The 1,092,148-nt window shown below is 43.1% G+C and overlaps 10 protein-coding genes and 1 pseudogene across 18 annotated transcripts; 4 read left to right on the top strand and 7 right to left on the bottom strand.

Moving 5' to 3' along the window:
- The first annotated feature begins 184,881 nt into the window (after positions 1–184,881).
- On the top strand, positions 184,882–297,646 carry LOC144607370 (WD repeat-containing protein 48). 5 transcript variants are annotated; one of them, XR_013549096.1, is made up of 20 exons: positions 184,882–184,955; positions 194,199–194,339; positions 200,611–200,689; positions 202,372–202,454; positions 204,676–204,805; positions 206,385–206,473; positions 207,511–207,612; positions 210,034–210,258; positions 211,156–211,230; positions 215,053–215,155; positions 218,655–218,752; positions 221,006–221,113; positions 227,358–227,454; positions 239,661–239,756; positions 243,003–243,108; positions 244,532–244,619; positions 247,466–247,542; positions 250,958–251,150; positions 253,539–254,284; positions 297,498–297,646. XR_013549096.1 is itself a non-coding variant. In XM_078424163.1 (19 exons), the coding sequence occupies exons 1-19, from the start codon at positions 184,908–184,910 to the stop codon at positions 253,632–253,634; spliced, it is 2,034 nt and encodes a 677-aa protein (XP_078280289.1). In that variant the 5' UTR covers positions 184,882–184,907; the 3' UTR covers positions 253,635–255,373. The 5 variants fall into 5 exon arrangements, 2 of the variants coding, with proteins under 2 accessions (XP_078280289.1, XP_078280312.1); XR_013549095.1 differs by lacking the exon at positions 297,498–297,646 and adding an exon at positions 256,068–257,043; XR_013549094.1 differs by lacking the exon at positions 297,498–297,646 and adding an exon at positions 255,381–255,656.
- On the bottom strand, positions 262,866–325,675 carry LOC144607385 (uncharacterized). The gene is made up of 11 exons (XM_078424198.1): positions 325,480–325,675; positions 302,050–302,188; positions 288,343–288,496; positions 283,278–283,509; positions 282,784–282,875; positions 280,547–280,839; positions 276,013–276,174; positions 272,039–272,175; positions 268,647–268,753; positions 263,895–264,280; positions 262,866–263,180 (listed from the first exon to the last, which is right to left on the bottom strand). Exons 1-11 carry the CDS (start codon positions 325,586–325,588, stop codon positions 263,174–263,176), a joined length of 1,818 nt encoding a protein of 605 aa, XP_078280324.1. The 5' UTR covers positions 325,589–325,675; the 3' UTR covers positions 262,866–263,173.
- Positions 325,676–331,557: 5,882 nt separating this feature from the next.
- LOC144607362 (Golgi reassembly-stacking protein 1-like) lies at positions 331,558–364,035 on the bottom strand. The gene is made up of 9 exons (XM_078424152.1): positions 363,872–364,035; positions 358,213–358,293; positions 352,901–353,104; positions 351,315–351,401; positions 349,160–349,290; positions 347,456–347,591; positions 339,302–339,431; positions 336,369–336,527; positions 331,558–335,659 (listed from the first exon to the last, which is right to left on the bottom strand). The coding sequence occupies exons 1-9, from the start codon at positions 363,932–363,934 to the stop codon at positions 335,385–335,387; spliced, it is 1,266 nt and encodes a 421-aa protein (XP_078280278.1). The 5' UTR covers positions 363,935–364,035; the 3' UTR covers positions 331,558–335,384.
- Position 364,036: 1 nt separating this feature from the next.
- LOC144607006 (tetratricopeptide repeat protein 21B-like) lies at positions 364,037–446,296 on the top strand. Its single transcript, XM_078423539.1, has 30 exons — positions 364,037–364,427; positions 366,280–366,350; positions 367,504–367,633; positions 370,796–370,906; positions 373,484–373,650; positions 378,256–378,384; positions 379,426–379,583; positions 380,884–380,968; positions 384,647–384,745; positions 385,915–386,107; positions 387,455–387,552; positions 388,505–388,705; positions 391,021–391,150; positions 404,913–405,070; positions 406,362–406,583; positions 409,631–409,869; positions 411,486–411,558; positions 414,337–414,447; positions 415,524–415,662; positions 417,486–417,592; positions 428,504–428,692; positions 429,652–429,762; positions 430,912–430,993; positions 433,011–433,161; positions 435,092–435,253; positions 436,051–436,246; positions 438,133–438,357; positions 442,920–443,040; positions 444,098–444,165; positions 446,219–446,296. The coding sequence occupies exons 1-30, from the start codon at positions 364,037–364,039 to the stop codon at positions 446,294–446,296; spliced, it is 4,395 nt and encodes a 1,464-aa protein (XP_078279665.1).
- Positions 446,297–458,315: 12,019 nt separating this feature from the next.
- guk1a (guanylate kinase 1a) lies at positions 458,316–514,259 on the top strand. The gene is made up of 8 exons (XM_078424140.1): positions 458,316–458,444; positions 488,843–488,956; positions 490,782–490,823; positions 491,591–491,687; positions 500,091–500,229; positions 505,009–505,093; positions 507,920–508,005; positions 509,034–514,259. Exons 1-8 carry the CDS (start codon positions 458,405–458,407, stop codon positions 509,064–509,066), a joined length of 636 nt encoding a protein of 211 aa, XP_078280266.1. The 5' UTR covers positions 458,316–458,404; the 3' UTR covers positions 509,067–514,259.
- obscnb (obscurin, cytoskeletal calmodulin and titin-interacting RhoGEF b) lies at positions 511,644–879,850 on the bottom strand. Its single transcript, XM_078423526.1, has 121 exons — positions 878,782–879,850; positions 868,113–868,382; positions 865,731–865,991; positions 850,746–851,051; positions 846,207–846,473; positions 844,762–845,037; positions 834,305–834,580; positions 829,868–830,143; positions 827,941–828,216; positions 825,929–826,204; positions 824,665–824,940; positions 823,837–824,112; positions 823,014–823,289; positions 822,168–822,443; positions 820,220–820,495; positions 818,371–818,646; positions 812,054–812,320; positions 811,382–811,651; positions 808,560–808,826; positions 806,155–806,421; positions 803,681–803,793; positions 801,218–801,371; positions 799,070–799,231; positions 798,782–798,886; positions 796,983–797,249; positions 790,108–790,377; positions 788,273–788,539; positions 784,809–785,075; positions 780,822–781,088; positions 779,471–779,740; positions 777,880–778,146; positions 776,855–777,121; positions 771,992–772,264; positions 765,074–765,343; positions 756,174–756,440; positions 754,847–755,113; positions 753,635–753,901; positions 752,321–752,586; positions 751,013–751,280; positions 744,742–745,008; positions 742,377–742,643; positions 739,607–739,873; positions 738,077–738,343; positions 734,818–735,084; positions 732,911–733,177; positions 730,308–730,574; positions 729,627–729,893; positions 727,700–727,966; positions 722,199–722,465; positions 718,738–719,004; positions 714,968–715,234; positions 714,093–714,359; positions 712,454–712,720; positions 708,240–708,506; positions 705,480–705,743; positions 704,814–705,080; positions 702,304–702,570; positions 698,835–699,101; positions 695,925–696,191; positions 694,005–694,277; positions 690,554–690,820; positions 689,566–689,838; positions 684,210–684,485; positions 680,934–681,191; positions 679,013–679,279; positions 678,503–678,775; positions 672,714–672,980; positions 662,865–663,140; positions 662,315–662,587; positions 660,880–661,170; positions 653,027–653,296; positions 650,083–651,405; positions 643,636–643,914; positions 642,520–642,595; positions 641,854–641,981; positions 637,426–637,623; positions 635,678–635,725; positions 631,523–631,621; positions 630,234–630,452; positions 627,462–627,519; positions 625,174–625,205; positions 623,915–624,067; positions 622,703–622,842; positions 621,824–622,024; positions 619,539–619,618; positions 617,184–617,357; positions 614,887–615,046; positions 614,109–614,225; positions 613,187–613,351; positions 611,894–612,052; positions 609,618–609,795; positions 608,256–608,369; positions 603,099–603,266; positions 600,677–600,779; positions 599,354–599,483; positions 597,674–597,776; positions 567,076–567,187; positions 564,929–565,398; positions 564,127–564,253; positions 562,562–562,689; positions 558,507–558,597; positions 555,207–555,401; positions 552,491–552,551; positions 550,991–551,068; positions 550,033–550,205; positions 548,209–548,235; positions 546,752–546,904; positions 545,184–545,229; positions 544,739–544,816; positions 539,724–542,079; positions 536,496–536,618; positions 532,518–532,628; positions 531,507–531,674; positions 530,733–530,855; positions 529,612–529,773; positions 527,400–527,478; positions 525,486–525,725; positions 522,736–522,959; positions 516,123–516,198; positions 514,679–514,828; positions 511,644–512,094 (listed from the first exon to the last, which is right to left on the bottom strand). Exons 1-121 carry the CDS (start codon positions 879,848–879,850, stop codon positions 511,917–511,919), a joined length of 29,769 nt encoding a protein of 9,922 aa, XP_078279652.1. The 3' UTR covers positions 511,644–511,916.
- An 8,725-nt stretch (positions 879,851–888,575) lies between these two features.
- On the bottom strand, positions 888,576–930,517 carry LOC144607352 (meiosis-specific coiled-coil domain-containing protein MEIOC-like). The gene is made up of 8 exons (XM_078424128.1): positions 930,384–930,517; positions 922,026–922,109; positions 919,662–919,828; positions 914,025–914,126; positions 910,302–912,126; positions 907,212–907,346; positions 898,554–898,734; positions 888,576–896,562 (listed from the first exon to the last, which is right to left on the bottom strand). The coding sequence occupies exons 3-8, from the start codon at positions 919,805–919,807 to the stop codon at positions 896,297–896,299; spliced, it is 2,655 nt and encodes an 884-aa protein (XP_078280254.1). The 5' UTR covers positions 919,808–919,828; positions 922,026–922,109; positions 930,384–930,517; the 3' UTR covers positions 888,576–896,296.
- Positions 930,518–938,565: 8,048 nt separating this feature from the next.
- On the bottom strand, positions 938,566–944,701 carry iba57 (iron-sulfur cluster assembly factor IBA57). Its single transcript, XM_078424113.1, has 3 exons — positions 944,318–944,701; positions 942,868–943,211; positions 938,566–940,881 (listed from the first exon to the last, which is right to left on the bottom strand). Exons 1-3 carry the CDS (start codon positions 944,617–944,619, stop codon positions 940,484–940,486), a joined length of 1,044 nt encoding a protein of 347 aa, XP_078280239.1. The 5' UTR covers positions 944,620–944,701; the 3' UTR covers positions 938,566–940,483.
- Positions 944,702–963,185: 18,484 nt separating this feature from the next.
- On the bottom strand, positions 963,186–1,049,262 carry gjc2 (gap junction protein gamma 2). 4 transcript variants are annotated; one of them, XM_078424085.1, is made up of 4 exons: positions 1,049,218–1,049,262; positions 1,029,617–1,029,711; positions 1,009,774–1,009,861; positions 963,186–968,712 (listed from the first exon to the last, which is right to left on the bottom strand). In XM_078424085.1, the coding sequence occupies exon 4, from the start codon at positions 968,690–968,692 to the stop codon at positions 967,457–967,459; it is 1,236 nt and encodes a 411-aa protein (XP_078280211.1). In that variant the 5' UTR covers positions 968,693–968,712; positions 1,009,774–1,009,861; positions 1,029,617–1,029,711; positions 1,049,218–1,049,262; the 3' UTR covers positions 963,186–967,456. The 4 variants fall into 4 exon arrangements, with proteins under 4 accessions (XP_078280211.1, XP_078280216.1, XP_078280205.1 ...); XM_078424090.1 differs by lacking the exon at positions 1,049,218–1,049,262 and having other exon boundaries at positions 1,029,625–1,029,644; XM_078424079.1 differs by lacking the exons at positions 1,009,774–1,009,861; positions 1,049,218–1,049,262 and having other exon boundaries at positions 1,029,617–1,029,744.
- A 393-nt stretch (positions 1,049,263–1,049,655) lies between these two features.
- LOC144607298 (5-beta-cholestane-3-alpha,7-alpha-diol 12-alpha-hydroxylase-like) lies at positions 1,049,656–1,084,298 on the top strand. 2 transcript variants are annotated; one of them, XR_013549092.1, is made up of 3 exons: positions 1,049,656–1,049,807; positions 1,052,529–1,052,622; positions 1,080,274–1,080,982. XR_013549092.1 is itself a non-coding variant. In XM_078424039.1 (3 exons), the coding sequence occupies exon 3, from the start codon at positions 1,082,293–1,082,295 to the stop codon at positions 1,083,814–1,083,816; it is 1,524 nt and encodes a 507-aa protein (XP_078280165.1). In that variant the 5' UTR covers positions 1,049,677–1,049,807; positions 1,052,529–1,052,622; positions 1,082,135–1,082,292; the 3' UTR covers positions 1,083,817–1,084,298. The 2 variants fall into 2 exon arrangements, 1 of the variants encoding a protein (XP_078280165.1); XM_078424039.1 differs by lacking the exon at positions 1,080,274–1,080,982 and adding an exon at positions 1,082,135–1,084,298 and having other exon boundaries at positions 1,049,677–1,049,807.
- A 6,186-nt stretch (positions 1,084,299–1,090,484) lies between these two features.
- LOC144606994 (5-beta-cholestane-3-alpha,7-alpha-diol 12-alpha-hydroxylase-like) lies at positions 1,090,485–1,091,784 on the bottom strand (annotated as a pseudogene).
- Between the last annotated feature and the right edge of the window lie 364 nt (positions 1,091,785–1,092,148).

The raw sequence follows: 1,092,148 nt of genomic DNA, 5'->3' as shown, positions 1-1,092,148 counted from the left end.
CTCCCCACAACCCCTGACACCTGTACTAATCAAGAATCTGTCAATCTCCGTCTGGCAATCTGGCAATGAATTCCACAGATTCACCACCCTCTGGCTGAAGAAATTCCTTCCCATCCCCTTTCTAAAGGTGCGCCCTTTTATTCTGAGGCTGTGCCCTCTGGTCGTAGACTCCCCCACTGGTGGAAACATCCTCTCTACATCCACTCTATCCAAGCCTTTCACTACTTGGTAAGTTTCAATGAGGTCCCCAGTCATCCTTCTAAACTCCAGTGAGTACAGGCCCAGTGCCATCCAATGCTCGTCATCTGTTAACCCAATCATTCCTGGGGTTCATTCTCATAAACTGCCTAAATAGCTCGTTCCATATACCCACCACCCTGCTGGGTGCAAAAACTGCCCCTCAAGTTCCTGTTAAACATGCCCCATCTAAGAGAGTCCCATCTCCCTGCGTTTTATCCATATCTCTCTAAACCCTTCCTATCCACATAGCTGTCCAAATGAAGGAACTGTAAATGCTGGTTTACACAAAAGAACACAAAGTGTGCCTGTGTCCACCTATTATATGCAACGTCTTGTCCTGCCTCTCCTCTCCCCTAGCACCCCCCCCCCCCCCCACCCCTCCAGTCAGCCAGAAGAGTCCCAACACGAAACATCATTTGTTTTCCAGAGATGCTGCCTGACCCACTGACTTACCTGTCCAAACATCTTTTAAATATTGTAAATGTATCCCCCTTTACAGCTTCCTCTGGCAGCTCATTCCGTGTACCCACCACCCTCTGTGCGGAAAAAGTTGCCCCTCAGATTTCCTTTGGAACTTTTCCCTTTGAGTCTCACCCAAGTCACTCCCTCTTTTCCCCTCTCCCATCAGGCAAGAGGTGCAAAAGTGTGAAAACACACACCTCCAGATTCAGGGACAATTTCTTCTCAGCTGTTATCAGGCTAACCATGTAACCATCCTACCAAACACTAGACAGCAGTCCCGAGATACCTTATTGGAGACCCTCATACTATCTTCAATCGGACTTTATCTTGAACTAAACGTTCTACCCTTTGTCATCTATGTATACACCGTGTACATTGATTGTAATCATACATAGTCTTTTCGCTGACAGGATAGCACGCAACAAAAACCTTTTCACTGTACCTCGATACACGTGACAATAATAAACTAAACTAATCTAAAACTAAACTAAAACAAAACTAAATCAAAACTAAACTAAAATTAAACTTAGGGCGGCACAGTGGTAAAGTTGCTGCCTTGCAGCGCCAGAGACCGGCTTTGATCCTGACCATGGATGTTGTCTCTACAGAGTTTGTACATTTCCCCGTGACCTTTCTCCGGTGCCCCTGTTTCCTCCCCAATCCAAAGACGTAGAGATTTGTCGGTTAATTGGCTCCAGTAACATTTTTAATTGTCCTTCGTGTGTAGGATAGTGCTCGTGTTGTATGGGGTGATCGCTGGTCGGCACGGACTCAGTTGGCCCTTTATCCCATATCTGTAAACTGTGAACGGCTTGATTACAATAGACAATAGGTGCAGGAGTAGACCATTCGGCCCTTCGAGCCAGCAATGTGATCATCGCTGAACAATCTCAATCAGTACCCCATTCCTGCCTTCTCCCCATACCCCCTGACTCCACTATCCTTAAGAGCTCTATCTAGCTCGATGTATGGTATGATAGCACACAACAAAAACACTCTTCACTGTACCTGCGTAGACATGACAATAAACTAACAAAACTAAACTATTCTGCTGAATTTCTAACAATATCTCCTCACTCTGTGGACTTTGTTTGCAGTGTGTTCCTTCCACAGAAATACAGCAAGGCTACTTCACGAGGGAGACTCTAGTGGGAGATTCTAGGACTAGAGGTCATAGCCTCAGAATAAAAGGATGTTCTTTTAGGAAGGAGATGAGGAGAAATCTATTTAGTCAGAGGGTGGTGAATTCTTTGCCACAGAAGGCTGTGGAGGCCAAGTCAGTGGATATTTTTAAGGCAGAGATAGATAGATTTTTGATTAGTCAGAGGTTAAAGGGAGAAGGTAGGAGAATGGGGTTAGGAGGGAGAGATAGATCAGCCATGATTGAATGGCGTAGTAAACTTGATCAGCCAAATGGCTTAATTCTACTATCACTTATTTTCTTATGATCAAGAGCAACTTCTAACAACACCCCAGTGGACAAGGCAGATGGGCACACCACCACTTACACGGTCCCCATCAAGACACGTGTTCAGACCTGGAGATATATCTCCACTGTGGCTCAGTTGAAGCATCAGCGCTCTTTACCACACAGTGCCTTAGCCATCTAGAGCGCGACTGGTTCGAGAAAACAGCTCAGCACCGCCATATGGGGAGAAGGCACCAACGGGGTACTGATTGAGAATGATCAGCCATGATCACATTGAATGGCGGTGCTGGCTCGAAGGGCCGAATGGCCTCCTCCTGCACCTATTGTCTATTGTCTATATTCTCCAAGCTAACTAGGAGCTATTTAATTACACAGCACAGAAACAGGCCCTTTCAGGCCGACCAAAGTGCACTAAATGGTGTACCCTTTACCCTTTATCAGTGCACTGTGGACTGCTTGATTGTATTCATGTACAGTCATTTCTTTGACTGGATAGCATGCAAACAAAAGCTCTTCACTGTACCTCAGTACACATGACAATAATAATTAAACTATCCATTTGCCTGCATCTGGCCCATATCCCTCTAAACCTTTACTATCCATGTTCCGGGCCCGAACATCTTTTAATGGGAGAAGGTAGGAGAATGCCTACTGCCCACAATACCAATAACTTGTTCAGTTACAACATGGTAGAGACATAGAGTCATACAGCACAGAAACAGGCCCCTCAGCCAACCAAGTATCTACTGCATTGGAGACCCTCCGACTATCCTTAATTGGACTTTACTGAACTTTATCTTGCACTTATACCATAACTTTATCTTTATCATACCAGCGGTATGAACATTGACGTATCCAACTTTAGATAGTTCCTCTGTCTCTCTCTTTCCCCACCCCCTTCCCAGTTCTCCCTCTAACTTCCTGTCTCCACCTATATCCTTCCTTTGTCCCGCCCCCCTGACATCAGTCTGAAGAAGGGTCTCGACCCGAAACGTCACCCATTCCTTCTCTCCTGAGATGCTGCCTGACCTGCTGAGTTACTCCAGCATTTTGTGAATAATTATTCCCTTTATCATGTATCTGTACATTGCACATGGCTCAATTGTAATCATGTACAGTCTTTTTGCTGACTGGTTAGAACATGACAAAAGCTATTCACTGTACCTCGGTACACGTGACAGTAAACTAAACTAAGGCAGAACTTCCTTTTAACTGTTTATCCAATAGGTTTACACCTCTGGTGATGCAGATAGACAGGGTGGTGAAGAAGGTAGCATTTGGCATACATGCCTTCATCGGTCAAGGCATCGAGTACAGGATTATACTACAATTGTTGAAGATGTTGGTGAGACCATATCTGGAATACTGTGTAAAGTTCTGATCACCCAGTGGTGGAAGGATGCCATTAAGCTGTAAAGCCTGCAGAAACGTTTGACAAGGACTGGAAGGCTGAGTTTTAAGGAAAACCTACATTGTCTGGGAGTACTTTCTCTGGAGTTTAGCAAGCTGAAGGGTGAGCTTATAGAGGTACATATAAATGTGATCCAAGATGGTGCCCAAGCCAGATGACCTTTTGCGTGCTGGTCACAGAAGTGGATTTGCAATCATGCATTTCAATCGCTCCACTCTTTTAAATCCCTACTCCAACAGCAGCATGTATCTGTACCATGTGGATGGCTCGATAGTAATCATGTATTGTCTTTCCGCTGACTGGTTAGCACGCAACAAAAGCTTTTCACTGTACCTCCGCACATGTGACAATAATCTAAACTAAACTCAACTCAACTTTAATCAGGAGGGGTGCAAATGTGGTTAATAGGTACAGTCTTTTTACCAGGGTAGGGGAGTCTAAAACTAAAGGGTACGTATTATTTTCAGTTTTGGTCACCCTGCTGGAGGAAAGACGCCATTAAGCTGGCAAGTGTGCAGAGAAGATTTACAAGGATGTTGCCCAGGATTCAAGGGCCTGAGCTGTAGGGTTGGGCTGGCTAGGACTTCATTTCTTGGAGTGCAGGAGATCTTCTGGGGATGTATAAAATCATGAAGATGAATTGACAAGATGAATTCACAGAGTCTTTTTCCCCAGCGTAGGGGAAGTCAAGAACCAATTGGTATAGGTTTAAAGTGGGAAGAGAAAGATTTAAGGGGCAACATTTTCACACAATGTCATGAGTGTACGGAAGGAGCTGCCAGAGGAATCTGTAGAGGATGGTACAGTTACAATGATAAAACGACATTACGACCAGTACATGGATAGTAAATGTTCAGAGTCTTGTGGGCAAAAATGGGACAAGGTCATCTTGGCCGGCATGAACAAATTGGCTGAAGAGCCTTTTTCCATGCTGGGTAATGCTGTTACTCTATAAAGTACAAACCACTGCAGATAGACACAAAGTGCTGGGGTAACTCAGCAGATCAGGCAGCATCTCTGGAGAAAAAGGATGGGTGATGCTTTGGTTTGGGACCCGTCTTCAGAACAGAACTGCAGATGCTGATTTACAAAGAAAGACAATGAGTGCTGGAATAACTCAGCATGTCTGAAGAACATGAATGTGATGTTTTGGGTGGGTACCCTTCTTCAGACTGATTGTGGTGGGGTGGGGGGGGGGGGTGAAGCTGGAATAGAGGAGGGGCAGGACACAGTCTGGCAAGTGATAGGTTGATACAGATGAGGTGGGATTTCGAAAGGCAGCAAGTTTTTTACAGAGATGAAAAGAGAAAGGTTTTGAGATAAGGATGGAAGAAGCACAAATTGTGATGCCTGAGGAAGGAATATCGGCAGAAGGGAGAAATGGATTAGGAAGGGCGTCAAAGGTTATGGAGAGAAGGCAGGAGAATGAGGTTGAGAGGGAAAAATAGATCAACCACAACTAATTATAGCTTAGAGATACAGCGAGGAAACAGGCCACTCGTCCCACTGAGTCCGTTCCGATCAGTGATCCCTGTACTCTGGCGCTAATAAATGGCCTACTCCTGCACCTATTTTCTATGTTTCTATGAGGTGCTGTTCCTCCATTTTGCTTCACTCTGGCAATGGACAAGCCCAAGGCCCAGGACAGAAATGTCACTGTGGGAATGGGGAACTGAGTTAAGGTGGGTTAAAATGACACGGTACAACTCTGTCTGAAGAAGGCTAGCTGCTGTCAGAGCCAAACTAAGCATTGCAGCTCACCCCTTCAGCATAATGTTGCCACTGAACCTTGGCACAGAATCCTTAAACAAGGATCGATTTGTGTTTCAAGAATTCCAGGCAGTGTCAGATAAGATACTGAATGTGTCACACTCTTTGCCCTGCTGGAAGCTGACTTCTTTCTTGAGAACTTCTAAATGGATGTAATTTCTGGCAGCCCTTTGATTATCTGTTTCATGTTGTGGCTATTAATAATGCATCATAATAGATTGTTGCTCACACTTTTAATGATATTGATTAACGCTGAGAACCATAAACATTAGGACAAGCTGGATCATCAATGCACACAAGCAGCAGCTTTAGTAGGGCACGCGAGGTCATTATACAAGTCCACCACCACCCATTTCCCGGCACTCTTGGCTCCAGAGCTTTGCCGGATTATCCATTTTGCTGGACCGACAGAGGTCAGGGCCCCCGAGAGGAGTCCAACAGCACGGGATCGGTCCGCCTAGGCCGCCAGGGGGCAAAGCCAGCCTCAGGAGCCCCGGCAGTAGGGGGCCAATTCGACCCGCCGATCGGTAGTCCGGCCCCAGATGTCCAAATGAGGTCCAGATTGGCCGCCTCGCCCGGCTTGGGCGCCACATTTTCGAGGGAACCTCCGGGGGGGGGGGGGGGGGGGGGGGGGGGATTTCAAGAGCGCTCTCATTATTTCGTCTGAATTGACGGGAGTGCTGGACCACCAGTTGCCAGAAAATCAGTGGTGGAGCTATGTTTAGGAAGTAGTGACATCTGTGGCAGCATGGTGCGAGTTGGAATTAAGAGGGAAATGTTCTTCTTTCTACAGAACGGCAACCATTTGCAACTTGGTTCATGGCACAGATCGGGCACATTCATCGAATCTATGAATTGCCCTTGTGTTTCTGGCATGATGTGGACATTGTTACCCATCACTCTGTGCAAGGGCAATGCCCGGTAACATTGTCCCAAGGTCATGGAGCCATAGCATTAGATAGCGCTGGGAAAAGCCATCCACAAGCTCACCAAGTCCCTGGTCACCATCAACAACTTACTCAAATCCCATTTTAATATAGTCATAGAGTCATGTAGTCATACAGCACGGAAACAGGTCCTTTAGCGCAACTTGTCCATGCTCAATCTAAGCTCGTCCAATTTGCCTGCTTTTGGCCCATATCCCTCTAAACGTTCCCTGTCCATAACCCTATTCAAATATCTTAAATACTCCTATAGTGTCCACCTCCACTATCTCCTGTGGCAGCTCGTTCCACACACCCACCACCCTCTGTGTGAAAAGGTTGCCCCTCAGATTCCTGTTAAATCTTTCCCCTCTCACCTCAAACCTATGTCCTCTGGTTCTTGATTCCCCTGCAATGGATGCATTTGTGACTCTGTGCATTTACTCTATCCATTCCCCTCATGATTTTGGAAGACCATCCCTCATCCTCCAGTGCTCCAAGGAATAAAGTCCTAGCTATTGAGGGCATGCAGCGTAGGTTTACTAGGTTAATTCCCGGAATGGCGGGACTGTCATAAGTTGAAAGACTGGAGCGACTAGGCTTGTATACACTGGAATTTAGAAGGATGAGAGGAGATCTTATCGAAACGTATAAGATTATTAAGGGGTTGGACACGTTAGAGGCAGGAAACATGCTCCCAATGTTGGGGGAGTCCAGAACAAGGGGCCACAGTTGAAGAATAAGGGGTAGGCCATTTAGAACTGAGATGAGGAAAAACGTTTTCAGTCAGAGAGTTGTGAATCTGCGGAATTCCCTGCCTCAGAAGGCAGTGGAGGCCAAGTCTCTGAATGCATTCAAGAGAGAGCTAGATAGAGCTCTTAAGGATAGCAGAGTCAGGGGGTATGGGGAGATGGCAGGAACGGGGTATTGATTGAGAATGATCAGCCATGATCACATTGAATGGCGGTGCTGGCTCGATGGGCCGAATGGCCTCCTCCTGCACCTATTGTCTATTGTCTATTGTCTATAGCTTGCCCAACCCATCCCAGTAGCTCAGGCCCTCGAGTCCTGTCAACATTCCCGTAAATCTTCCCTGCACTATTTCCAGGTTCCAGCTTAAATATTTCCTATGGCATGGTGACCAAAACCTTAAATTCTGGCATCTTGGTCAGCCTGGGCAAGTTGGGCTGAAGGGCCTGTTTCTGTGCTCTATGATTCCATGGCACAGAGGCCCAGCAGTTAGCAGCCCAGCCTCCCAACTCCAGCGGTCCTGGTTCAATCCCAACCTCGGGTGCTGTCTGTGCGGAGATTGCATGCTCTCTCTCTCTCTCTGGCTGCATAGTTTCTTCTGGGGACTCTGGTTTCCTCCGCATGTCAAAGACATGGCTGTTTCAAATTATTAAAGTGGTCAAGTGGTAAAAGAATCAAAGGGCCGGTCCGAAGGTGTGGAGGGCCACAACCTGTAGAGGGAGCCGCCGAGCTCGTCCCCTGAGGATCGGAGAACTGGAGAGGAGCATGGAGGAGCCGGTGCAGAGGTGGTGAGAGCAAGGGCACGTCAGAGAGTGAACCACTGTCTTACCTTCCACGCCCACAAGGTCGGCTGAGGGAGGCACCCCTGGGGCACAAAGCCTGAAGGTGGAGTCCGAATGCGCGGACCGGACTGGACTTTGAAAACGGCGCCAAAACCTGTGACTCTTCTTATGTGGTCTCAGTGGACTATTTCTATGCACTTTGTACTAATCGGGGATTGTGCTTAGGTCTGGCCAGAATGGTACGTATGTCAGGTGAGAATGTCATTGTTCTATCTGGGACACATGACAACAAAACACTCTTGACTCTTGATAGAGTCCGTGTACTAACAGAGCCAACCTGATGTTGCTGTTATGGGCAAAGTACATGGGACGAAGAGACAGCTCTTAATAATTATAAGTTGACAAGTAAATCACTTAATTCGTGAAGGCGTGCAAGAGAATATTGAAGATTTGTGTTTAGGCACATCTCACCCTTGTTGGTCCAATAAAGACTAGGGATGAGATGACAAAGAGATTTTATTGAATTGAAGATAGACACAAAATGCTGGAGTAACTCAGCGGGTCAGGCAGTATCTCTGGAGAGAAGGAATGGGCGACGTTTCGGGTCAAGACCCTTCTTCAGACTGAGAATCAGGGGAGAGGGAGACATAGAGAGTAACTCCAGCATTGTGTGTCTGGCTTGGGTGCAAACCAGCATCGGCAGCTCCTTCCTACACATTTTATTGAATTGTGTCAGGAAGTGACACCTTCATGTTCAGATGTGAATACAATGGTAATGACACATTCCATTGAGAAGATCAAAGAAGAAAGTCACAGATGGACAAAATCAGTGAAGAATGTGAAAATGTGAATCACTCTTAAAAGAGGCAGTGTAGTCTATGTAAATGGATGACATATAGGATGATGAGCTCATGCACATACCGTGGACAGAGGGAGTTGCAGTGCATAGACTAGTTGCATTTGTCTTCTGAGTTCTCCATGTTCCTTCATGCTTCTGAACAATTCTGAACAATTCTTACATGTCTTGCAGTCAGTGTAGCTAGACACAAGGGCTTAATAGCCGAAATGTCACCTATTCATGTTGTTCAAAGATATTGCCTGAGCCGCTGAGTTTATCCAGCACTTTATGTCTATTTTTATAAACACTGATAGGAGACATTTCAGGTAAAGACCCTGAGAGTGATAGTCATACAGCATGGAAACAGGCCCCTTGGCCCAACTTATCAACGCCGACCAACATGCCCCATCCATACTAGTTCCACCTGCCTGCATTTGGCCCATACCCCTCTAAAGCTGTCGTATAAGATTATTAAGGGGTTGGACACGTTAGAGGCAGGAAACATGTTCCCAATGTTGGGGGAGTCCAGAACAAGGGGCCACAGTTTAAGAATAAGGGGTAGGCCATTTAGAACTGAGATGAGGAAAAACGTTTACAGTCAGAGAGTTGTGAATCTGTGGAATTCTCTGCTCAGAAGGCAGTGGAGGCCAATTCTCTGAATGCATTCAAGAAAGAGCTAGATAGAGATCTTAAGGATAGCGGAGTCAGGAGGTATGGGGAGAAGGCAGGAACGGGGTACTGATTGAGAATGATCAGCCATGATCACATTGAATGGCGGTGCTGGCTCGAAGGGCCTCCTCCTGCACCTATTGCCTATTGTCTATTGTATCCATGTAAAACTAGCATCTACAGTTCCTTATTTCTATACCATCTGTATCTTCAGTTTATCCCCTTCATTTCCTTTTATATACTAATGAGCACTGCTTATTTTGACAGGGAGTACCGGCACCTCTAAAAAGTTAAAATCTAGACTTCCAAAGTTTCAAGAACTAGAATTTTTGATTTTTAAGCAGGTTGATTTTATTCTTTTTAGTTATGTTTATTAAATTAGAAGATGATTGGTCACAAATTGAAAACATGATATAGGGGTATATTGGTGGAAGAAAAACTGTTGAAGGACGGAGCCTGATTTGAATTGATTGGCTTACCAGAACCGATTAGTCTCCCACAAACAGCGCTGCAAGCAAGCAAGCAGTTCCAAACACTTTCTGGCTCCAATCTTTAAGTTGTCAAGCTTTAGTTTAGTTTATTGTCACGTGTACCGAGGTACAGTGAAAAGCTTTTTGTTGCGTGACTACGCATGGTTACAATCATGCCGTCCGATCGAGGTTCCAAGCATACTGAGAGTGGCTTAAGGTGTGAGTGGAACGAATCTTTCTGTTCCGTTCCTGGTACATACTACAGTTAAACACTCTGACCTCTTGTTACTCGAGAATATCTTGGGGTCACGAGTGTGGAAGAAATTCAGCTGTGAAAGGGTTAATCCTGGTGGGTGTCTTGTTTAGGAGACTGTCTTGCTTAATAGACAATAGACAATAGGTGCAGGAGGAGGCCATTCGGCCGTTCGAGCCAGCACCACCATTCAATGTGATCATGGCTGATCATTCTCAATCAGTACCCCGTTCCTGCCTTCTCCCCATACACCCTGACTCCGCTATCCTTAAGAGCTCTATCTCGCTCTCTCTCTCGGGAATGACAGTCCCACCATTCTGGGAATTAATCTAGTAAACCTACGCTGCACGCCCTCTATAGCAAGAATATCCTTCCTCAAATTTGGAGACCAAAACTGCACACAGTACTCCAGGTGCAGTCTCACTAGGGCCCTATACAACTGCAGAAGGACCTCTTTGCTCCTATACTCAACTCCTCTTGTTATGAAGGCCAACATTCCATTGGCTTTCTTCACTGCCTGCTGTACCTGCATGCTTTCTTTCAGTGACTGATGCACTAGAACACCCAGATTTCATTGTACGTCCCCCTTTCCTAACTTGACACCATTCAGATAATAATCTGCCTTCTTATTCTTACCACCAAAGTGGATAACCCCACACTTATCCACATTAAACTGCATCTGCCATGCATCCGCCCACTCACACAACCTGTCCAAGTCAACCTGCACCCCCTTTCTCCTGCCTTCTCCCCGTAACCTTTGATGCCCTTACTAATCAAAAACCTGTCAGCCTCCGCTTTAAAAATACCCAATGACCTGGCCTCCACAGACGTCTATGGCAATGAATTCCACAGATTCACCACCCTCTGACTAAAATAAATCCTCATCTCCTTTCTAAAGGTACGTCCTTTTATTCCGAGGCTGTGCCCTCTGTTCCTCGACCCACTATGGGAAACATCTTCTCCACATCTGTTCCATCCAGGCCTTTCGCTATTTGGTAAGTTTCAATGAGGTCCCTCCTCATCCTTTTAAACTCCAGCAAGTACAGACCAGTGCTGTCAAATGCTCAACGGCAAACTTTGCCTCTTATTTCCATTCTGGCTAATAAGCCTGCATTCAGTCTATCCCTCATTCAACCCATTGAATCTATGCCAACTCACAGGACAATCACATTAATTCCACTCCACTTTATTTGTTGGTAAGATTTGATGTCTTGCATGCCATTAACTCTCCCCCTAATTCCCTGAACACACCGACCCATGCTGAGGGCAATTTACAAATCACTAATTAACTCTCCAATCCACACATGTCTGGGACGAAACCGGAGCACCCGGACGAAATCTACAGGGTTGCAGGGAGAATGTGCAGGCTCCACACGGACAAATCCAGAGGTCAGGCTTCAACCTGGGTCTCTGTAGTTAAATTAATGTTCCTCTGTTACCGGGAGGGGCTCCTGTACATCTCCATGAAGAGATATATCTCTATGAGCAGATACATCTCCATGAAGAGATACATCTCCACGAGCAGATACATCTCCATGAGAGGATACATCTCCATGAGAGGATACATCTCCACGAGCAGATACATCTCCATGAAGAGATACATGTCCATGAAGAGATACATCTCCATGAGAGGATACATCTCCAGGAGAGGATACATCTCCACGAGCAGATACATCTCCACGAGCAGATACAACTCCATGAAGAGATACAACTCCATGAAGAGGTACAACTCCATGAAGAGATACAACTCCATGAAGAGATACAACTCCATGAAGAGATACAACTCCATGAAGAGATAAAACTCCATGAAGAGATACAACTCCATGAAGAGATACATGTCCATGAGAGGATACATCTCCATGAAGAGATACATCTCCATGGAGAGATTCATCTCCATAAGAGGATGCATCTTCAATAGAGGTTGCATCTCCATGAGAGGATACATCTCCATGAAGAGATACATCTCCATGAAGAGATACATCTCCAAGAAGGGATACATCACCATGAGGAGATCCATCTCCTCAAGCATCTGCAGTTCCTTGTTTCTCCATGATGAGTGGCCGTGTGGATTATACCATTTCAACTCCTCGCTTGTGTCTCCACCAATGACCCCAGGACCCCCATCCGAGGGTGGAAAATATTTTTTCAATCTCCCTCTCATCTTTCAATCAATTACTTACCTTACATTATGCCAGTCATTTATTGAATTTTACTTCTATTATGTGGTTCATTTCCCTGAATTCACAGATGAAGCTGATGTTGCACTTTCAGAGGTCGAGTGCAAGGGCAAAGTATACAGAGAATGGCAAGACCCTAAACAGCATTGGTGTGCAGAGGGATCTTGGGTTCCAAGTCCATAACTCCTTGAAAGTAGCAACACAAGTAGATAGATTGGTAAAGAAGACTTACGATATGTTTGCCTTCATCGGTTGGGGCATTGAGTATTGCAGTCAGGAAGTCATGTTACAGCTCCATAGGACTTTGGTTAGGCCGCATTTGGAGTATTGTATGCAGTTCTGATTGCCCCAATCCAGGAAGGATGTGGAGGTTTTGCAGAGGGTGCAGAAGAGGTTTACAAGAACGTTGCTTAGATTATAGGGTATATTTCAATAAGGTCCCCCATCATCCTTCTAAACTCCACTGAGTGCAGGCCCAGTGCCGTCAAACGCTCATCATATGTTAACCCCATCATTCCTGATAATATATCCTTCCTCAGATATGGGGCCCAAATTGGGACTACAGGGCATAGCTTTAAAGTGAGAGGGACAAAGTTTTAAAGCGATGAGCGTGGCAAGTTTTTGCTTTACACTGAGAATGGCGAGTGTCTGGAATGCATTGCTGGGGTGGAGGCAGAGGCAGATACAATAATGGGGTTTAAGAGGCTTTTAGATAGGCGCAGGGAATGGAAGGATATGGAAGAGAGAGAGAGAGAGAGGGAGAAAGAGAAAGAGAAAGAGAGAGCGAGATCGAGAGAGAGAGAGCGAGAGAGAGAGAGAGAGAGAGAGAGAATTATCACATTAGTCAGTGAGCTTTCACCTTCATTCATGAAGCATTAACTCTGTTACTCCCCCCACAGGCGCTGCCAGATCAGCTGAGTGCAGTTAATCCTGGTTACCAGCTGATTTGCCCTCAGTGAAACCAGGTACTCACGAGGTTGGCACGAGGCCCTATCTTGAACTTTTTCCTCACAAACCAATCTATATACATGTATATATCGAAGGGCTAATCATGATCTATGTATAGATGGCGATCAGCTTGCAGGCCACTTGTGTCAAGTGGGTCCCAACTCTGAGTTGTACTGATAGAGCCAGGCCTTTGTTTCCACAGTGTGCCTCGTGACTGATCACTGCTCCAAGTTTCAGCGGAAGGGGCTTGTCAGCTGATATTGATTCTTTTTAGGGATTAAAATGTTTTAAAGTGTGCTGCGTTAATGCTTTTAGAAAATTATCATGCAACTGAATATTATAGGGCAACTGAACCATCCTACCACTACTAGAGAGCAGGTCTGAGCTACTTCACTGGAAAAGCTGGGACTATCTTTGATCGGACTTCACTGGCTTTATCTTCCATTAAACATTATTCACATTATTCCCTTTATCCTGTATCCTGTACACGGTGGATAGCTCAATTGTAATCAATATATAGTATTTCCGCTGACTAATTAGCATGCAACAAAAGCTTTTCACCGTTCCTCGGGTACATGTGACAATAAACTAAACTAAACCTAAATATTATAAGGCAAATTTATGTATATCTGTTCGATGTATTAAGTGCAAAGGAGAGGGCCTGGATTGTACCTGAATTTTAGTTATATCTGGAAGTGTGAACCCCATTCCTTGCAAAAAATGAGCATCAGTGTATTTGCAGCTGTGTCTGTATTTATTCCAGGTCTCTGCACCCCATGGCTTGTTATCTTATTATTTACCAATTCTACTTGAGTGTGTTGGCATTTGTCCTGCACAAGGACGGCACTGTGGCACAGCGGTAGAGTTGCTGCCTTACAGCGCCAGGGACCCGGGTTCGATCCTGGCTGTGGGTGCTCTCTGTACGGAGTTCGTACGTTCCCCCGTGACCCGGTGGGTTTTCTCCGGGTGCTCTCCCACAGTTTACTCCCACACTCCAAAGACGCGCAAGCTTGTAGGTTCATTGGCTTCGGTTAAGTTGAGGGGTGACCCCATTGAAACTTATCGAATAGTGAAAGGCCTGGGTAGAGTGAATGTGGGCAACATGTTTCCACTAGTGGGAGAGTCTCGGACCAGAGACCACAGCCTCAGAAGAAGGACATAACTTTACAAAGGAGATGAGAAGGAATTTCTTTCGTCAGAAGGTGGTGAATCTGTGGAATTCATTACCGCAGACGGCTATGGAGGCCAAATCAATGATCATTTTTAAGGTGAAGATTGACAGATTCTTGATTAGTAACGGTGTCAGGCCTTATGGGGCGAAGGCAGGAGAATGGGATTGAGAGAGAACGATAGATCAGCCATGATTGAATGGTGGAGTTGACTTGATGGGCCAAATGGCCTAATTCTGCTCCTAGAACTTATAAGTTGTGAATGTCCCTAGTGTGTGGGATAGTACTAGTGTACGGGATGATTGTTTGTCGGCGTGGACTCGGTGGGCCGAAGGGCCTGTTACCTTCTGCATCTCTAAAGTCAAAAGTCTAAAGTTATGCGTTTTAGAGACATACGCTGCTTTTCTAGAATATAACCCCCATGTATAATGAGAGGTGGCAGTAGAATGAAACAATATCACCTCTCCCTGCAATATCACCCCCTGCAATAGACAATAGACAATAGACAATAGACAATAGCCAATAGCCAATAGACAATAGACAATAGACAATAGACAATAGCCAATAGACAATAGACAATAGCCAATAGACAATAGACAATAGACAATAGACAATAGACAATAGCCAATATAGAAGACGCAGTGATATAACCTGCACTGAAATATAAAGCATGCTGTAATGCAAATGACACAACATTATGAATCATACTGTAATATGATGCATATTGTAATATAATCCTCACCGCAGCTGATCTGCCCAAGACCGCACGATATTGTAGAGAATTGTGGACACAGCAGCGTTCATAACACACGCCAGCCTTTCCCCCAAAGCAACCAGCCCCCCCCCCCCATCCACTGTACAACTCACACTGTATTATAACTCACACTGCAATGCAACCCACTCAGTAGACTTTAGAGATACAGTGCAGAAACAGGCCCTTTAACCCACCAAGTCCGCGCCAACCAATAGACAATAGACAATAGGTGCAGGTGGAGGCCATTCGGCTCTTCGAGCCAGCACCGCCATTCAATGAGATCTTGGCTGATCATTCTCAATCGGTACCCCGTTCCTGCCTTCTCCCCATACCCCCTGACTCCGCTATCCTTAAGAGCTCTATCTAGCTCTCTCTTGAATGCATTCAGAGAATTGGCCTCCACTGCCTTCTGAGGCAGAGAATTCCACAGATTCACAACTCTCTGACTGAAAAAGATTTTCCTCATCTCTGTTCTAAATGGCCTACCCCTTATTCTTAAACTGTGGCCCCTTGTTCTGGACTCCCCCAACATTGGGAACATGTTTCCTGCCTCTAACGTGTCCAACCCCTTAATAATCTTATACGTTTCGATAAGATCCCCTCTCATCCTTCTAAATTCCAGTGTATACAAGCCTAGTCGCTCCAGTCTTTCAACATATGACAGTCCCGCCATTCCGGGAATTAACCTAGTAAACCAGCGATCACTCTGTACACGAGCACTATCCTATGCCCAAGGGATAATTTACACTTTACTGAAGCCAAATGGCCTACAAACCTGCACGTCATTGGAAAGTGGGAGGAAACCATAGTACCCGGAGAAAACCCACGCGGTCATGGGGAGTACGTGCAAACTCTGTACAGACAGCACCCGTAGTCAGGATCTAGCACTGGAAGGCAGCAACTCTACCGCTACTCCACTGTGCCACCCCTAAATATAATATAACTCACTCTGTAATATAATCTACACGCCAAAGTAACGCACTCAGTAATATAACACATTGTAATATAGCCTACACTGCAATGTAACCCACTCATTAATATAACTCACACTGTAATATAATCTACACTCCAAAGTAACGCACTCAGTAATATAACACACTGTAATATAGACTACACTGCAATATAAACCACTCATTAATATAACTCACACTGTAATATAGCCTACACCCCAATGTAACGCACTCAGTAATATAACACACACTGTAATACAACCTACACTGCAATGTAACCCACATTAAATAAGAATGACTGTAATATAATGCATATTGAAATACAACCTACTGAAATATGATACAGGGTGAAATTTAACCCACGTCCAAAATGTAACGTATACGGAAATATAAACCACATTAAAATAAAATCTGCACTAAAATCTGAGCCATGCTAAAACCTAAACCTCACTGAAAACATGGCATACTGAAATATAAGTTTAATTTAGTTTAGGGAAAGAGGCCCTTCGGCCCACCGAGTCCACGCCGACCAGCGATTATCTCATACACTAGCAATATCCTATACACTAGGCACAATTTACAATTTTCACCAAAGCCAATTAACCTACAAACCTGTACATCATTGGAGTGTGGGAAGAACACCCAGGGAAATCCCATATATATATATACCATATATATATATTTGAGGTGATACTTTGTCAACGCTTTATTAACAAGACATAAACAACATCCACCTTCTTTATTCACCTTCCTTTACCAACAAAATTAGTCAAACATAATCTGCTTTTAATAAAACCACGTTGGCTCTCGTTAATTAATTCAAACTACTCCAAGTGGCTGTTAACCTTTTTCTCTGATCATTGTTCCTAAAACATTACCTGCAACCAATTTTAAACCGACGAACCTGTAGCCTGTAATTACTAAGAATGTCCTTTTGCTCTCTCCTGGGCAGCGATGTCAGGTTTGTCACTTTCCCACCATCTGCATCTCCATTGCTTGTGGGGAATATTTGTAGATTGTTTCAAGAACGTCTGTCATCTCCCCCCAAACATCATTAAAAATACCTGGAATACAGGTCTCCCAGACCTGATGGCATCCAGTCTATTGCCAGTCTCATCAGCACATCCCACCTGCCAATGTTCCTTCTGCCCGTCTGTCCATCCATTCATCTGCCCATCCATTTGTCCATCTGCCATTCTATCAGTCCATCCATCTGTCCATTACCTGCAACCGTACATCCATCACCTCTGTTCATCCATCCATTTGTCCATCCGCCAACCCATCTGTCCATCTGTCCACCATCCATCCTTCCTTCCATCCATCCATCCATCCATCCATCCATCCATCCATCCATCCATCCATCCATCCATCCATCCATCCATCCATCCATCCATCCATCCATCCATCCATCCATCCATCCATCCCCGTCCTCATCTCCCCTTTCACAGATATATTTTGCACATCTTCTTCCTCTGTTAACACAGCCACAGGGCCCTCGTTAAACATTCAAGCCTTGCACCTATCATCTGCTTTGTCTTCCTTTAATGGGTCCCATGGCCTCGGATTACCTCTGTACTATTTACTAAAAGACTTTGGGGTTTCCTCAAAGCAAACCTTTTCTTGAAACTTGCGCTGTTGTATCTGACAGTATCAGAGGCACGAGACTGCGCCCCCTTCCGCCTCCTCAACGATTTTCCCACTCGGACCAAACTTTCCACTTTGGCACTTCTGCTTTTGTGCTCAGCTGATGGACGTGCGATAATTCATGCTGGAAAAACAATAAAAGAAAATTTAATTCATAATGAAATATCACCCACATTCACGAGCATAGAACATAGAACAATACAGCGCAAGAACAGGCCCTTCGGCCCACAATGTCTATGCTGAACATGATGCCAACCCTTATCTACCTGCACATAATCCATATCACTCCATTCTCTGCATATCCTTGTGGCTATGCAAAAGTCTTTAAAATGCTTTCTCCCCATATCAAGGGATATGGGGAGAAAGCAGGGTACTGATTCTGGATGATCAGCCATGATCACATTGAATGGCGGTGCTGGCTCAAAGGGCTGATTGGCCTACTACTGCACCTATTATCTACGTTTCTATGTTCCAGGTACCCACCACCCCCTGTGTAAAATAATTGCTCCACGCATCCCATTTAAACCTTTATCCTCTCACTTTAGAGCAATGCCCTCTAGTATTTGGTTTATCCATCTTGCGAAAAAAGGTTTTGGCTGTCTACCCTATCTACAGCTCTCATCATTTTATATACTCTCTCCACAGTCTCAGAGTACTAATATCATACACTAAAATATAATTCTCACAGCAATGTAATCCATACTTAAATAAAACGCATACTGATGTGTAACATACCAGAAAGAATGCAGAGAAGATTTACAATGATGTTGCCAGCAACTGAGGCCTGAGCTTTTGGGAGAGGTTGGGTAGGCTCAGACTATTCCTCGGAATGCAGGAGGGTGAGGGGTGAGTTTATAGAGGTGCATAAAGTCATGAGTTGAATAGATAAGGTTTTTACCCAGGGAAGGAGAAAAAGAACCAGAGGACATAGTTTTAAGGTGTGAGGGGGAAGATTTAATAGGAACCTGAGGGGCAACCTTTTTGAAACAGAAGGTGACGGGTGTATGGAACGTGCTGCCAGAGGAGGTAGCTGAGGCAGGTACCATAACAACATTTAAGAGACATATGGACAGGTACATGGATAGGAGTGATTTAGGGGTTCAGGGGCCAGATGCAGGCAAATGGGCCTGGCTTAGATGGGGCATCTGGGCCAGCATGGGCAGGTTGGGCTGAAGGGCCTGTTTCTGTGCTGTATGACTAACACACACTGCACTGCACTGCAATATAGCACACACTTAAATACAACCTACAATGCAGTTTGTAGAAAGGAACTGCAGATGCTGGTATATGCCAAAGATAGACAAAAAGTGCTGGAGTAACTCAGCGGGCCAAGCAGCATCTCATTAAAGGAGATGTGTGGGGCAAGTAGTTTTTGCAGAGATGATGCCAGGGATAGTGGTGAAGGCAATTCTTATCCAATAATGTCAAGGAACACTCCCAAAGACTGTCACAAAAACTTGATTTCTTTCCACCATTATAGCTCTGTGTTAGAATTGTATCTTTGAATGTCATCAATATATTTTACTTTTGAGGATGCAAATTTTATAATGAAGATTGCTGACCCTCTAATCATTGGCGACCAGACAGAGTAACGTAGGGTACAAAAATGGGCTGCAGTGGACGACTTTCAACATGCAACTTTATTACCCCATTGCAATTAGTTGCAACTCATAATGGAAATGGAAAGTTTGCCTGAAGACATTTTGTTAAAATACCATGAACTACAAGGAACTACAGATCCTGGAATTTTAATTTAATTTAGAGATACAGCGTGGAAACAGGCCCTTTGGCCCACCGAGTCCATGCCGACCAGCGATCACCACGTAGAGAGACCACCAGATGGAGGAGACGGTTGCAATGTGCCTTTTGTGGCCAGCTGCAGCTGGGACTGTAAAATGGCGCCTCTTGCATGTGGACTCAGTGGGCTGTTCTGTACTAACCGGAGGATTTGGCTCATGTACAGGGATAGTCTTGCTGAGCTGTATGCAAAAAAAAAGTTTTTCACTATACGTGATTGTTTTGTTGGTGTGTTTCCTTTCTGTAACCTGCTCCATTACAGCTACACAACTAATTAACAGAGGCTTTACACTCGAGTCTTGGGTTCAGCCATTTTAATTCAGGATCTCCTTGGCTACTGCCTCATGGGTAATATATCCCAGGTACTGCACCACAGGGTGCGCTATTCCCATAACATCCCCCTTTATTTACAAAACAGATATGTATAGGAACTTTACATGTATAGCCATAAATTAATTTCTTCCATGGCATCTTATTTCACTGAGTTCAACATGTCTCCAACAGTCAATTTTCCAACATGCCTTTGACAATCCATTTCCGTGGTAGCTTCCAAATTTTCCTCCCTTGGATCTGCGACAGTTCAGTGCTCGGTCCTTGGCTACTGCCTCATGGGTAATATATCCCCGGTACTGCATCACAGGGTGCGCTATTCCCATAACAGTGATAATATAGAAACCATTGGACCATTGGACCATTGAACCATTGACCATTGAACTATTGACCATTGAATCATTGACTATTGAACCATTGACCATTGAATCATTGACCATTGCTAGGGAAGTGGCATGGAAGAGCAGATGAGGCCAGCTTAGATCAGCCATGACCATATTGAATGGTGGCGCAAGCGCAAACCAAAAATATAACAATTCAAGCCCTGAACTGAACCAATGCAGGTTAAAAAGTCTTAAAAGAATTTCCTTTAACTTTTCGGACCGATTCGATGAATCAGTTGAACTGGAGGAACTGCTGATATTAACAAAATGATTGCCAGCAATGAAAACAATGTTGAGGTTTGAAATCAGAAAGTAGCGGAACTCTAACAGTCAGGATTGCAATATATCCGTTTTACAGCTGAGTGCTTCAAATAAGTCCAACAATCCTTTCCACAGTCATGGCAACCAAAATGCATCTATACATATAAATGCCATCTCATGCCTGAAGATTATTATTACATACCCTGCAGCGTTCCTTCATCACTGCACGCACTCCAATTTTAGTTTTGTTTATTTTGACAATTAACCTACAAACAAGGAAGGACACAAAGTGCTGGAGTAACTGAGCGGGTCAGGCAGCATCTCTGAAGAGCATGGACAGGTGATGTTTTGGGTCAGGGCACTTCTTAAGACTCAAAATGTGTCAAATGTAGAAATAAAGAACAGACCCGAAACTCAACCTGAAAAGTCATCTCTCCATATTCTCCAGAGATGCTGCCTGACCAGCTGAGTTACCTCAACACTGTGTGTCCTTTAGTGTATTAACCAGCATCTGCAGTCGTTTTGTTTCTAATCTATAAACTCACACTTTGTTTAGACCTGGTAGGAAACCAGAGCACCCGGAGGAAACCCACGCGGTCACAGGAAGAATGTCCAAACTCCATACAGACAGCGCCCGAGGTCAGGATCGAACCTGGTTCTCCAGCGCTGTGAGGCAGCGGCTCTACCAGTTGCACCACTGTGCCATCATATTATACAAAAGTCTCAGAGATGCGTAAAGAACTTCATTCAATGTTTTTGACACTTATCTAAGCACTTCCACAGACTGACTTCTGAAACAAAATTACTGTGTACAGACGGATCCTGATTAGGTTCGAGGGGAAAGTAGGTAACAGCTTTCGTGCGTGTTATCGCCGAAGTTAATGGAACTATGGCTGACAAATGGATATATATATAACCGTGTTTCATAATTAAATTGAATTATATCACCCATTTGCCCATCCATGTAGAGACTTGTTCCCATGCAAATACTTATTCGTTACCAATATCCCTAAAAACAGAGAAGTTAGCTGGTTGTTGTTGGTTGAGTGAACTTTAGTTTTTTAGTTTAGAGATAAAGCGTGGAAACAGGCCCTTCGGCCCAACTAGTTCGCGCTGACCAGTGATCCCCGCACACCAACACTATCCTACACACTTGCAACAAGTTACAATTTATCCAAACCAATTAACCTACAAACCTGCACGTATTTGGAGTGTGGGAGGAAACTGGAGCTTCCGGAGAGAACCCACACAGGTGACGGGGAGAACGTACAAACTACGTGCAGACAGCACCCGTAGTCAGGATCAAACCCGGGTCTCTGGCACTGTAAGGCAGCAACTCTACCGCTGCACCACCGTACTGCCCTACTTATTTGCCAGTCTCAAACTACTGGCATATACACAGGTCCACCACCAAGTTTCCAGAAACTGGTGGACCAGCACCTTCTTTAATCTGGACAAAATTACAATAGCACACTTGAAATTAACCTACAAATCCACAGGTCTTTGTGATGTGGGAGGAAACGGGAGTTCCCGGAGGAAACAGAGGACAGGATCGAACCCGGATCTCTGGCGCTGTGAGGCAACAAATCTACCAGCTGCGTCACAGTACTTAAAATCTGGAGAGGGTGATGGGCCAGTTATACATTGTAAATCAAAGCTCATGTATCACTTCAGCTGAAAGACGGACACAAATAATCACAGGTGGCACTTAACGAGCAGACATTTTAGTTGGTGGATAGTCTGACAATCCACATTCTCTACACTCCCCTTGATTTTTTCACAGGGTGCAGTAGAAGGGAACATGAAAGTAAGCTTGCAGGTACAGCAGGCAGTGAAGAAAGCGAATGGCATGTTGGCCTTCATAACAAGGGGAATTTAGTATCAGAGTAAAGAGGTCCTTCTGCAGTTGTACGGGGCCAGGTGAGACCACACCTGGAGTATTGTATGCAGTTTTAGTCTCCAAATTTGAGGAAGGACATTCTTGCTTTTGAGGGAATGCAGCATAGGTTCACATGGTCAATTCCCGGGATGGCGGGACTGTCCTATGTTGAAAGACTGGAGCGACTGCGCTTGTAATCTCTGGAATTTAGAAGGATGAGAGAGGATCTTATTGAAACATATAAGATCATTAAGGACACGTTAGAAGCAGGTTCCCGATGTTGGGGAGTTGTGAATCTGTGGAATTCTCTGCCTCAGAAGGCAGTGGAGGCCGATTCTCTGGATGTTTTCAAGAGAGAGTTAGATACTCTTAAAGATAGCGGAGTCAAGGGATATAGGGAAAAGGCAGGAACGGGGTACTGATTGTGGATGATTAGCCATGATCACAGTGAATGGCGGCGCTGGCTCGAAGGGCCGAATGGCCTACCCCTGCACCTATTGTCCATTGAGACACAATATCTGCTTAAACAGTTATACCTGATCCCTCTACTTTCAAGCAACTGAACCATCCTACCAACAACTAGAGAGTATTTATTCACAAAATGCTGGAGTAACTCAGCAGGTCAGGCAGCATCTCGGGAGAGAAGGAATGGGTGACGTTTCGGGTCTCAATGTCACCCATTCCTTCTCTCCCGAGATGCTGCCTGACCTGCTGAGTTACTCCACCATTTTGTGACTAAATACCTTCGATTTGTACCAGCATCTGCAGTTATTATCTTATATTATTTAACAACTAGAGAGTAGTCCTCAACTACTATCTACCCCATTGGAGACCCTCGGACTATCTTTATCCGGACTTTATATTGCACTAAATGTTATTCTCTTTATCATGTGTCTGTACACTGTGGACAGATCAATTGTAATCATGTATTGTCTTTCCGCTGACTGGTTAGCATGCATCAAAAGCTTTTCATTGTACCTCGGTACACGTGACAATAAACTAAACTAAACTAACAAACAGTTTCATCCTAAGCACAAACTTTGTCAAATGCAAGTCCAGTTGTTGGATTTTATTCTTTGGTGTGTAGGACGCTCAGGGAAGGATTCTAAAACCCTAAAGTGATGTTGTTAGGCTGGAAAAGGTGCAGGAAGAGATTTACAAGGATGTTGTGAGTCAGAGAGTTGTGAATCTGTGGAATTCTCTGCCTCAGAAGGCAGTGGAGGCCAATTCTCTGAATGCATTCCAAGAGAGAGCTAGATAGAGCTCTTAAGGATAGCGGAGTCAGGGGGTATGGGGAGAAGGCGGGAACGGGGTACTGACTGAGAATGATCAGCCATGATCACATTTAATGGCAGTGCTGGCTCAAAGGGCCGAATGGCCTCCTCCTGCACCTATTGTCTATTGTCTATCGCCATGTCTTTATTCCTTGGTGAAAAGGAAGATGAGGGGCAACCTCATAGAAGTGTATAAGATCATGAGGGCAATAGATAGGGTGAACACACAGTATTTTACCCAGAGTAGGGAAATCAAGAACCAGAGAACAGGTTTAAGGTGATAGGGGAAACATTTAATAGGAACATTGGGCACAACTTTTTTTACACAAAGGTGGTGTGTATATGGAACGAGCTGCCAGAGGAGGTAGTTGAGGCAGGTACTATAACAACATTTAAAAGACATTTACACAGGTGCATTGTGAGGAAACGTTTAGAGGAATTTGGGTCAAACGCAGGCAGGTGCGGCTAGTGTACATGGGGCACCTTGGTCGGCGTGGGCAAGTTGGGCCGAGGGGGCCAGTCTCCATGCTGTATGACTGTGACTCGATGGGAGTGAGACCAACACAATATCTTCTGACTCATGTGTAAGTGCTGGTCCTTGACTGACACAAAATGGGACTAGCTTACATGGGGCATCTTGGTCAGTACGGGCAAGTTGGACCGAAGGGCCAGTTTCTGCGCTGGATGACCATGACCAGTGTGCAATGTATGGATCAAAGTACAGCTTCCAAACCTCCATCCCCTACTTCAGCGAGTGGTTTAATTCATTTACATGAAAGAGGTTTGAATCTTTGTTGAAACTGCAGAGACAGGAAGTGCGCGTTGAGCATTCATTTTTAATACCTCAGAGGTCTGAGTGTGTTTTAACAACCCATTACAATCAAAAACATGCTGCAGTAAAATTGTCTATCACATATTTTACTCAGTTCACAGGCTGTTCTTGCTTTGCAGACATGACTGCTATTGCAAAAAAAAAGACACAAAGTGCTGGGGTAACTCAAGGGGTCAGGCGGCCACTCTGGAGAACATTGATAGGTGACATGTCAGGTCATCGTCAGACTTTGAAGAAGGGTCCCGACCTGAAATGAGAGTCTGAAGAAGGGTCCCAAGCAGAAACATCACCTATCCATATTCTTCAGCGATGCTGACTGACCCGCTGGGTTACTCCAGCACTTTGTGTCTTTGTTTGTAATAGCCAGCATCTGCAGTTCTTTGTATCTCCTTTTTTTACTGTTTTTGCACGTTTAGTGTATGCTGTGATCAAAAGCCTTAGATGTGTCCATCAGTTGGGTGGCACAGCGCAGTGGTAGAGTTGCTGCCTGAGACCCGGGTTCGATCCTGACTATGGGTGTTGCTGTATGTATGGAATTTGTACGTTGTCCCCGTGACTTTTCTCCGGGTGCTCCGGTTTCCTCCCACATTCCAAAGACGTGCAGGTTTGTAGGTTACCTGGCTTCAGTAGGTTGTGGAATGGTGTTCTTAGTGTGTGTAGGTCAGTATATGGGGTGAACACTGGTCAGCAGACTTGGTGGGCCAAAGGGCCTTTTTCTGCGCTGTATTTGTAAAGTCTAAATAATTTATTAGGATACAACCTGCTGGGAGTAGAGTTTCATATTTGCAGTACTCTCCCATTGAATAGTGCCTCCTGAGTTTGCTCCCATGTGGTCCAGTTTTAATGCAAGACCACATTCCCCACCGGATGCAAAGACCTCCATTTCCACTCGGCCCATGATTAGTTTAACTTGGCATCAAGATTGGCACAGACACCGTAGACTGAAGGACCTGCTCCTGTACTCTACTGTTCCATAGACACAAGAAACTGCAGATGCAGCTTTACACGTCAAGTCTACTCCGCCATTCGATCATGGCTGATCTATTTTCCCTCTCAACCCTATTCTCCTGTCTTCTCCCCGTATCCTTTGACATCAAGAATCTGCTTTGAAAATATCCAAAGACTTGGTCTCCACCACCGTCTGTGGCAATGAATTCCACAGATTCACCACCCTCTGCCTAAAGAAATTCATCCTCATCTCCTTTCTCAGGGCACGTCCCTTTATTCTGAGGCTGTGCCCTCTGTTCCTAGACTCTCCCATTACAGGAAGCATCCTCTCCACATCCACTCTATCCATGGCCTTTCACTATTCGGTAAGTTTCAATGAGGTCTTCCCTCATCCTTCTGAGCTTCTATGTTCTGCATAAGTTTTAAGGTCACTTAACATGGGGAAGGAGCATTGTACAAGAAGACACAGATATAAATCTAGATGCCATTCCCCTGGCTTTGCTATATTATTGTCATGTGTACCGAGATACTGTGCAAAACGTTGCTTTGTGTGCAATCCAGACAAAGGAGGCCTTACCTGAATACAAACAAGCTACACACAACAAGTATTGCAAAGGGAAAAGAGTGCAGAATACTGTGTATAGTTAGAGCTAGAGAAAATGCAGATAAAAAATAGAAAAAGTGCAGGGGTTGCGACGAGGTTGGTTGGAAGATCAGTGCCACACTCTTAGCTTATGAGAGGTCTGTTCAGTAGGTAAATAGACCCCCCCCCCTCCCCCCCACAGAAATATGAGTCATCAAGTCAAGAATGTTGCCAGGACTCGAGGGCCTGAGCTGTAGAGAGAGGTTGGGCAGGCTAGGACTTTATTCCTCAGAGTGCAGGAGGATAAGGGGTGATCTTATGGCATATAAAATCATGATAGGAATAGATAGGGTAGGCACACACAGAGTCGCTTGCCCAGAGGACATAGGTTTAAGGTGAGGGGGGAAAGATTTAATAGGAACCTGAGGGGTAACTTTTTTTTATACAGAGGGTGGTGGGTGTATGGAACAAGCTGCCAGAGGAGGTAGTTGAGGCAGGTACAAACAGTCGCAACATTTAAAATCCATTTTGACAGGTACACAGATAGGACAGGTTGAGAGAGATATGGGCCAAACGCAAGCAGGTGGGACTAGTGTAGATGTGACATGTTGGTCGGTGTGGACAAGAAGTGCCAGCGTGTATCCACACTGTATGACTCAATGACTCGGTCAGGGCCAATTGGCATCTTTAAAAGAAGGTGAATTGATTATCTGTAAGGAGAGCTTTTAACGGCACTTCATTTCATTTTCTGGGAGTTACTGGAAGAAGCAGGTGAAAGAGCGGATCGATGGGTAGCGTGAGAGGGAAGTCAAGGTGTAGGGTCGTGTTTGATGGGCTGAGTGGCCTCTTTATAGGGGATTTTACATGGGAGCGCGCTAAAGTATTTAATGCATTCCACCTAGATACCCATCAGTCAAAAGCTTTCTGCAGCGAGGTTTGTTTATTCCAGTAATAGCACTCCGCAAGAGGCAACAAAGGTGCCCATTGACAAGTCATGGATCGAATCCAGCATTATCTGTTAGCACAATGTCCTATTTCCAGGAATAGATGCCCATCAGCTCCACATACAGATCGTGCTTTGGATGATTTTAATAGCAGGACCTTTGAGCAAAATTGATTTATTTCCTCTTAAGGAGCTGCCGTCCGCCGGCTCTCGCTCCCCGGTCGTCCCCCAGGTATCTGCTGCCGATCACCTGTTCCTGGTGCTTAACTACAACCGGCCGGATGAATTCCAACCTAGGGCCTCGCGAGTGCTCACATTGAGGGAGTCAACAGTGCTTAATTGTCGTGTGTACCGACTACTGAAATTCTTGCTTGGAGCAGCTTCAAGGTAAATCTGTGGAATTCATTGCCACAGACGGCTGTGGAGGCCGTCAATGGATATTTTTACGGCGGAGGTTTTTGGAAGCTTGATTAGTAAGGGTGCACGGGGAGAAGGCAGGAGAATGGTGTTGAGAGGGAAAGATAGAGCAGCCATGATAGAATGGCGGAGTAGACTTGATGGGCCAAATGGTCTATTTCTGCTCCTGCAACTTGTGAACATGAATATGCACACATAATAGTTTGTACGTTCATAAGTCATTGGAGCAAAGTAGGCCATTTGGCTCATCGATTCTACTCCGCCATTCAATCATGCCTGATCTATCTTTCCCTTACTATCCCATTCTGCTGATGTTTCTCCATAACCCTTGACACCCTTATTAATCAAGTATCTGTCGATCTCTGCCTTAAAAATACCCAATGATTTAGCATAATAGTTTAGTTTAGTTTAGAGATGCAGTGTGGAAACAGGCCTTCTGCCCACTGATTCCGCGCCGCCAAGCGATCGCCCTGTACCCACTAGTTCGGTGTTCTCCCACTTTCTCATCCACTCCCTACGTACTAATGACAATTTTACAGAAGCCAATTAACCTACAAACCTGCACGTCTTTGGAATGTTTGGCAGTAACCGGAGCACCTGGAGAAAACCCAACGTGATGACAGGGAGGATGTGCAAACTCCACAAAGACAGCATCTGAGGCCGGGATCGAACCCGCACCGCTGGTGGTTATGGTTTTCAGGTCGTAAGAATGAAAGTGTTTATCGTTCCTCATGTTGCCCCCTTGCTTTTGCAGTGTTTGTAGTCAGCGTGACACTCACTAACAATCTGCCAACATTCCACCAGCCTTCTGGATGTCAAACCAATAGGCTCCTAGTCTTCTAATCCACCTTTGACATACTCAAAATTCCTTAACTGGAATAACGGATGTGTTCTTTCAACTGGTCACGGCCAACAAAATAATTATTTACTCAGATCCTTATGGAACAGGATGAAGTCATTCAGCTAACCTGCCTGTGCCAACTCACCGAAACCAATTTGCATTGAGATTTGTGCATTTGTGGTCCTAAACCATCGTGACGTACTGTGTAGTCAAGAAAACATGGGTTAAATTAGTCCAATGCTCTCGTCTGGAGCGAGTATTTACCTTTACAAGTAATGTCCAATTTCCTCTTCTGAAATACACCTTTTCAGGCAATCATTGTAGAAGCCGGGCATCTGAAACTCACAGGCAAAGCTGCCTGGATTAGAGCTCAATGCAGCAAAAATATTCCACACTCGTGACAATCACCCCACCCATTTTTTTAATTGGGTGTGCTCTCGGCGGATATGGAACTTGTCGCAGGCTACCTTAAGACCTGGAGACTAAAACTGAGTATGGCAAAAACCACCACAACAGCCTTTCACCTGAACAACAAGGAAGCTCAACGCCAGCTAACCATCACCCTCAATGGGCCACCCCTACCCTACAACCCATTTCCTACATACCTCGGTGTGAAACTAGATCGGCAGCTGACCTACAAGCAACACCTTGAAGCTCTCTGTGCTAAAGTCTCGGCACGGAACAACCTCCTGCATTGCTGGGCCGGATCGTCATGGGGCGCCAGAACATCTACTCTTCGAACCAGTGCTCTTGCACTCGTGTACAGCGCCGCTGAGTACGCCACCCCAGCATGGTGCCGCAGCGCTCATACCAGCAAGCAAGACGCCACTCTCAACGACACCATGCGTATCATCACTGGCTGCCTACGCCCTAGTCCGACGGATCTCCTGCCGGTGCTCGCAGGTATCGCACCCGCCAAGCTTCACAGAGAGTTCTTCACTCATAGGCTGGTGTGCAAGGCCCCATCGGACGCCAAACATCCTTTGCACCACCTCGCCCAGGATTCACAGCAACTGGGACCTCAACGCCTGTTGTCTCCTCGCCCTTTCTCCCATCATGCAGCGACCCTCTGTGGCTCCGCTTTCAACATACTAGGAGCATGGAGAACCAGCTGGGAACAGACATCGCGACCTCCTCAATTCACTGTCGCACCGAACACCACAGCCCCACCCGGCTCAGACATGCCCCACAAAGAGTGGGTCGCCCTGGACCGGCTCCGCACAGGGGTCGGCCGGTTCAACGCCAACATGCATCGTTGGGGATTGCGTTCATCAGCAGCCTGCGTGTGCGGAGCAGACCAGCAAACAGCGCAGCACGTCATTTTTGACTGCACTGTCCTCCGTCCCCCTGGTGGAGGGGTAGACCTCATGGCCCTCGACAACAGCACATTGCACTGGCTACAGCACCTGGAGGGCGTTACATAACTTCTGCTGCCTCAAACGCAAGAAGAACCCCACCCATAAACATGAAGGCACAAACTCAAACACACACGCACACAAACAAATGCACACACACACACAGAAGCAAATTCACACAATCACACACACACACAGAAACAAATGCACACACACAGACAAACAAATGAATGCACGCACACACACAGAAACAAATGCACACACACACAGAAACAAATGCACACAGAAACAAATGGACATACAGAATCAAATGCGCACACACACACACACACACACACAAATGCACATCCAAACAAATGCACACACACACAAACATACACACATAAATACACACACAAAGATGAGAAACACCACCGTATGTGCTTCTCTTGCCATTTATCTTAAACACATATCTTCTGATTTTTTTACTCCTATCCTCCTATCCTCTATTTTATTGCGTCAAAAGTTCAAAACATTTCTATTTCTATTTCTAAATTATTACAGATGAATAATTAAAAATCATATTCACTTAATAGATCAAATAATTAACCAGTTGTGAACCGACGGTGAGATGCATCCAGCCCACAAAATAACAATATGGTTTATCATTTCCACCAAATTAGCAATCAGTTGATTAAACTTCTCCCTGATTAAAACCATTTGCTACATGATTGAAGCACCTCTCGAGTGTTCGCCCATTAACGCTGCCCCTTCAGGTGGAAGGAAACAATGGTAGAAATGTTGGGGGAGGAGGAGGGGGAGGAAGGGAACTGGCTTCTTTCACTGGCCTAAATGTTAAAGCCCCTGTCCCACTTAGGCGATTTGTTTTAGGCGACTACAGGCGGGGTGTCGCCTGTAGGGTCGTGAGTAGTGTCCAAAGAGTCGTAGCGTTTTTCTGTTGGTTTGACGCCAATGAGCGTAGCTTGACGTCTCCTGACGTACGCGCTTTCGTAGGTTGTCGCCAGGTGACGTAGGATGTCGCCAGTGCAGACCGGTGAATTCCATTGGCGACCACCTACGTCAACCTACATCAACAGGCGACAGGTACCGGCGTCAAAACCGGAGGCCAGAATGGCGTGAATTGTCTTCAGTTGTCGCCGACAGGGTCGTAGCTTGTCGCGGGTAGATGTAGGTTGACTTCAGTTGTCGTAGGTTGTCTTAGGCGCGGTCGAAGCTGAACGTCCTAAGTCATGACGATTGGGTCGCCGGTTGTCAGTAGCTTCCCGTAGCTTGACGTGGACTAGGTGGAAGGTTGTTGTAGCTTGTCGTAGACATTGTCGTAGGGGGGGTCCACCCGCTGTTTTTTCGGTGACCTGCTACGACTATTGCAGTCGCCTACAGTTGCCTAAAAAATCGCCTTGGTGGGACAGGCCCTTAACTCAACCTTCCCAGTGAAAAGCTCATATTAACTCTGCTTTCCTACTTCCTTGTGTAGGAAGGTACTGGAGATGCTGGTTTGCACTGAAGACAGACACAAAATGCTGGAGTAACTCAGCGGGTCAGGCAGCATCTCTGGAGAAAGGAATCGGGTCGGGACCCTTCGTCAGTCTGAAGGAGGGTCTCGACCCGAAACGTGAAATCTATTGTTTTTCTCCAGAGAAGCAGCCATACCCGCTGAGTTACTCCAGCAATTTGTTTCTATCTAAAGGAGCCTGCATTGAATAATCCCTTTCAAGGTCCTCTTGACTTAAACTTGAGCTGCGTGTGTTTGGGGAAAGTGCAGGGAGGGACTGACTGGGTCGATCTTTCAAAGAGTTGGCCACGTATCATGGGACAAATATTCAACTCCTTTCCTGCACAACTGGAAGCTCAATTGTACAGTACATCATTTAAAATTTAAATTGAAATCATTGCAGTTTTGGAAAATAAGTTATTCAGGTTTGGGGTGAAGGATGACTTGAGATGTTGGAAATACCACGTCAGGCACAGCAGAGCTTGGAACTGTGCCCTTATGGAAAGACTGCTCCAAACATCAACACCAAGACTTGATGAGTCTTAACTGAAGTTATACAGCATGAAAACAGGCCTAATTTACCCACGCCAACTAACATGCCCCAACTACACTGCTCCCACCTGCCCACATTTGGCTCATATTCCTCCAGGCAGGAATTCCTATTCCTAATCTATCATATTCATATTCTATCATATCCATATTCCTATCCATATTCCTATCCATATAATTCATATTCCTATCCATGCAGCTGTCTAAATGTTTTTAAAACTTTGTGATAGTACCTGCCTCAACTACCCCCTCTGGCAGCTTGTTCCCTACACCTACCACCCTTCTTTCCCCCCCCCCCCCCCCCCTCACCTTACACCTCTGTCCTCTCGTTCTTGATTTCCCTATTCTAGGTAAAAGACACATTGTGGCGAGTCTGGTAGCGGATGGGTGTTGCAGACGAAGTTTATTGCATGGTCCAAAAACTCCGTGACAATCGCAACACTCAAAACTGTAGACAACCAACAAAACGTCTTACCTAAACGGAGTTCAACGCTAGACTGACTATCTCTCCCGCACTGGCACACCTGGTGACATCACTAGCCAATCCGAGGGTTCAAACTCTCCCAGCCAATCCCTATGTCCCTACAACATTGCATTTACCCGATCTATTCCTCTCAAGATCTTGTACACTTCTGTAAGATCATCCCTCCTCCTCCTACGCCCCAAAGAAATAGAGTCCTAGCCTGCTCAACCTCTCCCAATAGCTCAGGCCCTCAAGACCTGGCAACGTCCTTGTAAAAGCTACAGAGAAATGCAGATAAAAAAGAAAAACCGCAAGGGTCACAATGAGATAAAATGGGTAAAAGACTCACCTGATCTATTCCTCGCATCATCTGAACTGAGTTATAATGTCACACCAGGAGGCCATTTGGCCCACCAGGTCTTTGCTGATGGTCCAACTAGCCAAATGCCCAGTAGAACAATGTCATTCCTTTTGGGCAGCACAGTGGCACAGCAGAATTGGTGCCTTACAGCGTCAGAGACCCGGGTTTGATCCTGCTCACAGCTCCAGTAACCAGGGTTCAATAGCGACCTCCAATGCTGTCTGTGTGGAGTTTGCATGTTCTCCCCGTGACCTGCGTTTTTTCTCTCGGGGTGCTCCAGATTCCTCCCACACTCCAAAGACGTACAGGCTTGTAGGTTAATTGGCTTCTGTAAACTGTCCCTGGTGTGTTAGTGTGCAGGGTGATCAATGGTCGGTGTGGACTCAGTGGGCCGAAAGGCCTGTTTCCATGGTGTATCTCTAAACTAAAAAACTAAAAACATTCCTCCCCCATCATCTTTCCCCTGTGCTCTGGCTTTACTCTCCCACAGATTAATCGACTCGGCTTTCATTCTTTCCTTTTAGCCACTTACCTGCACACTTTCCAGTAGCCAATTACCGTGTTTGTGCATCACCTCAGATCTCCCCACTCACCAACAAACTAGGAACAATTTACAGAGGTCAATTAACCTGCCAACCCGCTTGTGTTTGGGCTGTGGGAGGAAACTGCAGCACCTGGAGGAAACCCTTGCAGTCACAGAGAGAACGTACAAATGCCACACGGGCCGCATTGGAGGTCGCTATTGAACCCTGGTCACTGCAGCTCTTCTAGCGGCAACACGGTGCCCACTTCAAATGAGCCGACAAATTTGTTGCTCTACCTCCCTCTGAATACAATCTCCACAAGAGCAAGTCCCGAGGTCAGGATTGAACCTGGAGCACTGACTGCTACACCGCCATGCTGCCGTGTTACAATGCTCCAAGTCAGGAGACTGGAACCTTTTTCTTTTGGTGAAGCAATTAGTTCCAAAACCCTCCAAGGATCATTTCCCTTTGCTTTTCCCTTTGAATTTCCAAAGCAATCTAAAAGTATGGAGCACAAACTCCATTATCAGTCAACCTGACATAATGTCTGTTTCACACTCAGCCAATTGCTGGGCTGAAGAAGGGTCCCGACCCGAAACGTCGCCCATCCTTTTTCTCCTGAGATGCTGCCTGACCCACTGAGTTACTCCAGCACTTTGCGTTTATTGCAAGGAAATAACTGCAGATGCTGGTACAAATCGAAGGTATTTATTCACAAAATGCTGGAGTAACTCAGCAGGTCAGGCAGCATCTCAGGAGAGAAGGAATGGGTGACGTTTCAGGTCGAGACCCTTCTTTAGACTGCGTTATTGCAGGTTCTTCAAAGCCTTACTTCAAAACATTTACAGGTATCTCCTCTTGCACTTTATGATGGTGATTCTTTGTCATTTGTACCCAGCTGGGTTGCAGTGAAATACTTCGTTTGTACATACAAAGTACACGAAAGTGTCGCCACAAAGGCGCCAACAAGGTTACAAAGAGTTCTCATCCCTTCTTCGTTCCTCTAGTTCTCAGCGCCACTCCCCACCTCCAAGTCCTCTAGTTCAAAATGGCAGGTTAAAATTAAAACTCCAGTTTCTTTTCTTATTCGATTTCCTGTTTTGACAATTATAGTTTTTATTTTATAAATGAGGTGTTTGAGGCAAATGCCCTTCAATCTTGGCTCTCATAGGAGTGCCCTTCTCAATTTCAAGGCTCCATCTTAATGGACAACTAACTACCTGTCAGTCACAGGGAGAACGTGTGAACTCCACACAGCTCAGGATTGAGCCTGGGTGGCTGGAGCTGTGAGATGGTAGGCGGCACGGTAGCGCAGCGGTAGAGTTGCTGCTTTACAGCGAATGCAGCGCCGGAGACTCAGGTTCGATCCTGACTACGGGTGCTGCACTGTAAGGAGTTTGTACGTTCTCCCCGTGACCTGCGTGGGTTTTCTCCGAGATCTTCGGTTTCCTCCCACACTCCAAAGACGTACAGGTATGTAGGTTAATTGGCTGGGTAAACGTAAAAATTGTCCCTAGTGGGTGTAGGATAGTGTTAATGTACGGGGATCGCTGGGCGGCACGGACTTGGTGGGCCGAAAAGGCCTGTTTCCGGCTGTATATATATGATATGATATGATATGATATGATATGATATGATATGATATGGCAGCTCTACAAGCTGCCCCACTGTGTCACCCCTGGTGCTGCCAGTGTGGAGTCTGCCTGTTCTCCCTCTGTCCATGTGGATCTCTCCTAGGTGCTCCAGTTTCCTCACACATCCCAAAGTTGCGCCAGTAGGTATCGTTTGGAAACAGTCCCTTCAGCCTGCCGAGTCCACGCCGACCATCAATCACCCATTCACACTAGTTTTGAAGAAGGGTCCCGACCCGAAACGTCATCTATCCATGTTCTCTAAGAGATAATGCCTGACCCGCTGAGTCACTCCAGCACTTGGTGTCTTTTTTTGTAAGCCAGCATCTGCAGTTCCTGATTTCCACACAAATTCTGTTATCCCACTTTCTCGTCCACTCCATACACACTAAGGGAACTTTTAGAGACATACGAACCCGCATGTCTTTGGGATAAGGGGGGAAACCCACACAGTCACAGGGAGAACATGCAAACTCCATGCACAGACAACAACCGAGGTCAGGATCAATCCCGGGCCTCGGGCACTGTGAGGCAGCAGTTCTCCCAGCTGCACCACCCTTTGGTTAATTGACCGCTGCATGTTGCCCCTCCGACCGTGCAGGGCTGATGCCATAGAATTAAAGAGTGGATTGGTGAGCATGGGAGAGAGAGTAAGTTCAGGAATTCGATGGGCTGAATGGCCTGTGCTTGTAGCGCAGTGAGTAAACGGTGAGTGTTTTTCATTTGGGGGTAAAATTAAATGCATCATAAACGTAAGAAAAGTGTTTCTTCAAAAAGGAGATCCCCAAGGAAGGCATTTGGCGCAGCGGTAGAGTTAGATAAGAAAATAACTGCAGATGCTGGTACAAATCGAAGGTATTTATTCACAAAGTGCTGGAGTAACTCAGCAGGTCGAGCAGCATCTCGGGAGAGAAGGAACGGATGACGTTTCGGGTCGAGACCCTTCTTCAGCGGTAGAGTTGCTGTCTTACAGCACCAGGGACCCAGGTTCAATCCTGACTACGAGTGCTGTCTGTACAGAGTTTGTACGTTCTCCCCAAGACCGCGTGGGTTTTCTCTGGGTGCCCTAGTTTCCTCCCACACTCCAAAGATATGCAGGTTTGTAAGTTAATTGGATTCGGTAGAATTGTAAATTGTCCCTAGTGTGTAAGATAGTGCTAGTGTACGAGGTGATCGCTGGTCGGCGCGAACTCGGTGGGCTGAAGGGCCTGTTTCTGTGCTGTATCTTTAAACTAAACTGAAAGGAGCCACCTAAATAACAGTGTGATTGTTACACAAGACTGTTACTGTCAACACTTTGTCACCCAGAATAAAGCCACATCAGGGCCCAGCTAACACTGTCAGCGACAAGGTGTTTGGTGACTTCACTCTCGTCATGCTGTGATACACGACTGTGGCATTTTCCCACTTGCAGATAGGCTCTGGTCATTTGGGTGAAGACCGTTGCCTAGAAATTAATCCCCCCTCAGTGTGCTAACTGCACGATATAATAAATAGCGGCATCGTGCTATTTCACTGGCTTCAAAGGAATCGAATTTCAGAACCAGGAGCACAGCTGGAGACGCAAGGAACTGCAGATGCAGGAATCTTCTGCAACAGACTAAGTGCTGAAGGCACTCACCGGTTCAAGCAGCATCTCTCGAGGTTTGTGCCAAACATGATGCCAAGTTATAGGGCATTGCGGTAGAGTTGCTGCCTCACAGCGCCAGAGACCTGGGTTCCATCATGACCACGGGTGCTGTGTGTACGGAGTTTGTACATTCTCCACGTGACCATGTGGGTTTTCTCCAGGAGCTCCAGTTTCCTCCTACACCCCAAAGACGTACAGGCTTGTAGGTTAATTGGTTTTGGTTTTTTTAAATTGTAAATTGTCCCTAATGTGCAGTGTAGTGCTGGTGTACAGGGTTCACTGGTCGGCACGGACTTGATGGGCCAAAGGGCCTGATTCCTCACTCTATCTTTAAACTAAACTAAACTTAAACTAAAGGTAGACACAAAATGCTGGAGTAACTCAGCGGGTCAGGCAGCATCTCTGGAGAGAAGGAGTGGGCGACCTTTTCGGATTGAGACCCTTCTTCGACCCGAAATGTCACCCACTCCTTCTCTCCAGAGATGCTGACCGACCCGCTGAGATACTCCAGCATTTTGTGTCTACCTTCGATTTAAACCAGCATCTGTAGTTTTCTTTCCTATAAACTTATACTAATCTCCTCTGCATAGATATGATCCATATTGCTCCATTTCCTGCATGTCAATGTGCCTATCTAAAAGCTTCTTAAATGTCACTATCGCATCTGCCTCCATCATCACCTCTGGCAGCGCATCCTCTGCGATTTTTAAAATTTTCTATATTAAACTAATTGATGGATTTTAAATTAATGGTTCGGTGAGGTTTCGGGTGGGGATCTGTTTTCAGACTAGTTGTGCAGTTGGGGGGAGAAAGCTGGGAAAGAGAGCCGAGTGGGTGGACATAGCCTGGCAAATGTTAGGTGGATACAGGTGAGGGGGGGGAGGGGTAGAGTGGCAGATGGGTGGACAAAGGCTAGAGATGAAAAGGATGCCCTAACCTCATTTTCAACCATAGTGAAAGCTAAGGGCGGCTCAGTGGTGCAGCTGGTAGAGCTGCTGCCTCATGCTGCCGGAGACCTGGCTTCAGTCCTGACCTTGGGAGCTGATTTGTGCACATTTTCTCTGTGACTGCGTGGGTGGGTTTCCTCCTACATCTCAAAGATGTGTGGGATTGTAAGTTAATTGGCCTCTGCAAATTGCCCCCGGTGTTGAGGATGGATGAAAAAGCATAGAACTAGCACGAATGGATGATCGATGGGCTGAATGGCCTTTTCCCCTGCAGCATCATTCAATTCAATGTAATTCAATCCAAGGAAGCTTTAATTTTACCAAAGAAAGACCCAGGCAGAATTGTATGCAGTTCTAGTCACCACGCCACTGGAGAGATATGGTGGCAATGGAGAGAGTGCAGAAGAGATTTGCCAAGATGTTGCCTGGAATAGGAGAGTTTACATAAGGAGAGATTGGATATACTTGGTTATTTCTCACAGGATTATAGGAGGCTGAGAAGTAACTTTATCAAGGTTTATAAAATTATGAAGTGCATAGATAGGGGAGATAATGTCTTTTATACAGTGAAAAGTCTAGAACGAGGCACAGGTTTAAGGTGATAGAGGAGAAGTTAAAACAGATTTGAAGGCACATTCTTTCAGACAGATGGTGACGAATATATGGAATGAGCTGCCAGAGGTGGTGGGGCAAACACAACCACAAAAGTATTTAGTCAGGTACTTGGACAGGAAAGGTGTGAAGGGGAACAGGACTATTTCGGGCAATTGGGATTAATGTAGATAGTCACCATGGTCGACATGGATGAGATGGGCCAAAGGCACTGATTACCGAGAGGCCTATCGTTTCTTTCGCCCTGTGTAAAGCAATATCCTTGTACAGCTCCATCAAGTCTCATCATGAGATATAATATCAATAGTAGCACTGACACCTCAGGTCATGGCCACCTGAACCTGCCGCCGATTAAATGGAAACTTTCACAGGAACATTCAATAAATGTTTGAAAGGGAAAAAGTTACAAGGCCACAGCGAGAGCATTTGCGAGGAGGTCTAATTAATAACTAGAGGGAGCGGTCCTGAGCTAACGTCTACCTCATTGGAGGCCCTCGGGCTATCTTTAATCGGGCTTTACTGAACTTTGTATTGCACTAAACTTTATTCTCTTTATCCTGTATCTGTACACAGTGGATGCTGGATTGTAATCATGCACAGTCTTTCCACTGACTGGTTAGCACGCAACAAAAAGCTGTACATGTAACAATAAACGCACACCTCTAAATTCAGCGACAGTTTCTTCTAAGCTGTTATCAGGCAACTGAACCATCCTACCAACAACTAGAGAGCAGTCCTGACCTACTATCTACCTCAATGGAGACCCTTGGACAATCTTTGATCGGACTTTATCTTGCACGAAACATTATTCCATTCATCGTGTATCTGTACACTAAGGATGGCTTGATTGTAATCACGTATGGTCTTTTCGCCGACTGGATAGCACGCTACAAAAGCTTTTCACTGTGCCTCGCTCGGTACATGTGACAATAAACTAAATTAAACTAATTTGTGAGCTCTGTCACATAGTCGGCCACTGCCACAATGGCATCCTTCAATGCTGAGTATGTGACCAAGCCAGGTGCAGACTAGTGCAAGTTGAGGTCATGTTGGGGACCCAAGGGTACATTTGTACAATGTTGGATTAATGTAAGGTTGCTAGATGGTAGGTAAGGACTCAGCGGTGACATGATCCATAGAGAGATAGGTGCTTAATGGTGAGCAAGGACAGTGTGCCTGTTTCAATGTAGTCTGACTCTTGCAATCCATCTCATATTTTGCTTGGGCAGTTTACACCCCAGCGGTATGAACATTGATTTCTCTAACTTCAGATAGTTCCTCTGTCCCTCTCTTTCCCTCCCCCTTCCCAGTTCTCCCACTAGTCTTCCTGTCTCCAACTACCGCTGCTCCACTGTGCCCCCCCCCCCCCCCCCCCCCCCACCTCCCCGTGTGGTTTCAATAAATTGATTTTTGGCCATGGAACATCACGTTATACAACACATGCCTTCATAAACTTATTACCAAGCTTACTTGTCTTAACTCTTGAAGGTGCTACCACATGTCAGTAAGCTTCTGTTGTTTCTGATGCTAGCTTTGCCCTTTAGTGACAATTCACTGGATATTCAACAGAGTTGGATATAGCTCTTAGGGCTAACGGAACCAAGGGAGAAAGCAGAAACAGGGTACTGATTCTGAATGATCAGCCATGATCAATATGAATGGCGGTGCTGGCTCAAAGGGCCAAATGGCCTACTCCTGCACCTATTTACTATGTTTCTATCCACTCTATCCAGGCCTTTCATTATTCAGTAAGTTTTCATTAGATCCCCGCCCCCCCCCCGCATCCTTCTAAACGCCAGCGAGTACAGGCCCAGTGCCATCAAATGCTCCTCACACATTAACCCAATCATCCCTGGGATCATTCTCATAAACTTCCTCTGGACTCTCTTCAACGCCAGCAAATCCTTCCTCAGATAAGGGGCCCAAAGCTGCTCACAATATTCCTGCCCCCTTCACTGCCATCAATCTGAGACTAAAGATTTCTCCTCCAAAACATTAATACCAGAACACAAAATATATATCGAGGATATGATTAAGGAATAGCCATTCTGTCCCCAAACCTGTTCCACAGGAGAGTCACCCAGAGATACAATCCTAGCCCAGTTTAACTTCTCAAAATATATCTCTTTACACTTGTCAGAGTTAAGTTCCATCTGCCGTTCCTCTGCCCACATTCACAGTTGATCTAGATCCTGTTGTAACCTGAGACAACTTCCTTCACTGTCCCCCATACACCACCAATTTTGGTGCCACCTGCCAACTTACTAATCCTAGTGTAGAAACAAGGATCTGCAGATGCTGGTTAACACAAAAAGATACACGGTGCTGGAGTAACTCAGCGGGTCAGGCAGCATCTCTGCAGAAAATGTCTGGTGAGGTGACGTTTCAGGTCGGGACCCTTCTAATGGGTCAAAACCCTTCTTCATACCCTTCCGTAGATTAAGCCAGTCACTTACATTCACAAATAAGTCATTACTATACATAAGAATTAACAGAGTTAATACAGGCCCACCGAGTCCGTGCTGACCATCAAACTCCCATTCACATTAATCCCACTCTAACCTATTTATTCGCCCTGCATTCCCCCCAATGCACTGCTGATTCTACCCATCACCTGCACACTGGAACAATGGGTAAACACCACACGGACAACACCAGAGTTCAGGATTCAGCCCGGTGCTAGCTGTGCCTCCTTGCTGCCATTTAATAAGATCGCAGCTGATCTGACTGTAAACTTAATTCCACATCCCAGCCAATCCAACCAATACAGAATACAGAGCTTTATTTGTCATTCGGTACCGAGGTACCGAACGAAATTACATTGCAGTCACACACACAAAAAAAAAAAGAACATAAGACACGTGACCCCAACACAAACATCCATCACAGTTTACCACGAGCCTTTTACCACTCGGCTTCCAAGGCCGTTTGAGGAAGTATGTTCTCATAAAAGGGTGCTTGCAGTGGCAGCACAGTGGTGCAGCGATAGAGCTGCTGCCTCACGGTGCCAGACACCCGGGTTCAATTCTGACTTTGGGTACTGTCTGTGTGGAGTTTGCACATACTCCCCGTGAACTTCCTCCTGGTGCTCCGGTTTCCTCCCACAACCCACAAAGACTTGTAGGTTAATTAGCAACTGTAAAATTGTCCCTTAGTGTGCAGGGTGTGGATGAGAAAGTGGGACAACATAGAGCTGGTGTGAATGGGTGAGCGAAGATTGGCGTGGACTCAATGGGTTGAAGGGCCAGTTTCCATGCTGAATCATTAAAACTAAAATAAACAACCGATATACGCCTATCCACTGACCAAAAAAACATTCTTTAAAACAAAACATTTGCATATATTTGACTGAGATATCACCCTATTTATTTGCATGTCTCCTTCTGCCAGTTATTCCACAAGCAAAATTTAGATTCCGTGTTTCTGAAAATAAATCGATTTGCAGCTAACTTTGTCTGAATTAAACAGCATTCACTGTGTATGTTCTGCAGTGGTTTAACTTCTTAAAATGCATCATCACTTTGCACTTGTAACAGTTAAATTCCATCTGCCATTCCTCTGCCCACTTTTTCATCTGAGCTAGATTAGCAGCGATCTAGAACAACGGCGACCTTTAGGGCAGCGCAGCGGGTGGAGCCACCGCCTCACAACACCAGAGACCCAGGTTCAATCCTGACCTTGGGTGCTGTCGGTGTGGAGTTGGCACATCCTCCCTGTGACCACGTGGGTTTTCTCCAAGTGTTCCAGTTTCCTCCCACATCCCACCAAAACACCGTACACCTCTGTAAGCCAATGGTTGGCATAGACTTGGCCTGTTTCCATGCTGTATTTTTCAATCAATCCCAAACTCCCCATGAAGGGAAACCTCTCCTCGGCTTACACGAATGACCATTATTTTCGATTAACTTACGAGGTGAAATATCTTTTCTGGTTTAGTTTAGTTTAGTCTAGTGATACAGCATGGAAACAGGCCCTTCGGCTCACCGAGTAGAAAACCGACCATGCATTACCAGCTCATATTAGTCCAATGCATTCCACTTTCGCATCCACTCCCTGTACATTGGGGGGAATTTTACCTGCGAACCCATACGTCTTTGGCATGTTGGAGAAAACCAGAGCTCCCGGGGGAAACCCATGCAGTCACAGGGAGAGTGTGCAAACTCTACACAGACAGTACCTGAGCTCCGGATGGAACCCGGGTCTTACACGCTGTGAGGCAGCGGCCCGGCCCTACCAGCTGCATCAGTGTGCCGTTCGGCAACCTAGTAAACGCTTTCACGATATGAACAATTCTGAGTTGATTAATCTTCTCATCCAGAGGAAGGAGACATGGCCTGTTTAATTTTTCTCCTCTTTCCTCCTCTCCCTGATAGGTCAGTTAATCCACGGGAGTGCAAGTCTGAGGAAGGGTCCTGGCCCGAAGCATATCCATGTGCTCCAGAGATGCTGCCTGACCCGCTGAGTTACTCCAGTACATTGTGTCTTTCTTTGTAAACCAGCATCTGCCGTTCTTTGTTTCTACTCAGACTGAGGGAGTTGGTGGATTACATCTACCCCAATAACAATCCAGAGGCAGGACTGAGACCCAAGTAACATTTTGAGCAATTTCCCAAAAACTTTCAAAAGACATTTGGATATATATATACAGATAGGAAGGGCTTTAAAAGGACATAGACCAAATTCAAACAAATGGAACTTTTGGATATTTTTAAGGTGATTGACAGATTCTTGATTAGTAAAGGTGTCTAAGGTTACGCGGAGAAGGCAGGAGAGGGGACGATAGATCAGCCACGCTTGAATGGCGGAGTAGACTTAATGGGCCAAATGGCCTAATTCCGCTCCGAAAACTTATGAACTAGCCCTGTATGCCAACGTGGTTGGCATGAGCAATGTGGGCCGAAGTGCCTGTTTACATGCTGTATAGCCCTGACTCTTAAAACTGGTATTATTCTGAATGCTGTAGGATGTGCTCATTGCTGGCAAAATCACATCTAATTGCTAATTGTTCTGTACTGGCCCATTGCAAAAGGCAGCTGAAAGTCAATCGTGGATCTGTAGGTCTGAAGTTCATACAGAAGCTTGACAAAGCAGACATGCCATTTTAATGGTCATGTTTCACAGAGAGATTATCTTCTTTGATTCCAAATTCATTTAATTGAATGAAATTTATATTAGCCGGTGATTAAAGTAGAATTTGCAGATCAACAGTCCATCTAAAAGACTATCTAAAATAGACTATCTAAAAGCTTTTCTAAAGACGCACATATTCTTACATTAGAAAGAGTGGATAGTGCAGGTAATGACACGTAGTGCCCTCATGCTTTGGCTCTCCTGATACTGCCAACCAGGCACCCACTGCTCTCTGTGTGTGAAACACATACCACACACCTTTCCTTTCAACTTTCCATCTCTCACCTTAAACCTGTGACTACCTTCACTAACATGCAAATTCCATGTAAGTAACACTGGACGTCAGCACTGAACCCAGGTCGCTAGAGTTTTTTAGATCTTAGATTTAGATTTAGATTTACAGATACACGCGGAAACAGGCCCTTCGGCCCACCGGGTTCGCGCCGCCCAGCGATCCCCGCACACTAACACTATCCTACACACACTAGGGACAATTTTTACATTTGCCCAGTCAATTAACCTACATACCTGTACGTCTTTGGAGTGTGGGAGGAAACCGAAAATCTCGGAGAAAACCCACGCAGGTCACGGGGAGAACGTACAAACTCCGTACAGACGGCGCCCGTAGTCAGGATCGAACCTGAGTCTCCGGCGCTGCATTTGCTGTAAGGTAGCAACTCTACCGCTGCGCCACCGTGCCGCCCGTAAGGCACAACATTTCTGCTTGCCTAACACATCTCTTATCGAAACGTATAAGATTATTAAGGGGTTGGACACGTTAGAGGCAGGAAACATGTTCCCAATGCTGGGGGAGTCCAGAACAAGGGGCCAAGGTTTAAGAATAAGGGGTAGGCCATTTAGAACTGAGATGAGGAAAAACTTTTTCAGTCAGAGAGTTGTGAATCTGTGGAATTCTCTGCCTCAGAAGGCAGTGGGGGCCAATTCTCTGAATGCATTCAAGAGAGAGCTGGATAGAGCTCTTAAGGATAGCGGAGTCAGGGGGTATGGGGAGAAGGCAGGAACGGGGTACTGATTGAGAATGATCAGCCATGATCACATTGAATGGTGGTGCTGGCTCGAAGGGCCGAATGGCCTCCTCCTGCACCCATTGTCTATTATCTCCAACTGCTCCGGTTTCCTCCCACATCTCAAAAACGTGTGGGTTTGTAGGTTAATTGGCCTTAGCAAATTGCCCCCAGTGTGTAGGGAGTAGTACAGAAGGTGGAATAACATAGAACTAATGATCGATGGTCGGCGTAGACTCCGTGTGCTGAAAGGCCTGTTTCCACACCTATCTCTAAGATCCTTTGTAACCTTGGACAATCTTCTTCAGTGTCCACCATACCACCAATTTTGGTGTCATCTGCAAAAACATCCACTTACATTCACTGACACGTTATTAATATAGATAACAAGGGACAGTAGACCCAGCACTGATCCACGTGGTATATCACTCACCCCAGGCCCCCAACGTGAAAAGCAACGCTCCACTACCACCCTCTGACTCCCACCACAATTTGGTATCCGAATAGCGAGGTCACCATAAACTTCTACCTTCTAGGACAACAAAGACCAGGATTCCTAATCTACATGACTCAGTGTTACATCAGCGATCTAACCTATCATTACCAGAACTATTCTTAAAAAGAATATGTGCATTTCAAAATCCCAAATCATTCTCTGGCAGAGCTGAAAGAAATGATTCAATCTTAGAGCCTGCTTGACATTCATAAATCACTTAGACCCTTGACGTCACCAGACGCACTGAATTGAATTACTGAGCAGTAATTCACTGCTGGACATCCATTATTCCTCGAGTAATCCAGAAGCAGACACAGCAAACGTGTCATTCAAATCATAGCAACCTTTAACAATTACGGTTATGCCCTCTTCTGAAAAAAAGCATCAATGGATGTTCCACTCTGGCTTTTGATATAAGCAAGGCATGATAGACGTGTAGTCATAGAATGTAGGCTGCAAAAAAATAGAAAGCAGCAGAAGATGGAGAACATAGAACAAAGAGCAGTGCAGCGCAGGAACAGTGTGAAGAAGAGTCCCGACCCAAATTGTCAACCATCTCTACTCTCCAGGGAGTGTCTTAAGGGTCCCACCCTGAAACTTCACCTCTCTAGGGAGTGTGTAAGAAAGAACTGCAGATAGACATAAAATGCTGGAGTAACTCAGCGGGACGGGCAGCAAATCTCTGAAGGAATGGGTGACATTTTGAGTCGAGACCCTTCTTCAGACCTTTCTCGACCCGAAACATCACATATCCATGGTCTCCAGGAATGTTTTCACTAATGGGAGATTCTAGGACCAGAGAGCACAGCCTCAGAATAAAAGGATGTGCCTTTAGAAAGGAGATGAGGAGGAATTTCTTTAGCCAGAGGGTGGTGAGTTTGTGGAATTCATTGCCACAGAAGGCTGTGGAGGCTGTCAATGGATTTTTTTTAAGGGGGAGATCAATAGATTCTTGATTAGTATGGATGTCAGGGGTTATGGGAGAAGGCAGGAGAATGGGGTTACTAGATCAGCCATGATTGAATGGCGGAATACACTTGATCGGCAAAATGGCTTAATTCTGCTCCTATAACATATGAATTTATACTGCCTGGCATAAATTCATTGAGTTACTCCAACATTTTCTGTCCTTAGTAAACTAGCATCTGTGACCCCTGGTTCTGGACTCCCCCAACTTCGGGAACATTTTTCCTGCATCTAGCATGTCCAATCCCTTGAGAATTTTATATGTCTCTATAAGATCCCCTCTCATCCTTCTAAATTCCAATGAATATAAGCCCAGTCGATCCATTATTTCATCATATGTCAGTCCTGCCATCCCGGGAATTAACCTGGTGAACCTACGTTGCACTCCCTCAATAGCAAGAATGTCCTTTCTCACATTAGACCAAAATTGTACACAAAACTCCAGGTTGAAGAAGGGTCTCGATCCGAAACGTCACCCAAACCTTCTCTTCAGAGATGCTGCCTGTCCCGTTGAGTTACTCCAGCATTTTGTTTCTATCTTTAATTTAGATCAGTGTTTGCAGTTCCTTCTGACACAATACTCCACATGTAGTCTCACCAGGGCCCTGTACAACTGCAGTAGGGCCTCTTTGCTATACTCAAATCCTCTCTATGAAGGCCAAAATGCCATTGTACAAGGACTCATTGTACCTCCCCTTATCCTAATCTGACACCATCCAGATAATAATCTAAAACTAAAAGAGAAGGCATATAACATTGCAAAGATTAGTGGGAAGCCAGAGAATTGGGAAGCTTTTAAAGAACCACAGAAGGTAACTAAAAATGCAATACGGGAAGAAAAGATGAAATACAAAGGTAAGCTAGCTAATAATATAAAAGAGGACAGCAAGAGTGGACATTGGACCGCTGGAAAATAATGCAGGTGAAGGAGAACATGGGGAATAAAGAAATGGCAGAGGAGTTGAATAACTTTTTTGCATTGCACTTCACAGTGGAGGACACCAGCAATGTGCCTGAAATTCAAGTGAGTCAGGAGGTGGAATTTAATGGAGTGGCTATCACTAGCGAGAAGGTGCTTGGGAAGCTGAAAGGACAGAAGGTGGATGGGTCACCTGAACCAGATGAACTGCACCATAGGGTTCTGACAGAGGTGGCTTTAGAGATTGTGGGGCATTGATAGCGATATTTCAAGAATCACTAAAGTCAGAAGTGGTTCCAGATGATTGGGAAATTGCCAGGGCCCTTCGAAGGATCTTGACCTGAAACATCGCCCATTCCATGTTCTCCAGAGATGCTGCCTGACCCGCTGAGTTACTCCAACACTTTGTGATCTAGAGGAAATGGCTGGATTATATAAATTGGAAATGCTAGAAAGATTCGGGCAGAGCTGCTGCCTCACAGTGCCAGAGATCCAGGTACGATCCTGACCTCGGGTGCTCTCTGTGTTCCAGATGATTGGGAAATTGCCAATATTACCCCACTGCACAAGAAGGGAGCAAAGCAGAATGATGGGAACTATAGGCCGGTTAGTCTGACTTTGGTGGTTGGTAAGATTTACGAGTCCATTATAAAGGATGAGGTTACAGAGCACTTAGAAGTTCACGATAAAATAGACCGAAGTCAGCATGGCTTTGTGAAGGGGAGGTCTTGCCTGACAAATTTGCTGGAATTCTTTGAAGAAGTAAATAGCAGGACAGAATGGTTTCATTCTGCTCCTATCAGCTATGATCTCACATGATCTTATGCCATCTGTGTGGAGTATGCACATTCTCCCTCTGACTGCATGGGTTCTTTCTATGCTATCCCCACTTTCTCTCCCACTCCCTACACACTTGGAGCACACTTGGAGCTATGCTATGCTATCCCCACTTTCTCTCTAAATGCATTCAAGAGAGAGCTAGATAGAGCTCTTAAGGATAGCGGAGTCAGGGGGTATGGGGAGAAGGCAGGAACTGATTGAGAATGATCAGCCATGATCACATTGAATGGCGGTGCTGGCTCGGAGGGCCGAATGGCCTACTCCTGCACCTATTGTCTATTGTCTATTGAGCAACTTTACAGAGGCTAAATAACTTACAAACCTGCACGTCCTTGAGATGTGGGAGGAAACCGGAGCACCCGGAGGGATCCCACGTGAACAGGGAAAACGCCACACAGAGAACACCCGAGGTCAGGATCGAACCTGGATCTCTGGCACTGTGAGGCAGCAGCTCTACCCGCTGCACCATTGTGCCGCCCGAATCTTTCTAGCATTTCCAATTTATATAATGCAGCCATTTCCTCGATCACAAAGTGTTGGAGTAACTCAGCGGGTCAGGCATCATCTCTGGAGAACATGGAATGGGTGATGTTTCAGGTCAAGATCCTTCGAAGGGTCCTGACCCCGAAACATCGCCTATTCCTGTCCTCCACATTTGCTGCCTGACCCGCTGAGTTAGTCTAGCATTTTGTGTTCTGTGCAAAATTCCAGCATCTGCAGTTCCCAATTCTCTGGATGCTTTCAAGAGAGAGTTAGATAGAGCTCTGAATGATAGCGAAGTCAGGGGGTATGGGGAGAAGGCAGGAACGGGGTACTGATTGTGAATGATCAGCCATGATCACATTGAATGGCGATGCTGGCTCGAAGGGCCGAATGGCCTACTCCTGCACCTATTGTTTATTGTCCCCTCTCTCATGGGGCAGAAGACACAAAGGTTTGAAAGCACGTACCACCAGATTCAGGAACAGCTTCTTCCCTGTTGTAATCAGACTATTGAACGGTCCTCCCAAAAGCTAAGGTGTAGTCCCAATCTTCCAACCGACCTCAGTGCAGACTTTGCACTTTTTTAATCTGTATTTTCTCTGTGGTTTCAACTCTACAATGCTGTAACACTATATTCTGCACTCTGGTATTTTTCTCTTAACCCTACCTTTTGTACTTATTTGTACTCATGAATAGAATGATTGGATTGAATAGCACACAAACAAAGCATTTCACTGTATCTCAGTACACGTGACAATAATAAACCAATACTTATATCAATGCCATTTTGAGTTCAAGAATGAGAAGTAACGTGGATAAGTCCCTAGGACCTGCTGGGATCTATGACAGGTTACTGGGAGGTCAGTTTAGTTTATTGTCAAATGTACCGAGGTACAGTGAAAAGCTTTTGTTGCGTGCTAACCAGTCAGCGGAAAGACAATATATGATTACAATTGAGCCATCCACAGTGTACAAATACATGATAAAGGGAATAATGTCTATTGTTGAAAGACTGGAGTGGCTAGGCTTGTATACACTGGAATTTAGAAGGATGAGAGGGGATCTTATCGAAACATATAAGATTATTAAGGGGTTGGACACGTTAGAGGCAGGAAACATGTTCCCAATGTTGGGGGAGTCCAGAACCAGGGGCCACAGTTTAAGAATAAGGGGTAGGCCATTTAGAACGGAGATGAGGAAAATCTTTTTCAGTCTGAGAGTTGTAAATCTGTGGAATTCACTGCCTCAGAAGGCAGTGGAGGCCAAGTCTCTGAATGCATTCAAGAAAGAGCTAGATAGAACTATTAAGGATAGCAGAGTCAGGGGGTATGGGGAGAAGGCAGGAACGGGGAACTGATTGAGAATGATCAGCCATGATCACATTGAATGGTGGTGCTGGCTCGAAGGGTCGAATGGCCTACTCCTGCCATTGTACGTCTATTGTCTATTGTCTATTGTCTAATGCAAGATAAAGTCCAGTAAAGTCCAATTAAAGATTGTTCTTGGATCTCCAAAGAGGTAGATGGTAGCTCAGGACCACTCTCAAGTTGTTGAAAGGGTGGTTCAGTTGCCTGATAACAGCTGGGAAGTTCCTGAATCTGGTAGCATGCGTTTTCACATTTCTAAATACTTGCCTGATGGGAGAGAGGAGAAGAGGGAGTGTCCGGGGTGAGACCAGTCCTTGAATATGCTGGTGGCCTTGCCGAGGCAACGTGAAGTGTAAATGGAGTCGAAGAAAGTGAGGTTGGTTTGTGTGATGTTCTGGGCTGTGTCAGACAAGCATAATCATGTGGCATTCACTGTATCTTGGTATTAAATCAATACTAATAACTGTTAATGGTATTGTTTTTTCTTTTGCACAAAAATATAAGGCATTAGATCTTGTTCGTCCCACACACTGCCCATAGATGAAGCGATTTTTCGGTCTCTGTGCCGTGTTTCTTTGATGATTCCAAAACAACAAACACTCAGCATAAACAAAATCCTCAAGGGCACGTTCCCTGCTTACTGTGAGCCTCTCTTGGCTCCCTCCCTCGACACCCATTTCCAACAAGTATCGTCTGTTTACCTGCCAAAGGCTTTGATGAGCAATGGTTCATGGCTGATGGCACACAGCTTGGTATTCCCAGATCACCCAAACTGCAACAGCTTTTGGTTAACCTTGGATTCTCCATGGCGAGGCTTTGAGATGTGGAAGGGTCTATGTGACAGAGAGGGAGGACAGTGGAGCCTTCAAGTGACAGGTAGAGACAGAGTGATAGGGAGGGGAGGGGTGAAGGGTAAAGAGAGGCTTGTGAGAGATGGATGGGGTGGTAAGGGATGGTCAGGATAAGGGTGATAATTGGGAATACGCTTACTAAAGGGGTGCACGGGTGACTGGGGAAGAATAGAGATAAAGGAATTGGGTGGTTGGATGCAGGTGACACTGGAGGATTGGAGAACATTTAGGAAGGGGGAGAGATGGGTGGAAGGGGTAGGGATGAGAGTAAAGAACAGGGGTGAGAAGTATGGAAAGGGAGAGGGAGGATTGAGGTAAGAGGGAGGGGTGAGGCGAGATGGAATGAAAGAGATGGATGGAGTGAGAGAGAATGGAGTGAGAGAGATGGATGAAGGATGGGGTAAGGAACAGGGGTTGACAGGGAGAGATGGGGATAGAGAGGAAGGGGAGTGTGAGAGAGGGATGGTGAGCAGGGAAAGGATGGTATGTGAGCGACGGAGGGATAGAGAGTGGGAGAGGGATGGAAAGTGGGAGAGGGATGGAGAGTGGGAGAGGGATGGAGGGAGGGATGGAGAGAGGGAGGGATGGAGAGAGGGAGGGATGGAGAGAGGGAGGGATGGAGAGAGGGAGGGATGGAGAGAGGGAGGATGGAGGCAGTGGAACAGGGATAGGGGAAAGAGTGGCTGCAGATATGGAATGAAAGAGTTACAGGAATATTACTGCAAAAATGGGAGGTTTCAAGAGCTGTGTGCATGGATACAGATGCTGGGATATGGACGCAGGGAGACAGAGACACAGGGAGACAGGCGCAGGGAGACAGAGACACAGGGAGACAGAGACACAGGGAGACAGAGACACAGGGAGACAGGCGCAGGGAGACAGGCGCAGAGAAACAGGTGCAGGGAGACAGAGACACAGGGAGACAGAGACACAGGGAGACAGGCGCAGGGAGACAGAGACACAGGGAGACAGAGACACAGGGAGACAGAGACACAGGGAGACAGGGATACAGCTGCAGGGAGACAGATGCAGGGGTACAGATGCAGGGAGACAGATGCAGGGAGACAGATGCTGTTTACACCCCTTGCTTTCAGCTTCACTCCAGGTGGTACAACAGCAGGATGGAGCCGTGGGCAACTGCAGGCAGGGGGGGGGGGGGGTTCAGATGCCAAGCCCTTGCCAGGTGTTGGCCGGAGCGGGCAAGGGGGAGACAGGGCAGGCTTGGACAGGGTGGTGCCAGCATCTGTAGTTCCTTGTGTCAATGTGAGGTGTCCACAAGACCCTGTACAAATGCAGCGAGACATGACCTGCTTCCATCCTGTAAAACACCAAACATACATCGGGATCTCCTGCAGGATCATAGTTATAGACATTTAAGCCAGATCTTTGTCAATTGTTTAAGTATCTAAATATCTAATGCACATTTTTTTTTAAAGAAATTTGCCTGGCAGTTTCACATGCTGCCAGGGGTGGTGGAAGAGGCAGGTACGACAGTGGTGTTGAAGGGGCCTTTAGATAGGCATATGAATATGGAAAACATTGCAGAGAATTGTGGATGCATCACACAAACCAACCTCCCTTCCTTTGACTCAATTTACACCTCTCACTGCCTCAGCAAGGCCACCAGCATAATCAAGGACCAGTGTCACCCCGGTCACTCCCTCTTCTTCCCACCCCCAGCAGGCAAGTGTAAAAACACATTCCTCGAGATTCAGGGACAGTTTCTTTACAGGTGTTATCAGCAACTGAACCATCCTGTCACCAATGAGAGAGCAGTCCTGACCTTCCATCTACCTCATTGGAAACCTTCGGACTATCTTTAATTGGACGTCACCGGACTTTATCTTGCACTAAACGTTATACTCTTTATCCTGTATCTGCACACTGTGGATTGCTCGATTATAATCACACATAGCCTTTCCACTGACTGGTTAGCACGCAACAAAAGCTTTTTACTGTTCATGTGACAATAAACTAAACAAAATAACTGCGATGGAGGGATATGAATCACGTCAGGCAGAGGAGTTTAGTTTATCTTGGCATCATTTTCGGCACAGACATTGGGAGTTGAAGGGTCTGTTCCTGCGCTGTACTGCTCTATGCTTTAATACAGTGCTTCTTAAACTGGTGAATGGTTCACCCAAGGGTGAATGAAATTATTTTTGGGGTGAATGAAACTAGAGGGGTAGTTCATTTCTAAAAGAAAGGGAAACGAACAGGACTCAAGAGGAGGTATGTTCAGGAGGCAAGTCACTTGTGAAAGGTGACAAGGAAACTGAGGATAACAAACTTAAAAATGCACTTACGTATGTTACAGGTGATGATTCCGTTAATGATACGGGCAAGGAAAAAATTAATCTCAAGAGAAAATACTGGGACCAAAGTATCCTCAAAACTCAAGAAAAGAAAGTGGAACAAAGAATATATCAAGTATGGCTTTTTCCTTCCCGAAGGAGAACTAACAAGCCCTACTCCCTCAACTCAGTGCATGTTTTGCAGTAAAATATTGCAACCAGTGCCTGGCTCCTTCAAATTTACAGGCTAATTTAAGAACAAAGCATAGCAATCATCAAAACAAGTCCATACGGCTTTCAAAAACACTCGTGAGTATTTGTGGCAGCAGAATTTCTTCCAGTCGATGGTAAGGAATGACACTGTGACTAAAAAAACTCTTTTTCTTGCCTCTCTTCAAATAGCACGTGCTCATGAAAGAAAAAAAGCCATACACAGAGGCTGAGAAAGTTGTCAAACCATGTTTGAAAATCGTTGCAATCTACTACATGGTGGAAAGCAAGCAGTGGATAAAATAGTGCAAATTCCTTTGTCCAATGACACAATGAAACGATCTACTATGGTTGCTGAAGATCTGAAGCATCAGCTGATGGCAAAACTGTTGGAAGCACCATTTTTCACTGCAGTTTGATGAAACTACGGACATTAAAAACGATGCACAACTCATTGTGTATTGTCGTTTCCCGGATCAAAGCTTGAGAAAAATTGTCCAGCATTATCTCTTTTGCTTGCCAGTCAGAGGGCAAACTACAGGTGAATTTATTTTCTCCAAGCTTGACCAATTCATGGAAAATGAACATTTATCTTGAGCAAATGTGTTGCTGTGACTACAGATGGTGCTGCAGCCATGATGGGGAAACATAAAGGAGCCACCACTCGCCTCAAAGAAAAATCCCATAATTGCATCTTTTTACATTGTTGTTTACATCGGGAAGCACTGGCTGCCAAGAAACTGAACACTTGTTGCAACGACCAGAAAAATGAGCTGGAAGAAATGTTGCAAGATGTGGTGAAAATTGTCAATGCTATTTGGCCCCAAGCAAAAAAATGTCGGCTGTTTTCAGAGCTATGCAAGGATATGCCTGCAGATCACATGATTCTCCTCCTGCATTCTGAGGTTCGATGGTTGTCACGTGGAAGAGTCCTTGAAAGAATACTGTCCCTGAAGAATGAACTGTCTGTATTTTTCACTGAGCAGGGTGATGTGAAAGCAATGCATTTCAAACAATGATTTTTGGTGGCCAAATTGTGTTACATGACTTCTATTTTTGAACATTGAGCTTCGATGTCCTTGGGAAAATGGAAGCCATGAAAATGAAGATCACCATGTGGCATATTAACATTTGTAAAGGCAATTCCTCCAATTTCCCACATTTGGAAAGCTTCCTCAAATAGTGTGAGTGGGAAGAAAAGCAACCTGATCTGGAGAAAACACTGAAGGACATCATTTCCGACCATCTGCAGTTGCTGTCTAAAAATTTTGAAACATATTTTCCTCAGTAGCATCTGCAGGACTTAGAAAATCAGATGTGGATAGTTAATCCTTTTATCACCAGCCACATCAAGCAAGCAGATTTTGGGGAAATGTCAGAAGTGTTGATGGAACTTCATTATGACTTCACTCAAAAATTATCTTTTTAGATGTACTCCTACTATGGAGACTATTGGATTGGATTACTTGCTTTCCCTGAATACAAATCAATTGCATTGAAGGCCCTTCAACCACTAGTAATGATGACAACAACTTTCCTGTCTGAACAAGGATTTTCGACCTTGGTAGAATTGAAACCCAAAAAACGCGATTCACTTCAGTATGTTGATTCGGTAATGTGGGTTGCTTTGGAGAAGAAAATTGAACCTCGGTTTGAGAAGCTTGTCACAGGAGTACAGCAACATCCTAGTCATTGATGATAAGCGTAGAAGCATACTGCTTGTCATTTATTTGTGGTAAACTTACACAATAAGAAAACTTTGTTTCTAAGAATCTAATTCTAAGTTCTAAGACAGTTATTTACTAACTTTACTTTATGTAAACTAGAAAAATTCTAATAATTTTTCTGTTCTTCATTTTTTTGTCACTCGTAGTTGGGAGGATGGGAGGGCACCCCCAGATATTCCGAACTGAGCAACAGACAATGTGGTGGTGATGTGTTGAGCATGCCTGTGACATATACATGTCAGTACACGTAGGAGCAAAGAGGTCCTTCTGCAGTTATACAGGGCCCTAGTGAGACCGCACCTGGAATACTGTGTGCAGTTTTGGTCTCCAAATTTGAGGAAGGTTATTCTTGCTATTGAGGGCGTGCAGCATAGGTTTACTAGGTTAATTCCCAGAATGGCGGGACTGTCATATGTTGAAAGACTGGAGCGACTAGGCTTGTATACACTGAAATTTAGAAGGAAGAGAGGGGATCTTATCGAAACGTATACGATTATTAAGGGGTTGGACACGTTAGAGGCAGGAAACATGTTCCCAATGTTGGGGGAGTCCAGAACAAGGGGCCACAGTTTAAGAATAAGGGGTAGGCCATTTAGAACAGAGATGAGGAAAAACGTTTTCAGTCAGAGAGTTGTGAATCTGTGGAATTCTCTGCCTCAGAAGGCAGTGGAGGCCAATTCTCTGAATGCATTCAAGAGAGAGCTAGATAGAGCTCTTAAGGATAGCAGAGTCAGGGGGTATGGGGAGAAGGCAGGAACGGGGTACTGATTGAGAATGATCAGCCATGATCACATTGAATGGCGGTGCTGGCTCGAAGGGCCAAATGGCCTCTTCCTGCAGCTATTGTCTATTGTCTATTCACGTTGTATCTCTAAAGTCTAAAGAAGTCTAAGAGTCTGACAAAGGGGCCCTGACCCAAAACGTCACCTATCCACATTCCCCATAGATCCTGCCTGACCTGCTGAGTTACTCCAGTTCTTTGGCAGATGGGCAAAACCTATTGTCTCCTTTCCATCTCTAGCCTTTGTCACTAACTCTACCCATCCACCAATAAACCCCCACACCTGTATCCATCTATCATTGACCGGGCTTTGTTCCCCACTCCCCCTACCTACTAGAATCAGTCTGAACAAGGGTCCCAACTAAACACATCACTGTCCATTCCCTCCACAGATGCCGCCCGACCCACTGAGTTACTCCAGCACTGTGGTTTGCTCGAGTTATCTTTGGTTACTGGTTTTGTATTTATTTCTCAACCAAGCAACACCAGAAGAAATAGAGACAATATAGAAACTAAAACATTCAGATGCTGGATAAAAGGGCTCAAAAAGACACAAGCTGGACACAGTGGGTCAGGCAGAATCTCTGGAGAACAGGGATAGGTGATGTTTCGGGTCATAATCATAGAGTCATACAGCTTGGAAACAGACCGGACGGCCCAAGTTGTCCACACCAACCAATATATTCCATCTACACTTGTCCCACCTGCCTGCTTTTGGCCCATATCCCTCTAAACCCGTCCTATGTATGTAGCAGTCTAAAGTTTCTTAAACGTTGCGATAGTCCCTGCCTCAACTACCTCCTCCAGCAGCTCAACACCCACCACCCTTTGTGTAAAAAGTTACCCCTCAGGTTCCTATTAAATCTTTCCCCACTCACCTATAACTTATGTCCTCTGGTTCTTGATTCCCCTACTCTGGGCAAGAGACTTGGTGCATTTACCTGATCTATTCCTCTCATGATTTTGTACACGTCGATAAAATTATCCCTCATCGTCCTACGCTCCACAGAATAAACTCCTAGCCTGCTCAACTTCTCCCTATAGGAGAAGTCCTGGCAACATCCTCGTAAATCTTCTCTGCACCTTTTCCAGCTTGACAACATCTTTCCGATAACATGATGACCAAAACCGAGCACAATAGTTTAAAGGCAGCCTCATCGACGTCTTCTACAACTGCAACATGACCTCCCAATTTCTATACTCAATACTCTGATTGATGCAGTCCAATGTGCCAAAAACCTTTTTGACCACCTGTGGCGGCACTTTCAAGGAACCATGTACCTGTGCTCCTAGATCCCTCTGCTCTACAACACTCCCTAGAGGCCTGCCATTCACTGTGTAGGTCGTGCCTACGTTAGACTTCCCAAAATGCAACACCTCACATTTCTCTGTATTAAATTCCATCAACCATTCCTCAGCCCACCTGACCAGTCGATCAAGATCCTACTGCAATTTTTGACAACCATCCTCACTCTCTACCATACCACCCACTTTAATGTCATCTGCAAACTTGCTAATCATGCCTTGTACGTTCTCATCCAAATCATTGATATATCATTGTTGGGTCGAGACGTCACCTGTCTGTGTTCTCCAGAGATGCTGCCTGATCTGCCGAGTTAGTCCAGCGCTTTGCAACCAGAAGAAATAGATTCTCCGGTCATTATCAAAATGGAGTTTTTGTGGGATCTTGTAAGATGTAAATTGGTTGCCTGGCTTTCTACAGTACCACAGTGAATGTGCCTCTGAAGTACTTAATTGGCCTTGAAGTGCTTTGGGACTTGCAGAGGTCATGATAAGTGCAGGTTCCTTCTTTCCCTGTGCCCCCACACATTGGCTATTTGAAGAACTATGCCTCCCTCACTCATTAAACCGTGGTGTTCATCTGAGAAAATATTGGCATTAATGCTCACGAAGCAACAGAATCCATCCCAGGAGAAGGGCCACTGGGAACTACTCATTTAATTCTTCCTTGGAAACCTAAGCTGCCCCTTGGCAACTTCTAACAACCTGTTTCTTGCTCACCACAGTGAATCCGATTTATAGAGTCATAGAGTCATACAGCGTGGAAACAGGCCCCTTGGCCCAACTTGCCCATACCGGCCAACATCCCATCTCCACTAGATCCCCCTGCCTGTGTGTGGCCCAAATCTCACTAAACCTATCCTATCCATGTACCTGTCTAAATGTCTCTTAAACGTTGCGATAGTACCTGCCTCAACTGCATCCTCTAGCAACTCGTTCCATACACCCACAACCCTTTATGTAAAAAAGTTGCCCTTCAGATTCCTATTAAATCTCTCCTCCCTCACCTTAAACCTATTGTTGTGCAACTGTAACATAACATCTCAACATCAATACTCAAGGCTGACCTGCGAGGAAATCAGAGCAGATGTAGGAAAGGCAGCACTGACACGAACTCTAAACCTCAGTTTAAATGGCAACAGTCATATTAATAAATCATATTAAATGCAATATGATTTCCCATTCGATCTCCAAAATTACTAAATGCTTTGCATTGAAGGCAGACACAACATGGTCTTTGCATTGCATTGCTTTACAAATGCTTTGCCTTGTTCAACCACAAAACCTTACAGAGCAGTTACTCCAGCGGTTTGTGGTCAGTTTTTGCGGAAAATAAAAGATTTGGATTTCTGCAGGATTGGTACAATCATTGCCCAGCACACACTCGTGTGGATGTTGGTTGATGTGTGCAAGTTGGGCTGAAGGGCATGTTTCCACACTGTATGACTCTGCGATTCTATAATACGTTGAAAAGGCTGCATTTGGAATATTGTGTTCAGTTTTGGTCACCCTTGTTTAGGAAGGATGTTAAGCTTGAAAGAGCTCAGAAAATATTTGAGAGGATGTTGCCAGGACACGAGGGCCTGAGCTGAAGGGGAGAGGTTGAGCAGGCTAGGACTGTATTCCTTGGAGTGCAGGAGGATAAGGGGTGATCCTGTAGAGGTGTATAAAATCATAAAGAGAATTGATAGGGTGAATTCACAGTCTTTTACCCAAAGTAGGGGAATAAAGAACCAGAGGACATTAGTTTAAGGAGATAGGAGAAAAGATTTAATAGGAACCTCAGGAGCAACTTTTTCATTTGGAGGGTGCTGGGTATATGGAACAAGCTGCCAGATGAGGTAGATGAGCAGGTACAATAGTATTAAAAATACATTAAAACAGGTACATGGATAGGAAAGGTTTAAGGATATAACCAAATGCAGGTAAATGAGACTTGCTTAGAAGGGCATCCTGTTCGGTATGGACCAGTTGGGCTGAAGGGCCAGTTTCCATGCTGTATGACTCTATAAGCTATCTTTCACTGTCACTGCTCTGCCTTCGTCCACGAGCACCAGTTCCTCTGGCCCATTTCTTCTACCAACGTGCCAGGGAGACTAACACTAAATAAAATGAGTTTGGAACAGTGAACATAAAAGCTTTAAGCATGGGGAATTTGATATCCTATAGATTCCAGTTTCAGAGCTGAGCAAGAAAGCATGTCAGCATTGGACTGGGGATGTGTGAGGGAAAGGGGAGCGGTGGGGGGGGATGGTGAAGGAGTATATGGAACAAATTGCCACGTGAAGGAGGTGCCAGATGTGTAGATACAATAACAACATTTAAAAGACACGGACAGGTGCATGGATAGGAAAGGTTTAGGGGGATGTTTAGTTTAGTCTATTGTCGCGTGTACCAAGGTGCAGTGAAAAGTTTTTGTTGCACGCTAACCAGTCAGCGGAAAGACTTTACATGATTACAGACAAGCCGCCCAAAGTGTACAGATACAATGTGTTGGGAATAACATTTAGTGCAAGATAATGTCCAGTAAAGTCCAATTAAAGATAGTCCAAGGGTCTCCAATGAGGTAGATTGGAGCTCTCTAGTGTTGGTAGGGTGGTTCAGTTGCCTGATAACAGCAGTGATATTTAGCCAGGTGCAGGCAAATAGGATTAGCTTAGAAGGGGTATCTTGTCAGCATGGACGTGTTGGGCTGAAGGGCCTGTCTCCACGCTGTATGAGGTTGAATCAGCACAGTGGGTCACTTGTTTGACATTGCATTTGCTGAGCAATCAACATCCTCGTAAATCTTCTCCGCACCTTTTCCAGCTCAAGAACAGGTGTAGGCAGAACTCAGCCAGGAGTCCACCTCCTCATTTTTCTCTGCTAACTGTGCTAACTGTATCTAGAACCAGGGGACATTCTCAAAACATGGGATTAACCATTCAGGACACATGGGAAGAAAGTTCTCCATAGTAACTCTTTAGAATTCTATATGCAAAAAGTCTGAGGAGGCTCAGGTACTAAACACCGATTGATCTTTAGATATTAAGGGAATTAGTAAAGTTAGTGCTAGGACATAGCACTGAGGTAAAAGATCAGCCTTGATCTTATTATGGAGTTTATACATTCTCCCCGTGACCGCGTGGGTTTTCTCCGGTTTCCTCCCGCACTCCAAATGCGTATAGGTTTTTAGGTTAATTTGGCTTCTGTACATTGTACATTGTTTATGTTTAGAGATACAGCGCGGAAACAGGCCCTTTGGCCCACCGAGTCCACGCACACCAGCGACCCCCGCATATTAACACTATCCTACACACACCAGGGACAATTTACACTTGCACCTACAAACCTATATGTCTTTGGAGTGTGGGAGGAAATCGAAGATCACAGAGAAAACCAAAGCAGTCACGGGGAGAACGTACAAACTCCGTGCAGACAGCACCTATAGTCAGGATCGAACCCGGGTCTCCACCGCTGCAAGTGCTGTAAAGCAGCAACTACCGTTGCGCCATCATGCCGCCCAGGCGTGTAGGATCGTGTTCGTACGGGTGACCGGCGGCCAGCGTGACCTCGATGGGCTGAAAGACCTGTTTTCATGCTGTGTCTTTAAACTAATGGTCCAGCAGATGTGACGGGCAAACTGGATGACCCTTTTCAGTTTAGTTTAGTTTAGATATACAGATGGAAACAGGCCCCTCGGCCCACTGAGTCCATTCTGACCGTCGATCGCCTGCTCATACTAGTTCTATATTATCCCACTTTTGCATCCACTCCCTACACATTCGGGGCAATTTTACAGAGGCCAATTAACCTACAAACCCGTACGTCTTCGGGATGTGGGAGGAAACTGGAACACTCACGCGATCACAGGGAGAATGTGCAAACGCCACACACACAGCACCCGAAGTCAGGATTGAACTCGGATCCTGGGCTCTATGAGGCAGCAGTGCTACCAGCTGTGCCACTGTACCGCCCAAATCATGCAGCTTCTCATTCATACATGCTTATGTTTTCCCTTCCAGAATACTCACTGCGTTGAAATCAACTGGTGCCTGGAATGTATGGGGAAAGTATACAGTTAATGGCAAGGCACTTAACAGCATTATTGTACAGAGGGATCTTGGGGTCCAAGTCTATAGCTCCCTGAAAGTGCTTTCATCAGTTGGGGCATTGAGTACAAGAGTCAGGAAGTCATGCTGCTGCTTTAACTGGTTAGGCTACATTTGCAATATTGTGTCCAATTCTGCCCAACACCTCTCTTCCTCACCACCCATTACATGAAGGTTGTGGAGGCCTTAGAGAGGGTGCAGAAGATAGTTACCAAATGTTACTTGGATTAGAGGTGTATGAAAAAAAAAACTGCAGATGCTGGTTTAAATCGAAGGTAGACACAAAATGCTGGCGTGACTCAGCGGGATCGGCAGCATCTCGGGAGAGAAGGAATGGCTGACGTTTCTGGTCGAGACCCTACTTAAGACTTATGGATTAGAGGGTATTGGCTATAAGGAGAGGGTGGACAAACTTGGTATTGTTTTCCCTGCAAGGCCAGAGATTGATGGGAGACCTGATAGGAAAGGTCACACCCCTCCCCCCGCCAAATGTGGCGCCTAGACCGGGTAAGGTAGCCGATCTCAACCTCTGGGACTTTCCCATCGGTCAGGGGATGGAATTTGACCCCTGCGGCCGGGGCACTCGAGCAGGCAGATCCGTTCCCATAGCCGACTTCCGCGGCCGACTTTGCGGGCCGGTATCTTGGCCCCTGGGCTGCCAAAGTGGACCTTTCCGGTACCGTTGGACTCCTCTCAGAGGCCATGACCCGTGTTTGTCCATCAAAATGTATAACCAAGGGTGCCAGAAAATTTAGGGTGAACCTCTATGCAGAATTCAATAGGGTAGACAATCAGAACCTTTTTCCGAGGGTGGAATAGTCGCAGACTAGAGGACATAACTTTAAGTTGAAAGAGGTAAAGTTGAAACGAGATGTGTGAGGCAAACTTTTTTTTTTTTACACAGAGGGTGATGGGTGCCTGGAACGTGCTGCCAGGGGTGGTGGTGGGGACAGATACAATAGTGGCCTTGAAGAGACTTTTAGATCGACGTATGCAAATGCAGGGAATGGAGAGGGATTTGGCTCAAGTGCAGGCAGAGGAGATTAGTTTATGTTGGCATCATGTTCAGCACTGACATGGTGGGCTGAAGGGCCTGTTCCTGTGCTGTCATTTTATCTACGTTCTTTGTTCCAATTCACATCCGACCTGTTCATCAAGGAAAAATGGACACCGACACATATCCAGCATTCAATCAACTACTGGCCCAGGATGAAATCCTCTCTCCTACAAACTGGTCTGGGATTCAGCGGAACTGCTAAAATTGGCTGCAATTCCCCAATGAAAGAAAGGCTTGCGTTTGTGCACACTGCCATTCATTACCTCAGCATGTCGCATGCTGTATTGCAGACATGAAGCTTTGTGATTGCTGCAATCACAATGCAAACTCATGCAAAGCACAGCATGATGATATAACCTGTAGTTTGTGATAGTAAGTGAAGGATATTCACATGCAAGGTAACCCCCCCACCCCACCCCACTCAAAATCGAGCTCACACACACACCCGTGGGATTAGAGAGGGCCTCAGCTTATCCACAAGACATATGCTACAGAAGGCTTCGGAGGGCAAGTCAATGGATATTTTTAAGGTGGGGAGTGACAGATTCTTGATTAGTACGGGTGTTTGGGGATATGGGGAGAATGGGGTTGAGGGAAAGATAGATCAACCATGGTTGAATTGCAGAGTAGACTTGATGGGCCGAATGGCCTAATTCTGGTCCTATAACTTATGAATTTATAAGACAGCACCTTCAACAGTACATCTCTCAATGAGGGGCGGCACGGTGGCGCAGCGGTAGAGTTGCTGCCTTACAGCGAATGCAGCGCCGGAGACTCAGGTTCGATCCCGACTACGGGCGCTGTCTGTACGGAGTTTGTACGTTCTCCCTGTGACTTGCGTGGGTTTTCTCCGAGATCTTCCGTTTCCTCCCACACTCCAAAGACGTGCAAGTGTGTAGGTTAATTGACTTGGTAAATGTAAAAATTGTCCCTAGTGTGTGTAGGATAGTGTTAGTGTGCGGGGATCGCTGGGCGGCACGGACTCGGTGGGCCGAAGGGCCTGTTTCCGCGCTGTATCTCAAAATCTAAAAAAATCAAAAATCTAAAAAAAAATCTGAATGCAGTGCAATGCAGAGGCAGGCAAGATTTTCTTGTTGTGATAACCGTAACATAAGATTATAAAACATGGGATCGGCACAGTGACACAGTGGTAGAGTTGGAGCCTTACAGCACCAGAGACCTGGGTTCGATCCTGACTACGGGTGCTGTCTGTACGAAGTTTGCTGTTATCAGGCAACAGAACCATCCTACCAACAACTAGAGCAGTCCTGCGCTTCTATCTACCTCGTTGGCAATCCTCGAATTACCTTTGATCAGACCTTACTGGACTTTATCTTGCACTAGGCGTTATTCACGTTATCCTGCGTCTATATATATTGTGGACAACTCGATTGACATCATGTATTGTCTTTCCGCTGACCGGTGAGCACGCAACAAAGGGAACTTCGGGACAATAAACGAAACTAAATAAACTAAACTAATCATCGGGACTGTCAATTCTTCCTCAGCTGTGTGGTGGGAGAATCCCAGCAAGCCGTGGCCAGACCCACTAGCAGGCCCTGCCTGCCCGTCACAGACCAGGGGACCCGCCCTGCAGCTGTGGAGGAACCACGGCTACGCTTGACCAGGCCGGCCCTGCAACACCACCAGGTCAACGGTCTTCCTGGTCAGCTCAAGAACCCTGCACTTACAACAAACCGGGACTTGAGAATGGTGCCAATACCTGGCGACTCTGTACACTGTCTCAGTGTACTACTGCTATATGCTTGTACTGTATCTGAGATCCTTATCTGAGATGTATCTAAGTGCTTATGTGTAGCGTAGGAAGAAACTGCAGATGATGTTTAAACTGAAGATAGACACAAAAAGCTGGAGTAACTCAGCGGGGCAAGCAGCATCTCTGGAGAGAAGGAATGGGTGACGTTTCGAAGCCGAAGAGACCCCGAAGGGTCACGACACGAAACGTCACCCATTCTTTCTCTCCAGAGATGCTGCTTGTCCCGTTGAGTTACTCCAGCTTTTTGTGTCTGCTTATGTGCAGTGATACCTGGACTGAACTGTATACAAAAATGAATTTCACTGTATCTCCAGTACATGCCACAATAAAGTACCATTGAAAAATCAGTACACAGAATCTCTCAATGGAATGTTGGCCTTCATAACAAGAGGAGTTGAGTATAGGAGCAAAGAGGTCCTTCTGCAGTTGTACAGGGCCCTAGTGAGATCGCACCTGGAGTACTGCGTGCAGTTTTGGTCTCCAAATTTGAGGAAGGATATTCTTGCTATTGAGGGCGTGTAGCGTAGGTTTACTAGGTTAATTCCCGGAATGGCGGAACTATCATATGTTGAAAGACTGGAGCGACTAGGCTTGTATACACTGGAATTTAGAAGGATGAGAGGAGATCTTATCGAAACGTGTAAGATTATTAAGGGGTTGGACACGTTAGAGGCAGGAAACATGTTCCCAATGTTGGGGGAGTCCAGAACAAGGGGCCACAGTTTAAGAATAAGGGGTAGGCCATTTAGAACTGAGATGAGGAAAAACTTTTTCAGTCAGAGAGTTGTGAATCTGTGGAATTCTCTGCCTCAGAAGGCAGTGGAGGCCAATTCTGTGAATGCATTCAAGAGAGAGCTAGATAGAGCTCTTAAGGATAGCGGAGTCAGGGGGTATGGGGAGAAGGCAGGAACGGGGTACTGATTGAGAATGATCAGCCATGATCACATTGAATGGCGGTGCTGGCTCGAAGGGCCGAATGGCCTCCTCCTGCACCTATTGTCTATTGTCTATTAACAGTCATTGCTATCAATGATTCCATCTTCTCTTAGACCACAAAAATCAACAAGACACAGGAGCAGAATCAGGCTATTTGGCCCATCAAGTCTGCTCCAGCATTTAATCATGACTGATTTATTTGTCCCTCTCATCCCCATTCGGCTGCCATCTCCCTGTAACCTTTGATTACATTACTAATCAAGAACCTGTCAATCTCCCAGTGACATGGCCTCCACTGCCATCTGTGGCAATGAATTTCACAGATTCAAACCCTCTGGCTAAAGAAATTCCTCCTCATCTCCATTCTAAAGGTACGTCCTTTTATTCTGAGGCTGTGCCCTCTGGTCCTAGACTCTCCCACTAGGCGAAACATCCACTCTATTCAGGCCTTCCATTATTCGGTAAGTTTCGAAGAGATCCCCCCCCCCCCCCCTCTCATCCTTCTAAACTCCTGTGAGTGCAGGACCAGTGCCATCAAATGCTCAAGAAAGTGTATCAGCGTATTTACTTTCTTAGGCTTAATCTGAGAAGGTTCGGCAAGTCCATCAAGGATTCTTTCGAACTTTTACAGATGCGCAAAATAAAGTGTTTTGATGAGATGCATCTCAGCCTGGTGTGGCAACTGTTCTGCTCGAGACCGCCTGCACCTACAGAGAGTGGTGAAGCCAGCCCGGTCTATCACAGGCTCGTCACTTCCTTCCTTGGATCAGGAAGGCTGGAAATATCGTCAAGGATGCCTGTCACCTTAGCCTCTCCCTTTGCTCTCTTCTACCTTCTTGGAGCACACAGGAGCTTAAAATCTTAGACTTAAGAACAGCATCAGCCTGAAGGGTCCGAACCTGAAACATCCCCTCTCCACGTCCTCCAGAGATGCTTCCTGACCCACTGAGTTACTCCAGCACTTTGTGTTCTACACAAGGTTCCAGCATCTGTACTTCCTTGTGTCTCTCTCTTAAGAATAGCTTTTCCCCCCCTAAACCAATCACCTAATTCACATCAATAGTAAAGCTGAGTCTGAAAAAGGATCTCCTATCCATGTTGTCCAGCAATGCTCCCTGGCCCGCTGAGATCCTTTGTGTCCAATAGTGTGTAAAATCCTGAGGGGAATTGATACAGTGAATGCACAGAGTCCTTTACCCAGGTTAAGGGAATCAAAAACAAGAGGACATGTGTTTAAGGTGAAAGGGACAAGATTTAATAAGAACTCAAGGGTAATCTTTTTCTCTCAGGGGTGATGGGGATATGGAACAAGCTGCCAGCAGAGGTAGTTGAGGCAGATACTAAACCAGCATTGAAAAGACACTTGGACAGCTACACCGATGAGCCAAACCATTATGACCACTGACAGGCAAAGTGAATAACATTGATTATCTTGTTACAATGGCACCCGTCAAGAGGTGGGATGTATTAGGCAGCATAAACAGTCAGTTCTTGAAGTTGATATGTTGGATGTAGGAGAAATGGGCAGGAGTAAAGACCTGAGTGACTTTGACAAGGGCCAAATTGTTATGGCCAGACGACTGGGTCAGAGCATCTCTGAAACAGCAAGGCTTGTGGGGTGCTCCCGGTCAGCAGTGGTGAGTACCTACTGACAGTGTTCCGAGGAAGAACAAACTACAAACAGGCGACAGGGTGTTGGGCTCCCAAGGCTAATCGATGCGCGAGGGCAACAAAGGTTATCCCATCTGGTCCGAACCAACAGGAGGTCTACTGTGGCACAAGTCACAGAAAATTTTAATGGTGGTCATGGGAGGAATGTGTCACAATACACAGTACATTGCACCCTGCTGTGTATGGGGCTGCACACGGAGGACCAACAGCATATTAGATAGGTGGTCATAATGTTTTGGCTCATCAGTGTATACGAATAGGAAGGTTTAGAGGGGTATTGACCAAATGCTGGCAAATGGGACTAGCTTAGATGGGGCACCTTGGTTGGCATAGACGAGTTGGGCCAAAGGGCTTGTTTTTTCCATGCTGTACGACTCCATTGCCTTCCAGGTGGTGCTGCCACATGCTCTGACTCTTAACCCGACATCATCCAGTTATTCCACTATCAGACTTTAGTTTTGTTTGCACTGCTTCAGGCAGCACTACGATATTTGCATCACTCTGCTGTTTTGCACTCGGCATTGTATTTATGGTTGCATCTAACATTCCAATGTGCACTATTTAGGAGCTTCACGTGTTCCTAATAGGAATTTCATTTCACCCCTGCTGTACATCACAACAGACTAATCTGAATTCTGTGCCGGAGTCTGTGGAAGGGAATTGAGTTCAGACTCGGGTTTGGAACGTGAAAGCAGAACTCTAGCCAGGTTCCTTCTCCTTCAATGGAATAATAGGAGAAAAGGCCATTTGGCCCACCGGGTCCACGCCGACCATCGATCACACTAGTTCTATGTTATCCCACTTTCCCGTCCAGTCCCCACACACCAGGGGCAATTTACAGAGATCAATTAACCTACAAATCTGCACATCATCGAGATGTGGGAGGAAACCGGAGAAAAAACCCATGTGGTCACAGGAAGCACGTGCAAACGCGACACAGACAGTATCCGGGGTCAGGATCGAACCTGGGTCTCTGGTGTGGCAAGCAGCAGCTCGACCAGCTGCGCTACTGTGCCTCCCTTACTTTCACTATTATTGGAAATAGGGCACCCTTTTGGCCCCCTTTCATCTCTAATATTTTTTCATCTATCTCCCAATCCCAACCTCCCCTCCCCCATCACCTGCATCCACCTTTCACTTGCCAAGCTTTTTGCTGCCGCCCATCGCTCTTTTCCAGTTTTCTCCCCCACCCCCCCTACTACAATCAATCTGAAGAAAGGTCACGACCCGAAACATCACCCATCCTTTTTCTCCATAGGTGCTGCCTGACCTCCTGAGTTACGCCAGCGCTTTGTGTCTATCATTCTCCTCATCATTCTGTGGTATAATGCCCCCATATAGCTGCAGCAAATAAGAAAGAATTTCATTGTTCACGTAAGACAAGCAAACCTTCTGGTCTCTTGACCTAATTGCACACAATGCAACTACATAAAGTAAACCCGAAGCAGCTATTTTTCTTCTCAGAGGGGTCAAAAACTAATGGGAAAAGCATTAGAAGGGAGATGAGGAAGGGAAAAAAAGTGGTGGTGGGTTTCTGGAGCTCAGCGCCTGAGAGAAAGGTGGCATCAGAAACCCTTGTGATAGTCTTGCTTGGATCTGCACCTGATCTGTATGTTACTCACAGGACAATGGACCCAATCTAAAGTGAACTTTTAGACTTGAGATACAACACGGCCTTCGGCCCATCGAGTCCACGCCGACCTGCAATCACCCCGTACACTAATACTACCCTACACACACTAGGGACAATTTTACGAAAGGCACTTAACCTGCAAACCTGTACATCTTTGGAGCACCCGGAGAAAACACACACGGTCACAGGGAGAACGTACAAACTCCATACAGTCAGCAGCCATAGTCAGCATCAAACCTGGGTCTCATTACTTGTCTGACAATAGACAATAGTCCATTATTGTCATTCGGAGGAGGAGGCCATTCGGCCCTTCGAGCCAGCACCGCCATTCAATGTGATCATGGCTGATCATTCTCAATCAGTACCCCGTTCCTGCCTTCTCCCCATACCCCCTGACTCCGCTATCCTTAAGAGCTCTATCTAGCTCTCTCTTGAATGCATTCACAGAATTGGCCTCCACTGCCTTCTGAGGCAGAGAATTCCACAGATTCACAACTCTGACTGAAAAGGTTTTTCCTCATCTCAGTTCTAAATGGCCTACCCCTTATTCTTAAACTGTGGCCCCTTGTTCTGGACTCCCCCAACATTGGGAACATGTTTCCTGCCTCTAACGTGTCCAACCCCTTAATAATCTTATACGTTTCGATAAGATCTCCTCTCACCCTTCTAAATTCCAGTGTATACAGGCCTAGTCGCTCCAGTCTTTCAACATATGACAGTCTGATGCTGTAAGGCAGCAACTCGACCACTGAGCCATTGTGTCACTCCAATTACGCTGTGCAGCTTTCTTAATCAGCACAGAACCGATGAGCTGAATAACATTCTTTGGTGTTGAGTGTGTGCAAATGAGCCTGCAGTGAGAGGATTGTGTAGGAAGAAAGTGCAGATGCTTCAGACTGAAGAAGAGTCCCGATACGAAACATCACCTATCCTTTTTCTCCAGAGATGCTGCCTGACCCACCGAGGTAATGCAACACTTTGTGTCTATCTTATATTTTATTGTCAAAAGTCCCAAAAGTGAACAATGAAATTCCTACTTGCTGCAGTACAACAGGTATGCAATTGTTTGTCAGATGCGCTGGGACGGGAATAATGAATTTTTTACTTGTTGCAGCTAGGCACTCTTTTGCTTGTTGCTCATCTCTGGAGTATACTCAGATTACCAGGGTTACTCAAACAATTATGGTTTAGTGAGGAAGTGACTTGCTGATGTCTGCATACTCACAAGATGGAGCTCTTACTGGGAGGGTTTGCTCCATGAGATGGCCAAGCCTCAGGGGCACACGGTGACATCATCACCTTTTAAACATCACATGACCCGGCGAGAGCCAAGCAGTGCACCAGATACCTCACCCAATGGCAGAGCTGCACAAACACAGTGCACGGTAAATACACCACAACTACTGGGCCCCTTGGGCTTGTTCACGTAGACAAGCACTGTGGAGCGACTGGAGCAAGACTCACGGTGCATGGGCAAGAACCATGGTGCAAGGGCAAGAGCAAGGGCAAGATGGGGCAAGGCCAAGACTCGTGGTGCAAGGGCAAGACTCGTGGTGCAGGGGCAAGACTCGTGGTGCAAGGGCAAGACTCGTGGTGCAAGGGTAAGAGCAAGGGCAAGATGGGGCAAGGCCAAGACTTGTGGTGCAAAGGCAAGGGCAAGTCTCTTGGGCCAAAAGCGAGGGCAAGGGCAAGACTCATGGGGCAAAAGGACAAGGGCAAGTCTCATGGGGCAAGGGCAAAACCTTTTGTGTGGCCTCACTCTGGCAATGGAGGAGGCCCAGGACAGAAAGGTCAATGTGGGAATGGGAAGCGGAGTTAAAATGGTTTACAACTGGGTGGCCTTGCTGGACCAAACGCAGTTCCGGCAAAATGGTCGCTGAGTCGACACTTGTTGTCACCGATGAACAGGAGACCACGCAGGGAACATCGGATGAAGTAGATGACGTTAGAGGAGATCTATACTGACTCCCATACTGACCATTCTGTCCTGGGCCACCTCCATTGCCAGAGTGATTTGCAACTCTTAAATCCTTTTGATTCACACCTTTTGCCCTTTCATTTCTGGCCTTTGTCCAACCATCAGCCCTATCAAATTTCCCCCTCACCTGTATCCACCCATCACTTTGCAGGCATTGTCCCATGCATTTTGCTTGGATAGCTTACAACCCAATGGTATGAACATTGGCTTCTCCAATTCTAGGTAATGCACCCTCTACCCCTCCCCCTTTCCTGAGTCCCGTAGTGCCCCTTGTGTGCACCTATTTCTTTGACTATTCCGCCCGTTCCCCACTTCCCTCCCATCCCCTTTCATCGATATCCCTCCCTTCGGCTTTATATTTCACTCCTCTTCTCTTCTCCTCAGACACCCTTTTGTCTCCTTCTCATTTTTAGCCTTTGTCACTCACTCCCGCCATCTGCAAATCAAAACCCCTCACCTATCACTTGCCAGGATTTGTCCCACCTCCACCTCTTTTTCCAGCTTTCTCCCCCCTACAAAGGGCCCCAACCCAAAACGTTGCCTGTCCATTCCCTACACAGACGCTGCCTGACCCGCTGAGTTACTCCAGCACTTTGTGTTTTGCCCATATTGCATTGCCTAGGCAATGGAATCACAAAACAATTGATCATCATATAATCCCTGGTTGCCAATTGTTTCACAGTCAGTTTGTCAATATATAGTGACGTAATTGGGAAAATGATTCATGTAAGGTTTTACCTGCTGGTGAACAAGAATCTTTAACAAGAGCCCAAACGTAATGATTGGGCAAAGCTGTATGGATCACAAATGGGCCACATCGCAGTTGACACAAGTATCTGTTTTTATGAATCGTTCACAAGAGCAACAACTTCCATTTATATCAGGCATTAGCATGGCAAAATATTTCACAGGAAATGTAGAGTCAAGCAACATAGAAACTGGCAATTGCAGTGGGAGCTTCACAATCTTCCGATCTACCTCATTCCAACCCTTGCACTTTTTTTTTAACTTTCTGTTTCTCTGCAGCTGCAATACTATAGAGGACCTCAACTTTTTTCCCGCCAAATTCACAAAATGACCACAACTTTATTTTATTCTTTGATGAATCTATAAAAGGGACCTCAAATTTAGCCTGAAGAAGGGTCTCGACCCAAAATGTCACCCAATCCTTCTCTCCTGAGATGCTGCCTGACCTGCTGAGTTACTCCAGCATTTTGTGAATAAATACCTTCGAGGAACTGTAGATGTTGGTTTACCATGGATAGACACAAAATGCTGGAGTAACTCAGCAGCTCAGGCAGCATCCCAGGAGGACATGGACAGGTGACACTCCAGAAGAAGGGTCCCAACATAAAACGTTATCTATCCATGTTCTCCAGAGAACCTGCCTGACCCGCTGAGTTACTCCAGCATTTTGTGTCTTTTTTGTAAGCCAGCACCTGCAGTTCCTTGTCCCTACTACGTTCTCTACTCACCTGTTTCCTTTCTCTGTTTGTACTACCTGTTGCACTCATGTGAGGTAAGATCTGCCTGGGCAACATGCAAAACATGAGTTTTTCATTGTATTTCAGTACACGTGACAATAATAAACCAATACCAATATCATGTCCTCTGGTTAACAAACCCTTATCTCTCAATCATCTTCCAGGCCGCAGTGCCAGAGTTGCTGCCTTACAGTGCCAGAGACCCGTGTTCCATCCTGACCACGGATGTTGTCTGTACGTGAGTTTGAACATTGTATGTTTGTATGTTCTCCATGTGCCCACATGGGCTTTTTCCAAGTGCTCCGGTTTCCTCCCACATTCTAAAGACATGCAAGTTTGTAGGTTAATTGGCTTTGGTAAAATTGTAAATTGTCCCGAGTGTGTAGGATAGAACTAGTGTACGGGGTGATCGCTGGTCAGCGTAGACCGTGTGGGCTGAAAATCCTGTTTCCACGCTTTATCCCTAAACTTTAAAACTCTGAAAGAATAACACAGCAGGTAGTGCTGCGGCTTCTCAGCTCCGGCAGCTTGAGCTTGACACTGACCATCGGTGCGGTCTGTGTGGAGTTTGCATGTTGTCCGTGTGGGTTTCCCCCAAGCATTTCAGTTTCCTCCCACATCCCAAATTCCTGCAGCTTGCTGATTGGTGACTCTAATGAAAACCCTTGGAGTAGATAAGAGGTAGGACAAGCAAGAGGTGTTTAAGAAAAGGTTGCAGGGAAATAATAGAACCATAGAAAAATAGGTGCAGGAGTAGGCCATTCGGCCCTTTGAGCCAGCACCGCCATTCAATATGATCATGGCTGATCATCCACAATCAGTACCCCGTTCCTGCTTTTTCCCCATATCCCTTGATTCCTTTCGCCCAAAGAGCTAAATCTAACTCTCTCTTGAAAACATCCAGTGAATTGGCCTCCACTGCCTTCTGTGGCAGAGAATTCCACAATTTATGATTTTATAATTTATAAATTTATGATTATAAATTTAAAATTATAATTATAATTTATGAAGTGAGAAAGCATTGAGAGCCAGCAGACGCAATGGGCTGAATGGCCTCCTATGACATGATAAGAGTATATAAAATTATGAGAGGCATAGATAGGCAGCCAAAACCTTGTTCCCAGAATGGAAAAATCAAATACTAAAGGGCATAGCTTTAAGGTGAGAGGGGCAAAGTTCAAAGGCAACGTATGTAGAAACTTTTTTTCTTTACGCAGAGGACGAGGCGGTGCCAGGAACGTGCTGCCAGGGTTTTGGATGGGCATATAGATATGCAGAGAATGGAGGGATATGGATTGTGCAGATAGATAAGAGATGGACTTAGCATCATGTCCAGCAAGACATGGTGGGCCGAAGGGCCTGCTTGTGCTGTGCTGCTTTATGCTCTATGTCAAAAGAAAATACGAAAATATAATTTTAAAATGCTTGAACCCTACACAAATAAAAAGTTATAGATTCATGGAACTCTATCGAACGGAAACAGACCTTTTGGCTCACCTTGTCCATGCCCAGCAAGTTGGCATTCTGGGCGAGTCCCATTTGGACAATACCCCTCTAAACCTCACCTATACATACATCTGTCCAACTGTCCATTGACAGTCGTAAGAATTAAATGAATGAAGATGAGTGAGAGAGGCAGATGATCGCACAGATCAGACACCATCTACACTTCCCGCTGCTTCAGGGAAGCAGCCAACCCAGTCATTCCTTCTTCTCCCACCCCCGGTCATTCCTTCTCCCTGCTCATGTCCAGCAGCAGATACAGAAACTGGGAAGTGTCCATCACCAGAGTCAGGAGCAGCAGCTTCCTCTCTGTTATTATCAGGCTTCTGACTGGTCCCAAATACTGTCCGATTCACCTCTACCCCATTGCAGACATTGGACTTTGTCTCTGGAACTGATGCGCTACAATGCTGACAACTATATCCTGCACTCTGTATTTTCCCCTTTTCTCCAGCTATCATACTTGATTTTTACTGGATTGTACTGGATGTATTATCTGAGCTGTTTGCATTGCATGCAAAACAAAGCTTTTCACTGTACCTCGGCACATGTGACAATAATAAACCAAAACCTAAACCAAAATTTGAAGGGTGCTTTCAAAAATCAGGGTTACTGAGGGTTAAAGCCATCTTTCCATACGGAGGCCAGGTAGAAACAGTTTTGTTTGCTTTCTGCCTGAGCTGTGATTAATTGAAATGCTACGAGCCAGCTGCCATATGTGTGATTCGAGGCAGCCTCGATTATATCACAAGGGCAATGGTTGGGAGTTATGAAATTTTAGAATCATAAGCAGATTTTGCAGTGAACGCGGCGTGTAAAAGGCAGGATGCCTTCAATTCAATTAGCAACGCGACATTAATCAAAATATCGTGTCAGAATTGGCAATGGTGCAGTCTCAGCACATGAAGATCTGATTTGTTGCTCATTAGTAACCTCACTCAGAGGAACACGAGGTACAGCCTCATCAACACTGCCAATTTCCAAAGGGACTCCCCGACAAAATATCCAAAGACGTACAGGTTTATAGGTTAAATGGGCTTCTGTTAATTGACAGGTGCCAAACTGGGCTACAGGTGGAGCAGGAAAATTAAAGGACATCCGGTTGAAGATAATTACATTAAAGTCACTCACTCTCTCATCACTGCACTGAACTGCATCTAATCTTGTGGTACAGAATGAGACCATTCAGCCCAAATAGCATAGGCTAGAACACTCCATTTGAGCCTTTTTTTTCAAACATTTTTTTTAGAGATACATTATGAAAACAGGCCCTCCAATCCATGCTATCCAGGCCATGAGGTACAGCTAAAACTTCTCCCAGGGAGCTACAACTGACAAAAGGATCGGAGGTGATTCAAGCAGGATTTCTTTTTACCTTTAGCTCAGTGATTTGCTGGGATATGGAATACACTGTGTGGAAGGGCAACGGAAGCAGGTTTGCTGTTATTTAGCAAGGCTCGTACCTCTGCCATCACAGTGTCATACAGCACGGAAACAGGGCCTGCAGCCCAACCTGCCTAATTCCAACCCTTTGTGTGAAAAGGTTGCTCCTCAGGTTCCCAACTAACATCAGAATCTTCCCAATTTCTTCTCCAAGTCACATATTATTCCAACATGCCCTCATCTACACGAGTCCCACCTGTCTACATTTGGCCCATACCCCTTCAGTCTTGGTTTAGAGATATAGTATGGAGGCAGGTCCTTCGGCCCACCGAGTCCGTGCAGACCAGCAATCCCCATTTATTAGTCCTATTCTACATACCCAAGACAATTTGCAGAAGCCAATTAACCTAAAACAACCCGCACGTCTTTGGAATGTGGGAGGAAACTGGAATACCTGGAGAAAACCCCCGCAGTCACAGAGAGAACGCACAAACTCTGTACAGAAAGCACCCATGGTCAGGATCGAACCCGGGTCTCTGGCATTGCAAGGCAGCAACTCTATCGCTGTGCCACTGTGCTGCCCCTCGAAACCTTTCCTATCCATATGTCTTTTAAATGTAGTTGAGGAACCTGCCTCAACTACCTCCTCTTCCAGCTCGTTCCATATACCCACCACCATTTGTGTGAAAAGGTTGCCCCTCAGGTTCCTATCTAACAGCAGAATCTTCACAATTTCTCCTACAAGTCACATACTACCCCAACTCAGTGTCGGTGGGCCATAACTTTAAGCCCACTTGACCACAACTCATCCACTCGCCTCAAAAGCTGCTTGGTCTTAGCTTCTCCATAACCATTGGTTGGGGGGGGGGGTAGGAATGTCCCAGGGAAAAGTTGGCAAGTTTTGGGAAGGTGAAATACAAAGGAGCATGGCTGTGGAACAAGAGTAGGGACGACAGCTCCAGGTGGAGCAGGAAAATTAAAGGACATCGGGTTGAAGATAATTACATTAAAGTCAATCACTCTCTCGTCACTGCACTGAACTGCATCTAATCTTGGGGCACAGAAAGAGACCATTCAGCCCAAATAGCCCAGGCTAGAACACTCCATTATGATCGTGTGGGTTTTCTCCGGGTGCTCCGGTTCCCACATTCCAAATACGTACCTAGTAAATGGGCTAATCGCTAGTCAGTGGGCTGAAGGGCCTGTTTCTGTGCATTGTGTCAAAGATTCTGCTCGTGTTCACTTATCACCCAAGGATGCTACTTAGCTCTAGAGCTATAATGAGCACAGCAAATAATTTATTCTTAAAAAAAATAATTTAGTTCATCCCTTAAATGAATTAAACACGTTCATTTAATAAGTGTTCCGCAGATTCATTTGTATGAAATTCACAGTGCAATATTAATGCCGTTCCTACAATCGTTGTTGTCTATCCCTAATTGGATGTGAATTGAGTGGTTTCTAAGCCATTTAAAAGTCAACCACATTGGGTGTTGAGTTGGGGGGAGGGGGTTAAAGGTCAGGAAGCATTTGTTAGGATAGAAAATGATACAAAGTGGTGGAGTAACTCAACGGGGCAGACAGCATTTCTGGAGAACATGGAGAGATGATGTTTTGATTTGGGACCCTTTGTCAGATCCGAAACGGCACCACGTTCTCCAGATATGCTGCCTCGCCTGCTGTGATACACCAGCAGTAACTAACTCAGTACACATGATAATAAATGGTGGCGCAGGTTGCTGCCTTTTGGCACCAGAGACCCGAGTTCGAACCTGACTACGGATGCTTGTCTGTAGGGAGTTTGCACGTTCTCCCTGTGACCTGCGTGGGTTTTCTCCGGGAGCTCTGGTTTTCTCTCACACTCCAAAGACAATCAGGTTTGTAGGCTAATTGGCTTGGTGAAATTGTAAATTGTCCCTAGTGGAGGATAATGTTAATACACGGAGGTCGTTGGTCAGCGCTGACACGGTGCGCCAGAGGGCCTATTTCCATGCCTTATCTCTAAACTATTAGAGTTCGAACTAATAAACTAAACTAAAGCCTGTGGGAAACTTGGCCAGCATGCCACCAGCACCACAGCTGGTATGTTGACTGGTGATGTTGGTGCCCTGGCCATTTTGGTCAGTGAACAGTTAAACGAGGCATTGGTTCAGCAGTAACCTCCATTAAGGAACCTCAATCACACACACAGCTGCAGCCGTGAGACGGACAGTAGAGAGTGGATGTTCAGAACTCCTGCAAAAGAAACCTGGCCAACATTAGCTCGTGGCATGAGACAGATTGCCCGCTCATCGACGTTGCTTTACTGATCTCTTGCTGGGTCCACCTCATGCTGAGCGATGCCTCCAGTGACTTCAAAAGCATTTCACCGGTTGACAAACATCCAGAAGTCACAAAAAATGCGATATAAATGGACCCCACCCAAATCATCGTCCAGCCATTCCCTCCACAGGTGCCACCTGACCCGCTGAGTTCCTCCAGTACTTAGTGTTTTGCTCAAGATTCCAGCATCCGCAGTTCCTAAACTAAAGCTGGAAATGGCTAATGCTCGCCAGATCACTTGATCAGTCGTTGAGGAGATAAATACATCTGCACTCTCTCCCTCATGAAGAGAATTGCACCTCCCCTGTCCAGCTGACGTCTAGTCAAGTACTTTTCCAAAGTACAGCCACGGTTGTAGCGTGGAGTCGCAGCAGTCGATCTGCACCCACTGGTGTATCCTAATGGGATAAGACCAGAAGATCTCTTTTGATTGAAGGATAAATACCAGGCAGGGCTCTGCAGAGAACTCCCCTGCTTTCCTTTGACAGAGTGCCGTGGGCTTTCTTACCTCCAACTGGGAAGACAGACAGAGCCTTGATCTAACGTCTCGATCAAAGCAACCCCCACAGTGCGGCCTTCCACGGGTACCTTGCAGGTAATGGCAGCCCTCAGTAAATAGAAGGGGCCAAAAACATTGCCTATCAATGTTCTCCAAGGATGCTGCCTCTACCGCTGAGTTACACCAGCACTTTGTGTGTATCTTTGGTATAAACCAGCATCTGCAGTTCTTTATTTCTACATTTTGACAAAAAAAAACATTCTTGACTCTTGAAATACACTCCAGTGTTTTATTGTAAATCAACGTCTACAGTTCCTTGTTTCTCCACCTATGACTGTGGGAGGCGCCGTGAGGCAGCGGTAGAGTTGCTGTCTTACAGCGCCAGAGACCTGGGCTTGATCCTGACCACGGGTGCTGTCCGTATGGAGTTTGCACACATTATCCCTGAGGTGACTCTGGGTGCTCCAATTTCCTCCCACATTCCAAAGACATGCGAGTTTGTAGGTTAATTGGCTTCTGTAAATTGTCCCCAGAGTGCAGGATAGAATTAGTGTATATGGTGATTGTTGGTCAGCGTGGAATTGGTGGGCCGGAGGGCCTGTTTCCATGCTGTATCTCTAAACTAAACTAGACTAGCCAGGATTTGTCCCCCCCCCCCCCCCCCCCCCAGCTCTCTTCCAGCTTCCTGCCGCCTTCTGAAGTAGGGTCTTGACCAGAAGCATCACCTGTCCTTGATCTCAAAAGATGGTCTCCAGAGATGCCGGATTTGCTGAGTTACTCCAGCAACTAATACACTGCCACGTGTTTTTCACCACCTTGCATTTAGATAGCAACTTTTTAATATAACGAGTAGACAGAAGGAACTTCATAAACTGGTTTACAAAAAAAAAGGAAACAAAGACTTAGCCAGACATTGTTTGGCAGACACCTCTCTTCCAGTCTTCTCCTCCCCAGACCTCTCCTCAATCGGGCAGCACAGTGGCACAGTCTCTGCCTTACAGTACCAGAGATCTGGGTTCGATTCTGACTAAGGCTGCCGTCTGTACGGAGTTTGTACGTTCACTCTGTGACCATGTGGGTTTTCTCTGGGTGCTCCGGTTTCCTCCCACACTCCAAAGATGTGCAGGTTTGTAGGTTAATTGGTTACAGTAAAGTAGTAAATTGTTCCTGGTGTGGGGATAGTGTTAATGGACGGGAGTGATCGCTGGTTGGCATGGCCTTGGTGGGCCGAAGGGCCTGTTTCTGCGCTGTATCTCTTAACTCTAAAATCTACAATCAGTCTGAAGAAGGGCCCCGACCCGAAACACCACCTATCCATATTCCCCAGAGGTGCTGCCTGGCCCGCTGAGTTACTCCAGCACTCTGTACCTTTTTAAAAAATGTAACTAAACAGTTTCAAAGAGCCTCGTTGATCCGACATCAGACAGGACTTTATGGTGGTCCTCAAGTACGGGGATATCATGATGGGTAACCAAAAACACGGTTGTAGAGGTAATGTCTGAGGGTTTTATAGGGGAGGGAGGCAGAGAGGCTTAGGGAGGAACCTGCAGAGCTTGAAACAGTACAAGCTAAAAGCACAGTTGCCATTGGAATACTGAACAAAACTGGCGGGACCCAAAAAGATAGATCAGCACAGCTCAGGAACAGGCCCTTTGGCCCACAATATCCATGCCGAACACGATGCCGTTCAACTAATCTCCTCTGTCGGCATGTGATCCATATCCCTCCATATCCATGTGCCTTTCCTAAAGCCTCTTAAATGCCACTATCCTGTCTGTCTCCTCCACCACCCCAGGCAATGCGTTTCAGGCATCCACCACCCTCTACATTAGAAAATAAACTTGCAGCATACATCTCTATTAAACTTTGCCCCCATTACCGTAAAGCTATGCCCCCTAGTTTTTGATATTCCCACCCTGGGACGAAGCTTCTGGCCGTCTACTCAATCTAATGCCTCTTATTATTTTACATCCATCGGGTCTCTGCTCAGCTTCCAACGCTCTGGGTCAAACAATCATTGTTTGACCAACCACTTGTCCATGACCTAGAGAGTTATGAGCATTAGACTGGGAACTATACATGCTTTTAGAGTTAGGGTCTGAAGAAAGGTCTTGACCTGAAATGTTGACGACCCGAAACGTGGTCCGAAGGGTACCGACCCGAAACGTCCCCAATCCTTTTCTCCAGCGATGCTGCCTGATCCACTGAGTTACTCCAGCTTTTTGTGTTTATCTTCGGAGTAAACCAGCATCTGCAGTTCCTTCCTGCACATTTGGTCTGCTCCACTGCAAAATCTCCTCATGGTCTGCCCGCTTTAAAGAAGTTCTCTTCCTCTCCCTGGTGGGAGTTCTGCCACACCCTCCCTCTCTGCTCCCCTGTATGATTCCTCCTCCTCTCGTTTTTAAAACATGTTTTAACCCAGACTCGCTGCGCCAGCCAAGTGTGCTTTCTCGGTTCTTGCCTGCGCCTCCGTCTTCGACCTCGGGGATTCCAGCTCCGGTTCCAAACCTCCCAGTTCAGACCCACCCCGGACTACAGGTTCTGACAGTCGATCTGCCGCTTTCTACACTGGCCGCCATGCGCCGGCACCAGCAGGCCTTCACTCTGACTCTCCCACATCTCTGGGCTTCACTCAACCACACCTGCAATGGACCCCAACTGCACTTCATTCTACCCCAGATCCATGCATTCAACAAATGGTTCCTCGCATACCTGGACTCTACCAATGTCTGAAGAAGGGTCTCGACCCAAAACATCACCTATTCCCTTTCTCCAGAGATGCTGCCTGACCCGCTGAGTTACTCCAGCTTTTTGTGTCTATCTTTGGTTTTAGCATATTGTTGGAAAGGGAACGAGGGTGATTCATATATAAAGGGCAACCTTGTCAAAACAGTGACTGTCTGGCTTGGCTCAAAATTCGAAGGTAGGGCAGATTGTTAATTGTGTTTGATTTACTGTACATAAGAGAATAATTTTCTTATCATTGTAGCATCAGTACTTTGACAACTATTTATATTTCATTTTCATTACATAATGGGACACTCTTAATACTGTTCCCTATATAGACTAGAATTTAGCATGTCAGTAGCCCAGAGTTCTGCACAATCTAACTCTCTCCAACAACTTTCCTCTTGCGTAGAAACAAGAACCTGCAGATGTTGATTTACAAAAATGGACACAAAGTGCTGGATTAACTCAGTGGGTCAGGCAGCTTCTCAGGAGAAAGAGAATGGGTGACGTTTCGGGACGGGACCCTTCTTCCCTTTTTTATTAACAAGCATCAGGGCAGCAGAGTGACGCAGCGGTAGAGTTGCCAGAGACCCGGGTTTGATCCTGACTACGGGTGCTGTCTGTACGGAGTTTGTGCAGTCTCCCGGTAACCTCGTGGGTTTTCTCCGAGCTCTCCGGTTTCCTCCCACATCCCAAAGACGTGCAGGCGAGTAGGTTAATTGGTTTCTTTAAATTGCCCGTAGTGTGTAGGATGCCAAAGTGACCATAACACAGACGTAGTGTGAAAGGGAAATCGCTGGTCGGCACGGACTCGATGGGCTGGTTTCCGTGTTGTATCTCTGAACTTAAAAACTAAAGCAAACCTTTCTTCAGGCTAATCGAGTAAGGGAAAGTAAGCTGGAAAAGAGAGGCGAGCATGGGGCAAATCCAGACAAGTGATAGGTGGAAACGGGGGGCAGATGGGGTGCAGTAAGCGACAAAGGCAAGAGGAAAAAGAAGACAAAAGGGCGTCAGATAAGGAGAGAAGGGAGGAAGTGTGCAAGGCAGGTATTTTTTTACACAGAGGTTTGCGGGTGCCTGGAATGCACTGTCAGGGGTGATAGTGGAGGCAGTCGTGATAATGGCATTAAAGAGGCTTTTAGATAGGCACACAGATATGCAGGGGTATGGATCACGTGCAGGCAGAAGAGATTACTTCAACTTGGCATCATGTTCGCCATGGATACTGTGGGCTGACCAGCCTGTTCCTGTACTGTGTGTACTGTTCTATGTTCTGTGGGTGAAATGCAAAGCCAGAGGGAGGGATATGGGTGGAAGGAAATGGCGGGGAAATGGAGGACTCAGGGTGGAAAATTAGCATACTGGAGATGAGGAAAGGCGCGGAGTGATCAGGGGAGAGGGAGATGCGAGAGCAATGTGTGTACACCAGAATGGGGCATAGGGGTAGAGATTTGGATTCAGACGAGAAGGTCTGATTTATTTTTTTAGTTTGTGTTTCTCGGACAAGAAGTGTCTGATAGAGTACAGGACATGATAATTGTCAAAATGTGCCATTGAGCCAAAATCCAAGCAAAGGGCCCAAAAAGCCTCTGATCCACTGGAACATCAGAACAGCTGTGGCCGTTCGGCCCATCCAGCCTGTTCCACCTTTCTATTGTGGCTGATCTCTTCTCTGTGAAAATAAGAATCAATTCTTTCGAGTATTGTTTTTGTCACCATGTCATAGGAAAGATGCTGTCAAGCTGGAAAGGGTGTAGTGAATATTTAAGAGTATGTTGCCAGGATTTGAGGGCCTGAGCTATGAGAAGAGGGTGAGCAGGCTACATCTTTATTCCTTGGAGCGCAGGAGGATGAGGGGTAATCTTATAGAGTTGTACAAAATCATGAGAGGAATAGATAGCATAAATGCACTCTTGCAAAAAACAGCAAATACTCTTGCCCTGAGAAGAGGAATCGAGAACCAGAGGATATAGGTTTAATGGGAGGGGGGAAAGATTTAATAGGAACCTGAGAAGTAACTTTTTTTATACAAAGGTTGGTGGGTATAGGGAACGAGCTGCTAGAGGAGGTAGTTGTGCCAGGTATTATCGAAACATTTGGACAGGTACATGGATAGGAAAGGTTTAGAGGGATGTGGGCCAAACACAAACAGGTGGGACTAGTATAGATGGGACACGTTGGTCGGTGTGGGCAATTGGGCCGAAGGGCCTGTTTCCATGCAGTAAACAACAGTTCTAACAGGCTTTCCAAACTAAAATATGAATGCTATTTTTCTCTCCACAGTTGCTGAGAATATCCTGCTTTATTCCATTATGTCACTGCTAACTATCCACTCTTGACATAATGTCCTTGCTTAACGAGTCTTGATTTGGAAGTATCAATTGACCTTCATCGACAAGAGATTCGTAATTCGTAATTTGTCTGATGACATACTTCAGAACATCCCCCTAAAAGCACCCAACTCACTGCTGGAGGAACTCAATGGGTGCGGCAGCATCTCTACTCAAGTAGTCAGAAGGAGAGCATGCAAAATCCATGCAGTCAGCAGCCGAGGTCAGGATCAAACCCAGGTCTCTGGCGCTGTAAGGCAGCAACTCTTCCAGCTTCACCACTGTGCCACCCAACGATTACTTCAATTCTTATTCATGGCATCATACGATACAATAGAACTTTTTTTTTTCCCCAAGAGGGAAATTGATCTGCCAACAGTCATAAAACAGACCATAACCGGAGGATTTTGCCCAGTTCTCAATACTTGTAAACAAATAACCTCGTTTCGAAAAAAGGTACTAAAAGCAGAAACCACTGGGGTGACAAGGGTGAGGGAACACAGAGTTGTTATGAAGGGTCCCATACCTGAAACTTGGGTAGCTTACGTCCCTACAGTATGAACAAACATTTCTCAAATTTTAAGTAACTAACCTACTTAAAATCCTTTTTTCCATTCCCCCACATCTCCACCTGGGCTCGCACCCATTCCTCCCCCTGCCCTCCCCTTCCGCCTACATTCCTTCTCGTGGCATCACAACTCTCACCTCTTCTATCCTTACCTCACACCTTTTTGTCTTTCCAGCTCAGGCCTTTGTCCAACCATCAACACTCCTTCCCTTTTTAACCAGTTTCACCTATCATTCACCAACACCACAGTCAGTTTGAAGAAGGATTACTCCAGCACTTTAAAGTGAGGGGGGGAACATTTAATAGGAACCTGAGGGGCAATTTTCTTTGCACAAAGGGTGGTGGAACAAGCTGTTGGAGGAGGTAGTTCAGACAGGTACTATCACAATATTTAAGAAGCATTTATTTAGGTACATGGACAGGAGAGACACAAAATGCTGGAGTAACTCAGCGGGTCAGGCAGCATCTCTGGAGAAAAGGAATAGGTGACATTTCGGGTCGGAACCCTTCTTCAAACCTGTTTATTCACAAAATCCTGGAGTAACTCAGCAGGTCAGGCAGCATCTCGGGAGAGAAGGAATGGGTGACGTTTCAGGTCGAGACCCTTCTTCAGACCTGACCTGAAACGTTACCTATTCCTTTTCTCCAGAGATGCTGCCTTACCTGCTGGGATATTCCAGCATTTTGTGTCTATCTTTAGTATAAACTAGCAGCTGCAGTTCCTTCTTACACATGGATAGGATAAGAGGGATATGGGCCAATCGCAAGCCGGTGGGACGAGTTGTAGATGGGGCATGTTGGTCAGAGTGAGGAGGTTTGGTCGAAGGGCCTGTTTCCACACCGTATGGCTATGACTGGTGACTTTTTGTAAACTAGCATCTACTGTTCCTTGTATCTCCTGAAACATTAACGGTTCCTCTCTTCACAGTTGCTGCCTGAGCTAGTGTGTGTGGGACTGTGTGGGCAGCATCTCTGGAAGGAATGGACAGGCAATTTTTCGGTTCAGGACTGTCAGGCTGCTGTTCTGCGAAGAGCAATAAAGGTTGGACGGAGGTTTTGCAGGGTGTAGACGATCATGATCAGTTTAAATAGGGAGAAAAGGGGAAGCTCTCCATTTCAGAAGGTGTGTCAAGGATGCAACAGCAATCCAGGGGCCTTGAGAGATAAAGCATTTCCACTTGGACAACTGTTTGTGATCTGCAATTCAGTCCCTGTAGGGGTTCTAGAAAGAGGATGAAGCAGGGCCTTCATTGTCATTTTCCCTCTGAGGGTGGCACAGCTGGTAAAGCCGCTGCCTGATGACGCCAGAGTCCCGGGTTCGATCCCGACCTCGAGTGCAGTCTGTGTGGAGTTTGCAAACTCTCTCCGTGACCGAGTGGGTTTCATCCGGGTGCTCCAGCTTCCTCCCACGTCCCAAAGACGTGCGGGTTTGCAGGTTAATTGGTTCTCTGTAAATTCCCTTGAGTGGGTAGGGAGTGGATGAGAAGGTGGGATAACATGGAACTCGTGTGAACGGGCAATCGGAGGTCGGTGTGGACTCGGTGGGCCGAAGTGTCTGTTTCCATGCTGTTTCTTTCAATCTATCTTTCAATTTTCAAGGCCATTTCTATAATTGCTTTTGTTACCTCTTCGAATTCCTGACTTTCTTCAGCTGCCTTGATTCTACGCTCTGTCCCCTAATTCTGTCCCTTAATTTTTCTGCCTCTCTCCTTCATTAAAATGCATCAAACATTTGCAATCCTGTCCTATGTCCTGTGGCTTGGTTTGGGGTTTTGCCTTGTAAGCTCTCCAGTAAAGCATCTTGGAATGCTTTGAGAAACAAGGAATTGCAGGTGCTGGTTTACAAAAAAATACACAAAGTGCTGGAGTAACTCATTGGATCAGGGAGCATCTCTGGAGAACATTATGAGCAATTTTGGGCACCATATCTGAGGAAGGATGTGCTGGCTCTGGAGAGGGTCCAGAGGAGGTTTACAAGAATGATCCCAGGAATGAATAGGTTAACTTATGATGAGCGTTTATTGATATTGGGCCTGTACTCACTGGAGTTTAGAAGAATGAGGGAGGACCACATCGAAACATCCAGAATAGTGAAAGGCTTGGATAGAGTGGATGTGGAGAGGATGTTTCCACTAGTGGGAGAGTCTCGGACAAGAAGTCATAGCCTCAAAATTAAAGGACGTTCTTTTAGGAAGGAGATGAGGAGAAATTTATTTAGTCAGAGGGTGGTGAATCTGTGGAACTCTTTGCCACTGAAGGCTGTGAGGCCAAGTCAGTGGATATTTTTAAGGCAGAGATAGACAGATTCTTGATTAGTACAGGTGTCAGGGGTTATGGGGAGAAGGCAGGAGAATGGAGTTAGGAGCGAGAGATCAGCCATGATTGAATGGTGGAGTAGACTTGATGGGCTGAATGGCCCATTCCTATTCCTTATGACCTTATAACCGTATGAACATGGATAGGTGGCGCTTCCAGTCTGAAGAAGGGTCCCAACCCAAAATGTCACCTATCCATGTTCTCCAGAGATGCTGCCTGACCTGCTGAGTTACCCAGCACCTTGTGTCTTGTTTTAGGAATGCATTGACCTCCGTAAAGGCACTACGTAAATGCAAGTTAACATTTTGGTGCCATCATGCATTGAGTTGTACTTTTTAAAAGAAGAACTTTAAGAACTAGTCGGTAGATATGCGTCAAGCTGACATGTAGGTGATAAACAGTCTCTGATGCAGGCCCAGCCAACAGTCAAGGCTAATTGCAAAGGTTACTCAGGGATTGTGGCTATAACGTGGTAACAACTGCATGTACATGCACAATGCCTTTATCTTATAAAAACACCTCAAGACATACACCATCATTTAATTCTCCCAAACGTTGCAGTTAATTTCACATTTAGTGGAGCAAAACAATGGTTTGCCAGTAACACAGGGCCCAGTACACTCTAGTCCGTCTGTATCTGCTCACACTGCAAGTGACTACAAATCTTCACTAGCAGAACGGAAGAAGACACACAAGGAACTGCAGGTGCTGGAATCTTGAAGAAAACACAAAGTGCTGGAAGAATTCAACAGGTCAAGCAGCATCTTTCAGTTTAGAGGTACAGCGTAGAAACAGGCCCTTCAGCCCACTAATTCCAGACTGACCATCGATCACTAGTTCTATCTTATCCAGCTTTCGCATCCACTCCCTACACACTAGGGGCAATTTACATGAGTCAATTAACCGACAAACCCACGTGTCTTTGGGATGTGGGAGGAAACTGGAGCACCCGAAGGAAACCCACGCCGTCACAGAGAGAACGTGTGAACTCCACACACAGCCAGCGCCCGAGGACAGAGGACAGCATTAAACCTGGGTCTCCGGCGCTGTGAGGCAGTGGCTCTACCAGCTGCTCCAATGTGCCGACCACACTGTGGAGGGAATGGACAGGCAGTTTCATGTTGGGACTGTTCTTCAAACTGATTGCAGTCAAGGGAAAGAAAGCTGGAGAAGAGGTGAGGCAGGGCAAAACCTGGCAGGTGATACGTGGATACAGGTGATGTGGGGGTGGGTTTGATTGGCAAATGGGTGGACAAAGTCTAAAGATGAAGAGGAGACAAAAGGGTGTGAGATAAGGAGAGATGAGTGAAAGGTAATGCTGGAGGAATATATAGGTGGAAAGGGATGGGGAGGGGAGAAAGGGGAGTGGGATAGTGGGAGAAATGGGTGTGCACTGGGGTGGGGGCACAGGAGAGAGAAGAGGAAAAAGGGGGTAGGGGGTATAAAGTCATACAGCGTGGAAACAGGCCCTTCGGCCCAATTTGCCCACACCAGCGTACATGCCCATCTACACTAGTCCAACCTGCACGCGCTTGGCCCATAACCCCCTAAACCTATCCATCCATGTACCTGTCAAAATGCCTCTTAATATATAGTATCTATCAACTACCTCCTCTGGCAGCTTGTTCCATATATCCTCCGCTCTATGTGTAAAAAAAAGTTACCCCTCGGGTTCCTATTAAATCTTTCCCCCCTTCACCTTAAATCTGTCCTCTGGTTCTCGACTCCCCTACTCTGGGCAGGCGTTACGTTAAGTTGGAAAGCTCACATAAGGAGACATTAGGACAGGGCAGCAAATGTTTAATGTGTTGTATAGGAGGGGAGGGAGTTAAAGAAATCAAGGGATGAGGAAAACCTTTTTCAGTCAGAGAGTTGTGAATCTGTGGAATTCTCTGCCTCAGAAGGCAGTGGAGGCCAATTCTCTGAATGCATTCAAGAGAGAGCTAGATAGAGCTCTTAAGGATAGCGGAGTCAGGGGGTATGGGGAGAAGGCAGGAACGGGGTACTGATTGAGAATGATCAGCCATGATCACATTGAATGGCGGTGCTGGCTCGAATGGCCGAATGGCCTACTCCTGCACCTATTGTCTATTGTCTAAGGGACAGAATTCCAGAGATTGAATCAAGACAGCTAAAGACATGGGCAGCAGCAGAAGAACTCAGGCACCGGAACAGGTCATTTGAAGAGCTGTTACACAGATGTCTCATTTATGCTATGCACTGTATGTATCTCCCTCGTTCACTCCAATTTCTTCAGTAGAAGCCTTCAGGGCACCATGGTGGCGCGGCGGTAGAGTTGCCGCCTTGTAATGCCAGAGACCCAGGTTCAATCCTGACTATGGGTGCTGTCTGTATGTAGTTTGTGCATCCTTCCTGTGACTGCGTGGGTTTTCTCCGAGTGCTCTGGCTTCCTCCCACACTCCAAAGACAGGTTTGTCAGTTAACTGGCTTCGGTAAAATTGTAATTGGCCCCAGTGTGTAGGATAGTGTTGGTGTACGGGGTCGGCTCGGACTCGGACTCGGCAGGCCAGAGGGTCTGTTTTCGCATTGTACCTCTAAAGTCTAAAGCCAATTTTCTTGAAAGTGATATATAGATGTGAAAAGACAACTCTGCTTTCAAAACATTTTGATCAGGCAGACAAGATCAGTTCAACTAGACATCATGTTCAGCACAAATATTGTGGGCCAAAGAGCCTGTTCCTGTGCTACACTGTTCTATGTTCTATTTGCAAAAGGTCAATTTTGTGAAGGTAATGAATAAAAGACAGATCTTTCTTCTGATACCTACTGAGTGTTGTGTTTACAAACCTGTTGTACCGCTGCAAGTAAGAATTTCATTGTTCCGTTTCAGTACACATGACAATTAAACATCTTGACACTCATGACACTCAACACATTCCCAATCTGACCTTTCTGTCCTGGGCCTCCTCCATTGCCAGAGTGAGGCCCAGCGCAAATTGGAGGAACAGCATCTCATATTTCGCTTGGGCAGTTTACACCCCAGGGGTATGAACATTGACTACTCTAACTTCAGATAGTTCCTCTGTCCCTCTCTTTCCCCTCCCCCTTCCCAGTTCTCCCACTAGTCTTCCTCTATCCTACTACATCCTATCTTTGTCCCGCCCCCTCCTCTGACATCAGTCTGAAGAGGAGTCTCAACCCAAAACATCACCCATTCCTTCCTTCCAGAGATGCTGCCTGACCCGTTGAGTTATTCCAGCATTTTGTGTCTACCTTCGATTTATACCAGCATCTGCAGTTATTTTCCTACACAACTATTGGCAGCCATGTCTTCAATCGCCTGGATGAGCTCCGGTCTTTCCCTCCTCCCTCCATTCCTTTAAGACACTTCGTAAACCTTACTTAGAACACAAAAGAGTAACTCAGCGGGTCAGGCAGCATGATTGGCGGGCATGGATAGGTGATATTTAAGGTCGGGACCTTTCAATAATCTTGAGGCCCTCTTTTGGAACTTACATAAGGAGACATTAAGACAGAGTCCCAACCCAAATCGTCACCTATCCATGTCCTCCACAGATGCTGCCTGACCCACTGAGATACTCCAGCACTTTGTGTTCTACACAAGTTTCCAGCATCTGCAGTTTCTTGCGGCTCCTTAAACCTTACTTCTTGGACCAAGCTACAAGTCATAGAGACATACATAGATACACACAGCGTGGAAACAAGCCATTTGCCCAACTTGCCCACTCCAATCTGCCCCAATATCTCTTAGTTAGTTCAGCCTGACTTCAATATTTCTTTTTGATGATATTCATGAAGACCCTTGGAACATTTTGCTGCTTTAAAATATACAAAATATATATTAATGGTACTACGTAAACAGAGGTTGTTGTTGTTGCATCAACTACTGATGATGTGTCAAGTTGGAAAGAGTGCCAAGAGGATTTATGAGGATGTTGCCAGGACTCCAGGGTCTGAGCTATCGGGAGAGGTTTAGGCTAGGATTCTTTTCTCTGGAGCGCAGGAGGATGAGTGGTGATTTTATAGTGGTGTAAAAAATCATGAGAGAAATAGAGTGGGTGGATACGTTGTGTCTCTTGCCCAGAGTAGGGGAATAGAGAATCAGGGGGCACAGGTTTAAGGTAAAGGGGGAAAGATCTTGTAGGAATCTGAGGGGTAACATTTTCACACAAAAGGTGGTAGATGTGTGGAATGAACAGCCAGAAGAGGTAGTTGAGGCAGGCACCTATCACAATGTTTAAGAAGCAATTAGACAGGTATGTAGATAGGACAGGTTTAGAGAGATATGGGCCAAACGTAGGCAGGTGAGACTAGTTGGGACCTGTTGGTCGGTGTGGGCAAGTTGGGCTGAAGCGCCTGTTTCAATGCTGTATCTCTAAACTAAACTAAAACTAAACAAAATCTTGCAACAAGTAGCTGCTGAACCATTTTTGTGCAGACAGACAGAGCATTTCCATTTCATGGCCTTGGGACATCTCAGTAAGCAAATGAAGGAGAACGAGCTTGAATGTAGCCAAACCTGGACAGACAGCGCCAGGCTTGAGCAGATAAATGGTGAGTAACCTTCACCCCACAAACCACCAGGCAATGACTCTTTACAAAGAGCCCACCTATGCTTCACCTTCAATTGCATTATCACTCCACGAAGGTTTCCCAACTTCAATATCCTGGGAGTCCCATTGCGAAGAATGCCAAAAATTAACTCAACAATTTAGAGGCGTTATTAAAATGTAGGCAAAGCAGCTTAATCTCGCTTAGGACCAGATCCAGCAGGTTTGACAATATAGACCAGACAGTCTGTTTTAATGTCTGAATGGGTTCCAACCTGAAACATCACCTACAGTATACCTTTTCTCAAATGGTGCTGCCTGACCCACTGAGTTACTCCAGCATTTAATGTCCATGTTCGGTATAAAATGCTTTACCTTTTACCGTTTACATGCTTTAATCCCCTGTCTATATGTATTGTATTGTATTGCACTGTCTAATTGTATTGTACTGTATCGTATTGCACTGCACTGTCATCCCCTGTCTATATGTTTTGCATTTGTATTGCACTATGGCCCCCGGAGGCACTCAGTTTCGTCCCATCCGTTGCATGATCTGTAAGGAGTATAATGACAAATAAACTAAATAAATAAATAAATAAAATGAAATAAAAACCTAGCATCTGCAATTCTTTGTTTCTATAGACTTGCCCTGGTACCATGGCACGCCTCCCTACATAGTCTGTTTTAGGGATTGTGGTCAAAGAATCGTTTCTGGATGAGAAGTGTGCCACTGGTCTTCAAGGTTTAGTTCATGTTTAGGTTAGAGATACACCATAGAAACAGGCCTTTTGGCCCATCCAGTCCACGCCAACCATCAATCACCCATACACACCAGTTCTATGCGTTATACCACTTTCTCATCCACTCCCAACACACCAAGGGTAATTTTACAGAGGCCAATTTCTCCGAAATCTTCGGTTTCTTCCCACACTCCAAAGACGTACAGGTATGTAGGTGTATGTAGGTTAATTGGCTGGGCAAATGTAAAAATTGTCCCTAGTGGGGTGTAGGATAGTGTTAGTGTGCGGGGATCGCTGGGCGGCGTGGACCCGGTGGGCCGAAGGGCCTGTTTCTGCGCTGTATCTCTAAAAATAAAAATTTTTTAATTAAATAATAAAGTGCTGGAGGAACTCAGTCAGACAGATGCTGCCTGACCCACTGACTTCCTCCAACACTTTATGCTTTTCTCAAGATTCTAGCATCTGCAGTTTATTGTGTCTCCATGCAAGGATATCTCAACCAAAACCAATGTCAGACCACAATGAACCAGTAGGCAGCAACTTTAAGCAGGATGTAATCGAACGGGAAATAGGTTTTCCACTTGAAACCATCAACAGGTTCTGAAGACCTGAAATGTCTCCTATTATGTTTCTCCAGAGATGCTGCCTTGACCTGCTGAGTTACTCCAGCACTTTGAGTCTATATTCGGTATATACTAGAATCTTCAGTTCTTTTCTACACGTACTCAACTAGGAATATGTTGGGCTTGGGTACAAATCTCTGCTTCAGGTGTAGGAAGGAACTGCAGATGCTGGTTTAAACCGAAGATAATCTGAAGAAGGATTCCGACCCAAAACATCACCTATTCCTTCTCTCCAGAGATGCTGCCTGACCCGCTGAGTTACTCCAGAATTTTGTGTCTCTCTCTATTTTACGTGCCCAGCACTTCCCCATCTATTTTACACTCCTGGAGCCATGCAGCATGGAAACAGGTCATTCAGCCCATTTACACATACTGTTTCCTTCTGCCCACATTCCTATCAAATCTCCAGCAATGCGACCTCGTACCTACACACTGAGGGTATCCACAGCAGCCAATTGACCAACCGACCCGCATGTCTTTGGGATGTGGGAGGGAACTGGAGCAAACCAAAAGTAAATCATGCAAACTCCACACAGACACACAGCACCGGGAGTCAGGATCGAACTTGGGTCTCTTGAGCTGGGAGGCAGCGGCTCCACCAGTTAAGCCCAAGGGTAAACATGCAAACTCCACACAGACAGTCAGCACCAGGATCGATCCCTGGAGTGTGAGAGGCAGCGGCACCACCAGTTGAGCCAATGTGTGCCGCCCCTTTCCCTCTTGGCTTTTTAGTTTGCCTATTTCAGTACCTTGGACAGATAAATGTTTGTTTATCCAAGTGTCTCCCCCACTCCCACTTTCAACTCCCCCTCCTCCATCCCTCTCCCCCACCCCCAGCACCCCCACTCTACCTCTTGATTAAAAAAGAAATCACGAGTGGTTTCAGGGATAAAGCGATTTATCCCACACACATTTACAATCCTCAAGATAAACTGGCTTCGGCTGAAGGTCCCTTTAAATCAGCATCAGCTTTGTCTGCCTTCCGAAAACACAGAGACTGCAAGGCAGCAGGGCCCCCCCCACTCTTACGCCAGGACCATTTCAGCAGCCACTTTCCAAGCAACGCAACAGGTTGACAACAAGCTACTAATCCTGTGGAGAGTTTCCGCCTTCGTTTTCATGCAGACCTTCGTCGTTCATTGTGCCGGCAGCATGCACATGATCTCAAACCCTGTGTCAGAGGTTGCAACAAGTAACCGGGGAACCCACTGAGCTATTCACGGAGTCCCCAGTGTAGGGGAAGACTTGCGAGCGGCAGGGATAATGCATGGAGGCGAGCGGGGAGGGGGAAGGGGACTTGTATCTCCAGCTACGCAGTGAATGCTCTGAACTCTGCATCTCCCACCGACCCGTTCAGACTCCCAGAGACCTTGACAGAGGTACATCACTCATCTGCAGTGCTCCTCTTGCAGCTACATCATTTGTTCCCTCTTAATCTCTCTGTGCTAATTGCTTAACAATTTGTCATCACCACATCTGATCCAAAATTAAACAGATTATGTCCAATTAAAATGGCAAATATACAGTAAATCACTTTTTATTCACAATTGTCCACTGGACAATCATTGCTTTGATCTAAAAGGCAATTAATCGGTTTTGGGTTTTTTGTTTAGCACAAATACAACATCAGTAGATTCAACTGGACATTGAGCACATAAATTACCATCCACCCGATACCAAGCGCTTAAATATCCTTTCACATGCCAGGCCCTGGCTTCCATTGCACCCCAGTGCTTTCATTGATCTAAAGATACAGCATGGAAATGGGCCTTTCGCCCCACCGAGTCCATGCCGACCATTATTCTCCTGTTCACGCTAGTTCTATGTTATCCCACTTTCGCATCCACCCTACACATTAGGGGCAATCTACAGAGATACGATTAATCTACAAACTCGCACGTCTTTAGGATGTAGAGGAAAACAGAGCACCCGGAGGAAACCCACACAGTCTCAGGGACAACGTTCAGGATCGAACCCTCCCTGGTTTCTGTGAGGCAGCAGCTCTACCAGCTGCACCACTGTGCAGTCCTGGTATTTACACATAAACTTTATTTTAATCCCCTCCTCTCTTGGTGTCACAGAGAGATTAAGCACAGAAAGAGGCCCTTCGATCCACCGAGTTCATGCTGACCATCAACCGCCAATTTCACACCAAGCCTACATTGACCCTCCATTGTCATCAATACCTCCCACTCCCCCTAGATTCTCACCTGCCCACGCGGGGCAATTTACAGTGCTAACCCAAACGTCTTCGGGATGTAGGAGGAAACCGGAGCACATGTAGGAAACGCCCATGGGAGAACGTGCAAACTCCACACAGACAGCACCCGAAGAGAGAATTGAACCTAGGTCTCTCTCTTACTGCGCTACTATGCCACCCCTTTCAGCAGAACAGCACATTTTCATTTTTTTTAAAGTGCTGGAGAGATTCGAGCAACATCTGAGGAGGGAAAGGAATTGTCAACGTTTCAGGCCAAGACCCTGCCTCAGGGACTGAGAGTTACACAGCTGCATTCACACTCACATTGGGTGCTTAGTTTATCAGGATGTCTATCCTGACCAGATTCCTGCTTCCTCTAAAGCAACACATCACTTGAGGCCCTTCGTCAAATCGCACCCAGAAATAATCGCCCACTGGAGTATAACTCCATACAAGGCAACATTTTAAGAGTGGCCAGAGAGGCCGCAGTTGAATTTCCCTGAAATTCAACAAACCTAATGTTAAGGTAAAACACGTGCTAAAGATGCGAGATGGGATTCTGGAACTGGACTGCGTTTAGAACCAAGCTATAAATTGTACATTGATACAATCTGCCATTTTACACTACCCTGAACTAATGTTGCCAGGAATATAACACGTGTGAAGACTTCTTAATTTCATAAGTCTCTTCAATCTTAGATCTATGCAATAATTTGAACATTGTATCGATATTTGAGCCTGTTCACTCATTTAGAAACAAGCTATAAATTGCACATTGATACATTCTGCCATTTTACACAACCTCGAACTAATGTTACCAGGATTATAACACGAGTGAAGACTTCTTAATTTCTCAAGTCTCTTCAATCTTAGATCTATGCAGTAATTTGAATGTTGCACGGGCATTTGAGAAGGTTAAGTTATTGCCTTAAATCTACGTTGCAAAGTCCCTCAATCTCTGCTATTTCTCTAGTAGCAGATTTCTACTGATTTATTAAAATCTTGCTGCCCTGGGATTATTGTGTATTTTCTTTTAAATGCTGACACCAGCAATGATTCAATAGTTTAAATAAGGAGATATAGCTTCTGCTGGCTGGAGTCTTGGTAATCAGAAGGTACATATTCAACATACTTTGCAAATGAAGCAAAGGGGTTGCGTTTTGAAACAAATTGAGTTCTTGCAACCTGGAATCCCAGAGAGGAGGAAGCAAACGGAACAGCAACTTTCAAAGGGATTCATATTTGGAAAGAAAATATGTGAGGGACTCTGGGGACACGAGACTAATTGGATTGTAATCCCAACAGACCCACGATCAGCAGAATGGTCAACTCCTGTCCTGCACCATCTAATGGACTCAAGAACTAGAGGGCACAGGTTTAAAGTGAGAGGGGGAAATATTTAACCCGACGGGCAGCTTTTTTCACTCAGAGGGAGGTGGGTATATGGAACGAGCTGCCACAGGAAGTAGTTGAGGGGGGGGGGAAACAATAACAACATTTAAAAGATATTTGGACGGGTACGGATAGGAATGGTTTAGGGGATATGGATTAACGTGGGCAAGTGGGACTACTTCAGGAATCTGAGGGGCAACTTTTTCCACCCAGAGGGTGGTGGGTATACGGAACGAGCTGCCAGAGGAAGTAGTTACAATAACAACATTTAAAAGATGCTTGGACAGATAGGCGGATGGGAAAGGTCTAGATAGGAAAAAGCCAAACATGGGCGTGGGACTGGTGTAGATGGGGCATGTTGGTCGGCGTGGGTGAGTTAGGCCAAGGGTGTATAGGGCTCTATCTAGGACTGACCAGGATGGTCTAAAGTAGAACCTACAAAAGTGCTACCACAGGCAGTACCGGCCACAGCAAACACCATAATGGACCCCACCACCATTCTTGCCCCAATAGCCAGCCAAAACACAGCCCTGGATGATTTTTTTTAAAGAAACAGTCCCAAACATACAACACCAGCGACTGTTTCCACAGCTGCTGGGTCAGATCAAAGACTTTCTCCCCCCACCCCTATACATCACTGTGTGTTGCATTTCTGTGTCACTAAACACTTTTTTTTGTTCTTTAATAACAGCCTCTTTTTTTTCGTGCCCTTTACAAAGGAGATTCCGGCGTTTGTTCGAATCCAAAAGCCTTTTGGATTTTGGGACTGAGATTGGGAGAGGGAGGGCGGCGGTGGGGATTGACAACATTGCAAACAGAGCACCCAAAGGACTAGAAAAAGGACACTTACACATCAAGCTCCCCTGATTCAGTGCACTGGTTGCGAGCAGTCAGTAAGTGTGCAGCAGTTAAACTCCTAACATATGTCAGTAAATCCAGTCTTGTCACCATGTCTGCCGCTCAACAACTTAACTTCTTCCATCTTCGACAGTTTTCCTCTTTATAATGTTACCTCTCCACGGTGTGCTTTCAGCGACAGCTCACCCGCTCCCGTGTCAAGGTGTTACAATTGTTCGGCTGCTGTTAATCTCCTGCCGCTGCTGTCTGCCGGGGATAGAAAAGTTGAGTGTGGGAGCAGCGGGCTGCTGTGGGGAGGAAGATGCTGCGAGGATGTGTGTGTCGGTCGGCGCGTTTGATGGACTGTGACACATGCAGCCGCGGGCTCAGAGGCGTCGCCTTTGGATGGCCCTCCCTCCCTCCCTAGTCTCCAGCCCTCGCCTTCCTCTGCCCTCCCTCCCCACACATCAAGAGGGGCACCTACTGTGGCCGGGCGGGGAGGTTGGTTGGTGACCGACTGTCCTGTCCCGTCCCGTCCCGTCCCGTCCCACCTCCCCAATCACCAGAGTACAGTGACTCCGAGGGGCTTTGGTGTCCATGCAGTGGCGTGTCAGGGGGGTGGGGGCAAAATAAGTAGACAGACAGATCAGAAACGTACGGGTAGATAGATATATATAGAGAGGGAGGCAAACACGGACAGATAGAGAGAAAGATGGACAGAGAAGAACATTCACAAGCGGGTGTGTATAGAGATAGATATAAAAATATAGATATATAGATATGTATGTATGTGTATGTATACACACACACATATATATATATATATATATAAAGAGAGAGAAGGAGACAAAAAGAGGGAGTGGGGAGGGTGGGGTGGAGAGAGGGGTGGGGGGAGAGAGGGGTGGGGGGGAGAGAGGGGTGGGGGGGAGAGAGGGGTGGGGGGAGGGTGGAGAGAGGGGTGGGGGGAGGGTGGAGAGAGGGGTGGGGGGAGGGTGGGTGAGAGTGGGGTGGGGGGGAGAGTGGGGTGGGGTGGGGGGAGAGTGGGGTGGGGTGGGGGGAGAGTGGGGTGGGGGGGAGAGTGGGGTGGGGTGGGGGGAGAGAGAGAAAGGGGGAGAGAGCGAAGGGGAGAGAGGGAGAAGGGGGGGAGAGAAAGAGAAAGGGGGAGAGAGAGCGAAGGGGGAGGAAGAGAGAGAGAGAGAGAGAGAGAGAAGGGGAGAGATAGAGGAGGGGAGAGGGGAGAGGGGGGGAAGAGAAGGGGGAAGAGAAATACACAGATACAGAGGGAGAAGAGATAGAAGGAAAGAGATGGAGAGGTTATTAGACACACATATATATAGACAGACAGACAGCTAGATAGTTAAGAGAGGGATAGATCGATGATAAATCGGCTGATAAAGAGATAAGGGACCGGAGATGGAGTAGTAGACAGGGAGGTGGATAAATAATAGAGACAGATGTGGACACTAGGATTTAGATGAATCGATAAAGATAAAAACATTGATAAATAAATATGTGTTAATTATTAACCAATATAGACAAAGTATTACTTAGTGTGTGTTCCCATTTAGTTCATTACTATTGTCTTCAAAGCAATTCACTCTGGTAAAAGGGGGGTGTCAAAGTTAGGCTGGGTGCTGTGGGTTGGACGGTGCTGGGTGCTATGGGTTGGACAGCGCTGGGTGCTGGGTGCTATGGGTTGGCCAGCGCTGGGTGCTATGGGTTGGACGGTGCTGGGTGCTGTGGGTTGGACAGCGCTGGGTGCTGGGTGCTATGGGTTGGACAGTGCTGGGTGCTATGGGTTGGCCTTCCGTTGCGAAGAGGTTCTCCGTGTGTCTTTCGCGGGCCACCTGCTCCCTTGTTGTGGCAACATCCAGAAGAAGCAGATGCTACAATTTGTTATTTTTAAGGGTGAGGCTAGACCAAGCCCTGACCTGGTTAAACCATGCCAGGTGGCACCAGGGGCTGAAATGGCCAAGTTGATACTGATGTTCAAAGCCTTGTTGAAAACTATCTCCCGCGATACCCAACCCTTTCTGAAGGGTCTCGACCCGAAACGTCACCCATTCCTTCTCTCCCGAGATGCTGCCCGACCTGCTGAGTTACTCCAGCACTTCGTGAATAAATACCTTCGATTTGTATCAGCATCTGCAATTATTTTCTTATACCCCAGTTGACCAGCTTTCCTTGCAATAATTCACTTCCTTTAGTTAAAAACAAATCGTCCAGTAAACGGCAACCCTCCCCTCGACTTTGTCCACTGTCCAATCTAATGGAAAACGGCAACACGGTGGCAGTAACTTGACATAAAGAGTTTTATAATAAATCTGCGTCTGTGTATCAACACGCAGAGAGCTTCAGCGTGGAGGAGAGAAAGCCCGAGGAGAGAGAGAGAGAGAGAGAGAGAGAGAGAGAGAGAGAGAGAGAGAGAGAGAAGGGGGCAGGATTTGAAAAGTAAATGAAACTGAATTTGCTGAAAATCAGGAAATGCTGGAATTGGAAACAAGGAACTGCAGATGCTGGTTTACAACAAAAAAAGAAGATGTGCTGGAGGAATTGAGCGGGTCAAGAAGCATCTCTGGAAGACATGGATAGGTGACGTTTCGGGTCGGGACCCTTCTTCAGACTACTCTCGATTACTCTGTGATTTGTCCATAAACAAGACCCATATCCTATATATTTATTTTTTTTACTTTTTTTTTCCAAAACTGTTTTTTTGTTGCTCTCAGTGTCACCAACTCGGCTTCCAGTTTGCTGGGTTTTGCAAGTTGTCGTTTACATATGGTTTTTAAAATAATAACCCCCCCCCCCCGCCTTCTTTAGAAACATGAACTCTGATATCAGTATTCGGCCGGTTTCACTTAATAAGGAGGAGACGCGAGCAACTGCAGGGACCCTGAGCAAAACACAAAGTGCTGGAGGAACTCAGCGGGCCAGGCTAGAAGGGTCTCAACCCGCAACGTCACCCATTCCTTCTCTCCAGAGATGCTGCCTGTCCCACTGAGTTACTCCAGCATCTTGTGTCTGTCATCAGCACTTAACAAGGTGCCGCTGGCAGTAACATTATTTCGTTCTCAATCCAAACTGAACTAAATATGGAGAATGTAAACTTTATAGGGATGCCATTGAATGCCAGCTGAATATTTCCAGCCTGGTGTGCAACTGTATATTTTGTTTTTAAATCCCTCTCTTGCTGATCCACAACGACCGACACACGTTCAGATGTGCCCATCTCCCCAGATCCACACTCACCTTGTGCTTGGCTGCACTCACGCCAACATATCAGCCAAGTGCTCCCTCTATCTGTCACCAGGGATGTTTCCCCTGGTTGGCCGACAACCCAGCGGTATGACTATTGATTTCGCTGACTTCTGCAAGTAACCACTGCATCCCCTCTCTCTCCTTCCCTCCCCCCACCCGAGTCGTCATATTAGTTTAAGAAAATAACTGCAGATGCTAGTACAAATCGATTTATTCACTAAATGCTGGAGTAACTCAGCAGGTCAGGCAGCATCTCAGGAGAGAAGGAATGGGTGACGTTTCGGGTCGAGACCCTTCTTCAGTCTGAATGCATTCAAGAGAGAGCTAGATAGAGCCCTTTAGGATAGCGGGGTATGGGGAGAAGGCAGAAACTGGGTACTGATTGTGAATGATCAGCCATGATCACATTGAATGGCGGTGCTGGCTCAAAGGGCTGAATGGCCTACTCCTGCACCTATTGTCTATAGACACAAAAAGCTGCAGTAACTCAGCGGGTCAGGCGGCATCTCAGGAGAGAAGGAATGGGTGACCTTTGCCTTGATCATCATTGCTTTTTGCACGTCTTTCATTCATTTGTTCTATTTACCCTCTATAATCTCTCGTTTCCCTTATCCCTGACTCTCAGCCTGAAGAAGGGTCTCGACCCCAAACGTCATATTTTCCTTCTCTGATTGATGAAGTGCCGAAAGCCTTCCTAACCATCCTATCTATCTTTGATGCCATTTTCAGGGAACTATACAATTATACTCCCAGATGCCTCTTTTCTACAGTACTCTCCAGGGCCCTACTGTTCACTGTGAAGATCCTGCCCTGGTGCAAATAGGCGGCATGTCACACTTATCTGAATTAATCTCCATTCGCCTTTCCTTGGCCCACTTGCCCAGATGATCAAGTTCCCATTGTAATTCTTGATAACCATCCGCAACATCTACAAAAGAAAGACCCCAAGTGCTAGAGCAACTCAGCGGGTCAGGCAGCGTCTCAGGAGAAAGGAGCCAGATGGGTCTCGACCCGAAACGTCACCCATCCTTTATCTCCAGAGATACTGCCTGACCTGCTGAGGTACTCCATCACTTTGTGTCTATCTTTAGTATAAACCAACATCTGGAGTTCTTCGTTTCTGTACTCTCTACAGTACCACCTGTTTTAATATCATCTGCAAACCTACCAATCATGTCTTGTACATTCTCATCTAAAGCAGTGATGCAGATGACAAACAGCAATGCGCCCAGCATTGATCCCCGAGGCACTCCAATAATCACAGGCCTTCAGTCAAATCAACAACCTTTCAGCATCACCCTCTGCTTCCTCCATCAAGTCAATGTTTCTATCCAGTTGACTAGCTCTCGCTGCATCCCATGCGACCTAACCTTCCAGAGCAGCCTACCATGCACAACCTTATCAAAGGCCTTACTGAAGTCCATATAGACTACATCTACAGCCCTGCCCCCATCAACCTTTATGTATTTAAGACAGATACAGAAATGTATTAGTCCTTTTCCCTGCAAAAACCGCAGAAGAAAATACAAGAATTAACATGTTTTATACTTCCAGTTTTCCACTTAGTCAGACACAAAGTGCCGGAGTAACTCGGCGGGTCAGGCAGCATCTCTGGAGAAAAGGAATAGGTGACATTTTGGGTCGAGACCCTTCTTCTGACCCTTCCTGACCCGAAACATCACATATTCCCTTTCTCCAGAGATGATGCCTGACCCGCTGAGTTACTCCAGCATTTTGTGTCTATCTTTGGTGTAAACCAGCGTCTGCAGTTCCTTCCTACACATTCCTCTTGGTTAGCATGGACAAGCTGGGCCGAAGGTCCTAGTTCTGTGCTCTGTGACTCTTTGCAATAACAATTGGAGGATATATATCAGGATAAAAGCTATTGATATAACAAAAGGGCTGTGAAGATCTTGACTCATGTATGCACAGCAAGTGAAAGTACATCTATTATTCAGTCTTGTAGCTGTCTAATGGCAGCTTACTGCTCTCTGAAGCATTCCCATATAAATTAGTCGGCAGACAAAATAAATGATCCAACAGACAAAGAAATATCGACAACCTGCATGTAAAATGACTATTAGGTGAGCACAGCAAGACTACATGGGCTACACTAATATAGAGAAATTCCACATCAGCTTATGAGCGCAACTAGCGCTGGGTTCTTATTTAGTTTAATTTAGTTTAGTTTAGTTTAGTGATACAGCATGGAAACAGGTGCTTTGGCCCACCGAGTCCATCACCTGTCCACACTAGTTTTATGTTATCCCACTTTCTCATTTAATCCCTACACACTAGAGATAACTTACAGAACTTACAAACCCGCACTTGTTCGGGATGTGGGAGGAAACCGAAGCATCCAGAGGAAACCCTTGCGGTCAGAAGGAGAGCGTGCAAACACCACACAGACAGCAACCGAGGTCAAGATCGAACCCGGGTCTCTGTTGCTGTGAGGCAGCGGCTCTACCAGCTGCGCCACTTCTACAAACCTGTAGAAACGTCTTTGGAGTGTGGGAGGAAGCCGGAGCACCCGGGGAAAACCCATGCGGTCACAGAGAGAACGTACAAACTCCATACGGACAGTACCCGTGGTCAGGCAAATATCTGTATTTCAATACATGTGACAATAATAAATCAATACCAATATCAAAAGAGAAATGGTTAACATTTCAGATCAAAGTCAGCATTTCCAATGCCTTCAGTGTATAAATTTTCATGCAGCAGATGATTAACCTACTGTTCAGTTTTGTCGAGCATGGACAGGATGGGATGAATGGCCTCCCCTAAGTCAGAGATTTCTATGATCCTCTGTTCCCACAGCACCATAAATATCTCATCGGCATCTGAGAAACTTTAAACTGACTATTGCATTCCTGGTAATTACACCTCAAAGGTATCTTTTTGGCTCCCAAGCATTTTGACATGTAATTCAAATATAACACAAAGTGCTGGAGTAACTCAGCGGGTCAAGCAGCATTTGTGGAGGACATGGATAGGCGATGTTTCATGTCGGCACCCACCTTCAGATTTCAGTCTGAAGAAGGGTCCTGACCCCAAACGTCACCTGTCCATGTCCTCCACAGATGCTGCTTGACCTGCTGAGTTACTCCAGCACTTTGTGTTTTGCTCAAGGTTCCAGCATCTGCAGTTCCTTGTTTCTCCATTCAAATGTAAAAGCCTCTGTATTGATGTATGTCCTGCACTTCTTTAACAAGTATAAAAAAAATGCAAACTGCTAAAAGAAAAAAAAACTGTAAAGACTGTAAACCAGTTGGTATATATTGATTTGATGAAATTGAATTGTAGTTCTTAACACTGGGCTTTAAATCAGAGTGAAAGGATTTGTATAGTAGAACATAACAGAATTACCTCGTTAGCTAAAAGCATGTCAAGGTTCACAAAACATTATCTTTCGTTTAACTCATACTCAGGATGTGGGATTCCTGGGATTCCTGAGGCATTTTTATTGTAGAAACATGGAACTGCAGATGCCGGTTTATCAAGGAAAGGCACAAGTTGCTGAAGTAACTCAGCGGGTCAGACAGCAAGCATGGATCTCTCAAGCTTCCTGCATCTGCAGTTCCTTGTTCCTCCATTCAAAGATAGAAGCTTCTGTATTGATGTAGGCCCTGTATTGGGTTGGGACCCTTGTTTACACTCAGGATGGTGCCAACTCGGCTTGTACTCGCTGGAATTTAGAAGATTGAGGGGGGATCTTATAGAAACTTACAAAATTCTTAAGGGGTTGGACAGGCTAGATGCAGGAAGATTGTTCCCGATGTTGGGGAAGTCCAGAACAAGGGGTCACAGTTTAAGGATAAGGGGGAAGTCTTTTAGGACCGAGATGAGAACGTTTTTTTTCACACAGAGAGTGGTGAATCTGTGGAATTCTCTGCCACAGAAGGTAGTTGAGGCCAGTTCATTGGCTATATTTAAGAGGGAGTTAGATGTGGCCCTTGTGGCTAAAGGGATCAGGGGGTATGGAGAGAAGGCAGGTACGGGATACTGAGTTGGATGATCAGCCATGATCATATTGAATGGTGGTGCAGGCTCGAAGGGCCGAAAGGCCTACTCCTGCACCTATTTTCTATGTTTCTATGTTTCTAACCCATTGGGCACAGTCTAAGAATAAAGGGGAGGCCATTTAAAACTGAGGTGAGAAGAAACCTTTTCACCCAGAGAGTTGTGAATTTGTGGAACTCTCTGCCACAGAAGGCAGTGGAGGCCAATTCACTGGCTGAATTTAAAAGAGAGTTAGATAGAGCTCTCGGGGCTAGTGGAATCAAGGGATATGGGGAGAAGGCAGGCACAGGTTACTGATTGTGGATGATCAGCCATGATCACAATGAATGGCGGTGCTGGCTTGAAGGGCCAAATGGCCTCCTCTTGCATCTATTTTCTCTGTTTCTATATTTCTATGACCTGAAATGTCACCAATCCATGTCCCCCGGAAATGCAGCCTGACCCGATGAGTTACTCCAGCACTTTGTATCTGAGCCATTTTTATTGTTCACCCCTGTTTGCCCAGAAAAGCAATTTTTTTGTTATGTATTCAATTTTTGGAGTGGTGCTGTTTAAACCAGTATTTATTACCCTTCCCTAACTGCCCCTTGGGAGGGTCAAGAGTGTTTAATTGTCACATGTACCAAAATGGAACAATGAACGATGGTGATGAACCAATTTCTTGATTTGTTGCAGTGTTTCTGAAGGAACTTTTCTTGCAACATTCTTGAGGGGACTGCTCCAGAGTTTGAAGCCAGCAGCAAGAAAGGACCAGAAATATATTTCCAAGTCTGGGTGTGTGTGTGAGAATGGTGAACACTAAATAGAGTGTGTGTGGAGAGGATACCTGCACTTACACAAATTCACACTACTGAATATTTTCCTAGATTTGTTCATTTCACAGCATCTGGACAGCACTGACAAGGCCAGGATTCCTTGCTTCCCCCCTTGAGAGGGCAAACGTGACAGACATTTTTGAGAGACTTTTGCTTGTAAAAAATGTCACTCCAGAGGTTTACATCCAGCGAACTGTAGGGAGAGGTTGAGCAGGCTAGGACTCTATTCCTTGGAGTGCAGGAGGATGAGAGGTGTCCTTATAGAGGCATACATAGAGTAGATCAGATAAACGCACAGTCTCTTGTCCAGAGTACGGGATTCGAGAACTCGAAGACATAGGTTTAAAGTGAAGGGGTAAAGATTTAATAGAAACCTGAGAGGTAACATTTTTACACAAAGGGTGGTGGGTGTATGGAACAAGCTGCCAGATGAGGTAGCTGAGGCAAGTTTAAGAAACATTTGGACAGGTACATGGATAGGATAGGTTTAGAGGGATATGGACCAAACGCCGGCAGGTGGGACTGGTGTAGATGGGACATGTTGGTCGCTGCGGGCAGGTTGGGATGATGGGCCTGTTTCCACGCTGTATGATTCTCTGACTATTTGACTCTATGTGAAGTCACATGTTGGCAAGACCAAGTAACCACAGTAGATGTCACCCCTAAAGGATATTGGCAAACTGGAAAGATATTTAAAACAATCTAGTAGCAGAGCAAAAAGGCCTAGATAAAGTGGATGTGGAGAGGATGTTTCCACAAGAGGGAGAGTCTAGGACCAGAGGGCACAGCCTCTGAATAAAAGAACATATTTTTAGAATGAGATGAGGAGGAATTTCTTTAGCCAGGGGTTGGTGAATCTGGGGAATTTGTTGACACAGACAGTGGTGGAGGTCATCACGGAGTATTTTTAAAGTGGGGTTAATAGTTTCTTGATTAGTAAGGGTGTTAAAGGTTATGGGGAGAAGGCAGAGGAACAGGGTTGAGAGAGAAAGATACAGTAGATCAACCATGATTGAATGGTGGAGCAGACTCGATAGCCCAAATGGCCTAATTCTGCTCCTATGTCTTATGAACTTGCAGGTGGTGGTGGGTGGGAAGCACCTTGGCCTTCGTGGTTGTAGAGGTTATGGGTTTGAGAGTGGAGTGTGTGAGTAACACTTTATAGAAGGTACACACTGCAGCCCTGGGTACTGGAGGTGAAGGGAATGAATATTTCAAGTAGTGGATGGGATACCAACCAAGCTAGTGACCTTGGGCTGGGTGGATGTTTAGCTTCTTGAGAGTCATTGGAGCTGCACTGATCCAGCACCTGGTATGTCCCTTCATTGGGGAGTTGAGTGTTGTGGGGCTGAAGGTGTGTTTAAACAAGATTAGGTATTACATTACCTTTGTACACAAAATGCTGGAGTAATAAAGCGGGTCAGGCAGTATCTCTGTAGAACGTGGATAGGTGACATTTCGGTTCGAGACCCTTCCTCAGACTGCATTACTGTTCCTTATTTTCTTCCTGAAGGACTGTATAATGCAGGAGTCAAAGATTAGGGGGAGAATGCAGGAGAATGGGGTTGAGAGGGAAAAATAGATCAGGCATGATTGAAGGGCAGAGCAGATGCGATAGGCCCGATTAGCCTAATTCTGCTCTTCTGCCTTATGGCCTTTTGGTAAAACAGATATCTTAAATGGTCACCCTTACTATCATATGAACTTTTTAATCTAAATTTGATAGTTAGGAGGATTATGACAAGATTTCTTATGCGGTGGGTAGTAGTAAGGATTGGGCTTTTAGGGGATGGTGTTGGTCTAGCTTAGGCATGTCCCTGCAGTGATTCAATATGCAGTGCTTTGCCATAGAAGGGCTGCATGTGAAAGACGGCATGTTCAGGATCAAGTGAATTTGATGAGTACATGAAGCAGAAAATAAAGATAGAGGTGGAATTGGAAGAACAACTACAAATAATCGACCGAATGGCAAATTTCTACATTGTTTGATTCTGAACACAAATTTTTAAACCAAGATGGCAGCACAGTGTAGAGCCACTGCCTTACAGTACCAGAGACCCAGCATCAATCCTAACCTCGGGTGCTGTCTGTGTGGAGTTTGTACGTTCTCCCTGTGGGTTTTTTCCGGGTGCTACATCCCAAAGATGTGTGGGGTTATAGATTAATTGGCTTCTGTACAATTACCCTTAGTGTGTAGGAAGTGGATCGGAAGGTGGGATAGCATGGAACTAGTGTGAATGGATCATTGATGCTTGGCGTGGATCTAGTGGGCAGAAGGACCTGTTTCCACATAGTTCCTTTCAATCAGTCAGTCAATCAGTCGGTCAGTCAATCAAATCAAAAATGGGATGAATTCTCTAATTTCGAAGATTATTGTTGCAGACTTCTGGAATACCACTCAACACAGCACTGCAGAACTATCGGTTTGCCCAGGAAAGACCAATATTTTAGAATACTTTGTTATTGCAGGAACATGTGGGAACTAGGCTCGTTTCCAACAACTCTCAGCGATTTCTGCAGATGCATTATTGAAAGCATCACAACTTGGTTTGGCAACTGCTCTGACCTAGATCACAAGAAACTGTGGATAGGTGTAGACGTGGCCCAGTCCAACCTCTCCCCATTCGACTCCAGCAACAATTCATACTGCCGCAGGAAAGCTGCCAACAGGATTAAGGACCATTCACACCCCTAGTCATTCTCTCGTCTCCTTTCTCCTGTCGGGCAGAAGTTACAAAAGTTTGAAAGCACATACACACCAGATTCAAGCATAGCTGCTTCCCATTGTTATCAGTCTACTGAACGGTCCTCTCATAAGCTAAGGGTTTAGTTCCAATCTTCCAACCTACCTCAATGCGGCTCTTGCAATTTTTTTTCTCTGCACTTGGGCGGTATGGTGGCGTAGCGGTAGAGTTGCTGCCCTCCAGCACCAGAGACCCGGGTTCGATCCTGGCTGTACAGAGTTTGTACGTTCTGCACGGGTTTCCTCCGGGTGCTCCGGTTTCCCCCCACATTCCAAAGACATATAGGTTTCTAGGCTATTTGGCTTGGTATAAATGTAAATTGTCTCTAGTGTGTGTAGGATAGTGCTCGTGTGCGGGGATCGCTGGTTGGCGCGGCTCGGTCGGCTGAAGGGCCTGTTTCCACGCTGTATCTCTAAACTAAACTAATCATATTCTGCACTCAGGTTAGTTTTCACTTTGTACTACCTGCTGTACTTGTGGTTGGCTTGACAATACTCATGCTGGGTATGGCTGGGCTGGATAGCAGGCAAAACAAAGGTTTTCACTGTATACTGAACAATAGTAAACCACTACCAAGAGTTACTTTTGCGACATTTACATTTTGCCTGCATTTCAATGGGGTGTGTAATCAATAGTGGCCTCACACATCCAAAAAACAAATTGAAGCCTTTCAGTCCGTCCTTCTTTAACCTTAAATTGTTTGAATCATGTTTTGTGAATTTGTTCATACAAAGGTGAGCAAACAAAAATATTTCAGAATTGTTCCCCCACTGCTTCAACATATTGCCTTTCCTAACATATTTTAATTTATTTTGGAATAAAGTGTCTGTAAAAAAAGTATTTCAGAGAACAAGATAGATCCCCAAGATTGTCCCATTGGCAAGATGGACCCATCGCTGGAGAACATGGATTCATGACATTTCAGTTTGTGACCCGTGCAATCAGTCTGAAGAAGGGTCCCGACTCGAAACGTCACCTGTCCATGTTCTCTAGGGAAGCTGCCTGACCTATTCCAGCATTTTATGCCTTTCCTTGATAAACCAGCATCTGCAGTTCCTCATTTCTACAACAAGATTAATCCCTCCTGCCCTTGGTACACTCCCTTTATTTTCATGCAAACCTACAGCTAACTAATTAATTTTGATTAGGAATTGAATAAATTGTGGTGAGAACTTGGTTCCTTCATTGTTTTTGTTGCTGAGCACCATGCACCTACCTTGATGCACCCATTACATCTCAGTGGGGCATTGATATTGGTGTTGGCATTGGCTTATTATTGATCATTCATTATCTTTTATTGCTGTCCCTTAATTAACAGCTCAAACAGCATCCTAAAGTTTGCTGACGGCACGACCATCTTGGGCCTCATCACAGACAACAATGAGACGGCCTACAGAGAGGAGGTAAAGGCACTAAACAGCTGGTGCCAGGAAAGTAACCTCTCTCTCAATATCAGCAAAACTAAAGAGATGATTGTGGACTACAGGAGACAGCGGGGGAGTGGACACCTCCCCATCCACATTGGTGATGCTGAGGTTGAAAGGGTCAGCAGCTTTAAGGTCCTCGGTGTGCACATCACTGAGGACCTTTCCTGGACCCTGCACACGGACACAATAACAAAGAAGGCCCACCAGCGGCTCTTTTTCCTGAGAAGACTGAGGAAGTTTGGCATGATGGCCAGCATCCACACAAACGTCTACAGAAGCACCATCGAGAGCCTGCTGACGGGCTGCATTACAGTCTGGTACGGGAACTGTTCTGCCCACAGCCACAAATCACTACAGAGAGTGGTGAAGACGGCACAGCACATCACTGGCAACTGTCTCCCGGCCATTCAGGACATTTTCTACCGGCGGTGCCTGCGGAAGGCACGCAGCATCATCAAGGACCACAGCCACCCAGCACGCAGGCTGATCTCCTTGTTACCGTCAGGCAGACGATACAGGATTATGGCTGCGCGTACCACCAGACTTAAGAACAGTTTCTACCATCAGGCCATCAGGCTTCTGAACTCGTAAACACATTTCAAATCATATATGTTGATTATTTTTTAATATTGTCTTTTAAACTATTTTTAATATTGTCTTTTTACCTTACTAATGTCATTTTTTCATCTTATTTACCCTTGGAATCTTACTGCTGAGGTGACCCGTTGTCTTGTAAAATACATTTCATTGTACTGTTGATCCTGTGCCAACCTACATATGACAAATAAAATGTATTATTATATTATTATATATTTCCATCTTCTGTGTAGCTGCATCCCTTTTAGTGTTGGTTTAGTTTAGAGATACAGCAGGCCCTTCAGCCCATGCCAACTATAGACCACCAGTTCACACTAGTTCTATGTTTTCCCACTTTCGCATCCACTCCCTACATACTAGGGGCAATTTACAGAGGCCAATTCATCTACAAACCCGCACATCTTTGGGATGTGGGGGGAAGCCGGAACCGGAGCACCTGGGGGAAACCCATGTGGTCATGGGGAGAACATGCAAACTCCACACTGACATCACCCAAGGTCAGGATCAAACACGGGCCTCTGGCGCTGTAAGGCAGTGGCTCTACCAGCTGCGCCACTGTGCTGCCCATTTTTCTCCACTGCCATTTATGTTATCCTGAATATGCATCTTTATCCCCCTCCCTTTTATCATGATATCTTATTCCAAGCTGATTTTACACCCTGCAATATATTAATTCCCAGACGCACATTTTTTTTTCAACCATCTCTCAATAATTCCAAAGATAGATACGAAGTGCTGGAGTAACTCTGCGGGTCAGGCAGCAGCTCTGGTGAAAAAAGGACCCTTCTTCAGACTGGAAGAACTCCAGAGATGCCGCCTGTCCCACTGAGTTACTCCAGCACCTTGTGTCTATCCTTGGTATGAACCAGCATCTGCAGTTCCTTGATTCTCAATAATTCCAACCATGTTCCAATTGATCCCATTATGGCGAGTCCGAAACTTGTTGGTTGTAGAAGAAGTTTATTGCAGCCGCAATATTCGAATACAGAGTTAAACAACAAGGTAAGGGACAACCATTACAAACTTACTGTCTTCCTTGAAGACTTCGCCGAACTAACTAAATCGGGCGCCAAACGCGCACATGACATCGCTGGCCAATCAGCGATGTCGCTCCCTGGACCAATCCCCATGGTCGCGTTCCCACGTGACCTCGCTGGCCAATCCGAGGGTTCGACGACCTGGACCATTCTCTATGGTCGCTACATGACCCCCCCCAGAACCCGAGGTGCGGAACCTAGCAGGGAGCCGGATTTCGCGACCATAACGAGTACGGAGAGGGACAGCCTGAACCACAGGAGCCGGGGGTTCCGGACTTGGCGGAACAGCCGGAACGGGAGGTCCTGGAGGAACTACCGGAACGGGGGGTCCTGGAGGAGCTGCCGGAACGGGGGGTCCTGGAGGAGCTGCCGGAACGGGGGGTCCTGGAGGAACTGTCAGAACGGGGGGTCCTGGACTGAGCGGAACTAACGGAGGTCGGCCTCTCCTAGGGGTTTGACCGACCAGGACTGGTTGATCCGGATCCAAATGGGCAGGTTTTAGCCGGGACACCGAGACGAGCTCACTCTTGCCGCCCATGTCTAAGGTGAAGGTAGCCGTTCCCTTACGCAAAACCCGGAACGGCCCTTGATAGACCCTCTGCAACGGGGCGCGATGGGAATCTTTTCGCAGAAAAACGAACTCACAGTCCTTCAGGGAAGGCGGTTCATGTACCATGGGACACCCATGACGTGAAGTCGGAACTGGAGCCAGGGAGCCCACCCGTTCCCGGAGAGACGCTAACACTGATGGGACTGTAGGCAGCTGGTCTGAAGGGTCCGGAAACAGATCTCCGGGTACTCGAAGTGTCGAGCCATATACTAGCTCTGCGGACGACGCACCGAGATCTAGCTTGGGAGCAGTCCTGATGCCCAACAGAACCCAAGGGAGCTGGTCTACCCAGTCCGGGCCTTCAAGCCTTGCACTGAGGGATGCCTTAAGTTGGCGGTGGAACCTTTCTACGAGTCCATTTGATGGGGGTGATATGCAGTCGTGGGTTGTAACTTGGACCCGTACAGTTCTGCAAGCGCGGCCCAGAGGGACGAAGTGAACTGTGGCCCTCTGTCAGTGGTAATAACTGCCGGGACCCCGAAACGAGCTACCCAATGAAGGGCCAAAGTCCTAGCACAAGACGCTGACGAAATATCAAACAATGGGAAAGCCTCTGGCCACCGGGTGAACCGATCCACCACCGTGAGGAGGTGGGTGTAGCCCCGGGAGGAAGGCAAGGGCCCGACCAAATCCACGTGGATGTGGAAAAAACGAACAGCCGGGACCTCGAAATCCTGTACGGGGGGCTGGACGTGGCGCTGGACTTTAGCGGTCTGACAGGGCACGCAGGAACGTGCCCACCCCGCCACCTGTTTCCGTAGGCCATGCCAGACAAACCTCGCTGCTACCAAGGCAGAGGTGGAGCGGATGGACGGGTGCGCCAGCCCATGAATGGCATCGAAAACCCGGCGCTGAAGGGAGGGCGGTACTACCGGCCTGGGACGGGGAAGAGAAACATCGCACCAGACTTTTGTGCCCGCCGACCCACAAGCTACCTGGGCCAACTTCAATCCCGAAGTGGTGGACCGGTAAGCCGAAACGGTATCCGCCAGAAGCTGTGCCTCCGCAAGCTCCTGGGGATCCACTTCGCAGTCCACCGCCGAAATAGGGGAACAAGCAGGTCTAGACAGGGCGTCAGCAACGGCATTAAGCTTACCCGCGACATGACGGACATCGGTGGTAAATTCGGAGATAGCAGTCAGGTGCCGCTGCTGGCGGGCCGACCTTGGGTCAGACAATTTCAAAAAAGCAAATGTTAATGGTTTGTGGTCCGTAAAGGCCACAAATGGGCGGCCCTCGAGGAAGTACCTGAAATGACGAACAGCTAAATAGAGAGCCAGAAGCTCTCGGTCAAATGCGCTATACTTCAGCTCGGCCGAATTTAGTTGCCGGCTGAAAAACGCTAAAGGCTGCCAACGGCCACCGACCTGCTGCTCCAGAACCCCGCCCACCGCCACTTCAGAGGCGTCAACCGTCAGGGCCGTGGGGGCGGAGGGGCTCGGATGGACCAACATGGTGGCGTCTGCCAAGGCTGCCTTAGCTGCTGTAAAAGCCGACTCAGCGGTTGGGGACCACAACAACTCTACCGGATTCCCTGCAAGGCATTGGAAGAGTGGGCGCATGACTCGCGCAGCTGCCGGAACGAACCTATGGTAGAAATTAACCATGCCTACGAACTCCTGTAGCCCTTTTACTGTGGTGGGCCTAGGAAATGCCCGGATAGCCTCCACCTTTTCGGGCAAAGGGGAAGGTGGCAGGTGTAATTCTGTGCCTTAGAAAATCAAGAGCAGGAAGGCCGAATTGACATTTGGAGGGTTGGATTATGAGCCCGTGGTCTTGGAGCCGCTGGAACACGGTCCGCAAATGGGCCTGGTGTTCCTGCACGGAGGGGCTGGCTACCAGGATGTCGTCTAAATAAATAAACAAAAACGGTAAACCCCGTCCCACGCGGTCCATCAGTCGCTGGAAAGCCTGTGCCGCGTTCTTTAAACCGAAAGGCATACGCAACCATTCAAACAACCCGAACGGAGTAATTGTTGCAGTTTTCTGTATGTCCTCCGGTCGCACCGGAATCTGATGGTATCCTCGCACCAAATCGATTTTGGAAAACACCACCGCTCCTTCCAGCCCAGATGAAAAATCCTGTAGGTGCGGTATGGGGTAGCGATCAGCCGTGGTGACAGCATTGAGACGCCGTTAATCGCCACATGGTCTCCACCCCCCAGATGCTTTGGAGACCATGTGTAACGGCGAGGCCCACGGGCTGTCCGACTGACGGACAATTCCCATTTCCTCCATTTTCCTGAACTCCGCCCTTGCCACCACCAGTTTGTCTGGCGGTAGTCTCCTGGCCCGAGCGAAAACGGGAGGGCCTTCGGTGCGGATGTGATGGACCACACCGTGCTTAGCCAAAGGCGTGTCAAAACGTTGGACGAGCAGCTCCGGAAACTCTGCCAGAATCGCAGCATACGAGTCGGGGGCCGCGACGACGGCCTGGACAGTAGGGCTGGGCGAGGAGGCGATTGTCGGAGCGACGTGCTCATCTTCGGCGGAGGGTCGGAGGTCGTTACCGCGGACATCAGGAACCAGTGAAAAAGCCCAGAGAAAATCTGCGCCCAGGATCGCTTGTTTGACGTCGGCTATGATGAATGGCCATTCGTACGTGCGGAGGCCTAACACAAGGGACATCTTCCGTGTACCGAAAGTGCGAATTGGGCTACCATTAACCGCGATGAGGGTGGGACCTGTCTTACCCGATCTGGTTTCGAGGTCGGTCGGCGGCACTATGCTGACGATGGCTCCCGTGTCTACCAAAAATTCTGTGTCCGTGAATCGATCATGGACATAGAGGCGCCGGTTCTGGCCAATCGTAACTGCCCCTATGTACGATCGGCCGAGGCATTTCCCGCGAAGGTACAAGGCAAACGGCAGTTGCGGGATTCGTTACCCCATCGTAGGTGATAATAGCACCAGCCGCGCTTGTGCGGATCTTTTTGGCGGGCTTTCGGAGAATTGGCGGGAGACGTGGCGCCATCTTGCCGTCGCTGTGGCGTGGTCACTGATGTCGAGACTTTGTTGATCGAACCACTCGCCTTGTTTTTTGCCGCTATGAGCGCGTCCGCTTTCGCTGCATATGCTTCGGGGTCCTTAAAAGAACAATCCGTGAGCAGCAGTCGGACATCCTCGGGGAGTTTCTCGCGGAATGCCTGTTCGAACATAGGGCAATCCGTATGCTCACCGGCTAGCATCATCATTTCGGCCATGAGGACGGAAGGCAGTTGGTCTCCAAGATCTGGTAGGTGCAGAAGTTTTGCCGCACCACCATGCTTATTAAACCCGAAGGTTCGCAGTAATACTTTCTTCATGGCCTCGTACTTGTTTTCCGCAGGTGGATCCACGATGAACCGCATCACGCGCTTGGTTGTGTCCGGCGATAGAGCGCTGACGAGGTAGTAGTACTTCGTGGATTCGTCCGACACCTTCTTTATATGAAATTGAGCCTCGGTGTGGATAAACCAAGCTTGCGGAGCGTGCGTCCAAAACAACGGAAGATGAACGCTTCCGGCGCTTGACTCCGGTGTGCCCGGCTCGGTCATCGTCAACGAGGCGTCGGGTTCCTGCTCAGTCGGTGATCGTCCAGATCACGTCGGGGTCACCAATATGGCGAGTCCGAAACTTGTTGGTTGTAGAAGAAGTTTATTGCAGCCGCAATATTCGAATACAGAGTTAAACAACAAGGTAAGGGACAACCATTACAAACTTACTGTCTTCCTTGAAGACTTCGCCGAACTAACTAAATCGGGCGCCAAACGCGCACATGACATCGCTGGCCAATCAGCGATGTCGCTCCCTGGACCAATCCCCATGGTCGCGTTCCCACGTGACCTCGCTGGCCAATCCGAGGGTTCGACGACCTGGACCATTCTCTATGGTTGCTACACCATCACGTTGTTTGGTTCAGTTCCCTGATTAATTGTGGACACCGCATTCATTATTCACGTCTGTTCATTGCTGTACAGATAGTTTAGTTCATTTTTTAAAAAGATTTCCTTTCACTTTCTGCTTAATTATTACTTTGGAGCCCTGTCTGCGACCTAGCCTATCTAGAGCACTTGAAAAATATCACCAACACTGTTGTTGCAAAACTCACAGAAATGTTGCCTGGACTGGAGGGTTTTAGTTACTGTTTTAAGAAAGACCAGCTAAGCTGGGAATGTTGTCCCTGGATCAAAGGAGGCTGAGGAGTGACTTTTCTGTCCTGGGCCTCCTCCATTGTCAGAGTGAGGCCACACAAAATTTGGAGGAACACCACCTCATATTTCGATTGGGCAGCTTACAACCCAGTGGTATGAGATATTAATTTCTCTAACTTCAAGTATCCCTCGCATCCCCTCTCTCTCCGTCCCTCCCCCACCCTACTCTTCAATAGACAATAGACAATAGACAATAGGTGCAGGAGGAGGCCATTCAGCCCTTCGAGCCAGCACCGCCATTCAATGTGATCATGGCTGATCATTCGTACTAGTTTCACTGTTGCCCTGCTGCGTTTCACCGTCTATATCACTCGTTATCACCTTCCCCATAGCCTACAATGGACTATTGTGGGCTCCACCTTTCCATGATCATCATTGCTTTTTGCATATCTTTCATTCATTTGTTCTCTGTACCTTCTACACCTCTTGTTTCCCTCTCTCCTGTCTCTCAGTCTGAAGAAGGGTTTTGACCTGAAACATCACCTATTCTTTTTCTCCAGAGATGCTGCCTGACCCGTTGAGTTATTCCAGCATTTTGTGTCTATCCTCCGTGACCTGAGAGAGTTCTATAATATTACTAGACCAAGTGGACCCGTTGGGCCCAAACCTCTCCTGCATTGGTGCTGCACCCACTCCCCTTCCCCCTCCCCCTCTCCCCCTTCCCCTCCTCCATCCCCCTCAATCCCCCTTATCCTCCCCCCTCCCTCCCTCCCCTGCTCCCTCCACCCCCTCCCTCCCCCCCCCCCCTCCCTCCCTAGGAGATAGATTTAAACTTTAAAATGTGAATAACTTTACAAATATAACACCGATTTCAATGAAACTTCGTCCATTAGCACCAAAGGGATGACGATGAGTAAGGTGGGCCTAAAATTGTCATGTCATCACGCATCGTTTTGGCTGTAGTTCAGAAACAAACAAACAAACGAGAGTTTTTGTATTTAGAAGATGATATGCATACTTGACCACAGAGAGATAATCACAGGTTTTACCCAGTCTAAAATTAGAGGGCCTAGATTTAAGGTGAGAGGGGAAAGATTTAAAGGAGATCCGAAGAGGAAATGTTCCCCCAAGTGCGGGGTAGGTATAGGAATGAGCTGCCAGACGAAGTGGTAGAGGCAGATATAATTATAATGTTTAAAAGACATTTGGACAGGTACACGGGTAGAAAAGGTTTAGAGGGACATGGGCCAGATGCAGGCATGTGGGCAAGTTGAGCCTCAGGGCCTGTTTCCATGTGTCGGAAGGAACTGCAGATGCCGGTTTAAACCAAAGATAGACACAAAATGCTGGAGTAACTCAGACAGGCAGCATCTCTGGAGAGAAGGAATAGGTGACGTTTTGTGTCGAGACCCTTGTTCAGTCTCCTGTTTCCATGCTGTATGTCTTTATGAATCTAAGAATCTAAATCTTCTAAATTCGCCAGAAGAAGGGTGGTGGGTGTATGGAACGAGCTGCCAGAGGAGGTAGTTGAGGCAGGGACTATTCCAACATTTAAGAAACAGTTTAGACAGGTACATGGATAGGACAGGAGGGATATAGACCAATGTTCCTCCAGGTGGGACTAGTATAACTGGGACATGTTGGCCAGTGTGGGCAAATTGGGCCGAAGGGCCTGTTTCCACATTGTATCACTCTAAGTATAAGTGAACCAACCTGCCCAGTACTGAGGCACTAGATACCCTGTTAGCTCTGATGGGAAGACTGAATTGTTCATATTCCTGACACCAGACTCTCAAAAATGACACACTACTTTAAACACTTACGAGAGGCTAGAGAAAAAAATTACAGGAACTCTAACTGGGATATATGATCCATCATTAGACACACGTGCAGTGCTGGAAGACTGGCGGGTGGTTAATGCCTCTATTTAAGAAGGGTTGCCTAGGAACTATAGACTAGTGAGCCTAACATCTGTGAGAATCTGGTGAGGATTCTGGTGAGGGCAAGATATACATACAGTTAGGGATAGATAGCATGGTTTTGTTTGTGGGAGATTGTGTCTTACGAATCTAAATTTTTTGAAGAAGAAACCAAAAGGTTGATGAGGCCAAAGTCAAAGACCTCTGCTCTGGAAGGTTAGATCACATGGGCTCCAGGGAGAGCTAGCCTACTGGACAGAGAATTGGCTTCATTGAAGGAAGCAGAGGGCGATGGTGGAAGGTTGCTTTTTGGACTGGAGGCCTGTGACTAGTGGGGTTTGTACAGATACATGGATAGGAAATGTTTAGAGGGATATCGGCCAAACACAGGAAGGTGGGAATAGCGTAAATGGAGCACCTTGGTCAGCATGGGAATGTTGGGCCGAACGGCCTGTTTCCGAGCTGTATGACTCAATGAGAAGAGATTACTTCAGGTAGACACGAAGAAAGATTCAAGAACATCCTAAAGGACTTCTTGATAAGCGGCGGCCTTCATTGGGACGGAATGGTGGCGCTGCAGTAGACTTGCTTCCTCAAAGCACCAGAGACCCGGGTTTGATCATGATCATTGGTGCTGGCTGTGCGGAGTTTGTACGTTTTCCCTGTGACCAAGTGGCTTTTCTCCGCATACTCCGGTTTCCTCACATATTCCAAAGACATGCAGGTTTGCAGATTAATTGGTTTCTGTAAATTGTTGCTCGTGTGTAGGATAGAACCAGTGCGTGGGTAATCGTTGGTCGGCACAGAAGGGCCTGTTCCCACGCTGTATCTCTAAACGAAACTAAAGTGCATTCACTAGAAGTTTGCCTGGCATGTAGCATTTCAGTTACAAACTGAGGCCATCATTAAACAATAATATTTTACGATAGCTTGGCAAGGGGAAAATAATTGATTAGTGTTTTAGATCATAGCCTGAGATTAAGCGCCGTTTACAAAATGCACTGCAGTTATCAGCCCAGCTACACCGATTCAACCTCGAGCAAACAGTAAGAAGTGTTGGGCCCCACGTCTGAGGAAAGATGTGCTGCCATTGGAGAGGATCCTGAGACGGTTTACAAGAATGGTCCCAGGACTTATTGGGTTAACGTATGATGAGCATTTGACGGCACTGGGCCTGTAGAGTCCATGGCCTCAGAATAAAAGGATTTCCATTTAGAACAGAGATGAGAAGAAATTTCTACAGTCAAAGGGTGGTGAATCTGTGGAATTCATTGCCATAGACGGCTGTGGCCTAGCCATTGGGTATTTTTATTTTTCCACCTTCTCCATCAGATCGTCACAGAGACACCACGACACGGCGCCCCTTTGCCATGCAAGCCCACGAGCTGCTCTGTACAACACCGGTTGACACTCACTTCCAAGGCCACCTGGGTCAAGATGAGATGGAGAGACCAGTGGAAGTCAGCGGAACCATCTAGGCTACACCGCTACACCGGTGAACCCATGGACGTCCCTGGCCAGGACCTGCCCTGAAAGCAGTGGATAACCCTCAACCGCTTGAGGACAGGCATCGGACGCTATGGAGTAGCGATGAAGAGGTGGGGTGTCGTGGACAGTGCCTTCTGCGAGTGTGGGGACCCAACACAGACAGTGGAGCACATCGTCACCAGTTGCCCCAAATACCGGCCACCGAATGGTGAACGAGGTCTGATTGACCTGGACGATGTCACGTTGGCCTGGCTCGCCTCAACGGAGCTGCAGGTCTAAAAGGCATACAACAGAAGAAGAAGAATTGGGTATTTTTATGGCAGAGATTGACAGATTCTTGATTTGTTGCGGGTGTCAAGGGTTATGGGAAGAAGGCAGGAGAATGTGGTTGAGAGAGAAAGTTAGATCAGCCATGATTGAATGCCAGAGTAGACTTGATGGGCCGAATGGCTTAATACTTCTCCTGGTTCATAGGAATACCACTGCCTGCAGGATTCCCTCCACATTACACGCAAAGATGAGATGGAAATATATCACCGTTCCTTCATCATCGCTAAGTTTCAAAATTCCCCCAACAATTAGAGATGAACAATAAACGCTGTCCTTCTAGCTCAAGGTCAAGTTCAAGTTCAAGTTTATCATCATATGCACAAAGGGGAGTGAGCTCCAGGTAAATTAAAAACCTTACCAGCAAGGTTCAGATCTCAAAACATGAATTTTAAAATAATTCTTCTTTCTGCTGAACACTTTTGACTTTTAGAGATACAGCGCAGAAGCGGGCCCTTCGGCCGACTGAGTCCGCGACGACCTACAATCCCCATACACTAGCACTATCCTACACACTAGGGACAATTTACAATTTTACTGGAGTCACCCTGTGTGTGAAAAAGTTGCCCCACAGGTTCCAATTAAATCTTTCCCCTCTCACCTTAATCCTATGTCCTCTGGTTCTTGATTCCCCAAATGTTGGTGAAAGACTCTATGCATTTACCCTATCCATTCCCCTCATGATCTTATTATACACCTCTCTATTATACACCTCAAAGCCTGTATGCCTTTGGAGTGTGGGAGGAAACTGGAGTACCCAGAACAAAACCCACGCATTTACAAGGAGAACATATAAACGCCGTACAGACAGCATCCGTAGGCACGATTGAATCCGGTTCTCAGGGCGCTGTAAGTGAATAACTCTGCAGCTGCAATTTTACTTTTGAACCATTTCTACCAGCACCATCACAGCGGCATAGGGGAGCAGTTGGTGGAACGACTGTATTGCTATGCCAGGAACCCGGGTTCCATCCTGACCTCGTGTGCTGTCTGCACGGAGTTTGCATGTTCTCTCTGTGACCGCGTGGGTTTCCTCAGGGTGCTCCGGTTTCCTCCAACATCCCAAAGGCTTCCGGATTTGTAGGTTAATTGGCTTCAGTAAAATTGCCCACAGTGTGCAAGGAGTGGATGGGAAAGTGGGATAACATAGAACTAGTGTGAACGGGTGATCAATGGTCAGTGTGGGCTCAATGGGTAGAGGGCCTGTTTCCATGCTGCATCTCTAAACTAACATTGAAATATTCACGCTTACCATCTGCTAAGTTTCAGACATATTTTTTGTCCTCATCACGTTTGCAAGATGGTAAACAGAGCAAAATTGTTGATAGAATCATGGAGTTATAGAGTCATACAGCCTCACAACAGGGCCTTCGGCCCAACTTTCCCATGCCAACCACGATGCCCCATCTACACTAGTTCCACCTGCCTGCATTTGGCCCATAACCCTCTAACCATTTCCTATTGATGCACCTGTTCAAATATCTTTTCAATGCAGTCATAGTAACTGCCTCAACTATCTCCTCTGGCAACTCATTCCATACACTCACCCTGTGTGTGAAAAAGTTGCCCCACAGGTTCCAATTAAATCTTTCCCCTCTCACCTTAATCCTATGTCCTCTGGAGCTTGATTCCCTAAATGTTGGTGAAAGACTATGCATTTACCCTATCCATTCCCCTCATGATCTTATTATACACCTCTCTATTAAACACCTCTATACACCTCTATATGATCACCCCTCGTCCTCCTGTGCTCCAAGCAATAAAGTCCTAGCCTGGCCAATCTCTCCCATAGTTCAGACCCTCAAGTACTGGCAACATCCTCGTAAATCTTCTCTGCACCCTTTCCAGGTTAATTTAAGGGCATTGCCACCACTGACCTTACAAACACTCTCAATCTCCTTCATTCCTCTCTTCTGATCTGTATCAGTGCGCTTCTTCACAAACATGACTATTTCATTTGGGCTTTAACTTTAGTAAGTGCTGAACAACAAGTCCAGAAGCAGTAAAACAATGTTATACTATGACGCCTGTAATGTACACAGTATTCATGATGGTAAGTGCTATCAATCAACGATAAATTAAATATAGAATAATGGATACTTGGGAGCAATTGCAAGACTATAATCGAATCAAAGTATTAAGGTAATCTCATAAACCAATAAAGCAACAATCAAGTGATTAATAATGGCGCAAATGTACAGGTAATTTTGTGGCTTTCTCTGGTATTTCCTGGTGTACGGCAAACATGAAGTCAAGATTTTACGGAAAGTGGGGTATGGTGGAAGGTGATCATTGAAACCAGGCCCTAGGGCAGATAGATGCAGAAGTTCAAAAGTTCGTAAGTTGTAGGAGCAGAGTTAGGCCATTCAGCCCATCAAGTCTACTCCGGCATTCAATCATGGCTGATCTATCTCTCCCTCTCCACCCCATTGTCCTGCCTTCTCCCCATAACCTCTGATACAACACCTCCCAGATCCCTGCCATCAGGAATCTATCAATCTCCACCTTAAAAATATCCGTTGACTTGGTCTCCACAGCCCCCTGTGGCAATGAATTCCACAGACTCACCACTCTCTGACTAAAGAAATTCCTCCTCATCTCCTTTCAAAAGTCTTGTCCTCTTATTCTGAGGCTATGGCCTCTGGTCCTAGACCCTCCCACTAGTGGGAACCATTGCCAAGTGCCAGCAAACCATTCTTCTTCTCTCCTACGTGCTTTGAATGAGTGAAAATATATAGGGCCTTGGTGAGCAAATGCTGCAGTACAGCGTCTAGTGTTGGAGACACACGAGATGGATTCTGGAAACAAGTAAAAGACTGGGTCAACGCAGCAGTCCAGGGAGTCTCTGTGAGGGAAATGGACATACAACGTTTCACAAGGAACCCTTCTGCACAATGGTGAAGAATATCAATTCTCAATTCATTCAGTCCAAAGAAGGGTCCTGACCTGAAAATGGTCTGTCCATTTCCCTCTGTCAACCTGAGATGATAGAGTCATACAGCGTGGAAACACCCCCTTCAGCCCAACATGTCCACGCTGACCAACATGTCCCATCTACACTAGTCCCACCTGCCAGCCATTGGCCCATATCTCCATAAGATCACCCATCATATTCCTGCGCTCTGAGGAATAGAGTCCCAGCCTGCTCAACCTCTCCCTATAGCTCAGATCCACGAGTCCCGGCAACATCCTCGTAAATCTTCTCTGTACCCTTTCCAACTTGACAACATCTTTCCTGTAATATGGTGCCCAGAAATGAACACAATACTCTAAATGCGGCCTCACTAACGTCTTATGTAACTGCAACATGACCTCCCAACTTCTATACTCAATATGTAGGAAGGAAGTGCAGATGCTGGTTACTCTGACTGATGAAGACCAATGTGCCAAAAGCCTTTTTGAATACCCCTTCTACCTGTGTACCTGCACCCCTAGATTCCTCTGCTCTACAACACTTCCCAAATCCATACCATTCACTGTGTAGGTCCTGCCCATATGAGCTATATATCAGATGTGAAAGAAATCAGATCTGATACAGTTGGGTGCAGATTAGAGCACAGAATTATTTGCCTCTTGTGCACCCATCCAACACAAACCTTCCTCCCTTCCATTGACTCCATCTACACTTCACTCTGCCTCGGCAAGGACACCAGCATAATCAAGGACGAGTTTCATCATGGTTGCTCTCTCTTCTCCCCTCTCCCATCGGACAAGAAGTACAGAAGTGTGAAAACACACACCTCGAGATTCTTCCCAGCTGTTATCAGGCAACTAAACCATCCTATCAACAACCAGAGAGTGGTCCTTAGCTACCTCATTGGAAACCCTCTAACTATCTTTAATCAAACTTTACTGGACTAAAAGTTATTTTCTTTATCCTGTAACTGTACACTGCGGATAGCTCGAATGAAATCATGTATTGTCTTTCCATTGACTGGTTCGCACACAACGAAAGCTTTTTCCTGTACCTTGGTTCACGTAACAACAAACTAGACTAAACTAAACACCTTGTGTTCTGTTTTAAAGCCCATGTCACAGCCCAGTGATTAAGAAGGGTTTTGACACGAAACGTCACCTACCCGTGTTCTCTAGAGATCCGATGAGTTACTCCACACCTTGCGTGTTCTTGTGATCCAGCAGTTTATTACTGGTTTCCCCTTCTATTGTGAGTGGCATAAGCATAGTGAAGCAGCCTCGTGATTGTTTCTACAGATGCCAGTTTGGTATTTGCACAGTCTGAGGCATTGTATTAAAATTCAAAATTTAAATTCCTATTCTCTGGGTACTGTCGACCTGTGAATTACTACTATCCAGAGATATATCAATGTGACCATCGCTGTTTGTAACCCATAAGATTGCAATCAAGTGCAGCTCTGGAGTGAACTGGAAGAGACAGATTGCCACTGAAACCCAAAACATAATTAATCCCAAAAGAACTTGTGTGGTTTCACAAACACGTGGCTGCTGTAATGCAACTGCCAGCAAAGCCTGCACATGATCATTTCCCCACAAACCTCCCTCTTACAATGAAACTTCCTGTAAATCAGACCAGTATTAAATATTCTATCCTTTTAAATGTTCTCATCTTCTCTTTTTTTCAGCACACATTTCGTGCTGGAACACTCTTCAGCTCATTGCCTCTCATCATTTGTGAATGTTGCTAAGCTGTTTAGCTGCAGGTAGCCCCAAAGGCAAGCGGGAGTCTGTTCTCACACAGCAAGCGCACGCACATGCATACAATTGTACACCACATGCACGCACGCATACATCTACATACACATATGAACATACATGCATATACATACACGCACATTACAAAAAAACATACCCACATGCACATACTCATGTGCAAATACATACATACTCACAGACATGCACATGCATACATGCACATGCACATATATACATACACATATACATATACGCACATACATACACACACACACATAAATACATAGAAAATAGATCGATACGGCACAGGAATGAGCCCTTCAACCTACAATATCCATGCCGAATATGATGCCAAGTTAAATTAATCTCATCTGCCTGTACATGATCCATATCCATCCATTCACTGCATATCCACGTGTCTATCTAAAAGCCTCTTAAATGCCACTATCGTATCTGCCTCCACCACCACCCCTGGCAGCACGTTTCTGGCACTCACAATCCTTGTGTAAAAAACTTGCCCCACACATCTCCATTAAATTTTCCCCTTCTCACCTTATTGCTATGCCCTCTAGTGTTGGACATTTCCACCCTGGGAAAACTGTCTACCCTATCTATGCCTCTCATAATTTAACACCCATACACACACACATCGAAAACTAGCACCCACTGTTAGAAGCCAATGGATTGGAACCCCGGGTGTAGAGGCCAACACTGATTCGCTAATGGACAGGCGACATTTCGGATCAACTTGAAACATCACTTGCCCATTGCCTCCACAGTTACTGCCTGACCCGCTGAGTTCTTCCAGGGCTTTGTGTTTTGTTTAAGATTCCAGCATCTGCAGTTCCTTGTGTCTCTAGTTCACTAACCCCTGCTGTGAATGACTCTTACCAATTTCATTTCCTCGGAAGATTAAGGAGTAGGGATATTTTGCATGTCTCTAACGACTCTTACCGGATTCCTAACGGCAGCGGCAGTCTGTCCGTCTTTTTTTTCCCTTTTTTTGTTGTGTGTCGGTGTTGGGATGGTTTTTATATATTTTTTTTTGGTTGTGTATGTGTGGGAGGGGGTGGTGGTGTGGGTGGGTGGGGGGGGGGAACTTTTCTCTTGCTCACGGCGCGGGGTGCGGCTCGGCTGCGGGGCCTAACATCACCCGGTGCAGCTCGGCTGCGGGGCTTAACATCGCCCGGTGCAGCTCGGCTGCGGGACCTAACATCGCCCGCTGCGGCTCGGCCGCTGGACTTTACATCACCCGGTGCGGCTTGGCCGTTGGACTCTACATCCCGGTGCGGCTTGGCCGCTGGACTTTACATCCCGGTGCGGCTTGGCCGCTGGACTTAACAGTGCCCGGTGCGGCTCGGCTGCGGGGCTTAACATCGCCCAGTGCAGCTCGGCTGCGGGGCTTAACATCGCCCGGTGCAGCTCGGCTGCGGGACTTTTCACCGCTGGTGCGGCTCGGCTGCGGGACTTAACATCGCCCGGTGCGGCTCGGCTGCGGGGCTTTTCATCGCTGGTGCGGCTCGACCACGGGACTTAGCTGCGCAAGGCTTGGTCGCGGGCCTTTCATCGCCCGGTTCGGCCGCGGGACGTTTCAGCGCCCGGTGCGGGGACTGTGCGGGTCGGTCGGGGACGAGCTGTCTGTCCGTGGGCGTGGGGAAGAGAGTGGAAGTTTTGTTGCCTCCATCACAGTGAGGGGGTGTTTGGAGTCACTGTGATGGACGTTTGTGTTGGGGTTATGTGTCTTGTGTTCTTTTTTTTCTTTCTATGACTGCTATGTAGTTTCGTTCGGTACTTCGGTACCGAACGACAAATAAAGCTCTGTTATAACACAAGCGCCATAGAAAGCATCCTATCAGCTTGGTTTGGCAACTGGTTTGGCAACTTGGTTTGGCAACTGCTCTGCAAGAAGATTGCAAGAATTCGTAGAAAATTAGGGACTCAACCCAGTCCATCAGGCAAACCAGCCTCCCTCCCATCAACTCCATCTGCACGCCATGCTGCGTCAGGAAGGCAGCCAACATAATCAAGGACCACTTCCATCCTCTCCCCTCCCTCATTACGCAGAAGATACACAAGCTTGAAAGCACGTACCACCAGATTATAGACAATAAACAATAGACAATAGGTGCAGGAGGAGGCCATTCGGCCCTTCGAGCCAGCACCGCCATTCAATGTGATCATGGCTGATCATTCTCAATCAGTACCCCGTTCCTGCCTTCTCCCCATACCCCCTGACTCCGCTATCCTTAAGTACCTGAAGATTCAAGAACAGCTTCTTCCCTACTGTTATCAGTCTACTCAACGGTCCTCTCACAAGTTACGAATGTAGTCCTGATCCACCTTGTTGCGGCCCTGCAATTTAATCTGTAGTTGCAACACAGTATTCTACACTGTTTATTTTCTCATTGCCCTACCTGGTGTACTTGTGTACGGTTTAATTGTACTTATGTATGGTTTGATTTGCCTGGAAGGCAGGCAAAATCGTTTTTTCACTGCATGTGACAATATTCCCTGATAAAATGAGGTTATGGCAAGTCTGGAGGCTCGTTCTTTGTTGAAGAGGTTTATTGCGACAGCAATATTCGATCACAAAGTTTACATAACGAAATGACAGACAACCATTAAAACTAACTGTTCTCTTCGAAGGAGTCTCTCAACTAACTCCTTTGGGCGCCAAAACCACACGTGACGACGCTGTCCAATCAGCGGTCTCACTCCCTGGACCAATCCTTACGGTCGCACCCACACGTGACCTTGCTGGCCAATCTGAGGGTTCGACATCTAGGACCACTCTCTATGGTCGCTACATGACCCCCCCCAGAACCCGAGGTACGGAACCTAGCAGGGAGCCGGATTTCGCGACTAGAACGAGTAAGGAGAGGGGCAGCCGGAACCACAGGAGCGGGGGGTCCTGGACCGGGTGGAACTGCAGGAGCGGGGGGTCCTGGACCGGGTGGAACTGCAGGAGGACGGCCTCGCCAAGGCGGTTGACCGACCAGGACAGGGCGGTCTGGATCCAAGTGCGCAGGTTTAAGCCTGGACACCGAGACGAGCTCACTCCTGCCGCCCACGTCTAAGGTGAAGGTGACCGTCCCTTTACGCAAAACCAGGAACGGCCCTTCATAGACCCTCTGCAACGGGGAACGATGGACATCTCTACGCAGAAATACAAACTCACAGTCCTTCAAGGCAGGTGGTTCGTGCACCATGAGACACCCATGACGCGAAGTCGGAACCGGAGCCAGGGAACCCACGCGTGGCCGGAGTGATGCTAACACCGACGGAACTGACGGCAGCTGACCAGAGGACTCCGGCAGCAAATCTCCGGCTACTCGAAGTGGCGAGCCATATACTAGTTCCGCGGACGACGCACCGAGATCCTGCTTAGGAGCGGTCCGGATGCCCAGAAGGACCCAGGGAAGTTGGTCTACCCAGTCTGGGCCCTCCAGCCTCGCACTGAGGGACGCCTTGAGTTGTCGGTGGAACCTCTCCACGAGCCCATTAGCCTGAGGGTGGTACGCCGTGGTGTGTTGTAACCGGGAGCCGTACAGCTCTGCTAGCGTGGCCCAGAGGGTAGAGGTGAACTGTGGCCCTCTGTCGGTGGTGATAACAGACGGGACCCCAAAACGTGCCACCCAATGGAGGGCCAAGGCCCTGGCACAAGAGGCAGCGGAGGTATCTGACAATGGGAAAGCCTCCGGCCACCGGGTGAACCGATCCACCACCGTGAGTAGATGGGTGTATCCCCGGGAGGAAGGCAAAGGTCTGACTAAATCCACGTGAATATGGAAAAAGCGGACCGCTGGGACCGCAAACTCTTGTACTGGGGGCTGGACATGGCGTTGGACTTTAGCGGTCTGGCAGGGAACGCAGGAACGGGCACAAGCAGCTACCTGCTTTCGCAGGCCATGCCACACAAACCGAGCGGCCACTAAGGCAGAGGTGGAGCGGATGGACGGGTGCGCCAGCCCGTGAATGGCATCAAATACTCGTCGCTGAAGGGAGGGTGGCACCACCGGCCTAGGACGGGGAAGGGAAACATCACACCAGACTTTTGTGCCCGCCGGCCCGCAGGCCACCTGAGCCAACTTCAACCCTGAATTGGCGGACTGGTATGCCGAGGCGGTGCCCGCCAGGAGCTGTGCCTCCGCGAGCTCCTGGGGATCCACCTCGCAGTCTACCGCTGAAATGGGGGAAACAGCAGGCCGAGACAGGGCGTCAGCAACGGCATTAAGCTTACCCGCGACATGACGGACATCGGTGGTAAACTCAGAGATGGCATTCAGGTGCCGCTGCTGGCGGGCCGACCATGGGTCGGACAATTTGGAAAAAGCAAAAGTTAATGGTTTATGGTCCGTAAAGGCCACAAATGGGCGGCCCGGAAATACCTAAAGTGACGGACAGCTAAGTAGAGAGCCAGAAGCTCTCGGTCAAAGGCGCTATATTTCAGCTCAGCCGAACTCAGTTGCCAGCTGAAAAACGCCAAGGGCTGCCAAAGGTCACCGACCTGCTGTTCCAAAACCCCTCCCACCGCCACGTCAGATGCATCAACCGTCAGGGCCGTGGGGGCGGAGGCGCTTGGGTGGACCAACATGGTGGCATCTGCCAAAGCCGCCTTAGCTGCTGCAAAGGCCGACTCCGCGGCCGAGGACCATACCAACTCTACAGGTTTACCCGCGAGGCACTGGAAGAGCGGGCGCATGACCCGTGCTGCTGCCGGGACGAACCTATGGTAGAAATTCACCATGCCCACGAACTCTTGTAGACCCTTCACTGTGGTGGGCCGCGGGAATGCACGGATAGCCTCCACCTTCTCGGGCAAAGGGGTGGCGCCGGCAGGGGTGATTCTGTGCCCTGAAATCGAGAGAAGGGAGGCCAAATTGACACTTGGAGGGTTGGATGATGAGCCCGTGGTCTTGGAGCCGTTGGAATACAGTCCGCAAGTGGGCCAGGTGTTCCAGCTCCGAGGGGCTGGCGACCAGGATATCATCCAAATAAATGAAAACAAAAGGCAAATCTCGACCAACACGGTCCATGAGTCGCTGGAAGGCCTGTGCCGCGTTCTTTAAACCGAAAGGCATCCGCAACCATTCGAAAAACCCGAACGGAGTGATCGTTGCAGTTTTTGGTATGTCCTCCGGACGCACCGGGATCTGGTGGTAGCCCCGCACCAAATCGATCTTGGAGAACACCACGGCACCTTCCAGCCCAGACGAGAAGTCCTGGAGGTGTGGTATGGGGTAGCGGTCAGCCGTGGTGACAGCATTGAGGCACCGGTAATCGCCGCATGGTCTCCACACCCCAGATGCTTTGGAGACCATATGCAACGGCGAGGCCCACGGGCTGTCTGACTGACGGACAATGCCCATTTCTTCCATCTTCCTGAATTCTGCCCGCGCCACCACCAGCTTGTCGGGCGGTAACCTCCGGGCCCGAGCGAAAACGGGGGGGCCCTCGGTGCGGATGTGGTGGACCACGCCGTGCCTGGCCGAAGGGGCGTCGAAGCGTTGGATGAGCAGCTCTGGAAACTCCGCCAGGACCTCAGCATACGGGTCGGGGGCCGCGACGACGGCCTGGACAGTCGGGCTGGGCGGGGTGGCGGCTGGCGGTGCGGCGGGCTCATCGCTGCTGGCGGAGGGTCGAAGGTCGTTACCGCGGACATCGGGGACTAGTGAAAAGGCCCAGAGGAAATCTGCGCCTAGGATCACCTGGCTGACGTCCGCGATAATGAATGGCCATTCGTACGTGCGGATGCCTAAAGCCAGGGACATTGTCCGCGTACCATACGTGCGGATGGGGCTGCCGTTAACCGCAATGAGGGTAGGACCTGTCTTACCCGATCTGGTCTCGAGGCCAGTCGGCGGTACGATACTGACTATGGCCCCCGTGTCAACCAAAAATTCTGTGTCCGTGAATCGATCTCGGACGTAGAGGCGTCAGTTCTGGCCAATCGCAACCGCCTCTATGTACGATCGGCCGAGGCATTTCCCGAGATGGTACAAGGTGAGCGGCAGTTGCGGGATTCTCCACCCCATCGTAGATGGTAATAGCACCAGCCGCGCTTGTGCGGCTCCTTTTAGCGGGATTTGGAGAATTGGCGGGAGACGCGGCGCCATCTTGCTGCCGCCGTGGCGCAGCCGCTGATGTCGAGATCTTGTTGATCGAACTGCTTCTTTTTCATTTGGACGCCATGAGCGCATCGGCTTTTTCCGCATATGCCACGGGGTCCTTAAGAGAACAATCCGTGAGCATGAGTTTGACATCTTCGGGAAGCTTCTCTCGGAATGCCTGCTCGAACATGAGGCAATCCGTATGTTCACCTGCTAGCGCTAACATTTCAGCCATGAGAACGGACGGTAGGTGCATAAGCCTCTTAGCTCGGTCATGCTTACTGAATCCGAAGGTTCGTAATAACAGTGCCTTCATGGCCTCGTACTTGTCTTCTGCAGGAGGGTTGACGATGAACCGCATCACCTGTGCGGTCGTCTCCGGCGGTAGAGCGCTGACGAGGTAGTAGTATTTTGTCGCGTCTGCCGAGATGTTTCTTAAGTGAAACTGGGCTTCGGTATGGACAAACCAAGATTGTGGTTGATGTGCCGAAAACGACGGAAGGTGAACGCTGACCGCGCTTAGCTCCGGTGCGCCGGGCATAGAAACCAAAAACGAGGCGTCTTGTTCACTCATGGTAGGTGATCGGCTGGATCACGTCGGGGTCACCATGATGGCGAGTCTGGAGGCTCGTTCTTTGTTGAAGAAGTTTATTGCGACAACAATATTCGATCACAAAGTTTACATAACGAGAGGACAGACAACCATTAAAACTAACTGTTCTCTTCGAAGGAGTCTCTCAACTGACTCCTTTGGGCGCCAAAACCACACGTGACGACGCTGTCCAATCAGCGGTCTCACTCCCTGGACCAATCCTTACGGTCGCACCCACACGTGACCTTGCTGGCCAATCTGAGGGTTCGACATCTAGGACCACTCTCTATGGTCGCTACAACATTATGGGTTTTTTTGACGGCTTAAAATTGAAAACTCCTATTAAAATACAAGCTGCCAAGAGGAAGTGACCCAAATACACAGACTGACAATAAATGTGCTTTTACTTTGCAGTGATCTTCAGGATTTTGATGTTAAGTGTATGAGGTAAATGGATAGTGCTGGAAAATTAAATTAAATGTGTGTGCTGCTGAGTAAAATCTAATCCCTGGAGCTCCAGCACAGGTGGTGAGCACAGCAGCAATCAGGAGTGCTGAGGGCACAGTGAGTGTTTATTTAACACAGAATGCCATGCACTGGACACAATTAGATATATTTTATTTTAAAATCTGGATGGAGGGTCCCTGAAGAAGGATTCCAACCCGAAACGACGCTTCTCCATGTCTTCCACAGATACTGCCTAACCCGCTGAGTTACTCCAGCACTTTATGTCTTTTTTGTGTGTAAACCAGCATCTGCTGTTCCTTGTGTCATTGTTCTTTGTTTTTTTGATGGCTTAAAATTGAAAACTCCTATTAAAATACAAGTCACTGAGAGGAAGTGACCCAGTGACACAGGCTGATAATAAATGTGCTTTTACTTTGCAGTGATCTTCAGGATTTTGATGTTAAGTGTACAAAATCATGAGGCGAGTAGATCAGGTAAACGCACAGAGTCTCTTGCCCAGAGTAGGGGTTTAAGATGAGGGGGGGGGAAAGATTTAATAGGAACCTGAGGGGTAACTTTTTCACACAAAGGGTGATGGGTATATGGAACGAGCTGCCGGTGGAGGTAGTTGAGGCAGGTACTATCGCAACGTTTAAGAAACATTTGGAAAGGTACAGGGATAGGACAAATTTGGAGAGATACGGGCTGAACGCAGGCAGGTGGGGCTAGCGAAGGTGGGGCATGTTGGTCATCGTGGGCAAGTTGGATCGAAGGGCCTGTTTCCACACTGTGTCCACTATGTTGGTTTGCACAAAAAAGACACAAAGTGCCAGAGTAACGCAGCGGCTCAGGCAGTAAGACTATGATTTTCTATGACTCTATAACTGCTGCCTCCAGTGACGTTGGTTCAATCCTAACCTGTTTGTGTGGAGGTTGCATGCCCTCTCTGTGACTGTGTGGGCTTCTACTCAGCTGCTCCACTTTCCTCAAACATCCTAAAGGCATGTAGGCCAATCCATTCATACCATGCTGCTTGAAGAAAGCAGCCAGCATAATCAGGGACCACTCGCACCTCGGACATTTCCTCCTCTCGCCTTTCAAATCGGGCAGAAGACACAAAAGCTATAAAGCACGTACCACCAGATTTAAGGACACTTCTACCGTACTGTTATCAGTGCCTCCCTCCCGCCTCACACATTATTTAAATCCCCCCTCTCTCTTTGGATCACTATTATATGATCAAGGGCGGCAACTGATGGAGCTGCTGCCTAACGTGCTGAACATTTCTACCCTGGGAAAAAAAGTTTGTCTGCCCTATCGATGCCACTTTATAAACCTCCATCAAGTCTCCCATATGCTGAGGTGCTGCCTGACCCACTGAGCATTTTGTGATACCTACAAGTGATCAATGCTCAGCATGGACTCAGTGGACCAAAGTGGACCGAGTCCACACAGACCAACATTAGTTCTATCCTACATACTAGGGACAATTTACCGAAGCCAATTAACCTACAAACCTGCACATCTTTGGAATATGGGAGGAAATCGGAGCACTTTGGGAAAACCCATGCAGTCGCAGGGAGAACATGCAAACTCTGTACAGACAGCACCCGTAGTCAGGATCGAACCTGGGTCTCTGGCACTGTAAGGCAGCAGCTCTACCACTGAGCCACTGTGCCGCCCACTGTTCTCCAGTTGCAGATCAAGAGATTTAGAACTGAGATAAACAGGTTCTTCAGTTTCTTCAGTCAGAGGTGGAATTCATTGCCATAGGGGTCTGCAGAAACTAAGTCATTGAACATTTTGAAGATCTGATTGAATCCTGATGTGCGAGGTGATGCATTTCATAAAGTCAAATAAGGTGAGACATATACAGTAAATGGAAGAGCGTTAGGTAATGTTGATGAACAGACACTTTGTCATTCTAGTCCACATTTCCCTGAAAGTGGCAACACAGATCAATAGGGTGGTTTGGTTTAGTTTAGAGAAACAGCATAGAAACACTCTTTGGCACACGTAGCGACCATTGATCACCCGTTTCTGTGTGAAAGATCATCAGCTATCAGTCTGAAGAAGGGTCTCGACCCGAAACGTCACCCATTCCTTCTCTCCCAAGATGCTGCCTGATCTGCTGAGTTACTCCAGCATTTTGTGAATAAATATCTTCGATTTGTACCAGCATCTGCAGTTATTTTCTTACATCAGCTATCCATGATCTCTAGAGATGCTACCTGGCCCGCTGAGTTACTCCAGCACTTTGTGTCTTATTTTGCAAACCTGCATCTGTGGTTCCTTGTTTCTATACGTTAACTGCTGTTTGCTACGTCAGTCACTGCCATTAATGACGGAATGTGAAATGTGTCTTGCATCAGTCGCAACAACAGCCTACATTGAAACAGTGAAACAGAGGGCCGCGGCCTGCAGGGGGAAGCCGCATAGCCGGTCCCCCGTGGCCGAACACAAGACCCGGCAGACCGCTGCCTGCAGGGAGTAGCTGCCGTCTGCCTTGCTCGTGGGACCCAGCGGGCCGCGGCTTGGAAGGGAGAGCCCACCAATCCGGCCCCTGCTCATCCCCTCATGACCAGAGACAAGAAGTTCATGAGTTCATAAGTGATAGGAGCAGACTCAGGCCATTCTGCTCATCAAGTTTACTTGGCCATTCAATCATGGCTAATCTAACTCTCCCCATCAACCCCATTCTCTTGCCTTATCCACATAACCCTTGACAGCCATATTAATCAAGAATCTATCAATCTCTGCGTCAAAAATATCAAATGACGGACTCGACAGTCTTCTGTGGCAATGATTTCCACAGATTCACCACCCTCTGATTAAAGAAATTCCTCCTCATCCCCTTCCCAAAGGTGCATCCTTTTATTCCGAGGCTGTGCCCTCTGGTCCTCCACTCTCCCACAAGTGGAAACATCCTCTCCACACCCACTCTATCCAGGCCTTTGACTATTCGTGTGATGACGATGGGTGAGGAGGGGAGGCCGGTGGTAGAGGAGAGGGAACCGTGGTCCAGGTGAGACAGAGGTTCACCTGCACCTCCTCCAACCTCATCTATTGCATCCGCTGCTCTAGATGTCAACTTATTTATATCGGCGAAACCAAGCGCAGGCTCGGCGATCGCTTCGCTGAACACCTGCGCTCGGTCCGCATTAACGCAACTGATCTCCCGGTGGCCCAGCACTTTAACTCCCCCTCCCATTCCCAGTCTGACCTCTCTGTCATGGGCCTCCTCCAGTGCCATAGTGAGGCCCGCCGGAAATTGGAGGAGCAGCACCTCATATTTCGCCTGGGCAGTTTGCAGCCCGGTGGTATGAACGTCGACTTCTCCAACTTCAGATAGCTCCTCTGTCCCTCCCTTCCCCTCCTCCTTCCCAGATCTCCCTCTATCTTCCTGTCTCCACCTATATCCTTCCTTTGTCCCACCCCCGACATCAGTCTGAAGAAGGGTCTCGACCCGAAACGTCACCCATTCCTTCTCTCCCGAGATGCTGCCTGACCTGCTGAGTTACTCCAGCATTTTGTGAATAATATAATAATCCTATGTACTTGATCCATAGCTTCGAGATGGCGGTGATGGCAGACGGAGGAGAGGATCGGTGCCGGTGAGTGGGCTGTGGGCTCACCTCCCGTGATTCAGAAACGCTCTGGGGGGGTTCTGAAGGAAAATAACTGCAGATGCTGGTACAAATCGAAGGTATCACAAAATGCTGGAATAACTCAGCGGGTCAGGCAGCATCTCCAGAAACAGTAGGGAGATGTCGGAGATAGTCCAGGTATATTTAAGGGCAGGATGGAAATTGGAGGTGAAGTGTATGAAGTTAGTTATTTCTGCATGGGTACAAGAGGTAGCACCAATGCAGTCGTCGATGTAGCGGAGGTAGAGTTCGGGGATGGGGCCAGTGTACGTCTGGAACAGGGATTGTTCGACGTACCCGACAAAGAAGCAGGCATAGCTAGGGCCCATGCAAGTGCCCATAGCTACGCCTCTGGTTTGGAGGAGGTGGGAGGAGTCAAAGGAGAAGTTGTTAAGGGTAAGAACCAGCCCTGCTTGGCGGAGGAGAGTGTTAGTAGATGGGGATTGGCTAGTTCTATGGTTGAGGAAGAAACGGAGGGGTTCAAGACCGTCCTTGTGGGGGATGGAAGTGTAGAGTGACTGGACATCCATGGTAAAGATGAGGGAGTGGGGGCATGGAAACCAGAAGTTATCGAGGAGACGGAGAGCATGTGAGGTGTCATGGACGTAGGTGGGGAGGGATTTGACCGGGGGGGATAGAATGGAATCGAGGTAGGTGGAAATAAGTTAGGTGGGACATGAACAGGCAGAAACAATGGGTCTGCCAGGACAGTTATGTTTATGGATTTTAGGTAGAAGGTAAAATTGGGCCGTGCGGGGCTGGGGAACGATAAGGTTGGAGGCATTAGAGGGTAGAGTGCTGGGAATGGTGAGGTCCATGATGGTGTTGATGATTAAGGTCGGTGGGGTCATGGTCCAAGGATAAGTAGGAGGAGGTGTCTGAGAGTTGTTTAAGAAAATAACTGCAGATGCTGGTACAAATCGAAGGTATTTATTCACAAAATGCTGGAGTAACTCAGCAGGTCAGGCAGCATCTCGTAGATGTTGTAGATCTCTGAGAGTTGTTGTCTGGCCTCGGTCCGGTAGAGGTCAGCACGCCAGACTACCACAGCACCTGAGGGGTTTCTGAGGTCGGCTGCGGGTGGTGCTCCGGGTCACGGAGGTCGTGCGGTGGCAGCGAGAGGTGAAGGGACAGAGTGTTCATGGGTGGAGGCGCCGGTGGAGTGGGCCGCTGGAGGCCCTGCAGCAGCCGGGGGAATCGCATAGTTCGGGCGCCTGTGGAGGCCCCACAGAGGTCGGATGAGCGCGTGGATCAGACGCGGCCACCAGTGGCATGGAGTGGTGGTGGAGGACACCGACAGCATCGCCAGGCCAGGCCGACCCTTGCAACTCCAACCCAGTGCCACCGCCGAGACAATGGCCCTTCAAAGCCAAGATAAGACTCAACATTTGTAAGAACTTTAAATTAAAGAGGTACAAGATGGCGCTGGAAACGGGGCGACTCTTTGTGCACTGCTGCACAGAATCTACTATTCTTAAAATCCAATCATTACACTGTTGTACCTATGTGGGATTGTGCTTATGTATCGTTAGAATTTTGCTGGTGTACACCAAAAATAAATTTCACCGTACCTAAGATCCTGGAACAGTAAAGTACAATTGATCCATTGAACCATGCCTAGGGTATTCAGGACATTTTGTAAATGCTATGGGAGTAAAACCTTCCCATTTCTGGTATCATCCTTGTAAACCTTCTCCACACCCTACATACCCTTCCAAATGTATACCAATGGGAATTCTATGCAGTCTAACAAAGGTTTAAAACAGTTTGAGCATAACTCCCTCATTTAATTTCTATACTTCAAGAGTTAAAGGTGATCATTAAATTTGTTGCACTTTGATGGTCTTGCTAACCTGGAGGTAACAATTACGATAGAGCTATAGTCATACAGCATGGAAACAGGCCCTTTGGCCCAACTTGCTCTTGCTGACGAAGATGCCCCAATTACGCTAGTCCCATCTGGCCTGATCTGACACATATCCCTCTAAACCTTTCCTATCCATGTATCTGTCCAAATGTCTCTTAAATTTTGTTATAGTCCCTTCCTCCACTAGCAGGTATATCCATATATCCACCACCCTCTGTGTGAAAAGGTTGTACCTCAGGTTCCTATTAAATCTTCCCCATTTCACCTTAAACCTATGTCCTCTGATTCTTGATTTCTCCTACTCAGGGTAAATGCATTCACCCTCTCTATTCTCCTTACGACTCTATAGAATTACCACTCATGCTCCTGCGCTCCCAGGAATAAAGTCATATCCTGCTCAAACTCTCCCTATAGCTCAGGTCCTCAAGTCCTGGAAACAACCTCCAAAAACCTTCTCCGCACTATTTCCAGCATAACATATTTTCCATAACAAGGTAACTAGAACTGAACACAATACTCCAAATGTGGCCTCACCAATATATTGTATAACTGCGACATAACATCCCAAAATATGCAAGAAGGAATTGCGGATGTTAGTTTGTAACGAAGGTAGACACAAAAGGCTGGTGTAACACAGCAGGTCAGGCAGCATCTTCGGAATGGGACCCGAAACATCACCTATTCCTTTTCTCCAGAGATGCTGCATGACCAGCCACATAACATCCCAACTTCAATACTCAATATCCTCATAAAGTCATACAACATGGAAACAGACCATAGATGATAAATATATTAGTACCCCAAGATTTGTCCAACAATAATCACAGTAGTCAGAATACTGTTTGCAGAATGACAGATTCCAAACAAGTTGATTCGATTGCAAATTTACGAGATTTACTCCTCAAATATTCAGTGTTTCAGATTCACCTCATCCTCATATTATCCAGGGGACGCAAAACCTACATGTTCAAACATTCAGGAAAGACGTCATTAAAAGCAGAGCCGATCTTGTCTTCCTGAATCCCCAGCCAAGTGACTGGGAGACAAAAAGCACAAGACAACATTACCAAGCAAAATGTATCCCTCACAACTCTGAGGAAGCACTTTGAGATACAGCATGGAAACAGGTCCTTCGGCCACTAAGTCCACTAAGTCCATCGATCGCTCATTCACATTAGTTCTATGGTATCCCACTTTCGCATCCACTCCCCACACACTAGGGGCAATTTTCAGAGGCCAATTAACCTTAAAAACCCACACGTCTTTAGGATGTGGGAGGAAACCGGAGCACCCGGAGGAAACCCATGTGGTCACTGAGAGAACGTGCAAACTCCACACACAGACAGCACCCGAGGTCAGGATTGAACCTGGGTCTCAGGTGCTGTGAGGCAGCAGCTCTACCCGCTGTGCCACCGTGATGCCCTGAGAGAGACATAAACTAACAGGTAGATGAGCAACGCCACAACAAAGTTATTTAATTCGGCTCACACTATGTATGACCCATAGAACCAGTCAATATTCAACTCCAACCATGCCTGGTCATGCCTCTGCACTAATTAAGGAGTTTGTACCTACAAGGGTACTAAATAGGCAACATTGTGAAAGCAAATTCTACTTTAAAACAAAGCGTGTCAGCACAGAAACTGTTGCACATTAAATATTCCAGAACTGATGTTAAACCAAGTCTAACATCCAAGTCCAAGTATACTATCATGTTTAAGAAACATTTAGACAGGTACGTGGATAGGACAGGTTTAGAGCGATATGGGCCAACTGCAGAAAGGTGGGAGTAGTGTAGATGGGACATGTAGGACAGTGTGGGCAAGTTGAGCCATTCCATGCTGTAAGACTCTATGAGTCTAAGTCCTTGTTTGCCTTCTGAAGGGTACATAAATCTCAGTGCTGCAGGAAAGAGCAGAGAAGTGGGACTGACTAATTTGTTCTCCGAGGAGTGTGGACTTGACGGCTGGAATTCTGATGATTCTGTTCTTTCATCTTATGAAATAAATGTGAAAGATTTCACAGCACGGACTTTATCCTAGTTCTGTTACTAATATTAAACCTTCTGCCACCAACCTGCAACTGCCTATCGAAGCATGTTTAGTTTAGTTTAGAGATACAGCATGGAAACAGGCCCTTCGGCCCACCGAGTATACGCTGACCATCGATCACTCGTTCACACTAGTTCTATGGCATCCTACTTTTCCATCCACTCCCTTCACACTAGGAGTAATTTACAGAGGCCAATTAACATACAAACCCGCACGTCTTTAGGATAACATGGAGGAAACCAACGTGGTCACAGGGAGAATGTGCAAACTCCACACATACAGCACCTGATATCAGGATCAAGCCTGGGTCTCTGGCGCTGTGAGGCATCAGCTCTACCAGCAGCGCCACCATGCCACCCTTAAGCTTTGAGCTTTGCACACGAATCTTCCTTGTGTCCTCTTGTAGGGACACAGGGATTGGTCCAGACCATCGAACCCTCTGATTGGTAGAAGGGGTGAGGTGGTGCGCAGGTAGAGGGACTAGGCAGTCTCGTTTAGTCCTCCGAAGGAGACAGTAAGATTTATGGTTGTCTGTCGTTTGGTGCGTTGATTGTCACGGTTGTTAATGTTATAATAAACGTCTACCTCAACGTACCTCGCCTACGACCCGCCATAGTGGTGACCCCGACGTGATCACAGATCACCAAGATGTCCCATCGGGAGGCATCGACGCCAAACGCAGTCGGCGTTCATCTGCCCCCGTTCTGGGCCCACCAACCACGCCTGTGGTTCGCCCAAGCGGAGGCACAGTTCCACCTCCGTGGAATACAGTGGGTACACGACAAGAGGTCGTCTCGGTGTCCCGCCTCAAGCCCGCCTATTTGGACCCAGACCAGCCCGTCACAGCGGCTCAACCTCCTCGCCGGGGCCGCCCTCCGGCCGCGGCCCCCGTACAGCAGTTTTCCCCCTCGCTGCCCCCGTTCGGGACCCCGCTTCCCCCGGTCTCCTTGCCACTGCCGCCTCCGGCTCCGGCAATTTCCCCTCCTCCCGCGGTGCCGGTTTCCCCGCCCCCACCCCCGGCAGGGCCCCCCTCTCCTCTCCGCACCCGCTCCGGTCGGGTGGTCCGGGCACCTGCCCGGTACCGCACCGAGGGTTCTGGGGGGGGTCATGTAGGGACACAGGGATTGGTCCAGACCATCGAACCCTCTGATTGGTAGAAGGGGTGAGGTGGTGCGCAGGTAGAGGGACTAGGCAGTCTCGTTTAGTCCTCCGAAGGAGACAGTAAGATTTATGGTTGTCTGTCGTTTGGTGCGTTGATTGTCACGGTTGTTAATGTTATAATAAACGTCTACCTCAACGTACTTCGCCTACGACCCGCCATACTCTATTACAAAGCACAAATGCATTGCAGGCTGCATAGTGTACCTAAAGGGTACCTTCTTCCTTATTCCTTCTTCCTTCTTCCGAAAGGGAAAGCTTCCTGAGGAAGAGGGGTTCTCACCAAAATGTCAACTGCAGCTGTATACCTTTTCCCCAGAGATGTTGCCTGACCCGTTGTGTTACTCCAGCATTTTGCGTCTACGGTATAAACCAGCATCTACAGTTCCTTCCTACGCAAGAACTTGGGCATGACCTGTCAGCACGAACATCGTCGAACAAATGCAAGACTTCATTCAATTCCCTAATAAACTGTGACACAGCGGTACAGCGGTAGAGTTGCTGTCTTACAGCGCCAGAGACCCAGATCCTGACTACATGTGCTCTCTGTACGGGTGCTCCAGTTTCCTCCCACACTCCAAAGATGTACAGATTTGGAGGTTATTTGGCTTCAGTAAAAATTGTAAATTGTCCCTTGTGTGTAGGATAGTGTTAGTGTGCGGTGATTGCTGGTCAATGTGGATTCGGTGGGCCGAAGGGCCTGTTTCCACGCTGTATCTCTATGCTAAACTAAAGTAAACTGATGGCTTTTCCAAGCTCTTCAATTCACAAACTGTGACAGGAACTTTTAAGCTTGATGAGTAAAGAGATAAGGGGGCCTTTTGCCAACTCCTCTGCTTTGTGGTAGCAAGGTGGAAACTGCCCTCACCAGCCCCGAGACAGTGCAGCTTCATTTAGTAACGCAGCATTCAGGGAAAGCACATCTCGGCTATTGGTTCTTCAGTTTAATTGATTCTTTCAAATGCTTTCAAGGGGTTGACCTTCATCTGCCCCACTTAACACAATTAATTTCCAATTAAAAGTATAGTTGTCAGTTCAAGTGACATCTTCAGACAACTTAACCAAATTGGTTTTCACTTGAGTGACCATGCAAAGTTGCATACGGATCAGTCCCCTGGGTAGTTGAACGGTCTTGTCTTATTAACCCTACTTTCCTCAGGCTAGATAAGGCTGGCATTACATTAAGTACTGCCACGACTTGTTGCTGACATTGGGGAGGTTATGCACTGGTGAGATTCCATGTCCCAGGCCTAATACCTCTGCTCCACTGAGGATTATTCCAGTCGAGATACATTTGGTGAGGGATATGGTGGAGAATGTTGCCTGGATTACAGGAAGCATTAGCAACAGGGAAAGGTTTGACAGACTTGACATGTTTTCTCTGGAATGCCGGAGGTTGCCGGGAGACCTGTAAGAAGTATGTAAAATTATGAGAGGCATAGATAGGGTAGACAGTCAGAACTTTGTTCCCCAGGATGGAAAAATCAACTGCTAGAGGGCATAGCTTTAAGGTGAGTGGGGCAAAGTTTAAAGAAAATGCACGGGACAAGTTTTTTTAAATCCAGAGGGTGGTGGGTGCTGAGAACATGCTGCCATGGTTGGTGGTTGAGGCAGATATGATAGCGTTTGGATAGGCACAGGGGTATGCAGGGAATGGAGGGATATGGATTATGTGCAGGCAGATAAGAGTCGGTCTTGGCATTTTGGGGTAGGCCATTTAGAACGAAGATGAGGAAAAAAAAATTCAGTCAGAGAGTTGAAAATCTGTGGAATTCTCTGCCTCAGAAGGCAGTGGAGGCCAATTCTCTGGATGCTTTCAAGAGAGAGTTAGATAGAGCTCTTAATGACAGGAGAGTCAGGGGGTATGGGGAGAAGGCAGGAACGGGGTACTGATTGTGGATGATCAGTCATGATCATATTGAATGGCTGTGATGGCTCGAAGGGCCGAATGACCTACTCCTGCACCTCACGGCGCGGGGTGCGGCTCGGCTGCGGGGCCTAACATCGCCCGCTGCGGCTCGGCCGCTGGACTTTACATCCCGGTGCGGCTTGGCCACTGGACTTTACATCCCGGTGCGGCTTGGCCGCTGGACTTTACATCCCGGTGCGGCTTGGCCGCTGGACTTTACATCCCGGTGCGGCTTGGCTGCTGGACTTTACATCACCCGGTGCGGCTTGGCCCCTGGACTTTACATCCCGGTGCGGCTTGGCCGCTGGACTTAACAGTGCCCGGTGCAGCTCGGCTGCGGGGCTTAACATCGCCCGGTGCAGCTCGGCTGCGGGGCTTATCATCGCCCGGTGCAGCTCGACTGCGGGGCTTTTCATCGCTGGTGTGGCTCGACTGCGGACTTGACATCGCCCGGTGCGGCTCGACCACGGGACTTAGCTGCGCAAGGCTTGGTCGCGGGCCTTTCATCGCCCGGTTCGGCCGCGGGACGTTTCAGCGCCCGGTGCGGGGACTGTGCGGTCGGTCGGGGACGAGCTGTCTGTCCGTGGGCGTGGGGAAGAGAATGGAAGTTTTGTTGCCTCCATCACATTGAGGGGGTGTTTGGAGTCACTGTGATGGACGTTTGTGTTGGGGTTATGTGTCTTGTGTTCTTTTTTTTTCTATGACTGCTATGTAGTTTCGTTCGGTACTTCGGTACCGAACGACAAATAAAGCTCTGTTATACCTGTTATACCTGTTATTGTCTATTGTCTATAATGTGACAATAACAAACTCAACTAAACTTGTACAAAACATTGGGGAGGCCGCATTTGGAGTACTGCGTTCAGTTTTGGTCACCCTGCTATAGGCTGCAGGGTGACCAAAGAATGCAGAGAAGATTTACAAAGAAGTTGCCAGAACTTGAAGGCCTGAGCTACAGGGAGATGCTGGGCAGGCTAGGACTTTATTCCTTGGAGCGCAGGAGAATGAGGGGTGATCAAGATCATGAGGTGTATAAGATCATCTTTTACCCAGAGTAGAGGAATCAAGAGCCAAAGATCATAGGTTTAAGGTGAGAGTGAAATTATTTAACAGGAACCTGAGGGACAACTTTTTCACACAGAGGGTTGGGGATTTATGGAACTAGCTGCCAGAGAAGGTACAGTAGTTGGGTGAGTACTATAACAACATTTAAAAGCCATTCGGACAGGTTCATGGGTAGGAAAGGTTTCGAGGGATATGGGTTAAACGCGAGTAGGTGGGTCTAGAGTAGATGTTTGCAGGTTAATTGGCTTCTGTAAATTGCACCTAGTGTGTCGGGAGTGAATGCAAAACTGGGATAACATAGAACTAGTGCGAACGGGTGATTGTTGGTCAACAGGAACTCAGTGGGCCGAAGGGCCTGTTTCCACGCCGTATCTCTTAACAAAACTGAAAGTAAGCGATGCCAATAGTTTGAGCAAGGAAGTAAAGAAAGGCAAGTAAATTGGGAAGTAATGGAATAAGAGAGGTTGGAAGAATGCAAAGATACAGAACCTTTCATGTTCAGAAGCCCCAGGGGCTGAATTAGGCCATTCAGCTCACCGAGTCTAATCCTCTATTCAATCATGGTCGATCTATCTTTCCCTTTCAACCATACTCTCCTGCCTTCTCCCTGTCACCCTTGACACCCTTACCAATCAAGAATTTGTTCATCTCTGCTTTAAATGTACACAATGACTTGGCCTCCACAGCCGTCTGTGGCAATGAATTCCCCGCATGATATTCAAGCTCACTCTCCCGAAACAATAAACGACCAGAACCCTTACCTTTTAACAGAGATCACTGAAAAAAGAAGAACTCCTACTGTGGACCAAAATGCAAAGCCAAGAAATTCTGAAAAGTTGCAAACGAGAGCAATTCCATCTCTATGGTCCTGTCAGGTACTTGCCACTGTGAGGTAGTAGGACCCCAAGCCTCCAACAGCGGTTGTCTTCAGGTCTCTGTGACCCTAATCCAAGAAGTCTTTGTTGTGTGAGTTGGGGCCCGACTTCTTTCCCCAGTCAGCACATCTTAGCACTGAAGTGACAATGCGGATGACCTTCGACCCCACGCCACGGTGGTCAGTTAGAGTTCTTCACCGTAAGCACCTCACCAGGTGAACCTAACGTAGACAACACAACATATGTAACATTTGTTCCATTTGAAGCATCGAATACACCATTTTTTTTTTAAGACAGCATTCAGATTATACCTCCTCCCTCGACTCCTCCAGGGAAAACAGGCCCAGCCTATCCAATCTCTCCCGATAGCTCAAGCACTCCAATCTAGGGGACAACCTTGTGAATCTTTTCTGCGTCCTCTCTATCTTAAAACATGTCTTTCTAATTCCTGGGCGACCAAAAGTACAGTTAGGGTTGGGCAACAATTATTGCCTTGCTAGCAATGGCCAGATCCTGAAATTTGTTTAAAAAAAGACTGTTTATACTGGATTTGTAATTTAAACTTAGATTTGTAACATATAATCAATAGGAAGAGGCAATAACAACATAGAATTTCTGTCATATCGAGAGAGAGAGAGAGAGAGAGAGAGAGAGAGAGAGAGAGGGGGAAAGAGAGGAAGAGAGTGAGAGAAAAAGAGAGAAAGAGAGAGAGAGAGAGAGAGAGAGAGAGAGCAAAAGACAGAGAGAGAGAGAGAGAGAGAGAGAGAGAGAGAGAGAGAGAGAGAGAGAGAGACAGACAGACAGACAGACAGACAGACAGAGAGACAGAGAGAGAGAAAGAGAAAGAGAAAGAGAAAGAGAAAGACAGAGAGAATCTGAGCCTAACACTGTTTAATGTGTATATAAACGATTTGGCAGTAAAGTTGGACCAGAGCACAGCGCCGGGCCTCTGTATTCTGGACGGAGAGGTAAAATCCTTGTTTTATGTGGATGACTTGGTTTTGTTGTCTCCCACAGAACAGGGACTGCAGCAACAGTTAGACCTACTCGATGAGTACTGCCAAAATTGGGCTCTGGCAGTAAATCTAAAGAATACCAACATCATGATTTTTCAAAAAAGACCCAGATGTCAGGAAGACAAATACCAATTCACTGGTATCATTATCGAACACACTATGAGCTACACTTACCTTGGTCTAACTATTGCAGCATCAGGGAGCTTTTAGCATGACAGTGAATGCACTAAAAGAGAAAGCTCAAAGAGCTCTGTACGCAATAAAAAGAAGATTCTACAACATCCAAATTCCAATTAAAATGTGGCTTAAAATATTTGACAGTGTAATTCAGCCCCTTGCGCTTTATGGTAGTGAAGTATGGGGTCCGCTCAGTCACCATAGTTATACTAAATGGGAAAAACACACAACAGAGGCCCTACATGCGGAATTTTGTCGGAACATCCTCCGCATCCAAAGGAAAACACCAACAGACGCATGTAGGGCGGAATTAGGTAGATACCCACTGATAATAAATATCCAGAAACGAACACTAAATTTTTGGAATCACCTTAAATCTAGTCCCCCAGACACCCTCCAGTTCAAAGCCCTCCAAACCCAAGAGCGGAACTCAGAAAAGAGCTCCCTGTGTCAGTTGGTACTGAGACTAACTACCCCTATTCAGCTAAACCTTGACCAGTCTCAGATCAACACTGCTTTCCAATCACCAGTTAGAGTGAACCAAATTATTAAACAATGCAAAGAAACCTATTTGGAACATTGGAATAAAGTAACCAAAAGCCAAAGCAGATTAGAATGCTACCGTGCCCTAAAGAGAGAGTATAAATTGGCAGACTATCTCTCAACTGTTAGAGATATAAAGCAGAGACAGACCCTTACCAAGTACAGGTTAAGTGACCACCATTTGGCAGTAGAAAAAGGAAGACAGAAGAGATCTTGGCAACCAAGAGAAAATAGAATATGCAGTCACTGTTTGACAGATGAGGTTGAAACAGAGGTGCACTTCTTCTTAAAATGTTAAAAAATCGACAAAAAAAGGAAAATATACTTTGAAAAACTCAGTCTGGCAACCCCAGATTTTAAAGAACTAGATAATATATCAAAACTAAGAATAATCCTTGGCGAAGGAAATAAGGCACATCTTGGCGCACAACACGTAACAGCATGCCACAACCTGAGAGACAGTGAATGACCAACATGTACACATACACGTATACATAAATTGACACTAATTGACACTAAGAAAATTCATATTGGCCTGCTAAACTTGCTACCTTGCTGTACTGCTTACAACTGCAAGAACGAGTAGCAATCGATAAAAGGCTAAAAAATGTATTGCATGTGTATTTTTGTACAGGGGCATATCTACCCATGCATTGTATACTTGTATTTATATTCATGCATTTTTAATATGTATGTTATGTTCTATACTTTGGCAATATAACGATGTATCTTATCATGCCAATAACGTTTTTTTTATTGAATTGAATTGAGAGAGAGAGAGAGAGAGAGAAAGACAGAGAGAGCGAGAAAGACAGAGAGAGAGAAAGACAGAGAGAGCGAGAGAGAAATACAGAGAGAGAGAGAGAGAGAGAGAGAGAGAGAGAGAGAGAGAGAGAGAGAGAGAGAGAGAGAGAGAGAGAGAGAGAGAGAGAGAGAGAAAGACAGAGACAGAGACAGAGAGAGAGAGACAGAGAGAGAGAGACAGAGAGGGAGAGAGACAGAGAGAGAGAGAGAGAGAGGAGAGAGAGAGAGAGAGAGAGGAGAGAGAGAGAGAGAGAGAGAGAGAGAGAGAGAGAAGAGAGAGGAGAGAGAGAGAGAGAGAGAGAGAGAGAGAGAGAGAGAGAGAGAGAGAGAGAGAGAGAGAGAGAGGAGAGAGGAGAGAGAGAGAGGGGGGGAGAGGAGGAGAGAGAGAGGAGATGAGAGAGAGAGAGAGAGAGAGAGAGAGAGAGAGAGCGCTTATTCTCAAGGCAACTGAAGCCTAAAGGAAAGGGAAGCACAAGAATCAATTGAAATACGACTCAGATGATAAGGTTGCAAGAAACGAAGTATAGCAAAATGTTGCAAGCTAATTTGCCATGCAGAATTTGGACAGCACAAATCAAAACATTTATTTCCTGATCCTGATAGTCACTGATATAAAGGTTTGATGGATTTGAACTTGAAAGACAAACGTAATCCATGGGGATTAAAGTTTAGATTCTCAGTGCAATGCACTTAGAACTAACTCTGTAAATGAGGTTACTATCTTCCCTTTGTGCCAGTGGGAATACACACCACAGCTCTTGCCTCATTTTATTTTCAATCCTTCCACAAAGAGCTGAAACAACGAGACACGGGCAGGAGGTCCAGGTTGAAAAGATATTGAAACGTAGTTCATTTTAGGCTGCAGAGTAATTGTGTGGAGGTTCAATCGACTGCAGATGCCGAAGAAGAACATTGAGCACAGAACATAGAATGGTACAGCACAGGAAGTAGGCTGCACTTGCTGACTCACAGCGCCAGAGACCCGGGTTCAATTCTGGCTACGGGTGCTGTCTTTACAGGGTTTGTACGTTCTCCCTCTGACTGCGTGGGTTTCCTCCAGGTGCTCCAGGTTCCTATCACTCCAAAAACATACGGATCTGTAGGTTAATTAGTTTCAGTAAAATTGTAAATCGTCCTCGGTGTGTAGGATAGTACGTACTGATCACTGGTTGGTGTGGACCCGGTGGGCCGAATGGCCCGTTTCCACGCTGTATCTCTAAAGTCTAAACTCTAAAGAACAGGCCCTTTGGCCCACAATGTCTATGCCAAACAAGATGCCAAGACCATCTCTTATCTGCTAATACAGTCACACAGAGCACGGCTGGCATTTCAAACCACTGGAGTACTCAGCAGGTCAGGCAGCTCGAGAGGGTATGGATAAGCAACATTTTGGTTAAGGCTGAAGAAAGGTACTGACTCAAAACATCGCATATTCATGTACCAGAGATGTGGCCTGATCTGCTGAGTTACTCCAGAACCTTGTGTCTGCAGGGATTGACCAAAGCAGAACCCAAATTAAGTATGTTCTGCACATAATCCACATCCCTCCATTCCCTGCATATCCACTGCCCATCCAAAAGCCTCAGGTGCTGCTATCGTATCTGCCTCCACCACCATCCCCCGCAGCGCGTTCCAGGCACCCACCACCCTTTGTATGTAAAAAAAATGGTCCCACACATCTCCTTTAAACTTTGCCTCGTTCGCCTTAATCTTCTGTAAAATACAAAGTGCTGGAATAATCCAGCAGATCAGGCAATGTACAAGGAATGGACATGACATTTCCGGTCAGGACCCTTCTTCAGAGGGGATTGGTGGTCTTTAGATTTGTCGATGCATTGAGAATTTAATCGTCAGGCATTGGGGATGGATAATATGATTCTCCTGGGCTGTGCTTCGAGGGTTCAGTGTCCCATTCTCAAGCCAGATCTGACCAAAGAGGGTACAGTCTCTCCGTGGCATTTCCAAATTAACACCTGCCTTTAGTTCCTGGGGTGATATGGATGAGAGTGATTGGCCAGCCTGGTTCAATGGTACAATGGTTTTTTAATGTCACGTGTTCCCAAGTACAGTGAAAAACTTTTCTTGCCTATAGATCAGTGAGATTATTTCCATTAATATTTAAAGAAATGCAGAGAAGACTTACAATGATGGTGCCAGGACTTGAGGGTCTGGGGTATGGGGAAAGATTAGGCATGCTAGAATTTTATTCCATGGAGCACAGGAGGTTAAGGGTGATCTGACAGAGGTGTATAAAATGACATGAGAAGGTAGTCAACTTGAAGCACCAGGCGATCCTCTCACCACAGATGCTGATTAACCTTGTGAAAACTTCCAATGCCACTCATCATCTCTATCTCCAATTACACAGGTCCGGTTATGCAGATTGAGTTATTATACACAGATCCTGGTGTTGAGTGGAGAATAGAGAAGGGACAATAGCGAGGAGTCCAGGGTTAAATTTGGAGGCCCTGCGATGGGCTGAAGTAGGTGTAGATGAGATATTACCACGTGCATGGAGCATGAAGTAGGTGTAGATGAGATATTACCACGTGCATGGAGCATCAAGTAGGTGTAGATGAGATATTACCACGTGCATGGAGCATCAAGTAGGTGTAGATGAGATATTACTAACTGCATGGAGCATGAAGTAGGTGTAGATGAGATATTACCACGTGCATGGAGCATAAAGTAGGTGTAGATGAGATATTACCACGTGCATGGAGCATGAAGTAGGTGTAGAGGAGATATTACTAACTGCATGAAGTCTGCTGTCCAGGTTTGGAAACAGGGAGTGAAGTTCAGAAACCAGTGAGGAAGGCAAAGTAGCAGAGTAAACAATGATAGAGTTACACTTATTCCTATTTTATTAAAACAGGTTATCCAGGTTTTATTAACTTGTGGGAACTGCAGTGTGCAGGTTGGTTGCTATGATTCCCAAATCACAACAGTGACGGCTGTTCAAGAAAATAGACTTGATTGACTGCAAAGTGCATTGGGATGTTGTGAAACAATGCTTTGTTCACGAGCGGTAGTGCTGCCGCCTCACAGTGCACGGGACCCAGGTTCAATCCTGACTGTGGAGTTTGTACATTCTCCCTGTGACCACATGGGTTTTCTCTTGGAATGTCCCCACATTCCAAAGATCATAATCATAATCATCATAACCATACTTTATTAGCCGAGTATGTTTTGCAACATACAAGGAATTTGATTTGCCATACAGTCATACCAATAAAAAGCAAGAAGACACACAAAATACATTTTAACATAAACATCCACCACATTAAACTTCTCCACATTCCTCACTGTGTTGGAAGGCAAAAGAAAAGTTCAATCTCTTCCCTGTGCAGGTTTGTAGGTTAATTGGCTTCTGTAAATTGCCCCTAGCCTATAGGATGCAAAGGTGGGATAACATAGAACTAGTGTACGGGTCTGCATGGATTCAGTGGGCCAAAGGGCCTATTTCCATGCTGTATCTGTAAACTGAACTGTATTTCTAAACAATACAATCAATTTCTTTCTCATTCCATTTTGGATTACCGTTCATAAATGTATGGATGGCTAAGTAATAAAAATAAGAAATATGATGAGGAAAAATATTTCATAATCTTGACTGGGCGAAAAAGTGGCAACATTGAAAAAAGGAAACACCTATTTAGCTTGGGAACTTTCGGAAAAAAAGGCTTCCTACTTGTTCAACATGGCAATTTGTGAGAACATTCTGACTTAAAGCCATTCGTAAGCCAATCATTATAATAGACTCTTGCAACTGACTGTAAGCATCAGTTCACAAGTAGTACTGAAAGTTTCTTTGATTATTTTAATGGAAAAACCTCAGTTTTGAAGTGGTTTTAAAGTCATTGGTGACTATGGAGTTACCGGAATTCCAATAAATGTAAGTACCATGAAATTACAAACCAATTTACACAGTGGCGCAGTTGGTAGTAAATTACACCAGAGACTCGGATTCGAACCTGACCTCGGGTGCTGTTTGTACGTTCTCCCTGTGACCGAGCGTGTTTCCTCCGGGTGCTCTGGTTTCCTCCAACACCCGGTTAATTGTCCCTTTGTAAAATTCCCCTTAGTGTGCAGGGAATGGATGAGAAAAAGTGGGATAACATAGAACAAGTGTGAATGGGTGATCAATGGTCAGTGTGGACTCGGTGGGCTGAAGGGCCTGCTTCCAAAGCTGTATCTCTAAACTAAACTAAACCAACCTGGGTTACCAAATGCAGACCACAACAGCATAAACATCAAGATAAGTTCATTTAAGTAATTACATTGCAAATTTGACTCAAATCCCATTAGTTCTCTTTCCCACTGTTGTTTTTGTGACTAATGGTATACGAACAAATGGATGCTATTATAATTATATTTATGTGGCGAATAAATACCTGCCCCTCCAATCATTTTCTTGATGGCTCCGTGTGATAATATATCAACATTTCTACGACAAGACCGTGGGAGAGCAGAAGAAGAATTCAAAGGAAATGAGATATGAAAGTATAGAAAGAATTGCTATTGATTCCCATTATTTGGGAAGTGGGGGCATTATGTTAGTAATAATCTATCCAGTGAAAAATCTGTGGCCATAATGTTCCTCAAGTGTATCCAATTTGCTTTCCAGAATGCCTTTAATTTTTTTCTTTCTGTTTGATTGCCTTGCTTCTTCCTATTGAGGGGTCAGGCAACTGTGGTTTCTATTCATCTTTAATTTGTTCATAAATTCTAAGTAATAGAAGCAGAATGAGGCCATTTGGCCCATCAGGCCATTCAATCATGGTTGATCTATCTGTCCCTCTCAATCCCAGCCTTCGCCCCATAACCCCTGACACCCGCACCAATCAAGAATCCATCAATCTCCACCTTAAAAATATCCAATGGCAGCCTCCACCGCCGTCTGTGGCGATGAATTCCCGAGATTCACACCACTCTCTGACTAAAGAAATTCCTCCTCATCTTTCTAAAGGTACGTCCTTTTATTCTGAGGCTATGGCCTCTGGTCCTAGACTCTCCCATTAGCGGAAACATCCTCTGCACATGCACTCTATCCAGGTCTTTCACTATTCGGTAAGTTTCAATGAGATCCCCCCTCGTCCTTCTAAACTTTACCCTGCGTCATTCCCCAATCAAAATCATACAAAATCAATACAATACAATACAATACAATATATCTTTATTGTATACAATATATACAATATCCTTCCTTTGTCCCGCCCCCCCTGACATCAGTCTGAAGAAGGGTCTCGACCCGAAATGTCGCCCATTCCTTCTCTCCTGAGATGCTGCCTGACCTGCTGAGTTACTCCAGCATTTTGTGAATAAATACCTTCGATTTGTACCAGCATCTGCAGTTATTTTCTTATAATATATCTTTATTGTCATTGTACAGGGGTACAACGAGATTGGGAATGCGCCTCCCATACGATGCAATAAATTAATTAGTTAGTCAGTATTAATTTAAACAACCCAATGAAACAAATTGGAACAGTTTTAAAACAGAATAAAGTGTAAGTAGATCTGTGCCGGTTCACTGTTCACTCAGCAGGACCGGTTCATAGCAGGAACTGTTGTGCAGAAAAAGCCAACTGAAGAGCATCTAATTCATCATTGGGCTTCCGGAGTTGATCGTAATGTAGTTAGTGACTAAAAGCTATTGTTACCAATCATCTTGGAGCGTATACATGGGAGGAAGTCATGTTTGAGTTGCATGGACCAAAGGTACATGTAGTCTTTCTGTTGACTGGTTAGCACGCAACAAAGGCTTTTCACTGTACTTCGTGACAATAAACTCAACTCAACTCATAAAATAAACCCAGGTACAATTCAAGTTGCAGCTATCTGGATGGATCATAGAAAATATGGATCTCTTTCCATATCTCAGAAGCCAATTATCTGCAAAGGTAAGGATCAGTGATGTAATTCACAAGTACCTCTTGTGCATCAATACAGCTGCCAAAAGTAAAACATGTTTGAAGATCCAAACCTTCAAACCCAGCCCCAAGCTCATTGTCTACCAAACCGCAGTGACTCCCAGCTCGCCAGTATGCTTCAGAGAGGTGTACTATCTACAGTAGGCACCTCAGAGCACTGTAGACACAAGTAACTGCAGGTGATGGAATCCTGCGTAGACCATAAAGTGCCAGAGTAACGTAGCGGGTCAGGCAGCATCTCTGGAAGACATTGATAGGTGACGTTTCGGGTCGGAACCATAGTTCAGACTGAAGAAACATTGCCTACCCATGTCCTTCACAGATGCTGCCTGGCCCACTGAGTTACTCCAACACTTTGTGTCCTACGTCAAAGCACTGGACAGGTACCAACAAACAAAAATATACAGGTGAAAGAGTTGAAATGATAGAGCGACCAGCAGAGAAAGGACTTAATGAGGTCCCAACTCATCCATCTAAACTCCAGTGAGTACAGGCCAAGACCTGTCAAACGCTCATCATACATTAACCATATTTTCCAGTTGTAGAAACAAGGAACGCTCATCATACATTAACCATATTTTCCAGATGTAGAAACAAGATGCTGGTTTACACAAAAAGATGCAAAGTGCTGGAGTAACTCAGTGGGTCAGGCAGCGTCTCTGGACAACATGGATAGGTGACGTTTCAGATTGGGACCTTTGTTCAGAAGGCTGAAGGAAATGATAACAACATCCGTCATGAAATGTAAAGCAGCAGCACATGTGCACAGAAAGTCTGGCTCATCACTTTTCCATTACTTCCCACTGCTGGATAAACTTAATGACCATTCCTCTTCACCCTCTCTCTGTGTTCAGCACAATTCCAGTTCCATAAACAGAGATTCTGCACTCTAGCCACAACAGGAAGCAATGCCATTTGCCTTTCACTTACTACAGGGTTGCATTACAGAGAGTAATAGGTGATAGGAAGTGGACAAGATAATGCTCAAACCTCACTTTTATGGATTGGCAATCTCATGAAATATTCACGGGCCCTGATAATACCATTACTGCCTTTATCCCGCATGCCTGCTCTCAAGTTCCTTCTTACATCAGCTCTATCATCCATCTGAAACTGGCAGTGCTCCTTTGCAGACTGAAATGAGATACCAACTTTGAGCGCCCTCATTAGGCATTGCAGGTAAATCTAGCATTCTGCATGGCTGATAAAGCAAGATTAACATTTGGGATTTGGAAAATTCGATGGTTTTCAGTGAGATAATTTTCATCCCATTCCCCATTCTCTCTGTCAGGGATATCCTACGGTCTTTAATAATTCATTAATGTTTACTTTAACCATCAGTGACCATCAAAGTAGCTCTCACAAGTTTCATTGTGAGAACAATCTTATAGAATATAGAACAACACAAGAACAGGTTCTCCAGCCCACAACGTTTCTGCCGGACACTTATCTGGAAACAAAGATGCTGGTTAATACATAAAAAGACACAAAGTGCTGGAGTAACTGCTGCCAGACCTGCTGAGGTACTCCCTCACTTATCTACCTGCACATAACCCATATCTCTCCATTCCCAACATATCCATGTGCCTATCTAAAAGTCTTTCAAATGCCACTTACGTATCTGTTTCAACCACCATCCCCAGCAGTACGTTCCAGGCACTTACCACCCTCTGTGTAAAGGATATGCCCCGTACATCTTCTTTACATCTTCTTTACACTTTGCACTTTACACTTTGCATCTTCTTTACACTTTGCCCCTCTCACTTTAAAGCTATGCCATCTAGTATTTGATTTTTCCATCCTGGGAAACGGATTCTGACACTCTGCCTTACCTATGCCTCTCATAATTTTATATACTTGCATCAGGTCTCCCCACAACCTCCAGCGTTCCAGAGAAAACAATCCCGATTGTCCAACCTCTCCCTGGAGTTAATACCCCTTAATCCAGGCATCATTCTGGTAAATACACTCTGCACTCTGTACCTTATGGACTTATGCTTTCTGTATCTTTGCTCCACTTTTTGTACTTGAGCTTAACTTGATTGTATTTATGTACAGTATTATCTGATCTGTTTGACAGCAGGCAAAATAAAGCTTTTCACTGTACCTCAGCACATGCGGCAATAATAAACCTAAACCAAAGACTCTTTCTAAATATACTGTTACTGCCAAATGAACCAAGGCAGGCGTGATTTGTCATCCATGCATGCTAAATGTTTCTTTTCTTTAAGCTGCTAATATAAAGCTTTTAATGATAGCCTCGCACCCTAAAGCTACACCCTACATCTAGTCTGCAACATTTCCACCCTGAAAAAAAGGCTCTGACTGCCGACCCTATCTACACCTCTCATAATTATATAAACTTCCATCAGGTCTCCCCTCAACCTCCGACATATCCCACTTTCTTATCCAATCCCTACACACTAGAGGCAATTTGCAGAGGGCAAATTAACTTACATGTCATTGGAATGTGTGATGAAACCAGAGCACCTGGAGGAAACCCACGCAGTCACAGGGAGAACGTGCAAATTCCACACGCAGACAGCAACTAAGGGCAGGATTGAGCCCAGGGCTCTGGAGTTCTGAGGCAATAGCTCTAAAAGCTGTGCCGCCTACTGTGTTTTTACACTAAAGAGCAACAAACATTAGCCAATTAGCCCATGTATTGCAAAGCCAAGGCATTATTTTGTATCAGATTTTACTTTGTATAAGGTTGCACTGCTTACTTTGGCTTGCACTATTATGGTTTGCTTTACCAGCACTAACTGATAATTTACTGTATATTTATTGGCTGTGATGTTGCATTTAATGTGTCTATAAACTGCAGCAAGTTGGAATGTCATGCTTCTAATCCCAGTGTTCATGACAGTTAAACGCTCTTGACTCTTAGTGTGCTTCAGAGAGCAGAGGGTTTGGATATTACATGAAGTTATAACGAATTTCTAGCAGGGAAAGGGGCTATTTGAAGAAGTAACGGACTGTTAGTGACAAAATCTTGGGAAAAACACAAATTGTTGGAGTGACTCAGTGGGTCAGGCAGCAGATGTGGAGGGAATGCGTTGGCGATGTTTCGGGTTAAGACCCTTCTTCAGACTGATTCTTCAGACTGATTGTACTGAGGGGGAGAAAGCTGGGAAAAGAGGGGGCGGGACAAAGCCCAGCAAGTGATAGGTGGATACAGGTGAGGGGGGGGTTAATTGACAGACGGATGGACAAAGGTCAGAGATAAAATGGACTTTTGAGTCATTGGGTGCAAGAAATGGAGGGGAGAGGAGTGAAATGTGAAGCTGGAGGAAAGGATAGAGGTGGAAGGGGAGGGGGGGTGAGGAAAGGGGGAGTGATGAGTTCACACCAGGGTGAGGCACAGGGAAGAGCAGGGGAAGAGAAAAGAGAGGGTGGGGGGAGGGGGAAGGGGGGAGGTTTGTTTCCTAAAATTGGAAAATGTTCATACTGGACAACACACATTGCCGTACTGGTGAGTAAGGAAAGGCAGTGCCTTTACCACCTCAGACAGTTCAGGAAATTTAGTGTCTCTCTGAGGATCCTTCAGTGCTTCTACTCTGGGGCTGTAGAAAGCATCTTGTCCGGGAACATCACAATCTGGTTTGGGAACAGCTCTGCCCAGGACAGGAAGGCTCTGCGGAGAGTAGTGCGTTCGGCTGAACGCACTATGGGAACTACACTCGCCCCCCTGCAGGACCTATACATCAGGAAGTGCAGATCCATAGCCAGCAACATTTTGGGGGACCCCTACCACCCCAGCAACGGACTGTTCCAGATGCTACGGTCAGGCAAACGCCTCCGCTGTCACGCTGTGAAAACAGAGAGGATGTGACGGAGTTTCTTCCCACAGGCCATCAGGACTGTTAACTCTTATATCACCAGGGACTAATTTAATTTACTGTATTAATTTATTTTTTGTGTTAATTTTTTTTTTTCTATTCTGTTTTGTAGTTTAGCACAATCCGCAGGCGTTGCCACTTTCATTTCACTGCACATCTTGCATATGTATGTGACAAATAAACTTGACTTGACTTGACTGAAAGTCCATGTTTCACTACAACACACTTTCTATCATATCTGATGCTTGCCTTTGTAACTATTTATGTTCCCCTAAAATATATTTAATGTTGTGTATATTCAAAGGTTGTGAATTCAACCACATACTGGTTTGACAAGTCCAGCAACTAATATAACTTGGAATTAAAATCAGATGCAGGCACTCCTGGACGAGCAGGTTTTCTTTTGCCTTCAGTTTCCCATAATTTGCATACATATTTCACCTGGGTGAGGCAGGCTTTGGTGGCATAATGGTTACGTTTCTGGGCTCACAATCCAGACAGAATCATCCCAAACCTTACAACCATCGTGCGAGAAATTGTAAAAAGATGGCTCCAGTAAAAGTGGCCGTGAATCATGGGTCTTATCTTTAAAGAATCACCCTCGGTCTTTCAGAGGCTAACAGGATGGTGGTGGAGTGATGCCCAAATTAGGGGTATTAGCTACAGGGAGAGGTTGGGCAGAATTGGACAGATTAGTTTTAGTTTAGTTAATTTTCGAGATACTATTTGCAAGTACTTTCGCCCCATTTAAGGAACATTTGGACAGGTACTTGGATGGGACAGGTTTAGAGGGATATGGGCCAGATGCAGGCAGGTGGGTGTAACTGGTGTAATTGGGACAGGTTGGTCGGTGTGGGCAAGTTGGGCCGAAAGGCCTGTTTCCACACTGCATGACTCTATGACTATTCAGCATGGAATCAGGCCCTTCAGCCCTTCAGCCAAACAGCGATCACCCACACACAAGTTCCATCTTACACACTAGGGGCAATTTACAGAAGCCGATTCACCTACATACCTGGAGTGTGTTTTTGGAGTGTGCACCCAGAGAAAACCCACACAGACACGGGGAGAACATAAAACTCCGTACAGACAGCACCCGTAGTCAGGGTCAAACCTTGGGTCTCTGGCATTGTAACGCTGCAAATCTACCGCTGTGCCTTCCCTCTAGAAGGGCAAAAGTAGACCGGAGACCTGACAGAAGTATATATAATCATGAGAGGCTTAGACGGGGGAGACTCAGTACCTTTTTCCAAGGATAAATATCTAACACTAGAAGGCATAGCTTTTCGGTGAGAGATGCAAAGTTTAAAGAAGATGTTCGGGACAAGTTTTTTTATTCACACCTCGAGGGTGTTGGGTGCCCGGAATGTGCTGCCAGGGGTGGTGGTGGAGGCAGATACGATAGTAACATTTAAAAGACTTTTGCATTGGCATATGGATGCGCAGGGTCTGGAACGATAAGGGCTACATGCAGGAAGATAAGTGATGGTCTTGGCATCATGTTCAACAAAGACATTGTGGGCCGAAGGGCCTGTGGTGTGCTATAATATAGTGTGCACTACTCTATGTGCTATAATATAGTTCTCAGAATGAAACTTTTGAGAGCCTTTGTTGGAGACCGATACGACAATGGTGTTTAAGAGGCATTTAGATGGACGCATGTATGTGCAGGGTAGTAAGGGATACTGATCGCATGCAGGAAGAGATTAGTTTAACTTGGCATCATGTTTGCTCGTGGACATTTTAGGTGAAGGACCTGTTCCTGTGCTCTACTGTTCTATATTCTAGTGGAAGAACCTAAAATTAGAAGTTTGAATTAAGGAGTTGTGGAGGCATTTATTTGGAACATTCTTCTTCAAAGAGCACTGCAAGTAGAGCTTTTGATTTATTGTAAGATAAAGTTAGAGAGTTCTTGGTGTACAAGCGGAAGAAAGGGTACTCGGAATAGAAAGCAAGATAGAGTTGAGGTTATAATTAGGTCAGGCATATGAAATAGCAGAACAGGCTCAATGAGCTGAGAGACCTCGAAACGAGGGGGGGGGGGGGGGTAGCGGTGTGGGAAGGGGTGCACAGTGGCCCGACTGGTAGGGCCGCTACCTTACAGCGTCAGAGACTCAGGTTCGATCCTGACCTCAGGAGCTTTCTGTGTAGAGTTTGTACGTTCTCCCTGTGACCACATGGGGTTTCCTCGAGGTGCTCCGGTTTCATCTCACATCTCAAAGACATGCAGGTTTGTAGGTTAACCAGCTTCTGTACAATTGCCCCCGAGTGTGTGGGGAGTGGGTGCAAAAGTGGGATAACATAGAACTAGTGTGGACGGGTGATCAATGGTCATCAATTTGGTGGGCCAAATTGCCTCTTTCGATGCTGTTTCTCTCCAAATCTAAATGTTGGTATGTGCCTCCTGCATCCCAAAGACCTGCAGGTTAGCAAGTTAATTGGCCATTGTAAATTGTCCAGACAGTGTGTAGGTGAGTGGTTGAATCAGAAGGGAGCGCAAGGAGAATAAAGAGGGTACAATGTAGGATTAGTGTAAGTGGGCGTTTGATGGTCAGGAGTCCTTGGTTGATGAGCTGAATGACCCTGTGACTCGGGGAGACAGCTGACCAGCCTCATAGTGTCATAGAGCCATAGAGTGATACAGCGTGGAAACAGGCCCTTCGGCCCAACTTGCCCATGCCAACATGCCCCAGCTACACTAGTCCCACCTGCCCGCGTTTGGTCCATATCCCTCCAAACCTGTCCTATCCATGTACCTGACTATGCCTGCACCATGTATCTGCCCTCTGGCTGATTTACTTCCCATCTCTCAAATGTGGCCTTACAAATCATTCAGCTCCGAGTTTAGAATGGGAATAGGTGTCAGATCTGCTACCATGATTCCATCCAATCGAGTCTGAAAAAGGGTCTTAACACAAAACGTCACCCATTCCTTCTCTCCAGATATGCTGCCTGTCCCGCTGAGTTACTCCAGTATTTTGCGTCCATCTTCGGTGTAAACCAGCATCTGCAGTTCCTTCCTACACAGATCACCTTATAAAACAGGTGAAGGGTCCTGATCCGAAACATCACCAATCAATGTCCTCCAGAGATGCTGCCTCACGCGCTGAGTTACTCCAGCACGTTGTGTCTTTTTCTGTAAACCAGCGTCAGCAGTGGCTTGTTTCTCTGAATTTTATGAAAGTTCATCAGCGTGAGACCTTGCTTCGCTCTCCATGGATGCTATCTGACCTGCTGGGTATTTGCAGTATTCTCTGTTTTTTATTTCTGACGTTTCTGATGTTTACTCCGTCTCTTGTGCAGTTAGGAGCAACATTCCATTAGTCTTTAACACAGAGTGCTGCAGTAACTCAGTGGGTCAGGCAGCATCTCTGGAGAAAAAGGATGAGTAACGTTTTGGGACATAACCCTTCTTCAGATTTGCCCGAAATGTTACCCATCCAGAGATACTGCCTGACCCACTAAGTTACTCCAGCATTTTGTGTCTATCTTTGGTATAAACCAGCATCCGCAGTTCTTTTTTTCTACATTCTTTAATTTGACTTCCTGTTTACTTGCTTAATTGCATGCTAACTTCTTGTGTGTCTTGCATAAACACACCAAAATCTCTCTGAATATCAACATTTAATGGTCTCACATCATTTATATAATATCCTATTATTTAATTCTTCTTCCCAAACTGGAAACCTCACATTCCCCTCTACACGTTGTCTTGGAAAAACAGCCAAAGTAATCAAACATCTGTCCCACTCCAGTCATTCCTTCTTCCTCCTGCTCTTGTGTGGCAAAAAGTAAACAAGCGCACATCACCAGGCTCAGGAACAGCTTCTTCCCCTCTGTTATCAGGCTTCTCAACAGTCCATGAGCTAGGGCACTGACCGATTCACCTCTACCCCATTGTGGAAATTGGAGTTTGACTCTGGAACTGTCACACTCCATTGCTGAAAACTACACCGGTCAGCCAAAACATTATGACCTGATGAGCCAAAACATTATGACCACCTGCCTAATATGCTGTTGGTCCACCGTGTGCAGCCCCATACGCAGCAGGGTGGGATGCACTGTGTATCGTGACACATTCCTCCTGTGACCACCACTAAAATTTTCTGTGACTTGTGCCACAGTAGACCTTCTGTCGGTACGGACCAGATGGGATAGCCTTCGTTGCCCTCGCGCATCAATGAGCCTTGGGCGCCCAACACCCTGTCGCCGGTTTGTGGTTTGTCCCTCCTCGGACCACTGTTGGTATGTACTCACCACTGCTGACCGGGAGCACCCCACAAGCCTTGCCATTTCAGAGATGCTCTGACCCAGTCGTCTGGCCATAACAATTTGGCCCTTGTCAAAGTCACTCAGTTCTTTACTCCTGCCCATTTCGCCTGCATCCAACACATCAACTTCAAGAACTGACTGTTCACTTGCTGCCTAATACATCCCACCCCTTGACAGGTGCCATTGTAACAAGATAATCAATGTTATTCACTTCGCCTGTCAGTGGTCATAATGTTTTGGCTGATCAGTGTATATTCTGCACTCTGTATCTTTTCCTGTGCTCTACCTATCGTATGTGAAGTTGGCTTGATTGCATCTGTTTGGATAGCATGCAAAACAAAGCTTTTCACTGTACCTCAGGTGACAATAATAAACCTAATCCCTAAACCCATCTGCTATCTTCTTGGTCACTCATTTAACCCCATCTGGACACAGTGTGTCCGCCTCGCCATTTGTGTTACCACCCACTTTTATATCATCAGCAAACCTGAATACAATACTCTCAACCTTTTATCCAAGTCATTAATTTAGATTGTAAGTAGCACAGGTCCCAGCCTGACCGATGCAAGAGCTCCAACTTGTTAGAGCTTGCCAACCTGAAAATATAATTAATCTATAATTCCTGTTCATATCAGTCCATCAATCTTCTACCTTTGCAAATAAATTACTCTCCATTTCATGAGTTTTCATCTTATAATGTGAAGCCTCGAAGAACGCTTTTTGCTAATCATAATCCACTGCATCCCCACATTCTCCTTTATCCACCTTGTTAGATTTGTCAAACATGATTTCCCTTTCATAAAACTGTATTGATTTTATCAAATTATATTATGGTTTTCTAAATCTTCTTTTCCTCTTCCTTAATTAATGGACTACAGTATTTTCTGAAAGTCAGATGATAGTTCTCTGCTTTCTCCTCACCCCCCCCCCCCCCCCCCCACCTTTAATTTATTACAATTGATATTTTTCAAACATCCTTTAAAACTCCAGGATTCAGGGCATTCATCGTGAATATGAGATTTGGCAACCTTCCTCCGCAGAGTTGGACGGAGACACAAAGAACTGCAGATGCTAGTTTACAAAAGAAGATACAAAGTGCTGGAGTAACTCAGTGGGTCAGGAAGAATCTGTGGAGAACAGAGATAGGTGTCATTTTGTGTCAAGTCCCGCCCTCAGACTGGGATGATGTCTGTAGACAGGTCCTCTAGCTGAAGAAGGGTCCTGGCCCAAAACATCAATCACCCATCCATGGTCTCCTGAGATGCTGCCTCACCCGCTGAGTTACCCCAGCACTTTGTGTCTATTTTTCACCGTGTAGTTTACCTAGTAGAGACAAAAGAGATTGCAGATGCTGGAATGTTGAGCAAAAAACAAACAGCTGGAGGAAATCAATGTGTGGTGCAACACAGGGAAATGGACTGATGATGTTTAGAGTCGAGACCCTTCTTCAGGATAATGGTCTGAAGTGTGAAGAAGGATGCTAATCCAAAAAATGTGTTTGTCCATTTCCCTCTACATGTGCTGCCTGATCCACAGTTTTGTTTTGTTCTCGTTTACCTCATACTTTTTTTTCCTCTAGTTTTAGTGATTGCTTTTGATTCCTCCCTCCCTTTTGATCTCATTACAAATATACAGAGTAAGAGCAGGATTAGCGGATTTAGCCCCTCAAGCCAGCTCTGTCGTTTAGTAAAATTAAGGTTGAAACTAACTGCAACCTCAAACATATTCCTGCCTCCCAATGGTAGCCTTTCACTATTCTGAAGAAGGGTCTTTGATCTGAAACATTAGCTCTATTCACTGTCCACAGATACTGTCTGATACGCTGAATGATTCCAACATTCTCTGGGTTTGTTTGTAACTCTTCAATCACTTGCTTATTAAGAATATTTTCTCTGCCTTCAGAAGGGTATCGGAAATGGTTCAGAGGGGTAGGAGCCAAATGCAGGCAAATGGGACGGGCTGAGAAGGGGCATCTTGGTCAGCATTGTCAAGTACGGCAATGGAGGTAAAGTATCAGTCAGGATCTTAGTGGATGGAGAAGCAAGCTTGAGGGGAAAAATAATCTACTCCTGTAGTCATTTCTTATGTTTTAATATCATAGCGAAGTGATACACACAACACAGTTCAGCACTAAGAAGACAAAAAGTTTTGGTTTAACTCAACGGGTCAGGCAGCATCTCTGGAGAACAAGGAAATGTGACTTTTCGGGCCAGGACCCTTGTCCAGAGCCGAAAAGTCACCTATCCATGTTCTCCAAAGATGCTACCTGCCCCGCTGAGTTACTCCAGCACTATGTGTCTTCTTTTGTAAACCAGCATCTGCATTTCCTTGCTTTTATAATTCTCTACTGATTTGTAACTACACAGTGGAGTCAATCCTGATTACCTGCTGCTGATTGAAGCTTGGAACCCACCACTGCTTGATGCAGAACTGTGGCTGTTACTTCTGAACCATGGCTGAAAGATTATGCACATATTAGTGGAACACTATGGACTTCTTACACTACCAATGGACTTCTTATTTTTCTACTTGTGTTTTGCATTAATGTCTTGCTTTTTTTACACTGTCTTCGTTCTTTCAGATATGTTACGTGTAATTAATGTATAATTTATTTTAGTGTGTTTGGCTGAGTTTATGTGCTTGTGATGCTGCTACAAGCAACATTTTCATTCTACCCGTACCTCACCATACCTGTGCATCGGACAATAAACTCGACTTCACTTGACTGATAGAGTATTATAAGAAGACTGCGGGGAGCTTCAATGAGTCTTCAAGAAATTACAGTCAGGAATATGATGCCAAAATTTACCTTGTTGAAACGCAGAAATCTAAGTGCAGGCATACTTGCGCACAGCACTGATACAGCAATGGAATAGTGGTGATATTGCCAACACTTGACCAGAAAAAGCCCCACTATACAAGAGCAGGGCTGAACAAACTCCCCAGGGAGAGGCTGGTAATTTCCGTATGTCGCAGGGTGGTTCATTTCTTGTGAGATAACATAGAACAGTACAGCGCAGGGACAGGCCCTTCAGCCCACAATGTCCGTGCTGAACATGATGCCAAGTTAAATTAGATTTAGAGATACAGCGCAGAAACAGGCCCTTCGGCCCACCGGGTCCACGCTGCCCAGCGATCCCCGCACACTAACACTATCCTACACACACTAGGGACAATTTTTACATTTGTCCAGCCAATTAACCTACATACCTGTACGTCTTTAGAGTGTGGGAGGAAACCGAAGATCTCGGAGAAAACCCACGCAGGTCACGGGGAGAACGTACAAACTCCGTATAGATGGCGCCCGTAGTCAGGATCGAACCTGAGTCTCCGGCGCTGCATTTACTGTAAGGCAGCAACTCTACCGCTGCGCCACCGTGCCGCATTAAACGAATCTCTTCTACCTGTAGGTGAACTATATCCTTCAAAGTGTCACTTGAGGGGGCACAGTAGAGCAGCAGTGGAGTTGCTGCCTCACGCGCTAGAGACCCGGGTTTGATCCTGACCACGGGTGCTGCCTGCGCGGAGTTTGCACATCCCAAAGACATGCAGGTTCGTAGGTGAATTGGCTTCTGTAATTTGTCCCTAGTGTGTAGGGTGGATCATTGATCGGCCTGGAATCAGTGAGCCGAAGGGTTGTTTCCACGCTGTATCTCTAAACTGAACTAAAAACAAAGCTAAATTCCCTGCCTATCTGTACGTCCATCTAAAATGCCTCTCTTAAATGCCACCATTGTATCTACCTCCGCCACCAGCCCTGGCAGCATTTTCAAAGCACCCCATCACTATCTTTGCTTTTAATACAAAATTTTGCCCTGCTCATCTCCCTTACCCTCTCACCTTGAAGCTATGCCCTCTCATCTTTGGTGTTGTTCAGGATCTCAGGATTTCTCACTGCAGTTTTAAATGTAGCATATTCCCGCCATCCACTTTATACAAAAACAGCCCCGCATATCTTTAAACTTTCCTCACTCTCAGCTTAAAGCCATGCCCTCTATTCCTTGATATATCCACCCTGGAGAAAAGGGTTCTGACTGTCTACCCTATTGATGCCTCTCATAATTTTGTCTTATAATAATCCTCCGCGAGTTGTTTCATTCATACCACTTAAATTACTGGAGATGATGAGCAACCCCCAAGTGTCTCCCGCATCACCCAGATTGCAGTTCACATGAGATATAACATTTTATTTGAAGCTCAATTAAACCTGCAGTGTCAATTAATGGAAAATCTGCTTTCGGCAACTTGCAGCACAGCCCAAGAAGTGTAATGTGCCACTCACTGGCCCATTATGAGAGAAATAGATGAGGAAGATGCACAGAGTTTCTTGCCCAGTGCAAGGGAATGGATAACCAGAGGACATAGGTTTAAGGTGAGGGGGCAAAGACTTAATAGGAACCTGAGGGGTAACTTTTTCATACAAAGGGTGGTGGGTGTATGGAATGAGCTGCTGGAGGAGATAGTTGTGGCAGGTACTATCGCAAAGTTTAAAAACATTTAGACAGGTACATGGATAGGACAGGTTTAGAGGGAAATGGGCCAAACGCAGGCAGGTGGGACTAGTGTAGATGGAACATGTTGGGCATATGAGCAAGGTGGGATGAAGGGCCCGTTTCCATGCTCTATGATTTTACGCCATTTGGTCTCCCGCGATCAGAGATATCCCCTTGTTTTACCCGTCCCTTCCTCACCTCTCTGTTACTGAAGCTTATTGATTTCTCTCTTCCCCTGTTCAGACGAAGGATCTCAGATACATAGAAACATAGAAAATAGGTGCAGGAGGAGGCCATTCGGCCCTTCAAGCCCGCACCGCCATTCATTGTGATCATGGCTTGCGGCCCCACTCCACTCGCCACTGCCTGCCATTCTGAAAATAACCCGTTTACTCCTACTCTTTGCTTCCTGTCTGCCAACCAATTCTCTATCCATGTCAATACCCTACGCCAAATACCATGTGCTCTAATTTTGCTCACAAATCTCCCTTGTGGGACCTTATCAAAGGCTTTCTGAAAGTCTAGATACACTACATCCACTGGCTCCCCTTCATCCATTTTACTTGTCACATCCTCAAAAAATTCCAGAAGATTTTCAAGCATGATTTCCCCTTCATAAATCCATGCTGACTTGGACCAATCCTTTTACTGCTATCCAAATGCATCTTTAATAATTGACCCCAGCACATTCCCCACCACCGATGTCAGGCTAACTGGTCTGTAATTCCCCGTTTTCTCTCTCTCGCTCCTTTCATGAAAAGTGGGATAACATTAGCTATCCTCCAATCCACAGGAACTGATCCTGAATCTATTGAACATTGGAAAATGATCACTAATGCATCCACTATTTATAGAGCCATCTCCCTGAGTACCCTGGGATGCAGACTTACACCCTACATCCGGGCTACTATTTGGGGGTCTATAGATAACTCCAATTAGTGTCTTCTTACCTTTACAATTCCTCAACTTTATCCACAGTGACTCTACCTCGTCAGTCCCTATGTCATCCCTCGCAAGGGACTAAATTTCATCCCTCACCAACAGAGCTACACCACCTCCTCTGCCCACCTTCCTGTCTGAAACGTTAACTGTTTCTCAATCTACAGATGCTGCCTGACCTGCTAAGCATTTCTGGCATTTTCTGTATTTATTTAAAGTTTCCAGCATTTGCATTTTCTTTTTGATTTTCTGGGGAATATGGTCAATAGTTTATTTATGGGCAAGTGAGTGGGTGAGTACATGACAGAAAATATATAAAGCGGAAAAACATGAAATTACCGACTTTGGTGCAGGTGATGGAAAACTATAATATTTTGTTGAAACAATAGACAATAGACAATAGACAATAGGTGCAGGAGTAGGCCATTCAGCCCTTCGAGCCAGCACCGCCATTCAATGCGATCATGGCTGATCACTATCAATCAGTACCCCGTTCCTGCCTTCTCCCCATACCCCCTCACTCCGCTATCCTTAAGAGCTCTATCCAGCTCTCTCTTGAAAGCATCCAACGAACTGGCCTCCACTGCCTTCTGAGGCAGAGAATTCCACACCTTCACCACCCTCTGACTGAAAAAGTTCTTCCTCATCTCCGTTCTAAATGGCCTACCCCTTATTCTTAAACTGTGGCCCCTTGTTCTGGACTCCCCCAACATTGGGAACATGTTATCTGCCTCTAATGTGTCCAATCCCCTAATTATCTTATATGTTTCAATAAGATCCCCCCTCATCCTTCTAAATTCCAGTGTATACAAGCCCAATCGCTCCAGCCTTTCAACATACGACAGTCCCGCCATTCCGGGAATTAATCTAGTGAACCTACGCTGCACGCCCTCCATAGCAAGAATATCCTTCCTCAAATTTGGAGACCAAAACTGCACACAGTACTCCAGGTGCGGTCTCACCAGGGCCCGGTACAACTGTAGAAGGACCTCTTTGCTCCTATACTCAACTCCTCTTGTTACGAAGGCCAACATTCCATTGGCTTTCTTCACTGCCTGCTGAACCTGCATGCTTCCTTTCATTGACTGATGCACTAGGACACCCAGATCTCGTTGAACTCCCCCTCCTCCTAACTTGACACCATTCAGATAATAATCTGCCTTTCTATTCTTACTTCCAAAGTGAATAACCTCACACTTATCTACATTAAACTGCATCTGCCATGTATCCGCCCACTCACACAACCTGTCCAGGTCACCCTGCAGCCTTATTGCATCTTCCTCACAATTCACACTACCCCCCAACTTAGTATCATCTGCAAATTTGCTAATGGTACTTTTAATCCCTTCGTCTAAGTCATTAATGTATATCGTAAATAGCTGGGGTCCCAGCACCGAACCTTGCGGTACCCCACTGGTCACTGCCTGCCATTCCGAAAGGGACCCATTTATCCCCACTCTTTGCTTTCTGTCTGTTAACCAATTTTCTATCCATGTCAGTACCCTACCCCCAATACCATGTGCCCTAATTTTGCCCACTAATCTCCTATGTGGGACCTTGTCGAAGGCTTTCTGAAAGTCGAGGTACACCACATCCACTGACTCTCCCTTGTCAATTTTCCTAGTTACATCCTCAAAAAATTCCAGTAGATTTGTCAAGCATGATTTCCCCTTCGTAAATCCATGCTGACTCGGAACGATCCCGTTACTGCTATCCAAATGTTCAGCAATTTCGTCTTTTATAATTGACTCCAGCATTTTCCCCACCACTGATGTCAGACTAACTGGTCTATAATTACCCGTTTTCTCTCTCCCTCCTTTCTTAAAAAGTGGGATAACATTTGCTATTCTCCAATCCACAGGAACTGATCCTGAATCTATAGAACATTGAAAAATGATCTCCAATGCTTCCACTATTTCTAGAGCCACCTCCTTAAGTACTCTGGGATGCAGACCATCAGGCCCTGGGGATTTATCAGCCTTCAGTCCCATCAGTCTACCCAAAACCATTTCCTGCCTAATGTGGATTTCCTTCAGTTCCTCCATCACCCTAGGTTCTCCAGCCCCTAGAACATTTGGGAGATTGTGTGTATCTTCCTCAGTGAAGACAGATCCAAAGTAACGGTTTAACTCGTCTGCCATTTCTTTGTTCCCCATAATAAATTCCCCTGCTTCTGTCTTCAAGGGACCCACATTTGCCTTGACTATTTTTTTCCTCTTCACGTACCTAAAAAAACTTTTGCTATCCTCCTTTATATTATTGGCTAGTTTACCCTCGTACCTCATCTTTTCTCCTCGTATTGCCTTTTTAGTTAACTTTTGTTGCTCTTTAAAAGAGTCCCAATCCTCTGTCTTCCCACTCTTCTTTGCTATGTTATACTTCCTCTCCTTAATTTTTATGCTGTCCCTGACTTCCCTTGTCAGCCACAGGTGTCTCTTACTCCCCTTAGAGTCTTTCCACCTCTTTGGAATAAATTGATCCTGCAACCTCTGCATTATTCCCAGGAATACCTGCCATTGCTGTTCTACCGTCTTCCCTGCTAGGGCCTCCTTCCAATCAATTTTGGCCAGCTCCCGCCTCATGCCTCTGTAATCCCCTTTGCTATACTGTAATACCGACACTTCCGATTTTCCCTTCTGCCTTTCCATTTGCAGAGTAAAACTTATCATGTTGTGATCACTGCCTCCTAATGGCTCTTTTACCTCTAGTCCCCTTATCAGATCAGGATCATTACACAACACTAAATCCAGAATTGCCTTCTCCCTGGTAGGCTCCAGTACAAGCTGTTCTAAGAATCCATCTCGAAGGCACTCTACAAACTCTCTTTCCTGGGGTCCGTTTCCAACCTGATTTTCCCAGTCTACCTGCATGTTGAAATCTCCCATAACCACCGTAGCATTACATTTTTGACACGCCAATTTTATCTCCTGATTTAACTTGCACCCTAAGTCGAGGCTACTGTTTGGGGGCCTATAGATAACTCCCATTAGGGTCTTTTTACCCTTACAATTTCTCATTTCTATCCATAATGATTCAACATCTCCTGATTCTATGTCACCCCTTGCAAGGGAATGAATATCATTCCTTACCATCAGAGCAACCCCACCCCCTCTGCCCACCTGTCTGTCTTTTCTATACGTTGTGTACCCCTGAATATTCAGTTCCCAGCCCTGGTCCTCTTGTAGCCATGTCTCAGTGATCCCTACAACATCATACTTGCCCATGACTAACTGAGCCTCAAGCTCATCCACTTTATTTTTTATACTACGCGCATTTAAGTACAACACTTTAACTTCTGTATTTACCTCCCCTCTCACATCGTTCACAATTGGCCCTGCCCTTAATTTCTTTTCCGCTCTAGAACTTCTGTTCCCATTCTTCCGAGAGTCTTTTGCAATATCTCCTGTATTCCCTTTTACCTCATCTTCATATTCACAATTTGTTAACCCCTCCCCCCCACTACTTAGTTTAAAGCCACAGGTGTCACACTAGCAAACCTGCCTGCCAGAATGTTTGTCCCCCTGCTGTTAAGATGCAACCCGTCCCTTTTGTACAAGTCACCCCTAGCCCAGAAGAGATCCCAGTGGTCCAGAAATCTAAATCCCTGCTCTCTGCACCAGTCCCTCAGCCATAAATTCATACCCTCTATCTCTCTGTTCCTGGCCTCACCAGCACGAGGTACCGGTAGCAATCCAGAGATAACTACCTTCGACGTCCTACTTCTCAGCGTTTTTCCCAACTCTCTAAACTCCCGCTGTAGCACCTCCTTCCTCTTCCGCCCGACGTCATTCGTGCCCACGTGCACAACGACTTCAGGTTGATCGCCTTCCCTCGCTAGGATTTTCTGAAGCCGGTCTGCAGATGCAGATGCCGGTTTACATAAAAAGGCACAAAATGCTGGAGCAACAGCGGGACAGGCAGCATCTCTGGAGAACATGGATAGGTGACATTTCGGGTTGGGACCCTTCAGACTGATTGTGGTTGGGGGAGACAGCTGGAACCAGGTGAGGCAGGACAAAGCTTGGCAAGTGATAGGTAGCTGAAGGTGAGGGGGGGGAGGTTGATAGGCAGATGGTTGGTCAATGTTTAGAGATGAAAAGAGAGAAGGTGTGAGACAAAACGATTGAAGGGTTGTGAATTGTGAAACTAGAGGAAGAAACGTAGGTGGAAGGGGAGGGGTAGGGGAGAAATTGGTGCGAGTCCAGGTGGGGCTCGTGGAGAAAGGAGGGGGAAAGAAAAAGGGGAGAAAAAGGGGGTATATTAGGTAGTTACCTAAATTTGGAGAGTTGAATGTTCATATCATTGGGTTGTAAGATACCCAAGCGATGTATGAGGTGCTGTTCATCCAGATTTTGGAAAAGCAAGGGTTACTTGAAGTTAGAGAAATTAATATTCATACCGCTGGGTTACCCTTGCTTTCCCTCTCTCTCCATCCCTCCCACATCCTAGTTCTCCGACTAGTTTCACTGTCCTACTGAGTTAAATGTTACTGATTGTATGCCCCGTTGTCATCCTTCCCTCAGCTAACAACTCAGCTACATTTTCCATGATCAACATCCCCTTTGATCTGTTTTCACACCTTACCCTTCCATATCTCTAGTCTCCCTCTCCGCTGAATCTCAGTCTATTGAAGGGTCCCAACCCAAAACGTCACCCATTCCTTCTCTCCAGAGATGCTGCCTGCCCCGCTCAGTTACTCCAGCATTTTGTGTCTGTCTTTGGTGCACAACAATGTTGAGAACTATATTCTGCACTCTGTATCTTCCCTTTTGCTCGACCTATTGTATTTGAGTTTTCTTGATTGTATTCATGTAGAGTATTGTCTGATCTGATAGGATTGCAAGCAAAACTAAGCTTTTCACTGTACCTCGGTACACGCGACAATATTAACCTTAGGCTAAACCTGAGTAAGAATCAGCATTACCAAGAATCAGCATTACCAGTGTTGGGTAAAATGAAGAGGAAAATTACAACGCATTGATTTCCCGTTACCTTAGAGTGCTCTGAAGCAGAAAACAAAAAGGAATCATGTTATTTTTAGATTTTTTTTAGATTTAGAGATACAGCGCAGAAACAGGCCCTTCGGCCCACCGGGTCCGCGCCGCCCAGCGATCCTCGCGCACTAACACTATCCTACACCCACTAGGGACAATTTTTTTAAAAAACATTTGCCCAGCCAATTAACCTACATACCTGTATGTCTTTGGAGTGTGGGAGGAAACCGAAGATCTCGGAGAAAACCCACGCAGTTCACGGGGAGAACGTACAAACTCCGTACAGACGGCGCCCATAGTCAGGATCGAACCCCGAGTCTCCGGCGCTGCATTCGCTGTAAGGCAGAAACTCTACCGCTGCGCCACCATGCCGCTCAAAACATAGCACAAAACAGAGCATGACAATGCAATTGTATGGTTGTAACACCATTAATACTCAGCCCAAGTCCAATCCTCTGAGGAAAGGAGATATTTTGGAAATAGTTAACCATTCTTGACATTTCCACCTGCCATTTGACCAACTATTCAGATGGTTTGGGGCTGAGTTCATGTAATGTGTGACACCCACAGACAACAAAGGGTGGAGATTTTAAATCGAATGCGCAGGAGTCAAAATCATATTTGCTAAAGAGTAGATGGGACCAACCAACATCACTCAGTCACCTTGTTATCTTGTTTACTTGTTTACACAGAAAAGTCAATCGCCTGATAGAAGATTGCTACCTCACCTACATCCTCTAACCTCTTTCCCTCCTTTCCTACCCCACTCTATTAGACTGACAGCGGACTCCAAGGATATTTTTTCTAGATTGCTTCCTTAAATTCCACATGCATCACTTTATTTTCCACCCCTGACCACTGCCTCTTATTCATGTCAAGGTTCACTTGTTCCATGTCCCACAAGGTTCCATGTCCCACTCATCTCACCTTTGGATTTCCCACCCTACCTGTCCTCCTTCCTCCTTGCAAATCACGGACTAGACAAGTTATCAGGCCGTTCACTCACTTCCTGATTCGCTTTGTGTTCCCTTCGAACCTTCTCGACCTTGCTGAAATCATTCTCTCCCTTTAACCCTTTACACTGGCTCGTTACTTGAAACAGTATGGCTACCCATGAACTGCCCAACATAATCTGACGTTTCATGGGCAGTTTGTATTTACACCATATACAGTCACAAGCAGACATCTTAGACATAAAGGATCTGGTTACAAACTATTTTGACAACATAGTTCCTGCTTGTAATATACTTCTTAAAGACCTGTTCAAAAAGCATCACAGTTGGCAGGCATGCAACTGAAGATTGATTATTTCCCAATTCCTCGCAAAGTAACTTTGTGAGCAAGGCGTTAACACATAGAAGGAAAAGAAAATATTTGGCATTACCTTCAGAAAATACAAGCTCCTTTCTCCATTTTTCTCCAACGTTATTAAGCTGCGTGGTTTCTTCTTTGTTACATCAGATCAGAAGACTTAAATTGAGTATTAATTGGGCCAAATGACTGCCCAGAATGATCTCACTGCCCAAGGGTAGATGGGAGGGATGATACCTGGCAGAAAACAATGTCAATTTTAATACAGAAACAAACCCCAGTGTCATCAGCTGTTCGGCTGGGTTAGCGCACTGCGGCTCTTGAGGAGCTAGAACGCATGTGTTTACTTCAACCCCACAGACAGCATGGGTGTTTCCAACTTATGACTAAAGGCCTCTTCTTGTTTATGATAAAGACCTGCCTATTCTGAAATTCACCTGTCGGAAATCTGGGGTGTAACCTACCTAGTGATGAGAAATGCAGCTCACCTCACTGTTGATCGCCAGGAAGGATTGAAAAGGTGGAGCTGGTGCAGCAGTTAGGTAATTAGACTAGTAATGCCGAGGCCTGGATTAACAATTCAGAGAGCCCCGAGTTCAAATCCCACATTGGTTGCTGGATAATTTGGATTTAGTTAGAAATTTGGTAAAATAACAATAGCTAGGTTTAGGTTTATTATTGTCACGAGCAGCGAGATTCTGTGAAAAGCTTAGTTTTGCCATCCATTGACCCTTCAGGCTGCCTCGGAAAGGCTGCCAGCATCATCAAGGACCAGTCTTACCCGGATCACTCCCTCTTCTTCCCTCTCCTATTGGGCAAGAGGTTTAGAAGTTTGAAAATGCATACTTTCAGATTCAGGAACAGTATCTTCCCAGCTGTTACTGAATGGTCCTCTCGCCAGCTAGTGTAGTCCTGACTACCTAGCTACCTCATTGGCGACCTTTTAACTCTCTCTAGTTGGATTTTAACTTGCACTAAATGTGCAAAAACCCTTTTTGCTTTATCTGTGCACTGTGGACGGCTTGATTGTAATCATGTATAGTCTTTCCCTTAACTGGATAGCTGGCAACCAATAGCTTTTCGTTGTACCTTGGCACATAGAGTCATACAGCGTGGAAACAGACCCTTCGGCCCAACTTGCACGTACCGACCAACATGTCCCATGAACATCCAAGGTTAGATGTCCTATCGAAAAGACAGACAGGTGGGCAGAGGGGGTGGGGTAACTCTTCTGGTAAGAAATGAAAATTGGTCCTTAGCAAGGGGAGATGTAGGATCAGAAGATGTAGAATCCTAGTGGGTAGAGCTAAGAAACTGCAGGGGTAAGTTGACCCTGATGGGAGTTATTTACAGGCCCCCGAACATTAGCCAGGATATAGGGCACAAGTTACATCAGAAGATACAATCGGCATGTTACAGTGGTCACGGGGGATTCAATATGCAGGTAGACTGAGAAAATCAGGTTGGAACTGGACCCCAAGAAAGAGAATTTGTAGAATGCCTACGAGATAGTTTCTTAGAGCAGCTTGTAGTGGAGCCTACCTGGGAAAAGGAAATTTTGGATTTAATATTGTGCAATGAACCAGATTTGGTTAAGGAGCTTAAGGTAAAGGAACCACTTGGATGTGTCGGTTTTACAGCTTAGTAAAGGTAACTACGGAGACATGAGGGAGGAGCTGGCTAAAGTTGATGGGAAAGGGTCCCTAACAGGATTGAATGTGAAACAGCAATGGCAAGAATTTCTGGGAATAATTTGGAAGACACAGGATCTTTTCATTCCAAAGAGGAAGAATATTTCTAATGGGAGAATGAGGAGACCATGGCTGACAAGGGAAGTCAAAAACAGCATTAAATTAAAAGAGAAGGCATATAACATTGCAAAGATTAGTGGGAAGCCAGAGGATAGAGAATATTTTCAAAAACAACAGAAGGTAACTAAAAAGGCAATACGGGAAGAAAAGATTAAATATGAAAGTAAGCTCTCCAATAACATATAAAAGAGAAAAGCAAATTTTTCATCAGAATTATAAAGAGCATGAAAGAGGTAAGAGTGGGCATTGGACCGCTAGAAAATTGTGCTGGAGAAATGATAATGGGGAATAATGAAATGGCAAATTAATAACTTTTTTTGCATCAGTCTTCACAGTGGAAGACAGACACCAGAAAGTGCCTGAAATACAAGAGGGTCAGGGGGTGGAAGTTAGTGGAGTGGCTATGACTTAAGGAGAAGGTGCTTGGAAACTGAAAGGTCTGAAGGTGGATAAGTCACCTGGACCGGACAGACTGCACTCTCGGGCTCTGAACGAGGAGGCTTCAGAGATTATGCAGGAATTGGTTGTGATCTTTGATATGTGAATAGTGTATTCAGTTTTGATCATCCTGCTTTTGGAAGGATATCATTAAGCTGGAAAGGGTGCAGAGAAGATTTACGGGGATGTTGACAGGACTCGAGAGCCTGAGCTATAGTAAGAGGTTGAGCAGGCTAGTACTTTATTCCTTGGAGTGCAGGAGGTAAAGGGGCGATCTTATAAAGGTGTATGAATTCACGAGGGAAATAGATAGGGTGAATGCACAAAGTCTTTTACCCAGGGCAGGGGAATTATGAACCAGAGGACATAGGTTTAAGGTGAGAGAGGAAAGACTTGTGAAGGGAATAGACAGGTGTTATTTCGGGTTGGGACCCTTCTTTGAAGATATCTAGAATGATGATATTGTTTTGGCAGAAGAGGAATTGGTATATTGGGGTATATTGAATGGAACATAGAACATAGAACAGTAAAGCACAGGAACAGACTGGCCCACAATGTCTGTACCAAACCTGATGTCAAGAGAAACTCTTGTCTGTTTGCACACAATCCTTATCCCTCCATATCCATACGTCTATCCAAAGGTCTCTTAAATGCGATAATCATAACTGCCTCCACCATCACACCCAACAGTTCATTCCAGGCATCCACCACTTGCGATCGCTTTTAAACATTTTCCGTCCATGTTTAAACCTATGCCCGCTAGTATTTGATTTTTCCATCCTGCCAAAACAGCCCTGACTGTCTACCTTATCTATGCCTCAGGATTTTATGTACTTCTATCTCCACAGACTTAACATAGAAAACCTCAACTGCTTCTGTACAGGTTCAGGCAAGATCAAAGAATGCGCCATGCCATCGTCTTTCCCAAGACATGCTCCCCTTAGACATTCTGTAGGCTTTTGCATAATAATGCACACTAATTAAAGATGCATTTCATCATGATACATTCTACAGAGAATCTGTAGTGTCTCCGAGCATGCATCTAAATGTCCCTTTAACAGCTCTGAGGCACACGGAGTCTGAGTTATGAAGTGTGCGTTGGAAAGCTTGCTTCATATAAAAGCATAATATTTCGGAAGCACAATAAAAAGGGTGAAAGAGGCAATAGGGATGAGAACATGAGTAAAACACGAGCCAAAGTAGGTCACTCCCTCTTCTCCCCTCTCCCATTAGACAAGAGGTACAGAAATGTGAAGATGCACACCTCCAGATTCAGGGACAGTTTCTTCCCAGCTGTTATCAGACAACTGAACCATCCTACCACCAACCAGGGAGCAGTCCTGAGCTACTATCTACCTCATTGGAGACCCTCGGACTATCTTTGATCAGACTTTATCTTGCACTAAACGTTATTCTCATTATTCCCTTTATCATGTATCTGTACTGTGGATGGATCGATTATAATCATGTATTGTCTCTCCACTGACTGGTTAGCACTCAACAAAAGCTTTTCACTGTACCTCGGCACAAGAGATTGCAGATGCTGGAATCTTGAGCAAAACACAAAGTTTTTAGAGGAACTCAGCGGGTCAGGCAGCATCTGTGGAGGAAGGGGCCCGACCTGAACCGTTGCCTTTCTATTTCCATGACAGATGTTGCCTGACCCGTGAGCCACTCCAGCACTTTATGTTTTGCTCATAAAATTGTATAATAGTTTAGTTTAGCTTTGTTTAATTGTTTAAGTTAAGAGGGGTCCCGACCCTAAACATCGCCAGTCTGTTTCGTCCACTGATACTGCCTGACCCATTGAGTTATTCCAGCACTTTGTGTTTTGCTTATAACTTTTAATGGCTCATTTAATAGTACCCACTAAATATCACAAGCTTACAACCTTCATATGTTTAAATGCTGAATCTTTCAGCAAGACGTTGCTTGTGGGATAGCAAAATGCCAAAACAGCCCCTTCCCGATCCCCACAATTGGTTGCATGGGTGTGGATGCTGAAAGTTCTTCCATAATAAAGACAAGCAATGGTTGCCTCACTGATATTTCTATGACAATATCATTTCTTTGCTCAAATATCAGCAGCCAACACTGAAGCCATGTTACCATTGGAAGATGATGAAGGGATGCCTGTCACCTTCAACAAAATATCAGCAATAATTTACAATAAAATACTTGAATTCACTTCAGTGAGTTAATGAATGGGTATGTATTCTCCTGTAAGTCCCTTCCATATGTTCGCGTTTGAATGCCAGAGGCTATGACTAAATCCCATTTTGAAATCTTTTGCGGGCAATATATTGTATTTAAATTGCTCAATGTGTCAAACTTAATTATTATATTAACTGTGATGCAATGATAAAAATATATGAAGATATTGTGACAATAAACATCAATCTGTTATGTGACTGGACAAGCAAGAAAGACTGATGGAAATGGGTGACATAAAGAATTAAATTGAAAGAAACATAATGTGTTTTGATTGAAGAAAAAGCTTAAGAGAAGCATCAGAAATGGGCATTGTATAATGTAAAATGGGAAACGAAAAGGTACAAAACCAGATATCTTTCATATGTATTAATTGCAAATATTTTTTATTTGATAATACTTCAAAGGGCAAAAATATAAAATGAGATTAGTCATATAAAATTAAACTAAATCTATTACGTGGGCTCCACCTATAGGATCTAATAATCAAGGCCACTTTGAAACCTGCTTTGCTTTTCTTAATTTGTATTTCTTACCTCTCACAAAGCCAATGACCTCCACTGTGTTAGTTCCCATGGAAATATCATCAAATACTGTAGCCTGAATTTGGACATGATATTGGTACTGGTATTGATTTATTCCTTGATTTATTCACACCCTTTCTACCAGGGTGGGAAATGTCAAAGAATAGAGGGCATAGCATTAAGGTGAGAGGGGCAAAATTAAAAAGAAAGGTATTGGGCAAGTTTTTTAAAATTACACACAGAGAGTGGGTGGCTGGAACGTGCTGCCACTGAATCTATTATTACTGTGCAAAGTTCTCATCCCTTTATGAGAAAATGGATAACAAGTCATAGAGTCATATAGCAAGGAAACTCACCCTTCTGCCCAATTTACCCATTACAACCAAGATGCCCCATCTACACTAGTCCCACCTGCCTGCATTTAGCCTATACCCCTCTAAACGTTTCCTATCCAGTTACCTGTGTCCTTGAAAAGTTGTTATAGTACCTGCCTCAATTACCTCCTCAGGTAGCTCGTTCCGTACATCCACCACCCTCCGGTGAAAAAGTTGCCCCTTGGGTTCCTATTAAATCTTTCAGCAAATATATTTGTGTTTTGCTCAAGATTCCAGCATCTGTATTTCCTTGTATTGGTGTCTATAACCCATCTACTTTACATCTTTATATTGGTCCACTAAATGCACAGGATAATTTTTACTCTGAATGTTAACTGCTTGATGTGGATGTGTACTTCATTTATATATTTGCTTGGAGAAAATAAAGTTAGAGTGATTTGTTTGTGGCTAAAACTTTGTCAGAAAGCCCATTTAAAATAAGAGATTTGTAAATAATTTACAAGCTTTTTTCTTAGCTTACCTTCTTCTCCATTCAACTGACTAAAATAATGCATATACCTACCACTGTCTGTGTAAAAAAAAAACTTCCCCATGCATCTCATTTAAATTTTGCCCCTCTGACCTTAAGTCACTGGAGACTTAGTGTCAAGGTAGTATTGGCACTGAAATTATATAATTATCAAAAAATATTAAATAAAGGTGAAAGAGGGCTTTACACCTCACTCCTTTTCTCTCTTTATCTGACATCCTTTTGTCTCCCTTTCATCTCTATCTTTTGTCCATCCATCTGCCATTGATCCCCCCCGCTCACCTGTATTCACCTAACATTTGCCAGCCTTTCACTTTCCAGACTTTGTCCTGCCTCCCCTCCCCTCTTCCAGCTTTCTGCCCCCACAACAATCAGTCTGAAGAAGGGTCCGGACCTGAAACACCACTATCCATGTTTTCTAGACACGCTGCCGCAGAGCTACTCCAGCACTTTGTACCCTATTCCCCCCCTTCCTCCCCCCCCCCCCCCCCCATCTACACATGCAATCCATGATCACCGAGACCAAACCTCAACACATTTCCCCGGTGTGGGACGAATAAAGGAATATATGTATATGTATTTCTTGTCCATTTAAACCACATGCAAGCATAGCACACAAGGATTTATTTCTTTACTTTGCATTTTTATTTTTACAATTGATGTGGCATGTCAGTAGTGTAAGAAAAGAACTGCAGATGCTGGTACAAATCGAAGGTATTTATTCACAAAATGCTGGAGTAACTCAGCAGGTCAGGCAACATCTCAGGAGAGAAGGAATGGGTGACGTTTCGGGTCGAGACCCTTCTTCAGACTGATGTCAGGGGGGCGGGACAAAGGAAGGATGTAGGTGGAGACAGGAAAACAGCGGGAGATCTGGGAAGGAAGAGGGGAAGAGAGGGACAGAGGAACTATCTAAAGTTGGAGAAGTCAATGTTCATACCGCTGGGCTGCAAGCTGCCCAGGTGAAATATGAGGTGCTGTTCCTCCAAGTTCCGGTGGGCCTCACTATGGCACTGGAGGAGGCCCATGACAGAAAGGTCAGACTGGGAGTGGGAGGGGGAGTTGAAGTGCTCAGCCACTGGGAGATCAGGTTGGTTAAGGCGGAATTTTATATGTTTCTATAAGATCCCCTCTCATCCTTCGAAATTCCAGTGAATATACGCCCAGTCGATCCATTCTTTCATCATATGTCAGTCCCGCCATCCCGGGAATTAACCTGGTGAACCTACACTGCGCTCCCTCAATAGCAAGAATGTCCTTCCTCAAATTAGGAGACCAAAACTGCACACAATACTCAAGGTGCAGTTTCACCAGGGACCTGTACAACTGCAGTAGGACCTCCTTGCTCCTAAACTCAAATTCTCTCGCAGTGAAGGCCAACATGCCATGAGCTTTCTTCACTGCCTGCTGTACCTGCACATTTACTTTCAGTGACTGATGTACAAGGACACCCAGGTCTCGTTGCACCTCTGCTTTTCCTAATCTGACACCATTCAGATATCTGCCTTCTTGTTCTTGCCGCCAAAGTGGATAACCTCACATTTATCCACATTATACTGCATCTGCCATACATCTGCCCACTCACCCAACTTATCCAAGTCACCCTGCAGCCTCATAGCATCCTCATCGCAGCTCACCCAGCTTTGTGTCATCCGCAAACTTGGAGTTGTTACATTTAATTCCTTCATCTAAATCATTAATACAATATCGAAAAGGAGTTGGTGTAGCTCAACGGGTCAAGCAACATCGGGTCGGATAGATGAGATCGGTTTAACTTGACATCACGTCCAGCACAAACATTGTCGTTCCTGTGCTGTACTAAGTTCTTAAGGCTTGCGTTTCTTGGCCATCTCTAAATGTACTTGCAGAGATCGTGGTGCCCTACCATCTTGTGGTGTTGCAGATCCCCATATGTCCCTCACATGAAAGTGCTCCCGCTGTGCTTTTGGGCAGGGAGTTTCCAGGTGTGGAGAAGTGAGGAAACGGGTATTGCATTTCCAAGTCAGGACCATGAGCAGCTCAGAAGGGAGCCTGTAGGTGGCAGTGTTCTGGCGTCTTTGCTGCCCTTGTCCTTGGTAGGAGAACACAGGCTTGGGAAAAAGTTCAAAAGGTGCTTAAGTAACCCAATGGGTCAGACAGCATCTCTGGAGGGAATGGACAAGGATCGTTTTGGGTTGGGATGCTTTCACATGAGGTACTCAAGCTACTCCAGAACTTTGTGCCTTTTTTTTGTTATTTTCACTTCTTCTATCTTTAATGTAATGAACAAATTATGGACATTTTTTACTCTAGTACCTTCAGAACTGGTGTTTTTTCCCCTCACAGATCTGAACTCTAATGTCTGGATTCTGCAGGTCCGTGCAGTAGATTTTTCTGTCTCATCCTCCTGAGTGCACAAAGGCATCATTGAACTGCAATGCCTCTGTCGTGAACCCGATACGTCACGATACACTCTGCAGTCCCACCTATCCGTGTTCTCCAGAGGTGCTGCCTGACCTGCTGAGTTGCTCCAGGACTTTTCTGTAAACCAGCATCTGCAGTTTCTTGTTTCTACAGGCTCAGGCAGGTGCTTTTGAGAGTGGATATGAGGAATTGCAGATGCTGGTTTACAAAAGGAAAAGGCACAAAATGCACACCTCCAGATTCAGGGACAGTTTCTTCCCAGCGGTTATCAGCCAAATGAACCATCCTCAGCATCTGATCAGTCTGCAATGTCACCTATCTTTGGTCTTCAGAGATGCTGCCCGAGTTACTCTAGTCTAAATGAATAACTACAGAGCATTCTGTAAGCAGATGTGTAGCTACAGCGCCCTGATGGAGAAGGGAATAAAGCTTTAGGATGGTGGACAAGGAGCTGATCAAGTGGAGACACAAGGAACTGCAGAAGCTGGTTTATAAAGAAAAAGACAAAATGCTGGAGGTAGTCAACGGGTTAGTCAGCATCTGTGGAGGGAATAGACAGATGACATTTCAGGTTGCAACACTCCTTCAGACTGATTGTGGTAAGAGGGGAATATTGGCAGAGTGGTGGGGGCAGCACAAAGCCGGGGAAGTGAAGCGGGAGAGTGGAACAGATGGGTGCGCACCATGTGGGGCACAGGGAAGATTAGGAGAGAGGGGAAGTTTGCCAAAAATTGAAGAATTCAATGTTCATACAGTTGGGTTGCAAGTTATCCAAGCGGAATAATGGTGTGCCATTCCTCTAGTTTGCTAGTGTCCTCACTCTGGCAATGGTTCATAAGTTCTACGAGCTGAATTATGCCATTCAGCCCATCAAGTTCACTCTGTCATTCAATCATGGCTGATCTACCTTTCCCTCTCAACCCCATTCTCCTGCTTTCTCCCCATAATGCCTGATAATCTCACTAATCAAGAATCTGGCAAAGTCCACCTTAAAAAAAAAATCTATAGATTTGGTCTCCACAGCCTTCTGTGGCAATGAATTCCACAGATTCACCACCTTCTGACTAAAAAAATCCTTCTTGTCTTTCTAAAGGTACAGTGCATTCAGACAGTATTCAGACCCCTTCACTTTTTCCACATTTTGTTACGTTACAGCCTTATTGTAAAATGGATTAAATTCTTTTTTTTTAAATCATCAATCTACACACAATACCCCAGAATGAAAAAGTGAAAACATGTGATTAGAAATTTTTGCAAAGTAATTAAAAAGAAACTGAAATATCACATTTACACAAGTATTCAGACCCTTTGCTATGACACTCAAAATTGAGCTTAGGTTCATCCTGTTTCCATTGATTATCCTTGAGATGTTTCAACAACTTGATTGGATTCCACCAGTGGTAAATTAAATTGATTGGACATGATTTGGAAAGGTAAACACCTTATATAAGGTCCCACAGTTGACAATGCACGTCAGAGCAAACACCAAGTAATGAAGACGAAGGAATTGTCCGTAGACCTCCGAGACAGGATTGTGTCGAGACACAGATCTGGGGAAGGGTATAAAACAATTTCTGCAGCATTGCAGGTCCCAAAGAGCACAGTAACCTCCGTCATTCTTAAATGCATGAACTTTGGAACCACCAGGACTCTTCATAGAGCTGGCCGCCCAGCCAAACTGAACAATTGGGGGAGAAGGGCCTTGGTCAGGGAGGTGAACAAGAACCCAATGGTCACTCTGACAGAGCTCCAGAAATCCTCTATGAACATGGGAGAACCTTCCAGAAGGACAACTATATCTGCAGCACTCCACCAATCAGGCCTTTATGGTAGAGTGGCCAGACGGAAGCCACTTCTCATTAAAAGGCACACGACAGCCTGCTTGAAGGCACCTAAAGGACTCTCAGACTATGAAAAGCAAGATTTTCTGATCTGATGAAACCATGATTGAACTCTTTGGCCTGAATGCCAAGTGTCACGTCTGGAGGAAACTAGGCACTGCTCATCACTTGGCCAATACCATACCTTAAGTGAAGCATGGTGGTGGCAGCATTATGCTGTGTGGATGATTTTCAGTGGCAAGAACTGGGAGACTAGTCAGGATTGAGGGAAAGATGAACGGAACAAAGTACAGAGAGATTCTTGATGAAAACCTGCTCCAGAGCGTTCAGGACCTCAGACTGGGGCGGAGGTTCACCTTCCAACAGGACAACGACCCTAAGCACACAGCCAAGACAACGCAGGAGTGGCTTCGTGACAAGTCTGTGAATGTCCTTGTGTGGCCCAGCCAGAGCCCGGACTTGAATCCAATTGAACATCTCTGGAGGGACCTGAAAATAGCTGTGCATCGACGCTCCCCATCCAACCTGACAGAGCTTGAGAGGATCTACAGAGAAGAATTGGAGAAATTACCCAAAGACAGGTGTGCCAAGCTTGTAGCGTCATACCCAAGAAGACTTGAGGCTGTAATCACTGCCAAAGATGCCTCAACAAAGTACGGAGTAAAGGGTCTGAATACTTATGTAAATGTGATATTTCAGTTATTTCTTTTTAATTACTTTGCAAAAATTTCTAAACACCTGTTTTCACTTTTTTATTATGGGGTATTGATGATAAAAAAATGAATTTAATCCATTTTAAAATAAGGCTGTAATGTAACAAAATGTGTAAAAAGTGAAGGGGTCTGAATGTTTCTGAATGCAATGTATATCCTTTTATTCTGAGGCTATGGCCTCTGGTCCTGGACTCTCCCACTAGTGGAAACATCCTTTCCACATTCACTCTATCCAAATGTTCACTATTCAGTACGTTTCAATGAGATCCCCTCTCATCCTTCTAAATTCCAGAAAGTACAGGCCCAGTGCCTCGTATGTTAACCCAATCTTTCCTGGAATGATTCTTGTAAACCTCCTCTGGACCATCTCCAATGCCAGCACATCCTTCCACAGACATGGGGTCCAAAACTGCTCACAATACTCCAAACACAGTCTGGCCAGTACCTTATAAAACCTTAGCATTACATCTGTTTTTGGTATTCTAGCCCTCTTGAAATAAATATCACCATTGCATTCGCCTTCCTACCGATTCAGCTTGCAAATTAACATTTTGGGAATCCTGCACCAGCACTCCCAAGTCCCTTTGCACGTCTGATTTCTGAATTCTCTCCCCATTTAGAAAATAGTCTACACCTTTATTCCTACTACCAAAATGCATAACTCAACACTTTGCTACGCTGTATTCCATCTGCCACTTCTCAGCACACTCTCCCAACCTGTCCAAATCCTTCTGCAGAGTCCCTGCTTTCTCTACACTACCAGCCCCTCCACCTATCTTCATATCTTCTGCCATCCAGCCAACCTGCAATCCATACTAGTATCATCCTTCCGATACCATGGCAATACAATAGACAATAGGTGCAGGAGGGGGCCATTCGGCCCTTCGAGCCAGCACCGCCATTCAATGTGATCATGGCTGATCATTCTTAATCAGTACCCCGTTCCTGCCTTCTCCCCATACCCCCTGACTCCACTATCCTGAGGGGAGATCTTATTGAAACATATAAGATAATTAGGGGATTGGACACAGTAGAGGCAGGAAACATGTTCCCAATGTTGGGGGAGTCCAGAACAAGGGGTCACAGTTTAAGAATAAGGGGTAGGCCATTTAGAATGGAGATGAGGAAGAACTTTTTCAGTCAGAGAGTGGTGAAGGTGTGGAATTCTCTGCCTCAGAAGGCAGTGGAGGCCAGTTCGTTGGATGCTTTCAAGAGAGAGCTGGATAGAGCTCTTAAGGATAGCGGAGTGAGGGGGTATGGGGAGAAGGCAGGAACGGGATACTGATTGAGAGTGATCAGCCATGATCGCATTGAATGGCGGTGCTGGCTCGAAGGGCTGAATGGCCTACTCCTGCACCTATTGTCTATTGTCTATCCTTAAGAGCTCTATCCAGCTCTCTCTTGAATGCATTCAGAGAATTGGCCTCCACTGCCTTCTGAGGCAGAGAATTCCACAGATTCACAACTCTCTGACTGAAAAAGTTTTTCCTCATCTCAGTTCTAAATGGCCTACCCCTTTATTCTTAAACTGTGGCCCCTTGTTCTGGACTCCCCCAACATTGGGAACATGTTTCCTGCCTCTAACGTGTCCAACCCCTTAATAATCTTATACGTTTCAATAAGATCTCCTCTCATCCTTCTAAATTCCAGTGTATACAAGCCTAGTCGCTCCAGTCTTTCAACATATGATAGTCCCACCATTCCGGGAATTAACCTAGTAAACCTACGCTGCACGCCCTCATCTTCTTTAGCACCCTCATGTGCAGCACCTTACCAAAGGCCTGGGGTTTCAGAACCCTGGGGTGCAGTCCATCCAGTCCCGGTGACTTATCTCCCTTCAATCCTTTCAGCTTCCCAAGCACCTTCTTAGTAATAGCCATTCCACTGATTTCCACTTCCTGACTCTCGAATTTCTGGCACGTTGCTGGTGTCTTCTGTGGTGAAGACTGATGCAAAAAACATTCAATTCATCTGCCATTTCTTTATTCCTCATTATCACTTCAGCATTATTTTCCAGTTATTATTATCAGCATTATTATTGCCCACTCTTGCCTCTTTCTTACTCTTTATAAATCTGAAGAAACTTTTGTTATCCTCTTTTATATTATTGGCTAGCTTACTTGCGTATTTCATCTTTTCTCCCCGCATTGCCTTTTTAGTTACCTTCTGTTGTTTTTGAAAAGCTTCTCAGTCTTCTGGCTTCCCATTAATCTTTGCATTGTTATATTCCTTCACTTTTAGTTTTATACTGTCTTTGATTTTCCTTGTCAGCCACGGTCACCTCATGCTCCCAATAGAATCTTTCTTCCTCTTTGGAATGAAAAGATCCTGCATCTTCCGAATTGTTCCCAGAAATTCCTGCCATTGCTGTTCCACCATCATTCCTGCTAGGGTCCCTTTTCAATTTTTGCCAGCTCCTCCCTCATGCCTCTGTAGTCACTTTGCTCACCTGTAAAACCGACACATCCGATGTAATCTTCTCCCTCTCAAATTGCAGGTTGAGTTTTATCATATTACTAGACCAAGTCTCAGTCCCAAACTTCTCCTGCATTGGTGCAGCACACTCTCCCCCTCCCCTCCCCGCTTCCCTCCCTCCTCCTCACTTCGCTTCCCTCCCTCCCGCTTCGCTCCATCCTCCCCGCTTCACTCCCCCTCCCCCTCTCTCCCCCGACTCCAACCCCCTTATCTCCCTACTCCCCTTCCCTCCCTCTCCCCCCACTCCATCCCCCTTTATCCTCTCTCCACCCCCCTCTCTCCACCCCCCTCTCTCCACCCCCCTCTCTAGACCCCCCTCTCTCCACCTCCCTCTCTAGGAGTTAGATTTAAACTTTAAAATGTGAATAACTTTTAAAATATAACACCGATTTCAATGAAACCTCTTCCATTAACACCAAAGGGACGACGGTGAGTAAGGTGGGCCTAAAATTGTCGCACTATCGTGTACGTTTTGGCTGTAGTTCAGGAACAAACAAACAAACAAGAGTTTTAGTATATAGATAGATGGTCACTACCTCCTAGTTGTTCCTTTACCTTAAACTCCCTAATCAAATCCGATTCATTACACAATACCAAATTCAAAATGACCATTTCCCTGGTCAGCACAACTACAATGCTGTAGGTCCAGGAGAGGTCAGTGCGGGAATGTGGAAAAAAGAGCACTGTTCTATCAGGGAAAGAGGAGAATTCTGTGGTGCAAGCAGTGTGCTACATCTACCCTTATATCAGATGTAATGGCAGCGTCATGCATTGGGGTTAGCCTTGCTATGGTTATGTTGATCATTAAACATAAGAGCAGAATTAGGTCATTCGGCCCATCGAGTCTGAGCCGCCATTCAATTACAGCTGATCAATTTTCCCCCGCAACCTCATTCTCCTGCCTTTCTCCCATAACCTTTGATGCCCTTACTAATCAAGAACCTATCAAACTCAGTTTTAAAAATACCCAATGACGTCCTCCACAACCAACAGTGGCAATGAATTCCACAGATTCTCCACCATCTGGCTCAAGAAATTCTTCCTCATCTCCATTTTAAAAGTACTTCCTTTTATTCGGAGGCTGTGCCCTCTGGTCCTAGACTCTTCCACTACTAGAAACGTCCTCTCCCCTTCCATTCTTTCTGGGCCTTTCATTATTCAGTACATTTCAATAAGACCACTACCCCCCCCCCCCCCCCCCCTTTCATTCTTCCAAACTCCAGCGGGAACAGCGCCCTTAAATGCTCTTCATAGGTTAACCCAATCATCCCTGGGATCATTCTAATAATCCTTCTCTGGACCCTGGACACCATCACCAGCACATCTTTCCTCGGAAAGAGGGCCTAAAATACCTCACAATACTCCAAATCTGGCTTCACCAGCACCTTATAAAACCTCAGTTTGGGGAGTGAAAATTGCACAACTGGTGGAATCATATTGTCTAACAATGCATGGCCCTGGCCAGTGCACCTGATTCAGAAGCAGATGCTGCACCTCAATCCATCCTACACCCCCTCACTAGCCCGTCCACTAGTCTCCCCCTCACTAGTCTCCCCCTCACTAGTCTGCCCCCACTAGTCTGACAGAGACAGACAGGGACACACCCAAAGACAGACAGACAAAGACACACACACAGACAGAAAGACAGAAATGCACAAAGACAGACAGATAGAAAGAAAGACACAGACAGAAAGACACAGACAGAAATGCACAAAGACAGACAGACACATAAAGACAGACACACACACACTGACAGGTATCTGATTGGTTGATACCAGGTCTTCGCCCCGCCCACCCTCCCGCTTCTTTTGCCGTCATCGGAAGTGACGCAGGTCCGTCAACATGCAAAATGGCGGCGCATCATCGGCAGAACACGGCGGCGCGAAGGAAAGTGCAGGTAAGGCTGGGCCGCCCCGTCCGCCCCACCGGCCACTGCTGCCAGCTGGGGACCTCGGCCAGCCAGCGCTAGAGGAGCCTCCACACACACTCACACACTGGGCTCCGCGTCCGGGAGGGAGTGGGGTCTGCGTGCGCTCGTCCATTGAAACAAGCCAAGCAGACCGGCTCACTTCAAGGCTTGAGCTGAGGCTGAGCTGCTGTCTACCTGCAAGCCTGATTCAAGAGTCAACTGTGTTTAATTGTCATATGTCCCCACACCACAACAATGAGGCAGCAAAACATGGATAATATATAACAGCACAGAAAATGCAATACGCACATAATAAACATTCAATAAATTGATAACCCCAGTACTAGTGTAACACCCCCCCCCCCCCCCCCCGCTGTCAAAGTCCTTTGTGCAAGCAAACAATACACGCATAATAAATAACATTTCAATAAACTTATATTCCCAATACTACTGTAAAAAAAGCCCAAAGTCTTTCGTGCAGGAAAACATTACACTTATAATAAATAGGATTTCAATAAATTAATAGCCACTGCGTGCAAAAAAGCCCAAGGCACTGAGTGCAAACAAACAATACATTTTATATAAAATGTAAACAAAAATTCAATGAATTGAACTAACTAAAAATTGCCAAACTAGTGCATAAAGGTCTTTGTTGCAAGCAAACATAATGCACATTTAATTTTTTTTTTAAATTATCCCAATTAGTGCAGAAACCCAGAGGTTTTGAGTGCGTGTATACACAATATTGTAAACAAAAAAAATAATGGATTAATGACCCAATACTGATCCAAAATAAAACAAAGTACAGTGCACACAAAGACTATTATTGCTAATAGTTGAGGTTAACATTGTGCAGTGTTCATGAGCCTGATAGTTGTTGGTAAGAAGCTATTCTTGAACCTGGTGGTTCTGATTTTCAGGTTCCTACACGTTCTTCCCAATGGTAGGAGTGAAATGTGAGTGTGGCCAGGGTGGCATGGGTCTTTGCTACTGGCTGCCTTTTTGAGGCATTAAGCTGAGGTGCCATCTACTTGCAAGCCTGTTTCTGACTTTAGTTTGAAATCTGAGATTCACTTGTTTTAATTTGCATTGTCTTCTAATTTATCTATGTTCCAGCCTTGCAAAATATAATAACTTTAGCTACATTGATTTTCAGATTTATATTTAAGGTATTATGAACCATGGCAGTTAAGTTTGCCAATATGCAGGTCCTCAGTGGAAGATTTCTGTAATACTGATGAAGGAATGAAGCCTTGGACAAAGTTTAAACTAGCATGGGTTAATTGTAATTATGATGGCTCCTGGTTAATCACTTCTGATTATAAATTGCCCCCTTGTTTTTAAATTCCCCTATTGCAATGAGATGCCACCACCAGTGACACGTTTCCTTACCTGCCTCTTTCCACCTTTGCAGGAATCACTCTCTGTGTGACTCTTTGGCATGCTCATCTCTCCCCATCTCTGACTCATTGTACTTTCCCCTGCAAGGCATGACATCACATCTCCTCTCTCGTCAGCATCCAGGGACCAAAACAGCCCCGCCAGGTGAAACAAATTCACGTGCATCACCAATCTTGTCTACCATATTTTGTTGCTTCCAATGTGGCCTCCTCTACCTCAGCGAGACTAAGTGCAGATGAGGCGACCGATTTGCAGAGCAATTGAGTTTTGTCTGTAGTTATCTCAGCTCCCAAAGTGTGCCATTTCAATAACTCTTCCTATTCCCCATACTGACCTGTCCATCCTCCACTGCCAGGGTAAGACCCAAGACAAACTAGAGGAATAACACCTTGTATTCTGCATATTTGCAACCTCATGGTACAAGTATGACATTTTCCAATTTTAGGTAACCATCCCTTCCAGTCTGTTTTCTAGCCGCCTGCCCGATATTCCCATTTTTGTTTTGGTCCATTTTCCTATAACCCCTATGCTTACACCACCTATTTTTATTCCTTTCTGTTTCCATCCATCTATTACATACAGGTTTCCCCATCCTACAAAATTGTGGTTCTGGCTCCAATTGCTGTTCACCTCTCCCTTAATGTCTCCCATTATCATCTGGAGATCTACTTATCATCTTTCAGCAGCTGGCTTCATCTGTTTTTCTTTTATTCTCTTTTTTCTCTCTTCTACCTGCTTCTAACTCCTAACTGCATCCCACTGCCACTCGGCTCCATGTACTTGTCATCCTTTATCTCTTGCTGGCTTACCAATTGCCTCTTGCTTCTCTCTCACCACTCCTCTCCTCTTTATACTGGCCATTTCCCCTCCACTTCCAGTCATGATGCAGGGTTTCAACCTAAAACGTAGTCCATTCCTTTTCATCCACAGATGTTGCTCAGCCTGCTGAGTTCCTCCAGCAGATAGTTTGTTGCTCCAGATTACATCTGCAATCTCTATTGCTCCTCATTCCTGCAATTCCCATTATCTACACTCTTTAGTTTAATTTAGAGATACAGTGTGGAAACAGGTCCTTCCGCCCACCAAGTCCGAGTTGAACAGTGATCGCCCCGATTATTAGCACTATCCTCCACAGCCAAAGCCAATTAACCTGTACGTCTTTGGGGTGTGGTAGGAAACCAGAGCACATGGAGGAAACCCTCGCGGTCACAGGGAGAATCTACAAACTCTATAGAGACAACTCCCGCGGTCAGGATCGAAACCGGGTCTCCGGCGCTGTAAGGCAGCAACTCTGCCGCTGCGCCACTGTGCTGCCCTAATTCTCCAGTAATAATCTCACGCCCATCATTGAATGTAATATCTACCACATTGGCGGTTGCTGGGGCCTTAAACTTAGAATTACTGCTGTGAACTTTTCAACTTTGCACCATCAAGATTTCTTTTAAAAATCTGTTTGACAAATCTTTACTCTATTCCTGTGCAAGCATTGCCTCATCTGCTTCAGCATTGGTTTATTTTCAGCTAAATGATCTCATTATGATAGTTGCAAAGGCTTAACATTCTGTTTCCCTCTCATCCCAATAGAAACCAATTGTCTTTTTTTTAAATTCCATTAGATTTAACTGAATATCTTCCAAAACGGCAAAATAATATAAATAAACTAGTAGCTAATGTGCAGTCATAAATGGCTCTTGTTCACCTCTTGTGCAGCTTTCTTTTAGAGGTGAAAAAACATGAGTGGAATAGATAAAGTCAATGATCATAGTTTTTACCCAGGTTTGCGGAATCAATAACCAGAAGGCATAGGTTTAAGTTGACAGACAAAAGATTTAATAGGAACCTGAAGGGCAACTTTACCACACAGATAGATGGTGGTGGGTACATGGAATTAGCTGTCATAGGAAGTGGTTGAGGCAGATACTATAACAACATTTAATACATATATGGACAGGGACATGGATAGGAAGGGTTTAGAGGTGCATGTGTCTAATGGGATTACCGTACATGGACACAAAATGCTGGAGTAACTCAGCGGGACAGGCAGCATCTGTGGAGAGAAGGAATGGGTGACTTTTCGGGTCGAAACCCTTCTTCAGACCGTAGACGGACATCTTGATTAACATGGACAAGTACAGTGAAGTATGATTCTATGACTCTATATCTGGTCTTCTGAGGATGAACCTGTCAAATTAATATTTGAGATTAATATCGATTTTGGATGTGGCACCTGTTGTGCGGCTGCGGGCATCTTCCTCCTCGTGGGGACTCGGTGTCCAGCAATAACTGAATGATTGAGTTAAACGTGTTGACCTTGGTTGGCCTGTGTTTATATTTAAATATATTGCCATTTGGCCACATTTCCAACTTGTGAAACAAAAAAGAGTCATTGTAGTGAGTTGTCAGCAGCATCACGTCCGGCGGTTTCACAAATATTTGAGATTTCTAATGCAATTTGGCATTATCTGTACCTACTTTCTTTGGCTGCAACATCTTAAATGTGGCGAAGAAACAAAGTTAATATTTCAAATCAATTATCTTTTGTCAGCATTGTTCTGACAAAGGGTTTTTTACCTGGAATGTTAACTCTGTTTTTCTTTGCATTGAGCTACTGAGTGTTTCCATCTTTCCTGGTTTATTCCAGATGTCTGCTTGGAAATGATCTCCCAGCACACTTTTAGTAACTTGTAGGTGGGATACAGCAACTTTACAATAACATTTCCCACTTCAACCCATCACTTTTCTTTTGTTAATTTTATTTTGTTTAATTTACTGTTTGGTACTGTGATGAAAAATTCCTTTAAAATTCACAGTTTTACTATTTTTGCATGTTAATTTGAGTAGAACAAATTGTTAAAGATCTTAGTAAAATCTGTGCTGAACTAAGGGGGTATTGCTCTATCTTACTGTATGTCCACCGTTTACTCTGAGCTTTATGTGAACAAAGAATTTCAGTTCACCCTTGTGTAAATAATAATAAATAAATAAAATCTAATCTATTAGAGGCGTTATCTATTGCATAAAATGACGAAGAACTAATGGGATAGATACAAAATGCTGGAGTAACTCAGCCTGACAGACAACATTTCTGGAGAGAAGGATTGAGGGACGTTTCAGGTCGAGACCCTTCTTCAGACTGAAGAAGTCTGAAGCAGGGTCTCGATCCGAAACGTTGCCCATTCCTTCTCTCCAGAGATGCTGCCTGTCCCGTTGAATTACTCCAGCAATGTGTGTCTATCTACAATGTAATCCAGCATCTGCAGTTCCGTCCTACACAAGAACTAACAGGATCCTGTTTTAGATATTTATGAAATATCCCAGGACTCTGAATTGAAGAACAGTAGGGGAGTTATCCCCAGTAACTAGGCCAGTATTTATTCCTAACTTCTATCATTGGTCCAATAGAAGGAGAATGTAAGCAGTTACGGACAGGACCCTAAACACCATTGATGTAGCGAAAGATCTTGGGCTTTCTGAAAGTAGAAAACGCAAGTAGATAGAATGTTAAAGAAGGCATATGCTATACTTGCCTTCATTGGTCATAGCATTGAATTAAGAGTCAGGAACGTATATTGCCGCTTGAAAAACTTTGGTTCGGCTTCATTTTGGAGTAATGTGGGCAGTTCTGGTTGCCTCATTACAGGAAGGATGTAAGGGCTTTGGAGAGGGTGCAGAAGAGATTTACCTTGGATTGCAGGAACAGCATCTCACATACCACTTGAGTAACTACAACTCAACGATTTCTAGTAATGCTCACTACCCTTCCCTTTCTCTTCCTCATTTCTGCAGTATTACTTCTATTTTTTCTCATCATGACTCATTCTACAGAGGTTCAAGCCAATCATGAGTCATGGGTCAAAACAAGGAACTGTAGATGCTGGTTTACAAAAAAAAGAACACCAAAGTACTTTAGTAACGCAGCGGGTCAGGCAGCATCTCTGGAGAACATGGTCTGAAGAAGGGTCCCGACCCGAAACGTCACCTATCCATCATGCCTGATCCGCTGTGTTATTCCAGCACTTCAGATCTGCAAACAATCTGGCATTTGATTGCTAACTTCAGTTACATATGACTCCTAAAAAGACACAAAGTGCTGGAGTAACTCAGCGGATCAGGCAGCATCAGGAATTTCAACTAGAACCTTCATGACAAATTTCATATCCTGTTTCAGCTGATTCAAATACAGATCCCCAGGAGATGAAAGAACTTAATCCCAAATCTCTGCTTCATCACAGCCCATATCTCCAAAACAGGTTGGCATAGTTCCTGAGGAGAGATGCATAATCTATATGTCAACTGACACCAACCTCCGATCTTAAACCTTTTCCAGGTTACAATGGCACCTGTGGCTCAATTGCTTCCACGTTAAGAGTAAGCCCGACTCCATTAAATAAATGAAATCAGGCTTTTGTTTCAGTGCAGGACTATCCCAGAGTTCCTACCTTTCAGCTGCAACATTAAACAAGGTCCCATCCTATGTTTTCAGAAAATGCAACAGCTCACTAACAGATTATCTGGCATTGAGTATAGATTATGCAGCAGATTGGATTGTACAAGTTGGCTAGTGTGGACCTTACATCAGTGACTTTAATAATAAAGTACTCCATTGAATGTGAAGCACTTTTGAATGTCCTGGCACGGTGAATGACAATACTAGCCTGTCTTATGCTTCCCACATTACGTGCACATGATATTTCAATGTTCAGTTTTTGCCGTGAATGTATGAGGAAAACAATTCAATCTAAGCACCATTTTTTTTAAATTGGGCTAATGAGCTGCTCATTAAGTTGAGAAAGATATTCTTTTTTCCAGCTTGGATTATGATTCATTGATTTTAACCTGTAATTCTTTTACACCCGAGCCTGTATGGCCTGATTCAGCTTTCATCTCCATTTCACTGGCAAAACTTGAATTAATCTGTACCAGAAATCACTTTTATAGATTATCTTTTCTGTGATTTGAAGTTCCTGACCGTTTCAATATTTGTTAACCTTCATTATTGATAATGATTAAGGGAATAGCAAAAATTGGTACAATTCAGAACATACCAAGAATTCAACAGATTTTGGGGTGGGCAAAAACTGAAACCAATTGTTCTGTGCATGACACAGGAAAGAAGATAGTAAATAAAAATGCTTAACAAATCCTCTGCAAATTAAAACGGTTCCTCTCACTTTTAGATTTTTAATTTAATAAACCGATCTGTAAATTTAAGTTATTTCTCTCTGAAAATAGATTGCTATACACTCATTATGCCCGCTTGATGCTATTAACGAATAACGTACCTTTCATTTTCCATTCTGAGATGTGCTAGCAAGTGCGGTTCTTTGGAAATGTCGCCAATCCCACTGTTCAGCCTCGGAGTGTTGTTGCGGAGGGAGAGAAAACTGACTCTCGTCTCTGTTTAGTATTAGCTTGGTTGTACCTTTTTCTACTCATTGCTATCTGTTCATTGTCAGATACTAGATTGGCGTTGGCATGCTGCTTCGGTGTCTGTGCAGCATGAAGTTGGCAGCATTGTGTTGACATTTCCCTGTAACAATTTCACTATGATTTTTGTTTAAGTATGATCCTTTCCTTCCTGTAAGATCTGCAGTGCTTCTGGCCAGGTCTGTTTTACTGTTGTCTCTGCAGAATTTCAAAAAGAATGCCTTTTTTTGTGTTGCTCTTTCTCCTTTAGACTTTGGAAACACTTTATGCCATTGCAGATGTTGCCCTTTCTAACTTGAATTGTACCTGAAGTGAGTATTTTGATGTGTATAAGTACTGAAAGTGTTAGGGATAGATTTAGGTAGTGAATCAATGCACATAAAGTAGATTTAACAAACGTTGCTTCAAGTGCAATTTTTTTTTTAAAGTGACACTTCTGTATTTGCTTGGCACGATTATGGTTCTTTCGTTTAGTTTAGAGATACAGCGCAATATCAGTCCCTTCGGCCCACTGAGACCGCACCAACCAACAATCATCCCGTACAGTAGCAATATCCTACACACACTCGGGACAATTTACAATTTTACCAAGCTAATTAACCTACCAACTTGCACGTCTTTGGAGTGTGGGAAGAAACCGGAACACCTGGAGAAAACCCACGTGGTCAAAGGGAGAATGTACAAACTCCGTACAGACAGCAGCAATAGTCACGATCGAACCCGGGTCTCTGGTGCAGCGAGGCAGCAAATCTACTGCTGTACCACTGTGCTGCTCCGGCAAACTCACACCTTGGTCATTCTCTCTTCTCCCCTCTCCCTTTAGGTTGAAGGTACAAAAGCTTGGAAGCACATATCACCAGATTGAAGCGTAACTTCCTTGTGTCATCAATCTCTTGTACACTAAGAGTGTATTCTTGATCTTTCCATCTATCTCTTTGCAGCCTTTGCATTTTTTTAAATATCTGCACTTTAGCTGTAGCTGTCATGTTATATTTCACACTCTTTATTTTCTCTTTGGTACTATCTGTTGTACTTATGGCATAATTGGATCATGTCTTGTATGATCTGCCTGAATAACATGCAAAATAAAGTTTTTCACTATCTTGGTACACATGAGAATAATCAACCATTATCAATCCTAATGCCAATTAGATAGAAAATTGGCTTAGTGGAAGAACTCGGTGAAAGATTGTTCAGACTAGTGGCGTGTGTCAAGAGTCAAGTCAAGCGTGCTTTATCGGCATATATCCCAAAACGGAACAATTACATTCTTATATGTAGGAAGGAACTGCAGATGCTGGTTTAAACTGAAGATAGACATAAAAAGCTGGAGTAACTCAGTGGGTCAGGCAGTATTTCCGGAGAAAAGGAATAGGTAATCTTTCAGGTCGAGACCCTTCTTCAGACTCAAGTCTGAAGAAGGGTCTTGACCCAAAACGTCACCTGTTCCTTTTCTCCAGAGATGTTGCCTGACCCGCTGAGTAACTCCAGCTTTTTGTGTCTATCTACTGGGGCTGGGTCCACTATTGTTTGTTATCTATATCAATGATTGGTTGCAAAAATTTTAAGTGGTCAGTAAGTATACAGATGACACCAAAATCAGAGGGTCGAGGTTTGAAGGATAACATTGTAGAGAACTATAAAATCATGAGGGGGTGTAGATAAGATGAATGGTCACAATCTATTTCCCAGGTTAGGAGAGCCTAAAACATGAGGCAGAGATTTAAGGTAACAGATTGAAAAGGGATGTGAGAGGCAACGTTTTCACAGAGGGTGGTGGGTATATGGAACGAGCTACCAGCGTTGTAGAGGGGGTCACAAGTACAACATTTAAAAGACATTTAGACAGGTCAAGAGTGTTTTATTGTCATTTGTCCCAAAACGGAAGAATGAAATACTTACTAGCAGCAGCACAACTGATGGTAAAGATAGTACTCTGTAAACCCCATTATAAAGAATTTTAAAAGTTCAGTTTATTAAAAAAACAATAATAGTGCAAAGACAATACCAATGCCCCCATTCAGAGCAACATCGATGTATCCGGACACATGGATAGAAAAGGGTTTGAAGGGATATGAGCCAAACATAAGCAAATGGGACTAAGCTCAGGTTGAGATTGCAGTCGATATGGATAAGTTGGGCCGTAGAGCCTGTTTCTATGCTGTATTACTCTGACTATATTTAAAATGTATGGCGAAGGAACATTAGTAAGCTTTACAAATAGTTTTTAGGCCTTTACAAGAAATTGAAAAGAAAGGGTTGGTATAGTTTAAATTCCTTTCAAAAATGTGTTCCAATCTATGATTGTCTGCATAATTCATCCTGTGTGAAAGGTTCCCCTTTTAGTGTTGTGACAAAACTGTCTGGTACTTTTATTGAACCCTGTCTCTTTTTCAACTTTAGGTATCGTATGTCATTCGAGATGAAGTGGAGAAATATAACCGTAATGGAGTTAACGCGCTTCAGCTGGATCCCACATTAAATCGACTATTTACAGCTGGCCGGGATTCAATAATCAGGATATGGAGTGTCAACCAGCACAAGGTGAGAGGCTTGGTCCAACATCACTTTTGTCTGCCCACTGTTACAATTTGAATCCATGATTCGGAATCTGCACTGGGACGATATTGGAAGTCATTCCAATGCATTATGCAAAATGTTTACCAAAACTTTCTACAGTAGAATGTAAATCCCTTAATGATTTTTCCATGAATCAATTTGAAATTGTAAGATTACAATCTTTTGTAACCTGCGTTAATTTGACCCATGTCCTCAGATCTTTGGGTTCACATCTATCTGGAATTTTTTGTCGGCAACGTTGGAGGTTGAGGGGAGACTTGATAGAGGTATATAAAATGATGAGTGGCTTACATAGGGTGGACAGTCAGAGTGTTTTTCCCAGGTGAAAATGTCCAACTCTAGAGAGCATAGTTATAAAGTGAGAGGAGGAAAGTTTAATGGAGACGTGCAGAGAAAGTTTTTACAAAGAGAGTGGTGGGTGCCTGGACACACTGCCAGTGATGGTGGATATGATAGTGGCGTTTAAGAGATTTTTAGGTAGGCACATGGAAATGCAGGGAATATTGGATATTGATCATGTACAGGCAGATGAGATGAGTTTAACTTGGAATCATGTTCAGCACAAACATTGTGGGCCAATGGGCCTGTTCCAGTGCTGTACTGTTTGATATTCTATGTTCCAATTGTATATTTCAAAATGAGTAAACGACTTTGAATTACTGAAAAGTTATAAAAGGTGTAGTCATTTTAATGGTTTAATTACGGATGCAGCTTTTTAAATAGTGGTTTTCCTGTATAAACAACCCATAATCAAATTTTGCATTGAAAACAAATTCAGCAAATTTAGACATTTGTGGGCTAAGACCAAACGATCATAAATGTTGCTACATTGTTGTAAAATCGCAATTTGCTCTTCACTGCTTCTGTGGTTTTGTTTTACCAAGGCCTTCCAATGATTCATTCTTTTCTCCCACTTCTTTCCCACTTCCCCAAACATCTGAACTATTTTTCTTCTGCTGGCAAAGAACCTTTCACCCTTCGTCCCATCACAAAACCACTGAAATGGAGAAGCCTGCAGTTTTGCTTTCAGTAACATGCCAGTAAATATCCAATTGATTTAAAGCTATAGCATGGAAACAGGCCCTTCAGCCCACCACAAGTCTATGCTGGCTTATCAATCACTCCATACCAGTTCTGTAATCCCACTTTTGCACACGCTCACCACATTGTAGGGACAATTTACAGAGGCAAATTAACCTACAAACCTGCACGTCTTTTGTATGTGGGAAGAAATTGGAGCATCTGTAGGAAACTCACACGGTCACATGGAGATTGTGCAAACTCCACACAGTCAGCACTCGAGGTCAGGATTGAACCCGGGTCTTTGGTACTGTGAGGCAGCAGCTCTACCCATTGTGCCACTCCATTTTACTGCCAGTAAATACTTAGGGTGAGAAAGTCACAGGTTCACTACATACTGTCGGAAATTTCTCCTTAATCCAAAATGGTGATACTTCATTCTCGAACCCATCCTTCCCTCACCTATCCTGTCTTTTTCCAATACTCATGAAAATATGTCATTTTATGATGCATACCCAGTTGTAAGTTCTGCTAAAATCGACATTCACTGCCCCAAGAGTGTACAAAATATTCCCTGCTTTTGCCTCTGGACCTTTTGCCACCTATTTAAAAACCAGTCAGCTTACAACATACATCACTTTGCTGGAACCCCATTTGCTTCATTAAAAAACAACATTATGTTTAGTCACACCTTTACTTTCTCAGTTTCAAGGCAAACAATTCAGCCTCCATAGAACTAGTCCCTCATCCTTGGTATTTAGATTTACGATTTAGACAAGGGAATTAAATGTGACACCTCCAAGTTTGCAGATGACACAAAGCTGGGTGGCAGTGTGAGCTGCGAGGAGGATGCTATGAGGCTGCAGGGTGACTTGGATAGATTGGGTGAGTGGGCAGATACATGACAGATGCAGTATAAGGTGGATAAATGTGAGGTTATCCACTTTGGTGGCCAGAACAGGAAGGAGATTATTATCTGAATGGTGTCAGATTAGGAAAAGGGGAGGTGCAAACTAGACCTGGGTGTGCTTGTACATCAGTCACTGAAAGTACGCATGCAGGTACAACAGGCAGTGCAGAAAGCTAATGGCATGTTGGCCTTCATTGTGAGAGGATTTGAGCTTAGGAGCAAGGAGGTCCTACTGCAGTTGTACAGGGCCCAGATGCGACCACACCTGGAGTATTGTGTGTAATTTTGGTCTCCTAATTTGAGGAAGGACAATATTGCTATTGAGAGAGTGCAGCGTAGGTTCACCAGGTTAATTCCCGGGATGGCGGGACTGACATATGATGAAAGAATTAGTCGACTGGGCTTGTATTCACTGGACTTTAGAAGGAGGAAAGGGATCTTATAGAAACATAAAAAATTCTTAAAGGATTGGACAGGCTAGATGCAGGAAAAATGTTCCCAAAGTTGGGGGAGTCCAGAACCAGGGATCCGAGTTTCAGAACAAGGGGTAGGCCATTTAGGACTGAGATGAGGAAACCTTTTTCAGCCAGAGTTGTGAATCTGGAATTCTCTGCCACATAAGGCAGTGGAGGCCAATTCACGCGATGTTTTCAAGAGAGAGTTAGATCTAGCTCTTAGGGCTAAATGAATCAAAGGATATGGGGAAAAAACAGGAACAGGATACTGATTTTAGATGATCAGCCATGATCATATTGAATGGCAGTGCTGGCGCAAAGGGGAGAATGGCCTACCCCTGCACCTATGTTTCTATGTTTCTATCACTCTCCATAATTTAGCTAAAGCAGGCACCTGTAAAGGGTTGCAGTAACTCCTTTTTTTGATGTATTCAATATTTGCAAAATAAAAATAAGTGACCGATGCAGTCATGTCAGAAAAATCGATACATTATTTTCCACAGAGAAACCCTGAAAAACGGACTATTTCTTGTAGCTCCGTTGTCATCTCTCATTGAAGGTAGATATCAATGATGAAAATTCACCCTCGCTTTCAAAGTGCCAACATAGACTTTGGTTAATTCAGAAACAGGGTATTTATACATCGTGACCTCACAGTTGACTGATCTGTTCCCTAGCAATCTTTTTATTCCTTTAACGTAGTTTTTTTGGTGGTGGTCTCACTTTTTGGACAGAAATCCATTTGTTTTATATATGAGCAAAGTTCTTGCTTTAGTTTAGAGCTACTGCTTGGGAACAGTTCATTCAACACACAGAATCCATGCCGATCATTGATCACTTTACCCCCAATTCTATGTAATCCCACTTACTTATCCACTCCCTGCACGCTAGGGGCAATTTACAGAGGCCAATTTCATATTTATTTCATATTTCAGATACAGTGCGGAAACAGGCCTTTTCGGCCCACCAAGTCCGCACCGCCCAGTGATCCCCGCACACTAACACTATCCTACACTCACTAGGGACAATTTTTACATTTACCCAGTCAATTAACCTACATACCTGTACGTCTTTGGAGTGTGGGAGGAAACCGAAGATCTCGGAGAAAACCCACGCAGGCACGGGGAGAACGTACAAACTCCTTACAGTACAGCACCCGTAGTCAGGATCGAACCTGAGTCTCCAGCGCTGCATTCGCTGTAAAGCAGCAACTCTACCGCTGCGCTACCGTGCCGCCCAATTAACTTACCAACGCTACCGTGCCGCCCAATTAACTTACTATCCCGGAGAAAACTCTCCTGATCTCAGGGAGAGCGTGCAAAAATCATACATTAGCACTTTCCTAGACACGGGACAATTTACAATCTTACCAAAGCCAATTAACCTACAAACCTGCAAACTCCACACGGATGGCACCCGAGGTCAGGATTGAACCTGGGTCTCTGGTGCCGTTAGGCAGCAGCTGTACCAGCTGCGCCACCCATAATATATTAATGACTAATTGTCCAAAATGTCTGTAAAGGTACTTCAAGAACGGCATGGTGTTGCAGCAGGCAGCATTGCTGCCTCAGCTCCATCAATCCATGTTCATCCGTTGCTGTCTGTATGGTGTTTGCATGTTCTACTGGTGTGCATGGTCTCCTGCTCCTGGTGTGGGTTTTGGTGTTCTCCTATTTCGGTGAGTTCAAGCATAGACTTGGCAATCGTTTCGTTGAACTCTTACGTTCAGGCCGCCTTGGCCTACGTGATCTCCCGATTGCCAAGCATTTTAACTCCCATTCCCATACTGACCTTTCTGTCCAGGGCTTCCTCCATTGAGTAAGGCCACACTGAAATTAGAGGAACAGCACCTCATATTTCTCTTGGGCAGCTAACAACCCAGCGGTATGAACATGACTTTCTCTGATTTCAAGTAACTCCTGCATTCATTCCCCCCCCCCCCCCCCCCCCCCCCCCCGCTTTCCCCCCTCCCCACCCTAGTCATCCTACCAGTTCCACTGTTCGCATCCTTGTATCCCGTCATTAGCGCATCTTCCACAGCTAACAATGGGCCTTTATGGGCTCCACCCTTCCTGAAGCCATCTGTTTCATTCTGGCGTTCTATACCTTTCAGTTTGAAGAAGGATTCCGACCCAAAACATTGCCTATTCCTTTTCACCAGAGATTCTGCCTGACCCGTTGAGTTACTCCAGCATTTTGTGTCTTTCTCCTTGTGACCATCAAGACTGTGACCACCATACTGGTACCCTGGGCTCCTCCCAAAACATTTTGTTTCATTTACTACTGTTTAAAATTACCTCTTGCATGGGTGAGATATGAGAAACAGAAGGGGGATAAGCATGTCAGAGAGAATGGGATTGGTCGCATTGTTCTGAGATTTGGTGTGAATATCTAGCTGCCTTCTCAGTCCTAACACTTTAGACTTTGTTTTTAGAGATACAATGCGGAAACAGGCCTTCAGCCCACCGAGTTTGTGCCGACAGTCGATCACACCATACATTAGCACTATCCACACTAGGGACAATTTACAATCTTGCCAAAGCCAATTAACCTACAAACCTGCACGTCTTTGGAGTGTGGGAGGAAACTTGAGCACCTGGAGAAAACCCATGATGTCACAGGGAGAACATACAAACTCTGTAACTCCGTATAGTCAGCACCCGTAGTCAGGGTCAAACCCAGGTCTCTGGCGCTGTAAGGCAGCAACTCTTCCGCTGCTTCAATCTGCCACCATAAGGAAAATAGGAAATGAAAAGCATTTTTTTGAAGTGTCCATCGTTCCCTGATGATTGCAGATTTTTAAAACAAAATTATTTGATTGCATTGATTTTGGTTAATTTGACGTAATCCATCTGGAATTAGATCCAGACTCTGTGAGACTAAAGGGCCTGTCCCACTTAGGCGATTTTTTAGGTGACTGCCAGCGACTGTCAAAGTCGTAGCAGATCGCCAAAATTTTATTTTACCCGAAGACAATGACCACGACAATGCCGAGTCAGGTCGAGATTACACCGTCTTCGGAAACATAGCAAAATTCCCACGCTCTCAATGCTTCGGCGTCCTAATTTTTGCTGAAATCACTGACAATTCAGTAAGTACTTGAGAGTTTTGAACTATAACATTTCGTATGGGTTACTTGAAAACCAAGCTTCACGGTAACAAGGCATAAACTAGATTGACTTCCAGTTTACTAAGAGCAGTATTAAGAAATTTAATTTTAAAAGTGGTTAAATGGATTTTTGTGCGGAGTGTGGGCATTCTTTGAAAATGTACGGAGATGCATATCTGGTTTCTGGGTTGCATATCTGGGTTGGGAGCCTACTTTAAATGTAATCGCTGATGGCCATAAACATTGCGAAAATTCCCACGCTTACCTGACCGTTAAACTGTCGCCTCCAATCTACCTGTCAAATGTCCTGACGGTAAATAAATTGGTTAAACACAAGTATTTTATGGTATCTTCAAATTACTTTACTTAATTTAATATTATGTACTTCTAAATGCATCTAAGAGAACCTAGCAGACCTGGGGACAGCATGCGACAGCGCCCGCAATAAGCAACGATACCTGGCGACAAGCCAGCTGTCGCCGAGAAATTTATTACCGATTGTCTTCTCAGCGACGCGCCGAGATCCACTACGATTCTTTGAAGACTCCTCACGATCATGCCCGCGACACCCCGGCGAACTGTCGGCGACAGCCTAGTCGCCGGCAGTCACCTTAAAATCGCCTAAGTGGTACAGGCCCTTAACTCACCTTCAGTGCCTTCACTCTGGGACTGATAGGATCCATCTCCAGAATTGTAACACTCTTCCACGTGGCTCTAATGATATCTATTTTTCTCTTTCAGCAAGATCCTTATATTGCCTCTATGGAGCACCATACCGACTGGGTGAATGATGTTGTGTTGTGCTGCAATGGAAAGACCTGTGAGTAGTTTAGCTTTACTACTTTGAATCAGTTTTATATTAACATTAGACCAAGGGGACCCGTTGGGCCCAAACCTCTCCTGCATTGGTGCAGCACCCTCTCCTCTCTCCCTCCCCCCTTCCCCTCCCGCCTCCCTTCCCTCTCCCCTCTCCCTCCTCCCCCTCCCCTCTCCTCCTCCCCCCCTCTCCTCCTCCCCCCCCTCTTCCCCTCTCCCCTCCCTCCCCCCTTCTCCCCTCCCCTTCCTCCATCCCTCCATCCCCCCTTCCTCCACCCCCTTCCTCCACCCCCTCCCCCCACTCCATCCCCCTCAACCCCCCTTATCCTCCCTTATCCTCCCCCCTCCCCATCCTCCCCCCCCCCTCCCTCCCTAGGAGATAGATTTAAACTCTAAAATGTGAATAGCTTTAAAAATACCGATTTCAGTGAAACTTCTTCCATTAGCACCAAAGGGACGATGGTGAGCAAGGTGGGCCTAAAATTGTCGCGTTATGTACCATTTTGGCTGTAGTTCAGGTACAAACAAACAAACAATCAAGAGTTTTAGTATATAGATATTGAATGGTTAACAGTAAGCATCCTCTTGCCCCGTCAGGATCCTGTCACACCATTTAATCATGAGGCCGATGCTCTTATGGCTTGGAGTTTCTTCCCTGAAGCATATGAAGCTGAGAAGAGACCTTATTTAGAATTGTAAAATCATGAGGGGTATAGATAAGGCGAATAGCCACAGTATTTTCCTCAGGGTAGGGGAGTCAAAAATCAGAGGCCATAGGACAAAGGTGAGAGGGGAAATATTTTAAAAGGATAGCCTTTTCACACAGAGGATTGTACGTACATGGAACAAACTGCCAGAAGAAGCAGTACAATTAGGACATTTAAAAGACACTTGGACAGTTACATGGATAGGAACGGTTTAGAGTGGTATGGGCCAAGCGCAGACAAGTGGGACGAATGTGGTTGAACAACTTGGTTGGATTGAACGAGTAGTGCCGACAGGCCTGTTCCCATGTTGTATAGCTCTGTGACCCGGTGTCAATGTGGGATGGAAGGTATATTGGAAGATGATGGCCTTCCCATGCAGCAGATGCTACTCTTTTCCGATGGCAAATATATGTACATGGGAGATGCTCTCAAAGAAACCAGTAAACACTGCAAGTATGATACGGTGATGGTTCGTCAGGTCCTGATAGTGTCACCAGATGACACAGGCCCCTGTTGGGCAACTTGCTGATTCTCGCTCATGTAGTTCAGTTTAGTTTATTGTCACAAGGTACAGTAAAAAGCTTTTGTTGCGTGCTAACTAATCAGCAGTAAGACTATACATGAATCCACAGTGTACAATACATGATAAGGGGAATAACGTTTAGTGCAAGATAAAGTCCAGTAAAGTCCGATTAAAGACAGTCCGAGGGTCACCAATGAGGTAGATAGTAGCTCAGGACTGCTCTCTCGTTGGGATGGTTCAGTTGCCTGATAACCGCTGGGAAGAAACCGTCCCCCTGCATCTAAAGATATGAGTTTTCACATTTCTTTACTTCTTGCCTGATAAGAGAGACTAGCCCTTGATTATGCTGGTGGCCCTGCAGTAGTTGGATCCTTTGTATGTGAGATCCTTGCATAAGTGATGGTTCTAAGTTGTTTGCAAACTTTAGCTTTTAAAATTGCCTCTTTTTATTTCTAGTAATATCAGCTTCATCTGACACTACGGTGAAAGTGTGGAATGCTCACAAAGGATTTTGTATGTCTACTTTGCGAACTCACAAGGTAGATTTTATTTGGGAAAACTACAAGTTGCTGACTTGGGGGGAAGGGGGCAAGTTCATTTAAATGTGTTTTATGGGTGACAACAGTTATACTTTTATACACACGTATGCAATACATATTTAAATATTTTTACTCCAATATCAAAAGCAGTTCCTAATTTGGTCTTGAGATGATCCATTGGTTAATGCAATTATTGCAAATCTCTTTCTCATGCTCCATGTTATACATATGCTCTGGTGTATATAATACATCTTTCATGTTTTTATAATTAATACATTTTTTCTTTGTTTTGAGGATATAGAAAAATATAGCTTATATATTTAAAGCTGCAATTTTAAATTTGTATTGATTCAACTTGCATGTTGAGCATTGAATCCCTTGCTTTTGATTATATTGAGCTTCACTCAATATTGAGATATTCAGTTTGTATTGAACTTAACTCACTGCAATAAAATAAATCACACGTGTGGTCAAATGAGAAGGCGCATCACAGGAAATACAATTTAAATGAATTCTCTATAAACAGCACTTTTATCGTTATATGGATTCAAATAGCAAGCCAGCAGTTGAGTGCATAATCCAGACTGTTGTGGTGTTACACAAAGAGAATGGTGCTTTGTTTTGAATGCTTTTTGAAAGAGGTATGAAATTATGCTCTTTCTGATGCTTTTGGTAGGTCTCATATATGTTTAGACTTTACTTTAGACTTTAGAGATACAGCACGGAAACAGGCCCTTCGGCCCACCGAGTCCACACCAACCAGCGATCATCCAGTACACTAGCAGTATCCTACGCACTGGGGACAATTTACAATTTACAGAAGCCAATTAACCTGCAAACCTGTACATCTTTGGAGTGTGGGAGGAAACTGGAACACCTGGGGGAAACCCACACGGTCACAGGGAGAACGTACAAACTCCATACAGACAGTACCCATAGTCAGGACTGAACCCGGGTCTCTGGCGCTGTAAAGCAACAACTTTGATGCTGTGCCACTGTGCCCCCTCTGTGTTAAAGATATCCTTTTGAAAATTAGGATTTGTCCTAATGTCAGAACCTGTATACTGCCGCCACTTCATATCACAGCTTGTCCAGCCCATTTGCTGTTTGTGGCATCTAAATTTGTGTACAAATTAGTTGTTGTAATTGCTTTTGTAACAGTCACTTTGAGCTATCCTGATGTCTTCATCCAACCTCTAGTTTCGTGTTCTCTGGTATTCACAAACAATCGTATTCGTAGAAAACGTGAATATCGTAAAATATAAAGTGTGTCACAGTGGCACAGCTACTAGAGCTGCTGCCTCACAGAGACCAGTATTTGATCACCTTGGGTGCTGTCTTTGTGGAGTTAGCACGTTCTCCCTGTGACCACATGGATTTCTTTCTAATGTTCCAGTTTCCTCCCACATCCCAAAGAGTTTATAGGTTAATTGACCTCTAGAAATTGCCCCTAAAGTGCAGGAAGTGGAAGTGGAATAACAGAACTGGTGTGAACAGGTGATCAGTGGTCAGCGTGGACTCGTTGGTCTGAAGACCTATTTTCCTGCTGTTTCTTTAAACTAAACTAAAACTAAACATTCTTTCTGGAATATTCACAAAACAATATTTGAGTTGAATCGCATTAGGGGAGGTTAGCAAAACAATGTGTCGTATATTGTATAGCACTGAATTATGTGTAGCAAGGAGAGCACGGTGGCGCAGCGGTAGAGTTGCTGTCTTACAGCGCCAGAGACCCGGGTTCGATCCTGACTGTGCTGTCTGTAGAGAGCTTGTACATTCTTCCCGTGACCACGTGCATTTCTCCAGGTGCACCGGTTTCCTCCCACATTCCAAAGATGTACAGGTTTTGTAAGTTAATTGGCTTTGGAAAAATTGTAGCGTGTAGGATAGTGCTAGTGCATGGGTTAATCGCTGGCCGGCATGGACTCGGCGGGCCAAAGGGCCTGATTCTGCTCTGTATCTCCAATCTCAACTAACCTAAGCAAAGGAAATCTGCCAGGCTTCCTCATTGATGCCCAGTAACCACCTCTGGAAAGTTCATCATATGGATGTCTGGAGACATTGCCTCGTTCAGTTGTGATACTGGATTTTACTGTCACAGGATGGACCAGAGTTCACTGAGTGAAAGTGAAACGATAATGCAATATGAGTGACTGGTATTTGGGAGGAGGGAGGAAACTGGGTACAAACCAAAAACAATTGATGCTATTTTTGTGTGCAGGATTATGTGAAGGCATTGGCGTATGCAAAAGATAAAGAATTGGTGGCTTCAGCAGGGCTGGACAGACAGATTTTCCTCTGGGATGTAAATACTCTTACAGCACTGACTGCCTCAAACAACACTGTAACAAGTAAGTTTTCATGGTAAACAATAAGGGTAAAGTACACATGTAGCATGAAATAAGCTTTATCAAAGTGTATGTAAATATGAGGGAGATTTATGAAGGTGCTGAGTTGGTGATGCTGACAAAGGTACACTTTATTGGCTATACTTATTCACACTGAAAATATAATGAACTGAGTAACTAAATCACTTCAGAAGCCACATGGTGTGAAATCAGAATTAACTATATTAGAGTGGCTGGGGTTGAATCTGAATGGATAGAGATGGCCTGATTATCCAACTTTGGGCAGGTGGTTGAAGTATCATTGGGGGACAGTGTAAGTGTGGTGCATAGTTCTGTAAAGTTTCACAGTAGTTATGGAAAAGGATAAGCTTTGCACTCAAGTTAAGGTCATCAATTGGGAGAAGGCTAATTTAAATAGCACATGAAAGGCAAAAGTAAATTGTGAGCCTTGTGGTCATGGATCAAATGTCAACCGACATGGGAGTCTTTGAAAGAAAGTCAGTGCAAAGTTATCATGTTCTGGTAAGGGTGAAAGGCTAAGACGGAAAGATTGGGGATCCATAAATGGCAAAGGTATTTTGAAGGTTTGGGGTGGCGCAGCGGTAGAGCTGCTGTCTTACCGCGCCAGAGTTCGATCCTGACTATGGGAGCTGTCTGTACGGAGTTTGTACATTCTCCCTGTGACCCCGTGGGTGCTCCAGTTTCCTCCCGCAGATCAAAGACGTACAGGTTTGTAAGTTAATTGGCTTCTGTAAATAATTCCTAGTGTGTAGGATAGAACTAGTGTACGGGTGATCGCTGGTCGGCGTGCACTTGGTGGGCCGAAGGGCTTGTTTCCATGCTGTATCTCTAAACTAAACTAAACTAAAAAAAGAAGGGAAATGTGGCAGTTATAGATTGAGGGAATCCCTCGAGGAATATTGAGTGTATTGGAGAGAATTTAAGAATGAAATTAGGACAAAAAAGTTAATACAATATCCTTGGCATGGAAGATTACGGAGAATCCCAAGACATTCTATAAGTTGAGCAGATGTTGGAAAGTATCGAGGAAAAGAGTGTATCCCCTTAGGAACCGAAGGGGTAAACCATGCGTGGAACAAGACGATGTGGATGGAGCCCGAAGTGACAACTTTTCGTACATATTCACCAAAGAAAAGGACATGGAAGATAGTGAAGTGAGGGAGAGGTATTGGATAATCTGGGGTATTTTAGTATTAAGAAAGTGTTAGATGCCATGGGATGCTGACAGAAAAGTTTGCTTATATTTGAGTAAGCATAGATAATCATAATAGCATATTATTAGGTAAAATATTTTGTTATATGTACTCAATTTTTCATTTCTATATGTCAAAGACTTCAAATCTTCATGGTTAAGTATGAAAGAAAGGCACTTTTGCAGCCTTTCCCATAAATGTTTAGACAATAGACAATAATTTTGATATGGCTAACCAGTTTATTCAAAAAGTTCCTGCTGCTGCTCTTTCCACCCAATGGTTTATGAAACCAAATATTGTCCAAGTGTATTAACCAAGAAATAAAATTATTGCATGTGTAAACGGGTGAATAATCTTTTTTGTAACAGCGTCATCGCTGAGCGGGAACAAAGACTCAATTTATAGCCTTGCCATGAACCAGATGGGAACAGTAATTGTTTCTGGATCGACTGAAAAGGTAAGTGACAGTGATAACTATTCCAGATTGGTTCAAGTAATTGAGAAGAGGAAGCCTTTGATATGCTGGTGATCTACTTTCAGATGTTTTAGGTGACTTTCAACATCATAAACTATCAAGTAGATCTTGAGCATGGTATATTATGGCTCATGAAAGGTGGACAAGGGTGATGTACTGCGGTGTTTAAGAGTATTACAGCAGTTTGTAACACCAACAGAAAATTAGACATGTTTAGCTCATTGGTCAGCAGCTGAAAGTGAAGGATTAATGACTGAGAAACATGTCATTGTAGAATAGTTACAACACAAAGGAGACCATTAGTGTACAAAATCATGGGAGGAACAGATCAGGTAAACGCACAGTCTCTTGCCCAGAGTAGGGGAATCAAGGACCAGTGGACATAGGTTGAAGTAGACGGGAGAAAGATTTAATAGGAACCCGAGGGGTAACTTTTTTTGCACAAAGGAATGAGCTTCCAGAGGAGGTAATTGAGGCAGGTACTATCACAACATTTAAGAAACATTTAGACAGGTACAGGAATAGGTTAGGTTTAGAGGGATGTGGGCTAAACGCAGGCAGGTGGGATTAGTGTAGATGGGAAATGTTGGTCGGTGTGGACAAGTTGGGCCGAGGGGCTTGTTTCCATGTTGTATAACTGACATTTTTGCTGGATGTAATAATGTATAGTATTTTCATATATTTGAGTCTAAAACAGTGATTCACACACTATAATTTCAAGTTTTAATGCAATATTTGAACATTATACTGGTGGTTTTGTATCCTGCAGATGAATTGTTTGACAAATGAGCAGGATCAGGTTTTTCAGGTTTATTTAACCTACCATTACGATTCTAAGCATCTTCTACCTGGCAAATTTTTGGCAACTCTAATTTGCTTTAAGTGAATACTTTAGGACATTAAACGGGAATTTAAAAAATATATCAGAAAGAAGATCTTAATAATTTAACAGTGGGTTGCTTTTAATCCTAAAATACCTAAACTAATTTTGAAATGTTGGTTTCTGATGTCCTTCACAGGTTCTGAGAGTGTGGGATCCCAGGACGTGTGCAAAACTGATGAAACTTAAAGGCCACACAGATAATGTCAAGGCGTTACTATTGAACAGAGATGGCACACAGGTAGTTTCCACTTTTGTTTTGCTTTTGCAATTCATTTTTCATTTATCAACTTTGCTCCCTTTCAAGTCCGAAGTTTGTTTATTTAAGACCTCCTTCAAAAGGTTCAGCAAAATGATGTTGGCTGAGACTGCAATAAAAATATAACTTCTGTCTGTTCTCTTGGTTTTGGCTATCTTGCTTTCCTCTCATCCTCTCTCGCCTCTTTCTTGCTCTGTTTCTCCTTCTTTTAAGCTCATTTTATTGCTCAAAACACAAAATGCTGGAGTAACTGGACGGAATGGATCGGGTCGGGACACTTCTTTCTGGTCCTGATCCGAAATGGTCTCTGACCATTCGCTGCCTAGAGGGAATTCCCTCACACCTATATTCCTTCCTCTGGTTTACATTTCACTCTATTCCTATCTCACACTTTTTCATCTTTTCATTTCTGGCCTTTATCTATCATCTGCTAATCCAACACCCCCCCCCCCCCTCTCTCTCCACCAGTATCCACCTATCACTTTGCCGGGCTTTGTCCCACCTCTACGTTTCTGCCACCACCTCTATGTTTCTGCGAGCTTTCTTCCCCCCCTACTACAATCAGTCCGAAGAAGGGTCCCGACCCAAAATGTCACCTATCTCTGTTCTCCAGAGACTCAGCTGCCTGACCTGCTGAGTTACTCCAGTATGGTATTTGGCTCAGGATTCCAGCTTTTACAATTCTTTGTCTCTTAATTTTCTTATACACTGACTTTCTCCCATTCAACTTGCTGGCTTGTTTTCCCCCTTTTCCCCTTTCTTTAGAGTCGTACTGCACGGAAACAGGCCCTTCAGTTCAGTTTGCTCATGCCAACCTAAGTGCCCCATCTACACTAGTCCCACCTTCCCATGTTTGGCCCATATCCCTCTAAACCTTTCCTATCCATATACCTGTCCAATATAATATTTGAGTATTATCCAAGAGTTACAGTGGAGTTGCTTTATTGTTGGATCTCAGTTATGTAATACAAAGTGAGATTGATTGTGAGAGCTTCAGAGTTAATGGATATTGGATTCCACCAAGACATCTCTTTAATGGCTGATGCCAACAAAAGACCCAATGTTTCAATATTTTCAAGTTAAGTCACAATGATAGAAAAAAATTGTGATTAGGGCAGGATTCTGATGAAGATATCTTGGCATTCGAGGAAGTGCAGCGTGAAAACAACAGAATGGTACATGCTCCAAAGGTTAAATTTTGCAGCAGGTAGTTTTTATTCCATGACGTTTAGATGGAAATTTGGTTTGTTTCTGAGATATTAAGGAAATAGTTGACGTGGAGAAATTATTTCCGTGGTTCGGGAGCCTCGAACTGGAAGCATTGTCATTAAATCTGAGCCAGGCTTTGAGTGAGAAGTTGAGAAGTAGATCCACAAACATTCAAGTAGAAATTTGGAGATAGAAGGAACTGCAGACACTGGAATCTTGAGTAAACCACAAAGAACAGGGGTAGCTCAGTGGGTCAGGTCAGATCTGTGGAGGGAATGGATAGGTGACATTTTGGATCTTCAGACTGATTGTTGTGGGGGGAGATAAAGCTGGAAAAGAGACATGGGGGGACAAGCCAAAGCCTGGCAAGTGGATACAGGTGAAGGAGGGGGGGTGTGATTGACAGATGAGTGGAGTAATTGAAAAGGCTAGAGATGAAAAGAAGACAAAAGGATATAAGATAAGGAGAGAAGAATAGTGAAATGTAAAGTGGGTAAGTGAAGATGCGCAGGTTGGCGGCAGAGATAAGGCGGAGGATGGAGTTGCGAAACACCATGACAATTGAACCACCTTGCTTGACAATTAAAGCACTATGGAACGAAGATAAAATATGAGTCTCTCTTCATCTGATGGCAATTGATGTAAGCTCACATTTAAGTATAAAATGGATAACCATTCTACGATCTACAAGGTGCAGGTAAGGACCATGTCTAAATGCGTGCAGCTCCAACATCTCTAATTAAGCTTGACACTATACAGGAATGGTTGATTGGTACCCTCTGTCCCACTCTAAGCGAGATTTATTCCCTGTGCTACAGTCTTTGTAGAGTGAACCATCTTTAAAACACACTGCAGTTAGTTACCTAAACTATTCTGACATCATCAAGACCAAGGAACTGATTGTGGAGTTTGGAAGAGGAAGAACGAGGATCCACAAACCTGTATTCATCGACAAGACGGTAGTGGAGAGAGTCAAAAGCGTCAAATTCCAAAATTTGTCCTGGACTCAGCATATTAGAGTCAGCACATTGATGCAATCATAAAGAAATGCTATCAACACCTCTACTCCTTTGAAGATTCTGATTCAACTCAAAAGTGCATGGTTGTCTTTATGCGAAAAGTGTTCATGGTTAAGAAGTTTCTCATCAGTAAAGTTAGTACAGTTAATATTTTCTCCCATTTCTTTTCTATTAGTGTTTGTCTGGTAGTTCTGATGGAACTATCCGCCTGTGGTCTTTGGGTCAACAGAGATGTATAGCAACATATCGGGTTCACGATGAAGGAGTTTGGGCATTGCAGGTCAATGAAGCCTTTACGCACGTCTACTCAGGAGGACGAGACCGAAAAATCTACTGCACGGACCTGCGGAATCCAGACATTAGAGTTCTGATCTGCGAGGAGAAAGCACCGGTTCTGAAGGTACTAGAGTATAAAATGTGTATGAGTTCATTACATTAAAGATAGAAGAACAGCAGAGAAAATAACAACAAAAAGACAAAGCGCTGGGTTAGATTAAGTACCTTGTGTAGAAGTATCCTGACCGAAATGTTCGCCGATCCATGTTTTCCAGCAATGCTGCCTGTGAGGGGGGCAACAGGTAGTGTAAGAAAATAACTGCAGATGCTGGTACAAATCGCAAAATGCTGGAGTAACTCAGCAGGTCAGGCAGCATCTCTGGAGAGCTGCCTGTGAGGGGGGGGTTGATTAACAGATGAGAAAAAGAGAAACAAAATGCTGGAGTAATTCAACCGGTCATGCAACATCTCGAGATCCTGGATAGGTGACATTTCGAATGGGAAATTTCAATACATCCATGTTCTCCAGAGATGTTGCCTTACTCCAGCACTTTGTGTCTTGTTGTTTGGAAACCAGCATCTGCAGTTCCTTGTATCTCAGTGAAAATAACAATGTGGCTGTTGATAGTGGGGGGAATAAAAGAAAAACACTTGTGAATTGATGAAATACAAAGCAAGTGCATTTGTTGTCGGTTTAAAGCTCTTGAATCCATTTCAGTATTCTGCCATCAGCTTTGTTTGCGTAGCATCTGATGTCCTGAAATATATAACCTTGCATCGTGCAAGACCTAAACATTTGGTGAATCCTTGATATCTTTAAAAATGCCTTTTCTTGTCCTCAAGCCATATGACATGTTACAGGGGATAACTTAAGTTGAGGATTTAAAATTTCTTAGTGGTTTTAATTTCAATATGAATATGTAATGTGTCAGCTCTGCAAAACTTTTGATGGATTTTATTGCACTGCAGGGATTTAGTAAACTTCTGCCTCCTTTATTAATTTATTTGTTTTACTTTGCAGATGGAGCTAGATAGATCAGCTGACCCAGCCCCAGCTATTTGGGTATCCACTACAAAATCATCTGTGAATAAATGGGTAAATATGTCTTGATGTTTATACAGGCTCTAGCGAATGTATTGCTGGTGCCCAATCTCTTTGTCAGTCAGGCACACTGGGAACATTTCGCTGAACACCTACACTCAGTCCGCCTTGGCCTACGTGATCTCTCAGTTGCCAACCATTTTAACTCCCCTTCACATTTCCATACAGATCTTTCTGTCCTGGGCCTCCTCCACTATCAGAGTGAAGCCACATGCAAATTGCAGGGACAGCGACAGGCTCCGTACAGACAGCACCCATAGTCAGGATCAAACCAGGGTCTCTTGCACTGTAAGGCAGCCACTCTAAAACTGTGCCACGTGGAAAAGGCATGTCCTAAATGATTTTGAGGGCAGTACCACATGCAGTCATATATCTTCATTATTTCCCGTTCCTTATTCCAAATTATAAGCTAGTTGATAAACTGATGATTTAATCTATTTCTCATTCCTTGGAGCGCAGGAGGATGAGGGGTGATCTTAAAGAGGTACCCAAAATCATGGGAGAAATAGATCGGGTAGATGGATAGAGCCTCTTGCCCATAGTAGGAGAATCGAGAACCAGAGGACATGGGTTTAAGGTGAGGGGGAAAAGATTTAATAGGAAACTGACGAGTAACCTTTATACACAAAGGGTAGTGGGTGCATGGAACGAGCTGCCGGAGGAGGTAGTTCAGGCAAGTACTATCGCAACGTTTAAGAAACATTTAGACAGGTAATGGATAGGACAGCTATAGAGGGATATGGGGCAAACGCAGGGAGGTGGGACGCATAGATGGGACATGTTGGTCAGTGTGGGCGTTAGTTTGTATTTTGTGCAATTAAAGTTTAAATGAATTGTTAAAGTCAATTTCCCCTTTCGAGTCCCTTTTCCCCATTTGAGTTATTTTCCCATTTTATTGAAAAAGGTACATCAAAAGCAGTTAAACAAGCTGCAGGAAGAGGAGATGCCACTGTAGTGGAAAATTAGGCAAACATTTTTTTTTAGTTGCCACAGCTTACCTTATCTGGCAGTTCTGAAATGGAGGAAGAAATTTGCACTTGCCCCAATATGCTGTGTGATGTTAATAATGTTCATGTGTGTATAGATTTAAATTGTCTAAAAAGTCCAAGTGGAACGATGTAAGGAAGAACTAAAGATAGACACAAAGTGCTGGAGTAATTCAGCAGGTCTGGCAGCATCTATGGAGAAAAAGGATGGGTGACGTTTTACGTCGGGTCCCTTCTTCAGACTGAAAGTAGGAGGTGGTGGGAGGGGTAGGTGAAGAACTGGAGGCCAGGACAAATCGGGGCCAGTCACAAATGACCTCAGGCAGGGCGGTGCCTGGTAGGTCCATTGTTGGCTCGGGAAGATGTGATCTCAAGAGAAACAATGTGGAGAACTGCGGAACTGGTAAAACTATTAGGGTGGAGGAAGGGGACAAGGAGGGAGTGGTGAGGAGAGGGGAATGCAATATAAAGATATTTAAAATTAGAGAATTTGATCTTCATACCGCTGGGTTGTAAGCTACCCAAGCAAAATATGAGGTGCTGCTCCTCCAATTTGCATGTGGCCTCACTCTGGTAATGGAGGAGGCCCAGGACAGAAATGTCAGTGTGGGAATGGGAAGGGGAGTTGAAATGTTTGGCAACGGGGAGATCCCCGAGGCCTAGTCAGTCCAAAGAACTAGTCAGATTCAAGAGGAGGTGACAAAAAGCATGCTGAAAATAATACTTGTGGAATACGGTTCCTACAGTTTTAATCTTTTTGGAATCGTTGAAACATGCGGGAGAGGGTGGAGGTGTTATTTGGCTCCTTGTGCCTATCCTTGCTCTTTGGAAAAGCAGACATTCTTAATTCCTTGCTGTGGGTGTATCTGGAATCCTGTTCATTCCTTGCCCATAACTGGCTTAAATTATTTATGGGATCAGCTTTCACCATTTTTTAAGGAGAGTGTTCCAGATTTGGTGACCTATTCCTCCCTTTCTCCACTCAGAAGCTTTTTACAAATTATGTTAAACTTTTGGATATTGACTCATCTATTAGAAAGTATAAGCTTCATATATTTAATCTATCCAAATGCTCCAGCATCTTAAAGTCACCTCTGACCCTGTTAATGCCAGGAACAATGCTAACTGTTCCTGTTTCTCCATGAAGCTGATTATCTTTATCCCTAGTCTTCCATCATCTTTGCCAAAATGTGATACCGTGCATCATGCAATATGCTCTGAATGAGTATTTACAGTGCCCTCCATAATGTTTGGGACAAAGACCCATCATTTATTTATTTGCCACTGTACAACACAATTTGAGATTTGTAATAGAAAAAAATCACATGTGGTTAAAGTGCACATTGTCAGATTTTATTAAAGGCCATTTTTATACATTTTGGTTTCACCATGTAGAAATTACAGCGATTGTTATACATAGCCCCCCCCCCCCCCCCCCCATTTCAGTATGTACACCACCTCAATCTATCCTGTGCTTCTATTCATAAACGTTGTGCCTTTTTAATCGCTATTTGTTTTATACAGATGATATAGGTGCCTGATTATTAGTCAAATTTCTTTCCAATAATTTGTTTCATACATGCAGTATAGGCACTTTATACAATATAGGCACTGTATACAGTATACTGTGTACAATATAGGCACTATTCTGTATACACTATAGGTCCAATATACAGTATACAATATAGGCACTGTATACAGCATGCTGCATGCAGTATATACAGTATAGACAGTATACAGTATGGTGTATTCAGTTTAGGCACTGTGCAGAATAGGCAACCTCACCCCAGATTTATGGAAGCTATGTGGATTTATATTTTTCGTGATGAATTGTTGCCACAGCCTGGTGACCTGCAAAACAATAAAGAACAGCCGGTTTAAGTTTATTTAAAAGATTAACATTTTGTGACTAATTCTCTCAGGGCCTAGGAGATCTGGAGTTTCTCTTCTTTCTCCTCCAACAACCTCCTTAAACCTCCTGCTGGACTTAGCAACTACAACTAATCGAAAGATTACCAGCTGAATTTTATTTGACTACATTAAGGCTAATGGAAGGCACTTGCTTTTCCACCCCATCTCCCACCCCCTAAAAAGTACTTGTATTGAGTGAATATGTTGATATTTCTCACTGTCCAGTTTTATAATTAAACTTGCAGACTTGAACGCGGCCTTTTCGCGTGCTCTGTTTGATGGAAGTGGCAATTTTGATGGGCACGGTTAAAAAAACAGACATCATTTCATGGAACCGTAGGCTGAGAATGCCAGGGAATGTTATTTGAACACGTGCCTATGCTTGTTCTAGAACAGCTATTCAATTAGTTTTACTCCTCCAAACATACAAATTGGGAGTGGGAGCAGACCATTCGGCCCTCTGAGTCAGTTCCGCCGTTTAATCAGATCATGGCTAATCTGGTTGTAGCCCTATCTCTGCATTCCTGCTTTCCATGGTAACCTTTCACACTAATTTGCTGTTCGTACAATTGTAAAACTGTAAAAACACCAGGATATGGAAAACTATTTGGACATGGGACAGTACAAGTCCTTCAGCCCACAATATCTGTGTCTGCACATGATACATATCTCTCCCCTCCCTGCCTGTCCATGTGTCTATCCAAAAGTTTCTGAAACACCACTATCGTATGCCTTCTATGCCACCCTTGACAACTCATTCCAGGTATCCACCACCCCCTGTGCAAAGAAAAACTTGATCCGCACATCTACTTTTAAAATTTCCCCTTTCAACTCTTATTTTCTTTCCTGAGCTTTGACAGTAAAATGCTTGAGTAGGGTGCGTACGAGTTAACCAAAGTTTTCATAATTTGTTTTGCAGTCCATGAAGGGGATTCACAATTTCAGAGCATCTGGAGATTATGACAATGACTGCAGTGCCCCCTTAATTCCACTTTGCACACAGCCAGAACAAGTCATCAAAGGTACGTGTCATTAACCCGTTTGTGTGTTTCTTTGAAGGGACAAGATACATGTTGTGTGGGACTATTTACCAAAAGGATGCAAGTTTTTGTTAGATCTGTGGAGGGAAATGGACGGACAATGTTTTGGCTTGGCTGATCACCCTATCAGTCCCAATCTGAAGTGTCATCTGTCAACCCCTCCACAGATGCTGCCTAACCTGCTGAGTTCCTGCAGCACTTTGATTTTTGCTCAAGATTTCAGCAACTGCGGTCTCTTGTGTCTCCAACTCTATTTTCATTGAGTTATCCAAAACTTGCCAAGATAGTTTCCAACTCCATGTGCTTTTGCGATCAATAGGTTTAATAAAAAGAAACTTCCCAGGTCAAGTATCAAAAGATGCAGATTTAAAATGATTGACAAAAAAATCCAGAGAAAGGATTGAGCAATTATAATCTATAATACATTGCCTAATTATATGGTGGATGCATATTCAATTGTGACGTTCAGGGTGGAATTGAATAAATAGTGGGGAGGGGGAAGTCGCATGATGAAGGGAAAAGAACAGCAGAATAGGACTAGTCAGATTTTTCTACAAAGAATTATGAAGCTATACAACATAGAAACAAGCCCTTCTGACCATGCCGACCAAGTTGCCCCTTCAAATCTTTCTTATACATATACAGGTCGAAGTGTAGTTTAAATATCAGAATTATACCTGCCTCTTCTACACCCTCTTGCAGCTCGTTCCATATACACACCACTCTCTGTGTGAAACAGTTGCCTCACAGGTCCCATTTAAATCTTTCCTCTTTCACCTTAAACCTATACCCTCTAATGTTAGACTCCTCTGCCCTGTAGATGGAGTATGACTATTTCTGTTATCTTTCGTTTATTTCCTGAGTACGAAAGGACCTGTTACAATAATGGAGTTAAGTAATGATCCGCAAAGTTAAATCTTGGATTGCTGTCACACGGTGTATGACTTGGGGCAATTTGTGATCTTAGTGCTTGTGGTGGCTGGCATCTGCTTTTTGGGATTCCATTTACAGGCTGCCTCCCTATGGGTTGATGCCCGTACTGTGGTTCAGTTTAACACACTATTATTGCGTGATTAGATGCTATATCGCCAGAGAACAATTACATTGTTCATCATCATCATCATCATACTTTATTAGCCAAGTATGTTTTGCAACATACGAGGAATTTCATTGCGACATACGAGGAATGTTGTGCATTTATTGAAGGGTGTACATTAAATATCTGATAACAGCACCACAACTTTGATTCTTAGTTTTAGTTTAGTTTAGAGATACAGCAAGGAAACACGCTCTTTGGCCCACCGACTCCATGCCGACCAGCAATCCCTGTACTCTAGCACTATCCTACAGACTCGGGCCAATTTACAATCTTTAACGAAACCTTTGGAATGTGAGAGGAAACAGGATCGTGGATGTGGAGGAGATGGTTCCACTCGTGGGAGAATCTAGGACCAGAGGCCATAAAATAAAAGGATGTGCCTTTAGAAAGGAGACGAGGAGACATTTCTAGTCAGAGGGTGGTGAATCTGTGGATGTCATTGCCATAGATTGATGTGGAAGCCAAGTCATTGAGTATTTTAAAGGCGCAAATCGGCAGGTTCTTGATTTGTAAGGGTGTCAGAGTTATAGGGAGAAGGCCGGAGAATGGCCATGATTGAATGGCGGAGTAAACTTGATGGGCCGATTGGCATAATTCGTCTCCTATAACTTATGAAAACAACGACCATTTCTTTCACCCTCACATGCTGCTCGACTCGTTGAGATGCTCCAGCAGATTGTTTGTGGCTTCAGATACCATCATCTGTAGTCTCATGTATCTCAATCTCACATTTATTATACTGCATCTGCCTACTCCCTCGCCTGTTCCAATCAAACGAGCTTCTCTGCATCTTCCTCAAGGATTCTCTCACCCACGATGTGTCATTAGTGAAACCGGAGGCATTACATGTGATTCCTTCCTCCAAATCATTATATTATGTCATACGGCATGGAAACAGGCCCTTCGGCCCAACTTGCCCATGCCAACCAAGATGATCCATCTACATTGCCCACATTTGGCCCATATCCCTCGAAACCTTTCATATCCATGTACCTGCCCAGATGTCTTTTAAATGCTGTTATGGTACCTGCCTCAACTGCCTCCTCTGGCAGCTTATTCCACATAACACCCACTGAGTGAAAAAGATGCCCCTCAGGTTCCCATTAAATCTTTCCCCTCTCACCTTTAACCTTTGTCCTCTTGATCCCCTACCCGAGGTAAAACATTCTGTGCATTTACCATATCTGCCTGTTGATTTTATACACCTCTATAAGATCACCCCTCAGCCTCCTGTGTTCTAAGGAATAATGTCCTAGCTTACTCAACCTCTCCCAATAGCTCAGACCCTTGAATCCTGACAACATCCCCATAAATCTTTTCTGCACTCTTTCCAGCTTAATGACATATAATGAATAGCTGAATTCTGAGCAGTGATCCCAGTGGACACAGCCTGCCAATCAGAAAATGATCTATTTATTTCTCTTCTTTGTTGTCTGTCAGCCAGCAATCTATGTCAGCACATTACACCCAAGTTGCTGTGCTTTAATTTTGCATGGTTATCTGTGATGAATAACTTAATCATATCATATCATATATATACAGCCGGAAACAGGCCTTTTCGGCCCACCAAGTCCGTGCCGCCCAGCGATCCCCGTACATTAACACCATCCTACACCCACTAGGGACAATTTTTACATTTACCCAGCCAATTACTATAGCGAATACCCTCCAGTCTAACCAACATCCTGGTGAAGAAACAAGGAACTGCAGACGTTGTTCAACACAAAAAAACACAAAGTACTGGAGTAACTCAGCGGATCAGGCAGCATCTCTGGAGAAAAGATTCATTTTCTCCAGATACACTGTCTGATTCGCTGAGTTACTCGAGTTTTTTGTGACTATTCGGTTTAAACCAGCATCTGCAGTTCCGGTCGGGACACTTCTGAACAAGGGTCCTGACCTGAAACGTCGCCTGTCCATGTTCTACAGAGATGCTGCTTGACCTGCTGAGTTATTCTAGCACTCGGTATCTTTCTCAGGGGTAAATGTATAACACAGAGTGGTTGATATTTGGAAAGTGCTAATGGGGGGAGGTGGAGGTCAGATGCAATCACTTCGTTCAGAAGCACTTAGGCAGATATTAAAATAGACGTGGAATGGAAGGATATGGTCCTAATGTGGGTGATTGGGATTTGTGGAGATGGGTGGGGAAAGGGCCAGTTCTGTGCTGTACAACTCTGATCTTGAATTGCTCTCCTGAAGACCTCAGTCTTTGTGTAGATATTCATGGAAGAATTCTCTTGACATATCAACACCAGTGAGGATGAATTGGCCTGTTTGGCCTGAACTAACCCTATTATTTAACTGCAGGTGGTCCCTCACACTCTCCGCTACCAGATTTGTTTGAGAGGAATTATAATAACATTTTTCTCTGTCCTCCAGGGGGCGCAAGTATCATCCAGTGCCATATATTGAACGATAAGAGGCACATCGTAACCAAAGATACCAACAACATTGTGGCGTTCTGGGATGTCCTGAAGGTTAGCATACATTCACATCTATTGTTTAAAATCTACTACCCTAACCACGGGAATTAGATTTAGATTTTTTAGATTTAGAGATACAGCGCGGAAACAGGCCCTTCGGCCCACCGAGTCAGCGCCGCCCAGCGATCCCCGCACATTAACACTATCCTACACCCACTAGGGACAATTTTTACATTTACCCAGTCAATTAACCTACATACCTGTACGTCTTTGGAGTGTGGGAGGAAACCGAAGATCTCGGAGAAAACCCACGCAGGTCACGGGGAGAACGTACAAACTCCGTACAGACGGCGCCCGTAGCCAGGATCGAACCCGAGTCTCCGGCGCTGCATTCGCTGTAAGGCAGCAACTCTACTGCTGCGCCACCGTGCCGCTATTGATTACAAATAAATTGATTACAAATAAATGTCCCTTCTTGCCCATCACTTTCAAAGTACTAAACGTTGGTGAGGCCGCATTCTGAGTATTGTGTTCAGTTTGGGCCACCCTGTTGTAGGAGGGATATTGTTATGCTGGAAAGAGCACAATGAACATATTGGCAGGACTTGAGGGCCTGAGCTCCACAGGAAGAGTTTAAAAACTAGTAACAGCAGTTGCAGGTTTACAAAAGAAGACAGAGTGCTGGAGTAACTCAAGACCCTTCAAACAGCCTGAAGGAGGGTTCCAACCTGAAACATCACCTTTCCATGTTCTCCAAAGATGCTGCCGGACCCGCTGAGTTACTCCAGCACTTTGTGTCTTTTATGTGGACATTTATTATAAACCAGCATCTGCTGTTCGTTGTTTCTACACTTTGACTGCTCCACTTCGAACCCTCTTCAAGGCCTGCCGACCTTGAAGTTCTCTCTCTGATGGTCTGTGAGACTCTATCTCACTGTTTCCCTTCCGATTCTTACTTCGGCCTGAAGAAGGGTCCCAACCCACAACGTCACCCATCAGCAGCCGTTTGACCTGCTGAGTTACTCCAGCGCTTTGTGTCCTTTTTGTAAAGTAGCATTTGCAGTTCCTTGTTTCTTGATTTGGATAGGCACTACTTGATTTGCGTTAGTAAAACTATATCACAGATAGTTTAAGATCCTTTGACTACTCGTGCTTTTTCAAGCATTCACTTGTCCGTGAATTGCTGTTTTTTTTGGTTTACTGGGTGAAGGGTTTTTAGAAGTAAATAGCAGCTTGAAGGATTGTTAATTGGCCTGTTGAAGGAGGGCATTGAGAAATGTTAATTGAATATAAATGAAAACTTTTTCACAAAATCGTTAAAAGTTTTGGTGAAAACCTTTGGCTTCACACCATCCAAACTCATTAAGGCATTTGAAATCAAGCAATGAGATTGCTTTTGCAATTCAAGAAATCTTTTAAATTTAGACTTTTCAGATACGGTGTGGAAATAGACCCTTCGGCCCACCAAGTGCGCACTGATCAGCGATCACCCCGTACACTACCTCTATCCTACACACAAGGGACAATTTACAGAAGTCAATTGATCTACAAACCTGCAGGTCTTTGGGATGTGGGAGGAAACCGGAGAATCCAGAGAAAACTCATGCAGTCACAGGGAGAACATACAAACTCTGTACCGACAGCATCCATAGTCAGGATCGAACGTGGGTCTCTGGCGCTGTGAGGTAGCAGCTGTACCACTGCGTTGCTGTGCCGCCCTTAAACTTATCAATTATCAATCCTGCCAAACCTAGTGAGTTGAATTCAAGTTAAATTCTTACGGACAATTCTTCTTAGTATAGTTTAGTTTATTATTGTCACAAGTACCGAGGTAGAGTGAAAAACTCTACTGCTGCACCACTGTGCTGCCCAAAATTGCTTTTGCAATTTGAGCACAGATACTCTGGTTTCAGGAAGGCAGGTTTAAGTATGTTCTAATTCAAGAAATCTTTAAAATTGATGAGGACCAAGGTGGCAAATGTTGTCTATGTGGACTTTAGCAAGGCCTTTGATGAAGTCCTACATAGTAGGCTGATCCGGTAGTCGTACTATCCAGGATCAGTTTGCCAGCTGGATACAAAATCAGTTGTGGTATATGGAACAAGCTGTCAGTGGAGGCAGTACAATTACATTTAAGAAACATTGGGACTGTAACATTGGATAGGAATGGTGCAGAAGGATATGGGCCAAATGCAGGTAAATCGGATTAATCATGTAAATGCAGGTAAATCATGAAAATGTTTGGCCAATGGATCTGCTTCTGTGTGGTATAACTTCATCTTTAATGGGTTATGCATTCCCTGACAGGCTTGTAAGGTGGAAGATCTTGGAAAAGTAGAATTTGAAGAAGAAATCAAGAAAAGGTTTAAAATGGTTTATGTGCCAAACTGGTTTTCAGTGGACTTAAAAACTGGGGTAAGTTTACTTTTGTTTTTGTTTAGCCGTGACTAAATCCTCCCCATTTTTGTGCACGATGATGCACCGCCAGCAAGGTTGCACTAGTTGCCCTTGTGACTCTGGTAGGTGTAATCAATGGGTAGATGCAATCATGATAGTGTTGTGGAGAGATGTCCACGGTTAGACCCAGTGGTGGTGAGGTAGTGTCAAATAATGTTGAAGTGAACTTTGCTCGTAAACATCAACACCAACTTTTTTGAAATGTAATTTAGAATTCAGCGATACAATGCGGAAACAGGCGCTTCGGCCCACCGAGTCCGCACCAACCAGCGATCCCCGCACACTGATGCCAATTTACCTACAAACCTGTACGTCTTTGGAGTGCGGGCGGAAACAGGAGCATCCTGAGAAAACCCTTGCAGGTCACAGGGAGAACGTACAGACAGCACCCATAGTCAGGATTGAACCCGCAACTCTGGCACTGTAAAGCAGCAACTCTACCACGGCGCCACCATGTTGCCTAATGCTCTGAAATATTTGAGAAATGATTTTGGAAAATAAGTAGCTCAAATTAACATATTAAATATACTGTTGTCAAAATTATTATGTCAAACTGAATATCCCCAAGGAGGTGGAGGATATATTTTCTCAGACTTGCTTGATGCTCTGTATTATCCTCAGTGGCGTGGTGTTTTGTGACCTTTAGGGCACTGTCATATACTGTGCAAGTGGCCAATTATACGGGTCCTGTCACCTATCTCAGGTCCAGTCTGGGGCAGTTATCTCCAAAAATGCTCTCCCACTCATACTTCCAACTACTTGCCTGCCTCACCCTCAATGTGCCAGCATAGTCTTTGGTTGATTGCAGAACATGAAGATCTGCAAAGATAGGTCTGTCTCTGTAGTTTTCTTGGAAATGTTGTAAATTGCACATCCATAGAAGATTATGTGGATGAACAGAGTCCACACAGTGATTTGGGGAGCAGTTCTCCTCTCACCTGCAATAGGCAGTGGAGGATCGCTCTTGTGATGACTTCCCTGTGGCACACACCAGGGATTGACCGCTATTGATCTCACAGTCAAACTAGTCTCCTTTCTTGAAGGGGTATCCTTAGAATATCTTCTCCTTCTAAGATGTGTGAAATGTGGCTGTGGCTTTGTGATTGAACATAGTCACCACTGAGTTTTAGGATTTAACTGGCAATACCATCTGCTCCTGAGGCTCCTTAGTTTTGAATTGGGATGTAGCTTTCTTGACTAGTTGCCCACTACAGGCTGATGTGGGATAGTGTCAAGTTGCTCACCTCAAGCACAAAGTCTGTTTGAAGAGGTCTTTCCAGTGTTCCTTCCAGTGGGCTCCGATTGCTTCTCTGTCCATTCTCTGTCCATTATTTCGGGCAGCACCTCTTAGTGAAGACAAACGTCAACAACAGCATTTTCATCAGCCTCAATGTGCCAGCAGAGTCTTTGGTCGATTTCAGAAATTAAAAATTACAATATTTAGGATGTTTTTTGAGAACCTCATACATCAGGATCACACATAAGGCCTGCCTAAGCAGCAAAGGAGCACACAAACTCAATTTAGCCACTCACCCGTCCCGTCAGCCCATGGGCAGAGGAATCCCCAGTTCCCATATTGGCATAACTAACCATCTCAGAACCAACAAATGCAAAGGAAGTCCTCCAGAGGTGCTGCAGAGATGGTCCAGCACTTTTTGTCCTCTTTTGTAAACCATCATCTGCAGTTCATTGCAGTTGGCTTGGAAGTCAGTTCATTAATCTGTACTGGTCAAGTTGCAGGGGTGGGAAGGTTATGTGCAATCTATTTCTGTTGTTCCAGGCCATTCTTCCACATCTTCTCAATCAGCTCTGTAGTGGCAGTACAGACCTGCAAAAAAAATTATAGGTGTGGGAGATATATAGAAGGAACAAAATAATATTATAACAGTTAAACGAGTACTTTGGTTCTGTCTTCACTAAGGAAGACACAAACAATCTCCCGGAAATACGAGGGGATCCAAGATCTAGTGGGAGGGAGGAACTGAAGGGAATCCACATTAGTCAGAAAATGGTGTTAGGTAAACGGTTGGGACTGAAGGCAAATAAATCCCCAGGGCCTGACGGTCTGCATCCCAGAGTACTCGAGGTGGCCCAAGAAATCGTGGATGCAATGGTGATCATTCTTCAATGTTCTCTCGACTCTGGATCAGTTCCTGTGGACTGGAGGGTATCCAATGTAACTCCACTTTTGAAGAAAGGAGGGAGAGAGAAAACAGGGACTTATAGACCAGTTCTCTATCCATGTACATCCGTAGTGGGGAAGATGCTGGAGTCGAATATTGAAGATGTAATAGTAGCGTATTTGGAAAGCAGTGACGGGATGGATTTATGAAGGGGAAATCATGCTTGACTAATCTTTTGGAATTTTTTGAAGTAGAATGGATAAGGGAGAGCAGTGGATGTAGTGTATCTGCCCTTTCAAAAAGCCTTCGACAAGGTCCCACACCAGAGATTAGTGTGCAAAATTGGAGCACATGGTATTGGGAATACGGTATTGACATGGATAGAGAATTGGTTGGCAGACAGGAATCAAAGAGTAGGAATTAACGGGTCCTTTTCATAATGGCAGGCAGTGACTAGTGGGGTGCTGCAAGGCTAGGTGCAGGGACCCCAGTTATTTATAATATATATTAACGATTTAGACGCGGGAATTAAATGTAACATCTCTACGTTTGCGGATGACGCAAAGCTGGGTGGCAGTGTGAGCTGCGAGGAGGATGCTATGAGGCTGCAGGATGACTTGGATAGGTTGGGTGAGTGGACAGATGCATGACAGATGCAGTATAATATGGATAAATGTGAGGTTATCCACTTTGGTGGCAAGAACAGGAAGGCGGAATGGTGTCAGATTAGGAGAAGGGGAGGTGCAATGAGACCTGGGTGTGCCTGTACATCAGTCACTGAAAGTAAGTATGCACGTACAGCAAGCAGTGAAGAAAGCAAATGGCATGTTGGCCTTCATTGCAAGAGTTTTTCAGTTTAGGAGCAAGGAGGTCCTGCTGCAGTTGTACAGGGCCCTGGTGAGACTGAACCTGTAATATTGTGTGCAATTTTGATCTAATTTGAGGAAGGACATTCTTGATATTGAGGGAGTGCAGCGTAGGTTCACCAGGTTAATTCCTGGGATGGCGGGACTGACATATGACGAAAGAATGAGTCGACTGGGCTTGTATGCGCTGAAATTTAGATGGATGAGAGGGGATCTTACAGAAACATATAAAATTCTTAGAAGATTGGACAGGGTAGATGCAGGAAAAATGTCCCCGATGTTGGGGGAGTCCAGAACCAGGGGTCACAGTTTAAGAATAAGGGGTAGGCCATTTAAGACTGAGATGAGGAAAAACTTTTTCAGCCTGTGGAATCTGTGGAATTCTCTGCTACAGAAGGCATTGGAGGCCATTTCACTGGATGTTTTCAAGAGAGTTAGATTTAACTCTTTAGGCTAAGGGAATCAAGGGATATGGGGAAAAAGCCAGAACGGGGTACTGATTGTGGATGATAAGCCATGATCATATTGAATGGCGGTGCTGGCTCAAAGGGCCAAATGGCCTACTCCTGCACCTATTTTCCATGTTTCTAGGTTTTTTTATGTATCAGTGTTTAATCAGTGTAGAGATTTTTTAAATTTTAAATGTTCTTGACTAAAGGTATCAAATAATTGTAAAACTCGACAGACTGTGAAATGATTGTACAACTGGACTGTCTTGGACTGTTGTAGTCTGATGTCTTTGACGATAGTAGAGTAATTTTATCCATCGAGCTGTTCATGTTAAGTAAAATGCTGTGGGTGTTTTATTTTAAACAAAGGTAGCCAGAATGGAGACCTAAAGGTAGTCTGCTTTAAAAGGGCACCAGTGGAAGCTTAGTTTGTAACTGAAACCATGAACATTTTTCATTAAGTTCACTTTGGCAGAATATTGGCTTTAAAGGATTCTATTAGTTTTTTGCCTTGAAGTTTTTCCTGCCTGTCCCTTTGTGCCACTTTTGAGCTTCTTAACTGTGATAAATCTCCGTAGCTAATCCTCAATTTAATCTTTTGTCGCCTGTTCTCTTTTAAAATATTTTCTCTATTTTTCCTGGAGAGCTTATTGGTTTCACTTTCCGAAGTACATAGTTGCTCTTGTAAGCTTTTTTTCCAGTCAATTGTTCTGAATAAAAGGACTTTTAAGTATGTCTGATACCCTGTCATCTAAAAAGTGTGTTCCATCTAAACAAAATCTGTCTGGTTAGCAGCCTACAAATTCCTGGATTGTAGTGGTCCAAGAACTCTTAAGTAAGTTTCTAGATAACTGAGTTCCCTAGTGGCTAAATGTTCGCCATAACGTCAGCTGCACATTTTACTTCAGTAGATTTTGTAGCCGTGACATTCTGAGACAAATACGTGATTAGAAAGTCTAAGAAACTATTGGCTCAGGAACAATTATGCAATTAACTCTCTCCAGCATGTTATAGAGAACAGAAATGTAAAACAAAATTGAAAGCAGATTCAGATTTATATATTTTTTAATGCAAACGCTGTTATAGCTTTCTTTTTCTAATCCTTCTTTCTCAGTAAAAGACACAAAGTGCCGGGGTAACTCAGCGGGTCAAGTAGCATCCATGGACAACAGGGATAGGTCATGTTTTTGTTCGGGTCTGAAGAAGAATCGCGACCCAAAACGTCCCTATCCGTGTTGTCCAGGAATACTACCTGACCCACTGAGGTACTCCAGCACTTCGTGTCTTTTTTCGTAAACCGGCATTCACAAATCCTTGTTTCTATCTTTCTCAGTGATTCCTGTCCCATCTTTGTTCTTGATTTTGAACCTGTCCAATATTCTCTTATTTTCATCCCTACCACCTGGCATTCATTTAATAGTCATTTGTACCGAAGACAGAACACAGATCACAGAAATGGCCTGATCGTTGGCGTCAAAATTCAGTGTTTCTATCATCCTAATGGATTGAAACTCTTACTTACTTTCTTAAGATTTAGAACATTTTATTTAAACCTTATACTAAATTCTGTGTTACATCTCTGCTTTTGACTCTTTTGCCACTCCCTGAGGCAGACTCTGCTTACAAAGGGTCACTGTGATCACACCTGACACACACACACCAATTGACTCGCATCCCGTCCAACCTCAAAGCAGCCTTTCAACTTTATTTTTAATTTACTTTTATTCATTCATGGAGATGTTGCGAATGTGGCCACCATTTATGTCCATGCTTTATTGCCCCCGAACTGAGGAGGCATTTAATATTCAACTTTAAGAGTTTTTAATAGCTTGCACGTTGCATATTTACTCTGAAAGATCCATCATCAAGCTCAGAGAAAATTGAAACGTTATTGCAAGCAGCCAATGACTTTGTGATATTTGCTTTGCTCTTATCTATAAGATTAAAATACAGGCAGGTAGGAGGGTCCTGGATTTCTAAAGAGCGAATTGTAACATGCTCTTGACTACTCAATTATATTTATTTAACATTTACATTGCCGCTGCAGTCGCTTGCTTTTGGCCCATGTTTACTATGAGTCCTGTGCTTACAGACCTGTAATGCAGCTGCAAGTAAGAGTTTTAGTTTTGTTTAGAGGTAAAGCACGGATGCAGGCCCTTCGGTCCACTGAGTCCACGCCGACCAGCGATCCCTACACACTATCCTACTCACTATGGATAATTTACAATTTTTGCCTGCCAAGTTAACCTACAAATGTCTTTGGAGTGTGGGAGGAAACCAGAGCACCCGTGGAAAACCCAGGCGGTCACGGGGAGAACGTACGAACTCCATACAGACAGCACTCGTAGTCAGGATCGAACCCGGGTCTCTGGCGCTCTACCGCCGCACAACCATGCTGTCATTTCTGTGATGTGTGTTCTGTTTTCGGTACAAATGACTATTAAACACCCTTGACCCTTTGTTGGGACTTTGTTCAGTGTGTATATTGTTATCCAGCATTTTCCAAGTCCTTGGATAGTGATAACTCCAAGATTATCACAGTGTTGCTGTTTAAGTTTTTTGTGAAGCAGGGTGCAGTGGATTACTGAGAAATCCTATAAGCAGAATGCATTATTAAGAAAAATGCCTAGACACATGATAACGAGCAAGCTTAAGCTTTTGTTATCAGTGCTGCTGTCATAAAACTTTTTAAAGCTGTAGATTTTTCCATCTGCCCAGTTGGCAGTGTCTAAATTTATGTTTGTGTTCTGTTTCTTTCTGGTAGATGTTGACAATTACTTTAGATGAGAATGACTGCTTTGCGGCTTGGGTGTCAGCAAAGGATGCTGGATTTAGCAGTCCAGATGGATCCGACCCAAAACGTAAGTAGCTGAGGGGTAGGCTGAACTTGGAGTACTCTACAGTAACATTTTATCTACAGGCTTTGACAGAAGTTTTACAAGAATGATCCCAGGAATGATTGGGTTAACTTATGATGAGCGTTTGACGGCACTGGAGTTTAGAAGGATGAGGGGGGGGGGGCGCTCATTGAAACTTTCTAAACAGTGAAAGGCCTGGATGGAGTGGACGTGGAGTGGATGTTTCCACTAGTGGGAGAGTCTGGGACCAGAGACCATAGCCTCAGAATAAAAGGACGTACCATTAGAAAGGAGATGAGGAATTTCTTTAGTCAGAGGTGGTGATGTGGAGGCCACGTCAGTGGATATTTTTAAGGTGGAGATTGACAGATTCTTGATTAGTAAGAACATCGGGTTACGGGGAGAAGGCAGGAGAATGAGGTTGAGTGGGAAAGATAGATCAGCCATGATTGAATGGTGGAGTAGATTTGATGGCCTAATTCTGCTCCTATAATTTATGAAGTGTTGGCTCTCGGTTACTTCGATCTGTGTAGCATTGCAAGGGTACAAGTGTAACACTATTCATTCCAATAGTGGTTCTTTGAGTAAAATGGAAGATGTTCCTTTTGATTTTTAATTCTTTACATAAAAGATTATTTGGTCTAAACAGATCATGTCATTAGCCCAGGGTATTGATTCAGCTCAGTTGCTGATTTACACTGGCATTAGATTGGGTATCTTTTCCCACAATATTTTGAATGATTGCATTCTCCTTCTCATTTTAATGTCAAAATCTTACACAAACTAAGATGTATACTAGGTAGTATTATGTAGATAGTAAGCAAAAGGGACGGCACAGTGGCACAGCAGGTAGAGCTGCTGCCTTACAGCGCCCGAGACCCAGGTTCAATTCTGTCTTTGGGTGCTGTCAGTGTGGAGTTCTCCCTGTGATCGCGTAGGTTTTCACCGGATGCACTGGTTTCCTCTCACAATCCAGAGATGTACAGGTTTGTAGGTTAATGAACTTAGGTAAAGATTGTAAAGTGTCCCTAGTGTATAGGATAGTGCTAGTGTACGGGGATCGCTGGTCGGTGCGGACTCGGTGGGCCAAAGGGCCTGTTTTCTCACTGTATCCCTAAAGTAAACTAAAAATTATTGTGGATGTTCTGTTGAAAGTTACCATATGTCTGTGGTTTGGCCTTTCTTCAGACTTATTATAGTAGGAAGTCTAGTTTACAACAAAAAAAAAATGTCTCACTCGCTGAGTCTCTACAACACTTCATATATTTTTTTGTAAACCAGATCTGTAGTTCCTTATATCTACAAAGGGCTTTTACTGCTGAACTATTCTATCAATAAATGTAAGCTGTTAAAGATTTGTTTTTGTGAAAGCATATGCCAAACCGATCATCATGTCATTCTTTATAGGGAGTAAAATAGGTGTAAAATAACAAATACTACCGTGTGAGACACACTGATGTAAAAAGAACCATTTTCATTGTTTGGTCAGCTCTTTTATTAGCTGATTTCAAAAGGAAAAATATTTATTTTATGTGAAGAAAAAATATATTTAAATGTCATCGCACCAAAGAAAAGTGTTTAAAGAAAGACTGAAATTTTATATTTTTGTTCCTTTCAAAGGGTATAATTGCAATGTTCAAAAGATGTTCTGGCAATTTTCTTTTATGTGCAAGTAGTCCTTTATGACCTATTCAGTAGTAGCTTATTTAAAATCTGGAATTCTGCCAGTGTCCTGCTTAAATGTGAACTCCAAATTTCTATTCTGCCAGTTGCTTTATTTGCTTCTGGTTATTAAATGATAACTGCTCTATTCCTTCCCCATTATTTCAGGCAGCAGTATCTCTTGGTCTGTTCATCTTCACTTTCATTGGTAAATTTATCAGCAAGTCATAGGTGGCCCTAAGCTTGAGAAAAATGCACTCCCAATAGACACCATGGGAGACGTCAACTAGGACATCAATAAGCGAGTTTGGTATCTCGACTGAGCATGCGCAAGTCATAGGCCGCAAGGGCTCAACATTTTCACCGGCTGATCTGCTGTGTGTATACAGTCCTGCGTTTCATCTGTATTTTCCAGTTTTGTTCCGTAGTGGTAAGAAAATACTGCTTTAAAAAATATTGATTACAAGTATTTATGGTTAATTTGTACTCCGGTAGACATAAAATGCTGCAGTAACTTAGAGTAATGCGGGTTTCCGATTGCAACACAAGCGACACCCGACAGGCTCAATCCTCACAGCCAGCGCTGCCGTGAGAGTGGTCCCCGGGACGGGCGGGCATATACCTATCAGGTGCCGCTCTGTCAGGTTACAGGTGTTGCAATCAGAAACCCGCAGTGGGGATGTGATCGAGGGAGCAAGACCCAGACAACCGGCTGCAGGGAGCCACGCTGGCGAACACAGCCTGTGCTGGCAGCGCCATCCCCGGGAGCGGTGTAGGGGTGAAGAGGAGCGAGGGTTGTGTTGAATGAGGGTGCGTTTGTGCAGCACCTGTGTCTCCTCTGGACGGCGGCACAAATGACATTGCCTGGGGTGGGAGGGAGCTCTGTAACCTGCAATGAAGCACCAAGCGTGGGGATTTTTTAACGTGTAAGAAAGAGCTGTAGGCGCTGGTTTACACCGAAGATAGACACAAAATGCCGGAGTAACTCAGCGGGACAAGCAGCATCTCTGGAGAGAAGGAATGGCTGACATTTCAGGTCGAGACCCTACAGGAAGGGTCTCGACCTGAAACATCAGCCATTCCTTTTCTCTAGAGATGCTGCCTGCCCCAGTAAGTTACTCCAGCATTTTGTGTCTACCGGGGTACAAATTAACCATAAATACACGCAATTAATATTTTTTAAAGCAGAATTTTCTTACCTTTACAAAGCAAATCTGAAAAATACGGATGAAACGCAGGTCTGTATACGCGCAGCAGATCAGCCAGCGAGAATGTTTAGCCCTTGCGACCTATGGCCTGCGCATGTTCAGTCGTGATACCAAACTCGCTTATTGTCAGGCGGTTACCTCTCCCTACACACGAGGGGCAATTTACAGAGGCCAATTAACCTACAAACCCAATGTCTTTTGGGATGTGGGAGGAAACCGGAGCACCCATAGAAAACCCACACGGTCACAGGGAGAACATGCAAACTTCACACAGACAGCACCACCCCTGTGGTCAGGATCGAACCTGGGTCTCTGCATCGTGAGGCAGCAGCTGTGCCATTGTGCCATCCTGTGTGGTAGAATAGGTGCTGATCTGAGGGAGCCGGCATGAACATGTAAAAGGATGCATTGTTGTGAATGCAGTTGAAATGATTTTATGCTTAATATTACAGAAGGAGGTAATTTTATCTACCTGTTCCGTGCCACCTCTTAATCATATTACTTCTGCACCCCTGCAAACTATCCGCCCCATTCTCTTGCAATTTACTTCCCAGCTGTTATCAGGCAACCGAAGCATCCTATCAACAACCAGAGAGTGATCCTGAGCTACTGGACACCCTTGGACTATCTTACATATAGTCATTCCGCTGACTGGTTCGTGACAATAAACTAAACTAAACTCACACTTGACTATCAACTCTCCTTAGATTTTTTGTTGCTGTAAGCCTGCAGCAACGGGTTGTTTTGAGGAGATTATCATTCTGGAAAACAGAGGAGTGTCCATTTTAGTTACAGAACAAAATAATCGTTTGATGATTTCTGATTATTAGCCTTTAAAATACATTGAATTGGAGGTATTTCTGTTCCTTGTAGTCCAGCTCCATTTTCTCACAATCCCCTTCCTCTTTGATTCTTTGCCACTTACCTAAAATGAGCAGCCAACTTCACGAGCACAAACCTGTCATGCAGATGGAAGGAATTGTGATGTGTACCCAATACAAAGAACTAATGCCTGAATTTTGATCTCACACTAGAGATCCCTTGCTTCAAAGGGCTATGTATTGCCCAGAAAAATAACCCAATGGACTAACTAATTTAACAGTAACGACAGTACGCAAAGCAGTGGACAGCCTTACACAATCCACCTGGGCCATAGTCCTCCTCCACAAAATGAGAGAGTTGGATGATCCAAAGTGTGGTTGTAGCCACAGGTGCCCAACAACTGAGCACATCATATCAACCTGCCCAATAAGATTTGTTAATTAATTTAATTTAATTAAAATCGTTGAAAACATTAGCGACGCAGTGATGCTGGTTAACGACAGGCATGGTGACGGGTGCACCACACATCTCTCTCCTCCATACAGCTGGCAAGCTCCTCTTTTGTCTCTACGTAAGCGTCTTCCATCAACATCTTCAGCATTGTCTTGTTTGGTCGTCCCGGTAAGGAGGGAACTCATTTCTTCACTTGGTATCTCTCAGGAGACCATTCAATGGATTCACAGGTTAAATATTCTAGTGTGAAGCTATTCATGTTATTTGAATGATGAGACGCTGTGGAGAACTATATGGAAACATAAGAGATGCAGATGCTATAATCTTGATCAAAACACACAAAGTGGTGGAGGAACTCAGTGTGTCTGGCAGCATCTGTGGAAGAAATGGATTGGTGATGTTTCAGATCAAAGGAAAAATCCTGACCCAAAATGTCACCTATCCATTCCATCTACAGATGCTGTCTGATCCACTGAATTCCGCCAGCATTTTGTGTCTTGGTGGAGAACTATATATCCAACATTACATACAACACAATGGGAAGAGACATATCCAATTGGGTAGAGATCCATGTTAGGTAGATTTCACTGAGTATCAGTCTTATGTTTGAACAAAAAAAAGTGGAATGTTTTCCTAGAGGATTAGGGAGTTTGGGGATGATTTCCTTAGTGATTTACTTGTTCAATTTAGTATTATTATTATTAATTTTATTAACCTACCTTAGCACTGGAAACACATATTAGAATAGCCTGCCCTGCTTCAGCAAAATTTGGTGTCCAGTTAGAACAAGGTAACTGAAGTTACTGTAAGCTGAAGATAGACACAAAAAGCTGGAGTAACAGCGGGACAGGCAGCATCTCTGGAGAGAAGGAATGGGTGACGTTTTGGGTCAAGACCCTTCTTCAAAATGTAAGCTGACTCAGGCTACCTGAGAATATAAACCTGTGGGTTTTTCTGGATGTTTACAGTGTCCACCTAGTTAGTATCGACAGAATGCAGACGCTATTGAATAAGGAACAAGTAAGGCAGGATGGCGATGGAAACAATTGAGATACACCGTACTGCAGCTGGAGTACCCTCAGCTCAGCGTTGATAAATCGGAGTCAGATTCGGGCACTATGATGCATTATGGAAGGGTGAACTCTACCTGGACACTTTTTCCAGGAAACACCCACACCCTCCTCGATAAACGATTGCAGAATTGGTCGATCAAGAGCATAATGGTGTGACTGCAAGTGATCCTGGTGTAGGGATCCATGCAGTTGTGTTGTAAAAGCCTCAACTTTGCACTTACCCAACAAAACACGTGACCTGTGCCCAGAATGTGTGTGGGTGGTGAATCTGTGGAATTAATTGCCACAGAAGACTGTGGAGGCCGTCAGTGGATATTTTTAAGGTGGAGATTGCCAGATTCTTGATTAGTAAGGGTGTCAGGGATTATGGGGAGAATGGGGTTGCGAGGGAATGATAGATCAGCCACGATTGAATGGCAGAGTAGACAATGGGCCAAATGGCCTAATTCTGCTCCAATAACTGATGAACATGAGTGAGCAAACAATGCAAGATATAAGAATTCAATTTTAAGGGGCAGCATGATGGCGTAGCAGATAGACCTGGAGCCTCACAGCACCAGTGACTGGGATCGATCCTGACCTGGGGGGTGCTGTCTGTGGAGTTCCCTCCGAGTTTGGTTTCCTCCCACATCCTAAAGACTTTGAGGTTTTTAGGTTAATTGGCCTTCTGTAAATTGCCCCTAGTGTGCGGGGAGTGGGATGCAAAAGTGTTCCGCTAAGTTACCCCAGCATTTTGTGTCTATCTAATAGGTTAGAATGGGTTCAAGAGACCTGTCATTTTGATTGAATTGAAAGATACAGCATGGAAATAGGACCTTCGGCCCATCGAGTCCACGCCAACCATCGATCGAATCAATCATCAACCATTTAATTACTGGACATTAAAATAACCAATCTGATCTCCTCACTTCTGTGTTGACACAAAACACAATTTCCTCCATCATTGCTTCCTGACCTTGACAATGTTTTGCAGAATTTTCTGTCTTTATATTAACCTTTCCAGCTTCAGTAGTATTTTGTTTAAAATCCCTAACCTATTATTTATGGGCTTGATTTCAACTCCCACGTTACATAGGACTAAAGTTAATCTACAGAGCTACCCTGCTTACTTTGTTGGCTTCTTGTAAAACATATTTGGACAAAGACCATAGTTAGTTTGACGGCTTTCCATCAAATTGAATTGTACATTCTTCATCTCACAATAACCCTTCGGACCTGATTAGCTGCAGCTTGCAGTTCTATTGTGCAAGATGGAGCTGTGAGACTTTGTTCTGAAATTGAACTGAACTCCCTCCAAGTAACCTTTAGAAAATAAACAATGGCAAAATAGTAATTAGCTTTTTTGTTGCCGGCAGAGTATGCCTGTGACGTTTAGTGTACAAAGACACAAATTAAAAATAGCAACTGCTTGGTGTAAGTAAAAAATGCTGGCAAATAGGTCATTCGTCTTGTTTGCAAACATTCATTATTAACATTAACAAAATTCTTTCCTAAAAGCAAAGTATTGGTTCAATGGTACTTGATTGTCACATGTACTTAGGTACAGTGAAATTCCTTTTTGCATACAGTTCAGTAAAATCTCACTCTACATAGGCACAATCATACTTAAGTAGAAGAGTGTAAAAATTGTAGATTACACCGAGACAGTACACAGGAGTTGCCACGTTCCCGGTGCCATTTTGCACCCATTTCATTTACATTGTTTGTTGGGATAGTTGACTATTCGGGTCATGTTGGTTATGATGGCACTTCTTCCAAGGGTCTAAATATTGAATTTTTTGGTGACATTTTAACAATTAAAGATATTGTATGTGAGAATGGTTCTGTCCTCACTTTGTTTATGACACGGGTGATGGGGGGTGATGGGGGGTGGTGGGTATGATGGTCACAGTTAAAAGCTCTAGGACCTATGTGAAGTATTGGAATACTCTTATGTGGAGTATTGTGTGCAGTTTGGGTCACCCCATTACATGAAGGATGTGGAGGCTTTGGAAAACGTGCAGTGGAGGTTTACCAGAATGATGCCTGGATTGGGGGGTATTAGCTCCAGGGAGAGGTTGGACAGACTTGGATTATTTTCTCTGGAACGCAGAAGCTTGCGGGGATTACTTTATAGAATCATATAAAATTATAGGAGGCATAGGCAGGGTAGGCAGTCAGAATCTCTTTCCCAGGATGGAAAAATCAAATACTAGAGAGCATAGTATTAAGGTGAGAGGGGCAAAGTATAAAGATATGCAGGGCAAGTGTTTTTACAGTGTGTGGTGGGTGCCTGGAACATGCTCAGAGGGTAGTGATGGAGGCAGATGTGATAGTGGCATTTAAGAAACTTTTGGATAGGCAAATGGATATGCAGAGAATAGAGGGATATGGGTTGTATGCAAGTAAATAACTGATGGTCTTGACATCATGTTCAGTACAGACATTGTGGGCCGAAGGGCCTGTTTCTATGTTCTATAACCAGGTCACCCTCTACTGCACTATGTACATGGGGAAATTCTGTTTAGTTTCAGTGACTGACTCAGGATTTCTTGCACATAACTAGTGTCATTACTGAGTTATGTTGCATTTAACAATTTATATCTCCAGCGTTGTGGTGCTACACTGTGAATTGCGTGAATGATGAATGTGAGCACTAGCAGTCAAAATGAATGGCCAGTGTTAAAGATACCAGAATCATAGAATTGTTAAACTTTCAGTCTACTCCAATGTTGGTAGAGTAATTCTGTCAGTCAAATTTCCAGGTCTTTGGCTATAACCCTGCAAGTTACTATGTTTCTTGTGCTTATATTATTCCCTTAATGGAGAGACTCTTATTTCCACTATTTTTCCAGGCACTTTGGGGCCCGTGATCAGACGCCTTGTTTTCCAGAGATGCTGCCAGGCCTGCTGAGTTACTCCATCACTTGTGTCTTTTTTCTTGTAAACCTGCATCTACAGTTTCTTGTTTCTACAAAGGAAACGCTTAATTTGTTGCTCAAACTGCATCCAACTGTATTTATAAGAAGTTGTGAAAGGTAGTTGCGCCACTGTGGTGCTCCCTGACACCAACTGAGTTTCTCTCTATAGTTGGTGCCTGACCAATTTACAGCATTTTCTGATTCATTTTAGATTTCCAGTACCAAAACGCTTTTGACATAATCGCAATTCTTCAATACCCTTTTCATTTTCTTTCATATGAATTTAGAACAAATTACTTTATTTATTCTTTAAAATGTTCCAACAAAAGCTGAGAGTGACTGCAACCTGGAAAATGTTAAACATTTAAAAAAAATCAAAGATCAATACACTACACATCATACACAAAGGTGGGAGAATTTCTTGTACAATAAGTTTGTAACTCGGATCATGTTACAGTAAGTAATTATTGAAGCCAAATTATTAACGAGGAATTTAAGACATATTGAATAATATGAGAAGAGTATGGGCATAGGGTTAAGGTAAATCGTCTCTGGAATGAGGCCAAATAAGATGCTCAAGCACTAAAACTACCTAATCTGTGCCAATAGCTTTAAAACATGTCAGTTCACTTTCACAGGATGTTGCATAAAATTTCTCACCCTAACAAGTGCAAACAATTGTTTATAACTGGTTAGGACGCATCTGGCACGTAGAGTTCATTTAAGGAAGGCTGTAAAGTTTTAAGACAGTGCAGTAAGGATCCTGGGAATATGACTACAACGTTTGCCTGCAGAAGTTGAGTTCTCATTGGGGTAAAATAATTTCAGGGGAGTTTTGAGGGAACTTTGTACAATGTGATGAAATCAGTGAGTTCTGCATGGGTGTAGGAGGCAGCCCCGATGCAGTTGTCGATGTGGCAAAGAACAAGCGGTGAATGTTCAGTGGTCGACGAACAAGTAGGGTCCTGACCCGGAACGTCACCTATCCATGTTCTCCAGATATATTGTCTGGCCCGCTGAGTTACTCCAGCACTTTGTGTCTTTTTATGAACGTCATGGGTGTAGATAGGATCACTTGAGAGAACATGTTCCTTAGGACACTAGATCACAGATTCAACCTAATGAGCAAAAGACATAGAGGAGTAAATTTTTTCCTAGTACAGATAATGTTTTGCATCCATATTTCTCTATAAGGTTACTGGGAGCAAAAATAATTAGGACTTTTGAAAGAAAAATGGGACACCCCATAGGAAAATAATTTGCCAATCTATGTATAAAGATCAAGGAAATGGGACTGAATTGATTACTTCACATGGAACTGGAATGGAGTAGGTAGGCTGAATGGTCTGCTACATTGGAACAGTTCTGATTCTAGTTCATCAAAACTTCCTTATGAACGTAAGCACAGTCTGGCCAAGCTGAGTAGCTGATTTCTCCATTTTAAATTCAATTTGTCGTGGCACACTAGATGCCAGGAGTTTGTTCTCAATGCGTCGTTTCTTTAAAGAGCTGGACATTGTATTTCATCATCACTTCTTTGTAAATTATGTAAAATGGTTCCAAGAGAAAAGATAATTGTACTGCAGCAGGCATGTCGCCTGTTGTCAAGATATGAAGATCATGTTCTTGTTTAATGTCAGTCAATGAAAAATAATCATGCCGATTGTGTGTGACATCCAGGAATGTGAAACACTGGATGCATTAGGCATTCGTTGAATTTGATCGCCGGGAATTAATTGGAATGGAGGGAAATCAGCTTTTTACTCTATATATAAAACCTTGGATGAAGGAGTGTTGTTATATGTCAGAGCTTCTAGGTATGATTGGTTTTAAAACAAAGCAAAGGGTGCAATTACTAGAGCTGACGTCTTGGAAATTCAGTTATGCAGTTACAATCCTGATCGCTGCTGTTGGCTGTTTGGAGTTTGCACATTCTCTCTGTGACCGCAAGGATTTCCTTTAGGCCCTTCCCTTTCCTCCTGTATCCCAATCTCTTACAGGTTTAGGTTAATTGCCCAGTGCTTAGTATATGGAGTAACACAGCACACAGACAGAACAGGCCCTTCAGCCCATCAAGTGTGTGCTGACCATCAACCACTCATTTACACTAATCTGACATTATCCCTTTTTTAAATACTCCCCAAATTCTTGTCAACTCTGCCCAGATTCTACCACTCACCTGCACTCTGGGGGCGAATTACAGTGGCCTCTTGACCTATCGCCCTGCAGGATGTGGGGGGGGGGGGCCAGACCACCCAGAGAAAGCTCACAGAGTTACAGGGAGAACTTGCAAACATCACGTAGTTAGAATCCAAGGTCAGGATTGAACCCGGGTCTCTAGAACTGTGTGGCAGTGGCTCTACTGGCTGTGCCACTGTGAGTGGAGGGAATGCAGGGAGATTAAAAGGGGATTGATATCAGTGGGTGCTTGTTGGTTGGCGTGGACTCAGTAGGCCAAAGGGCCATTTTCAGTTTGGTGTGACTCATTAACTCTTGGATCCAATGGAAGTTCCGAGACTGAGGAAAATGCAGGGAGCAAAGTCTGAATGGGGAAAAACAACAGTAGGCGGAATTCTTTATGTGCGAGGTAATCTTAGAAAAAATGTTAACGTGGCGAGCCCAGGAATTATTTAGTTCAGTTTCGTTAAGAGAGACAGCATGGAAACAAGCCCTTTGGTCCACCATGCCGACTATTGATCACTCATTCACACTAGATCAATGTTCTCACACTTTCACATCAACTCCCTATTCACAAGGAGCAATTTTACAGAGGCCATTTAACCTACAAACCTCGTTAAGGTCCATTGCAGAATTTGCGGATTCCTACTGCATCCTAAAGCTTTAAATTATAGGACAGTTTTCGTGAGTTGCAAAAAAAGACACAAAGTGCTGGAGTAACTCAGCGAGTCAGGCAGCATCTCTGGAAAAGATGGATTTTGGGATCATTCTAACGAAAAGATCCAACCAGAAACATTGACTATCCATGTTCTCCAGAGATGCAGCCTGACCTCTTGAATTACTCCAGCACTTTGTGTCTTTTTTAAAATAAATCAGGACTTGCAATTCCTTGTATCCATATTTCGTGACTTGCATTTCCTTGCATAATCTCATTTTATTCTAAATGATAGTATTCTCAAAACATAAATCTCAAGAAACACTTTCTGGATTCCCAGCCCGAAGGGGGGGGGATTATATTAAAGTTAAGGGTCACCCAGGAATGAAATCAGGAAGCATTTTTTCCCTTGTGTTAGTTTTATTTTTGCAAAATCAACATGCTATGTCAATTGAACTTTTCAAGGGTTGAATTTGAAAGGTGCAATCTGGATAAAGGTATCAGGAAATGTTGATCAACTACTGTATAGAGTCAGGGTGGAAAAAGGCCCTTTGGCCCAACATTTCCACACCAACCAACATGTCCCATCTACACTAGTCTCACCTGCCTGCGTTTGGCCCATATCCCTCTAAACCTGTCCTATCCATGTACCTGTTTCTTAAACATTGCGATACTACCTGCCTCAACTACCTCTCCGGCAGCTCGTTCCATACACCCACCACCCTCTGTGTGGAAAAAGTTACCCCTCGGATTCCTATTAAACCTTTCCTCCCTCACCTTAAACCTATGTCCTCTGGTTCTTGATTCACTTATTCTGGGCAAGAGATTTTGCGTGTCTACCCGATCTATTTCTGCCATGATTTTGTTCACCTCATCCATCCGCGTCCAAAGTCTTAGCCTGCTCAACCTCTCCCTATAGCTCACGCCCTTCAGTGCTGGCAACATCCTCGTAAATCTTCTCTGCACCCTTTCTAGCTTGACAACATCTATGGAGCTAAGATGCTCAGAGCCCTCGATCGACTTGAGTGGTGGACGTTCAAGGGTCAAAATGGCCTCTTCAAGATCATACAATGAGTTTCCTATGCTTATTGGGTGGAAAAGTTTGCAATATCTGGAAGTGTATATATTCTAGATACCATTTAAATAGACCAGCTTGGATTCCTCTGGCCGGATTATGGTTTCAAAAATCAAATTTATTGTCATAAATCTTTTTTTCATTGGCTATTTTCATTTTGATCAAACTGTTTCCATATCACAGTGAACCTTGGAGGGCTGTTGCTTCAGGCTTTGTTGGAGTATTGGCCAAGAACACACGTTATTCCTATGGATGAAGAGGAGAATGAAATGAATATAGGTCAGTATTTCATATCAAAATTGGTCATGTTGGGTACAAATGACTAAAATCTAATCAATTGATATTATCTATGCCTTTCTAGTGACGGTACGTTTAGTCCTTAATATTTCTTTTTAATCTTTGGAATATTTAAAACAATATTTAAAACAATAGAATATGAGCACCAGTCTGAAGAAAGATCCCTACCTGAAACATTGCATATAATAATAATAATAATAATGCATTTTATTTATATAGCGCTTTTCATATACTCAAAGACGCTTTACAGAGATTTTGAGAACATAGGGAAATGAATAAATAGATAAATAAGTAAATAAATAAATGAACAGAGAAAGGAGACAGAAGGTGAGGTGACCTTCAGTGGTTGAAGGCAGTACTGAACAGGTGAGACTTCAGCGATGTTTTGAATGTGGTGAGTGTGGGGGAGTCTCTAACGGTTTGGGGTAGTGAGTTCCATAGGGTGAGAGCAGCGATGGAGAAAGCCCTGTCCCCCCAGGATCTGAGTTTAGTCCGGATGTGGGGGGATAGGAGATTGGCAGCGGCAGAGCGGAGGGTGCAGGTGGGAGTGTGCCTGTGGAGGAGGTCGGTCAGGTAGGATGGGGCCAGGTTATGGAGGGCTTTGTAGGTTATGAGGAGGATTTTGTACTGGATTCTCTGGGGGATGGGGAGCCAGTGGAGTTTATAAAGGACGGGGGTGATATGGTCACGGATCGAGGTGTGTGTGATCCATATCCATCCATATTCTCCAGAGGTGCTTCCAGATCCGCTGTGTTACTCCAACGCTGCGTTTTTTGGAATATGAGCACCCATTGCCTGACTCTACTGTTGACAGTGATAAAGCATTGGGTGCGAATCTGACAATTTCTTTCTGTCAAGGGGTAGTAACCACTGGCATCCTATCAACACAGCTATATTGGCGGGACTGTCATATGTTGAAAGACTGGAGCGACTAGGCTTGTATACACTGGAATTTAGAAGGATGAGAGGGGATCTTATCGAAACATATAAGATTATTAAGGGGTTGGACGCGTTAGAGGCAGGAAACATGTTCCTAATGTTGGGGGAGTCCAGAACCAGGGGCCACAGTTTAAGAATAAGGGGTAGGCCATTTAGAACGGAGATGAAGAAAAACATTTTCAGTCAGAGAGTTGTGAATCTGTGGGATTCTCTGCCTCAGACGGCAGTGGAGGCCAGTTCTCTGAAAGCATTCAAGAGAGAGCTAGATAGAGCTCTTAAGGATAGCGGAGTCAGGGGGTATGGGGAGAAGGCAGGAACGGGGTACTGATTAAGAATGATCAGCCGTGATCACATTGAACGGTGGTGCTGGCTCGAAGGGCCGAATGGCCTACTCCTGCACCTATTGTCTATTGTCTATATTGACAGCTCAGAATGCCGGGCAGACTTAAACTCTGCACTCATGATGTGATGATGCCTTTTGTTCAACAAGCCTGACTATTGCTGTTTTGTTGCAAGTGTATCCAGTTTGATTTTGGAAAAAGTTGTGCCAAATAAAAATGTATGAGACGGGTAATACCGAGATAATCGTATAGAAGAAACTTCTGACAATCCTTTGACTGGAACCACTTTGAAAATTGAAACCTTGAAGTTAAAAGATAAAGTTTAAATTATAAGCAGATTAATACTAAGAAAAAAAATAAAATTTGTTAGGTTAGGGGAGGGGGGATATAAAGTTAATGGCAGGAACCTTAACAGCATTGATGTTATGAGGGATAACTCTCTGAAAGCAGTAGCACAAATTGATAAAGTGGTAAAGAAGGCGTATGATATGATTGCCTTCACTGGTCAGGGCATTGAGTATAAGAATCAGGAAGTCATATTGCAGTTTTATAAACTTTGGTTGGGCTGCAATTGGCGTAGTATGTGCAGTTCTGGTCACCGCATTATAGGAAGGATATGGAGGTTTTGGAAAGTGTATAGAAGGGAATTACTAGGATTCTGGATTGGAAGATATTAACTATAAGGAGGTTGGACAGACTTTTCTGGATCGCTTTCTCTGGAGCAATAGAAATTAGGTCTAAAATTCTGAGAGGTGTGCATGGCATTTTAAGGATCAAAACCTTCTTCCCTGGGTGCAGATGTCAAATATTAGAGGGCATGGCTACAAGGTCAGAGGGAGATGGTTTAAAGGAAGTGTGCGGGACAAGTTTTTTTTGGGAGAGTGGTGAGTTACTGGAACATGCTGCCAGGAGTGGTGGTGGAAGCAGATACAAGAGTGGTGTTTAAGGGAGCTTTTAGATAAATACTAGACCGTGGACCCGTTGGTGCAGGACTCCTGCATTGGTGCAGCACCCTCTCCTCCCCCCCTCCCCCTCCCCCTCTACTCTTCCCCCCTCCCCTCCCCCTCCCACCCTTCCCCTCCCCCTCTTCCCCTCCCCCTCTTCCCCTCCCCCTCTTCCCCTCCCCCTCTTCCCCTCCCCCTCTTCCCCTCCCCCTCTTCCCCTCCCCCTCTTCCCCTCCATCCCCCTCAACCCCCCTTATCCTCCCCCCTCCCTCCATCCACTCCTCCCTCCCTACGAGATAGATTTAAACTTTAAAACGTGAATAACTTTTAAAATATAACACCAATTTCAATTAAACTTCTTCCATTAGCACCAAAGGGACGACGGCGAGTAAGGTGGGCCTAAAATTGTCACGCTATCTTGTACCGTTTTGGCTGTAGTTCAGGACAAACAAACAAACAACGAGAGTTTTAGTATATAGATGTGAATATGCAGGCAATGGATATATGTTTCACATACAGGCAAAAGGGAATAGTTTAAGTAGGCATGGTGTTTGGCTGAGATATGATGGGCTGAAGGGCCTGTCCCGCGTTGTACTGTTCAATGTTTTATAACCATAAGCACAAGGTTTAACATTAATTGAACTTGGGTTCACTGTTTTTGTTGGAAAATTTAGATAACCTTCCAATGCTTTATAAGTTCTAGGATCTTTGGAGAGCTGTGATAATGAAAGTGACATTGAAATTTGCCCATTTGTTTGCATTCTGATTACTCATCAGAAGAAGCCATGGAACTCATTCAAGCTGTGAAATATGATGATAATGCTTCATTGTCACTAGTACCTAGGTGCAGTGAAAATCTTTGCATACAAAGTACATAAATATCATCTATTGATGAGCATAATTTTTTGATATTCAAATAGTATTGAGACCTTTTCAAGCAAACAACCAACTTTTTAAAGACTGACCACCTTTGGGCAAAATGTGCCTTTTTTTTTCTTTTTTAGCTAACGGTGAGCAAGAAAACAGAATTCAGAAAGGCAATGGGTATTTCCAGGTGCCACCACATACTCCGGTCATATTTGGCGAAGCAGGGGGTCGCACTCTCTTCAGGTATTGTATAATTCCCTAGTATTCTGGTCCTGTGGGCACATGCCAACTAATCTCCAGAGGTTTCCAAGGGTATCTGCTAAGACATTATTGACTAAGCCTTTTTACTATCAACAAAATGCATAGCATGTGTGGCTGATTACACAGCCTCTTACAGCCATCTGGAGTTAGGCATTTTTTGTCCATTTTTGCACCAGTACTTTAGAGCGGAGTTGCTCTGACAAAACCCAAATTAAAATCAGGCAGTAAATATGGGGTGCATGGTTGAGCCTTCAATGATTGCTTACTTTATGTAAGAGGTGCCTAATGGGCAGCAATTAAATGTCTGCCTTGCTCCTTGACATGACTTCCCCTCCATCATAATAGACACATGTCATTACGCATATCATAGGGCACAGGAGCAGAATTAGGCCATTCGGCCCATCAAGCCTGCTCTGACATTTGATCTCGGCTGACCTTTAGACTTTAGAGATACAGCACGAAGACAGGCCCTTCAGCCCACCAAGTCCTCGCCGACCAGCAATTACCCCATACACTAACATTATCCTACTCACGAGGGATAATTTGCAATTTTATCAAGGCCAATTTACCTACAAAAATGTACATCTTTGGAGTGTGGGAAGAAACCAGAGCACCTGGAGAAAGCCCACAGGGCCATAGGGAGAACGTACAAACTGTACAGACAGAACCTGTAGTCAAGATCGAACCCAGGGTCTCTGGCGCTGTGAGGCAGCAACTCTACCGCTACACCACTGTGCTACCCCTCAACCCCATTCTTCTGCCTTCTCACTGTAACCTTTGACGCCCTTATTATTCAAGAACCTATCAATCTCCGCTTTAAAAATACCCAATGACTTGGCCTCCGCAGCCATCTGTGGCAATGAATTCCACAGATTCGCCAGCCTCTGACTAAAGATATTCTTCATCTCCATTCTCAATGTAGGTCCTTTTATTCTGAGGCTATGCCCTCTGATCCTAGACTCTTCCACTAATGGAAACAACCTCTCCTCAACTACTTTATCAAGGCCTTTCATTATTCGGTGGGTTTCAATGAGATTCCCCCAACCCCTCCCCCCCCATCCTTCTGAACTCCAGCGAGTTGTATATTCTCACGTTTCCTTGTGTAATGAACCAAAAAAAAAATAGTAGATTGGAAAACATGCTTTATTTACTAATCCATTGTCATAACCACATTGCTAGTTCACTGTCCCATAGTAGCTGCCATTTGGGCATAGAAAGAATTAAACATTAATGCAATCTTAATATATGCTTTACATCCAGTCGTTCAGTGGTGCCTATCTGTTTGTACAAACTTTTGACTATTGTTGATCTATATATTCCTTCTGCCCCTTTCAGTTTTCTCACTATCCCTATTCTTAAATCAGCCAGCCAAGACAATAGGATTTTACAAAATTATTCTTTGCAGGCTTTTGTGTCGAGACGCAGGGGGTGAAACAGAATCCATGCTTCTGAATGAAACTGTGCCTCAGTGGGTTATCGATATCACCGTGGACGTAAGTGACTCATCTGATCCAGTTCGCCCACCATCACAGAAATGTTTTTGTGCTTTGGAACACAAAGCGACATTTACTTCAATGATTCAATAACATTTTATTGTCACTGTTAGGTGAAACAGAGAAATTCTTTTTTCTGCACACAATCCGGTAAAATCATACAGCAGACCTCACCTAGGCAGTTCACAAGGAGTTTCTGGCACCGACAAAGTTACAAATGTTCATCAAACACACTTATCGTCTCGCAGTGGCAAACCAGGTTTACCGCCGGATCCCCCTTCATTCTTGGCGGCCCCCCGCCAGGTCCCCACTACGTTCTCAGCAGCCCCTCCCCCCCCCAGCCGTGTCCCCACTACCTTCTCAGCAGCCGGGTTCCCACTACGTTCTCAGCAGCCCCCCCCCCCCGCTGATCCCCACTACCTTCTCAGCAGCCCCCCAGCCGAGACCCCACTACCTTCTCAACAGTCCCCCAGCCGGGTTCCCACTACGTTCTCAGCAGCCCCTCCCCCCCCCCCCAGCCGATCCCCACTACCTTCTCAGCAGCCCCCCAGCCGGGTCCCCACTACGTTCTTGGCAACCCCCCCCCGGGTCCCCTCCTTGCTCCGATGCTTAAGACTGTTTCATTGCAAAGGTCTGTTTGGTTATACCATACTAATTTAATCTTGAGGAGATAAACATGAGTTTTATTCCAAATTCAAGACTTCAGCACCACCACACATTATCTGAAATTAGAATTAAAATTCTGACTCAAGATTATTTCAAACTTTTTCTGGATCTAGCCAACGAGTGCAAAGTCTTATGGTCAAGAACAAGCAAAATTCACGAGATTTGAATGCCTTGTTGAGCACAAATTTTCACGAACATGAAAAGATGTTAAAATCGGCTTTGTTGTGAGATACCTGATTCTGCAGAGGCCTCATTCTTTGATGTCTCTACTGTTTTTTTTAGTCCAGGCAATTGACTGAAAAGCAGTGTAGCCAAACCAAATCTTGCCCTTGCTCACCAGATGATAACCAGTTTTCCTTAATCAATCACTTGTGTCAAGGGTCATAAAGTACTATAGCACTGAACCAGGCCCTTCTGCTCACCGTGTCCATGTTGACATTTTAGCCCAACTACACTAATCCCATTTGCCCACATTAGGACCATGCTAATTTAAATACCAGTCTAAATGCCTCTTAAATGTCATAATTGTGCCTGATTCCACCATCTTCTCTGGCAGCCTGTTCAAGAAATCAATTCTAACATGATTAAGAGAAAAAAACCTACCCCTCAGATTCTGTTTAGAACTCCTTCTTGAATCTATTTCTTCTTATATTTCAATCCCCTATCAATGAAAAAAAAATCTGACTATTTGCTTTTTGCCCTCTCTATGCCTCTTACGATGTTAATTGTCTCTATTAGGTCACACACTCTCCCAAATTTTCCCTCCTGGTGAATCTCCTTTGGACTCCCTCCAGTGTGGTCACATCCTTCCTATAGTGCAGTGACAAGACCTACTCCAACTATAGTGTATTTAGTTTATTTTAGCTTTAGTTTAGAGATACAGTGTGGAAACGGGCCCTTCAGCTCACCAAGTGCCCGACGACCAACGATCACCAGTACACAAGTTCTATGCTATTGGGGCAATTTACAGAAGCCAATTAACCTACAAACCTGCACGCCTTTGGAATGTGGGAGGAAACAGGGTCACAGGGAGAACATAAAAACTCCATACAGACAGCATTCGTATCGAACCCAGGTCTCTGACGCTGTAAGGCGGCAACTCTACTACTGCGCCTCCGTGCCACCCATGTTTTGTAAGCAAGTGAAACCAAGCCAGGGTTTTGTAAGATGTAGAGGGAACATCATGGGAAGGGGCTGAATTGAATCATCAGAATCTTTCATGTTAATCTTTGCACCTTAATTTCATGCTTTTAAGCTAGTGTGCCATGGTAAATGATTTATAATGGCATACGTTTTAACCAGGATTAGTTACCGTCATCCCAAATTAAATTATCATTTGCAAAGAAGTTAAATAAGATTTTACTCTTTAACTTTTCCGAGCTCCTTGTTTCCCTGAGGCTACCAGCAGCCTGCTTCCTTAGAATTAACTCTTCTCAGAGGGAACACTGGCTTCCAGGTGATTAAGCAACCGGAACTGATTGATTGAAAGACAGCATGGAAACAGGGCCCTCAGTTTACCGAGTCCACATTGATCACCTGTTTGCACTTGTTCTACGTTATCCCACTTTCTCATGCATTCCTTACACATCTACGGAGGCCAAATAACCTACATACCCGCACGTCCTTGGGATGTGGGAGGAAACCCATGCGGTGACAGGGAGAACGTGCAAACGCCGCACAAACCGTACCCGAGGCCATGATCGAACCCGGGTCTCTGCCACTGTAAGGAGCAGCTTTACCAGCTGTTTACAGTTCTACTCTTGTCATAGTCACGGAACCAGGCCCTTCAGCAAAACTTTCCCATGCCCCATCTACATTAGTTCCACCTGCCTACATTTAACTCATATTCCTCTAAACCGTTCCTATACATGTACCTGTCCACGTGTTATCTCTTAACATTTATCTTCCTTCTCCACACCCCACTCACTGTATTTAATTACTTTTTAAGAAAAACATATTTGGTGCACCAAACTTCTATTTACTCATTAAAAATATCAAAAGATTTGTCCAAAATCTGGCGCTGCTAATTTTTTTTTGGAATTGTTAGCAATAAAAGAATGCCACTTGCATGCGCCATTAAATAACTCTGGTTAAATATCACCCTAAATCGGTTACTTGCTCTTTATTTGTGTGCTGGCTGTGGACATTTTGCACCTTTATATTTTTGGCTCCTTTTTCAGAAGAACATGCCGAAATTCAACAAAATCCCATTCTACCTCCAACCTCATTCTTCTTCGGGAGCAAAAACACTTAAGAAGTAAGTAGGTTTAATTAAAGAGCTCCTACGGCTGATAATTATATCCCCACAGCAGATCATTTGACCCTGCTTTGGAGTTAAGAGCAACTCCCTTTTTAGTTCTTTTGTTTGTTGGGTCTCAAATGGATCAGAGTCTGAGACTGTTGGGTTCTCGCAATGAGCATTGTGTTTAGGAGATCAAAGAGGTGCATTTTGTAACGTAATACAGTACCAATTGGGAATCTGGTATTGTCTAAATACCTGCTGAACTTGATCATATATTCTAGGTCTGTTTAATGTGACTATTATAGGTCGATTTGAGAAATATAATGAAGTTCTTTCAATTAACTTGTGGATGTGAACATCATTCGAAAGCCACTTTTATTGCCCAACATTAGTTGCCTTGATAAGATAGTTTAAGCTTTCTCTTTGAAGTACTGACTTTTTAACCACGTGGCTTGCTAAACACATTTCTGAGAGGATTATTAGCCAACTTTATACAGTGAAATCTAAGTAAAATGCACAGCTAAATGTTTCACCTGCTGATTATTTCTCCAACTGTAGCAAGTAAACTTAAAACGTCTAATTCTGACTTCAGTGCTCAAGGGCAGTTTCCATGCACCCCTTCACTAGAACATTTCTTGCATGAATTTAATACTGATCCTAGGAACAAAATGATCTTAGTATTCGGGTACTTTGTGCTGAGCTCATGCGTAGAGGCTGTTCTTTGCCAAGTTCCTCCTGGAAAGACCAGCAGCAGGTTGGAAATACTATCATGTTTACTCTTGTACATTTGTATTGATAAAAAAATGCGGTGCAATTTTTCAGATTTGAAAACTGATCAGACAGGAATTAATAGAAGCTTCAGGATAAAATTGAAGTGTAAATCTGTTCATCAACTCGATGCTTTATTTCTTTTAGTCAAGGGTGAAACATTTGAGATGTAATTAACATTTGGGATTAAAAAACAGACCGCTGGAGGAACTCTGCAGGTCAGATAACTTCTGTAGAGGGAAATGGACAGACAAGAATTTAATTTGGGACTGTCCATTTCACTCCACAGATACTGCCTTGACTGTATTTCTTTTAGGCAATGTGGAACTTTGACATTCCAGTGACATTAAGGAGCAAAAAACAAACTGCTGGAGGAACTTGGCAGGTTACAGAACTTCTGTAGAGGGAATTGGACAGTCAACATCTTGAGTAGAAAAGAACAGCAGATGCTGATATATACCAAAGTTGGACACAAAGTGCTGGAGTAACTCAGCAGGTCAGGCAGCATCTCTGGAGAAAAAGGGTGGGTGACGTTTCGGGACTTAACCCTTCCTCAGACTGGAAGTTAAGGGGAGGGAACTGGAGATAAGAAAAGGCCAGAACAAAGCAGATGACCCCAAGTGTGTGAAGAAGAGATATCAGAGGTCCTTCCTTCCCGCTGCTGTGAGACTGCACAACCAGCACTACTCCCAGCAGACCTGTTAACAGTAACAGTTTTTAAAAAAACACAGTAAATGATGATAATTATCCTTATCTTTATTTTTATTTACTATGAATGTCTCTTGCTATCCACTTTGCTGCTGTAACACTGCAAATTTCCCCGGTGTGGAACAAATAAAGGAATATATTATTATTATTATTATTATGACCAAGGAAGGGTGGAGTCCATAATGGCCCATTGTTGGCTGGGGAAGAGGTAATAACCAAGGGATAAAAGGATGTGAACAGTGAAACTAGTAGGTTGGCTAGGGTGGGGGAGGAGGAGAGGGAGAGAGAGGCAATGCAAGGGTACTTGAAATTAGAGAAATCAACGTTCATACCGCTGGGTTGCAAGTTGCCCAAGCAAAAGATGAGGCGCTGTTCTTCCAATTTGCATGTGGCCGGATTCTGACAATGGTGAAGAGGAGTTAAAATGTTTGGCAACTGGGATATTGTGTGGGCCAAGGTGGACTGAGCATAAGTGTTCAGTAAAATGCTCGCCCAGTCTGCGTTCAATGTTCACCTATCCTATTTCAACAAAGATGCTGCCTGACCCACTGAGTTACTCCAGCATTTTGTGTCTATTTGCAACAGCATTTTGATTGGGGACTGTCCATTTCCTTCACAGATATTGCGTAGATTCTGTATTTATTTTATGCAATGTGGAACTTTGACATGCCATTGACTGTAGGGAGCAAAAAGCAAACTTCTGGTGGAACTTGGCAGGTCAGGCAGCTGGACAGACACTATTTGGGTAGGGACTGTCTTTTTCCCTCCACGGATACCGCTTGTCCCATACAGTTCCTCCAGTAGGTTGTCTTTTGCTCAAGATTCCAGCATTTGCAGTCTCCTATATCTAACATTAGTGAAGGTTTGCTTATTAACTGACTACATCTGCCCTAAATCCATTTTCTTTGCCACTGCAATGACCTGCAAAGATGAGTAAATAAAAAGAAGGAATTTACCCTCCCATATCCCATCATGAACAATAGGCCAACAATTTCGAAAACTGGTGATGGACAGGTTTGAGATTCCTATGCTTTAGACTTTAGAGATACAGCATGGAAACGAGTCCGCACCGACCAGCGATCACCCCTCCACTAACACTGTCCTAAGCACTAGGGACAATTTACAATTTTACCAAGGCCAATTAATTTACAAACCTGTACGTCTTTGGAGTGCGGGAGGAAACCGGAGCACCCGAAGAAAACGCACGCGGGTCACAAGGAGAATGTATAAACTCCATCGTACAACAGACAGCACCTGTAGTCAGGATCGAACCCGGGTCTCTGGTACTGTAAAGCAGCAACTCTACTGCTGTGCTGCCCCTAATGTAAGTAAAATCTTGGAGTCCATGGCTTTTACTCAGGAAATAGCTATTCATCGTCATGGACGAGGAGGAGCCAAGCTCATATTTTAAACGTGTCGGAAAGAACTGCAGAGGCTGGTCACCCATTCCTTCTCTCCAGAGATGCTGCCTGTCCCGCTGAGTTACTCCAGCATTTTGTGTCTACCTCATATTTTAAACCATTGTTTATATCCCTTCTGATAGTTAATAAAAATAATACCCCTGTTAGGCACATTAGGACTTGAGCAAAAGTGTGATTGTGTAAGAAATAAAAATGAAATACAGCACAAGCAGTAGATATAGTGAGATCTAGAAAGAAAAGTATCTAAACATTTAGACATTTAAATATTATGAAATGGGGGCAATCTGTTATTAGGTCAGAAACCTTAATTCTTAAACTTTCTTTCTCCTTTTAGGTGCCACTGTAAATCTAGCCTCACACTTATTTTAAATTTCATTTTCTTTTGTAATTTCTCAATTTTTTTGTTTGACTGTGTTGAGCCCTCAAAATACAAAAAGGTTTCCTAAATCAAAATCAAAAAGTATATATTTTTAGAAAGTAGTGCAGTTTTTCGGGCTCCACTGATAAGCTCTGCACTTCTAATCATGTTGTAGGGATCGTTTGTCGGCCAGTGACATGCTGCAGGTTCGAAAGGTGATGGAGCACGTTTATGAGAAGATCATCAACCTGGATAATGAATCGCAAACGACAAGCTCCTCAAACAATGAGAAACCCGGGGAGCAGGACAAGGAAGAAGACATTGCTGTGCTGGCCGAGGAGAAGATCGAACTTCTTTGTCAAGATCAGGTTAGCATAATGCCCGGTCTGAACATGTTGTTCTCTGGTCAAGATCATACAAGTTGTTTACCATTTTTCTGCAGGATGTCCTTGCTCTTGGTGTTATGGATCATTTCTTGTCATGGATTCCTTCAGTTCATGCCTAGTCTGAGTTTGAGTTTAGTTTATTGCCACGTGAACAGTGGTACAGTGAAAAGCATTTGTTGCTTACCAACCAGTCAGCAGAGAGACAATACATGATTACAATCAAGCCGTCCATAGCGTACATATACATGATAAAGGGAATAACGTGAATGAGGTTTAGTGCAAGATAAAGCCAGTAAAGTGCAATCAAAGATAGTCCAAGGGTCTCCAATGAGGTAGATAGTAGCTCAAGACTGCTCTCTAGTTGTTTGTAGGATGGTTCAGTGCATGAAAGCAGCTGGGAAGAAACTGTCCCTGAATCTGGAGGTGTGCGTTTTCACACTTTTGCCTGATAGGAGAGGGGAGAAGAGGGAGTGACCGGGGTGTGACTCGTCCTTGATTATGCTGGTGGCCTTGCCGAGGTAGCGTGAGGTGTAGATGAAGTCAGTGGAAGGGAGGTTGGTTTGTGTGATGGACAGGGTTGCGTCCACAATTCTCTGCAATTTCTTGTCGTCTTGGACGGAGCTGTTCCCAAACCATGCTGTGATGCATCCTGATAAAATGCTTTCTGCATAAAATGCCTTCCACCTGACCTGACCACATAACAGTGACTGTACTGTAATCTGAGAGAACGGAAGTAAAACCTCATGGGTGAGTCATTAGATCAAGGCCCCAACAGTGCCCTTGGATGGAAGAAAGTGGACAAGGGAAAGAAACGATGACAGACTCAAAAGAATAGTTTCTCACCCTGATAACGGCTAATAATAATCTCATATTGTTGGGCAACTTAGAAACAAACGCAATGTAAACCAGCATCTACAGTTCCTTGTTTATTCGTCCCAACCCTTATACATCGGTTTCCTCCCACACTCCAAAGACGTACAGGTATGTAGGTTAATTGGCTGGGTAAATGTAAAAATTGTCCCTAGTGGGTGTAGGATAGTGTTAATGTACGGGGATCACTGGGCGGCACGGACTTGGAGGGCCGAAAAGGCCTGTTTCCGGCTGTAGATATATGATGATGATGATATGATAATGCTCTTCCCAATGAAGGCAAACATGCCATATGTTGCATTCTCTGCTCTGTCCTCCTGTATCGCCACTTTCTTGGAACTATAAACCTGCTCCCCTAGGTGTCTCTGTATACAACACTCTTCAAGGCCCTAACATTCACTGCTCTGCCCTGGTTTGTCTTACCAAGCTAAAACACATTACTCAAACCTTGGTGTTATTCGTGACTTACTCGTGATTTCTACATTGGTCCTTTCGACATTGCCACTTGACCCACTGAGAACAATCCTACCCTTTACCAGTTTTCCCTGCAAACCTATCCGCACTGTCCTATCACATATTCTACCTACCACCTGCATTGGGGGTAGTTTTGCATTGGCCAATTAGCCTACCGATCCGTAAGTCTTGGCATGTAGTTGAAAACAGGAGGAAGCCTTCCCTGCCACTGAGAGAACATGCAAACTCCACACAGATAGCACTGGAGGTTAGGAATGAACCTGGGTTGCTGGAGCTGCAAGTCAGCGGCTCTGCTAGCTACGCTCCAGATAGTTAGTTAGCTAATTCATTAGATAGTTGGTTGGGCAATTAGTTATACCCAAAATGCTGGAATAACTCAGCGGGTCAGGCAGCATCTCTGAAGAAAAGGAATAGGTGACGTTTCAAATTGAGAATCTTCCTCAGATTGCCAGGAAAGGTCTCGGCCTGAAACGTCACCCAATCCTTTTCTCCAGAGATGCTGCCTGACCCACTGAGTTACTCCAGCTTTTTGTGTCTATCTTTGGTGTAAACCAGCATCCAGTTCCTTGCTATATATAGGTAACCATAGTTTGCAGCACAGAATGCCACAGGAGATCCTTTTTCCCTTTACCTATCAAACTGTACAATTCCTCCCCCTTCTGTTATGGGGTAGACTGACTCCCATTCCCCTTCATCCCCCCCAATCTTTGCACATCCCAAATCCTGGACTTTCCACTCGTCACTTTAATTTTGTGTTTCGTGTAGCTTCTTGTATTTTATGACTGTTGGCAGACCAATTTCCCTCCTGGGATAAATAGTTCTATCGTATCATTAGTTAAGTTTATTGTCGTGTACTGAGTTAGAGTGAAAAGCTTTTTGTTGTGTGCTGTCCAGTCAGAAAGACTATACATGATTACAAGTCTAGTAAAGTCTGATTAGAGATAGGGTTCGTGCGCCACCACAGCAGCCTTGTTCGGCCATTACGGAGTGTTTTAATCGAAAGCATCACTTCAAATCCCATTACAGGTGCTCGATCCAAACATGGACCTGCGGACCGTGAAGCATTTCATCTGGAAAAGCGGAGGGGACCTGACGCTCCATTACCGGCAGAAGTCGACGTGATGTCCAAGCAAGGGAGCCGAGGGCTTGGTGGCTCACACAAGCCAGCAGTTTCATGGCGAACTCTCCCTCCGCGCCCAATTTCACCATCTGTACTGGGCGAAGCGAGTAGTAACGCTGCCCCCTTGCACCGCTCAATTTTAGACCCAGCCCGTCGATTAATCTACAGAGAGAATTAATGTAGCCCATCTACAGAGAGAAGCGCCAAATTATACAAGCACTTCCAACGTCATATAATTTAGGAAGAATGCAGAATGTAAATTTAAACGATCCCAATGCACTGTCTTAATTAGAACAGGCAGGCCAAAGGTTATGGTAGATTTATAGTGCGGTGGTTAATACTCTGTGCAGGTTAAAATACATAGATAAATGCTCCAGATATTGGACATAACCACCTCTTCCAGTTCCTTTAACCCATTGTCTCAGATATGTCTGCATGGGCACCAGGCTAGCTGTCGTAGTCGCCTTACTACATGTGATGTTACCTGTGTGAATTGTATTTCTCCATACATTCCAGGCATTTTTTTCGACGGCATCTAAATGTCAGCAGTCCTGATGGCTCCTTTATGAAGTAGAGTGGCTGATTGGAATCAAAAGGGAAAGTGCAGAGAGCAGATTCATCGCTAGAGTTGGAACCAAGCTGCAAGCTAAATGTAAATTGTACCCCCGATCGAATGTTCTCAGTATTTATGTTTGTACGTTTTGTCCGGTATAATTAGCGGTGCTACATCTATCAGAGCTAATCTAGCAAGAGATGACATCTTGTAGAAATAATTTAACTGACAAGAGAACAAAAATCCAGGTAGCAGGGCAAAAGCACATTTTCAAGGTTATGGGGGTCAAGTTCTTTGTTAGAATGATCGAAAGATGATATGGATCACGGGGAAGTGACTGAGTCCAGGCTAAGGGAAAGTTAAGTACAGTAAAAGAAACAGTAAAAGTACAGAAAAGTAATGGCATGATTGGTTTTCCAGAGGACGAAATCCAATGGTCAGAAGGACCTATATCCAGACCCCATCTTGGGAGGAGTTTGTTGTAAATACTGTACTTTTTTATTCAGCTGACTGAATTTTTTTTATTTTTTTTTAAAATGAAAAGCTTTTGAATCTTTGTAGCTGATCGCAATTTTTTTTTGGATATTGTAGATCCAGAGTTGAAACATTAAGGCATAAATAAAATAATATTTAAATCATTGTAATGCTTTCAATCTAATTTAGTTTAGTTTAGAAATGCAGTGTGGAAACAGGTCCTTCAACCCACCGGTGACCCCTGCATACTAACGCCACACTACACACACCAGGGACAATTTATATTTACACCAAGCCAATTAGCCTACAAACCTGTACGTCTTTGGAATGTGGGGAGAAACCGGAGCTTCCCGGAGAAAACACATGCAGGTCACGTACAAACTCCGTTCAGACAGCACCCGTAGTCAGGATCGAGCTGGGGTCTCTGGCACTGTAAGGTAGCAATTCTACCACCGTGCTGCTCCAAATTCTTGAACCCAAACTCTAGTTCATATTTTCAATTTAAATTTTAGGTGTTGGGTGCAGCTAATTAATCTAAATGAATGTAAAAGGAAAAATTAAGTTTTGTTTAGTTTAGAAATACAGCGCAGAAATACATCATTCAGCCCACCGAATCCACGCCAATGATTGATCACCCGTTCGCACTAGTTCTATGTTATCCCACTTTCTCATCCACTCCCTACGCCTTAAGGGAAATTTACAGAGGCCAATTAACCTACAGATCCGCTCGTCTTTGTGATGTGGGAGGAAACCAGAGCACCCAGAGGAAACCCACACAGTCACAGGGTGAACGTGCAAATTCCACACGGACAGCACCCGAGGTCAGGATCGCACCCGGGTCTCTGGTAACGTGAGGCAACATCTCTACCTGCTGTGGCACTGTGCCACCCTTTCATGCGGTGGCAATATATGGCCATTATATGGCCATTTTTAAGCATTGATCCATTTTATGTCCATTGGAATTTGCCATTGTCTCCCTCTGCCCATTAATCTGTGTACATCAGATTTATTCACAAAATGCTGGAGTAACTCAGCAGGTCAGGCAGCATCGCGGGAGAGAAGGAATGGGTGACGTTTCGGGACCCATTCCTTCTCTCCCGAGATGCTGCCTGACCTGCTGAGTTACTCCAGCATTTTGTGAATAAATCGATTTGTACCAGCATCTGCAGTTATTTTCTTATAATCTGTGTACATCAGCTGTGTACATTATTGTTATTTGTATGGAGAAACAGTGAAAACGTTTGTTTGAAGGAATGGGTGACATTTCAGGTCGAGTTTGTTTTGATGTGCTATGCATGCAAGTTACATCTTTCATGAGTACATCAGGTAGTCCAAATGAGAAAATAAACAGAGTACAGAAAATAGTGTTACAGGTACAGAGAAAGTGCAGATTTTTTTTTAATTGCAGGAGCTGCAACAAGGTCGCTTGGAAGATCAAGATCTCATCTTTAGCACGAGAAGTCTGTTCGAGAGTCCGGTGACAGCAGGACAGTGGGAATTCCCGAAACATGTTATGTGCGTTCAAGCTTTATGTATATGCTGCCCAACGGGAGAGGGGAGAAGAGGGAATGACCGTGGTGTGAGCGGTCCTTGATTATATTGATGGCTTTCCCGAGGTAGCGTGAACTATAGGTGGTGTCGATTGGAGTAGGTGAGGGGAAGACTGGTTTGTGTGATGGACTGGGCTGTGTTCACAACTCCGCAAATTTTCCCACACCAAGTTACCGTACCAAGATGTGATACCACCAGATAGAATGATGTCCATGGTGCATCTGTAGAAATTTGTAAGAGCTTTTGAAGATGATGAATTTCCTTCATCTAGTGAGGTAATAGAGGCATTGGTGCTTTTCTGGATGGTGCTTCAATGTTCACGCCAAATTGTTGGGGATATTTACACCTAGGAACTTGAAAATCTCAGCATTGACATCTTCACATCAGCACCATTGATACAGACTGGGGTTTGTACACCTTGCTTCCTGAAGTTCTTGTTTTGTAGCCTTCCTGAACTCGGTCTCATTATTGTTTGAGATCTGTCCCACTACAGTGGTGTCGTCTGCAAACTTAGAGCAGAATTTGGCCACAGAGGTCAGGGGTGAGAACATAGCCTTGCCGGCTGTGTTGAGAGTTATCATGAAGGGTGTTTATTCACCTATCCTTGCTGATTGCAGGTCATGAAATCAAAGACCCAGTTGCTGATGGTGGTGGATCCTAAGTCTAGGCTTTCACATATTAATTTGGTTGGATTTATTCACAAAGCTGGAGTAACTCAGCAGGTCAGGCAGCATCTCGGGAGAGAAGGAATGGGTGACGTTTCGGGTCGAGACCCTTCTTCAGACTGATGTCGGGGGTGGGACAAAGGAAGGATATAGGTGGAGACAGGAAGATAGAGGGAGATCTGGGAAGGAGGAGGGGGAGGGAGGGACAGAGGAGCTATCTGAAGTTGGAGAAGTCGACGTTCATACCACCGGGCTGCAAACTGCCCAGGCGAAATATGAGGTGCTGCTCCTCCAATTTCCGGCGGGTGAATAAATCGATTTGTACCAGCATCTGCAGTTATTTTCTTATATTAATTTGGTTGGAATTATGGTATCAAAGGTCAAAATATAGGAGTCTGACATAGGTGTCCTTGTTATTCAGATGTACCTGCAATGAGCAGTCATACAGCATGGAAACAGGGTGTTTAGCCCAACTGACCAAGATGCTCCATCTAAGCTAGTCCCATTTGCCTGTGTTTGGCTCATATCCCTCTAAACCTTTCCTATTCATGTACTTGTCCAAATGTCTTTTATATGTTGTTATGGTACCTGCGTCAACTACTTCCTCTAGCAGCTCATTCCATATGTAAGCCATCCTGTGTGCGAGAAAGTTGCTCCTCAGGTCCCGATTAAATCTTTCACCTTATTACCTGTGCCCTCTAGTTCTTGATTCCCCTACCCTGGGTAACAAACATGTGCATTCACCATATCTATTCCCCTCATTACTTTGTACGTCTCTATAAGATAACTCCTCAGACTTTTGCGCTCCAAGGAATCAAGTTCTAACCTGATCAGCCTTTCCCTGCACACAGGCGCTCGAGACTTTAGAGATACAGCACGGAAACAGGCCCTTCAGCTGACCAAGTCTGCGCTGATCAGCGATCACCCTGTACACTCCTACACACTAGGGACAATTTACAATTTTACCATGGCCAATTAATTTACAAATCTGTACGTCTTTGGAGTGTGGTAGCAAAACCGGAGCCCTTGGGGAAAACCCATGCGGTCGTACTGAGAACATACAAACTCCGTACAGACAGCACCCGTAGTCAGGATGGAACCCGGGTCTCTGGCGCCGTCAGGCAATAGCTCTTCTGCTGCGCCACTTTGCTGCCCCATCATTGTCTTGGCAACAATTGTTCGTAATTCCTGCACTCTTCCCGTTTAATGGCATTTTTCCTAAAGCAGGATGACCAAAACTGAACATAGTATTCCAAGTGCGGTCTCACCAATGTAGAACCAGGGAGATGGTGAATTGCAGTGAATCCGGGCTGCCTGCGAAGCTGGATTTGATGTGTGTCAACACCAGCCTCTCAAAGCTATTTTGAAAAATTAAAAATGTTGTGTACTTATGGCAAAACAAGACTGTTAATGTTTCTACCAGTGTGCCTGCGCACCTAGCTCTGAACTTAAAAGGAAATGAAATCACTGTGCAAAGGATCTTTTAAACAAAATCAGTATTCATTATCCTGACTGTTTTGTTCTTCAATGGTTTGGTTTAGTTCAGAGATACAGCTTGGAAACAGGCCTTTCGGTCCACGCCAACCAGCGATCACCCCATACACCTAAACGTTAATCGCCACGGTGGTGCAGTGGTAGATTTGCTGCCTTACAGCACTAGAGACTCGAGTTTAATCCTTACTATGGGTGCTGTCTGTACGGAGTTTGCACGTTCTCCGAGACCACGTAGGTTTTTGTCGGGTGCTCCGGCTTCCTCCCACACTCCAAAAAACGTGCAGTTTGTAGGTTAATTGGCTTTTGGTTAAAAAAAAATTAGTTGTCCCCAGTGTGTAGCATAGTGCTAGGGTATGGGGAATTCGCTGGTCAGCACGAACCCAGTAGGCCAAAGGCCTGTTTCCACGCTGTATCTCTAAAGTCTAAAGATGCATCCATCAGACCTCCTGTGGTTGGTTACGTGTTGGCTATTCAGAATAAACCATTCGAGTTGCTGCTGCACAAAACCAACCGGACAGGAATCTACAATCCTGTCACTTCAGAGCTGGTGTGAGGTAGTTGAAGGACACAGAGTAAGTCTTTCTTATTGAGCCAGAGTGATATTGTGTATAAACATCCCCTTCGGCCCTATTAGCCCACACCGACCAACGTGTCTCAACTACACTAGTCCCACCTGCCTGCATTTGGCCTTTATCCCTCTAAACCTGTCCTATCTCTGTACCTGTCTAAATGTTTCTTAAACATTGCAATAGTACCTGCCTCATCTACCTCCTCTGGCAGCTCGTTCCATACACCCACCACCATGTGTGTGAAAAGGTTACCCCACAGGTTCCAATTAAATCTTTCCCCCCTCACCTTAAACCTATGTTCCCTGGTTCTTGATTCCCCTAATCTGGGGAAGAAACTCTGCGTTTACCCGATCTATTCCTCTCATGATTTTTGTACACTTCTATAAAATCACCCCTCATCCTCCTGCGCTCCAAGGAAGAGTCCTAGCCTGCTCAGCCTCTCCCTATCCCTCAAGTCTGGCCAACATCCTCGCAAATCTTCTCTGTGCCCTTTCCAGTAAGAGGAAAGATCTCTTTTTCGACTCGGTGTTTGTACATTTATGGGAAACCGTCAGCACTGGGGCATTGCAGTGCTCTCTCTAAATCAGAAGGATGTGAGCATGTCCAACTTTAGGGTTAAACCTGCTCTGGAGCTGCAATGCAATACTGAGGCTGTGCCGGACAGTCGGACCTGCGGACTTTCAGTTGAGGAGATAAAATGAAGCTCCTACCTTCTCAGGTGAGCGATATTGATCCCATTGCTACTATTTAAAACTTTGAACACAGTAAATATCCCTTCAACAGCTATTGTGTGCAGATTTGGGCCCCATATCTGCATTGTGATCCGTGTTGGGCCCCATATATGAGGAAGGATGTGCTGGTGTTGGAGAGGGTCCAGAGAAGGTTTACGAGAATGATCCCAGGATTGATTGGGTTAACATATGATGAGCGTTTGACGGCACTGGGCCTGTACTCGCTGGAGTTTAGAAGGATGATGGGGGAACTCCATTTAAACTTACGGAATACTGAAAGGCCTGGATAGAGTGGACGTGGAGAGGATGTTTCCATTAGTGGGAGAGTCTAGGACCAGAGGCCATAGCCTCAGAATAAAAGGACGTACCTTTAGAAAGGTGATGAGGAGGAATTTATTTTGTCATCGGGTGGAATTCATTGCCACAGACGGCTGTGGAGGCTGTCAATGGATATTTTTATGAGATGGACAGATTTTTGATTAATAAGGATGTCAGGGGCTATGGGGAAAAGGCAGGTTGAGAGGGAAAGATAGATCAGCCATGGTTGAATGGTGGAGTGGACTTGATGGACCAAATGTCCTAATTCTGTTCCTGTAACTTATCAACTTCCCAAAAAGGCACATTTGGATAATGTATTAGTATTTGTGGGGCCATAATTTGCCATTTAAAAAAATTATGGGCTGAAGTATTTGGCAATTAACAAAGTTGGAGGATGACCCGAAGCATTGTCTGTCCACTGTAGCTTAGTCACATCTTTCCTCATTGATTCTTCCACAGTGCACGAGGACGTGACACTACCAGATTAACCAATTTCAGGTCCCACCTCCAAAGCTGAGACATCACATAGTCATAAGGCAGAGAAACAGGCCCTTCAGCCCACTATGTCTTGCCAGCCTTCCTTGCCCATCTACACTAATCTAATTTGCTAGAAAGCTCGAGGAGAGGAGGAGCAGGACAAAGCGTGGCAGGTAATAGTGAACACAGTCGAGGGGGGTTGCTGCCTGACCCCCTGAGTTACTTTTGCACTATGTGTCTTTTTTCTGTAAACCTGCAACTGCACAATCTGGAGTGATATGCATGTCTGCTCTGTGTCGAAGCATGTAGAGGTTTTGACTGAGGCTTGTACAACTGATGTGTTATTTGCTTCCAACATCAATTAATGCAACCCACCTCCATTGACTATCTGTAGGGTCTCGACCCGAAACGTCACCCATTCCTTCTGTCCAGAGATGCTGCCTGTCCCGCTGAGTTACTCCAGCTTTTTGTGTCTATCTTTTACTATCTGTAGATGTTGATCAGTGAAACACCAGTATAATTTGGTCCAAGACACAGGCTCAGCAGATGTCCATTTTCTATCGCCCCTTAATTTTATCTGATGTTGCAGCATTTTGTGTAGGAATGTACACAAATGTACAGGATTGCTCGGCGATCGTTTCGCTCAACACCTTCGCTCAGTCTGCCTTAACCAACCTGATTTCCCGGTGGCTGAGCACCTCAACTCCCCCTCCGCTAGTCTGACTTTTCTGTCATGGGCCTCCTCCAGTTTCACAGTGAGGCCCACTGCAAATTGGAGGAACAGCACCTCATATTTTGCTTGGGCAGCTTACAGCCCAGTGGTATGAACATTGACCTCTCTAACTTTAGATAGCTCCTCTGTCCCTCTCTTCTCCCCCCCCCCCCTTCCCAGTTCTCCCACTGTCTTCCTGTCTCCACCTATATCCTTTCTTTGCCCCGCCCCCCTGACATCAGTCTGTAGAAGGGCCTTGACCCGAAACGTCACCCATTCCTTCTCTCCAGAGGTGCTGCCTGACCCGCTGAGTTACTCCAGCATTTTGTGATACCTTGCAGCATTTTGTTGTGTGGTTCGTATACTTTTCGACCTGCTGCTATTTTTTTCTGTCTGAGGCACCTTCACCTACCTTCCAGTTTTGCATTGTATCACTGCCAAGTAATTACCCTCGTCAAGAGCAAACTGATGCAAAGCATATTTCATTGGAAATTCAGGAAAAAAACAGGCACCACCACAGGAGTGACAAATGTATAAAATGCACATGTTCAGTGTTGTAAACCTTCTGAATATAAGCGATTTAGGAGGGTCGGTATGTGAGATTTTTGGGAAGGCACATAGAAAGTAAGGTGTAAGATGCTCTCTTTGCAACAAAATAAAGTTGCAAAGGAAATTATTAGATTACAGAAAGAAAAGTAATAAAAATCAAGGATCTGATTTCCCTTGCTTTAGGTGTGGCAAGATAGGTTCACTGGAGCAGCCTGACTTGTCGAGCCACATTTTTGGATTATTTATAGAAGCAGAATCCACATCAAGTGGAAGTTTTGTTTTTAATTGCCTAATGCATCATTTTGTATATTAATTGGGCGACTTAAAACAGCTCAGAACTGACACTAAATGTGGTTGCGGCAGTAAAAGTCTGTTTGTCTTCCACATCCATGCACAGCCTGTCAATGAGCAGCAGACCACGAAAATAAAGTGAGACAGGAAAATAAGGTTGGATAGGCTTGACTTAGTTTCTCTAGAACTCTGGAGGTTGCGGGGAGACCTGATAAATGTATATAAAAATATGAGAGGCATAGAGAAGGTAGACAGTCAGAACCTTTTATCTGGATGGAAATATCATATACTGTAAGGCAGAGTTTTAAGGTGAAAGGGGCAAAGTTTAAAGAAGATGTGTGGAGCAATTTTTTTTACACACAGGGTAATAAGCGCTGGAATGTGCTGCCAGGGGTGGTGGTGGAGGCAGATACAATAGCGGCATTTAGAAGACTTTTGGATAGGTACGTGGATCTGGAGGAATAGGAATGATGTGCAGGCAGATTTAAGGGTGGTAACAGCGATAGAGTTGCTGCCTTACACCGCCAGACACCATTTCGATCCTGTCTATGGGATTTCTCCAAGTGCTCCGGTTTCCTCCCACATTCCAAAGACGCGCAGGTTTGTTGGTTAATTGGTTTCTGTAAATTGTCCCCTGTGTGTAGGATAGAACCAGTGTACGGGTGATTGCCGGTCGGCGCGGACTCGGTGGGCCGAAGAGCCTGTTACCACACTGTGTCTCTAAGCTAAGAGAACTGTTGGTCTTGGCATCATGTTCAGCACAGACATTGTGGGCCGAAGGGCGTTTTTGTGCTGTACTGTTCTATGTTCTACCAAACGCTCAGAAGTTCAATCTGGTTTCAGTGCAGGTTTTATTTAGTACAGGTACGTACCAGCAGTATTAAATGCTACAGTAAACTGAGACAGTGAGGCTATCGGTGCTACCCAGTCCTGGATTCAATCAGTCTCGGTATTGTCAGTGCATCTTCTCTAAAGCTATTTGCTGGGCCCCCAACAGCAAGCCCATGGTCAACAAGGTGCAAGTCTGGTTCAGTGTCGCTAAAAAAACAAGGTAATCGACCAGCCATTGGGAAACCAGGACTCCCAAGAATCTTCTGTTCATTGGAACTATTCCCTTCAGTCTGACCACTCTCCTCTCTGGTACTCCTTATGCAACATCAACGCCTGTAGGAAGAACACAACCAATGATTAAAAACAGCTGGGCTTTTCAGAACCTCCTGTCATCTCCCCTCCATTCCCACAACGGTGCTCTTCACTGGCTTGCTCAGTCATTTCCGATCATACACTCATGAAATACTTTTGTACACGCTTTCAAAGGACAAACAAACCTGGACTAATATCAGAGTAATAGGGCACTTAACAGATCCAGCTGCCCATCGATTCCGCACCGACTATCTGGTCGCCACCTACAATAATCCTCTTTTGGGATGGGACCCTCTTCAGAGGGGTTGCAATCCGAAACGTCACCTATCCATGTTCTCCAGAGATGCTGCCTGATCTGCTGAGTTACTCCAGCACTTTGTGTCTATCATAGGCAGTGGGTGACATGGTGGTGCAATGGTAGAGTTGCTGACTTACTACACCAGAGACCCGGGTTCGATCCTGACTACGGGTGCTGTCTGTATGGAGTTTGTATATTACCCCGTGACCTGGTTTTCTCCGGTTTCCTCCCACACTCCAAAGATGTACAGATTTGTAGGCTAATTGGCTGGGTATAATTGTAAATCATCCCTGGTGTGTAGGATAGTGTTAGTGTGTGGGGATCGCTGGTAGGTGCGGATCTGATGGGTCGAAGGACCTGTTTCCGCGCTGTATCTCTAAACTAAACTAAGTCAAGCTGCTCCTTGAGGATGTTTAGATGCCCAGGCATGGACTCACCTCACGACCTTCCTGAGACTGGCTCTGTTTGGTGCATGGTGGCTGAAGTCGGGAGGTAGACTGGCGGTGATGGTGAAGGTCCGGCTATTTGTTTTTGGCTGTGAGGGGGAGACTGGTGCTCTCTCTGTCCTCTCGTTACCGTCACTCCATTCTTCTTGAGAAGGGTGCGCGGCTCCGTCAGACGTCCTGGAGGAGCTCGAGGTGCCGGATCTCCTCAAGATTCTCCTAGTCGGGTTAGGATCCTTGGGCGGGTGCTGCTTTTTCTTCTTGGTGAGGTGACTGTACTCCCCTCGACCGCCCGCGTTGTTTGTCAGATTGTTGAGCGATCCAAGAGAATACCGATGTTGTGCTGACCTCAGGCCTGGTGGCGAAATGGATTTCTTTGGCTATATGAAAGGTTGAATGACCTTAATTACTTCTCAATCTGGCAAAGTGCAAGGTGAACACACAAAGTAACTGGGACATTATTTAACAGTTGTACAAGATGTCGGTTAGGTCCACCACTGATTTTCCGACAAATGGTGGTCCGGCATCTCAATTAATCCAGACAAAATCACAAGAGCGCACTTGAAATCCCCCTCTCCCCACCACCACCGCCCTCCCCACCGGATGTCCATCAAAAAATGTGCCACCTAGGCTGTGTGAGGTGACCGATATCAACCTCATCGGGACTTCTGTGGCCGATTAAATTTGCCCCCTGTGGCCAGAGCTCTGGAACTCCGGCTTGGCCGAAGCTGGCAGATCCATTCCCATAGCCGACCTCTGTGACCGATTCGATTTTGCGGACCGATATCGCAGCTCCTCGATGGCCTAGGCAGACCGTTCCCTCTGAGGCTAATCCAGAAAGGCCCCTGAACCAATGGTGCCAGAAAATCAGTGTTGGACCTGTATTGTGTTCAGTTTTGGGCACCGTGCTGCAGGCAAGATGCCATTAAGCTAGAAAGTGCTGAAACAAATAACTGCAGATGCAGGCTAATAGCTGGAAAGTGTGCAGAGAAGATTTACTCGAGGGCCTGAGCTATTGGGAGAGTTTGAGCAGGCTAAGACTTTATTCCTTGGTGCAAAGACGACTGAGGGGTGATCTTACAGCGGTGTATAAACTCTTATAAAAGGGGAATAGATGGGGTGAAAGCAGAGTCTTTAACGCAGGATTGGAGAAACGAGAACAAGAAGGTCACGATTTAATGTGAGAGGTGAAAAACTTAATCGTAAACTGAGGAGAAACTTTCTCACATAGAGTGTGGTGGGTACCAGCAATGAGTTGCAGAGGAGGTAGTTGAGGTGGGTACAATAATAACATTTAGAAAACATTTGGACGGGTACATGGATAGGAAAGGCTTAGAGGGATGTGGGGGCAAACACAGGCAAATAGGCTCGATGGGACTTTTTGGTTGTGCTGTACTTCTCTATGGCTGGAGTAAACCTGATGGGCCGAATGGCCCAATATGAACTAATGACTAACTGTACTGTATCACAAAATGCTGGAGTAACTCAGCAGGTCAGGCAGCATCTCAGGAGAGAAGGAATGGGTGACGTTTCGGGTCGAGACTGAAAAAGACCCGAAACGTCACCCTCTCCTGAGATGCTGCCTGACCCGCTGAGTTACTCCAGCATTTTGTGAATAAATACCTTCGATTTGGACCAGCATCTGCAGTTATTTTCCTACACTAACTGTACTGTGACATGGCCACTATGACAATGATCCGTACTGAATCACTCGCTCAGTCGAGGCAACACAAAGGGCGTGGGGATCTCTACACTGAAATGACGAAAGGTAAGGTGGGTAATTTCATTGATTGTCACATCTTGCATCTCTCAGTGGAAATTTAAACTGTAAAATAACTTCACAGAAATAACTATCTAAGTTCTAACCAGGAAGAATGGGCCCCAAAGGTTATGTCTTTTAGATGCAACATTAAATGGGTGGCGCAGTGGCATAGAGGTAGAGTAGCTGCCTTACCGCGCCAGAGACTCGGGTTCGATCCTGACCACGGGCGCTGTCTGTACAGAGTTTGTATGTTCTCCCTGTGACCGCACGGGTTTTCTCCGGGTGCTCCGGTTTTCTCCCACACTCCAAAGACATACAGGTTTGTAGGTTATATAAGAAAATAACTGCAGATGCTGGTACAAATTGATTTATTCACAAAATGCTGGAGTAACTCAGCAGGTCAGGCAGCATCTCGGGAGAGAATGGGTGACGTTTCGGGTCGAGACCCTTCTTCAGACTGATGTCGGGGGTGGGACAAAGGAAGGATATAGGTGGAGACAGGAAGATAGAGGGAGATCTGGGAAGGAGGAGGGGAAGGGAGGGACAGAGGAGCTATCTGAAGTTGGAGAAGTCGACGTTCATACCACCGGGCCGCAAACTGCCCAGGCGAAATATGAGGTGCTGCTCCTCCAATTTCCGGCGGGCCTCACTATGGCACTGGAGGAGGCCCATGACAGAGAGGTCAGACTGGGAATGGGAGGGGGAGTTAAAGTGCTGGGCCACCGGGAGATCAGTTGCGTTAATGCGGACCGAGCGCAGGTGTTCAGCGAAGCGATCGCCGAGCCTGCGCTTGGTTTCGCCGATATAAATAAGTTGACATCTAGAGCAGTGGATGCAATAGATGAGGTTGGAGGAGGTGCAGGTGAACCTCTGTCTCACCTGGAAAGACTGTTTGGGTCCTTGGATGGAGTTGAGGGGGGAGGTGAAGGGACAGGTGTTGCATCTCGTGCGGTTGCAAGGGAAAGTGCCCGGGGTTAGGGTGGTTTGGGTAGGAAGGGACGAGTGGACCAGGGTGTTGCGGAGGGAACGGTCTCTGCGGAACGCAGAGAGGGGAGGGGATGGGAAGATATGGCCAGTGGTGGGGTCCTGTTGTAGGTGACGGAAATGTTGGTGGATGATATGTTGGATTTGTAGGTTAATTGGCTTGGGTAAAAATTGTAAATTGACCCTAGTGTGTAGAATAGTGTTAGTGTGCAGGGTGATCGCTGATCATCATGGACTCAATGGGCCGAAGGGCCTGTTTCCTCGCAGTATCTCTAAACTCAACTAAAATAAAGCTCTTTTTGCCCTCTCAGTTACGATGTGTAACTGCCAGAAAATTCTCATCAATATCTGACCCAATATTTTACCCTCAAACTAATCTAGACCTCATTTAGAACAGATTATCTTGTTCACAGTGTAAGATGGAACTGCAGATGCTGGTTTATACTGATGATAGATACAAATTGCCTGAGTAACTCAGTGTGTCAGGCAGCATCTCTGGAGAAAAGGAATAGGTGACGTTTCGGGTCAAAACCCTTCTTCAGACTGAGAGGGAAGAGTGCTTGCTCTGGATATCTGCAGTGTTTTCTATATAATAAAATCATTTAGGGTAAGTCCTTGGAACATCTTGATAGATACTATATATGTTAGGAACCAGGGACCCTCTGCCTTTGGGCTCTTTACGGTTGCTATATGCTTCCCAAATCCACTATCATGGATCGTAGAGAGACAAGGAACTGCAGATGCTGGAATTTACAGCAAAACAAACACCACTTCATATTCCCCTTGGGTAGCTTACAACCCAATGGTATTAACATTCAATCCTTGAATTCTTCCATTTTAGGTAACCTCTAACTAACCCTCGGCCCCTCCCCACCTCCCTTTCTCCACCACTCCTCCTCTTTATTTACTCCCCCATTCTCTTCCCTCCCCGCCCCTGAGCCCCACCTCGGCTCCCACCACTCTCTCCTCCCCCCGCACGCTACTCTCCTCCCTCTGGCTTCCAATCCGCAATCCAAACCTGTCTCACACCTTCTGCACTTCCAGTATCTCTGGGCTTTGTTTTAACCATCTGCCTATCAAAAAACACCCTCGCCTACATCCACCTATTTCCTGCCCCTCTTTGTCCTGCTCTCCCCTTTATTTTACAGTCAGTCAGAAGAATTGATCTCAGCTTGAAATGTCACCCACCCATGGTGTCCAGAGGTGCTGCCCGAGCTGCTGAATTACTCCAGCACTTTGTGCCCATAAGTGCAGGAGAAACTCAGCGGGTCAGGCAGCACCTGTGGAGGGAAAGGACAGGCAATGTTTCAGGTCGGGACCCTTCAGGCTGATGGAGGGGAGGAGGGAGAAAGCTGAAAAAGAGGGGTGTGGAGGAGTACAAGACGTGGCAGATGATAAGTGGTGACAGGTGAGTGTGGGGTTTGACAGGCACTTGGGTGGATTAAGTGACAGTGGCTATCGGTGAAAAGCAGACAAAAGGGTGGTCAGATAAGCAAGAAAAGAGGAGGTGTGAAAGATAATGTTGGAGGGAGGGATATGGGTGAAGGATACGGGAAGGGAGGGAGATAAATGAGGTGGCAGATGAGCGTACGGAAGAGGGGAATTAGGTTTCAATATACCTTCTACAACAACTTTGTCTTTAGACTTTTGAGATGCAGGGAGGAAACAGGCGCTTTGGCCCACTGAGTCCATGCCGACCAAGGATGAACTGTACAATAGCACTATCCTACACACCAGGGAAAATTTACACAAGCCAATTTTGGAACGTGGGAGGAAACCGGAGCACCCAGAGAAAACCCACGCGGTCACAGGGAGAACGTACAAACTCCGTACAGATGGAACCCATAATCAAGATTGAACCCGGGTCTCTATCGCTGCGCCACTGTGCCACTCTGTCTCTAATTATTTTGACCTCAGCAAAGAGCGACAGCATATTAAACATGCTGTTTACATGTAAGCACAAGAGTCACAATTTTGATTTGCATTTAGTCCCATCATACCTTTCTATTTATAACGTAGAATATTTCATGCACTGGAACAAATATGGCAAAGTTCTCGTAACACTGAAAGTATCTCTTTCCTTCAAATATGCCGTCATGCTTTCCACCTGAAATCCAAACAGATAATTGAGAACCTTTAGATTATTGAAGATACATCAATACAGCAAAAGAACAAGCCCTTTGTCCCAGAATATCTGTGCTGGCCATGATACCAATCCAAACTAACCTCTGCACCCACATTGTCTGGATCCCTGCATTCCCCACCTGTTTATGTGGCTGTCTAAATATCACTTTGCTCTTGTATCTGCCACCACCACTTCCCTCGGCAGTGCATTCCAGGTACTCACCAGTCTTCTTGTAAAATAAAAACTGCTTTATAAATCTGCTTTAAGCTCTCTCTATCCCCTCCACTCATCTTACTGTAATGCCCTCTTGGACTCAGAGTCAAACAGTATGGAAACAGGCCCTTCGGTCCAACTTGCCCACGCCGACCAAGATGCCCCATCTATACTAGTTCCACCTGCCTGCATTTGACCCATATCCTTCTCAACCTTTTCCTATCCCTCTACCTGTCCAAATGTATTTTAAATACTGTTATATTACCTGCCTCCACTACCTCCACAGGCAGCTCATTCCATATATCCACCATCCTTTGTGTAAAAAGGTTGCTGCCCAAGATCCTATTGAGTGCCTCTGTGCAATTACGCTATTTATACCATCATGATCTTATACACCTCTATAAGAAAATAACTGCAGATGCTGGTACAAATCGAAGGTATTTATTCACAAAATGCTGGAGTAACTCAACAGGTCAGGCAGCATCTCAGGAGAGAAGGAATGGGCGGCGTTTCGGGTCGAGACCCTTCTTCAGACTGGAGTCTGAAGGGTCTCGACCCGAAACGTTGCCCATTCCTTCTCTCCTGAGATGCTGCCTGACCTGTTGCCCAGTCTCCAGTTGTCAGACTCTAGTCTGAAGAAGGGTCTCGACCCGAAACGTTGCCCATTCCTTCTCTCCTGAGATGCTGCCTGACCTGTTGCCCAGTCTCCAGTTGTCAGACTCTAGTCTGAAGAAGGGTCTCGACCTGAAACGTCGCCCATTCCTTCTCTCCTGAGATGCTGCCTGACCTGCTGAGTTACTCCAGCATTTTGTGAACAATGTACACCTCTATAAGATCACCCCTCATCCTCCTGTGCTCCAAGGAATAGTCCGAGCCTGCCCAACCTCTCGCTGTAGCTCAGGCCCTCGAGTCCTGACAACATCCTCATAAATCTTCTCTGCATCCTTTCCAGCTTGACAACATCTTTCCTACAACAGTGTAACCAAAACACTACAGAGATTGTATTTAACATTTCCAATTGGGCAATATAAACAACCATTCTGCCCTCATTTCCTGTTGTGATGTTAACTATTCGAGAAGATGCAGCAAGGTCCATTGCATCTCAAAGTCGTCCCTGCATCCACATAATTCCTGGCCAGCGTTGACATAGAACAGAACAAGAACAGATCTTACCTACACATAATCCATATCTCTCCACCTCCTGCATATCCATGTGCCTGTGTAAAAGTTTCTTAAACTGCACTGTGATATCTGCATCCATCACCACCCTCGACAGCGTATTCCAGGCACCCATCACACTAAATTTTTTAAAAACTTGCCCCGCACATCTCGGCTAAAATTTCCCTCTCTGGCCTTAAAGCCATGCCCTCTAGTCTTTGACATTTCCACCCTATCTATGCCTCCCATTATCTTATATACTTCTATCAGGTTTCCCCTCAACCTCTGACGCCACAGTGAAAACAATTCAAGTTTGTCCATCCTCTCCTTATACATAATACCCACTAATCCAGGCAGCATTCTGGTAAATCTCTTCTGCACCCTCTCCAACATCCTCCGCAACCTTCCTGCAACGGGGTGACCAGAACTGCACACAATACTCCAAAAACAATCTAATCAATGTTTTAAAAAGCTGTAACAGGAATTCCTGACTCTTATGCTTAATGCCTTATACTTATAATTAAGTTTTCAAGAGAGAGTTAGATTTAGCTCTTATGGCTAAGGGAATCAAGGGATATAGGGAAAAAGCCGGAACGGGGTACTGATTTTGGACGATCAGCCATGATTATATTGAATGGTTACGAGAACTTTGCCATATTTGTTCCAGCTGGCTCGAAGGGCCGAATGGCCTGCTCCTGCACCTATTTTCTGTTTCTATGCCCTGACAGATGAAGGCAAGCATACCACACGCCACCTTTACCTCTCTCTCTCTTTCTACTTGTGTTGCTACCTTTAAGAACCTAAAGACTACAAACTTAAGATAATAGACAATAGGTGCCGGAGTAGGCCATTCGGCCCTTTGAGCCAGCACCACCATTCAATGTGATCATGGCTGATCATTCTCAATCAATACCCGTTCCTGCCTTCTCCCCATACCCCCTGACTTCGCTATCCTTAAGTGCTCTATGTAGCTCTCTCTTTAAAGCAAAGTAAGAAGGTGCAAATAAAAAGCCCTGGAAGGAAGATACAATTGGGAAGGGGCAGGTCCCACGGCTCCAATGGAATTAGTCCACTCGGGGAAACAGAAGGAAGATGCTAGCAGATGCGAGGACCAAGAGACACACATTTACGATATAATGAAAGATATAAGCAGGGGCACTGGCTCAGATGGGATTATTGCAGTAGATCTAATGGCCTCTTCTGCACTTCAGTAATTCCATGATCTTTTTTGCCACAATCTGCATTTTGAGGAGAATCATCCCGCCTTCCATCATGATTTGTTTTGTTCTCTTCATAGGTTCAAATGCTAAAATCCCATGGGAGATATATCTTTTATTTTCAAATTGCCAGTACCTTTTGCCAATTTAGCATATTTTTTCTATGTGGGCTTAGTTTAGTTTAGTTTAGAGATACAGCAAGGAAACAGGCCCTTCGGCCCACCAAGTCTACACCGACCATCAAACACCCGTTCACACTAGTTGGTTCCTACACACGGACAATTTACAGAAGTCAATTAATCTACAAACCCGCACGTCTTTGGTATGTGGGAGGAAACGGGCGAACCCGATGAAAAGGGAGAAGGTACAAACTCCGTACAGACAGTATCCATTGTCAGGATCAAACCCAGGTCTCTGGCGCTGTAAGGCAGCAACTCTACCACTGTGCCACATTGCCACCCTAAATGATGGAATGTGTGGATTTGGAGAGCAGAAGGATTTGTTTTATGTTCTTCATAGATTAGAGTATTCAAATTGGAAGTATGCTTATTTTAAAATTACTTGTAAATTTTGCTAACATCCTTTTCTTCTGTGTGGGCCCATTGACTTAGCATTAGAGCTTAAAACAGCACCCTTGCAGCACAGTAAAGGAGGGTGAATTCTAGGCAATGATACTCACTAGGTTCATCCAGCTCAACTCCAACAAAGACAGCATTGGCCATTCCCGAGTTGTCCAAATGGCCAACGTAACGTGCGGTGCCTGACTTGTTGCCGTTCACAATCACGTAATCGTTCACACTGATAGGAAGTTTCTGTCTGTTGAAGGACCAGAAGCAAAGGTTAAACCATTGCACACCATGCCAGTCATTGGGACCTTTCTGAAGAATAGACCTGCCCCAGTAATTCAGACCTGCATATCCGATCATTTTATTGCATCTAAAGGGTGGGCTGCCGAGGAGTGAGGAAGATTGTCCAGGAGCCATCCAAGTGAGGACCCGGCGGCGGGCGGCTGAGGACGGGCCCGCGTGGGTGCTGGAGGGCGGTTGAGGACGGGCCGCCGAGAACAAAGAGGGACCCTGCGTGTGGGGGCCTCCGAGAACAAAGAGGAACCATTTGGGGCTACATTGAACACTTTGTAACTTTGTCAACGCCCGAAACGTGGTGACTGTTTGCACACTTCGTGTGGTATAAAAAACAAAGAATTTCATTGTGACATGTCAAATGTGATAATCAGTCAATTAAAATCACCGGGATTTATTCAATCTCTGAATACTTTTGTTTAGGTTTAGTTCATGTTTATTATTATTGCTTGTAACGAGGTACAGTGAAAAGGTTTTTATTTGCATGCTCTCAAATAAATACAATCAAGCCAATCACAAGTACAAGTACAAGTGGGCGGCACGGTAGCGCAGCGGTAGAGTTGCTGCTTTACAGCGAATGCAGCGCCGGAGACTCAGGTTCGATCCTGACTACGGGTGCTGCACTGTAAGGAGTTTGTACGTTCTCCCCGTGACCTGCGTGGGTTTTCTCCGAGATCTTCGGTTTCCTCCCACACTCCAAAGACGTACAGGTATGTAGGTTAATTGGCTGGGTAAATGTAAAAATTGTCCCTAGTGGGTGTAGGATAGTGTTAATGTGCGGGGATCACTGGGCGGCACGGACTTGGAGGGCCGAAAAGGCCTGTTTCCGGCTGTATATATATGATATGATATGATATGATATGATACAATAGGTAGAGCAAAGGGGAAGATCTGGAGGTTTAGGTTTCTGATAGAGGTACCAAGATACAGTGAAAAGCTTTGTTTCGCATGCTTTCCAATCAGACTGATAATACAATACATAAATACTATCGTCAAACGCAAGTACAATAGATAGAGCAATGAGAGGTTTATTATTGTCACATGTATCGAGGTACAGTGAAAAGATTTGTTCCGCATGTTATCCACACAGATCAGATAATACTAAGCACAAATACAATAGGCCAAACAATAGATAGAGCAAAGGAGAAGATACAGAGTGTAGAATATAGTTCTCAGCATTGTAGCGCATCAGTTCCAGAGACAAAATCCAATGTCCGCAATGGGGTAGAGGTGAATCGGACCGTACCCGAGCTTATGGAAAGACTGTTCGGAAGCTTGATGCAGAGGGGAAGAAGCTACCGTAATGCAGTTTGGACAAATCCACACTCGCCCCACCAACTTATTCAGGTTCCCATTAACCTGCACTGAGGCAATTAACATTAGCCAATTCGCTCACCAGCATCTCTTTGTGACGTGGGAGAAATCAGGAGAAAAGGTGCAAACACTGCAAGAAAAAGTACCCGATTTCAGGAATGAACCTGGAACTATGGACCTACAAACCAGCAGCAATAACTGCTGCACTAACTTGCCAGCCCATCATTTATTCAGAAGATACTCACTGGATGTTTAGTTTAGAGGTACTGTGTGGAAACAGGCCCATCAGCCCACTGAGTTGGCATCGACCAGCGATCCCCGTTCATTACCCCTATCCTACACTCTAGGGCCAATTTACAATTTTTACCACAGCCAATTAACCTATTAACCTGTACGTCTTTCGAGTGTGGGAGAAAACCGGAGCACCCGGAGAAAATCTATGAGGTCACAGGGAATATTTACAAGCTCTGTACAGACAGCAGCCGTAGTTGGGATCGAACCCGGGTCTCTGGCGTTGAAAGACAGTAACTTAACCACTGCGCCACCGTGCCGCTCTTAAAATTAGATTTATGTTTTCCCCTTCTGTCTCCCTCAACACTAAACAAGGTTACTTATTCTGTGAATGGTTTGTTGATTTGTCATTGTGTCATTTACAGAGGTCATCACCATTGATGTCTGTGACATGGCTCTGGGATGTCAGTGACTCTATGCCTATTTTGCAGGGATGAAACTGAAATATTGTCATAGACCAGTGCAGCATGGAAATGGGTCCTTCAGCCCAATGTCCATGTCAATTGTGACAACTACACTGCATTAAGCCCATATCCTTCTATGTTTTTCATTTCCAAGTACCTGTCCAAATGCCCCTTAATATTGTAACTGTGCTTGCCTCCACCACCTCCTCTGGGCAGCTCGTTACATATATCTACCACTCTCTGTGTGCAAAGTCCATCCCTCAGATCTCCTTTAAATTTCTCCCCGTTCACCTTAAAGCTGTTTAAGTTCAATATCAAGCAGCTTATGTAGAAACAAGGAACAGCAGATGCTGGTTTACAGAAACAAGACACAAAGTGCTGGAGTAACTCAGCGAAGGTATCACAAAATGCTGGAGTAACTCAGCAGGTCAGGCAGCATCTAGGAGAGAGGGAATGGGTGACGTTTCGGGTCGAGACCCTTCTTCAGACTGAAGAAGGGTCTCGACCGGAAACATCACCCATTCCCTCTCTCCTAGATGCTGCCTGACCTGCTGAGTTACTCCAGCATTTTGTGATACCTTCGATTTGTACCAGCATCTGCAGTTATTTTATCACGGAGTAACTCAGTGGGTCAGGCAGCATCTCTGGAATGAGGGGAGGGGAGGTTGAGGGGAGACTTGATAGAAGTATATAAAATTATGAAAGGCATGGATAGGGTAGACAGTTAGAACCTTTTTTCTAGTGTGTAAATATCCAACAGTATAGGGTGCGAGGAGGAAAGATCAATGGTAGGGACCTGGAACACACTGCCCGGGGTGGTGGTGAAGGCAGATAAAATAGTGGTGTTCAAGAGGCTTTTGGGCAAGCACATGGAAGTGCAGGGAATAGGGAGATATGGATCATTTACAGGCAAATGAGATCAGTTTAACGGAATCATGTTCGGCACAAACATTGTGGGCCAAAGGGCCCATTCCTATGCTGTACTGTTCTATGTTTTTACATGGTCTTTTGGGTCCTCAGACTGAATTAGCGAAGCTAATGTTCAATACAAAGCAGCGGATCTGAGGAAGATTTTTTTTCAGCCAGAGAAAGGATGGAGTTTGGAACGAGCTTCCTGAGAAGATGGTGGATGCAGGTCCTCCTACAGCATTATCTATAATCTAGGCACGTACTTAAATTGTCACATCCAGGTCGGCTATGGCACAAGCACTTCTATAGTTGGCTCTGAGATGGTCAGCATGGACATGGTGGGTCGAAGGGCCTGTTTCTGTGCTACATGACTCCCAAGATTGGAAAGTAAAATCAAATCGATTGCAAAAATGAAATACAGGTCCACCACCGATTTTCCGGCACCCTTGTTCCAGAGCCTTGCTGGATTATCAGTTTTGCCAGACCAACAGAGGTCGGGGGGGGGGGGGGGGGGGGGGGGGGCGGGGTGGGTGCAAATTCTACCGCGGTAAAGTTATGAAGTCGGTAAAGTAATAAAAATATTCATTGTAGTTCCCATGGTCCCTCTTCGTTCTCAGCAGTCCCCCCACACCGGCTCCTTCTTTCCACTTTCTGTATGTTTGAAAGTTCTGGGAGCAGAATTAGGCCATTTGGCTCATTCAATCATCGCTGATCTATCTTTCCCTCTCAACCCCATTCTCCTGCCTTCTCATCTTTCCTGTGACTGGTTAGCATGCAACAAATGCTTTTCACTGGACCTCCGTACACGGTGACAATAAACCAAACGAACTAAGGATTGACGTGAGGCGAGGAAGTGGACTAAGGTCGAAGCTCACCTCTGAAAGTGCAGCAGCGGTTTGATCTCCTTGTCATGGCCGTTCCGACGGCTGGTCAGCTTGTAGTTACTGAAGAAGGAGACACAGCTGGAGCACTGGCATCCGACCATAGGGAAAGGGAAGACAGAGGAACTTAAAGTGGCATCGACCAGAAAATCAGGACTAAGGCAGAAGAGAAGAAAACCACACTCAGCAACAATGGATTAAACCGTTCACTGGAGGAGGTCAGATTAGAGGCTGACGCAGTTCATGTTACAGCAAAGCACAGCTGTGGGAAGGAACTGCAGATGCTGGTAAATCAGAAGGGTCCCAACCCAAAAAGTCACCTACTCTTTTTCTCCAGAGATGCTGGCTGACCCACTGAGTTACTCCAGCATTTTGTGTCTATCCAACAGAAAAGCATGTCCAGGACTGCAAGTCAGAGTCATACAGTACGGAAACAGGCCCTTCAGCCCAACTAGCTCGTGCTGACCATGATACCCCATCTAAATTTAGTTTTGTTTAGTTTATTAAATTATTTAGTGTATCTTCCCCTTAGCTCTACCTATTACACTTGAGTTTGGCTTGATAGTATTTATATATAGTATGATCTGTTTTGTTTAGTTTATTATTGTCACGTGTACTAAGGTACAGTGAAAAGCTGTGTAGAAAAGAACGGCAGATGTTGGTTTATACGGAAGATAGACACAAAGTGCTGGAGTAATTCAGCTGGTCAGGCAGCATCTCTGGAGAAAAAGGATGGGTGACGTTTCAGGTCGGGCGTCACCTGTCTGAAGAAGGGTCTCGACCTGAAACGTCACCCATCCTTTTTCTCCAGAGATGCTGCCTGACCCACTGAGTTACTCCAGCACTTTGTGTCCATCTATAGTGAAAATCTTTTGTCTGAGTGCTATCCAATCAAAGAAAAGACTGTATATGATTACAATCAAGCCTTCCACAGCGTACAGATAAAGGATAAAGATATTATAGATACATAAAATTCTTAAAGGATTGGACAGGCTAGATGCAGAAAAAATGTTCCCGATATTGGGGGAGTCCAGAAACAGGGGTCACAGTTTAAGAATAAGGGGTAGGGCATTTAGGACTGAGATGAGGAAAATCTTTTTCAGCCAGAGAGTTGTGAATCTGTGAAATTCTTTGCCACAGAAGGCAGTGGAGGCCAATTCACCGGATGTTATCAAGAGGGAGTTAGATTTAGCTCTTAGTTCTCATGGAATCAAGGAACATGGGGAAAAAAGCAGGAAAGTGGTACTGATTTTAGATGATCAGCCATGATCACATCGAATGGCGGTGCTGGCTCAAAGGGCCGAATGGCCTACTCCTGCACTTATTTTTTCTATGTTTCTATGGTACAACATTTAGTGTCCAATTATAGTTCAAATGTCTCCAATGACGTGGATTGGAGGTCAGGTCTGCACTCTAGATGGTGAGAGGACAGTTCAGTTGACTGATAATAGCTGGGTAGAAACTGTCCACCAATCTGGTGGTATGTGTTTTCAAACATGTGCCTCTTGTTTGCTATCCAGCCAAAGAAATGACTCTACACGAATACAATCAAGCTGTCCGCAGTTCACAGATAAAGGAAAAGAGGGTACAACATTTAGTGCGAGTTATAACATTGAGCTAGTCCCACTCGCCCTCGTTTGGCCCATATCCCTCGATACCTTTCCTATCCATGTACGTGTGCAAGTTCCTTAAATGCTGTTATAGTACCTGCCTCCTCTGGCTGCTCCTTCCACATAGCTACCGCCTTCTGAATGAAAACATTGCCCGTCAGGTTCCTATTAAATCTTACTCCCCTCAACTTAAACATACATCCTCTTGTTTTTCTTTGGTCCCTTTTATTACTTTGGCAGCAACAGGTCCTTCTCTAGGACCAGCAGCACAGGGGCACCTCAGGGCTGTGTGCTCAGTGATTGCTCCACTCTCTCTATACCTATGACTGGCACAGTGGCGCAGCAGTAGTCACTGCCTTACAGCTCGAGAGACACGGGTTCGATCCTACTCCAGGTGCTGTCTGTACAGAGTTTGTACGTTCTCCCCTTGACCTGCGTGGGTGCTCCAGTTTTCCCCCACACCCCAGAGACCTCCAGGTTTGTAGGCTAATTGACCTCTGTAAATTGTAAATTGCCCCCAGTGTGTGTAGGATGCTGTTAATGTGCGGGGATCGTTTGTTCGCGTGGACTCGGTGGGCCGAATGTTTCTGTGCTGTGTCCAAACTAAACTAGACTGCGTAGCCAGACACAGTTCCAATGCCATCTTTAAATTGGCGGATTATATCTTTGTTGCTAGATGAATAATGGATAGTGACAAGTCAGAGTATAGGAAGGGGATTGATAATCTGGTAGAATCGTGCCAGGGCACCAACCTTATTCGGAACGTTAGCAAGATCAAGGAGCTGACTGTGTCACAAGGAACTGCAGATGCTGGTTTACACCGAAGATAGACAAAATGCTGGAGTAACTCAGCAGGCCATGCTGCATCTCTGGAGAATAGGAATGTGACGTTTCAGGTCGAGACCCTTCTTCAGACTGATTGAGCTAGATGGGAAGGAAAGAAAACTGCAGAGGCTGGTTTAAATCGAAGGTAGATACAAATTGCTGGAGCAACTCAGCGGGTCGGGCAGCATCTCTGGAGAGAAGGAATGGGTGACGTTTCGGGTCGAGACCCTTCTTCAGACTGATGTCAGGGGAGGGGGCGGGACAAAGATAGGATGTAGTAGGAGACAGGAAGACTAGTGGGAGAACTGGGAAGGGGGAGGGGAACGAGAAGGACAGAGGAGCTATCTGAAGTTAGAGAAGTCAATGTTCATACCGCTGGGGTGTAAACTGCCCAAGCGAAATATGAGATGCTGTTCCTCCAATTTGCACTGGGCCTCACTCTAACAATGGAGGAGGTCCAGGACAGAAAGGTCAGATTGGGAATGGGAGGGGGAGGTGAAGTGCTGAGCCACCGGGAGATCAGGTTGGTTAAGGTGGACTGAGAGCCGGGAGATCAGGTTGGTTAAGGCGGACTGAGCGGAGGTGTTGAGCGAAACGATCGGCGAGCCTGCGCTTGGTCTCGCTGATGTCCGCACTCTAGCTGGTGAGAGGACTGAAGAAGGGTCTAGTCCCGAAACAACACCTATTCCTTTTCTCCAGAGATGCTTCCTGACCCGCTGAGTTAGGAGCTAATTGTTGACTTCAGGAAGGGAAAGTTGAGGGACCATGCATCTGTCTTCATTGGTGGGACAGCATTAGAGAGAGTCAACAGCCTCGGGTTTGATGATCTGTCCTGGGCCCGGCACACTGAAGGAGTCACAAAGAAAACTCACCAACGTCACCTATCCATGTTCTTTAGTGATGTTGCCTCACCCGCTGAGTTACTCCAGCACTTTGTGTCACTTTTTCTTCTAAGCTCACCAACGCCTTTACTTCCTCTGAAGTTTGAGGACATTCTGTGCGTCACCAAATACTGTATCGAACCTCTACAGGTGTATGGTGGAGAGCAGACTGACTGGTTGCATCACGGCCCGGTGTTGAAGTTTGAAGACTCAGGAATGAAGGAGGCTGCAAAAAGCGCTGTTTATTGCCTGGTCCATCACACGTACTGACCTTCCCACCACCATAGGGTTCTACATGAATCACTGGCTCAAGAAGGCAGCCAATATGGTCAGTATCACCAATCAGAGAGCAGTCCGGAGCTACCACCTACCTCACTCAGACTATCTTTATTTGGACTTTACTGAACTTTACCTTACACTAAACATTATCTTGCACTAAACATTATTCCCTTTATCCTGTATCTGTGCACTGTGGACGGTTGATTATAATCATGTATAGTCTTTGCTGACTGGATAGCACTAATTACAGTGAAAATAGCTTTTCACTGTACCTCGTTACACTTGACAATAAACTAAATTAATATCATCAAAGACCAATGACACCCCGGCCAACTCTCTGCTCACTGCTACCACATCGGGAAGAAGATACAAGAGCCTGAGAAGGATCACCTCCAGGTTTGAGAACAGCTTCTACCCATCAACTCTCAGGTTTTTGAACCACCTAGCACAAGCTAATCACAACCGCACCGAACCACTAAGGACTTTGCACTACTCAGGTTGCACCACGTAGGTTAGTTTAACCTGGCACGGGCATAGTGGGCTGAAGGGCCTGTTCCTGTTCTGTGATTGTTCAAGGATGGTTTCAAGGACTCCGTGGAAAAGTCTGACGTGTCCGCTGACTCATGGGCATCCTTGGTCCATGACTGCTTAATACAGACAAGGGGTGCACGGGCCGAGCACACTGAGATGGTCAGGTCTTCTCATTAGGGGCACACTGAAGCCCAGCGTAAACCATAGAAGAACTGCAATATCTCCCAAACCATCACCCACCAGTCCCACCCCCTACCTCCTGCTCCGTCTGTGCCAGTGAACTTGGGTCCAAGTCTGGCCTCCACATCAGCCACCAAAGAGCTGGTAGTTCAACCTTGAAACCCAAGGGACCACCTGAGAAGGAGACGGAAGGAACCAATGGCCATTCCTCCCTGCACCTACCTTCTCGGCTTTGGTACATTGCAGTGGGACCTGGGTTGTGACTGGCCTTCCATAACTGGAACTGTACAGTCCATTGAGAGGTTCCTCGCCCTGCTTGGCTCGGCTTCATTTGCCTTCACTCTGAAGCATTGGTTTTCCTCGCAACCCTCCAGCCCCGTCTCCTGACAAAGGGCCTGAGTGCCACATCGGCAAGCAGTGGGAAATGGGTCTGTGACACACGACGTAGGTTCCTGCCGATGTCCCCTTTCATGATGTGTCTTCCCCGTGGACAGAATCTCCTTCGGTTGGTGTTTCTGAAAATTCAAAGACAGCGTCAATTTAACACGAAGATCTCGGAGAAAACCCACGCAGGTCACGGGGAGAACGTACAAACTCCATACAGACAGCACCCATAGTCGGGATCGAACCCGGGTGTCCGGCACTGCATTCGCTGTAAGGTAGCAACTCTACCGCTGTGCCACCGTGACCGCCCTTATTTATGCCTCAAGGCAGTGAAGTGAGGAGAGAGTTTTTTAGGGATAGAGGAGAGGGTGCATTTACAGAGCATATTGCAGAATGAAATATCGCAGAAGGACACTGTGTTCTCCAGCAGGACTTTTATAAATGGCCTCTGGTCTCCTGCCTGCTGATCAAACTATCTGTATTTACTTCAGGGGTGTTAGCACATTGAGCACGCAAAGACAAACACACACCCACACACACACAGGCGCACACACACACAGATGGGGACAAACACGGACAGGCACACATAGACAGACACACACACATACACATAGATGGAGAGACACACACGTAGACACACACACACACAAGTGCACACAGATGCACACACAGACGGCGACACACAGACGCACACACACAGACACACATATACATAGACAGAGACATACAGACATATATCTACATAGATGAGACATACACAGACACAGACATACATACACACAGATGCACACACAGACACACACACAAATGGAGACACACACACACATGGAAACACTCACAGACACCAGACATTCAGGCAAGGAGAACTCTATACAATTTTCTCTTTACCAATCCCGGCTTGGTAGACCAGCACCCTCTGCCAGTTCCATCAAGAGAAAGTGCAGGGATTAGATTACAAACAGTGTTTACAGATCATCCCCCAGAGATTACAGTCATGGATATATATATCACGTTCAAAGGCAATGTAGCCATCTTGAGACTTTTAATTTAGAATCTGAATATTTTTAATGTCCTTATGATCCTCAATCTTAATCCTTAATATTTCAATTAGGTTCCCAGAACATTCCTAAATAACCTCGGATATTTTTCTTCATTATCAGCACCTCTGCCAGGTTCCGATAGAGTTGCTGCCTTACAGCACCGGAGACCCGGGTTCGATCCTGCCTATGGGTGCTGTCTATACTGAGTTTGTACATTCTCCCTGTGACCACGTGGATTTCCTCCGGGTGCTCCGGTTTCCTCCCACATTCCAAAGGTTGTAGGTTAATTGGCTTTTGCAAATTGTAAATTGTCCCTAGTGTGCAGGATAGTGCTAGTGTATTGATCGCTGGTTGCTACGCATTCAATGGGCCAAAGGGCCTGTTTCTGCACTGCGTCTCTAAAGTCTAAAACTATACTGAAGCGTATAAAATCACGAGGAATAGATTGGGTAGACACACAGAGTCTCTTGCCCAGAGTAGGGAAATCGAGAACCAGAGGACATAGGTTTAAGGTGAGGGAGGAAAGATTTAATAGGAACCCGAGGGGGTAATTATTTTTACACAAATGGTGATAGGTGTATGGAATGCGCTGCCGGAGGAGGTAGTTGAGGCAGATACTATCGGAACGTTTAAGAAACATTTAGACAGGTATATAGATAGGATAGGTTTAGAGGGATAAGGGTCAAACGCAGGCAGGTGGGACTAGTGTGGATGGGGCATGGTGGTCGGCGTGGGCAAGTTGGGTTGAAGGGCCTGTTTCCATGTTGTATGTCTCTATGACTAACCTAGCAATTAGATCTTGGCTAATCTCGCCAGCTTCAAATCCCTGACTTAATTTAATTTATTTCGATACCTTTACTGAATAACTTCCATTTACGTAGCCTGTGAGAGCTGGAAAATATAGGTTTAATGAAGCGTTGGCAGACACAAAATGCTGGAATAACTCAGCGGGACAGGCAGCATCTCTGGAGAGAAGGAATAGGTGACGTTGGCAAGCACAGGAGCAGCACAATGATCTGGTGTTGCGCTGTTTACCTCACTCCTCCTCCTCAGACGATCGCGTAGAAGTTCAATCTGCCGCCACGCGTTACCCAAATCTTCCGTCAGCCTGGAGTTTAACAGCAGTGCTGGAATGGGACAGAAACCTGGTCAGCCCCAAGGAATCCAGAGGCATTCCCACCATTTAATCCCTGGTGGGCAGCATGGCCGGGAGTGTTCCCGGTGAGCAGGGCCAAGCCCTCATGTAGGCCCGGCTCGCCCACCGCGGACGTCGACGGGATCTGGGCCGTGAGAGCGAGGAGGGACCCGCGAGCAACCGGCGAGAGCGAGGAAGTCCGTCGGAGAGCGTCGAGCGAGGAGGGCCGTTGGAGAGCGAAGAGGGCCATCAAGGACATGGTAACCCGTGACAATGCACATGGGTACATGTGACAATAAAGTATCATTGAATCATTGAATTGAATCTTCCTCAATAATATATTTTTTTAATAGGAAACAATAGCTTGCATCAAAGCTATGCCTCTGGTACCCACTTTCCATTAGTTGCTCCTCACACCTCTTCTGCATGAGCATCTTCGGACATTCCACTTGGACCTCTCGGGATATGGTCGTCTTGTGGCTCGGGATTGGTTCCTGTGGTGACTCTATGCTCCGCGATGCAGAGACCGGTCTCGCCAACACGTCCTGCCCTGCTTGGTGCAGCATCCTGGGAGATTCCAGGAACGCAAACTGCTGTTCTTCTTTACACTCTGAGAGTTCTATTGTCTGCATAGAGAGAGGGAGAGAGGGAGAAAGAGAGGGCGAGAGAGAGGGGGGGCACAGAGAGAGGGAGAGGGAGCAGGTGAGATAGAGAATGAGAGAGGGAGAGATAAAAGGTAGATGGGAAAAGGGAGAGTAGAGGGCAGAAAGGGAGAGACAGATTGAGAGAGTCAGGGAGGGAGAGAGAGAGAGAGAGAGAAAGATAGAGGGAGAGGGGGAGGGAGAGAGGAAGATATTGAAAGATAGAGAGAGGGAGGGAGATGGGAGAGAGGAGGGAAAAAGTGGGAGAGAGAGAGAGGGAGGGAGGGAGAGAGGGAGAGAGGGAGAGGGGGAGAGAGGGAGAGAGAGAGAGAGAGAGAGAGAGAGAGAGAGAGAGAGAGAGAGAGAGAGAGAGAGAGAGAGAAGGAAAAGGAAAAACACGAACAATATAGAATATTGTGACTTTTTCCTGTCTACCTACTAATCCTTATTCTTAGATGTCATCGGATTCTCAAAATCGAGTTTGATGACAAAAAGACACGGCATGGAAACAGACTCTTTGGCCCACCGAGCTCACGCCGACCATCGATCACACGTTCACACTAGTTCTAAGTTATTCCACTTCTGCACCCACTCCCTACACACCAGTGGCAATTGACAGAGGCCATTTAACCTACAAACCCGCACGTCTCTGGGATGTGGGAGGAAACCAGAGCCCCTGGAGGAAACCCATGCGGTCACAGGGGGAACGTGCAAACTCCACACGGACAGCGGCTGAGGCCAGGATCAAACCCGGGTCTCTGGCGCCGTGAGGCAGTGGCTCTACAAATTCCTACTAGCAAGTTTGTGGCGTCGCCGATCAACAACTTCCAGACAGACTGTTTTCCAGACGGACTTTATTTGCTTGTGCTCAAGGAGAGCAGCACAGTACCAGTTACCGTACCACTCTGAAATTCCACTCTCAATTATCAGCTTTTATACAGGTTTTGATCCTTGAAATCGTGGGTACACTCTAATTTCTTATCACAAATCATAATACATTCTCAAAAACACCAATATCTAATATAACTACATGACATTCAAACCTTTCTTTGTATTTAATTTTAGTAAGGATGTCGTTCAAGAACCTTGTGCTCTAGGTTATCCGTACATCAAAGGATGCCTCTCAAGAACCTTGTGCTGCATGTCAAAGGATGTCCGATGGGGCACCTTGGTCAGCGCAGGTAAGTTGGGCTGAAGGGCCTGTTTCCGAGCTGTATGACTCTATGACTCTGTAACAAAGTGGAAGCAGCTGTTCCTGTTACCTCTATCAAGTCTAGGTGGTACAGTCAGAGTGACAAATGGCTGACTCCACAAGCTGTGTAACGCCACGCTGTTGAATTGAGGTTCTCTAACCATGCATTCCACTCAGCGTGTTATTTGGTAATGAGATGGGTGAGGCTGAATTTTAAAAACAAAACAACTGGTCCTTGTATTAAGAAAAAAATAGTTGGCACCTCATCAGGGATAGCCAGTTTGGTTGGAATCTTTCACCTGCGTAATCCGCACTGCCATCGCCAGTTAAAGAGCTAATTGTGCCCTGTGAAGCATGTTTTATTTGTTATTAATATAAAGCCCCAGGCAGAAGCCTTGGCTGGGGATCAGCCGGTATTAGCCAAACCATAGCAGCAGAAGGAATTAACATGGAGGTGCTAACCCTAGCTTGGGGGGGGGGGGGGGGGGGGTGAAACTGACCACGGTTTAAAGACTGTGAATTCAAGTGAAGCTTGGCACAGTGGCGCAGCGGTAGAGTGGCTGCCTTACAGCGCCAGAGACTCAGGTTCAATCCTGACTACAGGTGTTGGCTGTACCTTCTCCCTGTGACCGCGTGGGTTTTCTCCCACACTCCAAAGATGTTTTGTTTTGTAAGTTAATTGGCTTCAGTAAGTTGTAAAATCGTCGCTGGCATGTTGGATAGTGTAAGTGTATGGGGTGATTACTGGTTGGCATGGACTTAGTGGGCCGAAGAGCCTGTTTCCGCACAGTATCTCTAAAGTCCCCTAGTCGGAGAATGTCTCCTGTTCGGTCCTGAGGGAGCTATGCACCACTGAAGGCATGTTGGCTTTTGAATGAAAAATTGAACACGTGACCATCCACTCACTCCCACCATCACAGAAGCCAGACCTCAGCCAAAGGGTCTTCTCCGGGTGCTCTGGTTTCCTCCCACATCCCAAATACGAGCGGGTTTGTAGGTTAATTGTAAATTGCCCCTTGCGTGCAGACATAGAACTAATGTATGGGGGATCTATGGTCGAAGTGGATGCTGTATCTCTAAACCAAACTAAACTAAATAATGAAGTACCATTTTCACCCTGCGTGTTCCAAATCATTCCCGACTTTGACTAAGAGTTATCAACAAGGGCAAAGCACAGTTTAGATCAGGAACAAGTTAGAGTACTGGGTACGAACGAAATGCTCCGTTCCATCGTTCTGCATGTTTGCACCCCAATGCATTGAGCCCCACTGCATTTGCTGTGCATTCTTCCTGCAAGACACCTTCCATGCGCTGCTACAATAAAGCAGGAAATACAATTCCGCCTGCCTTAAATTATTGAGATCTGCAGGACTACCTGCATGGTGGGCGGTGAAGGAAATGGAACAAGAAACACAGGCCATAGCCTCAGGGGCACATATATTTATCAGGATACAACTTCTATTATTCTAAGAAAGATGGAGAAGGAAATGAAAATCTAGAAGCCTTTCTGCAATTGTAATGAAAACAAAAATGTCAGAAACACTCAATGGGTCAGGCAGCTTCTGTGGGTAGAGAAACAGGTGTGGGTCAGAGGTCCATCAGAACTTGATCTTCGACCTGAAACTTTCACTCTGTTTCAATCTCCATAGAAGCTGAGCGTTCCCAACATTTCCTGTATTTATTTCGGATGTGCAGCATCTGCAGGCTTTTGTTGATCTTCTGCAACCGCGTGTCACTTTGGTCAGACGATCCAAGTGGTGCAGCTCAGTCTTGATCTTCTAACTGACGTAAGGCTGCCCTCAACGGTCTTGCCAATGGAATGGTATTCCATCGGGATCTCCCTTCTCGCCGACATGATCCTGATTATGGAAGGAACTGACACTGGGTGGCACAGTGACGCAGCGGTAGAGCCACTGCCTCACAGCGACAGAGATCCTGACTATGGATGCTGTCTGTGTGGAGTTTGGACGCCCTTCCTGTGACCATGGTGGTTTCCTCCGAGTGCTCCGGTTTCCTCCCACATACCAAAGATGTGCGGGTTTGTAGTTAATTGACCTCTGTACATTGCCCCTGGGGTATAGGATGCGAAAATCGGATACAGGATCGATGGTCGGCGTGGACCTGGTGGGCCGAAGGTCCAGTTTCCATGCTCTATCGTTAAACTCAACTAAATGGGTGGCTGAGGGTCGGTATAGACGCAGTGGGCCGAATGGCCTGTTTCTGCGCTTTATCTCTCTATGATTGTGAGCTATCGAACAGTCATAAACAGCAAACCAGTTCAGCAACATCCCTCAGGGAGAAAGAGAGAACCTTTCTGGAAGAAAGAGCCTGCCTTTGATTCACAAACTGCCCAATGGGCCAGTAAAGTACATCCACAACCTGTGGATGCTCAAAACCGACAAGTTGAATACAGCGGGAAAATCAGGAACATAGAACATAGGACAATGCAGTACAGGAATAAGCCTTTCGGCCCACATGGTCTGTGCTGAACATGATGCCAAGACCATCTCTTATCTACTTGTTATCTAATCTAATTTTATATTTATATTATACACACACACGCGCACGCACACACATATATAAAATCATTTGCATTATATATATAATCTATGTTATACATATAACGTAAATTGTATTTTATATATATTTGTATATATATATAATATAATAAAAACATAATATAAATATAAAATACATTAAATATATAATTATGTTATATGTATAACATAGATGATATATGTAATGTAAATTATATATATAATATAAATTGTATATATAATTTAATTTAAATTTATAACTTAATTTATATAATTTATAATCATGTATTATAAATATAATTAGATATAATATATATATATATAATTTATATAATCTAATATCAAAAAATATACAAGAATAATATAATATGAAATAATATTTATATATAATAATAACAAATAAATATAAATAAAATATAAATTATATATATAATTTATAGGTGGCTAATATTCTTATCTAATCCATATCCCTCCATTCCAGGCACTCACCACCCTGTGTTTAAAAAGCCTGCCCCTCACATCTCCTTCAAACTTTGCTTCGCTCACCTTAAAGTTATGCCCTCACATATTTGATTTTTGCACCTTGGAAAAAAGGTTCTGACTGTCTACCCTATCTCATAATTTTATATACAATGTATATAATGTTACAGAATTAACGGATATTGACTCTGACGTTAGGCCTTAGAGATACAGTGTGGAAACTGCCCGTTCAGCCCACTGAGTCCGCGCTGACCAGTGATCACCACTAGCACTATCCCACACACTTGCGACAATTTACAATTTGTAACCAAAGCCAATTAACCTACAAACCTGTACATCTTTGGACTGTGGGCGGAAACCGGAGCACCCAGAGAAAACCCATGCGGTCACAGGGAGAACGTACAAACTCGGTGCAGACAGCACCTGAGGTCAGAATCAAACCCGGGTCTCTAGCGCTGTGAGGCAGCAACTCTACTGCTGCACCGCCATGCTGCCCCTCACCCCACCTTCAACTCAACCGACCTTTGTATTTTGACCTCACGCACTGATTGAGTGGCAGGGGTACTGGAGCCAGCCCTCAGTCGCAGGGTGTTGGAGGAAGCATCCTACCTGTGTGTCGGGCTGACCGTCTGAGCAGGGGTGTGAGCGGCCAGGGCCAGTGAAGTCCGTCTGAGTGCTGGTTGCAATAAGGTTGCAGTGTGCCCCTGAGCTGCTGAGCAAGCGATGAATCTCCAGCTGCTGAGCCTTTATGGTCCGTTCTAACCTGGAAAGGAGAATCACCGATTAAGTGATTCGCTTCATGCGATCAGACTTTTCCGTTCCACAAAAACAAATGCACAAAGTGCTGGAGTAACTCAGCGGGTCAGGCAGCATCTCTGGAGAACATGGACAGATGATGTTTTGAGTCGGGACCCTTCTTCAGACTGATTGTAGTTGGGGGGGAAGGGAAGGGTGGAGGGGAGGGGAGGAATCTGGAAAAGAGGTGGGGGTAGGATAAAGCCTGGAAGGTGATAGGTGGAGATAGACAAAAAATGCTGGAGTAACTCAGCGGGTCAGATAGCATCTCTGGAGAGAAGGTATGGATGATGTTTCACATCGGAACCCTTCTTCAGACTGAAAGTAGAGGGGGGGTGGGGGGGGAGGACTACAGGTAGGAAACGGCCGAAACAAATCAGGATCGCCAAGAGATGGAAGGTTGAACAGGTTGAAGAAGTGTCCTGACCCAAAACGTCATCCATCATTTTTCTCCAGGGATGCTGTCTTGACCCGTTGAGTTACTCCAGCACTCCTTTGGGGCTATCTTCGGTATAAACCAACATCTGTAGTTCTTTGTTTCTGCATAGTTATAGATGAATGTTTTTGAGACTGGAAGTCTGTAACAAGTGGAGCACCATATGGAGCAGTTGGTGCAGGGACCTATGTTGCTCACGATATATATATATATATATATATATATATATATATCTATCTTTATAAAATCCTTTGCACAAGAATGTCGGGGGTCTGATTAGTTAATTTGAAAAAAACATGAAAATCGGTTGATTCGCAGACAGCAAGGAAAGTTGTCTAAGGACACAGTGGGACTGGGATCAGCTGGAAAGTTGGGTGGAGTAATCCAAGTAAGTGTGAGGTAATGCACTTTGGGAGATCAAATTCTGGTAAGATGGATAGAGTAAACAGCTGGGACCTTAGGATCGTTGATGCCTCAGGAGAGGCCAGGGCATGCATGTCCATAACTCCCTCAAAATGGTGCCATACGTGGGTAGGGAAGCGAAGAAGGTATTTTGCAATGATCTGAATTACTGTCAAAACACAAAGTACTTGTTCTGTAACACCAGGAAAAGCGCTCAACCAAAAAAACCAAGCCCAATGCCGAAGTAGTATCTAAACTACCTATACACATGCTGACAAATACACCAAGATAAATGTTTAACCAAGAAACCCAATCCCATTGCCACATGAGAATCTTTACACAGTTAAATTATGGGACAACAAAACCCAAGCCTGCAGATGCCAGTACATCATTGGTGTTATCAAGTGGGCACCTCCCTTTACTGGTGTTTGGTTAAGTTAGGCCCACGACACCTCGGGAAGGCTCAACAGTTCGTTCTAGCGTCCCAGAAGCACCTGGAATGAGTTGCAGAGAAGGTGATGGAGGCAGATACAATTGCAACAGTCTGGTTGCATTCTGGAATCCACCGCCTGCCCGTGTGGTTCAGGCAGATTCCATTGTTGCCCTCCAAGGAATTGGATAAGTACAGACCCTCCAAGACTTACACAATAGGCGAATTATGTCAACTCGCACTTACGTAAAGAATTCCGTCCTCAGTCCCCAGTGCAATCAAGGTGGTTTATAATTTCCACAACACTGTACGATAAATCCATAAGTTCTCGGAGCAGAATTAACCCATTCGGCCCATCAAGTCTACTCTGCCATTCAATCATGGCTGATCTATCTTTGCCTCTCAACCTCATTCTCCTGCCTTCGCCCCATAACCCCTGACTCCCGCACTGATCAAGTTACATCAGAAACAAGCCTGCAATGGCGACGGTGCTTACCCAGAAGGCTGTGCGAGGCAGAAAGTGCCCCAGGCGCCACTGAAACAATTAATACCCCTAGTGACAGGCACAGAGTCCTGGAATAACGCAGGACCAGACCGCATCTCTGGAGAACATGGACAGGTAACCCTCTGGTCGAGACCTTTCTTCAGACTCAGTGAGTTATTTCGGGCATGGGATGGGGATGATGATTTCCCATCTATGCATTCTAATATCTGTGCCTGCATGTGCATGTTTGAATGTGTGTTTGTCAGTTCATGTGAGCATCTGTGTATGTCTGTCAGTGCATATGTGAGAATGTGTGCAGGTATCTATGCTTACACCAATGCTTGCATGTGTGCACCCCAGTATATATGTGTTCAGACATGTGAGTGTATGCACCAATATATATGGATGCACATGTATGTGCATGTGTGTGTGTGTGTGTGTGTGAATATATGTGTGTTCAGAATATGTATTTGCATGCCAGTATATATACATGCACACGTATGTATGCATGCCAGTATATATTTATGTGTGTGTGTGTGTGTGTGTGTGTGTGTGTGTGTGTGTGTGTGTGTGTGTGTGTGTGTGTGTGACTGCGCACACAAATATAAGGTGTTCTTAAGGGGTTGGAGAGGCTAGATGCGGGAAGATTGTTCCCGATGTTGGGGAAGTCCAGAACCAGGGGTCACACCTTAAGGATAAGGGGGAAGTCTTTTAGGACCGAGATGAGAAAACATTTCTTCACACAGAGAGTGGTGAGTCTGTGGAATTCTCTGCCACAGAAGGTAGTTGAGGCCAGTTCATTGGCTATATTTAAGAGGGAGTTAGATGTGGCCCTTGTGGCTAAAGGGATCAGGGGATACGGAGAGAAGGCAGGTACAAGTTACTGAGCTGGATGATCAGCCATGATCATATTGAATGGCGGTGCAGGCTCGAAGGGCTGAATGGCCTACTCCTGCACCTATTTTCTATGTTTCTATGTATATGGGAGCCTGTAGATGGTTTCCTTTAGCTCTGCTAGCCAAGGACATTCAGAAAACTGGGTGGAAGCTGTGCATATGGATTAGGTCAGAAATCGGCTGTGATATTGAAGGGCAGCAAACACCTAAAGGGCTGAATGCTCCCCTCCCCACCCCACCCACCCCATGTCCACTCTAATTTCCTGACTCTGTACTTTTCTGAAACATTTAAGACAACAACCCAGTAGCCAGACACTGTGAACGTCATCGGGCAGAAATTAATCTTCCTTTTCCTTCTCCACTCCACCCTATCATATTACTGGCAGTATTAAATCCGGGCTCTCTTCCAGAAAACAGCCCGACTTGTTTTGATCTAGTCAGGGCTGACATTGTACAGTGAGGGCACCACATAAATCAAATGTGTAACAACAATGGCCCCAGAGGGCCTGTATCCGCCCCTGGCCGCGATAGACCACACTCAGGCCGATCAGTGGGTTGAGTTGGCTCCGCGAGACTCTGCAAGCACACAAGAAAGCCAGAGACAAAAGCTAGAAGAAGCTTGAAAGGGCATAAAGTGCTGGAGTAACGTACAAGTTCATAATAAGTCGTAGGAGCAAAAATTAGGCCATTCGGCCCATCAGATTCCTAGAATCGAGTCATCTAAGGCGGCAACGTGGCGCAGCGGATGAGCTACTGCCTTGCAGTGCCTCAGCGACTCTGGTATGATCCTGACTAAGGGCGCTGTCTGTGTGGAGTTTGTACATTCTCCCCGTGACCACGTGGGTTTTCTCCGGGTGCTCCGGTTTCCTCCCACATGTCCAAGATGTACAGATTTAAAGGTTCATTGACTTTGGTAAAATTGTAAATTGTCCCTAGTGTGTCGGATAGTGTTAGTGTATGGGGTGATCGCTGGTCAGCACAGATTCGGCGGGCAGAAGGGCCTGTTTCCACACTGTATGTCTAAAGAGTCTATTCTGCCATTGAACTGTGGCTGATCTATCTTTCCTCCTCAACCCCATTCTCCTGCCTACTCCCTATAATCCTTGACATCCTACTAATCAAGAATCTGTCAATCTCTGTCAATATTCAAAATACGCAATAGCTTGGACTCCACCACCATCTGTGGCAATGAATTCCACAGATTCACCGCCATCTGACTAAAGAAATTCATCCTCATCTCCTTTCTAAAGGTACATCCTTTTATTCTGAGTCTCTGCCCTCTGGTCCTAGACTCTCCCACTAGTGGAAACATCCTCTCCACATCTCCTCTATCCAGGCCTTTCACTATTTTTATTTGGTAAGTTTCAATGAGGTCCCCCCTCATCCTACTAAACTCCAGCGAGTACAGACAGGTACAGTGCTGTCAAACTCTCTGCAGGCCAGGTTCACTGGAGAACACGGATAGTTGACATTTCAGGTCGGGACACCTTCTTCAGACTCAAAACGTCACCCATCCATGTTCTCCAGAGATGCTACCTGACCTGCTGAGTTACTCCAGCACTGTGTGTCCTTTTGTGTATCTGCAGTGATACATCTCTACAATTGGAAGCAGCTTGCTTGTCATTAATAAGGCTGAGCTTCTACCTAAACGCTACTTTCTTATTCTAAACCCATATCCCTGGCTTTGAAAGAATTCCTTTGTGGCACAAGGAGTGAGCTACTGAGTGACACTAACCATCGGCGAGACCAAGCGTGGAGTCGGTGACCGTTTCACCGAACACATGCAGCTCAGTCTGCCAAGGCCCACCGGATCTCCAAGTTGCTAACCATTTCAAGTCCCCTTCCCATTCCCACACCGACCTTTCTGTCCTGCAATGCCAGAGTGCCGACACACGCAAACTGGAGGAACAGCACCTCATATTCCACTTGGGTAGCTTACAACTCAGCAGTATGAACGTTGAATTTTTCAATTTTAGGTAACTAACTAAATAACCCCCACCCCTTCTTCCCCCCATCCCCTTTTATTCCCCCATTCTTCCCTGTGCCCCAATGGAATTCGCATCTATCTCTCCCCTCCCCCTCCCCTTCCACCCACATTCCATCCTCTGGCTTCACAATTCACAACTCTTCCATCCTTATGTCTCACAGCTTTTGTCCTTTCATCTTTGGCCTTTGTCCAACCATCTGCCTCTCAAAAACCACACCCACTTGCATCCACCTATCACTCACTCGCCAGGCTTTGTCCTGCCCCTCCTCACTTCCAGCTTTCTCCCTCCCTCGCAATCAGTCTGAAGAAGGGTCTCAACCCGAAATGTCACGTACCCATGTTCTCCAGAGATGCTGCCTGACCCGCTGAGTTACTGCAGCACTTTGTGTCTTTCCTTGGTGAACCAGCAACTGCAGTTCCTTATTTCTACATTCCCAAGAGAATGACTTGAAAGGGTCTGGGAGTCGTGTGTAATACCTCCCACATTGCTCTGGTTTAATGGGTCTAGTGGTCTTTTCCAGTTGAATGCATTGACAGAGGAGAGGGATGAGCATCACTAATGTAAAAGATCCATGGATAATCACCTCCACGTTAAATCAACTACTTTAAAATTATACGCACTGCTAGTTGAAACTCTGGTTGCCTAAGAACAGCAGTGCTGGTTTCCATGGAGACAACAACACACTCAATCTGTTCTTCCAACCGATGAGGACAATATCGTTTCAGGGAATTGCTGTGCAGTTGTGGGGAGCTTATGCTTTTGATATGAAGGTCAAATGACTACTCACGCACCTCTTACTTTTTTAAAGATCATTGCTCCATAATTCCACTTCAATGAAATGAATAACCACAAATGTCATTCAAACTTTCTCTCATAAAAGGCTGAAAAACAAGCCTCCCTCGGTAGAAATAATTAAAGCTCACGCAGTGTTGTATGCTTACACATTTCTCCATTCCACTTCCCTCCGTCCCCTTCTGTCTACATTCTTTAAAAACAAAACAAGCCCTTCGGCCCACTGAGTTACACTGGTCCATGCCAATTACATAATTCGTGCACACTAGTTCTACGTTATCCCACTTTCGCATCCAACACACTAGCGACATTTTACAGAAGCCAATTAACCTACAAACCTGCAGGTCTTTGGAATGTGGGAGGAAACCAGAGCACCCAGAGAAAACCCACGCGGTCACAGGGAGAACGTAAAAACTCTGCACAGACAGCAGCCGAGGTCAGGATCGAACCTGGGTCTCTGATGCTGTGAGGCTGCCGAGTTCCTCCAGCTGTATGTGTAGGAAGGAACTGCAGATGCCGGTTTAAACCGAAGACAGACACAAAAAGCTGGAGTAGGGTCTCGACCCGAAACGTCACCCATTCCTTCTCTTCGGAGATGCTGCCTGTCCAGCTGAGTTACTCCAGCTTTTTGTGTCTGTCCTCCAGCTGTATGTTCCTTGAGACAAATGGTCTATTTCCTTCAGCACTGAAAGGTTTCTGTGATCTCCAACAGATGTCAGGGCTCAAAACACGTGCAAGTCTGCCAATAAACTGAGTCCGTTAATCATGCTACTGCAAGCGGCCTCTGCTGACGAGACCATCAACACGTGAAGAGATGTAACACAAACATGTCTCCACATCAGAAAGCAGAGTGAAAACATTAGGGGAGCCACTCCAGTGTGTACATTCTCCCAATTCATGCTCGGACGAAGCCAACTACAAACGTATGATTATCATCCCGTTTAGTGAAAAACAAACAGAACGAACCAGCAAAAGCAACGGAAATTTCATGCATTACACAGTATTTACATCATAGAGTTGAGCTCATTGCGGCTACACCTCTTCAACTCTGCAGCCAATAAAACTTCTTCAGAATATTAGGGTAATTTGGTACATCTCCAATGACTCTCGCTAGATTTCCACATATGCACCATATAAAGTATTCTATCGGGATGCCAAACTGCTCGGTCTGGCAACCGCTCTGCTCAAGACCGCAAGACCCTGTCATGGGAAAGATGTTGTTAAGCTGGAAAGGGTGCAGAGAAGATTTACGTGGGATGTCGCCAGGACTCAAGGGACTTAGAATCATAGAGTCAGACAGCCATGGAAACAGGCCCTCAGGCACAACTTGCCCATGCTGACCAACATGCCCCATCTACACCAGTCCCACCTGCCTGCATTTGGCTCATATCCCTCTAAACCTGTCCTATCCAATAACCTGTCTAATGTTTCTTAAATGTTGCGATAATACCTGCCTCAACTACCTCCTCCAGCAGCTCGTTCATTACACAAGAACCCCCCCCAATCCTCCTGCGCAACAAAGGAATAAAGTTCTAGCCTACTCAACCTCTCCCTATATCTCAGGCCCTTGAGTCCTGGCAAAATCCTCGTAAATCTTTTCTGCACCAGCTTTCCAGCTTAACAACATCTTTCCTGACAGGGTGACCAAAACTGAACACAATACTCTAAATGTGGGCTTACCAATGTTTTATACATAATATTTTAAAAGTGGCCTCGCCGATGTTTTGTAAGTGGAGTGTATTCCATTGGGGAGATGCTCTGGGTCGGCTGCGGGAGGTACCCAGTCAGAGGAGAGGGACGGAGAGCACACAGGCTGGTGTAGAGCAGGGGTCGGAGTGGTTGAGCCGGCAGAGTGGGCCGCTGGAGGCCCTGAGCAGCCTGGGACTCTCCTAGATCGGGAATGGCTGCAAGTGGATGAGTGCGTGGATCGGACATGGCCTGCAGCATCGCAGGGCAGCGGAGCAGCGGTGGAGGACATTGAAGTCCTCCAAGTTAAAACTCCCAACATTAAAAAAAAAAAATGGACGGCACGGTGGCGCAACGGTAGAGTTGCTGCCTTACAGCACTTGTAGCGCCGGAGACCCGGGTTCGATCCTTACTACGGGTGCTGTCTGTACGGAGTTGGTACTTTCTCCCCATGACCTGCGTGGCTTTTCTCTGAGATCTTCGGCTTCGTCCCACACTGCAAATATGCACAGGTTTGTAGGTTAATTGGCTTGGTATAACTGTAAATTGTCCCTAGTGTGGAGGATAGTGTTAATGTGCAAGATTGTGCCTAAAACATGGCAATAGACAATAGGTGCAGGAGTAGACCATTTAGCCCCTCGAGCCAGCACCGCCATTCATTGTGATCTTGGCTGATCATCCACAATCAGTACCCCGTTCCTGCCTTCTCCCCATATTTCTTGACTCCGCTATCTTTCAGAGCTTTATTTAACTCTCTCTTGAAAGCATCCAGAAAATCTGCCTCCACTGCCTTCTGTGGCAGAGAATTCCACAGGTTCACAACTCTCTGGGTGAAAACGTTTTTCCTCCTCTGTTCTAAATGGCCTACCCTTTATTCTTAAACTGGGGTCCCTGGCTCTGGACTCCCCCAACACTGGGAACATGTTTCCTGCCTCTAGCTTGTTCAATCCCTTAATAATCTTGTATGTTTTAATGATCCCCTCTCATCCTTCTAAATTCCAGTGTATACAAGCCCAGTCGCTCCATTCTTTCAACATATGACAGTCCCTCCATCCCGGGAATTAACCTCGTGAACTTACGCTGCACTCCCTCAATAGCAAGAATGTTCTTCCTCAAATTTGGAGACCAAAACTGCACACAGTACTCCAGGGGTGTGGTCTCACCAGGGCCCTGTACAACTGCAGAAGGACCTCTTTGCTTCAATACTCAACTCCTCTTTTAAGGGCCTGTTTCTGCACTAACTATAAACTAACCTAAACTAAAGGGTGCTTGAAGGGTACAAGATTGTGCCTAAAACATGGCAAATGTTTTATACAGACTCAGTGTGGTCTACTGTCTTACACTCTTGTACTTAGTATGATTGTGCTTAATGCATAGCAGGATTGTCACTGAAATACATGCAAAAAAATAATTTCACTACACTTAGGCACAGGTAACTATAAAGTATCATTGATCTATTGAACTTTGCTGGTGAGCTCTCTCTGTAGATGGTGGATAGACTTTGGGAAATTAGGAAGTTTGCAGCATCAATTTATTTAACAGAGGCCTGTGTCTCAGTATTGATGAGATCTGCTCCTTCTAAAACTTGATAATTATTATTTCAGGGGCTCTTGCGGGAAAAGAGAGGCTGATTGTGATGTGAAATAGTTTTTTAGGTTATGGTCATTTGTTTCCATTCTCGGGGGAGGCAATAACCAGGGACCATAAAAAAAGACAGACTCTGCTCAATATGATATTGGCTAAATAGGTTTTACTGGAGACTATCGTAAGAATATGGGACACCACCACAAACACTGATTCAAGAGTCTGAAGAAGGAACCTGACCTAAAATGGCACCTGTCCATTCCCTCCACAGATGCTGCCTGATTCGCTGAGTTTCTCCTCAGAAAAGCCACCAGCATCCACAAAGACTCTTCACACCCCTGCAACAGTCTGTTCGAACTCCTTCCATCGGGCAGACGATACAAAGCCTTCTACGCCCGCACCTCCAGACTCAGGAACAGCTTCATCCCCAGGGCCATAGCTGCTATGAACCGGTCCTGCTGAGCCGGATGGTCACATCGCACAGTGATCCGGCACAGATCTACTTGCACTTTATTCTGTCTTAAAACTGTTACAATTTGTTTCGTTGGGTTGTTGTTGTTTAAATTAATACTGACTAGCTAATTAAATTATTGCATCATATGGGAGGTGCATTCCCAATCTCGTTGTACCCCTGTACAATGACCATAAAGATATATTGTATTGTATTGTATTGTATTGATTTGTTTTTTACTCTTTTTTATAGTTTGCAGCATCTGCAACCTCTTGTGTCTCAAGCCACCCACGGTGTCAATCCAATGTCAAATGTCTCCCATAATGAAAACTCTTCCAATAATGGCAACATCCCGCAATGGCATCAAAGCCTAGCAACTCTTGCATATGAACTCAGAGGGCTGTTTCTATGCACTATGTACTTAACCAGGGATTGAAGTTACGTATGGCAATAATCTTACTGAATTGTATGTAAAAAGAGAACTTAACTGTACCTTGCAACACATGATAATAACAGAACCATTGAACCATTGAACAAGGAACTGCAGATGCTGGAATTTTGAGCAAAATACAAAGAGGTGGAGGGACTCAGCTGGTCAGGCGGCATCTGTGGAGAGAATGGACAGGCGACGTTTCGTGTCGGAACCCCTCTTCAGACTGACTGATGGGCAGGACAGTTGATATATTATTCCAAGAGGAAAAGTAGGAGCCTGCAACCTGCAGAGCTGACATTCCACTGAGCGGGAAGACTTTTCTATCTGAACTGATCTCTCCGCGAGATATCAATCCCCAAGCTGCCAGCATAACTATTATTATAGATTCTTTGTACTCTGCTAAATCTAACCTCGCTGGAGATGGGAACAATACATCAGGAACATGCAGTGCTCATTAAGAAGCTTTTAATGGATCACGCCACCAGCAAGTTAAATCAACGATACTCTTCTGGTTCTTGTTGAGCGGCTATTCTTTCTGCGATTGAATAAACGTCATTTAGGCTTAGGTTTATTGTTGTAACGTGTACTGAGGCACTGTGAAAAGCTTTCTTTTTCATGCTATCCAAACAGATTAGATATATCATATACAAATGCAATCAAGTCAAACTCAAGTACAATAGGTAGAGCAAAGAGAAAGATACAGAGTGCAGAATATAGTTCTCAGCATTGCAGTGCATTCCAGAGACAAAGTCCAATGTCTGCAGTGTGGTAGAGGTGAATCGGTCAGTACCCTAGCTTATGGAAGGACCGTTCAGAAGCCAGATAACAGAGGGGACGAAGCTGTTCCTGAGTCTGGTGGTGCGCACTTTTGAATCATCTGCCCAGCCAGAGCGAGGAGAAGAAGGAATGGCGGGGGTTGGACAAGTTTTTGATTATGTTGGTTGCTTTTCCAAGGTCGCGTGAAGTGTAGATGGAGTCAATGGTGCGCAGCAGTCCCATAGACAAAGTCCAATGTCCAAAATGAATCGGACAGTACTCTAGCTTATGGAAGGACCATTCAGAAGCCTGATTACAGAGGGGGGAAAGCTGATCCTGAATCTGGTGGTGCACCATTTAAAGCTTCTATACCTTCTGCCAGACGGTAGCAGGGAGAAATAGAAATAACAAGTCTTTTAATACGTTGGCTGCTTTTCTGAGACAAAGTGAAGAGTAGATGGAGTCAATGGTAGGGAGTCAATGGTAGGAAGTCTGGTCCGTGCGATGGACTGGGCTGCATTCATTTTTGTACGGACTCCTTGTCCAACAATCAGTGAAGCCCATGATACTTCACCAGTTAGACACAAAAAGCTGGAGTAACTCAGTGGGACAGGCAGCATCTCTGGAGAGAAGGAATGGGTGATGTTTCGGGTCGAGACCCTTCTTCATAATGATTGAACCCGGGACTCTGGCAATGTGAGGCACCCACTCTACCGCTGCTCCACTGAGCTGCGCTAACTAACTCCAAGAGATTTACTTTACTGAAAAGGAAAGTAAAGTTACATGGATCACAATAGAAGTTGGAATCCTAATCATCTCCAGGTCTCTGGTGAAATATGTAAGAAGGAACTGCGGATGCTGGTTTAAACCGAGGATAGACACAAAAGGCTGGAGTAATTCAGCGGGACAGGCAGCATCTCTGGAGAGAAGGAATGGGTGAATAAAGAAGGGTCTCGACCCGAAACATCGCCCTCTCCATAGGGAGTTTGTACGTTCTCACCATGACCGAGTGAGTTTTCCATGGGTGCTCCGGTTTCTCCCACATCCCAAAGACGTACAAGTTTGTAGGAGGTTTGTAGGTGGCTTTGGTAAAAATTGTCACTTGTCCCCCCCGTGTGTAGGATAGTGCTAGTGTTAGGGGTGGTCGGTGGGCAACGTGGGCCTGTTTCCGCGCTGTATCTCTAAAACTAAAACTATAAACTAAATATGCTTCTCCAAAAAATGCGAAAAACCTTTATGAATCTTTGCCAACAAAAAAACATTAGTCAGCTACTGGGAGTTAAACATTAACAATAGGAGTCCAGCACTGCACTGTTTCTAACCATGAGGGAGGTGAATGAGGACAGGATAATTCAACAGCTTCATCAGTGAGGTGAACACAAGCACAGTGGGACATACAAGGTATTGGTGAAGATAATGATTTTCTCTTCCTTTTCATGTGGGGAAATCAAGAACCAGAGGACCTAGATTTAAGGTGAGGGGGGAAAGATTTAACGGGAATCTACGGGGCAATCTCTTCACTCAGAGGGTGATGGGTATATGGAACGAGCTGCCAGAGGAGGTCGTTGAGGCATGGGGATATAACAGCACTTAAAATACATTTGGACAGAGAAATGGATAGGCAAAGTTTCAAGGGATACGGGCTAAACACCGGGAAAATGGAACTAGCTTAGTTGGGGCATCTTGGTCAGCATGGACGAGTTGGGGCAAAGGACCTGTTTCCAAGCTTCATGACTCAAACCTCTATGTACTTATGGAGAACCTCTTACTGTGAATTTCTATATTTCTTCTTCATTTTCCCTTCAATTTCTTTTTGGTGGATTCAATATTTCTCCCACTTTTTAAGGCTGACTTTTTAACGTTTCACATCAAGACTTTCTCATTCAACTTAATACTGAGCTAAATTTCTTGGGGTTAGTCATCGTTGGTTGATCGCCCACCCAACCCCCAACTCGTTCTCATTGGGATGCATTTTTGCCTGGGGACTAATTTCCCTGGGATAAAGGAGTTTGAGGGGTGACCTTATGGAGGTTTATAAAATCATGAGGTAGATGGTCACAGTTTTCCCTGAAGGAACATAGGTTTACGGTGAGAGGGGAAAGATTTAAAAAGGGACCTGAGGGCAACTATTTTCACACAGAGGTTTAGGTTTATTATCACATGTACTGTGTAGTTTAGTTTAGTTTAGAGGTACAGTGCAGAAACAGGCCCTTAGGCCCACCAACCAGGGTTCACCCCGTTCTCTAGAACTATCCTACACTCTAGAGACAATTTACAATTTTACCGAAGCCAATTAACGTACAAATCTGCACATCTTTGGAGTGTGGGAGGAAACCGGAGCACCCGGAGAAAACCCATTCAGATCACAGGGAGAATGTACATACTCCGTACAGACAGCACCCGTTGTCAGGATCGAACCTGGGTCTCTGGCGCTGTAAGGCACCAACTCCACTGTTGCGTCACTGTGCTGCCCTACTGAGGTACAGTGAAAAGCTTTGCTTGGCATGCTATCCAAACAGATCAGGTAGGTACCATAACAACATTTAAAAGATGTTTGGACAGGTTTGGATAGGAAAGGTTTAGAAGGATATGGGCTAAATGCAGACAGGTAGGATTAGTGAAGGACTTTATTCCTTGGAATGCAGGAGGACGAGGGGTGAACTTATAGATGAGTACAAGATCAAGAGGGGAATGGATAGGGTAAATGCAGTCTTTTGCCCAGGGTAGACAAGTCAAGAACCAGAGGACATAGGGTTAAGGTGAGAGGGGAAAGATTTAATAGGAATCTGAGAGGCAACTTTTTCACACATAGGGTGGTGGGTATATGGAAAGAGCTACCAGAATAGGTAGTTGAGGCAGGTACTTTAACAACATTTAAAAGACATTTGGGCAGGTACATGGTTAGGAAAGGTTTAGAGGGATATGGGCCAGATGCGGGCAGGTGGGACTAGTGTGGATGGGACATCTTGGTCAGCATGGGCAAGTTGGGCCAAAGGGCCTGTTTCCATGCTGTATTATTTATATTCCATACATACAGATATACCATACATTCAGATATACCACGTTGGTTAGTGGAACGAGCTGCCAGAGGAAGTAGTAGAGATGGGAGCAATTACAAGGTTTATAAGACATTTGGTTCAACTGCGAATTATCCGCTTAATCCACTCTCCTGCCGCTACTCACCTCCACTTGATTTTCAGCAGATTGGCAACATCAGCACAAAGTGGGACCACGCCTTTCCGGGAACTCCTGACAACGAATGCCACGGCTTTGGATGCAATTTCTTTATCTTCGTCACCACCATCTAGTTCTGAACCGCTTCCTGGAAGGAGAGAATTAAGAAACAAGGGGAACGTCAGTAACAACTTATTCACTTCAGGCTGTCTGGAGATGGAATTGCTAATGACTGATTATCACTAACCCACGCATTTGAAGTGTCAAGAGGAGTAACTCCAGAACCATGTTCACAAGGTGCAATTTCCCAAACTTAAATAAGACATCACTAGAGAATGGTCCTGACCTACCATCTACCTCATTGAAGACCCTTGGACTATCTTTAGTCAGACTTTACTGGTCGTTATCTTGCACTAAACGTTATTCCCTTTATCCTGTATCTGTACACTGTGGATGGCTTGATTGGAAGACATCTATAGTCTTTCCGCTGACTGGAAACAAAAAAGCTTTTCTCAGTACACGTGACAACAATAAACTAAACTAAACATGGCATCTGAAAGAAAACAATTCGAACCAGGTCTTCCTCCATGTGTCACAGGGAGCGTCAGATTACATTTAGGCTCAGGAGTGGGATAAGCAGACAACCTTCCGGCTGACTCACCCAAGGTTGCTAGCACTGACTCGAACACTCGAACAAGAGCAAACCAAACGAGTAGCCTTGCGGGTTGGAGACCCTAGGTAGGTCCAAATAAAAACGCAAGTATCTCCTAAGTAGGAAACTTGGGCTCAGATTATGAGCTCCTTGAGAATGAATGATTCATATTTTATCATCACATGTGGCATGTCATAGTTATTTGTTTTGCACACCAATCACAAAGTATAGAGTGTGGAAAAAGTGTTCAAGGTAGTCCCAATGGTCCCTCTTTGTTCTCTCAGCGGCCCCACGTCAGGTTCCTCTTTGTTCTCTCGGCGGCCCCCTCATGCCGGGTCCCATTTTGTTCTCTCAGCTGCGCATCCTCGACTGATCTCTGGCACCCACCGCGGGCCTGTCCAACCTCCGGCGCTCACACGGGCCCGTCCTCGGCCGCCCGCCACCGAGTCCTCTCTTGGATGGTTCTACAGCGCTCGACACTCCTCAACCAAAGACTGAAAGCAATGCTATTGCAGATGGATTACTGCAATCAGTCAATAAAACCACTGACAATGATCCCTGAAGGCATCCCAGTTGGACAGAAGAGTTACTTCCAGCATAACAACAAGTAACTGAGTGGAAAACTGGCCAGCTGAGTCCAATCTACAGAAAGTGAAACAATTCCATTCTGGGCCATTCACCTCCCATCATCCGCAGAGGGTCAGCAAATTGTTGGATGGAGTTGACGACCATGAGGCATTTCCTCCTCAACACCCGTCTCATTGATGCTCAGTTTGGATTCTGCCAGAACCACAGCTCCAGATCTCGTTGCACCCCTGGCCCAAACGTGGACCAAGATCTGGATTCCAGACCTGAGGCGAGAATGACTCCCTTGACGACAAGGCCACATCTGACCTGGTGTGGTATCAAGGAGACCTGGTAGGATTGATGTCAATGGGCATGAGGAGAAAGGTTCCACTTGCTGGAGTCATGTAAAGGAAGATGGCTATATGGCTGTTGGAATCCAATCATCTCAGTCCATGGGCACATTATAGACAATAGACAATAGGTGCAGGAGTAGGCCATTCAGCCCTTCGAGCCAGCACCGCCATTCAATGCGATCATGGCTGATCACTATCAATCAGTACCCCGTTCCTGCCTTCTCCCCATACCCCCTCACTCCGCTATCCTTAAGAGCTCTATCCAGCTCTCTCTTGAAAGCATCCAACGAACTGGCCTCCACTGCCTTCTGAGGCAGAGAATTCCACACCTTCACCACCCTCTGACTGAAAAAGTTCTTCCTCATCTCCGTTCTAAATGGCCTACCCCTTATTCTCAAACTGTGGCCCCTTGTTCTGGACTCCCCCAACATTGGGAACATGTTATCTGCCTCTAATGTGTCCAATCCCCTAATTATCTTATATGTTTCAATAAGATCCCCCCTCATCCTTCTAAATTCCAGTGTATACAAGCCCAATCGCTCCAGCCTTTCAACATACGACAGTCCCGCCATTCCGGGAATTAATCTAGTGAACCTACGCTGCACGCCCTCCATAGCAAGAATATCCTTCCTCAAATTTGGAGACCAAAACTGCACACAGTACTCCAGGTGCGGTCTCACCAGGGCCCGGTACAACTGTAGAAGGACCTCTTTGCTCCTATACTCAACTCCTCTTGTTACGAAGGCCAACATTCCATTGGCTTTCTTCACTGCCTGCTGAACCTGCATGCTTCCTTTCATTGACTGATGCACTAGGACACCCAGATCTCGTTGAACTCCCCCTCCTCCTAACTTGACACCATTCAGATAATAATCTGCCTTTCTATTCTTACTTCCAAAGTGAATAACCTCACACTTATCTACATTAAACTGCATCTGCCATGTATCCGCCCACTCACACAACCTGTCCAGGTCACCCTGCAGCCTTATTGCATCTTCCTCACAATTCACACTACCCCCCAACTTAGTATCATCTGCAAATTTGCTAATGGTACTTTTAATCCCTTCGTCTAAGTCATTAATGTATATCGTAAATAGCTGGGGTCCCAGCACCGAACCTTGCGGTACCCCACTGGTCACTGCCTGCCATTCCGAAAGGGACCCATTTATCCCCACTCTTTGCTTTCTGTCTGTTAACCAATTTTCTATCCATGTCAGTACCCTACCCCCAATACCATGTGCCCTAATTTTGCCCACTAATCTCCTATGTGGGACCTTGTCGAAGGCTTTCTGAAAGTCGAGGTACACCACATCCACTGACTCTCCCTTGTCAATTTTCCTAGTTACATCCTCAAAAAATTCCAGTAGATTTGTCAAGCATGATTTCCCCTTCGTAAATCCATGCTGACTCGGAACGATCCCGTTACTGCTATCCAAATGCTCAGCAATTTCGTCTTTTATAATTGACTCCAGCATTTTCCCCACCACTGATGTCAGACTAACTGGTCTATAATTACCCGTTTTCTCTCTCCCTCCTTTCTTAAAAAGTGGGATAACATTTGCTATTCTCCAATCCACAGGAACTGATCCTGAATCTATAGAACATTGAAAAATGATCTCCAATGCTTCCACTATTTCTAGAGCCACCTCCTTAAGTACTCTGGGATCCAAGAATTCCCCTGAGTATAGAAGTAGGAATGTCTGAGTATAGAAGTTGGGAGGTCTTGTTGCAGTTATATAAGATGTTGGTTAGGCCACATTTAAAATATAGAGAGCAGTTTTGGTCACCATGTTATCGGAAAGATGTTATCAAGCCGGAAAGAGTTCAGAGAAGATTTGCAAGGATGTTGCCAGAACTCAAGGCCTGACCTATAGGGACAGGTTGTGCAGGCTAGAACTTTATTCCTTGGAGCACAGGAGGATGAGGGGTGATCTTATAGAAGTGTACAAAATCATGAAAGGAATAGTTCGTGTAAATGCACGGATTCTCTTGCCCAGAGCAGGGGAAATCAAGAATCAGAGGACATAGCTTTAAGGTGAGGGAGGAAAGATTTAATAAGGAACCTGAGTGGTAATGTTTTTTACACAAAAGTTGGTGGGTGGGGGGTGTATGAAACGAGCTGCCAGAGGAGGAAGGTGCTATCACAATGTTTAAGAAACAATTAGACAGGTACATGGATAGGATAGGCTTAGAAGGATATGGCCAAGCGCGGGCAGGTGGGACTAGTGTAGATGGGACATGTTGGTCGGCATGGGCAAGTTGGGCTGAAGGGTCTGTATGATGTTATGATGGTACCCTAGACTCAATTAACCAGCATTTATTGCCCTTCGCTCATTAGCCCTTGAACTGAGAGAGCAGAATAATCAACCACTGGGTCAGACGCAGGTGACGCCAAAACCTGGCACCTCGTGCATGTGGGATCAGTAGACTATACTTTGCTAATCGAAGGTGTGCTTAGGTATGGCAATTCTGTACTGGAGTGCAAGAAAATAATTTCACTGTGTGTTTGCATGTGGCAATAAAAACACCATTGAACGTGATCGGGACAATTGACTGACTCTCTCCATATATACTTATGACATTAGAAAAGGCCATTCTGCCTATCAAGTATATGCTAACAATCCCAATCTCTCAATTATTTCCCTGTAAATCAACATGAATAGAAAAGGTTGATAGGGATGTTGGCCAAATATAGGTAAATGGGACTAGCTTAGATGGGGCATCTTGGTCGCCATGGACGAGTTCGGCAGAAGAGCCTGTGTCCATGCTGTATGAATGAATGAATGAATAAGCTTATTGGCCAAGTGAGCATATACAAGGAATGTGCCTTAGTGCTCCGCTCACAAATGACAACACAAACATACAGTTAACAATTAAGAATAAAGTATAAACACATCAAAACAATAAGGATACAACATTACGGTCTAAACATGTGGGTGAAAATAAACCAGAGCAAAAACGAGACTACAGACTTTGGTTATTGAGTAGAACTACCACTCGTGGAAAAAAGCTATTTTTATGTCTGGCTGTGGCTGCTTTGACAGTCCAGAGTCGCCTTCCAGAGGGAAGTACTTCAAAGAGTTTGTGGCCAGGGTGAGAGGGGTCAGAGATGATCTTGCCTGCTCGCTTCCTGGCCCTCTCAGTGCATAGTTCGTCAATGGGGGGGAAGGTTGCAGCCAACAACCTTCTCAGCTGTGCGAACAATCCGTTGCAGCCTCCGGATATCGTGCTTGGTGGCTGAGCCAAACCAGACCATGATGAAGAAGGTGAGGATGGACTCAATGATAGCAGTATAGAATTGGACCATCATTGCCTGTGGCAGATTGTGTTTCCTCAGCTGCCGCAGGAAGTACATCCTCTGTTGGGCCTTTTTGACTGTGGAGTCGATGGTGGCCCCCCATTTAAGGTCCCTGGAGATGATAGTTCCAAGGAACTTAAATGACTCCACAGATGTGACTATGGTGTTGTTGATGGTGAGTGAGGGGGAGGGGAGGGGGAGCTCTTCGAAAGTCTACAATTAGTTCCACCGTCTTGAGAGCATTGAGCTCCAGGTTGTTGCGATGGCACCAGGACGCCAGCTGTGTCACTTCCTGTCTGTAGGCAGATTTTTCCCCATCCTGGATCAGTCCAATCAGGGTAGTGTCATCCGCAAACTTGAGGAGCTTGACAGAGGAATCTGTGGAGGTGCAGTCGTTGGTGTAGAGAGAGTAAAGGAGAGGGGAGAGTACGCAGCCTGTGTGATTCTATAATCGCAGAAAGAACTTGCAAACTCCGCACAGAGAGCATCGTAGGTCAGGGGTGAACCCAGGTCACCGGAGCACCAATGTACCGCAAATTATTCTTAGCCATACCCTGCATTGCTGTTACCATTATATTGATTGAAAGATATAACATGGAAACAGGCACTTCAGCCCACTGAGTCCAAGCCGACCATCGATCACCTGTTCACACTCGCTCGGTGTTATCCCACTTTCTCATCCACTCCCTATACACTGGGGGCAATTTAACAGAGGCCGATTAACCCACAAACCCATACGTCTTTGGGACAAGGGACAAAACCTGGGGGAAACCCACGCAGTCACAGTGAAAACATGCAAACTGCACGCAGATACAGCACCCAAGGTCAAAATTGAACCCGGATCTCTGGCACTGTGGGGTAACATCTCTACCAGCTGCGCCACTTTTCTGCCCTGAACACACTTGGCCGAACGGAAAATTGTTCAATCAGCATGAAGAGGATTCAATGTTATCAACATGCATTGATTTGAAAACAAATTCACAACCAGACCACACAGATTTCCACTCTAGGACAAGGCCCCAATCTCATCTCTGAACAATGAACACTGATTAATTCTGAAGCAAGTCAACTTGGCCCTCTGCCCAAGACCTCATAAGGTTCAGTAACATTTTCCTTCTACTCCAATAAATGTGCCATATACGGCCGATTCTGTTAACAACTGTTCTATTCAGTTACTTTATTTGGAAAGAAAAAATCTGCCACAATTCCTGCTTCTGGCTGTTACCCAATAAATCCTGTGCGCGAACGGGATGGTTTTCACGATGAGTCCCTGACTCCAGGCTCCCACTTTCCTGCTGCAAGCTCTGTGAGTATTTTGCTCACAGCCGACAGAGTCAATGCACAGTATTGAAAATGCCTCAGACACACAATGAACTGCAGGTGCTGGCATCTTGAGCAAAAGACAAAGTGCTGGAGGAACTCAACGGGTCAGGCAGCATCTGTGGAGGGAATGGCAAGGCGATATTTCAGGTTGGGCCCACTGAGTCCGCGCCGACCAGTGACCAGTGGGGGGGGGAGGGAAAAAAGCTGGAAAGAGAGGTGGGGGCATGGAAAAGCCTGGCTAATGATAGATGGATACATGTTGGAGGGGGGGGGGTTGATTGGTTGAAGGGTGGACAAAGGCTGAAGATTGAAGGGAGACAAAAGGGTGTCAGATAAGGAGGGAAGAGGGGTGGGATGTAAAGCCAGATGAGGTATATAGAGAGAAGGCGATAGAGTGATGGAAAGATAGGGAAAGAGGGGTGGGACAGGGGGAGAAATGGTTGCGCAGCAGGGTGGAGTGGACACAGGAAAGAGGAAGAGGGGGTGTTAACTTAAAATGGGATAATTCGATGTTCATCCTGCCGGGCTGTAGGCTATCCAAGCGGAATATGAGGTGCTGTTCCTAAGCTATCCAGGCTGAATCAAAAGTCCTGTCCCTCATATTCATATTCCCCAAATGGCCCCTGAGGTTCACATACCAGAGCATAATTTGAGTTTGTGAACCAAAACAAAGAAAATAGAAAGTGGTGTGGAGAGAAAAATCATGTAAACTTTTTATTAAAAGAAACCGCTAAACAATTCAGGTGAAATGCCTTAGACAAATTAACATCAGACACACTCTCAGAAGAGGTGAATACAACCTTGACCTCAATTCAATAACTAAATAAATGCCCTAAGCCCAGTGAGTTAATAACAGAAAACAACAAATGTAATCAATCCTTATTGCAATGTGTCTGCACCTCAATTGTGTTTCATATCAATGAATTTGATTGTCTTTTGTCTTTGTCTTTTTGCACAGTATTTATCTTTCTATTCTTACAGAATTTGGATAATTTGTGTGTAATTTATATTTGTGTGTAGAAAGGAACTGCAGATGCTGGTATGTTTTGGAGATAGGCACAAAGTGCTGGAGTAACTCAACGGGGCAGGCAGCATCTCTGGAGAAAAAGGATAGGTGACGTTTCGGGTCGTGACCCTTCTTCACACTCATTCTGACTATATTTTGTGTGTATAAGAAAATAACTGCAGATGCTGGTACAAATCGATTTATTCACAAAATGCTGGAGTAACCTGCTGAGTTACTCCAGCATTTTGTGAATAAATATATTTTGTGTGTTGTCTGAGGCTACCTGCCTGCGATACTGCTGCAAGATTTTTATTGTACTTGCACCTCACCTTAGTTGTGCAAATGACAATAATCTCGACTTGACATGACTTGAATGCTCTTTAATTCTCAGCGGCTTTTTTGTACATTGGAATACGTAGTGATCAAACTTTCACCAGGAACACCTCGACATTTGACAGAACTGCCAATACATGGATGGAAGCACAGGCTCTGCCTCTGAAATCTTGAAAGCTCATTTAACAAGTTAGCGGGCCTTTGGTTTAACAACTTATCCTAAAGCCATGCCCCTGACAGTGCATGCATGGCTCTCTTGGCACTGAAGATAGACACACAGTGCTGGAGCAGGTCAGGCAGCATCTCTGGAGAAAAAGGATAGGTGACTTTTCATATCATATCATATATATACAGCCGGAAACAGGCCTTTTCGGCCCTCCAAGTCCGTGCCGCCCAGTGATCCCCGTACATTAACACTATCCTACACCCACTAGGGACAATTTTTACATTTACCCAGCCAATTAACCTACATACCTGTACGTCTTTGGAGTGTGGGAGGAAACCGAAGATCTCGGAGAAAACCCACGCAGGTCACGGGGAGAACGTACAAACTCCTTACAGTGCAGCACCCGTAGTCAGGATCGAACCTGAGTCTCCGGCACTGCATTCGCTGTAAAGCAGCAACTCTACCGCTGTGCTACCGTGCCGCCCTTTTTTAAGACTGAATGTAGGGGTTGGGAGAGAGTGGGGAAGTCAAGAGCTGGAGGCGAGAAAAGGCCAGGATTAGTCGGGACCAGCCACAAATGACCTCAGGCAGGGCATTGCCTGGTAGGTCCATTGTTGGCTGGGGAAGGTGTGACCTCAAAAGAAACAGGGGAGAACTGTGGAACTGGTAAAATGACTAGGGAGGATCAATCAAGACACTTTTAATCCTAATACAGTTCAGAGTCATAAAGACATACAGTACAGAAACCAAGCCCATGGCCCAATTCGTCCATGCTGCCCATGATGCCCCATCTAGGCTCATCCAATTTGACCACATTTGACTCAGCGTGGTAACAGACCCTTCAGTTCAACTTTCCCACCTACAACATGTTCCATCTACACCAGTCCCACCTGCCTGCATTTGGCCCATATCCCTCTAAACCTGTCCTATCCATATACCTGTCTAAATGTTTCTTAAACGTTGTGATAGTACCTGCCTCAACTACCTCCGCCGGCAGATCGTTCCATACACCCACCACTCTTTGTGTGAAAAGGTTACCCCTCAGGTTCCTATTACATTTTTCGACCCTCACTTTAAACCTATGTCCTCTGGCTCTCAATTCCATACCTTGGGCAAGAGACTCTGTGCGTTTACCCAATCTATTCCTCTCATGATTCTGTACACCTCGAAAAGATCACCCCTCGTCCTCCTGCAACTCATATCCCTCTCAAAATTTCTTATCCATGTACCTGTCCAATTATACCAAATATGATAACAAAAGAAAAAGAACAAAATTAAGCTCACAGCGTTTGTTTGAAGCACTGCGATGCCTTCCAAAAGACATTTGTCGCAACGCTGTCTACTGGTTTCATTTCTCCACAGGTGCTGACAGCAAGATTCTAGAATTACTGGCCCACAAAATAAAACAAAAATCCTTCAATTTTGGGTGTGGAATGAGTTTATTGGCGTCATTAATGTTAGAAGAGCAAAGCTGGTGTATGTGGGTCAGCTAATTAACTATTTCTATAACTGGGAACTATCACCATGCAGTCGTACTCGATTAATCATAAAGTCATAAACCAGGATCAGCTTCAGGAGCTGAGTACCTCAGGCTTGCTTTTCTTTTAGTTTTGTAGTATCACAAGATTCTTTTAGTATCACGATACATTCCATTCACCCTCCCTAAGTACAACACCTAACCCCTGCTCGGATTAAACTTCATCTGCCATTTCTCTGCCCTTTCTGTAGCTGGTCTATACTTTGACAGCCTTCCTCTTAATCGGCAATGCCGCAATGTTGCTGCCAGCTGCAAACTTACTAACCTCACATCAACATTTTCATTCAAGTCATTTTTATATCTCATAAACAACAGAGGTCCCAGCGGAACTTCACTGGTTACGGACCTCCAGCCATAATAACACTCTTCCATCATAGCCCTCTGTCCTCTAACAGTAAGCCAGTTCTGAATCCAAACAACCAAGTCACCATGGATCCCATGCATGTTAATCTGGATCAATCTACCATGAAAGACTATCAAATGCCTTACTTAAATCCATGTAGACAACATCCACCGCCCTACCCACATTGATCACCTTCGGCACAAGTAAGTTTGTAAGACCTGCCATGGGCAAAGCCATGCTGACCGTCACTAATTCTTTTTTAAATTAGAGTAAAATAATCATTTACCACCGAATGCTGTTTTCTATCCTTAACACGATTTTTCCATCCTAGCTGAAGAGAGACACAGCTTTATTAATCAGCTTTTCATGTGCTATTTTGACAAACACTGCTAAAATCCATGTGCACCATACCAAATGCATGCCCTTCATCAATGTTACTTCAACATAAAATACCTTTAGGTTAGTCAAACAATATATCTTTATTGTCATTGTACAGGGGTACAAACAAGATCTGTGTTGGCTCTCCTCAATTAACTTTGTGTACTGGTCACAGGAAAGGATCAACTATCATCCAATACAATTGTTCCAATCTTAAATTTCTATTCCAAGTCTGAACCCATCAGGACAGAATGGTTACTTTTTTCTTTGCACTTGTATATGGCTTGATGGAATGATTCTGAATTCATAAGTCTGAAGAAGGGTCCCGACCTGAAAAGTCACCGATCCATGTTTTTTCAGAGATGCTGCCTAACCTGCTGCGTTAGTCCAACACTTTGTGTCATTTTTCTTGGTCGACCCATTCCTTCTCTCCAGAGACGCTGCCTGTGCCACTGAGTTACTCCAGCTTTTTGTGTCTATCTTCAGTTTAAACCAGCACCTGCAGTTCCTTCCTACACAGACGTAGCTAGATGTCACTGGATTCCGTTGAACGTTCTTCAACCTGAAACTTTAACTGGGAACATGGGAGTGATGGATAATATGAATATGGGGTGAATACATAGCTTCCCTCTGCATTGGTTGATGACACCCTCACTCTCACTTCTACCATTTCTCGAACCTCAGACACCTCCCCCCCCCCCCCACCAAATTTAATTGTTCCATTTTCAGAACATATGACAATAAAACTCTCTTGACTACTGATGTACCATTCCTCCAGAAGCAGTTCTCTGCTGTCGCTCAATGTTACTTCCCCTCACGGTGATTAACAGGAAGGTGTTAACACCTCCCCCTCACCCTGGTCTATTATTATGAGTTCCTCACAAGCTGTTGCCACACTTTAGAAGTGTTAATGTAGAGTTGTGGCTATTCACAAGGTCTTCTTTCTTTCCTGTTCAGCAGCACATTCTCGCACCACACTAATTCCCCTGCCACAGTACTGCAGATCCTACGTGCTTCATCCCAATTTCATTATAACAGAGATCTAGTTCAGCCAGCGGGAACCAATATTTTTTTACTTCAATTAAATTCATCTGATTCATGGTTAGGTCACAGAACAAGCATCCTGAGGTTTGGAAAGGTTCGATCCCACCAAAGCAACCATGGAACATAATTAGATAAATTTAATAGAACACAGAAGGGGGGGGCACAGTGGCACAGCAGTGGAGCTGCTGCCTGACAGCGCCAGAGACCTGGGTTCGATCCTGACCAAGGGTGCTGTCTGTATGGAGTTTGTACGTTCTCCCTGTGACCGGTCGAGTTTTCTCCGGGTGCTCCAATTTTCTCCCATATTCCAAAGACTTGCGGGTTTGGAGGTTAATTGGCTTCTGTAAATTGCTCCCGGTGTATAGGACATGGAACTAGGTGATTGATGGTCGGTGCGGACTCAGTGGGCCAAAGGGCCTGTTTCCATGCTGCATCTCTAAACTAAACTAAACATAGAAAAACAACACAAGATCAGGCCCTTCATCCCACACTGTCTCTGCTGAATAGCTTGCCGAGATAACCAACCTTATTTGCCTACACATGATCCATATCCCTCCATTCCCTGCATATTGCCTATCTAAAAGCCTCAAACGCCACTATTGTATCTGCCTCCACCACCACCTCTGGCAGCAGCATGTTCCACGCCCCCACCATTCTCTATATAAAAACACTCTCCCCGCACATCTCCTTTAAACTTTGCCCGTGGCACTTTTAAAGCTGTGTCCTCTAGTCTTTGACATTTCCATCATGTACCTGTTCAATTGTCTTTTAAATGTTATCATGGTATTTGCCTCAACTACCCCCCCCCCCCCCCCCCCCCCCCCCCCCCGGGAGCTCATTCCAAATACCCACCAGCCTCTGTGTGAAAAACTTGCCCCTCAGGTTCCTATTAAATATTTCTCCTCGCAAAGGTCTGACTGTCTACCCTATCTACCTCTCATAATTTAAAAAACTTCTATTGGGTCTCCTCTCAACTTTGGCATGCTAGAAAAAACAATCCAAATTTGTCCAGCCTCTCCTTGCAGCTAATACCACCTGATTCAAGCAATTTAAAAAAAAATTAGAAACTACTCTAAATCTTTGATAACCAGAGTTTAATCAATAGTGAAAGGGTGGTGCAGTGGTAGAGATGCTGCCTTACATTGCTGGAGACCCTGGTTTGATCCTGACTACGGGTGCTGTCTGTACGAAGTTTGTACGTTCGCCCTGACTGTGGGTTTTCTCCAGGTGCTCCGGTTTCCTCCCATACTCCAAAGATGTACAGGTTTGTAGGTTAATTGGCTTGGTAATATTGTAAATTGTCCCTGGTGTGTGTAGGATAGTGTTAGTGTGCGGGGGATCACTGGTCGGCACGGACTCAGCAGGCCAAGGGGCTTATTTCCATGTTGTATCTCTAAACTAAACTAAACTGAAAGGATTCACTGTGGTCACTTGGGCAAGATGCTGGTGGAAGGAAGCTAATTGATAATCCATCACACAAAAAATGAGCGAATTCACCAAAAACAATTTAACAATTGGTCTTCCTGATCCCTTGGGCTAAAGTTGTTCATCTGAGAAGGTCAGAGAGGCATTTCCAAAGATAACAATTTCCTTTATTAGCACTTGGACTTTTTACCTCCCATCTCTTTTTATTTAAAATCGTGAGGGGAATTGATAGGGTGAATGCACAGTCTTTGACCTAGGGTTCAGGAGTCAAGAACCAGAGGACAAATGTTTAAGGTGAGAGGGGAAAGATTTAATAGGAACCTGAGGTGCAACTTTTTCATGCAGAGGCTGGTGGGTATATGGAACGACCTGCCAGAGCAGTTAGTTGAGACAAATACTATGACAACATTTAAAAGATACTTGGATAAGGACATGGATAGGAAAGATCTAAAGGGACATGGGCCAAACGCAGGTAAATGGGACTAGCTTAGATAGGGCATTTCGGTCAAGCATGGGTGAATTGGGTGGAAATGCCTGTTTACATGGTATATGACTATGTCTTTCAAGGGATTACGCATAGCTACCACAGATTATGTCAGTGTGAAGGCACTCCCACCATTCTGAAATTTAGTTTGGTTTAGAGATACAGTGTGGAAACAGGCCCTTTGGCCCACCGAGTCCGTACCAACCAACGTTCACCCCGTACACTAGCATACACACTAAGGACAATTTGCAATCTTTACCAAAGCCAAACCTATACATCTTTGGAGTGTGGGAGGAAACCGGAGCACCCGGAGAAAACCCATGTGGTCACGGGGAGAACGTACAAACTCCGTACAGACAGCACCCGTAGACAGGATCGAACCCTGGTCTCTGGGACTGTAAGGCAGCAACTCTACCGCTGCGCCCAAGGACAGTGTTTTGGTATCATGGTTTTTCCTGCCTTGGTAAAGTCTAGAAGGGAGGGAAGAACAAAGTGGAAAACAAAGAAAAAAAGTGCTTAAAATTGACATTTAAGTTGATCTGCTCACCAAGCTGCCAAAGATCTAAATTTAAGTTAACTGTAGGGCTTGCTGGTTTGCCAGACAAATCCTGCGGTCTTGATCCTGGGCACTGATCCACATTTAATAGGGCAGGTCACAGCACACTGTGCCTTGCTATAATGTGCCCAGTCACTGGAACCAAATTGACAGCCACTCCAGCTTCAGGTGTTGGGGCCAGTGTAACCTCACACCACCTGAGTTGCTCAACAGAGACAGCGCTGGCTGTGTGAAACCAACTTTGCAGAAACTCGTTGTTGAAAGTGTGCAAGAGTTCCCGGGGCTCCACCTTAAGGATTCTGGCATTAACAAAGAGCCAACAGGATGGCAGTCAGCCAGTCAAGCCCTTTTTTATTCCCCTCACTCCGTTTTGCAGTGCCTTCTCTGCACATCCACTCTTCTGGTTCCCTCCCCAACTTCACAACGCGGGGCAAAGTGTAGAAGCAAACTGTTCAATGCACTGAGCAGTGAGCACAGGACAAAGATCACAGCATTAGGCAGAAGCTTTAGTAGTGCTGTGGCTCAATGGAAAATTCTACCAGTTCTCAAGGCTCCGTGTCGCATGCCAAAAAATTTAACATAAGATATGCTTTTGAGAGAGTGTGCAGATGAGGTTCACCAGGATATTGCCTGGATTAGAGGGTATTAACTGTAAGGAAACTTTGGACAAACTTGGATTGTTTTCTCTGGAGCCTAAGGAGAGAACTGATAGAAGTATGTAAAATTATGAGAGGCATAGATAGGGTGGGCAGTCAGAACATTTTTTCCACCTTTCCGAGGGGAAATATTTAATAGGAATATGAAGGGCAACCCTTTCACACAGATGCTGGTTGGTATATGGAACGAGCTGCCAGAGGAGGTAGTTGTAGCAGGTACTATGATATTTGAAAGACATTTGGACAGGTACATGGAAATGTCAAATGTTAGAGGGCACAGCTATAAGATCAGAGGGAGAAAGTTTAGAGGAAAACTCAAGAGGAAACTTTAGAGGAAAACCGGCACGGTGGCGCAGCGGTAGAGTTGCTGCCTTACAGCGAATGCAGCGCCGGAGACTCAGGTTCGATCCTGACTACGGGCGCCGTCTGTACGGAGTTTGTACGTTCTCCCCGTGACCTGCGTGAGTTTCCTCCCACACTCCAAAGACGTACAGGTATGTAGGTTAATTGGCTGGGCAAATGTTTAAAAAAATTGTCCCTAGTGGGTGTAGGATAGTGTTAGTGTGCGGGGAAGAGGTACAGGAGTGTGAAAACACACACATCCAGATTCAGCGACAGTTTTTTCCCAGTTGTTATCAGGCAACTGAACCATCCTCCCATCAGTTAGAGTGCAGTCCTGACCTCCCATCTACCTCATTGGAGACCTTTACTCTATCTTTAATCCGATTTTATCGGACTACTATGTTATATCTTTGCACTAAATATTATACCCTTTATCTGTGCACTGTGGATGGCTGTATGGAGTTTGTACGACCGCTCAGGTGGTCCGGTTTCCTCCCACACTCCAAAGACGTACAGGTTTGTAGATAAATTAGCTTTGGTAAAACCTGTAAATTGCTCCTAGTGTGCAGGATGGAACAAGTGTACGGGATGATTGCCGAAGGGCCTGTTTCCGCGCTGTTTCTTTAAACTAAATTCCCAGTTAATCAATGCCTTCATTTTTAAATTCTTCTCCTTCATGTCAAATTCATCAATGGTCTCCTGAAAACGCTCACCACCAGACTCAGGAACAGCTTCTTCCCCTCTGTTATCAGGCTTCTGAGCAGTCCTTCCATAAGCTAGGATACTGTGTGATTCACCTCTACCCCATTGTGGACATTGGATTTTGTCTATGGAAGTGGTGCATTACAATGCTGAGAACTATATTCTGCACTCTGTATCTTCAATATTTATTGGGAGGTCACAGGGAGAACATACAAGCTCCGTTCAGACAGCACCCTTAGTCAGGGTTGAACTCAGGTCTCTGGCGCTGTAAGGAAGCATCTTTACTGTTGCGACACTGTGCCGCTACCCCTAATGCTGCCTGATGTTGAGTTTCTCCAGCACTTTGGTCCTTTTGCGTATTAACCAGCGTCTGAAGTTCCTTGTTTCTACCAGTCTCTGCAACCTATCTCAAAGCTTGCAAGTCAGAACAAATCATTGTGTTCCATGCAGCGTTAGAGTTGCTGCCTTACAGCGTCAGAAATCGGGTTCAATCCTGACCATGGGTACTGTCTGTATGGAGTTTGTATGTGTCCCCATGACTGCGTGGGTTTTCTCTGGGTGCTCCGGTTTTCTCCCACATTCCAAAGATGTACAGGTTTGTAGGCTAATTGGCTTTGGTTAAAAAAAAATTGGAGATTGCCCCTTATGTGTAGGATAGGGCTGGTGTACAGGAATCGCTGCTCAGTGCGGACAGTGGGCCGAAGGGCCTGTTTTCCGCGCTGTATCTACAAACTAAACAAAATAGTGCTTCACACAACTAAGACAGAAATTGTGTAGGAGGCAACTGCAGATGTTGATTTATACGGACGATGGACACAAAATGCTGAAGTATCTCAGCTGGTCAGGCAGCATCTCTGGAGAAAAGGAATAGTTGACATTTTGAGTCAGAATCCCTCTTCAGTCTGGAGAAGGGTTTTGACCCGCAATGTCACCTATTGCTTTTCTCCGGAGATGCTGCCTGACCAGCATTTACTGCAGCATATTGTGTCCATCTAGGACATAAATTGCCCCACCTCACACTCCAGCTCTCTTCAGATGACGGCTGGTACTCCACTGGCTTTTTGATTTTTTTCATAAATACCTGCATGCAAAATTTATGTAGGCACAAATCTTTCTGTTCCTACTGAGTCCCTGGCTCCTTGCTATTCAGAAAGTATTCTGATCTTAATTTGGAAATTATAGCATCCCTCCTTACAACCAAACTGGTATTCCGGGTTATTCTAGTCAATTGTAAAGAGTAAAGCCTAACGTACAGTACTGTATTCAAGCAGAGCCTAAAGAATGTATTTTCTCCATTGTGCAATGTGTGAAGGCTGGCGGCTTGAGTTGGCACTGTGCTAGCCCTTGGTGACTGTGCTTTCTTACAGACATGGAGCATTTCTACCACTGCCTAAGCTGAAGCATTCCATTGAAAGTTGGCATTGCTAACTTTGACACAGCCTTTACAACCTTTTAGTTTTAGTTTAGTTTAAAGATACAGTGCAGACACAGGCCCTTTCGTCCTACACCCACTAGGAACAAATTTTACATTTACCAAGCCAATTAACCTACAAACCTGTAGGTCTTTGGAGTGTGGGTGGAAACCGAAGATCTCGGAGAAAACCCACGCAGGTCACGGGGAGAATGCACAAACTCCGTACAGACGGCGCCTGTAGTCGGGATGGAACCTGGGTCTCCGGCGCTGCATTCACTGTAAGGCAGCAACTCTGCCGCTGCAACACCGTGCCGCCCTGAGTCATGGAGTCTCATACACAGAAACAGGTCCTTCGGCCCAACTTGTCCATGCCAACCAAGATGCCCCATCTATACTCGTCCTACTACCCAAGACTCCGAAGCTGGGAACCAGCTTAAACCATACCTGGTACATTGATATTTTGAGAAGTGCAGGAAAGGAATTCATTTAAATTCAAACATCTCACAACAAGTTACAAGCACCAGGAAGGGTGGGGCTCTCTACACGGCAGATGAGAGGTGATGGAGGTATGACAGATTGATAGGACAAAGATGGAGAGGTTACCAGGAAAGAAAAAGGATCAAAATAGTAGATGAAGTTGCCAGGGAACTCGGGGGAAATATCTTTAGCTAAACATAAAACAGTATGGCACAGGTACAGGTCCTACAATGTCTGTAGCGAACATGACGTCAAGTTAATCTCTTCTGCCTGCACATTTTCCATAAACTTCCAAATCTATATGCCTATTTAAAATCTTCTTAAATGCCACTATTGCATTTGCCTCCACCGCCACCTCCGGCAGATCAATCCAGGATCCACCACTCTGTGTGAAGAGACTCACTCCTCACATCTTCTTCAAACTTTCCCCCTCTTACCTTACAGCTATACCTTCTAAATGTTCACATTTCTACCCTGTCTACACCTGGCATAATTTTATTTACTTCTATCAGGGTCTCCCCTCAACTCTCCAGAGAAAATAACCCAGGTTTGTCCAAACTCTCTCCTCCTTTTGGCTAATACCCTCTAATCCAGGCAGCAATCTGCTAAACATCTTCTGCACTCCCTCCAAAGCCTCCACAACTTTCCTGTGATGGGGCAACCAAAACTGTACATGTGGTCTAACCAAAGTTTTATAAAGCTGAAACATGACTTCCTAATTCTTTTGCTCAACGCCCTGATCGACGACGGAACGTACTGGCTAGAATGATTGGGAGGGGGGGGGGGGGGGAGGAATTTAATAGGAACCTGAGGGGCAACTTTTTTTTTAACACAAAGGATGGTAGGTGTATGGAACGAGTTGCCAAAGGAGGTAGTTGAGGCAGGTACTATCTCAACATTTGAAAAACAATTGGATAGGATAGGTTTAGAGGGATATGAGTCAAATGTAAGCAGGTGGGACTAGTGTAGATGGAGCACCTTGGTCGGCATGGGCAAGAAGGCTCGCGAAGAAGAACTGTCAGTGGGCAAACCATTTGGGATCAGCGACCACTCGTCTATTAGCTTTAAAATAATTATGGATAAAGACAAGGAGGGCCACAAGTTTAAATTCTGAATTGGGGCAAGGCCAACTTTAATGGTATTAGACAGGAACTTGCTCAAGTTGATTGGAGTAGGTTGTATGGGGGCAAAGGAAAGTTGTTCCACTGTGTATGACTCTATGACTCTACCACTAATAACTGACTTGTTCGGGTGAATTCAATGACACATTTAAGGGGAAACAAAATAAGAAGATGTGGGAGAAGGAGTAGAGGGACACATGAAGAGGTGTATGAAAGGTGGTGGTGGGAGGTTCAAATGGGATGTTCTGTGCTGTATAACTCTGGAGCAGAAAGGGCTGTCTGTGGCTTCTGGCTCCTCACACTCTTGTTTTCCCAGACTGTATTTTCCTACATCGCAACAATGACTGAACGTTAAAGGTATTTCTTTCCCTATAAAGCGTTTTGGGGCGAGCCAGGGTCATAAAAGGCAAGATATAAACGCTGGCTCTCTCTTCAAATCTGCAGGAATTGTCTTCCCATTTCAGATGCTTTAATTGATTCATTATTGGAACTTGCAGCCGAGTGAAGAATTTAGTGCAACTCCCTCTCATTTCCTGACTGCACCATGGGCGAGACCTTCCTTACTTTTGTCCACAGCCCGTTCTCCAAGAAACTCTTAGTCACAAGCTGTTTCTGGATGAATGCCCCATCAACACCTGCTTCCAGGCTCAGAGTGAAAGGTCTTGCATTTCTGTAGCACCCCTCACAACTGCAGAACTTCCCAAAGCATGCTTTGGCGACAACAATACTTTTGAGGTGTTGTAATGATAAGACAATTAGTTTCACAGACAGATTTACGGACCAGGTAATCTGCTTTACTGAAGGAACATAGGGCGACACAGTGGCACAGCGGTAGAGTTGCTGCCATACAGCGTCAGAGAACTGGGTTCGATCCTGACTACAGGTGCTGTCATATGGAGTTTGTACCTTCTCTCTGAGAGTGCATAGGTTTTCTCTGGGTGCTCTGGTTTCCTCCCACATTCCAAAGATATGGAGGTTTGTAGGTTTAGACACAAAATGCTGGAGTAACTCAGCGGATCAGACAGCACCTCTGGAGAACATGGACAGGTGATAATTCGGGTTGGGGCCCTTCACATTTGAGGGTTAATTGGCCCCTGTAAATCGTCTGTAGTGGGTCGGATAGAACTAGCGTATAAGAGATTGCTGGTTGGCGCGGACTTGATGGGCCGAAGGGCCTGTTTCCGCACTGTATCTCTAAACTAGAAACTAAATTGCAGATGTTTAAATCTTGAGCAAAACACAAAGTGGTTGAGGAACTCAGCAGGTCAGGCAAAACCTTTGGAGGAAATGGACAGGTGACTTTTCAGGTCTGGACTCCACTTCAGACTGATAGTAGCATGGGGGGAGAAAGCTGGAAAAGAATGATCAAGGCCGGACAAAGCCTGGTAACTGATAGGTGGATATTGAGGGGGGGGTGGATTGGCAGGTGGGTGAAGTAAGTGACAAAGGCTAGAAATGAAAAAACAGAACGCGATGTCAGATAGGGGAGAAGAGTATTCAAATGTAAAGCCAGCAGAAGGGATATAGTTGGACATGACAGATGGGAAAGATGAGGGATAAAAGGGAAAAGAGGAATTTGGGGAATGGGAGATGAGTTTCCAAAGGAGAGGAAAGGAGCCAGGTGACTGGGGGCATCAGAGGAATGGAGAGGGGCACTCGAGGAAGAGAGAGGGGACAGGTGGATTTTACTTGAAATTGGAGAATTCAACGTCCATACTTTGGTTTGTAAGCTACCCAAGTGGAATATGAGATGCTCTTCCCTCAGTTTGTGTGTAGCCCCAGTCTGGCAATGGAGGAGGCCAAGGACAGATAGGTCGGTATGGGAATGGGAAGGGGAGTTAAAATGGTTGCTCAACTGATCTTGGTTTCAAGACAATTGGAGGCCACAACATGATAAAAGTTTTGTTTGTAGTAGGACCTGTCAGACTTAGTATCTCGTTCCTGTAAATGTTAACCTGAACCCCTTACTTAAGTCACAATATTTAGTATAGGGATACAGCGCAGAAACAGGCCCTTCAGCACACACCGTGTCCGTGCCGACCACACTCGCACTATTCTACACACTAGGGACAATTTCCAATCTTTGCCAAAGCCAATTAATCTACAAACCTGTATGTCTTTGGAGTGTGGGACGAAACCGGATCACCCGGAGAAAACCCACACTGAAATGGGGAGAACTTACAAACTCCGTACAGACAGCACCCAGAGTCATGATCGAACCAGAGTCTCAGCCACTATAAGGCAGCAACTCTATCGCTGTGCAACCGTGCCGCCCGATGGCATGTTCAATGGTCACATCGGAGATGTAGGAATCTGAAGCAATAACCGGAAATGCGAGACACAGTGCATTAACTTGGAATGTTAACTGCTTCTCACTATTGACGCGGTCTGCATATGGCAATCCCAAAAGCTATGTAAATACAAGTCTTTCTTCCAAACAATCATGATATCACTTTGTATTTATTACTCTGCATCGGTCTGGCAATTTTGGCACCAAGATGCATAAACCATCCACAACGCCAAACTGCAATAACTGGCTGTGAAATCTTCATGCCAAGAGGAATTTAATCATAAATTTGAGCAAAACACAGTCTGCTGGAGGATTTCAGCGAGTCAGGCAGCATTTATGCAGAGAATGGATGGGCAATGTTTTGGTTCGGGACCCTTCTCAGATTGAATGAAATGCTGTCTGTCCATTCTCTCCACAGATGCAGCCTGACCCACTGTTCCTTCAACACTGTGTTTTACTCAAGATTCCAGCACCTGTAATTCCTTGAATCTCAATCATAAATTTATTACATAAATTAATATGCACCAAATACTCACTAAATATGGCAGTTAACCAATAGATAAATATCAATTTCATAACACATATGGTTTTCAATAAATATCTGCATCTAACTAGCCTTCCTAATTAAAGTCCATATTATTGTGGGAAAAACTCAGTAAAAAATGATTAGTTTTACATATTATTCTTTTGTCGAGCTCAGACAACCAGCTTAGATGTGGCATCTTGGTCAGCATGGATGAAGGGTCTATTTCCATGCTGTATGACTATGATCACAGAGATAACATGTGAACTCTGCACAGACCTCTAAGTCTAAAATTTAAAAAGTTAATACCAGCTGTTGTGATTCTGAAGTTTTTGGCATAAGAACCTCAACAGTCCTTCATTTTACTCCACACACAATGCCGTCTCTTAACTAATCTCCAAAATGGCGTAACAAGACATTACATGGCATCAAGGATTCGATAAGAAATGTTCATAGGTATAGAAGCAGAATTAGGCCTTTCGGTCCATCAAGTCTACTCGACCATTTAATCATGGCTGATCTATCTCCCCTCCTCAACCCCATTCTCCTGCTTTCTCCCCATAACCCCCGACACCCGTATTAATCAAGAATCTATCAATCTCTACTTTAAAAATACCCAATGGCTTGAACTCCACAGCTATCTGTGGCAATGAATTCAACAGAATCACCACCCTCTAGCTAAAGACATTCCATCCCTATCTCGCAGTCTTTGACTTCCCTTGTCAGCCATGGTCACCTCATTCAAGGTTAGAATCTTTCTTTTTTTTTGTTGACCTTATCAGCCATACTCACCACTTCCGAATATATGGAAGAACCATATCAGTGAAATCATTAGCGATATTCTCTGGCAAGGAAAGATCTTGGCTAGCATTTCCAACCTTCCAATATTACATTCCCTCCCAACAACCTCCATTGGTGATGAAAAGCTTGGGCTAAATTTGATTAACTCTGTTGCTTCCTAGGCCCACTGTAAAGAATAAGTACTTAGATAAAGGCCACTGACAACAATGAAAGCTTAGCGGACCCAAGGGTGGAAGCTCGGAAATTGGAGTAGACTTTTGTTAAAAAATAATAATGAATTAAACCGTACATTTATAATAATGGAAGCAAATCAATGAATCCAATAGACCATAAGATGTAGGAGCAGAATTAAGCCATTTGGCCCATTGAGTCTGTTCGGCTGATCTATTGCAACCTTTGACACCATTATTAATCTGCAACCTTTGACACCATTACTAATCAAGAAGCTATCCATCTCCACTTTAAAAATACCTAATGACTTTCCCTCCACCACCGTCTTGTGATGAATTCCACTGATTCACCCTCTGGTTAAAAGAATTCCTCCCCATCTCTATTCTAAAGGTACATCCTATTATTCTGAGGCTGCTGTGCCCTCTGGTCCTACGGCGTCTTTGCAAAACCAAGATTCGGTAACAAATGTTCATACTTATAGGAGCAGAATTAGGCCATTCGGCCCATCAAGTCTACACTGCTTTCATTCGAAAGCTCATCACAATAATGATGGAAGACAGATACAAAAGGCTGGAGTTACTCAGCGTCTCTGGAGAAAAGGAATAGGTGAAGTTTCGGAATGAGACCCTTCTTTGGTCTGAAGAAAGGTCTCCCCGAAACGTCACCCTTTCCTTTTCTCCAGAGATGTTGCCAAGCCCGCTGAGTTACTCCAGCCTTTTGTGTCTGTCTTTGGATTAAACCAGCATCTGTAGTTCTTCCCTACACAATAATGACGGGAGCAGACCGACTATTAATAAGACCAGACTTCTGACCGGTTAAAAGAAATGCATGCGGTTTTCCCCTGGATAAAGTCACAGCCCGCGATCCGCTAGTCCTTTGCCAGGTCCATGTATCAGGGTCAGTGGCCAGTCCGGGCTTTAAGATTCTTAAAATACCACCCCCACCACCCCCTCCACCAAAAACAAAATAGTGCATGAAAAGTAACCTTTCGCGATGCGATAAAGCAAGAAAGTGTGGGGCTCCAAGATCGATGGGCGGCTTTATTCAGTTACCAAACCACCACACTCGGAAGATGCGGATTTAAGAGAGGGATTGGATTCCCCCCGTTCAGTGAAAGCGCTTCAGCATCTCCAAAGGCTAGAGGGTCGGCGCTTCGAAACCGATTTAATAATGGGTGACTTGTGAAGAATATTGGAGACCGGGCTGCCTCTGGGATGGGACTGCGGGAGGCGGGAGGCGGGATACCTGCCACGAAGGAGCAGAGCTGGAGTGGCCAGCAGCGCTCCTCAGCTCAGCCACCTGCTCCCCAGAACTTTGTAACAAGAACTCAGAAAGTGGGACTGGACTGGAAACCAGTTATGGTGGAAAATGAGAGAGAGAGAGAGAGAGGGAGAGAGAGATAGAGAGGGGGAGAGAGGGAGAGAGATAGAGATCCACGGGGGGAGAGGGAGAAGCGGGACGTGAGAACTTTCCCTACCGATGTTGAGTGCAGACAGAGTGCTACTGTTGTCCCATGACCTCCTCCAGGAGCCGGACCCTGCGCTCTCGCTCAGGGATGGGCTGTTGTCGCCTCCGCTGCTGTCCATGTCTTGCGGCCGAGCGGGGGAGATCACACCGCCGCCTCCGGGGCGAGGAGGATGAGGAAAGGTTGCCAGAGATAAGCGTCAGCCATGTTTGTTGATCTAGATGTGATCCGGGGGCGGGTGTGTGGGGAGGACGGCCTGGAGTGACGTGCGCTGGGGATCGCCACACCCTGCCGTGCGGACAGCGCACCTGAGCGAAAACACGCTGGCCGGGAGAGAGGGAGGGAGGTAGGGGGGTGGGCCAGCCCGGGACGCTGAGGGTCCAAGACGTCCCAGCTCAGCTAGACTCAAGACAGACCCAGGTCCGGGGTATCTCAGCCCAATTCCGCATGGTCCTGTGACTGTCTAGGTAGGACATTAGCAAATTTGCAGATGATACAAAGCTAGGTGGCAGTGTGAACTGTGAGGAAGATGCTATGAGGTTGCAGGGTGATTTGGACAGGTTGTGTGAGTGGGCGGATGCATGGCAGATGCAGTTTAATGTGGATAAGTGTGAGGTTATCCACTTTGGTGGTAAGAATAGGAAGGCAGATTATTATTTGAATGGTGTCAAGTTAGGAAAAGGGGACGTACAGCGTGATCTGGGTGTCCTAGTGCATCAGTCACTGAAAGGAAGCATGCAGGTACAGCAGGCAGTGAAGAAAGCCAATGGAATGTTGGCATTCATAACAAGAGGAGTTGAGTATAGGAGCAAAGAGGTCCTTCTGCAGTTGTACAGGGTCCTAGTGAGACCGCACCTGGAGTACTGTGTGCAGTTTTGGTCTCCAAATTTGAGGAAGGATATTCTTGCTATTGAGGGCGTGCAGCGTAGGTTTACTAGGTTAATTCCCGGAATGGCGGGACTGTCATATGTTGGAAGACTAGAGCGACTAGGTTTGTATACACTGGAATTTAGAAGGATGAGAGGGGATCTTATCGAAACGTATAAGATTATTAAGGGGTTGGACATGTTAGAGGCAGGAAACATGTTCCCAATGTTGGGGGAGTCCAGAACCAGGGGCCACCGTTTAAGAATAAGGGGTAGGCCATTTAGAACAGAGATGAGGAAAAACTTTTTTAGTCAGAGAGTTGTGAATCTGTGGAATTCTCTGCCTCAGAGGGCAGTGGAGGCCAATTCTCTGAATACATTCAAGAGAGAGCTAGATAGAGCTCTTAAGGATAGCGGAGTCAGTGGGTATGGGGAGAAAGCAGGAACGGGGTACTGATTGAGAATGATCAGCCATGATCACATTGAATGGTGGTGCTGGCTCGAAGGGCCGAATGGCCTACTCCTGCACCTATTGTCTATTCCAGCGCAACTCTGCATTGTCCAACCCTGGGCATCTATCTCAGACCAGTCCAGGTAACCACAGCTCAACTCAGGCACTGACTAGTCCAGGGTGTCTCAGCCCTACACTGCACGGTCCAATCCAGGACATCCCAGTCCCAGCCCAACTCCACAGTCCTGCCCAGGATATCCCAGTCCCAGCCCAACTCCACGCAGTCCTGCCCAGGATATCCCAGTCCCAGCCCAACTCCACACAGTCCTGCCCAGGATATCCCAGTCCCAGCCCAACTCCACACAGTCCTGCCCAGGATATCCCAGTCCCAGCCCAACTCAGACCAGTCCAGGACAACTCAGCCCAACTCCACACAGTCCTGCCCAGGATATCCCAGTCCCAGCCCAACTCAGACCAGTCTAGGACTCCTGAACCCAATTTAGCACTGATTAGTCCAGGACTGGAATATTGTGTGCAGTTTTGATCTCCAAATTTGAGGAAGGATATTCTTGCTATTGAGGGCGTGCAGCGTAGGTTTACTAGGTTAATTCCCGGAATGGCAGGACTTTCATATGTTGAAAGACTGGAGCGACTAGGCTTGTGTTCACTGGAATTTAGAAGGATGAGAGGAGATCTTATCGAAACGTATAAGATTATTAAGGGGTTGGACACGTTAGAGGCAGGAAACATGTTCCCAATGTTGGGGGAGTCCAGAACAAGGGGCCACAGTTTAAGAATAAGGGGTAGGCCATTTAGAACTGAGATGAGGAAAAACTTTTTCAGTCAGAGAGTTGTGTATCTGTGGAATTCTCTGCCTCAGAAGGCAGTGGAGGCCAATTCTCTGAATGCATTCAAGAGAGAGCTGGATAGAGCTCTTAAGGATAGCGGAGTTAGGGGGTATGAGGAGAAGGCAGGAACGGGGTACTGATTGAGAATGATCAGCCATGGTCACATTGAATGGGGGTGCTGGCTCGAAGGGCCGAATGGCCTCCTCCTGCACCTATTGTCTATTGACATTCCAGGCCCAATCTGCATGATCCTGACCAGGACATCCCAACTCCAACCAGTCCAAGATATCCCAACCCACTCAGACCGGTCCAAGACATCCCAGCCCTACTCTGCACTGCCCTGTACAGGATATCCCGGTCCCAGCCCAACTTAGACCAATGCAGGACATCCCAGTCCAACTCAGACTGACGATCCAGGACACCTCTGCCGACCCAACTCTATACCGATACATTCAGGACATCTGAGTGCAAGCCCAACTCAGACCAGTCCACAAGATCATAGCCCAGCTCAGCACTGTCATTCCAGGACACCCCACCCCAGACTGACCAGTCTAGGACATTCCTACCCGACCAGCACTGACCAGTCCAGGATACCCCGGCCCAACGCTCGACAGACAAAGCCAGGATATCTTTACTAATCAAACTCGACATTCTGTTCAGGACATACCAGCCGGAGCCCAACTCAAACTAGTTCAGCACATCCCAGTCCAACTCAGGACTGAGTCTGAAGGGTCCCGACCCAAAACATTGTATGACCATTTCCTTCCATAGATATCTACCCCGCTGAGTTCCTCAAGGACTTTATATTTTTGTCCAACTCCGAACTGAACAGTCCAGGACATCTCGCCAAATCAACTCCGCACTGTCCTGCCCGGGACATCCCAGTCACAGCCCAACTCAGACCATCCAGGATATCCCAGTCCAACTCAGACCAATCCAGGACATTCCATCTCACCAACCCAACTCGGTACTCACCTGTTCAGGACATTCCTGTACCAGCCCAACTTAGATCTGACCAGCCTGAGATACCCCAGCCCAACTCTTGACAGACTGAACCAAGACATCTCTGCCAGCCCAACCTAGACATGACCTGATCAGGACATCCCTTTCTAACTCAGGACCGACTAGAGATTTTTAAATCTACATTAAATCTACATAGATGAAGTACCCAATAACTGGAAGACAGCAAATGTGGTACTTTTATTCAAGAAAAGCAGCACCGATAAGCCTGGTACTGAGAAGCCTGGGAGTTCAATATCAGCAGTGGGGAGGTTATTAGAAATAAAATTCCAAGGGATTAATCCGCACCTGGAAAGGCAGGGATTAATCAAACACAGTCAGCATGCTTTTGTTCGGGGGAGATGCTATCTGATCAACCTGATTGAATTTTTCAAAGAGGTAACAAAATATATTGATAAAGGCAGTGCAGGGTCTTTAATAAGGGGGAAAAAACACATGGGAGAATAGTCTAAAGGTTAGAGTCCATGAGATCCAGGACAGGACGATGAATTAGATCCAAAATTGGCTGGGTAATATAGACGGCAGAGAATGATGGTGGAGGGTTGTTTTTATAATTGGAAGCCTATGACCATTAGTGTAACCCCCAGGTAGGTGTTGAGACTTTTACTGCTTGTTATATACATTAATTTGGCAGCATAGTCAGAATCTTTTTCCTAGGTAAGAGGGTCTAGAATGGAAGTATGTAAAATTATGAAAGACATGCATAGGGTAGACAGTCAGATCCTTTCCCCCAGGATGGAAATGTCAATTAGTAGAAGGCCTAGCTTTAAAGTCAGAGGAGGAAAGTGTACAGGAGATGTGCAGGCCAAGTTATTTTTTACACAGAGGGTGCCTGGAACGCACTACCCAGATGGTGGTGGAGGCAGATACGATAGTTGCATTTAAGATGTTGTTTAGATACGCACATGGATATGCAGGGAATGGAGGAATATGGATCGCGTGCAGGCAGAGGATATTAGTTTAGCTTGGCATTATGTTCGGCACAAACACTGTGGGCTGAAGGGTCTGTTCCCATGTTCCAGGTTCTAAATAAAGGATATAAGGTGAGAGGGGGGTAATTTAAAGGAGGTTTTAAACACTGGATTGTGGTGGTTATCTGGTATGACACCTGCCAGAGGAGGCAAATACCATTCCAACTTTTACAAGCTGTTTAAGACGGGTACTTTGATAGGCAAGGAACAGAAGGATTAGGATCTAATGTGGGGAAATGGTAGTGTGGATAGGCATGACGATCATACAGACAACATGGGCCATAAAGACCCGTTTCTGCACTGTACAGTTCTGTGTTTCTAATGAGTTGGATATGAATGGTAGTGGTATGGTTAATAAGTTGGCAGATGACATGAAAGTTGGTAGTGTCGTTGATAGCGAAGAGGATGATTGTAGATTACAGGATGATATTGATCAGTTGGTAAAATAGGCAAAGAGGGGATTTAATCCTGAGAAGTGTGAGACATAATGGAAGGACCATAGGAAGTATTTAGGGACAGAGGGATTTTGGTATTCAAGTCCAAGGGGGTAGCTCTGTGAAAAGGCAGGTAGTCTAGGAGACATTTGCCTTCATCAGCTGGTGCAGATGACAACAGGGAGGGTATGGTGTAACTTTATGAAAGATTTGTTAGCTCACAACTGGAATAATGTGTGTAACTATGATCACCACACTGTAAGAAGGATGTGAATGCACTGGACAGCATTCAGAGGAGATTCACCAGAACGTTGCCTAGTATGCAATGTTTCAGTTATGGGGAGAGACTGGATAGGGTGGGTTCATTTTCCTTGGCTGAGGAAAGACCTGACCGAGGTGAACAAAATTATGAGACAGATGGGCCTGATAGTAATAAACCTTTCCAAATAATAGAGGTATTTAAATTAGTGGGCATAGATTTAGAGTAAAAGAAAAGAGGTTAGAAGGGATCTGAGGAAGGCCATTTTCACCCAAAAAATACAAAGTGCTGGAGTAACAGCAAATCAGGCAGCAACTCTGGACAATATGGATAGATTACCTTTCGGGTTGAGACCTTTCTTCAAACCTTCTTTACACTGTGTGTGTGTGACCAGGGGAATTATTATTGTTTAGTCATTGAGGTGTAGAATGGAATGTTGGAGCTGATAAGGCTTTAAACTTGTTTGTAAGTAAGATATTGATGCTATAGGCTTTCTCACGGTGCTGAGTAATGGGGATTTAATGGAAGTTGGAATGGGGCAGCAGAGATGACTACAGATTTAAAACAAGTAATTTGAAGAACGTCAGCTAGGGGTCATCTAATCTGAAGGGGACAAATAAAATGCAAACAATTAGGAGTGGGGCCCTGGGGAGAAGAGAAATTAGATCTATCATCTAAGTGTGATCAACAGCTGCTGGAACCACATGATAATAAATTAGCATATTGGTGGTGTTAGCCTGTCCCCACCCACTGAGATGTTGATGATCAAAAAGTTCACTCATTCAGAAATTTGATACCCAAGATTTAAATGGCAGAATTGTTATCACTTGCTGGTCAGTGTGGTGGAGAAACTGATCTGGGATTTTTCATGCTGAAAATAAAAATAAAATAAAGCAGTTATCTAAATAGAGTGAGACCACAGTATGTAGTGGAACAAAGCACCAGGGAGTGCTTTTAGACTTTAGAGATACAGCGAGCAAACAGGACCTTCGGCCCACCGAGTCTAGCACTATCCTATACTTTAGGGATAATTTACAATTTACAGAAGCCAATTAACCTACAGACCTGTACATCTTTGGAATGTGGGAGGAAACCCACATGGTCACAGGGAGAACATGCAAACTCTGTACAGACAGCACCCATTGTCAGGATCAAATCTGGGTCTCTGGAGCTGTAAGGCAGCAACTATACCTCTGTGCCACTGTGCTCTGTGCAGTGATTTTTCAGTACTATAGTGCCCTTGCAACCAAGATTTCCAACTCAGTGGACTGATAGTCCAAATTCAGACCATAGCAATGAAAAGTGATGAACTCACCTTAAAAATTTTAATGCTTTCAAAAAGACATAATTTGTAAACCCATCATTCAACATAAAACCATATATTATTTTTTTTGTCAAAAGAATGCAATACCCTTTGTCAACATTCACCTTTTCAATAGTTCCTTGTGCCACTACAATATGTCATTTATATATGGATAAGAAAAGCTAAAACCTCCCATATAGAAATACTTAAAAGTGTGGAAACTAGACAATCAAATTTAGTGCTGGAATTTTAACGGAAGAGGTACCACTTATCTTAGGGAGTGAGTGTGCACATTCCATTGGTGGTACCTATTGGAAAAGTATCTAGCACCTGGCCATCTATTATCTCGTTCCAATGTGGAAAGGTGCAACTGTGAGTGTCAAATTATTATGGCAACGTGATTGCGAAACTGACAAAATGCTGATATAGTGAGAACATTTAGAGTCTCAATGGGGACCAGGAACCCAGCACATTTCATCTGCTAATGGAAAGCTTGTGCTAACATTTACTTTATATGAATCATTCAAACAATTAAAGATTCACCTGAAGATCAAGCATTTTATGAGCTGTGCATTTTATGCATGATTATATATATTTTTTAAACATCCATCAATTGGCAAATTTACTAATACCATCAAACTTTTAGAGAAACAGGAAATGACCTCTTGAAAGGAACTGTGGTGAACACATTGTGAATGAAACTGCTGGTCACACTCTTCCTATATTTCTTCTATTTGCGTTTTTCATTCAACTTAAACGGCGTAATGCTGCACCTTCTCCAAGGAACTTCAGCAGGCCTTACTGGTATTCTCAATAGGATATACAAATAAACATAAGCACCAAGCAGGGTTAGGAGAACCTAAAACCGGTAGATGGTAACCTTGACAGGAAAGACTGTGTACAAATGTCAAACGTCTCCTTGCACCTTTGTAATGCATAGCATTAATCAAACTCTGGAGTGGAAAAGACGCAAAGTGCTGGAGTAACTCGGCAGGTCAGGCAGTACCTCGAGAGAACATGGATAGGCAATGTTTTGGAAGGACCCCGACCTGACACATTGCCTATCCATGCTCTCCAGAGATGCTGCCTGACCCGTTGAGTTACTCCAGCACTCTGTCTTATTTGTTAAACCAGCGTTTGCAGTTCCTTGTGTCTAAACTGTGACGTGAGATGACTTTGGCCTAAACTGAGTGTACATCAGATAGTAGCATAGCTTGTCCAAACTTAGCCCCAGCAACCCAGTTATTCCCAACAATATGTAAACATGATCTTCTTGTATCTCTTAGTGTATTCAAAAGCACCCTGTTTAAACAGAAACCATAACTTGTATTAATCAGTCAAAAAAATAAAATAAAAACATTCCCACTTAAAAGAAAGCACTACTTACAAAATAGGTTGACTGAAAAATTACCAGCATTTTAAGTGGTTAGAACATTTGCTTTAACTGTATCCCGTGCCATAACCAGTAAATTCTATCCATACGTAGAATGAACCGCCCTCACCATTACAGTTTAGTCAGTCAGTACCTTGTGCATTATTGGAAAAAGTATTTAAAAAATCTTCAAACCCTTCATTAATTGGCACAAGTAGTAATCATCCACCAATTTCAAACATAAGCTGACGCTCTGTTCGATGCTACACTTTTGGATAGTAGTGTTTTGTCCAGAAAAACGGCTACATATGTCATGTTTAGAATAAGGTAATACAGAATTAACCTTATATAAAGCATATTATGTACATTTAAACAATCATGTCTGTGATTTCAATCAAAGAAGTAGGCAGTTTAATCTTTGGCTTAAATGTGGCAGATAGCAAAGAAAGTGTCTTAGACTTGAGTGTTTAGAGATACAGCGCAGAAACAGGCCCTTCGGCCTACTGAGCCCGTGTCGACCAGCGATCACCCCGTGTACTAACCTACACACACGAGCCAATTTTACAACTTACCGAAGCCAATTAACCTACATACCCATACGTTGGTGGGTGGGAGGAAACCAGTGCACCCGGGGAAAACCCACGCGGTCACAGGGAGAACGTACAAACTCCATATAGACAGCACCCATAGTCACGATTGAGCTCGGGTCTCTGGTGCTGTAAGGCAGTAACTCCACTGTTGCTCCACTGTGCCACCTTTTGGATAGTAAAAAATGTTTTCAGTGATTACTGATGGAATATACTTGTGGGAAGCCATCAGGCAGATCAGAATTGGACCTAACTATCGTACCGGCCAGGATCAGAGAGTCCATAGACAACTATGAGAAGACTGGCCAATCTTTCAGTTGCCCCAGTAAAGCAAAGAGTAAAAGAATGAAAATTGCTACTGAAAAATCATAAGGTTTGCATAGATTACATTTTCATAGTAGGAGAAAGTCAGTGCAAAAATCAATTGTTTGCCAATTTCTTTGTAGCCTGGGGTATGGCAAACAGTTACAGAATAGCGGTGCTGTCCCTTAAGCTGAGCGATAGAAAGCTAGCATGTAAACACAAAAGAGGTTATTAAGGTACAACTCCTTCCCTATAACTCCGTTACTGTGAGGAGGGGACAGAGAGCCTTACCCAAGGAGCTAATTGGGCTTCACTAGTTCAGAGGAACATTGGAAGATATTTTGTTCGGAACTTCAATTTTAAAAGTAACTTTTTTCATTTGTCAACAGTTTACTAATGGTGAATTGAGAAATACTGCAACCGTGGGAAGTTCTATCATTAATTATGAAAGGAAATTCTTAAAAAGCCTGGAACTGTGGGTGATTGCCAATGCTAATATTGATCTACATTTTACACTTACAATTACTCCACCTTTGTGAATGCGCACTTCCATCTCCAGTTCCACTTTCAACAAAAAGGGGCAAATTTTTTACACAGAAGGTGGAGGGTGTATGGAATGAGCTGACGGAGGAGGAAGTTGAGGCAGGTACTATCGCAACGTTTTTAAGAAACATTTAGACAGGTACATGGATAGGATAGGTTTAGAGGGATATGGGTCAAACACAGGCAGGTGGGACTAGTGTAGATGGGATAAATTGGCCAGTGTGGGCAAGATGGGCCGAAGGGCCTGTTTCCATACTGTAAGACTCTATGCCACGTTTCCATCAAATAGTATCATTATTCTGTTCTAAGTAAGCTAGTGTTGAATTCCCGACACTCAGCTTGAAGGAGAATAAAATTGGGCAACTTAATCTAATCAAAAGGATCAGAAGTCGTCACCAGATATATTTCTGAAGTTCCCTGAACGCTTCCGATCATTTTAATCATATCCAATCTCTCAAAAATTCCTTTCCATCCGGGAATTGGATTGCACTAATCTCGCATCAACAAAGTAATGTTGCACTGAGGAGAAATACATCAGAAAAGCAAAACGATTAAAATATTTTTCAATCTGAATAATTTCCCAAGTGAATCTTCCATTCACCATGGTTCCTCCATTTAAAATAATTCTGAGTAATAAAAAAATAAGATAGCCACTTTTAGCAAAAGGGAGGCCTGTTGTCAAAATTGTGATTTAGCAAACAGTTGAAGTAATAATCAATGGAATTTTCCTAATGCTTCTTGTACTGTGGAATTAGTAACTCCAGACATCCTGTGAAAGAAGTCATGAAATAGTCAGCATTACATTTCCTTCAGTCAAGAAGCAAAGAAACAGGCCCAAATATAACTGCTTGCTTTGTATACAATAGTTATCAGCTAGACACATTAAGAAGAAAACCCAGGTAAAGCATTTAGCCACCGTGAAAGCCTCATTTGCTGCAGTGCCTTGTCCGTGTAGACTCTTCAACCCAATGACTCTTCTGTTTCATCTCTGGTCAATTGGGGATCGTGAGATGTCGCATCTTCCTCTTGCGACGGGTGTTCCTTCTGATCCTCTGGTAGAGACTTGGTATGGTCGGTATCTGGCGACGTTTCAGCAGAGGTGGGAAACGAAGTGGTAGTGGCGTCCGAGAGATCCTGATCTGGTTCTGGCTGTACTGATGAAGCAGCAGCAGCAGCAGCATGTGGCGCTGAACTGACGGGCGTTAGAACCTCGGGAGTCACTGCACTACCTTGGTCTACATTAAAAACAAAACAATATACAAATTCACTATCAGTTAAACTCACTGACAAGTATTCCACTGCATTAAATTCATTGTCTTCTTCATAATGGATATGTCTAAAAGTGATGAGAGCAGCCGATGCCTTTCAGTCATAACCAATGGCAACATAATGCAATCCGAGAGACAAATTGAGAGCTAGCAAAATAGGTTTATAGACAAGGAAAGACACAAAGTGCTGGAGTAACACAGCGGGTCAGGCAGCATCCCTTGAGAACATGGATAGGTGACGTTTTAGGTCAGGACCCTCCCTCAGACTGTGTGTCTTTCCTTGAATAAGTGGAGGAAGTGACAAAGGTTAGATGTGAAAGGGGAGACAAAAGGGTGTCAGATAATTAGAGCAGAGGTGGAGTGAAATGCGAATCTGGAGGGAGAGAAGCTGGGGTGGAAGGGGACATAGGGAAGGGGAAAGAGGTGGGGGAGAAGGGAATTTGGGAATATTGGGAAATATAGTTACTGTTTTGAAGCTTGTCAGGATGTGAAACATTTGTGCATAACTGAATTTTGATATCTTTCAAAACATTTTGTAGCTCATCCATGACTGTGCTGCATGGGATTGGCAAGAGCAAGGTCCGGTTTGACTGTGATGCAACTGTTGTTAGGTTGACTGGAAGCACAATCCAGCTAGAGGGGAGGCAAGTAAATTTGACTGCTGGGTTGCACTCACCAGAATGAAGATCAAGTTCTTCGTTGGTGAGGAACCCATTTGTTCCAGCGTTGCTTTCAGTTGCTGCATTTGAGGACGAGGAAGACGAGGACAGTGACACATTCAATATCTTGGACACGTCATGAGTTATAGGAACATCCATGGATCCAGGTGGAAAACCTGTACAAGAATATAAATGACTGAATAAACCATGACCCCTTATCTGCATTTCATGGCCTCTCTACACATTGCAACTGATTGCAGCCATTCAGCCTTGTTTCAATGCAAGATCTTTTTATATTCTATCCACAAGCTGCATTACAATTTTGGAAACAAACCACTATAGCAAACCACTATAGCGAAAAGAATGGCTTTAGAATATAAAAGCCTTGCGTCTGCCTTCTGATTGTTATTGCCAGACCAATTACTGAAAACCGTATAGCAATTAAAAAAGCTGTACGCTCACAACGTAGCATTGCCAACTGCGATAGACGCCTCTCACAACCATACCCAAGAGGATTGGTTGTGCTATATAGTAACATGCATTATGTAGTGTAACACACTTTGATCTAACAATACAGGACCAAAGTCAAGTCTACGAGATAATTTCACACCACTTTAGTTTAGCAATACACTAAACTAGTTTAGCGGAAACAAGCCCTTCGGCCCAGCCAGCCCCGCACATTAGCACTATCCTGCACACTAAATACAATTTACAATTTTACCAAAGCCAATTAACCTACAAGCCATGTCTTTGGAATGTGGGAGGATACTGGAGAGAAAACCCACGCGGTTACGGGGAGAATGTACAAACTCCATACATATCGCACCTGTAGTCAAGATGAAACCCAGGTCCCTGGCGCTGTAAGGCAACAACTCTACCACTGTGCCACCCCAGTTAGTTTCAAACTCAAAGCAACGCTTCTGATAAACTTAATTAGCACACTTTAATTTAGTTTAGTGAGACAATGTGGAAACAGGCTCTTCAGCCCACTGAGTCGACGGACCATCCATCACCCATACATTAGTTCTATGATATCCCATTTTTGCATCGTACACACTTGAGGAAATTTACAAAAGCCAATCAACCTAAAAACCTGCATGTCTTTATGATGTGGGAGAAACATAGAAACATAGAAAATAGGTGCAGGAGTAGGCCATTCGGCCCTTCGAGCCTGCACCGCCATTCAATATGATCATGGCTGATCATCCAACTCAGTATCCCGTACCTGCCTTCTCTCCATACCCCCTGATCCCTTTAGCCACAAGGGCCACATCTAACTCCCTCTTAAATATAGCCAATGAACTGGCCTCAACTACCTTCTGTAGAATTCCACAGATTCACCACTCTCGGTCCTAAAAGACTTCCCCCTTATCCTTAAACTGTGACCCCTTGTTCTGGACTTCCCCAACATCGGGAACAATCTTCCTGCATCTAGCCTGTCCAACCCCTTAAGAATTTTGTAAGTTTCTATAAGATCCCCCCTCAATCTTCCAAATTCCAGCGAGTACAAGCCGAGTCTATCCAGTCTTTCTTCATATGAAAGTCGTGTAGGCGAGAAAATAGGAGAACCCGGAGGAGCCTGCGTGGTCATAGGGTGAACGCACTAACTCTGCACAGACAGCACCTTTGGTCAGGATCTAACCTGGATCTCTGCAACTGTGAGGCAGCAGCACAACTATCTGCGCCTACGAAGACCAAAACCATAAAATTAAGGAACCAAAAGAGACATTTGCTTCCTTAGATCACTGATTTTCATGGTAGCCAGAAAATGATGTACGATGTAGAGTCAGAACATGGCGTACACTAAGTACTGCAATTTGATTTTACTAATTGAAAATTTCAATACCTTGGACAAGTCAATAGCTACTTATAATCTATAGAACAAGGCACAAGACATTTCTGGGTGTGCATTTTATGTTCCCATTGTGCCAATTACTTTTATTTTGTGTGACACTGATTTCAGAAGGATTAGGAAGGAAGGATAATACAGTGAAGATTAGAATCTCTGGCAATATGACTGGACAGACAAATGAACACCCTCACTCTGACGCTCCAGTGTCCATGCCACTAGGAAACACATCCAGCTTACCTTTCTGCAAATTAAAAAATAGTAGCAGGACTTCAGAACTAGACTCTTAGAATTATAGAACGTGCAGCATGTAAATGAGGCGTTGCAGCTCATCTCGACCATGCCAGCCACGATGCCTATCCATGCTAAAGCCATTTGCCTGCAAGGAGTCCATATCCCATTGTGCCCTTCCGATCCATGTATCTGTCCCATTGCTTTTTAAACGTTGTAATAGCATCTGCCCTCACTACCTCCTCTGGAAGTTCATTTCAAATGTTCACCACCCTCTGCGTGAAAAAGCCAACCTTCAGATCTCCTTTACATATATCCGCTCCCGTCTTAAACCAGTGGCCAAACTGATTGTTGTGGAGTCTTTTAATTCAAGTTTGCAGAGTATGATCGTGATTTCTTTGATCCGATATCAAGAGAACTCAGTGGATCTTCTGACATATAAAATTCTTAAGGGATTGGACAGGCTAAATGCAGGAAAAATGTTCCTGATGTTGGGGGAGTCCAGAAACTGGGGTCACAGTTTAAAAATAAGGGGGAGGCCATTTAGGACTGTGACGAGGAAAAACCTTTTCACCCAGATAGTTGTGAATCTATGGAATTCTCTGCCACAGAAGGCAGTGGACACCAATTCACTGGATGTATTCAAGAGAGGGTTAGATAGAGCTCTTAGGGCTAACGGAATCAAGGGACATGAGGAGAAAGCAGGAAAGGGATACTGATTCTGGATGATCAGCCATGATTATATTGAATAGCGGCACTGGCTCGAAGGGCCGAATGGCCTACTCCTCCACCGACCCTCTATGTTTCTATGACAGCAGTATTTTCGACTTCAAATGCAAAATGTTAACAGAATTACAATTGTTCATCTACCTGGATCCATGACACGATGTATGGGAGGAGGAAGGGGAGGGTTATCCACCGTCGGGTCAGCCAGTCCATGCTCCAAGCCTGGGCTCTCCGTTGATCTGTCAGTCGGTGAGCTGGGGGCTACTAATGGTGCCTAGGGAATAAACAAGTGTTTTACTTTAAATCCAGCAGTGCTCCGTGAAGACCATACTGCAATAGACAGGTCAGTTGGATCACTTTTATAATGTAAATCTCAACTTCAAAAGTACTGCTGAAACAAGGAAATGCAGACACTGGTTTACCAAAGAGGACAGAGTGCTGGAGTAACTCTGCGGGTCAGCAGCATCTCAGAAGACCACGGATAGGCAATTTTTAGAGTTGGAACCCTTCTTCAGACTAATTGTAAGGGAGGTAAGAAAGCTGGATGATAGGAGGGGCAGGACAGAGCCTGTGTGAGGAGGATTGTTTGATAGGCAGATGGCTGAACAACGGCCAGAGGTGAAACAGCAGAAGGTACGAAACAAAAGGTTTGAAGAATTGTGAAGCTAGAGGAAGGAATGTAGGTGGAGGGGGATGAGGAAAATGGATGTGAGCCCAGGGGAGGAGGGTGGAGGTGGGGGAAGGAAGGGGGGGGGGGGGGGGGGGGGGGAGGGTTCTCTGAGGGGGGATTATAAGGGTTATGTCATTGCCTAAAATTGGAAAATTCAATGCTCATACCATTTTTAAGAGCTGCTTTGAAGAATGCCAAGAATATATCTCACTGTGATGTTATCTCATAATGTAGCCAAATTGATCAGAGAAAAAAAAATGTAGCCACAAAATTTGAGGTTGCCAAAACAACATTAGCTCTGCTCTTCTCTCTTAGCTTAGTTTAGAGATACTGCGTGGAAACAGACCCTCCAGCCCACAGAGTCCACACCGACCAACAATCACCCATACACTGGTTCTATCCTGCACATTCGGGACAGTGCACAGAAGCCAATTAACCTACAATCCTGCACCTCTTTGGAATGTGGGAGGAAACTGGAGCACCCAGAGAAAGCCCACGTGGTCACAGGGAGAACGCGCAAACTCCAAACAGACAGCACCTGTGGTCAGGAACAAACCCGGGTTCCTGGCGCTGTAAGGCTGCAACTTTACCGTTGCGCCACTGTGCCGCCCGAAGATTCTTAACCTGCTGAGAATTTCTCGTACAGGCACCTCACATTTTAGGCTTGCTTGATTTAAGTCATTTAAGAATAACGCGCTTGTCTAATTACTACCAAAGCTTAATTTACGTGCTCCTATTTTGGGAATAACGCACTCAAATGTATGCTTTGGCACCATATGGCAGCATAGTCGTGTGCAGTGCCTGGCATATGTTTGATTTACGCGCTGCTTTTTAAGCGGCAACACCTGCATAAAACATGAGGTGCCGGTACTTTTGTTCTTCTTATTCCAAATCACTCAGCTGCTGAAATGGTAAGTAATTAATGAACTGAGACTAGGAGGCCACAGATCTGATCACCCGCAGAGCAGTGTGGTGGACATGGCAACTGGCCCCCAGCAGTGAGCTTGGGAGAGAGTAAACAGTCATGGTTGCCGTAGCAAAACGCAGTTCTTCAGTGAAGCTTTCCTGACAAATATGCCCGCCCGTGAGATGTCGGGGCGTGATAGCACAACGATGGCCAACTCTCCATGTGGTCAAATATTCTTCAATCTGAACTCGCTTGAGCAATGGGATGTTACTGAAAGATACCAAGATCTTACAAAAACTTTGTGTGGCCCAGCAAAATCAGGCCTGTCCACAGAAGAGTGGGTGGTTGCCAAAGAATGAAGTAAAATGTGTCTTCCTAAAGTTTACAATCTGAAAATTAAGTGTGCCTGGTTTATAGGCTCACATTATTTTCTTTTCATTTAATAAAAATATCTGTTAAGTTTCACAGGTTAATTCTCTAAATCTCATGGTTTAAATTGCAATGTCGTGTAGAGTCATGGGCACAGAAGCAGGCCCTTACACCTAACTCGTTCATGCCGACCAAGCTGGGAAGACAGCTAAACACACAGATTTATTCACAAAAAGCTGGAGTAACTCAGCAGGTCAGGCAGCATCTCGGGAGAGAAGGAATGGGTGACGTTTCGGGTCGAGTCTGAAGAAGGGTCTCGACCCGAAACGTCACCCATTCCTTCTCTCCCGAGATGCTGCCTGACCTGCTGAGTTACTCCAGCTTTTTGTGAATAAATCGATTTGTACCAGCATCTGCAGTTATTTTCTTATACTATAAGCTAAACACACAGCATGGGTTCAGCACAAACACAAAGTGATGGAGGAACTCAGGGAGACAGGCAACTCCGCAGTTCCGTGGGTTTGGTACAGGAGCTCCCAAGTACAGCACCCATGGGATATGGTTATCAGTGGGCAAGCTACTTCAGTGGGGTTAGGGTGCAACTGGCAGGATTAAATAACTGAATAAACTAAATTAAAAATGTTAAGATAGATACGGCAGAGAATGTGATGTGTAACAGCTAGATTAAGTGCAGCATAGTAACGCAGCGGTAAGAGCCAGTGCCAGAGACCCGGGTTCAATCCTAACCTTCGGTGCTGTGGAGTTTGCACGTTCTCCCTGTCATACCATGGGCTTTCTCAAACACCCCCCCCCCCCTAAAAAACTCCCCCAAACATTTCCTGCATTAACTGAAATTGTGTTTAGGATTTTTCTTCAGAGCCCCACTCACGCACTCCATTCCCCCCTCAATCCCCCTTTAAACTCCCACAAACCTGTGCTGCATTAACTTAAATTGGTTTCAGGTTTTTGTAAGACACCCACTCCATCCAAACCCCCTCAACTCCATTTATCATCCCCCGCCACAACCCACCTTATCCCCCCCCCCCTCCATTCACCCAATTCATCCCCCCTGAGCCCCTTTAAAACTCCCCCAAACCTCCACTGCATTGGTCTAACCCCCTCCCCTCACTCAGGCACTCCATTCTCATCTCAACCCCCCCCCCCCCTCACTCAGGCACTCCATTCCCACCTCAACCCCCCCCTTAAAACTCTCCCAAACCTCTCCTGCATTAACTGAAATTGTGTTTAGAATTTCTTTCAGAGCCCCGCTCACGCACTCCATTCCCCCCTCAATCCCCCTTAACTCCCCCAAACCTGTGCTGCATTAATTTAAATTGTGTTTAGGATTTTTCTTCAGAGCCCCACTCCATCCACACCCCCTCAACCCCACTTATCATCCCCCCTCACAACCCACCTCAAGCCCCCTTATCCTCTTCTCACCCACTCCATCCCCAGCCCCATTATCCCCCCCTCTCTTCCACCCTCCATTCACCCAATTCATCCCCCCTGAACCCCCTTTGAAACCCCCCAACCTCTACTGCATTGGTCTAACACTCAGCCACTCCATCCCCCCGTGTCCTGGGTGGGGGCAGGGGAGGGGCAAGTGGGGGTGGCTAAGGGGGATGGAGTGGGTCAGTAGGGGGGATGTGGGGGGTTGAGGGTGCTACAATACAGGAGAGGCTTTGGGTCCAGGCCTCACTCAATCATACCCTCTTCCCTGTCCCCCCTTGACGAGGAATGGGCCCAACGGGTCCACTTGGTCTAGTCTGCAATAAATCTGTGCAGCTCAGGGAACTTTAGGTCTGAGTCAATGAACTGAAGTCCATGATTCAAACACTGTCTTGCATCAAGGATAAATTACCTGGATACTTTGTTCTAAGAGGCAGTCACACCTTTAGATTAAGTACATTAGAATCTGTCAGTCAAGGGAGACAGCAGGGTGTGACTATGAGTGAGGCAGGTTTGAGGATCCAGAAGGTCATGTTACAGGAGTCTCAAATCTGTCACCTGTCCAACAGGTACACAGTTCTTGCAACTTGTGGGGATTTGTTTCCCGCAATGGGGTTTAAAATCAGACGGGTCAGTCGTTCAGGACAAATGCAGCTATTCGGTGGTCTACGAGAATGATCCCGGGAATGATTGGGTTAGCATATGATGAGCATTTGATGGCACACGGCCTGTACTCACTGGGGTTTAGATGGATGTGAACCTCATTGAAACCTACTGAATAGTGAAAGGCCTGGATAGAGTGGATGTGGAGAGGATGTTTCCACTGGTGGGAGAGTCTAGGACCAGAGGGCACAGCCTCAGAATAAAGGAGATGAGGAGGAATTTCTTTAATCAGAGGGTGGTGAATCTGTGGAATTCATTGCCACAAAGGCTGTGGAAGCCAAGTCAATGGATATTTTTTTGGCAGAGAATGACAGATTCTTGATTAGTATGGGTGTCAGGGGTTACGGGGAAAAGGCAGGAGAATGGGGATGAGAAGGATAGATCAGCCATGATTGAATGATGGAGTAATTGATGTGCTGAATGGACTAATTATGCTCCTATAACTTATGAAATTTTATGAGAAGAGATTTCTTCACCAGCTAGGTGAATAAACTTTGTAATTCTCCGACCAACAGGGTCAGACAGTGAGAATATTCTAGACAGAGAGTGACATATTTTTAAATTGCAAGGGAGTCAATGGAACGGGAATTAGTGAAGGAAAGTGATGACGGGGTAAAGGATCAGCAATCATATTGAACTGTGCAACAGGCATGAGGAGCTCTATGTCCTGAGCCACATCTACGGCGTATAAAATAAAGATTACCAGGGTTCATTGCTTGATGTTACAGCATGGAAACAGCCCTTCGGCCGACCAAGTCCACACCAACCATCCATCACCCTTTCACACCAGTTATATGTTATCTCACTTTCTCATCCACTCATGACACACTGGGGGCTATTTACAGAAGCCAATTAAGTTACAAACCCACATGTCTTTGAAAACCCACGTGGTCACTGGGAGAACGTGCAAACTCCACAGACAGCACCCGAGGTCAGGATGGAACGGCTGTCTGGCGCTGTGAGACAACAGCTCTATCAGCTGTGCCACTGTGCCACCTATGTTAAGAGCGTCAAGATCACTACTAAGGTTGCACTACATACTTTGGCTTGCACCGATTTACCTGGAATAGCTAATCATTTATTGTATATTTATTTAGGTAATTTACCAAACCACACCCCCTTCTTTGTCCCCCCCCCTCCTCCTCATTTTCCTTGTGCCTCACCTGGGCTTGCTCCCTTTTCTCCCCTCCCTCTCCATCTATATTCCTTTCTCCGGCTTCACAATTCACACCTCTCCTATCCTTATCTCACACCTTTAATCTTTTCATCTCTGGCTTTTGTCCAAATATCTGCCTGTCCTAAACCCCTCTCTCCTGTATCCATCTATCACTCACCAGGCTTTTATTCACAAAATGCTGGAGTAATTCAGCAGGTCAGGCAGCATCTCAGGAGAGAAGGAATGGGTGACGTTTCGGGTCGAGACTCTTCTTCAGACTGAAGAAGGGTCTCGACCCGAAACGTCACCCATTCCTTCTCTCTTGAGATGCTGCCTGACCTGTTGAGTTACTCCAGCATTTTGTGAATAAATACCTTCGATTTGTACCAGCATCTGCAGTTATTTTCTTATACTCACCAGGCTTTGCTCTGCTCTTTCTCTCTTCCAGTTTTCTTTTCCCCCCACCACAAGCAGTCTGAAGAAGGATCCCCGTCATCTATCCATATTCTCCAGAGATGATGCCTGACCAATTGAGTTACTCCCGAATTTTGTGTCTTGTTTTGTAAACCAGCATCTGCAGTTCCTTGTTTCTACTTGTATATTCACTTGTGCTGTTGCATTTAATGTGCCCATAAAGCTGCAGCAAGTAAGAGTTTCATTGTCCTGGTCCCAGTGCACAAGACAATTAAACACTCTTGAATTAATGTGCATCAGGTAAGTTTGCAGAATGATGTTATGCTTATCTGATGAGTAAATAATTATTTGGCAAAGTTATATAACACATATCCAATGTTTAAGAGTTTAAAATCGACCATTCGTTAATGTTGGTCCGACTCGGAACACATTTTCATCAAGATGTTCCATGATTAAAGTCACCCTCAAACTTGCAGCTCCCTCAACTGTTTTCAACCTGGTGCTGCATGATGAAAGACACAAAATGCTGGAGTAACTCAGCAGGTCCGGCAGCATCCCTGGAGAACATGGAGAGGTGACGTTTCACATCGGGGCCCCTCTTCAGACTGAAGAAGGGTCCTGACCCAAAACATCACCTATCCATGTTCTCCAGGGATGCTGCCTGACCCGCTGAGTTACTCCGGCATTTTGTATCTTTCCTTGGTAAACCAGCTTCTGCAGTTTTTTAAAAAAGATTTTAGAGATACAATGTGGCCTGATTTAGCTCCGACCAGCAATCATCCCGTACACTAACACTATCCTACACAACAGGGACAATTCACAATAGCCAATTCACCTACAAACCTGTACGTCTTTGGAGTGGAGGAGGAAACAGGAACACCCGGAGAAAACCCACACGGTCACTGGGAGAACAGACAAACTCCGTACAGACATCACCCGAGGTCAGTATCGAACCTGGGTCTCTGGCGCTGTGAGGTAGCAATCCTACCACTGCGCCATTGTGGTTCTCTAACAAGTTCCTTGTTTCTATATTCTGGTATTACATGAAATTTGGTGATTATCGTACTGAATTACAGGTTTCTTGAAACCTCACGTACCATGCTTGTATTCACAGAGAACATTCAATAGCGGCACAGAGCATTGACAACCACAGTTTAATACTGAGCTATAAAAAGAGGATAGAATACTTGAGCACTTCAAATAGGGAGGATTTAAAGAGTGCGGGGGGGGGGGGGGGGGGGGGGGAACAGTGCAGAGTGAAAGGCCTGGATAGTGTGGATGCGGAGAGGATGTTTAATCTAGTGAGGGTGTCTATGACCAGAGGCCATAGCCTCAGAATAAAAGGCCGTACCTTTAGAAAGGAGATGAGTAGAAATTTCTTTAGTCAAAGGGTGGTGAATCTATGGAATTCATTGCCACAGGAAGCCGTCAGTAGATATTTTTAAGGCGAAGATTGACAGATTCTTGATTAGTAAGGGTGCCAGGGGTTATTGGGAGAAGGCAGAAGAATGGGGTTAAGAGGGAAAGATAGATCGGCCAGGATTGAATGGTGGAGTAGACTTGATGGGCCGAATGGCCTAATTCTGCTCCTATAACTTATGAACTCCTGAAAGGAAATTTTCAGAGTTTATAGCTTTAGTAGATAAAGGCATTACAGACAATGTCAAGATACTTAAACTGAGGTTTACATAACAAGAAGAGAATTGGAGGTGCACCAGGGGGCTGTCGTTAACAGGAAATTGATGAAATGCATCAACGATTTGTTGAAAAAGATGGAAGTTCTTGATTGAAAAATATCAACCACATTTAACCAGTAATCCCTTCACATTTTGAATGCAGGAAGCAGAAGGCCTCAAAGGATGCAGAGTTTGATTCTTAAATTTTTATCAGCAGGAATAAACTGAGCCAATCGAAAGATGCAAAGAAAACAAAAATGATAGTACCAAATATTCAAGAAATGGAAATGATGATTTGGCACGTGAGAAGGTACAGAGGAGATTTGCCAGGATGTTGCCTGGGACAGATCGCTTCAGCTGTGAGAAGAGACTGGAAGGTTGAAGTCTGATGGAGGGCCTGGCTAGGGTATATAAAAAAACAATGAGGTGCATAGAGAGGAGAGATGGTGAGAAACCTTTCCAGTTGCAAAGGTTTTAATTAGCAAAGGGCATAGGTTTCGGGTAAGGGAATAAGAGACGTTGAGGGATTTGAGGAATAATTTTGTCATCCAGTAATTGAAATCCGGAGTGCCTGAGGGGAGAGTGGGAGCAGGGACCTTCACAACATTTAAAAGGCAATTTAGATTTAGAAGCATTTTAAAGACACTTAGACAGGTACATGGATAGGGAAGGTTTCAACGGATATGGGTCAAATGGGACTAGCTTAGATGGGGCATCATGGTTAGCATTGACAACTTGAGCCGAAGGGCCTGCTTCCGTGCTGTATGGCTCTATGACCATGAGATGAATGCCTGAAACACCATGGCAAAGAAGGCTGTGGGTACAAATGCTGGAAAATGGGATTAGTATGGATAAAATACTCGATGGCCAGCACAGACATGATGTGCTGAAGACCTTGTTTCTCAACTGTATGTCTTTATGGGTAGGTCTGGCAATAGTGCGCAGAACTTCAGTAACCTGGGATCAGTAGAGTGCACAAATGGTCGTTACCCACCTCCTTAAATCCGTTTTCTGGACTCTCAGGCAAAGCACTTGCCAGAGGAGGTGCTGGAGTCTCTATCTTCTTCTCCGGCACAGCAGGTTGGGTGGGGATTCTGTGCAAGTAACCGTATCCAATGCCACAACCTAAGCTGAAATTGAATAAAGTGTGAAGTGAAATTGGTGGAAATTTTAAATTAGCGCACTGTGTATATGGCATTAAAGAGTATATGCATACAACAATATTGCAGTTCCAGTACGAATGGCAACAATTGGATAAATCCCTCAGTCACGTTGGGTTATTGATCTGCTGGAAGTGATGGGATTGATTTTTAGCAGAGGGCTAAACATATTAGGAAAATGTTCAAGATGCCAAGATAATCAAATAATCTGCTGGAGGAACATGGGTCGAGCAGCATCTGTGAAGGAATTGTCAATGATTCAGGTCAGGACCCACATCATGATTAAGAGTGGAGAAGGTAGACCTTCCCACCCACTCGTGATGCAGGGTTACAACCCGAAATGATGCTGCCCGACTCACAAATTATTTGTTGCTCTAGGTTCCAGTATCTACAGTCTCTTGGGTCTCCAAGATACAAAGGTCTCCATAACCTAACAGTATGAACATTGAGTAGGAAGGAACTGTAGATGCTGGTTTATATGGAAGATAGAGACAAAATGCTGGAGTAACTGGGCGGGTCAGGCAGCATCTCTGGAGAAATACGATGGGTGACATTTTAGGATGGAACCTTTCTTCGGCTGATCTGTTCTGGCCTTTTCCTACCTCCAGTCCCCACCCCACCCCCATTGCCTGCCCTCTACTTTCAGTCTGATGAAGCGTTCTGACCCGAAACGTCATCCATCCTTTTTCAGTGATGCTGCCTGAGCTGAGTCACTCTAGCACTTTGTGTCTATCTTCAGTATGAACATTGAATTTTCCAATTTAGGTGACACCCCATACCATTCTTTGTCTTCAGCCCTCCCAACCTCTCCCGACCTCGGTGCGCACCCATTCTTCCGCTATCCCACTCCCCAAACATCTACATCCTTCCCTCTTGCTTTACATTTCACTGCTCCTTCAAACCTCTTCTCATCCAACACCAATTTGTCTCCTTGCTTCCTTAAGTCCCCTTTTGTCTCCTTTTCATCTCTAGCCTTTATCCAGCCATCCGCTATTCAAATATACCCTCCCCTGTATCTACCCATCACTTGCAGGCATTGTCCCACTGCCACCACTTTTCCAGCTTTCTCCTCCCTAGTACAAGTAGGTCCGAAGAAGGGTCCTGACCCATGTCTTCCAGAGATGCTGCCTGACTCGCTGAGTTACTCCAGCACTTTGTGTTCTACGCAAGATTCCAGAATTGGGTGGCAGTCGCTGTCTGACAGTGCCGGGGATCTGGGTTCGATCCTGATTACTCGTGCTGTCTGTGCAGAGTTTGTACGTTCTCCCCATGACCACATGGGTTTGCTCCGTGTGCTCCGATTTCCTCCCACATTCCAAAGACATGCAGTTCGTGGGTAAATAGGCTTCTCTATTTGCCCGTAGTGCGTAGTATGCAAAAGTGCGATAACACACAACTAGGATGTACAGGTGATCGAAGGTTGGCATGGACTCGGTGGGCCTGTTTTCTAGGCTGTATCTTTAAACTAAACTAATCTGCAGTTCCTTGTGCCTCCACATCAATAACACAGATTGTAAATTATAACAGTCATTACATACCTTCCTTCTCCTCCCCAGGCACCATTGGGCGTAACCATTACATCTCTGGTCGTATCCGTCTCACTGTTATAAATCAGTAGTTTCACGGGTTTTCCTTCAAATGCCTCAATCAAGCTGAAAAAATCTTCAGACTGGGTGAGCGAAAGACAAAAAAGATTGGCTGATTTAGGTGTGATTGAATTAAATTCCCTCTCGATCTGACAACAGCCACACAAATACCAATTTATAATAAGGCAAATAACTATTTGGTTTAGTTACAGAACTGTACAGCACAGGAACAGGACCTTCGCCCCAACTTTTCCAAGCTAACCAAGTTGTCTAACCAAAATAGCCCCAGTTGCCTGCACCTGGCCCATATCCCTCCGGGCATTTCCTATCCATGTGCCTGAACTATTACCTTTTACATGTTGTAATCATATCTGCCTCTTTTACTTTCTCTGGCAGCATGGGTCCCGACCTGAAACGTCAGCTATCCATGTTCTCCAGAGATGCTGCCCGACCTGCTGAGTTACTCCAGCATTTTGTGTCTATCTTCTGTACTCAATACCCTGTGCGATGAAGCCAACCAAGTGTGCAAATGTCTTTTTCACCACATGCAGAAAGAGCTGAAATGTGAATTCTTGCTCTATATATTAAAGTGTCTTCCAAGCACATTACCTCCTCCAGAAAATAGCCTTGGAAATGCCACAGATCAACTGTAACTATGAAAAATAATCCCCTCTCACCCCTTGACTCAACAACTGCCTGGAATTTCATTTTATGGCATCAACAAATGCACGCCTGCCATAATTAGTTGGCATTTAGAGTCACAGAGCCTTACAACACTGAAACAGGCCTTTTGGCCCAACTCCTGCATGGTGATCAAGGTGACCCATCTAAGCCAGTCGCATTTGTTCACATTTGGCCCATATCCCTCTTAACATTCCCTATCCATGGACCTGTTTACATATACTTTAAATGTTGTTATTGTACCCATCTCAACTATGTCATATAATAATAATAATAATAATACATTTTATTTATATAGCGCTTTTCATATACTCAAAGACGCTTTACAGAGATTTTGAGAACAAAGGGAAATTAATAAATAGATAAATAAGTAAATAAATAAATGAACAGAGAAAGGAGACAGAAGGTGAGGTGACCTTCAGTGGTTGAAGGCAGTACTGAACAGGTGAGACTTCAGCGATGTTTTGAATGTGGTGAGTGTGGGGGAGTCTCTAACGGTTTGGGGTAGTGAGTTCCATAGGGTGGGCAGTTCATTCCAAATACCCTCCACCCTCTGTGTGGAAAAAGTTGCTCCTCATGTTTGTTGAGTTAATATTGCTCCGGATTAGTAGATAAAGTAATACCATATAATGAAGTTAAATGTGCATTCATCAATATTAGCAAGTCAATTTCAAAACAGATGTGATATGACTAAAACCAAGTTTAACATTACCACCGAGTAATTACCCCACCAATCCCACTCCATTACCACAAATTGCCCTTATCTGCTGTGGATTAAGGGTATTATTACCATTCTTCTGCCAACTGTTAAACAATGTCGTGCCTCAAACCAAGGCTTACTGGATTCTGGAACATACCATTCCAACTACACCACCACAGTATTTAGGGTGCATCATTAGACTTCAACGTAAGCAGTGATGTGATCAGTCTGTATCTTAACCCAGTGTTTAGTTTGAACATAGATCTCTGGAGACAGCAGCCTCATGTCAAATGCAGATACAGCTAGATTATAGTTTTCAGTAAGAATTCAGAGGAAAGCCTCTGAATCTATTCCCCCCACCGCCACTCCACCACTTATTTTAGGCGGTAGTTAATTAAAACAAGGCCATCTCCTCTCCGAGCCTGACGAAAATGATCCCCTGAAAGCAACTGAAAAGGATCCAGGCGCTCTCTCCCACTATCTTGACCATTGTCACTGATGTGGACAGACAAAATATGCACCAACATTGTTCATAGGACCTGACTATGAGTAAAATGGCTGTTTCATTTCCCAACAGCTCAATAGATTAAGCTCTGCACCTAATTGTACCCCAGCATGTCTTAAGAGTTTTATATACAAGTAACACTCAGGCATTGCAAGGGTAGCCCTGCCTGTTTGGAACCCGAGCCATCACCACCAGTGTTAGTATTAACTAACGCTCATCACCTCTTGCATCACTTGATCTGCGCCAACGATGTAGTCAGTGTGAGGCTGGAGACCTGCCAGGGCGGCTGGAGAGTTTGGTTCAATATCCTACGGGTTGAAAAAAGAACACACAGTCAACGTGCAGAGTGTTATTTGCCTGGTGTTCGATGAAAAGCAATGCATCATTTAGCTGAGGCTGAAAAACAACTCATTCAGGAACAACATTTTTTAGAGGAATGAATCAACTTTTTCCAGAGCAAAGATAGAAACATGATCAGTAAAATAAAAATGAACTCAGCCTTCGACCGCAACAGCATAATTGCGCTTTAATTAGCCAATTATTTCTTTGGAAAATCCCATTTCTACAAACCATTCCTGATAATACAGCAAAAGATTCCTCTCCTAATATTCACAAAGTGAAACATTATTGGCACCAATTCTGCGCTAGTTCCAGTTTGTCATGTACCATCACTATTACTGGAAGATGCCAAGTGTTAGCTGTGGCTCTATTCATTGTTTGACAATTAGGGCACAGCAAAGGTAGATAGACAACAGAAAATTCTAATCATAGAGGCTGAGAAGGTCTGGCCAGCAATGGAGAAAACTGGAAGAATGCAGAATACCCATCAAAGCTGAGTGGGTTAGCTGGAGACAGGAAAATCTGATAGAACCAATAATAGTTTGAAGTGATGCAAGTGAGTACCCGAGGGTTGATAGGCAAGTGGGATAGTGAAAATTGATCATTGAAAGAAACAGCAATGGAAACAAGCCTTCGGCCCAGTGAGTTTGCGCATCAATCACCCGTTCCCACTAGTTCTATGTTATCCCACTTTCGCATCCACTCCCTGCACACTTGGGGCAATTTACAGAGAGCCGATTAACCTACAAACCCGCACATCCTTGGGATATGGGTAGAAACTGGAGCATCTGGAAGAAACCCCACGCGGTCACAGGGAGAAAGTACAAATTTCACAGACAGCATCTGAGATCAGGATCAAACCCGGGTCTCTGGCGCTCCACCAGCTGCGCTACCCTTTAGGATGGTAGAATTTTGATTGAGCTCAATATTTAGGAGGAAGATTTGCAGCCCTTCCAGTATAAAACTGGAAGGGAGCACTGGCACAGTCAGTACTCACAGAATCATTGCTCGTTATGAGTTCTGCTCAAAATATTAAGTTAGACACAGAATGCTAGAGTAACTCAGTGGGTCAGGCAGCATCTCTGGAGAAAAGGAATAGGTGACATTTCGGGTCTAGACACTTCTTTTGACTGAGAGTCAGGGGAGAGGGAAACTAAAGGTATGAAAGGGTACAGAACACATCAGAACCGGCACCGATGATCAAGGAAAGGTGGAGCCCACAATAGTTGGCTGTGGAAGAGGTGATAATGAAGGGATATGAACTGTGAAACTAGCAGGACAACTAGAGTGGGGGAGGGATGGAGAGAGAGGGAATGCAAGGGTTATTTGAAATGAGGGAAATCAAAATACATATTGCTGGGTTGTAAGCTGCCCAAGCGAAAATGACCGTCCTACTCAAATATATATTTTTGCATTCTGTGCAGTATTTATGATAACCAGGGAAGGGTACATTTGCGCAAGTACTCACCAGCACATGCCAGATGTGTTCATGCGCTCCTTCAAAGCTGCAGAAGCGGACACTGGCGCCCAGCAGACCCTGGCCACCCCACATATTACTCGGGACAACCTCCACCTCCCGGACCTTGGCAGCCTTCATGCTGTACACCTCCAGCTTCACTGGTTTCTCTGCATTGGCTTTCAGCAGGTCCTTAAACGTGTCGTTATTCCTGTTCTGGAAAGCAAAAATTAAAAAAGAATTTTAGCCAGGAAAGGACACAAGAGTGCTGGAGTAACTCAGTGGGTCAAGCAGCATTTCTGGAGAACATGATGAGGCGACGTTTCGGGTCAGGTCCCTTCTTGAAACTTATGAATTCAGAATCATTCCACACATTATTACAATCAAGCCATAAAGAGAAAAAAACCCAATTCTGTCCTGATGGGTTTAGACTTGGAATAGAGATTTAAGATTGGAACAAATATATTGGATGATACTTGATCCTTTCCTGTGACCAGCATGCAAAGTTAATTGTGTGTGGGCAAGTTGGACCGAAGGGCCTGTTTCCACACTGTGTGACTCTATGAGAGCCAGCACACAGATCTTGTTTGACTAACCTAAAAGTGTTTTATGATGAAGTACAATTGATGAAGGGCATGCTTTTGGTATGTTCCATATGGATTTTAGCAGTGTTTGTTAAAATACCACATGAAAAGCTAATAAAACAGAGTCTCGTGTCAGCGAGGATGAAAAATGGTGTCTGGTTCTTGATTCCCCTACTCTGCGTAAAAGACTGTGCATCTACCCTAGCTATTCCAAAGTTCCTGGAGGTCCTCCAGCACTTTGTGTTTTGAGCAAGATTCTAGCATCTGGTTTCTTGATTTTCTTGGGAATCTCTGTTCTATATCCATTTAAACGAACGGAGTCAATAGTCAATAGTGATTTTTATTGTCACATGTTAATTGTTAGCACAGTGAAATTCTTATCCTTATAAACAGTCCAGTATAGTATCACCATACCCCCGATTAGCAAGTGTACAGGAATAGTTTACTGAGCTGCATGCAGGAGGCACCATGTATTGGCGCCATGTTCAAAAACTGGTTCTTATGAACAGTGCCTATTATGACTGTATGCCAAATGAAGTTCCTCGTATGATGCAAAACATACTTGGCTAATAAAGTTTTATTGTGATTGTGATTGATTGTACCAGGCAAGTCCCACGCTGTTGCGGGCCTCCAGCCATCTCCTTCCTTGGACGCCACGTCCCTCTCCTCGTCGGTCCTTTGTTCCCCGGAGAGCCTCCCAAGGCCAGACCCCGGTTCCCTCTCCTCTCCTACCGGCCTCGCTCCTTGCCCAGACATCACTGGTTCATCCTTCCGGTCTTCAGCGTTCGAGCAGGGGCCAGTACAGCAGCTTCCTCCTTCCAGGCCGGCGGTCCCCTGGGTCCAACGAACAGGGGGGCAGCTCAGTGACTGCCTCCTACAGACCGCGATCCGTCGAGCCTTCCGTTCGGCCACGCGGGATCAACTCCCGAGGCTACGATCCGCTGAACCTTCAGTGTGACCACGGGGACCTGCCCGGCGAGCTCACCCTGAAGCCACAGACCTTGTGTTCGACTGTGGGACTGGCTTGACGGGCTCCCCCCCCCCCCCCCCCCCGAAGCCACTGCTTCATAACTACCCAAAAGCTGCAGCCTTATCTATCTGTGATACAGTCTGCAATTCCCACACTGACCTCATTATCCTTCTCAGAACCAATAGAACCAGTGGAAGGAAGTCACCCTTGATCCCATGGGACAGTGCAACTGTGAATTCAACTGCCCTCATCAATCTTTTTGCACCTCTTCAGAAAAATTAACATTTCTTAAACAAGATATCCCACACACAAAGTCATGTTGAAAATCCCAAAATCATGCCCCTCAGAATGCCTTCTATAATATTTTCACCACTGATGTAAACCCTCTATGGAGGCTGACATCTGGGCGAACCATCGGCCACCCCCAGCTACGTTACAAGGATGTCTGCAAGCGAGATTTGAAGGTGCTTGACATTGATGTGGAGTCCTGGGAGAGCCTTGCAGCTGACCGTATGAGGTGGAGAGGTACCCTGAACCAACATCGCAAAACGGGGGAAGAGAAACTGATGAACGCAGCAGCAGACAAGCGGGCACGCAGAAAGGAGCGCAGCAACTTCAGACCAGAGACCACATACAAATGTGACCTTTGCGACAGAGACTGTCACTCCCGCATTGGTCTCTTCAGCCACAAGCGACGCTGCTCTAGCCGACTAGGATGCATCACCAAGCAGCCAACTAGGATGCATCAGCCATGACCGAAGGGGCCGAAGAAGAAGGATGCAAAGCTCACTGGTCCTGCACTTTCTTGGTTTGTCCCGCTGCCCTGCTTAAATAAAGGCACAACATTAACAATCCTCCAGTCTTCTAGTACCTTGCCAATTAGAGAGTGGCCCTAACCTACCATCTACCTCGTTGGAGATCCTTGAATTATCTTTAATCAGACTTTACCTTGCATTAAACGTTATTCCCTTTATCCTGTATCTGTACACTGTGGATGGCTTGATTGTAATCATTTATAGTCTTTCCGCTGACTGGATAGCATGCAACAAAAAAGTTTTTCTTTGTACCTTGTGATAATAAACTAAACTATATATGATAATAAACTAAATAGGGAAGCAAAGATACAATGTCAGATTCTCTGCCAAAGCCTCATCGATATACAGTATTACAGTATAGCAAAGGGGATTACAGAGGCATGAGGCAGGAGCTGGCCAAAATTGACTGGAAGGAGGCCCTAGCAGAGAAGACGGTAGAACAGCAATGGTAGGTATTCCTGGGAATAATGCAGAGGTTGCAGGATCAATTTATCCCAAAGAGGCGGAAAGACTCTAAGGGGAGTAAGAGACACCTGTGGCTGACAAGGGAAGTCAAGGACAGCATAAAAATTAAGGAGAGGAAGTATAACATAGCAAAGAAGAGTGGGAAGACAGAGGATTGGGACTCTTTTAAAGAGCAACAAAATTTAACTAAAAAGGCAATACGGGGAGAAAAGATGAGGTACGAGGGTAAACTAGCCAATAATATAAAGGAGGATAGCAAAAGTTTTTTTAGGTACGTGAAGAGGAAAAAAATAGTCAAGGCAAATGTGGGTCCCTTGAAGGCAGAAGCAGGGGAATTTATTATGGGGAACAAAGAAATGGCAGACGAGTTAAACCGTTACTTTGGATCTGTCTTTACTGAGGAAGATACACACAATCTCCCAAATGTTCTAGGGGCCGGAGAACCTAGGGTGATGGAGGAACTGAAGGAAATCCACATTAGGCAGGAAATGGTTTTGGGTAGACTGATGGGACTGAAGGCTGATAAATCCCCAGGGCCTGATGGTCTGCATCCCAGGGTACTTAAGGAGGTGGCTCTAGAAATAGTGGAAGCATTGGAGATCATTTTTCAATGTTCTATAGATTCAGGATCAGTTCCTGTGGATTGGAGGATAGCAAATGTTATCCCACTTTTTAAGAAAGGAGGGAGAGAGAAAACGGGTAATTATAGACCAGTTAGTCTGACATCAGTGGTGGGGAAGTTGCTGGAGTCAATTATAAAAGACGAAATTGCTGAGCATTTGGATAGCAGTAACGGGATCATTCCGAGTCAGCATGGATTTACGAAGGGGAAATCATGCTTGACAAATCTACTGGAATTTTTTGAGGATGTAACTAGGAAAATTGACAGGGAAGAGTCAGTGGATGTGGTGTACCTCGACTTTCAGAAAGCCTTCGACAAGGTCCCACATAGGAGATTAGTGGGCAAAATTAGAGCACATGGTATTGGGGGTAGGGTACTGACATGGATAGAAAATTGGTTGACAGACAGAAAGCAAAGAGTGGGGATAAATGGGTCCCTTTCGGAATGGCAGGCAGTGACCAGTGGGGTACCGCAAGGTTCGGTGCTGGGACCCCAGCTATTTACGATATACATTAATGACTTAGATGAAGGGATTAAAAGTACCATTAGCAAATTTGCAGATGATACTAAGCTGGGGGGTAGTGTGAATTGTGAGGAAGATGCAATAAGGCTGCAGGGTGACTTGGACAGGTTGTGTGAGTGGGCGGATACATGGCAGATGCAGTTTAATGTTGATAAGTGTGAGGTTATTCACTTTGGAAGTAAGAATAGAAAGGCAGATTATTATCTGAATGGTGTCAAGTTAGGAAGAGGGGATGTTCAAGGAGATCTGGGTGTCCTAGTGCATCAGTCACTGAAAGGAAGCATGCAGGTACAGCAGGCAGTGAAGAAAGCCAATGGAATGTTGGCCTTCGTAACAAGAGGAGTTGAGTATAGGAGCAAAGAGGTCCTTCTACAGTTGTACCGGGCCCTGGTGAGACCGCACCTGGAGTACTGTGTGCAGTTTTGGTCTCCAAATTTGAGGAAGGATATTCTTGCTATTGAGGGCGTGCAGCGTAGGTTCACTAGGTTAATTCCCGGAATGGCGGGACTGTCGTATGTTGAAAGGCTGGAGCAATTAGGCTTGTATACACTGGAATTTAGAAGGATGAGGGGGGATCTTATTGAAACATATAAGATAATTAGGGGATTGGACACATTAGAGGCAGGAAATATGTTCCCAATGTTGGGGGAGTCCAGAACAAGGGGCCACAGTTTAAGAATAAGGGGTAGGCCATTTAGAACGGAGATGAGGAAGAACTTTTTCAGTCAGAGAGTGGTGAAGGTGTGGAATTCTCTGCCTCAGAAGGCAGTAGAGGCCAGTTCGTTGGATGCTTTCAAGAGAGAGCTGGATAGAGCTCTTAAGGATAGCGGAGTGAGGGGGTATGGGGAGAAGGCAGGAAAGGGGTACTGATTGAGAGTGATCAGCCATGATCGCATTGAATGGCGGTGCTGGCTCGAAGGGCTGAATGGCCTACTCCTGCACCTATTGTCTATTGATATCCTTTTTTGACTCCTACAGCAAACAAAATTGATTAGGCCCTGGGGATAATCCATTTTCACATATTTCACGACCAAGAGATCCGTTTGAAAGCAGACTCACTTGCTGAGCTTGTGAAATTTTATTAGAACAGTGGAAAAATCCAGAAGTACAACCACAGACTTTCTTTCCAAATATGAGTTGGAACTGGAAGCAACATTTTGATGCAATTAATACCCGGCAGTCACTAATAGTTAGAGCAGAAACAATATAAAGCAATGGATTAAACATATAATGTATGAATTTCACAGTAATGAAGAAAAAATGCATTGTGTATCTTAAAAAAAAATCATTGCTAGATCTAAAAGTTTAAATGTATTTGTAAGTTCCTTTTATAGAAATTACTTACCAGTCTAGTATTTCCAATGGTAAGGATGAAATCAAAAAAAGGCTCCAAGCCTGCTGTTTCGGCTGGAGAATTATCTTGGACCTACAAAAAAAAAAGAAAACATAACATGGAGCAAATTGTGACAGAATCATAAATTGATACAGCAGCGAAACAGGGCCTTTAGCCCATCAAATCCATGCCGACCATCACCCGCCGTCTTACATTGACCTAAATTAATTCCATCTATATACTAAAACTCTTGTTTGTTTGTTTGTTCCTGAACTACAGCCAAAACGGTACACGATAGCGCAACAATTTTAGGCCCACCTTACTCACCGTCATCCCTTTGGTGCTAATGGAAGAAGTTTCATTGAAATCTGTGTTATATATTTAAAGTTATTTACATTTTAAAGTTAAAATCTATCTCCTAGGGAGGAAGGGGGGGAGGGAGAGAGGGGATTAGGGGGGATGGAGTGGGGGGGAAAGGGAGAGGGGGGAGGAAAGGGGGAGGAGAGGGAGGGGGAGGAGAGAGTGCTGCACCAATGCAGGAGAGGTTTATGCCCAACTTGGTCTAGTTTGTATATAAATGGTGGTAGGAACTGTCATAAATTCTAAAATTCGGTGACCAAAACACAAAATACTGGAGGAACTCAGTGGGTCAAGCAGCATCTGTGGAGGGAACAGACATGCATTTCGGGTCAGGGCCCTTCTCCAGACTCCAGCAGCTTGTACATTCAATCTAGGAATTTATTTAATTCACTCATGCCCATGGAACGCACTAGCATGACAATCTGGGGTTCCATGGTCATCATTATTGATCCTAATCGATCCATTATTGATCTCTAATTAATTGAATTTAAATTGCCCAGTCTTGAATTTAGAGCCAGAGTCACTGCATGGAAACAGGCCCTTTGGCCCAACTTGCCATTTTGTCCAATATGCCTGTTTGGCCCATATCCCTAAACCTTTCCTATCCATGTAGCTGTGCAAATGCCATTTAAATGTTGTTTATAGTATCTGCCTCAACTACCCCCTCTGGCAACTCGTTCCATACACCCACCACCCTCTGTGTGAATAAGTTGCCACTCAGGTTCCTATTAAATCTTTTCCCTCACCTTACACCTATGCCCTCTGGTTTTTGATTTGCCTACTCTGAATAAAATAATCTGCATATCTACCCAATCTATTCCCCGTATACACCTCTATATGATCACCCCCTCATCCACCTGCACTCCAAGGAATAAAATCCTAGCTTGCCCAACCTCTCCCCATAGTTCAGACCCTCAAGTCCTGGCAATATCCTTGTAAATTTTCTCTGCACTCCGTCCAGCTTAACATCTTTTCTATAGGAGGGTAACCAATACTGAACACAATATTCCAAATGTGGCTTCATCAACATCTTGTACAACTGTAACATAACATCCCAACTTCTATACTCAATACCTTGACTGATGAAGGCTAATGTGCTGAAAGCCTTCTTGACCACCTTATCTACCTGTGAGTGTAAGAAAATACCTTATCTACCTGTGATGTCACTTTCAGGGTCTGTGCACCTGCACTCCTAGATCTCTCTGCTCGACAACACTCCCCAGAGGCCTTGGAATTTGTCATTCCAATTGATTGGATCAGGTCTTGAACCCTTCTGCTATGGTAATCTTTGCCATTCCTCGAGAGCTGAACATGCTCAGTTATTGGATATAATCAAGATATTTGGGGAATTGTGAAATATGGGGATCAGGCAAGAAAAGCAGACAAAGGAAAGGATCGGGCATAATTTTATTACATGGTGGAGCAAACTCAACATGCCACATGTCCTTTTCCTGGTATTTCTTATCGCTTGCATCAGTATTGCTTTATCATTGTCATGTGTACTGAGATCCAGTGAAAAATGTTTGTTTTGCTTGTCATGCAGGCAGATTATCCCAATACATGAATACAAGTGAAAATAAACAGAGTACAGAATATAGTGTTACAATAATATTACAGGTTGGGCCAAAGAGCCCGTTTCCATGCTGCATAGCTGCAGAGAAGAGGGCGGCAGAGTGGCATAGCAGTAGAGTTGCTGCCTTACAGCGCCAGAGATCCGGGTTCAATCCTGACCTCAGGTGCTGTCTGTGTGGAGTTTGTACATTCCCCCTGTGACCCCGTGGATTTTCTCCATGTGGTCCGGTTTCCTTCCACATTCCACAGACGTACAGGGTTGTAGGTTAATCGGCTTCAGTAATATTGTAAATGGTCCCTAGTGTGTAGAACAGCGTTAGTGTACGGGATGATCGCTAGTCAGCGCAGACTCGGTGAGTTGGAGGGCCTGTTTGAGTTGGAGGGCCTGTTTCCATGTTATTTGTGTCTCTAAAGTCTAAAGAAAGTGCAGGAAAAAAGTGCAAGGGCAAAAACGAGGTAGATTGGAAATACAAACATAGCAATGTAAGCGGTTTGTTTACAAGTCTGATAAGAGCGGGGTAGAAGCTGTTCATGAATCTGGTAGTTTGTGCTTTTAAGCTTTCTTATCTTCTGCCTGACAGGAGAAGGGAGAAGAAAGAATGACCAGGATATGAGCAGTCCTTGCTTATGTTTCCGCTTTCCCAAGGCAGAAGATGGAGTTGATGGGGGAAGAGGCTGGATTGCGTGATGGACAGGGCTGCGTCCACAACCCTCTGCAAATTTGTGTTTGTGCAAGTAAAACTTGTGGGCTACTTTAATTTTCATATAAATTGGACACATCAAATTGGGGAAAAAGGCCTGAGATGAATTCTCTCAGGAGGTAGAAGGGACGGCACTTCACAATCAGATATTCCAGGTCCGGAGTGCTTGAGCTGATAAACCACGTGGGCCCATAAACCATGAGGTGTTGAATAGAAAGCAGTCCCCACTGCCTCTAACTTTGCCTGAAGACGCTCTCCAGTCCATCCCATGGAGGGTGAAGCCTTCGGGCTGAATGGCACAGTCAGGTATGTCAGATGTGAGTCATGCCTTTGTGAAACAGAGCACACAACAGTTTATCAGCTCTGCTTCAACATGATAGTACTTGCTGGGCGATTTCAGAGTCAGCAATGTTGCTGTGAGACTGGAATCACAGAAAGGCCACGCTCGGTACGAATACAAGCCTGGTGTCTCACATAGGCCAGACCAGGCAAGGGTGGCACATTCCCTCCACCAAAGGACTGTTATGAACCAAGTGTCTTTCCATTGGGAAACAAAGGCTTTAATATGATCTCTTCATGGTGAACTAAGCAGGTTAAAGACAGTATCAAATTGAAAGGAAAATTGTGTAGTTTTACAAAAACCAATAGTACCCTGGAAGTTTAAATGATCATTGCTAAACCAGTTTGCCTATCTTGTCTCTGGAACAACTAGGGAAAGTTAACTTCAGTAATGTTCTCCTCCTAATTCAATGCTTGAAGCACAATCTTATCATAACTAACATTTTGTTTCATCGCAAAGACTACCAGTACTGCTGGCAGCACTCCTGATCGTGGCACCGGCACCTGTTAGATAACATTATCGTCCAAGCAAGGAACCCAATATATGTCCCTGTCACCCACGCCACAGTGAGACATTATCTCATTCCAATCTGTAAGCGGGGAAACTGAGCAACAATCTCCCATCATAGAACGGTCCTTCCATAAGCTAGGGTACTGTCCAATTCACCCCTACCCCATTACAGACTTTGTCTATGGAACTGAGGCAATACAATGCTGAGAACTATATTCCGCACTCTGTATCTTCCCCTTTACTCGACCTACTGCACTTGAGTTTGGCTTGATAGTATTTATTAATTGTATTCTCTGATTTCATTGGGTGGCAAGCAAAACAAAGCTTTTCACTGAACCTCGGTACATTTGACAATAATAAAAACCAAACCTAAAATCAGAAACTACAAATTTGGACTTTCCACGTGTACTTTATGCTTCATTGCTTTGACTTCAGGACGGCTCGGTTACAAATCCTGCAGACAGCAAGATTCCATGAAAAAAGATTCTCTGAAAATTTATGTCTATTGACTTCCTTTTGGTTTAATCTTTCAAAACGAACTAATTAATGATAACAGCTTCTTCCCCGCTGTTATCAGATTCTTGAACGGACCTCTCAAATGCTAAGGATATACATAGAAACATAGAAAACAGGTGCAGGAGGAGGCCATTGGGCTCTTCAAGCCAGCACCGCCATTCATTGTGATCATGGCTGATCATCCACAATTTATTCCCAATCTGCCTCGTTGTGGGTCTTGCACTTTTTTTGTTACCTGCACCTTCTCTGTTGCTGCAAACTATCTTCTGTACACTGTTCCCTTTCTCTTTTGCAATACCTGACTATTACTGAGCATTTATAATATCTATTGTTTGTTTTGGTTTAATTTTTCAAAACTAACTTTTGAACAGTAGTTGACTTCAGGTGTAGAAGTGAACTCCCACTTTTCTTTACTCTTCCAGACATTGCATTGCCATTTTCTGTTTATGTATACAGAAACCACCCCCATGTAATCTTGGCCTCCTCCTATCAAAGATATTCCTTTTGTCCTAATCATCCTTTCCCCACCTTCTCCCTAATTGATTCTTCTCAGCCTTTTCTGACTTGTTCTGTGAAGTTTTTCATGTGCAAATTTCTTTTGGTTTAAGTTTAGATTTATTATTATTGTTACGTGTACCAAGGTACAACAAAAAACTTTGTTTTGCATGCCATCAAATCAAATCAGATAATATACCTAAATCTAATCAAACCAAACTCATGTACAATAGGTAGAGCAAAGAAGTTCTATCCTACATACTAGGGACAATATTACTGAAGGCAATTAACCTAAAAACCTGCACGTCACTGGCATGTGGGAAGAAACCCGGAACAGCCTGAGAAACCCCACTTGATCACAGGGAAAATGTGCAAACTCTGTACAGACAACACCCATACTCAGGATCGAACCTACGCCTCTGACGCTGCAAGGCAGCAACCCCGCCGCTGTGCTGCCTTAACTTATGGAAGGACCTGTCAGAAGTTTGTTAACAGAGGGGAAGTTGTTGTTCCCAGGTCTGGTGATGCGCACTTTCATACTTCTGTCCCTTCTGCCCCTTCTGCCCGACGGGAGCAGGGAGAAGGAGGAATGACAGGGATGGGACAAATCTTTGATTATGTTGGCTGCTTTCCCGAGGCATTGTGAAGTGTTGATGGAGTTAATCGTGGGGGTCTGGTTTGTGCGATGGACTGGGCTATATCTACAACTCTCTGCAATTTCTTATGGTCTTGCACAGAATTGTTCCCAAACCAAGCTGTGGTCCATTTGTTTTGACATCTACAGTACAGTAGTTTCATTCAAGGACGCCCACAAAAGCTCCAGTTTATTGAGTTTAAAATAACTTTCCCGAATTCACAAGGGAAATGAATGTGTTGTAGGATGCAAAGGAAAGCAGTGAAACTTAAACCAGACCTGAAGGTGGGTCCATCCCCCCTCCCTGATGTAGTTACTCCAGCACTTTTAAAGTGTTGAACAAAACTTAAAGCCAACTTTTACTATGTTTAAAGAGATCGACGTTCGGTTGCTGAATGCAGATGTTGCTCCAAACCGAGCCCGAGGGCGGGTGTGCGCGGCCCAACCCTGCTCCAGGTTCCTGGTCCCCGGGAGCCCGGCCTCTGCAACCGGCTGCCAGGCTGGCACTCGCCCTCCCCCGGTCCCCGTCTGCTTCATACCCACCCCGTGTACGTGGAAACCCTCGTTGCCCCCGCTGGGGATGTCGGTGCTCTGGGAGCCGCCCATCGTTGCCCCCGCTGCTCCTCCTCCTCCTCCTTCTCGCAGCAGTAGCGGCGGCGGCAGCAGCAGCAGGACCCGCAGCTCCGAGACTCGGCTTCAGCGACAGAGATGGCGGCCCCCTCTCTGAACTCCGGCCGCAGCGCCCCCTCCCCGAACTCCGGCCGCAGCGCCCCCTGCCTGAACTCCGGCCGCAGCGCCCCTTCCCTGAACTCCGGCCGCAGCGCCCCCTCCCTGAACGCTGGCCGCAGCGCCCCCTCCCTGAACGCCGGCCGCAGCGCCCCCTTCCTGAACGCCGGCCGCAGCGCCCCCTGGCTGAACCCCAGCGGCAGCGCCCCCTCGCTGAAACCCAGCGGCAGCGCCCCCTCGCTGAACTCCAGCAGCAGCGCCCCCTGCCTGTACTCCAGGCGCAGCGCCTCCTCGCTGAACCCCAGTGGCAGAGCCCCCTCCCTGAACTCCAGCGGCAGCGCCCCCTCCCGGGTAACTGTCCGCCACAGCCGAGGTGAGGTGAAGAACATGCCAGAGGTTTTCCGCTCACACCTTGGGAAACATCTGCTCTATTATCTCTGCCTCACGCTTGTGTTTCCTGCGTTGTGGCCGCAGGTTGAGGGACCCAGACCCTGTTTTAGATTCCTCCTCCTGTTATAGGAGTGGTGCAGCTGGGGAGCAGCCGCTGAGCCGCCGGTTCGATCCCGATCCACCCCCGTTGCTGTCTTTGTGGAGTTTGCACGTTCTCCCTGTGACCTCCGAGTGGGTTTTCCCCAACATCCCAAAGATGTGGGTTTGTAGGTTAATTGGCTTATATTAAATTGCCCCTCGCGTGTAGCGAAAGTGGGATAACATAAACCTAGTGTGAACGGGTGGTCGGCATGCCATGGACTCGGGGGCCGAAGGGCCTGCTTGCATTGGAACTGGAAGACTTGGCTAACTGCAGTTGACTTTTTTCCTTCGTCAAACAAAGACACACTGCTGTCCTGATGAAACTCATTGGGAACATTGTTTGCCCATTTCTTTCCTGAGATGCTGCCTGATCCACTAGCACCGTCTGTTTTGGGCTAGAACTGTTAACCAGGTTTCGCTTATTTCCACAGAATGTTGTTGCATCGCCTCCTGGCCTCAGCCAAATGAAACCCTTGCAACTCCAGCCTCTCTTGTATTTGTAATTCCATGGTTGCCCTACAAATTACATGCATAACTATTCACCTATCTATCTTTTTTAAATTTATCTATCTAATCATTCAATCAATTGTGTATCTAACCAATTAATCAACCATTTATCTATCTAATCAATCAATCATTTAATCCGACATATATTAGCCATTGATCCGCCATTTATCTGTTAAATGGCTAACTATTTTCTTAATTGATTAATAAATTAACACGATTAGGCTAAAAGACACTGAACTAAATCAGAATGCAGTCGATGCTGCAAATCACAAATCAAAAAGCACAGTAAACGCTGGAAGCACTCAGGTGTTTTTGTGTTCCCCCTCCGATTTCCTACATGTCGATAAAAAAGACTGTTCAGGCGGGAAGTTACATACTTTTTTAAAAAGTTACATGTTCAGTTAAAAAGTAGCGATTTAACATTGCACACATTCTTCAAAATTAATTAAACGTGTTCGTTCAGTTAAAACGGAGCGATCTAATATTAACACAAACTCGTAAAAACAATTAAATGTGTTCGTTCAGCTAAAAAGGTGCGATCTAAGGAGCGACATATACTTTAAAAAAATAATGAAATACGTCCAATGAGTTAAAAAGGGAGCTAATATTGCACACACACTTTTAAAAGTAACTAAATATGCTCGTTCGTTTAAAAAGGAACGAATGAATATTGACATATACTTTTAAAAGTGATTAAATGTGTTCTTTCAGTTAAAAAGGAAAGATTTAATATTGCACGCATACTTTTAAAAATAATTAAATGTGCACGTTCAGTTAAAAAGGAGCGGTTTAATTCTGCGCATCAGAGAAGGAAATACGTTAGAAAGTTTACAATTTCTCTGATTTAACGACATTAGCTGATTTCAAAAATAAACATCCAATTAGCTTGAAAAAGTTTGAAGAAGTTTAAAAAAAGTTTCCCCACCGGTCTGGCCCAGTGGCGCCCTCTGCTGTGGGACAATGGGGCGACGTGGCTCGCGGCCCCGCCCTAGGTTGAGTCGCAACACTACGGGAGGGGCGAGGTGGTTGTCGGGCAGACCGCAGGCAAGAGCCAGCTTTCTAGCAGTTAACTTTATAACATGCCCAACAATTTTCGTCGTTGCTGCAGCATCTTCGTTTTGTCGGTGCTCATAATTGTAATCATGGTTTATTATTATTTCTTTTTTCTCTTATTTTTCTAACCGCAGGAAATAAATACAAAGGGGAAGGTTCCCACTGTCTGACCTGTACCATGTCTGCAAAAGAATCCATCACATTGGTATGTTCAAGAAGTTGTTTCAAGAAAAGTGTTTCTTTATAGGTATGGTAATCATCTTTGTTGTTGATAATTCCAAGTGGAGTAGGATTGTCCTAGAGTTTCCAAGGATGAGGGGAGATTGCATTGAAACCTACCAAATCATGAAGGACCTAGATAGAGTGAATGTGTAGGGGATGTTTCTACTAGTATGAGAGTCTAAGACCAGAGGGCACAGCCTCAGTATAAATTGACACATCTTTAGAAAGGAGATGAGGAGGAATTTCTTTAGGCAGGAGGTGATGAATCTGGAAATCAAGCCATTGGGTATTTCTAAAGCAGAGATAGATAGGTACTTGATTAGTAAGGGCATCAAAGGTTACAGGGAGAAGGTAGGAGAATGAAGTTGAGCGGGAAAAATAGATCAGCCGGGATTGGAATGTCAGAGCAGAGTTGATGGGCCGAATGGCCTAATTTTGCTCCTATGTCCTATGGTTCTCCTGGTTAGTCCTTTCCATGGGTCTTTGGATGGCTGGAGCTGCAGACTTTATGTCCCTACAGGTAGTACGCCTGTGTCTGACATCCTTTAACATGGGGAGGCTGGTGCACAGTTGGCTGCCACGCGGTCCTTGACAGAAACAGACTCGGGACCAGTGGAATTGACTCCACCATGGTTAGAAGTCTCTCCTTGCTGCATTCAGTCAAAGAGGCATAGAGCATTGAAACAGGCCCTTCAGCCCAACTCATCCATGCCAAGCAAGATAAGATACATGTTCCTGTATTTGGCGCATCTCCCTCTCAACCTTTCCTATCTATGTCCTTGTCAAAATGTCTTTTAAATGCTGTTATAGTACCTGCCTCAACTACCTGCTCTGGCAGCTCATTCCATATACCCACCACCCTCTGAGTGGAAAATGTTGCCCTTCAAGCTTTGCCCACTCACCTTAAACCCATGTCCTCTGATTCTTGATTTCCCCTATTCTACATGCAACATTTAAAGGACACTTGGACAGGTACATGGATAGGAAAGGTTTAGAGGGATATGGGTAAACATGGGCAGGCAGGTCTAACAGATGGGGCATCTCGGTCGGCACGAGTACGCTGGGTTGAAGCTCCTGTTTCTGTGCTGAATGACTATGACTCTATAAATGACATTTTTCCTGCACATTTATTTCAGGCCTCAATAGCTTACTACTATCAAGAGAACTATTTCAACCACATGCTAAACGTTGCCGAAGAAGGTCTGGAGATGTGCCGTGATGATCCAGTACTGCTTTTCTTCAAAGCTTTTGGAAAATTAATGGAAGGTAATGCTGAAAGCTATCATACCTATTTACCTCATATCCTTACACACATCAATTATGTCCCCTCAAAGTACCAGGGAAAACAGACCCATCTTCTCCAGTCTTCTCTATGAAAGCATAAGCTCTAGTAACCAGGGGTGGGCTATCTGGCCCTTCAAGTATGCCCCACCATTCATCAAGGCCATGTCTGATCATTTACCTCAGTTCTACTACCCTGCTTGATGTACCTTAATTCCATTATGAAAAGCCGATAATTAGGGCTTAGATGTAAGTTGTCATCCAGTCCCCTGCGGATGAAGAGAAGCAGGTGATTTTGAGGGAATTAATTAATTCCATTATTATCCATGTTTTGGACTCAATCAGTGATTGAACATCCAGAGCTCTCCAGGGTAGAAAATACTGATGAATCATCATCCTCTGAGTGACAAAATTGTTTATCACCTCATTTTTGAAGATTATATCCTTTTTTCTGAGACTGTGACCCTTGGTTCTAGAGTCTAGGTTTAGGTTTATTATTACACAATAATACGTGTGTACAGTGCAGTGAAAAGCTTTGTTTTGCATGTTATCCAAACTGATCAGATATGCTATACATAAATATGATCAGGTTTAGGTTTAATATTGTCACGTGTACTGAGGTACAGTGAAAAGCTTTGTTTTGAGTGATATCCTACCAGTTCAGATAAACTATACATAAAGAAAACCAAAAGCTGATTATATTTTTGTTTATTGTCCCGTGCACCGAGGTACAGTGAAAAGGTTTATGTTGCGTGCTAACCAGTAACCAGAAAGACTCCAATGAGGTCAATAGTAGCTCAGGGCCACTCTCTAGTTATTGGTAGGATGGTTCAGTTGCCTGATAATAGCTTGGAAGAAACTCTCTGAATCTGGAGGTGTCCCTAGTGCAACCAAGGGCTGTATGTAATTCAGTGTTTAGTTGCAGTTCATAGTGTTCAATGGCCTAATGGTCATTGGGAAGAAGCTACTCCTGAACCTGAACCTTACAGTCTTCTTCCCGATGGCAGGAGTGAAATGAGAATGTGGCCAGGGTGGCGTGGGTCCCTGATGATGTTGGCTGCCTTTTTGAGGCAGCTATCCTATAGATCTCTTCGATGGTGAGGAGATCAGTACCCATTCATTCACAAAATACTGGAGTAACTCAGCAGGTCAGGCAGCATCTCAGGAGAGAAGGAATGGGTGACGTTTCGGGTCGAGACCCTTCTTCAGACTGATGTCAGGGGGGCGGGACAAAGGAAGGATATAGGTGGAGACAGGAAGATAGAGGGAGATCTGGGAAGGAGGAGGGGAAGAGAGGGACAGAGGAACTATCTAAAGTTGGAGAAGTCGATGTTCATACCACTGGGCTGCAAGCTGCCCAGGCGAAATATGAGGTGCTGTTCCTCCAATTGAGGCCCATGACAGAAAGGTCAGACTGGGAATGGGAGGGGGAGTTGAAGTGCTCGGCCACCGGGAGACCAGTTTGGCCAACGCGGACCGAGTGCAGGTGTTGAGCGAAGCGATCACCGAGCCTGCGCTTGGTTTCGCCAATGTAAATAAGTTGACGTCTGGAGCAGCGGATGCAATAGATGAGGTTGGAGGAGGTGCAGGTGAACCTCTGTCTCACCTGGAAAGACTGTTCGGGTCCTTGGATGGAGTTGAGGGGGGAGGTAAAGGGACAGGTGTTGCATCTCCTGCGGTTGCAGGGGAAAGTGCCCGGGGATGGGGTGGTTTGGGTAGGAAGGGATGAGTGGAGCAGGGAGTTACGGAGGGAACGGTCTCTGTGGAACGCAGAGAGGGGAGGGGATGGGAAGATATGGCCAGTGGTGGGGTCCCGTTGTAGGTGACGGAAATGTTGGCGGATGATTTGTTGGATCCGCTGGCTGGTGGGGTGGAAGGTGAGAACGAGGGTGATTCTGTCCTTGTTGCGAGTGGGGGGAGGGGGAGCAAGAGCAGAGCTGCGGGATGTAGAAGAGACCCTAGTGAGAGCCTCATCTATAATGGAAGAGGGGAAGCCCCGTTTCCTGATGAATGAGGACATCTCTGACGCCCTAGTGTGAAACACCTCATCCCGGGCACAGATGCGGCGTAGACGGAGGAATTGGGAGTAGGGGATAGACGTTTTGCAGGAGACCGGGTGGGAAGAAGTGTAGTCCAGATAGCTGTGCGAGTCAGTGGGTTTATAGTAGATGTCAGTCACTAGTCTGTCTCCTGTGATGGAGATGGTGAGGTCCAGAAACGGGAGGGAGATGCCGGAGATAGTCCAGGTATATTTAAGGGCAGGATGGAAATTGAAAGTGAAGTGTATGAAGTCAGTGAGTTCTGCATAGGTACAAGAGGTAGCACCAATGCAGTCGTCGATGTAGCGGAGGTAGAGTTCAAGATTCAAGGCAGCTTTATTTGTCATCCCAAAAAGTTTTTTGGACGAAATTCAGTCATCCACAGTCCAACAATAAAAGCACTAAAATAAGCTGATTACACAATAAAGCATTAAAATAGGCAAATTACACAACCCCCAAAACACACAAAAAAAGAAACATCCATCACAGTGAGTCTCCTTCAGTCCTCTCCTCACTGTGATGTCTTTCGGGGATGGGGCCGGTGTACGCCCGGAACAGGGATTGTTCGACGTACCCGACAAAGAGGCAGGCGTAGCTAGGGTCCATGCAAGTGCCCATAGCTACGCCTCTGGTTTGGCGGAAGTGGGAGGAGTCAAAGGAGAAGTTGTTAATGGTAAGAACCAGCTCTGCTAGGCGGAGGAGAGTGTTGGTAGATGGGGATTGGCTGGTTCTACGGTCGAGGAAGAAACGGAGGGCTTCGAGACCATCCTTGTGGGGGATGGAAGTGTAGAGTGACTGGACATCCATGGTAAAGATGAAGGAGTGGGGGCCTGGGAACCGGAAGTTATCGAGGAGATGGAGAGCGTGTGAGGTGTCTTGGACGTAGGTGGGGAGGGATTTAACCAGGGGGGATAGGACATCATGGGATACACATGATGGACTGGGTAGTCTCCACCACTGTTTGTGATCTCCTTGTGTATTGACGCTCAACTTGACATTGCCCATTGACCGAGCACAACTGTGGACACACATATTAGAGAATGGTTCACCAGTGGGAATGTGGTTCCCATGTACCCGGCTCCTAAATAAGTTCCACTACCTTTTGCAGGTTGTATCCAAGAAGCCATCAGAGACCTCGAGGCCACCAGGGACAAGCAGACCATGGCATTGTGCTCAATTATTGCTCTCATTCATGCTCACAGAAAGAGCTCAGTAATTGGTAGGTGCCTCAAGATTCGCTGCATATTAATTTAATCCCATCACCATTCAACTGTTAATAGAATTCAAAATAATTATGGGCAGGCAAGGACAAGTTGAAATACTTGTTGGATTCACTGATTAAATCACTGGAGAAATGGGTGGATAGTTAGCTCTCGAATTTTGATTGGTTTTCTCCAGCAACTTTTAGGCATTATTTCAATGCCCTGCTGTTATCTTATCAGTGGCATTTCCATGGGTCACCTGTCATGAAGGGAGAGTGGAAAGGCGAATGAAGGGCAGCCCAATTAAAGCTTTCACGGCTAGTGAACATTCATGTTGAACTGGCCAAGTCATGGAGTGCGCAGCTAGTAGAACCGCTGCCTCACAGCTCCAGGGACCTGGGTTTGGTCCTGACGTGGCTGCTTTATGCGTGGAGTTTGCACGTTCTGCTTGTGACTGCATGGTTTTCCTCCAGGTGCTCTGGTTTCCACCCAAATGTTTGGGAGGTCAATTGGCCTCTGTAAATTGTCCCGAGTGTGTAAGTGGTTGATAGAATCTGGGGTGAGTTGACAGGAATAGAGTTATAGCCACAGAGTTGTACAGCACAATAACAGGCCCTTCAGTCCATCATGTCCATGCCAGCCATATAGTACTTATCTGTACTTCAGGTGCTGTCTGTGTGGGGTTTGTACGTTCTCCCTGTGACCACGTGGATTTCCTCTGGGTGCTCTGGTTTCCTCTCACACCCCAAAGAACGTGCATGATAAAACTTTTCATGCATGATACAATTTAAAAACATTTTGTGCATGTTAATAAAAGGAAACAAGGTTTTTATTGTTTTTACACAAAATTGAAAAAGAACAATCTGAAATCATGATGTTGCATTTATACTATTGATTTTTTTAAAATTACAACTATAAGTTGATCTGTTTTACATGGCACAAAGTTATAGAACATAAAGAAAATCGAACATAGAACAGTACAGCACGAGAACAGGCCTTTCGGCCTACAATGTCTCTGCCAAACACGATGCCAAGATCAACTCCTATCCACCTGCACATTATCCCCGTATCCCTCCTTTCTCTGCATGTCCATATGCCTATCCAAAAGTCTCTTAAATGTTACCATTGTATATGTCTCAACCACCACCCCCGGCATAACGTTCCAGGAACTCGCCTCCCTCTGTGTGTAAAAACAAAACCCGCACATCTCTTTTAAGCTTTGCCCTTGATTTGATATTTGATATTTCCATCCTGCAAAAGTTTCTGACTGTCTACCCTATCCATGCCTCTCATAATTTTATATACTTCTATCTGTTCTCCCCACAACCTCTGGCATTCTAGACAAGTCTTTCCAACCTTTCCCTGCAGTTAATACTCCCTAATCCAGGCATTGTTCTGGTTTTGGAGAGGGTGCAGAAGGAGGTTTACCAGGATGCAGCTTGGATTAGAGAGTGTAAGTTATAAGGAGAGGTTGGACAGACATGGATTGCTTTCTCAGGAATGCTGGAAGTTGAGGGAAGACCTGATAGAAAGGTACAAAATTGTGAGAGGCAGAGATAGGGTAGACAGTCAGAACCTTTTCCCCAGGGAGGAAATGTCAAGTACTAGAGGGCACACCTTTAAGGTGAGAGGGGCAAACTTTTAAGGAGGTGTGTGGAGCGTTTTTAACACAGGGCGTAGTGGGTGCCTAAATGTGCTGCCAGGGCTGGTGGTGGAGGCATATACGATAGTGACATTTAAGAGGCTTTTAGATAGGCACATAGACATGCAGGGAATGGAGTGAAACGAATTACATGCAGGCAGATAACATTTGTTTGTCTTGGCATTATGTTTGGCACAACTATTGTAGGTCGAAGAACCTGATCTTGGCCTGTTGTTTTCAATGTTCAATGATTTATGTATATAAATACACTATTTAAAAAAATTGATATGTTGGCAGTTTACCCAGTGGGATGGAAATTTATCCTTGGCTGCGTTTCAAACTTTGGTTTCATTTTAGGGTGGCACAGTAGCGCAGCGGTAGAGTTGCTGCCTTGCAGTGCCAGTGACCCGAGATTGATCCTGATTGCAGGTGCTGTCTGTACAGAGTTGGTACATTTTCTCTGTGACCGCGTGGTTTCCCTCGAGTGCTCCGGTTTCCTCCCACACTCCAAAGACGTGCAAGTTTGTAGGTTAATTGGCTTCCGTAAAAATTGTAAATTGTGTGCAGGATAGTGCTAGTTTACAGGTTATCACTGTGGCGTGGCGTGGACTCGGTGGGTCGAAGGGCCTGGTTCCGCGTTGTATCTCTAAAGTAAACTAAAACGAAATACGCTATTGATGTGGTGATAAATACACCAAATTGAGAAGTAGGCAGTCTACACAGTGGGATGGAAATTTATCCTTCGTTGCGTTCCAAAATTTGGTTTCATTCAAGTCTGAAGAAATGAATTTCAAGAACAGAATATAGTGCGTGCGTGTATGCGAGTGCGCATGTGCGTGCCCGTGCGTGTCACTTTCTTATCCGTTTACGCAAGTGCAACTGGGAAGAAGTCTATGCCCCAAATGTTATATCCTGCCACTGTAATAATTAATGATCATGTTACCTTTCTAAGACCAGGATGCTATTCAAGAACTTGAAGCAGGGCTCAAAGAATGCCTTACAACAGCAGGGGAAAAGTCGCTATATTATGCTAGTATGACCTTGTGGTTTACGGATCAACATGAAGAAGCTAGAGAGTATTCTAGCCGACTGATGAAAATTTCTAATGGATCAAAGGAGGTGAGTCTCTAACAAAGCATTAAGATACAACAGATCTTCAGACCAGTCTGAAGAAGAGTCTTGACCCGAAATGTCACCCATTCCTTCTCTCCAGAGATGTTGCAGGGGAATTTATTATGGGGAACAAGGAAATGGCTGATGAGTTGAACTGGTACTTTGGATCTGTCTTCACTAAGGAAGATACAAACAATCTCCCAGAAGTTCTAGTGGCCAGAGATCCTAGGGTGACGGAGGAACTGAAGGAAATTCACATTAGGCAGGAAATGGTGTTGGATAGACTGATGGGACTGAAGGCTGATAAATCGCCAGGGCCTGATGGTCTGCATCCCAGGGTACTTAAGGAGGTGGCTCTAGAAATTGTGGACGCATTGGTGATAATTTTCCAATGTTCTATAGATTCAGGATCAGTTCCTGTGGATTGGAGGGTAGCTAATGTTATCCCACTTTTTAAGAAAGGAGGGAGAGAGAAAACGGGAAATTATAGACCAGTTAGTCTGACATCAGTGGTGGGGAAGATGCTGGAGTCAATTATAAAAGATGAAATTGCGGAGCATTTGGATAGCAGTAACAGGATCATTCCGAGTCAGCATGGATTTAGGAAGGGGAAATGATGCTTGACTAATCTTCTGGAATTTTTTGAGGATGTAACTAGGAAAATTGACAGGGTAGAGCCGGTGGATGAGGTGTACCTCGACTTTCAGAAAGCCTTCGACAAGGTCCCACATGGGAGATTAATGGGCAAAATTAGAGCACATGGTATTGGGGGTAGGGTACTGACATGGATAGAAAATTGGTTGGCAGACAGAAAGCAAAGAGTGGGGATAAATGGGTCCCTTTCAGAATGGCAGGCAGTGACTAGTGAGGTACCGCAAGGCTCGGTGCTGGGACCGCAGCTATTTACAATATACATTAATGACTTGGATGAAGGGATTAAAAGAACCATTAGCAAATTTGCAGATGACACAAAGCTGGGTGGTAGTGTGAACTGTGAGGATGATGCTATGAGGTTGCAGGGTGACTTGGACAGGTTGTGTGAGTGGGTGGATGCACGGCAGATGCAGTTTAATGTGGATAAGTGTGAGGTTATCCACTTTGGTGGTAAGAATAGGAAGGCAGATTATTATCTGAATGGTGTCAAGTTAGGAAAAGGGGACGTACAACGAGATCTGGGTGTTCCAGTGCATCAGTCACTGAAAGGAAGCATGCAGGTACAGCAGGCAGTGAAGAAAGCCAATGGAATGTTGGCCTTCATAACAAGAGGAGTTAAGTATAGGAGCAAAGAGGTCCTTCTGCAGTTGTACAGGGCCGTAGTGAGACTGCACCTGGAGTACTGTGCAGTTTTCGTCTCCAAATTTGAGGAAGGATATTCTTGCTATTGAGGGCGTGCAGCGTAGGTTTACCAGGTTAATTCCCGTAATGGCGGGACTGTCATATGTTGAAAGACTAGAGCGACTAGGCTTGTATACACTGAAATTCAGAAAGATGAGAGGGGATCTTATCGAAACATATAAGATTATTAAGGGGTTGGACACGTTAGATGCAGGAAACATGCTCCCAATGTTGGGGGAGTCCAGAACAAGGAGTTTAAGAATAAGGGGTAGCCCATTTAGAACAGAGATGAGGAAAAACCTCATCGTCTTTGTTTTTTGCCATTTGATGGTTTGGGCGTTTGTTTGTTTGGCCATTTGTTTGTGTCTGTTGATGTGGAGATACAGCCAAAACGGTACACGATAGCACGACAATTCTAGGTCCACCTTACTCACCACTGTCCTGGGGTGGGCTGGAGGAAGTTTCCTTCAAATTGGTGTTATGCTTTTAAAGTTATTGACATTTTAAAGTTAAAAAAATCACTTTCTCATTTTCTTGGCCGTCAGCCGCGTTCAACGTCACAATGGGACCCGCCTGAGTGGTGGCCAATGGGGGGGGGGCTGCTGAGCCATCGAGCTGAAACTTTAATAAATGCGCTCCCCCCCCCCCCCCCAGAGGACCAGCGACCGTCCCAGCGTGCCCCGCGCCTGGCCTTCTTCCTGTGGTGTAACTCGGCGGCAGAGAGTCAAACAAGATGGCCATTGCCGCCATTCACCGCCGAGCTGCTGCTGCTGCAGGAAAGCTTTCCACCCAACGGGTCCACGGCTCGCTCTGGCCGATGAGAGGGCCGAGGTGAGTGGCTCCCTCTCCCCTTTCCTGTCCCCCCTCGCCCGCCCATGGTTACTCCTCGGCTCCCAATGCCTCCACGGAGCGTCAGTTGGGGGAGGGTTGCCGGGCCCGCAGGAGAGGCTAGTACCCAACGGGGGTTGCTGCTCCCGCAGGAGAGGTTTGTAAGGAGGATTCTCCGAGCTCTGCATTCCTGCTCCCAGGTACTTGAAGTCCTCCACTTTCTTGAGAGATGCACCGCCACCGGTCTTAAGAGGCTCATGGTCACCACCGTTGAATGTATATAAGGTAGATAAGTACAATTCATTGAGGTTAGTTTTGGTGGGATACAAGCTTGTAACCTTTCTTCTCTGAGGCAGTAGTTTTACTGACCCTATCTGGGCCATTCCTAGTTTCAGCAGGGACAACCCACTGCAGTCTTGTGATGTACAGGTTCAAAATGTTCTAAAGGGATTGCACGACAATCCTGTACCATTTTGTTGTTTTGCACTTGCTGCAATTATTGTTGTGTTCATTATTTCTGTAAGTATTTTGTTTATTCTGTGAGCTTGATGTAAACAAGGCATTTAATTGCACTCTGGTGTACATGACAATGAACTAATCTTCTGGGTTCCTGATCTCTGTGAGTTAGTTGCTAACACAAATGAATCCCATGATGCATCCAAAAGCAACAGGAGATTTGTACAGCAAGTTTGTACCTTTAAAAGGCAAATGTGGGCAAATGGGACTAGACCAATATGTGCAGAGATGTGCAGGTTTTTGGGTTAATTGATCCCAGTGAACATTTTAGGTTAATAAGCCTTAATATAAATACACAATCATCACCACCAACTACTAACTAGGCACAGAGTAGTAGAGTAACTCGATAGGTCAGGCAGCATCTCTGGAAGATTTGGATTGGTGATATTTTAGTCTGAGGAAGGATCCCGAACTGAAAAATGTCATCTACCCATGCCTTCCAGAGAAGCAGCCTGACCTGCAGAGTTACTCCAACACTTTTGTTTTTAAACCAGCATCTGCAGTTCCTTGTATCTGCCAATTCTGACATGAGTTATGTCTTTTAAAGAAATTATATTCAGCTGGTTTAAGGAGGCCCAACAAGGAACAATCACTGATAATTTCATAAGCACACAAGGCGTTATGTGCTGCTGACGTGTACTCATTCAAGGCATTTGCTTTACCTGCTCCACCAGGTGAGACTGGGGTTGGAGTTAAGTGAAGGGTAGGGTTGGTGGAAGAAATGGGAGAATGGGGTGGGGTTGGCAGTCACTGGGCATTGAGAACCAATGATGGGGAGAGAAGTCAAGGTGAGAATTGGCCATTTGGTGAGGAGGGTGGGAAAGCAAGGTTGGTAATTAGTTTGGGATTCATGTAGGTAGGATTGCTGGAGACACAAGGAACTGCAGAAGCAAGAAACTTCAGTAAAACACACAAAGTGCTGGAGTAACTCAGCAGGTCAGGCAGCATCTCTGGAGGATATGAAGAGGCGATGTTTCAGGTCGGGAACTGAAGAAGGGTCCCAACCCAAAATGTTGCCGCCTTTGTTCTCCACAGATGCTGCCTGACCAGCAGAGCACTCCAGCACTTTGTGTGCTATGCAGATGGGATTGCTGGTTGGGTGCGAGACCCGCCTTCTGATCCCGACAGGCATTTTGAACCCAGAAATGTGTAGATAAACTTGCTGGGGTCTAGAGGAGCGGCCACTGTGGGAGTATCTGTGTGTGAGTTTGAGCTGCAGAGTCTGAGTAGTGATATTGGCCTGGGACCAGGGATGACTCACTGTCTGAAACCAAATGTTGGAGGGGGCTTTAATGTCCACTAAGAGGGCTAACAAAAGTTTCATCCAGGAGACTGCACTTATGGCAGTGCAGCACTCCATAGAAACATAGAAAAATAGGTGCAGGAGTAGGCCGTTCGGCCCTTCGAGCCAGCACCGCCATTCAATATGATCATGGCTGATCATCTAAAATCAGTACCCCGTTCCTGCTTTTTCCCCATGTCCCTTGATTCCTTTAGCCCCAAGAGCTAAATCTAACTATCTCTTGGGGAAAAAAAGCACCAAAATGCAGTTCTATCAGTATTGCAACACTATACGTTAGGAGTAATGATATTTTAACATGTCAGTAGAGCAATATAAGAATAATTTTATATAGATACAAGGAATTGCAGATACTGGTTTACCAAAAAGTCACAAAGTACTGGAGTAACTTAGCGGGTCAGGCAGCATCTCTGGAGGACATGGATAGGTGATATTTCAGTTTGGGACCCTTCTTAGGACTGAAAAGGGCCCTCAACCTGAAACTTCAACAATCCACGTCCTCCAGAAATGCTGCCTAACCTGCTGAATTACTCCAGCACTGCGCAAAATTTTAAGCACACGTGCACACCGGCCATTGAGTCAATGATCCCAAAACAACAAATTAATGAGATTTTGTTTCATGCCGCTGCTAGGCTTTAATACTTAAAGGCTGGATAGAACTTGCAGGCAAGAGTAGCAAGATTGGGAATTTAAAGAAGGCCATCGGATACCTAGAAGGAGGACTGCAGAATTCAAAAGATGTTTTCGGTCTGATGGGAAAGGTGAGCCGTTGTTATACCTCTGACATTGTGACATGTATCTGGGTAAACTCCTGGTCGCAGTGGGTTGCTCTGCATTTGGTGCATGAGCAGCAGGTTTGTGTCCCAATAAAACCTTTGGAGTTTCCCTAAGATATCCCAAAGTGTTTCCAAGCTATGGAATTACTTTTTAAGGAGTAAGCCCTGTTATAATGAAGGCAAATGCAGCATTTCACCTTTAACCCATGACCTCTGGTTCTTGATTCCACTACTTTGGGTAAAAGACTCTACCCATATCTATTCCCCTCATGATATTGTACATCTCTGTGATCACCCCTTATCCTCTTGCGTTCGTTCCAAGGATTAAAATCCCAGCCTGCCCAACAATATGGGTGAACAAAGGCCAGAGATGAAAAGGAGACAAAGTGGTTTAAGAAAAGGAGAGATGAGGCGTGAAATGTGAAGCCAGAGAAAGGGATATAGGTGGAAGGAGAAGTGGTGAATGGGAAAGGGTGTTGGGATAGTGGGAAAATGGGAGCGCATCCAAGTGGAGCACATGGAACAGAGGGCGGGGAAAAAGGGGCAAGGCATTATTGGTTATTTACTTAATATTGGAGAATTCAAAGCTCATACCATTGGGGTGAGCTACCCAAGTAGAATATAGAGTCATACTGTGTGGCCCTTTGGCCCAACTTACCCATGCCGACCAACATGTCCCATCTACACTAGTCCCACCTGCCTGCATTTGGCGTATATCCCACTAAACCTATCCTATCCATGTACCTGTCTAAATGTTTCTTAAACATTGCGATAGTACCTGCCTCAACTACTTCCTCCAGCGGCTCGTTCCATTCACCCACCATCATTTGTGTAAAAAAAATGCCCCCTCATTTTCTTATTAATTCTTATTAATTTCTTATTAATTCTTTCTCCCCCCCCCCTCACTTTAAACCTGTACATTAATTAAAGTGGATGCTTAGAGTAGTCTGTTACATAAAATAAATTAAGTTTTGCATTCATTGTCGCCTTCCTCCCTTCCTACCCCTCCCATTCTCTGAGCCACAGGTCTATTACCTTCTGAAGAAGCAGAATTTCCTGGTTGGCCTAGAAACAGTCAATCAGATTATTGCCACCAACCCCACATTCCTGCCGGCACTTATTCTGAAGATGAAACTGTTTTTGGCCCAGAACAACTGGGACCAAACCCTGGAAACAGCAAAACGGTAAATATAGATGAGGGTTAATTCCTTTAATGATGTATGCCCAAAGTACAAGTGCTGCAGGGCACAGATTAAGGCGCATTATAATTTAAATACCAAAGGTTAAATTATTTTGTGCATTAATCTTTTGCTGGCAGTATATATGTTTATTTTATTTCATAATCCTTGCATCCTCATTATCTGCTAGCTTACTGCCTAAGGATCCATGTACTTGCAATCTCCACCAGAGGATGCACTTGGGATTTGTTCCAGAATCACCAACCGAGCCAAAATGCGTACCAGTGCTCGCATGGGTGATTGGGGAGAATGGGTCAGGGTGCAGAGTGCGAGTCGGGTATCTGGGACAGAGTTGGAACACGGCGAGTTCTGTTATAATGTGGGTTTCCATAACATGATTTGGATATAATGCGAGCGATGAACTGGTAACATGACTTGCATTACGTGGGCCAAATTGGCTGTAATATGATTGTGATCAGGAGCCAGAGAACTACTTAAAAGTTAGGATGTAGGAGCAAAGAACTGCAGATACTGGTTTATACCAAAGTTAGACTCAAAGTGCCAGGGTAACTCAGCGGGTCAGGCAGCATCTCTGGAGATAAAGGAAAGGCGACGTTTTGGGTTGGGACCCGAAACCTCACCCATCTCTTTTCTTCAGATGTGCTGCCTGACCCACTGAGTTACTCTAACACTTTGTGCTCACTTAAAATTTAGCTTGGAACTTGACAAACAAAGAAAGTAAACTGTCTTGGATTAAACTGTTTCAATGCAACCTCCCTGCAGTAATCGGATATACTGGTCTCCGAAGATCACAGCAGCTGCTTTAACCTGGGGTAGCCATTAAAACTGACACGCAATTCAATAACACTTGTGCAATGATACTCTATTAAATAATGTCATGCAGAGCCTTTGGTATTTTTAGCCTTCAGTAACAAATGAAACACTTGCTATTAAAAAGACCATTATTTTTGAAAATAACTTTGTAACTGTGAGTCTGAAAGTCTACCCCTAATCCCCAATGAATTCATAATGCGGTTTTCTATAGACTGGGGTTCCTTAGGAATGCAACAATCATGTTTAGCAGAACTATCTAAAAATATTTAAAGAAAATTAAATTATCTTTTTGAGGTTGTAATGGCAATTTTCTGTATGTTTATATCAGAAATGGCAACAAAATTAGGAATTATAAACAAAGTGTATGTGTGATTATTTGACATGCAAATAGATGGAATAACGAATTTGATTGTGTTCTTCTCTCTCTCTCTCTCTCTCTCTCTCTCTCTCTCTCTCTCCCCATTAAAACCAGAATTATGCTGAAGGATGAGACTAATGTAGATGCATTGCTGTTCTTGTGTCTCCATGCCATGTGCAAAATGGGAGAAAAATCTGAGGTGGGTGGCTGAAGAGCTCCATGTCATGTTAAATGAGGCAGAGTCAGCAGGATGTAAAAGCACAAAAGAGCTTTTATCCCCAATTAGTAGCATTCCTCCTAATGTATGAGGAACAAGGAACTGCAGATCCTGGTTTTCAAAAAAAGACACACAGTGCTGGAGTAACTCAATAGGTCAGTCAGCCTGTCTGGAGAACATGGATAGTGACTTTAGACTTTAGAGATACAGTGTGGAAACAGGCCCTTCGGCCCACCGAGTCCGTGCCAACCAGTGATCACCCAGTACACTAGCGCTATCCTACACACTAGGGACAATTTATAGAAACTAATTAACATACAAACCCGTACGTCTTTTGAGTGTGGGTGGAAACCGGAGCACCCGGAAAAAAAACCCCACCTGGTCACAGGGAGAATGTGCAAACTCAATACAGACAGCAGCCGTAGTCATGATCAAACCCGGGTCTCTGGCACTGTAAGGTAGCAACTCTACCCCTGCACCACCGTGCTACCCTTGTATGAAGAAAGATGCTGTCCCGAAGCTTCACCTATCCATGCTCTCCAGAGATGCTGCCTGACCCTCTGATTGCTACAGCATCAAAGTACACTTTCATACTCCATGCAACGTTAGGAATCTAAGCATGGACACACAGTTCTTTTTAAGAGAGGACTTTCCCTTCATATAATCTGGAGGCTAAAAGGTGACCTACTCAAGTGAGGAACCTTGGGCACGTTCCTTTTTCCTCCAGTCTCTGCCTGTGAATGTGTCTGTTAAATGCCTCTTAAATGTCACTATCATTTCTGCTTTCACCATCTCCATTGGCAGTGCAGAGAATTTTATATACTTCTATTAAGTCTCTCCTCAGTCTCCAATGCTCCAGAGAAAACAATCCAAGCATGACAAACCCCTCCTTTAATATTCTCTAATCAGGCAAGATTCTGGTGATCCTCTTCTGCACCCTCTCCAAAGTCTCCATATCCTTATTGTAATGCAGGAATCAACACAGCACACAATAGTCCAAATGTAGCCTTTACCAAAGTTTTAGACAGCTGCAAAATGACCACCTGACTTTGATACTCAATGCCCCAGCCAATGAAGGCCATCATACTGTCAGCCTACTTTGCCACCCTGCCCATTTATGTTACCCATTCAGGGGCTATAGACGTGCACCCCAAGTTTCCTCTACATCGATACAAAAGTTAGTGGTTTTGCAGATATTGAAGATGGTTGTGAACGATTGCAGCAGGATCTGGATCGATTGGCCAGGTGGGCAGAGGAATGGTTGATGGAATTTAATACAGAGAAGTGCGATGTGTTGCATTTTGGAACGTCGAACAAGGGCAGGACCTACACAGTAAATGGTAGGCCTCTGGGTAGTGTTGTAGAGCAGAGGGATCAAGGAGTACGTGCATGGTTCCTTGAAGATCGAGTCGCAGGTAGATAAGGTGGTCAAAGTATCTTTTGGCACTTTGGCCTTCGTCAGTCAGAGTATTAAGTATAGAAGTTGGGAGGTCATGTCGCAGTTGTGTAAGACGTTGGTGAGATTACATTTAGAATATTGTATTCAGTTCTGGGCATCATGTTTTAGGAGAGATATTATCAAACTTGAAAGGGTTCAGAAAAGATTTGAGGATGTTGCCAGGGCTAGAGGGTGTGAGCTACAGGGAGATGTTGAGTAGGCTGGGTCTCTATTCTATGGAGCATAGGAGGATGGGAGATCTTTTAGAGGTATACAAAATCATGAGAGAAATAGATCGGGTAGATGCACAGTCTTTTACCCAGAGTAGGGGAATCGAGGACCAGAGGACATAGGTTCAAGGTGAAGGGGAAAAGATTTCATAGGAATCCGAGGGGTAACCTTTGCACACAGAGGGTGGTGGGTGTATAGAACAAGCTGCCAGAGGAGGGAGTTGAGGCTGGGACTATCCCATCGTTTAAGAAACAGTTGGACAGGTGCATGGGTAGGACAGATTTGGAGGGTTATGGACCAAGTGCAGGCAAGTAGGACTAGGGTAGCTGGGACATTGTTGGCCGGTGGGGGCGAGTTGGGCCGAAGGGCCTGTTTTCCACACTGTATCAATCTATGACTCTATGACTCTATCCATGCTCCTGAGGGTCCTGCCATTTCTCTTACATTTGACCAAGTGCAACACCTTTGGATGTACAGATTAACATCTGTACAGATTAAACACCATATATCCATCCTGCCGCATTCTTTGAAAAACGTTCTCATTATTCGCAACCCTGCCCATTTTCATATCATCTACAAACTTCCAAATCAACCTACCTACATTTTTATTTTGTTCTGTCCTTGAGGAACACCACTGGTCATTGACCTCCAGTCAGAATAACACGGTAGAGTTGCTACCTTCCAGCACCAAAGACCCAGGTTCCATCCTGACTATGGCTGATGTCTGTACAAAGTTAGTAAGTTCTCCACTACCCTCTGGCTTTAATGGCCAAGCCAGTTTTGAATCCAATCTACCAAGTCTCCATGAAATCCAGGTTCCTTAATCTTCTGGACCATCTTACCTGGAGGAACCTTGTAGAATGCTTCACTGCTCTATCCTCATCATTCATCGCCTCAAAAATTCAATTGGGTTCATAAGATATGACCATATCAAGCTGTGCCGACCTATCCCTAATAAGTCTAAGCTTTTCAAGTTGCAAGTAAATCTTATCTCTAAGCATGTGTAGGATAGAACTGCAGATGCTGGTTTAAATCGAAGGTAGACACAAAATGCTGGAGTAACTCATCGGGACAGGCAGCATCTCTGGAGAGAAGGAATGGGTGACATTTTGGGTCGAGACCCTTCTATCTCTAAGCATCTTCTCCAATAATTTCCCTACCACTGACATAACACTTGCCAGGTTTAATTTGCTGTATTATCCCTATTGCCCTTCCTTCATAAAGGAAAAAAAAGACATTGGCTATTCTCCAGTTCTCTGGGATCTAGCCTGTGAATAAAAGGATACAACGATCTCTGCCAATGCTGCCAATACTCCTGTAATGTCCTGCCTCACTCAGTGCATTGGGCGCATCAATGCCCTTGAGACCAGGTTACCTGCTGTCCCAACAAAGGTTATCCAGTGCATCTGTGACACTTAATTTGTCGAATTATGGGAAATTGCTGACGAGGTATTTTGATATTTTCTTACAACACACAAGGAAGCCATTCAGCCCATCCAGCCAATGCCAAACTCCTCGACCAATGCCCATTGCCCCACTAATTTCCCCCTGTAACCGATAGCTATCAAGCCTGCTCCTCACCTCCACGCCATTTCACCACCCACCTACACACTAGGGGCAATTCACACTTGCGCCTAAGTCACAGTCAGAAACTTTTTTCCCCAGGGTGGAAATGTTCAACACTAGGGGGCATAGCTATAAGGTGAGAGGGGGGGGGGGCAGTCTTTTTTACACCATATGTGAAGGGGCCTGGAGAACACATTGCCAGGGGGGGGTGGTGGAGGCTTTTAGAGAGGCACATGGAAGTGCTGGGTATGGAGTGATATGGATCATGTACAGGCAGATGAGAACAGTTTCATTAGGCATCATGTTTGGCATAAACATTATGGCCCAAAGCGCTCATTCCTGAACTGTACTGCTCTATGTTGTGATCATATTACATATCTTGCTCTTAATGCACCATAATTTACACAATCGATGTATTAATGCAGGCTGAAACGCGTGTGAAACAACTTATTAATGCCTTGGAGATAAGGGAACCTCAAAATCCAAAGCTTTATAACCAAGTGGCTGTTATATTAAGCAGAATGGTAAGTTAACAACATTTATTCCTCTAAAACAACCCACTAGATTTTGTTATCCAGCGCTTTATTTAGAAGAAGTCATCTCTCTGACTTTCTAAATAATGTGTTGGATAATAAAATAGATTTAGCAAAGATTGGAACAAGATGCTGGAATAACACAGCGGGTCAGGCAACATCTCTGGAGAAAGGGAATAGGTGACGTTTGGGGTCGGAACCCTTCTGTCCTTTACGTAAAGATAACTTTTAATTATGTGTAGGAAAGAACTGTAGATGCTGGTTTAAATCGAAGAGAGACACAAAATGCTGGAGTAACTCAGCGGGACAGGCAGCATCTCTGGAGAGAAGGAATGGGTGACGTTTCGGGTCGAGACCCTTCTTCAGACTGATGTCAAGGGAGTGGGCGGGACAGAGATAAAATGTAGTCGGAGACAGTAAGACTGGTAGGAGAACTGGGAAGGGGGAGGGGATGGAGAGAGAGGGAAAGCAAGGGCTACTTGAAGTAGAGAAATCAATATTCATGCCGCTGGGGTGTAAGCTACCTAAGCAAAATATGAGGTGCTGTTCCTCCAATTTGCGCTGGGCCTCACTCTGACAATGGAGGAGGCCCAGGACAGAAAGGACAGATTGGGAGGGGGAGTTAAAGTGTTGAACAACCGGGAGATCAGGTAGGTTTGGGCAGACCGAGCTGAGCCTGCGTTTGGTCTTGCCGATATACAGGAGTCCACACCTGGAACAGCGGATACAGTAGATGAGGTTGGAGGAAGTGCAAGTGAACCTCTGCCTCACGTGAAAAGACTGTTATAGTCCTTGGAAGGAGTCGAGGGGGGGGTGTATAGGGACAGATGTTGCATCTCCTGCGGCTGCAGGGGAAAGTACCTAGGGAGGGGGTGGTTTGGGTGGGAAGGGACAAGTTGACCAGGGAGTTGCGCAAGGGAGGGAGGTATAGGGACAGGTGTTGCAACTGGGTGAAGGAAACCAAAGAGTCACGGGGAGAATGTGCAAACTTCACACAGATAGCACCCGAGGTCAGGATTGAACCCGGGACTCTGGCTCTGCGAGGCAACATCTCAACTGGCTGCGCTGCTGTGCCTACAATAATTTCCCCACAAATACATTAGGAGCTGACCTCTTGTAGATGCAGATGTGACCTGTTGTGCATTTTGTACGCTTGCCAGTGCGGGAGAAACCAGACCATCCTGGACCAGGTGCACAATCTGGTGGAACACGCGCTGAACCTGGACCCCACCAACTCGCAGATCGCCACCGAGCTGGGATTCCAGCTGATTCTGCAGGAGAAACCATGGCTCGCAGCAAAGCAGTACACTGAGGCAATGAAACTGGACGAAAGCAACATACCAGCAGTGACAGGTAATGGGTCTGGGTTCCCCATTTATGAGCCTGAAATTTAGTTTAGATAGAGTTTAGAGATACTGATGTTTCCCATTGTAATTATCACCCTGGGTCTTGATTGATTAATTGATCGAAAGATACAGCGCGGAAACAGGCCCTTCAGCCCACCAGGTCCGCGCTGACCGTCGGTCACCCGTTCACACTAGTTCTACGTTATTTCACTTTCTCATCTACTCCCTACACGCTAGGGGCAATTTACAGAACGCTAATTAACCTACTAACCAAGCATGTCTTTGGGATGTGGGAGGTACCAGAGCATCCGGAGGAAACCCATGCTGCGATTGCAGGGGAAAGTACTTGGGGAGGGGGTGGGTTTTTGTGGGAAGGGACGAGTTGATCAGGGATTTCCGGAGCGAATTGTCTCTGCGGAAAACAGAAAGGGGTGGGGGATCCCAGTACTGGCCACATCTTCCCATCTCCACCGCTTTCTGCTTTCCACAGAGGCCATTCCCTCCGCAACTCCCTGGTCAACTCGTCCCTTCCCACCCAAACCACCCCCTCCCCAGGTACTTTCCCCCGCAACCGCAGGAGATGCAACACCTGTCCCTTTACCTCCCTCCTCGACTCCATCAAAGGACCCCGACAGTCTTTTCAGGTGAGGCAAAGGTTCAGCTGCACCTCCTCCAACCTCATCTACTGTATCCGCTGTTCCAGGTCTCAATTCCTGGACATCGGCAAGACCAAGCGCAGGCTCGGCGATCGATTCGCTGAACACCTCCGCTCAGTCTGCCTTAACCTACCTGAACTCCCGGTGGCTCAGCACTTTAACTCCCCCTCCCATTCCCAATCTGACCTTTCTGTCCTGGGCCTTCTCCATTGTCAGAGTGAGGCCCAGCGTAAATTGGAGAAACAGTACCTCATATTTTGCTTGGGTAGCTTACACCCCAGTGGTCTGAACATTGACTTTTCTAACTTCAAATAGCCCTTGCTTTCCCTCTCTCTCCATCCCCCCCCCTCCCCCCTTCCCAGTTCTCCCACCAGTCTTACTGTTTCTGACTACGTTCTAACTCTGTCCCGTCCACTTCCCTGACATCAGTCTGGGGAAGGGTCTCGACCCGAAACGTCACCCATTCCTTCTCTCCAGAGACGCTGCCTGTCCTGCTAAGTTACTCCAGCATTTTGTGTCTACTCCTTTAAATTGAAACCTGTTAATTTATAGATAAGTTAAAATTCATAATGGGTAGAATTTATTTTTTCATTAATAAAGACATTTATTTATATAGTTGATGAAGCACATAAAGAAATGGTCTTAAATTTTCACAAACACTTTGTGACTGAGCGCTAAGAAGGGTCTATTGTCTTTAGGGAGAATACGAGCTGAGATCTTGCTTGGGCATTTGGAAGATGCAGAGCAGCAGCTGGAGTTCCTGAAGGAAGTGCAAGAATTCATTGGAACATCTGGGGTAAGAAGGAGATTAGTTTTACGTTAGAGATACAGCATGGAAACAGGCTCTTTAGTCCACCGAATCCATGCCGACCAGCAATCCCCTTACACCAGTTCTATCCTACTTACTAGGGACAATTAACAGGATCCAATTAATGTTATTTTTTCTTTTTAGTTTATTGGACTTTTTTGTTTGTTTATGTTATCTATTGAGTACTGTGTTTTCTGACATCTTATGATGGGGCAAGTAAAAATTTAATTGTTCCGTTTTCGGCACATATGACACTTAAACACTCTTGAAACGTCTCTCTTGTCCCTTGACACAATCTCCCCTAAATCCACCCCAACGCAATCTGCCCGCAACCCAACGCAATACAATCTGCCATCAATTCAGGCCCACATAATCTGCCCAAACCATACCAACACAATCTGTCCTCAACCCAAACCAACACAATGTGCCCTCAACCCAACCCAACACAATCTGCCCTCAACCCAAACCAACATGATCTGCTCTCAACCCAAACCAACACAATCTGCCCTCAACCTTCTGCCCATTTCACAGTTTTCTTCATGGATTGTCAAATTGTCCAGGCAACTAAAGCAACAAATATCCTGCTGGAGGAACTCATTGGGCCCAGATGATCCAGGTTCCAGCATCTGCACGTTTGTGGCTCCTTCAGATTCCAGCATCTACAGTCTCCCGCGTGTGCAGTTAACTGTGCTTGGTTCAGACCGGTGTGCCAGATATGAAGCTTCATCCAGAGAGCCTTTGCCAGGAAGAGAGACACTGTCCCCATGATTCTCAACTTGGCAACTCCGCAAGGAGTCTGTAGTTTTTGGCCCAACACCAGGCCAAGCGTGTCTTTCTCTCCTTTCCTTGACATGTTCTGTGACAGGATCATCCATGTGCCAAAATGGGCCTCACTTTGCACAGCATTTATTATTTTTTTTAAATGTTCCCCCTCTCAAAGGAGCTGGCTTATCTTCAAGCTGTATTGGCAGCAAATAAAGGCAGAGAACCAAAAGTGATTGTCAAGTTCCTGAACCAGGCTGTGGACATTCACTTCACCTCACTGCAGGACGTTCCTCTCGGTATGGAGTACTTTGAGAAGCTGAACCCTGAGTTCCTGCTGGACATTGTAAAGAAGCTTCTATCCCTTTGTCCTGACCAGGTGAGAATTGTGGGAACCATAAGGAGATTTTAAACAGTCATTTTTGTGGGATTTAGTGCTGCTGACAAGACTGTGATTTATTGTCCACTCCCAGTCACCTCGAGAAGGTGGGTGGTGAGTCGCCACCTCAGATCACTGCCGTCCTTCTGATGAAGATCCACCCGCCCCCACCCACATATCATGCTGCTGGGTCGACAGTTCCAGAATTTAGATCCAGCACCAGTGAAGGACCAATTATGTATTTCCAAGTTATGGTGGTGTGTGCTGTGAAGGTGACCTTGGAGTCAGAGGTGTTCTCTCATGCACCTGTTCTCCCAGATGATGGATGTCATGAATTTTGGAAATGTTGCTGAAGAACCCTTGTGAGTTGCTACACTCAGCAACTCCTTGTGAGTACACAGACAGTGGTGGTGCCTGGATAGAGAAGCTGGATGGATATTTAAACCAGCGGCTGAATTGTCTCTACATAAAAGAACGTAGAACAGTACAGCACAAGAACAGGCGCTTCGGCCCACCTCTGTGCCAACCGTGATGCCAAGACTAACTCTTATCTGCCTGCATACAACCCATATCCCTCCATATCCACGTACCTATCCAAAAGTCTCTTAAATGCCACTAATGTAATACCTATTGTAATTCCACCGCATTCCAGGTACTCACCACCCTCTGCGTAAAAATAAATAAAAAAACTTGCCCCACATATCCCCTTTAAACTTTGTCAATCTCACCTTAAAGCTATGCCTTCTGGTATTTGATTTTTCCATACGGGGGAAAAAGGTTCTGACTGTCTACCCTATCCCTGCCTCTCATAATTTTATATACTTCTATCAGGTCTCACCACAACCTCCAGCATTCAAGAGAAAACAATCCAAGTCTGTCCAACCTCCCTGTAGCTTGTAGTTCCTAATCCAGGCACTATTCTGGTAAACGCCCTCTGTACCCATTGCCCGGAGTAGGGGAATCGAGAGCCAGAGGACATAGGTTTAAGGTGAAGGAGGAAAGATTTAAAGACCAACATGACTCATCCACACCAGTCTCACCTGCCTGTGTTTGGCCCTTATCCCTCTAAACCTGTCCTATCCATTTACTTGTATAAATGTTTCTTAAAAGTTGCGATCGAGCAGAGCACTGAGTAGAGGAGTTGAGATATCATGTTACCACAAATTGTGTACAAAATTATGAGAGAAATAGATCGAGTAGACGCACAGAGCTTCTTGCCCAGAGTAGAGGCATCGAGAACCAGAGGACATAGGTTTAAGGTGAGGGGGGAATGATTTAATAAAACCTGCCTAAACTACCTCTGGCAGCTCGTTCCATACATCCACCACCCTTTGTGTGAAAAAGTCACCCCTCGGGTTTTATTAAATCATTCCCCCCTCACCTTAAACCTATGTCCTCTGGTTCTCGATGCCTCTACTCTGGGCAAGAGGTTCTGTGCGTCTACCCGATCTATTTCTCTCATGATTTTGTACACAATTTTGTGGTAACATGATATCTCAACTCCTCTACTCAGTGCTCTGCTCGATGTGGGCAAGTGTGCCAAATGCCACCTTCACCACCTGTCCAGCTCATTAGAATCGATGCCATTGGCCCCTATTGTTGTAGTTACCATTTATTAGTGATGGCAGAGTCTGTCTTTAAATCTGTTTGGGCTGGCACAGTGGCATAGAGCCACTGCCTCACAACTCCAGCAGTTTGGGTATGATCCTGTACGTGCTCTGTAATCAGATATTTCTATGTTCTCCCTGTGACCTCGAGAATTCTCTCCAGGTGCTCCGGTTCACTCCCACATGTGGTCTGGAAGGTTCATTGACCAGTGTAAAATTGTCCCCGGTTTAGCTTAGTTTAGTTTCAAGATACAGAGCGGAAACAGTTCCTTGGTTCCACTGAGTCCGTGCGGATCATCGATCACTCCGTACATTGGCATTATCCTACACACGAGGAACAATTTACATTGTTACCAAAGCCAATTAACCTATAAACCCTGTACGTCTTTGGAGTGTGGGAGGAAACTGGAACACCTAGAGAAAAACCCACATGACCACGGGGGGGGAACGTACAAATTCCGTACAGACAGCACCCGTAGTCAGGATCGAACATGAGTTTCTGGCACTGTAAGGCAGTAACTCTGCCACTGCATCACCTTGCCGTACCTCTTGAAGGTGGGAATGTTGGGAGAATGGTTTGTGGGGAAAATCACTGGTGGAAATAACATTGCTCTATAAGTTGACATACACTCGATGGGCTGAATGGCCCTCTATGTCGTAAGATCATATCAAGTATAATGTGAATTAAGTCACGATTGCTCTCCACAGTCTGTTTTGCAAGGACAACCTCTTTCTCCTCTGCTAAGACAGTCTGCCATGATATTGGAGCCAGTGTTCAAGGTAGCTCCTGGGATTAAGGAGGTTCTGTACATTATGGCCCAAATTAGATACCTCTCAGGTAAGAACAATTTTGGTCATGGATATATTATTAATTTTTTTAAATAAATTCTCACTCTGACCATGAGATACACTTGGCTAAAACAAATGCACTGCTCATTCCTCCTAAGATAGACAGAAAATGCTGGAGTAACGCAGCGGGTCAGGCAGCAACTCTGATGAAAAGGGATAGGTGACGTTTTGGGTCGAGACCCTTCAGCAGACTCATTCCTCCTGGCTGTTTCTAATGGCATTAAGAGAGCTGCAGAAGTACAGCAGACCTTACAGCACCAGTGACCTGGGTTCAATCCTGACCTCCAGCACTGTCTGTGCGAAGTTTGTGACTGGGAGGTGGGGAAGGGGGTTGGCACCTTCCCAATTGCTCCGGTTTTTCCATTCTCCTTCCACATCCCAAAGTTAGGAAGGTGGTTACAACAACATAGAGTGAGGATAAAAACAACACTGGAAGACCAGATTTACAAGGATATTGCCAGGACTCGAGGGCCTGAGCTATGAGAGGTTGGGCAAGCTAGGACTTTACTCCTTGGAGCGCAGGTGGCTGAGGGGTGATTTTACAGAGGCATATACAATCATGACAAGAATAGATAGGGTGGAAGGTATGGGATATTTTTTTCCAAGGGTATAGGAATTAAGAATTAGAAGACAAATTTAAACTCGGAAGGAAAGGATTTAATAGGAATCCGAGGGGGCAACCTTTTTCACATGAGGGTGGTGGATATATGGAAGGAGATTCCAGAGAAAGTAGTTGAGGCAGGTACCTTTAACACCCTTTAAAAGATATTTGGACAAGTATGTGAAGAAAAGGTAAGGTTGAGAGAGATATGGACCAAACGTGGGCAATTGGAACTATCCCAGATGGGACATCTAGGACACATGGACTGAGATTTTGATTCTGAGGAAAAGAGTGTCCACTCTTGTGTAAAACCTTAATTTGCATTTTAAGAGACAAAAAAATTTAAATGTTTTTTGGATTTAGCACACGAAGAGGCCCTTTCAGCCCACAATGTCTGTGCCGAACATGATGCCAAGACCAACTCTTATCTGCCTGTACATAACTGTAAGGGGTTTCTGCGCCGAGCTTTCGCCCGACCTAAGGTCCCCGTGCCTTGCTCTGATCCCTTGACCAGGCCGCGCACACTGGTTCCCCGTGAGTGGTTCGACCCACTCGCCCCTTACGGTTCTAGACACTGGACTTAGATGCAGGAGCTTTTATAGTGCAGAAAAATTCCACCAGACCAGATTTGAAAACCAGGGTTTAAATGAAAAGGCTTTTATTTAGCGCTTGGGACTATTGTACATGAATACTTATACAGTTTTATAAGACATATCTATAATACACATACCGAATACATGAATACCTTTTTACTCCGAATTCTAAAACGCACAGTTCTACAAGACATATACACGACTGTAAGATGGGGAACGTACGACACATCGCAAAATTGACCAACACATATTTCTTTAACACACCCCCGTTTATTCAAACCACCCTCCCCTCTACACTAAACTATGTCCAGGATATGTAAGATCGGGGTACATGCTCACCATGGGGCTATTACTGGGGTTACTGGCTGTTCGGTTTTCAGTATTTCTTCTCGAGTTGCGTGCCTGTTCCTCTCTCTTGCATTCGTTCTTCTTGCCTGTCTTTTCTTCTTCCTGCATCCGTTTGACTTCCTTCTTGCGGTATTTCTTCTTGCACCGAGTTCTTCTTGAGTTTAAAACCCAAATGTCGTGGCCAGTTATACTATTCTGACCCGTCCTATCTCCCGCCAGATCTTGGAATCTCTTTGTTCAAAAAGATATGTATGAGTTCTCTCTCTGATCTGCGCTTATGTCCGGGGGTACCGGGGATGGCCAGACGGTGTTAATTGGTATTTCGTTGCAAGGTGATGGGTTTAACTGGTTTCCCATCACCTACCAGGTAGTTTTCTATGGGCTATTGTGCCCCCTTAACGAGATGAACTGTTTAGGTCGGCTTGGGGCATTGTGAGTATGCTGATGTCAGCGCCCCAGTGTCTGGACTTCGACCTGGTTTCGCAGGTTTCTGCATGGCCAATACCCATCCATTGTTCTGGCCTTGGCTTTGCAGAAACCTAGAGACTGGGTTGTAAGGTTTTTACTTTTTGTGGCTGGTCACGAGGTCCTGCGGCCATTTTTGGACCCACAGATTGTGACATCCCTTGGTAATCTGACCGCAGCCTTTCTCCGCTATCAGCCCCAGTCTCCCGTTTAAAATGTCCAAACTACAGCTCTTTGGTTTTGGTGTTGCTTTTCCGAATGAGGGAAAACTTCTCAAACCTTACAGTCCCTCCTGTTGATTTGCATAACCCCAGCTTATCGAATCAATTAAATAATGTGGTTGAGCAATGTTTTCCCGATTCTCCACATCCAGACCTCTGAGGTTTTAACTAAACTAGTGTTCCATTGCGAACGTACAGTCCCCATCTTTTAGGCTGACCTTTACTGCCCGTGTCCCGGGCAAAACTATATTACACGTATTGTAGTGGGTGTGGTCACCGAGTGGAATGACCAAGGGAGTGGCCTAGCCCCCGGGTGCCGCCACAGTATGTACATTTTCATGTCAGACATATACACCTACACCTTGTCCCAGGCCGATGCCTCCGCCATCCTCCTACTGGTGTCACCTTTAATGTAGGACATGAAAACAACACAACGGCAAAACGATACATTTTTTTACATTCCTACACAATCACTCTTGATACAAATTCGAAGATAATACAAAACACAGTTCACTCGGTGCGGAGGGGGCCCGTCCTCCTAGCAGCTTGCGGCTGGGTCCTGCTCGTCCACCCGCACGTAACGGTCTCTCCATTCCCCTTGATATACTCGGTTATTGAGGTGCTGCTCTCTTTTACATTTTACACATAATAAATATAATACTATCCCTGCTTGTATCACAACTAATGCGTGTGACGCTATCCTAACCCAAGACGGGACCTCGATATTGGTGAACAGGTCCCACCATGGTGGAATCACGATGTCTAATATTTCGGACCCTATCTCTACTGCCTTTTGCTCCAGGGTGTAAAAGTGCCTTTGTGACACGGCGACTGCCTTTAACAGGGTTGTGAGATGTTCGGGGAGAGGGGGAATGGCGTACCCGAAATGCGCTACAAATCGCTGCAGGTCGGTGAAGTTTTCCTGTACAGTTAGGTGAACCGTGGAGGATTCAGGAATGGGGACAATTCGCTGCTGTGCCACTTGAACCTCTGCCCTGGGTTTAAAACAGAAGCTGCTGTCTCTTACCGGACACGAACCGTGCTGTCCGTGTCGATAGTACTGCACTGCAGTGGTAACACAATAGGTACCACCCCCTATGTATGCCACCTGTGGGGGCACATGGCTCTGTGCCATTGCCTCCATGGTACAATTCATAGGTTTCGCGCCAGCAGTCCTGAACCCGCATTGCTGTTCCGAAAAGGCATTCAAGTGCTGAGGACACAATATGATATGTGCTCCCCGGCTCCGACACCCCGAGAGGTCAGTACCCGTCATCGACTGCTCCCAGCGGATGACGTGCGATGGGACCGCTGCATAGCGAATATGGGTTCCCCCCTGAATGACTCCAATGTTCTCCACCCTGTACACTGGTGCGGGCCTTGTCGTCTTGCCCAACACTGGCATCCGCACCACTATTCCCATGACTGTGTGGTTTGACTGGCCACAATCTACGGGAACAGGGTATGCCTCCGACGCTAACCTGAGCTGGCACGGGGTGAGCGCATTCTGAAAGGGTAGCAGCGCCTGTAGGTGTTTGTTACTGATCCAGGACGGGACCAATCCTTCCTTTAGGTCCTCGAGGTTGCTGCGGCCCTCGCCCAGCAACCATGCCCCGTACAGTATGCACACCTCATTTTGCGCTGCCTGATCGGACGCGTTCCGATCTTCCCTAATCAGTGCGTTCACCGTGCCGGCATGCCTTTCCAGCTCGGCAATTATCCCGCGCAGGTGTAGTGTCATTGCCTGGTCCTCATGCAGCTCGGACCCGACGACCTTGTTCTCATCAGTGAGGATGCCTTTTAACTGCGACTTTAACCTGTTAATCTGGGTCTGCAGCTCCATGGTATCTAGAGCGTTGACCACAGATGTCCCGGTGTTAAAGCCCGTAAATACATCATTCACTACACCCCTCCTATGCCTCTCCGTCTGACCCCAGTCCTCCGGCTCTTGGCTATACAAGCTCTCCTTGTCCACACTGGCAAGGTCGAACTCGTAAAATTGCCGGAACATGTTGGTCAGTAGCACCTGGTACAGTCTTTCAGTTTCCCTGGGGCACCACCCCGGCAACCGCACCTCGGTGAGGTTTAAGATCACCGAGGCTACCGCGTAGTGCACCCCCTGGTACAATACCTGGTCAGTCGGTATCAGTACCAGGCCATTCCCGGGCCCCTTAGTGGTTTTTGGGCACTCACCCTCCTGTGCTACTGCCAGCGGAACTGTGGGAGGTGTTATGCGTGGTCGTGTGATGAGTTCAGTGGCGTTTACCGGAATCGGGGAAAGGGGGACCCCACAAGCCCGCGAGCTAACATCCCACCTCATCCCCTTACCGTCATCCTGCCACTGTCTCTGGAAAAATATGCTGTTGCCCGTGGGGCAACGATACCTTAAACCCCACATACACATATAAATCCCCTCATCCGGTTCCCACCATTTGTCCCAACACACACTCAACTGTTCTTTAGTCCCAGAAATAGTCCTGTGAGTGTCGTTGTCAAGTCTCTCCCACTCAACAGTGGAGTTGGCCATTGTCCTGCTCATTTTCCTCAGCCACCACCGCCTGCTCGCGGGGACCTTCCCCGTGCATACCAGGTAGATCCTTTTGCCAACGGTGGCGCTGATCTTTTGGGCGATGATCTTGACTCTCGGGCACAATAACGAAGTGTCCCGATAAGCAAAGCCTGGGGCGCTGGAATACTCTGAAGAGTTCGATCCCAGCCACCTCCTCCGCTTCTCTCCTTCCAGTCCCATCGGTCGCGATGGGAGCCGTGTCCCCGGAGCAGCCGTAAATGATGATGTCCTTGGTGCGGCCCCGATAGGCCCACCCACATCCGATCGCCGTGGCAACGATCCACCATACGAGTGCCTCCTTCCACTCCAGAAAACAGATAAAGAAAAATGGTATAGCCAGCCTCTTGGGGAGCGCTTGGCTTTGTTAACGCCTCTGCGGGCGGGTCTCTTGACCCCCAGCCTGCACCCCACACATCCTGGACGCATCAACTTTATTTACAACTAACTATCCCCACAAAACTTATCTAAAATACTTATCCTTATCTAAATTACTTATCCTTATCTAAAATACCTAATCCTTATCTATATTACCTAATCCTTATCTATATTACCTAAAATATAATACAGCGCCGCCTTCCCAGGGCGGCTCAGCTAATCCCTGTCAGGGCTGCAGCGGGTCGTCTCCTGCGGCTGCACCGCGCTGTCTCCCACCTTTGATCCTCCGCAGCCTGTCGCTGCCTGGCGGGGGCTAGGCCTCCTTTGAAACGTTAGCTCCCTCCTCCTCACTTGGCTCCCGTACCTCGGGGCATGATTGACCTCTGGCCAAAGCTTTCTACGTTGGGGTTTCCTGCTGGACCTACGGAGAATCACCTTAGGCACTGCCCCCTGGACAGCCTGGCTGAGGAACGGTTCCTGCCGTGCCGCAGCTCGGGTACCCCCCGCAGCTGCCGACCCTGGCCCCGCCTCATCCAGCTCTGCCCCCTTGGTGCTGGGTATACCCGCGGCATCCGGCCTCACCCTGCCTGTACCTACAGGTGGTGAGCCTTCGCCCTCTACCCTCGCCTTCCTGGTGCTTGAGTCGGGGACGTTACTGTCGTCCCCCTCCGACTCCTCTTCCTCCGTAATGGGATCCAGCACCTGGTCGAGCTGATCAGGCCCTTCCTCATCTGAAACCCACCCAAAACGCAAGACCCTCCATTCCTGGAGAATGTCTTCCCCCCTCACGCAGGCAACCTTGCCTGTCTGCGTGACCTGCCTCATCCTTGGCTGTGAGTCCCCACTCACAGGGCTGGCCCCTGTGGTAGACCCCTGTGCTCCAGGCTTATAACTACCTACCCTACCACAATCGTGTTTATGGGTCGCAAACGCGTTCAGGTTGTTCCCCACACACTCTTGCAGATCGGCCGGGACCTCCGCCACCATGCGCTCGAGGTCGTAACCCTCGGGCGGCTTCATGGTGCACAGAGTCCCTTTCCCCTCTTTTCCCCTAATCCCCTTCCCACCCCCTGCTGTCCATTTCATCAGGATACACTCCCATGTGGTGCGGAGTGCTCCCAAATGAATGGACAGCGGGATGGAACGCACGCCAGCCTGTTCCTTCCCTGTGAACCCAGCCAGTGCGAAAGGGACCCCCGTGGACAGCGGAGAGTCTAAGGGTTCCTCTGTGTGGACCACGGTGCATGAAGCCCCCGTGTCCAACAGATAATTGCCTCTTTGCCTCTCCACTACCATCTCCACAAGCGGCCTCTTCCACGCATCGTAGCGGCGAGGACACAGATAGGCGGGCTGCGCGGGCTGATGTCATTGGGGAATGTCCAGTGCCCCCCCCCCGCACCCGGGGAGCCGGTAGCGACTGCCACCTTCCCCTGTGCGGCCATGAGGGACCGCATTACCTCGATCATCGTTTCGATGATCTCGGGCTTAACTGGGACATCGGCGCGCAGGGTGGTGCCAACCCTATCTTCCTTGGTGTGGGCCCTGCAATCCTTCCGCCAGTGCCCCACCTTACCGCACCTGAAACACTTGGACTGTGCGGTAGGGTTACCCTCCTGTCGCAACTCCTTTTGGGCCGGTGTAGTAGCCTCCGCCACGTGCACCTTCCCTTTTACGAGTCGGGTAGACGTGCTCCGGGTGTTACTATACCCTACCGTGAGACGGTCCAAAACCGTCTCCTCCGTGCTATTTGCGGGATCAAACCAGGCTTTCGCCTGTTCCCTGACGGCCGCCAGGCTGTTTGATACCAAACATCGGAGCCACTGGGCTCTCCCATTCCCGACCAGGACATCCCGCGCGGGGACGTGCGGGCAGCTGCTCTGATACACTGTCCACAGTCGCGCCGCAAAAACCCTTGGGGGTTCTCCCTCCATCTGGAGGGTCTTCCCTAATCGGGCAAAAGGACCCTCATCGCCCATCCCCAAGACTTCCAGGACCTCGTCCCGCAGAAGATCGTAGGTCCTGGTCCCTCTTTTACTCTCATCTGAAAGGCATTGGAGGATCGAGCTGTCCAGGGAGATCAGCAACAATTTTGCCCGTTCTCCCTCGTCGCAACTGTTGATTGTTTCCCTGAAATGCAATGAAGGGTCCCCTGATTCGGACAATTTTGCAACATGCCCGATCATAGCTCTTAACTGCTGGGAGCTGTGGGGCACCACGATCTCGCTCTGAATGGGTCCGGCGTCCCCATTCAGCGCGGTGGGTCCCCGTCTGGTTTCCAGGACCGGGCACATGGGCGCCGGTGCCGAGTCCTCGACCGGGAGCTCCTCTCTCTCTCTCTGTCCCCCACACTACCCCTTTCCCAGGATGCCTCGTAGCTAGGGGGATCGTGGAGTCTGGGGGCTGAAGCCACCACGGTCTTTCTGGGGACCGGAACTGGGACCTTCGCAACCCCCAGCGACTGGCTCGCTGGGGGGTTCATTAGATAGACCAGCCCTTTTACTTTATTTAAAGCACTCCGCAGACCCTCTATCTCCTGCAGGCAGGCCCCGTGGTCGGCCCCTTCCGACCTGTCCTCCAAAACCATTTTGTAGGCTGCCCTAACCCCCTTGAGGTTCTCTTCCTGGGTCTCCAGCTGGCGGCTCAGGGAAGCGCACTGCTCCCTGAGCTTGCCCTTACTGCGCATGGCCTCAGTGATCTGACACTCCATCAGCTCTACCCTGGCTTCGTGGCGGTTGGTCACGACCCGGCGCTCCTTGTTTAAAGAGTCCAGAGCCTCAATCAATTGGTTCCCACCCGCAGCCTTCTCCTCTACCTCCTCCTGAAGGTCCCTGATCTGGGCTGCCATTATCTGTAAGGGGTTTCTGCGCCGAGCTTTCGCCCGACCTAAGGTCCCCGTGCCTTGCTCTGATCCCTTGACCAGGCTGCGCACACTGGTTCCCCGTGAGTGGTTCGACCCACTCACTCCTTACGGTTCTAGACACTGGACTTAGATGCAGGAGCTTTTATAGTGCAGAAAAATTCCACCAGACCAGATTTGAAAACCAGGGTTTAAATGAAAAGGCTTTTATTTAGCGCTTGGGACTATTGTACATGAATACTTATACAGTTCTATAAGACATATCTATAATACACATACCGAATACATGAATACCTTTTTACTCCGAATTCTAAAACGCACAGTTCTACAAGACATATACACGACTGTAAGATGGGGAACGTACGACACATCGCAAAATTGACCAACACACCCCCGTTTATTCAAACCACCCTCCCCTCTACACTAAACTATGTCCAGGATATGTAAGATCGGGGTACATGCTCACCATGGGGCTATTACTGGGGTTACTGGCTGTTCGGTTTTCAGTATTTCTTCTCGAGTTGCGGGCCTGTTCCTCTCTCTTGCATCCGTTCTTCTTGCCTGTCTTTTCTTCCTCCTGCATCCGTTTGACTTCCTTCTTGCGGTATTTCTTCTTGCACCGAGTTCTTCTTGAGTTTAAAACCCAAAAGTCGTGGCCAGTTATACTATTCTGACCCGTCCTATCTCCCGCCAGATCTTGGAATCTCTTTGTTCAAAAAGATATGTATGAGTTCTCTCTCTGATCTGCGCTTATGTCCGGGGGTACCGGGGATGGCCAGACGGTGTTAATTGGTATTTCGTTGCAAGGTGATGGGTTTAACTGGTTTCCCATCACCTACCAGGTAGTTTTCTATGGGCTATTGTGCCCCCTTAACGAGATGAACTGTTTAGGTCGGCTTGGGGCATTGTGAGTATGCTGATGTCAGCGCCCCAGTGTCTGGACTTCGACCTGGTTTCGCAGGTTTCTGCATGGCCAATACCCATCCATTGTTCTGGCCTTGGCTTTGCAGAAACCTAGAGACTGGGTTGTAAGGTTTTTACTTTTTGTGGCTGGTCACGAGGTCCTGCGGCCATTTTTGGACCCACAGATTGTGACATCCCTTGGTAATCTGACCGCAGCCTTTCTCCGCTATCAGCCCCAGTCTCCCGTTTAAAATGTCCAAACTGCAGCTCTTTGGTTTTGGTGTTGCTTTTCCGAATGAGGGAAAACTTCTCAAACCTTACAATAACCTAGGGATAGTTTCTTCCCAGCTGTTATCAGGCAACTGAACCATTCTGCTAGAGAGCGGTCCTGAGCAACAACCAATCTAATTAGAGACCCTTAGACTATCTTTATTTGGACTTTACTGGACTTTATCTTGCACATAACGTTATTCCATTTATCATGTATCTGTACTTGTTTGTAATTATGTATAGTCTTCCCGCTGACTGGTTAGCACGGAACAGGTTTTTCACTGCACCTCAGTACATGTGGCAAAAACTAAGTTAACATAAACCACATTCCTCTATTCCCACCATATCCATGTGCCTATCCAAAAGGCACTTAAACGCTACTATCATATCGGCCCCCACCACTAGCATGGCGATCCAGGCACTCACCGCCCTCTGTATTAAAGAACAATTGCCCCACACATCTCCTTTAAACTTTGCCCCTCTCACCTTAAAGCTGTGTAAAGCTGTAAACTACTCTATCTCTTCCATGCAGCCACTTTCCATCAACAGGGAGAGTTCATGTAAGGACATGCAGCATCAAGGGCAGGAATAGTTCACTGCTCCTGAGTTTGTGTGAATGACAGAGTCATACAGCATGGAAACAGGCCCATTGATCCCCTGAGTCTGCTCCAACCATCAGACACCCGTTTACACGTCCTACACGAGTCATATTTTAGTTCAGTTTATTGTTTTTGTCACGTGCATCGAGGTACAGTGAAAAGCCCTTGTTGCGTGCTATCCAGTCAGCAAAAAAAACTATATATGATTACAATCAAGATGTCCACAGTGTACATATATAGGATTAAGGGTATAACTTTTAGTGCAAGATAAAGTCCAATTAAAGACAGTTCAAAGGTCTCCAAAGGGGTAGATGGAACTGCTACCCATGCTAGACTGCTTTCTGGCTGGTGAGAGGATGATTCAGTTTCCCACTAAGAGCTGGGAAGACACTGTCCCTGAATCTGGAGGTGTGCGTTTTCAAACTTCTATACCTATTGCCTGATGGGAGAGGGGTGAAGAGGGTGGCCTTGTGGAGGCAGCGTGAAGTGCAGGAGGAGTCAATGGAGGGGAGTTTGGTTTGCATGAAGGTCTGGATTATTTCCACAACACTGGACAATTTATTGCGGTCTTGGATGGAGCTGTTCCAAAACCATGCTGTGATGCATCTCAATAAAATGCTTTCTTTCAGGCATCTGTAGAAGTTGGTGAGGTTGTTAGGGACATTTTCTTCCCAGATTCCCACCAATTCCCCCAGATATACTATTCACCGACACACTCGGGGCAACTTGCAGTGACCAATTATCCTACAAACCCATTTAATTGGGATGTGGGAGGAAACTGGAGCACCCGGAGGAGACCCACCTGGTCACGGGGAGAACATGCAAACACCCACGGACAGCAACTAAGATCAGGATTGAACCTGGAGAACCTGGAGCTATGGGGCAGTAGTTTCACTGGCTCTGGCACTGTGCTGCTGCAACACGTGTAGTGTGGAAGATGTTATTTAATAATGGGCAATCTGATCAAGGTGATTAAAATGCAGCAGATATTTAGAGGGGAGGACGTTGATAAACTATGACTGGCTGGACAGTCATTTTCACTCAATGCACGACTGTTGAAAATCTTTGGGATATATAATCAAGAGTATATACAGATGAACTATTCCCTCTGAGGGGGAACCCAGAACAAGGGCAACACTAGTGGTGCAGCTGGTTGAGCCACTGTTTCTCAGCGCCAGTAGACTTGGGTTCAATCCTGACCTTGGGTGCTGTCTGTGGAAGTTACACGTTCTCCCTGTGACCGTGTGGGTTTCGGCTGGGTGGGATACCCTCTTATGCGTAGAGTGAGTGGGTGCAAAAGGTGAGATAACAACGAATTAGTGTAAACAGGTGATTGATGGCCGGAGTGGACTCGCTGGGCCAAACGACCTGTTTCCATGCTGTATGTTCTAAAACTAATACATAAAGTAGTATAACCTTTAAACGACAACTAGGACATTTGGGAGTGAAATCACGAATAGTGCAGGTAGTTCTGCCATGATGCTTGTTTTAAAAATGTGAATTGGATATAATGTGATTGATGAATTAGGGAACAATTTGCATTATGTGGGCCAAATTGGTTAGAGTCATAGGTGTGAAAACAGGCGATACAGCCTAACTTGCCCACACCAACCAGTATGTTCCATCTGCTCTAGTCCCACCTGCCTATGTTTGGCCCATATCCCTCCAAACCTATCCTATCCATGTACCAAATATTAAAAATTAAAATAAAAAAGACAATTTCTACAGTGTATCAATTTCTACTTGGAAATTGACAAACAATAAGAAAAACTGTCTTGGAAATAAAACAGTCTAGGGAAAAGAAAGTTTTGTCTAACCACCCCACTGTAGGGTGGTTGACTTTTGACTTTTAAGAACACAGTCTATCATTTTTCACCGAAGATGGACACAAAGTGCTGAAGTAACTCAGCGGATCAGGCGGCATCTCTGGAGAAAAGGAGTAGGTGATGTTTCGAGTCAGGATCCTTCTTCAGACTGAAAGTAGAAGTGGGCTGGAATAAACTGGAGGCGAGAAAATGCCAGACCAAATCAGGGCCGTAAACAGATAACCTCAGGAAGGGTGGAGCGATGGCTGGGGTAGGTGTGATAACGAGGGATACAAGGATGCGAACAGTGGAACTGGTAAGAAGACTAGGGTGGGAGAGAGGGAATACAGGAGTTCTTTGAAATTAGAGAAACCAACAATTCACCCAGACCTGTCATTTTACACTGTAGGTGTCCTTTGAATTGACAAGCAATCGCTTCTATTGATAATTCTATTGACGGATGTTGCGGGTTATGGGGAGAAGGGGCGAGAATGGGGTTGAGAGGGAAAGAGAGATCAATCATGGTTGAATGGCGGTGTAGACTTGATGGGCTGAATGGCGTAATTCTGCACCTATCACTTATGAACTTATGAACTAAGAATCCATTGAACTATGTGGTAATGTACTTTAAGCTTGCAGTAACAAAGATAAACTTGCAGCTATTAAAAGACCTTTGTGTTTGAGAGTCTTGTGGGAGGAATAACTTTGTTATTGCAAGTCTGAAACTCCCCCTCCCATTCTCACACTGACCTTTCTGTCCTGGTCCTCCTCCATTGTCAGAGTGAGTCCCAGTGCAAATTGAAGGAACAGCACCTCATATTTCACTTGGGTGGCTTACACCCCAGCAGTATGAACATTGATTTCTCTAACTTCAAGTAGCCCTTGCTTTCCCTCTCTCTCCATCCCCTCCCCCTTCCCAGTTCTCCTACCAGTCTCACTATCTCCGACTACATTTTATCTCTGTACTGCCCACTCCCCTGTCATCAGTCTGAAGAAGGGTCTTGACCCGAAATGTCACCCATTCCTTCTCTCCAGAGATGCTGCCTGTCCTGCTGAGTTACTCCAGCATTTTTTTGTCTACCTTCTACACAGGTCCAATGTCATTATGATTGAATCACCTTTCATTCCCACTGAAAGCCTTAGGTGGAGCAAGTAGCCAAAACCTCCTAGATTGAGGAACAAGGAACTGTAGATGCTGGTTTACAAAAAAAAGGATGCAAATGGCCGGAATAACGCAGTCTCTCTGAGTGACGCAGTGGTAGAGCAACTGCCTCATGGCGCCAGAGACCCGGGTTTGATCCTGACTGTGGGTGCTGCCTGCGTGGAGTTTGACGTTCTCCCTGTGACCACGTGGGTTTTCTCTCGGTGTTCCGCTTTCGTCCCACATTCCAAAAACGTGCGGGTTTGCAGGTTAATTGGCTTCTGTAAATTGCCCCTAGCCTGTAGGATGCCGAAGTGGGATAACATAGAACTAATGTACGGGTGATCAATGGTTGGCATAAACTCAGTGGTCTGAAGGGCCATGTTTCCACGCCGTATCTCTAAACTAAACTAAAAGTCAGCAGATCGGGCAGCATCTATGGAGAGAGAAACTCTGTTAATATTGCCGGTCCTCCGTTGGAAGATCCAGGGGTGTGGTGCTAGACTTAGACAAAGCGAGTTTTGAATTGTTGGATGGGCTGCATGAGCTGAATTCTGTTCCAGTTTGCCATTTCAGGTTAATTCTGCGGCTAGCTCTAACACCTAGGACTATTCTTGCCAGTCATATAGAAAACGGTATCTGAGGCGGCGAATGGTGTAACAGTACAGTTGCTGCCTTACAGCGCCAGAGACCCGGATTCAACCGTGACTGCGGGTGCTGTATGTACGGAGTTTGCACGTTCTCCCCGTGACCGCGTGGGTTTCCCCGGGTGCTCTGGTTTCCTTCCACACTCCAAAGACGTGCAGGTTTTTAGGTTAATTGGCTTCAGCAATAAAAAATTGTAAATTGTCCCTCGTGCATAGGATAGTGCGAGTGTACAGGGCGATTAATGGTGAGTGCAGACTCAGTGGGCCGCAGGGCCTGTTTTCGCGCTGTATCTAGTAAAGTAAAGGTAATAGACGCAGAAAGTTGGTTTCACCTCCACTGTTCTTCATCCCGTACAGGGAACTTGAGCACAGCACAAGGTATTCTGCATCCATATCTCCAGACGGACCCCAGTTTTGCTGATGGCCACCTGCTCATGGCTCAGATATACATGTCGCAGGGCAATTACAAAGAGTGTTCCCACTCCCTGGAACTGGGACTCAGCTACAACTTCCAGGTGAGAATTATATCATTGGGCTCATAAAAGGAAGGGGAAAACTCCAGAAATCTGCTAGAAATCTGAAATGAAGATAAAGAATGCTGGAAATACTCATGGAGCGTTTTGCATCTTGGTTAGCTTCTGGTGACATATTAGAAGTTTGGAGCAATGGAGTCATAGAATCATACAGCGTGGAAACAGCCCCTTCGAACCACCTTGCCCATCTACACTAGTCCCACCTGCCTGTGTTTGGCCCATATCCCTCTAAACCTATCCATGGACCTGTCGAAATGTTTCTTAAACGTTGCGATAGCACATGCCTCAACTACCTCGCCCGGCAGCTCGTTCTGTACACCCATCACCCTTTGTGTAAAAAAAATAGTTACCCCTCAGGTTCCTATTAAATCCTCCCCCCCTCACCTTAAACCTATGTCCTCTGGTTCTCGATTCCCTACTCTTGGCAAGAGACTCTGTGCATTTACCCAATCTATTCATTTCATGACAGACACAACATGCTGGAGTAACTCAGCGGGACAGGCAGCATCTCTGGAGAGAAGGAATGGGTGATGGTTCCAGCCTGTTCCTGTTCACTTGCACCTCCTCCAACCTCAACTATCGTATCCGCTGTTCCAGCTGTGGACTCCTGTATATCGGTGAGACCAAGCGCAGGCTCAGCGATCGTTTCGCTGAACACCTTCGCGCAGTCCACCTAAACCTACCTGATGTCCCAGTTGCTCAACACTTTGACTCCCCCTCCCATTCCCACACTGACCTTTCTGTCCTGGGCCTCCTCCATTGTCAGAGGGAGGCCCAGCGCAAATTGGAGGAATAGCGCCTCTTTGATTTAAACCAGCATCTGCAGTTCCTTCCTACACTATCATTTCATGATTTTGTTCACAAAATGCAGTAAGAATGAGCTAGGAATCAACAGGCTGCTGAACCTTAGATCAAAAAAAGGGAAATTACGAGAAAAAATTCCAAGGCATGGGATTTATTTTATTTTTATGTTCACATGGAAAGGCAGGGGCTGATTAGCAGGGGCTGATCAACAAACTTTCAGGTGCGTCCCGCCAACCGATGATCCTTAGGGGAGGTTCTGCACACCATTCTACCAAACTACAATAGTCACACAGAATATTATTTTTGAAAGGTCAGATTGGGTGTTATAATAACTAATTGTGGTTGTTATAAATGATGTTATAATATGCCTTCGAAAACTAATAGATCTTGTATAGCAAAGCATGCGATTTTATGCTCGGTGTAGTTTGGCAACAGCATAAATTTATGTATGATACTGAAACTGTTACAGGTTAGAGATCATCCAACCTACCACTTGATTAAAGCAAGAGCACTGAAGAAGATGGGCAACATTGGAGAAGCAGTAACTATATTAAAAACAGCCATTGGTCTGCTGGGAGCGAGGAGTTATTCCAATGGAAAGGGCAAAGAGTCGTTGTCTGACATCGGAATAAGCAACTGTGTCTCTGTATATCTGGAGTTGGCAGAGACTCTACAATTAAATGGCGAGCAGGTACACTACTTAGGGCTGCACGGTGGCGCAGCGGTAGAGCTACTGCCTTCCAGCACCAGAGACCGGGTTCAATCCGGAGTGCTTGTCTGTACGGAGCTTGTACTTTCTCCCTGTGACCTGCATGGGTTTTCTCCGAGGCCTATGGTTTCTTCCCACACTCCAAAGACTTACAGGTTTTAGGTTAATTGGCTTGGTGTAAATGTAAAATTGTCCCTAGTGTGTAGGATAGTGTTAATGTATGGCCATCGCTGGTCGGAGCGGACTCGCTGGGCTGAAGGGCCTGTTTCCGCACTGTGTCTCTAAACTAAACCAGCTATTACCCGCTACGCTTTGTCTTCCATCTCCCCTTTTCCAGTTTTCTTCTCCCACCGTACAAACAATCTGAAGAAGGGACTCGACCCGAAGCGTCATCTCTCTGACCTCCAGCGATGCGGCCTGACCCACAGAGTTACTCCAGCGCTTTGTGTCCTTTTGTGTGTTAGTCAGCATCTGCAGTTCTTTGTTTCTATAGAATGCATTTATGTTCCTTTAACATAATAAAAGAAAAAGCTAGTAAATAAGAATAGTCAGAGAGTAGTACAGCACTGAAACAGGCCCTTCAGCCCATCAAATCCTTGCTGATGATCAAACATCCGTAAGCAACCTGGGTCTCTGTCACTGTGAGGGAGATGTCGAGTTTTCTATCAAGCCTATCATTGTGACTTAGACTTAAATCTGGTCAAGATTGGGAAAAGAGGAATATTCAAGCATATGGTGTGAGTAAGTGACTTTGATTCATGTGGAGAAAAAGATTGGTAGAGCTGTTAGGTTGAATGACCTGTTTACATGTTGTAACATGATCCAATTCCACATCTTTCCATGGTAATAAGGATACAAGGAGCTGCAGGTGCTGGTTTACAAAAGAAAAAGACAAAGTGCTAGAGCAACTCAGCGAGTCGGGCAGTATCTTTGGAGAACAAGGATAGGTAACATTTCGAGTCGGGACCCTTCAGTCTAAAGAAGGGTGTCGACTCGAAACATCACCTATCCATGTTCTCCAGAGATATTGCCTGACCCGCTGAATTATTTCAACACTTTATGTCTTTTTATTCATGGTAAGGTAGACAACTTTACTGGGCCTTACTTGACCAAAACCTCCTTCAACTTCCAACTTCCTTCAACTCTCCTGTTTAATTTCCAGACATGATTATTCCCTCTGAGGCAACGTGAGATCAATGATGTACGTTCATGTTTCTCAGTGTGAGGGAGATTTACAAGGATGTTGCCAGAAGTCGAGGGCCTGAGCTATAGGGAGAGGTTGAGCAGGCTAGGACTTTTATTCCTTGGAGCACAGGAGGATGAGGGGCGATCTTAAAGAGGTGTGAAAGATCAGGGGAGGACTAGATGGGGTAAATGCACACTCTTTTACCAAGAGTTGGGGAACCATTAACCAGAGGATAAGGTTTAGGTGTGGGAAAGAATTATTCAATAGGATCCTGAGAGACCACCTTTTCATATATTAGGCAGAAGATACAAAAGCTTGAAAGCATGTACCATCAGATTAAAGAACAGCTTCGTCCCTGCTATTATCAGACTCGTCAACAAACCTCTCGTGCAATAAGGATGAATTCCTGATCTTCCAATACACCTTGTTGCCTCCCTTGCATTTTTCTTCTATCTGCACTTTCTCTGTAGCTTTAGCACTATATTCTACATTATGTGTATATATTCCCATTTGCACTATTTGTTATACTCACGTATAGTACGTTCAGTCTGGATAGCACGCAAAATAAAGTTTTTCGCTGTACCCCGTACATGTGACAATGATAAACCAATACCAATCTCAAAACCGGTAGAGGATGCAAGGCTGAGACATGTCAGGATGAGGCTGGCACTCTGCGAACAGTACCAATCACTGCCTCAGCAAAGCCACCAGCATAATCAAGACGAGTCTCACCCACTCCCTCTTCTGCTCTCCCCATCAGGCAAGAGGTACAGAAGAGTGAAAACACACACCTCCAGATTCAGGGAACATTTCTTCCCAGCTGTTAACAGGCAACTGAACCATCCTATCACCATCGAGAAAGTGGTCCTGATCCACCTCATTGGAGACCCTCGGACTATCTTTAATCGGACTTTATCTTGCACTAAGCGTTATTCCCTTTGTCCTGTACCTGTACACAGTGGATGACTTGTTTGCAATCATGTATAGTCTTTCTGTTGACGATAGCACGCAACAACAAAAATATTTTCACTGTACCTCATTACACATGGCAATAAAGTAAATTAAACTAAATTTATGATAAGATTTGTCTTTACACAGAGTGGAAGGTCACCGCATTATAGCAAGGGTGTGGAGGCTTTGGAGAGGCTACAGAAGTTGTTCACCAGAATCTTGCCTGGATTAGAGAATATCAAGGAAGGATTTGCCAAACTTGGATGGTTTTCTCTGAAGCATTGGAGACTGAGGGGAGAACTGAAAGACGTATATAAAAATCTGAGGGGCATAGATAGGGGAGAAAGTCAGAATCATTTTCCCAGGGTGGAAATGTCAAATACTGGAAGGCAGAGTGTTAAAGTGAGTGGGGTAATGTTTAAACACAATGTAGTTTTGTTGAGTATCTTAAGATGTTTTGTCTCGACACTGAGTGGTAGGTCACCACATTATGGGAAAGATGTGGAGGCTTTGGAGAGGGTACAGAAGATGCTCACCAGAATATTGCCTGGATTAGAGAATATTAAAGAGGGGTTTGCCAAACTTAGATTGTTTTCTCTGGAGTATTACAGACTGAGGGGGAGACCTGATGGAAGTATATAAAATTCTCTACACTGCCAAGGGAGATGGCGGAAGCAGAAATTATAGTGGCATTTAATCAGACGTTACTGGACTTTTTCTTGCACTGAATGTTATTCCCTTTATCCTGTACCTGTACACTGTGCAGAGCTTGATTGCAATCATGTATAGTCTTTGACTGGATAGCACGCGACAAAAAAGCTTTTCGGTGTACCTCGGTACACGTGACAATAAACTAAACTAAACTAAACAATCATTGAATTTCCTTTGCCAGGGCGAAGCTGTCAAAGTCATGCAAGATGCCACTCGTGCATTTGCTGGAACCACAGAGGAACCTCGCATCACTGTTGCAAACGTAGACCTGTCTCTCAGCAGGGATGACATTGAAACAGCGTTCAGCATGCTCAGGAGTATCCACCCCAAGCAGCCTTACTACATCAAAGCTCAGGAGAAACTGGCGGAGATCTACTTGCACAAGAAGAAAGACAGACGGCTTTACATCAAATGCTACAAGTATGTAAAGGACTGATCCAAGATTGAAAGAGAATATCTCAATTTTTGGAAACTTGAAACGATGAGGGCGGCACGGTGAATGGGGCGGCACAGTGGCGCAGCGTTAGAGTTGCTGCCTCATAGTGCCAGAGACCCGGGTTCCATCCTCACTACAGGTGGTGTCTGTACAGAGTTTGTACGTTCTCCCTGTGACCGCGTGGGTTTTTTCCAGGTGCTCTGGTTTCCTCCCACTCACCAAAGACGTACAGGTTTGTAGGTTAATTCACTTTGGGAAACGTTGTAAATAGTCCCAAGTGTGTAGGATTGTGTTAGTGTACGATGATCACTGATCAGCGTTGACTCAGTGAGCCAAAGGGCCTATCTCTAAAATAAACGGAACTAAATGAGGATGTGGATAGGGTGCAGAAGAGGTTTACCAGTATGCTGCGTGGATTAGGGGATATTAGCTACAAAGAGGGGTCAATGAAAGAGCGTTCACATCGCGACCCTGTTTCCACCAATCTTTCTACCACCACGCACAAGAAGCACAAGAGGCACAAGACACCATTGTATGCAGATGCTGAGAAGTGTGTTCAGCTCTGGCTGAACAATTTCTATTCTTGCGATGTAGACTCGATAAGAAGAAGCTTCAAAGAGAGGTTGGACAAGTTTGGATAGACCATCTCTAAAGGGCATGAATGGCCATTGTTTCGGGTCAGGACTCTTCAGACTCAAGAAGGTTCTGAGGAAGGGTCCCGACCCGAAATGTTACCTCTCCCGATTAGGTTTAAGGTGAGAGGGGCAAAGTTTAAAGATTTTTTTAATAACAGATGGTGATTTTAGCATGGAGCATGCTGTCGGGTGTGGTGGTGAAGGCAGGTACATAGTGACGTACAAGAGGCTTTTAGGTAGTCACATGGATATGCAGAGAATGGAGGGATACGGATCATGTGCAGGTAGAGGATATTAGTTTATCTTGATATCATGTCCGACACAGTTATTGTAGACTGAAGGGTCTGTTCCTGTGCAGCACTTTCCTATGTTCTATAAGACCAGAAGACAGGAGTAGATTTAGACCATTCAGCTCATGAAGTCCACTCCACAATTCAATCATGGTTGATCGATTTTTTCCTCTCAACCCCCATTCTCCTTCCAATAACCTTTGGCACCATTACTAAGAACCTATCTATCTCTAATTGGAAAAAAAAACCAATGACTTGTCCTCCACTGCCGTCTGTGGTAAAGGATTCCACAAGTTCTACACCCTCTGGCTAAAGATGTTCCTCCTCATATTCATTCTGTGTGGGTTTTAAAGCACAGGGAATAGTCACTACCCTACAGCGCCAGAGACCTGGGTTCAATCCTGACGGCGGGTGCTGTCTGTACAGAGATTGTACATTCTCCCCGTGACCGCATGAGTCTTTCCCCGGTTTCCTCCCACATTCCAAAGACACGCAGGTTTTGTTGGTTATTTGGCTTCGGTAAGATTATGAATTGTCCCTAGTGTGTAGGATGGTGCTAGTGTATGGGGATTGTTGGTTGGCCTTGGTAGGCTGAAGTTTTAGTCTTGTGTTGAGTTTTATCTGCTTCAAATTATGATGGGCAAACTACTGAATGAATGCATTTCTATTTTACAGAGACTTGTGTGAGCAGTTCCCAAATCCGCAGATTAGCCTTCTCCTCGGCGATGCATATATCACAGTCCAGGAGGTTAGTCCAAATCCCTACATCGACCACAGGCTTGTATCCAGTAATATGCAGGGTCTCCTTCGCCAAAATAATGATTTAATACTCATTCTAATGGCGGAGAGCAGTTCTTGCATTGCAGATACCCATGGAGCGGGAAATTTTAACTTAACCTGAGGGTGGCACAGTGGTGTAGCAGAAGACTTGCTACCTTACAGCGTCAGAGACCTGAGTTTGATCCTGACCACGGGTGTTGTCTGTACGTTCTCCTTTTGACCGCGTTGGTTTTCTCCGGGTGCTTTGGTTTTCTCCCACATTCCAAAGATGTGCAGGTTTGTAGGTTGATTAGCTTTGGTATCTCTAAAGTCTAAAAGTAAAGCCTAAAGCCTCTCCTGAGAGGGGTGGAAGATCCCGTGGAATTGAGTGAGACACTGGATTTATACCCTTCCCAATATTCGATGGCTTCAGTGAAGAATAAAACCGAGTTCTGAGTTAAATGGAAAACTTGCCAACTTGCCAACTCACCAACATCCCGAAGTTAAAGTGCCCTCAGTTGAGATGTTAGATACAGGGTAAACTTCCCTCTGTTCTACCCAACGATGCCTTTAAACTACAATTAAGTGTGACAATCTTAATGGTAAATTTTTCCCATTTCCCACTCTGCTACTGTACTACCGCTCATTACTATCAGGGAGAGGTTGAGCAGGCTGGGACTTTATTCCTTGGAGCGCAGGAGGCTGAGCAGTGAACTTAGAGAGGTGCATAAGATCATGGAAGGAATAGAAAGGGTGAACACACAGTCTTTTACCCAGTGTATGGGAATCAAAAACCAGAGGACATAGGCTTAAAGTGTGAGGGGAAAAAGTTAATAGGAATCTGAGGGGCAACATTTTCACGCAGATGGTGGTGGATATCATATCATATCATATCATATATATACAGCCGGAAACAGGCCTTTTCGGCCCTCCAAGTCCGTGCCGCCCAGCGATCCCCGCACACTAACACTATCCTACACCCACTAGGGACAATTTTTACATTTACCCAGCCAATTAACCTACATACCTGTACGTCTTTGGAGTGTGGGAGGAAACCGAAGATCTCGGAGAAAACCCACGCAGGTCACGGGGAGAACGTACAAACTTCTTACAGTGCAGCACCCGTAGTCAGGATCGAACCTGAGTCTCCGGCGCTGCATTCGCTGTAAAGCAGCAACTCTACCGCTGCGCTACCGTGCAGCGGTATATGGAATGAGCTGCCAGAGGAGGACGTTGAGGCAGGTACTATAAAAACATTTAAAAGACATTTGCTTAGGTACATGGATAGGAAAGGTTTTGAGGGATATGGGCAAAACAGGGGCAGGTGGGACATCTTGGTCGGCGTGAGCAAGTTAGGCCGAAGGGCCTGTTTCCATGCTGTTTGACTCAAGAAAACCAATAGTCCTCCATGCATTCGGTGGACACTGTGGCAAAGGTGCTCAAAATATGCTGGGGCTGTGGGGATTGGTTGTCCAGTAAGACAGACAGTCCAGATTTGAACCGTGGTCCCTGAGGGTGAAAGGCCAGGGTCTAACACGCTGCACCAATCAATTCCTTCTAGATTTTTAAAATAATTACTTAGAATTTACAGTACTAACAGGAGCATTCTGATGTCTGTTGTTTACAATTTTCATCCAGTCTCCGTGGTGCTGTGCATTATTTTATCCTTTTATCATCTCATTCAGCTTCTCCTTCAATTCATCCCTAGAACATTAACACAGATTCTTGGCATATCTATTGCCATCATAAAAAGGGTGGATCTGTGAGGCTTTGGTTTAGGTAATATTTGGGTTGGGGCGGCACAGTGGCACAGTGGTAGAGTTGCTGCCTCAAAGCGCCAGAGACTCGGGTTCAATCTTGATTACAGGTGCTCTCTGTAGGGAGTTTGTACGTTCTCTCTATGACCGCGTGGGTTTTCTCCAACACTCCAAAGAAGTACAGGTTTATAAGTTGTATAAGAAAATAATTGCAGATGCTGGTACAAATCGAAGGTATTTATTTCACAAAATGCTGGAGTAACTCAGCAGGTCAGGCAGCATCTCGGGAGAGAAGGAATGGGTGATGTTTCGGGTCGAGACCCTTCTTCAGACTGATGTCAGGGGGGCGGAACATCGACTTCTCCAACTTTAGATAGTTCCTCTGTCCCTCCCTTCCCCTCCTCCTTCCCAGATCTCCCTCTATCCTGTCTCCACCTATATCCTTCCTTTGTCCCGCCCCCCTGACATCAGTCTGAAGAAGGGTCTCGACCCGAAACGTCACCCATTCCTTCTCTCCTGAGATGCTGCCTGACCTGCTGAGTTACTCCAGCATTTTGTGAAATAAATACCTCGGGTTTATAAGTTAATTGATTTCAATAAAATTGTAAATTGCCCTGAGTGTGTAGGATGGTGGGGGTGGTAATTCCTCAAAAATGCTCCTGTATTCCAGGAAGCACACAGGGGCGGCACAGTGGTGCAGCTGTTAGAGCCGCTGCCTCACCGCGCCAGAGACCCGGGTTTGGTCCTGACCTCGAGCGCACACTTCGGTAGTGTGAACGGGTGATCGAAGGTCGGTGTTGACTCGATGGGCCGATGGGCTTTTTTTCCGTGCTGTATCTCTAAATTAATCGCCATGTGCACTGGGAAAATTTAAAATGTAATCCCCCTCATGTTAGCAATGAAACCAGCGGGTCCCCTTCTAGACAAAGAGATTAGGATTAACCAACACCCCACCTCGATGTTCAATATTGTTTTATTTTGTCTGAGTGACTGTTTATAATTTACTTTAGCCCGAAAAAGCTATTGAGGTATATGAACAAATCTTGAAGAAGAACCCTCATGATGGACAATTGGTGAAGAAGATTGGCCAAGCTTTAGTTAAAACTCATCACTACACCAAGGTAAAAATTTTATTGACTTCAAGAAGCAAAGCAGTGCACACACCCCAGCATACACTGATGGCGCCGAAGTAGAGATGGTCGAAAGCTTCAAATTCTTACGAATAAATATCACCAGCAATTTGTCTTAGACTAGCCACATTGAAATAATGGCCAAGAAAGCACACCAACTTCTCTACTTCTTCAGAAGGTTTAGGAAGTCTGGCATGTCCCCAACAACCCTCACCAACTTCACAGATGTGCTGTAGAAAGCATTTTATCGGGATTCATCACAGCATGGTTTGGGTACAGCACCAAAATGGACCGCAGGAAATTGCAAAGAGTTGTGGACGCAGTGCAGACCATCACACAAACAAGCCTCCCTTCCATAGACTCCATCTACACTTCACTCTTCCTTGGCAAGACCACCAGCATAATCAAGGATGTCTCACCCCGTTCACTCCCTCTTCTCCCCTTTCTTATCAGGCAAGAGGTACAGAAGTTTGAAAACGCACACCTCCAGATTCAGGGACCGTTTACTCCCAGCTGTTATCAGGCCACTGAACCATCCTATCAAGAACTAGAGAGCAGTCCTGAGCCACTGTCTACCTCTTTGGAGACCCTTGGACTATCTTTAATTGGACTTTACCGGACTTTATCTTGCACTAAACATTTTCCTGTATCTGTACATTGTGGACAGTTCAATTGTAACCATGTATAGTCTTTCCTCTAACTGTATAGCACGCAACAAAAAGCCTTTTACTGCACCTCGGTACACATGACAATAAACGAAACTAAATTAAACTAATCCTCTCGCCAGCTAGAGGGCAGTCCTGACCACCCCTCTACTTCATTGCAGACCTTTGAACTACCTTTAATGGACTTTATCGGACTTTATCTTGCACTAAATGTTATACCCTTTATCCTGTATCTGTACACTTTGGAGAGGCTTGATTGATAATCATGTATAGTCTTTTCGTTAACTGGACAGCATGCAACAAAAAGGTTTTCACTGTAAACTAAATTAAACTGAGGGAATTTCTGTAATAGGTTGAAACAATGCAGCCACTGATAGCTTGAATCTCTTGTGATCTCTGCAGGCTATTCATTACTTCGAAGCTGCACTAAAAATTGGTGGACAGGACTTCTTGTGTCACGACTTTGCCGAACTCCTCCTGAAACTAAGGTTATTTGAAAGGGCAAAGAAAGTTCTCAGACGGGCACTGGAACATGATTATGGTACGTTGATGCCTCCAGGCAGATAGTCAGTAATAGTAAATACAAAATGCTGGAGTAACTCAGTGGGTCAGGCAGCATCTCTGGAGAAAAGGAATAGGTGACATTTCGGGTTGAGACCCTTCTTCAGACCGAGAGTCAGGCAGGGGTGAGGAAAACTAGAAGCATGAAAAGATTCAGAACAAATCAGAGCTGGTACCGATGGCCAAGGAGCCCACAATGGTCTATTGTTGGCTGTGGAGGAGGTGACAATGAAGGGATATGAACGATGAAATGAACAGGACGAATAGGGTGGAGATGGGACGGAGAGAGAGAGAGAGAGAGAATGCAAGGGTTATTTGAAATAAGAGAAATCAATTTTCATACCGCTGGGTTGTAAGCTGCCCAAGCAAAATATGAGGTGCTGTTCCTCCAATTTGAGTGTGGCCTCACTCTGACAGTGGAGGAGGCCCAGGACAGAAAGGTCAATGTGGGAATGAAAGGGGAGTTAAAATGTTTGGCAACCGGGAGATCACATAGGCCAAGGCGGATAAGGGTGATGTACTGCGGTGTTTAAGAGTATTACAGCAGTTTGTAACAGCAACAGAAAACTAGACATGGTTAGGTCATTGGTCAGCAGCTGAAAGGGAAGGATTAATGACTGAGAAATATGTAGAATTGTTACAGCACAAACTAGACCATTAGTGTACAAAATCATGTACGGGTAAATGCACAGAGTCTCTTGCCCAGAGTAGGAGAATCGAGAACCAGAGGACATAGGTTGAAGTTGAGGGGAGAAAGATTTAATAGGAGCACGAGGGGTAATTGTTTTGCACAAAGGGCGGTGGATGTATGGAATAAGCTGCCGGAGGAGGTAGTTGAGGCAGGTACTATCACAACATTTAAGAAACATTTAGACAGGCACAGGAGTAGGTTAGCTTTAGAGGAATACGGGCCAAACACAGGCAGGTGCGACTAGTGTAGATGGGACATGTTGGTCGGTGTAAACAAGTTGGGCCGAAGGGCCTGTTTCCACGCTGTATGACTGTATGACTCTGACCATTGAGCCCACCAAGTGGTTGCCAGCTCCTCGTAGAACAATCTTATCCTCTTGCTGTTTCCCTACAATAATTCAACTTGACTTGTCCAAGTCCCTTTTGAAGGGTAATGACCCATTTTGTTTCCACCAGTGTGGATGATTGGCCTGTACGGCCTGTTTCCATGCTGTGCAATTCTATGTGGGACATTACACATTGTGGTAGTGGGAAGAATCAGCACGCATTACTCAAAGAATAACTTTCAGTTCAATATATAATTTTAGTATTAGTCACTAACCTCTCACAAACAATAAATTCACACCATTGAACATGCAGGCGGCATTTGGATTTTCAACATTTTGATGAAGCAAGCGTAAAATCCTTAGTGGTGGTGTCATCAAGCTAAAGGGTGGGGAAGGTGCGAACAAGCAGGAGACACTGAATAGATGGTGCAGAGAGCACAGTTTGAAGCCCTGTGGATTACAGGAAGAAAGGGGCAGGAAGAAAGAGGATCTTGTTCCTCTAAGATCTTGGTGTGACTGAGCAAGAGATCGCACAATTGTTCAGACCAAAAAAGCAGCAGAGAAGCAGAAGAATGTGCAGGACCTGACTTGTATTTAAATGAGAGAAGCTGTCCGTTGTGATGTTCGTGGAATGAAGACCACAAGGTGTCAGGAAGACTGTACTGGGAGTATTTTTACCTGATATATGTATATATATAGCTGTCATTTAAGATCTCATTGATATTCAGTAATAAGATAAGCAGGATATTTCCGACACTTACAGCTACAACATTTTATTGTATTGCAGTAAGCGATTTGGGTGCCATGGTGAATGATGTCAAATACTTGATGCTCCTGTCTAGGATCTTCACCAGGACTCATGAAATAATGGAAGCAGTAACAGCTTTAAACAAGGTGAGGGAGACACAGAGAGCGGATGAACTGAAAAACACCAAGTGATGGAGCACACAGCGGGTCAGACAGCATCTTTAGTTTAGTGTAGAGATACAGTACAGAAACAGGCCCTTCAGCCCATCGAGTCCGCCCCAGCCAGTGATAGTACACTAGCACTATCCTGCACTCTCGGGACAATTTACAATCTTTAACAAAGCCAAGTAACCTACAAACCTGTACATTTTTGGGGTGTGAGAGGAAACCGGAGCACCCAGGGAAACCTCACGTGGTCACATGAGAACGTACAAACTCTGTACAGACAGCACCCATAGTCAGGATCGAACCCGGGTTATAAAAATGGTGTCTGGCACTGTAAGACAGCAACTCTACCACTATGTGGAATAGCCTTGTTCAGTTAAACAATAAACGTCACTCTAGAAAATAACCAAAGCCTTCTAAAATATTGGGTAGATTTTGATTATTTTGGCTCGATTCTAAGACTGAAAATGAAAATAACTAGCTCACTTTTGGGAAATAGACTGAGTGTCAGTAAGTCTGCATCTGACGTGGATTAAAATTCAATTTTTTGCACAAAGGTGGTCATTTTCAGGGTACTATATTAAACGCATATTATATTAAAGGTCCTTTGATCCCCCAATATTTCCATACTAACATTTTTTTGACCCTCTGCACTAATCCCATTTGCCTGCCTTGCCCATTTAAGTGTTCATCTAAATGCCTCAAGTGTAGTGATTGTATCTGATTCCACTGTCTCTGGCAGTGTAAACCCCCCCCCCCCCCCAGATCCTTTTTAAAAACTCCTTCCTCTCACCTTAGGGAGACCCTTCTTCAGACTGTCAGGGGAGAGACAGAAAGACTGATCGGATAACTGGGAAAGGGGAGGGATGGAGAGAGAGAGGGAAAGCAAGGGTTACTTGAAGTTAGAGAAGTCAATGTTCATACCGTTGGGGTGTAAGCTGCCCAAGTGAAATATGAGGTGCTGTTCCTCCAATTTGCACTGGGCCTCACTCTGACAATGGAGGAGGCCCAGGGCAGAAAGGTCAGTGTGGGAATGGGAGGGGGAGTTAAAGTGTTTAGCAACTGGATCAGGTAGGTTTAGGTGGACTTAACAGAGGTTTTCAGCGAAACGATCGCCGAGCCTGCGCTTGGTCTTGCCGATATATAGGAGTCCACACCTGGAACAGTGGATACAGTAGATGAGGTTGGAGGAGGTGCAAGTGAACCTCTGCCTCACCTGAAAAGACTGTCAGGGTCCTTGGACAGAGTCGAGGGGGGAGGTATAGGGAATAGTTGCATCTCCTGCGGTTGCTGGGTCAGTACCTGGGAAGGAGGTGATTTGGGTGGGAAGGGACGAGTTGACCAGGAGATGGGGAGATGTGGTTAGAGGTGGGATCCTGTTGGAGGTGGCAAAAATGTCGGAGGATTATGTGCTGTATGCGACGGCTGATGGGATAGAAGGCGAGGACTAGGGGGACTCTGCCCTGGTGAGACCGCACCTGGAGTACTGTGTGCAGTTTGGTCTCCAAATTTGAGGAAGGATATTCTTGCTATGGAGGGCGTGCAGCGTAGGTTCACTAGGTTAATTCCTGGAATGGCGGGACTGTCGTATGTTGAAAGGCTGGAGCGATTGGGCTTGTATACACTGGAATTTAGAAGGATGAGGGGGGATCTTATTGAAACATATAAGATAATTAGGGGATTGGACACATTAGAGGCAGGAAACATGTTCCCAATGTTGGGGGAGTCCAGAACAAGGGGCCACAGTTTAAGAATAAGGGGTAGGCCATTTAGAACGGAGATGAGGAAGAACTTTTTCAGTCAGAGAGTGGTGAAGGTGTGGAATTCTCTGCCTCAGAAGGCAGTGGAGGCCAGTTCGTTGGATGCTTTCAAGAGAGAGCTGGATAGAGCTCTTAAGGATAGCGGAGTGAGGGGGTATGGGGAGAAGGCAGGAACGGGGTACTGATTGCGAGTGATCAGCCATGATCGCATTGAATGGCGGTGCTGGCTCGAAGGGCTAAATGGCCTACTCCTGCGTCTATTGTCTATTGTCTATTAAGACTGGGGGGAGGTGGAGCAGAACGGAGTTGTGGGATATCGAGCATCAGAGGCTAAGAGGTGACCTGAGAGAAGTACAAGACTAATAGATAAGGTGGATAGTCAAAGATCTTTTTACCAGGATAAAAATGTCCAATACCAGAGTACGCCGGTTAAAAGATGTCAGGTTGATACTTTAAAGAAGATTTATGGGGATTTTTTTAATACAGAGGCTGTAGGTGCCTAGAATGCATGGAGAGGTGGTAGATCAAATTCTTTAGGAGCATTTAGACAGATGAACAAACAAGCAGGAAATGGAGGGCTAGGACCTTGTGCAGGCAGATGGGATCAGTTTATATTGGTTGACGCAGGCAGTATAGGCTGTGTGGTACTGTTCTATGAACATGTCCTATCCCTCTTTGACTTCTCAAATGCATCACCTTGCACTTGTCAAGATTAAATTCAATCTACCAATGCTCTGTCCAACTTTCCTTCTGAGTTGTATTCTGCTGTAGTCCTAGACAATCTTGCCCACTATCCTCAACACCTTGTGTCATCTGCAAACTTATTAATCATACCTCTTGCATTCACAATAAGAACATTAAAGTATAAAACATGCAACATATTCTCAGCACCGAACCCTGTGCTACACCATTGGTCACAGACTTCCAATCAGAAAAGCATCCATCCACCAACACCCTCTGCCTTCTATCACCAAGCTAATTTGGGAAATTTTGGAATCAATTAGCCAGTTGATCTTGGATCCCATGTCCCTGGACCTTCTGGATCAGTCTACAATGTGGGATCGTGTCAAATGCCTGATGAAAGTCCATACACCAACATCAATACCCTGCTTTCCTCAATCTGTCGAGTTCGACTTCACGTTCGCAGTCAGTTGGATGACAATAATCAGAGACGGCACAGACTTTACCTGTAGTTTATTAGAGATCTCGTGGACAGGTTTCTAAAAGCACACACAGAGTTGCGGACTCCGGGGCCATTGGAAACGTGTCACACCAGCCCCTAGAATTAAGCCCCTTTTATCCCCCAAAACCGCAGAATTCACAGTTATTTACAAGTATCACAACCAATCAATATTGGAATTAAGTCAGTTTTCCCTTATACGGCCGAGTGTTGGAACAAAGTCAGTTTTCCCATATAAGGTCCTAACATGCTATTGTTCAAGGTTTAGTCGGCGTCTGTTTATTGTTTATGTTCTTTATACATTGTGTTTTTCTCCTCTGAAGACGAGCTGGAACATTCTGCGGTTTGGGCTACTGATTACTACTAGCTTTAGCAAGGTCAGCATTTTTGTGATTACGTAGCCTCAAGCAGGTGTGTGAGAAAGAGAGAGCCTCAAGCATGTGCTTTAACCTAGCACACAATGCTGCAAAGCCCATGCGGAGTCTAGTGGCTGAAGCAAAGAAAAAGGACAGATCTCCACATTCCCCCCTTTTATCATTCTATGATAACTATAAAGGTATAAATCAAATGGAAGGCTCATTAGAGGCGAGCTTATAGAGTCATCAGAGTTTATTCCTAACCTCATGATGCTTTATTAGCCGGATAGGCTGTCTAATCTCGCCTCTAGTCCCTATTCCTTCCGCCGGATTCTTATACCCTAACCCCTCCTGGAGACTAGTGGTAAACATCCCCATAGCTCTGGTTTCTCCCCAGAACAATTAATCGGATGTACTCCTCTTCCACTAACTCTCCTGCCACCTGCTCATTCAGCTGATCATTCGTGAGTCCTCCCATTGAACTTTCTTCCTCCTTCAGCATGGGACACGTTTCCCCTGTTTCCTCCATTCTCAACATCAGCATTTTGTGGGTATTCCCATTCCCCTCCATCGTTTGCTTGAGCCTCGCAATTATACATTTAATTACTGCAATGCCTACAAACACACATATTAAGATAATGCCGAGATATATAGCAATATTAATGAACCAGTTGTACCATGTGCCCAAACCCCAATCTCCCCAATCCACTCCTTCGGTTATCCCATTCAGGAAAGTTCGAATGTCATCCTTGGATAAAATAACTGGGATTCGAGACTGGGGTGGGAGTTAAGAGGCCCACCACTGAAGTGGAGGGGTAACAGACAACAGATTCAGGAGAGTACATCAAATCATGAGCCCTTATGAATAAGTTCTGAGCATCGTCCATCTCTCTTTTTCATCGTGCCCCCGGGCGGGGTGTCAAGAGGGAGTCTTGGTGAGAGGCCTCATGAGAGCATGATCCAGTCTTTTTGTCGTCGTCACGTGGACAAATGCAGTCGAAGCGACACTCCTGGAACAAACAGGGCAAATCCCACCTGTTGCGGTATCTCAGGAGTACTCTCCTGGTATCTTGGTGTAGGACTCCGTTACAGTAATTATACTTGGTGGCATTCCAAGATCCCGTAGCCTCTGGTGTATCGTCATCACACATCATCACATCGTTTCTACAAAGGTGGAAAACTCGGTTGCTACGTCCGGGATCACATCGCCAGAGTATCCCGACCATACTCGTAATCTGGGCGAACCCCAAGAGGCCACATAAGACTTCGTGTCCCATAATTGTATATGATAATCTGGATTGGTCTGAAAGACAAAAGACTCACAAAAAGATTTAAAAAACACAAAAACAACTCAAAAACAAAAACTTACAAAACAGGAGATAAATTGACTTAAACATTCCCATCCTTCCCAACAGACTCCTCCTCCTTCTCCTTTTGATTGGCCTGACCAATCAATTTGCAGTGATGTAGATACACCCAGGCCGATCGTCCTTCAACCTTGACAGCCGTGGGGGTCGTAAGAAGAACTTGGCAGTGTCCTTCCCACCGTGGGTCAAGAGACTTCTTAGTCCAATTTTTAATAAGGACATAAGAACCAGGCGTGATTGGAGAAGGGGGAGTATTGGCAAGTGGAGTACCAAAGGCAGCGCGAACCTGTGAATGAGCAAAACGCAAAGCTTTAGTTAGGGCAATAATATAAGTGGTCATTTCGTCAGTCATATGGTGGAAATGCACCGGCGCTGGAGGAGCATCAGTCCAAGGAGTGCGGAGAGGCCGCCCATAAATGATCTCCGCAGGCGAGAGGGCAGTCCGACCTGCGGGAGTAGTGCAAATCTGAAAAAGAGCTACAGGCAACAGTTTTAGCCAAGAAGAACCAGTTTGTTCACTTAGTTTAGCGAGTTTGGTTTTTAAAGTTTGATTAGCTCGTTCGACTAGGCCAGCAGCTTGTGGCCGGTACAAGCAGTGTAGTTGCTGATGTACGCCCAGCTGGGCGCACATTTCCTTGTTAACCGCTGCAATGAAATGCGGACCATTATCAGAACTGAGGCGAGCAGGAATGCCAAAACGAGGAATGATTTCCTTAAGTAACACTTTAACCACCGTGGAGGCTTTGTTATCAGAGGTCGGATAAGCCTTGATCCATTTACTAAAGACATCAATAATAACGAGTACATATTTATAACTTTGACACCGTGGAAGTTCAATGTAATCCATCTGTAGGGTCTCAAAGGGACCCTCGGGCAGAGGGGTCTTGCCCGGGGAACACGGGCCCCCTTGACCCGTGTTATGGCGGAGACACACAAGGCACCGTGCACTCACACGGGATGCCAATTCTTGGAGCCGAGGGTGCCACCAGGTGTTAAGAAGCAACAAACTCGTTGCTTGTGCCCCGCAGTGAGTGGCCAGATGGATACATTCAACCACCCATAGGGCTATTGTATCAGTCATACAGGTCTGACCCACAGGTGTGGTCCATAGCCCCGTCACTTCATCAATTCTATAGCCAGAATTGACCCATAAAGCCTTATCTACATCAGGAGCGTCCTCCTGTAACCGAAGTACTTCTTGGATGGTTGGCATAGGTTTTTCAGAGGTTGACCATCCCTTGGGGGGGGGGGGTTAGTGGAGAATCTCATCATTTTTGACACAACATTAGTCCTACTTCGTGCAGCTTGTTTGGCTGCAAGGTCGGCATTGTGATTTCCGAGGTCAACGGGGGATGTGCCAGAGGTATGGGCAGAGCATTTAATAACAGCGGTACTTAGGGGAAATTGAATGGCTAAGAGGAGGGCAGAAACGAGGGCTTGATTAGAAATAGGAGTGCCTGAGGAGGTGAAGAATCCCCGGTTCTTCCAAAGTTGGCCAAAGTCGTGCACCACGCCGAAAGCGTATCGAGAGTCTGTATATATGTTAACGCTTAATCCCTCCCCCATAATACAAGCCCGAATCAGGGCATAAAGTTCAGCCTTTTGGGCAGACACAGGTAGATCAAAAGCCCCAGATTCTAAAAGGCGATTATTGTCAGTAACTACTGCATAGCCAGAGAGATGCTGACCGCGCTCATCCAGGGAGGAACTGCCATCAGTGTACATGACCAGGTCAGGATTGAGGAGCGGTGCGTCGGAGAGATCAGCCCGCAGGCTAGTGTCTTCTTGGATCAACTGGAGACAATCATGCCCAGAGGTTACTTGTTCGAGAGATGGGTGATCGAGAAATGTAGCAGGATTGATGTTAGAGCAATATTTAAAAGTCAGCTGGGGATTATTCAACAGAAAGATCTCATAACGGTTTTGTCGTGCCGAAGTCAGATGTTGGGTCTGCAGTTGACCGAGTAAGGTGGTAACCGAATGGCAACTATAAACGGTAATGTCTTGTTAAAGTGTGATGTTGGCTGCAGACTGGAGGCTATTGTAGATGGCGGTAAGGATCTGAGTACATCGTGGGTAGCCCAAAGCGACAGGGTCCAGTTTGGAGGAACATCAATGGGTTTTCTGAGGACCCCATGACAGGCGTTAATGATGGTATCTCTTATGTTTGGGGCATTACCGACAGCGTTTGCCATAGCCGCATGATCCTGATGCCCCCCTATTATCTCGACAAACTTCAGCCATTCCTTTCGATTCAGGACCTGTCTGACCAGGGACCATAAATCTCTGCTATTAGCCTGACACACCGATATTGTAATACGTAGCCAGTCGCAGAATGCCTGGGGGGATTTTTTTCTGTCCGGAGCACCATTAAGGAGGGAAACAATTTCATGCGGTTTCCAAGGAATGTACACTTCTATGGTATTGGGTGCTGCTGCACCTCCACCGGGCGGAACTACCCCGGCTCTTGGATTGGGCACATGGCGTACAGGGAGTTGCCGATTAGTATTTTCCTCATCACTAGACCCAGACGAGTCTGTGTCCGTATCCCCCTTATGAGAAGGGCTCCCTGATCTGGGACGTATCGATCGTTTAGCCTGGACGTGCTACGGGAGTGCGGTGTTCAAATCTGCGGTCGTTTTCAGATGATCTTTACTCCTTGTCCCCTCACATGGTCCTCGGTGAAAAGTCACCACATCTGTATAGCCAGGTGGAGGGGGGCGATCAGCGGTAGGGTATATGGCTGCGGGAGTAGGGGGTGCACTGGGGCTCTGAGCCAGGTCCTGAGTTCCTGATTGGAAGCCTCTACTACTCAGGCTGGGATCGGGAAGCCCGCCACCGGTTGGGTGTCTCAAAACCGGAGGGGGTGTTTGGCTACTAAGGGTGAGATACAATAGACCCTCGTCCCATATGGAGTCGTCATCCCCCCCCAAACCTATGCCAGCCATTGAATTGCGCAATTCTTTTGATTGTACATCTTTAGTTGGTTTAGTTACGGTTACCCGCTTCCGTTTTTCTTCTCCCACCTCCTTTTTTAAAATGTCAACAGTTTTAGGGCTTCCTTCGTCTGTCAACTTAATGCCCAATTTGACGGCGTTGTCCTGCCAACTAGATAAAATTGCCTTATCCCTCTTTTCTTGGCAAAACTCCCGCCACTTCTGGATCAGAAGTTTTGCTTCCTTACTGTGGTTTCGGGTCCAGATAAGCTCCTGGGTTTTTTGGACAGTCTCCAGGTCATCTGACCCCCCTAATGGCCACACAGTAGGTCCTAGTTTCTTATTAAGGGCCCCCGATAATAGTCGGAATTGTTTAGCATATTCCGGGAGCTTATCACATAAAAGGTTAAGAGGGGACCTGTCGTCCGAGGTGGTGTCTATTACGTTCCCCATTTGTATTTTATATATGTTTTTCTTATCAACAAAAGGAGTTGTAGATTCCCTGAGTTTCCTCTCGTGCCTTGGCAGCCCACTTCAGGGTCCTGACCTTCGCGTGGAGGATTTCCCCTCTTAACAACCGGTCTAAGGTTGGGTGTTAGGCAGAGAAGTACTCCCTTGTCCGATATACAACTCTTTAAGTTTAACTCTTTACATACAACACATACAACACACTTATGCTCTATAATTTACCCGAGGATCATTATTGGTTGAGTCTTATTATACCTTTTGTTCTATGTCCCCTAGTGAGACACGGTACACCTTATTAGCTGCTAACGCGTTAGACCTTTTTAATCTTTAGAGGATTGAAACCTCAGGGCCTTTAACCCTCGTTTACCGTTTAGACTCAACGATCCTTCCTAAAAACCCTTACCCACCTGTCCGTCCAACTGACCCCCGAGATTCCGTCACGCAGATTAACACATCAGCGGTGATCGGCGGGTCATAGAGGAGTCACAAAGACGGGGAAAATAGAGTGGCCAAATAAGATACTCACTCTACTGGCCAATTCCACCGTTCTTCGATCCTCGTGCCCTCAAGTCTCAGCCACTATGTATCGATCTTTGTTGTGGAATCCCACCGCTGCCACCAAATGTCGAGTTCGACTTCACGTTCGCAGTCAGTTGGATGACAATAATCAGAGACGGCACAGACTTTACCTGTTAGTTTATTAGAGATCTCGTGGACAGGTTTCTAAAAGCACACACAGAGTTGCGGACTCCGGGGCCAGTGGAAACGTGTCACACCAGCCCCTAGAATTAAGCCCCTTTTATCCCCCAAAACCGCAGAATTCACAGTTATTTACAAGTATCACAACCAATCAATATTGGAATTAAGTCAGTTTTCCCTTATACGGCCGAGTGTTGGAACAAAGTCAGTTTTCCCATATAAGGTCCTAACATGCTATTGTTCAAGGTTTAGTCGGCGTCTGTTTATTGTTTATGTTCTTTATACATTGTGTTTTTCTCCTCTGAAGAATAGAAAGGCAGATTATTATCTGAATGGTGTCAAGTTAGGAGGAGGGGGAGTTCAACGAGATCTGGGTGTCCTAGTGCATCAGTCAATGAAAGGAAGCATGCAGGTTCAGCAGGCAGTGAAGAAAGCCAATGGAATGTTGGCCTTCGTAACAAGAGGAGTTGAGTATAGGAGCAAAGAGGTCCTTCTACAGTTGTACCGGGCCCTGGTGAGACCGCACCTGGAGTACTGTGTGCAGTTTTGGTCTCCAAATTTGAGGAAGGATATTCTTGCTATGGAGGGCGTGCAGCGTAGGTTCACTAGGTTAATTCCCGGAATGGCGGGACTGTCGTATGTTGAAAGGCTGGAGCGATTGGGCTTGTATACACTGGAATTTAGAAGGATGAGGGGGGATCTTATTGAAACATATAAGATAATTAGGGGATTGGACACATTAGAGGCAGATAACATGTTCCCAATGTTGGGGGAGTCCAGAACAAGGGGCCACAGTTTGAGAATAAGGGGTAGGCCATTTAGAACGGAGATGAGGAAGAACTTTTTCAGTCAGAGGGTGGTGAAGGTGTGGAATTCTCTGCCTCAGAAGGCAGTGGAGGCCAGTTCGTTGGATGCTTTCAAGAGAGAGCTGGATAGAGCTCTTAAGGATAGCGGAGTGAGGGGGTATGGGGAGAAGGCAGGAACGGGGTACTGATTGAGAGTGATCAGCCATGATCGCATTGAATGGCGGTGCTGGCTCGAAGGGCTGAATGGCCTACTCCTGCACCTATTGTCTATTGTCTATTGTCTAAGACGAGCTGGAACATTCTGCGGTTTGGGCTACTGATTACTACTAGCTTTAGCAAGGTCAGCATTTTTGTGATTACGTAGCCTCAAGCAGGTGTGTGAGAAAGAGAGAGCCTCAAGCATGTGCTTTAACCTAGCACACAATGCTGCAAAGCCCATGCGGAGTCTAGTGGCTGAAGCAAAGAAAAAGGACAGATCTCCACAAATCTCATTGGTTACCTCCTTACCTTATGCTTGGACCTTCTGGACCAGTCCAGTGGAATCTTGCTAAATGCCTTACTAAAGTCCATATAGCCAATGTCTACTGCCCTGCTTTCATCAATCTCGTTTGTTACCCCCTAAAAAAAACCTAATCGAACAAGGTGAAAAAGGATTTCCCCTTCACGAAATTGTGCTGACTATCCCGAACCAGTCCCAGCCTTTCCAAACGGACATAAAACCTATTCCTTAGAAGTGTACGGCACAGTGGCGCAGCGGAAGAATTGATGTCTCACAGTGTCAGAGACCCGGGTTCGATCCCGACTACGGGTGCTGACTATACGGTTTGTAGGTTCACCCTGTGACCACGTGGGTTTTATCCAGATGCTCCAGTTCCCTCCCACATCCCAAAGACGTGTGGTTTTGTTGTCTTCTGTAAATTGTACATTGTCCCTAGTGTGTAGGATAGTGCTAGTGTACCGGGTGTTCGCTGGTCAGCACGGACTCAGTAGGCCGGAGACCACGCTGTATCTCTAAAGTCTAAAATCTAAAGTTTTGTGTAATACTTTTGGCCAAGTGGTTGATATTGGACGTCTTGAATAATTGCCTATGTTTGACCAATAATCCTCTAAACTAATCCTATCCAAATACATGTCTAAATGTTTCTTAAACATTGCAATAGTACCAGCCTCACCTACCTCCTCCAGCAGCTTGTTTCATACACCCACCACCCTTTGTGCCAAAAAAATTACCTCTCAGGTTCCTATTAAATCTTTTCCACCCACCCACTTTAAACCTATGTCCGCTGGTTCTCAACTTGTCTGGTTCTGTGCTTGTCTTTAGGCATACGAACTACAGGGGCGACTACTGAAGCGCCTGGTGGTGGAGCAGTCCGACGCGATTCCAGTCCAGAGTCAGTTGGCGGCCACCATCTGTGCCCAGATAGCCAAACTATCAGTGGACCAGCTGGACTACGACAAGGCAATCCGATATTATACCGAGGGATTAACATTCGTAGAAAACGACCCAAAGGTGAGGGAAAGGAACATTTTTAGTCCAATGGACAAGGTTGGAGGAATTCGGAAGGTCGGGCAAACATTGTGAGATACAGCGTCCATGCCGACCAACGTTCACCCCGTTCACTAGTTCCATCCTACACACTGGGGGCAATACTTTTCTTTTACAAAGCCAATCAACCTTTGGAGTGTGGGAGGAAACCGAAGCACCCAGAGGAAACCCATGTGGTCGCAGGGAGATTGTGCAAACTCGGTACAACCAGCCCCCATAGTCGGGATCGAACCCGGGTCTCTGGCGCTGTAAGGCAGCAATTCTGCCACTGCGCCACTGTGCCGCCCTAAGTGGAGGGGATGGACAGACAACATTTTGGGTTGGGATCCTTTGACCCAAATTATCATCTGTCTGTTCCTTCCAGAGATGGTGCCTGACCTGCCGAGTTTCCTCCAGCATGTTGTTTTTGGCTTAAGATTCCAGCATCTGCAGTTCCTTGTATCTCCCCTTTAGGTTAGACAGGTTAATAACATGACTTTTCATTTCCCAAAGAATATTCTGAACCACTTGTGTTTTAAGCAGCCACCTGAGCCACTAAAAGGAGATTAACGGCATCATGTAGAGTTATACACAGCATGGAAACAGGCCCATCAGCCCAACTCATCCACGACAACCAAAATGTCTAAATAAGCCTAGATTTGGCCCATACCCCTCTAAGTTTTTCTATCCATGTACACATCCAAACATCTTTTAAACGTTTAAATCATACAATTGTACACGCCTCTAAGGCTTCCTCTGGCAGCTCGTTCCTTTTCCTCTCGGGTCCCTTGTAAATCTTTCCCCTCTCACCTCGCGTTATAAACTGTGCTATTTGGGGGGGTGGGGGGAGGCTGTGACCATTGGCCTTATCCACAACCATCATGACTTTGTAAACCTCTATTTCCAGCTAACAGTGTTTCATTCCCATAACATTGTCTTCTCAGCTATTGATAGAACTTGCACAGTTGTTCCTGGCCAAAGGAGATAGTGATGCTTGCGAATATCAGTGTATCAAGTTACTGAAGAACATAGAAAACAATAATGACGTCAATATGGTATGTCTATACATATTTCAAAGCATTTTTCTGCAGGATGTTTTTTGCTGGTTTACAAAAAAAAAATTCTCCATGTTCCCACATCCATTACCCCCATTACAATATGCACATAAATCAGCTTGCATGATGATTAGTTAGCTAGCTTTGCCTCTGCTTTTACTGAAGCCAGAAGTGGGTGGATTTATACTTGGCTTCAGATAACCTGACACCTGATATACCCGATTTAGATTTGCTGAATAATCGTGATTGTACTTAGTCATAGAGTTATACAGCGTGGAAACAGGCCCTTTGGCCCATCTTACCCACACTGACCAACATGTCCTATCTACACTAGTATCACCTGCCTGCATTTGGCCCATATCCCTCTAAACCTGTCCTATCCAAGTACCTGTCTAAATGTTTCTTAAATGCTACAATAGTACCCGCCTTAACTACCTCCTCCGGCAGCTCGTCCCATACTCCATGTGCAAAATGTAACCCCTCAGGTTCCTATTAAATCTCCCCACCCTCGCCTTAAACCTATGTCCTCCAGTTCTCGATTCCCCTACTCTGAGCAAGAGACACTGAGCGTCTACCTGATCTATTCCTCTCATGATTTTGTACACTTCTATGAGATCACTCCTCATCTTCCTGCACTACAAGTAATAGAGTCCCAGCCTGCTCAACCTCTCCCTGTAGCTCAGGCTCTCAAGTCCTCATAAATCTTCTCTGCACTCTTTCCAACTTAACAACATGGTGCCCAGAACTGAACACAATACTCCAAATGCGGCCTCACCAATGTCTTGTATAACTGCAACATGGCCTCCCAACTTCTTTCCTCCTTGTGGGGCCTGATATAATGTTAGGGAAGTATACTTGTAAAAGCGGGGTTTATTGGAAGCAGGTGATACCAGAGACGTGTAGGTGTTGATGGGTGGCACATTGACGGGGAAAATGTATGTTAGTTGAGGAAACATTATTCGGAGGAAATGGGAGAATTTAGTCATTGGCAAAAGGATGAGAAAACACTATTAGCCAGAGGGAAGAGATATAATTAATAATGAGGGTGAGGGTTACCGCTGTTGCACTAGGATATCAGGAAAGGTGATGAGGGTAGATATTGATGGGGATGATAACATCAGCTGGAGGTAACTTTTCTTCTCTTGACAGATGATGGCAGACCTTATGTTTAAAAAACAAGAATATGGACAGGCTTTGTTCTACTACCGGCAACTGCTGCAAACATCACCAGGTGTGTAAAAATGTTTGTCCCTCAGATCTCCTTTAAATCTTCCCTTTCACCTTAAACCTGTGCCCTCTAGTTTTAGACTCCCCTAACATGGAAAAATAGGTAGTGATTATCTATAGAAACAAGGAACTGCCATCATCTTTATCGCCTTCTCTCCAGTACCACTGCTTGTGCCATTTATTCTTTTTGGTGTCCACTCTACTATAGAAATTCTGTTTGTTTCTGCTCACTTCTCTGCAACTTACAACATGTTTGATGTTTACTTTCAATAGTTCTATTAAAAAAACAATGACCTGATATGGAAATTCCTTTTCCCTCTCTGCATATATTACATGCACTGCTGAGTATTTTCAATATTTGTGTTAAGCAAACTAATTTGGTACACAATGCATAGAATGCCTTGTCTAATTATTTATCACAAATCCTCAGGAGACACACTTTACTATATAATTAGACCCGGTCTCTTATATACAATACAATACAATATATCTTTATTGTCATTGTACAGGGGTACAACGAGATTGGGAATGCGCCTTCCATACAATGCAATAAATTAATTAGCTAATCAGTATAAATTTATACAACCCAGTGAAACAAAATTAGAAACAGTTTTAAAACAGTATAAATTTAAAGTAGGTCTGTGCTTGTTCACTGTGCGATGTGACCATCCGGCTCAGCAGGACCGGTTCATAGCAGCTATGGCCCTGGGGATGAAGCTGTCCCTGAGTCTGGAGGTGCGGGCGTAGAAGGCCTTGTAGCGTCTGCCCGATGGTAGAATTTCGAACAGACTATTGCAGGGGTGTGAGGAGTCTTTGTGAATGCTGGTGGCTTTTCTGAGGCATCGTGTGTTGTAGATGTCCTCCAAGGCTGGTAGCTGTGGATGTCCCCTTCCCCCTTCCCCAACCCCACAACCTCTCGCCACTTCCAACAATATTTATTCATTGATTTGCAAGATATTTATTGTTTTTATTATGCATCCAGCTTATGGGCGGCACAATGGCACAACTAGTAGAGCTGCTTCCTCACAGCACCAGAACATGACCCTGGTTTAATTTAGTTTAGTTTATTATTATCATGTGTACTGAGGTTCAGTGAAAAGCTTTTTGTTGCATGCTATCCAGTCAGTGAAAAGACTACACATGATTATAATCAAGCCGTCCACAGTGTACAGATACAGGATAAAAGGTAAGACGTTTAGTGCAAGATAAAGTCCGATTAAAGATAGTTCTAAAGTCTTCACTGAGGTGGAGGGGAGGTCAGGTCCATTCTAGTTGGTGAGAGGACAGTTTAGTTGCCTGATAACATCTGGGAAGGAACTGTTCTGGAATCTGGAGGAATGCATTTTTAAACATCTGCCTGATGGGAGAGGAGAGAAGAGGGAGTGAGACTTGCTGAGGCAGCGTAATGTGTAGATGGAATCAATGGAAGGGAGGTTAGGTGCTATTTATGTAGAGTTTGCACATTCTCCCTGTGAGAGTGTGGGTTTCCTTCCACATCCCAAAGATGTGCGGGTTTTTAGGTTAATTGGCCATTGTAAAAAAAAATTGGCCCCAATGTGTAGGGAGTGGATGATAAAGCACAATAGCATAGAACTAGTGGGAACAGGTGATCGATGGTCGACGTAGATTCGGTGGGCCGAAGGGCCTGTTTTCATGCTGTATCGCTAAACTAAACTAGACAGTTCCCATTTCAGAAGTTACCCTTAAATAACTGATATAATGCTGAAAAGTATTTTTTGTTCTTCCAAGGCAAAATGCTCTAGGTTCATCCCTCCTTCTCATTGAATAGTTTATTTAATATAAAATATTTGTTTTGCACAATGTAACAATGAATAAAGGTTTAAATTGGCTTGAAATGTTGAAATGCATTTTTTGTTTTCCCAAGGGCAGAAATGCTCTTGGTTCACCCCTTCTCATTGAATAATTTATTTAATAGAATTTTTTTAAATAATGTAAAAATGAATAAAGGGTTAAATTACCTTGTAAATCGTGCACATTTTTTTCTCTCCACCCTTTGGAAGACAACTTCCTGGTCTTAAGCAAATTGATCACGTTGTTCAGAAAAACAGGAAAACTTGAAAAAGTGCCAGAAGTTGTGATGCTCGCAGAGAGGAAATCACTGAAGACAGTGATGGAGCCAGGATTTAACTATTGCCGGGGCCTCTACTTCTGGTAAATAAAAAGGGTTCACAAGTTTTCGGAGTAAAATTAGGCCATTCGGCCCATCGAGTCTACACCGCCATTCAATCATGGCTGATCTCTGCCTCCAAATCCCATTTTTCTGCCCTCTCCCCGTAACCCTTGACACCTGTTCTAATCAAGAATTTGTCTATCCACTGACTTGGCCTCCACAGCCCTCTGTGGCAATGTGTTCCACAGATTAACTACTCTCAGGCTGAAGAAGTTCCTCCTCACTTCCTTTCTAAAAGAGTGCCCTTAAATTCTGAGCCTATGGTCCTAGCCTCTCCCACCAGTGGGTTGGGAGACAGTGTGTATCTGAAATATGTCTTTTGGGCAATGAGTTAGCCCCTGCCCCAACGATATGGATGCCGAGGAGACCTCACATTAATTGATTTAGACATGGCGGGGTGGGGGGGCTACAGGTTAGGAAGATCTTGTCTTAGCGCCATCACCTGTACGGAGAATGAATCCAAAGTCAGGATTATTAAGTTTAAAAACCGTAAGTCAGAAGATAATTAATAGGAATGGAGATGAGCTTTAAAATGAATTAAGACTGATCGTTAATCTTTCCATTTGGTTTGTGGGAACAGTTCCAGATAAAGCTTTTCAACAGTTTGGGGAAGAAAATGGAGGTGATCTTATTGAAATGTACAGGATCACAAAGGAGATGACATGGGTAGGTGATGACATGGGTCGGTCAGACGAGGGAAGGGCAGACGAGGGCAGGGGAGACACAGGTGGGGCGACGCAGGCAATGGAGATCCGGAGAGGATGTTTGCTGTAGTGGGGTAAAGCAAATGGGGGTGGGCGGCACAGTGGCGCAGCCTTGGAGTTGCTGCCTGACAGCGCCAGAGACCCGGCTTTGATCCTGACTATGGGTACTGTCTGTACAGAGTTTACACGTTTTTCCTGAGATCGCGTGGGTTTTCTCCGGGTGCTCCAGCTTTCAAGCTTCTGTTCCTTCTGCCGGACGGGTGCAGGGAGAAGATAGAATGACCAGGGTATTATCTCTGATATGTGGTCACCCAATTAAGATTGAGATGAGAAGTAATAGCTTCTTTCTGGGGACCTTAAAATCTATGAAGTTTTCTTTGGCAGAGAGTGTGAAGGGTGTTTAATTGTTATAAGCACCAGGACTGGATTCTGAATCCCAATTGCAATCCAATGACTTGAATTGAAAGCTCTCTGTGTACAGGAGGAAACCAACCAGTTTGGGCATTTTGTAATTTCACATGTTGGCCCTGAATGAAGAAGAAGCTAATCTGCTTCAGACAAATTAAAGATTCGCAACACGGGCTGACCTTGCAAGGAATAGGGAGAAAGAGTTTCAAAACTGTAAGACAAGGAAACGATGGGACCTTGGTTAGGATTCACCCCACTGCTGAGTGGGCAGCCAATTAACCATCCTAATCCCTCATATCTATTGTATGTAACCAGGAGCGGCACGGTGGCACAGCGGTAGAGTTGCAGCCTTAAAGGGCCAGAAACCTGGGTTCGATCCTGACTACGGGTGCTATCTGTACAGAGTTTGTACGTTTTCCCTGTGACCGCTTGGGTTTTCTCCAGGTGCTCTGTTCTCCTCCCACACTCCAAAGATGTACAGGCTTGTAGGTTAATTGGCTTCGGTAAATTGTAAATTGTCCCTAGTGTGTAGGATAGTGTTAGTGTGAAGAGATGATCGCTGGTCGGCGCGGGCTCAGTGGGGCCGAAGGGCTTGTTTCCGCGCAGGATCTCTGAAGTCTAAATCTTTATGAGGGTTAGTGCCTTCGAGAGGAACAACTGACCAAATCAAAGTGAAACATCTGCCAATTTTCACTTTGAGATTTTTGAGAAGTCTATCGCTGCTTCTGAACTGTTTGCAAGAATGTGCATTGTACTGCCGACAGCAACTTCAACCTATGCTTAATCTCTCCACTCCCAGGTATACAGGGCAGCCAAACGCAGCGCTGAGGCATTTTAACAAAGCACGCAAGGACAGTGACTGGGGTCAAAACGCTGTTTACAACATGATACAGATATGTCTTAATCCTGACAGTGAGATTATTGGAGGCAATGTGTTCGAAAACCTGGATGACGACTTCAGGTTAGTGAAGCTTTTATCATTACCTCTCTCAATAGCCAACATCATTTTAATTTTGTATAGAGATACTGTGTGGAAATAGGTCTTCAGCCCACCGAGTCCACGCCAACTGTCGATCATCCATTCACACTAGTTCTGTATTATTGCATCCACTCCCTATACACTAGGGCCAATTTTATAGAGGCCATTTAACCTACAAACCCTCACGTCTTTGGAGTGTTGGAAGAAACCGCAGCACCCGGAGGAAGTCCAAGCGGCCACGGGGGAACTTGCACACTCCCCACAGACTGCACCCGAGGTTAGGATCGAACACGGGTCTCTGGCGCTGTGAGGCTTCAGCACTACCAGCTGTGCCACCGTGCTGCCCTATTTTGTTATCTTCAGTGAGGTGGTTGGCCTTGCCAACAAATGCAATCATCAAAGCAATGATAAATCAGTCACAGCAATAGGCATGATCAGGTCATAAAGCCACAAGTGATGGGAGTAGAAGAACCCAAAACATCACCTATCCATGTATTCCAACGATGCTATCTGACCCGCTGAGTTATTCCAGCATTTTGTGTCCTTTGTTTGTAAACCAGCATCTGCAGTTCCTTGTTTCTATCCTGTAAAGTTAAAACAAAAACTAGTTCAAAGATTCTTGATTAATGCAGGTATCTGGGGTTGTGGGGAGATGGCATCAGAATGGGGTTGAGAGGGAAAGATAGATCAGCCAAGATTGAATGGTGGGCCAAATGGTCTAATTCTAATCCTAGAACTTATGATTTTTTTTTTCTCTCTCCCATCTGTAAAAAAAATAGTGGTGAGCCCAATGAAAAGGAGATGGATCAGCTTGCAGTCAGGACAGCAGAGAAGTTATTGAAGGAGTATCATGCTCAAACACAACAGGAACAGGACCAACACATATTGCTGCAGAACAGCTGTCTGATGGCCACCAATGACCGGTCCAACGTGGAAAAGGCGCTCGAGGCATTCACGGACATGGCTGCAGCTAAGGTGACCAAAATGTTGGCGTACTAGCCATAATGGAGTGGCACAGTGGCGGCAGGAGAGATTCGGGCAGGGGAGATGTGGGCAGTGGAGACGCAGAGAAGATGTTTGCTGTGGTGGGGAAGTGTAAAACAGGTGGGAGGCGGCACAACAGCACACCGCCCATATTTAAACTTTTCAAAGTCCTTTGTCACTGGTGAGCTATCAAAAGCCATCAGGGCCAGTCTGAAGAAAGGTCTTGACTCAAAACGCAATCTATCCATTTCTTCCAGAGATGCTGTCTGACCCGTTGTGTTACTCCAACACTTTGTGTCTATCTTCAGCATCTGTTGTTCCTTGTTTCCACATCATAGGTGGTTGGCGCAGTGGTAGAGTGCTGCCTTTCAGCGCCAGAGACCCATGTTCGATCCTCCCTGTGACCATCGCTGGTCTCCTCCGGGTGCTCCGGTTTCCTCCCACATTCCAATGATGTGCAGCTTTGTAGGTCAATTGGCTTCTGCAAATTGCCCCTAGTGTATTGGATAGAACTGGTGATCATTGTTCGGTGCGGACTCGGTGAGTGGAAGGGCCTGTTTCCACGCTGTATTTTTAAACTCAACTAAACAAAATATGGAAATATGGAAGGGTACACATGTCAGTTAAGATCATAGCACTTTAAACCAACAGGAGAAAGTGATTCCATTCTCCCAACTGTTTCCAAGTGCTAAGAACATAAAGCATAGGGCAGCGCGATGGCACAGCAGTAGAGCTGCTGCCTCACAGTGCTAGAGACCCGGATTGAATTCTGACTCGGGAGCTGTCTGTCTGGAGTTGCACGTTCTCCCCTGTGAAAACCCCTGGGTTTCCACCATGTGCTCCGTCCGGTTTCCTCTCGCATTCCAAAGACGTGTAGGGTTTGTAGGTTAATTGGTCTCTGTAAATCCCTCTAGTGTGTAGGACGCAAAAGTGGGTTAATGTAGATCGATGATCGGTGAGGACTCAGTGGGCCAAAGAGCCTGTTTCCACACTGTATGACATGTAGCAACATGTAGCAACTGATCAAAGAGAAACAGAGTTCAAAGTTCTAATGAAGACACAAAAAGACTGTAGATACTAGAATCTTAAGCAAAACACAAAGTGCTGTCAGATAGATAAATTTGAATTGGTATAAATGGTTACTTGATGGTCCGCATGGCGACAATGGGCCAAAGGGCCTGTATCTGTGCTGCAAGAGTTTAATTGGATAGTACTGTAGACTTTTAAATCTAATTAAACATGATCTGTCAATGGCACTAGTGAATCAGATCATCTCTTAATCTTCAAGGGAATGCAAGTTTACAGTGAAATGTTACAGTTTGTATATTTTAACCAACATCTGTGTATGTGTGTAAGATGGCAGGAATACAGTGTATGTGCTTTGCAACCGTTTTAGTTTAGAGATGCAGCATGGAAACAGGCCCTTTGGCCCACCGAGTCTATGCCGACCATCGATCACCCATTCACACCAATTCCATGTTATCCCACTTTCTCATCCACTCCCTGCATACACTGAGGACAATTTCCAGAGGCCAATTGGCCTACTAACTTTGAATAGCATGCAAAACAAAGCATTTTGCTGTTCCTCGGTACATGTGCCAATAATAAATCTAACCCTAAACCTAAACAAACCCGCACACCTTTGGGATGTGGAAGGAAATTGGAGCATTCGGAGGAAACTCACATGGTCACAGGGAGAAAATGCAAACTCCACACAGACAGCATGTGTTTTGTTTGATAGCAAGTCTCAGCAATCAAAATGCAATTCAAAGCTTTCCTCTCTCAGTGAAATATAACCTTGGAGGGTTAATGGTGCACGATGAAATTTGCTATCCTAACACTTAATGGCTTTTCTGAGAGTCATGTTTTATGTTTAGAAGGATCACGTACCTTCACTTCTGGCAGTGGCTCAAGCCTGCATGGTTTTGAAGCTGATTCCTCGGGCTAGGAACCAGTTGAAAAGGATAACAAAATTACCCTGGAATCTGAAGGATGCTGAGGAATTCGAGAAGAGCTGGCTCCTGCTGTCTGATATTTACATTAAGGCAGGAAAATATGACTTGGCAATGGACTTGCTGAAACACTGCTTGCAGTACAACCAGGTGAGGCTGCCGCTGGTAACTGCAACCATGTCTAACAGAAGGCGAGCATGTTTATCGAATGTTAAAGTGGGACAGACATAGCATGAATTTCTTTAGTCAGAGGATGGTGAATCTGTGCAATTCATTGCCACAGACGGCTGTGGAGGCCAAGTAAATGGATATTTTTAAGGCAGAGATAGGTAGATTCTTGATTAGTACGGGTGTCAGGGGTTTTGGGGAGAAGGCAGGAGAATGGGGTTGAGAGGTAAAGATGGATCATCCATGATTGAATGGTGGAGGAGACTTGATGGGCCAAATAGCCTAATTCTGCTCCTATCCCTTATGAACTTATAAAAGTGAATGCTGATAGTCTTTTTCCAGGGTGATACGGTGTGGGGATGGTCCATTCAGGTTTGCAAAAGCCAAGTCAGGGTTGGTAGTGGTGTTCCACCTGCCAGAGCAGAAGCTGTCCGGTTGTTTTGGGTCATACAGGAGTTGAACGCCAGTGGCTGAGGCCCAGTCTTCTAGTGCAGTCGGAAACAGGTGAATTGATCATAGGGAGATGGCAGACCAATTGAACAAATACTTTGGTTCTGTCTTCACTAAGGAAGACATAAACCGTCTGCCGGAAATAGCGGGGGACCGAGGGTCTAATGAGATGGAGGAACTGAGGGAAATCCAGGTTAGTCGGGAAGTGGTGTTAGGTAAATTAAATGGATTAAAGGCAGATAAATCCCCAGGGCCAGATAGGCTGCATCCCAGAGTGCTTTACGAAGTAGCCTCAGAAATAGTGGATGCATTAGTGATAATTTTTCAAAACTCTTTAGATTCTGGAGTAGTTCCTGAGGACTGGAGGGTAGCTAATGTAACCCCACTTTTTAAAAAGGGAGGGAGAGAGAAAACGGGGAATTATAAACCAGTTAGCCTAACATCGGTAGTGGGGAAAATGCTAGAGTCAGTTATTAAAGATGTGATAGCATCACATTTGGAAAGTGGTGAAATCATCGGACAAAGTCAGCATGGATTTACAAAAGGCAAATCATGTCTGACGAATCTTATAGAATTTTTCGAGGATGTAACTAGTAGAGTGGATAAGGGAGAACCAGTCGATGTGTTATATCTGGACTTTCAGAAGGTCTTCGACAAGGTCCCACATAGGAGATTGGTGTACAAACTTAAAGCACACGGTATTGAGGGTTCAGTGTTGAGGTGGATAGAAAATTGGTTGGCGGACAGGAAGCAAAGAGTAGGAATAAACAGGTCCTTTTCGGAATGGCAGGTAGTGACTAGTGGGGTACCGCAAGGCTCAGTGCTGGGACCCCAGTTATTTACAGTGTATATTAATGATTTGGACGAGGGAATTGAATGCAACATCTCCAAGTTTGCGGATGACACGAAGCTGGGTGGCAGTGTTAGCTGCGAGGAGGATGCTAGGAGGCTGCAGAGTGACTTGGATAGATTAGGCGAGTGGGCAAATGCATGGCAGATGCAATATAATGTGGATAAATGTGAGGTTATCCACTTTGGAGGCAAGAACAGGAAAGCAGAGTATTACCTGAATGGTGACCGATTAGGAGAAGGGGAGATGCAACGTGACCTGGGTGTCATGGTGCACCAGTCATTGAAAGCAAGCATGCAGGTGCAGCAGGCAGTGAAGAAAGCGAATGGTATGTTGGCATTCATAGCAAGAGGATTTGAGTTTAGGAGCAGGGAGGTTCTGCTGCAGTTGTACAGGGCCTTGGTGAGACCGCACCTGGAGTATTGTGTGCAGTTTTGGTCTCCTAACCTGAGGAAAGACGTTCTTGCCATAGAGGGAGTACAGAGAAGGTTCACCAGATTGATCCCTGGGATGGCGAGACTTTCATATGAAGAAAGACTGGATAGACTGGGCTTGTACTCGCTGGAATTTAGAAGACTGAGGGGGGATCTTATAGAAACATATATAATTCTTAAGGGGTTGGAGAGGCTAGATGCGGGAAGATTGTTCCCGATGTTGGGGGAGTCCAGAACCAGGGGTCACAGCTTAAGGATAAGGGGGAAGTCTTTTAGGACCGAGATGAGAAAACATTTCTTCACACAGAGAGTGGTGAGTCTGTGGAATTCTCTGCCACAGAAGGTAGTTGAGGCCAGTTCATTGGCTATATTTAAGAGGGAGTTAGATGTGGCCCTTTTTGCTAAAGGGATCAGGGGGTATGGAGAGAAGGCAGGTACAGGCTACTGAGCTGGATGATCAGCCATGATCATATTGAATGGCGGTGCAGGCTCGAAGGGCCGAACGGCCTACTCCTGCACCTATTTTCTATGTTTCTATGCAGCGCCATCTGGGTTAGTTGAACGGTAGCCGCAGGTGGTGCTGTGGCAAGTAAAGACTCCAGCGTACATGCAGGGCGAACCAAAGGTGGGTGTGGAGTCTTTGTGAAGCCTGGTAGAAGGTGGCTTGTATACATTGATGACAGTGACACCTTCGACTTGCGTTGCCGCCCATTCCACGTCGGAGTCAGGTGGGGACATTGCAATCGCTTTCCATTTTGCTGTGTTCCTCACTACCAACCCTGACTTGGCTTTTGCAAACTTGAATGGACCATCCCTACACCGTACCACCCTGGATCACTTCCCGAAATCACAACATCGTCCATCTCTGATTATCCTGGCCAATCCCATCGAGCCGGTCCCAACCATACCTGCGAAGAGGTGGAATTTTCGCAAGGCCAGGTGGGACTAGTTCACAAGTCTGGTGGACTTATGGATCGACAGCCTTCCCACCCCCACCAACCTGGACAATGCCTACTCAATCTCTGCAAACTCCTCATCAGGGCAGCAAAGAGTTCCATTCCTCGCGGCTATCATCAGAAGCTCAACGCCAGCTAACCGTCACCCTCAATGGGTCACCCCTATCCTACAACCCATTTCCTACATACCTCGGGGTGAAACTAAATCGGCAGCTGACCGACAAGCAACACCTTGAAGCTCTCCGTGCTAAAGTCTCGGCACAGAACAACCTCCTGCGAGCTTGGCTGGATCATCATGGGGCGCCAGGACATCTACTCTTTACACAAGTGCTCTTGCACTCGTGTACAGCGCCGCTGAGTACGCCGCCCCAGCATGGTGCCACAGCGCTCATACCAGCAAGCTAGACGCCACCCTCAACGACAGCATGCGTATCATCACTGGCAGCCTACGCCCTAGTCCGACGGATCTCCTGCCGGTGCTCGCAGGTATCGCACCCACCAAGCTTCACAGAGAGTTCTTCACTCATAGGCTGGTGTGCAAGGCCCCATCGGACGACAAACATCCTTTGCACCACCTCGCCCAGGATTCACAGCAACTGGGACCTCAACGCCTGTCGTCTCGTCACCCTTTCTCCCATCATGCAGTGACCCTCTGTGGCTCCGGTTTCAACATACTAGGAGCATGGAGAACCAGCTGGGAACAGACATCGCAACCTCCTCAATTCACTGTCGCACCGAACACCACAGCCCCACCCGGCTCGGACATGCCCCACAAAGAGTGGGTCGCCCTGAACAGGCTCCTCACAGGGGTCGGCCGGTTCAATGCCAACATGCATCGTTGGGGGTTGCGTCCATCAGCAGCCTGCGTGTGCGGAGCAGACCAGCAAACAGCGCAGCACGTCATTTTTGACTGCACTGTCCTCCGTCCCCCTGGTGGAGGGGTAGACCTCACGGCCCTTGACAACAGCACATTGCACTGGCAACAGCGCCTGGAGGGCGTTACATAATTTCTGCTGCCTCAAACGCAAGAAGAAGAAAAAGAAGTCTTTTTCCCAGGGTAGATGCTAATACTGGAGGGCAATGGGCTTAAGGTGATAGGGGAGAGAGGTCCCGCCGGGGAAACTTTTTCACTCTGAGGGGAGTCTGTATCTAGAATGAGCTGACAGAGGAAGCTTCAGAAGTGATACGATTATGACATAAAAGATATAAAAGATATTCTTGCAAAAGATGTATGGATGTGAAGTGTTTAGAGGAATATGGGCCAAATGCGGGCAAATGGATTGAGCCTAAAATAACTTGTTTCGTTTGTTTTGTTTTACATCTGATCATGACAGGAGTGGCTAAAAGTGCCTAGATTTAAAGTACACGTCCACCAACGATTTTCCGGCACCCATGGCTCCAGAGCCTTTCTGGATTATCCTTTTTGCCGGATTAACAGAGGTCACGGCCTCTGAGAGGACGAGACTCTGCTCCGCAAAGCTGACATCGGAAGTCGGCTATGGAAGCGGATTTGCCGGCTCCAGGCGGGCCGGAGTTCCAGAGCCCCAGCCGCAGGGGGCAAATTCAACCCATCGAGTCCCGATGAGGTCGTGATCGGCCTCCTCACCCGCCCTAGGTGCCACATTTTTCAGGCAGACTTCCGGGGTGGGATTTCAAGTCCATTTCAAGTCTCATAAATTTGTCGGCATTAAAGGAGGTGCCGGACCACCAGTTGCCCGAAAATCAATAGTGGACCTGAGAATACTTTAGTGTGAGTTATTTCTGGGTTGTACCGAGGAGGTGAAATAAATATGTGCACATTGTTGATTTAAGTCTGGAAATGTGTCCACCTGAGTTTTATTTTTCGCTGCCCAGTCGTGTTGCAAGGCGTACGAATACACAGGGTTCATCATGGAGAAGGAGCAATCCTACCTGGATGCAGTTGCAAACTACCAAATGGCTTGGAAGTGCAGCAGTGAGGCAAACCCTGCCATTGGTGAGCTGATACATCTTTTGTTAACCTTGTCAGTCAGTAAGAAAAAGTAGGCAAGCCTGGGTGTGGAACATAGAACTGTACAGCACAGGATCAGGCTCTGCAGCCCACAGTATCTGTGCTGAATATCATGCCAAGACCATTATCTTCCTGCACACAAGGATGTCTCTACTAGTGGGAATGTCTAGGACCAGAGGCCATAGCCTCAGAATAAAACAACGTACCTTTAGAAAGGAGAACCTTTATAGTCAAATGCTCATCATATGTTTAACCCAATCATTCTCTTAAACCTCCTTTGGACCCTCTCCAATGCCAGCACATCCTTCCTCAGATATGGGGCCCAAAACTGCTCACAATACTCCAAATGTGGTCTGACCAGTGCCTTATAAAGCCTCAGCATCACATCCCTCCAACAAACTGCTGGAGTAACTCCGCAGGTCAGACATCATCTGTGGAAGGAAATGGACAAACGGAATTTGGGGTCAGGACTCGTCTTCAGACCGGTCATCAATCTGAAGAATGGTCCTGACCTGAAACATCATCTGTCCATCTCCTTCCACAGATGCTTTCTGACCCGCTGAGTTACTCCAGTAGTTTGTTTTATCATTCAAGATTCCAGCATCTTGAGACTTTTGTGTCTCCAAATGCAATATAACTTCTTAATTATTGTAATCAAACCTGCTCAAAATAAAGGCCAATAGAATGTTTAAATCGGGACATTTGGATCTGCCAACTATACAAAAAGTGCCCAGAGGCACATCGACACCTTATGCTGCATCAACAATTTTCTTAAATTCTCACACCATGTATTCCTTTTCTCCCTTGGTAACTCGTGATAGAGACACAATTTCAGCTAGATATGCACAGTGAATGAGTTGGCTGCTGCTACTGAGTTTTATCTGGATTGTCAAGGCAAGAAACAGCCCAAGAACCCGTGATGAAATGATTGGCAGTAGAAGGTGTACCTAGTGAGATGCATTACTTATTTGGATTGTTCAGAATTGGAATTAAAGGTAAATGAATATCATAATATTTATCTGTTTTCCTTTTTCCTTTGTAGGTTACAAACTAGCTTTCAATTACCTGAAAGCAAAAATGTACATGCACGCAATCGACATTTGCCACAAGGTTTGTGTTATGTGAAGAGGTTTAAAATTGAGACATTTTATTTCCTTTAGAGCCTGCGTGTGGTTTTGTTGCCAGATGGCAATTGGATTCTGGGATTTCAAAAACTAGAAAGACGCAAAATGCTGGAGTAACGCAGTGGCTCAGGCAGCATCCCTGGAGAACATGGATAGGTGATGTTTCAGGTTGGGACACGTCTTCAGACTGAGGGGTCCCGACCCAAACCATCACTTATCCATGTTTTCCAAGGATGCTGCCTGACCCGCTGAGTTACTCCAGCATTTTGTGTCTATCTTTGGTATAAACCAGCAACTGCAGTTCCTCGTTATTACAAAAACTAAAGTTGCTTTCCTGAATTTAACAGGTTGATTCGATAGGTTCTCGGCATGAAGGGACAATGATTAGCCAGAGGCCCTGGATCCAGGGACATGACATTGAATCCCACTGCAATCGCAAATGAAAACCCTACAGTTGTCATAAAAACCTATCTGGTTCACTATTGTCCTGCAAGGATGAAAATCTGCCATGCTTACTCTGTCTAGTCTATACGTGATGCCCGTCCCAGTAACATGGTTGATTCAAGTCGAGTATATGGTCATATGCACACACACGGTGAGTTACAGGTGCAACAAAAACCTCATGTGCAGCAGCATCTCAGGCACATAGACACAGACAACACACAAAAACGTAAAGATACATAAATTCTAGAAGGCAGTGGAAAGAAAGAGACTGTGCAAAAACAAACTCAATCTTTAGTGCAAAAATATACAATTGCAAAAACGAGTCCATGGTAGTGCAAGAGGTGGTCTGTAGTGTGCTGTTGCCAGAGTAGAATTAGTTTGGTACAGGTCAGATAGTTGTAGGAACCCTGGTGATGGGACTTCAGGTTTCTCTACTTCCTGCAACACAGGTATAGCGATTGGTGGGGCTCTTTGATGATAGATGCCGCCTTCCTATGGCCTCATGTAGATCCTTTTGATGGTGGGTAGGGCTGTGCCCGTGATGGACTGGGCTGGGTCCACCATTCTCTGCAGCCTCTTGTGTTACTGTCTGTTGAAATTGCTGCATCAGGCCATCATGCAGTCAGTGAGGAGACTTTCTACTTTACATCTATAGAAGTTTGTATTCAGTGACATACCAAAACTCTTTAAACTCACATTGGTGGGGGGTACAGTGGCGCAGAAGTAGAGTTACTGCCTTACTGCGCCAGAGACCCGGGTTCAATCCTGACCACGGGTGCTGTCTGTACGGAGTTTGTGCGTTCTCCCCGTGACCGCTTGGATTTTACTCCAGGTGCTCCAGTTTCCTCCCGCACTCCAAAGGTGTACAGGTGTGTAGGTTAATAAGCTTTGGTAAAATTGTAAATTGTCCCTGGTGTGTAGTATTGTGCCAGTATACAACGATTGCTGGTTGACGAGGACCCAGTGGGCCGAAGGGCCTGCTTCCACGCTGTATCTCTAAAGTCTGATGGGACACTTTATAGACTTGTTTCTAATTTATTATTTAGGCACTCATCTTGTTTTTTGCAGTCTTTTTTTTATGGTCGTAGAATGTATGTATGAGTTATGAATAATTTATATATAATTGATGTTTCTGTGTGATGTCTGAGTCTAGGTGCCTGTGATCTTGCTGCAAATAAGAGTTTAATTGTGCCTGTACCTCACCACGCATGGGCATCTGACAATAAACTCGACCTGACTTGGAATGTAGGGAGCGTGAGATGGGAACAATGTATGATGGTCAGTGCGGACTCGGTGGGTCAAAGGGACTGTCTCCATGCTGTATGATTATGGCTCTGATAGACTCCTGCCCACATCCAGAGACTTGGGAACCTTACCTTGGTCCGTTATGGAGATCTTGTATGTGACACACATGGATCATGTGCAGGCAGATGAGATCAATTTAACTTGCCATCGTGTTCAGCACAAACATTGTGGGCTGTGTTGTACTGTTTTATGTTCTACATTGTTCCCATTCCTGTGTTGTACTGTTTTATGTTCTATATATTGTTCCCATGGACCCTCGTTCTTGAATGCTCTGTGTTCCCATTTTCCAGGTGCTGAAAAATCATCCAACTTATCCAAAGATTCGAAAGGAAGTTTTTGAGAAGGCTAGAGCATCTCTTAAACCCTAGACATTTCAAATGTTTTCCATAATTTCAGGGAGTATTGGAGAAATGTACAAGAATAAATGACCAACAAAAATAAAATTCACAATGATTGGGTTCGTTATCTTTAATTTCTAAATGGGACTTAAAACATCATACCAAACCAAACATTGATTGGCATATTTATAAGGTCATAAGATCATAAAGAATAGGAGTAGAATTAGGCCATTCGGCCCATCGTCTACTCAGCCATTCAATCATGGCTGATCTATCTCCCCTAACCCCATTCTGCCTTCTCCCCATAACCTCTGACACCTGTACTAATCAAGAATCTATTTATCTCTGCCTTAAAAATATCTACTGACTTGGCCTCGACATCCTTCTGTGGCAAAAAAATCCACAGATTCACCATCCTCTGACTAAAGAAATTTCTCCTCATCTCCTTCCTAAAAGAATGTCATTTAATTCTGAGGCTATGACCTCTAGTTCTAGACTCTCCCACTAATGAAACATCCTCTCCACATCCACTCTACCTAAGCCTTTCACTATTCTGTATGTTTCAATGAGGTCCCCCCTCATAGGCCCAGTGCTGACAAACGCCCATCAAAAGTTAACCGACTCATTCCTGGGATCATTCTTGTGAACCTCCTCTGGACCCTCTCCAGAGCCAGCACATTCTTCCTCAGATATGGTGCCCAAAATTGCTCACAATATTCCAAATGCGGCCTTACAAGCGCCTTATAGAGCCTCAACATTGAAACAATCACCACAAATCCTACGTAAATGTCCCCTTTCTTTTGGAGACTTTAAAGTTAGGGAGTTGCCTTTCATGAAAAGAAACACATGAAGTGGCCTTAAAGGGCAGCATAGTGGTGCAGCGGTAAAGTTGCTGTCTCACAGCGTTGGAGATCCGGGTTTAACCCTATCCCAGGATGCTGTCTGTGTGGAGTTTGTACGTTCCTCACTGTGACCGCGTGATTTTCCTCCCACATCCCAAAGACATGCTGGTTTGTAGGTTAGCTGGCTTGTGTAAAGTGCCCCTTGTGTGTAGGATGCCTCTAGTGTGTGGGATAACATAGAATTAGTGTACGTGTGATCGATGGTCAGCATGAACTTGGTGGGCCGAAGGGCCTGTTTCCATGCTGTATCTCTAAAATAAAATCTAAAACCCACAGCAACCTGTCACAATCTATCTTTTGTCCATAATATACTTTGCGTGCAGTCCACAGTATGGAAAAACAAGCCAATACCACAATGTTTGGAAAAGCAAAGGCTTGCACTCTTGTCCTTACCTGTAACCAGAGCAGGTAAGTACCATAGGGCTTCACTGTTGCAAAGGCAGGACTGAGAAATACAATCCAACATTGCGATAGGGCGGTCTGGCTGCAGTAATGGATGCTCTACCCTAACAGTTATTAAATCATTAATGTGGAAGCCTGCGCTAACTAACCACTTTAAACACCCTTCCTCAACAGTGTAATTTAAATTCAAATGAGGATCTGGATTTTAAAACAAATACAGGTACTTGTTATTGGTAGTGATGACTATAAAGCTGTTACACTGTGGATGGCTCGATTGTAATCATGTAATGTCTTTACGCTGAATGGTTAGCACGCAACAAAAGCTTTTCACTGTACCTTGGTACATGTGACAATAACCTGAACTAAACTAAAACCCAACGGGTTCACCAATGCCCTTTTGGGAGGACAGTAAGGCAGCGTAGCAGTAGAGTTGCTGCTTTACAGCGCCAGAGAACCAGGTTTGATCCTGACTATTGTCTTCCCAATGATCCTGAAATAGTCTTCCCAGGCCCATTGCAGATGGTTTAATTGATTCATTATTGGAGCTTGCAGCTTAGTGAATAATTTAGTGCAACTCCCTCTCATTACCTGGATGCATCATGGGTGAGACCTTCCTTACTTTTGTCCACAGCCTGTTCTCTATGAAACTTTTTGTCACACACTGTTTCTGGATGAATGCCCCATCAACACTTGCCTCCAGGCTCAGAGGAGGGGAAGGTCTTGCATTTCTGTATCACTCCTCGCAACTGTAGAACTTCCCAAAGCACGTTTTGGTTCCAATACTTTTGAGGTGTAACGAAAAGACAATTTGTTTCACAGACAGAATTACGGACCAGGTAATCTGCTTTACTGAAGACACAAGGAACATCGGGTGGCATGGTGGCGCAGCGATAGAGTTGCCGCCTTACAGCGCCAGAGACCTAGGTTCAATCCTGACTATGGGTGTTATCTGTACTGAGTTTGTATATTCTCCCTGTGACTCGGTTTTGACCGGGTGCTCCATTTTCCTCCCACTCTCCAAAGATGTGCAGGTTTGTAGGTTAATTGGCTTCAGTAAAAATTTTAAATTGTGTAGGGGCGTGCTAGTATATGGGATGATCACTGGTGGGCACAGATTCGGTGGGCCGAAGGGTCTGTTTCCACACTATCTCTAAAGTCTAAATCTACAATCCTTATTTGGTCTGGTCTACATCTGTCATTGCAAAATCCACCTCATGTTGTAGACTCTTAAACACACAATGAAATAGTCCAGCTAACCATTATCAGTGAAATCACAATCCCCCCAAAATGAGCAGAAGTTGTAGAAACTGGGGAAATGCAAGAGAGGGCTCCATCAACTGTAGAAGAAGGGAAGCCATGTTTCCTGAAAGAGGAACACATGTCGGATGTCCTGGAATGGAAGACTTCATCTTGTGAGCAGATGCAGCAGAGACAGAGAAACTGGAAGAAAGAGACGGCGTCTGGGCAAGAAAAGGTGCCATCCAGGTAGGCGGGTGGGTTTGGAGCAGTGCCTTTATTGTGATGGTACTTCTAAAAGTCAGTATTTCGTATTATAGCCACTTGTCACCTATGCTTATTAATCCTGCCGGCCACCTTCTTTAGGTGCACGAAACATAGCACTGGTTTATAGTAAATATCAGTTGATGGTTTGTCTCCTGAGATGGAAACGGAGAAATCAATGAAAGGGCGAGAAGCGTCAGAAAAGGTTCAAATTAAATTTTGAGAGCGGGGTGAAAGTTAGTGGCTAGGAGTAGAAATTGGGAAGGTAGTAGATAAAATGGACAAGTTTCACATGGGTGTAGGAAGTAGCTCCAATGCACTTAGTGTAACAGATAAAGAGCTGGGACATGGTGCCAGAGAGTATTTGGAACAAAGACTGTTCCACATGATCAACAAAAAGACAGGTGTATCTGGGACCCATGCAGGCAACCCATAGCTACACCTTTGATTTGTAGGAAGTGAGAGGAGCTAAAGACAAGTTGTTCAGAATAAGAACAAATTCTGCCAGGTGGATGATGTTGGTGGAGAGGAACTGGTTGGAGAAGGGTCTCGACCCGAAACGTCACCCATTCCTTCTCTCCCAAGATGCTGCCTGACCTGCTGAGTTACTCCAGCATTTTGTGAATAAATCGATTTGTACCAGCATCTGCAGTTATTTTCTTATAGGAACTGGTTGGATATTTGTTGCAGAAAGAAGCAGAGGACGTAGAGACCTTCCAGATGGAGGTGTATAAGAACCCGACATCCATAGATGAGTGGGAGACAGCACCGTGGCACAGCAGGTAGAGCCGCTGCCTCACTGAGCCAGGTTTGATTCTAACCTGGGGAGCTGTCTGTGTGGAGTTTGCATGTTCTTCCTGTGACCACAGGGGCTTTCTGTGGGTGCTCCGGTTTCCTCCCACATCGCAGGCGAGCGGTTTGTAGGTTAATTGGCCTCTAAATTGTCCTGAGTGCGTAGGCAATAGATGAGAGAGTGGGATAACATAGAATAGTGTGAACAGGTGATCGATAGTTACCATGGACTTGGTGGACTGAAGGAAAGGCAGAAAATGCTGGAGTAACTCAGCGGGTCAGACAGCGAACTGAAACGCTGTCTATCCATGTTCTCCGTAGATGCTGCCTGACCCACTGAGTCACTCCAGCACTTTGTGACTTTTGTTGGTAAACCAGCATCTGCAGTTCTTTGTTTCTACTGGTGAATAAGAGCCTGTTTCCAATGTGGTACCTTTCGATCAATCAAAACAGGCAGAAACAATGGGCCTACCATGACAGTCCTGTCTGTGATCTGTGGGCCTATCTTCCCTTGTCCAATCCCTTCCCACCTATGTCCAAGACACCTCACATGCCCTTCGACTCTTTATTCATATTTACTCCAGACATTCAGTCCTCTAACCTCCATACCCCACCAGGAAGGCCTAGTCCTAAAAAATTCTACCAGTTCCAGTTCGTAACCTTGTATCCCTGTCATTAGCACATTTCCTCAGCCAACATGGACCCCACGTTTCTTGAGGTCACCTTTGCCAGCCCTGATTTGTTTTGGCCTTTTCTTGCCTCCAGTTCTCACCCATCCCCCCCCCCCCCCCCCCCCCATCTCATCCACTACTACTTTCAGTCTGAAGAAGGTTCCGACCCAAAACATCATCTATTCCCTTTCTCCAGAGACACTGCCTGACCCTCTGAGTTTCTGCAGCATTTTGTGTCTATCCGGTATAAACCAGCATCTACAGTTTCTTCCTACACAATGGATCTTGTGTATTATATAAAACCGGAAATGTGGGATTGGGTCATTATCAGCTTTAAGACTGTGAGGGAAAATCTCCTCATGTGATGAAATATGTGACAATGTGGGAAATAGTGGCCCTGTGATCTCTTGGTCTAGGGGTTGGTCAGAGGAAGTATCCAAGAACTGCTATCTAGCCTCTGCAAGGTAGAGATCAGTCCATCAGACTATTGGTGCTGCTGCCGCTGCTTCACAGCACCAGAGACACAGTTTGATTCTGACCTCGGGCGCTGTCTGTATGGAGTTTGTATGTTTTCCGTTTGACTGTGTGGGTTTTCTCCAGGTACTCCGGTTTCCTTCCCAAATCCCAAAGACGTGTGGGTTTGTAGGTTAATTGGCCTCTAAAATTCGCCTACTGTGTAGGGAGTGGATGAGAAAATGGGATAACAGAACAAGAGTGTACATTGTGGACCTCTGACTTTTTCAATACTGTATCGTTAAACTAAATTTATATGCTGTAACTGTAATTATTTTTGTGCACAACCCACAGGCATTGCCACTTTCATTTCACTGCACATCGAGTATGTGTATGTGACAAATAAATTTGACTTGACTTGACTTGACAATGCTGCCAAACTTGTCTGCGAGTTTGATGAACTGGGTTGGGATTTGCAAAGAGAAGGGAGTGGTGGAGTGGTGATGTTTTGGGCTGGAGTGGTGATGTTTTTCCCCACTAAACTGCTGCCTCACCCAGATCTCCAGATGTAATCTCAATGGCACAACCTTTTATAAGTGATTTTGTGCTGACATTAATAAAGTTGAGGCACAAGGAAATTACAGCACAGGAGAAGCCAAAATGGTTTGTTGCAGGAACATCTGTACTGTAACAGAGCCTTTTTCATGTTGACTGTTTAAGATGACCCAAATTTAGCTGGATACAAATTCAAATCTTTGGGATGAAAGCATTTATTGTGAATGAACTGTGATTATTTATTCCCCGAGTTCCTCTGGAAATATGAGCTGCAGCCATGTTTATAGTTTTATAAATGAATGTCAGTCCTCGGGATTGTGTTTACATACTATTTATATCTTTATATACAATGCAGGTTTCAAAATACACTTGCATTTTTCACATGAATAAGGAGTTAAGTATTTCCTCCTGATAAAAAGTTGCTAAAAGTGAGTATTTTGTATCCTCTGGAGTTTGCAGAGGTTTAGAAAACGGCTATTTATCCACCACATCATGCTTGCAATTTGGGATTGAGTTTGTAAATCCGATCACATACATCAGCAAGGATGCACTTCACTGGAGAATAGTCTTGAAATGTTTCTGACCTAGAGCCTTTAGTCCTGGCTGATTTGAAACAACACCAAAACCTTTTACCCAGAGTAGGGGATAAAGAACCAGAGGACATAGGTTTAAGGTGAGAGGGGAAAGATTTAATTGGAACATGTGGGACAACTTTTTCTCAAAGTGGGTGAGTATATGGAACGAGCTGCCAGGGGAGGTAGTTGAGGCAGGTACTGTAACAACATTTAAAAGACATTTAGTCAGACACATGGGTAGGAAAGAATTAGAGGGTTATGGGCCAACCACAGGCAGGTGGTTCTACAGTAGATAGGTCATCTTGGTTGGCATGGGCAAATTGGCCTAAAGGGCCCAAAAGGCCAATTTCCCATGCTGTATGACACTATGACTCTAACTTGAGTTTGATATAAACAGCTGGGTTTGTTTTCCTGATATCATTTGGCATAGTTTCTTTCAAGGCCCAGCAACATCACAAGTCACTTTATAACCAAAAAAATAATTTGTCATTTGGAATTGTAATAGGATGGGGATGCAGAGAGAGACTGAATAGTGCAAATATTGTTGGTGCCTGTGAAGAGAATGTGATGAAAGAGACAAATTCGGACCAGGGGGAGAAATTAAAATGATGGAACGATGAGATACAAAAAAAAAATGGATAATGGGTATCTGAAGTAACACAGACAATGCTGGAAACAGCAGATTTGTGGAGGGGGTGAACATTTAATGTTACAGGTTACAGGGATGCTGTCTAACCTGCTGAGTTACTCCAGCACTTTGCATTTCTTTGTAAATCAGCACCTGCAGTTCCTTGTTTATCGATGTTACAGGTTTCCTTTGCATCAGAACTGGTCAATTGCCATTTAATTCAACAACCTTGGTCGTAAGATCAGAAGACACAGGAGCAGAATTAAGCTCTATGGCCCATCGAGTCTACTCTGCCATTCGATCATGGATGATCTATTTTTCCCTCAGACCCATTCTCCCGTCTTCTCCCCATATACTTTGATGCCCTTACTCATCAAGAACCTATCATTCTCCTCTTCAAAAACACCTCAATGACTTGGCCTCCACTGCCATTTGTGGCAATGAATTTAACAGATTCACCACCCTCTGGCTAAAGAAGAACTGCAGATGCTGCTTAAGAAACAAAAGGACACAAAGTGCTGAAGTAAATCGGCAAGTCTGGCAGCAAGGCGACTTTTAAGGCGACTGCCGGCAACTGTCAAAGTCGTAGCAGATGGACGAAAAACTTATTTTGTTTTTACCCTACGCCTACGACAATGACCACGACAATGCCTGCGACAAGCTTCGACAATCTACCACCTAGGTGACGGCAAGTTTAGGTGACGGCAAGTTGCAGACAACCGGCGATCCAGTCTTCGCGACATAGGACGTCCACTACGACAGGGACCACGACAACCGACGACAACCTGCACTTATGTGGAGGTGTCACAAGCACAACTCAACTCTTTCCACGAAATAACTCAGCAGACAATCGAATTTATATCAAACGTTCAAGTGAGCAGTCAGGTCGATACAAGTTACTTTTTTTGTGAAACTAGCACCTGGCTAAGAGATTACACCGTCTTCGGAAACATTGCGAAATTCCCACGCTTACCTGACCGTCAAACTGTCGCCTCTAATCTACCTGTCAAATGTCTTGACGGTAAATAAATTGGTTAAACAAAACAATCTTCTGGTATCTTCAAATGGCTTTTAAAAATTTTAAGTGGATGCGTTTTTAGAAAATGTACACGCCCGAATTCGTGAAAAAAAATCTATGAAATTGAGAACGTCTGTAAATGGAAGTGGCTGTCAAAGTGTGTATCATTGATTGCCACTTGAGTGGATATATAGTATGAAAGTGTATATTTGCAGTGTGAAAGCGTGGACATGAATATAAATGAGTGGATGCCACCCTTCACGTGTCTGAGTGAACCCGACAAATTTGGGTCGACGACTGATAGTGATTGTCTCAGGCTGTGGCTGTTCTGAAACCGCTGGTCTCAGCAGTATCCGGGAGCGCTCTGCTCCAAAGCAAAGATCTATTTCACGCGGAAGATGGACACAAAAAGTTGGAGCAACTCAGCGGGACAGGCAGCATCTCTGGAGAGAAAGAATGGGTGCGTTTCAGGTCGAGACCCTTCTCTTCGGCTTAAACCAGCATCTGAAGTTCCTTCTTACACAGATCTATCACGCTATTATTTTAATGAAAGGAGAGCAGGGACCCGTGTGTCAGTTGCTGGCATTAATCTATATATTAGCTCTAAACTTTTCCAGGTAATCTGTTAAGACGTGACAAGCGGTATATTGATCTGGATAGACACAAAATGCTGGAGTAACTCAGCGAGTCAGGCAGCAGCTCTGGAGGAAAGGAATTCCATTCCTCCAGAGTTGCTGCCTGACCCGCTGAGTTACTCCGGCATTTTGTGTCTATCTTCGGTGTAAACCCATATCTGCAGTTCCTTCTGAGGACCAGTAGTCAGGACAGATACGAGTTTGACACATGTTAACTGTAAATTTAAACATTTCAGTGTGTGTGTGTGTGTGTGTGAGAGAGAGAGAGAGAGAGAGAGAGAGAGAGAGAGAGAGAGAGAGAGAGAGAGAGAGAGAGAGAGAGAGAGAGAGAGAGAGAGAGAGAGAGAGAGAGAGAGAGAGAGAGAGAGAGAGAGAGAGAGAGAGAGAGAGAGAGAGAGAGAGAGAGAGAGAGAGAGAGAGAGAGAGAGAGAGAGAGAGAGAGGTAGAGAGAGAGAGAGAGGTAGAGAGAGAGAGAGAGGTAGAGAGAGGTTTTTATGAACAAAGTTGGTTTGCCTTACGTGTAGGAAAAAAACTGCAGATGCTGGTTTAAATGGAAGGTAGACACAAAATGCTGGAGCAACTCAGCGGGTCAGACAGCATCTCAGGAGAGAAGGAATGTGTGACGTTTCGGGTCGAGACTCTTCTTCAGACTGATGAAGGGTCTCAACCCGAAACGTCACCCACTCCTTTTCTCCCGAGATGCTGCCTGACCCGCTGAGTTACTCCAGCATTTTGTGTCTACCTTTGGTTTGCCATGCATTCACTTTATTACATAAGACTTGTTCATTGTAATGCTGATCAATTTAGATGACAATGACGGTAGGGGTCAATTTACAAACACCAGTGAGGGGGGTGGGGGTGGTGGGATTAAGATTGGTTTACCACAAGAAACACTATTCGGAAGCATTTCACTGGCTGTAAAGCGTGTTCAGGCTGCAGGCCACGAAGGGGGACACATAATTTCACGTTTATTTTAGTTAACGAGATGAAAGCCAGTTTCGTTTATTGTTCTTTGGCACTGCTAAGAACAAAGTGCACAAGGAGTGCAAATAGCCCAGGAATAATTACTTTGGAGTGTGGCATCTCTCTCCACAAAAACGACATTGTCCATCTGCATGAAGATAAGTTACTGACATGGAGAGTAAACTGTTCTTTTGCAGTTTCCTTCATATTCCATATTTGTTTGTAGAGTGTCCCTTTTGATCCATTACAAATATGCTCCGTTACATTCAGTTACATTACATATCGGCCTATTTCGATGGACCAGTTAGGTTGATTCCATCATGTTCGTGTCTTCATCAACAATGGGCATATGTGGGTACTTCTGGATATTATGGTAAAGTCCCACGATCCAATGAAACTAAAAGATGGCAAAAAGAACCAAGTCTCGCAAAACCGAAATATACCTCGTAATAGACATCGGAGGTGTAACCTTGCAGGACGAAATGTGAAGGAAGGAACTGCAGATGCTGGTTTAAACCGAAGATAGGCACAAATGCTAGAGTAACAGCGGGACAGGTAGCATCTCTGGAGAGAAGGAACGGATGACGTTTCGGATCGAGATCCTTCTTCAGACTAGGCAGGGGAAAGGGAAACGAGGGATATAGACGGTGATGTAGAGAGATATCGAACAAATGAATGAAAGATATGCAAACAAGTAACGATGATAAAGGAAACGGCTCACCTAGCAAACAGCTAACAATGGCCTGTTTCCTTTATCATCGTTACTTTTATCATCATTACTTTTTTGCATGTCTTTCATTCATTTGTTCCCCATCTCTCTACATCACCGTCTCTATCTCTCGTTTCCCATTTCCACTGACTCAAGTCTGAAGGGTTTCGACCCGAAACGTCACCAATTCCCCTCTCCAGTGATGCTGCCTGTCCCGCTGAGTTGCTCCGGCTTTTTGTGTCTATCTTCTATAAGCATGCAGGAATCTCATGGTTGCAAAGAGAAAGACGACGGCCTATTTTCCGATGTCCCCAACGGAGTAATTGACGAATTTCGCAAACTCCGAGGCGAATTGGCGGAACCCCTTGACACTGGGCTAACAAAATGATGCTGGGCAATCAGGAACATTAAATAATAAATCGTTGGAAAAACACTTGTGTAAATAAACAGAGAACCTATACCCAATTTTCACATATATAAGCGCAGATTTTAGAAAAAAATTGAGCTTGATAAATAAACAGCTTGTGTTTCAAATCAGGAAACTCACATTTAAGTAGTAGATATTGAAACATAATTACCTAGAAGAAACCTATCGCCGAAACAGATTCAGATTATTGTGGCTCCATTGTGTAATATTCTACCTCAACTTCTAATCATGGTTATTTAAAGCGTACCTGGACCAAATCAAGTATAATATAATAATAATAATAATATAATATAATATTCATTTATTGTCATTGCAACGAGTACAACGAAATTAAAAAATAGCCAATCCTGACGGTGCGTACAAACATATATGCAATAAATGCAAAAACAAATAAATACATAAATACAATTAAATACAATTATATTAAGTACAAGATTTTTTAACGGTGTTGCCTAGTGCAAAGGTAGAGTTCAGTTCTCGTATGGCCCTGGGGTAAAAACTGTTCTTAAGTCTGTTTGTTCGGGATTTGATCGACCTGAAACGTCGACCAGAGGGCAGATGAACAAACAGACGGTGGCCGGGGTGGGATGGATCTTTTATTATTTTGCCTGCTCTACTGAGGCAGCGTAGTCTGAACAGGTGCTCCAGGGAGGGCAGTGAGCAGCCGATGATCTTCTGGGCCGTCGTGATGACCCTCTGAAGGGCCTTCCTGTCCTTTTCTGAGCAGCTGGCATACCATGTGGTTATACAGTATGCCAGCACACTCTCGATGGAGCAGCGATAGAAGGACAACATGATCGCTTACCGCGGGAAACAATAAGGGTCGCTGTGTTATCCTTTGTATCTGCGTTTTGGTCTATTCCCCTCTTTCCCCAACACACTGATTACTCCAGGTGCTGTCGCATTGCTTCGTGCAGGTGTCCGCCCCCCTTTGACAGCGGTCTCCGCCCTCCATTCCACAGCTGGCTGTTGCAGCTGAACTTTTCTGTGGGCGGGTTTGGACAGTTCTGTCAGTTTTGACAGTAGGCGTTAACCTACCACACCTGGGGGCAGCATGCGACAGCGCCCGCAATAAGCTACGATACTTGGCGACAAGCCAGCTGTCGCCAAAAAAATTGGAGCAGGTAACCTTTTGGCCGATATCCGCTACGACTCATTGAAGACTCCTCACGAACATGCCCGCGACACCCCGGCGAACGTGCGGCGACAGCCTAGTTGCCGGCAGTCGCCTTAAAATCGCCTAACTGGGACAGGCCCTTAAGGAGTGGAATGACAAATAAACTAAATTAATTCATTCAAGATCACCCCCTCATCCTCCTGCGCTCGGACCGAGGAACAATGTCCTCGCCTGCCCAACAACCTTTCCCTCGTTTCCTGGCAACATCCTGGTAAATCTTCTCTGCGCCCTTTCCAGCTTGTCAACACATTCCCTGCAATGATGCACAGTCCACCTGCGCGGTGCTGGGTTTCTGGTGGACGCTGTGCTGCGGCCCGGCCCGGCGCGGTGCTGGGTTGTTAGAGCGCCCGCCATGGCAACCAGGGCAGGAAGTGACGTCAGAACGCGTGGCCGCGCGACGAGGCGGAGGGCGCGAGCCGGGACCGTTGAACGGTCGCCGGCGGTGCCCGGCCCGGCACCACCACCACCACCACCACCCGGCCCGGCACCACCACCCGGCCCAGCCCAGCACCACCCAGCCCAGCACCACCACCCGGCTCGGCACAGCACCACCACCCGGCTCGGCCCGGCCCTACACCGTCCTACACTGCCCGGCCCCGCACTACCTCGCCCTGCCCGGCCCTGCATCGTCCTACACTGGCCGGCCCGGCCTGGCCCTGACTGCACTGCCCGGTCCTGCCCTGCAGTCCGGCTCGGCTCGGCTCGGCACGGCACTGCCCCTGCTCCTGCCTATGTTTATGCGTCAGATATCCAGCTTCATCAGGCGGCAAGGTAAGCGGGCCGGCCGCTGGCTTTCTCTGTGACTCCGCGCATTTATAACGAGCGTGTCGGAAGTAACTGCACATGTTGGTTTACACAGAAGACACACAAAATGTTGGAGTAACTCAGCGGTTAACAATTCTTTCCTACTCGTTGTCAATAACTCGTTTTCACCTAGCCCACAGCCAACAATGGGCCGTTTCCCTTGATCATCGTTATTTTTTTTGCATATATTTCATTCATTTGTTCTGTATCTATCTATATCACCGTCTATATCCCTCGTTTCCCTTTCCCCTGACTCTGTCTGAAGAAGGATCCAGACCCGAAATGTCACCTATCCACATTCTCCAGAGATGCTGTCTGAGTTACTCCAGCAAGTTGCGTCTTTCACTGTTGTTTTAAACCTGGAGTTTGTACTTGCATTACAGTGCTTTCACAATGCCTTGCCAGTGTCAGTGACCCTCATATCTGAGGAAAGGTGATCAAAAAATTGACGTGTTCGCACACGTACCTTTCACACTTCAGTTGCAGACACAAAAAGCTGAAGTAACTCAGCGGGACAGGCAGCTTCTCTGGGGAGAAGGAATGGGTGACGTTTTGGGTCGAGACCCTTCTGCTGGATAAATTGTGCCACGAATGAGTAATGGGAGGCTGGGTGATCCGGTAGAGGTCATCCCCATGTTACAGCAGATTTCCGTTGTTGTAAACAAAGGAGTTGTAGATGCTGGTTTACAGAAAAGAGCACAACATGTTGGAGTAAGTCAATGAGATAGGCAACATCTGAAGAAAGGTCAAGATGTCCCAAAACGTCACCTATCCATGTTCTCCAGAGAGCAGCATGCCTCACCCTCTGAGTTACTCCAGCATTTTGTGATGGGTGCCTTTAAGCAACACAAAGATTGGGTGAACCAAATTGGTAACAACGTTGAGGAGGAGGATTTCCTGGAGTGTATACGGGATGGTTTTCTAAGTCAATATGTAGAGGAACCAACTAGAGGGCAGGCCATCCTAGACTGGGTACTGTGTAATGAGGAAGGATTAGTTTGCAATCTTACTGCGCAAAGCCCCTTGGGCAACAGTGACCTTAATGTGGTGGAATTCTGCATTAAGATGGAGAGTGACACGGCTAATTCAGAGATGAGGGTCCTGAACTAAAGGAGAGGAGACTTTCATGGTATGAGACGGGAATTGGCAAAGATAGACTGGCAAATGATACTTAAAGGGTTGACGGTGAAGATGCAATGGCAAAGATTTAAAGATTGCATGGATGAATTACAATTGTTCATCCCTGTCTGTGGCTAACAAGGGAAATCAAGGATAGTGTTAAATCCAAGGAAGAGGCACATATTGGCCAGAGGGGGCAGCAAACCGGAAGACTGGGAGAAATTTAGAATTCAACAGAGGAGGACAAATGGGTTAATTAAGAGGGGGGAAATAGAGCATGAAAGAAAGCTTTTGGAGAATATAAAAACTGACTAAAAGCTTTTTTGGTATGTGAAAAGGGAAAGATTAGTGAAGACAAATGTAGGTCCCTTATAGTCATAAGCAGGTGAATTTATAATGGCAAATAAGGAAATGGCAGACCAGTTAAACAGGTACTTTGTTTGCTTCTTCCTTAGTGAAGACAGAACCAATCTCCAAAAAATACGAGGGGAGGGAGGAACTGAAGGGAATCTACATTAGTCAAGAAATGGTGTTATGTAAACTGTTGGGACTGAAGGCAGATAAATCACCAGGGCCCAATTTTTGGAGATTGGTTCTGCAAAGAGTAGGAATAAACTAGTCCTTTTCAGAATGGCAGGCAGTGACTAGAGGGGTACCGCAAGGCTCAGTGCTTGGACCCCAGCTATTTACAATATATATTAATGATTTGGACGAGGGAATTGAATGCAACATCTCCAAGTTTGCGGATGACACGAAGCTGGGGGGCAGTGTTAGCTGTGAGGAGGATGCTAGGCGGCTGCAAGGTGACTTGGATAGGTTAGGTGAGTGGGCAAATGCATGGCAGATGCAGTATAACGTGGATAAATGTGAGGTTATCCACTTTGGTGGCAAGAACAGGAAAGCAGACTAGAAACATAGAAACTAGGTGCAGGAGTAGGCCATTCGGCCCTTTGAGCCTGCACCCCCATTCAATATGATCATGGCTGATCATCCAACTCAGTATCCCGTACCTGCCTTCTCTCCATACCCCCTGATCCCTTTAGCCACAAGGGCCACATCTAACTCCCTCTTAAATATAGCCAATGAACTGGCCTCAACTACCTTCTGTGGCAGAGAATTCCACAGATTCACCACTCTCTGTGTGAAAAAACCCGTTCTCATCTCGGTCCTAAAAGACTTCCCCCTTATCCTTAAACTGTGACCCCTTGTTCTGGACTTCCCAACATCGGGAACAATCTTCCTGCATCTAGCCTGTCCAACCCCTTAAGAATTTTGTAAGTTTCTATAAGATCCCCCCTCAATCTTCTAAATTCCAGCGAGTACAAGCCGAATCTATCCAGGCTTTCTTCATATGAAAGTCCTGCCATCCCAGGAATCAATCTGGTGAACCTTCTCTGTACTCCCTCTATGGCAAGAATGTCTTTCCTCAGATTAGGAGACCAAAACTGTACGCAATACTCCAGGTGTGGTCTCACCAATGCCCTGTACAACTGCAGCAGAACCTCCCTGCTCCTAAACTCAAAACCCCTCGCTATGAATGCCAACATACCATTCGCTTTCTTCACTGCCTGCGGCACCTGCATGCCGACTTTCAATGACTGGTGTACCACGACACCCAGGTCTCGTTGCATCTCCCCTTCTCCAATCGGCCACCATTCAGGTAATAGTCTGCTTTCCTGTTCTTGCCACCAAAGTGGATAACCTCACATTTATCCACATTATACTGCATCTGCCATGCATTTGCCCACTCACCTAACCTATCCAAGTCACCTTGCAGCCTCCTAGCATCCTTCTCACAGCTAACACTGCCCCCCAGCTTCGTGTCATCCGCAAACTTGGAGATGTTGCATTCAATTCCCTCGTCCAAATCATTAATATATATTGTAAATAGCTGGGGTCCCAGCACTGAGCCTTGCAGTACCCCACTAGTCACTGCCTGCCATTCTGAAAAGGACCCGTTTATTCCTACTCTTTGCTTCCTGTCTGCCAGCCAGTTCTCTATCCACATCAATACTGAACCCACAATACCGTGTACTTTAAGTTTGCATACTAATCTCTTATGTGGAACCTTGTCGAAAGCCTTCTGGAAGTCCAGATATAACACATCCACTGGTTCTCCCTTATCCACTCTACTAGTTACATCCTCGAAAAATTCTATAAGATTCGTCAGACATGATTTACCTTTCATAAATCCATGCTGACTTTGTCCAATGATTTTACCACTTTCCAAATGTGCTGCTATCCCATCTTTAATAACTGACTCTAGCATTTTCCCCACTACCGATGTTAGACTAACTGGTCTGTAATTCCCCGTTTTCTCTCTCCCTCCCTTTTTGAAAAGTGGGGTTGCATTAGCTACCCTCCAATCCTCAGGAACTACTCCAGAATCTAAAGAGTTTTGAAAAATTATCACTAATGCATCCACTATTTCTGGGGCTACCTCCTTAAGCACTCTGGGATGCAGCCTATCTGGCCCTGGGGATTTATCGGCCTTTAATCCATTCAATTTACCTAACACCCCTTCCCGACTAACCTGGATTTCACTCAGTTCCTCCATCTCATTTGACTCCCGGTCCCCTGTTATTTCCGGCAGATTATTTATGTCTTCCTTAGTGAAGACAGAACCAAAGTAGTTATTCAATTGGTCTGCCATGTCCTTGTTCCCCATGATCAATTCACCTGTTTCTGACTGCAAGGGACCTACATTTGTTTTAACTAATCTTTTTCTCTTCACATATCTATAAAGGCTTTTGCAGTCAGTTTTTATATTCCCTGCCAGTTTTCTTTCATAATCTATTTTCCCTTTCCTAATTAAGCCCTTTGTCCTCCTCTGCTGGACTCTGAATTTCTCCCAGTCCTCTGGTAGGCTGCTTTTTCTTGCTAATTTGTACGCTTCATCTTTTGTTTTGATACTATCCCTAATCTCCCTTGTTAGCCACGGATGCACTACCTTCCTTGATTTATTCTTTTGCCAAACTGGGATGAACAATTGTTGTAGTTCATCCATGCGGTCTTTAAATGCCTTCCATTGCATATTCACCGTCAACCCTTTAAGAATCTATTGCCAGTCTATCTTGGCCAATTCACGTCTCATGCCCTCAAAGTTACCTTTCTTTAAGTTCAGAACCGTTGTTTCTGAATTAACTAAGTCACTCTCCATCCTAATGAAGAACTCAACCATATTATGGTCACTCTTGCCCAAGGGGCCACGCACATCAAGACTGCTAACTAACCCTTCCTCATTACTCAATACCCAGTCTAGAATAGCCTGCTCTCTCGTTGATTTAGAAAACGTGTTGGTTTAGAAAACTATCCCGTATACATTCCAAGAAATCCTCTTCCTCAGCACCTCTGCCAATTTGATTCACCCAATCTATATGTAGATTGAAGTCACCCATTATAACTGTTTTACCTTTGTTGCACGCACTTCTAATTTCCTGTTTGATGCCATCCCCAACTCTACTACTACTGTTAGGTGGCCTGTACACAACTCCCACTAGTGTTTTCTGCCCCTTAGTGTTTCGCAGCTCTACCCATATCGATTCCACATCCTCCAAGCTAATGTCCTTCCTTTCTATTGCGTTAATCTCCTCTCTAACCAGCAACGCTACCCCACCTCCTTTTCCTTTCTGTCTATCCCTCCTGAATATTGAATATCCCTGGATGTTCAGCTCCCAGCCTTGGTCACCCTGGAGCCATGTCTCCGTAATCCCAACTAAACATAGCACAAAAAGTAAGGAAATTTGTGTTTGGTAGATTATTTCTTTGTTGTAACAATGCTTCTTGGCAATAAATCTTATACCGTTGGAAAGCCCGTTTATTTCCCTTTTAAATGGTGCCACATTTGTAAGGAACATGCATTTGTGGGATGAGCAGCAGAGCTGAGTATGTGGGTTGCGCCCATGAAAAATCTGCCAAATCTTCTCTGCCAATGCCAAACAGCTTATTCTGCCATTGACTCTTGTTCGGTGTTGTTTGGTGGATTGGATGATTGAAGTCTGAAGAAACAAGACATATTGGCAATTTAACAATTTATTCATTTAATAAACAGGAGCCTCAGTAGCGTGTGGAAGAACCATACACAGCCACAACAGCCTGGCACCTCCTCCTCATGCTGGTCACCAGCCTGGTCACACACTGTTGTGGGATGGCATCCCATTCTTCAACCAGCATTTGTCGCAAGTCAGCCAACGTGGTTGTGTTGGTCACTATGGCACGAACAGCACGCCCAAGCTGATCCCACAAGTGTTCAATGGGGTTGAGGTCAGGAGTGCTGGCAGGCCATTCCATCCTCTCCACTCCCAAATTCTGGAGGTAGTCTCTGAGAAACCCTGCTCTGTGGGGGCGAGCATTGTCATCTTGGAGGATAGAGTTCGGTCCCAGACTGTGGAGATATGGGATTGCCACTGGTTGCAGAATCTCATCTCGATATCTCTCTGCATTGAGATTGCCTCCAATGATGACAAGCCTCGTTTTTCCAGTGAGGGAGATGCCGCCCCACACCGTCACACTGCCTCCACCAAAAGATGTTACTCTATCGGTGCAGCAATCAGCATAGCGTTCTCCGCGTCTTCTCCACACTTTGACCCTATGATCCAACTGCCGTAGGCAGAATCTGGACTCATCGCTGAACATAACGTTCCTCCACATGTTCAGGTTCCAGTGCACGTGTTGCCGACACCAGCGCAAACGGGCCTGACGGTGAAGGGCAGTCATGGCAGGCCTCCTGGCAGCCCTATGAGACCGGAGATCGGCTGCGTGCAGTCTGTTCCGAATTATCTGGGCAGAGAGCCGTCGGCCATATCGTCCTGCAAACCTTGACTGCAAATCTGTAGAAGACAGCCTACAGTTCCTAAGTGCTGACAGGGTGAGGAAACGGTCTTCTTCGGGAGTTGTCTTCTTGGGACGCCCACTTCGCGGCCTGTCTCTGACATCCCCCGTTATATGGAACTTGGCCTTCACTTTGGAGATGGTACTAGGGCCCTATCCAGATCAGTCAAACGTGGCATGCCGATTCTTGGAGCAGACACCTACTGACCACTGTAGCAGGGCCCATGCTCACAGATGCTGCCAATCAGGTGCCAATCAGGCACCTGATTGTCAGCACTTGGGGGTACCAGAAGCTCAAAACAAGAGTCAATAGCAACAGCAGAATAAGCTGTCTGGCATTGGCAGAGAAGATTTGGCAAATTTTTCATGGGCGCAACCCATATACTCAGCTCTGCTGCTCATCCCACAAATACATGTTCCTTACAAATGTGGCACCATTTAAAAGGGAAATAAACAGGCTTTCCAACGGTATAAGATTTATTGCCAAGAAGCATTGTTACAACAAAGAAATAATCTACCAAACACAAATTTCCTTACATTTTGTGCTATGTTTGATATCATATTCATTAATAACTATCTGCACATTCAACTCATCCACCTTATTACAAATGCTCCTTGCATTGAGACACAAAGCCTTCATGCTTGTTTTTACAACACTCTTACCCCTTATACAATTATGTTGAAAAGTGTCCCTTTTTGATTTTTGCCCTGGATTTGTCTGCCTGCCACTTTTACTTTTCACCTTGCTACCTATTGCTTCTACCCTCATTTTACACCCATCTGTCTCTCTGCTCATGCTCCCATCCCTCTGCCACATTAGTTTAAATCCTCCCCGACAGCACTAGCAAACACTCCCACAAGGACATCTGAATGGTGGCCGATTAGGAAAAGGGGTGATGCAACAAGACCTGGGTGTCGTGGTACACCAGTCATTGAAAGTAAGCATGCAGGTGCAGCAGGCAGTGAAGAAAGCGAATGGTATGTTGGCATTCATAGCAAGGGGATTTGAGTGAAATCATTGGACAAAGTCAGCATGGATTTATGAAAGGTAAATCATGTCTGACGAATCTTATAGAATTTTTCGAGGATGTAACTAGTAGAGTGGATAAGGAAGAACCAGTGGATGTGTTATATCTGGACTTCCAGAAGGCTTTCGACAAGATCCCACATAAGAGATTAGTATGCAAACTTAAAGCACACGGTATTGTGGGTTCAGTATTGATGTGGATAGAGAACTGGCTGGCAGACAGGAAGCAAAGAGTAGGAATAAACGGGTCCTTTTCAGAATGGCAGGCAGTGACTAGTGGGGTACTGCAAGGCTCAGTGCTGGGACCCCAGCTATTTACAATATATATTAATGATTTGGACGAGGGAATTGAATGCAACATCTCCAAGTTTGCGGATGACACGAAGCTGGGGAGCAGTGTTAGCTGTGAGGAGGATGCTAGGAGGCTGCAAGGTGACTTGGATAGGTTAGGTGAGTGGGCAAATGCATGGCAGATGCAGTATAATGTGGATAAATGTGAGGTTATCCTCTTTGGTGGCAAGAACAGGAAAGCAGACTATTACCTGAATGGTGGCCGATTAGAAGAAGGGGAGATGCAACGCGACCTGGGTGTCGTGGTACACCAGTCATTGAAAGTAGGCATGCAGGTGCAGCAGGCAGTGAAGAAAGCGAATGGTATGTTGGCATTCAGAGCGAGGGGATTTGAATATAGGAGCAGGGTGGTTCTGCCGCAGTTGTACAGGGCATTGGTGAGACCACACCTGGAGTATTGCGTACAGTTTTGGTCTCCTAATCTGAGGAAAGACATTCACGCCATAGAGGGAGTACAGAGAAGGTTCACCAGATTGATTCCTGGGATGGCAGGACTTTCATATGAAGAAAGACTGGATAGACTCGGCTTGTACTCGCTGGAATTTAGAAGATTGAGGGGGGATCTTATAGAAACTTACAAAATTCTTAAGGGGTTGGACAGGCTAGATGCAGGAAGATTGTTCCCGATGTTGGGGAAGTCCAGAACAAGGGGTCACAGTTTAAGGATAAGGGGGAAGTCTTTTAGGACCGAGATGAGAAAGTTTTTTTTCACACAGAGAGGGGTGAATCTGTGGAATTTTCTGCCACAGAAGGTAGTTGAGGCCAGTTCATTGGCTATATTTAAGAGGGAGTTAGATGTGGCCCTTGTGGCTAAAGGAGAGAAGGCAGGTACAGGATACTGAGTTGGATGATCAGCCATAATCATATTGAATGGCGGTGCAGGCTCGAGGGGCCGAATGGCCTACTCCTGCACCTACTTTCTATGTTTCTATGTTTCTATGATGGTCTGCATCCCAGAGTACTGGAGGTGGCCCGAGAAATTGTGGATACATTGGTGATCATTTTCCAATGTTCTACAGACTCTGGATCAGTTCCTGTGGACTGGAGGGTGGTTAATGTAACCCCACTTTTTAAGAAAGGAGGGAGAGAGAAAACGGGGAATTATAGACCAGTTAGCCTTACGTCGGTAGTGAGGAAGATGCTTGAGTCGATTATTAAAGATGTAATAGTAGTGCATTTGGAAAGCAGTGACAGGATCGGTCAAAGTCAGTATGGATTTATGAAGGGGAAATCATGCTTGACTAAACTTCTGGAATTTTTTGAGGATGTAACAAGTAGAATGGATAAGGGAGAGCCAGTGGATGTGGTGTATCTGGACTTTCAAAAAGCCTTTGATAAGGTCCCACACGTGCAAAATTAGAGCACATGGTATTGGGGTTAGGGTATTGACATGGATAGAGAACTGGTTGGCAAACAGAAAGCAAAGAGTAGGAATTAACGGGTCTTTTTCAGAATGGTAGGCAGTGAGTAGTGGGGTACGGCAAGGTTCAGTGCTGGGACCCCAGTTATTTACTATCTATGAACGACTTTGACAAGGGAATTAAATGTAACATCTCCAAGTTTGCGGATGACACAAAGCTGGGTGGCAGTGTGAGCTGTGAGGAGGATGCTATGAGGCTGCAGGGTGACTTGGATAGGTTGGGTGAGTGGGCAGATGCAGTATAATGTGGATAAATGTGAGGTTTGGTGGCAAGAACAAGAAGGCAGATTATTATCTGAATGGTGTCAGATTAAGAAAAGGGGAGGTGCAATGAGACCTGGGTGTCCTTGTACATCAGGCACTGAAAGTAAGCATGCAGGTAGAGCAGGCAGAGCAGGCAGTGAAGAAAGCTAATAGCATGATGGCCTTCATAGTGAGAGGATTTGAGAATAGGAGCAAGGAGGTCCGACTGCAGTTCTACAGGGCCCTGGTGAAACCACATCTGGAGTATTGTGTGCAGTTTTGGTCTCCTAATTTGAGGAAGGACATTCTTGCTATTGAGGGAGTGCAGTGTAGGTGTACTAGGTTAATTCCCGGGATGGCGGGACTGACACATGATGAAAGAATGGATCGGCTGGGCTTATATTCACTGGAATTTAGAAAGATGAGAATGGATCCTATGGAAACATATAAAATTCTTAAGGGATTGCTCAGGCTAGATGCAGTTCCTGATGTTGGGGGAGTCCAGAACCAGGGGTCACTGTTTAAGGATAAGGGATAGGCCATTTAGGACTGAGATGAGGAAAAACCTTTTCACCCAGAGAGTTGTGAATCTGTGGAATTCTCTGCCTCAGAAGGCAGTGGAGACCAATTGACTGGATGTATTCACGAGAGAGTTAGATGCAGCTCTTAGGGCTAAGGGATATGGGGAGAAAGCAGGAACAGGGTATTGATTTTGGATAATCAGCCAGGATCATATTGAATGGCCTTGCCGGCTCGAAGGGCCGAATGGCCTACTCCTACATCTATTTTCTATGTTTCTCACCTATGCATAAACCTCTACATTTGTAAATTGCAGCTGAATATGTCTATTTTTTTTACCAGTGGTTTGATAGATGAAATTAATTTTGATATCTGCAATCCAATTGTTCTTGGGAGGAGTAAACAAATGGATCTTCTCATGGGGGTAATGATTGCCTTGCTGTGGAATGGCTCAGGGTTAGCTCGCGTAGATTGAGTTTCAAACAATAACTTTAAATCAAAACTATTTTGGGCTCAACATTGCAAAGGGTGCATTGCTAACAATTTGTACTATAGATTACATGAGCGATCCAAATTAAATTAAATTCGCTCGTGATATTTATTGCAGAAGGATTGCTTCCAATTGAGAAGAGCGCACTGGTTGTATGAAATTTAATAATTTAACAAGTTATCAGTATTAGTGACAAGGCACAGGGAAACAGCAGCCTGTCTTGGCATTTACTGCTGAGAGGTTTGAGGGTTACTTTGCACGGCAGAACCGTGCAAGTGTGTTTCTTCAGATTTTGGACATAATTCTAAGCACAGATGTATTTCATCCGTACTGCCAAACTACTGACAGCAGGGAGCTGCATTACAAAAATGATACCTTTCCAAACAGCACTGGCCAAATGTAAGTGTCCTTTTACTTGTATTCGCTTGATAGAAATGGAGAGGGACAATAGTGCTCGAAAGCAGAACACAAACAATGTTGAATTTGGAAGCAAGCCTGAACGCAGTTTGATGGAGTTTAAATGTTTAACTTTTGACTGTAGAGTTTCTTCAGAAGACGATAAGTGTTGAATAGTTGGTTATCTTGTGCTTTTCTAGTGTTGATTGGGGGCATTGTGGTATGTTGTTGATTTGGTGCTGGAAGCGACCAAAACTAGTTGGGAGTCTTCTGCCTTCCGTCTAACCTAATGAGAAGCAGTTACCTTCCATGTAACTAGCTTCTCCCAAATGAGTGCAGAGAACGTAAACTGATCAAGTTAATTTGCTGTGCGAATGCTGACGAGGAGTTCTCTTGTACTAAAATGGTGCTGATTAGGAATATAACACTTTGCATTGCTTTTTGGTATTTCTATGCTTAGTCATTAGAGAGCACTTTACTCCAGGTGTCTGGATTACACGGCTGGTGCTGAAGAGACCTTGCCTGTGCAAATGGCATGACATTGATGGACAAAGTAAGCTTAACCGACATGCCATCTGTCAGCTTTAATATTCACTCCCTTAGAGGTGGAATATAATCTACAATAAGCACGGCAGCAAGCTGCTAAAGCTTTGAAAACACCTTTCAAACTATCACCAAGAAAGGGATGCAACAAATTCACACATCTTGCCCTAGGGATATCTATGTTGCTGAATGAAAGTACTGCACTTCTCCTTGTAACAGCACACATTTGGAATACTTTCCCCGTACCAACTGCACTTATTTAAAGTCAAGAGTGTTTTATTGTCATACGTCCTGAAACGGAACATTTTCTTACTTGCAGAACAGATATGTAAGCATAGTTCGCTGTAAACATCATAATATACCACAAAAAAAGTTCTGTGTGTGTGTGTGAAGAGGGGGGGGGGAGGAGAGAGTGGTTACAAACAAACAACAATAGTGCAAAGACAAAAACAATGCCCCCAAGTCATTTGGTTCGGCGCTTATTTTGGAGTATCTCGGGGAGTCAAAGACCAAAGATGCACCCGGTGGGCCATACTCGCCTGCCGGAGAACAGGGATTTGCCTGCCACAGATGGAGGAGCAGCACACGCACCGCAGACCAGGGACTCACCCATCGCTGTGGGAACCTACCTGGAAAGCTTGGCTCATCTGCACAGAGTAGAAGGAGTCAGATGAAGGGCCGGTAAGTGGACCGGCAGTGGAGTGGGCCACTGTAGGCCCTGCAACAGCCTATGGCTCGGCTGGACCGGGCGTCATTCCAAGAAGACGAGTGGTGGACCGTGCAAGGCCCTATAGCAGCGGAGCAGCGGGGGAGGACACAAATAGCTACGCTAGGCCGGGTCAGTGAACTTGATAAAATGGCGTCAAACATGGTGCCGGCGGCATTATATGCAATATGAATTTTACTATGTAATGTTTAATTGCATATGTGACAATATCCATAAATAAATAAATAATTTGGAGGTTGTAGTGTTTAATAGCCTGATGTTTGTAGGGAAAAAACTGCTCCTAAACCTGGATGTCGTGGTTTTCAGGCTCCTGGACCGATTTCCTGATGGCAGGAGTGAAATCAGAGTGTGGCCAGGATGATGTGGGTCTCTGGTGATGCTTGCTGCCTGTTAGAGGCAGCAAAGGTGTGCTCACCACCAGCTGCTTTAAGTCAAGGAAGGATGGGCGATCAATGCCATCATTTTCAAAAGTGCACACATCCACTGAACAAGTATTTTAAAGAAACAGAAAGTAGCTTTGTCTGTGCTTCATGCAAAAAAGTGAGGAAAACTAGATGGAGACTTCTGCCTTCTTATTAACCTATAGGGAAGATGTCACCTTCCACCTAACTAGTATCATATAAGTCTGCATCAACAGACAGGTACATTTGTATGTGGAAACGCTGATGAACAATTCCCTGATACTAAAATAGTACAGCCTATGAACATAACACCTTTTACCCATGCTTTCTGGATTTTGGTAGATTCATTGCTTGGTTCATCATTGTTTGATGTCATTTGGCAACCTGGAACTGAGGGGATTTTTTTTGTATCTGTCCAAAGTCCTTCAAACACAATACATTCCTTGTATGCCTAATGTGTTTTTTCCGCATACTGCAATTAATGTAGAGCAAGATGCAAATGCTGAGGTACAATAGCTTTATTTTTTTACAGTGAAGAGACTTTGTTATGCAATTACTGAGAAAGCAAGCCATGGAGTTCTACAGAAGAGAAATGGAGCCTTTGGCCCACTGCATCCATGCTGGCCTTTTTAGCCATCTACACTGATCCCATTTGCCTGGATCAGGTCCACAATCCTTCTTGGCTCTGCCAATTTAAGTGCCTGTCAAAATGCTTCTAATGTAGTAGCTATATCCAATTCCACCAGCTCCTTTGATAGAACGTTCTCTCTAAAGAACTTTCCCCTTGGGTCTCATTAAAAACTCTTTAAACCTTACGTTATCTGCAAGATGGTGTCAGTGCTCTTTGCATGCGTATCCCAGAGAAAGATCTGCTCTCATCGGTCTACTCTTTTAAATCTCTTTTCTACCTATTGTACAAGTTTGGTTTGCTTTTATTTATGCATAGTAATATCTGAACTGATTGGATAGCAGGCAAACAAAACATTTCACTGTACGTTTATACATGTCACAATAATAAACCTTAACTAAGTCATGCCCTCCTTGTACCAATCAGAGTTAAACTTCACATGCCAATGATCTATCCAACTTTCCATTTGACGATATCCATCCTCCATGTCTTCCCTGCCAAACAACTACTCCCTTGCAAAATTACTGAGAGGTCTGATTTTGGCTTGGTTTCAGGCCCACCTACCAGGCTAGGGCAGGGCACCTGGTTCACTGTCAGTTCCTCTCCCAGGGCTGGGCACAGTTTTTGCTGTCAGCTCATTTCCTGGTGGAATGAGCTGGCATCTCATAAGTAATTTGATATAAGTATACTTATATTTGATATAAATATAAGTATAGTACAGAAATAAATTTCTGTACTATACTTATATTACAAATAAATTTCTGTACTATAGACGTCTACTTGTGTTTAATTTGCCTACAATCTTTTATTCCATTTAATCCCTGTAACTTCCATCTTGACAGTCCATCATTGTAAACTCCCGCTGCTCTACACTGCTTCATGCAGAACAAAGTCAAATTTTCTTAACTTTTCAGTCATTATTTAATGTACTGAATTTCAATGGTACATGAGTTTGTACTGAACTAAAAATGCAGCATTAGATCTTGGAGCTTTGGTGACAAGCTTTTGAAATTACACTAGATTAAGGCAATCTGATTTTGGCAGCTTGTTGCTTTAATTAGATACAGTCGTTGTAAGTGAAGGTTCAGAAGGCCACTTTGTCATGAACAGCTGTCTGGTTGATGTTCATAATTGTGCACATATACTTCCTGCTTAACTAGCAGGAAGTATATGCCCTGCTGTTTTCTTCACATTGTAGACAACAGCAACTGTCTGTATTTTGCCCTGCTGTTGTCTTTACATTGACTCATTTATATGTGCAGACATAATTTGAAAATCTCAGTGCTTTATAACATCTGATGGTCAAAGTTATTCTAATTTGATGATAGTTATTGGGTCTTCCATTGTGATTGCATTGAAAGTGAATATGAAAAGACTGTTGACAATTTTACTTGTTCCTAATATATCTTCGAAAATGGGATAAAGCTCGTTAGTCCACAAGCTGGTTGGATATTTGGGAATCGTACATTTTCCTGTAATGTTCCTTAGTCTTCTGAGGAAGTAGAGGCATTGGTTTGCTTTCTTAGCCATAGCTTCAATGTGGTTGGCCCAGGACAAATTATTGTTGATATTTACACCTGGAAACTTGAGGTCTTGAACATCTCCACTTCGTGTATCGATGTTGCTGATTGGGTTGTGTACACCACCTTGCTTTCTAAAGTCAATAATTAGTCCTTCATTTTGTTGACATTCATTGAAAAGTTGTTGTCTTAACACCATTTGAATAAACTATCTCCTTCCTGTACCGTCTTGTCATTGTTTGACATCTGGTCCGCTATAGTGGTATCGCCTGCAAATCTGTAAATGGAGTTAGAGCAGAATTTGGTGAACAGAAATGGAGTTAGAGCATGGCATCGGTGTTGAGGATTAGCATGGAGCATGTTTTGCCACCTGTCCTCACTGAATGTTAGGAAGTCGAGGATCCAATTACAGAGGGAGAATGCTAACTTTAGTTCCAGTCATTTTGTGATTGGGTGAAGTTACGCTTTTGCACATAATTTCTTCTGTACATTGGGCTCTTTTTTTAAAATCTAGTGACCTTGTTTTGGCAAAAAGTCTTTTTTTTGCTGTAGGTACATGATCTCTCTGTTATGAGCTTGCACACATTTTGATTTATCACTCACGGTGACAGGGCTTTGCTTGTAGGGATTTTCATTTCTCCAGATTAAAACGTGTGGTTTTGGCCTCCCATTAACAAATATTGCATATTCTTGTTACAATTGGAACCTGTTATTTTTCAGGTTTTCCCTGTTTTCCTGGATCGAAATCCCACAGCATTGTTAGGCCCTTTGGCCCAACTCTACTCTGCCATTCAATCATGGTTGATCTATCCCTCCTAACCCCATTCGCCTGCCTTCTCCCCATAACTTCTGACATCTGTACTAATCAAGAATCTATCTACCTCTGCCTTAAAAATATCCACTGACTTGGCTTCCACAGCCTTCTGTGGCGAAGAATTCAACAGACTCACCACCCTCTGACTAAATAAATTTCTCCCCATCTCCTTCCTAAAATAACGTCCTTTAATTCTGAGACTATGACCTCTAGTCCTAGATTCTCCCACTAGTGGAAACATCCCCTCCACATCCACTCTATCCAAGCCTTTCACTATTTTGTATGTTTCAGAGATCCCCCCCCTCATTCTTCTAAACTCCAGCGAGTACAGGCCCAATGCCGACAAACGCACATCATAGGTTCATCTACTCATTCCTGGGATCATTCTTGTAAGTGCACTTAATTGCTCACAATATTCCAAATGCGGCCTTACCGGCCTTATAGGGTCTCAACATTACATCACTATTTTTATATACAAGCCCTCTTGAAATAAATGCTAGCATTGAGTTTGCTTTCTTTTTTCTTTAAATTTTTTTTTTATTTCAATTTTAACAAAGCACATTCATGTTACAACTCATAGTAACCAATGATACCTACATTATAAATTCAATTATACATGTATTGTTCTGTATTATCTCCTCACCCACAACCCCTCTCCCCACCACCCCCCAGTTAGGAGGGAGGGAGGGAGGGAGGGAGGGGGAGGGAGAGAGGGGGGGGAGGGAGAGAGAGAGAGAGAGAGAGAGGGGGAGGGGGAGAGAGGGGGAGAGAGAGAGGGGGAGAGAGAGAGGGGGGGAGAGAGAGAGGGGGAGAGAGAGAGAGGGGGAGAGAGGGAGGGGGAGAGAAGCAAAGAGAGAGAGAAGCAAAGAGAGAGAGAGAGAGAGAGAGAGAGAGAGAGAGAGAGAAGCAAAGAGAGAGAGAGAAGCAAAGAGAGAGAGAGAAGCAAAGAGAGAGAGAAGCAAAGAGAGAGAAGCAAAGAAAACCTGGCATCAAGAAGGAAACACTTCCAGCTAATTTCTTATTAAGGGTATCAAAACAATCCTGTTTTTATATATTTCCAATTCTTAATCCTAGTTTTAAAATGAATGGATTCCAAACTTTCAAAAAGAAATCATATCTATTTCTCAGATTATAAGTGGCTTTTTCTAATGGGATACAACTACACATTTCTGCGTACCATCTTTTGATTCTTACTTCATTGTGATCTTTCCAAGTGACCGTTACACATTTTTTTGCTATTGCTATTTTGAGAAATCTTTCCTGATATTTATCTAAAATTAACCTTGGTAATATTCCTTTAATATCTCCCAATAAAAACAACCTTGAATCCAATGGTATGGTCTTATTCATCAATTGTTCCAATTTTTTTTTTAGGTCTTTCCAAAAAGGAGTTACCTTCGGACATGCCCATGTGGAGTGTAAAAAAGTACCCACATCTTGGTTGCATCTAAAACAAATTTCAGATAAATTTGGTTTTAAATTGTTTAGTTTTTTCGGAGTTAAATATAATTGATGTAAAAAATTATATTGTACTAAACTATATCTCACATTAATAGTAATTTCCATACTGTCTAAACACAATCTTTCCCAACTTGGTTCATCAATGCTAATATTCAGATCTGTTTCCCATCTTTGTCTTGATTTTTGAATTCCTATCTTTGGACTAGATTTTTGTAATAATTTATACATTGAAGATATAATTTTTTTAGTTCCCCTGCCCTGAATCAAGGATTCAATTCCTTTAATTTGAAATAGAAACATTGAATTACCTAACTTTTCCCTTAAAAAAGATTGTAATTGATAATTGAAAAAAAAGACTATTCCCTGGAATTTGATATTTATTTCTCAATTGAGAAAATGTCAAAAAATTATTTCCTTCATAGCAATCTCCTATATGTTTAATACCCTTCTGTTCCCAGACTTGTAATATTTGATTATTTCAAGCAAACGGCAGTAATCTATTTTTTACTAATGGAGTTTTAGCTGTTAAAAAAATTCTTTTATCATTACCTTTAACTGTTTTCAACAATATATTAATTAACTGTTTTAGCAAAGGTGACTCTTTATCCTTAACTAATAGCTTCGCTTCCCATTTATAGATAAATTCTTCTGGGCATAGTTCTTTTATTTTATCCATTTCAATTTTAACCCATGATGTTTTTCCACCCTCTTGATAAAAGGATGAAATAAAACTAATTTGTGCTGCCAGATAGTGATTTTTAAAATTTGGTAATTGCAATCCACCTAATTCAAATTTCCATGTTAATTTTTCCATAGACACTCTTGGCATTTTACCTTTCCAAAGAAAATTTCTCACAATTTTATTCAATTCTTGAAAAAAATTATTTGGTAAAAGTATAGGCAGTGAGTTTGCTTTCTTTACTACTAATTCGACTTGCAGATTAACCTTTTGGGAATCCTGCACCAGCACTCCCAAGTCCCTTTGCACTTCCAATTTCTGGATTCTCTCCCCATTTAGAAAATAGTCTACGCCTTTATTCCTACTACCAAAATGCATGACTCCACACTTTGCTACACTACATTCCATCTGCCACTTCTCTGCCCACTCTGTCCAAGTCCTTCTGCAGAGTCCCTGCTGTCTCTACACTACCTGCTCCTCCACCTATTTTCGTATCATCTGCAAACATAGCCACAAAGCCTTCAATCCCCTCATCCAAATCATTAATATACAATACGTATACATTCTCCCAATGGTTTTAATTAATGCGTGGTGTAATTCTAAGATCTCTGTGTCTTCAGGTTTAGAATTGTTTATTAGAGTCATTTTGTACTTGATTTGCAGCGAGTCCAGGATTATAAGCAAGTAGTTACTCCTCTGATGCCTAATAAATAATTCAGGAAATTTGTGAAAATTATTTTGGGATTGATTTTAAATTTTTAGATCCAATAAGTTCTGTGTATTTTGGTGATGGTAACCATGGAAAAAACTGATGTATCCATTATTATTTTTAGTGCTCTTGATAAAAATCTAATTTCTGATTGAAATGTAAAGCAGAAAATCATGGGTTAGTTTATCGCTGTGGGTTTGAACGATCTTCTCCTGAATAACTGACATATCCATTAGATGGTCAAGAATGTGTAAAGTTCAATTGGTCCTTGATGGTTGGAGCATGTTGTGCTTTGTATTCTTGATTTGTTGTTTCTTGAGTGATTGAGATATATAAGGGTCTTTTATTAGATCTGTTTTTGTACTAAATCTTTTAACTTTTGTGCAGATTTTGGTTTAATCTTCCCGGATTCCCATACCAGTTTTTGTGGAGAATCTAGAACCATGGTTCATTTTTCAAAGAGATTTTGCCCATTTAAGATGGAGAAAAATATATTTTGTCACAGTTAAGGATATGTCTTTGGAACTTTTGTTCACCAAAGCGAAATAAAAGCAGTCTTTGGATATTTTAAAGAATTTGTAGATAAATTTTGATAGACAGGGGATGAAAGGTTGTTGATGTGTCGAGGTTGCAATCAGAGAACAGTACAGCACAGGAACATGTTTGTGGTGAATATGATGCTGTTAAATTGATCCTGTCTCCCTGTACATGATCCATATCCCTCCATTCCCTGTACTTCTATGTCCCTATCCAAAAGCCTCTTAAACACCATTATCATGTCTGCGTCCACCACCACCCCTGGCATTCCAAGCCCCCACTACTCTGTGTAACAAAAAAAATTGCCATTAAACTTTCCCTCTCTTAACCCTAATGGCTATGCCATCTAATGTTGGACATTTCCACCCTGGAGAAAAAGGTTCTGATCAAATACCTTATCTATGCCTCTCATAATTTTAAATCAAGTCTCCCCTCAACTTCTGACATTTCAGAGAAACAATCCAAGTCTATCCAACCTCTGTAGCTTAAAACTTCTAAAACAGGCAGCATTCTGGTAAACAACCTTTGCACCCTCTCCAAAGCCTCCACATATTTCCTGTAATAGGGCGACCAGAACTGCACGCAATACTCCAAATGTGGCCTAACTAAAGTCCTACAGAGCTGCATCATTTGTGCTGGAGTGAGTTGTAAATTTGGACTCCAAGATCCCTCTGCACATCAATGCTGTTAAGGGTCATGCTATTAACTTACATTCAACCTCCCAAAGTGCAACACCTCACATTTGCTCAGGTTAAACTCCACCTGCAATTTCCCTACCCATTGCTGCAGTTGATCTTTATTCCGCTGTATCTTTGGACAACCTTCCTCACAGTCTACAACTCTTCCAATCGTCCGCTAACTTATTAATGGTCATTTATATATCAAAAACAGCAGAGATACAAGGACTCCACTGGTCACAGACTTCTAGCCAAAATATCTACGTTCCACGACACCCGTCTTCTATAAATAAGCCAGTTCTAAATCCATATGACCAAGTCATCATGAATCCCCTACATCATAATCTTCCGGATCAGCCTAACATGAGAGACCTTATCGAGAGACATTATCAAAAGCCTTACTAAAATCCAAGTCTACAACATCCACCACCTTACCTTCATCAATTGCCATCGTCATCTCCTCAAATAAAATCAATCAAGTTAGTAAGATACTGCCTGCTCTGTACAAAGCCACGCTGGCTGTCTGTAATTAGCCCAATCAAGCCAGTTTCTACTTTTTAAAGGGAGAGCAAGCTCAAGAGGCTGAATGATCTATTCTTGCTCCTGATTTATATTTTATATTAACATTTCTATGCTAAGCATTCACAGCCTTACGAATTCAGTACTGTACAATTTCTCCTATGTACCCTCCTATGTCTACTTGGACTGTTCTATTCTAAATTAAACATTCATTTCTTTGATCAAACACTTCACAAATCAAAAGATGTTACTTGCATTAGATCATTAAAACATTGATATATTCGTCACACACAAATGTAGCATTAATTTCTTGCCAAATATTCCAGAAATCAACATTTCAGAAAGCGATGTCCTATGTATGACAATTTGGGGATGTCTGAGTTAGATCATAATTGGTTACCACCTCACACCATTGATGTAAACTTTACAAATGGAAATGATCAAATCTGTTTCGAAATTTTCTCTTTGCCATCACTGAGCCCTGTTTGGTGGGAGGAGCAAGGGATTGGTGGGAAAGAGAATTCCACATTTCCACTAATTTTCACCAACAGTTGTCTTTGCATTTATTGACATAGAGAAGCCCCCATTTAAGGTAGGTTGTTTGAGATTAATAGATTCTTCTTCCAATTTCGATGGCAAAAGTTATCTAACTTTGCTTAAAAATTTGATTGTTCTGAGGCTATGTTTTACTAGAATCATACAGCGTGGAAACAGACAGTTTGGCCCACAGTCTACACTATCAAACATCCGTTTACAATAATCCCATTCTTCCCATATTCTTATGAAGCACTGCAATCCCTTCCCCCAATTCTACTGTTTGCTTATGCTCCAGGAGTAGTTACAATAGCTGATTTAATTAACAATCTGCTCCCTTTTATAATATGGACAGAAGTCCATGCCTGTCTGAGGTAGAAACTTCACACAGACGGCACCAGATATCAGAATTAAACCTAGGATGCTGGGGTTGTGTGTCAGCAGTTCTACCAGTTGCACCACTGTTCACGTTGTCACATTTTGATTGTTTAAAAAAAAAATGCTTCAAGCCCTTGTGTTGGCAAGTCCATAGAATAGAAGGCAGCAGACTAACCACCTGCAGTTTTTGTTTTTAAATCTTTCAACCTATCCAATAGTTTAAAAGAAACTCCATCTGAACTCTGGATTAATATTACTTTGTAGTCATTGTTTAGAACACACATCTTGTGGCCAGTTGTCATTAAGGGAGCAGGAATCTTGCCTGTGAGTGGGGCACCTTTGCTTTAGGTTCTTGCTGTGATTTGGAGCTAGTTTTTGATACCGGGGAGGGGAAACTGTCAATCCTTGTGCACTGCAGCCACTGGAAGCTGATATTGAAGAGGTCCGGATCTGCTTCCAATTATTATTGAAATGCCACGTTAAGTATTTTCATCTCGGTGAAGGAGCAATAATGATCGAGTAACATAATTTGCACACAGAACAATAGTTCCGCACCTCCCTTTAGTTTCTAATTTGAGTCATTTCATTGATGTCAGTTTTGGCAACAAGCTGTCCACTTGCGCTCCTGTCAAACTTGAGATTAAAATAAAATGATTGCCATAGAATAAAATTATAAAGTATTACCCAAGCAGCTTGGTTACCTAATCTTAAAACCATGAATTAACAGCGATTTTCAGTAGGGCCACGATTTGTCATTGTGGGCGAGGCAGATATCGGTGTGTGTGTGTGAAATTAATGCTTCTCTTTAGATAGTAAACAAAAACACGTGGGTGGTGGAATTCCATCAAATAAAAATGATAAAAAGTTGCTGTATGTTTACAGATACAGAGAAGGACCTATTAAATGCTGAAGATTAGAAAATGACCTAGAATTGAATTAATGCAGGAAGAGGGAAGAGGGAATAACAAAATGGATTTATTGGAACGATAAGATAAGAATTAGAAACATATTTGACATTTAAAAACATATCCCTTGTCAACCATTTGCTACATGTTAATGACACTCATTCCTGCAGTTTAAACTCATTCCTGCAGTTTAAATTGTTCCCATTCTGGACTAGGAACGTTGGGAATGCAGAGGCATTTATCACAGTGGTGAAAGGGTTTTGCTATTAATTGGCAGCTCCAACTTCCTGTGCCTTTTAATGGGGAAAAAAGAAACTACAAATCAAACAGATGTTAAAAAAATATGAATGAGATGGAATATGTCTGAAGAGGCATGGAGTGGTCTAAATAGAGCAGCAAGTTCTGGATATCTACAACTTGCAGTTCATATGTTTGTCACTTACTGGGTTAATGGCATCAATTGATTGCAAGGTTTTGTTTTTATTACATTCTTGGTTCTCTTTAGTCAGTTCATCTGGTTGGATTTGAGTTTGGGTTTTGGTGCTGTTAACACTATATATAAAAGCAAATTTGTGTTTATTTGTAGATATTTAAATAGAAACAAAAAGACTGCTTTCTAAATGTAATGTTCTGTTCTAGTCATTCATTGAACAGTCTCATAATGTAAAGCAGAAGTTTGAGGTTTTTTTGGGAACATTATTGATTTGCATTTGCACTTTGAAATCCCAGTATACCAGAATCAAGTATAGCATTCAGGAGGAAATTTACTAAGAATAGAACCTTTTTTCATAATCATATGGTTAATAATTGCTAGTTGGAGAGGATGCGAAAGAAACTACAAGTATAAAACTTGTTCAACGTGAGTTGCAATTAAATTTAACAACAAATTGATCATAGAGATATAAGGAAGGTATCACAAAATGCTGGAGTAATTCAGACCTGCTGAGTTACTCCAGCATTTTTCGATTTGTGCCAGCATCTGCAGTTATTTTCCTACACTATAGAGATATAAGGAGATACATCATGCCATGGTTGAAATGGAATGAACCTTCTGCTGGGAGTAGATTAGCCAATTACCTTCTGGAAGATTTAGATTTGTCCACGTGAATGACTTGAGCATAATTATTGTAGTCTGGTGAAGTGTTACGCTACCACCTGAACTTAATACTGCTGGTGCTTAGAGAGGTTGAACTGAAAGCAGGAGGCTGTGATTCATCAGGAACTGAGCAACAAGTTAAAACGGTAAGCAAACTGCATCCATGGATAGGGAGCAGCTCTTTGCAGGCAACTACTGGGAGTGGGTTCTCTACTTGAACATTCTTTAATGTTCACTTTTGCATGGATACAGAATGTTAAATGTCTAAAATTCCAGCCATTTTGAAAATAATTTACTTTATTAATAGGGTTTGTCTTTCGGTCCATTTTATTTGTTGCAGTAGATTAATTCCCTTCTGCAAGGATCACAGAATTGAGTTCTTCAGCAATACCATTTAAAAAGAATTATTATATATTTATGGTATTCTTTGTATTGTATCTGTATCTGTGCTCTGTGGACGGCTTAATTGGATTAATGTACAGTCTTTGACTGGTTTGTACAGAAACAAAAGCTTTTCACTGTACCTTGGTACATGTAGCAATAAAAAACTGAACTAAACTAAATTGTTCGTGGTCTTGGTGAATAGTGCAGCTTCAGCGTAAATTGAAAGTGACATTTCTTATTCATCTTCCTTAAATTTGTAATTTTAACAGTCAGGAATCAAGAATGTTTAATTGTCATATGTGCTGGTACCAGAATGATTAAATTATTTCCTGCAGCAGCTTTACAGGTACATTAAATCCAATAAACAAACAAATACATGTACAATAAATTTGTCCATTATTCGAAGTAAACCTGACCTTGATAATGCAAGCCAAAGTATGTGGTACAACCTTAATTGTGCAAAGTCTGTAGTGGTTCCGTGCTGAGGCATGGTTTGTGGGTAGGGTGGATCAGGAGCCTGGAGTAAACCAAAGGATTCAGTGAAAATCAGAAATTATTAATATTGGTAACTGGAAATAAAAACAGGAAAATGCTGGAAAGAAGTCTATGGAAAACATTTCAGGATGAAGGCCTATTTTATTTTGTTAAGTTGTTATTGTTTAGTGAAGGGGTATGATTCGGTTCCATCTAACTTATTGAAGCGTTCCTGACTGGTGCAACAGTGGCCAAATTTTAGTTCTAAACTCCAGTCTCCTTGCAATAAAGACCAATATGCTGCATGTGCATGATAATCTTTTGTGTTTCATGCACAAGAGAATCTAGATCGCTTTGGAATCCCCCGTCCTTTTTGATAAGTCTGTTTTTTTATTCCAACTACAAAGTGCATGACGTTATACTTAATTGCCAAGCTTTTGCAAAGTCACTATTCAAATCCTGTTGCAGAGTCCAAATCTCTTCATGCTTGCACATTTATCTGCGTGTTATCAGGAAAGGGATGGAATGGTTTACTTTGAGTTTTTTTTAGACATAGCAGGAAAATAGAGTTTGAAGCGAACAGCCTAGATTCATCGAATCAGAATTGTTCTAGTGTAGTAGAAAGCTGTAATGTGCTGGAAACTTATGGAGCACTCCAATCAGACTTTGGGCAAGTGAGAAAAACAATGAATATAGAACATTGAGATATACACCGATCAGCCAAAACATTATGACCACTGACAGGCGAAGTGAATAACATTGATTATCTTGTTACAATGGCACCTGTCAAGAGGTGGGATATATTAGGCAGCAAGTGAACAGTCAGTTCTTGAAGTTGATGTGTTGGTTGCAGGAGAAATGGGCAGGAGTAAAGACCTGAGTGACTTTGACAAGGGCTAAATTGTTATAGCCAGAGGACTGGGTCAGAGCATCTCTGAAACGGCAAGGCTTGTGGGGTGCTCCCGGTCACTGGTGTAGTGAGTAGCTACTTACAGTGGTCAAAGGAGGGACAAAGCACAAACTGGCAACAGGGAGTTGGGCGCCCAAGGCTCATCGATGCGCGAGGGCAACGAAGGCTATCCCGTCTGGTTCGCACCGACAGAAGGTCTATTGTGGCACAAGTCACAGAAAATTTTAATGGCGGTTACGGGTAGAATGTGTCACAATACACAGTACATCGCACCCTGCTGCATATGGGGCTGCACACGGAGGACCAACAGCATATTAGGCAGGTGGTCACAATGTTTTGGCTCATCAGTTCATAATGTTTTGACTGATCGGTGTATAGCACAGGAATAGTCCCTTTGGCCCACCATGACTGCATCAACCATAGTATAAATCTAACTAATCTCCTGCACATAATCTGTATGCCTCAATTTCCTGCCTCTTCTTGTATCTGTTCACATGGGTCTTAAATGTTGTCATCATGTCTGCCAATACCCATGGTGGTGCATTCTTGGCATCAATGACTCTCTATCCCCAAAAATCCTCTCCAGTAATTTCCATACCACTGGTGTAGGGGCTCACTGGCCTATAATTTTCTAGATTATCCCTGTTGCCTTTCTTAAACATAGGGACAACATTGGCTATTCTCCATTCTGCTCGGACTCGCCTGTGGCTAAAGAGGATACAAAGATCCCTGTCAAGGCCCAGCAATCCCCTACCTATCCCTCCCTTAATATCCTGGGAGAGATCTCATCAAGCCCAGGGGACTTGGCTATCCTAATGTTTTTCAAGACAACCAATACCACCACCTTAACATCAACATGCCCTAGAATATCAAAAGTATAGAAAAAACCTATTGGAAAAGACAGAAACAATGGAACAGAGAGATCAGCGGGAGCTAAGACTTAGATGAATGTGGTGTTTTACTTTATGACTAAAAATATCTGTGGGTCACGGTGTTTGTCATGTGCAGTTGTAATCTACTTATTCTTAATGTCAGATCTAAGATTCTCTAATGAAGTTTAACAGCAGTGAACTGGGAATCGGGATTATATTAGCATCGCATGATATTGGTACTTCGTTTTAATGGGACAGAAATTTTACGTAACCTCAGAGGCTTAAACAAAGAAAGTTCAGAGAATTGATAAATTGAGGGATCAAGACATCCAAATGTTCTATTAGGATTTCATTTTAAGAGGGGAAGAAAAGGTGTGCGTGAAAATATGAGTAACAACAGTGTTAACAAAGGCAGTGGGATGTGTGGATGTGTGGAGAGCAGTGGGATCCATGAGTGCAAAGATGGTGCAACTTAGATTGTTTATTACTGGTTGCAAAACAGGAAGAGCAGATGGGGGAGCTCGGGTCAGTCAGTATCTGTGGAGAGAAATGCACAGTTGAAGTTTCGAGTCGTGGCCCTTCACCCAGCATGTTTAGTTTCTTGTGCCTCCATTTTAACGACTGGTTAATGGATTTGAGTGAATCCTAATGATGAATGCTTGAAATTCTCACTTCTCCAGCCCAGCTCCAGTCAGCTTTGCAGTTAAAAGTTAGTCATGCTGATCTAAGTGAAGTGATTTTTGGGTTATGTAACACTTGATGAAGATAAAACAACATTGTCTGATAGAGCAGTTTGAGCAATTGTAAAAGAGGGCTGATGTAATAAATTGATATCAACATAATATTTCTTATTATTGACCTTTTATAAGGTAACCATCCTCCATGCACTGGTTTGCTGGAGCCATGCCCCCTTAATTCGGAAGGATATTTGTAATTTCGGTAACAAGATCTGTTTATTGGAGTTTGTTGAGACCCTTCTTTAAAAAGACTCTAATAGTAAAAGTTTTTTAAAATGTACTTTTTATTTACTCAGAATAGAGATTTATTGCCTCACTGAATCTAGAACTCTCAGTGTTACAGCCGTGGTGTTAGACTGAATGGCTATTCCTTGACCAACGCTTTGGAGCAGAGCAACACATAAAGTGATGGAGGAACTCAGCGGGTTCGGCAGCATCTGTGAGGAGTCAGGTGATGGCTTGGGTCGGGACCTATCTTCAGACTGCAGGAGGGACTAGAAGCAGATTTCATTAAGAAACACATCTCTGGCAGTGGGATCATTGGAATGGCCAGCATTTGTTCACCTTCCCTTATTATCTTTTATGGGGAAGGGACTACCAGAATGCTGGACTTTGATTCTATGATGTGCTCGGGAGATTACTTACTAATTACACAATATTCATTCTCTCTCCCCTTCCCAATTGTCACTGCAGTATTTAAGTGTCTGGTCCAAGCAAGTTTCTCACCAATGGTGAATTCCCCTGACTTATTGATGTAGATAGATTTGGCAATGCTAATATTATTAAATTTCAGGATCATTTTTATTTTAATCTACACTTTCGCTGTAACATTACATTTTGCTCTGTTTATTTTCTCTTTTGCATCTCCTGATTTTCTCATGTATGGTATGATTTGTCTGTTTTTCTGTTATTCTCTGTGTCTTGTTATGTGACAATAATAAAAAAACATAAACCAGTTACTGGAGATAACCATTGCTTCTGTCACTTTGTAACTGCTGAGAGCTATCTGACAAAGAGATAACTGGCAAGTGTTGATATGTTCTGCTTTTGTCCCATTGACAGAATACGTGTCAGGACAATGCCCTCAATGAATGTTGTAGCTTGCTCGAGTTCTAAAGTCTGGATGCTGTCATGATTCATAAGCTTTGATATGTCCAAAATGTTTAAATATTTTTTGATGATATAGGGTGACTCAGATTAGCTGGGTTTAGTTTATGTGATTGTGGCAATTTAGGGAAGAGAGTCATCTATCTGACTGAAGATGGTTGCAAATGCTTCCATCTTGTCTTTTGAACTTGCAACTGTTGAGGATGGGAATGTTCATGGAGCCTCTTCCTACTGATGTTTAATTCCCCATTATTGTTGTTTGTGGATGGAATGCCAAGTTTTCTAGTATGTGGGTTTTGGATTACTTCACATTTTTTAATAGTAACTGCTTCTACTTAGCCCTTTGTTATAACTTCACCAGATTGGTGCCTCATTATTTTTGGAACAATCCAGTAGAGCTCTTGGCAAGTTTGTCCCCGTCCCCCCCCCCCCCATTGAACTAGGGTTGGAGTGATGCAGGAATGAACATAGTAAGAAAGTAGATATTAAGCGTTTAGTTTAGTGACACAGCATGGAAACTTCAAAAACGATTGAAAGTGAGTAAACTGCCAAGCTGGCTGAAATAGTTCTGGCTTCTAAAAAAAACAGGGGAGACTGTGCCATCTCTGACCTTTATTTTTCTATCCTCCCTATAAAAAGAAGGATGTTGAAGGATTGAAGGACTAAAATCATTGCTTGAAATGAGAGGATTAATCTGTAATTGTAGGCCAGTTATCTTAATTTTGGTAGTAGGCAAATGGTTGGAATCTATTTTGAGCGATGGAATAAACACTCAATTAGAGAAGCATTGATTAATCAAAGCCAGTCAATGTGGATTTGTTAAGGACCTGCCTAACTCACTTGAGTTGTTTGAAGAGATGAGGAAGGAAGGTCAATGGCGCAGTTCACTTGATGAGTCCAAGTGGAGTTTGGAGAGATTTTGACAAAATCCCACATGACAAAACAAAGCAAAAGACCAAGTGATCCAAGAGAATTGAGAGAGCCAAGACCCAAATTGTATCTAAAAGTGTTGCCCAGCAAGAAGTGAAGATAATGATTGACATAACGTGACTGGAATGGGGTTTTGGAGGGTTCGGTGCTCCATTTTTGCAAGAGTCAGGAAGTCATATTGCGGATTTTTAAAACTTTGATTACGCTGATGTTGCAGTATTTGAGCAGTTCTGGTCACCACATTGCAGGAAAGATGGAGGCTTTGGAGAGAGTACAGAAGAGATTTAGCAGAATGTTGCGTGGATTAGAGGGCATTAGCTATAAGGAGAGGTTGGACAAAGTTAGATTGTTTTCTCTGGAGTGTTGGAGGCTGAGGGTACACCTGATAGAAGTTTATAAAATTGAAAGACGTAGATGTTCAGAACCTTTTTTCCCCCTCAGGGTGAAAATGTCGAAGATGAGAGCTTTAAGACTAGATGGAGAATCTTGGGTAATGACCACAGATTCTTAACAGAAGTGGAGCATGTTTGCACAGTGATTTAAAAAAAAACATGGGAGATTTATTAGCCTCACTGTAGTGAAGTCCACAGCTTGAGTATTGTACTTGCATTCGATAACTAAATTACTGGAGACATTTAAAACTTTTAATAAATGGTTAGTGTTATGAAACTCTTACTCCTCAGGTGCTAACTGATAGATTTACAGCATTTTGGGGGGGGTTTTAACTCAAAAGATGATTTCAGTGGAGAGGGTGCAGAGTGGATTTGAAGAAGGTGCCAGTACTGTAGAATTAGTTTGCTTTGGAACATGGGCAAAGGGGTGATGTTTAAATTACAAAGCTGATAGATAAACAGGAAGATTTATTTCCTTTCACAGATGAATCAGAAAACAGGGGGTATATATGTATATATAACAACTGATAGAAAGAACAGAGAGGAGAGCTTGTTTCATCCGAGGGTGAAGTGTGTCTAGAGCATGCTGCCTGAAGTGTGTGTGTGTTTTTGAACAGCTGTGACTTGCAGGAGTATGGATTAAGTGATGCAAGATTAGGTCAGGCATTTTTCTGACCTGGTTTAAGAGGATGAAGTGAATGCCTTTTTCCTTTGTGGCAAATTGTCTGAGATTCGAAGATAGTCGCAGACTGAAGCATATTCCATGCACAGATTTTTGCGTTGTATCAGATTATCATTTTGCTGATGGTTTGAACTGGCAGATCTATACCACAAATTAAATTATACTTTGCGTTCCTGAGTTGCTTTGGGTAAATTGTAGCAAACAAGGCTGTGTTTTGGGAAGCATCTTTGGGAGTTAAGATTGTGTCCATACAGGTCTGGGCACCCTTGGCACCCTAGTCTCAGTCAATAAATGGCCTCTAAATGTTCAATTAATTATTGAAGTATAACAGCTAATTTTTGGCATATCCGCACTTGTGCAAATCGCATTGGTTATTTGCATATATACGGGAACTTTGAATTTGAAGTAAAATAAATCAAATCTCTAAGGCATCTGTACTAATAAACCCATGATTGCTTGATGTGACAGCTCACGGTATATCTTTCTCTGGAAGAGTCGTCATGCTCCAGTGCCATCTTGGGTGATAACACCATTATGATCGGGAACTAGGGAACCATTTCAAAGTTACTTGGGAATTTGACAAGCAGAAAAAACCCCATCTTAAATTTTAGATTTTAGATTTAGAGATACAGCGTGGGAACAGGCCCTTCGGCCCACCGAGTCTGCGCCGCCCAGCGATCCCCACACATTAACACTATCCTACACACACTAGGGACAATTTTTTTTTACATTTACCCAGTCAATTAACCTACATACCTGTACGTCTTTGGAGTGTGGGAGGAAACCGAAGATCTCGGAGAAAACCCACGCAGGTCACGGGGAGAACGTACAAACTCCGTACAGATGGCGTCCGTAGTCAGGATCGAACCTGAGTCTCCGGCGCTGCATTCGCTGTAAGGCAGCAACTCTACCGCTGCGCCACCGTGCCAAATTTAAACCTATCTTGGATTTAAAAGTATGGATCAAAAACCTGTTACCATGGAACCTCCCCACAGTAATCAAACACCAATATCTCTTAAGAACAGAGATTCTGCTTTAACGGCAGGTAACCATTAAAATTGATAAGCAATCACTTGTGCAACAATATTTTTTAAACAATGTAACATGATAAATTATTGTAGGGTTACTGTGGTTTGGGGCAGGGATAATCCTGTGATTTAATGTATGTTGCAACCGCTTAAGTTCATTCACTGTATAGTTAATATCGCCAATAGAGACAATCCACATGGCTACCTGAGGAGAAATTGCTTTGCTATATTTGTATATCTCAATTGTTTAAGTATTTGTAATTAAAATATGGAGAATTCCAGTCCTTTGAGGAATTCTGAGTAACTTGTACTTTTTTTTCCCCCAGCAATGGCAGGGCCCAGACCTGTGGTAATTAGTGGACCCTCTGGTGCAGGCAAGAGCAGCCTCCTGAAGATTCTTTTCAAGGAGTATGAGGAGATTTTTGGATTCAGTGTCTCGCGTTAGTACGATTATTTTAATTTCTCCCTTTGGTGTAGACTGTGGATAGTAAGAGTTGTCTCTCAAACAATTTAAGTAAAATGGAGTAATAAACAAAATACTGGACGAACTCAACGATTGAGCAGCATCTATGGTTTAGGGGTTGGTGAGGTGGGAGGAATTGTTAGCTTTTCTAGTCAAGACCGAGAGGGGGGAGAGATGGCTAGTAGGGGAGCAATGTGAGGGTCTCGCACAATTCCCGTCAAAGAGAAGAGGAAAACTTCTTTAAAGTCGAAACATCAACAATTCCTTCCCCCACCAAAGATACTGTTTGACCCACTAAGTTCCTCCAGCAGTTTAGGTTTTTTTTTGCCCGAGATACCAGCATCTGCACTCTCCTGTGTATTCCAGTGAAATTAAGACTGCCTTAGTTATTACCTTTGTCTTCCACTGTCCATGCAAATTCATTATTCTTTCCCTAATTCCCAATTTAAAAAAAAGCCTCACTTGATTCTGCTCATGTTAACTTTATTAAGAAAAGCAATGTGGAGGTACTTTTAAATATATAACTTGCCATTTGTTCTTGGTTTCTTAATTGAGTGAGGACTTGTTTGTTACTTGCATTATTGAAGCATTAAAGGTTGGTTAGATTGCTCTGTAAGCAAAAATCTGGAATTAGAAATGTGAACACAGAATTGGAACCGTATTAGATAAAAGCAAATCCAGAAAATTATCTTTCTGTAGATAACAAATTAAACTGGATTGAGTTGTTTATTTGGAAAAAGCAATTTTGCAGATTTGACAGGTAATTGTTGTCATATTCCTGCTTTTAATGAATTGTAGTCAAAGGCAGATGTAACGTACACCTGACATGGATAACGTGTTTTCAATCTTGAGTCGGCATAGCAATTTATTCCATAATAAGTTGAATAGATATTTTGCACAATTCATGCTGCGATTCAAAACTTAATCACCATGTTTCTGCTATTAATGCACTGATAAATACACTGTGTACTGTGAACTTACCAAATAGTGAAAGGCCTGAATAGAGTGGATGTGGCGAGGATGTTTCCACTAGTGGGAGATTTTGGGACCAGAGGGAATAGCCTCAGAATAAAAAGATGTATCTTTCGAATGGGGATGAGGAGGAACTTCTTTAGCTAGAGGGTGGTGAATCTGAGGAATTTATTGGTACAGAAGTCATAGTGGAGACAGAGATCGACAGGTTCTTGATTAGTAAAGGCAGGATAATGAGGTTAAGAGGGAAAGATAGATCAGCCATGATTGAATGGTGGAGTAGACTCGATGGCTGAATGGCTTAATTCTGCTCTTATGACTTATGAAGTGCTCCAATTTGAACTCAAAACAACTCTGACTTTTGCATTAGCCATTTTTGGTGCCCTCTTTCTCTCTCCATTAAAGCTACTTTATTCCAAATTCTGTTGTATTCTTGATTTAATGGGAACCAAAATCCTTCATTTGCATTGGTGTGAGATGCTTGTCCTTTCACTGAACAGCTTGTCATTTACAATCTATAATAAAACACCTGCGTAGCTAATTCCTGATCCTTCCAATCTCTCTTCATCGTTGTGTGCATTACACTTATAAAAATGCAGCCCTTAAAACATAGTTCTATAAAGCTTTTGTAAAAAAGTTATTAAAATTTAAAAGATGATACCCCAATTTGTAATTTAAAAGGAAATAAAAGAACATGCTGCTTACTTACACTGCTTATTTCAAAGACAAACTTGTAAAAATTAATGCGGCTCCTTTGCTTTGAAGAACTGGTATGGTACAATGCATATGTTTCAAATGACAGTCGGATGATAATGAGAATTATTTTGCAGATACAACAAGAAATCCAAGACCAGGCGAAGTAAATGGCAAAGGTTAGCACCCATTTTATTGAACCTCCAAGCATAACACTTTAAATTCATGGCTAATATTCTCCATCTCTGTTTCGTGAGTAGCAAGACAGGTGTCCAAAATTATTGATACATTTTTCATCGGTGTTCTTGCATGTATAAAGGAGGTAGCTGTGACCTACGGATTCTATGGACTATGATACATTTATTTTTAAAACAGTATTTAGATGGCTACATGTCCTGGTTTGAAATTCTCTGTGGGTTTCATTGTCTGTGTAGTATTCTGTCATGTGTAAGAAGGAACTGCAGATGCTGGTTTAAACCGAAGATCGACACAAAAGTCTGAAGAAGGGTCTCGACCCAAAATGTCAACCATTCCTTCTCTCCAGAGATGCTGCCTGTCCTGCAGAGTTACTCCAGCTTTTTGTGTCTATCTTTAGTATTCTGTCAGTCTTTTCCATTGGGTGAATAAGAAAATGTAATTTGACAATTCTTTAAATGCTTGTGGTTTATGGGGAGAAAAAGCCTAATTAACCCTGATTTTCATTTGTTTAGTGTCATTGGTATAGAATGGGCTAGTTGTGCATATAGTGATGTCCCAATCAAATTGTGCAGTGAGCTTCTCAACGACAAAATATAATGTAATGAAGGTGTTTCAGGGTAATTTCTCAAACTGGCTTCCTGATTAATAGGCTTGGGCTGGTCGACATTGTACTCTGAATGTGCAGGTGTTATTGCCAGTGTGTGTTTTGTAATAATGATCAAGTGTTTTGTTTTTGATCTTAAACTAGATTACCACTTTGTATCGAGGGAAGAAATGCTTCGTGGTATTGCAGCTGGGGAATTTATAGAAAGTGCCGAGTTCTCGGGCAACCTGTATGGTACAAGGTTTGTACAATACAATACAATACAATACAATACAATATATCTTTATTGTCATTGTACAGGGGTACAACGAGATTGGGAATGCGCCTCCCATACGATGCAATAATTTAATTAGCTAGTCAGTATTAATTTAAACAACAACAACCCAACGAAACAAATTGTAACAGTTTTAAGACAGAATAAAGTGCAAGTAGATCTGTGCCGGATCACTGCGATGTGACCATCCGGCTCAGCAGGACCGGTTCATAGCAGCTATGGCCCTGGGGATGAAGCTGTTCCTGAGTCTGGAGGTGCGGGCGTAGAAGGCCTTGTATCGTCTGCCCGATGGAAGGAGTTCGAACAGACTGTTGCAGGGGTGTGAAGAGTCTTTGTGGATGCTGGTGGCTTTTCTGAGGCATCGTGTGTTGTAGATGCCCTCCAAAGCTGATAGCTGTGTTCCGATGGTCCTCTGAGCTCTATGGACTACCCGCTGAAGAGCTTTCCTTTCTGCCTCCGTGCAGCTGAGGTACCACACAGGGGTGCCATGTGTTAGGATGCTCTCGATGGTGCAGCGGTAGAATGTCGTCAGCAGCTGTTGGGGTAGACCAAACTTCTTCAGTGTTCTTAGCTAGAACAGTCGTTGCTGTGCCTTCTTGACCAGCGCAGCAGTGTTATTGGACCATGTTAGGTCCTCCGAAATGTGAGTGCCCAGAAACTTGAAGCTGGACACTCTCTCCACACTGTCCCCGTTGATAAAGATCGGGGCGTATTCCCCGTTATGTGACCTACGGAAGTTGATGATCAGCTCCTTGGTCTTGGTGGTATTTAGGGACTGGTTGTTATCAGCACCAGTCCGCCAGGTTCTGCACCTCTGCTCTGTATTTTGTTTCATCACCGTTGGTGATCAGCCCAATCACCGTTGTGTCGTCTGCAAACTTGACAATGGTGTTGGTGTCGAATGCAGGAACACAGTCGTGTGTGAAGAGGGAGTAGAGCATGGGGCTCAGAACACAGCCCTGTGGTGTGCCGGTACTCAGGGTGATAGTGGAGGACAGGTGCGGGCCCATTCTCACTGCCTGTGGTCGCTCCAGCAGGAAGTCCAGGATCCAGTCGCATAATGACGAGCTGAGGCCTAGCTGGTGGAGTTTGGTGATGAGCTTGGTGGGGATGACCGTGTTGAAGGCAGAGCTATAGTCAATGAATAGCATCCTCACGTACGTGCCCTGTCTCTCCAGGTGAGTCAGGACAGTGTGAAGAGCCAGAGAGATGGCGTCCTCTGTGGATCTATTTGCCCTGTATGCAAATTGATGTGGGTCCAGTGAGTCAGGGATGCTGGATTTGATGTGTGAGAGGACCAGCCTTTCAAAGCCCTTCATGACTATCGGAGTTAGGGCAACCGGACGGTAGTCGTTCAGGTTGGTGATCTTTGCTTTTTTTGGCACCGGCACTATGTTAGCCGACTTCAGGCACTTGGGAACTGTAGCCAGAGATAATGACAGGTTAAAGATCCTGGTGAATACCTCAGCCAACTGTTCAGCACAGTCCTTTTGTACCCTTCCTTGAACTCCATCCGGGCCTGCAGCCTTGCGTGGGTTGACCCTTTGCAGAGCGCGTTGTACGTCCTGTGTGCTCAGTTGCAAGACCAGTCCCTCGGCTGCAGTTCTTCCACTCAAGGTGGTGTTGCCAGTTTAGAAGCGGGCAAAAAAGGTGTTTAGCTCGTTGGTTAGTGTCATATCGCTGTGGGGGCAGGCAGCTGCTATTGTAGCCAGTGATGTCCCTGACACCCTGCCACATGCTTCTGGCGTCCGTGGTGTTGAAGTGGTCTTCCACCCGTTGCCTGTGGGTGTCTTTGGCCCTTTTAATACCTCTGTTCAGGTTTGATCTGGCAACACTGTGTGCTGAAGTGTCACCAGATTTAACGGCATTGCTGCGTGCCCTCAGCAGGTTCTGTACCTCCTTATTCATCCAGGGTTCCGGTTTGGGAACATCTTTATTTCCTTGCCTCCGTGACATTCTCCACACAGCAGTTGATGTAGGAGAGCACAGTGGATGTGTATTCCTCCAAGTCTACCTCTGAACCGCAGGTCGCCTGCTGTGCAAACAGGTCCCAGTCGGTGCGATATTAACTTTGAAACATGGAGGGTCTAATGGGTTGATGCTACATATTCTGAACTCTTAAAGGTCAGTGATGGCTATTTTAAGTGGGCATTCCTTAAAATTTGTAAAATCCAGTGGCTGAAATCTTTTGTTTTTTCACTGTTGACTATATCTGTGTTTTGGTTTTAATTATTTCAAATTAAATATTGAAAATTTGACTCCTCTGGAGGGGAGATTTAACTGACTTGCTTGGATGAAGTAAACAGGACAGACATTTCCTGTAGCAGAGGGATCACAAACTAAGGGGCAAAGATTTAAAGAATTGGTGGAAGGTTTGGACTGTGGGGAACTGGAATCCATTGTCAAAAAGGGTAAAACAAAAATGCTCTCATCATATTTAATACTATTTTCCGGTATACCTTAAGAGTAATAACCTAATGGGTTCCAGACCAAGTGCTGGAGTTCTTTCTCAACAGGCATGTTCAAGATGGGCGAATGCCTGTCTCCCCTACTGTAAATATAATGTGATTTGTATGATGTACAGTTGGAACATTGGGCGAGGAGGATGTTTTTATTTTATGATTGTGGTTGGAATCTTACTGAAATTAGTGACTAAACTCATTAAGATAATTTAATGCTTGTGAACTTCATTTGTCTGTTGTACATTGTGTAATGCAGCTTTGGTGGAAGAAGCTCAAAGTGATTTGCATTCCTTTATGTTATGGCAAGTCGTAGGCGAAGTACATTGAGGTAGACGTTTATTGTAACATTAACAACCGTGACAATCAACGCACCAAACGACAGACAACCATAAATCTTACTGTCTCCTCCGGAGGACTAAACCAGACTGCCTAGTTCCTTTACCTGCGCACCACCTCACCTCTTCTACCAATCAGAGGGTTCGATGGTCTGGACCAATCCCTGTGTCCCTACATGACCCCCCCCCCAGAACCCTCGGTGCGGTACCGGGCAGGTGCCCGGACCACCCGACCGGAGCGGATGCGGAGAGGAGAGGGGAGCCCTGCCGGGGGTGGGGACGGGGAAACCGGCACCGCGGGAGGAGGGGAAACTGCCGGAGCCGGAGGCGGCAGTGGCAAGTAGACCGGGGGAAGCGGGGTCCCGAACGGGGGCAGCGAGGGGGAAAACTGCTGTACGGGGGCCGCGGCCGGAGGTCGGCCCCGGCGAGGAGGTTGAGCCGCTGTGACGGGCTGGTCTGGGTCCAAATAAGCAGGCTTGAGGCGGGACACCGAGACGACCTCTTGTCGTGTACCCACTTCTAACGTGAAGGTGACTGTGCCTCTCTTCACTACCCTGAACGGACCCTGGTAAACTGGCCGGAACGGGGGGCGGTGGGCATCGATGCGCCGGAAAACGAACTCGCAGTCGCCCAAGGCCGGCGGGACGTGTGAAGGGGGATCCCCGTGACGAGAAGCAGGGACCGGGGCCAGGGACCCCACCCGCGCTCGGAGTGAAGCTAAGAGTGCTGGCATGGAGGGAGGGGGGGTGGAACATTGGGGGAGAACGTCGCCTGGTACCCGCAGGGGCGAGCCATAGACCAGGTCTGCCGAGGAAGCTCCGAGATCGTGCTTTGGAGCCGTGCGGATACCCAGGAGAACCCATGGGAGCTGGTCGGCCCAGTCGGGGCCGGACAGGCGGGCAGTGAGTGAGGCTTTAAGCTGCCTGTGGAACCGTTCCACCATCCCGTTGGCCTGGGGGTGATAGGCGGTGGTTTGTGTAATCGGGACCCGCACAGCTGAGTCAGGGCCACCCACAGGGATGAGGTGAATTGGGTGCCTCGGTCGGTAGTGATGCGTCCGGGACGCCGAAACGGGCAATCCAATTTAGTGCCAGAGCCCGCGCGCAGGAGGCTGCTGAGATGTCGGACAACGGGAGCGCCTCTGGCCACCGGGTGAACCGCTCGACTACCGTGAGGAGGTGGGTGTAGCCCCTGGAGTGGGGTAACGGGCCGACGAGATCCACATGGATGTGGAGGAATCGGACTGCGGGGACCGTGAACTGCTGGACGGGGGGCCGAGTGTGCCGGTGGACCTTGGAGGTTTGGCACGGAATGCAGGAGCGGGACCAGGCGGCCACTTGCCTCCGCAGCCCGTGCCAGACAAATCGAGCCGCAATCAGAGCCGAAGTGGCCCGTATGGACGGATATGCCAGGCCGTGAATAGTGTCAAAAACCTGGCGCCGCATGGAAGTGGGTACTACCGGGCGGGTGCGCGGCAGAGAAACGTCGCACCAGAGTTTAGTACGCGTGGGACCACAGGCTACCTGTGCCAACCGCAACCCCGAGGTGGTGTGGGGGTACAGGGAGGGGGTGTCTTCCAGGCGCTGAGCCTCCGCGAGCTCCTGGAAATCCACCCCGGAACTTACCTCGGCAACCGGGGAAACCGCCGGTCTGGACATGGCATCCGCCACGGCGTTTAGTTTTCCCGCATTGTGCCGAACGTCTGTGGTAAATTCCGAAACGAAAGTGAGGTGTCTCTGTTGGCGGGCCGACCACGGATCGGAAACCTTCGAAAAAGCAAACGTCAGTGGCTTGTGGTCGGTGAAAGCCACGAAAAAGCGACCCTCTAAAAAATTGCGAAAATGACGGATCGCCAGGTAGAGGGCCAGGAGTTCCCGATCAAAGGCACTGTAAGCTATCTCGGGGCGGGTGAGCTGGCGGCTGAAAAAGGCCAAAGGGTGCCAGAGGCCGTTAACTTGCTGTTCTAAGACGCCCCCCACCGCCACGCCGGAGGCATCGACGGTGAGGGCGGTGGGGGCAGAGGAGCGCGGGTGGACGAGCATGGTGGCGTTCGCGAGGGCCAGCTTGGCTGCCGCGAAAGCCGCGTCGGCAGCAGGGGACCACACGAGCTCGGTGGGGTTACCCGCGAGGCATTGAAAAAGGGGGCGCATGATCCGGGCTGCCGCCGGGACGAAGCGGTGGTAAAAATTCACCATGCCTACAAACTCTTGTAACCCTTTGATAGTGTCGGGGCGGGGGAAGGAGCGGATAGCAGCCACCTTCTCAGGCAAGGGAACGGCACCGGCCTGTGTGATCCGATGGCCCAGGAAATCTACTGAGGATAGTCCGAATTGGCATTTGGACGGGTGTAGGATCAGACCGTGGTCCTGCAACCTTTGGAATATGGAGCGCACGTGGGACCGGTGTTTGTGAGCCAACCGACCTGCCACGAGAATATCGTCCAGATATATGAATACAAAAGGCATACCCCGACCCACATGATCCATCAGGCGTTGGAACGCTTGGGCGGCGTTTTTGAGGCCGAAAGGCATCCGCAGGCACTCGAAAAGCCCGAACGGGGTGATTGTGGCGGTCTTAGGAATGTCTGCGGGGCGAACCGGGATCTGGTGATACCCTCGGACTAAGTCCAGTTTTGAGAAAACCGTGGCACCCTCTAGGCTGGCAGAAAAATCCTGAATATGCGGGATCGGGTATCGGTCAGCCGTGGTGATGGCGTTCAGACGTCGGTAATCGCCACATGGTCTCCACCCCCCAGATGCTTTTGGGACCATGTGTAACGGTGAGGCCCACGGGCTGTCTGACGGGTGTATGATCCCCAGCCGTTCCAAAGTGAGGAACTCTTCGCGAGCGACTGCCAGCTTATCAGGGGGTAGGCGTCGGGCTCGGGCGAAAACAGGCGGTCCCTCCGTAGGGATGAAGTGCACGACTCCGTGCTTGGCGGCAGGTGTGTCGAATCGCTGGACTAGGAGCTCCGGGAATTCAGCGAGTATCGCAGCAAACGGGTCGGAGGTCGTGGTGACGGCCTGGACGGTCGGGCTGGATGACACGGAAACCGAAGGAGCGGGGGGGTCAACACTACTGGACGACGGCTGCAGGCTCTTCCCGCGGACGTCATGGATTAACGAAAAAGCCCAAAGGAAATCCGCTCCCAGGATTGCCTGGCCTACATCCGCGATGATGAAAGTCCAGTTGTAGGTCCTGGAACCAAAGGACAGGGACATGTCCCGTGTTCCGTAGGTACGGACAGGGCTGCCGTTGACCGCAATGAGTGGGGGGCCGGTCTTACCTGATCGCGCTTCTTGGCAGGATGGAGGCACAATGCTGACGATCGCCCCGGTGTCCACGAGGAAAACGGTACCCATATGTTGCTCCGCAAGGTAGAGGCGATGGTTCTGGCCGATCGAGATTGCCTCTACATTTGATCGGCCGAGGCATTTCCCGAGAATGTGCAGGGGCTTCTACAGTTGCGTGCCGCTGCTCCCCACCTTCCATGAAAGAAACACCAGCCGCGCTGGTGTGTTTCTATGTCGCGGGCCTGTTTCAAAATGGCCGCCGTCGACGTAGCAGCTTGGCGGATTTTTTGAAAAGTGGCGGGCGGATGGGCGCCATCTTGGCCACGCGGTCGGTCGCTCACCGGTGTTGAAACCCGATTTACTGACCCGGGGCGCCTCGCCTTTGCCGCGACCAGTGCGTCCGCCTTTTCTGCGAAATCCATCGGGTCCCCGAAAGTAACGTCTGCTAGGACTACGCGGACGTCCTCTGGCATCTTTTCGCGGAATGCCTCCTCGAACATGAGGCATTTGGTGTGTTCTCCCGCTAGAGTCATCATCTCCGTCATGAGGACCGACGGCGGTCGGTCCCCGAGCTCAGGTAAGTGCAGGAGTGTGCTGGCCCGCTGTTGTTGCCTGCGCCCGAAGGTTTTCAGCAGCAGCGACTTGAGGCCCGCATACTTGTCGGTTTCTGGCGGGTCAGTGACGTACTGTGCGACCCGTGCGGACGTTTCCGACGGCAGGACGCTCAGTAGATGGTAGAACCTGGTCGCGTCCTCCTGTATTCCCCGGAGGTGGAACTGTGCCTCCGCTTGGGCGAACCACAGGCGTGGTTGGTGGGCCCAGAACGGGGGCAGATGAACGCCGACTGCGTTTGGCGTCGATGCCTCCCGATGGGACATCTTGGTGATCTGTGATCACGTCGGGGTCACCACTATGGCGAGTCGTAGGCGAAGTACGTTGAGGTAGACGTTTATTGTAACATTAACAACCGTGACAATCAACGCACCAAACGACAGACAACCATAAATCTTACTGTCTCCTCCGGAGGACTAAACCAGACTGCCTAGTTCCTTTACCTGCGCACCACCTCACCTCTTCTACCAATCAGAGGTTTCGATGGTCTGGACCAATCCCTGTGTCCCTACAATGTACCATATTTGATTCACATGTAACTGCCCATGATATGCTTGATTTGCATAACTGAAATATCCATTGTGAAAAAAAAAATTCTTAATGGTCTCACAATATCTGCACTATTTCATTTTGCATCATATCCTCTTTAGAGTTTGATTTCCTTTTTATTGAAATAATCGAGTTAGGACCATCCAGCAGTTATTGTATATATACTTAAGTTATACCAGTACTTCCTGTGGGTTCACTGCTAACAGGCAACTTTAACTGCAACTTCAAGGATCTCCCTGTGTAGTACGGGCAAGATGCCTCTGCCTGCTGATACGACTACATTTTCATCATGCATGGTTTAAGGTTACAGCGAGGAGTAACCCAGCTTCTCACAACAAGAGTTCATGTGTGAAATTTGCAATAGAAGATGTCAATAAATCAGAAAAATAGAAATCATCAAATAGGAAAACCTAGCCTCTAGTGCTTCTGACTAGTTCCACAATGTGGTTCTAAAAAGCCAAATCAAAGATGTTCATACAAAGTAATGAATGGCATGTTCAGCAGTTCAATGACCATCTGAATAATAAAACTTGATGTTGAATGTTTTGATTCCTAATTTACATTATGATGGTAGGTGTTCTTTAAAAACCCTTTCAGAAATGCTAGACCAGGATTTTCAACAGCCCAATCCACCCTTTATTTGATCATGTTTGACATACATCACCTAATACTGATACAGATTTGCTTTGAATTATTTGACACCCATTTTCAACAATTCTTTTAGATCCATTTTTCCACTATGCTTCCTAAAGATGTGCTTCTTCATGTCACCACTGAATGATCAAGCTCCAGCTCAGCTTAAGGAGCCAGTAGAGGCAAAATTGGCTTAAAGGCTGCCTCTGAAAGCAAATAGAAATATTCTGGAACTTCCCCTGCCCCTTCCTCCCCCTCCATCCCCAATAATAGAAAAAGGTTTCAACACTTTAAACTATGCATTGCTTTGGCAATCTGAAACACCTCAATCTGATCATCCTTGAATCTTCTGTGTTTAATTGAGTGTAGATCTGATCCATGTCCCTGTCAAAATGTAATTTTTAGAATTATTCTGGTAAATTTAATAGTGCATGTAGAAACAATGTCTGTGGTTGTCCTAATATTGAAATCCTTGTTTCCTTCCAGTAAAACAGCAGTGCAAGCAGTTCTAGCCAAGAACCAAATCTGCATTCTTGACATAGACATGCAGGGTGTGAGGAACATCAAGAAAACAGAATGGTCGCCAATCTATCTTTCCATTCAGCCGCCTTCATTTAAAGTTCTAGTAAGTGCAGCATCAATTAAAGAGCATTGCCATGGGAATGGGGTTGTGCTTTTCATGAAAGCCATTACTATATTGTAGAGTCACTTTCAGCAGATAAATGGAGCCTTCCTCCCACCAGGTCACCATGCTGACCTTTTGGCAGACATCAATTCCTTTTATACCATCCCTGTTTATGCTCTAATTCCTTCCTAAATATAGCAATTGTGTCTGACGCCACCAATCCCTCTTGCAGTCCATTTCAGATATCAACCACTCTAAACAAACAATTACCCCTCAGATCTCCTTTAAAACTCTCATATCTTTCATCTTAAAACTATGCCCTCTTGTTTTTGATACCTCTACCATGGGAAAAAAAGGATTTTGGGCTATCTAAGCCTCTCATTACTGTGTTTTACTTCTATCAGGTTACCCTCAGCCCCTTTTGGTCCAGAAAAAACAAGCTCACTATTCAATTTCCCCAATAATTAAAGTTCTCTAATCCAAGCAATATACTGGTGGATCTCTTCCGCACTCCCTCCACCGCAATCATGACTAGAACTGCACAAAGTACACCCAAGGATTTTCCAATTAGAACATTTGGCGTGCAGAATGCATTGATTTACAGGTTGACTTTTACATTGAAAACATATTTTTGTCCGAGTGGGAGAGTCATACAGCACAGAAACAGGCCCTTTGGTCCAACTTGCCCATGCCAACCAAGATACCCCACCTGGTTGCATTTGACCCATATCCCTTTAAACCCTTCCTATCCAAATGTCTTTTAAATGTTGTCATAGTACCTGATTCAACTACCTCCTCAGGCAGCTCGTTCCAAATATCCACCGCCTATGCGAAAGACATGCCCCTTGGGTTCTTGATTCCCCTACTCAGGGCGAATGCACAGTCTTTTACCCAATCTCTTCCACTCATGATCTTGTACACCTCTAAGATCACCGCAAATGAGCAAAACTGAACACTATATTCCAAATGCGTCCTCACCAACTGTAACATAACACCCCAGCTTCTATACTCTGTACCCTGACTGATGAGACTAATTTACCAAAAGCCCGCGTGACCACCTTATCAGCAGTGACGCAATTTTCAATGAACTATGTACTTGCACTCCGAGATCCCTTTGCTCTACAATACTACTCAGGCCACTGGTTTGACTTCCCAAACTGCAACACCTCACAATTAACTGTACTAAACTCCATGACTTGGATGAAGGGATTAAAAGTACCATTAGCAAATTTGCAGATGATACAAAGCTGGGTGGTAGTGTGAACTGTGAGGAAGATGCTATGAGGTTGCAGGGTGACTTGGACAGGTTGTGTGAGTGGGTGGATGCATGGCAGATGCAGTTTAATGTGGATAAGTGTGAGGTTATCCACTTTGGTGGTAAGAATAGGAAGACAGAGTATTATCTGAATGGTGTCAAGTTAGGAACAGGGGACGTACAACGAGATCTGGGTGTCCTAGAGCATCAGTCACTGAAAGGAAGCATGCAGGTACAGCAGGCAGTGAAGAAAGCCAATGGAATGTTGGCCTTCATAACAAGAGGAGTTGAGTATAGGAGCAAAGAGGTCCTTCTGCAGTTGTACAGGGCCCTAATGAGACCGCACCTGGAGTACTGTGTGCAGTTCTGGTCTCCAAATTTGAGGAAGGATATTCTTGCCATTGAGGGCGTGCAGCGTAGGTTTACTAGGTTAATTCCCGGAATGGCGGGACTGTCATATGTTGAAAGACTGGAGCGACTAGGCTTGTATACACTGGAATTTAGAAGGATGAGAGGAGATCTTATCGAAACGTATAAGATTATTAAGGGGTTGGACACGTTAGAGGCAGGAAACATGTTCCCAATGTTGGGGGAGTCCAGAACAAGGGGCCACAGTTTAAGAATAAGGGGTAGGCCATTTAGAACTGAGATGAGGAAAAACTTTTTCAGTCAGAGAGTTGTGAATCTGTGGAATTCTCTGCCTCAGAAGGCAGTGGAGGCCAATTCTCTAAATGCATTCAAGAGAGAGCTAGATAGAGCTCTTAAGGATAGCGGAGTCAGGGGGTATGGGGTGAAGGCAGGAACGGGGTACTGATTGAGAATGATCAGCCATGATCACATTGAATGGCGGTGCTGGCTTGAAGGGCCGAATGGCCTCCTCCTGCACCTATTGTCTATTAACAATTCATCAGCCCTCTTGCCCAATTGATCATGATCCTGCTGTAATCTCATGATAACCATCTTTGCTCTATACCAGGGGTGTCAAACTAATTTTATGTCACGGGCCGCAATGGGCAAAAAACGACTTCATGCGGGCCGGATCAGTTGTGCAAATGCACGCGCTCCCACAGCTTTCGTTGCCTTCGTTTTTTCAACCTGCTCTCATGTGTCTCAGTCTCTGCTATAACTACAAAGTGTATCACTTTACGAATTTTGTTTCTTATGAAGATTGCCTAACAAGCATTACTTTTATGATTAGTATCTAGACCCAAGATAGAGTGGATGTGGAAATATAAGAAAATAACTGCAGATGCTGGTACAAATCGATTTATTCACAAAATGCTGGAGTAACTCAGCAGGTCAGGCAGCATCTCGGGAGAGAAGGAATGGGTGACGTTTCGGGTCACCCGGTCCCCTGCAAAAATCTGGACTACACTTCTTCCCACCCGTTCCCAGTCTGACCTTTCTGTCATGGGCCTCCTCCAGTGCCATAGCGAGGCCCACCGGAAATTGGAGGAACAGCACCTCATATTTTGCCTGGGCAGTTTGCAGCCCAGTGGTATGAACATCGACTTCTCCAACTTTAGATAGTTCCTCTTTCCCTCCCTTCCCAGATCTCCCTCTATCTTCCTGTCTCCACCCATATCCTTCCTTTGTCCCACCCCCCTGACATCAGTCTGAAGAAGGGTCTCGACCCGAAACGTCACCCATTCCTTCTCTCCCGAGATGCTGCCTGACCTGCTGAGTTACTCCAGCATTTTGTGAATAAGTGGATGTGGAAATAATCTTTCCAGTAATAGGAGGGTCTAGGACCAGAGGTCACAGCATCAGAATAATAGGTCATATATTCAAAATGGAGATGAGGAGGAATGGGTGGTGAATCTGTGGTATTTATTGCTACAGTCAGCAGGTATTTTTGAGGCAGAGTTTGATAGGTCTTGATTAGGTTACAGGGAGAAAGGAGACAATAAATGTGGTTGAGAGAGAAAATAGATCAGCCATGGTTGAATGACAAAGTAGACTTGATGGGCTAAATGGCCTAATTCTGTTCCCCTGCCTTACAGTTTTCCTACAGTGTTTATGTATTGCCCACAATGGGCTGGCTGGGTGGTGAACAGCCAAACAGCAGCTACCTGGCATGGTGAAAGATGGCCTGTCCATCATCTCACCCGAAGGCCCCCTTCTCCATCCTTCTTATGTCTTTCTTCCTTCCCCTCACCTCAAATCCTTCTCTACCCTCACATGGCCTCTCCCTTTCCTCAGCCTATCCCTTCTCTCATCCCCACTTCCTTCCTACCAACTACTCCCCTCCCTTACTTCATCCTCTCTCCTTACCTCGTCCCTAAATCCTCTCCCTTCCCTCATCCCTAAACACTATTCCTTCTCTCATCTGCTCACTTCCTCCCCCACTCCCTCCCTACATCCTCTCTTTACCACCTACCCCCCCCACTCTCAACACCCCCTCTTCCCTAAAAACCCTCACTTCCCTAATCTGCTCCCCCTCCCCTTCCTTTACCTCCACCTTTCTCTTTCCTATTGCCGCATAACTACCAACATGTCATCACATTCCACCTAACCTTAACCCAGAACCCCCACCCTGAAGAGCAGCTCAGATTTTGGATCGCTGGCTGTGGCCCCATTCACAGTGCGGCAACTTCCCAGCAGCCTCTATCCACACACTCACCTGGGTCTCAGGTACATGGTGGCGGTCTCTGTGGCAGCAGCCCAGGCACTTCCTGGTGTCCTCAACAACGCTGAGACTCCCCACCTTCTCCAGCGCCGGCCCCTTCCCACCTGCGTCACCGGATATGGGCGTAGCTTCCCCCCATCCCTGGTAGCTGGGGGGTGGGGTGACACCTACAGTTCGGACTTGTATTTTCCTTCTGCGCAAAATTCATATTTCCTGAATGGGAATGTCCTGTGAGTTTAAGGGTCATGTAGCTCACTTTCTGTGTATAATCTAACTGTGCTTTTTTTTTCCCCAAATCACCCTGTGGGCCAGATTGTATCCCTTTGCGGGCCGGATGCGGGATGCGGTCTGCGGGCCGGATGCGGTCTGCGGGCCGGTAGTTGACACCCCTGCTCTATACGGTACCACCCACTTTAGCTTTATCTACAAACTTACTAATCATGCCTTCGACATTCTCATTCAAATTGTTGATGTACAATACAGACATCAAAGGGCCCAACATTGATCCCTGACGTACACCACGAGTCACAGGTCTCCAGTCTGAAAAAAACCTTTCCACTATCACACTCTGTTACCTTCCAATTCTCTACCCAGTCGGCTAGCTCTCCCTGGCTCCCATTTGATCCAATTGAAAATGCTGGATTCTGTTAGTTTAGCTGATAATCTACATTGTTAATAGAAAATGAATTTTGTATTCAGCAGAGATGCTGAAAGCTCACCACAAACATTAATACCATATTGGTTAACTGTACAGGATATTTCAAATAATTGCATACAATTTCACTAAACTGAATTTACAGTGTAAATTTTCAGTAGACTTAAGATTCCTATTCCAAGCAAATCAATGCAAAATAAACGCTATATACAACTGTTGAAAATCTTCTAACATTTCTAGGAAGAACGGCTGAAACAAAGGAAAACTGAATCTGAAGAAAGTTTACGTAGGAGATTATTAGCAGCAAAATTGGACATGGAATTCAGTAAGTATATTAATACCTCAATTAGAAGTCAAGATATGTTTCTAGATTAAATGGAACAGCATTGTGCAGGGGTATTTATAACATAACATAAATGGAGAATCAAATCCTTATCAGTTATTTTTAACTCACTTATCTCATTCGTGGCTCCAGTATACAAGGAGTTGAGAAACGAGCAGATTCCCACAGGGCATCAAAGGGGGAGATTTGATTTCCCCCTGCAATTCCAACAAGCCGCTCTACAGATGCTGCCTAACCTACTGAGTTACTCCAACACTTTGTATTCAATGCAAGATTCCATCATTCCAAGATTCTATAGGGTTCTTTGTGTCCGAGGGAACGTTGAACTATAATCTGCCTGCGTCCAGCCATAAATCTAACTGGGGAGAATGGCAAAACACTATCCCAGTGAAACATGAACGGGGACCCACCTGAACCTTAGTGGGTAAATGAGCCGCTCGCACCCGGCAAATGGCGCCTGGAGTCCCGAAGGAACTGGCAAATCCTGCCGCTTGCACCTCCCTGTGTACCAATCACTCGGGAAAATCACCCCTATTCACCAGTAGGAAGTAGACCTGCAGAATCAAGCAAATCCAACCCCTTGCACTCTTCCGGTCTCCCAGTGGCAGGATAAAAAGCATCTAAAAACATAGCACAAAAAGTAAGGAAATTTGTGTTTGGTAGATTATTTCTTTGTTGTAACAATGCTTCTTGGCAATAAATCTTATACCGTTGGAAAGCCTGTTTATTTCCCTTTTAAATGGTGCCACATTTGTAAGGAACATGCATTTGTGGGATGAGCAGCAGAGCTGAGTATGTGGGTTGCGCCCATGAAAAATCTGCCAAATCTTCTCTGCCAATGCCAAACAGCTTATTCTGCCATTGACTCTTGTTCGGTGTTGTTTGGTGGATTGGATGATTGAAGTCTGAAGAAACAAGACATATTGGCAATTTAACAATTTATTCATTTAATAATCAGGAGCCTCAGTAGCGTGTGGAAGAACCATACACAGCCACAACAGCCTGGCACCTCCTCCTCATGCTGGTCACCAGCCTGGTCACACACTGTTGTGGGATGGCATCCCATTCTTCAACCAGCATTTGTCGCAAGTCAGCCAACGTGGTTGTGTTGGTCACTCTGGCACGAACAGCACGCCCAAGCTGATCCCACAAGTGTTCAATGGGGTTGAGGTCAGGACTGCTGGCAGGCCATTCCATCTTCTCCACTCCCAAATTCTGGAGGTAGTCTGAGAAACCCTGCTCTGTGGGGGCGAGCATTGTCTTCTTGGAGGATAGAGTTCGGTCCCAGACTGTGGAGATATGGGATTGCCACTGGTTGCAGAATCTCATCTCGATATCTCTGCATTGAGATTGCCTCCAATGATGACAAGCCTCGTTTTTCCAGTGAGGGAGATGCCGCCCCACACCATCACACTGCCTCCACCAAAAAATGTTACTCTATCGGTGCAGCAATCAGCATAGCGTTCTCCGCGTCTTCTCCACACTTTGACCCTATGATCCAACTGCCGTAGGCAGAATCTGGACTCATCGCTGAACATAACGATCCTCCACATGTTCAGGTTCCAGTGCACGTGTTGCCGACACCAGCGCAAACGGGCCTGACGGTGAAGGGCAGTCATGGCAGGCCTCCTGGCAGCCCTATGAGACCGGAGATCGGCTGCGTGCAGTCTGTTCCGAATTGTCTGGGCAGAGAGCCGTCGGCCATATCGTCCTGCAAACCTTGACTGCAAATCTGTAGAAGACAGCCTACGGTTCCTAAGTGCTGACAGGGTGAGGAAACGGTCTTCTTCGGGTGTCGTCTTCTTGGGACGCCCACTTCGCGGCCTGTCTCTGACATCCCCCGTTCTATGGAACTTGGCCTTCACTTTGGAGATGGTACTAGGGCTCACTCCAAATAATGCCGCAACTTGGTTTTGCGGAACACCAGCTTGAAGTTGCCCTATCGCACGGGCCCTATCCAGATCAGTCAAACGTGGCATGCCGATTCTTGGAGCAGACACCTACTGACCACTGTAGCAGGGCCCATGCTCACAGATGCTGCCAATCAGGTGCCAATCATGCACCTGAATGTCAGCACTTGGGGGTACCAGAAGCTCAAAACAAGAGTCAATAGCAACAGCAGAATAAGCTGTTTGGCATTGGCAGAGAAGATTTGGCAAATTTTTCATGGGCGCAACCCATATACTCAGCTCTGCTGCTCATCCCACAAATGCATGTTCCTTACAAATGTGGCACCATTTAAAAGGGAAATAAACAGGCTTTCCAACGGTATAAGATTCATTGCCAAGAAGCATTGTTACAACAAAGAAACAATCTACCAAACACAAATGTCCTTACTTTTTGTGCTATGTTTATACTCACCCGGTAGAAGGAGCCTGCAACCCAACAGGCTCAGCCACTGCATTCCCTTAAACACCCCCTGCACACCCAACACAGCGACTCTGACTGACAATTACATCTTTGCCGCAGCTGCACTTTCAAAAGCACCTATTCAGCCCCTAGCGTTCATTAAAGCCAAGGTGCAGACTGGAGAAATAATGCTCCAAAATGAAAGAGCGCTGTAGGGAAAGCAGCGCTATGCAGGGTACCGTTAAGTGTGGTCCCTTGCATTTGGAGAGCATTGTCATGTTTTTAATGTTGATGGATGTAAATTTCCAAGCACCTGTTCTGACTGGAATTGAAAACAGTGGCCAAGTACAGAATGTGTGTGCCCTTTGAACAGACTTGAACTTTTGTTTGGAGGGGGAGAAAGTCTGAAATTAGATAAACCAGATTCATAAATACATTGTGCGTGTTTTTGTTTTGCAGGTAAACAGCCTGGTATTTTTGATCTGGTAATAGTTAATGATAAATTAGAGGATGCCTATTCTCAGTTGAAAACAGTTCTTCTTGAGGTGAGTTAATTATAGATCTACTGAACTTTGTTGAGTACACTGACTAAGCTGTTTGCTGATCTTTTAAGTTGTTAACACTAGTGGGAACAAGTGGTTTTCCTGCAAATTGGAAAAACAAATTTGAAAATCACAGCCTGAAATAAGTGAAACATCTGGGGATAGTGCACAACATGAATAGGACATGTTTCAGGTTGGGACCCTTCTTCAGATTTGAATGTGGTGGTGGGGTAGCGGACAGTGCAGGACAAAGCTTGGTAAGTGAACGGTGGACAGAGGTGAGGGGAGTTGATTGACAGATGTTTGGACAAAGGCCGGAGGTGAAAAGACAATGTGAGATATGTATGAACGAGGTGAAAATTGTGAAGCCAAAGGAAAGGATATAGGAGGAAGGAGAAATTGGTGTGAATCCAGGTGGAGCACAGGGGAAAGAAGGGTGGGGTGGGGTGTTTGTAGGTTTGTTACCTAGAATTGAGGACATTGAAATGTTCATACTGTTAGGACGTAAGTTACCTAAGCAGAATACGAGAAGCTGTTCCTCCAGTTTGCCTATGGCTTTATTCTGGCAATGGAGGAGGCCCAGGACAGGAAGGTCACTACAGGAATGGGAAGGGGAATTAAAATGGTTAGCAACCGGGAGATCCAGCAGGCCTTGGCTATTGATCGTCTCTTTTTATTTAATGAAATAAGTTGAGTCTCAAGTTAATGTGCCAAACCATTAATGTGTCAAACATTGAGGTATTTGTATACCTGTGTGATGAGTAATTGTTTGTGGTTTTGACAAAATCTAAACTTCAAACTTATCAAGGGGAAGGAGGATAATTGATAATGCAAAACCAGTGCAGAAGGCAGTAGAGTTGTGCCAAACCAGTAAAAAAGAATAAGAGAAAAAGTTTACTCATATCAAATGGAATTCAATTTAAGGGTCACAAAGATTTAGATAAAATGAACAGACAGCATATCTCTGAAAATATTTCAGAAAATGTTGAATGTTTTGGCAGAAAAACTGATTCCTTTTTTTGTTATTGCAGGAAATCAAAGTGGCAAAAGCCTTACAGAAATGAACTAATTCCAAACACCATTCCATTTGTTTCGAACCTTGTATTCCAGAAAATTAAATGAAGTAGGAAGAATGAAAACGATTATTTATCTGTATTCTGACATGCTTTTCTAAAGTAATTTTGTTTTTGTGTTGGTGTATTTTTTGGAGCTAAAATAATAGATTGCCTCTTTGGCCTTTTTATTAGAGAATGTTTCTTGTTAGAAAAGAGAACCTGGCTTACTACTCAGTATAATATTTAGCTCAGTATTGCAGAAAGTATTTTTGTTTTTTTAAATAGATTTTAATTAACTGGTAGATACTTAATGAAACACTGCAAACAAACTCTTGTATCTTCAACATTATTTAAACAGAAAAGTGATCATGATTGGACCAACAGCAGTAGGCATTAGACTTAGCTTGGCACCTTTTGTACCTGCATAATTTCTAAGCAGATTTCCCATAAATATTATTCTTTGCTTGTGAATATAAAATATTGAAGCACGGTAGCGCAGCGGTAGAGTTGCTGCTTTACAGCGAATGCAGCGCCGGAGACTCAGGTTCGATCCTGACTACGGGTGCTGCACTGTAAGGAGTTTGTACGTTCTCCCCGTGACCTGCGTGGGTTTTCTCCGAGATCTTCGGTTTCCTCCCACACTCCAAAGACGTACAGGTATGTAGGTTAATTGGCTGGGTAAATGTAAAAATTGTCCCTAGTGGGTGTAGGATAGTGTTAATGTACGGGGATCGCTGGGCGGCACGGACTTGGAGGGCCGAAAAGGCCTGTTTCCGGCTGTATATATATGATATGATAGAAGAATTATTTTATCATGGGGTTGTCTGAATTTTATATATTGTTTGTGAGATGAAATTCACTGTGATGGTATCTGGTTACATGGCCTTTTGGGGGCTATAAAAAAATTCACTGGGAAATAAAAACTGCAATGTGTTTTTTTTTAATTCATTGTGTGAGAATGACAACTCTCAGCTATTGGGACAGTATTTGTGCTGACTAGACCATTCAAGCTCCAACCATCACTGCCCCAGAACTGAATGTTGTTATGAGAAGAAACTGTCTAGATTGTTTTCGTGGTCCAGAAGGGAGAGCTAATTGAGAAAGTATAAAATTATGAAATTACATAAGGTGAACAGGAAGAGACTGTAGTATAGAGGGATCTGTGACTGCTCATGTGTGAAAGACAGTGAGTTACATGTATGCAGGTAGAGCATGTAATTAAGATGACAAATGAGGAAATCAAAATGTTGAAACAGTGCTTTGGGAAAATAAAAATATTTATGCGTTTATTATAGGAAGATCAGCAATAGTTCAGCAGGTTGATTTCTGGGATGAAAAATATTGTCTCCCAAGGAAAGGTTGAACATGTTGGACATTTGGAAGAAAGAGAAGCTATCTTAACTAGGAACCAGAGTGATAGAATACTGGTACACCCTTTTAAGTGGAGAGGAGGGAAATTTCTTCTCTCACAGGATTAGACATTGTTGGATTCCACACTCCAAGAGAGTTGTGGAGGTTGATTCATTGAATATGTTCAGGGTGAAGAAGGCAGATGTTTTTCCACATAGAGGGTGGTGGGTACATGGAATGCGCTACTGCATTGAGTAGTTGAGGAGGGGCAGTAACTACATTTGAACAGGTACATAGATAGGAAAGGTTTACTGATATGGTTCAAACATAGGCAAATGGGACTATTTACATGGGGCATCTAGGTTATAAGTGACAGGAGCCATTCAGCCCATCAAGTCTACTCAGTCATTCAATCATGGCTGATCTATCTCCCTCCTAACCCTATTCTCCTGCCTTCTCCCTGTAACCCCTGACAGCGCAGCACAAGCGATGGGTCTGTGCTGTATAGCGGAATTATGGGTTATGTGGAACAAACAGAAAAGTGATGTTGAAGCCATGGTAAGATTGTTGATTTTATTGAATGTGCTGCCGTTTTGGGATGCCTTCTGGACTATTCTTGTTCTTATTTCTTATAACATTTCTCCAATTTCGATAAGTTAAAATCTGCAATAAATTTTAACATTACTGCTTTCTGAACTGCAAAACTTTATTAAAAGAATAAAAACACTCACAATATTCGCAGTTGCATGCAGATTAAAGGATGTAGAAGTGATCCCTGTGGCATCTCTGCTTAGGAAATTTTATTTTCAAATATTAGGCCTTGAAAAAGCTGACCTTTGTAAAACAAACAAAAGCACAAATAAGTTAAATTAAAAAATAAATCACTCTGCCATGACTGCAAAAATCATGACATTCCAATAGTTATGTAGACTTCTATGGAGCCTTATGGTATTCAGAAATGCCAATGTGATATAATGAATCACTTATAGTACATCTATGATTGTAATTGCTAGGGTATGTTAAAAAGATGGATTCAAGAGTAACTTTAAACAAATGAATCATCAACTGTGATTGCAGCAGGAATGGTATGGATATTTGCAGTGAATCTTTACTTCATAAATGTTTGTTGCTATGTAACATTCTAATGCTTGATGGCTTTACGGACAACCATGCATTTTCAAGACTATATATCCAAATATTTCACGAAGCAAATATATCTTTAACAATGACCTCAACAGAATTTAACCCTCCTGAAATCCAACCCTGGCTTTTGTTCCTGCTTTAAGCAAAGGGTTCAGTATAATATGACAGTGAGAGTGTGTGGGGAAGAAACAGAGGGGGAATAAACTAATTACGTCATGTCAAACCAATGTGTTACATGTTTCCGTACAATAGTGTAGATAAAAACGTTGGCACACATCTTATTTACCGCTTGTAAATTGGAACAGCTACAACGCATTTAACAGGCTTTTATTTAGATAGGTACTTATTTCTCTTAATTTCTTCTTGTCACTGAACTATCAGCACTTTGTGCTTTGTACACAGCAGCATCCTTTGCTTTTCCTGTTGCTTCAGGAAATTCCGGAGCTTTGCTGTTTGAAAGGACACCGTGGAACTGGTTAACTTCATCTTTGTCTCCTCCTGGAGCCATGAAAATGACCGACATTCCGAGGCGCACATCCTTCCACTAGGGTGTACAACATATAATATATAAAAATTGCTAGCAAGCATTTTCATCTAATTAAAGTTTCTGCATTTGAGACAGGTTAAGTCCATGAACAACTATAGAAACACATTTAACAAATTGTGCAGTAAATCAAATCTGAATTATTGCAATAACGATTGCTTCTGTCTCTGCCACAGTTTGTTTCGGTTGGAGATATAACCTGGAAACAGACCCTTTGGGCCACCGAGTCTGCACTAACCAGCAATCCCCGTACACGCGCTTTACTATACACCAATTTTTACTGAAGTCAATTAACCTATAAACCTGTACATCTTTGCAGTGTGGGAGGAAACTGGAGCACCCAGAGAAAACCCAAGCGGTCACGGGGAGAACATACAAACTCTGTATAGACAGCACCCGTAGTCAGGATCGAACCAGGGTATAAGGCAGCTGCTGTGCCACTGTCGCACCCCAAAATAGGGCTACTGCAAACCTTATCCGTACTTCTATTATCTCTAGGTGCATCCTCCTGACTGGCCTCCATTGTTCTTGGCTTGTAAACAAGCCTCCAAAATTCTGTCTGAGTCCTATTTCACAGCCAGTTCCATTCACTTACTGTGTCTGAGCCACAGCAGCTCACGGTCAAAAACTGTCAATATTTTAATGGAAATGCTGGGAGAAATGCCTAGACCAACTTGTTTTCTCCCTTGTGTAGGAAGGAACTGCAGGTGCTGGTTTAAACCGAAGATAGACACGAAAAGCTGGAGTAACTCAGCAGGACAGGCGGCATCTCTGGAGAGAAGGAATGGTGGCGTTTCGGGTCGAGACCCTTCTTCAGATTGAAAGTCACGGGAAAGGGAAACGAGAGATATAGACAACGATATAGAGAGATATAGAACAATGAATGAAAGATATGCAAAAAAGTAACAATGATAAAGAGGCCATTGTTAGCTGTTTGTTGGGTGAGAACGAGAAGCTGGTAGGGCTTGGGTGGGGGAAGGATGGATAGAGAGGGAATGCAGGGGTTACTTGAAGTTAGAGAAATCAATATTCATACCACTGGGTTGTAAGCTGCCCAAGCAGAATATAAGATGCTGTTCCTCGAATTTGCATTTAGCCTCACTCTGACAACGGACGGAAAGGTCAGTGTGGGAATGGGAAGGAGAATTAAAGTGTTTAGCGATCAGGTAGGTCCAGGCGGACTGAGTGAAAGTGATCAGTGAAATGATCACCCAGTCTACGTTTGGTCTCGCTGAGGTATAGGAGTCCACATCTTGAACAACGGATACGGTAGATGAGGTGCAAGTGAACCTCTGCCTAACCTGAAAGGATTGTCGGGGTCCATAGACAGAGTCGAGGGAGGAGGTATTGAGACTAGTGTTGCATCTCCTGTGGTTGCAGGGGATGGTACCTGGGGTGGTTTTGGATGAGTTAACCAGGGAGTTGCAGAGGGAACGGTCTCTGCAGAAGAGGTGGAGATGGGAAGATGTGACAAGGTGGCAAAAATATTGGAGGGATTATGTGTTGTATGCAACAGCTGATGGGATGAAAGACAAGGACTAGGGGGACTCTCCCTGTTGCGACGGGGGGGGCAAGGGCGGAGCTGCGGGGTACCGAGGAGACTCGTGTGGGCCTCATCTATGATGGAAGAGGGTAATCCCGTTCCCTAAAGATTGAGGACATCTCGGATCTCCTGGTATGGAACATCTCATCTTGGGCGCAGATGTGGCGTAGACGGAGGAATTGGTAGCAGGGGATAGAGTCTTTGCAGGAAGAAGGGTGGGAAGAAGTGTAGTCGGGTTAGTTGTTGGAGTTTCTCCGTTTTGATGAAGGGTCTTCCACCTGAAACGCTAACTGGTTTCTCTTTGCACAGACGCTGCTTGACTATCTGTTTCCACAGCATTTCTGATTTTATTTCAGATTACAGCATTTGGAGTTTTATTTGTTTTCTAACATTTTTATACTGAAGAAGGATTCCGACCCAAAACGTCACCTATTCCTTTTCTCCAGTGATGCTCCCTAACCTGCTGTGTTGCTCCAGAATTTTATGTTTATCTTTGGTTATAGACCAACATCTGCAGTTTCTTCCTGCCCATTTTAACAGTCTTATTTTGTTTTTAACCGTTTATTGTGTAGTCTAAGATTTCTGTGTTCTTTAAGTTCTTGAGCATTTCAATTTTAGTTGATCCATCATTACTAACTATGCCTTCCTTGCTAAAGAAATAAACTCTGTAATTCCACCCTTAAATCTCTCTGCATCATTACCTTTGTGCTAAGCTGCTCTATAAAACATTCATGTATGTAGGAAGGGACTGCAGATGCTAGTTTAAACCGAAGACAGACACAAAAGGCTGGAGTAACTCAGCAGGTCAGGCAGCATCTCTGGAGAGAAGGAATGGGTGACGTTTCGGGTCGTGACCCTTCTTCAGACTCTACATAAAACATACATATGTTCTAAATTCTGAAACATACGTATTAACATTGATTAAGTGTGTATGTTATGTGTCCGGACATTTTATTCAGTGAAAGGTGCTATATAGACACAAGTTGTCCTTCCTCCATAATTACAGATTGGAATGAAGAGTAAGATAAACAGAACACTTACCCTGGATTTAGGCATAACGTGTTTTTCAGAAATGAAACTGCCCCTTGAGAAAGACCAGCATAGCATCTCCCGAACTTGATTTTCCCTTTCCGAATATTCTTTTCCTTGTCATAATCTTTATCAGACCTAAAAGGACAATCTCCACTCAGCCTGTAAGAGAATGGAAAAATGTCTCTAGTTGGGAATCTTTTGGTATTTCAATCTGTATTTGCTTTTTCTCAAGTTCCTACTCTGTGGACAGTTGTTGAATGTTTATTCCTCAGCAGTCTTGAGGTCAAAATCTCACCAACATCTGAGGGTTTTGCCACTGAAATTATTCAGAGCTGAAAGAATTCACTGATTGTTACACCCTTTCACCACTGGGAGTGTCCCACACATGGTGGGGACCATCCAGAATCTTAGCTGAATTACCATGAGATGGCCTAGAATTAAGCATTACCTGTGCCTCAAGTTCAATCCTCTTCCACGCATTTCCCATACCCACTCTAACGTTTTGAGGCAGCTGGGAATTAAACAAACTTGAGGTCTCACAGTTGCAGCATTTTCACAAAGCAGTCAGCTAATGTCAAATTGGCTCCAGCCAGATACCTACTCCCCAGCTTCAAGCCTTTTCAACAGTTTTAATTGCTCCGGCTGACCAGAGACACTTAAAACAAGTAAAAAATAAATGATAAAAATAAAATTTTACATCAAAACATGCATGTAGAATATATTTTTCTCATATAAATTAATTTAAACAATATTAGAAAAAAAATTGCAAAATGTTTCCATGCAGTTGAATAATTGCATTGATACAAGTGGAAGTGTGCTGCATACCCACTGAAATGGCTGCATATGTCAGCCATATAAAGTTGAAGACCCAGATTTTTTTTTTATAAGCACTTGTAAGAAAGAACTGCGGATGCTGTTTTAAATCGAAGATCTACACAAAATGCTGGAGTAACTCAGCGGGCCAGGCAGCATCTCTGGAAAGAAGGAATGGATGATGTTTCTGGTCGGGACCCTTCTTCAGACTGATACTAAGCATACCTGGCCAGTCAGCTTAAAATTACTTGGGTTGATGCAAGTGGTCAAATGTCTGACTTTTAATGCCTGAGAGTCATACGGCACAACAAAAAAAAAGGCCTGCTTGGCCAATGCTGACAATAAAACACCATCAAACTAATTCTATATTAACTCCATTCTCACTATATTCTCTTCAACTCCTTCAAGATTCTGCCACTCACCTACACACATAAGGCAAATTTGATGTGAGCCAATTAACCTATCAACCTGCAGATCTATTGGATGTGGGTAGAACCCGGAGGATGTTGTGGAAAACCACAAGATCACAGGAGAATGTGCAAACTTAACACACAGCACTGCAAATCCGGATTAAACCCATGCCAACGGTGACATGCGCCCGCTCTGCTAAGCTAACTCCATAAGTGTTTTTGGAACTCACATTGTAAAGGTCACCACACCAACAGCCCAGATATCTGTCTCTCGAACTGCGGCCTTCCGTTCAAGGATTTCCGGAGCTGCAAAAAGAAATCTTATGAACTCCAAATTAAAGAGATAAAAATGAAAAAGTATATTTATAACCTTTTAATATCATTAATTCACACTGGCAACAAATGAGTTGTGGATTTCTTAAAGCACACTAAGAGTCAAATTCCCATGGCCTGATCAATTCTATCCTAGAACATTGAGGGAGCAATTGCAGGAACACTGGCTGAGATACTTGTTTTGTCAATAGCCATGTGTGTGGTGCTGAAAGACTGGAGGGCATCAATGTGCTTCTATTTGAGAAAGGCTGAAAGGAAAAGCCTGCGAACTACTGACCGGTGAGCCACATTAGTTGTGGTTAAGTTACTAGAGGCAATTTGGAAAGATAGGATTTACATGCATTTGCAATAGGCAAGAACTGGTTAGGGTTAACGAGCACTTTATTTATGGGACTTAATGTCTCACGAATGATTGCTTTTTTTTGAAGGGCTGACTAGGAAGCTTGATGATGCCATCTCTACATGATCTTTAGCAAAGGTTTGGCAAGGAACTGCTTAGTGGCGACATAGGTGGACAGGGTGGTAAAAAATTTTTTTTGGCACATTTACCTTCATTAGGGCATTAAGTGCAGCAGTTACAGCTGTATACAACGTTGGTAAGGCACATTTACCAACAGTTCTGGTTGCCCTGCTTTCGGATCAGGCATGTGAGTGAGGTAAAAAAAAGAGGAAAAGTGCCGAGCGCATTTCAAAGTAAAAACAGACATTACACAATAATGTGTGTATGTCACTGTACACTAATACCATTTAAGTAAATTCACACATTAATTGATAATCAGCCCAAAAAGGTGGTAATTGGCTTTTCTGCTGTGTTTCATATTTTAACCCTGTCTTAATTAATTTAGTTATATAATCTTGCAGTTAAATTTAATATTTACTCATTACAGTTCCACCACTGATTTTCTGGCACTCTTGGTTCCAGAGCTTTGCTGGTTTATCCAGCAGGCCAAGGGAGTCGGCTATGGGGATAGATTTGCTGGCTCCAGCTGGGCTGGAGTTCCAGAGCCCCGGCCGCAAGTTGCAAATTCAACCCACCGATCGGCCGTGGAAGTCCCGATGAGGTCGAGATTGGCTGCCTTGCCCAGCCTGGGGTGCCACATTTCCAGGGAGACTTTCAGGGCACGCGGGAGGGATTTCTTGCGGAACTCCTAGCAACTTCTAGCGGAACCCCAGTGTTCATTACAAGTCTATACACCGTTTATTTATTTATCTTTCTTTTCTTCGATCCGATTTCTCCGTTTATTTGGCAAAGTGAAAAATGTGGAAACCATGCAAGAAGCGCGGAAAATGGATTTTAAAAACGTGGAAATTCGCGGAAACGCGGAAAATTCACATGCCTGAAAGAGGTAATTAAATTAGAAAAGGTGCATAAAATGATTTATCAGGATGTTATGGGCGGGTGGCTTGAACAATAGGAGTACTACCTGTTGTACTCATGTATGGTTTGACTGTACTCGTGTATGGTATGATATGTCTGGACAACATTCAAATCAACTGATCTTCTAATGGCGTTGATCGAAAGTGCCCGCTGGTGATTCACATTTATAGTTCCAGAGCAATGAGTAATTGACAGAGACTGGAAGAGCCTCCTCATTGATCTAGAGCCAGAAATAGATTGGGCGTGGACGTTAGTGAGTGGTATTATGAGGTGGAAGATACAAACATTTCCGCGAATTTCCACGTTTTTAAAATCCATTTTCCGCGCTTCTTGCATGGTTTCCACATTTTTCACTTTGCCAAATAAACGGAGAAATCGGATCGAAGAAAAGAAAGATAAATAAACGGTAGGCCATTCAGCCCTTCTTCGAGCCAGCATTCTGGATAGAAATCATTCAGGAAGCAATTCAGACTTAAGAATGGAACTACAATAGGCTGCAGATGCTGGAATGTGGAGAAAAACTTTAAGTGCTGGAAGAACTCACGAAAAGCAGCGTCAGTAGAGAAAAATGGACATCCAATGTTTTGGGCCGAGACCCTTTCTCCAGACTCTTCCAGTCCACCATCTGGATTTATCTGCCATCCTTACAAATCTGGCCTATATATGTAGCAGTGTGGTCAACTCATCACTACCCTCTCAACTGGCCTTGCAAATCACTCAGTTGTAACACAACCTCTACTTTGAAATAGAAAAAGGGTAACTATGTGTTAAGCGGCCGACGAAGCCTGCGACCGGGGTCATCACCACGGAGGCGTGAAGTGGGGCATCGACAGCGGTGAACCTTCGCGATGATGGGGTCTCGGCGGTGGTGAAGCCTCGCGGCGGTGGTGAAGCCTCGCGACGGCGGCGATGCCTCGCGGGTCAACCCAAGGCCGACGAGAGTGTGGAGGACCTCTGTGAGGGGGGGAGGGGAAGAGCAATGGAGGACCCAGCTGTGTCGTTGGGGTGAGAATAATGGACAATGTGGGGGGGAGGGGGAGGGGGAGGGGGGGAAATACAAAGGATAATGGGGACCCAGCGTGGGGGAACTGTTGGGGGGGGGAGACAAAAGGAGGAGCCGGTGTGCTTTGTAACTTTGTCAGTGCTGTAGGTGGCTGCTGTTTGTAGACGTTTGAATGCAAGCAACAAATCCGACTGTGCCTAGTTACATGTGACAATAAAGTATTCCTATTCCTATTCTTAACTATCCAGCATCAACTCTGGCACCGAATATGGATTCAGCCCTGTGAGCCATGCAAATATCTGGGCACTCTTGTGTACATTGGGAGACCTGTCATACAGACTAGCTAAACAATAGAATGATATAATTTTACTCACAGAATCATATTTGCCATACAATATATTAGAGTCCTCCATCACCAAATAAAATACTATACATACTGGAGTATTCGTGGTATATTTCCAGCATTCTGAACATTGAACAGCACAGCACAGGAACAGGTCCTGTGGCCCATATATCAGTGAGCCAAATTAAACTAATCCCCTTTGCCTGCGCAGATCCCTCCATTCCCTGCATATTCATCTATTCTAAAACATTTAAATGCCACCATCCTATCTGCTTCCACCACCTCTTGCAGCACCTAGCATTGTCTGTGTAAAAATACCTCACCACACATCTCCTTTACACATACCACCTCTCACCTTCAAACAAGGCCCTAGAGTCACAGCACCACACAGCACGGAAACAAACCCTTCAGCCCAGCTCATCGACCAAGATGCCCCATCTAAGCTAGTTCAATTTGCCCTTGTTTAGCTCTCTAATACTTGATATTGCAACTGTGGGAGAAAGATTTTAACTGTAATTCTATCTATGCCTCTCAACATTTTATAAACTTTTATCAAATCTCCCCTCTGATGCTCCAGAGAAAACAATTCAAGTTTACCTAACCTCTCCTGAAAGATAATAACAATCCTGGAAGATATCATCTGCACCCTCTCCAAAGCTTCCTCATCCTTGGGGCGACCTAAACTGAACACAATACTCCAAATGCAATCTAATCAACATTTTATACAGCTGCAACATGACTTCCTGATGCTTATAATCAATTAAGGCAAGCATACCATATGCCTCTTTATCATTCTAACCACTTGTGTTGCTACTTTCTGGGAGCTATGGACTTGGACTACAAGATCTCTATGCAAATCAATGCTGTTAACAGTCCTGCCATTAATTGTCTACTTTCCTCTTAAGTACAACATCTCATACTAACCCAGATTAAACTCCATCTGCCAGTTTTCCACCCATACTGTAACTAATTTATAACATATATCTATATCAGAGTTTTAATCCTCTTACCGACAGGACAGATTCACCAGAGGGAGAGACACTATGGATTACCGGTGGGAGGGAATGACTGTGTTGAATCCAGGCCCCATGAAGTGGTCTGCCATCAAGTTAAACCTTGGCAGGTAAATCTCCCCAACCTGTTCCTTCTTCAGTTAATAAATCAGGGAACTAAATGCCAACAACACTTAAAAGAAGCACTGAAAGTAGCAAGTAGCAATGTACTATGGATGAGGGACTTAATTATCCATCACTGATACTGGCTTGGCAGCAGCATAACTGACTGAGTCTTGAGACATGGGTGCCAGATTGAGTTTGAAGCAGGAAGTGATTGGGCCAAATGTAACTTCATCCTCACCATTCTACCTGTGGTAGATGCATCTCTCCATAACAGGCAAGGTAACCAGCACAGTCACTACTGAGATCACCTGCTATAGTGTTGTGCAGCATCACACTCTTGTTAGATGGGATAGACTCAAAATAAATCTGGCAGCACAAAATTAGGTATCCACAAGAAGCTGTGGACCATCAATCAATTCCCGCACTCAGTCAAACTAGTTGCTTAACCCTGTCTCAGTGAGGAGCACTGCAGGACATGTCAGGAGCAGCACCATGCATGCCTAATATAAAGGTCCAACCTCATGAACCTGCTACACAGACCAAACAACCAAAAAGGCAATTGTATGGTAATCTCATGACAATAAATCAGAACAAACCCATAGAGTATATATATTGCCATATCTCATTGTGAACTAAAGAGCCAATTGAACTTCATCGTTCTGATGCTGAAACCCCAGTATATGAGTGCTTCAGGCAAGACATTTGTGACCTTGTTGAGAAAGAAATGCCAAGAGGTTTCCTTCTGAGATCCCATCCTGGTTGAAGCACTGATAACTTGCGCTTCATAACCGAAGATGTCTCTGGCTAAGTTATTTCAGTACAAATGCAATACAAGCATCTGACCAACAATGTGGAAATACCAAGAAACACAAATTCAATATGGCTTTTTTACTCACTAATCAATTTGCCAAATGATTACCAAATCATCATCAATCATTACCAAATTGATGGAAAGTGTCAATGACAGCACTGTCTAAAATCACTTGTCTCCCATGATCTGCTAAATGAAAGTTTGGGGTTCACCAAGATCTTGGTTTGAAGTCTTTCAGTGAAGGTGGGGAGAAGCAGCAGCGAGAACGACCGTTGGCTGGACTTGGTGAGTCACAGGCAAAGTAGGGTTAAAAAGTGGTAAGAACAGGACGGCAGATTATCTGGATGGTGTCAAGTTAGGAAAAGGGGTAGTACAAAGAGATCTGGGTGTCCTTGTTCATCAGTCACTGAAAGTAAGCATGCAGGTACACCAGTAGGTGAAGAAAGTTAATGGCATATTGGCCTTCATGACAAGAGGAGTTGAGTGTAGGAGCAAAGAGGCCCTTATGCAGTTGTACAGGGCCCTAGTGAGACCACACCTGGAGTATTATGTGTAGTTTTGGTCTCCAAATTTGAGGAAGGACATTCTTGCTATTGAGGGAGTGCAGCTTAGGTTCACAAGGTTAATTCCCGGAATGGCCGGACTGTCAAATATTGAAAGAATGGAGTGACTGGGCTTGTATACCCTGGAATTTAGGATGAGAGGGGATCCTATTGGAACATATAAGATTATTAAGGGATTGGACACGCTAGAGGCAGGAAACATGTTCCCAATGTTGGGGGAGTCCAGAACCAGGGGCCACAGTTTAAGAATAAGGGGAGGCCATTTAGAATGGAGATGAAAAACTTTTTCAGTCAGAGAGTTGTAAATCTGTGGAATTCGTTGCCTCAGTAGGCAGTGGAGGCCAATTCTCTGGATGCTTTTAAGAGAGCGTTAGATAGAGCTCTTAATGATAGCGGAGTCAGGGGGTATGGGGAGAGGGCAGGAACAGGGTACTGATTGTGCATGATCAGCCATGATCACATTGAATGGCGGTGCTGGCTCGAAGGGCCGAATGGCCTACTCCTGCACCTATTGCCTATTGTCTATCTTTAGGTCCCAGACCTCATCAGAGACTTATTTCAAATAGCCAAATTCCATGGATGATTTGAGATTGACTGTCTTTGACTCGACACTGAAACTGTTTATGAGATCAAGGAGGCCGAGTATGGCTGGTCAATGGGAAGAAAAGGGAACATACTCCAATAGTTAGAGTCATACATCACACTCAAGTCATGGTTTGTAGTGATCAATTATTTCAGCCCAACAACACTGCTGCAGTAGTTCCAGAGGGCAGCGTCCTAGGCTCAACCTTTTTAAGCTGCTTCATCCTAACCTTTCCATCATGTCAGAATTGGGCATTTTTGCTGATGATTGCACAATACTCAAGTATATTTGCAACACCTCAGCATAGGAAGCAGAATTGATCGTGCATGTATCAAGACTTATACTGAAAGTAGCATAGGTTGCGCAAATTGCAGGGATTGTCTGAAGGGTCTCGATCCGAAACATCACCCATTCCTTCTCTCCAGATGTTGCCTGTCCCGCCGAGTTACTCCAGCTTTTTGTGTGTCTATCTTGCAGGAATTAATAAAGGTAACTCACCACGACATTCTTACGGGGAAATTGGGATGGGCAATACAGCAACACTATACAGCATACATTGGTAGTGATGGCAACAAACAAAAAGTGGGAAAAAAATGATACGTATTTAACTTCAAAGAACTGGGCTTTGGGAAATCTGGGAATCAGAAAACACAGCGTATAACTAAAGTTATGTTCCTTTATCTAATTGCGGAAAAAAACCAAAAAGCTCACCCATGTTCTCCACAAAGTCACTGAACTTTTCCACCAGCACTGGTCGGCCAGGCATGTGAATCTCTGCGTTGCCAAAATCCAGCAGCTTCAATATATTATGCTCCACAATGATCATGTTCTCTGATCTCAAATCCAAGTGAAGAATCTGATTAAGGTGAAGATATTCAACAGCACCGAGTATCTGTGCCAGTAACTCTACTACATGGTGCTCACTGTAACAGGATCTGCAAAAGGAAAATAAAACACGTGCGGCAGTACTAACAATGGGACAATCATAAATCATGTTTAATTCATAGTAATGCCTGCCTACTTAAAACCAGGCCCTCCCAATGCCTATCCATATAACCATGGCTTCACACCAGTAACATAGAAAATTTGGGCTAGAATGGCCAGATGCAGAAGAAAATAGGAGAATGGACAAGGGAGAGCCAATGGATGTAGTGTACCTGGATTTTCAGAAAGCCTTTGATAAGGTCCACATAGGAGATTAGTGGGCAAAATTAGAGCACATGGTATTTGGGGTCGGGTACTGACATGGATAGAAAATTGGTTGGCAGACAGGAAACAAAGAGTAGGGATTAATGGGTCCCTTTCAGAATGACAGGCCGTGACTGGTGGAGTACCGCAAGGCTTGGTACTGGGACCGCAGCTATTTACAATATATAATGACTTAGTGGCGGCGCCTAACGGCAGCGGCTGACTAGCAGTCTGTCCGTCTTTTTTTTGTTGAGTGTCGGTGTTGGGATGATTTTTATATATATTTTTTTGGTTGTGTATGTGTGGGAGGGGGTGGTGGTGTGTGGGGGGTGGGTGTGGGGGGGGGGAACTTTTCTCTTCCTCACGGCGCGGGGTGCGGCTCGGCTGCGGGGCCTAACATCCCCCGGTGCGGCTCGGCCGCTGGACTTTACATCCCGGTGCGGCTTGGCCGCTGGACTTACATCGCCCGGTGCAGCTCGGCTGCGGGGCTTAACACCGCCCGGTGCAGCTCGGCTGCGGGGCTTAACACCGCCCGGTGCAACTCGGCTGCGGGGCTTAACACCGCCCGGTGCAACTCGGCTGCGGGGCTTAACACCGCCCGGTGCAACTCGGCTGCGGGACTTAACACCGCCCGGTGCAGCTCGGCTGCGGGGCTTAACACCGCCCGGTGCAACTCGGCTGCGGGACTTAACACCGCCCGGTGCAGCTCGGGTGCGGGGCTTAACACCGCCCGGTGCAACTCGGCTGCGGGACTTTACATCGCCCGGTGCAGCTCGGCTGCGGGGCTTAACACCGCCCGGTGCAGCTCGGCTGCGGGGCTTAACACCGCCCGGTGCAACTCGGCTGCGGGACTTAACACCGCCCGGTGCAGCTCGGCTGCGGGACTTATCACCGCCCGGTGCGGCTCGGCTGCGGGACTTTTCACCGCTGGTGCGGCTCGGCTGCGGGACTTAGCTGCGCAAGGCTTGGTCGCGGGCCTTTCATCGCCCGGTTCGGCCGCGAGACATTTCAGCGCCCGGTGCGGGGACTGTGCGGGTCGGTCGGGGACGAGCTGTCTGTCCGTGGGCGTGGGGAAGAGAGGGGAAGTTTTGTTGCCTCCATCACAGTGAGGGGGTGTTTGGAGTCACTGTGATGGACGTTTGTGTTGGGGTTATGTGTCTTGTGTTCTTTTTTTTTTTCTATGACTGCTATGTAGTTTCGTTCGGTACTTCGGTACCGAACGACAAATAAAGCTCTGTTATACCTGTTATACCTGTTATTAAAAGTAACATTAGCAAATTTGCAGATAACACAAAGCTGGGTGGCAGTGTGAACAGTAAGGAGGATGCTATGAGGATGCAGGGTGACTTGGAGAGGTTGGGTGAGTGGGCAGATGCCTGGCAGATGCAGCTTAATGTGGATAAATGTAAGGTTATCCACTTTGGTGGCAAGAACAGGAAGACAGATTATTATCTGAATGATGTCAAGATAGGAAAAGGGGAAGTACAACGAAATCTGGGTGTCCTAGTTCATCACTGAAAGCAAACCTGCAGGTACAGCAGGCAGTGAAGAAAGCTAATGGCATGTTGCCCTTCATAACGAAAGGAGTTGAGTATCGGAGCAAAGAGGTCCTTCTGCAGTTGTACAGGGACCTGGTGAGACCACACCTGGAGTATTATGTGCAGTTTTGGTCTCCAAATTTGAGGAAGGACATTCTTGCTATTGAGGGAGTGCAACTTAGGTTCACAAGGTTAATTCCTGGGATGGCGGGATTGTCATATGTTGAAAGAATGGAGTGACTGGGCTCGTATACACTGGAATTTAGAAGGATGAGAGGGGATATTATTGAAACATATAAGATTATTAAGGGATTGGACACGTTAGAGGCAGAAAAGATGTTCCCGATGTTGGGGGAGTCCGGAACCAGGGGTCACAGTTTAAGAATAAGGGGAAGGCCATTTTTAAACGGAGATGAGGAATAACTTTTTCACCCAGAGTTGTGAATCTGTGGAATTCTTTGCCTCAGAAGGCAGTGGAGGCCAATTCTCTGGATGCTTTCAAGAAGGAATTAGATAGAGCTCTTAAACATAGCGGAGTCAAGGGATATGGGGAGAAGGCAGATATGGGGAGAAGGCAGGAATGGGGTACTCATTGTGGATGCTCAGCCATGATCACAGTGAATGGCGGTGCTGGCGCAAAGGGCTGGATGGCCTACTCCTGCACCTATTGTCTATAAAATTATTTAAATTGTGATAGTGAGAAACAAAGATTTTAAGCAACAGGTCCATTTTTACCTCTCAGCCAAATAGTGAAATAACTCTTTGCCTCGGCAGAGTTCTTGGATCAGAACGAAGTATTTGGGCGTAATGTAGGCACCATGAAGCTGCACAATGTTGCAGTGATGGAGCTTTTTCAGGGTTTCATACTCTTTCAGGACAAATGGCTTCTTTTTCTTCTTGTATCGAGTGATTTTAGATGCAAGTAATTTTCCGGTGGAGTTTTCTACACATTTCTTTATGATGCTGAACCGCCCTCTTTAAAAAAATTCAAACAATAAACAGGATGAAAAGTTATAATAATATAGCCAATTTAATTAATTTTATTGTTGGATATTAATCAGTAAGAATGTCACTATGGCACCATGCTCTCTAAACACAGGTTGCTTCCATCATAAGTCTCTCATAGCTTTGAACTTCCTCAGAACTATCCCTGTTCAGTCACCAGCAGTCCTGCATGCAATTGTGTTCACTGCTGTACTTCCAATAATGTTAACACAGTGGAGGTCCAATGAAATACCTGACCAATATCTTTGTTTGGCCGCACTGTCATCGCCCTCTACGAAACTTTTCATGTCTTCTCTTTCGTGTTCTCTTGTGAGGCATTCACAATACTTTCTATGGAATGGGTGTTGTCCAGATGTTGAGTTGGTAATGAACACTCAATGCGATTTCTCCTCAAGATATGTCCACTTTGAAGAAGTTCTCCTCCTCTCTTCGACGAGAGTTTAGCAACATGCTCTCTCGCTGCTCCCCCTCTGTGATTTCTCCTGCCCTCCTACTCTATGACCACATTTTGACCCAGACGCGCTACCACAGCCACATCTGCTTTCTTGGGCCCAGTCTGACCTTTCTGTCATGGGCCTCCTCCAGTGCCATAGTGAGGCCCACCGGAAATTGGAGGAACAGCACCTCATATTTCGCCTGGGCAGCTTGCAGCCCAGTGGTATGAACATCGACTTCTCCCACTTTAGATAGTTCCTCTGTCCCTCTCTTCCCCTCCCCCTTCCCAGATCTCCCTCTATCTTCCTGTCTCCACCTATATCCTTCCTTTGTCCCGCTCCCCTGACATCAGTCTGAAGAAGGGTCTCGACCCGAAACGTCACCCATTCCTTCTCTCCTGAGATGCTGCCTGACCTGCTGAGTTATTCCAGCATTTTGTGAATAAATACCTTTGATTTGTACCAGCATCTGCAGTTATTGTCTTATACAATTAAAAGGTAATATTATTTTCCTGATTTTTTTTTAAAGGAATGGTTTCAACAGTCTCTATTTATTGTATTTTGCTAGAATTTGGTTCTTTCACTAACTACTGAAGGACTGTTAATCCCTGGAGCATCTTCATTTGACGATACTGATCATAGTTGAAGTTTCAATCAACATTCAGACACAGGGAGGTTGAATAAAATTGAGGTAGCAAATCAACCATGATGATATTGAATGGTGAAGCACACCTGAGGGACACTTACAGGCCACCCCTACTCCAATGATGTAATGGTCAACTTGAATAGCACACTTCTCCAACAGCATTATATTTTAAGATATATTTTTCATTTGTTTGCACACAGCCCAGTGTCCTTCCAATAAGTTTCAGTTTAACCTCTTTTCAATAAAGTGTCCGAAGCAAATCAAGTACATTGTCCAGAAATCTGCATAAAAATCACCCTAGCCTCTCTGCCGTCCTAAATATATTGACTATATCGAAATGTCATGTTCAAAATATAACATGCTAACTCAGTTTCTCTCTCCAATGAACTTACCAAATCTATTTCCACCATTTTCTGTTTTTAACCTTGTAGTAGTATGTACTGTATGGGGCAATTCAAATTCTCATTTTACAGTTCAGATTGTATGCTACCTTCCAAATAATTCAGTCCTTATGCTCTATATTACCATATTCCAGCCCATATGTGTTAGGGGCAATTCAAGTACCTGCTTATCTCTGCTAAAAATGTGTATGTCTCTTGCAATGATGCTGGCATCTCACCATGCAGACTGTGCGATTGTATTTCTAAATGGAAAGAATGCAGAAAGGAAAGCAAACATCAGAGAACTAAAACATGGAATGAAGGAATATCTCAGTAAAACAGTCTCATATCTGAAGAAGGGTCTTGACCTGAAACGTCACCTATTCCTTTTCTTCAGAGATGCTGCCTGACCCGCTGAGTTCCTCCAGCTTTTTGTGTCTATCTCATATCTCTGAACATTAATTGAAAGTATAAATATTTAATAGGAAACCTACAGTCGATTTTGCTTTTTTTCTGCCATTTCTAACATTCCTAACAGTTCAATCTCTCTGATTAATAATCCCCATTTATTCACAGCTCTTTTATCTACCCTGTACATTCATGGACCCGTGTCAGAAAGTAGCTCAGGTTTCTGCCCATGTCGGTAGCTGATCCGTGGCACACACATTGCTTGTATGAATTCACATAGCTTTATTCAACTTTCCATATTTCTCTGATATTTTGCCCCTGTACAGATATACATAAGCAAACTGATCATGAATAAAAATAACGTTTAATATATTTGCTCAGGAAATGTGATTATTGTTGGTAAGATAAGCATTTATTTTCCATCCATACTGTCATGGAACTGAGGAGGTTGCTGAAGGTTAATATTATTAGTGGCTTGGGAATGGCTTGTAGGCCAAAGTGGGTAAATACAGGAGAATTTCCTTTTCTGAAGAAGTTTAGTGAAACAGATGAATCACTCTGACCAATTACGATTCAAACATCCCCTGATGTATTTGCTTCTTAACTTATTTGTTTATTTAATTGTTAACTGTATTAACCTGAAATTAATTCTATGTTCATATTTTAAAAACATCCTGTAGTGTCTTAAATCCTTCACTTGGATTGACTGTGAACTACTGCAGAGGTAGAAGCCCAGAAATTTTAGTTGGATGGAGTATGAAACTGCAGATCCTATACCTGCTGAGTGGAGAAATAGATTTATGTTGTGAGTCTCTGCAATGGCCAAGTAACAGAGAGAGGCAAACATATTGTTTTAGTGTTAGTGTTCGTGCTGGGGAAATGTACAGCTATAGACCTCAGTATGTTGGTATACTATTATACAAGGACAATACAGTCTGATCATTTTCCTATTTGCTGTCCATCCGAGGTTAGTCAAAACAAAATCTGAAAGCCTTTGACCTGAATGGATTGGTGTTTTTAAACAAGCCATTTTGACACACATTTCAAAATTTGTGCCTGCTTAAGGAACTCGATATACATTACAAACGGCACCAATTTCTCTGCACAGTTATATGCAAAATATTCATTTTTATGTTTGTCATTGTGGAAACCTAAATTGGGGGGAACTGGTAGATATGTCATGAGACATAATGTCTGCTACTCTTTCATACTTAATTTCAAATAAATATAATACACATAAATACAATTAAATAAAAATAAAAATAAAGATTTAGAGATACAGCACAGAAACAGGCCCTTCGGCCCACCGGGTCCATGCCGCCTAGCGATCCCCGCACACTAACACTATCCTACACCCTACTAGGGACAATTTTTTTTTTTTACATTTGCCCAGTCAATTAACCTACATATCTGTACGTCTTTGGAGTGTGGGAGGAAACCGAAGATCTCGGAGAAAACCCACGCAGGTCACGGGGAGAACGTACAAACTCTGTACAGAGGGCACCCGTAGTCAGGATCGAACCTGAGTCTCCGGCGCTGCATTTGCTGTAAGGCAGCAACTCTACCGCTGTGCCACCGTGCCACCCAATTTAATTTCATATAAATATTTAAGCAAAACAGAGCAGTATTGGAATTAGAGCTGAATTATTTTCATTACTAGTTATTAAGATAATCCAGTATAAATTCCAGGAGAAACTTCTTTATTCAAAAAAGTTTAGACTGTAGAATTTACTTCCACTTGTAGAGGTTTAGGTCGTCAACATTTAAGAGCAAACAATACTTATATAAATGAATTAGAAACTGAGCGGTATGCTGATGGGGTTAGAAATAAGCTAGTGTGCAGCAGAAACACTAGGCCAAATCAATGGAAATCAATGCATAATTTAAAACACATACCATTAAAATGTTTTTCTTGGAAAGAAGAAACACTTACTGTTCTGTTACCTCTATAGTAGGTTTGAACAACCTAGAAATAGTTTTGAGTTTACCTGTCTCCCCAATGATAATTTCTGCAGATGGGTGACTAAATGGTCCTGTCCCAGCTTTGTTGACATACGCAATTCTGTACAAATAGGCATCTCCCCTGCTCAGGTTACTGGGATAAAAACAATTTTCAGAAAGATCGGATGCAATGGTTTGCCAGCCTTTACCTGAAAAAAATTGCAAATGTTGGATAAAAAATAATAGGCAGTGGGAAAAAAAAAGACTTTATTTGCACTCAGACAACTCAATGAGTTAGTGCCACCCATTAACCATCCATTTAGCAATACTGTTACATTAATCGCATTTTTATTCTCCCCAAAATCTTCAAAATTCTGCCATATAATTCCATCAAGAACTAAAGGGCATTTGTTTAAGGTGAGAGGACAATGAGTTAATAGGAATTTAAGAGACAACGTTTTCACACAGAGGGTGGTGGGTATATTGAACGAGCTGGCAAAAGAAGTGGTTGAGGCAGATACAATAACAACACTTCAGAGACCTTTGGACTTGTACATGGATCGGACAGGTTTAGAGAGATGTAGATCAAATGCAGACAAATAGGACTAGATTAGATGGGCATCCTGATTGGCATGGACAAGTTGGGCAAACAGCATGTTTCCATGCTCTGACACTCAACTACACTCTTGAGGCAATTTATTATGCCCAATTAACCTACCGACCCACATATGTTTGGGATGAAGGAGAAAACCAGAACACCTGGAGGAAATCTATACAATCACAAGTGCAAATTTAACACAACAGCATCTGAGATCAGGATCGAATCTGGGTCTCTGGCAATGTGAGGTATCGGCTCCACTAACTACGTTCATAAATTGCTTTGGTTATTTTCCTTTGGTTGTGTGCTAACTAATGTAATGCAATAAAATTATTTTAGCATGTTGAAGGAATTTGGAATTGAATTTTGTATAAATGTGTTGTGTGATGCAAGAGAAAATTAAACCTTCTAACTACAGCACAGAAAAGAGCTCTTAAAATTAATCCTCAGAATGGATTCATTTTCATAAATACCAGTTTAAACTGTAGAAAATTACACCGCATGAATTGTCACTTTTTTAATCAATTGTCTGTTGTCAGTGAGTTTTTTGTAACGTGAATCTCCACCTACCTTTTTTCTGACACTCAATAACATACGTTACTGGCATGCTGCTCACAAGTGGTTTCCATATCACTAAAGCACCATCTTCAAAGACTTGCACTACTTCAGGGGAATCGGGGCAACAAGGTAAATCTATAGTGGAGAAAATTATATTAATTTGGCCAGAGGGACAAAAGATTTCTGACAATTTACCTTTTTTGCTGAAACTTCCAAGAAAACAATGGACGCAATCTGAGCATATCTTGAAAGTATGCACTACCAGATTCAGGAACAGAGTCTTCCCTGCTGTTATCAGATTATTCCAACCTACCTCACTGCAGCGCTTACACTGTTTTTCTATGTAACTGTAACACAATAACCTTATATTCTGCACTATTTTTTCTCTTTGCACTCTTGTACTTGTGTGTGGGTTGATTGTACTCACGAACGGTATAATTTGACTGGATAGCAGACAAACAATGATTTTCACTGTATCTTAGTACACATGACAATAATTAAACAATACCAATCCTCTGGATCACAAGCCATTTACAATAGCTTTCTCATTTCTTTCTTTCGGTTTATTCCCTCCTCCCCTGAAGTCCTATCAGGAGTAGCAATGCTGGCTCATTCATCCTACACCCTCCCACTAGCTGCCAGGAGAGGCTGAAGAGTACTGCTCCTTAGTTCCACTTCCAGTTTGCATATACAGTAGGGCAAACTGTAACTGTGATACTGTGGCTTGTGCATCTTGTCCAGATTTACAAAAATCAATCATTAACAAACATACAGAAAATGAATTACCTGCAAGATTCAGTAAACAGCAAGTTGAAGCTTTGTCTAAGTGGTTTTCCGCCACACATTTATAACTACCGAGATCCTCCTCACCCACATTTAGAATAGTTAACAGCTGGCATTTTGTGCTTGTGGTTGATGACAATATTCGGTCGCTGCGGCACATCAGTTGGTTATCTATAAGAAAAGTAAACATTCCATATGAAAAACAAATGAGTATTAATTAGACTGATAAATGACTGGTGTGAACATTTATTTTGTCTAAACTGCAACATTTAAATATATCTCATGATATATTTTGATTTAGTAAATGGCAAATCTTTCACCAGGTGGCTCTGTGCCTTGTTGCTTTTTACTTAGTATGGCTATATGGTAACTCAAATTTACTGTACCTTAATTGGTACCAGTGACAATAAATTGATCTTGGATCTTGAATCTTTCAAATGGTAGAGCGATTCTGTATAATGCAGGACATTTGGTTTAGTCTAATTTAGTTTATTGTCATGTCTACAGAGGTACAGTGAAAAGCTTTTGTTACGTGCTAACCAGTCAGTGGAAAGACAAAAAATTATTACAATCAAGCCATTCACAGTGTACAGGTACATGATAAGGGAATAACATTTAGTGCAAGATAAAGCCAGTAAAATCCGATCAAAGATAGTCCATGGGTCTCTAAATGAGGTGGAAAGTAGTTCAGGACCGCTCTCTGGTTCAGTTGTCTGATAACAGGTGGGAAGAAACTGTCCCTGAATCTGGAGGTGTGCATTTTCACAAGGGTGTGACTCGTCCTTGATTATTCTGCTGGCCTGGAGAATAAAGAATCACTTTTTCCGAATAACCTAGGATACTGGGATAACCAATGACATGACTTAACCAGAACATTGAAGATTCGAAACTGAGTATCAAATAACTGAAGCCTCTTGTCTAGAAAGCTCCTGTTAAATGTTGTATTCAAAAGCCGAGTAATTGATTTTATGGATCAGCATTGACAAGAGAGGTGCATTACAAAACAGATCTTACCTTTGAACCAGTGTATTTTAGGATTTGGATAACCTGAAGTTCTGCAAGACAGGGTCACAGTCTGACTTAAGACAACTGACTGGTCTTGGAGCTCTTCGAGAAATGATGGCGCTACAAAAAAACAAAACAAGCTGTCAATGTTTTACGGTTAGGAACAGGTAGATGTCCACAAATTATCTTATTGATTAGAATACTGCAGGACAAAGTAATGAAATAACTTGTAAATTAGAGGTAGTTGCAAAGTTGCTGCGCTAGATTGGTGAGGTAACATTAGCAAACATTTTAGTCCTCAGGAGTGCAGTGCTAATTTAGAATGTCAAAAAAAGAACAGGATTAATGTTGTAACTATCAGTAAAGTAGTAGTATTTATATTTACGTGTGAATAAATACAGGAGGGGCGAGGGATTTATGTTACTCTAACAAAGCAATAGGAAACAGGTGGGAAAAACCTGTCATTATGCATTCACTGAAAGAGCAAGAAACATATCAAAAAGATAATTAGAGAAGGTCAAAATAAATACATTCAAAATATGTTTTGGAAAGATTTTGGATGGGATTAGAAAGAAACCTAATATAAAAGGAATTGACTTGTGGCAAATAATCTTATGCACTCAAATATTTCTGTATTTTTATGTGGAGTTAACATTCTAAGTTAAACAGAATGAATTGAGAAATCATTAGATGCATCGTTTAATCTTATAATCCTCCTATATGAACTCCCTCCTATAAAAATAAGTTTTAAAGCTCCACTAAAATGAAATAATTGTAACACATTACTTTCCATTAAAAAAAACATAATTTCTAATTAGCAGCTAAAATCATCATCATTAGGGCTGGGGGGGGGGGGAGGGGTTAACAAATTGTGAATATGAAGATGAGGTTAAAGGGAATACAGGAGATATTGCAGAAGACTCTTGGAAGAATGGGAACAGAAGTTCTAGAGGGGAAAAGAAATTAAGGGCTGGGCCATTTGTGACCGATGTGAGAGGGGAGGTAAATACAGAAGTTAAAGTGTTGTACTTAAATGCGCGTAGTATAAAAAATAAAGTGGATGAGCTTGAGGCTCAGTTAGTCATGGGCAAGTATGATGTTGTAGGGATCACTGAGACATGGCTACAAGAGGACCAGGGCTGGGAACTGAATATTCAGGGGTACACAACGTATAGAAAAGACAGACAGGTGGGCAGAGGGGGTGGGGTTGCTCTGCTGGTAAGGAATGATATTCATTCCCTTGCAAGGGGTGACATAGAATCAGGAGATGTTGAATCAGTATGGATAGAAATGAGGAATTGTAAGGGTAAAAAGACCCTAATGGGAGTTATCTATAGGCCCCCAAACAGTAGCCTCGACATAGGGTGCAAGTTGAATCAGGAGATAAAATTGGCGTGTCACAAATGTAATGCTACGGTGGTTATGGGAGATTTCAACATGCAGGTAGACTGGGAAAATCAGGTTGGAAATGGACCCCAGGAAAGAGAGTTTGTAGAGTGCCTTCGAGATGGATTCTTAGAACAGCTTGTACTGGAGCCTACCAGGGAGAAGGCAATTCTGGATTTAGTGTTGTGTAATGATCCTGATCTGATAAGGGGACTAGAGGTAAAAGAACCATTAGGAGGCAGTGATCACAACATGATAAGTTTTACTCTGCAAATGGAAAGGCAGAAGGGAAAATGGGAAGTGTCAGTATTACAGTATAGCAAAGGGGATTACAGAGCCATGAGGCGGGAGCTGGCCAAAATTGACTGGAAGGAGGCCCTAGCAGGGAAGACGGTAGAACAGCAATGGCAGGTATTCCTGGGAATAATGCAGAGGTTGCAGGATCAATTTATCCCAAAGAGGCGGAAAGACTCTAAGGGGAGTAAGAGACACCTGTGGCTGACAAGGGAAGTCAAGGACAGCATAAAAATTAAGGAGAGGAAGTATAACATAGCAAAGAAGAGTGGGAAGACAGAGGATTGGGACTCTTTTAAAGAGCAACAAAAGTTAACTAAAAAGGCAATACAGGGAGAAAAGATGAGGTACGAGGGTAAACTAGCCAATAATATAAAGGAGGATAGCAAAAGTTTTTTTAGGTACGTGAAGAGGAAAAAAATAGTCAAGGCAAATGTGGGTCCCTTGAAGACAGAAGCAGGGGATTTTATTATGGGGAACAAAGAAATGGCAGACGAGTTAAACCGTTACTTTGGATCTGCCTTCACTGAGGAAGATACACACAATCTCCCAAATGTTCTAGGGGCCGGAGAACCTAGGGTGATGGAGGAACTGAAGGAAATCCACATTAGGCAGGAAATGGTTTTGGGTAGACTGATGGGACTGAAGGCTGATAAATCCCCAGGGCCTGATGGTCTGCATCCCAGGGTACTTAAGGAGGTGGCTCTAGAAATAGTGGAAGCATTGGAGATCATTTTTCAATGTTCTATAGACTCAGGATCAGTTCCTGTGGATTGGAGGATAGCAAATGTTATCCCACTTTTTAAGAAAGGAGGGAGAGAGAAAACGGGTAATTATAGACCAGTTAGTCTGACATCAGTGGTGGGGAAGATGCTGGAGTCAATTATAAAAGACGAAATTGCTGAGCATTTGGATAGCAGTAACAGGATCATTCCGAGTCAGCATGGATTTACGAAGGGGAAATCATGCTTGACAAATCTACTGGAATTTTTTGAGGATGTAACTAGGAAAATTGACAGGGGAGAGTCAGTGGATGTGGTGTACCTCGACTTTCAGAAAGCCTTCGACAAGGTCCCACATAGGAGATTAGTGGGCAAAATTAGAGCACATGGTATTGGGGGTAGGGTACTGACATGGATAGAAAATTGGTTGACAGACAGAAAGCAAAGAGTGGGGATAAATGGGTCCCTTTCGGAATGGCAGGCAGTGACCAGTGGGGTACCGCAAGGTTCGGTGCTGGGACCCCAGCTATTTACGATATACATTAATGACTTAGATGAAGGGATTAAAAGTAACATTAGCAAATTTGCAGATGATACTAAGCTGGGGGGTAGTGTGAATTGTGAGGAAGATGCAATAAGGCTGCAGGGTGACTTGGACAGGTTGTGTGAATGGGCGGATACATGGCAGATGCAGTTTAATGTAGATAAGTGTGAGGTTATTCACTTTGGAAGTAAGAATAGAAAGGCAGATTATTATCTGAATGGTGTCAAGTTAGGAAGAGGGGATGTTCAATGAGATCTGGGTGTCCTAGTGCATCAGTCACTGAAAGGAAGCATGCAGGTACAGCAGGCAGTGAAGAAAGCCAATGGAATGTTGGCCTTCATAACAAGAGGAGTTGAGTATAGGAGCAAAGAGGTCCTTCTACAGTTGTACCGGGCCCTGGTGAGACCGCACCTGGAGTACTGTGTGCAGTTTTGGTCTCCAAATTTGAGGAAGGATATTCTTGCTATTGAGGGCGTGCAGCGTAGGTTCACTAGGTTAATTCCCGGAATGGCGGGACTGTCGTATGTTGAAAGGCTGGAGCAATTAGGCTTGTATACAATGGAATTTAGAAGGATGAGGGGGGATCTTATTGAAACATATAAGATAATTAGGGGATTGGACACATTAGAGGCAGGAAACATGTTCCCAATGTTGGGGGAGTCCAGAACAAGAGGCCACAGTTTAAGAATAAGGGGTAGGCCATTTAGAACGGAGATGAGGAAGAACTTTTTCAGTCAGAGAGTGGTGAAGGTGTGGAATTCTCTGCCTCAGAAGGCAGTGGAGGCCAGTTCGTTGGATGCTTTCAAGAGAGAGCTGGATAGAGCTCTTAAGGATAGCGGAGTGAGGGGGTATGGGGAGAAGGCAGGAATGGGGAACTGATTGAGAGTGATCAGCCATGATCGCATTGAATGGCGGTGCTGGCTCGAAGGGCTGAATGGCCTACTCCTGCACCTATTGTCTATTGTCTATTGTCATTTAACATACAAATTATTCTGTGTAAAATATGAGCTATTATCAGAGTATTACATTGCTCAGCAATACCTTTCTCCTTTGATTTTGAACCAGGAATCTTGAAAGAAAACAGTCTGGATTTTATCTTAAGGGAACCAATGGCATTGTCACTGGTGTCCGTGGAACACATACTTGCTTGCTGTTTTTCTGAATCTGCACAAAATTATAATATGATTAACATAACATATTTCCTTTCATTTGATCAACCAATCTGCACGTTTGTATTAAGTAATGATTCCTATCATCTTAATGTCCTGTATCAGAGTTACAGCTGCAATTTAACATTGACATTGGCTGATAGCTGATTCTCTGATATTACCTCTTGGGATCTTGCAAGTGACGGTATTTTGACCAGACTGAAATAGGCGGTTACTACAGAATTCTCCTACCATATTAAACGGGGAAGGTTGAATGTAATTTTCTTCATTTGGGAAATTTGCACTTCACAAGCTATGAACTAATTTATCTGTTGGTTTAACAGGGGTCTAACTAACAGCCCTCAAAAGGAAAGGACTGCAGATAATACAAATCTGGAAATGTTGAAAAGTCAGATATAATCTGCGAAGACAGAAACAGACTTAGCATTTCCAACTATAAATCTTTGACAATAAGATAGTAGGTTAGTGGCCTGAAATGATGGGAGACAAAAGGGAGTTCAGAATTCAGAGAGAGGTAAATGGATGATCTGGATCAGGTCAGTATTAAGAAGGGTTAATAAATCCCCAGGGCTGAAAGAGATGCTTTCTCATTGGTGCTGGAAATGGGAGCAAAAATAAACTGGTTTATGAACTCCACAGTTCAAGTTGAGACCTTGCAACAGGACCTGAAACATCAACTGTTTCGCTCTCCACAGATGCTGCCCGACATCCCCAGTATTTCCAGTCCAATAATTTTCCTAATACTGATGTAAGGCCCACTGGCCTGCGGTTACTACTATTCTTAAACAAAGAAACAATTTTATCTTTCTTTCAGTCTTTGGGCATGTCATCTGTGCAGAACAAATATGCGAAATTCTCTATCTTGGCCTTGTTATTTCCTTCCTTGCTTGCTTCCAATGGTCTCATTCAGCCCTGGGGATTAATCAACCCTCATGTGACCCTTCTTAATACTGACTTGATCCAGATCATCCACTTACCTCTCTCTGAATTCATCATCTTCCATCCTTCTCCTTGGTGTATATGAATGAAATGTATGCATTTTCACCCACATCGCCTGTCACCTAACACAGATTGTGCACATGACGCTTTGGTCTCTGGTAATTCTTTTATATCCTGTTGGTTTGATTGCTATTGGCCTCAGAAAATTGACCACCTTTTGCTTAGTACAAGTCCACACTACGGTCCACAAGCCGAATGTAGTCTTAACTTGATGAGGGGAGCACCCCAAAAGGCGAGACATTTTATTAGGTAAGAGGCATAAGGTAATGTGTGTAATTGAATGGGCCTTTCCCTGTAAGCTCTCAGCACAAGTATCAGAGGAATTGAAGGTCAAATGGATCCTGAAAAGGGGGACAGATCAGGTAAAGGATTTTGTAGTAGAGAGGTGGCTTGGACACATCGGAGAAAGTCTGAAGAAAGGTCTCAGCCTGAAACGTCGCCCATTCCTTCTCTCCAGAGATGCTGCCCGTCCTGCTGAGTTCCACCAGCATTTTGTGTCTGGCTTGGACACATAATGGGGTTTGTTGAGAAGATGACTTGGAAGGATCAGACAGTTGATGGAGGAAGCTGAGCTGTGATTGAGGGCCTGATAGGATATGTGATTGGATGATAGGTTGGGTGCAGCAGACGAAGAGGAAAGTCAGGCAGATGATGGGACTAGGATAAAGCAGATGTTCAGCAGGTATAAATGGCAGCTTCTATTGAAGTGAAATGAATTGGAGTTCAGTAGAAGCTGTAAAAAATATCACTGGAAAGCTATATTATAAATCATTATCCACAAGACTTTAATTTTATCATTTGTGACTCACTAAATGCTGCATATTAATCTTTTGTAATGAATAAAATTGACAGGGAATAGCCGGTGGATGTGGTGTACCTTGACTTTCAGAAAGCCTTCGACAAGGTTACACAAAGGAGATTAGTGGGCAAAATTAGAACACATGGTATTGGAGGTAGGGTACTGACATGGATAGAAAATTGGTTGACAGACAGAAAGCAAAGAGTGAGGATAAATGGATCGCTTTCAGAATGGCAGGCAGTAACTAGTGGGGTACCACAAGGCTCGGTGCTGGGACCGCAGCTATTTACAATATACATTAATGACGGATGAAGAGATTAAAAGTACCATTAGCAAATTTGCAGATGATACAAAGTTGGGTGGTAGTGTGAACTGTGAGGAAGATGCTATGAGGTTGCAGGGTGACTTGGACAGGTTGTGTGAGTGGGCGGATGCATGGCAGATGCAGTTTAATGTGGATAAGTGTGAGGTTATCCACTTTGGTGGTAAGAATAGGAAGGCAGAGTATTATCTGAATGGTGTCAAGTAAGGAAAAGGGGACGTACAACAAGATCTGGGTGTCCTAGTGCATCAGTCACTGAAAGGAAGCATGCAGGTACAGCAGGCAGTGAAGAAAGCCAATGGAATGTTGGCCTTCATAACAAGAGGAGTTGAGTGTAGGAGCAAAGAGGTCCTTCTGCAGTTGTACAGGGCCCTAATGAGACCGCACCTGGTGTACTGTGTGCAGTTCTGGTCTCCAAATTTGAGGAAGGATATTCTTGCTATTGAGGGCGTGCAGCGTAGGTTTACTAGGTTAATTCCCGGAATGGCGGGACTGTCATATGTTGAAAGACTGGAGCGACTAGGCTTGTATACACTGGAATTTAGAAGGATGAGAGGAGATCTTATCGAAACGTATAAGATTATTAGGGGGTTGGACACGTTAGAGGCAGGAAACATGTTCCCAATGTTGGGGGAGTCCAGAACAAGGGGCCACAGTTTAAGAATAAGGGGTAGGCCATTTAGAACTGAGATGAGGAAAAACTTTTTCAGTCAGAGAGTTGTGAATCTGTGGAATTCTCTGCCTCAGAAGGCAGTGGAGGCCAATTCTCTGAATGCATTCAAGTGAGAGCTAGATAGAGATCTTAAGGATAGCGGAGTCAGGGGGTATGGGGAGAAGGCAGGAACGGGGTACTGGTTGAGAATGATCAGCCATGATCACATTGAATGGCGGTGCTGGCTCGAGGGGCCGAATGGCCTCCTCCTGCACCTATTGTCTATTGTCAAACCAAGTAATTTTTACATCTCAGATTTTGTACTCACCTGTGTGGTGTTGGGTAAAGGAAGGGATTAATGGCACTTTCATAAACTCCATGTACTGGTTGTCAGCTGACTCCATTCCAGATGAGCTTGCTCTTCTCTGGACCTTGCTTAATTCCTGTTGTTTCTTTCTTAATTCAGGTCTCTCTGCTGAATCCTTGCTTTTCAAAGATTGCCAGGAAAAGCGAGCAGGCAATGTCTGACTCTTTCCTCCCCCAAGAAATGCAGATAAAGAATGCCGACTTCCTCCTCTGTCTCCATCTTGAAAATCTTTATCCCAATTTAGTGAAGCAGATCTATTCAGTAATTTTAAGAGACCAGACGTGCCAAATGTTTTTGATGTAGACTTCAAACCTGGATCATTGTGGCTTTCACCAACAATCAGACTTGTTTTACTTGAAGAAATTGGAGCTCTTGCATCTTGTTGACCTTTGAAAGCTTTTTTTAGACTTATAAAGCTTTGATATATTTTACTTTCCAGTGAAATTCTTTTAGATTTTTTTTTGCTTTTTGATTCTCCTTCTTCAAACTCAGACATGATCTTGTCTTCTTCACTACCTTCAAGTAATTCTAACAGATCTGACTCCCATTCAGCTGCAATCAAACCACACAAGTTCTCACTTACTGGTTCAGTCTCATTGCATAATAATTCATATGAGGTGGTTGATGACCGATTTGATTTTGCTCGTGGGGGATTATCCTTGCTGACATCAGTTTCCCTTGAAGAAGACGATTCTTCAGATGTGCATGGCTCAGGCAAGGATTTGACTTGAGATGTGCTTTTCTCTTTAAATTCATGAGCCAAACATAAGGGCCCATGCTCATAATGGAGTTCACGACTGTTATTTGGTTCCAACAGATCAAAATAATTTGCATCTGTTTCTGCTGCATCATAATATAAAGAGCTGATATTTTTACTTGAACTCTGAGTCTGAGGTTCAGCTGCATCAACTGAGGCAGCAGAATTTTTTTTATGCAACTCAGAATCTGTGGAAACTTTACTGTCTAAAGAACTTATTCCTGAAACATTTGAATACAAATTGATAGGCTCTTCATCATTCTGCACTTTCTCTGTCTTGGTCTTCAATTCTGAAAGTTTAGAGTTGCATGATGTCTCTATATCCTGAATTGATTGTGACAATTCTTGATGCTTGTTTTGCAGATCTAATGAATGCTGGAGGGAAGGTAATGCACTAGAGTTTCCTTTCGAATTGTAATCTTTGATGTCAGTAGCATAGGCGTTATCTTCCGTGTCCATGCTCTGCTCTTTTTCTAATGACTCTAAAGTTTGCAAACTCTGCTCCATCTCAGAGGAAGTACCTTTTGTGGGATATTGTAAAATATCTGTATAGAAAGTGACCCCTTCAGATAAGCACATTGTGTCACTCAGTGCTGACTTCTGAGTACCTAACACTTGCTCATCTATGGAAAAAGGCAGGGTTACCATAGGCCTACCAGTAGCTTTTGCATTGGAATCTAGATCTGAACTTTGGAAGCATGAATTAATTAATTCACTTGCAGATTCTCTTGTAGTCTGAACTACAGATTCTGTTCCATATTCATCCAAAGACTTGCTTTTCCTTAACTTTTCCTTCGGAACATAAGCCGCTCTATGCACAGTATCGCAAGAAGCTGTCTTATACAGTTCTCTAGAGCTGTGGCTTAAGCTTTCATCAAATCGTTTATCTTTAGCTATACTTTCCTGTGCACCCATCGGAAAGTAATCCAAAAGTGGTTTGCGTATTACACTTTCCCTTCCTATAAGACAATGCCTGGGCAAAAGTCTGGATGGTGGTTTGGCGTTTGAATCTAGTAAGGCGTCTTTAGTTAATACTTGAGGTGTGAGGACACTGTCAGCTGAAATGGCTCGTGTTAATTTATGAGTTACTACCATTTCCATTCTTGAAAAGTCTGATATCTCGACAGAAGCTGCTTTAACAATAGAGTATTTTATCCTTTTGGTACTTAAATTCAGGTCTTTGAATATTTCAGGAGAGTTACACTGGACTTTCACATCATCAGATTTTCCACTTGTTTGATCTCTTACATCTGTTTGTTTCTCCACAGCAATGATTCCAGTTAACACTGACCTTTGGCTCCTGTGCTCACTGGCAGCTATATCTAATATGTCTGTTGGGAAAGGAGCAGGCCTTTGGCTTATAACTGAAGCATGATATGAACTTGGTTCTGTCTGCTGGCCACAGTCTTCAAAATCAGAAGAGGAAGCACTGGATGTTGTTGAGCTGCTTTGCTTAAGCAAATGTTGAGGCATGCCAAGCGAATGAATTTTAGATGGCTCCTCGAAGAGTTGAGGAATTGACCTCTTTACAAGTATTGATTTATAACACATAAGGGAGCGCTGAAAATAATATAAAGGTGACAAAGTCATAGATTGTTGAAACTGTAACAACCTACCCGTTTTGTTCAGGACAGTTTTGAACAGAAAAAAACCCCACCTGTTTTACCTCACATTCTTAAACTTTGAAATTTAGAGGTAAAAAGCTCTGGTCTTTATATTGCAAATAATACAACCCATTTTCAATTATGTGTGAATCATTTACTGTTGGTCAGCAAATATGGTAAACAATTTATACACTGAAATTAATGAACAGAGGGTCTGACCTGAGGAGGACTATGGAGCAAGGTGACCAATCGCTCTCAGTAGGTGGACCCATTAATAAAACTGGAGGCTGCCTGTCTGCATTTTAACATCATTTTGCGTTCTTTACTCATGGAACCTGGAACGTCCAGGAATCCTGGCCCTCAGGTATTTCATGAAGTGAGGCGAGAAGGAAGTAAATGCATGTAGAGAACCAATTTCGGACCTGTAGAGGACAGGGAGGTTCCTCCAGCCTCCAAACAAGGTCACCTCCAAGCAATCAAACCCCTGTGATCAGCTTACATCCCCGTTCCCTCCAGCAATGAATCTTGAACTTTAATCATCAGTGCACGGAGCACACAGGCAAGGGTGTGACATTGAATCTGTAGAGTTTTGGTTATTTCCCGTTCGCAGCACTACTAGAACATTAAATATTCTTTGGGATAAGCTAAATTAGTTTCTTTGAAGGGATGACAAAGATGATTGTTTAGGATCGGGCAATGGATGTTGTCTGCATGGATATTAGTAAAGCATTTGACAAGGTCCCTTATGGTAGGTTGATCTAAAATATTAAGGCACATGGGATCCACAGAGATATGAACAATAAACAAAATCTGGAGGAACTCAGGATGCCAGGCAGCATTTGGGGAAGCAAATGGACAGATGGCATTTGGGTTGAGACCGAAGAACGGTCAAAATGTTGTCTATCCATTTCCCTCCACAGATACTGCCTGGCTTGGTGAGTTCCTGCAGCACTTTGTTTATCATTCAAGATTCACGAATTTGTAGTCTTTTGTATCTCCATCAGATAGAACGTAGTAGTGGAGGGATGTTTTTCTGACTGGAGGTCTGTGATTAGAGGTGTTCTATAGGGATCAGCATTGGTATGTTTGTTTTTTGTCATGTATACAAATCATTTGGACAAAAATATGGGTGAGCTGATTAGTAAATTTGCAGATGATACAGATGCAAAGGATACAGCCGGATAGAGATCAGTTGGAAAAATGGACAGAGAAATGATAGATGGAATTTAATCCAGCAAGTGAGAAGCATTGCACTTTGGGAGTTCAAATATAAGAGGAAAGTATACAGTAAATGGCAGGTCTCTTGGGAGCTTTGATATATCAAGGATATTTGGGGTGCATGTCCATAACTCCTTCAAAGTGACAACACATATAAGGTGATAAAGAATGGCATACTTGCCTTTTTTGGTGGCCTGGATTGTGAAGCCAGGGGTGGGGTAGAAACAGACACAATAGTAACATTTAAGGGAAATTTAGACAGACATGTGAACAAGCTGGGGATGGAGGGATACGGACCATGTACAGGCAGATGGAATTAGTTTATTTTGGCACTGTGATCAGCACAGACGTCGTGGGCTGAAGGGCCTTTTCCTACGTTGCACTATTATATGTTCAAGTAATAAATGGATTACAACAATGATTAGTAAGGAACCAAACATTAAATTTGGAATTATGAAGAAAGAAATTTCACTTGCAATAGGAAATTTTAAAAGAAAATGCAATAATTTTTCAAGATTGCGCCAAGATTTGAGAGAGGGAACTGATTGATTCCTTCATAACAAAGGGTTTTGTATGTAGAATTATTAAACAAAGTGAGCAGAACATTCCCCATACATGATTTATTAGAATTTAAAAGCTTTACCACAAATTAATTATGGTAGAGACTATAATTATAATCAGATAACTCATGCACATGCCAGGTGCTGGAAAAACACTTATTAACCCATTATCCTTCATTTGTATTGCATTTTCTATTAGGATTTGCAAAACTTATAGAAACATAGAAACAGAAAAATAGGTGCAGGAGTAGGCTATTTGGCCCTTTGAGCCAGCACCGCCATTCAATATGATCATGGCTGATCATTTAAAATCAGTAACCCGTTCAAGCTTTTTCCCCATATCCCTTGATTCCGATAGCCCTAAGAGCTAAATCTAATTCTCTCTTGAGAGTCTAGGTTCGTGCAAAGGTAAGTGTTGATATAGAAACATAGAAAATAGATGCAGGAGGAGGCCATCTGGCCCTTCGAGCCAGCACCGCCATTCACTGTGATCATGGCTGATCATCCACAATCGGTAGCCCGTGCCTGCCTTCTCCCCATATCCCTTGATTCCGCTGCCCCCTAGAGCTTTATCTAACTCTCTTTTAAATTCATCCAGTGAATTGCCCTCTACTGCCTTCTGTGGCAGAGAATTCTACAAATTCACAACTCTGGGTGTTTGCATTCAAGACAGACTGCACCTTTCCTATATTATTCTGTTCTGTCTCATCAAAACGTGAAAACCCCAAGTAAATGGGGAAAAAAGCAGGAGAGCTAAAGTTAAGCGCTCCTTCAAAATAGTTTGCACTGTCAAACATGGCCATTAGGGGAAGCATCAACTTAACACTGTTTTCTTACCTGCCACTTGTTCCTTGACAGATACAATTTCAATCTCTTTGTATTAATTGTACAAAACTGTTGAACCTTCTGTTTCTCCTGGAAAAAAAAGGCAGTCAGTTTCATAACCTTAACTATGACTATGATATACATATTTGAACAACATGTGAATGGTTTCTTGATAGATATTTGTTAGTTCACATCTAGCAATCTAAAATAGGCTTAGTAATGTTCTATCGTGTCAGCAATAATTATAATAAAAATATATAAAACAATTAAAATAAAATAAAAACATTTCTGTTATATTAACCAAAATCAGTTTTCCAAAAACGATTTTGTTGGGTCATTATTTACCAAAGTCTTTCTTCCATTTTAGAAGCATACTTTGTTTATCACTAAGCAAAATCACATGCAGGCACCATTGGTATTTGCATATTTTGGCAATTTGCAAAAGCAAAAGTCATACCTGAAACCACCGATCATTCAAACATTCAGATGCTGTTGGCCTATCCCTAGAAGATTATACAAATCACTAATTTTTAACAAACTTGCATCAACAGTTAAATAACCTCTAGTATTTTGTACAATGAAAATGGTTTAGATTATTTTTTATATGATGATTCCATCGAGGCAATAGAATGGCTTTATATTTTTATTGCTTGTAGTTTTATTTTAACTTCAAACACAACACACATCATTAGTCATTAAAGATTTTTTTGGATATAATAATAATTCCACTGAATCAATGGAAGACCTACATATTTTATATGTATTTGTACAATTTTTTAATTTTCTTGATCTCTGAAGGGATGTCAATGGTCAAAGATGGGATGGGGAGGGCCATAGGAGGGAGGGTAGCAGGGTATCATCTGAGACTTCCACAATGCTTGCGAATATTGTGAGAGCAAGAACAAAAGAACTAGAATCAGCAATAGGCCATTCTACCATTCAATAAGATTGTTATTCCTGCCACTTGCAAGCAGCAACTTGTTACCTCAATTCCTTATTTATCCAAAATCTAGCCTAATATGCTAGTTATCCAACACCTGCCTAATATGCTGTTGGTCCACCGTGTGCAGCCCCATAAGCAGCAGGGTGCGATGCGCTGTGTATTGTGACACATTCCTCCCGTGACCTGCATTAAAACTTTCTGTGACTTGTGCCACAGTAGACCTTTTGTCGGTTCGGACCAGACGGGATAGCCTTCATTGCCCTTGCACATCGATGAGCCTTGGGCACCCAACACCCTGTTGCCGGTTTGTGGTTAGTCCCTCCTCGGAACACTGTCGGTAGGTTCTCACCACTGCTGACCTGGAGCATCCCACAAACCTTGCGGTTTCAGAGATGCTCTGACCCAGTCGTCTGGCCATAACAATTTGGCCCGTGTCAAAGTCGTTCAGGTCTTTACTCCTGCCCATTTCTCCTGCATCCAACACATCGACTTCAAGAACTGACTGTTCACTTGCTGCCTAATATATCCCACCCCTTGACAGGTGCCATTGTAACAAGATAATCAATGTTATTCACTTTGCCTGTCAGTGGTCATAATGTTTTGGGTGATCGGTGTATCCCTGCAACCTGATTCATTAATAGGCACCAAGAAGCTAGTGTTTAAAATGGGGAATTGATCAAATGATGTCCTGCAAGTCTTTTCATGACTACATGCCAGTTATGCAAAGTCTCGCAAATATTTACTCAATCATGTTAACCCAGGTGACCTGAACACGTTAAGAATAGAACACAGAACATAGAACAGTACAGCACAGGAAACAGGCCCTTTAACCAACCATGACTGAGCTGAACATGATGCCAAATTAAAATAATCCAAATTAAACTGTTATAATGTTATAACAGGAGAAGCTTGTGAAGAAAATCAACATAATGTAACTAAAATGTAAAAAGTTTAAAACTGCATCAATTTATTTTCATTCATTATTTGTTATAGATTGTACATTTTTAGTCAATATATACTCAGGAAAATACAAGTAAATAGACTGCTATGCTTAAATGAAACACATGCTAATATCCACTTACTTTGGAATTAATTTAATTATTCTCCTTACGAAACTTCGAGCATTTTCGGTTGTACAATCCAGATCATGCTCATTCCATGAGAAGCGTCCTTCTTTCACATTTAAGAGTGTAATTCTGTCATTTTCACCAGAAAATGGACAATTACCTGTCAAACTTAAATAAATCAAAATAATTTATCATCAATGTGATAATGAATGCATTTGAAGTAATTAGACAATAGACAATAGGTGCAGGAGTAGGCCATTCAGCCCTTCGAGCCAGCACCGCCATTCAATGCGATCATGGCTGATCACTCTCAATCAGTACCCCGTTCCTGCCTTCTCCCCATACCCCCTCTCTCCGCTATCCTTAAGAGCTCTATCCAGCTCTCTCTTGAAAGCATCCAACAAACTGGCCTCCACTGCCTTCTGAGGCAGAGAATTCCACACCTTCACCACTCTATGACTGAAAAAGTTCTTCCTCATCTCCGTTCTAAATGGCCTACCCCTTATTCTTAAACTGTGGCCCCTTGTTCTGGACTCCCCCAACATTGGGAACATGTTTCCTGCCTCTAATGTGTCCAATCCCCTAATTATCTTATATGTTTCAATAAGATCCCCCCTCATCCTTCTAAATTCCAGTGTATACAAGCCTAATTGCTCCAGCCTTTCAACATACGACAGTCCCGCCATTCCGGGAATTAACCTAGTGAACCTACGCTGCACGCCCTCCATAGCAAGAATATCCTTCCTCAAATTTGGAGACCAAAACTGCACACAGTACTCCAGGTGCGGTCTCACCAGGGCCCGGTACAACTGTAGAAGGACCTCTTTGCTCCTATACTCAACTCCTCTTGTTATGAATTAACATTGTGAACAAAACCATGCAGTGTTTTTTCAACTCTTCTTTCAATGAAGATAAATGTAGAACTTGTCCTCAGAACCGCTTGCTGAATCTGCATACGAACTTTCAGCGATTCTTGCTTTGCTGTTTCCCAGAATATTCTCCAACCTGGTTATTAAAATGAATAGACAGAAAACCTAGGCCATTTCTCGTGACTTAGTTTAGTTCAGTTTAGAGATACAGCATGGAAACAGGAGCTTTGCTTCACCGAGTTCATTCTCACAATCAATCACCTGTTCATAACAGTTCTATGTTATCCCGCTTTCCCATCCACTCTTTACGAACTAGGGGCAATTTATAGAGGCCAATTAACCTACAAACCCACCTTTGGGATGAGGAAGATACCTGGAGCACCCAGAGGAAACTCATGGAGTCAAAGAGAGCACATGCAAACTCCACACAATCGGCACCCAAAATCAGGATCAAACCCGGGTCTCCGGTTATGTGGAGCAGCAGCTCAATCAGTTGCACCACTGTGTCACCCTTGATCACAGTGCTGGGAGCCAGTGAAATATAAACTCCCAGACAAAATTAAAAAATCAAAAATGCTAATTTAGAATTGTAGTCTTACTTACCACAGAAATGTGATCACCCCAATTGACCTGTTTAGAAAAAAAAGATTAAAAAAGTGAGAACAGTGTTAGTGATAATTCTTTTACTACAAAAATACTCTCAACATAACTGTGCTAGCAAAGACTTTTAATTACTGGCAATTTACACTCAGATGGATAGGTTTCAGTTGTGTGGAAAGTAAAAAGGATCTCAAAGCCAAAGCACACCCACCCTGAATCCATGCATCTCAATATTATAGGAGGTGAGCAATGCCCTTCTAGAAAGTGAGGTGTTCATCAAAAGAGTGAGGCTGTGGTAAATCTACAGCTGGAGCATGGTGGAAACAGTGCGTGTCACAGATATCAGCAATGTTTATGTGATGGAAAGAAAAGAAGTGTCTCCCCTAATATATCTTCAAACTTAACTTTTTTCTTCTCAGTAACAGTTTTATCTCCCCCGTCTTCTTAATAATTAATTCAGCCTGGTCCAGTACTCAAATATACAATCCAAAATTGCTAATACCTGATATAAATCCTGCTGGTGATCATCACCAGGTCAAATTATTTTGATTACAAAATTATACCGTGTATTTCTGTCATGATCCATTATTTTGCAATAAGGGCATGCCAGGCAAGTTGGTGGCGGGTGACTGGAATGTGGTGGTGGAGACTGGGGGTAGGTGATCAGATCTATGAGGCGTCTGCAAAGATCCTACAGTATGTACAAAGAATCTTTCTTCACATTCTTCACATGACCTGCGTGGGTTTTCTCCGAGATCTTCGGTTTCCTCCCACACTCCAAAGACGTACAGGTATATGTAGGTTAATTGGCTGGGTAAATGTGAAAATTGTCCCTAGTGGGTGTAGGATAGTGTTAATGTGCGGGGATCACTGGGCGGCACGGACTTGGAGGGCCGAAAAGGCCTGTTTCCGGCTGTATATATATGATATGATATGATATGTTCAGATATTCTGTAAAACCTCACATTATTGAGTCTGTAAAACCTCACATTATTATTTTTCTTTCTGGAGCATCAGAGGTTGAGGGGAGACTGATAGAACTATATAAAATTATGAGAGCCATAGATGGGGTAGACATGCAGAATATTTTTTCCCAGGATGGAAATGTCAAAGGCTAGAAGGCATAGCTAGTGAGAAAGTCTAAAGGAGATGTGTGGGGCAAATCTTTTTATACAGAGCTGCCAGGGATGATGGTGGTGGAGGAAGTAGATATGATAGTGACATTTAAGAGGCTTTTAGATGGGAACATGGATATGCAGGGAATGGAGAGATATGGATCACGTGAAGGCAGATGAGATTAACTTGACATCATGTTCCACACAAACGTTATGGGCCGAAGGGCATGATTGTAATATAATCCATCTAATTGATGTACATTGAGTTAAATGTGATCACCTTTCCTTGGAAGCTTGTTCATTAGTATTCATTGTGTATCTTGTTCTGAAACTTGTTTCGTGTGCCTACTAAACAATAGCAGTCACAAGAAACTAGTTCCAGTTCAAGATACAAAGTGAATATCAATGAACAAGTTTCTAGAATTGTGGCCTGCAAATTTATGTCAAGAGTGGTTGAAACATGCATTGCATGGCAACTGATGGCATTAGGTACCTGTCTGATGGTGCAAGAGTCTGAATGCACAAACATGGACTATAGCCAGAAATGCCCAATCCATTTTTCAGATTTCATGTATAAATGATTGGTAATCTGATTTACCACAGGTTAAATCAACGATGGATCACAGAGTGCTGAAAAGAACAGCTCAATGCAATTTTAGGCAGAGAAGTGTCTGCATTTATCGCTTGAAATCCCAATACTCTGCTTCATTACCATATGTCCGTGGCTGTTGAAATCGGATCCTGGGAAACAATTTCTGGGGCCACAAATTCTGGGCAGCCATATTCGCTAAACTGCAGCTTGTCAAGTAAGAGTTCTTGCGCAAATCCAAAATCACAAATCTTGATATCGTCTCTTTCTGGATGCACCATGAGAATGTTAGCAGGCTAATAAAATAAATTAAAAACAGCAGCATTAAAAACTGCAGCAATAATAAATTCACAACAGTCGGCATCACTCTGCAGTTAGACTTGTAGAAAGTTTTCACTTTTTTCTGTTTTTATTCCAGATGCTGGAAATCTGAAATAGAAACGGAAATGCATGAAAAGCAATAACAGCAATAACACAGCACCTGTGGAAAAAGAAACTGTTTTAGTATTTCAAATCAGTGGTCTTTTTTTCAGTTTTGATGCAAATACAAGCCTGGCAACATCTTCTGTAGCAATGTGCAAAATGAGAAAATGTGTAGCTTGTTAGCTATGTTTCTTGTGATATTAGAGTTTTCTCAGTGAAGTACAAAAGGTGGAATGTTTGTACTGCATGCCAGTAAACTGGCATTAGTGATTTCAAGTGAATGAAGCTTTAATATTTTAATATGGTCAAAGGTTGGAATATGGTTTGGTTTGCTCTTGCAGCCACTGGATCTTTAGCCACACGGTTTGGTGAGTTGCCTCTGAACATCACTTTGGCTATCTGCAGAAGGCTTAAGTAGGTAGGATGAATACATCACCAGTTTTGAGCTCATTTTGGTCATATGCATAAATTACTCCTTTTCACACTTACTGCTGAACATTTGCATCAAATTGAACATAAAAATAATTCCAATATAGATGGTGTCTCACCTTTGCCAGCTATTACACAAATAAAGAAAACATGGACATCCTTTACAGAAACTTTGAGTTGAGTGTATAATCGATAAGAAGTTTAATACTTTTTAAAGGAAGAATCTTACTTTTATGTCCAGATGAAGAATATTGTTGTTGTGGAGATAAAGGACTCCTTCCAAAATCTGCTGGATATAGTTCCTAACCTAGACAAAACAATAACATATACATTTAACTATGTTGATCTTGGTTGTACAATCACACAGCACAGAAATAGTCCTTCAACCCACTAAGTTGGCATTAACTATTGTATCATGGATATTAATTCAATTTTCTAGCAACTGCCCTATGCTTTGATAATTCACATGCTCCTGTAGGTTCTTCTTAAATATTGTGAACCTTCCTGCCACACACTCAGGTAGTGCGTTCATCCTCTGAGTGAAAAAACATCTTTAAATACCCTCTCAACCTACTAACACTTACCATGTCCTCTGGCTTAATACACCTCTTCTATGGGGCAATGTTATTTTCCATCACTCCTATCTATGTCCCTCTTAAATTTGTTTACCTCACTTTGGGTCCCCCAATCAGCATCTCAGTTCCAAGGAAAACAAACCCAGACCTTGATGTTCTATAATCTGGTGACTAGGTTAGTAAAATAGCCATTGGCGTTGTATAAAAATTGCACCATATTCTTCCTGCTGTTTTACTCTCTGACCTGGCCAATGAAGCCAAATATTCTGTCTGCCTTCTTAACAACTTATCTACCACGGTCCCTCTGTTCCTCCAAAATACCTTGGGTCCTCCTATTTATTTATGCATGGGCTAATCTTATTAGACTTTCCAAAATGCATCCTCTCACACCTTATTAGGATCATGTTCAACTTGATATCAATCTGCCCATTTTACCAAGCCAACAATGTCAACCTGTAGCCTAAGGCAAGCCTCTTTACTATCAATACCTCCACCAATTTTCATGTCTTCTGTAAATTTATTGTTCACACCTCCTATTTGGCACCTAAGATCCTATGTGTTCTAATCTTTTTGATTAGTCTCTCATGTGGAATGTTGTCAAAGGCTTTAGTAAAATCTACATAAACTACATTAACCGTATTGTACTCAATAGTAGATTTTGATAGCTCAGTTTAAATTGTGATGGATTAAAGATGATCTTTTTACATAACTTTGTGTGTGTTTATTTAATGGCCAATAGAATCAACTCCAGTTATTTCAAATTAAAAATAGAGCCATTAAAATGTGGAAACATACTCCTAGAAAAGAATTATGTATAATTCTATATGGTCAATCAATGAACACAAATCTGGAACAAGTCAATCTTTTAAATAAAAATGGTAAATTGGCATTTAACTAGCATCTAGTTTCTGAAATATGTTCAACTTTAAGGATCTGTGCAGGCACCTTGAATCTTTTGAAAATGAAATGTGTTATTTCTACTATGTACTTTACAAACCTGCGAGAGTACATTTTGCCTTTTCTTTATAGAGATGAATCATTTATTGCTACTTAATTTCTGGTTGAGAAAGTATCCTTTTATTGCTGTTAATGATTTGGTAAAGTTTAATACGTTTATAATTGGTGAGAATTGGTAATACAGAAAGAAGTCTTACCTTAGCTTCTGCAACAATGTTCTTTTTCAACAAGTGATCCAGCAATCCTTCGTTTGAACACCTGTTGCATAGTTCAGGATAATGTACAAAGAGGACACAACAAGCTAACATACATTATTTCCAGTGGGTATGATATTTTGCTTCAAAAAGATTTGTTGTGGAGAATTGTTTTACGTCTGCTTTTGAAGCAAAATATTTAATCTACTGAAACTACTACCTTTTTCCACCTATTTATGTACAGTTGATGTATTTTAGTTAAGGGTACTTAAAGGTGCAGAACTAGGGAAGTTAAATGTAGTAGAGATATTAATCAGCCATGATCTAACTGAAAGGAAGAAAAGGTGCAGCAGGATGAATAAATCACAATCATTTTAGTTAATAAAAGATTAATTTCTATATTGGCATTTTGTTCTCCTTGGGAGTGCTGTAATATGTTCAAATAGGATCTTGGATACAGAGGATCAAGAATGTTATTATTTTTCATTCACTTAAAATCAACCCCATAAATCAAAAGAAGGGTCACAACCCGAAACTTCACCTATCCATGTACTCCAGAGATACTGCCTGACCCCTTGAATTACTCCAGCACTTTGTGTTCTTTTGCTCACAAATCTTAGTTAGTTCTGAGTATAAAAGCAGTAGTCTTTCCACTTATGACTAATATTTTCTTAAATATGTATTGTTGGCATGGACATGATGAATTAAAGGCCTCAGCTGTTTGCTGTACAGCTCCATGACTCTGTTTGTGGCAGTATCGGTTTTGTTGACCAGATATCAGAAATGGGTTAAAACGGGTCATTTTTGGATTGACAATTAATTACTTGTTGAGCGACACAAGGATGTGGGGGGGGGGGGGGGGTCAATAATTTACAATCTATATCAATAATTTACAAAAGGGTCATCAAAAGGCAGTGAGTGCAATTGAGCCAAATTTGCTGATAATAAATGCATTAGTAAGTTGCAAGGAAGACATAAAGTGCTTGCAAAAAATTGAGTGGGAAGGGAGTTGAAATGGAATATAATGTGGAAAATTGGAGGTTATCCACTTTGAGATCAACTGGGGTTTACAGTAACATTAGTCCTGATAGGTCATACGTGCTTTTGAAGCTTAAAAAATATATAAAATAGTAGCTTGTTCTAATATTGCTACATTAAGATTAGTGGGTCGGCACACCTTAAGCAACTGACCAACACTATAAATGTTATAAAGCAAGAAACTGAAATCTGAAAATACTCAGCAGGTAAAGCAGCATATTTGACCCTCATCAGAATATTCTAATGACAGATTGTCAACTTACAATGTAAATCTGTTTCTCTCCTGTTCCTGCCTGCCTGTTTGGGCAGATTATCCTGCATTTTCTAATTTTAATTTTAGTTTAGTTTAGAGAAACAGGGTGGAAACAGGCCCTTCGGCCTATCGAGTCCGTGCCGACCAATGATCACCTGAACACTATGTTCTATGTTATCTCAGTTTTGCATCCTACACATTGGAGACAATTTTTACAGAGGCCCATTAACGTATAAACCTGCATGTCTTTGAGGGAATGTGGGAGGAAACCGGAGCACCAGGAGAAAACCCACATGGTCACAGGGAGACCGTGCTAACTCTGTACAGACAACAGCCATAGTCAGGATGAAATCCAAGTGTCTGGCGCTGTATAACAGCGACTCTACCGCTGCACCACTGTGCCACTCATGACAGGATAAACAGCTGTGCATACGATGCTCTGTGTTTACGTGAGAAAATGAATAGCAATGAATCTTAGCTCCAGAGATGATTCAGAGAACCCACAATACACTCACCACATGTGCTACACAGCCAGATTTTGCAACCAGTGTTTCTTCAGTGATGTACACAAGTACACAAATGAATGTCCTAGTGCATCAGTCAATGAAAGGAAGCATGCAGGTACAGCAGGCAGTGAAGAAAGCCAATGGAATGTTGGCCTTCGTAACAAGAGGAGTTGAGTATAGGAGCAAAGAGGTCCTTCTACAGTTGTACCGGGCCCTGGTGAGACCGCACCTGGAGTACTGTGTGCAGTTTTGGTCTCCAAATTTGAGGAAGGATATTCTTGCTATGGAGGGCGTGCAGCGTAGGTTCACTAGGTTAATTCCCGGAATGGCGGGACTGTCGTATGTTGAAAGGCTGGAGCGATTAGGCTTGTATACACTGGAATTTAGAAGGATGAGGGGGGATCTTATTGAAACATACAAGACAATTAGGGGATTGGACACATTAGAGGCAGGAAACATGTTCCCAATGTTGGGGGAGTCCAGAACAAGGGGCCACAGTTTAAGAATAAGGGGTAGGCCATTTAGAACGGAGATGAGGAAGAACTTTTTCAGTCAGAGAGTGGTGAAGGTGTGGAATTCTCTGCCTCAGAAGGCAGTGGAGGCCAGTTCGTTGGATGCTTTCAAGAGAGAGCTGGATAGAGCTCTTAAGGATAGCGGAGTGAGGGGGTATGGGGAGAAGGCAGGAACGGGGTACTGATTGACAGTGATCAGCCATGATCGCATTGAATGGCGGTGCTGGCTCGAAGGGCTGAATGGCCTACTCCTGCACCTATTGTCTATTGTCTATTGTCTATAAATGGATTATAAAGAAAACCATGGTCAACATAGACATGGTGGGCCGAACGGCCTGTTCCTGTGCTGTTTTTTGCTATATCCATGGATCCAAACATAATTGGGAAACAAGCAATCAAATAAAGGATACATTTCCAGCACTAACACAAGCGTTCTTTTTGTTTCAAACTTATCAAGAAGGCAGGCAATCTTTGAATGGTTAAGTTTGCATAAAATGGCCAGCTCTTCATAAGCCTTGATACCTCTTCTGAGTGTAATACATTTAGCTGCACAATGTGTTCCATTCTGCTTATTCACAACTCTCTTCACAAAGCTATATGAACCTCTTAGAACAAAAAAAAGTATATTGATTTTCCTGTATCAGGTGATTCATTAGCAAAGCTTAAAGATAATTTAGTTTTCATTTTTATCAAATGAAAATCACACAAATTAGACTGCATGCAAGGATGAAATTAATAAGATGTAGATAATGACACAGACATAATATTTCTAATCAGATACCCTTACATTTTTTATACCCTTTTTAGAATAGATGTGTTGTAAATATATAAAATGACTGGCATAGATAAGGTAGATAATCAGAACCTTTTTCCCAGGATGGAAATGTCAAACACTGGAGGGCATAGCTTTAAGGTGAGAGGAGGGAAATTTAAAGGAGATTTGCAAGGCAGGTTTGGTTCAGGCCACATTTGGAGTATTGTGTAAATTTCTAGTCATCTCATTGCAGGAGGGATTTGGAATCTCTGGACATGGTGCAGAAGAGGTTTACCAGGATACTGTCTGGATGAGAGAGTATTCGCTATAAGATATTGGACAAACCTGGACTGTTTTCTCTGGAATGTTGGAGGCTGACAGGAGACTTGATACAATTTCCAAAATTATGAGAGGCAGAGATAGAGTAGATAGTCAGAGTCTTTTTCCCAGGGTAGAAAAATCAAACACTGGATACCATAGCTTTATGGGTAGATGGAGAGAGTTTAAAGGACTTGTGTGGAGCAAGCAAGTTTTTTGCTCATGAGTGGTGGGTGCCTGGTAAGCTCTGCCAGTTTTTGTAATGGTAGCACTTACCATCATGGCAAGTAGGAGGCTTTTAGATAGGCACATAAACCTGCAGGGAGTATAGAGAAATGGTTCACATGCTGGCAGAGGGTATTAGTTTAGGAGATTGGCATCATGTTTGGCACATTGTGTGCTGAAGGGCCTCACGGTTCCTGTGCTGTACTGCTCCATGTTCTATATAATATATGTTAAACCAAGGCTTTACCAGATGGATGATAACAATCCAGTGGAACTATTTTGAAGAAGAATCATTTTGAATCCCTCGTGGGCTGGGAAATATCTATACCTCTTCAGTGTCACAGAATAAAAAAATGGTCAATAACCCCATTATGTTTTTTAAGATGTTGCTATGTAAAAATTGGCCAATGGTTTCCCATATTTCAACAGCAACACCTCAAATGAAGATAACAGGATATAAAGGTTTGGTGTACATTGAAGTTTTAAAAGGTGTTGTAGAAGTTGTGCTGTTGACATCAATGTCTGTTTTGATGTCAACAACACCTACACATATCTCCTCATTTTTTATGAACAGTTCCACATAGTAAAGGGAAAAATAATGTTAGAAAACGGTAAAAAAGTAACAAATGCTAGACACAAGCATTTACCATTGCCAGAGTAAATATTTAGGTTTAGAATGGTCAACCGCAGTTGTACTTCCGTATTGATAGACTTTCAAATAATTAGTTATTTCATTTGACCTATTTTGTGAAAAACCTTAAAATTTACATTAATACTTGCTTGAATTACTTGCTTGCTTGCAATAATGCTTGAATCTTGGTTTACTTAATTGTTCTCTGCCATCAACAATGGAGAAAGGGTAATCATAAGCAACCCTCTGTCAGAACCTTGTTACTACATCATTAGCCACGTCCCTCTGATTTTTCACTGACATACAATTTATTTAATGATTTTAAGAGTTCATCATTGAGGTAGAGATGGTTTTTGTAAGGCAATCAAGCTTATTAATTTTGCTGTTCAGCTATTTTACTGAGGAGGAGCATCATTAACATCCTCAACCAACCAAACCATAGTGAGTAACTTGAGTGATTTGGGACTTGTTGCAATTACACAGCACCTTCATGCAAAATTGCAGCAATAATCCAGATTGATTTTATGATCAATATTATTTATTAGTAATCTGCTGAACAGAATAATTTATTTACCAATAGACGACCCGTGGACCCTTTGGGTCTAAACCTCTCCTGCGGGCCTGGCAACCCTCCCCCAACAGACGACCCGTGGACCTGTTGCCGGCCAGGGAGTCTCCCCCGGGGCCAGGGGCGGGCGAGGGGGGAGAGGAAAAGGGCCACTCACCCCAACCCCGGGCTGCCATCGTGGCGGCCAGCAGCAGGAGAGCGGCTGCAAGGCGCTGCCGCATGTTCGTCCTGCTGGCTACCATCTTCTTTGACCCTCTGCCACCGCACTGCACCAAGGGAGGAAGGTCACGCACGGGGGTACGCCGGGTAGGGGGAGTGCACTTATTAACATTTATTAAGTTAAACACTTTTAAAATGTAACGAAACTTGATCAATGCGCACCGCAGGCGAATGGTGAGTAAGTTGGGCCTAAAATTGTTGTGCTACCGTGTACTGTTTTGGCTGTATTTCGGGAACTCACATACCGACATCCAAACAAGATGAGAGTTTTAGTAATATATTTTCTACTAGACCAAGTGAACCCGTTGGGCCCAAACCTCTCCTGCATTGGTGCAGCATCCTCTCCTCCCCCTCTTCTCTCCCCCCCCCACCCACTCCATCCCCCCTCATTCCCTCACCCCCCTGTAAAACTCCTCCAAACCTCGCCTGCATTGGTCTAGCACCCCCTACTCACCCACTCCACCCCCCCTCAACCCCCCAGGTCACTGCCGTTTGCACCATCGCAAAGTTGAAATATTGTAAGTCGAAGCATTGAAAGTCGGGGAGCATCTGTATTAGATCAACGGGCCCCATTGGGTTCTGCACATGCGCGGATCCGGCGGCCATCTTATGTAAGTATTAGATCAACAGGCCCCAACTGCGCAGGCACAGACCCGTTGGGTTCCCATTGTGACGCTGAACATGGAGGTATAACTGCGCAGGTATGGCTGATGGGCAGGGAAAGTGGAAAAGGGATTTATTTAGTAAAGTTTAAAAAAGTGATTTTTAAAGTTTAAAAAGTAAATGACTTTTAAAATATAACAAGCATTTGAATCGCAGGCCAATTGTGAGTAAGGTGGTCATAAAATTGTTGCGCTATCGTGTACCGTTTTGGCTGTATTTTGGGTACGTACAAATATGCAATCAAATATATACATGTACAAACAAACCAATATACAAGATGAGAGTTTTAGTAATATATAGATAAAGCAGGATTAATAAACAGACATGTTTACCTTCCAATTTCCTCTTTAACTTCATAATGGTAATGCAGTTTTCTTCTCTCTTCTACCTTCTCTTTGGAGCATTCTCTTTTGTCTCTTGTTTCTGAATTGCAATGGTATTTCCCAAGAAAATAAAAAATAATTTACTACCAGAAGATGAGTTTTTATTTGAAAATAAAATTCACAGTTGTTGGTGGAAATGCATAAACATGTTAAAAAGTACTGAATGAAGGAGCATATTTCTGCTTTTTGAGAAAAGAAGGCAGAATATGGACAATGTGAGAAACATGTTAATTGTAATTTCAACTATAATTGCCCTTTGGTAAACAGAGGTTTGTCAATATGGATTGATATTAACAAACCAAAGACAATATAAAAAGAAAGACAAAGAGATGGCCAGGTATCCAATCCAATGTTTTTTAAATTTATATTTGGTGGAAAAGGAAGGCTACATTTTGAGATGCAGAACAGAATCATGGACATTTACATCTATTCAACCTATGCTGACCAAAAAAACCATATTCAAACTAATCCCCTTTCCTGGAGAAAACTTGAGCAGTTTGGGGTTACATTCATTTACCTTTAGAAGAGCAATAGGAGGATCTGCATGGTAGGCTGCTCTGGAAGGTGAGATCCAAGAAGAGATAGCTGAATGGATAGAAAATTGGCTTCATGGAATGAAGCAGAGGGTGATGGTGGAAGGTTGCTTTCCAAGGGTTCGGTGCTGTGCCCATTGCTGTTTGTCATCTCTATCAATAATTTGGATGAGAATGTGCAAGGCATTATTTGTAATTTTGCAGATGACACTAAAATTGGTAGTATTGTAGATAGTGATACTGTTGTCGAAAATTGCAGCAGGATCTTGATCGATCGGCCAGGTGGCCTGAGGAATGGTTGATGGCTTTTAATACAGTGAAGTGTTGTATTTTATTTTAGCTTGAAAACAAATGAATGATAAATCTTGTGACGCAAATATCAAAATATATGTTCTGAAACAATAATATGATTGAATGTCATACTATATATTAATATGACAAATGTAATAGTTAATGACTGAAGTACATTTGTGGTAAACAAAACTGTCTGTGACATTCACATCCTGTGAATGAATAAATAACTAAAAGATTACTTATATACGAAGCACAATATAGTGATAGGCCACTCTGCACAAATTTGTTACAATAGCAATATCTTTTAATTCCCTTCTTTATTTAACCCTGTCTGAGTATTTTTGTGTACCTTTCTCTCTCACAAGTTCATGCAACATCGGAGCAGAATTAAGCCATTTGGCCCATCAAATCTACTCAACTGTTCAATCAAGGCTGATCTATCTTTTCCTCTCAACCCCATTCTCTTGCCTTCTTTCCGCAACCTTTGACACCCTCACTAAACAAGAACCTATTAATCTCCGCTTTAAAAATATCCAAAGACTTGGCTTCCACAGCCATTTGTAGCAATGAATTCCACAGATTCACCACCTTTTGGCTCAAGAAATTATCAGGCAACTGAACCATCCTATCACCAACTAAAGAGCAATCCTGACCGACCATCTACCCTTTCAGAGACATACGGACTAACTTTAATCGGATTTTACTATCCTTCATCTTACACCAAACATTATTCCCTTTACCCGGTGAACAGTGGACATCTGCATGTAATCATGTGTAGTCTTTTCGCTGACTGGATACTACACAACAAAAAAGCTTTTTATTGTACCTAGGTACACGTGACAATGATAAACTAAACTAAACTCTCCTTATCTGTCTCTACCATTTACCCACCATCCACTGACTCCCACCTCCAATTCCGCAACCTGGCTCCATCTGCCCAACATTCCCCTCTCACCTGGTTCCACCTATAGTCATACAGTGTGCAGACAGGCCCTTCAGCCCAACTTGCCCATGCCGACCAACATGCCCCACGCCTACACTAGTCCTACCTGCCTGTTTTTGGCCTATATCCCTCTAAACCTACCTTGTCCATGTACGTGTCTAAATGTTTCCTAGACATTTAGAATGTTTCAAATTTCAAATGTTTCTATTGGCGTTCAGCTCCTGCCTTACCACCACCCCCCCCTCATTATACAGTCTATGTCCCTGCTACACTTTCAGCCATTATTCAGGGGGTCGATTCAAAACATCAACAATCCCTTTGTCTCCTCAAATGCTGCTTGACCTGCTGAGTTCCTCCAGCAATTTGTTCTTTGTTCCACCAGCAGTAGAGATTTGTGTGTAATTATGAATTATTTTCCTTTCTAAAGTGAGCACAAAAACCTTAAATACCGACCGGTTTAGCATTTTGCCCAGTAATTTCAGTTATTCTTTACTCCAGCACATCAATTATACAGTGCCCTCCATAATGTTTGGGACAAAGACCCATCATTTATTTATTGGCCTCTGTACTCCATAATTTGAGATTTGTAATATAAAAAAATCACATGTGGTTGAAGTGTGCACATTGTCAGATTTTATTAAAGCCCATTTTTATACATTTTGGTTTCACCATGTAGAAATTACAGCTGTGTTTATACATAGTCCCCCTATTTCAGGGCACCATAATGTTTGGGACACATAGCTTCCCAGGTGTTTGTAATTGCTCGGGTGTGTTTAATTGCTTCATTCATGAAGGTGTAAGAGAAGATGTAAGAGAGCTCTCAGCATCTAGTCTTTCCTCCAGTCTTTCCATCACCTTTGGAAACGTTTAATACTGTTTATCAACATGAGGACTAAAGTTGTGCCAATGAAAGTCAAAGAAACCATTATGAGACTGAGAAACAAGAATAAAACTGTTGGAGACATCAGCCAAATCTTAGGCTTACCAAAATCAACTGTTTGGAACATCATTAAGAAGAGAGCACTGTTGAGCTTACTAATCACAAAGGGACTGGCAGGCCAAGGAAGACCTCCACAGCTGATGACAGAAGAATTCTCTCTATAATAAAGAAAAATCCCCAAACACCTGTCTGACATTTCAGAAAAACTCTTCTGGAGTCAGGAGGGGATTTGTCAATGACCACTGTCCGCAAAAGACCATGAACAGAAATACAGAGGCTACACTGCAAGATGCAAAGCACTGGTTAGCCACAAAAAAAGGATAGCCAGGTTACAGTTTGCCAAGAAGTATTTAAAAGAGCAACCACAGTTCTGGAAAAAGGTATTGTGGACAGATGAGACGAAGATTAACTTATATCAGAGTGATGGCAAGAGCAAAGTATGGAGGAGAGAAGGAACTGCCCAAGATTCAAAGCATACCACCTCATCTAAGAAACACAGTGTTGGAGGTGGTATGGCCTGGGCATGTATGGCTGCTGAAAGTACTGGTTCGCTTATCTTCATTGATGATACAACTGCTGTTGGTAGTAGCATAATGAATTCTGAAGTGTATAGACACATCCTAACTGCTCCAGTTCAAACAAATGCCTCAAAACTCATTGGCCGGCGGTTCATTCTACAGCAAGACAATGATCCCAAACATACTGCTAAAGCAACGAAGGAGTTTTTCAAAGCTAAAAAATGGTCAATCACGCGATCTGAACCCAATTGAGCATGCCTTTTATATGCTGAAGAGAAAAGTAAAGGGGACTTGGCCCCCAAAACAAGCATAAGCTAAAGATGGCTGCAATACAGGCCTGGCAGAGCATCACCAGAGAAGACACCCAGCAACCGGTGATGTCCATGAATCGCAGACTACAAGCAGTCATTGCATGCAAAGGATATGCAACAAAATATGAAACATGACTACTTTCATTTACACAATATTGATGTGTCCCAAACATTATAGTGCCCTGAAATGGGGGGACTATGTATAAACACTGCTGTAATTTCTACATGGTGAAACCAAAATGTATAAAAATGGCCTTTAATAAAATCTGACAATGTGCACTTTAACCACGTGATTTTTTTCTATGACAAATCTCAAATTGTGGAGTACAGAGGGAAATAAATAAATGATGGGTCTTTGTCCCAAACATTATGGAGGGCACTGTACATCAGAGCAAGCAATAGTTGGTTAGTATTGAAGGTGATTCAGTATTTTAATGGTCCAGTGTCATGCTTTATTCACATCACCTGCATTCTCTTGTGCAGTCAAATCAATGTGGTAACTCTCATGTGGCTCCATATGTAGCTTGTGCCTTTGATTATCAGGCAACATGGGGATATCTTCAGCCCTGCATTCAGCTCCCTTACTTACAATTCTTGTCAAAGATAGTGAAAAAAAAGTGTCTGTTAAATTTACAGTAATGATATTTCCATATTTAAAAGGGAATAAAATATGTTCAACAATTAGTATGCACATTTAGAATTAGTAATGTAGATTTAGAATTTGTAAATTCAAGTACTTTGAATTCATTTATACTGGAGAAATAAAGGGGACTAAAGCTCAGCAAATCTTCTAGATCTGAAAGTCTGCGTCCCAATGTTACAGAGCTAGCTGTTGCATTGGTGATGATCTTCTAATGTTCTCTATATTGTGGAGAGGTCCCAGCACATTGGAATGTAGCAAAGGTAACATCTCTAATTAAGAGAGGAAGAGAACAAAATATGGAAGATAGACAAGTCAACCTGACTGACAACCTTCTCAGTAAAATGTTGGAATCCATCACTGAATACGTAAAATATCACATGTAGGAAGGAACTGCAGATGCTGGTTTAAACTGCAGATAGATACAAAAAGCCGGTGTAACTCAGCGGGACAGACAGCATCTCTGCAGAGAAAAAAGGGTGACGTTTTGGGTCAAGACGCTTCTTCAGAATGATGTCAGGGGAAAGGGAGATACAAAGATAAGGAAATATATGGTGTGAAACCACGACAAAGGGGATGGAGATCAAGGAAAATGTAGAATAGTACAACAGCTACCTTCGACCTGAAGTCGATGGTAGCTTCTCACTGCTACCATTGACCGTAAGTCCCACATCCCCAGTTTTGGGGACAGTTATTTTTCTACAGCTATCGGGTTGGTGAATCAACCCTAAACCTACCTTGACAATGGTTCACCATGGACTTGTTTTTTCTTTCTAATTATATTTTTGTATTCTCACTTTTGTGTGTTGTCTGAGTTTATGTGCCTGTGATGTTGCTGCAAGCAATATATTTCATTGTAGCTGTATCACACTATACTTATGAATATGACAATAAACTTAATTTGACTTCAATTTGACAAAACTTCACATAGATACTAAATTATGATAGCTTGCAAATAAAAGTAAAAACTTCAAGAATCAACCAGCTTTTAAACTGACTAATCATGTCTTTTGACATTACTTTTGTGTTATGCTAATAACTACAATTATTTTTTCACATTCATACAAGGTGGACACAACTTTAAAGTTTTGATAAGAGCAAATGAATTCATTTAGTATAAGAAGTATAAGAAGATAACTGCAGATGCTGGTACAAATCGAAGGTATTTATTCACAAAATGCTGGAGTAACTCAGCAGGTCAGACAGCATCTCGGGAGAGAAGGAATGATGGGTCTTTGTCCCAAACATTATGAATCATTCCTTCTCTCCCGAGGTGCTGCCTGACCTGCTGAGTTACTCCAGCATTTTGTGAATAAATGAATTCATTTGTTTAAAGGATGACCACTTGCAATATCTTTTGTTTCAAAGTGTAACTCCTGGAGTGGGTTACCTTGAGAAAGAAATTTGCTCTGTTAGATCACTAGCTGAAAGATTTCTTCGCTTGAAAGTGGTTGGGCTGAACCGTATTTCACGTAGTCTCTTCATGGTAACATTTTGAATGTTCTCATTCTGCAGATCTGTGTTGGAGAATAATTAAATTTATGAGAATCAAAAGTAAGAAAGTGCCAATCAATTCATCGTCTGCACCTGTAATGGAGCATATACATCTATACATCTAGCACTATTTATGTGGCACGTGCACCCACTTAATTATGAGAGGACAACTTTTGATTATTTTGTCTGGAGCGGCAAAGGCTGAGGGGAGATCTGACAGAATTATATAATTATGAGAGGCACAGATAAGGTTTATAAGAACCTTTTCCCAGGGTGGAAATGTCAAATACTAGAGGGTATAACTTTGTTTACCAATACCAAGAGGGGGAAATTGTAAAGATGTGCAAGCCAAGTTTATTTTACACAAAGAAAGTAGTAGATGCCTGGACTACGTGGCAGTGGGTGGGGATGGGGTGGGTGGGGGCGGGGGAGGGTGGAGACGGAAGCAGAAATAACAGTAACGTTTAAATGGCATTTAGACAGACAAATGAATAGTCCCTCAGGAAGTAAAGTATGCAGACCCTGTGCAGGCAGAAAGGATTAGTTTGGAAAGTCATCATGGTTAGCATAGGCATTGTGGGCTGCAAAGCCTGTTCCCGTGCTGTGCTGTTCTGTTCTAATTTACCTGTTTTGTTAACATTTAAAATATTTTGCTTCAAAGTTTAGCATCCTGTGAACTAGCCTGTAAAGTGACTAACCTTTCAGAGGCTTGGTCTGAATATCAACAGTGCTGGCTTGGTCCCAAATGGTTTGAAAGTCTGGTGTATCTGATTTAATAGGTTTATCAAGTTCAATTGGCTTCATCTGTCCTGCAATATCAAATCTCTCTGTCACTCCCCAATTATCTTGTGGCACATCCATGCATGCCGGCAGAGAATCTGCAAATTTATTTGAAGTCATCCCCACTTCTTGGTTTTCATGTCCAGTCGGAAATTGAACAGTTTCTTTCATTTCTGAGATCACTATTGTTTCTTCTTTATTTGAACAGGCAGGTTTATCCTTCTCTTCACCATCTCTTCCGTTGCCCATGTGCAAACTATATATTTCAGCTGATGGAGACGTTCTACTTTTATCGTTTGAGATGACATTTGAGAATGTTACAGATTTTCTCTTTGGTTTATTATTTATACTTGCACTTCTGAACTCTGACCAATGTGCTTCTTGACTTCTGAAGGAACAACCAGAAACAATATTCATTTTAAGATAATAATACGGTACAATACAACATTTCAATGCATTTAAACACTGAAGCATTGAAATCACATCCCTCATGAAAGCTGCTACTCAAGTGAGTCCCTTTCTTTAATTGGCTACACACTGCTACCCGTACTATTTCTATGATAGTCTCTAACTTGTATCACTGACAGTTTCTAATCTCATATTTGTTTGGCCTCTTGCCATCTTCAATTGCCAGTTTCCTGTTCTCCTGCCTCTCAGATCCAATTCCATGTCAAGTTGCTCAAAGGTAATTAATTTTTTTAAAAAAGAAAACCTCTGAGAATGTCAATAAAGCAAGATCGGACATAGCAGGTTTTGCAGTCTTAGGATGGTCCTAAATACTACTCATCCAGAGCAGTCTTTTACCCAGGGTGGGGAATCGCAAACGGGAGGACTTATGTTTAAAGTGAGAGGGGCAAGATTTAATACGAACCTGAGAGGCACCAATTTTTTCTTAGAGGGTGGTGGGTATACGGAACAAACTGCCAGACAAGGTAGTTGAGGAAGGTACTATAACAACATTTAAAAGACACTTGGATGGGTACATGTAAAGGTTTCGATGGATATGAGCCTAATGCAGGCAAATGGTTCGAGCTTAGTTTGGGCATCTTGGTTGGCATTGACGAGTTGGGCCAAAGGCTTATTTCTGTGCTGTATGATTCTGTGCCACTCAATAATTGCTGACTGGAATTTATCAACTGTTATAATTAAACAGAACAGCCTATCAACGATCTTATTTCCCCTACAGTCAGTCTGAGGAAGGGTCCCGAATCGAGACATCACTTTTCTTCACAGTTACTCCAGTACTTTGTATTTTGCACAAGATTCCAGCATCTGGTTTCTTCATTATATTTGTTTCCCTAAATGGACCAATTGTCCTGTGTATAGTCACTTCGATCAGTGGAAATAAAGATCTGAAAATGTTCTAATTTTTGAAAGGAGTGGATTTCTCTTTCGTGGCCTGTGATAATTTGCCTATTTGGTCTTTGCTCTGTGATTGGCAGTGAATGTAAATATGACACAATTGTCTAGTGTGTCCACACTGTAAGCACACTGCAAGTGCGAAGAGGACAAAGAACCAACTTTAAGATAAAAAGGGATCTGGTTTCAACTGAGGAAGTTACAAGCAGTTCCAGAGTTAAATAAGATTTCAGTTACTGAGAAATTACCATAAGGTGACTTTTCTGTAAATCAGAAACATCTGTTTTCCATAGTAACCCATAATTATAACACTATAAGTACACTTGCAATAATTCTTTATTTTATTTGATAATCACTCTAATATTGCCCATCGTTAAATTAACCGGATATATGCTATATATAATTATTAATGAATATCATAAAACAGTTTAATATTACTACTAGCTTTAAAATGCCATAAACATTTATGAGAGAATTTGCAGAAAGTCATATTTCTTAAATCAAGTCATTCGTAACTAAGAATCAAAGATATGGATACTTGTGGACAACTGCAGTGAGACGTTAATCTGTGGATATTTGCAGTAAGATTTTGATCTACAATACATCAATATATCAAAGGCTGGATTTTTTTAGCACCTGTCTTGCCATCCTTTATTAATGCAAACTTCACAAAGGATATGGGGCAATCAGGAGACTTAGTACTCACTCTTTTTTAGCTCTGCTTCTTTGGATCCTGTATCCTAAACTTGGCGTTCGTATTTCAGTCACCCTTCTGACTCCAACTTCAAAACCTTCCATTGCTATGTTAGAAACACTTCCTGAAAATGGATAACACAATGAACGCCACAGAGCAAGAGTTTTACATTAAAAAGTTGCACTACTGAAATTGATCCGCAGAGACCTTTCAATTGCTGCTATTTTGGAAAATGTCCTTTTTGCTTGCAGCAGAACTTATTTTATGGTTCTTCCATTTCCTGAAGTGTGATAAAATCTTTAGTTTCCATACAAAACGTAGAGACTATTGTGTTATGAAATGAATATACCACAGGTGTGCACTTATCGCGTATTTTTGAAATGGAACCACTGTACTTTCCTTAGCAGGTACTAAACAGACATATCAATGCAGTATAATTTTGTAGAATTAAGAATGAGATCAGGCAAGTCTCAGTCTAACATAAAACATAGAAAAGGATAGCAGAGGGCGTTCAGCCATGATGTCCGTGTTGACTGTGATGTAACTTCAAACTAATGCCTTCTGTCTGCATATGGTTGATGCCTCTCCATTCAATGTTTGTACACTTGCCCGTCTAAATGCCTCTTAAATGTTATCAGCATTGTTTCTACAACTTCCCCTAGCAGCGCTTTCCAGGCACCTACCACGCTGTGTAAAAAAAACCTTACCTGTAAATCTCCTTTAAACATTTCCCCTCTCACCCTAAAAAAATGCCCTCCAATATTTGATGTTTCCAACCTGGGAAATAACCTGACAATCTATCCTATGCCAATGTAAGTTTGTCCAACATCTCCTTATCGCTAATACTCCATAAACAAGGCAACAACCTGGTGAACTTCTTCTGCACCATATCCAAGGCCTCCATTTTCTTCCTGTGATGCTGTGACCAGAAATGCACACAGTACTCCAGATGTGGCCTAACCAAAGTTTTACACAATCGCAACGTGACTTCCTGACTTTCATATCAAAACCCTGACTATGAAGGCAGATATTCCGTACATCCACTACTCTCTATCTGAAAAAGTTGCACCTCAGGCTCCTATTAAATCTTTTCTCTCTCATCTCAAATGTATGCCCCCCCTAGTTCTTGATTCCTTTCTCCTTGAAAAAAGAACGTGCATTCACTCTATCTGTTCCTCTCATGATATCCATCCCAATAAAATCACCTCCGAGCCTTCTGCCCTTCAAGTAACAAAGTCCTAGCCTGCCCTAGCCTAACCTCACCCAATTAGCTCATTATGAGGATGTTAGGTAACATCCTAACATTTATGAGGATGTTAGTATGTTACCTAACATCTTCATAAATCTTCACTGCACTTCCAGTTTAATGGCAGCTTTCCATAGCATGGTGACCAAACTTGAACACAGTACTCCAAGTGCGGCCTCACCAACATCTTGTACAACTGTAACATAACATCGCAACTTTTATACTCAATTCCGACTGATGAAGGCCAGTATGCCAAATGTCTTCTTCACCACTCTTTCTACCAAATGATGCCACTTTCAGGGAACCATGTACTTGTACTCCTGGATCCCTCTGCTTACAACGCTCCTCTTGGCCCTACCGTTCACTGTGAAGGGCTTGCCCTGATTTGACTTCCCAAAATATAGCACCTCACGCTTAACTGAATTACACTCCATTAGCGATTCCCCAGCTCACTTGCCCAGCTGATGGAGATCCTGGTGTAATTCTTGATAATCATCGCTACTTTCGACAATACAACCTATTTAGACTTGATGGGCCAAATGGCCTGATTCTGCTCCAATCACTTATGACCTTATGCATAACCTTATTAAAAGCCTCTGTTTACAACCATTCCCACAGCAACCTTCTTGATTATTTCTTCAAAAAACGAAATCAGATTCTTGAGACCACAAATAAAACCATGCTGACTATCCTTGTGGAGTACTACTGATCACTGACCTCTAGTCGGAATAATGTAAGAAAATAACTGCAGATGCTGGTACAAATCGAAGGTATTTATTCACAAAATGCTGGAGTAACTCAGCAGGTCAGGCAGCATCTCAGGAGAGAAGGAATGGGTGACATTTCGGGTCGAGACCCTTCTTCAGACTGAAGAAGGGTCTAGTCAGAATAATGTCCTTCCACCACCACCCTCTGTCTTCCATAGCCAAGCCAATTTTGAATCCAATCTACCAAGTCTCCATGGATCATATATGCCTTAATCTTCCAGATTAGAGTACCATTGTCAAAAGCTTTACTCGGGTCCACTGCCCTACTGTCATCAGTCATATACATCACCTCTTCAATAGACTCAATCAAGCTTGTAAGATATGTCCTCACTTACACAAAAGTATGCTGACTATCCCCAATAAATCTATGGCTTTACTTTAGACTTTAGGAGTGCAGTGTGGAAACTGGCCCTTCGGCTCAGTGTCCGCGCCGACCAACGATCAACCCATACACTTGCACTAACCTACACACACTAGGGATAATTTTACAGAAGCCAATTAACCTACAAACCCGCACGTCTTTGGATTGTGGGAGGAAACCGAAGCACCCGGAGAAAACCGATGTGGTCACGCTGTACGAACTGCGTACAGATCGCACTGGTAGTCAGGATCGAACCTGGGTCTCTGGCGCTGCAAGGCAGAAAATCTACCACTGCACCACCCCACAGAGTGCATTTCCAAATGCAAGTAACTTCTATCCCCAAGAACCTTCTCTTGTAATTTCCTACCGTTGATGTAAGGTTTACCGTCTTATAAATTTGGCTTGTCGCTACGGCTACTATCCAGTACTTTCGAAACTAACCCGTGACCAAAGGATTCAAATATTTCTATCAAGAGCCCTGGAAACTCCTCTCTCAATAATCTGTTAGAGCCTAGATAGGCCTGGGGGATTTATATTTTTTCACATCAAAGGACTCAGCAGCTCATTCTTCTTGATATCAATATGCCCAAGAATATCAGCATACCCACCTCCATAATCCCACCATTCTCCATATACTTCCTCTTGAAAGAATATGCATAGCATAGATTTTTTCATCACTTGGTTTTGGGCGGGCAGGTCATGTCCTACAAACTTGATTGACTTTTTGAAGAGATGATGAAGATGATTGATGAAAGGTAATGGTTGTTATATACCTACTTTTTACTCATTTTGAACAAAAGGTCAGTGGAATGAGGTCAGTTGCCCGACAACCTTTGCTTTATCTGTAATACACCTTGCACATTAAACCCACCATCCTAATTAACCTGACACTGCCTCTTCTTCCTTTCAAACTTGCCTGACCTAACCTCTACCTTCTCTTCAATCCTTCCATTTGCTGACCTACCGCTCTGGTTCCAATCACCCCACCCAGCTAGTTTAAATTGTACCTGAAGCTCTCCCTCCTGCACTAGCTCCTTAGTTACGCATTTAACTATTACTACTGTTCATACTATTTTCCTATTTCTTGCCTCATAGCATGTGATACAAGCAGTATTCTTGAGATTGCAACACCAGAGATCCTGTTTTTTTTACCTTTCTGCCTAACTCCTTAAATTCTCATTGCATTACCTTGTCTTTCTTCCTGCTTATGTCATTAGTACCAATATGAACTATGACCTCAGGATGTTCACTCTCCCCCTTTGTACATGACACCAGGGAGGTAAATGCTTTCCAGGAGTCTCACCCTTGGCCACAGAAATGCCTGTCAGTACCCCTGACTATAGAGTTCCCTCACACTATAGTTTGCCTGGACTTTGCCTTACCCTGTTGTACAACATTTCCTCCTGATAGGCCATCCCACCAACCCCCAATAGTATCCAATGTATGTACTTATTTTATAGGGGAAGAGCTACACGAGAATCCTGCACCTCCTGTCTTCACCATCTTTCTGATAAGAGTTTTGGTGTGACCAAATTCCAATCTATCTAGGAATTCTGAAATTCCTATCTATCTAACATTTTCACAAAATGTTATTTCTTAATTCCACCATTTTATGACAGGCAAAATGCTGAGGTGCTGTAGGATGACCAAATTATTACGCTTTTCATCTGTTCAATATTGCATGTCATTCTTCCCTCTTAGTCATACTGTAAATTGGATGAGAAACATGTGTTTATATAAGGGCTCCATAATTGCAAATATTTATTAAAGGGTAAAAAGCAAACATCAAATTTTACAATGTAATCAACTGATAATTTTACCAAAATAACATATAAGATAGAACAGTACAGCATAGAACAGGCCCTACAACCCACAATAGCCGTGCTGAACATGATGCTAAATTAAGCTAAGTGGGAGAGATAGGTATCATTCCAACATCTAAATGACAATTCAACAGGTTCATGCATTGGAAGGTTTTGGAGGGATCCCAGGTCAGGAAGTCACCTTGGCTGGCATGGACAAGTTTTGTGTTATTTAACTCTATAACTCTAAAATGGAACAATTATACGGCATGGGGAAATGGCAGTGGAACAGGACCAAACAAATGAAGACATAAGGATTGCAGACGCTGGAATCATGAGTAAAACACAAAGTGCTGAAGGTACTCGGCGGTTAGGCAGCATCTGTGGAGGCAATGGATAAGTGACATTTTGGGACAGGACCCTTATTTAGACTGAACCGAACATGTGTCGCTTATGCACATTCAGGAATGAGAAGCCATGGAATAATAACATTCTACGATTCTAGTTTATACTATTAAAATCTGTGGATAAACATTTTACCAATTAAACTTCAGAATTGTGAGTTAATTACTCCTTCTATAGCTATATCTTGCTAAATTATTAAATGTAAGCAGTATCCCTCCTGTAGTAAGAAAACATCTATTATAAAAATGTCAACATTGATCAAGGATACGAGACAAGGTTTCCTCAAAGTTGTCAGCAGTCAAAATCTGAGGACCAATTTGATATGAAATCTGCTGCTCCTCCCAAGTACCTGCAAAACGCTTTATTTCATTACAGCCTGAAGGCCAATGGAAGCATTTATTGCCACAATTTCCTGCTAGCCATCAGATCAGAGTGTGCCTTTGCAGTAAAAAGGAACAAATGCAGTTAAGGTGAAGGTTAAATTAGAAGAATACTGTCTGAGTGAGTGGCAATTTTCTGATAAATAATTTATATTACACTGATGCAAGATGCAACAGAGGTGAACTTCATCAGGGGATGCAGGAAATGGTAGCACAGTGACAGTACTGGGGTTGTGCTCTTAGGGAGCATGAAATGGACAGTATTCACATTTGGGTTGATTAGAAGCAATGAGCAATCTTCAATAACAATGTCTATGCAACTACAACTAAGCAACCCAGCAACTCATGACATTTAATAGCATTACTATCAAAATGATAATCACCACCAAGTCCCAATTGACCAGAAACTTAACTTCTCAATCACTGTGGATAAAACTAGACAGAACTTGATACGCTGTGGAAAGTCAAAAAATTCCTGACTCCCCGTAGATTTTCCACCTACATGTCATGTCAAGGTTCAGAATTTCCTGAATAAATTCTTTGTTGAAAATGCTCAATACAATCTGGAATAATAGACTAGAAGACACTTTCCAGAGATGGAGTGGTACAGTAATGCGGCACGTAGCGCTAATGCCTTGCAACTCCAGGAACCCAACTTTTAATCCTGAACTCTAGGGACATACGAGTGAAGTTTGCATCATCTCCCTGTAATCACATAGGTTTCTCCAGTGCATTCTGGTTTTCTGCAGTTCCTTACGGTTGCTGTTTAGGTTCATTGATAGCTAAATGATCCCTATTGTGTATAAAACCCTCCTGGATGCACCTCACAATTTCTGCCCTCTATAACCCTCTGGCACTAAGGTTGCCCCAGTCAATATTGGTGAAATTTAAGTCGTCCCTGTGGTTTTTGTATCTTTCCATAATCTGTCTACATATATGTTCCTCCATCTCCTCCTGGCTATTGTAATGCCAAAAGTGTAGCTCCATCATAGTAATTATACCTTTCTTATTTCCTGAACTCTACCCATATTACATCCCTGAATGAGCACCCCAAGATGTCCTCTCTAAGATTGCTGTGACACTCTCCCGACTCAGTATTGTTTTTGCTTAAATCAATTTATACTACACCTACTTTCCATTGAAGTGTATTAATAGTTATAATTCACATGGTGTGATTCAGGAGCCACACTTGACAAGAGAACTCACCAGAGTTCGAGAAACAATCAGGATCTATTTGTAAGCCCATTTTCACATTGAGAATGGTTCTCCATTGAAAATAGCGAATGTCATTAATAATTCCCTTCAATGTGGGGTTTCTGTATTATTAATAAAGATCTGAAAGACCTACTCAACTTCAAGTGAGATTCAGATAATGTGAAAATTTTAGTTTCAATTTCACTGTATGTTCAATGACCAATTTCATCCAGAAGAGTATATTTTGTCATTTTCTGACAATGCGAAACATCAAAAGTTAACAGATGCAAACTTACTGCAGAAATTACACTTTATTAGGGGTTCAAAAGTAACACACAGAAGTCAGGAGACACACTTTTTATGTTCTATATATATCTAAAAAAATTACCTGCTTACAAAACATACAAGAATGCATCAAACATTTTATGCTCTTGTTGGAACACAGACTGTACAAGATACATTATCCAAAATATATTTGAAGGCACAAGTGCGTCAAAGTTAATGTATATTGCACAACTTTGCTTTTCAAAATGCATCACTGTCATGGTTGTACAACTGTTTATTTGAAATACATGATTTTTTATGTAATCTGGATTTAAGATTTGCAAACTTAACCATGCAAAGTTTCACATAGCACTCTGAATGTTGCAGCTTCTCATCTGTAGGTTGATCTTTTTAAAGATGTTATATTATCCATTAAAGTTACAGGTGTTTTTGCGGCTCAAAGATACATAACTGTGTTATTACACGCCACACAAGTTTTAACTGTTCACAGCATGGAGAAAACACACACACATTGAAAGGTCCTACATATCCTGCCCTTAACTTGCATTGCTGGAAGAGATTATAAAGTCAGTTTGAACTTTCCACTTAAAAATAAATTCTACATGTTATTAAAGTTTTATTAGATTTAGTTATTATTTCATAGTAAGAATAAAATAAAAAGAATAGGTATTAGTAAATAAACCTTGATCATAGTGTCTTGTAGTAGTAAATGGAGCAACAACTCACTTTAGTCTTTTTCTGATATACTCAAAATATCCAATTTTCAAATGAATTAAGATGTATTTAATTTTTGGAAACTTTAATAAGTCACTTTCTTAATATGACAAAGTTAATTAATTCACTGCAAGCATATGCTTTAAAAAAACAACCAACATACTAAAAGTAGTCTTGCAGCTCTCCTCCAAAGTCATAACCTATAGGTTTATAGTCATGTTCAATTTTTCATTTACCTTTTGAAGAGTTATCGCAAAGTAACATATATTGAATCAAGAAATCCATTATTCTTTTGTCAAATGTTTCAATAAAAGTTCTGTTTCTTTCAGATTATATTGTGGATATAACATGTTGACATCCAAAAGGATCAATGACACACTCCCTGTCTCTAAAGTAGATCAGATAAAATAATAAAGTTACAAAACTTGGAATTAGTTTCAGAAATATGTTTTTTTGCCATCTATAATACCATTAACTTTGTAAAACAGTCTGAGGTTCTGACCTCTTCAAAGACTCAAAAGTTAGTGGCTGTAGGACAAGTATAAGGATTTTCAATGTTAAGCTAAACCATGCCATTCCACATTTAATATCATAATTTTTCTATATTTAAACTCTGATGATCGTTTTCCCCTTATTGCTCCTACCTAAGAAGTCAGGTGATGACAAATTTCATATTAACTGTCTGTTCAATAGCGTAATTTCAGGAAATATGTGTACGTCTTGCTCACAGTTTCAGTAGTGTTAGAATAAAATTGATTGCATTACACAACACCGTGAAATTCTCCTGTTAGACCCATAATCATCCCATGAGAGGAGTATCTTTATAGAACTGTGATGAAATTGTTGCATAAGTACAAATTTAGGTTCTTCAGGCTAACATTCTCTTTCCCAGCTAAATTACCACTTAATCCACAACAGACAAAAAGATTATCTGTTACCGTCAGCAAAAAAAGTCTGTTAAATCCACAAAAAAAAAATACTTAGCTTTCCACAATAAAATAATCCAATGTTTGATTTGACATCCAGAACCATTCAGTTAGGTTTTCCTTTGAAAATCCACAAATAGTTCATAATTCTTTGTGTCAAGATCTTTTTCTGTGGACTTCAAATCTGATTAAAGGCAGAATACCAAGAAGTCACCGAGATGTTTATTGAAATTGAGTGAAAGTGTTAATTTGACTGGTTTTTATTCAATGATCATAAAACCCAACTAAAGAGAGAACATTTGAGTGATTTTTACTCCAAGAAACTTTATATATATAATGAAGAACTGTGAGTAATTAATAACATTTAAGTTTATTGTAAAGCTCAATGGTTTTACGTATGTGATTACTATTATGTGGAATGGTTAGGGTTAAGGGTTAGGGTGCAAAAACTCTACGAGATGACCTTTTTCTCAATGTTCTCCCCTAAGACTAGAAATGCTTCATTACATTTTATTTGCTATATTTCATCATAACCCAGCTTAGATGTTCCCTCATCATAAGATTAATTGTTAAGTTTATCGTGTTTGTTTTTGTTGGGTTCCTCGAGTGGGTCTTTCTTATTGATATGTAATGTAACAGTTTCTCCATAGTTAAGAGTTCTTGTAGAAACTTCGGTCTTAAAGCTTGGTTGTCCACTGTCCACAGAACATTGCACTTCAGTACAAAAAGATGTTTTTAATTCAAATGGTGGTTTCTTCTCTGTTGTTGTTGAGGAATGAACGACCGATTCAGTACATGATCCAATGACATGTACTGACAAATTTGACGGCCCCATTGAATGCATTTCTGTTACTCGAGATGATGACATAAACATCCCTCCAGACCGCTGATCGGCGAACTGATGCAAATAACTTGGCTTTAATGTAGGAGCAACTGGTCTCCCGACATTAAGTAAAACTGGTTTGCCTATTGTCGGTTCATTTATTTCCGCCTGTAGAACAGAAATTTCACATGGTTCATTGGAACTAGCAGCTGATGGATAATCTTGGTCAACTATATCTTCACACTTGTAGGTTTCCCCTTGAGCCGGAATGTAGTCTTCAAGGTCTTCTAATGTTAGTAGCTTGCCATTATGAGTCAAAATCTTGGTGTCTCTGTTCATTAGGTCATCACTACTCAGTTCAGGGGGTTCATCAATAATAATATCTTCATTTTCTGTGTCAATATCTTCTTCATGCTCTGGTTTGAAATCCTCTAATTTATCATCAGAAATATCTAGTGGAAGATCCACAATTGCGATTGGAGATGCTGCTTTAGTATCAGAATTTTTTTCAAGGGATAGCTGTTCGTTATCCAAGGGTCCAGGTGTCTCAAAACTTAACATTATTGTTTCATCTATGTGTGCAAGAAGTGGTGTTTCTATTTCCAGTATGGTTGATTTGCACTGACCCTCGGTTTCACTTAGCTGAATATCATATTCATTCCCTGCATGAGCAGACGTTTCAGGACCAACATCAGCGAAGTGGTCAAATGTATGGTCGGGATTGATATCTTCTGATGTGACTTGTTCAAGGTCTGTGATAATCTCAGGTTCACATACAGAGGTCAGAATATCCACACTTGTTAGGTTTTCTTCTGAAAGGGAGGGCTGCATTTGTTCTACCAAGTTATTATTTGAGTTGTTTAAGTTCGGGTCAACTTTAAGAGGTTGTTTGGGCCTTGAACTTGAGGTTCTATAGGTCATTTGTTTTTGCTCAGATAAGGTACGGGTAGAAGGGGAGAATGATCTTTTGCTTTCACGTTTTGCACTTTTTCTAACTCTAAATTCAACTACTTCTTCAACTTCAAACAATCTAGGTCTTTGTTCTACCTTAGTTTGTGCAAGAATAGGTCTTGAAGTTGCACCTTGTTCATCCGGCTCTGTTATCATAACTTCAGGAACAGATGGCATTTTCATGGAGGCTTCTCTGGGTTCTGTCTGAAACTTGGCAGGAGGTGCCTTGGGTCTAGTTGAGAATAATACTTCTGGTTCCATTTCCTGTGGTCTTGATCTTCTTGCAGGGGATATACTTGAAGGACTGCGCCGTTTAACTTTTGGGCTCTTGACTACTGTTGTTATAGTCTCCTCACTAATCATGAAAAGAGTATATAAATGTTTAAACATCAAAAGGATTCCATTGTCCACATTGTACAAAATGCATCATGAACTCTGAAGCAGGTACATTTCTGATTAGCAAGGTGAGCAAGACAGTATTAAGTGTTAATTAGAGGCAACACAGTTAAGATCATGCATTTGCACTCCTGCAATGTTAAAGGATAAACTATTTACAATCAGTGCTTTGTTTTCAAATCTACATCTTTTTTATTGTAAGTTTTGCCATGCATGTTTTAGCTTACATCACACAAATGTTGAAATCAGTGGTTACTGTTATTTATTCCAGTAAATTACATTTTTAGTTGTTAATGAAACTTTATGTTTAAAGAAGATACTTTGTTTTTAAAATTATATCTACCAGGTACCACACAAAAAAGATTTTGAAGTGGTATGTCTCCCTGTATGTAGCTGTATTCAGTGGCCAGGTGACACAAAATGCTTGTATGAACAGATTCTCAGGCTGTGAACTAACACCGTATTTCTGGTTTGGCTGTGTAAATGGTGAAAGTCCACAAATTTAATATCTTTAATTGAATACAGTTAACACAAAAAACAGGAAGTTAAAGGAAGAATGTTTAAAAATATATATAGATCACAAAAATATGTGACACTTTAATCTGTGTAGCTGACTGTAAAAGTTGTTTGGTTATAATAGGATACTTCAGTTAGTATACATGAAAGACAATTCAGAAATGTCTTGTGAATGAATCTATAATCATATGAAGCATGACATTGAATTAGAATGTGAAACAATTTTTTTCAATGAATACAGAAATTGTTTTATTTATTTAGTTTCCGGTCTTCATTTGTTGGCATACAGGATTTTAAAATTAAATGTGATCCTTTTGGTTGAATCATTCTATTAATTGCTCTTAAGAATTAAGGATTGGTACACGCATTATAAATTTGCTAAAAGACAACTGATTCCTGATGAAATTTGAGACAGTATAATGTTCAATTAACTGATTAGGTTGTTAATATAATCATTTAAATTATGGAAGACAATATCAATTGCAGATTTTTAATTTAATATATCTTTCCTGATTATGCAGCAAAGAAATGATGCGCACGACCAATGAGTTATTTGTAATAAAAATATCAGTTTTATATTCCAATTATAAATTTAGTGGTCATTAAACATTCAAAATGGTTATCCAAAACAAACTGTCTATTGTTGCATCCAGCTCTGAGCATTTGTTCCAAATGTGATCCTAAATGCAATAGAAGTTGCATTTTGAAATCATATGACAAGAGCTTGAAGGCATGTACAATCAACTGTACTAAACAAATTAATCTTCTCCAAAACATTAATTTAATTTAAAAAAATCCATGATAAACATTGCCTTCATGACACTTCTAGAAATTGTTCAGAAACAAAACTATAATTATGTCAAACGCTAACATGCGCAGGAAAACACTGGATTATATGCATGTTTGGCACAATGTAATCAAGCATTGGATGAGATGGACAAGCTTATACAAAGCATTAATGAAGAAACTAAGCACTTACATGATGATGGTTTTCTTGGGAACTTTAGTCTCTTGTTCAGTGACTACAAGAAACAGGATGAAAAGTGTGGAGTCAGAAATGGATAGGTTGAAATGATGAAACCCACTCCTGCAGTCACTGTTGCAATAAAACTGTGTCACTACCTCAGTTGTTACTAGAAGTTTCAAGGGGTGGGATTCCACAAATTCACTTTATCTGCCAATTATTTTAGTTTTCTAACTTCATTTCTGTATACTAAACCGGATTAACTAGAAACAAAAGATTACCGAAGGTCATTCGATAGAACTTTATCAGTTCTACAGTAGTACTTACAAATAATTAATAACTCATGTGATTTATATATTTTAATATGGTGGAAAGTTATCACTTGTACAGCCTGTGTGAAAATAAAACTTGTTTATAATTTTAGTTAAATCCTTAAAGTTATGAAATCCTGTTTGGGATCTTCTACTGTAACTTATAAGTATGGAAGGAAAAAACTTATGCTTTGAACTTACGACTCTTTGCAAGACTTATTCAGTTTCTATCCTTTTGGTTCTGCGATTATTTTTGTTGGTCATTCCCTACAGTTTCGATTCATATTTTGCAGTTTTATGCTTCTTGTTTTTTTCTCTCTATCCAACCCCGCCAGTATTAATCTTTCAACTGAATGTCATCATTAACAGGTTATTGCTTTGGTAATCCTGGCCTCACCCTATCAGGTATATTTCTATTGTCCTACCCTTCCTTCTCTTCAATTTACAATTGATGTGTTCTCTCTCTCGGCACTGATGAAAGGTTATCTATTTGGTGTAAAATAATTATCTTATTTTTACGCTTCTTAACACCTAAATTTGTTTGACTGTTTCTGACCTTTCTGTTTATTCACAAAATGCTGGAGTAACTCAGCAGGTCAGACAGTATCTCGGGAGAGAAGGAATGGGTGACGTTTCGGGTCGAGACCCTTCTTCAGCCTGACCTGCTGAGTTACTCCAGCATTTTGTGAATAAATACCTTCGATTTGTACCAGCATCTGCAGTTATTTTCTTATACTGACCTTTCTGTTTATATGTTGGCTCCTTAACCACTATATTAAGGTACTCCTAATTTAAACAAAGCTTTGAATTCAAGTTAGGATGGCTAGTGGGGGGTCGCTTACCCATAATGCACAGGTTGACAAAGTTCTCCACTGACTTGGTAATCAACAATCAAAATTAACTCTAAAAGGAGCCTTCCTTAAATTGGTAGTCTGTCTTTTGAGTCATATAATGGGATGGGGCAGGCTCTTTAATGAGCAAGTAAAACTACATGCATCAACAGGAGTCTGATTACATTGTCTTGACACACTTAAAACTAGTCTATGTTCATTAATGCAAATGTATTAAAGTTGGAGTGGATACTGGAATCATGTGAAAAATGAATCAAGATAAACATTGAAGAATCCCTGGAACCTATCCCTGAAGCTTGGCTGTACCTTTTGGAAGTACAATGACTTCACAAATAGTCAAGATCAAAGAGCAGTTTCTCAAAAGCCACCATATAAAATGCCCTATTACCTTTATTATGCATCTACCTACAATCTTTACCAATCAAGAGATGGCTAAAAATATACAGCACTGCAGCATGACACACCAAGCTCTGTTGGAAACCTCACCCGCACATCTCCAGACTTGCATATAATTTAAAATCAGATAACAACAATCATCTAAACGCATTGCACGGTATTCATCCCTCTCCTTTGAAGAAGTTGTTACACGACTAGAAGTGGTAGGAGAAAGGGGCAAAAGGTGCATCTACATATCCTAACTCTAGGCTTAACTGCCAGCAAGGCTACAACCATTGAAGGTGATGATATTGTCAAACTATATCTTCCCTCTTACTTGTCACTTTCCTCTTAATACATATGCTCCACTGGTTTACTAACCACAAATATTGAAATATACCTGATGGAAGTGTATAAGATAATAGGTATACATAGGGTAGATGATGAAAAGTTTTTTTCCCCGTGGAAGAGGTCTCAAAAATAGGCCATAGGTTTAAGGCGAGATGCAGCTGTTCAAAGGTGATCTAAAATTTACGTTTAACACAGAGTGATTGATATCTGGAATGTGCTGCCAGAAGAGGTGGTGGAATCAGATACAAATACTGCACTTTAAAAGACATTTAGATAGACATTTAAATAAGCAAGGTGTAGAAGGCTACCGTCCTAATATGTGGCCAAATGGGATTTGTGGAGATGGGTAAAAAGGTTGACATGGATGTGGTGGGTGGAGGGCCCATTTCTGCTCTATATTTCTCTCCTTGTTATTCACTTTCACATATATGGCTATGTGCTCCGATACTATTACAAATATGTTCAGATGAAAAATTGTTGCACAAAATTTGGAAGATGCACGAGTGGCTGCAGCAAGAACAGATGGAATTAACAGCAAGGTTACTGAATGTCAAGGCATAAATTTGATGACCTACTATTCCAATGAGGACCTCTGTGGAAGAGGCTAAAGTGAAAGGATAACGGACATGAAATAAAACTCTCCGTGCATTGGGAATCTGCATTCATTATCAAAGAGTATGAAGAGTTCCAGATTCAGCTTGGCAAAGACTTTGTGCGAAGCTTGGAGTATATCCTTTTGAGGGTGAAAGTGATGGACATCTGTTTGCATACTCTTGTGAAATTATGACAACTGATGTGTGATCTCCATTGAAGCGCAAGCAGCAGTGAAGCTAGACAAAGGTTTTTTGAGGAAAGGCAAATGTTTTATGCAGCCTCTCCAAGGAAGAATGTATTTGCCTTTTCAATAACATTCTTGCCCTTGCTGGCCGGTCTGCAAGCTCTGAATGCATTTATCAAATCCTAGATAGTGTGATCAGCGGGAATAAAGGACCACGGTTACCCAGCGTCATCCTATATTGGATGTCGGCAGCCTTCCCATAGTCATGGTAGTATGATGTGTTGGCACATAGGGTACACAGCAACTACACAATAAGCAATTTGCAAGGACTATTAGTTGACTGTTGTATGGAATATCACATGATTGATTCATTCATAAATTTTGAACATTTATTTGTGGTGTCATTCTAATTTCAACACTATGGTTAAATAGATGCTGGGATGGTCGGGTTAGGTGTAGAATGGTTGGTGAATTGGGGTTGTAGTACTGCAACTGCATTCAAATTTCTTTATAGATTGTCATAATCTATGATCTATGGCAGAAAGGACCCATCTAGGTTGTGTCTTCACTTCCTCTTCCATTTGAAGATCTTTGGCAAAAAGAGAATGAAATGTAGTTAGTTCTCCAGAGGGCACCGGTGAAGTCCATTCTACATAGCAAACTATGTTCTCCAGTTGGAAGGATCTAGATGTACAATTGTTCACTGCTTCATTCACTTCAATAGCTGCTGGCAAAACAATCCTTGAGGTGTTTTGAAGATGCAGCTCCAATAGATGACAGATTTGAGTAAAAATGTTCGTATGGAAATGCAGATGTCTCATGTTTATCCTTGCTGAGGTTCAGATGGAGAACTGTTCCCTGATGGAGCACACTCTAATTGGAATAACTTCCTGCTGACAGCACTCTCTCCCCACTCTCCTCTTCTGGTAGCATTACATGCCCTCTGCTCATTCTTCTAATCATTCTGTGTTCTGAGCTACTAACACATCCATACCCGCGAGCTATTAGTTTGCGCATAGGCCTTAAAATCTGCCAACTATGGCGAGTCTGAAGGCTTGTACTTTGTTAAAGAAGTTTATTGCGGTAGCAATATTCAATTACAAAGGATAACAACCGAGATCGCAGACAACCATTAACTCAAACTATTCACATCGAAGTCCTCTTCCCACTGACTGGTTTTTGGGTGCCAAAACCACCACGTGACCTCGCTGGCCAATCCGAGGGTTCGACTCTCAGGACCAATCCCTATGGTCGCTACATGACACCCCCCCGAGGTACGGAATCTAGCAGGGAGCCGGATTTTGCGACCAGAACGAGTAAGGAGAGGGGCTGCAGGAACCACAGGAGCAGGAGGTCCCGGGTCGGAGGGAATTGCAGGAGGACGGCCCCGTCGAGGCGGTTGACCGACCTGGACAGGGCGGTCCTGATCCAAGTGGGCAGGTTTGAGTCTGGACACCGAGACGAGCTCACTCCTGCCCCCAACATCTAAGGTGAAAGTGACCGTTCCTTTACGCAACACGCGGAACGGTCCTTCATAGACCCTCTGCAACGGGGAACGATGGGCATCCCTACGCAGAAACACAAATTCACAGTCCTTCAAGGCAGGCGGTTCATGCACCATGGAACACCCGTGACGTGAAGTAGGAACCGGAGCTAAGGAACCCACTCGCGCCCGGAGTGATACTAAAACCGACGGAACCGAGGGCTGCTGACCAGAGGACTCCGGAAGGAAATCCCCGGGCACTCTGAGTGGCGAGCCATATACCAGCTCCGCAGACGAAGTTCCGAGATCCTGCTTAGGAGCAGTGCAGATGCCCAAAAGGACCCAGGGCAGCTGATCCACCCAATCAGGGCCGTCCAGCCGCGCACTGAGGGCAGACTTAAGTTGTCGGTGAAACCTCTCCACGAGCCCATTAGTCTGTGGGTGATACGCCGTGGTCTGCTGCAACCTGGAACCGTACAGCTCTGCTAGCGTAGCCCAAAGGGTAGAGGTGAACTGGGACCCCCGGTCGGTGGTAATGACGGACGGAACACCGAAACGGGCCACCCAATGCAGGGCCAGGGCCCGGGCACAAGAGGCGGCGGAGGTGTCGGACAACGGGAAGGCCTCCAGCCAACGGGTAAATCTGTCAACCACCGTGAGTAGGTGAGTGTAGCCCCTAGAGGAAGGTAAAGGCCCAACTAAATCAACATGAATGTGGAAAAAACGGACCTCAGGAACCACAAACTCCTGCACAGGAGGTTGGACATGCCGGTGAAATTTAGAGGTCTGGCAGGGAACACAGGATCGGGCCCAAGCGGCTATTTGCTTCCGCAGGCCATGCCACACAAATCTAGCGGCTACTAAGGCAGAGGTGGAGCGAATGGACGGGTGCGCCAGCCCATGAATGGCATCAGACACCCGGCGCTGAAGGGCGGCCGGCACCACCGGCCTGGGGTGGGGGAGGGAAACATCACACCAGACTTTTGTACCCGCAGGCCCACAAGCCACTTGGGCTAACTTCAACCCTGATGTGGTGGATTGATATGCTGAGGCGATGTCTGCCAGGCGCTGTGCCTCCGCAAGCTCCTGGAAATCTACCTCGCATTCCACCGCTGAAATTGGGGAAACGGCTGGCCTGGACAGGGCATCAGCAACGGCATTAAGCTTACCCGCGACGTGGCGGACATCCGTGGTAAACTCTGAGATGGAAGTCAGGTGCCGCTGCTGGCGGGCCGACCATGGGTCCGACACTTTTGAAAAAGCAAAAGTCAGCGGTTTGTGATCAGTAAAGGCCACGAACGGGCGGCCTTCTAGGAAATACCTAAAGTGGCGGACAGCTAAATAGAGAGCCAGAAGCTCCCGGTCAAAGGCGCTATATTTCAGCTCAGCCTGATTAGGCTGTCGGCTGAAAAACGCCAAGGGCTGCCAACTGCCTCCAACATGCTGTTCCAAGACCCCTCCCACCGCCACATCCGACGCATCGACCGTCAGGGCCGTGGGGGCGGAGGAGCTCGGGTGGACGAGCATGGTGGCGTCTGCCAGAGCCACTTTAGCTGCCTCAAAGGCCGTCTCGGCCGCAGCGGACCACTCTAACTCGACAGGCTTGCCCGCGAGACACTGGAAGAGCGGACGCATGATCCGTGCTGCTGCCGGCACGAACCTGTGGTAGAAATTCACCATCCCTACAAACTCCTGCAACCCCTTCACCGTGGTGGGCCGCGGAAAGGCACGAACTGCTTCCATTTTGTCCGGCAAAGGGGTGGAACCGGCCGAGGTGATCCGGTGACCTAGGAAATCAATAGAGGAGAGACCAAATTGACACTTTGAGGGGTGGATGATTAGCCCGTGGTCTTGAAGCCGCTGGAACACGGTCCGTAAATGGACCAGATGTTCTTGCTCCGAGCGACTGGCGACCAGGATATCATCCAAATAAATAAAAACAAAAGACAATTCCCGACCGACATGGTCCATAAGCCTCTGGAAAGCCTGCGCCGCGTTTTTCAACCTGAAAGGCATATGCAACCATTCGAACAACCCGAACGGAGTGATCGTGGCAGTCTTTGGTACGTCTTCCGGATGCACAGGAATCTGGTGGTACCCCCGCACCAAATCAATTTTGGAGAACACCGTAGCACCGTCCAGACTAGACGAGAAGTCCTGGATGTGCGGTATGGGGTAGCGGTCTGCCGTGGTGACGGCGTTGACGCCGGTAATCTCCACATGGTCTCCACCCCCCAGATGCTTTGGAGACCATATGCAACGGAGAGGCCCACGGGCTGTTGGAACGACGGACAATGCCCATTTGTTCCATCTTCTGAAATTCTTCACACGCCACCATTAGTTTGTCCGGCGGCAATCTCCGGGCCCGAGCGAAAACGGGGGGCCCCTCGGTGGAAATATAATGGACAACGCCGTGCTTTGCAGAAGGAGCGTCAAAACGCTGAATGAACAGCTCCGGAAACTCGGCCAGGACCGCAGCATACGAGTCGGAGGCCGCGACTACGGCCTGGACAGTCGGGCTGGGCGGGGTGGAGCAGCGGGCTCATCGCTGCTAGCGGAGGATCGAAGGCCTTTACCTCGGACATCGGCTACTAGCGAAAAGGCCCAGAGAAAATCTGCGCCCAGGATCGCCTGACCGACTTCCGCGATGATAAACGACCATTCGTACGTGCAGGTACCGAAAGACAGAGACATTGCCCGACTACCATACGTGCGGATGGTGCTACCGTTGACCGCGATGAGGGTAGGCCCTCTCTTACCTGATCGGGCTTCGAGGTCGGTCGGCGGTACGATGCTTACTATGGCTCCTGTATCAACTAAGAACTCTGTGTCTGTGAATCGATCCACGACGTAGAGGCGTCAGTTCTGGCCAATCGCAACTGCCTCTATGTACGATCGGCCGAGGCATTTCCCGAGAAAATGCAAGGTGAGCGGCAGTTGCGGGCTTCTCCACCCCATCTCAGATGATAATAACACCAGCCGCGCTTGTGCGGATCCTTTTGGCGGGGTTTCGGAGAAATGGCGGGAGTCGCGGCGGGCTGCCTAATGGTGCCGAGACCCTGTTGATGGAACTGTACTTTCGCGATTTCGACGCCATGAGCGCATCGGCTTTCTCCGCGTATGCCACGGGGTCCTTGAAAGAACAATCCGTGAGCATAAGCCTAACGTTTTCTGGAAGTTGCTCCCGGAATGTCTGCTCGAACATGAGGCAATCCTTGTGCCCGTCCGCCAGCGCCAACATTTCGGCCATGAGGACGGACGGCAGCCGATCTCCGAGATCTGGTAGATGCATAAGCCTCTCAGCTCGATCATGCCTACTAAATCCGAAGGATGAGTACCTTCAGCGCCTCGTACTTGCCATCTGCAGGAGGGGAGGTGATGAACTGCATCACCCGCGCGGACGTCTCAGGCGGTAGGGCACTGACCAGGTAATAATATTTCGTCTCATCCACCGAGATGTTTCTCAGGTGGAACTGCGCTTCAGCATGCGCAAACCAAAGGTGTGGTTGATGCGCCCAAAACGGAGGAAGATGAACGCTGACCGTGTTTAGCTGCGGTACGCCGGGCGTTGGAACCGGAGCAGGGGCGTCTTGTCCCTGCATGGTAGGTGATCGGCTAGATCACGTCGGGGTCACCAATATGGCGAGTCTGAAGGCTTGTACTTTGTTAAAGAAGTTTATTGCGGTAGCAATATTCAATTACAAAGGATAACAACCGAGATCGCAGACGACCATTAACTCAAACTATTCACATCGAAGTCGTCTTCCCACTGACTGGTTTTGGGCGCCAAAACCACCACGTGACCTCGCTGGCCAATCCGAGGGTTCGACTCTCAGGACCAATCCCTATGGTCGCTACACAACAGTCCTTTAGCTATTATTGCACTATTTCCTATGGATTTTTGACAGCTCAAAGAACGAAGGGAAGCATGAAATGTAAGACACGGGATGGTTGAACAGCAAATTCATCACTAATTAAGAGAGGGCATTAACTCAGTTCTTGAGCTCAAATACATCAATGCTGTTGTCACATCAAGTTTGCAAAATAATTGATGTCATTATCTGACCTTGCAAAATTCTGGTAGGCATTCTTTGTGCTACATTAGCACCAACATGGCATGACATACGATGTGTAACTGACTGTACACTGACAGTAGATCATGTAGAAAATTGACATATTAGTATTTAAAAATTGAGAGCTAACAATCCATATTTCAAAGCCAATGGTTCTAGGTTTATGGTTATTCTCTATAAGACATTTGCAAACATGTTAGAGCATATAGAATGCTATTAGAGCATCTAATGCCACAGTTAAAAGAGCTTGTAGTTTATGTTTGGACATAAAATATTGTGCATGTGCTCACCTCACATAGTTGCTCCCATACTATAACTTTCTACATATAGAAGTATGACTTAATTTTGAAAGGTTTGATCATATAACATTTCATTATTAGAAATATCACTTTAAAAAAGTAATGTTTCATATTATTCAGCAGTTTGAACTAAACAGGAGAGGGGTCTGTACTTATTACAACTATGATTGTCTTGATCTTTTCCCTTCAGCCAGTAAGCCTTTTTGAGGCATGTCCTATTTCCCATACCACGTTTTCTTACTTCCAGATATAGTTTCAAATAATTGTTTATGTTTCTGATATCTCACTCATGAAATTTTCAAGCTAATTACATTCTACAAAAAATATGACTACAGATACTTCCTCCAATTGCTGCTGTAGGATTTTATACAGGTCCTACGTTTGCCAGCATTTTATGGCACATCCTACTGAATTGATATCCTTTTATTAGTCGTACCTTTCTGCAATATTTAGAGATAATCGGTGCTGCTTATTGCTCTTGAAACAAACAGAATTTTCTTTTACTAGTTTTGTTTCTATTTCCACCCTATTCACACCTTCATATCCCATTTTTGACTCTTCCTTTCCTTCTATTTCTTGACTTTTCTATCTCTGTTTCTATGCTGTCCATTACATGCTCATCATCGTTAACAGCAACTTTCGCTCCATCCATTTCACTCCCTGTGAGGGCATTGTACATTTCTTTTCTTGACTTTCCCCATCTGTTCTAACTTGTTCATATGAGTCTTCCACACCACTTTTTCTGATATACTTCATTGAAGGACTGGAGCGACTAGGCTTGTATACACTGGAATTTAGAAGGATGAGAGGAGATCTTATTGAAACATATAAGATTATTAAGGGGTTGGACACGTTAGAGGCAGGAAACATGTTCCCAATGTTGGGGGAGACCAGAACCAGGGGCCACAGTTTAAGAATAAGGGGTAGGCTACTTAGAACGGAGATGAGGAAAAACTTTTTCAGTCAGAGTTGTAAATCTGTGGAATTCTCTGCCTCAGAAGGCAGTGGAGGACAATTCTCTGAATGCTTTCAAGAGAGAGCTAGATAGAGCTCTTAAGGATAGCGGAGTCAGGGGGTATGGGGAGAAGGCAGGAACCGGGTACTGATTGAGAATGATCAGCCATGATCACATTGAATGGTGGTGCTGGCTCGAAGGTCCGAATGGCCTACTCTTGCACCTATTGTCTATTGTCTATATTGCCCTTTTTACTTCAGTTGAGGATTCTCCTTCACAATGGATGACAGGTCCTCGATCACATCTATTCCATTCTCCATACTTCTCCCAACTCAATCAGAACCATAAATGTGTTCTCATCTTTCATCTCACTAGCACCAACACTAACAATCGGAAATCAACAATTTTGCGCTGTCTAGTTTTCACCCACTCCATAGGTCCATCTTGAGAGAGTGACCATTTTGATGAAAGGAAATTGACCTGGAACATTAACTCTGTTTCTCTTTTCATAGATGCCTGCTATATACCACTGGGTTGCACCATCAGCGATGGCAGGCTCGCCAATGGTCTGTCTGTCTTTTCTGTTATTTTTAGTGTGTTTTAAAAGTATGTGTTAATGTTCTCTGGTTTATTTTATGTGGGGGGTGGGGTCGGGAGAAGCATTTTTCAATCTCTTACCTTGCCGGAGATACAATTGTTTTCTGGATCGTATCTCCGGTCCATCTGCGGCCTAACATCATGGAGCTGGCGTCCTTGCTCAAGACTGACTTTGAGCCCCACCGTGGGGCCGTGGACTTACCATTGGAGCCTGCGATCCCTTGCCTGGGATCGACGCTCCAACCATGGCCTGTGGATTTCACCATCGAGGAGCTCGCAGTCTCGGGTAGAGACTGATTTGGGGAAGCTCCAAAGTCGCAGGAGGTTTGACCAGCCCCGACCCGGGGTCCAATCGCCCGGCGCAGGGGACCAGAGATCCCCCCCGATGCGGGAGTTTGATAGCCCCGATACAGAGGGCCCAACCGCCAGCTATGGGAGCCAAGATCATCCTGTCAACGGAAGGCTCGAGGCCCCCGACCACAGGAGGACGAAGAAGGGAAGAGATTGAACTTTTTTTTTGCCTTCCATCACAGTGAGGAATGTGGAGGAGTGGCTGTGGTGGATGTTTATGTTAAAATGTATTTTGTGTGTTTTGTTGCTTTTTATTGGTATGATTGTATGGCAAATCAAATTCCTCGTATGTTGCAAAACATACTTGGTTAATAAAGTGTGATTATGATTATGATTATATTACTGAATATATTGAAAACTACTTTTTATTTCACATTTCCAGTATCTGATTGGAATTCAGAATGTTTGTTCTGCCGCACCTCTCTTCCAGATTTCTCCCCCCGCCCCCAATCAGTCTGAAGAAGGGTGGCAACATGAAATGTTGTCTATCTCCAGATATGCTGCATGACCTGCTGAATTACTCCAATACTATGTGTTTTTTTAAAACAATTTTTAGCTTTGTTTCAGCACTAATTGTACTTTTTTTAACTTGGTTCTCCTCCTGAGTCAAGTCATAACTTTAGGCCATTTTAAGGACAAGCATATAATCTCGGCTGATGCTTCAGCGCCAAATGAAAGCAGTGCTGGATTTCAAATACCTGCTGCCATTATGTACTGAAGAGCAGAGAAATTGTCTTGATATTTTGGCTAATTTTATATCCTTTACCTGTCACCGTCAAAGAAATTTACCATTTTTTAAATCTCTCTGCTGTCTGTGGAATCACTTTGTATACAAATAGTTTTGTATGATTTGTTTTGTTTTCTTTATCTAACAATCTGTAATTATTTTATTGAATCAACATTGATTTGTTAAATATTTTTAGTCAGATGATGTGCAATCTGCAACATAATAAGCATTACAAGTTATCAATTCTGACCTCAGAAGACTATCAGAAGTCAGAATACACAGATGCAAAGTTGCCAATACCCATTCCTGAAATTTGTTCTTTTATTATTTATTAAGGTCCTTTTTTCAACTGAACATTGTGTTTGTAGCATTTAATCACAATGAAAAATAATCTACAAATGGTTCAATTAATAAAGCTGGAAATGCAAGTATTTCCGGAATGGCATAGGGCTTAAATGCAACTGAAACAGTTAAAGTGGCAAAATTGAATAAAAAGCAGACATGAACCAAACACAAACCAAACAAAACCATGTCAGAAAATGGAATCCAATCATTGACAATGACCATTTAATATTGAAAATACTTAGAACCGATTTATTTTAGTTTCATACTAATTCTGAATGGTCATTAAATGGTCTTGTTAAAAAAACATTTAAAACAATTAAATGGTCTTGTTAAAAAACGGTGCCAATTTTTGTTTGTTTGCTCACTTATGTGGTGACATGGTTTTCATCACAAACAATTAAATGTTAATTCATAATTCACATATTCTGAACAAAGTGGGACAATGGTGCCCTTTACTTCAGTTTAAACTTAACTCTGTTAATGCATTTCAATTTATTAACACAAATAAGATATCTGCTTTATAAAGTATCAGCTTTCCAAATTTACCAATTCTAAATAAATTACAGGGAAAAGAACAGAGGAAACAAAAAAAAGAAATATACAGACTTTAAATGAACAATTCTCATGGTAAATTTGATGTTAAGGTAAGAGGTCCAATGTAAGGTAAACTTGCTGTTATCATTGCTACTTGCCAAAATGCATCTTAAGTGGCTGTGCTGTTAGGTGTTTCTTCTCTTCACACCTTATTCTTTCTTAACAAGATGACTGATTATCAGGTACCATCATGCGTTGTTCAGAGCTCTCTTTTCACTGGTGCAACACACCAGTTCTTCAGTAACTGTCTTACCTGGCAGTTATCTCAGCCTGGCACCATGCTGGGAAGGTTGGGGGACCATGTTGCTCCAGGACTACTGTTTTTACAGAAATTACTCAATTCAAATTTCCTGAAATGCTCCAATAGGAGTGTTGAATGGTGAATGATGTCAGCCAGTGGGCCTAAGATGTGGAAATTGTCTTGGAAAAAGAGTGACTCAAGTCAAATTACCTGGTAGTAGTTGCCACTGTGTTTCATGGAAGAAAATATCGATTTCAACTGCATAATGCTGTAAAGAAACAGTGTTATGCAACTGATGTTTTTGGGGGGGGTTTGTAAATGCTGACAAACCTGCTGTCCTTTTTTACTGGTTTAATTTCCATTTTCACTTACCTGGGAAAATACCTCAATGTTTCTGCATCAATGGATTTTCTATATTCAGGGTAGCAGTATTATTTTCTAAATTACATACGCAGGAGAAACTGTTAAAAATAAATTTGCTTCCTTTCTCGTAGACTAGTTAAACAAATAATTATACCCAAATCATCAGACTATCTGAATAACAAACAAAAGTATGAGAGATTGGAATGCAAATATAGCATCAACAGACTGACGTCACTTTATAGACAACCCTATTTCTTTACTAAGCTTAGAAAACAAATACGATAAAAATAATCAACTGCAAAAACTAGCAGCAAATTGAATAAATCACTTGTAAGTAACCAAAGCTCCAATGTTGATGAATACTTTTCTGAAAATCAAGGCAGAATATAAAGCACATATTTCACAATCATACAAATGGATGATAAGAAAAAATATTGCCGCAAAATTACCCCATGTATTAGGGCAAACAACAATACACCTACAGGAAGCAATACTAATTGTTAAAAGACATTGCTGGCAATGTTTCCTCACTTTTGGCAAGGAGATTAACCGAAGACCAATCACAAAGCAACAAGTTCTCTATTTTTATCTACCTCAAAATCTGTTCTTAAAGTAACAGCACTAAATAGCAAAAATACATTTACTTTTCTTTTTTTTTCTATCTATCCACAAGTATTTTCTTTGCTTAAAGTCTTTAGTATGATTTATAGACATAGAGTCATGCAGCACGATGGAACCATGGCCCAACTAATCCATTCTGACCAAGATGCTCTATCTAAGATAGTCAGATTTGCCCACATTTGGCCCATTTACCTCTAAACATTGCCTATCCATGTACCTGTCAAAGTGTCTTTTAAATGCTGTTATAGTATCTGCCTCAACTACCTCTTGTGGTAGCTTGTTCCATACACCCGCCACTCTCTGAATGAAAAAGTTGCCCCTCAGGATCATATTAAATTTTGCCCCTCTCACCTTAAACATGTGAGCTCTTCTTTTTGATTCCCCTATCCTGGGTAAAAGCTTCTGTGCATTCATCCTATCTATTCCCCTCATGATTTTATACATCTCTATAAGTTCAACCCTCAGCCTCCTGCGCTCCAAGGAATAAAGTCCCAGCCTGCCCATTCTCCCTTTAGCTCAACCCCTCAAGTCCTGACAACATTCTTGTAAATCTTCTCTGCACTCTTTTCTGCTCACGATATCATTCTTATATCGAAGTGACCAAAAATAAACATAGTGCTCCAAATATGGCCTCACCGATGTCTTGTAATGTAACGTCCCAACTTCGACAATCAATGCCCTGACTGAGGAAGGCCAATGTACAGAAAGTCTTCTTGACCACCCTAAATACCCGTGAGGCCATTTTCAGGGAACTATGTACCTGTACTCCTAGATCTTTCTGCTCTACAACACTCCCCAGGGTCCTACCATTGACTGTGACTGTCCTGCCCTGGTTTAACTTCCCAAAATGCAATACCTCACACTTATCTGCATTAAACTCCATTAGCTATTCCTCACTCTATTTGCCCAGCTGATTAAGAACCTACTATAATTTTTGATAACTATCTTCACTATCTATGATTCCACCTACTTTAGTGTCACTTGCAAACTTACTAATCATAATCAGTCTGAAGAAGGGTCTCAACCCAAAACATAGCCCATTCCTTCTCTCCAGAGATGCTGCCTGTCCCGCTGAGTTACTCCAGCATTTTGTTTCTACCTTCGATTTAAACCAGCATCTGCAGTTCTTTCATACACAACTTACTAATCAAACCTTTTATGTTCTCATCCAAATCGTTGATATCAGTTTTAATTAATATTACTTTCAAATGTAATTACGGAATGAATGAATGAACGAATGAATAAGTTTATTGGCCAAGTATGCATATACAAGGAATGTGCCTTGGTGCTCCACTCACAAATGACAACACAAACATACAGTTAACAATTAACAATAAAGCATAACCACATCAAAACAACATTACGGTCTAAACATGTGGGTGAAACTAAACCAGAGCAAAAGAGACTACAGACTTTGGTTAATGAGTAGAACTATTACTCATGGAAAAAAGCTGTTTTTATGTCTGGCTGTGGCTGCTTTGACAGTCCGGAGTCGCCTTCCAGAGGGAAGTGCCAACCAACAGATATTCTTAAATACATTTAGTATTCCAAACTAAGATTTACAAATTATGTAAAATGTTAAGTGTTAAGGGGTTGGGGTCGGCACATAAAAGCAATATCAAATATGATAAACAGCTTAAAAGAAACTGAAATACTATGGGGTAGAAATTTGATCAACTGAAACAATTTGTGCAAAACGGTGCAACCGGATCAATACTCTGACATCTAACTTCAGTACTCAAAAATGAATTTTCCGATCTATATTTCCATATTTTAAAAATATATTGATTAAATCTATTTTTCTTTTTAATGTATCAAAATAATTTGACTGATTAATGCACTTGAAAATAATCTGAAATCATAAGATCGTAAGAAATAGGAGCAGAATTAGGCCAATGGCCTATTGAATCTACTCTGCCATTCGATCATTGCTGATCTATTTTCCCCTCTCAACCCCATTACCCTGCCTTCTCCCCATAGCCTTTGGGACCCTTAAAATCAAAAATCTATCAATCTCCGCTTTAAAAATATTCAATGAGTTGGCTTCCATAGCCATGCTCTGTGGTAATGAATTCCATAGATTCATTACCATTCTAAAGATATGTCCTTTTATTCTGAGGATATGCCTTAAAAACATAGAAAATAGGTGCAGGAGTAGGCCATTCAGCCCTTCGACTCTGCACCGCCATTCAATATGATCATGGCTGATCATCCAACTCAGTATCCCGTACCTGCCTTCTCTCCATACCCCCTGATCCCTTTAGCCAAAAGGGCCACATCTAACTCCCTCTTAAATATAGCTAATGAACTGGCCTCAACTACCTTCTGTGGCAGAGAATTCCACAGATTCACCACTCTCTGTGTGAAAAAAACCTTTCTCATCTCGGTCCTAAAAGACTTCCCCCTTATCCTTAAACTGTGACCCCTTGTTCTGGACTTCCCCAACATCGGGAACAATCTTCCTGCATCTAGCCTGTCCAACCTCTTAAGAATTTTGTAAGTTTCTATAAGATCCCCCCTCAATCTTCTAAATTGCAGCGAGTACAAGCCGAGTCTATCCAGTCTTTCTTCATATGAAAGTCCTGCCATCCCAGGAATCAATCTGGTGAACCTTCTCTGTACTCCCTCTATGGCAAGAATGTATTTCCTCAGATTAGGAGACCAAAACTGTACGCAATACTCCAGGTGTGGTCTCACCAATGCCCTGTACAACTGCAGCAGAACCTCCCTGCTCCTATACTCAAATCCCCTCGCTATGAATGCCAACATACCATTCGCTTTCTTCACTGCCTGCTGCACCTGCATGCCTACTTTCAATGACTGGTGTACCACGACACCCAGGTCTCGTTGCATCTCCCCTTCTCCTAATCGGCCACCATTCAGATAATAGTCTGCTTTCCTGTTCTTGCCACCAAAGTGGATAACCTCACATTTATCCACATTATACTGCATCCGCCATGCATTTGCCCACTCACCTAACCTATCCACGTCCCGTTGCAGCCTCCTAGCATACTCCTCACAGCTAACACTGCCCCCCAGCTTCGTGTCATCCGCAAACTTGGAGATGTTGCATTCAATTCCCTCGTCCAAATCATTAATATATATTGTAAATAGCTGGGGTCCCAGCACTGAGCCTTGCGGTACCCCACTAGTCACTGCCTGCCATTCTGAAAAGGACCCGTTTATTCCTACTCTTTGCTTCCTGTCTGCCAGCCAGTTCTCTATCCACATCAATACCGAACCCACAATACCGTGTGCTTTAAGTTTGCATACTAATCTCTTATGTGGGACCTTGTCGAAAGCCTTCTGGAAGTCCAGATATAACACATCCACTGGTTCTCCCTTATCCACTCTACTAGTTACATCCTCGAAAAATTCTATAAGATCCGTCACACATGATTTACCTTTCATAAATCCATGCTGACTTTGTCCAATGATTTCACCACTTTCCAAATGTGCTGCTATCCCATCTTTAATAACTGACTCTAGTTATGCCTTCTGGTCCACTACTGGAAACATATTCTCCACGTCCACTCTATCGTGGGCTTTCGTTATTCGGTTGATTTCAATGAGATCTTCCCTCATCCTTCTAAACTCTGGCGAGTACAGGCCCAGAGTAACAAACACTCCTCATATGCCCCAGCAAATCATCAGCCAGCATTTTTTGGTATTGATTATATTTTAAAATGACTGATCGGGAAAGTGGAAGAAAAATATTCTCTAGCCCTGTGGGCTGTGGAAACTGATTTGCTGACTGCATTTAAAACAGATTTACGGATATTAAAGGAATTTAGCAGGAAAATGTTACGGTATAGATGGATTGACAGTGGAAAGGACTACCTCAGCTCGTTTATCTTGCATTCTTATGCATTAAATTGACTTGAGTGCCCTCTCATTATGATCACTGACAGAAAAGTAAATTAAGAGTCAGGGAGTCAGAGTAATACAGCACAGAAACAGCCCCTTTCGGCCAACCCGTCCATGCCAATCAAGATTCCCATTCAAGTTAGTTTCATTTGCCTATGTTTGGCCCCTATCCCTCTAAATCTTTCTTCTCCACGCACCTGTCCAAATGTATTTTAACTATACTGAAGCCTGCTTCTGGCAGGGTAGATTTCAGCTACTTTGCAACAGTTTCCATATTGATTTATATCCATCCTTCATTTAGTTTTAATTTTATTAGCTCTAAAACATTCGTTCATCTATATGGTTTTATATTTCCTCTCTAAATCTCTCCACTTTCATTTTCCTTTAAGACCCTCTTTAAAATATGTCTTAGACACAGCTTCTACATTTTATTTAAATGTGTCAATTATTTCCCGATTATGCATTTGTACAACATGTTGAGGAATTTTTCTGTGCATATAGGTACTATAAATATTCTTATTTCCAATTACTCAGATAATAAAGCAGTCAATTATCACAAATAACAATAGCTCAATTGAATCCATACTTTGATGAGTGAATATCAAATAACATTTGACAACACATACAATGCTACATATTCACAAACAAAACTTACAAAGTCACTCATTCTCTTCCTGACTAACAGAGCACATTCAGGGATTGGGTTTTCCGACTAAGATCTGACTTGCCAAAATCTTTCAACCACTCAGAAAGCATACATCAGGAATATGTTGGTCTACTCGTCATTAGTCTTAATGAGTAAAACTAGAACTAAGAATCTTATCACAATCCAGGACAAAGCAATCCCTTTGACCAGCAACCTATCACCAATTTAAGTATTCTATATCTGCATCACCAGTATCCTGTGGGGGAAAAAAAAGTCTTCAGGATAAACAGCATTTACAGAATGTGCTGCTAAGGTTTATTCGACTGAACTATGAAAACTTTCCACCTTTATGACTATATATGTTCAATGTTCTTGCTTCTTAAGGGACAAGGTGGAGGAAAGCGAAGAATAATGAGGAAAGTGAAGAGACAAGATATAGTGGAGAGAGGGACAACAAGATGAGAGGAGGAAATATTGAAGAAAAAAGGGGAATGATAGTTCATGCAGTGTTGTGAAGGAGGACAGGAAGAAGAGGGAAAGCTTCAAAAGGAATTGACATGGAGAAGGTGTTTCCGTCAGTGGGAGGTAGTGGGAACATAATGGTTTAAAAGAGTGGTCGAAATTATTGTCTTGGAGCTTCTCCCGCAAATTGGTCATAAACCTCAGTTCTATGTCCTCCGTCCTACAGGTACAAGGTGGTTCAGGTTGCTACTTATTTTGCCAGCCTGACCAGTCTATCAAGTTCCTGACATACGTCGTATTCCTACCCTGTCTGCAAACTGGTTGCCTCCTCTTAATTTGTCAATTTATATCTCTTTTAAATAAGATTGGTGGAACAATATATGATATGCTGATAATATATATGACAAGATACTGCTTTACCAATATTGAATTGCAGCCATGTTATTTAGTTTTAAAAGTCTATGAACTCAACAATCCAACCACAACAGATTGACCTCACTTCTCGACAAATGCAACAGCTTCTGAACAAATATATTTTTAATTCATCAGCTCCCAGAACTGTGTCTGCATAGTAAAATTAGGTAACTTACCTTCAATCATGACAATTTGATTCTCTTTCTTTTCTGGTATTACAACAGGAACCTGAAGATAAAACTCTGCAACATCTCTGGCTGTGCCCAGTTTGTTTGTAATCTATTATTAAAAGAAGCATCAATTCAGATTTACAAACCTAGAGGTAGATTACGACTGTTCCTCTGGCGCACAAGTTAAATTTTGTTGGGGTACCTTCTTTTCTATGAAAGGACATTGTTTGAAGAAGTGTGTCTGAGTGTTTGAGTGCAAAATTAGAATGAATTTGTTTCATCTTTATTGAGCTACACACTATGGATTTGGTGGAGCATAAATCACATTAATGACCCAAAGTTTTATAGGTCAAGAAGCTTCTGATGGCAGCAGATTGTTTTCAAGCAATTCAGAATGTGGGATGGAATCCAGATCTTTCAGATTTCCATCTCTCAATAGCCTCAGTAGAACTTCTGTTACTTTTAAAAACAGGCTCATACCTGCTCAGACATAAGAGAACACAAATGCCTTAGTGTGCCAGATATAAGGAAAATATTTTATCTTTTAGAGTATAGAATTGGGATGTCATGCTGCAGCTGTACAAAATATCAATCAGACTGCATTTGAAGAATTATGTACAATTCTGGTTGCCACAATACAGGAAGGGTGTGGTAGCAGTAGGAAGAGTGCAGAGAAGATTCACCAGGATGTTCCCTGGTATGGAGGGCTTTAAGGAGGGACTGGGTTTATTCTCACTGGAATGTGGGAGACTGAAAGATAACCTTAAAGAGGTTTATCAAATTATGAGGGCCATAGGGTGTACAGTCAGAGTATTTCTTCCGGGGTGAGGGGAATATGAAACTAGAAGGCATACATTTAAGATGAGAAGGGGGAAATTTAAAGGAAATCTGAGGGGCATGTTTTCAGTTCAAGCTTTTGTACTGTATGTTTTGGGTGGCTCTTGTGATTTTATCACAATATTAATAAATGTTTTATTAAATACAAGATGTACAACAAGAATGACTGAAATGACAAGTTCATATTTCAAGATTAAAAACAGCCAGAACCTATTAAGGTCCTATATGCATGGAATATGCAACGAGAAGCTGAACACTACCATTGAAGCACCAAATAACGTTCAATATCAACTTACAAATAAAGATAACTGATGTGTGTTTTCTTGGTTAGAACTGACAATGTATTTGTTCAGTTTCACTGCCTCTATTGTATAACAGGGATTTAGTAATAGTTTAATTTACAACCTTTACTAAAAGAAATATTCAAACAAAATAAATCGCCAGAAAATGAAACTTATTTTTTGGGGATTTAAGTGCAATTTGCCATACAGGCCACCGTGTGGTCTATTCTTAGCACAAAAAAGAGATATTTGCATATGTGCTTGCATGTCCCTATTGCCAATGTTGTTTGGCTTTATGCTCAAAACACCTAGACAGAAGTACCTTCAGATGTCATATTCAACCATTCTACCTCAGTGAGCTCAAAAAGCTGCCTTAGGTTTACCCATTCACTGCTGAAACATTAAATTACATTGAGAAGAATCCTCTACATGTATAGAATGGTAAAATTGTTCAGGATATAATTCATTGATCAATTTTTCTATGTCAATAGAAATATGGTTTTGCTAATGAATGCTAACATTATTGAATTGTCTTAAAACTTTATAATAAGCTTTATGACATACTCACTTCACATTCATAGATTCCAAGGTCATTTTTTTCTGTGTTTTTGATGACCAGCATCGCAACTCCAAACTGCGAGTCAAAGAAAGTCTGGTATTTTGCTTTATTTGTTAGTGGTGAGCCACCAGTACTCCATCTTCAAAAATAACAGAATTAATTGAAAATCACAGCAGCCGGAAGGAGAAAACTTCAAAAATATTAATTTTAATGTTTCAAAATTGTATTTAATGAAAAATAAGTCAAGTTTGAAATTGAAAGAACAGCAAGTCTTTTAAATTTGCAGGCAGATCAATAATTAACCAGAATTTGATCAGTCTGCATTCCATTCGATTCAGAAAGTGTCAACAAACTTCAAATTATATTAAACCTGTGTCTATATCTGCACATTGAGAGCTCAACTACCCTAGATTCATGTGAGCTATGGCTCTGAAAGATCCCACATGTCCTTGTATGCGCGGAACATCTTTTGTGGACTCCACCATACGGTGATCAAACAGTGATTGATCTGGGAGCTTTATTACATTGCAGTTTAGAGCTTCTCTGTCAGAGACAGCAACCTCTTAACCTATATTCAGGACCTGATTTATGTATCTAAACTTCTTCAAGGCAGTGGCAGAGTATTGTGTTGAAATTATTTTGAAACTCCTGGAGGATGGGGGTATTTTATTGTGTCAGTCTGAGCACATACTCAAAAGGTTTCATACCTGGAAGACATGATGAATGATAAATTATCTATAGTATCCAAATGCCTGAAACCAACAACGGTTAGTCAATTGATTTAATATAATAATGGAGGCATGGAAACATGCAAAATGATTGGGATAAATGATTGCTAGAAGAGAAAGCAAAATGATAGAGAAAAATAGCTTATTGTTAATAAAAGGACCAGCAATCAGAAGAAGCAATAGTGACCTGGAGAGGAAAACCCAAGGAAAGGGATGATTTGTGTGTGTGTGTGTATGTGGGGAGGGGCAGGGTAAGATTGCATGGAAGGACGCATGTCAGACAGAAAGAGGTCATTAACAACCGTTGGGATTGCAGTGAAGATGCTATTTACTATTCTTAATTTTGATAAGGGGGCATCAAAGCCACATGTAACAACTCTTGGAGATCATGTCAGACATGATCAAAAGGGAAAATTTCATGAATTTTGTTTTTTAATTTTAATTTTATTAGGTGTCTTTTAAGTAAGAAATCTCAGGGAAGAGGGATAGTGCCAAAGGAAAATATCATGAAGCTACTTTCCAAACACAAAGCGTAATTTAAGGAATGAAGAGTTTTAAATCAAACAAAGAAAAAAATGACATGCTTTTAAATAGTAAACTTTACCTTATCTGAGGAGCCGGTGCAGCTTCAATAGTGCATGTAAACTGTATATCTTCATTCTCTACAAACGGAATGTTTCTAAGATGGCTTACAAACCTTGGAGGCACTGGAAATTAAGGTAATAATTTCAAATTATACCGTGAAAGCTCTTAAAAATGGGTTTATTAGAATATATATATTATTAAGCAAACAAACAAACTTAATGAGCATCAGTTCAACCTAAGCTATTGAAAAATTAGGACCCAGAAACTGGTTTGTGCAGAAAACAATTCTTGATTTAAATGGGTATGCTCAAGGTATACTTGATTATAGGCAATGTAACTTAACCATCTGAGACTGACAAGCAGAGGTTAACTTCTGGATGTACTAACATCACTGATTGATACCAATCACCCTCTCAACATCACTAAATATTAGTAGTCATCCTCAAGTTTGTTCTGGAAGAGACAGGGGAGGTTGATGGATTATTGCAAATGTCTTGGATCCGGATGTGGACCTCTACCTCTTCCCAACCCCACATTCATCTAAGTGGTGAGAGAGGAAAGACTTAATAGGAACCTGAGGAGCAACATTTTCACACATTTGGGTGTATGGAACAAGCTGCCAGAGGGGGTAGTTGAGTTAGGTACTGTAACAACATTTAAAAAAATTTAAGCCCCTGTCCCACTGCGACGATTTTTTAGGAGACTACAGGCGACTAGACTGTCGCCACACGGTCGGCGGGGTGTTGCGTATATGGTAGTGAGTCGCATCCAAAGAGTTGTAACATTTTTCTGGTCGCCGCTGGATTTCGGGAATGTTTAAACATTTTCAGCGACTGTTGGTTTGACGCCAATGAGCGTAGCTTGACGTCTCCTGACGTGGGTGCTATCATACGTTGTCGCCAGGTGACGTAGTTTGTCGCCAGGTGACGTAGGTTGTCGCCGGTGCTGACTTTGGCGAATTCCAAGTGTGGACTTGATCTGATCATCCATCAGTGTAATGTGTCCATAAATGATGTTAGGTTTTCTATGTTTTTGCACTTGTATTCTGTTTAAAGTTTGAATTTAAAAGTTTGAAGTTTATTGAAATTTATTGGTTTATTACAATATTTTTGTATGCACTGTTGTGTGTTCTTATCAACATTAAAAAAAATTGTTTGAATATCAATAAAGGAAATTCTTGACATTTTGATGGGAAATTGATGTATGAAGTTATTGTATTTCAGAGTAGTTTCTCATGGCATCACTTTCAAATAGTCATGATGCAGAATGATTGGAAACCCTACCGTACACCCCCTTCTGTAGGGAAACTCGGTGAAACGTGAATTGTCTTCAGTTGTCTTCAGGGTCGTAACTTGTCGCGGGTGGACGTAGGTTGATTTCAGTTGTCGTAGGGCGTAGGTTGTTGTTGGTGCGGTCGTAGGTGGACGTTCTACTTGCGACGATTGGGTCGCCGGTTGTCGGTAGCTTGCCGTAGCTTGACGTCCACTAGGTGGAAAGTTGTTGTAGCTTGTCATAGACATTGTCGTAGGGGGGGTCCAGTCGCCGGCAGTTGCCTTAAAAAACGCCTAACTGGGACAGGGCCTTTAGACAGGTACATGGACAGGAAAGGTTTAGAGGGATATGGGACAATCGTGGGCAGGTGGGACTAATGTAGATGGGCATCTTGGTCAGCATGAAGTTGGGCCAAAGGGCCTGTTTTCATGCTGTATGGCTCCGTAGCTCTAATTTTACTTTTGAAAAAAGTTCTTTCTTAGGGCGAGTGTTTAGTGATTTGATTTAAGATTGTGTTTGAGCTACATACAGATACAGATTTTTCAGAACCTATCTATCTTACTGTCAAATGTAACAATAACAGAAATTGTTCAAAAATTCAGCTTGTAAGACAGGATGCGGAAAGAGAAATAAAGTTAAAGTTTCAGGTTACAGACACTTTGTCTGGGCATCTAACAAAGGGTCTTCGGCCTGAAATGAAATCTGTTTCCAGAGATGCTGTCTCACCTGATGAGTTTTACTAGCATTTTTTGATTTAAAAAAAAAATTCATTACCATCAAATGTGTTTGGGATAAATCAATATCTTAAAGAGGATTTGAAAAAAAGTTATATTCCATATCAAAGCTCTGTAATTCTGGACAAAAATGAGAGCACTGCCATTTTCTATGCTCTGGCACCCTCTTCACATCTAAGGCATCATCTGAATTCGGATGGTTCAGTTATGCTTTGTGCAGGACATGTACATTTTTTCTATTATTGAGAATGCATGGGTAAAACTAATTTATAACTAATTTTTAGCCAGTAGCTGGCCCTGCTTGGGAAAAACCCCCCACCAAAAAAAGGTTTTTATTTACATCAGAAAAATAAATTTAAATAATGCATTTACATTCATTAAAAAAAAAGATTATCATTAATGTAAAAGAGATTCTGGAAGATTGCAATTAAATACCTTGAACAATAATCTTTCCAAGTGTATTGGCATGCCCAGCAGCACTGGCTGCATAACACATATATTGACCGGAATCAGCAGCATTTAGCGTGTCCAAGATCAATGTGCAGGAACCATCCTCATCCTCGATAATAATGTGATGTGGGTCAATCTCCACCAGTTTTCCATCTAGTGATAACAACATGAATATGCTCAGAGGAATTAGTGACATTTTTCTGCAGTTTTCATTATAATATCAACAGATATCTACAATCCAGCAGGCAAAAGTAAATAATTTTTGATTAACCATCTGGCCTTGATTTTAAAAAATAACATAAATCTTTAGCTATGTGTACACGGGACATGGACATCACTGGAAAATCCAACATTAAATCCCGAATCCTTAAAAAGGTGCTGGTGATCATCCTTCTCAAGTAAGGTAAAGGTACTCCCAAGGTGTACGAGGACTAACAGTGTAGAGGGAAGATAGCCAGTATAAAGAAGTGGCGAGACAGGGGCAAATGGGTGATTATCATCCTTCATCCTTCCTCAATCTACCAATCACCCACTGACACCAGTCTCACCACAAATGCTGCTTGGGCCGCTAGGTTCCTCTAATAGATTACTGCTACCCTTAATTCTGGACAACCCCAAACATCCTTCTTGAATCAAATCTGAGCAAGTTTGATGGAGATTAAAACTGCTAACGACACTCAAGGTGTGATTTCATCAATGCATTTTCCTTCCAGGATAATGGATTCAAGAACTAGAGGGCATAGGTGAGATGGTGAGAGGAAAACAATTTAATAGTAACCTGAGCTACAACTTTTTCCACGGTGGGTGATGGGTAAATAGAACAAGCTGCCAGAGGAGGTAGTTAAAATAGCAACATTTAAACAGACATTTGGACCGGTACATAGAACAATGCAGCACAAGAACATGCCTTTCAGCCCACAATGGCTGTGCCGAACATGATGCTAAGACCAACTCTTATCTGCATGCACATACCCCAATCCCTCCATTCCCCGCATAGCCAAATGCCTATCCAAAAGTCTTTTAAATGCCACGGATGTATCGGCTTCAACCACCATGCCCCGGACACTCACCACCCTCTATGTAAAAAATGTGCCCTGCATATCTCAATAGACAATAGACAATAGACAATAGGTGCAGGAGTAGGCCATTCAGCCCTTCAAGCCAGCACCGCCATTCAATGCGATCATGGCTGATCACTCTCAATCAGTACCCCGTTCCTGCCTTCTCCCCATACCCCCTCATTCCGCTATCCTTAAGAGCTCTATCCAGCTCTCTCTTGAAAGCATCCAACGAACTGGCCTCCACTGCCTTCTGAGGCAGAGAATTCCACACCTTCACCACTCTCTGACTGAAAAAGTTCTTCCTCATCTCCATTCTAAATGGCCTACCCCTTATTCTTAAACTGTGGCCCCTTGTTCTGGACTCCCCCAACATTGGGAACATGTTTCCTGCCTCTAATGTGTCCAATCCCCTAATTATCTTATATGTTTCAATAAGATCCCCCCTCATCCTTCTAAATTCCAGTGTATACAAGCCTAATTGCTCCAGCCTTTCAACATACGACAGTCCCGCCATTCCGGGAATTAACCTAGTGAACCTACGCTGCACGCCCTCAATAGCAAGAATATCCTTCCTCAAATTTGGAGACCAAAACTGCACACAGTACTCCAGGTGCGGTCTCACCAGGGCCCGGTACAACTGTAGAAGGACCTCTTTGCTCCTATACTCAACTCCTCTTGTTATGAAGGCCAACATTCCATTGGCTTTCTTCACTGCCTGCTGTACCTGCATGCTTCCTTTCAGTGACTGATGCACTAGGACACCCAGATCTCGTTGAACATCCCCTCTTCCTAACTTGACACCATTCAGATAATAATCTGCCTTTCTATTCTTACTTCCAAAGTGAATAACCTCACACTTATCTACATTAAACTGCATCTGCCATGTATCCGCCCACTCACACAACCTGTCCAAGTCACCCTGCAGCCTTATTGCATCTTCCTCACAATTCACACTACCCCCCAGCTTAGTATCATCTGCAAATTTGCTAATGGTACTTTTAATCCCTTCATCTAAGTCATTAATGTATATCGTAAATAGCTGGGGTCCCAGCACCGAACCTTGCGGTACCCCACTGGTCACTGCCTGCCATTCCGAAAGGGACCCATTTATCCCCACTCTTTGCTTTCTGTCTGTCAACCAATTTTCTATCCATGTCAGTACCCTACCCCCAATACCATGTGCTCTAATTTTGCCCACTAATCTCCTATGTGGGACCTTGTCGAAGGCTTTCTGAAAGTCGAGGTACACCACATCCACTGACTCTCCCCTGTCAATTTTCCTAGTTACATCCTCAAAAAATTCCAGAAGATTTGTCAAGCGTGATTTCCCCTTCGTAAATCCATGCTGACTCGGAATGATCCTGTTACTGCTATCCAAATGCTCAGCAATTTCGTCTTTTATAATTGACTCCAGCATCTTCCCCACCACTGATGTCAGACTAACTGGTCTATAATTACCCGTTTTCTCTCTCCCTCCTTTCTTAAAAAGTGGGATAACATTTGCTATCCTCCAATCCACAGGAACTGATCCTGAATCTATAGAACATTGAAAAATGATCTCCAATGCTTCCACTATTTCTAGAGCCACCTCCTTAAGTACCCTGGGATGCAGACCATCAGGCCCTGGGGATTTATCAGCCTTCAGTCCCATCAGTCTACCCAAAACCATTTCCTGCCTAATGTGGATTTCCTTCAGTTCCTCCATCACCCTAGGTTTTCCAGCCCCTAGAACATTTGGGAGATTGTGTGTATCTTCCTCAGTGAAGACAGATCCAAAGTAACGGTTTAACTCGTCTGCCATTTCTTTGTTCCCCATAACAAATTCCCCTGCTTCTGTCTTCAAGGGACCCACATTTGCCTTGACTATTTTTTTCCTGTTCACGTACCTAAAAAAACTTTTGCTATCCTCCTTTATATTATTGGCTAGTTTACCCTCGTACCTCATCTTTTCTCCCCGTATTGCCTTTTTAGTTAACTTTTGTTGCTCTTTAAAAGAGTCACAATCCTCTGTCTTCCCACTCTTCTTTGCTATGTTATACTTCCTCTCCCTTGTCAGCCACAGGTGTCTCTTACTCCCCTTAGAGTCTTTCCGCCTCTTTGGGATAAATTGATCCTGCAACCTCTGCATTATTTCCAGGAATACCTGCCATTGCTGTTCTACCGTCTTCCCTGCTAGGGCCTCCTTCCAATCAATTTTGGCCAGCTCCTGCCTCATGCCTCTGTAATCCCCTTTGCTATACTGTAATACTGACACTTCCGATTTTCCCTTCTGCCTTTCCATTTGCAGTGTAAAACTTATCATGTTGTGATCACTGCCTCCTAATGGCTCTTTTACCTCTAGTCCCCTTATCAGATCAGGATCATTACACAACACTAAATCCAGAATTGCCTTCTCCCTGGTAGGCTCCAGTACAAGCTGTTCTAAGAATCCATCTCAAAGGCACTCTACATACTCTCTTTCCTGGGGTCCATTTCCAACCTGATTTTCCCAGTCTACCTGCATGTTGAAATCTCCCATAACCACCGTAGCATTACATTTGTGACACGCCAATTTTATCTCCTGATTCAACTTCATTCAAATCTCCATTGAATGTTGTCCCTATCACCTTAAAGCTACACCCTGAATGCCCTGATGTGAATAGAAAAGGTTGAGAGGGATACAATCCCATATGGGCAAATGGGACTAGGTTAGATGGATATCATGGTCAGCATGGATAAGTTGGACCGAAGAGTCTGTTTCTATATTATATGGTTATGATATGGACCAGTTGGAAATATGGGAGATAAGAGTTTAATTCAAACAAATATGAGATATTGCACTTTGCAATGTCAAATGTAAGAGGACGAAATAAGAAGAAATGCACCAGAATGTTGCCGTGGATCTATATAGAGAGGTTAGACTTTGATTATTTTCACTGGAGTATCAAAGGCTGAGGAGTTGCCTGATAAAACTATATAAAATTATGAGTGGCTTAGATAAGGTAGTTAGTCAGAATCTTTTTCCCAGGGTAGAATTGCCAAATACTAGAGGGCATCGTTTTAAGTTGAATGGATAAAAATTAAAAGATTTGCAAGCCAAGTTTTTTTTTACACAGGGAGTAGTAGGTGCCTGGAGCACACTGCCAGGAGGGATGGTGCAAGCAAATACGACAGCAATGTTTAAGAAGGATTTAGACAGGCACATGAACAGACAGTGAATACAGGGATGTAGACCATGTGCAGGCAGTTATGCAGCTTAAATTGGGGTCATGGTCAGCACAAATGTGGTGCACTGAAAAGCTTGTTCCTATGCTGTACTGTGTTTTTGTTTCCTTTCCTAAGTCAGATCACTGAAGCTGATTCTAGCAGTTCCGATCTACTAGCTTAGCAGAGATCAAAAATCTAACCTGTAGTTCTCCTGTCCATGTAGATTTCCTTACATCATTGAACAATTAACTCTTACAAAAACATAGAACGGTACAGCACAGGAACAGGTCCTTTGGTCCACAATGTGTATGATGGCAAGACCAGTTCTTCTCTGCATGTACATAATCCATATCCCTCTATTCCCTGCATATCCACATGCCCACCCAAAAGTCTCTTAAATGCCACTATCGTAGCTGCCTCCACCACCACCCCTGGCAGCATGTTCCAGGCACCCACCACCCTCTGGGTAAAAAAGTTGCCCCGCACATATCCTAAACTTTGCCCCTCTCACCTTAAAGCTTTGCCCTCTAGTATTTGGTATTTCTATCTTAGGAAAAAGGTTTTGACTGTAGCTAATACTCCCTATTCAGGCAAAATTCTTGGAAAACTCCTCTGCACTCCTTCCAAAGCCACCACATCCTTCCTGTAATGGGTGACCAGAACCGTACACAATACTCCAAATGTGGTATAACCAAAGCCTTAAAAAGCTGCACAATGACTTCCTGACTCTTATACCCAATGCCCAAACCAATGAAGGCAATATACCATATGTCTCTCTCTGAAAAAAGAGGCTACTCTGAAAAGATGAAGTAGGATAATAATATTGATGGCTACATGTTTTTACAAGTAGATGTACATTGTGATCATAATGTTTAGCAGTAAAGTAAAACATTACCTTTGTACCATGTGATAATTGGCTTAGGATTTCCAATGACCAGACATGCCAGTTTCACTGTTTGTCCCAGTTTAGCAGTACAATCTGCTAGTTTCTCCACAAATTCTGGAGGATCTAAAAAAACAGGCACTCTTAATTCACAATCTTGTTTATCCATTACATTTTCTGAATTAAAATTCTTGTTTTATTTGGTAATTTAATTATATTATAACAGAAAGAAAACATCAGTTCTACACAACATCCATGGTTGACAGGTTTAAAAAAGAAGCATGGCTCTTTCATAAATCCATTCTCATTTGGGTACACTTCAAAGGGAAATTATGTAACTAGCAAAATATAAAGGGCAAACGAATTGTTATGATGTATTTGGATTTTCAGAAACCCTTCAATAAGAAGCCACCAAGAGATTAAAAAAAAAGAATTCTATTTATCAAAGAAAGTAACTGGTTGAGTTAATTAGCCGAACATGGCATTCCACATGTGGCACACGATCTGTTCAACATTAATAGGATATTTTTAGATTTTTAGATTTAGAGATACAACGCAGAAACAGGCCCTTCGGCCCACCGGGTCCAGGCCTCCCAGCGATCCCCGCACACTAACACTATCCTACACACACTAGGGACAATTAAAAAAAAAACATTTTTGCCCAGCCAATTAACCTACAAACCTGCACGTCTTTGGAGTGTGGGAGGAAACCGGAGCACCCGGAGAAAACCCACGCAGGTCACGGGGAGAACGTACAAACTCCGTACAGACAGCACCCGTAGTGGGGATTGAACCCGGGTCTCCGGCGCTGCATTCGCTGTAAGGCAGCAACTCTACCGCTGCGCCACCGTGACCGCCCCATATATGTGTATTCTTCCGGCTGATCAGAAAGTCCACACATTCTTTATGGTCACCGACACAATTTTTTCCACAAATAAGATGTTGCAGTCAAAATGATGTCAAGGTAAGAAAATAAATTTTAAAATCACATTGTCTCAGATTTGAAAAAAAACCCCAAAGGTCGAGATTGGGACAGACTGCAATGTAAAAAAAGATTTAATTTGCATCTGCATGTGGAAACTTTGGACCACTTCCTGTGGTCAAACATAATTACATAATTCATACCTCAAGACTGACAATGGGTCACTCTAAAAATAGTTGCTAATGGGATGAGTTTTGGAAGGATAAAAAATTTATCCAGGATATATCTATTAAAAAATATCAATCATTACAAAGAATAGGCTCAATATGTGGCTTCACTCTTTTATTATGCGTAAAAAAAATAACATTTCATTATTTGATGTATAATTCTTTTGAGAAGCAACCATAAATTAGATGCACAATTTTTATTTCTTGGGTTTGTCAGGTACTTACTCCACGCAGGAATACTGAAGCGCTGTTGTATGCCACTAATGTCTTTTAACCATGATATCTTTATATTCACAGTTCGTGCTTGGAGAGTATATTTACGCACAGAGTCTTCTCGTTCATGCCAAATTTCAAAGGATCGTTCATCACCTTCCACAAAGTCATTTACATCAATGTTTGTGAGCTAGATGATGAAAAGTAGTGTAAATTCTGAATTATCATTTTAAAAAAATAGATTGTTATTTTGCCTGTTGATATTTCAGACTGACAATTATATGGAAAAACTATTATCCTCCTCAAAAGCCCATAGCTTCTAAGAAGAGTTTTAAAAAATAAACTATATACACGCAATATAATAATGCAATACAAAATATATTTCTGATCAGAGGAATGTTAAATCTGTTTTTATCTTCACAGATGATGCCTGACCTGCTGAGTAGAAAAATAATTTTCTATTTTGAAAAAGGGATGAATTGACTATCAAAATATTCCTAAATGAAAGCAGAAATGTTGTGGCTTGGTTTCAGTTCTGTTGCAGTTTTTTTTGCGTCAATTGCTACAAAATGGCGATGACAAAGCACTGTATCTCAAGTTCAGCACAACTCAAACTTACTCCAGTTTAGAAATGTAATTGGGCTCAAAGTCAAATTAATTGCCATGTGACTTTCTGCTAACCTTTGCAAACCCTTGAGGAAGTTCTAAAAATTAAGTACTTTTAGTATGTAGATGACAAAATAAAAACAGAAAATGCTGGAAATGCTGAGCAGGTCAGGCTGCATTTGTGAAAAGAGAACTGTAACTGTAGTCACTAAAGGGCCTGTCCCACTTAGGCAATTTTTTAGGCGACTGCCAGCGACTGTCATAGTTGTAGCAGATCGCCGAAAAAACGGCGACTGGACCCCCCATGACAATGTCTACGACAAGCTACAACTTACCACCTAGTCGACGTCAAGCTACGGCAAGCTACCGACAACTGGCGACCCAATCGTCGCGACTTAGGACGTCCACCTACGATAGCAGCTACAACAACCTACGACCACACAGGCGGCAACCTACGACAACTGAAGTCAACCTACGTCTATCCGCGACAAGCTATGACAAGCTATGACCCTGTCGGCGACAACTGAAGACAATTCACGTCATTTTGGCCTCCGGTTTTGACGCCGGTACCTGTCGCCGGTTGATGTAGGTTGACGTAGGTAGACGGCAATGGAATTCACTGGTCAGCACCTGACGACAACCTACGACAACACCTACGTCAGGGGACGTCAAGCTGAGATCATTGGCGGCAAACTTACAGTCCCCAAAACTTTTAAACATCTCAAAATCCAGCGGCAACCAGAAAAATGCTATGACTCTTTGGAGACTACTCACGACCATACAGGCGACACCCCCGGTGACAGCCTAGTCGCCTGTAGTCGCCTAAAAAATCGCCTAAGTGGGACAGGCTCTTAACAAACATATGCCAGAAGCTTGCAATATATTTTTTTTCCTTCTCTGGTTAAAAACTCAAATGAAATTTTGGCTGAAAATTATGCCCAAATTGCCATTTTGGCCTAAAGCAAAAACTCAACCCCTGCAGGCAATCAGCATCTGTACACAAAATTGACAGTATGCAGAATTGTAATGCACTTGTTCTTCGAAAGACAAGTTTTCCAACTTTTTCCAATTCTTTAAATTTACTTTCTGTAATAAACATACATTTTTGAATCTTTATCTGTTAAACTGTTTTGTCGTAATGCTATCAATTATTTGCAAAAGTATAAACATCATCACTTGATTCGTATCTTCCATAAAAAATAAGATAAATCATTAATCCCTTCTTGACTGATCTTTCTTGCTAATACCAGGCTGACCATTGACCGATCTGGTGAGATGTTTGCAGAGGTTTGTAACACCGGATGGCTAGCTGGAAACATTAAAAACAATCATACTGTTACAGATGAAAGATTCAGCCTTGGGTTGCAGTTTAGTTCAGCCTTCTGAGTCAAGCAAAGTGAATGTATATGATCATAATCCAGTGGATCAAGCTGGGAATTATTCTTACATGGAAATGATGAAAAATTTTGCTTGGGTGTAATGTTAGCTCCAACATGTGTGAATCTGCTAATACATACTGTCTAGTTGCATAGAATAGCAGCTTTTGATCACACGATAACCAACAAAACTATGGACTTCTCTGTGAGATGGCACAAAAGGACCTTATTTTTGGTATTATGAATCACAACATTTTGGAAGTAACCAACCCAATTCACAGTTGAAAGAAAATATGTAATACCAACCTTCATCAGATTTTTAAAGACATAACATTGTGAATCTGTTCTGCTGTCTCTTCTCGATTTGCAGACCAGTAAATGGTTTTTGAAGAGAAAAACATTACGCTTGTGACCTTTCCATGATAGTTTTGCACCTGGAGCTCCCTCCCATACCAGGAAATGCCCCTTGGAAAAAAGATCAACAATTTAGTGTAATTAAGAACAACTTTGATTTTGCAGAAATGTGCAGCATAATGTTATGTATAGATCTTCAAAATATGCCATACAGAATGAGATGCCAATCCACTCACCAAAAAAGTTATCACAAAGTACCAGCAAAGAAGAAAGAGAATATGTTAGGAGGACACTTATCCCCAAGTTCTCCTGCAAGTCATCACACCATTACATATATTATTTGTTCCATCATCTTTACTAGGTGGAAATAGGTGTACCTTATCCATGCCAACCAAGTTGATGTACTTAGCTAGACCCATTTTCCTGCCTTTAACCCACAGCCTTTTAATCCCTTCCTATTAATATATGTCCAAATGTCTTTTAAAATTCATAATTGTATTCACTTCTACAGATTCCTCTGACAGTTCATTCCCGATATAGACCCTCCTCTGGATGAAAAAGTTGTCCCTTAAATCTCACCCCTCCCACCTTAAGCATGTGCCTATAGTTTTAGAATCTTTTACTCTGGGAAAAGGCTGTTAGTGTTCAATTTACCCATGCCCCCCATGATCTTGTACACCTCAACAAGCCCACCTTTTAGCTTCCCATACTCCAAAGAAACAAGACCCAACCTATCCAAGCTCTCCCTACAACTCAAGCACACAGCCCAAGTAACGTTCAGGTGAGCCTCTTCTGCACTCTTTCCAACTTAATTACATGCTTCCTATACCTGGACGACGAGAAATGTGGTCTCACCAATGACCTGCGCAGCTGCATCATGATGTCCCAACTTTTAAGTCAATACCCATCTCAAAATAGACATGTCTGCCAAATGCCTCCTTCACCATATTGTCAAACCCCTATGGCATTCCACTAACCACAGGACTCCACCTCTCCACAACTATCCTTTGGCTCCTTCCTCCAAGCGAATTTTGAATTCAAATCACTAACTCATCTTGGATTCACTGCGACCCAACAAGTCAAGTCAAAGTCAACTTTATTGTCAATCCTCAGCCAGTTTACACAGACAGAAAATCGAAATACCGTTTCCCACAATCCCGAGGAACAAAGTGCATAAAATTAAGTTAAAATTAAAAAGGCACAGCAAACAACAATCAACATAAAATATAAAATATAGTCAATTACCTGTCTGATTGGGTCACCAAGAGATTCCAAAGTCCCTGGATAGTTCTCGATCATTGAAACATGTAGGTTGTTATCAGCTTGCTTAGGAAGAGCAGATACTACAGCATATGCTTCTTCTAACAAAGCACAGTTTTTATTGCTTCTTGCTTTGTTGCGAATTAGCTCCTGTGAAAGACATGTGAAATAAAAAATTCTTCCATAACTGTGCCATTCTGGAAGTCCTGAACTGGCTGGCCACTTTACCGTCTGTTTCCTAACTGCACCCTGACGTTGTCGCACTCCAGCAATAAATCTGGATTACAAAGGGTTTGAAATCTACTTGTTGCCCACCCAATCAGGTTAGGCCTAGTGCAGTAAGAATAAGCTAATTGCAGGAAACATCCGTGAGCATCGTATAAGTATGATGATTTTTTGAACTAATTGAGTTTGTCTAAATGTTTTTAATTGTTTAAGCATTTTTAACATTTTTTATTTTAAAAAACATAAAACTGATTATTAATAGCTTTTATGTGAGGAACATTTAAAGCTCATTTGTACTATCAACTAATTAGACAATGGACCTGACTTATCTGGCTGTCAAAGCTATTCATGGCTGTTTCGTAAATACAATTTGTTTTGCCCCTACCTGTCCATTCCCACGCCTCAAAATTAGTTGAGCCAGCTGCCATGCAGATATCGCCATTTACAATCTGGACAGGGCCTGACAGCACTGGATCCTCAAAATGTAAAAATACTTACCTCAAAGGTTGGCAAGTCCTTGCCTTGTAGTTTTCTGATTCCCCACACAAACAAAATGTAATGAATCCAAAAGTCTAAATATTTATAACCATTCACTTGGATGCATAAATGAGATGAATGGCAAGACTGACATTTTTAAAATATTAATTAGATTCCAGACAAGCCACTGAAGACCATGACTCACCTTCAGAACAGTTTGGTACTTCAAGAGTCTATTAGAAGGTTTCTCTAAATAAGCATGCATAGGTAGAATTGGGGACTCTGTTTGGTCTTGTGTTGCAGCCACTTCATCTGTATATTTCTGCAAACAATAATAGCAATTAAACAGAAAGCAAAGTTCATTTTTGTACAAAATAATCATCATGATTACAATGTAATCATCTTTTAACTGCACCAATCACACATATAAACTTTACAGAATTAAATACCTCACAGCACTCATGGAAACCTACAATTTCTTCTCTGCTGTTATCAGGCAACTGAAGCATCCTATCAACAACTAGAGAGGGGTCCTGAGCTACCATCGATCTCACCAAAGACCCTTGGACTATCTTTAATCGGGCTTCACTGGATTTTATCTTGTACTGAACATTATTCCCTTTAACCTGTATCTGTACACTGTGGACAGCTTGATAGTAATCATTACAGTCTTTTCGCTGACTCGGTACACATGACAATAAATTAAACTAAACTGGAAACTATTCTCTAACTACCTCTCAGCCATGTTGAAAGGTGGAGCAGGCTTGCCAGACTAAATGGCCTGCTTGTGCTTTTATTTCCTTTGTACTTATTTGGGAATATACTTAGGAAGCAGAAACAATGCCATTATTCAACTGGGATGATTTTATGCAAGAATAAATAAATTAAGTTATTTTACACGATAGGTCTCAAAACAACTGATGCATAAGCAGGGGTAACATCTCACAAATGTTTGGCATACTGTTCTTTAACATACGACTTACATTATAAAAATCCTGGACCATTGGATTCGTGAGAAGAATTTCAGCCTGAACATTTCCAACCAGATATTGCAAGTATTTATCAAATCCATCACTGTTATTGATGAAACATAACGCAAGGTCATCATCTGTCTGACATTTCATAAGGTTCTTCAGGAAGGTGCTGAAACACAGGAAAACATTTCATTCATTGTTTTATTTAAATTCTCAGCAGGTGTCACTGTTGCATTTGGGACACCATCTTTGCCACAGCTTAAGAAGTAAACAGCTCCTTTAGGTTTGGATTTCATTTAGTTCAATGAAACAAGCCCCATGCAATATTTGTTTTTATCTGGCATAGTGGCCGAACAGCTAGTGCTGCTGCCTCACAGCTCCAGAGACTTGGGTTTGCCTGCATTGTGGAGTTTACACAACCTCTTTGCGCCTGTATTAGTTTCCTTCCTTGAGTTCCAGTATCCTCCTACATTCCAAAGATATACTGGTAGATTAATTGGCTATTGTAAATTTCTCCTTGGTATAGAGATTCCTGTGGCTTCCCACTTGTTACTTGTGAAAGTAAAGGTGGCCCATTTAACCTAACACTGATATTTCTGTTTCTTAGCCAATCCCATAGCGTCAATATATTTTCCCCAACCCAGGAGACTCTGATGCAGTAGCCTTCTGAAAATCCAAATATACTTCATGTACTGGATCTCTTATCTACCTGTTAATACATCTGGAAAGATCTCTCACAAATTTGTTGAACACAATTGAACACAATTTCCCTTTCATAAAACTCTGCTTGTCTTATGCTTTTCTACATGTTCTATTACCTCTTTAATTCATGGATTCCAGTATTTTCCCAATGTTGGATGTTAGGCTACCTGGGAATTGTGGAAATCCTTGGCTTGTTTCTGGATGCAAACTATCCTATTTTACACAGGACTTTGCCCAATTTATATTATTATATTATTTTTCAGGAGCTCAGTCTGGAATTACTGCTAAATTCAACAATGTTTTAACTCATCAGAATATATTCCATCCAATTTCTAGGCAACAGTGATAGGAAGAAGGTGGAATGCACATATGCCAGGTGAATGAAACTGTACTTCCAGCTTGCAGATGCAGTGGGAGCTAAATTTGGAGTCTTTGCTCCAGAACTACTGTAGACTTGACTAAACACAAGGAAGAAGAAGAAACATCACACCCGCATGAATGCTGGGAGGAAATATGATGACAGATTTCAGTGATTCTGAAGTCTACAATATTTTCAGAATTTTACAGCTGTCATTAGACTAACTAGTCCATTGGTCAGTGAAATACAGTCCCAGAACTCCAGTGATAGTTGTAAATAACATGTAATAAGTTTTATCTCAGTAGAGCACCGCAAACCAGGCATAGAGTCATACAGCATGGAAACGGGCTCTTTGGCCCAGCTTGCCCACACCGACCAACATGTCCCATCTACACTAATCCCACCTGACTGCGTTTGGCCCATATCGCTCTAAACCTGTACTATCCACGTACCTGTCTATATATTTCTTAAACATTGCGACGGCACCTGTCTCAAATACCTCCTCAGGCAGCTCGTTCCATACACTCACCACCCTTTGTGTGAAAACGTTACCCCTCATGTTCCTATTACATTTTTCCCCCCTCACCTTAAATCTATGTCCTCTGGTTCTCAATTCTTCTGCTCTGGGCGAGAGATTCTGCGTGTCTACCCAATCTATTCCCCTCATGATTTTGTACTCTAGTATCTAGCTTGTTCTGATCAGACCACATGGCAGGTCACATATAAAAGAGACGAGGCCACCCTGTCACTTCAGCCTTCTTAACATGTTGGAAACAGATATGTCTATTTTATTATTTTCTAGTCATTAGTGGGGGCAAGAGTTATAATTTTCAAACCATTTTTCTTACAATATTTTTATTGCAATGTCAACATTTCACACTAGGCATTATTTTCAAAATAATTTCATAGTACAGGCAAATCGGTAGCTCGGCCCTTTGGGTGACTACCAATCCGATCTGCATCGGACTTCCGAGGGCAACTAGTTAGGTGGCGCCTGGGCTGCCCGTGCAAGAAATTAAACATTATATATAAGTTTCTAGCAGTCCATCATGCTTTCGAGACATGGGAGGAGTACCATTAGTGGGTCAGAGGTGTATAGTTGTATCATTATTACGTGACCTCTGCTGGTCCGGCAAAATGGATAATACAGCAAAGCTCTGGAACCAAGGGTGCCGGAACATGGTTGGTGGACCTGTATAAGTTTACAAGAATCTGCATTGTTTTTCTACATTCACATATTACGTACCTGATGTGGAAATCAGTAATTTCATTAATGTTTCGGAAAATTGCTTGTTTGCCATTCACTACTGAAGATGGTATGTTAGCCGCTGTTTCAGTATGTTTTATATAATGGTCCAGAAAGAATTGTAAATGCCTTGTGAACTCTTTTTCAGTTTCAATCAGATCTTGAACAAGAAGGCTGTAATTACATCAATCACAATATGTTATTGGAAGAAAATTAAAAATCTGAATAATATTTCATATTTCCTTTTCGATTCTATTATTGTTTATGTATGGAAGAGATTTAAAAAAAACATATATACAAAAGCCCTTGTTGCCATGAAAAAAAAGTGTTATCCACTTGGACCTTGAAGAAGTAACCATGGCACGTACATACAGTTCATCATTGGAATCAAATATGATACTAAATTTGCGAACAATCTAATTCAACAAAGAGTAAGTGGCTTCAGTTTCTCGACAAGAAAGAATTCATGAAGGCAAGATCGAAGAGGTGCTGAAGCGTATGAATCAAAAGTTTTATTATGGAGATACTAAAGAGGAGAGTGAACTCAGAAAAGTGAAAGTATTCTAAATTGAGAAGTTCATAAGTGATTGGAGCAGGTAATTTAGCAGGTAATTTAGCAGGTAATTCAGCCATTCAGTCATGGCTGATCTATCTATCCCTCTTAACCCAATTCTCCTGCCTTCTCCCCATAACCTTTAACATTCATACTGATTAAGAATCTATCTATCTCTGCCTTAAAAATATCCATTGACTTGGCTTCCACAGCCTTCTGTGGCAATCAATTCCTCAGATTCGCCACTCTCTGACTCTCTTCATCTCCTTCCTAAAGGAACATCCTTTAATCCTTAAGCTATGACCTCTGGTCCTAGACTCTCCCACTAGTGGAAACATCCTCTCCACATCCATTCTATCCAGGCCTTCCACTATTCGGTAAGTTTCATTGAGGTGCTCCTTCATCCTTCTAAACTCCAGCGAGTAGAGGCCCAGTGCCTTCAAACGCTCATTATATGTTAACCCACTCATTCCTAGCATCATTCTCGTAAATCTCCTCTGGACCTTCTCCAGCGCCAGCACATCCATCCTCAGATATGGGGCACACAATTGCTTACAATTATCCAAATGCTCTCTGACTAGTGCCTTATGGAGCCTCAGCAAAAACATCAGTTTTTGAATTCTAATCCTCTCGAAATAAATGCTAGCATTGCGTTTGCCTTCCTTACTACCGAGTCGACTTGCAAATTAACTTTTTGGGAATCTTGCCCCAGCACTCGCAAGTCGTTTGCACCTCCAATTTCTGTATTCTCTCCCCATTTAGAAAATAGTCTACGCCTTTATTCCTATCACCAAAATGCATGACTCCAACTTTGCTATGCTGTAATCCATCTGCCATTTCTCGGTCCACTCTCCCAACCTGTCCAAGTCCTTCTACTTTCTTTATACTACCTGCCCCTCCAACTATCTTCGTATCATCTCCAAACCTGACCACAAAATTTTCAATTCCCTCATCCAAATCATTAATATACAACATGAAGAGTAGTGGCCCCAGTACCGACCCCTGAGGAACTTCACTGGTCACTGGCAGCCAACCAGAAAAAGCTTCCTTTATAGCCACTGCCTTCTGCCATCCACCCAACCTGTTATCCATGACAGCAACTTCCCTTTGATACCATGGGCTCTCATCTTTTTTAGCAGCCTCACGTGTGGCAGGTGCAGAAGGAGATTGAAAACTCAAAGAATGAAAATCCACTCAGAGTCATACAGTTATACAGCATGGAAACATACCCTTCAGCTCAGCTTTTCGATCCTGACCCAAGATGTCTATCTGAGATAATCGCATTTGCCTGTGTTTGCCCCTATCCATCTAAACCTTTCCTGTCTATTTAACTGTCTATAAGTGCATGGTATGCTTGCCTTCATCAGTCAGGGCATGAGTAGAGGGCATAACTTTAAGGTGAGAAAAGCCAAGTTGAAAGGAGGGAAAGTTTTTTTTCGCGCAGAGTGGTGGGTGCCTGGAGTACATTACAAGGGTTGGTTGTGGAGGCATAAGGCCATTTAAAAGGCTTTAAGATATGCACATGGATATGCAGGGAATAAAGAGATATGGATCATGTGTAGGATGGGGAGAATAGTACAACTTGGCATTATGTTGGGTATGGATATTATGGGCCATAGGACCTGTTCCTACGTTCTATGTTATAAACTTTTGTGTATAAGATTTCATGAAACAAATAGTCAACCTGAAAATCAATTTAAAAGATAATCATTTGGTATCAGAGTTTCTTATTTTTAGGACAGGATAATAATAATATTTTTAATAAAGCAAAGTAGAGCAGAAATGGATTCAAGTTTACTCACTAAAACTTTCTCCTGTACTCATCTTCAGATTCAATCTCTCCCAAGAATTCTGAACTTTCCAGAGATAGCTCAGCTGTGAACTAAAGAATGAAATCTTATTACCCGAAAATACAATTCTTTAGTTTACATTACATTATCAGTGAAATAATTATATTGTGTTAAGACACACTGAGAATTCTGGAAATACTCAATATAGTTATACTTCATTACCACAAAATGTTCAGTTTGCAGTAACCTGGCTATAAACCAGGTCCAATAAGTTACTTGTCAAATTAAATTTTATACATTTAAATATTTATTGTCAATTATAATATTTTCTTTCCTCTATACAGGTAGCTTTCCTAAAATGTATTGTGCAAATGATTGCTAATCCAACAATTAAAATGCAAATTCCAATGAACTAAGTGTGGTGATTTTAATATTAATTTGTAATATTGAAAACTGTAAACTTAGAGTAGCATATATTTTTATTTACTTATTTTTCATTACAGATTATTGATAATTAGACCAGCATTTATTACTCATTCCTATATGCCCTTAAAGTGAACGGCTCGGTAGGTCATTTCAGAACCATTTATGAATTATGCATAGGGATGACGAGGTATGGATGACAAATTTATCCTTGGAGGTCATTAGTTACCAACGGGTTTTTATCTCGCAGCCTTATGTTTATTATTGTTAATGAAGAGTGTTTTCATAAAACGCTAGATTACTAAGAATTTGAATGTTTTATAAAACACTAGGTTACTAAGAATTTCAATTCTGCAACTGTATTGGTCTCTGAATTCCAAGTCCAGTAACTTAACCACTGCCCTACTATTGTGCTCTCTAAACATTGTACATGCTTAAAAGTGTAATTTACTTTTTTCTATTTTTTTAATTGAAGATTTTTTAAAAACTTTGGATTGTAATTTATTCTGCACTTATCATTACTATTTGTGCCAGCAACACCTATTGGTACATAGATTCAACAGATATCACTGATTCAGGTTTAGATTTATTATCGTTGAATATACCAAGGTACAGTGAAAAGCTTTGTTTTGCATGTTATCAAAACAGATCAGATTTAGCATACAGATACTGTCAGTTCAAACTCAAGTTTGTTATAATAGATAGAAAATGGGGAAGATAGAGTACAAAATATAGTTCTTCTAAGACCTATTCTATCAATTGTCATCCCACCTTCTCTGCAAATTAAAACTATCTTGTTTTCTTTTTCCCAGTTCTGATAGCTTTCAACCTGAAACTGTAACCCTGTTTCTATTTCCACAGAAGCTTCCCAACTAAATTTCTTTTAGTTTCAGATTTCCGGTATCTGCTGTTTTAAAAAAAAATTCATGAATGCTTTGGTACACATAAAAGTATTTTCAATTGCAGTATCATTATTTTATATATTTCATTAAATATATTTAAGGAATAAAGTTATTTGAATAAGTATAGTCTAGTTTATCTAGTATAACTGATAATTATATATTTATCTGTTGCGCTGTTGCATTTAATGTGCCTGGAAAGCTGCAGCAAGTAAGAATTTAATTGTTCCAAAACCAGTGCACATCACAATGAAATGCTCTTAACGCTTTTGATTCTTGAGAAGAAAATGTTTAATCCTAACAAAGATATAGAGTGCATAACAACCTTGAAAAGGGTGGCAAAAGGTGTTGTTATTCCGGCCAGATCCAATATCTTATTGGTAGAAATATTTAATGTCAGGTGGTCTAGTGATCTGCTGGTGAGAAGATCAGGAGAAGGTGGCTTGGCCAAATTGGAAGGAAACACCAAGGCTGGTGAGGCTCAAGACCCTGTGGGTGGGTGAGGAACTCAGGCGCATAAAACCCACTAGAAAATAGCTATAAGCAACCAATCTGTGTTGCTTTTACCTAACAATTCATCTCTGGTTTGATAAGTAACTTTTCAAGCTCGGTCTGATAATTTGATGTATTGAGAATGGCTTGCAAAGCAGTATTGTCATTTTCCCACCAAATATCCTGCTTAACTGCTCTAAAAGTTGCATTTAAGTCAGTGGAATTAGGTAAATGACAGGGCTCACGTTATCTACCTGCTATTTGTTTTTTGCAAAGTGGGTAATTTTAAAATTAGTGCTTTGAGTCTAATTGCCCTTAGTTAAATTTCAAGATATAATTTTTACTATTAAGCAACTGGTGAGCAAATTTTCTGCTGCACTAACATAAATTCCAGTTTATAATTCTCTGTTTAAAAGAAAATAATTTAACGTTTGCACAGGTATTTATCCTTGACTGATATTTAACTCGACTTGTAAAATTTACCTTTAACCTTTTGTCCAGGTAGGCAGGAGAAACCCAACCCTGCCTGGCTGGTGTGGATTTCGTAGGCTTTGTCCTAACCAGCCATTTGAGTGGATGTGCAGAGTCAAGAACTTCCACATATTGCCGTTCTTTGAGATGAATGGACTCCTTTTCTGTTGGCAGTGGATTGTAGTCTGCTGTAGCCATGTAAATGTCAAAAATCTACCATGTGGAAAGTAAGGTATAATATTTTTAAAGGAAATGCTATTTCTTATTTTTAGGACAGGATAATAATAATATTTCTTATTATAAGATCATTTTATATATTTCCATTGAAGCAGTACATATGCACAACTGTATACTAACCCACTAACTATGCAGTTTCCTCTCATGAGAGTTAATATTGCATGCATGAGGCTGAACAGTGTAAATGGAAATTATTTGACTCTGGCAATTGAACTTCAGCCTGTCCTCAAATGTCAGACAGATTCCACCCTTGTGATCGCAACTAATCTGTTTTTGATTAAAATCAACTTGTGTGAAAATAGATGTACATCAGGAATGGGAAGAAAGTCAAGAAAATTACAGTAGTCGGGTATTACGCAAAAATTTGAAGCAATGGGCTGACATGTTCCTGGATCCTGATGGAATCATCCTAGTACCTTAAAAGATGTGGTTAGTGAGTTAATGTTCCTAGATAAGGACACAATTCCTTTAAATTGGAAAGCACTTAATTTAGCTCTGTTAATCATAATGTAAAGGAGTAGTAAGTAGGAAACTGTGGGTCAGTTACTATTGATTATAGGAAAACATTTAAAGTTATTATTAATTTAAGCAGAACAAATATACTCAGACAGCTCTTTTTTTGTTGTAATATGAGAGTTTCAAAGTATACTCTACCTCGCCTCTGGTTTCTGCATCGTCAGATTCAGAGGAGGATTCATTGACAATCGAAGAGGGCCTGGATCTACCATGACGTGGAGATGGAGATGGAGTTTTGCCTTCTTCATCACTTTCTGCTCCTGGAACACGTAATGAAGCTGAAAAACAATTTAAATGTTTGCATTATTTTACCACTACTTTTCCATTTATCATTTTTTAACTATGCTTTTCAGCACGTGCAGGATGCCATTCGCTTTTTAACACTAATGGAATCCTGCACCCGTTGTAATTCACTTGGATTTTTTGGAAAATGCTCAATATTTATTTATTTCGGTAAAAAGAAAATTATAATATATTCCTCAATGAAAACAACCATTTTCATCTCTGCTTCTGCCAAATCACATGATTAAAACCAATATCCCACAAAAGAAAAAATCATGCAGGCAACTCTATGTTAATCTCCCAAATCATTGGAATAACTGCGGTCAGGCAAAATCTACAGAGGAAATGGACAGGAGACATTTCATATGAGAACATGCTTCAGAACTGAAGGTCTCCGATCTGAAACAACACCTGTCCATTCCTTCCAGAGATGTTGCCTGACATGCTGGTTACTCCACTCATCAGTCTGAAGAAGGGTCTCGACCCGAAAAGTCACCCATTCCTTCTCTCCAGAGATACTGCCTGTCCTGCTGAGTTACTCCAGCATTTTGTGTCTACCTTATGCTGGTTACTCCATTACTTTGAGTCTTACTCAAGGTTCCAGCATCTGCCGTTCCTTGTATCTCTATAATCTCCCACAATGGTGAGATTTAAGCTTCACATTATTCCATTGTGTGCTCTTTTCAATACTGAGATAGAATGGGACAAAGGTAGATGAGGATATTTAGAAATAACGCACTTGAAAGGAATGGATGGATCCAGTCACATGGAGATAAAAAGGGGTATTAAGAGCAAATGGGTAATGAAAATGTAATTCTGCTTAAGGAGTTAAGGCTCAAACATTGGTATAGAACAAGACTGAGCTTCAGCCAAATTCTGTACAACATGCGTCTTACATTTGAGTGTTTGTATGAGCTGATTCTGTTAACGTATTTTGGTGGAAGTTACATTATTTACCAGCTTTCTTGAAACGAGATTAGGTTAAACTAAATTTTATAGAGATTATAGATTTCCAGTGGCTGCAATTCTTTGCTCTTTGCTTAAACTAATCTAACTGTCCTCACCCACCTTGGGTGATTTTTGCAGAGACGATTTGTGTAATCTGAGATGTTAATTTTTGTAGGAATTCTTCTGTTCCAACATCAGCTAGCAAAAACTGAGGCAAGGCTGTGGTTGCAGTAACTTCTCTTCTGATATCTTCTGTCAGAATTTCTCTCTGTTCTGCAACATAATGAAATAACATTTCAGAAAGTCAAAAGGTAGTTCAGGATCGAAACAGGCCCTTCAGCCCAACTTGTCCATGTTAACAAGGTGTCTACCAAGCTAGTCCCGTTTGCCTGCATCTGACTGGTATCACTTTGAACTTTTTTGATCCATATCTTTATAGCCTAAGCCATCCAGTTCCAGTAACGTCACTGTGAATCTTTTCTGTGCTATTTCCAGCTTAATGTCATCCTTCCTATAGCTAGGTGACCAGAACTGTGGTCAATGCACCAAGTATGGTCTCACCAATAACTTGTACAATCCCATGTTGTGTACTCAATGTCCTAAGCAACGGAGGGAAGTGTGCCGAACACTGCCTTTACCACCCTTTCTAATCGTGTCACCATTTTCAAGGAACTATGTACCTGCATTCTTAGGTGTTTCAGTACTACAATCCTCTCTATGGCCCTGTTATTTACTCTAAGTCCTGCCCTTGTATAACTTATCAAAATGCAACACCTTGTACAAACTGAGTTAAATTCCATTTATGATTCCTTGGCCCACTTTCGCAGTTGATCTCGATCCTGTTGTAATCTTAATAACCTCCTTCCCTGTCCCATACACCTCTCATTTTAGAGTCATCCTAAACATACTAACCACATTAACAACATTGTCATCCAAATCATTAATATAAATGACACCTGCCAATGAACCCAGCATTGGTCCCTGTGGCACATCACTGGTCACAGGTCCACAATCTTAATGACAACCACCCTCCATGACCATCCCATCTATTTTCAGCAAACAAAGCCAATTTTGTAGCAAAGAAAACTAGAAGACCATTTGAGTTTCAAAATCATTAAAAATATATAAAATTAAATGAAATGCATTTTGAAAATTTTGGTTGGTATTTAATATCTTGTGAATCAAACGCAACTTAGTTTTATTTGAAACACAAAGTATTTATGTACATTATGTAAATGTGTACTAGCTATACAAGATACATAGGTACAGTGCTGCTTTTTTTCAATTTGTCTTTTTAACACGACAAAATTCGAAAAGGACAGGCTTTAAAATGTTTTGATAACTATATATATTTTAAAAAAACGTACAAAGGTACTCACTTTTCTCTAATGCTTTATGATCAGGTTCTTGTCTACAGCACACAGAGCCATAACATCATTGTCACACAGTTGAAAAGAAACAAAGAAATCAATGTGAGGGATTAAAAACATTATTTTTCTGCCTATCTGCAACATTTTGTTTTATTCTTTACATCTAATCTTAGCTTTTATTAGTTTTAAGATGCAACTATCACTAGAGATTTTATCCACATCAATATTTTTTCCAAATCCAAATGTTCTGTGGTTTAATAAAAATAACCTATCTTCTAGGACACTGGCGTCAAATACTGTGCCCTGCACTGCTGCACTGTGTCCTGCACTGCTGCACTGTGCCCTGCACTGCTGCACTGTGCCCTGCTCTGCTGCACTGTGCCCTGCACTGCTGCACTGTGCCCTGCACTGTGTCCTGCACTGCTGCACTGTGCCCTGCACTGCTGCACTGTGTCCTGCACTGCTGCACTGTGTCCTGCACTGCTGCACTGTGTAAATGAAAATCCATGGTTGAGCCTCTTAGGAAGGATTCTTGGCCAATCAGAACTATATTTTGTAAGAAGGAACTGCAGATGCTGGTTTAAACCAAAGATAGACACAAAAAGCTGGAGTAACTCAGCGGGACAGGCAGCATCTCTGGAGAGAAGGAATGGGTGATGTTTCGGGTCGAGACCCTTCTTCACACAGGTTAGGGATAAGGGGAACGAGAGATATAGATGATGATGTGGAGAGATAAAGAACACTGAATGAATGATATGCAAAAAAATAACGATGATAAAGGAAACAGGCCATTGTAAGCTGTTTGTAGGGTGAAAATGAAAAGCTGGTGCGACGGGTGGGGGAGGGATAGAGAGAGAGGGAATGCCGGGGCTACCTGATGTGAGGGAAATCAATATTCATACCACTGGGCTGTAAACTGCCCAAGTGAAATATGAGATGCTGTTCCTCCAATTTGCATTTAGCCTCACTCTGACAATGGAGGAGACCAAGGACAGAAAGGTCTGTGTAGGAATGGGAAGGAGAATTAAGTGTCCAGCAACCGGGAGATCAGGTTGGTTCACGCTGGCTGAGCAAAGCAAATGCAAAATGATCGCCCAGTCTGCGTTTGGTCTCGCCGATGTATAAGAGTCCACATCTTGAACATCGGATACAGTAGATGAGGTTGGAGGAGGTGCAAGTGAACCTATGCCTAACCTGAAAGGACTGTTAGGGTCCCTGGACAGAGTCGAGGGAGGAGGTATAGTGACAGGTGTTGCATCTTCTGCGGTTGCAGGGTAAGGTATGTGGGGAGAGGGTGGTTTGGGTGGGAAGGGATGAGTTAACCAAGGAGTTGCGGACGGAAAGGGCTCTGCGGAAGACGGAAAGGGGTGGAGATGTGAAAATGTAGCTAGTGGTGGGATCCCGTTGGAGGTGGCGGAAATTTCAGAGAATTATGTGCTGTATGCGACAGCTGATGGTGTGGAAGGTAAGGACTAAAGGGAACTCTGTCTTTGTTGCGACTAGGGGGAGGGGGAGCAAGTGTGAAGCTGCAGGGTACCGAGGAGACACGAGTGAGGCCTCATCTATAATGGGAGAGTGGAACTCCTGTTCCCTAAAGAATGAGGACATCTCAGATGTTCTAGTATGGAACACCTCATCTTGGGCGCAGATGCGGTGTAGACGGAGGAATTGGGAGTTGGGGATAGTCTTTGTGTGGAGATGAGGAACGCAGGGTGGGAAGAAGTGTAGTCAAGATAGTTGTGGGAATCATCATTGGTTTTGTAATAGAAGCTATATAAACGTCAGAACTATATTTTGTTGGCTTTACCTACATTATTTATTCAAGTAAATTATTGCACGATGGAAAGCAGTCAGGAAGATAAAAACTATTTCAAATTGTTTGATTTGAGTACATAAGGTACCAGTTTACCTAAGTAACGTATGTGATTCTCCACCTTCAATCTATTGTCCTTCTCCCCTCCACTGAAGCTGTAAGCAACTGATGTCTTGCCAATTCTTCAGAATAAATGTCAAAATTATATTAATTCATACCTAGATCTTTGTGTCTTGCTTTCCCTTGTGCCATACTGCAACTTAAACTCAGTAAGCTGTGTTGGGCAGTCAATGTCCTCAAATGGAGACACAAGTACATGCCTGACACTGGACTCTCAAAACTAATACTCTTATGTCTTATAATGCATTATCACATTACCATATCAAAAGAGTAGCCACAAAATCAGAGTTAAATCAATTCATCCTTAATCCTAAGGGAGTACCCAAGAAGAAGGTGAGTGCCAAAATCTATTAAGTGGATTTACCCGTGAAGGAATGTTTCCATTAAAGCTTCTTTCACACTTGGGATTTCTTCTGTTGAAACTTCAAGTTGTTACATAAAACATAAATATTATAAATTAGTTATGCAAATATTTCATTTAAATTGCAACTAGTTTTTCATCTGCCTTAAATATGAATAAGATTTACTTTTTTTAAAACGCGTAAAAAGAATTTTCGTAAAATTATTAATTTCCTCTTTTGCCAGGTCAAATTATGTGAAGAGACCTGTTTCTCTTCTCCCACAGTTCTCTAAAATTCTGGAAAAACTTTTCGTCAACAGATTAGACAATTTCATAGATAAGCACAATTTACTCTCTAATAGTCAATATGGATTCAGAAGTAACCGGTCAACATCACTAGCTTTAACTGAACTCATTGAACAAATCACAAATTCTATAGATAAAAAGAAATATGCTGTTGGGGTATTCATTGATCTAAAAAAAGCATTCGATACAATAAATCATGAAATATTAATCAATAAATTGGAACTATATGGGATTAGGGGGTTGGCTTTAGAGTGGGTTAGAAGTTATTTAAAGAACAGGAAACAATTCGTGAAGATGGGAGAATATCAGTCTGGATGTTTGGACATTGTGTGTGGAGTCCCCCAGGGGTCAGTGTTGGGTCCTAAACTCTTCATCATCTACATCAATGATATATGTAAATTATCAAAAATATTGAAATTCATCCTATTTGCTGATGACACTAACATTCTTGGTTCTGGTGAAAATTTACAGCAACTTTTGGACAGTATCACCTCAGAATTTTGCAAAATTAAAAAATGGTTTGACATTAACAAATTATCACTAAACTTGAGCAAAACAAAAATTATGATATTTGGGAACAGTAAAATAAACAATCAAGCACAGGTACAGATAGAGGGTGTTAACATAGAAAGAGTAAATGAAACTAAATTCCTTGGGGTGATAATAGATGAAAACATTTGCTGGAAATCTCACATTAAACATATCCACAGTAAAGTATCTAGAAGCATTTCAGTTCTGGCCAAAGCAAAACATTTCCTAGATAACAAATCACTTCGCATTCTGTTCTGTTCACTAGTTTCACCTTATTTAAGTTACTGTATAGAGGTGTGGGGAAGTACATATATAAGTTCACTACAACCACTATTCATACTGCAAAAAAGAGCCATTAGAATAATTCATAATGTCAGTTTTTGTGAACACACCAATTCATTATTTATAAAGTCTAAAATAATCAAATTTTATGACATTGTGGAATATCAAACAGCTCAATTCATGTACAAAGTGAGAAACAATTTGCTACCAAGTAACTTACAGGAAATGTTTTATGAGAGGGGGGGGTATAATTTAAGGGGAACATTAAATTTCAAGATTCGCAATACTCGAACAACAATGAAAAGATTTTCTATATCAATCAGTGGAGTAAAGCTATGGAACAGAATGAATGCGGAATTAAAACAATGTTCAAACATCATCCAGTTTAAAAACAAATATAAACACATGATTTTTTCTAGGTACAGTGAGGAGGGGGATTAACAGTCACCAGGGGTCTACATATAATAACACATCATTATTTAAATAAGTATATCTATATGAACATATAAGAGTGTATGAGTATTTTTGTATTAATATCTGATACTTGATAAATATTGATTAGGGAATGGGGGTAGGATTAAATAAGTTCACACTTCTTCCTACTCCTTTTCGCACATGTTAAGTAATGGATGAAATTCCATGTATTTCTTCTGTTTTTTTGTTTATTTTGTTTTTTAATTGATGTCTTTTAACATGTTCGAAATAAAATAAAATGAAATGAAATGAAATATGATGCACACTGCACTAATTAACTAAAAGGAGTGTGATTCTACAGGCCATATGTGCATCCAGGATAAATTGCAAGACTTGAATTTATAGAAAACACTATTATCTGACTGAGAGTTGCAAACAATTAAAATATTAATTGGGAAAATATATGTTCTATTTTAAGTTTAAAGAACAGTTAACAGCCTCGCCAACAGTCTGTCTGTCTTTTCGACATTTTTGTTATTTTTAGTGTGTTTTAAAAGTGTGTGTTAATGTTCTCTGGTTTGTTTTATGTGGGGGGTGGGGGAGGGGGTCAGGGAAAACTTTTTTCAATCTCTTACCTTGCCGGAGATGTGATTGTTTTCCGGTCGATCTGCGGCCTAACATGATGGAGCTGGCGGCCTTGCTCGAGACTGACTTTGAGCCCCATCGCGGGGCCGTGGGTTTACCATCGGAGCCTGCGATCCCTTGCCTGGGATCGACGCTCCAACCGCGGCCTGTGGATTTCAACATCGAGGAGCTTGCAGTCTCGGGTAGAGACTGATGTCGGGAAGCTCCAAGCGACACGAGGTTCGACCAGCCCCGACCCAGGGTCCAATCGCCCGGCGCGGGGGAGCTGAGATCTCCCCTGATGCGGGAGCTTGATCATCCAAAAGCGGAGGGCCCGACTGCCGGCTATGGGAGCCAAGATCGCCTTGACAACAGAAGGCTCGAGGCCCCCGACCGCGGGAGAACAAAGAAGGGAAGAGATTGAACTTTTTTATCGCCTTCCATCACAGTGAGGAATGTGGAGGAGTCACTGTGGTGGATGTTTATGTTAAAATGTATTTTGTGTGTTTTGTTGCTTTTTATTGGAATGACTGTATAGCAAATCAAATTCCTCGTATGTTGCAAAACATACTTGGCTAATAAAGTATGATTATGATTATTATGATTATGGTGACAAACTTTTCAATAAATGTTACTCACCATCCACAACATACAAGTGGGCTGAACAGATAGATTGGCCAGCTTTGTTTGTAGCTATACAGGTATATGTTCCAGAGTACTCCTGCCCAACATCCAACAGGATTAAACTATGCTGCATATTTGAGCTAGCTAATGTATAACCCGGTGTACTTTGTTTAATCCAGATGACATCTTCCATTGACTCTTCTTTAAGCCATGTTATATCAGGTATTGGAGATCCTGCAAAAAATATACCATTGGAGATCTAAGTATTTAAATTATCATTTTTAGTTTAGTTTAGAGATACAGCACAGAAACAACCCCTTTGGTCCACCGAGTCCGCACCCACCAGTGATCCCCGCAAATCAACACTATCCTATACACACTAGGGACAATTTACATTTATAGTCAAGATTCAAGAGTGTTTTATTGTCATAAGTCCCAGATAGAACAATAAAATTCTTACTTGCGGCAGCACAACAGAATATGTAAACATAGTACACTGCAAACAATATAATAAACGAGAAAAAAAAGTTCAGTTCAGTGTATGTATGCATACACATACTCACATACACAGACCTATATGTATATATGCACACTTATGTACACATTAAAAAAAAACCAATAATAGTCCAATAATAACAATAGTCTATGTAGTTCGGAGCTTCTTTGGAGGATGTAGTTTAATGGCTGTAGGGAAGAAGCTATCCCTGAATCTGGACATTACAGTTTTTGGCATTACGGCGTTACAGGCTCCTTTTCCGATGGCAGGGGTGAAATGAGTGTGTGGCCAGGGTGGTGTAGGTCTCTGTTGATGCTGGCTGCCTTATTGAGGCAGCGACTCCGGTAAATCCCTTTGATGGTGGGGAGGTCAGGTAACCAAGCCAATTAACTTGCAAACCTGTATGTTTGAGTGTGGGAGGAAGCAGAAGATCTCATAGAAAACCCACGCAGGTCACGGGGAGAACATACAAACACCGTGCAGACAGCACCCATAGTCAGAATCGAACCCAGTTCTCTGGCACTGTAAGGCATTAGCTCCACCACTATGCCACCATGCCGCCCTGGTGATTTTCAAGGAAGTGCTTTGCAAAATTGTTCTGAAACCCATACTGCATGTGAATCAGGACAGGAAATGTGCGAAGGTGATGAGGGGTGAATGTAAATTCTCATTTGAGTCTAGGAATCTTACCAACCATAACATATTTGTGAATACCATATCTTGGGCATGAATAATTGGTTATATGTATTACTGCTATACACTTGCCACTTTGCTGATTTTCTAAAAACACATTATGTAGTCAACATACCTTCCACCCTGACAGTTAAGGTAATGCTTGCTCCTTTCTTTACGCTCCTACTTGTGAAGCGCTCCAGAAACCTTGGCGGAATCAGCTTCTCTGGTTTTCCTGGGTACACAAGAAAGTAAGAAATAATTACTTGCATCATGCCCCATAGCTGTTCTGACATTTAATAAGATCATGACTGATATGTTACCTCACTATCACCTCACTATCTTTTGATTTCCTTAATATACAGGACCTGAATGTGTGGCTGAGGAGCTGGTGTAGGGGGCAGGGATTTAGATTCTTAGACCACTGGAATTTGTTTTGGGGTAAGGGTGGATTGCACCTCAACTGGCGGGGGGGACGGGGGGGACGACGACGACTAGCATTCTGGCAGGCAGGTTTGCTACTGCTACACGGGTGGTTTTAAACTAAATAGTGGGGAGGGGGTGTTTCAAATGAGATAGACAAGGATGGAGTTAAATGGAAAGAGGGTATAGAAAAAATTAAGAAACACCCCAGAATTAACGGGACAGAAAGCTCACGAAGGAATAGGAGAGAATGGCCAAATGTAATAGGAATTGATGTGGAAGCTGAGATGAGCAAAGGATTAAAAGTACTATATATGAATGCGCGAATTATAAGAAGTAAAGTGGATGAGCTTGAGGCTCAGTTAGAGATTGGTAGGTATGACATTGTGGGGATTACAGAGACGTGGCTGCAGAAGGGTCAAGACTGGGAACTGAAAGGACTGGTAGGTGGGCAGAGGAGGTGGGGTAGCTCTGTTGGTGAGGGATGGAATTCAGTCCCTTGTGAGGGGTGACATAGGGACTGACGATGTAGAGTCAATGTGGGTAGAGTTGAGGAATTGGAAAGGTAAGAAGACACTAATGGGAGTTATCTACAGACCCCCAAACAGTAGCCTGGATATAGGGTGTAAGTTGCAGCAGGAGTTCAAATTGGCATGTAACAAAGATAATGCCACGTGGTTATGGGGGATTTCAATATGCAGGTAGACTGGGAAAATCAGGTTGGTTCTGGACTCCAAGAAAGGGAGTTTCTAAAGTGCCTCCGAGATGGATTCTTAGAGCAGCTTGTACTAGAGCTGACCAGAGAGAATGCAATTCTGGATTTAGTGTTGTCCAATGAACCAGATTTAATAAGGGAACTCAAGGTAAAGGAACTGCATGGAGGTAGTGACCATAATATGATTCGTTTTAATCTGCAATTTGAGAGAGAGAAGGATAAACCAGGAATTTCAGTGTTGCAGTTGAACAAAGGGGACTGTGAAGGCATGAGAGAGGAGGTCGAATGGAAAAGGATCCTAGCAGGAATGACGGTGGAACAGCAATGGCAGGAATTTCTGAGCATAATCCAGAAGATGCAGGATCATTTCATTCCAAAGAGGAAGAAAGATTCTAAGGGGAGTAAGAGGCAGCCGTTTCTGACAAGGGACGGTTAAGATAACAAAGATAGCAAAGAGCAGCAGGAAGCCAGAGGAGTGGGCAACTTTCAAAGGACACAGAAGATAGCAAAAAGGGTTATACGGGCTGAAAAGCTGAGGTACGAAGCGAAGCTGGCCAAGAATATAAAGAAGGACAGTAAAAGCTTCTTTAGGTATGTTAAGAGAAAAAGATTAGTAAAGACAAATGTGGGTCCCTTGAAGGCAGAAATGGGTGAAATTATTATGGGTAACAAGGAAATGGCGGAAGAGTTGAACAGGTACTGCAGATTTGTCTTCACTAAGGAAGACACAAACAATCTCCCAGATGTACTAGTGGACAGAGGATTAAGGGAAACGGAGGAACTGAAAGAAATTTGCATTAGACGAGAAATAGTATTGGGTAGACTGATGGGACTGAAGGCTGATAAATCCCCAGGGCCTGATGGTCTGCATCCCAGGGTACTCAAGGAAATGGCTCAAGAAATCATGAACGCATTGGTGATCATTTTCCAATGTCCAATAAATTCAGGATCAGTTCCTGTGTATTGGAGGGTTGCTAATGTTATCTCATTTTTCAAGAAAGGAACGAGAGAGAAAACGGGGAATTATAGACCAGTTCGCCTCACTTCGGTGGTGGGAAAGATGCTGGAGTCAATTATTAAAGAGGTAATAACGGTGCATTCGGATAGCGGTAAAAGGATTGGTCCAAGTCAACATGGATTTATAAAGGGGAAATCCTGCTTGACTAATCTTCTGGAATTTTTTGTGGATGTGACAAGTAAAATGGATAAAAGAGAGCCAGTAGATGTAGTGTATCTAGACTTTCAAAAAGCCTTTGATAAGGTCCCACAGGGGAGGTTGGTGAGTAAAATTAGAGCACATAGTATTAGGGGTAGGGTATTGACATGGATAGAGAATTGCTTGGCAATCAGGAAGCAAAGAATAGGAATAAACGGGTCCTTTTCAGAATGGCAGGCAGTGGAGAGTGGAGTGTCGTAAGGCTCGGTGCTGGAGCCGCAACTATTTACAATATATATTAATGATTTGGATGATGGAATTATAAGTAACACTAGCAAGTTTGCGGATGACACAAAGCTGGGTGGCAGTGTGAACTGCGACGAGGATGTTAGGAGGTTGCAGGGTGACTTGGACAGGTTGAGTGAGTGGGCAATGCATGGCAGATGCAGTATAATGTAGATAAATGTGAGGTTATCCACATTTATCAATGGTGTCAGATTAGGTAAAGGGGAAGTGCAATGAGACCTTGGTGTCCTTGTACACCAGTCACTGAAAGTAAGAGTGCAGGTACAGCAGGCAGTGAAGATAGCTAATGACATGTTGGCCTTCATAATGAGAGGATTTGAGTAGAGGAGCAAGGAAGTCCTTCTGCAATTGTACAGGGTCCTGGTGAGACCACATCTGGAGTATTGTGTGCAGTTTTAGTCTCCTAATTTGAGGAAGGACGTCCTTGCTATTGAGGCAGTGCAGCGTAAATTCACGAGGTTAATCCCTGGGATGGAGGGACTGTCATAAGAGGAAAGATTGGAAAGACTGGGCTTGTATTCACTGGAGTTTAGAAGGATGAGAGAGGATCTTATAGAGATGTATAAAATTATAAAAGGATTAGACAAGCTAGATGCAGGAAAAATGTTCCCAATGTTGGGGGAGTCCAGAACCAGGGGACACAGTCTAAGAATAGAAGGGAGGCCATTTAAAACTGAGGTGAGAAGAAACTTTTTCACCCAGTGAGTTGTGAATTTGTGGAGTTCTCTGCCACAGAAGGCAGTGGAGGCCAATTCAATGGATGAATTTAAAAGAGAGTTAGATAGAGATTTAGGGGCTAGTGGAATTAAGGAATACTAGACCAGGTGGACCCGTTGGGCCCAAACCTATCCTGCATTGGTGCAGCACCCTCTACGCCACCCCTCCCCTCCCCCTCCTCCCTCCCCCTCCCCCCCACCCCATCCCCCTCAACCCCCCTTATCCTCCTCCCCCTCCCACCCTCTCTCTACCCCCTCCCTCCCTCCCGAGGAGACAGATTTAAACTTCAAAATGTGAATAGCGTTAAAAATATAACACCAATTTCAATGAAACTTCTTCCATGAGCACCACTTTACGGTGAGTAAAGTGAGCCTAAAATTGTCACACTATTGTGTACCGTTTTGGCTGTAGTTCAGGAACAAACAAACAAACAAACAAACGAGAGTTTTAGTATATAGATGGGAATAGTACATAGATCTATTGTACATAGAGAGTTTTAGTACATAGATCCTCCTCCATCTATTTTCTATGTTTCTGTTTCTATATTACTTGCAGACTCCAGTATTTAGCATTTTAGAGAAAGTGGCTGGGGCAATGCAAGGACCAGCACTGAGGGAGAGCACAGAGTGACCAAGGGACAATGCCGGGGAGTTCTCAAGCTGACGGGATGTCCCAGGCCAATTTCAGGATTACATTTAAGAAGTGTGCAAATCGACATCATGGCAACACTGTAGGAGCACCTTGGCCGAACATCAGGTTAACTAGCTGAGTTGTTTAACTTTCTTATTTAATCAGTGCGTGCGCTAACAAAGCTCTTACAGAATGGTTGATTGTGAAATATCAACCATTCCGTGTAAAGATTTTAACCACAAGAACCTACATCCGTTAAATCTCGTACCTCTCATCCTATAACTATGCCCTCTTGTTTTTGATACACCTACTGTGTAATGAGTTGTAATGCATTAACTTTTTACCTGTTGATTTTTCTTCAGGCTCACATTTACCAAACTCTTCTCCTGGGCCTGAAACATAATTTAAGTACAGATAATAGAATCAATTTTCTGTGGATAATTGTATTGCAGGCAGCATTAATAAAAATAGAGAGCACGGTATTTATAGTAGGCCAAGCAAGCTATTTTTGATCTTAATGATCAACTTCAAGGGATTTCTGGAAAGTTTAACGTTAATAGGAATCATTAAATCAGAAGGAAGCAGCTGGGTTAGTGGATTAAATTGGCAACTAAGTTTTTAGAACATAGGACAGGACAGCCCAGGAACAAGCCCTTCAACTTTCAATGACTGTACCTAACATGATGCCAAATTAATTTCATATCCTTCCATTCCCTGCATATCCACATACCTATCTAAAAGCCTTTTTAACACCACTCTCATACATGCTTCAACTATCACCTCAAGCACCCACTAATCTCTGTAGAAAAGAAATTGCCCCACATCATCTCCTTTAAAGTTTGCCCCTCTCATTGTAAAACAATGGCCTCTAGTCTTTAACATTACAGCCATGGGGAAAAAGTTTCTGACAGTCTACCCTAACTATGCCTCTCATAATTTGATATACCAGGTCTCCCATCAACCTACGACACTACGGAGAAAACAATCCAAGTTTGTCCAACTTCTCCTTAAAGTTAATATCCTCTAATCCAGGGAGCATTGGTAAACCTCTTCTGCACTCTTTCCAAAGTGTCCATATCGTTCTTGTAATGGGGTGACCAGAACTGCACACAATACTCCAAAAGAGACCTAACCAAAGTCCTATAAAGCTGCAACATGACTTCTCGACTCTTATACTCAATACCTCAACCAATTAAGGCAAGCATATCATATGCCTTCTTTACCACTCTATCTACTAGTATTGCCATTTTCAGGGATCTATGGATTTGGACTTTAAGATCCCTCTGTACATCATTGCTATTAAGGGTCTTGCCATTAATTGTATACTTTCTGGTTACAATCAATCTCCCTAAACGCCACACCTCGCACTTGCTCAGATTAAACTGCATCTGCCATTTCACTGCCCATATCTGTAACAGATCGAAATCCCACCGTATCCTTTAACAGCCATCCTCACTGTCCACAACTTCAACAGTTTTGGAGTCATTTGCAAACTTAAGAACTAGCTCATCTACATTTACAATCATGTTATTTAAATATATCACAATTGACACATATTCTCATATAGATTCCGACAGAACCTCATTGGTCACATCTCTAACCAGAATAACACCCTTCCACTACCACTCCCTGTCTTCTATGGATAAGCCAGTTCTGATTCCAAACTGTCACTGTGGATCCCAGGCGTCTTCATTTTCTGGATCAGTTTATCAAATACCAGTTTTGATCACTTTATCAAATACCTTTCCGAAATCATTGCAGAAAATATCCATTGCCCTACCCTTATCGCCTTGGTCACCTTCTCAAAAAATATAATCAAGTTAGTAAGACATGACCTGCCAAGGACAAAACCACACTGACTGTTAAGTGTGTATATTCAAGATATGATTATCCTTGCTCACAGAGTAACACTTGGATTTTTGGAAAAGTTGAAACAGCCCATTGTTATAATACAATTCAAACCAAATTCAATTTTAAATGTTGATTGCAGCAAAGGTGCCCAATATTTGAACATAATAAAAGCAGATTATGAACTGTAGCCCCACATATTTCACCAGAAACACAAAACTGAAACTGAAAGCATTCTGCTTACTTTGAACATGTACAATAGCAGATGTATAGGCTGAGCCTGCTGAATTGCTGATGTATGCTGCATATTCACCACCAGTCTCTTTTGTAACATTGAGAATTTCCAGTGAATGATCTCCTTTCTCATCAATCATCAGAATTTCATCTGCGGCACGCAAAGGTATTCCATTTTTAAACCAATATACACGAGGGGTTGGGTAACCTAAAAAGAATGAAACAAAATTGTTTTAAAATTCAGGGACAACATTAACAATTAACAATTGAACAACGAACAATTAACCCATCCAAGCTTTACTTTTGGACATAAAGCATTCTATCTCATTCCTATAATCTTACTTAGACATAAACACCTGTACTTCTTACTTATACCGACTAGTCCCTTTTATGAATATTAAAGTCAGCTTTTGATAGATCCTTCTGCAGATATTCTTCTAGAACAAAATCTAAGGGAGTGCTACAATTTTGGAGATCCTGATTTAAATGAGACATTAAACAGATGTCATATTAGTTTATCTCAGTGATCAACATGAATCTGATCCACTGTAGTTATTAAATAGGGTTGAAAATTGACCTATTGTACCTCTATTACTAGTTAAATGATCGTTAAATGATCCCCAACCAAGAGGTTGCTATCAGAAAGAGCTGCAGAAATAGGTTGTTCAAATACTCATAGGAACATAGAAAATAGGTGCATAAGGAGGCCATTTGGCCCTTTGAGCCAGCACCGCCATTCATTGTGATCATGGCTGATCCTCCACAATCAGTAACCTGTGCCTGCCTTCACCCCATATCCCTTGTTTCCACTGGGCCCCTGGAGGTCCATCTAACTCTCTTTTAAATTCATCCAGTGAATTGGCCTCCACTGCCTTCTGTGGCAGAGAATTCCACAAATTCATAATTCTCTGGGTAAAAAGGTTTCTTCTCACCTCAGTTTTAAATGGCCTCCCCTTTATTCTTAGACTGTGGCCCCTGGTTCTGGACATTGGGAACATTGGGAACATTTTTCCTGCATCTAGCTTGTCCAGTCCTTTAAAATTTGTATACGTCTTTACAAGATCTCCTCTCATCCTTCTAAACTCCAGTGAATACAAGCCCAGTCTTTCCAATCTTTCCTCATACGACAGTCCCGCCATCCCGGGGATTAACCTCGTGAACCTACGCTGCATTGCCTCAATAGCAAGGAAGTTCTTCCTCAAATTAGGAGACCAAAACTGCACACAATACTCCAGATTTGGTCTCACCAGGGCCCTGCATAACTGCAGAAGGACCTCTTTACTCCTATACTCAAATCCACTCGTTATGAAGGCCAACATGCCATTCGCTTTCTTCACTGGCTGCTGTACCTTCACGCTTACTTTCAGTGACTGGTGTACAAGGACACCCAGGTCTCGTTGCACTTCCCCTTTACCTAATCTGACACCATTGAGATAATAATCTGCTTCCTTGTTTTTGCCGCCAAAGTGGATAAACTCAAATTTATCTACATTATACTGCATCTGCCCACTCACTCAACCTGTCCAAGTCACCCTGCAAACTCCTAACATTCCCTTCGCAGTTCACACTACCACCCAGCTGATTGATAGTGATCAGCCATGATCGCATTGAATGGCGGTGCTGGCTCGAAGGGCTGAATGGCCTACTCCTGCACCTATTGTCTATTGTCTATTGTCTATTGTGTCATCTGCAAACTTGCTAGTGTTACTTCTAATTCCATCATCCAAATCAATGTATATTGTAAATAGTTGTGCCCCAGCACCGAGCCTTGCGGCACACCACTCGACACTGCCTGCCATTCTGAAAAGGACCCGTTTATTCCTACTCTTAGCTTCCTGTCTGCCAACCAATTCTCTATCCATGTCAATATGCTACCCCCAATACCACTGCTCTAATTTTGCTCACCAATCTCCCTTGTGGGACCTTATCAAAGGCTTTCTGAAAGTCTAGATACACTACATCCACTGGCTCTCCTTCATCCATTTTACTTGTCACATCCTCAAAAAATTCCAGAAGATTAGTCAAGCAGGATTTCCCCTTCATAAATCCATGCTGACTTGGACTAATCCTTTTACTGCTATCCAAATGTGCCGTTATTACCTCTTTAATAATTGACTCCAGCATCTTCCCCACCACCGATGTCAGGTTAAATGGTCTATAATTCCCTGTATTCTCTCTCTTCACTTCTTGAAAAGTGGGATAACATTAGCTACCCTCCAATCCACAGGAACTGGTCCTGAATCTATAGAACATTGGAAAATGATCACGAATGCGTCCACAATTTCTAGAGCCACCCACTTGAGTACCCTGGGATGCAGACCATCAGGCCCTGGGGATTTATCAGCCTTCAGTCCCATCCCATTCAGTCTACCAAATACTATTTCTCACTTAATGCAAATTTCTTTCAGTTCCTCTGTCTCCCTCGATCCTCTGTCCTCTAGTACTGGGAGATTGTTTGTGTCTTCCTTGTCTCATACTGTTCTGCAATTCATCTTTTATCTCAATGCCATTTTCCTGCAATAACCTCTATCCCTACACATTAATTAATTTATTGAATAGACACAATGACTGAACCTCCACAGTGATGTTGGATAGTGAATTCCAAAGTCTAATGCCTCTGGGAGTAAAAAAGATTTTGGAACAGTGACCCTGGTACAAGCCCCTCCAGCCAACGGAAGCATTGAACCTGCCTTTACCCTGTTGATTCCCTTATTAATTTTGTTTGAAGCAATGAAATCAATTCCCATTCTTCTAACTCAAGACAGTGTAGGTCCAGTCTTCTTAATCACTCCTCATACAACAAAACTGATGCTCTACCTTTCTCACAAGTATATTTGCATATAACCTTGCTACTTAGGAGGAGGACATTTGACTCATCAAGTCTATGCTAGCTCTCAGAGCAATTCCCTCAATCTAATTAGTTATCGCTTCTCACTCTAAAAAATGACCCATTTGCTGCTTCTGTTTTCTGTCCATTAAGTGCCGATATATTCCTCTAAATATATATTTTTAAATATTCTCTTGTGTACCACCTTATTGAAATGCCAAATATACTTTATCTAGTTCATTCTTACTGTAGGAGCCATTTTGCATTTATTAGTTTTTTTGCATATTACTTTGTATCCTGCTGTATTCATTTTGGACACCAAGGGGTTGTCTTGAGGTTAATACTTGGTTTACGTATATGGACTGGGAGGAGCCATGGGAGGGGCCAGATTATGAGTACAATTTACCCAGCACTGAGGTAACGCTTCAGTGACACACCAGGAACCTGCTGACATAGGGTTAGCAGGTCATACAGTACTACAGGAGCCTGCTAAGATAATAGGATTTTAGTGGCCATACGAATCATGACAAAGCTTGCTGAGATATAGGGTCTTAGCAGTAACAGGTCTCGAAGGAACGAGGGTAAGATAATAAGATTTTACACATATAGCGGCAACTTTAGTCTTCCCTATAAAGCCCCAAAGCTTACCGTTTGACGAAAGAAAGGGAGCGATATTTCTTCCATGCAGATTAACAAACTTATTGATGAGAATGGATATGCCAATCTTTGTATTATTGTTTCAATAAACGATTAATGATACTGTGACGTCATGAAGATCGTTCTGTTATCTGCGAGGAAGTAATATCGCTCCCTTTCCTTCGTCAAACAGTAAATTTGGGGCTTTATAGGGAAGACTAAAGTTGCCGCTACACTTACCAACTCTGAAAGCTACAAACCTCAAAGCATTCTAATTGGTTTGTTAAATACGATTTCCTTTCATAAATCTAAATTGGGGCAAGGCTTGAACTGGAGGGCTTGAGTTACAAGATGAGACTGAACAAGATACGGCTTATAGAGGTATATAAAATCATGAGGAGTGTAGATAAGGAGAATGGTCACAGTCTTTTCCCCAGGGTAGTAGACTCTAAAACTAATGGGCATAAAATTAAGATGAGGGGAATGGTTTAAAGGGGAACAAAGGGCATTTTTTTCATATAGAGGATGGTGGGTATATGGAAGCATTTGCCAGAGGAAATTGTAGAAGTGGGGACACTTATCATGTTTAAAGGCCATTTAGAAAGGGTTTTGAGGTATATGGGCCAAACACAAGCAAATGAGATTAGCTCAGGTAGGCAACTTGGTCCACATGGATGAGTTGGTTCTATTTCTAAACCAACTTTGTTTCTGGCCAATCCTATCATTATTCACTATCTCCCAATTTCTCAATAATGCATTTCGGCATTTTCTCTACTACTGATATCAGAGAATAAAAAAACATGTCAATGGTGATGAGTTTCTCGTCTCCATGAACAACATTTAATACTTCTGCTTAGTTAATTTATTCACAAGTTGATCTTCACAAGTTGAGAGAATACCCACGCAAATATGTATTCTGATTCCAACATACATTGAAATTTTTCAAAGTAATTATTTTGTGATAATTATTCATACCTTTAACTCTAATTTGCAATTTTATTATTGGAGCTCCAATGGTAACAAAGGTATCACGAAGCTCTTCTACAATCTGAGGCAGCTGTTCTTCTTCAGCCTGCGATTCCATACCCTCCAAATTCTGCTCACTGACATATAAAATAAATCAATTAATACATTTTTTGTTCAAGGAACAGAAACTAAACTTCTATTATTTTGGACGAGAGCATGGTACTTCACTTTTGGAAAAATATACAACTTTGAAAGGATTCATAATAACGAAAATATTTTACAACTTCTATTAAGCTATATTCGATTACAATCTTTGAGTCCATTTGATGTGGTAGTAATAGCATGCCGTGTATTACAGTTCCTCCCCATATTATAGACACCTGACTTATGTGCAGTCCATATGTACGAATGGATGTTTGGGAGACCAGTGGGACAGGCTGCTGCCAGACTGCAGGCATCTTCTGTTGTGTTGGAACTGGGTTTGTGGCAACATCATTGCATATGGCAGAGAAGTCTGATTAGTTAAGTTAAATGCCCTAGTTTTGCCTTTTCCCCTGGTTGGCCTTAGTTTTTATTTAAATAAATTACTAGCCGATCGCAGTCTGACTTGTGAACTGTCCAGTTTATGAATGTCGTATCCTGGTGAGAATCTGTAAATAGTCATGCAATACTAACCGCGTGAGAGAAGCTTGTGCACTGACATAGGAAGATGTTTCAGTGGCTTCTGCTGTATCATAGTCTGAGCTGATAACTGAAATAATAAATTCATACTATGGTAAACAAATAGCAAGCCATCACTTCTTAAAAAAGCAAAATTAGGTATTTAAGGTTTGCATTGTATTTATTCAAGTATAAACGCCACAACCTCCTTGTCACTTTCACTAGTTACAATATCAATCTTTTTTAATGGATTTGTTAAACATGATTTCTAAATTCTATCATTATTTTTTAAGTGCCTTGTTGTTACTTCCTTCATAATAGATTTCAGGAGCTCCCTTGCGATTGGTATTAGGCTTAATGTCAAAAGTTACCCATTTTCTCTACTGCTCCTTTCTTAAATAATTGTGTTACATTTGATACCTTCCAATTTATGGGAAATGTTCCAAATTGAATGCTTTTTGGATGATGACAACCAGTGTAATGAACTGTCTTCATTGTCATCTCAAAATAATGCAAGCCATCAAATTTTGAAAATTTATCGACTCATTACATTTTTTAATTTAATGCAATTTTTTTTCATATTTTCATTCTCTCTGGACATGTTGTCTCCCATTATTTCTGAGATTTTTTTTTCTTTTTAAATATCTATACAGGCCCTTGCTGTCTATTTTCTAGCAATTTTTTTACCTCTCCCTAATCCTCTCTTAATTATCTCTTTTTGCTTTAATTATTCCAGTCTGTTATGTTGCTGACAATACCTTTCACATTAGGAATTCAGCTTTTTTTGTACGTTTGGACGATAAGCTTACATAGCCTACATTTCAGCATTGGATTGCATTACATTTAAAATAAAAAAGGTTACTCAGTGTAAGTCAAATCACAATAACCATTAAAGGTTTGCATGGTAAATGTGGAATTGTTTCAAGCAAATAGAGTTAACATTAATTTTCATATTAATATGCCTCAGTTAAATAATATGGATAGTGGCCTAATTCTAAATAATTAAAACAAATAAGCTAAGATGTCGATTTAAAAAAAATGTACATTTGAAAGTTTTCAAATGGAATTTCATGTACTTAGCTTGCATAATTTAGGTTAACATTCTTACTCTGTTGTAATCTTCATACTTACCATCGACTCTGAGTTCAGCCTTTGTTGATGCAACGCCAATGTAGTTTTCTGCCACACATCTATATACTCCCATATCGCTCAGAACTACAGATGTTAAAATAAGTTGGTGACACCCATCCTGATCTTCATTGATCATGTAGTGGTCATTCTCCTCGATCTGCTTTCCATCCTTAAACCATTGAACCACTGGTGGTGGACATCCAATTACCATACAATCAAAACTAACAGGATAGCCTTCTTGAACATCCTGGTTCTGGAGCTCAGAGACAACATGAGGTGCTGTATGTGGCAAAGGAAAGCAGCAAAATAAATGCATTAATGTCACATGTGTACTTTCCAGGAAAGGCACCGAAGGCAGACAAACATATCTATAACCATTGAATTTTTAAGACACATTCACCTAAATGCAGTCAATGCCTTTCTCCACATTTCATTTAATAAAACAATTTTTCAAAGATCCTCCTTACATCACTGTTTTTGATAGTTTACAATCATTTATTGAGCAAAATCAACATATACACACTGGAGTTTGGAAGAATGAAAAGGAATTTCATTAGATAATTTAAAAAAAAGACTGACAAGGTATATCCTAAGAGCCTGCTTCCACCATGAGGACGATTTTTAAAAATGAGATTATATTTTAAAGATAATGAGCAAATTATTTCCACCTGAGATGATGAGTTTATGCAAGGGCTGGTAAATTTCTGAAATTCTGTCACATCAAGCTGTGTTTGACTCGTCTTTGGGAACCGAGGAATCAGATAGAATGGAGAAATGCCAGGAAAGTGGACTTGAAATGAAAGATTAGCTATCAATCATCTTGATAGTAAGAAGTAATGAGTGAAAATGGTTACTTTTTGGAATGGAGACCAATGACTGGTGGTGTTATTTGGTAATATACATTAATGACTTGGATGAAGGGATTAAAAGTACCATTAGCAAATTTGCAGATGATACAAAGCTGGGTGGTAGTGTGAACTGTGAGGAAGATGTTATGAGGTTGCAGGGTGACTTGGCCAGGTTGTGTGAGTGGGCGGACGCATGGCAGATGCAGTTTAATGTGGATAAGTGTGAGGTTATCCACTTTGGTGGTAAGAATAGGAAGGCAGAGTATTATCTGATTGGTGTCAAGTTAGGAAAAGGGGACATACAACGAGATCTGGGTGTCCTAGTGCATCAGTCATTGAAAGGAAGCATGCAGGTACAGCAGGCAGTGAAGAAAGCCAATGGAATGTTGGCCTTCATAACAAGGGGAGTTGAGTATAGGAGCAAAGAGGACCTTCTGCAGTTGTACAGGGCCCTAGTGAGACCGCACCTGGAGTACTGTGTGCAGTTTTGGTCTCCAAATTTGATGAAGGATATTCTTGCTATTGAGGGCGTGCAGCGTAGGTTTACTAGGTTAATTCCCGGAATGGCGGGACTGCCCTATGTTGAAAGACTGGAGCGACTAGGCTTGTATACACTGGAATTTAGAAGGATGAGAGGGGATCTTATCGAAACGTATAAGATTATTAAGGGGTTAGACACGTTAGAGGCAGGAAACATGTTCCCAATGTTGGGGGAGTCCAGAACAAGGGGCCACATTTTAAGAATAAGGGGTATGCCATTTAGAACCGAGATGAGGAAAAACTTTTTCAGTCAGAGAGTTGTGAATCTGTGGAATTCTCTGCCTCAGAAGGCAGTGGAGGCCAATTCTCTGAATGCATTCAAGAGAGAGCTAGATAGAGCTCTTAAGGATAGCAGAGTCAGGGGGTATGGGGAGAAGGCAGGAACAGGGTACTGATTGAGAATGATCAGCCATGATCACATTGAATGTTGGTGCTGGCTCGAAGGGCCGAATGGCCTCCTCCTACACCTAATGTTTATTGTCTATTGCTCTTCAAGGGACAGTGCTGGGCCTATTGTTGTTATGTCATCTATATTAACGATTTTAGATGAAAATATACAAGGTATGGTTAGTAATTTTGCATACACTCTAAAATAGATGATATAATCAATAATGAAGGTTATAATAATAATAATAATAATAATAATAATGCATTACATTTATATAGCGTTTTTCAAACACTCAAAGACGCTTTACAGGGATTACTAGAACATAGAGAAGAAAATAAATAGATAAATAAGTAAACGAACAGAAAAAGGAGACAGAAGGTGAGGTGACGGTCAGTGGTTGAAGGCAGTGCTGAACAGGTGAGACTTCAGTGATGTTTTGAATGTGGTGAGTGAGGAGGAGTCTCTGACGGTTTGGGGTAGTGAGTTCCAAGGGTGGGAGCAGCGATGGAGAAAGCCCTGTCCCCCCAGGATCTGAGTTTGGTCCGGATGGGGGGGGACAGGAGGTTGGCAGCAGCAGAGCGGAGGGTGCAGGTGGGAGTGTGCCTGTGGAGGAGGTCAGTCAGGTAGGATGGGGCCAGGTTATGGAGGGCTTTGTAGGTCATGAGTAGGATTTTGTACTGGATTCTCTAGGGGATGGGGAGCCAGTGGAGCTTGTAAAGGACGGGGGTGATATGGTCACGGATCGGGGAGTGGGTGAGTAGACGGGCAGCGGAGTTTTGAATGTATTGAAGTTTACTGATGATTTTTGAGGGTGAGCCATAGAGGAGGCTGTTGCAGTAGTCCAGACGGGAGGTGATGAAGGCGTGGATGAGGGTTTCTGCAGCTCTGGAGGAGAGGGATGGACGGAGACGGGCGATGTTTTTGAGGTGGAAGAAGGCTGTCTTTGTGATGTGTTTGATGTGTTTGTCGAAGGAGAGGGTTTGATCAAAGATGATTCCAAGATTCCGGATGTGAGGGGAGGTGGATACTGGGAGACCATCAATATTGAGGATGAAGTTTTGGGTGGATTTGGTGAGCGTTTTTGGACCAATGATGATGATTTCAGATTTGTTGCAGTTGAGTTTGAGGAAATTTGATTGAAGCCAAGATTTTATTTCAGTGATGCAGTTTGTCAGTGTAGAGTGTGTGGTGGTGGAGATTGACTTGGTGGAGATGAGGAGCTGGATATCATCGGCGAAGCAGTGGAAGTTAAGACCATGACGGCGGATTAATTGACCAAAGGGGAACAGGTAGAGGATGAAGAGGAGGGGGCCAAGGACTGAGCCTTGGGGGACACCTTGGGGGAGGGGAGCGGTGGGGGATTTACAGTTGTTAATGGAGATGAACTGGTGCCTGTCAGAGAGGTAAGATTTGATCCAGGATAGGGCTGTGCCGGTGATGTTAAAGGAGGTTTCAAGTCGGGTGAGGAGAATGGAGTGATTTATGGTGTCAAAGGCGGCGCTGAGGTCAAGTAGGATGAGGATGTTGAGGTTGCCAGCGTCAGAGGAGAGGAAAAGGTCGTTTGTGATTTTGAGGAGCGCAGTTTCAGTACTGTGGTTGGAGCGGAATCCGGATTGGAAAGTTTCATACAGGTTATTGGTAGAGAGGTGGTATTTGAGTTGAGAAGCTACAGCACGTTCCAAAACTTTGGACAGAAAGGGTAGGTTGGAGATTGGTCTGAAGTTGTTTGGGGTGTCAGGGTTGAGACCAGGTTTTTTCAGAATGGGGGTGACAGCAGCGATTTTGAGGGATGGCGGGACGATGCCAGTGGACAGGGAGGAGTTTATTGTTGCAGTGATAAGTGGAGAGAGAGCAGGAAGGCAGGCCTTGACAAAGCTGGAGGGGATGGGGTCCAGAGAGCAGGTGGCAGTTTTTATTCCTGTGAAGAGGTCAGAGAGATCGGTGGTGGAGACTGGGGAGAACTGAGGCAGGGGTTGACAGGATAAGGGAGGGCAGGTGGTTTGAGGGGGAGCAGGTGCGTTGGTGGTTAAGGTGCTGTAGATGCTGTCTATTTTGCTTTGGAAGAATGAAAGGAAAGTGGTGCATTTGTCAACTGTGAATGACTGGGAGATGGTGTCCAGGGGGCTGAGGAGTTTGTTTATTGTAGAGAAGAGTGCTTTTGGGTTTCCGGAGCCAGAGTGAATTATTTGAGAGTAGTAGGTGGAGTGGGCGCGGGAGAGGGCATCTTTGTAGTGCTGCAGGTGGTCTTTGTAGGCTTGGGAGTGAATTGTGAGACCTGTTTTGTTGCGGAGTCTTTCAAGTTGGCGGGCATGAGTTTTCATCATGCGGAGTTCGGGGGTAAACCAGGGAGCAGAGTGGGTGAAGGAAACTGTTTTGGTTTTTATAGTATTGTTGTAATTATCAATAATTACAACAGGTTCTTGAACAGCTGTGTAAGTGTGTCAAAAATGGCAAGTGAAGTTTAATTCAGATAAGTGCACTCAGAGATGTTGCATTCCAAGAAGTCAAACTAGGGTAGGACTTTCACAGTGAGCACCCTACTGAGTCTTATACAAAAGAGGGACCAAGGAGTACAAGTGCATAATTCCCTGAAAGTGGCATCATAGGGTGGTGAAACGGCTTTTGGCATGCTGGCCTTCATCAGTAAGGTTATTGGACATAGAAGTAAAAGTGATATGTTGCAGATGTACAGGACATTGATGAGGCCGCATTTGGGGGATTGTGTTCAGTGTTGGTCACCCAGCTATAGGAAATATGCCATTAAGCTGTTCTTTTTACAGGGATGTTGCCAGGACTTGAGGGACTGAGTTATAGGAAGCGTTTGGGCAGGTTAGGACTTTATTCCTTGAAATATAGGAGACTGAGGATCCTACAGAGGTGCATACAATCATGAGGGCATTGATAAGGTGAAAGGACACATCCTTGTTCACAGGGTTAGGAATCCAGAACCAGAGGGCATGGATTCAAGGTGAGAGGAGAAAGATTTGATAGGAACCTAAAGGACAACTTTTCACAAATAAGGTGATGGGTAATTGGAGCAAACTACCAAAGGAAGTGGTTGAGGCAGGTGCAATAATGACATTTAACAGATATCTGGGCAGTCACATGGATAGGATTTGGAGGGATATGGATCTAGCTTAGAAGTGAATCTTGTTCAGCATGATGGGCTGAAAGCTTGTTTCCAGGTCTCTAGGATTCATGATTATTTTGAATGACTGACAAACCTTGAGTGAATACATATCCATCTTCTTATATCCATATATTTTGCAGACCATAGAACAACACAGAAACAGAACCTTTATTTTTCTGTTTTTCTGCTTATTTCATATATAACTTTAAAAATAGATCGATTATAAAATGTGCAATAATTACTGTAACCATTTTTTCCCAACGATATCTTAATTTTTCGTACAGGCAACTCCTATATTAACGCTGTTCGGGTTAATCATTACCCAAAAATTTGTGCCACGGAATACAATTTGAACTCATTGAACTTGTATGGAAAAAAAGTAAACAATCAATAAAAAAAGTGTTTTCTTTTCAGCTCATGTTTCTTGACACGTAGATTACATAGAAACATAGAAAATAGGTGCAGGAGTAGGCCATTCGGCCCTTCGAGCCTGCACCGCCATTCAATATGATCATGGCTGATCATCCAGCTCAGTAGCCTGTACCTGCCTTCTCTCCATACCCCCTGATCCTTTTAGCAAAAAGGGCCACATCTAACTCCCTCTTAAATATAGCCAATGAACTGGCCTCAACTACCTTCTGTGGCAGAGAATTCCACAGACTCACCACTCTCTGTGTGAAGAAATGTTTTCTCATCTCGGTCCTAAAAGACTTCCCCCTTATCCTTAAGCTGTGACCCCTGGTTCTGGACTCCCCTAACATCGGGAACAATCTTCCCGCATCTAGCCTCTCCAACCCCTTAAGAATTTTATACGTTTCTATAAGATCCCCCCTCAGTCTTCTAAATTCCAGCGAGTACAAGCCCAGTCTATCCAGTCTTTCCTCATATGAAAGTCCCGCCATCCCAGGGATCAATCTGGTGAACCTTCTCTGTACTCCCTCTAAGGCAAGAACGTTTTTCCTCAGGTTAGGAGACCAAAACTGCACACAATACTCTAGGTGCGGTCTCACCAAGGCCCTGTACAACTGCAGCAGAACCTCCCTGCTCCTAAACTTAAATCCTCTTGCTATGAATGCCAACATACCATTCGCTTTCTTCACTGCCTGCTGTACCTGCATGCTTGCTTTCAATGACTGGTGCACCATGACACCCAGGTCACGTTGCATCTCCCCTTCTCCCAATCGGTCACCATTCAGGTAATACTCTGCTTTCCTGTTCTTGCCGCCAAAGTGGATAACCTCACATTTATCCACATTATATTGCATCTGCCATGCATTTGCCCACTCGCCTAATCTATCCAAGTCACTCTGCAGCTTCCTAGCATCCTCCTCGCAGTTAACACTGCCACCCAGCTTCGTGTCATTGCCACCCAGCTTCGTGGCAATGCATTACAGAAAATGATGATATGCATCATTTTTTAAGGACGTACCCTTTCCATAAGACAATTTAGGATTAGATGCTGTGCTTTTCTAATGCAAAATAATATATTAAGACTGTGAAATAAACATAAGAAACATAAAAAACAGCAGTGACAAACGTACCAGATTCAACTCGTAGTCCCTCTAATGTGGGGATATGGTCTTCTCCAAATGCACCAAGGGGTCGCGAAACCTTCTTAATCCGTATTTCAACCCTATTATTATCCTGGCAAATATCAATTTGAACAGTAATTCCCTGACCGATAAATATTTCCTTAAATCTGGCTGAAGCCATTTCTGCCTCAGTCAAGGTATCAAACTTAATATAAATGTAATTTTCATCCTCATGGTAGGTCTGTTTGTCCAAGATTTCTTCATCTCCTTCATCAGCACTAAAAAAAAATTCTTCATCCACATCAGAAATTTCAAAAGATAGTTTTGAATGCAGAAGTCTGTGAAGTCGTTTACCTGCTCTGCGGAAAGCATCATCAACTTCACTTCCTGAAGAACTTTCTGGCTCACTGTCAGTGCTGTACTTTATACCAATGCCTTGTTTGAGTTTTCGAACTGTTTCCTTTGCATCACTTGCAACTGTAACCTTTCCACTGTGAGAAGTTGTGCCAAATTTGTTGGAAGCTTCGCAAGTATAAGTTCCAGAGTCTTTTTCTTCCATGCCTGTAATAATTAAGGAACAAGTTCCATCACTGTAATTATCAATATGATAATGTCTTCCATCAACAATCTCTTCTCCATCTTTGAGCCATCGAACCTTGACTTCGGATTTACTCAGGGCCACACACTCAAGCTGGACAGTTTGACCTAGCTTAGCTGCCTGTGATTTAAAAACTTCTCCAAACACAGGTGTGCCTTGCTGTTTCAGTTCTTTCCTGGCTTTATAACCTTTAAATGCGGCCTGGATTTTTGTGGCAGCTTCAGCAAGAGACGGGTCTAGTTCCAACATAGGCTCATCTGGTAATTTCTCTGGCTCAGTGCTTGTAGATTCCCACTGTTTAAAGAATTTGCTTGTGGAAATTGTTTGTACTTTTCCAGCTATTGTTACGGTTGACTTCCCTGCTGTTTTCAAGTAATGAACAAGGGATGGAGTACCAGATCTTGATTCTTCATCAGAACTTGGGCAAGAATCACATGCTCTAGACATGTCATCTGTAGATAAATCTTCAATTTCCAAACCTTTCTGCAGCCGTTGTTTCAGAGCCTTGTCATCTTCTTCTGGTACTTCACAGATAGAATCAAGAGTTGGTTCACGGCTCATTCTTCGTTTCTTCGCCAAGGCTTCCCATAGAAGATGCAAATCACCTTCCTGTGCTGCTTCAGGAGGCAAGCTTGGTTTGGGAGAAATTTGCTCCCCATCTGTTAGTTCAACAGTAATTTTGTCAGGCTCCTGTAGACTTTCCCAATCTTGGTCCGGAACAGGCTTTATTCTATCTGCAGAGATAATAAGATGGATGTCAATTATGTTATTAATTATATGACAGGTGGTGTTCTGCCAAGATCAGTGCTGGTATGTACAAAGTGTTGTACTTTGGGAGTTCAAATGATAGAGGAAAGTATACAGTTTGTGGCAGGCCCGGAGGAGTATTTCTATGCAGAGGAATCATGAAGTGCAAGTCTATACCTCCCAGAAAATGGCAAGGGTGGTAAAGATGGGGTGTTGAGGATAAACAAGTAAAAGAGATTTACCTGGCAAGTTTTATTTTACACAGAGAGTGGTAGATGCTTGGAACGTGCCAGCTGCTTCCAGGGTAAAAGATGGAAGCAGGTATGACAGCAACATTTCAGAAGCATTTAGACAGCTACATAAAAAGGAACGAAATTAAGAGATATTGACCACGTGCAGACAGATGTGGAGTTTAAATTGCATCACGGTCAGCACAGATATCATGGACCAAAGGACCCATTCCAGTGCATATGTTCTATGTTCCAAGATATTTTCGTCTTTGCACTAAAATGGTTCTGAAAGTTTTGACAGCCAGCAAATCTCCACCCCACTTTAACCATCTCAAAGCATTACGGGTTTTTTGAATTTAAAAAGTTTTAAAAATGAATACTTTTTAAAAAAAGATAACCATAAAAACATCTACAACACCTAAAATATAAAGAGCTAAAAACATTCAATTAAACCAAAATATTTAAAACATAAGGAACTTTGTTTTCTTAAACAGAGCTTTTATTTCAATTATTTCTTTTTCATTGAATGAATTAATTAATCATTCAATTGTTTTGTTTTCATTCGATTGTTTTGTTTTAATTCATTCAATTGTTTTGCTTTAATTATTTTGGTTTAATTGAATGTATGCTGTTGCTCCACTGCTGTTTGTGTCAGAGCCATGGGGCAGGTTTAGAATTGGAAGCCTGTCACATTCACTACTTTCATATTTGACAAAGCACGCGCATAAAGTCCAGCCCAGCCTCCATTTAAATAAGTAAATGCCAGTAGTCAGTTACCAGTAAGACCTGGGCAACTGAGTTCAAAACTTGACTCCATGGGGTCTGGCTACAAGGGAAGAAAAATGTGAATAGTAAAGTTGTTACATTGTCGCAATAAATGAAGTATTTCACTTAGGTTCCATGGGAATAGAACATATTCTCTGTGCCTACATGCAGAGAAATTGCTTAACTGATCAGCTACAGAAAATTCAGCTAAATGCTCAGAATTTTGGTGAAGGCGGACTGTCTTCCAGAACTTCCAAGACTATTTTCCAGAATATTGGATATTATCTCACATATCATCACATGTTGGGGGTTGTGAGATACTCCAACAACATTTTACGAAGTATTTAGATGAACCCTGAAATGAGTTGACTTTGAAAGCACAGGAGTGTTGGAAAATGGGATTAGTAAAGAAAGGCATTGGATAACCAGCACAGATAATGTGTTGAAGGGTCTGTTTTTATAACACTGACAATATCAGCATACCAGCTACTTCAGTACATCATATATAGTATACTTTCATGACATTCCCGAAGAAAGATTTTGAAATGCTTCAGGGTGAAAATGATTGAAAAATGTTAATATGAGCGAGAAACAGAACTAAATTGTTATTTACCATCCAAAGTGACTTCAGCAGATGTTTTTGTTTCTGAGGACACTATACAGGTATATCTCCCTTCATCCTCAGCACTGCAATTGTGAATAATCAAATAGTGTTTTGTTCCTCCAGAAATTATATCATTCTTGCTGCTTATTTCAATGGGTTGATCATTTTTTAACCACTTTACATTAATGCATTCACTGGAAAATTCACATTCTAGCTTGATAGATTCCCCATCTGTTGCAGTAATGTTAGTGAGAGGAATGGTGACAGTCACTGGAATCTCTATAAAAAAGATTAAATGTTTACCAATGGACATAGTACACATTGGGTAAATAATTTATTGTATATTAAAAATAGGATTGTAAGTATACAATATGCTAAGGTTTAACTGGCAGTTGGGTCCAAATAGCATTATCAAAAGGTGCATTTCCTAGACTTCCATACATAGCAAAATTTATATAGGCACTTTAATGTAGTAATACATTCCAAGCAATTTATTCCTTGATAATAGACTCCAGTATCTTACCAACAGATATTAAGCTAACAGACATATATTTATCCGCTATTTGTCCTCCTTCATCATTGAACTGTAGTCATTTCCTTCCTAGAACTCAGTGAGTTTTATGAATCCTTAATGAATAGCTCAACTATCTTTGTAACCTGAGATTTAATTCACAATCTAAAAATGTGGTAACATTGATTCAACAGTAGCTACAATACAATTGGGTTTCATGAAATGTTCCCACATGTGTTGGGTTGTGAGGGATCATCATTAATCATCGTCTTCTGTTGCTATTTAGACTGTTGAATAACCAGAAACACTTTTAATATCTGCAGATTCTTGACAAAAAAAACAAAAAAGGGAAAACATTTGGTTTCCATCTAAATTCAACAAGACCTCTGGAATTTTTAAAATTCCATTCACTCCACTCAGAAACCCCTCACCCCATACCTCATAAATGTCAGAGTCGTGATTATTTTTCATTGGGCATGAACAAATCCAGGCTGGTGTTAGATGGTCTGTAACCCTTGCAGGACTGTGTCCTACAGTAGGATTCAATAACCTGCAATTTAGCATAATAATTGATGTGCTACTCTCCTGAAATAGCCTTCTGCTTTTAAACTGAGCCACAAGACTGGTTCTGAAAATATGACTGAGATGAAGAGAAACACTTTACTCACTGTTCTAATTCCTTGGCAGTTTCTATCTTGTGGGCTGTGGATATTCTGTCAATGAGCATGTTCATGATTATAATGTAAAATATTTGGTATTCATGGAAAATAGGGATCAGGTGAAATAAATGCCTCGAGACAAGAGAATTAGCTACAATGGTAGGTGCTAATTTAAACAGCTGCTTGTATTTTTAGTTTCTTAGCTGTATGGTTTACATCCATAAAAGGGGGAGCTGTTTAAGTAGGCAGAGTGGCAAAGAAGTGTATGGTCTGCCTGCCATTTTGAGGGGTAAATGCAAGAGGAATGTATACAGTAAATGACAGGCCCTTTATAAGCACTGATGACCAGAGGTATCTTGGGGTGCAAGTCCATTGTTCCCCAGAAATGGCAAAACAAATGGACAGGGTGGGAAATAAGGCATCTGGCCTTCATCAGTCAGGGCAATAGGTACAAATGTTGTGATGTAGTGGCCTGGCGGAGGCCAGAGAAAAGGCAAGACGCCAGGCAGTGTTTAATAAGATTCTTTTATTAGGCTGTGAGCTCCTGCCCACAGCGTAGTTCTCCTAGGGATAAGAGACGCCTTCCCTTGGTCTGGCTTTTAACCCCTTTCCTCTGTCCGTCACGTAACGAGGGGGCTGACCCAAGGAGTGGCCTGATCCGCCACAGGACCCCCCCCAAGAACCGGAGGTACAAAACGGACAGGAGGGCGCACGAGGCGACCAGCCCGGGTGCGCACCATGACCGGCGCAGGGACCGGCGACTGACCGACAGGTGGAAGGGTCGTAGCAGACACTGGAGGGGGTAGCTTGGACGGGGGGCGACCGCGCGGGCGGGGCTGTGCAACCGGCACCGGCCGATCAATGTCCACGTGTGCCGGCTTCAGCCGTGCGACCGAAACAGTCTCTCTGCGACCCCCCATGTCCAGAACGAATGTGGCCGAGCCGTGTTGCAGGACCCGGAAGGGGCCCTCGTACGGCCGCTGGAGAAGTGATCGGTGTGCGTCCCTGCGCAGGAACACGAACTGGCAGTCCTCCAGAGCGGCAGGGACGTGTGGCTGGAATGTCCCATGACGTGACGTGGGCACAGGTGCCAGCCTGCCCACCGTCTGCCGAAGACGTTGCAGGGCGTCAGAAGGCTGCTCCACTCGACCCTGCGCTGGTGGGATGAACTCCCCGGGAACCGTCAAGGGGGCCCCGTACACCAACTCGGCGGAGGAGGAGGCCAAGTCCTCCTTGGGTGCGGTGCGGATCCCCAGCAAAACCCACGGCAGGGCGTCCACCCAGTCTGGGCCCGTGAGCCGAGCCTTCAGGGCAGCTTTCAGCTGGCGGTGAAAGCGTTCCACCAACCCGTTCGACTGTGGATGGTACGCCGTAGTGTGGTGTAGGCTGACACCCAAGAGTCTTGCCATGGCCGACCACAGTTCCGAAGTGAACTGTGGCCCCCGGTCGGATGTAATGTCCAGTGGCACCCCGAACCGGGCGATCCAGTGCGCCGCCAAGGCCCGCGCGCAGGTGGCCGTCGAGGTGTCTGCCAGCGGAATGGCCTCCGGCCACCGCGTGAAGCGATCTACCACAGTGAAGAGGTGGGTCATGCCCCGGGACGGCGGCAGCGGCCCCACGATGTCCACATGAATGTGGTCGAAGCGCTGCCGAGGGACACGAAACTCTTGCAGAGGCGCACGCACGTGTCGCTGGATTTTTGAAGTTTGGCACGGGATGCAGGTGCGTGCCCAGTGTGCGACCTGCTTACGCAGCCCGTGCCACATGAAACGGGAGGATACAAGGGCCACCGTCGCCCGAATGGAGGGGTGAGACAGCCCGTGGAGCACCTCGATTACCCTGCGACGCCAGACGACAGGGACGATGGGCCGAGGCAGGCCAGTGGAGGTGTCGCACAACAGTGTTGTATCCCCGGGGCCACAGACAATGTCCTCCAGCTGCAGGCCGGACACGGCTGTACGATAGGCGGCCATCTCCTCGTCCCCCAGCTGTGCGGCTGCTAGGGCGGAATAGTCGATCCTCCCGGCCATTTGTAGGACGGCGTGGATCGCGGGTCTAGACAGGGCGTCGGCCACCCTGTTGTTTTTTCCCTCCACGAACCGAATTGAGGTGGTGTATTCCGACACATAAGCCAATTGTCTCTGTTGCCGCGCAGACCACGGATCCGAAACCTTGGCGAACGCAAAGGTGAGTGGCTTGTGGTCTGTGAACGCGGTGAAGGGTCTCCCCTCTAGGAAGTACCGAAAGTGGCGTACCGCGAGGTAGAGGGCGAGGAGCTCCCGGTCGAACGCGCTGTAATGCCGTTGGGCCCCGCTGAGGTGCCTGCTAAAGAAGGCGAGTGGCCGCCAACACCCGTCGATGTGCTGCTCTAGCACCGCACCGACCGCCACCTCAGAAGCGTCCACGGTCAGGGCGGTTGGGGCATCTTCCTTAGGATGGACGAGCATCGTGGCCCTGGCTAGGGCCTCCTTAGCCTGCTCAAAGGCCGCTCCTGCTTCGTCGTCCCACTCGACCTCCTTGCGGCGACCAGCCATGAGGTGGAAGAGTGGGCGCATAGTTCTGGCCACCGACGGCAGGAAGCGGTGATAGAACGAGACCATCCCAACGAATTCCTGCAGGCCCTTGACAGTGGTCGGTCGGGGGAAACGGCGGACAGCTTCGACCCTGTCCGGAAGAGGTACCACCCCTTGTGGGGTCACCCGATGGCCGAGGAAATCGATGGCCGTCACCCCAAAACGGCACTTGGAAGTATTGATTGACAACCCGTACTCGCTGAGGCGTTTACACAGCTGGCGGAGGTGGGTGCAGTGCTCCTGCTTCGAGCGGCTGGCCACGAGTACGTCGTCCAAGTACACAAAGACGAATTCCAGGCCACGGCACACACAGTCCATAAGCCGTTGGAAGGCCTGTGCGGCGTTCTTCAACCCGAACGGCATCCGTAGGAACTCGAATAGGCCGAACGGGGTGATGATTGCAGTCTTGGGGATGTCATCGGGGTGGACCGGGATTTGATTATATCCACGCACAAGGTCCACCTTGGAGAACACGGATGCTCCGGCCAGGTGGGCATTAAAGTCCTGGATGTGCGGAACCGGGTACCTGTCGGGAACGGTCGCGTCATTTAAGCGCCGATAGTCCCCGCACGGTCGCCAACCCCCGTCCGCCTTGGGGACCAAGTGGAGTGGTGACGCCCACGGGCTATCGGAAGGGCGCACGATGCCCATTGACTCCATCTGACGAAATTCCTCTCGAGCTAGATGGAGCTTGTCTGGAGCGAGACGCCGCGCTCGGGCGTGCACGGGTGGCCCGGTGGTGGGGATGTGATGTTGCACCCCGTGCTTGAGAGCGGAGGAGAAGTGGGTTTCCACAATGTCCGGGAAGTCCGCCAGGATGCGCGCGTACGTCGCATCCACGGACGACAGGTGTCCGACGTTGGGGGAGACCGGCCTCAGCGTGCTGGAGTGCACCAGGCGCTGCCGCCTGACATCCACGAGCATGGAATGCGCCCGCAGGAAGTCGGCGCCCAGCAGCGGCTGGGAAACATCGGCAATGATGAACCGCCACGTGAACCAGCTGTCGCCGAAGTTAAGGGCGAGCTGGCAGACCCCGTAAGTGTTGATGGGGCTACCGTTCGCCGCAGTGAGGAGGGGGCCGCGTTTGCCCGTATGGATATCGGCGGTGGAAGGAGGTAGGACGCTCACCTCTGCTCCAGTGTCGACGTGGAACCGACCCCCGGTGCGGCGATCCAGGGCGAACACACGATGGATCTGGCCGGCCGCCGAAGGGATCACTGACGGCCGGCCCTTGCGTTTCCCGGAAAGGCACAGGGTAGGCGACATTGCTTGGCGTTCGGTCCCCAACGACGGTGATAATAGCACCAGCCGCCTTTGCTGGTGTCCGGTGGTGGTGCAGACTGGGATGCCCACCAGCGACCTCCGGTGGTCTCCAGCGGTATTGGAGGTGGTGCTGCTTGGGCCGACCACCAGCGACCTCTGGTGGCGTCTGGCTGAATTGTCGGCGGGCCGTGCGAGAAGGGCGTGCCGGCACCGGGGTGCCCGATGGCGGCCGGATTTCGCCGCGGGGGTCGCCCTGAAACGGGGTCGACGGCGGCCCCAGCTTGCTGTTGGCCTTCCGACGCCGCGGAAAAGACGGCTAGGGCTTCCAGGTCCTCCCGACGGGACATCCAGATTTGATCAGCGCGCTCGCCCAGCCGCTGCGTGTCGGTGAAAGGGTCCTCAGCGAGCTGAGAACGGAGGTCGACCGGGAGCTGCCGCAGGTAGGCCTGCTTGAATAAGAAACAGGGCGGGTGGGTGCCCATAAGGGCGAGCATGTCCTCCAGAAGGGCCGACGGCCGTCGGTCCCCGAGCCCCCCCTGGCTCATAACGCGAGTTGCCCTCTCGGCGTCGCTGAGGCCGAACATCCTGATAAGGAGTTCTTTAAGGCCCTTATATTTGTCATCCGCGGGGGGGTCATTAAGGTAAGGCTTTACTCGCCTTGCTGTCGCCTGGTCCAGGGCGCCGACGACATAAAAGTACTTCGTCAAGTCGACGGTTACCCCTCGCACAGCAAACTGTGCCTCTGCCTGCTGGAACCAGACCTCAGGCTCTTCGGTCCACAGGGTCGGGAGTTTGAGGGAGACGGCCTCGAGGTCGGCAGGACCGAGGGCGGCAGGACCGGGTTGCACATTATCGTTTGACATCACTACGTGTGATGTCCGTCGAGGTCACCAATGTAGTGGCCTGGCGGAGGCCAGAGAAAAGGCAAGACGCCAGGCAGTGTTTAATAAGATTCTTTTATTAGGCTGTGAGCTCCTGCCCACAGCGTAGTTCTCCTAGGGATAAGAGATGCCTTCCCTTGGTCTGGCTTTTAACCCCTTTCCTCTGTCCGTCACGTAACGAGGGGGCTGACCCAAGGAGTGGCCTGATCCGCCACAGTGAGGTCTTATTTCAGCTGGATAAAATGTGTTAGGCCATATATGGGTATTCCGTTCAGTTCTGGTCAAACAGAAAAGCTAGAATGTGGAAGTTACACATGCACATCCTTCAGAGGATGCACAGGAGGTTTACCACAATGTTGCCTGGATTGGAGAGTACTAGTAATAATGAGATCTTGGACAATCCTGGATTGCTTTTGCTGCACCATCGAAGGCTGAGAAGGCTAACTTAGAGAAGGTTATAATATTAAAAGGCACATAGATAGGATAGATGGTCAGTCTTTATCCAAGGGTGAAAAGGTCAAATAATAGAGGGATAGTTTTAAGATGAGAGGGGAACATTTAAAGGAGGTGTATAAGCTAGGTATATCACGCAGAGAATCGTAGTTGCCAGGAAAGGTGATAGAAGCAGATATGATAACTGCATTTGAGAAGCATTTAGACTGTCAAGTGAATAGGTAGGGAATAGAGGGATATGGACCATGCGCAGGCAGAAAAGATTAGATTAGATTGGCAACATGGGCAGCATCGGGCCCATGGGCTAAACTGCCAATACTGTTGGGCTAAAGTGTCAACACTGTTCCATGATGAATAGAAATATGCAATAATTTAGCAATTCATCATTTCCCAATCATTTATGAAATATAGATTTCCCCAAACAGGACCAGGGATAAGAATACTGCAATCTAAAATAGACCAATTTAAAATCATTTAATCAAGCAAAATTAGAACTCACAAGCCAAAAGTAAAATCTAGGCAGTACTTTTAAAATTATGAATTGAACAATGTAGTTGCACAAGCTGCTCCAGTAGTATTGAAAACTAACTTGTTTTCTATCTTGTAAATAGAAAGAACTACAGAGGCTGGATTGCAAAAAAAAAGGTTTTAAATTGCAAAAAAAAGATGGAGAAGAGAATATCCAAAAGATGGGGCCAAGGAGGAGGCCCTGAGAATCTGAAGAGTGAACCAATGCAAAATATCACTTTTCCACGTTCTCCATAGATGGTATCTGACCCACTGAGTTTCAACACTATGTCTTTTTTTGTTTTCTATCTTGCTGTAATAAGTCAGTGGGTCAGCCAACATCTCTGGAGGGAATGGATAGGCGATGATTCGGTTCAGGACCCTTCAGACTGATTGTAGTGGGGGGAAAGTTGGAATAGAGGTGGGAGTGGAACAAAGTCTGGCAAGTGATAGGTGTATACGGGTGAGAGGGGTTTGATTATTCTACCCATCTGCCATTGAAATACCTACCTACCACTGGCCAAGCTTTGACCAGCACCTCTTTTCCAGCTTCCCCCTCCCCACCCCCATCACAATCAGTCTGAAGAAGGGTCCGAGCTTTGCTCAGGTTTGCTGCTGCCTGGCCTGCTGAGTATTCCTGTTGAGTATTTCCAGCAATTTCTGTTTTTAAAATTTTCCTTAGGATATATGAATGGCTTTGCTGAAGTTGCTTAAATAAATCAAAAGCATATAAATGTAATATTCCATAACCTTCTTTTAACTAAGGCAACTAGTCAATTGCTAACAAAATATATTTAAGATTCAAGTACTTGTATTTTACTGTCAGATAGCTGATATACAAGTACAATGGGCGGAAGAACATGTCAAGGGAGGCCATGTGTTTCAAAATTCGAGTTCTTAGTTAAGTAAGTAAATTCCCAATTTTGAATTGCTAAAGAATCAAGGTTCTGTTATACTCGTGTTTAAAGGTAAAATAATGAAGAACATGCAACTGGTATGCATTTGCAATTCTCACCCAGCAAAACTGTCTGTGGCAAATGAACAGGTTCACCAACACCAACACAATTCAGAGCCGAAACCCGGAATCTGTATCCAGTGCCTGGTTCCAGATTCTCAACAGTGAACTCTGTCTCTTCAATTGCTTTTGTGTTACATTGCAACCAGCAGTCACTGTCATGAGGTTTCATCTCAACATGATAGCCTTGTATAACACTGCCGCCATCACTGAGTGGTGGAAACCAAGATAAGGTGACAGACTGGTGGTTCTTTCTGACAATCTCTGGATCTTCAGGAGGATCAGGAGGACCTATAGAGGTGAGTTAGAATCATTATTACCTTGAGTTCCTGAAACGATAATTACACAAGTAAAATTCAAAATAATATATTAATTGGTGAATATAAAATATTGCTATCACTAATATGAACAAATTGCATTTGATGGACAAGCTATCAAATATTTTGGAATGCACAAAAAGCATCTTAAAATAATTGCCATAAACACATTTTAAGACATTTTAAGACATAGACATAGACACTACACTTACAAATAAACCTATAAACTATAATTAAACTATAATTATTAAACTCTCTGCATAAAAATATCTTGCAGCCAAGAATGTCTACACCATATTCTAGGAAATGAATTTTTATGTAGTGGTAGCTACATATAAAGCTACCTGGGATGCTGAGCATTTTCATCATATTCTGTTTTTATTCAGACTTTACTTCTGCTGCCTAGATTTTCATGCTTAAATCTTTGAACTATTTAGAGATTTCAGGATTGAAATCATAGTATTACCATTTTATAGTTATGTATTTGGAATTTTAACCAATCAATTACAAATTGGCTAAATTATTTGCTGCACTTCTGTCATTTATTTTGTTTCGTGATCAGTTGTATGCCTAATTATTATACTGTTGACTGCAGTTGTGATGATGAAAATACAAAGTAAAAGTAATATATCTCTTCTCCATTGTCCCTGTTGATATTTTTAGCACTAAACAAGCTTGCTAATAAGCACAATATTAAACTGTCAAGATCATTTAATTTAGTCTACACCTTATATGCTTCTTTCATATAATTAAAAGGTCAAAATTTAATGAAAATGTTTAAATGCCATATTTTTTAAATAGCATCACTTTATTTTTATTTTCTGACCTTTTTTTCAGTTTTATTTTTGAGAGAGAGAGAAAGACAGAGAGAGAGAGAAAGACAGAGAGAGAGAGAAAGACAGAGAGAGAAAGACAGAGAGTAAAAAAGTAAATTCCACTCTCATTTCATGATGCAAATCTGCAGGATCACAATTTACAAAACTGAGTGAGTTACAAAGGTTCACATATTAGGGAGTCAAACAGTTCAAACACTTCAATCAGAAACCTCTGGAATAAAAGGAGGAGTGCAAAGTTTCCATTTTTCAAGATTTAACTGATGGCAATGTCTCATATCTTACCAAGAATAGCTAATTTTGCTGAAGCAATGACATCTCTTGAAGCAAATGTTATTTCTCCAGAATGAATAAATTGGGCATTTTTCAGAATGAGTTTGTAAATGTTTCTCTCTGCCTTTGTTTCCCAGTGCTCATTAGTTACGATATCAGTTTCATTCAGATACCAGCTCACATCAGTAATAGGAACCACTTCGCTCAATACACATTCAAATTCCGCATGATTTCCTTGCACCACTTCAGTATCTCTCAAAGTGTTTAAAATGCTAATATGCCATCCTACACATGAGAAATAAACACGTAGGCATCAAATAAAATTTACATTGTAAAATATGTAAAATAGGCAAGCAAGTTAATGAATAATCAATAAACTATTTAAATAGTAAATCGTCGGAAATGGAATCGTAAACATAAATAAATGTTCAGCATTGTAATGTTTTAACTACTTGGAAAGAACCAGTATTTTTTTTGCTCCTATTGCTGTAATTATTAAAGATAACTTTCAGGTGATTATTTTATCCCAAGAAAAAATTTACAACATGAATACTCTTCTTACCTTTAACATTTAGATACGCTGAGGACATGGCATTTCCAGACATGAAGCTCACTTGACAACTGTCAGATGGAATTAAGTTCTTTAGGAGTAAGATATGTCGTCTTCCAGCTTCAAGAACTGCTGTTTCTAGGTTTTCAGTTTGTGTTATGGGGACATCGTCCATCAGCCACTTATAATAATGTACCTCCGGTCTGGACAAGGAGCATTCAAACAGAGCTTCACCACCTTCCACTGCATCTATATTCTCTAGTCCTTCAACAATATCAGGGTGCTTTGCTAATTAAAAGAAATACAGCAATTCAAACCATTATTTTTGGGGATAGTACATTAGGGTGACAATGGTTTTATCTTTAAAATCCATCATCTTTTAATACCATACCTTTTAATCAATCATGTTCCTCAAAATGAAGGATATTTGCAAAACTTGGAATTTGTGCCTCACTGCTAAGGCGGGCATTTTTTGTCCAATCCTGATTATGTTTGAACTGAATGGCTTGCTAGATCATTTAAGAATGTAAATCATTTAAACATGTAGGGTGGGCCCAGGCAGGATGCGCTGAATAAAAATACCTTCACTCTGTCCAACAATGTATCTCAGGACCATTCTCAGAAAAATACTGTGCATATCATTTTTATATATATACTGTCTTTCACTCGTCAGCGATATCTTAGGAATATTTTTAAGTTTGTACCACACCAGGGCATCTTTACCCTGTGAACTAATCCTAACTGTACGATACAGATATTAGATCACATAGCACCCAATTTTGTGCTATACTTAAACAAATTAATCTTGTCCTAACAATCATTCCAAATGAATTGTGGACTTGGCATTTCTGTCACTGGGAATGTTAGTGCATTTGATGTTCTTCTGGTGCCATTCATGCAGCAATAATATGACAATTTATGCAACCCTCACTCACTCAATTCCATCATTTCCCTCATTTCCATCCATATCGGCATAAATAGAAGTCACTGCGTGGAATCGAAACTAATATTGAACATTAATGTTACATCAAAAAGTACATAGAAAATCGAACACGTTAGCAGGCCCTTTAGTCAAAGTTGTCTGTGCTAAACATCATATCTATTTAAGCTACTCTCTTCTGCCTGCACATTATCTATATTCCTCCAATTCCTGGTAATTCATATGCCTTTCTAAAAGCCTCTTAAATACCACTATCGTATCTGCTTCCACAATTACTCCTGCAGAAAAAGAAAAAGAAAAGGGACCGACCACTATCAGTGTAAAATATTTTACCTCACACATCTCCTCTCACCTTATTGATATGCTCCCTAGTATTTGACATTTCCACCTTGTGAAAAAGGTTTTGTCTACCCTATCTATGCCTTTCATAATTTTATACTGAGGCCTCCCCTTAGCTTCTGACACTCCAGAGAAAACAGTTTGTTCAATCTCTTCTTATAAATAATACCCTAATAAATGTAGCAGCTGGTAAACCTCTTCTGCATCATTTCCAAAGCCTCCATGTCTACTGTAATGGCTGACCAGAACAGCAGACAATACTCCAAACATGGCCTAAACAAAGTTTTATATAGACGTCTTGGCTCTTAGTCTCAATGCAGCAAATGATGAAAGCATGCATATCATACACCCTCTTTGCCAATCTACCTACTTGTATTGTTAATATCAGGGAGCTATTGACTTGGACAACAATATCCCTCTGTACATCAATGGTGTTAAGGGACCTATAGTATGTAACTGTCTACTTTTGCCTTATACTTGATCTCCCAAAGTGTAACATCTCATACTCATATGGATTAAACTATTCTGCTGCATCCTTGGACTGTCTTCTTCACTGTCTCAGCTCCAGCATTTTGCGTTGTCTGCAAATCTACTATCTAACCCATCCACATTTTCATCCAGGTAATTTATATCTATCACATGCAAAAGAGGTCCCAGCTTTGATCTCTGCTGAGCACCACTGCTCACAGGCATCCAGTGTGAATTACACCCTTCCATCGATGGGTAAGCTAGTTCTGAATCCAAATTACCAATCACCGTGGATCCCATGCATCTTACTCTTCTAGATCAGTCTACCATCATGGAACCTTGTTAAATCCCATACTAATGTCCATGTAGACAACATCCACTGCCCTACCCTTATCAATCACCATCATTATTTCTTCAAAGAACTATCAAGTTTGTAAGTCATTATCTGCCCGACATGCTGACTGTCCTTAATTTGCCCAAATGTAAGTAAATCATATCCCTAAGGATCCTCTCCAATAGCTTTCCAACCACAGATGTGAGGCTCAAATGCAACTGAACCACTGTACAACAAGTATCTCTGTGTTGACTGCTGGCAGCAATCTATTAGGGAAGGCATCCTAATGGCAATGACAATGCACAGATCAAGGATTTCAGCACAGGTGTCAAAGAAATGCCTATCTGCACAGAGTTTTGTGTCATACTCTTCAGTCACATCACGTCTTACCTGGACCTCCATGAAAACCAATGCACATGCATGCACAGATCTTACAAGGCTATCATCATTGAGATACTTGAATTGCAGGTAGAAGACCTTTATTCACACTCTTACAGCTGGCCTGCTTTCTCCATTTAGGTCAAGGCCAATAAGACTGTTGCAAATTGTCACTGCAAGTTTTTCCCATTTGATGCTGTTCATTAATGTAGAGATGAGGAATGAGTAAGGAAAATGTGGCATCTCAGACAGTGGGAATTAGTCCTCCAGTCATAAAGTTATACAGTATGAAAACAGGCCATTCAGCCCACCGTGTCTATGCTGATCATCATACCCATCTACAGTGCCCTCCATAATCTTTGTGACAAAGACCCTTTATTTAATTATTTGCCTCTGTATTCCACAATTTGAGATTTGTAATAGAAAAAAATCACATGTCGTTAAAGTGCCCATTGTCAGATTTTAATAAAGGCTAGGAAATTACAGCAGTGTTTATACATAGTCCCCCCCATTTCAGGGCAACATAATGTTTGGGACATAGCAATGTCATGTTTCGTATTTTGTTGCATATCCTTTGCATGCAATGACTGCTTGAAGTCTGCGATTCATGGACTTCACCAGTTGCTGGGTATCTTCTCTGGTGATGCTCTGCCAGGCCTGTATTGCAGCCATCTTTAGCTTATGCTTGTTTTGGGGGCTAGTCCCCTTCAGTTTTCCCTTCAGCATATAAAAGGCATGTTCAATTGGGTTCAGATCTGGCTTGGCCACTCAAGAATTGATCATTGGCCACTCAAGAATTGATAATTTTTAGCTTTGAAAAACTCCTTTGTTGCTTTAGCAGTATGTTTGGGATCATTGTCTTGCTGCAGAATGAACCGCAGACCAATGAGTTTTGAGGCATTTGTTTGAAATTGAGCAGATAGGATGTGTCTATACACTTCAGAATTCATTATGCTACTACCATCAACAATTGTATCATCAATGAAGATAAGTGAGCCAGTAGCTTCAGCAGTCATACATGCCCAGGCCATAACACCCCCACCACCGTGTTTCACAGATGAGGTGGTATGCTTTGGATCTTGGGCAGTTCCCTCTCTCCTCCATATTTTGCTCTTGCCATCACTCTGATATAAGTTAATCTTCTCATCTGTCCACAAGACCTTTTTCCAGAACTGTGGTTGCTCTTTTAAGTACTTCTTGGCAAACTGTAACCTGGCCATCCTATTTTTGCAGCTAACCAGTGGTTTGCACCTTGCAGTGCAGCCTCTGTATTTCTGTTCATGACGTCTTCTGCGGACAGTGGTCATTGACAAATCAACACCTGAAGAGTGTTTCTGATCTGTTAGACAGGTGTTTGGGGATTTTTCTTTATAAAAGAGAGAATTCTTCTGTCATCAGCTGTGGAGGTCTTCCTTGGCCTGCCAGTGCCTTTGCGATTAATGAGCTCACCAGTGCTCTCTTTCTTCTTAATGATGTTCCAAACAGTTGATTTTGGTAAGCCTAAGGTTTGGCTGATGTCTCCAACAGTTTGATTCTTGTTTTTCAGTCTCATAATGGCTTCTTTGACTTTCATTGGCACAACTTTGGACCTCATGTTGATAAACAGCAATAAAAGTTTCCAAAGGTGATAGAAAGACTGGAGGAAAGACTTAGGTGCTGAGAGCTCTCTTATACCTGCATTAAGGAGGTAATTATTACACACCTGAGCAATTACAAACACCTGTGAAGCCATGTGTCCCAAACATTATGGTGCCCTGAAATTGGGGGACTAGGTACAAACACTGCTGTAATTTGTACATGATGAAACCAAAATGTATAAAAATGGCCTTTATTAAAATCTGATAATGCGCACTTTAGCCGCATGTGATTTTTTAAAATTACAAATATCAAATTGTGGAGTGCAGAGGCAAATAAATAAATGATGGGTCTTTGTCCCAAACATTATGGAGGGCGCCGTATATTAATGCCACTTGCCATCATTAATTCCATACCCCTCTGTGCTAATTCCATACCCCTCATCCAAGTAACTGTCCAGATATCCGGTCTATTCAATCTCTCTTCATAATTTAACCCTCTTATCCAGAAAACATCACTGTGGATCTTTTCTACACCCACCCGAACTTAGTCACATCTTTCTTGTAGTGTGGCAACCAGAACCGCAATACTCCAATGCAGAATAACCAACTTTAGTAAAACTGGAGCATAACGTCCTAACTCTTGCACTTAATGCCTTGGCTGATGAAGACAAGTATGCCATAAGCCTTTTTTCACCAACCTGTCAGCAGCAGACTGCTGCATACACCAGAATCTCATTTGCAAAATGACATACACGCTCATTTTTCACCACACTTCTAGTCCACTTATGACATTTTGCAAATAATATTCTGGTACTCGCAGCTTCTGGGAGTGCTCTGCTGTATAAGCTCAAAAGGTGTGAAGACTTCAGCTTTATGTCCTGCGTGTTGTACAACTAAGAAGTCTGAAGAGAGCAGCTGGTGTCAGCATGCAGACCTTAAGACCCAAACTGAAGAAGGGCAGGAGCAAGAAGAGTGGTAAGGTAACCAGAAAGGTTATTAAGGGTTACCTCTTCAAAACAACAGCCTCATCTCTCACCAGAGTGAAGGAGGAAGACATTTGATTCCAACGGGAATAAACGGATTCATAATTCTTATATATTTTAACAACATTGGAAGTAGGCTATTTGACCCATATTATTTAAGCCTGTTCTCGGGCTATTCCCATTCTGGAATCCCATTCCATAATCAATCCCATTTAACACTAGTTACAGGGAATCTTTTCCAAAAATGCTTTCTATATCAAAGACCCTAGTCCAAACTAACAATCCTCTCCAAACTCTAACCTTCATCACCCCCAGAATTCTCCAGGAACCAGCCAAGGATGCCAAGTTAGGATATAATTCTCTCATCTTCCTTTGCAACATCCCCTGCATTGATCATATCACAGCATTGAATGAACTCCAAATCCAATTCCTGAATTGGAGTATCACAATCGTTTATTGGTGTACATTTAATTGTATTCAGAAAATTTATTTCTGCAATGGTAAGATCCTACGTAAGTCATGATTTTGTGGAAATTATGAATTCTGCGATATCAAACATCATTTTTTTTGGCTTGGGCCATCAGAGCTGTGTGCTGCTCTCCACTCCCCTCAGATATTGTATTTGTTCTGACTGAAAAGAAGAGCAAGATGGTGGAGAGATAGTGAGGCAATGCCAGCAGGGTACATGTGAAGGGATCAGCATGTGGTGGCCCATGGCAGAGAGTGGGGAAAATGGTGAGCATGGTGTGACGCCTGCAGGGATTTTGGGGTTAAGCCAAACTCATTGGTTAAGGGCTTTGGTGAACTGGTAGAAGCTACTTCTTTGATGTTTCCCAGTCTAGATGTGAGAAGGATGAAAAAGCCTCACCCTCCGGGTTGTCTGCCAAGTGCCCCTCCCCTAACTCTACGGCACTTGCTGAAGAACAACGGATGACAACTGAGGAAGACCATTGGCTGTTTCTCAAGGCAACGCCATTCATTATTGGTCAGCATAAAATTGGTCAGCATAAAATGTTTGTTAAGTGCATATTCAAATTAAAAGACAAAAAAATAAATCCACACTCAGCAGGGCTGGAAGCATCTCTGGAAAGTGAAGCAGTTTACATTTCAGGTCAAAGATCCTTTAAATAAAATGGGATAGTGAGAACATGCTAGTGAAAATCAAACAAAAATGCAGTTGTTGGATATCTAAAATAAAAATAGAAATTGCAGGAAATACCCAACAGGTCAGGTTTAATCTAAGGAAAGAGGAACGGAGCAAATGCTTCAGGTAAATGAACATTCATCAGAATCTGGAAGGAGACAAAAGAAAATCATTTAGCTGCAGGGAAGGTGGAGGATATCTCTGATAGGATGAAACCAGAGTAATCAAGGAGATAACACACAATAGAAAATATAGATGGAGTTTAATCTGGACAAGTGTGGGATGTTAGATTTTAGGAGATTAAATGTAAGCGAACGGTAGGGCTCTGAGGAGCATTGATATAGAGGGGTATTCCGTTGCAAGTCTATAACTCCTAAAAAAAATTATAGGATGATAGAGATGCCATTTAGCATCATCATTGTGGAAATTAAATATAGGCTGGACCAAAATAATGTTGCAACAGTATAAAACATTTATGTGCAGTTGTGCACATGTGCAGAGTACTATGTGCCGTTCTGGTTGTTGAATTACAGGAAGGACATGGAGGCTTTGGAGAGGGTGCAGAAGAGGTACACCAAGATATGGGCACAAGAAACTGCTGATGCTGGAGTCTTGAGCAAAACACAGTGTTGAACACAGTCAGCAGGGCAACCAGTATCTGAGGTGGGAAATGGATGGACCATGCTTCGGGTTGGGTCCCTTCACTGACTGAAGGAACAACATCTGAAGAAAAGTCCTGACCTAAATCACTGTCTGTCCATTTCCCACCTCAGGGTTTCTGCGGCAACAAGTGGGATTCAAGGATGGTGTGTTGCCTCCCTGGTGCCAGGATCCAGGACGTCACGGACTGAATGCAGTGCATCCTCAAGGGTGAAGGTGAACAGCTGGAAGTGGTTGTGCATTTCGGCATAAACAATGTCAGGACGAAGAGGAAAGATATTTTGCAGCGTGACTTTAGAAAGTTCGGAAGAAGGCCGACAAGCAGGACCTCTAGGGTGGTTATCTCCGGTTTGCTTCCAGTTCCTCGTGCTGGTGAGGGCAGGAACAGGGAGATACGGGACCTGAATGTTTGGCTGATGAGCTGGTGCAAGTGGCAGGGATTTAGATTCTTAAACCACTGGAATCTGTTTTGGGGTTAGGGTGGATTGTACAAAAGGGATGGGTTGCACCTCAACAGGAGGGGAACCAGCATTCTGGCAGGCAGATTTGCCACTGCTACACGGGTGGTTTTAAACTAAATAGTGGGGGGTGGGGGTTTCAAATGGGATAGACAAGGATGGAGTTAAAGGGAAAGAGAGTATAGGAATAATTAAGGAACAACCCAGAATTAACGGGACAGAGAGCTCACAAAGCAATAGGAGAGAATGGCCAAGTGTAATAGGAATCGACGTGGAAGCTGAGATGAGCAAAGGATTCAAAGTACTATATATGAATGCGCGAAGTATAAGAAGTAAAGTGGATGAGCTTGAGGCTCAGTTAGAGATTGGTAGGTTTGACATTGTGGGATTACAGAGATGTGGCTGCAGAAGGATCAGGACTGGGAACTGAATATTCAGGATTATACGTCCTATAGAAAGGACAGGCAGGTGGGCAAATGAGGTGGGGTAGCTCTGTTGGTGAGGGATGGAATTCAGTCCCTTGCGAGGGGTGACATTGGGACTGATGATGTAGAGTCAATGTGGATAGAGTTGAGGAATTGTAAAGTAAGAAGACACTAATGGGAGTTATCTACAGACCCCCAATCAGTAGCCTGGATATAGGGTGTAAGTTGCAACAGGAGATAAAATTGGCATGTAACAAAGGTAACGCCACTGTAGTTATGGGGGATTTCAATATGCAGGTATACTGGGAAAATCAGGTTGGTTCTGGACCCCAAGAAAGGGAGTTTGGAAAGTGCCTCCGAGATGGGTTCTCAGAGCAGCTTGTACTAGAGCCGACCAGAGAGAATGCAATTCTGGATTTAGTGTTGTCCAATGAACCAGATTTAATAAGGGAACTCAAGGTAAAGGAACCGCTTGGAGGTAGTGACTATAATGTGATTAGTTTTAATCTGCAATTTGAGAGGGAGAAAGTTAAACCAGGAATGTCAGTGTTGCAGTTGAACAAAGGGGACTATGAAGGCATGAGAGAGGAGCTGGCCAAGGTCGAATGGAAAAGGATCCTGGCAGGAATGACAGTGGAACAGCAATGGCAGGAATTTCTGGGCATAATCCAGAAGATGCAGGATTGTTTCATTCCAAAGCGGAAGAAAGATTCTAAGGGGAATAAGAGGCAACTGTGGCTGACAAGGGAAGTTAGAGATGGAATAAAACTAAAAGAAAAGATGTATAACATAGCAAGGAGTAGCGGGAAGCCAGAGGATTGGGCAACTTTCAAAGGACGACAGAAGATAGCAAAAAGGGCAAAAAAGATGAAGTACGAAGTGAAGATGGCCAAGAATATAAAGAAGGAAAGTAAAAGAGAGTTAGATAGAGCTCTAGGGGTGAGTGGAATCAAGGGATATGGGGAGAAGGCAGGCACAGGTTACTGATTGTAGATGATCAGCCATGATCTCAATGAATGGCGTTGCTGGCTGGAAGGGCCAAATGGCCTCCTTCCGTACCTATTTTCTATGTTTCTATGTTTCTAGGAGAACCAGATGACATAGGTTTAAGGTGAGGGGAAAGATTTAATAGGAACCTGAGGGGTAATATTTTTACACAAAGGGTGGTGGGTATATGGAACGAGCTGCCAGAGGATGTAGCTGAGGCAGGTATTATCGTAACTTTAAGAAACACTTAGATAGGTACATGGATAGGCCAGGTTTTCAGGGATATTGGCCAAATGCGGGCAGGTGGGACTAGTGGAGATGGAACACGTTGGCTGGTGTGGGCAAGTTGGGCTGAAGAGCCTGTTTCCAAGCTGTATGACTTTATGACTGGCACCAGGATAGGTTTGGATCAAGGTCTTCTACATAGCCATCGAAAAAGCAGACATAGTTTGAGCACCCTTGGTAAAATGTTTGATTTGTAGAAAGTGAAAGGAATCAAAAGAAATGTTGTTCAGGGTAAAATCAAGTTCTTCCAGGCCATCTGCTCAAAGCCATTGGCAAAGCTCCTGTTGTAGATATGCATTATCAATGAATTTAGCATTTCCATCCTGACCTTCTTCAAATGTATCTTTTTCAGAAATTCATGCCACCGGCTTTATAAAATATACCCCGATGATGCTGGCATATCTGTGAATTGTTTACTTTTATTTAAAATTGATGTCATCAAGAAAAATCATTTTGAATGCTCTGCTACTTTGGAAACTAAAAATATAAAGGTTGATTATCACAAGATGCACTTGGGCAGTTTAGTGTTAAGATGGGTTTTAAAATATATAGCAAAAAAGAAATAAGCAATAAATGCAATTCCCAGAGGTTAAGATAATTATGATCATCAGTAACTTTATAGATAATGAAAGTAGTTAAAGGCTGATGATGGGTTAGAACCAAACTCTACAATGATTTTTGAATTAGAGGATAAGAATGATTAATTAAAATACTTAGTGGTTAAATGATTCCAAGGCTAGTTTTTTGAAGTCTATCATTTTAAATTTCCATTAATAATGATCTTTATATGGTTTGTTAATCTTCTTGTAATTTTAAAATTATGTTAAAGCTTTAGCAAATGCGCTTTATATTGTGGGAAGCATTACATTTTTTCAGGGCTCACCTAGAACACTGAGCACTGCAGCAACCTTTGTTCCAGCAGCTTCACATGTATACATCCCACTGTCCTCTGGGGTGACGTCACAGATTTTCAGTTTTGCTACATTCCAGTCTTGGTCAATAATTATGTGATGACCATCAGGCAGAATCTCTTTGTCATTTCTTCTCCACAGAGCTTTGACTGGTCTGGAGTACTGACAGATAAACTCTGCTGTGTCATTTTCCTCTCTAGTAACATCTTCCATTTCGCTTACTACCTCAACCGCTGGATCTGTTAATCAATATGCCATAGGAGATTCAGCAGCAGCACGAAAAGAAATTCCAATAGTTTAAAGATTATTATCCTTATTTTAACAAAATACAAGTGGGATCAAGTTGGTATTACACCTAATAGCATTTTGATTTTTCAACTGATCAGATGATGGCTAATTACATCATGCTGGTAGACAGCAAACTGCCATCAATAAAATTTCATCTTTCAAAACTCACAAATAAGGTTAAAGTTAACCGTAATATAGCTGTAATACCAATTTCTATGAGGATATATATTTATTATACTGTAGGTGATAAATATTAGTAGATGCCTACCTAGAATCTTAATTTAGAACAAATAAAACATCTGTTTGAACATATTCAGTTTCTCCTATTCAGCCACTGATTAATCCATTAGAATTAAATACATGAGCCAATGTGTCCTCAACCAACCCAATCTCAGTGCAGTCCTGAGTCAAGCAAGTCTCTGATTTTCATACTACTTCCATGTAATGCTGCACCTCACCTCCAACAAGCTCCCTGCTGGACTAATCTACATGATAAACAAGAAACTCTAGGACCAAGGTGAGGATAATCTGTCAAAGTGCAACCCACAGACAAAACTTGCGTACACATTTGTTTATCGGTGGAGCTCTTAAGTCATCAACAAATCATTCATTAAAGCATTTAAGAGAATGGGTTTTACACTTTACAAAAGTTTTCTTCTAATATGCACACTGCACATCATTGTTCTCATAAAAAAATGTCCCCGATACTTCCCATATCTTAGGTCCCACTCAGCTAAGACAGGCATTAACAATGAAATTCATCAATGCCTTTGGTGTAGCAGCATGTCTTTAGCTATTTAAGGAAGAGTATTTAAAGATCAAGACCTTAAATTCAGCATTTCGCTCATGATTTACGGAGTGGTAAAGATCCTGGTATCCCTGTATGTCTCTGAGACATAGTCATCCACTTTAGAGCACTGGAGAGATACCATCAATGTTGGCTCCACAAAATCCTCCAAATTCATGAGTAGGATATTGAATTAACATCAGCATTCTATCCTCAGCCAGTATCAAAACATGTAACAGCTAATCATCCTTCTGCGCTGCATAATAGAAATCAAAGGACTATTATGAACTGGAAGAGCATCTCCTGATTTTTTCAAGTGATCTCAACCGTATCTGCTAATTTCTTTACTTCTAGAAATACGTCTACTGATCTTAATTTTATCATAATTTTAATCACATTCTTTGGAATTATTGTCCAAATTTTATTCCTCCTTGTTAAAATCATTCCCTTCTTGCTCCTACCTTCCGAGTTCTTTGCTCTTTGTACCAGTATAAACCTGTTTCATACCAAATAATACCCAGTAATGAAGAAAGATTAATAAGAAATCTTGCCGTCAAAGATCCATCGGAGATAGTGACTGTAATATAATGGAATTCTAAATACAGTTTAGAGTGAAAACTACAGAATTAAAATCACTGGCATCAATTTAAATAAGGGTAATTATTATTGCATGAATGTGCAAATGTCTCAGGTGAAAATAAAATAAAGGACAGGGTAAGAGAACAGTGGCAAATATAGCAAAAAGCTGATCGATAACGCTCAACAGCAATTTATCATAATTGGAAAAAGGGATTCCATGAAAAAGAAGCACAATCGGTGGTTAGCAAAGAAGGACCTATATGATGCAAGATGTTAGCAAGAATACAGCAAGAAGCACAAAGTATTCATTATGTCATGATGGACAAGAATTAATTATAGAAAGGAATTTTCTATAGACCATGTCATTCTTGGAAACCTTTAAAAAGTAGCAAAAGACCCCAGAAAAATGTACATATCACTGAGTTCTAAGCAAATCCAAAAATGACCTGCTTTTTCTTTAAAGTTTACCTGGCCTGAGTATGTGAATAAATGTGGCAAACAATTTGCACACAGTCATCAAATGAATGATTGGCTCATTGTTCTTTTTTCAATTATTCCACAAGATGCTTTTTTAGAACTTCAAGCCGTTTTGGCCTGAATCTTTTTACCTGACAAGGGAGGTGCCATGGTAGTCTGGCACGCTGACCTCTACCGTGCTGAGGCCAGGCGACAACTCTCAGACACCTCCTCCTACTTATCCTTGGACCATGACCCCACAGACGAGTACCAGGCCTTAATATCACACACCATTTCTGATTTCTTTACTTCCGGCTCTCTGCCCTCTAAAACCTTCAACCTTATCGTTCCCCAGCCCTGCATGGCCCGATTTTATCTTCTCACCATAATCCACAATCAGAACTGTCCTGGCAGACCCATTGTTTCTGCTTGTTCATGTCCCACCGAATTAATTTCCACATACCTCGACATCATCCTATCCCCCCTGGTCCAATCCCTCCCTACCTATGTCCAAGACAACTCACACGCTCTTCGACTCTCCAATGACTTCCTTTTCCAGATCACCACTCCCTCATCTTTACTATGGGTGTCCGTCCGGTCAGTCGACACCTCCATCCCCCACCAGGAAGGTCTTAAAGCCCTCCGTTTCTTCCTCGACCGCAGAACCAGCCAATTTCCATCTACTAATACTCTCCTCCGCCTAACAGAGCTGGTCCTTACCCTCAACAACTTCTCCTTCGACTCCTCCCACTGTATGTTGTTTCTTTTTTTTTTCCTAATCAGATGTGCAGCACTTTGGTCAACGTGGGTTGTTTTTAAATGTGCTATACAAATAAAATTGACTTGACTTGACTTGACCTCCTCCAAATCCGAGGCGTAGCTAAGGGCACTCGCATGGGCTCCAGCTCCTGCCTCTTTGTAGGGTACGTTGAACAATCACTGTTCCAGACGTACATTGGCCCTATCCCCGAACTCTACCACCGCTACATTACCTCCTGCACCCATGCAGAACTCACTGACTTCAACTTCACGACTAATTTCCATCCTGCACTCCAATTCACTTGGACCATCTCCGACATCTCCCTACCATTTCTACATCTCACGGTCTCCATCACAGGAGACAGACTATTGACCGACATCTATTACAAACCCCTGACTCCCACAGCTATCCAGACTACACTTCTTCCCACCCTGCTTCCTGTAAAGACTCTATCACCTACTCCCAATTCCTCCCTCTATGCCGTATCTGTGCCCAGGATGAAATTTTCCATACCAGGCCATCGGAGATATCCTCATTCTTTAGGAAACGTGGGTTCCCATCTTCCATTATAGATGTGGCTGTCAGTAGGGTCTCCTCGATATCCCGCAGCTCCGCTCTTGCTCCCCCTCACCCCATTCGTAATAAGGACAGAGTCCCCCTTGTCCTCACTTTCCACCCCATCAGCCGTCGCATACAGCATATAATCCTCCAACATTTTTGCCACCTCCAACGGGATCCCACTCCTGGCCACATCTTCCCATTTCCACCCCTTTCTGCTTTCCGCAGAGACTGTTCCCTCTGCAACTTCCTGGTCAACTCGTCCCTTCCCACCCAAACCACCCCCTCCCCAGGTACTTTCCCCTGCAACTGCAGGAGATGCCACACCTGTCCCTTTACAACCCCCATCGACTCCATTCAAGGACCCAGACAGTCTTTTCAGGTGAGGCAGAGGTTTTCACTTGTACCTTCTCCAACCTCATCTACTGTATCCGCTGTTCCAGGTGTCAACTCCTGTACATCAGCAAGACCAAGCGCAGGCTCGGCGATCGTTTCACTGATGACCTCCGTTCAGTCCGCCTTAACCTACCTGATCTCCCGGTTGCTCAGCACTTTAACTCCCCCTCTCATCCCCAATCTGACCTTTCTGTCCTGGACCTCCTCCATTGTCAGAGTGAGGCCCAGTGCAATTTGGAGGAACAGCACCCCATATTTCACTTGGGTAGCTTACACCCCAGCGGTATGAACATTGACTTCTCTAACTTCAAATAGCCCTTGCTTTCCCTCTCTCTCCATCCCCTCCCCCATCCCCTCCCCCTTCCCAATTCTCCCACCAGTCTGTCTCCGACTACATTCTATCTCTGTCCCGTCCACTCCCCTAACATCTGTCTGAAGAAGGATCTCGACCCGAAACGTCACCCATTCCTTCTCTCCAAAGATGCTGCCTGTCCCAGAGTTACTCCAGCATTTTGTGTCTACCCTGGATCTTTTTATGTTTTATCTAACCAGAATGTTGAACCTTGGCTTAACAACTGAATTTATTGTCAGCAACTTTGGAACAGAATGTACATTTGCACTGAAAATTGGCCAGAAACTAAACCGTACTTTGAGATGTTAATGTGACAACAATCAATGCAAAACAACCCAAATTTTCATCAGAATGAATACTTTAAGCACTGATACCTTTCCTGAAGAAACTGCACTGTACCCTTTCCAAGGGATATGACCACGAAAGAAATGTAACTCTTTAGATATTTATTTCCTCTAGACTGATGGTTTGGTGTTAATGTCTGATTACATTGTAAAATAAGGAAGCACTTAGCACTTCATGGCACTGTTATCAATAAATTTACGTATAAACATATTCTGATATATTGATAGAAAGTGAGCGACACTACTGCAGAATATAAAGCAAGCAAAGAAAGTGTCAATCTTTTACAACAAACTAAACACTGGAATTTTGAGGCAGTGCAATCTATTTTTAATCATGATTTGCAAAATTGCTATTTAATAGTATCCAATTCAACAAAACCTATTTCGTTACATTTTCCAGATTATTGTTGTCTTAATAATCAGGAGGACTATTTTGGTTACTGCAGCAAGTGTGTTAATTGTACTCCCCAATATAAGAGATCATTTATCTTCCTAAATCATACTTTTTGTCTATTTAAAAATTAATAATTTCATTCATGAGCTCCACCCAAAATGTGACAAAAGTTTAAATTGTGCCAATATTTGGCAATCTTGTTTTAGTGTTGCAGCAGCAAAATGCAAACAACCAGGCTTCACGGGCAATTGACCAAGCATTTTAGATTATCAGCACGAAATATTTATATGCCGTACTTCTTTTTGAGGTTGGTTTTAAGGAGCCAGTCAAAGCAATGCTCTCCTTTGACTTCTTCCTACCAGTCAAGGCCACTCTGCCCACTAACATTTTACCACCAGCATTGCACACTTTAGATGAAGATTTTTTGCAGTCCTTCAAGTTTCAATGTTCTTACTATGCTATTACCATTGTAGAGTATCCCATGAGCACCAATCTCTGTCCAATCCTCGCCCTGTTAAGCTCTTTCTTTTATGATCAGCTGTAAAATTCAGAGCTTGTCAAGTTCCATACAAGGTAAGGTACTTTTAGTTGGTAGGCTTTCACACTACAATTGTATGTCTGCATCTGGAGGCCCTGGTGGATCTCTTGCCATCTGCACCCCCAGTTCCCACAATATGGCTCCTGACCCTGCACCAGGACCTCAACATGATAAGATGTGAAATGTGGAACTTTTCCACTAACCACCGTACGCTTTTTTAGTTCCAAAATGAAATCCACCTACATTCTGCGAAGATGATCAATGAACAGAACATTGACAGAAAAGTTGGAAATTATTATCTAAAATTACCTTTAACTAATAACTTTGCTGAAGAAGTAAGAATTCCCGCCTTAAACGTCACTGTTCCCGAGTCATTGGTTCCGAGGCCCTGTAGGGTCAATGTATGAATATTTCCATTTTGAACAGTTATTTCATTCAGATCATTATTCTGAAGGGGTGAACCATCCAGCCACCACTGCGTATCTTCCACATCCTTGTCTGAGAGCTCACATTCAAATGTGGCCGACTCACCAGCAAACACATCAGTGTTCTTTAAACCAGAAACTATCTTTATTTCACGTTCTGGAAAATAAAAAAAACTTTCATCAACATTTCTTTCTCTATCAAATATAGGTAAAATTCATATAATGTTTCTCGATTTTTAGAAAAACTATTCAAGTGTCCAAAATGTGAAGAAATCATAATTTGATAATTGTACTTTTTATTTCAAGAAAATATTGCTTAATAGCAATTATTAAGTGAAATGCTTTCCCATGGAAAATAAATTTGCAGAATTTTTTTAAGTAGTTGCGTAATTACCTCTAACAGTTAAGGACGCTGTTGTCTGATGATTCCCAGAATAACAAGTATATTTGCCAGCATCTCCTGGTTTCACATTGTAGATTAACATCTCAACGTTGACACCATTTTGCCTAATTTCATACTTGTCACTTGCATGAACCACAGCAAGTCTCTTTTTCCATTCCACTGGATCACTGGGCTTAGAAAGTTCACAGTGGAGAGTGACTGTGTGTCCTTCAATTGCTTCCACATTCTGTAGCTCTTGTTTGAAATAGGCAGGTAAAGCTGTTTACATTAATATAAAAATATAATTACCATTATGGCATGTATTTATTATAGTTCATCCAGATTTGGACAAATCCAAATATTCAATTACTATTTTCTTCCCTGGTAACACAATAATAACAACCTAAAACAACATTAACTTTCCACTGCACTTTTCTCTATCTTACATGAAAATTATTTTTGTCTATACTGAAAAGAAATTTCTTGCTCCTGCCAGAATATGTCCATATTTTAATAATTTCATTCATCTGTGCCTTTCCAAAGTGTGGAAAGACAGATTAATCGAGGAGAGTCAACATATGAAAGATCATTTCAGATTAACAACTGAATTTTTTGAGGATGGAACAAGTCAGATTGACCAGGGCAGTGGGTTGCTGAAGTCTGCAAGGATTTTGCCACGGCTTTTGACAAAATCCCTCATTACAGGGTAATCAAAAAAAGTAAAAGTAAAAGCCCAAGGAAGCCAAGGGTCACTGGAAAATTGGACCCAAAGCTGATTTACTAGCAAAGGATAAAGGTTTATAGGTATTTTTCTGACTGTAAGGTTGTTATTAATGAGGTTCTACAACCCTCACTTTGTGTAGAATATCTTAAAGATTTAGATCGAAATGTAAGGTGCATAATAAAGGAATGTGCAGATGATTAAAAAAACAACTGTATAGTTGACAGTAAGAAGGAAAGATTTGTCAACCCACAGCTTGAACACTATGTACAATTCTGGTCACTACATTACAGGAAAGATTTGATGAAACTGGAAAGGGTACACAGAGATTTAAAAGGATCTTGTCAGGAGTAAAAAAATGTAAGTTTAACAAGACTGACAAAAGCTTATTTTTGTTGGAAAAGAGGAGGCCAAAGGGAGACTCCTTTGAAATGTATAAAATTATAAAAGGCTTGCAAAAATTGAAACAGAAAGATATGTTTCCTTTAGCAAAGTTGTAAAAATAAAAGGGGCACTGATTTAAAGTAATTGGTAGTAGGGTTGAGAAAGGAAATGGGGAAATACATTTTGGTTCAGGGATCTCAAACTTTCTTCCTGAACGGGTAATAGACACAGAATCCCTCACTACATATGAAAAGTACTTAGATTTGTATTTGATGAGCTGTGAGAGAATAAAGATTTTAAAGTGAATTTAATTCTAAACTAAATAATAAAACATGAAAGCAAAGCCTCCAGCTCAATATCACATTCATGTGCTCTCGCCATACCCCTCAATTCCTTTTGTGTACAGAAATTCCTATTTATTTCTTAAATATATTCAGTAACTTAGTCTCCGAAGCCTTCTGTGGAATTGAATTGTACAAGTTCACCAAACTCTGACAAAGAATGCCTCTACATTTCAGGCCTAACTATTGGTCTACTCAGCCAAATCATGAACACGGATGATAAATGTCTTACAGCCTTGTCAGAATTTATACATTTCAGTTAGATATTCTCTATTTTTTCCAATCTCCTCAATAGCAGCCCCATCCCAGGAATCCGTTTGATGAACCTCCACTACACTCCCTCAATGACAAGCATAAATAAACCCTCCCCATTTAAGTGAACTGACAACTGCACAATGATGTGAGTACAAAAGGAAATAAGAAATGAATGAACAGATAACAGAATTTTGTTATACTTAAATGACACAATTTTTTGAATCTATTCTACCTTCCACTCTGAGGGAAGCGATCGTCTGCTGATCTCCAGATTCACAAGTATATTCTCCAGCATCCTCCAGCGTTAAGTCACAAATCACCAATTCAGCCATCGGGCCTTGTTGCTTCACTTCATATTTCCTACTAGGTATGATTGTTACTGAGCCTTTCTTCCATGTTACAGGCACTTCACATTCAGAAAGTTCACAATGAAGAAAAACTGTACTTTCTTCCTTTGCTTGTATGTCCTGGAGTTTTTGTTTGAAAACAACTAGAAATTAAACAATAGGGCCATGTAACTTATAGATATTTACACTTGTGAAGAATAACATTCCTGGAAAATACCAACTGATTCATCCAGATTTTGTTGTGCAGATATAATGCATCACATGCCACACATTCCTGTTTCATACAAAGGCACATAATAAGACACAAAGATCTGGACTAACTCAGCAGGTCAGCCAGCATGTCTGGAAAACATGGATGGGTGACATTTCGGCCGGTGCTCTTCTTCAGCCTCTATGGTCCCGACCCGAAAGACACCTATCTATGATCTTCAGAGATGCCACTGAGTTACTCCAGCTCTTTGTGCCTTATTTTGTAAACCAACATGTGCAGCTCCTTATTTCTACATAAAGGCTAATAATATCCTGAGAGTGGAAAAAAGACGGAAGAGTAGCAAATGTGACTGAGTTTTAAGAAAGGAAAAGAAGGAAAATCTTTTGGTATGGAAAATATTGGAATCTATAATGAAAGATGCAATTACAAAGTACAATTAAGAGAAAAGTAATAGGACTGAGCAAAGTTAGCTTGGATTTCTGAACGAAAAGTTATGTTTGACTAATAGACAATAGACAATAGGTGCAGGAGGAGGCCATTCGGCCCTTCGAGCCAGCACCGCCATTCAATGTGATCATGGCTGATCATTCTCAATCAGTACCCCGTTCCTGCCTTCTCCCCATACCCCCTGACTCCGCTATCCTTAAGAGCTCTATCTAGCTCTCTCTTGAATGCATTCAGAGAATTGGCCTCCACTGCCTTCTGAGGCAGAGAATTCCACAGATTCACAACTCTCTGACTGAAAAAGTTTTTCCTCATCTCAGTTCTAAATGGCCTACCTCTTATTCTTAAACTGTGGCCCCTTGTTCTGGACTCCCACAACATTGGGAACATGTTTCCTGCCTCTAACGTGTCCAACCCCTTAATAATCTTATACGTTTTGATAAGATCTCCTCTCAACTAAATTCCAGTGTATACAAGCCTAGTCGCTCCAGTCTTTCAACATATGAGTCCCGCCATTCCGGGAATTAACCTAGTAAACCTACGCTGCACGCCCTCAATAGCAAGAATATCCTTCCTCAAATTTGGAGACCAAAACTGCACACAGTACTCCAGGTGCGGTCTCACTTGGGCCCTATACAACTGCAGAAGGACCTCTTTGCTCCTATACTCAACTTCTCTTGTTATGAAGGCCAACATTCCATTGGCTTTCTTCACTGCCGGCTGAACCTGCATGCTTCCTTTCAGTGACTGATGCACTAGGACACCCAGATCTCGTTGTACGTCCCCTTTTCCTAACTTGACACCATTCAGATAATTGCCTTCCTATTCTTACCACCAAAGTGGATAACCTCACACTTATCCACATTAAACTGCATCTGCCATGCATCCACCCACTCACACAACCTGTCCAAGTCACCCTGCAACCTCATAGCATCTTCCTCACAGTTCACACTACCACCCAGCTTTGTATCATCTGCAAATTTGCTAATGGTACTTTTAATCCCTTCATCCAAGTCATTAATGTATATTGTAAATAGTTGCGGTCCCAGCGGCGAGCCTTGCTAGTTACTGCCTGCCATTCTGAAATGTAGTTTTGTGACATGAATAATAGAATAAATGAGGTGGAAGCAGTGCTTGCAGTAGATTTTCAAAATATTTCAATAACACTGCTCTTCCTCTGACACTGCATGTTGAATTGCCAGCACTAAACGCAGAATGTTCTGCGAATATCTCGAGATTAATGCAGGAAACAAAACCTCCTCTTCAGGATATCTTAAGCACTTTCCTCTACTATCCAGCTACATGTGGCTCTTGATGTATCTACGTGGGACAAGGTGATTGCAGAGCACACTGGTGTGGTCAGCCACAGAGGTAGGAGGTAACCCTCGTCTCCCAGGTGAAATCTAAGTACATGCATTCATTTCTTCCCAATACAGAATCTAGGTATCTTCTCTGAGGCAAAGATATACAGCAAATTAGAAGACATGACTGATCTCCTGCACTGATTGAAAATTATGCTGCGAGGAGAAAGTTGAGAGTCAACATAATCTTGAGCAAAACACAAGGTGCTGGAGGAACTCAGTGGGTTAGGCAGCATCTGTGGAAGGATTTGTTGGGTCGGAGAAAAGCTGGGAAAGAGATATGGAGGTGGGGCAAAGTTTGGCATGTGAAATGTAGATACAGGTGAAAGGGCTTTGATTGGCAGATGGTAGAGTAAGTGACAAATGCTAGAGGTGAAAAAAAAGCAAAATGATTCCAATAGGGGAGAAGAGGAGGAGTGAAATGTAAAGGCAGAGGAAGGGATAAGGGTGGAAGGGGTCAGCGTGAGGCAAAAGATGGGGGATAAAATGGAAGTAGACAATGCAGTGATGGGAGATGACCATGCAATGGAGGGCAATAGTGCAGGGTGGCTAGGGGTTGGGAGATGGTGGGAGAATTGTGTGCATACTGGGATGGGAGGGGGGCACGGAATTGCTCAGTCAGGTCTACTGATATCAACATGTTTAAAAAATTGTGAGACACTTGTAGTTCTATTGAGACTATTTCACGATGGGTTGTTGTGTGGAGCTTTGACATGCAATTTTTGTTAGTACCGATGGAAGTACTGTGTATATATATATGGAAGAATGATGTCATGAATGCTTGACAAAAACAATGGTAACATAGATTTTCGTGTGAGTGCCCTGGCAAGATTTCATCTGGCAAGATTTCATCTTAAACTATTCATCAGTACAATGTCATCCTGGAACATCGCATAACACTTAAAAGAACAATGTTATACAATGCAATTTTTAGGTTTTTATACTTTTACACAATGACATTTGGGAATGGTTGTTTATTTCTTTCATCACTAATATTTTCACATAAAAGTTGCAAGTTTAATAGCTGGCTTTTGATAAAATTGTTGACAAACCAAATCCACTATCTTACACCATGCACTGAAATGTTTATTAGGAGCATTGCCTTGAATGATAATCATTGAAAGTACAATATGTGAGGAAAATACCTTTAGGCTTTTGCACTAACAGCTTGGCTGTTGAACTTTCAGGGCCAACTTTGAACATAACAGTTCCAGAATGATCTGGTGTGACATTTCTCATTGTCAAAATGTGTATCTTATCATTAATTTTAATTTCACAGTACTCAATATTTTGAAGAAGCTTTCCATTTAACCACCACTGGGCATTTTTAGTATCTTCTTGAGAGACCTCACATTCAAATCTCACATTGTTTTGTGTGATTGTAGTGACATTTTCAAGTCCACGAATAATTTTTACGTGTTCTGTAAAAAATGTTCAGAGAAGCAATGATTTGCGTTAAGATCAACAGGCATAAAGCACAAGTAATAAAATATAAAACTCGTTAAAATATCTTCTAATCCATTGTTGGACGAATTAAAGATGGCAATGAGTCAGAGTATAGGAAGATCAATCGACTGATCGAATGATGCCAAAACAGCAACCTTGCTCCTTGCATGCAATCTCTGAAGATCTGTCCTGGACCCAGCACATTGATGCAATCATAAAGAAATCCCCTCAATGTCTCTAAGAAGATTGAGGAGATTTGGTATGTCAATGAATACTAACTTGAACTTCAATCGCTGTACAGTAAGTAGAGAGCATATTGACTGCTTGCATCATGGGCCTGGTTCGACAACTCAAACACCCAGGAATTAAAAAGATTGCAAAAAGTAGTGTAGACTCCCAGTCCATCACTGGTACTGACCTCCCCGCCATCGAAGTGATCTGCAGTAGTCGCTACCTCCTGAAAACTGCAACATCCAGGTTCAGGAGCAGCCTCTTCCCAATAACCATCAGGCTATTAAACACTACAACCTCCAAATAAGCTCCGAACTACATAGACCAGGGGGCATTTTTTTTGTCCTTACACTACTATTGTTTAAAAAATATATATATAAACATAGCACAAAAAGTAAGGAAATTTGTGTTTGGTAGATTATTTCTTTGTTGTAACAATGCTTCTTGGCAATAAATCTTATACCGTTCGAAAGCCTGTTTATTTCCCTTTTAAATGGTGCCACATTTGTAAGGAACATGCATTTGTGGGATGAGCAGCAGAGCTGAGTATGTGGGTTGCGCCCATGAAAAATCTGCCAAATCTTCTCTGCCAATGCCAAACAGCTTATTCTGCCATTGACTCTTGTTCAGTGTTGCTTGGTGGATTGGATGATTGAAGTCTGAAGAAACAAGACATATTGGCAATTTAACAATTTATTCATTTAATAAACAGGAGCCTCAGTAGCGTGTGGAAGAACCATACACAGCCACAACAGCCTGGCACCTCCTCCTCATGCTGGTCACCAGCCTGGTCACACACTGTTGTGGGATGGCATCCCATTCTTCAACCAGCATTTGTCGCAAGTCAGCCAACGTGGTTGTGTTGGTCACTATGGCACGAACAGCACGCCCAAGCTGATCCCACAAGTGTTCAATGGGGTTGAGGTCAGGTCTGCTGGCAGGCCATTCCATCCTCTCCACTCCCAAATTCTGGAGGTAGTCTCTGAGAAACCCTGCTCTGTGGGGGCGAGCATTGTCATCTTGGAGGATAGAGTTCGGTCCCAGACTGTGGAGATATGGGATTGCCACTGGTTGCAGAATCTCATCTCGATATCTCTCTACATTGAGATTGCCTCCAATGATGACAAGCCTCGTTTTTCCAGTGAGGGAGATGCCGCCCCACACCATCACACTGCCTCCACCAAAAGATGTTACTCTATCGGTGCAGCAATCAGCATAGCGTTCTCCGCGTCTTCTCCACACTTTGACCCTATGATCCAACTACCGTAGGCAGAATCTGGACTCATCGCTGAACATAACGTTCCTCCACATGTTCAGGTTCCAGTGCACGTGTTGCCGTCACCAGCGCAAACGGGCCTGACGGTGAAGGGCAGTCATGGCAGGCCTCCTGGCAGCCCTATGAGACCGGAGATCGGCTGCGTGCAGTCTGTTCCGAATTGTCTGGGCAGAGAGCCGTCGGCCATATCGTCCTGCAAACCTTGACTGCAAATCTGTAGAAGACAGCCTACGGTTCCTAAGTGCTGACAGGGTGAGGAAACGGTCTTCTTCGGGTGTCGTCTTCTTGGGACGCCCACTTCGCGGCCTGTCTCTGACATCCCCCGTCATATGGAACTTGGCCTTCACTTTGGAGATGGTACTAGGGCTCACTCCAAATAATGCCGCAACTTGGTTTTGCGGAACACCAGCTTGAAGTTGCCCTATCGCACGGGCCCTATCCAGATCAGTCAAACGTGGCATGCCGATTCTTGGAGCAGACACCTACTGACCACTGTAGCAGGGCCCATGCTCACAGATGCTGCCAGTCAGGTGCCAATCAGGCACCTGATTGTCAGCACCTGGGGGTACCAGAAGCTCAAAACAAGAGTCAATAGCCACAGCAGAATAAGTTCTTTGGCATTGGCAGAGAAGATTTGGCAGATTTTTCATGGGCGCAACCCATATACTCAGCTCTGCTGCTCATCCCACAAATGCATGTTCCTTACAAATGTGGCACCATTTAAAAGGGAAATAAACAGGCTTTCCAATGGTATAAGATTTATTGCCAATAGCATTGTTACAACAAAGAAATAATCTACCAAACACAAATTTCCTTACTTTTTGTGCTATGTTTATAAATATATATATATCACACACACACACACACATACTGAAGCTTTTTGTTTATTATGGTATTTACACAGGACTGTGTTTACCTATCTGTTATGCTACTGCAAGTAAGAATTTCATTGTTCTGTATCAGGACATATGCAATGAACATTTGACTCTCAATGTCTTTTACAATGTTTAGAATTTCTTTTCTGGTAGGAATAGAATTGGAAGGATAAGCAGAAAGAAAAAGGAAATTGATTACTCTGTTAATACAATAGTGAGAACTAAGTCAAGAGTCAAGATGTAGAATCAGTTTTGAAGCAAAAATGTCAGTCTGCAGAATTGGGAAGATAATGTTGGCAAAATGCTGCTTCCTGTGTTCAATATAGAATGAGAAAAATCGTACTTTCTCAGAGTAGAGATGATTTGTGACTGCTGCTGCAATAATGCGCTATAAAAAGTTGTAGATATCTCCAGTTCTGACCTCCCTATAAAAGTTGATAATTTACCATAGTCTTTACAACCACTAGCCAAACTGTGGCTGGAGCGTGCTGGTATTGGAGTGAGGATTTCCTCACAGAAGTGTGGATTGTATTATCTTGCTTAGATGAATCAGACAATTTGTTTCCTAAACATAACTGATGCCCTCTGCTAGGGCCACCTTCTCCTTCTTCATTTTCTAGCACATCCCCCTTATCTGTGTTTCCACTCCTGAATCTCTCTATTATGCTGCACACTCAGGAAATGATAACCAAAGTAATCATGCCAGAAAGCAACGTGGTTTTGCTGAAGCCAGTGGTGGTAATGTCCTTGCTTCCAACCCACTGCACCCACAAACTGCAACAAGATATGGACACTCTAAACAATAGCTTAAATCAATCAGCAACTAAGCTACAAATAGTTGACCACTTTCTTAAATAGCCCAGAACAGTAGTTTTACTACCTACTGCTTCAGGGATCTTCCATGTTAGTTGAACACAGTACATAGAATAGTAAAGCACATGAACAGGCCATTTGCCCATTATGTCTGCATTAATCATGATGCTAGTTTAATTAATGTCGTCTAAATGCACTTTGCCTACATCTCTCTATGCTCTGCCTATTCATGTGCCTGTCTAAACAATTGTTAAACACTGCTATCATATCTGCTTCTACCACCTCCCTTGGTGGCACACCTACTACCCTCTGTGTAAAAGTCTCTATCTCCTTAAATCTATCTTCTCTAGTATTTGAAATTTCCACCCTGGGTTAAAGACTCAGACTACCCAACTGTGCCTCTCATAACCGTATATTCCTAACAGGTCACACCTCAGCCACTAATGATCCAGTGAAAATTGATGAAATTTGTCCAACCTCTCCTTACAGTTGATACACACCAATCCAGGCAACAACCTGGTGAACTTCTTCTGCACCCTCTCCAAAACCTCTATATCTTTCCTATAATGTTGTGACCAGAACTGCATATCATATTCCAAATGTGGTCTACCAAAGTTTGTATAGCTGCAATGTGATTTGTCAATTTTTATACAATGTTCTGCCTTCTTTACCACACCTGTGTAGCCACTTTCAGGAAGCTATGGACTTATGTCATAAGATCACTCTGTAAATCAATGTTCTTTTGATTCCTGCCATTTACTGTACGCTTTCCTTTTTCATTTGACTTCTCAAAATGGACTAGCTCACACTTGTCCAGATTAAACTTCATTTGTCGTTTCTCTGCTCAAATTTCCAATTGATTTAATATCCTGCTCTCTCCTTTGGCAGCCTTCCTCACTATTCACAACTCCACTAATTTTTGAGTCGGCTGCAAACTTACCTATTACATCACCTATATTTTTATCCAAATAATTTAATATATTACAAACAGCAGATGCCCCAGCACTGATCCTGCCACTAATCACAGATTTCCAGTCAGAAAAACGCCCCTCCACTTTCCTTTTTCTTCTATAAAATAGCTAATTTTGTGTCCAACTTTCCACCTCACTGTGGATCTCATGTGACCTAAGCTTCTCTACCAACCTGCCATATGGAATATTGTTAAATGCTGAATAAAGTCCATGTGGACAACATCCATCACCATACCCTTATCAATCATATTTGTCATTTTCTTAATTTGGTTTAGTTTAGAGATGTAGCATACACCCTTCGGTTACCAAGTCCACGCTAACCATCGATCACCTGTTCACACTAGTTCCATATTATCCCAATTTTTCATCTACTTCCTACACATTAGGGCATTTAACTTAGAATCCCAGTATCCGGTAACCTTACAAACCTTGTAAATTACAAAATTACAAATTCATTTTGTCTCACAACTTCTGTCTTTTCATCTCTGGGGTTTCTTGTTGCCCCTCTTAAATGAAGGAACAGCACTGGTTATGTTATTTTCCATTCTTCTGGGATCTCACCTTTAGCTAAGGAGGACACTGTCAAGGCACCAGCAATCACCTCCCTTGTCTCCCTCAGTATCTACTAGTTATGCGAGTTACAATTTAGTAGTGTTGGGATGTAATTGTTGTGGTACATTAACTGATATCGCAATATGTTTTTACATGTGAGACTTCCATACACACAACAGAACACATATTGCAAATGTGTGTACACATATCACTACCCAAATTGTAAACCAATAAGCACCTGCAGATCCAAACAATAGATAACATGTAACTGAGATCTGCAGTCAAGACTTATTTTCTAATAAACTCTGGTGAAGTTTGTACTGTTCCTTTTTCTTACCCTTTACCAGAAGTTCTGCAGAGGAACTGTGTTTTCCAACTTTAATCACAACTGTACCACTGTCCTCCTGAGTAACACTCTTCAGTTTCAAAGTGTGAATGTTTCCATGTTTAACAGATATTTCATTCATTTCATTATGCTGCAAAGGAGTGTCACCCAACAACCACTGTACATCCGAAAAACTTTCAGGATGAACTTTGCATTCAAACACAGCATTTTCATTGGCAAATACTGTTACATTCTTCAGGCCTTCAATAATTTTTACTTCTGATACTGTACAAAAAGAACACAAAATTATAGTTTACAGAATACATGTTTCTTTCCCTCTCCTCATCTGGCAAGTACAGTTGTCAATTATCCTCTTCATAGTTTTTTATTGCTATTCATGAGTTTATCGCTGCTTTTTGATCTTTCCTTTTGAGTCCCTCCTACCCCTTGAACCCATTTTCAACAACATAAATCTTGTTTTTTTATCTAGTCTTCCATGGTTTTGATGGAAGATTATTACCTGAAATGCTAACTGTTTTCTCTGCACATATGCTGCCTAAGCTGCAGTGTATTTTCACCATTTCCTATTTATATTTTCGATTTGCAGCAATGGCAGTATTTTATGTTTGGAATGTAGACATATTGGTTCAGCCCATCATACCTCTTTCCCACCATCTTATAAAAGCTAGAGTTATTAATTTCTGCTATGAATCATTTCCAAGGACTGGTTAGTAAAATATCCAAATTCATCTTATTGGTAAACATCATTCATGGCATAATAATAATTATTGACCAATAAGAACATGGAAGCAAGATAGCATAATTGCTATAATAACCATTTACAGCAAACAGATTACCACAATTAAATCTGTTATCTGAAATAACTGTGAATATTGAAATTTGGAACTAGAAACAGAACACAAAGGAGCTGTTAGAAGCTCTTATAATATGGGGATCTAAAAATGGAATTGAAATTTTATAAAATGCAAGTTTAACTCACCTTTCACAGTTAAGGAAGATGTGGTTTGATGATCTCCAGAAATACAGGTATATTCCCCCGTGTCGCTTGATGTTACGTTGTGAATGCATAACTTATGTAAACAACCTTCCTGTTTTATTTCATACTTGTCACTGGAAACAATTGTTGTTAATCCTTTTTTCCAAATAACTGGAACATTGGATAGTGAGAGTTCACAGACCAAAGTTGCTGTTTCATTCTCATCCACTTCCATACTTTGAAGCTGTTTAGTGAAAGTTGCTGGAGCAGCTGAAAAAAAAATCAATGATAATTCAGAGAGAATATCTAAAACTTCTGCAGTACAGCGTAAATTAAAATTTAGCATACATCAAATCTAGGATATTTACCTAGAAAAGGTATTACATTTAGTTTTGGTGCCGTGAAACAGTTCTACTGGCCAATGGGATCCTATAAATAGGTATGAAATTGTAAAAGTTTGAAAAATGAGGGTGATTTACCTCCAGAATAAGTTCAAAATGGAATATGTACAGATAGTTCTGCTATAACGTGTGCTTCCATAATATACATTGAATATGTGATCAATGAATTAGGGAACACCATTTGTATTATGTGGCCTGAATTGATCATAAAGTGATTTTGATCAGAAACTCGATCTACACTAAACAGACGCCATTGTCCTTTAAGAACACAGGCTGCAAGTTTCACCATTTGAGGCCATTTTAGAGTTACTTTGAAAATTGCTTCTACCTATATTTATGCAAGATACTCTATTGAACAATGTTATATAGCCTTTATATTTTTAGCTGGCAACAAAGTAAACTTTTAACTACGGAAAACACCTTTTGAAATTACTGCAGAAAAAAAACTTTGTTTACTCTCTATAACCTAAGCTTTTCACCAATGACACAATTGTTTTAATCATGCAATTTTGCTATTACGAGGTTTCTTAGGAATGTACCTATTGTGTATTGGCAAACTACCTGTATGATTTCTGATGGGGCTTGTATCAATTACACAATGAATGGAAGGGCTCCAAGAAGTATTGAGGAACTGGGGAATATTGGTGCATGTGTCCAAGGATCTCTGAAACTGGCAGCCAAGGTAAGTAAGGTCATAAGGTCATAAGTGATAGGAATAGAATTCGGCCATTCGGCCCATCAAGTCTACTCTGCCATTCAATCATGGCTGATCTATCTCTCTCGCACAGATGTCTTCCACTGTGAAGACTGATGTAAAAAAAGTTATTCAACTCCTCTGCCATTTCTTAATTCCCCATTATCACACTTCTCCTGCATCATTCTCCAGCGGCCCAACTTCCACTCTTGTCTCTTTCTTACTCTTTATTTAACTGAAGAAACTGTTGCTATCCTCTTTTATATTATTGGCTAGCTTACCTTCATATTTCATCTTTTCTCCCCATATTGGCTTTTTAGTTAGGTAGTGAAGAGGGCACACTGGTTAATTGCATTAGCTCAGAATCATAGAGTCATACAGCGTGGAAATAGGTCCTTTGGCCCAACTTGCCCACATTGACCAACATGTCCCATCTACACTAGTCACACCTGCCTCCATCGAAACCTGTTCTATCCATGTTCCTCTCTAATTGTTTCTTAAACGTTGAAATAGTCCCAGCCCAAACTACCTCCTCTGGAAGCTTGTTCCATACATCCACATAAAGTTACCCCTCAGTGATAAAGTTACCCCTCAGATTCCTATTAAATCTTCCCCCTTCACCTTAAACCTATGTCCTCTTGCCCTACTCTGGGCAAGAGAATCTGTGCATCTACCCAATCTATTCCTCTTATGATTTTATACACATCTATAAGGTCACCCCTCATCCTCTTACACTTCAAGGAATAGCGTCCCAGCCTGCTCAATCTGCCCTATAGCTCAGACCCTCGAGTCCTGGCAACATCCTTGTAAATCTTCTCGTACCCTTTCCAACTTGACAATATCTTTCCTGTAACATGGTGCCCAGCACTGAACACAATACTCTAAATGCGGCCTTATATAACTGCAACATGACATCCCAACTTCTATACTCAATGCTCTGACTGATGAAGGCCAAGGTTCCAAAAGCCCTTTTGCCCACCCTATCTACTCGTGATGCCACCTTCAAGGAACCATGCACCTGTACTCCTCGATCCCTCTGCTCTACAACACTCTCCAAACCCCTACCATTCACTGTGTAGGTCCTGCCCATGTTAGACTTTCCAAAATGCATCACCACACATTTCTCAGTATTAAATTCCATCAACCATTCTTCAGCACACTTGGCCAACTGATCAAGATACTGCTGATTTTTTTAACATCTATCTTCATTATCTGCAATACAACCCACTTTTGAATCTTTTGCATAATTTGCAAATCTTGCCATTTATGTTCTCATCCAAATCATTGGGGTAAAGAATATAATAGCAGGGAAGTATTGTAGAGCTTCATAAAATAATAAATGGGAAACAGCTGGAGTGCTATGCGCCATTCTGGTTCATAGCACTTCCTATGCTGCACCATAGGAAGTATGTGTTTGCACTGGAGAGTGCGCAGAAGGGATAGAGTATTTCATTTTTGAGGAGAGACTAAATAGGCTGGCTTTGTTTTTCTTGGAGCCGAGGTTAAGGGGACCTCACCAAGGATGGCTGGAATTGGAATGCACAGCCTGATGAGATACTAGAATCAAAGACTCTCACAGCATTCAAGTATCTACATGATTACTTAAGAAGACTTAAGGGCATAGGTTTAAGATGAGAGTAAAAAGATCTAATAGGAACCTGAGGGGAAACTTTTCATTGTTAGACTGGCACGTATATGGAGCAAGCTGCCAGAGGATGTGATTAAGGCAAGTACAATAATAACATTGAAAGGACATTTGGATAGGTACAGTGCATGGACAGTAAAGCTTTACAAGAATATGAGACAATTGCGGGCAAATGGGTCTAGCGTAGATAGGCATCTTGGTCAGCATGGACAAGTTGGACGGAAGGAACTGTTTCATTGCCAACCTGCATAATCACACTCCCTACAAAGATTAACTCAACGTGTAAATGTTGGGAGGGAAATGTATATTATTATATCATAAAATATACTTTGGAATGCTTCCCAAAAACTGCATTTTGTTCTAAAGCTGCCAATGTCAGATATTCCGAAAGCAGCCTGCTATCTCTTTATAATTAGAAAAACACTAAACTGGTTCAATATGCTATTCTCCAGAAAATCACAATGGGGAGCTATCTGCTACAGTTTATATATTCAGATAGAAATAAGTAGTTTGCAACCATTAAAGATGTTCAGTGCATACCTGACACTGGGAAGATTTTAAAATCAGTAATGTGATTTGCCCACATTATTTGAAATATAAAATTTCCATGTATGTTTGACTAATGAAGTGAAGCAGTGTTCAAAAATGTGGAAATGTATTATGTGGAAAATACAATTCCAATTTCCTTGAAATTGAATCTTTTTTTATTATTACCTTTGACTTTAAGCTGAGCTGAAGACGTGTACTTTCCAACCTTAAAGATCAATGTACCAGTGTCATCTTGTGTGATTTTCCTCAACAGAAGAGTGTGAATATTCCCATTCTTCACCGAAATTTCATTCATTTCATTACTCTGCAATTCAATTCCTTCCAAAATCCACTGAACTCCTCGTGCATTGTCATGGGATAGCTTACATTCAAACAAAGCATCTCCACCTTCAACAACTTCAAAGTTTTTCAAACCACCAATAATTTTTACATCTGGCTCTGAAAAAAATCAGAACAAAACTCAAATCAATTGTCTTTTAGGAATAATTTGGTGGCGAGAGGCTGAACATAGCATTAATTTATGTATAATTGATGTTTTTGTGTGCTGTCTATGTGCTTAAAATATTGCTGCAAGCAAAATTTTCATTGTACTGTATATTTCATTATACTTATGCATATGATAATAAATTCGACTTGACTTGAAAGTTGGTATGGAAGCAAATAAATCTGCGCTGTTAGAGATCCAGACTATGATCAACGGTGTATAACAAAAATAAATTTATATTTTTCATAACTTTTCAAATAACCCTTCCAAACTGAACAATCTCAATTTTTTATATGCAGCAACAATCCCTCTCAGAAAAGCAAGCAATTCAGAGCTTTGCAACAAATGGAATTAGGAATCTGCCCTTGATTTAGAATCATGGAATTATTGTGACTCAACACATTGAGTCCGTACTGCTCACAGTATAAAAGTCGCATCACTTCCAATCCCCTGCCCTTTCCCCGCAGATGATTATTTCTCAAGTATCTATTCAAATCCCATTCAAGAGCATCAATTGATTGTATTTCTCACACGCTTATTAACAGTAAATTCTATGTAACTCACCTGAGTTTTTAAAAAAGTTTAATTTCACATATCTTTTGCTCAATATTTATTTTGGTTCCTTGAACATTTGATAATGGAAACAGCTTCTAACTAGCTTATCTAAACCGATCATAGCTCATAAGTCTCTATCAAATCTCTTCAACATTCTTCAAGGAGAAAAACCTACTTTCTCTAGCTTAACCTTGTAAATGAAATTCTTCGTCCTATTCTTTGCCAGATCTTCACATTCTTCCTGAAGTGTGATAACCTGAATTGGAGCACAAATGTTTTTGCATTCCGTCCATCCCAACATGTGTGAGTGCATAACAAATAGCGGGTATATTAAGAGATCTCCCTACAACAGTTTACTACAAATATTCCACAATACCTATACCAGAATATGGCACAACTAGCATAGAGCATCCAACCAAATTTCAATCTATTGTATACTTGCAAATTTCAAAATCACTGAAAGGCAAAAAAATAATTTTAACCACTAATCCAGAGACATCAATTTGAATCCCCACCATGGCAACAGGAGAATTTAAACATGAATATTTAAATCAAAAGCATAGAATTAAAATAAAACACATTCCAAGTAACAATTACCAGGAAGCTACCAGATTGTCATAAAAATCTATTTGGATCATAAGGGTCCTTCAGCAATGGAAATGCACCACTCATATCTAGTCTGGCATATATGTGACTCCAAATCTAGATTAGTGCCAAATAGTGATGGACAATTATTGGCAAGCAACATCCATTTTTCATGAATGACAAGGTAAAAAAAATCTTGGGTGGAAGCTTTCTGCCCAATTTTCTCAGAAATTAAGGGCAGTGACTGGGGAACTACTAAGGATATTCTTGGGCATATATCTTTTTGTTTCCTCCCTGGACAGAGTTAATAAAATAAGATTATTTTTGTTTAGAATACCTAATCTATTTACTGATGTCTCTTAGTTGCAAGTATCAAAGAAGAAGTGTTTGTCAATTCTGCATGACAATTAAGCAAGTAATTTGTGTTTGAATTAAAAAGAGCAATAGTTTTAATTATTTACCTCTGATAGTTAAGGAAGCAGTGGTCTGTTGATCTCCAGAATCACAAGTATATTCCCCAGTATCTTCCAGCTTCAGATTGTGAACTAGTAATTCAACAATGTGGCCTTTCTGTTTCATTTCATACTTGTCATCGGGTTTAAGTACCTCGGGTCCCTTTCTCCATTCCACAGAGGCATCAGGTTTAGTAAGCTCACAGTGCAGTATAACAGAGTGACCTTCTTCTGCTTCCTCATTTTTAAGCCATCGTTTGAAAAGTACTGGCAAGACTAAAAATATTATTATTATTATTTAACAATACTACAACAGAAATAAATGTTTATTGGTAAAAAACAAAAAAATACTTTATTATACTAAACTATCAGGATTTCCATTTATCCATGGTGTCCTCAGCGAAGAATTAATGATGAATACCACTTTTACTTAAGTATGGAAGTCCTCACACATCCCATTATATCCATCCTTCATTTGATCTGACCCAATATTAAATACATCTATATACATTGATGAGCCAAAACATTATGACCACCTGCCTAATATGATGTTGGTCCTCCGTGTGCCGCCAAAACAGTGCTGACCCGCCGAGGCACGGACTCTACAAGACCCCTGAAGGTGTCCTGTGGTATCTGACACCTAAACATTAGCAGCAGATCCTTCAAGTCTTGTAAGTTGCGAGGTGGAGCCGCCATGGATCGGACTTGTCGATCCAGCACATCCCACAGATGCTCAATCGGATTGAGATCTGGATAATTCCGAGGCCAGGGCAACACCGTGAACACTTCATCTTGTTCCTCAAACCATTCCTGAACAATGTGTGCAGTGTGGCAGGGTGCATTATCCTGCTGAAAGAGGCCACTGCCATCAGGGAATACCATTGCCATGAAGGAGTGTACCTGGTCAGAAATTATGTTTAGGTAGGTGACACGTATCAAATTGACGTCCACATGAATGGCCGGAGCCAGGGTTTCCCAGCAGAACATTGCCCAGAGCATCACACTCCCTCCACCGGCTTGTCGTTTTCCCACAGTGCATCCTGGTGTCATCACTTGCCCTCGCGCATCGATGAGCCTTGGGCGCCCAACACCTTGTCGCCGGTTTGTGGTTTGTCCCTCCTCGGACCAGTCGGTAGGTGCTCACCACTGCTGACCGGGAGGACCCCACAAGCCTTGCCATTTCAGAGATGCTCCGACCCAGTCGTCTGGCCATAACAATTTGGCCCTTGTCAAAGTCGTTCAGGTCTTTACTCATGCCCATTTCTCCTGCATCCAACACATCAACTTCAAGAACTGACTGTTCACTTACTGCCTAATATATCCCACCTCTTGAGAGGTGCCATTGTAACAAGATAATCAATGTTATTCACTTCACCTGTCAGTGGTCATAATGTTTTGGTTCATCGGTGTATGTGTACACACTGAAAAAATTAGACTTAATAATTCAGCCATAAAGTGCCATTTATTTTTTGTGCTTAAATTTTGAAACAAAAATATTGCTGTGTCAATTATATCAAATGTAAAAGGTCGAGTAAGTGGCCTAGAATGGAAAGTGTGTGCGGAGAATATTTTGAAAACTACGAAAGGTTTCTTTGAGCTCTTCTTGCATTATTATGATAGCTGAATCTTTGACAAACTCTCCTCATCTTTCCACTGTTATTGGTAAATAAGATAAGAGTCAGAGTTCATTAAAAGGAACTTAAGAAATTAGAAATGTAGGTTATTTACCCACTCAAGCTTATTCATCCATTATAGTTAATCTGATCACGGTTTTATTTTACTGCATGTTCTCCATAACCCATATTCTACTACAGAGCAAAAATCTATCTTGATCCTGAATTTTGTCAATGATTCAACCCACATTTCTCCACAAAGAAAATTCCAAAGATTCATAATCCTTTGAGAAAAGAAAATTCCGCTCCTCTTCACTTTAAGTAGGTGACTCTTCATTTGAAACAGTAATCCCAGTTCTAGATTCCACCCACCCTGTACATTTCTATGATTCTGTGAATTAGGGTTGACTTGCGTCCACTCCAGTTTGTGGGTTCTGAGATGGCTAATGAGGACAAAGATAGGGCGAAAGGGGCCTGACAAGACAGGCAAATAGATAGCTTAGGAAGTGGTCTGTTCCTTACATTGTGCTTCCATGTGCACCTGTTGCATAGGTTAGAAGTTCTCAAGTGCTTCTCCACTTTGAGCAACCATGAGCCAAAGATTCCCAAGAGTCAGTGAAGATTCTATATTTTTTCAAGACAGCTTTCAGCACATCCTTGAATATTTTCCTTTATCTACCTGGTAATCTTTTCACATAGCAGATCTCCAACGATACTGTCTATTTTGGGAGTTTGATATCTGGCATATGAATATTTAATGCAGCCAACTGACAATGTTAAGAATATTGATCTGGGAGTGGACATGACATTGGTCGACATCCTTCCAGTGAACAGAGAATTTTGTGGAAAGAGTATTGGGTGGTATTTTCAGTATCTTGAGATGCTTGCTGTAGGTAGTCCAGGTCTCGGAGGCATATGGGAGGGCTGCCCAAGAGACCATAAGTTGGTGTTAGGTCTGAAAATTTGCTTACCAAATAATCCTTTCTTTAGTCACCCAAAAGCTGTGCTGGTGCACTGAAGGCAGTAGTAGATTGCCTTTGCCAAAAGGTGGCTTCCGAGATATAGATATTTTTCAGGAGTGTAGCAGTTACTGGTTAACTCACACATCACAGTTTTATTTACAAATGATTATATATCAAAACATTCATTCAAATTTGTTGAAGTTTTTAAGCACAAAGAAATGCAATGGAAATAATTGGGTAGTTAATCAATGAAGTGTCCCCGATGATATACTCTTTGCTTTTGCATGTTACTCACTTGAACAAAAATTCTTACAAATTTCTTTAAATAATGAATTTTCCCTTACCATTAACTTTCAAGTAGCCATCAGTCTGCTGGTCCCCAGAATCACAGGTATATTTGCCAATATCTTCTGTATTCACATTATGAATTAATAATTCAACAATTGCACCAACTTGTTTCATTTCATACTTCTCATTGGGATGAAGTATTTTAGATCCCTTTTTCCATTTTACCAGTGCACCAGATTTCATAAGCTCACAATGAAATGTGGCTAGATCACCCTCTTCAGCTTCTTCGCTTCGCAGCTGTTCTTTGAAGAGCACTGGTAAGGCTACAAAATTTGGAAAGACATACAAGGGAAGGATGGAAGTATCAAAACATCAGTTCTAAATTAATTAATTGTAACAAATCCATTTAATATACTGCCAAACATTGCCAATACCTTGCCAAAGATCTAATTTCCTTGACGATAAAAGGCCAAGGGGTAGCCTTAAAATTATGAAGGTTTTTGATAAACTAAAAAAAAGTCTACTTGTGGTTAAGAGCACATCTACAGGACAACAATAGAAGATATTATGAAGTCAAATTGTGAATATAGAAGAAACATCTTCATTCATGAAGTAGTAAAAAAGTGACGTTTGATAAGGACCAAATAACATAGAGCCAGAGTTATACAGCACGGAAACAGACCCTTCTGCCCAATTAATGCATGCTGATCAAATTATCTACCTGAGCTAGTCCAAACTTCCTGTTTTTGACCTGCACTGATGACCCAAAACATTATGACCACCTGTCTAATATGCTGTTGGTCCTCCGTGAGCCACCAAAACAGCACCGACACGCCGAGGCATGGACTCTACAAGACCCCTGAAGGTGTCCGGTGGTATCTGGCACCAAAACATTAGCAGCTGACCCTTCAAGTCCTGAAAGTTGCGAGGTGGAGCCACCATGGATTGGATGTTGATCCAGCACATCCCACAGTTGCTCAATCGGATTGAGATCTGGAGAATTTCGAGGCCAGGGCAACACCGTGAACACTTCATCAAGTTCCTCAAACCATTTCCGAACAATGTGTGCAGTGTGGCAGGGCGCATTATCCTGCTGAAAGAGGCCACTGCCATCAGGGAATACCATTGCCATGAAGGGGTGTACCTGGTCTGCAACGAAGTTTAGGTAGGTGACACGTGTCAAATTGACATCCACACGAATGGCAAGAGCCAGGGTTTCCCAGCAGAACATTGCCCAGAGCATCACACTCCCTCCACTGGCTTGTCGTCGTCCAACAGTGCATCGTGGTGCCATCACTTCCCCAGGTAAACGGTGCACACGTATACAGCCATCCACGTGATCTAAAAGAAAACAGGACTCATCGGACCAGGCGACCTTCATCCACTGCTCCAAGGTCCAGTTCTGACGCTCGCATGCTCAATGTAGGCGCCTTCGACGGTGGACAGGGGTCATCATGGGCACTGTGACCGGTCTGCGGCTAAGCAGCCTCATACGCAGCAGTGTGTATTGTGACACATTCCTCCCGTGACCATCATTAAAATTTTCTGTGACTTTTGCTACAGTAGCCCTTGTCGGTTCGGACCAGACGGGATAGCCTCCGTTGCCCTCGTGCATCGATGAGCCTTGGGCACCCAACACCATGTCGCCAGTTTGTGGTTTGTCCCTCCTCGAATCACGTCGGTAGGTACTCATCACTGTTGACGGGGAGCACCCCACAAGCCTTGCCGTCTCAGAGATGCTCTGACCCAGTCGTCTGGCCATAACACTTTGGCCCTTGTCAAAGTCGCTCGGGTCTTTATTCCTGCCCATTTCTTCTGCATCCAACACATCAATTTCAAGAACAATTTCAAGGCTCACTTGCTGCCTAATATATCCCACCCCTTGACAGGTGCCATTGTAACAAGATAATCAATGTTATTCACTTCACCTGTCAGTGGTCATAATGTTTTGGCTCATCGGTGTACATCTGCAAACTTTTAATGATGGGTTTAAGAGGAAGCTAGACAAGACTATTTAGAAAAAAGAAATAGAGTTCCGCTAACAGACTTAAGTAGAAACGAAAGGCTGAAGTGAAGCATAAACATAAGCCTAGACTATTTCGGCCTAATGACCTATTTCTTTGCCATATAACCTATGTGGTTCTGACTATGGAAAGAAATTACTTTTTTTGACAAACTGATAAAATCTGAATGATAGTTTGTGTCATCACGTATGTGGAAATGGGATCATGTTTTGTAACTGTTCTGGGAATATATTGGACTCCTATTGTTATCCCTACCATATTGGACCTTTAAGCCTCATCAATTTCCTTTCAGCTTGATTATTAAACTTTATTTTCTCGTATTAAATAGTTTCTTCTCAAGCTTTCCAAAACCCTATCGTTTTCAGCCCAGCCATTTTCATGCATGGTAGAGTAATTTATCCACAGTGCATTTCATCTGAAACCATAGACACAAAAAGCTGGAGTAATTCAGCGGGACAGGCATCTCTGGAGAGAAGGAATGGGTGACATTTCAGGTCGAAATGCCTGTCCCACTGAGTTACTCCAGCTTTTTGTGTCTATCTTCAGTTTAAACCAGCATCTGCAATTCCTTCTTACACACTCATCTGAAACCATGTATAGTGAGCTTCAACAAATTAGGCCAACTCTGAGGTTTATTTTTACCACATCTATATAATTCCTTAATGAAATCTGTCTCAAATACTGGAACAGATTTTCATCTTCCTTCCTTACCTGACTGCAACTGAAAAAGTCCAGGGAATTAATTTTGTTTTATCCTCAAAGCAATCACACTTCTTCCCCAAAAATCAATCCCCCATCATAATCTCCAATCCTTAGGATCTTTCTTCATACTCATGACTTTCTCATTATTTCCTCTGTTCTTAACTGTCCTCTGTCATTTTTCCAGCCTCAATTCTTCATCCTCCTGAACCATTCATCACTCACTCTTCCATCACCAAGCTCTTCCCTGATTATATCTCACCTCCCCCCCATATTTTTTCACAACCATTTTTGCCACTCTCTCCACCAACCTACCATCCCACTCCAATGAGATGTTTCCCACCACTACCTCTGCCTGCTGCCACTAAGAGTCACTGCTGACGAAAGGCCTTTATGCAAAATTGTGGGGCAAGGCCAGTCATGCAGTGTTCTCAGCTAAAATGTGACAACAACCATGGGACTTTACATTATGCCCCAGCAGTGAATCTCTTCAAGTCGAGATTCTGGTTGGTCTATCTAATACCTACGCAGTTCAGGGTGCTAGATCCCAATATCTATGATTACTCTCACTTTGCCACATGTAATAAAAAAGACAATTCAACGAATATACCAGTAAAAAATCTGAAAATGTCATTAATCAGAAAGAATGAAGTTAACATGTAGAACAAGGATTTGTGAATGGACAACATTAAGTGCAGAAATAACATACAAATAATGAGGTCAAGACAATGATGATTACTTTCGGCAGCAAAAGAAAACATGGAGGCAGTTGAATTCCATTATGAAATATCATATATTTTACCATTCACTTTTAAATAAGCTGTAGATTGGTTATCTCCAGAATCACAAGTGTAATCAGCCGCATCTTCAGGTTCCACATCATGGATTAACAATTCAATGATGGGACCTAGCTGCTTCATTTCATATTTTCCACATGGTACTAGTGCCACGGATTCTTTTCGCCATTCCACTGTAGCATCAGCTTTAGTAAGCTCACAGCATAGTTTGGCTGTACTACCTTCTTCAGCTTCCACATTCTGAAGCTCTTGTTTAAAAAATACCGGTAATGCTGAGAAACATTAATTTATTGGATCAATTACTAATCTTTTTACAGTACTCATCTTTACAATTTTTCACTTCATTGGGCACAAGAAATATTCTGATGGCATTGTTATTTCTATGGAATAAAATTGATTTTTTCTTATATCCAGGGGAACACAAAATTGAAACTCACATTTTCTATAGGGAACATACACAGAATACAGGGCAGAGAAATAGGATTATGGTATTACTCGCCAAATAAGATTCCTTACCAAGAGTACAGGGTTATAAAATAATGCTAAATAGGCCTCCTCTGGTCTAGTCATCATTGCTGCGTTTCATATGAAGTAGTTTAATCAAATATTTAACGCCAAATGTTAAGTAATTTAGGATTCAAAAGTATCAATGGATAGTCCTACATTTCCTTTCAGGAGTCGTTAATGAAAAAGTGAGAACATTTAATATAATATTCAATTTTGTTTGTGTGATATGATTTTACATCTTGAGTTGACACTTGAATTCAAATATATAAACAAATCAAATCCTCAGGGTGAAATCTATGGAAACGTGGTACCGACTTATACTAGATGGTGCACCATTCCGATGATAGTTTGTTTTAATAAGATGGAAGGGACAGGGACAATTGTTTGATTTTAGCAAATATAAATGTTCTCTGATGTCCAATGAATTGTCAGGGTAAAATTTTATTCAGGTTAACATTTGCAGAAACATGAAAACAAAGTGGTGGTGGATAAATGGTGTTAGAAAGGAAATAACTAGCAGTATTTTGGTCAGTGTAGACTGGCAAGATAGATATAATGGAATAATAATGATTAGTGGTAACAATGATATGGATGAAGATTTAGCAGCAAATGAGACAAGGAAAGATACACAACAGTGAGGTGACATTAGATATGATCAAGCTCAAGCTATAGAAATGTTGTCAGAAGCTCATATCAGGGTCAAAAATAGCATCAAAGTTGCGACAAAATTTAGTTCCTTTTCAAACAGATCCTAAGGTCAGGAATTAAGTTGTATGGTAGGCAAAATAGTTTGTGATAGAAAGCAAAGATCTTGGGTTTATTGCTTTTAAGTTGAATGAAAGTTTAGATCTCTGGACACCATTTAGAAGTAGAGGATGGGTCAAAGTGAGTGAGGCAGTATGTAAATTGAGATTCAAGAGTCTGTAGATGCTGTAATTTGTAAATTAATATCAAGCGAAAATTGTAAATTTTGATGAATTTGCTGAGATGTCACTTGAAGACCAGAAACTGGCAGGAGCCATGTTGAGAGTCTTGGGGAATATTTCAGATAATGGTGAACATATGGTGATATATTTACTATTTCATTATTAATTCACAAATCAAGGCATGAATTTTAAAACACATATTCTTTAGGAATTAATGTTTGAACATGAGGAGGGTAAAATGAAATTGAAACATAAAAGCAAGAATTAATTTCACATTTTCAACTGTTATCTTTTTGGTTAAAATAATTTATAACCACTCAAATTAAAATTCAGATATATACATGCTAAGTTAAATAGTCGTTAATGGTTTTGAACATTTTTAAGTGTCATATTTTTCTCATGTTTCAATGATACAGATGAAGGCTATTTGGTGCATTAAGTCCATGTTGCCTCTCAAGCAATTCCATTGATCTCAGTCCCTACAGCTCTTGCACAAATACCAGCTCCACACTGATTCTTCTACCATCCACTGCACAAGCATTAATTTATGACAGCCAATTAACGTAGCAATAGCACTGGTCTGTGATGTGGGGGAAATCCACGCAGTCACAAAGAAAATTTGCAAACGCAACAAACAAAACCTTAGGTCAGGATCCAATCTGGGTCACTGGAGTTATGCAGCAAAGGTTCTAACAGTGGTTACTGGGGAATGTCATTATCCATTTACTTCCTGAATCTGTTACATGTTACTTAGCCAACTCTGAATCCTTGCTATGAATGTTCTTTTTATGCAATGCATTCCACTTGGCCTTCTACAAGTTCATATACACCATTTTGACTGCATTAACTTCATCAGAATAGTTTCAACATTTTCACTTTATATTACTGTTTGTAACTCACCTAAATGTACGTTAGTTGCAGAATCATCAGAATTAACATATTAAAGAAATGTTGTATTGATGGTGCAACAAGATTAAGAGCAGTTAAAGTCACAAGAAACACATCTCAAATTATTCAATAGAAAGGGCTGTGACATGTTTCCACCTAAATTTAAAATTTGGCAATATAAAAATGATTCCTACCATTCACTTGTAGGAACGCAGTGGTCTGCTGATCCCCTGAGTCACAGGTATATTCTCCCTGATCTTCTGGTTTCAGATTGCGTATAAACAACTGAATACAGGAACCTTCATGTTTTATTTCATACTTATCATTTGAATGAAGTGCCACGGTGCCTTTCCTCCATTCCACTTTGGCACCAAGTTTGGTTATCTCACAGCAGAAAATGGCAATACCATCTTCATCAGCTTCTGTATTCTCAAGTTCTTGCTTAAAAAGCACAGGTAAGACTAAAGAGATAAGAAGTACATCAGCTGTTCATTCTATTCAGTCAAGATCCAAGCTTGACAAAAATCTCTGAAACTGCTGAATGATAAAATGTAATTTCATTCATTTCCATTTTAAGTAATAATTTGCAGATTCCTAATGCATATATGAAACCTGGATTGGAAAATATTAAAGGTGTTAAGGGACTCAAGTGATTAATGTAGAAAAGTGACATTGAGTTGAAAGATCACTCATAATCTTATTGACGATACAGAACAAAAAGACCAATGGCCAATTCTGCTTCTATTGGTTATGTTCTTACTAACAGTACTTTATGTAGAACGAATGAAAAATAAGCGTGCATCTTGAAAAGCTATTAGTTTCTTTGCAGTAATTAGGCCAAAATATGACAGCTATCCTACCCTTCACTTTCAAAGATGCAGTGGTCTGTTCATCCCTCGAATCACAGACATATTCTCCTTCATCTTCTGGTTTGAGATTGCGAATAATCAATTCAATCCAGGCACCATTTTGCACCATATCATACTTTTCACTTGGACTAAGTACCACTGATCCTTTTCTCCATTCCACTAGATCAGGTTTGGTAAGCTCACAGCAGAGAATGACAGAACTACTTTCTTCAGCTTCTATCTTTTGAAGCCCTTGTTTGAAAAGCACAGGCAGAACTAGGAAAAATAGTAATTTAATTTGTGAACATACAATAGAATTATGAATACTGACTAAAAATTAGTGTCCAATCAATCCAACTTAAAACTGAGATCACAAGTGAAATGCAGAGGAATCTAAGTTCCTTGTGCATAAATCATGAAGGTTAGTAAGCAGGTGAAGCAAGTAGTTACGATAATAGATAGCAATTAGTCTTTATTGCAACGGAGTTAAATTTAGGAATCGAGATGTTTCATAACAATTATATAGGCAATTCTTGGAGTGACCTGTACATTTTTGGTCCTCTTGTTTAATAAAGCATGTACTAGAATTAGTAGTCCAGATGAGGTTCACTACACTATTTTTTGGAATAAGGAGGTTGTCTGACCATGAGCGGTTAAAGAAGTTTTAACTGCGGTCTTTAGACTTTAGAAGAATGCAGGTGATTTTATTGAAATAAGTAGGAACCTAAGAGGGCAGGATAGGGTAGATGTTGAGATGTTACCGCCAGTGGGTAAGTCTTGAATATGGGGACATAGTTACAAGATAAGGTGCAATTATCTATATACCAAAATTCTATATACTAAAACTTGTTTGTCTGTTCCTGAACTACAGCCAAAACGGTACATGATAGCGTGACAATTGTAGGCCCACCTTACTCACCGTCGCCCCTTTGGTGCTAATGGAAGAAGTTTCATTGAAATAGGTGTTATATATTAAAAGTTATTCACGTTTTAAAGTTAAAATCTATCTCCTAGGGAGGGAGGGGCGGGAGGGAGAGAAGAGGGAGGGAGGGGGGAAGAGGGAAGCTAAGGGGGGTAGAGTGGGACGAGGGGAGGGGGATGGGGGGAGGGGGTTGAGGGAGGGGGTGGAGGGAGGGGGAGAGGAAGGAGGGGGAGGGTGGAGGGTGGGAGGCGGGAGGGGGAGGAGAGGTAGGGGTGTGGAGAGAGGGGGAAGGAGAGGGGGAGGGAGAGGGGCGGGGAAGGGGGAGAGGGGAGGGAGAGGGTAGGGGAGGGGGAAGAGGGGAGGGGGAGAGGTAGAGGTGTGGTGGGAGGGGTGGAGGGAGGGGGGAGAGGGGAGGGGGGAGTTGGGGGGAAGGGGAGGAAGGAGGGAGGGGAGAGGGTGGGGGAGGTGGGGGGTGGGGGAGGGAGGGGACTGGAGGGGAGAGGGAGGGGAGGGGTGGAGAGGGAGGGGTGGAGGAGGGGAGGGGAGAAAGGAGGGCGGGGAGGGGGAAGGGGAAGGCGGAAGGGGGAGAAAGGGGAGGAGGGGGGAGGTGGAGGGGGTGCTGCACCAATGCAGGAAAGGTTTGGGCCCAACGGGTCCACTTAGTCTAGTTTGAAACTGAAATGCTTAGGCATCCCGTCGTGCAGAGGATGGCAAACATCTGGATTTATTTTCCATGGGGATCATGGAGGCTAGATTACTGGAGCAATTTAGATAATTTTGAGAAATATTCTAAAAATGATTCAAAAATATGTTTATTTTAAAAAATAGAAGAAACCACAAGTGGGAACTATAGCATGTTTAACATTTATTGTCGGCAAGCTGCGAGAGTTAATAATCAAAGAGGAAATAACTAATCATTTAAGAAAGCTGAATTTAATCAAACCTAGTCAACAAGATTTAATGAAAGGTAAATCATATTTGACAAATTTGTGGCTAGAGAGGATGCAAAATTCTCTGTTAAGTTCCCAGCAATCTCCTCCCTTGCCTCTTTCAATAACCTGGGATAGACCTCATCGGGCTCTGGTGATGTACCCACTATAAAAGACCCAACACCTCCTCCTCAATATCAACATGCCCTTGAATTTCAGCAAACACCTCCTTGATCTCATGTTTCCATGTCCTTTTTGGTCAATGCCGATGTCAACGACGTCTTATTTCTTGCCCACTTCCTCTGATTCCAAGCATAAATTCCCTCTATTGTCCATGACTGGTTCTATGCAAACGTAAAGGAACTTCCACTTCAGGAACACCAAGTGCAATATATGAGGTTGGAAGAGATACATGTGAACCTCTGGCTCACCTGGAAGGATTTTCAGCTCTCACCCCACATGGGAAACAGCAAGGGGCAGCATAATAATGCAGATAATAGAGCCAATGCCCACAGCACCAGAAACTCAGGTTTGATCCTGACCATGGATGCTCCCTGTGCGGAAACTGCACCTTCTCCCTGTAATTGTATGGGTTTCCCCTGGATGCGCTGGTTTCTTCCCACATCCAAAAGATTTACAAATCGGTAGACTAATTGGTCACTGTAAATTGCCTATAGTGTGCAGATGAGTGGCAAAGGTGATAGTTGATGAAAATGTGGGGAGTATAAAATACTGGATTAAGGTAGAATTAGTGTGATTGGTGGTTTGATGGATGGCGCAGACTCGGTGGGTCAAACAGCACAATTTCTCTCAGACAAATGTTTTTTCACAGATAACGTATGCTAACATATTTTGAATTAAGTATTTTGAAGGATGATCTGCTTTTGAAATGACTGATGGAAAACAAAAATGGATCTATACCCTTTACTTTTAATGAAGCCATGGTCTGGAGATCTTCAGAATTACAGGTATATTCACCAGCATCTTCTAGACTCAGGTTATGAATAAACAACTTAATACTTGGTCCTTCTTGTTTTAATGAGTACTTATTGCTTTCATGAAGTACAACTGATCCTTTTCTCCATTCTACTGAAGCATTAAGTTTATTAACTTCACAGTGCAGAATAGCAGTGCTATTCTCTTCAACTTCTTCATTCTGAAGTTGTTGGCTAAAAACCACAGGTATAGCTAAAAGAAGATCACATTAAATCCTGATGACATGGTACAGGAAGATTATAACCACAACATCCTGAATAATCAAATGAAATTAATTTATTCTCCATAAAAAATTATCTGTTGGCAATGACCCATTTCCTTTAACATAATAGCTTCCCGAAATATATTATAGTATGTTGGTTATGCCTAGCTTCAATTACATTCACTTACATAGCACAGGTTCTTCCCCAAGTTATGGCAGGGGTTCCATTGCTGACAAATGTTCGTAACACATGCCACGTTGCAAATGGGGTTGCAAACCAAGCTCCCACACAGCAGAAGAAACCAGCAGAGGTGGATTGGCCAATAATGAAACATTTTTAATTTTGCTTTGGGATTTTTACTAATAAGCCTATTTCGGGCTAATAAGGATATTCTTTTAAAAGATTGTACCGCGGACAAGGGTTTAAATACGGTTGATGGTTTTAAAAAGGACACTGCTGGTGGTCCAGGTGTCAATTGCTAACTAGAATGTGTATTCTTCCTGGGTTTAATGTGACAAAATTCCACATAGTGTGCAGAATTGTCACCTGCAGCTCCACAACAGCCAGTAAATTAATTGTAGTGGTTCCCCAAACATTTGTATGGGTGGACTGTACATAAGTCAGGCATTTATAAACTAGGGAGGAACTGTAACAAAGATCTTCATTTCTGTTGCAGTTAATTATGAGAATCTAACTAAACAGCATTTTCAACACTGACATATGTAATATTTACTCAATCAAGATAATACCCCAAATTGGGAATCAAGTAGTGTAGTTAATACACAAATTGTCGGAGGAAATTAATAAATTTGCAAAATGAGAGTTTAGTTAAGCAACTTCATATCAACAGAGTTACTAGAAAGAATATAGTGGTTACATATGTCTTGATTTAAAAAAAAAAATGTGGCACAGGATCCAAAATTTAAATGAGTTAATTTAAATATAAAGAAGCTTTCAATAGGTTTAATCACATTTGGACCTCCAAGAGCAGTTCTGATCTTCTGTGGGGGTCATAAATATCATTAGAGACAGTTACCAGCAAGATGTTCAGAAGAAACCTTTCTACCTCGGCACTGCTTAACCAGTGGAATTTGCAACCACAATGAGTAGTAGAGGTAAACATAGGTACATTTTGTTGAAGCATATGAGAAAGGGATGTATTGATGGAGTTTGATGAAGAAGAGTATGAAAAAGGTTGTATGGACCTATTTAACCAAACGTGTGGCTTGGAGAGGTAAATATTTTGTAATTGAAGTCAAAGGATACCAGAATCCTGCTGTACATCATTTAATTGTATATAAGAATCCACTATAATTGGCACCTGTGCAGATACTCTGGCTGATCTAAAATGAATGAAGAGTATAACCAAAATATTGAGGACAGAAGGGAATTCCAGCGGACCGCAAGATCAGTCTGATCATCATAGTTACAGATCCTGATGTCTGCCACAAGGGAAAGTCATTGCCGAGGACATCCTCAGCCACCACTCTCAGTAACCACAGTGCAGCACTGAATCAGCGTAGACTCCAGCAGACCTCAGTGTGGAAGCAAACAAGTAATGATCTACATACACTGTATGACAACTTGAAGAAAAATGCAGGAACCAGCACTAACTGGAGGGATTGCTCAAAAATTCATTTCCTCCTGACATTTGCTTTAAGCTGTCATGTGAACCATAATCCTAACCAAAGGGTCTACAGCCCTTGAGACAATTTCAGTTAAGAAAATTGTCAAACGAGGTGGTGTCTTTGCGTTGCCATTTTTTCTCAATTTTTCTCTCCATAATTCTGCATCACACCGTCAATAAATTTCCTACATGAGTGGTGTTGCTCCTCAGAACTAATGGTAAACTAATGAAGCAAACATTCTATTCCAAATTCCATCAGATGAAATTACCAAGCAGACTGAGGAAAAGGTTCACGGATGTGCGTAAAACCTTCAAAAAAATTCAACATCCCCACTGACTCCTGAGAATCTCGGGCCCGCGACAATTCAAAGTAGGAAATTTGGGCAACTACAGTACCTGTCCATGCACTAGGTGCACACAAAGTCGAAGCGTAACTGGTGAAAGTAACATACCACCTCACAAACCAACCGACTTGCCGCATGAGCTACCTTTTGCCCCATATGTGGAAACATCTGCTGCTTCTACACTGGCCTCACATGCCACTTCAAAACCACAGAATCAGAGTGAAAGCGAGTTACGTGTAGAAAGGAACTGTAGACGCTGGTTGATACCGAAGATAGCCAAAGTGCTGGAGTAACTCAGCGGGTCAGGCAGTACATGTGGACAAGATGACTAGGTGACATTTCGGGTCGGAACTCTTCCTCAGACTCAGAGAAAGCAAGTTTTCTTTGGTTCTGGGATATGGCCAAAGAATATCAGAATCTTAGTGCTTTGAATATTACTCTTGGCGAGTGGCTGAATAAAAATGTCTTTTAAACATACTGATCACTCCTGACAAGAAATGTTTGATGAAGGGTCTGACCTGTAATGCCACTTATCCATGTTCTCCATAGATGCTGCTTGACCTGCTGAGTTACTCCAGCACTTTGTGTCTTTTTTATAAACCAGCATTGTAGATCCTTGTTTGTCCTCTCTATGTTTTAAAACACTGAAAATTCTACTGCGCTTTTCCCTATATTTGTGATTTCTATCTCAGGCACAAATGTAATGCCATTTCCTGTGCAATTCTCCTTTGGAATAATGCTGGAGAATTTAATACACATTGTACCTGTAATGAATGTAATTGGTCATTCCCAGGGTAACTAGATTGCTCTGACCCTTCAATACCCCATCTTTTTTCTCCAGGTCTAAATAAATTACAGAGATGGTTAGCCCTCTCTCCCAGTTATTCCCCCATTTCTCCAGGCCCCAGTAAGATTTACTACAGTTGGCTCTCTCTCTCCCTCCTCAACTTCTGAATTGGTCCTTGTCCCAAGTGACATATTCACTTTAATATATTCTGAGAATAAAGTGTTAAGCCAATTGAATTGTCCAATGGTCGAATGGTAAATACTGCAATTTGTGGGCCAGCATATTTGTTGATTTGGATAGAAATGTTGCAAAATAATAATTTAAAAGACAAATGTAAGAAATATGGAAATGAACTTGACAAGAATGATTTTCTAATGATGCCTTGTAGTAAAACAAATAAGCATATGATGAAAGGTGTTCAACCAAACTTTGTCTCTCTTCCCACAGCTGCTTAGTATTTCCAGCATTTTCTGTTTTTAATTTAGATTTTGAGCATTTGCAATGTTTTTCAGCTTTCATTTATTTGGGGTGTATAACTTTTACACTCTGGCCACTTGTATTGTACATTGTTCTGCTTAAATAAAACTCCAATAATTGCTGCTCACAAATAATCTAGTGAAAGTTTTCATCTTTTTTTTGTGAGCACGTGAAACAATTTTGCCTCTTTAGGGCCCTCTAAAAAAAACCTCCAGCTTATGTCTAGCCCCACTCGGCTCCAACTTATCACAGCTACAACTTAGACTCAGACATGGCCCAATGGCCGATTTATACCAGATTTAGGCATTATAGAATCATAGAATGAGGTCAGTTCCTCACTTAAAAAATTCAAGGCAAAAATTTCAAGGTGACAAAGAATATAAAAAAGGTCACAAAATATTAAAATAACAAAAATTGTAAGAATTATAATTCAGACTTGTAAGTTGAAATGTGAAATGTCAACACTAATCCTGAAATGAAATTAAGATATTTTACCATAAAATTCAGACTGATGATAAAGTGCATTATTTTCCCAACACTGCAAATTGTGAGGATGAGTATTCAATTCAGCAAATAAATATTAATTCTTAAATGCGAATTGAGCATCAGGTTGTTATTAAGGGGAGCTAGCAAACGTAAACGTAGTTAATGATGAAATTGTGAGAGGATGCAATTATAATGGAAAATGAACGATGTCCTACCCTTCACTGTTAAAGAGGCTGTGGTTTGTTGATCTCCAGAATAGCAGGTATAGTCACCACCATCTTCAGGCTTTAAGCTATGAATAAGCAAGTCAACACTTGATCCTTCTTGTTTCAATTCATATTTTTCACTCGGATGAAGTACCAAAGATCCCTTTCTCCATTTTACAGGTGCATCAGGACTATTAACCTCACAGTGAAGAGTGGCAGTGCCACCCTCTTCAACTTCCTCATCCTTAAGTTCTTGTTTGAAAAGTAATGGCAGTGCTATGAAATGGTAATTTTATTATAACATTAATTAGTCAACATTAAGTCTTATTTCCAATTTCCACATATAATTTCAGTATAACCCGTGAGAATAATTTTGTAAGTGAGACCACTGACAATTAGATTTTTTGTTCTCATTTGTTCTTGGCCCTAATATCCTTTAAAATAAATCTATAACAATGAAAACTAATGTACAGTGGAAGTCTGCGACTATACAAGAGCATCACGAGATGGGACAGCAAGAAATTTCCAAAACAGGCAGTCTTTGGGTTATGTAAGGGTTTTGTTCCTGTGAATTATCTGTAAACCTATTTTTAAGCAAGTTAGAAACGTCCATTAACTATAGCTGCCCATATCACTCTGCTTACATGTCGTATAATTATTTCATTCCATCGAATAAGTTCTATGCTTAGCCTAATACCACCTGTTGTTAAACTAATAGACCATGTACTGTACCCAGTTGCTAATGTATGCCACAAAGCATTTTATTATTATTACTCCTTTTATGGGAGAATCTGCATCATGTTGGATTTCTGTAAATTTGGTCTAATGTAAGCCACTATGAATTATGAATAGAAATAATAAAAAATAATTGAATAAGGATAAAAAGACACAGAGGAAGGAAAGCATGTGTGACACCAACCACAGAGAGCAAACAATACAGGGTACTGAGGAAAAAAGGAGGAAATTATGAAAGACTCCAAACCCAATGGGTAGAGAATATTCAGATGTGTTCTGAATGTTACGTTGCATATCAAATCTGTAGGGTTTTGGACAACGCAGAGGGGAGTGGATATATAGAACAAGTTGCAGAAGAGATGGCTGAGACAGGTATTATGACAACATTTAAGACATTTGGACATGTACATGAATAGTAACGGTTTACAGGAATATGGGCCAAAAACGGGAAGTTGGACTCTTGTGGATGGGGCATCTTGTTTGGCATAGGCAAGTTGGACTGAAGAGCCTGTTTCTGTGCTGTACGACTCTATGACTCTAACACAAAGTTAAAATCAAAAACACAGATTCTGCAAATGAACTTAAAGAGGATAAATTCTAACTTTAAGAATGTTCAGGTTACTAATCTTTATATTACTTCCAATGTCACGTTTTCTGTCAACTGTTATGAAAGAAATCCAGATTATCAATAAAATTATAATGTAAATGATTACCCAAGCATTATTCGCTATAATGCAACAGTGACTAAACTGTAGTATTGAAGAAAAATCCTGACAACAAACAGCTACTAAAGAAAAATCATCAAGTGATTTTATCAGGGGTAATTCAATGACAATTAGCAGCTGTTTGAGAATCATATTCTGTTGAAGATGCAAATTAATTTATCAATATTAAGTAGTAATTGTTGTCCTACCATTCACTTTTAAGGAGGCCAGAGTCTGTTGATCCCCAGAATCACAGATGTATTCACCAATATCTTCTAATTTTAGGTTATGTATGTGCAACTCAAGGCAAGAACCTTTCTGTACCATTTCATATTTGTCACTTGGATGAATTACCAAAGATCCCTTCCTCCATTGCACTGATCCATTAGGATTAGTAATCTGACAATGTAAAATAGCAGTGCTATCCTCTTCAGCTTCTTCATTCTGAAGCACTTGGTTGAAAAGTACAGGAAGAGCTAAGGGAGATGGTGATTTTTGTTTATGACTTTTGACCAAATGTAAATTAATCAACATTTAAAGCAATTCATGACAAACATTGAAACTTTAAAAAACCATAAATGAATTCATGTAAGTATTGTTTACTTGATATACCTAACCAACAAGTGATTTCCTTGAGTCTCAAGATAATAAAGACATTTGAGTTCAATGACAATAATATATTTGCTGTTGTTATAGTTTTATGTGCTCCAGAATCAGTTTTTAATGGCATATTATCATGTAGATGACTCTTAACATCATTTTAATTTCCCCAGTATCAATGTTATGAATGTCCCATTATGCTCACTGCTCACAACATAACAACCAGATATTTTGAAACTTCTTCAATCGTTGCCTTATCAGCAAACAACTATTCTAGTTTACAGACCAGAAACAATACTGATGGGACTAAGATATTAAACAAGAAGGAAGCCTCACCTTAGATGAGAAATCTAGACCACAAGGACTGTAACTTGGATAAATGACAGATTGAGTTTTCCCAGAATTTTAGGAATACCAGCTCATGAGAAAAAGATCACAACCAATAGCAATATGAATTCATTATAAGCAATGATTTTTATCCTACCTTTAACTTTCAAGAATGCTGTAGTTTGCTGGTCCCCTGAATCACAGGAATATTCACCAGCATCTTCTAGCTTTAGGCTGCAAATTAACAGCTCAACATAGAGATCTTTTTGGTTCATTTCATACTTTTTACATGGATAAAGCAGCAGAGATCCTTTCCTCCATTTTACTGGAGCATCAGGTATACTAATCAGGCAATGAAGAGTAGCAGTACTATCCTCTTCAGCTTCCACATTCTGAAGCTCCTCTTTGAAAAGTACGGGTAGTACTAAGAGAAAACAAAGTTCAACATTCATTGTGTTACAGTTGATTCAATATCCAATGAAACAAGTGCAGTGCCCTCCATAATGTTTCGCACAGACCCATCATTTATTTATTTGCCTCTGTACTCTACAATTTGAGATTTGTAATAGAAAAAATCACATGTGGTTAAAGTCCACATTGTCAGATTTTAATAAAGGCCATTTTTATACATTTTGGTTTCACCATGTAGAAATTACAGCAGTGTTTATACATAGTCCCCCCCATTTCAGGGCACCATAATGTTTGGGATACAGCAATGTCATGTAAATGAAAGTAGTCATGTTTAGTATTTTGTTGCATATCATTTGTATGCAATGACTGCTGAAGTCTGCGATTCATGGACATCACCAGTTGCTGGGTGTCTTCTCTGGTCTTCTCTGGTGTCTTCTCTTCTAGGCCTGTATTACAGCCATTTTTAACTTATGCTTGTTTTGGCTTTAACTTATGCCAGTTCCCATCAGTTTTCACTTCAGCATATAATAGGCATGCTCAATTGGGTTCAGATCAGGTGATTGATTTGGCCACTCAAGTATTGACCAGTTTTTAGCTTTGAAAAACCCCTTTGTTGCTTTAGCAGTATGTTTGGGATCATTGTCTTGCTGTAGAATGAACCGGCGGCCAATTAGTTTTGAGTCATTTGTTTGAACTTGAGCAGATAGGATGTGTCTATACACTTCAGAATTCATTATGCTACTACCATCAGCAGTTGTATCATCAACGAAGATAAGTGAGCCAATAGCTTCAGCAGCCATACATGCCCAGGCCATAACACCCCCACCATCGTTTTTCACAGATGAGGTGGTATGCTTTGGATCTTGGGCAGTTCCTTCTCTTCTCCATACTTTGCTCTTGCCATCACTCTGAAATAAGTTCATCTTCATCTCATCAGTGGTGGGGAAGATGCTGGAGTAAATTATAAAAGACGAAATTGCGGAGCATTTGGATAGCAGTAACAGGATCGTTCCGAGTCAGCATGGATTTACGAAGGGGAAATCATGAGATTTGGACTAATCTACTGGAATTCTTTGAGGATGTAACTAGGAAAATTGACGGTGGATGTGGTCTACCTCGACTTTCAGAAAGCCTTCGACAAGGTCCCACATAGGAGATTGGTGGGCAAAATTAGAGCGCATGGTATTGGAGGTAGGGTACTGACATGGATAGAAAATTGCTGGACAGACAGAAAGCAAAGAGTGGGGATAAATGGGTCCCTTTCAGAATGGCAGGCAGTGACTAGTGGAGTACCGCAAGGCTCGGTGCTGGGACCGCAGCTATTTACAATATACATCAATGACTTGGATGAAGGGATTAAGTACCATTAGCAAATTTGCAGATGATACAAAGCTGGGTGGCAGTGTGAACTGTGAGGAAGATGCTATGAGGTTGCAGGGTGACTTGGACAGGTTGTGTGAGTGGGCGGATGCATGGCAGATGCAGTTTAATGTGCATAAGTGTGAGGTTATCCACTTTGGTGGTAAGAATAGAAAGGCAGATTATTATCTGAATGGTGTCAAGTTAGGAAAAGGGGACGTACAACGAGATCTGGGTGTCCTAGTGCATCAGTCACTGAAAGGAAGCATGCAGGTACAGCAGGCAGTGAAGAAAGCCAATGGAATGTTGGCCTTCATAACAAGAGGAGTTGAGTATAGGAGCAAAGAGGTCCTTCTGCAGTTGTACAGGGCCCTAGTGAGACCGCACCTGGAGTACTGTGTGCAGTTTAGGTCTCCAAATTTCAGGAAGGATATTCTTGCTATTGCGGGCGTGCAGCGTAGGTTTACTAAGTTAATTCCCGGAATGGCGGGACTGTCATATGTTGAAAGACTGGAGCGACTAGGCTTGTATACACTGGAATTTGGAAGGATGAGAGGGGATCTTATCGAAACTTATAAGATTATTAAGGGGTTGGACACGTTAGAGGCAGGAGACATGTTCCCAATGTTGGGGGAGTCCAGAACCAGGGGCCACAGTTTAAGAATAAGGGATAGGCCATTTAGAACGGAGATGAGGAAAACCTTTTTCAGTCAGAGAGTTGTGAATCTGTGGAATTCTCTGCCTCAGAAGGTAGTGGAGGCCAATTCTCTGAATGCATTCAAGAGAGAGCTAGATAGAGCTCTTAAGGATAGCAGAGTCAAGGGATTTGGGGAGAAGGCAGGAACAAGGTACTGATTGAGAATGATCAGCCATGATCACATTGAATGGTGGTGCTGGCTCGAAGGGCCGAATGGCCTACTCCTGCACCTATTGTCTATTGTTTATTATCATCTGTCCACAAGACCTTTTTTTCCAGAACTCTGGGTGCTCTTTTAAGTACTTCTTGGCAAACTGTAACCTGGGCATCCTATTTTTGTGGCTAACCAGTGGTTTGCATCTTGCAGTGTAGCCTCTGTGTTTCTGATCATGAAGTCTTCTGCGGACAGTGGTCATTGATAAATCCACACCTTACCCCTGAAGAGTGCTTCTGATCTGTCGGCCGGTGTTTGGTGTTTGGCCGATTTTCTTTATTATAGAGAGAATTTATCTGTTATCAGCTGTGGAGGTCTTCCTTGGCCTGCCAGTCCCATTGTGATTAGTAAGCTCACCAGTGCTCTCTTTCGTCTTAATGATGTTCCAAACATTTGACCTATGGTAAGCCTAAGGTTTGGCTGATGTTTCTAACAGTTTTACTCTTGTTTCTCAGTCTCATAATGGCTTCTTTGACTTTCATTGGCACAACTTTGGTCCTCATGTTGATAAACAGCAATAAAAGTTTCCAAAGATGATGGAAAGATTGGAGGAAAGACGAGGTGCTGAGAGCTCTCTTATACCTGCATTAAGGAGGCAATTAAACACACCTGAGCAATTACAAACGCCTGTGAAGCCATGTGTCCCAAACATAACGGTGCCTGAAATGGGGGGACTATGTATTAACACAGCTGTAATTTCTACATGGTGAAACCAAAATGTATAAAAATACCCTTTAATAAAATCTGACAATGTGCACTTTAACCACATGTGATTTTTTTTTACTACAAATCTCAAATTGTGGAGTACAGAGGCAAATAAATAAATGATTATATTAGTGCTCTCATTCCTGGGAACTCATCCTGAGCACTCAAAAAGAATCAAATGCAGCTCAGCATACGAGGCAGCTGATTTTCCATCTTTCCTCACTCCCCGAAAGATGTTTCACAGGGCATCGATTTGATGTCTGCAGCTCACTAGTTACATTCAAACAATGAATGTTTCAAGTCTCCCATCAGAGGCTTTGGGCTAACAGCACAGCCACTATGTAGATTTCTCTCAAGCTTCAAGAGGAAAATTAACAACTCCCTCCATGCGCTTAAATTATTTCAAATTTATGAAGCATACCTCAGCATCACATGCAGCTTTTCCTTCACGGACAATAAATATTACTGAAATTATCTCTTTCACAAATTCACATATCAAACCTAAGATTATAATTTTAGTGAGCAACGGTTGGTATCTTACCCTTCACTTTCAAAGAAGCGCTCGTCTCTTGATCCTTTGTAAGACAGGTATATTTTCCAGCATCTTCAAGTTTTAAGTTCTTGATAAGTAACTCAACACAGGAATCCTTTTGTTTTATTTCATATTTCTCGCTTAAATGAAGTGCCACAGATCCTTTCTTCCATTCCACATGGGCATTCGGTTTAGTGATCTCACAGTGCAGAACAGCAGTAGAACCCTCTTCAGCCTCCATGTTCTGAAGCTCTTGTTTGAAAAGCACAGGAAGGGCTAGGAAAGAGGAATTTAATTCATGAAATGAGTACTTTGTTTTCAAATGGACATTTGAAACTTCAAAAAAAGTACGAAAATCAATGTTTTAAGAAGAAATTTAATTTCAGGATTCTTCAAACATTTGTAAATATTGCACCTTCGTTGTGGACTGAAACAATTAGATTAGATTACCTTCATTTCAACTAATAAACCTTCTTTCTTGAAAGTTGATCATTTCTATAATTTTAAGCTCATCTGATCACATACCATTCAACATCTGAAATGGCAACTCACAGGCAACATTTCAAAATTCATGACATTTCAGTCATAGAGTCATAGAGTGATACAACCCCTTCGGCCCAACTTGCCCACACCGGCCAACAATGTCCCAGCTACACTAGTTCCACTTGCCTGCGCTTGGTCCGTATCACTCCAAACCTGTTCTATCCATGTACCTGTCTGTTTCTTAAACGATGGGATAGTCCCAGCCTCAACTATCTCCTCTGGCAGCTTGTTCCATACACCCACCACCCTTTGTGTGAAAAAGTTACCCCTCGGATTCCTATTAAATCTTTTCACCTTCACCTTGAATCTATCCTCTGGTCCTCGATTCCCCTACTCTGGGCAAGAGACTCTGTGCATCTACCCGATCTATTCCTCTCATGATATTATGCACCTCTATAAGATCCCCCCTCATCCTCCTGCGCTCCATGGAATAGAGATCCAGCCTACTCAACCTCTCCCTATACCTTACACCCACTAGTCCTGGCAACATCCCCGTAAATCTTTTCTGAACCCTTTCAAGCTTGATAATATCTTTCCTATAACATGGTGCCCAGACCTGAACACAATATTCTAAATGCGGTCTCACCAACGTCTTATACAACTGCAACATGACCTCCCAACTCTATAATCGATACTCTGACTGATGAAGGCAAAAATGCCAAAAGCCTTTTGACCACCTTATCTACCTACGACTCGACCTTCAAGGAACCATGCACCTGTACTCCTTGATCCCTCTGCTCTACAACACTACCCAGAGGCCTACCATGTACTGTGTAGGTCCTGCCCTTGTTCGACATCCCAAAATGCAACACCTCACACTTCTCTGTATTAAATTCCGTCAACCATTCCTCTGCCAATCGATCCAGATCCTGCTACAATCTTTCACAACCATCTTCACTATCTGCAAAACCATTCACTTTTGTACCATCAGCAAACTTGCTAATCTTGCCCTGTATGTTCTCATCCAAATCCAGTCTAATCCCAAAAGTTCACTAAATGCTGTATTTATACTCTAAATGCTGTATTTATACTCAAAGTCACTCTGTGACTTTATACATATACTTTAACCTAATGTCTCATTCTGGACAAAAATAAATCAAAATTTGGCCATCCAATGGGCCGGAACTAGCTGAGAATCTGCATATTTAATCTTTGCCCAGTTTTACATCGTTTAGGAATGGCAACACAGTACATTGAATTGAGATGAATGGCTGCAATGGGAAAAGTTTAGATCTGGGCTCATGCAAATATATTTCCCTCACTGTTTTAATTTGACACGGTCTCAAATGAGTGATTAGTGTAAATGGTGAGACTCCGTGGGATACTGGATGAATTGGATCCAAAATTGTCTTTATAATAGGAAGCAGAGGACAATGATAGTGGGTCATTTATGCCATTTTAAGCCTGTGACGCTGTACTGCAGGGACTGCAGCTGGGATCCCTATGAATTGTATTCTGCACTATATTTTGGTATGAATGTAGGAGACATGGCTGGTAAGTTTGCAGATGGCATCAATATTGTGGTGTAAGTCATTAAGCAGAGAACAGGTTTAGTCTGCAGGATGATACTGATGAGTGGCAAAGTAATGGCAGATGTTATTTAATCTTGATCAGTGTGAGCAGATGCATTTTTGAAGGATTAGTAAGAGTAGGACATTCACAAGGAATAGTAAGCTCCTAGGAACTTGATGAACAAGGATCCCCAAGGGTCGTAGTACAAACAGCTCAGGTGGTAAAGACGGCATATGGGATACTTGCCTTCATTGAGGCACAGAACACAAGAGAAAGAAAGTTATGGGACAGCTGAATAAAATATTGGTCAACTGGAGTATTATGAGCAGTTCTGTTTACTGCACTTGAAGAAGGACATGATTAACACTGGACAGGGTGAAAAAGACAGCCATCAGATATTTCGCGTGTAGAACATTTCATTAGGAATAGAGGCTGGATAAGCTTTGTTTTGGTAGGTAAAGTTAACTTCCCCAATATTGACTGGAACAGCATTAATGTGTCAGGCTTATATGGGGCAGAACTTGTTAAGTGCATCGAGGAGGGTGCTCTAAGTATCCAGATGATCCAACCTGGGAAGAGGCTGTGCTGGACCTGGAAATGATTGGAGTTTCAGTGACAGAGTATTTTGGGAATATAGTTCATAACTATATGTTTTCAGAGATTTATGTATAAGGACAGGACTGGACCACTAGTGAATATACTAAATTCGGGTAAGAATAATTGCAATAGTATCAGACAGGAATTGGGGTGAGTAGATTGCGAGCGGCTATTGTTGGGTAAAATCACAGGTGGGAGTCATATATCACAGGTGGGAGTCAAGCTGGTCGGAATTCAACCTGTTCCTATGAAGAATATGTAGCCTTGGTAGCGGATAGCGGAGTGAGAGGGTATGGGGAGAAGGCAGGAACGGGGTACTGATTGAGAGTGATCAGCCATGATCGCATTGAATGGCGGTGCTGGCTCGAAGGGCTGAATGGCCTACTCCTGCACCTATTGTCTATTGTCTATTGTCTATTGTAGATTGTATTCAAAACCATGACCGGGCCATAGAAGACAGAGAGTAGTGATAGAAAGGTGTTATTCCGACTGGAGGTCTGTGACCAAAGGAGTTCCACAAGCACTTAAACCTCTGTTTGTAATACACACACATACAAATGATTATGATGAAAATATAGGTTGGCCACCAATTAAGTTTGCAAGTGACACATAAATTAGTGGAATTGTTAATAGTGAGGAAGATTTCATCTTCCAAAATTTGCTGCAAATTAGAAATGGCAATAATAATATTTCAAGCTTGCTAATGAATATCATTATATAGAAGAAAATGGAAATGTTTAATAATTGTAGATAAAATACTGAATTAAATCTTTTGAAACAAGTAATAAATTAGTTATTAAAAATGTTTGTTGTCATACCCTTCACTTTCAAAAAGCCAGATGTCTGCCGATCGCCTGAATCACAGGTATACTCTCCGGCATCTTCAACGTTTAGATTATGAATAAGTAGCTCCACACAGGAACCCTTTTGCGTCATTTCATACTTCTCACTTTTATGAAGTATCACAGATCCCTTTCTCCATTTCACAAGGGCATCTGGTTTTGAGATTTCACAGTGCAAAGTGACAGTACTTTCCTCTTCAGCTTCTTTATTCTGAAGCTCTTTTTTGAAAACCACAGGAAGGGCTAAGAGAAACAATGATTCCATTCAAACAGGTTCAAATAAACAGTCAATGACTGAAGAAGCTATTTAATTTCAGGATATGTTATAATTCGGCAACATCCTAAACTTTTTTTTATACTAATGCTATATTTTTTTAACTCCTCTAGTGCAAGATTGCTGGAAGCCATGTGATAAATTGCATTTTGTTTACATGCTTCTTTCTTGCTGTTATCACACTATTGAACAACCTCTCATACACTAAGGATAGGACACGCATACGAACAGCTGGGAATGTACAATGAAATAAATTGGCAGGTACTTTGCCTGACATCTGACATACAATTTTTATTATTCTTAATGTGATTCTCATAGGCTCAGGACTCAATTATTCACAATTGATGCCTCCGTATGTCTTGGGTGTATCCTTACCAGGGTGTGTAGGGAGGAACTGCAGGTGTTGGTTTCAACCAAAGATGGACACAAAAAACTGGAGTAACTCAGCGGGTCAGACAGCATCTCTGGAGAAAAGAAATAAGTGACATTTCGGGTCGAGACCATTCCTCTGAAGGATCACCTATTCCTTTTCTCCAGAGATGCTGTCTGACCTGCTGAGTTACTCCAGCTTTTTGTGTCTATCGTTGCCAGGGTTGCTGCCTTACATCCAATGCCCTGAACTTTTTAAAAGGTTACTTCTGCAGTAGTGGCCATGGCCATGCAGACAAATGGGTTTAGCATAAACCGATATTACGCTCGGCATGCATGAGCTGGACTGAAAGAGACTGAATATGTGCCGTACACTTCTAGGAGAGAACGCAGTCTAGATGAACTGAATAAAACTGCAGATGCCGAAATCTGAAACAAGAACAGAAATAAGAAATCAGCCAGGTGAGCATCATCTGTGGAAAGTTAAACCAGTTAACACTTCAGGTCGAAGATGCTACAATAGAAATGAGAAAGAGAGAAAACAAGTTTATCAAAGAAGCAGAGAAGGCGGGGGGGGGGGGGGGGGTGCTTTGAGTGGAAACAAAGGGAATGTCACTATCGAGTGAAATGATAGACGGGCATTGAGTGGATAGTTAAGTTTCTTTGCCTGTGCATTTTACTGCTAATGTTGTAAAGGCCAGGTGATGTTGTACACTCTGGCTTCGTCAAAAAAAATTGTGGTGGTGGGGGGGTGGGGGAGGAAGGAAATGTACAAAGAGCAAAACTCTGACACGGGCAAAGTGTTGCATTTTGGGAAGTTAAAGCAGGACTTACACAGCAAATGGCAGACCCTAGAGAGTGTTATTGAACAAAGAGACTAAGGGGTACAAGTATAGAGTTCCCGGAGATTGGTGACACAGGTGGACAGAATAGTGAAGTAGACATTTAACACACTGGCCTTCATCAGTCAGAGTACTGAGTGCAACAATCATAATATTATGACTGTACAAGACACTGGTAATACTACACATACTATGTGCATTTCTCATTACCCAGCTGCATAGAATATGTCATTAAGCTGGATAGGGTGCAGAAAAGATTCAAAAGGATGTTATCCAGACAAGAGGGCTTAGATTATATGGAAAGGACAGATATGCTAAGGCATTTCCCGTGGTGGATAGGAGGCTAATATACACATGACAGAGGTATATCGGTCAGCCATGAGGGGGCCTAAGAAAAAAGAAAGAAGTATATAAAATCATGAGGGGAATAGATAAGGAGACTGGTCAGCCATTTCCACAGGATAATCTAAGCAAGACGGCATACATTTAAGACGAGAGGAGAAAGGTTTAAATGAGACCTGAGGGACAACTTTTTCACAAGGAGATTGGTGGATATGTGGAATGAACTACCAAAATATATGGTAGAGGCTGGTGCAATTACAGTGTTTAAAAGGCAACTTGGTCGGCCTGAACAAATTGGTCCAATGTGCCTGTTTCCATGTTGTATGACTTTTCACGTGAAATCTAATGGGTGTTTTCTTACCTTTCACTTTTAAGGAGGCTGTGGTCTGTTGATCTCCAGAATCACAGGTATATTCTCCAGCATCCTCCAGTTTTACACTGTGAAGAACCAACTCAATGCAGAGACCTTTTTGTTTCATTTCATATTTGTCACTTGGACGAAGCAGCCTGGAACCCTTTTTCCATTTGACGGGGGCATCCGACTTGGTGACTTCACAGTGTAGAGTAGCAGTGCCGTTTTCCTCAACTTCCTGACTGCAAAGCTCTTTTTGGAAAAGTATCGGCAAGGCTATAGAGAATGATCATTTGTGTTGAATTAGATAAAATAACATTAATACCCATACGAATAATGATATAATTACAGAAAAATAAAATGCTTTAAATACAGCAGTTCAGACACAATCTATGAGCACAATGGGAGAGAAGGATCCGTTTCTGCATTTAACAGAAGGATTAGATTTGGTGAGCTCACCATACAAATGATTTAAGATGAGTGGGGAAAGATTTAAAGGGGACCTGATGGACAACCTTTTCACAAAGAGATTGGTGGATATGTGGAATGAGCTACCAAAATATATGGTAGAGGCTGGTGCAATTACAATGTTTAAAAGGCAACTTGGTCGGCCTGAACAAATTGGTCCAATGTGCCTGTTTCCATGTTGTATGACTTTTCACTTGTGAAATCTAATGGGTGTTATCTTACCTTTCACTTTTAAGGAGGCTGTGGTCTGTTGATCTCCAGAATCACAGGTATATTCTCCAGCATCCTCCAGTTTTGCACTGTGAAGAACCAACTCAACGCAGAGACCTTTTTGTTTCATTTCATATTTGTCACTTGCACGAAGCAGCCTGGAGCCCTTTTTCCATTTGACGGGGGCATCCGATTTGGTGACTTCACAGTGTAGAGTAGCAGTACCGTTTTCCTCAACTTCCTGACTGCAAAGCTCTTTTTGGAAAAGTATCGGCAAGGCTATAGCGAATGATCATTTGTATTGAATTAGATAAAATAACATTAATACCCATACAAAATGATATAATTACAGAAAAATAAAATGCTTTAAATACAGCAATTCAGACACAATCTATGAGCACAATGGGAGAGAAGGATCCCTTTTTGCATTTAATAGAGAGATCAGATTTAGTGAGCTCACCATACAAATGAACAGCAACATCCTTATGAATATTCTTATTGTAAAGCTTTTTTAAAAATTAACAGAGATGCATGGTGAACCACAGGCACTTGGCCAACAGCTAATCCAACAGACAAAAGGTAAGCATGGGTGTCAAATCTTCAGAGTAAGGGAATCAAGAACCAGAAGACATAGTTTTAAGGTGAGGGGGAAAAAAGGAACCTAAGGGGCAACACTTTTACACAAAAGGTGATGGATGTATGGAACGAGCTGCCAGAGGAGGTAGTCGAGGCAGGACTATCACAAAGTTTAAATGACATTTGGACAGGTACAAGGATAGGATAGATTTTGAAGAATATGGGCCAAATGTTGGCAGGTGGGACTAGTGTAGATGGGGTGTGTTGGTCGACGTGGGCAAGTTAGGCTGAAAGGCCTGTTTCCATGCTGTGTGACTCTAAAATGCAGAGGAAGAGCACTATGATTGGACAACCAGCAAGAAGTTCTTGAGTTAAGAGATATTGAGTGGTTCAGCAGAGACATTGAATTGTTCAGCTCTACACCCATGCCAACTATCATGCAAATCTAAATCTACCCCACTTGCCTGCAATATTTCCATATTCCTCTATGCCATATAAAATTCATAACATATAAGAGTACAGCACAGGAATAGGCCCTTTGGTCCACAATATCTTTGCCAATCATGATGCTGTGGCGGTCCCTGGGGATTAGGCCACTCCTTGGGTCATCCCCCTCGGCACTAGATGGACAGGGACGAGGGACTGCCTGAGGCTACGGGGTTTCTCCTAAGGGGTTTTATCAGACATTCCTTCAATGGAACTTGTGATGTGTGGATGCAAGTTATCGGCATTAAAGATCCCTTGAAACCTGCCTGGCATCTAGCCTTATTCTAACTATATCCAGGCCACTACAATGCCATATTAAGCTAACCTCATCTGTTTGCATATGATCCATGTCCCTCCATTTCTGCCATGTTCATGTTCTTGTCTAAATGCCTCTTAAATGTTAAGAAGTCATTAAGTTGGATAGAGTGCAGAAAAGATTCAGAAGGGTTATCAGGACAAGAGAACAAGTTATAATGAGATGCTGGGTAGGCTGGGATTTCTCCCCCCTGGAGTTTAGGAGGCCGAGGGATAACATTATAAAAGTATATAAAATCATGAGTTACATAGATAAGTTGAATAGTTCATCTTTTTCCCAGGGTAGAAGAGTCTAAAACTAGAGGGCATATTTTTAAGGTGAGAGGAGAAAGATTTGAAGAGGATGTAAGCAGCAGCTTTCTCGACAGAGTGTGATAGATATGTGGAATGAACTGCCCGAGGATATCATAGAGGCGGGTACAATTATACTGATTCAAAAGCTATTTGTTTGGTATCAATGAGTTGGGTCAAAGTGCCTGCTTCCATGCTATATGACTCCAAGACTCTAAGTTATCTGAACGATCTCCGTTCGACGTACAAAGTGTAATGGATATCATTATACCTTTCACTTTTAAGGAGGCAGTGGTCTGTTGATCTCCAGAATCACAGGTATATTCTCCAGCATCCTCCAGTTTTACACTGTGAAGAACCAACTCAATGCAGAGACCTTTTTGTTTCATTTCATATTTGTCACTTGGACGAAGCAGCCTGGAGCCCTTTTTCCATTTGACGGGGGCATCCGACTTGGTGACTTCACAGTGTAGAGTAGCAGTGCCGGTTTCCTCAACTTCCTGACTGCAAAGCTCTTTTTGGAAAAGTATCGGCAAGGCTATAGAGAATGATCATTTGTGTTGAATTAGATAAAATAACAATAATACCCATACGAATAATTATATAATTACAGAAGAATAAAATGCTTTAAATACAGCAGTTCAGACACAATCTATGAGCACTATGGGAAAGAAGGATCCCTTTCTGCATTTAACAGAAGGATTAGATTTGGTGAGCTCACCATACAAATGATTTAAGATGAGTGGGGAAAGATTTAAAGGGGACCTGAGAGACAACCTTTTCACAAAGAGATTGGTGGATATGTGGAATGAGCTACCAAAATATATGGTAGAGGCTGGTGCAATTACAATGTGTAAAAGGCAACTTGGTCGGCCTGAACAAATTGGTCCAATGTGCCTGTTTCCATGTTGTATGACTTTTCACTTGTGAAATCTAATGGGTGTTATCTTACCTTTCACTTTTAAGGAGGCTGTGGTCTGTTGATCTCCAGAATCACAGGTATATTCTCCAGCATCCTCCAGTTTTACACTGTGAAGAACCAACTCAACGCAGAGACCTTTTTGTTTCATTTCATATTTGTCACTTGCACGAAGCAGCCTGGAGCCCTTTTTCCATTTGACAGGGGCATCCGATTTGGTGACTTCACAGTGTAGAGTAGCAGTACCGTTTTCCTCAACTTCCTGACTGCAAAGCTCTTTTTGGAAAAGTATCGGCAAGGCTATAGCGAATGATCATTTGTATTGAATTAGATAAAATAACATTAATACCCATACAATATGATATAATTACAGAAAAATAAAATGCTTTAAATACAGCAATTCAGACACAATCTATGAGCACAATGGGAGAGAAGGATCCTTTTTTGCATTTAATAGAGAGATCAGATTTAGTGAGCTCACCATACAAATGAACAGCAACATCCTTATGAATATTCTTATTGTAAAGCTTTTTTAAAAATTAACAGAGATGCATGGTGAACCACAGGCACTTGGCCAACAGCTAATCCAACAGACAAAAGGTAAGCATGGGTGTCAAATCTTCAGAGTAAGGGAATCAAGAACCAGAAGACATAGTTTTAAGGTGAGGGGGAAAAAAGGAACCTAAGGGGCAACACTTTTACACAAAAGGTGATGGATGTATGGAACGAGCAGCCAGAGGAGGTAGTCGAGGCAGGACTATCCCAAAGTTTAAATGACATTTGGACAGGTACAAGGATAGGATAGATTTTGAAGAATATGGGCCAAATGTTGGCAGGTGGGACTAGTGTAGATGGGGTGTGTTGGCCGACGTGGGCAAGTTAGGCTGAAAGGCCTGTTTCCATGCTGTGTGACTCTAAAATGCAGAGGAAGAGCACTATGATTGGACAACCAGCAAGAAGTTCTTGAGTTAAGAGATATTGAGTGGTTCAGCAGAGACATTGAATTGTTCAGCTCTACACCCATGCCAACTATCATGCAAATCTAAATCTACCCCACTTGCCTGCAATATTTCCATATTCCTCTATGCCATATAAAATTCATAACATATAAGAGTACAGCACAGGAATAGGCCCTTTGGTCCACAATATCTTTGCCAATCATGATGCTGTGGCTGTCCCTGGGGATTAGGCCACTCCTTGGGTCATCCCCCTCGGCACTAGATGGACAGGGACGAGGGACTGCCTGAGGCTACAGGGTTTCTCCTAAGGGGTTTTATCAGACATTCCTTCAATGGAACTTGTGATGTGTGGATGCAAGTTATCGGCATTAAAGATCCCTTGAAACCTGCCTGGCATCTAGCCTTATTCTAACTATATCCAGGCCACTACAATGCCATATTAAGCTAACCTCATCTGTTTGCATATGATCCATGTCCCTCCATTTCTGCCATGTTCATGTTCTTGTCTAAATGTCTCTTAAATGTTAAGATGTCATTAAGTTGGATAGAGTGCAGAAAAGATTCAGAAGGGTTATCAGGACAAGAGAACAAGTTATAATGAGATGCTGGGTAGGCTGGGATTTCTCCCCCCTGGAGTTTAGGAGGCCGAGGGATAACATTATAAAAGTATATAAAATCATGAGTTACATAGATAAGTTGAATAGTTCATCTTTTTCCCAGGGTAGAAGAGTCTAAAACTAGAGGGCATATTTTTAAGGTGAGAGGAGAAAGATTTGAAGAGGATGTAAGCAGCAGCTTTCTCGACAGAGTGTGATAGATATGTGGAATGAACTGCCCGAGGATATCATAGAGGCGGGTACAATTATACTGATTAAAAAGCTATTTGTTTGGTATCAATGAGTTGGGTCAAAGTGCCTGCTTCCATGCTATATGATTCCAAGACTCTAAGTTATCTGAACGATCTCCGTTCGACGTACAAAGTTTAATGGATATCATTATACCTTTCACTTTTAAGGAGGCAGTGGTCTGTTGATCTCCAGAATCACAGGTATATTCTCCAGCATCCTCCAGTTTTACACTGTGAAGAACCAACTCAATGCAGAGACCTTTTTGTTTCATTTCATATTTGTCACTTGGACGAAGCAGCCTGGAGCCCTTTTTCCATTTGACGGGGGCATCCGACTTGGTGACTTCACAGTGTAGAGTAGCAGTGCCGGTTTCCTCAACTTCCTGACTGCAAAGCTCTTTTTGGAAAAGTATCGGCAAGGCTATAGAGAATGATCATTTGTGTTGAATTAGATAAAATAACAATAATACCCATACGAATAATTATATAATTACAGAAGAATAAAATGCTTTAAATACAGCAGTTCAGACACAATCTATGAGCACTATGGGAAAGAAGGATCCCTTTCTGCATTTAACAGAAGGATTAGATTTGGTGAGCTCACCATACAAATGATTTAAGATGAGTGGGGAAAGATTTAAAGGGGACCTGAGAGACAACCTTTTCACAAAGAGATTGGTGGATATGTGGAATGAGCTACCAAAATATATGGTAGAGGCTGGTGCAATTACAATGTTTAAAAGGCAACTTGGTCGGCCTGAACAAATTGGTCCAATGTGCCTGTTTCCATGTTGTATGACTTTTCACTTGTGAAATCTAATGGGTGTTATCTTACCTTTCACTTTTAAGGAGGCTGTGGTCTGTTGATCTCCAGAATCACAGGTATATTCTCCAGCATCCTCCAGTTTTACACTGTGAAGAACCAACTCAACGCAGAGACCTTTTTGTTTCATTTCATATTTGTCACTTGCACGAAGCAGCCTGGAGCCCTTTTTCCATTTGACGGGGGCATCCGATTTGGTGACTTCACAGTGTAGAGTAGCAGTACCGTTTTCCTCAACTTCCTGACTGCAAAGCTCTTTTTGGAAAAGTATCGGCAAGGCTATAGCGAATGATCATTTGTATTGAATTAGATAAAATAACATTAATACCCATACAAAATGATATAATTACAGAAAAATAAAATGCTTTAAATACAGCAATTCACACAATCTATGAGCACAATGGGAGAGAAGGATCCCTTTTTACATTTAATAGAGGGATCAGATTTAGTGAGCTCACCATACAAATGAACAGCAACATCCTTATGAATATCCTTATTGTAAAGCTTTAAAAAAAATTAACAGAGATGCATGGTGAACCACAGGCACTTGGCCAACAGCTAATCCAACAGACAAAAGGTAAGCATGGGTGTCAACTCTTCAGAGTAGGGGAATCAAGAACCAGAAGACATAGTTTTAAGGTGAGGGGGGAAAAAGGAACCTAAGGGGCAACACTTTTACACAAAAGGTGATGGATGTATGGAACGAGCAGCCAGAGGAGGTAGTCGAGGCAGGACTATCACAAAGTTTAAATGACATTTGGACAGGTACAAGGATAGGATAGATTTTGAAGAATATGGGCCAAATGTTGGCAGGTGGGACTAGTGTAGATGGGGTGTGTTGGTCGACGTGGGCAAGTTAGGCTGAAAGGCCTGTTTCCATGCTGTGTGACTCTAAAATGCAGAGGAAGAGCACTATGATTGGACAACCAGCAAGAAGTTCTTGAGTTAAGAGATATTGAGTGGTTCAGCAGAGACATTGAATTGCTCAGCTCTACACCCATGCCAACTATCATGCAAATCTAAATCTACCCCACTTGCCTGCAATATTTCCATATTCCTCTATGCCATATAAAATTCATAACATATAAGAGTACAGCACAGGAATAGGCCCTTTGGTCCACAATATCTTTGCCAATCATGATGCTGTGGCGGTCCCTGGAGATTAGGCCACTCCTTGGGTCATCCCCCTCGGCACTAGATGGACAGGGACGAGGGACTGCCTGAGGCTACGGGGTTTCTCCTAAGGGGTTTTATCAGACATTCCTTCAATGGAACTTGTGATGTGTGGATGCAAGTTATCGGCATTAAAGATCCCTTGAAACCTGCCTGGCATCTAGCCTTATTCTAACTATATCCAGGCAACTACAATGCCATATTAAGCTAACCCCATCTGTTTGCATATGATCCATGTCCCTCCATTTCTGCCATGTTCATGTTCTTGTCTAAATGCCTCTTAAATGTTAAGATGTCATTAAGTTGGATAGAGTGCAGAAAAGATTCAGAAGGGTTATCAGGACAAGAGAACAAGTTATAATGAGATGCTGGGTAGGCTGGGATTTCTCCCCCCTGGAGTTTAGGAGGCCGAGGGATAACATTATAAAGGTATATAAAATCATGAGTTACATAGATAAGTTGAATAGTTCATCTTTTTCCCAGGGTAGAAGAGTCTAAAACTAGAGGGCATATTTTTAAGGTGAGAGAAAGATTTGAAGAGGATGTAAGCAGCAGCTTTCTCGACAGAGTGTGATAGATATGTGGAATGAACTGCCCGAGGATATCATAGAGGCGGGTACAATTATACTGATTAAAAAGCTATTTGTTTGGTATCAATGAGTTGGGTCAAAGTGCCTGCTGCCATGCTATATGACTCCAAGACTCTAAGTTATCTGAACGATCTCCGTTCGACGTACAAAGTGTAATGGATATCATTATACCTTTCACTTTTAAGGAGGCAGTGGTCTGTTGATCTCCAGAATCACAGGTATATTCTCCAGCATCCTCCAGTTTTACACTGTGAAGAACCAACTCAATGCAGAGACCTTTTTGTTTCATTTCATATTTGTCACTTGGACGAAGCAGCCTGGAGCCCTTTTTCCATTTGACGGGGGCATCCGACTTGGTGACTTCACAGTGTAGAGTAGCAGTGCCGGTTTCCTCAACTTCCTGACTGCAAAGCTCTTTTTGGAAAAGTATCGGCAAGGCTATAGAGAATGATCATTTGTGTTGAATTAGATAAAATAACAATAATACCCATACGAATAATTATATAATTACAGAAGAATAAAATGCTTTAAATACAGCAGTTCAGACACAATCTATGAGCACTATGGGAAAGAAGGATCCCTTTCTGCATTTAACAGAAGGATTAGATTTGGTGAGCTCACCATACAAATGATTTAAGATGAGTGGGGAAAGATTTAAAGGGGACCTGAGAGACAACCTTTTCACAAAGAGATTGGTGGATATGTGGAATGAGCTACCAAAATATATGGTAGAGGCTGGTGCAATTACAATGTTTAAAAGGCAACTTGGTCGGCCTGAACAAATTGGTCCAATGTGCCTGTTTCCATGTTGTATGACTTTTCACTTATGAAATCTAATGGATGTTATCTTACCTTTCACTTTTAAGGAGGCTGTGGTCTGTTGATCTCCAGAATCACAGGTATATTCTCCAGCATCCTCCAGTTTTACACTGTGAAGAACCAACTCAACGCAGAGACCTTTTTGTTTCATTTCATATTTGTCACTTGCACGAAGCAGCCTGGAGCCCTTTTTCCATTTGACGGGGGCATCCGATTTGGTGACTTCACAGTGTAGAGTAGCAGTACCGTTTTCCTCAACTTCCTGACTGCAAAGCTCTTTTTGGAAAAGTATCGGCAAGGCTATAGCGAATGATCATTTGTATTGAATTAGATAAAATAACATTAATACCCATACAAAATGATATAATTACAGAAAAATAAAATGCTTTAAATACAGCAATTCAGACACAATCTATGAGCACAATGGGAGAGAAGGATCCTTTTTTGCATTTAATAGAGAGATCAGATTTAGTGAGCTCACCATACAAATGAACAGCAACATCCTTATGAATATCCTTATTGTTAAGCTTTTAAAAAAATTAACAGAGATGCATGGTGAACCACAGGCACTTGGCCAACAGCTAATCCAACAGACAAAAGGTAAGCATGGGTGTCAAATCTTCAGAGTAGGGGAATCAAGAACCAGAAGACATAGTTTTAAGGTGAGGGGGAAAAAAGGAACCTAAGGGGCAACACTTTTACACAAAAGGTGATGGATGTATGGAACGAGCAGCCAGAGGAGGTAGTCGAGGCAGGACTATCACAAAGTTTAAATGACATTTGGACAGGTACAAGGATAGGATAGATTTTGAAGAATATGGGCCAAATGTTGGCAGGTGGGACTAGTGTAGATGGGGTGTGTTGGTCGACGTGGGCAAGTTAGGCTGAAAGGCCTGTTTCCATGCTGTGTGACTCTAAAATGCAGAGGAAGAGCACTATGATTGGACAACCAGCAAGAAGTTCTTGAGTTAAGAGATATTGAGTGGTTCAGCAGAGACATTGAATTGTTCAGCTCTACACCCATGCCAACTATCATGCAAATCTAAATCTACCCCACTTGCCTGCAATATTTCCATATTCCTCTATGCCATATAAAACTCATAACATATAAGAGTACAGCACAGGAATAGGCCCTTTGGTCCACAATATCTTTGCCAATCATGATGCTGTGGCGGTCCCTGGGGATTAGGCCACTCCTTGGGTCATCCCCCTCGGCACTAGATGGACAGGGACGAGGGACTGCCTGAGGCTACGGGGTTTCTCCTAAGGGTTTTTATCAGACATTCCTTCAATGGAACTTGTGATGTGTGGATGCAAGTTATCGGCATTAAAGATCCCTTGAAACCTGCCTGGCATCTAGCCTTATTCTAACTATATCCAGGCCACTACAATGCCATATTAAGCTAACCTCATCTGTTTGCATATGATCCATGTCCCTCCATTTCTGCCATGTTCATGTTCTTGTCTAAATGCCTCTTAAACGTTAGAGTGCAGAAAAGATTCAGAAGGGTTATCAGGACAAGAGAACAAGTTATAATGAGATGCTGGGTAGGCTGGGATTTCTCCCCCCTGGAGTTTAGGAGGCCGAGGGATAACATTATAAAAGTATATAAAATCATGAGTTACATAGATAAGTTGAATAGTTCATCTTTTTCCCAGGGTAGAAGAGTCTAAAACTAGAGGGCATATTTTTAAGGTGAGAGGAGAAAGATTTGAAGAGGATGTAAGCAGCAGCTTTCTCGACAGAGTGTGATAGATATGTGGAATGAACTGCCCGAGGATATCATAGAGGCGGGTACAATTATACTGATTAAAAAGCTATTTGTTTGGTATCAATGAATTGGGTCAAAGTGCCTGCTTCCATGCTATATGATTCCAAGACTCTAAGTTATCTGAATGATCTCCGTTCGACGTACAAAGTGTAATGGATATCATTATACCTTTCACTTTTAAGGAGGCAGTGGTCTGTTGATCTCCAGAATCACAGGTATATTCTCCAGCATCTTCCAGTTTTATGCTATGAATAACCAACTCAACACAGGGACCTTTTTGTTTCATTTCATATTTATCACTTGCATGAAGCAGCCTGGATTCCTTTTTCCATTTGACGGGGGCATCCGACTTGGTGACTTCACAGTGTAAAGTAGCAGCGCAGTTTTCTTCAACTTCCTGACTGCAAAGCTCTTTTTTGAAAAGTATCGGCAAGGCTAAAAGAGATGGTAATTTGTGTCCAACATCGAAACCCACAACGATTCAAAAACAATAAAATAAATACTGTAAATACTAGGTAATTCGGATAAATTTATGGGCACAATGAGAGAGAATGATTCATTTCTGCATTTGACAGTGGGATCAAATTTGGTGAGCTCACCATGTAAATCAACAGTACAATCCATCTGATCATCCTGATTGTGAGGCTCTTTTTTTTGAAAATTCAGATGCATGGTGACCCACAGGCTCGTGTCCCACCACTAATGCATGAGTCCAAGGTAAACATAAGTGTCAAATTTTCAGAGGTTACAGAGAAAGAGCACTTTGATAGGACTGCCTTCAGAAAAAGTTGTGTCTCAAGTCAGAGTTGGTTCTGCATAGAAACAGGTCTTTCGGTCCACCACTTCCGTGATGACAAACATGCAAATTTATACCTAGCCCATATGCCTGTAATTATTCCAACTTTATCTATGCCTTACACAACTTGCAAAAAAAAGAACAAGAGTTCTGCACAGCAATAGGCTCTTCAGCCCATGAAGACTGCGCCATCCATGATGCCAAATTAAGCAAACCCAATCTGCCTTGATCCACATCCCTCAATTTCCTGCATATTCATATGCTTGCCAAAATTGTTTTTAAACTTTGCTATTGTAACTGGCTCCACCACCCATTCAGCAATGCATTCCAGACTCTAAATAATTAAAAAATCGCCTTGAACAAATTATTTGCCTTTTCCCCTCTCACCTTAAACATATGCCTTCTTGTGTGTGACATTTCCACTCCAGGAAAAATGCTCTGACCCTTTCTCTGCCTCTCATAATTTTGTAAATTTCTATCAGTACTCCCCTCAGCCACTGACACTCCAGCAAAAAACACCCAATTTCAAGTAGAGGTTTGACAAACTTGGATTGTTTTCTCTGCAACACTGGAGGTTATGGGGATTCCTGATAAAAGTTTTTTAAATTATGAGATGCATAGATAGCATGGACAGTCAGAACCTTTTTCCCAGGGTGGAATAATTCAAAAAATTGACAGGAATAGCTTTAAGATGAAAGCTTAGAGGTGCGCAGGGCTAAGTTTTTACACAACGGGTGGTGAGTGCCTGGATCGTACTGCTTAGGGGTAGCAGTGGAGGTAGATTCAATAGTGGCGTTTACGAGACTTTAAGATAGGCAATAGGATATGCAGGGAATGGAGAGAAATGGATTGCATGCCAACAGATAAGAGTGGCAGGCAGTGGCACATCAATAGAGTTGCTGCCTTAAAGCGCCAGAGAACCAGGTTCGATCCTAACTAAGGGTGCTGTCTGTGCAAAGTTTGTACGTTTTCCTTGTGATCGCCTGGATTTTCTCCGGGTGCTCCAGTTTCCGCTCACACTGTGTACAGGTTTGTAGGTTAATTGGCTTTGGGTAAGTTGTAAAATTGTCCCAAGAGGGAGTTGGTAGTAAATGGGGTGATTGCTGGTCGGTGCAGGCTCAATGGGCTGAAGGGCCTGTTTCTGCACTGCATCTCTAAATTCTAAAGATGGTCTTAGCATCATGTTAGGCACAAGCAGTCTGGACCGAAGGGCCTAATCCCCAGCTGTACTGTTCTATGTTCTAATCGTAAAAGAGGTTTATTGAAAGCATTCAAGATGCAAAGAGATGTGCGGGGCTGAGACTGACGGGTACCTGGAGATATGATAGTGGTGTTTAGGAGGCTTTTAGATAAGCGCATGGCCATACAGGGAATGGAGGGATATGGATATGTGCACGCAAATGAGATTAGTTTATCTTGATATCGTGGTCGGCACAGACACTGTGGATGGAAGGGCCTGTTCCTGTCTTGTGCTGTTCTAGGTTCTATGTTCAAATGAGAGCGTGGCCAGGGTGGTAAGTGTCCTTGATGTTAGCGGCTGCCTTTTAGAAGTCAGTTCCTGTGATGGATCAGACCGGATTGAAAATGTGCCAGAACAACAAACTTGCTTTGAACCTCAGTAAAACCAAGGAATTGATTGTTGACTTCATGAGGGGAAAGCAAAGGATCCATTAACCAATTCCTATCGACAGGACGGCAGTGGAAAGAGTCAACAGCTTTAAATTCCTGGGCATGCATATCTCTGAAGATCTGTCCTGGGCGCAGCACATTGATGCAGTCATAAAGAAAGCTCATCAACACCTCTACTTCCTTAAAAGATTAGGGAGATTTGGTATGTCAACAAATACAACAAATACAAATGAACATTGAACTTCTAGAGGTAGAGAGCACACTGACTTCTCGCATCACAGCCTGGTTCAGCAATTCGAATACCCAGGAACCAAGGAGATTACATAGAGTGGTAGACATTGCCTGATCAATCACAGGTAATGACATCCTCACCATCAAAGGGATCTATAGTAGACACTGCTCAGAAAGGCAGACAATATCATCAAAGATCCACACCACCCTGGCAACACTCTCATTTCGCTCCTACCATTGGGAAGAAGGTAGATGAGCCTGAAAGCCGTGACCACAAGGTTCATGAAAAGCCTCTTCCAAGCAGTTGTCAGGCTCTTAAACACTGTACAATCCAGCAACTATGAACTTCTATAGACTATATATTTGGATAGTCTACTGATTTTGTTCTTTTTTTGCGCCAGTATTATGGTATTATTTTATTGAACTTTTTAATTATTATATTTATCTGCAAGTACTGCATTTATGGGGATGTTAAGCTGCTGCAAGTAACAATTTCTTTCCACAGCTTATCAGTACATATGACAACTAAACACTCTTGATTCTTGAAATGTTTTCTTGAGAGAATAGCTGCATAAGAAACAGATCTACTATTCTCTCAAAACATTATAATCCGTTTTCCAACCACCATAACTCTGACATGTCCTTCATGTTGCCACTGAATTTCTGGTCCTATCAGTGCTAATTCCATCCATGCTCTGACCTTCACTGTCAGCTGGCCAGCCTAGACTCACAATAATCATGTAAAGATTGATACAGTGCCAATTCACCTACCAGTTACTTTTAAGCAGCTTTTTGTCTTCTGGTCACCAGTATCACAGGTATATTCTCCAGAGTCTTCAACTTTTAGCTGGTGAACAAGCAATTCAACAGTGCAACCTTTTTGTATTATTTCATGTTTGTCGCTTGGATGAAGCAGAGTAGATCCTTTCCTCCATTTCACTGAATGATCTGGCTTAGTAAGCTCACAACAAAGTCTGGCAGTATTTCCTTCTTTATCTTCCATATCCTTAAGCTCCTTTATAAAATGTACAGGCAAGGCTAAGAGTGCCAAAATAATGATAAAAGTTATCTCAAGATTAAATAATAATACTGGCACATAAAGATAAACGCTTAATTTCCATTTTAATTAGAATAACCTGACATTATACATATATATTTATAAAGTGCTGCTTAAGAACCATTCATTTGAAATAAATAATGACACTGTGGATAGAGTTAGTTAAAATGTTAGTTAACTCAATGGTGAATGACTTTTTTACTGCATATGAACATTCAGAGTTTAGGTAATCACTTTTCTCAACACTTTTAGATGATTTGGAAATAGTGATTACAAAATCAAAATATGTAAAATAACTGATGAGCATACTTTGAATGACATGACATCTGCTGAAAAGGATGTAAATTGAGGTTATCGATTCAAAATAATTACCTAAAATTTAATTTGAGATGTTAGCAGATTACCTTTTATTTAGTGGGTTGTTAGGACACAGAATGGGCAACCAAAAACCGAAGAAGGGTCTAGACCCTAAATGTCATCTATCCATTCTCTCCACAAACATTGCCTGACCCACTGAGTTACTCCAGCACATTGTGTTTTGCTTAAGATTGCTGCATCCACAGATTCTTGTATCTCCAACCAGAAATAGTGTTTATTGGAGCGATTTAAAGAGCACCATTTAAAGTATGATAAAGAATTGAAGCGGATCATCCCTTCAACACCTATAAGATGTAGTACCCTTCATTATATGCTGCAAAATTCCTTAGCCCAAATGGCTTCAACCCCACCATTGCAACATCATCTTTGCTGTGAAATTATGCCCACAAATCAGGACTATCTACATTCATTTATGTGTGTTGCTTACACATTTATGGAATCAACAATTAAAAATGTTCAAATTATGTGATAAGCCCTTTTTATCTCTATTTATTAAACTGCACCAAATGATCCCTTTTAAATATATTAAGGAGCATTTCTAAAAACATACTTCCAAAATTTTCATTTGAATACCTTGTCCAATGAGATTTAAGACAAGTGAGATGCAAAGATTTTACATTCAAAGAAATGCAAGGGTCTTCATATGGAAACTTGAGAAAAAAATTCCAAAGGTGAAACAAAAGTTCTGCGAAGCTTATAGTAAGAACACAGGTACAATAAGACTGATGAAGATTCAATAAAAATGGTTAGAAATGTGGGAGCATTAAAAAAATGGGATTAATGTAAATAGGTGGTTATTGATCAGTGTGGTCTCAGTATTTCCATGCTGTCTCTCTCTATGACTATGATAAATAATGGTACTTCACCTTTTACTTTTAAGGTCGCTGTTGTCTGTTCATCCCCAGAGTCACAAGCATATTCTCCTGCATCTTCAAGTTTTATGTCATGAATAATCAGCTCAACCCTGGAACCATTTTGCTTAATTTCATATTTTCCACTGGGTTCAATAAACAGAGACCCCTTCTTCCATTTTACAGGAGCATCAGGCTTTGTTAGCTCACATTGTAATGTGACATCATTCCCTTCTTTATATTCCTTATTTTGAAGCTTTATCTTGAAAAGCACTGGAAGTACTAGAACAATAAATTGCAATATTCGTTCATAAGAGTCTCCAAGAACTTCAGAACTACATTTTACTAAATATCAAACAGCCCTCGCAAAAATCGTCAAGTTGCTATTCCCATGAATAACAACATAATTTGTGCGCAATTAAATTTATAGGTGTGTGCACATTAATACTACACATTTTGGTTGAACATTTTTGGTCACACATAAAATAAAGTCACTATAAAGAACATTTACTTCTTTTTGTGAAAAACCTGCAACAAAACAATAAAGAAATATTTTTTTCTAACTATTCGAACAAACTGGAGAAAACCTATAGACCCTGTTTCACAATCAACACATTGTTTTTCCTCTTTACAGTTATAAAGAAATATACGACACAGAAACTGGCTCTTCATCCAAATGAGCCTGCACCTTTCATCAATGCATTTATTCCAGTAAATGCATTAATTCCAGTTTTTATTTGCCATATTTATTTTTATTTGCCATATTTATGGCCAATTATTTTAAGATAATTATTTTATTATCTTGGGCAGGGCCGGTACACCTGGCGTCACGACCAGGTTCTGAAACCCATTGCAGAAGCTATCAGCATGGGAATCAGCAGCTGCAGACGAGCACCCCCCACCACCCAGATGATCACCTTCGTAAAGGCTGGAATGCAGCTGCCAAGAACCACAGCAGCCAAGAATCCGTCAGGAATCATGGCGACTGCGCAGGACTGGCAGCTTTCTGTAGACCTGGTGAAACAACTGAAGTTCCCACGGCACATTGCCACGACCACCCTGAGGCCAGATATCCTCCTGGTCTCAGAGGCGACCAAAAACATTGTCTTGTTGGAACTGACAGTGCCGTGGGAGGACCGTCTGAAGGAGGCCCACGAGAGGAAGAAGACCAAGTACGAAGAGCTGGTCATAGACTGCTGTAAGCGGGGCTGGAAGGCAAGGTGTATGCCCATCGAGGTTGGCTGTAGAGGTTTTGCATGGTAATCTCTCTACAAAGCCTTGAGTGCACTGGGTAACACCGGAATGGAGAGGAGAAGAGTCATCAAGAACACCACAGAGGCAGCGGAGAAAACCTCGAGATAGCTCTGGATCAGGGAGGTGCGAATGCTACCTGAACACAAGTCGTGGTCTGATCAACCATGGCTGGGTCGCCCGGGCAAGGGTGTCTGATGTTGAAAGACCCGAAACACCCAATGACCCCAGGTTACATCATTGATGATGTGTTCAGGAGGATCAAGCGATGTATTTTATCAATAAGATTGTCACAAAATGCTGGAGTAAATCAGTGGGACAGGTTGTTCCATTATTTTACCTCCTTTTAATTCCCTTCAATAAAGTATCTAGCAATAGCAGCACAATCATCAAAATTGTTAAATAACAAAAAGACAGCTTGTTTTTATTTCCATCAATTAATTATGATATAATCATCAAAACCTGATATGATGGACTAGGTTTGTAATGTTTTGCCCTGTTCACTGATCAACCCACATGCTGAAGATAGGCACAAAAAGCTGGAGTAACTCAACGGGATAGGCAGCATCTCTGGAGAGAAGGAAAGGGTGACGTTTTGGGTCGAGACCCTTCCTCAGACACATATGCTGACTGACTTGCATGAGATTCTGGTTCAGCAACACCTGATAGCATATGGAACAAATTATCAGGAGGTATAAAGTATCTTAGCAGACTTAAATCTGGATAATTCTTCATGGCCCGATGGGATGTGTCCCAGGCTGCTATGAGAGGCAAGGAAGGGGATTACTGGGCTTTGACTGAAAATTTTCAATCTACTATGTCCACGAGTGAGGTGTCAGATAACTGGAGAGCAGCAATGTTGTACATTAATTCAAGAAGGACAACAGGGATAAGACAGATAATTTCAACTTGGTGATAGGGAAATTATTGAAAAAAATCTAATGGAAAATCTGCAGGATCTGCAGAGATTGCAAATGCTGGAATCTGGAGTGAAACATAAGGTGCTGAACGCAGTGAGTCAAGCACCATTTGTGAAGGTAAAAAGGGATAGGTTTAGACTTCGGTATATTATTGTCATGTGTTCTGAGGTACAGAGAAAAACTGTTTTGCATACTATCCAATCAAATCAGATAATACAATACATAAATACAATCAAGCTAAACTCTAGTACAATAAGTAGAGCAAAGGGAAAGATATAGATGTCCAAGAGCAAAAGTCTAGCCCCTACAAGGTAGTGGTCAGTCCACTGGATCACAACAGCAGCGCCTTTATTTGCAGAATAAACTGCACTTACTGAAGCAAAGATTAATTAATGATGGTCAGCATGGATTTCTCAGGACAGATCCTGTCTGACGAATTTGATTTAATTTGTCAGAAGTTACTTTGTGTGTTAATGAGGGGAGTGCAATTGATGTAGTCAGCTAAGTGCCTTTCAACTAATTATTACAAAAAGTATATGTTCATATATAAGCTGTTAAAAAATGAAGATGTGAACGAAAATGAAGAACATATGAATATATTAATATTCCCATACCTTTCACTTTAAGGGAGGCTGTGGTTTGCTGATCTCCTGAAACACAGGTGTATTCTCCTGCATCTTCCAGTTTAAGATTGCAGATTAACAGTTCACTTATAGGACCTTTATTCTTTATTTTATATTTGTCACTGGTATGAAGTACCACAGTTCTTTTTCTCCACTCCACAGAAACATTTGACTTTGTTAGCTCACAATGCAGAGTGGTGGTGCTGCCCTCTTCAGCTTCCTTGTTCTGAAGCCCTTGTTTGAAAAGCACTGGAATGGCTGGCATGACAAGTTTATGGTGCATTACAATTAAAATGAAAAATTGCATTATTTAATTGTACAGTTGTACTTCTTACTTTTAAACCCCTAATTTTTAATGAAAAAAATGACCTTAACATTCAAAATGAAAATTAAAATAGCTTGAATTAAACAATCTGGTATGAATACACTCTTTCGTGATGTATGACACATCATTAGAGGGTACACCAATACTCTCCTCCAACTAGCAAAACTCATCCTCTTCCTTAACAACTGAAGTTTAGCTTAGAGATACAGCGTGGAAACTGAACCTTAGACCCACCGGGTCCACAGCGACCATCGATCACCTGCAGACAAGATCGGACGTCGGTAAATTGGTTCATTTAATTTCCCACTTAACCTCAATGACAATTGAGGCAAATTGAAATAATACAATTTTAGATTTGAAGGTCCTGGAAACATCAATTGACTGGACCATTGTGCAACATCTAAACATGCTATATCTCAAATTGGAGTGAAAGTGATGATCTTAAAAAAGATCTGAAATAATCTTTACCCTTCACTCAGCTTCTACCTTGCAATGAGGATAGGCCTACACAGGTAAACATAGTAATACACCACTTTAAAATTATTGTGATGCCTTTTGCAATAAAGTAAACTATCAAGATTGAGTGAATAGGTGGCCTTGAGAGGTGAATGACAGAAAATTCACGAGAAGCAATTGCACACTAAGAGTTAATGTCCTGCAAACTACTAAAGAGTATGTCAGTGGAAGGACATTTAATGGACGTTGGAATAAGGCATGGGACTCTTGCTATATCATTGATATCCATGTAAGCATGCAACTAAAACAACCTTCTCCCATATCTACCCGAAATAAATGGGAATAGACAGAAAATCACTTTAAGATTAAGACCAAATCGATCATCATTTAACTCCCTCTTTCTTCTTCTTTAAACTCCTAATAGGACCTATTTGACCTCTTGTAAATATGCTTCATTTTGCTTTACAATCTGTTTTATACATTTTTGGAATTTGTACATGTAAATAATGAGCAATGAAGATAACTAAATTCTACCTCAACACTGTGGATAATAGTCTTCATGCCGATCAGAGAGGTCTGGACTCGGTTCTATTCTGAAATTTAAATACATAATCTGGACCACCATCAGTGCAGCGCTGAGAGAATGCGGAGTTATTTCTGATCAAATGTCACACATTTACCTGTTCAGTTACATGAGTGTGATCCCTTAATAGTGTTGGACGAAAAAGTACAGCCAAATCAAGTTGAGTACATTTATCTCTTCACTGTTTTTTGCTGGGTGCAAATTAATTGCACAGTGATGAGTATTCAGAAGAACGCATGGGACACAGGTCTGCAGAAAGACACAATGTGTTGGAGTAACTCAGCAGGTCAGTCAGCTTTTCTGGAGAACGTGATGTTCCGGGTGAAACCCTTCTTCAGTCTGAAGAGGGGTCTTGACTCGAAGCGTCACCTATCCAAGACAGCACCTCTGGCACTCCAGAGATGCTGACTGACCTGCTGAGTTACTCCAGCACTTTGTATCTTTTGATGTATTATGTTACACCTGCAGTTCCTTGTTTCTACAAACAGGTCCAAAGTATGTTTAAAGTGCGCGTGACAAATAAGCATTCAGCTGAGTTTAAAATGAATGAGATAAACAGCGCCCTTGGCCTATGAAGAATGAGCACAGAAAATAAGACCTGGTATCTTGAAAGGGAGTGTGGGAAATAACATTGAACATAGATTAATAACATAGAAAATAGGTGCCGGAGAACGCCATTTGGCCCTTCGAGCCATTCAATTGGCTGATCATCCAAAATTAGTACCGCGTTCTGGCTTTTTCCCCATATCCCTTGATTCCCATAGCCCTAAGAGCTAAATCTAACTCTCTTGAAATCGTGCCCTGATAAGCTTTAGAGGAGTATGGGAAACAGGGCCCCTTTGCATTTAAAGAAAGTCTGAGAAAGGAAGCCCCAGTGTATTTTAAAAGAATGTAGGAAACAGTGCCCCAGTGCAGTTAAAGGGTGCATGGGAAATTGAACCCATTGAGCCAGATGCCACACAATTTATGCTGGATGTAGATTTTGTTCTTACCATTAATTTTCAAGGAAGCACTGGTATGCTGTTCTCCAATATCGCATGTGTATTGCCCGCCATCTTGTGGTGTAGCTTTGTGAATAACTAGCTCAACAATGCATCCCTTTTGCTTCATTTCATATTTGGCACTCGGATGAAGCGGAGTTGATCCTTTCTTCCACTGTATCACTACATCTGGTCTGCTAATTTCACAATGCAATGTGGCAGTATCATCTTCTTGAGCTTCTTCATCCTTAAGTTTCTGTTTGAAGATCACAGGCACAGCTGTTTGGGAAATATTAAAGACTCGATATTAAAACAACAACTTATAAACTTGTCACTTCCAAATGTAAAATTAGGCTATGGTTACTACTGCATTGGTCTAATTTTTACAGCCAGTATCAATGGATGAAGAAAGAGAATCAAGGCTGACAAAATGCATTTTATTTAATAGCTGTCATCAGAACAAAATAAGATATAAGGTAAAAAACTATTCAATTCATCACTATTCAAAGTCACCTGTAATTATTTTATCATAGACTTTTCACAATCCCAGAAATTATTCCTGGGCTTTAAGCAAAATTATGTTTCCCTTCCTTCTTTCTCTGTTGAAAAAGGGCTGAGGGATAATTTAAGAAAGGCCTTTAAAATTATACTAGACGACCCGTGGACCCGTTGGGTCCAAACCTCTCCTGCATTGATAAACTTTCAAACACAATTTCATTTACCCCAAAAGCGCTCAGCAAGATCCCAGGGTCGAGAGCCGCCGCCAGGCACAGCAAGCATCCCCCAACTGCGCACATGCAGATACAGGGCCCAGCAGCCCTCCCCAAAATGACGACCCTTGGACCCGTTGCCGGCCAAGGAGTCTCCCCCGGGGCCGGGGTGGGCGAGGGGGGAGAGGAAAGGGGAGAGGGAGCCACTCAACTCGGCCCTGGGCGGCCAGCACCAAGAGAGCGTTAGATGACCCTTGGACCGGTTGGGTGCAAACCTCTCCTGCAGGTCCGGCAACCCACCTCATACTGACGACCCGTTGCCGGCTGTGGAGTCTCCCCTGGGGCCGGGGATGGGTGAGGGGGAGAGGAAAGGGGAGAGAGAGCCACTCACCCCGGCCCCAGGCGGCCATTGCGGCGGCCAGTAGCAGGAAAGCGAATGGTGGAGTAAGGTGGGCCTAAAATTGTTGCGCTATCGTGTACCATTTTGGCTGTATTTTGGGAACATGCATACATACAAATATATATGCATAGATACAAGATGAGACTTTTAGTAATATACTACACCAAGTGGACCCGTTGGGCCCATTCCTCGTAGAGGGGGGACAGGGAAGGGGAGAGGGTGCCACTAACCTCAGCCCCGTGGCGCCAGCGCCGCAGCCAGAGCGAGCCGTGCCCAAAGCCTCTCCTGTATTGGTGTAGGACCCTCCCCCCTCCACTCAATCCCCCTTTACCCCTCTCCTTCCTCCCACTCCATCCCCGCTATCCCACCCCCTCCCCCCTCCCCCCCACTCTCCTCTCCCCAGGACAATGTTGAATATCATATCATATATATACAGCCGGAAACAGGCCTTTTCGGCCCTCCAAGTCCGTGCCGCCCAGCGATCCCCGTACATTAACACTATCCTACACCCACTAGGGACAATTTTTTTAAACATTTTACCCAGCCAATTAACCTACATACCTGTACGTCTTTGGAGTGTGGGAGGAAACCGAAGATCTCGGAGAAAACCCACGCAGGTCACGGGGAGAACGTACAAACTCCTTACAGTGCAGCACCCATAGTCAGGATCGAACCTGAGTCTCTGGCGCTGCATTCGCTGTAAAGCAGCAACTCTACCGCTGCGCTACCGTGCCGGTGTGCCTAGAATTGTCGCGCTATCGTATACCGTTATACGATAGCCTCTCCTGTATTGGTCTAGGAACCTCACCCCCTCAACTCAATCCCCCTTATCCCCCCTCCTCCCCCCCACCCACCCACTCCATCCCCCCCCCCACCCCCACTCCCCTCCTACCCACTCCCCCCCCACCCCCTCTACCCCCCTCCACTCCCCTTCTCCACTTCCCCCCCCACCCCCACTACCCCCCCCCTCCCTCCCGTCCCTCAACCCGGGCAACAGTCAGACCCCCCACATCGCTCTCCCCTGCAAGAGATTAATATATATTGAAAGATTTACAATATAACATTTTATATTCTTACTTATGTTTCGGACATGGAGGTCTGCAGCACAGGGGTTCCGCAGGGAACAGTGCTAGCTCCATTCTTGTTCACCCTGTACACTGCAGACTTCAGGCACAGCTCTGCAAACTCCTATCTACAGAAGTTCTCTGACGACTCTGCCATCGTCAGCCTCATCACAGGCGACGATGACAGGGCGTACAGAGAACTGATCAAGGACTTTGTGGACTGGTGGCAGTGGAACCGCCTCCGGATCAACGCGGGGAAAACCAGGGAGATGGTGGTGGATTTCCGCAGGCGCAGCCACGTCCCCCCGACACCGATGAACATCCAGGGAATGGACATCGGGAGGGTGGACTCTTATAAGTACCTGGGTGTTTACCTTAACAATAAACTTGACTGGACCAAAAATATCAATGCACTGTACAAAAAGGGCCAGAGCAGACTTTACCTGCTGAGGAGAATCGGGTCCTGTGGAGTGCAGGGGGCACTCTTAAGAACCTCCTACAATACTGTGGTGGCATCAGCCATTTTCTATGGAGTGGTCTGCTGGAGCAGCAGCATTTCAGCAGCGGAGGGGAATAGACTTGACAAGCTGATCAGGAAGGCCAGCTCTGTCCTGGGTTGGCCCGACTCAGTACAGACGGAGGGAGAGAGGAGGATGATGGCAAAGATAACATTACTGCTGGGCAACGACTCCCACCCCATGCTCCCATGTAGGACACTGTCACTGCACTGAGTAGCTCCTCCAGTGACAGACTCCTTCACCCCAAGTGTGTGAAGGAGAGATATTGAAGGTCCTTCCTTCCCACTGCTGTGACACTGCACAACCAGCGCTACTACCAGCAGACCAGTCAACTGACCAGTCAACAGTAACAGTAAAGAAAAAACACAGTAAATGATGACAATTATCCTTATCTTTATTTTTATTTACAATGAATGTCTCTTGCTATCCACTTTGCTGCTGTAACACTGCAAATTTCCCCGGTGTGAGACAAATAAAGGAATATATTATTATTATTATTATATTATTATTATATTTTAAGTATTATAACTGTTATATTATATTATTATTATTACCCTGAGCGTGCGTGTGTGTGTGTCTGCGTGTGGTGGGGTTGTAGTCCGGTGATTGTCCGGTGCACTGGGGCTGGTCAGGAGCTGATACTACACCTCCCGGCGGGCAGCGCGGCAGCGGGAGACTCGCACAAGATGGCGGAGCGGGAGAAAGAGGAGAAGAAGGAGAGTGGCCGCCATTTTTGTTGGAGTGGTGGAAGCGGGTGCAGGAGGAGAGGCGGGAGGAGGAGAAGAAACTGGCCACTGGGGGTTGTAGTCCGGTGATGGGCCCAGGCGGGAGCGGGGACTCGACGACGCCATTGGTTGAAGCGAGCGCTGGGGGAGACAGAGGTGAACAATGAGAAGGCGGGGATGACGGCCATCTTCCTCCTGCTCGGAATCTCCCACGGGGGCGGCTGCGGGCGAGGGGGTAGAGGAGAAGGGAGAGGGAGCGACTCACCCTGGCCCTGGGTGGCCATCGTGATGGCCAGCAGCAGGAGAGCGGCCGTCCTGCCAGTAGCCATCTTCTTTCGCCTTCTCTCTGGTGCCGCGCTGCACCACGGGAGGAAGGTCAGGCGCGAGGCATGCTGGGAGGGGCAGCGGTCCTCCCGCTGGTCCTCCGGGGTGGGTGGGGGGGGGGGGGGGAGCGCATTTGTTAAAGTCAGTTTATTGGCTGTGACTACCTGACCCCCCTCCCTCATTGGTTGGCACTCGTGCGGGGTCCCATTGTGACGTCACACGCTGAAGATCGTAATGAAATCGGTTTAAACAGTAATTTTTAAACTTTAAAATCTCTCTAACTTTAAAAATATAGCACCAGTTTGAATGAAGCTTGTTGTAAACATGTTGTAAGGTGGTGCTAAAATTGTGGCGTTATCGTGTACCGTTATGGCTGTATTTCCATAACCAAATCTCAGATACATAAATATATCTATATATAAAGATCGGAGTTTTAGTAATATATAGATAGATGAAAAAACATAATCAAAATTTCAGATTTGATAAGAATAGAGTATTTTATCATTCCTAGAAACAAATGAGTAAACAATATTATAAGAGGAAACAAAGATTAATGCAGGTAACGTTAAATGAGAAATAATGGGAGAAAGCTTATGTGGAGTATGAATGATACACTAATTTGTTGGTTTGAATATCCTTTTTCTGGACTATATTCCATACAGTTCTATAAATAAAAGCATATTACTTTGAGTATTAAGGTGAGTCAAATGGAAAGACCAAACCACGTTGGATATACAAGCAAGGTTTGTAAAGAGTAAAGGCAAATGCAACTGCTGATTAACCCTTCATACGAACATGAATTGATTAGAATCTTCAACAGCGGTAAGATTTTCTCGATTATTCTGTAGTTATTCCTGCAATAATTACGTTATCTCGTGAAAATGAATTGTTATTGGCACTGTCATTAGTAATTCCTGACATGCATGGTCAAGGACCTATATGGATTAGAAGAATCAAAAACAATGAGCAGCCCAGAGTTGAAAAGCATTGAACACCAATGTCAAGTGTCAGCAAATTAATAATTTATGGAGAACATTGAAACTGAACCTAAAGGTTTCTCATTCCACCTCCTTCACTGACAGTTAAATGCACAAACCTTTCAGTGGCAATTACAGCAGTAGTTGGGAGTGTGGACTGTAGCTGATTATCACACAGAGGGTTATAGATATATTGGATGAGCTGCCAGAGGCTGGTGCAACTACAAGATTTAAAAGACATTTGGACAGGTTCATTGATAGGAAAGATTTAGAGGGATATGAGCCAAATGCAGGCAAATGATTATCTTAAAAAGATACATTGATCAGCATGGGAGAGTTGGGCCTGTTTCTGTGCTGGATAACTTTAACACTATGACTATTTCTACAAAACCAGATTTACCCGCTGAATTGCTATCAAAGATGATTCAATCTAATTCATCAAAGGCTCTATTATACCTTTCAGGAACGTTGGGAGAAAACAAGAATGCAATCCTGGAGTACCTAGTGAGGCTTACCCTCTCCCTCCAACAATCAGCAAGATAGTCTAACTCTCTTGATTAGCATAAAAAGCTGATTTTCCATTCTTGGACAAAAATGTAGCCCTCCCGATAACATGTAACCTGAATATTTCTGCAACAGACTTCAATCAAAGTCAGTGTTGTTCGGCTTCTGCAAAGACTGTCCCATTCTAGTTAGCAGCCCAACTACTATCAAGGATAAATATATTATACAACACAATCATTAGTGGGCAATCAAACTATTCCTGTCCACAAGAGTCCCAATAAACTATCAAAAACTAAGTCAAACAAGATATCACAACCTCTGAATTCCAACAAACCCTTGAGAAGACCTGCAAGCAAGCATTTGGAATCAAATTGTACCATATTTTCATAAACCTATTTCAATGAACATTCAAAATAAAAATTATATTTGAAGTTCTGAAAGACATTTCTGAAATTACAAATAAACATAGTGGCATCATGGACATGAATCAGTTCAGGAAGCATGAGAAATGGGAGAAATAATTGCAAAGCCAATTGGGTTTCAGAAACTTTGCGGGGAATTTGACATTGGAAAGGTGAAAATTTAAAGATTAGAAAATGACAGGTAGGTTGATAACAAATGTTAAATGGGCAGAGAAATAAAGAAACAAGAATTGTTAATCACATCACTGACAACAAGCCAAGAAGTTCATTCATTTGTAGCTGGGTCATGAGTGAGTTAATTGATCTGGTGATAGGTCTCACGGAACATCAAAGAGAAACTACAAAAAAGTGTGTAGCAGATGATAAAAGATGTGAGCAAGTAAGTTGGAAAAAAATAAAGGATTGGATGATGTAGCAAGGATGAAATATATGTTCTTCTCACATTAGTGTTTAGATTGAAAATGAGAGAACTAAGCAGGAAGTATGTAGTGAATAGATTTGTCCTACATTTAAGATGATTTTAAAAGAGCACAACGATGTAACAGACAAGCTGAAAAGGCCAGTAGGTGTTACCAATATAAATGTAAAAGCCTACATGATGAAAATAGTGCTGATTAGGGTTGAATAATGACATGGTACCCTTCACTTTTAAGCAAGCGCTGGACTGTTGATCTCCAGAATCACAGCTATAAGTTCCAGCATCTTCTATTTGAAGATTATGAATTAATAATTCAATGATAGCACCGTGCTGTTTCATTTCATACTTTTCAATTGGGTGGAGTGCCATAGATCCTTTTTTCCATTCTACAAGAGCACCAGGTTTTGCAATTGCGCAGCGCAATGTGGCAGTACCATTTTCTTCAGCTTCTACATTCTGAAGCTCTTGTTTGAAAAACACAGGCAAAGCAGAAGAATGTATTAACATGAATCATTTAACATCTAAGTGAGGTTAACACCAGATGCATAACTTTGGAAAAACACAATTAAAAAACAATCACCTTGATTTAGTGCGAGAAGTGAAGGTGGAGTTTATTAGCACACTGCCTTTAATCCAGAAAACAGGAAGTAACTTTTAGATTTCTACAAGGTTGTCAATGGTTCGTGCTGGCTCGAAGGGCCAAATGGCCTCCTCCTGCATCTATTTTCTATGTTTCAGCACTCCCCACAGTCTGTGCTAGTCAAAACCTTCCCCGTCATAATCACAGGAAATTAACTGACATGAATGGAACTGTAGTACATGTTGCAGAGCATGGTGACACTTGCGCAGTCCCAGGTGGTTCCACTTGCAACTATTACAGTCGTTCTACTTTGTTAAATCTGATTTCTAAGACTGTCAGCTGCAGCTATAACACTATGTACTTGTATATGGTATGATTGGCCTAGGTGACACAAGACAAATTATTTCACTGTATCTCAAGTACACGTGACAATAATAAACCCATACCGGTAAAGCTAAATTCATACAATTGCTGCAGTGAGAAGAAAATATATTTTTAATGCTATGCTATCATACACAGTTCAGAAAACTGCTTCGTAACATCTTGGCATGATATAATTGTCACCAAATTAGTGACATAAATGTTGATAGAAAAGTAGCGATGGTGAGGATAATGGATAGATAAGTAGGTGACACAGAACATTGGATAATAAAGAGCAGCAACAAAGAAGTGCAGAGTGGTTGTTAAAAGAAATAAGCAAGAAAGGTTGGAAGAAAATAGAGTAAAGGAATGGATGATGGTTTTCTCACATTAGTCTTTGGGATGAACATGGCAAAGACCAAAGCAGAAAATATGGAATGAATAGATTTGTCCTGCCATTTAAAGTGATTTTTAAGAGTACAAGGATGTAACAGACATGGGGATACGGCCACTAAGTGTTACCAATATAAATAAAAAACGCAATATGATGAGAAATAGTGCTGATTAGGAGTGAATAATGAATCCTACCCTTCACTTTTAAGCATGCGCTGGTCTGTTGATCTGCAGAATCACAGCTATATGTTCCAGCATCTTCTATTTGCAGATTGTGAATTAATAATTCAGTGATAGCACCTTGCTGTTTCATTTCATACTTTTCAGTTGGGTGGAGTGCCATTGATCCTTTTTTCCATTCTATTCGAGCACCAGGTTTTGTAATCGCACAGCGCAATGTGGCAGTACCATCCTCTTCAGCTTCTACATTCTGAAGCTCTTGTTTGAAAAGCACAGGTAAAGCTGAGGAATGTATTAACGTGAGATATTTAATGTCTTGATGAAATTTACAAAAGGTGCGTAACATTGGACAACACAACTTTAAAAAATAATAAAGTAACAATCAGCTTGATTTAGTGCGAGAAATGTAGGTGAAGCTTATTAGCACACTGCCTTTAATCCAGAAAACAGGAAGTAACTTTTAGATTTCTACAAGGTTGTCAATGGTTCAGCACTCACCACATTCTGTGCTAGTCAAAACTTTCCCTGTCACAATCACAGGAAATTACCTGACATGAATGGAACTATACAAGATGTCGCAGAGCATGGCGACACTTGCATAGTCCCAGGTGGTTCTACTTGCAACTATTACAGTCGTTCTACTTTGTTAAATCTTTCTTCTAAGACAGTCAGCTGCAGCCATAACGCTATGCATTTGGGTAGTTTATTCTTTACACTAGCTGAGGTACTTATATGTGGTATGATTGACCTAGGTGACACAAAACAAACTGTTTCACTGTATCTCAAGTATACGTGACAATAATATACCAATACCATTGAAGCTACATACCAGTGCTGCTGTAAGAAGTAAAAATATATTTTTTTATGCTATGCTACCATAGTTACAGTTAAGAAAACTGCTTAGTAACATCTTGGCATGATATAATTGCCAAAATATAAGTGAAATAATTATTAATAGAAAAGTAGAGATGGTGAGGATAATGGATAGACAGGTAACAGAGCAGGTGATAAGTTACACGGAATGTCAGATAATAAAGAACAGCTACAAAGAAGTGCTGAGTAGTTGTTACATAAAAAAGCAAGAAAAGTCGGAAGAAGCTGGAGTAAATGAATGAATGATGGTCTACTCACCAGTCTTTGGGATGAAAATGGCAAAGACCAAAGTAGAAAATATGGAATGAATAGATTTGTCCTGCATTTTAAAGTGATTTTAAAAGAGTACAAGGATGTAACAGACATGGGGATACGGCCACTAAGTGTTACCAATATAAATGAAAAAGGCTGTATGATGAGAAAGAGTACTGATTAGGAGTGAATAATGACTTCCTACCCTTCACTTTTAAGCATGCGCTGGTCTGTTGATCTCCAGAATCACAGCTATATGTTCCAGCATCTTCTATTTGCAGATTGTGAATGAATAATTCAGTGATGGCATCTTGCTGTTTCATTTTATATTTTTTAGTTGGGTGGAGTGCCATTGATCCTTTTTTCCATTCTACTCGAGCACCAGGTTTTGTAATCTCACAGCGCAATGTGGCAGTACCAGCCTCTTCAGCTTCTACATTCTGAAGCTCTTGTTTGAAAAGCACAGGTAAAGCTGAGGAATGTATTAACGTGAGATATTTAATGTCTTAGTGAAATTTACAAAAGATGCATAGCATAACATTGGACAACACAACTTTAAAAAATAATAAAGTAACAATCAGCTTGATTTAGTGCGAGAAATGTAGGTGAAGTTTATTAGCACACTGCCTTTAATCCAGAAAACAGGAAATAACTTTTAGATTTCTACAAGATTGTCAATGGTTCAGCACTCACCACATTCTGTGCTAGTCATAATTTTCCCTGTCATAATCACAGGAAATTACCTGACATGAATGGAACTGTGCAAGACGTCGCAGAGCATGGCGACTCTTGCATAGTCCCAGGTGGTTCTACTTGCAATTATTTCAGTCGTTCTACTTTGTTAAATCTTACTTCTAAGACAGTCAGCTGCAGCCATAACGCTATGCATTTGTGTATTTAATTCTTTACACTACCTGAGGTACTTATATATTGTATGATTGACCTTGGTGACACAAAACAAACTGTTTCACTGTATCTCTAGTACACATGACAATAATATACCAGTACCAGTAAAGCTAAATTCATACGAGTGCTGCTGTAAGAAGATTTTTTTTTTTTAATGTTATGCTACCATACTTACAGTTAAGAAAATTGTTTGGTAACATCTTGGCATGATATAATTGTCAAAATATGTGATATAATTATTGATAGAAAAGTAGAGATGGTGAGGATAATGGATAGATAGGTAACAGAGCAGGTGATAGGTTACATGGAACGAGAGAGAATAAAGTACAGCTACAAAGAAATGCTGAGTAGTTGTTAAAATAAATAAGCAAGAGAAGTCCGAAGAAGATAAAGTAAATGAATACAAGAATGTAACTAGCATGGGTATACGGCCACTAAGTGTTACCAATATAAATGTAAAAGGCTATATGATGAGAAATAGTGCTGATTAGGAGTGAATAATGAATCCTACCCTTCACTTTTAAGCATGCGCTGGTCTGTTGATCTGCAGAATCACAGCTATATGTTCCAGCATCTTCTATTTGCAGATTGTGAATTAATAATTCAGTGATAGCACCTTGCTGTTTCATTTCATACTTTTCAGTTGGGTGGAGTGCCATTGATCCTTTTTTCCATTCTATTCGAGCACCAGGTTTTGTAATCGCACAGCGCAATGTGGCAGTACCATCCTCTTCAGCTTCTACATTCTGAAGCTCTTGTTTGAAAAGCACAGGTAAAGCTGAGGAATGTATTAACGTGAGATATTTAATGTCTTGATGAAATTTACAAAAGGTGCGTAACATTGGACAACACAACTTTAAAAAATAATAAAGTAACAATCAGCTTGATTTAGTGCGAGAAATGTAGGTAAAGCATATTAAGGACACTGCCTTTAATCCAGAAAACAGGAAGTAACTTTTAGATTTCTATAAGATTGTCAATGGTTCAGCACTCCCCAAAGACTGTGCTAGTCAAAACTTTCCTCGTCATAATCCAGGGAATTACCTGACATGAATGGAACTGTACAAGATGTCGCATAGCAAGGCAACACTTGCAAAGTGCCAGGGCCCCTTTGCTTCTATTTGCAACTATTACAGTCGTTCTACTCTGTTAAATCTTACTTCTAAGACTGTCAGCTGCAGCCATAACGCTATGCATTTGGGTATTTCATTCTTTACACTACCTGAGGTACTTATATATTGTATGATTGACCTAGGTGACACAAAACAAACTGTTTCACTGTATCTCTAGTACACATGACAATAATATACCAATACCAGTAAAGCTAAATTCATACGAGTGCCGCTGTAAGAAGTAAAAATATATTTTTAATGCTATGCTACCATACTTACAGTTAAGAAAATTGTTTAGTAACATCTTGGCATGATATAATTGTCAAAATATAAGTGACATAATTATTGATAGAAAAGTAGAGATGGTGATGATAATGGTTAGATAGGTAACAGAGCAGATGATAGGTTACATGGAACAAGAGAGAACAAAGAGCAGCTACAAAGAATTGCTGAGTAGTTGTTAAAATAAATAAGCAAGAAAAGTCCGAAGAAGATAGAGTAAATGAATGGATGACGGTCTTCTCACATTAGTCTTTGGGATGAAAATGGCAAAGACCAAAGCACAAAATATGGAATGAATAGATATGTCCTGCCTTTTAAAGTGATTTTAAAAGAGTACAAGGATGTAACAGACATGGGGATACGGCCACTAATTGTTACAATATAAATGAAAAAGGCTGTATGATGAGAAAGAGTGCTGATTAGGAGTGAATAATGACTTCCTACCCTTCACTTTTAAGCATGCGCTGGTCTGTTGATCTCCAGAATCACAGCTATATGTTCCAGCATCTTCTATTTGCAGATTGTGAATGAATAATTCAGTGATGGCATCTTGCTGTTTCATTTTATATTTTTCAGTTGGGTGGAGTGCCATTGATCCTTTTTTCCATTCTACTCGAGCACCAGGTTTTGTAATCTCACAGCGCAATGTGGCAGTACCATCCTCTTCAGCTTCTACATTTTGAAGCTCTTGTTTGAAAAGCACAGGTAAAGCTGAGGGATATATTAACGTGAGATATTTAATGTCTTGGTGAAATTTACAATAGATGCCTAACATTGGACAACACAACATTAAAAAATAATAAAGTAACAATCATCTTGATTTAGTGCGAGAAATGAAGGTGAAGCTTATTAGCACACTGCCTTTAATCCAGAAAACAGGAAGTAACTTTTAGATTTCTACAAGGTTGTCAATGTTTCAGCACTCACCACATTCTGCACTAGTCAAAACTTTCCCCGTCATAAACACAGGAAATTACCTGACATGAATGGAACTGTACAAGATGTCGCAGAGCATGGCGACACTGGCACAGCCCCAGGTGGTTCTATTTGCAAATCTACTGTCCGTACCTCGGACAATGGAGTCACCCACTACGATGGCTCTTCCTGACTTCGGTCTCCCCGGTCGAGCTTCCTTGCCTGGATTAGAGCCACCAACCTGTCCGCCGCTCGGACTGGAAGCGTCTTCTGCCCCGACAGCTCCCAAGAGGGTGTACCTGTTTGCAATAGGCACAGTCACAGGGATCTCCTGTAGTCCACGTTCACTCCCCTTTGAAACGGTCTCCCACCTTCGCTCGACCTGGACCCTTGGCGTGACAGCCTCACAGTAGGTCCTGTCCAAGAAACTCTCGCATTCCCGGATGGCCCTGAGGTCATCCAGCTGCTTTTCCAACTCCGCCACACGTACATTGAGGAGCTGCACCTGGACACAGTTCTTGCAGGTGTAGCTCCCAGAAGCTCCAGCGGTGTCCCTACCTTCCCACATCCTGCAGGAAACACACTGCACCAACTTATCTGCCATTGCTTTAGTGTCTAAAAACAAATCAGGCTTAAAAACAAGCGTATCCTCCTCACCTCAGCCTCCTCGCCGAAGACTCGCAGCCAAAGACTCGCACTCGGCATTATCACTAATAAGGTTTAGTACTACACGCTACCAATCACAGTTGTGGAGACATTAGTATAGTTGTCTCGTTGTTGATCACTGATGGCTGATGCTTTAAACCATGCATTGCGCTTGCATGAAATTTATTGTTCTTTTGTTAGTAATTTGTTATTAACTTACTGTGCCTTTGTATGTAACTTATTGTACTTCTGTATGTTTATAATATGTAATGTCTTGGCTTTTATCTGGACCTTGAGTCTGTCATAAAGTATTGATTGACTGATTGATTAAGATGAAAATGACACAATATTGTCTTTTCCATCAGAGATTGATCAATATTTGAAGCTGTCTCTGAGTCTGTGGTAGATAGATTCTTCATAAACTTTCCATAGGTAGACAGGAACGTGGAAATTAGTTCATAATTAGTTCACTCATGATCCTGTTGAATAGCAGAGTCGGCTGCGAAGGAGGATGGCGTATTACTGCTCCCATTTCAAATGTTCATGTGTATATGACGAACCTAACTGTATTTCTTTGATATAGAGTCTTGAAGAGGATGTTCTCCATTTGTCTATGTCTTTCAGAAAAGGTTTAATAAATTACCACATAAAAGACTAGCTAACACAATTGAGTTTCATGGAATGGAGGGCTAGTGTCAGCTTTGACAAAAAAAATACAGGCTTAATAACAAACAGTGAACCATGATTTTAAAAAAGTCGTTTTTCAAACTGGATGATGACAGGAATGTCAGTGTTTGTTCCAGTGTTTGTTTTGATATATATAAATGATATATACAATGCCCTCCATAATATTTGGGACAAAGACCCATCATTTATTTATTTATTTGCCTCTGTCCTCCACAATTTGAGATTTGTAATAGAAAAAAATCACATGTGGTTAAAGTGCACATTGTCAGTGTAGGAGCCATTTTGCGTTTATTAATTATTTTTGCATATTATCATTTCACTTTGTATCCTGCTGTATTATTTTTGTACACCAGGGGATTGTCCTTCCGTCAAATGGTAAGATTTGGGGCTTGATAGGGAAGACTAAAGTTGCCGCTACAGTAAGATTTTATTAAAGGGTATTTTTATACATTTTGGTTTCACCATGTAGAAATCACAGCAGTGTTTATACATAGTTCCCCCATTTCGGGGCACCATAATGTTTGGGACACAGCAATGTCATGTAAATGAAAGTAGTCATGTTAATATTTTGTTGCATCTCCTTTGCATGCAATGACTGCTTGAAGTCTGCAATTCATGGACATCACCAGTTGCTGGGTGTCTTCTCTGGTGATGCTCTGCCAGGCCTGTATTGCAACCATCTTTAGCTTATACTTTTTTTAGTGGCTAATCCCCTTCAGTTTTCAGCATGCCCAATAGGGTTCAGATCGGGTGATTGATTTGGCCACTCAAGAATTGGACATTTTTTAGCTTTGAAAAACTCCGTTGTTGCATTAGCAGTATGTTTGGGATCATTGTCTTGCTGTAGAATGAACAGCCAGCCAATGAGTTTTGAGGCATTTGTTTGAACTTGAGCAGATAGAATGTGTCTATACACTTCAGAATTCATTATGCTACCACCATCAGCAGTTGTATCATCAATCTAGATAAGTGAGCCAGTACTTTCAGCAGCCAAACATGCCCAGACCATAACACCCCACCACCGTGTTTCACAGATTAGATGGTACGCTTTGGATCTTGGGTAGTTCCTTCTCTCCTCCAGACTTTGCTCTTGCCATCACTCTGATAAATTAATCTTTGTCTCATCTGTCCACAAGACCTTTTTCCAGAACTGTGGTTGCTCTTTTAAGTACTTCTTGGCAAACTGTAACCTGGCCATCCTATTTTTGCAGCTAACCAGTGGTTTGTATCTTGCAGTGTAGCCTCTGTATTTCTGTTCATGAAGTCTTCTGCGGACAGTGGTCATTGACAAATCCCCTCCTGACTCCTGCAGATTGTTCCTGATCTGTCAGACAGGTGTTTGGGGATTTTTCTTTATTGTAGAGAGAATTCTTCTGTCATCAGCTGTGGAGGTCTTCCTTGGCCTGCCAGTCCCCTAGCGATTAGTAAGCTCAACAGTGCTCTCTTTCTTCTTAATGATGTTCCAAACAGTTGATTTTGGTAAGCCTAAGGTTTGGCTGATGTCTCTAACAGTTTTATTCTTGTTTCTCAATCTCATAATGGCTTATATCAAACTTGGATATATAATAAATATTGATAATGATTCTAATTGACTGTGAAAGGTCGTAGATAAACTAGCAGAATTATTAGTCAAATGACAAGTGAAACTTAATATAGAGAAAGGTGGAGAAGAATTTTGGGAGAAGGGATTGAAACAGACCACATAGGCTTCATAGCACAGTTCTGAGACATTTGAGGAACAGGATCCGAGGATTTACATGCTTAGATCTATGATTATAGAATTTGTTGAGAGAATAGTTATAAAGCATACAGAGATATTGGGAATAATAAATAGGAGCACGGAGTACAAAAAAAAAGTTTAGCTTGAAGCGGGACACGAGTGTCAAACAAAGCCAATGAAGCGGGACACGTGTCAAGCGAAGTTTTCTCCATTCCTCAAGCATACAGCTCCTCAAACCCCCAACTAGTTCAACGCCTCCTGGAACTCCATTATCAACTGCCACTCCTCCCCATTCCAAGTTCTGTGACCCACCCGAGCCGAGGGTTTGCACACCATGAGTGGCTCACCACCAGGGACCGCCACAGGACCCCCCCCCCCCTCTCCAGAACTAGAGGCACGAAACCGAACGGGAAGACAAATGAGGCAGCCGGACCTCGTGCATGCGTCCCTGCACACAGGAAACATGCCCGGTACAAACGAAATCGGGAGCAACCGGGATGGCGGACGCCCCTGACGACGAGGCTGGGCCACCCGCACTGGCTCGCTAAGGTCCAAATGGGCCGGCTTCAAACGAGTCACAGACACAGTCTCCCGCCGACCACCCACGTCCAAAGCAAAAGTAGTAGCCCCATGCTGCAGCACCCGAAAGGGACTCTCATATGGGCGCTGCAAAAACGACCTGTGGGCGTCGCGGCACAGAAAAACATACGAACAGTCCATGAGAGCCGGCGGCACATGGGCAGGAGCCATCCCATGGCGAGACGTCGGGACAGGAGACAGGGCACCGATCTTCTCCTGCAAACGGACCAATACAGATGACGGCTGCTCCCGGGATGCACCAGCAGCCGGAATAAATTCCTCGGGAACAGTGAGCGGGATGCCATAGAGTAATTCGGCTGAGGACGAAGAAAAAATCCTCCTTCGAGGCGGTCCGAATACCCAACAAAACCCACGGCAACTCATCCATCCATTCGGGGCCTGTGGGGCGTGCCTTCATAGCGGCCCTGAGATGGCGGTGGAAACGCTCCACCAACCCATTAGACTGGGGATGATACGCCATCGTGTGGTGAAGCTGTGTCCCCAACAGGCGAGCCATTGCGGACCACAGCTCAGACGTGAACTGGGCACCCCAGTCCGAGGAAATGTCCAGCGGCACGCCGAAACGGACAATCCTGTGGGCCATGAGGGCGCGAGCACACGACAGGGCAGAAGTGTCCACTAGCGGAATGGCCTCCAGCCACCGCGTAACACGGTCCACCACTGTCAGAAGATGCAAGGCACCTCAGGATGGATATCCACATGAACATGGACAAAGTGCCAGCGATGTACCGTGAACTCCTGCACTGGCGCCTGGACATGTCACTGCACCTTCGATGTTTGGCACGGAATGCACTCCCAGGCCCAACGACTGACTTGCTTCTGCAACTCATGCCACATGAAACGTGCAGCCACCATCGCGACCGTCGCAGAGATAGACTGGTGGGCCAACCCATGAATGACGTCGAAAATCCGGCGACGCCAGGCGGCTGGGACAATGGGCCGCGGCTACCCCGTGGAAACGTCGCACAGGACAGTAACGCCGGAGGGACCCAACGGCACATCGTCCAGCACCAAACCAGAAACCGCAGTTCGGCCGGCTAGTATCTCCTCGTCCGCCAGCTGCGCCGCAGCCAAGGTGGAATAATCTATGCCCGGGGCCACGTCGAGGGCAACCTCATTAGCTGGGCGGAACAGTGCGTCAGCACCAGGTTACATTTGCCTGCAATGTGGTGAATGTTGGTTGTGAATTCGGAGATTGCCGTGAGCTGGCGCTGCTGCCGAGCGGACCAGGGATCTGAAACCTTAGCGAATGCAAAGGTTAGGGGCTTGTGGTCAGTGAAGGCAGTAAAGTCCCGGCCCTCCAGGAAATAGCGGAAGTACTGCCAAGTGCAAGGCGAGGAGCTCCTGGTTGAACGCACTGTACCTCCGTTCCGCGGGGTTAAGCTGGCGACTGAAAAAGGCGAGAGGCCGCCAGTGACCGTTGAGCGACTGCTCCAGCACGCCACCGACCGCGGAGTCCGAAGCGTCCACCATTAGGGCTGTAGGGGCGTTGATCCGCGGAAGCACCAGCATCATCGCCCGAGCCAACAATTCATTTGCCCCGTCAAAAGCAGCCACCGCGTCGTCGTTCCACTGCACGTCCCGCCGCTTACTAGTTAGCAACTGAAAGAGAGGCCGCATTATCTTTGCCGTCACCGGCACAAATCGGTGATAAAATGTGACCATTCCTACAAACTTCTGAAGGCCCCGCACTGTGGAAGGCCAAGGAAAATGGCGAATGGCCTCAACCGTGTCCGGGAGCAGAATAGCACCGTGTTGCGTAACGCAGTGGCCCAGAAAGTCGATGGCACGGAGGCGGAACTGGCATCTGTCGGGGTTGATGACAAGACCATGCTCGCTGAGGCGCTGGCACAACAAACGGAGGTGGGCGCAATGTTCTTGTCGAGAGCGACTAGCCACGAGGATATCTTCCATGTAAATGAAAAGGAAATCGAGTCCCCAACCCATAGTGTCCATCAAGCGTTGGAAGGCCTGCGCAGCGTACTTAAGGCCGAAGGGCATACGCAGGAACAACAAACAACCCGAAGGGGCTGATTATAGCCATTTCGGGCACCTCTTCCAGCCGCTCAGGAATCTGGTGGTAACCCCGGACTAAGTCGACCTTCGAAAAGAACTTAGCCTCAACCAGATGGGCGGAGAAGTCCTGGATGGGGTAGCGATCCGCAATGGTGGCGTCGTTCAGGCGGCGGTAGTCGCCACAAAGCCTTCAGCCCCCAGAGGCCTTCGGTACCATGTGCAGCGGGGAAGCCCATGGGCTATCCGAGCGCTGGACAATTCCCATAGCCTCCATGTTGCGAAACTCTGCTTTGGCGATCTGGAGCTTGTTGGGAGGCAGCCTGCGGGCGCGAGAAGAAGGCTGCGTGTTCAAATCACGTCGGGGTCGCCAATGAAGCGGGACACGAGTGTCAAGCAAAGCCAATGAATCGGGACATGTGCCAAGCGAAGTTTTCTTCATTCCTCAAGCACCATATAACTCCTCAAACCCCCAACCAGTTCAACTCCTCCTGGACCTCCCCTACCAACTGTCACTCCTCCCCATTCCAAGTTCCGTGACCCCACCCCCCAAGCCGATGGTTCGCACCACGCGTGGCTCACCGCCAGGGACCACCACAAGCTGAACATTCTAATGGTCTGGTTGGACCACAAGAAGACTGTGTTCAGTTCAGATCATCACAGCTTAGAAAGGATATCAAGGTTCTTGAGATGATTCAGATTCAAAGATTATGGGGAGAAGACAGGATAATAGGGTTGAGAGGAAAAGACAGATCTGCTATGATTGAATGGTGGAGTAGACTCGATGAGCCGAATGCCCTACTTACGCTCCTATGACTTATGAACAGATGAATTTATTAGATTGTTCCAGTGATGATGGATTTTAGCTACAAAGTTGGATTGGAGAAGCTGGGCTTATTCTTCTCGAGTAAACCAAAATGTTGACCATCCCTTTGCCTCCATAGATGCTGCCTGACCCACTGATGTTCCTCCAACAGGTTGTTTTGTGCTCCAGATTACAGTCTCCATAAGAATATAGCAGGTTTGGATCAGGTAGACAAAGTAAGGCTGTATGATTAGTTGAATGAACAAGAACGGAGATAGAGTCAAGGTTTTGGGTAAGAAATGAAGGTACGATCTGATCAAGTATCTCTTTTTTTTTTTAAAGGTTAATGGTACTGACCTGGAACTTGCGACCGACAAGAAGGGTAAAAGTACAGATATCAATTATTTCAAAATGGAATTCAATAGGCACTTGAGGGAAATACATTTAGGGAAATGAGACTGATTGAATTACTCTGCTGGCAGCTCGTATGGGCTCAATATAACTTGTGTGACATCACAAGACTTAAATTAGAACAGCACAGGGACAGGCCCTTTCGGTCCACCATGTCCATCGTGGCCATGATGTCAATCTAGCAATCAAATCTGCCTTATGCATGGTCTATAATCCCTCTAATTTCTGCTTGTTCACGTGTCCAACTTAATTTCTCTAAATATTGCTATTTTATTTGCTTCTATCAATTCCCCTGGCAGTGTGCTCCAAGCACCTATCACAGTCTGTGTAAAAATACTTGTCCCAAAATACAGTGTTGAAGTTAAATAAGCACAAGGTCAGTTGGTGTAGTTAAAGTCCATCATTTCACCTTGCTTTACAAGAAGGTACCCTGTATATCCATTTCAGAAGTCACTTTCTCCCCAACAATAAAGTTATTTTAAAGGTGCAATTGAATTCAGCTGATTCTGGATAATCCTCAAAACTGCCAGTTATATAGAATATGCAGAGATATTTGACTCCTTGTCTAAGGGAGATTATCGCCATGAAAAGAAAGTGAAATTGTATATCCTCAAGTGCCATCTGTTCATATTCAAATCCCATTCCAGCAGAAACCAATAATACACCTCTGCTGGCAAAAGCACTGCCAAGATATTCCAATGATGTTCTTAGTGTAAAAGTCAACAACTGATCAAAATTCCTACTCCATTTAGCTATAAGGTCACAAAAGTCTCAGGGAATTCATGAGTGAAAACTAAAGCTATCCGCAGAAAAACACCAAAGTATTTGAGTTGGATGTATTGCAAATCAATTAAGAACAATGATAACATTATTTAACTTTGGATGATTAATAAATTATATAGATACCATATTCAATCTTACAAGTACTAGGATTTAATCCCATTATAATTGAACGCATATTCCTATGGAATTTTTTCTCTCAACTCGAATACTCTCACAGGAGTACATTCTTGAGAAAGGGATTATGATTGTTGTTTTGATTAACTAGAAATGGCTATCTCCCTTCTTCCTGATGCAGGGTCTCAATCCAAAATGTTGATTTTTCAGTTCCCTCCAGATTCTGTCTGACCCCCTGATCTCCAGATTTTTGCTCTAAATTATAGCATCTGCAGTCTCATGTGTCTCTAGAAATTGATGTTACAATGTTTGATAAAACATCATTAGCGAAATATCAACAGAGATTGCCTTCTTGGTTTCCAAAGCAAATCTCCCCAGCTGTTAAATTGTAGCCTGCAATTGTTGCACAAGTATTAATAGAAGAGCGCCGTACCAGTTTCCAAAGCAAATCCCCCACCACAAACCGTTAGCTTGTGCCCTTTGTCCTTGGTATACTAGTTCAGTTTTCTTCATACATTTTATTTTTGTTTTTATTCCCCATCTTAAAATTTTCAGCAGTAATTGTAGATTTGGCAAGATCAAATTATTATCACCCAAACTGCAATAACACTTCAAGTAAATACTGTTTACAAGCAAAACTATTTTCCTTACCATTCACTCTGACCACAGCTTTAGTACACGTTGCCACAGTGTGACACTCATAAATTGCAGCATCCTCCTCAACACTTTTATAAACAATTAGTCTGGCTTCAGTCCCAGAACGACTGATTTTATGCTTGGATGTATTTTTCAAAAGCTTTTCATTCTTAAACCATTTAACTGTACAGTCTGGTGTGGACGTTTCGCAGTGTAAGATGACATTCTCCCCTTCTATGACATCAATTGAAGCTGCCAAGTCTTTTGCTATGTAAGGTGGCTTTTCTAAAAGAATATAAAGATATGTTAACTTAATAATGTCTTCAATTACTTCCCTTCAAGTAATATATTTTATACATGAGGTCATGTACAATGTAACCAATATGAATATATTGAAAAGAAATAGGAGAAATCACTGCATTTGCATGGCTGAATGTTTCTACAAAAACGAAAGATGAAATGGGATGTATTTAACAGGAATCTTTTCCTAACTTCATTTATATGATGCAAAGAATGCAGTAATGACATTGTTATATATTACAAGTGCTTGAAAGAATAAATGCTGACATCTAACATATAAATAAATTTAAAACACTTTTTAGACTATTTACAAACTCTAAAAATATTATTTCCTTCATGGGGCATTGATATTCTGCAGTAAAAAGTGAAAAGAAACAAAATAACTTGCATGAAAATAATAAAATAATGAAACATCTGTTTCATTCTTGGGAGATTGTTATTGGATAACTAAAATGTACAAATGACTAAATCAGAAGACATAATAGTGAGAAACAATATGAAGTTCAAGATTAAAAATTGAATTTATCTATCCGAGCCAAAATTTATACCAAAATATCATTAACATTTGAACGAGGGGGATTAAAGGCTATGTTGCCAAGTTTGCGGATGATACGAAAATAGGTGGAGGGGCAGGTAGTGTAGAGAAAGCAGGGACTCTGCCGAAGGACTTGGACAGGTTGGGCGAGTGGGCAGAGAAGTGGCAGATGGAATACAGTGTAGCAAAGTGTGGAGTCTTGCATTTTGGTAGTAGGAATAAAGGAGTAGACTATTTTCTAAATGGGGAGAGAATCCAGAAATCGGAGGTGCAAAGGGACTTGGTAGTGGTGCAGGATTCCCAAGAAGTTAATCTGCAAGTTGAATTGGTAGTAAAGAAAGCAAACTCAATGCTGGCATTTATTTCAAGATTGCTCGTGCACAAAAACAGAGATGTAATGCTGAGGCTCTATCAGGCACTGGTATGGCCGCATTTAGAATATTTTACAAGAATAATCTCAGGAATGAGTAGGTTAACCTATGATGAGCGTTTGTCGGCACTGGGCCTGTACTCACTGGAGTTTAGAGAAATGAGGAGGGGACCTCATTGAAACATACCGAATAGTGAAAGGCTTGGATAGAGTGGATGTGGAGAGGATGTTTCCACGTGGGAGAGTCTAGGATAGAGGTCATAGCCTCAGAATTAAAGGACATTCTTTTTGGAAGGAGATGAGGAGAAATTTCTTTAGTCAGAGGGGTAATTCTATTCCTATCACTTATGACCTTATGAATATAATTACAACAATTGGATAATACAGCACTAACTGCGTTGTCTATGAAGGTCAATTTTGTGGCCAATTATCACACATTTAAGGTAGTAAACAATGATTATGCCATTGCTGCATTTCTTTACAGATGAAAGCTTTAATTCTGGAAGCCATGGTTTACCTCAGGCAAAAGGAAGCAAACAGATTTTTTTATGAAGCTCTAGATGCTTTTGTCAAATAGTTGCATAAAAGTCTTCTTCCCATTAGCAGTCAGGTACTAGTTCAAGCCAACCACCAATGTGAGGTGTTAACCCTCCAAGAACTGGATACAGTGTCACATTCTCATGTGTATGACCAAATTTACGGTCATGCCAAATTCAATCTTCTGTCAATTGCACCAACACATTGCTCAATAGATGTAACCCTTTCAGCTATTGACAACAGTATCAAGTCTTATATTTACAGTGCCCTCCCTCCACAATGTTTGGGACAAATACCCATCATTTATTTATTTGTCTCTGTACTCGACAATTTGAGATTTGTAATAGTAAAAAATCACACGTGTTTAAAGTGCACATTGTCAGATTTTAATAAAGGCCATTTTTATACATTTTTGGTTTCACCATGTAGAAATTACAGCTGTTTGTATACATAGTCCCCCCATTTCAAGGCACCATAATGTTTGTGACACAGCAATGTCATGTAAATGAAAGTAGTCATGTTGCATATCCTTTGCATGCAATGACTGCTTGAAGTCTGCGATTCATGGACATCATCATTTGCTGAGTGTCTTCTCTGGTGATGCTCTCAGGCCTGTATTGCAGCCATCTTTACCTTATGCTTGTTTTGCAGGCTAGTCCCCTTCAGTTTTCTCTTCAGCATATAAAAGGCATGCTCAATTGGGTTCAGATTGGGTGATTGACTTGGCCAGTTCCTTCTCTCCTCCATACTTTGCTCTTCCCATCACTCTGATATAAGTTAATTTTTGTCTCATCTGCCCACAAGACCTTTTTCCACAATTCCACACCTGACTCCTGAAGAGTGTTTCTGATCTGTCGGACAGGTGTTTGGGGATTTTTCTTTATTATAGAGAGAATTCTTCTGTCATCAGCTGTGGAGGTCTTCCTTGGCCTGCCAGTCCCTTTGCGATTAGTAAGCTCACCAGTGCTCTCTTTCTTCCCAATGATGTTCCAAACAATTGATTTTGGTAAGCCTAAGGTTTGGCTGGTGTCTCTAACAGTTTTATTCTTGTTTCTCAGTCTCATATTGGCTTCTTTGACTTTCATTGGCGCAACTTTTGTACTCATGTTGATAAACAGCAATAAAATTTTCCAAATGTGATAGAAAGACTAGAGGAAAGACTGGGTGCTGAGAGCTCTCTTATACCTGCATTAAAAAGGTATTTAAACATACCTGAGCAATTACAAACACCTGTGAAGCCATGTGTCCCGAACATTATGGTGCCCTGAAATTGGGGGGACTATGTATAAACACAGCTGTAATTTCTACATGGTGAAACCAAAATGTATAAAAATACCCTTTAATAAAATCTGGCAATGTGCACTTTAACCACATGTGATTTTTTTCTATTACAAATCTCAAATTGTGGAGTACAGTGGAAAATAAATAAATAGGTCTTTGTCCCAAACATTTTGGAGGGCACTACAACATCCACACCACCTACTATCATTATAATAAGGCTCAAATAATGCTTCCGCATAAACCCGCTGTCTATTCCAAACAGACACATTGTGCAGGTTATCCGCGCACATGCACACACAGGATCTGAAGCATTAGCACAAATGACACAAATCTCAACCCATCAGAGAAGAGAATGCCGGCTGGCATCGGACCATTGCATATATTATGTTCATTTTTACTCCAGTCATTTGCATCCCATTTCCTTTCATTTTGCTATCTATTCTGATTCACAAGGTGCAGATAGTTTAAACATGCAACCCTTCCATGCTGTTATCCTACCTTTTGTACCTTTACACCTTAAATGAACCAAGAAGCCACATTGGCAGCCACACTTTTTTAAGTAGTATAAGAAAATAACTGCAGATGCTGGAAGAAGGGTCTCGACCCGAAACGTCACCCATTCCTTCTCTCCCGAGATGCTGCCTGACCTGCTGAGTTACTCCAGCATTTTGTGAATAAAACACTTTTTTAAGTGCTCTACTGTTATTTCTTTTATAATGGACTCCAAAATGAATAGTTTCTTCACCACCGATTTCAGGCTAACCTGCCTATAATTCCCTTTTCTTGTCTCTACCGCCTTTTAAAATATTCGGGTTACATTAGTCATCATCCAATCTGTTGGAACTGTTGCAGAGTCTAAAGAATGACCACTAATGCATTAATTATTTCTAGGATCACTTCCTTTAACATTCAGGAATGCAGACTATCGGGCCCTGAGGATATATTGATCCAGTTTCACCTCGCATCATTTCTCTACCATTACTGATATTATTTTGTCCTTTCTTTTCTTATAGAACTTTGGGTCAGGTAAACAGGCCATTTAGCTCAACTCACCCACATCAACCAAATTGACTGCACGAACAATCCCAATTCACTGCGCCTGGCCTCTATCCCATCCCTCGAAACCTTTCCTATCCATGTATCTCTCCTAGTGTCTTTTGAATGTTGTAATTCGCTACCAATTCCTCTGGCAGCTTGTATCTCATACATTTTATCTATTACTAATTATTTTATAAACCTCTGTTAGGTCCCCCTCAGCCTCCTACACTCTATGGTAAAAGAACCCAGACTATCTGTATAACTAAAACCCTCCAAACGTGGTAACATCCTCATAAATAGACAATAATTTTTGCTCAGAAATTATTCCTGTATTTAATACCATAACTGATGAAGGCAAACAGACCAATTGCCTTCTTCACTACCCTCTCTACCTGTGTCAGCACTTTCTCAGAACTATTTAACGGCACCACAATATCCCTATGTTTTACAATACACCCCAGGGCTCTACCATTTATTGGGTAAGTCCTGACCTGTTTTGTCTTACCAAAATACAACGTCACATTATCTGAATTAAACTCAATTTGTTATTATTCCTCAGCCTATCCAACAATTTTAGTATCATCCACAAACTTATGAACCATTCCATCTACGTTCTCATCCAAATCATTAGTATAAATATTAGCTATTTCCTCTCACTAGATGTTACATTCCCCAACATCCCTGGGAGGTGATTCATATCCTCCTTCGTGAATGTTCTCGGCAAGCTCACTCTCATTATTTTTCCCCTTTCCCATGGACCTTTGTGCTGAAATCTAAACAGCTCCTAGAAATAAAGTTGGCTACATTTTTCTGTCCTTTTCATATTTTCCCACTGGTATCCCCAACATTCTCTCCATGGTTGAGCCATTTTTCCCATCTTATTTTTGGGCCAAACAGGAATGAACAATTGTTATAATTCATGGTAGGAAGAGGGGATGAAATGACACATTTAGAATAAAAGAGGTCCCTGGACAGAGCCAACAGTCCTTTCAGGTTAGGCAGAGGTTCACTTGCACCTCCTCCAACTTCATCTACTGTATTCATTGTTCCAGAGTCCGGTGTGGACTCTGAAACATCAGTGACACCAAACGTAGACTGGGCAATTGTTTCACTGAACACCTTCACTCAGTCTGCCTGGGCCTATGTGATCTCCCGGTTGCCAAACACTTTAACCTCCCCTTCCCATTTCCATACTAACCTCTCTGTCCCGGGCCTCCTCTATTGTCAGAGTGAGGCCAAACGCAAATTGGAGGAACAGCACCTCATATTTCGCTTGGGCAGCTTACAACCCAGCGGTATAAACATTGATTTCTCTAACTTGAAGTAATCCTTGCATCCCCTCTCTCTCCGTCCCTCCTCCCCCCTCAGTCATATTAATTTCACTGTCGATCTGGTGAGTTTCATTGTCTAGCTCGTTTTCACCTAGCCCACTGCTAACAATGGCCTGTTTTCTTTCTCATTGTTACTTTTTTGCATATCTTTCATTCATTTGTTCTATATCCCTCTATATCACCATCTATATATCTCGTTTCCCTTTCCCTTGACTTTCAGTCTGAAGAAGGGTCTCGACATGCTGTCTGACCCGCTGAATTACTCCAGCTTTTTGTGTCTATCTTCGGTTTAAACTAGCATCTGCAGTGCCTTCCTAAACAGTTAAAATTCTGAATTGGGCCAAGGCCAACTTTGATGCAAATGGACAGGAACGTGCTCACGTTCATTGGAGCAGGTTATTTGCGGGCAAAGGAACAACCGAAAAGTGGAATGCATATGTGTGATAACAAGAGTTCAGGGCATGCAATTACAGTGAAGAGCAAGGCAGGTGGGCGTGAGGAAGCTTGGTTGACAAGAGAAATTGATGCTCTGGTTATGTAAACGAAGGGGGCATGGGACAGGGACAGGCAGTTGGAATCAAGCGTATCTCTGGAGGAGTTTCAGAAACCTAGGAGTTTAAGAAGTAAATCAGGTGGGCAAGAAGATGGCAGGAGATAGCTCTGGCAGATAATATTAAGGGAAATCCAAAGATTTTACGTACATTAAGGGAAAGAGAATGACGAGAGTGAGAATAGGGCCCCACAGAAACTAAAGAAGTTATACATGTGTGGAGCCACAGGCTATGGTTAAGGTCCTCAATGAATATTTCTCCATTATTTTATACCATGGAGAAAGACATGAAGACTGGGGATCTTGCGACTATTAGTAGAAGTGTCTTGAGGACAGTCAGTATTATGGTAGAAGGGTGTGCTAAACCCCCAAAGGCATATGAAGGTAGAAAAATCTCCCAGGCCTGATCAGATATATCCGAGAATGCTGTGGGAAGCTACAGAAATTGCAGGCCTGGCTTAGACTTATGAATCATCATTAGATATAGGTGAGATGCAGGAAGACTGGAGGGTGGTTAATATTGTCCCTCTATTTAAGGTGGGCTGCAAGATATATGTGCGATATACCTTCCTGAAGCCTCTCCTTCTCATAGCTCACTCCGCCACCTCTATTTGTAAAATCAGCAAAGCTGGGGTACATTACACCTGATCTCCTTCTCTAAATCACGGATATAGATTGTGAAAAGCAAGGATCCCAGGACCAATCCCTGCAGCAGCCTCTTATTAATTCAAAGCTATCCCAACTTTGCTGACAAAAATGCACTGATCTGACCAGTGCTTTATTATTAACATCAACTTTCCATTGAATGGAATAAAGAAACTACCTCAAAATCTTTGGAGAAACTACAGTGTGCAATTATACATAATCGTGATGTTTTTTGTTACAAAAAACGCGCATCATGGTTTACTGAAGGGAGGAAATGCTTTTACAGTATTTATCTTATTGGTAAATTTCTCATGTTATTTCAATATATTTTTAATAAAAACTTTACCTTTCACTGTAAGGACAACAGAAGTTTTCTTATCTCCAGCCTCAAATGTTATATGACCAGAATCTTTGACTGAAAGTTTTTTAACTGTTAAAGTATGATAGCCATTCTCTAGCGCTTTGATTTCATTCACATCATTGGTATGGAGAGGTGTTTTATCCAAGGACCACTGTACATTATTATAATCTGATGGTGATATCCGGCATTTAAATGTTGCCGATTCTCCTTCAAAGACTTCAACATCTTCAAGATCTTCAACCATTCGAACTTTCTGACCTGTAATTAGTACATAAGAATTGCATACTTTCTTCCTTTGCAGGAGGACCAGGAGGAGGAGCAAGTTAGAATTCTTCTTTTAAGAACTAGATTTAAATCTAACCCATACTGATGAAATGAAGATATTCTGTCTTTGATGTTATTAGTAAAACAAGTGTCAACATAGTTTTCAAACAACGTAAGTACACAGCACAGTTTTCTTTTCACAGATGTAGTTAGCTGAAATGTTATGAATCTTCACGCAATTTGTTATTTTGGAGAGATTGTCTCTGAACCTTTCAATCTCTCTATTCGTGTCGATCAAACTTTTAGTCCTCAGGTTGAATATTTAAATCTTAAATATTAAAGTGGGCAGGACCACGAGTTGTTCACACAGTGACAACACACCTGTGATGCACAATGCCTTTTGATGGATATGCTTGATGTTGCATAGTTAATTCCTTGGATGAAGTAAAATGGGGATCTTGGCCAACACACAAACAATTCCTGCTAGCCTGTAACATCTTAAAGTTGAGGTACAGCATACACTTCCATGAATTGGAAGGCAGTAAATGTCCATTATTATGGCTTTTAAATTGTCAAAGACAGTGCTCTAGAAGATTAATGGGCATTGAAGATATATCCAGCAGTTGAGAAAAGGGTGTCTACTACTATGCCTGGTACAAACAGTCTAAGATTAATATACAATCAATGATTGGCTCCTAGTTCGGTAAACAGTGCAAAATAAAAATGGATAGATAACCTGAATAAGGCTGCTGATTCCTTCACATTACCAAAAGATTTAAGGAGTTCTTTCTGCCATTTCTCTTCTGAGTTCCATGTGCAGAAAATTACCCACAATTAATGTGGTTATACTAAATGGAACCTCAGACCTGACCACAACACCCAAAGTCTCATATCATATTTCTGGCTTCCAGAGTATCAAAAAATATGCAAGAAGCAACAGTCCTTTTCCACTAAAAGAAATCTTGTATTCATTAATTAGTGGAATTGTGGAGACATAATAACAAGTGCAGGGTGAATAAATCTAAGGCAATCATCACTAACTAGCAGCAGATATGACAGAACTGATGGGTTACATGCATGCTTGCAACAGAACCTAGCAACTAATCAGAGCTCTCTCATATTGACTTCTGGTTTCTATTCTACGAGTTTGCACCCTTTGGTTCTGATAAAAAAGAAACATAGGCTGCCTGCTTGAAGCATTTTCGAACAACCAAATGAGAGATTCTGTAAATATTCATGTACTGTCTTGAAACCAATTTAAGGCACTTCAGAAACAGAATGAACAACTAGACCAGCAGGTTTATCTTGTGGTAGAAAGCTGACTAGGTACGCTATTTCAGTTTGACTAAAGAGCCTCTTCGTGTACTTCTCAGACAGATCCAGGAAACCCACTGTGACACTGCAACTGCATGCTGGAGAAGGCTATGTTCAAGTGGCCTTCCTATTCCTTTGTCTCTTCACATGCTTAGTTAATGTCAGTCAATGGCCTGTTGAGGCTGTTGTTCATGCAATTAAATTAAAGTGGCAAGAATGTCTTCTATCATAAGCGACATGCACATTGACAGCCTTTAGATAATCTAATGGTACAGAAAATACAAATTTCAAAGAGAAAACACCTGTGGTAATTCAAAAAGTACTATAGCAACCAGATACCCACAATCCTGTCGTTTATAGTGCATCCTCTATTATCTGGAGGCAAAACTTTCATCTTTGCTCAATTTTATAATCAGATTAGTAACCTATTATTACATCGGCCTCTAATTTGCATGCAGGTCATACAGTCTTCTCACAGCTGGCTGGATCTGCAGAAATATGACCAGAATAACCAACAACCAGCTGATATCAATAAGGATCAGGTAACATGTATCCCAAAATGATTTTATTTACCGCATCCACTCTATTTAGACATGTGATGGAGAAATAAAATCATTCCTTTTGCACTTCTTGAGCTTATATTAAAAAACTATTCATTAAATACATATTCTAGATGGATGTGTACAAGTCAGTGGTCAGATGAATCAGGAGGTTAAAGAAGTGTCATCTAGATGCCCAAATTGCATTAACGCATCAGCTACCCACGATCTACACTTATTTATTGGGTGGTAGTTGGGAATATTGATAAGAAATTGGGGAATGGGTTGGGAGAGTTGAGGTTATTATCTAAAGGTCCTTTTTCAGCAGCTATCAAGAATTCCTTTAAGGTCAAGATTGCGTTTGAGGCTCGTTCTGTGTGAGATTCAATTATGCCTTAGGATTCTGACTTGCATGATGCGATGACCACCAACCATTGGCAGCAAAAGGCAGGGAATAGATTGAAGAAAATCAACCCCAGGATTTGGAAATTTGTACTTTTTATCCCATACAATGAAAGTTATGATTAGAACAAATTAATAGTGAAGACTCAGGCAAGACAAAGAGAATTAGATTTCTCACTGACCAAAAGCATTTGCCATTTACTCAGGAACTGTCAAAAATGTTAACATGATGTATTAAGTATACAATATTTAGAATCATAGGGTTATACAATACAGAAACTGACCCTTCGGCCCATGCTAACCTTTTTACCCATCTACACTAATCGCATTTGTCTGCACTAGGTCCATATCTTTATATGCCTATTCTACTGCATATCTACATATATTTTAAACATATTGTTGTATCTGATTCATCATGTCATCTGGGAATGAGTTTCACATTTTAACCATACTCTGTAAAAGAAAACTTTCCCCTCAAATTCCCTTCATAACTCCTCTCACCCTGAACCTAAGCCCTCTTGTTTTTGATACCCCTACCATAGGAAAATATGTTATCTACCCTAGCTGTGACTCTTTATTTAGTAAAAGTGCAAAATCTAATGACAAATATTAACAATATCAACTTTAGATGATTGAAATTGCAAAACAGGTTCATTAGTCTCAAAAGTTCTCAAGTTTAATACTGTGTTCCAGTAAATATTTCAGTAAATTCAAAATGTCCTTCTATTCCCAAACACTCAAAAAGATGACTTAATTGCATTAAGAAATAATTGTCTGTCTCATTGCAAATATGTTCAAAAATGTTAAGCTTTTCTAAATGTGCTGAACAGAATTTGATCTAAGAAACTTGGATGGGGTGGAATTTGTGAAATATGTTCAGGAAAGCTTCCTTATGTAGATGGCCTTTTGGAAAGTCAAACCAGGGCAGGACATTCACGATGAATGGCAGAGCCCTGGGGAGTGTTGTAGAGCAGAGGGATCTTAGAGTGCAGGTATATAGTTCTTTGAAAGTGACATCACAGGTATATAGGTCAAGAAGACTTTCAGCACATTGGCCTTCATCAGTCAGGGTTATTGACTATAGTAGGGATGCTATGTTACAGTTGTACAGGATGTTGGTGAGGCCATATTTGAAGCATTATGAACCATTTTCGTCACCCGGTTGTAGAAAAGAGTGCAGATAATATTTATGGGGATGTTGCCAGGACAAGGGCCTGAGCAACAGGGAGAGGTTGAACAGACTAGGAATATATTCCATGCAACAGGAGGATGAGGGGGTAATCTTATCGAGGTGTATAAGATCGTGAGGGGATTAGACAGGGTAAATGCACAGTCTTTTACCCAGAATAGGGGAATTAAGAACCAGAGGACATAGGCTTAAGGTGAGGGAGGAAATATTTAATAGGAACCTGAGGGGCAACCTTTTTTTTTACACAAAGGGTGGTGGGTATATTGAAACAGCTGTCAGAAAGGATAGTTGGGGCAGGTACAATCACAACGTTTAAAAGGCATTTGGACAGGTATATAGATTGGATAGGTTTAGAAGGATATGGGCCAAACGCAGGCAGGTGGGACTAGTGTAGATGGAGCATGTTGGTCGACGTGGGCAAGTCGGGCCCAAGGACCTGTTTCCATGCTGTATGACTCTGCTGCTAAACATAGTCAACCAAATACGTAGCACGGTAGCGCAGCGGTAGAGTTGCTGCTTTACAGCGAATGCAGCGCCGGAGACTCAGGTTCGATCCTGACTACGGGTGCTGCACTGTAAGGAGTTTGTACGTTCTCCCCGTGACCTGCGTGGGTTTTCTCCGAGATCTTCGGTTTCCTCCCACACTCCAAAGACGTACAGGTATGTAGGTTAATTGGCTGGGTAAATGTAAAAATTGTCCCTAGTGGGTGTAGGATAGTGTTAATGTACGGGGATCGCTGGGCGGCACGGACTTGGTGGGCCGAAAAGGCCTGTTTCCGGCTGTATATATATGATATGATATGATGATATGATCATAAATATAACATTCAAATACATGAAATAAAGGTAATATCAGTTAATAACCACTGGTAAAAATGGAAGATAATTAATTATTTTCTTTAACTGTTAATTAATAACAGTATATTTTCCTCCCTTGAATGATTATGTTTCATATCATTTCAAAACAATAAATTAAAACCAAGTATTATATTGGGGCCATGAAATTATTTCTTGTGGTGGACATAAAGATTTAAACTCTTATACTCATTACATAATATTATTACTGGATCATGAATAATGGGTGTTGGCACATGAAAATTGTTAAAAGTTTGTATTTTAATTAGTAATGTAAACACAGACCTGCAACCGACAGCAGAGCTCTCGACTGTGCGTTACCAATGTCACACGTGTAGTGGTCACTGTCATTTTTCTCAAGCTGATTAATTTTAAGGCTTAGTAAACTGCCTTCCCGTTTCATCTCATACTTCTTGTTTGGCTTTATTTCTGCCATTCCTTTTCTCCAGACAGTCTTGTCTCCTGGCTGCTCAGTTTCACACTCAAAAATTACAAATCCTTTCTCTTCAGTTTTTATGTCATGTAATTCCTTGGTAAATCGATTTACTACTTCTGGATAAGATGTAAAAATACAAATATATTCACAAATAAAATGACTTGAAATTACATAAACAGATAAATATAGGTTATGTACTAAAATGATACAGGGTAATTCTGCATTCCTAGCTGGGAGATACAATGATATAGAGTACATTTCTGAAAATTGTGAAAGCATAGCCTATACATCTTAAAAAGCAGGCCCATTGCCACTTTTGGTAGATGTTGATAAAACCTGTCGCCTGCACTGCGGCTTCCTGAATTCTATAATGTTAATAATATTCAAAACCTTTCGCTTGGAAAGGCAAGCATGCAGTGAACTCCCTACTTATTAGCAAAACAACCATGTAACCAATTGGACAAAAACATGGGCAAAGGAGAATAATAATATTGAAATATCTCACCTAGCATTTTAAACCTTATTTTAACGAACAATTAAAATCCTGCCAACGTGTTTGAAAAAATTCAAATGCAAATTACCATCCTAAACGAGGTGCGATATCACCACATGATTTTAATAAATTAGACAAGATGAGACACCTTATAATGCTTACTTCCAAATAGCGAACACAGACATAAATGTTTACAATGACATGTAATTCAAAACCGGTTCCTGTGCTGTGCTATTCTATGTTCTATGTTTAATGAATGGTGATTCTTGACTGAATGATAATTTGTAATATCCTAACCATATACAAACAGATATTAATAAAAAATAAACTATGTGAATCCTGTGGAAGATACCAGAAGTTTTTAAAAAAACATTTTTTTACCTTTTACAGTGACAGTAGCTTTAGTTTTAGAATTCTCTGCTCTGCATTCATATTCTCCAGAATCTTTTGTAGTGGTTTGATGGATTTTCAATTGGTTTACAATTCCATGCTGAGATACTTCATACTTAGTGCTCTTTCTAATTACTTTGCCATCCTTAAACCACTTCAATGAAGAATCATGCTTTGACGATTCACAGGACAGTATAACCTCTTCACCTGCTGTTGCCACCTTGTCCTCAAGTTTCTTTATGATTTCTGTTGTTTTTTCTGAAACATAAAAATCAATATTCTTACTTTGTAAATGTTTAGATAGGGCCCTTTTTAACAGTTATATATGTTTGTAACCTACTCCAAGAAGTTAACATTCCTCTGCAAAGACATGGCAAGAATTTTGACTGAGTTCTTTACAATGTCTCTTAATGGCTTTCCCTTGAGAAGTGAGTATGGACACTCATAAAAAAGTTGGTCCCAACCCTCTACAAGCTAATCTTGTACAGTCTAGGAAAGCTGGAAAGGTAGAAAATGTGAACAATGGAGTGGTCAGAAAAATAGAAACAAGAAGAACCACAGATGCTGGAATCCAAAGTAATAAACAATTTGCTGAAGGAATTATCATTGCTCAGGTCAAAACCCTGCATCATATCAGGAAAATAGTCTGTAGTATATTATCACTAATCGTTCATTCTGAAGGAGGTAATAAGCTAACATATTACGGTGGTGCAGATATTTCTCCATATGAACAGTATGAATGAAACTGGACTACTTAGTTTACTAAAAGATCAATTGTTCATTTCTGAACATTTTTGAATCATTGTCTGAAGAAGGGTCTCAACCCGAAACGTCACCCATTCCTTCTCTCCAACGATGCTGCCTGTCCTGCTGAGTTACTCCAGCAGTTTGTGTCTACCTTCGATTTAAACCAGCATCTGCAGTTCTTTCCTACACAATTGTTCATTTCTCTCTTACTAATTTTACCAAATTATATATATTCTCAGCTAATATTAAGTGACCAGCTGTGAAAAGAGTATATCCCACATGCAAAAACTTCAGCCATCTAGGATTATATTACATTATACTGTAGTTCAGGGCTTACTCAGAGCAGTAATAATGTTCTTGTTTTAACTAACCTGGTATATGCAGTTGTTTTAACAACTACTTAGAGTTTATTAAATGGTTATTTACTTCCAGTACTCACTGCAACATGGAAGAATAGTATTGGGTCCAAGCAAGGCAATCTCATCAGGCCCAATCCCCCTCTCCTTATTTCCTTGTAGCCCATTGATTTGTTCTCTTTCTCATGGTCATCAAATTTCATTTGATTGTTTTGCCACTTACTAGGAATAATAATTTAGAGCAGTCAATTAGCCCATCAAAAGATTTTTGCAATAAGGGAAGAAAGTGCAGCACCTGGGGAATCCTACGCAATCAGACAGAAAACATACAAACCCCACACAGTGAACTCCCAAGGCCAGGATAAAACCCAGGTTCCTGGAACATTAGGCAATAGTGCTGAATGCTGTACCACCTTGCTGCTTGCTCAGAAAGTCACCAAAATGTTAATTATATAAATAGTGATGATTTCAGATCATACCTTTGACCATCAAAGAAGCCTTTGACTTGAGATTTCGTACATGGAAGACAACTTCGCCTGCATCTGACAGAGTGGTGACCTTAATGCTTAGTAAATATTTTCGACCAATATTAAATGCCTCAAATCGGTCATTGCCTTTCACAAACAGTCCATTAACCGTCCAGTAATATTCATCAATACTTTCATGAGAAAGTATGCATTCAAAAGATCCACTTTCTCCTTCTTTAATCTCTGTGCTCTTTAGCCGTTTTGTGATGCCAATGTTTAGTTCTGTACCAAAGTGAGAAAATGAGAATATTTAAAATGAGAATATTTAAAATGAGAAGCATACATGTTATTATTGATTGCTCCATTGGGCAATGGGTATCAAAGATATTAGGTAAAAGAGATAGAATAAAATTCTATTGGATAATACTTTGGAACATTTTAATAATGCTCCAGGTGCAATAGAGAATGCTCTTTCCTAAGCCAAATACAATGCAAATAGAGATACAATATTTATTACACATAACATGTGATCATGTTATTGATGTTAGCAGACAGTATATTTTATAATATAATTGATATTTAGTTATCCAGATTTCCACAAGCACAATATGGAGGCATTATTTTAATTAGTGGCACATGACAATGCAGAATTACCAGAATTTAGTTCTCTCAGATAGTTTGTTTGCATAAAATATCAGAAAAAATAAGGAACTGAAACAATATGTTTGTGGGATTTTGTTTCCAGAGAAAATATGGGGAAAAAAGCAGTGAGTAAAACCAATCAAAAAGAATGTTGTTTGCTCCCCTATCTCCCCATCCCCCAATTTACCAACCTTTTAATTTGCACGCCAGATTTAATTCTAATTCCATGATTTTTTTCTTAAATTATTGTATTTTTTAAAATTATACTGCTTGATGTACTACTTCATATACTTGTAAATTGAGCTGCATCATTACTGAACAGCCAATATGTCAGACAAGAGCACGTTATCTCATGTTTTGCTTTTCTCTTAAAGATAATAATAATGCCTTATTATCTGATTAGAATATGTTTTAAAAAAAAGTACTTCCAGATCTGTCAGTCACTGTGAATATTATGCCAAAGTATAAATCCTTTGAAAAGACCTTTTCTGAGAAAGCCTTTTCCAAGTAGCCATCCACCTCTAAGCACATCTTAATATATAGAGGGTCAGGTCATTGACATTTTACATCTACAATACAAACTTACCCCACAGGAAAACTGAATATAGAACTGCAGCCATTAGACTGGAACTAGCTTCAATTATATATATTTTTTCTCTAAGGAGATTGATCAAAAAAGCCAATTGTCAGTTTACAAATAACAACCAATGGTACTACATACCTTGTATGGTGACTTTAGCACTAGCTTTATCACTGCCTATGTCACAAGTGTACACTCCAGCATCACTTTTATTCAAGTTATGTACGATAAGACAAAGTGTTTTTCCAGCCTGCAGTAGTTCATATTTGTCACTTGAACCAAGAACCACGTCATCTTTTTTCCAGGTGGGATTGACCTTTGTCTTAGATACTTCACACTCCAATGTAATCATTCCTCTCTCCTCCCCATTAATGTCATCCAATGATTTCATGAAGAACACGGGCTTTTCTGCAATGAGAGACAGAAAAAAATATATATTTTCAAAATTCCCTGAAGGGTTAAAAATCCATCTTGCATAATCAACTTTTGTATTGAAATCAGGTTAGTTTAGTTTAGAGATACAGTGCAGAACCAGGCCCTTCAGCCCACCGAGTCAGTGCCGACCAGCGATCCCTGCATACTAACACTATCTTACACACACTAGGGACAATTTACAGTTATACCAAGCTAATTAACCCACAACCCTGTACGTCTTTGGAGTGTGAGAGTAAACCAGAGATCCTGGAGAAAACCCATTCAGGTCACGAGGAGAACCTACAAACCGTACAGACAGCACCCGTACTCAGGATTGAACCCGGGTCTCTAGCACTGTAAGGCAGCAAATCTACCGCTGTGCCACCGTGCCGCCCCGAAGCCTAGAAATTCAGCCTCTTAACACCTACTTTTTTGGGTGCCAGGATGTCCAATTTTGACCACACAGAATAAATTGCACTTTAGATTATTTCTCGATGAAATTTGCATGGGATGCAAAATTAGATTATGCTAGTCTGCCGAATATTTTCCTGGCATCAGTCATGAACCAATTGACCCCTTGCTAATGTACATTTCCATTCATTCTAAGAAGAGTAGAAAATTCTGTCTTAGCTTTTCAAAGCCCACTATAATATCTGCCTACATCACCATCCCTGGCAGTGTTTCAGGCACCTACTTATTTGTGTGTAAAAAAAACTTGCCCCACACATCCCATGTAAACTCTGACTTCTTACCTTAGAGCTATGCCCTCTCGTCTTTGACATTTCTACTTAGGGGAAAAAGGGTCCAACTATCTACCCTACCTATGCCTCTTGTAATTTTATATATTTCTATCAGGTCTCCCCTCAACCTCTCGCATTCCAGAGAAAACAATCCAAGTCTGTCCAACTTCACCTTAAAACCAATACCCTTTAAACCAGGCAGCATCCTGGTAAACCTCCTCTGCTCTCCCTCCAAAGCCTCCACATCCTTCCTGCAATAGGGCATCCAGAACTGCACACGGTGCTCCCAAAGTGCAAAACCTGAGGAGATGTATAACATCTCACGTTTGCTTGGATTAAACTCCATCTGATATTTCTCCACCCATTTCTGTAGTTGATCTATGTCCTGCTGTATATTTTGACAGCCTTTCTCATGGTCCATAACTCTACCAATTTTGATGTCATCTGCAAACTTACTAAGCAGCCTATCTACTTTATGTCCAAGTCGTTTATATATATCAGAAACAACAGAGGTCCCAGCATAAATACCCGTCGAACTCCACTGGTCACCGTTCTCCAGCCAGTATGTCAAGATTTGCTAGAATGACTATGATTGTGGAACCATTCCACAGATGAAGGATTTCAGCGATTTTAGTAGGGTTGTTTTTCAAGTAAAAAAAGTTGAGGGAAGATTTGATAGAGCTGTATAAGATCATGACTGGTTACATTGGGTAGGAGAGGGAGGCTATTCCATTCACAGATCATTCAAGGACCAGGTGAAACAGATTTAAAATTTTGACAAAAGAAACAAGGGACATGCAAGGAAAAATTATTTTACATATTTAGTAAAATCAGAAAATGTTGGTAAGATTCAACAGTCGGACAATATCTGTGAATAGAGAAAATAGAGTTAATGTTTTAGTTTAGTGACATGTCATCAGAATGCCTAGATCAGTTCCTGTGGATTGGAGAATAGCAAATGTTATCCCACTTTTTAAGAAAGGAGGGAGAGAGAAAACGGGTAACTATAGACCAGTTAGTCTGACATCAGTGGTGGGGAAAATGCTGGAGTCAATTATAAAAGACGAAATTGCTGAGCATTTGGATAGCAGTAACGGGATCGTTCCGAGTCAGCATGGATTTACGAAGGGGAAATCATGCTTGACAAATCTACTGGAATTTTTTGAGGATGTAACTAGGAAAATTGACAGGGGAGAGTCAGTGGATGTGGTGTACCTCGACTTTCAGAAAGCCTTCGACAAGGTCCCACATAGGAGATTAGTGGGCAAAATTAGGGCACATGGTATTGGGGGTAGGGTACTGACATGGATAGATAATTGGTTGACAGACAGAAAGCAAAGAGTGGGGATAAATGGGTCCCTTTCGGAATGGCAGGCAGTGACCAGTGGGGTACCGCAAGGTTCGGTGCTGGGACCCCAGCTATTTACGATATACATTAATGACTTAGACGAAGGGATTAAAAGTACCATTAGCAAATTTGCAGATGATACTAAGCTGGGGGGTAGTGTGAATTGTGAGGAAGATGCAATAAGGCTGCAGGGTGACTTGGACAGGTTGTGTGAGTGGGCGGATACATGGCAGATGCAGTTTAATGTAGATAAGTGTGAGGTTATTCACTTTGGAAGTAAGAATAGAAAGGCAGATTATTATCTGAATGGTGTCAAGTTAGGAGGAGGGGGAGTTCGACGAGATCTGGGTGTCCTAGTGCATCAGTCAATGAAAGGAAGCATGCAGGTACAGCAGGCAGTGAAGAAAGCCAATGGAATGTTGGCCTTCGTAACAAGAGGAGTTGAGTATAGGAGCAAAGAGGTCCTTCTACAGTTGTACCGGGCCCTGTTGAGACCGCACCTGGAGTACTGTGTGCAGTTTTGGTCTCCAAATTTGAGGAAGGATATTCTTGCTATGGAGGGCGTGCAGCGTAGGTTCACTAGGTTAATTCCCGGAATGGCGGGACTGTCGTATGTTGAAAGGCTGGAGCGATTGGGCTTGTATACACTGGAATTCAGAAGGATGAGGGGGGATCTTATTGAAACATATAAGATAATTAGGGGATTGGACACATTAGAGGCAGGAAACATGTTCCCAATGTTGGGGGAGTCCAGAACAAGGGGCCACAGTTTAAGAATAAGGGGTAGGCCATTTAGAACAGAGATGAGGAAGAACTTTTTCAGTCAGAGAGTGGTGAAGGTGTGGAATTCTCTGCCTCAGAAGGCAGTGGAGGCCAGTTCGTTGGATGCTTTCAAGAGAGAGCTGGATAGAGCTCTTAAGGATAGCGGAGTGAGGGGGTATGGGGAGAAGGCAGGAACGGGGTACTGATTGAGAGTGATCAGCCATGATCGCATTGAATGGCGGTGCTGGCTCGAAGGGCTGAATGGCCTACTCCTGCACCTATTGTCTATTGTCTATTGTCTATCATTAGTCATGTACGTTTCAACTTCTCAGAATAATTATGACATAGAAACATAGAACATAGAAAAATAGGTGCAGGAGTAGGCCATTCAGCCCTTTGAGCCAGCACCGCCGTTCAATATGATCATGGCTGATCATCTAAAATTAGTACCCCGTTCCTGCTTTTTCCCCATTTCATTTGATTCCATTAGCCCTAAGAGCTAAATCTAACTCTTTTGACCTGGAATTCTTTAAAAGCGATGGGAAGAGAATCAATCAATCATTTCAAAAGGCAATTGGGAAGCATTTGAGAAGGAATAATATGCAGAGCAATGCAAAAATATCATGGGAATTGGGACTGTCAGCATTTTCCTAGTAACATTCAGTAAACCAAACTGCCTCTTCCTGTGTCATTACAATTCCACAATTCTATTTAAATTCCTCCTTTTGATCTCTAGCACCAATAACATAACTCATTAAATTACTTTAATTTTACCTTCCATTTGAATGAAATTACAATATGAATTAGTGGCAAATTTTATGCACTTAAATATTTTCATTCTATACACACAATAACAATGCTTACCTCGTACATTCAGCTGTGCTGTTTCTGTCACATTTCTCACTTTCAACATAACTGTTCCTGTGTCTTCAAGCGTTACTCCTTTCAGAATTAATGTGTGTCTCTTTCCTTTCTTCTTTATCTCATTGAAGTTATTCGAGAGCAAGGGGGTATCATTTAGATACCACTGTACTTCATCAATATCATGGGATAGCTCACATAAATATACAAGATTGCTTTCCTCCTCAGTATCTACATCTTCCAAATGTTTTGTTATTTCTATTTTCAAAGCTGTCAATACAAATACAGAAAGTTAGTTTATCTTTTTACCTTTATAGATATATAATTGCCAATCACTGCCATAAACTTTAATTCCTGGCCCTGGCATACTTCCACCGGGTGGCGCTGCAATGGCAGCCTCGCCTACCTTTTCCTTCTTTTTTTGTTATTTTTGGTGAGTTTTTAAAGTCTGTGTTAATGTTCTCTGGTTTGTTTTATGTGGGGGTGGGGGAGATAGTCGGAGGAATTTTTTTTAAAATCTCGTACCTTGCCGGAGATGCGGTTGTTTTCCGGATCGTATCTCCGGTCGCTCTGTGGCCTAACATCACGGATCTGGAGGCCTTGCCTGGGACTGACTTTGAACCCCCGCGGGGCGTGGACTTACCATCTGAGCATGCGATTCCTTGCCTGGATCGATGCGGCCTGTGGACTTTAACATCAGGAGCTCGCAGTCTCGGATTGAGACCAAGTCGGGAGCTCCAAACCGCACGATGTTCGACAAGCCCCGACCAGGGGTCAGAACGGCCGGTGCGGGGGAGCTGAGATCCCACCCCCCCCCCCCCCCATGCAGGAGCTTCATTGCCCCAACAAGGAAGGCCCGCCGCCAGCTGCGGGAGTCAAGATCGTCCCGTCAACGGAAGGTTAGAGGCCCCCAACTGCTGGAGGACAAAGGGAGAGATTGAACTTTTTTCTTCGCCTTCCATCACAGTGAAGAATGCAGAGGAGTCACTGTGGTAGATGTTCATGTTAAAATGTATTTTGTATGTCCCGTTGCATTTTATTGTTATGACTGTATGGCAAATAAAATTCTTCGTATGTTGCAAAACATACTTGGCTAATAAAGTATGATTGTGATTGATTAATTGTGAAGAGCCTCACGTTGATTCAGTGCCCAAGTCCTAGCAATCCCGACTGAACAGTATCTTTAATGATGTGAAATGTTCCAAGCTTCACAGCAACATGAACAAGCAAAATTAGATGAGGAAAAAGTGTCATCCAAAAGGAAGAACAAAAATGGCATTGAGGAAAGATTTAATGAGAAAAGTCTAGAGTTTAAATGCAATTGCCAATGATAGTGCAGACTCAAATATGGGAGACTCAAAATAGACAGGATGACAGGATAGCAACTGGTGCTGCAGATTCAAGCACCAGGAACTCAATACTAATCCTGACCTTGAGTTTTGTCTCTGTGCAGTTTACATCTTACTCAGTTGTTTCCCTCACCCGAAAGATGTGCAGGCCAAGTGGCTACTGCAAATTTTAAATATTTTTTTTAGATTTAGAGATACAGCGCAGAAACAGGCCCTCCGGCCCACCGGGTCCGCGCCGCCCAGCGATCCCCGCACACTAACACTATCCTACACCCACTAGGGACATTTTTTTTACATTTGCCCAGCCAATTAACCTACAAACCTGTACGTCTTTGGTGTGGGAGGAAACCTAAGATCTCGGAGAAAACCCACGCAGGTCACGGGGAGAACGTACAAACTCCGTACAGACGGCGCCCATAGTCAGGATCGAACCTGAGTCTCCGGCGCTGCATTCGCTGTAAGGCAGCTACTCTACCGCTGCACCACCTTGCCACCGTATGATCCATAAATGACCCATAAATAATCAAGGAGGAATAAGCGAGTTCGGTATCTCGACCGCGCATGCGCAGGACATAGGTCACAAGAGCTAAACATTCTCGCCGGCTGATAACAGCGGGGAAGAAATGGCTCTTGAATCTGATGATAAGTGATTGCGAGCATTTATATCTTGTGCCCAAATAGGAAAAAAGATGATGAGGAAGGATTGTGATTGTTGCCCTTGTTTTCCAGGCATCGCGGCGGAGAAGAGGGAGTCTGCTGGAGTTTTAGCCTGATCTGTCCGCCGTCCCGGGCAATGGGGAAAAAGGCATACGATTGCGGGCTGTGCGGTTGGACTTTCGTCCAGCTGCCGGGCCATCTGTGCATGCACACAGTCGAGCTGTTGTTCAGATGCGAGGTGTGCGGAAAGGGCTTCGGGCACTCCTCGAATTTGGCGAGGCACCGACACAGGCACACCGGCGACCAGCCCTTCCAATGCGTGGCATGCAGCCTCGGCGCTGCTACAACATTGGTGTTTGCACAGCGGCGAGCAAGAATTCCACTGCAGCCTCTGCGCCGAGTTCTTCCCTGTCTAGCCGCAGTTGGCGCAACACCGTCGCATCCACCCGCGGCCGGGTATTCACATCCCGCTCGGGGCTGTTGCGGCACAGGTGCGCGGACGGAGCAGGTGGCTCCCTTTCCACTCTGACAGGCGTTTCAGTGTGAGTGGCGCGCACTTGGAGTATTGTGTGCACACAATACTCCAGGTGCAGCCTCACCAAGGCCCTGTACAGCTGCAATAGGGTCTCCTTGCCTTCTCCTCCATGTGAGTCCCCCTGTGGATCTCCAGGGAGGAGGAGTAGATGAAACGGCGGTGGCACCGAAAGCGCCTGTCGGTCGGCTAATGCTGCGGCAGATCGGAGAAAGGAGAAAGATCAAGGAGGAAACGCTGAAGAAGCTCTTGTTGCAGGTCTCGCACCTGAAGGGCCACTCGCCGCTGTGGAAGCGCTGATGGATCAGCAGCCACGAGGCGCTGCAGTAATCCCTGCCGCACGCTCCGCACATGAAGGACCGCTTGGCTGGTGCTTCCGCAGGTAAGACGGGTTGCTTTGCCGCAAACCACGCAGCCGAACGGCCGCTCCTGCCCGTCATCAGCCGGCGAGAATGGTTAGCTCTTGTGACCTATGACCTGCGCATGTGCGGTCGAGATACCGATCTCGCTTATTAATAAACTGATGAAATTTCAGGGTTAAACAGAAAATTGGTAAAAAATTATTAGAAGATGCACATTTTAAGGAAATGAAATGGCTGAAAGGTACCCCATATAAAATATTTAATAACGCATCTGAGCTTTTGCAAAAAATCACAAATTGCAATAATCGGGATTTAATAGGTAAACCACGAGTGTTAATATTAATTACGCCCAATGTTCCTTCTAGTTAATATAAAACAGGTGAAAATAAAAAAAGTGCACATACTGCAGGTGTGAAATAAAAACAGAGCTGATAAGGGATCTTTAATCTGCTATGTTAATTATTTTTCTCTTTGCACAGAAACTGCGTGACCTGCGGAGTATGTCGACCTTTTTCTGCTTTTATGAACATAAAGTCGCACGTTTTACTGCCAGGTAAAAATTCTTACCTTCAACTGTGAGTGTGGCTGTGGTCTGTGCATTACTTGATTTGCAACAATATTCACCAGAATCTTCAGGGATGAGATTTGAAATCATAAACTCTGTCACATTCTGAGCTTGCATGAATTTGAATCGATCAGAAGATTCAATTAAGCTCAGGTCTTTGTACCATCTGACCACCTTGGGAGTAGGTGTGAACTCACAGCTCAAAGTAACAGACTTCTTCTCTTCCACTGTAATGTTCTGTAGTTCTCTCACTACCTTTGATGGAGGCTCTGGAAAATTAGCAAATTTGCAATTATAACAATCAACCAACAGCTTGCAATTATTCAATTTCTAAGTGATTCGCAAGATAATGACAAAACGTGCATCTTTACATAAAGATTTGACCAAAGGCTTGGTCAGAGAGATGGAATAGACAATAGACAATAGGTGCAGGAGTAGGCCATTCGGCCCTTCGAGCCAGCACCACCATTCAATGTGATCATGGCTGATCATTCTCAATCAGTATCCCGTTCCTGCCTTCTCCCCATACCCCCTGTTTAACAACTTTAGAAAAGAGGCGTTCAATGAGAGAATTTCAGGCTTGGATAGGTAACTACTGCTAATAATGGGGTGAAAGAAAAAGGGTACAAGCAAAAGATTAGAAAAGAAGCACTCAAGAGATCTCAAAGGCTTATAGGACACAAGGAAATCACACATATAGTAATCTCCACGCGTTCCAAGCCCATGGAGGATCTTGAGAATGGGAATTTTAAAATCAAGTTGTTCCCTGATTGTGAGTCAGTGTACATATGCAAACATAGTGGTGTTGAACAAACATGGTTTGTAGCTGAGTTTTGGATGAACTCAAGTTTATGAAGTTAAATTTGAATTCAGCAGAAAGAACATTGGGATAATTTATTCTGGAGAAAACACGCACCATCTCAGTTTAGTTTAATATAGTTTAGAGATACAGCGTGAACAGCCCTTTTGGCCCACTGAGTCCACACTAGGGACCATTTACAGAGGCCAATTAACCTACAAACCTGCACTTTTTTGGAATGTAGATGGAAATCCACATGGTTACTGGGAGAACTCCGTATAGACAGCACCCATAGTCAGGATCAAACTCAGGTCTCTGACACTATAAGGCAGTAACTTTACTGCTGCATCACTGTGCTGCAGTTGTAAATGACTGAACCAGAGGTGGACAAAACATGGAAATAAAAGCAGATAATCTTGGGGTAATGGGGAAGGATGCAGTTGGAATCTCATTTTGGGATTATTTTGGGTGGGTGTACCTTAGTGTATATAATCAAACATTGCTGCAGTTATCACTGTTTTAAAAATTGCTTCAACAATAGAATATCAAAGCAATGCACACTTTAACCTTAAGCCTACCAGTTATTGATTTAATTCAGTATTCTTTCTTCTAATGATTCCATCTGAAGAAGGGTCCGAACCCAAAACATCACCTATTCATGTTCTTCAGAGATGCTGCCTTACCCGTTGAGTTAATCCAGCATTTTGTGTCCTTTTTTGATTTAAACCCATTGTTCTAAATTTAAAATCCTCCTACAGTTTAACCTCAATTCAGCAGACAAACAAAGTGAAAAATAGATCCAAAGTTGCTTTGAAGTTCTGATTTTTATTTCACCAATAACTTGTCATGTTAGAAACTATGATTAACAGGGTTATGACAGCAAAGTACTAAATACTGTTGTAAAAAATAAATTGCTGTAAGAACTCAATAGGTTATATAGCATCTGTGGAGGCAAAGGAATTTTCAGGTTATGAACAAATACTGTCTGTGTCTGTAAAACCATATGCTTATATTCACGTCTCTTTTGTGTATGAATACCTTTAATGGTTAGCCTTGCTTCAGATTTTGATTTCCCAGCAGTAAACTGTACAATGCCTGTCATCTTGCAATATGTATTTTTCAGAATTAGACGATGAATAGTACCACAATGCTCAATGTCCACATTTTCAGAAGGATGAAGAACTTCACCATTTAGTAACCATTTTGGAGGTTTCACATCAGCAACTGAGATCTCGCATTCGAGGCTGACGTCATTTGGCTCAGTCACTTCCACATCAGATAATGGCTTAATGATGGTAATTGATTGATCTGTCAATAAAGCATATTTAGCAAAAGCTTAGGTGAATATTCCACTATATACATTTATCTAGCGGTCCAAATTCCTGTTCCTGAAAGTAGCAACATCAATTGGCAAGGTGGTGAAGAAGAAATATGGCATGCTTGGTTGGGGCATAAAATTTGAGTTTGGATATTATGGTGCAACTTTACAAAACATTGGTTGGACTGAACTTTGAATATTGTGCATAATTCTGGTTGCTAAACTATAGGAAGGATGTGACTGTGCTGGAGAGCGCATAATGTGACTTAAATTGGAGGACTTTAGTTATGGGAAGTGATTGGATAGACTGGGTTTGTTTTCCCTGGAGCGATAGAAAACAGTGACCAGATAGAAGTGTATAAGATTATGAGGAGCAAAATCTTATATAGTCAGAGGTAGATAACCAAAATCATTTTCCCCATAGTAGAAGTATCAAAAGGTAGGAGAAACAGGTTTAAAATGAGAGGAAGGAGTTGTAAAGGGAATTCATTATTGACTCCTGCAATCTGCAACATACCAAAGGGAAATGCTCCTTTCGCTTACATTGGTCTAGTTGTAACAGTAGCATTGACTACAAAGAAAATGGGCAAAGTGACAAACTGGGTGTGAATGCTGAATTAAAACGGCCGATAGATTGAATGATTGTATTGTGCATTGCCAAGAATCATCCTGTTTCCAGATGTTTACCATTTTAATAGACATCAATTTTGCACTCTGACCAATCTGTGACCCTGCATTGTCCCACAGCTTCACCATTACCATTACATAACAAAGATGAATCTGATGTTAAATGCCATATTAAGTAACCAGATCACTCTCTCTCCACAATATTCACTTTGTTCCACTCATTTGACCTCCTCCTGTCCCCACAAACACCCCTCCACCTTCATGGTTTGCTCTCTATTTTGTCCAGTTCTGACAGAGCTTATCAGACATGTACTGTGTCAAAAAGTAAGTCTTGTAGAATTCCAAAGTCTGAGTAGGTCCAAAATGTATCTTAAGAGTCATAGTCAGAGCAATACAGCACAGATATAGATTCTTAGGTCCAATTTGTCCATGCCAACAGAGATGCCCAACTCAGCTAGTCCCATTTGGCTACATTAGCCACATATCCTTCAAAAATTTCCTTTCCATGTCCCTCCCTGTTCAAATGTCTTTCAAATGTCTTTGTTTCTATGTTAATTGTATTTGTAAAGCGCTTTGAGCATGTGATAAGGCGCTATATAAAATAAATGGATTATTATTATTATTAAATATTATCGTACCCAGGGGCAGTACAGTGGCGCAGTGGTAGTTTTTTTGACTTACAGTGCCAGAGACCCGGGTTCGAACCTGACTATGGGTATTTGTCTGTACGGAGTTTGTACTTTCCCCTCGTGACCTGCGTGGGTTTTCTCCGAATTCTGCGGTTTCCACCCACACTCCAAAGATGTACACGTTTGTAGGTCAATTGGCTTGGTCTAATTATAAATTGTCCCTAATGTGTGTAGGATAGTGTTAGTGTGCGGGGATCGCCGGTCGGCACAAACTCGGTGGGCGGAAGTCCCTGTTTACACGCTGTATCTCTAAACTAAACTAAATTAAACTAAACTAAATCTGCCTCAACCACTTTCTGTGGCATTTCATTCTACGTATGCACCATCCTCTGAAGAAGGCCCCTCTGGTCCCTTTTAAATCTTTCCCCTCTCAACTTAAACTTCAACTCCCTAGTTTTTGTTTCCAAGTCCCTGGGGAAAAGACTGTGTGGAGAGGGTGCAAAACAGGATCACAGGTGATCATCCAGGATCGCCACATGGATTAGACAGTATCACTGTAAGGAGACACTAGACAAACTTAGATTTTTTTTCTATGAGCAGGGGCAACCTGATAGACGTCTATAAAACTATGAGAGACATGTGAGGACTTTTTCCTCGGGTGGAAATTTCAAATACCAGAGGACATAGTTTTAAGGTATGAAGGGGAAAGTTTAAAGGAGATTGATGTGTCTAGTTGATTGGTACATGCCACAACCATGCTGCCTGGGGAAGTGGTGGAAGCAGATACATTAACAACATTTAAGAATCATTTAGATAGATACATGGACAAGCAGGGAATTAATAGTTACAAACAACGTGGGGGGCGGGGGGGCAGATGTTGTCAGCATAAACATCATCAGCTCATGGGCCTGTTCCTGTGCTGTACTTTTCAATGGTGTAGCAGTCGGTTTGGGCACTAGCTATGGCTACCTTTTCATCGGCTACACTGATCGACAACTCAGTGATCAATAACAGTGTGGCAGTAGATTTTGACTGCATGGATTTTAGTAAGGCATTTGATAAAGTCCCCCATGCTAGGCTGATCCAGAAGATTAAGTTGCAGGGTATTAACAGTGACTTAGTCATATAGATTCAGAACTAGCTTACTGATAGAAGACTGTGTCTTCTATCTTCTATCAGATAGAAGACTGATAGAAGATTGTGGTGGATGGACAATATTCAGGCTGACTGTCTGTGACCAGTGAAGTTCCACAGGAATCTGGGACCTCTGCTGTTTGTGATATATATAAATTACTTGGATGCAAACGTAGCAGGATTGGTTAATAAGTTTGCAGATGACCAACAGTCTGTGAGGAAGGCTGTCAAAGTATACAGCAGATATTGATCAGCTATAGAAATGGCAATGGAGTTTAATCCGAGCAAGTGTGAGGTGTTGCACCCAGGGGGGCAAATCCAAGGGGAAAATATACAATTACTGGCATGACTCATTGATGTGCAGAAGGATCGTGGGGTCCAAGTCCATAAATCCCTGAAAGTGCCAACACAAGAGTGGTGGGCATAGGTCGGGGCATTCAGTACAAGAGGCAGGAAGTAATGATGCAGCTTTATCGGGCTTTGGTTGGACCACTTTTGGAGTATTTTTTAGTATTTCTGGTCACCCCATTACAAGGACGGATGCGGTGGCTTGCAGAGAAGGTTTACCAGAATTATACCTGGATTCAGAGGTACAAGCTACAGGGAGAGGTTAGACAGATCTGCGGTTGTTTTCTCTGTAACGCTGGAGGTTGTGGGGAGATCTGATAGAGGCGTACAAAATTATGAGAGGCGTAGATAGGGTAGACAAAATGAGAAAGGTAAAGTTTAAGCGAGTTGTACAGAGCAAGTTTTTTTTACACAGAGGGTGGCGAGTGGCTGCAATGTGCTGCTGGGGGTGGTGGTTGAGGCAGATACGATAGTGACATTTAAGAAACTTTTGAATAGGCATATGGATATGCAGGGAGTGGATGGATATGGATTATGTGCAGGCAGGTAAGAGTTTATCTTGGCATCATGTTCGGTACAGACATTGTGTGCTGAAGGGCCTGTTGTTATGCAGTACTGTTCGATGTTCTATGACTGCCTTAGTGCTTATTGATGCACTCGTCAATTTTATCATCTTTGCTACTAACTTCCACTTTGCCCTCAAATCCATTTGGACATTTCTGGCACCTCTCCCTTTCCCAGATCTGTTTGCATCTCGAGAGACAAACTATCCAGATATCTACAAACTCACTGACTCCCATAGGTACCTCGACTAAAGGTTAAAGGGCAAATGCAGGCAAATGGGACAACATGGTTTGCATGAAAAAGGTGGGCAGAAGGGCTGCTTCCGCACTGTATAGTTCTATATCTCAGGCATAACTGCACTGTGATATAAAATGCTGGAGTAATGCTGAGATGGTCAGGCAGCATCTCAGGAGAGAAGGAATGGGTGACGTTTCGGGTCGAGACCCTTCTTCAGACTGATGTCAGGGAAGGGGGCGGGACAAAGATAGGATGTAGTAGGAGACAGGAAGGCAGTGGGAGAACTGGGAATGGGGGGGAAAGAGAGGGACAGAGGAACTATCTGAAGTTAGAGAAGCCAATGTTCATACCGCTGTGGGTGTAAACTGCCCAAGCGAAATAAGAGATGCCATTCCTCCAATTTGCGCTGGGCCTCACTATGACACTGGAGGAGGGCCATGACAGAAAGGTCAGACTGGGAGTGCGAGGGGGAGTTGAAGTGCGGAGTCACCGGAAGATCAGGTTGGTTAAGGCGGACTGAGCGAAGGTGTTGAGCGAAACGATCGCCGAGCCTGCGTTTTTATATCTCTATGAGTACACCTCCTCCCACGATGTCTCCTGTAAGAGTGCAAAGACTTTTTCTAATTTTCTCTGTTTCAGTTGCATCTGTTTTCAAGATGTAGTTTTCTGTTCTAAGACCTGTGAAATGTGTTATAGCTGATGGAATCCTCACTGGCATTTTCTCAATTTTCTGAATGTTTGCACTCACTTCCCCCTTTCTCTCAGGCAGAACAGAAATTAAGTTCCCTTGATCTTCACCTTTCATCCCACTAGCCTCCTCATTAAAACATATCATTTTGGTGATATCTGCCACTTGCCACAGAATCCCACCATCACTCATCTCTTTCCTTTCACCCCTTTCTACTTTCTGCAGGGACCATTCTCTCCATGACCCTCAGGTTTGCTTATCTCTCTCTATCCACCACTCCCTACCCCTTGGCATGTTCTTCTTCAACCCTGGGAGATGCAACACTTGCCCCTATGTCACCCCCCCTCACAATCATCCAGGGACCTAAACACCCTTCCAGGTACGGCAGAGATACACATGCACCTCCTTCAAATTCATCTTTTGAAGCACTGATTGTTAATGCAAAACTCACAATGTTTTTTGCAGAGATCTTAATGGAGATTTTCCGTTGTTTAGTTTAGTTTAGAGATACATGGCGGAAACAGGCCCTTTGGCCCACCGAGTCAGCATCGACCAGCGATCCCCGCAAATTAACACATGTGCAAATGCAGTGACATTCTTTTCTTCTATTAGATTCCTGAGGAATCAAAGCTGGCTTTGTTTGATCAGATTTCCATGATTTCTTTTATACACATTTTCATACATATTCTCAGTCTCACATGTCTTTTATTCTTCAAACTTCTCAAATAATACTTTCTTTCACTCATCTCATGTTAACCACCCCCTCCCCAGGAACTTTCCCCTGCAACCGCAGGAGATGCAATACCTGTCCCTTTACCTCCCCCCTTGACTCCATCCAAGGACCCAAACAGTCTTTCCAGGTGAGGCAGAGGTTCATCTGCACCTCCTCCAACCTCATCTATTGTATCCCCTGTTCCAGATGTCAACTTCTCTACATCGGCGAGACCAAGTGCAGGCTCGGCGATCGTTTTGCTCAACACATCCACTCAGTCCGTCTTAACCAAACTGATCACCCGGTGGCTCAGCACTTCAACTCCCCCTCCCATTCCCAATCTGACCTTTCTGTCCTGGGCCTCCTCCATTGTCAGAGTGAGGCCCAGCGCAAATTGGAGGAACAGCACCTCATATTTCGCTTGGGTAGTTTACACCCAAGCGGTATGAACATTGACTTCTCTAACCAGATAGTCCCTGCTTTCCCTCTCTATCCCCTCCCCCTTCCCAGTTCTTCCACTAGTCTTCCTGTCTCCGACTACATCCTATCTTTGTCCCGCCCCCTCCCCAGACATCAGTCTGAAGAAGGGTCTCGACCCAAAACGTCACCCATTCCTTCTCTCTAGAGATGCTGCCTGACCCGCTGAGTTACTCCAGCATTTTGTGTCTACCTTCGATTTAAACCAGCATCTGCATTTTTTCCTGTTTTTCAATAATCGATTTATGTTATCTTTTCCTTTTCTTCTGTCTGTTTCTTCTCAACCAGGATACCTGCCGATTTATCTCACTATCACCACTACCAACACACCCCCACATTTTTTCTGTTCCTTCTTTTAAACAGTACATTTGCAAACTAAGAACTACTTTCAATAAGACTTAAATAAAACAGACTATTTCAAAAGTACAGTAACATTATTTATAGTATAAAACTGATTATAATTTAGTTAGATTATAAAACTGAGTAGGTATCCAATATCACCGATATCATTACGTGAAATGCTCTCCAGTTCTTTCTATCTCCCTTGAAACCACTGAATAGGATTATGAGGATTATTATACTGATATTACTGTTGAGCATAGGAATTCTCTGTTCCTGCCTCACTAGCTTATCATGTCACGATTGGAAAGTATTAAGTATACTTTACATATCTTTCCAAGGACAGCAAATGTACATTTAGTAAGCATTTCCATCAATAACTCTTGTATCTTTTGATCTTCTGGAATTAAAAAAAAATTGTGGCTTGGTCACAAAAGTTTACAAAAGTGGAGGGTGTGTCTCTCCCAGCTTCTCTCATGATCCTCTCACTTGGCAGTTAGAGCAGTATAGGAGTCTACCCACTCATCCACTTTACTCATACATCATGGTTTATGGAAATTAAAGAAGGGATCAAGAACCAAAGTGGTTTATGGAAATAAAAGAACCTAAAGATGGGATCAAGAACCAATGTGGATTTAAAACATTAATAACAATGATTGCAATTCATATACAATAGTTGCAGACCATGTACTGTCATATTTAACCAAGCATTAAGGTATTTTATAAACAAAACCATAAAAATTACTTAAGTTAAAACATTTTTAGTTCCACTCTTCTTGGATACAAATAGAACATTTCAAAATTAATGCTTCTAAAACCTATTTTAAAGCATATAATTACCTTCCACGTATAACATTGCTGTGCTTTTGTCATCTACTGCGTCACACATGTAGTTGCCTTCATCTTCGAAAACAATATTATTTATTACGAGCTTCCTGTACAAATCTTCACTCACAATCTCATACTTTTCAGAGGGATGAATCTCCTTTCCATTATTATACCATTTGACCACAGCATTTCGTCTGGAAACCTTGCATTCAAAAAAGACACGATGCTTCTCCATGCCAATTTTCTCTCTCAAGGGTTTCACAATTTTAACTGGCAATTCTGAAAGACATATTTGACAAATAGTTTGATTTGAACATTGAAGCTATGAAAGAGTAATATTAAACAATATTATGCCAAATGCCAGCCAGGTATTGCTAATCCAGAATTAAAAAGATACAGTTATAAAGATGGACAAAAAGAATAGTCATTTTTATTACAATTTTTTTTTGTTATTCACCCATGGGACAGAATCACTGGCACCACCAGCATCTATTGCCCATCCTTAATTACAATGGAACTGAGTGGCTTGGTAAGCAATTACAGAAAACTATCCATTTTATACCACCCAACTATTTGTTTCCATTGACAAACAAGTTGATATTACCCCAAGTCGAATTTCACTATATTTCTTTCTATATAATTCCAATTTAAATATAAAAATTACATAAATTGTCAACTAATTTTGTTTGATGATCTTCATCTCATATCTCTAAAGGCACTCTATGTACTTCAGAAATGTACAATGGTGGTGCTGGTAGACAAGTCACTCAGAGATTTCAAATAACAACCAACTCCAAAGAGGAACCATCACGACCACCACAGAGGCCAACTTCAGTCAATTTGAATGTTTCCATCTTACAGAAACAGCTGAGGGTGCTGTTTGCAACAAAACTAAATACAATTTCTGTAATTTCAAGAACCTCATTGTTCCAGTCCCAGTGTATTAGACAATTAAACACTCTTGGTGGCAAATTGATGGAAGGTGGTTTTGGGAGTGTTACTAAACAGCACATACTCTCCAACAACATATTCATTTATGTCCAGTTAAGTTTTGCCAAGACTGCTCAGGTCAGGATCTCAAAACAACCTTAGTCTATCTTCTTAGGCAGACTCCTGGGATTGAAGGTAACTAATATCCACTCCACTTCTGAATCCAAGAACAAATTGTGTTTGGGATAAATTACCTCCTGGAGTTCATCAACATTCTCATCAAACCGGTCCTGATGTTTTAAGGTAGAGCGGCCAAGCATCACAGGTACTAATAATGATAGATGTTAAGGCAATCCAGATATTACTACGTCTGTCATACTGCATTAGGTCCGTATCCATTTATGGCTCACCTATTTAAGTGTTGTCTAAATGTTTCTTAAACATAGTGGTTTTCCCGACTTCCACACCTCCTTTGGTAGTTGTGTTCCAGATATCAACCATTCCCTGTGTTAACAGAAAATTCCCCTAAAATCCCCTTTACACTCCTTTCTCTCACCTTAAACCTTTAAACTAAGCCCACTTGTTTTTGATACCCCTTTTACCATGGGAAAAAGATTCTACCTATCTATGTCTCTTCTAATTTTCTATAACTCGATCAGGTGACTCCCCTCAACCTCCTTCGCTCCAGGGAAAACAAACCCAGCATAGCCAAGGTCAAACAGACATGGCTTTCTGGAACTTATTAATATTTCCTTTCCTTTTAGTTAATTTTAAAATCTCATTCTCTAAAAAATAATTCCATTTTGTATAGAAAATTAAGGCAGGATTGTAGTACAAGAGCCTTCACTCTCAATATTAATAATGCTTCTCTAAGGTCTTACCTTTAATTCGAAGGAAAGCTCGAGTAGTAGCACTTTCAGCAACAAACTTGATTTCTGCAGCATCTTCAGGTTTTATGGATTTAAAGATTAGAATATGTTTCCTTCCTAAATACAATACATTTGGTTATTCTCTATATCAATAACATGAAAAATCTGTGTGGCAAAATGGGCTCTAGAGCATCCATTATCTGGTTCTTTTTGAAGCATGCATTTGGATAACAGCAATTTTAACAAATTTTACTTTAAAATAATTTGGAAAATCAAATCAAAATGCAGTAAAAATCCTACCTTCCTGACGAAACTTCACATTTTCCCCAGCCCTGATTTTCACATCATTCTTAAACCACTGAATATCAACCTCATCATGTGAAATTTCACATACGAAGGTAGCACTCTCCTTTTCAATCACTTCAAGATCTTTCAAAGGCTGGACTACTTTGATATCACGAGCTAAAGAAAGACGTACAAAAGAAGAAAATGAAGTTATATTTCTACTCAGTGATTGAATTTACCTCAATAACACTTGCCTTCACTTCAGTAACAGTTTAACCACTAGAAACATTCTGAAGCTATGAAGTTAAAATATATATCCAAGTGCTCTCCTGCTTTCTTTCTGCTCTTTGTGACTTAGCAGATTGCATGGAATTTCATGCCACCTATAATGTTAATTATTATTATTAAAAATAATAAAACAGTTAAGAATCATGCTTAAAGAATGGTAATAGCTTTATAAATAGGTTATCTCAAACAATGTGAAGAAGGCCAGAACTCCCATTCTGCACAAAATAATGTAGGGTACTTTATCTACCATTTAATTTTAAACTTCAGTTTACAAGTTGCGACAATTGAATACTTTCTAGTCCACCGATTTTGGGACCAATTATAATTTTGGTACAGTGGATTTTGAGAGTATAGACCACAGGTCAGACATCAGGATGCAGTCTCAACCCAAAATGTCAACCATCGCTCACCCTTCACCAATGTGAGTTCCTCCAGCAATTTGTTTTTTGCTCCAGATTCCAGCAACTATGGTTTTGTGCCTTTGCCATCATGACCAAGGTGATTGTTAAGATTATCTAAGAATTTCACCAGATCTACACAAGCTGACTATTTTCTTTTCCTGTATGGTTTACAGTAGGATGATTGCAGTTAAGAGAGATCACTTCTTATTCTTCTAAATTTCAGAGCATAGGTGCAGCCGACTCAAATCATCTCGTTCAATTATTTCACTATTTAAAGTTAGAATTTTTTTGAGGTTGTAATTATCAAAACAGATCAGAATAAACTAGTTGGCACATTGTATTTAGACTTTGAGTCTTACCAACAAGATATTATTAAACAAAATTAGAGGGCATGGCAATGGTGGTAATCTGCTGGCATTGACTAAAAATTGGTTAACTGATGGAAAACACAGAGCAGGATTAAACAAATCCCGTTTTGGGGTTGGGGGATTATGACTAGTGCCCAAAGATCAGTGCTTGCTGCCAACTGTTCACAATCTATATCAATGATCTGGACAAAGAAATTAAATGTAATTGTTATTTCAAAATTCTCAAAAGGCATGACAGGCTAGGTCAAAGAAGAGGTTTCCATTCACTGGGAACTAGGATCGCAGTTTCAAAATATGGAAACAACTATTCACGAGGTAGATGATGAGAAATATCTTTCCTGAGCGCAATGTGAATCTTTGAAATTCTCTACACGAGAGCACTGTGGTAGCTTGGTCACTGGGTATAATCAAGAGTAAGAGATTGCTAATTCTTCAGATTTAAAAAAATCAAGAGATGTGGAGTAAGTTCAGGAGATGGTGCTGAGATAAAAGTTCAGCCATGATCTTACCGAAGAGTGGAGCAAGCACGAGGGACCAGACATGTTCTTATTTTTTATGTTTTCATTTTTACTTTACTGAAAACCTGAAGACTACTGAAGGTTATCATCTTGACTCTAATAAATGAAACCTTAACCTAACAAGAATTTATCACATATTTTCCCCACCCCAACTTCAACTTCAATGCTGCAGAAGCCACACATACATTTCCCTGGCAACATACTTAATCCTCTTGTAGCTTATCATTGATACAATATGACTCACATCAATAATTTCTTAGCCTGCACATGGAATAGATGGTTTGTGGACTCTATATAACCAAAATAAATTCACTTCTTTCTTTTGATATCTGTATGGAATTGCTTATCATTCTTTTTGGACTTTTCTCTATATCCAGTGCTTGCTTTGCATTGCATATGAAATGCAATTAAAAGCAGGCTGACTGCACATACCTTGGGATGCCTCTACACAAATGTGCATGTGTACAATTGTCTACTGTTTTACATTTCAGATGGAATCTTTAAGGTCAAGTAACCATAGATATTAGAATTACTTTATTAAAACTTAACAGTAGTATAAATAACGACCAATAACTACTAACCACATACCATGGACAGTAAGCATGGCTGATGACTTGTTATCCACTGCATCACATGTGTATTGTGCTTGATGTTCATGTCCACATTGATAAATGATAAGACTCCTCTTCCTTCCTTTAGATATAATGCTATATCCTTTCCCTGGTTTAATCTCAATATTATTCTGTAGAAAGTGAAATGATAGTGACGAGATATGAATTACAGTGATGTACAGCTGAAAATTATTTAAAATCAATCATTCAGTTAATTGTTTTATCCAGACAAGTGTGAGGTGATACATTTTTCTAGGTCAACTGCAAGAGAAAGTATGCGGTAAATGGAAGACACTTGGGGTTGTTGATTAACACAGGGATCTTAGGATGCAAGTGCATAGTTCTGTAAAAGTGGCAATAGCGGTGGATAGGTGATAAAGAAAACATATGGCACACTTGTCTTTATCCATTGGGTCACTTAATATGAAATTTGCCAAGTCATGTTGCAGAAGAGGTTCACCGGGATGTTGCCTGAGTTAAACTGCATTAGCTATAAGGACAATCTTGGGTTGTTTTCTCTGAGGCTTGAAAGGGTGAAAGGCAACTGGTTTGAAGTATATACAATTATGAGAGGAATAGGTGAGGTAAATGAGTCTTTTTTCCCATGCTGGAAATGTCAAATATCAGAGAGCACGTTTAGGGTGAGATGGGACAATTTAAAGGAGATTTGCGAGGAAAGCATTTTTACAAAGAGTGTCAGGTGCCTGGAATGCACTGTCTGGAGAGATGAAAGAACCAGGTATGTTAGCAATGTTAGAAGCATTTAGACCACTGTCTATATAACTCATTATCATCCAGCCCACAGCCAACAATGGACCATTGTGGGCTTCACCTTTTTATGATCATCGTTACTTTTGGCATATCTTTCATTCATTTGTTCTATATCTCTCTATAATCACCATCTATATCTCTTGTTATCTCTATATCGATTCTTTTTCTCCAGTGATGCTGTCTGCGCCACTGTTACTTCAGCTTTTTGTGTCTATCTTTAGTTTCAAACAGCATCTGCATTTCCTTCCTACACAGGAACAGGACCTTCAGCCCACAATGTCTGTGTTGACCATGATGCCAAATTTAACTAATCCCTGTACATATCATATCATATCATCATATATATACAGCCGGAAACAGGCCTTTTCGGCCCACCAAGTCCGCATCGCCCAGCGATCCCCGTACATTAACACTATCCTACACCCACTAGGGACAATTTTTACATTTACCCAGCCAATTAACCTACATACCTGTACGTCTTTGGAGTGTGGGAGGAAACCGAAGATCTCGGAGAAAACCCACGCAGGTCACAGGGAGAACGTACAAACTCCTTACAGTGCAGCACCCGTAGTCAGGATCGAACCTGAGTCTCCGGCGCTGCATTCGCTGTAAAGCAGCAACTCTACCGCTGCGCTACCGTGTGTACATGATCTATATACATCCATTCGCTGCATATTCATGTGCCTATCTAAATGTCGCTTATGCTTCACTATCTAGTGTTTGACATTTCTACCCAGGAAAATTGATATAGTCAGGCACTTAAATTATTATTAGTGCAAAAGTAAAAATATTAATTGGAGTTTATTCATTCATATCAGTCATTATTTTTATGTCAGAAATTATCTCGATATAGAGAAAGCAGTTTAGTGATGGGGCTATATAGAATGAACCTGGTGCTGTTCACTCAACAAATGTATGAATTTTAGTTCTGTGGTAACAGCTCAAGTTATTAAACAAGTTACATGACCTTTCCTTTTGTTTTAATTCAGAGGCTTTAGGCATTGGAATGTAGATGAATTTCTGGGTTCATGGTGTTCCACATTTTATGATGTTCTACATCTGTGGAGTCTTGGATAGTAGAACTGAAGAGGGACATAGGTGCAACTTGTTAATCGTGCCTCAAAAAGCCAAGGACAAGCAATCAATAATTTATCTCTCAAATAAATTCAATTTGAAGCACCATATCTTGGAAGGATGTATATGGTCAATCAAGAGTTAAAGATACAAAATGCCTATAAAATACGACTGAATAGAATTGATTATGATGAGACACCATACAAAACATAATTTCTAATCGACCTGAAACTCACTGAGATACTCCAGCACTTTGTGTCCAGCATTTTCTGTTTTTAGTTTAACTACAAACTGCAGAAACCTTTTCTGTCATTTCCTTCCTTAGGTGAGCATCCAAACGATACCATTATCACCACTGTGACTACCTACTTCCACGTGCAGAACATCTAACAATTGCCCTTGTGTACATTAATGTGCAAATAAACTAATTTCATTGGAGAAACCACATGGGAAGAGCATTGACTTAACAGTGCAAAACTGGTACATTAATCAGCTGTGCCACTAGTGTTTTTAAGTATATTTTCTATCTGCCATAACAGCTGTCATCCATTCCTTCTATTTACTTAATAAATACACAATTTTTGTGTTTTCTTACCTTGAACCATTTAACCTCTGCGTTGGCTCTTGACAGTTCACATTCAAAGACAATTTTATCTTTCTCTGGAACTTTGATATCCTCTAACGGTTTAACAAAAGTTGCTGGAGGCTCTGTTCAATGAAAAAGAGAATAACTGCTATGTGCACAGCAAAACTTACAAGTTTGACCTCTGACGTGCATTATCAGCCAACTTGCATCATATATTTCCTATGGACAATCAATGCCCAACAAGGTTGAATTTTGTAAGGATGGCAACAGCCCCAATTTCATGGCAGAATAGACTGAACAAAAAAAACTGCCATAGAAACTCAGCAGATCAAGCAGCATCTATGGAAAGAAAGTTGTCAACCTTTCGGGTTGGGACTCTGCATTAGTCCTGATGCGGGTTCTTGATGGGAAATATTAACAATTCCTTCCCCCCCCCCCCCCCGCACACAATTGATTGCTCAACTCGCTGAGTTTCTCCAGCAGTTTAATTTTTGCTCCAGTTTACAGCAACTGCAGTCTCGATCCCTCTCAGAATTTGATTACGTTTGAGATATAATAAAATTGAAGTCAATGGGACTCAAGTGATAAAAAACAATTGGCTGAAATCATAACAGGAAATTACATAGGAAAGCCTAAAACTTCAGCAACACATTCCAAGATAGGAGGGTAGACTCTTCTATTTGCATCCAATCCATAATGTTCAGTGCAGAAGCCTTAAATTCCTTGAAAACCACAAGCAGCAAGTCCAACTCATCAAAAGTAAATATACATATGCACATAAGAAAGTGGAGATAGGAACTTTACAGTTGGATAACACTGACTTTTAAACCAAGGTAACTGTTGGAGATATAATTGAAATGCAACATAATTTCAATAAGATCATTAGCGATAACCAAATAATAATTATTTAAATCCATATCTTAGAATTAATACTGTTTGAATTGAATGACAATTTTTTATTTTAACCAACGAGGTAAATGTTTGGAATTGTTGCTTCTTTATTCTATTCTAATCTAATTGATGAAGTGGAGTATTGGATAAGAAATAAAAGTATCTGGGACTTTTTTTACTCAAACTGATGTTTCTTTTTCTGGAAGCAAGTGTGAAACTTATCTAAAATATGTTTCTAATATATCAGTATCATCAGAATATACATCATTGAGCAAATGAATGGATATTGCTATTTTTTCATCTGATGAGTTTCTATGTCTACCATTTTCTCTTATTTTTCCCGAAACCCTTTAAATCTTCCAAAAAAGTTCCAGTCATTTAACTCTCTCCGGGTATTCATTTTCAGTGATTATTGTGAAATTAGCCTTCAGTTGAATGGATGATGCAATAGTGCAATCCCAGTGTAGCACAGAAAAAACGTGTAGAACAGCCATAAATCAGAACAGGCGATGGAGAAATAGACTAGATTCTGTATCCAGGATTGTCAAGCAAGGGTCGAAAAGTGGATCATTGTCACCCAAGAGGCCAGGCAGCTGAGGCCACAAAAGGAAGACAACTCCATGAGATGAGACCTTGCTGATTCGGGAAAGTAAGAAATATTTCGCTTGGGCAGCGTACAGCCCAACGATATGAACATTGACTTCTCTAACTTTAGATAGTTCCTCTGTCCCTCTCTTCCCCTCCCCCTTCCCAGACTTCCTGTCTCCACCTATATCCTTTCTTTGTCCCGCCCCCCCTAACATCAGTCTGAAGAAGGGTCTCGACCCAAAACGTCACCCATTCTTTCTCTCCAGAGATGCTGCCTGACCTGCTGAGTTACTCCAGCATTTTGTGATAACCTTTGATTTGTACCAGCATCTAGTTATTTTCCTAGACTGGCCTGGTAACTTACCTATGTGGAACCGGACTTGAATCTGATTGAGAATTTGTGATCAATTATCAAGGAGTGACTGAAACTAAAGGATTGTGCCATGAAACAAAAGCTCATCAAGGCCATAATTCAGCTATGGTATCAAGATGAAAAAATCCTCAGCAACTGTCAGAATGTGGTTAATTTCATGCCAAAACATGCCAAAGAATTGATAAAGAACTGTGGACATATAATGTTCTAAAGACATAATGGTATATTGATAATGAATAAAAGGTATCCCTGCAACGTGTATTGTTACATCCAAGTGTATGCTTGATTCAATTAATTTGCATAAGGATGTATATTTTCTAAGATTGCTTCTCTTCTCGTAAAATATTTTTTCTAGTAACCATACCGCCAATGATATGAATTACCAGAAAAATCACCTATGTACCAAAAGGGAATCACAAAAATGGTTCTGAAAATAACCTAGAAACGAATTTTGCGACTGTCAGAAAAGGCGTAGCTGGCTATATGAGCATCTTAGTAAGGAGATGATCCCAAGACCAGTCTTAAATTAGCATTTAAAATGAAGTCAAAGAGGCAAGATGTCTATTTTCTTCTACAAAAATAGGAGTACTTTAATAACTCGACAAAGCCTGTAGTTTAAAGATAGATTTACCTGTTACATTGAGTCTTCCAGATGTATGTATACCTTCAGATTTGAAGCTAATCAGTCCTGAATCCTCAATTCTCAAAGCAGACAATGTCAGGGCATGTTTTTTGCCCAGGGTCGTAATCTTGCAGTTGGGCCCTGATTTGAGTCTGACATTATCCTTCAACCAAGTTACTTCCACTTCTTCATGGGAAAGCTCAACTTCTAAAGTGCAAGTTTCTTTCTCGTGTATCTTCAACTCTTCCAATCCTTTGATCAGGTTAATTTTTCTCACTAATGAAAACCAAGTTGTTTTATTAATATGCATAGTGTGTCAGTAAAATACAAAACATTACACGCAAGAAATGACAACTTGCTCAAAATGAATAACTTAGAAAGAAATAGACCTCAATTTGTGGATACTGAAATTAGGTCATGTGAGACCCCACATATTCATAATGATCATCACTTTGAATTAAGGTGTTTGGTTTGCAGGAGATCAGAACTGAGAAAAAATGGGATTTATGTGAACAATTTGATCATTTAATTTTGTACATCTTTCAACTCCATTAATGAACTCTCTCTGATCATATATATCAGAATTGCTCAAGATTTTAATTTTTAGAAAAACCTGTGTCCAAATTATGGTATGATTTAAGCATATAAAAAGCTTAAAACATTAATTTCAAATTATCATTATGAATATACCTTGAAGTTTTATTAAACATTACATGAAAATATGCTTAAAAATAAATTCATACTAAATTTCCAGAGCTACAAATTTTTAACACGAACAACCAATAAATATATGTACTTAAAGACACAGAGATAATCAATGTAATTACGGGTTAGTGAGTCCAACCTCAACGGTAGAAAATTATTGGAAAAAAATTTGAAGGACAAGATTAATCTGTTCTTGGAATGACAAAGGTTGATTAGGGATAGTCAGCATGACTTTGATGATGGGAGATCCGGTCTGACTAATTTGAATACGTTTTTAGAAAAAGTAACAAAATATTTTGATTGATTCAATGTGGTTGATTTAGCCTACATCAGCCTCAGTGAGGCCTTTGACAAGGTTCCACAGTAAGACTAGTCCCAAAAGATTGGTCCTAATAAGATCTAAGGTAAGTTGGCACATTGAGTCCAAAGTTGGCTTGATAATAGGAGATGGAAGGTGATGGTGGCAAATCACGTTTGTGGCTGGAATCCTGTGAACAATGCTGAACATCAGACCATCTCTTTTTTGTTGAAATTGTTTCTTCCCATCTCAGTCCTAAAATACATCCCTCAGCTTTGTCCATGATCCCTAACACTAGACTTGTCTACCATCAGAAATATCAAATGGAAAACAAATAAAACTGCAGATCCTAGAATCTAAAATGAAAATAAATGCAGGAAGAATTCAGGCAGTTTAGAAGCATCTGTGGAAAAAGAAACCAGTTAAAGATTCAAGTCAGGGGCCTGTTCTTAGAACATCAGAAATATTCTTCCTGCATCTTATCTGTTCAGTCCTGTCAGAATTCCACGTTTCCCTTCTCATTCTTGTAAAGTCAAGCAAGATCAGGCCCAGTCATCTCGGTGTCTCTCCATATGTCGTCTTGCCACCCCAAGAATTACTTTGAAGAGTTTTGCTTAATCCTCCATTGCAAGAATATTCTTCCTCAGGTATGAGGAGCAAACCTATATATAATACTCAAAATGTGGTCGTAACAAGGTCATGCACAATTGCATTAAGACATCTATATTCCTGCATTAAAATCCTCTTGCTGTGGCCAACATTTGCCATACTTGTAAAAGAGATAACTTCAGTCACTGTATCATAGAGCTATAAAGCATGGAAACAGGCCAATCAGCCCAACATTCATGCCAACAAGTTGCTTCACCAAGCTGGTCTCATTTGAATGTGCCTGACGCATTTTCCTCCAAACCTTTCCTCTCCCTCTGTACCAGCTTAAATGTATTTTAAATGTTGTAATTGTATCCACTTCTACCACTTCCTCTGGAAGCTCAATACATATGCACCACCCTCTGTACAGTTTTAAATCACAATTTATGTTGTAATTAAATGTGAAAACTTTCATTGTAGTATTAAAATGTGGTAGATTTTGGAAATCTGAATTAAAGTCTGAAAACATTTGATCTACTTAAGAGATTAAACCATGGAGAGAGAAACAATGAACATTTTAGGTCAATAATCGTTATTCAGAATAGATGTTTAAATTTAGTATTTTGTCATTTTACGGTCTTCAACACATTGGGCCAATTCTCAATTCCACTTCTGATGCACTAATTAGAAAAATGAAATGGAGCCTTGTAACCACGATCTCCCTCCAGCCATTATATTTTTATGATGGAGAAATAATTTAAATGTCAAACAGCATTGTCCAAAGATTAAACAAATGGAAATTTGTTCAAACAGTTGAACTTACTTTCAACAGTTAACCTTGCTTTTGTCTTTTCATGAAGTGTTTCACAGGTGTAATTTCCACGGTCAGCTAAGCTCACATTTTTAATAGTAAGTATCTGCCTGTTTCCATCCACCTTAATGTCAATTCTTTCATCAGGTTGAATGATTATATTGTTTTTCATCCATTTGACATCACCACAAAGTTTTGTGAGTTCTACTTCCAAACTAGCTGTCTGTTTTTCTTCAACGGTTATGTTTTCCAATTTCTTCTTAAACAAAGCTGGAGCTTCTGTAAGAAAAGTTCAAATAAATTACATTGTTGTATTGTTCTGAATTCCAGACTCCTGTTACCATCTGGTTCAAATTATTTCTAATTCTACCAATTATCCAAAGTTATAACTCCACAGAATATGACCTCTCTGAAGTGAAATGGATCCTTATGCTCACCCTATCCAGACCATACTGTTTTATATCTCATTTAAATCTCCTTACAACCTTCTCTGCTCCAAAAAAAACAATCTAGTCAACTACCCCTCAAAAGAAAATCATAAATTCCAGACAAGATTCTCAATATTTTTGTTGCAATTTCAAAAGCTCAATCAATTCCATATTAGAATGTGGATGATGCAGTTCCTTAGCTGTTGCCTACTTAATGTTTAATAAATGTTACCAAAATCGCCATGCCTTTATGCTTTATGCCTCGGACAATAAAGAATCCTAATACCTGCTGAACCACCATATTATGGGTGTCCTGCGATCTTCAACAATTCATGCATTTCACTCCCACCTTCAAGAATGTATTTTTTCCCAATAATTTGACCATCACCAAGGTTCAATTGAATTGCATGTAGTTACTCATTCTATTTATTTCTCCTTTTTAAATTAACATTTTAATGTTAACAATTTCCATCCCTTCAGCATCATGCAAGCAACCAGCAAGAAATGGAAAATAAAGTTCAATCTCCCTCCACTTCACTTAACAATTTGGAATACAATTTAATAATGCCTGGCATTTAACCTTCTTTCCCAGATGCTAAGACCTTATTATTTCCTCTCCCTCAACTTTACCTCATCCAATATTTCACATTACTCTTCCTTATCTGAATCATTCCCCTCTTTTGTGAAGACAGTGCAAAGCATTCACTATGAGCCATTTGCAGATATTTTACCTGCACATCTATCTTTCCTTAACAACCTTCTTGTTTGTTAAAACAACTTTTGTTTTTCCTCATTTTATTTTTTAGTTGGAAACTGCCATCAACAATGACATCGAGCAGCACTTATTCAACAGCAACCGACTCACTGAACCCAATTTGGATTTCACTGGAAACACTCAGCTCTGGACCTTATCACTGTTTAGTCTAAACACAGTTACAAGATCTGACTTTCAGATGTGAGATCGGAGTGACTGCTCTTAGCATCAAGATGTCCTGGTGAAACTAAAGTCAATGGGCATCAAGAAAAAATACTGTAATGGCTGATGTCATACCTCACAAAAAAGGAAAATATGTCATAATCGGAGATCAATTATCCCAGGGCATATCCACAGGAGCTCCTCAGGGCTTTGTCCTAGGCCCAATTATTTTTAGCTGCTCTTCCATCATGAATAAAGTGTGGATACTTACTGATAAATTTAACATTCAAATCAATTTGCAGCTCCTCAGTAAATTAAGCAGCCATTGCATTTTACAGCGATTCTTGAACAACATTCTTGCCATACAAGTGCCAGGTAATAACCGTCTCCAATAAGAGATAAGATAATCATTTACCTTTGACATTCAATAGCATTATCAGCATTGATTCCACCACCAAAAAAAATCTGGGTGGTTACAATTGATCAGAAACTCCTGAACCAACCACGTAAGCACTGTAGCTGCAACAGTAGGTCGGAGATAGCTTATCCTGCAGACATACTGTTACTGATAATCCAAGGTGCCATCATCTTGAAGGCATGAGTCGGGAGTATGATGGAATATCAAACACTAGCCCAAATAAGTAGAGTGCCAACAATTCTCAAGAACATTCACACCATCCAAGACAAAGCAGTCCCTATTACTGGTACTCCAAAAAACCCACTAAAGACTCAACCCCTCCACCATCACCACAAAATCATTGTAATGTGTACAAACTACAAAATGCATTGTAGTTACTCACCCAGTTAGTCAGCTCCCACAGTACCTCCCAAACTTACACTGTTCATCACCAAGAAGGACAAAGGTTGTAAGAACACAGAAACACCAATATCTGCAGGTATGACACAAGCCATACACCATCCTGACTTGTTAATATTTCACTGCTCAGTCATTGTCCTTGGATCTAAAATCCAACACACTCCATACCATTATGTGGTACCTTCACCAGAGGCAAACAACAAGTTTCTGGAGGAACACAGTGGATCAAAAAGTATCTGTGGAGGCAAAGGGATGGTGAATATTTTGGGTTGAGACCCTCCATCAGGACTCAGCGATGTCAACGTCTCAGGTTGAAACCTTGCATCAGGACCTGACCAGATTGACTGCAGTGGTTCAAAATGGTTCACCATAAACTTCTCAGGGATAATTTGAAATGGGCAATAAATACTGGCCTTGTCAGTGATGCCCAGATCCCAAGAATGAATGTTAAAAAAACCAGAATTCTCTTTGGCTTGCTAATTTCCTTTTAAATTTTACTCCTAAAATTTCTGTACTACAGTTTTTCCATCAGTCTGAAGAAGAGTCCCGATCCGAAAGGTCGCCTGTCCGTTTATCCTCCACATTTGATGCCTGGCCCAGTTCTTCCATAATTTTGTGTTTTGCTCAAGATTTCAGCATTTACAGTTCCTTGTATCTCAACCAAATTTCTCACCTTGAACTTGAAGGCTGGCTGTTGTTTTTACATTTTCAACCTGTGCAGAAATTTCACATGCATCCTGTATTATTAGTTTTTTGATGGTCAAACTGTGGTTTGTTCTTTCACATGATATTATGTACTTTTCATTTGGCTCAATTTTGATGCCATTCTTATACCAAGTAACTATAGCATCTTTGTGAGAGACGCTACACTTAAAGTCAGCATCTTCTCCTTCCACGGCCACTATACTGCGAAGTTCACTTGCAAACTTAATAATCTTTGGAACTAGGGTAAAGAAAACAATAATTAGCACACAGGAAGAATTGCTTTTGCATTTTAGCCACTAACACACAATGGCAATACACAATATTAGCAAATTTTATTGATAAAGTCTTCTTTTGATAAATTTACAATTAGTCTTTATTTGGATAGATCAAAGCATCTATTTTACAAAGTCAGGTTTATAAATAAACACAGAAAATTATGGAAGTACAATGCATCCAATTGAGGTATTCCAGCTTGTTATATTTTTTAAATATCATTCGAACTTCAACTTAATTTTACATACAGGGCATCCCCAGGTTACAAACACTCATACAAATGATCAAGCTTTTGGACACTGAGACACACTTCTGCTAAAGTTCAAGCGAGGCAAAACATGGCCAATAAAATGATACAAAGCATTACCCTTGGTGGTTAATTTAGCAGTGGTAATATCATCTTTTGATTCACAGAGATATTCTCCCTCATCCTCAACAGTTACTTTGGAAATGGTTAAACTTCGCCTCAGACCATCTGCCTGTATTTTTAATCTGAGGCTTGGGTTAATTTCTGCTCCATTTCGCCGCCACAAAACATCAGCCTTTGCTTGATTTAATTCACATGTAAATACAGCTGTGGTACTGCACAACACATTTACATTTTGTAGCTTCTTTGTGAACAAGACAGGTAAATCTGCAAGAAAAAATTAATTCTAGTAAGTACCGTGTTTTCCGAGCAAAATGTATATAAATTGAACTATCACGTTTCAATTAGTGAAAAATTGTGGTTGGATAAGGATTATGTGAAAAACCACCAGCATCTGCAGCATTTGTACATTTCCCCAGTGTGGGACAAATAAAGGAATATATTATTATATTATATTATCTCATCCTCACAACCGTGACTACTCATTTAAAAGCAAAGAGAGATATAAGATAGATACCTTGCCATCTAACTTCCTATGCTGCCATTAAATTCATCATCATCCAAAAAAGAAACACAAACATTATCAAGCAGAGGAACAAAAGAACAACGCCTCAGAAAAAAAGACTTTGCTTGTGTTTCAATCTCGCCAGAATCTCATCCTTTCGACCCACCTCCAATCCTCAAACTCTGATCTCCAAATTTATAATTTTCTGCATTCCTCCCTCTTTCGTCTCAAAATTGGTAAATACATTTTCCATCACCTTGGTTGAATTTCTAGATTTTTATCCCCAAACTTCAATTTTTGTTGCCTCCTTTGCTTCCTCTGTTTAGCATTGAATTTGTATCCTACTATCTTTTGGGACTTTTCTTCAGCATTAAGCATTATAGAAGTGCAAGTTATTCTTTTAATGCAATGATACAAACATGTCAAGTCAAGTCAAATTTATTTGTCACATACACATACTCGATGTGCAGTGAAATGAAAGTGGCAATGCCTGCGGGTTGTGCACAAAAATAATTACAGTTACAGCATATAAATAAAGTTAATAAGTTACTAAACATAGCACAAAAAGTGTCGACAAAAATTTAGTCTCTGGGGTTATCAAAGTTGACAGTCCTGATGGCCTGTGGGAAGAAGCTCCGTCTCATCCTCTCCGTTTTTACAGCGTGACAGCGGAGGCGTTTGCCTGATCGTAGCATCTGGAACAGTCCGTTACTGGGGTGGCAGGGGTCCCTCATGATCTTGCTTGCTCTGGATCTGCACCTCCTGATGTATAGGTCCTGCAGGGGGACGAGTGTAGTTCCCATGGTGCGTTCTGCCGAACGCACTACTCTCTGCAGGGCCATCCTGTCCTGGGCAGAGCTGTTCCCAAACCAGACTGTAATGTTGCCGGACAGGATGCTCTCTACAGCCCCAGAGTAGAAGCAATGAAGGATCCTCAGCGACACTCTGAATTTCCTCAGTTGTCTAAGGTGGTAAAGGCGCTGCTTAGCCTTACCCACCAGTGCGGCAATGTGCGTTGCCCACGTCAGATCCTCTGCGATGCGGACTCCCAAGTATTTGAAACTGCTCACCCTATCCACAATAGACCCATTTATCTCCAGTGGCGTGTATGTCCTTGGATGTTTAGCCCTTCTGAAGTCCACAATCAGCTCCTTTGTTTTAGTGACATTCAAGAGGAGGCTATTGTCCTGACACCAGAGTGCCAGATCAGCCACCTCCTCCCGGTAGGCCTTCTCATCGTTGTTGGAGATCCGGCCCACCACCACAGTGTCATCAGCAAACTTGATGATGGAGTTTGAGCTGAACCTGGCCCTACAGTCATGTGTGTACAGGGAGTACAGTAGGGGGCTAAGGACGCAGCCCTGGGGGGATCCTATGTTCAGGGTGAGGGAGCTAGATGTGTGTTCCCCCATCCTGACCACTTGGGGCCTGGCAGTGAGAAAGTCCAGGACCCAGGCACACAGAGGGGTGCTAAGCCCCAGTTCCAGCAGCTTCTCAACCAGTCTGCTGGGGACTATTGTGTTGAATGCTGAACTAAAGTCAATGAACAGCATCCTCACATAGCCCCCCTGGCTGTCCAGATGAGAGAGAGCAGTGTGTAGAACCTGGGAGACCGCATCATCCGTGGACCTGTTCGGACGGTATGCGAACTGTAGTGGGTCCATGTTGCGAGGAAGGAGGGCGCAGATGTGCTTCTTGACTAGCCTCTCCAAGCATTTCATGACAACCGAGGTGAGGGCCACCGGTCGGTAGTCATTTAAACACGCTGGAGAGGCATTCTTTGGCACCGGTACAATGATGGATCTTTTGAAGCATGCAGGGACCACGGACTTTGCCAAGGAGAGGTTGAATATTGTGGTGAGCACTGGAGCAAGCTGAGTAGCACAAGACTTTAGTACTCGCCCAGATATACCATCTGGGCCTCCAGCTTTCCTCGTGTTCACACGCGTCAGAGCCCACCTCACCTCATGCTCGGACACCGAGAATGTGTGCACATCCCCGGCGGTGGATCCCCCTCCAGCCTCGCTAGCCAGCGCCCCTTCGGTGCTGTTTTTAGACGGCGAGCTGGTGGTGTTACCCGTCTCAAACCGTGCGTAAAAAGAGTTCAGGTCATCAGCTAAGGAGGAGCCGGCACTTCCGGTTGAGGGGGTGCTGGACCTGTAGCTAGTTATAGTCCGTAGCCCCTGCCAAAGGCGCCTGGTGTCCTGCTGCTCCATCTGTGACTCCATCTTGTCCCGGTACCTCTTTTTTGCATCCTTCACTGCCCTTCGCAGTCGGTAGGACTCTCCCTTGTAGTCGTCCATGTTGCCGGATGCCAGGCCGGAGTTGTAAGCAGCGGTGCGAGCATTCAAGGCCACGCGAATAGACCTGTCCACCCAGGGTTTTTGGTTAGGGAAGATACTGACCCTTACCATGGGGATGATGGTATCGGCTATTGTGGCAATGAAGTCCGTAACCGCTTCCGCAAACTCATTTACGTCTCTGGAACTTGCTTGGAACATGTTCCAGTCGACTTCGCTCAGTGCATCTTGCAGCATGGCCTCTGAATGGTCAGCCCACCGCTTTACGTCCCTCGTCACTGTCGCTTCCCGTACTATCCGTTGTTTGTACTCCGGCAGCAGGAAAATGGCAGCGTGGTCAGATTTCCCAAAAGGAGGGAGAGAAACGGCCTTGTAGCCTTTCCTGAACGGCGTGTAGCAGTGGTCCAAAGTTCTTTCCCCCCTGGTGACACACGTGATGTGTTGGTAGAAGTTGGGCATGACCTTTTTGAGATTTCCCCTATTGAAGTCTCCAGCCACCAGCACAGCCGCATCAGGGTTCTTGTTTTGGTGTTGACACAACACATCGTGTAGGGTGGACAGTGCCACGTCGGTGTCCGCATGCGGTGGGATATAGACGGCTGTGATGATCACCGAGCTGAACTCCCGGGGTAGGTAGAATGGTCGGCATAGGATAGTTAGATGTTCCAGGTCCGGCGAGCAGGAACGAGAAAGCGTCTTAATATTCCCAGGATTACACCAGTTATTATTGGTCAAGAAGCAGACTCCTCCGCCCTTGGATTTCCCAGATTCTTTCGTTCTGTCCGCCCGGAAAACAGTGAAGGACTCGGATGGGCAGATCACCTGGTCAGGCACCAGCGGGGTCAGCCATGTTTCAGTCAGACAAAGGATGTTACAGTTCTTTATGTCCCTCTGGAATCTGATCCTTGCCCTCAGGTCATCCAGCTTGTTCTCCAGGGACTGGACGTTGGCCAGAAGTATGCTGGGCAGAGGTGGACGTAAGGCTTGGGTTCTCAGCCTGTTCCGAACCCCCCCTCGCTTCCCTCGGTGTTTTTTCCGACTTTCCCACTGACCTGCGCTCCCACTGCTGCTGCCGCGGTGCGCTCCTTTGATGATCTCTATTGGTATATCGGTGAGTAGATTTCTGTTTAATAGTGCTCCTGTAGCGCTCGAGTTTAATTTTACGAGCGTTTCCCGGTCGTACATTGGTTAATGCTAAGTGCTAGCACACGCTAGAGCACTTAGGGATAATTTTAAAGTAAACATACCAGTTTAAAACGCACAGTTCCCGCAGAGCTACCACGACGGCGACTGGACTGGACCGCGCCATATGTGGTGATAGGAACTGAGTTCAGAGTTATGTCATAGGGTTGTGGACCTATACTTCATGAAAATGTGCCCAACTCATCCATACCAACCAGGTTGCCCTTACAGAGCTTGCCAGCGCCTGGTCCATATTCCTCTAAACCGTTCTTCTCCATGTACCTGTCAGTGTCTGTTAAATGTCACGATTGTACCCTACAGGTAATATTACCACTATCCTCTGACAGCTTTTTTCCTTTGCACAAAAAAGGTACCCCTCAGATCAGATGAACAGTGGCTTGGGGAGTAAAATGGGATGAAAAGCGTGTGAGAGAGAATAACGGTAGATAGCAGGAGAGAAAAGTAGATAAGAGGGCATGGGAAATGTTAATGGTTTTATAGCTAAGAGTTTTAATGAGGTGGTCATACCTAAGGTGCAGGTAGAAAGTGGGTGACTACCTGGAAAGGGAAAGGCAGAGAGTTCAGGAATCCCATATGGCCATTCCTCTTGAAACTTCTATATCCTTTTGGAGCAGATGAGGCAGAAAAGAAGTTGCGAGAAGGAATGCACCTCATATTTCGCTTGGGCAGCTTACACCCCAGCGGTATGAATATTGACCTCTAACTTCAAGTAACCCTTGCTTTCCCTCTCTCCATCCCTCCCCCTTCCCAGTCCTCCGACCAATCTATCTCCCTGAATACACTTTATCTGTTTGCTTTGTTGTCACCTTCTCCGAGCTCACAATGATCTGTTTTACATTTTCATTGAGCCTTTTGATGTCTTTTGATGTCTCGGTTTCACACCTTACCCTTCCTTATTAACTATGTGTCTCCCTCTCCCTTAACTCAGTCTGAAGAAGGGTCTTGACCCGAAACATCACCCATTCCTTCTATCCAGAGATGGTGCCTGTGCTATTGAGTTACTCCAGCATTTTGTGTATATCCTTTTGGATCTTGTCAGCGGGTGGGGGGGGGGGGGGGAGGGGTTGGAGTTGTGGCCATTCAGGGGAAAGCAGTAGCAGCAATCAAGTCGGTGGCACTACAGCAAAAAAGGGTGGCAGTGTGATAACAATATGAGACTCATTAGTTAGAGAGGGCGAAGGACAGAAGAATCTGTGGACAGGACCAAATTCCAAAAATGTGTGTTGCCTTCCAGATGCCAGGCCTCAAGATGTCTCAGAGCCACTGCAGAACATTCTCAACATTGTGTGGCTGGAAGATCATGCCTAAGGAATTTGATTTTATATTTTGAAAAGGAACCCAAGAAGGCTGATGAGAGCATATACCTATATGGACTTCAGCAAAGCCTTTGATAACATTCTCCATGTAGGCTGTTCTGGGCGATTTGATTGTATGACATCCAAGAGAGGATTCAGAATTGGCTTCATGGTAGGAAACAGAGGTGGTAGTGAAAGGATATTTTTTGGATTGGAGGATTGTGACTAGTGGTGTACCTCCGGGGTCAATGAGGGTCCCCTTGCTGTTATCATCTATTTCAATGATTTGAATGAGAATGTGTACGGCATGATTAGTAAGTTTACAGATGACCCAAAACAGGTGGTATAATGGACAGGTAAGATGGTTATCAAGAATTACCGTGGGATCTTGATCAGCTGGACAAGTGGTACGTGAAATGGCACATGGAGTTTAATTCACATACGAGGTGCTGCATTTTGGGAAGTCAGACAGAGCAGGACTTTCAGGGTGAACCGTAGGGCCCTGGTGAGTGTTGTAGAGCAGAAGGATCTTGGAGTATAATACATAGTTCCTGAAAATGGCATTACAGATAGATAGATTGGATGGGTGAAGACAGCTTTTGACACGTTAATCATCAGTCAGGGAATTGAGCATAGACGTTGGGATATTTTGTTACAGATATACATAGTTGGTGTGGTCATGGTGAGTATGGTGATCAGTTTTTGTCAAAAGCTGTCCCTCGAGTGATCCTTATTATAATTATTACACATTAGCATAGTTATTATAATTAGACACTTACATGGCAACAATTTAGGATATAAAAACCTTGCAAATATCTAAAAACTAACGTTATGGGTAGGAATTTCTCTGAGCTACCCTTCCATGACTGCCACTATGTAGAATCATACCAAACCAATGGCAAAGAAGAGAAAATCCTGGTAGAAAAGCCCTCCAAGGGATATCTATATTTTGAAAATACTTTCATAAAATATAAAATGAAAAGAGGCAGTAAACTATCAAAAATGAATACTAACCTTTAACCTTAACATGGAAAGTCAATTTCTCTCCAGCTGTTTCGCAGATGTAATTGCCTGTGTCCTTTGACTCAGCATTCTGAATAATAAGTTTTCGAACTGTTCCTTCAGAAACAAGTTTAATTCTTGGGCTAAGAGTGAGAACTTTTCCATTTATGGACCATTTGACTTCAGCTTTGCGTTGTGACACTTCACAACTGAGAACAGCATTCTCTGATGCTTGAACCATTATCTCCTTCTGAACTGATGGTTTATTGGTAAATGTTGGCTGCGGCTCTGCAAATGAAAACATTTTAAGTAGTAAAATCTATTAGATATATGAACACAACACTTTTTTGATGTTGTTTACCACCCCTAGCCAGGTATTCAATTATCCCTAATCTCAGTAATAACATTTGTAGATTTGCTTTTAATTCCAACCCGAAACATCACCTATCCAGAGATGCAGCCTGACCTACGCAGTTACTCCAGCATTGTGTGTCTATCTTCGGTATAAACCAGCATCTGTGGTTCCTTCCTGCACTATTTTCTATATTCTTTACCGTGTAATTTGTTTCTTTAATCTAATGGATCTTGTATGAAATAAGATGGCTTATCACCAAGTATAATTATTCTTCAAACATTATTATTTTCCCCTTAGAATACTCAAAAAATTTAACTTTCGGAGATAGGTAATCCTCCCATTTATATTCATTGCACTGAACCAACAACTTGGATCAGTCTGAAGAAGGGTCTTGACCCGAAACGTCACCCATTCCTTCTCTCCAGAGATGCTGCCTGACCCGCTGAGTTACTCCAGAATTTTGTGTTTAACTTGGAGTATTTGCCTGTTACACTAGAATTCCATTTGTGTGTCCCCTTTCAGGTATTATCTCTATCTGCTAAGGTTCCATTGTGGACTAAAATGTGTTAATTACCAAGGCAGAAAGCATACAATTTCTACCATAAACAGTCTGTTTCTTCATTCCACCTCTTGCCCAGCTCCTATTTCTTAACTTTATCACATTCTGATAAAAGGTCATCAGCCAAAACATTTAGCTGCTTTTCTCTGATCACAGATGTTGCCTGACTCATTGGGTATTTCCAGCATTATCTGATGTTCCTTTCCCCACCAGTTTGAATCTGCATGATATGGTATTCAAAACAACAAACAGTGGGAGCAGTTTCTTTGTATTTATCCTATCTAAACATACAATATGATCTGATGTATCTATCAAATCACATTTTGCTTCAAAGTGAATAACCCAGCACTATTCTAACTACATAGCACAAATTCCTTATCCTTGAAACTACTTCAATGAATCACTTCTGCATTCTCCCTAGAAACTTAACAGCCTTCCAGGTGAAAATTTGGATGAAATACTTCAATTGTTATCTAATCAGCATTTATAAGGGCTCATGAGTCCATCATAAGTTTTACAAAAAGGCATGATACCAAATCACACACATCCTCACCTCCAGAAGCAGTGGCAGGATATATCTATCTTGCCTCGTTAAATAACAACTCCACCCCACACCCCCAATAACAACCTCTCCCCCAGACAAAACCCCATATCACAACCACTGACTCCCGATTAACATGGATCATTCCTAAATCTGCCCAACTATGAATCCTACCACTGTTTTGCCTTCCTAATTTCTGGACAAATGGCCAGATTTAGGATGGGAAATTAATCCTAAAATATCTAAACTATATGTTAACAACATTTTCCTTTTTTCTCATGTCGTACAGGTTTTTTCTTAATAACCAGTGAAGAAAATAACAGAAAGAAGCAAAAGTTTGATTCTACACATTAGAATTGTTAATAAACATGACAAAAGGTAAAGATCTTTTCAAACAGCTACGAACCTGTAACCTGAACATTAAAGCTCAGTTTCTCTCCCGCTGCTTCACATACGTATTCACCTCCATCTTTTGATTCAACGTTATGAATGACAAGCTTACGAATTTTACCATCTGATTCAAGTTTCATTTTTTTACTCTGACTGAGCAGCCTTCCATCTTTGAACCATTTGACCTCAGTTTTGGCCTGTGACATTTCACAGCTGAGAGTAGCATTTTCTGACTGTTGGACCTTTAGCTCCTTCTGAATTAGATCTTTATTTGCAAATCCTGTTTCTATTTCTGCAACCAACAAAAGTTAAATTTTAGACAGAATGATGGAAAAAAATTAGTAATCAGAGAACTCAAAATTAATAAAGGTATAAAGATACAAAATGCTGGAGTAACTCAGCGGGACAGGCAGCATCTCTGGAGAGAAGGAATGGGTGACGTTTCAGGTCGAGACCCTTCTTCAGTGATGTCAGGGGAGTGGGCAGTACAGAGATAAAATGAAGTCGGAGACAGTAAGACTGGTGGGAGAACTGGGAAGGGGGAGGGGATGGAGAAAGAGGGAAAGCAAGAACTACTTGAAGTTAGAGAAGTCAATGTTTGTACCACAGGGTGCAAGCTACCCAAGTGAAATATGAGGTGCTGTTCCTCCGATTTGCACTGGGCCTCACTCTGACAATGGAGGAGGCCCAGGACAGAAAGGTCAGATTGGGAATGGGAGGGGGAGTTAAACTGCTGAGCAACTGGGAGATCAGGTAAGTTTGGGAAACGATCGCCGGGCCTACGCTTAGTCAAGCCGACATACAGGAGTCCACACCTGGAACAGCAGATATAGTAGATGAGGTTAGCGGAGGTGCAAGTGAACCTCTGCCTCACCTGAAAAGACTGTCGGGGTCCTTGGACGGAGTCAAGCGGAGAGGTAAAGCGACAGGTGTTGCATCTCCTGGGATTGCAGGGCAAAGTACCTGGGGAAGGGGTGGTTTGCGTGGAGAGGGACGAGTTGACCACGGAGTTGCGGAGGGAACCGTCTCTGCGGAAAGTAAAAAGGGGTGGAGATGGGGAGATGTGGCTCGTAGTGTGTTCCTGTTGGAGGTGGCAAAAATGTCAGAGGATTATGTGCTGTATGCGACGGCTGATGGGATGGAAAGTGAGGAGAAGGGGGTCTCAGTCCTTGTTGCGAATGGGGAGAGGTGGAGCAAGAACAGAGCTGCGGGATATCAAGGAGACCCTAGTGAGAGCCTCATCTATAATGGAGAGGGGAACCCCTGTTCCCTAAATAATGAGGACATCTCCAATGACCTGGTATGGAGAACCTCATCCTGGGCGCAGATGCGGCTTAAACAGAGGAATTGGAAGTAGGGGATAGTCTTTACAGGGACGGAGGAATTGGGAGTAGGGGATAGAGTCTTTAGAGGGACGGAATTGGGAGTTGGGGATAGAATTAATAATTACATTAATAAATTATCAATAAAGATTTATCGGGAGAATTAATCAGTATATTGCAAAATTGAAAAGATGAACAACGTCAAGTTACCTATTCCTAAAACAAATAATGGCCCTTTCACTTCCACGGACAAAAGATCTAACATTGAATGATAATTTAGAGCAAAAAAGTGAGTAAACACAGTAAACAGGCTGAGAGCGCATCAATGCTCTAACACTGAGAGACAGAAAAAGCAGAATGAGACAAGATTTGCACCGACTATCTAGCGGTCACTCCTTGATACAACAAACCTGGTCCTTTGTTCCCGATAACAACAGATGACTCTGATTTTGTCTGCTATTACCGATAGCCATTATAAAGACGCCCATAATAATGAGCTTAGACCGTTAAGGTTTTTTTCTTATTTTTCTAATGGTGAAAGAAGAATTAAAATAAAAGGAAGCAGACATTTTATTCTACACATTAGAATTATTAATAGACATTACAAAAGATAAAGATCGTTTCAATCAAACAGCTACGAACCTGTAACCTGAACATTAAAATTCAGTTTCTGCCCTGCTGCTTCGCATATGTATTCACCTCCATCTTTTGATTCAACGTTATGAATGACAAGCTTTCGAATTTTACCATCAGATTCAAGTTTCTTTTTTTTACTCTCACTGAGTAGCCTTCCATCTTTGAACCATTTGACCTCAGTTTTGGACTGTGCCACTTCACAGCTGAGAGTGGCATTCTCTGACTGTTGGACCATTATCTTCTTCTGCACTAGACTTTTATTTGCAAATCCCGTTTCTATCTCTGCAATCAACAAAGTTTCAATTTTAGACAGAATTATGGAAAAAAAAATAGTAATCAGTGAACTCAAAATTAATAAAGATTTATTGGGAGAACTAATCAGCATATTGCAAAAAAAGAAAAGAGAAACTATATCAAGTTGCCTATTCCTAAAACAAATATTAGCCCTTTCTCTTCCACGAATAAAATTTCTAAATTGATTGAATGATCATTGAGAGCAAAAAAATTAGTAAACACAGTAAACAGCATGATAGCATAACAATGCTCTAACACTGAGAGGCAGTAAACACAGAATGAAACAAGATTTTCTCCAACCATCTAGCGGGCACGCCATGATACAACAAAATTGGTCCTTTGTTGCTGATAAGAACTCACACCTCTGATTTTGTCCGCTATTACTGAAAGCCATTATTAAGACACCCATAATAATGACAGTAGACTGTATAAGTTTTTTCTTATTGTTTTTACAATCAAAGAAAAACTAAAATAAAAGGAAGCAGAAGTTTGATTATACACATTAGAATTGTTAATGGACATGACAAAAGGTAAAGATCTTTTCAAACAGCTACGAACCTGTAACCTGAACATTAAAGCATAGTTTCTCTCCCACTGCTTCACATACATATTCACCTCCATCTTTTGATTCAGTGTTATGTATGACAAGCTTACGAATTTTACCATCTGATTCAAGTTTCATTTTTTTATTCTGACTAAGCAGCCTTCCATCTTTGAACCATTTGACCTCAGTTATGGACTGTGACATTTCACAGCTGAGAGTGGCATTCTCTGACTGTAGGACCATTATCTTCTTCTGAACTAGATCTTTATTTGCAAATCCTGTTTCTATTTCTGAAACCAACAAAAGTTACATTTTTAGACAGATTGATGGAAAAATAATAATCAGTGAACTCAAAATTAATAAAGATTTATTGGGAGAACTAATCAGCATATTGCAAAAAAGAGAAATTACATCCAATTACCTATTCCTAAAACAAATAATGGCCCTTTCGCTTCCATGAATAAAAGACCTAACATTGATTGAATGATAATTGAGAGCAAAAAAGTCAGTAAACATAGTAAACAGGGTGAGCGCGCAACAATGCTCGGACAATGAGAGGCAGTAAACCCAGGATTAGACAAGATTTACTCCAACCATCTAGCGATCACGCTCTAATACAACAAACTTGGTCCTTTGTTCCTGATAACCTCTGATTTTGTCTGCTATTACTGAAATCCATTATAAAAACACCCATAATAACGAGCGTAGACTGTATATTTTTTCTTTTTTTATAATCAAAGGAAAATTAAAATAAAAGGAAGCAAAAGTTTGATTCTACACATTACAATTGTTAATAGACATGACAATAGGTAAAGATCTTTTCAAAAAGCTACGAACCTGCAACCTGAACATTAAAGCTTAGTTTCTCCCCTGCTGCTTCACATATGTATTCACCTCCATCTTTTGATTCAATGTTATGAATGACAAGCTTTCGAATTTTACCATCAGATTCAAGTTTCATTTTTTTACTCTGACTGAGCAGCCTTCCATCTTTGATCCATTTGACCTCGGTTTTGGACTGTGACATTTCACAGCTGAGAGTGGCATTCTCTGACTGTAGGACATGTATCTCCTTCTTAATTAGATCTTTATTTGCAAACCCTGCTTCTATTTCTGCAACCAACAAAAATTCAAATTTAGGCAGATTGATGGGAAAAAATGGTAATCAGTGAACTCAAAATTAATAAAGATTTATTGGGAGAACTAATCATTTTGGGAAAAAGACAAGAGAATATACATCCAGTTACCTATTCGTAAAACAAATAATGGCCCTTTCGCTTCCATGAATAAAAGACCTAACATTGATTGAATGATAATTGAGAGCAACAAAGTCAGTAAACATAGTAAACTGGGTGAGCGCGCAACAATGCTCGGACAATGAGAGGCAGTAAACCCAGGATGAGACAAGATTTACTCCAACCATCTAGCGATCAAGCTCTAATACAACAAACTTTGTCCTTTGTTCCTGATAACCTCTGATTTTGTCTGCTGTTACTGAAATCCATTATAAAGACACCCATAATAACGAGCGTAGACTGTATATAATTTTTCTTTTTTTATAATCAAAGGAAAATTAAAATAAAAGGAAGCAAAAGTTTGATTCTACACATTACAATTGTTAATAGACATGACAATAGGTAAAGATCTTTTCAAAAAGCCACGAACCTGCAACCTGAACATTAAAGCTTAGTTTCTCCCCTGCTGCTTCACATATGTATTCACCTCCATCTTTTGATTCAATGTTATGAATGACAAGCTTTCGAATTTTACCATCAGATTCAAGTTTCATTTTTTTACTCTGACTGAGCATCCTTCCATCTTTGAACCATTTGACCTCGGTTTTGGACTGTGACATTTCACAGCTGAGAGTGGCATTCTCTGACTGTAGGACATGTATCTCCTTCTTAATTAGATCTTTATTTGCAAACCCTGCTTCTATTTCTGCAACCAACAAAAATTCAAATTTAGGCAGATTGATGGGAAAAAATGGTAATCAGTGAACTCAAAATTAATAAAGATTTATTGGGAGAACTAATCATTTTGGGAAAAAGACAAGAGAATATACATCCAGTTACCTATTCGTAAAACAAATAATGGTCCTTTTGCTTACACAAATAAAAGCCCTAACATTCATTGCAAGTCCATGTTTAAACATCGGTTTGCTTTGAGTCAGCCATCAATATTACTGGAAAAACTATCCTACTTACCACCAATCATAAAGAAAGTAATTTATCACTATGCATCTGGATGCTTCTCTTTCTGTTTAGCCTATTTCTGATTAGCCTATCTAATGTATCTCTCTCTAATCTCCCATTGCTTCAAAGTGAATAACCTAGCCTCACCATTCAAATTTCATGACAGAAATCTTTTATCCTTGGAACTAGTTCAATGATTCTCTTCTGCATTCTCTCTGGGACCATATTGTCCTTCCAGGTGAAAATTCGAATGAAATACTTCAATTGTTGTGTAATCATTATTTATAAAGATTCATAAGTCTATCATAAGTTCTATAAAAAGCCATGACTCAGTTCAAACTACACCCATCTTTACTCCCAGAAGCAGAGGCAGCATATATCTATCTTATCTTCCTCGAAAACTCCACCGCCCCTGACACAACACGCCATATCACAATGGCTGACCTCCCGATTAATATGAACCATTCACAAATCTGCCCAACTACTGAATCCTGCCACTGCTTTCCTGTTCTAGTTTCTAGACAAACGGCCAGATTTAAGACAGTTAATAAATCCCAAAATAACTAAACTATATGTTAACTGAATTGTCCTTTTTTTTAATGTTGCATAATTAGTAAGTTTTATTCTTATTCTTATTTCTTTTTTTTTAATTATAAAAGGAAGAATTTGAGTCTACACATTAGAATTGTTAATAGACATGACAAGGGTAAAGATCTTTTTAAATAGCTACAAACCTGCAACCTGAACATTAAAGCTCAGTTTCTCCCCTGCTGCTTCACATATGTATTCACCTCCATCTTTTGATTCAATGTTATGAATGACAAGCTTTCGAATTTTACCATCAGATTCAAGTTTCATTTTTTTACTCTGACTGAGCAGCCTTCCATCTTTGAACCATTTGACCTCAGTTTTGGACTGTGACATTTCACAGCTGAGAGTGGCATTCTCTGACTGTAGGACATGTATCTCCTTCTGAACTAGATCTTTATTTGCAAATCCAGCTTCTATTTCTGCAACCAACAAAAGTTCAATTTTATACAGGTTAATGGAGAAAATAAAATGAATAAACATTGAACTCAAAATAATGATTTGTTGGGAGAACTATTCAGCATATTGGGAAAGAGAAATTAAGTCCAGTTCCCTATTCTTAAAATAAATAATAGCCCTGTTGATTATGCGAATAAAAGACTAAACACTATGTTTAGAAGAAGGGTCTCGACCTAAAACATCACCCATTCCTTCTCTCCAGAGATGCTGCCTGTCCCGCTGAGTTACTCCAGCATTTTGTGCTCTTATGTTTAAACACCAGTTAGCTTTGAGTCTAACGACACTATTACTGGAAAAACTATCCAATTTAACACAAATCTATCACAAAGATAAGCTGTGCAAGAAGGAACTCCAGATGCTGGTTTAAACCGAAGATAGACACAAAAAGCTGGAGTAACTCAACGGGACAGGCACCATCTCTGGAGAGAAGGAATGGGTGACGTTTCGGGTTGAGACCCTTCTTCAGACTAGTTAGGGATAAGGGAAACGAGAGATAAAGACGGTGATGTGGAGAGATAAAGAACAATGAATGAAAGAAATGCAAAAAAGTAACGATAAGCTGTCTCTCTTTCTCTTTATCCTAAGTAAACATCCAATATGATCTGATGTATCTGTATCAAATCTCACATTGCTCCAAAGTGAATAACACAGTTTCACCATTCCAATTTAGTGGCAGGTTCCTTTCGGTGGAACTACTTCCATGAATCTTTTCTGCATCCTCTCTGGGAACTTGACGTCCCACCAGGCTGGTTCTCACCCCACTGCTCAAGAGACAATCATTACATTCAATTCAACCCCTATTCCAGTGCTGCAAATTTCTCAAACCAATCCTTTCCTGTTCACAATGCTTATTAGTAAATCTCCTTCGAAAGTTCCTCAATTGTGAAATTTCAGAGCATAGTATTTTAGGAATATAAATTTCCTGATTTTTAATATAAATATTTTGCAGGACATTTTCCAACATGGCACAAGGAAAATGAAAGCTAAAAGGGTGTATTAAAGGTATAAACTAAATCTTAAATATATATTACAAACTTTAGGAAGATGTTTGCAGCTCAACAGGGAGTTGTAGAGTTTCAGTAATTGAAGGGTTTCTTTCCAAAAAGGAGGAATGAAGTTAGAAAAAGTGTTAAGGAGCAAACTGTTCAATAAAATTGTAAATTGACATTTAACGAGGGTCAATTGTAAGACAGATAGCTAATGAGAATGTTAAAGCAGATCGGTCGATATGTAAAGCTTTTCAGGAAGGACAAAATTATTACAATATACAAATGAAACAAATAAAACAGAGGGAATAAAACCTGTCCTCAACTCCAAGACATTCCTTGCTCTCTGGTGTGCTCCTGCCAGTCTTGCCTACTGAACTTAATGTTGTTGACTCTTCTTTGTAAGATTTTATCTCCCTTCTAACTTATTTTGTTACAACTGCTATATAGTATAAGAAAATAACTGCAGATGCTGGTACAAATCGATTTATTCACAAAATGCTGGAGTAACTCAGCAGGTCAGGCAGCATCTCGGGAGAGAAGGAATGGGTGACGTTTCGGGTCGAGACCGTTCTTCAAACTGCTAACTGCTCATTTTCCCTTTCAGAGTGTTCTGCATCCATTCCAATACAACATTGACGTGGCACAAGGGATGTAACACACCAGCTGTGAAAGGAGTAACAAGACTGGGGTATTCTTAGAAAGTTACTAACCTTTAACCTGAACACTGAAGGTCAGTCTCTCCTTGTCTGCTTCACATACGTATTCACCTCCATCTTTCGATTCCACATTATGAATGATAAGCCTTCGAAATGAACCCTCTGATTCAAGTTTCATTTTTTTATTCTGACTGAGTAGTTTTCCTCCTCTGAACCATTTTACCTCTGTTCTGGATTGTAACACTTCACAGCTGAGCATAGCATTCTCTGACTGGCGAACCGTCACTTTTCTCTGAATTAAATCTTTATTGCAAAATCCTGTTTTTAGTTCTGCAATCAAGAAAAGTTTAGTTGTTACACTGCACAGAAAAGTTACTAAAATAAATATAATTAGTCAGCTGTGAATTCAAAATTGACGCAGGTTTGATATATACATATGGAAAAAAGGTGAATCTTATTAATTTGCGAAGTCTGAATAGACTCAAAATTCATATTAAAAACAGAGTATGCATGGAAACAAGCCCTTTGGCCCAACTCATTCATGTCAACCAAGAGGCCCATCTTAGCTAATCCCATTTGCCTGCATTTGTCCCATATCTCTCAAAACCTTTTCTATCCATGCATGTGTCCAAATGTCTCTTAAATCTTATTATTGAACCTGCCTTAAATTCTAGAGCAGCTCATTCCATATTTTCACCACCCCGTGTGAAAAAGTTGTTCCCCAGATTTCTTTTAAATCGTTCCCATCTCACCATAAATCTATGCCCTCTAGTTTTTAATTCAGCTTGCCTGACAAAAATACTGTATTCTTTCACTTACATATGCCTCTCATGATTTTATACACCGCTATAAGATCACTCCCCAGTCTCCCATGCTCCAAAGAATAATGTCCTAGCCTACCCAACCTCTCCCTAAAATCCAGGCATAATTCTCGTAAATCTTTTTTGCGCTCTTTCCAGCCTAATCACATCCTTCTTATAGCAGGGTATCTAAAACTGTACACAACACTCCAAGTGTGTCCTCACCAATGTCTTTTACGACTGATATACCAAGTGCGGCCTCATCAACATCTTGTACAAGACCCTATAACTGAATAATTTACCTTTCTTATCTCTCAGTAGCATTTCCAAACTGCCATTACGCTTTTCAGACATAGAAAGATGTGCAAAGTACTGTGTAAAGAGTTGCTGCCTCACAGTGCCAGAGACCCGGGCTCTATCCTGTACGGAGTTTGTACATTCTCCCTGTGAGTTTTCCCCAGGTGCTCCGGTTTCCTCCCACACTTTAAAGACATACAGGTTTGTAGGTTAATCGCCTTCGGTAAAGATTGTAAATTGTCTCTATTGTGTAGGATAGTGCTAGTCTACAGGGATCGCTGGTCGGCATGGACTTGGTGGGCCAAAGAGCCTATTCCATGCTGTATCTTTTAACTAAACACGCAAAACATTTCTGAGGGAAATGTTCTTGTAAGTTCTCAATATGGGAATATTCTTACTCAGCAATGAACACACCTTATCTTTGCACTTTAAGGAAACCAGTTGCAGTCCTTCGACCTTTGGATTGAAATTTTATCTCCATAATTTCTCCATCAGAAACACATTAATAGCATCTCCCAAGACATTCCTAATCCTATTAGTAGGTCATTAGAACATCAGGCCTGGCATTGACATTGTGGATAAACTGCTTATTAATATGCTCACCTTATTTTCCATATGCTTGGTTAAAAAGTCAATCTTGGATTTAAGTTTTATAAATGAACTATCATCAATGATTGATGATTTTTGTTAAGATGCTGCATAAACATTTAAATTTGGTTTCTGCCATACTTGCAAGGAAGTTACAGAAACGGAAAGGAAGTATAAACTAGAGATTCCTAATTTGCATTATGAAACACTATCTGAGAGATAATTAAAGCCTGAAAATATCTTCAAAAAATATAAAATGACAATTAAACAATGTGTGACCATCAATAACTACTGACCTGTAACCTCAACATGGAAACTTAATTTCTCTCCAGCTGTTTCACAAATATAATGGCCTCCATCATTTAGCTCTGCATTCTGAATAATTAGTTTTTGAATTCTACCTTCAGAAATAAGTTTGATTTTCTCATTAGGACTGAGAATTTTTCCATTTTTGTACCATTTGACCTCAGTTTTGAGTTGTGACACTTCACAGCTGAGAACAGCATTCTCTGCTGCTTGAACCTTCACTTCCTTCTGAATTGATTCTTTATTGATAAATGCTGGTTCTGGCTCTGCAAATTAAAACATATTAACCAGTTAGATATAGAATTTAAATAAATTTTAACCTGCCATTTGCAGGCTGTTCAGACACTTGAGCCTACTCTGATATTCAATAAAATAGTTGATGGTTTGACTGCATGAGCTCTGTATTCCCTCCCTGGTTTACACCTTGCCTCCAGCATTATAACAAAGCCAAATTCAAGCCTGAGGAACAGCACCTCATCTTTCGTCTGGGTATGTTGCTATATTCCGGATGCCCATTTTCTGAAAAACTCCCCTTTTCCATCAGTATCAGAACTGCCAATTTCTTCACTAAGTGTTCATTTAGTATTTTGGCTATATTTGTCCCTCCATTAGTGCATCCTGAATTGTATGTCACACATTCCTGCTATGAGCAATATATAACATAGGCAAAGAAATGTAATCACCCTCTAACAGCCTTATTTACCCATTTGGCTTTGTCTCTGAGATATTCCTTTTGCCCTATCTATCCCTCACACTTGTTTCTCTGAGACTTAAAATTACTTTTCACCAATCTCTTTCGCAGTTTTTTTGTAAGATCTCAGATCTGAAGTATTAAATCTGTTTTTCTTTCCACAGATGCTACCAGACCTGATTGTTTCCAGCATTTCTACTTTCACTACAAATTTAAAGCAATTGTCACTTTATTTTGTGTCATCTATGTGGTACTCGAGGTTTTATAAAGTGATGCATATGAACACTAGAGGGAGTGTTAGATTAAACATCCACAAATTATTAATTAGAACTCATCTAGAGCATTGTGACCAAATACGGGCACCTGATTCAAGGAAGGGTATCATAACATCGACGAGATTGAGGAAGATATTTACAAGAATTCAATCGGGGATGATGGACCATAGTTACGTGGGGAAATTTTTTTAAGTCCAGTTCACTCTCCAAAGAGGAGACGCAAGATTAAAAACCTTGAAAAGTTTTAAAAGAGGAAAAATAAGAAACCGTTTTCAGGACATAAAGGAACAGTAATCAGAAGTTACAATTTAAAATTACTGGCTATGAGGCAGAGGCAAGATATTAAGAATAGTGTGTCTAAGTCTATGTCCAAATGTTGTGCAGATCTTACTGCATGTGGGAACAGAGTGTTTTATGCCCAGAATCGAGCAAAATGCAGGCTCAAGCATTGGACCAAAAATAATTATTCTATATGATCTGGCTGTCAGCACAGTGTTCCTTATTTATATATTTAAATCTTGCATATAAATACCAGACTAAAAGGCACCATGAACAGCAGATGTCCCTTCACTGATTAGGTGGCTTAAAATAGCAGATTCAACTAATAACAAAAAGTGCCCCTACTAGGTAGATAGGCCCCTCTCGGTCATGGCTGACCATGGGTGATGCATCCTAGTTGGCTGCTTGCTCCACACCTCGGCCAGAGCAGCGTCGCTTGTGGCTGAAGAGACCAATGCGGGAGTGACAGTCTCTGTCGCAAAGGTCACAATTGTATGTGGTCTCTGGTCTGTTGAAGTTGCTGCGCTCCTTTCTGTGTGCCCGCTTGTCTGCCGCTGCGTTCATCAGTTTCTCGTCCCCTCGTTTTGAGATGTTGGTTCAGGGGACCTCTCCACCTTGTACAGTCAGCTGCAAGGCTCTCCCAGGACTCCATATCGATGTCGAGCGCCTTCAAATCTCTCTTGCAGACATCCTTGTAACGTAGCTGGGAGCGGCCGATGGTTCTCCTCCCAGGTGTCAGCTCTCCAATAGAGGATGTCTTTCTGAATCCGGCCATCCTCCATGTGGTGGACATGGCCCAGCCACCGCAGCCTGCGCTGCCTGAGTAGAGTGTACATACTCGGAACGCCAGCACGAGACAGAATCTCGGCGTTGGACACTCTGTCGTGCCAGGATATACCCAGGATACAACGGATGCTTCTAAGGTGGAAGGTGTTGAGTCTTCTCTCCAGTCTGGTATATGTAGTCCATGTCTCACTGCCGTACAGCAGCGTGCTGTTGACACAGGCTTTGTACACTGATATCTTTGTCTTCACTGTCAGCTTCGGGTTTGTCCACACTTGAGTTGTGAGGCGAGCGAGAGTTGTAGCTGCCTTCCCGATCCTCTTGTCCTCTGTGCCCAAGGAGAGGTTGTGGATGGTGGAGCCAAGGTACATGAACTGATGGATGGCATCGAGTTCGTAGTCGTCGATGGTGATGACAGGCGGTGCCTCTATATCGTGTTAACGGTACACGATAGCGTGACAATTTTAGGCCCACCTTACTCACCATTGTCCTGGGGTCTGTATTACCCACGTTTCATTCAAATTGGTCATATTTTAAAGTTATTGACATTTTAATTAAAATTTTAAAATTAACATTTCAACTTACCCTGGCCGTCTTCAGCATTCGACATCACAATGTGACCCACCTGAGTGACAGGAGTGGCGGCCAATGAGGGAGGGAGGGGGGAGCATGATGGCCGCTAGGGGCGAGACACATCAGAGTGGCGGGAGTGGCGGCCAATGAGGGGGGGGGGGGGGGGCTGCTGAGCCGTCCAGCTGCCGCTGCTGCTGAATAAACGAATAAATGCGCCCCCCCCCCCCCCCCGCCGCCAGGAGGACCGGCGCCCATCCCGGCATGCACCGCGCCTGGCCTTACTCCCGTGGTGCAGCGCGGCAGCAGAGGTTCAAACAAGATGGCCGTCGCCGCCGAGCTGTGTTTTCGACGTCACAATGGGAGGTCAGCGCGTGCGCAGTTGGTGCCCGTTAATCTAGTACAGATGTTCCCTGACTTACGACGCTTTGACTTACGATATTTCGACTTTGCGATGGTGCAAGTGGCGGGGGGTGGGGAGGGGAGAAGGGGGGGATAAGGGGGGGTTGAGGGGGGATGGAGTGGTTGAGTGGGTGAGGGGGGCAGGGAGGGGAAGGGGGGAATAAGGGGAGTTGAGGGGGATGGAGTGGGTGAGTGGGGGGGAGGGAGGGGAGGAGGGGGGGATAAGGGGGGTTGAGGAGGGATGGAGTGGGTGAGTGGGAGGGCGGGGGAAGGGGGGGAGTGGGGGAGGAGAGGGTGCTGGACCAATGCAGGAGAGGTTTGAGCCCAACAGGTCCACTCGGTCTAGTATAGTACTAAAACTCTCATCTTGTTTGTTCCGTTTGTTTGTTCCTCCCGTATGTTTGTTCCCTGTTGATCCCACAATGGCCACCGGGGGCGGGACCTTGCAGGGTGACGGGGGTGGCGGCCACGTGATCTAATACAGATGCTCCCCAACTTACGATGCTTCGACCTACGATATTTCGACTTTGCGATGGTGCAAATGGCGGAGGGGGGGAGGGGAGGAGGGAGGGTTAAGGGAGGTTGAGGAGGGATGGAGTGGGTGAGGGAAGAGGGGGGGACAGGGGGGTTGAGGGGGATGGAGTGGGTGAGGGGGGTAGGGGAGGAGGGAGGTTGAGGGGGGATGGAGTGGGTGGCAAAGGAGAGGATAAGGGGGGTTGAGGGGGGGTGGATTGGGTGAGTGGGGGAGGGGAGGAGGGGGGAGATGGGGGAGTTGAGGGGGGATGGAATGGGTGAGTGGGGGGGAGGTGGGGGAGTGGAGAGTGCTGGACCAATGCAGAAGAGGTTTGGGGGTTGAGGGGGGATGGTGGGAGAGTGACTGAGAGGAGGGGAGGGGAGGAGGGGGGTTGATGGAGTGGGTGCGTAGGTGAGTGGGGAGGGAGGTGGGGTGGGGAGGGAAGTGGGGAGGAAGGAGTGCTGGATCAATGCAGGAGAGGTGGGTGAGGGAGGGGGAGGGATAAGCAGGGTTGAGGGGGGATGGAGTGGGTGAGGGGAGGGGGGGATAAGGGGGGTTGAGGGGGGGATGGCGTGCATGAGTGGGTGAGTAGGGGGGTGGGGGGGTTTGCACGGAGGTTTGCCGGGCCCGTAAGAGAGATTTGGACTCAAGGGTCCACGCCCGTCTAGTATTTAAATAATAATGGCTTTTAGAGAGACATGAAGATATGCAGGGAATAGAGGAAAATGGATTACATGCAAGCAGAGATTAGTTTAATTTGGCATCTTGTTTGGCACAGACATTGTGGGCCGCAGGGCTTATACTGTTGTACTGATCCACATTCAATAGCTGGAACAGACATTTCGCACCTTGGTCTAATGCTGACCGAAATTACTATTATCTATAACTTCACAATGTTTTTTACTTGTCTTACCTTTGACAGTAACATTTATGGTGATCTCATCCTCTTTGGTTTTAAATACATAAGCCCCAGAATCTGCAGACTTTGCATTATGAAGCACCAGTCTTCGTGTGGTACCTTCTGATTCAGCATTTACAGCTTTGTTCAGTTTTACTTTCTGTCCTTTTCTATACCATGTCCCTTCTACAGTACTCAGTGATACTTCACAAACAAGGACTACCTTCTCTCCCACAATTGCTGAGTACTCCATTTGTGTTGTGGACTTCTTCAAGATAGTTGCAGATGGTTCTGTCAAAAGCAGAAGGAACAGAAATGTTAAGAGAACTGTTGAAGTATATTGCGACTAATCTTGAATATTTGAAATGTAATGTACAAATTAGTTGCTACCAATTTAACGACAATTATTCCTGACCTTAATAAACTAGAAATTTACATATTCATACTACAAATGTTCTCAGAGCTTCACACTTTCAGTGACTTATAATTAATTTAAATATATTAATGTATCGATATGAAGTCTATCCATTTAAAAAAACTCTCCATAATGTTTGTTCTTACATTGTAGTCCAATTTGAGTAGTATGTATCCAACTAGAGTATCCTTTCAGCCTAAGTCATCCATACAGACTGGTGCATAACCAAACTAGTACCAGTCGCCTGTGCCTGGCCCATATCCCTCCAAACACTTCCTGTGCTTGTAGCTGTTCAAATGTCATAATTGTACCCACCTCTACAACATTTTCATAAATCTCCTCGACATTTTTGCCCATTTAATGACATCCTTCTTTTAGCATGGAGATCACAACTGTACACAGTACTCCAAATGTGGCTTTAACATCATCTGGTGCACCTGTAACTAGATATTCCTGCTCTTGTACCAAATACACTGGCCGATGAAGGGAAATGTGTCAAACGCCTTCTTCATTACCTTGTCTAACTTTCACGGAACTATTCTGCAACACTCATTGGGGGTCTACCATTTATTGTACAAGCCTTACCCTGGTTTATCTTATCAAAATGTATACTCACTAACCGTGCCATCTACATTCACATTCAAATTGTTAAAATATATAACAAACAATAATGGACCCAGCATCGATCCTTATGGCACATCACTCGTTACAGGCCTCCAATCTGAAAAAGAAACCCTGTATCACCTTGTCTCCTACCTTCATCCCATTTTTGTATTTTCAAGCCACTTTTGTATCCAATATACTTTTTTCAAATCTTTCATTTATTTGTTCAATATCTTTAATTTCCATTTCCACAGAAATGTCACCTATTCCTTTCTTTAGAGATGTGGTATGACCCGCTGAGTTACTCCAGCTTTTTGTGTATATCTTTTGTATCCAACTACTCTGTGTGAAAGAAAGTCCTCCTCGATTCACTTTAAACATCCACCATTTTACCTTAAACTTATACCCTTTTAATTTTAGATATCCCTACAATTTGAAACAGACACTGGCTCTCTACCCTTTCTAAGCCCCTCATAATTTTATATCTCTCTTATTTGTTCTAGGGAACACAGATGCAGCCTATGCAATTTCTCCTTACAACTCAGGTCTTTCAAACCAGGCCAACATTCTTGTGAATCTTTTCTGCATTCTCTCTAGCTTGATCACTTCCTTCCTGTAGCATGCAGAACTGCACACAATGCTCCAACTGCGGCCGAACCAACATTTTGTACAAATGTAATATGATGTCCCAACTTGTGTGCTTTATTGCCTCAGCTAGTGAAGGCAAGTACACCATATGCCTTCCTCATCACCAAGTCTACCTGTGCAGCCACTTTCTGATAACTATGCACTTATACCCCAGATTTTCTGTCCAACAATACTCCCCAAGGCCCTGCCATCAATTATATGTTCTGTTCTTCTTTAACTTCCCAAATTGGATCACTTTTCACGTCTGAAATAAACTCAATCTGCCATTTTCTTGTCCACTTTTCCTATTGATCTAGATTATGTTGTAACCTAAGACAACCTTCTTTACTATCCACAATACTATCAATTTTGATCACTTCTGCAAATCTACCAATTCTGCCATCTACATTCAAATCCTAATTATTAATATACAATGACAAACAACAAAGGATCCAGCAAAGATCTATGTGGTGCACCATTAGCCATAGGCCACCAGCCCAGAAAACAACTTTCCACTATCACTCCAGGATATCACTGCTCCCTCCCCTGAACTGACTAGCCTCCATGTCGTTCTCCAAGGTAAATACAGATGAAAACCTCACCCATTTCCAGTAGTCCCACGTATAGATTACCACACCAATCCTCATCTCGCTACCCTAGCTACCATTTGTCCTTAATATACTTATAGTATCTCTTAGGTTTCTCCTTTATCTTACCTTCCAGGGATATCTCATGCCCATCCTACTTTGCCCTCCTAATTTCATTCTGATATGTGCTCCTTTCTCACTTCTCCTCCTCGAGGTACTCACTTGATTCCATCAGCATACCCAACATTTGTCTCCTTTAATGTAGTTTCATACATTCATAAGAGTTGTGCAGCATAGAAACAGGTTCTTCAGCCCAACTCATTCATGCCAACCCATTTGCCTGCTTTTGGCACATATCCCTCCAAATATTTCTTATGCACCACTCCAAATGTCTTTTAAGCATCGCAATTATTCCTGCCTCTCCCAGCTCTTTTGGCTGCATTTTGCAGATACCCACCATACTGCGTGAAAAACCTTCCCCTCAGATTCCTTTTAAATCTTTTCCCTCTCACCTTAAACCTATGCCCTCTAATTTTAAACTTTCCTATCCTGGTAAAAATACTATTTACCCTGTCTATGCCCCTCCTCATTTTTTTAATCTCCCCAAGGTCACCCTCAGCCTCCTTCACTCCAGGAAAAACAGCTAGTCTATCCAATATACCCTTATAAATCAAGCCCACCAGTCCACCTAACATTTAGTTTATTCACAAAATGCTGGAGTAACTCAGCAGGTCGAGCAGCATCTCGGGAGAGAAGGAATGGGTGACGTTTCGGGTCGAGACCCTTCTTCAGACTGATGTCAGGGGGGCGGGACAAAGGAAGGAGATAGGTGGAGACAGGAAGGTAGAGGGAGATCTGGGAAGGAGGAGGGGAAGGGAGGGACAGAGGAGATATTTAAAGTTATCTCCCGGTGGCCGAGCACTTTAACTCCCCCTCCCATTCCCAGTCTGACCTTTCTGTCATGGGCCTCCTCCAGTGCCATAGTGAGAAATTGGAGGAACAGCACCTCATATTTCGCCTGGGCAGTTTGCAGCCCGGTGGTATGAACGTCGACTTCATAACTTTAGATAGTTCCTCTGTCCCTCCCTTCCCCTCCTCCTTCCCAGATCTCTCTCTATCTTCCTCTCTCCACCTATCTCCTTCCTTTGTCCCGCCCCCCTGACATCAGTCTGAAGAAGGGTCTCGACCCGAAACGTCACCCATTCCTTCTCTCCCGAGATGCTGCCCGACCTGCTGAGTTACTCCAGCATTTTGTGAATAAATCGATTTGTACCAGCATCTGCAGTTATTTTCTTATATAACATTTAGTTTAGTTTAGAGATAAATGCGGAAACAGGCCCTTCAACCTATCGAGTCCGCACCAACCAGTGATCCCCACACATTAACACTACCCTACATTCGCTGGGGACAGTTTTTACATTGTATTAAGCCAATTAACCTACAAACTGTATGTCTTTGGAGCGTGGGAGGAAACTGAAGATCTCGGAGAAAACCCACGCAGGTCACAGGGAGAACGTAAAAACTCAGTACAGAGAAACGTAAAATCTCCGTACAGAGAAGCATCAGGATCAAATCCAGGTCTCTGGCGCTGTAAGGCAGTAGCTGTACCGCTACTCCACCGTACCGCCCTGTGAATCTTTTCTGCACCCTCTTTAGCTCACTCACATTCTTCCTATAGAGTGGCATCTAGAATTGAATGCAATACTTACTCCAACTTAAAAATCTTTTTTTTTTTTTAAACTGCAACATAACTATTTGTGCACCTGTAACAGGACATTCCAGCTCTTCAATGTCTTGGCTGATGAGGCAAAAATACCATACGGTGTCTTCACCACTCTGTCTAACTGTGTCACCATTTACAAGGAACTATGTATTTGTACCCAAAGGTTTCACTGTTCAATCTTACTTAACAGGATCCTGTCATTCACTGTGTATGCCCAGCTCTGGCTTAACATCCCAAAATACATAATTTCACATTTGTCTGACTTAAATTCCATCAGCTATTTCCTTGCCGCTTTCTTAGATAATCTAGATCCTGCCATAACCTGCAATATCTTCTTCACTGTCTACTGTACAACCAATTTTGGTGCCCTGACCAGACTCTGAGGATATCCTCTTTAAATACTGCCATCATGTTCTCCTTAGTCAATAGTGCAACTCCCCCCTCTTCTCTTACTTTCACCTCTGAATAGCCACAAGTATTGACACAGCACATCATTTGAGTTTCCAACCCAGCCCATTCACAACCAAGCTTCCATAATATATATAATATCACATTCCATGACCAACCTATGCAGAAAAGATTCATGAGGATGTTACCAGGATTGGTGGGTTTGAATTATAAGGAGAGGCTGGATATGCAAGGACTTTTTTCCTTGAACCGCAGGATGCCGAGGGGTGCCTTCAGAGATGTATATGAAATCATGAAGGGCATAGATGAGGTGAATGGTCACAGCCTTTTTCCCCAGAGTAGAGGATTTTGAAATTAGAGTACATAGATTAAAGGTGAGAGGAGAAAGATTTAAAAGGGATCTGAGTGGCATCTTTTTCACACAGAGGGTAGTGAATATATGGAATGAGCTTCCAGTGGAATCTGTAGAGGCAGGTACAATTACTAAATTTAAAAGATATGGACATGGGCAAAACAGGCACAGGACTAGCCCTAATAGACATCTTGGTTGGTGTGTGAGGCTTAAAATAAATGCAGTTTAGCCGATCAGACTGCTTACTGGCTTACTTTAACCTTTACTTCAACTTTGCTTCAACGTTCTCATCTATTACACTACTAATTTGGGTCCCACGCCCCTGTCGGACCAGTTTAAACCTCCCCAAGTAACATTAGCAACTACCCCACAAGCATATTGGTCCCCTTGCAACCTCGTTGACAGGTCACTTTTGCCCTAAAAGACATCCCAACGATATCAGTTGCAAAACCCCCCCAAGCGCAATGGTTCAATGGTACTTTATTGTCACATACACCTAGGTCCAGTGAAATTCTTTTTTTGCATACATCCAAATAAAAATCTTACTATATATAGGCACAATCATGCTTAAGTACATGAGTGTAAAAATAATAGATTACACTGAAGCAGTATACAAGAGTCACCATGCTTCCAGTGCCATCTTGTACCCTTTAAGTTCAATGTAAAAAATGTTAGAGTCTTAACTTGGCCAGGGCCTTAACAGGGCCCCAGTGAGACCGCACCTGGAGTATTGTGTGCAGTTTTGGTCTCCAAATTTGAGGAAGGATATTCTTGCTATTGAGGGCGTGCAGCGTAGGTTTACTGGGTTAATTCCCGGAATGGCGGGACTGTCATATGTTGAAAGACTGGAGCGACTAGGCTTGTATACACTGGAATTTAGAAGGATGAGAGGGAATCTTATCGAAACATATAAGATTATTAAGGGGTTGGACACGTTAGAGGCAGGAAACATGTTCCCAATGTTGGGGGAGTCCAGAACCAGGGGCCACAGTTTAAGAATAAGGGGTAGGGCATTTAGAATGGAGATGAGGAAAAGCATTTTCAGTCAGAGAGTTGTGAATCTGTGGGATTCTCTGCCTCAGAAGGCAGTGGAGGCCAGTTCTCTGAATGCTTTTAAGAGAGAGCTAGATAGAGCTCTTAAGGATAGCGGAGTCAGGGGGTATGGGGAGAAGGCAGGAACGGGGTACTGATTGAGAATGATCAGCCATGATCACATTGAATGGTGGTGCTGGCTCAAAGGGCCGAATGGCCTACTCCTGCACCTATTGTCTATTGTCTATAAAGATCCATTATCCCAGCAGCCGCACTGGCCTGACAATGTTGTCTATGACCTCCACCACTCCAAACAGCTGCAGGTGTCATCTGTTCCACTTGGCCTCTGTGCGGCCTCTCCTTTAGCTATGCATTCACTTGCCCTCCCTCCTTTGCCTATCCTTGCTAGCATGTGGCACAGGAAGTAATCCTGAGATTATTACACTAGAGGTCCTGCTTTTTAACCTTCTTTTAACCACGTCCTATATTCATTTTGCGGGGTCTCACCTTCTTCCTGCCTATGCCCAATACGCACCATGACCTCTGGCTACTCACCCTCCCCTTTCGGAATGTCCAACGCCTGCTCAAAAAGTTCTCCTTGTCCCTGACACCAAGAAGGCAACACACATCTTGGAGTCTTGCTTGAGGACAAAAAAAATGCAATCAGTGCCCCCTGACACTACTCTTCACCTGGACATCACCTAATGACTATCAGACTTATTTCACCTCTCCTAACCTCTCTCCAGCTTAATAAATTTATTTTGTTTCTTTCCCAGTTCTACAGAAGGCTCTTCAACCTGAAACATTAACTTTGTTACTCTTCTCATAGATGCAGTCTGACCAGCTGGGTATTTTCAGCTTTCTTTCCTTTTACTTTTGATACACCAGTGATCCAGTGGAGTTTTAATGCCAACAGCATGGCCTGATCATTACTTTTACTACCCTTTGATTATGAATGATTTGTAATATAAGCAGCATTGTCAACATCCCAAGAACAAGTGTAAAGGAGCAGAAAAAAACATGGCCGTGTTAATCAAGCCTTCTTTTACAGAATAAAATTTCAGATAATACAGATATTATAACAAAGCTGAATTTTAAATAAAAGCAAGAGTATTGGACTCAACAGGCTGAACAGGTCTGGCAGTGTCTGTGAAGGGAGAAATGATTAATAGTTGAGGTTAATCTATATACTAAAACTCTTGTTTGTTTGTTTCTTTGTTCCTGAACTACAGCCAAAACGGTACACGATAGCACGCCAATTTTAGGCCCACCTTACTCACCGTCAACCTTTTGGTGCTAATGGAAGAAGTTTCATTGAAATCGGTGTTATATTTTTAAAGTTATTCACATTTTAAAGTTCAAATCTATCTCCCAGGGAAGGAAGGGGAGCGAGGGAGGGAGGTGGAGGGGGGGGTGGGATGGAGGAGTATAAGGGGGGTTGAGGGGGATGGAGTGGTGGGGGGAGGGGAAGGGGAGGGGTAGGGGGGGAGTGGGAAGGGAGGGGGAGGGGAGGGGAGGGAGAGGGGAGGGGGAGGGGAGGGTGGGAGGAGAGGGTGCTGCACCAATGCAGGAGAGGTTTGGGCCCAACGGGTCCACTTGGTCTAGTGACTTTTTAGAAGCTCTACTGGCAGTAAATTATAATCCAGAAATAGTGTACAGTAAAAAAGTAAAATGCTGGAGGAACTCAGAAGGCCAGACAGCATCTGTGGAGAGAAATGGACAGATAATAATAATAATAATAATGCATTACATTTATATAGCGCTTTTCAAACACTCAAAGACGCTTTACAGGGATTTCTAGAACATAGAGAAGTGAATAAATAGATAAATAAGTAAACGAACAGAGAAAGGAGACAGAAGGTGAGGTGACCTTCAGTGGTTGAAGGCAGTGCTGAAGAGGTGAGACTTCAGTGATGTTTTGAATGTGGTGAGTGAGGAGGAGTCTCTGACGGTTTGGGGTAGTGAGTTCCATAGGGTGGGAGCAGCGATGGAGAAAGCCCTGTCCCCCCAGGATCTGAGTTTGGTCCGGATGGGGGGGGACAGGAGATTGGCAGCAGCAGAGCGGAGGGTGCAGATGGGAGTGTGCCTGTGGAGGAGGTCAGTCAGGTAGGATGGGGCCAGGTTATGGAGGGCTTTGTAGGTCATGAGGAGGATTTTGTATTGGATTCTCTGGGGGATGGGGAGCCAGTGGAGTTTGTAAAGGACGGGGGTGATATGGTCACGGATCGGGGAGTGGGTGAGTAGACGGGCAGCGGAGTTTTGAATGTATTGAAGTTTACTGATGATTTTTGAGGGTGAGCCATGTATTGAAGATGATATTTTAGGTCGGGACTGTTCTGTCCCTCTTCCCAATCTTTTCATTTCCAAATGCCATCATGACATCTACCATTTTCACTTTACCATTCCGAAACCGCATCCACTCACTCCACACCAATCTCCAAATCATCAAACCTGCTCATCAAGTGCTCATCAGTGTCATCTGCTAGAAAAACCTCTATCTTGCTGAGGCGAGGTATCAGCTCTTGAACACTTCCTTATTTCTACCCTTTGATCGTGACCCCATCAACAAATGCCTGACCGTTATCTTCCAAACCATTAGATCTTATCACTTCCAGCAATCTGCACTCCACAGCCATCAATTTGGTAGTTCCCCAAACCAAGCACTACCTGCTTCCATCTCCCACACATATTCCACAAACTGGACTGTCCTAGCAGGCCCATTATTCGCACCTGCCCCACTGAACTCATCCCCTCATACTTTGACCTTATCTAGTCCCTTCCCACCTATATAGGGGAAGCCTCACATGCTCTCCACCACTTCAAGAACTTACAATTCCTTGGTCCCATCACCTCATCTTTACCCGAGTGAACATAGGTGTAATGGGATGGATGTCCATCTTTACTTTGGACATGCACTTCCTTTATACCTCCATGCCCCATCAGGAAAGCATCTGGATCTTTGTTTCTTCCTAGATATGGTTCCTTCCTAAAGTCCTGTTCAGTTCCTCTCTACTAATACTCTCCTCTGCCTGACAAAACCTGTCCTCACTCTCACACCAAATAATCCACCAATAGTTTACAGTGCGTATTCATCACACACTTTTCATTTTTTTAAACTGATGTTTTACATTTTCAGACAATTATGCAGCAGTACTTTAGAGAAATCACAATAAAGGCTTAAGAACATGGAAAAGTACAGCACAGGAAGAGGATCTTAGATGTCTGTGCTGACCATTATGCCAATTTAAACTGCACATCTCTGCCTGCACATGGTCTATATCACTCAATTACCTGTATTCATTTAATGCCCATTAAACAGTGTTATCATATCATATCATATCATATATATACAGCCGGAAACAGGCCTTTTCGGCCCACCAAGTCCGTGCCGCCCAGCGATCCCCGTACATTAACACTATCCTACACCCACTAGGGACAATTTTTACATTTACCCAGCCAATTAACCTACATACCTGTACGTCTTTATCATTTCTGCTCCAGCAGTTCTACTGGCAGCACAACTCACGCACCAATCAATCTCGATATAAAAAGATTGTCACATGAATCTTGTTTAATCTTTATCTCTTCAACCTTATAACTATGTCCTTTAGTATCTGACATTTCCAACCTGGAAAAAACATTCAGGCTATCTACCTTGTTTAAGCCTCTCGTAATTTTATATACTTCAGCCTCAGATGCACCAGAGAAAAGAATCCAAGTTTGATCAAATCCTCCTTGTAGCAAATACTCTCGAATCCAGGAAACATTCTGGCGAATCCCTTCTGCATATCCTCCAAAGCCTACTTCCTGTAATGTGACAAGAACTGCACACAATACTCCATGCAGTCTGACCAAGGTTTAATACAGCTGCAACATGACTTCCCAACTTTTATGCATAACACACCAACCAATGACTATCTACTTGTGTTGCCAAGTCAAAAAACTATGGATTTCCACTCCATGATTCAACTCAGGGTCTTGCCATTCACTGTATCCTTTCCTCTTAGATTTAACCTCCCAAAGTGCAACAACTCATACTACTCTGGATTAAAATCCATCTGCCATTTCTCAGACCACATTCCAAACTGTTCTATATTCTGCTGAATCCTTTGGCAACCTTTCTCACGATCCATAACTGCCAACTTTTGTTCATCTCCAAATTTACAATTAGCCCACTTACACTTATGTCCAATTCATTTATATACATATTTCACAAACAAGTTCCAGAACTGCTCCTTATAGAACACCACTGGTCACCAACCTCCAGTCAGGATGACACCCATCCATCACAACCCTATGTCTTCTGTGGTCAAGCCAATTTTAAATCCAATCTACCAGATCGCCATTAATACCATACTTTAAATCTTCTGGATTAGCCCACCATGAAGGACCTTGTCAAAACCTTTACTCATACATCAGCTTTGCCACCTCCTCAAAAAACTCTATTATGCTTGTATCAGATCCACAAGAAAATACACAACCATGATTGAAAATTACAAAGGAGTAAATAAGGTCAATGAGGAAGTAGGAATTAGGTCATTAGATTTTAGAACAAAGAGTAGGGAAGACAACAAGCTAAATGTAATTTTTCACAACTCACAATTGATGATGAAGAATTAAGGCTTCCTTTCTCAGATTTGAATTTGGTACAATGAGCTGTAGCCAACCTTCTTACTTGTTACTTCAGCTTATTATCATTAAAGCAATGAGCAAACTTATTCCTACCTCTGATCTTAACTTGGAATGTTAGACTGTCATCATGAGACATGCAGGTGTAATCTCCTTGGTCGCTCTGCTGCACTTTTTTGATGACAAGTTTGTGTAGTGTTCCCTGAGAGATGATGTTTATCCTCTGGTCCTGCTTAACCTCTTTTTGATCCTTTCTCCATGTAACCACAGCATTAACTTGTGATACCTCACAAGACAATTCCAGACATTCTGAGGCTATTGCTATAACTTCAGGTGGAGTTTCTGGCTTGTTTAAGAATTTGACAGCTGCATCTGGAAACAAACATTTTTTTATTATAAATAGTGTTTTAGATCATATGAACATACAAGCAGAAGATAGACACAAAAAGCTGGAGTAACTCAGCAATCTGAAGAAGGGTCTCAACCCAAAACGTCACCCATTCCTTCTCTCCAGAGATGCTGCCTGTCCCACTGAGTTATTCCAACATTTTGTGTCTATCTTCGGTTTAAACCAGCATCTGCAGTTCCTTCATTGAACATACAAGCATATCTATTAAGCCAAGAAAGGCCTTTCAGATCTTGAACATATTTCACCATTAAATAAGACATTAAGCTCACCCACATACCTCTGGTAAACTTTAAACCCTTGCTTATCAAAATTCTCCCTACCTTTTTGCTAAAAATACTCAAAGACCCCGATTAAGAAAGAGAGCTCCAAAGACGCACGACCCTTCAAAGGGAAAATAAATTGCTTAATCTCTGGCTTGTTGGAGATGCAACATCTATCTTTTCACCTCTCCCTTTCCCTACATCCAGTAATGCAAATATTCCTACCGAATAATAAAGCAGTGATTTACTCATAATGTGATTAGGAGAGACTATTTTACTCTCTCGCCATTTCTTTTAAAGGAATAATCTTTGCATCCAGCTCTCTCCAGTCAATGAATATTCCCATGACAAAATAAAAACAAAAATGTTGGAAATATTCAGCAGCTCAGGCAGCATCTGTAGAAAGGGAAATTGTTAGGTCTCAGGTCCGGCACCCTTCATCAGAACTGGGAAAAAGAGAAAAATATGTTAATGTTTAATAGCAGTGAAGGTTGGCACCAGATAGGTAAAATGAAGGAAATATCTGTGGGACTAATGGTTTAACGGGACAGTTAGAGAAGCAAAAATAATTTATTTAATGGTGGAGATGGCACGGAAATAAAATGGAAGATAGATGAAACTTACGATATTGCATATCAATGTGTCATCCAAAATGTATAAAAATACCCTTTAATAAAATCTGACAATGTGCACTTTCACCACATGTGATTTTTTTCTATTACAAATCTCAAATTGTGGAGTACAGAGGCAAATAAATAAATGATGGGTCTTTGTCCCAAACATAACGGAGGGCACTGTACATATTTTGACCAAATACTATTGGAATAATAAGAAACTCAAAATCAGCAGCAAACATCCAGAATAATGCTCACCTTTCACTCTTAATTTAGCAGTGCTTTCAGCATTCCTAGCTATAAACTTCACTTCTGCTTCATTGTCCAAAGACTTCACTCGTTTAATAATTAATGTGTGTTCATTTTTTGTTCTCTCTATTATGTAATTATCACAGTTTTGTACAGCTTTTCCTTTTATGAACCACGTTCCCGGAGCAACAGAAGATAGTTCAATGTTGAAAGTAGCATCTTCACCAGCTGGTGCTTCAACATTTTGCAGTGGTTTCTCAATAGAAATTCTAGGTTCTGACAGAACAAAATACATTTCATTATTAGCCTTCAAATCACTTTATATTCAATTTACTGAGAAACTAAAAAAACTAAATAATAACTATCACTTTTTTAATCTATTCGATACATTTCCAGATCATTTAATATATAATGACCTGATATTTTCCATGCCTCATAATTTGTCTCAATCAATTTATTGGTGAATTCTCAATTTACAATGAAATTATCTTTACCGAAATCCTCCATCCTAGATTTTGTACATTTTGATCCAAAATTGGCTTAGTGATAGGGGGCAGTGGTAGTGGTTGAACAATATTTTTCTGAGTGGAAGTCTGTAATCGATGGTGACCTCAGAGATCGATTCTAGGTCCTTTGGTGTTTGTGGTATATATTAACAACCTATGGGTTGTTAACCTATGAACATGAGGGGTATGTAATTGGTAAATTTGGAGATGAAACAAAAATTATAGGTACTGTGATAGTGAAAAATTATGTCTAAGGCTGCAACAGGTGATATATCAGATGGAAAGTAAGCAGAGTTTTGACAAATGCAATTTATTCATAAATATGAGGTGATGTATTTTGGGAAGTCAAATATGGGTAGAACAAGTACAATAAATAGTAGGGTTCTAAAGATTGTGCATGAATAGAGAGACCTGGACATTCAGGTCCATAGTCCCCTGAAAGTGACAACACAGGTCAATAAAGTAGTGAAGATGGCATATGGCATGCTTGCCTTCATAGGTAATGTACTTGGATTGTTATGTTATAACTTTACAAAATACTGGTTAGACCACATGGAGTATTGTATGCAGTTCAGATCACCACTCTAAGAAGAATATGGTTATGCTCAAGAGAGAGTGCAGATGATATGCATTGGCATATTGCATGGGTTGGCGGATTTAAGCCATAGAGAGAGATTAAATAAACTAGGAACGAAGAAGACGAGGAAGACTGACCTGAGAGAAATAAATAACATGTTTACAGGCATATATAGGGTAGATAGTTAAATTCATTTTCCTATGGAGGGTGTACCAAAAACAGAAGGAGAGAGGTGAGAGGAAGGAATTTTAAAAGGGATTTTAGGGGTAAGTTTTTTCATACAGAGAATGGTTGTAATCTAGAATAGGCTACAAGGAGGTAATGGAATCAGATATAATTCCTACATTTATGAGGCATGTAAACGAAAAGATGCTTGTACGTTTACAAGGCAAGGCATAGATAGATACAGTCATAATCTTGGCAAATAGCATTAATGTAGACAGGTTAAAAAAAAGGTCACCAAAGGGCCCATTTCTGTGCTACACCCTTAAAATTGCTGCCTGGCTGTGGGTCAAAGCAATAGAATCTCCCAGCATATTTGTTCTTCTAATTCCTGTTGACTATTTGGGGGACTATAGTCAGGCTTCTCGCATTGAAATAGATGCAAGTTAATCCAATAGTTTTTCCTCGCTCCCTGCCGTGCTCCTGCCTATTCTGTCTACAGATTTTGATTTAATCAACTTCCAGTCTCACAAATGCCTCACTCCTGCTTTGGATTCTGCCCCACTGACAATCTAGTTTAAACAATCCCAAGTAGCACTAACAAACCTGTCCACCAAGACATTGTTTCCCCTTCTGTTCAGGAGCAACCTGTCCCTCTTGTACTGGTCAAATATCTGAATCTCTGCCCCCTGAACCAACTCCTTAGCCATGCATTCTCCTGTCCTATCTTCCTGCTCTTACCCTCACTAGCATGTGACTTGGGAGCAATCTAGAGATTACTCTACTCGAATTCCTGCATTTTAACCTTTGGCTAACTCCCTTTATTCACTCTGCAGGACCTCATACCCATGTCATTTTGCTAATGTGCAGAATGACCTCTGGCTGCTCCCCCTCCCCTTAAGAATATTCTGCAGCTGCTTGGAGACATCCTGAACCCTGTCACCCTGGCACCAGAGAGGCAGAACACTATCCTGGGGTGATGTTTGCTGTCACAAAGCCTCCTGACAACTTTGATGTGAGGTTCGGCTGCTAGGTGGAATTATTAAGGAAAATACAAAAGAACAAATGTGGAAAAAAACTGGCACCCATTCTTTTTGGCTGCAGACCACGCGAAATTATGTTATCCTATAGTTAAGACCAAAGCAGATCATAACCAAGTGGTTTAAGGTGTTTCAATCTACAAAAACCCATTCAGTTCACAGCCTCATATGCACAAATAATTTGAAACATATTCACAGCCTCATATGCACTGCACAAAGTCTGATGTCACTATGTAACCCTGGCAGGTATTAAAAGGAGCATCTTTTAATACCTAAACGAAGCCTAAAACAGAGCCTAAAACGAAGAATTATTCAGGGTTGGGTTCTGCAATTACATAATGATTTTAACTCTCATTAGACATGAGGCAGTGGAGGCCACTGCGGACAAAAACCATCCTTGTCTCAATTATGTGAAGTCCAAGATCCTTTAAAAAAATTTAAGCTATAGCATTTTTAATGATAAAATATGTAATTTTTGTTTTTATCTTGACTAAAACATATCAACAGGTAGATTGATGATTCCAGGCATTGTATATTTGTTATAGAAATATTAGAAAAACTAGCATTGTTCTCCATGGAACCAAAAAAGGTTCAGAGGGGATCTAATAAAGACATTTAATATCATGGGGAGTCCAGACAGAGATCGAGAGAATCTACACCCACTGAAAAAAGGCTTGAAAACGAGAGGACAGAAAATGAAAATGATTAGCGACAAAACCTTAAGCAAAATGAAAAAAAAACATTTTTTGCACAGCAAATGATTAGAATCAACAAAACCCTTGCAGGGGGGCACTGGAGGTAGATTCATTCATGATCATAGAATCATAGTAACATGCAGGGCAGAAAAGGCCCTTGATTAGTACAGGTGTCAGGGGTTATGGGGAAAAGGCAGGAGACTGGGGTTAGGAGGGAGAAATAGATCAGCCATGATTGAATGGCAGATTAGATCTGTTGGGCCGAATGGCCTAATTCTGCTCCTGTCACTTATGACTCTTACAGCTCACCCCATCAGAGGCACAGAGCTGTACAGCACACAAGCAGGCCTTTCAACCCACTTTGTCCATGCAGACGTAGTTGGAATACCAAGCTAGTACTATTTGCCTACATTTAACCCATCGCTCTCTAAGCCCTTCCGAAATATCAAGATATATATCTGTCAGAATGTTTTTTTTGTTGTAATTGTGCACGCCCTCTGTGATGCTATACTAATCCCATTTGGCTGCATTAGGCTTGTACCTCCGCCTTTCCTATCCAACTACCAGTCCAAACAAGTTTTAAATGTAACTGTGTCTGCCACCTCCCTCTCTGCCACCTCCCTCTCTTCCATCAGCTGGTTCCAGATATTCACCACCCTCTGCATGAAAACCTTACTCTTCAAATAGCTTTAAATTTCTCCCATCTCACCTTAAACGTGTGCCCTCTTGTTCTAGATTCCTGGGGGAAAAATGCTTACCATCTAGCCTATCTATGCCCTTTTATAATTTTATAAACCTCTATAAGGTCACTCCTCAGGATTGCCTGACCTTGGATGAATAACCCCAACCTATCTACTCTCTCCTTATAACTACAGCTATCGATTTCAGACAACATCCTGATAGTTTTCTGCTCTCTATGCTACCACATCCTTCCTGGAATATGCTAACTGGAACTGTACAGAATACTCCAAGTGCAATCTAACCACAATGTCCAAAAGGAAACAGAATTCTTGCTAGAAAGGGAAAACCTGCAGTCTAATGAGTCAGAGTCATACAGCATGGAAACAGGCCCTTCAGCCCAACTTATCTACGTTGACCGAGATATCCTATCAAATATTCCCATTTATCCACCTTTGCGCATATCCCTCTAAACCTTTCCTACCCCTGTCCACATATTTTAAAATATTCTTATTGTTCCTGTCTCAACTACTACCATTGGAACCTCATTCCATATACCCACCAGCCTGTGTGTGGAAAAATGTGCCACCCTGGTTCTTATTAAATCTTTTCCCATTCACCAATCTATGCCTGCTATTCTTGATTTCCCTACTCTGGGAAAACACTCTTTGCGTTCACCCTATCTATTCCCTTTCACACACCTCTGTAAGATCCTGTGAGGAGGACAGAGTGAGAATGTCTTGTACAGGGCTGCCTGAGTGGCATCTTCTGAGTTGTAATTCTTCTATGACTGTGAAAATTGTAGTTTATTTTAGAATGAATTAAAGAAAAGAGCAGAAATTATTGGCCGATAATAGAGAATTATGCACGAAGAGAAAGATGATACTCACCAATGGAAAAAGTTCCTGGGATTTTTAAATATTCACTCTGAGTAAAGTTGTTTACAGAACTGATTCTGAATTGATAAATAGCTCCTTCTGGCAAGCCCCTTACTGTGAACTCTTGTGCCCCTATCTTTTCTGAAGTATGACACCTTGTCCAGGTACTGCTTTCTATTTTCTTTCTTTCTACTATGTACCCAGTCACAGGGGCAGGTGGTACATCTTGAGGCAGTGACCAAGCCAAAGTAACGGATGTCTCAGTTTTTTCTTTAACTTCAGGGTTGACTGGGGGATGTGGTGGAACTTTCCGGGGAGCTAGGAGAAACATACAAAGATATTAGACTAAACCCAAAAAATGCAAAATAAAACTTGAAAGTAGACAAGCACCGTTGAAATCCTTGGTTAAATTCTACTGAAACTCTCAAATTTTTTGGAGTAGTCCATATTAAACTTTTGATTAAAGGTGCAACTTAATAACAGACTCAATAACAGACGATCACAACATTGCAAATAATTTGAAGCTACCTTGAAACAGATTGGTAGAGAAAGAAACCATGTCATGTTGACAAATAATGTATTCACTACCCATTCTACACAACATATAATATTTAATTTCACTGACATTATTGCAATCAAATAGCAGGCATTGTATAGCTGACCTGATACTCACCATTTTAAACAGGAAACATTTCTAGCCAGGAATTTATTTTTTAGAAAAAATACAGAACATTGCGACTCAATTCCTGGAATATGTTCAGTTAGTATTAATAAAGTTCAAGTTCATTGCCATATGCTTTGAGTGCAGTGAAGCACAGGCACATAGACTCAGACAAACATACAAAAAAGAAATTATACAAAAATCCTACATAAATTAGATATAAAAATTCTAAAAGAAGAATGTGCAAAAAGTAACACATCAGTACAAAAATATAATTTGAAAAGCAAATCAGGTCCACAGTAGTGCAAGAGGTTTTGGTGTTGAGGTGAGGGTAGTGGTAGGGTTGTGTTGGTTCGTTCAAGAACTTCATAGTTGTAGGACAGAAGTTGTCCCTGAACTTGGTGGTGTGGGACTTCAGTACCTCCTAGCCAATGGTGGATATGAGAACAGGGCCTGGCCCAAATGGTGGGGATCCTTAATGATAGTTGCCGCCTTCTTGAGGCAGCGCTCGTGTAGATGCTTTCAATGGAGGAGAAGGTTGTACCCGTGATGGGTTGGGTTGAGTCCACCACTTTCTGCACCTTCTTATGTTCCTGTTCTTTGGAATTGCTTTATCATGATGCAAACAGTCAGGAAGCATTAAAGTACAGTATATTGCATGTAAAAGTTTGAGTAACTCAACAGGTCAGGCAGTATCTCTGGAGAAAATGATTAGATGAAGTTTTGGGTCCTGACCCAGACCTCCCAACATTTGATTTTACAAATTCATAATTTTGATGTCCAAAGTTCAGAATTTTACATCAAAATTCATAATATGGCCGTCCGCAGCTGTTAATGTGCTATATATCCCTGATTGTCGTCGCCGATGACCCCGCGGCGATGTACGTGTTGATATATGTGACTCGACTAAGCATACGGAAGGATTTCATAGCGCGAGTCTGTGACCATGCTAACAAGGATCGCAATACAACGCATCGATATTAGCCATCTGAAAACAGTCGGCAATTTCGATCACTCCTATACCATCTAGCATATATTGAGTGGCGCAATTGACAAATTGAAATTACCGACTATTTTGTGGAAAAATGTGAGGCAAAATCGGAATGGCAGAAATGAAATAAGAAAGCGGAAACTTTCCGCCAAATTCGGACGGGTTAGGAGGTCTGCCTGACCCGAATTTTGCATTTAATTCTAGCATTTTGTGTCTATCTTTGGTGTAAACCAGCATCTTCAGTTCCTTTCTAAATATTTGTAAACGTTTGTCAGGGCATTCAGAGACGTACCAAATTTCTTTAAACTTCTAAGATAGCAGAGGCGCTAGCAAGCCTTCTTTGAGATTACTTTTATGTGCTCGGCCCATGACAGGTTATCCAAAATGTTAACGCCCAGGAATTTGAAACTACTAACTCCCTCCACCACTGAGCCAATAATAAAAATTGGTGCATGGTCTCCTGACCTCGCCTTTCTGAAGTCAACAATCAGTTCCATGGTCTTGTTGACGTTAAGTGGGAAGTTGATGTTGGAACACTACTCAACCAGGTGTTCTATCACTGCCCTGTACAGACTCATTACCACCGGTGATTTGGCCAACCACAGTGGTGTCATCAGCCATAGATGGCGTTGTCCGAAGTCTGTAGTCTCTTTTTTGCTCACCCACATGTTTAGACCGTAATGTTGTATCCTTATTGTTTTGACGTGGTTATGCTTTATTCTTAATTGTTAACTGTATGTTTGTGTTGTCATTTGTGAGCGGAGCACCAAGGCACATTCCTTGTATGCATACTTGGCCAATAAACTTATTCATTCATTCATACATTCATTCATTCATTGATTGAAGCTGTGCATAATCACAGTCATTAGGATAGTGTTAATGTGCGGGGATCGCTGGGCGGCGCGGACTTGGTGGGCCGAAAAGGCCTGTTTCCGCGCTGTATCTGAAATATGAAATATGAAAAATAATATTAGTGTAAAGAGAGTCTTGAGGCTATTTTGCCATTACAATTTGTCACTGCTATATTATTTCTTCATTACCATTAATATTGAGGAAAAAACTAAGAACATTTCTCATAAACTAATCTCAAATTAAAGGTGATTTAATTAAATTAAAAGAAAAGCGAGCTGAGTCACATGGTTCTAATTATATTAGTTATAAATATCAGTTCTTTAACAACATCTTCTTTGATGGGTCATCCTGGCAATATCACCACTCTATCAAACCTCGACAGGTGTGTAGAAGAGTGAATACAGACAGGTTGCATCACCACCTGGTTCAGTAACTTGAATGCCCAGGAACAAAGGAGGCTCCAGAAAGTGGTGGACATTATCCAGTCCATCACAGTTATTGACTGTTGAAGTGATCTTCAGGAAGTGCTATATTTTTAATATCATCCAGTAATCACAGCTACCCTGGCCACATTCTCATCACATCACCTCAAAAGTACCGGAGCCCGGGAACCAGGACCTCCAGGTTCAGGAACAGCTTCTTCCCATCAACCATCAGGCTGTAGAACCAAACTACACAACTCTAACCACAAGCCTACCTCAGCAATGATCTCCTATGGATAGTTTTGGTTACACTATGTACTTTGGTTTGCACTATTATTCTCTGGTTAACTAGTTTTACTGAAAATTTAGTGTATTATTTTTTATATATATACTGTAATGTATATACTAGGTGCGTTAATGGGCCTGTAAAGTTACAGCAAGTAAGAATTTCATTGTTCTGATCCTGGTATATTTGACAATTAAACACTCTTGTCTCGTCATGTCCAGGATTTTTTGAAATTCTGCAAATGCTCTGTTCAAAGTATTCCAACGGGATCCACCTCAACCGGCTAAGGCAACTGCTTGGCTTTTGACTGCCTGAACCTGCGGATAGTGATGAACACTGTACAGTCCATCCACAAACTTGTAACCCTCTTCTATCCGGTTCATTCCATCAGGAAGGCTGGAAGTATCGTCAAGGATGCCAGTCCTTTTTTTCTCATACCTTCTGGCGAGAGGTTTATTTCAGAAAAGTTTATTCCCCATTGCCTTCTGACTCCTCAATCAATCACCTCTTTCACACCTTATTTGCGGAGGTACTGCCATGTAGTCTTACCATTAACCCTCCTTTATTTGGTTCCATTAATGTACTTTAATATTATTTTGCACTATTCAGATTTTGCTGTTTTTTGCATTCACCGTTGAGTTTTTTGTTATGAATCTATGCATGTTGTTTATTCTGTGAGCTTCATGTGAACAAGAAATTTAATTGCACCCTGATGTATATGATAATAAACATTTAATCTAATTATGAATTGAACTGGAATATTACTGCTTTATTTAAAGCAGACTTAAAGGGCTTAATGTCTAGCAAGCTCATCTGTCACATGCCATACTATGTACTGAACATCTGTTACATGCCATCTTATGAAGTCCTGAGGACAAACTCCTGCAAGAAGGCAGGTTTCCAGCTGATTGACAGGACCTTGTGCAGCACAGAGTCTTTTCAACTGCAAATGATTAGGTAACCATCTAGCATTAGACCCTATAGCTAAAGATAATATGGTTGTTCCCAAAATAGCTTGGGCTTCATGAATGAACACCAAATAACTGTTAACATTTATTTTCCATCCTTAAATGCTCTTGAGTAGGTGGCACAAATTGTTTTACTGACCATTGCCGTTCTTGTGGTGAAGGTATTTCTGCTGTAGGGGAAGAACTTGCAGGACTTCCAAGTCAAGCCGTTATGTGACTTGGAGGAAACCAATAGGGAGTGGTGTTCTATGTGCTTGTGATAGGTTCAGGAAGTACCGTCAGAGTGACTCATGAACATTACAAATGGTAGACTGCAGCCATGATTTTGTTTATTCATTTTTCAGGAGTCAGCAGCTGGCAGGAGCTCTTTCTTGAACCACTGAAATCCTCTGAACATATACAAGAATATTGCTGAATATAAAGTTCCACAATTTAAAGTCAGGATGATGTGCTGCTTGGAGGGGAACTTGCATTTGGCAGTGTTCCCCTGTACCTGGTATTCTTGTTCATCTTGATGGTAGAGATCACCAGTAATAAAGTTAATGAATAGATGTCAGACAAGCAGGTTGCTTTATTCAAGATGATATCAAGCATCTTGAATATCGCTGAAGTTACACTGACCAGGCATGACGGGAATATTTGTTCACCCTTCCGTATTTTGTAGATGGTGGAAATTCTTGTGTTGGGAAGTGTGTCATCAACTCAGAATGACCAGACCGAAGCTGCTTTTGTTTCAACATTATTTACATGGCTGGTGCAGCTGAACCTTTAGATAATGTTGATACCTTGGATAGACTTGATCTGAAGCATTAACTTCCCATCAATCTGAAACCTTACCTCATACTCCATAGATGTTGCCTGACCAAATGACATTGTTTTCATTATTAGGCTAAAAGGCAGTAAAGACTTGAAGGGCCAAATAGACTGCTTGTGTTTCTATTTTCCTAAACCTCATGGAATTTTGCCGTTTGTGGACATGGATGTCATTTTCTAAAAAGCTGCAAATGGAATTGAAGATTGTGACATCATCCATGAACATCTGGGGCCAAGTGGTTCCATAGAAAGCAAAACTGGGCAGAATAAGCAGAATGGTGTAAATGTTGTTAGCATTGTTGTCAAGTCTAGCCATTTGCACAAGTATGGTGAAAGAGAGCTGCAATGAAAATCTTGTTTGCGATACCTCAATTTTCTGATGAGTGGTAATAGTTCATGGAGTGGGAATTTATTCAGTTTGATTTGTTCAGGTTTTCAGGCATTTTTTTCATACTGTTAAGTATATGCCTGTTCTATAAATGTATCAAAACAGCTTCACTAGAAGCACTGCTTTCTTTGATACAGTAACATAAGAAAATGGAGGCAGCAGTAGGCCACTCAGTTGTTTCTAGAGCAGGGGTGGCCAAACCGCGGCTCGCGAGCTACATGCGGCTCTTTGACCTTTAATATGCGGCTCGTGGAAATATGTTGGCTGAGCTCCTTTTTTCATCAGTTAATATAAAAGGTAAATAAGAAAAAATTTCAAGCTTTATAATTATTTACTGGGTATGAATTGAGACCCCATTGGAATAAAACGTAAGTTTAATGTTCATGGTTAGTAAAAATATTTAAGAATTTAAATCCTGATTTTAATGCTAAATCAGAGTGAGGCATTGTTCTTTAGTGCTGGGGAGGGAATGGTGGGAGGCAGAGGGATTAAAGAAATGTCAGGTCAGCAAGGGTTACACAAGACCACTACTAGCAGTAAATAGCGGCTTTAATAGCCTGATAGTTGTAGCATTGTCTGTTTGTCATAAAAATATTATAAGACTGTAATTTTGTAAGGTGGTATCTGATTAAAATATCTCTAATTTTATTGGTTTGCTTTTTTTTAAAACATATTTTCCTCCATGTTTTGACCTGATATTTACTAAGACAAATAAATATCATTAAAACATTTTTCCTTTTTAGTTTTAGTTTTGGCAGTCTAATTTTATGTTACTGAAATGCAAATTCGCACATTTTTCTTAGAAGTACCCGTAGTTCATTACCGTATTAAATACGCTCAATATAGTTAAAACAATCATCAGTCAAGATTTTGAAAACATTTGGTATATATGTGTACTTTGTGATTACTGAAACTAATACAAATTAAGAGTTTAAAAAACTGCATACATGAATAAATATTATTGCATACATGCATTGCTTAATATTTATATAAAATTTTTGTAACAAAATGTGTATGTAACAATAAAAACGTATGTGTAAATTTTGTTCATGTCTTGCGGCTCTCAAACATCTGAACTTTATCGTATGTGGCTCTTACATTAAGCAAGTTTGGCCACCCCTGTTCTAGAGCATGTCTTCAGTACAACAGCTGGAACAATAACCAGACCAGTCGCCTTTGCTATATCCAACTGTGTCTTGATATCAGATGAAATGAAAAAAATGGCTAAAGGGTAGCCTATGTGATCAAGGCAATTCTCAGAAGGAAATGGGGGTAATTAAACATTATACTTGGGGCTGAATTCAGTGAAGAATGTTTTACTTGGCTTTAGCATTCACATGTTCACTGCATCAAGAGTATTCATGTAGCCTCTGATGTTAGATGTGTAATTGTCCACACCATTCACAACTAGAGATGGCAGAACTTTAATTTGCCTGATAACTGCAAGATCACATAGCTAGAAGAACTCGGTCAAGAAAGTATCTGCATAAAGAGAAAGCAGTTTGCGGTTCAGCTTAAAGACCCTTCAGAACTGGGAATGGGAGAAATTGGTATTGCTATTGGTTTATTATAGTCAAGTACCAAGATACAGCAAAAAAAACTTTTTACATGCTTTCCAGGCAAATCACACCGCGCACACGAGAAAAAGTGCAATAGAGAAAAAGTGTGCAGAAGAGTGTTAGAGACACAGAGAAAGTAGAGATTTAAAAAATGCAAGGGTCACAACAAGATTGGGAATATAGCCTTAGCATACAAGAGGTCAATTCAAGTGTCTAATATCTGGCTGCAATAAGCTGTTATTGAATCTAGTAGTACATGTTTTCAAGCTTTTTGTATCTCCTGCCCAATGGAAGAAAAAAAGAGAAAGACTACAGTAGAATTGGTCCTTGGGTTGGCTGCTTTCCTGAGGCAGTGTGAAATATAGATAAAGTCAATGGGATGAGGAGATGTGCTGGGGCAGGGGGGGTGCCAGTGTGTGTTCACAACTCCCTGCAATTTCTTGTGGTCTTGGGCAAAATAGTTGTCTTACCAAGCTGTGGTGCAAAGGATGCTTTCTATGGTGCATCTATGGAAATTGATAAGAGTCATTGAAGACATGGCAAATTTCCTTAGCCTTCCAAGGAAGTGTGGTATTGGTGAGATTTCTTGGAGTGTAGGAAGCTAAGGGGGACCTTGGATGTATAAATCAAGATGGGCATAGATAAGGACGCACACACTCGAGGGCATGGGTTTAAGATGAGAGGGAACAGATTTTAAAAGGCACCCAAGGAATAACATTTTTACACAGAGGGCAGTGTGTATACAGAACGAGCTGCCAGAGAAAGCAATAGAAGCAGGTACAATTATGATATTTTAAAAACACTTAGATATTTTAAAGGATAGATAAGACTTGCAAGGATATGGTCTAGGCACAGAAAGTGGACTAGCTCAGTTAGGCATTTGGTCAGCAGGGATGAGTTGAGTAAAAGGGTCAGTTGCGGTGCTCTATAGCTCTATGGCTCTTAGACAGAGCTCAGTCCTTTGTAGAAAGCTAGTATGGTAAATAAAGAAAGTCTATAAAGGGATAGTATAATCAAATCATGGATTGCAATTCTTATCTTTATCATGGTGTTTGAAAAGCAAGTAGAGCAGTTGGCAGTTCAGTAGGTCAAATTAATGGGAACAAGATGCGAGCCCATGGATAAGGTAACCAGAGAAAAGCCACAGAGAAGAGAAAGGTGCAAGCTTACCATTTGGGAAAGGGGGAACATTAGGGCAAGTTTTGCTCAGTATACTAGGACGTGTTTATCAGCTGGTTTCATCCGATCTCAGAAAATTGCAAAATAACTGTCAAGCAAATGCCAGGCAAAGTAAATCCATGAAATGCAAATCAGTGCATTATTCAACAAATACTCTGACATGTCCTTTGGAGCATTATCCGACCTTATCTTGAGGAATGTAGTTGATCAAGTGGAGGGAGTGACAGTAGGGGAACACGGAACGGTGCAGCATAGGAACAGACCCTTCAGCCTACAATGACGTGCATGATGCCAAGATCAACAGTTGAAGCAACTTATATGGACTTCAGTAAAGCTTTTGTCAGGGGTAGCACATGAATGCCTGGTCCAAAATATGAGCTGAAAGAATCCAAGAAAATTTGGCAAATTGGATCCAAAATGGGCTTGATAATAGGAGACAGAGGGTGATGATGGAAAGTTACTTTTGTAACCAGCAATGCACCACAGGGATCAGTGCTAGAATCCTTTGTTTTTTCTGTACATTAAAAAATTACATGTAAATGTATGGTGCAATTAGTATGTTTGCAGATGAAAAGAAAACTGGTGGAATTGAAGAGAGTGAGGATAGCCTGGGACGACAGAATGATACTGATTAATCATAAACTGCACACAGCAATGTCAGATAAGAATTAATTCTGTTACCTATGAGCTTAAATAAGGATAGGATTTGCATCATAAATGGTAGGGCCCTAGCGATTTATTGAGGAACAAAGGGACCTAGGTCGATAAGCCTAAATATCTCCAAAGGTGGAAGCAGAAAGTCGGATGGAGAAGAACGTGTATGGGCGACTTGCTTTCATTAACTGGGCCATAGAATGCAAGAGCAGGTGGTCTCGGAACAACTTTATTAAAAAAATTATGACAACAGTTGAAATATGGATTTGAGTGCTATAAGTGCAGATTCGGCATAGGAATAGGTCCTTCGGACCATGTCTATGCCAAACATAATACCAACTTAAACTAATCATGCACATGCTCCGTATCCCTCCATTTCCTGCGTATTTGTGTCTATCTAAAAGTTCCTCTTAAACACCACTATCAGAGACATACATTTAAGGTGAAGCAAACGGGGATCTGAAGAAAAAAAAGTCACCCAGAGTATAGCTGGAATCTAGAATATACTGCTCGAGAGAGTGGTGGAGGTAGAGGCTCTCAAAACATTTAAGAAACATCAAGATGAGAATTTGAATCACCAAGCCATGGTGAAACCAAGTTCTAATAATTGGGATTAATATCCCCTGATGGTCCCCTTAACCATGGCTACCTAAATGGCCTGTTCCAGTGCCGACTGACTAATCATAGTCATCCATCTCTTAATATCCACTTTATCACAAACACTATTTTTCTTCTCTCTAACCTTCCCCTTCTCTTCAACTTAAAACATGCCTATTTTCTAATCTGCCCCAGTTCTGAGGAAAGGCCATTAATCTAGAAAAATTAAGTCTGCGTCTCTCTCACATATGCTACCCGACCTGATTAGCATTGCCAGCATTTTATTTTTATTTTACATTGACAGTGGAAGTGGCGGCGCCTAACGGCTGCGGCTCGCTAGCAGTCTGTTCGTCTTTTTTCCTTTTTTTTTTTTTGTTGTGTGTCGGTGTTAGGATGGTTTTTGTTTGTTTTTTGGTTGTGTATGTGTGGGGGGTGGTGGTGTGGGTGGGGGGGGGTGGTGTGGGTGTGGGTGGGGGGGGGGGTGGGGGAAACCTTTCTCTTTTAGGTCTCTTCCTCACGACGCGGGGCGCGGGTCGGGTGCGGCTTGGCCGCGGGGCCTTCCATCGCCCGGTGCGGCTCGGCCGCTGGACTTAACAGTGCCCGGTGCGGCTTGGCCGCGGGGCCTTCCATCGCCTGGTGCGGCTCGGCCGCGGGGCCTAACAAGCTGGTGCGGCTCGGCCGCTGGACTTAACAGTGCCCGGTGCGGCTTGGCCGCGGGGCGCAACATCGCCGGCGCGGCTCTGCCGCAGGGCCTACCATCGCCCGGTGCGGCTCGGCCGCGGGACTTTACATCGCCCGGCGCGGCTCAGCCGCTGGACTTTTCATCGCCCGGTGCGGCTTGGCCGCGGGGCCTTCCATCGCCCGGTGCGGCTCGGCCGCGGGGCCTAACATCGCTGGTGCGGCTCGGCCGCGGGGCCCAACATCGCTGGTGCGGCTCGGCCGCTGGACTTAACAGTGCCCGGTGCGGCTCGACCACGGGGCCTAACATCGCACGGTGCGGCTCGGCCGCTGGACTTAGCTGCGCACGGGGACCTTAGGTCGGGCGAAAGCTCGGCGCAGAAAACCCCTTACATTACCAATGTTCTCTTTCTTCTTAATGATGTTCCAAACAGTTGATTTTGGTAAGCCCAAGGTTTGGCTGATGTCTCTAATAGTTTTATTCTTGTTTCTCAGTCTCATAACGGCTTCTTTGACTTTCATTGGCACAACTTTGGTGCTCATGTTGATAAACAGCAACAAAAGTTTCCAAAGGTGATGGAAAGACTGGAGGAAAGACGAGGTGCCGAGAGCTCTCTTATACCCGCATTAAGAGGCAATTAAACACACCTGAGCAATTACAAACATCACTGAAGCCATGTGTCCCAAACATTATGGTGCCCTGAAATGGGGGGACCATGTATAAACACAGCTGTAATTTCTACATGAAACCAAAATGTATAAAAATACCCTTTAATAAAATCTGACAATGTGCACTTTAACCACATGTGATATTTCCTATTACAAATCTCAAATTGTAGAGTACAGAGGCAAATAAATAAATGATGGGTCTTTGTCCCAAACATTATGGAGGGCACTGTATTTTCCAAGGCCATGGGAGTCTAGAACTAGTCAGCACATTTTGAGGCACGAAATTTAAAAGATATCTGCAGGATAGGTTTTTCACACCAAAAGGCTGGTCAATATCTGGAAAAGGCTTAGAGGTGATGAAAACAGATACAATTGCAACATTTAAAAGATATTTGAACAGTTACTTAGATTTCTGTGCTGAATATATTTCTATGAATCTGTCAAATGACAATTTGCCGGCTGAAGAAGGCCAGGGGGCGCCAACCCCCGTCCGTGAGTTGCTCCAGTACGACACCAACCGCCAACTCTGAGCCCGCAAAAAGTCAGCCTCGAGCAACGGCTGGGAGACGTCGGCGATCGTGAACAGCCACGTAAAATGACTGGCGCCGAAAACGATGTGGACCGTGCGGACGCCATATGTCTGAATAATGCTCCCATTTGCCGCGGTGAGGATGGGCCCCCGCTTCCCAGAACGAATGTCCAGCGGCGAAGGGGGCAGGACGCTCAGCTCCGCCCCGGTATCCACGAGGAAGCGGCTCCCGGACCGCCGATCCCAGGCGAAGAGGCGGTGAATCTGGCCGGCCACCGCGGGGACTATTGGCAGCCGGCCCCGGCGTTTCCCGGAAACGTGCACGGCTGGCGGCATTGTCGGGCTGCCGCACCCCAACGCTGGTGGTAATAACACCAGTACCTCCTGCTGGTGCTGGCTGGAGCCTGCTGGTGTGGAACTGCAGGTGCACGACCCGCAATGGCCACCGGGGGCGATCTCGCAGGCCTCCGGGACGTAGCTGTCACTCCTTCCATAGCTCCCCCGCCCGACCGGAGAAAATCGGGCGCTTGTCGAGTGACGTTTAGCCTACTGACGTCATCACGGCGCGCCGCCCACAACGCGTCCGCGCGCCTGTCGAGGGCCCGGGTGTCTTCAAAGGAGGCGTCTGTGAGCTGCAGGCGAATGTCGGCCGGCAGCAGGTGCAGGTACGTATACACGAACATCAGGCACGGTCTGTGCCCGTCGAGTAACGCGACCATCTCCTTCAGGAGGCTAGATGGGCGCCGGTCACCGAGGCCTGGCATGTGGAGGAGCCTTTCGGCCCGTTCCATTCGGGTTAGCCCGTAGGTTTGGAGCAGCAGCTCCTTAAGGGCTTCGTATTTACCGTTGGCCGGGGGGTCCTGGAGGAACTCCGTTACCTCTTCAGCCGTGTCCTGGTCAAGGGCTCCCACCAGGTGGAAAAACCGGGTGTTATCCACTGTGATGCCCTGCAGCTGGAACTGGGCCTCCGCTTGGTAAAACCAAACGCGAGCCCGGGTGGTCCAGAAGGTCGGGAGCTTGATTCCTACCGCGTCGACAGCTGGGGCCTGGTCGGCCTGCGAGCCGGACGGGCGGTCGGATTCTGCTTTTTTGTCCATCCTAATGAATGGACCGTCGGGGTCACCAATGTAGCGCGTCGATAAAGGCAAGGAGCCAGGTATTTCGAGAAGGTATATTTTATTGTGTAACAGGTATCAGACGGGTCTAGTCTGCCGGAATGGCTTGGCGCCCAAACCTTGTCCTTATATACCCGAGTCCAGGACCGCCTCCCGGGACTGGTCCATTCCCGTGCCGAGGGGTCGGTAGAAGTATGGACCGACCCTTGGGAGCCGCCACAGAAACATATAAAATTAAGGGATTGAACAAGCTCGATGCAGGAAACAAGCTCCCGATGTTGGGGGAACCCAGAACCAGGGGCCACAGTTTAAGAATAAGGGGTAGGCCATTTAGAAATGAGATGAAGATTTTTTTTCACCCAGAGAGTTGTGAATTTGTGGAATTCTCTGCCTCAGAAGGCAATGGAGGCCGATTCATTGGATGCATTCAAAAGAGAGAAATCTTAGGGCTAGCAGAATTAAGGGATATGGAGAGAAGGCAGGAACGGGGTACTGATTGTGGATGATCAGCCATGATCATATTCAATGGTGGTACTGGATCGAAGGGCCGAATGGCCTACTCCTGCACCTATTTTCTATGTTTCTATGTAATAAGGACATTTGAAATCACGCACTTCGTTCAGTAAGAGGAATCAAAAGGCGGATTATCATCTAAATAGAGATAGACCGCAAATTAGTATTCGGAGGAGTCATAATGTCATGTAATAGGAGCAGAATTAGGCCATTTGGCCCATCAAGTCTACTCCGTCATTCAATCATGGCTGATCCATCTCTCCCTCCTAACCCCATTCTCCTGCCTTCTCCCCATAACCCCTGACACCCATACTAATTAAGAATCCATCCATCTCTGCCTTAAACATATCCATTGACTTGGCCTCCACAGCATTCTATGGCAAAGAATTCTACAGATTCACCACAGATTCACCACCCTCTGACCAAATAAATTTCTTCCTATCTCCTTCCTAAAGGAACATCCTTTAATTCTGAGGCTATGACCTTTAGACCTAGACTCTCCCACTAGTGGAAACATCCTCTCCACATCCACTCTCAGCCTTTCACTCGGTGTCCTCTTGCATGAATCACAAAAAGTGGTTAAGATGGCTAACAGCATATTGGCTGTCATTGCAAAGGGTTTGGAGTACAAGGAGGTTTGTTATGGTTGTAGATGATGTTGGTGAGGCTCTACCCGAAATACTATGGACAGTTTTGGTTCTCTTAGCTAGGAAAATGGGATGTACAAGTAGTTTTGCTACAACACAAAATTTGCATTCCTAATACTTTGTGTAAAATTGTTTTTCAAACCAATTACATCTATGGGGAAAACTGGTTAGGGACTAGAGAGTTCCAGCTCACTTTTTTCTTCCAGGATTGTCACAAATAAAAATATTTTTAATAGTTATAACTTAGTTTTGTTACTGTAAGCTAAAGGCTGTATGTTACATTGTTTAATAGAATATCATCACAATTAAACTGACCGACCAAAGTCCGATTACTGCAGGGATGTTACTGCATGTTCCCTAGTCAGTTTTTGTTCCCAAAATAGCTTTTTTTCCAGTTCTCAATCAATATCACATACAACCAAATCGGCTCACATAATGCAAAGTATTCCCCAATCATTAATCATGTTACATCCAATTCGGATCATGGAAGTATGTATTATAGCAGAGTTACGTATACTAGCATTACAGGCAATTTAAAGGAGATTCACCAGAGTAATTCTTAATACGAGAGAGTTGTCCGATCAAGATAGGTTGAACAATTTGGGTCTATATTTATTACTTTAGAATGCAGGAGTAACCGTAGTCAAACATAAAATTCCAAAGTCCGTAGATGCTGGAGCCTTGAGTAGTAAAACTACTGAGGTAACTACAGGGAAAAACTGTTCGTTCATTTCCCTCCACAGATGTTATAAGCAGCATCTGGAGGGAAATGGACATATATTTCTAATCAGGACTCTTCCGACTGATCAGAAAATTCTGGGGAATTTTGACAGGATAGATGTTGAAATGCTAGAAGAACCATGAGATGTTGAATTGGTGGGAGACACATGAACAAAGTCAGCTACAAAACAAGGACTGATCATTTAAAATTGAGAGAACCCAGAGGGCAGCGAATCTCAGGAATTTTCTGCCCGTGAGCGAGTGATGGAGGCTAAATCATTAGATATATTTAAAGTGATGTATTGAAAGACAGAGAGGGTTTTGGGGAACTGGCGCAGGAGTTTGAAAACACCATATGTCAGCCAAGATTATATTCAGTGTTTTTTTTGTGGGATGGGGGAGGTTTGAGGTGCTAGTGGCCTACTCTTGCTCCTATTTTCTTGTGTACTTGTATTTAAAAAGGAAGAAAAAAATGCAAGTGCATTGGGGAAGCTATCATGACATCTAATTTTGTGAAATGGGGGACCGAATGTCAGCTGAATTATCTAGCTTCCAGATTTCATAATAATGAATGTTTTATCTACTGTTTCTAAATGAACCCAATGTAATATGATCCCTACCACAATTAACAGTCATGGTTAATTACACTACAGCTCCAGCTGCACTACAGAACCCCCCAATTCTTAGTCATAAGTAAATAAAGAACACAAGGCAAAGATTTTGAAAGAACAAGATTAATAAAATCTTAAAACTCACATGTTATTATGAATTGAGTTGATGTTCTAGAGTCATCGGCCAAAAGTGCTATTTTGCCAGCGTCCTCCCATTTACACTCACAAATAGTTAGAGTGTGCCGAGTGCCGGATACAGTGATGGTGGTTCTATCATTTGGTTTTATGACTTCTCCATCCTTTGTCCACCTAATGTTTTTACAGCCACTGCCCAATTCCACATAAAAAATGGCCGTGTCACTTTCTGGCACTGTAGTTTTCCTTAGAAGTTTTTTAACAATATTACCTGTATAAAAACAAAATGAACGAGAAAATGAAAAGTATGGTGTCTTTGCATTGTTTTTCTGTGACATCTCTGTGCAACCAATTGAAATGTATAGTCCAAAAAGACATCATTCATATATTTTGAAAATTAAAATAACTAAAATCTATGTTTACAATATAATTTGGAGTTATTTTTCACAGAAGAGTAAATGCCGTAGCAGCTGCGGTGTACCTGCAGTCCGTCTGTCTTTGTGTTTTTATGTTGTTTTTTTGTCTTGATTGTAGTGTAAATGTGATGTAGTTTTTTTGGGGTTGTGTACTATGGGGGGGGGGGGGGGGGGTGGCGGGAACTGTAAATGTAAAACTGTCTCTTCCGAACGGAGACGCGACCTTTTGTTCTGGGTCGTGTCTCCGTTCCCGCTGCGGTCTACCACCGGCCATGCACCTGGAGCTGGCGCCCTCCACCTGGGACTCGCTTGTGGAGGCTCCGGCCACGGGGACGTCGGAAGCTCGCAGCCCCCTGGGTGGGGGCCGACATCGGGACCTCCGGCAGCGGCAGCGTCTTCACCCGCCCCGAGTCGCGGGGCTTGGGTCGGCCCGCCGAGGGATTTTCACCGTCCGGTGCGGCCTGAAATAGGCCGCGGGATTTTCTCTGCCCGGCGAGGGCTTCAATGTCGGGAGCCCCGACCGCCCCGACATGCAGCGGCAACGGCTGTGTCTTCGCCCGCCCCAGATTGTGGGGCTTGGGTTGGCCCACTGCAGATCTTTCACCGTCCGGCGCGGCATGGAACATGGCAACTACAACAACCTGACCGCGGGAGAAGACAGCAGGGAAAGAGAAAAGACATTCTGGCCTTCCATCAGTGAGGTGGTGACTGGAGGAGACTCACTGTGATGGATGTTTCTTTTTGTTTGATTGTGTGTGTTATTGCTTATTTTTATTGCTCTTATTGTTGGACTGTGGGTAATCTTTCATTTCACAGCACATTTATGTGTATGTGACAAATAAACTTGACTTGACTTGAAACTGCTTTTTTGAACTAAAGAATGTAACACGCTTTGCTTGTAATGACTTCTTATAGTATATTCTTCTTGCCCATTATTAATATTTAATGGACCGTGTCTTACAAATCATAGTGCTTTAAATAAATGAAAATCTAATTACTGAAGATGCCGGAAATCTAAAATAACGGAAAATGCACAGCAAGTCAGACATGTCTGTGGGAAGAGAAATAGAAATATATTTCATATCAAAAGCCCCGAACATGTTACAAGGATCTTCAACCTGAAATGTTAGCCATGTTTCTTTTCTCACAGATGTGGTGTTACCTGTTGAGAATTTCTAGCATTTACTATTTTTATTTTGCCTCTAACTCAAGTTGGGTGAAGGATCTGATGCTCATAATCCGCCACCATAATCTTCTGGCAAGTGAGGCAGCAAAGACAAGCAAATTAAAAAATCAAGTCTCTTTCAAACAGTATTATGGTGGTGCAGCAGGAGAAAAATCCAAGGAATTTCCTTGCTTTGAACCTAAAAATTATTTTAAAATATACAATATGTTAAATCAGAATAACTTTATAATCACCACTGGAACATGCACAACTTGAATTCTAATGACATCTTTCTGTCGCTGAAACTAAAACATAACAGAACTGATGCCCAACAAGGTAAAAGCACTAGAATTTGTAAGATTAGATCATTCGTGCAGGCAGAAGCATCAAGTCTGTGCAAAAAGCAGGAACTTCTACAACCGCTTCAGCCTAATGATACGATTAACAGACCAATAAGGATACAAATTATAAAGTCTGGCAATATTAAAACTATTTATTATTGATCGGGTGATATTATCAGATTCCACAGAGAACCCCCAAAGATATTATTCAGTGTATACCTTTTCCAATATGCTTAATAAAGTCATAAATGTTTCCACATAACACTATCAATCACATTGTTTTGAGAAACAACTTAAAACTCAGTGGACATATCTTCTAATTAATTTAAGAATATAATTCTTGAATATCTAATGCAAATGACAAATTTACTACGTCAAGAGCTCAAAACATTGACTAGCAAATTAAACCATTAGATTAACAATTTAGCTGTTTAACAGATTAACGATATCCAGTACCATAAGAACTCTACCTTTTACTGACAACTCGCCAACTGTTCTGCTGCCTTCTTTCATTTCACAGATATAGACACCATCATCATCAGTGGTAACATTTTTGATTGTAAGTCTTCTGAGTGTGCCTTCCTCTTCCATGTTATATTTAGTGCTTTCAGTTATCTCTGTTTCCTCCAAGAACCAACTGGCCTGTATGGCAGGAGTTGGAACTTCACACTGGAGGGTTGCTGTTTCCTTCTCTGCAACTTCAACATCTTTCAGTTTAGTTTTAAAGGATACCTTCGGTTCTGAAATAAAACAATTATAAACACGTTATTATTGCTTTTATTATTTTTAAAAATCTGATTATTAAAGCATCAAATATAAATAAGATACAGAAATAAATTATAACTAAATGAGCTTCATTAGACTGGATCATTCAAACTGTTTACTAATAGCAGTCACTTCTTCATTAGATGTGAAGAAAATGCCCAAATCAAAAAACATTTAAATATAATTTTTTTTAAATTTCAAAATACTTCACACAAGTAAAATTAAAGCTAAACCGAAAGAACAAATGGTGAAAAGCATGTTCAAAAAGACAAGTTAAAGAAGGTTCTTGAAGGCTAGGGAATGCGCAAGGTGCCAGAGTGGAAGCAATAGGGAGCACAGGCAGGAGTTATTTTGTTATTGAAGGTTGTGGAAATAGAAATTGATAAAGGCATAAAGTGAGTTAATCACAGTTGGAATCTGGGTAGTGAGTAGGAGATACTGATCTGAAAACCCGATAGAAGTATATAAAATTTTGAGATGCATAACCAGGGTCGATAATCAGTCTTTTTTCCCCAGGGTGGAAATGACAAACATTACAGGACATGGATTCAAGATGATAGAAGGAAAGTGTAAAGGAAATTTAAGAGCCATTTTTTCTTTTAAACAAAGACTAGAAGGGCTGGAATATACTGCTAAAGTAGGTGATGGAAGTAGATCTGGTGACAACATTTAAAAAACACTGATACAAGCACGCGCAGGAATGGGATGGTGGGATATAGACCATGTGCAGCAAATGGAATTAGTTTAGATTGAATCATGTGCAGAAAAGAACTGCAGATGCTGGTTTAAATCGAAGGTAGACACAAATGCTGGAGTAACTCAGCGGGACAGGCAGCAGCTCTAGAGGGAAGGAATGGGTGACGTTTCGGGTCGAGACCCTTCTTCAGACTCATTAGATTGAATCATGATCAGCACAGACATGGGACAAAGGGCCTGTCCATGTTCTATGCTCCTATTCTGCATATGCATCGATTCGGCACGAATGGCATGGTAGCATAGCAACTTACAAACTTGCCAGATTCCTGAAGCACATAGCTGCCAGCCTAAATTTGTGGCAGATAGTGAATAAAAATAAGGTCTAAACCTTCTGGCATTCGTCCTCAGCAATCTATCTGTATGAAGTACACCTGTCTACAATTATAGCATTGGCAGAAATGATATCTGCACCCTTTGTGGAGACAAAAACATTTTTTCACAGTAGGGCATCTGCCATCATGCTTCGTGGCACCACACAAACATGCCAAATGTGATGGTATTAAACAAACTCTGGTAGCTTAAACAAAGTGGTCATCTATGAAGTTTGGAGGAAGAAACTGCAGATGCTGTTTTAAACCAAAGACACAAAAAGCTGGAGTGACTCCACATCATCGTCTACACCTCTCGTTTCCCTTATCCCCAAGAAGGGTATCATCGCAAAACGTCACCCATTCCTTTTCTCCAGAGATGCTGCCTGTCCCGATGAGTTACTCCAGCTTTTTGTGGCCATCCATGAAGTGTTCCAGACCAGCATCAGCAGTCCATCATGGGTACTTAGAAACATAGAACATAGAAAAATAGGTGCTGGTTTAGGCCATTTGGCCCTTCGAGCCAGCACCACCATTCAATATGATCATGGCTAATCATCTAACATCAGAACCCAGTTCCTGCTTTTTCCCCCATATCCCTTGATTCCTTTAACCCTAAGAGCTAAATCTAACTCACTCTTGAAAACATCCAGTGAATTGGCCACCACTTTCTGGCAGAGAATTCCACAGATTCACAACTCTCTGGATGAAGATGTTTTTCCTCATCTCAGTTCTAAATGGCCTACCTTTTATTCTTAAACTGTGTCCCCTGGTTCTGGACTCCCCCAACATCTGGAACATTTTTCCTGCATCTAGCCTGTCCAATCCTTTAAGAATTTTATTTGTTTCTATAAGATCCCCTCTCATCCATCTAAATTCCAATGAATACAAGCCCAGTCGCCCCATTCTTTCATCATATGTCAGTCCCGCCATCCTGGGAATTAACCAGGTGAACCTACGCTGCACTCCCTCTATAGCAATAATGTCCTTCCTCAAATTAGGAGACCAAAATTGCACACAATACTCCAGGTGCGGTCTCACTAGGGCCCTGTACAACTATCCATGTCAATACCCTAATCCCAATACCATGTGCTCTAATTTTGCACATTAATCTCTTGTGTGGGACCTTGTCAAAGGCTTTTTGAAAGTCTAGATACACTACATCCACTGGGCTCTCCCTTATCCATTCTACTTGTTACATCCTCAAAAAATTCTAGAAGATTAGTCAAGCATGATTTCCCTTTCATAAATCCATGCTGACTTTGACTGATCCTGTCACTGCTTTCCAATGACCTCCATCGATGGGATCTATTGGAGACGCTGCCTCAAAAAGACAGCTAGCACCAAGAACCCATACCACCCATGCCATGCTCTCATTTCACTCTGTCATCGGAAAGAAGGTACAGGAGTCTGAAAACTGTGACCTTGAGGTTCACAAACAGCTTCTTCCCAACAACCATCAGGCTATTGAACACTACAAAAGTCAACTAAACTTCAAAGTACAAACTGTCTTCGTTGCACTAGGGACTTTGAGCATTTGTTTTGCTTTGCACTAATATTGGGGGTTTTATTTATTGAATGTTTTTGTTTCTTTTATTATGCCATCCATCGAGTACTGTATTTACAGACCTGTTATGCTGCTACAAGTAAGAATAATTATTCTGTTTTGGTGCATATGACAACTAAACTCCACTCTTTACAAAGTTTCACTCACATTCTTATTGGACACTATTTTAAAAATATATTATGACAATGGATACCAAATATTATGGACAGACATGATAAGCTTGTGAAATATCTCAGGCATTCATGGAAGCAAATTGTCATCACAGACTAAAATACGAATACAATTAAAATTATAAAACAAGTCCAAGCAGAAATAACATGTAACAAATAAGCTTATGATGAATTGAGCTAATTAATTTTAGTAAATGAAAAGTGGGTAGATTAGGGTCATAAAAATAATTCTTGTTTTGTGTGCTTAAAGTATTCAAACCATTCTGGACTATGGATTTATTTTGAATTGCTCCTATACTCAACCATATATACACACAACAAATGTTTTTGGGAAAGAAAAGTGAAAGTTCAAGTATGGGGGTAAGCACCGAAACATGTGAATGGTTCAGTTGGAAACACCACATCTTTGAGTCAAAGTTTGACTATTCAAGTCCCATTTCAAAGACAAATCCAAAAGGAGGTTTATGCACCAGTGAAACATTGAGCCAATGCTCTATTTTTGGAAACAGTCCTCTGGATGAGACAAAAAACCTTGGCCCAAATGCAAGCAGATTTTAGTAGGCGATAACGATTGAAAAAAATAGATACACTGCAGTTGGTGGGACTTGGTCAGGTTGCCAAGAATGACTGAACTTCAAATATGTATCAAATGCTGTAATGTGCTTTGGGACATCATGAAAAGAATATAGTTGTTATCAACATTTGAATATTTTTATGAGGTAATTTACCAATACATTACATAAAAAGAAGCATGGTCCATTCATTTCAGATGGATTTAAATGATTTAAAAAATGCAGGTTATTTGTTCATTTTTTATTATTTTATCATGTATTTAATTAATTTCGGAAAGTCCAAGATATAGGTTGGTTTTTTTTAAATGACCAAATTATTTAAATCCATTTTATTTGCTTTTAAATGTCTCTAATTATCAGAAATACTTAATAATTTAAAAGGCCTTAAAAGACAATAAAGAGTCATTAAGCCACTTCAGGATCACAGCCTTGGGACATTCAGCTGTCTGGGACCTTGCCACCATCACAACTCACCCTGATTCACTGAACAACTGTGACAGCCAAACCTTGAGGTCAACTTGAATACCAGACCTCAAATGGAAATTATGACAATGGAAAAAGTCCAGGAGAGAACAAGGGCGCAGGCCAGATTGAGTGGAATAGAGTTATTCAAATTTCTGTTCCTAACTTATTAGGAGAGAAAATACAAGATCTTAGTTCAAATTACACTGGGAATTATGTACAGTCATCTTGGCGATTCTGAAGGTATACATGCTAGACATTTTTTTAAAGCCTGTGAAAACGCACGAATCAACTGCACGGGCTTCAAATCTGGAGTTTTTTTTGTACAAACTACCCAAATACATTGCTTTATGCAAAATCATGAATCAGCTGATTTTCCTAGAAAAATTAAGACACAAATAGCTCAGCTATTTCTCTTCAACATATTTGGTGAATAGATCAGCAAACTAGTACAATTCAATGCTGAAATATCAGCATATAACAGCAAATGGACTGCTGTACTGGTTATGTGGCAGGATGTCACAGAAGCAAGATGTTACTGCCAGTGTAAACAATATGACCTCCTCAACACTGGAGAAACCGAACATAGATTAAGTAATCACTATGTGCAGCCCTTGCATTCAGTTCTCAGGTGTGACTCCAGGCTTCCTGTTGCATGCCAGTTTCATTCTCAATCCCACTCTCATTCCAACCTGTCTGACTACAGCCTCATCTAATCATACTCTCACACAAGGACCCTGCACCCTCTGGAATGAACACAGACTTTTCTAACTTCAGGCTCTTGCATCATCATTTCTCATAATTATACTTAAGGACCTTTCTCACCGCATTTGTTTAAAATGATAATTTACCCTGGACCAACCACATTGAAGCTGCCTTCAAGAAAGCACACCACTGCCTCTCCTTCAGAAAACTAAGGATGTTTGTCATATCTGAAATGACTTCATGCTGCCTCGGGAATACAGCCAACATAATCAAGGACCATTTTCACTCCAGCAATTCCTTCTTCTCCCCCCTCCCATCAGGCAGAATATACAAAAACTGGAAAGCACAGACCACCAAATTCAGGGACAGCTTATTCCCTGTTGTCAGACTATTGCACTGTTCACCCATAAGCTAGAGTATGGCCCCGATGTTCCAATCTACCTCATTTCGGACTTTGTACTTTAAAAAAATCTGCACTCTCTCTGTAACTGTAATGCTATAATACTATATTCTGCACTTGTGTAGTTTTCTCTTTGCACTACATGTTGTATTTGCGTATGGCTTGATTGTATTCATTTATAGTATGATTTGATTTGACTAGATAGAATACAAACAAAGCTTTTCAATTTATCTCAGTACATGTTACAATAAGCAATACAAGAAAATGCAACTTTAATGCCTTATATAGCTGTAACATGTCAAGACTCCATAACTTACTGCCCTAACTGAGGTAAGCATGCCAAACGTCTTCACTATGCTATCTATCTATGTCACCACTTTCAAGGAACTTTGTCCTTGCACCCCTATATCTCTGTTATACAACACTCCATGACCATGCCATTTATGGTGCAAGTCCTGCCCTGGTTTGTCTCACCAAAGTTCAACAAACATCCAAATTAAACTCGATTTGCCAATCTTTCCTTGTCCCATTGGTCCAGTTAATCAAGATTCCCTTGTAGATAACATTATTTAAAGTCTGCTAATATCACCAAATTTAGCATCATCTACAAACCGTAACTTTTGTATTAGACATCATTCCTCCACTCTGCACTACTTTCAAAATAAACTCTCGATTCTCCCCTACTTCTGAGACAGTCTCACAAATCCTCTTTACTCTTTCCACACAAATGCTGCTTGACTGGCAAGTTCAAGAATTGCTGTTTTTGTTCCAGATTTTAACAAGTTTGGCAAGCCTCTAGCTGGAACAAGTTACAAAGGTTTAGAGTAGATTGTCCAACATTTCTAAGATTTTGTTTAAATGGAGGCAAAAATCACTGGAGATATGTGCATGGGAAATAGTGTCTCACAAATCTGATAGAGTATGTTGAAGAGATCACCAAGAGGATTGAAGAGGACAGGTCAGTGTATGTAACAAGGCCTTTGACAAGGTCCCACATGGCATCCTGGTCTGCAAGGTTAGATCACAGAATCAAAGGCGAGCTAACCAAATGGATTCAAAAGTAGCTCAGATGAAGAAGTCAAAGGATAAGTGTGGAGGATAGTTTTAATTTTATGGCCTGTGGCCTGTTCCAGCTAGAGTGCCATTGGGGTTGGTGCTAGAATTTCAGTTTGTTAATTTCAGTTTGTTAATTACATCAGTGATTTGGATAACAATATAATTAACATTGTTAGTAAATTTGCAGAAGACACCAATATTGGTGGTATAGTGGACAGTGAGGAAGGATAGTTAAGTTTACAACATGTTCTAGATCAGTTGCAAAGGTGGGCCATAGAATGGTAAATGGAATTTAACTGTGATAAGTACAAGGTGTTGTACTTTGGTATATCAAACCAGGACAGGACATACACAGGTACATTGCTCCTTAAAAGTGATGGGTCAGGTGGACAGTGTGGCGAAGATGATGACTGGCACACTTGCTTTTATTGGGAAGAGTATTGACTACAAAAATTGGCACCATGATACATGTCGTTGGAAAGACCACACTGTGTATGGTGTGCAGTTCTGTTTGCCCGGCCAGGAAGGATATCATTAAGTTGGAAATTGTGCAGCAAAGATTCACCTGGATGTTACCTGGACTTACAAATTTGAGTGATAGGGACAGGTTGGAAAGTCTGGGACTTTTTTTGGGGAGTGTAGAAAGAGATGGCTTGAACTATGGAGGTGTACAAGATCATGAGGGGCATAGATAAAGAGACCATTTACAGTCTTTTTCCTGAAGTTACCGAATTCTAAAACTGGAAGACATTATCTTAAGGGGAGAAGGAGAGATTTAAAAGGGATTTCAAGAGGCAATGTTTTCCACTCGGAGGGTAGTCTGTATCTAGAATGAGCTGCCTGGGGAAGTTATAGAATTGGATATAATTCTGACTTTTAAAAGGCATTTGGACAGATATGGATAGAAAGGGTTGAGGCCTATGGACCAAATGCAGGCAGTGGTTCAATGGTACTTTATTGTCACATGTACCACGGTACATCTAAATTAATTTTGCATATAGTTCAATAAAAATCTTACTATACATAGAACAAGAGTGTAATAATAGATTGCAGAGGCATGCAATTGTATGCAGAGGCACGGCTAGCAAAGTATGTCAACATGGTCGCATGGACAGGATAGGCCAAAAAGCTTGTTTCCATGAGGTATAGCTGTATGACTCCGACTGTCAAAATTAATCCAATTTGCATCAGTTGTCATTAACAAGTTATTAGTATACTCTGTAGTCTCTAGGTCTCTGTATGCCTGTAACAGGGTGATTATCCCCTTTTTATTTATCTACTACACCCAAATAGCCTCACTAGACAAACTCAGCCATATCAATGTACCTGTCTAAACATTCTTTAAACATTATAATTGTACTCACCTCAACTGCTTCCTCGTGTCAACTTATTCCATGTACACACCACCCCATGTGAAAACATTGTCTCAGGTCCCTTTAAATCTTCCCCAATCATCTTAAATTTCACGGTCACTATCAGTACACACATACAAATTAGATGGTGGAGGAAGAGGACACCTGGCCCCTCAAGCATGCTCTGCCATTTAGAAAGATCAGTTGATTTGGTAATTTGTTTCAATTCTACACAGTAACCTTTCATGGGCCTAGGGCCTGACCTTTTCTTGGGCCTAGTGCCTGAATCTGTGCTGTATAACTCTATGACTCATTGGTAGTCAAGGCAGATACTACAATAACATTTTAAAGATATTTGATACATGGATAGGAAAGGTTTAGAGGGATACGACCCAAACGTGGGCAGGTGAAACTAGTGCAGAGAGCATCTTTGTCAGCATGGCAAGTTGGGCCGTAGGACCCGTTTCTGTGCCGTATGGCCCCATCACTCATATACCCACCACTCTCCGAGTGAAAACTAAACAAACTCGGGTAGGAAACTTGGTTGGCATCGATAAAATTCAGTCAAAGGGCCTGTATCTGTGTTATGTAACTCTACAACTCTTTGAAATAACAGATTGTCATAAAAATCTAAGTGGGTCATGATTTCCTTACCTGTGTCTTTACCTGGTCTAGCCTATATACGAACCTGGACTCATACCTATATGGTTGCCTCTTAACTACATGCAAGGGCATTTGGGGTTGGGCAATAAACAATGAATCACAATCTCCTAATACTAATTTTGCCTCTCTTAAACAGGAACTGTATATTTGAAATAGTGACCCCTATTTCTAGATTCTTCTACCCGAGTAAACTTCCTCTCTACTTCCACTCTGTCAAGACCTCTCAAGATCATGTTTTCATCAAATCTCTCATCATACCTTCTCAGTCTTCCAAACTCCAGCCAATATAAACCTAATCTCTCCATTCTTTCCTCACAGGACAACGTGGTTCTTCCAAATTTCAGTCTGATCAATCTTCTCTAAACTGTTTTTAAAGCCTAATGTAAATAAGCACTAACTTAAATAAGGATATGTAAATATAGTACCCTGTAAACAACATAAACAACAAAGTTCAATATATTTATATATTTTTAAACAATAATAGTGCAAAGACAAAAACAATGTCCTCCAAGTCTATGTAGTTTGAAGCTTCAGGGTTGTTGGGAAGAAGCTGCTCCTAAACCCGAGTGTTACAGTTTTCAGCCTCCTATACCTTCTTCCCGATAGCAGGAGTAAAATGTGAATGCGACCTGGGTGGTGTAGGCCTATTGAACATTTTTCCAATAAATTGCAAGACCAGACAGTTGACATCTCATGTAGTACATGCTCACCCAAGACCATTAGCTGTTGTTACTAAACTAATCCCTCCACTAAGTATAAAGTATCTAGGTTTAAGTCCCCCTTCCTATTCTAAATCTACATCAACACTTCAACCATTACTGAGAGTGCCGCACAGCCAGCAATGGGCATGAAAACAAAGCCCATTGGGTTTCAGGTAATAAAAAGTCATAAAGTCCTAGAGTGAAACAGACCCTCCAGCCCACTCGTCCATGCCGACTAATATGCCCAATCTACGTTAATCCCATTTGGCCCACGGCCTTCTAAACCTTTCCCATCAATGTATCGATCCAAGTGCTTTTAAATGTTTTTATTGTAACTGCATTCAGTACCTCAGGCAGCTCTTTCCATATATTCACCACCATCAAAGTGAAAAAGTTGCTGCTCAGGTTCCTGCTAAATCTTTCCCCTCTCACCTTAAACCCATGTCCTCTGGTTCTAGATGTCCCTACCCTGGGTAAAAGACACTGAATTTACCCTGTCAATTCAATTTATAACTTTATACACCTCTATAAGTTCACCCCGTAGTTCCCAGACTTGAGGCTCACTATTTTTAATTTCCGGCTCATTGTGAAGAGACATTGACCTAAAATCTTAAATCTTATTCTTCCACCACAGATGCTACTTGAACTGTTGAGAATTTCCACCAGGTGATGTTTCAAATGATTGGACAGTTGTTCCATTGCCATTTGAGGGATCTGGGTATGAGCAAATTGACTGCCCCTGTTCCGGCCATATTCTGAGGATTCAGAATGCAGATTGGCAGTTTTTTTAAAATTGTCATGTGTCCCGAAGCACAGCAAAAAATGGTTTGCTTGGGTGCTATCCAATTTAAATGAGACCATATCATGCACAGGTACAACCCTGACACATGTACATCATGTTCTGCATAGTGAACAAAAGGTGGTGGATAACATCCGGTCTATCATAGGCCCTCCCCACCATCCAAGGGATCTATCGGAGACACTGCCTCAAAAAGGCAGCCAAAGACCCACACTACCCTTGCCACGCTCTCATTTCACTCCTGCCCTCGGGCATAAGATATAGGAGCCTGAAAACGGCAACGTCCAGGTTCAGGAACAACTTCCTCCCAATGTTAGGAATGTTCCATCACGTTCTTGAACACTACCAATACTAACTAAACTATGAACTGTAAACTGTCTTGGTTGCACTAAGGACTTGCAGCTTTTTGCAATAATATTGATTTTTTTTAAATTGATTGAATCTTGTTTTGGTGTGTAAGGAACTGCAGATGCTGATTTAAGTCGAAGATACACAAAAAGCTGGAGTAACTCAGCGGGACAGGCAGCATCTCTGGCATTTGACTGACATCTTCAGACTGAAGGGTCTCGACCCGAAATGTCACCCATTCCTTCCCTCCAGAGATGCTGCCTGACCCGCTGAATTACTCGTTTTTTGTGTCTGTCTTTTGTTTATTATGTTATCTATGAGTACTTTGTTTACATACACGTTATGTTACTACATGTAAGAGTTTTGTTGTTTTGTTTTCGGTATATATGACAATTAGACATTTGATTCTCTCCTGGGTTAGCGTGCAGGTTGGGAATAACCAAGAAGACAGCAATAAAGAGAATTTGCAGGTTGGGAATAACCAAGAAGACAGCAATAAAGAGAATCGCGTTTACCTTTAACGATGACCAGCACCGAGCTGTAATTCTGCCCGGCCAAGTTGGAGGCGGTGCAGGTATAGCACCCGTTGTCGCTTTGCTTGCAGAAGAGGATCCTCAGCACGAAGTTGTCCTCGTCGTCGTCGAAGATGACATGCCTGCGGCCCGGGCTGATGATCTCCCCGTCTTTTTTCCAGATGATTTCGGGCCGTGGTTTTCCCGTCACTTGGCAGCTGAGCTTGGCGTGCTTGCCCTCGGTGACGGTGCAGGTGCGGGTCCGGGTAACGGTCGCGAGCGGGGCCCAGCTCGTGCGCGCGTGGCTCGGGCCTCCCGCCTTCTCATAGTCTCGCGGCGGCGGCCGGCCGTCGACGGGCGAAGACAAGATGGACGAGGCAGCGGCGATGGTGTTGGCGGAGGAAGACGAGGAGGAACCCGACGCCCGAAGCTGTTCCCGTCCCTGCGGACCTTCAAGCGGTGAGAGGACGACCAGGGCAGCCACCGCCTGACACTCGCCCAACTCGTTGCGACCCGTGCAGGTGAAGGTGCCGCCGTCGGAAAACCTGACGCAGCAGACCCTGAGGGAGCCGCCCGCCGCCTCCACCACGTACCGGTTGTTGGCGTCGTCGCCCGGGCCGCCGCCCAAGGCCTTGTCCTCTCTCTGCCAGTGGACGGTGGGCAGCGGGCTGCCTTGCACTTGGCAGCAGAAGCTGGCGTCGTCACCCAGGCAGATGCGCAGCGAGCTGGGCTTCAGCACGAAGTGAGGCGCACAGCGGGAGCCGGCGGCTTGCGGCCGGGCTCCCACCTGAAGGGTGACCGCCGCGTACGCTTCCCCTACTGGGTTGTTGGCACGGCAGATGTATTGGCCACTGTCCTCGCTGCACAGCTCGCAGATGGTCAACTTATACAGGTCGCCGTCCTCCGTCGTCCTGAACCTGCCCTCCGGCCCGATGGACTTGTTGCCCTTCTCCCAGATGACCAGCGGCGCCGGGTTGCCGATGATCCGGCAGGCCAGCGTCGCGTCCTTGCCGGCGGTCACCGCGAAGGTCCTGGGCCGGCTTAAAAACCGGGGGGCTCCGCCAAAATCCATCGTCGACCTTGATGGGAGTAAATTGGGGGGGATTGGGTGTGGGTGGGGGGGGATTGTGGGTGGAAAAAAAACAAGCACAAATAAAAAATCTTAAACTTCGAAGGTCAGGAGAAGTAGTCTCGCAAAGTATAATTCCGAGCGCTACTCCATTCGAGGTCGAAGAAAAGTCGTCAATCACCAGCCTCCCAGAATAGCAGCAGCTGTCCCCACTTATCTCTCCTACATGTCCATTTGTAGAACCGCTGCTTGACAATACGCCCTATTAACAGCTCAATGTGACCACCGACTTCGGAGTTTGTGTCTGTAAATGAGCCTTACATCCCCCCTCCTCCTTTTGTTAAACCAACACCTTCCCATTTCAGTGTTATTTGCACAACTCCAAGCACTGAGTTTAGAGTTTGTAATTGTCTTATCACCAACTCTTTTGTGTTAAACCACCTTCCCGTCCCAGTGCTATTTGCACAGCCCAATGTGACCGCCAATTTTAGAGTTTTAGACTTTAATAGCGTAATTAAGAGCTATGCATTCCGAATTTGCTTCTCCCTTTTTACTAAACCAACACATTCCCGTTCCATTACTATTTATTCCCGTATCGTTAAACGATCTGTAGCTCTATTGAAATTATAAAATGTACCTTGTTTAAAAACTCTGGAAATCACGAATATAAAAAGCCAAAACGGAAGCCAAGCAGCCCGGCACATATGATTGTAATTCCAAGTACTTGTTCAAAAACAAATTTCGAAAGATCGGATACAAGTTAGTGAAAGTTACTGGCTGGGACTCATCCCCCAGTCCCCTGCTGTAGGTTTTCGATTTAGACTTGCACCCCGATCGGTCCTGAATGCTGAACCGTTGACGTACTTTGCTTCACTCAGCCGAAAATCTAAAATAGATTGGTGACATTTGCGCAAGAGAGGGTGACAGATCTCGATCGAAGGGGCAGCGACTCGAAACACTCTCTCGGAAACACTTAGGCAGAAAAGTTTGGGGTTTCGTGTATTCTAATTTCCTGTACATATAACCCGCGTTACCGGCACCGCCTAAATGTTATAATATAATTTCAAGTACCTATTAATTTACTAATAAACAAACCACTCTGGGAAACGGCCAACTATTCTGCCTTTTTACACTCCCTCGATTGAAGAATGGTTTGCTCTATAATGTAATCTCACTAAGACTGACGATAAGATTGACAGCGGCAAACGTTCGCAGCTTTAAAATAAACCGTCTGTAATTCTATACCACTTTGGCTTTCAGTCTTTAATACTCCGTTTTGAAGTAGAATATCAAAGATTTCCATGATCTAATGCATTTTGTAATAAAATGTGAAAAGAAACATTTGTCTCCCATATGTGATAATTTGAGTAATTACCATAAATTCAGTAATTTGAGAGATCTGATGTTCTTAATTTATCACTTAGTCACAGGTAGCTCACCATCAATTAAATTGATCTACTGGTCAGCGCCAATTCAGTGTCTTGATGTCTAAACCGAAATGTCAACTAACACTCTGTCTCAACAGATGTTGCCTTCTCTGCTGAATCCCTCCAGCAGTTTGTTTTTGCTGCAGCTTCAATGCTTCTATTCCCACCCTGAATCTATTGGCAATCTTGCATCAGATGCTGTTTCCCATATTTACTGCAGAAAAGCACCAACAGTATTAATAAAGGAACTGCTCAAACTTAGGAATGATTTTATTTCTGTTTCAATGGTCAGAATTCCAATTTAAATAATTGCAAAGAGTGGTATCAAAGAATTATGCATCCATTTGCAGCTGTATTGGCTCTTGATTTTTTTGTGTACATCTAATGTCTCATTCAAAGTTATTCTTCTGTTTCCACCACTACAGTGCTGGTGGTGTTTCATGTCATACACATTTCCTGCACATCTGCCCTCAGATTGTTGTTTCTATGAAAATAGATTTTGCTCATTTAATTCAAGTAGGAATAAGACTACCACTCAAGTTATCATGGGTGTTTTTTAAAATTTTCCTGTTTGTTCCCTGGAATCTTTGATTTCCCCAGCTATCCAAAAATCTATCTTGTCCTTAAATATACATTGATCTTTTAAAATCACATTCCATAAAATTAGTTTTATTTTAAACAACCCAAAAAGACATATCCTCTAAATTCATTAATTAGTAGGACAAATTTGAGGATTATGGATACATGGGTGTGGAAAACAATGTATTTTATACTGAAATACAGTTTAGAACCATTCTCCCTGAGATGTTCAAAAACATAACAATTTTGAGGTCATTAAGAGGTAGATTCTCAAGCTCCAATGTTTCACCCAAAGAACACGAATTGTGGCTTCAGTTGTATCTGTTCACATATGGAATAATTCAGTTTTTTGTTTAATGGACGGATGGACACTAATACACTATTTTGTAAGCAAGAGCACCTGCACCCAATAAGGTTCAGATGAATATAATTAGATGAACTCCTCTTCAACACAAGTGTGATGTGACACAATCACATTTCTAAGCTTGTGTTCAACTCAAGTTATTAGATGCATGTTCTTTAAGGGTGATAAAATAAATCCATAACTATTCTTGGCAACCAATAGACAAGACTTGCAGATGATAATCAGCCAAAGTTAAAAATGCTGGTTCATGTATAAATGTACCCCGCTGTAAAAAAGAATGACAGTGATGAAAATTGCTTCAATTTACTTGAATTGCAATTTAAAGGAAAAATGAAATAAATTCTTGAGGCAGAATGTTTGTTATTTGAAGTAAAATTAAAATTTTGACAGGTCTGACCAGCAACTGAAACAATTGTAACACGAGGCATATCGTGGCTAATATGCCTATATTTTTAAAAATGCTGCAGCTAGGGAACTACTGGACGGTGAGTAACAACTGTGATGGGAATGTTACTGGAGGGGATTCGGGGGGACAAGATCTAGCATTTAGAAACACAGGAATTGATTAGGGATAGGCAACATAGGTTTATGCATCCAAATTTGGTTGATTTTTTTGAAAGGTGACAGGATTGACAAGAGCAGGGGGTGGGTGTTGTTCAAATGGACTCCAGCAAAGCTAAAAACGTCAAATTCCTGGGCGTGCATGTCTCTGATGATCTATCCTGGACCCAGTACATTGATGCAATCGTATACAAAGCCCATCAACGCCTCTACTTCCTTTGAAGATTGAGCCAAATTGGTATGTCAACTAATGTACCCTTGAACTTCTACAGATGTACACAAGAGAGCATATTGACTGGTTGCATCATGGCCTGGTTCGGAAACCCGAATGCCCAGAAACAAAGATTACAAAATGTAGTAGATGCTGTCTGTTCCATCATGGGTCCGACCTCCCCACATTTGAAGGGTTCTACAGGAGTCAAGGACCCACACCACCCTGGTTATGCTCTCGTTTCAATCCTGCCATTGGGAAAAAGTATGTAAAAATCAGGGACAAGGATTTTTCTTGCAAGTTGATTTTTGAGTAATTAGAGGCCAAATGACAAATTTTATAGATACTTATCATTGTAGTGCTCTTCAGGATTACATTCTGCACCAAAAGAATAATATATTCACTATGAATTGTCTTGAGCGTTTTTAGATAATATTTGAATTGCACAGCAGGTATTGACTTTGTTATGCAAAATGGAACGTCCCCAAAGTTGTCCAGTTCATGCTAATATATCTACAACTCTCGATTGCCACTTGGAAACTATTCATGGCACACAAGCGCATCGTAAAGATTCCACAGACTCTCAGACTGAAGAAGGGTCTCGACCAGAAACATCACCTATTCCTTTTCTCCAGAGATGCTGTCTGACCTGCTGAGTTACTCCACCTTTTTGTGTCTATCTTTGATTTAAACCAGCATCTGCAGTTCCTTCCTACACATAGACTGGGGGGCATTGTTTTTGTCTTTGCACTATCATTGTTTGTTTGTTTTTATATACTGAATTTTGTTGTTAATTATGGTGTTTACAGAGTACTATGTTTAGATATCTTATGCTGCTGCAAATAAGAATTTCATTGTTGTGTTTCAGGACTATTGTCTATTGACATATGACAATAAAACACTTGACTCCTTTGACAAGGTCCCACATGATAGGCAAGTCTGGAAGATTATATCACACGGGATCCAGGGTGAGCTAGCCAGTTGGAAAGAGTCAGAGTGTGGTTGGTAGTTTTTCAGATTGGATGCATGTGATCATTGAAGTGACAGGGATTGTCCCTGGTGGTTATATTAATAATTTGGATATAATATTGTTAATATGTATGGCAGTTTCTATACCTTCTCAAAGTCCAACTTCGATAGCCATTACTGCTCGGGGATATGGTGGAGATATAGCTTAAGCACACCGCACTCTAAGATAGCAAAAACAAATCTTCCAAACGCTGTTTCTTGATTAATTGGTATTTATTAAAGTAGCACAAATCAAAAGAATAATTCATAGCTTATCGTTCTTATCAACTGTTTCCTCTTCAAACAAAACAGTCGTTACCATGTGGTAAAAAACTGTTTTTTCTCCATCCTCCGAGACTAAACTGACCCCCAATCTCTGTGGCTAGGCTAGCCTCCTCAGATGTAGACACGCCCCTCTACATATCAAATCCCACCTTCCAAATTACAGACAGAAGAAACTAGAAATATTAAACACGGCCATAATATAATAACAGTAACTAATTTAAGCGTAAATGGTTCCTACAAACGGGCCACGGGTTCGACCATCCAACCAATCCCTATGTCCCTACAAGCTTAACATATATCAAAAACAAAAGTATAAGAAAATAACTGCAGATGCTGGTACAAATCGAAGGTATTTATTCACAAAATGCTGGAGTAACTCAGCAGGTCAGGCAGCATCTCGGGAGAGAAGGAATGGGTGACGTTTTGGGTCGAGACCCTTCTTCAGACTGATGTCAGGGGGGCGGGACAAAGGATATAGGTGGAGACAGGAAGATAGAGGGAGATCTGGGAAGGAGGAGGGGAAGAGAGGGACAGAGGAACTATCTAAAGTTGAAGAAATCGATGTTCATACTACTGGGCTGCAAGCTGCCCAGGCGAAATATGAGGTGCTGTTCCTCCAATTTCCGGTGGGCCTCACTATGGCACTATATGCATTATATGTTAACATTCAGGCTTCTTTAGCGATTCTTCAATCTTCTCCTTCACCTTCTAGAAGCAGACATATCTTGGTTATCAGTCTTACCAAGATGTTGTTCTTAATCTGAAGGCGTACTGTACACACAAAACCTTTAATGTCTGCCATGATCTCCAGTATCCTACCCAACAACCAAGAACCTCGTGGTGCAGTAGAACCAACCACCAAAACGATATCACCTGGAATAAAATGTCTTCTTACTCTCAACCATCATTGATGTTCTTGGATTAGAGGCAAATATTCTTGTGTCCATTGTTTCAAAAAAAGGTCTGCTATTGTACCTGTCTCCATCTGCGTCTAATATACAAATCTTCCTTCACAAAGGGCCCAGGTGGTAACATTGGCTTGGTTTTCAACAGAAGAATATGATTTGATGTAAGTGCTTCCAGGTCACTCGGATTATCAGAAATCTTGGTAATGGGTCGATCATTCAAAATTGCTTCAATTTCACAAAATAAAGTTTGCAATGCTTCATCGTCCAGAGCTTGTTTAAGAACCGAGCGCAGCACATTTCGAACCATGCGGATCAATCGTTCCCAAACACCGCCGTGATGGGATCCCGCTGGGGGATTAAAATTCCATCGTATCCCTTGCAGAAGCATATCATTCTGGATCTTCTTTTGATTCAAGCCTTTAAGTGCTTCTCTCAATTCTCTTTCTGCTCCAACAAAATTCGTACCATTATCTGATCTTAATGATAAAACTTGACCTCGTCGACAAATATATTTTCATAATGCATGAATGCAGGAGTCTGTCAAGTGTAGATGCAACTTCAAGATTGCCATGCAGGTAAAGATTACACCATACCTTTTTACCAGACTTCGTCCTCTCTTGACCTCTATAGGACCGAAATAATCAACTCCTACATCTGTAAATGGAGGATTATCAGGTTGAATCCTTTCCAGAGGCAAGTCCGCCATTTTCTGTTCTCCAACTTTTCCACGCTGTCGTCTACACATAACACAATTCCTTATGACCTCTCTTGCAGCTGAGTTAGCTTTGACAATCCAGTATTTCTTACGAAGTTTCGACAGCATAGAATTTCTTCCTCCATGTCCAATCTGTTCATGAATATGTCATAACAGTAATGTTGAAATATGAAAGTCCTTCGAGAGAATAGGATGCTTAACCTCTTCAATAATTCAAGTTTCTGCAAATGCACCATAGATTCTTTTCAGGATGCATCACTGGTTGGTATAACTGCTCTGCCCAAGACTGCAAAATTGCCAATGCAGCCCAGTCCATCACACAAACCATTTGGAGAGCTCTATAGCTAGGAAAGGTATAGAGAGATATGGGACTAGCTCAGAAAGGCATCTTGGACAACATGAACGAGTTGGTGTGAAGAGTCTGTTTCTGCTCCATGACATGCACGAACCCTTTAGCACTGCCAAGATCAACTACAGCTCAAATGCCTGAGAACTCACCCCATTGAGATCTAGGAATTGACAAGAGCTTGTGAAGGGCAGAGAATCTGTTGGCACCAATTAGAAGGAGCCCTAAGAAATAGCTCAACAAGGATCAATATCTATCCTTCAGACAGTATCACGGATCACCCTGATTCAGCCCTAAAGTGCTAGATTTACCCATTTGGTTGCAAACATCAGTTGCTAATCTTGACATTTTGAAGTTACTTCATCCATAAGGTTTTAAATAAATGACATTGTTCAGGCATGAATTTTCCGCGTTTCCGCATTTTTTAAATCAATTTTCTACGCTTTTTGCATGATTTCCGCGTTTTTCACTTTGCCAAATAAACGGAGAAATCGGATCGGAAAAAAAATGATGTGTAGACTTGTAATGAACACTCGGGTTCCTCTAGAGGTCACTAGGGGTTCCACGAGAAATCTCCCTCCCCTACCCACCGCCCGGGAAGTCTCCCCAAAAATATGACACCTAGGCTGGACAAGGCAGCCAATCTCGACCTCATCGGGACTTCCATGGCCAATTTGGCCGCTAGAGGTACTGCGAGAAATACCCCAGTGCCCTGGAAGTCTCCCCGAAAATGTGGCACCTAGGCTGGGCAAGGCAGCCAATCTCGACCTCATCAGGACTTCCATGGTCGATCGGTGGGTTGAATTTACAACCTGCGGCCGGGGCTCTGGAACTCCAGCCCAGCTGGAGCCAGCACATCTATCCCCATACCCGGATTCCTTGGCCAGCTGGATAAACCAGCAAAGCTCTGGAACCAAGAGTGCCAGAAAATCAGTGGTGGAACTGCAATGAGTAAATATTAAATTTAAGTACAAGATTATATAACTAAATTAATTAAGACGGGGTTAAAATATAAAACACAGCAGAAAAGCCAATTATCACCTTTTTGGGCTGATTTATCAATTAATGTGCGAATTTAATTCAAAATTTTATTAGTGTACAGTGACATATTCACATTATTATGTAATATTTGTTTTTACTCTGAAATGCACTAAAAGAGGCTTGAAACTGGTCATTTTGTGTGTAAATGTTAAAAAAAATTCAATTTTTTGACCCCCGTTCGATTCTTTTCCTCTTTTTTTACCTCACTCATATGCCTGATTGTTTTTCACACTGAATGTGAGCATACATCATTCTTTAATTTGTTTGCTAGTTTTACCTGCAGGAATTGTAAATCCTCAGATGTGAGAATGTCTGTGAAATTTAATCCTAGATGGCATGGAACTCTGTCAATATACTTCCATATGTTCACCTTTTATCTAAATAATACCTTTGAGCATCTTTTGTGTTTTCGTAACTTCTGTATTGTTGACATACTTAGTTTTTGATAACACAAAAGGATTTACGAAAGGGCAAAAATCCACTATGCTATTATCTTAGTATTGTAAACACAAATGCAATCCCATAAAAAAGGGGCTCACTAACCAAAAGAATCGAAGTTTATAATCTAAGTACTGTAGTTTTGAGAAAGGATGCTCCATTTTGTCGGAGCAGTCAAGAACACACCTACCTCTTCTGCCTTTTCACAATTGCTCCCGAACTGAAGAGACAGTGAAAAGTCAGCTATATTGTTGAGTCTGAAGACCCATATAGGCTAAATTGATTAAGGTAGGTAGGATTCCTTCCTTGAAGAACACTAATGAACTAGGTGGCTTTTTAAGACAAGCTGGTGATTGCATAGTTAACACTACTTATAAATTGGCAAATGCCAGTCATGTGTGTTCCTGCATGTCATTGTGACTAACATGATTAGGGATACATACATTTGACGAGAGGCATCAGGAATTCTTCAGTTAGATTTGTTAAATTGAATTACAGTGAAAACTGGCTTCAATGACGTGCATACAGAGATTTAAACCTGTCTTCAAGATATACATCCTGGTTTTATAAATATTAAATAGAACTCCAAGCAATGCACACAGCTCCCTAGCAAAAAGCACATATGTATGTATATCTGCTAAAATTAGGATGACCACAACATGTGTGCCTATGAATCATACAATTTCAATCATAAAGAAATGTGGCTCAGAAACAGGTCCTTCTGCACTAACCATCAACGACCCATTTACACTAATCCTTTATTGATATTTTCTTTTAAAATGCATGGAATGCCAGTGTAATGCCATGGAATAAAAACACAATCAAAAAGGTTAACATCAAACTATTTCAAATTTTTATTTCTTTCCAGTAATGTGCTAATTTTTAACCTTTGTTTATAAACAGAATTCCAAAGCTGTTACACGCTTTAGTTAAATATAAACTGTAACTTTAAAATAATTCAGCACTCAAAAGCCACGGCTGACTGTAATTAACAATAATGTGATTGTTAGCAAGACTGAATTCGGAAACATTTGTAACAAAATAACATTTTAAGTGATTCACAAAGACAGGGCATTATAATTAAACAGCATTCATTAACAAAACGTTATTACTGGTCTACACATTGTGTACTGCTGACTTCTCTGAAAACATGTGATCAAGACTTTGTCCTTGTAAAATAAGTAATAAATGAACACACCTGCACACCAGTGCAGACTCATTTGTGGAGTGTCACCAGAGAAGAGCAACCCAACCACATGATTCTAAACCAGGTCTAAAATATAATCTTTCCCCATACTAAGTATACAGTGTCTCAGTGTATATTTTGCCCCTTTATATGCATAAAACATTGAAAATATTCCAGAGAACATTGTCAAGGTAGATAATATCGTGAATTACTTTTCATACAATTTACTCTCACAGAAGTCTGCGATTGCACACTGGATTTAAAATTCTCTGTTCCCTCCTATCATAAGAAAACTAAAGAAATTTTCTATTATATAAAAACACAAAGGTATTCCAGAAATCCAGTGATTTAGAAACATGCCAATTTTCAGTTGTCTCTGGCTAAACACACAATTTAAATAAAAACGTTCTTTAAAAAAATGATTTGTTCCATTGGCTAAAGACAATATCACCCAAGGAAAGTGCCGTGAAAAAGACTATTCAAAGCTTAAATTATTTCATGAAAATTGTTCCCCACTTATGCAAAAACTAAAAAATGATAATTGTTCCCCGATATTTGTATAATATGTTATTTGTGAGACAAACATCTAACAAAACAAATTTCCTGGATACTTGAACCTAATGTTGGTGATCATGGTAAAAGACATGATTAAACATAGTATATATTTTTTAAATCTGTGAAATACACAAGAACCGCAAATGCTTTTAAGTTTTCAAATTTTGGTCAAAGGTGTTGAGGGCTAATCCCTCTTTGTTAAATTAAATTCACAGCTATAACTAGGAAATGCAAAGGTATATATAAGTGCCTCTTGACTTTCCAGCACCTAAAAGCTATTAAGTTGTTAGCAAATGTCACAATGATCCAAGGTAGAACATAATGATACCATGAACAACAAACTTCATTGGATGAGAATACAGGTTGTAGATTATTGCATAAATTACATTCCATGTCATGATATACCAATCAATGAATGTTGATTGATTTCACAACAGTACCATTAAGCATGCCTTTCACTTAACCAGACATACAAATACATTTAATAAAATAAACATGCTACACTGCTAGCTAACCATTATCATTATATAACTATGATTTTCCATATTTAGCTGGCAGAAATTAACAATATTTATCCATCGATGAGTATTTATAAAGCTGCTGAATTAAGGTACATACAGGATTTTAACAGTGAAAGAAAATATAATTAGTATATTATCAGTAAAAGGCACATTACCATATATAAAATGCACAAGAACTCGATTTAGAAGTAAACACTTCATGAATACAAATTAACAGATATAGATAACCCAAAAATGATCTACAATGCCCAACACATTCATTAATAGAGCACAATCCAATATGGCTACAAAAATAAATTTGTGTAAACAAAATCTAAGATTTTCCAAATCTCTGAGCAAATCATCTTGTATTCCCTTCGTTATATAGGTCACATCATCACACATTAAATACTCGTGTGTGGCTTTAATGCTTCATTAAATTCTGTAGCAAACTAGTCCCATAATATTTATACCAAAAATGAGAAATGTAAACCTATTATAGAAAGGCATGTTGTATTCTAGTCTTAAAGGCAGCACTGATTTCTGTGGATTTTGAAATTCTTTTCAAAAATTAAATCATTCATTTACAAGTAATGAATATACTCCTCAAAATGCTTCAAAAATGAATGTGATTTCTACATGTTAAAAATAAGTTTTCTTAAATAATCCCAAAATAGTTACAAATAAAAAACGTGCAATAAGGAAAATAAATTAAGCAACATTTGTGAATAAATGGGTAAATACATTGTCTTTAATTTACAGTATTAATGCTATTTTAAAACTTTCACAGGATTTGGGATAAGGTTTTTACTTCTACTCTACAGGTTAGCAAGAGAACAGCTGTTCAATTAGAAATTCCAATATCCGAAGATAATGAATATAAAATTGGAAATGCATTGTGCAAGTCTGTTGAAATAAATAAAATCTATGGAGAAGTGTAGCTATATGGCTAATGCCACGTAGCAGCACTTAAGACAAAGGTTGAGTGTATAAACAAATGTTTTATTAAGTTTAACAAAAATCAAAATATGCACAGCTGAATCACCTTCCATATTTCATTATTCATGAATAGATTAAATAGATTATATTTGATAGAAGGAAAACTTCAAAACATTCATTATTAATTTTCTATTAACTGAATTTGTTGATCTATATTTTCCCTTTGTCAAAAAATATAGTAAATGTTAATACTCAACTTCCAGTGGAGTTCTTAAAATATTGGCATACAAAAACTTTTTTTAATTGTATATAACCTTCCAAAACACTATATTCAATGAATTACTTTTAAAGTGCAATTATGATTACATTTATGGGGAGGTTATGAGGGTGCCACATATTGATTTTAGTGCGGTATTTAGCAAAGTTCAACATATCAATCAAGATGAATTAAAAAAAGTAAAAACTTAGGGGATTTAAACAAAACAGGATGTTGAATATAAAAATTCCTAAGGACTTGAATTTATTGCAGGTGTACTGATTAAAACACTGTATTAATGAGAAATGGAAAGAAAGTTCTAGCTGACACAAACGTATCCATGGACTGAATGGAATATAGATTGGCTAGAGATTTATAACTCCAGAAAGACCGATTAGTTTGGTGCTGTTTCCTTTGGAAGAAGTGAGACTAAGAGCGATTTGATTATATAAAGTTTTAAGAGTCAAAGTAAGGAGAAAAAAAATAATCTTTATAGAAACGCATTCACGGAGGCGCATAGATTTGAAGGATTGTAGAGGGAAACTGCACCCAATGAATTGTGGGAGCCTAGTATTCAGTCTCCGAAATAATGATGGAGAAAGAAATCCAGATCACATAAAAGGTAGTTGGATGAGCTCTTGGGAGACATTATCTATTAACCATAATCCATGACATAATTTACCGTTTCATTGATTTGAGTTGATATAAAATTATCCACACATCATTTGCCTTTATGGCCTGTTATACCTGATCTCACAAACAGATCTAAATCGATCTCTGCTGCTGGTTTGTGGAAAAAAAGCTTAGCAAAAATCATGATCTGCAAGAGTATAAACATTTTAAATGCATTACTACTTTGAAATTATTCCTATTGGTTTAATCAGATGTACATTTAATAAGTGTAAATATATTTTAAATCAAAAACTTATTTATTTTGGCTGCCTATTGGAAGTGAAATTTAAAGTACTAGAAAATTGTATTCTGTACAGAAAATGTAAAATATAATTACAATATATAGATGCAATTAGGAAGAAATTGAAAAATTTATTCTTGAACATTTTAATTGTTTTGTTGGTTGCTATGGCCAGACCTCAGTAGAATTAAATTCAAAGACGATCAATGCTGCCTTTTTATATCATTATGCTAATGCAAAACTAATGTTTCATAGCTACTACTTTGCCTTCAAATATAATTTTCGACAGTTAACATAGTCCCAAAGAGATTTCACCCTGAGCGAATCTTCCCAAATACAAACAACTATGAATACTACCTGGTTTTATTATACCATTTTATAAAAACAAGATCACATGGTAAATTTTGTTAAAAGCTTCAAATTGACAACAGTGTAGTGTCATATGAATGAAGAAAATTATATGTTTGACCTATGTTAATAGTTGTATAAATATCCTAATCCTTCTTTACATTCATAAGGCTTTAAAATGCAAGACTTTTGATTGTCTAAGCCCATGTATGAAGACCAGTATATCACTAGCTCTAGTCAAAATGGTTTATAGGATTCTAAAATAAATCAGTTAAACAAAAATAGCTTTGGTAACCTAGTACTGTACATAGTTAGATTTGTGGAAAATACTTTGCACATACAACCCAAAAAACTAAATATTAAATATATATTTCCTGAGTAACAGTTAATATGATTATTGTGAAGGTTTGGCAAGAATAATTCCATTAATACAGTACATTAGATACTAAATCTGAATTTAAATTAAGATTGAATCAATATTAAAATAAATATGGAATGCTTTAAAATTATAATCTTTTTAACTGATGTCACAAAAAGCAATTTTATCTTCATTAAGTGCATGCTAGATCAAATACAGGTCCTACTTTTAAATTCCCCACCACAGAGGGTTAGTAAATCTAAGAACTAATCCTGAGTAACATTTCTTTCTCTTTCGTAATCGTTATTATTTTATACAAAATACAGAGGCGAACTGAAACTATTCCAAGTTATGTAGCACTCACACTCATTCAGTCTTTTAGTTCTGAAAAAAAAGTGATGATACCTACACTAAAATATTGTGCTGTGGGGAAGTTTCAGATTGAATGGAATCCTCCACAGCAGAGCAGATTATAAATATAAATCTCTCATCTGGCTGAGAACATATTCTAATTGTGCACCAAGAGAACAAAAAGGATTTTAGTAGATAAATTATTCAAAACAGTGCAGCTTTTCTTCTGAGATCCCATTTTTCCACTTAAGAACGTTTAAACCATGAATGTTATTGAAAGCTGTCACCCAGTTTTCTATTTTAACTTTCTCAGCAATCAAACATGATAAAATTATACATTTCGTAGAAAAATCATTTTAGATAGCATCAGAAATACATAAAGAAATATGCACTTACAATATTTCTAAAAGTGCAACCGAAAAGTCCTCTCACTAAATTGTTGAAAATGATTCTAAGAAGAATGTTTTCCATGTTTCTACTTTAATGAAGCTTTAAGATTAAAAAGATAATTTAATTTTAATATTGTATACTAATAGCAAAAAATACTTCTGTTTTTTATTAAATTTTCAAAGAAATCTCTGGTAAAATCTTTAAAATATGCTTAAATAAGTTAGATGCTATTTCTGGGATTTCAATTCAATGATGCTTTCATCAGTGTAGGGATTGAGTATGGCAAATGCATTAGAAGAATGGAGGTAGAATTAACAAGATTCTTTTTTTTTGGCTTAACACTGCATTTTTAGATCTTAAATGTTGACTCTCCTCCTCTCAGTGATGTAGAGCTTTAGTCATTTTATATTATTTAGTAAATTAAATTTACCATTAAGCCAAGCTAGGTCATATTGATTGTTACTGTGGTTCATAGACTGTTTCTTCTCCCAGAGAAGATTAATTTTATTTTCTAAATCCATTTAGCAATTCGTATTATATGTGAAATTTGAAACGAAAAGGAGACATTTTTGCTCCAAATAGTAAAGTAGTCAAAATATAATGGAAAACATTCAGGAGTAAAATATTAAGTTAAATTGGAGATGAAAACTATAGATGTAGCAAAAAAATTAGTGAGATTCTTCTCCTGCCTTCATTTCTTCCCTCATCCAACTACAACTAAACTACTATTCCAAACATACTTTAAAGTTTTGCAAGCTTTCAAATGGATATCACTGAGTAATCAAGGGCTAAAAAATATTCAGACTTGGTTATCAAATTCTAATCCAGATGCAAAACTGATATTGAAAATTAAAATAGAGCAGTTTCTTTAATAGGTTACCTTTTTACGCCTGGGCAATAAGCTGAAAACCAATCCTAGTATCTCATATATGGTGAGGATGAATAAAAATATAGGTCTCAGCTGACTGCAATCTCTGGGCTGCTGCTGGATGTGCTTATTATGGTTAAGTGCAAGATCAGGCTTGACTTAATGAAAACCCCAGCAATTATGGTTTTTACAGCACAGACAATCATGCATGTCCATGGTCTGTGATTTAAGAATTGAAAAAAAGGGTTAACCATACTACATAAAGAGGATGTTTAAAAATGAAAAACAAATCAAAATATGAGAAAACTAAATGTTACATTGGTTCCACAGGCTGTTAAACATTACATACATTCTGGAATGTTTTTGTTTTTAATAACCTAATCCTTATCTAAGTAAAAGAATATATTTATTTGTGAAATGAGTCCCGAGGCTAACAAAATTACTGATGCACCTTTAAATGTCTGTGTTGGAGCCACGTGTAGTTTCTTCAGTTTATCTCTGAAAAGAGCCATATAACTGAATACTTTACTCATCAAGTTAAAAACTGAATGTCTACTGATAAATATTTAACACAGGTGATTAAAATGTTCTTGGATGCACAGGCATATAACTGAGTTTCCTTGAGCAAACAATTTAATATAACTGTTAAATATGTCATACAAAGTTGCAACACCTTAACTAATAAGTTTTGAAAATACTGTTCGTTGATTGGATAGACGTAACCTTTTACCAAGTAACCATATTTTTGGTTTTGTGGATTACAATATGTTATTATAATCTGATCTTTTGATCAATTTAGAAAGCAGAATTAAAGATAGTCAGAAATTATTGAAAGAGCTCCATTATTTTAACCCTGTTTTAAAAAAAATCGATGCTTCCTCAAGCCTCTTTAGCTAAATGATATACCATGGAAAATGGACAGTACTGCTCCAAAGTTCCAGGGCCCAACCTAAATTTAGGATTTGAAGAAGTAAATGTCAAATAAACACAAGAACATTGTTCTATAATAATGTCAGTTAGAATGGAAAAATAGCCCATTAAATATATCAACTGAGCATTTCGAGCAGATTTTAGTATATTATTTTTGCAAGCCCAATGATAGCTTTTTTAATATCTTAGTCATTTAATTGTCAGTTATCTAACCCAACCCGATCAGGTGTTTTTTGCAGTTTCCAATAACTTTTCCATAATCTAAAGCAGTAATTTAGAATATACTACATAATTGTAAGATATGAAAGAACATTCATTAATTTATTTAAAAACTCAATTGTAGAAGAAATTATACTACCTTTTTGAAAATACGGTAAATGATGAAAATTCTTTATATATCTCAATTGTGACAAAACCAGGCCCCAAAATGGGTGTTAAGTAAAATTACTAACTGTACCATTTTCTTTGCATTGTTACTGAATCTCAGTATTTCATTTCTCATTTACTATATTTCAAATTCTTATTTCCGTGATAAAAAAAGGCATTTTATTACTCTTCACTTCCACACAAGAATTTGTGCAATCTTCTGAACTGCATAGTTATCATCCGATGATGTATAATAAAGTCTGCTTCAAATAGAAATGCCTGCCAAAATCCTGAAGCAGCAGAAATAACTCAAGGTTGCAAAAAACGTTATGTAACAATTTTCTTACTGAAATTATCAAAAATGACACCAGATTCTCTCAAGACACTGATAACCAACTCATTAATTTCCACATTCCCTTTCAAATCTCATCCCAGACTGCAACTTTCCCTTACCACCCAGATCACCGGTATTTAACAGCTAGCTTACTGTTATCCCTAGAATTTCACACAATACAAACAATACGACTTTGAAGACTCCACCCACGGTTTGAAATATTCCATGACAATTCACAAAAGCTGCTGCATTTTAAGCAGCCTCTTTTGTTTTTAGCATACTTCTCTTTTTATTGCTGTACATCCAGCATGATCCAATTCAGACTTCATCTTTTTCTCTTCAATTGACACTTCGTCTTCATTTTTGACAGCATCTCCTTGACACAGCTCCTTTAATGCTTTTTCAATTTCAACATGCTTGACCAAAGCTCCCAAGGAAATTTTTGGCAAGGTCATCTGCAGTGCACACCAGAGAGCAGTGCGAGCCTTTCGCGTTGAAATGGTTAGGTCTTTAATAGCAGCTGCCAGAGCTAAAACATCTAAAAACAATTTAAAAAAAACCTTAACAGGACAGGCTTAGAAGTTATCTATAGACAGTATGACATGGTGAGACAATGAAGCAAAATCGCTTTAGTAGTCAATATACTCAAGTATTAACTAGACATGCGGAAAAAAAATCCAAAAATTTACTTTGGTCAATAGGCACCCTATGTATGAGTAAAAAAGGCTATTGTGTTATTATCGATGGAAGTTTCTCAGCTATTATTTTTTTTCTATCTCAGTGTTTCATGAACTAAACAGAATATGTTGGCCTCGGATTCAATTTAAAAAGTAATGATAACAAAACAAACTTTATTTAAGTGTTTCATAAGATGATGATCAAATAAGAGTGCATGCCAAAGTACAAGGGAACATTAGGGGATTTGGCCAAACTGTTAGTTGAAGAGAAGCTAAAGCAGTATCTTAAAGGGAGGAATATTAGAAAAAATGATAAATCTAGGGAGCGATTTCCAGAGCTAAGGAACTCCAGTTGAAGATACAGTTGTGAGCTGGTGCTGTGATTACTTATATTTGGATATCAATTGTCCAGAATTAGAAACACACAGATAACCTCGGCTTAAAGGATTTGAGGAGAATGGAGATGGAAAGGGTGGAATCGAGGGATTTAGAAATAAGGGTGAAAATTTTAACATCAAATATGATTAAGGCAAGATCATGCGTCGGCAATGATTGGGCAGCCCAGAACTAGACCAATGGCCTCAGAAGATAGCAGTTATTCAGGACAGAGATGAGAAGAAATTTATTTTAAGTGAAAGGTTGTAAATCTTTGAAATCCTCTATCTGATGGACCTGTGGATCCTTCGTATATTCAAGGCTGATAGCATTAGAATTTTGAAGACTCTGGCTATATAATTTTAGGGCAGGAATATGAATGAGGCACAGGTTAAACCATAATCTTATTGAGTGGCAGAGCTGGCTTAATGGGACAACCAGACTACTCCAACTTCTATTTCTTTCATTGTTCAAATCTGTTTGAGGTTTGGAACCTCAACGTGGTCTGGAACATGGCAACTCCAACAACCTGACCGCGGGAGAAGACGGCAAGGGAAGAGAAAAGACATTCTGGCCTTCCATCACAGTGAGGAGGTGACTGGAGGAGACTCACTGTGATGGATGTTTCTTTTTTTTGTTTTGTGTTGGTTTGTGATTGTGTGTGTAATTAATTGCTTACTTTTATTGCTCTTATTGTTGGACTGTGGGTGACAAAATCTCGTCCAAAAGACTTGTTTTTTTGGATGACAATAAAGGTTATTCCGATTCTGATAGCAAATTAATTGAATAGGAACTTTGTTCAATAAGACAGTTTTAGCAACAAGCACAGATACATCGAGCATAACTCATCTCAGGTTCAAATATTTCACTAAGGTTACAAACAGAGTGGTTCATTTTCAAATAGTTTCTTAGAGGAGAAAAAAAGTCAGTTAAGGATTATTTAATTGATATGCTCAAATAGCATGAGCCTGGTGCATCTGACCAATCTGTCCTGTCGAGCTGTCAAAATGTTTGCCATGTAGGATGAAGGTAATGCCCTTTTGATATTGGAAATTGAACAAGAATGAGAGCTTATGTTAACAATGGATCATTCAATTCTATTTTATTAACGTTGGAGGCATGTAAACAGAGACCTGGAATTAATATACTGTGAAGGAAGGAACTGCAGATGCTGGCTTACAGACAAAATACTGGAGTAACTCAGTGAGTCAGGCAGCATCTCTGGGAAAAAGGAATGGGTGACATTTCGGGTCAAGACCCTTCTTCAGACTGAGTCACAGGGGAGAGGGAAAAACTGGAGGTATAAAAAAGTACAAAGAACAAATGTCATTCCTTTAGTTTTTATCTCCCCTGACTCTCAATTTGAAGAAGGCTCGACCCAAAACATCACCTATTCCTTTTCTCCAGAGATACTATCTGGCGCACTACGTTATTCCAGCATTTTGTGTCTATCTTTAATATACTGTGAACTACTTACCCTTGTCATCATTGTAGCGAGGTGCTCCTTGTCTCTGACGATTTGCAGCATTAATTATTTCATCTTTACGACGTGCTTGTGTGACGTGAATAGTTTCCAAATGGCAATCGAGAGTTGTAGATATATTAGTATGAACTGGACAACTTTGGATACGTTCCATTTTGCCAAACAAAGTCAATACCTGCCGTGCAATTCAAATATAATCTAAAACACTCAGACATTTCTTAGTGAACATATTATTCTCTTGGTGGAGAATGTAATCCTGATGAGCACCACAATGATAAGTATTTATCCATAAAATTTGTCTTTGGCCTCTAATTATTCAAAAAAAGCAACTTGTCACTGACTTTTCCTCAAGCATCAAAAACCCTTTTTAGCAGATTTTTAAAGAACAAAGGGTGGTACAGTGGCGCAGTGGTAGAGTTGCTGCTTTACACTGCTTACAGCGCCGGAGTCCCGGGATCGATCCCGACTACGGGTGCTGTCTGTACAGAGTTTGTACGTTCTCCCCGTGACCGCGTGGGTTTTCTCCGAGATCTTCAGTTTCCTCCCACACTCCAAAGACGTACAGGTTTATAGTTTGGTTGTCTTGGTATAAGTGTAAATTGTCCCTAGTTTGTGTAGGATAGTGTTAATGTGCAGGGTTCGCTGGTCGGTGCGGACTCGGTTGGTCGAAGTGCCTGTTTCCGCGCTGTATCTCTAAAATAAAACTAAACTAATTTTACCATGCGTGACAAATGAGAGAATAATTTGACTAATTTGCTAGAGACAAAATTGAGGGCAATATTGAAGAGAAAGGCCAGAATCTTCCAATCCTTGAATACGGAATTTTTGCTGGGGAATTGAAAATGTTTCAGAGATAATGATGGGAAAGCAGCTTGGTATCATTTCGGACTTTAAAAGAAACCGTTAACATACCTATGAGATGAATGCACAAAAATCTATGAAGATGGGAAGACAAACTGAGAAGATGAATAGAAAAAGGAAATAGAGATTATTATTTTTTAATTTGTGAGTGAAAAAGTAAGAAATTATGAGAAACTTTTATAAAATGCTGATTAGGCCTCAGATAGATTTTTATTTTCAATTCATTCTTTAGGAATGACATCAAGATTTTGTTGTAAAAAAAAATGATCAGAACAGGTCCATGGAAGAGAGGCTATAAAAAGTGTTCTCAGACTAGAGAAAATTTAAATAATTTAATAGAGGTACTCAAATTGAGAATGGTTTATAAAAAAAGTCAAAATGGAGAAGTTCGTTACTGAACTACTGTAAAAAGTACAGAAATGTAAAGCAACCAGAGTTATGAGGATTTCTTTTTAAAGTTATTTTTATCTGGACAGCAAGGCCTGAAAGTGATAATTGCTAAAATAGTAGTAACCAAAATAATATTGTACAAATTCTTTAAGGAAAAAATTATGCAGAGGTGAATAGGAATATTTGGATAAAATCTGCGGGAGAAACTCAGCCGATTAGACAGCATCCATGGAGGGAAATGGACAGAAGCCATTTTGGGTCATGACCCTTTTTCAGAGGAGACAAAGCTGGTAAAATGAAGTGAAGGGAAGGGCTGGGTCAAGAACAGGCAAGTGAAAGAATTCAGGTAAGAAGGGATGATGGACAGTTCAGTCAGGCGGGGGAGAGATAGTCAAAGATAGTAACCAGCAATCTTGGACCATGACCCCACAGACGAGCACCAGGCCTTAATTTCCAACACCATTACTGATCTCATCTCTTCTGGCTCTCTATCCCCTAAAGCCTCCAACCTTATTGTTCCCCAGCCCCCCACGGCCCGTTTTTACCTTCTCCCCAAAATCCACAAACAGAACTCTCCTGGCATACCCATTGTTTCTGCCCGTTCATGTCCCACTGAATTAATTTCCACCTACCTCGACTACATCCTATCTCCCCGGTCCGATCTCTCTCTACCTATATCCAAGACACCTCACATGCTCTCCATCTCCTCAATAACTTCAGTTTTCTAGGCCCCCACTCCCTCATCTTTACTATGGATGTCCAGTCACTCGACACCTCCATCCCCCACGAGGATGACCTTGAAGCCCTCCATTTCTTCCTCGACTGTAGAACCAGCCAATTTTCATCTACTAATACTCTCCTCCGCCTAGCAGAGCTGGTCCATACCCTCAACAACTTCTCCTTTGACTCCTCCCACTTGTTCCAAATCCAAGGCGTAGCTATGGGCACTCGCATGGGCCCTAGCTATGCCTGCCTCTTTGTAACGTACATCGAACATTCCCTGTTCCAGGCGTACACTGGCCCTATCCCCGAACTCTACCTCCGCTACATTGACGACTGCATTGGTGCTACCTCTTGGACCCATACAGAACTCACTGACCATCAATTTCACCACTAATTTCCATCCTGCTCTTAAATATATTCGGACCATCTCCGACATCTCCCTACCTTTCAGGATCTCACCATCTCCATCACAGGAGACAGACTAGTGACCAACATCTACTACAAACCCACTGACTCCCATAGCTATCTTGACTACACTTCTTCCCATCCTGTTTCCTGTAAAAATTCTATCCCCTACTCCCAATTCCTCCGTCTACGCCGCATCTGCGCCCAGGATGAGGTGTTCCATAATAGGGCATCGGAGATGTCCTCATTCTTTAGAAAATGGGGGTTCCCCTCTTCCATCATAGATAAGGCTCTCACTAGGGTCTCCTCTATATCCCGCAGCTCCGCTCTTGCTCCCCCTCCCCCCATCCGTAACAAGCATAGAGTCCCCCCTGTCCTCACCTTCCACCCCATCAGCCGTCACATACAGCAAATCATCCTCCAACATTTCGGCCACCTCCAATGGGATCCCACTACTGGCCACGTCTTCCTATCTCCACCCTTTTATGCATTCCCCAGAGATCGTTCCCTCCGTAACTCCCTGGTCCACTCCTCCCTTCCCAACCAAACCACCCCCTCCCCAGGTACTTTCCCCTTCAACTGCAGGAGATGCAACACCTATCCCTTTATCTCCCCCCTCAACTCTATCGAAGGACCCAAACAGTCTTTCCAGGTGAGGCAGAGGTTCACCTGTACCTCCTTCAACCTCATCTATCGTAACCGCTGTTCCAGATGTCAACTTCTCTACATCGGCGAGACCAAGTGCAGGCTCGGCTCAATACCTCCGTTCTGTCCGACTCAAACAATCTGAACTCCCGGTGGCTCAGCACTTCAACCCCCCCACCCATTCCCAATCTGACCTTTCTGTCCTGGGCCTCCTCCATTGTCAGAGTGAGGCCCAACGCAACTTGGAGGAACAGCACCTCATATTTCGCTTGGGCAGTTTACACCCCAGCGGTATGAATGTTGACTTCTCCCACGTTAGGTAGTCCATGCTTCCCCTCTCTATCCCCTCCCCTTCCCAGTTCTCCCTCCATTCTTCCTGTCTGCGACTACACCCTATCTTTGTCCCGCCTCCTCCCCTGACATCAGTCTGAAGAATGGTCTCGACCCGAAACGTCACCCATTCCTTCTTTCCCGAGATGCTGCCTGAGCCGCTGAGTTACTCCAGCATTTTGTGTCTACAATCTTTCCAAACCCATTGGTAGAAAACTCAGAACTGCCCACCAGACCTATCTTTTACATAGTCAAAGAAAACCTGAGGAGAAAAAAAATTCCTTCCCAGCTGTTATCATGCAACTGAACGGTCCTCTCATCAGCTAGAGTGCGATCCTGAGCTCCCATCTACCTGTATAGGAAGAATCTGCAGATGCTGGTTTACACCGAAGATCATCTCCGACACCCCCTCCCCTTTCTTGATCTCACCATAGCTCTGCTCTTGCTCTCCCTCCCCTCTGTTGCAACAGGGACAGAGTCCCCCAAGTCCTCACCTTTCACCCCATCAGCCTTCGCATACAGCACATTATTCTCCAATATTTTTGCCACCTCCAACGGAATCCACTACTAGTCACATCTTCCCATCTCCACTTTCCACGGAGATTGTTCCCTCCACAACTCCCTGGTTCACTCATCCCTTTTCACCCAAACCACCTCCTCCCCAGGTACGATCCCCTGCAACCGCAGGAGATGCAACATCTGTCCCAATACCTCCTCCCTTGACTCCATCCAGGGACCCCAATAGTTCTTTCAGGTGAGGCCGAGGTTCATTTGCATTTCCTCCAACCTCATCTACTGTATCCATTGTTCTCGGTGTAGACTCCTATATATCGGCGAGACCAAGCACATACTGAGAGATCATCTCGCTGAACGCCTACGCTCAGTCCGCCCTGGCCTACGTGATTTCCCGGTTACAAAGCATTTTAACTCCCATTCCCATACTGACCATTCTGCCCTGGGCCTCCTTCACTGTCAAAGTGAGGCACACTCAAATTGGTGGAACATCACCTCACATTTCGATTGGGCAGGTTACAAACCAGCGGTATGAATATTGGTTTCTCTAATTTCAAGTTAGCCATACATTCCCTCCCTCTCTCTGTCCCTCCACCACCCTAGTCACCCTGCTAGTTTTACTGTTTGTATCCTCTCGTTCACCCCTTCTCCACAACCAACAATGGACCATTGTGGGCTCTTTGGCCATTGGGATGCATGTGCTATTACATATAACAACTACAGCATGGAAACAGGCCTGTCCGGCCCTACCAGTCCACGCCGACCATTCTCCCTGACCTAGTCTCATCTACCTGCACTCAGACCATAACCCTCCAATCCCCTCCTATCCATATACCTATCCAATTTACTCTTAAATAATAAAATCGAGCCAGCCTCCACCACTTCCACCGGAAGCCCATTCCATACAGCCACAACCCTCTGAGTAAAGAAGTTCCCCCTCATGTTACCCCTAAACCTTTGTCCCTCAATTCTGAAGCTATGTCCCCTTGTTGGAATCTTCCCCACTCTCAAAGGGAAAAGCCTACCCACGTCAACTCTGTCCGTCCCTCTCATAATTTTAAAAACCTCTATCAAGTCCCCCCTCAACCTTCTACGCTCCAAAGAATAAAGACCCAACCTGTTCAACCTCTCTCTGTAGCCTAAGTGCTGAAACCCAGGCAACATTCTAGTAAATCTCCTCTGTACCCTCTCCATTTTGTCGACATCCTTCCTATAATTTGGCGACCAGAACTGCACACCATACTCCAGATTCGGCCTCACCAATGCCCTGTACAATTTCAACATTACATCCCAACTTCTATACTCGATGCTCTGATTTATAAAGGCAAGCATACCAAACGCCTTCTTCACCACCCTATCCACATGAGATTCCACCTTCAGGGAACAATGCACAGTTATTCCCAGATCCCTCTGTTCCACTGCATTCCTCAATTGCCTACCATTTACCCTGTACGTCCTATTTTGATTTGTCCTACCAAAATGCAGCACCTCACACTTATCAGCATTAAACTCCATCTGCCATCTTTCAGCCCACCCTTCCAAAAGGCCCAAGTCTCTCTGTAGACTTTGAAAATCTACCTCACTATCAACTACTCCACCTATCTTAGTATCATCTGCATATTTACTAATCCAATTTGCCACACCATCATCCAGATCATTAATGTAAATGACAAACAACAGTGGACCCAACACAGATCCTTGGGGCACTCCACTAGACACTGGCCTCCAACCTGACATACAATTGTCAACCGTTACCCTCTGGTATCTCCCATTCAGCCATTGTTGAATCCATCTTGCAACCTCACTATTAATACCCAACGATTTAACCTTCTTAATCAACCTTCCATGTGGAACCTTGTCAAATGCCTTACTGAAGTCCATATAGACAACATCCACAGCCTTGCCCTTATCAATTTCCCTGGTAACCTCTTCAAAAAATTCAAGAAGATTAGTCAAACATGACCTTCCAGGCACAAATCCATGTTGACTGTTTCTAATCAGGCCTTGATTATCCAAATAATTATATATATTGTCCCTAAGTATCTTTTCCATTAATTTTCCCACCACAGACGTCAAACTAATAGGTCTATAATTGCTAGGTTTACTTTTAGAACCTTTTTTAAACAAAGGCACAACATGCGCAATGCGCCAATCTTCCGGCACCATCCCTGTTTCTAATGACGTTTGAAATATTTCCGTCATAGCCCCTGCTATTTCTGCACTAACTTCCCTCAATGTCCTAGGGAATATCCTATCAGGACCTGGAGACTTATCCACTTTTATATTCTTCAAAAGTGTCCGTACCTCCTCTTCTTTAATCATCCTAATTTCCATCACTACTCTACTTGTTTCGCTTACCTCACATAATTCAATATCCTTCTCCTCGGTAAATACCGAAGAAAAGAAATTGTTTAATATCTCCCCCATTTCTTCCGGCTCAGCACATAGCTGTCCACTCTGACTCTCTAATGGACCAATTTTATCCCTCACTATCCTTTTGCTATTGACATATCTGTAGAACCCCTTGGGGTTTACTTTTACATTACTTGCCAAAGCAGCCTCATATCTTTTTTTCGCTTTTCTAATTTCCTTTTTAAGATTCCTTTTACATTCTTTATATTCCTCAAGAACCTCATTTACTCCCTGCCGCTTATATTTATTGTATATCTCCCTCTTTTTCCGAACCAAGTGTCCAATTTCCCTGGAAAACCACGGCTCTTTCAAATTATTATTCTTTCCTTTCCACTGAACAGGGACATAAAGACTCTGTACTCTCAAAATGTCACCTTTAAATATCCTCCATTTCTCTATTATATCCTTTTCATAAAACAACAATTTCCATTTCACTCCTTTTAAATCCTTTCTCATCTCCTCAAAATTAGCCTTTCTCCAATCCAAAATCTCAACCCTTGGTCCAGATTTGACCTTCTCCATAATGATATTGAAACTAATGGCATTATGATCACTAGACCCAAAGTGCTCCTCAACACATACCTCCGTCACCTGACCATCTCATTTCCTAACAGGAGGTCCAACACTGCCCCTTCTCTGGTAGGCACCTCTACGTATTGCTGCAAAAAACTATCCTGCACACATTTTACAAACTCCAAACCATCCAGCCCTTTAACAGAATGTGATTCCCAGTCTATATACGGAAAATTGAAATCACCCACAATCACCACTCTGTGCTTACTACTAATATCTGCTATCTCCTTACATATTTGCTCTTCCAATTCTCGTTCCCTATTTGGCGGTCTATAATACACCCCTATAAGTGTTGCTAAACCTTTCTCATTTCTGAGTTCCACCCAAACAGCCTCCTTAATCGAGCCTTCTAGTCTGTCCTGCCAAAGCACTGCTGTGATATCCTCCCTGACAAGCAATGCAACACCCCCACTTCTTGCCCCTCCGATTCTATCACATCTGAAACAATGAAATCCTGGAATATTTAATTGCCAATCGCAACCCTCCTGCAACCATGTTTCATTGATGCCTGCTCTGATCTGCTCTGTACCTTTTCATACCGATAGTTTCTCTCTCTACTGACTCAGTCTGAAGAAGGGTCTCGACCTGAAACATCACCTATTCCTCTTCTCCAGAGATTCTGCCTGACCCGCTGAGTTACTCCAGCATTTTCTGTCCATCTCCCATCTACCTCACTGCAGACCTTTGCACTATCTTTAATTGGTCTTTATCGGAATTCTATCTTTACACTAATTGTTGTATTTTTTATCGTTTATCTGTGCACTGCTTGATTGTATTCATGTATAATCTTTCTTTTTGGATAGACACAAAAGCTTTTCACTTTCAAATTTTAATGAAACCTCACAAAAATGTAATTCATTAGTTTCACGTACACCGAGGAAAACCGAGGAGCTTTTCTTCAGTACATGACAATAATAAACTAAACTAATAATCCTCTATGAAATCACTCCTCAGCTTCTTGTACTTTAGGGGAGAAACGTCCCAGCATATGCAGCCTCTCCTGATAACTCAAAAACCCCTATGCCAGTAATATCTTCATCAAGTCAGTCAGAGAGTTGTGAATCTGTGGAATTCTCTGCCTCAGAAGGCAGTGGAGGCCAATTCTCTGAATGCATTCAAGAGAGAGCTAGATAGAGCTCTTAAGGATAGCGGAGTCAGGGGGTATGGGGAGAAGGCAGGAACGGGGTACTGATTGAGAATGACCAGCCATGATCACATTGAATGGTGGTGCTGGTTCGAAGGGCCGAATGGCCTCCACCTGCACCCATTGTCTATTGTCTATTAATCTTTATTGCAGCTTTTCCAACTTAATGACATCCTTTCAATAGCTGGGGAACTAGAACTACACATAATGCTCCAAGTGGTCTCACCAACAACTTGTATAGTTGTAATAGACATCCCAACTCCAGAACACAATGCCCTGATCCACAAAGGTAAGTGTGCCAAATGCTTTCTTCACCATCGCGATTACCTGTGTCTCCCTTTTCATGGAACCTTGTACATTCTGTCATAGAAAATAAACCCTGAATGAAGAAAAAGTTTCTAGTATTCGTCGCCTTTCAATAAATAACAGTCTGGGATTGGGTAAAATCCAAGAGTTATTGTGGATTATTAAAAAATAAACACTTATCTACCATCCTCATTTTAACTGAGCTGTTTTAAATACATTTTTTTACACATCCAATGTGAATTTTATGTTGATATATTCTACGAGGTAATCAATTAAGATAACAAGTAAAACAGCAAAAATTGGGGATAAAAACAAAACACAAAAATTACCCTAACAAAATCAAAACCTACCCTTGCTTGTTCACGTAACTGATCAACAATCAAACGATCTACTCTTGAGGGATTGGAAGGCAGACGAGGTATAGGAGTATTGTTTGAACTGGACACTCGATTTCCAGGAAAGTTTCTTGCAAGCTCAGCTTCAGTCTGTTTAAAAAAAGTAAAATAAAAGAGAAAAATTAAATCATTGCTTTGTTTGCCTGATGAGCCTGTTGTAATTTGTAGAGAAAGATAGGGATATAAATTTGCTAATAATAATGTATTAGAGAATTATAATTAACAAACTACAAATAATTGTGATGAAATTTAGATGTGTGGAATATTTCGCTCATATAATTTTGGAATGGGAATAGAGTAAGGCGAGAGCATCATAAAATAACTTCCAAATATTATAATTACCAATATGTAGGTGAAGAAGAAGATATTGAACTCTAGTTGTGGATCTTTAAAACTTAAAAATAGAAATAACCAAAAAAAGGTATGTTGAGACTTAAATATATGGATACTAAAAATGCACGGGATCCACATTTAATCTTTCCAAAACATGGTTTGCCTCCAGTTAGAATATTATTTAATTGCCTTAAAAAATGCAATTCACTAAATAACTTGTTCATTCTTTTACAATGTTAAACAACAATTAAGATTTTCATGGTAAAACTGTGATTGGAGGGCATATAAATAATATAAATATACAGACTGGCAGTAAAATACACAATGTCATTTCAATGACATCGAAGGTCTGCATAGAAGTATATTTTATTTAGATGGCAATCTGTATATCAATCCATCAACTAGAAAAACGAGTGAATAAATACATTTATGTTAGGTAACATCTGCGGCAAGAAAAATAATTAACATTTCATGTCAAATATCCTTCATCAGAGCAGCAAAAGAGAAAACGGTTTAGTTTTAGTTGCAGAGAGAATGAGGGAGATTAGCTTGGACAAAATAAATATATCTCTGATTAGGTCAGGCCAAGGGGATAAGTTGGAGAGGTCATCTGGTCAATGGGTTCATTACGGCAGCTACAGAAGAAAAAAAAGAACAAAAGCTATAAAGCAATATAACGTGAGAACACAACAAAGGATTTTTTTTTTTAAATTACAAAATGCAGAGCTGTACAACATGCTCAGTTGGTGAAAAGGTGGCAAAACAAAAAAAAAAAACAATATCAGAGATGAATGACTTATGGTTTAGTTTAGTTTAGAGATACAGCGCGGAAACAGGCCCTTCGGCCCACCGATTCCGTACCAACAGAGAATGCAAGTTATCTGAAGTTTCTGAAATTGATACTGACCCAGGCTATAGCATGCCTAGATGGAAAACAAGGTGCTGTTTCTCAATCTTACTTTTGGCCTTGTTTCTTTTTAATTTTAGGTTTAGAGATACAGCGCTGAAATAGGCCCTTCAGCCCACGCTGAGCAGAAATCATCCGTACACTATTTCTACCCTACACATGAAGGACAATTTACAGAAGCCAATTAACTAACAAATCTTTGGAATGTAGGAGGAAACCGGAGCACCCGGAGAAAATCCATGTAGTCACAGGGAGAACATACAAAGACCATAGACAACTAGTTGTAGCAGTGCAGAAGGTATGTGACGGATGGCTCAGTGTAGCAGTGCAAATGAGAACAACAGGGAGCTCCGATTCAGAAACTGAATCTAGGTAGACACAAAACGATGGAGTAACTCAGCGGGTTACTACAGCTTTTTGTGTCTCTCTTCGGTTTAAACCAGCATCTGCAGTTCCTTCCTACACAAATTGAATCTAGGTGTTCTTCAAAGCGGTCACTCACTGTGCACTTGCTGTCTCTCATGTAAAGGAGACCACATTGTGAACATTGAATGCAGTGTTTAAGATGGAAAAATGTACAAGAGAATTTCTGCTTCACCTTAAGAACTGTTCAAGTTCCTGGATGGTGAGCAGGGAAGAGGTAAAAGTACCGGATAAGCAGGGAAGTAATTGATGGGGATGGACAGGTGAACCTGGGAGTTGCAAAGAGAATGATCCCTTCAAAATGCTGAAAGTGAACAAGGAAAAGAAGATATGCCTGGTGATGGAATCTGGTTAAACTAGTGGAAATTACAAAGAATGATATGTTATCTGTGGATCGGGTGAGTGGAAAGTGAGGCAAAGGAAACTCCATCGGTGCTCTGATCTGAAGGAGGGGCAAGCGCAGTTGTACAGATATAGTTGAATTGCAGTCCAAGGCTTGCTAACAGCAGAGCGGGGATGCTGTAGTTCAGGAAGAAGAAAAGCAGCTCAGAGACATCTTATCCTCTAAGATGGAGTCACTGAGATCAAAAAAAAAGGGCAGATAGTGATAAACCATATAAATGCAAGGTGTTAAAATTATTTCTCTTTCTAAAGATACTGAATGTTTTCAGCATTACAATTTTATTAGGTTGGTTTTACGCTGAACACCATCTTTAAAGTGCCTAAACTCATTTCTTTGAAATGCTTTAAGCCGGAAAATAATCATTTTGTAATGTTTTTGATTCATTAATATCTGCCATATATTAAGGTAAATTACAAAAGGTACAATACTAAAAAAAACTCATGAAAAACAAGTGACAAATAAATGGTGTTTTACTTTCAAATATGAGGGGAGCAGATAGGGTGAGTGCAAAAAGTATTTTACGCAGACTAGGGGACTCAAGAACTTGGGGATATAGGGTTATGGAGAGGGGGGGAGGATTAATAGAAATCTTTTTCTATACAAAGAGTGAAGAGTATATGAAACGAGATGCCAGAGGAGGCAGATGAGACAGGTACTTTAACAACATATATGACATTTAGACAAGTGTATGAATAGGAAAGTTATAGAGGGATATGTGCCAAACGCATGCAAGTGGGACAAGTGTAGCTGGGGCATTTTGGTTGCCATGGATATGTTGGGCCAAAAGGTGGGTTTCCATGCTGTATGATTTTATGACTCTATAACTTGGCAAGATGCAAGAAATAATCTTATTTAAGCTATTTTAAAGTATACCTGTACAGCCTCTGACTACACTGCAATGCCTTTCCTGAAAATTATTTAGCGGCAGGAAATAAACTTAAATAATGCAAGCAGAAATGGAGATTAACCTCTGCTTTACCTTTTTTCTCTCTTTTTCCAAAGCTCGCCACTGATCATAACATTCTTCTAATCGAACGTGAAGTTCATTTGCCGGGCCACTACGATTCTTCATAGGTCTGTATTTGGAAAATGGTGGTGGAAATCCAAAGTAGGGTGTGGTCATATCTCCACCAAAAAAATCATTCATAAAAGGATGTAACTGATTAAAGTCATCATAATGAAATAAGTCAATTAGCTCAGGGAATGGAAATGTTGAAGGAGGAAAAGGAAAAGTGGCTGAAGAAAATCCATGGGGCCCAAATTGGGTGGAGTAGTTCTGATTTTGTTTAAAATCAGGCATCATGAATGGGAATGTGGGTACAAAAGAATGATTAATGAAATCAGATATATTGCTCCCATCTTGCTCTTGTTGTCTGCGGTAACCATTATACTGTTGGTGGTTTTGTCCAAAAGATCCAGAGTTCAAAGGATGTGGATATCCATTTCTCCTCCCTCTCTTATCATCTCTGTTGTTACTGTGTCCCTGCTTATTAGAATATCTGAAATATTTGACTGGCTCATCATTAACAACATTGTGATGTGGTGTCCAATTGGTACCAAATCCACCAGAATGTTTTTGATATTGATCAATTTTGGCAGCTGAGCAATCAATGTTAAGTGTTGTACCAGGCTTTTTTTGTTGCTCTTGTATTCTACCAACAGCAGTAGATGAACTCCAGTCATTCATGTTACTGCTAGAAAACCTGGGACATTCATCTTGCCTTAAGGATTCCATTGGAGCTGCAGCATGATAATAGTTAGGTTGAAGAATACCAGAAATTGGCAACTGTGTTGGAGATCTGCTACTTACAGCAGCTGTAGTTGATGTTTGTGAGACAGTTGAAATGATATCACCATCTTTCCTCAACAAAGGACTACATTCAATAGTGGGGCTCATTGTGTTGCTATCAGACCATAACAGGTTGCTTTGGGAAGAATGAGGACTATATTCACTCCTATATGGCATAACCTTTGTCAAATTAATTAATTCAGATGATCTAGGAAGATCATCTAAACAATTCTGATGCAACTTTTCACAATGATTCCCAAAACTGTCTCGTACAGTACGAGCACGATTTCCACGTTTTGGAAAGTCAGAGGCGGGTTTTCTGTTCACATCAGCAACAAAGCTATTCTCCTTGGAAAACTGCAGGCCATGGAAATCCATTTGTGAAGAAGAGTTTTTCTTAAGAGAACTGGCACTGAAATCTTCATGTCCTTTTTGAATTACTTGTTTCTCTTGCAACACGTTGCCCCACATTTCACCAACATGTGAGCTGTATCTATTTTCCGAATTCCGGTTGCAATCTTTGATCCCAAATGTTCCAACTTTATTATCTCTAAATCGGGCAGTTTTGTAGTGTTCTTTGCGTTTATTTGTGTTATTACTACTGCAATTATTATGTAAGCTATGTATATTAAAATTGGAAAGTCCCCTCTCTGCTCCCTCATAATTTTGTAAGCAACAATCAAATTCCTTGGACTGTGAGGAAAATCCTTCTTTCTGAGGCAACATATCATTTTGCACAATAAATGTGACGTCACTGGCTTGAGGATCGCACTGATTGGTATCCTTATTGAGCATGGAAATCCATGGTTCTGAAAGATTAAAACTTTGAAATCCTTGATAAAGTTCATCAGCTTTTCCTTTCTCTGCCAATGTCTGAGAGTTTTCTTCATAGTATTCAGAAATACCCACATTATTTGAAATTCTGCCATTTTCCATTTTATTTTTCAAAGGTGATCCAGTACCGTCTCCATTTGCAGTCGACCAAATTGATTGAAATAACCTAGAGGACGAACTCCTGCAAAATGCAAAATAATTACACCTGAAATATATTAACCTTTTGATGCAACAACACTGATATTACAGTAAAATGTCAATTATTTGGAACATTTAGTGCAAGTAGATTTTGATAAAAAGCATGTCGTTCATTATATTTCTGGAGTCAGAAGTAAAATGAAGGCATGCTTTGTCCTTATAAATAATCTGTTCTATTTCTCAGGACATCTGGTACTAAATATATGAATACCAATATACACCCAAGTATTTCAAGAGTACCTTACAGTTTGATGTTTTTAGATGATTCAGACGATCATGAAAACAATTCCACAACGGTCTAGCTCTTCTAGTCAGCTTTAAAAGGTGTGGTGCTTGTCAAATTCATAAAAGAATTTGCCCACAAAGATGTGTCAGCGGATTGCATCTTCCCTTTTCTGAAGCAATTTCAACAGAACACTATTTACAGCAGTGCAAAGCAATTTTAAGGAAAACATTAAGAAAAAACTTTTCAAGAAAGGAGCGAGAGAGAAAAGGGGGAATTATAGACCAGTTAGCCTGACATCGGTGGTGGGGAAGATGCTGGAGTCTATTATTAAAGAGGGAATAACGGCGCATTTGGAGAGCAGTAAAAGGATTGGTCCAAGTCAGCATGGATTTACGAAGGGGAAATCCTGCTTGACTAATCTTCTGGAATTTTTTGTGGTTGTGACAAGTAAAATGGATGAAGGAGAGCCAGTGGATGTAGTGTATCTAGACTTTCAGAAAGCCTTTAATAATGTACCACACGGGAGGTTGGCGAGCAAAATTAGAGCACATGGTATTGGGGGTTGGGTATTGACATGGACAGAGAATTGGTTGGCAGACAGAAAGCAAAGAGTAGGAATAAACGGGTCCTTTTCAGAATGGCAGGCAGTGGAGAGTGGTGTGCCGCAAGGCTCGGTGCTGGGGCCGCAACTATTTACAATATATATTAATGATTTGGAGGATGGAATTAGAACACTAGCAGGTTTGCAGATGACACAAAGTTGGGTGGCAGTGTGAACTGCGAAGAGGATGTTAGGAAGTTGCAGGGTGACTTGGACAGGTTAAGTGAATGGGCAGATGCATGGCAGATGCAGTATAATGTGGATAAATGTGACGTTATCCACTTTAGTGGCAAAAATAAGGAGGCAGATTATTATCTCAATGGTGTCAGATTAGGTAAAGGGGAAGTGCAAAGAGACCTTGGTGTTCTTGTACACTAGTCACCGAAAGTACTGGTGTACAAAGATTGGAAAGACTAGGCTTGTATTCACTGGAGTTTAGAAGGATGAGAGGGGATCTTATAGAGACGTATAAAATCATAAAAGGACTAGACAAGCTAGATGCCGGAAAAATGTTCCCAATGTTGGGGGAGTCCAGAACCAGGGGACACAGTCTAAGAATAAAGGGGAGGCCATTTAAAACTGAGGTGAGAAGAAACGTTTTCACCCAGACAATTGTGAATTTGTGGAATTCTCTGCCACAGAAGGCTGTGGAAGCAAATTCACTGGATGAATTTAAAAGAGAGTTAGATAGAGCTCTAGGGGCTAGTGGAATCAAGGGATATGGGGTGAAGGCAGGCACAGGTTACTGATTGTAGATGATCAGAATGATCACAATGAATAGTGGTGCTGGCTCGAAGGGCCAAATGGCCTCCTCCAGCACCTATTTTCTATGTTTCTATGTAATTAAGATGTACATCAGTACATATATATTTTTTTCTTAAAATAGTTAATACGTGCTAATTAAAAATCTAGCGTTTTCCCATTTGCCCCCTCTAGAATATCATTATACTTTTTATAGCTTTGAAGTCAGACTAAATATAATACTACTTCAGCCTACAAATAGCATACGTCAAACATTGAATCTTAAATTAATGTACATCTATAGTCAGCTTACCAATCAGAAAATGATTCCGGTTTATCAGACTCATCAAGTATGCTGGAGACCAGTCCAAATAAATCAGGAGTATTTCCAGAATCTGATAAATTAAGCTGGGCTCTGAAATGAAAACACTTATTTTACCGTACATCTACACATTTATTAAAATGAATTCCCAGTCTATGTTGCATTCATTGGTATATTTATTTTCACATTTATCTTTGCATTCATTGTTCTATGTTTGTATTTATTGCATCTATTGTTGGCATCATTACTGTATAATGTTAACTCTACAAAGTTTATGCGAACAAGTAATTTCATGCAAATGACAATGAATTAATCTAAATCTGAACTAGAAATTTAGTTCATATGATTGTAAACAAATACAAATTTAAAACTTCACATTTATCAGTAAATCCCCCTAGGACATCCAGACTTTTATTTTGCACTAGAGAAATTTACAGGATCAGAAAATATTTAATTGCAATTCATCATTCTAGCTCACAATAAAACTGAAAACTCAATTTCTTATATTACTGAATATTTATTTGAGTCAAGATCATGTGTTAGGCTTTACACTATTGATGTTTTCAATTATTAAGTTTAACTGTCATGTATAAATTTGCTCCCACTTGTAACTCAGTTTACAATCTACTGAAGTATCAAAAAACCAAAAGTGCTGGAAGAACTCAGCAGGCCAGGCAGTATATGTGGAGAGAAAAGGGAAGACGATGTTTCTGGTCGGAACTCTTCTTCAGTGATGGAGTAGAGGGAAGAAAGCTGGGAAGGGGTCAAGCAAGAATTTGCAAATGGTATGTGGATTCAGGGAAAAGGGATGATTGGAGATAATATTCAACACTGGATGGGAACTGAATACAAAAGGGTGCATCCGTGACAACTGATAAAAAGGAAGATGAAGAATGAAATGTGGTATAATAATATGCTAGGAAATTTCAAGATCAAGAAGGTGCCAATATTTGCTCTCTTGAAAATCATTAAATTGGATAAGCCTCCAGGGCTTGAAGGGATCTATCTCAGGTTATTGAGAGAGGCAAGAGAGAAGATTGCTGGGTCTTTGCCAAAGACCTTTATTTTGTGTCTATCATCGGTGTAATCCAGCATCTGCAGTTCTTTTTTACACACCTTTATGTCCTCTCTTGCCACAGAGACAGAAGGCAGGGCCTGGGTGTCTGGGGAGTAGCCAATATTGTTCCGTTGTTCAAGAAGGAAAATAGAGGCAATCCAGGAATTGATAGGGTGGTGAGCCTTATATCAGTGGTAGGGAAGCTATTAGTTTAGTTTTTTAAAAGTTTAGTTTAGAGATAAAACGCAGAAACAGGCCCTTTCGGCCCACCGGGTCCGCACCGACCAGCAATCCCCACATATTAACACTATCCTACACCCACTAGGAACAATTTTTACATTTACTAAGCCAATTAATCTACATACCTGTACCCCTTTGGAGTGTGAGAGGAAACGGATCTCTGAGAAAACCCATGCAGGTCACGGGGAGAACATACAAACTCCGTACAGACAGCACCCGTGGTCGGGATCGAACCCGGGTCTCTGGCGCTGCGTTCATTGTAAGGCAGCAACTTTACCACTGTGCCATCGTGCAGAGTATTATTCAGGATTTTTATTTACTAATATTTCAAAGAGAATGAGCTAATTATGGTTTGTCGGAATAGCTTTGTAAGGGGCAGGTCACTTCTTACCAACTCAGTTTTTTTAAAATGAGGTGACAAAGGTGATTGATGAGGATAGAGTAGTGGACTACTCCACTATTCTAGTAAATTAGAAGACTACTCTGGGAGTTGTCTACATGGGCTTTAGTGAGGATTTGACAAGATCATTCATTGTAGGCTGATCCAGAAGATTAAGATACATAGGATCCATGGTGACTTGGCAGTTTAGATTCAGAACTGTCTTAGATGCAGAGGGTAGTGGTGCCATTCTGGCTGGAGATGTATGAGCAGTGGTGTTTTGCAGGGATCAGTGCTGGGACATCTGCTGTTTGTGATATACAGTAAACCCTCATTATTACAGACCTCTAGAAATGGATTTCGCTGATAGCAGACTGTCTCTTTAAGAACACAGTGCTTGTTACACAGACAAGGCACTGAAATTGATAAGTAATTGCTTTGATTGACAGTTTACTAAACAATGTCACAAATAGTCTATAGTATTTTTGGTAGCTTGCATTTTGCTGTTAAGAACTTTGTCTACTCAACAGGTTAGGCAAGTTAGTCTCTTTGGAAGGAGAAACAGAGTTAACATTTAAGGTCAACACCCTATAACCCTGGGGGCAGCTGGTAGTGGAAATCTCACTTAGAGCAGGACAGCGTTTCCAAACCCTGCCACACCCCCACCCCAACGGCCCAGACCTCCCATGTTGCTCTCAACCTCTGAATGCAGGAATCAGCAGCAGAGGCTGCGCTGGACAAGGTGGTGCTGGGCGGCTTTCTTGGACCACTACGCTCCGTGAGGGGAGGGAGGTCCCACTAGGCTCTTAGTGGAGGGGCTCCAGTATTCTGATCCGGCGCCCAGGCAGTGACGTCAATGGGGGACAACCCCTCACTCTTAGATCAGACAATTAACAATAACGGACCATTTCGCTCCTGTGGTCTGTTACAATGAGGGTTTAATTTATATAAATGACTTATGAATAAAAACCTTTGGTTAGACCGCTTTAGAATAAGCTGCAGTTCTGGGTGCCCCAAAAGAGGGAAGGATGTGGAGGTTTTGGAGAGGATGCAGAAGCGATTTACCAGGATGCTGCCTGGATTAGCAGGTATTAGCTATAAGGAGAGGTAACACACATTTGGATTGCTTTCACTGGAGTGTCAGAGGCTTGAAGGGAGATCTGATGGAAGTTTATAAAATTATGAGCCATAGATGGGATGGACAGTCAAGGTGGAAGTGTCAATTAATAGAAGTCATAGCTTTTAGGGGAGATGGGAAATGTTTAAAGCAGATGTTTGCAGCATTTGTTTTGCACAATAAGTGGTGGGTACCTGGAATTCGCTGCCAGGGATGATGGTGGCAGATACGAAAATGGCATTTAAAAGACATAGATAGGTATTTGAATATATAGGTTTTGCAGGGATATGGATCATGTATCTATGCTCTATGTAAATTGAGACAGCGGAATAAGGGAATAGAAATGTCATATATTTTGTAGCTATCTTCACAAGGGAAGAGACTAAAAGCATTCCAAAATAGTCTTTTACAAAAGGCGAAGAGAGATTCACAAACTTTAAAATCACTGGAAAAAACACAACAAACTACAGAGACTAAGGCACCTGAAACATTAGCTCGATTTCTCCTTGCAGAGATGCTATCCAACCTGAGTGCTACCAGAATTTCCTGTTTTTATTAGTCTGACAATGCCCCCAAATCTAACAGCTTGCACTCCAGGGTTCCAAAATAGATAAATCCTATGCACTGATATCCATCTTCCAAAATTTGCTAGATTTTGAAAAGTATCCGGCAGAAAACAGCAGATATAACAATGCTATTTTATAATGGAGGCAAAATGGGAAACTACAGCAAAAAGCAAACTGCTGCAAGAACTATATACATCAGGCAGCTTCTGTTGAGACGAGGATAGCTGACGTTTATGGGCGAGACCCTACATCAGGACTGAGATTATAGAGGGGAGAGAGCCTGTAAAAAGAGATGAAGTAAAGCAGTGAGAGGAGCTGGCAAGTGCTAGGTGGTGCTATGGATAGCTAGATGGAGCTAGGGATTATCCCCCTGTGAAGGGGGATAATGGGCAGATGGAGCCAGGTGGGGAGAGGTGAGGTGGGAGTAGAGACAGAGGGAAGGTGATACCTGTGAAACCTGATAAGGAAGGAATGATAGGCATAGAATTCGAGGGGGAGGTTGTAGGTGATCCAGTGGGTTGTGTGGGCGATGGGGCCAAATGAAACGATAACATGGGTGTGGCGAAAAGGGGGGGCTTGGAAAGAAGTGGAATGAGAGACCCTAGTGGTTCAGAAGAGGGAGAGAGGAACACTGGGGGTGCAGGTTACCTGAAGTTGGAAAATACATTGTTTTTACTATTGGATTGTAGACTATCCAGGTCGAATATGACGTACTGTTCTTTTAGTTTCCATTTGGGCTAATTTTGGCAACGGAGAAGATGGAGGACACACAGGTTAGTGTGGGAACGAGAATGGGAGTTTAAAGGTCATGCAACCAGGAGCACAAGATGACCAGTGGGCACAGAGTACAAGTGCTCGGCAATGTGTCACCTAGTCTACAGGTCAGTTAGCTCACAAGAGTTCTCATAAAACCTCTGGAATCATTAAGGAAGTCATAAAAGAGCATGTAAAAAAAGCACAGAATAATTAAAATCCAAATGCATTTAGAAACAGCAAACATTAAAGTGAGATGTTAAACATTGGCCTTTATTGCAAGAGCAACAGAATGAAAGACGTTTATAGGACTTTTTGAGGGCATATGGTTTTGATTTCATTATTTAAGGAAGCAGATGTAGTGGAGCTCAAAGTAACCCAACTGAAACACAAAGGATTCTGAAAGGGCTTAATAATGTAGGTATTAAAATCAGGGTTACTTGGTTGAGCAGGGGTAAAGTCTTACAATAAGGTGTCAGGCATTTAAGATGGAGATGAGGATTTTCTTTTAGGGTCATAGAGTCAGTTTGTGCAAGACACTTAGCCAAGTGGTTGACATTGGACTTGTGTTGAAATGTTTCTGCTATGTCAATGAGTTTACAGTGTGGAAACAAGCACTTCAGCCAACTTGCCCCATGCTGGCCAATACACTAGTCCCACCTGCCCGCATTTGCCCCATATTCCTCTAAACATTTCCTATTGATGTACTTGTCCAAATTTTTTTTACATGTTGTTATAGTACATGCCTCAACTACCTCCTCTGGCAGTTGGTTCCAGACACAATAGATGCTAGAATCTGGGAGTAAAAAAAACTACTGGAGGAATTCAGTGGTTTGAACAGCATCTGCGGGGGTTAGGGAATTGTTGATGTTTCAGGTTGAGACCCTATATTAGGAAAGAGTGGAGAGGAAAGGAAGTATATTTTCCTTCCCCCACCCCTTAACCGGATGTTGCTCGACCCATGGAGTGCCTCCAGCAGATTGCTGCATCAGATCAACAATAATATTTTTGATGGGGACATCGGGCTCAACTATATTTCTGCTCTGAATTTTGTATTTATAAGGAAAATTATCAGTTAACCTCTATTTTCGCTGGGCAAAAATTAATTACATCTTACAGTTCCCACCTGCCTTCTTTATTTTCACTGATATTAGGAATATTCTCAATAATGAGAATTCTTAGGTTCATTATATCACATGTCATATGGCAAACCTATTTCACAGGTATGCCTCAGATCCCAACTTACTCCTTACACAGCAGCATAACATAATACCTAATCCTTATCATGTTGCATTAGTGGAATCATACAATAATTACATTTCACCTAAACTCATAAGGTGAGAAATTAGGATACTGAACATTGACCTGCGCTGGTTCCAGCTAAAATTCACTTGCCAGTATAAGAGTACATAACTAATCCTTCGCAGTACTTTTGCTTTTGAACTACATTAAATGCTTCTAATACACAGCAAAGTCTGAAGATTTTAAATGGCTTTGTTTCACGTCTATGTCGTACCTGTGTTTCGGACCATCATGAAAAGCAGTTGGAGGTATGCCATCATCAGCAAACACAGACCAATGGTTGTACAAGATCGACGGATCCACAGGTGTAGAATTGCCAATGCTATTCAACAGAGAAGTTGAGAACATCTGCTGTTCCATGTTACACTCTTAAAAATTTACCTGTTGGACAACCAAATTGATTATGGTTATTAAAGTATCTGTTTATTTATTTTTCAGTTGTGGCAATAAATCAACAAATCAATACACATTCTTTCAATACAAGGTCATCATCAGATATCTTGCATAATTTGAACACTTACATGTACTCATTTAAAAATGGCAAAAAAAACAGATAACTTTTCAAACAGTTCAACTTTCAGCAAAGGGCTAAAATTAGCTTGGAAATTAGAAAATTATTGCAAAATGTATTCATTACTGCAGATTGAAAGCCAGATTCACACCAAACCTATTCACTCTAGACTCCCATACTCGAGGAGACACATTCTGACCATCTATCCTACCTAAGCCCCCAATTTTATAAACCTTTAAGGTCAGCTTTCAGCCTCTGACATTCCCGTAAGAAGAAACCCAGTCTACCAATCTCTACTTATAGTTACAGCCCTCAATTTGAGGCAACAACCTGGTGAATCTCTTCTGTACTCTCTTTTGCGACCATGTCTCTCTATTGCTGTCAAAGAAAAGCACTGTAGTGTGTCTTAATGACTACCAATCAGTTTCTCTGATATCCACCATCATGAAGTGCTTTGAAAATTTGGTCATGGCGCATATTAACTGCAGCCTACTAGGCAGCCTTGATCCACCAGTGCATTGACACCCCAACCCCTCCCCACTTTCTCTATGTTGACCTCCTCAAAAAAATCCTTGAAAATTACTTCCATTTGATTTTATGGTATTTTGTACTGTGTATAAAATAATCCAAGAATATAATTTAAAAAATGCCTTGAAGAAATAATCTTCCAACAAACTTAGTAAAGGCTTTAAAGAATGAATCAGCTTTTCCTGTTACTAACACGATTATGTTAAATTTGATGTGATTCTTTGCACCGTTTCAACCACTCTGAGAGGATTTTATTATAAAAAGCAGCAGTTTTTAAAAAAAAGCTGAGTAGCAAGTGGCAATTGGTTATTTTCCATTTTAATTACATAAATTGGTTTCTGAACTCAAACAGCCAAGTTACCACACAAATTTTCATGCAACCAACTAAATTGACAGGAACAAACTAAAGCTAATTTAAATTTTGCTGGAAATAGACAAAGTGCTGGAGTAACTCAGGGGGTCAGGCAGCATCTCTGGAGAAAAGGAATAGTTAACATTTCCGGTCGAGACCCTTCCTCAGACTGAGAGACACAAAATTCTGGAGTCAACATTCAAAATATATTTAAATAAATTAAAATATATAAAGGAAAATAGCATAATATTCAATGTTCATACTTACTAATAGATACTACCAATAATACTTCTCAAATATTAATAAATTTAATAGCATATCAAGGCAGTAGCAGCATGTTTCAAGAAAAAATGTAATCCTTCTGTAACCCCAAAGACAGTTAAATTCTTGATAACCAGAATAAATCATTAGATATTCTTAACACTTGTTCTGACCTTTTAAAACAACTGAAGGGCCTTAAAAACCTTGACGAACTTGTCAGCGATAGATCCTTACTATCCATTAGTTCAATCCAAATACAACATGCATATTTTTGCTCTTATAATTGGACAAGTTCTGTCAAAAATACATCTACTACCATCTTGAAGTTGATAACATACTCTGACTCTACCGTGACAAGTAATGTCCATATATGTACCTCCTTGTTCTGACAGTATTAACATCTTTCATCTTCTTTATTTTATTAAGTTTGAAAATATTTGGAGGCATTACAGTTATAGTCAGGCATGACATTCTGTTTAAATTAACTAATGGCCAAGATCCACCCAAGAACATCTGCGTCTTACCTAACTTGGGTGCCTTAACCCAAATGGTTTAGCGTAACAAATGATGGAGTGCTGTGGTTGGTAATCAACAATTACTACCTACCTTTTTGAAGTTATGCTGAGATCGATATGTCCAGTAACGTACCAACACAATTTCTAGTCAGAGAAAATAATGCGAGGCAAAAACCTATTCATTCTAAGCAACATTTGATTGGTACAAACTATTTTCTGGTTAGCTTTCGCATAACAAAACTGTATAAATCATCTTTGGAGATACAAGAGACTACAGATCTCAGAAACAAAGAGAACATTTATTTGCTTATTTCAGCGAGATTTAGAAGGCAACGACACAAAATTATGCATCATTCTCTTCAATTTAAAACCAGCTTTGCAAGTTATGACACAAAATAGTAAGTTACTGACCTGTAGCTATTAATGACTGAAGGGGGGACCAAGTTGACCACCTTCTTACTGAGAAACTCAGAACATTTCTCATCAGTACCATTGCTGTAGACCCAAAGAGTTACAGATTTTTAGTAGGCCTTCAGTTAAAGATGGAAATTAAAATGTATAATTTAATAACTATGGCATGTTATATAAGTCTTACCAACACTAATGTTAACTCAAGAATTTCATGTGTATTAGCTGAAAAGAAATTGAATTTTACCTACATATGTGAAAGCTATAAGGATGTTATTTTTTTGCCTTTAGACCAAAAGAACGAACCTTCTTCAATGTAATCTAGTCTTTTTAAAATTCCAGATCTGAGCTTCCAGGTGTCTGTCACATTAATTCCACATTCCATTCCCACTCCAGCATGTCTGGCTTCATGTACTGATTCATGAAGCCCAATGGAAACTTGAGGAGCAACATTTCATCTTCTGACTTGGCACATTTCAAAGTTTAATCATGATTTCACAATTCCATCCAACTCGTCTTTATAGTTTGTATTAAAACTGACTTGTTTTAAGGAAAGGCATCTACCCTACAAGACTTCTTGCACAGATTCTAAAACATCAGAATGCTGGATATTCCCAATATTCTGTTATTTTTGATTCAAGGCATCTGCAATGTTTAATATCTCACAGTTCAATAATTTGTTCTCTCCTGTTTTAAATCATCTCTCACCAGTTGCACCTCCAGACTGATCAGCTGCAATTAGAGTCATGGAGAATTAACAAGTGTTCATCCCCCTCTCTCAGCAGGTCCCACAACTTGTGTCATTCATTCTCTTTTTGTTGGCATCCCTCAAAAACATTCTCTTTGTTCACTTCAAATCTTAACCATGTTTCAGAAAAAGTGATTTTCTAACTTATCCTAGTTTTGAGCCAAGATCATCAACCTTAAACATTAACACATGTTTCTCGCTCCAGAGATTTCGACTGATAGGCTGAATATCTGCAGCAGTTTTTTAAATTTTATCTCTGAATTGCTAGTTTGGCAACTTGAGTACTGCATCATTACACCACGAAGAGAAAGAGAAAAAAAACAATCAATCCTAGCCCAATCAATATTGCATAGTTCTGCTCATGGAAAGGAATAAAAAGTGGTTTAATAGTACTAGCAAATTTGGTGAACTTCAATTGATAAATCCCAAAGACTCAATGCTTTAAATCAGGGTTTTCTGATTTCTGCTGGTGATCAATTAATGGGCATCATGCATATTAGTGACTCCACTGTCACATTTCCCATATAATCTCATAAAAGTGAATTGAAGTTGGAAGTGCTCAGAACTATTTCAAAATAATGGTACTTCAACAGGAAATTAATGCAAACTCTTCAAAACATAAAAAGTGCTTTTAATGCGAATTAATCCAATTTAAAGCCACAGAATGCATAATATTTCAATGTTTTATAAATTCAGGTGTACTTTAACCTGAAAAATGCAGTTAATTACTAAACAAAAGAAAAATGGCTGCCAATTTCACACAGCAAATCTGAACAGCAATGGAACAATAAACCAGATAATTTGTTTCAATAACTTTAGTTGTCAGTAGATGATTATCCTTCAGAACACTTTTTTAAAAAGTACAATGGAAACTTTTACAACCACCCGAAAGAGAGGAAAGGAACAGTTTAATACGTCACAGATTGTAGCAATCTCTTAATAATGCACTGAAATGTCAACTGAGATTGTGTTTATCTCTGGTGGCATAAACAATTGAGACCTAGTTGTTCAAGTAAATTGACCAAGAGTTGTTTCAAAATTGTCCTAATGTTCAATTTGAAATTTTACCTGCTTTATAGTTTTAGATTACATAGTCCAAAATAAATAAACACACAATGAAAAGTTTGTGTCTTGTTTAACTGCAGGTAGCAACCTGATGTCCTAGGTTACACACCAGGTGTCAAAACAGAGCGTAGCAATGCTTGTGCCAAGCAGCAACCAGTTATCATCTAATCCAACGATTTGAAAAGATGAAACCAAATCCAAATAAGCCTTGAATTTACTAAAGGAAAGTAGAAACACCAAGACAACAATCATATCATATCATATCATATCATATATCTACAGCCGGAAACAGGCCTTTTCGGCCCTCCAAGTCTGTGAGCTAATTAACCAGTGCTTGTATGAATTGTCTCCATGTCAAGGCTTCCTGCCATAACATTGAAAAAACATTGAGGCCAGTCATGATTGTTTTATTTTTATTATTGTCATGTGTAAACTACTTTGCTTTACGTGCTATACAGCAAATCATACCATACATCGTGGATGAGCCTTTTGGGACGAGCAACCACTGTTCCATTAGGTTTAAGATAATTATGGATAGGCTGCTGAGTTAAAATGCTAAATTGGGGTACGGCCAACTTTGTGGGTATGAGACAGGATCTCGCTCAAGTTGATTGGAGAAGGTTATTTGATGGAAAAGGAATGTCAGGAAAGTGGAATGTTTTTAAAAGTGTGCTGACAATTGTTCAGGACATTCATGTCCCTGTAAGAGTGAAGGTCAAGGCAAGCAAACGTAAGGAAGCCTGGATGAGGGAGTTCGAGGATTTGGTCAAGAGTAAGAAGGAGGCATGGTTCAGGTATAGGCAGCTGGGGTCAAGTGTATCCCTGGAGGAGTTTCAGGAACTAAGGAGTAAGCTTTTGGCACATTGGCCTTCATTAGTCAGAGCATTGAGTATAGAAGTTGGGAGGTCATGTAGCAGTTATATAAGATGTTGGTGTGGCCGCATTTAGAATATTGTGTTCAGTTTTGGGCACCATGTCAGGCTGGAAAGGGTGCAGAGATTTACGAGAATGTTGTCAGGACGCAAGGGGCCGAGCTATACGGAGAGGTTGAGCAGGCTAGGTCTCTATTCCTTGGAGTGCAGGAGGATGATGGGTGATCTTATAGAGGTGTACAAAATCATGAGATGCATAGATTGGGTAGATGCACAGAGTCTCTTGCCCAGAGAAAGGGAATCAAGAAACAGGGGACATAGGTTTAAGGTGAGGGGGGGGGAAGATTTAATAGGAACCCAAGGAGTAACATTTTCACACAAGGGGTAGTAAGTATATGGAACGAACTGCATATACGTTGAAGCAGCTAATATCGCAACATTTAAGAAACATTTGGACATGTACATGGATAGGACTGGTTTAGCAGGATATGGCCCACAGGCAGGCAGGTGGAACTAGTGTAGATGGGATATGTTGGCCGATGTGGACTAGTTGGGCCAAAGGGCCCGTTTCCACGCTGTGAGACTCTATGACTCTACATGTAAGGTAGTGCAAAAGAAAAAGCAAATGGTGCAGAAAATAAACCAAATGGCCATGCAATTGAATAGTTAGGAATCAATATTGATCATGGCAGTTGATAAACTGCAATAGGTATGGTTTATATATTTTTATTTTCTATTGATCGGAAGCTAGTTGCAATCTCCAGGGATGATGCAACTCAGGAGATTAAGAATCACAAAACATCAAACATCTAAACTGTCCATTTTCATAACAATGTGTAAGTATGGTTTGGGGGGATGTGGAGCAGGGGAAAGAGGGAAAATTTCTGACCTCAGGGCATTGAAAGGACTTTGAAGGTACTGTAATTGGTAGCCACAATGAAACTGCAGATGCTGATTTACATTAAAAAAGACACAAAGTGCTAGAGAGCGCATCAGGCAACATCTCTGAACATGGATAGGTGATGTTTCGTATTGAGACCCTTCTTCAGACTGATTGTTGTGGGGGGAGAAAGCTGGAAGAGAAGTGCTGGCAAGTGATTGGTTGATGCAGATGAGGGGAATTGGATTGGCAAGAGCTAGATAGAGCTCTTAAGGATAGCGGAGTCAGGGGGTATGGGGAGAAGGCAGGAACGGGGTACTGATTGAGAATGACCAGCCATGATCACATTGAATGGCGATGCTGGCTCGAAGGGCCGAATGGCCTACTCCTGCACTTATTGTCTATTGGCAGATGGTTGGACAAAGGCCAGGGATGAAAAGACAAAAGGCTGTAAGATAAGAATGGAAGAGGCGTGAAATGTGAAGCCAGTGAAAGGGAAAAAGATAGAAGTGGACAGGGAAGATGGATTGTGGAAGAAATTAATATGCATCCAAGTGTGACGTATGGAAAAGAGGAGAGGGGAACGTGTGATGTTTGTTATTTCGTTTCCTAAAATTGAAATATTCCATATTTATACCATTGGTTTGCAAGCGGTATGTGAGGTGCTGGTTCTCCAGTTTGCATATGGCCTCACTCTGGCAATGGGTGGTAGCTCAGGAAAGAAAGGTCAGTGTGGGAATGGAAAAGGGAATTAAAATGGCTAGCAAAGTGGAGGTCGAACACGCCTTGGCAGACAGACCACAAGTATTCAACAAAATGGTTACCTAGTCTACACTTTATCTCAACAATGTGAGTAAACCAAGGAGTTACAGACGGAGGAAAGCGGTGGGGATGAGAAGATGTGACTGGTGGCATTATCATGTTAAATGTGGTGGAAATACTGGAGAATATTGTGTTGGACGCTGAAGCTGGTGGGGTGAATGGTAACGACCGGTAAAACTCTATCTTTAGCGGGACAGGTAACATCTCTGGAGAGAAGGCATGTCTCGACCCAAAACGTCATCCATTCCTTTTCTCCAGAGATGCTGCCTGTCCCGCTGAGTTACTCCAGCATTTTGTGTCAACCTTTGATTTAAACCAGCATCTGCAGTTCTTTCCTACACAAAACTCTATCTGTGTTCCGAGTAGGGGTGAGAGAGGAGTCAGGAGATGGGGAGGCAAGTACAGAACTAAGGGGGATACAGAGGACATGCAGGTGAGGGATCCATCTATGAAAACAGTGGTGAAACCACATTTTACTATTGAAAGAGGACATCTTGGATGTCCTGGTGTTAAAATCCTCATCTTGTGATGGAGAAATGGAGAGTAGGGAATGGCATTTTTGCAAGAATTGTCCATTTGCGGAGGAGAGACCAGATGGAAAACTCCTCCCCCCCTCCTCCCCTCCCGCCAGTCCCCACTATCACATACCTTTCTCTGATTTCACATCTCTTCTCTCCTTATCTCACAGCCTTTTGTCTTTTCATCTCTGACCTTTATCCAACCGTCTGCATACCAAACCCCCCCCCCCCCCCTCCTCCACCTCTATCAACCTATCACTTGCCAGGCTTTATTCTCCCCTCACCTCTCTTCGAGCATTCTCGTCCCTCCTACTATCTGAAGAAAAATCCCAACCTGAGCACTGAAGATTGGAAACCCTATATGTGTGATCAAGTGGAAAGCCAGTAAAGAAATTGCAGAAATAGGCAGGTAACTTGCATTATCTTTAGCTATGGGTGAAATATTGGAAGACTGGGAGTTAATACTGCACCTTTATTAAAGGGCTGCAAGGTCAAATCAGGAAACTATAAGCCAGTGAACCCAACATCAGTGTCGGGGAAGTTGGAGGGGACTCCGAGGAACAGAATCTACCAGCATTTGGAAAGGCAAGGATTCATCAGCGATAATCAACATGAATGTGTGTATGAAAAACCGTGCCCTTCAAATTTGATTGCTTTTCTTTTGAAACGCTGACCAAGAGAATTGACATGGGCAGGGTAGTGGGATGCTGTCCACATGACCCGGTGCAGGGATTAGTTCTGGGTCTACTGTTGTTTGTCATCTATATTAACAATTTGGATGACAATGTTATTAATATGGTTTCCAAATGACACCAAAATCAATAGTGGACATCGTCGAAGGTTATCTAAGATTACAACAGGATTTAGGTAAACTAGGGACTGGGAATAGGAAATGGCATATGGAATTTAACTGTGACAAGTGCAAGGTCTTGCATTTTGTAAAGATAAATCAGGCTGGATTTACTTAGCAAATGGTTGGGCCCTGAAGAGTGGTGTAGAACAGAGACACCTAGGGGTGCAGGTACATAATTCCCTGAAAAGTGGCAACACAGGTTGACAGGATGGTGAAGAAGGCATATGGATCACTTTGGCTCAAAGGACAGGGTACTGATTATTGGGGTTAGGACATCATGTTACAACTCTACAAGTCATTATCAAGACCACACATGATAGTCATGTGTGCAGGAAAGATATCTTTAAACTGGAAAGGACGCAGACTGGACTCACAAGAGTGTTATCAGGATTGTAGGGCCGAGTTATATAGGGAGGATTAATTTGGCTGGGACTGAGTTAATTGGAGGATTAGAAGTTGAATAGTGACCTTATGAAGTATAAAATCATGAGGTGGATGGTCAGTCTTTTTCTCGGCAGGAGTCATAAACTAAAGAGCATAGGTTTAAGGTGAGAGGGATTTTTTTTTAAATGGAACCAAACAAGCAAAGTTTTTCCTTACAGAGGTTGTTGCGTATATGGAACCAGCTGTCAGAGAAGCTGTAGAGGTGGGAACAATTACATAATTGAAAAGGCATTTAGACAGATAGATAGGGACGTTTTAGAGGGACATAGGCCAAACGGGGCTAGACATCGTGCCTCGCATGGGTGATTTGGACCGAAAGGTCAATTTTCATTCTGTATAACTGATTCCTTCATAAGTGACATATAAAGTCCATATTTGAAAATTCATAGAATCATTTGGAATAACTGGAAAGATAGCCATAGAACTGCAACCAACAAATTTAGGAGGTAATATTGCCTGCTGTTCTAATTTTCTACATGACAGATAGACCCTGAAGGTTCATATTAAAATTAGAATATCTTTCGTGGCAATAGCTATTGAGCTGGTACTTCTTGCAAAATCTCAGGCAATGGCTGAAAGTTATCCAGGTCTTTCTGCATGTTTTCATGGGTTCCATCTTCAGGGAAGACGGGGGGATGATTGAAAAACCAGTTGAAAATGCCTGGACATAGGACAATTCAATAAATGTAATTAAAGAGAATCTTTAGCCTCTGATATAAGGGCCATTGATTAAAAAGTCTTTATCTTCTTCGGTCTATTCCATCTGCCCATTACATATATTTACTTCACATTAGTTTCCTGCCCATGGACAAGATTTAACCACAATAATTTAATAAATCAGGATGAAGGCACAGTGGCACAGCTAGTAGACTGCTTGGGATTCCTCTGTGCTCCAGTTTCTTTGCTCATCCTGAAGGCGTGCAGGTTGTTGAGGCAAATTGGCTACTTTAAAACGCCACAATGTGTAGGAGGTACATTCTTGAATCTGGAAGGAATTGCAGGGACTGTGGAGAATGCAGTGTGCTGAAAATTAGTGGCAGACTGGGATTGCTCTGTGAGGCGACGTTGGGTTGAATTGCCTTATTCTGTGCCAAAGAGTTATAAAACAATGTAAGTGTTTGCTAACTGAAGTGGAACAGTTGGATGTGTTGGTGGAAATAAAAAAGAGACAGCCAAGCTATGTGTGGATGAAACAAAAATCAGGGTTCAATATGAACAACTGTTGAGTTGTCCATTCACTTTGAATCTGAACAAAAAATTACCTTCTGAAGAGTTGAAGTGTATTAAGTTGGACACCCTTTATCTGAATTCAATTTCTCTACCCAACATCTACACTACTCAAATTTTGGTTAAATATATATGAACAGAATTGAGGTGGAGACCAGCCATAATCTAATATATTGAGGAAAGTGTGTCAAGGGCTGAAAGTTCCCCTGACATCCATTTCTGAAAAATGTAGTTTCTAAAATGTACTGAAAACTCAAATGGAATTAAACCACATAACAAGTTAGAGTGCAAGCACATATACTGAATTTTGAGGTCTTAAAATGAATTGTGTACAGACCCTGGAAATACAAATTATAGTGAAAACTATTTGTGAATACTTGTTTAATTAGGGACGTTCTAATCTCAACAGCTATCCTGAAAAATCTTGTCAGAAAGCTGCATTCGACCAATCTACTTCTTTCACAAAGTTGTATGTTAGCACTAATACCCCCTCCTCCTGAGTAATTTCAACGGCTATTCAGTTAACTGACGTGTGTGGATAGTAATAAACATGACTTTGCGCATTCTTTACCATGTAATGAATGAGTCTCAAATTGTTGGGGGGGAGTTAAAACACAGAAATTCTTAATCATATTTAATTAAATGTATAAGGCAACTTGAATCGAGATACTTGATTTACGCTGTTATTCGACCAATTGGCAAACGTCTTGAAAACCGAATCCATGGGGGGGGGGGGAACTGTACCAGATAAGATTTTTTAAAAGTCGTACATTCAATAAGTTGAGAGTTCAAGCGCATTTTGAAAAATTAGACATTTGCAGTTGTGATCGTTTCTCGATCGACGTTGACGCAGCCAACTCTTACTACGCATGTTATTTTTGTTTTCTGGCTGAAAATCTCAACGTCGTCTTCCACGTCGTACGTTTACTCACTTAAGTAAGTTGCGATCAGTTGTATTTAAGTCGCCTCATTTCGCGACGTCCATTTGCGTTCACAGCCAAGAAGGAAAACAGTCGCCATTAGTTCTGCACCTTCTGGGTTGCTAACAGGAAATGCACTTTCAACCTTACCAACGGGAAATGGATGGAGATCCTTCGCCTTTCCCTTCCTGCGGAGCGACGGCTGGTTCTGTCTGGTTGATTACTGCGCAACACCTCGTGAGTGGTCATCGTCGCGGTGCGGCCCTCCCAGTGCGGTCGTCATTTCCAATGGTGGACAGGCACAAAATGCTGGAGTAACTCAGCAGCGGGACAGGTTGTGCAGGGAAATAACTGCAGATGCTGGTACAAATCAAAGCAACGTCTCACAAAATGCTGGATTAACTCAGCAGCGGGACAGGTTGTGCAGGGAAATAACTGCAGATGCTGGTACAAATCGAAGCAAGGTATCACAAAATGCTGGAGTAACTCAGCGGGTCAGGTTGTGCAGGAAAATAACTGCAGATGCTGGTACAAATCAAAGCAACGTCTCACAAAATGCTGGAGTAACTGAGCGGGACAGGTTGTGCAGGGAAATAACTGCAGATGCTGGTACAAATCAAAGCAAGGTATCACAAAATGCTGGAGTAACTGAGCGGGACAGGTTGTGCAGGAAAATAACTGCAGATGCTGGTACAAATCAAAGCAAGGTATCACAAAATGCTGGAGTAACTCAGCGGGTCAGGCAGCATCTGGAGAGAAGGAATGGGCGACGTTTCGGGTCGAGACCCTTCCTCAGACTGAAAGTCAGGGGAAATGGGAACGAGAGATATAGACGATGATGTAGAGAGAGATATATAGAACAAATGAATGAAGGTCAGGCAAAAAATAACTGATAAAGGAAACAGGATATTGTTAGTTGTAGCTAGGTGAGAACGAAAAGCTGGTGTGACTTGGGTGGGGGAGGGTTGGAGAGAGGGAATGCAGGGGGTTACTTGAAGTTAGAGAAGGCATTGCATTAAAATTTAAAACTAAAGTTCAATTATCGTCAGAGTGATGCAGTGTGGAAACAGGCCCTTTGGCCCAACTTGCGCACACCAGCCAAAATGTCCCAGCTACACTACTCCCACCTGTCTGCGTTTGGTCCAATTTGCTCCTATACATGTACCTGTCTAACTGTTTCTTAAATATTAGGATAGTCCCAGCCTCAACTACCTCCTCTGGCAGCTTGTTACACACACACACACTACCCTTTGTATGAGAATTGTGGGATGATATCCGAGTACCAAAATATCTCGGACGTGGAAATTTAAAATGATGGAACCACTCTATCTATTGATTGGGCAGCACCTGTGGAAAAAGAAAGGGTTGCCATCTCAAGGCAACAACTATTCGAGGAATCAAACTAATGTGCTGAGTACTTCCAGTAATATCTAATTTAGTTTCAAAAATGTTTTAGTATTTGCCAATCTCCCAAGTCTCTAGATTTGTTATTTTCGTCTTTTGATATTAAAACATTGACGCGTTTGGGAAATAGAATGTCAAAGATTATATGCAGTAACTGCATTTTTGGGTAAAATTTAGGGGGGAAATGCAGTGCCAATCCTCCCCAGATTACTGCAGGGATCTGTTCATGTCAACTGTTCGTAATCCGGACAGTTATATTAGAAACTAGACCAAACTCTCCTGCATTGGTGCAGCACCTCCTCCTCCCATTCACCCCTCCCTCCCCGCTCCCGCCCACTCCCCCATCCCCTTCACCCATTCCCCCATCGATCCCCCCGACCCCATCCATCCCCTTCACCCATTCCCCCATGGATCCCCCCCGATCCCATCCTCCCCTTCCCCATTCCCTCCCCTTTCCCCATCCACCCCTCCCCTCCCCCACTCCACATCCCCCCCTCCCCTCACCCCCTCATTCCCCCCTCCACCACTCCCTCGACTCCTCCCTCAGCCCAACCATGGACTCGTTGCCGGGCGGGGAGTGCCCCCGTGGCCATAGGCGGGAGGCGCATTCCCAATCTCGTTGTACCCCTGGGTACAATGACAATAAAGATATATTGTATTGTGTTGTATTGTATTGTAAGAGGGAAAGGAAAAAGGCACTGTCCTCGGCCCCGTTTCTCCTGCGGGCCTCTCCTGCGGGCTGGGCGTGGAGCTGAAGCATCTCCTGCAGCTTATCTGCGGTGGCGGCAGGATGGACCTGTTGCCGGGCACGGGTGTCTCCCGGGGCCGTGGGTGGGCGAGAGTGGACAGGGAGAAGACACTGACCCCAACCCCATTTCTCCTCTGGGCCGGGCGTGGAACCGAAGCCTCTCTTGCTGCTCGGCGGGGAGCGGCGGCGACGGCCATCTTGTGGACCCTCTGCCGCCGCGCTGCACCACGGGAGGAAGGTCAGGCGGGGTACGCCAGGACGGGCGCCAGTCCTCCCGCTGGTCCTCCCGGGGAGACAGACAGACAGACAGATATGCAAATCGTTTGCCAGGTTAAAACTGAGGACATTTAGAAATCCATATCTTCCATTAACAAATTGTTTAGAAACTGTCAAAGTGTTCAGTGTCTAAAACAATAAACTTAAAAGTAGACTATTCAGCCCATTGAGCTTGCTGCATAATTTAATCAAGATCATGCCTGATCTTTTACCTTGGCACTATTTTCCAACAATGTACCCTTCTTGCTCCTGCTAATGTTAAGAGCAGGACTGGTGTTCAAGCACCACTCAATGAGATTATCACTCACCGTCTCATGTAAAGTGAACTGCTTCCGGCGTTGCCCACATTTAAAATAAACATAATATGTTTACTTTCAACAAGTGTGTGATCGCAAACAATAACAGGATGGAGTACAAGAAGGAGATAGAGAGCTTAGAAACATAGTGTCAGGACAATAACACCTCCCTCAATGTCAGCAAGGCAAAGGAGACAGTTATTACTTTAGGAAGCATGGTGGAGTACATGCCCCAAAACAGCATCAACGGTGCAGAAGTGGGAATGGCCGAGAGCTTCAAGTTCCTTGGCATTAATATTACCAACACCCTGTCAAGGACCAGCCGCATCAATGCGGCGGCCAATTAGACACCTGCACTTCCTGAGGAGACTGAGAAAATTCAGCATGTCTCCAATGACTCTTACAAACTTCTACAGATACACAATGGAAAGCATACTATCAGGTTGCATCACAGCTTGGTTTGGGAACAGCTCTGTTCAAGACCGCAAGAAATTGCAGAGAGTTGTAAATGCAGCCTAGTCCATCACACATACCAGACCTCCCACCATTAACTCCATCTACACTTCATGCCGCTTTGGAAAAGCATCCAACATAATTAAAGACTTGTCCTACCCCAGATATTCCTTCTAGCAGAAAGTACAGAAGCTTGAAAGCATACACCATCATACTCAGCTTCTTCCCCTCTGTTATCGGGCTTCTGAACAGTCCTTCCATAAGCTAGGGTACTGTCTGATTCACCTCTGTCCCATTGTGGAAATCGGACTATGTGGAACTGATGCACGACATTGCTGAAAACTATATTTTGCACTTGATATCTTCTCCTTTGCCCTATCGTACTTGAGTTTGACTTAGTCATATAGTCTTACAGCGTGGAAACAGGCCCTTCGGCCCAACTTGCCCACAACAGCCAACATGTCCCATCTACACTAGTCCCATCTACACTAGTCCCACCTCCCTGCGTTGGCCCATATTCCCTCTAAACCTGTCCTAGCCATATACCTGTCTAAATGTTTCTTAAACGTTGTGATAGTACCTGCCTCAACTACCTCTCTAATAGCTCGTTCCATACACCTACCACCCTTTGTGTGAAAAAGTTACCCCTCAGATTCCTATTATATTTCCCCCCCCCCCCCCCCCTCACCTAAAACCTATGTCCTCTGGTTCTCGATTCCCCTACTCTGGGCAAGAGACTGCGTCTGTGATTTTATGCACCTCGAAAAGATCACCCTTCATCCTCCTGCGCTCCAAGGAATAGAGTCCTAGCCTGCTCAACCATTCCCTATAGTTCAGCCCCTCGAGTCCTGGCAACATCCTCATAAATCTTGATTGCATAGTACACCTGATCTGTTTGGATTGTACGCAGAACAAAGCTTTTCATTGCACTTTTCATCTTTACGATTACATAACAGTTTAAGACACTGTGTGACATATTCTACTTTAATCACTTTTGAAATGGAGCAAAGTGTGTTTCATCATTGTGAATTATGATTGCAAAATTCAGAAGTACTGAGAAAAAAAAGTTGAATTTTGTGGGAAAATTACAAGAGCTCAAATATGATTGTTAACAAAAAATAGATACAGTCAGTTCAAACTCAAGTATCAGTGGGGAAGAAGCTATTCCTGAGTCTGATAGTGTGCTCAATATCAATTGATATTTTTAAGAGGGAAATTGACAGATTCATGATTAGTACAGGTGACAGGGGTTATGAGGAGAAAGCAGAACAATAGACAATAGACAATAGGTGCAGGAGGAGGCCATTCGGCCCTTCGAGCCAGCACCACCATTCAATGTGATCATGGCTGATCATTCTCAATCAGTACCCCGTTCCTGCCTTCTCCCCATACCCCCTGACTCCGCTATCCTTAAGAGCTCTATCCAGCCCTCTCTTGAATGCATTCAGAGAATTGGCCTCCACTGCCTTCTGAGGCAGAGAATTCCACAGATTCACAACTCTCTGACTGAAAAAGTTTTTCCTCATCTCAGTTCTAAATGGCCTACCCCTTATTCTTAAACTGTGGCCCCTTGTTCTGGACTCCCCCAACACTGGGAACATGTTTCCTGCCTCTAACGTGTCCAACCCCTTAATAATCTTATACGTTTCGATAAGATCTCCTCTCATCCTTCTAAATTCCAGTGTATACAAGCCTAGTCGCTCCAGTCTTTCAACATATGATAGTCCCGCCATTCCGGGAATTAACCTAGTAAACCTACGCTGCATGCCCTCAATAGCAAGAATATCCTTCCTCAAATTTGGAGACCAAAACTGCACACAGTACTCCAGGTGCGGTCTCACTAGGGCCCGTACAACTGCAGAAGAATCTCTTTGCTCCTATACTCAACTCCTCTTGTTATGAAGGCCAACATTCCATTGGGGTTGAGAGGGAAAGATAGATCAGCCATGATTGAATGACGGAGACTTGACGGGCCTACAACTCTGCAATTTCTTGCGGTCTAGGATGGAGCTGTTCCCAAATGATGTTGTGATGCATCCCGATAAAATGTTTTCTACAGTGCATCTGTAGAAGTTGACGAGGGTTATTGGGTACTTGGCAAACTATCCAAGCCTTCTAAGTACAGGAGTTGGTGTGCTTTCTTGGCCATTGTTTCAATATGGCTGGTCCAGGACAAATTGCTGGTGATATTAATTCCTAAGAACTTGAAGCTTTCCACCATCTCTACTTCATCTCAACCTTCTGCTTTTACCTGTGGCTTTTGTTCCAACCATCTGCCTACCAAAACCCCCCTCACCTGTGTCCACCTATCACCTCCCATGCTTTGTCCTGCCTCTCCTCTCTTCCAGCTTTCTCTCATCCCCCTACAATCAGTCTGAAGAAGGATCCCAAAACATCACCCATCCATGTTTTCCAAAGATGCTGCTGTTAGTTACTCCGGTACTTTGTGTCCTTTTGTGTAAACAGCATCTACAGTTCCTTGTTTCTACACTAGTTATTAACACATTTTCAGGGTACGGCTGCGGGCTCGGGTGCTTCTAGGTGATTTGTTGCCATGACCAAAGGTCGACGGCTACTTTGGCTCCTGTGGGGAGTCAAACTGGTATTGCAGTAGCTGCTTCACCCCAAGCAGGCCACTTCTGGTCTCGCTTCAAACTGTCTCCCCTCCTTCCAGGTGTATAACATTATCATCCTCCGTGAACTCCAATACAAGATTTCTCCTGTGTATACCATTACACACCGTCCATCTCAACCATCATTTCTCCCCTTGCTAAACTACACTAGTCCCATCCAAACAGGACCCTTAACCTGGTCTGAACATTTATCCAATCTTAAATCTCTAATTCCATTTGTATAAAACATGATTCAGTTCTAGTCGTTATTCGCAGTCTTTGGAACTACTTTTGTCAGGTCCCTCCTACTTCTAACAACCTTGCTTAAAAAACACTTTTCAGCCTAATTTTTGGTCACCTTTCCTAATCTCTTTCTTTTAAGGTTAATTATTAAAGTATTTGTGAAACAGCTTAATGCTTTCTCCAATTTTGGCCGACGTGACTGGCTCCCATCTGGACCAGAACAACTCTTATGTAACAGAATATCCCACTCCAAGCCACGCACCTGCCATGTGGAGATGTCCTTAACACTGGCACGGGACAAGAAACGTACCTGCAGGATTCAGAACTGCGGCCGCACAGAGTACCGTGTTTTCCTCCTCTACCAATTGCACTCCTTCTCATTTCCTCAGCATGAATAGATCACCATACCGTGGCCAGTTTGCTCACCCATTTTGCCCCTCCACAACTTGCAACAACCTCGTACCTGCTGGTCAAGTGCAAGTTTCTCGGACATGCAACAACCCTAAAGAAGGCCGATTTTAAGACACCCCCCTCCCACCCCACACACTCTGGACCATTTTAAAAGGCCAGTGGAAAACAAAACACCCCAAAGTGATGAGCGGGGGCGCGAAAGTTTTGTGCCGCTAATGTCAAAAGGTGCAGCAAGCCAGCGCCACAGAACACCTTTTCCCCTCAGAAAATCCTTCAGAAGTTACCCCGAACCACCACAGCACACACTCACCCGTCAGCGAGCCGAGGGACCAGTGTGCAGGCGCTCGCCACCACCTTGGCCGCTCTCCTCACCTGCTCGGTCTTCACTAGCCAAGGAACACATCGTGCAGCCAACCCTCGCTCAGCCGCAACCCGCGCACCTTCCCGCGCCCGCCCTGGAGCCCGCCACCGCCAGCGCCCTGTGCTGCCCGTCCTGCTGCAATCCTTTCACCACCACCCCACATAACCCACCCCGCTCCTCCTCCACCACCACCGCACACAACCCACCCATCCTGCTCCCTCTTCCCCCACATCACTCACAACCCGCTCCCTCTCCACCCACCCCACTCACTCTTCCCCACCTCACGCACAACCCTCACCCGCTCCCTCTCCCCCACCTACTCCCTCTCCCCCACCTCACTCACAACCCACCCACCCCCCTCCACCCACCTACCCCGCTCCCTCTCCCCCCACCTCACACACCCCACAGCTCCCTCTCCACCCACCCCTCACAACCCACCCACCCCGCGCCCTCTCCACCCACCTCTCACAACCCACCCACCCCCTCCCTCTCCACCCACCTCACTCACAATACACCCACCCACCTCACTCACAACCCACCCACCCCACTCCCTCTCCACCCACCTAACTTACAACCCACCCACCCTGCTCCCTCTCCACCCACCTCACTCACAACCCACCGACCCTGCTCCCTCTCCACCCACCTCACTCACAACCCACCCAGTCACCCTGTTCCCTCTCCACCTACCTCACCCACAACCCACCCACCACACTCCCTCTCCACCCACCTCACCCATAACCCACTTCACCAACAACCCACCCACCAACCCCCTCTCCACCCCCATAACTCACCCCTTCCCCTTAGAACCCACCACGACCTACTCCCTCCACCCCCATAACCCTCACTCCCCTTTCCCCATCCTCTCCACCCTCATGCTCTTCACCCCTTACAACACAACCCACTCCCCCTTCCCTTTACGCGCTCCCTCCCCACCTCGAGGCTCACGCCCATAACCCTCACCACTCTTCCCCTTACAACCCACAACTCATTCACTCCACTCCATCCCCACCCTCATAACCCTCACTCCTGTTCTCTCCCACACTTAGCTAATTGTAAAAACTAGGAACTGCAGATGCTGGTTTACAAAAAGAAAATGACTGGAGAAGGCAGCCTTTCTGGAAAAGATGGATAGATGGCGTTTCAGATTGGGACCCTTTTTCAGACTGATGTGCAGTTTGTTGACCACTTTGCAGAACTCCTCTGTTTAGTACAAACTGGAACCCCACTGGCTGAGCAATTCCAGGGTTAACTCTTATTTCAAGATATCAAGCATCTGAAAGTTTTACTTTTGTAAGGTAGAAAACCTAGTTTTACAAAGACTGATACAATACTATAATGGTCAAATGGCCAAAAGATAAACTCAATGAACAATGCTACATTTTTGGTTTCAGAATTTTAATATCTTGGTAATCACATTCCGGTTATAAGGCAAGAGAGTCCAGATGCTGGAATATGTTGTGCTACATTTCAGTTTTGTTTGGCCTCAACTACAAAATGAAATGGTTACATTCAATCATGAATTACTATCATTGGAATCTACATGGACACAGGAAATTAGATGAAACTGATCTAGGTTGTTAGTTATATTCTTGAAATTAGCTTTGATATCCTTCATATCAACAAGAAAATGAGGTGGGGAAGTTGCACCACTGATCAGGAAGATGTCAGTCTCTCAGAGAGGACATCCTGGAAGGCTCATCCAGTAAGGCAACATGGTAGGGTTTAGGAATAAGAAAGATGCAGTCACTATGATGGGGTTATACTATAGGCCTGTATCCAATAGCCAGTGGGTTGGGGGGATCCAGGAACAGATAGGAAATATAGCAGATATGAAGGCAGATTATGGAAAGATGTAAAAACAGGGTAGTTGAATCTTTTTCCCCAGGCTGAGCTGTATAGTAGAAATCACAAGTTTAAGACAAGAGGGGTGCAATTTAAAGATCTGAAGGGCAAATTTTTCCATACAGATGTTGGTGAATATCTGGAACTTGCTGCCAGAGGAGGTGGTGGAGGTGGATAAAAGGGACATGTGTACAAGTACTTGGATAGGAGAGGCATCGAAGGCTATGGGCTTACTATGGGTAAATGGGTTAAGTGTAGGTCGGCATGGACAATGTGGGCCAAAAGTGTCTATTTTTTGTGTTGCATATTATTGAAGATGTGACAATATTGTGCCTTCTAGCTTTCCATATTCTGACCATTGTTCAGAATTTGTTTGAAATGTTTACCTGATCTGCAAGTTCTTATCTCATATTTATGTTTATTTTTAAAAAAAATCAGTTTCTCAACCCAAGTAGTCAAACAAATCAGGTCAATGTCCCTTTTGCTTCAAATTAAGTTTAAATAGCCCATGGAATTTAGGAAAGATACTTTGAAAACTCTGCAACATACACAAATGCATTCGTTTATTTTATTAGAGGATAACATCTCGTCCTATAACTTACAAATATTTTTGACAGGTATTATTGGGGAGATTACTGCTAAAATTACAGAGAAAAGATTAAATGAATTCAAAACTATTAAAGCACTCCCCAGCTTTGGGTTCTGCAATGTCAGAAGACTATCAAAAACATGTTTGGATCAAGGGTGATTGTGCAAGAATACTAGCTTCTACAACTTAACATGGGCAGTATTCAAGTGCATAAGGACACCATTACTTGTCTGTTCTCAAAGTTACATTGCACACCTGACTTACAAATATTTCATTGTTCCTTCAGCACTTTGTCTAAATTCCAGAATTCCCAACTTAAGAGCATCTTGGGAGGTTACCCGAACAACTGGAGTGTTTTATTACCACAATGGAAACCCTACGAGGATGGGCCCAACGGGGAAAGAGGGGTACTGGGAAAGGCCAAATAAGAATGAGTAATAAATTCTGAGCCTGTCCGAAAAGAGAATGAAAAGACTTATTTTTTTTAAAAAGGAAGGCATAGTTTAATTTTTTTAATGAAAGCAACTCCTCCACCTTACTAAAGAAAGACACAGTGCTGGAGTAACTCAGCGAATCAGGCAGCAACTCTGGAGAAAAAGGATGGGTGACGTTTTGGGTCGGGTCACATTTCCAGACTGACCACCTTACTTTTTTTGTTGATATGAAGGATGCAAAAGCCAATTTAAGAATGCAACATAAACATTAGATTCCCATAGATGGACATCCACGACAAAATAAGTGGAAAATATTAATAAAGGTTAAAAACAGGTGAAATTTAAGTATTAAGGAAATTAAATTGACACTTGAACACTTTCATAAATGTATTGAAAATATTATCAACAAAATGTAGGTGGCTCCATACAAAATATATATATCTTTATTGATTCTTTTCATCCTTCGGCCACCAATTTGGCATTGATGCTCTCAACCGTACCCGAACATCACCTGCTGTGAGTACATGAAGAGGTTCATTGGCATAAGCCAGTCGAATCATAGCTAAACCAACATCGCCCTGATAACTCCTGAACCTTCCAGCCAATTTTCCAGATTCAGTAACAATCTGCGCCTTTTCTGGAACTTTGCCGGGTGGCATGGGGCTGTCCAGTTGGATTGGCATCAACCTTTTCCTTATTATGCCTGTGTAGTGCGTCCGAGCCGTCAACTCTTGCCCTATATAACAGCCCTTGGTGAAGCTGATCCCATTCATGTACACAAGGTTTGATTCCAAAGGTATTGCTTCTCCAGATGGGAGGTCTTTCACACCTTCAGCAATTCCTTAGATAAAACAAGACAGCATATATTACCACCATATATCATAACATTTATTCTTAATCTTCTTCAATGAATTAGCGTTCAGTTGCCAATTGTTCTCCCTTTGAGGAACTGTAATTTATGAATCCCTTAAGCTAGATTAGGTAAATAAAATATGCCAACCAGTTTCACTTCATCATTGATCACTATCTTAAAATGCTTGTCAGAAGGTCTCTACAAATAGTACAGTGAGCAGCACTGCAAACCAGACCCACTGTAGAGCACAGCATTGCCTCTCATCTTAACGCCATTCATCAGAAGATAAATGAATGGCTTCAGTAAACTGGAAGGATCTACATGATCACCATATTTTGCAGAAATCTAATGAATGCCAGAAATGAAGGAAACTAGAAAAAAGTGGTGAACACTGCACAGTCCATCACAGGTACTGAGCCCCCCCCAGCATCGAAGGGATTTACAGCGAGGCACTACCTCAAAAAGGCAGCCGGCATCATCAAGGACCCACATCACCCTGGCCATGCTCTCATTTCAGTCCTGCCATCAGGAAGATGGTACAGGAGCCTGAAAACAGTAACGTCCAAGTTCAGGAACAGCGTCTTCCCGACAACCATCACCTATTGAACGACATGAACACCAACTAATCTCCGAACAACGAACTGCCTTGATTGCAGTAGGGACTTTGGGCTTTGTTTTGTTTTTTTGCATAAGTTGCGATTTAAAAAATTATTTATAGAAGATTCTTTGTTTATACTTGTTTATTGTATTATCGATCAGGTACTGTGTTTACAAACCTGCTGTGCTGCTGCAAGTAAGAATTTCATTGTTCCTTCGGTTCATATGACAATAAAACACTCATGACTTGATTCTCACTACATTGACCAATTAATATTCAGTCAAGCCCTTGGCTGAATAAAAATATTCCTTCAATTCACTCTTCCAAGTTATTTAGTACGGCCTGTAAAAAGTATTTAACTTGTGATTTTTAACAATATCATACCAGAAATGCAGTTTATTTCAAGTCTTTTGTCTCCTTTCATAACCCAATTTTTGCATCCCCAGACCATCCAAATCCAAAGGGTAGTGGGTATGCGGAATGAAGTAGTTGAAGCAGTTGGTATAACATCATTTAAAGGATACTTGCGACCGTACATGAACAGGAAAGTTTTAGAGGAATATGAGCCAAACGCAGGTAAATGGGACTAGCTTAGATGGGGCATCCTAGTCGGCATAGGCTAGTTGAACCAAAGGGCCTGGTTCCATGGTGTGTGTCTATACAATTCCAATTATTCCACTATAAACGAGTTTAGCTAACCATAGATGCAAATTCAGAAGTAAACAATAGATGGGTTGTACACTTTCTACTAAAATAACTACATCTGGAGAAAATTCTGTAAATGCTTGAAATACTCAGTTGGTCAGTCAACATCTGCGTAAAGAGAAATAATGTGGACATTTCAGGTCCTAAACATTAACTCTTGTTTTTCTTCTTGCAGAGCAGTGAAAATCAAAACAAAAAAAACTGTAGATGTTGAAAGCTAAAATTAAAAAGCTGGAAATGTTAACTATTTCCAACATTTTTTTGTTTTGTTCCATTTTCCACAGATGCTGCTTAATCTACTGCGTTGTATGTTTTTATTCCATAATTTCCAGCATTCAATTTTCTTTAGATTTTCTTAAAGATATTTACTTGAAATCCTATTAAATGGACATTGCTGTTCAACCCAACACTCCTAATGGCACAATTATTTACATTTCATCAACAACCACAAAAGGTGATTTCCTCTGCCCACAGATTCCATTTCTATTAATGGCCTGCGGTAAGGAATCATTCCATCTGTTAAAAATAATCAACTCATTTTCAGAAGATATGTCAGTGTTTCATCGAAAAAATGTATGGCATATTGCCAAATTGAAAAAAAATAAAAATGTACGGTCTCCTTTCTCAGAGAAAAGACCAGTTTCAGTTTGAGACACATGATCACTCCTTACCCATCTTATACCGATGACTATGATATTCCTGGATATCACCTAAATGACTTCCTGGGACTATGTCTAATGGACTGACAGCCTTGCTCAGTACCAACCGCCATCCCATGGCATCAGTTCTAGGATCCTGTGTACACACCAATACATTCTTCCCATTTGCTTCTATGTCACTGCTAGTTTCTGCTGAGTGTTCAGGTGGGAGTACTGCCCACACGGAAAGATCTGGGCAAAGGGATATGTCCACTTTCCTTCTAATCTTGTATATTTTCAAGTGCTTTTGAACATCATCAAGCAGTGTGGCATCACATTCTACGAGAATGGTTGGCTCTTCTTGGCTTTCAAGCAGCCTGGAATTTAAAAGAGAATAGAACAGTACTGCACAGGAACAGGCCCGTAATGTCTGTGCCAAACATAATGCCACTGCAATCTCTTATCTACTGCACATAATTCATATCCCTCCATTCCCTGCCTATCCATTTACCTATCCAAAAGCCTCTTAAGCACCACTATCGTATTTGCCTCCACCACCACCCTGGCAGAGTGTTTGGGCACTCACCACCCTGTGTCAATAATTTGATGTATAGCTCTGAACTTTATTCCTCTCATCTTAAACCTATGCCCTCTTGTATTTGATATTTACATCCTGGGGAAAAAGGTTCTGATTGTCCACCCCATCTATGCCTTTTATAATTTAATATACTTCTATTTTCTATACTTCTAATTTCATATACTTCCCCTCCATCTCCAGCGTTCCAGAGATAACAATCCAAAACCTAACCAACCTGTCCCTGGAGCCAATACTCTCTAATCCAGATATAATTCTGGTAAATCTCTTTACCCTTCCCAAGGGCCAGGCCTCATATCTTTTGTCCTGTACGGGGCAACCAGACCTACTCCGACTGTAGCTTAACCAAAGTTCTATAATGCTACATCACAACTCAACCCCTCTCCTCTCCTCACCCCCAAACCTTCCTCCACACCCTCAAGCATTCCTTAAAACTCCCCCAAACCAGTCTCTCACGTTCACCCCCACCCCAAACCAGTCAACACCCAAACTCTTCACAACTCTCCTCTTCATCCCCAAACATTCCCAACTCCCTTCCTCTCACCCCTAAACACTCTTCCTCACCCCTAAATTCTCCCCCAACCTTCCTCACTCCCAAACCCTCACCTCCAAATGTTCCCCCAAACTCCACTCCTTGTCCACAATGCCGCCCCAGCCCGGCCCGTCCTCGACACCCAAACACTCCCCCAACTCCCATCCTCGCCCCCCAAACTCTCCCCCAACTCCGTGCTTGCTCCCAAACTCTCCCCAACTCCTCTTCGCCCTTAAACTCTCCCCAACATTCCTCCTCGCCCCAAACCTTCCCCCAATCCCCCTCCTCGGCACCCAAGCTCTCCAACACTACTCCTTGCCCTTAAACTCTCCCCAAACCGCAGCACCTGCACTCACCTGTAGAGGATCACATCGAACATGGTCCTGCCCTGCAGATTGAGTAGGTGACAGTACAGGGCCTCCCGGGGCCCGCTGACCACCTCCTCCACGTCGTTGGTCACCAGGCCCTGGAGGAAGGCGCCCGTGTCCCGGCCCCGCAGCCTCACCAGCAGCCGGTGGCTGAGGCGGTAGCAGCGGTGGCGGCTGCCGGCCTCGCCGCTTGCCCGGCGTTGAGTTGGCATCTGGCGAGTGGCCGCCTGGACCCGCAGCAAAGCTCCCAGCGCCCGGCCGCAGCCGGCGTGAAAGCCGCGCAGCAACATGGTTGCACCGCGGCGGCCGCTCACCCTAAAGCAGCCGCAACAGCTCGGCCGGCGCCATCCCCGCAGCAACTCCCGCGACACCGCCGCTTGCAGGACAACAGGCGCCCCAAGACAGACACAAAATGCTGGAGTAACTCAGCGGGGCAGGCTCTGGAGAGAAGGAATGCGTGACGTTTCGGGTGGAGACCCTTCTTTACTTAGAATCAGGGATATCCATGGACTATCCCAGAGTGGAACATCCTTCCCGACACCACCAGATGTGCACCAACCTTCAAGACACAGCTCGACAACTTGGACATGGATCATCTCACCAAACTTGCCCACATAAAAATCTAAATAACCTTTTTGCAACCAGTACCTGCACGAGCGAAACCTGCACGAGATAGCCCAGCTGTTGGCGGTTGTGCAGTAGAAAACAGAAACAGAGAAACGGAGAGGGAAACGAGATATGGCTGGGTAAGGTGTGAAAACGACAGATCAGTCTGAAGAAGGGTCTCGACCCGAAACGTCACCCATTCCTTCTCTCCCGAGATGCTGCCTGACCTGCTGAGTTACTCCAGCACTTTGTGAATAAATCGATTTGTACCAGCATCTGCAGTTATTTTCTTATAGATCAAAGCAGACGTTGATCAAAGAAATATAAGACAATAACTGCAGATGCTGGTACAAATCGAAGGTATTTATTCACAAAATGCTGGAGTAACTCAGCAGGTCAGGCAGCATCTCAGGAGAGAAGGAATGGGTGATGTTTCGGGTCGAGACCCTTCTTCAGACTGATGTCAGGGGGGCGGGACAAAGGAAGGATATAGGTGGAGACAGGAAGATAGAGGGAGATCTGGGAAGGGGGAGGGGAAGAGAGGGACAGAGGAACTATCTAAAGTTGGAGAAGTCGATGTTCATACCACTGGGCTGCAAGCTGCCCAGGCGAAATATGAGGTGCTGTTCCTCCAATTTTCGCTGGGCTTCACTATGGCACTGGAGGAGGCACATGACAAGGAAATGTAGAGTGGTTCATTGTTGGTTGAGGGGAAGGTGACAAGGGGGCATACATTCAGTAAAAATTAATCAAGAGGACCGTGAAACTAGTTGGAGAACTAGAGTGGGGGAGGGATGGAGAGGGAGGGAAAGCAACGGTTAGTTGACGTTAGATAAATCAATATTTATACCGCTGGGTGAAAGCTGGGCAGGGATGGCGAACAGGGTCTGAGGGAGACAAGGTTTTCACCACCTCCCATGGGATCCCACCACATCTTCCCATCTCCACCCTTTACCACTTTCTGCAGAGACCATTACCTCCGCAACTCTCTGGTTAACTCATTCCTTCCCACCAAATTTTCACACCTTACCCTTCCATAACACTGTGTCTCCCTCTCCCCTGACTCTCAGTCTGAAGAAAAGTCTTGACCCGAAACGTCACCTATTCCTTCTATCTAGAGATGCTGCCTCTCCTGCTGAGTTACTCCAGCATTTTCAGTGTAGACCGACATCTGCAGTTCCCTCCTACACATGTCTCATGCTATATTTTAAACCGCCACAAGAGGGCAAGTTCTGATAGTGGAAAGAGGTCTGATTGGAACAGAGCTTAGAAACTAGTCTGCTGAAGCTCTTATAAATTCATGTTCATAAGTGATAGGAGCAGAATTAGACCATTCGGTCTATCAAGTCTACTCTGCCATTCAATCATGGCTGATCCATTTCTCCCTCCTAACCCCATTCTCCTGTCTTCCCTTAATCCTTGACATATGTATTAATCAAGCATCTATCTCTCCCTTAAAAATATCAACTGACGGTCTCCACAGCCTTCTGTGGCAATGAATTCCACAGATTCACCACCCACTGACTAAATAAATTCCTCCTCATCTCCTTCCTAAAGGAATGTCCTTTAATTCTGAGGCCAATACCTCTGGTCCTAGACTCTCCCACTAATGGAAACATCCTTTCTGCATCCACTCTATCCAGAACTTGGTCTGAAGAAGTATTGGACAGAACACAGGAGCTATCCAATAAAGAACCACCTGTAGTTATAGAGCACAATGTCTGTGTATTATAAAATATACATGTTAAATAGGGGGATCCATCAAAATATTAGAACAAAAAAGGTCATGTCATCCCATTTCTCATGTCATCCCATTCATGAGATCAGAATGTTCCCTTTGTACTTTACAACAATGTAGTTTTCAAATGTGATTACTGTTCCCGTATGAAATATTGCACAATATTGCACAGCGAGATACCCAAACAAGGTGACAATGTGTGTTTACTGTTTAATATGTGAGTTTCATGTGATCAAGGAATTTTAATGCATTCTAGTGCATATGACAATAAACTATATCAGTATGAGTGCTTACAGGGTTTATAGTTTTCTTGCAAGGAGGTAGAATAATGTTAGCATCTATTTTCTTAACAATGTTTTATTGGACGTTATAAAGTGATTGACAGAGTAGAGTTCAAAATATTTTAAGGTAATAATTTCACATCCATTAAAAAAGCAACACCTACTGGCATTGATTACAATTGATTAACCTGTTTAATATTCTTCCACACGGTTTCCTAAGTGTTCTCTAAATGATTTCTATAATGCCAATCTTTTTCTTGTACAGTAAAACAAAATCAGTCGCTCACAATTTGCACAAAAACTTTGAATTATTCAACATTGATATATAGTGGAGCAAGATTTCTTGCTTGCAATGTAACAATAAAACAAATGTGTACAAATGTGTTCCTAATAAAATGTCAAGAAATTTACTGAGGAGATTTTCTCTAAAACGAAAAATTAATTATGTTGGATCGGTGAGGTTATGGGATGCGTAATGGAAAAATCATTCTCATCACTTGCAGAATTTTGTTTTTACAAGATCTGCAAGGGAATCTATCCTTCTGTCGCCTTTTTTTCTGCTTAAAATCTTCAGTTTGTTGGACATGTAGTTATATGGAATTAATCTCAATTTTTGACCAGAGGAACCATGTAATTACCTACCACCTACATAAAAAATGTAAACAAACAAGATTTATAAATGCTGTTGATGATTCTCAGAGATATGCATTTTGAACTCTAAGGTCTCTGTGTGATATTAAGCTTATTTATGCCTACAAGATTGCATGCAAGCTTACAAGCAAAAAAAAAACATGCAGTCATGTCTTTCAGTACTGGAAATCTGTCACTTTTAGCTCTGATTCCAGATCCAGCAATGTAGTTGACTTTTAATTGCCCTCTGAAATTGCCTATCAAGGTTTATAATTACTATGTTACAACTCAAAAGGTAAACTGGATGGACCACCCAACAATGACTTAGCAAGACCTTCTTGGTGGTGAATCTGTGGAATTCTTTGCCACAGAAGGCCAAGTCAGTGGATATTTTTAAGGCAGAGATAGATTCTTGATTAGTACGGGTGCCAGAGGTTATGGGGAGAAGGCAGGAGAATGGGGTTAGGAAAAGGAGATAGATCAGCCATGATTGAATGGCAGAGTAGACTTGCTGGGCCGAATGGCCTAATTGTACTCCTGTTTCTTATGACCTTATCACCTTAGCAATCCAATTTGGACACAGTAAAGTCACTCACAGCTTAGTTGACCTCACAAAGTCCTCCACATGAATGTCTGGGGATTTGTATCCAAGTGTGGAGAGCATAGACTAGTAAACCTACATAATAGTAAAAGACAGTGTGCCAGACTCCTCCATCTGGGTACACCTTGTCCCACCCAGCAGAACAGATCTGCCAGACCAAGTGGTACTGTCGGGTACACTTTTGGGCTTGGGAGTATCAACATTGATTCCAGACCCAATGAAGTCTCATGGCATCAGATCAACAGATATGTAAATCCCCCCCTTCTGATTGGTGGCTGGTGGAATCATGAGATATGGGGAGAAATTGGGCACAGGTTACTGATTGTGGATGATCAGTCTTGATCACAATCAATGGTGGTGCTGGCTCGAAGGGCCGAATGGCCTCCTCCTGCACCTATTTTCTATGTTTCTATGATTACCACTAATTATATTCACATGATTGGTGAATCAGTGCTACTCCATATTGAGCAAGAATTAGAATCACTGAAAGAAAAAAGGACACAGAACGTAATGTGGTTGGTGGGTCTACAGCATTCAGCACCAAGTGCGGCTTGGTAGCATTACCTGCGATTTAGGACATAACTGTCAGATGGGTCTTTTATTTAAGAGATACAGCATGCAAACAGGTGCCTCATCCCACCGAGTCCAAGCCAACCCATTTATACTAATTCTATGTTATCCCACTTTCTCATCCACTCCAGATACACCCGTCAATTTATAGAGATCAATCAACCTACAAACCCGCACATCTTTGGAATGTGGGAGGAAACTGGAGCACCCAGAGAAAATCCACGGGGAGAACGTGCAAATTCCACACAGACAGCACCCGAGGTCAGGATCAAACTCGGGTATCTGGCAGTATGAGGTAGCTGCTCTATCAGCTGCTCCACTGTGCCTTTCAGAGCTGTGCCACTGTGCTTCTTTTGCAGTCAGTGAGTGAACTAACACAATAAATATTCTAGATCTCATCCTGACCAATATACTTCTCTGACAATAGCATTAGTCGGTTACCAAAACATAGTCCTCGTGAAAGTGCCATCCCCACCATTTTACTGTGTGACATTAATATCATGTTGATAATCGCACAGTATCCATTTCCGCATACAACTCCTGAGGAAACGACACAGCTCGTGCATGGATGCATCAAGACCAAGATAACATTAAGGCATGGGCTGATGAATGACAAGTGACATTCACACTGCAAGGCAATGATCATATCCAAAAAAGGTATCCTTGGCATTTAGTCCTATTATTCACATCAACGCTCCACTCATTTTCCCATGTCCTTGTCCTAGCTTTAATTGTCTTGGCTTCAAAACAAGAATATAGTAGACCAAGTGGCCCCTCAAGCCTGCCCCACCATTCAATATGATCATGACTGATCCATGTTGACCTCAACTACTCTTCTGTGCAAGTTCCCCAAAGCTCTCAATTCCTCGATCTTTTAAACGTGTAGGTGGTTCAAGACTGCAAGTATGTTTGCCAGGGTGTTATTGGTGTCATTTACCTGTGTGGTGTCTATTCCTGTCATCTTTTTCTTGATTCTGTTTAGGGCAAATTGAATTATCCAAAACTAATGCCTGCTATGGTGGGAACCTCAGGATGTTATATCCACTCAAGGTTTAGTTGTGGTCTTGTGTCACTAATCTATAACATACTTCTTCCACTGTTTGGTTTGCATATAAGCTTGCTTTAAAGTTTCAAAGGAGGGCATTTTATTTTTGAATACATTGGGGTGCTCCTATGCCATGCTCTTCTACAATTCTCATTCATGAGAGTTGACCTAGGAAACTACTGACCAGCAAGCTGGACATGATGGTAAATGTACAGAAAAAACTTGAAAATAAAATCATGGAGTAACTTGACAGAAGATCATAAAAGATGGCCAATGTGTGTGTGAATGATAGATCCATCAGTATCATCTAAGTTTTATTTTGGTATGGCAAAAGGTTTGGCAGTAGATTACACTGAATCTTTTAACAACATTCCTCTGATAAGTCGCATACTGAAATTGAAATAGGATTCAATGGAAATAGAGTCAGAGTTATACATCACAGAAAACAGGCCCTTTGGCCCAGATTGCCCATGCCGACCAAAGTGTCCCATCTACATTAGTCCCACCTGTCAATGTTTGACTCGTATCTCTCAAAAACTTTCCTATCCATGTGCGTCCAAATGTCCTTTAAATGTTGTTATAATTTCTGCCTCAGCCACATCCTCTGGCAGCTCATTCCATATTCCCACCACCCTGTGAGGAAAAAGTTGCTCTTCAGACTACCGTTAAATCTTTCCCCTCTAACCTTAAACCTATGTCCTCTGGTTCTTGATTCCCCTACTCTGGTTAAAAGACACTGTGCATCTAACCTATCTATTCCCCTCATGAAGGTTTTCCTATTCCCCTCATGATATTCCTCTGCAAAGGCTAGTACTACATTTTTACAATGGATACATATCTGGTTAACCAATTCAGATGCTATCCTCATCTTGGTAGAACATTATCAGTAGGGAGCGACCAAGGCCAGTTTGAGACGCTTTCACGTAAATAAAATCTTCAAAAATCATTTCAGTATGATTAGGTAGAGTCAAAATAGTCCAATGGAATGCATATTGGAATGGAAATTGTGTTTAACATTTCTAATACTGATTTGCAGACTGTAATTAGCAAGGTCAGTGAGATATATGCCAGTCTCATAGATTCGTACAGCACAGTACAGCATAAAAACAGTCCCATTGGTGTAGTAATTCTGAAGTTCAAAAGACATTCAGAAAAGTGCCACACTAACAATTGTACAAAATTATGTCCGAGATGATTGGGGACTGAACATACTTTCAGGTTATCGGACTATTATTATTTGGGTGCTAAAAAGAACAACAGAGTGCCTAAGCTATTTGCACATTAATTATACAGATTGGGTACAATGTACGTCACACTAAGGTTGGTAAGAAGTTGAACACAAAGCAAAGGGATATAAATTAAGAGAATATCCAAGGAGATAGCAGGTAAAATATGATGTGTGATTTATCATTCCGGGGGGGGGGGGGGGGGGGGATCAGCAACAGTGTATTTCTTTAGTGGTGAAGTATATAGGCCAGCACAGGAACAGGTCCATTAGTCCATGTCTGCATCATTCCAGATGCACATGGTCTATATTCCTCCATTTCATGTCTGCCTGTCCAAAATGCCTCTTAAACATTGCTAACATATCTGGTCTCATCACATTCCCCTGTCAGCATGTTCCCAGCACCTACCACTCTCTGTGTAAAAAAAAAACTTGCCATGGATTTTCCTTTCAACTTTCCCCCTCTCACCTTAATCTAATGCCTTCTAGTATTTGACCTTTCAACACTGGGAGAAAAGATCTATCTAACCTATCTAAGCCTATCATAATTTTATAAACTTCTATCAGCTTCCAACTTCTCTGCTTCTAACCCACCAGAGAAAACAGTACAAGTTTGTACAATTTCTCTTTTCGCTAATATGTTCTCAGCCAGGCAACATGAAGGTGAACGTCTCTGCACTCTCTCCAAAGCCCTTACATCCTTCCTGTAACTGGGCAACCACAATATAACAGAAGACTCCAAATGTGGTCCAAGCAATGTTTCAAACAGCAATAACATGATTTCTCAACCTTTATATTCAGCACCCTGCCGATGAAGGCAGGCATACCATACGCCATTTTTACAACCCTATCAACTAGATTTGCCACTTTCTGAGCAGTATGGGCTTGCACCCCAAGATCAATGCTAAGGTTCTGCCATTTAATCTATACTTTCCTCTTACATTTGACGTCCACAAATGCAACACCTCACACTTGTCCACATTAAACACCATCTGCCATTTCTCTGTCCACTTCCAACTGGTTTAATGGATAGGAGAGATTTCCTATGGATAGGAAAGATTTAGGATATGGGCCAAATGCAGGCAAATGGGACTGGTTTAAACGGGACATCTTGGTCGGCATGGAAGGGTTAGGCAGAAGAGCCTGTTTCCGTGCTGTTTAAATCTATGGACAATATCCTCGAGAATCAAGAGTCAAGATGCCATTCTTTGCAATCAATCATGACTGAACCATACTGAATTCAGGAAAAGGGTCATATGCCTAACACTATCCTTACTTTTGTTATATCTGAGGCTACATATAATTACTGCATGACTAAATTCGCACACAAAGCTAACAATGACAGGAAAATCCTGAACTAAACAAAGTAATTAACAGGAGAAAACTTCAGGGATTGTAACAGCCAGTCCTACTAATATTTGAACATTGAGCGGTTGGATGTCTGATGGAATTCTGCACTAAAGCAAAATGAGTTACATAGGAGTAAAAATAATATGTAAAAGTAATATAAATACATATGGAAAATTAGAGATCCAAAGTACAAGAAGATAATTAATTGAATCTGAAGAAGGGTCTCGACCCGAAACGTCACCCATTCCTTCTCTCCAGAGATGCTGCCTGAGCTGCTGAGTTACTCCAGCATTCTGTGTCTACCTTCGATTTAAACCAGCATCTGGAGTTCTTTCCTACACATGAATTGAAACTATCTGGATAATCCCAAATAGCAGTGATCAAAAATAAATCAAGCATTTAGATGTATTAACATGTCATTACTGATCTAAGGTAGTATGAAAATCAGTAATAAATTATTAATACAACTCTACATAGATTTGCCATCACAATTGTTCTGTTTCTGGTGCACTCTCAACTTTTGACTCTTGACGTAACTGTATATAAAAATATTCTCTTGCCAACCACCGCACCAACACATTACAAAAATAACATTCAATAATACAAGTTCTGTTTAATAGTTTATTAAGACATTCAAAACATTCAAGGACAGAGAAATGAAATTTATTAAAAGTAATAATAGTTTATTTCCATTTAAATACTAATTAGTCAAAAATGAAAGTGTTATGCTATGCTCTATGTATTATCAATGACTAACAGAACTTTTAGCTAACTTTCCTTTAGAAGCTTTAGCAGGTGTTGCTTTCAATGACCATGTGAACATTTAACTTAAAAAAACAAATTTCAAAATTTACACTTGGACATTTTGCTTATCATTGCTTTTTATATCCTATCAACAGTAGAAGAGATTAGTTTCCTTTTTCAAAATGTGATCCTAGATTTGCTTTATTAATGGCCCTCTGAAGAAAGTCAGAGGCTAAAAGACGCATGTTATTTTATTTTTGTGAATTCAAGTATCTTCCAGCTTCAGAGGAATGTAGGAAGTTTGAACAAAAATCATATTTAGTCAGTGCACACAGAATGGCACTTTTTCTTCTAAATATTTTAGTCATGTCATGGAATGTGTAATTTATATTTAATGACCTATTTTATGTGAATTAAGGAAGAGTTATAACTTTTCCATTGGTGAATTTCTATCTCACGTTTTCTGCAAACTGTAGGCATGAAAGTCAACCCATTTTTCACAATTGTATCCATGACTTGCACAAGGGGACTAAGTTTGTTATATTCTGTGAACTAATTCCCCAAAACCTAATCAAATGAAATGAATCACATTATAATACATTGGCTGCGTTGTGTAAAAGTAATGTGTGAAAATACTTGTTAGTATCTGGGAGGTATTAGATATGGAGCAGTTCTGGCTTGTGGTGCTTACTTGAGATGTTGCCATGCAAGTCAACAGTCAATTAAGACAATTTGACATGCTCTATGTAAAAGAGAACAAAATATATGTAAAAGAGAACAAAATACTGATGCTATCCATAGATAAATGAAATGTACTAAAAATAAATTGCATTAAACATTTCAGAAAAGTTTGAGTATCCTCATCCACATCCTTTTTCCATCCACGTGTCAGAGTTCATATTGAGGATATCTGCTGTGTTAATAACATTGCTGTAATAGCTAAATCCAATATTAAGATTACAATGTAAGTAAGCAACCAAGGAACACCATACTTGGTACTTTAGACTTCCCAGATATCAATAAAACCTGCCTGTTTGTACAGGTATATACAATTACTTAAAATGTGATCAGTATGGCACAGTAAGAAGTTGGCTTAAAAATAGCCCATACTTGAATACAATTGCATAGGAATTTCCTGAATCTCTTTCTTTGGAGTGGATCACCGCATTTTCCAAATGAGGCCAGTAATTTGGAGGGAGTAGGAGGGGGTTTCTGCATGGAGATCACCTCCCATCAGCCTTTCATGGGTTTAAAACCAGTTAGGGGGCTGGTATGAAGAGACATAAGAATAGAGTTGGTTTCAGGATTAGTAGGATTGGAGATCAGTCTGGGGCAGAGGGTTCATCTTAAATGCCCAAAGATAGGTTACGTTTTCATATTTTTGCTTGCTATTCATGCTCTCCTTGCAGAGGTTTGAAACTAAGTTGAATTTTAATTGAGGGTGTGATGAACAGCCCGCTAAATACATAGCTCTCCTTCAGAAGCAAGATTCTGGCTAAAATTGGGGTCGAGCATGGAGAGTTGAATTCTTGGGTATTAAACATGTTGGCACATCATACATCGTTCAATCTTCCCTCCAAGCAGTAAAGACAAAATATTCTCCCAAGTAACTCCAAGTGTGCATACTGTAACTGTACAGACGATTTAATCAAATTCCTGTCAGCTGTTTTAATGCCAATTTTAATGATATTTCAATATAATAGTACAGAACACAGAATTATGTGTTAAATAGTGCAATGATGCACAAATTAAAGGTTAGAAAATAAAGTTGTTCCTTATAGTCTGTGATAATTAGAACAGCAGGAATTTGTCCAAGAATAGAATCATTATTATTGACTGTCTACCAAAAGCTACTTAAGATTTTGTACCATGACTCCAATGGCAATATTAAATATGCACCATCAACGTTTTACCTTTTTGATCCGAGGAAAGCTTTAAGGATTTCTTTCTAGTACCTGACCCCTGCATACTTTACACTTCCCTCAGAGCTGAGCTTCAACCATAAATATTTGCAGTCATATCAGTTCAATACCTTTTGTTTCAAGGGAGAGTTAGATATCGCTCTTAGAGCTAACGGAATCAAGGGATTTGGGAGAAAGCAGGAATGGGGTACTGATTTTGGATGATCAGCCATGATCATATTGAATGGTGGTGCTGGCTCAAAGGGCCGAATGGCCTACTCCTGCACCTATTTTCTGTGTTTGTGTTTTGTTTGTAACTAAACTTTTAACTTAGCATCAATAATGCACACAAACCCAATGATTGTCATAATTATTTATTTCATTTCCCTGATTGCATATCTTTTCATTATTGAATGTGCATTTTCCATGTGTTTTTCCTGTCAAAGCTTGTCAAAGTTAAAGAAAATGGAAATGCTGCAGCCAGCGCTGATATTATGGAATTAAAAGTAATATGGAACAAAATGACTATTTTAAAAATAGATATTTATGACAGCAGTCAATTCTCACATTCTTCACGCTTAGATAGAATCTCCTTTGTCCAGACATTGAATATCTGTATCGGTTTGTAGGGGCACAGGGATTGGTCCAGACCATCGAACCCTCTGATTGGTAGAAGAGGTGAGGTGGTGCGCAGGTAAAGGAAACCGAGCAGTCTGGTTTAGAACTCCGAGACAGTACGATTTATGGTTGTCTGTCGTTTAAGTGCGTTGGTTTTGTCACGGTTGTTAGTCTTACAATAAACGTCTACCTCAACACACATCGCCTACGACTCGCCATAGTGGTGACCCCGACGTGATCACAGATCACCAAGATGTCCCATCGGGAGGCATCATCTGCCCCCGTTCTGGGCCCACCAACCACGCCTGTGGTTCGCCCAAGCGGAGGCACAGTTCCACCTCCGGGGAGTACAGGAGGACGAAACCAGGTTCTACCATCTATTGAGCGTCCTGCCGTCGGAGACGTCCGCACGGGTCGCGCAGTACGTCACCGACCCGCCAAAAACCGGCAAGTATGCGGGCCTCAAGTCACTGCTGCTGAAAACCTTCGGCCGCAGCCAACAACAGCGGGCCAGCACACTCCTGCACTTACCTGAGCTCGGGGACCGACCACCGTCGGTCCTCATGACGGAGATGATGACTCTAGCGGGAGAGCACACCAAATGCCTCATGTTCGAGGAGGCATTCCGCGAGAAGCAGCCAGAGGACGTCCGCGTAGTCCTAGCAGAAAAGGCGGACGCACTGGTCGCGGCAAAGACGAGGCGCCCCGGCTCAGTAAATCGGGTTTCCACACCGGTGAGCGACCGACCGCGCGGCCAAGATGGTGCCCATCCGCCCGCCACTTTTCAAAAAACCCGCCAAGCCGCTACGTCGACGGCAGCCATTTTGAAACATGGCCCGCGACATAGAAACACACCAGCGCGGCTGGTGTTTCTTTCATAAACGGTGGGGAGCAGCGGCACGCAACTGTAGAAGCCCCTGCACATTCTCGGGAAATGCCTCGGCCGATCAAATGTAGAGGCAATCTCGATCGGCCAGAACCATCGCCTCTACCTCGCTGAGCAACATACAGGTACCGTTTTCCTCGTGGACACCGGGGCGATCGTCAGCATTGTGCCTCCATCCTGCCAGGAAGCGCGATCAGGTAAGACCGGCCCCCCCACTCATTGCGGTGAACGGCAGCCCTGTCCGTACCTACGGACTTTCATCATCGCGGATGTAGGCCAGGCAATCCTGGGAGCAGATTTCCTTTGGGCTTTTTCATTGATCCCTGACGTCCGCGGGAAGAGCCTGCAGCCGTCGTCCAGTAGCGTTGACCCTCCCGCTCCTTTGGTTTCCGTGTCATCCAGCCCGACCGTCCAGACCGTCACCACGACCTCCGACCCGTTTGCTGCGATACTCGCTGAATTCCCGGAGCTCCTAGTCCAGCGTTTCGACACACCTGCCGCCAAACACGGAGTCGTACACTTCATCCCTACGGAGGGACCGCCTGTTTTGCCCGAGCCCGACGCCTACCCCCTGATAAGCTGGCAGTCGCTCGCGAAGAGTTCCTCACTTTGGAACGGTTGGGGGTCGTGCGCCCGTCAGACAGCCCGTGGGCCTCACCGTTACACATGGTCCCTAAAGCATCTGGGGGGTGGAGACCGTGTGGAGATTACCGACGTCTGAACGCCATCACCACGGCTGACCGATACCCGATCCCGCATATTCAGGATTTTTCCGCCAGCCTAGAGGGTGCCACGGTATTCTCAAAACTGGACTTAGTCCGAGGGTATCACCAGATCCCGGTTCGCCCTGCAGACATCCCTAAGACCGCCACGATCACCCCGTTCGGGCTTTTTGAGTGGCTGTGGATGCCTTTCGGCCTCAAAAACGCCGCCCAGGCGTTTCAACGCCTCATGGATCATGTGGGTCGGGGTATGCCTTTTGTGTTCATCTATCTGGACGATATTCTCGTGGCAAGTCGGTCGACTCACGAACACCGGTCCCACCTGCACTCCATATTCCAAAGGTTGCAGGACCACGGTCTGATCCTACACCCGTCCAAATGCCAATTCGGACTATCCTCAGTCGATTTCCTGGGTCATCGGATCACACAGGCCGGTGCCGTTCCCTTGCCCGAGAAGGTGGCTGCTATCCGCTCTTTTCCCCGCCCCGACACTATCAAAGGGTTACAAGAATTTGTAGGCATGGTGAATTTTTACCACCGATTCGTCCCGGCGGCAGCTCGGATCATGCGCCCCCTTTTCCAATGCCTCGCGGGTAACCCCACCGAGCTCGTGTGGTCCCCTGCTGCCGACGCGGCTTTCGCGGCGGCCAAGCTGGCCCTCGCGAACGCCACCATGCTCGTCCACCCGCGCTCCTCTGCCCCCACCGCCCTCACCGTCGATGCCTCCGGCGTGGCGGTGGGGGGCGTCTTAGAACAGCAGGTTAACGGCCTCTGGCACCCTTTGGCGTTTTTCAGCCGCCAGCTCACTCGCCCCGAAATAGCTTACAGTGCCTTTGATCGGGAACTCCTGGCCCTCTACCTGGCGATCCGTCATTTTCGCTATTTTTTAGAGGGTTGCCTTTTCGTGGCTTTCACTGACCACAAGCCACTGACGTTTGCTTTTTCGAAGGTTTCCGATCCGTGGTCGGCCCGCCAGCAGAGACACCTCACTTTCGTTTCCGAATTTACCACCGACGTTCGGCACATTGCGGGAAAACTAAACGCCATGGCCGATGCTCTGTCCAGACCGGCGGTTTCCCTGGTTGCCGAGGTAAGTTCCGGGGTGGATTTCCAGGAGCTCGCGGAGGCTCAGCGCCTGGAAGACACCCCCTCCCTGTACCCCCACACCACCTCGGGGTTGCGGTTGGCACAGGTAGCCTGTGGTCTCACTCGTACCAAACTCGTGCGATGTTTCTCTGCCACGCGCCCGCCCGATGGTGCCCACTTCCATGCGGCGCCAGGTTTTTGATACTATTCACGGCCTGGCACATCCGTCCATCCGGGCCACTTCGGCTCTGGTTGCGGCTCGCTTTGTCTGGCACGGGCTGCGGAGGCAGGTGGCCGCCTGGTCCCGCTCCTGCATTCCGTGTCAAACCTCCAAGGTACACCGGCACACTTGGCCCCCCGTCCAGCAGTTCACGGTCCACGCAGTCCGATTCCTCCACATCCATGTGGATCTCGTCGGCCCGTTACCCCACTCCAGGGGCTACACCCACCTCCTCACGGTAGTCGAGCGGTTCACCCGGTGGCCAGAGGCGCTCCCGTTGTCCGACATCTCAGCAGCCTCCTGCGCTCGGGCTCTGGCACTAAATTGGGTTGCCCGTTTCGGCGTCCCGGACGTCATCACTACCGACCGGGGCGCCCAATTCACCTCGTCCCTGTGGGTGGCTCTGACTCAGCTGTGCGGGTCCCGATTACAGCAAACCACCGCCTATCACCCCCAGTCCAACGGGATGGTGGAGCGGTTCCACAGGCAGCTTAAAGCGTCCCTCACTGCCCGCCTGTCCGGCCCCGACTGGGCCGACCAGCTCCCATGGGTTCTCCTGGGTATCCGCACGGCTCCGAAGCATGATCTCGGAGCTTCCTCGGCAGACCTGGTCTATGGCTCGCCCCTGCGGGTACCAGGCGACGTTCTCCCTCAATGTTCTACCCCCCCCTCCCTCCATGCCAGCACTCTTAGCTTCACTCTGCTTCTCGTCACGGGGATCCCCCTTCACATGTCCCGCCGGCCTTGGGCGACTGCGAGTTTGTGTTCCGACGCATCGATGCCCACCGTCCCCCGTTCCGGCCGGTTTACCAGGGTCCGTTCAGGGTAGTGAAGAAAGGCACAGTCACCTTCACGTTGGAAGTGGGCACACGACAGGAAGTCGTCTCGGTGTCCCGCCTCAAGCCTGCCTATTTGGACCCAGACCAGCCCGTCACAGCGGCTCAACCTCCTCGCCGGGGCCGACCTCCGGCCGCGGGTCCCGTACAGCAGTTTTCCCCCTCGCTGCCCCCGTTCGGGACTCCTCTTCCCCCGGTCGCCTTGCCACAGCCGCCTCCGGCTCCGTCACTTTCCCCTCCTCCCGCGGTGCCGGCTTCCCCGTCCCCACCCCCGGTGGGGCCTCCCTCTCCTCTCCGCACCCGCTCCGGTCGGGTGGTCCGGGCACCTGCCCGGTACCGCGCCGAGGGTTCTGGGGGGGGGGGGGGTCATGTAGGGGCACAGGGATTGGTCCAGACCATCGAACCCTCTGATTGGTAGAAGAGGTGAGGTGGTGCGCAGGTAAAGGAAACCGAGCAGTCTGGTTTAGAACTCCGAGAGAGACAGTAAGATTTATGGTTGTCTGTCGTTTAAGTGCGTTGGTTTTGTCACGGTTGTTAGTCTTACAATAAACGTCTACCTCAACGCACATCGCCTACGACTCGCCATAGGTTGGAACTTTTGTTTCTCACCACAAAGCTTGCCAAACACATTGGCACAAATACCAAGCAATGGTGACTCCATGTTTGTGCACATGCAAAACATGAGAGCCTAAGTTTACTGCCTAGCTGTCTGATTGCCCTATTACTGTTCAACAATAGCTTAATATCTTGGGGCACGACCTGGCTTGAGATATGCCTTTCATATTAATTATTATATTAGCTTAAGTGCTAAACAAATCTTGAATCTCAACTGTTTATGTAACCGTGGAACACAAGAGACTTTCTGTTCTACTTCTGTTTAAAAACATTTTTGCAGCTACTTAATTATCAATACAAATTGGTTAACACTGTCACTGATGTAGAAAGCCTGCTACTTAAACATAACAAGCCTGAAGTAACAATGATTAATTCGGTTTCAATAGTAAATGCCTGTGAATGGACCATGCGCTGGCTGCACTCTTGACATTTTTTTGTTTATAAGAGGAAAGATTATGTCAACTCACGAGTTGTTAAAAATGCAATTTTTAAGAAACTTGCATTCCTTCACTTTTAACATGTTTTGAAAGTAAAAAATTGATTTGAAAATATCAATATCAAACTTGATATATTATCAAAATGCTATGAAAATATAATATCAATATTGAAATAGTGATTTCAATATTCTCCATATTTCTTGAACTAATTTCAGTGAAATTAATACTCAAAATTTACAGTGTTATAGTTGCAATCTCTGTAATCTGTCAGACAGATTAAGATCCAATATTTTATTGTGTAGGAAGGAACTGCAGATACTGGTTTATACCGAAGATAGACACAAAGTGCTGAAGTAACTCAGCGGGTCAGTCAGCATCTCTGGAGAAAAAGAATAAATGATGTTCCGGGTTGGAACCCTTCTTCATGCCAGTCTGAAGAAGGGTTCCGACCCAAAACATCACTTATTCCTTTTCTCCAGAGATGCTGTCTGATCTGCTGTAACCATGACCAGCATTTGTGTCTATCTCCAATATTGTGTTCACAGCTTTAATTTTCTTCCACCTGTGTGGTTAAATAATGAAGTGGTTTTGTGGGTGTTTCTTTAAGTGGACTGATCATGTGATGATGATAATAATGTCAGCGTGTTTCGATAAAGTACAGCCTACTTGGCTCTTAAGCTGACAGGGTAAACTACACGTAAATGTAAACTTGGTGATTTAATATGAATTTCTGTGCATAATTATTATGTGTAAGAAATATAACCCTAAATGAATTGTAACAAGTCTGATCCTGGGCGCCACTAAATAACGTAAACATCACACTAATTGGCAAGGTCGACAGCAACTAATTTGGTAGCCTGAACAATGCAGTCTTGGGAATCAGTCACAGAATTACCAGGGTTGGTAGATAATTGTGATAAATCAAGGCAACACAGAGTAGACTGTAAGCCAGTGGCATTGATTGGTATGCACCACTTCAGGCAGGGAGTAAGAAAGCAGCCTCTATCACAAGGAGGATGGTAGCAATACAGGTCAGCAAGCATAGTTTGGGAGAAAGCTTCTGGTGAGCACCATTTTGTGGAAAGGAGGCAAGATAGTGGTAATGATACCGAAAATCGCAGTGGTTTACACAACAATGTTCCTGAACCATTCATAACATTTGATTACATTGTCCAGCACAGAGACTTTAAGTTTGACGCAATCTTCTGAGTAACAATTTACAAGGAACAAAAGGTGAGGAAGGCCAGAAGTGCTTCAAAAGACGACAATTTATAACAATGAAATACATACATTTGGGACCACAGTATTGTTCAATTGTGGGTCAGGAAAAAGAACAAACTATTGGCATAAAGACAAGCACGGAATTAAGAGATGGCCCGTGATTTGGAGATGGAGGTGATGTGGAGAAGACGAAAGACTGCAGATGGTGAAATCTGATAAGGAAGTTAGAAGGGGTGTGAATGTAGAAGCAGAGGAAGAGACGACGTGGAAGAGAAAGGGGGAAGGGAACAAAATGGGGGTCTTGGTGTAGGGAGTGATGGGTGATGAATGGATGGAGAAAGTGTTGGAGGGCAACTAAGTGAAGGGGATGTGGGAAGTTGAAAGAAAGGTATCTGTGGTGGGGGGGTGGAAAACTGGGTGGATGAGAAGAGGTGGGGGTGGGTGTTAACTGAAATTGGAGAATTTAATATTCATGCTGTTGGGTTTTGCACTACCCATACGGAATCTGCATGTGGCCTAACTCTGACAATGGAGAAGGTTGAGGATAAACAGGTCAGTCGGAAATTGGAAGGAAAATTAAAATAGCTAACATTTTATGGCTAATAACCCAGAGCACCAGCAGGCCCTCACGGACAGAGTGCAAGTGTTTGGCATAATGATCAACTAGTCTATACTTGGTCTCACTAATGTAAGGGAGACCACATCAAGAACTCAGGATGTAATACATGAGGTTAGCGGAGGTGCAAGTAAATCCCTGGAAGAGCTGTTGGGATTCTTGAATAGAGGTGAAGGAGGAAAGTAGGGACAGGGGTTGCATCTCCTGCAGTTGCAGGGGAAAATGCTTTGGGAGAGGGACAGGTAGGTAGGAGGGATGAGCAAACCAAGGAGTTATGTAGAGTGTGGTCTTGGCAAAAAACAGGAAGGAGTGGGGCCTAGAAGGTTTGAACGGTGATGCGATTGCATTGAAGCTGGCGGAAGTGTTGGAAAATGATGCATTGGATGCAGAGGCAGGTGGGATGAAAGGTACGGACGAGGGGAAATTTATAGTGACCAATTAACCCATCCACCCTCACATTTATGGCTTGTGAGATGAAATTAGAGCACCAGTAGGAAACGCATGAGGTCATGGGAGTGTGTGCAAACTCCATAGACAGCCCCAGAAGTCCGGAATGAACCTAGATTGTTGGCATGTGAGGCAACAGCTCTATGATCTGTGCCAAAATCCAACTTCATTAAAGTTTCATACAGGTTATTACTGATACATAAACCTGGACTTATTCACAAAATGCTGGAGTAACTCAGCAGGTCAGGCAGCATCTCGGGAGAGAAGGAATGGGTGACGTTTCGGGTCGAGACCCTTCTTCAGTCTGAAGAAGGATCTCGACCCGAAACTTCACCCATTCCTTCTCTCCCGAGATGCTGCCTGACCTGCTGAGTTACTCCAGCATTTTGTGAATAAATCGATTTGTACCAGCATCTGCAGTTATTTTCTTATACATAAACCTGGACAGTGTGTTTAATTATGGAGAGAATTGGAGTTCAAGCCAATCCTGTTGGCATCCATGAAATACTTTTAACAGGAATCATTAATTAATTATCAGCTATGAACATGCATGTATAACCTACCCAATTTATAATTCATGGTGCTTTTCATTCATCTGTTTTTGTCCATTAGATACGGGTCATATTACCATGATCGATCATCTGTACCTTGGAAATTATTCTTCTGATGTTAGCATATAGAATTTGCATGACATTTCCTCGTCTGCTCTATAATCAGAGGCAGCAAATAACTGTGGATAGGGGAATGCCAAACTTACATGTGAAGTTGTTCCTGGATTTTTCTTTCATTTATTAACACCTTACCACATAGTTCTCCAACTTGGTTTGAACAACGATGGATTTTTCTATAAGCCCCAGGAACTGCAGATGCTGTTTTACAAAAGGGCAGAAAATACTGGAATAACGTGGTCAGTCTGGCAGCAACTCTGGAGAACATGGATATGTGACGTTTCGGGAACATTGCCTATTCATGTGCTCCAGAGATGCTGCCTGACTCATGGATTTTCATATCTTCTCTCAGGAAACCTATATTTCAACATAAACAGATACTGCACAAATACACATGATAAAGATAAATTTATATTTAAAGAGAAGATACAACAAGTTTTGAAAATATGAAACATGAAATATTATAAATGCACTGCAGGCCTTAATGAAATATTAAACTCTCTTTTCAAGGCCCCGATCAACCTCTGGGGTTTGTCCAGCATTTTTTTAGAAAAGAATAACTAGATGCACAAACTGAATGAAAAACATACTAAGCCATTGAAATCAGATTCCTTTAAAAATATCTTCACAAACATTCTTTGCATGGTATGATTGGAAGTACACTGGATCTAAGAATGCAGTTACCATTATATACTCTCATTTCTCAACATATAAATGTAATTCTATTTTCATCAGCTAAGGCACTTAGTAGGAAAAAAAACGCTTTAAAAAAGTTATTCTAGCTGAATATCACAAGTGGTAAACAAGCAAAGATTGATCCTGATTTTTACTGCATAGAAAAATAAAGCAGCAGGTAATATCAAATGGGTGATTTATTGCCAATGTATATTTGCAAATGTTAACCAGAAACCAATTGTCCTGAACATGAGCTTCATTCAACCCAGTAATTTCCATAAACTTGAGCTGAGTGCAGAAACAAAAAAGAAAAGCACAGCAGGTTAATTCACACATCAGGGCATGTTAGCTATGCTTTGGCATGTCTATCTGATTGGAATTACTTCAATGTCATGATGCTGTTTTATTATTAAAATACAGAAAGCAGTGGGAAAATTGCAGCATTTAGTCCTTAACTTTTCCATTAACAGAATTTAAAATTCTTTAGAATTCAAAATGAAAGGCAATAATGTACATTGAATGGTAAGCAAAACCAGACTGAGACAGCAACTGACAATAATCCATGAAAACAATTGTAAATTATAAAGCCCAAAAATATCAATGCTTGGTTAACATTTTTCTCGACAGGCTGTTGTTCATCTGTCTATTGAAAATTAGTAGTGGCTGGCTCAATCTTGCAGTTTTTCGCAATTTCTGAGTTGTGGGGAAGATTGCAAGTAAAAGTTAACATTTCCAAAGAAGGAATTAAAGAATAATGGGGTGGACTAGTTTCCTTGTGAAATAGTTTAATCCCCAAGCTGTTCCTTTACATATTAGCTCAAAAAGGACAAAGAAAAAAGGTTTAGGAGCAAGTCAATTGAAATCTATCCAATCTTCTCTACTATAGCAGGTGAGCAATTTAAGGAGACAAGGAAAGAGAAATTATAGTCTAATATTTAATTTATAGGCACACAATACATCCATTGTGATTCACTGATCACAAAATATCATTGTGTGTATATTACATGATTGCATGTTATATCTGATACTGAACTATTGTTTTTACTGCTGAGTGCCATCAGTTTGAATGGAATTGTATTAAGTTTAAAAAGACTAATGCAAACTGCAAATAATCCACGCCATCTGTTTGTAGTTAATGTCATGTGAATCTGTACAAAGCATACATGACACTGTTATGAAACAGAAGAGTAACTTATGCAAATCAAATCTGTAAGTTACTTTTAGAAACTGACGGCCAATTTTATCAATAAACCCCAAAACATTTAAGAAATGTTTTGAACCTAAATCTTACAAATGGTTAAAGTTATTATTGCCGTAAATTAAATCTACCATATTTTTGGACTCCATTTAATTTCTAATTTGCTTTCACAATCACGTTCTGATCCCTAATTCACAAAGAATAGGGGTATAAATTGTAAGATTGGGATACAAATTGTAAGATTTTATCAGAGAAAAAATATGCCAATATATTAAGTTCTGATAACGAAAAAGATCTAAACATACCCCCATCCCCAAATTCAGTGACATTACCGTTATTAAGTCCGTCAAAAAAATCCTTGGGCTTCATTCACCAGCACTTAAGCATTCAGGTAAATATTAACGGAACAAGAGCCTATTGTAGGATGGGTATCCTATGATAAGTGGCTTGCTTCGTGATTCTGAATATCTTCTTCACTGATGGGACTCTGTGGCTAATGTATGCAACAAATATAAAATGCATTATCTTACCAAGACTTCCTCAACTTAACTACCAAACCTGCAATTACAATCATTAACTCAATGGAAGCAAGCAAATGGGAATGCCACTCCCTGTAGGTTTCCCTCCAAGTCACGCACCTTCTGACTTGGAAGTGTATAATTCATGCTGGTTCAAAATTCTGGAGATCCCTAGCTAACAGTGTTTTTTTACAGAAATCCTGCTGCAGGCCAATAAAGCTTTTCACCACAACCTTCTTGAGAACCAATAGGGAGGGGCAGTAAATGTTGGCTTTGTCAGCTACATTCTATGAATGCATAAACAAAACGGTATTGGGTTGGATTTAATTAATTGGCTCTTTTTGTGAGCCAGTACAAAAGCATTCCACTATGGTTTAAAAAAAATCTATAATCAACCTGCTGGACATTTCAAACATTTACTGTCTTTTATTTAATGTATTTTGCCAAACAGATTATCAAAATTTCCAGGTTTCAGGATTATTTCTCTTTGCTGGAAGTTGATAGTCAGAGAAGTTCTGTGCATAATGGTTTATACTGTGACGTTTAGCTTAAGTGCACTGTAGCACAGCTTTAATTTTCAAATGCAGTCATATAAATTAATCTTCCATTGATGCATTGGTATGAACCTCTTTACTAACCAACAGCACTTTTGAAAAATTCTAGATTAACATTTTAAGTAATGATAACATTCCCAGCAATTTTAACCAGAATCTGCCATTCTATCTTATAAAAAGAGCATTCTTCACAATGCCCTTTTTAAGTATAGAAGTGAGATATCTCACATATGATTCATGACATTCCTTGGCCAACTTTCTTAGGTCAATATCCCTATTAAGATAAAATTGTTCAACTTTTGTAATGATAGTTTATATTTTTTTAAAGGACAAAATCATCAAACAGATTAGAAGTGAGATAATATGGACACTCAAAATAAATAGAAAGAATCTAGGACAAGTATAATGGAGCGTGAAAATGCCAGCTTTTGGGTCTGGAAGATGGCAAACAATGTGCTATTGAGGAGAGTCTCTTTCACATAGAAGGAAACAACAAAAAATATGGTTCAGAAAAAAAACATAGCCTTTAAAAATTATATCAATGTTTATATATCCATTTTTAAATTTACAATTTGGGGAACTCATATTTATATTTCCATTTTTAATTTTACAATTTGGAGAACTCGTCCTTTTGAACCCAGCCATGAATATAATATGAATTGGTTACTAAGAAACAACAACTATTTAAATAAAGCTAACTATTATCAGTTAGTACAGAAGGTCAGTACAATAAACCACAGAGGTTACTACTGTTTGATATTGAGCACAAGCAGATTCCTAATGTTTAAGGAGAGGAATACCCTATGAACCCATTACCGCATCTTGGTTTACAGTTCAGGGAACTGGTACACAAATAACCATGCCTGATTACTGTGACTGTCCGTTGATTTTGAGGACTAGGAAATCAACCATACATGGCTAATTCTTTGATTAATCCTGCCATGAAAAACTTCATGCTGGAAGCATTGAATACAAACTACATTCCAGTAACCAAAAGAACCAAACCTATATAATGGTTATCTAATAGATAGCAGATTGTAGTAAAATACGCAGGTAGTGACTATCACCATATTTTTTTTCAATGGACTATTTGTAAACTTAATTGAATATAAACAAAAGTTAAATCCAAACAGATGTTTTCCCATCTCCAGATTTGCTGCTGGAGCTGCCTTTTTCTGAACCAGGTTTGGGCTTCGCTCCCTGTTTCTCGTGGGCAGTGTTGACACGGTTCTGTTCTGCCACAGTACCTCCTGATGCTGGGCTGCTGGTCCTGGATTTCTGTGCATTTTCTTGCATGTTATAACCCTGAAAGGCAATGTCCAACTGTTCCTGAGCAACTTTCAGGTGTTTGTGAAGTCTTGCCAAGTCAGGTGGGATATTGTCATCTGGACTAGTAGATTGATGATCTTGCATTATATTAGTTAAGCGTTGGCCTTGAGCAACAAGACCATTAGGGACCTTGGTGGACTTGTCCGATTTGACTACAAGATTGTAACCTGGTGGTGACGACGGAATGTTCCGAGGGTAATGGTAAGGAAAAGGTCGGTTGTTATTCTGGATCCGCCGCTTGTTACGAATGACGTCTCGAATGGTTCCAAAGCCCAGATGAAACATCTCACAAATATTAAGAATCAAACAAAGACAACTGACTACATACATTACAATGAGGAAGACCGTCTTCTCTGTAGGTCTGGAGACAAAACAATCCACAGTATGAGGACATGGATTTCTAGTGCAGACATAGGACGGATTAACTTCAAATCCATACAGTAAGTATTGTCCCATTAAGAAACCTACTTCAAACAGAGCCCTGAAAATCAACTGGAAAACATACATTTTCATCAGACCTTCTTGCAAGATGCGTCGTCTCCCATCATGCTTCCGATCTTTGCCTGCCTCTTTTTTCTCACTCTCTGTTTCTTCATGGATCATTGGTTCCTCCTCATCTTCATCCTCTGTTTGTTCTGAATTTCGGTGGACTTGCCATCGTATGGTTGGTATTTTCTTATTCTTGAACTTGTTTTTTTTGTCTTCTTCAGTGGATCTGGCAATTCTATGGATGGCATAGCCAAGGTACATCACAGATGGAGTTGAAATCATGATGATCTGAAAAACCCAGAACCTCACATGAGAGAGAGGTGCAAATGCATCATAGCAGACATTTTCACACCCAGGCTGTTTGGTATTACAGACAAATTTGCTCTGTTCATCAGAATAAATGGACTCCCCTCCAACTGCAGTCAGCACTATGCGGAATATTATCAGCACTGTAAGCCATACTTTGCCAACAAAGGTGGAATGATTGTGGATTTCTTCAAGAAGACGTGTTAAAAAGGCCCAGCTCATATTTGTCATAAGGACTCCTCATCTAATAGCTGTAATGGAACAAGAATAAAATAAATTTAATATATTGCTCACAACTGCACAGTCAAAATGAAAGATAATGGAGAACAATAGATAAAGTTAAAGCCCAAAATGCAAGGATGGAATATATTTTTCATTGACCAACCATAAGATACAGAAGAAGGTTTCATGTCTTTAAGATGTTTCAAGACAAAGTTTGCAGCCAATGGGTTGCTTTTGATTGTTAAACAGAAAAATATGGCTGGCAATATTTCCCTTTATGACAAAAAATGAAATAAACGATCACCTAGGCAGTTCAGGCTAGTGATGGAAAGTGCTAAAACATTAGATATGACATAATAGCAATTGTCTTTAAATAATGTCATAAAACTATAATAAATTAAAGTGGGGGTGGGCCTACTGGTGTCTATTCTATAACTGAATAAAACCACATTGTCCTTTATTTTGAATCTATGAACCACAGTTCTGGATATTCCAGCGAGACAAACATTTAATCAGTTCCACATCCACCCCGTCAAATTCCTTAAAAATTGTGTATAATTCGAAACAATCACCTTTATTCTTCTAAACTCAAGAAAGTACAATCTGCTAAATCTCTCCTCATAAGATAAATCTGCTACCACAGGAATCACTGCACTCCCTTTATTTTTCTCTTAGGTCAGAGAGATAAGAACGGTACAAAATATTTCACCATGACTCTATAATTGGAAAAATAAATCTCTCTTGCACTCAAATCCTCTTGTAACAATGCTAACAAACTATATGCATTGGGAAGTGCTTTCTGAACTTTCATGTTATTGATTCATTTCCAATGGCATCCAGGTCCTGCTGAACAATAATGTCTTTTAATCTCTAATGATTAAAAAAATTACTCTGGCTTTTTTTCTCTTATCAATGTGGATGTTTTAATTTTGGTGAATAATCTATTGTGTGGCAGCTTTTCAAAAGTCTCCTTAAAATCCAAATGCACATCATTTGCGTGCCCTCGTCAGTTTGGTGGGCTGAGTAGCCTGCTTCCACGCTGTATCCTTCTATTATATCAGCTGATCCAACTTCATCTATTCTACTGATTATATCCACTATAATTTCAACAGATTGTCAAAAAATAATTTATCTTTCAGAAATCCATATTGACTCTGCCGAATCCAGTTATTGTTTTCAAGTGTTACCATTTGTTTAATAATAGGTTCCAACATATTCCCTACTAATGATATCAAGCTAACTGATCTTGTTCCCCATTATCTTCTCCGCGTTGCTACTTTTAGGGACCTATGGACTTAGACCACAAGATCCCTTTCTGCATCAATATTGTTGGGGGTCCTGCTATTAATTACATACTTTCCCTTTACATTTGACCTACCAAAGTATAAACTCTCACATTTTTCCGAATTAGACTCTGCCTTTTCTCCACCCATATCTGTAACTGATTTATATCCTGCTGTACCCTTTGACAACCTTCTTCACTGTTTACAACTCCATCATTTTTTATGCTGTCTGCAAACTTACTAACCAACCCAACTACAAATCATATATAAATATATATTTATATATATATATAACAACAGAGGTCCCAGCACAGATCCCCGCGGAATACTAGTCACAGACCTCCAGCCAGAATAATAACCTTCCACCATTTCACTCTGTCCTCTCTGAATAAGTCCGTTTTGATCTAAACAACTAAATCACCACGATCCCATGCATCCCGATCTATTGGATCTGCCTACGAGAGTCCTTGACAAATTAAATAATCTTTCACCAAAAGAAAATTGTTAAAATCTTCTATCAGATGATCAAGAAAACACTCAAAGTAATTCAAACCAATCTTATCCAAATACATCTCAACACAGTATGGCAACTTCTTTGACCAACACTGCAAGAAATCTTAGGGAGTTGTGAACACGGCCCAGTCCATCACACTAACCAGTCTCTCCCATCGACTCATGGACCACACACACCCAGATCATTCTAACTTCACCCCTCTCCCATTCAGCAGAAAATATAAAAGCTTCAAAGCACATGCCAGCAGATTCAAGAACGGCTTTAGCCCACTGTTATTAGGCTTGGGAAAGGACTTCTCTCACATACTAGGGATGAATTCCCAATCTTCCAAACAACTTCACTGTGACCCTCACATTTTTTTTAAAATCTGCACTTTTTCTCTAGCTATAACATTATATTTATAAATAAACACTGTTTATTTTTTTCTTTTGATATGTATGATATAATTTATACGGATAGCACGCAAAACAAACATTTGCACTGTATCTTGCTACATATGATATTTAAAAAAATAATACTTTCATAGAGTTATCTGACCTGTACAACTGTGAACTAATTCCTGCCTGTGCTGCTAGATGGCTGGCGTAGCTGGATGTAAAACTTTCAAATAATTAGGTTTGGAGGCTTGTTGAGTGGTAACAAATACAAACTTTTTAAAAAAAAGTTTCTTGTTTCATTGGTGCTGCTATGACACAATGCACTTGTTTTGTAGTAATATCTCAATGCCAGCATTGGTTCATGAACACCTGGTACTAGTAAGGGGAATAATTAGAGAGGGCTCTTAACATCAACTGTAAAATATTGGGGGGGGAGGAGTGGGTGCTGCACCAATGCAGGAGAGGCAACCCTAGCGGGGAGGGGGGAGGGGGAGAGGAAGAGGGAGGGAGAGAGAGAGAAGGGGGGAGGGAGCGAGGGGCGAGGAAGGGGAGAGAGGGGGGAGGGTGGGATAAGGAGGGTGGGAGAGGGGAGGGTAAGGGGAGGGGGGGAGAGGGGAGGGTAAGGGGAGGGGGGAGTGGGGAGGGGGGAGTGGGGGGGGGGGAGGGGAGGGAGGAGTGGGTGGGGGAGGAGAGGGTGCTGCACCAATGCAGGAGTGGTTTGGGCCTAACGGCTCCACTTGGTCTAGTAATCATATATTATTTTCTGAGCTCTACTCAATGAACTGTAGAGCTCAACTGTTAAAACTTGCCAATTACTAAATACGGCACTGGAAATATCATCTCCTTTCTACAATAGATGCTGAATTTCCTTTGGATGGCTGTTGTCTCTAGTCTTCATGACATTTAGAGTACCACAATATTTAAGAGTGTTTGTACTGTTTGATGGAGTTTTCCACTGAAAGAATATAGAGTCTGAAGAGATTGAAGATGCTGGAATCTGATCCGAAAAACGAAAAAAACTCAGAGAGTCAAGTTCCTCCAGCAGTCTGTTTTTTCTGAGGAATATAGATCTGTTTTGGCATGGGGCACAACAATATCTGGCGCAAACATTCACCATTCCACAATGAATCAGTTATTTAACGAGATTAATCAATCTGTGTAACATCTATATTCTCAGTCCACAATAATTTCTTGGGATATATGTTACACCCTAAAATCATACATTGTAGAAGTGTAATTATCAAAATATTAGCAATTATAAAATAGATTTATCATTGATCTTTCTGGCAAATTTCCATAAGTATGGTCGTAAATGTTACTTTCTATCCACTTAGAAAAAAAGTAAAATAACTTTAAAAAGTTGTGGCAAAGCAAATAAAGCTGGAAAACCAAAAACACAGTAACATGGACAGGGAAAGTTTTAAAGGATGATGGGCCAAATGCAGGCAATTGGGACCAACTCAATATGTCAACTTGGTCAGCATGGACAGATTAGGCTGAAGAGCTGTATGGCTCTATCTAATGAAGGGTCTTCAACCTAAAACTTTCTTTCTCTGCTCACAGATGCAGCCTTCCCTGTTGAGTATTTCCAGGATTTTCTGTTTTTGTATCAGTCACATCACAAAGTAAATTAGCTTGTGATTAGGACAAGGATAATATATTTAGCTACATCTGTTCTTCAGAGGTGTTGTATAGCTAGAAAATAATCAGTTTGGATAGAAGGAATTTGTGCAGAGCATTAATATACAGTACCCTCCATAATGTATGGTCCAAAGACCCATCATGTATTTATTTGCTTCTGTACTCCACAATTTGAGATTTGTAATAGAAAAAATCACATGTGGTTAAAGTGCACATTGTCAGATTTTAATAAAGGCCATTTTTATACCTTTTGGTTTCACCATGTAGAAATTACAGCAGTGTTTATACATAGTCCCCCCATTTCAGGACACCATAATGTTTGGGACACAGCAATGTCATGTAAATGAAAGTAGTCATGTTTAGTATTTTGTTGCATATCCTTTGCATGCAATGATTGCTTGAAGTCTGCGATTCATGGACATCACCAGTTGCTGGGTGTCTTCTCTGGTGATGCTCTGCCAGGCCTGTATTGCAGCCATCTTTAGCTTATGCTTGTTTTTAGGGCTAGTCCCCTTCAGTTTTCTCTTCAGCATATAACGGTCATGCTCAATTGGTTTCAGATTGGGTGATTGACTTGGCCACTCAAGAATTGACCATTTTTTAGCTTTGAAAAACTCCTTTGTTCCTTTAGCAGTATGTTTGGGATCATTGTTTTGCTGTAGAATGAACCGCCGGCCAATGAGTTTTGAGGCATTTGTTTGAACTTGAGCAGATAGGATGTGTCTATACACTTCAGAATTAATTATATTCCTGCCATCAACAGTTGTATCATCAATGAAGTTAAGTGAGCCAGTACCTTCAGCAGCCATACATGCCCAGGCCATAATACCCCCACCACCGTGTTTCGCAGATGAGGTGGTATGCTTTGGATCTTGGGCTGTTCCTTCTCTCCTCCATACTTTGCTCTTGTCATCACTCTGACATGTTAATCTTCGTCTCATCTGTCCACAAGCCCTTTTTCCAGAACTGTGGTTGCTCTTTTAAGTACTTCTTGGCAAACTGTAACCTGGTCATCCTATTTTTGCAGCTAACCAGTGGTTTGCATCTTGCAGTATAGCCTCTGTATTTCTGTTCATGAAGTCTTCTACAGATAGTGGTCATTGACAAATCCACACCGGACTCCTGAAGAATGTTTCTGATCTGTCGGACAGGTGTTTGGGGATTTTTCTTTATTATAAAGAGAATTCTCCTGTCATCAGCTGTGGAGGTCTTCCTTGGCCTGCCAGTCCCTTTGCGATTAGTAAGCTCACCAGTGCTCTTTTTCTTCTTAATGATGTTCCAAACAGTTGATTTTTGTAAGCCTAAGGTTTGGCTGATGTCTCCAACAGTTTTATTCTTGTTTCTCAGTCTCATAATGGCTTCTTTGACTTTCATTGGCACAACTTTGGTCCTCATGTTGATAAACAGCAATAAAAGTTGCTGGAAAGACTGAAGGAAAGACGAGGTGCTGAGAGCTCACTTATACCTGCATTAAGGAGGCAATTAAACACACCTGAGCAATTACAAACACCTGTGAAGCCATGTTTTCCCAAACATTATGGTGCCCTGAAATGGGGGGACCATGTATAAACACAGCTGTAATTTCTACATGGTGAAACCAAAATATATAAAAATACCCTTTAATAAAATCTGACAATGTGCACTTTAACCACATGTGATTTTTTCTATTACAAATCTCAAATTGTGGAGTAAAGAGCCATATAAATAAATGATGGGTCTTTGTCCCAAACATTATGGAGGGCACGACAGACGTATTGTTCTCACATCCACTTGTAATCAGCTAAAGAAATTGGTTCCCAGACAGCTAAGGATTGCCTTACTATTAATGTTTGATTCCTGCATACTTCCAATTTAATTTAAGGGCCAGAAGAGATATGATTATACATGCTTCTATATATGTGTGTAGTTACTTAAAACTTTTTTAAAAAAATTAATATGAAATTGTCTTATTTTAGGTTTATATTGTTCTACTTCTGCAGTTACGGCAGTACCTGATAGCGGAGTTAACCTATTACTCAGATGTTATTGCCAATGACAATGGCACAATGACATTTTAAAAGGACATTCAAACACAAACCTGTTACGTAGTCCCCCAAGCTTTATATATGGAGCCAAGGCACATCATAGCAACTAACATTTGTGGCTCAACAGCTCAAAAAATAATATTTTACAAAATAATTGATGAACCGTATATACTTAGGATGAATTTCCTGACTTGCCATTCTACTCATTGCAGGCCTTGCACTTCTCTTTCTATCTATATTTTCCCTGTAGCCGTATCACTATATTCTTCACTCTTTTGGTAGAGTATGGTATGATTTGCCTGGATTACATGCAAAATGGTTTATCACTGTATCCCGGTACATATAACAACAATAAACCATTGCTAACACAATTTAAATGACTGTAAATTACATTTTTTTTAAACGTGAGAAAAATTATAAATACATCACAAATTTTACTTGTTATGATGTACTATTTGTTCCACATATGAATCTTTGGAGACTAAATAGCAGGTGTTGAACACTTAGAAAATAAATGATACAGAAGCCATTCTTCCCATTATGTGTGCACTGATTGAAAAAGCCCAGCTCTATCTCTCCTTTCCATACAATCTGTAGTCTTTCAGCTTTTCAAATACACATTGAAGTGTTTTTTTACATGAGATGAGTTTCAGCTCTATTATCCTTTTGAGCATGAGTTCTAGACCCCTACCACATCCTTCCACAAATTTTTGTAAAATCCATGCGCAGTATCTTTTAACCACTCAGAAAATAAGCACTTTCTATTTACTCTATCCAGATCCCTTACCTTGCAGAACTATTAATTGAGAAAATATTGAACTGTAGATGCAAAATGGCTCTGCTCTAAATGATTAGTGAGAAAAAGGACCTTGTGTTTCTATAGTGTTTTATCATGAGGGCAGACAGGACAGAGAACTTGTAGAGTGATCACCTGTAAAGTGCATATAAAATGAATGGCCAAATAACGTTTCTGATGTTATTACGCAAGGTGGAAATTCTGGCCATGATATTGGTAAAATGTGATCAGTTTCTCTTCAAGAAAGATCTTTGCTATTCACTTTATCAGAAATACGGGCCTCAACTCATTTGAAAGACATAATTCCATCATTATGAAGTGCAAGTCTTATCTATGTGCTTGAATCCATTGATGAGCATAAATCCACAACCACTGCTCAAAGACATTATTCAAATCTTTGACTCAAAAGTCAGTTGCAAACTAACTACTCTACTCACAAACTGAAAATTATTCATTCAATACATTTTTTTCAGAAAAACTCAACAAATAGCAAAGTGCTGCAATATAGCAAAATACAACGTACTTACGTGGACATGTTTCTTCTCTTTTTTATGAAAAGAGAATTGTAAAGGTTACTTGACAAAGTTGATTTAAAAGGAGTTTTAACTCTGCACAGCTCTGTCTAAGAAAATAACCTTCTTCCCCAGTGACAGGCTTTAAGCAACTTCAATAGGCTCCACCTTTATGCTTCATCATGTCTAGACAGGGATCACTTTAACTTACTGGTAAATGCAATGGTATCATCGTTAACATTTTCCTTCAACCAACTTTTGTTTAAAATGTAGCCAATACAACTTTTCTTCAAAAAGAGTAACTGCACTATGTTCTTTACTCCCCCAAATTGGTCAGTGATCAAATTCAAGCGAGTGCAATCTTCATTTTCTAATCCAATAATATTGAACTCAGGCTGCATTCCCCAATTCCAGTGATAATTAAACAAAAACAGACACTGATCGTGGTACAAAGAGTTCCACTTGTGGAATTCATGGCCTGATAGAAGGACAAATCTGCAGCAAACATTTTTCAGTCTCAACAACAGATACAGTTCTTAAGCATTAACCATAAAATTTATAACTGTCCTTTTTTTGGATGAAAAATTCTTGCTATATTATCTCATGGTCAGAGGTTCAGCACAAGATTACCCAGGCAAAGATTGTTTAAAAAATGTGGTTTTATTAAAGAGGCACCACCATTCTCATGAGGTGCATCTGTGTTTTCTTAACAAGGATGAACGTAAATTGTTTCAAATGCATTTATTATAAACACCCTGCACTATTTTAAGCACATTGGTTAACATATTAAATTCCTGTTTGTCCTGTATTAGCCTAGCTATTCATTTATTTCAATAAAATGGGTTAAAGTCTTCTTTAAAATAGTAAAAATGGGAATTCATGATATTAATAGTTAAACTAAAAGACAAATAAATGAGCAATATAAACAATATATATTTGAGAAACTTCAGGCAGATTTTCAATCATTTTTATACATTCTCCTTTGAAAGAAGGATTGTCTGACAGTGCAGTAAACTTGGCAGTTAAAACCTATTTAATACTGCTTTAAATCACATAGAATTGTATCGCATTTACTAAACACAACCAGGACAGCAGATGAGGCTGTACTGTTTAATAATGAGCAGTGAATAACACAAAGATTATGGAACTAGACAATATCCCAGCTGTAGTTCTGAAGTGTTCCAGAATTAGATGCACCTCTGGCCAAGTATTTTTCTGATAGTCAGAACCACCTGTATTTATCAAACAAATTGACCAGTTATGTCCTTTGTACAATAACCAAAAAAACTCCAAGCCAGTTGATTACCACTCAATCACTCTTCCCTCAATCTTAAGATACCAATGGAAAGTGTGGTCAACAATATAAAGAGTTTTAAGAGAACCGTCATTTAATCTCATGAAAAAGGAATGAAGACTGCTGGAATGAAATGAACACAGAAGTGAAAGTAATGCAAAAAGTGCTCAGCAGATTGGGCTTGTTATTTATTGTAAGGACTAAGGCTGTAGCCTCTGTTGAGCACTGATCGTTCAAGATCAAAGAGGAGATGATCATACAGGATAATGAAAAAGGGTATAGGGTAAGTCTGGCAAGCGGAAGGCTGAATCCCGATGCCTGATAGAATGGAAAAAAATATTTGGTTAAACCACTGGATGTGACAAAGAAATAGTACCACTGTGAACAAAGACAACATTGTAAAAAAAGTGACACAAAGTGCTGGTGTAACTCAGCAAGGTCAGGCAGCATCTCTGGAGAACATGGATAGGTGACACTTCATACTGATTGAAAAAGAGTGAGCAGTGCTACTGCTGAGAGTGATTGCAAAAATGCATCTGTGGACACACAATATATCTGCTACGTCTGTAGATGGACCTGCAGCGTTTTTCCCTCTTGCGTTGTGCATGACCATTCTTCTCCTTTCGGTCATATGTACGTACATCCAAAAGGGCTTGCCTCTCGCACAGCACTCTGACCCTGCACAGCCACTAATCTATGGACTTTTAGCATTAATAATGCCAATGAGGTAAGGGAAACCTCGTGGGATGATTATGTATGCGTTACTTTAAAGGCCAAAATACATTCTCTCTGAATGGTACATCGATTTTGATTAAAAAGTTGTGGAAACATATTTTCAGATCTTTCTTTACTAATTCCCCAATCCTCCTTTTCGATCCTTTGATAAAAGGGTTGGGTGATACTACAAAAATATTCAGACCAATTCTAGCCCTGGAATTCTCAAATCATTTTTAACCTTGTCCTTACGACTGCAATCAACTGCAAGCATGCACAAACACGTGTACTGAGACATTCAACAAGCTTTCAGACTTGATTTTCATGAAGTAACAGTGTTACCACAAAATAATACCTTGGATCAAACAGTTTATCATTTGGCTCCAAATGAATTGAATGCAGCCAAACGGAGTTGCCTGCTTGCCTCCAAAGCACATTCTATTTTTGTCAACCTCAGATGTGTTCATTATAGTCTTAATGAAGTCAAAGCAGCTCATAAGCTTCATGGAAAGTATTACGGTTCTGATGAGGAGTTCCATTTCATAATTTGAACTGTGAAGTGCAGTGCTTTGCATAGTAATTCATGGATCTTACCTGAAGTCTTTCATGGAAACTTTTTCTTCTACCCAGATAAATGAAACTTGCCTTCAAATTAGTGAGAAGAGACACAAAGTACTGGAGTAACTCAGCAGGTCGGGCAGCATCTCTGGAGAAAAGGAATAGGCGACGTTTCGGGTTAAGATCCTTGAGACTGAGTGTCAGGGGAGAGGGAAACTAAAGGTATGAAAAGTTACAGAACAAATCAGAGCCAGCACCGATGACTCTGCCAGCTTTGATTTGTTCAGTGCCCTTTCATGCCTCTAGTTTCCCTCTCCCCTGACTCTCAGTCTGAAGGAGTCTTGACCCAAAACATCATCTTTTCCTTTTCTTCAGAGATGCCACCTGACCCACTGAGTTTCTCCAGCATTTTGTGTCTATCTTTGGTGTCTTTAGCGGCTAGATCAGAGATGATGGTGCAACATATAGTGACATATTGTTCATATTATTCAGGAATTAATAAGTTTGTATAAAGCACAAGTAAGCCATTTGGCTCCTCAAGCCAGTCAGTAATTTACTAGAAATAATTTACTAGCTGATCATCTCCCTCAAATGTAATTTTCCTGTTCTCTGTCCTCCAATATCGAGAAATCTATAAATCTGTTTTGAATGCAATCTTTTATTGAGTGTCCACATCCCGCCGAAATAAACAATTTGAGTGAGGAAGTTTCTCCCCATTTCCTCCCTATTGGAAGAAGACAGGACACTGGAGGCATCATTTCTGCTGGAAGATAAGGCTGCTTGTTTGCTCGGCTGCAAAGGATTCAACTTCCATCTATCAAAGAATATTTGCCAGAACATCATACATGCATTTAGTAATGTGCCACAGAACTTGCATGTGAATATCCAGCATGTCATATCCATTCAGATCACTGAGGAATCCAGAACAAGTGCTATGGAAACTCAATGGGCTACCACCCTAAAATCTTAAATGACTGCCATTGGCAATGAAGGGAATTACTGAATCAGACTCCCCAGTTCACGCATTGACACTGTTTCAGCAGAACCAAGACATCATCCTTAGGGGTGTGATCTTACTTGACTGAGAGGCATTGATTGTCTTGTGTTCTTTCAGAGGATGGTTCCCCCCGGGGCACGAAGGTTGAAGATGGCCAAGCAAGGAGAGGGACAACGGTTCACGGGACAAGCAGATGGAGGTGGTAGCTGCAACGGGCCTTTATGGCCAGCTGCAGTTGGGACTGTGAAATGGCGCCAAAACCTGCAACTCTTGCATAAAGACTCAATGGATTGTTTCTATGTATTGTGTACTTATTATACTTATGTATGCCAATAATCTTCTGATCTGTATGCGAAAAAATAATTTCACTGTACCTTGGTACACATGATAATAAAGGAACTGGGCAGTCCTTGGCTGAGCCAGCCAGCAAGAGGTACAGTACTCCAGCTCCAGGACTATTGATGCTTCCAAGGGCACCTGAAGTGACATAAGTGAAGTTCACAATCCTTCAATACTTGTTGAAAAATATTTTGTCAGGAATTCAAGGACTGGAAAACAAGTACATTCACTGGAAAAAGGCACATTTCTGTCCAGTTGGAGTTTACTAATTGTGTGAATTTCTAGGCAAATCTGAATATATTATATATATCCAACATTCATTTTAATTTCTTTTTTGTGAAATTGTGAGGCCTACAAATCTATCATATAATGCAATGTTTTTGCGAGCTATACAGCAGAGTTTAAACTTAAAACCTAGCCTCTAAACTTGATTGCGCTTACGGAACTTTAAAATAGAAATACATTGATGAATGGGAGTTACATATAGACCAGACTGGGTATGTGTGACAGATTTATTTCCCTGAAGGATTTAAATAAACAAGATATTTTTTTTTTTACCACAATCTGATAGTTTCGTGGATATTGATGTTAAAACTAGTTGTTAATTTGAATTTCAAATTTTATTTAATGATCTGAATTTAAATACCCCCAGCTGCCATAATGTGATTCATATCGATGGCTCAGAACTTGACTTCTTGTCGAGTAATGTAACCACTGTGTTAAAGTCCTCCATTTAGCTAAAGTGGAGCTAGACATGATTTCTACACAGAAAGGTAAAGTACTCTCGCATATTTTAACTCCCCCTACGTTGCCCCATTTCTCATAATGAATGGCAGGGTTAAAATCAGGGAAACAATTCCACTGAAAAGGCTACATTTTATTGAAAAGCTTTTTCATTTTGTAACGTAATTTATGAGAAAATCAATTTAAATTATCTTTTCATAACTGATACACTAAAATTATTTTGTTAACTCAGGAAGGCAATTTATTTTACTTCAACTTTATCATAAAGTTTCAAGGATTAAAAAAAATAAATAGTTGATTTATATGAAATATAACATTAAAACATGTAAACTAAAATTCTGACCTTGGTTTTTGCTAAAATGATTAACAAGGGGTTTAGAATGTGTTTTACAGACAATGAAATATATATTTTGAAGATGAGTCAAATTTATGGTTGGAGTGTTGTAAGTTTTGTTTAAAAACTTACACAACGTTATTAAACACAAAATGTTGTTATTCCAAGCACTGACTCTAAATCAAATTGATTAAAACACCAACCTTGACACAGACTGTGTAAATAAAGTCAATTGTGCACGAACCAGTTAAGAGATTCTAAGGTGTAACTGCAGACATTAATCAAAAGTTGTTTGATGTCTAGAACAGAATAATTTTTAATTGAAGTGTCAGTGATTAGCCAAGAACAAATTAATAGCACAAATGGTTAAAAAAAAGCTTAGAAACTGTGGTAAAGTACTAGCAGCTCAGATGATGCCTCAATTAACTTTCATGGTCATCACGGTATATTAATAAATGGAAAACGAAGGTGGCAAGACAGCACAGTTTCTATCACAAAAATTGTAAATCTTCTAATCATTAAAAATAAAGTTCAGCTACCCATCATCACCCTGTTCACCTGGTACCAACCGCCTAACTCCACCCTTTCACCTCTTTATACTGGCTATCTTCCCTTTATAATCTCAGTCCTAATGCGGTGTCCTGACCTGAAGTGTCCACCATTTATTTGCCTCCACAGATGCTACCTGACCCACAGATATCCTCCAGCTCTTTGTTTTTGCTCCAATTTCCAGCATCTGAAGTATTTTGTGTCTCCTTTCTAGTCATATAATCTAATCTGCTAGGCATGTCCCACAAATTTGTATGATATTTTACACACAAACAATCTTAATGTGCTAGTAACTACTCCCAATTAACCCATTTGGACTCACTCTTACAAATATTCTTTTTGTTCCAACCATTCCTTCCCCATCTTTGCTCCTACTGAAAAATTACTTTATCTCTCTTTCTCAGATGTGACAAAGGGTTCCAAAACTCAAACATTAACCGTTTCTCTTTCCATGGATGCTGCTTGACCTTGCTAGTGTTTCTAGCATTTTTCGTTTTGTTCCAGATATCCAGAATCTGTAGTTTTTAAAATTTTCTTCATCTCTGCCAATAATCAATGTATAACCTGTTTTATCATGCATGTCTTCCCATTTGATTAACTTCCTTATTGAAAAAATACGTGATATTTCAAAAAGATAAAGTTCTAATATTTCTTTTTTTTCTCCAAGCGGGCAGTATCTAAATATTACATAAATTATTAGCCTTTGTGTTATAAAGTTAATATTTTCCCTATTTACTGTGAAATTTAAACATTTGACCCTGTTCAGATCATTTTTCAGCTCTTCTTAAGAGAGTGAGTTCACTATATTCAGTGTACAGTGAACTTGCTCTCTTAAGAAGAGCAAGAAAATTATCAAATGTTCAAATTAAGTGCATTCAGTGTGCACTTAATATGCCATCCAGTGGTCATGCCCATTATATAAATCTTAAATTTTCTGATTACAATACATTTTTTGTTCTGTTTGCCAGAGGCATTATTCATTTTACTCTTTATAAATTCCCTTCAGTTCCTTGATAAACTGTAATACGTCCCCAATAAATTGATACAAGTGTGCAATTTATTCCAAATGTAGCTTCTGTGATGCTCAATATATAATGACCTCAATGATGGCCAATATATAGCAAAAATTGTGTAAATTATATAAAATTATATAAAACGTACAACCATAACTCTATAAGGCGAACCCAAATAAATTTAAAAAAAGCAAAGTTAAATTTTTTAAATTCTTTCTTGGTGTAACGCAGACAAAGAAAGCCAATTAACAATCATAAAACTCGAATGGCGTTAACAGTTGTGAGGTGTTTCTAACAAATTTTACAGGTGCTGAATGCAACCACCGTAAAATTAAAGAATGGGGGAAAAGTAAGTACAAATCTGCAAGCAAGTTTAGAAAGTTGTAAAAACTGGCAGCTTTCCCTCCAGTGTTCATGCAATTGAAATCGTCCTTGGGCACAAAATGTGATAACAACCATTCTGGATCATTTCATATCAATCCAAAAGTTAAAACAGACACTTCCAAACATGGTTATCTTTGTGTCAATTACACAATTTTCACAATATGATGCCATCATTCTCTCACTCATGTCAAGCATTGGTTTCTTTCAGCACACCTGTCTTATTGTTGGTCACTACTGGGACTAGATCCTCCACTGAGCATATCATCCAGCTGTTCAAGCACACTTAAAATTATACTTCAGCCTTGTTAACATGCTGTGCATAGTATCAGGCATATATCCTACCCCCAAAGCAAGTGCTTGCCTGACAGAAGAAGAGGTGGTCTGTTAGTGTTCCTTTACTGAGGTGGGATTAGGTTTGAGCGGGTTGTTTCAAGAACTTGATGGTTATATTAAAAAATAGCTGTTCATGGATGATATGCTAAGTGGAGGATCTAGTCCCAGTAGTGACAGGTGTGCTGAAAGAAACCAATACTCAACATTAGTCAGAGAATGATGGCATCATATTGTGAAAATCGTGTCACTGATAGAAAGATAACCATGTTTGGAAGTGTCTGTTTTAACTTCTGGAATTATATAAAATGATCCAGAATGGTCGTTATCACATTTAGTGCACAGGGAAGATTTCAATTGCATGAAAAAAATAGCTGTTCCCGAACCTGGTGGGATAGGTCTTCAGGCGTCTGTATCTCCTGCCCAATTACATCAGTGAGAATGATAAGGAGGAATCACAGAGAGATGAAGAAAGAATTTTGCATTCATGCTTTCATCAGTCAGGGTATTGAGTACAGGATTTACTGCTATACAAAACGTTGATAAGGCCATATTTCGAGTACTGTGTAGTCCTGGTTACTCTGCTAGAGGAAGGATGTGAACTGGAAAGGGTGCAAAAAAGATGTATTGACAATATTACTAGGTCTGGAAGGTTTGAGTTATAAGGAGAGATTAGACAATCTGTGTCTTTTCTCCTGCACTGATGTTTTTGCAAATTACTGTAATGTATAATTTATGCATAATTTGTGTTTTATGCTTTGTCTGAATCTACATGCCCATGATGCTGCTGCAAGCAAGATTTTCATCACACTTGTACCTCAACATACTTATGTAATTGACAATAAACTCAACTTGACTTGATTATCTGGGTTGCACTTTCACGGAAATGTGTACCTGCACAGTAGATCTCTTTGTTCTACAACATACCCCGAGTCTCTATCATTTACAGTGCAAGTTCTGCCCTGGTTTGTCTTACTAAAATGCAACACCTTGCATTTATCCAAATGAGACTCCAACTGCCATTCTTCAGCCCATTGGCCCAGTTGATCATGATTTCATTGTAATTTTAGATAACCTTTTTTTCAAGATTCATCAGACCACCAATTTTAGTGTAACCTGCAAATTTACTGACTATGTCAACTGCACTCAGGGCATGGATAGGTACATGGAAATGGGATATTATAGCTATTCCAGAAACGTGGGTAAGGGAGCAACAGAACTGAGAGCTCAATGTTTCGGAATACAAATGCTACAGGAAGGATAGAAGTATAGGTAAGAGGGGATTGTGTGTTGCATTTTTGATTAGGGAGAACATCAACATCGAGGAGCTCGCAGTTTCGGGTCTCTGATGGCGGGAAACTCCAAAGTCGCAAGAGGTTCAACTAGCCTCAACCTGGGGTCCGATCGCCCAGCACGGGGGAGCTGAGATCCCCCTCGATGCGGGAGCTTGATCGCCCCAATGCGGAGGGCTCGACCTCTGTCTGCGGGAGCCAAGATCGCCCCGACAACGGATGGTTCGAGTGCCCCGACTGCGGGAGAACAAAGAAGGGAAAAAGATTGAACTTTTTTTGCCTTCCATCACAGTGAGGAATGTGGGGAGTCGCTGTGGTGGATGTTGCAAAACATACTTGGCTAATAAAGTACTGTTATGATTGTGATTATGATCACATTGCTACTTGGAGAGGATATCCCTGGGGGATTGTCCAGTGGAACTGAGAAATAAGGAGGTGATCATTTTGATGGAAGTGTATTATAAGTCTCCCAATCAGGAATTAGAGAAATAAATATGTATGGTGGTCAGATAACGGCAGTAATAATACTTTAATAGTGCAGGTTTTTAACTTTCCAACATCTACTTGGAGTGCCATAGTGCTAAACATAGAAACATAGAAAATAGGTGCAGGAGTAGGCCATTCGGCCCTTCGAGCCTGCACCGCCATTCAATATGATCATGGCTAATCATCCAACTCAGTATCCCGTACCTGCCTTCTCTCCATACTCCTTGATCCCTTTAGCCACAAGGGCCACATCTAACTCCCTCTTAAATATAGCCAATGAACTGGCCTCAACTACCTTCTGTGGCAGAGAATTCCACAGATTCACCAACATCGGGAACAATCTTCCTGCATCTAGCCTGTCCAACCCCTTAAGAATTTTGTAAGTTTCTATAAGATCCCCCCTCAATCTTCTAAATTCCAGCGAGTACAAGCCAAGGGTTTGGATGGAGTGGAATTTATTAAGTTTGTTTCCTCAATCAATATGTAAATGCCCGTACTAGAGGAGGAGTAATACTTGACCTCCTCTTGTGAAAAAAGGCAGATGGGAGAACATTTTGGGAACAATTACAACAATTTAGGGCGGCACAGTGACACAGAGGTAGAATTGCTGCCTTACAGCGCCAGAGACCCGGGTTCAATCCTAACTCCGGAGGACTTTGTACGTATGTTCTCCCTGTGACCAGTTTTCTCCGGGTGCCCCCGTTTCCTCCCACACTCCAAAGATGTACAGGAGTGTAGGTTAATTGACTTCTGTAAATTGTAAATTGTCCCTAGTGTGCACAATAATGCTAGTATACGAGGTATTTGTTGGTCGGCACGAACTCAGTGGCTGAAAGGGAGTTTCCCCACTGAATCTCTAAAGTTTAAAGTCTATTTTTATTAGTTTTTAAATAGTTATGGAGAAGGATAGGACTGATTTAAAAGTTGAAGAATTAAAAGTATTAAATTGGAACAAAGCCAATTTTGCAGCTATTATACAGGAACTTTCAAAAGTTGATTGAGGGAGTCTGTTTACAGGTAACGGGACATCTGGTAAATGGGAGGCATTTAATAACATAGAACAATACAGTGTAGGAACAGACTCTTCGGCCCACAATGTCCATACCAAACATAATGCCAAGTTAAACTAATCCCCTCGGCCTGAACGTGATCCATATCCCTCCATTCCTTGCATATCCACGTGTCTATCTAAAAGCCTCGTAATCGTCACTATTGTATTTGTATCCATCACCACTCCTGGTAGTGTGATGCAGGCAGCTCCTACACTCTGTGTACAAAAACGTGCCTCGCCTCGCATATCTCTTTCAAACGAGAGATAACAGGAGTCCATGGCCAGTATGTTCCTATTCGAGTAAAGGGTAAGGCTGGCAGGAATAATAAACCTTGCATGACAAGAGATACTGAGGCTCTAGCCAAGATAACAAACAAGGGCATATGTCAATAGAGGCAACTGGGATCGAGTGAATCCCAAGAGAAGTATAGGGACTGCCAGAGTACTCCAGAGAGAATATTCAGGAGGGCAGAGAGGGGACATGAGATAGCTTTGGCAGATAAAGTAAACAAGAATTCAGAGATTCTGCAAGATAATAGAAACATAGAAAATAGGTGCAGGAGGAGGCCATTTGGCCCTTCGAGCCAGCACCGCCATTCATTGTGATCATGGCTGATCATCCACAATTAGTAACCTGTGCCTTCCTTCTCCCCATATCCCTTGATTCCACTAGCCCCTAGAGCTCTATCTAACTCTCTTTTAAATTAATTCAGTGAATTGGCCTCCACTGCCTTCTGTGGCAGAGAATTCCACAATTTCACAACTCTCTGGGTGAAAAAGTTTTTTCTCACCTCAGTTTTAAATGGCCTCCCCTTTATTCTTAGACTATGGCCCCTGATTCTGGACTCCCCCAACATTGGGAACATTTTTCCTGCATCTGGCTTGTCCAATCCTTTCATAATTTTATACGTCTCTATAAGATCCCCTCTCATCCTTCTAAACTCCAGTGAATACAAGCCCAGTCTTTCCAATCTTACCCCATATGACTGTCTCGCCATCCCGGGGATTAACCTCGTGAACCTACGCTGCACTGCCTCAAAAGCAAGCACGTTCTTCCTCAAATTAGGAGACCAAAACTGCACACAATACTCCAGATGTGGTCTCACCAGAGCCCTATACGACTGCAGATGGACCTCTTTACTCCTATACTCAAATCCACTTGTTATAACATAACATAACATAACATAACATAACATAACAACACTTTATTGTCACTCGGCACAACACCGAGCGAAATTTCAGCAGTCACACAAAATACAGCAAAAAGAAAAGAACACAGGACACCCGACCCCAACACAAACATCCATCACAGTGACTCCAAACACCCCCTCACTGTGATGGAGGCAACAAAACTTCCCCTCTCTTCCCCCCGCACCCACGGACAGGCAGCTCGACCCCTACCGAGGCAAACGACACGCACAGCCCCCGCAAGGGGATGGAAGGCCCCCCGGCCGAGCCGCCCCGGGCACCGAAACGTCCCGCGGCCACACCGGGCGATGTTAAGTCCAACGGCCGAGCCGCACCGGGCACTGAAACGTCCCGCGGCCGAACAGCGCTGACGATGTTAAGTCCAGCGGCCAAGCCGCACCGGGCACTGAAACGTCCCGCGGCCACACCGGGCGATGTTAAGTCCAGCGGCCAAGCCGCACCGGGCATTGAAACGTCCCGCGGCCGAGCCGCACCGGGCACTGAAACGTCCCGCGGCCACACCGGGCACTGAAACGTCCCGCGGCCACACCGGGCGATGTTAAGTCCAGCGGCCAAGCCGCACCGGGCACTGAAACGTCCCGCGGCCGAGCCGCACCGGGCACTGAAACGTCCCGCGGCCGCACCGGGCGATGTTAAGTCCAGCGGCCGAGCCGCACCGGGCACTGAAACGTCCCGCGGCCGAGCTGCGCCGGCAATGTTAAGGCCCGCAGCCGAGCCGCACCGGGCACTGAAATGCCACCCAGCTTTGTGTCATCTGCAAACTTGCTAGTGTTACTTCTAATTCGATGATTTAAATCATTAATATATAGTTGCGGCCCCAGCACTGAGCTTTGCGGCACTCCACTCGCCACTGCCTGCCATTCTGAAAAGGACCCGTTTATTCCTACTCTTTGCTTCCTGGCTGCCAACCAATTCTCTATCCATGTCAATACCCTACCTCCAATACCAGGTGCTGTAATTTTGCCCACCAATCTCCTGTGTGGGACCTTATCAAAGGTTTTCTGAAAGTCCAGATACACTACATCCACTGGCTCTACCTCATCCATTTTACTTGTTACATCCTCAAAAAATTCCAGAAGATTAGTCAAGCAGGACTTTCCCTTCATAAATCCATGCTGACTTGGACCAATCCTTTTACTGCTATCCAATTGCGTCGTTTTTACCTCTTTAATAATTGACTTCTGGATTATGCCCAGAGATTCCTGCCATTGTTGTTCCACCGTAATTCCTGCTAGGATCTGTTTCCAGTCGACCTGGACCAGCTCCTCTCTCATGCCATCAGAGACCCCTTTGTTCAACTGCAACACTAACACTTCTGATTTAACCTTCTCCTCTCAAATCGCAGCTTAAACTAATCATATTATGGTCACTACCTCCAAGCGGTTCCTTTACCTTGAGTTCCCTTATTAAATCTGGTTCATTGGACAACGCTAAATCCAGAATTGCATTCTCTCTTGTATGCTTCAGTACAAGCTGCCCTAAGAATCCATCTCGGAGGCACTCTACAAACTCCCTTTCTTGGGGTCCAGAATCAACCTGATTTTCCCAGTCTACCTGCATATTGAAATCCTCATAACCACAGTGGCATTACCTTTGTTACATGCCAGTTTTAACTCCTACTGCAACTTACACCCTATAGCCAGGCTACTGTTTGGGGGCCTGTAGATAACTCCCATTAGTGTCTTCTTACCTTTACAATTCTTCAATTCTATCCACAGTGACTCGACATTGTCAGTCCCGATGTCACCCCTCGCAAGTAACTGAATTTCATCCCTCACCAACAGAGCTACCCCATCTCCTTTGCCCACCTGCCTGTCCTTTCTATAGGACGTATAACCCTGAATATTCAGTTCCCAGTCCCGATCCTCCTGCACAAATGTCTCTGTAATCCCTGTATCTGTATTCATATATAATACTTTTAATCCATTACTCACCTCACTTTTCACCGATTCCTATTACACTTGGCCATACTCTCCTATCCCTTTGTGAGTGTTCTGTCTCGTTTTTTCTGGGGTCTTTCTTAACTTTTCTTATACTTTCTTTCCCCTTAACTCCATCCTTTTCTATCCCATTTGTCAACCCCCCCCCCCCCCCTTCCCCATTATTTAGTTTAAACCCACCCGTGTAGCAGTGGCAAACCTGCCTGCCAGAATGCTGGCCCACTGCCTGTTGAGGTGCAACCCGTCCCTTTTGTACAATTCACCCTTACCCCAAAACAGATCCCAGTGGTCTAAGAATTTAAATCCCTGCTCCCTACACCAGCTCCTCAGCCACATATCCAGATCCCCTATCTCCCTGTTCCTGCCCTCACCAGCACGAGGAACTGCAAGCAAACCGGAGATAACCACCCTGGAGGTCCTGTTTTTCAGCCTTCTTCCGAGCTCTCTAGTCACGCTGCAGAATCTCTTTCTTCTTCTTCCCGACCTCGTTTGTGCTGACATGCACTACCACTTCCGGCTGCTCACCTTTACTCTTGAGGATGCTCTGCAATCGGTCCGTGGCGTCCTGGATCCTGGCACCAGGGAGGCAACACACCATCCTTGAATCCTGCTTGTTGCCGCAGAAACCCCTGTCTGTACCTCTCACGATGGAGTCCCCTACTACCACGGCTCTGCCTGACGGCGGTCTCTTCGGCTTTACCTCAGCGTCACATTTTGCCTCGCAGGCTTGTCTGCCGCTAAGACTAATAATACCAAGTATATTCTTACTCTCTAACTTTTTCAGTCAGGGAGTTGTGAATCTGTGGAATTCTCTGCCTCAGAAGGCAGTGGAGGCCAATTGTCTGAATGCATTCAAGAGAGAGCTAGATAGAGCTCTTAAGGATAGCGGAGTCAGGGGGTATGGGGAGAAGGCAGGAACGGGGTACTGATTGAGAATGATCAGCCATGATCACATTGAAGGGTCGAATGGCCTCCTCCTATTATCTATTGTCAAGCTTCTTGCATTAAAATAAATGCAGTTTAGCCTATTAGACCTCTTAGACCTTCCTCGTTCTCTGTCCTATTCCTGCTCACTGTAATCAATATTATCCTCAACTTTCTTATCTGCCACAATACTACTTTGGATCACACTACCACAGCCACACACCCCACCCCCACCCTATCAGACTTGGTTGTTGTAATCAATATTTCCCTGAACTTTCTTATCTGCCACAATACTACTTTGGATCCCACTACTACCCTTCCCACTCCCCTCGGCCATCCACTTTGTCAGACTACCTTAACCCTCCCAAGTGTCTCAGGTAAATCTCTCCACCAGCATATCACACCCCTCCAGTTCAGGTGCGACTCATATCTTTTGTTCGGGTCAACTAGCCTGAAAAGAGATTCCAATGGTTAAATAATTGGAATATTTATCTTCTGAACCAGCTCCTCAGCCACAGATTCCTCAGCCCCAATCCTCCTCTGCCTACCCTCACTAGCAATTGGCACTGGAAATAATTCACATTATTACCCAATAAATCCTGTTTTTAATGTTCTGACAATCTCCTTATATTAACCTATACTTTTTCAAAAAAGGCAATCAAATTTGTGAGAGGGGGCCTCCTCCTCACAAACCCATGCTGTTTTTCCCTGAGGAGTTTATGCTTTTCCAAATGCAAGTAAATCCTGTCCATAAAAATCTCCAACAGTTTTCCTACCAATGGATTTCAACAGAATATTGTCCATTCACAGTTTCATAATATAAATGATTACTCTGGCTTGAGATCAATCATACTGTTTTGAGCCAAAGGTTCAATCTGGCTTTGATGAATGCTACTGATTAAATTACCTAGATGAAGGACCGTCCCAAGGCCAAAAATTAGATAAATGTAAAAGTACTAACATTGTGTCAACATCAACTTTATTGAAGGGTATAGGGGCCTCTGAGACTGTGTTAAGTTCCTTAAAAATATAATTTAGGAAGTGTGATGATTCCAAATTGTTATCCTGTGTGATAAGGGTAGTAGGATTATTTTCCTGAAAACAGAGTAATCACATGCTATTGTGATTAGATTTGGATGAGAATTGACATTTCTCTGGATAATTATGTGTTTTTGGAACCGAACCGTACATTTTTTGTTTAGAATGAAATCACATGAAATATTTTTATCGACAATATTGAAGATTGATATTTTACCTTTTCCACTACATTACTGCAGACTCTTGTACCTTATTTCATATATTTATACTTTTACTAAAATAATGGAATATAAAAAATTCTTGTTAATTAGCTAGAATATTATGTGCAGTTCTGGTCACCACGCTATTGGAAGGATGTGATTACACTGAAGAGATTCGCATTCCACACCAGGCAACATCCTGGTGAATCTTCAGTGCAATCAAGTCATTCCCATAATCACAAGGATAGACTGTGTAGGCTGGCTTTATTTTCCTTGCAGCAGAGGAGGTAAAGGGGGACTCTGATGGAAGTGTACAAGATTATGAATGGCATACACAGAACAGGGAGTGAGAAACTTTTCCCCATAGAAGAAATCTCTAAAATAAGGAATAAGACATTCAGAATGGATCAGAGGAGAAACCTATTGACCCAGAGGGTGGGTGCAAACTGGAAGATTATGGAGGTTGGTACTCTCACAACATCTGAGAAGAATCTGGACGAACTCTTGGACTATGCTACAAATGCTGTTAAATAGTATCAGTATAGATCAGACAATGTTTGGCATTGACATGGTGGGCTCAAAGGCCTGTTTCTATAATAATAATAATAATAATACATTTTATTTATATAGCGCTTTTCATATACTCAAAGACGCTTTACAGAGATTTTGAGAACATAGGGAAATTAATAAATAGATAAATAAGTAAATAAATAAATGAACAGAGAAAGGAGACAGAAGGTGTTTCATCCGTTTGGATCATCAATGGTTACTTCTAAGTTAATCATCTCTCCTTTTGCTTTTGTTAACTCCAGAGAATAACTGATAATTAATTGTATATTTATTTATAGTGTTGTTGTGTTTAATGTGCCTGCAAATCTGCAGTATGTACGAATTTCATTGTTCCAGTTCCAGTGCAGATAATGTGTAAGAAAGAACTGCAGATGCTGGTTTAAACTAAAGATAGACACAAAAGGCTGGAGTAACTCAGCGGGACAGGCAGCATCTCTGGAGAGAAGGAATGGGTGACGTTTCGGGTTGAGACTGAAGACTGAAGAGATGCTGCCTGACCCGCTGAGTTACTCCAGCTTTTTAAGTCTATCCCCAGTGGAAATAATAATTGCACACTCTTGAACTTGTCAGGATAACAATTCTCTCATTTGTTCCAGTTGTAATGAAAGTTCATAACTTCAAATGCAATTTTGTTCCACAGATACAATTTTATTTTTTAGTTCGGATTAAAGAGCTTTTCCTGACAAAAAAAAACAAAAGCAGAAATAAAAACACAGTGGAAGAACTGGATTGATATTGCTGGCAAGCTCAGTAATTATTCCTCTTTTTATTATATACTGTATAAAAAATGAAAACAAAAGGAATAAAAGCAAGAGTAGGCCATTCACCATACAATGATAAATAGCATACCAATGCCTTTTTGGTCGTGGATCTATCTCAGGCAGTATTGGAGATAAAAATATGTCACCTGGCCCTACGATCAAATGCTTGTTTAGTAGTAATTGGGACTGTAAATATTCACTTACATTTTAAATGGACAAATCTTACCCATCCTGTTTTATTTAATGTAATTACCACAAATTATTTCATGTTTTATGTGTTTGATTCTTGAACTTTTGTGTTTGAATGAACAATCCATTGATGAGATACAAAGGTTGCGGAAGGGTAAGGCAATTCAAATAGCAACCCTCTGATATATGTGTCTAACTGCATCAGACATTGCATGGCCGTCGCCGAATGGTGATCATTTATAACCTTATCTGGGTCAATATTATGTTAAAACATTGTTTACAAAATCAAATTATTGACAGGGATGCCATTAGCTTGGTGTTGATATATTTATATATAATATATATATCTCTTGAAGGAATTATATATATCTCTTGAAGAAAGTAATATATCTCACTGATTCCCTTCAAAGCAGATGATAGCAAAAAAAAGAACGCCAATTAATCCATGAACAGAGAGGGAAGAATTATAATATTACTAAAATTCCCAAGACATTAGCAGTAAAATTGTGCATTGACATTCCACATCAGCAAGTGCCAACATGCATTCTTAAAATATGCATTCCTCATGAATTTATTTTTATTTTTATGGTATGTTCTAATTTAATTATAACCCACCAGCATGGAGCCTGAAAAACAAAGAACTAAAATTCATGCTGTTCAGCAACTTTGCACAGTAAAATGCACACGATCATCTGTTAAGCTACAACCTAAGACATTCATTTAGTGGCAGACAACTCCACAAATCCTGCAACTGCCAATTTAATTGGAGATCTTCATATTTTTTCAGACATTTACAAATTCTGTGAACTGATGGGATGTTACATGTCAACACAATCAATAGACTATTTTGTTTGTTATCTTCATCTTAAGGATAAATTGCTTCCACTCTGGTTTATGGTTTCTGAGTAGGCTAATGCGGAAAATGTGGAAACTGTAGACTCTTCTATAAATGGGGCACATGGTAACTGGTAAGGGCAGGTGGATGGATAGTTAGTTGCCAGTTCCTTCTGCTACTTAAGCAGGTTCTCAATACCATTCCGAATGATCCTTCACTACTTTGAGTAGTCATGGACCAAATGATCTCAGGAGTTAGATGTTGTAAGCAATTCTTCAAAGAAGCATCGAGAACATCCTGAAATTTTGTTTTCTCTCTCTTCTTGATAACTGCTTCCCACGACAAAACATGGAATCAAGCTTTTTGCTTATTGTTCCAGTGATGGAGGATTTTGCAGAGACGGTGATGGTCTTGAATATTTTGAGTGTAAGGCCATTCCCTTTGGAGAACAAGCTGACGAGTTTTTGGAACCTGCCCATGAATGTGCATAACTGCATGTGTTATCTGCATGCTAAAGCTCACTAATAAGTTTGACTGAGTTTGGCTTAGGAGTTCCATCATATAAATGGAACGGTTTTGATGTAGTTCTGAAGATCAGCTCCACAATTGTGAGATGGGTGTTGGAAGTGACGTGCAACATTGCAACAAGAAAGATTCATGTTATAATTACTGTCAGACTGCTGTTTATCATACATATTAATTATTTGATTGAGAATGTGGATGCCATGGTTAATAAGTCTGCGGATGACATCAAAATTGGTAGTGTGGTGGACAGCTAAAGGGTTGTCTAAGGATACAATAAAATGTAGATCAACTGGGAAAATAACAAAAGAATGGCTGATGCAATTAGTTTAGTTTAGTTTAGAGATACAGCGTGGAAACAAGCTCTTCGGCCCACCAAGTCCATGCCAACCATAATCCGTACACACTAATGTTATCCTACGCACACTGGGGACAACTTATAATTATACCAAGCCAATTAACCTACAAACCTGTATGTCTTTTGAGTGTGGGAGGAAACCGGAGCTCCCAGAGAAAACCCATGCAGGTCACAAAGAGAACCTACAAACTCGGTACAGACAAGCATCCGTAGACAGGATTGAACCTGGGTCTGTGGCGCTGTAAAGCAGCAACTCTACTGCTGCACCACCATGCAACCCCTAAATTTAATCTAGACAAGTATGAAGTTATGCAGTTTGAGATGTTTAACCAGGGCACAACTTACACAGCGAATGACAGGACTCTGAGGAATGATGTAGAACAGAGAGACTTAGAGGTATAAGTGCATAGTTCCCTGAAAGCAGCAACACAGATAGACACGGTGGTGAAGAAGGCATATGACATGATTGCTTTCATCGGATGGGACACTGAATTCAAAAGTTGGGATATCATGTTCGAGCTTTATCGAGTCTGGTGAGACCAACCTGGAATATTGTGTGCAGTTCTGATGGTCAAACCACAGGAAGGCTGTGTTCACGCTAGATGGGGTACAAAATGATTCACAGGATATTGCTAGGACTGGCTGGGTTAAGTTATGAAAGACTGGATAGACTGAGACTGTTTTCCCTGCAGCAAAGGAGGCTGAGGAGTGGCCTTACAGAGGTTTATAAAATCATGAGGGGCATAGATAAAGTGGATGGTGACAGGCTTTTTTTTAACACGGTAGGGGAACATAAAGCAAAAGGACAATGATTTAAGGTGAGGGGGGAAGATTTAAAGGGGACCTAAAAGATATTTTCCGCACAGAAGCTGATGGATACATGGAATAAATGGCAAGATGAAGTGGTAGAGGTGTGTACAATTACAACATTTAAAAGAAAGCTAGAGGTACACAAGACTGCTGAAGGAATTCAGCAGGCCTGGCAGCATCTGTGGAAGGAAACGGACAGATGACATTCAGATCAGAACCCTTCTTAACACTTGTGGAGAGGAGGGAAAAAAGCTGGTACAGAGAGGTGAGTAGAAGGGATGGGGCAAAAACTGGCAAGTGATAGGTGGATTCAGGGGAGATGGAGTAATTAACAGATGGGTGGAGATAGTAACAGAGGTTAGAGGTGAAATAGAGACAAAAGGATGCAGATGTGGAACCAGGTATTATAAGGAGGAGGAGTGGAATATAAAACCAGAGGGATAATGGAAGGAAGGGTGGGGGAGGGAGATGAAGAATAAAAGGAAAAAGGGGGATAGAGTCCGAGGGGTGCAAGATGAGTGGAAAGTTGGGAAAAGAAATGGGGTGACGACATCAGCAGGTGAATTATGTGCTTACTTCACCCTCACATGCAAGTTTGTGGTGTTGTTGATAGTAAGAGGGCTAGTGCTCACTATGGCTACAGAAGGATATTGATAGATAGGTAGGGAAATGGTAAGGTGGAATTTAGTTGTGAATTTATGTATTTTGGGAGAATTATTCTGGCTTGGTAATAATAATGAAGGGTCGGAGCCTCAGAAGTAAGATTTCATTAGATCCTGGGTAATTTGACTAATTAGATCCAAAACATATGGTGATAGGAAGCCAATGTGCATGTCCAAGGATCCATGAAGGCAAAAAACAATCTGATGGATGAACTCTGTGGTTCATCTGTGGTGGGAATTGAACCATCGACATTTCCAGTCGAGACCATTCCTCTGGATTGAAAGAGTGAAGGAGAGAAAACCAGTCCAAAGAGGAGGGTTGGGGCAGGGGCTGATATACCATAAGTACGTTCAGGTGAGGAGGAGTAGATTACTGGGTGGTGCCGTGGGAGAGTGTGGATGGGATAGGAATAGAGACTAGGATGTAATTGGTGGAAGTGGCTGAGAATGATGGAAAGTAGTCGAAATGAAAGATGGAGGAGGAGACAAAGTAAGGAGGATTGGGTGAGCAGATGGGAAGGGGAAGAGAAAGAGGCTCAGTGAGAGAAGTGTTTGGGTAATGGGCACAGGGTGTGAGTGAGGAAGAAGCTGGGTGAGAGGGTGGCAGGATGTCCTGCGAAAGAAAGGTTTGTGTGGGAGGTTCAGGGGAAACATAGAAACATAGAAAAAAAGTGCAGGAAGAGGCCATTCGGCCCTTCTAGCCAACACCGCCATTCATTGTGATCATGGCTGATCATCCACAATCAGTAACCCGTGCCTGCCTTCTCTCCATATCCCTTGATTCCACTAGCCCTGAGAGCTCTATCTACCTCTCTCTTAAATTCATCCAGTGATTTGGCCTCCACTGCCCTCTGTGGCAGAGAATTCCACAAATTCACAACTTTCTGGGTGAAAAACTTCTTTCTCACCTCAGTTGTAAATGGCCTCCCCTTTATTCTAAGACTGTAGCCCCTGGTTTTGGACTCCCCCAACATTGGGAACATTTTTCCTGCATCTAGCTTGTCCAGTCCTTTTATAATTTTATATGTCACTATAAGATCCCTTCTCATCCTTCTAAACTTCAGTGAATGAAAGCCTAGTCTTTTCAATCTTTCCTCATATGACAGTCCCGCCATCCCAGGGATCAATCTCGTGAACCTACGCTGCACTGCCTCAATACAAGGATGTCCTTCCTCAAATTAGGAGACCAAAACTGTACACAATATTCCAGATGTGGTCTTACCAGGGCCATATACAACTGAAGAAGAACCTCTTTACTCCTATACAGAAATCCTCTCGTTATGAACGCCAACATGCCATTAGCTTTCTTCACTGCCTGCTGTACCTGCACGCCAACTTTCAGTGACTGGTGTACAAGGATACCCAGGACTCGCTGCACTTCCCCCTTACCTAACCTAACATCATTGAGATAATAATCTGCCTCCTTGTTTTTGCCGCCAAAGTGGATAACCTCATATTTATCTACATTATACTGCATCTGCCACGCATCTGCCCACTCACTCAACCTGTCCAGATCACCCTGCAACCTCCTAACATCCTCTTTGCAGTTCACACTGCCACCCAGCTTTGTGTCATCTGCAAACTTGCTAGTGTTACTTCTAATTCCTTCATCCAAATCATTTATACGGTAAATAGTTGCGGCCCCAACACCGAGCCTTGCGGCACTCCACTCGCCACTGCCTGCCACTCTGAAAGGACCCTTTTACTCCTACTCTTTGCTTCCAGTCTGCCAACCAATTTTCTATCCATGTCAACACTCTGCCCCAATACCATGTGATCTAATTTTGCTCACCAATCTTCCGTGTGGGACCTTATCAAAGGCTTTCTGAAAGTCTAGATACACTACATCCACTAGCTCCCCTTCATCCATTTTACTTGTCACATCCTCAAAAAATTCCAGAAGATTAGTCAAGCATGATTTCCCTTTCATAAATCCATGCTCAGTTGGACTTATCCTTTTGCTGCTATCCAAATGCACCAGTATTACCTCTTTAATAATTGCTTCCAGCATCTTCCCCACCACCGATGTCAGGCTAAGTAGTCTGTAATTCCCCAGTTTCTCTCTCTCGCTCCTTTCTTGAAAAGTGGGATAACATTAGCTACCTCCAATCCACAGGAACTGATCCTGAATCTATTGAACATTGGAAAATGATCACCAGTGTGTTCACTATTTCTAGAGCCACCTCCCTGAGTACCCTGGGATGCAGACCATCAGGCCCTGGGGATTTATCAACCTTCAGTTCCATCAGTCTACCTAATACTATTTCTCGCCTAATGCAAATTTCCATCAGTTCCTCTATCTCCCTAGATCCTCTGTCCTCTAGTACATCTGGGAGATTGTTTGTGTCTTCCTTAGTGAAGACAGATCCAAAGTACCTGTTTGACTCTTCTGCCATTTCCTTGTTACCTATAATAATTTCACCCGTGTCTGCCGTGCGGGAGGGTACAGGTTACCCCAATCTAGATTTTCAATCTCAGTAATGGTAAATAGCAGCACCTTGGAGTAATTAGAATTGTAATTATTTTGATTTTCTTACAAAGTCACAAATATTCCTCAAAGTTTAATATCACATTTTCTCTAAAAAGCAGTCAGTATAACTTATAAGGCTACCAATTACATTTAGATGAAGGTGTATTTTTTTTAATCCAATATGTAGTTGAAAGAACAAGCTGAATCTTGTACACTAGTGTACAGTGAACAGTTCTCACGGAATCAGACGTCTTATGAGAACAGCTGAACTAACTTATAGCAGCGAGAAGAATATTTGCTGATGTGTATTGTTTCCAGTTTTGTCAGCATGATTTTAACTAGCTCTGTGAATATTAAGGATTATTTTACAATGGGTGTGTGTAAACTACTGGTTTGCTACAGTTACTGGTAGCAGATTACTACTTAATGAAAATGTGCAGTTTGTTTTTTATGGCTGACTGCTGTTCTTGCAGATACTACAGTAAATGATAGTTTATACACTGAAAACAATTGTTCAACTAACCAGGCAATTTTCTATGACTTCTTTCATTTCTCAGACCATGCAGACAGAACTGTCGACACCAAAACTGTCAAAAAGTAATGCTGGAATTTGATTTCCCCCAAGGTAAGCTTTGCTGGTTTAGTTTTGTTATGTAAATGATTGCACGTTTTGTTAGAGAAACAAGGAACTGCAGATGCAAGTTTACAAAAAAGACACAAAGTGCTGGAATAACTCAGCGGATCAGGCAGCACCTCTGAGAACATGGATACGTAACGTTTAGGGTCGGGAGAAAGGTCAAAATACGAAATGTCACCTATTTGGTTTCCACAGATGCTGCCTGACCTTTTTTTGGGCAATTTTTCTACCAATCTGATTTTTATTGATCAGAGGGGATATTCCACTTTTTTTGGGGAACGACTTGGTTGACAACATTATAATATTTGAGAGAGCTTGCAAATTATTTGAAAAACTTGAAACACTGAAAACTGCCATGAAGATGCAGGGAATTACTAAAGACGATTTAAATGAACCTCAAGCAACCTATACAGATGTACACCAGTGCACACGACTATTTCTTCCTCGACATGATGAAGGTGTTTTCACTCAGATGCACACAATGCTTAAATATTTTGATTACAGATTAGCTTATCGTCATATACACCAGGGGGCAATTAAATTTCTCGTTCCACATTATACACACTATACAGTCAGTCATATCATCTTTATTATTGTTTGTGTCAAGTGTAAGACAGCAGAATGGTGCAAGAGTGCCAAGAAAAACCAAGTAGTGCAAAAAAATATTAAAGTACAATTATGGAATAACCAATGAAGTAGAGATAAGAGGAGCTGTATGTGGTAGCTTCTGAGAATGGGGTGAAAGAGGTGATTGATTCAGCAATCAGATAGCAGTGGGGAAGAAGCTATTCCTAAGTCTGGACATTCAAGCTTTTCTCTTGGAAGGTAGATGAGAGAAAAAGAATGGCCAGGATGACAGGCATCCTTGACAATACTTATTGATGCAGCGCCACGCAATGTAGAGATGGACTGGATGGAAAGAACTGACAAACCTTCAAAATAAATGCAAACTATCTGTCAATCTACTAGAAGTTCACACAAAAAAATCCCTAACTTCCCATTTTTTCACAGAAATATTCAATCCCAATCTGATTTTGCACGGGGACATCTCTCATCTGCTACAGCTTCTCTTATTGCCAGTTCTGTGAATAAACTGGGATTTCTGAGAGGAATCATAACCCTAGTATGCAAGATTCTCCAAGCAGCCAGATTCCTAGTATGCAAGATTCTCCAATGCAGCTCAGCTTTGCTGAGATAAGGAGGATGGTGTTGGAGATTCAGCATAATTTAAAAGTTCATGACAGAGTAAGAGATCACAGACTTGCATGAAATTCTGTTTGTGATCATAAAGTTGCACAGTACTTTTTCACTTTAGGAAAGGTGTAAGGTTATGCAGTTAGTTGTAGGATGACTTGGACAACACATGAACATCAGGGCTATATTGCACTGCTTCTCATGCCGGTGATGAACGTTTTAGTTTTAGCACAAACGATTATCAAGCATATGCCACTTACTGATACAGACTTTATCATTAAGTGTGTTAGGAATGCGTGCTGAAGAAAACAATCAGAATTTTCCCCAACCAGAAACCATGGATGAACCATGAGGTTTAGTTTAGTTTATTATTGTCCCGTGCACCGAGGTACAGTAAAAAGCTTTTTTGTTGCGTGCTATCCAGTCAACGAAAAGACTGTACATGATTACAATCAAGCCATCTAGAGTGCACAAATTTACTTCTCAACACTGGTGTCCCACAAGGATGCGTTCTCAGCCTGACTATACTCCTTACACACTCATGCTTGTGCATCCAAAGACCAATCCAACTCAATCTACTAGTTCACAGATGACACCACCGCAGATCATATGGACAAGATCCGCCATCCTGCCCTCATCAATCTTCTTGGTTACCTCGTTAAAAGATTCTAGAGATTTGTGACGAAGATTTCCCATGCACCAAGCTGTGCTGATTATCCTTAATCAGTCCCTCAGAAATCTCTCCAATAACATACCCACCACTGATGTTAAGATCATCAGCATGGCTTCTCCTTGTCCCTTTCTAAATGATGGTTCAACATTGGCCATCCTCCAGTCTTCCAGAACTTCACCTGTGGTGGAAGATAATTCAAATATCCCTGCAAGATTCTCTATAATTTCTTCCCCAGTTTCCCAAATAGTCTGAGGATGCACTTGATCAAGACCTGACTTAAGTCTTAAAGTGCTCTAACAACTAACACCCCCCTCCCTTTACTAATTCGTATATGGTTCACAAAATGACAACCTATTTGGCTCAATTCCTTCTGCAAAAACAAATGACAAATATTCATTTAAAATCTCAACCATCTGTCATCCCTCTATAGGTCAGTGACTTTGCAAAGCTATTTGATGGTGGTGGGTATATGGAACAAGCCACCAGAGGAGGGTGGATACTGGTGTACAAAAAAAGACAATGTGCTGGAGTAACTCAGGATTGAAGATAACAAAAGGATTGAAGAGGTGCAAATGCTTTCAATCTACATACCTTCCTCTAAAATTCACAATTTGGAACTCTTCAATACTTTTGTCTCACATCTATCTTTTCATCTCTGGCCTTTGTCCAATGCAAAAGCCCACCTCATCTGTATCCACCTATTACCTGCCAGGGTTTTGTCCAGCCCCTCCTCTCCTCCAGCTTTCTACTCCCCCCCCCCCCATCACAATCAGACTGAAGAAGGCCCCCGTCCCAAAACATCACCTATCCATGTTCGCCACAGATACTGCTTGACCCACTGAGTTACTCCAGCAATTTGTGTCTTGTTTGACCAGAGAGGTAATTGAGGCAGGTAATTGAGGCAGCATTTAAAATACACTTGGACAGGTACATGGGCAGGAAAGGTTCAGCGGGATATGGGTCAAATGGGACTAATTTAGATGGGGCATAATGATCGGCATAAATGTTGGACCAAGTGGCCTGTTTTCATGCGGTATGACTATGAAAATAAAATTTTAAAATGCATTTACCTGCTATAAATTAATAAAAAACATTAATATGAATTAAGTAAAGAAACCACGTAGGTTTTCAATTCAAGTTGGCAACCCATTTAAATAGTTAGGGTCACACTATAAGCTGAGAAGCCAAATATGAACAATGTCTGACTCTTCAGTGGAGCACAATTGAACTTTGTCCCAGATACAGTACGGAGTCCATTGTCAGAGGAAATGTAAATTGTCCAGCATCTGACCACCAAATTTCTGACTTCTGCATTATAACATGTAGCTGCAGGAGTCAGCACCATGCTGATCCAACAATTCTTTATAAAACATTAGCTGAAAGGGAGTGTAATACAGGCCATTGCACCCAGCGTATCTGTTGACTCATATGAGAACAATAGAGGGCGCTCAGAGGTTACAGACAAAAATAAGCAGACTCCACACAGTCAGCACTCGAGGTCTGGATTGAACTGACTTCTCTGGAGATGTTAGGTAACAACACGACAGCTGCAACCTTGTGCCACCCTAATCGAGACAGCTTCTATCTATTTACCTTATCTAAGCCTGACATGATTGTGCACCTTTTCAGGCAGCATGACTGTATTAAAATTCAACTGTTAATTTCCAAATGTTTGTCAGTAGAGCCAAAGAAAACAGAATTCTTTAAAGATACGAGGGTAAATACATTTAATTAAATACATTAAATATAGTGAGGTGGTTTACATTTATTTCTGTAATGGGACTACATTGGAGACTCATAACATAAAAATATCAAATTAAGCAGAATGTGGACATGAGAATTATGGGATAATAGTGGGAAGTAAGGGATAAAGTGTGTCTTTAAATTGCAGAATTATGGTTATCGATATGATACATTGAACATTTTTATTGTACTGTTCACATGTTTAAGACACCCTAAAGCACCTAACATTCAAAATATTTAAAAAATATAGTCACTATTGCAATATGGAATCATTGGGAAAATGTGTTTTATAAGTTGACCAGGATGAAGTTACAAGCCCAGTTATGATTTTTTTTTAAATCAAATTAAAGGCTTCAAGATGGCAATGCAAAAAAAAACTTTAAATCAATGAAAAAAAGGCGCTGTAGAATATCTAATCCTCTTTCCTATGTGGAATTCCCAGTACAAACTGTTTTCCAAGCAAAGATTAAATGGTTCTTTTAAAAGGAATTGAATAGTTTCTTGAAAGATGTACTGTTAAGGACCAAGGGGTCCTTAATTAAAGGTGGTCCATGTTCACCACCATTGAATATAGGCCTAGAACTAGATTATGATTAGGATGATAAAATACTGAAAATTCGACATGATCTGCTTCTTTGCCTAGTTTTTATACAACAGAATATTATATCATGCTTTAATACAAACGGGATAACAGATTATAATTCTTAATTCCTATTGCTTACATTTTAGAATATTTATAACAGTAGTCATAACAGTCTGTGAGCACTCAGCAGCAAACTGTCAATGGGTATACGCAACTTTAAATATAGTTTCAAACACTAGTGCTCACAAGACTGAAACAACAGACAATCTTCAAACTGAAAATGTATGGTTGGACTTGTACAACATCAGCAATGGACTGAATTTTCAAAATAATCCCCAATTTCAATCTATCTGTCCCAGGTTTGCTAAGTCTTTTGACTAATGTTTCCACTCCAATGAAAAACTTGGACGCAAGACCAAAGAACAGGTCTTACATACTGACAGCAAGAGGTATGCGACTAACTCCAACATGTTCTCACACCTGAGATTTCCTATGTAGGGCATAGTCCTTCAGATTAGTTTCTTGTCATTAACAGTTGGGTGCAATAAAATTCTTTGTTCGTATGAAGCTCAGAGTAAATAGTATACGCATAACAATAGTAGAACAGTGCGAGGTTGTAATCCAAAGTAGTGCATTAAAAAAGTAAATGCAATGACAAAATAACTAAATGAGGTAGGTTAAGAGAAAATGTACACAGCAGCACCTTCGAGAAAGGGATGTGATAAAAGTGATTGGGCTATCCACCCCATCTATTCCTTCTTATAATTTTACTTACCTCTACATGTCACCAATCAGCTGCCTTTGCTCCAAAGAAAAAAAGATCCACCCTATCCAATCTCTCCTTATAACAAAAGCTCTCCAATCCAGGCAACATCTTAATCAACCTTTTCTGCACTTTCCTGGAATGGGGCTGTCCGAACTGCACACAGTTCCAAGTGCATCCTAAGCAAAGTTTTGTACAGGTTACCCCAACTCTTAATACCCAACACTGACGAATAGCAAGCATGCCATACGTCTTCACCACCTTGTCTACCTTGTTTTGTCTACATTAGGGGACTATGCACTTGTACCCCAAGATCTCTGTGTTCCATAACACTACCCATAATGAAACATTTAGCAATAACCTTCATTTTTAGTTCAATCCTCCTAGCTTCCTGATTGTCTAACTAAATATTCTTAAGACAAATTCTCATACAAATCTTCGTTATTTGCATTACATTTTTGTTGTATAAAATCTATGCAACATTTTAAAATTTAGTTTTACTTTTCTTTATTCTTGTGCTTTAAGCATTATCGCACCATATAAATATAATGATGGTGGAAAGATGCATGACAGGTTGCTACTTTACCCATTACCTACTTCACTGCCTCGATTTTGCATTTTGGTCATTTAGAGGAAAGCCAAGATAAAACTTATATTAACTACATCAAGCTTTTTCCTAATACGAGCAAAATGAAAGTGTAAAATTGCCAGCACAGACTGACATAGACACAGCCGGTACCACTCGCAATAAACAGTTTCAATTCATTTCACCTTATATTAGGGAAAGGTCCGATGCAGTTCATCTAAGTATTATCTTAACTTTCCTGTTTTAAAATGGATCCAGTTCCCTAACCAACTCACCCCCGTCCCCACCCATATCAAAGCTCACTTTTTGTTCTTTATTATCAGAAATGCCACCAACTGATGCTTTGTGGATGTGGATGAATATACAGAACTAAAGGTCATCTGCTCCAGTGATGTGAGCAGTCAGTTCAAGTGCCGCTTTCAATTTGCACTGATCCAAAATGCTGTCAGTAAAACGTATAAATAAGAAGGCAGTAATGTATACTTTAACACTGTCTGGAGTTCATGACCTTGGCTAAAAAAAAAATGCATTTAAAATGTATTAAGGTCATTGCCAATGCCATAACCCAAACTATAGTTTAAAGTTTTAAAAAGCAAATATTCAACATCTACTAAAATCAGAAAAATAAAAATGAATAAAAAGTACGTACAAACTCAAATATGTGCACTCTAGCATTTAAAAACAGTTGCTAAAACAATATCTGTCTTAACTATATTTAAGGTTTTATGGAGTCATACTTTCCACATTCTTCCAGTTCTATTCTGGCTGAAATCTTTCCCTCCATGGATGAGAAACAGCCGACAGATTCCAATGAACTTCCTCTTATTCTTCTTTGGCTTAATGTCAACTTCATGCAAATAAATGTTCATTCCAAAAAGGAGGGTTTTTTTTTAACAGTCCAACTATATTGAAAGCAAAAACAATCTCCTTTAAATTCCATTTTCAAGCGCTGAATTGCTCCAAATTTGAACAGATTTGGAAAAAAACCAGAATCACCATCTCAGGGCACGCTTTACAAGGAGCTCAACTCATGGGGGAGCTGATTCACGGATGTGAATAGTTTAGTAACATCTGCTCATATCTGCAATGTCCGGACACTCGTGGAATCTCACGCAACCATAGGAAAATATTTCTGGCTATGAAACAAAACTACAATATTGCACACAACTAGAACGCGTAGAAATTAAACCTGATACATCAGCAGAGTATTCAAATTGATTTCTTCAGAACATATAATAATTCTGTTCAGTGTTTTTATAATCTCAAGCAGGAAAGCATACAGTTCATACAGCAGAGACAACTTGATTTTGCTGAGGAGGGAACTGCGATGTATTACAACACACATGCAAAATGCAAAGAGTTGTTGATCACTGACAGGCTGTCAGATGAACCTCACAGTAAAACTAAATTAGATAAATTATTTAACAGTTCCTTCTCCCCTAAAAAAGGAAAGTACAGCAGCCGTATCGTTTCTCCCCTTCCTATTCTAACAGCCATTTCTGCAGGGGTTGGTCGCCACTTGTGTTGGCAGTCATCCAGTACTGCACCCAAGTGACGGTATCAAGTTAGCACAAACTGTGAATGTTCCCAACTCAGTCAACAATTAGAATTACTGCAACCAACCCTGATCGAGCCAGCACATCCATTTTCCAGCTGGGGATTACAAACAGCAATCAGACACAGGAAGTCTGGCTATTTTTTAAACTTTTTTCCAACTGCCAATCTGTACCCGTATTTGTTTATACAATAGGTTATTCCTCTTTAGTTTGTTCTGATAATGAAAGTTTGCTGTTAAGTGTTTTCCAAATTGTGAATATCAGTTGTCAATGCCAATCTTTTAATCATTTGTCTACTGGTTCTAGACAGATAATAAAAACATCAGCGCTCAGCTACTTAGGCACATCAAAGTAGTCAAATTTCAAGTTCAAAGCTCAGGAATTCCAGAAGTTCCTGTGTTAAAATCCTTTACATTGCCTACATTTCCTGTTTGGATCATTGCAAAAATTGGGGATAGAATGTGGATAATTGTTTGATCATTGAAGAAATTTGTATGATTTCTTACCATGTAAGGAAGACATATGTAGTTAATTTGGCACTTTAATTATGTAAATCAATACAAATTTTACATTTCGTTATGTTCACAGAATAGTTGTACCATTAAAGAATGCTTTTGGTCTGTAAAATCCATATGACAGCAATCTAGCTAGTCCCCACTTCCCTGCTTGATCACCATAGCCTTGCAAATTATTTTAAGCCACTTATCAACTTTCCTTTAAATACTTCAATTGAATCTGCCTTCATTACCTGTTTCTAGCAGTGATTTTACACTATCCACCACTGGTACAACATAAAGGTTCAAAGGCCAGTTTATTGTCACGTGTACCAATTAAGGTACAGTGAAACTCGAATTACCATACAGTCATACCAAAATATACCATACAAAGAACAGCACAGAAAAGGCCCTTCAGCCCATGATATCCACGCAATAATGCCAATCTAAACTAATCTCATTTAATTTTACAAGACCCACATGCTTCTATTCCTTAGCTGTTTTGTTTCTAAATGCCTGTCTAAATCTTAAACATTGCTTTGTATCTGCTTCGACCTTTTATCCTGGCAGCGCATTCCAGGTGCCTACCACCCTCCTTCATAAATCTTGACTGGAGTTTCCCCCTCTCACCTCAAGTCAATACCCACTAGTATTTAACATTTTCATCGTTGCAAATCAATGCCTCTCATTAAATGACTTTAAACTAGTTTCATGTCTAACAGCCTGGTCCAAATGAAAGTCATCAACCTGAAATGTTATGTTTCTTTCTCCGCAAATCGCAAATGACTATTGAGTATTTGCAACAAATTCAAATTTCTCGTTCAAAACTAATTAATTTGCGAGAGGCCTTGGTATGTCCTAAGGAAGCTAAAAAACCATCTTAAACGTGTTCCAAGGCTTGGATGGATGTGCCTGGAATAATGTCAACTACATATTCAATCACTCTGCCGTCTGCTCAAAACAACATAAGAATCAAGTTCTCCTCAGCATGTCCAGCTTGACGCCTGTAATCATAGCTGATCACAATACTGCAAAAAATATTCTATTACCCTTTTCTGTTAATTTTCTTTTAAAACAGGTATCAGTTTTAAAAGAATATGATGATTTGCCGTTTTATTGACTGGCCTAATGGTAAGTTGCGTTGAACTAACATGTCCCAAGCTTTCTATTGATGTATTCTGACAAATGTTCAGTAACCATTATGATGGTATTCAATTGGTCAGGTGCAAGAGTTTGCTCACATTCTACTGAAAAATAAAACTAACAACAAAGCAATAACATTTTGGAGGCATTATAACAAGACATAGTTGCACATTAAATTATACTGTTATATTTTAGAAGCACAGGAAATACAAGAATCATTGTTTTTTTCCTATGCCTTATATCTTATAAAGCGAAGACAGCTGGAATTCCACAATGTATAGTCAGATTTTTCCACTCGAGTGTGTATGACATAACTAAGCAGTCATGCTAATCATAACAGAAGTCAACACAAAGTATCCAAGACCTAATTTTATGATTTACTTTCACCCAATAAATATAACAATCCTTTGATATTAAGATTTTATTTTCCCCGTATATTTTGCTCTACATTTCAAATTATGATATGAAACTCCAAATCTTAGCTCAAGGATGAAGTAGGTGAACAGTAATGCAATGATAATTGCATTATAGGTATTATAGGTATTATAGATAATTGTAGGTCCTCATGACCTACAAAGCCCTCCATAACCTGGCCCCATCCTACCTGACCGACCTCCTCCACAGGCACACTCCCACCTGCACCCTCCGCTCTGCTGCTGCCAATCTCCTATCCCCCTCAGATCCTGGGGGGACAGGGCTTTCTCCATCGCTGCTCCCACCCTATGGAACTCACTACCCCAAACCGTCAGTGACTCCTCCACACTCACTACATTCAAAACATCACTGAAGTCTCACCTGTTCAGTACTGCCTTCAACCACTGAAGGTCACCTCACCTTCTGTCTCCTTTCTCTGTTCGTTTACTTATTTATCTATTTATTCACTTCCCTATGTTCTCTAAATCCCTGTAAAGCGTCTTTGAGTATATGAAAAGCGCTATATAAATGTAATGCATTATTATTATTATTATTATAAAAAGACACAAAAAGCTGGAGTAACTCAGCGGGACAAGCAGCATCTCTGGAGAGGAATGGGTGATATTCCGGGTCGAGACCCCCCTCTTCAGACACGAAACGTCACCCATTCCTTCCCTCCAGAGATGCTGCCTGGCCCACTGAGTTACTCCAGCTTTTTGTGTCTATCTGCGGTTTAAACCAGCATCTGCAGTTCGTTCCTACACAATGATAAAAAGGCATCTAGATCAGCACTTTCAAAACCATTAGTTCCACTCCAATGTTTGTTGCAAATGCTTTTTAGACAGACATTTAAATAGGCAAGGCAATCCTAATGCAAACAAATGGAATTAGAGATACTGGCAAGAAAATCAATTAGGATGTGGTGGGCCAAGGAGTCTATTTCTATGCTGTCCAACTCTATGGCAATGACCCACACTCTAGCCCCAGGCTTGGGTTGTGCATGTGCAGGTAGTAGCCTGGAGCTTTGCTGAAGTGAGAGATTTTCAAGGGGGTGAATTATGACATCCCAAGGCAGAATGAGCAGCCATTGGTGCAGGGGAGGGATGGGAATTGAGTGGGAGTGTGCAGAAAGGAAAGAATGGAAAGAGAAAACAAGGAAAATGGGAGACTGGAAGAGTCTGAGGGGCGATGGGGTAATAAGGTTAGGAATGTGAGTAAGAGTATGTTTGCATGTAAGTGTGTGTATGTATGCACTGGCAAGTGTACACTCATTAGTGTGGGATTAGCAAAGGTCCGTTTGCAAGAGTGTACTGCTGCCTTGAAAGAAAAGACTTGACATAAAATGTTACTGTACTTTTACAAACCAACATTATTTATCCATAATGTCTGCAGCTTTCAATTAGATGATGCTTTCATATACTAAATTGAATATATTAATGATATATTGTCAGTACAATTCATTAATTCATTTTTATATTCATTTATTGGGATCCAGAACTGCTGGAAAGGCCAACATTTAATAGAATGTAAAACTATGCAGGACAGTAAAAGGCCTTTCAGCCTACCATGTCTAAATCATCTTACTTATTCCAACGACTGCACATTGTTGCATTCCTCTATTCCCTGGAGCAAAAAAAAAAAGCTGCTGGTGGGACACCAGGTTGAACAGCATCTGTAGGAAAAAAGGAATTGTCAACATCTTGGATTGGGTCCCAGTATCGGGATCTCAACCTCTCCCTCCATTTTCTGCCTATTCAAGTCTGTTTTAAACAAGGCTATTATATCTGCTTCTACCACCTCCCCTTATAGAACATTCCAGGTACCTAAGTATACAAAAACACCTACTTGTTTATAAAACTTGCCTTAAAAATACCCTGTCTATACCTCTCATAATTTTATAACTTCGATCAGGTTTCCCCTCAGCCGTTCCGGAGAATGCAATCCAAGTTTGTCCAACCTCTCCTTATAGTTAACACATTCCAATCTAGATGAATTTCCTCTGCACTTTCACCAAAACCTCCATATTCTTCCTATAGCATGGCGACTAGAACTGAACTCACTACTCCAAATGTGTCCTAGGCAAAACTTTATACTGCTGAAACAGATGTTATTGGAATCGGAAACAAAAAATGAACTACTGGAGGAATTCTGCAGGTCAAGCAACATCTGTGAAGACACAGGGATGATCAAAAATTTTGGTCGAGACATTGCATCAGGATTCACAACTGCAACATGACTTCCCAACTTTTACAGTCAACACCATGATGAAATGAGGCATGCCAAGCACCTTGCTTGCCACCCTATCCCTTTTTTACCACCCGCTCCAATTGTGTTATCACTTTGATGATGGACTTGCAAGCCAAAAACCCTTTTATGTAAATGCTCCTAGGTGTTCTGCCATTGAGTAAGCAGACATTCCCCAACTTACACATTAGATTTTGCGCAAGTCAGAATCGCCTTGAATAGCTAGAAACAAAGATGTGCAAGAAGTGCAGGTGCCGACGAGAAGAAGCAGTAGCTGGTGAGAGGGGAGGAACCTCCATAGTGACCGAGTATGTCCTGTCGGTGCAGGCAGCCTGAAGAAAGTGCTGTCAGACAGGGGCATGAGCCGCAACAACAGCCGGGTCAATCATACATTGCAGCAGCTAGTGAAGAAGGCCTCGCTGGTGCACCTTGTGGAAGATGTCGACAACTCGGCTGGGCGTTGCTCTTCACTGCCTCCCTCGTTCTCGCTCACCTTTCCAGTCTTGCACTGAGTCCGGGGGTCACTTTTATATCTATGAAGCAGGCGGGAAGCCCTCGCCATCCTTTCGTTGCAATAACACAGGTCATTCAGGAAACTGAACCACCTATTGTGAATTGTTTACATTGCCCTCCATAATGTTTGGGACAAAGACCCATCATTTATTTATTTGCCTCTGTACTCCACAATTTGGGATTTGTAATAGAAAAAAAAATCACATGTGGTTAAAGTGCACATTGTCAGATTTTAATAAATGCCATTTTCATACATTTTGGTTTCACCATGTAGAAATAACAGCAGTGTTTATACATAGTCCCCTCATTTCAGGGCACCATAATATTTGGGACACAGCAATGTTATGCAAATGAAAGTAGTCATGTTCAGTATTTTGTTGCATTTCCTTTGCATGCAATGACTGCTTGAAGTCTGCAATTCATGGACATCACCAGTTGCTGGGTGTCTTCTCTGGTGATTATCTGCCAGACATCTTTAGCTTATGCTTGTTTTGGGGCCTAGTCCCCTTCCGTTTTCTCTTCAGCATATAAAAGGCATGCTCAATTGGGTTCAGATCGGGTGATTGACTTGGCCACTCAAGAATTGACCATTTTTTAGCTTTGAAAAACTGTTGCGTTAGCAATATGTTTGGGATTATTTGGGAACATCCACCGTGTGATGCCGCGATGGCAGCCTCACCTACAGTCTGTCTGACCTTTTTGTTCTTTTTTTGTTATTTTGGTGAGTTCACTTGCTGGGCCCGGCAGCCGCGCCTGCGCAGTTGGGGGATTCTCTTACTTTGCCGGCGATGCGATTATTTTCCGGATCGTATCTCCGGTCGCTCTGCGGCCTAACACCATGGAGCTGGAGGCCTTGCCTGGGACTGACTTTGAGCACCACCACGGGGCGTGGATTTACCATCTGAGCGTGCAATTTCTTGCCTGGATCGATGCTCTAACCTCGGCCTGCGGACTTTAAGGTCAAAGAGCTCACAGCCTCTGGTGGAGACCGGTAGGGAAGCTCCAAGCTGCACGAGGTTCGACTGGTCCCGATCCGGGGTAGATCAACGGCATGGAGGAGCTGAGATTCCCCCCTGATGCAGGAGCTTGATCGCCACGACGAGGAAGGCCCGCCACCGGCTATGGAAGTCAAGATCATCCCATCAACAGAAGGTTAGAGGCCCCCGACCGCTGGAGGACAAAGAAGGGAGAGATTGAACTTTTTTTCGCCTTCCATCACAGTGAGGAATGTGGAGGAGTCACTGTGGTGAATGTTCATGTTAAAATGTATTTTGTATATCCAGTTGCTTTTTATTGTTATGATTGTATGGCAAATGAAATTCCTCGTATGTTGCAAAACATATTTGGCTAATAAAGTATGATTGTGATTGTCTTGCTGTAGAATGGACCGCTGGCCAATGAGTTTTGAGGCATTTGTTTGAACTTGAGCAGATAGGATGTGTTTATACATTTCAGAATTCATTATGCTACTACCATCAGCAGTTGTATCATCAATGAAGATAAGTGAAGCAGTAGCTTCAGCAGCCATACATGCCCAGGCCATAACACCCCCACCACCGTGTTTCACAGATGAGGTGGTATGCTTTGGACCTTGGGCAGTTCCTTCTCTCCTCCATACTTTGCACTTGACATCATTCTGATATAAGTTAATCTTCATCTCATCTGTCCACAAGATCTTTTTCCAGAATTGTGGTTGCTCTTTTAAGTACTTCTTGGCAAACTGTAACCTGGCCATTCTATTTTTGCTGCTAACCAGTGGTTTGCATCTTGTGGTGTAGCCTCTGTATTTCTGTTCATTAAGTTTTCTGCGGACAGTGGTCATTGACAAATCCACACCTGACTCCTGAAGAGTGTTTCTGATCTGTCGGACATGTGTTTGGGGATTTTTCTTTATTAGAAGAGAGAATTCTTCTGTCGTCAACTGTGGAGGTCTTCCTTGGCCTGCCAGTCCATTTGCGATTAGTAAGCTCACCAGTGCTCTCTTTCTTCTTAATGATGTTCCAAGCCTAAGGTAAGCCTAAGGTTTGGCTGATGTCTCCAACAGTTTTATTCTTGTTTCTCAGTCTCATAATGGCTTCTTTGACTTTCATTGGCACAACTTTGGTCCTCATGTTGATAAACAGCAATAAAAGTTTCCAGAGGTGATGGAAAGACTGGAGGAAAGACTAGGTGCTGAGAGTTTTCTTATACGTGCATTAAGGAGGCAATTAAACACACCTGAGCAATTACAAACACCTGTGAAGCCATGTGTCCCAAACATTATGGTGCCCTGAAATGGGGGACTATGTATAAACACGGCTGTAATTTCCTCATGCTGAAACCAAAATGTATAAAAATGGCCTTTAATAAAATCTGATAATGTGCACTTTAACCACATGTGATTTTTTTATATTACAAATCTCAAATTGTGGAGTACAGACGCAAATAAATAAATGATGGGTCTTTGTCCCAAACATTATGGAGGGCACTGTAAGTGCAAGTTTAAGTAATTTGCCTATTATTACGTAATTATTACGAGTTGGTGGTGGACTTTAGGAGAAGAGGAACACCCCTGTCCCCTGTCTCCATCAATGGTGTGGATGTCTAGTTTACGAGGGAGTACAAATACCTTGGAGTGTATCTGGACAGTAAACTGGACTGGTCCAGGAACACCGAGGCCCTGTGCAAGAAGGGACAGAGCCGGCTGTACTTTTTGAGGGCTCCGTTCCTTCAATGTCTGCAGTAAGATGCTAATATTCTACCAGTGGTAACCAGTGCCATCTTTATCGCTGCCTTATGCTGGGGCAGCAGGGCAAAAGCTGCCAACGCCAATAGGATCAACAAACTCATCAGGAAGGCTGACTCCGTCAGTATCATGGGATAGACCCCATCATGCCCGGTGGACATTCATTGGCCTATAATTCCCTTGATTCTCTCTACGTAAAGGAACAACATTAGTTACTCTTGCTAGACAATGCACAAAGATCTTTGTCAAGGCTTCTGCAATCTAGTCTCTTGCCTTTTTCAATAACGTGGAATAGGTCTCATCAGGTCAAGATGATTTATTCACTTTAATGCTCTTCAAGAATTCCAACACCTCCATCTTCTTAATCTTAAACAACCCTTGCTTATTTGTATTCTCCACACTGATATCACTGTCCACCATATCCTTCGCCTCGGTGAAAATAGATGCAAAGTACTCATTTCGTACCTCATCTACATCCCCAGAATCCAAGCACAATTTCCCTCCTTTAAAGTTGTGAATATTTGAAGTGATCTTATTGTTTCCTCTGAATGACATATTATGAAGAGTTTAAAGAGGCTCTGCATGATTAAAAAATGCATTGTACTAACAATTACTGTATGGAAGGGATAGTTCAAATCAGATATTAATTTTTTCTCATTGGTTAGTGATAAACATCTATGCCTAAGAATTAGTTTTAGCAAAGCTTCCTGGATTGAATAATACAAAAGTAAAAGTTCTGACAAAGGGTTTTGACCTGAAACGTTAATTCTGTTTCTCTTTCCACAGATGCACATGACCTGCTGAGTCTTTTTTATTTTAGATTTCCAGTTTGTTTGACTTTCAAAAGTAAAAGCAAGTTTGGTTTGGAGCGGCTCCCACAAAAAAAAATGAAGAACAAAATTTGAAACTGACAGGAAATCACACTGATGTGATTTACTATAAACTCAGGATAACCCTGGCTTATCATTGTCATTCTTTGCCTACTTTGCAATTTCCCAAGGTGCTGCACTTGCTCTGCAGGAAATTGCTGCTATACGCCATTGTCAGACTTGCAGGTACCACTTATGAGTAGTTTCAAAGAACTACCATAATGCTAATCATTTGTGCATGAGCCAATGTCACCTGTGAGCCAATTCTGAAAACAACATTCAGAGAAATAATTGTGAGAAATCTCAATTGAATTAAATCTCAGTTTGTAAGAAAGGAAAAGAAGATTTCAAAGTGCTTTCTGGAATAAGTTACATTTGGAAATTGCATAGAAACGTAATGATTCACAGGGGACATGTACAAAGAAAATAGCAATTTCAGGAAAATGTTCATTATATCCAAATATTCAATAAAAGCAATAGATATAAGGTAGACACAAAGTGATGGAGAACTCAGCGGGACAGGCAGCATCTCTGGAGAGAAGGAATGGGTGATGTTTTGGGCCGAGACCCTTCTTCAGTCTGAAGAATGTTCGATTTAAACCAGCATCTGCAGTTCTTTCCTACCCATCCTATGCTTTTAAAAGAGATTTTTTCTAAATGCAAGTAAGCAAAGATTGAAACTTATTGCACCACTTCGGAGTGAGCATGATAAGCTAGATAATTTCACTTACGTCTCTCAATTCCTCACATAGATGATTTAAAAAATTTAAATGTTTGGAGATACTTAAATAGTTTTGTGTTGGAAGGAACTGCAGATGCTGCTTTAAACCAAAGATAGACAAAATGCTGGAGTAACTCAGCGGGACAGGCAGCATCTCTGGAGTGAAGGAATGGGTGACTTTTCCGATCGAGACTCTTATTCAGATTGATGTCAGGGGAGAGGGAGATACATAGATGTGTCAGGTGTGAAAATAGAACAAAGGGAATGGAGATCAAGGAACATGTAGAATAGATCATTGTTAGCTGGGAGAAGGTAACAACAACTCAAACATGGATAAAATGTAGTCGGAGACAGTAACACTGGCTGGAGAACTGGGAAGGAGGAGGGATGGAGAGAGAGGAAAAGCAAGGGTTATTTTAAGTTAGAGAACTCAATGTTTATATTGCTGGTATAAGCTGCGCAAGCAAAATATGACGTGCTGTTCCTCCAATTTGCTCTCACTCCGACAATGGAGGAGGCCTAGGACAGAAAGGTCAGTGTGGGAATGGGAGGGTGAGTTAAAGTGTTTAGCAACCTGGAGATCAGGTAGGTTGAGGCGGACTGAGCGGAGGTGTTCAGCGAAATGATCACCAAGCCTGCACTAGGTCTCGCCGATATATAGGAGTCCACACCTGGAACAGCAGATACAGTAGATGAGGTTGGAGGAGGTGCAAGTGAACCTCTGCCTCACCTGAAAAGACTGTCAGGGTCCTTGGATAGAGTCGAGAGGGGAGATATAGGGTCAAATATTGCATCTCCTGCAGTTGCAGGGGGAAAGTACCTGGGGAGGGGGTAGTTTGGGTGGGAAGGGACGAGTTGGCCAGGGAGTTGCGGAGGGAACGGTCTCTGCAGAAACGGAAAGGGGTAGAGATGGGAAGATGTGGCTGGGATCCAGTTGGAGGTGGCGAAAATGTCGCAGGATTAAGTCCTGTGTGCGACAGCAGAAGGGGTGGAAGGTGACTCTACCCCTGTTACGACTGGGGGGGAGGGGGAGCAAGAGCGGTGCTGCAGGATATCCGGATATCAAATAGTATAGGCCAGCTTTGTTAAACCTTTCAGTGTCAGAACCAAAAAACAATAACTCAATCCCTTTTCAAGACCTGTTTTATGTTTAACCGTGGCAGGGTTTCGTAATTCTGCTCTTGGCAGTTTTGGGGACTGAATTTAGTGCTATGTTAAACACAGTTGATTATTAGAAGAGTAATCTGGAGGCTTAAACTAAAAGTCTAGCGATCCATGTTCAAATCCCACCATGTTAAGTGTGGAATTTAAATTGGATTTATGATCTGAAGTTAAGAAAAGAAATAGTAGTTAATAATAATGACACCAGAACTACTGACGTGAACAAACATAATTTAACGGCATGTTTAAATAAGGAGGAGGGAAGACGATGGCAAAGTAAGGAAACCTTGGATGACCAAAGACGTTGTAAATTTGGTCAAAAAGAGAAAGGAGCGCATGTAAGGTATAAACGGTTAGAATCAGATAGAACCTTTGAGGAATATAAAGAAAGAGGGAAAAAACTCAAGCAGCCAATTGGAAGGGCCAATATGGGCCACAAAATGGCCTTGGTGAATGAGATTAAAGAAAATCTTAAAGAATTTTATACCTATATTAAAAACAAGATGGTAACTAGGGAGAAGATAGGTAAACACTGATTTAGCTCCCAGCTTCTCCAGTCTAGTCTGGAGAAAAGACTGAAATCCCCCAGACCAGAATCACTTCAGTAAATCTCCTTTGACCCCCCTCGCTAAAGTCCTTAGGTTTTTCCTTGGGGATGGTGCCCAGAACTGTTAAAATACTCTATCATTTTATAAAGGCTCACTGTGGCTTCTATTTATAAAGCCCAAGGCCAGATATGCTTTGTTTAACAGTTTTTCAACCTATTTGCTGTTTTCAATGAATTATGGATGTATACCCTCATATCTCTCTGTACGTACCGCTTTTACAATTAGGCCCTCTCCTTTTTACTGCCTCCTCTCATTCTTCCAATCAAAATAGAGCTCTTCCCCAATTTCTCAGTATTAAACTACAGGTATTAAACTTCATCTGTCATCAATCTGCCTATCTTACAAGAAAAGTTTTTCACTAAGTTCCTCCCTGCTCACGGTCTCCTGTCATTTACAAAATTTAATATTAAATTAATTTATATCTATATATGAATATATATAAATATTCATATATATATATATATATATATATGAATTTATATATAAATATATAAATCATTTATATACATAATTATATATCATATAATATAATATGAGTCATTTCTTCTCCTTCTTCTTAAGCCCTTGGCTCCTCTAGGGAGCAAAGGCCATTGACAAATGTCCTCCACCTCACCCGCCCGGTCCTTCATTCTCGGTGGCGGCCGCCGCCACCGTATCCCTCTTTGTTTTCATTGGCCCACCCACCAGGTTGCTCGTCTGCCCACTCGTTCGACTCCGCAGCACATCCCGGGAGTCTTCTGCCTCATCCTCTGTATCGTGGATTCTCTGATCCTAGCCAGGCTGTGGAATTATGGCAGATGGCCTCCACAAATGAATCTGATGGATCTTAACACCATCTGGTAGTTTATGGATACCATGATTGAGGTTATGGAACATAACACAGTACAGCACAGGAAAAAGCCTTTCGCTGCACAAGAGTCTGTGCTGAACATGATGTCTAGACAAACTCTTACCTACCTGCACATAATCCATATCCCTCCATTCCCTATATATCCATGTATCAATTCAAAATCCTCTTAAACACCACTATTGTATCTGCCTCTGCCTCCATGACCACACCAGGCAGTGCCTGCCAGGCATTTACCACCCTCTGTGTAAAAAAACGTGCCTCGCACATCTGCTTTAACTTTGCCACTCTCGCCTTTAAGCTACGAACTATTTTAAATACTTCTATCAGGTTACCCCTCAATCTCCAGCATTTCAGAGAAAACATTCCTGTTCAACCTCGCCCTGTAGCTAATACCCTCTAATCTAGGCATCATTTTGGTAAACCTCCTCTGCACCCCTTCAACAGCCTCCATATCCTTCCTATAATGGGGTGACCAGAGTTGCATGAGATTCTCTAAAAGCAGCCTATAGCATCCTATAAAGCTACATTTTGACTTCCTGTCTTGTACACAGAATGCCTTGACCAATATGCTTTCTTTACCAGTCTATCTACTTGAGTTGCCACTTTCAAGGTGTTTAGGAACTTGGATCCTGAGATCTCTCTGTTCATCAACATCGTTAAGGGTCTTGCCACTAACTATATATTTTCCCCTTACATTCGCCTCCCGAAGCGCAACACCACCCATTTGTTTGTAATAAACTCCATTTGTAATTTCTCCACCAAATTCTGTAGCTGATCTATATCCTGCTGTGTTCGTTGACAGCCTTCCTTCTTATTTATTTGTATCCATTCAACAGAACTCCCATCATATTCCTGCAGAATATCCCATGGGTTATCTTAAAAAAATCCAGTGAGCTTAAAAGATCACTGGTCCAGAATTCTACCTGCTAGTCCATCAACTTGACCACTACAACATCTATGCCTTCACTCCATTTGCTATACCTGCATTCTAACTGTATCATTGTTCCTTTATTGCTGCTGGATCAAACTCCTGAAACAAAACACCTAATGACACCGTGGAAGTACTTCTATTATCAGAAACTGCACTGTTCAAAAGGGTAGGGTACAACCATTTCGGCAGCAATATGGGCAATAAATCCTAATCTACACAGCCCTAAATGAATTTAAAAAAAAATTTTTTTAGTTCCACAAGGACAAATTAAAAGCCTCTTAATTTTAAAAGTTAAGGCACAACAGCATAGACAGACAAGCCAAAACAGAGTTCTCCAATTTTCCTGGATCAGTGAGATATCAGTCTCAAATAGAAAATCTCAGTCATTATGGATTTCCAAGCTTTTATTCATCTTTATCCCAAGATAAATGCAAACTATGTTTAGAACATGTGGTGAAGTACTACCAATCCTCTCAACACCTTTTGAAAACTAATTCTGTTTTCTTTAAAGTATTTAGTTTAGTTTAATTTATTATTGTCACCTGTACTGAGATACAGCAAGAAGCTTTTATTTGCGTGCGATCCAGTCAAATAAAACATTATACATGAATATAATCAATCTGTCCATATGTACAGATAAAGGGAACAACATTTAATGCAAAGATATAACATTAACGTCTGATAAAGTCTATTTACAGATAGTTGTCCAAAGGTGTCCAATGAGGTAGATAGGAGATCAGGACGGTGCTCCAGCTGATGAGAGGACTGTTCAGTTGCCTGATAACAGCTGGGAAGAAATTGTTCCTGAATCTGGAGGTATGTGTTATCAAACATCTGTACCTCCTTCCTTGATGATACCTTTCCCAAACCAGGCTGTAATGCATCCCGATAAGATGCCTTTGAGCAGCAGACAGCACACCCAGATGGCTTTCTCATCGTAGCTGGGGACTTCAACCATGCTAACCTAAAAACTGTCATGCCTAAAATATACCAGCATGTTGATTTCCCAACACGAGAAAACAACACCTTGGACCTTGTTTACACGACCATCAAAGGAGCATACAAGGCTTCCCCCCTCCCTCACATCGGCCTCTCTGATCACCTCACTGTTCTGCTGAAACCGGCATACAGACCCCGGGTGAAAGTCACCAAACCGGTTTCAAAAGAGGTACGTGTGTGGTCAGAGGACAGCACAGCTGCACTCCAAAACTGCTTTGAGACTACAGACTGGGACATGTTCAAGCAGGCAGCAACATACAACAACACAACCAACATTCAGGAATACACAGAGACAGTTACAGGCAAATGCATTGATGATGTGACCCACACCAGAGCCATCACCATCCGGGCTAACCAGAAGCCATGGCTGACAGGGGAGGTCCATGGGCTGCTGAGGGTCCGCAACGTTGCCTTCAGAGAGGGCAATCCAGCCGGTCTCAGAGCAGCCAGGGCCAACCTTTCCAGTGGCATCAGGAAAGCCAAACAACACTACACCCGGCGCATCACAGCCCACTTCAGTGACAGCAGACACACGGAGCCTGTGGAAGGGTATTAGGACTATCACGGACTACAAACCCTTACCACAGACCTGTGACAGTGACACCTCTCTCCTGAACGACCTCAACGGCTTCTTCGCACGCTTTGAAGCACAGAGCAACACACCTGCGCAGAAAACAACTCCCCCCCCAACGACCAGGCTATTTGTCTGTCTCCAGGCAGTGTGAGGAGCACACTGTTAAGGATTAACACCCGAAAAGCTTCTGGACCTGACAACATTCCTGGTCGTGTGCTAAAAGACTGCGCAGCTGAGCTCACAGATGTCCTCACAGACATCTTCAACATCTCCCTGAGCCAGGCTGTTGTTCCCTCGTGCTTCAAAGAAACCACCATCATACCTGTGCCCAAGAAGTCTTCTCCATCCTGCTTCAACGACTACCGCCCTGTAGCGCTGACTTCAACCATCATGAAGTGCTTCGAGAGGCTGGTCATGAAGCAGATCAGATCCAACCTCCCCCCCTCCCTGGACCCGTTTCAGTTTGCATATCGAGCTAAGCGGTCCACTGAGGATGCCATCTCCTCTGCTCTACACCCAGCCCTCACCCACTTGGACACTAAAAATTCATATGTTAGGGTGCTGTTCATAGACTTTAGCTCAGCATTCAACACCATCATCCCCCAGCAGCTGGTTTGTAAACTAACAAATCTGGGCTTCAGCCCCCTTCTCTGCAACTGGCTGCTGGACTTCCTCACTGCCAGACCCCAGTCTGTACGGGTCGGCAGCAACACATCGGACACCATCACGCTGAGTACGGGGGCCCCACAAGGATGTGTGCTAAGCCCCCTGCTCTTCACCTTGCTGACCCACGACTGCACACCCACCCACAGCTCCAACCACTTCGTCAAGTTTGCGGACGACACAACCGTGGTGGGTCTCATCAGCAACAACGACGAGACCCACTACAGGAAGGAGGTGAACCAGCTGGCCGCGTGGTGCACAGACAACAATCTCTTCCTGAATGTGGAGAAAACAAAGGAGATTGTTGTCGACTTCAGGAGAACGCACACCCAACACCCCCACCCACTGACCATCAATGGTGCTGCTGTAGAGCAGGTGAGCAGCACCAAATTCCTGGGGGTGAACATCACCGAGGATCTCTCCTGGAGCAACAACACCACGTCCATCGCCAAGAAAGCCCAGCAGCGCCTCTACTTCCTCCGCAAACTGAAGAGAGCGGGAGCCCCCACACCCATCATGTACACTTTTTGCCGAGGCGCCATTGAGAGCATCCTCAGCAGCTGCATCACTGTGTGGTTCGGAAGCTGCACAGCCTCCAGCCGCAAGACCCTGCAGCGCATAGTGAACACTGCTGAGAGGATCACTGACGCCTCACTCCCAAAACTCCTGGTCCTTTACACCACCCGCCTCACCCGCAAAGCATTGAGCATTGTGGGTGACCCCTCCCATCCCTCCAACAGCCTCTTCACCCTCCTGCCTTCAGGGAGAAGGTTTCGCAGCCTGAGGTCGAGCACCACCCGACTAAAGAACAGTTTTTTCCACCAGGCTGTCAGGATGCTGAACTCTCTCCCCTCCCTTCCTCCTCTGCCCCCATTGGACCTGGACTTTAACACCCCACACACACGCACATCCAGCACCAGACACTTTTTTTAACGCTGCTATGGACAGGCTTTGCACTACTGTTCATTATTTTTTTTATTGTAATATATTCATCTTCATCTTTTTTTCATTGAAGTGACTATATTTTATATTGATTGTTGTTTGCTGTGCCTTTTTAATTTTGACTTAATTTAATGCACTTTATTCCTCGGGATTGTGGGAAACGGTATTTCGATTTTCTGTCTGTGTAAACTAACTGAAAATTGACAATAAAGTTGACTTTGACTTTGACTTGACATTGACATCTGTAGAAATTGGCAAGGGTTGTTGAGGACATGCCGAACTTCCTAAGCCTTCTAAGGAGGGAGACACTTTGGTGTATTTTCGGCCATAACTTTGATGTGGCTGGTTCAGGACAATAAGTGCAAAGCTCACGAGTTGTTAGACTACTTGAATGCCACGTTCATGTGAATAATCTTATATTTTGCTATTTCATTGTCGAAGCCTCAAACTGCTTAAGCAGCCACAATAATTGGAAAAAAATTGTAAAGCATGTGGTGGCTTTGGAGAGAGTGCAAAATAGATTTATCAGAATGCTGCTTGTATTAGGGGGCATTTGCTACAAACATTTTTTTTTTAAACTTTGGAGGTTGAGGGGAGATCGAATGAAAGTATATCAAATTATGAGAGGCATAGATGGGGTAGACATTTAGAAGCTTTTTCCCAGGGTAGCAATGACCAAAACTAGAGGACGGAGCTTTAAGGTAAGAGGGACAAAGTTTAAAGGAGATGTTCTGGCAAGTACTATTTTTTAAAAGAGTAATGGGAGATTGGAACATGCTTCCAGAGGTGGTGGGAGAGGCAGATACAATAGCGGTATTTGAGGTTTTTAGATAGTCACATAGATGGGGTAAATTTTTGCAAAGTAATTAAAAAGAAATTGAAATATCACATTTACACAAGTATTCAGACCCTTTGCTATGACACTCAAAATTGAGCTTGTTAATCCTGTTTCCATTGATTATCCTCGAGATGTTTCTGCAACTTGATTGGAGTCAACCAGTGGTAAATTAAATTGACTGGACATGATTTGGAAAGGCACAAACCTGTCGATACAAGGCCTCGTAGTTGACAGTGTAGGTCAGAGCAAAAAACAAGCCATGAAGGCGAAGGAATTGTCCGTAGACCTCCGAGAAAGGATTGTGCCGAGACACAGATCTGGGGAAGGGTATAAAACATTTTCTGCAACATTGCAGGTCCCAAAGACCCCAGTGGCCCACGTCATTCTTAAATGGAAGAACTTTGGAACCACCAGGACTCTTCATAGAGTAATCAGGGGAGAAGGGCATTGGTCAGGGAGGTGATCAAGAACCCGATGGTAACTCTTACAGAGCTCCAGAATTCCTCTGTGGAGATGGGAGAACCTTCCAGAAGGACAACTATATCTGCAGCACTCAACCAATCAGGCCTTTATGGTAGAGTGGCCAGACAGAAGCCACTCCTCAGTAAAAGGCACATGACAGCCCACTTGGAGTTTGCCCAAAGGCACCTAAAGGACTCTCAGACCATGGGAAACAAGATTCTCTGGTCTGATGAAACCAAGATTGAACTCTTTGGCCTGAATGCCAAGCGTCTGAATGTCACGTCTGGAGGAAACCTGGCACCATACTTACGGTGAAGCATGGTGGTGGCAGCATCATGCTGTGGGGATGTTTTTCAACGGCAGGAATGGGGAGACTAGTCAGGATCGAGGGAAAGATGAACGGAGCAAAGTACAGAGAGATCCTTGATGAAAACCTGCTCCAGAGCGTTCTGGACCTCAGACTGGGGTGGAGGTTCACCTTCCAACAGGACAACGACACTAAGCACACAGCCAAGACAACGCAGGAGTGGCTTTATGAAAAAGTCTATGAATGTCCTTGAGTGGCCTAGCCAGAGCCCAGACTTTAACCCGATCGAACATCTCTGGAGGGACCTGAAAATAGCTGTGCATCAACGCTCCGCATCCCTGACAGAGCTTGAGCGGATCTGCAGAGAAGAATGGGAGAAATTACCCAAATACAGGTGTGCCAAGCTTGTGGCGTCATAACCAAGAAGACCTGAGACTGTAATCGCTGCCAAAGGTGCCTCAACAAAGCACTGAGTAAAAATTCTGAATACTTATGTAAATGTGATATTTCAGTTATTTCTTTTTAATTACTTTGCAAAAATTTCTAAACACCTGTTTTCACTTTTTTTATAATGGGGTACTGTGTGTAGATTGATGATTAAAAAAAAAAGAATTTAATCAATTTTGAAATAAGGCTGTAACATAACAAAACGTGGATAAAGTGAAGTGTCTGAATACTTTCTGAATGCACTGTATGCGACGGCTGATGGGGTGGAAGGGAGACTCTGTCTTTGTTATGAATGGGGGGATGGGGAGCAAGAGTGGAGCTGCGGGATATCGAAGAGACCCTAGTGTGAGCTTCAGCTATAATGGAAGAGGGGAACTCCCGTTCCCTAAAGAATGAAGAAATCTCCAATGACCTGGTATGGGACTCCTCATCCTGGGCGCAGATGCGGCGTAGACGGAGGAATTGGGAGTAGCGGATGGAGTCTCTACAGGAAGCAGGATGGGAAGAAGTGTATTCTAGATAGCTATGGGAGTCGGTGGGTTTGCAATAGATGTCAGGATAGTCTGTCTCCCGTGATGGAGACGGTGAGATCTAGAAACGGTAGGGAAATGTCAGAGATGGTCCAAGTGAATTCGAGTGCAGGATGGAAATTAGTCGTGAAGTTGATGGTCGGCGAGTTCTGCATGGATGCAGGAGGTAGCACCGATGCAGTCGTCAATGTAGCGGAGGTAGAGTTCGGAGATAGGGCCAGTGTACGCCTGTGGTGAACAGTGATTGTTCGACAAACCCTACAAAGAGGCAAGCATAGCTGGGGCCCATGCGAGTGCCCATAGCTATGCCTTGGATTTAGAGGAAGTGGAAGGAGTCAAAAGAGAAGCTGTTGAGGGCAAGGACCAGCTCTGCTAGGCGGAGGAGAGTGTTAGTAGACGGAAATTGGCTGGTTCTGCGGTCGAGGAAGAAACGGAGAGCTTTAAGATCTTCCTGGTGGGGTGTGGAGGTGTCAAGTGACTGAACATCCACAGTAAAGATGAGGTAGTGGTGGCCTGGAAAACGGAAGTCATTGAAGAGACGAAGCGTGTGAGGCGTCTTGGACATAGGTAGGGAGGGATTGGACCAGGGGGTTCGAATGGAGTCGAGGTATGTGGAAATTAATTCAGTGGGACATGAACAAGCAGAAACAATGGGTCTGCCAGGACAGTTCTGTTTATGTATTTTGTGGTTGAGTGAGGCCCGGAGCTGTCGGAGTGTCAGATCGAGGGCCTTTTTGTGCCAGCACATCGCAGCCAGTGCAGAACTCTGGGCACAGAATGAGAACTATTGTGAAAAATGCAGATTGACTGTCAGAACCTGTAGTCCTGGTTGGGTCTGAACTGGGAGGTCTGGAATCGGAGCTGGAATCCACGATGTAAAAGATGGAAGCGCAGGCAAGTACAAACGTGGCTGTGGTAACAGGTCTGGGTTAAGACGTGGTCGTAGAGTCGGGGGGCAGGAGGAATCACAGAGGGAGAGCAGTGAGAGAGGATGTTGCTGAACTCTCGTCGGAGAGGAGAACTTCTTCAAAGTAGACCCACCTTAAGGAGATTCCACAGTGGAACAGACAAAATGTGTAGGATAGAACTGCAGATGCTGGTTTAAATTGAAGGGAGACACTAACTGCTGGAATAACTCAGCGGGACAGGCAGCATCTCTGGAGAGAAGGAATTGGGTGGTTTCGGGTCGAGACCCTTCTTCAGACTGATGTTGGGGGAGTGGGCAGTAGAGAGATAAAATGTAGTCGGAGACAGTAAGACTGGTAGGAGAACTGGGAAGGGGAGGGGATGGAGAGAGAGAGGGAAAGCGAGGGCTACTTGAAGTTAGAGAATTCAATGTTCTCAGTGGAATTCAGTGAAGTCAATGGAGGGATATGTGCGGACAGATGAAATTAGTTTATCTTGGCATTATGTTTGCCACATGTGGGCTGAAGGGCTGTTCCTGTCCTGTACTTTTTTCTATGTGCTAAGTAAATTCGAGAATTGCCTGGCTTGCATGTTTAGCACTAATCTAGCAGTCTTTTATCCAATAAAGGAATTAACTTTTTAACCTAATTGCATCTTTCTCCAAATATCACATTTATTATCGCTTGCAGCACTGCACGACAGAAATAAATCAGGCTTTCACATCTGTTCTGAATAGAAGCCGCATGGTCCCTTCATGGCAATGCAAAGCATACAAAGAATAATTTAATGTTTTACAATGTTTTTTTTATTTGCAATTGCTCTTTGAAATATAACCATATTTCAGACCAAAGGGTTAAAAAAAAGTTTAAAATTGAAACGATAAAAATTAGATGCATTTTCAATTTTCATCACACTATAATTCACTGCAAAGTCTAACAAATGGGATATAAATTGTAAACCTTGCCATTATAGCAAGCATATGTGATATACTTTTAAGGAAACAGGGATACAGAGGAAATGGAATCTCAGTGCTGTAAATATTCCACCTTGGTGTAAAGCATACATGAGAATGTTCACAGCTGAACGATGGGATAATATTCTAATAATAGGCACGTTACACAAATAATTTGTCCAAGAAAATTAAATGACTTGCATCAATAGCTGCTTGGCGTCTGTATGCAGAATTAGCCACAACAAACAGCTGTTGAGACGAGAAATAAAAAATATTTTATACTATCTGTGCACTGTGTTTGGAATAGGAGAATTTTAGTGTGGGAAAACTATTTTCATCTCTTTGACTCCTGCTCAAGTGGTCAAAGAGCAATTTAAGGCAATGGAGCTATGTGAATTATTCCTATGAGAAAGTATTTTTTTGCAGTGTAGTCATTGAGTTTGAAAATAATGGATATCAAATATTAAGTTAATGAGACAGAGAAGATGCCCTTTTAAGGAAAAACCCTGCACAATTTCTAAATGCTCTACTAGTTCCACAACTGAACTGAAATATTGAACTGATTCACTGATGGCTGGAATAATTTTACATAACTGTCATTTACAGTCACTCACTTAAGTTATGGGGAGCAAAGTCCCACAGCTGTTTTATTGGAGTCTTAGTCTGTTGGCAGTGACAATTATGATTTAATTTTTTTTTTTAAATGGTTATTAAATTAGTGACATAAAAAATAGAAATGTTTAGCTCTCTATTAAAATTTAAATTGTTAATTGAAAATGGTCCCTTTTACATGACAATTATCACCAGTGGAATGATAAACATGTTTGTTGCAAAGAAAAGAATTCAAAGGTTATTGAAGGCTGCAGTATGAAACTAGCTGCTCTGAGCTGTGTCAGCAGTACGCCTACCGTAAATGGTCAGACTGCCAGTTACAGTGGGCCCATGAGAACCCTGTTTCAACAGTTAGCCGGGATGTTGTTTATGAAACCAGTATACACTGCCTATCGTTGCATTAATTCATGCATATGGATTATGTTTGAGTATTTTAAAGATAATAGACAATAGACAATAGGTGCCCTTCATGCTAGCACCGCCATTCAATGTGGTCATGGCTGATCATTCACAATCAGTGCCCCGTTCCTGCCCTCTCCCCATACCCCCTGACTCTGCTATCATTAAGAGCTCTATCTAGCTCTCTCTTGAAAACATCCAGAGAATTGGCTTCCACTGCCTTCTGAGGTAGAGAATTCCACAGATTTACAACATACAACAATATGATAAAATTTATAAAGCAAGTCTCCCTTTGTCTTTATGATAATAATCCACTCACTCCCAGTTTGTAGATTTTGGGTAATGACTAAATTAGGCGTGACTGTCATCCCCCCATGGATACATAACTGGAATCTCACTACATGCATCACACTCAAACAATGAGCACCAGGTGAGGAGATATATTATGCTTGTGGAACTTTAGCACACATTGTTTTCAGCTTTCAAGGGGAGATGAACACAACATCAACTGAAGACATAAATCAGAATCTTCAACTTTGGTAGCACAAATATTTGGTTCAGACCCAGACCCAAGGAGACTGAGCTCAAGGATTGTGTTGCCTCCCTGGTGCCAGGGTCCAAGATGTCTCAGACCGATTGCAAGATATCCTCAAGAGGGAAGGGGAGCAGCCGGAAGTAGTTGTGCACATAGGCACCAACGACATAGGTAAGAAGAGCAAGGAGGTTCTGCAATGCATGTATAGAGAATTAGGTAGGAGGCTGAAAAGCAGGACCTCCAGGGTAGTTATATCTGGTTTGCTTCCAGTACCTTGGGCTAGTGAGTGTAGGAACAGAGAGATAGGGAAGCTGAATGTGTGGCTTAGGAGTTGGTGCTGAGGGCAGGGATTTAGATTTCTCGATCATTGGGATCTCTTCTGGAGCAGGAGTGACACGTGCAAAAGGGACGGGTTGCACCTGCTGATGATACTTTAACTTAAGACTTGATCAATATCAGGCGAGTATAGTCTTACTGGCTGGACACCAGTACACAAGCTTTGGAAGATGATATGCTTCATTGTATTAAGCAGAAAACAGGTTGAGATCAACAGACAATAAAATATGACTTTGTGGGAGCAGTTTTAATACAGTAGCAGATCTGAAATGCGATTAGAGACTGAAATATCAAATGGTGATATAGGAGGTATGATGATGAATAGAAAGGGAGGTTGGAGATGAGATGGTAGTTTCCAATAATGAAGTGGATCAAAGGTTTTTGTTTGAAAGAAAGGGATGATGATAATGACAGATAGGGTTTAGAAAGTGGCAAGAAGAGATAACCATTAACAGTATCAGCTATTTGGGCAAATTGGGTAAAAACCAGTTCAATGGAAATAGTGTTGAGGAAGGCAGTAGAGAGTCGGGGGTCGCGGGAGCAGCGGGGGTCGAGGGAGCAGCGGGGGTCGAGGGAGCAGCGGGGGTCGAGGGAGCAGCGGGGGCGCGGGGAGGGTGTCATAGGGTCCGGTGAAGGAGCGCCGCCACCTGCGGGGCTGCTCACTCCCCCCTCTCTCTCTCACACCAGCAAGATCTGTGCCGCTCCTCCACTCTCTTCCCCGGCCCCGTCTCCTTCTAGCGCAGCGAAATAAGAACAAACACGTGTTGTAGTTGTTGTTCAGAAGCCCCGGGGTGAGCGGCGGCGGCAAGGAGGGAAAAATAGACAACAAAGACAAACATGTCTAACAATTCTGTCTGAATTGTCTGATCAGTCTGAAGAAGGGGCTCGACCCGAGACATCACCCATTCCTTCTCTCCTGAGATGCTGTCTGACCTGCTGAGTTACTCCAGCATTTTGTGAATAAATACCTTCGATTTGTACCAGCATCTGCAGTTATTTTCTTACACAACATGACTTACAATGTTTCCCGACTTTTAATAAAAATACGCATTATAAACGATGAAAAAACGTCACATTACTCTGCATGAATTAATACTTTTATCATAAAAAGTGAATTTTCAAGGACTTTCAAGGACCTATGATAAATCCAAGGACTTAAGGCATTGAAAAACAGTTTCAAATTCAACCTACCATTCCTATCAATTGCCACACTTACAAATCTCAGATTTATTCATGACACTGCATTATAATATATTTACACCATATCAGAATGCCAATAGAAGGGGAAAAAAATATAACTTACCACCGCACTTTAAATGAAGAAATAACACTGTTGAGTTGCAGGTCCTTCTTTTGAACCACTTCACTAGCTATCGAACTTTCTCGAATGCATTGGACCTTAAACCAAGAGAAACAATTCTACATTATTGAACACTGCCAAGACATCCACTCACTACCAAGCACAATAGAATACATTAGAAATCTGCATCTTTGTAATGGTTGCATTGTTCAACTGTGGAATCTGTAACAGGCCACTTTTCTGAATTGGAGGTTCTGTTCCAATTAATTTTTTTTAAAGGCAGATTGTCCAATAGCACGAGTATGCCACATAACTAGACACAAGTCATATTAAAATTCAAATGTGAAACAAATGATTCAAGGGAGTGATTTACATTAATGAAAAATATATAATTCAAAGCAAATAATTTTTTTCACAATTTAAAAACAATTTTGAATTGAAATTAGTGTTATGGAACCTTTAAACAATAATTTAGAAACACACAAAGTTTCATAAACAGTATGATATGCAGGCTAATGCATAGGTTACTGAGTAAATACTGCATCTGGTATAATTTCAAAGTTTTAGTCTGTTCGATACAGAATAAAAGAGGATATTAGTTAGTTTTTACTTCAGTTTCTCTCATCTTTTAAAATAATCCCTTTTTACCAGTCTGTTCATAAAAAGTCCCTGAAGTTTTTCACTTAGATTTTTCCTGGCAACATGGCTGATGTCTCTTATTCAATCAATTTTATCAACATGATCAGCTGGTGATTAGTTTCATGATCATAAAAGGTACTTAGCTAGACTTTTGAATTGTAGTCACTGCTTTATTGTTCTTTGCAAGTGGCCTTTGTGACTATGGGGTAGGATGAGAAAGTACAAGACATGCTTAGTAAGTCTGCAGATGAAACTAAAGTGGGTATCGTTGATAGCAAGGATGATTATCAGAAATTACAGCAGAATCTTGATTAGCTGGATAAAAGAGCTGAGGAATGGCTTGTTGCCAGAAATTTGTAAATTGTAAGGAAGCTCACATACTGGGGAAGCACGATAGGGAAAATGGCCATCATAGGATGATAGGAAGGTAATAAATAGATGTGTCAATGTATTTAGCTTTCACAACACAGCGTAATTAAAATAGCTAAAACTAATACACTGCTGAAAAGCAGGCATTTGTATCTATTGAGGGGAGATAGTTGTTCGCAGTTCAGGTTAGGTTCTTATCCGTTGCAACCCCTCAGATTACAGATGCTTTTTGTCACTGTACCCAGCAATTAACAGTCTTTTTTAATAAACTGACCCCATCAATTCACCAAAAAGGGATACTGGCATTTTTGGTACAAATGGGGATAGTGGTATACTAAATAACAGGAAACATAAGGTTCTAGATAACTTTGGGGAAGGACAAACATGAAAGATTACAGAGACATTGATCAATGATGACTTATTTCAAATCCATAAGTAACCATTGTGTCATGATAACATAAAAATGCTGTTGGTTCTGTGAATCTTTGTAACACTTTAGGTGTTTCTATCAAAGTGTTTTTTTCAGTGCGCATTGCTAAGGCTATCAATAAACCGACGTGTTCAATAGACTCACCAATGATCTACAAGCTGTTTTATTTTGTGTTTGTGCCTATCCGAGTACAGCCAGATATAGGGTACTGATATAGCACAAAACAGCACAAAATTCCCTCCTACAAGCTAATGGAGTTAATGCAGATGAGTGCGAGATGTTGCATTTTGGGGAGTCAAACCAGGGCAGGACATGCACAGTGAATGGCAGGGCCCTGGCGAGTGCTGTAGAGCAGTGATCAAGGAGTGCAGTTACATTGATCCCTGAAAGTGGCATCACAAGTTGATAGGGTGGTCAAGGTTTTCAATATACAGGCCTTCGTCTGTCAGAGTATTGAGTACAGAAGTTGGGATGTTATGTTAGTTAGAATATTGTTCAGTTTTACTTATCCTGCTACAGGAAAGACTTGCGCTGGAAGGACTGCAGAGAAGATTTACGAGGATGTTGTCAGGACCCATGGGCCTGAGCTATAAGAAGAGGTTGAGCAGGCTAGGAATATATTGCTTGGAGTCGCAGGAGGCTGCGGATAATCTTCTAGTGGAGTATAAAATCTACTCAGAGGATTGATGGGGTGAATGCAGTCTTTCACCCAGAGAATGAGAAACAAGAACCAGAGGACGTAGATTTAAGGTGAGAGGAGAAAGATTTAATCGGATCCTGAGGGGCAGAGGAGGTAGCTGAGGAAAGCACCATAACAACATTTAAAAAACATTTGTACAAGTACATGGATAGGAAAGCTTTAGAGGGATGTGGGCCAAACACTGGCACGTGGGGCTATTGTAGTTGGGGCATCTTGGTTGGCATGGACAAGTTGGGCCAAATTACCTTGTTTCCATGCTCTATGGCTACAATTCAAAAAGCAACTAAATGGCTTTGAAATGTTTTCCAATTATTAAAGATGTGTAAAGGACAATGTAACGGCAATTTTCTGTTTTTCTTGTTAGAATCATAATATTTCCATAAAAAGCTGAACAACATTTTATAAAGGTCATCTTGATTGGCTTATTAGTTGTGGGCAGCAACATCTGAGACTCACCCACGTAGGGGGAAAAAATGAATATATGTGATCTCAACATGACAACGGGAACAAACATGTTGATTCTCACTCCCTTCAGGGATGGAGCAATCTTGCAAGTGTGTTAACATAGAATTAAAAAGTTTTCAGATTTAGGTACCAATTTCTCCAATTTCAGACTCTGAATTATTTACATTAATGAGTACCTTCCACCAAAACTTTACTTGCAGAGTATCTTTTTAACATAATAGGGCATTGTTTTAAGGGTAGACTCCCGATATTTCACAAAATAATATTTTAAAACAAAAATGTTTAGCGACGCACTTTCCCCACTCACCTGAATCTTTTGACATGGAGATAGAATGATTTTGTTTTTTCTTACACAGCAGCAAAGCGGCAATCAAGTTATGGTTCAAAATCTTGCTCCAATCCATAAAACAGGACAGCACAGGAATGGGTCCTTCAGTCCACAATATTTGTGCCGAACATGATACATCACTGAAGATAGACACAAAATGCTGGAGTAACTCAGCAGGACAGGCAGCATCTCTGGTTAGGAATTTCTTCAACCCAGAGATGCTGCCTGTCCTGCTGAGTTACTCCAGCACTTTGTGTTAATCTTCAGTTTAAACCAGCATCACCAGTTCCTTCCTACACATGATGCCTAGCTGTACTGATCTCGTTTGCCTGCACAATCCATATCCCTCTATTCCCTGCACTTTCATGTGCCTATCTAAAAGCCTCTGCCTCCACGCTATTACCATGCCTGACAATGTATTCTACCACCCTCTGCGTAAAAAAAACTTGCACCCACATATTTCCATTAAACATTCCCTCTCTCACCTTTTAGCTATGCCCTCTAGTATAGGACATTACCACCCTGTGGAAAAAGGTCTGTTTACCCTTTCCATGCCTCTCATAATTGTATATACTTCTATCAAGTCTCCCCTCAAAGTCTGATGTTCCAGAGGAAATAATCCATCCAACCTCTCCCTGAGCTGAAACCTAATCCAAGCAGCATTCTGGCAAACCTACTCTGCACCCTTTCCAAAGCCTAATCTTTCCTGTAATGGGACAACTAGATTGTGCATGATACTCAAAATACGGCCTAACCAAAATCCTACATCATGACTTCCTGACTCTTGTATTCTAAAACCCCTAGCAATGTAGGCAAGCATACCATATGCCTTCTTTACCACGCTATCTACTTGTGTTGCCACCTTAGGAAAGCTATTAACTTGGACTTCAAGGTCCCTCTGCACGTCAATGCTATTCTTGCCATTAACTCTCTCCTTACATTCAACCTGCAAAGCGCGAAACCTCAGACTTACTCGGGTTAAACTTCATCTTCCATTTCTTCAATCATTCCTGCAACTGACCCATATCCCACTCAAAATTCTCATACCAACCCCTCCCCATATACATTGTGTATGCGTGTACGTGCGTCTCCACTAGTCACAGATCTCTAGCCAGAATATCTACCTTCCACCACAATCCTCTGTCCTGGCCAACAAACCCTATTCAGCGAGGATAGGGGACAAATCATCCACTACGATAATCCTCAACTCTGCTGCTCTGCAAAGATGCCTTCTCAGCCCCCTTCTTTACTCATTGTACACCCATGACTGTGCAGCCATCCAATTTAATTTACAAATTCACAGACCACACCACCGTTGTGGGCCAGATATCAAATAATGATGAGACAAAGTACCGGAAGGAGACTGAGAAACCTCATGACCTGGTGTCAAGACAACAACCTTTCTCACAATGTCAGCAAGACAAAGGAGATAGTGATCGACTTCAAGAAGCAAAGTGGTACACATACCATATGTTCATAAGTTTTTGGAGCACAATAAGGCGATTTGGCCCATCAATTCTACTCCGCCATTCAAGCATGACTGATCTATCTTTCCCTCTCAACACCATTTTCCTGCCTTCATCCCATAACCCGACATCCTTATTAATCAAGAATCTGTCAATCTCCGCCTTAAAAGTATCCATTGAAGGCCTCCACAGCCATCTGTGGCAATGAATTCCACAGATTCACCACCCTCTGACTACAGGAATTCCTTGATTATTCCTGGGATCATTCTCGTAAACCTCCTCTGGACACTCTCCAATGTCTGCATATCCTTTCTAAGAAATGCAGTCCAAAACTGCTCACAATACTCCAAATGCGGTCTGACCAGTGCCTTATAAAGCCTCAGCAATGCATCCCTGTTTTTGTATTGTAGCCCTCTCAAACTAAATACTTGCATTGCATTCGCCTTCCTTACTACTGATTCAACCTGCCATCCAGCCAACCTGCTATCCATTCTCGTATCTAACCTCTGATACCATGGGCTCTCATCTTCTTTAGCAGCCTCACATCCAGCACCTTATCAAAGGCCTTCTGAAAAACTAGGTAAACCACATCCACTGACTCTCCTTTGTCTATGCTGCTATTTAATTCTTCAAAGAATTCCAACAGGTTCGTCAGGCAAGATCTCCCTTTCACAGAAACTATATTGGCTTCTGCCTATTTTATCATGTACTTCGAAGTACTCAGAAACTCAACTTTTACAGCAGAGTAATATTTGCAATTTTCCAATCAACCGGAAATACCCCTGATTAGTGATTCTTGAAAGATCACAACTAATGCCTCCACAATCTCTAAAGCCACCTCTTTCAGAACCCTGGGGGGGGCGGGGGGGCAGTGCATCTTGAATGTCACAAAAACTAAGGAGCTGATTGTGGACTTTAGAAGGACTCAACATCCGAGGACGTACACACCACTGGAGATAAATGGGATTACTGTGGTTAGGGTGAGCAGCTTTAAATACCTGGGAGTCCACATCACAGAGGATCTGACATGGACAAGACACATTGCCGCAATGGTGAGTAAGGCAAGGCAGCGCCTTTACCACCTCAGACAGCTGAGGAAATTCAGAGTCTCTCTGAGGATCCTTCAGTGCTTCTACTCTGGGGCTGTAGAAAGCATCTTGTCCGGCAACATCTCAATCTGGTTTGGGAACAACTCTGCCCAGGACAGGAAGGCTCTGCGGAGAGTAGTGCATTCGGCTGAACGCACTATGGGAACTACACTCGCCCCCCTGCAGGACCTATACATCAGGAGGTGCAGATCCAGAGCCAGCAACATTATGGGGGACCCCTATCACCCCAGCAACGGACTATTCTAGCTGCTACGGTCAGGCAAATGCCTCCACTGTCACGCTGTGAAAACAGAGAGGATGAGACGGAGTCACTCCACTAACTTCCATCCTTTGACTCTCTTGAATTTACTCTCTTCCTGGTGTCTTCCGCAGTGAAGACTGATGCAAAATACGTATTCAATTCCTCTGCCATTTCTCTATTCTCCATTATCATTTCTCCAGCATCATAAAGTCCACTCTTGCCTCGTTCTTACTCTTTATATACCTGAAGAAACTTTTGTTATCCTCTTTTATATTATTGGCAAGCTTACTTTGCATTTCTTTTTTTCTCCCCGTATTTCCTTTTTAGTTACTTTCTGGTGTTTTTCGAAAAGCTTCCCAGTCCTTCAGGTTCCCACTAATCTTTACAATGTGATATGTCTTCTCTTGTAGTTTTATGCTGTCTTTTGACTTCCCTTGTCAGCCACAGTCGCCTCATTCTCCCATTCGAATCTTTCTTACTCTTTGGAATGAAAAGATCCTGCATCTTCTGAATTGTTCCTAGATCCTGCCATTGCCTTTCCATCGTCATTCCTTCTAGGGTCCCTTTCCAATCAACTTTAGCCAGCTCATGCTTCTGTAGTCACCCTTGCTCAACAGAAATATTAACATATCCAATTTCATCTTCTCCCTCTCAAATTACCCGTTTGCCTTGATTCACAAAATGCTGGAGTAACTCAGCAGGTTAGGCAGCATCTCAGGAGAGAAGGAATGGTTGACGTTTCGTGTCGAGACCCTTCTTCAGACTGATGTCAGGGAGGCAGGACAAAGGAAGGATTTAGGTGGAGACAGGAAGACAGTGGGAGATCTGGGAAGGGGGAGGGGAAGAGAGAGAGGCAGAGGAACTATCTAAAGTTGGAGAAGTCAATGTTCATACCACTGGGCTGCAAGCTGCCCAGGCGAAATATGGGGTGTTGTTCCTCCAATTTCCGGTGGGCATCACTATGGCACTGGAGGAGGCCCATGACAGAAAGGTCAGACAGGGAATGGGAGGGGGAGTTGAAGTGCTCAGTCACCGGGAGATCAGATTGGTTAAGGCGGACTGAGCTCAGGTGTTGAGCGAAGCGATCGCCAAGCCTGCGTTTGGTTTCGCCGATGTAAAGAAGTTGACATCTAGAGCAGCGGATGCAATAGATGAGGTTGGAGGAGGTGCAGGTGAACCTCAGTCTCACCTGGAAAGACTGTTTGGGTCCCTGGATGGAGCTGAGGGGGGAGGTAAAGGGACAGGTGTTGCATCTCCTGCGGTGCAGGGGAAAGTGCCCGGGGATGGGGTGGTTTGGGTAGGAAGGGACGAGTGGACCAGGGAGTTACGGAGGGAACGGTCTCTGCGGAACGCAGAAAGGGGAGGGGATGGGAAGATATGGCCAGTGGAGGGATCCCGTTGTAGGCAACGGAAATGTTGGTGGATGATACACTACCTGTTTGCCTTGACGCTGCTAAAGTAAAGATGATTGAAAACTTCCAAATTTGAAGAGTAAATATCACCAACAACTTGTCCTGGACAAATCATATTGAAGCAATGGCCAAGAAAACACACCAACGCCAATGCCAATACTTCCTTATAAGGCTTAGGAAGTTCAGAATGTTCCAACAACTCTCACCAACTTCTACATCTGCGCCACAGAAAGCATTTTATCGGGATGCATCATAGCATGGTTCAGAAACAGCTCCATCCAAGACTGCAAGAAATTGCAGAGAATTGTGGACGCAGCTCAGACCATCACACAAATCAACCTCCCTTCCATTGACTCCATTTGCACCTCACACAGCCTCGGCAAGGCCACCAGCATAAAGATGACTTGCACCCCAGCCATGCCCTCTTCTCCCCTCTCCCATTGGGCAAAAGGTATAGAAGTGAAAACGTACACCTCTGGATTCAGGGACAGTTTATTCCCAGCTGTTATCAGGCAACGGAACCATCCTATCAACAACTAGAGAGCAGTCCTGTACTACTACCTACCTCGAACTATCTTTGATCAGACTTTACTGGACTTTCTCTTGCACTAAACATTATTCCCTTTATCACGTATCTGTACATTATGGATGGCTCAATTGTAATCATGTATTATCTTTCCGCTGACTGGTTAGCATGTAACAAACGCTTTTTACTGTACATGACAATAACCTAAACTAAACTGTCTTCTATGAATGAGCTAGTTCCAAATCCTTATGACCAAGTCATTGTGACTCCCATGCATCTTAATCTTCTGGAATATAATTCTTTTTTTAACCTATGTCACGTGTGGCTGCGCCTAACGGCTGCGGCTCTCTGGCAGTCTGTTTGTCTTTTTTCCTTTTTTTTTGTTTGGGCGTCGGTGTTGGGATGGTTTTTGTTTTTGTTTTTGGCTGTGTATGTGTGGGGTGGGGCGGGGGGTGGTGTGGGGGAAACCTTTCTTTTTTTAGGTCTCTTCCCCGGGGCGCGGCTTGGCCGCGGGGCCTTCCATCGCCCGGCGTGGCTCGGCCGCTGGACTTAACATCGCCGGCGCGGCTCGGCCGCTGGACTTAACATCGCCGGCGCGGCTCGGCCGCGGGGCCTTCCATCGCCCGGTACGGCCGCGGGACGATTCAGCACTCGGCACAGCTCGGCCGCGGGGCCTTCCATCGCCCGGTGCGGCTCAGCCGCGGGGCCTTCCATCGCCCGGCGCGGCTCGGCCACTGGACTTAACATCGCCGGCGCGGCTCGGCCGCGGGGCCTTCCATCGCACGGTGCGGCTCAGCCGCGGGGCCTTCCATCGCCCGGTGTGGCTCGGCCGCTGGACTTAACACCGCCGGCGCGGCTCGGCCGCGGGACGTTTCAGTGCCCGGTGCGGCTCGGCCGCGGGGCCTTCCATCCCCTTGCGGGGGCTGTGCGTGTCGGTCGCCTCGGTAGGGGTCGAGCTGCCTGTCCGTGGGCGTGGGGGGAAGACAGTGGAAGTTTTGTTGTCTTCCATCACAGTGAGGGGGTGTTTGGAGTCACTGTGATGGATGCTTGTGTTGGGGTCGTGTGTCTTGTGTTCTTTTCTTTTTTGTTGTGTTCTGTGACTGCTGTAATTTCGTTCGGTACCTCGGTACCGAATGACAATAAAGTTCTGTACTGTACTATTTTTTAAATTTTGTAGATCTCAAAGTAGATTTGTCCCTCAAAGTACTGACCAAGTTTGGTGGGCACCTTGAATTGTTTCCCCAAAAATTATAATACGAGACAGACACACTTCTCTTCAGAAGGGGATAGATGTTCAACTATATTGTTATTTATAAATACAGATCTTATTTCCAAAACTCAATAACTGTTTTGAGTGCATGAACAGTTCTCCCACTAGTCTTACTGTCTCCGACTACATTCTATCTTTGCCCCGCCCCCTCCCCTGACATCAGTCTGAAGAAAGGTCTTGACCCGAAACATCACCCATTCCTTCTCTCCAGATATGCTGCCTGACCCACTGAGTTACTCCACCATTCAACATACTTAAGAACATGGGAAAATAGGAGCAGCATGAGGACACTTGACCCCTCAAACCTGCTACACTATTCAAAGGCTGATCTGCCCCATCCCTCATTTCATCATTTGTGCCAGTTCACCATAACAAGGAGTTCAAATCAATGAGCAATGTCACAGATTCATTGGCTCATACTGACAATCAAATAGCTATCCACAGTAATCTCATTTCCAGCACTTGGTCTGTAGCCAACAGTGCCCTGGCGATTTAAGTACTCATCCACAGTAAGGATTAATCATCATAGAGATTAATCTGAAATTACCATAAATTTAACAACTGCATGCAATATATTTTCCAGGAGGTATTAATTCTTCAAAAATTGAATATACTGTCAGCAAAAATATATAGACTTCGGTAGAGTTGCTGCCTTATAGCGCCAGAGACCCGGGTTCAATCCCGAGCACAGGTGCTGTAGAGTTTGCACATTCGTCCATTACGTCATCACAATAACACACACGAGCGTGCCCCCTGTCTACAAGCCCTGGCTAAATCACCCGTGTCCATCCACACCACACAAAGCAACATGAAGCTCACTCTGTTCAATATCCGGTCCCTCAACAATAAAAGCCACATTCTGAATGACTTCATCCTGGAAAATAAACTGGACTTCCTCCGTCTGACAGAAACCTGGCAACAACCTCTGGACTACCTCACACTCAACCTCACTACACCCAACGGATACTCCTACATCAATAAACCACGCTCGGAAGGCCGAGGTGGTGGGATTGCCGTAATTCACCGACAGGACTTCAAGATCAGCCTCATCTCCATCTCATCTGCTCCTTCATTTGAACACCTGGCTTTCAAACTCTCTGGCCACACACAATTAGTCATGGCAGTTGTCTACCGCCCTCCCAAACCACACCCATCATTCCTTTCTGACTTCTCTGACTTTCTGACCCAGTTCTGTTCTCTCTCCCCCTCAATCCTCCTCCTCGGTGATTTCAACATCCATATGGACTCCACTGACTCCACAATAACCGCTGACTTCACTGAAATACTCAACTGCTTTAACCTCACTCAACACGTCAATTTTCCCACCCATAACCGTGGGCACATTCTGGACCTTGTCTGCTCCACTGGACTAAATCTACATCACCTCTCTGGCTCCGACCCCACCCTCTCTGATCACTTAGCCATCACCATGTCTGTCAACATTCCCACCCCAGCTCCAAGACAAAAACGCAAAATCAACTTCCGTAAGCTGAACTCTGTTTCACCAACCTTGCTCTCATCCTCCCTCTCTGAAATAATGTCCGCCTCTCCCTTCGTTGACCTCCACAGCCCCTCTGACCTCACTGACTACTACAACCACACTCTCTCCTCCTGCCTCGACCAGCTTGCACCTATAAAAACCAAAACAGTTTCCTTCACCCACTCTGCTCCCTGGTTTACCCCTGAACTCCGCATGATGAAAACTCATGCCCGCCAACTTGAAAGACTCCGCAACAAAACAGGTCTCACAATTCACTCCCAAGCCTACAAAGACCACCTGCAGCACTACAAAGATGCCCTCTCCCGTGCCCACTCCACCTACTACTCTCAAATAATTCACTCTGGCTCCGGAAACCCAAAAACACTCTTCTCTACAATAAACAAACTCCTCAGCCCCCTGGACACCATCTCCCAATCATTCACAGTTGACAAATGCACCACTTTCCTTTCATTCTTCCAAAGCAAAATAGACAGCATCTACAGCACCTTAACCACCAACGCACCTGCTCCCCCTCAAACCACCTGCCCCCCCCTTATCCTGTCAACCCCTGCCTCAGTTCTCCCCAGTCTCCACCACCGACCTCTCTGACCTCTTCACAGGAATAAAAACTGCCACCTGCTCTCTGGAGCCCATCCTCTCCAGCTTTGTCAAGGCCTGCCTTCCTGCTCTCTCTCCACTTATCACTGCAACAATAAACTCCTCCCTGTCCACTGGCATCGTCCCGCCATCCCTCAAAATCGCTGCTGTCACCCCCATTCTGAAAAAACCTGGTCTCAACCCTGACACCCCAAACAACTTCAGACCAATCTCCAACCTACCCTTTCTGTCCAAAGTTTTGGAACGTGCTGTAGCTTCCCAACTCAAATACCACCTCTCTACCAATAACCTGTATGAAACTTTCCAATCCGGATTCCGCTCCAACCACAGTACTGAAACTGCGCTCCTCAAAATCACAAACGACCTTTTCCTCTCCTCCGACGCTGGCAACCTCAACATCCTCATCCTACTTGACCTCAGCGCCGCCTTTGACACCATAAATCACTCCATTCTCCTCACCCGACTTGAAACCTCCTTTAACATCACCGGCACAGCCCTATCCTGGTTCAAATCTTACCTCTCTGACAGGCACCAGTTCATCTCCATTAACAACTGTAAATCCCCCACTGCTCCCCTCCCCCAAGGTGTCCCCCAAGGCTCAGTCCTTGGCCCCCTCCTCTTCATCCTCTACCTGTTCCCCCTTGGTCAATTAATCCGCCGTCATGGTCTCAACTTCCACTGCTTCGCCGATGATATCCAGCTCCTCGTCTCCACCAAGTCAATCTCCACCACCACACACTCTACACTGACAAACTGCATCACTGAAATAAAATCTTGGTTTCAATCAAATTTCCTCAAACTCAACTGCAACAAATCTGAAATCATCATCATCATTGGTCCAAAAACGCTCACCAAATCCACCCAAAACTTCATCCTCAATATTGACGGTCTCCCAGTATCCACCTCCCCTCACATCCGGAATCTTGGAATCATCTTTGATCAAACCCTCTCCTTCGAAAAACACATCACAAAGACAGCCTTCTTCCACCTCAAAAACATTGCCCGTCTCCGTCCATCCCTCTCCTCCACAGCTGCAGAAACCCTCATCCACGCTTTCATCACCTCCCGTCTGGACTACTGCAACAACCTCCTCTATGGCTCACCCTCAAAAATCATCAGTAAACTTCAATACATTCAAAACTCCGCTGCCCGTCTACTCACCCACACCCCGATCCGTGACCATATCACCCCCGTCCTTCACAAACTCCACTGGCTCCCCATCCCCCAGAGAATCCAGTACAAAATCCTCCTCATGACCTACAAAGCCCTCCATAACCTGGCCCCATCCTACCTGACCGACCTCCTCCACAGGCACACTCCCACCTGCACCCTCCGCTCTGCTGCTGCCAATCTCCTATCCCCCCACATCCGGACCAAACTCAGATCCTGGGGGGACAGGGCTTTCTCCATCACTGCTCCCACCCTATGGAATTCACTACCCCAAACCGTCAGAGACTCCTCCTCACTCACCACATTCAAAACATCACTGAAGTCTCACCTGTTCAGTACTGCCTTCAACCACTGAAGGTCACCTCACCTTCTGTCTCCTTTCTCTGTTCGTTTACTTATTTATCTATTTATTCACTTCCCTATGTTCTTTAAATCCCCGTAAAGCGTCTTTGAGTATATGAAAAGCGCTATATAAATGTAATGCATTATTATTATTATTCTCCCGGTGACTGCGTGCTCTGGTTTCCTCCCACATTCCAAAGACATGCGGGTTTGTAGATTCATTGGCGTCTGTAATGTTTCCCTAGGATGTAGGTTAGCTTATGCGTGATCGTTGGTCAGCGTGGGCTCGGTGGGCCAAAGGGCCTTTTTCCACGCTGTATCTTCAAACAAACAAACAATTTACATTTTCTTCCCTGTCATTTATATATATATATATCACATAACAGCAGAGGTCTAAGCACTGATCCCTGCATAACACCGATTAGACCTTCAGCCAGAATAACACCTTTTACAACTACCGTTTTCTGAGTATGCGTCATGAATCCAAAATACCACGTAACTGTGGATTCCATGCATCTCAATTATTCTGATTCAGCCTATCATGATATCCTCCTCAAATGTCTTTCTAAATTCCATGTAAACAACATCTAATGTCCTACCCTTAACAATCACCTTTGTCACCTCCTCAAAAATTTTAATTAGGTTTGTAAGACATGATCTGCTCCAGACAAAGCCATGCTGATTGTCATCATTAGACCATATAGTAAGCTAAGCTTCACGGAAGCTATCGAATTGAGGCAAAGAAGTTTTGATATCTTGGGCGAAATACGAATTAGCAAAGAAGTGCACCAAGGTGGATATATCTGCAAGGCCTGCATCCTCAGAACATGTGGGCAGCTGGGGATGAATTTGCGGAGGTATTTGCAAATATGTTTGCTTAAGCCACAGGTGGAGTTCTGGAAGACTGTGGGGTAGCTAATACATGTTATTTCAGAAAGGCAGCAAGAGGATGCCAGGGAACTACAGGCTGGTAGGTAAATAACTGGAGGGGTTTCTGACGGACAGGACCTATCACCATTTGGGTAGACAAGGACTGATTAAGGAAAGCAGATTTGTGTATGGGAAATTGTGTTTCAGAAATCTGTTACACATTTTGGAAGAGGTAACCTACGGGATTGATGAGAGCAGAGCAGTGGACATTGTCAAAATGGACTTTAGCAAGGTCTTTGACTAAGATCCTGCATGGTAAGCTAGACTGAAAGGTTAGATCACATAGGATCTAAGGATATATAATTAGCTTGATGATAAGCAAGGGATAATGGTCGAAGGCTGTTTTTTTTACTGGAGGCCTGGTGTTGTGCCAAATGGATCCAGTATTGGTCATTTATTTTAAATGATTCGATGAGAATGTACATGATGGCATGGTTAATAAGTTTTCAGATGACACTAAAATAGGAGGTATCATGGACAATGAAGAAGGGTGTAAAAAATATCAGCAGGATCTTAATCATTTACGCAAGTGGACTGAAAAATGGCAATTGGCGTTCAATTCAAATAAATGCAAGATATTGCATTTTGGGAGGTCAAACCAGGGTAGGATTTTCATAGTAAATGATAGGGCCCCGGGACTGAAGTACACAGAGGTATCTAGGAGTACAAGTAAATAGTTCCCAGAAAGTCATAGATAGGCAGGATGGTGAAGAAAGCATATGGCACATTGGCCTTCATTAGTCAGGGCATTAAGTACAGTAGTTGAGGTTTTATGTTGCAGTTGTACAAGACGTTGGAGTATTGTTTACAGTTTTGATTACCCAGTTTTAGGAAATACTAGACCAAGTGGACCCGTTGGGCCCAAACCTTTCCTTCATTGGTGCAGCACCCTCTCCTCTCCCACTCCCCCCTTCCTCTCCCCATCTCTCCCCCCCTCCACCCCTCCCTTCACCACTCTCCCTCCACCCCTCCTCCCCCACTCCATCCTCCTTATCCCCCCCTCCTCCCCCTCCCTCCCTTTAAAAATATAACCAATTTCAATGATACTTCTTTCATTAAGACCAAAGGGACGACAGTGAGTAAGGTGGGCCTAAAATTGTCGTGCTATCATGTACCACTTTGGCTGTAGTTCAGGAACAAATAAACAAACAAACGAACAAAAGTTTTAGTATATAGATGTCATTAAGCTGAAAAGAGTGCAAATACGATCTACAAAAATGTTACTGGGACTCGTGGGCCTGGTAGGGAGAGATTGTGCGACGATTTTATTCCTCGATGTGTAGGAGATTGAACGATGATCATATAGATGTGTACAGAATCATGGGGGGCATAGATAAGGTGATTACAGTCTTTTTCCAAGGGAATAGGAACAAAAAATGAGAGTATAGGTTTAAGCTAAGGGAAAGAGGGACCCCATGAGCAACTTCTTCACATAGAATGGTGCATACATGATACGAACTGCCCCAAAGAGTGGCTGAGGCAGATACAATAACAATTTAAGATACATTTGGACAGGTACCTGGATAGGAAAGGTGTAGAAAGATAACGGCCCTCCACACCTCAACATGGGCAAAAATGGCTAGCTTTGATGGGCTTTTGGTTGGCATGGGACAAGATGGGCAAAAGGACCCATTTCCCTGCTGTATTATTCTTTGACTCTATGTACCCTATGTACTGTGATTATATCCTTTTTTCCAGGGGAAATCTCCTCACCACATCCAGTTTTCCACGTTCAAATGAGATCTCCTGTCAGTCTACTGAACTCCTGTGAATGGAACCCTACTTTTCCCAATCTCTCCTTACAATAGTCCCGATACAATCGAATTTTTCCACCTGAAGCTGCATCAACCATAGTTGCTTACTTATCAACATCACCTTGAAGACAGAGGCATCTGGAATGAGTACTTAAATGCCAATCAAGCAAACTTTTTTGCCCAAATGCTGTCAGCCTTTTGTTGAAATTGCATTATTCCAGGAAGGTATTCTATCACGCACATAACTTCTATGTTGCAAATGATTAAAATGCTTTGAGGTATTTGGGTCACTCACTTCAGGAGTCTCAGTATCTAACCGGTTTTTGTAGTTATGGTACTGATGTGGTTGGTCCAGCTGAATTTCTGGTCAATGGTGACCCCAATGATGCAGAAGGTTGGGAACTCAGTGATGGAAGTGTCATTGAATATCAAAATTAGATGGTTAGTCTCTCCTGTTGCAGATCATCTGGCACTTTTGTGGCCTGAATGTTACTTGCCATAATCATCCAATTGTCCGAGTACCTTGGTCTTGTTTTATGCATGCATGGTCTCCTCTGTTAGCTTGAGAGTTGTGAATGGTATTGAATCTAGTTCAATCATCAATAAATTTCACTTTTGACCTTGTATAAGGAGGCTCATTGATGAAGCACCAAAAAATGGTTGATTGCAGGACACTGCCTTGAGGAACTCCTGTAGTGATGTCCAGAAGCTGGGTTGACTGACCAACAACTACATCCGTTATCTCTGTACAACGTATTACTCCAGTTATTGGAGTTATTTCCCTATTATTTTAAATTTCCAGCAATGTGGACATTGGTTAGGGCTGCTACATTATAGCTGAATGAACCCAGTTCCATCCTGAACTTGGGTACTATATGTGGAGTTTCACATTCTCCCTTGAGTTGTCTCCCACATCAATGACATGCCACTTTGCTAATTGGCTCCCATAAATTACCCTTGGTGTCGGTGGTTGGTAGGAGAAAACAGGCATGTGAAAAGGGTAGGATGCAGGAGTAAGGGAAATGAGATAGGGAATGGAATGACATTGTCGCAGACTGGTATGACATAATGGACTGAGTAGTCTCCTTCAATGTCATAACAACTAGATACATCCATCAATTTTAGTCTTACCAGGTCCTCTTGATGCTACATCCGGTTAGCTCCAAAATTCAGCTTTCAGAACAAGAACATGATGATCCCAGGAGCAAGAGGGTGGTGGTGAAACCTAAACTGGGCATCAGTAAGGGGATTACTGGCAGGTGTTTTTGATAGCCTGTTGTTGATGCCTTACATCATTTTGCTGTGAATTGATGAGTAATTAGCTAATTGGGTTTGCCATGCTTTCTATGAACAGGGCACACACGGACAATTTCCCACATTACTAGGTAGATGCCAGCATGATAAGCATACACAGTTTGTCCAGAGCCAGGGCAATTTTGGAGGGCACATCTTCAGTTGAAGATGGATGTGCTCTGCTCCAATAACCATTGCTATAACCAAGGCTTTCCGCCATTTTTCAGAATCATTTGAGATAAATCAGTGGTTAAAACTGATTTCTGCGATGTTAGGCAATATCAAGAGGAACTTCTGGCAGAACATGCTTGTGACCCAATGGGTCCACTGGTCTAGTAACAATTAAAAACTAACAGCTATTCAAAAGATAAACAGTTTAACAGGTATGTTTATGAACCTAAAAAGGACCATAATTTAATCCTAATCCCTACAAATTGACTATTACCTGCCAGGATATTTATATGTGGTCTCCACACCTCATTGTACAGTAACATTTCTTGGGAAATGTATGTGGTTGTCAAATGATAAAAGGATTTCTGGTGCATGGAGGGCAATTGAAAAACTTGCCACATTGTCTGTCTTATCTTTCAGAGTTTCAAAGCAGTGACTTTTCATCTAAAGTAGCTAAAGTAAAGGAGCTCCTCTTATTAAATCTCATGTTGAAATATCAAAAGCTTTCTGTAGCCCAATAGTAATAGGAAACACCAAATGAAAAATCAGTAAATCAGACAGCATTTGTGGAAAGAGAAAATGTTTTAGATCCAAGACCCTTAATTAGAACTGAGTCTCAGGCCTGTTGCAGTGTACGGATTCACAACATTCAGTGCAAGACAACATTTTTTCCTTCCTTTCTAATGTCAAAGATAACAAACCAACTCTTGGAATCCAAAACCCCTTCTAACCTTTCACTCTAACTCTCACCCAGTTCCAGTTCCTGCTGTGTTTTCACAAGTTATAGGAGTAGAATTAGGCCATTCGGCCCGTTGAGTCTACTCTGCCATTCAATCATGGCTGATCTCTGCCTCCTAATCCCATTTTCCTGCCTTTTTAGATTTAGAGATACAGCGCAGAAACAGGCCCTTCGGCCCACCGGGTCCGCGCCGCCCAGCGATCCCCGCACATTAACACTATCCTACACCCACTAGGGGCAATTTTTTTACATTTGCCCAGCCAATTAACCTACAAACCTGTACGCCTTTGGAGTGTGGGAAGAAACCGAAGATCTCGGAGAAAACCCACGCAGGTCGCGGGGAGAACGTACAAACTCCGTACAGTACAGAACCCGTAGTCAGGATCGAACCCGAGTCTCCGGTGCTGCATTCGCTGTAAGGCAGCAACTCTACCGCTGCGCCACCGTGCCGCTCCTATAGCCCTTGACACCCGTTCAAATCAAGAATTTATCTATCTCTGCCTTAAAAATATCCACTGGCTTGGCCTCCACAGCCCTTTGTAGCAATGAGTTCCACAGATTAACTACCCTCTGACTAAAGAAGTTCCTCCTCACCTCCTTTCTAAAAGAGCTCCTTTTAATTGTAAGGCTATAACCTCTGGTCCTAGACTCTCCCATCAATGGAAACATCTTTTCCACATCCACTCTATGCCTTTCATTATTCTCTAAGTTTCAATGAGATCCCCCCCGTCAACCATCTAAACTCCAGCGAGTAAAGGCCCAGTGCTGTCAAATGCTCATCATATGCTAACCCACTCATTCCTGGAATCATTCTTGTAAACCTCCTCTGGACCCTCTCCAGAGCCAGCACATCCTTTCTCAGATATGGGACCCAAATTTGCTCACAGTACTCCAAATATGGCCTGACCAGCGCATAATAGAGCATACATCTGTGTTTTTGGATTGCAGTCCTCTTGTTTTAAATGCTCGCATTGAATTTGCCTTCCTTACTAGAGTCCTGCGCCAGCACTCCCAAGTCCCTTTGCACCTCCAATTTCTGGATTCTCTCTCCATTTAGAAAATAATCTATGCCTTTATTCTTATTCAAAATGCATGACTCCGCACTTTGCTATACCGAATTTCATCTGCCTCTTCTCCGCCCACTCTCCAAACCTGTCCAAGTCCTTCTGCAGAGTCCTTACTTCCTCTACACTGCATCTCTTTACCTTCTGCCATCCAGCCAACCCGCTATCCATGCTAGTATCTTCCCTTTAATACCATGGGCTCTCATCTTCCCTAGCAGCCTGATGTGCGGCACTTTATTGAAGGCCTTCTGAAAATCTAGGTAAACAACATCTTCAGCCTCCCCTCTGTCTGTCCTGCTATTAACTTCCTCAAAGAACACCAGTAGAATCAGCAGGCAAGATCTTCCCTTCACAAAGCTATGCTGACTTCGGCCTATTTTATCATGAACTTCTCAGTCTCTCAAGGGGATAGAGAATTTACTCCAAAGTGCACTTTGCTGCTTGATGATTTTTCTGTGCAAACAATTCAGACCAAGTGTCTTGATGTATTAATCCATACTTTTCAGGTGCAAAGCCACTTTTTTCAAGTTAACATTGTTTTAACAAAATTTAGAGCTGGGGAGGGGCATCCAATATTTTCAGCAGCTGTTAATAATGAAATAGTTTCATGTTATTCAGAAAATACACCATAGTTTTATAAGTACAGTGGCAGAATGGTAAAATTTCTGGACTTGTCTACGACTGGAAGTTACCAGTTAGCAGCTAGGGAAACTTAATTCAGATACTTACATAAATCTGGAAATAAAAGTGTCATTAATGATGACCTCTAAACACCCAAGTGTCACAAAAATCCTGACATTGGCAAAAACCCTCCCATTTCTTTCCCTAGGTCAGACGCGCCACATGGGTCATGGCTTATTAATGACTGGCCTCTGAAATGACCCAGCAAAAGTCTCAGCTCCAGGGTTTACATGTATTAATATTAATTTCGCCATGAAAATAGATTTAGTTAAAAAAACTAACCGCCCACCGTTTATTTTAAATGACTGCGTCCTTGTCATTACTGATCCATTACCAGGTGAAATAGGCGCCCAACTAAAAACGTGCTGGCATCCAGTCATCGCCTCAACTGTTCGCTTAACACCTACCCACAGAACCAATTTTTCCATGAATTCGCGATCATCCTCTTTCCATTGTTGGCACTTCACTCACTTTCTTTCTTCCCTCTCTGGATCTTCAGTAATTGCTCTCTTTCGACATCTGCACCGTCTTCGTCCAGCGACTCCACCACATCCATTAGTCTGCCCACTGTCACTTTCCACTTCACCTTTTCCCCTCCCACCCACCACCACCACCACTCGACAAAATTAAAATCACTTCAACCTCTGCAAACGTAAACTTTTCCACTTAAATTTCAATGGGAGCCAAAAAATAAATAAATAAAGGCAAAGCCCCTAAAATCCGTTCCCGGCAGTTTTATGACAGAAATGCCGCCAAAATGTTGGCGGGCGGACGAACCCCCACCGGCCGAGCGTTCGCTCGCTGCGCTTCTTCTGCCATTTTATCGTCGAACTGGCGTCCGTTTGGCGCTCGAGCTCAAAGCTCGCTCCGCCAGGGGAGTCAGAGCGCGCCCAACTGCCTTCACACAGGGATGTAAGGTGTCGGGGACGGCGAGGTATCGTGGACGCGCCGGGGAGGCAAGGTGTTGGGGATGCGCCCAGCTGCCCTCACCAGGGAGGTAAGATGTCGGGGACGGCAAGGTGCCACCCGCGCCAGGTCAGGGAGGTAAGGGGACGAGGGCGCTCCCGTGACGGGACCCCCATCTGCCTCGCCCACAACCTGCCCCATCACATCCTGCCTGATCCACAATCTACCTCTCCACTTAACCCTGCCCAACCTCTTAACCTGCACCCTTCTCAATCTGCCCACAGCTCAACTGCCCAGCCCACTTTACTGCCCCCACTCAACCTGCCCAACCCGCTTTACTGCCCTGCCCACTTAATCCACCCTTCCACCTAACCCTGCCCTACCCTCTTAACCTGCAATCTTTCTTTCAACCTACCCCGCCACTCCATCTGCCTAGCCCACTTTACTGGCCCCACTCAAATTGCCCCATCTACACAACCTGCCCTGCCCACTCAACCAGCCCCTCCATTCAACCTGTCCAATCCACTTTACTGCCCTGCCCACTTAAACTGCCCCTCCACTTAACCCTGCCCTGTCCTCTTAACTTGCACCCATTCTTAAGCCGCTCCTCCACTCAACCTGCCCAGCCCGCTTAACCTGCCACTCACTCAACCTGTCTGAAGAAGGGTTGCGACCCGAAACGTCACCCATTCCTTCTCTCCAGAGATGCTGCCTGTCCCACTGAGTTACACCAGCATTTTGTGTCTACCTTCGATTTAAACCAGCATCTGCAGTTCCTTCCTACTTACTTAACCTGCTGCCTCCACTCCACCTCACCTGCCCCGCCCCACCCCTGCTTCTATGCCACCTGCACCCGGTCTTATCTGCTGCCTCTTATCAATTGCCTTGTCCTATCCGAGCCCATCCATCCCTCAGGCCCGCTACCCTTTGCCTACCTTCATAAACCTCCAGATTTGATGCCCTTTTCTAATCTTTGCCACTTCTGCTGCTCCTTTCAACCCTTCGAATCCTGTCCCTTCACCTTTCAACAGATCACCTCCTCACAACCCCGCAGTCCCCCCACCCCAACTCATCCCTGTGTTTCTTCTGCCATTCTCATTGCAGATTAACCATTCATGTGTTGTACCTCATGATATCTACCTGAACCCATGTCCTGCCTCCCCAGATGCACCTGCCTCCACCAGCTCCTTCTGTCCCTTCTCTCCCACCTAACCATGTATCCCTCCTCTACTTAATCCTGCCACACCCTCTCCCACATCTTGCCAGTTCCAGATCTCTTTCCTATCCCGCTCAGCAAGAGTTTTCTTCAGACCTTTCCCAATCTCCTATGTTTCTCATTACTCTGCTGTCATTCTCATTATTCTGTCCTCCAATGTTCTGCTTCCACTTCCCATCTTTAGTCCTTCTCCATATTCCCTGCTCAACTCTTGTCTCTGACATCCCACCCCTCTGCCTCTGCCATCTCCTGGCTCTATCCTCTTGCCAGCCCAATCTCACTGTACGATCCTCTCACTTCCCCTTCCCAAATACTGCTGCTCAGTTTTTCATTTCTGTGTCTCCATATGCATATGTACTGAGCTTTCATTTCTGCTCCTTTCAGCCTTGTCCCCTGAGAATACCATTCTGCCTCACCGACCACCTACACGTACAATCAGCCCTTTTCCACTCTGCCTCACTGTCCCCAGTATTCCTATCCTTTTCCCTTTCCCTTGGACTCTGTTTGTGTGCCACAACATGTTTAAGCATACACTGGCATTTTGCCAACAATATATAACATTAATAACAAGCACTGTTTTGGGCTCCGAGCCTTCCAGCTAACACATGGAGAGTCAATTTAATCATATTATTATCTAAGAACTGAATAGGTTATGATCGTTTCGAAAATCCTATCGACTATAAGCACTGTAGCAGGTTAAATTCTTTTAAAATTACATTAAGAATTATAATAGTAAATCGGAACACCGACAAAGATTAATTATCTTTATCATTAATAATGGTACCTCCAAATATGACATCACTGGACATTAACGTCATTGAAGTCATCATTATAATAATAGGTAGTATCCTGCCAAAATTCACATGTGATCACCAATAGTGAATTAATTTATAACTAATTTTTTATTCAATGGATTTCTGTGGTAGAAAGTTCCACAGCTTCACAACTCACTTATTTTCTCATTCGGTCATAAATTATAAGATGTGTCCTTGTTCTTAGATTGTCTTTTTACTTTTCCACCATGACATTTGTTCAAGGTATGCCCTCTGAAGAAGTTTTCCTCCTCTCCAGTCCAGAAGAAGGGTTTCAACCCAAATGTTGACTGTCTTTTTCTGTTTGCAAACACTGAGGTCCAACAGTGACTCCTTTATGCTCTTAAATTGTGATCCCTGTTTTTGGACTCGTGGCCATTGGCAACATCCTTCCTGCACTTTATTTGTTGAGTCCTGTTAGAAATATGTGCGTTTCTCTGAGATCCCCCTCTCATTTTTCTAAATGCTTGTGAATATTGCATAAGCCTAATTGAGCAAACATCCTTTACAAACAGTCTTGCTATCCCAGGGATCAATCTGGTCAACCGACACTAAACTCCATCCCATCCTCCCAGAGGAAACATGTCTTGTAACATTGATTAATTTGGAACCTATGGGGAAACAAGGAACTGCAGATGCTGGTTTACAAAATTTGTATAGGTAATGTTTCGAGCCTGAAGAAGGACCCCGACACGAAACGTTATCTATCCATGTTCTCCAGAGATGCTGCCTGACTAATTGAGTTATTCTAGCACTTTGTGTCTCTTTTTGGGATCCTTTGTAGATCAGCAAGTTAAGACTTGGGTAGAAGTCCCCAAGTTACAGAAGATTTGAAGCCAGCTGGAATTCATTGGAATACTTCTGTAAAATAAACAAAGGTAAGAGGGTTTCAGAGTTGATGAGCTGAGATAGCAGCAAGTCAAGTATGTTATAAAGATGGAAAGAGGGAGCTTTGGTGGTTCCAGTTACTTGGAGGCACAAATGTGATTTCATTCCAGCACAATGGTCAGAAGACATCAAACTGACTGGAGACTGTCAACATGCTCCCACTATAAACTATTCATTCCTTTCAGCTGCATAGTTGGGCTCAATCCAGCCTTGTTTGGCTTTTTTGTATGCAAACGTTTGCTCCTAATACAATTTTTTTAATGTTATGCACTCAGGAGTCAGTGGCTTCCATTGTACTCATTAAATATGACCCATGACTGTGAATTTGCTCCAAGCCTAATACTGAGCCACTTTTGTGAATGGTTGGGATGTACAATGCTGAGTAAACAAAAGCCTTGGATTGTCTCTGCTCCTCTCTTGCATTAATTAAAAAAATCGCTTCCAGTACATACATTTTTAGATAAGAAGATCTCAATTTGACTGGATGACTGAGAGGAAGCACGTTACTGGTATGGAACTGAGTCATTGAAACTGGGAGGGTCCAAGGCTGAATGCCTGATCTGTGCTTTCTCAGTTGATTTTTATGTTTGAGTTTGTCGTGTGACTTGTAAAAAAGGAAAACAGCGAAGTTCGTACTAAATTAGGAAAAGAACACAGAGCAATGAGAAGAGGCTTTTTCATGCACAGAGCTAATCTGATCTGGAATACAATGTATGAAAGTAGTCACAATTTACAAAGTAGAACCTGGCTAGGTACTTGAAAAAGAGAAAAAATGCAAGGTTTAGTAGGAAGAGTGGGTGTAGAAGACTAATTATACAGCTATTCCAAATACCTGCACAAATGCAAATATTTTAAGTGGATACCCACGCTGCTGTGAGATTCTTGGGATGCTTCACACAATAAACTTGTTTTCAATTTGTTCTTGGAGCATGGCTGATGCTTGCCTGCTGTTGTCAGATGCTTGAACAGACCTGTCCTATGCTAAGGATGAGTTCCCGACCAAATCTAGGGTCACTCTGATCAGTCAGACCCTTCTTCAGACTGTTCAGTCTGAAGAAAGGTCCAATCCGAAATCTCACCTATCCATGTTTTTCAGAGAGGCTGCCTAACCTGCTGTGTTAGTCCAGCACTTTGTATCTTCTTTTATAAACCAGCAACTAAAGTTCCTTGTATCTACCATATTCTACCAAGCAGATATTCTTCCAGTTCTACATTGACACATTTGAAGCAACATACAAAGAGAACTTGGTCACATTTTACAATTCTTTTAGAGATACTAATATTCAAAAGTCGTGGAGTCATATCACAATCACAATCACAATAAAACTTTATTAGCCAAGTATGTTTTGCAACATACAAGGAACTTCATTTGCCATACAGTCATAACAATAAAAAGCAACAGGACACACAAAATACATTTTAACATGAACATCCACCACAGTGACTCCTCCACATTCCTCACTGTGATAGAAAGTGAAAAAAAGTTCAATCTCTCCCTTCTTTGTCCTCCCGTGGTCAGGGGCTCTAACCTTCCGTTGACGGGATGATCTTGACTCCCGTAGCCGGCGGTGAGCCTTCCTTGTCGGGGCGATCAAGCTCGTGCATCGGGGGGGGGGGGGGGAGGGGGATCTCACCCTTTGGCCCAAAGTGCCCACGCTGACCAAAATGCCCCATCTACACTTGTCCCTCCTGCCTGCGTTTGGCCCATATTTCTCTAAACCTATTCAAGTAACCCATGCATTTCCTCTGTCTCCACCCCTCCCCTACCCTAGTCGTCCTGCCAGCTGCACTATTCACATCCATACATCCCTTTGTTATTACCTCTTCCACAGCCAACAATGGACCATTGCAGGCTCCACTTTTCCTTGGTCACCGGTGCCAGCTCTGATTTGTTATGGACCTTTCCATACCTCTAATTCCCCCCCACCCAATTCACAGTCTGAACAAGGGTATTGACCTGAAACATCACCTATTCCTTTTTTCCAGAGATGCTGCCTGACCCGCTAAGTTACTCCAGCATTTTCTGTCTATCCGATCCATGTACCTGTCTAAATGTTTTTTAAAATGTTGTGATAGTACTTGCCTTAGCTACCTCCTCCGGCAGTTCATCCCATTCACCCACCACCCGTTTAGTAAAAAAGTTGGCCCTCAGGTTCCTATGAAATCTTTCCCCTTCACCCCTGGTTCTCGATTCCCCTATTCTGGATGAAAGACTGTGCATTTACCCTATCTATTCCACTCATGATCTGATACACCTCTATAAGATCACCCCTCAATCTCCTGCGCTCTAAGGAATAAAGTCCTAGCCTGCTCAACCTCTCCCCATAGCTCGGGCCCTCGAGGCTTGGCAACATCCCCGTAAATCTTTTCTGTACCCTTTCCAGCTTAACAACATCTTTCCTATAACTGGGATGATCAAAACTGAACACAGTACTCTAAATGTGGCCTCATCAATATCTTGTACAACTTTAACACGACCTCCCAAATTCTATACTCACATGGAAGATACCTTTGGTCTATAGCTCTGTAAAAGTGACTTCACAGGTGGAGAGGATAATGAACAGCGCATTGGTTATGCTTGCCTTCGTAGGCCGAGATATTGCATATAAGAATTGATAGGTCATTGTACAAAGCATTGTTCAGCCTGCATCCGGAGTATGGTGTACTGTTCTGGCCACTGCACCTCAGGAGGGATGTTGGAGCAGCAGAGGGAGTGCAGAGGAGATTCACCAGGATGTTATCCAGAATGGAGGGCTGAAGAGAGATTGGATCCGCTGGTTTATTCTCACTGAAACATCGGAGGGTGATGAGTGCCCTTTAGAGGTTTATAAAATTATGAGGGCCATAGATAGGGTAATTTGTCAGTCTTTTTCTCAGAGCTGTGGAGTCTCGAAATCGAGGGCTCGGGTATAAAGTGAGAGGCAAGAAATTTAAAGGAGATCTGAGGGATCAATTGATTGCACAGAGGGCAGTGGTTATCTGGAACAAGCTGCCAGAGGAGGTAATATAGGAAGATATAATAACATTGTTTAAAAGGCATTTAGATACAAGGGGCATGGAAGATATTGGCCTAATGCAGGCAAATGGAATTAGTGTAGACAGGCTTCATGGTCACCAAGGGTGATGTGAGCTGAAAGAACCCATTCATATGCTGATTTTATCTATGTCAATAATTCAGCATATGCTACATGTATGTTTATTCTCATGACATCCTTATCGGACATTCTTTTTAAATTGTACTCCACAATTTGTATTTGCCTCCTCATTCTTCTGATCAAAATCGTACTTCACATTTCTCTGAGTGAAATTCCATCTACAGTGTATTCAGAAAGTATTCAGACCCCTTCACTTTTTCAGCGTTTTATTACATTACAGCCTTATTTTAAAATGGATTAGATTCATTTTTAATCATCAATCTACACACCCCATAATAAAAAAGCAATAAAAAGTTGTTTAGAAATTTTTGTAAAGTAATTAAAAGGAAATAACTGAAATATCACATTTACATAAGTATTCAGACCCTTTGCTATGACACTCAAAATTGAGCTTAGGTTCATCCTGTTTCCATTGATTATCCTTGAGATGTTTCTACGACTTAATTGGAGTCCACCAGTGGTAAATTAAATTGATTGGACATACAGTGTGGAAAAGGCACACACCTGTCTATACAAGGTCCCACAGTTGACAGCACATGTCAGAGCTAAAACCAAGCCATGAAGACGAAGGAATTGTCCGTAGACCTCCGAGACAGGATTGTGTTGAGACACAGATCTGGGGTAGGGTATAAAACAATTTCTGCAGCATTGCAGGTCCCGAAGAGCACAGTGGCCTCTGTCATTCTTAAATGGAAGAACGTTGGAACCACCAGGATTCTTCATAGAGCTGGCCGCCTGGCCAAATTGAGCAATCGGGGGAGAAGGGCCTTGGTCAGGGAAGTGAACAAAACCTGATGGTCACTCTGACGGAGCTCCAGAGTTCCTCTGTGAAGATGGGAGAACCTTCCAGAAGGACAACTATATCTGCTGCACTCCACCAATCAGGCCTTTATGGTAGAGTGGCCAGACGGAAGCCACTCCTCAGTAAAAGGCACATGACAGACCGCTTGGAGTTTACCAAAAGGCACCTACCTAAAGGACTCTCAGACCATGAGAAACAAGATTTTCTGGTCTGATGAAACCAAGATTGAACTCTTTGTCCTGAATGCCAAGTGTCACGTCTCATCACCTGGCCAATTGGATGACAGCATCATGCTGTGGGGATATTTTTCAGCGGCAGGAACTGGGAGACTAGTCAGGATCGAGGAAAGATGAATGGAGCAAAGTACAGAGAGATCCTTGATGAAAACCTGCTCCAGAGCGTTCTGGACCTCAGACTGGGACGGAGGTTCATCTTTCAACAGGACAACGGCACTAAGCATACAGCCAAGACAACGCAGGAGTGGCTTTGTTACAAGTCTGTGAATGTCCTTGAGTGGCCCAGCCATAGCCCGGACTTGAACACGATCGAACATCTCTGGAGGGACCTGAAAATAGCTGTCGCTCCCCATCCAACCTGACAGAGCTTGAGCGGATCTGCAGGGAAGAATGGGAGAAATTACCCAAATATAGTTGTGCCAAGCTTGTAGTGTCATACCCAAGAAGACTTGAGGCTGTAATCGCTGCCAAAGGTGCCTCAACAAAGTACTGAGTAAAGGGTCCGAATACTTATGTAAATGTGATATTTCAGTTATTTCTTTTTAATTACTTTGCAAAAATTTCTAACCACCTGTTTTCGCTTTTTTATTATGGGGTATTGTGTGTAGATTGATGATTAAAAAATTTTTTTTTAATCTATTTTAAAATAAGGCTATAACGTAACAAAATGTGGCAAAAGTGAAGGGGTCTGAATACTTTCTGAATGCACTGTATTATGTGAGATGGCACAGCTTTAGAGTGAGAGGGCAAAGTTTAAAGGCAATGTATGGGGCAGGATTTTTACACAGAGGGTGGAGGGTGCATGGAATGTACTATCCGGGGTGGTGATAGAGGCAGTTACGGTAGTGGCGTTTAAGAGGCTTTTATGGTAGTCACATGGATATGCAGGGAATGAAGGGATATGTATCATGTACAGGCAGATAATATTAGTTTATATTAGCATCATGTTTGGTTCAGATCATCCCCCCCCTCCCCCCCCCAAGCCTGCGAACATGAAGTGCAAACGCAACTCGCTGACCAGGTATTGAGGGTAGAGAGTGACTTCCTGGACTCCATGGTCATTGTTTTGGGGGACTTTAACAAGGCCGACCTCAGTCGTGAGCTCCCAAAGTACAGACTTCATGTTACCTGCCTCACCAGAGGGGAGAGGACACTTGATCACTGCTACTCTTCAATCAAGAACACATATCGCTCTGTTCCACGGGCGGCTCTGGGTCTCTCCAATCATTGTTTAGTTCACCTTATTCCGACCTACAGGCAGAAACTAAAATTTGTTAAACCTGTGGTCAGAACAACGAAAAGGTGGACAAGCGAGGGCATTGAAAAACTACAGTCCTGCTTTGACTGTACAGATTGGAATGTGTTCAGGGAAGCAACCACAAGCCTCGATGAGTACACAAGACACTGTGACATCCTATGTCAGCTTTTGCGAGGACAGTTGCATTCCCACGAAGACCCGGATCTGGTTCAACAACAACAAACCCTGGTTCACAACAGAACTCAGACAGCTCCGCCAGTCAAAAGATGAGGCCTACAGGAGCGGGGATACAGATCTCTACAGCAGGCCAAGTACAAGCTGAGAAAAGGAATCAGAGCTGCGAAGGAAAGGTACTCTGAGAAGCTGAGGAGCAAGTTCTCAGCTAATGACTCCTCTTCAGTTTGGAAGGGCTTGCAAGAAATCACCAGGTACAAGAGGAAAACCCCACGCTCCTTGGACAATCGTCAGCTGACCAACGACCTGAACGAGTTTTAATGCAGGTTCGAGAAACAGAAACATAACCCTGGGACCCCCACCCCCAATCACCACTTCACACATACTCAAAGACTGACTCCAGTTTGCAAAGACTGGATCCGTCCCCACCCACTCCTCCCCAAGCTGCAATTCACACCTACCATGCAATCACCAATTTGCACATCCTCACAGAATCACTCCAATTTAACAATAGAAATTGCGGAAGTGGAGAGGCTATTCAGAAAACAGAAAAGCCGGAAATCTCGAGGACCGGACAATGTTTCCCCCTCTACCCTCAAGCTCTGTGCCGAACAACTGGCACCGATCTACACAGACATTTTCAACCAGTCCCTGCAAACCTGCACTGTCCCTGCCTGCATCAAGGTCTCCACTATTGTCCCTGTACCCAAAAAGACAAAGATCACTGGTCTTAATGACTACAGGCCTGTCACACTTACCTCTGTAGTCATGAAGACCTTTGAAAGACTTGTGCTAGCCCAGCTGAAAAATATCACAAACCCCCCGCTCGACCCCCTGCAGTTTGCATATAGGGCCAATAGACCGGTGGACGACGCAGTCAATCTAGGCCTGCACTTCATCCTCCAGCACCTTGACCGCAAGGGGACCTATGCCAGGATTCTGTTTGTGGACTTTAACACCATTGTGCCAGAGCTACTACACTACAAACTGTCCCAACTGACTGTGCCTGAACCTCTCTGTCAGTGGATCATCAACTTCCTGACGGACAGGAAGCAGCATGTGAGGCTGGGAAAGCACATCTCGGATCCGCAGACCCTCAGCATAGGTGCACTGCAAGGCTGCGTACTCTCCCCTCTCCTTTACTCTCTCTATACCAACGACTGGACCTCCACAGACTCCTCTGTCAAGCTCCTCAAGTTTGCGGATGACACTACTCTGATTGGACTGATCCATGATGGGGGAGGAATCTGCCTACAGACGGGAAGTGACACAGCTGGCGTCCTGGTGCCATCGCAACAACCTGGAGCTCAATGCTCTCAAGATAGTGGAACTAATTGTAGACTTTCAAAGAGATCCCCCTCCCATCCCCCCACTCACCATCAACAACACCATAATCACATCTGTGGAGTCATTTAAGTTTCTTGGAACCATCATCACCAGGGACCTTAAATGGGGGGCCACCATCGACTCCACAGTCAAAAAGGCCCAACAGAGGATGTACTTCCTGCGGCAACTGAAGAAACACAATCTGCCCAGGCAATGATGGTCCAATTCTATACTGCTATCATTGAGTCCGTCCTCACCTTCTCCATCATGGTCAGGTTTGGCTCAGCCACCAAGCACGACATCCGGAGGCTGCAACGGATCGTTTGCACAGCTGAGAAGGTTGTTGGCTGCAACCTTCCCCCCATTGACGAACTGTACACTGCAAGGGCCAGGAAGCGAGCGGGCAAGATCATCTCTGACCCCTCTCACCCTGGCCACAAACTCTTCGAAGCACTTACCTCAGGCAGGCGACTCCGGACTGTCAAAGCAGCCACAGTCAGACATAAAAACAGCTTTTTTCCACAAGTGATAGTTCTACTCAATAACCAAAGTCTGTAGTCTCTTTTTTGCTCTGGTGTATTTTCACCCACATGTTTAGACCGTAATGTTGTATCCTTATTGTTTTGCTGTGGTTATGCTTTATTCTTAATTGTTAACTGTATGTTTGTGTTGTCATTTGTGAGTGGAGCACCAAGGCACATTCCTTGTATATGCATACTTGGCCAATAAATGTATTCATTCATTCATTCATTCATTCATTCATAATGTGGGCTGAAGGGCCTGTTCCTGTGCTGTACTGTTAGATGTTTGATTTTCTGTATATCTTTCCATGTCAGTGGTCTGAGTCTTTTAGAGTATTGTGAGCAATTCTGGGCTTAATATCTGAGGAAGGATGTGCTGGCACTGGAGAGGGTTCATAGGAGGTTTACGAGAATGATCCCAGGAATGAGTTGGTTAACATTTGATGGGCGTTTGATGGTACGGGGCCTCTACTCACTGGAGGTTAGAAGGATGAGGGGGACCTCATTGAAAATTACCGAATAGTGAAAAGCCTGGATAGAGTGGATGTGGAGAAGATGTTTTCTCTAGTGGGAGAGTCTAGGACCAGAGGTCATAGCCTCAGCATTATAGGAAATTCCTTTAGGAAGGAGATGAGAAGGAATTTCTTTAGTCAGAGGGTGGTGAATGTGTGGAATTCATTGCCACAGAAGGCTTTGGAGGCCGAGTCAATGGATATTTTTAAGACATAGATAGATAGATTCTTGATTAGTATGGGTGTTAGGGGTAATGGGGAGAAGGCAAGAGAATGGGGTTATGAGGGAAAGATAGATCAGGCATGATAGAATGGCGAAGTAGACTTGATGGGCCGATTAGCCTAATTCTGCTCCTATCACGTATGAACCTATGAATTTGAAGTCTGGTATCATCATCCTTCTGTTTATACGGTTCCCAACTTCATGTCATAAGCCCACTTCCACAAAAGCAGTCATGAATGTTGGCAAAAGTTTTCAGCATCTTAAGGAAAGAAGAGAAAAAAATATGTGAGGGAGTAGGTGGTGGAGAAAGTAGGATGAGACGTGAGGGGGTGGTGAGGGGGGGTTAAGAAAGTTATCAATGACAGGATATACTTCCAGGGCTGATGAAATATATAGTTTCCTCGCATTATCCTGACAATAGGCCTCAATCCAACCAAAACAAAGACAAACCTTGGGAATGGAACAGAGGATGTAACTTACAACACCCATTGTGCCAAGGCAAATCCCACAGCACACAATCAGTGACACCGTTAGTTTCATTTATTGTGTAATTATTTGGTCTTTGTTCCTTAGGGATATAGGAAAAGGAAAAAGCTATTCATCTTTTCTGACATTCATGGCTGACCTCTAACTCAAGACCATTTACCTGCCGACCCTATATCTCTTGACAACCTGCCAAATAAATATGATTAGTGTTAGGGCAATCTCTATTCATCTAGAAACAACAGCAGGGTGTGGAGAAATCTAAAAGGTCAGTAGGTCTGTGTGGGAATGAACCAGCTTCCATCTGGGCCATAAAACATTTTAATTCAGTATCTTATCCACAACTAAAAACACTTGCATTTATATGGCACTTTCACTGGGGTAAAACATCTCAAAGTGCTTCACAGGAGCATACACAAAAAATATTGACACAAGACTTATAGGTTAGTCAGATATGACCAAAATTATGGTCAAGGAAGTAGGTTTCACAAGGACATCTTAATGGTGGCAAGTTGGAGAGGCAGGGAGGTTTAGAGAAGATTTTTTTAGTCAATGAGAGACAGATATCAATAATTGTAATCATGGGTGCACAAGAGTAGTGGAAAAGACGTGAACACGTGTGATTTACTCAGAAGTTTACAAGTGATCCCATTTTAAAAATAATTTTAGATGTTAAATTTCCTTCTCCATCTCACAATCTCAATATCCAGTAACCTCTATCTCTTGCGTCGGGAGGAACTGCAGATGCTGGTTTACCAAAGATAGACACAAAATGCTGGAGTAACTCAGTGGGTCAGGCAGCATCACTGGAGAAAAGGAATAGGTGACTTTTCGGGTGGAGACCCTTCTTCAGATTCCCCCCCCTTAGGCTTGGAGGGAACAAGCTCTGCCTCCTGATGTAAGCGCCGAACAATGGCTTCCTTTTGTTGACATTTTACACAAACGAAAAATTATTAAAATGTGGAGATAGTCAATGATTCAAACAATTCACGCATTTGATGTAAACATTCAGATTTTATTCCAAACCTCAAGTATATTGGCTGCTGCTGTCAATATGATTTATGGTACATTTGGCAACAATGCTGAACTGTTTTTTTAGGAGAGAAATGATTTCAAAGGGATACAGTTGAAGGGTGGTTATTGAACACTTCCTGAGGTCAGCAAATCTATATGTATTCTGTCCACTTTATAACAACCCTTGAGAAGTAGCACCATTGTGTATTTTATGAACTAATCCCTACGGCAGAAGGATCCCGGCAAGCCATGGCCTTACCCTGACAGCAAGTCTGGCTCGTCCGCCCCAGAATCGGAAACCCACCATTTAAAAAAATAATATATTTTTTATTATCAAAAAATGTATTCAATTATTTAAAAATAATATTTACAATGCAATAAAACAAAACAGAACCCACCACCAGAATACAACACAAACAAATATACCAAATGAAGCTATTATACAATTATATTACAATCCCTATCCAGGATGCATCCAACCCCACGCGGTGCCAAACTGTCCTGGAAATCCCCCAGGGCACCCGTGGACAGCGCAGAGTCCCTCTCCAACACCACCCGGGCGCGTACATAACCCCGGAAAAGGGGCAGGCAGCTGGCTCGGGCAGAGCGCACGTCCGCTTGGGGTCCTCGCGGATGGCCAGCTTGGCCAGGCCCAGGAGCAACCCAACCAGGACATCTTTGGCCCTACCCTCTCACCTGTGCACAGGGTATCCAAAGATGAGGATAGTGGGTGAGAAGGCATAAATATTTAGAGAATTTGCTTCCTTTCTTTGTACCTTCCTCTGCTTCTCAGATGTACAGGTTTATTCAATTTACCCATTTATAACATTTACAATAAATTGTACATCAATCGGTGTCAGTTGTTACATGTTCTCATTTATCTCAACTGTTGTCAATTGTCAACCAGATGATTTTGGAGCTCTTTCATAACCAAGGCACTAATAAAGCCCCAATTATCCAGCATCAATGGGCGTTGAGTGGGTATTATGTGTCCAAAAGAACATAAGGATTTTAGACCGATAGCCCTTACCTCAGTGATTATGAAATCTCTAGAAAGAATTCTGCTCCAATATCTTGTCAGTACAACAAAACATAAACTTGACCCTTACCAATTTGCGTATAAGCAGGATTGTGGTACAGAAGATGCTGTTGCCTCTCTAATTCATATCATCTATAAACATTTGGACAAAAATAACACCTATGCAAGAGCCCTCTTTCTAGATTTTTCATCAGCTTTCAACATAATACAATCAGATTTTTTGGTGTCAAAAATGGTCCAGCAGGAATTGAATCCACACTTGATTCACTGGTATGCCTCTTTCTTCACTAACAGAGTCCAACTCGTAAAGGTGAACAAAACACTTTCATCTGCCATCATGACCAATGTTGGGGCTCCACAGGGTTGTGTGAGTTCAGCTATGCTTTTTATTTTTTACACTGACGACTGTCGTACAGATAAACCAAATCAATGCATTCTAAAGTATTCTGATGATACAGCTTTAATATCTCTGTTGAGTAAATCAGACAACCCTGAGCTGCATTAACGAAGTGGTCGAGTGGAGTGATAATAATGCTCTTGAGATTAATACAAAGAAAACAGAAGAAATAGTATTTGGTTCACCATCTGACTCTCATATAGTTCCTATTGTTATCCATAATGAAAAAATCAAGCAGGTGTGTTCATTTAAATACTTGGGTGTGATGATAGACCATCTGCTATTCTAGAAAGACCACATTGAATCTGTCTGCAAAGGGACAAAATAAAGAATTTATTTTCTCCACCGCCATAGGTCCTTTGGGGCGAGTAGACAAATTCTTCTTTTGTTCATTACTTCTGTGATTATGAGTGTTCTTCAGTATTGTAATACTACATGGTACGTGTTTGTCCACCACTTTAAAGTCAAAACTGCTCCACCAAATGAAAATCTGCTCAAAGATCGTCGGTCAACCCCTTGAGAAACTCTATGAATCAGCCTACCACAATAACATGCTAAGGTTGGACAACAACATTGTCTCTGACCCCGACCATGTCCTGAACAGTGAATATGAATTATTACCATCAAATCGGAGGTGCAGGGTACCAAGATTTAATAAGGTTAGACTGGATGCACTCTTTTGTGCACTTATCCACATTAAACTGCATCTGCCATGCATCCGCCCACTCACACAACCTGTCCAAGTCACCCTGCAACCTCATAGCATCTTCCTCACAGTTCACACTGCCACCCAGCGTTGTATCATCTGCAAATTTGCTAATGGTACTTTTAATCCCTTCATCCAAGTCATTGATGTATATTATAAATAGCTGCGGTCCCAGCACCGAGCCCCACTAGTCACTGCCTGCCATTCTGAAAGGGACCCATTCATCCCCACTCTTTGATTGATCCCCAATCAATTTTAGACTTGATCTGACAATAAAGTAGTATCGTATCGTATTATGTGTGAAATGTTGGTGCATGGTCATCAAAACGGTTGCAATCACTCCAACTCACCAGTAGAGAAAGGAAATAGAGATACCAGGAAACAGTCACTGATAATGTATGAAATTCGTACAGGACTTAACAGTGCAGATGAGGACACAACGTGCTCGAGTAACACAGATGGTCAGGCAGCATCCCTGGAGAACTTGGATAGGTGATATTTTGGGTCTGGACCCTTATTCAGGCTGATTGGGAGGGATAGTGGAGAATGCTAGAAGAAGAGGGGCAGGACAAAGCATGGCAGATAATATGTGCATATGGGTGAGGAGGGGTTGCTGATAGGCAGATGGCTGGACAAAGGCCAGAGATGAAAAAGCAAAAGGTGTGAGTCAAAAGGATTGAAGAGCTGCATATTGTGAAAAAGGGAAGGGGAAGGGGAAGGGGGGGGGAGAAATAGGCATGAATAATCCAGGTGAGACACAAAGTAGGGGGGGGGAGAGAATAGAGGAGGGGAGAAAGAAGTGGTGTGTGGGAGAAAGGGGGGGAGGGGAAGAGAGGTTGTTAGAGGTTACCTTAAATTTCTAGTAACACCAACCATTCTCCCGTCCCATAATACAGGTGTCATCTGCAGTTTTATTTTGCAGAGGTAGAGAAAAATTGACTAGGGCAAAGGGAATGTTTCTGAGGTCAGATTGCTGTTGGGATAAGTTATAGGGATCATCCAGTTAATGGGATAGTCAGAGAGTGAGAATGAAAACTAACAAATGTAAAGGTTGCAAAATGGAGATCTGCAGGATATGCCCAACAGGTCAATCCATACTGATGGAGACAAAAAGACATAAATTAATATCACAGATGGATAATGTATAACAAAGGATGTGAGAAGAAACTGGAGCACCCAGAGGAGTCCCACAGAGTCACAAGGGAAAACATGCAAACTTGACCCAGACATCGTGAGAAGCCAGAATTGAACACAGGCCATTGGATCTGAGAGTCAACGGTTTTATTAACAGTGCCACTCCGCGATGTCACAAGAATGAAATATGATCATTCCCTTTTCTAAATACAGTAGTTAGTTTATTTATTCTCTCCGCATGCAACAAACCTGCCATCTGTGTTGAATCTGATGACCCTTTGCTGTTTCAATGATACTTTACTGTCACATGTATCCAGGTGTTACAGTTCAGTAACAATCTTACTGTACATTAGGCACTATCATACTTAAGTACAAGTATGTAAGAACGTAGGGAGACCAGACTTGTACATAGTATTCCAGATGTAGTCTTGCCAGTGCCCTAAATCATTCGACAACAGAAGATAACTAAAAGGGCAATACGGGGAGAAAAGAAGAGGTACGAAGGTAATAGCCAATAATATAAAGGAGGATAGTAAAAGCTTCTTTAGGTATGTGAAGAGGAAAAAAATAGTTAAGGCAAATGTAGGTCCCTTGAAGACAGAAGCAGGGGAATTTATTATGGGGAACAAGGAAATGGCAGACGAGTTGAACCGGTACTTTGGATCTGTCTTCACTAAGGAAGATACAAAACAATCTCCCAGATGATCTAGTGGCCAGAGATCCTAGGGTGGCGGAGGAACTGAAGGAAATTCACATTAGGCAGGAAATGGTGTTGGGTAGACATGGGACTGAAGGCTGATAAATCCCCAGCGCCTGATGGTCTGCATCCCAGGGTACTTAAGGAGGTGGCTCTGGAAATCATGGATGCATTGGTGATCATTTTCCAATGTTCTATAGATTCAGGATCAGTTCCTGTGGATTGGATGGTAGCTAATGTTATCCCACTTTTTAAGAAAGGAGGGAGAGAGAAAACAAGAAATTGTAGACTAGTTAGTCTGACATCAGACTATGATGGAAGATGCTGGAGTCAATGATAAAAGACAAAATTGCAGAGCATTTGGATAGCAGTAACAGGATCGTTCCGAGTCAGCATGGATTTACGAAGGAGAAATAATGCTTGACTAATCTTCTGGAACTTTTTGAGGATGTAACAAGGAAAATGGACAGGGGAGAGCTGGTGGATGCAGTGTACCTTGACTTTCAGAAAGCCTTCGACAAGGTCCCACATAGGAGATTAGTGGGCAAAATTAGAGCACATGGTATTGGGGGTAGGGCACTGACATGGATAGAAAATTGGTTGGCAGACAGAAAGCAAAGAGTGGGGATAAATGGGTCCCTTTCAGAATTGCAGGCAGTGACTAGTGGGGTACCGCAAGGCTCGGTGCTGGGACGCCAGCTATTTACAATATACATTAATGACGGATGAAGGGATTAAAAGTAACATTAGCAAATTTGTAGATGACACAAAGCTGGGTAGCAGTGTGAACTGTGAGGATGATGCTATGAGGTTGCAGGGTGACTTGGACAGGTTGTGTGAGTGGGCGGTTACATGGCAAATGCAGTTTAATGTGGATAAGTGTGAGGTAATCCACTTTGGTGGTAAGAATAGGAAGGCAGATTATTGTCTGAATGATGTCAAGTTAGGAAAAGGGGACATACAACGAGATCTGGGTGTCCTAGTGCACCAGTCACTGAAAGGAAGCATGCAGGTACAGCAGGCAGTGAAGAAAGCCAATAGAATGTTGACCATCATAACAAGAGGAGTTGAGTATAGGAGCAAAGAGGTCCTTCTGCAGTTGTACAGGACCCTAGTGAGACCACACCTGGAGTACTGTGTGCAGTTTTGGTCTCCAATTTTGAGGAAGGATATTCTTGCTATTGAGGGCGTGCAGCGTAGGTTTACTCGGTTAATTGCCGGAATGACGGGACTGTCGTATGTTGAAAGACTGGAGCGACTAGGCTTGTATACACTGGAAGTTAGAAGGATGAGAGGGGATCTTATTGAAACGTATAAGATTATTAAGGGGTTGGACACGTTAGAGGCAGGAAGCATGTTCCCAATGTTGGGGGAGTCCAGAACCAGGAGCCACAGTTTAAGAATAAGGGGTAGACCATTTAGAACGGAGATGAGGAAAAACTTTTTCAGTCAGAGAGTTGTAAATCTGTGAAATTCTCTGCCTCAGAAGGCAGTGGAGGCCAATTCTCTGAATGTTTTCAAGAGAGAGCTAGATAGAGCTCTTAAGGATAGCGGAGTCAGGGGGTATGGGGAGGAGGCAGGAACGGGGTACATTGAGAATTAACAGCCATAATCACATTGAATGGTGGTGCCGGCTTGAAGAGCCGAATGGCCTATTGCACCTATTGTCTATTGTCTATTGACAAAGAGATTTCCAATCACATGAAAAGATGGGATCTTTTGAACCATTCTATGTTCACACAGGAGTCCCAAGCTTCCTGACATCTCTGGGGTTAATGTAGCTAATAGGGGTGGCGCAGTGGTACTACCTCACAGCGACAGAGACCCAGATTCAATCCTGATTACAGTTGCTGTCTGTGCAGCGTTTGCATGTTCTCTCTGTGACCGCGTGGGTTTTCTCTGGGTGCTCTGGTTTCTTCCCACATTCCAAAGACGTGCAGGTTTGTAGGTTAATTGGCTTCTGTAAAGTTGTCCCTTGTGTGCAGGATAGAGCTGGTGTATGGGTGATCGTTATCAGCACGGACTTGGTCGGCTGAAGGGCATGATTCCATGAGTCCACACCGACCAACGATCACCCCGTACCCCAGCACTATCCTATACACTAGAGACAATTAAATTTTTTAGCAAAGCCAATTAGCCTACAAGCTTTTGGAGTGTGGGGGGAATTGGAGCACCCGGAGAAAACCCATGTGGTCACAGGGAGAACGTGCAAACTGTACAGACAGTGCCCGTAGTCAGGATCAAACCCGGGTCTCTGGCACTGAAAGGCAGTGACTCCACTGCATGCCCCAGAGGGGGTTAGAAATTAGTCTATATTATTTTGCTAATTACTTATCTACATGGCGATTTATAAGACAAATATGATAGGAAGTAGCATTTCAGTATTGTCTCTAAAGTCTGCGTGTTCTGCATCCAAATGGTGTAAAGGGATAGACACAAAGCGCTGGAGTAAATCAATGGTTCAAGCAACCTCTCTGGAGAAAAGGAATGGCTGACTGTTCGGGTTAGGGTCCTTCTTCAGACTTAAAGGGTTCTTCACAGTTCTTCAGACTGCAAAAAGATATCTGGTTAGAGTGGGCATACAGGGTGATGGTTTATCATCTCCACAGGATAATCTCTGACCGTGCAGTACCATCTTTGTTTGCACTTGGAGTGACATCTTCAATTTGCTAGAGTAAGCTCGAGGATCTGTATATTTAGTTTAGGGCAGGGGTGTCAAACTACCGGCCCGTGGGCCGCATCCAGCCCGCGAAGTGGTCCAATCTGGCCCGCGGGATGATTTGGGGGTAAAAAATGTATATTCGCGACCATTTATTATGTATCTGTACAGCAGCCACTCTCTCACGCCACTCTCCCTCTCCATTGCCACTCCCTCTTCCTCACCGCGCTCTGTCCCGGTAAAGCGGGTGGGAAGGGGCCGGCGCTGGGGAAGATGGGGAGTCTCAGCATTGTTGTGGACACCGAGAAGTGCCTGGGCTGTCGCCGCAGAGACCGCCACCATGTTCCTGAGACCCAGTGAGTATATGGATAGAGGCTGGTGGGAAGTCGCCACACTGTGAATGGGGCCACAGCCAACGATCCAAAATCTGAGCTGCTCTCCAGGGTGGGGGCTCTGGGTTTGGGTTAAGGTTAAGTGGGATGTGAAGACGTGCTGGTAGTTATGCGGGAATAGGGAAGAGAAGGGAGAAGGTGGTGGTAAAGGGGAGGGGAGTAGATGAGGGAAGGGAGGGTTTTTAGGGATGAGGAGGGGAAGAGAGGGTGTCGAGGGAGAGGAGTGGGGGAGTAGGTGGTAAAGAAAGGCAGTAGGGAGGGAGCGGGTGAGGAAGGGAGCAGATGAGAGAAGGAATGGTGTTTAGGGACGAGGTAAGGAAAGAGAGAGGATGAAGTAAGGGAGGGGAATGGGGGAGTAGTTGGAAGGAAGGAAGTGGGGATGAGAGAAGGGATAGGCTTAGGAAAGGGAGAGGGCAGGTGAGGGAGAAGGTGAGGGTAGAGAAGGACATGAGAGGTGAGGGGAGAGGATGTGAGGGGAAGGAAGAAGGACATAAGGAGAAGGATGGGGAGCGGGGCCTTCAGGTGAGATGATGGACAGACCATCTTTCACCATGCCAGGTAGCTGCTGTTTGGCTGTTCACCACCCAGCCAGCCCATTGTGGGCAAAACATAAACACTGTAGGAAGACTAAGACAGGGGAACAGAATTAGGCCATTTAGCCCATCAAGTCTACTTTTACCATTGAACCATGGCTGATCTATTTTCTCTCTCAACCACATTCTATTGTCTTCTTTTTCCCCGTAACCTAATCAAGACCTATCAATCTCTGCCTCAAAAATACCCAATGTCTTGGCCTCCACCGCTGTCTATAGCAATTAATTCCACAGATTCACCACCCATTCCTCCTCATCTCCATTTTGAATGTATGACCTTTTATTCTGATGCTGTGACCTCTGGTCCTAGACTCTCCTATTACTGGAAACATTATTTCCACATCCACTCTATCTATGGCCTAGATACCAATCACAAAAGTAATGCTTGCTAGGCAATCTTCTTCATAAGAAACGAAATTCGTAAAGTGAAACACTTCGTAGTTTTAGCAGAGACTGAGACACCTGAGAGCAGATTGAAAAAACAAAGGCAACGAAAGCTGTGGGATCACGTGCGCATGCGTTAACGCACGCACAACTGATCCGGCCCGCATGAAGTCGCATTTTGCCCATTCCGGCCCGTGACCTAAAATGAGTTTGACATCCCTGGTTTAGAGGTGCAGTGACCCACCGAGTCCACGCTGACCATCGATCTCTCGTTCCGTACTATCCAACTTTCTCATCCACCCCCTACACTTTAAGGGCAATTTTACAGAGGCCAATTAATCTACGAACCCACAAGTCTGGTATGTGGGCAGAAACCGGAGCACCCAGAGGAATCCACATGATCACAGGGGGAACATGCAAACTCCACACAGGCAGCACCCGAGGTTGGAATCAACCCCGGGTCTCTGGTGCTGCGTGGAAGCAGCTGTACCAACCATACCACTGTACCTCTGATTATCTATTCATATCACTGGAGTAGTTTTACATCTGACATTTTCTGACCCAGAGCTGAGAACTTTACCTCTGAGCCTTGACCTATAGCATGATTGAGTCTGGGACAAAGTAATATTGTTAAAGAAAAACTTGTCTCAATGTGTTCCCTGGCATTACGAATAAGATTGGATTTATCTGCCACCTAACGGTGTTCTACTGCTACTGCATGCAGTGCAATGCTTTAATTTTATGGTGGCCTCGGAATAATGAGTAAAGGGCCTGTCCCAGTTAGGCGATTTTAAGGCGACTAGGCTGTCGCCACACGTTCGCGGGCATGATCGTGAGGAGTCTTCAATGAGTCGTAGCGGATCTTGGCGCATCGCTGAAAAAGTTACCTGTCCGAAATTTTTTGGCGACAGCTGGCTTGTTGCCAAGTATCGTAGCTTATTGCGGGCAGTGTCGCATGCTGTCCCCAGGTTTGTTAGGTTGTCACCGGTACTGAGGACGGATGAATTTCATTGTCGACTACCAACGTCGACCGGAGACAGGTACCGGGATCAGAAGAAGACAAGGTCCGACAGGAACTGTCAATACCCGTTTTGACAACTGACAGAAGTGCAGCTGCAACAGCCAGCTGTGGAATGGGGGCGGAGACCGCGATGCTGTCTTTCCTCCGTTATAATTGAATAAGTTGCAGCTTAGTGACACCAGTAATTGGTCGATTTTAAACAATAGAGCGATTATTATCGAATGCTTAACTACATAAACTTGCTTTCAGTCAATAACTATTTGGTCAAATGATTCTGTTCCGGTATCCTGATAAACTGCCGACCGTACTGTATCGGCAGGGGATTGTCGAGTGATGGTGTGATAGTGTAAACACCGGCAGAGTGGCTTCTGTTGTGGTTTAACGATTAGTAATTAGGATAGCAGAGAGTTGTGATTGGTCAGGGACCTTCGTACATTCACCCTGCCTTCAGATGCTGATTTAAACTGAAGATAGACACAAAAAGCTGGAGCAACTCATCTTTCATTCATTTGTTCCTTACCAATGTCCAGGGATCTCTCGTTTCCCCTCTCCCCTGACTCTCAGTGTGAAGAAAGGTTCTTGACCTCAAACGTCACCCATTCCTTCTCTCCAGAGATGCTGCCTGTCCTGCTGAGTTACTCCAGCTTTTTAGTGCCTATTTTCCTCGACCTGACTGCAGCAGGTTACAAGGAATCGGATCTCGCAACAGTGGGAGGAAGAGTGACTGTGGGATTTTTAGCGGGACTGGATAAGTAAAAGATGTTGATACCGGGGATGCTGATACAAATACAGTGGGGACAACAGTATTGGCAGTCGGATTCTCTCTGTCTTTCGGAAAAGTCCCGGAAGTCATGTTAAAACCAGATTCCAAGTCTCCCACGGTAACACATTGGTTCTGCTGGAGGGAGGTTCACTGAAAATTAAGAAAAGACATTTGAAGATAAAAGAAGATAGTTTTGTTTAACCAATTTATTTACCATCAGAACATTTGACAGGTAGATTGGAGGCGACAGTTTGACGGTCAGGTAAGCGTGGGAATTTTGCGATGTTTCCGAAGACGGTGTAATCTCTTAGCCAGGTGTTAGTTTCACAAAAAAAAGTCACTTGTATCGACCTGACTCAGCATTGTCGTGGTCATTGTCGTAGGATTTTTAAAAAATTGGCGATCTGCTACGACTTTGACAGTTGCTGGCAGTCGCATTAAAAATCGCGTAACTGGGACAGGGCCTTTAGAATCAAGAGTGTTTTTATTCTCATATGTCCCAAGACGGAACAATTAAATTCTTACTTACAGCAGGACACATCTATGTAAACATATTACTCTGTAAAACCCAAAATAAACAAGAAAACAAAATTCCGTTTATATAAAAAGGAGAAACAGACAAATAGACAATAGTAATGCAAAGTCAAAAATCTATATAGTTCGGAGCTTATTTGTAAGTTGTAGTGTTTAATAGCCTAATGTTGTAAGGAAGAAGCCAGAACCTGGACTTTACAGTTTTCAGCCTCCTGCAGCTTCATCCCGATTGAGAGTGTGGCCAGGGTGTGCCGGTCTTTGATGATGCTGGCTATCTTTCTGAGGCAGTGACTCCTGTAGATCCCTTCAATGGTGGGGATGTCAGTACCTGTGATGGATCGGGCAGTTTTCACCACTTTTTGCAATCTTCTTCGTTCCTGGGCCTTTAAGTTGCCGAACCAGACTGTGATGCAACCAGTCAATATTCTCTCTACTGAACATTTCAGATTCAGTTGTATGGAATGATCCCCATGGGTGAGGCCAGTGGCTTATTTTAGTACATTCATGGGTATCTCATCAATTAATAAGGGTGAAGCAAGTGCACTGTGGTATAAAGGGGAGGTGTTCATATTTGGAAATGGTTTGAAGATGTCAGCTGGTAATAATCTAGGTCTTAGACAATAGACAATAGGTGCAGGAGTAGGCCATTCGGCCCTTCGAGCCAGCACCGCCATTCAATGTGATCATGGCTGATCATTCTCAATCAGTACCCCGTTCCTGCTTTCTCCCCATACCCCCTGACTCCGCTATCCTTAAGAGCTCTATCTAGCTCTCTCTTGAATGTATTCAGAGAGTTGGCCTCCACTGCCCTCTGAGGCAGAGAATTCCACAGATTCACAACTCTCTGACTGAAAAAGTTTTTCCTCATCTCTGTTCTAAATGGCCTACCCCTTATTCTTAAACTGTGGCCCCTTGTTCTGGACTCCCCCAACATTGGGAACATGTTTCCTGCCTCTAACGTGTCCAACCCCTTAATAATCTTATACGTTTCGATAAGATCTCCTCTCATCATTCTAAATTCCAGTGTATACAAGCCTAGTCGCTCCAGTCTTTCAATATATGACAGTCCCGCTATTCCGGGAATTAACCTAGTAAACCTACGCTGCACGCCCTCAATAGCAAGAATATCCTTCCTCAAATTTGGAGACCAAAACTGCACACAGTACTCCAGGTGCGGTCTCACTAGGGCCCTGTACAACTGCAGAAGGACCTCTTTGCTCCTATACTCAACTCCTCTTGTTATGAAGGCCAACATTCCATTGGCTTTCTTCACTGCCATGTGTTCACTCCCTTCACTCCCAAGCTGCCACTTGCATAGACCGGGTCAGCGATGTCTTGCAGTCATAACTGTGAATGTTCCAATATTAGACTTAATTCTTCTTACTTCTTAAGCCCTTTGCTCCTCTCGGGAGCATAGGCCATTGACAAATGTCCTCCACCTCACTCGGTTGATGGCGGTACTTTCGAGATTTCCCCAGTTGAGCCCACTCCCAGACACCTCTTCTCCAGCTGTTCCTGGGGCGACCCAAAAAAAACATTAGACTTAATTGCCAGCATTTAAAAATTGCAAATGTGAATACTGAAATGGTAAATGGTGTCTTGCATGACAAAGAGGGCAGTACAATTAAACAACAAGACCACTTCAATATTAAAGGTATGACAGCTGTTTGCTGTGCAGCCAAAGATGCTTGTGTTATAGCCTTTAAAGCAGCTTATCAGAATACATCATTCGTAATACGTATTCATCAGAATACACCTTGACATGGTGTGTGTAGAAAGGAACTGCTGATGCTGGTTTATAATGATGATAGACACAAAGTGTAGCGGCCAGCTTCTCGTCCATATCAATTAGCTCCCAAGCTGCCACTTGCATAGACCGGGTCAGCGATAAGCGTAATGTCTCGAACAAATAATAACAGAGATCCTCCTTGACGTTTAATAGTTAGTCTTCTTTATTTAAAGGTGCAATAAACATGTTGGCATATCTCTTGTCATCAACTGGTTATTAATTGCTAGGTAAAATTCCATATCTTACCACAGTCTTTGCGATCAATACTGTTGCCAGATATTACTTCGACACAGTTTGTATTAATCTTCTTGTTAATAAAACTTACAGGCGATTACATCATGGCTGATAAATCTTTTGGCGGAGCTTCTAGCTGACCCTCTGTCAGCACCTCCCAGCTCACACACTCTCCCAGCACGTACCCAACTGCCCGTACTCTGGCTCCGCCCAGCCCCTACGTAAGCATTGCATTAACTCTATAGTGTCCAAACTACAGCAGGATACAAGGTAATAATATCAATAAGCAAAAATAATTAATAACTGCAAAATGGCTCCTACACAAAGTGCTGGAGTAACTCAGTGGGTCAGGTTGCATTTCTGGAGAAAATAGATGGGTGATGTTTCAAATGGGGTCTGAAGAAGGATTCCGACCCGAATTTTCACCCATCCTTATTCTCCAGGGATGATCCGCTGTGTTACTCCAACACTTCGTGTCTATCTTCTGCATGTGGTATGTGTTTGAAAAGAAAACACAGAGAGGGTACTGAGACTTAGGAGTGTGCTACAGCTTCTCGAAAAGAGATGTGGCAATCCTGGTAGATGCAATTGAAGAGAAATGGGATTGGCCCTTTAATCGACAATTTCCCCACTAGCTTCATAAACCATCGGTTCATGACCGTGTTCGATTAAGCTTATGTGGGAGGTGGGTGCAATGATTATCACATGTAAAAAGAAGAGACTAGATGCTAGTATCCTGAGCAAAAACAAAGTGCTGGAGAAACATAGCAGGTCAAGAAGCATCTGTGGAGGGAAATGGTCATTCAGTCGGGATCCTTCAGACTCGCGTTAAAGTGGCTGTCAAGGGTTTTTAACTAATCAATTCACCAATTCAAATTTTCTTAGCTCTAAGTGTAAAGTTAAATGTCTTTTCAATTATACTGTGGATACAGGAGAGTTCTATTGTTTGCAAATGCCGAATCTCTGCTTCCATGACTTTTTAAAATAAAACAAAAAGAGATGCAGCTCGTGGAGGTGAAATAAAAATTAACAGAGAAAGCAAAGAAGAACAGTTCATTAAATATGATCAATTGGCCTGATACAGACGGAGTGGATCTCTAGTGCAAATATTCAATAAGTAACATCCAAAGTTTAAAGATCACGAAACAGCAACTCTTCAAGAAATAGTTATAAATGTCAACTATCAACTTATCCAAGAAGTTGAACAAAAATAATTGTTTGCAAACATTTTATTATACGAAGAAATCACAGAGAGTTGTGAACACTGCCCAGTCTAGCACACAGAATCTGCTTACTAAAATGGTGCTGAAATTTACCCATGCCCTATTACAGTTTTTAGAGTCGAGTGGTCTATCTTGCTCCTCTAGTATCTTTGGTTTTTGCTGCCAAAATCGAGCAGCTCCTTCCTGGTACCGTGGTCCGCCAAGCCTTCGGGACCTCTGGGCGGATTCCTAGTTCCTCGATCAACGGAGCCTACGGGTCTCCTGGGCAGTCACTGCGGCCGTGGCACTTCGGGAAGGCCTCTGCCTCACCACAACCTTATCTATTGCACTCAGTTCTCTCAAAATAGCCTACTGTACGTCAGATTAGGCGACTGCTTTGCTGAGCACTCGCGCTCTGTGTACTGTGGCCATCTGGTGCTCCGTGGTTGCCAGTCATTTTAATTCACCCTCCCATTCGCATACAGACTTGTCTGTCCTCGAACTCCTACACAGCCAGGGTGAGGCGAAACACTAACTAGAGAAACAGCAGCTCATATGCCGCCTGGGTAGTCTACAACCCAACGTCGACACTGAATTCTCCAGCACTGACAATGGCTGCCACATACTGCTTCTTGCTGTTTTGTATGTATTTGTTTGTTTCTGTTGTCTGCAGAAATCCCACAAAGATCACTTTCATCAGAGAGGTACTCCTTAACATCAGACATATGGCACCTTCAAACATCGTTTCGGATTTCTCTTACTCACTGGATTATTTGGACATACTTGTCGGCGGGGCTATGGCTGCGTTCCAGGTCTTGAAACAGAGGAGGACCCGTGGGAAGCGCTCTGGAGCACTCACCCGACTCCGGCGATGAGGATTACGCACACCGCTCCCAAGTATATTCCTCGCAAATCTACGTTCTCTCAACAACAAAGTGGACGAACTACAATCCTGTGCCACACTAACAAGGATTTCTCTCGAGCCGCTGCCCTGTGCTGCACTGAGACCCGGCTGTGTAAGTCGACCCCAGACAACGCGCTGCAACTGGGTGGCTTTCAACTACACAGAACGGACCGCGATGCAGAGGCAGCTGGAAAATCAAGAGGAGGTAGAATATGCTTCTACACTAACCAGGACTGGTGCAGCGACATCACGGTACTGTCTAACCTCTGTTCCCCCAATCTAGAATCTTTATCAACTGCAAACCCTTTTATGCTCCGAGGGAATTTACCTCTTTTATTCTCGCTGAAGTTTACATCCCCCCCCCCTCCCCAAACCTGCGTACGTGAGGCTCAAACGCAACTCGCCGACCAGGTATTGAGGATAGAGAGTAACTTCCCGGACTCCATGGTCATTGTTTTGGGGGACTTTAACAAGGCCAACCTCAGTCGTGAGCTCCCAAAGTACAGACTTCATGTTACCTGCCCCACCAGAGGTGAGAGAACACTTGATCACTCTTACACTTCAATCAAGAATGCATATCGCTCTGTTCTTCGGGCGGCTCTGGGTCTCTCCGATCATTGTTTAGTTCACCTTATTCTGACCTACAGGCAGAAACTAAAATCTGTTAAACCTGTGGTCAGAACAACGAAAAGGTGGACAAGCGAGGGCACTGAAAAACTACAGTCCTGCTTTGACTGCACTGATTGGAATGTGTTCAGGGAAGCACCCACAAGCCTCGATGAGTACACAGACACTGTGACATCCTATGTCAGCTTTTGCGAGGACAGTTGCATTCCCACGAAGACCCTGATCTGGTTCAACAACAACAATCCCTGGTTCACAGCAGAACTCAGACAGCTCCGCCAGTCAAAAGACAGACCTCTACAGGCAGGCAAAGTACAAGCTGAGAAGAGGAATCAGAGCTGCCAAGGAAAGGTACTCTGAGAAGCTGAGGAGCAAGTTCTCAGCTAATGACTCCTCTTCAGTTTGGAAGGGCTTGCAAGAAATCACCAGCTACAAGTGGAAAACCCCTCGCTCCTTGGACAATCGTCTGCTGACCAACGACCTGAACGAGTTTTACTGCAGGTTCGCGAAACAGAAACATAATCCTGGGAACCCTTCCCCCGCCCCTCCCCCCATTCATCACTTCACACGTACTCACAGAATGACTCCAGTTTGCAAAGACTGGACCCTTCCCCACCCACTCCTCTCCAAGCAGCAATTCACACCTACTCCCAGACTGACTCCAGTTTGCAAAGACTGGCCCCTCCCCCCCCCCCCCCCCACCCCTCTGCAATCACCAATTTGCACATACTCACAGCCTGACTCCAGACTGGACCCTCGTCCACTGCCCAACATCAGTCTGGCCACTTCTCCATCTCCAACAATAGAAATTGCGGAGGTGGAGAGGCTATTCAGAAAACAGAAAAGCTGGAATTTCCAGGACTGGACAATATTTCCCCCTCTACCCTCAAGCTCTGTGCCGAACAACTGGCACCGATCTACTCAGACATTTTCAACCAATCCCTGCAAACCTGCACTGTCCCTGCCTGCTTCAAGGTCTCCACTATTGTCCCTGTACCCAAAAAGACAAGGATCACTGGTCTTAACGACTACAGGCCTGTTGCACTGACCTCTGTAGTCATGAAGACCTTTGAAAGACGTGCTGGCCCAGCTGAAAAACAAACCCCTGCTGGACCCTCTACAGTTTGCATACAGGGCCAATAGGTTGAAGGATGACACAGTCAACCTAGGCCAGCACTTCATCCTCCAGCAACTAGACCACAAGGGGACCTATGCCAGGATTCTGTTTGTGGACTTTAGCTCTGCTTTTAACGCCATTGTGCCAGAGCTACTTCACTCCAAACTGTCCCAGTTGACTGTGCCTGAACCCCTCTGTCAGTGACAGACAGGAAGCAGCATGTGAGGCTGGGAAAGCACATCTCAGACCCACAGACCCTCAGCATAGGAGCACCATAAGGCTGCGTGCTCTCCCCTCTCCTTTACTCTCTCTACACCAACAACTGCACCTCCACAGACTCCTCTGTCAAGCTCCTCAAGTTTGCGGATGACACAACCCTGATTGGACTGATCCAGGATGGGGAGGAATCTGCCCACAGACGGGAAGAGACACAGCTAGCGTCCTGGTGCCATCACAACAACATGGAGCTCACTGCTCTTAAGACAGTGGAACAAATTGTAGACTTTCAAAGAGCACCCCCTCCCCTCCCCCCACTCACCATCAACAACACCACAGTCACATCTGTGGAGTCATTTAAATTCCTTGGAACCATCGTCTCCAGGGACCATAAATGGGGGCGCACCATCGACTCCACAGTGAAAAAGACCCAACAGAGGATGTACTTCCTACGGCAACTGAGGAAACACAATCTGCCACAGGCAATGATGGTCCAATTCTACACTGCTATCATTGAGTCTGTACTCACCTTCTCCATCATGGTCTGGTTTGGCTCAGCCACCAAGCACAACGTGTCCTACGTGTGGGCGTGCCTTCCGGGCCAGGATTGGCCTCACCAGTCACTTCCAGACCCACAGTCACCAATCCTCCAACTGAAAGTGAAGTCATGGTCATCTTCGAACCCGAAGGACGAACAACAACATTGAGTCTGTACTCACCTTCTCCATCATGGTCTGGTTTGGCTCAGCCACCAAGCACAACATCAGGAGGCTGCAACGGATCGTTCGATCAGCTGAGAAGGTTGTTGGCTGCAACCTTCCCCCGATTGACGAACTATACACTGCAAGGGCCAGGAAGCGAGCGGGAAAGATCATCTCTGACCCCTCTCTCCCTGGCCACAAAATCTTTGAAGCACTTCCCTCTGGAAGGCGTCTCCGGACTGTCAAAGTTGCCACAGCCAGACATAAAAACAGCTTTCTTGTCACGAATTGTAGTTCTAATCAATAACCAAGGTCTGTAGTCTCTTTTTTGCTCTGGTTTATTTTCACCCACATGTTTAGACCGCAATGTTGTATCCTTATTGTTTTGATGTGTTTATGCTTTGTTCTAAATTGTTAACTGTATGTTTGTGGTGTCATTTGTGAGTGAAGCACCAAGGCACATTCTTAGCCAATAAACGTATTCATTCATTCATTCACTCCTACTCTGTCCCTTTCTCTCTCCTCCTCTCACTCACACCTTATCTCCCGGTACCCTATCACCCTGTTCTCCCCATCCCACACACTTCTCCCCCTCCCCCACTGGATCCCCTCCCACTGAACCCCCACTGCAAACCAGATGTACAAGTTAAAAAATAATGTGAGCCAACATGAAATAAAAAGATAAGTGGAAAATGCCGGAAAAAACTCATCAGGTCAGGCAGCATCTGTGGAAAGAGATGAAAAAGGGGTGAAAGCATGTGGCAGGTGGGATCGGATTTAGCTGCTATCTTTTTAATTTTTATTTTTATATACCTGTTCTGCCACCACCAGGGATTCATGGATCTGTACAGCAAGATCTCTGTGTTGGACACAAAAAGCTGGAGTAACTCAGCGGGACAGGCAACATCTCTGGAAAAAAGGAATGGGTGCCGTTTCGGGTCGAGACCCTTTTTCAGCCTGCAGAGAGAGAGGATGTTGCAGAACCCTCGTCAGAAAGAGGAGGAGAACTTCAAAGTAGACATACCTTGAGGAGATTTCACAGAGGAGCAGACTAAATGTGTAGGAAGGAACTGCAGATGCTGGTTGAAATCGAAGATAGACACAAAATGCTGGAGTAACTTAGTGGGACAGGCAGCATCTCTGGAGAGAAGGAATGGGTGACGTTTTGGGTGGAGACCCTTCTTCAATCTCTGTGTTACTTGATACTTCTGAGGGCCCCACCATTCATAGTTTGTGTCCACCTATATTAATCCTTGCATTATCCATATTAAATTCCATCGGCTGAAACTTTGTCAACTTGCCATCTGATCACTACTTTGCTTCATTGCCTTCTTGTCAAAGTTATGCGCACTGTGAAAGAACAAATGGCAATCGTTAAAAATCGTCTATCTTCGGTGTAAACCAGCATCTGCAGTTCTTTCCTACTCATGATATCTGTTTAGCTAACATAGGGGTTGGTTGAAGAAGACACAAGCAAAAGCAATCGAATAACAAAGGAATGCTGAAGTGTCTGTGAAATCTGTTACGGGTTCTGTAAATAAAGGTGACATGAACAGGTGACAAGGTGGCTTTATTCGGTGAACAGTCCAGTGAGACTGTTCCCATCATTTGTTGTATTTGATGCTCTTAAATAAAGCCTTGATTGCCTTACCCGATCTTTGTGGTGTGTTTTAAAGTTTAACAGAATTTGAGCCGTGACTTGGATATCAACGACTGAAGAAAGCAGGAGAAGAGCTCGTTGAGTCTTTGTTTAAGGACTCCGAGACGGACACAGGCCCTTCGCCCCACCGGGTCTGCGCCGACCAACGATCTATCCTGTACATTAGGGACAATTTACAGAAGCCACTTAACCAATAAACCCGCACATCTTTGGAATGTGGGAGGAAATCCAGGGAGTTATGGGGAGAACGTACAATCTCCGTACAGACAGCACCCATAGTCAGGATTGAACCCGGATCCCCATGTTCTCCATGTGCTTCTCCATGGTGAATACAGATGCAAAGTACTCGTTTAGCACCATGTCACCCTCTTATTTTTTTTAAGTGTAAATAAAAAGCCTTCTGAATTAACTTGCCAAATACATTTGATTTATATTCCATAAAGGTCCCATCTGATTTAATATTTTTTAAACCTTACATACGATCTTTTTTTTCTTTTTGACCGCATTCATAACCTCTTGCAAGGTCGCCTTGCCATCCTTATCCGTCCACATTACTGGAACATGTCGGTTCTGAACTCGGATCATTTAGCATTTAAACAACAGCATGTCAAACGTGGATTTGTTCAAAGGCTTTGTGCTGCCCCGCCTCTCTTTTCCAGCTTTCTCCCCCTAAGACAATCAACCTGAGGAAAAGTCTGAAACGTCGCCTGTCCATTCCCTCCGCACATGCTGCCTGACCCGCGGAGTTACTCCAGCTCTTTTGTCTTTTGCTCAAGATTTCAGCATCTGCAGTTTCTCGTGTCTTGATATTACCCCTACCTCGGCATAAGTAACGCATCCTTTAAACACTAGCCTGCCCTGCTCTGCTCCGCCCCTGGTCTTGGACCTGTCTCTGAACGTAGGATTTTGTCCAATGCCTTACATAAGTCGATGAAGTGTACATCTATATATTTTGCTCGTTTTTATTTGAAAAGACCATTTCATTCATGCAGAATGCAACAAAATAACCTTCTCACCTTTAATGTCTTTAAGGTCAAAAAGCATTCCAGTTGTTTGAAGAAACTTCTTAATTAATAATTGATAAGAGTGACGGGCAGTTAACAGCAGAAAAATAACTCCTCCCACATAGTCACGGAACACATCGCCACAGTGTCGCGCTGGACGCTGGAGCAGTCAGTGTTTTCTAGACCATGGCTTACGCGCTGACTGTCCTATTGTCCTTCGCCACTATTCTGGTCGCCCTCCTTTACCTGCTGGGCGCTTTGAGAAGAAGGAGAGCCAACGAGCCGCCTCTGGACTCGGGTTACCTGCCATGGTTGGGCCACGTCCTGTCCTTTCGCAAGAACACAGCGCAGTTCCTGCAAGGGATGCAGAAGAAACACGGGGATATCTTCACGGCCCAGATAGCAGGCTACTACTTCACTTTCCTGATGGACCCGTTGTCCTACGGAGCCGTGGTGAAGGAGTCCAGCTCGAAGCTTGACTTCGAGAAGTTCGCGGTGGAGTTGGTCGCCAGGGTCTTCGGATATCACGCCACGGAGGATGACCACAGGATGCTGAAGGCAGTGAGTAACAAACACCTCATGGGCGACGGGCTGGTTGTCTTAACCGAAGCCATGATGCTGAACCTGCAGAAACTGATGCTTTACCAGATCACGGGCGGTGCAGGGGAATGGAAGCAAGACGGGCTGTTCCATTACTCCTACAACATCGTGTTCAGGGCGGGCTACCTCGCTCTGTTCGGGACAGAGCCGCCCAAGGGCGACCAGGAACGAGCCAAGAAGGTGGACCGTGAACAAACAGACCACATCTTCAGCAACTTCAGGAAGTACGACCGCCTGTTCCCCAGGTTGGCATACGCCGTGCTCCCTCCCAAGGACAAGCTGGAAGCCGAGAGACTCAAGAGGTTGTTCTGGGATCTGTTGTCAGTGGAGGGGATGAGAGAGCGGGAGCAGATCAGCGGCTGGATCTCGGAACGTCAACGCCAGATGTCTGAGCAAGGTACGCATCGAGACATGCAGAGTCGCTACATGTTCTTGTTGCTGTGGGCATCACAGGGCAACACCGGTCCCTCGGCTTTCTGGCTCCTCTTGAGCCTGTGCCGCTGCCCCGAGGCCTTGAGGGCGGTGCGGGCTGAGGTGGACCAGTTGCTGGCGGAGAGCGGCCAGCGAGCGGTGGCGGGAGGGCCGCCCGTCAGCCTGACCCGAGACATGCTGCTGAAGACTCCGGTGTTGGACAGCGCGGTGGAGGAGAGCATGCGGCTCTACGCCGCTCCCATGTTGATCCGGGCCGTGTCTCAGGACATGGAGCTGACGATGGCCGACGGCCGGCGCTACTCGCTGCGGAAGGGAGACCGCATCGCTCTCTTGCCTCACCTGTCGGCGCAGATGGACCCTGAGATCCACCCGCGGCCGGACTCCTTCCAGTTCGACCGCTTCCTCAACGCGGACGGGACGAGGAAGACCGACTTCTACAAGCGCGGCCAGAAGGTGAAGTATTACAACATGCCGTGGGGAGCCGGGGTCAGCATGTGTCCCGGCCGCTTCTTCGCCACCAACGAGCTGAAGCAGTTTGTCTTCCTCATGTTGTGCTACTTTGACTTAGAGCTCCTCAACCCCGAGCAGGAGATCCCTCCGGTCGACATCAGCCGCTGGGGATTTGGTACCATGCAGCCCAAGTACGACGTTCAGTTCAGATACCGTCCGAGGGTTTAGCTAATTCCTGAAACATCTCCACAACATTCACACACACCCGTGACATTCACGCAAGTCAACGCTTCAACCCTTTAGCAACTTAATCACAACTTAATCGAGGCGCCTTGGGCTTGGCCCGCTGTGGACCATCCGGTGCGGCCTGCAACCACAACAGCCTGACTGCGGGCGAGGACAGCAGGAGAAGGGAAAGACATTGTGGCCTTCCATCACAGTGAGGAGAGAGAGGACTGGAGGAGACTCACTGTGATGGATGTTTCTTTTTTTGTGTGTTTTTGGGGTTGGGTAATTTTAATGCCTATTTAATGCTTTTATTGTTGGACTGTGTTTTGGGGGTTTTGGGGTTGTGTAATTTGAATGCCTATTTAATGCTTTTATTGTTGGACTGTGGGTGACCGAATTTCGTCCAATATTGGATGACAAATAAAGCTATCTTGATATCTATCTTGAGAGAATGATAGATTTCGGGATATAGATGATTCGGGGGGGGGGGGGGGGGGGACACGACATGGAGCAGAATATGGAATATAAGATGTAAATGCTGGGTTACGAAAAAAAGACACAAAGTGCTGGAGTAATTTTGCGGGTCAGGCGGCATCTTTGGAGAACACGGATAGTGATGTTTCGGATCGAGACGCTTCTTCAGATTTAGATAAGACTCAGATTCAGATATGTGCTGTTTATCTAGTCTATGTTAGGTTTCAACTGCGGGTGGTGGGTGTATGGAACGAGCTGCCAGAGGGGGTAGTTGAGGCAGGTACTATGACAACAGTTGAAATACACTTGGACACGTAATGGATAGGAAAGGTTTAGAGGGAAATGGGCCAAACGCAGACAGGTGGGACTAGTGTAGATGGGGCATCTTGTTCAGTATGGGCTAGTTGGTCCGAAGGGCCTGTTTCCATGCTGCATGGATCAAAAGGTCCATGGTAGTTGAGAATGCAATCGGAAAACAGGCGTGGGAAGGGGGTAGAGTCGAGAGTGACGAGGGCTTACGTCGTTCAACTGGAATGTGGATGTTGTGGACGGAGCTCAGGTTCTTGGTAAAACAATCGACTAGTCTACGGAGAAAGCCACATCGAGAGCATCGAATGCACCAGATGAGGTTAGAAGGTGAATCTCTGCCGCACTGGAAGGGATGTTTAGCTCCCTGGACGAAGGTGGTGTAGAGACAAGTGTTTCATCTCCCATGGCTGCAGAGGAAACGGACGGACGGGGGGAGGTACTGGAATTTAGGGGTGGGCGAGGGTAGTAGTTGAGCAGACCAGATAATCATGCATCTGCACATAGCAGGAGATGTTGGCGGGGAGGGGCGTAAATGTGACTATTGGTGGGATCCCTGATTACCCAACGATTGTATTTGATTAGTGATAAATAAATAATCCAACTGAAAATGTTGCTGTGTTTTTTATATTCTCGCCTCAACGGAAAATATGGCAATAGATTTCACAGGAGAATTCTATCATAGCAAAATTGCTCTGCATTGAGCCCGAGCGGGGCAAACCCTTGCACTCGTTTGTGAAACTGCCACAAGAAATAGCATTCTCATTCTAAGAATTCAAAAACACCCATTCATTTACAGGAGGGATGTAGAAGCTTTGGAGAGGGTGCAGGAGATGTTTACTAGATTGCTGCCTGCATTTAAGGTGACGGGGAAAGAATTAATAGGAACCCAAGGGGCAACCTTTTTTTACACAAATGGTGGTAGGTATATGGAACGCTGCTGGAAGAGGAAGTTGAGGCAGATACTATCACAATGGTTAAAAATATTTGGACAAGTACATGGATAGGATGTGTTAAGTGGGTTATGGGCCAAATGCAGACAGGTGGAACTTAGTGTAGTTGCATAAGTTGGTCGACGTGGTCAAGTTGGGCCGAAGGGCCTATCTCCACATTGTATGACTCTGACTCTAATAGACAGTATTTGATATAAGGAGAGTTAGGATAACATTGCACTATTTTCTCTGGAGGTTGAAGAGCGAAGTGAGAGAAATAACCTAAATCATGAGATGGATAGATAGGGCAGAAAGAACCTTTTCCCGAGAGTGCAAATATCAAAGACTGGAAGACATAACTTTCGGGTCAGCTGAGAAAAGTTTCATTGAGATGAGTTTTTTTACACAGAGTGGTGGGTGCATAGAACCCGCAGCCAGGGGTGGAGACGGAGGCAGATGCCATAGACGCCTTTCAGATACTTTGAGAACAGCACATGAATATTTGGGGATTGGAATGGTATGGATCATGTGCAGGCAGAGGATTTTAACTTAACATCATACAAACAAGGAACTGCAGATGCTGGTTTACAAACAAAAAACACAGAAAGTGTTGGAGTAACTCAGGGTCATGTAACATCCCCGGAAAACATGGAAAGGTGACGTTTTAGATTGGGACATTTCGTCAATTCGTCCTGAAACGTCACCCATCCATGTCCTCCGGAGATACTGCAAGTCACTGAGTTACTCCAACACTTTGTGTCTTTTTTATTGTCGAGAGTGTTTAAATGTCAATTTCGCCTCAGGGTTTTGCGGAAAATTCTTCCAAACACACACACCCGCCACATTCACCCAAGTTAACACTTAAAGCCTTAAGCAACAATTCTCCTGTTATGGTCGACCCCTGTAAAGTATGGGTTAAACAGAGAGTGTCAGCTAAAATGGAGTGTCAGCACAGTCGCCATACGCATGCTTTTCAGCTAATTTAAGAGCACTTGATGTCAAGCAAGCAGACTTCCTCCGGAGGAAACCAATTAGATGTTTTGGAAAAATGCTTGGGGTTAACTTACTTGAAGCATGAGACCGCATGGTAAGTTCCTGAGATCAACCTTTGGCATCTCAGCGCCTCCTGATTTGAGTAGTCGAGTGTTTTATTGTCATACGTCGCGAAGCAGGACATTTCTACTTTCGCCAGTGTTAAAACATAATTAACTGCTCTTAGATTTGGGGAGAAGCGCTGGCTTATTAATTAAATAAATGCATGCCGATCAAGCTGCTGGGGACTTTACCTTGGGGGGGGGGGCACTTCAACTTTGGGGAGGGAGAAAGGGAGGGGGGTGGGAGGGGCGGTAAGAGAGACGAGAAAGAGGGAGAGAGATTTTTTTTAGATTTGGGTCATTTTTTTAGACCACGTGGAGCATCCAATTTACCAGGACTCTCGAGCTCTCCAATCCATTATGTCAGATAAAGGTCTCTGATGCGCAGATGAGCTTGACAGTTGTTGCTTTATTAATAATTTTTCCGATTTTGCTTTAATTAAGATAGTTGTTTGTCACCCAAAAATGTACTTTCCTGACCCATTGGACTCAAGGATTAGTCGCAGCCGGCCATTCCCACTTCTCCGGTCTCCCATCGGGCAAAAGGTAGAGAAGTGTGAAACACGGTGGTGGGGGTGTTATGGTCTGGGCATGTATGGCTGCTGAAGGTACTGGCTCACTTATCTTCATTGATGATACAACTGCTGATGGTAGTAGCATAATGTATTCTGAAGTGTATAGACACATCCTATCTGCTCAAGTTCAAACAAATGCCTCAAAATTCATTGGCCGGCTGTTCATTCTACAGCAAATCAATAATCCTAAACATACCGCTAAAGCAACAAAGATGTTTTTCAAAGCTAAAAAATGGGCATTTCTTGAGTGGCAAAGTCAAACACCTGATCTGAACCCAATTGAGCATGACTTTTATATGGCCAAGAGAAAACTGAAGGGGACTGCCTCCCAAAACAAGCATAAGCTAAAGATGGCTGCAATACAGGCCTGGCAGAGCATCACCAGAGAAGACACCCAGCAACTGGTGATGTCCATGAATCGCAGACTTCAAGCAGTCATTGCATGCCAAGGATATGCAAGAAAATACTAAACAAGACTACTTCCATTTACATGACATTTCAGTGTCCCAAATATTATGGTGGCCTGAAATGGGGGGGACTATGTATAAACACTGCTATAATTTCTACATAGTGAACAGTCTGTTCGAACTCCTTCCATCGGGCAGATGATACAAGGCCTTCTACGCCCGCACCTCCAGACTCAGGAATAGCTTCATCCCCAGGGCCATAGCTGCTATGAACCGGTCCTGCTGAGCCGGATGGTCACATCGCACAGTGATCCGGCACAGATCTACTTGCACTTTATTCTGTTTTAAAATTGCTACAATTTTTTTTCATTGGGTTGTTTAAATTAATACTGACTAGCTAATTAAATTATTGCATCGTATGGGGGCGCATTCCCATTCTCGTTGTACCCCTGTACAATGACAATAAAGATGTATTGTATTGTATTGTGAAACCAAAATGTATAAAAATGGCCTTTATTAAAATCTGACAATGTGCACTTTAACCACATGTGATTTTTTTCTATTACAAATCTCAAATTGTGGAGTACAGAGGCAAATAAATAAATGATGGGTCTTTATCCCAAACATTATGGAGGAACATACTGTATTTAAATTATTGACTCAATATAGCACCAGCCTTGAAAAGGCAAGAATGCCTGGAACGAACCTGTCAATTATCAAATCCCTGGCATTAGCCTGAGTTACAGCCATTCAAATTTGATAATGATTTACACGAATTACAATTTGAGACAGTCCTTACATTCCTATCTCAACAACCTTCCTGGATTGAAGGAAATGAGGAGAATGTGCGCTGTGGGGGGTCGGTTGGAAAGTTCAGATTGGATTCGAACAGGCTGGTTAAACTTTTGAGGTGGGTTGGCTTAAATAAAGATGCTGTCGCTTTAACCTCTGGGGCTGGTTCCAGTCTGTCGGGGCACACAGTTGGTAGCCGGGTCCCGGTGACCGGGGGGGGGGGGGGTGATAATTATGAGAATTTGCAGCCATTTGAACCGCAGCCAAACTAGAAGCTTCACTCAGAAGTGGATCGCAGCTCCCCAGCTGACGGGACCTGTTCTCACTCTCTTTGAAGGAGGCGCCGCCCGCCGCAGCGAACGGGCAAACGGGGAGCCAACCCGTAATATGAGTGGGAGCATTTTCTCAGTCAGACTTTGTCGACAGTTGGGGTGGGGGATCTGGGAGAGAGGAGCTGGCGATGCCGCACAGACGGAACCGTTTAATGACGACCCAATAAAATCTGCCCTTCGGCCACTCGGCAACCTGGGCTGATCTAATCTGACAGCCCTGTCGCTAGCTCGCTGAGTGCCCGATCCCAACGCAGAACCTCCACAAAACTTTTGGGGTTTGGGTAATACCTGCACAAAGAGTCTCTGCTAACAAGGGCTGGCGAACTGTGCTGGGCGAGATAGCTGGGGGAAACGCACTGCAACCACCGCAAACTTGGAACACCACCGACCCTCCACTCAATCTATCCAATACGAAAGGGCAGGCATCTCGCAGTTAAATGTCATATCAGATTGGCGACTCCTTCACAAGGCCAACCCTGTGCTCAGTTTTCCTCGGAGATGAATCTCTGCCTTCACCGCCTGTGGGTAAAGCATCAGCCTAAATCACACTGATACAGTCGCTGCCTGCTCAGATTAAATATATTTTTACACATCAATTATGAATAAAGATAAGAAAATGTTTCAAACACAAGTAATATTTTCTTATCCAGTAGCAAACACATTAAGGATTAAATGAAAATAATAAACTCTTTGACTTTTTGAATATCTCATAATTGCATAATTGCAATGAACTGAACTAGAACTGGGATTGTGTAAATAGCGTGTGAACAGCAGAACAAGAAAGGAAGCTATTGCGTTGACAGAATTCTAGATTAATTCCTTGGTAGAATAGTTAATAATTTATACACAGTTTCTACAGCGTTGCGTTCGCTTTAAAAAAAAATCCCGAATGACCTTTGACAAATTCCTTACGTTTATCGAGATACCGAACTCGCTTATTTAAAATATTCACCACAAAGTAATATCTCATAATTAAATTGCTGGCCCCCATTGAGGTTTAGGCGGATATGGGCCAAACACAAGCACAAACACAACCAAACACAATGTAGATGGGACCTGTTGGTTGGTGTTGGAAAGTTGGGACCAAGCGCCTGTATGACAATGCCTAAAGGCAGAAGTTGCGTCGTTGCTTGGTGGTTTAAGCGTTTACTTGGGTGAATGGGACCGGTGTGTGTGTGTTGTTATGCCCACCATCTTCGTTGAAAGCTAAACTAGTTGAACATGACATGTGTGTAGGAAAGAACTGCAGATGCAGGTTTAAACCGAAGATAGACACAAAATGCTGGAGTAACTCAGCGGGACAGGCAGCATCTCTGGAGAGAAGGAATGGGTGGCGTTTCAGGTCGAGGCCCTTTAAGTCCAGACCCGAAACGTCACCCTTTCCTTCTCTCCAGAGATGCCGACTGTCCCGTTAAGTCACGCAAACGTTTTGTGTCTATCTTTAGTTGAACATATCTGAATCTGATCTCATCTGAGTCTGAAGAAGGTCTCGATCCGAAACGTCGCCTCTCCTTGTTCTTCAGATAGGCAGTTTGATCCGCTGAGTTACTCCAGTACTTTGAGTGTTTTTTCGTAAACCGGCATTTACATCTTATATTCCATACAGCTTCTGCTCCATATTACCGCCCTAATCATCTATATCCCGAAATCTATAATTCTCTCGATTGAATGAATGTGTGATTAAGTTGCTAAAGGGTTGAAGCGTTGACTTGGGTGAATGTCACGGGTGTGTGTGAATGTTGTGGAGAAGTTTCAGCTAAACCCTCGGACGGTATCTGAACTGAACGTCGTACTTGGGCTGCATGGTACCAAATCCCCAGCGGCTGATGTCGACGGGAGGGATCTCCTGCTCGGGGTTGAGGAGCTCTAAGTCAAAGTAGCACAACATGAGGAAGACAAACTGCTTCAACTCGCTGGTGGCGAAGAAGCGGCCGGGACACATGCTGACGCCGGCTCCCCACGGCATGTTGTAATACTTCAATTTCTGGCCGCGCTTGTAGAAGTCGGTCTTCCTCGTCCCGTCCGTGTTGAGTTAAGTTGGGTCAAGCTGACTGGTTAGGTCAGGCTGACGGGAGGCCCTCCCGCCACCGCTCGCTGGCCGCTCTCCGCCAGCAACTGGTCCACCTCAGCCCGCACCGCCCTCAAGGCCTCGGGGCAGCGGCACAGGCTCAAGAGGAGCCAGAAAGCCGAGGGACCGGTGTTGCCCTGTGATGCCCACAGCAACAAGAACATGTAGCGACTCTGCATGTCTCGATGCGTACCTTGCTCAGACATCTGGCGTTGACGTTCCGAGATCCAGCCGCTGATCTGCTCTCTCATCCCCTCCACTGACAACAGATCCCAGAACAACCTCTTGAGTCTCTCGGCTTCCAGCTTGTCCTTGGGAGGGAGCACGGCGTATGCCAACCTGGGGAACAGGCGATCGTACTTCCTGAAGTTGCTGAAGATGTGGTCTGTTTGTTCACGGTCCACCTTCTTGGCTCGTTCCTGGTCGCCCTTGGGCGGCTCTGTCCCGAACAGAGCGAGGTAGCCCGCCCTGAACACGATGTTGTAGGAGTAATGGAACAGCCCGTCTTGCTTCCATTCCCCGGCACCGCCCGTGATCTGGTAAAGCATCAGTTTCTGCAGGTTCAGCATCATGGCTTCGGTCAAGACAACCAGCCCGTCGCCCATGAGGTGTTTGTTACTCACTGCCTTCAGCATCCTGTGGTCACCCTCCATGGCGTGATATCCGAAGACCCTGGCGACCAACTCCACCGCGAACTTCTCGAAGTCAAGCTTCGAGCTGGACTCCTTCACTACGGCTCCGTAGGACAACGGGTCCATCAGGAAAGTGAAGTAGTAGCCTGCTATCTGGGCCGTGAAGATATCCCCGTGTTTCTTCTGCATCCCTTGCAGGAACTACGCCGTGTTCTTGCGAAAGGACAGGACGTGGCCCAACCATGGCAGGTAACCCGAGTCCAGTTGGCTCTCCTTCTTCTCAAAGCGCCCAGGAAGTAAAGAAGGGCGACTAAAACAGTGGCCAAGCACCATAGGTCAGTCAGCGCATAAGCCATGATCTGGAAGACACCGACTCCTGCATCTTCTTCCAACAATCCAGACAATATGTTCATGACTCTGATTTGGGAGTAGTTAGTCACCACGTTTAAGTGCTCTACTCTCAAGTCTGTTATTAAGTAAGAAGAGTCTGCAATGGGCAACGGTTTGCAATGAACGTAGAAGATGGACAGTAGATTAGGTGGGTCCATATTCATGGACAGGAAAGAGGCAAATAGTAGTAGAATTAAGGAACTGCAGATCTGGTTAATACACAAACGACATAAAGTGCTGCAGTAACTCAACAGGTCAGGCCGCATCTTTAGAGAAAAGGAATAGGTGACGTTTGGAGTCTGAACCCTTCTTCGTGTATGATCTGACCCA

The sequence above is a fragment of the Rhinoraja longicauda genome, chromosome 2 (genome assembly GCF_053455715.1).
Source record: "Rhinoraja longicauda isolate Sanriku21f chromosome 2, sRhiLon1.1, whole genome shotgun sequence".
Taxonomy (NCBI): Eukaryota; Metazoa; Chordata; class Chondrichthyes; order Rajiformes; family Arhynchobatidae; genus Rhinoraja; species Rhinoraja longicauda.
The sequence above is the reverse complement of the archived record's forward strand: the minus strand, read 5'-3'. Positions and strand labels throughout refer to the sequence as shown.

What these genes read in the sequence shown, in the direction of transcription:
- LOC144607362 (XM_078424152.1), bottom strand. Translation starts at nt 363,934, where the DNA reads ATGGGCGGCTCCCAGAGCACCGACATCCCCAGCGGGGGCAACGAGGGT. An exon ending in CAGAAAACGGATTTAAGGAG is followed by an intron (nt 339,432 to 347,455) that starts GTGGGTAACGAC and finishes TTTATTCCCTAG; the next exon opens with GCACCATTAGTAGCCCCCAG. An exon ending in AGAACTTGATCTTCATTCTG is followed by an intron (nt 335,660 to 336,368) that starts GTGAGTGCAACC and finishes TTTTTAATGTAG; the next exon opens with ACCAAGGTAGTGCAGTGACT.
- gjc2 (XM_078424085.1), bottom strand. Translation starts at nt 968,692, where the DNA reads ATGACAAATATGAGCTGGGCCTTTTTAACACGTCTTCTTGAAGAAATC.
- obscnb (XM_078423526.1), bottom strand. Translation starts at nt 879,850, where the DNA reads ATGGATTTTGGCGGAGCCCCCCGGTTTTTAAGCCGGCCCAGGACCTTC. An exon ending in TTTCCATGTTAAGGTTAAAG is followed by an intron (nt 812,321 to 818,370) that starts GTTAGTATTCAT and finishes TTTTTCTTGCAG; the next exon opens with ATTTACCTGTCTTGTTCACA. An exon ending in GAGCAAATTTCTTTCTCAAG is followed by an intron (nt 562,690 to 564,126) that starts GTAACCCACTCC and finishes ATCTTTGACAAG; the next exon opens with AATTGTAAGTAAGGGAGCTG.
- LOC144607385 (XM_078424198.1), bottom strand. Translation starts at nt 325,588, where the DNA reads ATGGACAGCAGCGGAGGCGACAACAGCCCATCCCTGAGCGAGAGCGCA. An exon ending in GTCTGAGGAGGAGGAGTGAG is followed by an intron (nt 280,840 to 282,783) that starts GTAAACAGCGCA and finishes TTGAATTTTCAG; the next exon opens with AAACACCAACCGAAGGAGAT. An exon ending in AATGTACCAAAGCCGAGAAG is followed by an intron (nt 276,175 to 280,546) that starts GTAGGTGCAGGG and finishes CTTCTGCCTTAG; the next exon opens with TCCTGATTTTCTGGTCGATG.
- guk1a (XM_078424140.1), top strand. Translation starts at nt 458,405, where the DNA reads ATGTTTATGCGTCAGATATCCAGCTTCATCAGGCGGCAAG. An exon ending in AGGCGAAGTAAATGGCAAAG is followed by an intron (nt 490,824 to 491,590) that starts GTTAGCACCCAT and finishes ATCTTAAACTAG; the next exon opens with ATTACCACTTTGTATCGAGG. An exon ending in CGCCTTCATTTAAAGTTCTA is followed by an intron (nt 500,230 to 505,008) that starts GTAAGTGCAGCA and finishes TAACATTTCTAG; the next exon opens with GAAGAACGGCTGAAACAAAG.
- LOC144607370 (XM_078424163.1), top strand. Translation starts at nt 184,908, where the DNA reads ATGGCGGCGCATCATCGGCAGAACACGGCGGCGCGAAGGAAAGTGCAG. An exon ending in GCCAGAACAAGTCATCAAAG is followed by an intron (nt 215,156 to 218,654) that starts GTACGTGTCATT and finishes TCTGTCCTCCAG; the next exon opens with GGGGCGCAAGTATCATCCAG. An exon ending in GGAGCAAAAACACTTAAGAA is followed by an intron (nt 247,543 to 250,957) that starts GTAAGTAGGTTT and finishes ATCATGTTGTAG; the next exon opens with GGATCGTTTGTCGGCCAGTG.
- LOC144607006 (XM_078423539.1), top strand. Translation starts at nt 364,037, where the DNA reads ATGGCGGCCCCCTCTCTGAACTCCGGCCGCAGCGCCCCCTCCCCGAAC. An exon ending in CCAAATTAGATACCTCTCAG is followed by an intron (nt 391,151 to 404,912) that starts GTAAGAACAATT and finishes CATCCCGTACAG; the next exon opens with GGAACTTGAGCACAGCACAA. An exon ending in TGAGGCAAACCCTGCCATTG is followed by an intron (nt 443,041 to 444,097) that starts GTGAGCTGATAC and finishes TTTCCTTTGTAG; the next exon opens with GTTACAAACTAGCTTTCAAT.
- LOC144607298 (XM_078424039.1), top strand. Translation starts at nt 1,082,293, where the DNA reads ATGGCTTACGCGCTGACTGTCCTATTGTCCTTCGCCACTATTCTGGTC.
- LOC144607352 (XM_078424128.1), bottom strand. Translation starts at nt 919,807, where the DNA reads ATGGAACAGCAGATGTTCTCAACTTCTCTGTTGAATAGCATTGGCAAT. An exon ending in TGGAAAAAGAGAGAAAAAAG is followed by an intron (nt 907,347 to 910,301) that starts GTAAAGCAGAGG and finishes TTTTTTAAACAG; the next exon opens with ACTGAAGCTGAGCTTGCAAG. An exon ending in AGTTACGTGAACAAGCAAGG is followed by an intron (nt 898,735 to 907,211) that starts GTAGGTTTTGAT and finishes ATTGCACGGCAG; the next exon opens with GTATTGACTTTGTTTGGCAA.
- iba57 (XM_078424113.1), bottom strand. Translation starts at nt 944,619, where the DNA reads ATGTTGCTGCGCGGCTTTCACGCCGGCTGCGGCCGGGCGCTGGGAGCT. An exon ending in TTCGATGTGATCCTCTACAG is followed by an intron (nt 943,212 to 944,317) that starts GTGAGTGCAGGT and finishes TTTAAATTCCAG; the next exon opens with GCTGCTTGAAAGCCAAGAAG. An exon ending in TAGTCATCGGTATAAGATGG is followed by an intron (nt 940,882 to 942,867) that starts GTAAGGAGTGAT and finishes GTTTTATCTAAG; the next exon opens with GAATTGCTGAAGGTGTGAAA.